The sequence below is a fragment of the Stenella coeruleoalba genome, assembly GCF_951394435.1.
Source record: "Stenella coeruleoalba genome assembly, chromosome: 5".
Classification (NCBI taxonomy): domain Eukaryota; kingdom Metazoa; phylum Chordata; class Mammalia; order Artiodactyla; family Delphinidae; genus Stenella; species Stenella coeruleoalba.
The window spans coordinates 617,938-1,771,370 of record NC_137150.1 but is presented as its reverse complement, the minus strand read 5'-3'; the positions used below and the strand labels follow the sequence as shown (position 1 = coordinate 1,771,370).

Genomic DNA, 1,153,433 nt, shown 5'->3' with positions numbered 1-1,153,433 from the left:
TCTGGAGATGGGCACCAGTGGTGGTACCTCCTAGTCAGCCAGCACTATCGCGTCTTCCATTACTGGAAAAACAGGAAGAAGAAAAATTTAAAAAAAGAAAAGTTTCCAGGAGACACTGAAACATTGATATTTTGGTACTTGCCACGTAGTTTGTTTAGAGGGTCCCAAACCTATGAAAACTGACTATTTTAGCCTCTCACATAATGCTCTTAGTCCAGTGGTTCCAAACACAGTTTGCTCTTCATATCCACAGGTTCCACATCTGCGGATTTGACCAATCTCAGATGGAAAATATTCAGAAAAAAAATTCCAGAAAGTTCCAAAAAGCAAAACTTGAATTTGCTGCACAGCTGGCAACTACTTACACAGTATTTACATTGTATCTGCAACTATTTACATAGCGCCTACATTGTATTATGCATTGTAAGTCACCTAGAGATGATTTAACCTATATGGTGGATGTGTAGGTTACATGCAAATAGTACGCCGTTTTATATAAGGGACTTGAGCGTCCAGAGATTTTGTTGTCCATGGGGGTCCTGAAACCAATGCCCCAAAGATATTAAGGGGTGACTGCTACTTTTAGTGCAATATATTGTTCTGTACTTGGGATTTTTACATACCGTGTTCTACCTGTTTCTTGTTTGAAATCTAGTTGTTGAATTATAGATTTTGAGGAGACAGGTGGGCTAACTGAAGTGACTGTCTGCGGGTCATGTAGTGGGCTCTAGGTGGGTGCTCCATGCATTCCTGTGTGTACAGCGTGGTACAGTGGAGCTGGCACTCTTCGTGCGCTGCCTTTGCTGTTACCTCAGTGGTTTTCATCTGTACCATTGGTCCATAATACTTACCTTGCAAGCTTACCATAGACTTAAATAAGAGAGTTTCTTTAAAGTACCTGAGACTTAATACTCAGTAAATAATCTTCTCCCAATACTTTACTATGAAAAGGTTGAAAGAACTTTACAGGGAACCCTTGGATACTTACTACCATATTGACCATTAAAGTTACCAGGTTTGTTTTCTGTGTTTCTTCTCATTTCTCCTTTTTAGTGTGTGTTGTTTCATTTTGTTTTATTGGTTGGGTTCCCTTACTAACCTGGGAAGTCTTTTGAGGTCAGATACGGTGTCCTTTACCTCTGTCTTCCCAATATGGTCGTATGGTATTAGTACAGCTAGTAAATACCTGGTCAGGACTCAGTTAGTCATGGTTGAGTCAATGGATATAGGCGTTCAAGCACACCACCCCTTAAGGCCCCAGATACCGGCACTCTACAGTAGAACTCCTGCAAGGACGGGGACCATCTGTAATTCTGTGTTGTCCGGTACGGTGATGGCTGGTCATGTGGACCTATTGAGCACCTGAAATGTGGCCAGTATGTCTGAGGAACTGAATTTTTTATTCTATTTAATTCTAGTTCATTTAACTTTCACTAGCCACATGTGGCTAGTGACTACTGCGTTGAACAACACAGCTCTGTATACTCAGCTATTAATATTTTTTCAATATTTGTGCATTCTCTTTATTTCCCTTTTCCTTTAGCCTCTATTATTCTCTCCTACTGCTGTTCAGGAGCTCTAATTATCTCTTTATGTAGACGGTAAATAGACTGCAGGAGAATGTAAACAGAATACTGGAGGGTAGTGATTTCAGTCATTGTTTAACTTGTTTTCCTTCTGGGTGGAACCCTTTTTCCTGGGGCTTGCCAAATACTTAGCACTTATTTTGCTAACACTTATTTTGCAGAGCTCAACCAGGATTTTCCCAGAATCCCAGTGGGCTGGACTTGAGGTCTGTTTCTTGCAGCAGTCCTATTGTGGGAGAATACAAATTCTAGTCCTGTGCGCCACACCTGCATGGTTTTCAAATGGATATAGAGTATCTTCCAACCTTTTCCAGCGACTTTCAACTCTACTTAAACATTTTAAACTGCAGGGAGGCAGAGAGGAACGGACCACACTCTGTGGAAGCCTCAGTGTGTGTTCTAGAAAATGCCACGCTTTCTCTCCCCCGAGCACCTTCTGCTCGTATATGTGTGCTCTGCTTAGTAACCCAGTGCCGGGCGCACAGTAGGGGCTCAGGAGATATCTGAGTATAGTTCAGTGAACATGAACTTGAAATTCAGAACATCTCAAGTGGTCTCTGCTTTTGCTTATTTGTATATTTGGGGGTCACTCAAAACACCTGAAGTAAACTGGAGGGAGTGGTTAGAACTTGGGAGGCCCACGTTGGCCGTGATGGCAAGCCCTTACAAACGTGTCAGCTGAAAAATTGCCCTGAAAATACGAGAACGTGGTATTTCCTCGGGCTTCTGGCACTCGCTCTGATATCCTTGGAATAGAATCTCTGATGGTACTTCCCGTTCACATTGCCACTCCTCCCTTCCTTCTTTTTCTTGTCTATCCCTAGAAATGAGGTGAAGAAATTAAATAGGAATAGGACCAAATTAACAATCAAGAAAAACTTTTTAAAAAAATTTATTTTGTTGGAATGTAGTTGATTTACAACGTTGTGTTAGTTTCTGGTATACAGCAGAGTGACTCAGTTATACATATATATATTCTTTTTCATTTTCTTTTCCATTATGGTTTATCACAGGATACTGAATATAGTTCCCTGTGCTGTGCAGTAGGACCTTGTTATTTATCCATTCTATATATAACAGTTGGCATCTGCTAACCCCAAACTCCCGATCCTTCCCTCCCCCACCCCTCCTGCCCCTTGGCAACCACAAGTCTATTCAGTCAAAAGAAAGTTTTGAACCAGGGTTTTTTTTCCCTCCTGAATAGTTTCAAGTTGTGACTGGTTTTTATTAAAACGAAACAACCGCCATCATCATAATTAATATTTATTAAGTGCATATTATCTGCATATTGTACCAAGTGCATTAAATGAATTCTGTCACCTCATTGTCGCAGCAGCCTGAAGAGAAAGGCACTGTTATTGCTCCATTTTACAGATGGGAATCCCCAGACACAGAGCAGTTCAGGCGCCCGGATCCGTGGAGTAGGAGAAAGCGGGTCGAAGTCCCCCTCTCAGCTTTGTGTGACGTGGGTTTCCTTCCTTCTCCCAACTCTTCAAAGTAAACTCCCATGCTCTTTGCAGGGAGGGGGAATGAGGAAGGTTGGAAGCCCCAGAACCCGCAGTATAATAAAAGGGTTTCCAAGTGAAAGCTGGAAACAATACGTTTTTAACAAAATGGGCATTTACTGTAATTGCTGTGCCCCTACTGTTCAATTCCTTTTTATGTCCTAATTCATTAAATTATGTGCACACACAGGCTTATTATTTACAGATGTATGCACTTTAAACGGGCTCATGTGAAACAGATGTTTCTTGAAAGGTAACTGAGAGCTAGTGATCTAAACCCTCCTTTAGTGGGTATCAAGTGAGTACTCTGGCCCATTACTTGCAGGGTTGTTGCTATTATTTTGAATTGCAGTGTCCAGTAAGGGGAGGAGAATTCAATCCGTCCTCTGGAGGAACAAATAAAAACACAACGACCCAATAAGCAGACATCTGCATCTCAAAATAAAAGAGGGCGTGTGCAGGTGACAGGCAGGTGGGCTCAGGGGGATGTGAATGAGTTTTATAAGCAATTTGAAGATAAAAGACCCATTGTGTTATAGGAGACTTTTTAATTTTTTAAGAGCCTTATTCTGTTATATCTTAATCATCACAGTCTTTGAATTCATAGCTGAGCAACTATCATGCTCCTTTTTATCCAGAATTTCTTAGTTAATTTTTTTTTTTTTTATGGCCATGCCGCAGGGCTTGCGGGATCTTAGTTCCCCGACCAGGGAACCCAGGGCCCCAGCAGTAGAGGACCAAGTCTTAACCGCTGGACTGCCAGGGAATTCCCTAGTTACTTATTTTTAGATGGAATTACTCCATTGCTCTTGTAACTGGCAGGAACGCATGCAGAGCTTGGACCGTGAGTGTGATGTCAAATTACTGTCTCCCAGGTTCTAAAAGAGTCAGGGTGGACTCTTTCCACAGGTTCCTCATGGCTCCAGATAAATCATCTTCAATTAATGATAGCTATAGAATTAATTTCAGTTATGTATTGCTATGGAACAGAGCAACCCAAAACTTAGTGGCTTAAAACACAATTTATTATCCACTTTCAAGTTTCTGTCTCGCTTGGGATCTTTCATGTGGCTGCAGTCAGATGGTTCCAGGGCTGAACTCCTCTTAGGGCCAGATGAGGCCGATGTTCACCATGGCTCCTGCATTCCATGTCCAGTTCCTCGGCTGAGGTTTCTGGAGCAGTTAGAGGCTGCGTGGACCTCTCTCTCTGCACGGCCTCCTCTTGTGACATGGGCTTCCTTACAGGATGGTGGTCCCTGAGCTCTTCACATGGCTTCCCCCAGAATGAGCATTCCAAGAAACCCAGATGGAAGCTGCAAGGCCTCTTAGGATCTAGTCCTGTGTGTAACAGTGTTATTTTTGCTACGTCCTTTTGATCAAAAAGCAATCCCAGTAGCAGCCCAGGTTGAAGGGGAAGGGCTTACACAATGGTGTGGCTCCCTGGAGGTGTGGGTCACTGGGCAAGCCATCTTTGGAAACCAGCTACATGCTAACTAGAAATACACGCACACCTCTTTTTCGATACAAGGTTAACATGGCCTAATCAATTCACAGTGCCATAAACTGGGTGGCATGTGTCACCAAACGCATTTCAAGACTTATTCAGAATGTCAGGGAGCAATAATCATCACCCCTCAAAGTCCACAGGGAGATTTCTTGTCTGAATTGTCAGGAGTTCTCTAAACAACAACAACAAAAAACTGGAGCCAAAAGATGGCTGAAATGATGTCATTTTGCACGTTGAGAGCTGGAAACCGTCACAAGTGAAAAATAAAATGGGACATGAGATATTAAGTGGCATATCAGGTTTATTGCACATAGGACCATGAGAGTGCTTTTTATTTTGTCTTATGGAGCTCTAAAAAAAACCTCATGTAATGGCTTAAAGACATTAAAACTCCCATATTCTCCCTGGCTCTAGGCCAGGGAACAGGGCATGATAAATAATCCCAATAGATGGAATATGTAGGAAGGAATTTTAAAATGTATTTACTATAGACATATTGCCCTCCCTAACTAATAAAAATGTGTACATGAGGTTAGTTTTGAGGGAAATGTGCAGACCTTACACGTTTATAGTGTATATAAATACTGTATACACTGTAGTGCTTAGCATCCTTAAACTATTTCCCTCATCTCTGTAACATATGGCGATCATATTCTGTCTTTACCCTAGAAGCAAAGAAAAGCATGGATTTTATAGTACATGTGCAGTTACTCTAAGAAGGAATAGTTTTAATTTCCTTTATCTTAAAGCAGGGGTCAGGAAACTGAGCCGTATCTGGTCTGCAGCCTGTTTTTTGTAAATAAAGTTTTATTGTAACATGCCACGCCCATTCATTTATGTCTTGTCTGTAGCTGCTCCCCCTACCGCAGCAGAGTTGAGTGGCTGTGACAGAGACCAAATGGCTCACGAAGCCTAAAATATTTACTGTCTAGTTCTTTACAGAAAGAGTTTACTGATCTTGTCTTAAAACGTTAAAAAATCAGTAGGACAGCTTCAAATAGAAATGAGTGCTTTGTTTTTCGGTTATAGTAATGTAGGTGGATTCAGGAGGCCAGTTCTGGATCAAGCTGTTTCTGAACTCTGTGACCTTGGCCAAGTCCTTTAACTTCTCTAAGCTTCAGTTTCCTCCTATAAATAACGGAGAGTAAAAATTGGATAATGATAATAATCCCTGCTCGCCTTCACACTTTTGCCCTGAGGGAGCAAGTGAGGGAATGGGACGAAAACACACCTGGAATCCTCCACCACCAGGTAATGTGTGCTGTTGGCAGATCTGCTGAATTGGCTGAAACGGTCATCACGTATTTGATGATGCCTAGGATAACTATGCAAGGATTTGTATGCAGATTTAATTCTTTCACTCATTTTTCAACCATTTATTAAGCACCTGCTGTGTACTTTTACGCACTGAGTATTTAAAGGCAAGTCAGCCGAAGCCTTTGTGTACTCGTGACATGCTTGGTCGTGGCAGCCTTGGGCACCATCGGATCCCAGCCTCCAGCTGGGACCATCTTTACTGTCTGGTATTTTTAGTTGTCAGTTTGTGTGGGCGAAGAATGGTGTCTTCTAACTTCTTTTTAACCCAGCATTTAGCACGGTGTCTGGCCTTGCCAGGTGCTCAATAAATACATGTCAGCAGTTGGATGTTGCTGGCTGATAATCCCGGCCCCGTCCACCCGGCCCCACGTTGGTCCATGCAAAGGTTTGCGACTTTGGGTTCCAGCAGCTGTGGAAGGCTCCCAAAGGGGAGATCGCCATGGGAAGGAGGAGTTTCAAGAAGCTGTTTCTGAGGGGTCTGTGCACATGGATTGGGGATGGGCCACGAGGAGAGGGCTGTGGTGGTCCTTTGGGTGATGCACAGAGGCTGGGAGGGACGCGACAGCTGAGTGGGAGCGTGCGGGAGCAGAGCTGACGCAAAGTGCTCTGCTCACGTTCGCTTGTGGGGGAATCTTATCAGGAGGGACAAGTGTTTTGAGAGGGAAAATGGAAGCAAAGGTCAGCAAATCAAGACTTGAGACTGCTGCTTAGGAGGTGAATGGGAGGTAAATCGTGTCGAGGTTCGTCAGCACAGGCATGACCCCTGATCCTGTGGTGATGGTAACTCTGCTTGTGCCGCCTTTGCGACAGGCATTGGGCCCAGTGCTTTACAGTGATTCATCATTTAACGCTCACGATGATCCACTGCCGGGTAGGCTGTCATTTCGTACAAGGAGAAATGGACACTCAGAGACACTAAGTAACTTGCCCAGAGCCACACAGCTAGTAGGCAGGAGAGTTAGGATTTGAACCCAGGCAGGCCCCAGAGTTCACACTTCCAGCCACATGCTTCAGCTTGTCTTTAAAGATGGGAAGTTCCCTAAAGGAAGGAATATCCAGAAAGACCTGAACCTTGGGGCCTGCTCACAAGTGGTAAAAATGCCTTCGAATTATTTTTTCAAGTTTTCCTTAGCAATTTCTTTTTCTAAATTTTTTATCTTTAAACAGCTTTATTGAGATTTAATTTATATATCATTTAGTTCACCCTTATGAAGTGTACAATTTAGTGGATTTTAGTATATTCACAGAGTTGCAGGACCACTACCACTATCTAATTTCAGAACACTTTCATCCCCCCAAAAAGAAACTTGTAATGGTGAATTTTATGTATCAACTTGCCTGGGCCAAGGGGTGCCCAGACATTTGGTCAAACATTATCCTGATTGTTTCTGTGAGGGTGTTTTATTTTGTTTTGTTTGTTTGTTTTTTATTTTATTGGAGTGGAGTTGATTTACAGTGTTGTGTTCATTTCAGGTGTACAGCAAAGTGAATCAGTTATACATATACCCACTCTTTTTTAGCTTCTTTTCCCATTTAGGTTATTACAGAGTATTGAATAGAGTTCCCTGTGCTATACAATAGGCCCTTGTTGGTTATCTATTTTATATATAGTCATGTGGGTGTGTTCATCCCAAGCTCCTGATTTATCCCTCCCACCAGCGTTTCACCCTTTGGTAACCATCAGTTTGTTTAGCAATTTCCTTTTTAAGAACTAAAATGAAAGCACTTTGACACCGTCATCCTTCTCACATCAGGAAATAGTGAGAAATCACTGTTATGAAGGAAGAAAAAGATCAATTGTGTTAGAGCGTTTCTGTCTATAATCTGAACAATTCCATGTAGAAAATTCAGAATCTTTTAAACTCAGATATCCCCAGTGGGTCCTTTTGAGCTGGTGTGTGATGCTTATCTCCAGCACTAACACAGTCGTCATGTTAGTCCACTAGAAGGTTCGGTGGGGACGCTTCTGGTTGCCCCCATACCCTGGTCCTCTTGGGAGGGAGTGACCCGGGTCTTCCTGAGGCATCCCAACCCTGCAGACCGGGACAGAAGAGCAAGCGCACGACTTCGGGTTGCATTCTTGTGCCAGATACGTTCTGGCTGAGGGAGTGTAAGTGGCCCACTGGTGAAAGCTGGAGAAGCAGCCCGGGGAGGGGGGCCCGAGCCCTCCTCTCGCCGCCCAGCAGAGCCCCGAAGCTGGCAGGGGGGCGGGCCACATGTGGCCGCAGTTATTACCTGCGCCCGACAGCGTGGAGTTACACGCCCTTGGACCGCCGCCAGAGGCCCTTGGAACCTGGTCTGAGCTGCCGCCACCCGGCCCGCTGGGGCCGCTTTCTCGGCAGGGAAGGTGCGGGAGGGCTTCGTGGGCCGGGGATGTGTGCCTCCTCATTCCTGTGTTTGCCTCTGGGGACTTTCCTACTTTATTGCTTTGACTGGAAAGAAGAAAGGGCATTCTTTCTGTCCCTTTAGCTTCTTTCCTTTTTAGTTTTCCAGTTTTACTTTTGCTCCTTATGCCAGGATGACTGCATGGGTCTGCTTGACGTGGTCTGTATTTTCTCAGACTTGCTGCCAGGGACTCTACCAATGTCTTGCCAAAGAAGTTGTGCAGGATCACAAGACAGGATGTCATCCCCGGGGTCACATCCATTCTCTTGAGCCCAAGACCACTTGCGTGCCAATTCCTGCTTATCTGCTCCCCTCTGGATGGCCTCGAGCCAGTTCCCTCACCAGTCTGTGCCTCCAGTTTCTTGCCTGGAAGTATTTTTTAGCGATACTAAGATGAGGTCTCTCATAGGGCTGTCATGGGGGGCAAATGAATTAATATATGTCAAATGCTTAGAACAGAATAGGGGTGGCAGGTAGCCCGCGGTAGATGCCCCGTGATTGTCGCTGTTAATACTTGTTGTATTCTTCTTTTTTAAAAAATTTATTTATTTATTTTTGGCTGTGTTGGGTCTTTGTTGCTGCACGTGGGCCTTCTCTAGTTGCGGCGGGCGGGGGCTGCTCTTCGTTGCGGTGCGCGGGCTTCTCATTTCGATGGCTTCTCTTGTTGCGGAGCACGGGCTCTAGGCACACGGGCTTCAGTAGTTGTGGCGCGTGGGCTCTAGAGCACAGGCTCGGTAGTTGTGGCTCACGGGCTTAGTTGCTCCACGGCATGTGGGATCTTCCCCGACCAGAGCTCGAACCCATGTCCCCTGCATGGGCAGGTGGATTCTTAACCACTGTGCCGCCAGGGAAGTCCCTGTCGTATTGTTTTCGTTTGACTTGACTCTATAGAATTTCCCATCATCTTCTAAGGCATCAGTCACATCAGGATATGCCTCGCCCACCTGTTCCCAAATAACAAACAAGTCGTCGAATATAGAGTTGTGTCGTTTATAATGTATAAACCCTGCAGCGTGGTACACACACTTGTCATCTCCATTTCTCAGGTTAGGAAACTGAGGCTCAGGAAGGTGAAGTGACCGTAGTAAGAGGCAGCGTCAGGCACTGAGCTCCCGCCTCTGTCTCCTGTGCTCCAAGAAGTTGTATTTTTGTCCCAAAGTCTTCCCACAAGTAGTCTCCTTACCCTAGAGCAGGGTTTTTCAACCTCAGCACTGTTTCTAATTTGGGCCAGACAGTTCTTTGTTGTTGTCTGGGGAGGAGGAGGGAGCTGTCCTGTGCACTGTGGGATGTTTTTTGTTTGTTTTTGCTTAATTTTTATTGGCGTATAGGTGATTTACAGTGTTGTTAGTTTCAGGTGTACAGCAAAGTGAATCAGTTTTACATACACATATATCTGTTCTTTACCATATTCTTTTCCATTATGGTTTATTACAGGATATTGAATATAGTTCCCTGTGCTATACAGGACAACCTTGTTGTTTATTTTATATTGTTTTATTTTTTACTTTTTATTGGCGTATAGTTGATTTACAATGTTATGGTAGTTTCAGGTGTACAGCAAAATGAATCAGTTATACATATACATATAACCATTCTTTTTTTTTTTCCATTTTTAAAGTCTTTATTGAATTTGTTACAATATTGCTTCTGTTTTATGTTTTGGTTTTTTGGCCACGAGGCATGTGGGATCTTAGCTCCCCAACCAGGGATCAAACCCACACCCCCCGCATGGGAAGGCGAAGTCTTAACCACTGGACCGCCAGGGAAGTCCCCATATATCCGTTCTTTTTTAGATTCTTTTCCCATATAGGTCATTATAGAGTATTGAGTAGAGTTCCCTGTGCTATTCAGTGGGTCCTTATTAATTACCTGTTTTATATATAGTAGTGTGTATGTGTCAATCCCAATCTCCCAGTTTATCCCTCCGGCCCTTTCCCCCTCGGTAACCATAAGTTTGTTTTCTACATCTGCGAGTCTCTCTCTGTTTTGTAAATAGGTTCATCTGTACCAGTGTTTTAGATTTCACATGTACATCATACAAAATTTCTCTGTCTCTAACTTACTTCACTCTGTATGCCAGTCTCTAGATGCATCCACGTCTCTACAAATGACCCAAGTTTGTTCCTTTTTATGGCTGAGTAGTATTCCATTGTATATATGTACCACATCTTCTTTATCCAGTCATCTATTGATGGACATTTAGGTTGCTTCCATGTCCTGGATACTGTGAATAGTGCTTGCAATGAACATTGGGGTACACTGTGGGATGTTTAGTAGCATCGTTGGCCTCTACCCACTAAATGTCAGTAATTGCCCCCAGTTATGACAGCTAGAATCTCTCCAGACATTGCCAAATGTCTCTTGGGGGGCAAAATCAGTGTTGGTTAAGAGCCACTGTCCAAGATTAAGGAAGGTGGAAGGGAAATGTGGGAGGATGGGGGTTCTGGGTTGACCATCACTTATGAAACATCGTGTGCCAGGCAAGTTGCAAACAATGTCTCTCGTTCACCAACAGGAATTCTAGGATCATCTGCATTGTCCTACGGGACACTAGGACTCAGAGAAGAAACAAAAACTCTATGGTCACTAACATAGCAAGTGTCAGAAGAGGGATTCAAATCCAGGTCCATCTGGAGCAAAGCCCATGCCATCCCATCACTTCCTCACACAGTTTTCTGCAGGTTCAGGGCATTTTAGTTCTTTTTAGGAACAAAGGAAACTCACACGATGAGGATTAAATTGGTTTCAGAGCTTTTTGAGGCCACTAGTGTGAGTGTCTACCTGTAAAGTATCAAGCAAATAAAACAAAAAACACTTCTTTGCAGCAAAGTATAACTGAGTAAGTAGAACGTTACTTTGTTGCGAAAGAGGTTACATTCTGGTGTCTTTACCCTTGAACTTTCTCAGATCTCAGAAGAATGGCAAAAATTCCCATGTGACAAAGAGTAATTTCATCATCATCTTTGAAAAATATTCCACCACAGTATCCCCGCTGTTTTCTGTAAGGACTGGTACCAATGTGATTTTCAAATATATTTGCAGTATATAAGCAAAGAATTGTGTATCTGAGATGATAAACATTTTAGTGGTCCTGTTTTAATCCACTATGGGTGCAGGAAATTTGAACAGATAATAGAATGTCATTTGTTAGTGCAATAATTTCTTTTTAAGAATTTTGGAAATCCTGATTGGAAGTGGAATATGGGACTGAATCATTTGGTGTGGAGATAAGCTCTTCAGGGACCTTGGTATTGTGATGTAATTAGCTTCATCTACACGCGACTCCTGAGGCAGGTTACAGCATTTGTTCACTTAACGCCTTCCATTTCGGATGCCTCTCAGTTCACGTCATTAATAAGCAGTTAGATGTGTCGGCCCGTTAAGTGATTTTAAGGGAGAATTTATTTGAACCTGTCATAAGCTATCTTAGTATGTCCTAGAAAATCGTGATCTAAAGCATCGTCTGTTACAAACGTCACCTAAAACAACCTATGACATGATTTTCGACCATGTTCCTTGGAGCAAGAAAGCATATTATAAAAATGAAATGTAGGTGTTGAACGTGTCATAGTCCCTTAGGAAAATATGACAGCACTTCCTACGGTAAAAGTCGGTCTCCGGAATAACTTCTCCTGCTGGCCGAGAGCCCAGACAGGTGTAGCTGCAATACAGAGTGATTAGTGGGTTCTCAGCCTCCCGGTCTCTCTTTTTAAGGCCCAAACTATCTTGTCAAATTTAACCATGTCTTGAATCAAATCAGTGTTTGGAAAATTATAACCGTGAATTAAAAGAAAGGGAGGTAACAATCCTGCAGTTCTCAAATATGAGTAAATAGGCCCGACCGGACCACACCCAGTGATTTACTTCCTAAGGAGGTGGAAGGTGAGAAGTTAAAAAGCTGTGGGTTTGAGTGAAGTAAGAGTAATATCTATTCAGCCATTTAAATCTCTTTTGTAATAAAATAGACCACTAATCCGAACCTGCTGTATAGCACAGGGAACTCCACTTCGCTGGAACAGTGGAAACTAACACAACATTGTAAAACAACGCCACCCCAGTTAAAAAATAAATCTCTTTCGCAAAGGCTGCAAGTAGTGTGTTGTTCAAATTTCCCAGTTCTAAGGTGCGGGGTTCCCCGGCCTTGCTGTCCCCTTCGGTTCTGGGGAAGAGTCAGTGAGTTCACGGTGTCAATACTAAGCCTTTGGCGCAGTCCTGGGCAGTTAGTAAGTGCTCAGTAAATGGTAGCCGCGGTTACTTCAGCTCTTCCGGTGCAACTCTGACCCCTTCTGCCAACTAAAATCCACTGCCGAAATTCCATGGGAGCGGACGCAGGCTTCTGGGGAGCATAAACACCGCGCCGCCTGGAGCTCTTAATGTATTAAGTGCTCGACAAGGAGCGCATTTAGTGAGGACCTGAGCAAAGGGCGAGGCCGACAGAGTCAACGGTGCCAAATTGACTCAGCAGATTGGGGTTCCGGGGAGGTTAGGAGAGCAACAAGACATTTTTATGTTTTATGTCAAGGTGTCTCGAATGTTGCTAGTATGCATGGGAATTATCTGGGGATTTTGTTAAGATGCCTGTTGAGATTCGGCGGGCATTTCTGGGGTGGGGGGTGGGGTGGAGGGGAGTGGGAGCCTGCGTTTGACCCGGTTCCCAGGTGGTGCTGATGGTGAGCCCGGGACCGCACTTTGGAAAGCAAGGCTTTCTTGAAGGACTTAAAAAGGAAAGCCTTCCCGGCCCTTCTTTTGTCCCCTGCCTGTCCTCAGCACCTGTTGCATGTGTGGTCAGAATAGCAGGGATTCTCATAACCCGGCCCCAGCCCTCGGCCAGGATCCCGGGTGACCCGGGCAAACACACACTCCTTCAGGGTCACGGGCAGGTTACTGAGTCAAGACTGCCAGAGCCCGCCGCGCCGTTTTCCTCCCCTCCCCTCCCCCAGACCCGGGACTAATCTTGGAGCTTCTCAGTAATAACAAAGCCAGCAGCAGAGTGAGTCAAGACCATTTCAAAGCAGAGTTTTTCTTGTTTGGCAATTACCTAATTTCAAAATGCGATTCACAGATTTGCAAAATCCCCTGTGTGTGGAAACAAACCGCTTCTCCTGAAAGATGATTAAAAGCAAGAATCCCCCCACCCCACCCCAAACATACACACACACTGGAGGCGACTGGAAAATTAAATGAGCGGCAGTACGGAGGTCCCCAGTCCCACGCTCACGGTTGGAGGCATGTAAATGATATTTCAATAAAGGGCCACGTGCGCGCGCACGCATGCGCAAACGCCCGCAGCGGAGAATCTGGTTCTAATTACTTGTACTTTGGTTGAACTTTGGCGTTTCCTTTGACTTTCTCCCTAATGTATGAGAGCTGTGGGCCTTGCGATCCTGCAGTGAATCCACAGAAAAAGGAGGGAAAAAAATCCAGACCGGCTCTCCTACGTGCCAACAAAAATGAAACCCAACTAATGTTGTGACCAAATGCAACACTTTGCTAGTCTCCGTTAATTAGCTGAAATTACTCCCTCCCACAGGGTCCCGGAGCTCAGGGCTCAAAATTCCCCCGGGGCCGTGCAGGAAATGCCTTTTGCTTTACAACTCCTTTTTCTTTTAAGGCTCTGCTACCCAGAGAGTGCATTAAAATGCTGTCTTAATCATCGAAAGTTCTAGCGAAAAGGCAGGGCTTTCATTATGCAGGATGCCTGCCTGATCGCCTCTAAAATCCTGAAGTCTGTCAGCATGGCTTAGCCCGCCATAAATTAGTTCTCACAAAGAAAAACATAGTATACTGGGCCTTCTCTTAAAAATGTTATCTGCTACTTAATCTAACCTTTAGAAAAATGCCAAGCATGTTAGGAATTGTGAAGGGCGCTATTGTTAGAGGCTTTACGTGTGTTTAAGTGACACTCAGGTGTGTTGTAACAACAAGGACATTTATACTGTGTTTTCTCAGGTGAGTTAATTTGCAAGTGCCAAGTCTTCTTAACAGGCAACAGCATTATTATTATTATTTTGCTTTTATTTTGGGAGTGAATTAAACCCCCAGAGTTGTGGCAGTGTTTAAGAAGGCTGTGTCACTTGGGAGTGCCGGTATTCTCCTTTTGTACGGTGTCTCGGTTGGTGGAGAGTTCCTTTGGTTTGCTTTTGTTTTGTCTGCAAACAGCCTCTGAGTTTATAGAGTCCTTCAGAGCAGTGCTTCTCAAAGTGCCAGCCCCGGCCCGGGCCAGTTGCTCTGCAGCCCACTGCCAGTACTCGAGGAGACAGGGCATCCGTGAGAGCAAATGCTTAGAAACTTGTACAGAAGTTTGGCAGAGGAATTTTACGTCTAAAAGATCCTTTTTTTCCCTCCTTAAGTTGTAGCTTGTGTTTTGAGCATCTTTTTCTTAATTCCTTTTTTCTGGAGATTCATTTTGTGTGTCTTTTTTTCCCTTAGGGATTTGTTTTTATTGATTTTATCAATCTGAGAGAAAAAAAGAAAAAGGGCCTTTACCATAGAGAGTCTGAAAACCACTAATTTAAAGCAAATGGCTTCCTCCCTACCCCCGGAATTCTGCTGCTGGTTGCTGGTGTGGACCACACTTTGAGGAGCATTAGTTTAAAGGCAAACAAGACCTGTAATGAATTTTTCGGCAAGGAAGGTGATTCTAGCTTTGGGTGCCCTAGTGACAGCCACCTTTGAGTTGCAGGGTTGGAGAGGTTTAAAATACGGGCTGGAAGCTTCTGTCAGTGCAGGTTTTGGATGCAGGCTGTCTCCTTTGGCCAGTGGGCAGCCCAGAGAAGCCCCCTCAGCACTACTGGTGCTGGCGCTCCTCTGGGCAGGGACCCATGGAGCCAAACATCCATCTCGCCCTAGCGACAGAAGCTCCTGTCTTGGCCATTCCCTAACAAACGGGGCAGCGCATCTGGTTAGCAGTTTGGATGCCACCTCGGAGGTTGCTGCTTGTTGGGGACGCAGTCACTAAACAAAACTCAGTAAGACAACAAGTAAGCAAGGAAATAAATAAAAGCAGGAGGCAAAGAGCAGATCGGAATTAGTCCTCAAAGACTGCTTTTCCCTGAACTGAAATCACGGCAGGATGGCTGGAGTGCGGTTGTTTTCTTAAATGACACAAGCCTCTTTTCCCCCCTGAGAAGTCTAAAAACTGCTTTCTTGGCCTGCCTGAGATCGCTGAATGAGCTAATACAGGACATGTTGTCTGCTGGGCCTGCAGGGTTTTTGAGCAAAAAATTCATCATTCCATAGACTGATTGTGCTTGCCTGGAATAAGGCACAAAATGTTTGACGTCTCTCAGGGGCATTTGATGAATCTAACTCTCATTTAAAGGGACTAATAGATTATTGATTTAAGCAGGACGACAGCGAACAGATCAACGGCAGGCACTCTGTAGCTGCCTTTAATGCCAGAACTGAGTCGTGAAGGGGGCCCTGGGCTATCCCCCTGCCTTGTTTCCCGCTGTCTTTGGGGCGGCAGTGATGGGGGCACCAAAGGGCAAGAGGGGCACTAATAAACTTGGCCAAAGTATGTTTTTGCTACATTACCAAAAAGGCCAGAGGTTGCATTGAAGTTCAAATCTGCTTTTCTCCTGATGCCATATCCTGGTTGTAATCCTAGAGCTTGCGTTGGCATGTTTGCTTAAAGCTAGCTTTGGCAATCTGACGGTACCACGGAGATTTTTCTTGTTTGCTTTGCATTGTTCTCAGCGTCACGGGCCACACAGAGGAAATGAAGGACCAACGTTGATCTATTTTGAGGGGATATTTGAATATATATAGTCAAATAGTTAATGCTTTACCACCAATGGGAAAATTTTCCAAAGATGATTATTTCTTGTCATATATAAGTCTTTTCTATATATGTTTGTCTGGGATGCACATGTGGCATTTGTAGGATTCACGTTACAAACCACAATAGACGGAATCAATTCATCCTTCAAAACACAGCCTGGTCACCGCCTCTGGGAAGCCTCCCTTGATTTCTCTGAGCTGAATAAGGCTTATAGCCCTCTCTGTCATATCATATCATATCCGTGTTTCCCAAACTGCTGCAATTTGGATTCACCTGGGAATACTTTTTTAAAAACACTGATGCCTGGCTTCCACTCCCAGGCATTCTGCCATAATAGGTCTAAGATACAATCTAAGCATTAGGATGTTTAAAAGCTCCCCAGGGGGCTACCCTGGTGGCGCAGCGGTTGAGAGTTTGCCTGCCAATGCGGGGGACACAGGTTCATGCCCCAGTCCAGGAAGATCCCACATGCCGCGGAGCGGCTGCACCTGTGAGCCATGGCCGCTGAGCCTGCGCGTCCGGAGCCTGTGCTCCGCAACGGGAAAGGCCGCGGCGGTGAGAGGCTCGCGCACTGCAAAAAAAAAAAAAAAAAAAGCTCCCCAGGTAGTTCTAACACACAGCCAAGTTTGAGAACCAGTGTATTATATTCTAATTGTTGGTTTACTCTCTATTAGACCAAACTTGACAAGGCTAAGGGATCATACCATGTACTGTCCATAGCGTGTAACACACACTTGGTATGTTATAGTCAGGGAATTAAATGTTTGAACACACCGGGCTTCCCTGGTGGCGCAGTGGTTAAGAATCCGCCTGCCGATGCAGGGGACACGGGTTTGAGCCCTGGTCCGGGAAGATCCCACATGCCGTGGAGCAACTAAGCCCGTGCGCCACGACTACTGAGCCTGCGCTCTAGAGCCCCCACGCCACAACTACTGAGCCCGCGTGCCACAACTACTGAAGCCCATGCAGCTAGAGCCAGTGCTCCACAACAAGAGAAGCCACCGCAATGAGAAGCCCGCGCACCGCAATGAAGAGTAGCCCCCGCTCGCCGCAACTAGAGAAAGCCCGCACGCAGCAATGAAGACCCAACGCAGCCTAAATAAATAAATAAGTTTATGGAAAAAAAAAAAAGATTGAACACACCAACATCCATTGTACAAATATGGGAAAACACTACTAGTGAAATAACCACAGCCTTAATAAAAGTCCAGAGCCCTCACTATTGATTGCTTCCAAATAGAACATTTTCATCCGTACACTTGTTGAGGGAAAGTTTTCTGATTCACTCCTTGGTTATAAGTGACTCTCATCTATAGAAAAAGGCTTTCGATTCTGAGGTCTCCCCACTTGCATGTGCTTTGCCTGAGTTTCTCGGGGATTAGATTGCCTGCAGTTCAGTTTCCTCTCTTTGGGAGGGGGAGATGCTGGACCCCTTCAGTACATGGATTTGAAGCTGCATATTTATGGAAATTACCACCCACGTTTGAAATTCAGGGCATAACTCTGACAGCTGAATCCAGACCTAACAGAATTCTATTTACAACCTTCCTAGACAAGCCAGATTAGCTGTTCTACACGAGCCAGTAGAACATGAAAATACACTCTCCCCACATTGCACACAATGTGGGATTGCTCCTTGTGGTGACAACACAGCTCGGTCCCTAGGGCGGAAGTAGAGACACACAAATAAAACCAATCAGAAAGTTCTGGGAGGCGTTTAGGGGAGGACTCACTTGTGCTGATATTAGGAGCGTAAATTAACACAGCCTTTCTAGGACTCACAACGTATTCTTAAATAGCCATAACTTTTGAACTGATAATTCCACTTCTGAGAACTTAGCCTAAGGAAATAGAGATGTGCTGAGATTAGCTACAAAGATATTCATCATAACGGAACGTTTGCAGGAAAAATATTTATTGACAAGGAAACAAACTCATGACACAGTAAGTTAAACAAAGTCCCAAACAGAATCTACAGTATAATTCCACTTTTTAAAGTAAACAAACCAACCAAAAACATTTATACGCATAGTAAAATGTTTTGAAGGGTAGATGCCAAGATAACAGTAATTTTCTCTGAATGAAAGGATTGTGAGTAATTCTGCGTGTGTTTTCTTAGGTTTTTTTTTTTTTTCAGGGCTCCAGAAGCATTTAATTTTTTAACATCTCTGAAATCAGGCTGTGTCTCACAAGCATTGATGGGTCATAATTTAATTGGCAGTACTTTTTTGTCTTTCTTAATGATACATAGAATAACATGCAATTTTATAATCTGTGGTGACTCAGGATCAGTGACACCCAGTAATAACAATAGTAACAACAGCAGTAGCGGCATCTTAGATTCTTTTTATTGCAATATAGTTGATGTACAATATTATAGAAGTTACAGGCGACAATATAGTGCTTTACAATTTTTAAAGGTTATACTCCATTTATAGTTATTATAAAATATTGGCTCTATTCCCCGTGTTGTATCCTTGTAGCTTATTTTATATTGTTTTCTTAGATTTTTAACAAAGAGCGACGTATTATTTTGTACTGCTTTCTTGTTGATGCCATTATGACTCATTTACTTTCAGTGAAGCTGATTGGTTTAGGGGGAGGCATGCTGTTGCTTTTGTAGCTTGATAGCTGATCTGATGAGCTCTCGTGACATCTTCGATGCCCACCTTCCTGTACAGCCCTTGCCACAATTGTGCTGAGCTACCCAGTAAAGACAGCACTAGATTTATCTACTAGACCTGCCCAACTCTAATGAATTCATTCCAAGATTCTTCTGAATTATGACAATACTATAATTATAGTTGATTCTATTCCAAAGGGATAATTAATTAATTTTAAAGGAAGCCAATGAGTATGTGAAAGCTACTTGGTTTCTAATTTTACCATTTAACAAGGCCTTAAAGGGCACTTAGAAGGGCACTTAGGGCTTGGAATGAAGACAAATAAGGAAAAGGGGAAAAGCTCATGTATTAATTCAACAAATATTTATTGATTCTCCACCTACTATGTGCCAGTGTCTCTTCTAGGCCTGGAACAGAGTTGTAAACAATTCATCTGAGTTCCTTGGTTTCACAGGACCCATACTTGGGGAGGAGTAGCACAGGTAGAATATAAAAAGTCGGTACAGAAACCGACTTTCTACATTTAGACACTAGTTAAGGTATTATAGAAAACAAAATAAAATGAGATACGGTGACCAGAAGTGGGAAGGGGCCTTTTATTTAGAAAAGTCACCCATGAGGAGGTGACATTTGCTCTAAGATCTAAGAGAGAAAAGGGACTAGACGTGTGAAGTTCTGAGAATTTCCAGGTAGGGAGAGTGGTCAGCGCAATACCCGTAAGTTGGTACGAGAGCTTGGCCTGTTCAAGAGATGGAACAGAAACCAAGCGTTTAGAAGTCAATCAATGAGGAGAGTCACTGAATTCAGTGATGTTACTGAAGGCCCATATCCTGAAGAGCCTTGCGGGGCCCAGCAGGGAGACTGACTTTGCTCTCATCGGTGGCTGCTGGAGCGTGTGAGGGCTCTCGGCAGGTAAGGGAGACAGAGTGATTTTAACGTTGGAGCAGTTATCTGACTGTGCGTGTGCAGAGGGGACCTAGGCTGGGAGGGTGGGCACCGGGAGACCAGTGCAGAAGCTTCTGCGGTAACTGGGGTGAGAGATGCTGCTGGGTCACTGGGCTGGCCTGGCAGCAAGGTCTCAGACGAGGATGGATTAACAGTACGTGCAGGGGGCAGAGCTGACTTGCTGAAAATTCGGCTATCGGACAATCCAGTGGGTAGAGTAGCTAATCTGGGAGATGGTGAACAGTGGAACAACTGGAAATTGTATACTCTGGGAAATATGCTGTGTATTGTAAAGTGATTGGAGGTTGGAAGATTCTGGAACATTATTTGACCACTTTCAGCCCCTCCCTTCCCCACTTCCTCATCCTTTGTGAGCAGTTTTGCCTGTTATAGGAATAGGGCCAGGTCTTGCTTTGACATTGAGCATAAATCTGGAGGGTAGGGATGGGAGAATACCTAGATCTCAAGTTCTATAAATTCCTATTCCTCATGGATTTTGGGTGGTTAAATAATGAGATGGGGGATCGCGTATTTGTAAGTCTAGACTGAAAAGCAACGTCAGGCTATGCCATCATTAATGTAATGCAGTGCTTTTCAAACATTAAGTGTACATTCCGTCACCTGGGGGTTTGGTTAAGAGGTAGATCTGACTCCTCGGACTTGAGCTGGGGCCTGATAGCGCATTTTCTAATAAGCTCTGACGTGGTGCTGGCGCTCCTGGCCCAAGGAGGGCTCTGAGTAGCAAAGGTCTCGCCGCCACTGCTGTTAGCGAATCTCGGCTCTGGCCGCGTGCTGACGGCCCTTTCCGTGTCCTTGTTGAATGGCTGCTTTGGGCATTTTCTTCCTTTGTCCTAAGGAAGGTTCCTTTTGGTTAAGTGAGAGACAGGGTCAAGCGGGTCATTTCAGAGACTCTAATTGAACTGGAAGCTAGGGGGAACGAGAGTCGAAAGAGCCCTGGGTGTGCAGTGAACATCTGACTTTGTGTCTTGGCTTTACCACTGCCCAGTGGGTCTTGGACAAGTCACTGCACTCCTTGAGTTTCTGTTTCTCTTGGAGGTAAAATGGTGATAAAATCATCTCCCTCACGGTGCCACGGTGCTCTGCAAATGAGAGAGGCGTAGGGGATTGCTTTGTAAACTGTCAATACCACGTTAGAGTCAGGATCGCCCTGCAGTGCCTACACTGGCAGCTCTTTTTGTGGGCCTATCCTTGCTATGTTATTGCTGAATTGGGGGCAGAGGCCTATGAACTCACTGGTGAAAAAGCAATGAACTGAAATACGCTTTCTCTTTTTCCTCCCCCTTCCCATCTCCACCGTAGCGATTGAAACACAGAGCACCAGCTCCGAGGAACTGGTCCCGAGCCCTCCGTCTCCACTTCCTCCCCCTCGGGTGTACAAGCCCTGCTTCGTCTGCCAGGACAAGTCATCGGGGTACCACTACGGGGTCAGCGCCTGCGAGGGGTGTAAGGTGAGTGCCCAGCTCCAGGACTGGGCTGCTTTGATATCTTGTCGCGTCACCTCCAATCGGTGTGGTGCTCTGGGTTGTGTGTGATGGTTTCATGTCTTCCTTAGAGCTCATTAGTTAATTCAGAAACTTCTGCAAATGTCTGATGGGAGCCAAATGTTCCAGGGCCCTTAAAATAACCCGTAACAGTTCTTTTCAGGTCGCAAGAGCCTTTTGAAGGCGTCCTGAAAAGCATCCCCTATTTCTCTTTAGAACATGCCGTCTGGTGTCTTTGTAGTTTTATTTCATTTTTAAATATGACTGACAATCCCCTGAATCAACTTGCAGAGAATCCAAGGTTGAAATGGGGATTTATCTTCTGGCTGTTTCCTCAGCCCTGTGGCCTTTGAATTACAGTTTGATTTTCAGCCTGTGGGGACTTGCTACTGTGTGTGCGTGCGTCATAAATTCAGGGGAGCTGGATTTAAAATTCCAGCCTACAGAGTCATGGAGGCTGAACATGTGTCAGAGAGTCTATGTGGCTGCTTTGAATCAAACTAGACAATCGTAATCGAGTCCAACAGGCTTAATTAAGTGAAAGGGCTTCTTATTTTTTTTAAAGAGAGAAGAGAAACAAAGAATGACTTCACAGGCAAATCCACCTCATCCACAGATAGTCTTTCAAAGGATCTGTGGCTGTCTTGAGCCAGCCCTTCCCTAGATAACACGGCTTCTCTCTGTTCCCGCCGATGGCAGTTCAGGTGTGCTGTTGGTTTTTTTTTTTCCAGGTGTGCTGTTTATGCATCAAAACTGCGTGATGCATTGATCAGTGCAGACACGTTGGAGCACTACAGCCTCCTTCCCTGCCCCCAGCTGCTCCAAGGCATTTTGTATTTAGCTGAGCAGAGTTAGCACTTACTGCGTGCATGGGTCAGGAGCCAGTCCTCAAAAGGAATGGCTTGAGCCCACAGCCTTTTTATTTATTTATTTTTAATTTTTTATTTTATATCGGAGTACAGTTGATTCACAACGTCGTGTTCGTTTCAGGTGTACAGCAAAGTGGTTCAGTTATACGTATACACACATCTATTCTTTCTCAGATTCTTTTCCTATTTAGGTGGTTACGTCATATTGAGCAGAGTTCCCTGTGCTGTACAGGAGGTCCTTGTTGTTGAAACCACAACTGTTAATTTGGCTTACAACTCACGGGCCGGTGCTCTCGGCCGGGTTCCTCTGGGGGTTTCGTGTGGTCCTAGCCGTGCTCCACACGGACCAGGTCCACCGCAGGTTAGCTGGTGGGCTCTGCTTCTGAGGGTGCTGCCGGTTGGTGGGGGACCTTTCATCCCGTCGGGCTGGCCCCAGTTATTTGCAGGCAGGGTTCCAAAAGAGAGAGTCGGGCTACACGAGTCCTCCAGAGGCTCGGAAGGGACACACTCATGCTTCTGACACATTCCAAAGCAGGTCAGAAGGCCAGTCTGTACTCAACAGGTAAGAACATAAACTCAACTTCTTAGCAGGAGGAGCTTCCAAGTCACAAGATAAGAGGCGGGAATACAGGGGGAGGACAGCTGGGGCCGTTTTTGCATTCGGTCTCCCGCCCGGCACGTCTGATGGCCTGGGAACAGAGTGGACCGGGACCTGGGACCCGGGACCCCAGCTGCACCTCACACACAGCCTGACACATCCTGGGTGCTGAAAGATACAGCTTGAAGCACCGCCTGAGTGTCAGCCCCTCAAAGAAATTATGCGAGGTTTCCTTCCTTTTCGAATCATTTGAATAAACATGAATTTGTTCACAGGGTGAGGCCGGTTTGGAGAAGTTCATTACAGCCTTAGGAATATCTCTTCTTCTGGGGTTGTGTTGGTTTGAAAGGAATGCCCCTTCTTCCAGTAGCCTCAGATATGGTGGTCAAGGAAGAGAACACGGCAACCAGTTGGCAGCTGGATAAAAATCAAAGCATCTGTGCATCTAATTAGTGCTTTATTATTGGCAACCCCTCGCTGAACCTACTTAAATTTATCCTGAGATCTGGGCAGGTTTCAGCAGCATCCCAGTTCACTCCGTCCATTTGTTGTGCAGTCTATAAATAAATCATTGTCTAGTGCTCATTTGGAAGTTAAATGAAAAGACACTCCTTTATTTCAAAAAACTTTGTCATCTCATGACCAGAAACCTTAATGAGGGACGTTACAACTCAGTTTACCTGCTCCTTTTATGTCCTGGGAAAAGAAATTATCCAGCGTGTCTTCTCGTGCCAGATCCCAAGCCCTACCTACATATTAAGCAGTTTCACACTCTGTAAAGTACAGACTGTTTTAATCACCTCTTAGTCAGCTAATTCCCTGACCTCTTGTTTTAATTTGGGATTCTGTCTCTTTTTAGGAAAAACCCCAACAAAAACAAAACCCGTAGCAGCACAAGCAAGTTTGATGAACTTGGTAAAGCTGTGCAGAGTCCTGTTGGGGTGTACCTTTTTAATAAAGAACTATAAGCCCAAAACAGTCAGATGAGCTTGCCAACCAGTCGTCCGACTAAAGGGTTTTTGAACTATGGGTGGGTCTCTGAAAATGTGGACTGCCTTTCCCCCTGGTTGTTGAGAAAGACTGGTCTGCATTTTGGCTTGCTGGGAAAACATGACAAAATTCATAGAACTGAAAAACATGAGAAAGCAAAAGTATAATGTGACAGCCAAAGGAAAAAATATATAACTTTATATATATATAAATATATTAAAAAAATTAAATATAACTTTTGTTATCATTTTAAAAATTACCAACACAATGCAGAATTTATTGTATAAAAAAAATAGAACATTAAAATAACCATAGTTCTAGCCTGGGAGAAAAACCCCTGTTAAACCTGTTTTTCTATTAGTATGTGCATCTTGTTATTTTTGGTGTTTTTTTTACAAGGATAGAATTTTATGTTGTATACTGGTTTTAACTTTCTTTTAAAATTTAATAATGTTTCATGACCAAAATTTAAACAACTGCATAGTTTTTATGGCTATGCCATTAATGTGGTTTATGGTTATATCGTAATATATTTCATGAATCCCCTGTTGTACAATTGAGGTGTTCTCAGTGTTTCTCTACTATAAATAATGCTTTAATAAATAGCCTTCATGTTTATCTCTGACAATTTACTTAGGATAAATTAGTAGAAGTGGAATTTCTAAGTCAATGGCTCTGTACATTTTTAAGGCTTCAACGAATTGCCAGGGTGCTCTCTAAAAGAGGTATATCAATGTGAGCTCCGTTAGTCTATAAAGAGTTAGTATCATTGAAGACTATCTGTTAGAACTCTCTCCCTGTGATTATGAGGTAACAAATCAAGAAACAACGTCTCTTCGGGAATTCTGCCTATCTTTAGTTTGGTTGTTTATAATGGGCCCCAGGCATGATACCATTTTGGGCTACAGCACATACACCGTGGGCCCCCAGTTGACCTGTAAGGGCTGGCCCATCCTTTGGCTGGAGATCAAAGATCGCTTCTCTGGGCTGGGATCCCCTGCTGTAAAGTAGGATTCCCAAACAGAACCCAATTTACATCTTTAAAAAGGAGTATCCACAGTAGCTTCCGCCTGTCATGACCGGAATGACCGTATTGACTATTGTTTGGGGAAGAGCACGTTCTGTCTCCCTAGGGACCAAGCGGCAGTATTAGCCTCAGAATTTAATGAATGGGTTGTGGGCTACCTCTGGGAATGGCCAGTGGCTGCTGTGTTGACACAGCATCACCATGGCATCATAACCACTAGCTGTACCATAGTGATGTCCTGTTAGGGGATTTCCAGCTAAACAGGACAAATGGCAAATTTTTATAGGGGACAAAGGGTACATAAAATGAACATGTGGTATAGTTAGCCAAGAAGGTTTCATGATATAAAGTTATAAAGCTGATTTTCAGGTGTCTTTAAGAGACAATCTCATTGCTCATAGCTAGAATTTATGCACAGTTTTGGCCTTTATCCTATTTACATTTCCATTTTTGTAGCTTTCAAAGAGTATGGAATCTAGAGTGAGAACACCAGGATTTGAATCCTGGCTAGGCTACTTGCTAGTTTTGTGACCTTGGGCAAGCATCTTTCATTTTCTGTGTTGCTCTCTTTTCTCAATTGGAAAAATGGAGATAATAATACCACCTACCATCTAATATTGTTGTGAGGATAGAATGAGTGACTATAGAGCATATACTTGGCACATAGTAAGTGGTATATCTGCTTAGTTATTGTTTGTACTGTCATGAAATTATTATAATTACTTTTGCACACAGTCATGTAACATTGGTTATAATCTCAGTATTCCTTCTTGTAATGTTCTTTCAGCAATTCCCTATTCCTTTGTGCCCAAATCAACACTGCCTCTTTCCTTCAAGACTCAGGTTAAGACCCAGCCATTGCGTGGAACCTCCCCTGATTACCTAGTACAGGAGTTGTTACAAATTGATTCTGTAAAGAGCCAGACAGTAAATAGTTTAGGCTTCAAAGGCCATATGGTTTCTGTTACAGCTACTCAACTCTGCCATTGCTGCATGAAAGGAGCCATAGACAATATGTAAATGAATAGGCATGGCTCTGTTCCAATAAAACTTTATTTATAAAAACAAGCAGTGGACCATGTTTGGCCCTTGGGTCTAGTTTCCTGACCTCTGCAAAAGTACATGGTGATATGTCCTGTTTTTAGTTTCTAAAACTCAGAAGCTGATGGCCCAAAGCATTCATGCCAAAGGCGGCAGCAGCTGTTTCTGGTGGACTGTGGGCCTAGGACGGCTACTCGCCATCCCTGCCTGCCCGGGCACCATGGCAACAGCTTCAGGACCACTCTCCCTCTCAGTTGTTCCTCCACCTCTCATTCCTGCTCAGCTCGCACCTCCTTGTCAATCCAAAGCCAGAAATTAGCAATTTCCTTATAAGTGAGCTACTTCCAGAAACACCTGGCACCTTACTTTGGAGCGGTTTGTGGGATGTATTTTATGATCTTCCATATCAGTTAGCTTTTCCTGCCTAACAAAAAGCTCTGCTTGTTGGCTTCAAACAAATGGCACTTATTATCTGTCACAATTCTGCGCAGAGCTTCTTGTCTGGGCTGGCTTGGCTTGGGCCAGGTGGGCCTAGGATGGCCTCACACACATGACCAGGGCCTTGACAGGATGACTGGACCCTCTCCCCATGTTGGGGCTCTTCACCCGTGAACCTAGCCTGCGTTTGTTTATGTGGTGGTGGGCAGGTTCCCATCAGTAAGACAGGACAAGCACCAGTGTGCAAACCTCTGGTTGCATCACATTCGCTAGTGCCCCATTGGCCCAGCGTGGTTAAGCCTGGATTCAGTGGGTAGAGAAGTGAACACCACCTCTTATGGGGAGAAGTGGCAGAGTCACCCTGCAAAAGGGTGAGGATGCCAGAGCCGACATTTGCTGACATACCTTCTTGTATTATGCCCTGGTTTTGTGCAGAATTCTCTTCCAAAAACTGTATTCCAGGGCCACAGTGCTGGGCGCCAGAGATGCAGCAGTGGATGTGACAGACAGGTTCCTTCTGGAACAAGGGCAGAAGACAGGCAAACAATTTAGAGTTGGAAGAAAATGAATAGGATGGTCTGGTAAAGAATAACGGAGGGGGACCTGATTTGATAGGGAGGCAGGAGAGAGCTCATGGCTGCGAAGGAGCCGGCTGTGTAATGGGGTATTTTAGGTCAGAAACTGAACTTGGATTCTAGGGCCGTTTCTTCCCTTCTTTGTTGTGTCCATTAACTTCTCTGGGCTTCAACAAATCTGTGAAACTAAAACAAATCCACAAGTTTGAACCCCGTCCTACGCCAAATGCAAACACTACAACAGTGAACCCAGTAAGTGCACTGATTTCTTGTTAGGAATAGCTTGTGTGGCGTGGGAGTCCCTGGTGTTTACAAGCCTGGGGTGAGTAGCGGGGTGGGGGGGGGGGAACTGCTCTTGTTGGATACCTTCTCTGTACCAGGCGTGGGGACATTTTATACTCATATTTCATTTAATTCTCACAACAGCCCTCCAGGGGGTTAGGCTTTATGACCACCATTTTAAACATGAGAAAACTGAGGTTCAGAGAGGTTAAGGAACTTGGCCAAGGTCACACAGCTGGATTTCAATCCTAGTCTGGAAAATTCCTCACTGCTTCAGCCACACTGAAACAGTGGGTAGGAAGCAGCGGTGTGTTGTATTCCAGTTTGGGGGTTTCATGGGGCAACAGATGAAAAACAAAAACAGGTGGGAGCGTACTTCAAAAGGGAAACAACCCTATGGTCTTGATCATTTCATAAAAGAAATGACATTTTACATGAATAAGTAAAAGAAGGAAGAGCTTGCAAGGCAGTCTTTCCCAAGGAGGGACAGTTAACACACGGGCTCCACCCATGGGCACACTCCCAAATGGTGCTGAGTCCTTGTTTTCTCCGCTTTGCCCTTGGTGGGTGGAAACTTCCCATCTCTGAGCCAGCGCCCAGCCCACGTGGGGAGCCCATGAGGCACAGAGGGATGCTTGATCGTGGTCACGCTGGTAGCCTGCTATTTAAAGTAGCCTTGAAGAGTGTAAACTCCACCAGCCCCCTCAGTCCCTCAGGGCTCATTTCATCCATTTTCTTATCTGCCTTTGTTTTCCTTGCCTCTGAAAAAGGAGGCTCTCATCTCCAGGACAGCATTCGGCCACTGGGCTGGTTTGGGGTTTTTTTCCTGGCAGACGGCAAGTAGTATGCTCAGTACAAAGAGTTTTGCAATCAGGAAGATGGATGTCTGCACTTAATTTTAGAACTCTATTAAGTACTATAAACGTGCTTGGTGATTTTATTTGACCGAGGCCATTTAAGATGACATTGTTTTTTTGTTTTTAATCAGCATCCATAAACATGAACATTATGCTCTGTTTGGAGACCGTTCCGGTCTCTGCCCGCCCTTCACAGTTGCTTCTGCTTAGGGGTTTGCTGCAAGATCCAGTCCCAAGAACAATATAACACACTAAAGACAGTAACAAAAACAGGACAACGTCTGCATGCTGTAGTAGCTAAAGCTGAATTATGAAGCCTGCCATCAAGTTCATTATTTCAGTCCTTGAACCAAAAAGAGCAGGTCCCCTCATAGGCCCAAAGAGCTGTCCTCCTTTATAAAACTGGCCAACAAGGGAGAACTTATTTATTCTCTCATTGATCAGACATTTACTAAATACCTTCAATGAGACAGGCTCTAGGTACAGAAATTAAAAGTTTTTATGTATTTTGTTCCCAGTGTTGTGTCCCAATGTTTAGAAAGTACATAGAACAGTGCCTGTTAAATAATAGGTACATAGTAGATATTTACTGAGTGAGAGGATGAGTGTATGTACGGGCAAGGAGAAAATTAGTGCACGTGCCGTGTGCTGTGACACTTGAAGTTGCAGGGCTTGACGGGTGCAGAGAAGGAGACTCGTATCCCTCTGACATTTCCAGGGAAGGCTTTACAGAAGAGGTGGTTTTATGGACGTGTGAGCATTTTCCAGGTGAGGCAGGGGAGAGGAGCGTTCCAGGAAAAAATTAAAGACTAATCTGAAAACAAGGGAACTTGGGATAGTCTGTGAAGAATTGCATGGAAATGTGGAAACTTATCCCTTCTCTTAAGGTTGGTTTTGCACAGCCCTGTGTAGGCATCTGGGGATCAGCGGGCATGAAAGATACTCAGAAGGGCTCACTGCTGTGTGTCCTCAGAGCAGCCTTCTTTGGCACCCTCATTAGGTCCTTCTCTTTCACGTGTTCTGTTCTCCTTTGTAGCACTTAACCCAGCTGTAGCTAACTTATTTTTTAATTAATTTTTGTTGGAGTAGAGTTGATTTACAATGTTGTGTTAGTTTCTGCTGTGCAGCAAAGTGAATCAATTATACATAGACACATATCTGCTCTTTTTTAGATTCTTTCCCCATAGAGGCCATTACAGAGCACTGAGTAGGGTTCCCTGTGCTCTACAGTAGGTCCTTGTTAGTTATCTATTTTATACATAGTAGTGTGTATATGTCAGTCCCAGTCTCCCAATTTACCCCTCCCCTCCCTTGCTCCTTGGTGACCGTAAGTTTGTTTTCTACATCTCTGACTCTGTTTGTTCTGTTGTTTTGGTTTTTTAAAATATTTATTTATTTATTTTTGGTTGTGTTGGGTCTTCGTTTCTGTGCGAGGGCTTTCTCCAGTTGCGGCAAGCGGGGGCCACTCTTCATCGTGGTGTGCGGGCCTCTCACTGTTGCGGCCTCCCCGGTTGCGGAGCACAGGCTCCAGACGCGCAGGCTCAGTAGTTGTGGCTCGCGGGCTCTAGACCGCAGGCTCAGTAGTTGTGGCTCACGGGCCTAGCTGCTCCACAACATGTGGGATCTTCCCAGACCAGGGCTCGAACCCGTGTCCCCTGCATTGGCAGGCGGATTCTCAACAACTGCACCACCAGGGAAGCCCCTCTGTTTCTGTTTTGTAAATAAGTTCACTTGTATCATTTTTTTTAGGTTCCACATATAATCGATATCATAGGATATCTGTCTTTGTCTGGCTTACTTCACTCAGTATGACAATCTCTAGTTGCATCCACGTCGCTGCAAATGGCATGATTTCGTTCTTTTTTATGGCTGAGTCATGTGATTAACTTATTATTATGCAGCTGTTTGTTTGCTCCCAGCCTCTGTCACACTGTAAACTGCAGGAAAACTGGGGCTGGTCTCTTGTCCGAGCTTTATTACCAATGCCAACCGTAGTGCTCTGTGCATAGTAGGGCCTGAATAAGTGTTTTTAATCATAAATTAGATCTAATTCTATAGTAATTAATATAGTAATAAATGACATGTAATAAATAAGATTTAATTCTATGGTAATGCACATAGTGGTATAATTTTATATATTCTATCTAATTATATAATGAATTGCATCTAAATACGTAGGATTTGTGATTATATATTCATGAACATTTTTATGAAATTTGTGAACAGGACAAGGCCTTGGGTGGCCAAAATCCAGCTCATTTCCTTAGTAATTTCTGCTTTTCACCTCAAGGTTAGCCCTTCACTGCAAATGATATGTTCTTTTTGATACCGTCTTTAAGCGAACTCTTAAGGATTAGCAACTAGATCGATATACTCAAAAATACTGTGGGCTCTAGTGCTTTAAAAAAAATAACAATCTCAACATCTAGAATCTACCTTCATATCTAGAAACATCAAGACAGCTGAAATGACAGTCTGGCTATTTCTAGTTTTAGTTCCTACAGAAGGAGAAAACACTTCTGCTGCTGGACAAATGTTGTTCTAACTTGAGAAATCATTTTGGATTGAAAAAGCAGGAAAAATCTGTCTTTTTTTTCCTTCTGATATAGGAATAAACAGGAAGTGGAGGGTGAATTCTGAATTCTCCTGCAGCCCTATATTTGTTTTCCCATGTTGGCTGAGTGAGAATAGTTTATTTAATTTGGTGGCTTTACGTGGCTTTATAAATCTTTTAACAGTTACAAGTTCATAAATGCTTGTTTAAATTACTTTGCCTGCTTGTTGTTTAAAAATATCTAGAACACTCTCATTTGCTGTTTTTTTTAAACAAGCCTCAAGTCTGTAATTTTTGGTAAAGCTTTCTCCCTTTGTCATACAGTAGAGAAACAAGCTCCGATATTCATAATTAACCTGTTGACTTGAAAATGGCTTACTCCCAATGATGTCCCAAGTGTATGTTTCAAGGAGTTTTGGTCAATGAAAAAATTAGCAAAAAATCAACAATGTTTCTGACTTAAAGCAAGCGTGGAGCCACCAGGGTTTGGGGGGGTGCGAAATAAGTTACTTTTACAAAATTCCTGGAGACCATCATCTAAAAATGAATTGTGACAATGTATTATAATTTCACCAAACAAAAACAAGAATGTATTTTTGTCACAGAAATAAAAGTATATGGTTTGGGGTTTCCTGAGAGTGATAGAAATTATGACAGAAAATCATTTCTGTTTAAATAGATTTTACACCATCATAAGTTATGATTGAGTTACTTTGGGGAGATGAGTGTTTCCGCCGTCTCCCTAAACCTTTTACTGGAGCGGTTAAATAGGGAGCTTTAAATTCTATATTTCCTTCTCCTGGCTGAAGTCTTGGAAAGAAGTCATGAGGAGTGGAATCACCTGGCAAGGGCACTCTTGTTCGGTTTTTTAATTTAATTTTTATTTAATATTGGGGTATAGTTGATTTACAATGTTGTGTTAGTTTCAGGTGTACAGCAAAGTCATTCAGTTATACATATACAAGTATCTATTCTTTTTCAGATTCTTTTCCCATATAAATTATTACAGAATACTGAGCAGAGTTCCCTGTGCTCTATAGGTTATCTTGCTGGTTATCTGTATATCGTAGTGTGTGTATGTTAATCCCCAGCTCCTGTTTTATCCCCTCTCCACCTTTCCCCTTTGGTAACAAGGGCGCTCCTGTTTTGCCAGCCCCTGTATTGCTCTTCCCGAGGGCAAGGCTGTGCGTCCCTTGTCTGCCCTCTCTGTATGGTTGCCTCTCTCCTCACCTGCAGACCTGTATAAAATTACAGAAACAGGAAAAATACCTCACACTTATACTGCCTCTAAGTGTTTCTGAAGCACTTTCACTTTATGGAATTCAGTTCAGCTGAGCTTTGCTGCAGTTAGGAAAAAGCCCTCCAAAGTGTGCCACGTTTGGTACAGAATTTCTTCGTCAGGTAACCGTTCAAGGCCTGTGTCCCCGGCTGGTCCCTCCTCTCTTGCACACAGTGAGCAGGAAGGCAGGCTGCTCGCTGTGCTACAGCTCAGCGTCCACTAGGCCCTTAGCTGCGTCTGATTCCTGCTGGCAGACTGGGAAGGAGAGCACAGGGGAGGGGAAAGCCAGTCCTGGGGGCGCACAGGGCACTGTCAGGACCCGGTCGCAGCACCAAGCCAGCTGCAGGAGATGGAGTCTAGCCATGAGCTTGGGGACAGGCCAGTGGTTAGCGATGGGAACGCAATAGTGAATTTAGTGGAGAGCTGAGCGTTCCCGCCTTAGCTGTTTTATTTGATCCTCATAAAAATTAGAGAAGTAGGTGGAAGAGGGTTTTTCTTACTTCCATTTCACAGGTGAGAAAAACGCACCAATCTACCATTCACGTCCTTGATTTGGAATCTGTTGCAGATCCTGACACGGTTACTGTGGAAACCAGCAAGGGTTCATTATACAGTTGTTCCCGTAGTTTTCCCTGAATCTCATCAAACTATCTTTTCAAGTCTATGATCCTAAACATCTTCATTCCCTAGTATGTTCGGTTTTGACGTTTTGAGAGACCGGGAAGGCCTTCCCCAGTAGAGGGAGGCCTTTATCAGGGGTTCGACTGCAGTGTCAGCCCACAAGGCAGAAATCACGTGCAGCCAGGATGACCCCAGAAAACCCCTTCGGCAAGCAGACGGCTGGAGATGGACACACGGCTCCCATGAAGGCAGCAAAGCCACTTCTTCCTCCAGCTTTGGAGGATTGCTAGCCCTTCTGTGGAGCACCGTGTGAGATAGTTGTTTTCTGTTTTCGTGTTGTACCAAAAATGTGCGTCCTTAATTAAGCACAAGAGTTACACGAGCACAACACAACGCTCACAGCACGGAAATCACACATCTCTCTAGCCATTTCCTTCTTTCTGGGCTTCTTTCGTCATAATAGTTTCCTTGGGATTGGAATTTCTCTTGTGCCTTTTATGAGCTGTGTCTTTTTGGTTTTTTTTTTTGGTTCAGTATTTTTCCGCTTCAGAAAGGTGGCTAGATATGTCCAATGGATAAGCAACGCCAGAATGGGGGAAAGTTGTGTTCCCTGGACCCTAGAACTCATCCCTGAAAAATATCTAGAAAGGTGGATAAAAATCTGCGTGCATCTCCTGCCCGCACAATGCTCGCGTTGTCTGGAGTGCAGGGGAAAGGCTGGGTTCTGGCAGCCCTGCCCCATTAGAGCCTTGTTCCTTGTTCCATATTGAAAAGATGACATTCCTTTGCTAGCAACGTCCTGCCCGGATTTCTGGCACCAGTTCTGTGGCCGGCACTGTCGCCTGGGGCATTTTTGTTTGGGTTGGTTTTGTTTTATTTCCAAAGCAGCAAAGTGCAGGCTGCATAAGTGTACAAGGTGGAACTGTTTTTATAGAGCTTGTCGTCAGACTTCTCAGTACAGTCAAGGTGGCCTGTCTGCCAGGGTGTCTGCTTCCTATTCACTCGTGTCAAAATGTGAGAAGGCACATACAGTTAAATTTAACTTATTAGCTTGTTCTCAGGTGTTGCTGAGACAGCCCTTGGGTTTTCATGTGGGCCCCCTCCTCCCTCTCAGGATTTCATGTAATGCTCCACTTATAACAGAGATCAGTGGATTTGTAGAGTAAATATTCCAATAAGGAAAAGCAAAATCTTCAGTGACCCTCTCGGTTCTGCTTCCATGGAGGCTTTTTCTGTGCCTGGAAAACAAAAAAAGAAAAATCCTTTATATTGGCTGCAGCTCTGAACTGGAGCATGTAAAATGACTTCTCAGGGTCTGTGAGCCTTAAAATAACGAGCGATGGAGAAATGTGAGGTAGGTCAGTGAGGGGGAGAAAGCTCTGGTTTTATAAAGGATTTTCATGGTTAAACAAATTTGGAGAAACTAGAATGATCAAACAACGCGAGTTCTCCTCTGTGCTTTTGAATCTGAAAATAGCAGCATTCTCAGTACACAACACCACCATTCATACGGGCTGGAAAGTCCCCAAATCATGAAAATTATCCTGATTAGTCAAAACCAGCAGGGATCATCTGACTGCTCCTTAGGGAAATGAGAATTTCAGCGTGGATCTCACTTCTGCATTTTGTACTCAAACTGTAGACAAACTCTGCTGCATCTGGGGACTTTGGAGTGTGGGCACGCTTTCAGCCAAGAAACACTTCTGAAGGCCGCTGCCCTTGTTTACATTACTCCTCATTAACATAAAGAATTAGTCTCAGAATAATAACATTTTGAGGAGGGCATTTTTTTTTTGATATTTATTGGTTTCCACAGGCATGTCCTGCTGTGTTAGATGCTCCTTCAACTGGTTGGTCCCCTAAGTTAGAAACTGTATAGACCCAGTACTCCATGAGATGTCTTTTGATGGCTTCTATTCCACTTGAATGCACAATATATCATGTTTATGATCTCATCAGAAACACTATGCTAGGCCTTCCCTGGTGGTGCAGTGGTTGAGAGTCCGCCTGCCGATGCAGGGGACGCGGGTTCGTGCCCCGGTCCGGGAAGATCCCACATGCCGCGGAGCGGCTGGGCCCGTGAGCCATGGCCGCTGAGCCTGCGCGTCCGGAGCCTGTGCTCCGCAACGGGAGAGGCCACAACAGTGAGAGCCCCACGTACTGCAAAAAAAAAACCCAAACAAACAAACCAAAAAAACACTATGCTAAAATACTTGAATAGCTCTTAGTACGTTTGTTAAATTGAACTGTGATAGAAAAACTATGACAGTTATTAGTCCAATGCCAGAAATTATGGGAGAGGGTATTAGAAATCGATTCCACTAATTGTGGTTATTTGCCCCCAAATGGAATCAATGTAAAATTCCTCATCCATTTGTATTTTGGTCTTAAATTACTTCCTGCTTTAAGAGTTAGGTGGGAAATATGTTCTATTTAAATGAGTGTTTGGTGCTTATTCTTGCCTGTTGACCAAAATTTGAGCCTCATGTATATATTATACATACAGATATAGAACTTGTTTCTGTAAATATTTGTGGCAGGTAGGATTCTGCACAAAATTGTGAATTACATCAAAGCCTAAAAGAGTCTAATTGTCACCACTAGATATATTTGGTTTTAAACCCAAATAATGAAGTTGTTTCTTTCACTACACCCACGTGTGGGATGTTTGCACAGGGTTAATATCATGGACCCGGTGGTTTAAGAAACCTAAAAGAGTATTTTTTAATTAGTAAATCTAGATCAGCATTCCTTTACTCTTTGATTCTGTCCCATCCATCTTATTCTTTATGAGCCCTGGGCCGCAGAAATAGTATTCCTGGGACTTCCCTGGCGGTCCAGTGGTTAGGACTCTGCGCTTCCACTGCAGGGGGCCCGGGTTTGATCCCTGGTTGGGGAACTAAGATCCTGCAAGCCACGTGGCACAGCCAGAATAAAAGAAGAAAGAAATAGTATTCCTGTTCTCTACAATGCACAGTATTAGAAATAAGAGCATTGGAGGAGAGATGAGGATGGTGACCTCCGAGGAGCTCACCTGTGCCTCTGTTACGTCCAGGTGGGTGGGCCACTGTCAGTTACTTTAGCCACGCCCCTGTGACACAGGTGGAAACTAAAGGAGAGTGATGTTTACGTATTTTAGCAACTTATTTTATTTTACGTATTTATTTTTTAATATTTTTAATTAATTTTTTTTTTTGGCTGCGTTGGGTCTTCATTGCTGCGCGCGGGCTTTCTCTAGTTGCAGCAAGCGGGGGCTACTCTTTGTTGTGGTGCACGGACTTCTCATTGTGGTGGCTTCTCTTGTTGCAGAGCATGGGCTCTAGACACACAGGATTCAGTAGCTGCAGCACGCAGGCTCGGTAGTTGTGGCTCGCGGGCTGTAGAGCGCAGGCTCAGTGGTTGTGGCGCATGGGCTTAGTTGCTCCACGGCATGTGGGATCTTCCTGGACCAGGGCTCGAACCCGTGTCCCCTGCATTGGCAGGTGGATTCTTAACCACTGCGCCACCAGGGAAGCCCCTAGCAACTTATTTTAAAATATTAAAGCTGAAATTCCTACAAGGACATATAAAAATAATGTAAATAAAATAGAAAAAATTGATTTAGGTACATTTGTGAAACTTCCTATGTTTGTAACACTTGTTTCTTTTTCTTCAAGCCGCCTCGGAGCAGCAAGTGTTGTGGGTAGATGTGGTTCTGAGGCCCTGCTGGGATGCAGGCCACCTGTCTTCTGCCATCACGAAGGTCCTCTGTCTTATGGCCCTACCGAATCCAGTGGAAGAAAATGCAGCCCTATTGTGTGTCCAGGAGAAGGAGGGTGGGCAGTGTTGGTAGCATCGCTAGTGTTCACCCCTCAGCTTTGAGAACCGCCACCACCATTTCTTTTCCATAGTCGTGTGGTCCTCAGTGTGGTTGCCTCATACATACGGTTGGTATGTCTGGCTGTGTTCCCACGCAGTGGAGGATGCGTTCCCTGCGCATCCGTATCACACACTACTGGGCCCTTGAGAAGGGGTTTGTGTAAAACGCCTTGGGTAAAAACACTCCATCTTATCTGTGCCTTCTATTTTTTTAATGCCATTCTTCTTTGCCAAAAATGTTTCCAAGTCCCTTAAGCATACTTCCCAGGATAGATTTAGGAACAAATTTACGTCACACCCAAAGTTGCCTCTCTCTGGACTGAATTTGCTTATACCATATCTGTCATTTTAGTTTTTCAGTAATCTCCCCTACCTCTCTGGGAAACTCCCCACATTGAAGGGCAGATGCTCCCCCTGTCTTTATATGAGAGACCCAGTCCTGGACCTACAGCTGTCCCTTTTCTCTGGAATCGTCATGTCTTCACCGTGGCCTGGTGAGTCTTGGTTGAGTTGAAGCAATGGCAGCCGTCCTGACATGCCAGGGTTGCTGCAGTGGAGCAGAGCTCCCTCTGTAGCACTTACTACTATTTGAGATTATTTCATTAATTGTCCACTTATTCACTGGTCTTCTCTTCCATTACTGTATAAATACCCTGAGACAGGGACTTTGTAAGTCTTGTCCTCTTCTGTATTTCCAGTGCCCTCGACAGAGCTTGGCACGATGCAGGCATTCTGTAGATGTTTGTTGAATGATTCTATAATAAACAAAATTGGAAGCGAGAAAGAAAAACCAACCAGGATTAGAGCACAGTTGTGCCCCGTGGTTGTGTTAGCCCCTGCCCTGTAATAACTTGCACCGAAGGGGCACAGGGAGGAACAGAGGTTTTGGGTAATGCTGACTGAGTGTGTCCTAGCAGACAGGAAAGGAAGAGTGACAGTTTCAGGAGGCATCCTCACCCGTTGCGTTGTCATTTTTGGGCGGAGCGTTCTCCCCTGAGCACTCAGGGCCATGCAGGGGTGTCCACCCCACTGTCCTGCTGTCTCTGCCTTGCCACCCTCTACCACACTGCTCCTGGTCTGGAACAGATGATGTAAGAGCAACGCTTGGGCTCAGATTCCCACCTCATGAGATAGATGGTGTGTTCGTGTCTGCCAAGGGTGACTGTTTTCTTATCAATTATTAAGGTTGCTTCTTAGCCTCGCGTTGAACTGGTTTTGAATTTCAAATATTGGTCATTTCCCATTCGTCATATACACCAGTGAGATAACAGATGCCTTCCTTTCATTATGAAAAATCCTGTAATTACTAACAAGTACAGGGAGGATTTATGAATACAGTATCTCCTTCCTTTATATAACACATTTATTGCATAGGTCAGACAGAGAGGGGAGAATCCCTTCTTCCTTAGGGTTTAATTTCGAAAATAAGTGCATGCAGTAAAAATTGCATAGGGTTAAAGTGACCCTTAATCATCCAAACAGGGTGTTCCAGTTACCGGTGCTGCATAGCAAGCCATCGCAAAGGTGAGAGGCATGAAACGACGTTTCTTGTTTTGCTCACAGACTTTGTGAGTCAGGAATGTAGTAGCCGGGACATGGTGGGGATGGCTTGTCTGGGCCTCCACTGAGCAGACAGCGTCTTCAGTGCCTGAGGTCTGGGAGCTGGAACCCTTTGAAGGCAGCTTCAGTTTTGCGTCTGGTGGTTGGTGCCGCTTGTTGCCCAGGACCTCGGCCGGGGCTCTGGCCCAGAGCCCTGACACGGAACTCAGTGTGGCTTGAGCTTCCTCACAAGAAGGTGATCTCGGAGTAATCAGACGTGCTACGTGGCGGCTCAGAGGTCCCGAAGACAAGCGGGAAGCCCAGCGGCCTTTTATTCCTACTCTTGGAAGTCCCAAGTGTCCCTTCTGTCAAATTCTGCTGGTTATAGCAGTCACAAACCCACCCAGATTCAGGGGAGGGACATAAGACCCTCCTCTCTTGGCGGTAGAGCCCAGGTCAGTTGAGAAGAGCATCTGGGATGGAGGTACCCCTGTGGCCGTCCTGGGGAAATCCAGCCTGCTGCAACCTGGGGTCTGGTCTGAACCACACTTAGATGGCTCTGTCTCCAGTTGAAGAAGCCAGGTGAAGTAGGTGGCTTGTTCTCAGGAGCCTGTTGTAGGAAAAGGATGCATCTTTACACACTAGGAAGACTCATGGCTGACTTTGAAAAGGGGGACCCCCGAGGGACTGGGGCCCCGCGGGTTCCATCACCAATCTTGCACCCCCTGAGCTCAACGGCAGGTTGGTGTCTGGCTGCCACCCACCTTGAAGCTGCTGTGAGCGGGTTCTTACTTCACAGGTAACTAAGAAAAATGCTGTACGCTTAGGGTGTACGTAATATCTGTGTCCACAGAGAGGGGAAAAAAGTAATCCAGAATGTCCAAGTGAGACCCAGCTCCGCCAGCGTCCTAGAAACAGGCTGCCTGCTCACCGCCCTGCCCTCCCGGGCTGTGTCAAGTCGTACGATTATTATCTTATTGATTCTAGGCGACTGAACGAATTTTGCTTTTATAAATGTGGGCTCTAATGTGAGATGTTCTCGTCCCTGTGCTTCCCGAGCTCCCTGCCAAGAGAGTTATTTATTCCTCGCTGGGCGTGCTATGCCTCTGCACGGTCAGGGTGCTGAACTCCCATTGACTTCGGCTGAAATTCTCTTGGCCTCAGTTTGGAAGTTGTCTATGGGCCTTTAATTACACCCTCTGGCAAAGGAGAAGGAGCGCTTGAAACATGCATAAATTCTGTACATATTTCCAAGGCTGGGCTGTTTAAAAAATGCTGTCTGTCTTTCTTCTTCTTCTTCTTTTTTTTTTTTTTCTCTTTGAACTTGGACATGAATTTTTGTAAAGTACAGCATGTCAAGGGAAGGGCAGTGAGAAAATATGCAGGGGTATTTACTTAAAAATTACTCAGCGTGTCCATCATGGTGTGTTCGCTGGTTTTAGGGTGGTATACCGTATAATGAGATGAGAGATGTTCTACTTTATTTTAAATGGCTGCTTTTAAAAATCTCAACTTTGCTGTGCATAGTCTTATGCAATCCATGCCCCTCTCTGACCATAGTTTTTATTTTCCTTTTTTACATTTCCCGATAGATTAAATTTGTTCCTATTTCAAATTTAAACACAAAACTGTGAAATACGCTGAATTTTGTTTGAATCCTTCTAAGTAACTGAGTACTCACAGTGACTTTTTAAGGTATCAGATGTCATTTTTTTTTTTTTTTGGTACGCGGGCCTCTCACTGTTGTGGCCTCTCCCGTTGCGGAGCACAGGCTCTGGACGCGCAGGCTCAGCAGCCATGGCTCACGGGCCCAGCCGCTCCACGGCATGTGGGATCTTCCCGGACCGGGGCACGAACCCGTGTCCCCTGCATCGGCAGGCGACTCTCAACCACTGCGCCACCAGGGAAGCCCCAGATGTCATGGGTTTTAAGGAGATCTGGAGAATGCTGAACTGTTTCTGATGGCTTTTAACTGTGAAGCAGAATTGTGAGATCTTGGAAATCTGCAGGTCCCTTACTTGGCTTCATGGGGTTACCGCCTACCAAGCCTGAGCTATCTCTGTAAAGGAGGCTGGACTGTCCCTGACTGCAGAATTCACAGACTGTGTTAATTGCACTGTATGTTTCCATCCCTCCACTGCTGGACATTTTAAAGAAGCCGCATGGAAGTGACATAGACCGATCTGACCTCCTCTCCCCACCCCCTTCATGCATTACCAGCAGTGCAGCGACCAGGGAGCTGGTAAAGAACTTTAATGGCCCACATACTGACCATATTCCTGAATCGCAAATGGTTGGTTGTATTCTTTGGAAAAGAGAGATTTGTATAGTTCACAGCAAGCTCAGTCTTGGTGAGATGGAATATTGCAGTCCTGTGGTTCCTGCATCCCCTCAGCCTGAGCTAGTGATTTCCTCTGGCCTGGGAGTCATATCACCCAATTTGCAGGTTCATCTTTTGTAGAAAAAGGAAAATAACATCTGAGTGTCAGGATTATTTGAGAAACATACACTGTCGTGTGTACCCAGTGTTTCTTTAGTGAGAAAAGCACTTATCTAGCACTTACCCTGTGCTGGACACATATTTTAACTCAGCTAACCCTCACCACGGCTCTATGAAGAAGCTATAACTGCTCACCTTTGCAGGTGAGGCCCCAGTTTGCTTCACTTTCTCTTTACCTCTGATTCTCCACCAGTGACACGAGCCAGGTTAGATCCAAATGGGAGTTGAGGTCACTGACTTTCATCTTGAATATTTTCTGATTCATATTCCTTGAGAGGCAAGGATGCCTTTTGGTCATGTTTCATATAATTCTAGAGGTAAAAGTCACTACATATTCCACTCTGTTTCATTGAGTTTAGGGTAGAAGGATGCCAGATCATTTTCTGCAAAAATTAACCCCATTAAGAAATTGTGTGTACTTATTCTTACTGGAGTTCGTTTCACTATTGGAGTTGAGAATTTGGATGCCTTATGGGGAGAGCCAGGCAAGGAAGTAATGATGCAGGCTAATTTGGGACAATAGAGAGTGTGGGGAGACAGCAGCTGTCTTCTCATTGATTGCTCCCCTGTATCATTGGTGTTAGAGCTGTAGCATGGACCGGACGGCTTGTTAATCCATAGATCGCTGGGTCCTGCCCCCAGAGTCTCAGATTCAGGAGGTCTGGGTGGCCCTGAGAGTCTGCATTTCTAACACGCTCCTGGGTCATGTAGGGTGCTGGTCCAGGGACCACATTTTGAGAGTCACTGCCCTATGGGAGTGGGGGGCTAGCATTGCCTGGTTTTCTAGTATTTCAAGTGACTCTCTCTATTCCATGAGGATTGTGGCTTTTTCAAGGTCTTTTCTGGTTCTCCTGACATTTTGCTACTGAAAAAAACACTCAGACCAGACGAGGATTAGGCAAGAAAATATTAGGCAGAAACATCAAATCAATCTCTTTTGTAATTGAAATCTCCCACTTTTTAAATGTTGGCAATGAATTTAAAAGTTTTTAAACGACCGCGCTGGCCACCACTGAGCCAAAATAAACATATCTGTTGGCTCAATTCAGCGTACAGATGAGTAGTTTGCAACTTCTGCTTAGATGCTAAGAAGATACAATGGATGAGAAAGAAAGAATTCAGGTTTTTGAATGTCTTCTCTGCAGTTGAAAATATCATGAAAAACTTTAGCAGAGGAAAAGAAAAGCTAGTCCAGAAACCTGCTTTTGTAACTGTCCTTTCCTTTTATAACTGGAAGGGGAAATCCATAAGCTGTTAAAATTATCAGATAGTTCCCTTGGTTAGGTGGATGCAGCCTGTGAGCCACGGTCCCTGTTGAAGCCTATAGGCCAGGGACGGGCCTAGTTCCTGTGAAAGATCCTAGCGGGCAATGTTGCTCTCATCCTCACCTCATCGTACCTGTGGTACCTCACAGGCTTTTTTCTGCATCTCTCCACCCACATCCAACTTTCTTTCCTGGCCTCGCCTCACTTTTTGTTTTGGCTTCACTTGCACCTTTTGCCACTTCCAATTGCATTGTGAATTAATAATGATAGCAGCTATGGGTTCCCCTGGTGGTGCAGTGGTTAAGAATCCGCCTGCCAATGCAGGGGACACGGGTTCGATTCCTGTCCAGGGAGGATCCCACATGCCGCGGAGCAACTAAACCCGTGCGCCACAACTACTGAGCCTGCGCTCTAGAGCCCGCAAGCCACAAGTACTGAAGCCTGTACCCCTGGAGCCCGTGGTCCGCAAAAAGATAAGCCGCCGCAATGAGAAGCCCGCGCACTGCAACGAAGAGTAGCCCCCGCTCACCGCAACATAAGAAAACATGGCACAGAGAGGTTGTGACTTGTCCAAGATGAACCACACAGTTACTATCAGGCAGAGATGGGACTTGAACCCAGGCTGCTCAGCAACAAGACCCAAGCCCACAACCACTAGACTGACTCTACGCTAAGGCTCCCAAGCCCTCGTGCTCCCTGTAGGACTTGGTCCAATGGGGAGGCTGAGCCCTACGACTCACAGAATCATTTCCACTCGCCCTCTATCTCCACATGAACGTGTGGCTCATCAAACCTTTATCTCAATACAAATACGATTATGCACGGCACGAGGCCAGGTTCACTGCTCTTTGAAATGTCTGGAGTTGCCTGATGGGCCTCCTGCAGGATTGATTAGGTCAAAAGCTTTACTTGATACGGTCTTTTAATAATAATCATTTTGGTCAATCACAGAGCATGGACTCAACCAAAACTCCCAGGCATCATTGCATTCAGGACTTATTGGGTGGGCCAAAAAGTGCCTTCGGTTTTTTTAAGTAAGAATAAAAGACACATTTTTCATTTTCACCAAGAACTTTATTGAACAATGTATTCACCCTTTTGTTCCATTACCTTCTGCCACTTTTCAGGCAACTTCATAATTCCATCTTCCCAAAACTTTTTATCTTTTTGAGCAAAGAACTGTTCCAGGTGCCTTTTACAGTCTTCCGGGAAACTGAAATTTTTTCCATTAAGAGAATTTTGTAAAGACTGAAATCAATGGAAATCCGAAGGTGCAATGTCTGGTGAATACGGCGGATGAATCAGAAATTCCCAGCCAAGCTGTAACAGTGTTTGCCTGGTCATCAAAGAAACATGCAGTCTTGCATTATCCTGATGAATATTATGCGTTTTCTGTTGACTAATTTGGGACGGTTTTCATCGAGTGCTGGTTTCAGTTGGTCTAATTGGGAGCAGTACTTGTTGGAATTAATCAGTTGGTTTTCCGAAAGGAGCTCATCATAGAGGACTCCCTTCCAATCCCACCATATACTCAACATCACCTTCTTTGGATGAAGACTGGTCTTTGGTGTGGTTGGTGGTGGTTCATTTCGCTTGCCCCACGATCCCTTCCTTTCCACATTATTGTACAGTATCCACTTCTCATCGCCCATCACAATTTGTTTTATTATGATTTTTTTAATTAATTAATTTTATTTTTGACTGCATTGGATCTTCGTCGCTGCGTGCGGGCTTTCTCTAGTTGCAGCAAGCGGGGGCTACTTCTTGTTGTGATGCACAGGCTTCTCACTGTGGTGGCTTCTCTTGCTGTGGAGCACGGGCTCTAGGTGCATGGGCTTCGGTAGTTGTGGCAGGCGGGCTCAGTAGTTGTGGCACATGGGCTTAGTTGTTCCACAGCATGTGGGATCTTCCCGGACCAGGGAGCAAACCCATGTCCCTTGCATTGGCAGGTGGATTCTTAACCACTGTGCCACCAGGGAAGTCCCCGCAATTTGTTTTAAATATGGAATGTTTTCATTATGTTTCAGTAGAGAACCGCATGTGGAAATATAGTCAAGAACGTTTTTTTCGCTTAACTTATGTGGAACCCAAACATCAAAGCGATTAACATAACCAAGCAGGTGCAAATGATTTTCACCTCTTGATTTGGATATTTTGAGTATGTCGACTATCTCCCGCGTGGTATAACATTGATTCTTCTCAATTAATGTCTCGATTTGATCGCTATTGATTTCAACTGGTCTGCCGGGCCATGGAGCATCGTCCAGCAAGAAATCTCCAGCAAGAAACTTCGCAAACCACTTTTGACACGTTTGATCAGTCACAGCACCTTTTCCATACACTGCATAAATCTTTCTGTGCATTTCAGTTGCGTTTTTACTCTCTTGAAATAATAAAGCATAATATGCCAAAAAACTCGTTTTATATTAAACTCGTTTAATGTCTTCAATATTAAAATGGCTAGACGAAAAACCACCAATTTTGATAAGTCGTTTTTAAAATGCACGCCGATATGACAGCTGTCACATACAGTCTAACAAAATTGTTTTGAATGAAGTTAAAGACAACTAAGTGGTACTAGAGCTATCTTAGGGAAAAAACTGAACGAACCTTTTGGCCAACCCAGTACTAGACAGGCGCCATCCGATAATATGATGCTAGCCACAATTCGAGCTAGATGTGTCACGTAAAGTGTCCTGGTAGCCACGTTTTCAAAAAGTAAAAAGAAGCAAGTGAAGTTAATTTCAAGAATATATGCTCTCTAACTCCGTATCCAAAATATTATCATTTCAAAAGAACCATTGAGAGACTTCACATTCTTTTTCATACTTAAGTCTTCCAAACTTGAAGTTATTTTAACACTTAGAACAATCTCCGTTTGGACCAGCCGCATTTCAAGTGCTTGGTAGCCACGTGCAGCCAGTGGCTTCGGCGGTAGATAGGACAGCACTGGACCAAAGAGGTGTGGGAGCTACACACAAAGCCAGAAACCGTATGAGAAAACCCTGAAATGCCAAGTGCAGGTGGGGGAGGGGCACAAGGCAGAAAAGAGTCAAGAAAGCATCTGGATACAGTTATTTTAAAGAAGTGATTTTGAAGGAAGGTAATGGGAAACTTTGGGGGAATTTTACTAATTGGTAGAAAGTCTAGTTGAGAAAAAAATATGCATATATATCCACTCTTTACTGATTTATTTAATGAAGTTCATTTTTATTTGAAGCTAGAAAAAAAATTGCACATACCACAGCTGAGGATGTCAGATCATAATGAGAAAGAACTTCAGAAAGAGTTATTTGAGGACCAGAGTTATTCCCTTTGAGTGACTTAAAGCTTCTTGACCTCTAGACCCCTTTCGGTTTTCTAGATCAGAGGAGCATAATAAATTTTTAAATCCTGTTTCTTTCTTTTCTCCTAGCAAAAGAGCGTGGCTTCAGCTCTCATAGAGGTTCGGATGGTGCAAAGGAAGCATTGCCTTTCTAGGCTTGTTTTGGCAGCATGGGAAAAAGAAGCCCAAAGCCAGAGATAAGGGCCAGGGAGACTGGAGGATGTGATTCCAAGTAAAACTTCTCTGGGTGCATCATGTCAGCAACACAAACTGTTTTCATTCTCCATGTTAGTTAATGGCTAATCTAGAGATTGTACTGCCATTTGCTGATAGAGCACAGTTTAAAATATTTTATCATTAATGTGACAGGGAGTTGGATAAAGAAAATGAAGCGTGATTATAAAATGCTAATTATTCTCAAGTGCATATTGGGCACTTACGAATATTTGCAGCATAATTTGCTTTATTTATGATTTCAGTTTGGTTATAAATGTTAATTCAGTTGCAGATGGTATGTTGGCAATTTACAGAGCCATAAAGTTATTTGGAAATCCTAATATTTTCAACCAAAATGTTCTGTTAGTGATTGATGGGCTAAATTAAAAAGCCTCTGCTCTTTAAATACATTAATTGTCAAGTAGGCTGTAGGGATTTCCAGATTCATGCTAGCTCCATTAACTCCTTCAAGGAGTAGAGGGCATGATTTGTAATTTAGGGTGGGAGTTTTCTTTATGAGAAAGGACGGGAGGAAGGAGGTCTCTTTTGCCTACCACCCCCGTAATGTTTCTTCAAGGCTGAGATATTTTTCACGTCTAGTTCATAGCACTAAAGACACATGCTTGAAGCCATATTTTCCCTGTACCACATCAGTGGTTTCAGAGACCCTGGTGTTGATAATTAGGTGGATTTGTGTGTGACTTTCTATTCGTGTGCATCTGTGTAAGAGAGGGACAGAGATTGCATTTTCTCAGACCTCACTGATTACTTAAAAATAGACGTTACTTTTAGACCAGAGGTTGTCAAACTACAGGCCACAGGCTAAATCTGGTCCACTGCCTGTTTTGGTACAGCTGAGAGCTAAGAATAGCTTTTGCATTTGAAAAGCTTGAAAAAAATTGTAGAAGAATATTTTATGACACATGAAAATGATATGAAATTCAGATTCGGTGTTCATGAATAAAGTTTTCTCGGAACACAGCCGTGCTGGCTCCTTTATGAATTGTTTGTGCTGCTTCCAGTCAGCCATGGCTGGCGTGAGTTTCTGTAGCAGACACCGTACGGTTCACAGGCTAAAAAGTTTACATCTGGCCCTTTACGGAAGGACTCTGCCAACCCCTAGATTAGACTATCTAAAGGGTAGTTTCCAAAATAAAGCCTTAACCTTTTTAAAAAAAAAACAAAAAACTCGGTTACAGAATTTATGGAACCGTAAGAACTTTAGGAAGCAAATAGTTTCAAAACACAACTCTTCATTTTTGAACGCTGGAGATTCTAAATACGAGCCCCAGCTTCCTTCTTTTGTCTTGATGTTGGTAATTAAAAGAAGTGACGTTATATTACTAATGTAAATAATTTTGTGCTTTACATATACGCAACATGCTCAAAACATTCTCTTTGCCCCCCAAATAAGGATAAAAGTAGAGATTGTTTTCTTTTATTACCAAATTAAAAACATAAATTAAGCCATGTTCCCGGATCATTCTATTTTTGTTAACAATTCAGGATGGTACATGGAAGCACAGTTGTATCAGGAAATATGGTTCCCTTGTATTACTCGTTTGGGGAAATGTCATTCTTTACTAAGAAATCCTGTGCTTAATTAATTCTTGCTCCTAGGAGGTCAACTCGGGGCACTCATTATGCCCTTAATTGGTGGTATAAATCCTGAGAGCCCGGAGGAAAACACATTGCGTCGTGAGCGGTCTCTGGCCCTTCGGCGAGCATGCGTCAGTGCCGGCCCACCTCGGAGAGCGACAGTTTCTGGTTTGATGGCTTCGGGTCTGGCTGGACTGATATTAGGTTGAAAGGCGAATGTGCAATAAGAGAAGAAATGCAATGACTTGTCCCGGTGTTTTGCGTTACACGGGAGACAACCCACTTTCTGACTTGGAAAAATGTGTTTCTTTGAACTCGGGTTTTCCGTATTAAATTATAGTCATTATACGGCCCATCTGGAATCTCCTGCCAGGCCAAAAAAATCATCTTACAGACATTAGCAAAAGGAAGGTAAATGTGATTTTTTTTTGATTGTCTACTTTTCATTTCCATTTATTTTTTCCCTTTTATTGGAGAAACCAGATGGAAAGGAAGGCAGGAGCCTCTCCCTCTCCTGGTCCCTTTGGGGGCAGAGGTAGAACATTCCTGGCCTCTCTGCTCCCCTGGCACGCTGACTCGAGGTGATGACTGGGCTGTCGAGATTCCAGGGATAACTGCTGGGAATGGGAAAGGCAAGAGCGCGTTCTGAAGCTCCCACCGGATTGGAGCGGTGGGTTTGGAGGGTATGAACCATGTGGGGCCGACTGCGGGCTTTCACCAAAGTGGTTCTGTTTGACAGTGCGGACACGAAACTCACCAGCATCACACATGCTGCAGCTCATTTTTGCATCCTGCTGTGGACTTGGTTAGCTTTCTGGGAGTTGTCTTTTTTTGCTGGATGTTGACTTAGTGCGAAAATGACCCATGTCTGGGAGATGCTGGATCTCTTCATGTCTTTGCATCTTACCAAACCAGACCTGTCCCACAAAAGGCATGGACCTGAGCTCATAGAGGGGGACTCTCGGACGTGTGTTTCCTCGTTCAGACTCCTGGAAATCTCAGACATCGGTGCTGGAAGATGCGTAGAGATGATTTCAAATGTGTGAAGAGGAACCGCAAGAGTCGCTCAACAGTTTGCTCGGGTCCCAAAGTCAGTGAGAGGCAGAGTGGAAACTCCCATAGCCTTCCTCCTGGTGCTTTTTCTCTCAGCCATCCCTATGCTCCGGCAGAGGTCGTTTTGTTACCTCCCAGGGTTCTTGGCCTCCGTAATCAGTAGAACTTGACTAGAGGCCAGATCAGAAATTCAGGCAAGGCTTTATTGGGGCCCCTGCTGCAGCAGAGGGGAGAGAGAACAAACAACAGGTTCCCTTGCTCACTGCCTAAGTGGGTCGAGCTGGTTCCTTATATGGGGTGAGGGTAGGGGTGTGGCCAGGGGTGGGGCCGGAGGTGTGGCTTAGGTGGTCTGCCCACCCCTTTGGTGGTGTCATGTGCAGGGGGCATGCGCAGTGCCCTGCTTTTGCTCCCGGCTCTTCAGAAGTGGCAGCTGGGTTTTTGGTCTTTTTGTATCTTGTTGTCCATAATTTGCCCCCACTGTGCATGCACACAGTTATTTTTAGTCCCCTTATGGTTTCTTTGTATTTTGTTTCTTAAGGAGACGTTTGTCCAGGTGCAAGCACTGCAGCAAAGGGTCCTAGGTCCCGGCTGGTCTCAGTTTGCAAACTGAGTCATTGCCCCCATGCAACCCTGCATCCATCCAGATGAGCAAATGTTTCCCGGAAGCCAGGTCAGGCACTGGATGGCATGCTGAGGATACACAAGAGTTGTAACAAGTCTTTGACTTAATAAACAACATCGGAATGATTCTATAGTCATTATCTGTGGATTCGCCCAAACGAATTCCTGAGTTGCTGTGTTTGGAAGAGATATGTTAAATTCAGATAACGGTGAGACACTTTTTGACCACATACAGATGTATCCAGTACCCGTGGGCATTTCCTGATGATGGTCTTGGGGGTTCAAAGGGAGGAGAGGGATTAGGGCTCATTTTGAATGTCTAGTAATAAATCCTTGTGTCCTGTGTGCAGTCTTATTTCGATCAGTTTCCAGTCACAGATTTGTAAGTTTATTATCTAAATATATTTTCGTTGCTCTAACTATTTTCTTCAGGTTAGGACCAGGTCTTCAAGCATACCTAGCGATGATCCCATCTGATGCTTCTCATCTTAGGTCACACCTGAGATTTGGTGGAGGAGGTGGGGGAATGGGCAGGCCCCTTCTCACTCACATGCGATGGCTGCCTGTGTGTGGTTGGTGACATGTCACTGGTTCCCTCAGCTGAGAGCTTCTACAAGGAACCGGGCTCTGTCCTGCTCTCATTCATGTCCGACACAGTAATAGACACACATTACAGATGAAAAGAGCTACTCCAGGTTGCCCATCCTTAGCAGAATGTTAAACGTGCGTCCACTAAGTGGGTTATCTTGGCTTTTTTTTTTTTTACATCTTTATTGGAGTATAATTTCTTTACAACGGTGTGTTAGTTTCTGCTGTATAACAAAGTGAATCAGCTATACATATACATATATCCCCATATCTCCATCATCTTGAGTCTCCCTCCCACCCTCCCTATCCCACCCCTCTAGGTGGTCACAAAGCACCGAGCTGATCTCCCTGTGCTATGCGGCTGCTTCCCACTAGCTATCTATTTTACGTTTGGTAGTGTATATGTGTCCATGCCACTCTCTCGCTTTGTCACAGCTTACCCTTCCCCCTGTGTCTTTATTCCTGTAGGTCTGTGTCTTTATTCCTGTCTTACCCCTGGGTTCTTCATGACATTTTTTTCCCTTAAGTTCCATATATATGTGTTAGCATACGGTATTTGTCTTTCTCTTTCTGACTTACTTCACTCTGTATGACAGACTCGATAGACCTCATTGCCTCTCTGGTCCTTGGCGTGCGAGACGGTGTCACCTGCCACTCTCCACTTTCAACCGAGAGATGAGGTATCAGCACAATTAAAAGTGAAAAATAATCGGTCTGCTTTGCCGGTAGTGAATGCTTACAGAACACACTGATACAATAGATTTTAAATAATTCACGTTCGGCACTTTTTCCCTCAATGTGTAAATGAGGACACCTAATGAGGAAGGGTGGCAGGACACTCTATCCTCCCCCCATTAAGATAACAAGATGATGGGCCATGATTCAGGTCGGGATGTTTGTGAAACATCGTGCGGATAAAAATTAAAAGAGATGGCGCTCTGAAATGCTTCGGGTAAGCAAACTTGTAAAAGCCACTTGGAAACCTGAAATTACAGATTAATTCAGAATCTCCTTCTGAGGGGCTCCTAAGAGTCCCCTCCGTTTTTCTGGCAGGACGAAAGCGCCACTTTTTTGCCGTTGCTTGGTGTTTTCACAGGGTCTGTTCTAATGCCCACCGAGGTGTAATGCTCAGTCCTAATGTGCCTCTCGAAGCTTTGGGTGAACCAAGCAAACTTCAGGTGACATTAAAACAAATAGGTGGCCTTCCCTGGTGGTCCAGTGGTTAAGAATCTGCCTTCCAGTGCAAGGGATGTGGGTTTGATCCCTGGTCGGGGAACTAAGATCGCACATGCCGCGGGGCACTAAGCCGTGCGCCGCAACGAATGAGCCCACGTGGGAGCCTGCGTGCCACAACTAGAGAAGCCTGCATGCCTCAGCAAAAAGATCCCATGTGCCACAACTAAGACCCGATGCAGCCAAATAAATAAAAATAAAGTAAAAAATTAAAAAATAAAACAAAAAGAAAGAGGAATTATAATGTCTTATCGTCTTGTCCCCATAGACATGTTAAATGTCAAAACCAGGATCACGTGATTCACAGCAGCTTTCCCAGCCCTGTGGGGTGGCTGGTCCAATCCTGAAGGACTTCTCCCATAGCTCTAACTCCCACTGCCCCACAAATCCCTGAAGCCTAGCGACAGTGCAGTCCCGCAGAAACAGAACTGCTAAACTGTTAACAAAAAGTCATTCAGTCCTTCGTGGTTACAGGTCAGCTGGTCATGATTTATGGGGGCCCAGCTCTTTTTCCTACTCCTGCCTGTGTACATCTCCTAATTATTCATTTGAGAAAACTCTGGATAAAAATATCAATCCTGAGAACGTGTGTGTTCCAGGGAAGAAGGCCAGCCGTGGCCAAGGGAATGCTCAGTCCTGTTAGATCTAAGGAAAATAATTCCCAAATTCCGTATAGAGGCAGCTGCTTAAGAGAGACTGGAGTTCTTTCAGAAGAGTTCCAAATAAACACACCCATCCAAGTTATCTTCTTTGTTCTCCTGGAAAAAATTGGAAGGGTAAATGAAATTCCACCGAATGATCATCCAAAGAGAGCAGAGTTGGGCGAAGCACCCCAGAGCTCCCAGGGATGCCTCGCTGGCGGGGAGCGTGGGACCCAACACCCACCCCCTGGGGCAGAGACCGCGCCACAAGCCCGCCCCAGACAGCAGAGCGTTGGGAGGCCAAGCGGGAAGTAGCCACTGAGGAGAAAAATGTCGTTTTGATACAGGATATAGGAGAACATACAGCTTTCCACTCAAGCTGTGTGCTTCTTAAGTCTACAGCCAGCAATTTTGGAAAATGAAGCTAAGAGTTTAAAAATAAGGGCTCTGTCAGGAAAAAATAAAATGTGTCCCCCTACATCCATTAGCTGCCTTTAGTTGAAAACTGGAGAACAGATGAACTCATTGGCAGCGACCTCTTTTCTGACCGGGACTGGTTTCCCCCTTCTCCCCCGTATAGTCAGAAGGCTGCTCCTCCGTTTGTCAACTCAGGTCAGGGATGAGACGGAAAAGCAGAGAAGTAACACTTAAAAAGTGACTCGTGTGTGTTTTCCCAAATTCCCCTCATCAGATAGGCACAGAACGCACACAGGTTAGGGCTCCGAGAGCAGCCGCTTCGGAAGCGTGCTTTTATAACGTGGGGTGCTTGGGTGGGAGACGAAATGTGCTACGCTGACTGCAGGCAAGTTCATGCCGTGTAAGAGACCTTTACCTCCTGCACTGGGGACCTGCTCAATTTCAGATCTTGGCACCGTGCTGACAAAATATCGCAACTTTAATTTTAAAGATCAAGAAAGAGGAGCTGGGGGTGCAATTTGAGCTGCTTTCTTACTAATTTGGAATGAGAAGGAAAGGAGGTTGGGATAAATCGTGAAGTTGGTATTGCTGTCTGAATTTATGATCCTGGAGTTTCACTGTTGAAAATATAACATCCTTTTTCCTTTTCCTTATGCTTAAAAATTTTTGATGGTTGTTATATTTATTGAATTTAAGTTTCCATGCCGATCTTTCTTTTCCTCCCTTTCCTTCTACGTGGAATCGCCATATGATACGTAAAAAGCAAAATAACTTGCACCATGTTATTTTTTTATTGAAGGAGAGTTGATTTACAATGTCGTGCTAATTTCTGCTGTACACCATAGTGACTCAGTTATACATATATATACATTCTTTTTTATATTCTTTTCCATTGTGGTTTATCCCAGGATATTGGGTATAGTTCCCTGTGCTATACAGTAGGACCTTGTTGTTTATCCATCCTTTACATAACAGTTTGCATCTACTAATGCCAAACTCCCACTCCATCCCTCCCCCACCTCCCCTTCTCCTTGGCAGCCACAAGGCTGTTCTCTATGTCTGTGGGGGGGTCTGTTTCTTTTTCACAGATAAGTTCTTTTGTGTGTCATATTTTTGATTCCACATATAAGTGATATCATATGGTCTTTGCTTTTCTCTGTCTGACTTACTTTACCTAGTATGATAATCTCTAGTTGCATCCGTGTTGCTGCAAATGGCATTATTTCATTCTTTTTTATTGGCTGAGTAATGTTCCATTGTATACACGTGCCACACCTTCTTTATCCATTCATCTGTCGATGGACACTTAGGTTGTTTCCGTGTCCTGGCTATTGTAAATAGATCCGCTGTGAACATTGGGTGCACCACGTTATTTTTTAATTAGAAAAGTTGCTTATGCTACCTCACAAAGATAATTAAGATACTGCCAGCAAAGGATTCCTGTTTTGAGGAAGAAAGACGTGAAGACCCATCACTGCAGCACTGTGGAGTGAGTGTTGCCATGGGGTGTGCTGCTGTGTAGTAGGGGATTCATAGGTGGCTGACCCTCTCAGGGGCTGTATCATGAACTAAAAGGCAAGGCAGGGAAAGGACTTTTGAGTCATAGGGAACAGCACGAGTGAAGGCTTGGTGGAGAAAGAGGATGGTCTAGGTGTGGAGGCCTGGACAAAGGACACAGGCAACTGTGGGGGGCAGGCGGGCTCCAGACCGTTCCATCGATGAGCTCAGAGTTGAGAGGGTGGATTTGGGACACGGTGTGTATCAGGCCTCAGCCTAGAGTCACCATGGCTTTTCTGTATAAGGACAGGATCCATTTTGAGAGCCGGAGCTTAAGCAGTATTTTCTCCCCACCCTGTTAGTGAGATCATTGCTCTGTCAGAGCAGCGTCTGTGGTGAAGAGAAACAGAAGGCTACAGCCAATCAATGCTGGTTATTTTAACAGTTATCAGCCTCTTGATGACTTACACGTGGAAGCCTGACCGACTTCCTTCTCCTGCTTCCACGTCCTCTATGATTTCTTCCTGTTCACGTCAGGTTCAGGACATAACCACATACAACGTAAGTGATAAAAATTCCAGTAGAAGATCCCTGAATGGCCCTGAAAATTAAATGAACTTGGAAAAAGTACAAGAAATTTTGGTCCGGCATCTGTTTTCTTTTCTAATTTAGGTCCCTCTTCGCATCACAGAACAATACCAGTACATCCTAATTATTGGCATCTGTGAAAGGCTTTTGAATTAGGTGATACACAGAGTTACTGTGAGATGTACATTGTCATCAGCCAGCATGTCATGGAGGAGCGAGTCCTGGCTTTGTCGATGGTGACATGTTGCATACCAGACTTCTAAAAGCGATTTTAAAAATTCATACTCCTCTGCAAAGAGTTTAAATATATTGGAGCATGTTTTGGCTCTGTGTCCTTCTGCTTGCCTTTCCTCCCGCTTCAGTACAGATGAAGATCTTGAATTTGAGTCCAGATGAGACTTAGAAATTAATGTGCAAAGCAGCTGGGGTCTGCTAACTCCCAGGCTGTAGCTGAGGAGCTATTCTGGTACATTTTTCTCAGTGAAAGAATTGAGAATTAAAAAACTTAAAATGCATTGGCTTCTTGCCCTGTTATATTTAGAGTAATCCTGATGATAAATCGGTAACTATGGGTTTCATGGTGGAAGGGCACAAAATAACTGACCCAAGTAATCTAGAAAACAGATGTCTTTGGTTGGTTGAATGTAAATTCTCAAAACCAGATTTAAAGAGAGCTTTGTGGAGCCCAGTGAAATCGTCCATTTTAGAGGGGTTTTTTCTCTCTTTCAGACTTTCTTTCTACCCTGTCTCATCTCAGATTCTTGAGAAGCGGGGAGGTGGTCCCCAAGACACTGTATTTGTGATATTCATCCTGCGATACAGAAATTCCTTGGGTGACAGAGTCGCTGTCTGACCTCACCTTCTTTCTACTTTACTCTTTGTTTTGCTGGCTCCCGAGAGGGAGTGAGAGACATCTAGGACGCATATGGCTGAGTCCCTCCTGAGACTGCGCCTAAATATATGTGCTGTTTGGAAGGAAATTTTATCCAGTTATGGAAAAGTTCTTGGTATTCTTCCTACTCCTCCCAGCGCCCTCCAAAGTCCCATATCCAAGTGGGAAGTAAAGCCCACTGTAGAACATCAAATACGTCCCGAATGGCTTTCCCTTCTGGCTCTTTCTGGAACCATCGTATTGCTCAAAACATCCCGAGAAGATTCTGGGGAGACTAAGTGTGATGGTGGTGGACTTGATTAACTCTGTCTGACCAGCAGTCTTACAACTAGCCTTCAGGTCAGCCAGAGGAAAAGAGAGGCTACCTAAGACGTCCAGGTCCTCACGGAGGAAGAAGGTTGGAAGCCTTTGCTGGAGATGGTATTCTGGAAGCAGAGCCGGCTGCTTCATTTGCAGGACCCGGTACAAAACGAAAACGCTCACCTCTTGTTCAACAGTGATTCAGAATTTCAAGACAACGACAGCAGGGCAGTAAACCTAGTACCCTTTTAGAACCGGGCTCTATGTGACTATGTGACTACCCAGGCCACACGCTTGGGAAGCCAGCCCAGAGCAGATCCCTTCACTTTTTGAAAAACAGCCAGTTTAACCGGTAGTGTTTACTTGCCTTGTGAAACTCTCCTCCCAAATTTTGTTTGTGATTATTGGCCCCCAAACCTGATGGATCGGCTGCCTACCAGTCAGAACGGGGTTATAATAATCAGTCAGAGCTATGTGATAGCTGGGCACTTTCAAAAACTCTTTACTTTATCCAAGGTCATGTTTCGGAAATATAAAAAGCCAGTTTTTCACCTAAATTAAAAGACACTTGTACCAATTAATCTCTTCTTACTTGTTGGTTCCCAGTTTATACTACCTGGTGGCATTTCTTCCCCAGATCATGTTCCTCTAAGATAAAGAACACTGTGGACTGAATGCAGTGGCCCCGTGCCCTTCCTGGGACATGGAAGACTTTGGAGATTTAAACCTTGATCTCTGGTGTTGTGAGTTCAGGTTCACAGTTAAGAACACAGGCTGCCTTTGCCTTGGTATTCCCGGGGAGTTTTAATTAACTGGGGATTAGGAGGATTGAGAGCATTGGCCTCTGGGTCTAACAGGGGTTGAGCCCTCAGGGGTTCACCTGACAAAGTCCAGGAAAAGACCTTAATCACCCTCTTCTGGAAAGACTCGTTCCCACAGAGATGATATTTTTGCTAAATCTGTATTCTTCGCCTTCTTTAGAGATGAACCATCTTTCTAGGCATCTCCCAAAATAAAGGCTCGCCTTTGTAACCTGGGCAAGAGTAAATGTGCTCAGGAAACTTCCAGTCCCGGGGAGTTGAAAGGAGAGAGTTAGGGCTGAAATGCATGGTCAGGTGGAAGGACAGAAGGGATCCTTTCCCAGGGAGCAGGTGAGAGGCGCTGGGGAATAAGGGACCTTACAGAAGCCGAGGCTATCAACCTTGGTGCCGTCCACCTTCACCACTGTCACCCATTCATCTTTACTAAATTTCCAAAAGTGGGACCTTCCCCTGGTGGGGATTTTTTTTTTTTTTTAACAAAAAATAACTCTAAGCCTCTACCCCTTGGGACAACTTGACTTTCTTGTTTGGAGCAGGAATCTTACGTTGTTTTCCTTTCATGGCTCAGAGTGGCCCCCCCCCCCAGCTCTACTGTCCAGTGTTCTCCATGTCACATGTGTGCCCACCCTCCTTGCTGGGGAGGAAGCTCTCTGTTTGTCATCAAAATAGTGGGCTGTTTTTTTACTTTCTCCCTCCCTCTCACCATTGTCTTTCAGTAGGGTGAAAAGGTCTTCACTTTTCTCTTTCTCCCCCCAAATCTGGCTATTAATAACTTTTCAGACGTTGTCACGCATAGACTTCCACTCACTCTGGAGGGTGTTTTTTGTTTGTTTAAGGCAACGTGTTTCCTGGTCTGAAAGCCGTGTTTCCCAAAGTCGCTGTGATGGGATTATTCCACACTCACCTCCTCCTACTGGCAGCATCTCTGCTTCTGGCTGGAAATGGGAATTGCAGCTCTGCGCTGGCCTGGCCAGGACCTCGCCGTGCCGGCCTGGCTGGCCGGGGGCATGCCTCCCTGGAGTGGCCACCTGCATATTACTCTTTGATTGAGATGGGGTTGAGATATAGTCTTCTTAATGATCGAGGAAAAACGACTAAGCAACACTCCTCACTTTTCTCTCTCTTCTCTCACTCAGGAAGGAGAAATTACCCTTTCGAACTTTGCGTGGGATAGAAATTACCTCTGCAAAAGCCCAGTACAAACAGATGTGCTTCCCACACTAGTTTTGGGGTGAATTTCTCCTGACCCCATGCTTTTTATGACAAATAAAAGGCCAAGTTGCCTTTTTTTAAAAGGAAAAAAGTTTTTACTTAGTGCCTTTCTTCAAAGGATCTCGATGGTTTCTGAACTTGTTCAGCCCGATGTCAATGGCTCTAAGGCAGCAAAGCAACTTCCATCCACAACACCGTGGTGTGAATTCTCAGAAGCAGCTCTAGCATTGCACGCGAGTCAGCCAAGTGCACCGTCATTCCAGAAATCAGGCTTCTAGGGCTCTATTTGTGCTCAGGCCTGAGGGCAGGCTCTGGGTGTTAGGGACCTGTGTTGATACGCAGAGTTCACTGTCTGCTTCAGCGTGCATGCAGTTAGTGCACGAGGAGATCAGTGATGCACAGCTTCCTGAGCCATCTGAGCAGAGGATACCTCCGACCCTAGCCCTCTCCTGCACAGAAGAGCGAGTACTTGCCCTGCAAGCTCCTGGCGTGGCCTCCTTGATCTCCCCCCGTCTGCACGTCAGCCGCTGTCCCAGCTGTGTCTCACACACACATCCATCGCTCACGACTCTACTGGCCCGGACCACTGGCCATTCCCTGTCCTTTCTAACCCCAGCCTCTGCTCACCCATAATGCTCCTTGGGGGGAAATAGTTTTTTTTAAATTTTATTGGAGTATAATTGATTTACAGTGTTGTGTTTCAGATGTACAGCAAAGTGATTCAGTTATACATCTACATCTATCCATTCTTTTTCAGATTCTTTTCTCATACGGGTTATTACAGAGTATTGAGTAGAGTTCCCTGTGCTATACAGTAGGTCCTTGTTGGTTGTCTCGCTGTTCAAATCCTACCCCTTCGTTAGAGCTGGGATCAAGTGTTGACTCCTTTCTGACTCCTTTGAATACCTACGGCCTTTACTCAGTAAACTGCCGTGTGCCTGCTATGTGCCAGGCACCGTACTGGGCCCTTTTTCACTTGCTGCTTCCACACTGCTGGGTTCCCTTGACTTAATGCTCCTGGTAGATTGAGGAGGGGCAGGACCAGGCCTTATCCATCTTTGTACGCCCCGGGAGAGCCCACCCCAGTTGGGATGGGAATTGGCATTGGGTGAATGGATCGATATATGAATGAGTCTTTGGAATCATGAGGCTGTCTGCCCACAATAGCCCATGTTGTTCAGAGATTCAGAACAGTGTTCTGTCCTAGTTGGGAATCTTTATTTTAAACACAAAATGTATATTCGAAATTGTCCAGAAGAAAGCTTTGGAAAAAGAGGTTTTGCCAGTAACTAAAGCTGCCATTCATGGGGCCCTTGCTGTGCGCCGGTCATTGTGCTGACACTTTATATGTGTTCCCTGATTGGGTGCACTGAGCGATCCTATGAAGTAGGTACTTTATTATCCCCATTTTACGGATGAGGAAACTGAGGCCTTAGTGTAACTTGCTCAATATCACATAGGTGAGTGGCCGAGTCAGTGTTTAAATCCACGTGTACCCGAGCTACAGCCTAATTCTTTTTTTTTTAATTATTTTTATAAGCAACAGACATTTATTTCTCACAGTTCAGGAGGCTGCAAAGTCAAAGATCAAGGCACTTGGCAGGTTCAGAGTTTTGTGAAGGCCTGCTTCCTGGACATCTGTCTTTTCCCTTTACCTTCACATGGGGGAGGAAGGGCCAAGCTAGCTCTCTGGGGTCTCTTTTATAAGGGCTCCACCCTCATAGCCCAAGTGCTTCACAAAGGCCCCACCTCCTCATACCATCACACTGGGCAATAGACTTCAATGTAGGAATTTCGGGGATACATTCAGTCTACAGCAGGGGAATTGCTCTGCATTGTAGGATATCTAACACCATCTCCAGCCTCTGTTCAGTAGGTGCCAGCAGCATACAGTATGATGTAAATATCACCTAGGGGGCAAAATCAGAGCCCGAAAGTGTGTTCCTACCTTACCAATTAGGGAACCCTCCTACATTGTGGGTGGGGTGTAAGTTGGTGTAGCCACTAAGGAGAACAGTATGAAGGTTCCTTAAAAAACTAAAAACAGAGCTACCATATGATCCAGCAATCCCACTCCTGGGCATATACCATGAGAAAACCATAATTCAAAAAGATACATGCACACCAATGTTCATAGCAGCACTATTTACAATAGCCAAGACATGGAAGCAACCAAAATGTCCGTTGACAGGTGAATGGATAAAGAAAATGTGGTACATATATACAGTGGAATAGTACTCAGCCATAAAAAAGAATGAAATAATGCCATTTGTAGCCACTTGGATGGACCTAGAGATTATCATACTAAGTGAAGTAAGTCAGACAGAGAAAGACAAATATCATATGATATTTATATGTGGAATCTAAAAAAAGGATACAAATGAACTTATTTACAAAACAGAAATAGAGTCACAGATACAGAAAACAAACTTATGGTTACCAGTGGGGAAAGGGGTGGGAGAGATAAATTGGGAGATTGGGATTGACATATACATACTACTATATATAAAATAGATAACTAACAAGAACCTACTGTATAGCACAGGGAACTCTACTCAGTGCTCTGTAATAACCTATACGGGAAAAGAATCTAAAAAAGAGTGGATCTATGTATATGTATAACTGATTCACTTTGCTGTATACCTGAAACTAACACAACATTGTAAATCAACTATATTCCAATAAAAATTAATTTAAAAAATCTCAGCCCCACTCCATTTCTGTAAGGCAAGATATTATATATAATTATACATAACACACAAACGACAGGCTTTTTTTTTTTTTTTTTTTTTGCCCTGCGGCTTGAAGGATCTTGGTTCCCTGACCAGGGATCAGACCTGTGCCCCCTGCAGTGGAAGCACAGGGTCTTAACCACTGGACCACCAGGGAAGTCCCCAGGCAATTATTTTTCACAAAAATATTTTAAAGCCTAATTCTTAACCACTAGCCCACTATCTGAACCAACCAAAAAATCACCCCCTTTGGGAGAGGGTGAAAGATATTATATGTGATGATATCTGAAAACTAGAAGGTGAAACAGGACCCATGAATGGGAGAAAAAATGATGAGAATCGGAGCAATGATTTGAGAGTATGAGAGGGGAGAAGGAGGCCCAACTTAATGTCATATCAAAATATGAAGAAGGAGTGAGATGAGTCACTTTTCTCCATGTCTTGTTTAGATTTGGGACATCTGACTAGTCCATCAAGGGAATTACGAATTGTAAGTAGTTAGGTGCAGGAGGATATTTCGGTTTACAAGAGACATACCGTCCCTTCTGATTTAGGATTGTTTCTGTCCTGCAGATAGTACGTTAGTTAGAGCAATGGCACCTCATATCCCCAAGGGGAGACAGAAGAAATCTGAGCAGGAGTGGGCATTCCATGGGTATCGCTATGATGCGAAGCAAATGGCTCGCAAATGGCTCTAAGGCCTATGTGGCCTTCTCCACCAAGTGACTATTTTTTTTTCTTTTTGGTTGGACCCCAGTTCTTTGATAGCAAGAGTAGAAGAGCCTATGAGGTAAGAAAGGTTGAAAAACCTGCGGTTAGAAAACACTTGACCCAGTTTGTGATGCAGGTCTAGCTTCTTGATCTAGGTAGTTAGAGCGTTCATTGTGTCACTTGCTTTGGCGATCTCAAACAACAGAAGTCACGCTTAAGCCGCAGAAGCCACGATTAGACAGCAGAAGGCAGGTTTCACCAAGTTAGCAGTTAACCAACAGAAGTTACTTAACAGATTAACCAACACAGATCATGGCTAACCAGCAGAAGTCCTGATTACAACTCAAATCAGTGGGTCTTCTACTAACCTCAGGGGAATCTGGATGCTTCCCTCCCTAAGTACAGATAATATCATCCTCAAGGAATACATTATCATTGCGGAATATTCTGTGGAATTAAGGACTATCACTCTGGCTCTGTTTATAGCTGAGGATGTCCGTTGTTCATTCGTTCAGTCGACAGCTGTTTGTTGGATATCTGCCGTGTGTCAGGTTCTGTCCCGGTGCTGGGGATATGCAGTTGATTTGTACCAGTCCATTTGTACTAGGTGTTGAAATATTGAACTGTGTTCCTACCAGTTGTTGCCTTCAGTCTTTGTCTCCTTCCACCCAAGTCCGCTGTGGTGAGTCCAGGGAAGACACATGAAGTCACCGTGGAGTCCCCATCTTGTCCACCCTAGTTCTGTGGAGCCGGCCCCCATGCCCCTCCTTGTCCCCTGTCAGGGAGGCTGGAATCCCAGCAAGAAAGATGTCACACTGGGTGGTGCTTCTGGGACACCCACTGGTGGAAATCTCTGAAGCCCATGGGACTCCTGAGGCTGTGACTGCTGGCCACAGACTGGACTTCCCCCACGATGGCCATGTAACCTCCGAAGTAGATGGTACTATTGATTAATATTTTAAATATCATACTCAGATAGGTGTGATATAGAAGGAGAAGCAAAAGCCCAAGGTTACCTAGAAGAGGAAGCATTCATGTTTGCTTGGATCAGTCAGAGAAGGTTTCCTGGGTGAGGTGACATAATATCTTCAAGACCTGATAGAAGTTTTCTGTGTTTACTGGGAAAAAGGATGTTTCTGGAAAGTGAAAGAGGAAACTCATGGCACCAGCAACTCTAGACTTGGTGTCAGAAAACCAGGCCCTCAGACTTCCTGATGACCAGCAACCATGAGCCAGGATTGACACTCCAGCCTCCATCTGGTCACAGACACCTGCCCCAGGTCCCCACAGAGGTGTGGTGAGGGCTCTGCTCCAAGATAAAGGTGACACCGTCTGAAAGCCCTCTTGTTGGTGTCTTTTAAGCCCCAGGCTAGTCCAAACAAATCGCAGTTGTTTTTGTTTTTTTTTTAATTTTTTTGTTGAAGTAGAGTTGATTTACAATGTTGTGTGTTAATTTCTGCTGTACAGCAAAGTGACTCAGTTACACACATGTATACATTCCTTTTCATATTCCTTTCCATGATGGTTTATCCCAGGATATTGAATACAGCTCCCGGTGCTATACAGTAGGACCTTGTTTTTTATCCAATCCATACATGATAGCTTCCATCTGCTAATCCCCAGCCTCCCACTCCATCCCTCCCCCAACCCCCTCCCCCTCGGCAACCCCCAGCCTGATCTCTGTGTCTGTGAGTCTGAAGAAATCGCAGTTGTCACCCCTACAGGGGGACGGTCTCTCCTTCCTTCATCTTGAAACCTCCTCCTTCGCCATCTTCTTTGCCCACAGAAGCCCCCTCATCCTCACTCTCAAGCCATCCCAACTTGTCACTCCCTGGCGCGAGGACACACTTGGAGTCCCGGGAAGGTACAGCTGGGAAGGGTCTTGGAAGTGAGCCTCCAGCCCCTCCCTCAGGAGATCCTGCGTGAGTGCGCCTAGACCTGAGGCTGTGACTCTCCAAGCCTGCCCCGCTCCTTCCCTGCGGGGACTCTCCCACTGCACCCTCCTGCCCCCTCTCTCCCGTGGGGCTGCTTCTCCAAAGAGGACCAAATCCTTCATCCGTACCTACCCATCTCCTGGCTGCAAGAACTACCACACTTGAACTTGGTACTTTGCTTTGATGGAAAACTGTTTATTTTTTTCCACTTAAGAATTTTTTTAACTTAATTTTTATTTTATATTGGAGTTAGTTTCAGGTGTACAGCACAGTGATTCAGTTATACATATACATATATCCATTCTTTTTCAGATTCTGTTCCCATGTAGGTTATTATGGAATATTGAGGAGAGTTCCCTGTGCTATACAGTAGGTCCTTGTTGGTTATCTATTTTATATATAGTAGTGTGTATATGTCAATCCCAAACTCCCAGTTTATCCCTCCCTCCCCTCTTTCCCCTTTGGTAACCAGAAGTTTATTTTCAAAGTCTGTTGAGTCTGTTTCTGTTTGAACTCAGTACGACTAAAGCTCATTTTACATGTAACAACCTTGGGATACAGTTTTGATTCCCAAATTATGAGGCTCCCAATTTTAGGTGGGACAGATTCATGGCGTTAAACCTCATTGAATCACATAGTGAGAAACATGTTTATTTTCTCTGAATTCCTCAAGAGAAGCCTCAAGTAAGTGCTGATCTGTAGCTAAGTCTTGCTCCATTCCCTTTCAGCCAGGAGTGAGGTTTAGCAGAAGCAGAATCCAGCGAGAGTGAAATCGCATCTGATTATTGTTTTGTTCAACTTCACTTTATTTATTTTATGAATGCCTTCTCATATTGACAGTTGGTGCTGGTATTCAAATTGAGTCAGAGGTTAAAGGTTTCCATTTTAAATAATGTCAAAAATAAAGGAAGAGGGGGCGCAGTGGTTGAGAGTCCACCTGCCGATGCAGGGGACATGGGTTCGTGCCCCGGTCCGGGAGGATCTCACATGCCGCGGAGCGGCTGGGCCCGTGAGCCATGGCCGCTGGGCCTGCACGACCGGAGCCTGTGCTCCACAACGGGAGAGGCCACAGCAGTGAAAGGCCCGCATACCACAAAAAATAAATAAATAAATAAATAAAATAAAGGAAGAGGGACTTCCCTGGCGGTCCAGTGGTTGGGACTTCGCCTTCCATTGTAGGGGGTGCGAGTTCGATCCCTGGTCGGGGAGCTAGGATCCTGCATGCCTTGGGGCCAAAAAAACAAAACATAAAACTGAAGCAGTGTTGTAACAGATTCAATAAAGACTTTTAAAAAATGGTCCACATCAAAACAAATCTTAAAAAAAAAAATAAAGAAGAATCAACCTAAATAAAACATTAAGTAGATAAAATTTTGGTGACACGGGCTATGGTGCCACACGCACGCACGCACACAAAATGCCCTCCAAGCGGTAGAAACGAGGTTTACAGAACGGTTCACAGTATCTACTGTGGAGGAGGGGGGTTTGGACAATGCAATCCTCTCTTTGGCCTCAGAGGGCATTTCTGTTTACCCAGGCCATGAATAAAAATACCTCACAGCATACATTTTAGTCAGCAAGTATTCTAGCCTAGTGGAAATGATTTACTGAAATTTAGACCTCCTCATGAAATCCAGCCCAAACTCTGATTTGGAAAACCAAGAAGTCCTATTTAGTTTCTGCTGTCATTGTTCCTGAACCACGCTGACTGCATAATTAGTGACATATAAAGTTCTTAATTCTCTCTTCTTCTTTCATCCGGGTGTCAGGAGATTGGTTTCCACTCCTTTGTGCTCACTCACTAAGAATTTGCTGAACTGATTATTCAGTTTGTAATAAGTGGAGGAGGTCACCTTGGTCCATACCTCACTTGCTTCACACCTGCAAAAAGACCGGATCTTCCATGTGTCAGTGTTACTTGACGGGAGAGCAGTGAAGTTTCTGTCAATTGAGGTTGTACGTCTGGCAGCCAAGAGTGTCCTGTAGGTATTCTTTGCAGGAAAAAATATGTTTGAGGTGACCATAGTGCACAGATTCTCTTAGAGCTTCAAAGTATTTATAACCTGTTATTTTAGATTCTGAGCATATTTGTAGCTCCAGAGGTACAAAAATAAACTACATTTTCTTGGAAAATGTGTGTGTCTGGGATGTAAGAGGAGTTGCAACCTTAAACAAGATTTCCAGGCGTTTACAGTCGAACCATGCCAGTAAAAATATGTTTTTTTAGATGTTAAAATCCTAGGGTGCCCACGTAAATATCCTAAGCAATGTGTGTTACGTGAGCTTCCTTTGCTAATGTGCTTTAGCTTTGAAGGTCTTTAGTTCTGGCTCCTGGGGTGTTAATGTACTACAGGGAAAGTTGAACTCAGATGGCAAGTCTTGTTTGCTGTTCAACACAGTGGATGGATGTGCTTCCCACATTCAAGAGAATTATTACTAACGGAGGTAAAAGTCACATCACAATTGATGAGGTAAAACTCCTTGCTTGTAATACTCCTAGCAGCGTAGAGGTTTTTGTTGGGCAATGAGAAAAGACAGCAGGTTTACCCATCACTCACTCTTCAATCATCTCTGTCTTAACAAGCACCACTTAATTTTCCGTTTTCTGCAAAGCTGTGTGGGGAGATGGGTACGCAGAGAGGAGAAGCTGGGGGGAGACCCTGTGCTCATGGAGCCTGAAGTGTGATTTGTTTCATCAGTGTTTCCCAAAAAATCAGGATAAATTGCTTCTTTGGTCAAAATATAACTTTCCAAAAGTTAAAAAACAATACTTATTCAAATATGCAGTAAGCACATGTTGAAGACTTATTTCACTCATTAATGAGGGAAACAGATGACAAAGCTGGTTCAAAGAAGGATATGAAAAAAATAGGGAGGGAGGTAGGCAGACAGACAGATAGGGTGATTGGAAAAAAGAATGCTGGAATAAGGTGGCAAAGTTAGACCCAACTGCTTAATGTCCTACAAGGCAATAAAACAATAATCTTTGGTTATATTTCAACCAGGCAGGAATCTTCGCACCTATACTAGGCACATATGATTTATAAGTTACCAGTCTTCTACAGTCTTTACAGAGTGAAGGTCCAGTCAATAATAAACAGTAAGTCAAAGGAAGCTACATTTCCCGAGACCGTTAGATGACTCGTGTAAGTTTGTCAGTCAGTGCGGCGTATGCATTGCCCGAGGGAACTTCCTGCAATGATGGAAATATTCTGTACATGTGCTGCCCAGTGTGGTAGCCCCTGCACATGTGTAGCTGTTGAGCACTTGAAGGGATTAATCTCCAGAATTTACAAGCAGCTCATGAAGGTCAATATCAAAAAAAAACAAAAAACCACAAACAACCCAATCAAAAAGTGGGCTCCATTGTAAAGCAATTATACTCCAATAAAGATGTTAAAAAAAAAAGAAAGAAAAAGTGGGCAGAAGACCTACGTAGACATTTCTCCAAATAAGACATACAGATGACCAAAGAGGCACATGAAAAGATGCTCAACATCACTAGTTATTAGAGAAATGCAAATCAAACTACAATGAGGTATCACCTCACATAAGTCAGAATGGCCATCATCAAAAAGTCTACCAATAGTAAATGCTACAGAGGGCGTGGAGAAAAGGGAACCCTCCTGCACTGTTGGTGGGAATGTAAATTGGTGCAGCCACTGTGGAGGTGCCTTAAAAAAAAAAACCTAGAAATAGAGCTGCCATATGATCCAGCAATCCCACTCCTGGGCGTATATCTGGAGAAAAACGTGGTTTGAAAGGATACATGCACCCCAGTGTTCATTGCAGCACTGTTTACAGTAGCCAAGACATGGAAGCAACCTAAATGTCCATCCACAGGTGAATGGATAAAGACGATATGGTACATGCATACAGTGCAATATTAACCATTAAAAAGAATGAAATAATGCCATTTGCAGCAACATGGATGGACCTGGAGATTATCATACTAATTTTATTTAATTTTCATTATTTAAATAGCCACACGTGATTCGTAGCTATCATATTGAACATCACAGCTCCCACATGCCATTAAACGAGCAGACAATCATTTTTCTGCCTTGTTTCCAATCTTGGATAATATTTTTCTAAACACTTTGCAAATTAAATCGTGTTTTAAATATTATCACGAGAGCTAAACATGTAAACGCATTTGGAGAAGACTCCTTTGGAAAGACCTGATTCTTTCACGAAGCGTGTAATTTCTTCTGCAAGTGGAATGCTTCTTCTGTTGGCTTTCTTGACAGTGGACTCACCTGGTATTGTTCTGGCCAGCAAGGGAGCCACTTAGGAAGTTAAGCCTGTTTGGAGCGAACCCAACTCTGCATTATGTTTTCCAAGTGAATTCGCTTGGTATTCATTTTCTTTTAGCAAGATAATAACGGGCAAGTCCAGTTTTGATTAAAAGGGGCTTTCTGGTTTGCAGCAAAGGGAGAGAACTGACTATTCATATTTCACAAGGATTTTAAGGCTTAAATAAGTTAACTTTTCTGCCGCCATCACTTCATTACTCAGAACGAGCAGGCAATGCATTGATAAGGTTGGCTTTGATTTCTCATGAAGCTCAGTAGTTTTGCTTAATTTTCTCATCTTCTTGGTTGCTTGCAGGGGTTTTTCCGCAGAAGTATTCAGAAGAACATGATTTACACTTGTCACCGAGATAAGAACTGTGTTATTAATAAAGTCACCAGGAATCGATGCCAGTACTGTCGACTCCAGAAGTGCTTTGAAGTGGGAATGTCCAAAGAATGTAAGTGGAGTCTCCAAAAAATTCTTTTCTCTTTGCCTTATCTATAAATATGATTGCTCAGCCTCCAAAATCAAGTCGTGGAGGACGTCAGCGTGTGGAATTCAGACGTGACACGAGTGATAGTTTGCCAGGGGTAGGTGTCAACAGAGATGACACGGAAATAGAACGACCGTGGGGATTTTCAGATACAATTTGAGTGGCAGTTGGTGAAAAGGCAGGCGCTGGGTGTCGTGGACAGCAGGCTTGTATTCCAGAGCGGTTACTAACCAGCTCTGTGTCTCTGAGCCACTGGTAACTGGTCCTAGAGCCACATGGAGACTCTGTTTCCCCATCTCGACAGTAGGAATAGCGAGCTTTGCCTGTGTTGATGAGAATAAAACGAGGCGAGAGGCATGTGGTAATAATGGACCCTTTTTTCAGAGGGGAGGGAGCGTAAAACTTTTGCTGTTGAAGAAACATTTAGAAACTTGGCATGTTGGCAATTTTCCAAACTCGATTCAGCCCCACTCCTCCAAACAGTTATTCACTTGATTAATTCAGAAGAGAATATTTGAATAGATTAAAAACGAGTGGTCCATAATCATCTGCTTGTGGGGCTTTGAATTATACATGCAGAATACATATACAGGCAGAGTACATACAGCACCAAAAAAATCACGAAGGGAACAAGAACGTGCCAGGCGCGTGGCCGGGCTCAGGCAGGTATAAGGAAGACGCAGGGATGTGTGCCTGGTTGGGCGCTCAGTGGAATCGCTGCCCACCTGCCCCCACTGCGTCCTGACACTTGAGCATCTGAGTGGGGCACTGGGCGGGGCGCTCTGAGTGGCCCTGGAGATGCTAAGCCACGCCCACTGACCCCTACGAGAGGGAGACGAAAAGCCACAGTCCCACAGCGGGGTTTGAAGGCTTTATGTTGGTTAGACGCTCTTGGATTTTGGAACTGGGACGTGTGGCCATGGGAGCGAGGCCCCTGGAGCCGGGCAGGGCTTCCCTGAGAGTGCGCAGCTGGCCGACGGGAGCTCTGCTGGGAGCTCTGACTTGGGATGTTTCTTGGCGGCCTGCCCAGTGTCTTTCCTGCCCCTCGCCTTTCCTAACTCTGCCCAGGGTTTACATAGGCTTTTCTGCGTCTTGGGTTTCTACTCCTCAGGGAAGACATCAGGGTTGGATCCATTCGTTTGACTCAAGCCAATCAGTATAACCTGTCCCAGCCACAGTCATTGGTTCATAGCGAACGTGTAACCTAGGCTGGTCCAGTGAGAATGAGTTCAAGACTCATGCTCGTGACCCATAAAAGGAAAAAAATGGTAAATCAGACTTCATCAAAATCAGAAAATGTCTGCTGTTCAAATGACACTGTGAAATTAATGAGAAGCCAAGCCACAGACGAGGAGAAAATACTCACAAACCACATATCTGCTAAGGACTTATATGTAGGATATGGAAAACCTCTGAAAATTCAATGATCAGGAAGGAAATAACCCAATTAAAAAACCAAAACTAAACTAAAATTCAAAATTGCCAAGATTATGAAAGACAGACAGACTGAGACATTACAGCTAAGTGCAAGGCATGATCCTGGTGACCCTGCAGTGGAGGAAAGCTACCTATAAAGGGCATTATTGGGACAGTTACTGAAATTCGAATATAGGTTGTCAATTAGAATATCACGTTGAATCAACTTTGCATGTCCTGACTTTGATCACTGTGCTATCGTTACATAAGAGAATGTTCTTATTCTTGATATGTGCCGCCTACTCTCCATGGTCCAAAAGGGCTGTGTGTGTGTGTGTGTGTGTGTGTGTGTGTGTGTGTGTGTGTGGAGAGAGGGAGAGAGAGAATGAAAGAGAGGAAGAAAATGTGGCAGGATATTAAGACTTGTGAATCTGAGTGAAGGGATACACAGTGAAGGAGTTCCTTGAACTATTCTTGCAACTTTTGAGCAAATTTGAAATTGTATCAAAACAAAATGACTAAAACAAAAGACTCATGCTTAGAATATTGGGGCAGAAGTGTCCTGCCTTCTGATGCATGTGAACAAGGAGACGCAAGTGTTCTCCAGCCCCAAGGGAGGTCGGCTATAGGACAGGGCAGGCTCTGTGGATGGAAGAATGGAAAGACAGACAGAACTCGGGCCCTGACCGGCATCCCTGAGTTGCCGAACCCACCACCCCTGGCACCTCTGCCTCCGGATGGTTTGCTTCTCTCTGCCAAGGACTCATGAAGGCAGTTGAGGCTGGGGTCTTATTCATAATTAAGGTCCCGATGAGCAAGCCTGGAGTCACCAGACAGGGATGCATGCTGGGTATGCCGTCCCTTCTGGGAGGGTCACCTCCTCCAGGTGGTTCTGTTGCCCGCATCTCAGCCAGGTCCTTTGATCCCCTCCAAACTTTAGAGCTATTGAATGACTCTTTCCTTCCAGATTGAGTTGGTGTAGTACATTCTTGGTTATCAAAGTACTCATAGCTTTGGGACTTTGAAATGGTAAATATTCATGGCGTGTGAAAAAGCATGATACCTAACTGTATGGTCTTAATTACATAAACATGGATGCTGAGTTGTGTAAATACAGAAACGAGACCTAGAAGGACACATCAAATGGTAAACTGCTCGGGATTACGGATGACTTTGTTTTTTGCTTCTTGTGTTTTTTGGTTTCCTATTATGCACATGTTAACTTTTAAGAAATAAATGTTATTTTAAAAACCTTTTTAAAAAAATCCATGAATGTGAAGCTTTGAAGCTAATCTTTCCTTAGCTCAGTCCCCAAACCCTGGCACTAATGAGAAAAGCATGATATTGCCTTGAAGTAGGCAAATTATTTATATGTGTAAGCGAGACTCACAGGATTTTCCCCCTAACTCCCCATTTTTGGTCTGACGTTCTGTAGATGTGGATGTTACACTGCAGTTCTGTGGGAGAATTTCAGTTCAGGCTAAAATTATAAATGAGTAAGCCAGATGTGGACTCGGGGTAAATCAGTACTTTTGCATTTATTTTGCGTGGGCTGGAGACCCATTTCCTGCTTACATTACTTAAAACCCATATCCTGCTTCTCTGTAAAAACTGGAAGGTTGGTTGCCAATTAAAAAAAATAATGTTTACACCCACAGGAGAACTCTAGTTTCAACCCTCAAGGAACTTGTCACCTTAATTAGATTTAAAAATATAGAAATGGGAAGAAAATGGGATCATTATGCCCAAGTAAACAAAAATAAATATATTTTCTTCAGAAGGAAATTGAAGGGGAAGAAATATCCACTTGGAGTACAGTGACCGAGAGTCTAATAGAACATTTTAAAAGTTGAAACAGAAGGAAGCAGGAAGATTTGAGAATCACTAATCAATTATACCACAGTGCCCACCACTGAAACAAACCCAGGAGTAACAGAGACTCATAGGACGGTGGAGCATATGAGAATCACTCATCAATTATACCACAGTACCCCCCACTGAAACAAACCCAGGAGTAACAGAGACTCATAGGACAGTGCAGCTGAAAACAGATCTTAGAGACTGATTTTCACTCACCTCTCTCCTTTGACATACGAGTACACCAGGACCCAGAAGGTGAAACGCTCTTCCCAGCAAATCCCCAACTGGCTAAAGACAGAACCAAGCTTACAGTTCACATCTGCCACCTCTGCTCGCCATGCTTCCTTTGCAGCACCAAGATTAGCAAGGTTTGCGTTCCATTGGGGCCAGAGGTCATGTCACTTCACGAGTATGTATCAGAACCCTTTGGACGCAAGGGACAGAGAACCCAGCTCCAACCTGACAAAAGCTAAAAAATCAACACATGTCACTGGATGACACGACTGGATCCAAAGGCTCACGTTTGTTTTGGGGGCATTCTCATCGTTCCTCTTCATTTCTCAGAGCTGGTTTGTTGTTGGTTTTTTTTTGCTGTGTTGGTTTTGTTTCTGGGAAGATTTTCCAAATGGCTAATAAAGATGGCCAACCAATAGCCTACCCGGCAGAAAGAGAGAGCCTCAGATCCTCTGTGAATGCAGGACTTTGGGGTGTTGGGGGCTGAATATGGTGATTGGCTAGTTTGGGATCGTGTGCCCAGCTCCGGACCCACCCAAACCACAAGAGCCAAGGGTGTGGAAGAAGTGTTTCTCGGTGGGAAACCAGAAAGTCAGGAGACAGAAACAACTTCACGTTCCCCACGAAATATCGTCTCACAGCGCTGTTCCCAGTACGTTCTTATTCTTTATGCTGCGGGGGAAAAGAAAGAAAGAAACCTGAGAATCATCCCATGGTAGCCGCTAACATAGACGCGGTGTTTTCTATGGGCCAGGCACTGCATTAACCTCTTGTAATACTTCATACCATTTGATCCTCATAGCAACCCTGTAAGGTAGGTTAGTTATAATTCCTCTCTCCCTCCTTTCCAGCAAGATGTGGAAGCTGAGGCACAGAGAGGTTAACTTACTCAAGGTAACACGGTTGGTAAGGTGCAGCCCTGGGATCTGGGCCCAGGGAGCAACATATACCGCATGCCGTAAAAAGCAGCCTTGAAAACTCTGGGGTTTATTGCCAGTGGTTAGTAAAACAATAATTACACTCCTTGCTACGTATTAGAGATGTACGCCCTGGAAAATCATGTGCAAATTTAATTTTCATAGATCACATTTGATTTTAAAAGTATAAGGCGTTGTACTGGTAAAAGAAATCCTTTATTGTGTGTCCCGTCAGCAAAGCATGATTATTTCTTCATTTTTCTGTTCTGTAGATGCTGGTGGGTATGCCTTATATTTTCCAAGGGCTTTGTACAGTAGGGGAACCTTTTTTGTGGAGGAGTAGCTCTTTGTCAGACCATGGGATTTGAAAGCGGTAACAGTAAGGGGAAAAAAATCGATTTTCAGCTGCATTCTAAAAGCAGTACAAAAATTTATGAAGAACTTGGGGAGGAAGCAAAGGAAGTAACACGACTCCCAAGTTGAGTGATGAGCTTCTGCTGGCGGGTGGGAGGCTTGTAACCGTGTCAGGCAAGGCAAGTGTGTAGCAAAGCCCTGAAGTAGGAACAAGGAAAAAAGGTTCAACAGTAAATGAAGACACAAAATTGGGGCTCGTCAATGAGCTATGCAGACAAGCCTGTGTCCGTGATGGGGAGGGAGCCAGCGGAGACCACGCTGCTTGGAGACCACAGGAGCTGGCCACACGCATTTGAGTCACTTATGGAAATCCCAGCGATCGCTCAAGTCTTTCAGCCAGCGATCCTCAGACTTTTAAAAAAGGGTCCAATAGAAAATGTTTCGGCTTCGTGGGCCGTATGATGTCTGTCTCGGTTCCTTAACTCTGCCGTGGTAGCACGAACGCAGCAGTAGAAAATACGTGGACAAAGGGGATCTGCCTGTGAGCCGGCACATCTTTATTTACAAAAGCAGGTGTAGGGCTGGGTTTGGCCTGAGGCTTGCAGGGGCGCCCCCAGTGGTGACCTCACCCCCAGCTCGCCCCCGCCCACCGTCCCCTGCTTTCCTCCGACGGACCGTCACCCAGCTTCCAGCTGCCCTGGAGCCTGAGGACCCGTGAGCCTCACACCTGCACGCTCCGGCAAAGGCTGTTCCCTGGGGTTGGGTTTCCACTCGTTTGTCCGAGGAACTGCAGGAGTTTGCTGAGATGCCATTTGCTCTTGGAAGCCGCCCCCGGACCCCACCCCACACTCCCGGCAGAATTATGCACTCTTCCCCCTGCGCTCCCGCGGGGCTCTGGACATACGTCCAGGAACCACAAGCTTATAGCGCGAGGCTCCCTGGCTTGATTATAAACTCCTGAACGGCAAGCGTCCTGTCTTCCTCACCTTGTAGGCCGATAAGCTAGCACAATGCTTTCCTCAGCGAAGTCAGAGTGGCCAAGTGGTTTACTTATTTATTTATTTTTTATTGGAGAATGATTGATTTACCATGTTGTGTGAGTTTCAGGTGTACAGCAAAGTGACTCAGTTATACATACACACATGTCCACTCTTTTTAAGACTCTTTTCCCATATGGGCCATTACAGAGCGGAGTGTTGGTTCCCTGTGCTCTACAGCAGATCCTTATTAGTTATCTATTTTATATATAATAGTGTGTATATGTCAGTCCCAGTCTCTCAATTTATCCCTCCCCCGACGCTTACCCCGCCCCCCCGTAACCATAAGTTTATTTTCTACATCTGTCACTCTGTTTCTGTTATGTAAATAAGTTCATTTGTACCGTTGTTTAGATTCCACATATAAGGGACGGGTGGTATTTGTCTTTCTCTGTCTGACTGACTTCACTCAGTGTGATAATCTCTAGGTCCTTCCATGTCACTGCAAATGGCATTATTTCATTCTTTTTTATGGTTGAGTAATATTTCGGTGTATATATGTACCACATCTTCTTTATCCATTCCTCTGTGGATGGACATTTAGGTTGCTTCCACGTCTTGGCTATTGTAAACAGTGCTGCAGTGAACATTGGGGTGCGTGTATATTTTCGAATTATAGTTTTGTCCGAGTATATGCCCAGCAGGGGGATTGCTGGATCATATGGTAGCTCTATTTTCAGTTTTTTAAGGAACATGCATACTGCTCTTCATAGTGGCTGCACCAATTTACATTCCCGCCAACAGATTACGAGGGTTCCCTTTTCTCCACACCCTCTCCAGCATTTACTGTTTGTAGACTTTTTGATGGTGGCCATTCTGACCGGTGGGAGGTGAGATACCTCATTGTAGTTTTGATTTGTATTTCTCTAATACTTAGCGATGTGGCTGTATTAAGAGATGACCAAACCCAGCATCTCCCTAGCTTTCCATCGTGAAAAGTTGTCAGTCACAGAGCCTTTCTGGGTATAAGCTATTCAGCTGTCACTCACTCACTTCTCTGCTCCGGGCTCAGAACAAGTTATGCACCTTCTCTGGGGCTGTGTTTTCTACCTGGATGCGAGGAGCATTACTGTTGACTGACAGCCTGGGTGTGATGTGAGAACTGATGCTTTTCATCCTGTTTAGACAACACTGTTTCGTCAGTCAGCTGCCTCTTGCCAGTTGCCTCTCCTGGAAGACGTCAGATCTTCTAGTGTGTTTGCTGGGCAGACTGTTCAGCTGAGCAGGCATCCTGTGTGACTGTGCACGAAAGGCCCAGTGAAGGTGGAGAGGCTGAGATGGACAAGGGGTGGCCGTGGGATTGCGGCTCCCTTTTGCCAAACCTTGGTGATAACGACCAAGGTTCTTGGCCTCCTCAGTCAGTAGAAATTTACTAGAGGCCAGACAAGAAATCCAGGCAAGGCTTTATTGGGGCCCCTGCTGCAGCAGAGGGGAGCGAGAACAAGTAACAGGTTCCCTCGCTCACTTGCCCCCTGAGTGGGGGGCGAGCTGGTTCCTTATATGGGGTGAGGGTAGGGGTGGGGCCAGAGGTGTGGCTTAGGTGGTCTGCCCGCCCCTTTGCTGGTGCTGAGTGCACGGGACATGCGCAGTGCCCTGCTTTCGCTCCAGGTTCTTCAGAAGTGGCAGCTGGGTTTTGGGTCTTTTTGTATCTTGTGCATAATTTTGTCCCAGCTGTGCATGCACACAGCTATTTTTAGTCCCGTATAGTTTCTTTGTATTTTGTTGCTGGAGCAGAGTTTGTCCAGGTGCAAGCACTGCAGCCAAGGGTCCCAGGTCCCAGGTCCCAGCCTGTCTCATTGTCAGTGAAGTTGCTCACCGACAAAAGGCAGAGGTGCAGGAACAGGCTGGACTTGGGGGAGGAGAGTAGGATATGAGAACTAGCCTGAACGAAGGCTCGTGAGCTGTGATGAAGGGGGAATTGTGGTCCCTGGTGCCTTTAATATATGCCGGGTTCCCTGAGCCTCTGGCCTTCAGGTTGGGCGCCCTCCACCAGTGTCTGTAACAAAAGATGTTAGGGAAGGTACTGAGGCTGTCACCCCCTTCTATTTCTTCTTTCCTTTTTCAAAATCTCTGGCTTTTAATTTACAAAGGACCCTCTTTACATTCTCTTTGAGCTTATATTTATGTAATCCGTGCCTTTGAGTGGTAGGCAAAACACGTCTTTTGATTTTGTGTGAGAATGCTGTTCGGTGTTTATTTCACAGCATTTTTTTTTACTATGACAGTTTCATAAGTGTTTTTGTAGAATAGAGCAATTGAATAATCTCTGAATTCAAGAGTCCCTAAGCACTCATTGACAACTTCTCATTTGGGGCATATTGAGCTTAAAAACGGCTTTTTATAAAGTCTCTAAATTCCGATTTATACTTTAGATGTGAACGTCCCCATGGGTGGGTTGGATGCCATAAATGTGCTTTGTGCGGACACTTGGATACTTCCACGAGAGGCTTTTGTTGTTCTCTGTTTCTCTCATTTCCCCTTTAGTGTTAAACTTACATTAAAACAAACCTTTTGGATTAAAGGCACTTAACCTCAGTTAAAATCACTTTTCTTGGTGCACAAATTATATTGATGTGCTCGTTGGTTCCATGGCTGGATCTTCCTGGCTTAATAACGAGGAGATTCATATTGTCGGTTGCCTTGTGTACTTGGAAAATTACATAAACATCATCATCAGGTCACGTAATGTCTTTCTAATTTCAGTTTATTTCTTCATTTGTTCCCATGTCGTAGCCCATTACTGTGTTTGTGAGGCCCACTGTGATCATTTTGCTCTGTTCAGCAGAGATGCAGCGTTAACCCTGCCTTCTCCCCGCCACACACAAATCCCCAAAAGCCCCTCCCCCCAGCCCCGAATTAAATGAAAGACTAGAAACTTTATATTTTTATACTTAAAAACGTCATGGAAGCTGGAAAATAAAAATCTGCTGCCCCATTCCACTGACCACATGTTCATGTTTTCCCACATGTGTCCAAGAGATTAAAAAAAAAAAACCCACCACCAACAGACTGCCTTTGGGCACCTGCAGGCGGTGATGTCCGCGCCGCCGCGGGGCTTGCAGCCCCTTAGCACTCAGGCTGCAAAAGAAGTATTCAGATTCCTGCAGCTTTACGAACACATCATCTCCCCACAGCCTGGAAGGGGCACGCTGGGCACGTTCTCACCTTAGAAGAAGGAGACGTTTCCATTACGCAGCAGGACAGAGCAGAGGAAGGAACAAAGGGCTTTGAAGGGAGCCTGAGCTGGGTTCGAATCCGGCCCTGCTCTCGAGCTGTCTCGTCTTGGGCAGGACGCGTGCTTTTGCTGCAGGGCCCGAGCTGAGCCCCAGCGTGGGCAGCCGTGCTGGCGGGTTTCGTGCCTCGGACCCTTCCTGGCACGTGGTTGGTTCTACATAAAGGACACCTGTTCTCTTGGGTTCTTCCTCTGCTGCTGACACAGGCTCTGTTCTCTGCTGTCGCTGTCACAGCTGGTTGTTATTTTAATAACCACCGCCTTGGTCCTCCTTCAGGAGGCAAGTGAAGGGCGGAGGCTCTGTTCGTGTTGAATTGTTTATGATGCTGCGGTTTAGATGTATGGCCCCGAATATTATGTCACAGCATTCAGAAGAAAGCTTGCAGACATAGTTTCCAAAATAAATATCCCCCTTCCTTGGCTACTGTAAACTTCGAGGCAGGCGGCTCATCTGCCCGGAGATGCTGGGACATGTAATCAGAGAACGGGACAGGATCCTGGCGTCATGGAACCCTACTCCATGGGGAAAGCTGAACTAGGGTGTTGGAAAGGATGCTTTCCTGCATCGTCAGCTCAAGGTGAGGCCTTGCGGTCTCTCGGGAGGTGCCGAACCCAAGCCAAATTTCCCCGACGCAAAGCCCCCTCCCTCCCAGCATCCTCCTTGTTTTGCCCACGTGGCACCTTCCATCTCTCTGCATTATTTTTTTTAAGATTTTTTTGATGTGGACCATTTTTAAAGTCTTCTTTGAATTTGTGACAATATTGCTTCTGTTTTAGGTTTGGGGATTTTGGCCGCCGCGAGGCGTGAGGGTTCTTAGCTCCCCGATCAGGGATCAAACCCGCACCCCCTGCATTGGAAGGCGAAGTCTTAACCACTGGACCGCCGGGGAAGTCCCTCTCCAAATCCTCTGTTTGGGACTCTGTGGCCTGCCTTTCCCCTGGATCCATCATCTCCTTTCTTCCAACCAAATCTCATCACCTTTCGGCCTCTACCGCGGCACTGCCTTTGCCGTCAGCCATGTGCGTGATACGAGCACAAAGCGCTTTACCCACAGCAGGGTCTCCCAAGACTTAGGGTCATCCCACGTGCTGGGTGGGGCAGGAATAGTATTCTGATCCTCCGTGTTCCTGAGATTCAGAGAGGCTGATCCCTGCCTAAGTCACGGCGCTGGCTTCAGCCCACGGGCCCAGTTCCAGCCCCTGGATCTTTTCAAGCTTCACTTCGCTTCTCTAACAGTAAAGTTCTCATGTACATTTAATGTTACAAAGTTTTCTGTATCTTCACCCATCTCTGTTCCCAAGGCACATATTCTATCGTTTACATATATGATTTGATTTGATGTATGTACTAGTTTAATACAGTATTTCCCCTAGTGTAAACTCTGCCCACAGTGATGTGAAACATAATTTAGGGAGTGCTGAATAATATCAAATCATACGGTGGTAAAGTTATTCCCTTTTCAGTCAATATTCATTCAGTCTTTTTATTGCCAGGGAGAAAATCCGAGTTTGTTGCTGGTACCCCCTTAATGAACACCTCATGAACCTTTGCTCCCCACTGTTTTTAATAGAGAGGACAGGCAACTGTCCCTCGTGAGAAGTTGTATTTATTTCAGAGGTGTGCAAACTTTCTGAAGTGTCCAGATAGGACACATTTTAGGCTCTGCAGACCACTGGGTATTAGTTGCCTCAATTGCAGCGTGGAAGTTTTATGAAGGAGCGTGGCTTTGTTCCAGTAAAACTTTATTTAGTGAAACTTTATTTACAAACAGAGACAGTTGACCTGAAAATGCTGTCTGTGTTTTACTCTTACCTCCTATTTATGGCCAATGCTACTAGTTTCCCCCGTGTAGCGGTAAAATCAAGTTCTCTAAAATTTATCTAACCAAAAAAGTAATTTAGGCAGAAATCATCAGAGGGTACTGGCCTGTGAGCATGTGAAAACCGTGAAGGTAGGTGTGGACTGAAGTTGGAGAAACGGTGGCTTTCTGTGTCAGCTGGTCGAGTGTTCTTGCACCTCGACAGGAACAGAACAGCATCCGGGCAGCTTTAGCCCCTCCAGGGCCCTGGGCCTTGCTAGTTGGTCTGGATCCCCCTGACCTGCCTCTGTCCTGCCCTCTCCCCACCCCGAGCTGCCCACCCCCTGAGTGGAGGGTATGGGCCCTGCTTTGCTTGCATCCTTGGGTTCGTCCTGTCCTGGTGCAAGGAGGGGGTCGGTAATGGGTGGATCCGCGGCGGTGGGATTTCAAGCATCCAGACACCTGGAGCGGCAGCGGGAGACGCCAGGGAGGCCGCCAGGGCAGTTTACTCGCGTCCCTGCCTCTGAAGAGCAGCATCGTGGCGGGAGAACTGACCCGAGGGGCAGCTGCGGTTCAGGCCTCAGCCCAGCCCTTGCTTAGCTCTGTGCCATCTCGGGCAGGTTATCTCACATCTCTGTGCCTGCGCTTCCCGGTCTGTAACACAGAGACAATCGTAGTACCTCCCTCAGATGGCTACTGTGAGGACAAACGGATTAATCTGTGGCCAGGACTAAAGACATTCCTCAGCTAAGTGTTGGCCCTTGGTACTCGCACCCTGCTACGGTAATGACCCAGCCCGGCCCCCGGAGAGCAGCCCGTGTGATCATCAGTATGGCCCTCAGTGTCTGTACAGGACAGCTGACACACCTCCCAGCCCAGCGGTTCATTTACTCAGAGCAAGGGGCACCCTTCCATGCGACATCTGTCCTTGCCGCTCAGAGCCAGCCCCCTTAAAGCAGAGCGCTGGCACTGAGCCCGGTGATCCTGTGCCAGGAGCCACGGCCCTTCGCCACCTGCAGAATCAGCTCCCTGTGAATCGGCGTGGGCGACTCCGTACACACAGCCACTCAGCCTGCCCGCCCGCCCCGTGCTGGCCTCTTGTCCTGCTCCCCAAGGACCCCCACGTGAGCTGCCTCGGGCGGTACTGTCCCCGCCTTCCTCCCGCTCTGTGCTAGCCCACCTCCCTCCTGAGTGTGCCCGTACGCTCCTCCAACAGCAGGGGCAGGTGGGGGCATTCTCACCTCCCCACAGTGTGACATGCTGGCGGCACCTCTGTTGGGTGACTTTCAATGTCAAACTTGTTTTGAGTTCAGGAGGTAGGTATGTGTGTGTGTGTGTGTGTGTTTGTGTGAGAGAGAGAGAGAGAGAGGGAAGGAAAGAGAGAACAACAGGTGTTCCCTACACGGGCTGGGAGCATCCTGAGGACAGGCACAGAGTCTTACTTGGGTCCTCAACTTAATGCCTTGTATTTAATAGCTAGTTCTGGAATGGATTAGAAGCAAAGGGTACTTGAGAAGTGGAGATTCTGAATCAGGAACTTTGATCTTCCCAAGAGCTAGAGAATTTGAATCAATATACAGGTATATTGAGCCTGGTTTCCCTTTTTCTTTTGCCCCCTCCCCTAATTCGCACCCCATAAATACTAGCCTACTGGCCCTTTCATGACACGAAGTCTTGATATCGTATGTTCTGCGGTGGATGCAACCAGATAGAGCTTGTAAATAGGTCCTAACAGAGAAGATTTGCTTTCTCTCAAAACTGTACACACCTAGACACCATATTTCATCCAATCTATAATTTGTTAAGGTGCACTATAATGTTATGTACCGCTAAAAGGAAAATAGCGCTAATTAAACTAAGACACAGCAAAGATTGTAAGACAGGTGGCAATTTCAGAGAGAGAGAGAAAGAGAGGGAGAAACCAGATCTCAGCCCTGTAAGAAAAGGAAGCGTCTCACATTCTAGGCTGGAAATACCCTATGTTTTCATCTGGAGCTATTTTTCATTCTGCTTTAAATAGATATTGATGGTGAAACCTCAGTGCCCAAAGACAATCCCCAGCACGGAGAGCTGGCTGAGTGAGTACGCAAGTCCTTCTAAAATAGCCAGCAGAGAGCCCTTTGTTTGGAAACAAATGTCTCTGTGAAAATAGCAACCCGAGATTCGCCTGCAGCCCCTGCGTTCTGGGTGATGAGCGTGGCCCTTTAAGTGTCCTCTCCCCGTGACAGCAATTCTCTGGAGGGTGGCCATCTAAATTGCTCCATAAATCCACGCACACAGTTCAGTCTGGAATTTGCTCTTCCTGGAGTGGGACTGAGCACTTCAACCAGTCTGCCATCGCAGAGTATGAACTATCACAATTAGGTTACTTCTCCCTTTAATACTGGAAAACAAAGAGTCGCTGTGATCTGATTGACCGGATTGATAGAGACAGGTGTCTTTTTAGTGCCGGCACGGAGGAGAGAGCGCTCTGTTTCCTCAGAGAAGGGATGTCTTTGCCCCAGATTCACACTTGACTGTTCTAACACTTCACTTCACCAATATAATGTACCTCCGTGATTAAAAAAAAAATTCTGATTGTTTTATTTTCAAAGTGATTTTAGGACAGAAATGTCCTGTTTTGATGTTGGAGGATGCAAGTCCCGCCTTTTTCTTGGCTTGTTTCTTTTGGAGGTGTTCAACAACATAGTGGGGTCAGACTTACAAACAGTATTTTGATTCAGCAACATAGTTTAAATCTTAAAATAGAACAGAGGAATTTCACTGGTGTTTCAAAATAGACACACTCAGGAGGCAGTCATGATACAGTGCTTCCAAAGGAAAAGATAAAAGTTGCTTCTAGGACTTCCCTGGTGGCACAGTGATTAAGAGTCCGCCTACCAATGCAGGGGACATGGGTTCAAGCCCTGGCCCGGGAAGATCCCACATGCCGCAGAGCAACTAAGCCTGTGCGCCACAACTACTGAGCCTGTGATCTAGAACCCGTGAGCCATAACTACTGAGCCTGCGAGCCACAACTACTGAGCCCGTGAGCCACAACTACTGAAGCCCACACACCTAGAAACTGTGCTCCGCAACAAGAGAAGCCACCGCAATGAGAAGCCCGCGCACCGCAATGAAGAGTAGCCCCCGCTCACCGCAACTAGAGAAAACCCGCCCGTGGCAATGAAGACGCAACACAGCCAAAAATAAATAACTAAATAAATCTTTTTTAAAAAGTTGCTTCTAGTAAACACTGTCAACTCTGGGATTTAATGAGGACAGGCAGAGAATCAAGTGCAAACTGTCGTGCTTGAAGGATTCCCACTTTGTGTCCTGGAAGTGGGGGGACAAAGCACCGGAGCAACTTTGAATGGAAACTTAGCTGTGGCACCCTTGGACTTTGAGCGTTCAGAGATGTGAAGATACGCAGCTCCGAGTGTACTCCTGCCCCCGGGAAGGGGGCATCAGGACCTCCTCCTGTCTCCTGGGCCTGAGGCAGCACTTGGAGAGGGCCTTACCCATGTCCCCAGGTTGATGACGGGATCCGGGGCTACAGAACGCAAACCCCAGTGTGTTTTTGCAAATAGTGCCTTTTTTGTGGCTCTGTGTTCCCGAATAATAGAATTTTATGTCCATCAAATAGAAGAGCGGTGCTTTACTCGACCAGGAAGGCTTGCACTCCACCGTTCATTGCAGCACTTGCAGCACCGTTCACTGCAGCATAGCCAAGACATGGAAGCAACTTAAATATCCATCGACAGATGAATGGATAAAGAAGATGTGGTACGTATATACAGTGGAATCAGCCATTCAAAAGAATGAAATAATGCCATTTGCAGCAACATGAACGGACCTAGAGATTGTCATACTGAGTGAAGTAAGCTGGACAGAGAAAGACAAATATCATATATCGGATATATGTGGAATGTAAAAAATGGTACACATGAACTTATTTACATAACAGAAGCAGAGTGACAGATGTAGAAAATAAACTTATGGCTACTGGGGGGTAAGAGTGGGGGAGGGATAAATTGGGAGATTGGGACTGACATATATATATCACTATATATAAAATAGATAACTAACAAGGACTTACTGTATAGCACAGGGAACTCTACTCAATACTCTGTAATGACCTATATGGGAAAAGAATCTAAAAAAAAGAGTGGATATATGTGTATGTGTAACTGAGTCACTTTGCTGTACACCTGAAATGAACACAACATTGTAAATCAACTATACTCCAATAGTAATAATAAAAATAAATAAATAAAAAGGATTAACAATACCAAGCATTGGCGAGATGTGAAGCAGCTGAACTCTCATACGGGGCTGGTGGAAGTCAAAGTCAAGCCAAAGTTTGGAAAACTGTTTGTCAGTATCTGCTAGTGGTAAACATTACCGGTGTGACCCAGGGATCCCACTCCTGGGAAGAGCCTCAGGAGAAGTGAGTGCGTGGCCTCCCAAAATACACATACGAATGTTCACAGCGGCTTCATACATGAGAGCCCCAAGCTGGAAGCAGCCCCTGTGTTCATCAGCAGTAGGATGTGTAAACAAATTGGGACCTATTCAAATGATGGAAGACGCATAGCAATAAAAAAAGGAACTAATGACTCGTAAGTGAGACAGTATGGGTGAATCTCACAGACACCATGTTGAATAAAAGGACTCAGAATAAAAGAGAATATTCTGGATAGTTCCATTTGGATAAAGATCTTAAATGAACGAAATTAATCCAGGTGCTAGAGAGGACAGTGGTGGTTACCCCAGGACTCTTGTGGATGCTTGATGTCCTAGACATTGATTGGGTGTGTACGTAGCTGTACATGTATTGTTTTACCTCCATCACAAAGAAAAAAGGCTGAAATGTGGAAGTAGGGTTGGAGAGGGCCCTGGATGGCCAATCCTTCCTGTGCATAGAGACATTATTGCAGATGAGAAGTGTAACGTCCTCTTCTTAGAAGCAACCTACGTGTCCATCGACAGAGTGGATAAAGAAGATGTGGTATCAATACACATACACAATGGAATATTACCCAGCCATAAAAAGAATGAAATCATGCCATTTACAGCAACATGGATGAGCCTAGAGACTACCATACTGAGTGAAGTAAGTCAGAGAAAGACAAATACCATATGATATCACTCACATGGAATCTAATTTTGTAAAAATGACGTAAATGAACTTACTTACAAAACAGAAACAGACTCACAGATTTCAAAAACAAACTTATGGTTACCAAAGGGGAAACGTGGTAGGGGGAGGGCTAAATGAGGAATTTGGGATTAACATATACACAGTAATAAATATAAAATAGATAACCGACAAGGACCTACTGTATAGCACAGGGAACTCTGCTCGATATTCTGTATTAACCTATATGGGGAAAGAATCTGAAAAAGAATGGATATATGTATATGTATAACTGAATCACCTATCTGTACACCTGAAACTAACACAACATTATAAATCAACTCCAAGATGAAATAAAAAACAAGAAGGAGAAGAAGAATCCTCCGCCCTGTACGACACTAACGTTTCTTCAGGAGTTGTTTAGGCCTCTCTGCCTTTGCCTTTTCCTCCAATTTGGGACCTTTTTCACTTGCAGCTCTGAACCCTTCTGGAGCACCAGAGGTGGGATGTTATCCCTGATTTACTCTCAGTCCTCTGAGGGTGGTTATGTAACACCTCTAATCTCATCAGCCCAGCTAACCAGCTTTTCCCTTTGGTGCCATGCACTGCAAATTAATAGCCCACGGATCCATTTACAGCTTGTTGTGTTTTGGAAAACTATTTCAGCCATCAGATAATAAACAGCTTAAGAAGAATTGTTATTTTTTTAATGTTACATTATCAGTAGTGTCCAGTAAATTCCTCTCAGGAACGTAATGTAATCCAAATATGATTTATGAACCAGTGTTGATTCTAGTTTAATAATTAGTTGCTATCCCTTTTTTCCATGTACTGGATTTTTTTTTCCATAAAAAAAAATCAAAAGATGTCTTTTCATTTTGATTCATCCACTAAAGGCAGATGGGACTTTAAATGCAAAGGTGGTCAGATTGACGTTGGTTTACAGGAGTTAACAAGAAGGTGTGGCTGGTAGAATAGACAACCTACAGGTTTTTTTACGGCCACCAGAGTAGTTTCTCTGTGAGGCTGTTCACATTTAAAGAGAAAGTTCTGGATTTACAGAAAGCCCATCTCAATTTCCTTGTCCTTTTTATTATTTTTTTGAATGTTTAATATATATTAATGACAGAAGAGAAAATAGTAAAAATGGCAAATCCTGTCCTAATACCAGTTGGCAGAATATGAAGAATTAATTCAGCTTCTGAAATTTAAACATAAAGAGATAGACTTTGTGGTCTAGTATGTTGGCGTATTAAAAATTCGATTTAGGATATGGAATATGACATATCAAAACTAATGGAAGTTTTATGTCGCCCCAACCCTTTTTATAGAGATGTACTTCTCTCTCAATGCCGTCTTCAAAGAATGCAAGGGAGTTTACAAAAGTATTGTTAAAAAAAAAAGATTACAACTCAACAGTAAAAAGGCAACGTAATTGAAAAGAGGACAATGGATTTGCATAGACGTTTCACCAAAGAAGATGCCCAAATGGCCAATCAGCACACAGAATGACACTCAGTATGTTTATTAGTCGTCTGGGAAATGCAAATCAAAGTCAGTGAGTTAACCGCTTCACACCCACATCAAAACGATAAACAGTAACAAGTGCCGGCAAAGACATGCAGAAATTTGAACCTTTACACACGGCTGGCGGGACTGTAACATGACGCAGCCACTTCGGAAAATAGTTTGGCAGTTCCCAAAAAGTTAAACGTAGGGTTACCGTGTCACCCATCATTTCTCTTCCAGATAGGTACTTGGGTAAAATGAAAACATGTGCCCCGCAGACTTGACAGAAATGTTCATTGCAGCATTATTCATAGCAGCCCCAAAGTGAAAACAACCCAAATGTCTGCCACTTGATGAAGAGACAAAAAAAATGTGGTCTCTCCACACAATGGAATGTTAATCAGGCATAAAATGCAATGAAGTGCTGGCGCATGGTACAACATGGATGGCCCTTGGAAATACTATGCTAAGTGAAAGAAGCCAGACACAAAGGCTACGTAATGTATGAATTCACCTAGGTAAAAAGTCCAGAACAGGAAATCCATAGAGACAGGAGGAAAGAATAGATATCTGTATAACTGATCACTTGCTGTACATCTGAAACTATTATAACGTAACACTGTAAATCAACTATACTTGAATTTTTAAACATTTTTTAAATTAAAAATTGAAACATAAAGACAGAAGGTATATGGGGAGTGGCTAGAGGCTGGAGCAATGGGGCAATGGGAAGTGGGTGCTAATGGGTTTCTTTTTAGGGTTGGTAGTATTACAACTTTGTGGATATATCAAAAACCACTGAATCACACACTTTAAAAGGTCAGTTTTATAGTATGTGAATTACATATCAATTTTTTTAAATGACAGGATTTTTTTTTTTTCTTTTTTTGCGGCACGCGGGCCTCTCACTGTTGTGGCCTCTCCCGTTGCGGAGCACAGGCTCCGGACGCGCAGGCTCAGCGGCCATGGCTCACGGGCCCAGCCGCTCCGCGGCACTTAGGATCCTCCCGGACCGGGGCACGAACTCGCGTCCCCTGCATCGGCAGGCGGACTCCCAACCACTGCACCACCAGGGAAGCCCTAAATGACAGGATTTTTTCAATGTTATACAGACTGACTTAAGGGAAAATAGGAGAAACCTTGGAGTCAGGTTAGTGAGGTGCGTGCAGCCTAGACAAGGGTTCTGGTGACCCTAGTTCTGGTGAGACTAGTGGAGCAATAAAGGGATGCAGTCAGTGGCAGGGTCCTTGGCATCCACGAGATGAAAACAGCCTCATTGTTCAGCAGAATCTCAGGTTTTCCAGATAGTGATGTTGGAGATGAATGTCTCCAAGGGGTACTTCTCAAGAGGGTCCTGGGAGGTGTCATTTAGGATGTCTTTGACATTTTTCGTTGTTCTTCCTTGGGACATCCCTCCATGTAGTTAAAGCTCATCTGTTTTCCAAATTGGAATCAAAAGGGCATAGAAGGGCAAGGCAATCTTTATGACCCTAGACCCCAAAAGAAATAACTGGACACGACATTGAAGGCAGCAAGATAAAGACTGTTTGTCACACAAAACACAAAGCAGGGGTCAGCTCCTCCCCTCGTTCCCTGTCAGATTTTATCATTTAAAACTCTCTCCTCCAAATCCTGCCTTTCTGGATGTCTCCTCAGTTTTGTTTGACTTCCCTTTCTCAGGCGAAAATCAACTATATTTTCGAATGTTTTTCTCTTTATTAAGGTATAATATGCGTATCTTAACGGTACAGATCTTATGTACTATGTAATAAGTTTTGATAAAGGTAAACGTCCTTCTAGCCACCTTCCGAGTCAAGATATTAGAAAGGGACTGTGTGGACCTTCTGGGGTTGGAACTTTCCGCATCTTGATTTGGGTTCTGGTTACACTTAACGTAACTGTTCTGACGTCTGTCACCAGAGGTGAGTTTTGCCTGTTGAACTTCCTATGCGTGGAATCATACAGTCTGCACTCTTCGTGTCTGGTGCCCTTCATCCGTCATTATGTTTGCAGGATTTTTCCATGTTGGTGCATGTGTTGGTTATTTGCTCCTTATTTTGCTGAGTGGGATTCCATTTGCTAGATGGGCAGTTCTCACCTTAATGGGTATTTGGGTTGCTTCCAGTTTGGGGCTACTATGAATAAAACTGCCATGAGCATCCTTGTACATGCTTTGTGGGGGACATAGACACTTACTTCTGTTAGGTAAATACTCAAGAGTAGAGTTAGTGGGTCATAAGGATACGTGTGTTTAATTTTGTAAAAAGTGGCCAGTTTTCCAAGGTGGTTTTACCTACAGTTTCACACTCCATCAGCGATGTATTCTTACCAAACCTTGATATTTCAGTCTTTTTGATTTTAGACATCTACTAGGTGTGAAGTGATATCTCATTGTGGTTTTAGTTTGCATTTTCATGATCACTAATGATATTACATTGCTTTTTAATTTAACAAAAGCTCAATCTGTTGTTTTTTTAATTTTTAAATTTTATTTATTTATTATTCTTGGTTGCATTAGGTCTTCGTAGTGGTGCACGGGCTTCTCATTGTGGTGGCTTCTCTTGTGGATCACGGGCTCTAGGCACGTGGGCTTCAGTAGCTGTGGCGTACGGGCTCAGTACTTGTGGCTCGCAGGCTCTAGAGCGCGGGCTCAGTACTTGTGGCGCACGGGCTTAGCTGCTCTGCGGCATGTGGGATCTTCCCAGACCAGGGCTTGAACACGTGTCCCCTGCATTGGCAGGCGGATTCTTAACCACTTTGCCACCAGGGAAGTCCCAATCTGTTGTTAAGTTATAAAATATAAAACAAAATTATGCACATTTTGATCTCATAGTTGTTAAGACAAAGTTTGGAAGACATTGCTCAAAAAGTTAAAAGCTATTGTTATATTCTTGTTTGAACTTATCTGTATTTCTATTTTATTGTGTAACATCAGTGTACATTTGTTAGTCATGTGATAGGAAAAGAAGAAAAACTTGTTTTTTAAATTCTTATTTTATATCAGAGCATAATTGATTAACAATGTGTTAGTTTCAGGTGTACAGCTAAGTGATTCAGTTATACATATACATGTATCTATTCTTTTTCAAATTCTTTTCCCATTTCGATTATTAACAAAGTACTGAGCAGAGTTCCCTGTGCTATACCGTAGGTCCTTGTTAGTTATCTATTTTAGAAGAAAGGCTTTTCATTGGGAAAAAAAAGAAGAGGTTAATTCTTTGACCGAGGTAGAACTTCCGTTTTCCTAATTGTCTAATACTTCAGGCAAAGTAACACTGGGTATTGACAATGCTTTAGGTGGAAATGGTTGAGAAGATAGATGCTAATACAGTTTTGCATTTGTCTGTTTCCCCAGGGAGAAATAAACCCATTCCTGGACATTTAGACATCTTGATATCTAAGGATTACATCCATATTTCCCTCAGTTTAATAGACCACAAACCTAGGGGTCAGCAAACTTAAGCCTGTGAGTCAAATCTGGCCTGCTGCCTGTTTTTATCAATAAAGTTTTATTGGAACACAGCTACATATATTCATTTACATATCATCTACGGCTTCTTCCTTGCTGTAACAGCAGAGTTGAGTAGTTGCGACGGAGACCATGTAGCCCATGAAGCCTAAAGTATATACTGTCTGGCCCTTTACAGAAGGAGTTTGCCAGCCCCTGCCATAATCCATTCACTCTTCCTATGTTTTCTAAATTCAAACACTAGTCATGAGAGTTTAGTTCCATGCCAAACATATGTGCAATTTGTAACTGCACCTTCATTTCTATCCAATTCGTGTAAGCTCCTCAGCGGTTATGTGCCTTACAATCATGTCTTGATAATTCAATAAGGACCATATCTAATTTCAACTTCAGACTGAAAATTCATAAACAAATCTTCTCCCAGCAACACCCCGAAAATCCTTTCATGTTAGGCGCAGGAAAAATACAAGGGTTTTGTCCTGGATAGAAATGCAGCTGACTATAACGTTGTGTCATTTTTTTAAGCACACACACATGAGAATGTTAACATCCAACTGATAACTCTTCTTTATCTAAAAGAGAATTATCCAAAAGAAGTAGTGACTGAATAATGAATGAGCTTGATTTTCTTGCCTAGGAATTGGCTCTGAAAGCAGTTCTAGAAGAAGAGAGAGAAAATGGTTGTAAGTAGTGGCTCCAAAGCTGGAACAGGTAGCATCCTGGGATTACTGCTCTTTGTCTGAATGGTCACATGTTGTATTAAACCTCATACACTATAAAGAGTGAAATGCTTCAACATTTGCATCAACTCAAGACAGACTTATTACCCTTCACCGTTTATAAACCACCGAAGAGGAACTTAAAACAAATACAGGTCAATAAACTAGCGTGGTGTCCTGGACCATTTTAAAGATGCACCCAAGGCAGAAGAACACCACTGCATCTATTTTTGTATCTCTTAATATGAAGATATTCATTCCTGTCCTTTCCACGTCTAAGAGAGTTTGTGAGACCAAAATATCAGGAGTACGAAAAAACTGTGAAAGTGCCTTGACAAATCAAAATGCTTGAGAAGCAGAAGGTGTAAGTGTGGCTCATTTTACTGGTCCAAGACTGCAGAAGAACCTTTGTCTGGGACTCTCCGCGTCAAGGGACAGGGCGTTACTTTCCTCCTGGAATCCACATCTCCCACGACACCCCATCTGCACAACGCACAGCCCGCCTGCTGCAGAGAAATGACCTCTGTGTGTATTCCTGTCCCAGAAGAACTTCCCCGACCTAGTTCGCTTTCAGACTTTGCTCCTCTGAAAGATACAACCATCTTCCTCAGAGTTTCCTCCTGGAATCGAATTATACAAACGCAGGGGTGCACCAAACCTCCCCTCACCTGCAGACTCATCACCGAGCTCCGTGCGTCAGGGGTGGGTCTGCACGTGCACTTTGCTGCTGCAGGGAGCTGCTGCTGCTTCTCCATTATTCCTGGTGCCTCTGACAGTTTCTAGGATGTCTGAGGGGGAAAAAACAAGAAATGAGAGCCACGGGGGCTTTGGTTCTGCCGGACTGTAATTCATGAATGAATAGAGAAGAGAGCCACGCAGCAGGCCTGCCTCTGGGCTCCCTGGTCGAGTGTAATAGCCGTCTGTTAACACACCCAGAATCCCATAGGTAAGACCTAGGGGCCGGCCGCGCTCCTCACTAGGTGGGAGACCTGCGCAACTCACCTGCCCTCTCTGGGTGTCACGCATCCGCCAAACACAAGCGTGGAAGCAGCGATTAGTAGCATCCCTTCCAGGCATCCCACGAGCTGAGACAATAGGCTTGTAACATGCCTTTCATTAGAGTCGGCAAGACCTTGTCGTGGAAAATCATATTTACTTCCAGGACACAATTACAGTGAAGCCTCCTTTGGACTGTGTTCTGCTCCTAAGGAAGTAGACAGACGGTTGTTAAAGTGGTTTAATGACGTGCCGGGATTGACTTTTCTCTCTGCGATTTCTTCGTATGTCACCTTTCTGGGGGGATCTCTGAACGTTCCTATCATGGCGTGTTCTGAAAGCGTCTCATCATTGGAGAGATGGACTCCCTTGATACAAAGAGGTTAATTACCTTGTCTAAGAAAATACGCCATACAAAATACTTCAAGCAGAAGTGGTCCAGAGAAGGAGCTATCCACTTGGCATGGGAAATGAGAGAAGTGAAGCTGTAATTGTGCCCTCCTTAATCTCTAGAGATCTAGCATGAACGTGTAGATTTAAAAATCCATGAGAAGATGTGTACTTGCTCCATCCCTACCTGTCCCTAGACTGTAGGTGGGAGGGGAGAAACAGAGAGAACGGGGACAAACAAGCCCCCGGTGGGGACAGGGCTCCCGGCACATCTGTGAGTGGGCACACTGCACACCCGTCCCTACACCCCAAGTCCCAAGCGACTTCCCATCCTTACATGTAAAGGGTTCTTCACTTCACTGTAAGGTTTTCTTTATAGTCCCATGAATATAGAAGTTCCCGGGGAAAGGTGGCATTTTAAATCACTTTTTGATACTTTTGAGGAAATAAGTGTTGGCTCCCTTCAAACTTGGCAGGGGGAGGAGAGAAGAAGGTGTGTGTGTGCTTTGGGGCAGGAGCGAAGGTGGAGAACGCTGGGAGGGTCTGGCCCAGCATCAGCCGTGGCACAGAATTCTCATCTGGAAAGGCAGCCCTGGGGAAGTGAGAGGTCTGCAGTCCTCCCAGAGACCCCACCCCAGCGTTTGCGTTCCTGAGGCTCCCCTGTCCTGCCCCTGTCACCCACGCCTGTAGGGGACTCTGAGATGCATCGGGTATTATGGGTTATGGCCCTAGATTCTGGGCTCCACCTCTGTCCATGGAGCAGGGCACCCAAGCTGGTAGGTCTCCAAGTTCCCATCCAGGGCACGGCCCCAGTAAGCCCTGGGTTAGGAACCCATGAACACGTGGTCAGAATCCGATTCACATGTTCTATGTTTTTATGGTGGTGTCTAGAAAGTTCTCATGTTCACCAGAGCTCATAGTTAAGACAAGGAAATGTTTCATTTGCTGACAGCTTTGCTCAAAAATCCAGTACGTGACATAGGGCTATCACAATAAACATGTACCTGAATGTATTGAGAATAGTTTCCAGTAGGTTCTGCAGACGTATCAGAAGCATTATCTCTTTACATATGAGAAGTTGAGGGAATGTCTGCATAAGGGCATTGTTCTGTGTCCTTGTTTCTACTTGATTTCTTGATTTCTGGCCTCTTGCAGGATAAGTCCTTGTACACAGGAAGACTTTTTTCCCCCAGATGTAGAGTGGGGTAATCACTGTTTAAATGAAGTGTGGGGTAAGTTTTTTTGTAAAGTGAATGATCCTTTTATAACACAAGCAATCACCTTCAGGTAGTTGGATCTTGGCAAGTTTCATGTGAAACAGTAAGGGAGAGACCGAAAGCTCCTGTTTAATGACTCAGGAATATAAGATTTGTAGAACTGAAATGACTTGTCCAGTGTCAATGGCTAATCATGGTTGTGCAGAAGTAGAACCCGGGCGTCCTGATTCTGAGGGGAGGGCACTTATTACCATAGCATCCTTCTCCTGGGAGAGCATTTTCACCAGTTGAGCGGAACAAACTACAGGTTAGGAGCTTCTAGAAGTCAGGGGCCATGTGTACCCCACGCATAGTATGTAGTGCCCTCAAAAAAATGCTTAACAGGTGCTTTGTGCAAATGATGAGAAAACAGCTTACCTATCGCTTCCCTATTTGAATAGAGCACAGCCCTCACTCACTTTCAGAATTAAAAGGGAGAAAGAATAACACTAAAACTTCTGCAGTGATTTTTACAAACTCTTTTTCTTTTGTACAGGACCTGTTAGTAACATTGCATAGTTTTTAAAATGAGCCGTTTTTAGCAGTAGCAGTTAGGGGGGAGAAGAATGTCTTATTCCCATCCCCATAAAATGTACAATTTGAAAACTGCCTCTTAAAGAGTTCTAGCATTCCGTCCTACCGGCAGTGCCTAAGGCTGGTGCACATTTAATACTCTGTGGGGTTTTGCTGCTGTGCCCTCAATACAGAAGACATCGTTCATTGCAGCTAGGAGGGAATGTGTTTAAAAAGTCAGGGGAAGTCTTTTGAGGCACCTGAGAAGCATCTTGCAGTCAGAGCTAAACTGCCGCCTTTCCCTTCTCACTGCGCGGCTGATGCGAACACTGCTTTCGGGCGAGTGTGAGGTGGGATGCTCGCCTGCCTTTTCTGCTGGAGTCAGATGCACAACCAAAGCAGGGTGACCTACTTCTGTTACCACGGTACCCAGCATAAATGCTCACTTTAAACGAGCTCCTTGAAAAAGCAGGTTGCACAAAAGGTAAAGTGCACGCGTAGTTTTAAGGTCTCTTTAGTCAAGGTGTTGGCCCGAAAAAGAAGATCAAAGGATAATTTAATCCGAACTTTTTTCCTGTAGGAATTAGGGTTAGGTTTGAAACGTACCAGCAGTCACGCTCTTTCCACCATCTTTTCCATCTGGGTTGGAATAAAGATGAGTCTCCTGAGGAATGTAGTACAAGCCTTTTTCATCTCATAAAAGTAAAGATTAAACCCACAGACTAACAAATACCTTCAAAAGAAGGCTTTTCTCTCTCTGTCTCTCTCTCCATTTTGAAAAGGTTTGCTTTTATGGCTCTGGGAATACAATCGGAAATTATACTTGATGTGGAAGGTTTTTAAATTTTCAGTTTATATCACAACTTGATAAAGTGTTCTGACAAAGCACTGCAAAATTTTACACACATACTTGCAGTGTTAAATGGATGGGGGAACAAAGGAGGGAAGAAAACCACCCAAAGATCTTTCTATCGTGAGAATAAAATTCCCAGGATGCTGGGTTATCCTGTTTGCCTTGGAGCAAAATGCCCAATATTTGCTTGAAGGCAAAAACAAGATAAACACGATTAAAGCCTTGTTTCATTTTGAGGTGTGAGGCAGAGGACAGAAAGGGTAGAGAGCTGGCGTGGAGGTGGAGAGAGGATGCAGATTGCATGCTAAGTGTCACCAGGCTGCCCGTCCCGTGTCCTCGGTAGCAAGCTCCTTGAGGTCGGGAATTTTACCTTCACTGGCTTCACAGACCCCTCAGTAAGTACAGTTTCTGGTTCGTGCCTTCATGAGCTCACTCAATTATTCACGTATTTCCTGAATATTTACCATTTGGTCTTTCAACAACAAATATTTATTGCGTGCCTCCCATCTGCCAGATGCGGTTTCAGGCACCGAATGTCCACACTGAGGACAGTCCCTGACGTCATGGAGCGTTCTTTGGTGGAGGCGGGGAGAGGGTAGACAGAAGTAAGTGATTAGCAGCTTGACGGAATGTGCCGGGTGGTCCCCACTGCTTAGAACTGTGTTGTGTGATACATACGGCTGCCGAGCGCTTGAAATGTAAAGAGAGACGTTAAGCAGAGGGTTATGGGGCTGGCGGGGGTTATTTGCTAAAGGACACTCGGGGAACGTCTGTGTGGCAAGAGAACGTTTGGCAGGGATGTAAAGGAAGTAAGCAAGTGAGGCAGGTGGATGTCAGGGCAGGACTGTTCCAGGCAGAGGAGCGGCAGGCGCCAGGCTGTGTGCTACCTGCTGAGAGCTGAGTGGTAAACGAAACACAGTCACGGTCCATGCTCTTAGAGCTTTCAGTCTACGGGCCAGGTAGACATGAAACCAGGTGGCCGAAAATGCGTACATATAGTTGAAAATCAAGCTATGACAGAAAATAAGTAGGAGAAGGGCCTCAGAATTGGCTGATGAGAGAAGACCTCAGTGAGGAGGTGTGAAGTCTGAGAAGGAGCTGACCGTGCATATGGCGGGCAGGATGGGGGGTGGTACAGACTGTGGGAACAGCGTGGGAGAAGGTCTCGAGGCTGGAATAAGTCTGTCTTCTGGGAACCCAGATGACCGCTGGGGCTGGGCATAGCGAGTAAGGGGAGGAGTGGTCCAACATGACATCTGAGAGGAAGCCAGGGGCCAGATTGGCAGGCTCTTGTAGCCCACCTGAAGGAGTTTGATTTCGTTCTCAGTGTCCCGAGGCCCCCCGGTAAGTGATCAACATGGAATGACATGGTCACATTTCTGGTTTTAAAATATCGACTGCTTGGTCTCCTGTGTGGGAACTGGGTGGGGAGGGGCTGGGAAGGAAAGTGAGGAAACTCGCTAAGCATAGGTGAGAGAGGATGATTTGGAATGAGATGGTGACAGTGGAGATAAAAGTGAAAAATAAAATTTGAAAATAAAGAGAAGTGTGTGGATTTTGATAAATAAATTGGGTATAGAACCAACATGACAGCCCATAAAAGGCACATGGGGAATGTTAGATGAACTGGATGGGTGGAAGGATGGGTGGGTGGATGGGTGGATGGATGGATGAGTAGGTGGGTGGAAGGATGGGGGGAGTGGATGAATGGATGGATGGATGGATGGATAGGTGGTGACTGGGTGGGTGGAGGATCGTTGGGGGTGGATGGATGGATGGATGGATGGATAGGTGAGGGGGTGGGTGGAAGCATGGAGCGGGGGATAGATGGATGGAATGCTAATTCTCTGGCCTTCAGTACAGTTCTGGCAGACCAATCTCAATCTTTAACAGGGTGATATCTAAGCTGGTTCCTAGAAATGTTCTCCTCCCTCAGGTGGGTCCCTAGTTTCCTATGATTCCTCACTCATGCTTTTAGTGATGGAGTTCTGCTGGTGAAGGAATTGCATCATTTATCAATGATCTTATCAGAAAACCCTGTTTGTGGTTAAGCAGGCAACTGGTGGTGGTCCTGTGTGTGTAATAACCTGGGAGCAAGGTGCGGAGGCTTGCACTGGGCCAGGCAGTGTGCTGATGTTCTCATACGATACTTCAGTTAGTCCTCAGGACTGCCCTATGAGGTGACGCCACCCAGCCCCCTGTACAGACGGATTTGCGACCTGAAGCTTAGAGAAGGCAGGTCACTTGCTTGAGGTCACAGTGGGTCAGTGGCAGGAATGATTTCTTCCCAGATGCAGATGTGCAGTTGAGAACGTCCAGGTCTGTTCCAACCAGCCAGCCCTCCAAATTATGGGTCTCTGTGGTAAGGTAGTGGCCGCAGTTTTGCACCTCAGCTCTAAACACTCACTATTCGAGCATCATTCCTCACTGAGGCAAAGGCTCTGGAGATCCCCTGGGAGGCACCTGCCTGTGTAAACCCAGTGGTGGACCCTTGGCTGTGACTTGATTTGCTCCCAGGAAGACTAGCTGGGAAGACTTTGATTGAGAAGCACTGAAAACAGTAGTGAAAAATCAGTGTGTTTCAAATAAACCAGTTCCCTTTAGGATGGACGTCAGCCGTGGGCTCCATTCCAACTCCAGCTGTCTGTGGACTGGAGTTTCCTTAAGTACAACGTGAAGCTAAGGCGACCTCAGGGGTGTGTAGTGAGAGGGTTGGCTTGTACAGGAAGCGTTTAGTCCAGAACCTTGCAAGCGCAGGGTAAGTGGAACAAAGGACAACCCTGTTGCCAACCAGGGTTCTTGGCCTCCTTAACCAATAGAAACTGATCAGAGGCCAGACAAGAAATCCAGGCAAGGCTTTATTGGGGCCCCTGCTGCCGCAGAGGAGAGTGAGAACAAGTAACAGGTTCCCTCGCTCGCTCCCCAAGTTGCCGGGGAAGGTGAGCTGGTTCCTTATATGGGGTGAGGGGAGGGGTGTGTCCAGGGCTCAGGCCAGAGGTGTGGCTTAGGTGGTCTGCCCGCCCCCTTTGGTGGTGCTGAGTGCAGGGGGCATGCGCAGTGCCCTGCTTTTGCTCCCAGCTCTTCAGAAGTGGCAGTTGGGCTCTTTGGTCTTTTTGTATATTGTTGTCCATAATTTTGCCCCAACTGTGCATGCACGCAGTTATTTTTAGTCCCTTATAGTTTCTTTGTATTCTGTAGCTGGAGGAGATGTTTGTCCAGGTGCAAGCCCTGCAGCAAAGGGGCCCAGGTCCCAGGTCCCAGCCTGTCTCATTACCCTTATGTCTCAAGGCAAGGGGAGCTTTTTGAAGGTAGCTAGATGTTCTTGGCATTCCTTGAACAAACCAAAATGTGATGATTGCTCCTTGAGGGAATGAAAATTAACTGCAGGTCATTAGCTTGGCCTCCACAGAACTTCAGAGGGAAAACAACCAGTTCACTCCATAAACCTCAGGAGGAAAGCCTTTCCCCCCAGATTTCTCACTTTTGTTTCCTTCCCTCCGTCTTCCCCATTCAAAGCCTCGTGCGCGCTGCCACAGCTGCAGCTCCAAGTCCCCTCACAAGCCAGGCGGGAGGCCTGCAGAGGAGATGCCCACGGGCTGAGCCAGAAGCCTCAGGAAAATGCTTGCCAAACGCTGAAGTTTGGGGGCTTCCCTGGTGGCTCAGTGGTTAAGAATCCGCCTGCCAATGCAGGGGACACGGGTTCGAGCCCTGGTCCAGGAAGATCCCACATGCCATGGAGCAACTAAGCCCGTGTGCCACAACTACTGAGCCCGCGCTCCACAGCTACTGAAGCCCGCACGCGTAGAGCCCGTGCCCCGCAACAATAGAAGCCACCGCAATGAGAAGTGCACGCAGCAACGAAGACCCAACGCAGCCACAAATAAATAATTTTTTTTTTAAAAAAAAGAATGAGCTGCTTAGCTTATTGCAAATTCTAAAAATTAAAGAAAAAAACACTGATGTTTGACTAATCGGTCACGTCCGGGGCGTTGGCACCAGGAGAGAAGAAAGTAAAGAGGCTGGTGGATGTGGAGAAAGTTGGGGATGGGCCTGAGCGAGGCATGGAGGTCCTGGAGGAAGGGCCTGGCCGACATGGGGCTCAGGGTGTCGGTCAGATTGCTTTGAACTGGTCCACTGACACCCCAAGGTCTAGAGGGCCGTGCCCGGGTCCCGGAGTCAGCTTGGGGTGGGGTGGGGACTGGACTGCAAGGCAGGCTCCTTCCAGCTTAGTTCTGTCTGGAGAAGGACTGGGGGAAGGGCGGGCTGGCTCCCTGCCCCATGGTTCCGCCCTGGCCACCCCAGTCCATCAGACAGACCTGTCTCTCCCTGCCCTCCTCCTGTGAGCGCCCCTCACCTCTGGGCCTTCATCTCCCCCTGCTGGGGAGGCGGGGGTCCTGCCATGTAGAATAACCTAGCCCAACCCCTCCCAAAGGGAGCCAGCAGCTCTTAGAAGGTAGGCTTTCTTCTTAAAATGGACACATGAAGACGCCCCTCATTAGCAATGATCTAATCTCTTCACCGTAGAGTTTTCTGTCCTTCACGTTTGTCAGCCGCGTCATCCTCTCGTATTGTCTCTTGGTCACCGTGGTTTTTCTGAAGCCAAAAAACAAGTCACTCGTGACTCTCCTGCTGAAAATGGTGCCACAGGATGGTGAGATGGGAAGTAATTGGAATGTGATTCACAGGAGGGGGACTGGCTGCAACACATTTCAAAATGAATTTAGCATTATTTGGTTAAGTGGCATCTGCTTAATCACAGATTAAGGATATTGGGGTATCTGAGACCCAGTAACAATTCTCTCTCTCTCTCTCTGTATGTATGTAAATACCTAGTGTGTGTATATATATGTTTCCTACTACAAAAATATGTACAAGAATGTTCTTAGCAACGCTATTCAAAATAGTAAAATGGGCGGGGAGGGATAAATTTAGAGTTTGGGGTTGACATACACACACTACCATATATAAAATACATAAACAACAAGGTCCTACTGTGTAGCACAGGGAATTATACTCAATATCTTGTAATAACCTATAAGGGAAGAGAATCTGAAGAAGATATGTGTGTATGTATGTGTGAGTGTATATATATATATAGATAGATAGAGATATAAAACTGAATCACTTTGCTGTACACCTGAAACTAACATATTGTCAATCGGCTGTACGTCAATAGAAAATAATAGCAAAATGCTGGAAACAATTCAGATTTCAACAACAGTAGAACACATAAATAACAACAGTGAGATTGTCTAGCTGAGAATACGGATGCATCTCAGGTTTCATCCTCACATAGGATTAAGTCACCAAAAACACGAACGTTTTCATTTATATACATTTCAAAGCATGCAAGACAAAACAGCCTTTTCTTTATGGATGGAAGTGTGGTAAAATTTAAAAAGAAACCAAGGAAATGATAAACACACAGTGTAGAGTAGGGTTATTTCTGAAGGATTAGGAGACGGGAATGCAATGGGGAGGGGCACCCGCGAGGCTCCCAGGGTGTCCTTGAGCTTAGAAGTACGTGATGGACATTTGCGGGGTGGATGGTGGAACTATTCTATATCTTGATCTTAGATGGTATTTACATGACTACGCGTTTGTGTAAAAACGTGTAGTCATTCGTGTAAAAAAAACGGTGAATTTTGGAGTATATAAATTATAGCTCAATTGAAAACCATTTGTTAAAAAAAGTGTACAGTAGGCACACAGGTGTGTTTATTATATTGTGATTTCTTCATACTTCATACGTGATCCGTTTCCTTTCTTAGCTGCTCAGTCTACTGAAAAGAGCAGTTTTGAAAACCCCTCAGTGGTTTGCCATTCTCCTCAGGTGAGCGTCAGACCGTTCACGGGACTACGGTGCTTCCTGCCCTGCCCCCTGCCTGCCCCACCCCGTCCTGGGCTCATGGCCCCTGCCGCCTGTCCTCCTCTTCCACACGCTGGCCTTGCTGAACTGTGCTCCTCTGTGGACTGCTCTATATCACCCTGGGCTGGAAGCGGCCTACGTTCCAACACGTGGTCTGATACTTCACAGAAGTTCAGCAAAGATTTGTGCAGTTTTGTTGAGGTACAGGCATTCTCTTTCATTCTGTAGGAGGAAGAGTAACGGGGAGAAATGCACTGGGGATGAAGTTCCCTCAGAACATGCCCTGGAGGCTCGATGTCTGAAATGGGTCTCGCTGGGCTCCAGTCGGGGTGCTTGTCAGGGCTTTCTCCTTCTGCAGTCTCTGCGAGAGAATACACTTCCCAGTTGTTTCCAGCTCCGAGAGGCTGCCTGCATCCTTGACTCCTGGCCCTTTTCTGTCTTCAAAGCCAGCAGTGATTGGTCGTGTCTTTCTCATATCGTCCCTGTGATTCTAGCTCTTCTGCCCCCTCTTCCTCATTTAAAGGACCCTGGTGATCACATTGGTCCGCCTGGATAATCCAGGCTAGTCTCAGTGTTTGAAGGTCAGTTGATTAGCAGCCTGAATTCCCCCATGTAATTTAACATATTCACACATTCTGGGGATTAGCATGTAGACGTTTTGGGGAGGTGGGTCAGGGGCATGATTCTTCCTACCACACAGAGCAAAGAACGAATAAAACTCCCCACTGCAGTTTAACAGAATGACAGCAAATGCTTCCTCCTGTTTTCAGGATCTCATCAGGTGGACTGTTGTCTTCGTTTGTGCACAGACCCTGACACGAGTCGCATGAGAAGCAGACCCTGATTTGAGTGCATACAGTGTTTCTGTTTTTTTGGTTAATCTCTGGAAACACCGGCGGGAAGTGGAGGGAGATAGGGAAGAGAAATGCAGCAATAAGAGCGTGTCATCAAGGTAGCTGCCCTGTGTGCCAGTGGAATCCATGCTAGGCACTAGAAAACATGAACCTCAGAGTCCTCCCCCGACAAGTGTTAGTCTTCGGGTGAGGGTTGCCCTTGGGGGAACTTAATTCCCAGGACCTGTGTACACGCGCACTCCGGGGCCAAGGAAAGCCGTCATTCAGAGAGATGCAAGTGTTGGCAGTTGGAGGTTGGGTCAGAATACACTGAAAAAGTCAAGGCCAAGGAGGTACATATACACACATGGGGCACCAACAGTTGTCGGTTATAACTTGCGTTGGTTTCTGGAAATCTGAATGTAGTGAAGTCGTGGTACTGAGTAACTAAGGACCATGGTACTGGTCCTTTAGTGATAGTTCAGGAACTTTCCAACGTGTCTTCTGAAGAATTCTACAGAGAAACCCCAAGGCTCCTTGCAGGAAAGTCCCCATCCATCCCTATTTCAACCAGACTCACTCAACTTTCTGTTTTCGATTTTGGTAGATTTTTATAATAAGAAGAAAAAGGTACAGACACAAAGAAAAATAGAAAACCACTTTCTTGACCTACAAATTATAAAAATTGTATGTCAGGAATCTTCTGCCACGTAGGAATTCGAGAGAGCAGAGGAGAGCTCAGTGTCCTTTCCCTCAGGGTCTTGCCGGAGGGACTGGAGCAAAATCTGGATTTAGTGTTGTTGGTAAAAATAACCTTCCCACCCAGAAACATGTAGAAAGCTACACTGTTTGGGATCTTTGGACTTAAATTCGTTTCCACACAGGCTGGAAGGTAGGAATGGGGAGGGGAGATTTTGAGCTGTTTTATTTTAATGAAGTGTTTAAGGCTGAAATAATGGTTCTCTACAGCTTTCGACATAATTTATTCTATTTTGTGTCAATTTCCCTGAAGAGTGTAATGCTGTTTGGGGGGAGAGCAGCAAAGGGCTCTCACCGAGGCCTGGATTGTAATTTACATCTAGAAAGTCTACGTATTCCATAATTTTGGTGTGCTGTGAATTAATGGAGTAATATTGAATATCTCCAAACCCCTTATTATGGCTTCTCACTTGAAATATGTTTTCAATATACATTTATTCAGCAGTGCTTAAACATGGCAAGTCATAAACACATGCATTTTAAATCATGTGGCTTCATTTGTTTCCTGCTTAAATGTCAGATCAGATGGTTATTAACAGCAGAGGCAGGGGTGCGGTGGATAACAAGGAGAGAGGAGCTGTTCAAAAACAAGTAGTATTTTTTATTTTAAAAGAAATGTCCTCTATTTATGATACTGTTTCCCTAAAGTGAAAGAGGAGAGAGCACTTAGAGGCTTGTGGTAGTTTCTCTGGTGACAATTTATTTTATGTGTGAAGCACATTGCCTCCCAAGAGCAATGTGTGTTTGAAATCTGCCATATACTATGTGAATACACTTGACCAACTGATTTGGTTAGTAGATGCTCTTGGGCTAAGATCCAGCTCTCAGATAATTAAGGACATGGTCCAAATGGCTGGAGCCCTAAGAGGCTTCCTATAACTGTCTCCAAAGTGAGAATTTACCTTCATTCTTGGTGGCAAGTGGCCCAGGCACTGAGCTACAAGATGAGGGAATTCCTCCCAGGGAATGTGATGAAGTGTTTTGCAAAGAGAAGCTCTGCTCTCCAGGACACTTAAAGTTCACTCTCAAGGCCAGCCTCTCCATGTCTAGTGCTGAACCTGCCTGAGCCCTGTGCTTGCAATTTCAGCATGCTGACACCAGGTGGCAGGCAGTACTGAGGTCCTGCCAGATTTCCTGTCATACACAGACAGGGTTCCCTTCAGTGCAGCTTATGAGTTGACAGGTATTGGGGAATCAAAAGAGATTCTTTATGAAAGAATAATACTTGCTAAAAATGCTACAGAGGCTACCTCCACTTTTAAATCTAATGCATTCGTTGCAAAGGCCATGTCAGTGTACACTAACAAAAAGCTCTATCTATTTTTATAAATATTGACGTATTGAACATAATTATAATGTGGTTTTATAGGGGGGAGCATTATAGTGTTTACATAAGCATAATGTGCTCTAGACCACAACTCAATAAGATGTATCAAGTTCTGGATACATAGTTGTTTTACTACCCTTGAATAAGAAATCCCGACAGTTAAAGTAAATAATATATTGGTATCAGGAAATAATGGAAAGATTATAATAGTAAAGTAAATCTAAAAGATTAAGATAATGGGCCAAAATTAATGCCTAATGTGTTGCCTGGCTTGTGGCTTGTTATTTCATGAGAGGATAGAATAGTTTCTTATTTTACATCTTGTGCTTTTGGTTTTCCATGAGAAGTAGAAGGACATGGAGGGCTTCCCTGGTGGGGCAGTGGTTAAGAATCCGCCTGCCAATGCAGGGGACACGGGTTCAAGCCCTGGTCCGGGAAGATCCCACATGCCGCGGAGCAGCTAAGCCCGTGTGCCACAACTACTGAGCTGTGCTCTAGAGCCCGTGAGCCACAACTGCTGAGCCTGTATGCAACAACTACTGAAGCCTGCATGCCTAGAGCCCGTGCTCTGCAACAAGAGAAGCCACCGCAATGAGAAGCCCGCGCACCACAATGAAGAGTAGATAGACCCCGCTCACCGCAACTAGAGGAAGCCGGCGCGTAGCAACGAAGACCCAACATGGCTGAAAATAAATAAATAAATAAAAATAAATTTTTATTAAAAAAAAGGACATGGAATGCAGGGTAATGTTTGGATATGTTTTATTGGTGAACAGGGGGAGGGGAGATTGCATTTTATATGCCAGCAAATAAAGCAAGTACTTCCTTTGCAAATGATATATCTAGGTTTCTCCTTTGTTGGTTTGATTCTGCTCACTCATTAACAGAAATCCTAAAATGATCTGATAGAAGGAGCAAAAAGTAACGCGTAGGACTCTAGTAGACAGTGCTAAATGAAAAAGAACCCCAGTTACAAAGTTTGAGTTAAAAGCAGGAACTGTCTAATTTGAAAGTTATTAAGTTATATAATTGAGAGCACGATTTAAAGAAATATGAACTCCTGGGCAAAATTAAATGCCTTACTTTCTAACACTTTACCTCTTCTGAATTGATCTCAAATTAAACCCTGGCTTCCTCTCTCATGGTGGTGACACTGACTCTGCACTCTGCACTGCACTCTGCACTCTCCTCCGTGCTCTTCTGGGGCTTCTCAGAATTCCTCCATGGAATCAAACTTAAGTCCTTCCTCGTGTCTCCCGTGTATCCAAATTTAATAAATGCTTTCACTGTGTGCCACCTGAAGAAACCCCCAGATTATGTTTCATTAACTCAGCTCTAAGTTCTTACAGTATTAAGGGTTCAGTTTATCCTTTCATAACCAATCATCAAAAAGAAAGATTCAGTCCATGTGAGGTGGAAACCCAGCTTCACTATTTGCTGGCCATGAAAACTTGAGCATTTGTAAAATTAGAGTACAATAATACCTACCTTGAAGGTCAAGAAGGATGGATGGGAATCTATGTGCAGCGCTTATGTTCTGTGTACCTGGTTCATTGTAAGCAGTCAACTCAATAAATGTTAGTTATTATCCATAGCACTATTATTATTAATAATGGGTCTTCAGTTACCCTTTCGGAATCTGAGGAGTACTCAGGTTCTTAATTTGGGTGTTTTTCTCTCTTTTTTTAACTGAAGTGTAGCTGATTTACAGTGTTTCAGGTGTACAACAAAGTGATTCATTTATATATATATATATTCATTTCATTATAGGTTATTATAAGATATGGAATATAGTTCCCTGTGCTATACAGTAGGTCCTTGTTGCTTATCTATTTTATATATAGTAGTGTGTATCTGTTAATCCCAAACTCCTAGTTTATCCTCCCCCTTTCCCTTTTGATAACCATAAGTTTGTTTTCAATATCTGTAAGTGTATTTCTGTTTTGAAAATAAGTTCATTTGTATTATTTTTTGAGATTCCACATACAAGTGATATATGGTATTTGTCTTTCTCTGAGTTACTTCACTTAGCATGATAATCTCTAGGTCCATCCATGTTGCTGCAAATGGCATTATTTCATTCTTTTTTATGGCTGAGTAATATTCCATTGTATATATGTACCACATCTTCTTCATCCATTCCTCTGTGGATAGACATTTCGGTTGCTTCCATGTCTTGGCTATTGTAAATAGTGCTGCAGTGAACGTAGGGGTGCATGTATCTTTTTGAATTAGAGTTTTCTCTGGATATATATATGCCCAGGAATGGGATTGCAGGATCATATGATAACTCTATTTTTAGTTCTTTAAGGATCTTATACTTGTTTTTATACTGTAAGTAAAAGCAGAGAAAGGTCCCTGCTTTATAGATCCTACGGGAACACCACACTTTCCCCTTCCACTCAGTGTCTGGGTATCAGCACACAACCAGGGGCCCTTAGCAGTGCCTTTCCTGGGCCCCCTTGGCACGGTGTTTGCCGAGCACACCTGCTTGGGTGCAGACTTTTTCTTGTCAGAGACCATATTTCTTTACAAAGAAAATGTTATAAACGAACACGTTAACCATGGTTCAGGTTTGTGTTTTGTTTTCTGTAAAGAGTCCTTACATGAAGAGGTTCCTGCTTCTGTCTCTAGGCGGGGTCTGGGGTGCCCAGTTAGTCCTGCAAAGACTCCTCCTTCAGGATGCAGCACCGTTCCTCGGAAGCCTAAGGCATCTTCTGAACGCTTGCCAAAAACATGGAAGAAACGGCCCAGCATCCAAGTGGCTCTGGAAGCTTGGGATGACGGCAGAGAGGTCGCCATTGTCTGCTGTGAGGACAGCCTCTGGCTGTGACCTTGGGCAAATAAGCTCTCCATGCCTCTGCGTGCTTGTCTGTGAAGTGGGAGAATAGGAATGCCGACCTCACTAGGTTGCTGTGCAAAAGAAATGAGTTACGTATAGAAGTCCTTAAAGAGTTCAGGGCACCGGAGCAGCTGGCCAGCAGTGTCAGCCAAGGGAGAAGGCTCCTGAAAATGCTGACAGGGACCCCAGGGCCCCGGGGCACCCACGCTCCCCACTCACAGCACAAAACTATCTTTTTCTCCTACCTGCTGTTTCACCCAAGCGTTAGGGTTGATGGGAGCACGAAAAAGCATCTAATCTCATTTCAGAGTGGTTGTGTCTTTGCTGCAGTCACACAACTGGTCAGGACAAAAGCAGGCCGGCAGCTATGGCTGCAGAATCCAGGTCTAGAGCTCCTGACACCTGCCCTGCGACGTCCCCGGGAAACAGGGAATTCTAAAGTGTAAATGCCCGGGACAGCTTGGCGGGTCCAGTCTCTTCCACCCGGGAGCTTCAGTGGGTGTTAGATGATGCCAGTTCATTCCAACCACACGGCCGGTTTATAGCAAAGCCCACGACGGGGTAAACGACAAAATGGAATTGAGACATTTGGAGGATGGAAAAATGTTCCAAGTCAAACCCTTCCTCACAGAGGCGACTGCAAAACTAGTTAATAACATTTGTGATTTCAAAACAAAAATAATCAAAGTTTTTTTTAATCTCTGGGCTCTGGCCCAGCGTATGGGGAATTTAGTTTGGTATAGCTAAACTGCAAAGAAAAATAAAATACAGAAGTGTTGCTGTTCTGAACAAATGTGGCTGGGTATTTCGGGAAGAAATAGTATCTCCGAAACTGATTGGTGGATGAGGTGTAAGGGGTGAGGTTTGTGAGGTAATGATGGGGAGTTACCATCCGAGTTTTATGAGCCGCTGGGGGAGAGGGGAAGAGCATGACCATGAAACAAGAACTGTAGAAGCCCCAGAAAAAGAAAGTTGGGGAGTTTTCCAGTGAAATGTTGGATTGAGAAAGAAAATAAACCCATGTTGTACTGAACAAGGTGGCAGATCCAGTTCAGAAAATTGAGTAAGAGACTGCATTCCCAGAATCAAGAGAAAAACTCCTCAGGGGCTTCCCCAGGGAGCCCCCGGAGGGAAGCGCTGACTCAGGACCCTCTGCAGCCTGCTGGGGAGGGGCTGCTGCCATTGGAGGTTGGAGGGGTGGCCTGGAACCAAGTCAGGAAGAGACCCCAAACCCTCAGGGGCAGAGGGAGTGGAGTGTGCGGCTTGGCCCTGGTGGAAAGGAGAGAGACCTGTTAACAGAAGAGCGGCTGAAAGCAAGAAGTATCTGGAAAGGCCATTGAGTGCTTTAAACTCATGCCAAGCTAATTGAGTAATGTGACTGTATGTTCTTGTAAGTTATTTCAACCGTGTGTAGTTCTTCCCCTGAGATTGGCTTCCCCTGCAGGTCAAGTTCGGTCGTGTGTTTGCAGAGGCTCTGAGCGGGCTGGAACTCGTGTGTGTGGGTGTGGGTGTGTGTGAGCACACACGTGGTTATTGATCACAGTCTGCATTCCCAGTACTGTGCATGGACTGATCCGATGTTCACAGTTTATTCCTTTACGGGGCAGATGTTATCATCCTGTATTGCACATGCAGACACGAGGCTCTTTTGGGCTGTTTGGCTGTAGCGCTGTTCATTCCTAACCTCATGCTACCATGTCATGCAGATGCTTGTGAATGAGAGGACTGTGGGCCAGTGTGTGTTTCTGAGCTCTCTCTTTTTTTTTTTTTGAGTTATAACTCCCCATCCTCTGCATTTATTTATTTATTTATTTGGCCACAGGGCACGCGGGATCTTAGTTCCCCGACCAGGGATCAAACCCGTGCCCCCTTTCTGTTGAAGCTCAGAGTCTTAACTCCTGGGCTGCCAGGGAAGTCCCTGTTTCTGAGCTCTTTTATCAAGAGGGCCTCTTCTGTTGGCCCAGGCTTGAACGGTGATGTCATTTGACTTACGAAGCCCTTCTTGAAACCCTAGAACAGACCCTTTCAGCTCACGAAGTGGGGATGAAAGTCATAACCATGATCAGAAGGAACCTCTTGCAGTTCTTCAAGCGGGACTTGCCCCCAACCCTGGTCTCCCACCCCTTCGCTCTCACGGATGGCTCCCGAGATTGCAACTCTCCAATTCTGTTTCTGCATGAAAGTCAGAGAATCTAGGTCAGCTTATCCAAGTAGAAAGTGTTGTTTTATTGAGTTAACTCTGTGCAAACTGCTGCCTCAGTGCTTTATAGAAACAAAGTCCCTTGTGTCTGGGGCATGTTCTCAGACAGTTTTCAGGGGCCTCCAGGTAACTGCTTAGATTGAAAATCAACAACGAAAACCCTTCTTTTTTTTTTTTAGAAATGTTGGTTCCCAGTAGAAAGTGTCTGTCCTTTTAACTGTTTTGCCAGACACTAAATGAATCCAGCCCCTTTGATTGTGAAAGGACTTGAAGTGAGATTGCAGTGCCGCTGCATCAACGTCCAGGAAAGCTGGAGTGTGCATGACAGAAAGGGGCCCCCTTCCTGATTGCAGAATTTCCTTATTATTCCTATCATCTGACCCAGTAAAGATCATCAAACCCAAACTGATTATCAAAAGTGAAAGGGATCCATTTGGTTGCTAAACACCATTATCTTCTCATCAAGGTTTTAGACCTGTTATCATTGTGATGTTTTAATGTTTTCACATTACAGTAATGTTGCTTTAGAATAATACTTTTTAACATTTTAGAGTTACTCAAAGTCTGGTCTGTGGACCAGAGCTGACCAATGAACTGTTACCAGATGGGAAAGGTAGGTATGGACAGAAGTGAGGAACAGACTGAAAAGCACAGGGAACTATATTCAATATCCTGGGATAAACCATAATGGAAAAGAATATAAAAAGGAATGTGTATATATATGTATATAACTGAATCACTTTGCTGTACAGCAGAGATTAACACAACATTGTAAATCAACTATACTTCAATAAAATTAAAAAGTGAGGAACAGACATTGAGAAACTCTGAGCAATTTGATCCTGCTGTAACATCCAAGCAGCCTTTCATTTTTCTAATGGTTCATCTGTATTTTATACAAGTGTTTGTCTATTGTGGATTAGAAGTGGACAAAACAAACAAAAATCCTGGTCCTTTCCCACAGATAGGTTGGGAAAAACTGTTGTTACAGCATCCATCAGCCCATTTCATGCTGTCCCCAGTTTTGTGAGGGACACAGGGATTACGTATTAAACCCCATTTTACAGGTAGATAACACCCAGGCTCAGAGAGGTGAAGACACCTGGCCTGTCACCTGTGTCTTCATCTAGCGCTTCTTACCTGAAGCCAGCCGTTCTCTAAGATACCACTCCGCTAACCACAGAGCAAGCTCAGCTGCAGATATTCTTGCCTAAGGTTTTTTTTTTTAAGGAAGGATCTCTGTGGACAATCAACCTTGAATGATCTATGAACAGATGCCCTTTGATAACATCTGAGTTCTCCTATCAGAAAACCATTGAGACACCAACAGACGGGCCAGTTCCCTGTGTTTTCCAAAGCAATTGAAGGATCATAGCTGCACAGAAGCTTAAGGTTTGGAAGAGACCCCAGGGGGCCGTGTAGCCCTTGGCATTGACCTGCCCAGTGGGCAGCCCGTCTACCATGGGACGGATGCATCATGGCGGACAGCATTCTGTTTGGGAGTCTGCAGCGACTGTTAGAAAGTCCTTCTTCATGTCAGGCCCATCTCTCCCTCGCTAAGTCTTACCTGTTGGCCTCAGGTCTACCTCTTCATCATACTAAGTCCCAGGATTTGGTCATAGGCACTGTGCCACTTCTGAATCTTCTTCCTGGTGTGATCTGGCTTCCATACCCCACCCTCAGTCTTCCTGTCCTGTTCACCTCCACTCTCTGCATTCTTTAGTCAGTGTCCCCCAGAAATGATCCTGGCACTCCAAAAGTGGTCTGTCCAGGATATAGAAAAATGACCATCTCCCTCAGTCCATACACTGTATTTCTTATCATGCCAACTAAGACCGTATTACTGATTTTGTGGCCGTATCTCATGGCTTTCTTGTACTAGATAAAAATGCTACGTCTCTTTAACGTGAACACCTTCATTTGGGAAGTTGTTCTGTATATTGACCCACTGATTTATTCATCGACTGATTCCTTTCACCCACCATCCAACCAAGCGTCCATCCAGCCAACCAGGGGAACTCTCTCCTAGCTGCTTCAGGATTTTAATCCTGTCATTTATTTCAGAAGAAATCATACTCAGTGGAAGGAAAGCGGTTTAGGCCTTTTCATCATCCCAGCTAATTTGCTCTGGAGGTTCAGTGTCTGGGCACCAGCTCTCCGGCCCACACCTCAGGGTAAGGTTAGCCAGTTAACCAAGTCCCAGCTATCTGGGGACTGGAGAATCGGAGGATATCAGCGAGCTCCTCAGGTGGACGCTTCGTTGGTTTTAGCTGCGTCCCTAATCCTCCTTCCCTGTAAGAAGTGTCGATCAAGGAGGTCTCTCTGCTGTGAGCTTTGTGACATTGGTTTCCATGCCGTGCAGGTGGCACATCTGATTATCTCCACATCCCAGCCTCTGACGGTGTGGCCACTGCGTCCTAGGACCACAGCAGACATCGTATGAGGGTAGCCCCAGAGGGCCGGGATGGAAGTGGAGTGGGGGACAGGCATTCACATGATCGGTTCACATGTGATGATAAATACGCCTGCACGTCTGCAATTAACAGCAGTAGTAATAGAAAAGATTAAAGAGAGAAGAAAGAAATCACCCCTCCTCATATGTTGGCTGGAGTCGAGTTCCTCGTGGAACCCACCTCCTCTGGGGATGCCTGACTTACTCACGACCCCCTCACTTCCGGACGCCTCGCATCCTGGCCTCTCCCCCCAGCCACCCTACAGACAGAAGAAAAACCTCTTCTTCCAGGCTGATGAATGACCTGATTCAGAGGTCAGCACACTGCAGCCAGTGGGCCAAATCCAGCGGGTCGCCTGGATTTATACATTAAGTTTTATTGGAACAGCTGCACCCATTTGTTTCTGCTGGTTGTCTGTGGCTGTTTTCCCAAATCAACCACAGACCTGAGTCATTGTGACAGAGACGAGGTGGCCCCAAACCCTGAAATATTTACCAGTTTGCTGACCCCGCCTGTGTTAATAAATCCATGGATCTGGCCCCCGCTGGTCCTGCATCCCTGCCCATTCTCTTCACCTCTAGGCCGCTTCCAGCTCTCACGACCACCCTTCGTGGCGATGTCTTCCCTCACCCCGTACAGCGAATCTGCACTGTCCTCTCCTGCTCTCTCTGGCCACACTTCCAGCTTCCACGCTGACCCCACTGCAACTGGAAACATGCACAGGGGTGTAGGTTTCCACCTTTTGGGTCACTGCTGTCCCCGCGGTGCCTGGAACAGTGCACATGTGTGGTGGATGCATGAGCGCATCTAGCTCTGTCCAGAGGCACATTCGACCAGAGCTCACCGTGCAGAAAAGTCCTATTTGGACCTCACAGGTGAACAGGTGGATCCCAGAGGCAGTCACGGAGGAAGGCTTAGCTTGGAGTCACCAACATGTCCCCTTACACGGCTGAGACCCTGGAACTTTAGGGAATTGCTTCCATTTCATTGGCCCCAGATCTGAGCCCTTATTCTTACTATGGCCACGATGCTTCTGTAAATCTCCTCTGCTCATCTAATTTGGCCCAGTCTCCTGGACCACACAAAGGACAGTAGCTGAGACCCTGGTAAGGGCCACAGGAAGAGTGTGGAACAACAAGGAGGCCACAAAACGGTTGTCTGGCGCCTTCCTCCACAGACGCCTGGGCCCCCCTTTGTCCAGCGCCGGGTACCAGACAGGGGTCTGCCGTGTGCTTGGGGGAAGGTGGCAGTTTCTCCTCCGGTCTTTTCGTTTCTGACTTAGCCCATGTTTGTCAAATAAATTATCATCTGAAGAAGGAAGGAAGAAAGAAAGGAAGAGAGGAAGGGAGGGAGGGAGAAAGAAATATAACTTAAGCCTTTTATCATCAAGGTCAGGGTTGGCAAGGAGGTTTTATTTTCTACGCCAAGGCTGATCAGTAGGCAGTGGCTGCCGGGATCTGCTTGGATCACTGGGTTGAGAAGGATTCTGAGGCCGTATTCAGGTTCAGTTCAGTGAGAAAAAGAGCCATCATCCATTAGCGACATCTGCCGTGGGCGTGAAAGAAGAGGGTTGTGGCTTGCAGTCCGTGTTTTCCATCTTACTTTTAGACTATTAAAACACTGGCTGCAAAACCTTTTTCAAACTCATTACGGGGACGGGACATTGGGCTGCCTGCTTTGCTGCCACCATCTTCCTTTTTGTAGCATCGTTGAAGCCTGCTGCCTTCTCCTTTAAGCTACCAGGATTTGGTCTTTAATCCGTGGAACAAAGCATTTTGCCACAGGAACTAGGGTATTTATAATGGCCAAAGATATACGTGGTCTTCAACTAGTTACTGGTAATCTTTAATCATTAAGCTACATTCACTGAATACACAGGCATAACATGCCCGAACAAGGGGTTTTGTGTTGGGGCCGAAGAAATAGAAGACGTTTCTCTAAGAGAGTCTTAGCTGGTGCAGGGTGAAACTTCCATGCTTCCAAGCTAGACACTCGCTTTTGACATGGGCTGGACCCAGATGTGCACCTGTGAAGTCAAAGCAGGGCTTTTCTGATGGTACCTGATGCCTCTCTGCAAGGTAGCACGTAAGGGACCTTTCATCCAGATTCAGCCAGATTCATTCGTTTATTCATTCCACGAGCATTTGTTAGCTGCCTGCTGCATGCCACACAACTTTCTAGGCACTGGGCATCCAGACAGAAATCCCTGCCCTCAGAGAGATGGCATTCTAGTGGGAGGAGACAGACAATACATAGATAAATAAAGTCTATGCTAGTGAGGAAAATCAAAGAGGCACAGGAAAAAGGGAACCTCGAGCAGGCACTGGGGGTTGGAGTGTTTGCTGTTTTACGTGGCATAGGGAGGAGAGTAACGGCCTGCGGATATGTTCAGAAAGGGCGTCCCGGGTGTGAGAACCTGCAAGTGCAAAGGCCCCGTTGTGGTCAGGGACCAGCAAGAAGGCCAGTGCATCTGGAACAGGGTGAGTCACAGGGACAGGGGCAGGGAGGAGACGGGGTCAGAGACGTAACAGGAGGACAGAGAGGACAAAGATGCTGCTGAAATCATTACATTGCTGTTCCTGCGCCGAGAAAAAATATATATAATCTTGGAAATTTTGACCATCTGTCCGTTGACTGGAAACTTAATCTTTAGAGAGACAACAAATGTCACCATCGATGGAGAGAATAGTGATCGCTATTCTAGATGAGCAGATGCCTGCATTCCATGAGCGTGGGGTTTGAGATGACATGTTAGCAATAACAGGAGTTTTCTTTATCATTCTTTTTCTCTCCCATGTTCTGTTTGCATTTAGACCAGCTAAGAATGGCTCTCCTGTTTTTCCCTAACTCTTTCACCTTGACTATTTCCCCAGTTTTCTTTTTTTCTCCCCAGAATTTTCTGCAGTTATCCATCAGTCAGGGTTGTTCGGTTACAAGAAACCGAATTGGCCAACTTAAGCAAAGAGGAATTAATTCGAAACCTACTGGGGGGCCCCAGAACAGACTGGAGGCTGGAGAACCAGGTTGGGAAAGGATCCGGAACCGAGGGGCCCTGGGAGGCTGGAAGGAGGCCTCCTTGTGGACCGTTTGCCCAGAAAGCCACCGTTAGAAAGACCGAACCCTGGTCAGGGAAGTAGATCCCACATGCATGGCACAACTGAGGAGCCTGCCTGCCGCAACTAAGACCCGGCACAACCAAATTAATTAATTAACTTAAAATGTCTTCAAAAATAGGTAGAAAAAATTAATTCACACCCATAGGCAGGAACATTATGCTGCCATTGAAAGTTTTTTCACGATGTGGGGAAATATCCACACTGTTAAATATAAATGAAAAACAAGATTAGAAAATTTGGGTATTCTGTGATCTGTAATAAAAAATATATATACATATATAAATGCATGAAAAGGAGCAGAGAAAAATAAAATATTAACAGGGCTTGTTTCTGGGACATGGGTTAATTATAATTTGCATTTTCTTCTTTGCAGAGTTCATTATTTTTCAAATTCTGTTCAGTGAGCCTATGTGGTTTTTTTTAAAAAGACACTCTTTTTTTTTCTTTCAAAAGAAAGTAGCTTTAAAAAAAAAAAAGAATGTAGCTTTTTCTCTTTATTAAGATTCTCATATTGTATGGACACTCTGGGAAACTAGTTGACCAATACCTAATTTAGCAGCTGTCTTCACCGAAAACCAGTGGTTACCTGGAAGATTAAGGAAGTTAGTTCCTCTAGTGCCTTAGGCTCCTGTTCACACTCAGAGATGTTTAGCTGAAAACCAAAGAGCTCTCCCCTCCCCCCTCCCCTCCCCCTCCCCCTTCTTCCCCCTCTTCTCCCTCCCCCTCCTGGTAAACTGCATAAGTGGGTACCTAGAATTTGGGAAGCGGAGGAAGTTAGTTGCCTGACTTGTTTGATGTGATCATCCCCAAACTCACCCTCAGCCTCCCGGGCCTGTGCACATTTGGCATCGTTCCAAGTAGCTGGTGAAGATGGGGAAGCAGTGTGGCCCTGGGGTCAGGGCTTTCTTATTGGACAGGAGCCCCTCCACCCCCTCACCGCTAGCACAGCTCCAACACAGGTATCTGTGAGCCCACCTACCAGGGGCAGTACCTGTCACCCCTGCCCAGCACTCAGCCCCCCTTCCAGAACCTTCATCAGCAACAAAGACTTGTCCCAGGCCCTGGATGCCCCAGCACTGTTCTGGGTGCTAGTGATTGCATGTGAAGAATTCCTAGAATCCCTGCCTTCCAGGAGTTTACATTCTTTGGGGAGAGAAAGATAATTAAAAAGACAAATAAGGGGCTTCCCTGGTGGCGCAGTAGTTGAGAGTCCGCCTGCCGACGCAGAGGGCACGGGTTCGTGCCCCGGTCTGGGAAGATCCCACATGCTGCGGAGCGGCTGGGCCTTTGAGCCATGGCCGCTGAGCCTGCGCGTCCGGAGCCTGTGCTCCGCAACGGGAGAGGCCACAACAAGTACGGCCCACGTACCGCAAAGAAAAAAAAAAATAAGGAGACTGAACTGGGACGGGGACCTAGGACTGTTGGAGATCAGGGCTGCAGTTTTTGATGAAGTAGTCAGGGCAGGCCTCGTGAGAATATGACGTTTCAATAAAGACTGGAAGGAGGTAAGGGAGAGAGCAGCCAGGGTATCTGGAGGAGAGGGTTCAGGCGGAGGGAACAGCTCGTGCAAAGGCCCTGAGGTGGGGGCATTCCCCAGTGTGTTTGAGGGCCAAGAAGGAAGCCAGTTGTCAAGAGGAGCATAAATAGGGACTTTCCTGGCAGTCCAGTGGTTAAGACCCTGTGTTTCCAATGCACGGGGTGTGGGTTCAATCCCTGGTCAGGGAACTAACATTCCACATGCCACACAGCACGGCCAAGAAATAAAGAAATTTTAAAAATAAATAAATAAAAAATAAGAGGGGCATAAACAAGCAGGCATAAGAGAGGAGATGGAATCAGAGAGGCCCAGGGGCTTTGTCCAGACTTCTGCTCTCACTCCAAGTTGGATAGGAGGCTGTCAAGTGTTCGGGCAGAAAGGGGACATACTTGGGTTTTAATAGGTCCAGGATGGCTGTTATGTTCAGACTATCCTATCGGGGGGTCAGGGCAGAAGCAGAGAGAGCTCAGGAGGCCACAGAAGGGAACCAGGTGAGAGACGGTAGCGCTCTAACCGGTGGGAGTGGTGAGGCAGTGCTGTTGGTGATGGGAGTTTTCAGTAATCAGTTGAGCAGTAGCTGCAGGAATTAGAAGAAGATCACCATGTCAGTAACATGTTCTGAGAGTTGCCTTACAGTCCGAGAACCTTCTTAGTATTAGAGGAAAGCTACTTTCCTCTGAAAAGAAAAAACAGAACAACTACATTTAAAAAAATAATGGAGGCAACAGTAGCTCATTGCAGATGATTTGGAAAGGACTGAAATTTATAAAGAAGATCTAAATCACAATGAATCTCATGTCCCAGATATATGTCCTATGAATATTTTGATTTATTTTACTCTGCTCTCTTTTCAATATGTGTGTATTCCAGTTTTTCTGACTTTCTTCTTTTAGTTAAGTTTACCATCGTGAATATTTCACCATGTCATTAAATAGTCTTTGAAGAGATGCTTTTTGATAGCAGTGTGATGTCCTTTCCTACGGGTATGAATTAATTTGCTTATTGGAAGACGCAACTTGCTGTGTGCAGCCTCGGTGGTTCATGGCTTCCTGAACTTCACCCCCGAATCACATGAGCTTCCCTGCCGCGTCCCGGGCAGCATTGATCCCCGAAGGCCTCCTCCCAGGCAGAGCCCCCACCGGGAGCTTCCACGGTGTGGAGAGCAGGGCAGGTGCCCTTTTCTGCAGCGAGGTGGGGAGGCGGGCAGAGGCAGAGAAGGCCCAGAAGGGCTTCTGCTCCGAAGACGCACTAAGACAGGTCCCTCCTCCTGGGAAAACAAGAAGGAGACGTGGGGAGAAAACCGAGGGTCACTGCCCAGCCACCTGCTCAGGAAACCCAGGGCCCGGGAGCAGAGGAGCCCCCACCCCGAGGATTTAGGGAGTGATGGATGTCAAGTTCTGCGTCACGGCAAACGCTCAATAAATGTCATCTTCCCCCTTCCCCTACCATTGCCAGGAAAATACCAATATTCCGTGAAGTCAGTATTCACGTGTGTCATTCTCGGGGGCCAAGCTGAGTTAGTGGACAGTCATTCCACAGTACGGGATGTCGGGTCAGCTCAGGAAGTTCCCCTTAGATGTCACCTCAGTAGCCCTCGTCCTCACCGTGTACCATGTGAATGTCCTCAAGAGAGAAAGAGTCCCCAGCCAGCCAGTCTCTTGGCGACCTCAGTTGGAATTCAGTAATTGTCGATGGATGGACCAATGTGTTAAGAGATGGGTGGATGGAAGAAAGGAAAGAAAGAAGGACTGTGGGAAGGGTGGAAGGAAGGGTAAATTAACAGTTGTACCTTTTTTTTTTTCCTCTGAAAAGATGTGAGCAGAATCATGTTTTTTACATAAGCCAGAATCTTTTCCTCTTTTTTCTCAGGTGAAATAAAAACCCAATATGGAGATTCCTAATTTCCGTTGGAGGAAAGTAAAGAGCCACGTGTGATCTAAGTAGCATATTTTATCCGTCTGAGCTGAAGATGAGTGGTTTCCTAGCTTGCGTGACATATATCTGTGCCCCGCCCCTGGAAATACGTGGTCCTTGCTGCGATTCATTTAGCTTTTTTTTAAAGTGGTCTCTGGTTTGTGTGCAGTGGATGAAGTAATTGGAGTGAGTGCTTCTCCCAAGAGACAGAATCAATCAGCATCGTAGAAGACGGTGACATTTTAGAAAGAAACTGAGGAAAATGTCACGCTTAAAAAATTAAACACACTGACTCCAGGTTGATTTTCATTACACTCAGATGGACACCCTGATTGACTATCAGTCTTACAAATGTTCAGCACAGTTCTCACTTCTCTGATAATCAGAATAATCTAATTGTCAATGTCATTTAATGTACTCTATTCAAGGTTATAATAGATCATGTTTCTAATAAAACCCAGCAATTATGGAATGAATAATACAGGAAGACGGGCATTCAGATTCCCGGGACTTTAAGCAGCACCGAGAGAAAGTCTTAGGCACGCCCCTTCCTTTATTTTTTATTTTTTGATTTAATAGGAAAACATTTTTTTATTGTAAATGGGATCTTCTTTTAAAATTTATTTTTATTGGTGTATAGTTGATTTACAATGTTGTGTTAGTTTCTGCTGTACAGCAAAGTGATTCAGTTATACATATACTTATATCCACTCTTCTTTAGATTCTTTTCCCATATAGAATATTACAGAATATTTAGTAGAGTCCCTGTGCTATACAGTAGGTCCTTGTTGGTTATCTATCTTATATGTAGTAGTCTGTATATGTCAATCCCAGTCTCCCAATTTATCCCTCCCCCGCTTTCCCCCTTGGTAACCATAAGTTTGTTTTCTACATCTGTGAAGCCCATTCCTTTAAATGTGAGGTACACTCTGAATCACTGACTGCATTATATAGCTTATTGTTTTCCTGCCCATGATCTGAATGGGACTTCACCAGATTTGGCTGGAAAAAAAAAAAAAAGAAAATTCTTGGGAGGAAACAGCAAGATTTGAATCCTTCTAATATATGTTATTAGTGCACCTGGAGAAAAGTGACAGGTAGCCAAGTTATTTATTGAGTTTCTCTAGTGACTGCCGCTTTCTCTCCATTTTTGATATACACCCCCTGGAGAAATACCATATTTTAGTTCTAAATATTTTTCCAATATCCACTGAAGCAGCAGCTGACATTATGGATGTTTCAGGATGAGCCACAGGGTATCTAATTTGGAGGAGGTTTGACTCTGTATTTAGAGCCTAATACTTGCCTGACTATGTTTCCTTTGGTTTCTTTCTTTCTTTCTTTCTTTTAAAGGCCTACTCACTTCTTTAGGAATAAGTTGTGCTCTTTCTATTTGTGGCTTCTAACCCACTGCAGTCATGTTGGCATCTGGGTAGGGATGGTGGGTCCCTCTGCTATGGCCTGGGGTTTGGTCGGATGGTCAGGCGTATGTGACGCGCTGTCACACCTGGCCACCCAACAAGCAGTGGCACCTCTGGAGTCTCCCCTTTCATGCTGGGCTCTCTGTGAGGGGTCCCAGGTAGGGCAGAGGAGGCCACAGGGGCTGTCAGGCTTCAAGAAGTTTAAACTAAAGGGAGAGGCCTTAGACAGAAGGCTCCTCCCGCTAAAATTGGTCCTGGAGGTGAACCTGGCAGAATGAGAACTTCCGAAGGGCTAAGGCTTCCTGCAGATCCTCAGTGGAGCAAGTGACGGGCGGGTCCAGATGAGATGCCCTCTGGACCCGTGAGGCGTCCTGAGGCAGAGCCATGAGGACGCAGTGCCGTGAGGTCACAGTGGGAGGACGGCTGGGCAGACAGCGCGGAGGGGCAAAGGCCACAGGCACGCCTTCCTCCTGAGATCTTGGGTGAATCAGATCCCGGAAGACCAGCAGAGCTCTCTGTGTTTGTGGCCGGTCAGAGCACATCTTGGAACACGATTGTTTTTTGTTCTGCGCACCTCATGTTCAGAGCAGTCGTCTAGAACAGAACATTATCCAAAGCCGGTGGAGAGGGATGATGTGGAATCCAGCTGTCCCACTTTGAGATATGACGGAACACGCCAGACGTTCAGAGGCTGGAGAGATTCAGCCGTAGGGAGAAGATACTTGCTGTGAACTGTGTGAGGGGCCACGAGCAAAAAAGAAAGTCACAAAGTGTGCTACCGTTAATTGAGCACTGAACCTTTTCACAGCCCCTGTTAGATGAGTACCATTGCTTACTGGTCACAGTAACTGACGCTGAGAGAGGCCAAGGAAATTGCCCGAATTTACGCAACTCCTGAGCCAGAGTCGAGATGTAACCCAGCTCTCCCCCAGCGCTTGTGACCTATGCCAGAAGCACGAGCTCCAGAGACTGATTTAGGTGATCGGTAAGGTCCCTTTGCAGCTGTAAACCTCCTAGGTCTCCATTCAGGACACACATTCAAAGTCATTTCCTGATATTCAGAAATATTCCAGGCATAGGGAAGGGATCCTCTCTCACAGTACCCAAAATAAAGTGGGGTTGGTCTGGGAACACTTGCTGCTTAAATCAGGTGGTTTGAGAGACCGAGGGCCCCTTTGCAGTTAAGGTCGTCGGCAGTAAAAGCTGTCTACACGGTTGAAAATGGCTGGCTTACCATCCTGCACTTTCCTGGAGCCTCAGGAAAGGGAGTGAGAGTATGTGCGTATGTTGTGTGTGTGTGTGTCTGTCTGTCTGTCTGTCTGTGTGTGTGTGTGTCTGTCTGTCTGTGTGTCTGTCTTAGGGGGTTGAGGAGGTCATGGCCTGAAAAATTAATGAGAAAAATCATCATCGAAGGCTTTAGGGACAGGGTCTTAGCAGGGTACTGAGGATGAAAGGAGAGACCTTCAATGATGTGCCGTACTGAGAACCTAAGGTTCCCTGAGCGCTTCACTGAATGTTTTACCAGCGAGAGAGGATGAGTCAGGAGACCTCTGTGGAAACAGCCTGTTTTAGCTCTAACAGTGCTATTTCTACTTTACTTTTTATTGTATTATAGTGTATTTGCCTACCTTTCGCAGATGGGCCATTGTCTGCAGAACATCATTCACAGAGAGGATGCAGGCAGACAGAGCTGACCTTGGCAGGTACACAGGATGAGGGAGCGAGAAGGACAGGTCTGCCTCTGTCACTGGGAGAGGGCCCCTGGATGGGTGGTGGGTCCAGTCGCTGAGCTGGCAGCACCAAAGGGAAGGAGCCGTGTAAGGGCAGCTGGAGGGGCCCCTCTCAGGAGAGGATCAGTGTGCGGGGTGGAGAGGTGCCTAGTGGGCAGTGAGGTGTGCATGTCTGACGCTTAGGGGAAGTCGGGGCCAGAGGTGGGAACTTGAGCTTCCTGGATGTACGTACTTGGTGGTGGAGGGCTTGGGCCCGGATCTCAGGAGACGTGAAGGGTGAGAAGAAGGCTAGGGGTGCTCCCAGGCGTAGGGAGTCCTTTAAATGGGCTGCCAGAGACCTCGTGGGGATCCCAGGACGCAGCTGCCTCAAGTTCAAACAGGCCGTCCATCTCCTCGTTATAAACCTGGGAGTCGGCAGTAGTTCTCAGGCAAGAGAAGCCCAGTCCATATTCGCCAGCATTTCTCTTTTGGAAGTTAGTTAGCTCAAGGCACTTTTTAATACCACGTTTCGTAATTGTTGCTATTTTTTTTTTAAGTCCGGACACATCTTAAGAAAGTGGTATAACTTACTGACCTTTCCCTGTTTTTAAATAAAGTGGCTACCAGCGAGAGCCCTGGGATGAGAGGGTCAAGCTGACAGTCATAGGTGACCAAGGGCCCCTGTGCAGTTAAGGTGCCTGGTAGCAAAAAGTCCATGTGATTAAAAATGGCAGTTCCCGGAGCAGCCCAATCATCGTGCAATTTCCTGAACTCAGTCAAAAGATGACGGGGTAAGTGGGGGAACAGGCCGGGCAGGGGATCCGGTGGAATTAATAAGAAGACTATGACTTTAGAGTCCAGCATTCCTCTCCAGCTTAGGGTCCGGCCCACCTCATCTGTGTGCGAAGTTATGCCGCATGTGTCTCGAGACAGTGGAAACGTCCGGGGTCGGGGCGTGGCTTAGGTGGGAGGGCTGCCGGCCCCTGCTGGAAGGGACCTGGTCGTCAGTGGAAAGGAGGAGGGGGCATCCTCGTCTCGGTGGCTGGTTAGGGCTGCTTAGGCCAGGGTGACCTCCCTGCTCGCGTTCTGGATGTTTCCAGGGTGGCTGGTTCTGCTTTGAGTACAGGAGGGTCACCGCCTCACTCAGTGTGGTCTAGCTGACAGGTTTTCAGGTCCCTTCTCACCCTTGACTTCTCTCCCTACTGAAATCTGCAAGAAGGAGACAGAACCTTGCCCCTCTAAACTGAAGCAAGGGTGTGAGAAAAAGTTATGGAAAAAAGGAGCTGGAAATATTTACAGATGGAAGAAGGCGGCTCCCTTTTTGACACCTTCCAAGGAAGCAGCGGGGAGTGCAATGACTTCGGAGAAACTTTGAATACATATGTATCAAGGAAGAATAAGGACTTTGGAAGGAGAACCCCTCCTCCCCCCCTGCCCCCCAAAGTCATCTGCGGTGTTGCTTCACCAGATTCTAGAGCAGTGAATACACCACGTTTATCACGTCTCGTGTGTCCGTGCTCCCTCTCTGGACAAACGTCTGTGTCCAGAAGCCTCTGCAGCATTGCCTGTTGAATGCACTTCTAGGCACGGTCGTTGGCTGTCACTACACCCCGGCGGGTTTCCAGGCCAAGCTTTGTTAAGATGTCTTGTGAGAAGCGGAACTCCCATCACATCCCTACAACACCTCAGAACACCACGACCTCGAGTCCCTGAGGCTTTCTGCCCCCAAGAACTTTGCTCTCGCTTCCCCAAAGCCTGGAATGTTCTCCTAGTTCAGTGCTATCCACTCAGATGTTCCTTCCGCGGGGAGGGTTTTCCCTGGCCACCTTCCCACTCCTGCCTCTGCTCCACTGTACCCCGCTGCTCTCCGGGTGACGGCCCTTTATTCTGCGTGCGCTCTAGGAGACCCTCTAGCTCTCCACCAGGGTCTGGACGTACTGCAGGCCACAGTCAGGGGCGGGGGTGGAGGAGTCCCCAGAAGAAAATCTGTTGGAGGGGGCAGGGCTTTGGTGCTGGGCAGGAAAAACAATTGACGTCCAGTCTGTTGCCTGATCACTGAAATAAAAGGGAAGAACAAACACAGGAGAGTGGGTGTTAAGTCATTTCTTTTTTGTTAAAAAGACTTTCTTCCTGGGAATTCCCTGGCGGTCCAGTGGCTTGGACCTGGCGCTTTCACTGCCGAGGGCCCGGGTTCAATCCCTGGTTGGGAAACTAGGATCCCGCAAGCCGTGCAGCGCGGCCAAAAACAACCAGAAAACCCACCAAAAAATAGTTTCTTCCCTAATTTGGATTTACTCTACAAACAACTTCTTACAGATCAAGGACTTTTTTTTAGAGTACGAGTCTGCAGACTACAGCCTGTGGGCCAAGTCCAGACACAGCCTGTTTTGGTGAAGTTCTGCTGGAACACAACCATGCCTTTCTGTGCACAGAGCCTCTTCTGCCCCGCGATGGCACAGTGGTGGCCACAGAGACTGTGAGTTCTGCAAAATCTGCGATATTTACTGTCTGGCGTTTTGCGAGTGAGTCAGTACATAGCTCATCTAGCTTGTGTCTTTAATTTAGGAGAAGCTCTTTTGCCCCGATATATGCGATCCTTTCTGCCCCCAGTTCTTTAGAGGACCTGCTCCATCACCGCTCCCAGCTCCCTCCCCAAATCCCCCCATCACAGAGACCCGGCTGCACGCGTGCCCTGCCTGCTGTTGCTCTCCCCCGCATGCCCTTTCTCATAACGCCGTCGTTATCCAATGGCACACTGTACATGGATTTGGCCATCGTCCACCTTTCCCAAGAAGAAAAGAAACTCCCAGAAGCCGGGGACATCGCTTTACACAGTTACCTCCCCAGCACCTAGAACAGTGCCCGCGACAGAATGGGGGCTCAGGACGTGCTCTGAAGTTCAAGATCACCTTTAGGGTTGCTCGCAGGCAGCCGCAACTTCCCTGCATGTCCTCTGATGTTTCTTGGACGTCTGAGTTGGGACCCTGCACCGCTTTCCCTTCCAGGCCCTGCTTTCCTCTCCCCCGGGTCCCGAGGCTGCTGCCTCTACCCGGAAAGCATTCTCGGATGGCTTTTTTATGAAAAGGAGAGGAAAGCACGCTGTTGGGTGTGGGTTTAGAGGAGAGAGAAGGGAGGGCAGAGGGAGCAGAGTGGGGTGGCAAGAACGGCGTGTCTTACTTCTTGGGCTTGTTGCCGGTTTTTTGGGTTTTTTTGTTGTTTTTTTTTTGATTCCTTAGCTGAAGCTTCCCGGGGATAGAAATTCAGTTCTCTGCGTCAAACATCGAGTATGTGGCTCTGAGCCGTACCGGGAATGGTGACGATGCCTTGCTTTCTTTTCCAGATGAGTCTCTGCAGAAATAAATACCTGAGAATTAAAGTGTCTTAGGCCAGGAGGAAGATATTTGTGAACTCAGTAGGATTTCAGCAGTCCTTCCCAGACGAAGACAATTTGGGCTGATCTGTTTGTATTGAGACACTGTTCACCAGGGGAGGGTGAAGTTGGCCACGATTCCGGCCACCACTTCACACACTGAGGTGGACGAGGCGGGCAGGGGGGGCTAGTTCTGCTGTTTCATTTTTCACGTTTTCTTTCAATCACACGTGTGGCCTGCGAGTCACCCCTCGATGGCATTCAGGGAAGCCAAGGCCAAGGAGAAAAATTCCTTAATCACAGTCCTCGTTGCATTCTTGTTATTAACACTAATCTTTTCTTTAAAGGAAACTGTTTCGAGAATTCTTTGATGAGCAGCGTGTGGTTTGGAGCTAGAACTGGGTTTCAGTTCTGGCAGCTACGTGGCATTTAGCCTGTTTCCTCCTGTGCAGCTTGGGGACTCAGTAACTCCTTCCAGTTAGGGTGACAGATAATGCATGTCTAGCACTTGACGCAGCCTGGGGAAGACACCCTCCCTCCCCGACGGGGTGGGGCTGGCCGTGACCCTGATAGTTCCTGTTAAAGAGAAGACACCAGCTCGCAGGCCGCGGCCCCCGATTTTGGGAAGCTGGTCTGTGACTGGAAGATTTTGAGTTGGAATTTTCACACTGGGTTGGAATTTCTCCCACCTTTGCATTTCAAAGCCAAGGGCAAGGAGCAGTGGATATTTTCTCACTGAGCATTTCTGACACCCGGGGTCGTCCGGTCCTGATTCGGGCGCGTCCCGGGAAGGCGTGCAGGGTGGGGTCTGCAGTACACGTGTGGAGTCAGTTCTCCCCTGTGCGCTTTGCCCCCCTCACTGTGGTCTTGCGCCCTCACCCGACTATCCCGCGGACTCGGGGACTCTGGTTCCCTGCGGCATCCCCGGTACCTGGATCAGGGCCTGACACCCAGAGCTGGTGGTCACGGCTCAGGAGCTGTCAGTAGTAGCAGGAGTCCAGATGTGTCGAGTTCCAGATTGCTGCGTGTGCTTCAGATTCAGCTGATTGCCGGAAGTCGGGAACGGGAAGAAAGAAGCCCAGAGGGGCAAGGGGCTCGCCGTCCCCTCCCACGGCCACCGCTCCCGTCAGCAGACTTTCCCTGAGAGCCTGTCTCCACACACTCACGCCTCCAGAGCCGGGACCCAGAGAGCCAGCTGCCCGCCGCACACACTGCACCGTGCCCTGGGGGCACGGGCCCTCCCTCATCGCGCAGCTCGGCCCTGCCCACTGCCCGGCGCCCTGGACCCCTCACATGGGCCCTCCCCATGGCCCCTCTTCTCTCGCTGGGAACTCCTAGCAACCACATGAGTGATGTCTCCACCCAATCGTTTCTTCACCATGGACAGAGCTGCCCTTCTAAAAGGCAGCTGGGGTCCTGTTGCTGCCACTGCGCTCCCGGTGAACCTAAACCGCAAGTCTCCTTGGCAAGGTTCGCCGGCCACAAGAGCCGCGGTCCAGCCTGAGCCTGGAACTCAGCCCCGGCCCTATTCTCTGCAGAACTTCAAAGCTGCCCTGTCTCTTCCACGCAGGGTTTCAAACCTGCCCTGTCTTCTGCCGGGAAAGCCCTCCCCGCTTCCCACCTGTGGCCACCTGAAGCCTCCTCCTGCGCCTGCGTGGGTCTCCGCGTAGACAGTTCCTGCGTGAGTGTGTTAGCCTTCCGGGGAGCCCTCGACGACGGACAGTTGCAGACTCTCTGGGAAATCCACGCAGCCTTTTTCTGTTTGTAGGCATGGGTGGTTTCCCGGATGTCTCTAACAGGTTTGATTCTAGAAAGACAAGTTTTCCAGTGCCTGGACCCAAGTTTATTTCCTGGGTTGGGTTTTGAAGGGCTTTCCCTGACCACCTCTTAACCCTCCCCGCCCTCTGGCGGGGCTTCCATCCTACATTGCTCTGCTATAAATGTTCTCTTGAAAGTCACCACTTCCTCAGTCGCCAGACCGTGAACTTTGCTCCCTGTCCGTTCCTCCGACTCTCGGCGCCACTGGACACTCGGCCAGGCTTCTGCTGCTTCTCCGAATCCTTGTCTCCGTTAGTCACTGTGACTCTGGGTCGCCCCAGCTTTCCTGCCCTCTGCCCCTCTGCTCCGTCACAGCCTCCCGCCCCCCTTCCCGCCCGCTACAGGCCACACCCAGAGAGCAGTTCCGGCTCCACCTCGCTCTCCTCTCTCACCCTCCGCTGCTCGTCCCGGCACCTGACCCCGACAGGCATCTGGGAGGTTCTGACCTGAGCCTCTGCAGCCTCTGGGACGGCTGCCTGATTCCTCACTCACCTGCCGTTAGGCCCAGCTCATCATTTTCCTGCCGAGTGTTCAATTCGCTATTCCATCCAAGCTACCTTACTTCTCTATAGACTCTTTGCCATACCGTCGTCATCCGGGAGCCACAGTGAAAATCTCCCTGTGACCTCTAGGGGTCCCCTTCTCCCCTTCCTCCAGCCGTGACCAGGTCCTGCGATTTCCCTCCCGGCGCCACCCTGCACATCCCGCCTTCTTTCTCTTTCCGTGTATCAACCAGTCTTCCCTCCCCACCTGTCCCCAGTCTCCAGTTTTCCCTCTGGTCGCACCAGCCGTCCTGCTCTCCTACAGACATGAGGTGGTCATTCCTGGAAGGATGTCCTCATGTCCCCCACATGAAGAAGGTTCTTCCCACCCTTTAAAGGCCATCGCAGAGCTAACTTCCTCGCGCGGCTGTGTCGGACCCAACCCTGAGGCCTTGGTCCACACCGTTCTCTTCATCTGGATTGTCTCCCTAACCCTCCAAGTCCTGTCCATATGAACTATTTGTTGAGCATCCCTTCTGGAGGCTCTGTGCACTGGACACCCAGCTCCTGGGGGGCGCGCAGCTCCAGAACCCTTCCTGGAGGGGTTGTCATGACGCCCACACACTGAGTCGTCAGCTCCTGCATCTGTGGGACTAAGTACCGTCTTAAAACCTACTGCTTAGATTTTGTATTCCTGTTTAAACACCTCTCTTCTGGCATCTAGCTCACTGAATGATAGTTTTTGTTCAGGTGACTGTATCTTTTACTAGAATGTAAGTCTTTTGAAATGATACCCTTTCACTCTTGTTTCTTGAACTTCAATCACAGTGTCAGGTACAGTGTAAGTACTCAATAACTATTTGAACAGACAGAGAAATAGATGAATGGATGGATGGACAGATAAATAGATGGACAGATGGATGAATGGACAGATAAATTGATGAAATAATAGATGGACAAATGGATGGATAGGCCAATGGACAGATCAATGGAGGAAAGATGGGACATATGGATGGATGGATAGAAGGGTGGACAGATGGATGGATGTAGAAAAAAACCTGCCGTTAAGACTGAAATGGTTATCCTCACACCCATTATAACAATTCCTTTAAAAGTAACCTTGAGAGCTAAGCCAGCCTTTAAAACACTAACAGTAAGTTTAAATTTATCCATAATTTTTAGGAAAGGAGTTTATGGTTAATTGACTAATCATATACAATAGTGGGCTAGCATACATCTTATATATGGACCGCTGATTCTCTAAAAGTTCAAATTAATAGAATGCATGTAGAACAAAAGTACTGAACACTGCACTTCCTTTGTGATTCTGAAAACCCTTAGAAACCTTAGTGTTTGCAGGACCCCAGTGAGAATCACTGAGGGGAGTACAGGCTGACATAAACCGTTTAAAGGCCTTAAAGTTTTTCATTTATACTAATACGTAAAATCAACACCCACACGTTCACATGTAGACCATTTCTGTAATATTTGGATTTCTAAAATGTATTTGACAATATGCAGGTATTTGGCCAACATCAGGCAGACTCGCAGACCATTTGTCTGTCTCTCAGACAAGATTCATCGAGTGTGGCAAGCAATATCTAAACAGTTGGATCCCAAGGAAGCGAACATGGTCACGTCTGTTTGCTAAGCCAACTTCACGTGGAAAGTCCTGCCATGAGAAATGAAACCACTGAACATTTACAGCTGTCCGGTTTACCTCTCTCCATTTTCCCCTGATCACTAGTGATGTAGCCCAGGTGGAGCACTGATCTTGCCGTGGATAAAACTTCTTTCTTCTCCCTCATTTTCTCCCCCCTTCCTCTACATTTTCCTTCTTTACTTTATTCCTGTCTACTTATCCTGCTGTCTTAGCATTTCACATTTCAAAGCAGTCCATGTACAGCAAACCCTTAGAGTCTACACTACCTATCATGTACATTTTATTGAGGGAGAAACCATGCTTTATTTGACTCAGAAACTCCAGTAGCTACAGGACTCAATAAATGTTTGGCGAATAAGCAAAGCGGTGTAGGACTCCCACTGGTTTCGTACCGTTACACCGTGTTGCACTTATTTACATGTCTAAATATATATTACGAACCCTGTGTATGATGGAAAAATTCATTTCTCCATTTTTCAGATGGGAAACTGAGGCTCAGGAACATTAAGAGACCACCCTGAGTTTGCACAGTTAGTAAATGAAGGGCTGAAATTTGGGCCTTTGGAATTTTACCCCAATGTCATCCCACTTTTCCAGGGTACCTTTCATGTTATTTAAGACCCGTGGGGAACATGGGTCTTCATTAATTCCATACTTCATGTGTGTTGTCAATAGCCAAGCCATTGAAACAACCTAAGTGTCCATCAAAAGAGGAATGGATAAAGAAGATGTGGTACATATATATAATGGAATATTACTCAGCCATAAAAAAGAATGAAATAATGCCATGTGCAGCAACATGGATGGACCTAGAGATTATCATACTAAGTGAAGTAAGTCGGAAAGAGAAAGACAAATACCACATGACATATGTGGAATCTAAAATGTGATACAAATGAACCTATCTGTGAAATGGAAACAGAATCATGGACACGGAGAACAGATCTGTGGCTGCCAAGGCGGAGGGGGCATGGGGGAGGGATAGATTGGGAGCTTGGGATTAGCAGATGCAAACTATTATATATAGGATGGATAAACAACAAGGTCCTACTGTATAGCACAGAGAACTATATTCAGTATCCTGGGATAAACCATAATGGAAAAGAATATTTAAAAAAAGAAAAAAAAAATATATATATATGTAACTGAATCACCTTGCTGTATAGCAGTAATTAACAAACATTGTAAATCAACTATACTTCAGTTAAAAAATACATAAATGATTTGTTTAAAAAAAGAAATTACAATCTTGTAAAGTTTTAGTGCAGTATCAAGAATATCCACAATTATTTGCTAAGTCTATTGAAACACACTTCCCTTTTCTTTCATATATTCCATGAAAAGAACATATTGCAAGAGACTAAATGCAGAGGCAGATACAAAAACCTAGCTGACTTCTAGTAAACTAGAAATTAAGGAGAAAAAAAATTATGTGTGTTGTAACAGATGCGGGCAGGATTTTGAACCTTGAATTGAAGGAATGACAAATTGTTTTCTTTTTTGCCTTAATTGCTGAATAAACACAACCACTGATTCAGATATATCATGTGTGAAAGAGCATGTGGGCGTGTGCTACTGCTGTGTAACCCATCCTTTACACAGACTGTATCTGTTAGCTATCGCTGTGTAACAAACCACCCCAAAGCTCAGTGGCTTGACACAGTAAGCATTTGTTATTGATCACAAAACCATGGATCAGCAGGGTGGAACTTCTGGGCTCACTGGGCCCTCTCATAAGTCTGTGGTCAGCTGCAGCATGGGTGGCAGTACTGCCCATCTTGCCTGAGTGCTCTCCCAGGTTCAGGGCTAGGCTGGCTCTAGGTTGATTTAGGAACATTTTGGCTGGGCTGCTGGTCTCTCCTCCAGCAGGCTAGCCCGGGCTTGTTCCCACACAGGGGTGATGCTCTAAGAGGGACCAGCACAGGATCTCTCTGGGCCTAGGCTGGCACAACATGACTACCACTGGTTTCTGTCTGGCCCAGATACAGGGGTTGGGGAGCAGTCTCCACCTTTGGATGGAGGAGCTGGGGCATCACAGTGCAGAGGGCGTCCACAGGTGGAGCACTGGGGCATCATTTTTTTTTTTAACATGTTTATTAGAGTATAATTGCTTTACAATGGTGTGTTAGTTTCTACTGTGTAACAAAATGAATCAGCTATACACATACATAGATCCCCATATCCCCTCCCTCTTGCGTCTCCCTCCCACCCTCCCTATCCCACCCCTCTAGGTGGTCACAAAGCACTGAGCTGATCTCCCTGTGCTATGCGGCTGCTTCCCACTAGCTATCTATTTTACATTTGGTAGCGTATATATGTCCATGCCACTCTCTCACTTCGTCCCAGCTTACCCTTCCCCCTCCCCGTGTCCTCAAGTCCATTCTCTACATCTGCGTCTTTATTCCTGTCCTGCCCCTAGGTTCTTCAGAACCATTTTTTTTTTTTTTGGATTCCATATGTATGTGTTAGCATATGGTATTTGTTTTTCTCTTTCTGACTTACCTCACTCTGTATGACAGACTCTAGGTCCATCTACCTCACTACAAATAACTCAATTTCGGTTCTTTTTCAGGCTGAGTAATATTCCATTGTATATATGTGCCACATCTTCTTTATTCATTCATCTGTCAATGGACACTTGGGTTGTTTCCATGTCCTGGCTATTGTAAATAGAGCAGCAATGAACATTGTGGTGCATGACTGTTTTTGAATTATGGTTTTCTCAGGATATATGCCGAGTATGGGATTACTGGGTCATATGGTAGTTCTATTTTTAGTTTTTTAAGGAACCTCCATACTGTTCTCCATAGTGGCTACATCAGTTTACATTCCCACCAACAGTGCAAGAGGGTTCCCTTTTCTCCACACCCTCTCCGCACTGGGGCATCTTTAGGTGAGCAGCCCTTCCTGGCACTGCACTCCTGCTGCCCGGTTCTGAGGGCTTGTTGAGGGGTCCTGTGGCCCCAGGGGAATCACTGAGGCCGTGTCTCAGAACTTTCTCCAAGCTAAGTGCCTCATTTCTATTTTTTTAATTAATTAATTAATTAGTTTATTTATTTTTGGCCATGTTGGGTCTTCTTTGCTGTGTGCGGGCTTTCTCTAGTTGTGGCAAGCGGGAGCTACTCTTCATTGCAGTGCACGGGCTTTTCATTGCGGTGACTTCTCTTGTTGCAGAGCACGGGCTCTAGGCGTGTGGGCTTCGGTAGTTGTGGCATGTGGGCTGAGTAGTTGTGGCTCGCAGGCTCTAGGGCGCAGGCTCAGTAGTTGTGGCCCACCAGCTTAGTTGCTCAGCGGCATGTGGGATCTTACCAGACCAGGACTTGAACCTGTCTCCCCTGCATTTAACCACTGCGCCACCAGGGAAGTCCCCTCATTTCTATTTTAAGAAATGTTTTAAAAGGGAAAATAGGAGAATGTCAACCAGAACTGCAATTCATTTTCTGAAAATTAATTGGGTTTAGAGGACCATAGGAGTGAAAACTTTGGCTGCTACAATTGATCTTTTTTTTTCCATTGGAGTATAGTTGATTTACAGCGTTGTGTTAGTTTCTGCTCTACAGCAAAGTGAATCCATTATACATATACATATATCCACTCTTTTTAAATTCTATTCCCATATAGGTCATTACATAGTATTGGGTAGAGTTCCCTGTGCTATACAGTAGATCCTTATTAGTTATCTATTTTATTTATAGTAATGTGTGTATGTCAATCCCAGTCTCCCAATTTATCCCTCCCCCTCCCTTATCCCCTGGTAACCATAGTTTGTTTTCTACATCTGTGACTCTGTTTCTGTTTTGTAAATAAGTTCATTTGTACCCTTTTTTTTAGATTGCACATATAAGCGATATCATATGATATTTTTCTTTCTGTGTCTGACTTACTTCATTTAGTATGACAATCTCTAGGTCCATCCATGTTGCTGCAAATGGCATTATTTCATTCTTTTTTATGGCTGAGTATTATTCCATTGTATATATGTACCACATCTTCTTTATCCATTCCTCTGTGGATGGACATTTAGGTTGCTTCCATGTCCTGGCTATTGTAAATAGTGCTGCAGTGAACATTGGGGTGCGTGTATTTTTTTTCAGTTATGGTTTTCTCTGGGTATATGCCCCTGAGTAGGATTGCTGGATCATATGGTAGTTCTATTTTTAGTTTTTAAAGGAACCTCCATATTGTTCTCCATAGTGGCTGCACCAATTTACATTCCCACCAACAGTGTAGGAGGGTTCCCTTTTCTCCACACCCTCTGCAGCATTTATCGTTTGTAGATTTTTTTTGGTGATGGCCATTCTGACCCACGTGAGGTGATACCTCATTGTAGTTTTGATTTGCATTTCTGTAATAATTAGTGATGTTGAGCATCTTTTCATGTGCTTTTTGACCATTTGTATGTCTTCTTCGGAGAAATGTCTATTCAGATCTTCCACCCATTTTTTGATTGGGTTATTTGTTTTGATATTGAGCTGCATGAGCTGTTAGTATATTTTTATATTTTGGAGATTAATCCCTTGTCGGTTGCTTCATTTGCAAATATTTTCTCCCATTCTGAGGGTTGTCTTTTTATTTTGTTTATGGTTTCCTTTGCTGTGCAAAAGCTGTTAAGTTTAATTAGATCCCATTTGTTTATTTTTGTTTTTATTTTCATTACTCTAGGAGATGGGTCAAAAAAGATCTTGCTGCAATTTATGTCAAAGAGTGTTCTGCCTATGTTTTTCTCTTAGAGTTTTATAGTATCTGGCCTTTCATTTAGGTCTTTAATCCATTTTGAGTTTGTTTTTGTGTGTGGTGTTAGGGAGTGTTCTACTTTCATTCTTTTACATGTAGCTGTCCAGTTTTCCCAGCACCACTTATTGAACGAGCTGTCTTTTCTCCATTTATACTCTTGCCTCCTTTATCAAAGATAAGGTGACCATAGGTGCTTGGGTTTATCTCTGGGCTTTCTATCCTGTCCCATTGATGTACATTTCTGTTTTTGTGCCAGTACCATACTGTCTTGATTACTGTAGCTTTGTAGTATAGTCTGAAGCCCTGGAGTCTGATTCTTCCAGCTCCGTTTTTCTTTCTCAAGATTGCTTTGGCTGTTCAGGGTCTTTTGTGTTTCCATACAAATCATGATGGAGATTGTTGTTTAAGATATGACAGCCTGTAACTTGCTGTGAAGAATGTATGTGACACAGAGCAGGATACAGGCTCATCTGAAACAGTCTGCCGGGAAATTTCTTTTTGTTATATGAAGCCCCCCCGCCCCACCTCACCATCAGATACTGCTTTGAATGAAGTCTTTGTCTTCATGAAAAAAATCTAAAGGGTTATACCAACACCTCTGCTCAGTCATGTCACTCTGGATACATGGCCCTTATTTTAAGACTCTAGATTCCTGACTCTCAGACTGCCTGCAGTTTTACCGAGTCAAAAAGACCCGCTAAACAGCCTCTCCGACACAAGAGGGCAAGTTGAGCTCTGCAGAAGGAACTTCAGCTTATATAATAAAGCATGTCCTGCCCATGAAAATGGTTTATGGCAGTGGGGACTGAACTGTCCTTTTCTAAGCTGGCAGTTTTTACAGACGACGTGAGTTGATCATGCAGTGGGTGTGAGTTTACTCCTGATTAAAAGGCAAATGGGGGACTTCCCTGGTGGCACAGTGGTTAAGGCTCTGCACTCCCAATGCAGGGGGCCCGGGTTCAATCCCTGGTCAGGGAACTAGATGCTACATGCATGCCGCAACTAAGGAGCCAGTGAGCCACAACTAAGGAGCCTGCTGGCCGCAACTTGAAGCACACCTGCTGCAACCAATACCTGCTGCAACCAAATAAATAAAATAAATAAATAAAATAAATATTAAAACCAAAAAGGTAAAGGACCACAGCCTTGGTGTCTTCAGTTTCCATTTTTTAGCATCTAGTTTTATAGCATCAGTAAAGTCCTTCATCTCAGCCCTGATCATACTGGATGACTCTGCCACAGACAGAGCCAGGGAAACACCACCACCAGTGGACAGATTTCGTGAGAGCCATCCTTTGTCAGGGCCCCTTGCTGCCAGAGGCAATGAGCAGAGAAGGACCACGGGTGGTGGAGGAAGGCATCCAGAGGCCGCCTGCACTTTCTTGACTGCTCATGACCAAGTGCTTACTTTTATGCATAAGGCAGGAGTGTTTGTCTCCAGAGTTAAACTTAGGATATTTCCTATAGTTCATCCAAGACTCTTCTCCAAAGGAAAGGATTTGCCCCTTATAGCAGAGCCTCTAAACTCCAAGTCTCCCTGCAAGAATGCCCACCACCCTGGGCCTGCTGCAGATAAACGCGGCCGCACCAGGCTGCCCCCACCAGCCCCGACAGAGGAGGAAAGTGTTTGGGATTATGCGACAGAAGGAACGCAGTTCCCTGGAGAGGAGATCACATCTCCATAAGTAAAAGCAACCAGTGAGAGGAAAGTGTGTTTAAAATCATTTGCAAAGTGTTGTTAGTAGAATATACCACTTTAACTAAAAGACATATTTGGCCTTCGTACATTCTGATATTTGGGGATTTTCTGTGAGTGCTTGGAATAACTTGAAGAAGCTGAGCTAGGCTGGTCGACCCTGGTTAAACTCTCAGCATGCTGTGTCCAGACTGTTCCCCCCAAGACTTGCATATTTAATATTCTCTAAAAATTCTAAGTATGCTCCCTTGCTCGGTCACCACGAGTGCCATGCCGTTCCGTACACTTTGCGTTTGTGCTGGGCCCACATCACCCTCTGAAATCCCTGCACATAGGCTGCCACGTGGCAGACTAGAGCGGTCCCTGGAGGATGCTATTTTGACCTCCATTTCAAAACCCCAAAATCAAGGTCCAAGCACAGGGGCTGAATTCATTTAACAGACTCTCATGGGTGCCCTGCCCTCAGCCTGGTCCAGAGGCATGTGTCTTGGTAGCAGTGGAGAAAACTTAGCTGCAACCTCACTCACTAACCTCCTTTCTCTGTGTATTTGTTCAAATTTCTACGAGTGCCTCCGTGGCTATTGCTGAATCGGGAGAAAGACGCAGTCTCCACCGCACAGGGAATTCTGACATTAGGGCTGTTTCACTCACCCCAACCCACGCAAGGTCACAGTAGGACCTGCTCTGTTAATTGCTTGAGTTCCAACCGCAAATCCTGAAGTTATGGGAATGTATTTCTCTACTAGTTACAGATCCACCTGCCTTCAAGTTCATGTGTATAATTAGTTCAGAAAATGATGTTTAAACTGAGATGAAACTACATCTGTATGTTAGTTAGAGACCCTCCCCTACTCACGGCAAGCAGATAGCTCTCATCACCGACTGTGGTCCATTATTCTTATAGTTAGTAAGGAGGTGAAAAGTCAAGTTGAAGGAATTCCAGACTTTAATATTCAAACAAGAATAAATAGACCATTATGCTTCCTTTGCTAGACTGACTATAGAGAATTTTAATGGACAAAATCACTGTTGATTGTATTTTCCTTTCCTTTTTTTTTTTTTGATGTGAAAGAATTACTAGTGAAGCGTTGTTTCATCTCTTCCTGAATCCAAGTGAAGTTTCTGAATTCCGCATGTTTCCTGCATTACATTTTTATTGTGTGCATAGGAATCAATATTCCAGATACGTGCACAAGCGCACACATTGAAATGAACATGACTTCATTTATTGTCATGATTAGACATTCAAAAAAAAGTGCTTGGGCGTCTGCTTTCATATTCATAGGTCGAGATCTGTACATCAGAGGTATTTGTATAAGTGACACTTTTATTACGTTCATTTCATTTGCAATATGATAGTGGATCATAAATATGTTACTTCTGTGCCACCAAATCTGATTTGTGGCACTTAGCCCTCACAAGGAGAATACTTGATATCTTCTGAAGCACCTTTCGTCCAAGAAGCGCTTTGCAGACACGGGGCCGGGCTCTACCAGGTGTGTCGATCACACTCGTGAGGCTTTGCATGCCTGCCGCTTTATCGGCTGCACTGTTGGGGCCGAGAGTGGCCATGAGTCCCTTGCAGGCCCGGAGCTGATGACGCGACCTTTAATTTCTGGAAGAAAGAGGCTCAGGTGAGCTCTGCGTTGCTGCACCCAGGCCCTGATGGCCGACAGAGCTCCACATCTGCCACATGCTCACCCTTCACCACAGGCCAGACGACGTATCAAGCCCTGGGGACGCAGACACGAGTGAAATATGGCCCTTGCCTTCCTGATGCTCACAGACGAGGAGGGGAGGGCCATGTGGAAGAGTAATTGCCCCGCTACACCGTGATGGGCCGCTGATGCAGAGGTGACAGTAGGTGCCCTCCTCCTGCCCCCCGCCCCGGCCCTCCCAGGGATGCACTGTGCCTGAAAGCAGTTGTCAAACCCCCAGGCACGTCGCAGGACTGGGCACATGCCAGCCAGTTGCAGTCGGGCTGAAAGAAGAGACCACCCCTCACACATCGCAGGCGGCCTTCAGGGCTGAGCACCTCCCAAACCAGACTTGCAGAGAAGAGCGTGGCGGGCTCCCCACCTACCAGCCCATCCCTCCATCCCTCCCCCATCCCCCCTCCCCTTTCTCCAGCATCAGTTCCCGATCCTGGACCACCCGCCGCCCCCTACGCACACAACACACACACACACATGCACACGTGCACACACGCACACGTGCACACACGCAGTGCTCCTGCAGCCTCCTTCACAACACTCACCACATCGTGGCGTCACATATGAGTGCGACAGATACGGCTGAGGGCCCCGGGGCCAGGTTTTCTGAGTTCAGAGTTCACGCCACATCACTTAACAGGAGGGGGCAGGTTACTTACTTTTCTGTGCCTCAGTTTTCTCATGTGCAAAATGGGCATAATAATGATACTTCCCTGTCAGGCGGCTGTGAGCGTTGAATGACCTAATATGAATAAATGGCTTCACCGAGCGCCCAGAGCTGCTGGGAAGCTGTATTAGCCTTTTCAGTCTTATCATAATCAACACTTTAGGGACTTCCCTGGAGGTCCAGTGGTTAGGACTCAGAGCTTTCACTGCCATGGCACAGGTTCAATCCCTGGTTGGGAAAGTAAGATCCAGCAGGCCGTGCGGCGTGGCCAAAACAAAACAAAGAACCCACAAAAAACAAAAAAACACTCTGGTACTGGAGTCTGGGTATCTGTGGTAATAGTGAGGCCAACAGTCCTATCACTGGCACTGCTATCACATGATTCATGTCTGTCTCCCACCGTGAGTGAGCCCCGAGGCAGCAGGAGCCAGCTGTGTGGTCCCCACTCCATCCCCACGGCAGATGGCACGGAGGCTCACAAACATTTGGTGAATGAACGAATGGACAAAGCTATGGTGCACCTGCTCACGTGGTGCCGCTACCAGCCGCCTTCTCTGAAAGCACCATTGCCGCTTACAGCCACGGACCCACAGTGCTGCCCACAGGTCCACTCATGTCCACGTGGAAGGGCTTCCAGCCTCCTTCCTGTGTGACTAGCGCACAGAAGCTTCACAGGAGACTCACCCTTCCCACCCAGCCCACCATCCATCGAGGAGAGAGGCTGTAAGAGGGGCCGGCAGCTCTGGGGTGGGGAGCGATCAGATCCCCAGGCCCTGCAGCAACTGTGGGTGGCCCCCTGCCCCGCACTGCAGCCCTGCACAGGGGCGAGCTCCTGCCCCGCCCTGGCGGCTGCTGACATGAGTCCCCTGAGACAGGACAGAGACGCCTCCCCAGCCCTGCACTGCTTCATCCCTGGCACAGGGAGGGCCCTGTGATGGTCTCCTCTCTGACCTGGCTGCCGCAGCCCAGCAGGCAGGCAGCAGAGCCACTACCCAGGAGCTTGGCCTGGCCCCACCGTCTCAGCTCCAGGCTCACCCCTGCCCTTCCTTTGCCATGCTGAGTAGTACAGTGATCAAGCCTCCATGTGCCAGGGTCCCATCCCGGCTCCATCCTTTCTGTTTGTGTGACCTTGGGCAGGTTCTTAACCATTTTGTGACTCAGTGTTCTCATCTGTACAATGGGCATAATGGCACCTACCCCATAGGTTCTTCATGAGGGTCAAATGAGTTTATTTATAAAAAAGCATTTGGAATAGTGACTGGATATAGAAGGCATCCCTTATTCTGGACGTTCTGGCAGCCGTCCGCCCGCCTGGCCCAGATACCACATCTGTGCTCCACAGCAGTTCAAAAGCATTGAGCAAAGCAAAATGCTGAAGCCAGTGTTTAGAGAATCCATCCATCAACTTAGGAGCCTCTACATAATTGGGGTGTTATCGCCCACGGGGTGGCTGCAATTTGCAGTTGCTGAGGAGTCTGCGGTAGTCCCAGGAATCCTTTGGTGATGGACACAGTTGGGGGCTGGGGACTCTGCTTTGGGAGGGCAGGAGCCGTCTGGAAGGGAGCATGAGGTCATGCACTAGTCCTCTGGCAACCAGTCAGCCGCTGAGAGTGCCCCAAGCTTGGGCCCCGGAGCACAACAGATGGAGCTCTGGCTTTGCAAATGAGGAGTGCCCCCGACCCGGTGCCCTGCGGCACTCTCCGAGGTCCCCTTCCCACCTCACCTCTGCTTTCCGCCTGGGTGCAGATGCTCAGTGGCGGCAGCTCACAGAGCATAACCCTCTAGAGCTGTGGTTGCTCCTCTGAGTTTGATTTTCCAGGGGGCCGTGGGTGGGCCGGGCGGCAGCGGGTGATGCTTAGGCGTGCTGGGGACGGACCGCAGGTACTGTGTGTGCCCCAGTCTTTGCTTTTGTATGTCTTCCACTGAAATCTTGACGAGTTTCAAACAGGGTGATCTTGGGCCTCGGGTTTCTAGAGTGGAGACATGGAATTATAATGCCCACCACTCCTGGTTCACTGTGGAATCTAGAGAGCAAGAGTTCTTCAGTTACGTGAAGGAGGGGCTGGCCCTCGCTGAGAGGTCGGTGAGCAGCGTTGCTGCCGCGGGTGAGTCAGGCGGTCCAGGTGCCATCGTGGTCAAAGCAGGTCCAAGTGTTGGTGTGGCCTCCCACCGGGGCTTTGAGTTTTTGTGGCTGTTCTTGTTGTTTTAAGATACAACTCACATAGCTTAAAGTATACAGTCCAATGGTTTGTAATATATTCTCACGGTTGTCCGGCTTTACTGCTGTCTAATTCTGGAATATTTTCATCTCCCCAGAAGGAACCCGGGGCCCAACTGGAGTTACTTTCCGTCCCCTCACTCCCACCCCAGCCTTTGGCAACCACCGACCTGCTTTCTTTCTGTGAATTAGCTTATCGTGAACATCTCCTAAGAATAGAACCATACAATACGTGGCCTTTTGTGACTTGCTTTTTTCACTGACATCATGTTTTCAAGGTTCATCCATGTTGTAACATGTATCTGAATTGCATTCCTTTTTGTGGCCAATAATATTCCACTGTCTGGATAGACCAGTTTTGCTCCTCTGTTCATCAGTGGATGGGCACGTGGGCTGTTTGGAATCACGCTGCTCTGAACGTTTGTGTGCAGGTTTGCGTGGATCGTACGCTTACGTTTGTGAGGACCTGCCAAACTGTTCTCCTCGGGGCTCTGTTTCAGAAGGACCATCTTACTCAGACAGGACTTCAGTGTTAGCTGAAGGAGAGGGTTCTCGGCAGGGCCAGGAGGGGGCAGGGTGGCAGGGGGGCTGGCAACCTGCCCTCAGAGCCACGGTGCTCACAAGGCCTCCGGCCGCAGCCTCCCCATCAAACGCAGATGCCCACTGCCTTGGGCTTGTCTCCCCTGTGCTGACCGTGTTCTCTGCATTCTCCCCACTTTATTTTCTTTAATTTATCTTATTGAAGTATAGTTGATTTACACTGCTATTACTTTCTGCTGTACAGCAAAGTGATTCATTATATATATATATTCTTTTCCATTATGGTTTATCCCAGGATATTGAATATAGCTCCCTGTGCTATACAGTGGGACCTTGTTGTTTATCCATTCTCTGTATAATAGTTTGCATCTGCTAATCCCAAACTCCCAGTCCTTCCCTCCCCCAACCCCCTTCCCCTTGGCAACCACCAGTCTGTTCTCTATGTCCATGAGTCCACTTCTGTTTTGTAGATAGGTTCATTTGTGTCATATTTTAGATTCCACATATAAGTGATATCGTATGGTATTTGTCTTTCTCTGACTTACTTCACTCAGTATGATAATCTCTAGGTCCATCCATGTTGCTGCAAATGGCATTATTTCATTCTTTTTATGGCTGAGTAATATTCCATTGTATATAGGTGCCACATCTTCTTTATCTGTTCCTCTGTCGATGGACATTTAGCTTGCTTCCATGTCTTGGCTATTGTAAATAGTGCTTCTGTGAACATAGGGGTGCATGTATCTTTCGAACTAGTTTTCTCCGAATATATTCCCAGGAGTAGGATTGCTGGATCATATGGCAACACTATTTTTAGTTTTTTGAGGAACCTCCATCCTGTTTTCCATGGTGGCTGTGTGACTTTACATTCCTGCCAACAGCGTTAGGGGGCTCCCTTTTCTCCACACCCTCTCCAGCATTTGTTATTTGTAGACTTTTTGATGATGTATAAGTCTGATTAGTCCCATTTGTTTATTTTTGCTTTTATTTCTATTGCCTTGGAAGACTGAACTAAGAAAACACTGGTTTGGTTTATGTCAGAGAATATTTTGCCTATGAGTTTTTGCCTAGGAGTTTTATGATGTCCTGTCTTATGTTTAAGTCTTTAAACCATTTTTTATTTTTTGCAATATAAGTTTTATTTATTTATTTTTGGCTGCATTGGATCTTCATTGCTGTGTGCGGGCTTTCTCTAGTCGCAGTGAGCAGGGTCTACTCTTCATTGCAGTGCACAGGCTTCTCATTGCGGTGGCTTCTCTTGTTATGGAGCATGGGCTCTAGGCGCACAGGGTTCAGTAGTTGTGGTGCATGGGCTTAGTTGCTCTGCAGCATGTGGGATCTTCCTGGACCGGGGCTCGAATCCATGTCCCCTGCATTGGCACACGGATTCTTAACCACTGTGCCACCAAGGAAGTCCCCTTTAAGCCATTTTGAGTTTATTTTCGTGTATGGTGTGAGGGTGTCTTCTAACTTCATTGATTTACATGCGGCTGTCCAACTTTCCCAGCACCACTTGCTGAAGAGACTGACTTTTCTCCACTGTACATTAGTGCCTCCTTTGTTAAAGATTAATTGTCCATAGGTGTGTGGGTTTATTTCTGGGCTGTCTGTTCTGTTCCATTGATCCATATATCTGTTTTTGTGCTAATACCACACTGTTTTGATTAATGTAACTTTGTAGTATTGTCTGAAGTCCTGGAGGGTTATGCCTCCTGCTTTGTTCTTTTTCCTCAGGACTGCATTGGCGATTCTGGGTCTTCTGTGGCTCCATATAAATTTTAGGATTATTCTAGTTCTGTGAAAAAGGTCATGGGTAATTTGATAGGGATCACCTTAAATCTGTAGATTGCTTTGGGTGGTATGGCCATTTTAACAATATTAATTCTTCCAATCCAAGAGCATGGGATAGATTTCCGTTTCTTTGAATCATCTTCAATTTCCTTTATTAATGTTTTATAGTTCTCAGTATGTAAGTCTTTCACCACCTTGGTCAGGTTTACTCCTAAGTATTTTTTTTTTAAATTTTTTTGATGTGATTTCAAAAGGGATTTTTTTTTTTTTTTTTTTACTTTTGCATTCTCCCTGCTTTAAACCATGCTGCCCTCACCTGTGTCCTGCACCTGTGGGAGTGGTTTGGGCCCACAGCTAGCCTTCCTGTGAGGCTGAGATACCTCAAACTGTCTTTATGCACTCGTCCTAGTCCTGGAAACGTTCTGAGCCAAAGAACAGTGTCATTTCAGAGTCCTGGAGAAGAAAATCACAGGTTTTCTTCTCAAATGCGTCCACTTGGTTACAAACAAGCGAGTGGACACGAGGAAGGGTCGTGCCAGCTGGGTAGTCATGGGCACATCCCTTAGCCTCTCTGAGGCTTCGTTTCTTTGTCTGTAAAATGGGTTTAAAATTGCCTACCTGGGAAGGGGATGAAGTGAGGCACTGTAGACATGGCTCCCAGTACGATGCTGAGGATTCTCAGAAATACCCTCCCCACTGCAGGTGTGAGGCGCTTATACGGACCACGGGGTTTTTCAGTACCACTCACCCCCCCTCCCTTTTCCCTCCCTCCCCATCTCTTTCCTTTCACCTTTTCTCCTCTCCCTGCGCCTGTGCCTTGCTTTTACCCTGCCCTCAGCTCCTGCCCCAGGCGGCCTTGTGGTCCTCACGGTGTGGACCCAGACCCAGGAACCTGCCAGCTCTCAGATCGCCCGGGGCTCTCAGGAAGGACCAGGCCGAATCCTCTTAGAGCGGATCAGATCATGCCCTGGGTCGTTTGCAGCACAGACTCCCAGGTCAGGGTGGTGGCAGACACAGCAGGCAGTGTCCAGCCTGGCAACCCTTGGTTCCCGGGCAGTGTGGGTTGCATGACCTAGTTTTATCTGTCAGCCTCCCTGGGTCCCAGGTTCCTTCCCCAGGAGACCCTTGCCAGAGCCAGAGCTCTGAGTACTCCTCGAATCTGGGTCATCTGAGAGGCTGTTCTGTGGGACGACCACCCAGCATGGAGGCCAAGACCATGCCCATGAGGTCCAGGGCCAGACAAAGTGTGGGGATGAGGGCTGCGGGCAGATAAAGGTTGAATGAATGGACAGCTTTCCAGGCTGAGGGCTCATGATGCATAAATTATTACTTTCTAAAACTGTAAGTAATAAAAGACTGTATGACTAATACAGAAAGTTTAGGAAGCAGAAAAACATGAAGGGACAACACCCCAAATCCCATACCCTTGGAGATGAATTTCTTCGAAAGTGCCAGTTAAGGGAATTCCCTGGTGGTCCAGTGATTAGGACTCTGTGCTCTCACTGCTGAGGGCCCAGGTTCGATCCCTGGTGGGGGAACTAAGATCCCACAAGCTGGGGCCAAAAAAAAAAAAAAAGTTGCCAGTTAATTCAGAAAACTGAAAAGCAAAAAAATGAACCGAAAGGCCCAGCTAGGAATCCCTGGCTCCATTCTGGGACGTGTCTCCCAGGAAAAAGGGGTTTCCCTGGAGCGCCTTTCAGGCCATCCCCTGTGGAACTGCGGGGAACCTGCCCGGAAAAATTCTTCCAGGAACGAGTCCAGATAGGAAGTTCCCTCCGAACAAACAGGCTCTAGGCCCTCTGGGTGAGCTGAGCTCTCCTTAGGAACCAGCTGGCGGCTGCAGCGCAGACAGACAAGTCCGCCGGCAGCCACCCCTTCGCCTCGGGAGATGTGCTGGTCGGATCTCCTCCCCCCGACCCCCATCCCTTCCCAGGCAGCATCGGGTAGCACAGCCCTGGCCACGAATGACCCTGGTCTGTCTGCTCTCTTGTCTGCAGCGGTCAGGAATGACAGAAACAAGAAAAAGAAGGAGCCTTCGAAGCAGGAATGCACGGAGAGCTACGAAATGACGGCCGAGCTGGACGATCTCACGGAGAAGATCCGGAAAGCCCACCAGGAAACCTTCCCCTCGCTCTGCCAGCTGGGCAAGTACACCACGGTGAGAGGCCCCGCCCACCCCGCCGCGCACGCGCACTCGCACTCACGCTCGCACGCAGGCGCACGTGCGCACGCTCCCCGCCCCGACCCTGGCAGGCCCAGGCCGAGGAAGGAGACGCCGCGGCCGGTCGTCCGGGCCGGGGTCGCAGCAACCGCTGAGTAGGGTGGCTGTTTCCTCCCGCTCGGTCAGGACGCACAGGTTGGGCACGTGCGAGGCTCCGGGCCAGGGTGAGTGAACCGTGGCTGCTGCTCGTGGGGACGCACAGCCGCGTGAAGGGGCCGAGGAGGGCCGGGGAGGCGGCCGGGGGTCCCGGCGGCGGACGCCGGTGCAGAGCCTAGCGGGGACGGAGGGCCGGGCTGAGCCTTTCACGGTCCCCGCTCCAGCTGGAAGAGCCCGCCCGGGGGACTGGGCCTACGCCGCCCAGGGTCTGGCTCCACAGAAGGTTTGGGGGTGGGGACCGGGAAAGCGAAGGGGGACCGAGCTGGGAGGTCCCTCTCTGCTCCCTGTGCTCCCCTGGGAATGGCCTCGCTGAGGGAGAAGTGAAGAGAAGGGGGTGGGGGACAGGTGAGGTCACAAGGCAGGAGGCCCTTTCGGCTGGTCTGGATGTGCTGGTGGAGATGTCTTTAGGTACTTGAATTTTTTAGTGGCTTTTGCATGTGTTTTGTGCGCTGACGTGTATTCCCAGCATGTGGCGTTCAATAATATTTGTCGACTGAATGAGTGAGTGCAACTAGAATGTTGTTCTGGCCTCTTCAGTGGCTCACGTTGCCCGCCCGAGATGCTGGTAGACGCGCTTTTTAAAAATCCAGGCATTGCAATGTTTGCTGGTTTGAGACGTGCTAGAAAAAGAATAGTAGGGAAGGTCATGGGGATAAAAAGGTGAAACGATGATGCGGGCGGGGCCTAAGAACAGCAAGTGGGGCACCGAGGCTGCACGGTGGGTGGCACCAGCTTCTAAAGAGCTGGCGCTGGACTTAGCCGCAAGTCCCCTGGCTGAGCTGTCCGGAGAAGAAGAACCTAGAGCTTGCTCCCCAGTCCTCCGCCAGCTTACAAAGCACCTGGCAGCCATTAAAATGCAGGTTCTGGTTCAGCACGTGTGGGCGGGCGTTGCTCACAGGCTCCCAGGTGCTGCTGGTCTGCAGACCACACTCTGAGTAGCAAAGGCCACGAGCGTACTTCGAGTAGCGGGGCCCAGGACGATTTTCTGGGCCCCCAGGCCCTGGTGTCAGGAACAAGGAGAGACGCTAGCCAGTCTGTGAAGCTGCTGACCTGGCCTGCTGTTGACTCAGCGGACGAGTCCCCTTTGCGCACAGGGGCGCCCAGAGCAGACACAGGACGGGGCGGCATCGGGAGCCTTGAGGTCGGCCTGCGAGGGAAGGCAGGCCCGGAGACCTGGGTGGCGGATGACGCCGTGAGTCAGGAGCAGGGGTGCTAGGAATGAATGTGGTTTAAATCCTGCTCTGCCGCCAACCAGCCGTGCGACCGTGTGCGCGTTACTTCACTTCCCTCGGCCTCGTTTTTGAATTTCAGTCTGAAGTGGTGGAGAGAAGTCGGCGGTTAGTGATCAGGAGTCTTTATTGTTGTTACGGTCATCATTATTACAGCCGCTACTCACTGAGCGTTTCCTCCGTACCAGGGGCCGCGCTACATACTCTCGCTGTGTGAATTCTTTTACTCCTTACGGAGGCAACGCGAGGCGGGTGCAGCGCCCCGTATGACAGAGGAATAAGTCACTTTCCCCATGCCCCGTAGCCAGCGGGTGTCCTTGGACGTGGGCAGTCTGACTCCGGGGCAGCTCTTCTAACCCCACACGGTACACCGTGTCTCAGGAGGGTGGAGACGGGGGACACCAGGCGTCTAGCTAGGAGGACGGGTCTGTTACCCAGGGATAAATCAACTTTCCCTCCAGAAGACAGAATAAAAGAGAACAGTCCCAGCAGGGAGGGCTTCTTGGAGGTGGAAACTTGTAAGCCAGGTCCCGTGGTGAGAGACAACCCGTGGGGTCATTTGCTGCCCTCCGGGGGCCCCGGCTCTCTTCCCCGGGTTGGGGTGTCAGGGTGGCCTCGTCCGTGTCCCAGACTCTGCCTCACCTGGTCACCAGGTGAAGTGGCCGCCACTCTGGTCTGGAGGAGGGCAGGGCAAACAGAAGTACACACGCCCTGGTGCAGCCTGGGACCAAAGCGCCCCCTCGGGACCGTCGTCCCTCTGCGGGTCAGCACAGCCAGGGACTCTGGTCGGCCTCTCTGGGCCCTTCCCCACCTTCCCTCCCCCAGGCCTCCTGGTGGAATCCGAGAGCCTCTCCTTCTGGATTCTCTTTGTGCCCGAGGTCTGATTTCACCTGCTTCCAGGCCAGTGGGGCCGCTGCTGGCATCCCGCATCCCGCATCCCTGTGGCTCATCCTGCAGCCCCACGACGCTTCCTCGAGGCTTTTTGCGCCTGTGGGGCAGCGTGCTTCACACGGTGGGGCAGAGGGGGGCGGGGTCGACACTCCTGGGAGCAGCCCCGGCCCGACGGCTCCCAAAGCTCTCCAACAAGGTGGAGCCCGGTGCCCACGGCCCTTCCCCAGTCCTCTCCCAGTGCTTCCCAGGACCTCTGCCCACATAAGCTGCTCGCGTTGGAATCCTAGTCTCAGGGTCTGCTCCCAGCCCCAGGCAGGGGCTTCCCCGAGAGCCACCAGCGCCCCTTCCCTGCCCCCTCGGTCCCCAGTGAGGGCCCTTAGTCCTAAGCGCTTTGCAGGGCTTTCTGCGCCTCTTTGGATCCAGCAGGGAAAGTGGCCGTTCCCGTCCCGTCTCCAGGGGACGATCCCTAACCACGGGGCGGCCTGACGCCCTGCAGGCGCTGCTGCTTCCTCCAGCCCTTCTCTCTGCGCACAGATCTAGCTCTGTTTTTATTGTAAGCAGCTCGCAGTCCTTTCGGGAAGTAGGCGCGGGTGTGAACGAAGAGCAGCAGCCAGGACACATCCTTTGCAGGCACTTGGCCACGGGGCGAGCGCTTTCCATAAGGAGCTTGTCCACGGGCAGCTGCTTCCACTGCGAGGGGACTTCGGTGCCTTTGCCCGGCTGGCATCCCTGTCAGGTGGCTTTGGAATAAATGGGCAGGGAGGAATTAGAAAGGCAGCTAGCTGCCCGCCTACAGATCGTTGAAAGAGTAGCTCCTTTTTCTTCCTCATTAGGGTCGATTTGGGACCCTGGTCAGGACCCAGGAACGAGAGGGGAGGGCAGGAAGCTGGCACCCACCCCCCACGCCTGGGCCTGGACAGGGTGCTCACCTGCAGGCTCAGCGCCGGGCTCTTTGGCGAGGCTTCTGACCAGTGACCTTCCTGAAAAGCAAGGGGGCCAGGGGGGACTCTGAGGACCAGGGTGGGGCTGTGGACGCTGCACTCTCCAAAGAGTACACAGCCCAGCTCTGGGGGGGTTTGCTCTGCTTCCTCGGCGACCGTGACCCTGGCATCCGGGCTTTGGGGCTTCCTAGGCCCAGGTTCACATCTTGCCGGTGCTGCTTGGGAGCTCCGTGACCTTGGCGTCGTCGCTGGAGCCCAGCTCGTCATCTGTGTAACAGGAGTCGGAGCTGTGACTCCCTGGTGGGGCTGCCGGGGAGGGTAGATGAGGGAAGCATACCGGCGCGCCCTGTGCTGTTTCTGGCCCGGAGACGTGCAGAACGGACAGGTCTCCTCCTCCTGGCTCTGTGTGAATGCTTTGTCATTTTTTGGAGCCACAAGCCCAGTCCTGGCAGCGTTAAGTGTGGCTAGGACAGCAAGGCAGTCTCCCGGGGGCACGGCCCAGCCTGGGCTGTCTGCTCCCGCTTCCCGCCATGTGCGGCTGTGCACCCCCTCACAGGCCCTGCAGGACACGGGCTGCCCTCCGAGGGCTCGGGAGGTGGGGCTGTGGAGATGTGAGGAGCCCTTGATCCACCCAAAGGATCACGAAGCCACCCCGAATCTAGCATGTGGAACGCTGGACACCCTCCATCTTGCAGCTGGTGCCCCCAGGCCACACCCTGCCCTCCACCAAGGCCCCTGCATTCTGAGACCCCCTGGCTGTCCAGAGGGTCCCCTCCAGCTCCTGTCCTGGCCCAGGTGTCTTGGTGGGGGAGGGATCCAGGAGCACCCCTGAAACATTAGCTTCAGGGAAGTCCTGCACCGTCTCCCTCGCTTCTAGCCAGACGTCCAGGAAACACTTGGGGGCCCTCAGAGCCCCGCCCCTGCCCCATCCCTGTCTCTCCCCCTCGGTGGCAGGGCGGTTGCCACATGGTTAGAAGCGTGTGTGTTGGGGCCTCTGTGTGTCGTCTTCCTGCGGATGGACATGCCCAGCTGGCAGTTGGCGTGTGTCTGTGGACCGTGGACGCCGGCCCGCGCATCACGTCCTCGTCCTGGCGACGCCGAGCACCTTTCAGTCTCTGGGGTATCTCACCAGGGGACAGGCTTCCGGAGACAAAGTTCAGGCCGTGTGGTGCCCCAAGAGGGTGGGCCCAGGGCTGCAGCACGAGCTGCCTCTGCGCTGGCCGGTGGGCACTGACGCAGCTGCCAGGTGCGGGTGTCCTGAGGACTAGAGGGAGTTCATCATACAGCGCTTAGAGCAGGGCCTGGCTCCCGGTGAGCCCCGGAGGAGGGCTTGTTCCAGGAGGAGCATGCCCAGTGGACGCCGGGAGCATTCTGCAGGTGGAGCTTGAAAGGACATCAGCCTCTCAGGACAGTCGGCAGGCAGAGACTCTGGACCCGGGCCCCCGGTGTTCCACCCCCGGGAACCTTAGCTCCTCGTCCCTTTTAAGGCTTTCTGCGTTTCCTCCTTGGCTGAGAAGGACAAGCAGCCCTGGCTGAAGCACTGTAGTGCCTGCAGCTGCCACAGACGGGCTTAAAGACACCGCGATTCCAGTCCATTTACGGGCCTCGTTCTGAAGGTAGCCGGTCAGAGAAGCAGCAGAGAAGCGCACGGCAGCGGGAAGGCGTCCGTTTGCTTGACCAAAGTGGCCCTTTAACTGGATCTCGTGGTGGGGTTGGGCTTCGCCGGTGCTCGGGGGGCCAGGGGGCAGCGGCTGCCTCTGCCCCTGTGCTGTGTTCCGCTCCCCTGAGCTGCCGGCGAGGCCCCTCCCAGCCCGAGCCTTTCCCTTTCTCTCCTCCCCTGGTTTCGGGATCAGCCCCCACCCAGGGCCCCCCAACCGCCTCCACTCCCCCCAGACGGGCCGAGCTCTGCACTGTCTGCGCTGGAGGATAGCGTATAAGCCATTAAGCTCATGCCGTGTGAGTCCAGCAACCAGGATGATAAGACGCCAGGTTATTCTGTGTTTTCTCAACCGCCTCTTCCCTTCGGTTTGCATGGTGGTGAGTTAGATTCACATGCCGTTAAGACGGCTGTGCAGTATTTTTAATAGAAGGATGGCGGGCCCGGTGCGTGATGAAGTCTCCTCGTACGAGGCTGATGGAGGCTCCGTTCACGTGCTGGGCTGGGCAGAGGATGGGCGCTGCGGTGACATGACTTCCTGCTGTCTGCTCACCTCTGTGCCCCTCCCCTCCCACGTCATCTTCCCACAAACCAGGCATTACAGACGCAGTGGCCACACGCTTGGGCTCAAGCTCCTCCGGCTGCGCTGTGTCCCCAGGTCCTTAGGGACAGATGGGGTGAAGTGGCGGGCAGGACGCTGGCCCTTTCCGCAGGAGCGCCAGGGGGCAGCCAGCCTCCACCTGTTTTAGGGCCTCTGTGCCACCCCGTATGCAAACTTCCCTTTCAGCTTCCCCGCCAACCTTAAAAACACAGGTCAGGGCTTCCCTGGTGGCGCAGTGGTTGAGAGTCCACCTGCCGATGCAGGGGACGTGGGTTCGTGCCCCAGTCCGGGAAGATCCCACGTGCCGCGGAGCGGCTGGGCCCGTGAGCCATGGCCACTGGGCCTGCGCGTCCGGAGCCTGTGCTCCGCAACGGGAGAGGCCACAGCAGTGAGAGGCCCGCGTACCGCAAAAATAAAAAAACAAGAAAAACACAGCTCATTTTATAGACTACGTGGACGTGTCCCCGGGTGTCAGGGGCCCAAGCGCCAGCCTCGACCTTGCCAGTTGCTGCACGTCTGGCGCCCCCCGGGGCCGCCAGAGGCCCCGGCCCAGGGCAGCCTCGTCCTCGCATGGTGGTTGCCCTGAGACATCCTACACAAGCGTGGACTCATGGAAGCCTCATTCACTCACTCATTCACTCAACAAACATTTTGAGCCCCTGCTGTGTACCGGGCGCTGTTCTGGACACTGAGGACGCGGCAGTGACAGTGAGGCAGGAAGTAAACGAGAGTGTGCGTCGGGGGCTGCGGGCTGGGACCACAGAGCAGGTGTGGGGTCCACAGAGTCGTCGGGCGGGGGCTCAGGTTTGCCCAGCCGGGAAGGAATGAGCAGTGCGTCTGCGGGCAGAGCAGGCCGGGGAGAGGGGCGCGCCCGCTGGTCCGGGGACAGCAGGGCCCTGTGGAGCTGGGGGAGACGCGAGAGAGCGGGCCGGCCTTGCAGGCCGCGGAGAGGACTTTGCTTTTCCATCTGAGTGAGGTGAGAGATCACTGCAGATGTTGAGCAGCACAGTGACTTGCTCTGACTTGCGTTTTTGAAGGATCCCTTTATTCCTCTGGTAAAAGAACAGACCGTGCGGAGGTCAGGGTAGAGTGAGGGCCACCCATGAGGAGCTGTCACAGTAATCCAGGTGGGAGGCGTTGGTGGCCGTGGGGGTGGGCCCCCTTCTCTACATCGTGACCGTTCTTTGGGTGGAGAACGTGAAGCTCTCACACCTAAACCATCTCAAGCTGTAACTGAAACGTTAATTAGAATTCTTCCTGTTGCAGGTGATAGAAACCAAACTCAAACCGACTTAGACTAAAAAATAAAATCCTGGTGTGGGTCAGGCATGGTTGGATCCAGCATCTCAGGAAGGGCCTCTCTTCCCACGGCTCGTCTCGGCTCTCCTGAGGTGGCAGAGCCACGAGTCCATCTGGGTTACTAGCTGGAGTGGTCGCTGGACAGAGGTTCCCGCATCTGGTAGTTGATTACCCAGCAGCACAGGGATAAGATTTTGAGCATTTTTTAAAAATGACGCTAAGCTAAAAGGTCACCTCTCCCCCACCTTCCGGAGGCTCCCTGTGAAGAGTGAACTGTCAGCACGTTCGAGGGAAACGTGTTCGGTCCCCTGCCTTCCACCTGGCTTCCCACAACTACCCCTGACGGTGTTTTCTCTCCTTCGTAGAATTCCAGTGCCGACCATCGAGTCCGACTGGATCTGGGCCTCTGGGACAAATTCAGTGAACTGGCTACCAAGTGCATTATTAAGATCGTGGAGTTTGCTAAACGTCTGCCAGGCTTCACCGGCTTGACCATCGCAGACCAAATCACCCTGTTGAAGGCGGCCTGTTTGGACATCCTGGTATGTGGCCTGAGCCCGCCGTCGGGGTGGGCAGGGAGGAGGGGTTGAGGCACCCTGGATCCCTAGCCTCTCCTTCTGCTGCCCAATGGCCAGAGGTGTCCCCGGAGCTGGACAGAAGCTTCGTATTCTCTCCCCAGTGTGGGCGCCCCTCTGTGTGGCCTGGGAAAGGGCCCCAAAACCCTTCAGTGCCACACTGTGGCTCCAGGGCCCTGGAGGGGTGAGGCCCATCCCAGCCCGGCCTCTGCAGGCCTCGGCCCCAGTGCCGGTGTCGTCAGGCAGGGAAGCACTAGAGGTGGCAGGGGCGTGTCCCGCCTGGGGAAGTGTGTGCTGGGCCTCTGGAGGAGGTGGGGGGCAGCCCCCAGGGACGCGTCACAACGTAGGGAAGGTAAGGTGAGCTTTTGAGGTGCTTTAAAAGCGTAGGTTTTTCTTTTTATTACGTCTTTCATAGCTTTGGGTATAAACAGTTGTGCAAAGCAAATACAGTAACTGTAACTAGACACACGCACACACGCCTCCCACAGTCCCTCTCGGGAGGAGAGGGGGCTCAGGATGGGGCAGTTGTGCAGGAAGCTCGAATGTTTGTGTCTTTTCACTGGGAGCCGGATCTTAGGAGGAGTGGTAACGGTTACTCTGTAACCTACAGGGGCCGGGGGTCACGAGGGTATCTATGATACTTTTCTTCTCATGAAATCAGAGGGTCTTGGATGGACCTAGGAACATTCAGAAAAAATGAAACATCAGAGCAGCATTAATCTGTCACATACGGGGACTGCCCTGGTGGTCCAGTGGTTAGGACTCTGCGCTTCCACTGCAGGGGGCACGGGTTCCATCCGTGCTCGGGGAGCTAAGATCCTGCAAGCCACACGGCCAAAAACCCAAAATCTGTCACATACCCACACGCTGTCGAGTTTGCAAACCTCAGCTCATCTGAGCCGCACGTGACAGAGTGGGCCGGGGGTGGAGACCCAGCCCGTTTTACAGGAGGAGCTGCAGACCAGGTGAGTCACCTGAGTGCTGGGTTGCACGCCAGCGGCGTGAGAGGCATTGCAGCTCTGAGGCCCTAGAAGCACAAGCGGGGGCTGGGCCTGGGGACAGAGCCTGCCCGGCCCCCAGGGTGAGGGGCAGCTTGCCTGTGGGTCACGATGTAGGGAGGAGTTCTGGGGGCAGTGAACAACGGGGCGCCGGTGTGTCCTCACGAGTGCCGAGCGTGAGGCGCTCAGCCCAGTTTCACCTGAGCCGCTGGACGCTGCCACGCGGCGGCACCGCAACCATGGGGTCCTGACCCTGTGCCACATGGCCACTGCGGGGCCTGGGACCTCCCGACTCTGGCTTTGGCCTGTGCCTGCTTCTTGGTTCTCCTTTTGTCTGGTTGCCAGGTGGCGGCCGTTTGTGATTCCCTCCCCTGCCGCCCTTCGGGAAAGGACGGGTGAGAGGATGCTCTGAGGTCCTCGGGGTGGGGAGGGCCTTCTTGCCACAGCGGCAGGTGCTCAGGGATCAGGGCCCCACCCGGGCCCCAGCAGCCGTCTCCCCGCATCTCACACTGACTGGGAACCCGGCAGCTCTCCTCCCTTTGCCCTCGGGGGACTTGAGAAGGACAGGAGCCACTTCCCGTGACCCCTCCTGGCCTCAGTGTACCCGTGTGTAAGATAGGAATGCGAGTCAACCAGGGGAGGCCCTTCTGCGGGCTCACGCGGCCCTGGTGGAGCGTGGATCAGGTGGGGGGCTCGGCAGTGAAAGCAGGGGCGGGGTCGGCAGGGCACGCAGGGCGGAGTCCAGGCTCTGGGCCGGCAGTCGGGAGACCTTTCCACTGCTCCCACTGGCCTTTCGGGGTGCAGTGTGGGGTTGGCATGCAGAGGGGGGAAGCCCTAGTGGGGGCAGGGCAGGATCTCCAGTCAGATGAGACAGGCAGAAGGAATACTTATTTAGCTCCAGACAAGTTCATGTCCAAAAATTTCTAGCAAAAGCACAAGATCCTGAAAAACACACAACGTCAAAGAGCATCTCTTGAGTGAGGATATCAACTGGCTGACGGTAGAGGCGGCTTCTCAGCGAAGCCACTGGTGTGTGGCGGGAGTGGGCCCGCGAGGCACAGGATGGGCACACACGGGCTGCAGCTGTTCTCAGCCCCTAGGAAGGAGAGTCCCGGGGCACCAGGCCTGGCCGCGTGCTGCCCCCGTGGCCACCAGCGCCTGTGCTGTGTCTCCTGCAGGACAGGCCGAGGAGGCCCGGGCGGGGGCGGGTCTGGTTGACAGTCCCGAGGAGTCCGCCCGCACTCCCCTCCGCCATCCACCCGCGCCTCACTCCTGGCCACGCAGCGGTGACTGCCCTGCCTGGTTTCTAGCACCATCTGTGGCTCTGGGGCCCCACTAGGGAGGGCTGTTCCCCAGGGACTCAGTGGAGACAGGACCCCGGCCTGAGAGGGGCCAGCTCTGCTCTCGGAGGCCCAGCTGCCTGTGCCGTTGCAGGATCCAGGGTCCCTGTGAGAAAAGCCACAGCCTGCTGGCCTCAGGGTACTGAGCGGTCCCTGCGAGATGGGTGTGCTGGGACTGGACTCCCGGGCTCACACCCTGGCTCTGCCCCTCCGAGCAGCCCCGCTGAAGTGGGTGTGACGGTAGCTCCTCCCCAGTAAGGGACAACGGATGGGGTTAGTGCACGGGAAGCACTTGGCTCAATACCTGGCACTTAGGAAGAGCTCCCTTACCATAGCCGTCATCCTCTTTACCACCACCATCATCGCCGCTAAGCCCAGAGCGTCTCTGTGCACGTTCACGGACACGCGTGTCTGCACGTGTAGGTGTGTACACAGTCGCCCACACGCTGCTGTCTGGAGCTGTGCTGGAGTGCAGCCGGTCTGAGTGCTGTGGTGTTAAAGGAAGTACGTGGTTTCAGACTTCGTGTTTAATAATACGAAATATCTCCTTGATGATTCTTTATGTTCTTAAAACAGTAGGTTGGATCTGTTAGGTTAACTAAAATATATTATTAAATGTTTTTTGATTTTTTATTTTATATTGGAGTACAGTTGACTTACCACGTGTTAGTCTCAGGTGTACAGCAAAGTGAGTCAGTTATACATATACATCTATCCATTCTTTCTCAGATTCTCTTCCCATACAGGTCATTACAGAGTATTGAGTAGAGTTCCCTGTGCTCTACAGTAGGTGCTTGTTGATTATCTGTTTTATATATAGTAGTGTGTATATGTCAATCCCAAACTCCTACTAATTTATCCTTTCCCCCACCTTTCCCCTTTGGTAACCATAAGTTTGTTTTCGAAGTCTGTGAGTCTTGTTTCTGTTTTGTAAATAGGTTCATTTGTATCATTTTTTTTAGATTCCGTATATAAGTGATATCATATGATATTTGTCTTTTTCTGTGTGACTTGCTTCACTTAGTAAGTATAGTCTATAATCTCTAGGTGCATCATGTTGCTGCAGATGGCATTATTTCATTCCTTTTTCTGCTGAGTAATACTCTGTTGTATATATGTGCCACATCTTCTTTATCCACTCCTCTGTCGATGGACATTTAGGTTGTTTCCATGTGTTGGCTATTGTAAGTGGTGCTGCTGTGAACACGGGGGCACATGCATCTTTTTGAACGATAGTTTTCTGAGGACACATACCTGGGAGTGGGGTTGCTGGCTCATATGGCAGCTCTATTTGTAGTTTTACAAGGAACCTCCATACTGTTCTCCACAGTGGCTGTATCAGTTTACATTCCCACCAACAATGCAAGAGGGTTTCTTTTCTCCACAACCCCTCCAGCATTTATTGTTTGTAAACTTTTTCATGATGGCCATTCTGACCAGTGTGAGATGATACCTCATTGTAATCTGATGTGCATTTCTCTAATTAGCGATGTTGAGCATCCTTTCATGTGCTTTTTGGCCATCTGTATGTCTTTTTGAAGAAATATCTATTTAGGTTTTCTCATTTTTTTATTCTGTTGTTTTTTTGATATTGAGCTGCATGCGCTGTTTGTATATTTTGCAGATTAACCCCTTGTCGGTCACTTTGATTGCAAATATTTTCTCCCATTCTGTGGGAGAAAATGGGTTTTTTTTGTTTTGTTTATGGTTTCCTTTGCTGTGCAAAAGCTTTTAAATTTAGTTAGGTCCCATTTGTTTATTTTTGTTGTTATTTTCATTACACTAGGAAGTGGATCCAAAAAGATATTGCTGTCCAAGCATTTCTTCCAAGCATGTTCTTCCTATGTTTTCCTCTAAGAGTTTTATAGTATCTGGTCTTACATTTAGGTCTTTAATCCATTTTGAGTTTATTTTTGTGTATGGGGTTAGGGAGTGTTCTAATTTCATTCTTTGACATGTAGCTGTTCAGTTTTCCCAGCACCACTTATTGAAGAGACTGTCTTTTCTCCATCATATAGTCTTGCCTCCTTTGTCATAGATTAATTGACCATAGGAGCATGGGTTGATTTCTGTGCTTTCTATCCTGTTCCATTGATCTGTATTGCTGTTTTTGGTGCCAGTACCATATTGTCTTGATTACTGTAGCTTTGTAGTACAGTCTGAGGACAGGGAGTCTGATTCTTCCAGCTCCATTTTTCTTTCTCAGGATTGCTTTGGCCATTCGGGGTCTTATGTGTTTCCATACAAATTTTAAGATTTTTTTGTTGTTGTTCTAATTCTGTGAAACATACCATTGGTAATTTAATAGCAATTGGGTTGAATCTGTAGATTGCCTTGGGTAGTATATTCATTTTGACAGTATTGATTCTTCCAATCCAAGAACTTGGTGTATCTTTCCACCTGTTTGTGTCAGCTTCAGTTTTGTTCATCTGTGTCTTACAGTTTTCAGGGTACAGGTCTTTTGCCTCCTAGGTAGGTTTATTCCTAGGTATTTTATTCTTTTTTATTGCAACGATAAGTGGGATTGTTTCCTTAATTTCTGTTTCTTATATTCCATTCTTAAGAAATGCAAGAGATTTCTGTGTATTAATTTTGTATCCTGCAACTTTACCAGATTCATTGATAGGCTCTAGGAGTTTTCTGGTAACCTCTTTAGGATTTTTTATGTATAGTATCATGTCATCAGCAAACAGTGACAGTTTAACTTTCTTTTCCAATGTGGACTCCTTTTATTTCTTTTTCTTCTCTGATAGCCATGGCTAGGACTTCCAAAACTATGTTGAATAAAAGCGGCAAGAGTGGACAGCCTTGTCTTGTTTCTGATCTTAGAGGAAATGCTGTCAACTTTTCACCACTGAGAGTGATGTTTGCTGTGGTTTTGTCATATATGACCTTTATTATGTTGAGGTAGGCTCCCTCTCTGCCCACTTTCTGGAGAGTTTTTATCATAAATGGGTGTTGACTTTTTTTTTTTTTGAAATTTGATGTGTCTATTTATTTATTTATTTTTTTAGCATCTTTATTGGGGTATAATTGCTTTACAATGGTGTGTTAGTTTCTGCTTTATAACAAAGTGAATCAGTTATACATATGTTCCCATATCTCTTCCCTCTTGCGTCTCCCTTCCTCCCACCCTCCCTATCCCACCCCTCCAGGCGGTCACAAAGCACCGAGCTGATCTCCCTGTGCCATGCGGCTGCTTCCCACTAGCTATCTACCTTACGTTTGGTATATGTCCATGCCTCTCTCTCGCTTTGTCACAGCTCACCCGTCCCCCTCCCCATATCCTCAAGTCCGTTCTCTAGTAGGTCTGTGTCTTTATTCCTGTCTTACCCCTAGGTTCTTCATGACATTTTTTTCCCTTAAATTCCATATATATGTGTTAGCATATGGTATTTGTTTTTCTCTTTCTGACTTACTTCACTCTGTATGACAGACTCTAGGTCTATCCACCTCATTACAAATAGCTCAGTTTCGTTTCTTTTTATGGCTGAGTAATATTCCATTGTATATATGTGCCACATCTTCTTTATCCATTCATCCGATGATGGGCACTTAGGTGGTTTCCATCTCCGGGCTGTTGTAAATAGAGCTGCAATGAACATTTTAGTACATGACTCTTTTTGAATTATGGTTTTCTCAGGGTATATGCCCAGTAGTGGGATTGCTAGGTCATATGGTAGTTCTATTTGTAGTTTTTTAAGGAACCTCCGTACTGTTCTCCATAGTGGCTGTACCAATTCACATTCCCACCAGCAGTGCAAGAGTGTTACCTTTTCTCCACACCCTCTCCAGCATTTATTGTTCCTAGTTTTGATGAGGGCCATTCTGACTGGTGTGAGATGATATCTCATTGTAGTTTTGATTTTCATTTCTCTAATGATTAATGATGTTGAGCATCCTTTCATGTGTTTGTTGGCAGTCTGTATATCTTCTTTGGAGAAATGTCTATTTAGGTCTTCTGCCCATTTTTGGATTGGGTTGTTTGTTTTTTTGTTATTGAGCTATATGAGCTGCTTGTAAATTTTGGAAATGAATCCTTTGTCAGTTGCTTCATTTGCAAATATTTTCTCCCATTCTGAGGGTTGTCTTTTGGTCTTGTTTATGGTTTCCTTTGCTGTGCAAAAGCTTTTAAGTTTCATTAGGTCCCATTTGTTTATTTTTGTTTTTATTTCCATTTCTCTAGGAGGTGGGTCAAAAAGGATCTTGCTGTGATTTATGTCAGAGTGTTCTGCCTATGTTTTCCTCTAAGAGTTTGATAGTTTCTGGCCTTACATTTAGGTCTTTAATCCATTTTGAGCTTATTTTTGTGTATGGTGTTAGGGAGTGATCTAATCTCATACCTGTCCAGTTTTCCCAGCACCACTTATTGAAGAGGCTGTCCTTTCTCCACTGTACATTCCTGCCTCCTTTATCAAAGATAAGGTAACCATATGTGTGTGGGTTTATCTCTTGGCTTTCTATCCTGTTCCATTGATCTATCTTTCTGTTTTTGTGCCAGTACCATGCTGTCTTGATTACTGTAGCTTTGTAGTATAGTCTGAAGTCAGGAAGCCTGATTCCTCCAGCTCCATTTTTCGTTCTCAAGATTGCTTTGGCTATTCGGGGTCTTTTGTGTTTCCATACAGATGGTGAAATTTTTTGTTCCAGTTCTGTGAAAAATGCCAGTGGTAGTTTGATAGGGATTGCATTGAATCTGTAGATTGCTTTGGGTAGTAGAGTCATTTTCACAATGTTGATTCTTCCAATCCAAGAACATGGTATATCTCTCCATCTATTTGTATCATCTTTAATTTCTTTCATCAGTGTCTTATAATTTTCTGCATACAGGTCTTTTGTCTCCTTTGGTAGGTTTATTCCTAAATATTTTATTTTTTTGTTGCAGTGGTAAATGGGAGTGTTTTCTTGATTTCACGTTCAGATTTTTCATCATTAGTGTATAGGAATGCCAGAGATTTCTGTGCATTAATTTTGTATCCTGCAAATTTACCAAATTCATTGATTAGCTCTAGTAGTTTTCTGGTAGCATCTTTAGGATTCTCTATGTATAGTATCACGTCATCTGCAAACAGTGACAGCTTTACTTCTTCTTTTCCGATTTGGATTCCTTTTATTTTATTTTCTTCTCTGATTGCTGTGGCTAAAACTTCCAAAACTATGTTGAATAAGAGTGGTGAGAGTGGGCAACCTAGTCTTATTCCTGATCTTAGTGGAAATGGTTTCAGTTTTTCACCATTGAGGATGATGTTGGCTGCGGGTTTGTCATATATGGCCTTTATTATGTTGAGGAAATTTCCCTCTATGCCTACTTTCTGCAGGGTTTTTATCATAAATGGGTGTTGAATTTTTCAAAAGCTTTCTCTGCATCTGTTGAGATGATCATATGGTTTTTCTCCTTCAGTTTGTTAATATGGTTTATCACATTGATTGATTTGCGTATATTGAAGAATCCTTACATTCCTGGAATAAACCCCACTTGATCATGGTGTATTATCCTTTTAATGTGCTGTTGGATTCTGTTTGCTAGTATTTTGTTGAGGATGTTTGCATCTATGTTGATCAGTGATATTGGCCTGTAGTTTTCCTTCTTTGTGACATCCTTGTCTGGTTTAGGTATCAAGGTGATGGTGGCCTCGTAGAATGAGTTTGGGAGTGTTCCTCCCTCTGCTATATTTCGGAAGAGTTTGAGAAGGATAGGTGTTAGCTCTTCTCTAAATGTTTGATAGAATTCGCCTGTGAAGCCATCTGGTCCTGGGCTTTTGCTTGTTGGAAGATTTTTAACCACAGTTTCAATTTCAGTGCTTGTGGTTGGTCTGTTCATATTTTCTATTTCTTCCTGATTCAGCCTTGGCAGGTTGTGCATTTCTAAGAAATTGTCCGTTTCTTCCAGGTTGTCCATTTTATTGGCATAGAGTTGCTTGTAGTAATCTCTCATGATCTTTTGTATTTCTGCAGTGTCAGTTTTTACTTCTCCTTTTTCATTTCTAATTCTATTGATTTGAGTCTTCTCCCTTTTTTTCTTGATGTGTCTGGCTAATGGTTTATCTATTTTGTTTATCTTCTCAAAGAACCAGCTTTTAGTTTTATTGATCTTTGCTATCATTTCCTTCATTTCTTTTTCATTTATTTCTGATCTGATTTTTATGATTTCTTTCCTTCTGCTAACTTTGGGGTTTTTTTGTTCTTCTTTCTCTAATTGCTTTAGGTGCAAGGTTAGGTTGTTTATTCGAGATGTTTCCTGTTTCTTGAGGTAGGCTTGTATTGCTATAAACTTCCCTCTTAGAACTGCTTTTGCTGCATCCCATAGGTTTTGGGTCGTCGTGTCTCCATTGTCATTTGTTTCTAGGTATTTTTTTAGTTCCTCTTTGATTTCTTCAGTGATCACTTCGTTATTAAGTAGTGTATTGTTTAGCCTCCATGTGTTTGTATTTTTTACAGATCTTTTCCTGTTATTGATATCTAGTCTCATAGCATTGTGGTTGGAAAAGATCCTTGATACAATTTCAATTTTCTTAAATTTACCAAGGCTTGATTTGTGACCCAAGGTATGATCTATCCTGGAGAATGTTCCATGAGCACTTGAGAAAAATGTGTATTCTGTTGTTTTTGGATGGAATGTCCTATAAATATCAATTAAGTCCATCTTGTTTAATGTATCATTTAAAGCTTGTGTTTCCTTATTTATTTTCAGTTTTGATGATCTCTGTCCATTGGTGAAAGTGGGGTGTTAAAGTCCCATAGTATGATTGTGTTACTGTCGATTTCCCCTTTTATGGCTGTTAGTATTTGACTTATGTATTGAGGTGCTCCTATGTTGGGTGCATAAATATTTACAATTCTTATATCTTCTTCTTGGATCGATCCCTTGATCATTATGTAGTGTCCTTCTTTGTCTCTTGTAATAGTCTTTATTTTCAAGTCTATTTTGTCTCATATGAGAACTGCTACTCCAGCTTTCTTTTGGTTTCCATTTGCATGGAATATCTTTCTCCATCCCCTTACTTTCAGTCTGTATGTGTCTCTAGGTCTGAAGTGGGTCTCTTGTAGACAGCATATATATGGGTCTTGTTTTTGTATCCATTCAGCCAATCTGTGTCTTTTGGTGGGAGCATTTAGTCCGTTTACATTTAACGTAATTATCAATATGTATTTTCCTATTCCCATTTTCTAAATTCTTTTGGGTTCATTATTGTAGGTCTTTTCCTTCTCTTATGTTTCTTGCCTAGAGAAGTTCCTTTAGCATTTGTTGTAAAGCTGGTTTGGTGGTGCTGAACTCTCTCAGCCTTTGCTTGTCTGTAAAGGTTTTAATTTCTCCATCAAATCTGAATGAGATCCTTGCTGGGTAGAGTAATCTTGGTTGCAGGTTTTTCTCCTTCATCACTTTAAATATGTCCTGCCAGTCCCTTCTGGCTTGCAGTGTTTCTGCTGAGAGATCAGCTGTTAACCTTATGGGGATTCCCTTGTGTGTTATTTGTTGTTTTTCCCTTGCTAATTTTAATATGCTTTCTTTGTATTTAATTTTTGACAGTTTGATTAATATGTGTCTTGGCGTATTTCTCCTTGGATTTATCCTGTATGGGACTCTCTGTGCTTCCTGGACTTGATTAACTATTTCCTTTCCCATATTAGGGAAGTTTTCAACTATAATCTCTTCAAATATTTTCTCAGTCCCTTTCTTTTTCTCTTCTTCTTCTGGGACCCCTATAATTCGAATGTTGGTGCGTTTAATGTTGTCCCAGAGGTCTCTGAGATTGTCCTCAGTTCTTTTCATTCTTTTTTCTTTATTCTGCTCTGCATTAGTTATTTCCACTATTTTATCTTCCAGGTCACTTGTCCGTTCCTCTGCCTCAGTTATTCTGCTACTCATCCCATCTAGAGTATTTTTCATTTCATTTATTGTGTTGTTCATCATTGCTTGTTTCATCTTTAGTTCTTCTAGGTCCTTGTTAAATGTTTCTTGCATTTTGTCTATTCTGTTTCCAAGATTTTGGGTCATCTTTACTGTCATTACTCTGAATTCTTTTTCAGGTAGACTGCCTATTTCCTCTTCATTTGTTAGGTCTGGTGGGTTTTTATCTTGCTCCTTCATCTGCTGTGTGTTTTTCTGTCTTCTCATTTTGCTTATCTTACTGTGTTTGGGGTCTCCTTTTTGCAGACTGCATGTTTGTAGTTCCCGCTGTTTTTGATGTCTGTCTCCAGTGGCTAAGGTTGGTTCAGTGGGTTGTGTAGGCTTCCTGGTGGAGGGCACTAGTGCCTGTGTTCTGGTGGATGAGGCTGGATCTTATCTCTCTGGTGGGCAAGTCCATGTTTGGTGGTGTGTTTTGGGATGTCTGTGGACTTATTATGATTTTAGGCAGCCTCTCTGTTAATGGTTGGGGTTGTGTTCCTGTTTTCCTAGTTGTTTGGCATAGGGTTTCCAGCACTGTAGCTTGCTGGTCGTTGAGTGAAGTTGGGTGCTGGTGTTGAGATGGAGATCTCTGGGAGATTTTCGCCATTTGATATTACGTGGAGCTGGGAGGTCTCTTGTTGACCAGTGTCCTGAATTTGGCTCTCCCACTTCAGAGGCACAGCACTGACTCCTGGCTGCAGCACCAAGACCCTGTCATCCACACGGCTCAGAATAAAAGGGAGAAAAAGTAGAGAGAAAGAATTAGTAGAAGTAGGAAGGAAAGAAAGAAAGGAGGGAGGGAGGGACGGTGGGAGGAAGGAAGGAAGGAAGAAAGAAGATAAAGTAAAATAAAGTAAAATATAATAAAGTTATTGAATTTAAACGTATTAAGAAGAAGAAAAAAAGGACGGATAGAACCCTGGGACAAATGGTGGAAGCAAAGCTATACAGACAAAATCTCACACAGAAGCATACACATACACACTCACAAAAAGAGGAAAAGGGGAAAAAATCATAATCTTGCTCTCAACGTCCACCTCCTTAATTTGGGATGATTCGTTGTGTATACATGTATTCCACAGATGCAGGGTACATCTAGTTGATTGTAGAGCTTTAATCCGCTGCTTCTGGGGCTGCTGGGAGAGATTTCCCTCTTTCTTCTTTGTTCTCACAGCTCCCGGGGCTCAGCTTTGGATTTGGCCCCGCCTCTGCGTGTAGGTCGCTGGAGGGCGTCTGTTCTTCGCTCAGACGCTCAGACAGGACGGGGTTAAAGGAGCCACTGATTCGTGGGCTCTGGCTCAGTCAGGCCGGGGGGAGGGAGGGGCACGATGCGGGGCGAGCCTGCGGCGGCAGAGGCCAGCGTGACATTGCACCAGCCTGAGGCGCGCCGTGCATTCTCCCAGGGAAGTTGTCCCTGGATCCCGGGACCCTGGCAGTGGCGGGCTGCACAGGCTCCCCGGAAGGGGGGTGTGGATAGTGACCTGTGCTCGCACACAGGCTTCTTGGTGGCGGCAGCAGCAGCCTTAGCGTCTCATGTCTGTCTCTGGGGTCCGCACTTTTAGCTGCGGCTCGCGCCCGTCTCTGGAGCTCCTTTAAGCGGCGTTCTTAATCCCCTCTCCTCGCGCACCAGGAAACAAAGAGGAAAGAAAAGTCTCTTGCCTCTTCGGCAGCTCCAGACCTTTTCCCGGACTCCCTCCCGGCTAGCCGTGGCGCACTAACCCCTTCAGGCTGTGTTCACGCCGCCAACCCCAGTCCTCTCCCGGGGCTCTGACCGAAGCCTGAGCCTCAGCTCCCAGCCCCACGCGCCCCAGCGGGTAAGCAGACAAGCCTCTTGAGCTGGTGATTGCCGGTCGGCACTGATCCTCTGTGCTGGAATCTCCCCGCTTTGCCCTCCGCACCCCTGTTGCTGCGCTCTCTTCCACGGCTCTGAAGCTGCCCCCCTCTGCCACCCGCAGTCTCCACCCGTGAAGGGGCTTCCTAGTGTGTGGAAACCTTTCCTCCTTCACAGCTCCCTCCCACTGGTGCAGGTACCATCCCTATTCTTTTGTCTCTGTTTATTCATTTTTCTTTTGCCCTACCCAGGTACGTAGGGGGTTTCTTGCCTTTTGGGAGGTCTGAGGTCTTCTGCCAGCGTTCAGTAAGTGTTCTGTAGGAGCTGTTCCACATGTAGATGTATTTCTGGTGTATCTGTGGGGAGGAAGGTGATCTCCGCGTCCTACTCTTCCGCCATCTTCCCCTTGTCTCCAGTGTTGACTTTTGTCAAAAGCTTTTTCTGCATCTGTTAAGATGATCATATGGTTTTTATTCTTCAGTTTGTTAATATGGTGTATCACACTGATTGATTTGTGGATATTGAAGAATCCTTGCATCCTTGGGATAAATCCCACTTGATCATGGTGTATGGTTTGCTAGTATTTTGTTGAGGTTTTTTGCATCCATGTTTATCAGTGATGCTGGCCTGTAATTTTCTTCTTTTGGTGGTATCTTTGTCTGGTTTTGGTATCAGGTTGATGGTGGCCTCATAGAATGAGTTGGAGAGTGTTCCTTCCTCTGCAGTTTTTTGGAACAGTTTCAGAAGGGTAGGTGTTAACTCTGCTCTGAATGTTTGGTGGAATTCACTGTGCAGCCATCTGATCCTGGACTTTTGTTTGTTGGGAGTTTTTTAATCACAGTTTCAATTTCAGTACTTTTGATTGGTCTGTTCATATTTTCTATTTCTTCCTGGTTCAGTCTTGGGAGATTGAACCTTTCTAAGAATTTGCCCATTCCAGGTTGTCCACTTTATTGGCATACAGTTGGTTTGCAGTAGTCTCTTATGACCCTTTGTATTTTTGTGGTGTCCGTTGTAACTTCTCCTTTTTCATTTCTAATTTTATTGATTTGAACCCTCTCCCTTTTTGATGAGACTGGCTATAGGTTTATCAATTTTGTTTATCTTTTCCGATAACCAGCTTTTGGCTTCACTGATCTTTTCTGTTATTTTCTTCATCTCTATTTCATTTATTTCTGCTCTGATCTTTATGATTTCTTTTCGTCTGCTAACTTTGGGTTTTGTTTGTTCTTTATTTGCTCTAGTTGCTTTAGGTGTAGGGTTAAGTTTTCATTTGAAGTTTTTCTTATTTCCTGAGGTAAGATTGTATTGCTATAAAATTCCCTCTTAGAACTGCTTTTGTTGCGTCCCATAGGTTTTGGATTGTTGTGCTTTTGTTTTCATTTGTCTCTAGATATTTTTGATTTTCTCTTTCATTTCTTCAGTGATCCATTGGTTGTTTAATAGCATATTGTTTAGTCTCCATGTGTTTGTGTTTTTTACAGTTCTTTTTCTTGGAGTCGATTTCTAATCTCATAGCATTGTGCTTGGAAAAGATGCTTTATACAATTTCAGTTATCTTAAATTCACCGAGGCTTGCTTTGTGGCCAAGCATGTGGTCAGTCCTGGAGAATGTTCCATGTGCACATGAGAAAAATGTGTATTCTGATGCTTTTGGATGGAATGCTCTCTAAATATCAATTAAGTCCATCTGGTCTAATGTGTCATTTAAGGCCTGTGTTTCCTTATTGCTTTTCTATCTAGATGATCTGTCCATTGCTGAAACTGGGGTGTTAAGGTCTCCCATTATTATTGTGTTACTGTCCATTTCTCCTTTTATGGCTGTTAGCCTGTTAGCCTTATATATTGAGGTGCTCTTATGTTTGGTGCATATATATTTACAATTGTTATATCGTCTTCTTGGATTGATCCCTTGATCATTACGTAGTGTCCTTTTTTGTCTCTTGTAACATTCTTTTTTTATATAAATTTATTTATTTTATTTATTTTTGGCTGCGTTGGGTCTTCGTTGTTGCACGCAGGCTTTCTCTAGTTGTGGCGATTGGGGGCTACTCTTCATTGTGGTGTGCAGGCTTCTCATTGCAGTGGCTTTGTCTTGTTGCAGAGCACAGGCTCTAGGTGCACGGGCTTCAGTAGTTGCAGCAGGTGAGTTAGTAGTTGTGGCTTGCGGGCTCTAGAGTGCAGGCTCAGTTGTGGCGCACGGGCTTAGTTGCTCCATGGCACGTGGGATCTTCCCAGACCAGGGCTCGAACCCGTGTCCCCTGCATCGCCAGGCGGACTCTTAACCACTGTGCCACCAGGGAAGTCCCTCTTGTAATAGTCTTTTTTTTTATTTTTTATTTTTTTTTATTTTTTTGTGGTACGCGTGCCTCTCACTGCTGTGGCCTCTCCCGTTGCGGAGCACAGGCCCCGGACGTGCAGGCCCAGCAGCCACGGCCCATGGGCCCAGCCGCTCCGCGGCATGTGGGATCTTCCCGGACTGGGGCACGAACCCATGTCCCCTGCATCGGCAGGCGGACTCTCAACCACTGCGCCACCGGGGAAGCCCATAAAGTATTCTTGATTGTAGGTTTTTCCCTTTCATCACTTTAAATATATTGTGCCCCCCCCCGCCCCCCTTGTGGCCTGCACAGTTTCTGCTGCAAAGTCAGGTGATAACCTTATGGGGATTCCCTTGTATGTTATTTGTTGTTTTTCCCTTGTTGCTTTTAATATTTTCTCTTTGTCTTTAATTTTTGTCAGTTTGATTACTATGTGTCTCGGTGTGTTCCTCCTTGGGTTTATCCTGCCTGGGACTCTCTGTGCTTCCTGGACTTGAGTGAGTGTTTCCTTTCTCATGTTAGGAAAGTTTTCAGGTATTTCCTCTTCAAATATTTTTTCAGGCCCTTCTCTCTTTCTTCTCCTTCTGAGACCCCTATAATGTGAATGTTGGCACATTTAAAGTTGTCCCAGAGGTCACTTAGACTGTCCTCGTTTCTTTGCATTCTTTTTTCTGTTCCATGGCAGTGATTTCCACCATTCTGTCTTCCAGGTCACTTATTCATTCTTCTGCTTCAGTTATTCTGGTATTGGTTCATCTTAGTGTATTTTTTATTTCAGTACTGTACTGTTCATCTTTGTTTGTTTTTTAAATTTTCTGGTTCTTTGTAAACATTTCTTGTATCTCACCAGTCTGTGTCTCCATTTTTTTTCTGAGATCTTGGATCATCTTTTCCGTCATTACTCTGAATTCTTTTTCAGGAAGATTGGCTAGCTCTACCTCACTTAGTTGTTCTTCTGGGGGTTTATCTTGTTCCCTCGTCTGGTACATATTCCTCTGCCGTCTCATTTTGTCTCACTTGCTGTGTTTGTGGTCTCTGTTTCTCAGGCTGCAGGAGTGTAATTCTTCTTGGTTGTGGTGTCTGCCCCCTGGTGGGTAAGGTTGGTCCAGGGGCTTGTGCAGGCTTCCTGGTGGGAGGGACTGGTGCCTGCACTCTGGTGGGTGGGGCTGGGTCTCGTCCCTCAGGTGGGCAGGGGCATGTCTAGAGGCAGTGTGTGGGCTCAGGGTGACTTTAGGCAGCCTGTCTGCTGATGGGTGGGGCCGTGTTCCTGTTTTGCTTGTTGTTTGGCCTGAGGCGTCCCAGCACTGGAGCCTGCAGGCTGTTGGGTGGGGCCAGGTCTCTGCCAAAATGGCGGCCTCCAGGAGTGCTCACACTGATGAATATTCCCAGTACCTCTGTCACCAGTGTCCTTTTCCCCACAGTGAGCCGCACCCAACCCCCGCCTCCCCGAGACACCCTCCAAAACCTGCAGGTAGGTCTGGCCCAGGCTGATACGATGTCACTGCTTTGCCCTGGGTCCCAGCGCACGTGAAGCCTTGTGTGCGCCCTCCAAGAGCAGATTCTGTTTCCCCCAGTCCTGTGGAGCTCCTGCGCTCAAGCCCTGCTGGCCTTCAAAGCCAAAGGCTCTGGGGGCTCCTCCTCCTGATGCAAGACCCCCAGGCTGGGGAGCCTGACATGGGGCTCAGAAGTCTCACTCCTGTGGGAGAACCTCTGCGAAATAATTATTTTCCAGTTTGTGTGTCGCCCCCCCCCCCCAGCAGTCTCGTTGTGGCGGCTTCTGTCTCTGGGTGTAGAATACCTTTCTTTGGTAGTTTCCAGTCTGTTTGGTCAATGGGTTTGTAACTGGTTGTTCAGCAGTTAGTTGTGATTTTGGAGTTTTCGTGAGCTCAGGTCCTTCTACTCCACCATCTTGTCTCCAGTCAACTCCTAAATAACTGCTCAGGCATGGGGGGCAGGCGGGGAGCCGCAGGGCCAAGCCAGTGGCCAGGAACCCAGGCTCTAGCAGTGTATTTATTATTAAATTTAAGTCAGCATGCTTCGCGTAACATTTAGGCAGTGGCTCCCTGAGCGGTGATCTCAGAAGCTGCACAGCGAGGAGACTTGTGCTCCCAGCACAGGGGTTTCCTTCTCAGGAATGGCAGGCTGCTGGCACGCCCCCTGGGGAGACAGTTTGTTCCCATGTGGTCACCACTGCAGGTCCACGTACTGCCAGGGAGGACGACCAGGCGCAGCTCTGTGTGTGCGTTATCATTATGGCACATCAACATTCCCACAAGCACTGGGGGACAAACCGTCAAATCAGGTCCGGGCCTGCCTCCAAATTGCCAAACACAGTTAGTAAAGAGAACAAGATCGGTGAGCGACTGGAGTTTTCTCCTTTGCTGAAAAATTTAGAAATCCCTGGATTTTGTAAGCCCGTTTCAGGGAATTTCCTTAATAACTGGATAAGTATTAATTCATCACCTGCTGTGTGGACCACCCTGCCTTAGGTGCCAAGGAAACAGCAAGGGGCAGGACAGATAAAGAGCAGTGTCCTACTAGAAGCTCATCTCCTGGGGGAAGGTAAAGCAGGGCAAGGGGTCGGTTGTGCAATATCACACAGCAATGAAAAAGGTGCCTGCCCCACCAGCCAGCACGGGGAATCTCCCAGCCGCCACGTGGAGGGAACAGAAGCCAGACTAGACTGCGATTCCATTCACCCAAAGTTCAAATTCAGGCGGAACTAATTGATAGGAACAGAAGTCAAGATAATGGAGCCTCTTGGGGAGGAGGGTTCATCAGGAAAGGCCAAGGGTGCCTGTGGACGCCAGAACCATGGGTGCCGTGATCTGGTGGTGCTCACGCAGGCGCCCACGTGGGGCACGCATCCGGCTGTGTGTGCATCAGGCTGTGCACACGACCCACAGCAAGTGTGTTGTGTTAGTGACCTGTTGCCGTGTGGCAGGCTGCCCCAAACTGAGCCACTTAACACAGTAGGTGTTACACAGCCCCTGCTGGCCGCGAGCCGGGTGGGTCTGCCAGGGGCTTTCTGAGGCTGCCGTGGCAACGTTGCGGGCCGCCTCATCTGAAGGCCTGACTGGGGCTAGATGGGCCGCTTCTGGGCGGGCTCAGCACACCTGCCCAGCAGGCTGGTGCCACTGGTGACCGGAGGGCCAGGCTCCTGGCCACATGGACCTCCGTGGGGGCTACGTGCACGTCCCGGTGACACGTCCGCCAGCCTCCCCAGGACAGGAGATTGGGGAGAACAGGCACAGGAGGCCATGCCTCCCGTGGCCTTGTGACATGCCCTCACTGCTCTGCATCCTGCCTGCAGGTCAAGTGCTGGTCTAGCCCGCTCTCCAGGGGAGGGGACTGAAGCTCTGCTCCGCAGAGGGGGTAGGAGCAGAGAATGTTTTAAAACCACCACGCGTGTTGTGCCTCAATTTTTATACCAGTGTATTTCCTACTTCGAAAAAAATGGGGTGGAGTGATTGATACAAAGTAATGGTTTTTAGGACACGTGCTCCCTGCTCCCTGCTCCCTGATGAGGTGACGTTGAGCTGAGCGAGCCCTGAATATTAAGAGCCCCCTGCGTGCAGGCCGGCGGAGAAGCGCGAAAGGCGAGGGAGCAGCCCGCGCACAGGCTTTGGTGCGGGCGGGGGCGGTGCCGCGGGGAGAAGGGGCGGTGCAGGGCCTGGAGAGGACCGCACGCCCGGGGGGATGGCTGTGACGCCCAGGCGCCCTGATGACCGTGCTGAGCAGTGGGTCCGGCTGCAGAGGCGGAAGGACAGAAGCGGACGGGGCCGCTGCGCCCCACGCCCCATGCTCCGCGGCCCTGGCAGGCAGTGGGCGACCCTCGGCGTCCCTGGGGGCGGGGGAGAGGCGTCGTGCCCTGAGGAGGGTTAGCCTTGCCCATCGGCGGACTCTGTGTGTCCGCCACACCCCTCCTTTGGAGGGTCGACCTGGCTGGGCCTGTTTTTACGCATCTCGTGGGGCCCGCGTGCTCCACCTCCCAGACCAAAGCCCCTCCTTTCAAACGAAGGGCGGTTTTTTCTGGAGCAGCGCTTGGCAGCGGCTGCTGGCGTTTGCCTTTAGCGTGACAAGCCGGAGCTCCGAGGTTTGTCCCCGGGGCGGCCTGGCCCAGCCCCAGGCCCTCGCCGCTGGACGCCCGTTTATGCCTGGTTTTGGCTTTGAACTTTGTAGGGCGAGGGGCAACAGGACGGGGTTTCACTGCTTCATCAGAGTCCACGTACTTTGCAGCTTGTGAGGAAAGCCCTGCCACGTGGAATGGGCGCCATGTGCGCTGCCGTCCGGGCTCGGGTTTCGGGGGAGCCGCGGGCGGCCCCTCCACCCCGGCGGGCGCAGCGCCCGTGCACGAAACTGCAGAGGCTTGCTGCCTGTTTGATCCAACCTGGAAGCGTGTGTAGCAGTTCCAAGCCCCTCAACCCCGAGCACGCAGTGACTCCTGCCAAGGCCATGCTCCTGGTGCCTCTCCAGACGCTGAGGGACCTTGGGCCGGGGGTTGGGAGTCTCATGCCAGCACCGTCACGCGTGTGGTCACATGTGTGCTCTTGGGCCTCCGAGGGAGCGAAGGCTTGTGCCCGACGACGTCTGGGCCCCTCTGCTGCTCTGACAGTGGCGTGGCTTCAGGCCCTGTCGGCCACCAAGGTGAAGGGCCACAGGCCCGCCAGAGGGACCCAGAGGGAATGGCTGAGCCCGGGGGAGGGGGCGGCGTCCCTGGACAAGTGTCCGAGAGGTGCAGCTGGTCCCCTCTAGGGAAGGAGTCTCTGTGGTGCTTTGATAACCACGCACATTCACGCCTGGGCGGCCACGGGCCACGCGCCAGGCACGCAAAGCCTGAGCGCAGCTCCTGGTTCCGCCCAAGCCCCTCCCGCGGAACGCGAAGGCTGTGCGATGTTCTCTCTCCAGGCCACTGGGCACGCGCCGCTGCGAGCCAGGTAGGTCCTGTGAAGAGCCGCCCAGGCTGGGAGCTGCAGAAGGCCCTCGGCAGGGCCAGGGGTCACCTCCCCGACAGGGGCACTCGGGCTTGGGTGGTGGCCTGAGGAGCCCCGAGGCTGGCTGCCGGGAGCAGAGGTGGAGAGCACAGGCCCGAAGCAAGCCATGCCTCCTGGGACTCACGTGACCCAGGACAAGCTGCTGGGGTCTGTGCCCTGCCCGTAGCATGGGGTGACAGTAGCGTCTGCCTCGTGGGTTGATACAGAAGTTAAGTCGCGGTTAGAAGCACCAGGCACGGGCCCCGTGTGGTCGGCGATCCACCCTGCATCAGCTGTTGCTGCACTAGGTGGGGCGTGCTCATGGCCATCTGCTGCTCTCAGACGTCTTCTGACCAGGAAGGCGCAGCAGCAGACCTCATCAGCAGGGCCGCCACGGCCCCCCACAGGGCGTCCACGCTGGAGTCCTGCCTGTCTGCGTCTTCCTAGGGATTGGGGGGACACAGCCACGGTGCGGGGGCATCTGGCCCTTCCCTGCAGCGGCCCGGCCCCTCCCTGGTTGCTGTGGTCCAGTGGCTGTGAGGCTCCTGCACCCACACTGCCCATCAGATTGGAAGGGCTTCCCCACCGGAAGCGTCCTTGCCCCAAACCCCCGGCACTTCCCTGAGACGATGCAAGATTCCGCAGAAATTCTTCTTTCGGGAGCCGTGGTGGGGTCGCGGAGAGCGGGCAGGGCTTTCTCAGGGGGCCAGCCGACCCTCTGCCATGCCATGGGACAGGAAGGGCCCCGGACCCGCTGGTGGCAGTGTCCTCTAGGCTGCCGGTCGTGGGGACCACACCCAATCACATGAGCATCTGGGAGAAATTCTCAGCTCCCCCAGCCTGCTGGGTCCAGGCGGAGTGAACTTGTCCAGCAGCTCTGAGGCCTCCTCCGAGGGAGAGTCCAGTGTGGAGGCCTGGTTGGTGCAGCGCCGCGGCTCTGGGCGGATCAGCGCCGCGGGTGCGCAGAGCCCTGACGGGCACTGGGGGTTGAGTGGGCGGTGCAGTGACCGCGGGCCCGCAGGGTTACAGACCGAGGGCGTGTCGGGCGGGGCTGGCAGATGTGGCAGGAGGCCCAGGCCGCTTTTCCAGAGAAACCCACCAGACGTCTGGGCTGACCTGACGGCCACCTCCTGTCCGTGGGCCTGCTCGTGGCTTCCTGCCGGGTGTGCCCGAGCTCCGCCTCTGCCGGCGCCCTGGCAACCTTGCTTGCTCTGCTTCTGCTCTGTGGGTCACGGTCGTCTGGGGCTGCGTGATCAGGGCATCCTAGCGGGAGTCCCACTTGGAATGCATCAGTCAGCCACTCAGCTGTGTGGCGCTGGGCACCCGGCTTAGCCTTTCTGAGCCTCCGGCCCCTCGTCTATAAAATAAGAAACATACTCAGCTCACCGAGTTCTTCACAAGGTTGAATGGAGAGCACGTGTAACTCTTGATATACACCAGGCATTTAATAAGTGGTAAATAGTGGCCTTCTTTTTTGGTAGACTGTAAGCTCTTTAAAAAAAAAAAAATCTTCCTCTTTTTATAAGCACCTGGCACAGTGCCTGGGACATAAGTAGGTACTCAGTAAATGTTTATTTGAGTCAGATGAATTACTTTTAGCATAAACAGATATTTCTCAAATTCTGTGTCCTATTTATTATCCCCTAAAGAACTTTAGCCATGTTTTGACTTCTGTGGTCTTTTGAGGGAAGAGCTGGAACAGACGTTCACCCCGAAGGGGGGGTGGGCAGAGACTCACGTGCTGCCAGAGCTCCTCGGAAATCTTCCCGTGATTTCCTGCCCTGATCTGATGGAGGCCGCCGGGCCAGGCTTGCTTTGATGATGCAAATGTGGTGGTTTTCTTCCAGATTCTGAGAATCTGCACCAGGTATACCCCAGAGCAAGACACCATGACGTTTTCGGACGGCCTGACCCTGAATCGAACCCAGATGCACAACGCCGGGTTTGGCCCCCTGACCGACCTCGTGTTCACCTTTGCCGGCCAGCTTCTGCCTCTGGAGATGGACGACACGGAGACAGGCCTTCTCAGCGCCATCTGCTTGATCTGTGGAGGTACCACCACCTAGAAAACCCTCGTGGAGGGTCCGTGAAGAGCAACTCACACTTGTAATTTATGGGAAATTCCTCATCTCCACTTTGGAGTTATTTTGCATGGAAAAGGACATGTGGATAAAGCCGGCCATGCATGCTTAGAGTTCGTTGCATTTTTCAATATTTTTGTTAGTTAAATAAAGGCATTTGGGGTTTTTCTGCTCTGAAATCCCAAAATGCTAGTTCTCCAGTTACCACAGGTGCTTTTTTAAAGGTAGGATTAGACTGTTGTAACATAAGTTGCCCCGGGATATTTTTAGGAGAGCCAAGGAACTTGCATGTGCTGTTTGCTCTTCAGGGGCTGAGATCACAAGTCATTGTGTTGGCCCCCTACCATCCTTGGGAGGTCTCGGGTGAAATATGGTTCTTCTTTGTAGTGACCCCTCCTGGCTCACGGGAGGCCGAATCACGTGTGGTTAACGAGTTAACTGGCATCAAGTAGGGGGCTGATTGACTTTGCCTTTTTAACCATCCTGCTCAAGGTTTCCTTTAATTCAGTTCAGTAGTGACACCTCCTGGTCACGAGAAGTAATGCTCTGCCGGGGACAAAAGCAACCAGCCTTCAAAATGTGGACACTTTCAAGTATCACTGCTTAAGGCAGTTGCACACATCTTCAGATTTGTTTATGTGATTGAATCATCAAATTAATAAGGTTACGATATAGTGGAACCAAGGAGGGAGGGGAACTGGGCAGAAACTCTAGCCTGCAAATGCGTAACTCTTTCTGTCCTGATACTGATTGTTTAATACCTTACTCCTGGAATCTAGACCGTCAGGACCTTGAGGAACCAACAAAAGTAGATAAGCTACAAGAACCATTGCTGGAAGCACTAAAAATTTATATCAGAAAGAGACGACCCAGCAAGCCTCACATGTTTCCAAAGATCCTCATGAAAATCACAGATCTCCGCAGCATCAGTGCTAAAGGTATGTCCGCCACGCTGCACTCACTCACCCACCAGGTGGACTTGCGGTCCTGACCACAGTGTATTGCTTTTTAAAACCCTGTGTTTTAATTGCGGGTGTTTGATAGTAGCTGCCTTTTTGCTATTATTATTCTGGAATTCATTTCTCATTGGAATCAAAAGGAATTAAATAGTACCTGCCCTTAAAAACAGTAAAACCTCAAGTCTTACCCTACTCGGTGATCTCAGTAGATTAGGAGAGCTTTAAAATTCAGATGACTAAGTGAGTGATTAGAAAAACTGTTTCCAAGAGAGCATACTATATGACCGGCATTTTAATTTTCTCGTTTTGTACATTTCATTCCAGCTTCCCATACATGCTCTGGTTTGTGTAAACTTGATTCCAGTTTTTCCTGAACACCCAAACCTCAAGAAAAAATGAGTAGTGCTTAGGGTGACCGTGACTGGTTACATCAGTCTAGCCGTTGTTCTCTCAGTGTGTAGGCAGATTTAACTTCTGCACCTCTAAGCAAAGGGATTCTTGCCTTCCTGAGAGGTGTAACTATTTTTTGCCTAGTGATTTCCAGTTAATATGGCAACTGGAGCAATTACAGAAGTGCCTGGAGCCACATGGCAGCTGAGTGTGAGAGCAGAACATGCGGTTGTCACTCCCCTTCCCTGAAGGCCTGGTGAGCCAGGGAACAAACTCGACATTTCAGGAAGTGCCTAGAAGCACAGCGAACGTGTTTGACAAGGAGTTTCAATTCCTGAGCTCCTTCTAAGAGTGAGACCCTGAGTTCATCCCTAGCCTGGGATTAAGTGTAGAAGTCACCAGTCTTGACCACTGTCAGTCACTGTGACGTCTCTGATTTTATTTTTTAATATCTTTATTGGAGTAGAATTGCTTTACAATGGTGTGTTAGTTGCTGCTGTATAACAAAGTGAATCAGCTCTACGTATACATATATCCCCATATCCCCTCCGTCTCTGATTTTAAATCCGCGAGGCTGTGGAACTTCATACTGCCCCTCCCCGCACCTAGCTGGACAGTGCTAACAGAGCGGACACGTTCTGTAACCCGCATCGTCCAGTGGCCACCAGCCACACGTGGCTCTCAGGCCCTTGAGATGGGGCTGATGCGGCCGAGGCACGCTTTTCCTACGGGAGTTAACCTAGCAGGTGTAAACACTCGCGTGTACATAGCGGCCGCCCTCCTGGGCAGCACGGTGCTACATCGAGTGGGTGATCTCGTTCGCCACACGTCTGTTTCTCAAGTCCCTGCCTGCACTTGTGGGGAACTGCTCTCCTTTCACCGTCTCTCTTCAAGCTATACTCTTTCTGGTCTCTTACCAGGAGCTTCTCTTTGCAAATTTGTCGAGTAAATATATACTGTTTCCTAAAACTGATAGAGGTGTGGAGTTGTCACATTTAAGTATGTCAGCCTATCTCTGCTGTTCTTCTACAGATGAAGTGGAAATGTTTTAATGGTGTCAAATTAGGAGAGCCTCTGGGAGGCCCTGGCAGCACGGTTTTCACCCACCGTTGTTAAAGTAGATGAAAGTTGATTCCCTGGTTATCACCTTGACTCCGTATCTCTACCAGATTTCTCTGATCTCTTTTGAAAAGGTGCAGAACGTGTAATTACCTTGAAAATGGAAATTCCTGGCTCGATGCCCCCTCTCATTCAGGAAATGCTGGAGAATTCTGAAGGACATGAACCCTTGACCCCAAGCTCGAGTGGGAACACAGCAGAGCACAGTCCCAGCACCTCGCCCAGCTCCGTGGAGAACAGCGGTGTCGGTCAGTCACCACTGCTGCAATAAGACACTTTCTAGCCACTTCCAACATTCCCCAGTACCTTCACTCCTGGGATTTAAAATGCAAGGAAAAAACATTTTTACTGCTGCTTAGTTTTTGGACTGAAAATATATTCAAACTCAAGAAGGACCAAGAAGTTTTCGTATGTATCAGTATATACCCCTCACTGTCTAACTTACCTAGAAGTACAAACTTTTTAAATTCTAAAAATCAATCAGCCATTTCATGCAACCGAAAACCAGTTAAAAGCTTCTATTCTCCTCTGTGAACACTCAAGATTGCATGGCAAAGACCCAGTCAAAATGACTCACCCCTGGTTAAGTTTCTGAAGACTCTGTACATACAGAAGTATGGCTCTGTTCTCTCTCTCCTATACGTTTGGTGCTTTCCTTTTGTCTTGCATACTCCAAATAACCAAGACACCAAGGTTATGGAACCGATTACTGTACATGTCCAGTTAAGAAAGGGTCAAAAAGATAACTCTCTTGCCTTCGCAGATCAAGACGTCGAGGTAAGGAAATGGGACTGTCGTACAGTGTGGCAAGATAAGGCTAAAGGTGTTCTACTTTAGTTAGCGTAGAAGCTTGTCCTTGCTCTCTGGATGCTCTCAGACCGCATCTTTCCTTTCATGTTGCCCAGTGAAGTATACGACAAATTCACTGCACTAGCAGAAGAGAATTCTGTATCAGTGTAACTGCCAGTTCAGGTATCAAATGTCATTTGTTCAATTGTGGATGTCACTTTAAATTAAAGGTGGTTTATTACTTGTTTAATGACATAACTACACAATTTTTTTTTAAAAGATGATACATTTTTACAGTAATGATAGCCTCCAAGGCAGAAACACTTTTCAGTGTTAATATAAGTTTTTGTTTACCTATTCACAAGCCATTAGGGAGGTTTCATGGGATAATGACGGGCTGGCCTCTCACCTGCACCGTGTAACTAACTCTGTATCCTTCCTGATTCCCGCTTGTTACTGGGGGAATTTGCGTTGCCTCCCCGAAGTCACCGGCAGAGAATCTGCGTCCTCTGGCCTGGTCCAGTCACTACGAACAGAGTGGAGGCTGGGGTGGAGTGGTTAACAGACCCAAGTGTCTGTCAGTTTCTTAGTTCTCATTTAAGCACTAGTGGAAAAAAATTTTTTTTTTTGATATATTAGCAAGTCTGTGATGTACTTTCACTGGCTCTGTTTGTACATTGAAATTGTTTAACAATGCTTCTTTCTATGTTCATATACTGTTTACCTTTTTCCATGGAGTCTCCTGGCAAAGAATAAAATATATTTATTTTAAAGGTGTATGAGAGCTTTTACTGCACGTTCACCTTCAGTAAAGAGACGGAGAACACAGTTCCATTTTTAATGTTTAAATTTCATTTCAAAAAGCAGGTCTGTAGTCTGCAATCAATCATGACAATTAAAATCTGTGCTAATGCACAACAGTCTATAACAATTCTACAAGCCAATCAGACAGTACATGACATTTCAATGAGTAAAAAAGAGCATAAAACTGTATGTGTAAGAACAAAATGTTAAAAGGCCTACCACAATAATAAAAAACCGTCAATTACATCGTCACATTAAAATAAGCCAGATGTACAAAAGTCTTGAGACAGAAAAGACAAAAGGGACAACACAAGTTATCTGCTGAAAACTGTTTTCTGTGCTCTGTGGGCACCTAATTAAACATCGCAAAATCAACATCATCTTCTTCATCAGACTCTGCAAAATATTTTACTTCTTTCCTAGCCCGACCGGTCCGCGGCAGAGAAGGTGGTTCAGAAGTGAAGTCTGATGGGAAGATGTCCACATCTGAATCCTGATCGAAAGATGTTTTCTTCGGTTTCTAGACATTTTTTTTTTTTTAAAGAGATTTAAAACCCCGAAGTTAGGGGGGGGAAAAAAAAAAGACTAGTGTTAAAGAGAATTATTATTCCTTACACGTCACTTATATTTGGGAAATACTACCAGCAGTGGTTCTTTTAAAAGCAGAACTGTAATGCTAACTTAAGTGTGAAGCCAGTTACCTAATCATTTTCACGAAGAGCTAATGTGCCACCTTGGTGATCTCATGATACCACCATTACTTATTTAAGACTTATGAACAGTATATGTAGTGCACGCAGTAAGCGTTTATAAAAGGCAGAGGAAGGTCACCAGGATGGGCCACAGTCACAGCAGATGACTGGATGGAAAACGTCAGTGTGGAGGGCACCACGGAGCTAAAGTCATCTGTTCGTGTTTTTTAAGTTTTAAAAGGAAGGGGGAGAGAGAAAAAAGGGTGGCATTTGATGTTATTAATTTACCTTAAAGAGACAGTATACTGCTGGAGAAGGGTCAGACAAATTGGGAAAAGTAGCCACAGTCAAATGAATTCAAGTTAAAAAGAATCAAATCAGTCCTGGTCAAATAAATTCGAGTTCAAAAGAAATAGCCTTAATTTGGTCTGGAAAGTAATACTTTAGGGTAGCATGTAACTTCTGCCACTGCAGGCCGTGGAAGACGCGAGCAGGCTGATTTATGCCGCCCTTTATCCAAGAGGTGGTCCCGATTATATAAATTTTACATGTGGATGATTTTTTAACCATATACAAGCCCCCTATGGATAAGACATACTAGGTTTAAATCTGTTACAAGACGTTACAGTAACAAGCGAACTAAGCCAATTATGTAACATTCTTAAAACTGTGCATTAAAAAGATGCTGCTAATTACCTTGCTTGTTGTTCTAGAGGTTTTCCTGCCAGGGTTATAATCACCTTCGTTTTCAGAGCCAGATGCTTTCCTCTTCTTTGCCCCTCGGCCTTTACCTTAAAATGATACAAAGGGGTTTTTCTCCCAAGGTTAATCAGTGCAATATAAAAAGTGTCAAAGCATTATACTTTTCCTTCTTTGGCATGCCCAGTTGGTACTGCAATCCTGATCTCTTACTGTGATTAACATAGAAACAGTGTGTCAGCATCATTTCGGTTCTGGGGTTGACATGAGTAAGGAGTATTTCACCAATACATTTAAATTACTTGGAAAGTGCTGGTGACAAACTTTAATGACCAAACCCCTAATGCATAAAAGAAACCTTGGCATTTTGCACAGGTGGTACTTGGCCTGAAAAGAAAATCTCTTAGAAGAGAATTTGTTAAATTGTATGCGATGAAAAAAATTAGTTTCTAATTTGTCATAGACCAATACTTCTAAAAATATAGCATGAATTACTAGAAAAGCAAGACATACTTACTAGCACACATTGTAGAGGTCTGGATGCTTACTGTAACCTCTCCTGCCACACAGCAGTGACAGCCAGTTGCATATCCCATTTTAAGTAGCACAGCCCGCCCTGCACTAAACTCCCCAGTATTAATCACAAGACCATCTGTCAAATCCATATTCCTTCTCAGACTAGAGTCACCCCATGCGGCCTATTTTTTTTTTCATCTACCTAATCTTGCATGTTCATCACTGGAGGAGGAAGGGGAGAAGGTAACATGTAAACGGTCACCAAACGTTCTCCATCCTACAGTGATGCCAGAGAAAGAGAAAAAGTAAGCGGCAATTCTAAATTTTTTAAACTTAAAGAGCTATATGACTAACTGATTGTACTAGTAAGAAAAGATAGCCTAAATGGTCTTGGGATGTCATACTTGATCAAATGAATCAATGAGATGGCACTATTGAATTTATAAAGGTTTCAAACCATGCACTGCCTAAGTACCAACCTCCCTAGTCACTATGTTTCTTTTCTGCCCCTTCGGTTTGCTGTAGGTCTGTATCTCCTTAACCCAACCAATGCTTTAAGAAAGAAACACGTTGATGAGAGTATCTATCAGTTGGACAAAAGACTGAACAGCTACCCTTAGAGAAATCATGTCTTACATATTTTTTTAAGCATCTTTAAGGATTTCGTAGATTCCAGAGGCAAAGAGGAGACAGCAGGGAGAGGAGCTGGTGCTGTGCCCTTGCGGGGGCCCTGAGGACAGCTGTTTCAGCTCCCACATGAAGACAGGGCTCTGGTCTAAGGGTCCCCGCTCCAGCCTCCGCCAAGGAGTCTCACACTTTAATGAGGACCCCCCACTGCCTTTTATAACCACTTCCAGGGAGTCCGCTGCAGGGGGTCTCTGAACCATTCTTTGGTAGCAAGTTGCTGACTTACTTGACCTCTTTGAGTCTCAGTTTCTTGATTTGTAAACAAAGTGGACTAAATTGCTATATTTCCTTTGGACTCTAATTCAGCACTGATTCTTAGAACATTGCTTACTGAGGAGTGAAACAATTTAAAATAAAATAGGTACCCAGTCTCTCTAAATTCAGTTAGTAGAAGAGACTAAACACTTGCCACATGGAATATGCTAGAGGGTTATACAAAGATAATCCTCACCTTTGGGTGCTGTTGTCTTCTTTGGAACGCCAAATTCGGAATCCGAGTCAGAGTTTACAGTCTCTACTTTCTTCTGTTTGGGAGTTCTCTTGGGCTTGGGGGCTGTATCTAAAGATGGTTTTCCTATTAAGCAAATTTCCATTTCATAGATCAATGTGATATTCTTACAACAATTCAAGCTGGAGTGAGTCCTATAACGATGGAATTTCTTACTGCTGATATGAAATTGAGTAGCCTTAAATAATGTAATGATTTCTCTCCGTTTGGTGCCAGTGTAAAGGCAAACAACTGCTCATAGGTGACAAAATGGTTTTTATTTAATTTTTCATAATTTGCCTTTTGATAATTCAATTGAGAAATTTAAATTAACAAGGGCCATTAAAATGAATGAAGCAATAACTTTTAAAAAGCAGTAGTAAAAAGACATTAATGATAATGCCAAGTATAACCACATGTTAAGTTCTAACTTTTAAAATGTTTTAGAGAAAAAAAAATTATGGGACCCTCAAATACCATGAATAGAAACTTCACTTCCATTCAGAGGTTGAAATCAGACTTGGTACTTTTATGTGAAAAGAAACGTGAAAATTCTAGGTAAGTGGATAATAGATCCAAAGGCCTTTATTTTGATGAATTTTGTTTTTAAAAACCTTGCTTCATTTACAGTCTATGAAAATTGATAAATCAGCCTTTACTTGTGTGATTAGTAAAACCTAATTTGGAAAAAAAGAACGTACTGAATTAACCACACTTTTCTATTAAAAACACCCACGCTCCTTATATGGAAAACGTGATCGCGATCCAATACACGGCGCTCAAGGTGAGGCCCCTTGTTGGAACAGCAGGAGCGGCCTGCAGGCTCTGTGGGCTTTCCTACCACTAGAGCCACGGGGCAGCCCCGGCGGGAGTGCGGGCTCCACACGTGGGGAGGTGCAGTGACGACCCTTTCTCCTGGGACGTTTCCAGGCCTGCAGTGTTAGGTGGCACTGGCGACGCTACCGGGCGGGTGTAGGTCAGGTACGTGCGTCCTCTGAGCCCGTCTGCTGTGAAGCACTGGAGCCACAGGACGGGAGTGGCTGTGCGTGCTGGCCTTTCAGTTAATGCTAAGCTAACTCGTTAGGTCTGATGGGGGTGAACAGCCTGATGAAGGAAACGGGCTGACACGTTCAGAGAGGGAAAGGGCTCCCCAGTTTTCAGGGTGGTTGTAAGATGCTCATATCAAGATGCTAAAAAGATGCTTAAAGGGGAATTACAGGGCCCGTCTCAGTTTGCGTTCTCCAGAAGCAGACCCCACCTGATCCTAACGAAAAAACTCAAGTTAGGAGTGCCCACTTGGGAGGTACAGGAAGGCAGTGCAGAACGAGACAGTGAAGAGAGGGCTGGGTAATGGGAGGGTGTCGAGCTGTCATCACTCTGGAAGCTTCACCGCGTGAGGAAGCGGAGAGCTGGCATGAAACCCGAGCGAGCTAACCTGAGGGGCACGAACCCTGAGAGACGTGCAGACCAGCTTTCCTCAGTCACGGGTAAAAGGTGGCAGGCACAGCCACAGAGAAAGTCCTCAGTAGAGAAAGACAGACCATGGCCAGGGCGGGGCTAGAGGCTGGAGGGCCGGGGCTGGAGGGCCAACCAATTTCTCACCACCGCCCCAGTGTGTCCAGAACAGCAGGGGCTTTTACTGTTGTTCTGCTGCATGCAGTACATGTGTGTCTACAACGGTGGGTGTCTGTTGTGCGCTTCTAAGATCCTGAAGGGACATTCCATACTGTTGATTTACTTGCTGGGTAAGTGGTGATTCTCTTTTAAACCCAAAGCACTAACACTGACCTCCTTCAAGGTGTGTGCCTCAGTACCAGTAACAGATTCATGAATCAACTCCAATCAACTTATTCATAAACAATCTAAGGTTACGGAAAAGAAAGCTGCATGACTCACAAACAACAGGAGGCCCAGACTGAGCTGAGCGACGGCTCCCAGGAGGAGTTAGGCATGGCCTACACAGCTGAGGCGGGCAACTGCTATCAGCACAAACTCTCAGCCTACTTCACAACCCAACAACTAACTACAGCACAGCTTTACCAGAAAGCTGTCTTTCCATATCAATGCATGGGGTTATAATTACAGCAGCTTTAAAATGAAGTCTTACAGACATCTGAATAATTACCTCACATGGTTAGAAAACAAGAGGGATTTTCCTCATACACATTTATGCTTCATACCTATTTTCTATTGAAGTCCTAGTGCAAATAGTTTCAAATTACATTAAGTTTCCTTTAACCATCTCTGTATGTTTTATGCGATGCTTAACAAAATCAAATACAAGTACATACCCTTCTTAGCAGCTACTGTTTTACTTGGAACTTTTTCTGTTTGTTTCAGACCAAATGATGGTGAAAAGACAGAAGCAGAATCTTCTTCATTACTGTCAAATTTAGCTGAATCTAAAAATTACAGGGTTTTTTTCAGTAAAGAGATTCTATAAGGACCACTTAGTAGTAAAACTGATTCTTTTTACTGATGACATCTCTTTAGCTAGATAATAGATCTTGTAAGTTTCTATTTTGTGGTCATATAATCCAGAGTATACAAACAGCGGAAAATAATATAACAATGTTATATTTCAAAAAAGTTACTCTGGTGTAGAACAACATAGAAATGCATACAGTAATAAAAATTCCTAATAGTCCCAAACGCTAATCATTTAAAACATAACTGACCAATTCAAAAATACTGACGACTTATTTTAAAATGAGACATTAAAAAGTTCTCACTGTGATTATTTTAGCATCTACACATCTAATTAACCATTTCAGGAATATCAGTTCATCAACTTTACGTCATTAAAGGTTAATTGAAAAGGCATGTAGGCTTACCTTCAGTTTACTTTTACACTCAATTTAATTAATCAATACCTCCCTCCATCCTTCCCCCACTCAAACCAAAACAGGGACTCTTAAAATGGCAACTTGGATGTGAAAGTTTTGTATAGCTGTTTTGACATGCTTTCAAAAATGTGTATCTATCAGTACTTATAGAACCTGTACCGCATCTATCTACATGTATGTGTGTATTTAAAAAATGGAAAACAGTAACTCAAATGTAACTAGGTTGTTCTGACCTTAGAAATTCCACACACAGAAATGTAGGCAATAAAAAAGTATGCACACTGATTAAATTTGCTTCTATGAAGGTTCTAGTCTTTCAGCTACTGGGGTTCAGTAAAACAAATCTGCATATTGGTACACTTGTAGCTTTAAAAAAAAGCTGTCATATATCCATTCACATTGCCATGAAAATTAAATTTTGCTCTTCCAGAATTTCTGCCTATACTATTTTCTCTCCTTAAAACACTCACACTCCCCCCACTATAAATACACACACACACACACACACACACACACACACACACAGGTTTGCATCTGCTTCTCCACCTAAATGCTTCCATAATGCTGATTTTGACCAATCAGTTGGGAATCACCTCAGGAAAACTAAATAAACCTTATTACATTGGGGAAAATGTAAAAAGAAGGTAAGTTTTTTACTCATAAAAAAAATCCATAGCAATAATACGTAAGTAACCAAGAAAAAGACTAAATGAGCATACCATCTTCTGACTTCTGAGAGTATGAAGGAAATGAGAAGAGATTCCCGTAATCCTGACCTTTGTCATGGGAAGACTTTCTAATAGAAAAATTAAACACAACAATATAATGTAAGTATCTGGTTTCAACTTTGACAATTTATATATAATATGTATTGCAGGATTATAATTACAGAACAAAATTTTAGTTCTCTCATTTGTTGCCCTTTGCCAAGGACAGGGCAACCAAACTCCTTTCTTCTCTCTCATAAGCGTAAGTGTGCATGCATACACACAGAGACACCAGACAGACCAACGATTTAACAGAAAAGCAAAACTTTAAAGTTATTCAAAATATCACTAAATTTTATGGTTGACAGAACCTCTTCAGAATTTAACATCAGTAAATTATTGGCAAAAATCCCAGAAGAAAGAATCTCCATCAGAAGAGGCAATAATCTGACTTCTAATACTTGACTGCTTGTGGTTAAAATACTTCCTTAAAAATCTGAAATAGTTCACAGACTTCACCTCCTACATGTTATGTGTTCACACTCACCAGAGGCAAGAAAAAAATCAAGACCAAAGCTAGGGAGGAAAATTAAACCTCTCAATTCTAAAGATTTAATAACTTTTCTCTGAACCAGGAGTGGTCAAGCTATGTCCCGTATGCCTGCTGCCTAATTTTGTAAACAACATTTTACTGGAACACAGCTACGGTCGTTCACTTACATATCATTTATGGCTGCTTTCCTGCTACAAGGGCAGCACTGAGTAGTTGCAACAGAGACCATATGGCCTGCAAAGCCTAAAATATTTACTATCCAGCCCTTTATGGAAAAAATCTGCCAACCCGTGCTCTAAACTATAGCAACGGTTATGTAAGCAGCTGTAATATTAAGCAGATATATTACTTCATGAGAAGGACCTGACCTAGGATGGAGCTTACTGTAAGACTGCTGCAGATGTCCAGACACCTAGCTGCACCATACAGCTGAACAGCAGTTGCTGTGTTACTTACTCTGGACTAGCTTTGGATTTGCCTGGTGAAAACGTATATTCATCTTTATCTAGGCCATCTGAAGGGACAAATTCATCTTCTCCATCATTTGTTATGGGAGATGCTTTAACTTTCAATTCCTCTAAATCATTATTGTCATCGTCATCATCAGCATCGTCGTCCTCTTCTTCTGAGAAATCAAATGTGTACTTAGGCCTTTCAGCTAGGACAAAAATAAAAGTGAGTGTTAAACTCAAACCCAGCTTTATCAACATGAAATACTATTCCAAACAACGCACTTGAAATATATTCCAGCTGTCTCTTAAAATATACAAGAAAAAAAAGAAAAAGACAAGCATTAGAGAACAAAAGTCGACCACTCTGCCTCAGTTACTCTGATGGTGCTGACATCTGTTCTGTACTCCGTGGAGGCTCTGGGGCAACGCTGCCTGTCTCGGGAGAGGGTGAGCTGATGAGGCCACTAGGATGCTGCCTGTCATGCTTAAATCTTACTCAAAACAGTGAGGAAAGCAGTCATGGCCACTGTGAAAGTGACTGCTAATATGAGATTTCTCATTTCTGCAATTACGAAAGACAACTCTTACAGGTCTTTAGGAAGTGCTGCACTTTCTCTTAACCTCTTCCATAAAAACTCCTATCTTCTCTTCACAGTAGTTTTACTATGAAATAACAAACAGTCATTTCTCAGATGAATAGTAAAAATAGAGATAAGACCTCAATATATTAGCAAAACAATATAATGCATAAAAAGGTACCAACTATGGAGAAAGGCACACTGGTATAATGCAAGTAAGTTTTACTATAATTTCTAGCATATACTATGGAATAAAGTTTTGAAAGTCATTTGGATGCTATGCAATTTTACACTTCATTTTAGATGTATGGAAAAAGCCTAAATACAATTTGAAAGCATTTAATAAATTTTCATGTAACTTGTTACTGTGTTAAAAATTCACCTCTAAACTATTGCAACACTGTAAATCAACTATAATAAAAAAAATTTTTTTAATTCATCTCTATTATACGACCTATGCACATTAGGAAAAGAAATTCAATCACTTAGTGACTAAAGGCCTGAGATACAATTTTGAAAGTATCTCCCAGAGATAAAAACAATCATATTTTATTATTCATTTTATGTAAATTAGGACTTAACAATTTGAGAAGAATCTATAAAATAGGACACATCAGTTTTTAATTATTTGAAGACTTCAAATTAATGATTCAGAAAGGATCAAATCACATGCTTAACAGCAATATGTATTAGCAAAATGGGATTCTGCAAGCCTAACTCTAACACTGCAATTATCTAAATTATGCTGTGTGCATATGGAACCAGACTCCTAATGTAGGGGAAATTCTTCATGATACAAGGGGTAGAAAACGAAAAGAACACTACATAGCACTTCTACGGATCCATCACTGCTGGTATACTACACCAAGGTATGTTTTTTTTTACCAAACATCTTCCAACTATGGAGGGAATACAACCCAAACTTTATAACAAAAATCGGTAAGAAAACATGATTCACTTTAGAGAAATTCAGTCCAACTTTGCTAGAAAATAGCATTTTGTAAAGGTTTTTTTGTCTTCATGAACTATAACTTCTGAAATACTAATGGTTTAGTACTTCAGAAACACTGATGATACTAATACCAACTTACGAGTAATACTAACTTTGTCAAACCATAATATATATTAAAATATAAAATATATCAGAATACCAGCCGCTCTCCTAAGTAAAGAATCTCGTGGAATAACCACAGGTTCTGTTTCTTCCAAGTCACTTTCTGACTTGGATTCATCGTCTGACCAAGGATTCCGTTTCTTCACTTTCTTTGCGCTGGGTTTACCAGATGATGTAGGTGCTTTTCTCACCCTGGTACCTAAAAACAAATGAGCAACAATAAGACATGTATCAATACCTATCCAAACGTCATTAGTAAAAATAAAACTATTGTAATGAAAACTTCATGATAAAATAACAAATGTTTGTGAAAACTGAAGACATTACTTCAACTAGTAGAAAAAAAGTACAATCAAAAGAATGTAGTAATATCCTGAACATACAGATTTTCTGACACACAAAAATACTCTAACAATTCCTCACCAGGCTCCTTTTTCTCCCTTTTGGGTTTGGGACCTTTATTTATAGGAGCTGACGGGATCAATGCCTCTTCTCCTGCACCTTCTACTTGTGCACCACTGAATTCTTCATCAAATTCCACTTTCACTGCTGTGGTATCGAGATCACCCTACACATTGAAAAGAAAACCAAACCATAAGTAAAAATAAAAGTTAAATTAGGGCTTCCCTGGTGGCACAGTGGTTGAGAGTCTGCCTGCCGATGCAGGGGACGCGGGTTCGTGCCCCAGTCTGGGAAGATCCCACATGCCGCGGAGCAGCTGGGCCCGTGAGCCATGGCCGCTGAGCCTGCATGTCCGGAGCCTGTGCTCCGCGACCAGAGAGGCCACAACAGTGAGAGGCCCACGTACCGCAAAAAAAAAAAAAAAAAAAAGTTAAATTAACACCATATACTTTAGAGATACACTTCCAGCCAAGAGATCGTTTTTTCATATCAGATGAGTTAAAAAACAATATAAAGCGTGATTCTATTGAGGTCCTAAGAAATGACTTTGATCAGACCCTGTTTTACTTTATCTCATGCAGCTGTAGAAGATGACACTGCTTACCACTCCCTTCTATGACATGACAGCTACTTAAAACCAACTATGAAAACTAAGAAGGCAGCTTTTGATTATCAAAGGGACTTTCAGACTCATAGCTAAGTATACCACAAGGTACCTGAAAAAATATGTTCCCATAGCTCACACCTCTATATACTAGAAAAAAATCTTCGGATTACTGAATGAAAATAAGCAACCCATGTCTTATAATGGCCTAGCAGTACATAATGAAGTCCCCTGACCCTGAGACAGAGGGAGGGAGGCCTAGGGCAGGGTCAGAGCAGACACCACGGAGAAGGGGGCCTTTCCCACTGGGCTTTGAAGAATCAGGTAGATTCGCCAGGTGAGGAGAAGGAAGGCGGGAAGCGCGCCCCAGGCACCAGATAAAGACTCCTGTCTGCTAAGACTCAATGAAAGGTGAGGGGAAAGGCAGCCAGATGGAAGCAGGCAGGCGCGCGGGCGCTAAATCACTGTGCACCAGGAATCACCTATAACAACAGGCCCGTTGTTTGGAAACATCACTCTGGTGGTGAGAGACAAGACTGAGAGGACTGAAGTGAAGAAGGAAGAAGTCGTGACTGGATGACTAGAGACAAGATCACTGGAGCCACACGGCCCACCTTAAATTATCTCAGGGAAAATACCAAATTCTAAGACTGTGTCAGTGTAGACCAAGATAAGAGGGTGGTATCTGGAACTTTCATAGACAGTCAGTAGGACTGAGTTACAGACTAAATGAAAAAACTCCCAGGTTTTCGGCCCATGTTAGTGACAGCTGGTAGTGCCAGGAACTGGGATCAGGCGCAGAGGTGGGAGGGCAGTTTTGAAACCCAGATAATGGATGGGTCCCTGCAGGCATGCTGAGTCTGCGGGGCGTTGGGCATTCTGGTGGCTGTATTAGCCTGGCCCTCCTGGAAACATTACAGCTTCAGGACATCGATTAAAGAGTCACCAGTGTAAGTGATAAAAGCTCTGGGCACAACCGAGGTCACTTGGGGAGACCATGAAAGGTGAAGAGAAGTGTGCTGAGAACGGATCCTGGCTAAGACCTTCAGAAAAGGAGAGAAACGTTTTCCTAAGGAGAGAGCAAGTTCTATGTGCAGGGGAGCCTGTGAGACCTCCGTTTATCAGAACCGTGGAAGAGAGGGATCTCCCTGGTAGCACAGTGCCCCCAGGCTTCAACTCTTAACTCTTCTGTACAGACCACCGCTCTCAGGCTCACCTCCCAAGCTCTACTTAGACTGTGGGATGCATCGACCTATATATCCCCTGGGCTCTAAATCAACCTGCCTAGAAAAATCAGACTCCCTCGAGACCGTCAGGCCCCTGCTTCTCGGCTCTGAGCAGCCTTCTCGACACTTCCTTCCTCTGGCCAACTGTTCGCATCCTGCTGGAGGGTAGGCAGATCTCACGCTTTTAAATCCCCTCTAACTCTCATCAATGCCAATGATATATGCTGTGTTTGATGACTTTTTAACTAAAGGTAATAACAAATAGTAAAAGTTGAAAGCTTACTTTGAAAGCCAAACAGACTCTTTTCATAAGACTTCCTTAATTAGTCATGATATAGAACTAAAGTTTATATTTTAAAGTTGATAAACTTTCTGTTGTTGTTGTTTCATGATTTTAATTTAGAATGCTGAGTAGGGCTTCCCTGGTGGCGCAGTGGTTGAGAGTCCGCCTGCTGATGCAGGGGACACAGGTTTGTGCCCCGGTCCAGGAAGATCCCACATGCCGCGGAGCAGCTGGGCCCGTGAGCCATGGCCGCTGAGCCTGCGCGTCCGGAGCCTGTGCTCCGCAACGGGAGAGGCCACAACAGTGAGAGGCCCGCGTACCGCGGAAAAAAAAAAAAGAATGCTGAGTAGAGTATTTCTCTCTCTCATTTTAGAAATGGAATCGAGTGAGTAGGTCTTTACACACATGTGGGTCCTTGACTAATATGTCTTCATTCTATGTATGGATCAACGGCTCTGAGAACAAGTGATTTCCAATCACAGTGAAACATAATAGAAACAAAAAATAAAGCATGACTGAAGTACACAATAAAATTAAAATACCTACATACATCATTATGGAGGTGGAGTCCACCAATGAGCTAAAACAAGAGACATGTACCTTTTTCTTCTTCAGCAACTTCTTACTGGCATCTGCCTTCATGGCAGTAATTTCAGGAACTATTCTTCTCCCGAAAGGTGAGGGCATTGTCTCTTCCAGTTGAAGCTTCTTCACCTTAGGTTTGCCAACTTTCCCTTTTATTGCTTTTCCAGCCATCCCAGCCAGAAGATCTTCTCGTTCTTGCACTTCCACTTTCTGGAGTGTAATGATTAAGGATGGGGAACAGGGCGGGGGCATAGACAACTCATTAGAAAAGAGAGTTACTACTGCATAAGTAGTCAAATCTAACTTTATTCATTCGGTAAGGAACAAAGCTTTCCTTTCAGGTGATCTAATCTAAGAAAAAACCAAATAATTCTAAGTCAGAAGACCTGGGCTGGGGACTTCCCTGGTGGTCCAGTGGTTAAGAATCCACCTTCCAATGCAGGGGACACAGGTGTGATCCCTGGTCAGGAAACTAAGATCCCACATGCCATGGGGCAACTAAGCCCACGTGCTGCAACTACTGAGCCCACGTGCTCTGGAGCCCGTGCACCCCAACTAGAGAGAAGCCCGCGTGCCACACCTAAGGCCCGACACAGCCAAATAAATAAATAAAATAATTAAATATTAAAAAAAAAAGAAGACCTGGGCTGTAGTCCCAGTTCTATCTAACTAACTTCTCATTTGCAAAACAAGGGGTTAGTAACTAAATGACCTATATAGTCCCTTCCAATTCTAGGATCCTACAACGTATTATGGGATCAAGACTTCTGATGACCTGGTATCATCAGAATCCCAGCAAATCACACAAAAAGGAAGTTCTGTTAACAAATATGAAGCTATTCTTTACTATTGTTTTAGTTTGCTTCATTTTTAACGGATATTAATTTTTAAATGTGTAAGTCAGCAGTAAAAAAAAAAAGGATCTGCAATTAAAAAAAAATCTAACATAACTATATAAGAAAAGTATAAATCAAGGCATAATTATATTGTGGCATTTCAAAGATCATTAAGGGAACCCAGAACAATAGGACTAAACAATTCCAGAAATTTTATTAGGCAACTAATACACCACACTCATTCTTAAGAGTTCGAATTCTGACTTGGGCCATAAAAATAAAATTAGAACATGTGGACAGTAAATCAATGAAACAACTAAAAAGTAATAAATATAAGTAATATCATATGAGTAATAATAAATAGTAATTTACCTTGTGCTACTCAAAATCAGGTGATCGTACTGCTACTGTGAATTTAATTCTAAGATTTTGAGTTAATTGCTTAAAAACAAATTAGGCAATTTTAGAAAAAGTTTATATTTTACATCTTTCTCTACATTTTTCTTTTATTTTTAAAATTGGAATTCTACCTGGAGAAAACTAAGCTATAACAAAAAATATTAAAATTTCTCGATTAAAAGTCTAAGGAGACTATCATTCTACTTTTAAAAACTCAAAGTACCTATATTCAATCATATATACTGCTCTTACCTCTTTGGGGGAAAACATTAAAATTGAATCAATAAGCTAATTTGAAGTCAGTTAAGAAATTTTAACTAGCAGAGAGTATTAGAATTTAATTTATTCTAAATTTCAACTCCATAGCTTTTATTCATCTGCATCAGATATAACTTTTCTTTATGGTTTCACAGAGCTAGAAGCTTAATCCTTTGCAGCTTATAAACATATTAAACTTTTGTAGAGTTAAAGGAAACACTGAGATAATTTAATTTAAAAAATTTTCATTCTTGTTTCATAAACATTACTTTTCCAAATATACTTTAATGGAGACTTAACCTACATCCAGTTCTTCAACAAAAGCTGCTAAATCTTCTTTCCAAAGATCTGAAGGAGATTTTCTTTTAAGATCATTGACCTCTCGCCCCTATAATAAAAAAGTAGTACGATTTAAACATTCAATTTTAAATGTATAATTTTCAAATGTATACATGAAGGCTAAATAAAACTATTTATTTTTGGAAAAGAAAAAGATATGGATAGCACTTAAAGTTTCAAATTATTTAACCCACAAAAGTTCATACTTTTGCATCTCTCTGTTTAATCAGTTCTTCAACTTTTTCTTTAGTAAGAGACCATAGAGACATATTTAAAATATAATTAAAATCAGGGCCTGAAGGAGTTCCTGAATCAGAGGAACTATCATCATGCTGGTTTTGTGTTTCTTCCTCTTCTGCTGCCTGTAAAAAATAATAAACTTTATATTAAAGTCCTATATAATATCAAATCAATGTTGAACTTTATTGAGTACTGAGTTTAAAATTCCATAATGCTATACTCTTAAAGCTACATCTTCAGGGTGGTGGGTTAATTTTAGATTATCTGCAAGATTATCTATGAAAATATATTTCCTATAAAAAGTTTAAATTTTCCAAAAATGCACAATAAAATCATCAAAAGGAATGGTATATTCAGCCTCTATCCATCTCGTGAAAAATTAACTGCTTGAGAAGACACCACATCTTAAAATTAATAGAGCAGAACTAATGTTTTATCATGCATCTTGTCAGATCTTTATATTGGTGAGTGAACAATCTGAAACCTAAAATAAATATAACTTATGAAGAATGTTTTACAGTTATAATAAATATGCTAAGGTAGTCAGTCACTACGGATGAATTCTTGATAAAGATTCCCTCAAGCAAGAACATTCATTCAAGGACTAAGCTGAAGCTCACTCCAGCATTTAACAGCTGGTGAGTCAGAGTCACGAGGGCTATCCTAAAAGTTTATCTATAAGGCCTTCTTTCATAGGAGCAGTTGCAATAAAAAGCCTTATGCTAATGTTAAATTTCAAAGTCCAATGAATTTATAGAAGTTATTATAGGTGACATCATCTTTAAAATTTTTAAAATAACAACAGCTGTTAAATAAAATTGCATCTCAATTTTTAAGGGCACTGAGTAATTAAAAATGACTGAGTTAGCCATGACACTCCATAAAACAAAAGTTCACTTCTAGCAATCAAAAGAGAGAAAAAAAATCTTTACAATTTAATTTAAAATTTTTGGTAAAATAATGTGTATATACAAAGTAAACGTTAGGTGTATTTTAGAAGTAAAGGAATAAAGATAAAAATTGCAAAGCAAGATGCTTCATTACATAAACAAAAGTATAAACTCAATTAAGTAACATTAGCCAAAAAAAGAATGCTGTTGTTGATATAGATTATTAAGTACCTAGATAATTTATGACAAAGTAATACAGTCTACAGTTTTTAAAATTTCTTCATGAAATAGTGTGTTGCTATGGAATTTTAGGTTGCTACACTACTATTAAAATATTATTATTAGGGTGTCATAAAATCCTATTTAGACCCACACTTTAGAAGTCTATTTGCTCTAGGTTTTGATGACACACCAAGTATTGTTAATGAGCGCTCCATGAATATGTGTATCTATCATTGTTATCATGAAGATGACTAAGGATACTTTCAGGGAAAAAAAACAAAAACCAAGAAACTTTTCAAGTTCCAATGACAATTCTACTATGTTTTTGATCTTCTAATTATCGGCTTTATAATTCTCTCTTCTCCAACTCTACACAACAAGGACACTCTTGTAAGAGCAGTTCCTTTTGTTTCTTGAACCCCCAAAGTGAACACATGGCCAAGATGCTGGGAACATTTTGAGGGTCACAATGAAATTATTGAATCCAAGCACTAGCTTTTACCCATGAAGTCTACTTCTGCCAGAAGGGCATTCTCAAACCCTAAACACCTTTATTTTTTAAAACGAAACATTAAATTCATTAGCTTACTAGCTAATTTTTTTTTAAGATATAATTTAAACCAACAATGATACAGAAGGGCAAGTAGTGTATAAACCGTAATTTGGGGTTTAAGAATGCAACAAAACACACTGAAGGAATGCAACATGCTTGAGTCATCTTAATTTTGAATACTCCCCCAACTTGTCCTACCCAATTTTCCTCAAACAATGAATAAACCTATTCTCTTAACATGTAATTGGTAAATATGTAATTTATTCTAATTTTACTCACTCTAACATATGGCAATCTATTGACAGTTCAAAATTTTTAAAAAAACAATGTAAATGAAAACACTATTTCAATGGAGTTTGATGAAAAATATGAAAAACATTATGGTTGAGAACTCATGAATGTTGGAAAGTTTAGGTTCAAATTACATCACATAATCATAACTATTTTTTAAAGATGTGAATTTTATCAGTATTGCATATATATAAATTATAATTAAGTATCTGAAAATTAATCATTTCCAACTTTCTTCCTTTTGTACATTTGTGTTCTCAATCACAATGCTGTACTGCCTTTTCAATTTTTTTTTTTAAATTGCCCACGACAGCAAGAAGCTAATTCTTGAGAAGAATCTCACGTTTCAATATCCCATTTACCGAATTAATATTAGTACTCTATGATCTAAAATGGACAATTTAATAAAACATCAGACTTTTAACCTGAAGTTCCAGGGTTTAAGATCTCCAGCTAAAGACCTAAGCATAGGTCAGAGCACATACTTGGTGCTCGATAAATACTGATAAATATTGACCATTCTCTGTCTCTAGTCTCCCCAGCGTACACCAAAACCAGATCAAGTGAGTGGTGAGTGGATTCCACATTGTGGCCACAAACTGCCCAGGGGGAAATGATTTCTGTGCTACCAGTGTAGTTCCCAGACAGTGACATGCACCTCACAAAACCACCACCACCACCACCGTCCTTCAACGGCAGGCTCAGAAAGAAGGCTGAGCGACCTTCTCCAACCGGAATCATTTCTCCAGGCCCTGGCTGAGCCACACTGGCAAAGTGCTTGGCGGTGGGTGTGCACTGCAAGTTCCTGCACCCTATCTGTTTTGTGGATACACAGAAGACTTCAGTCTCCAAACAGACTACTCAGCACCTTTAGCAGTACTAAATTCAAAATTTAGGGGTTGGGGTTTTTGTTTGCTTTGGAAGTTGCTTTTAAAAGCTTCTCTGAATGTCTCGTTCTGCAAATGATTACCTTTTCTTGTGCTTCTTTCCAGGCTTTCACTGGGTCAGATTCATAACCTCTCTGGACTAACATTTGAATCAAATCTTTCTTTGACCTATTCTCTATGTGAGGGAAAAATAAAGTTAGGATCAAGAAAAGAGAGTCAATTTGTATTTGTTTATATTCTACTGATAAAAACGTCTTCTATTAATAAAGTTTTTTTTTCCATTTTAACTAATGTTCAAATTTTTAAAGGTTGCATCTTACCTATAGTAATCTTCCCTTGTATCTTCTCTAAAATGAAACGGGCTTGATTGTTAAGCTTTGTAGATTCTGCTCCCAGCATTCCTACAAGCCACTCCTTACGTAAACCATAATAGCTTAATCGTAAATCAAAGAATTCTTTCAAAATGTCTTGCACAGTTTCATACTTCTTCAGACATCCCATATGATCAAAGAGTACCTAAACAAAACACAAAGTTTTTGAAGATTATATAAATCTGTGTTGGTATTTTTAACTTGTATGCTACAGTATTTAAAATAACCATAATACATGTATATGAATACACACCACCCCTAAAATCCAGAACAAAATTATTAAGTAAATATTCCTTTGGTGGCTCCAAGAAACCGATAAAATTCTATTCTCAAAACTATGAAAATATTTAAAATTGGAATAATTTTGAAAGATAAAAATAGGTCCTTAAAAAAAAGGTTCTTACTTAAAACTGTATAAACTATGGCTATAAAGCCACCTAATATATTTTTTTCCAAACCAAAAAGAAGCATATTCTATCTGTAAGTTTTTAAATATTAAAGTTCTCCCTCTCCCATTACTCAATGGACATGCATTTGCCTCTCTCTTCGTTGTTTTTTATGAATGGGCCATAATTCACTCAAATTTCAATTTAGAGGGAAATTTTACTTCTTCTCTATGGCACTTTTTCTCAGTCACTGTGCTATTGCTGGATTTTTTTCTCTTACTCTTTCTCAAGTCTAAAAAGCTAATTTGGAATGGAACAGGGTAATCATACATGTTCACTTTTTATCCTCCTTCCCAATTATCTGAAGTTTAATAAAGCAGATTAGAGTCATGAGGAGATAAGAGCTCCACAACGAAAATGCTAATAGAGACAGGCATGAGGCACAAGGAGACCCTGCAACAATCACTCTCAGAACTTCCCGTCAGTGTGTGTGAGGGTATGTGTATCCTGTGTGTTCAAGCCCAGATGCACAAATGCAGGGTTGGGGTTAAGAGCAGAGGATAACATTAGAGGAAAGGGAACGTACCTCTAGATTCTTTAGCAAACATACAGGGGGAAACGCATTCAGACTTACTATAGCTACTCCCATCATGAAGCCAATTACAAAAATCCAACTTACAGAATGCAAGGTTACATTCATAGTAAATCTAGTCAATTACCATGGAATTACAAGTAAGAGTAGTTTGAAGTTTAAAAACTTTGTGCAATCCAGCAGCTTCTGCTTGTGCTAGTTTCTCTTCAGTCATTTTCACCACAAATTTCACAGTTGTATCAGTATGGTATTCTTTATAATCAGAAATTAATGCTGGTGTTTTATCTGTTCCATTTAGCATAGGTTCTAAAACCTGTTCTTTGTATACCTATAAAAGATTTAAAAATAAGTAATTCTTTCATGACACACATTCATGTTCTTATTCTACAAGTCATGTAATCTTTAAAACTTCTCGATTCCAGTGGGGAAAAAGGGGAAACCTCATCTCTATCATCTCCTGCCCAGTCACTATAGTTGACAATACATGGGGATCTCAATGGAGAAAGACGATATACAAGGTACTGGTTCTGATCTAGCTCATACTCAAAAGGCAACAAGAGGCTGAGAGTACAAAGCAGAAGGCATCAACTAGCACTGACCAGGTGACGCACGTACTTTTAGATCCAATACTGAATGACATGAGTTTATTGACCATATTTATAAGGGTTCAAAACACTATTTGTTATGTACTATTCTAGTCATTGCAACATAAACAAAGATAATAGTCTTTTTAAAAGCTAGCTAAGTCATTCTACATTTAGATAACTTTTAAATTACCATTGGAATATTCCAATGAATGTGTCAAAAGTACATACATGAATGTTTAAACACTACAGACACAGGGCAAACAATCATATTCTCACCAGAAAGGACTGCCTAACACAACTGCCACACACAGCTCACAGGTAGCTCACGTCTTATACCAACCTGTGTCCAAGTTCTAACGGGAAGCTCTGTAATCTCCACTGTGTTTCTATCCACCACAAATATTTCACCACTGACTGCATATTGGTTTTGACCAAGTTCTTGGATTGTTCCTTTAAAGTTTTTGTAGTTTGGAAGCTGTAGAGAAAAATAAAAATACCTAAAGGCCCCGACTTCTCACTTGAGTGCCAGTGCCACCTCTGAATGCCCCTTAGTCGATGACCTATTGCTACCGACAGGTTCACACAACTGAAACTAAATTCCTCTCGTCGGCAATAGGCCCTCTCCAAATAAATAATCACTCAATCTTGAATTCACAGCTTCTGTTAATATATTCAACAGCCCCCCAAATCTCAAAACCTCAGCACCACCTTTCCTGGTCTTCCAAGAATATCGCCTTTTTTTTTCCAGATTACCCCTCCATCCTTCCTTCTCCCCTAGATTAAAGATCCTTCACATCCAAACTCCTCAGACATTAGGTTACAAGCCAAGCTAACCTTCTCGCTTTCTCCAGTGATGTGCCTTCCAGATCACTACTCTTTTTCCACGTTTCTCTTGAATATTTTGGATATTCTCACTTTCACTTGCTCTATCCACCAGGCCTGATGGTTGTTCAGCTCTCCACACCCCATGCATCTATACAAATCTTACTTAGCCTTCTCAGCCTAATGACAAGTGATCTCTCCCTCTTCTAAAATTCCTATGTGCTATCATCACTAAGAAATCAGGCGTACAGCATAGGACACTTCTGCTCACTGAGCAACTGTTAATATCTTCTGTCACGGCAAACTTCATGCCCAGAGGTCTCATCTTGACAACAGATTAACTTTTTGAAGACAGAGATCATGGTTCTTTACCTTACCACCTAGCACAGTATCATATATAGAAGAGATATATATATATATATATATATATATATATATATATGAAACAAGTATTGATCAAATACACTGAGACAATAAATACTCTAAATGTATCTGAAATAAAATAAAATGCTATAATCATTAAAAGTAATTTGATACTTCTGTTAGAAATATTTTAAAGTACTTTAAAGTATTTAGGAGAAAAAGGATGTTAAATCATCCCCATAATCTAATTTTCTTTTAAAATACAAATATGAAATCAAACTTGGAGAGAAATACTTAAAAATATTAACAGTTTGTTTCTATATACAGGGAGTATTTTTTCCTCTTTGCTTATTTATATTTTCTACAATGAGCACTATCATTTTTGTAATACAAATATTATTCTATTTAAGTGTATCATGATAAAGGGAAACTTCTAGATGATTTTAAATCACGTAGAAGAGCGTAAGACACTTTTTTGAGGGTTTTTCTTGGAGGGAGTTTGGGGGAAGAACTGAACATGATGAATGATGTAAGGGCAAAAATGAAAAATATGGGGATTATTAAAATATATACAAGGTGTCTTTAAGCATCCTTAATGACTCTAATATGACTTAGTAGTTTAAGAACAATAACAAAGTTGCATATAACTTTGTCATAAAAACGTTATTCTCTATATAAGTTAGATATTTGAAAGCCTGAACTACAGGGTACTTAAAATTTTTAATAAACAGTTTCTCCCATAAACCTTATATCCAGGCTTTTTCCAAATTCTATCTTTTTTTTTCTCTTTCTTTCTTCCTTCCTTCCTTATTTATTTATTGCTTGCTGCGTTGGGTCTTCGTTGCTGCGTGCAGGCTTTCTCTAGTTGCAGTGAGCGGGGCTACTCTTCGTTGCGGTGCATGGTCTTCTCATCGCGGTGGCTTCTCTTGTTGCGGAGCACGGGCTCTAGGCACACGGGCCTCAGTAGCTGTGGCTCGTGGGCTCTAGAGCTCAGGCTCAGTAGTTGTGGTGCACAGGCTTAGCTGCTCCGTGGCATGTGGGATCTTCCCAGACCAGGGCTCAAACCCGTGTCCCCTGCATTGGCAGGCGGATTCTTAACCACTGTGCCACCAGGGAAGTCCCCCAAATTCTATACCTTTTACAGTAAGCACACAACAAGTTACACACTAATAGGGTCCTTACTGTCTACAATACGTTCTAAAATGAAAATGATTCCATTACTTTTCTAAAATGACTGGCCTTTGTCGTTCACAAATTATCATTTGTTAAAACAACATAAGCGATAAGTTCTACGTAATCACCATGGGATGAGGATCCAAGCCTTCCAGCATCCGTCTGACGTTGTTCACAATCTCCCTAGCATCATAGTTGGGTAGTTTACAAGCCCATCCTGTGCCGATACCCTCAGCACCATTTATTAAAACCATGGGGATTATGGGAATATACCACTCGGGCTCTACGCGTTGATTATCATCATAAAGGAATTTAAGCAGGTTGTCGTCCACAGCAGGGAAAAGCAGTCTTGCCAAAGAGCTAATAAAAGGAAAAAGAAAGACATGGAGCAATATCATGGTTTTAGAAAATAAAACTTCATACATAATTAAAGACTTTACATTTCAAAAAATCTTTTAAATAGAATGCATTTGTTAAGAATTTTGGTTACATGTGCTTAATTTAAATTTAACAATAAAATTTACCTAACCTTATTAACAAATATATTTCTCTCAGGCACAAAGCCAGAATAAAACAGTCTTGTTTTACTTGTTATTTACTGATTTACCTTCCTAAATTCTTAGGATTGATAAATAACCTTTTAAGGATTTCCTCTTATTCTGACTAAACCACAAAACCCATCTTCAGCCTAAAAAGTAAAGTTGGATCAGAAAAAATCCTTACGTTCATTAGGACTGGTTCCACCAATAATTCATAAAAACTGAGATCAACAAATTTCATTCTATATGTGATCAAATAATTTGGAACATTCACCCTCAATACCCAATCACCTCTCTCCGTAGTTATAATTCTATCACACATTTAGTTAGTTCCAGTAAACTTCAAATACAGCTTTATACCATTATATCAGCAAATGATTACCTTAACATCGTGAAAATGTAACGAGGACTTGCAGCATCTTTGCCCCCGTGAAGCCGAGTTCCAAACTGACCGATGGGCTGAAGCAAGTTAATGTTGTTACTCCCCACAAAGTTCTGAGCCAAGTTCACAATAGTCATCATCAGTGCTTGCTGCAGAACAGAAACAGACAGAATACAAAATTCACATTCCAGATTTTCTAAATGGATTTCCTAATTTTTACTAAAACCCAAACTCTCAACTCTTTTACATTTCCAAAGACCTTATAAAAGAAAAAACACTTTATTATGCTGAATTATCCTTCTACTATCCTCCTTCATGACCATAAGTATAGTTCTCAATTAATTCCAATCTCCATGCTTACCTCTCCATGATGATAAGCAGACATCTCGGCAACAGATCCAGCCAACTGTGCAACTTTTACTTCGCGTTTATCATTCCTCTTGAAACAGGTAAATAAAACTTTTCGTTGGCCTGGTTTAAAGCCTATTTTTAAAAACAACAACCCTCTTTTAAAAATATTGCTCAGGATATAGTTGTAATGTTTCTTTTAGTGACAACAATGTTTTACATATTCAAGAGAAAAAAAGCAAAGATATAGTTTGCTTCCGAAAAATAAGTAAAATTGTTTACTTGAGATTCTGTAACAAAATGAGTACATACTAACACATTTTATAGCATCTCAATCTATTCCAAAGTGAAGAACCAATAGAAAGACACCCTCCGGTCTTAAAAAACTGCTCAGTGGCACCAAATTCCTTTCATAGGAGTTCCCAAACACTCATGTGAGCATTCTTCTTGCTCTAGGCCAATGAGCACAGTAATAAACTTTTCAGTATATGCTAGCTATCCATCATCATCAACGTGGGCCCAGAGCAAGGCAGAAGCAAAAGGATTATAAAATATGGCCACTTTCCTTGAGAATTTTACAATCTAATTGAGGAGGAAAATTAACACAAATAAAATAAGAGGCATACAATTATCGGCATAGACGTTTATAGGCATCTGAGACCAATTTAGACGGCAATTATTAGGGAAGACATCAGAGAACAGATGTAACTTAAAGCTAGAACTACATGGATTAGTAGAACCGTCTGTTACTAGCTGAAATACCAAGGAACATGAAGATCAACTAATTTGCTAAAAGTTATAAAAATCAAAATGCTCTAGATAGAAGACTAAAATCTGCTCTAAGTACTGGGTAGCAGTTTAACTTTTCTGTCAAGTTAAATAAGTTAAAAGCATTAGGTTTTGGGTATTGAGGAGTAAAGGTGTTTTTAAAATTCAGTCTCCAATAAATACTTCAGAACTTATCAAAATCACATTTTACTTTTTATTTTAAAAAGTCTCCAACAACTTGGAGCAAAAGCTTTAAAATTCTGCAAGTTAATTTTCTTAAAAAGTTCAAAAAGGGTTTGAAAGATTCAAATAAACAATATAAAATGTCAGAACTACTAAACATCTTGAGAGCAACTTCAGAATTTTTAAATTTATTATAAGGATGGGTTAAAGTACATGAAATTAAAATATACTCAATGACATACAAAAATGAAAGATTGTTAAACAAAAGCTACTTACCATCAACAAGAGATGGTATAGACCTTTCATTGTCTGAGTTTGAGAAGAGAATCAATTCCTTGTTGATGAAATCATTGTAAGTCAAATGCTTTGTTGCTGTACCATATAAAAATTGCTAAGAGAAAAGTTATATAGCAATTATGTCATGATTACTGCATGAATTTTAACCTTTTTCTCTTTCTTCCCCAGATCACCACTCTTTATGACTAACCTCTGGTAAGCCATGTAACCTACGCTGTCTCCGATCTTCCATAAAATTTGTTAACCATTCTTTTCTGTCATCGATCTTCTTCTTACTGAATGCCTGAAAGATTCCAGGTAACAATTTCATACATTAAAAATAAAAAGAATTTCATTATAAAATTAAAATTTATAAAGGCAAATAACTAATTATTAATTTCTGGGAAATTAACTTTTTTTCCAATATGCTTTTATCAAAAATACACTTCAACAGTGGTGTCTGAATTAAAGAACTATGAAAGCAGGGCATAATCTGCAGTGATGGGGAATGACACCAAGATTAACTAGGTTGGGCTTAGAATTCTAAAAGAGACTTATCACAGAAAACCAAGATTGGAAGAAAAGTATGGCAGAAAGAGGGAATGGATATTAGGAGAGATTTTTTTAAATGAACTTTGTTACCAAGGTAATGGCAGCATCATCTTCAGGACCAGCATATCTAAATAAGATGCGGTGCCTTTCCATATCAGCAAAATATTCCTTGGCTTCCTTAGCTGTACTGGTACCCAACCCTGCACAATTTTAAAAATAAAAGTGGAAACAAGCCAGAGACAGACAAATACTGTATGATCTCACTTATATGTGGAATCTAAAAAAAAAAAATCTACGTCAAACTCATAGTAACAGAGCGTAAAACAGTGGTTGCCAGGGGCTGGGGGGAGAGGGAAATGGGGAGATGTCAGTCAAAGGGTACAGACTTTCAGTTTAAGATGAGTAAGTTCTGGGGAATCTAATGTACAGCATAATGCCTACAGTCAATAATACTATATTGTATACTTGAAAATTGCTAAGAGAGGGACCTCCCTGGTGGCACAGTGGATAAGACTCCACGCTCCCATTGCAGGGGGCCCAGGTTCCATCCCTGGTCAGGGAGCTAGATCCCATATGCATGCTGCAACTAAGAGTTCACATGCCGCAACTAAGAAGCCCATGAGCCACAACTAAAGAGCCCACCTGCTGCAACTAAGGAGCCCACATGCCACAACTAAGGAGCCGGCAAGCCACAACTAAGGAGCCCACGAGTCGCAACCAAGGAGCCCGCGAGTCGCAACTAAGGAGCCCACATGCCATAACTAAGACCCAGTGCGACCAAATTAATTAATTAATTAAAGAAAATTGCTAAGAGAGAAGATCTTAAAATGTTCTCTCCACAAGAAAAAATATATATATGGGGATAATGAGCAATATCCAGAATATGGGAAATTACACAGGACAAACAATCCAACTTTTTGAACAAATAAATTACAAGAAAAAAAAATGAAAAGAGAAGTAATGTATTAAGATTAAATAGACTTATCAACCAAAACCAATGTGTGGGCCTTGTTTGGATCCTGATTCAAAAAAAATAAAAAAATAAAAACTATAAAAATGAACATTTTAATACAATCAGGAGAATTTTAACCTGGATTGAATATTTAAGGTTACTAAAGAAAGGTATGATAATGGTATTATGGACAATAAAAAAAATTCTCTTAGAGATACATACTAAAGTAGTATAGATATAATTAATGCCTGGAAGTTATTTCAAACTAATGGGGTGGCAATGACAAGAGTTCAGATGAAACAAGATTGGCTGCAGAATGGTGACTGTTTAAGAACACGGGGAAGCCCATTATACCACTCTCTCTACTTACATAAAATTTTCCCTAACAATTTTTTTTTTTTTGCAGTACGTGGGCCTCTCACTGTTGTGGCCTCTCCCGTTGCAGAGCACAGGCTCCGGACGCGCAGGCTCAGTGGCCATGGCTCACGGGCCCAGCCGCTCCGCGGCATGTGGGATCTTCCCGGACTGGGGCACGAACCCGTGTCCCCTGCATTGGCAGGCAGACTCTCAACCACTGCGCCACCCGGGAAGCCCCCTAACAATTCTTTAAAAATCAGCCATAGCTGTTTCTAAAAGCTAAAAGAGACAAACTCTCAAAATATTTTACAATGCTCTCATAAAAATAAATTTACGTCAGTAGTAACTTCACAAAATTTAAGTGTTTTAGAATACAAACCTTTGTAGTATTTTATTTTCCAGGCTTTCTGGTTTTCTATATGTTTTTTCCACTCATCAAATTCAGGAATACTATAGAAGGAAAGTTCCTGCTTATTTTTGCTAGCCTTAAATGAATAATTAAAAAAAAAAATTAGATTTTCTGCTACTGTTTAAGACAACAGTATAAAAGTATATTAATGTAAATAGTACCTTTACGATAGGAGTAATGAACTCTTCAAGAAAACCATGCTTCAAAAGTGATGGCCAATTGTGATGGATGAAATTAATAAGCAGGCCTTTTATGTGAGAACCATCTTGATCCTAAATAAATGTTAGTAAAGAGTGCTATAATAACTTATGAAATATAATTACTTACAAAACCAAATTTTTAGATGTATGAATGCAGCAATGAGGCAAAATTCCATTCAAATTTTACAACTGTGCTTTACAAAACATTCTTTGGATGATCACCGTAAAGAATTTTTTTCTTAAAATTCAAATAAAGAATATAGCAAAGTGACAGACTAAATCTTTCTGTCATTAAATATGCTACCATTTTTTTAATAGTTTGCCCAGATTTCACTAAAAGAATGATTTAAAGATGGAAATTAATGAAACAGGGTTATAATGCTACTTCACTGGAAGGAGAAATCCATGGAGTACAGGTATTCACAAGTCTTCTCTTAACATAAAAACTGATAAATTTCTGCTTAAAACTATACAGCAGCTGCTCATTGAATATTTTCTCTCAAAATCCTTTCAATTAGAGGATGTAAGAGACAAGCAGTTGGATGCATGTGGAATTCTTCCTTTTCAATTTTCTACTTCTTTCCTAATTACTACCATTTCACTATTCAGGTCCTCCACTTTTTTTGTGCATGCCAAATTATGCCATCATATACAAATATTAGCCATTATCCTATTGATTAATCTTTCTTGTAAATTTCACCATTTCCTTCCTGCTTATAGATAGGTGGGCTTCAACCCCATAATACTACAGTGTGTTCTACTCTTCCCATACTTGTTGCATTTAAAAATATTTTTAAAATACCTAACCAAAGAGGTGGTTACCATAAATTAGATAATGTAGAATGTGCTTCACACAAACTGTGCCATTAAACAGTATCTTCCCCCGGATGTAAACACAATCACTTCCGCGTCTACCATCTTGGGACAAATTTCATGAAACAAATATCAAAAGGACATTCTGAAAAAGGTATGTTTTAATATGTGGCAACTTTTAAACTAACCTGATCAGTCATAATCATAATCTTCCCATAGCGTAAGGTTTTCAGCGATTCTGCATCATCATAACTTTTCTTGTATTGTAGACCAACTATCTTAATGATATTGTTTATTTCTGCATTCTCCATGATCTGTGCAAACATGAAAAGGATGCAAAGTGTTTTAGAGTGTCTCCAGAGACCAAAGGTGAGTCGCAGGGACGCATAAAGTTCACAGTGCTAGCGAGGCACTCAAGTGCCGCGGGCACGGGCGCAGATACGCACCTGCTTGTGAGAGGCCTCCCGCACGTTGAGGATCTTGCCCCTGAGGGGGAAGACCCCGTACCTGTCCCTCCCAATCACGCCCAGTCCGGACACGGCCAGCGACTTAGCAGAGTCCCCTTCCGTCAGTATCAGCGTGCACTCCAGGGAGTGCCTGCCACCTGGGGGCAGAGGACACACATTCCAAAGTTCTCGAGTCCGCCCATGACAGCGCGGAGCCGAGAGACTGATGATCGCAGTGACCACGGAGCGCTGTAAGAGCATCTTACACCATGCTCAGGGTAACTTAAAAATTAAGTGCATTTTATGGAACTCCGGCCCCCCGAAAATTAGTAATCTGTGGTACATATGGCAATTTTAGTGAAGTAAAACCATACTCTGAACTTAGAACCCTATACTCTATATGTGGAAAGTTAAAACAGTCTCTAACTGAATAAACACAAACTTAAAATCTAAAAAAAAAATCTGAACCTTACCAGCATCATTAGCATCGTCCAGTTTGGGAATACCTTTGATTTTACTGTACTTTACTGATGAACACTTCTTGTTCAGCTGCGTCTGAGCCTTAAATTTCACCCAGTTCAGGATACTTTCCACAATGCCACAGTTAGAGGCCTAAAAATCAAAGAGTAATAATATACAAGCAAGCCAGAAGTTTATACACTTAGCTAAAATTAGTGTAATACTTGGAATCTGTGCAGTTATAAGGCAAAACAATAGTAGTGATGATAATAATTGTGATATATGCTGGTAAATATTATTCTAACTACAGTAAAAAACAACTCAGGCAGCTATTCACAATGACCTATTGTACTGAAATGTAAACACATGAAAAAAAGGTCGACCTTACTTCATATGAAAAAGATTCTATTACAATAAACTCCATAAGAAATACACATAGCTTTTGTTACAAGTTAGTTTTGTGAAAATTAACACAGTAAAAGCTGATCCACCTTTGAATTTACTACCTGGGAAATTTTAGACACTGACATTTTTGATGTCCCTCAACACAAAAATGTGAATCTTGAATTCCCTATGACAAAGAAATATTAACATGAAGGGAATATTAGAATAAACTCAAGATCTTATGGGAAATTCCCTGGTGGTCCAGTGGTTGGGACTCTGTGCTTCCACTGCACGGGGCACGGGTTCAATCCCTGGTCGGGGAACTAAGATCCCGCGTGCCTCATGAAGTGGCCAAAAAAACAAAAACAAAACAAAAAAAACCTTATGAATAGTCCTTATTTTTTAAAAGTTTGGTACTAAGGATTTCAACATTACATATGTGTCATTCTGCAGTGAATTAATGTGTGACAAGATGTCAAACCTCCCCCCAACCTCCCCACAAGAAAAAGTAAAGCGCCTCCAAACAAAGTTGGAGTTATTTATTTTTCATCAACCTGGGTAGTATGATTTTAGGTGTATGAAACAGTTTTCTGGAATGTTTCAGATATAAAAAGAAGTGAACTATGTTGTCAAATCTAAACTTTCTCTGCCAAAAATGAAAATGTGTAAAATCTAAACTCAAATTACAACTGTTAATGAGGGCAGAAATTTGGGCTATCATTAACACTGGGTCATCTGTATTCAGAATTCATTATGCTTAGACCCAACAGTACTATTCTATAGGCCTTTAACTAAAACCTAAAAAACAACTTTTCTTTTTGTTTGTAAGACCCTACCTTTGAAATTCCAATACCAGAATTTGATAAAAATATTAGTTCTACTGCAATTACATGATACTCCTCCAAAAAACTATTAACTTCCAAAGAGGAGAGGCTGTAATTTATTCATCTTTACATTCCCAGGGCAAACATATTTAATGGCATTTTAGATATGATCATTTAATATATGTTTGATGGTCCTGGTGAACAAGAGAACTGAGGCAAATCTTGCTGATACATAAGAGGCTATGAGAAATTATTAGCAGCCACAAGGCTCAGTTATAAATATAAGATTTATTATTTATTTATACTCTCACCTTGTTTCAGAAAAGCTAAGGCAGCCTAAATAAATATGCACAAAGTAAAATGAAATTTTAAAATATATAGAATATGGTAAATTTTGTTATGCATATGTTACCAAAATTTTTTTTAAAAAACTACATAAAGGTAAAAATCAGTATATGAATTTGAAGTAAGTAGAAAGGTTGAAATCAGGAGTCCTATGAGGACCTGTACACTTTTTACAGGCAAATCTGTCTTTATAAAGGACAATGCGAAGCTAAAAACACAATTAGTTACATGAGTCCCCACTTTAATGCTTGGCAAAATAATCGACTGCTTTATGAAACAGTGTCTATCTACCCTCTGAAGTTTTCAGAATCAAGCATACCAGTTTTTAGTATAAGTATGCCTGTACCCACAATTAATATAAGAAAGAAACTAATCTAAATAATTAGAATGATTTAGAATAAATCAGGAAAACTACTTAAACAACTCTCAATAAAAAAACAAAATAAAAAACACTGAAAAATAATACAGATTTTACTCACTGCTTTAAAAAACTTTTCTGACAGTTGGCATTTGGATCCAAAACTTTTGGGCTGCAAAGTCATGTTTTCCTTAGTCTGAGAATCAAAACTTGGATTTTCGATAAGGCAGTTAATAAAAACCCATATATGGTTTTTTACCTGTTGAAAACATATCAAAAAAGGTTAACATCAGAACTGATATTATTTAATAATTCAACAGAATATATAAAACATCACTTACTTGAAATGGTTTCACTGACACACCAGCTTTGTTCTTTTTCTTAACTACTTCAATCAGTTTACCAACAACTTGGTCTACTACATAATCCACATGCCGTCCACCCTGAAGACGGAAAAAAAATAGAATCCAGAATCTTCTATAGTTAAGGTAGCAAAATAGTTACATATTCATTTTTTTCTAGAATGAGTGTTTAATCTTCACCACAACTTTGTGAATTCAGTATGACTGTATTATTAACCCTATTTTCCAAAGAGTTAAGATGAGCCTCAGAATGCCAGAGTTGGGATTTAAAAAATAAAGTCTTTTTGGCCACAGAGCCAATTAGCAACTCCATAAGACTCCATACAAAGTGAAAGCAATCGAATAAAAAGAAACATGGAGGGCTTCCCTGGTGGCGCAGTGGTTGAGAGTCCGCCTGCCGATGCAGGGGACACGGGTTCGTGACCCAGTCCGGGAAGATCCCACGTGCCGCGGAGCGGCTGGGCCCGTAAGCCACGGCTACTGAGCCTGCGCGTTCAGAGCCTGTGCTCTGCAACGGGAGAGGCCACAACAGTGAGAGGCCCACATACCACAAAAAAAAAAAAACAAAACATGGAAGTGAGAATAAACACTGGCCTGGTGGTGGCAGTAACACTCACAAGACTGACACTTAGGGGCCATGGCAGCCATTGACAGTTGTCCATTCAATATCCATTCTCTCCTTTTACCTTACTGACAAACCCCAATTTGTTTGTTTTTAACTGGCAACATACCCAATTAAAAATATTCACCAATCTAGACTCCCTCGCAGCTAGAGGTAGCCACTTGACCCAGTTCTAGCCAGAGATGCTAGCAGAGGTCTACTGGATGGGGCTTCCAGAAAAACTATTGCATTCTTTCTTTTTTTTTTTTTTTTGCGGTACGCAGGCCTCTCACTGTTGTGGCCACTCCCGCTGCGGAGCACAGGCTCCGGACGCACAGGCTCAGTGGCCAAGGCTCATGGGGCCCAGCCACTCTGTGGCATGTGGGATCCTCCCAGACCAGGGCACGAACCCGTGTCCCCTGCATTGGCAGGCAGACTCTCAACCACTGCACCACCAGGGAAGCCCCAAAACTATTGCATTCTTGATCAATGGGGAGAGGCTCTAGTTGGCATATGCATTTGCCCAAACTCATTCCCTCTCCCTAGAATTTGGAAGGGTGCAGCATGAGAACGAAAGCCAAATGCTAAGGGTGGCAGAAGAGTAAGCCAGGAAGAGCATAGGTCCCTGATGACACTCTGGAGTCACCGAACCAGACTAACACTGCCTACCATCAGTCCCCAGTCATACGAGGAAGAATAAAACCTTTACATGTTTACAAACCACTGTATACTAGGTTTCTGTTACACATAACAAAATGCAATCATATCTGATACAGATTTCTGTTGACTGGAGAAAGTGATGCTAGATTATAAAAAAAATAGAAAATAAAAAAAATAAGTTCAAACTTGAACAAGAGTGACAAAGTGACAGATCACTGCGTTAGCTTATTCTAAAATACACACTTGTCGTGCCTAATATTTTACTATGGTCAATGGATAAATGCTTATAGATGAGAAGAGTTTCATTTGATTTGGAAATTTAAAAGCCTACAGAAAGGGGTTCAAACTCCTCAGAATGGCAGCTAACACATTTCACAACCTGACACCAAAACAGACTCATCCCCTATTATTTGTTCTTTTACACTCAAAACTCAGAGAACACAGAATAAGGAATTTATCATTCTAAATGTCATAAAATATAAATGTATTCAATTATCAACACTAATCATATAAACTTATATAAACTTATATGTTTAATCATATAAACTTATATGTTTAAACTATAAGACAGCTATTTCATAGAAAATAAGCTTTTCTTTTCATAAGTCAATTTTGATTTCACAAAAGCAGATTTGGGTATTTTTTGTTTTTGTTGTTTATTTTATCGTTTTGAATGAAGCACTGTTCTACCACTGACTTGGAAACAGAATTAGTGTACTTACTTTTGTTGTTGCAATGCTATTTACAAAGCTGATTTGCTGGAATCCTTTTTCACTCAGTGTGAGACAAACATCCCATCTTTCATTTGCAAGTTCATGAATAACTTTTAGGGCCACTCCAGTTTCATCCAACTTGTCTTTCACATAAAGATCTACATAACTGCGAAATCCATTTACCTAATAATTTGGAAAACAAAAACAAGAAACAATTTCTCTCCTACTGGCAGCTGAACTAGGTGAATGCCAACAGGTACTCATACTCTCATTTCCCCTCATTCACAACACCTCTCAATCTGCAGATCCCAACCTTATTCTACTCCTTGATTTCTGCCCTTTAAAAAGGAATTCATTTCCGTATGTACTTGACAAAGAGAGGTTATGAAGGGACAGCTGGACAGGTAAATTATTATAAAATTTTTCAAAAGTTTAAATTTTTAAAATGACCAAGTAGACCTCCAGTTTGAGTTGACATGTAGAGGACAAAGAAGAAGTTTTCTTCTCCCTTACAAGAAAACAGCTGGTCAGGTGACAAATTTTTTATGTATCTTCAAAAGCTTGGGATCACAGGACAGCTGGCCATCCTAAGTCTGAAGACAGACAGGTGTCTGTAGGGAGACACAGAACCTAAGCCTTTTGCTTAACTGGGACAGAAGCTACTTGGTTATATAAGCCCATAGGAGCCTTAAGCCAGAGTTTCTGATTAACTGCTACAGGACACATGTGGACCTGCGTGAGTGTGTGAAGAACTTGAGGGCTGTGGTCAAAGGGTTCCTACTCTTTTCCAGGAACCGTAGAGTAGGTTTTCACAGGGCAGATCAGAGAGAATCTAGAACAAGTTCCCCCCATGGGGCCAGCTGGGGGAGAAGAGCAGCCACTGGGAATCCCACCCAGACCCATCTCCCTTATCAAAAAGAAAAACAAACAACAACAACAGCAAAAAACCCCTTAATCCACAGGGGGCAAGGCTATAGAGCCAATTAGCAACTCCAGGGCTGGAAAGCAGTGGTGAAGTATCACTGCAGCTGGGATGAAGTAATTCTGCCCCGGGCCACCCCACCTCACCCCCATCTCATTTAAGTTTACATTTTTAAAAGGCTTATTCCGCAGGGCAGGGAGCCTAAAGGATACTGAATGAGAACACTGGCGGTTACCTGCTGCAACTAGGGCAAGAGAACAGAGGACAAAAGGACAATCCCCACCTCCAACGGAGGGGCAGACACTCTTGTGAATGCCAGACCCCTGAGACACGGGTTCACTGTGTGCTCTGAAGCCGGAGACTTAGTCAGACGTGGGGGTCTCCACAACCTACAACCAGGCTAGCAGGCCTCCGATAACAACAGTGGTTCTCAGCTGGGAGAGCAACACGAGACAGACCCTCCTTGAGGGGCAGCTCCAAGGGAAGGCCCAAAGCGAAAAGAAGGGACAAAAAACAATCTAAAGTATCTGGTGCCCATAGCAACAACAGACTGCAAATATGGCCCAATCTCTGTCCAGATTAACATAAACCCTCACACTAAAGCCTAGGTACTCCGTATCTATTACCCTATACAACATTGCTGATTTTCAGCAGAATCTTACAAGGCATGCCAAAAGGCAAGAAAAAAACACAGTCTGAAAAGACAAAGCAATCATCAGAACCAGACTTAGATGTGTCACGGATGTTTTAACTATCAGATAAGACATTTAAAATAACTATGGCTAATCTGTTAATCTCTAGTGGAAAAGGCAGACAATATGTAACTTCAGCAGAGACAGAAGCTTTAAGAATGAATCAGTTGGAAATCCTAGAAATCAAACACAGCAGAAGACAAGAAGAATGCCTTTGGCAGGCTCAGCAAAAGACTTGAAACAGTAGAGGAAAGAGATCAATGAACTTGAAAATAGAGCAATAGAAATTAAACTAAAACACAAAGAGAAGAGAGTGAATAAAGCAGAGCAAAACGTCCAAGAGCTTGGGACCCTACAATATATGCATAATTGGAACACCAAAAGGAAAAGAAAGAAAAGCATGTAAGAAATATTTGAAGAAGTAACAGCCAAAAATTTTCCAAAATTAGTGACAGACTCCAAACAATAGATCCAAGAAGCTCAGAAAACACCAGAGAGACTACGTACCAAGAAAACCAAAAAACACCACCAAAAAAACCAACCAACCAACACAAAAAACCATATATATACCTAAGCATAGCATACTCAAAAACCAAAGACAAACAGAAAATCTTCAAGGCAGCCGGAGGAAAAACAAACACTTTACCGAGGAAGAAAGATATGAACTACAGTAGAAACCATGCAAGCAAGAAGACAACGGAGTGACATTTTTAAAGTATCGAAAAAATTAAACTATCAACCCATAATTCTACATTCAGTGAAACTTTGTATCCTTTGGAGTGAGGGAAAAGAAAGACTCTCTCAGACAAACATAAACTGAGGGAATCTATTGCCAGCATACCTATTCTACAGAAAATAAATATTAAAGGAAAATCTCCAGGCAGAAGGAATATGATTAAGATCAAAAACTTAGATCTACACGAAGAAATTAACAGCATTGGAAATGGAATAAATGAAGGTAAAATATAATCTTTATTGTATTTTTAATTACTCTAAAAGATAACTGACTGCTTAAAGCATTAACAACATCACTAGTTGTGGAAACATTTCTGCCATCATTTCTTCAAATATTTCTTCCACCTCATTCTCTTTCTTCTTCTGTTGTTTATAGCACATGTAAAAGTGAAATGTATGATGTACTGTTATAAAGTCCCTCCACTACACATGGGATACACACACCCCTATGTTCACAGCAGCACTATTCACAACAGCAAGACATGGAAACAAGTCCATCGACAGGTGAATGGATAAAGAAGATGTGGTACATGTATACAATAGAATACTACTCAGCCATAATGAAATAATGCCATTTGCAGCAAAGTGGATGGCCCTAGAGATTATCATAAAAGTGAAGTCAGACAGAGAAAGACAAATATCATATGATATCACTTATATGTGGAATCTAAAAAGATGATACAAACGAACATATTTACAAAACAGAAACAGACTCACAGACTTAGAGAACAAACTTGTGGTTACCAGCGGGGGAAAGGTGGAGGGAGGGATAGTCAGGGAGTTTGGGATTGACATGTACACACTTCTATATTTAAAATAAAATGCCTTTCCATGAAAAAGTAAAGTCCTTTCACTACACATGAAGTGATAAATTATTTGAAGGTGGACTCAAACCATTCACAACTGTGTATTATAAACCCTAGGGCAACCACTAAAAACATTTTAAAAACAGGTATAATAACAAGTAAATAGAGGAGATAAAATGGAATCGTAAAAAAAAAAAAAGCTCAATTAAAACCAGAGAAGGCAGGATACAGGGAAATAAGAAACAAACAAATACAATGAATAAATAGCAAGATGGTAAATTTTAATCCAAATGTATCAATAATCACTTTAAATGTGAATCATCTAAACACACTGGTCAAAAGAGATTAACAGATTAGATTTGAAAAGCAAGATCTAACTATAAGCTGTCTACGAATTAACAAAGCATTAACTATTTTAGAAGACACTTACAGGCAATTTCTTTCCATTAAACATAACCTTGACTCCTTTGCACGAACCAGCCAAATCGTAAGCTCTTCTGGTCATGAGAGCCACAATGTCCTTGTCAAGTTTCTCCATCTTAAACTTGGACAGATCTGGTTGGAATGTTATGCATGTGTAATCTTCACCATCAAAATGTTTAATTTTGGCTTCAGAAGTCTTCATCATATTATTCATCCATGTCTGTAAAAGAAAAAATATTCAAATGTTTCTATAATGCTTCTATATTTGATAATACATAAAGACTCAGCTAATGAGATAACACTCATTTACCATAACTATATCCGTTTTCCAGCTTCACAGCAAACCAAATTCTTGAAACTGATATTATAAATGAGAAAATTTTAAATACTACTATTATAACCTCATGCTGAAAATAAGCAAAATAAACTGCACAACTTTATACATTGTTAGTTAAAACATCTTTCAAATTCTTCAACATGACCATACAGAATTTTACAAAAATAAAAAGATATGATGCTTTTCCTGACAAAATTATTTTAGCCTATGTAAAATTTCAAACTATTTTCAAAGGTCTACAAAAGTGAAATATAAAATTTTGAAATGTAAATTTGACAAATCAACAAGGAATTTTTCAAACATGCTAAGCAGATGTATTTCAATCTGCCTGTGAGGGTCAGGATATTTTCCCTATTGCTTAAATAGGTTAAAGGAAAAGTCTGTTAAGTAAAGCGTTTGTTTTAAAGGAATAGGAGAAAGATAGGTTTATGTAAAATATCCCAGGCATTCTGAAGTCTTTTTACTCTGATTACTTGCTTAATGCTTTAAAAACAAGTTATATGGGTATCACTGCAATTTACCTAAGGTCTATTATCTTGGCAAAGCAACAAACATGATTATTTAAAAAAAAAAATTAGGCACATTTCTATCATACCTGCTTAAAACTATGTTTGTATTCTTTGCAAGCAGTTTCTACTGTAAACTTTGTACTGAAAATATTACAAAGTTTTGCACCATAACCATTGCGACCACCTGTAAAAACAATTAAATGTGAAAGGTTTAATGACAATGACTTTAAAGAAACTTTGTTAACTCACCTACCATACAGCAGGTCTGTTGCAAAACAGTTTCCACTTATTGAAATAATCAATTGATGATAATGCAAAGTATATTTAGATTTTTCATTTAAAGAAAAATAAAATTAAGGTTTAGCACATATAGTAAAATTAAAATATGCATTTTGTAGATTATCTTCATCACAACTTCAAAAACATTAAGCTTTTTATCTCCTATAATTCAGTAAGTCTATGTATGAAATCTGAGCTTTCTATCAAAGTTACTTCTCTATTACAGAATTTTAATCTATATAACTTCCTAGAGCCTTGGTTTTGAAAAAAAATTATCAATCTACTTAGGAAATGTAAATAAGTAGAAAAACATCTGGTTTTGGTCAAAGCACTTTCAACTCTATTCATAGGGTCTAGGCTTTCAATCTTGACTCTCTTAAAAAAATCAGTTTAAAAGCAATTTAATTGATACCAAAAGACATGGTGCTTATGTAAAAACAAATTCACATAAACAGGAATCATACACATCTTATTTTCATCAGGACTCTAATTCAAAACCCAAACCGTTAGCCAGGTTAGAGCTCCAGGAGTTCTAGCAGAAGTCAGTGTACTACGAGAGTTAAGTCTCTATCAGACTATAACCAAGGAAACAATTAAACATGATAGTTTTTTATATATTAACTCTGAAAAGGATTTTCTCATAATAAAACTATACAGATTTCCTTTTCTGTAACATTTTATATAGAAATAGTAAGAGGGCAATATTTTTCAATAAAAATTCTGATCAGCCTAAATCAGACTTTACCTGTTACTTTTTTCTCATCATCATCATAGTTACTGGATGTTAAAAGCTGTCCAAAAATTAATGCAGGAACATAAACTTTCTCTACTTTGTGTTCTACTACCGGAATGCCTTTCCCATTATTCCAGATGCTTATGATGTTAGATTCACTGTAAATAAACAAGCAGAGTTTAGAGCTTAAAATAGTTATAAGCTATATCAATTAATTTACATCAAAAGTAATGTAACCCAGAATAAACCTGAGTTTGCCAGCCATTACCAATTGGGAGACACTCACTTGTCTTCCAAGAAAATGCTTGCTGAGGACACACATTTCTATCCCTGAGTCATAACTCAAATTAAGATCTGCAGGTAATACTGCAAAATTTCTCAGGAAAAGAAACTCTTCTCAGTAGTAAAAGCAGTGAAGCTTTTATAACAAGCCAGCTATCAATTTCATTTTCTTTTCATACATATTAGCCATGATCTTCCTGCTTCACCCTACCAGTCAGCCACCTGTGAACCCAGGCTCTGCAGGGCCAGTGACCACGGCCATTTTTATTTCCTACCTGACTGCTGAGCAGGGCAGACAGAAAGGGAAAAACAGCCTGAAATGTACTCCATTCTCCGCCTAAATGTTAGAGGGTTGTTTGTATTGTGGCAGTCATTGTTATAAACTAACCTTAATGGTTTTAAAATATGTTAAGTATTACCTATTTTAGGTCTTTTAGGTTTTTCAGTCACAAAACCATCCATTTTAGTCCTAAATGGTATGGAGTAGAGGTTCCTACAGTTAACAGCAACTTGACGTAGGCCACAGTCCTGATGGAAAATTTTGCCTACCCTATCGCTTCAGGGTAGTATATATTACGATGCCTTTACCCACTTAGCCAAACGTGCAAAGAAACACACTTCACTGAGAATTACCTTAAAAAGCTACCATTTGCCAATCTGATTCACAATTATTCTTAGACACACTCTTTCACTCACACATACATAGCTTAATCTCTCTAGAGTTACTAGAAGTAGTTATTACAACTAAAAAAAAAAAGTTATAAAAGCCAAAATGAAAATCAAAGATCCAGGAGGAAGTTAATTAAATTTTTAGAAGAAAAAGAAAATAAAAAATAACACATCATCTTCTTTCCCTCGCTCTACAATATAGGTTCAACTCTCCGAATCGCAGAGACTTAAATTTTGATATCATTTTTATTCATATCTCCTGATCATTCTCTAAAGTCGTTTAATCATCAAGACATTAATTTGTCCTATTAGATTCGTTTCAGCAGTATCCGACCTTCCTTCATTCCAAATGCCAGTATAGGAGTCTAAATTAGCATCACCTTAAATACTGTTACTGCAACACTGCTAAAACACAGAGCTAGCCACTCCCCTTAACTATATTCTGATACCACAGCTTTCCTCACACTACTGTTTGCTCCAGGACACATCAGTAGTTTAAGTGTCTTCTATTGCATGTTCCAGGCCCATTATCCATATCATCACTTAGAGTCAAACTGAACTACCACTATTCTGCAACATGCATCCTATTTTCCTGCAGGTCAGTTTTATTACTTGTCCATGTTCATTCCCAATTCTTCCATTTCTTTGTTTATTGGTCTTTCCCTTGCCTACACTACCTTTTCCCTCTTTGTCTAGCCAAATTTTACCTTAACTTCAAGGATCAATTTACGACTTCAGTTCTCCCACAAGCCTTTTACCCAGCCTAAAACAACGTTTCCCAACCCTCCTTACATTGAAACTTGCAAAAAAATCGAAAGTATTTACAAGAGACCTCAGGACATAATTAGGTTAGCTCACTTGTGGGTAAACACTCTCTACAGAATACACAGCTGAATATTTAAGTATGTAATGGTTTCAAATTAGCTACTGTACTTTACCTTGTGTGTCCTTTTAAATGCAGATGTCAAAATAGTGGGCCTTAGAAAAAGGGCTGTGTATTGCATTACTTTTTTAGACTTCCAAATAGTTCCTAGCTTGGGCTTAAAACCTGTAATTTATTAAGCACTTTTTTTTTTTTTTAACAAGACACTTCATGGAGTTTAAAACTATAGAGAAAAATTCTGAAGGAAATGAAGAAAGAAAACGAATGGAAAATTACAAGATATTAAACATCTCAGAATGACACAAAAAGTCAATAAACTCATGAGAAAACCCTTAAAATTTCTTCATCCTACTTAGTACATGTGGTACTATAATTAAAATAAGGCACTTTGTAAATGCGTTATCTTCATCACAGTTTCAAAAAATGAGGCTTGATATCAAGTACATTCTATAAGCCTGTGTGAGTATGAAACTGAAATCTTCTATCAAAGTCACCTATTACAAAATTTCAATCTATTTCACTTCCTAGATCCGGTACTTATTTCTATAATCTCTAAACAATGATTCAGAATTCTATAACTATATTCTTTGCTCCATCAATAATCTTCACATTAGTATTAAGAATGATGTCCTTGAATAAGCTATAAATAAAGTTTCAAAATAATTAAAGCTAACAAACCTGGAAAACAATCTAAACATCCAATATTCATTAGCTGGAAAGAGGTTAAACAATGATGACATACTGACATAATAAAATACTTAGAAACATTAAAAAGAATTAAGTAGATCTACATAAGTTAATAAAGAAGGCTGCCCACAGTATGTCAAATAAAAATTGAAAGATACAAAATAGTATACAGAAGGCGATTTTTAAAAAATGTATACATATATGTACATATATTTCAGTATGAGTGTGTATACTGAAAGCTACAGCTTTAAGTTTCAACCCTGAATAAATAAAAATACATAAGCTGGAGAAACAGAACCCTGGTTAATGTGCTTTCCACAGTTATTTGATTTTAATCAAACAGATGCCAACAAATAAGTTGTTTCAATAACAACTAACCATTATGTTATACTATTTAATGGGTTTTAAGCTCCCCTGTAAGCAGTTGCTTCAAATTCTCTTTCTAGAATTGCTGTCCAAATTCTGCATGGCACTCCTTGCTAATCTATTCCTACTTTTATTTTGTTTGTTTTTTTGTTGTTTTTTTACAACCATGGCTGTTTACTTAAATTTTATTCCCACGTCACAGAGTATTATCAAAAGAGGAATAAGAGCTAAACTGTGCTGTGTATCCTCTACACTTAACCCATTAACTATCAAAATTTAACCTCTCTTTTACACAGAGTTCATGTACACACATGCACAAAGAAAAATAAAATCTGCTATACAAAAATGTTAAAAAGAATGAAACCCAAAGAATATAAAAAATGGACAGCAGAGAAAAATGGGTCAATAAAATAAACAGCCTAATGGCACTTTTCCCCATCTGAATTCTGCTTTAAAATGACTTCTTAATTTAGAAATCTAACTTAAGCAAAAATTGCATCTCTGAAATAAAATTTATTTTAATAAAAGTAGCATGAATTCTGTAATATATGTAGTAAAGGAAAAACATAAGGAATGATTTTATGGGAGAATATTCACAAAAGTCAAAATGTTATTGTCAAAATTAACAAATATAAATAAATAATAAAATATAAGGATCAACATGTCCCAAAATGGTTGTCTGTTGGCAATTTTAAATATGTGTGTGTATAAAATATATATTTTAATTAAAAGCAGGAGAAAGATTCAAGAGTCTCATCAATAATTTATAAACAAAAGTAAAATAGGAAAGGAGAGGTGAAAAATATACTACCTTCACCCTTTTTTCCTTGGAATAGTCAACTATGAATTTTTGTTTTATATACATATTTTGTATGAAATAAAAGAACTTTCCAGCAGAAGCAGTTAAAATGACTTAGAGATAAATAAGAAAAAAGAAACTGTTATCTGATTCCCATTAAGAACCAAATAAATTTAGTTATAATTCTATGACACTCTTATACTCACACAAAAATGTCTGCTAAATGAAAAGGGAGTTAGAAAGAGAGCAATAAAGGCACTAGTTTGTCCCAAATCTGTAATAAACTTAAAGTAAAGCCTGCCACCAAGAGTCATTATTTGGTCTACAGAGCTGTTTTATAGCTCACTTCTTGATCACTTTGTTATGATGGGGTTCTATCTAATCTTTTTTTTTTAAAGTCCACATTATTGGATCAATGTGGTCAAAGCAATTAAGATAAAGGAACCAAACATCGTAACCATGTTCACCATGAATGTATTTAAGAAAAGGTCTTCTTCCTTAGTTTTCAGAGTCTTTCAGTTCTGATTTTTAAAAAAGCTTAAAGATATCAAAAATTCAACATCTGTTACTCCTTACTAGCTCTCCTAAAACATAATAAATGATACCATTTTTAACTAATTTCCTAAATATGGAAGAAAAGAAATCCTGACAGACAAAATTTCCTTTTAAATGTCTGCCTAAGTTGCAACTTGTAAGTGTCTTGTGCATCTTACCATACAGATTCTCAAGAATTTATTTGTTATAGAAATGATGCAAATGAAAAACAAAAAAAGGAAGAAAAAGAAAAATCAAGAACTTCAACAGTATAGTTATGTAGTAATATTTTCATATAAGATACAGTCAACTTCATGGTATAACCAAATATAAATTATATTTTTATTATTTATCTTAACCATGTCCTTAAAATTAGATTACTGACAGTAAGGCTATAACTGAATTATTGAATTTTCATGTTAAAGAAAATTTTCATGTTAAAATCATGCTAAATTACTAACTATAAAGGATAAATGTAACATAATATCTCACAAAAGCATCCTGGTGAAACCAGGATAAAGCTTTAAGTTAGAAATACTTTATTATTTTCACTCCCCCTCAGTCCTCCAAAAAAAATATCACTGTAGTTATCAGCTAAGCACCTGGTATATATATTCTATAATACCAGCAGTTCCCAATTCACAAATGTTATAAATGGAAAAGTCCAAATGTTGGTTATGAAAAAGTAAATTTAACCCATAATGTAACTGGAATAGTACTAACAATAGCCCGTAGCCTTGAGTACCAAAGCAAAAATAAGAAAAGATTGATTATTCTAGCAGCTGAAACAGTATCCACAGCATCAAAGAGGGAGAAAAATTGTCTCCAAGTGCTCCCATAAGGAAGTACTGAATACTTTGGAGAAAAAGATCATGAATGACAGAGGAAACTATAAGAGGGTAGCATTCTGGCCAAAAGAGACAAAAATAACAAGGTCTCAAGCAACAAGAAACTCAAGAGTACTAACTGTATGCGTTATTCCTTTGAGGAATGTTCGAAGTTGAACATCTGAATAAAACAACTTAGCATAAGAAATTAAACTTGAAATATACTTACGGATCAATAGAAACTTTAATACAGGTCATGTTCTTATCCCTCTGTTTATTGTCAGCTGCATTAACTACAAAATTAAGTATTTTGATAAGTAACAAAATAGTTATAATAAATAAACATATAAGGACATACATAAATAAACATACAGCTACATGTGCATCACTACTTAATATCAACATTTACATATGGTAATAGTTAATGAAAATAATATTGCTAATTTCTAATACAAAATCTTATTTTCCAAATAATATTCTTAAATTTTATATCACACCAAATTACGGTTATGTCTTCTACCACAAAACAAAGGGGGAGGATGATTCTATGATATTGAAAAACAAATTAAGTAAAAACAAACATCTGCAGTTTACAAACCCCTATCCAGGTCTAAAAGTAAAGTATTGGGTTTAATTATATTTTATCTTGGCAACACATAACTACTTTCTCTTGCTCTCCTTCAATAAACTAGTGATTTTATAGACAGATTGAGCTGAAACCAGTTATTTTTGAATTAGAAAAGCACTCTTTAGCATGCTTAGAAATCAAAGTTTTAAATTCTATGAACTATAACTGATAATACTTGCATACATTAACCACAGCTTCAGTGGTTAGCTAGCTGTCAAACTGAACTTCAATCACAGAAGGAATATGTTCCTGATAAACACTGTGTAACCTAAAAGTAAAACTGGCGGATAGTTGGCAGACAAGAGTGAAAAGTACCAGTGAAAGAGTGAAAACGTAAGTAACCAGTTTTACTCTCCTATCCTTTTCCCAAAGACCAAAAGAAGCTTCAAGAGACCCAAACAACCCTGGTAGGAAACCTCAAGTGGCACTGATGAGTCTCTATAGAAAATCCTTGGCTAAAAACGTTTCCAAAGTGCAAGCCTGCCCTAGGAGTCAATCAGGTATCCACACTTCGTTGTGATTTAACTAATCATGTGATTTGGAATGGACAGAGGTATTTGGAACAATGGTTGTTAAACCTGGTTGTCCAATAGAAATACCTAATGTGTTGGTAAAAAACCCATTTTTATGTGTCTCAACTCAAACCGACTGAATCTGCATGGATCAGGCCCTGGAATCTATATTTTTAACATGCCCTCTCCTGTTGACTGGGATGTGAGCAGCCCCCAGACGACTGCACATACAGGACCATACAATGACCCTGGGATTACTGATCAAATACAACACATGCATTTTACAGATGAACAAACCAAAGCACAAAGACATGACGTCCAGAGATATGAACATATTACAGCAGGTAATACAGATTTTCCGAAGAACATTTATACTCAGCATAAAAACCAGAGATATGCCTTTAAAATTTATAAGTCTGGTTTTACATATATAGGGACATTATAATGATATCAATAGAAACAGATGCATTAAATCTTAAGCAAGTACTCACCCAAAATTTCATCAAAGATCTTGTATAAACCCGGCACAAAGGTAACCTCTCTGCAATTCATTCCTACATCTTCATCATACACCCACATGAGCTGCAATGAGAGAAAAATTCAAAAGAACTTATGGAGTAAAAAATATTTAACATCAATTTTACAAAGCATAAATCCACATTTGTCATTTGTCTGTAAATACTTAGATCTTCAAAGTAGAAAAACATACTACTTCAGCTGCAGTCAACCTTGCTGTATTCATCTTCAATTTAAATAGCCTCAAAATTGAGAAATTGCTCATTTTGTATCAAGTCTGTGTTCTTACTCATACATAAAGTCAGCTTTAATATAAGGCACCAAAAATTGTTAGAAACAGTATTTAAGTAAAATAGGAAAAAAAATATGTTTACTTTACACTTTTACTTCACACATTATATTTTTCTGTAGTATAAGTAGCAGAGTAAACAGTATGAATGCAGCATGATTTTGGAGTCAAAGACACCTAGCTTTGAATCCCAGCTCTCACTAGTTGAGAGGTCTGAGCAACTTACTTAAATTTAACTGCTAGAAAAAAATTGCTATGCATAAGCCAAGTCCATAGTAAGCATTAAACAACAGTCATCAATGTGTATATATAAATTCTAGAATTTAAAATAAACGACAGCATGAACTTCAGAACCTTTAAAAAGTTCACACAGCACCATTTTACTTTATACGTCTCTATACTTCTCAGATAGTTTTTAGCTCCCAGTTTTTTTAATTTCTAGTGAAAAATTAAGACATTTCTACCTCTTAGATCTCTCTCCCTACTTTCTATTATTACCAGAGACATGAAATTGTGTACTCACAGAGCATATACTTACAAAATTTTATTAAAAAGTAGATATACATCTAATTTCAGTAAAATTTAATAATTACCTGTGTCAATGGCTCCACCGACCCAATGTACGTATCAGGACGAAGGAGAATATGTTCAAGTTGTGTCTTTTTCTGATACACTCTCTCAACAGACAACTTCTTTGAAGAATCATTTTTGTTTGCAGTTTCTGACTCTTCTTTTTTTGCAGCATTGTTCTGATCAAAAAGAGTCTAAAATTAACCAAAAAATCAAATTTAAATAACCTACCAAGGGATAAACTAAAATGTATATGGACACATAACATAGGTTTTCTCTTTAACAACAAAATTATCTTTCAGGCTCTGATTTTTAAGTTCTAAAGAGAACACAGGTCTATTTACTGAAAATCTAGTACCTTTTATAATATAGTGTGAAACTGCAGTTTTGACTGAGCCCAAAAAGTAGGTATACATAGTTACCAGAATAGCTAGAACAGCCTACAACTATTCAATCAAGAAATATTGGAAGAGCTTCAAGATGGCGGAAGAGTAAGACGCGGAGATCACCTTCCTCCCCACAGATACACCAGAAATACATCTACACATGGAACAACTCCTACAGAACACCTACTGAATGCTGGCAGAAGACCTCAGACCTCCCAAAAGGCAAGAAAGTCCCCACGTACCTGGGTAGGGCAAAAGAAAAAAGAATAAACAGAAACAAAAGAATAGGGACGGGAGCTGCACCAGTGGGAGGGAGCCGTGAAGGAGGAAAGGTTTCCACACACTAGAAGACCCTTCGCGGGTGGAGACTGCGGGTGGTGCAGGGGGAGCTTCGAAGCCACTGAGGAGAGCACAGCCACAGGGCTGCGGGGGGCAAAGTGGAGAGATTCCCGCACAGGGGACAGATGCCGACCGGCACTCACCAGCCCGAGAGGCTTATCTGCTCACCCGCTGGGGCGGGCGGGGCTGGGAGCTGAGGCTCGGGCTTCAGTGGGATCCCAGGGAGAGGACTGGGGATGGCGGCGTGAACACAGCCTGAACGGGGCTAGTGTGCCACAGCTAGGCGGGAGGGAGTCTGGGAAAAGGTCTGGAGCTGCCAAAGAGGCAAGAGACCATTGTTCTGGGGTGCGCGAGGAGAGGGGATTCCGAGCACTGCCTAAACGAGTTCCAGAGACGGGCGCGAGCCACGGCTATTAAGCGCGGACCCCAGAGATGGGCATGGGACGCTAAGGCTGCTACTGCCGCCACCAAGAAGCCTGTGTGCGAGCACAGGTCACTCACTATCCACACCTCCCCTCCTGGGAGCCTAGGCAGCCCAGCACTGCCAGGGTCCCGGGATCCAGGGACAACTTCCCCGGGAGAACGCACGGCGCATCTCAGGCTGGTGCAACATCACAACGGCCTCTGAGGCCACAGGCTCACCCCCCATCCGCACCCCTCCCTCCCCGCGGCCTGAATGAGCCAGAGCCCCCGAATTAGCTGCTCCTTTAACCCCGTCCTGTCTGGGCAAAGAACAGACCACCCTCAGGTGACCTGCATGCAGAGGCGGGGCCAAATCCAAAGCTGAACCCCGGGAGCTGTGCAAAGAAGAGAAAGGGAAATTTCTCCCAGTAGCCTCAGAAGCAGTGCATTAAATCTCCACAATCAACTTGATCTACCCTGCATCTGTGGAATACCTAAATAGACAACGAATCATCCCAAATTGGGGTGGTGGACTTTGGGAGCAACAATACATATATTTATTTTCTTCTTCTCTTCTTGTGAGTGTGCACGTGTATGCTTCTGTGTGTGATTTTGTCTGTATAAGCTTTGCTTTTACCATTTGTGCTACGGTTCTGTCGGGTTTTTTGTTTTTGTTTTTTTTAGTATAGTTTTAAGTATTTGTTATCATTGGTGAATTTGTTTTTTGGTTTGGTTGCTCTCTTCTTTCTTTTTTTTTTACTTTTTAACTTTTTAATTTTTCATAATTATATTTTATTTTAATAACTATTTTTTTCTTTCCTTTTTTCTCCCTTTTATTCTGAGTTGTGTGGATGACAGGGTCTGGGTGCTCTGGCCAGGTGTCAGGCCTCTGTCTCTGAGGTAGGAGAGCCGAGTTCAGGACATTGGTCCACCAGAGACCTCCCAGCTCCACGTAATATCAAATGGCGAAAATCTCCCTGAGATCTCTATCTCAAAGCCAAGACCCAGCTCCACTCAATGACCAGCAACCTATGATGCTGGACACCCTATGCCAAACAACTAGCAAGACAGGAACACAACACCACCCATTAGCAGAGAGGCTGCCTAAAATCATAAGGTCACAGACACTGCAAACACACCACTGGACATGGACCTGCCCACCAGAAAGACAAGATCCAGCCTCATCCACCAGAACACAGGTACTAGTCCCCTCCACCAGGAAGCCTACACAACCCACTGAACCAAACTTAAAACACTAAGGGCAGACACAGAAAACAATGGGAACTACTAACCTGTAGCCTACGAAAAGGAGACCCCAAACACAGTAAGTTAAGCAAAATGAGAAGAGAAACACACAGCAGTTGAAGGAGCAAGGTAAAAACCCACCAGACCAAACAAGTGAAGAGGAAATAGGCAGTCTACCTGAAAAAGAATTCAGAATAATAGTGAAGATGATCCAAAATCTTGGAAATAGAAGGGAGAAAATACAAGAAACATTTAACAAGGACTTAGAAGAACAAAAGAGCAAACAAACAATGATGAACAACACAATAAATGAAATTTAAAATTCTCTAGAAGGAATCAATAGCAGAATAACTGAGGGAGAAGAACAGATAAGTGACCTGGAAGATAAAATAGTGGAAATAACTACTGCAGAGCAGAATAAAGAAAAAATGAATGAAAAGAATTAAGGACAGTCTCGGAGACCTCTGGGACAACATTCAACGCACCAACATTCGAATTATAGTGATCCCAGAAGAAGAAGAGAAAAAGAAAGGGACTGAGAAAATATTTGAAGACGTTACAGTTGAAAACTACCCTAATATGGGAAAAGAAATAGTTACTCAATTCCTGGAAACGCAGAGAGTCCCATACAGGATAAATCCAAGGAGAAACATGCCAAGACACATATTAATTAAACTACCAGAAATTAAATACAAAGAAAAAACATTAAAAGCAGCAAGGGAAAAAAAACAACTGACAAACAAGGGAATCCCGATAAGGTTAAAAGCTGATCTTTCAGGGCTTCCCTGGTGGCGCAGTGGTTGAGAGTCCACCTGCCAATGCAGGGGACACGGGTTCGTGCCCCGGTCCGGGAGGATCCCACATGCTGCGGAGCAGCTGCGCCCGTGGGCCATGGCTGCTGGGCCTGCGCGTCCGGAGCCTGGGCTCCGCAAAGGGAGAGGCCACAGCAGTGAGAGGCCTGCGTACCGCCAAAAAAAAAAAAAAAAAAAAGCTGATCTTTCAGCAGAAACTGCAAGCCTGAAGCGAGTGGCAGGACATATTTAAAGTGATGAAAGGGAAAAACCTTCAACCAAGATCATTCTACCCAGCAAGGATCTCATTCAGGTTCGACGGAGAAATTAAAAGCTTTACAGACAAGCAAAAGCTAAGAGAATTCAGCACCACCAAACCAACTCTACAACAAATGCTAAAGGAACTTCTCTAGGCAGGAAACACAAGAGAAGGAAAAGACCTACAATAAAAAACCCAAAACAATTAAGAAAATCGTAATAGGAACATATTGAAAATTACCTTAAAAGTAAATGGATTAAGTGCTCCAAGAAAAAGACATAGACTGGCTGAATGGATACAAAAACAAGGCCCATTTACATGCTGTCTACAAGAGACCCACTTCAGACCTAGGGACACATACAGACTGAAAGTGAGGGATGGAAAAAGATATTCCGTGCAAACGGAAATCAAAAGAAAGCTGGAGTAGCAATTCTCATATCAGACAAAATAGTCTTTAAAACAAACACTATCACAAGAGACAAAGAAGGACACTACATGATGATCAAGGGATCAATCCAAGAAGATATAACAATTGTAGATACTTACGCACCCAACAAAGGAGCACCTCAATACATAAGGCAAATGCTAACAGCCATAAAAGGGAAAATCAACCGTAACACAATCATAGTAGGGGACTTTAACACCCCACTTTCACCAATGGACAGATGAGATCATCCAAAATGAAAATAAATAAGGAAACAGAAGCTGTAAATGATACATTAAACAAGATAGACTTAACTGATATTTATAGGACTTTCCATCCAAAAACAACAGAATACACTTTCTTCTCAAGTGCTCAAGGAACATTCGCCAGGATATATCATACCTTGGGTCACAAATCAACCTTGGTAAATTTAAGAAAACTGAAATCATATCAAGTATCTTTTCTAACCACAATGCTATAAGACTAGATATCAATTACAGGAAAAAATCTGTAAAACATAGAAACACATGGAGGCTAAACAATACACTACTTAATAACCAAGAGATCACTGAGGAAATCAAAGAGGAAATTAAAAAACTACCTAGAAACCAATGACAATGAAAACACAATGACCCAAAACCTATGGGATGCAGCAAAAGCAGTTCTAAGAGGGAAGTTTATAGCAATACAATCCTACCTTAAGAAACAAGAGACATCTCAAATAAACAACCTAACCTTACACCTAAAGCGAGCAGAGAAAGAAGAACAAAAAAACTCCCGAAATTAGCAGAAGGAAAGAAATCATAAAGATCAGATCAGAAATAAATGAAAAAGAAATGAAGGAAACAAAAGCAAAGATCAATAAAACTAAAAGCTGGTTCTTTGAGAATATAAACAAAATTGATAAACCATTAGCCAGACTCATCAAGAAAAAAAGGGAGAAGACTCAAATCAACAGAATCAGAAATGAAAAAGGAGAAGTAACAACTGACACTGCAGAAATAAAAAAGATTGTGAGAGATTACTACAAGCAACTCTATGCCAATAAAATGGACAACCTGGAAGAAATGGACAAATTCTTAGAAAAGCACAACCTTCTGAGACTGAACCAGGAAGAAATAGAAAACATAAACAGACCAAGCACAAGCAATGAAACTGAAACTGTGATTAAAAATCTTCTGGCAAACAAAAGCCCAGGACCAGATGGCTCCACAGGCAAATTCTATCAAACATTTAGAGAAGAATTAACACCTATCCTTCTCAAACTCTTCCAAAATATAGTAGCAGAGGGAAGAACACTCCCAAACTCATTCTACGAGGCCACCATCACCCTGATACCAAAAGCAGACAAAGATGTCACAAAGAAAGAAAACTACAGGGCTTCCCTGGTGGCGCAGTGGTTGAGAGGCCACCTGCCAATGCAGGGGATGCGGGTTCGTGCCACGGTCTGGGAAGATCCCACAAGCCGCGGAGCGGCTGGGCCCGTGAGCCATGGCCGCTGAGCCTGCTTGTCCAGAGCCTGTGCTCCACAATGGGAGAGGCCACAACAGTGAGAGGCCCGCATACCGCAAAAAAAAAAAAAAAAAAAATCTACAGGCCAATATCACTGATGAACATAGATGCAAAAATCCTCAACAAAATACCAGCAAACAGAATCCAACAGCACATTAAAAGGATCATACACCATGATCAAGTGGGGTTTATCCCAGGAATGTAAGGATTCTTCAATATATACAAATCAATCAATATGATACACCATATTAACAAATTGAAGAATAAAAACCATATGAACAGGCTGCCCTGGTGGCACAGTGGTTGAGAGTACGCCTGCCGAGGCGGGGGACGCGGGTTCGTGCCCCGGTCCAGGAGGATCCCATATGCCGCAGAGCAGCTGGGCCCATGGGCCGTGGCCGCTGGGCCTGCGCATCCGGAGCCTGTGCTCTGCAACGGAAGAGGCCACAGCAGTGAGGCCCGCGTACCGCAAAAAACAAACAAAAAACCATATGAACATCTCAATAGATGCAGAAAAAGCTTTCAACACAGATTTATGATAAACACCCTCAAGAAAGCAGGCATAGAGGGAACTTACCTCAACATAATAAAGGCCATCTATGACAAACCCACAGCCAACATCGTTCTCAAAGGTGAAAAACTAAAACCATTTCCACTAATATCAGGAACAAGACAAGGCTGCCCACTCTCACCACTATTATTCAACATTGTTTTGGAAGTTTTAGCCACAGCAATCAGAGAAGAAAAAGAAATAAAAGGAATCCAAATCAGAAAACAAGAAGTAAAGCTGTCACTGCTTGCAGATGACATGATACTATACATAGAGAATCCTAAAGATGCTACCAGAAAACTTCTAGTGCTAATAAAAGAATTTGGTAAAGTAGCAGGATACAAAATTAATGCACAGAAATCTCTTGCACTCCTATATACTAATGATGAAAACTCTGAAAGTGAAATTAAGGAAACACTCCCATTTACCATTACAAAAACAAGAATAAAACACCTAGGAATAAACCTACCTAAGGAGACAAAAGACCTGTATGCAGAAAACTATAAGACACTGATGAAAGAAATTAAAGATAATACCAACAGATGGATTCAATGCAATCCCTATCAAACTATCACTGGCATTTTTCACAGAACTAGAACAAAAAATTTCACAATTTGTATGGAAACACAAAAGATGCCAAATAGCCAAAGCGATCTTGAGAAAGAGAAACGGAGCTGGAGGAATCAGGCTCCCGGACTTCAGACTATACTACACAGCTACAGTAATCAAGACAGTATGGTAGTGGCACAAAAAACAGAAATATAGTTCAATGGAACAGGAGCGAAGGCCCAGAGATAAACCTACACACATATGGTCACCTTATCTTTGATAAAGGAGACAAGAATATACAATGGAGAAAAGGCAGCCTCTTCAATAAGTGGTGCTGGGAAAACTGGACAGGTACATGGAAAAGAATGAAATTAGAACACTCCCTAACACCATACACAAAAATATACTCAAAATGGATTAAAAAGCTAAATGTAAGGCCAGACACTATAAACCTCTTAGAGGAAAACATAGGCACAACACTATGACATAAATCACAGCAAGCTCCTTTTTGACCCAGCTCCTAGAGAAATGGAAATAAAAACAAAAATAAACAAATGGGACCTAATGACACTTAAAAGCTTTTGCACAGCAAAGGAAACCATAAACAAGACCAAAAGACAACCCTCAGAATGGGAGAAAATATTTGCAAATGAAGCAACTGACAAAGGATTAATCTCCAAAATTTACAAGCAGCTCATGCAGCTCAATATCAAAAAAATCAAGCAACCCAATCCAAAAATAGGCAGAAGACCTAAATAGACATTTCACCAAAGAAGACATACAGATTGCCAACAAACACATGAAAGAATGCTCAACATCATTAATCATTAGAGAAATGCAAATCAAAACTACAATGAGATATCACCTCACACCAGTCAGAATGGCCATCATCAAAAAATCTACAAACAGGGCTCCCTGGTGGCGCAGCGGTTGAGAGTCCGCCTGCCGATGCAGGGGACACGGGTTCGTGCCCCGGTCCGGGAGGATCCCACATGCCACAGAGCAGCTAGGCCCGTGAGCCATGGCCGCTGAGCCTGCACGTCCGGAGCCTGTGCTCCGCAACAGGAGAGGCCACAACAGTGAGAGGCCTGTGTACCGCAAAAAAAAAAAAAAAAAAAAAATCTACAAACAATAAATGCTGGAAAGGGTGTGGAGCAAAGGTAACCCTCTTGCACTGTTGGTGGGAATGTAAATGGATACAGCCACTATGGAGAACAGTATGGATGTTCCTTAAAAAACTAAAAATAGAGCTACCATACAACCCAGCAATCCCACTACTGGGCATATACCCTGAGAAAACCATAATTCAAAAACAGTCATGTACCACAATGTTCATTGCAGCTCTATTTACAATAGCCAGGACATGGAAGCAACCTAAGTGTCCATCGACAGATGAATGGATAAAGAAGCTGTGGCACATATATACAATGGAATATTACTCAGCCATAAAAAGAAATGAAATTGAGCTATTTGTAATGAGGTGGATAGACCTAGAGTCTGTCATACAGAGTGAACTAAGTCAGAAAGAGAGAGACAAATACCGTATGCTAACACATATATATGGAATCTAAAAAAAAAAAAAGGTCATGAAGAACCTAGGGGCAGAACAGGAATAAAGATGCAGACCTACTAGAGAATGGACTTGAGGACACAGGGAGGGGGACGGGTTAGCTGGGACAAAGTGAGAGAGTGGCATGTACATATATACACTACCAAATGAAAAACAGATAGCTAGTAGGAAGCAGCTGTATAGCACAGGGAGTTCAGCTTGGTGCTTTGTGACCACCTAGAGGGGTGGGACAGGGAGGGTGTGAGGTAGGGAGATGCAAGAGGGAAGAGATATGGCGATATACGTTTATGTATAGCTGATTCACTTGGTTATAAAGCAGAAACTAACACACCATTGTAAAGCACTTATACTCCAATAAAGATGGTAAAAAAAAAAAAAAGTGTATACGGTTCAAAAACTCTTCTCATTTTAACAATATTATGTCTCTGTAGATCTCATAATGGAAATAAATATTTGCTATGAAAAAAAAGAAATATTTGGCAATTCTGTAAGATATCAGGTTAATTTTTGTAGTCTTCAAAACTTTCCAAGGAATGTGAATTCTTATCAGGTTATAGGTTGACAACGACTGAACCTGGCTGGTTGCAGGGCTCCCCAAAACTTCCCAATGTAAGCCTTTGCCATTAAGCTACTGAAGACTATAGTAAAGAGTGGGCAAAAATAACCTGCACAGAATAGTAACCTATGTAGTTAGCATATACTGACAGGTCTGAGAATACCAAGCATGGTTTTATGACATCTCAAACTTCACACTTTTGTAGGCCATGCCAATAATTCCTTACATACCAGCACTAATGCCCCATTTCTGAGGCACCCTATAATTCCAGTTTCTCTGCTAATTCCAAGGAAGCAGAAGTTGTGATCCTAATTCTAACTCCTACAGAGATAAGGATCCCAAACAAAAATTCCCAGTGTCTGCAGACTTCCCTGTCTTCTTAATAGCAACAGAGAACACATCTCTCTCCTTCTGGGATTCCCTAATGCTGACAACTAAGACATCCCACTAAGAGAAAGTTATTATGATGGCCGTTTTTTCAGAGCCCCAAAATAACTCAAATATAAGACACAGCAAGATATTTTCATAGGTATTTGAATTTTAGGAGAAATGAAACAATCAGAAGACAAACAATGGGGGGCAGAGAGATTTTGTGCATTTGAACAAGCAACATACCACTTCAAGACCTAGGCATAGCCATACCATCATCTTTAAAGTTATTGTTTTCAAAAACATGTCAAATGTATGTTTAAAAAATCAAAATACATAACTTCTGAGTAGTCTAGCGCAAGACAAGAATTTTAACAGATAAAACCTATGGAAATTCAAACATCAATTACAATCTTCCAATGTCATAAATTTTACATAAAATTAAAGAGATTTTCTTATACATTCTTTCATTTATAAGGTTACCCATTAACACTGCTCAGTCAATTAAAAATAGCTTTGGACATAAGAAAATTCTGTTTCATAAAGTCTTCATATTCTATTTCTGTCAAGCTAATTACATGACGAACCTGCTGGCCAGAAAAATGAACTGTTATTTTTAAAATGCCAGATAGTCTCCAAATTTCTAATCATGTCCCTTGCTTTTCGAGATGAGATAATTTATAGAAACAAATCTAATAATAAAAACATAACTGATTTTTTTAAACGGGTCCTCAAAATAGTTAGAACAACCATCATAATGACCAAGATCTCATTCTTTAAGGAAGTGCTTAAGGATGATAAATGCTATGCATTCAAAGGTGGATAACAGTAACCTCTCACCATTAATTTAGAACTTTGCAATTCTGGCATAAACCTCAGGAACTTATAGTAACAATGCGAGTAAAGGCTTTCCTATCCCAGGCTACTCCTCCAAAGCAAAGCCCACCACAAAGAAAACATTTTTAAGATTAGACTCCAACAGAGACTTCTGCATTTAGCCCTGAGAGTTAACACTGAGCTAAACTGGCACACTGGTATGGAAAACAGGGTAGAGCCTCACCTCACTCCTTTTTCGAGGATTTATAACTTTTTCCACATCCCCTTACAACCAGTCGCCATCTCTTCCTCCCAAATCGCCATCTCTTCCTCCCAAATCGTCATCTCTTCCTCCCAAATCGGTACATGAGAATAGGGAATGTTTGGTTTGCACCTGCCAGATCCTTATCCAGTTCAAAAAGTTGTCATTCTTGCTAGAATAATGTCTCAAAAATCAAAGACTATGTAATACGTAGTCGGCTTTGTTAGATTACTATTTGTAATCTTTTCCAGGAATATAATAATACGTAAATACTTAAAAAATAAGTGTGACAATATACTTAAAACATTTTATGCCAAAATATTTCTTCCTACATGTCACATGACAGGTGTTGAGGAAAGGAAAAAAGGTACCATTCTATTTAAAGTAATGAAAAGCTTAAGGACTATGCACTGTTTATAGAATACCATAATAAAACAGATGATCTGTCGATATTTCAAATCAACTCTCCATGATGATATTAAATAATTTCCAAAACTTCATATAAACCTTTAAACCTGGATATTTAATTGAGTAAATATTTTTAATTACCTATACAAAAAAATAGGTGTGTTAATTAGAAACTTCCCTTACTATAACTTTTATATAAAATTATATATAATCAAGTATTTTTAAATTAGTAGGTTATTAAAATTATACTGTTTAGTGAATAAAGTTACAAAAGGATATTAAAAAATATGAGCGCATTTTCATCAGAAAAAAATTACACACGATACATACACACCTAGGAAAAAATATGAAATGCTGTTTACCCAACAGAATATAAATAAAAATTGTGAGAAGTAGAAATATTTTTCATGTTCTTTTCTGATAGACGTTTTCTAACTTTCTACAATGAACATATATTAAACTATTTTAAAAGCTTATTAATCCATGTATATGAGAACATAAGCTAGAATAAAACTGAAGGTTTCTTTTTTTAGAGACACTGTTTGTACCTACTTATTACTTCTGCAGTCCCAACTTTCTCACTAGAATCTAGGCAAAAAGGTTCAGTGAAACCAAAACAAGCCGGCAGTCCTGGCAGCGTAGAAGGCAGGGAGTGCACGTTCCTACTCTCAACTAGGGGCAGCCTGCACCGCGCACTGACTCGGGGCAGCAAACACAGAAGGGTCTCCCCTGAGAGGTCTGTCAGCTTTTCTGACAGAAGCCTGGATTAATGGTCTCTTGCAGCTCCTGTTTATTAGCAGAAAGTGTCCCCCTGAATACTGTCCAGGCCACTAAAACTCAAAATCTGAAGGTAAGGGAGGGAGGGCAACTCCCCCCGCTTCAATGGGATGGCTCCATCCCTAGAACAAACAGGTGTGAATACAAACATCCTTGGCCTGAGAACAGAGAAACTAAATGAGAAAAATTCACTGATCACCTTCACTGCAGCTATTATTACCACTATCTCTAGCTCTTGAAAAGAAAGTCACTCTGAGTAGAAATTCAGTTCAATCGGTGTTGCTGATAATATTCAGAAAAGAGATCAAGAAATTAGCTTCTATAAAAACAGTCCAGCAAACTCATATCTACACGTTTATAAAAGCACTCTCAAGCCCACAGCTGAAAAGGAGAGTGATATACATTTGATACTTATAGGCTAACAGAATTATGCTCATTTTCAACGATGAAAACAAGGGGTCTTCTGATAAAAAAAAGATTTAACCTTTTCTTATCTTGTATTTTCATAGTAATACGGTATCTTGTACTATAGTAATTGCACTAAGTATTCCACATTGAATAAAAATTAACAGTATGCCATTGAAAATAATCAACTACAAAGAGCATTCAGAATAAATTTTCATTAAGGTCTGATAGAATTGAAATCTTATGAGTTAAGTTTATTTGTAATTTATTTTATTTTATTGTCTTTGTGCGGACAAAGCACCAAACTATTTATAGTAATAACGCCAGCACCCATTTATACTGGAATCTAAGCACTCAGGGCACATTTTCATCCCCACATAAAACTAAAGGCAATGAAAATGCAAAATAAACCCATATTAAGATAAATATCCTCCAGGTATCTAAAAAAATTTTAATTCTATCATTTGTGATTTATACATATGATGATGCCATAACTGACTTTTTCTAAAGTTCAAAAGCTGGCTGCCATGTTAAAAAATGCTTTATTGAGAATTCTTAAATTATAACAAAAATGTCAAAATAATACGTTAAATCTATTTGAAAATATTAATCTATTTTATAGCACTTTGCAATACTGCTAACTTCTAATAAAAGAATATAGATTTAATATTTATCAAAGACTCAAACTTTATCAAGAATACTTCAACTATCAGAAAAGGAAAAAAAAACATTCCAATAAAACAAACTCCTAATTTCACTAAGAGTATGTACCAAGATCATTCTGTAAAAAGAAAGATTCTTCCGTTCACAGAGTGGTCACCTGATACACAGCAATTTGAGACAATCGCCCATAGTTTGTTTTTCTGTGGAAGAATGAATTGCTGCCAAAGAGGGGAAAGGAGATGGTTTGCCAGTTGGTGCAAAAAAGGAACTGAGCCACTCATCCACACAACAAGCACAGAAATCTCACCATCACCAAGCCAACAAAAGTGGGACCAGCAAAAGCTTAGCAACAAGCCTCTTTTCCTATCTTCTATAAAGACTGTCTCAGACTCCACATTACCCTTTTATAATATCTCCTCTTCTTTTCTCCCTCAAGGCTGCCATGCTTTGATATTCATTTCAGCCACGTTTCACCCATATAACCACGGAGAGGGCCATGTTATCTACCCAGCATTAATGTACTTCCAGAAATGCCCTCCCAAACCAAGGGACAAGGAGAGAGGTAGAAGATGAGGGATACTTAATATCATAAGAAATGCTTAAATGTCCATAGTGAAAATAAAAAATATACTTTCTCTAAAAAGCATCCAAATCAGAAAGAAAGAAGTAAAATTGTCACTAATTGCAGAGGAAATGATATTATGTAGAGAAAACCCTAAAGACTCCACCGTAAAACTATTAGAATAAACAAATTTAGTAAAGTTGCAGGATACAAAATCAATATACAAAAATCTGTTATGTTTCTGTAAACTAACAATGAACTATCAAAAAGAGAAACTAAGAAAATCCTACTTACAATTAAAACAAAAACAATAAAAATTAAAATACCTAGGAATACTTTTTTTTTTTTTGGCCACACGGTGCAGCATGGTAGTTCCCAGACCAGGGATGGAACACATGCCCCCCTGCAGTAGGAGCATGGAGTCTTAACCACTGGACCACCAGGGAAGTCCCCACCTAGGAATAAATTTAACCAAGGAGGTAAAGGAACTGTATACTGAAAACCATAAGACATTGATTAAAGAAATTGAAGACAAAAGTAAATGGAAAAAAATTCTATGTGCATGAATTAAAAGAATATTGCTAAAATGTCCGTACTTCCCAAAGCAATCTGCAGATTCAATGCAATCCCTATCAAAATTCCAACAACATTTTTCACAGAAATAGAACAATCTTAAAATTTATATGGAACCAAAAAAGACCCTGAATTGCCAAAGCAGTCTTGAGAAAGATGAACAAAGCTGGAGGCATAATTTAAAACTATATTACAGGGACTTCCCTGGCGGTCCAGTGGTTAAGACTCCATTCTCCCAATGCAGGGGAACTAAGATCCCACATGCCGCATGGCATTGCCAAAACAAACAAACAAACTATATTACAAAGTAATATAGTAATCAAAACGGTGAACGTCATTTAAAGAAGACACATGGATCAATGGAACAGAACAGAGAGCACAGAAAGAAACCCATGCGTATATGGTCAATTACTTTATGACAAAGGATGCAAGAATATACAAGGGGAAAATGACAATCTCTTCAATAAGTGGTGTTGAGAAAACTAGACAGCCACATGCAACAGAATGAAACTGGACCCCTATCTTACACCATACACAAAAATTAACTCAAAATGATTAAAGACTTGAAGTAAGAACTGAAACCGTAAAACTCCTAGAAGAAAACATAAGTAGTACATGCCTTGACATCAGTCTTTGCGATGATTTTTTTTTTTTTAACTTGATCCCAAAAGCAAAAATAAACAAGTGGGACTACAGCAAACTAAAAAGTTCTGCACAGCAAAGGAAACCATCAACAAAATTAAAAGGCAACCTAGCAAATGGGAGAAAATACTTGTAAATCATATACCTAATAAGGGGTAATATCCAAAATACATAAAGAACTCATACAAGTCAATAGCAAAAAAAACAAAACAACAACAAAACACACACACACACAAAAAAAAACCCCAAAAAAACACCAATTCATTAAAAAAAAATGGGCAGAGGATCTAAATTGACATTTTTCCAAAGAAGACATACAGATGGCCAACAGGTATATGAAAAGGTGCTCACCATCATTAATCTCAGGGAAATGCAAATCAAAACCAAAATGAAATATCACCTAACACCTGTTAGAATGGTTATTATCGAAATAACAAGTATTGGCAGAATGTGGAGAAAAGGAACCCTTGTACACGTTGGTGGGACTGTAAATTGGTGCAGTCCAGATGTAGAGAACAAACGTATGGACACGAAGGGGGGAAAGCCGCGGGGGGGGGTCGGGGGGGTGGTGTGATGAACTGGGCGATTGGGATTGACATGTATACACTGATGTGTATAAAACTGATGACTAATAAGAACCTGCTGTATAAAAAAATAAATAAAATTTAATTTAAAAATTAAAAAAAAACTGACTTGTATGTATGTTATAAACGGGAGAATTTTATGGTATGTAAATTGTATCTCAATAAAGCTGGTTAAAAGTTTTTTCCTTAAAATAAATAAATAAATTGGTGCAGTCACTATTTAAAACAGTATGAAAGTCTCACAAAAAAATTTAAAATAGAATTACCATATGATACAGCAACTCCACTCCTGGGTATTTATACAAAGAAAATGAAAACACTAATTTGAAAAGATATATGTATCCCCATGTTCACTGCAGCACTGTTTACAACAGCTGAGACAAGGAAGCAACATAAATGTCCATCATTGGATGAACGGATAAAGAAAATGTGGTGTTTATATACAATGGAATATTATTCACCCATAAAAAAGAATGAAATCTTGACATTTGGGACAACATGGGTAGATCTAAAGGGCATAATTTTAGTGAAATATGTCAGAGAGAGAAAGACAAAAATACTGTATGATCTTACTTATATGTGTAATCTAAAACAAAACAAAACAAAACAAAAAAACCGAACTCATAGATACAGAGAACAAATTAGTGATTGCCAAAGTTGGGGGGAGCAGGGAGATAGGTGAAGGTGGTCAAAGGTACAAACTTCCAGTTATAAAACAAGTTCCTGGGGACGTAATGTACAGTAAGGTGACTATAGTTAATAATACCGTGTTGTCTATCTGAAAGTTGTTAAGAGTTGATTTTTAAAGTTTTTGTCACAAGGAAAAAAATATGTAACTACGTATGGTGATGAATGTTAACTAGACTTATTGTGGTGATCATTTTGCAATATAAGAAAATCTTCTCAGACAAAAGAAGTGAGCGGGGCTTCCCTGGTGGCACAGTGGTTGAGAGTCTGCCTGCCAATGAGTGGCCCCCGCTCGCCGCAACTAGAGAAAGCCCTCGCACAGAAACAAAGACCCAACACAGCCATAAATAAATTAATTAAATAAAATTAAAAAAATAAGTGAAAATACTGATCCCTTGATTTTTTAAAAACGAAGAGGGGGAAGACGTGTGTGTGTGTGTGTGTACACTCATCTAAGAGCTTACCATGGGCAAAGCACTATGGGAATTATATAAGTACTCTCATTCCTCATAAAAGCTCCATGAAGTAGACACCATTACTAATGACTCCCTTTCTACAGCAAGGAAACTGAGGTCTGAAGAATGTAAGCTAACAAAGCTAGTATTGAAGAAGCTGAGTTACGAAACCAGGTGATGTGATTTTTTGGCCCATACTCTTAAAAGGCATCACACTTACATTATTCAAAATACATACACCCTGAAAGGGACGTGTACTCCGTAGCTTTTTGTGTGAAAGTAAAAGAAAGGTTAGTGGAAAGATATCACGGAATAAAAGACAAATTGTTTTGGTTGTTACTGTCTTTAAGCCAGGGGAATGTGTAAATGATGGTTAGGAACATAGGACTGGTTTAAATCCCACCTTTGCCTTAGTCACATGATTAACAGTTTGTTACCGAATCTGTAAACCCGTTTCCTTCTCTGCAAATGGGAATAATTATACCGATCTCACCTCTTCTTTAAAACTGAGTCCTATTTGTATTAAGATTTTTAAAAATACAAAAGAGGCTTATAATTTTTTTAACGTACTTAGTAAAATGCAACTGTTGCTATCACCCAAGTATTAAACATATCTGAAACTACTGATGGACACACCCACTTCTATTCAGAAAAGTTAGGAGTTTCTAAAAATTGTTCTCATTGTAACTGCAATTAGTTACTTGAGAATGTATCTAAAGAACATTGTTATGTAACCACTTGTCCTAAGAATGACAGAAGACTTTTGAGGAAGTTAGTATGTCAATTATCTAACTGGTTAACAATAACTGAGGTTGGATTATGTATCCAGCTCTTTGATAAAAACTATAAAGGATACATGGTCTCTGACTCCAGGAGTTGATAATCTAATTGTTAAAACAAAAGTATAAAACATAAAAGTTAATTAAAAGGAAAGATATTTATGTTTTATGATCCACAAGGGTGACAGAAAAAGATGAGTATAAACTGGAAGATAAACGTTTGGTGAGACCCTGAGCTAGCCTTTAAGAGTAATTAAGATTTAGACTGGTAAAGAGACAGGCATTTCTGTTGAAAGATAAGCATGCAAAGTGACAAAAACAAACATGATGCCCAGGGGACAAGTGAAGAGGTAAATCTAACTATTAGGATGATATGGAATAAATTTCAATTGGCACATAGTTTATAAAAGAAGTGGCTTGAAAGTCTGGTTGAGGAGTTTAGACTTGCAATAATAAGCCACTATAACAAAGTTTTTAATATAAATCTTTAAATAATATTTAAATATAGTCACATTTCCTAAATTAGAAATATTCACAGTCAAAACAAAGTATGCTTTATATTTCATTGAATTTTACTTTTAAAAAACTCCTATGTTAATAGTTTTATATTTAAGAAACTTACAGTTTAGAGGTGAATACTGAAACATCTACAGATAAAGTGAATTTGCTTTGCTTCAAGATAATGAGAGGGGAAAGGTGGGTGACCTTGAGCTGTAACTGCTGAAGCTTGATGATAGAGGGAATGTCTTTATACCATTCTGGCCACCATAATTTTATAGGCTTAATACTTTCCATTACAGTGGGTTTTTTTCCTTAATCTACTAAATTAGAGTAGTACTGGGAAAAGATCAATATTCACATAGTGATTAACTGTATTCTAATAAAACGAAATTTGTTTTTTGCAACCACTTAAACATGATAAAACACTGACTGGATGAAACAGATTATTAGGGTCTACAAATCAAAGCTTTACAAACCAGGGACTTCCCCGGTGGTCCAGTGGGTAAGACTCCGCGTTCCCAGTGCGGCGGGGGGTGCTGGGAAAGATCACTGGTCAGGGAACTAGATCCCACACGACGCAACGAAGACCCGGCTCGGCCAAAATAAATAAATATATATAAATAAACATTTTTTAAGAAAAGCTTTACAAACTAAAAGTTAGTTCAAGAAATTCTGCTTGCTTCAGAGAAGCTTTCATAGCTGTTGTCAATTTTAACTCAAACTAGTTTTACTATAGTACTTATATTTTTCACTTTTTTTTTTTTTTTTTTTTTTGCGGTACGCGGGCCTTTCACTGCTGTGGTCTCTCCCGTTGCGGAGCACAGGCTCCGGACGCGCAGGCCCAGCGGCCATGGCTCACGGGCATGTGGGATCTTCCCGGACCGGGGCACGAACCCGTGCCCCCTGCAACGGCAGGCGGACCCCCAACCACTGCGCCACCAGGGAAGCCCTCACTTTTTAATTTTTTAAAGTATCTTGTTAAGATATTGCGAATCAAACACAAACCCAATGCACTATTATTAAGGAGAAGTTAATAATCTTAAACCACTTTGCTTTGTGGTTTCAGAAATGTAAACTTCTGTGCAGTGACAATGTTAACACTACCCTGTAGCACACATCCCAACACAAGTTGCTACCAGCAACACATGGTGTTACCCACCCCCACCCCCACCCCCTAAAAAGAAGAACGATAGCAGGGACTGATTCAATTTTTATTTCTTCCTGTTACCCACAAACTAGTAGTAATATGACATGTTTCAATAAAGCAGGCAAAATTAACCCTCTTCAGAAATAGATGACCTCCGCAACAAACTCCTGAACTCTTGCAAAGGAATAATCTGCTTTCACTCTGGCTCAAAGATATTTTACGTAAAAGCAACTTTCTTCTCAGTGTGTATTTCTTGAATTTCACCGATAAAGACAAACATTTATTAAGCCCAGCAATGTATATTACTCATTTAATTATCAATGCAACCTTATCTTACAGATGAAGAAATAGGCTTAGAAAGATTAGGTCCCTTTGTGCAAAGTCCCAGTGATTACATGTCAGGCAGGATCAGAACCTACATCAATGATACCAAAGTCCATGCTCATAACCACCTCCCTATATTGCCCCCCCGCATAAAATTAAACTATGGTCTATGGTCAGTGGTGTATATTATGGACATAAAGATGCTCATATAACCTGACAAATTTAAAGCAAGCAGCAAATCTTAAAGTAGACTTAGGGAGTGATTATCTTTTTAATAAATTTCTAATTCAAGAGGATATAATTTAAAAATAAAAGATTAAGTGATTTTTATTTCTTATTTTACTATATTTCCCATATAGGTTTACAGTGAGAAAATACTGAATCAGTAAGTCAATTTTAGTTTGAAATGAATTTTTCTGATATTGAATGACACCCTCTAAGTTTCACGAAATTTCTTCTGTAAATGAAAGGAAAATTTCCTATTGAGATTGAAAGAAAAAGTGGTCATTTCATTATCTACAAAGTTAAGGAACAGTAAACAAAAATATTGCTTTTAAATGTTAAAACTAACCAATTCAATCTTGGAGCAAAATATTTACCATTACAGAGAATCAGAGGTCCTCAGAGGAACACTGATGAGGTCTCAAACACTTCCAAACAGTGAATGAGAACCATCTGGCTAACTCCATTTTCCGAAGTTGTTTGATTTTAGTAACGAGGGTAAAGGCCTTCTTTTGCATTTATGCAAACCTCCCCCTCCTCCCCGCCGCCCCCCCACCATGTTTACATGAACGGCTAACTTATTTATCTGACGTTTTCTCTCTCCTGGCTCTAGTCTGTTCATACTTACTACATTATTGAAGTAATACACAAAATTCGGACAGTCCAACAATGACAGTCTGGCAAGTTAGTCTGCAAAGCATCTTGGCATGCAAACATAAATGGTCAAAATATTTTCCTGTTAGCGGTACAACTCGCCTAAACCTCACCCAAACAAAGAGAAAATGAAGAACTTAATAAAAATGCCCATAGGAAAGTCTCCTTGGGTGTTTTGGAAAAGGGAGGGTGCAGCCAAAGTCCCCTGGGAAAATGTAAGGCTTTTTATTTTTCTCCTGGATGCCTAGTCAGTTGGCTGAGCCGTGTGTGTGTGTGTGTGTGTGTGTGTGTGAGAAGTGACCCTGCTGTGTGTGTGAAATGACCCTGCTGTGTATGTGTGTGTGAAGTGACCCTGCTGTGTGTGTGTGTGTGTGCGTGTGTGAAGTAACCCTGCTGTGTATGTGTCTGTATGTGTGTGTAGGAAGTGACCCTGGTCTGAACTCTCTGCTGAGCCAGTGTGTGTGTGTGTGTGTGTGTGTGTGTGTGTGTGAGAGAAATGACCCTGCTGTGTGTGTGTGCGTGTGTAGGAAGTGACCCTGGTCTGAACTCTCTGCTGAGCCAGTGAAATGCGGGTGAATTATCGATCTGCCGTGGGAATCGGATCTCTCTAGGTCTTCCCTCCTCTACTACTTGCCAGCAGCAGGAACCGAGCGCCGAAATGCTCTGACTCCAGGACAAATCACTTGGGTCACCTCGGCGACACTGTCCACGCAGCCCCCCGCCCGTTTCGCCTGCGAAGCTGACGCAGGTAAGCGCTTTTAATAATCCCCCTGTGACAGACGTACGAGCTACAGGGTTTCACTGCTGTGAAAGAGCCATCCCGAGCGCGCTTCCAACAGAACGAGACCCTCGGCACTGAAGTGCACACGGCTGCAGTCACATCCCTCACCAAATCCATTCTTCCCTGAGACGCGACAGCGTCACACATGGTGGCACTTACAGCACACGCACACGGGCCCGCACCTCTCTCCCAGCTTCTCTTAAGACACATTTGGAGCAACCGCTGACCCACACGGTCACACACGCACCCCTGCTATCCCCACCATCTCCTGCCCCACCGCCCTACAAAGCTTGCGCAACAGCAAAGAAAATGAAGCGTGGGGGCCCCCAGTCCTGCTCACGGTCTGCCCCCCAAAGTTTCAAGTGCACGCTGCGCGCCCGCAGCCCAAGCCCCCGCCGAGGCGGAGAAGAAAGAAAAGGGGCGGGCGCGGGGTTCCGCCGGCAGGCGCCCCGACGGGGCGCGCCTCTGGGGGCCCGGATTTCCCCCTGTCCTCCCCCACCCCCAGCAGGATCCACCGGGCGGAGCCCTCCACGGCCGCCCGGGAACAATGCCCCGGCCCAGACCCCCGCCCCGCCGCCCCCACTCACCACCCAAGTCAGCGCCCCGAGGCCGCCAGCTCCCGCGCCGCTGCCGCCGCCGCCGCCGCCCGCCTTGGCCATGGCGCGCTCCTCCGCTCCCGGCCCGAGGCCGCCGCTCCGCCTCCCGCGGGCCGCCCGGCCCCGCCGCTCCGCACCGACCGCGCGCCCGCCGCTCTTCTAGCGGCGCCGCCCCCCGTGCCCCATCGCCGACCCCGGGGCGGACGCCCGGCCGAGCCCGCCGAGGAGGCCTCGCCGCCCGCCGCCCTCAAACTCGAGGCGCGCGGCCGCGGCGCCCGGGCCTGCGCGGCCGCCGAGGAGGCGGCGCCGGAGCAGGAAGCGCGGAGGCCGGCGGTGGGCGGTGGCGCTGCTTCCTCCCCGCCGGGCCGGCCGAGGCCCCGAGCGCGGGCGTCCGAACGCGGCGGGGACGCGGCGGCTCCCTGTCCTTCCTCAGGCTCCGCGGAGGCCGCCCTCGGGGAGCGGAAGCAGGGTCGCCGCCGCCGGCGCCTAAGCCGCTTGTGTCGGCCGCGCCACAGCCCGACTTCTTCACATCCACTCGCCGAGAGGGACAATAAGCGGAGCCGCCGCGGCCGCGGTCGCCTCCCTCCTGTCCGGCATAACACCGCACACACTCGCACCCCGGGGAGGGCTGGGGTGGCCGGGGGAGGGCGGGCGGGAGCAGCGGCCGCCCCGCTGTCACTCACGCGGCGGCGCCCAATCGGCGCCCCGTCGGCCAACCTATCGGCCAATCCCAAATTCCCAAGCCCCCGGAGGGGCGGGACCCGAGCGGGAATCGTCATTGCGGGTAGCAACCGAAGGGAAGACTTGGGGTTTTTTGTTTGCGTGTGTGTCTGAGGGTTTTCCGTTTGAAGGCAGAGCAGGGGCTGCAGTCAAGGGTCATTTGAGGGCGGCAAAGGGAAAAGGTCGACTTGGCCTTGGGTCGAATTTAATCCTCCGACCGCGCTGTTTACTCTAGCCCTGAGGGCGAAGCCCAGGCCCTTCCTTGCCCGGGGCCGTGGGAGGGGGCGGGGAGGGGGCGGGGAGGGGGCAGGAAGCAGTCGGGAGCCGCCGTCCCAAAGGGAAAGTATTTTTAAAGAGCGGTTGTAAACCGCAGGCGGGACGTTGCAGATCACTGGTGCAAGGAAGGCCCCGTGACCCTGGCCTCCCGAGGCCCCGAGTGGACGCTGCTGTGGAAGAATCCTCTGCTCAGACCTCCCCTCCTCCATCTCCTCCCGCCCTTTCCTCCCCTCACCGCGAAAGAGACCCGGTGTGTTTCAAGAAAACTGCTTTTAAAAAACTTAAATGATACGGGACGCACAGAGAACGTTCCCGGGAAAGAATGCCGGGTGGGCCGAGGGTTCCGAGTCTACTCTTTGTTGACCTTCTCTCTTTTCTGAACAATGAGGACATGTCACTGTCACGTTCCATTCTCTTCTGTCCAGAACCGTGCCTTCTGTCTCTAAGAGTACGTTTAATTCTTTAATGTCCCAGTGCACGCACCAAGGAATCATGTCATTCACATCAAAGCTTTCTAAGGAAGAAAATCACCCACACAGCCGCAGCACGGTCTGGCAGAGGAAGATGGCTTGGCTTTGTCCTGCTTTTGGATGGAAATCCATGCCACACTCCGCCACCCTGTACCAGGCTCTGCCGTGGGCTCCAAATAAAACCGGGGCCCCTGATTTCAAGTCACTGATAGCCTGACTTGTGAGACAAGCTAAGAGGGAGTTATCACCAACATGCTTACTTGAGGGCATGAAGTGCTATCAAATCGTTGGGACAAGAGAGCTTTTTAAAAAGATGAAAACCTTATTGCTGCCTCTTGAAAAGGTGTTTTTGTGAACTTCCAACTGTGCATTTCCTCTCAAGGGAAAACAAAAATGTCTCGGGTCACAGCTTTCAACTGACTTCTGAGTCCTAAGAGGAGGAGAACTCTGAAACATGGAAATAATTTAGACATAGTTTTTCTTAATTAGCTCTCTAGCGGCCATATAATTTTGGCATATTTGGGACCTTAGTTCAGAACAGTGAAGCCTTTCTTTACCTTGAACTTGAGGTGCCAGCTTGTAAATCAGACAGACCAGGGTCTAATCTGGGCTCTGAACCTGATCAGCTAAGTATTCCTGCCTTGGTATTTAACTTCACGGACCTCTGTTTGCTCCTCCTTAAATTGAGGATTTTTGCTCTTGTACTTACTCTGTCTTTACATCTTCAAAGTACACATATATTCTACAAGTTTGAAAAGGGGTAAATAATTTTAAGGGCTCTGAGGGGTTGTTTTTTAATAAAATAAAAGATATATGTGTTTAATAGAAGCCAAGCTATAAAATATATAGCCATCTCTTTTTTTTTAACTTCAGTTTTCAAAGCTCTTCAGTCTCAAATTTTCAAATGAATAAAACCATATAGTCAAAAGTCAGATGGGTTAACTAATGGAAATTCACGTTCATCTTTTCACTTGCCTTGTACATGAGGCACTGAGGTCTTTAGCCTTCGAAGCATGAAGACCCTCTAGTAAACGTAACTTGATTTATTCTTATGAAAATACTGACTTACCTAAAAGAATCACAAATAAAGGAGCTGTTGAATATAAATGCAAATCAACAGTTTAAAGCAGAGGTTCACCATGAAGGGGACAATGTAGTTAGATCACAAGCATCTCCGCTCCTGAAGACACGCTGACCTGTTTCACTTCCTGCAGCATATATTTATGATAAAAGTGATTGTGTTGAACTTCAGTGCAGCTTTCCCTTCTGGGGTTTTGTCAAGTAACTTCCATTTACAGAGTAATTATTGCAATAATTGCCATATTAAAAAGCTTCTATGAGAGACCATAGGCAAAACATTCTCTGACATAAATCGTACCAATGTTTTCTTAGGTCAGTCTCCCAAGGCAATAGAAATACCAATGAAAATAAACAAATGAGGCCTAATCAAACTTACAGACTTTTGCACAGCGAAAACAAACAAACAAAAATGAAAAGACAACCTACAGAATGGAAGAAAATATTTGCAAAACACGTGACCAACAAGGGCTTAATTTCCAAAATACACAAACAGCTCATACAACTCAACGACAAAAATAAACAACGCAATCGAAAAATGGGCAGAAGACCTAAATAGACACTTCTCCAAAGAAGAAATACAAATGGCCAATAAGCACATGAAAAGATGCTCAACATTGCTAATTATTAGAGAAATGCAAATCAGAACTACAATGAGGTACCACCTCACACCGGTTAGAACGGCCATCATTAAAAACTGTACAGATAAATGCTGGAGAGGATGTGGAAAAAAGGGAGCCCTTCTACACTGTTGGTGGGAATGTAAGTTGGTACAGCCACTATGGAAAACAGTATGGCGGTTCCTCAGAAAACTAAAAATAGAATTACCATATGATCCAGCAATCCCACTCCTGAGCATGTAGCCAGACAAAACTGTAATTCAAAAAGATAAATGTACCCCTGTGTTCACAGCAGCACCATTTACAAGAGCCAAGACATGGAAACAACCTAGATGTCCATCAACAGATGAATAGATAAAGAAGATGTGGTACAGGGACTTCCCTGGTGGCGCAGTGGTTGAGAATCCGCCTGCCAATACAGGGGACACAGGTTCGATCCCTGGTCCAGGAAGACCCCACATGCAGCAGAGCAACTAAGCCAGTGTGCCACAACTACTAAGCCTGCGCTCTAGAGCCCACGAGCCACAACTACTGAGCCCACGTGCCACAACTGCTGAAGCCCGCGTGCCTAGAGCCCGTGCTCTGCAACAAGAGAAGTCACTGCAATGAGAAGCCTGCACACCACAACAAAGAGTAGCCTACGCTCGCAGCAACTAGACAAAGCCCACATGCAGGAACGAAAGATCCGACGCAGCCAAAAATGAATTAAAAAATAAAAAACTATGTGCTACATATATACAATGGAATATTACTCAGCCATAAAAAAGAATGGAATAATGACATTTGCAGCAACATGGATGCAATTAGAGATTATCATACTAAGTGAAGTCAGAAAAAGACAAATATCATATAATATCACTTATATGTGGAAGCTAAAATATGATACAAATGAACCTATCTACAAAACGGAAGCAGACTCATGGACATAGAGAACAGACTGGTGGTTGCCAAGGGGGAGGAGGTTGGGGGAGGGATGGATTAGGAGTTTGGGGTTAGCAGATGTAAGCTTGTATATATAGAATGGATAGACAACAAGGTCCTACTGTATAGCACAGAGAACTGTATTCAGTATCCTGCGATAAACCATAATGGGAAAGAATGAAAAAAAACATGTATCTATATGTATAACAATCACTTCACTGCACAGCAGTAATTAACACAACATTGTAAATCAACTATACTTCAATTTAAAAAAACCTTCTATGTCAAGGTTTGTCTCGTTTGTAATATTACTTTATTCATGCATTTATTACATTTAAAGACTTAATTTCCACCCCATGGCAGGCACCAGCCAAAATGAAAAATTGTAGAAATCAAAGTCAATTCCATTAATTGTCAAAATAAAGGCCTTTATTTAATCAAGCTTTCTGAATAGCTTCCATGGGAATTTATCCTAACTACTTTAGAATTTTTATTCTTAGATCTTATGTCTCCCTATTACAGCAATCAAAAATATATTAAATGTCTGCTATGTGTTAGGTACTCAGGACCTAAGAATTCAAGGTTATAAGGATGTAGTCTCTGCCTTGAGTTTACACCTTGTGCAGTGTAGTTTTGAGCTAAGCTTTTCAGTAAAAAAGCAATTTATATGCATCCCTTTGCTATTTAATAAACAGTTTACCTGATGTGTCACACCTTTCATTGAGCTTAAACACAGCAGGTATTTTAATCAATAAATGATTGATTTGGGCTTCCCTGGTGGCGCAGTGGTTGAGAGTCCACCTGCCGATGCAGGGGACATGGGTTCATGCCCTGGTCCGGGAAGATCCCACGTGCCGCAGAGCAGCTGGGCCCGTGAGCCATGGCCGCTGAGCCTGTGCGTCCAGAGCCTGTGCTCCACAACGGGAGAGGCCACAACAGTGAGAGGCCCGCGTACCGCAAAAAAAAAAAAAAAAAAAGATTGATTTAACTAGGATAGAAACTCAAAACTATACTTCTAGATACCTGGCAAAGTTTCAACAGAGTTTCCACTTAAATCATGTCTTGTTCCAACAATGAGGTTCAGTTGGGAGGTGAGGGGAGAGGTGCTAATCTTTAACCCAGTGAGCATTTAAAGAAGTTAATATTTGAATTCAAGATTCAGTGTCTGCAATTTTACCTCTCCCTTCCTCTTATTGTGTTAGCTTTTATGGATCATAAATATATAGAAAGTTGCTAGGCAAAGAATAAGAAGAAAAATTCAGTAAACTCAATAAATGGTTTTCCAGATAATGACTATTAAATGTTTTCAATGTAATTAACTTTGTTATATCAATATTTCTTTAGAAGTATATGCTCAAGTTAGAGAAGAAAGCTACCACCAATGTAGCCTTTTGGGTTTCAGCATTTCTATAGTAAATATCAAAATAAGATTATTAACTCTGCTTTTTGAGACTAGTTGCTCCAAATATTTTCTAACTATATTTTTACTTTTAAAAATATACCTAGGGGCTTCCCTGGTGGCTCAGTGGTTGAGAGTCCGCCTGCCGATGCAGGGGACACAGGTTCGTGCCCTGGTCTGGGAAGATCCCACATGCCGCGGAGCGGCTGGGCCCGTGAGCCATGGCCGCTGAGCCTGCGCGTCTGGAGCCTGTGCTCCGCAGCGGGAGAGGCCACAGCAGTGAGAGGCCTGCGTACCGCAAAAAAAAAAAAAAAAAAAAAGTATATAAGCACCAAAAGTAAGAGGTGTTTATTGATGGCAGAAGACATTAATGACCACCACATTGCTGAGTATTATCATCACTGAGAAGACAGATAAAGGCTAAAGGTCTTCAAATTTCTACCTATAATAATTATAGCAGGTTCCTCTTGTTTGCCTTTTTGATTTGGAGGAGTCTATTTTGATTGGTTTTGGCGAAGCAAGCTATGCTGATCCTCTGGCGATGTCTCTAATTACTTGTACAGATAGAAGGGACATTTTCCCTTATTTTAAGTGATATGGACCAGGCCTCTCAATTACTCTACTAAATTATGTAATATGGAAAGCATATTTAGCATATGATTGGCATATAGTTAAAAATGCTGTCCTTGGGCTTTGGAAGGGTGTACCATTAGGTTTGGGCTTTCAAAGGAGCATTTTGTTCTAAGCAAACCCCATCTTGGGGAAGCATCAGATGCCGTCATTCTCCTGACCTTCCCCCACAGAATGTGATGTGATCCTAGCGCGCATATGGCTACGTTGTGTTAGACGTCTCTTTAGAGTCATTGGATCGAGTGACTCAGTGAGTTTATAAGATTCAGACCTAAAGAAATAAGATAGCAGTGGCTTTCCTGACTCCACTGTTTGCATTTCAGAAGAGCTAGGAACTCGGATGGTACGGGGCTGGAAGTACGAGAAATACCTACACCAGAAAAATCTGAGATGGAAAGCCTTCAAGCTACAGGGGTTTCAAAAAAGATACCTGTGGGTTACCCAAGGTGATAATTAAAAATCAGAACTTTGAAAATATCCCATCTTTTAGTGTGCCAATTAACAAAAAGCAACCATTCCCTACTTAAAAACAGCTAAGCACAGATTAGCCCAGATATCTTACGTAACTGATATCTTTGTCTAATAGCTTTCTTCTTTACTTCGAGAGTGCTGTTTGAATGTGGAAATATCCAGAAGCAGGCCTAAGATGCTGACTCTTTAAGGAACGTATTTCTGATTTAAACGTTGTTGGGGAAAAGTCAAAGAACAAGACCGGTCTGTTCAGTAAATGGTACACTACCTAGTGCTATCCAGTCCTAGAAAGCCTGACACATAGGAGGTATTCAGTAAATAAGTTCTCAAAGAATGACTTTGAGGCATATCAAAAAGTTCCTCGAAGCAAAACATCTCACCCATCACCGTGATGGTGCTGAAACTTGACCAGGATCCTTAAGTCTTATTTTTTCGAGTGTTTTTGGTTGAATACCAAAGAGGGTAAAGTACCTTAAACTTTATCCGTTAACAGATTATGAAGAATTAGTTAAAGCATTGTTCTTCTTTAGGAATGAAAAGCAGGATGATATGAGGAGGGAAAGAGGAGAGATTATGGTACCAGGGAAAAGAACTGGGGGTGGGACCAGAGAGGGATAACAAAAGCATCCAACTGACTGAAACTGAGCAGAGAAAGTGAACACGTTCTGTCTATGGAAGTCCATGAGCTGTAGCCCAGCCAATGCTTATGCTTCATTTTATGAAGAAGGAATAACCCCATTTATCGAGAACCCTGCTATCTGTTTAGTACAGTACTGGGCAGGCACTTTCACACATATCAGCTTAATTAACTTTCAACAACCCTAAGAGGGAGGCATTATCATTCCTATTTCACAGCCAAGGAAATTAATTGTCATAGAAAGCCACAGAGCTGAACAAGTGGTGGAACTGAAATTCAAGCCCAAGCCTCTCTTTGTCCAAACCACACCCTTCTGTCAGAGTGCCAGGTTGGCTGCCATACTTGGCAGTGGAGCATCTTCTGCAATGTGCTAGGAAGCTGGCAATACTAGTGAATAAATCTGGCCCTTGGTAAAACCCTTCGGTTGTTACATTTTATCATTGAACTATGGTGACAAGCATCCACAATTTGTAGGACTGACTAGCACTTCTCTTGGACACTAGCCTGAATCTGCTTTATCCTGCCTTGTTACAAAATAAGCTGCTTTTTGGAGTCAGTCCAAAGGATCAAAGACTACCTGAGGTCCAAGACCCTGTGGGTCCAGGGACATCTCTCCATGTGCATGATTTTAAAACATATAATATAAATCCAGTGTTATGATCATAGAAGACACTCAAATAGCTAACTTTCAAAGGTAGCAGGGAGAATGCAGAAGTACCAAGGGATTGGACTCTTGGATTCACATTTTGGAGAGATTCAAATTCATAGTAAAAGATACTTAAAGCAGCATTAAAAATTCTGAGTGTGCAGTCATACAGGGAAGACTTGTTTCTGGACAAGCCACCTATGATAAGAATTATTTGCCTTTTTATAACCTATTTTTATGTATTTCATTTTTTTCATCTCCCATTCCAGCATTTTGCAAATAATGTTTCCCAGTATATTAGCTCCCTGAGGCATTAACAGAGATTTTGGAAATTATAAATCCCTGAAACCATGCACACTATTGTGTAGTACCCAAGCATAAGAGATTCATCAGATAACATTAACATTTTTTGTCTCAGAGCAAGCTGCCATGAACAAGTTAAACTTACTTAGCCTTGAAACTATTTGCAGGAATATCTATTAACATTGTTGAATTTTTGTTTCAATGAAAAGACTCTGGGAAATGCAGCTACTTTTTATATTATTTCTGTTATTATAACATGTTTGTTTTACAAGTATAGAAAGTGTAAATACAAAGCAAACAACAAAATGACCCCATAATTCCATCATTCAGACAAAAATTCTACTCCTAGGTATATACAAAGAGAAATGTATACTTATATGGACCAAAAGACACACACAAAAATGTACATAGCAACACTATTCATAGTAGCCCCAAACCAGAAGCAATCCCGAGTCAATCAGTGGTGGGACGGATGTAACATTTGCATGCCATGGAAAACTGTCCAGCAACGACAGTGAGTGATCACTGCTCCACCTACCAGGAATGAGTTTCACAAATGTAATGTTAAGCTAAAGAAGTCAAACAGCAAAGAATATATACTGTATGACTCCGTTTATATAAAATTTAGCAACAGGCAACACTAATCTATGATGGTAGAAGTCAGGATGTGGTTACCTATGGGAGGATTCTGGGTGCTGGTAATTTCTATTTTTTGAACTAGATAGTGAATCTATCATTCTGTTCATGTTGAAAGTTCATCCAGCTGTACATATTGAATTACTTTTCTAAATGAACATTATGCTTTAATTAAAAAGTTTACTTTAGGCTTCCCTGGTGGCACAGTGGTTAAGAATCCGCCTGCCAATGCAGGGGACACGGGTTCGAGCCCTGGTCCGGGAAGATCCCACATGCTGCAGAGCAACTAAGCCCGTGCACCACAACTACTGAACCTGCACTCTACAGCCCACGAGCCACAACTACTGAAGCCCGCACGCCTAGAGCCCGTGCTCCACAACAAGAGAAGCCACCACAATGAGAAGCCTGCGCACCGCAATGAAGAGTAGCCCCCACTCGCCGCGACTAGAGAAAGCCCGCGTGCAGCAATGAAGACCCAACGCAGCCAAAAATAAATTTTAAAAAATTTAAATTACATTAATAGAAACAGTTTACTTTGGGGAATTCCCTGACAGTCCAGTGGTTAGGACTCCGCGTTTTCACTGCCAAGGGTGAGGGTGCCCTGGTCAGGGAACTAAGATCCCACAAGCTGCACCGTGAGGAAAAAAAACAATTTACTTTAAAAATGTTGTATCACCAACACTTGATAGAAATAAGGGTGAGGGTGTGTGGAAAGACAGGCTCACTGATGCCTCTGAGCTGATCACTGATTTAGAAGATTTGTATCCTGAATGTGAAGTGGTAGGAAGACCCTTACCAATTTATTTCATATGTTTCCCTTTTTATGTGTGCCATCCCCCCCCCAAAAAAAATGATGTAAGATCGAACAGTTCTTTCAATAAGCACAAAAGGAAACTTATGTGATTAAATAAAGAATGCTGCCACATCTGAAACTCTGCAAATCATTAATGAAATCTTTTAATTACCATATTCACTTGCATACCTTCACTTCCTAAACTCCCTCGATTTTCGAGAAAGAAATATAACATTGTCCTAATAACAATAATTATAACTATTATTTATCGGCACTTACTATATATTGGCACTGTACTAACATACTTTAATTCTTACAGGAACAGTATGAGTTAGGAATTTTCAGAATTATAAAGGTAATAGCTTACTGGGTTGTATAAACCCAGTAAAAAGTATGTCCAGTAAGAAATGCAGACACTCCTTAGCATGGCTTTCCCCCATAGATATCAGTGATTAACACGTTGGTATGTGTCCTTCCAGATCTTTCATATGTATGTGGAAACACACACATGCACACAGCAGAGAGGTAGTAATAAATGAGATATTATAAATATATCCCTGTGAGCTGCTTTACTTAGTGTCTCCTGGAAATCCTTCTACGTCTGTGCATAGACCTCTCTCATTCTTTGAACGACAGCAGTGATTATTCAACCATTTCACCATAAGCAGGCACTATGGACTTTTTGGACTGGATGATTCTTTAAAGACCTGTCCCGCCTCTCGCCTTCCAAGATGGCCCATACTCGTCTGTGGAGTGTATATCTGCCTGGGCCCCTCTCACTTTCCCAGATGCCCCCGTGCCCTGGAGCTGCTCTCACTCTCTGAGCTGGACCGCATTCTGTCTATGGAGTGTGTATCGCTCTAAATAAATCCACTTCTGGGGACTTCCCTGGTGGCGCAGTGGTTAAGAATCTGCCTGCCAATGCAGGGGACACGGGTTCAAGCCCTGGGTCAGGAAGATCCCACATGCGGCGGAGCAACTAAGCCCGTGCGCCACAGCTACTGAGCCTGTGCTCTAGAGCCCGTGAGCCACAACTACTGAAGCCCGCGTGCCACAACTACTGAAGGCCACATGCCTAGAGCCCATGCTCTGGAACAAGAGAAGCCACCGCAGTGGGAAGCCCCCGTGCCCGCCACAACGAAAAGCAGCCCCCGCTCGCCACAACTAGAGAAAGCCCACGTGCACCAACCCAGCCATCAATAAATCAATCAATCCACTTCTTACCTATTAGTCCCTCACTGAATTCTTTCTGTGACGAGACACAAAGAACCTGAGCTTCATTAAGTCCTTGAGACCAGGTGTGTGATTTTAAAAGACAATGGGTTCAACCCCCAGTCTGGGTTTTGGCTGGCTTCAAGTCCCATCTGAGTTGTGCGGCTTCAACTCCACCCTAGAAACGGACGCCTGATGCTGGTTTTAATAATGAGCTCCCTTCCAGCGCTGCCCTCACTTTGGAGTGGGCAGGGGGACACGGATTTCAACAGTACTTCCGTAACCCAGCAGGACCCCCTGGGGCCTTCCCGGGACAGACCCCCTCCCCCGTATCCTCTGCTTTAGCTCCTCTCTGAAGTACCTGGATAACAGCCTCTGATGCACTTTTCCTGAATTGTTTCACAGATGTGAAAATCCCTCACCAAATGGAAGAAGGTACTTGATACTTGATGACCAGGAGCACGTAGCCCCCAGGCCTACGGAAGGCTGAGGATTGATAACGTTAACCCCTGGGACACTGCCCTGAGACCTCAGCATCAGCCAATCAGAAGTGCGCACAGGCTGATAACATATCCTGCGATGCCCACTCCCTCACCTAGCCTTTAAAAATGCTTTGCTGAAACTCATCAGAGTTTGGGCTTTTTGACCACTAGCTGTCCCGGACTACTTGTATGGCCTTACAATAAATGCTGCACTTTCCTTCACCACACACACACATAATAATAATAATAAAATAATAAAGACCTATCCTATGCATTGTGGGATGTTACCAGCATTCCTGACCTCCGCCCACTGGAGGCCAGTAGCAAACCGCCTCTCCTCCACCAACCCACCCCCAGCGTGACCAACAAAAAACATCTCCAGATATATTGTCTCCCGAGAGACAAAACTCCTTCCCTCCCACCACCAATGAGAATAACTGGTAGAGAAGGATATTTATGTTATTTTCAACAATGTGAAAGGGATTCGCTGAACATCTTGGTATTATTTATCATAAACCACTTTTTTATGGTTGAGAAGACCTAGGCTAGGAAGGTTGATCTGCCCGAGGTCCCACTGGTTTATCTAGTAAAGGGGAGATAGGAACCCAGTTCTATTCTTGTCTCCAGAGTTCATGATTTTAACCTTCAGTTCCACTGTAATTTGACTATCCAGAGGTTGTTTGAGAAGCCACTCTAAAAAGAGACTGTCTGAACAGTGACTATCACTACCTGTTGACAGTAAATAAATATTAAAGCTAACTCAGCTTCTTCTGACAGACCAAGGAGGTAGAATTTTTCAGCTTTCTAAAGGTGTCCATAGCAGAACAAGTCATCTGTAATAAACATTTAAACAGAAGACGTGATGAATTTTTAGAACACGTAGCTAATGTAGTATCATCACAGTTAACATACCCAACTATGATGAAGCGCCCTGAAAGCTAACCTAGTTTATACTGGCGGCAGGTCCAAGGGCAGGGTCCTAGACGTCTCATGAGCAGCAGTAGACATGTATGAAGCTCCTACTACATACAGCAGCACACTGCTCGGCCCCAGAGCTGGGCAGGGTCTTGTAACCCTGAGCAATCGAAAACAAGGCAAGAGGGAGGGAGAGAGGGAGAGTAAGACAAAGAGGGAGAGTAAAACCAATTCAGAATTAATCTAGCTGTTAATATTGATTGAGTGCTAACTCTGTACCACGTATTTCAATCAGCTGTTATCTCATTCGCTTCCACAAATATTTAAGCACCTCCTAGGCACCAGATGGGCCACCAGGTGCTACAGATATAAGAGTAAACCAGAGGCACAAAGCACACCTCTAGAAAAGTGAAAGACATTCAGTAACCAGTTGCTTAAATAACTGTGATCCGTGGCGGGGGTGGGGGTGGGGGTGGGGTGGGGTGGGGGGACGGGGGGGCGGGGAGTGTATAACAACAAGGTAGGGGATGGAAGAGGCTTTCTTAAAAAGTACATTGAGCTCTGAGGACGGAGTATGAGCTAACATTCAACAGCACAGGTTGAACCCTCAGGCAGAGTGGGTCACGGTGTAGCTGAGGACGTGAGAGAAGACAACCAGGGCCAGGTTAGATCAAGCAGAGCATGTGGGGTCATGTTACGGATTTTTATCTTTGCTCCTAAAAAGTCCAAGGAAAAACCAATGGAGGTTTTGTAAGCAGTGGGGTCTCCTGATTCCATTTGGAGTTTCCTAGTCTTTTTGCTCTAGTATTATTACTGTTATCTTAACAGAAAAGAGAATCAGACACCAGGTCTTAGAGATTAGACTAACTTGCCTACTACAACATATTCTTTCCCCGCTAGAAAAATAAGAGGGGAACAACAACCCTGAGCCACTATTAACAAGTACTGGCTCCTTCCCAGTGTTGGCCTTAAAATTTTCCCCTCACTGGGGATCGTGGGACCTCTGGTTAAACAATGAACCAAGGCTTCGAAAGCTTAACGGAGGATATGTTGCTCCTGATTCTCTGTTTCTATTTTGCTTTTAGTTTTCATACCTGTAAAATGAGAATATTCCTCCTGATGAGTCATCTGATGGCGAATACTATGATGAATAAAGACTGTTAATATGGTTCTAAGAACAAAAAATTCTCAGGGATTCTAAGTTAAGTCCAGGCAACCACCACTTATGGGCTGTTATTTTAAAATCTGCCTCCCTAAACATCATCTGTAAATTCACTGCTTTATTTTACTGCTGCTGAAGTCGTCTCCACAGCATCTGAGCTGACCCTTTCCGGAGGGTCTGTGACAACAACCGAATGATTGCTTCCCCTGATCGTGGGCACCTGAAGATACACAACAGTAAAAGTCTGAAATGTTCTGCCATGACTTCGCTCATAAATTTCTCTCGGGAACGGATCATACTGCACAATTCCTGCTTCTGAATTAGGCTATCACGCATCTTCACTCGTTCATGTTGCATGTCTCGTTTCTTCAATGGTCTCCAGGAACTAACTGCGAATGATGTTTTTCACAGCTGTTTTTAATTCCCTGGCCTCAGCTTTACAGGTTTTGTTGGTTAAATCATTTGTTTCAGAGTATAATTTCTCTGGGTTTCTAGTTTCTTCATCTGTAAAATGTAAAGAATTTGGATTTGATACTCCCTTCTAACCAAATATTTCTATGATTTCTTTTAGTCTTCCCATTATTCAAACGTAAGAGTAATTTGAGAAATATGACCAATGAGTTGCATTTACCCCTTCACAGCTTTAGAGAACACTTTTTTTTTTTCTGTAAATTGATACCAAACATTACATACTTTGCCTACACTGTTGGCTTTTGAAAGAATGAATACAGTCAGGCTTCTTTCAGCAGCACTGAAGGAGAACGTCCATTGTTTACCAGTGGGGCTCAAAAATCAAATATTCTAGTTTAACAGGAGAGGGACATGTGACTAAGTCCATTTTGTGCTTGGTTTTGGTAATGTCAAAAATGCATTTTGCCAATAACTGCTGGAGAGGGTGTGGAGGAAAGGGAACCCTCCTGCACTGTTGGGAATGTAAATTGATACAGCCACTATGGAGAACAGTACGGAGGTTCCTTAAAAAACTAAAAATAGAACTACCATATGATCCAGAAATCCCACTCCTGGATATATATCCAGAGAAAACCATAATTTGAAAGAGATATGCAACCCGATGTTCATTGCAGCACTATTCACAATAGCCAAGACATGGAAGCAACCTAAATGTCCATCAATGGGTGAATGGATACAGATGTGGTATGTATATACAATGGAATATTACTCAGCCATAAAAAAGAATGAAATAATGCCATTTGCAGCAACATGGATGGACCTAGAGATTATCATACTAAGTAAGACAGAGACAAATATCATGATATCACTTATATGTGGAATCTAATTTTTAAAAATGATACAAATGAACTTATTTACAAAACAAACAGACTTACAGATATCAAAAACAAACTTATGGTTACCAAAGGGGAAACGTGGCATGGCGGGGAGGGATAAATCAGGAGCTTGGGATTAACATACACACACTACTATATGTAAGATAGATAACCAACAACGACCTACTGTATAGCACAAGGAACTCTGCTCAATATTCTGGGATAACCCATATGAGAAAAGAATCTGGAAAAGAATGAATATATGTATATGTAAAACTGAATCACTTTGCTGTACACCTAAAACTAACAAAACATTGTAAGTCAACTATCTCCAATAAAATTTTTTTAAAATGAGTTTTGCTGTTAAAATATTATTTTGCTATCTTTTCCTTTTATTAGAATGTCTTCTTCAAAGGCCATAGGGGAAAAAGTCATGCTTCTGGGAAAACTATAGATTCACCTAATCTCATGATCCAGCCTCTTCCACTGGAAAGAGCTGAACCGTGAGTCCCAACCAGAGAGATACCTGAGCTCAGGGCTGTTGAGGTCCTCAATGAACTCACCATTCATTCCACTTCCACCGAGGAAGAGCCATCTAGACTTTCCCTTATCCCTTAAAGGCCTCTACATGGACTGGGTGAATTTTTATTGAATTGATTTGTTTTCATTTCTGAAGTTCCCCTGTTCTGGCCCTTGAGTGACTTTTTACATTAAATTTTAATCAGCTTAAAACAAGTCACGCAATCGTTTGCTAAGAAACTTGAATCATAGCAAAGTCAAGAATTAAAAAAACAAAAAAACAATGCCATAGTCCCCAGTAACTTGATGTCATTCTATTTTCATGCCAACAGTTATGTTTGGAAAGTTGTTATCTCCAGTACAAAAAATCCTTTCGGAGATTGTAATAACCAAGACTAGCACCCACACTGTTATGCTTTATCGTTGGGCCTGAATCCTGTTGATGTTTTCCATCTGTCTATTCAGTCTCCTTGTAACTAGCTATTCTCTTTCCTCCTCCACACCAACTTCCTAGGACCAGATCTAAAGCCAAAAAGGCATCAGAACCCCGAAGTTGATGCTTTCCTTCCCCAGAAAGTTGGTGATTTATTATAGAATGCAGTAGAAGAGGTGTAAAGGAACTGATCATCAAGCAGGCATAGTAAAACCAGAAGAATTAGGAAAGGATAATCTATTCAAAATAGAATTCCATACCTTCTCACTGCCCTTCATGACAAAGTTTCAAAATTTATCTAGAAACAATGCCTTTCAGTCCATATTTAGACAGGAAAATTGCAAAATATCATTGCTACAGGTAACCTGTTGACTCAGTTTTACTTTACATTATACTGTTGTTCGAATGTTTATATCCCCCCCCCCCAAATATGATACTGAAATCCTAATGCCCAGTGTGATGGTATTAGGAGGTGGAGCCTTTGGGAGATGTTAAGTCCCGAAGGCCCACCCTCAGGAATGAGATTAATGCCCTTATAAAAATTGGTCTGACAGGGCTTCCCTGGTGGCGCAGTGGTTGGGAGTCCGCCTGCCGATGCAGGGGACACGGGTTCGTGCCCCGGTCCGGGAAGATCCCACATGCCGCGGAGCGGCTGGGCCCGTGAGCTATGGCCACTGAGCCTGCGCCCCCGGAGCCTGTGCTCCACAACAGGAGAGGCCACGACAGTGAGAGGCCTAGCGTACCGCAAAAAAAAAAAAAAAAAAAAAAAAAAAGGCCTGACAAACTGAATATGACATGGCCTTGCCCTTGAGGAAATCACAAACCAGGGAGAACAATCTATGAAGCTAATCATAATGTTTATTAATAAAAAGAAAATATACAAATTTCCTTGTACCTTCCATTGGTACAGTATATCAGGCATTTGAAACTATGGAAGACTAAGTACAAACACAATGAGATTGGGTGGTTATTGCCAAGGTGTATCGATGCTGCTCAGAAATAAACTAGATGCTAAAGGAAATTAACAAGGGGTGGGGGGAGGCCTGACACAGAGCTCCCTGGCCCCTTAGACCACGTGAGGACACAGCAACCCAGAAGAGGGCCTTGACTAGACACCAAATCTGGCAGCGCCGTTATCCTGGATTTACCAGCTTCCAGAACTGTAAGAAACAAATGTTTCTCGTTTATAAGTCACCCAGTCTGTGGCATTTTGTTACAGGAGCTCAGACAGCCTAACACATTACTTTTCCAGAAAGTTGGTTTTGTCAGGGCAGACTGGTACTCCAGAGAGAAGGAGGGAATGAGTTATAGAGAAAGAAGATGGAAAAAAAGTTTGGCGGGGTGGGGAACGCTGGAAATAAATTGCCTGATTCGAAGCTGGCCTGCAGCTTGGAGTGCAGTTATAGGTGGAACGCTTGAGTCCACTCTTGAAGCAAGGCCCTAAACTTGTCCAAGAATTCAATCCCCAGCGTTCCTTCAAATCAGACACAAATCTGAAGGATACAGGTAAAACATATGTAAAATGGAATTTTATATATATTATATATCCCTACTTTAGGGAACAAAGCCATTTTACATGAGTTACGTATGTACCATGCTATGCAATTTATAAAGTGATATAGCTATCAAGACCAGTTTTAAGTGATAAAACTGAGATTCAGGGAGGCCATTACACATGTTCACTATCACTCAAGTAAAACACACACAGAGCTAAGATTCAAAGATGAGCATGTCCAACTTCCAAGGCCACATTGTCTTTTTACACCTTACCTAACCTGAAAACTGTGTATGCTTATTCATCTAATAGTTCCCCAAGGCCCCTTTCTCCAGTCTTGAATACACTGCTCTTACCATTATACAGTATTGATATATACATTTAGGATACTTAATCCAAGGAAAATATTCAACAAAAGGCGGTATTTTACAGGCTGAATTTACGTGTCACTTTCAAAAAGAAATATTTTCACTGGCACTTAGAATGCATTTTATAATATTATGACCAACCATTATAATGTCTACTCAAGGCAAAACTATGAAATAACTTAACTTTGTCTTTCAAGACATTGGCCACATAAATTCTGTGCCTTATCACATCTTAAGGATATGAAAATCATTCAAGATTAAGTACTTCAAAATAGATGAAAGGCTTTGCTTTCTGTGGGATTTAAGGTACTGCCTGACTTCTCAGATTCTTCTGTTTGTTTACAAAGATCAGGAAGCTTTAAGACAGGAAACATCTTCCAAAATTATTTGACACAGAATACTTTTTTCCCCACATAGAATCTCAAGGAATCCATTTTAGGAAATTCTGGCTCACAGGAGACCAGCCAAGTTTCCCCTGCAACTGCAAAAGTTGAATTTTCCTCTGTGTGTCCCTAATGAGTAAGAACTATAAATGAATGATCCAAAATGAAATCGACAATTCCATAAAATACTTTGGAATAAATTTAACCAAAGAAGTACCAACTTAAGACTCTGAAAACTACAAATCATTGTTGAAAGAAATCAAATAAGATCTAAATAAACGGAAAGGCATCTCATGTTCATGGATTAGAAGACAATATTGTTAAAACAACAATAACCCACAAATTGATCTATAGAGTCAATGCAATCCTTAGAATCCCAGCTGGCTTCCTTGTAGAAACTGACAAGCTGGTCCTAAAATTCATATGAAACTCAAGGGACTTAGAACAGCTAAAATGGTCTTGAAACAGAAGAACAAAATTGGAAGACCCCTGAATCCCAATTTCAAAACTTACTACAAAGCGACACTAATGAAGACAATGAGAAACTGGCATAAGGTTAAACATATTGGTCAGTGGAATAGAGTTGACAGTCCAGAAATAAATCCTTGTATCTATAATTGATTGATTTTCAACAAGGGTACCAAGATCATTTAGTAGGGAAAGAATAGCCTTGTCAGCAAATGGTACTGGAACACTGGATAGCCACATGCACAAGACTGAAGTTGGACCCTTACTTTACACCATGTAGAAAAATTAACTTTAAAAAATGGATCAAAGACCTACATGGGGCTTCCCTGTGGCGCAGTGGTTGAAAGTCCGCCTGCCGATGCAGGGCACACGGGTTCGTGCCCCAGTCCGGGAAGATCCCACATGCCACGGAGCGGCTGGGCCTGTGAGCCATGGCCACTGAGCCTGCGCGTCAGGAGCCTGTGCTCCGCAACGGGAGAGGCCACAACAGTGAGAGGTCTGCGTACCACAAAAAAAAAAAAAAAAAAGACCTACATGGAAGGGTCAAAACTATAAAATTATTAGAGAAAAACATAGGGGTAAATCTTCATGACCTTGGATTTGGAATGAATTCTTAAATATAACACCAAAAGCATGAGCATCAAAAAAAGTAGACAAATTAGGCTTCATCAAAATTAACAACTTTTGTGCTATAAGACAGTGAAAAGACAAGCCACAGAATAGGAAAAAATATTTGCAAATCATATCTAATATGGAACTTGTTGTCAGAATATATGAAGAACTTTTATAATTCCCAATAATAAAGATAACCCAATTTTAGAAAGGGCAAAAAAAATCTGAATTGACATTTTCCCAAAGAACATAAACAAATGGCCAATGAGCGCCATGTAAAGATACTCAACATCATTAGTCATTAGGGAAATGCAAACGAAAATCACAATACCACTTCACACCCAGTAGGATGGCTATAATAGAAAAGTCAAATAATAATAAGTGCTGGCAGAATGTGGAGAAATCAGAATCCTCATACTCAGCTATAGGAACATTAAATAGGGGAGCCACTTTTTGGAAAACAATCTGACAGTTTCTCAACATTTAAACACTGCCATTTGACTCAGCAATTCCACCCCTAATTATATACCCAAGAGAACTGAAAATATATTCACACAAAAGCTTGCATATGAATGTTCACAGCAGCATTATTTATAACATCCAAAAGATAGAAACTATCCATATGTCCATCAATTGAGAAATGAAAAAGCAAAAAAGTATCTATACAATGGAATGGTATTCGATCGTGAAAGGAATGAAGTACTAATACGTGCTACAGCATGGATAAACTTTAAAAATATTGTCCTAAGTGAAAGAAGCCAGTCACAAAAGATCACGTATCACGTGATTCCACTTATACGAAATATCCAGAACAGGAAAGTATTGATATATAGTGAGAGACACTCGATTAGTGATCAGCTGGGAGGAGGAGAGATGGAAGGGCTGGTGGGTGATAGCTAAAGGGGTATTGAGTTTCTTTTTGAGGTGATGAAAATGTCCTAAAAATCGATTATGGTAAAGGCTGCAAACTCCAAGTATACTTTCTGTGTACTTAAATGAATTTTATGGTGTATGATTATGTCTCAAAAAAGCTTTTCCCACAACATAATCTATAGCACAGATACTCAAAATGTGGTTAGTGGGATTGTGCCTTCCGTGAACTGTTTGTTGTTAGTCTATGAACAGTTGAGGGGCTTGCACCAAAATATGAAACTGTAGCAAGACTTTCCCCAAAAGGAAATTGTGCATTGATTATACAAGCATAAGTTTCTTATCTCATAAATAAGCTCTTTTGAGTAGCACTGATCTACAGCACCTCACACTTGAAACAGAATGATTTCCAGTGTCTTTGGTGACTACATCCCCTGAGACTGAAATGAGGAGGGCTAGTGACTCTGTAAGAGGGGCTACTGCAAAGTTTCCATACTGGCAGATGGATCATGGGGGCCATGAAGGACAGAAGAGACCCTTGAGGGAGCTGCCAGAGTGGGAGCAGGGGTAGGGTACGGAAGGGATCAGCAGAAAGGGAAGAATAGGAACAGAAATTTAAAGATATTGTGAGAGGGAAAGTTGAACAAGAAAAGCAGAGTTAAGACAACAGCAATAACAATTTATCCAAGTTTAGCTTCTTTACGAAGCATATCGAAACCTTAAAGATGCTGGTGTCAACGTGCTGCCCCCTGCTCTGGTTGGAATACAGAAGGACTGAGATGAAAGTCAGGAATCTATACAACAAGCACCCCAGACATGTCCAACCACACTGAAACAGCAAACCAGAGGAAGCAGCAGAAAATAAATGCGCATGGCAGTAGAGAACAATTTCCGGGATTTTATGGAATCTGTAGTAGTTACAAGAACATGGGTTCGTGCCCCAGTCCGGGAGAATCCCACATGCCACGGAGCAGCTGGGCCCGTGAGCCGCCGAGCCTGCGCTCCGTGGCAGGAGAGGCCACAGCAGTGAGAGGCCCGCGTGCCGCAAAAAAAAAAAAAAAAAAAAAAAAAAGTAGGCTGTAGTAGTTACAAGAGTACTCTGAAAATTGAAGCAGAGTCCTTTTTTTTCCTTACAAGAGAAATCTGTGCTTAAACATTCTGCAATATCAGCTTTTGAGTGATTCTTACTCTAATTAAAAATCAGGGCTTTAAACAAGTTCCTATTTTTAATTCAAACATTAAAAATAGCAGGTAGTAATAAAAGATGTTAGGGTGTAATAATAAAATTAAGGAAAAGCTATAGCTTAAATGATTTTCAGCTTCTCTCAATTTAAAGTTTTCCAGGTGTACTTCATCAATAATGTGTTACAATTTAGCTTAATTTCAATACTATTGGGTTAGAGTTTAAAAAGCTACCAGTTAGGGCTCAAGGGTAAAAAGACAGCTACAAATATAGGGGAGCCTAGGCCCAAAAAGTCAACCAATCTACAAGCACTGAACACCAACCACATGACCGTCATTATATGGGCACCATGGAAAAGACGACAAATTTAAACCATTGTCCTTGGCTCCAAGTATACTATAAATGTGAAGACAAGGCATTTCATAATAAACGAGAGTCATTTATTCGTTTAGCAAACATTTACTGAGTACCTAGTGGGATAACTATTCTTTCATACTCGCGAGAATTTATTTTGTATATTATTCTCTGCCTTTCTGTATGCCTGAAATAATTTGTGACACATGATTTTAAAGCAGTAATTAAATTGTTCAGTTTTAGTACTGGTTGGTTGGTAACTAACAGCTGCTAATAATATTGATTTCAGGTTTTGAAAAAGAGATCTAGCAATCAAGACAGAATGAGGACTAATGCTAATTGGAAATTATACCTTCAAATTGATCTTAAAGCCAGAAACATCTGGTAACTGCTTTTTGTTTTGAATTACTTGGACTCACCTTTCAAGGTGCCTTTAGTACGAATTCATGTTTTTCATTTTGGTACTTAATAAACATGCTGCCTGGTGTTGTAAGACTTACACACGTGTATCTTAGTCTCTGAATAGAACCAAGGGGAGGGGACCTACTTCAGGCCTCTTTGTATTCCCATCATGCAGCACCATGTCCTAAAGATTGTTAATAATGATTCCTTCAAATATAAAAGATGCTTGTTAGATAAACACTATAATTGGGAATGTAAGTTGGTGCAGCTGCTATGGAAAACAGTATGGAAGTTCCTCAGAAAACTAAAAATAGAGCTACCATATGACCCAGCAATCCCACTCCTGGGCATATATCCAGACAAAACTATAATTCCAAAAGGTACATGCACTCTTATGTTCACAGCAGCACTATTCACAATATCCAAGACATGGAAACAACCTAAATGTCCATCAACAGATGAATGGATAAAGACAATGTGGTACATATATAAAATGGAATGTTACTCAGCCATAAAAAAGAATAAGATAACGCCATTTGTAGCGACATGGATGGACACAGATTATCATATTAAGTGAAGTCAGAAAGAGAAAGACAAATACCATATATCACTTATATGTGGAAGCTAAAATATGACACAAGTGAATTTATCTACAAAACAGAAGCTGGCTCAGACATAGCGAACAGACTGGCGGTTGCCCAGGGGAGTGAGGACAGGGAGGGATGGATTGGGAGGCTGGGATTAGCAGATGCAAACTATTATATACAGGATGGATAAACAACAAGGTCCTACTGTATAGCACAGGGAACTATATTCAATCTCCGGGGATAAACCATAATGGAACAGAATATAAAAAAAAAAGAATGGGGCTTCCCTGGTGGCACAGCGGTTGAGAGTCCGCCTGCGGATGCAGGAGACACGAGTTCGTGCCCCGGTCCGGGAAGATCCCACATGCCGCGGAGCGGCTGGGCCCATGAGCCATGGCCCCTGAGCCTGCGCCTCCAGAGCCTGTGCTCCGCAACGGGAGAGGCCCGCGTACCGCAAAAAGAAAAAAAAAAAAAAAAAAGAATGTGCATATGTGTATAACTGAATCACTTTGCTGTACAGCAGAAATTAACATTGTAAATTACCTATACTTCAACACATTTTTTAAAAAACCGGTGTGATTAGACAGTGTAATTATTAGAATATGGGCTTGCCACATAATTTAGTCTTTTACTGAACAGGGCTGTGTTTCTAAGAATGTGGGTGATGCCCCAATCCAAGGAAAAATAACAAATAACGGAAGGATGATGGTAACAGGTTTTCCTGATAAACAATGACTAGAGTCATGGATCACTTAAGTCCATGTACTTGCCCACAAGTTTCAATACTTTTTTTTTTTTTAACTTTATGTATTTATTTTTTGGTCGTGCCCAGCGGCTTGCGGGATCTTGGTCCCCCCACCAGGGACTGAACCCGGCCACCACAGTGAAAGCGTGGAGTCCTAACTACTGGACCGCCAGGGAATTCCCTCAATATACTGACCAGCCAAGCTCCCTGTGTAATGTACGGCTGTAGACACGTTAACCGCAAAGGAAAATCTCTGCCCAGTGGAAATTTAAAATCCAGAACACAGATAACAGGAAAACAAAGGAGACGTTTAATTAAAAAGAAAGAGGATAAGAATTTTGAGGCACTTGGCTTAACCTGAGTGTGTTTAGGAAGTACTATACACTGCCGTGGGTAGTATTTTTCCTTCCACATTTCACGTTATGCCAGTGCCGGGGAGCTGCCTTTACATCCCAGCCCGCAGAGCCCGCATCCGTGTCTGCCCCGCTCCCGCTGCGCGCGTCTGACCGCGCGCACTTACCTTGCGTTCGAGTCCGCCACTCCTGCCCTTCAGACGCCTCCTTCCATCTTGCTCGCGTCCTCCTCCAGCGCCCTCTGACTGAGGGCCCTGCGTCAGCCAAGCTTTTCAACCTCGTCATCTTCCCTTCCCCCTTTTCCTTCTATTGAGCCCACCTGGCAGCACCCGAGCCCTGACTCCCGCGCTCCCCCGGCTTCGCTCTGCCCGCAGGACCAGTGGGTGCTGCCCGAGAAAATCCCCAAACACCTTCCACACAGAGACCCGCAGCATCGGTGTCACCGGGACTTTGTGGGGCTGCAGACCTCTTCTGCCTGCCTCAGGCCCACTGAGCCCGAATTCATGGCTTAGCAAGATCCCCAGGTGATCCCCATGCACCTGAAAATTGGCGAGCTAAACGCAAAACACCAGCGTTGCTCCAGAGCCGTGGTCTCCAGCCACAATTGGCCTCGGCCGCCTCTGGGCACCCATGTCATCCCATTCCCAAACTGGCAACGAACTCTGTTCTTTCCACCGCCAGCTTCTACCTCACCATCTCATTCTTGATGCAGTCCTCAGCTCTTCCCCATCTGGCTTCTCCCTTCACCCTGCCGGGGACCCTGCCCTAAAGGACCTGGGCTCACTCGGCAGCATTTGACGGTATGTCCTTGTCTCAGGGGCTCCCTGTACTTTGCCCTCGGGATACTCCCCGCTGGTTGCTTTCTACCCTCTCACTACTCCTTCTAAGTCTCCTTCGTAGATCTGTTCCCCGCCATCACACCTCAAGGCTGGTGTCCCCAGGATGCAGGCCCGGCTCTCCTGTCTTCTCACCCCTCACTGCCTTACTGCAACCCCACCTGCTGTGCCAGATGCCAGTGGCGCCCAGTCTGTCACCCAGGCCTCTCTGGTGAACCTGCAGTACTCAACTGCTTGTGTGTGGTTCCACTTAGATGGAATCGAGACACCTCTAATTCTGCAAGTCTCAAACGCATTTCTTTTGTTCATTCAATAATGGTTTATTGGGGGAAACGGGGGAGGAATAAATTGGAAGATTGGGATTGATGTATACACACTACTATATATAGAATAGATAACTAATAGAGACCTACTGTAGAGCACAGGGAACTCTACTCAATACTCTGTAATGACCTATATGGGAATAGAATCTAAAAAAGAATGGATGTATATATATAACTGATTCACTTTGCTGTACACCTGAAACTAACACATTGTAAATCAACTATACTCCAATAAAAATTAATTTAAAAAAAGTAAAATAAAATAAAATGTAAAAAAAACCCCAATACAGTTCATTGAGCATCTACCACCATGGGCCAATTCTAGGTGCTGGTGATACCGTGATAATCTCCCCTGCATCTGAAGTTCACATGAGGAGAGCAGACAGACAATGAACGAACAAATGGACATCAGGTATTGGTAAGGGCATGAGAAAAAGAAAGGGGGCTGGAGCTCAGGGAGGGGGACAAGGTGTGTTCTTGAATTTGTCTTGGTCAGGAAAGGTCCCTCTTATAAACTGGCAGTTGAGCAGAAACCTGAAGAAAGTCAGGCCATGAGCGGGGGGGGGGGGGGGGGGGGGGGCGGCAGACAGACAATTCCAGGCCGCGGGGAAGCAAGTGCACAGGCCCGGAGGCTGAAGTATGCTGGTGGGTCCCAGAGCGGGGAAGGCGAGGGGGCGAGGGGGCGAGGGGGCGAGGGGGCGAGGGGGCGAGGGGGCGAGGGGGCGAGGGGGCGAGGGGGCGAGGGGGCGAGGGAGCGAGAAGCAGCAGGGTCAGAGGGGGCAGGGCCCAGTAGGCAATGGGAAGGGCTCCACATTTATACCCAGTGAAGCGGGAGCCACTTGAGTTTTGAGCAAAAGAGTGGCTTGTTCTGACTTAATTCGCAGCCACCCAGACTCCACTCTCCCTGTTCTCCATCTCAGTGAAAGACCCTTCCCCTACCCTGACTCTTACAAACCCCTTCTCTTCCTAAGGTTCAAAGACCCCCCCACGCCCCAATACAACACTCCAGTTTCAGATACACCATCATTCTGTATCACGGGTCCTGGTGACTAAGAGCTCACAGTCTATAATGCTGTGACCATAGTTTTAAAATTAACTTTTCAATAATGGCAAACAAATACCCAGGTGCTTGCTTGCCATCTGTATATCGTCTTCAATAATATGTCTTGGGCTTCCGTGGTGGCGCAGTGGTTGGGGGTCTGCCTGCCGATGCAGGGGACGCGGGTTCGTGCCCCGGTCCGGGAGGATCCCACATGCTGCGGAGCAGCTGGGCCCGTGAGCCATGGCCGCTGAGCCTGCGCGTCCGGAGCCTGTACTCCGCAAGGGGAGAGGCCCCAGCAGTGAGAGGCCCCAGCAGTGAGAGGCCCGCGTGCCGCAAAAAAAAAAAAAAAAAAAGGTAGGCTGTAGTAGTTACAAGAGTACTCTGAAAATTGAAGCAGAGTCCTTTTTTTTCCTTACAAGAGAAATCTGTGCTTAAACATTCTGCAATATCAGCTTTTGAGTGATTCTTACTCTAATTAAAAATCAGGGCTTTAAACAAGTTCCTATTTTTAATTCAAACATTAAAAATAGCAGGTAGTAATAAAAGATGTTAGGATGTAATAATAAAATTAAGGAAAAGCTATAGCTTAAATGATTTTCAGCTTCTCTCAATTTAAAGTTTTCCAGGTGTACTTCATCAATAATGTGTTACAATTCAGCTTAATTTCAATTAAGCAAAATATTGGGTTAGAGTGACAAAAGCTACCAGTTAGGGCTCAAGGGTAAAAAGACAGCTACAAACAGAGGGAGCCTAGGCCCAAAAAGTCAACCAATCTACAAGCACTGAACACCAACCACGTAACCATCATTATATGGGCACCATGGAAAAGACGACAAATTTAAACCACTGTCCTTGGCTCCAGGTATACTATAAATGTGAAGACAAGGCATTTCATAATAAACGAGAGTCATTTATTCGTTTAGCAAACATTTACTGAGTACCTAGTGGGATAACTATTCTTTCATACTCGCGAGAATTTATTTTGTATATTATTCTCTGTGCCTTTCTGTATGCCTGAAATAATTTGTGATACATGATTTTAAAGCAGTAATTAAATTGTTCAGTTTTAGTACTGGTTGGTTAGTAACTAACAACTGCTAATAATATTGATTTCAGGTTTTGAAAAAGAGATCTAGCAATCAAGACAGAATGAGGACTAATGCTAATTGGAAATTATACCTTCAAATTGATCTTAAAGCCAGAAACATCTGGTAACTGCTTTTTGTTTTGAATTACTTGGACTCACCTTTCCTTTCAAGGTGCCTTTAGAGTACGAATTCATGTTTTTCATTTTGGTACTTAATAAACATGCTGCCTGGTGTTGTAAGACTTTTACACACGTGTATCTTAGTCTCTGAATAGAACCAAGGGGAGGGGACCTACTTCAGGCCTCTTTGTATTCCCATCATGCAGCACCATGTCCTAAAGATTGTTAATAATGATTCCTTCAAATATAAAAGATGCTTGTTAAACATTATAATTGGGAATGTAAGTTGGTGCAGCTACTACGGAAAACAGTATGGAGGTTCCTCAGAAAACTAAAAATAGAGCTACCATATGACCCAGCAATCCCACTCCTGGGCATATCTCCAGACAAAACTATAATTCCAAAAGGTACATGCACTCTTATGTTCACAGCAGCACTATTCACAATATCCAAGACATGGAAACAACCTAAATGTCCATCAACAGATGAATGTATAAAGACAATGTGGTACATATATAAAATGGAATGTTACTCAGCCATAAAAAGGAATGAAATAACGCCATTTGTAGCAAATGGATGGACACAGAGATTATCATATTAAGTCAGAAAGAGAAAGACAAATACCATATGATATCACTTATATGTGGAAGCTACAATATGATACAAGTGAATTTATCTACAAAACAGAAGCTGACTCAGACATAGAGAACAGACTGGCGGTTGCCCAGGGGGTGAGGACAGGGAGGGATGGATTGGGAGGCTGGGATTAGCAGATGCAAACTATTATATACAGGATGGATAAACAACAAGGTCCTACTGTATAGCACAGGGAACTATATTCAATCTCCGGGGATAAACCATAATGGAAAAGAATATAAAAAAAAAAAGAATGGGGCTTCCCTGGTGGCGCAGCGGTTGAGAGTCTGAGCGGGTTCGTGTCCCGGTCCGGGAGGATCCCACATGCCGCGGAGCGGCTGGGCCCGTGAGCCATGGCCGCTGAGCCTGCGCCTCCAGAGCCTGTGCTCCGCAACGGGAGAGGCCACAACAGTGAGAGGCCCGCGTACCGCCAAAAAAAAAAAAAAAAAGAATGTGCATATGTGTATAACTGAATCACTTTGCTGTACAGCAGAAATTAACATTGTAAATCACCTATACTTCAACACATTTTTTAAAAAACCGGTGTGATTGGACAGTGTAATTATTAGAATATGGGCTTGCCACATAATTTAGTCTTTTACTGAACAGGGCTGTGTTTCTAAGAATGTGGGTGATGCCCCATCCAAGGAAAAATAACAAATAACGGAAGGATGATGGTAACAGGTTTTCCTGATAAACAATGACTAGAGTCATGGATCACTTAAGTCCATGTACTTGCCCACAAGTTTCAATAGTTTTTTTTTTTTTTTAACTTTATGTATTTATTTTTTGGCCCTGCCCAGCGGCTTGCGGGATCTTGGTCCCCCCACCAGGGACTGAACCCGGCCACCACAGTGAAAGCGTGGAGTCCTAACTACTGGACCGCCAGGGAATTCCCTCAATATACTGACCAGCCAAGCTCCCTGTGTAATGTACGGCTGTAGACACGTTAACCGCAAAGGAAAATCTCTGCCCAGTGGAAATTTAAAATCCAGAACACAGATAACAGGAAAACAAAGGAGACGTTTAATTAAAAAGAAAGAGGATAAGAATTTTGAGGCACTTGGCTTAACCTGTGTGTTTAGGAAGTACTATACACTGCCGTGGGTAGTATTTTTCCTTCCACATTTCACGTTATGCCAGTGCCGGGGAGCTGCCTTTACATCCCAGCCCGCAGAGCCCGCATCCGTGTCTGCCCCGCTCCCGCTGCGCGCGTCTGACCGCGCGCACTTACCTTGCGTTCGAGTCCGCCACTCCTGCCCTTCAGACGCCTCCTTCCATCTTGCTCGCGTCCTCCTCCAGCGCCCTCTGACTGAGGGCCCTGCGTCAGCCAAGCTTTTCAACCTCGTCATCTTCCCTTCCCCCTTTTCCTTCTATTGAGCCCACCTGGCAGCACCCGAGCCCTGACTCCCGCGCTCCCCCGGCTTCGCTCTGCCCGCAGGACCAGTGGGTGCTGCCCGAGAAAATCCCCAAACACCTTCCACACAGAGACCCGCAGCATCGGTGTCACCGGGACTTTGTGGGGCTGCAGACCTCTTCTGCCTGCCTCAGGCCCACTGAGCCCGAATTCATGGCTTAGCAAGATCCCCAGGTGATCCCCATGCACCTGAAAATTGGCGAGCTAAACGCAAAACACCAGCGTTGCTCCAGAGCCGTGGTCTCCAGTCACAATTGGCCTCGGCCGCCTCTGGGCACCCATGTCATCCCATTCCCAAACTGGCAACGAACTCTGTTCTTTCCACCGCCAGCTTCTACCTCACCATCTCATTCTTGATGCAGTCCTCAGCTCTTCCCCATCTGGCTTCTCCCTTCACCCTGCCGGGGACCCTGCCCTAAAGGACCTGGGCTCACTCGGCAGCATTTGACGGTATGTCCTTGTCTCAGGGGCTCCCTGTACACTCCCCGCTGGTTGCTTTCTACCCTCTCACTACTCCTTCTAAGTCTCCTTCGTAGATCTGTTCCCCGCCATCACACCTCAAGGCTGGTGTCCCCAGGATGCAGGCCCGGCTCTCCTGTCTTCTCACCCCTCACTGCCTTACTGCAACCCCACCTGCTGTGCCAGATGCCAGTGGCGCCCAGTCTGTCACCCAGGCCTCTCTGGTGAACCTGCAGTACTCAACTGCTTGTGTGTGGTTCCACTTAGATGGAATCGAGACACCTCTAATTCTGCAAGTCTCAAACGCATTTCTTTTGTTCATTCAATAATGGTTTATTGGGGGAAACGGGGGAGGAATAAATTGGAAGATTGGGATTGATGTATACACACTACTATATATAGAATAGATAACTAATAGAGACCTACTGTAGAGCACAGGGAACTCTACTCAATACTCTGTAATGACCTATATGGGAATAGAATCTAAAAAAGAACGGATGTATATATATAACTGATTCACTTTGCTGTACACCTGAAACTAACACATTGTAAATCAACTATACTCCAATAAAAATTAATTTAAAAAAAGTAAAATAAAATAAAATGTAAAAAAAACCCCAATACAGTTCATTGAGCATCTACCACCATGGGCCAATTCTAGGTGCTGGTGATACCGTGATAATCTCCCCTGCATCTGAAGTTCACATGAGGAGAGCAGACAGACAATGAACGAACAAATGGACATCGGGTACTGGTAAGAGCATGAGAAAAAGAAAGGCAGGTAAGGGAAAGAAAGGGGGCTGGAGCCCAGGGAGGGGGACAAGGTGTGTTCTTGAATTTGTCTTGGTCAGGAAAGGTCCCTCTTATAAACTGGCAGTTGAGCAGAAACCTGAAGAAAGTCAGGCCATGAGCCGGGGGGGGGGGGGGGGGGGGGGGGGGGGGCGGCAGACAGACAATTCCAGGCCGCGGGGAAGCAAGTGCACAGGCCCGGAGGCTGAAGTATGCTGGTGGGTCCCAGAGCGGGGAAGGAGAGAGGGAGAGAGGGAGAGAGGGAGAGAGGGAGAGAGGGAGAGAGGGAGAGAGGGAGAGAGGGAGAGAGGGAGAGAGGGAGAGAGGGAGAGAGGGAGAGAGGGAGAGAGGGAGAGAGGGAGAGAGGGAGAGAGGGAGAGAGGGAGAGAGGGAGAGAGGGAGAGAGGGAGAGAGGGAGAGAGGGAGAGAGGGAGAGAGGGAGAGAGGGAGAGAGGGAGAGAGGGAGAGGGAGAGAGGGAGAGAGGGAGAGAGGGAGAGAGGGAGAGAGGGAGAGAGGGAGAGAGGGAGAGAGGGAGAGAGGGAGAGGGAGAGAGGGAGAGAGGGAGAGAGGGAGAGAGGGAGAGAGGGAGAGAGGGAGAGAGGGAGAGAGGGAGAGAGGGAGAGAGGGAGAGAGGGAGAGAGGGAGGGAGAAGCAGCAGGGTCAGAGGGGGCAGGGCCCAGTAGGCAATGGGAAGGGCTCCACATTTATACCCAGTGAAGCGGGAGCCACTTGAGTTTTGAGCAAAAGAGTGGCTTGTGCTGACTTAATTTGCAGCCACCCAGACTCCACCCTCCCTGTTCTCCATCTCAGTGAAAGACCCTTCCCCTACCCTGACTCTTATAAACCCCTTCTCTACCTGAGGTTCAAAGACCCCACCACGCCCCAATACAACACTCCAGTTTCAGATACACCATCATTCTGTATCAAGGGTCCTGGTGACTAAGAGCTCACAGTCTATAATGCTGTGACCATAGTTTTAAAATTAACTTTTCAATAATGGCAAACAAATACCCAGGTGCTTGCTTGCCATCTGTATATCGTCTTCAATAATATGTCTTGGGCTTCCATGGTGGCGCAGTGGTTGGGGGTCTGCCTGCCGATGCAGGGGACGTGGGTTCGTGCCCCGGTCCGGGAGGATCCCACATGCCGCGGAGCGGCTGGGCCCGTGAGCCAGGGCCGCTGAGCCTGCGCGTCCGGAGCCTGTACTCCGCAAGGGGAGAGGCCACAGCAGTGAGAGGCCCCAGCAGTGAGAGGCCCGCGTGCCGCAAAAAAAAAAAAAAAAAGGTAGGCTGTAGTAGTTACAAGAGTACTCTGAAAATTGAAGCAGAGTCCTTTTTTTCCTTACAAGAGAAATCTGTGCTTAAACATTCTGCAATATCAGCTTTTGAGTGATTCTTACTCTAATTAAAAATCAGGGCTTTAAACAAGTTCCTATTTTTAATTCAAACATTAAAAATAGCAGGTAGTAATAAAAGATGTTAGGATGTAATAATAAAATTAAGGAAAAGCTATAGCTTAAATGATTTTCAGCTCCTCTCAATTTAAAGTTTTCCAGGTGTACTTCATCAATAATGTGTTACAATTCAGCTTAATTTCAATTAAGCTAAATATTGGGTTAGAGTGACAAAAGCTATCAGTTAGGGCTCAAGGGTAAAAAGACAGCTACAAACAGAGGGAGCCTAGGCCCAAAAAGTCAACCAATCTACAAGCACTGAACACCAACCACGTAACCATCATTATATGGGCACCATGGAAAGACGACAAATTTAAACCCCTGTCCTTGGCTCCAGGTATACCTTAAATGTGAAGACAAGGCATTTCATAATAAATGAGTCATTTATTCGTTTAGCAAACATTTACTGAGTACCTAGTGGGATAACTATTCTTTCATACTCGCGAGAATTTATTTTGTATATTATTCTCTGTGCCTTTCTGTATGCCTGAAATAATTTGTGACACATGATTTTAAAGCAGTAATTAAATTGTTCAGTTTTAGTACTGGTTGGTTGGTAACTAACAACTGCTAATAATATTGATTTCAGGTTTTGAAAAAGAGATCTAGCAATCAAGACAGAATGAGGACTAATGCTAATTGGAAATTATACCTTCAAATTGATCTTAAAGCCAGAAACATCTGGTAACTGCTTTATGTTTTGAATTACTTGGACTCACCTTTCAAGGTGCCTTTAGTACGAATTCATGTTTTTCATTTTGGTACTTAATAAACATGCTGCCTGGTGTTGTAAGACTTTTACACACGTGTATCTTAGTCTCTGAATAGAACCAAGGGGAGGGGACCTACTTCAGGCCTCTTTGTATTCCCATCATGCAGCACCATGTCCTAAAGATTGTTAATAATGATTCCTTCAAATATAAAAGATGCTTGTTAAACATTATAATTGGGAATGTAAGTTGGTGCAGCTGCTACGGAAAACAGTATGGAGGTTCCTCAGAAAACTAAAAATAGAGCTACCATATGACCCAGCAATCCCACTCCTGGGCATATATCCAGACAAAACTATAATTCCAAAAGGTACATGCACTCTTATGTTCACAGCAGCACTATTCACAATATCCAAGACATGGAAACAACCTAAATGTCCATCAACAGATGAATGTATAAAGACAATGTGGTACATATATAAAATGGAATGTTACTCAGCCATAAAAAGGAATGAAATAACGCCATTTGTAGCAAATGGATGGACACAGAGATTATCATATTAAGTCAGAAAGAGAAAGACAAATACCATATGATATCACTTATATGTGGAAGCTACAATATGATACAAGTGAATTTATCTACAAAACAGAAGCTGACTCAGACATAGAGAACAGACTGGCGGTTGCCCAGGGGGTGAGGACAGGGAGGGATGGATTGGGAGGCTGGGATTAGCAGATGCAAACTATTATATACAGGATGGATAAACAACAAGGTCCTACTGTATAACACAGGGAACTATATTCAATCTCCGGGGATAAACCATAATGGAAAAGAATATAAAAAAAAAAGAATGGGGCTTCCCTGGTGGCGCAGCGGTTGAGAGTCCGAGTGGGTTCGTGCCCCGGTCCGGGAGGATCCCACATGCCGCAGAGCGGCTGGGCCCGTGAGCCATGGCCCCTGAGCCTGCGCCTCCAGAGCCTGTGCTCCGCAATGGGAGAGGCCACAACAGTGAGAGGCCCGCGTACCGCCAAAAAAAAAAAAAAAAAAAAAAAAAAAAAAGAATGTGCATATGTGTATAACTGAATCACTTTGCTGTACAGCAGAAATTAACATTGTAAATCACCTATACTTCAACACATTTTTTAAAAAACCGGTGATTGGACAGTGTAATTATTAGAATATGGGCTTGCCACATAATTTAGTCTTTTACTGAACAGGGCTGTGTTTCTAAGAATGTGGGTGATGCCCCAATCCAAGGAAAAATAACAAATAACGGAAGGATGATGGTAACAGGTTTTCCTGATAAACAATGACTAGAGTCATGGATCACTTAAGTCCATGTACTTGCCCACAAGTTTCAATACTTTTTTTTTTTTTAACTTTATGTATTTATTTTTTGGCCCTGCCCAGCGGCTTGCGGGATCTTGGTCCCCCCACCAGGGACTGAACCCGGCCACCACAGTGAAAGCGTGGAGTCCTAACTACTGGACCGCCAGGGAATTCCCTCAATATACTGACCAGCCAAGCTCCCTGTGTAATGTACGGCTGTAGACACGTTAACCGCAAAGGAAAATCTCTGCCCAGTGGAAATTTAAAATCCAGAACACAGATAACAGGAAAACAAAGGAGACGTTTAATTAAAAAGAAAGAGGATAAGAATTTTGAGGCACTTGGCTTAACCTGTGTGTTTAGGAAGTACTATACACTGCCGTGGGTAGTATTTTTCCTTCCACATTTCACGTTATGCCAGTGCCGGGGAGCTGCCTTTACATCCCAGCCCGCAGAGCCCGCATCCGTGTCTGCCCCGCTCCCGCTGCGCGCGTCTGACCGCGCGCACTTACCTTGCGTTCGAGTCCGCCACTCCTGCCCTTCAGACGCCTCCTTCCATCTTGCTCGCGTCCTCCTCCAGCGCCCTCTGACTGAGGGCCCTGCGTCAGCCAAGCTTTTCAACCTCGTCATCTTCCCTTCCCCCTTTTCCTTCTATTGAGCCCACCTGGCAGCACCCGAGCCCTGACTCCCGCGCTCCCCCGGCTTCGCTCTGCCCGCAGGACCAGTGGGTGCTGCCCGAGAAAATCCCCAAACACCTTCCACACAGAGACCCGCAGCATCGGTGTCACCGGGACTTTGTGGGGCTGCAGACCTCTTCTGCCTGCCTCAGGCCCACTGAGCCCGAATTCATGGCTTAGCAAGATCCCCAGGTGATCCCCATGCACCTGAAAATTGGCGAGCTAAACGCAAAACACCAGCGTTGCTCCAGAGCCGTGGTCTCCAGCCACAATTGGCCTCGGCCGCCTCTGGGCACCCATGTCATCCCATTCCCAAACTGGATATTGTCTTTGGAGATCCATCCGTTACTTCTCCCCGCTTGTCAGCCAATAGCATTACCTCTTCCCCCTCATTATTTGGTGGGGCGGGGTGGGGGGGGATAGCAGGCCTCAGGCACGAGGTCCTCCACTGCTGCCCCCCGCCCCCTCCCTAAATCCCATCGGGCTTCATTCCGCTCCCCTCTGCACCTAGGCTGTCGCTCTGTTCTCAACCACAGGCGAGGTGGCTTCCCCACAGGCCCTCTTCCGTGGCCTCAGGTCCATCCTCTCCCTCACCGTCTGCCTTTACAAAGGCTTCTGGTACTCCTCAACGAACTCTGTTCTTTCCACCGCCAGCTTCTATCCTCACCATCTCATTCTTTTTTTTTTTTTTTTTTTTTTGCGTTATGCGGGACTCTCACTGTTGTGGCCTCTCCCGTTGCAGAGCACAGGCTCCGGACGCGGAGGCTCAGCGGCCATGGCTCACGGGCCCAGCCGCTCCGCGGCATGTGGAATCCTCCCGGACCGGGGCAGAAACCCATGTGCCCTGCATCGGCAGGCGGACTCTCAACCACTGCGCCACCAGGGAAGCCCACCATCTCATTCTTGATGCAGTCCTCAGCTCTTCGCCATCTGGCTTCTCCCTTCACCCTGCCGGGGACCCTGCCCTAAAGGACCTGGGCTCACTCCGCAGCATTTGACGGTAGGTCCTTGTCTCAGGGGCTCCCTGTACTTTGCTCCCGGGATACTCCCCGCTGGTTGCTTTCTACCCTCTCACTACTCCTTCTAAGTCTCCTTCGTAGATATGTTCCCCGCCATCACACCTCAAGGCTGGTGTCCCCAGGATGCAGGCCTGGCTCTCCTGTCTTCTCACCCCTCACTGCCTTACTGCAACCCCACCTGCTGTGCCAGATGCCAGTGACGCCCAGTCTGTCACCCAGGCCTCTCTGGTGAACCTGCAGTACTCAACTGCTTGTGTGTGGTTCCACTTAGATGGAATTGAGACACCTCTAATTCTGCAAGTCTCAAACGCATTTCTTTTGTTCATTCAATAATGGTTTATTGGGGGAAAGGGGGGAGGGATAAATTGGAAGATTGGGATTGATGCATACACACTACTATATATAGAATAGATAACTAATAAGGACCTACTGTAGAGCACAGGGAACTCTACTCAATACTCTGTAATGACCTATATGGGAATAGAATCTAAAAAAGAATGGATGTATATATATAACTGATTCACTTTGCTGTACACCTGAAACTAACACATTTTAAATCAACTCTACTCCAATAAAAATTAATTTAAAAAATAAATAAAAATTAAAAAAAATGTAAAAAAAAACCCAAAACAGTTCATTGAGCATCTACCACCATGGGCCAATTCTAGGTGCTGGTGATACCGTGATAATCTCCCCTGCATCTGAAGTTCACATGAGGAGAGCAGACAGACAATAAACGAACAAATGGACATCGGGTACTGGTAAGAGCATGAGAAAAAGAAAGGCAGGTAAGGGAAAGAAAGGGGGCTGGAGCTCAGGGAGGGGGACAAGGTGTGTTCTTGAATTTGTCTTGGTCAGGAAAGGTCCCTCTTATAAACTGGCAGTTGAGCAGAAACCTGAAGAAAGTCAGGCCATGATCCGGGGTGGGGTGGTGGTGGGGTGGGGCCGAACAATTCCAGGCAGAGGGGAAGCAAGTGCACAGGCCCAGAGGCTGAAGTGTGCTGGTGGGTCCCAGAGCTGGGCAGGCGGAGGCCAGGGTGAGAGAGAGGGAGGGAGGGAGGGAGGAGGTGAGTCTGGAGAAGCAGCAGGGTCAGAAGGTGCAGGGCCCAATAGGCAGTGAAGCGGGAGCCACTTGGGTTTTGAGCAAAAGAAGTGGCTTGTTCTGACTTAATTCGCAGCCACCCAGACTCCACCCTCCCTGTTCTCCATCTCAGTGAAAGACCCTTCCCCTACCCTGACTCTTACAAACCCCTTCTCTTCCTAAGGTTCAAAGACCCCCCCACGCCCCAATACAACACTCCAGTTTCAGATACACCATCATTCTGTATCACGGGTCCTGGTGACTAAGAGCTCACAGTCTATAATGCTGTGACCATAGTTTTAAAATTAACTTTTCAATAATGGCAAACAAATACCCAGGTGCTTGCTTGCCATCTGTATATCGTCTTCAATAATATGTCTTGGGCTTCCGTGGTGGCGCAGTGGTTGGGGGTCTGCCTGCCGATGCAGGGGACGCGGGTTCGTGCCCCGGTCCGGGAGGATCCCACATGCCGCGGAGCGGCTGGGCCTGTGAGCCATGGCCGCTGAGCCTGCGCGTCCGGAGCCTGTGCTCCGCAATGGGAGAGGCCACAGCAGTGAGAGGCCCGCGTGCCGCAAAAAAATAAATAAATAAAAAAAATAATAATAATAATATGTCTTTGCTCATTTTCAAAAAAAATAAATGAAAATTTAAAAATTAAAAAAATAAAATTAACTTTTCAAATCCAACAAGTAATAAAAGTCCTTCAAATCCGCTCTCTCCTGGCTCTTAGCTCTTTCTACTTGAACATATCCCTACAGAAAAGCCAAACCTCAACAGCTGCACCTTTATTTTTTGACCATCTTTGTTTGGTTGAAGAAGTAAAAATCAACGCATCATGTTCTTTTGAGAGAGGCCAGATGGCCCCTGGCACCTGCCCCTCAACTCAAACCTTCCCAAACAGCTCAGCCCTGCAGGCAAGGTTTAATCACTGTTAATCCTATAGTCCTTTCCTGGCCGAGGCATACAATGTTTTGCTATTCAATGTGCTGTTGGCCCCTTTCAAAAGGCATACATTGAGATAATGCTCTAAATGCAAGTTCCTCCCACGGAAGGATGGGTGGACAGTGCATAGACATTTAGAAGGAGCGCGCATATCCCAGGGAAACTGGTTATTCAAGAAATGTTTACAATATCGCGGTGCATATAAAGACAACAGCACACCCAGTCATAATTTATCTAAAGAACTCTTCTTACTCTAGGCCCATAGCTGGCATCATTGCCGTTGCCATAAACAAAGCAACGTGTCCCCTCCTGAAGCCTTGACCTTCTGCAACACAATGCCTTAGATCATCAGTCTCCTGCGGAGCAGGAAACGAGGCGAGCCTGACTTTTGATGCACTAGGCTCCAATTAGCTTTGGATGAAAGGAGGAAACAAAGGACTCCAGGTTCCTGGCTTTTGGTTCCTTCGCTTTCTTTTTCCCCTCCAAGGATCCTAGGGTCTTGACAATCATTGAAGGAGATGCCGATTTGAGAGGGAAGTAGGTGAATTCCACCTGGGACATCTAAGTGAGTGTCTCCACTAAGTGGGAGGAGATGGGCCTGGAACTCGGGATGGAGATCTGGGCTGCAGACAAAAGTTTGCAAAACGCCAGCACAGGTTTGCAAACGCGGCTACAGGTGAAGCCGCGGAGCATGGGCCCAGGAAGAGCGCGCAAAGTGGGAAGAGGCCGTAGAGCAGGATGGTCCACCTGACAAATGGCACGCGGGTGATGCTGGGGGAATGAACCCTCGAGGGATGAGGGTTGGTGGCGTGTGTGAGACAGAAGGTGAAATGCGTCGGCCCAGAGGCTAGGCTGGGTGGGAAGAGAAGCAAAGCCATGAGCAGGGTGAGTGGCTCAGAGAACAGGAAGTCAAAGGACTTACTAGCTGTGGAGCCTCGATCCTCTCACTTGACATCCTTCCAAAAAACGTGCCCATTTCCTGTGCAGCAATGCCAACGCTCTAGCCGCTGCTGTTTCAGATCCGTATATCCACCAAGCTGCGTGGTTCCTTTTCTATCATGTCCTGCACAAAACCTAGGAGTTGCAAGATAACACGTTTCTGGCGGCAGAAGCAAACAGTGAGCCCCTTCCCACACTCCCATAAGCTTGACATTCTTCTTCCAGCTGCATGCCAGACCAACACTAAGCAACTGTACGACTCCCTCAGGACAGGCAGGAATGGGAAAATAGAGCAGGACTGAAATCTATTAAGATTCATATCCACAGAAGTTTGATGAAGCCAACATAGGACATTAGGATAAAACTAACTATAGCACAACCCCCAGCCTTTAAATGGTGTAGAGGTTGAATCAAAGTGCTTGAGTTAATGAGAATTTCCTTTTTGGGCAAGAGAGAATTTCCTTTTTGGGCAAACTTTTTGGTCAACAAAGCTATTAGCTGTTTAGATATTGGGAGAGAAACCCAGTAATATATTACGCTTTGGAGAAAAGTAATAAAACCCACTTGTGATCTGAATCTTGAAAACCTCAACACCTCAATTTATTTAATCAGGGATTCTATTCTTGAAATGTTGGGAACACCGCAAAAGGGGGAGAAAAGGAAAGCCATACGTCTGCTCTTGAAATCTAAACATCTATCCTAATATTTGTCTGTGTTTGTTTCATCCTTGTGCTGCAGATCTCCAAAACTGGGATGAGGGTTTTTCCTGTTTGTGTTTTTTGTTTTTTTAAGTTTGAAACACTCGTAAAAATGTAAAAAAGTAAAAAAAAGAAAAAAAAAAAACACTTAAGAAGCCTTTTTATTGTTTTTAAAGATTTTTTTTTTGATGTGGACCATTTTTAAAGTCTTGATTGAATTTGTTACAATATTGCTTCTGTTTTTTATGTTTTGGGTTTTTTGGCCATGAGGCATGGGGGATCCTAGCTCCCTGACCAGGGATCGAACCCACAACCCCTGCATTGGAAGGAGAAGTCCTAACCACTGGACTGCCAGGGAAGCCCCCAAAGAAAGCCTTTTTAAAGAGAACAATAATCATAGAATGTTACTGAATTGTAGAAGATAAGACACATTAACTTCTGTTGCTTCAAGAGGTACCCAGCCGACAGTTGGTCAGTTGTCAACTATTATGTAGTTAATAACACCAATGCCCAAATCTGATGCAGACTCTCTGGAATTTACACCACCTCTCTGTCTTGTTGTAACAAGAAATCTCTCTGGTTCTAAGACCTTCCGGGATATGTGAGCACTGGTAGAGGGAGTGCTATGGTCTGTTTGTGCCCCCCTCTCCAATTAATTTCTTGAAATCTTAATGTCTGATGTGATGGTTTTAGTAGGTGGGGCCTTTGGGAAGTGCTTCAATCACGAGGATGGAGCCCTCATGGATGGGCTTAGTGCACTTATACAAGAGGCTCCAGAGAGCTCGCTGGCCCCTCTCCCATGTGAGGACCACCAGACGCCTGCAGCCCAGAGGGCGCCTCACCTGGCCCAGCTGCACTGACTTCCAGCCTCCAGGACGGTGAGGAATAATTGTCTGCTGTTTATAAGCCACCCGGTTTATGGTATTTTGTTACAGCAGCAAATGGACGAAGATAGGGAGGGAGCCTTACGTGGTCCAAACAGAGAGAGCAGTTGAAAGCCTGGAGAGGAAGGCTTACATTGTGTGGGGATGTTGGGAGGAGGGGGCAGGGGAAGGGGCATGCATTGCCATCTGCCCACTATTGGCACACACTCGGCAAATGTTTCCATGAACGGAATGAACTAATTCTGGTTCCCATTTTGCTGTTAACCTGTTGTGTGACTTCAGGCAAGTGATTGTGCTTGACCCTCAGTTTCTTCATCTGTCAAGTTGGGCCGACTTCTGAGGTGACCCCCATGATCGCGTCTATGAACTCTGAAGCTCTGGGCACGTGAAAAGTTGAAGAGTAAGAGTTGTCTCTGTTCTGGGACTTCCCTGGTGGTCCAGTGGTTAAGACTCCACGCTTCCACTGCAGGGGGAGCGGGTTCCATCCCTGGTCGGGAACTAAGTTCCCACATGCCTTGCGGTGTGGCCAAAAAAAAAAAAAAAAAAAGATTTGTCTCTGTTTTGTTTCTTCTCAAATACTGGCAGATATCAAATTTGCAGGTCAGAAAACACTGCCAGTATTTTCAGTGGCTTTCTTCTAATCAACAAGCTTTTTGGCTTTTTAAAACTATGTGTTCTTCCCCCAAAGGCTGATTTCATTATAAGATTTTTAAACGTTGGTCCGAAATGTCTTTGTGTTTGGGAATTGAACCTTCTTTTAAGAAGAAAATCTTATTCACTTTCTTTTAAAATAAGATGGGATTTCTAGGCTGTACCACAAAATCTCATTTTAATGCCTAAAGTGAGTAGTAACCTATATTCCTGCTCTTAATTCTAAGTTCTGACAACAACTGCAGATACATCTACTACTGCTAGTTTATTACTGTAATTAATTGAATACTTACTATGTCTCAAGTACTATGCTTTGCATTTTATATATATTCCCTTTAAGCTTTATAACAACTCAGTAGGGAAGATATTATTCCTTTACCACTCATATAAAAAGAGGCTCTGAAAGGTTAAGGGACTTTATCCAGCTAAGAAATAATAGAACCAAGTTTTAACCAGGTCTGGCTTATTTAAAAGTCCTTGGTCTTTCCACTATGACAAGTAACTGTTCAAACAGACTTATGGAACACAAGTCAACAGTAAACTAATATCTGTATTTATGAATATCAGAAACATTGATTCATTTTTTAAAAAAACCTTGTAATATGTATTTTTTCCAAAAATGTCTTCAAAATATGCCTCAAATTACCACACTTAAGGCTCTTCATTGTTTGGTACAAACTGAATCAAATCAACTATATATACTCTTTTGACATTTTCTAATTCAAATAAGAAAACAGCCTTGATAATACTAAAATGAACGTTAAAAAAGCCCTCTGAAGGAAACAATGCTCCCCATGTTAAAATAACCCTTAAAAGATTTAAAAAATAATGGCCACCATCAGGCATACAAAGGAAGTCCCTGCATTTTTCACGTTTTATGTCATGTATTCTTGCTGATTTCCACTTCAGCAGGGACTAACTTGTTTTGTGGTAGCTGTCGGGTCTTCTGCAGATTCTGCTACAGGTGTCGTCTTGTACTAAAGAATAAGTAACTTCTAGTATTACCACACTGGCTGCAGGCAAGATGTCAAGAAACATGCAGTAGAAGTTGGCTTGAAGCCCTTTGCACATATAATTACTCTCTGAAGTTCCAATCTACACAATAGCAATTTATAGTAGCAACATCATTCCAGCACATTGAGAGAAAAGTTAAATTTAGCTTATTGGTAAGAATAGTCTACTGCAGCTTAAAAGAGTCATACAGGTTTTAAATAACTCTGAAACATGAGAGGACCGCCCACATTCTTCCCAGTCTGCTTGGAACACAGGCAACTTGACACTCAGCCTACAATTAGAAGGTGAACAGTGTACAGTCCAAGGAGCTGAAAGACCTTCCCACGATGACCAAAAGAAATATGCAGATTACAGTCAATCATTCAGGAGTTAATTATTCAGATTCATCCGGTATCAGCCAGAGTAGACCTAGCTAATCTACCTTGTATCACTCATTTTCATTTCATTTCATTTCAGTGACTGAAAATGATAACCTGCACTTATCAGCAAGTTGTGCATCTTTCAGGAGGACTTATCAAAATTCAGCTGAGAGAAAAAAGCACACTCTCCTATCAGCTGATATTTTGGGCTCTAAAACCCAGCTCTGCTAAAGAACTGGGGTAACTGAGGGGAGAGGATACACCAGAATCACCCTAGGAACTGTTTCAACCAACTCACGGGTTTTGTTCAATCCGTGAACTTGGATTATATGTTATCATTTTGAGGTGGGCTCTATGATTCATCTGAAGTTCTTATTAAACCTTGCTTAAAGTTAAATCGTCACAACGTTTGCAAATCCTAGATGGGGGGATGGGGAAGACGAGGAAGCACTTCCACTCCAAATGCAAACACTGAGCATTTCATGTAAAACTTCTCTTCCATGTGAAATCATTCAACTCCACATGCTCAGTGAATTCAGCTGATTTACAAACATTTATGCAGAAGCCAAAACCCCTAACCCTACAGTCCTGTTTAGGGATGGTCTTGCTTATGAGCGGCTCACAGATGATTGGCAGTTTGGCCGGGTCTAAAAATAAAAGAATGGGAAGAAGGGTTGAGCATACGCAGCGATGGAGAAAATAATGAGGGTGATTTGCAAGTGAGGATTATGAAAATCAGTATCTTCACCTTAAGACACACATTGTGAATGATCCAAGTTTTAGTGACGTGCAAGTTAGATTGTGACTACAAATTATTTCACAAGATAGATAGAAGTGTCCTTAAAGCTTTAATCGCCTTAGTTTATTTCACTGTCAACAATTGTTTTACAATGCCTCATTTAATATCTGTGAGTGAAAATAACCTAAAAGAAGTATAGTTCCGTAGTTACAAGTTCAAGCTTAGTGAATCACATGTTTAAGCTAAAACAAAACTGAAACCTCACATTTCGGAAACCAATCACTGAGTTCCTTCAACAGTTCTTTTTTTAATATATATATAATTTTATTTATATTTATTTAGCTTTTTTATATTATTTATTTATTTATTTCTATTTATTTATTTGGCTGCGTGGGGTCTCAGTTGCGGCATGTGGTGCGCAGGCTCAGTAACTGTGGCACGTGGGATTAGTTGCCCCATGGCATGTGGGATCTTAGTTGTCCGACCAGGGATTGAACCTGCGTCCCCTGCATTGGAAGGTGGATTCTTAACCACTGGACCACCAGGGAAGTCCCCTTTCGACACTTCTTAAAAACTTACTATGTGTCAGGAATTAAATCTGTGGGGAAAATAGGGCAACTTTGAACTGGGGATTGATCTGATGATATGTTTTAGAAAGATAAAGGGAGAGAAAAGGGAGAAACCAGAGGCACAGAAACCAATTAGGAAGGAATGAGGGCCTGAGTCCTGTTGTGGGATTAGAAACAAATGAGTGGAAGAGAGAAATATTTTAAATATTTTAAACATCTTAAAAATGATCGGGGCTTCCCTGGTGGCGCAGTGGTTGAGAGTCCACCTGTCGATGCAGGGGACACGGGTTCGTGCCCCGGTCCGGGAGGATCCCACATGCCGCCGAGCGGCTGGGCCCGTGAGCCATGGCCACTGAGCCTGCGCGTCCGGAGCCCGTGCTCTGCAACGGGAGAGGCCACAACAAGTGAGGGGCCCCCGTACCGCGGGAAAAAAAAAAAAAAAAAAGAATCCGAAGTATGTGTACTTTCTTCCCAATGGTGCCTACCATAATTTATGCAGTGATTAGTTTTGAAAGAAGTAATATGTGAGTTACATTTTTCCACATTTACCTTCTGTTAATGAATACTGGTCAGAGAGAACAAGAGCTGTATCTTTGAAATCTTACTTTCTTCTACAAAGAACATGTCTACATCTTATCAATTTACAGTCAATAGGTTCAAACTTGGCCCACGTGGGCAGCTTGTCAGGAGATTGGGGGCCACACCTGAGTTAATCGTAGCCTGCCGTTCTCTTTAAAACAGCTCACAGAGGCCAGTGTATTCAGCTCAGTGTGGACCTCAGAATTCTAAGAACGGGAGTATCCACGTCTATGCTTTTCTGTAGACAGGCCACAGCTCCAGGACCACCAGGCCTGTACTCAGCCATCAGCCTCTATTTTATTTTATTTTATTTTTTATGGTCTTTCAAAAAAAAATGTTTTAAGTTAATTAACCCATGGCTTGAAGGATCTTAGTTCTCCGACCAGGGATTGAACCCGGGCCGGCAGTGAAAATGTGCCAAGTCCTAAACACTGGACCACTGGGGAATTCCCCAGTTTCTATTTTAATCTCACTTCCTCTTCAAAATGATTGTCATCCAGCAATGCCAAATGTATCTGCCACAGATCACGGAAGTCCTTTATAATTCTTATGATGTTCAGTTCATCTTTATGTTACCCGAGAATCAACAATAAAATTGCATCTTGACTTTTAAGTCCATGATAAGTAAGTGGGAAACAAGAAGACTAGGGAATGGTATGTTTGATGTTCTATGTTTAGATAAGTTAATAAATTTGAGATTCGAATTTAAAGAACATCTCTGTACCAGTGACATATGTGTCACAAAATCTGGCTGATTTAATTTATATAAGACTAAATTAAAAAATGTCTTTTTAAAACCCATGCTTAAATATTGTGTCCCCAAAACTATTACTCCTGTGCTGAGGAGCTCAGCAGCTGCTTGAAGGCTGTGCTGGCACCTCAGGTCCCGCTCTAGCACTTGGTTTGTAGGGTGGAAGGGAGGGATTCAGTGCCTTGTAATGGTCACCATGAATTGGTTACATCACTAAGATGTTACTAAAAGTCTGGGAAACTAGATTGATCTGTATCATCTCGGGACACGTTATAGGTATTTTGATTTTGGGGGGAAATCTTTGCTACGAGCTGCCTTTTCTTTTCATGTACCTCTTTCTCTTAAAAAAGCTGACAAGAATCAAAACCGAACAACAAACTAATCACACCATTAAAAATCCAACAAGAGATTGATGTGCTTCAGATGACAAAGCATTTGTACAGTTGATTACTATGCAATTATAAAAAATAAAGAAAAGCACATTATGATTCACAAACGTTTAAAATATAAAACATGATGTATAGTGAAATTCTGTTTTTGAAAAAAACCAGATACATGAACTTTAAAATATGTATCCTCATTTATATAAAGACAAATACCAAAATCTAAAAAGTGGTTATCTCTGAGCAATGGGGTTGCAGGCAAGTTTTGATTTTTGCTTATCTGTATTTTACTTTTTTCCATTTGAATGTATAATAAGAAAACGTTATAGGGAAAAGAATCCCAAATTTTAATTGCTTTCTAGTTAATTAAATATTACTGCATTCTATTAAATTTCTTCAACATCTCTGATTTTCTTGCTACATTTTTGAAAATAACTGCAAGTTTACAAAAGAGGATAAACGTGAATCAAAATCACGAATGAGGAGAAAGGTGTCTAAACAGGAGTGGCCGAGGCCAAAATTCTGGAAGAAGACACAGTTTGGCCAGGCCTGGCCCTGTAGGGAGAGGGGAGATCAATGACAAGGACCACGAGCATGCATCAAGTCCTATTATACCCAAGTGTCAATGCCATTGCTTTATAGGAAACATCTCCAATTCTCACGTTCTTGAGACGTTGGCATTCTCTCTATGTATCACACGATAACACAGACTCAGAAGGAACTTAGTTAAGGCTCTATGACTGTGTGATAAAGTGAGTGCACTAGAGCTGACAAGATCTTGCTGAGGCCAAAGCACAGGAGCAAATTTGGTCCCAGGAAAGATGGAGAGGGGCTGATAAGCCCTGTGCTGCTGCCCTGTTTCTCCTAATCAATGTTCGGTCCTGTACCACTCAGCCAACGGCTGGTCCTTCAACACGTGGAGCCGCAGTTAACATCACTCACACGGCAGATGGGAGAGTGAGGCCTTCTGTACAGAGAAAAGGTGCAACAGGCTTATCCCGAGGACACGCAGATGTGGGGGGATGTTTGCAGCCAGCTCAAGGAATTGTGCAAAGTCTAAGTTATTCCACCCTTACAGTGAGAGATGGTAGCGTGTCCTCTTTGTAACCGCCATCTGTCAGATAGAGGTGCGGGTAGTCAGTAAAGCCACGCCGAATTGCCAGCCATTGTGCTTGGAGGCTGGGCAGTCAGTTAGGTTCATTATAAGCAAGTCACTCTTGGTTCACCAGCCTAATATTGTGTACTGGTAAAATAATATTCTTTGTCTTTGGAATTTATCACTATTAAAATATCTATTTCTCTGCCTATCACTATCTAAATATGTGTGTGTATCTTGCTTAAAAATCATCTCCCTGGGGCTTCCCTGGTGGCGCAGTGGTTGAGAGTCTGCCTGCCGATGCAGGGGACACGGGTTCGTGCCCTGGTCCGGGAAGATCCCACATGCCGCGGAGCGGCTGGGCCCGTGAGTCATGGCCGCTGAGCCTGTGCGTCCGGAGCCTGTGCTCCACAATGGGAGAGGCCACAACAGTGAGAGGCCCGCGTACAGCAAAAAAAAAAAATCATCTCCCTCTCTATAATACAAACGCCATGAAGCCAGAGAGTTTTGTCTGTGTTATTTGCTGCTGTAGTCCCCATACCTAAAATAATTCCTAATTCAGAGTAGGCTGTCAGTAATATTTACCGAAGGCCTGAATCAACTATGTCACGAACATCAACATGGCTCATACGCAGCGGCTGAGAAGGTTCCCACTGTAGAGACGGCTGTGTTTGAAGGTGGCAGTGGGATGGCTGCATGGAAAGGAACTCGGGCATCTCTGAGGTGTCAGCATGAGGTCCAGCTCCGGGAGTCAGCTATGTCTCGGTTGGTCAGGGAAACTATGAGATCTGCTCAATTCTATAAAAGAAATAATGAAATTAGAAAGAAGACTCAACATGGAGCTTGGATAAAGGATCTCTTTGGTAACAGAGAACTGAAAGATGGGTAAGAATTGACCACAACAAAACAAAACAAAAAATTGTAGGATATGGTATGTGCCACTAGCGGTCAGACTGTCCCAGTGATGATTTCAACCACAGATTTTAATTTAAATAATAATAATATCCATTTGGATAGATGAGTACTTGGTGGACTGATTAGGGTAACTGGAAGCCAGTTAGGATTATGCTGATAGATCCAATCGGAAAAGGAACGAGAATGTGGCTTGAGAGAGCGAGTCCTGGTGACTAAGGGAGAATGTATGGAGACCACTACCCACAGGGAAAGACAAAGAAAAGGCGAGAAGCACATCTTCCGTGAATCCACAGCACAGGGGGTGTAAAATGTTGACAATGTGTCCTGGGGCAAAACCACCAGGACACACTTATATATCTATAAATTTATACATTTATAGATATAAGTATATCCGCAGAGTAGCAGCTCCCTGAAGAGGCACTCGGGGTTCTTCTACTCTGGAGTTAATCTGCTTATCCTTTGCCGCCTCTTACAATATACCCCTGGAATGAAGGGGCTTTGCCATCTTGTGTTTTCAGCGAAGGTGAGGGGTAAGAGACGAACTGCAGTGGGTGCAAAGTGAAAGAGGATGCAAGAAGTAGGCTCAGTTAATCTAGAACACCATTTTTTTTTTTTCTTTTTTCTCCCCCTCTCTCCCTTTGGAGGTAACCTTGGTCTGCTCTAAGAATTGAGAGGAGAGAACCAGAAGAAAAAAATTCCTTTTCTGTTAAATAAAAAAAAAAAAGCAGCTGGCACATAATGACGCAAGGGAAAGAACAAAATGAAATAACTCCACGTTAGTCAAATCTTGGTAAAAATGAGAATGAGACAGGTTAGCAATAGTTAGAGGCTTCCGAATACTAGGCAGTGGGTAAAGAATTCCTAACTTGCTGTGTGGCCTTGGACCAATGTCTTAAGCTCCCTGACCTTCCATTTCTTCATCATAAAAATGAGAGCATTATGTTAGAACAGCAGATCTCAAATGTTTGTCCATTTAAGAGTCAGGGACTTGTGAATAAACCAAATTCTCTAGCCTCAACCCCAGGATTTTGACTTAATATCGCCTGCACGAGGCCCAGGAATCTGTATTTAAGTGACATCCCCCACCCAACACACACACCGCCCCCAGATGTGTGATACAACCCTCACTCTGGGGACACTGCCTGAAAGATCCTACGTTCTGTGCGAGGCATCACCCTTACAAGAGGGAAATAGCAGAAACATTAAACACGCAAACTGCCATTTCTTTTCTTCCTGTTTCCATTTATATATTCCCATTGTAATACATCACAAATAGTTTAAAGCGGGAATTATTTCATAAACAGTATAATTTAATCTGTATGCAATTCCTTCTTCAGTGAAATCAAAATTATACTTTTTTTTCCGAAAATGAGGCTTAAACACAACACTGCATTCAAACTAAGAAAAATAATCAACTTGTATTCACAAATCAAAATGAAAAGTTTCCCCAAAATATCGTGATTTAGGAATTATGCTGCGGAGAGTCTGAGAAATCAAATGCAGACTGTTTCCATTCTCCTACTGAAAACGTATTTTAAAAGTAGTGATTGTTTAATATGCAGGCCTACTTGTTAGCAAGGCATCCCTCCAGCTCCTGGTGATGTGGGACTGGATATTAGTACCCTACACAGCAGTGGGAGGAGGACAGGAAGGACAGCACCTGCCCCTCGCTGGCAAGTCAGGCAGCACTGCAACCTGGCGACACCTCAGTGTAGACGCCCGTTCCCATTCATGGGGACAGGAAAAAGTGGTACTTAGGTTTGCGCTGTGCCTTTTGGACAGCTCCTCTGCCACCTGGCACTTTCAGGATATAGTATCTGATTAATGAAAATACCTTAATTTTCCCTAGTGGCAAAGGTACATGACTTGATTGCACAACCATTCGGTACTGACACTCCTTATCCTGTGAGATGATTTGAATCCAACTGAAATTACAGCACTCATTGCTTCAGCCATGAATTTTTTTTTGAAATTCAACTACTTCATGATTCACTTTAACAAAGTTTTCCTGCCATCATTCTGCCTTAGCATTTAATCTGTTTCAAATTTAAGTTTACAAGAAGTACAAGAGCTTTGATGGCTCCATATTTATTCAGTGAAGATCAAAGGCCTTCTTTGCTTTTTTTCGTCTTTTACATCTGCAAGGGATAACAGAACATTTCAGATGACAGGTTTTCTTTCCACCAAAGAATTTAGCATGAGAATGCCTTCATTTTCAAGCATTTATTTTTCTCTAAGCCTCAACGTTCTCCAAATTATAAGCATGCTGCCATCACACATGGAATTTCATTCAGTGTTATGTTTCAAGAACACCAGGGATCTAACACACCATTCTTAATTGCCACCAGATACAGCTTTGTCCCTCTTCTTCCCACAAAGCTCTTTTCCTAGTAAGACTGGCTTTAGGGCTTATAAAATGGTATAAGTCAAAGGTTGTTATCTTCCTAAACAGATCTTAGAGAAGATGGCCCTTTGTTGTGTTGTTTCCGTCTGGCAAAGGATCATTGACATACTTAAAAGATGGAACACATATGGAGAAAAATATAAAACAGGCAAAAGATTACTGTCCCAGTATATAAAGAACTAAAAATCAGTAAGAAAAGGACAAAAGAATCCAATAGAAAAGGAGGCCAGATATCCAAACAGGCAATTGCAGAGCAGGGAACTCAAAAGATCAATGAATGTAAAAGGATACTCCAACTCACCAGTAATCAGAAAAATACAAAGTAAAGCAACAAAATACTATTTCACACAGATCATAATGGCAAAAGTTATAAAGTTTATAACTGAATAATTTTCAGAATGCTTTTTAAGTATTTTTAAAGTTTATAACTTTAAAGTTCATAACTGATGGGAATGTAAGTCACTATGGAGAGTAATATGGAGGTTCCTTAAAAAACTAAAAATGGAGCTACCATATCATCCAGCAATCCCACTCCTGGGCATATATCTGAAAAAGATGAAAACTCTAATTCGAAAAGATACATGCACCCCAGTGTTCATAGCAGCACTATTTACAACAGCCAAGACATGGAAGCAACCTAACTTTCCATCAACAGATGAAATGGATAAAGAAGATGTGGTACATATACACAATGGAATACTACTCAGCCATAAAAAAGAATGAAATAATGCCATTTGCAGCAACATGGATGGACCTAGAGATTATCATACTAGTGAAGTTAAGTCAGATAGAGAAAGACAAACACGATATGATATTACTTACATGTGGAATCTTAAAAAACGATACAAATGAACTTACTTATAAAATAGAAACAGACTCACAGACAGAGAAAACAAACTCATGGTTACTAAAGGGGAAAAGGGGGGAGGGATAAATTAGGAGTTTGGGATTAACAGATACACAGTACTATATATAATATAAAATAAACAACAACAACCTACTATATAGCACAAGGAACTATATTCAATATCTTGTAATAACCTATAATGGAAAAGAATCTGAAAAAGAATAATTAAATGTATACACACACATATATCTGAATCACTTTGCTGTACACCCGAAACTATCACAACATTGTATATCAACTATACTTCAGAAAAAAGAATATTGTTATAAAGTTTAACGATATTGTGTGTAGGCCAGGATGTAGACAAGCAGGAACTGGGATAAACTGCCAATAGTACTATAAGTTGGTATAAACATCTTGGAGAAAAACTGGCAATAAATGTGAAAATATACATAGACTGTGAGTCAGCAACTCTATATCTAGGAATATATCCTAGAGAAACTGCACTTACCCACAAGGAGAAACAGGTAGCACTGGTTATAAGTACTGCTTGTAATAAACACGGAGGACAAGACAAACACCCATCAGGTTGGTAAGGGAGAAATAAATTGTGATACCATTAAACGATGGAATGGATTCAGCAGTTAAGATAGTTAAGATCTATATCCTTCAACATGGATGTGGAAAATGACTGAAAAAGTGAATTAGTGAACATTATGTACTATTTATAATACTATTTATATAGATTTAAAACTCTACAATTAATATTATATATTATTAAATATATGCATATAGTAAAAGCTTAAAAATCATGCAATAAATAAACTCTAAATTCCTGATTCCAGTTGCCTGTGGGGAAGGGAGAGAGGGAGTAGAGGGGACCCACAAGGCCTTCAACTGATTAAGTGCTGTTCAGGTGTTCATTAGAAGATGAAGCAAATAAAACCAAATGCTAATGGCACAGGGAGATCAGCTCGGTGCTTTGTGACCACCTGGAGGGGCGGGATAGGGAGGGTGAGAGGGAGACGCAAGAGGGAGGAGATATGGAGACATATGTATATGTATAACTGATTTACTTTGTTATACAGCAGAAACTAACACACCATTGTGAAGCAATTATACTCCAATAAAGATGTTAAAAAAAAAACAAACGAGAAAAACCAAATGCTAATGTATTTCACTTTCAAGTGGAGAGGACACTGGGTTTTGTTATATCATTCTTTCTACTTCCCTGTATTTAAAAATATTTTTAAACTGATGTATTAACAAGTAACAGTGTGGGATACCTGGAAAAAAATCTCTGGATGCCCACAATGATCCTTTTAAACGGTGAGGGTGCTACAGTGGGGCCAGCCACCCTGTGGCGCTAGTTCCTCCAAATGCCGTGATGATACTTATAAAGCATTCTGAAAATTATTCAGTACAAGGGTTCTTGTCAAAGACAGTCATGAGAACTGAGCTTTGTCTCACAGAACACTGACTGAAGTCGGGGATTATACAAACAAAGATATAAAAATTGGGCTTCCCTGGTAGCACAGTGGTTAAGAATCCGCCTGCCAATGCAGGGGACACGGGTTCGAGCCCTGGTCCGGGAAGATTCCCACATGCTGCGGAGCAACTAAGCCCGCGAGCCACAGCTACTGAGCCTGTGTGCCACAACTACTGAGCCTGCGCGCCACAACTACTGAAGCCCGCGCGCCTGGAGCCCGTGCTCCGCAACAAGAGAAGCCACTCCAATGAGAAGCTCACGCACCTCGACGAAGAGTAGCCCCGCTCACTGCAAATAGAGAAAGCCCGCGCATTGCAACGAAGACCCAACACAGCCAAAAATAAATAAACAAATAAATTTATTTTAAAAAAAGATATAAAAATTGTCACCTACATTTTGTATCTGACATCAGAAATGAGTCCTACCATCTTAGCTGACTTCCTGATGGATCCTAAGTTCCTGAAAATTCAAAGACAGCAACCTCTCCTAAAGCTATTCAACGTGTCAAATTACTTTGCTTTAAGCAACTTGTACTATTAAGCAATTACCTTAAACTTGAGTAAAATATGCACAAATAAAATAGTACATTCCTTTAGGGCCGGCACGAACTGCAACACACACGTGGGCAGATAACTTCTATGAGTAAACTGACCCTAGGTAAAAGTGAATTAATGAATAAATAAAACCATATGCAATCCATGTAGTCTATCTTTGATTTTACAATCTTGGTAGACGGGAACAGGGGATTTATTTCTCTAAGAAAAAAAAGTAGTGCAAGTATTACAGCAAAAGGTGACTGACTGACCCTAGGCTTCAGCATCAGAGCTGGGCAGGGGTGCGGGCTTATGGTCCCTACGGCCCTTATCATGGGGATACAGGTCCTGCCTTAAGGAAAGCGCAGCTGCGCCATTGTGCATGCAGTGTTGTCACAGCACCTAACTTTCCAATGTAAGCTGAAATCCAGATTTTATGGTAAACGTAACATAATTTCAAATTGTTGGTTGAATAAGACTGGGGACAGCCCAAAACGTGAGCTATCGTGCACTGAAAGAAATATTATGCACTTGTAGAAAGAATAAGGAAGCTTTTAAAATACTCACAGAGATGGGATTAACATACACACGCTACAACATATAAAACAGATAATCAACAAGGACCTGCCGTGTAGCACAGGGAACTCAATATTCTGTGATAACCTATATGGGAAAGAATCTGAAAAATAGATGTACGTCTATGTCTAACTAAATCACCTTGCTGTACACCTGCAACTAACACAGCGTTGTAAATCACCTATACTCCAATATAAAAAAAATACAGAGCGAGTGCCACAATGTATCAAGTGAAAAAGGTGAGGTGCAAAACAGAATCTGTAGCATAGTATAGTATCTGAAGTGATGGAAAGGGGGGGAAATGTTTTTCCTGCTTATATTTTCAAAAAGAAAAAAATAGAATAAACCATGAGGTCATAAAGGGAAAAGAAAATCCCTGAAACAAATGAATACTGAGTAGGGAGGGATGGGGTGAGGCTCGCTGGGGACTGGTCATACCCGCCACTTACACGGTCTGCTGTGCAGTCAGCCTCCCAACCAAGGGAGAGTCCTGCCAATCGACAGCCTCCCTGAGTGAGGAAACCTAGGCCTGCCACCTGGTAGTTATCAGTCCTTAGTCATAAATACAGTCCATCAAACATTTACAAAAAACCAACCACATGGAACAGAAAACAAGATGAACAATGTGATAGGATCCAGAAGAAAGTGGAGATAATTCTTTAACAAACAGACCTATGGGAAAGTTATAATTAGGCATCTTGATAGAGAGAATGTCCCAGGCATTAAACAAGCACAAACCGATATGGAGGAAAGAGATCAGGAACAGTGAGCCCACCCAACAGGCGAACACTGTCACCCTTCGTACCTCTGGTTCCGCAGCTGTGGACTGAAACAAATGTGAGCCAAAAATATTCAGAAAAATCCTCCTCACTGTCAGTGGGAATGTAAACGGGTGCAGCCACTGTGGAGAAGTGTGGAGGGAGGGTCCTCAGAAAACTAAAAACACAGGTGCCCTATGAGCCAGCAATCCCACTTCGGGGTATGTATCCGAAGAAAACAACAACACTGACTTGAAAAGGGACAAGCACCCCAGTTTTCACTGCAGCTCTATTTACAATAGCCAAGACATGGAAGCAACCTAAGTGTCCATCGACAGATGAATGGATAAAGAAGGCGTGGCACATATATACAGTGGAATATTACTCAGCCATAAAAAGGAATGAAATAATGCCATTTGCAGTATCATGGATGGACTTGGAGTGTATTATGTTAAGTGAAATAGACAGAGAAAGACAAATACTGTGTGATATCACTTATTTGTGGAAACTAAAAAATACAGCAAACTAGTGTATAAAACAAAGAAGCAGGCTCACAGAGATACAGAGAACAAACTACTGGTTACCAGTGGGGAGAGGGAAGGGGGGAGGGGCAATAAAGGGGTAGGGGGTAAAAAAGGGTTATTATGGGATTATATGCAATCATGTGTGAGACTTTTGAGAACTGTAAAGTACTATAGAATTTAAAGATTCCTTCATTCAATAAAAGCAGTAAATTAAAAAAATAAAAATCATTTCTTTGAAAACAAATATTCAGAAAAAAAAAAATTCCAGGAAGTCCCAAAAAACAAAGCTGGAATTTGCCTCACACTGGCAACTGTTTACATGGCATTTTTACATTGTATTAGGCATTATAAACAGTCTAGAGATGATTTAAAGTACACAGGATATGCACAGGTTATGTACAAATACCATGGCATTTTATAAAAGGGACTTAAGCATCCTTGGATTTTGGTACCTGTGGAGGGTCCTGGAACCAAACCCCTGTGGATACCGAGGGATGACTGTATATATAGAACATTTAGATAAGAAACAAAACTGGCTAATGAACATGATACATTTTAATCTCACAGTAATCAAGGAAATGGAAGTTAAAACTAGGTATTTTTCGTCCATCGGATCGGCAAAAAGAGCAACGCTGTTTTAATTAACTGTACTAGTTTGCGCTGCAGTAACAAATTACATAGACTAGGGGGCTTAAACCACAAACATTTATTTCTCACAGCTGTGTAAGCTCTAAGCCCGCGATCAGGCTGGGCTCCCCGCGAAGGCCCTCCTCTCTTCCTGGCTTAAGGATGGCCTCTTCCTGGGTTCTCACAGCTGGAGAGCAGAGAGGAAGCAAGCTCTCTTCTCTCCTCCCAAAGGCACAAATCCCATTCACGAAGGCTCCACCCTCATGACCTAATTATCTCCCAAAGGCCCCACCTCCTAACACCCTCACCCAGATCACACTGCGGGGGGTGGGGGTGGGGGGTAGGGGGTGGGGAGAGGGTTAGGATTTCAGCATATGAATTGGAGTGGGAGGAGGGTACACCAACATTCAGTCGCAGTCAGTAATCTCATGCTGAATCCACAAGCCACTCACTAGCTCTCCTGGTTTCTGTGCACTAGGAATTCAGTAGTGGTTTGGCTGGGCAGGTTCAACTGGCGTGACTCCTCACGAGGCTGCAGTCATCGAAGGCTTGCTCGGGCTGGAGGGAGGAGAGGCTTCTATTGCCGTCGGTTCCTCTCCAGACCTGCTCGAAGCCTCCTGGCGCGGCCACGGGCCTCCTCCGGAACAAGCGGTCCAGGAAAGCAAGGCTTCTCATGACATACCACACACACGGTCACTTACATTCTACTGGGCACAGACCAGCTCTAATTTAGTGTGGAAGGGACAACACGAAGACGTGGAAGTCAGGAGGTGAGGATCATTGGAGGCTGGCTACCACAACTGCCATATTCAGTATGGGGGAGAATGGGAGGGAACGGGTGCCCTGACAGACCACTGCGGGGTGTGTAACTGGCGTACCTCATTTAGAGGGCAGTTTGACAGTGGGTGGGTGGTAAGATTTAAAATGCAACATATCTTTGCAGGTATTCTATGTGAAGGACGTATGTGCAAGGAAGTTCAGTGCAGTATTTGCAATAACAAGAAAAACAGGGAGGGGCTTCCCTGGTGGCGCAGTGGTTGAGAGTCTGCCTGCCGATGCAGGGGACAAGGGTTCGTGCCCCGGTCCGGGAAGATTCCACATGCCGCGGAGCGGCTGGGCCCGTGAGCCATGGCCGCTGAGCCTGCGCGTCCGGAGCCTGTGCTCTGCAATGGCAGAGGCCACAACAGTGAGAGGCCCGCGTACCGCAAAAAAAAAAAAAAAAAAAAAAGGGGGGGGGGAACCTACATATCTGTAAATTAGGGAATGCAAAAATTAAGGAATACTATGGAGCAGTTAAAAAGAATGTGGCAGATCTATGACTGACCATGGAAAGATTTCTAAGGCACATTGTTAAGGATACAAGAAGAAAATACTCTTCCATTTACGTAAAAAGAAAACCAAATGTCAATACATGAATACTGATTTTGTGTGTGTGCACAGATATCTCTGAATGTCAAAATCTACAGAAAAGCTCTGGAAAGACACATGTAAAAATTTTGGTGGTTACTTCTGAAAATGGTACCAGAGGAGTGGGGCGTGAAGGCAGCACTTTTAATTCATAATACTGTCTTGTTTGAATTTTTAACAAAAATAAATAATCTAAACATTGAAAACTGGAAAATAACGGACTTTGAGTGACAACCCAAAGTGCCCTCTTACAGTAAAGAATTTGGGCTTTTGTGGCTAGACTTTATTTGAGCTCTTCGGAGACCCTTTATGGCTCACTTATGGATTTCTAGCTGCTGCTACAATTTTATTGATCTCAGATCAAGTCTTTAGAAAATTAAGGAAATAGAGCAAGGTCTCAACTTCTGAGTCTGCTTTCACTTGTCGGGGTGTAATGAATGGGAAACGGCTGTTAGACAGTCCGGTATTAAAGTACCTGACTCTCAGCCTCTTAGTTTCATCAGCTATAAAATGGGGACAAGATATACTACCTACTGTACAGTGCCACTACGATCCAATGAGACACCAAAGCCACTGGTACCTAGTAGACACTCGAACGGTGGCCACTATCAGTGTACGTCCATTCTAAATCTCTGATCAGAAATAAAGCACTGGTTTGGTCAATATAAAGGATGTACCTGAATACATCCTAAGGGTAATAAAACCAATAAAACCACAATCATGTGTGGTTTACCCTTATTCTTCCCATGAGTACTTTAGGAAGGAGTACCACCTTGATCGCAGCTTATAAGAGTGTATTTGCTTACTTCACTCTGTATGACAGACCATATATACACTCCCAAATGTAAAATAGATAGCTAGCGGGAAGCAGCCGCATAGCACAGGGAGATCAGCTCGGTGCTTTGTGACCACCTAGAGGGGTGGGACAGGGAGGGTGCGTCAGGGAGGGTGGGAGGGAGGGAGACGCAAGAGGGAAGAGATATGGGGATATATGTATATGTATAACTGATCCACTTTGTTATACAGCAGAAACTAAAACACCATTGTAATGCAATTATACTCCAATAAAGATGTTAAAAAAAAGGGTATTTGCTTTACCATATGATACCACTTATTTGTGGAATCTAAAATATGACACAAATGAACCTATCTATGAAACAAATACAGACTCACAGACATAGAGAACAGACTGGTGTTTGCCAAGGGGGAGGCGGGGTGGGAGAGGGATGGATTGGGAGTTTGGGTTTAGCAGATGCAAACTATTCTATATAGTATGGATAAACAACAAGGTCGTACTGTACAGCACAGGGAACTATATTCAATAACCTGTGACAAACCATAATGGAAAAGAATATGAAAAAGAGGGTGTGTGTGTGTGCACACACACACACATATATATAAATATATAAAACTGAGTCACTGTTGTACAGCAGTAACTAACACAACATCGCAACTCAACTATACTTCAATAAATTTTAAAAAGTATTTGCTTGAACTATAAAATCAAAACACAATTTATTGTGTTGTAGAGAAAAAAATACCAAAGCATATATATCTATAGTTATCTATTATCAAATTATAATACATTTACTCTCCAGGAAAGCTTAACTATAGTTAGAAAAATAACTGGCTCTAACATCAGTTTTAGTATCTCCTCAACTTGAACATTCCTACCAAAGTATCTGTATTCGTGAAACATGTAATACAACAGCAGCCCACACACAGGACTAGAATTCTATAGGATTACAACCCTGTGTTACAACCCTGCAACTCGGTAGAAGGGAACACTGAGTGTACAAGTCAATCTTGCCTGTGTTACTAATCCACTGCATTGTTTAGACAGGCCCTTCTCCGGGCTTGAGCTTCCTCAGGGAAAAGCGAGGAGTCTGGATTAAATGATCTCTAACAACCCCCCCCACCCCCAAATTCATGACACCGTGTTCTCTAGCCCTCCCTTAATCCGAGGCACTTCTTTTCCTTCTAAAGTGATCAAAACATCAGATGTAACTTCTTGTTCATCTTGAGAATGTGATTTCCAGCAAAGGACCTACTTTAAAAAAACAACACTGCAACAGAAAGCAGACGGTCTGTAAAGCTGCTCAGGACGCCGAGGTATAAAGCCTGTTAGATGGTGAGCAATGACAGCAGGGGCTCACCGACCAGCCGGTGGTTCTGCAGCCTGGTGCAGGTGTCCCCTGAGCGCTGTGCGCTCACCCCGGGGTCACCGCAGACTGAGGGCTCTTACAATAAGATCCCAGGATCACTTGGAGGGTTGTTTCTGATCCAGTAAGTCTGAGGTGGGGACTGAGAATTTAAATTTCTAGCAGTCTCTAGGTGATACTGATGCCACTGGTTCACAGATAAAGAACACTTTTGAAACCACTGCCCTAAGCATTTGTATTTTAGATTTGTATCTTGTAAAGGTTTTAAGAGAGGCTTATTATTAATTTTTACAAAATATAAATGGTCTAGTTTTGGTATCATATATTTGGATTCTGAAATTTGTTTTGATCGAGATAAATGAAAAACCCTGCAAATTAATTACAATTTTTCAGTTGGAAAGAAAATAAAAAAAGATCTCCGATGACTGCTTTATAAAGGGCAGCTAATGTGACTGCCAGTTTATTCACGGGGTTTGTACTATCACAGCCCATCTCTGCCTCAGTTACTTTTGCCTTACTGGTTTACTCACTATGCCGTACACATTACTGAGAATTGCTTTGTCTCATACCTTCTGTACTATTGCCAAACTTGTCTGTATCATAAAATATCTATTAACGTGTGTCAGGTACCCTGAGGTTGGAACTCTCAAGGAACACACTTAAGAAAAGTGTGCAACTGCTTTTCTCTTCAGTAGTTCAACTCTGTAAAAATACAGGACATTTGAACTTTCTGCTTAAAGCCACAGTAAAAATTAGAATGTTTCCTTTTCATAGATAAAGTACATTCAGTTTATCTCTGTTGCCATCTTTAACAAGACGGCTTGTCAAGCTCCAGTTTTTCTCATGAAGAGTATTGTTCCACTTATCATCCAAATACTTACCTTGACAAAACCAGACACTTCGAGACAGGTAGGAGACAAGGCTGTCCAACTTCACGTATTTGGCCACTCTACGATGCTATGATTAACTTAACAGTTTCAGAATTCCAGAAAATTTTCTAATATTCGAGACGTATTAATAAATTTAGACGCACAAGCTACCTTTAAGTGTAACTTTTTAGCAAGAAGGTGATCCTCAGCAGAGTTGGACTACAATTAAAAAGAAAACATAAGACCTTTGTTTCAGAATTCCAGTACGTATTTCACAACGCATGTAAACATGCTAGTGAGTTGCACAGGGTGAGAATGTCTGAGAACGTACTTTTCCGGCTGGGAGAGCTGAGAACTCGCTCTGCAGAACGTGACAAAAAGCATTTAGGGAGTGGGGCCGTGGTCGTCTTCGTCACCGCATCCCTTGCAGTGCACACAAAACACTTCATAAATGTTCACTAAGTTTAACTGGAGAGGTTACATGGAACACACACACACACACACACACACACACACACTCTTGATACAGTGTATACACACTGAATAATCCCAGTTACATAGTTTCAAAGTCAAGAATAAACATTTTATTCAATGAGGTAGATAAAAATACTCAAAAGTAAACTCAAAAGTAAAGCATTTTCAGAAGTGTCCACATATTATGGATCTATAATGTATCTTTGAATTTACGCAGTGTTAACTGTTTTCATAATTCTTGTCTATTCAAGTGGTTTTCAATGTTTAGCATACTTATGATTTTTATTTAGCCAAAGTAATCACTAAAAAGATATAACGCAAAATAATTCATTTTATTTCTTAAATGCGTACGTATTTACAGTCATAAAAATTTTCATGCTCTGTAACTTATGAAATACTACACTTTCACGTTTATTAAAAATTAAAAAATCTTAGGAAATCTATTTCAATTACTTACGGAGAAATTAATGCCAGAATGATCAGAAACTGTCAAGTTACTATTATTAGCTTAAGATGTCATCATAATCACGAATAGCATTTAATCACGAATACCTTCATTTTACTTTTAAAACCATACTTACGACTTTTAGGTTAAAATCTCATAGTGGGGCAGTAAGACTTCACTCCAAATCAGAGTCACATATGGAAGGAAGCTTTTAATTCAAGGTTTCATTAGGGTCCACAGTAAAAAGATACATTTTCATGAGGGTTAACACGATGGATAGCCAACAAGGAAATATGCTAGCAGGGGGTAGAACACTGCCATCTAAGCATGCACGGAACCAACAGACTACTTTAGAACATGCTATGTCCTTGATTATTGCCAGCTTTTCTATAATGTTCAGGTTCTCAAAGGTCACTGAATTTTATAATTATCTCCAAACAATTTTCTTCAGGGTCATTTAAGCTTTGTCTAAACAGCTGGGTGTGTTGCCAAGCAACAACACCATCTCCTCTGCTTAATTCTGCTTCCAAAATAACTTCAGTGGCACCAGAAAAATCATGATAGGAGCGAAGAATTTTATCTGTTGGAGAAAAAAAAAATTAACACTTTGCTTTTGGTAAGAACATAAAGAGGTAGTTTCGGAATGCATTTGACATACCTGCCTTATAGGTAAAAATCAACCCTTAAAAAATAAATACAAATTATTCTTTATGGAGGAAATGTGTCCTCTGAAAAAAGAAATGATGTTTTCTCCTTCCATCTGTGTTTCACAATGAAAAACATCAGCCCTACTATTAATAATGAGGTTAAACTACAGGTTTTAACTTAAATTTTTTTTTTTTTTACTGCAACAGTATGAATAAGTCTAGGCTAAGGAAAACTCAACTACATCTCAGATAAGCACAATCACCCTTCAGAGTGCTGAACACACACTTCACGATTACTTCTCCCGTCAAATGCTTACCGCCCGCCAGCTCTACTTGTGCTGCATCAGATCTCAATTTCCACTGTACTGTTCCTGTCTCAAAGGTCTGGCTACTTGTCCTAATGGAAATGTTATCTACGTTGAGGCCAACTGACCCACATTCAAACTTCCAGGAAATGTAAGCATAAGACGATCCTTCCTTTCGGGTTAAATACACCTATAAAGTAGGTGGGAGAAAAGGAACTGTCAGAGATAATCAAACAGTGTAGAAAAACACATATAGTCAAAGTCTTATTGCCACAGGAACTATGCACAAATGGTTATTTAAAACATAACTTTTCCCCACTGAAAAGATTTTTACTGCTAACAATTTTTCATTTTATTAGCAATCTTTGCGATAGCGTCTTTTGCTATGGATGTAAGGTATTATTTGAATACAGGTGCCTCAATAAGTAGAGCCCTAAGGCTGCATGCTAACCAAAATTTTGGTAAATCATATTCTCTTTTAAATTACCAACTCCAGCTATTTATTTATTTTTTATTTATTAATTTTTTACATTTATTTGTTTATTTTTGGCTGCGTTGGGTCTTTGTTGCTGCACGTGGGTTTTCTGTGGCTGCGTCCAGTGGGGGCTACTCTGTTGCGGTGTGTGGGCTTCTCATTGCGGTGGCGTCTCGTTGCGGAACACGGGTTTCAGTAGTTGCAGCACGTGGGCTCAGTAGCTGTGGCTCGCAGGCTCTAAAGCACAGGCTCAGTAGTTGTGGCTCACGGGCCTAGTTGCTCCGCGGCATGTGGGATCTTCCTGGACCAGGGCTCGAACCAGTGTCCCCTGCATTGGCAGGCGGATTCTTAACCACTTCACCACCAGGGAAGTCCCCAGTCCAGCTATTTAAAATGAACTTTATGATGAATCCTGCTGAAAATGAAGTCTTTTTAAATGCAATTATTCCTTAATGTATCTTCTTTTCTAAGCCTGGGTTTTCAGATAAGCTTTCCTAGAATGAGATGGGCCATATCCTCTAAATCAAGCAAAAACCTCAGTCAGTGCTAAGCAACGGGAAAGGTTTACAAGGCTAAAAGTCCATGCTCCCCGCAAGCCTCTCTAAACAGGATGCTGCCCAGGCCTTCACCGTCAGTGCTGTGACCACCGTCAATGTCCTCCCTAAGACATCCAGACCGACCGCTGCCTCCAGTCCAGCTCCCTTCACAGTTTCATCCACACTCTTCAAATGTGTTGACGTGAAAACTGAACGTCCACAGCCCTGGCCCACTCACCCAGGCTTGAACCCCTGAGAACCTGACTCTTTAGTCATTTATCCCTAATGTCCAAACTCCCACAATAATCCATGCATTTCTTTGAAATAAGTCTTGAAAAAAAAAAAAGCGAAAAACCCTTTCCTTTGGTCTTACTGCACTTAACACTTCGGTCGTGACTTTACACTCATCTTTCTGCAACTGCCTAATTAATGTTTTTAACATCCCACTGTTTGCTGGTCTAGAACGTACAGCAAGTACCTGCCTCTCGCATGACATCCAAACTCGCAGTTTTCATGGTCCTCCACAAGTGCATCCCGCCTTGAACTGCCAATACTCCGTGACCCAAATATAACTGTTTTATTTCAGGTGTGCTTGTATTATCTAACTTAACCAAATCATAAATGCTCTGGGGGCACAGGCTCTGGGTTTATGGGGTTTAATAAACAGTATTTAAGTACTAGAAACTTGCGCGCGCGCGCACATACGTTCTTTCAGAAACAGCTAATCTACTTCTCAGGGGCAAGTAGCTGGCAGTACCGCATGAAACACACCTGCCATGGAAATGCCCAATTCCTTCCTATTCTAGCCCTCAGCCATCAAGTAAAACGTCAGTCGCTGCTAGCATGCTGTTGATACGCTATTCTGCTCGGCAACCTCTACCTAGTTGTCCTCCAGGTTAAATATGCTGGCTAATTTGAGTTTTTAGAATCAGTGAGCTGGAGACAATGAAACCGTTAAACAGTCACTCTCCAGGGAAGATGACTTAAAACTCCTTAGACCAGAAACACATAAAGCGCCTGCTGCTGTCCTGCACAACCATCCCAGCTGTCTGCACGGTCGCCTGCCCCACTCGGGTCCCGGGTACCTCACTCTAGCACCTCGGATGCGTGTGTACCTCCTGCTCGCTCCCCCGAGAGCTGTGTGCATGGAGAGCCTGGGCTCAGGGCTGCAGCAAAGCTGCCGGGGAGCTGTTAGTCTCACCAACACTAAACTCCTGGGCACCTAGGGATTATCCATAATGTAATTACTCCTCCAGAGGAGAGGCTGGTAAAGGGGGCTACCTGGGAAAGAAAAGCCAGACAGAGGGGTCACTGGAAGAAAGGTGGTGGGAAGAAACTGAAAGACAGGGGGCAAATATATTTATGTCTCAAAACCTGTCTTCTGTGTCTTGTGTGTTTTCAGAGCTCAGTGGCTTCAAATGCCCCCCTAAAAGTGTGGGCATATAAAATACGATAGGCTGAAGTCAAGCTAACTTCAAAGTTCTAGTTTACCCCCAAGAACTGCCTTAATTATATCACGTGAGTCTGGGCCAAAATTTTTTTCTTCTTCTTCTTTCTTAAAGCTTCTAATTTTGAGATATGACAGAAAAGTCTTACAGGTACACATGGAAAATACCTGATCACAGTTGGAAGTGAAGACAATCTAATTAGAACTGTTTTTAACTGTCACAGAAGGCTTATAATGGCTGTTGAACATGTCAGAAAATTGCTTTTTCTAAGACTTACATGTTTCAGTCCTGAAGGCATCAGTTTTTACAACTCTAAAACGTTAAAGGATAGGGTGAAATTCATCATTGGATTCTTAGATGCTTAAATAAACCTTTAAGCATACTGTGAGAAAATAAAAGTTCTCTTAGGCTAAAGAAACAGCGTATGGAGATAAAGTAGACCCTATTTATATTGAAAATTCATGTCATCTTTTGGACGCAACATATTCTGTCTGTAGCACTTTAACCAACTTATTTAACTCAGCATTTTTAGAGACTGTAGGATGTTACTATGGTAACTGAGTACACTATGTATACTCAGTTCCATAGTATACTATGTATATACTCAGTTTGGCACTTTGAAATGTACCAAAACATCAGGATTTACATAAACCTCCAACTGTGGTCCTGTCTAGGTGTGAAACCAACAGAACCGGTAATTATAATTTATTTAGGAGAAAAAAATACTTTATAACCTCTCCAACAGGCAACTGTTTGCTCTAAAGGGGAAAAAAAGCATTTTTGTAACTGTTGATCGTTCCGAACTTCTTGATTTACCTTCAACAAATGTTTTGCCTGTTGGCTTTTTAAATTTGTACGTGATCCACCCTGGCCCCTCTCTGGCATCTGTAGACAACGAAAGCACATCACACACAACCTGTGGGGAGGAGTGAGACCAGTGCATCTGTGGCTTCAGATCTAAGTTATACTGCTTGCCATGCACCCTGCTGAAACGGGTCCTGCGGGTTGTGGCTGCGACCACTACTCTCAAGACTGTGAACAATCTGCACATCAGCTTCTTTCCGTATTTCACATTCTTGGGAAGATCTGCACTTAAAGATTTTCTCATCACATGAGAAACATGCCAGGCTGGTTAGCCGGCTGTTATGGTTTCCTGGAGGTTCAGTTTGCACTGCACTGTTTGAAGCTGCTCTTCAGTACACACTTAAAATTCTCATTCTGCCGCGGCTGCTGCGATGAACTCTGAGCTCACGGTGCAGTCAGTCATTCCTACAGATATCCAGCAGAGCAGCTGTATTTCAAGAAACCCTAATCGAATGCTAGTAAGCTGCTCTAGCTCATGAATCTTATTTTTGGTTATTCCAATTTTTCAACTGAGGTCCAACGTGAACACTGTCAGTTCCCACTGTATTTACATCTTTCCAGACTATGCTTCCTACTTATTCCATCTGTAGCCTCTGGATGGCCAGTGTGATGATGGCCCTCCTTTGCCTGAACTCCTGCAAGGTTTCCTATTGCATAAGTGCAAGGTCATCAAAGTCCCTGGGGCCTGACAACCGTTCACCCCTCCGGCCTTATTCCCCGCTGCTCTCCCCGCGTTCCCGACTGCTTCCTCTTCTCTGAAGTTGCGGGTGTTTCCCGCTTCTGTGCGTGTGCACACTGTTTCTCATGCCCCTCTCTGAGAAACTCCCCTCTGCCGCCCCCTCGGATATCATTTCTTCTGCAAGGCTCCGGCGTGAGGTGCAGCGGCTCTTCCTCGTGTGTCCTTCCAGCGCCCACCTTGCTGACCGAAACAGCTGGTCCACGTGTCTTCCTCCTACACAGGCCTAGCTCACCTTGGGTGCACCTCGTAACTCACCACTAGGCCCTAAGTGCAGAGCACAGAGTATGACAGGGTGCACGGCTGCCGAATGGGTGAGGGGGTCAATTCCTGACATCACGCCGTGCGCCCGAAAGGGCTAACGTGACTCTAGTGGCATGGAGAATGACAAAACTGCTCAAAACTGCAAAGTACTGAGGAACATCCACGGGGCACAGTCTGAATGAACAGAGCTCCTGCGGTGCTCGACGTGGCCCTCGGGTGCCGCAGAATTTATGCCGTACACACTCAAGCGCTCGTTCTCACATCCACCCGTCTTTATTATTAAACATTTGCTACGTATCAGGCACTATGCTAGACATGTGAATACTGAGAGCACAGAAGTGAGTAGGAAAAGACAAGGTCTCTGCCCGGGCAATGTTTACAGTCCGGTAGGAGAGAGACAATCTGTTCTCACACACGTGCGTAGAATAAACTTCAGGAAGGGGAGGGGCATGATGCCACGAGTCAATACAGGGTAAAAGGAACCAGCCGGCTGGGACTGGACGGAATGAGGCTTACACAGGTCCTAAGGGTAAGAATAAGTTAGTCTCACAGAAAGGAAAGAAACGAGGTTCCGTGGGGAGGGGGGCAAGGCTGGGCAGCGCATGCAGAGAGCCAGGGGGCAGCCTGGTGGTGCAAGGCGAGGGCCAGACTCAGAAGACCGGAGCTGCTTCTCACCCTGAGAGCACTCAGTAACGAACGGGGTTCTGCCAATGTTCTCCATGCTGTAGCCAGAAAAACATCTTTGAAGGGGCCAGGGCAATGCAGGGAGACTAGCCAGGAAGCCACTAACATCACTCCTAAAAAGGAGACTCTTGATTGAGCTTTTTATGTTCCCTTCAAATCCAGACACCACTGAACAGTGTCTTTGCTAAGGAGTAAAATTCAGAGTCTCTGTGCTCCCGGGAGGCTGCCAAGGTTCTGTTCTAATCACCCACAGACGGGCTGCACGGGACCTGCCGTGACTCCAGCGTGGCGATTACAGAGTGGAATGCGCCTCTAGTTTTAGCCGAGTTAGAGAATCCCTAGCAGGGGGCGCCCTCGAACAGAACGACGAGAGATTGATTTAGGCGAAAAATTCATTTTTAAATGGCGACATATGACTTTGGAGTGATTAGTCTCTACAAGCGCAGTTACAATTCCAGCATTCTTCTTAATTTACTAATTAAGTATTTTAACCGGGAATGGATTCATTTAGCTTTTTGAAAAATGGCGCCCCTCGTAAAAGCATACGAAGGCACAAACTTTGCTTCAGTAGGCTCTTGTTTCATACTTAATGGCCCTCACACCTCACTTGCCTTACGTAAAGCCTTCTCACACAACACCCCGGCTCCGGCCACGACCGTCTACTCAGAGGTCTGGAAGCGAGCCCTGCCCTGCACGCTCCGGCCCTGCCTCGCGAGCACCTACTCCGCTCTCCGCGTGCAGCCCCAGCAGCGCTGGCGCTGTGGCGCTCTGCCAGCCTCCCGCAGTCCCCATGGCAACACGCTGGCGTCCTTGTTACAGCGCCCTGCGTCGCGGCTGCTCACGCTTCCTGGACTGTGAGGGCCGACACCGGTGGCACCTTCACCTGCGCGTCCTCGCGGTGAGAGCTGTGCCGGTTACAGCAGGCGCTCGGTGCGCGTGTGCCGATGAGCAAACGGGAGCAGGACGCGAGCATGCCACACACTAGCCCTGCTCCTCGGCACAGTGCTGTCTTCTCCACCAGGCCGGTGGTCAGGGCGCGAGGCATGCCTTGTCTCCAGTTCAGCACACGCTAGTCCTTGGGTAAACGCCATGTCTGTCCTCTCCTGCTTTCTGTTCAGAGCAATTCTTCAGGTAAGGATGGTTTTCCAGAAGAAGCTCATCCTCTCTCATCAGCGAGAAGAGTCAATTACAGATACACGTATCTTGAAGTTTTAAATTTTATCTTGTATTACATTTTATGCCCTTCCTTAGCTAAGGGAGAGAATTCCTCCATCTACAATCTCAATGAGCCTACAAATCATTCTTGGCTTAATACAAAAAGATGGTCAAAATAAGCACCAAGGTAAGTTTAGAACAAAAACCTATGGGGGGGTGGTGGTGGTGGTGGAAGAAAGCAGGGACCTTATCTTTGTATGTCCTCTGTACTCTGATTAATGGCTGGTACAGTGATAAGCATGTAGTAGATGCTCATGAACACCAGCAGCTGTTCATCTGTGACTCACCTGCTAAATCTACTCACTATGCCTTACAAGTGAACAGCTTCTCACTCTTCAGGGGGCAAGTTAAAGCTGCCTATAAGCTCATTCACTCCAGTGAAACCCATCAATAATATGGTCAGACCTACTGAGGTCATGTGAGCTGCTCTGAGCTTGTTTTTGGTGTGTGCCTAAGGGGGAGGGCAGTCTAAAAGCAAAGCCTCTTATTCCAGACAACAAGTGACAACAACGTACAAGTTGGTATAATGAACTACTACAGTCACACCATCCATTTCTCCCTTTATCTTTAGGAAACAGAGAAGAAATAACCAATATCGCCGCTCAATCATCGACATTCTTATGAAACAGAAGCGTGTTAGATGGTTAGCTCTTGGGACTTTGGACTAAATGGGTTACAGTCCCTAAGAGCCTGCCCGTAGCAGGCAATCAGTACACATCTATGAAGGAAGTGGATAACAGTATACTCTACATATTCATGCAAAAACTAGTCACATGAGTTGGTCATACACTTGATTATTTTTCCCCATGAAAGAATTAAATTCGGCCTCTTTGATGAAAATGGATACTTTCTTGATATAAATACAGAGATTTCAAATGGACATTTCATTAAACAGAGAGCAGGATCTTCTTTTACAACTTTAAGCATTACTAAAAGTAATTTTGATATCCAGTTTCACATTATGCACAGCTGAAAAATGAAGCCAATCTATATTTGTTTAAACAACGACTGAAGTTTTAAACAGCTTCAAGCATTACGTTACCATGTTCCAGTCTGTTTCAACTTTTCTGAATATGGATTCCATTCTCCACACACCATTCTCCCATCCAGAAATGGTTTGGTTATTACTTGAAATGCGGACATAATGATTTTTTACTATATTATAGCAAAGGTGGAGCTGTTTAGAAATCTTCTCGTTTTCAGAGGGGATGAACAGGGTTTCTTTACTCTTAAAAAGAAAGCAGAATTAGCTTTTCAACATAATAGAAAACAGATACATAGAGAGGTACTGCTATGGATAGTGGTTAAGGGATTCCTTCAACTTGAAAATGAAAAACTGGTGCCATTGGAAAATCTGGAAAATATTTTACAGATTAAATATGAACAGGATGATGCTGACGTAGCACCAAACATTACTAGACAGAAAACAAGAAATATAAACTGTAGCTGACTTACACTTTTCGGATTTTGTGTCAACATGACTTCATTTCCACCACCACGTCTTAATTGGATGCTGCAATCCTCTCCTACAGCTGATTTCCCAGCTTTCAACTCTTCACCTCTCCACACAGTCATCAACGTGATTGTTAAAAATGTAAATTGGGACACATCACTTTCTTTTTTTTTTTGGCTGCACCACGTGGCATGGGGGACCTTAGTTCCCCGACCAGGAATTGAACCCACGGCCCCTGCAGTGGAAGTGCGGAGTCTCAACCACTGGACCCCCCAGGGGAGTCCCTCACCTTCCTGCTTAACTGGCTCCACTGACCTCTCACTGCACAGGAACGCCACACCTCTACCAGGGCTACCAGGGCCCACGTGGCTTGTCCTGTGCTCCTTCTCCAACCAGATCCCACGGCACCCTTCTCTGCGGTCTCTTCACCCGCACCGTGTTACTTCTTCTTTAGTTCCTCACAAAGGCCCAGCTGCTTCCTGCCATGGCGCCGTGACACATGCTGTTCCCTCCGTCTGGAATGCTGTTCCTTCTACTCTCCAGCTACGTGATTCTTTCTCACCCTTCAGGCCTCAGCCTAAAGCCGTTTCACCAGGGTCCTTTCTTGATGCCCGAAGAGAGGACAGTGCCTGGGAGGTATAGCTGGAAACAATCTTCCGCACATGTGAAATTGCTACAAAAACTCCTGTTTCACCTTAAAATTCCAGGCAAATTTTGCATTCTATTACAAAATAAATGTTTATTTTAATGTAAAACAGGCGCCTGACTCACCGGTTGAATCTCAGGTTTGAGGAAGAGGATGTATTTGTCCCACGCCTGTCTGTGGCACCGACACAACATCCCCTCCCGCTCAGATGTGAGCATAGCAGCGTGTGGTGTGCGGGGCTGGGCTGCCCTGTGCACTGCAGGCTGCTCGGCAGCATCCCTGGCCCCTCACCCACCAGATGCCAGTGGTACTGCCCCTCACAGCTGGAACCCCCAAAATGTCCCTGGACATTACAGATGGCTCCTGGAAGGCAGTCATCCACTGTTGAGAACCACTGCTCTAGTCTGTATCAACCTCTTGCTTCTAACTAATCAATTTACTAATCAATCAAGATAGTAGGTGATGCTTTCCTGTTAAACATTGGGAACTAGGTAGTACACAATGTAAAAACTTCAAATGTACAAGGATCAATAAGTAGAATATAAAACATCTTAGAGATGGAAAGAGAAAAATATTTATAAATGTATAAACAAGAGAATTCCCTAGCAGAACCTGGATATGGTTAAAAAAAAAAAGGGCAGTTTATTATTTTTAGGAGGTGATTTTCTAACTATGCATTAGTACACTACACTTTAAAACGAGCACGTAACAATACTCCTCAATTCTTCTCTATCAAAGATATTTCAGAGTGCTGACATAACCCAGGTGGAATTAAAATATTAAAGTAGCATTGTCTACCATTTTACCAAGGATAACTAATTACCAAAGGGAAAAGAAAAATATACGTTACTGAATATATCATATTTCATAATTTCTTTAAAATATAAGATTAAGACAAAACTTCTCTTTATGAAAATATCACCAATGTTTCCTTCTTTTTCCAACCGATTTCAAGATACAGTTCCCTAATTTTTTAGGACTGACTTTTAAAACAAACATCTATTTGTAAAGAGGAAAATGATTTTTTAAATCCACGGCCCTAATATGGTCTCCAATAATTGAGAAATTTAAAAAATGTTCATTAGGGAAAACAATCCGGGCATAGGACCCAATTCATATTTTTAAAGTTTAATCAATGTATATGCCATGCAAGAGGAAGCGCACTCATCCACAAAAAGAAAAAGAAGCGAAGACCTAAATACCCCCATTTTAAACTGAACACAGCTGTGAATTACATTAGCTCTTTTCAATTGGCTTCATTTAGATTTAGACTTGTAACTTGCACTGCATCAGCAGTGATCTGAATTATTTGTTGAAATTAGATCTTGTAATTCTATAGCTGAACCAACACTTCTAACTGCCAGCTAAAGATGATGGGATAAATTTAAGAGTAAACAAAGTTTACTAGAGATAATTCTCCCCTTCGGGACATATTCCTTTATTAGAGAAATGAGGTGTAACTGGCAAATTTAGAAAAAGTAGATATAAAACTTTGTGTGGAGCTGTTTGATACTTCTACCGTGATGGATTATTTTCCTTTCAAGCATTTTTCATTGCTTATCTTCTTAGACGTTTATATTAAATACTTTCTAGTGAGTCAACTTTAAGCTCCCTAAGAGCAAAGGACAGTCTATTGTACTTAATGTCCATTACAGAGCACACTGCTTTAATGCTAGTCCCTAACTCTAGAAATTACATTTCCATTGTTCATTATTTAATTTTGGGAGACTAGTCAAGTGATAATATCTTCAAATAAGTTTGACTATATAATAGTACTCAGAGCAACAACACTTTCTAGCCCAAACCAGATGCAGGCAAGTATGTAATAAGAAATACACACTTTCATCTGCTGAATTACCCAGGTTCTATTATTTTTCCCACTTTATAAAGTTTTCCTAGCACTGAACGGGACTTCACAAAAGAGGATATCCAAAAGTTTAAAGAATGGGACTTCCCTGGTGGCCCAGTGGTTAAGAATCCACCTTCCAACGCAGGGGACGTGGATTTGGTCTCTGGTCGGGGAACTAAGATCCCACATGCCGCGGGGCAACTAAGCCCGTGCGCCGCGCTACTGAGCCTGCGCACTTCAACGAGAGCCTGCGCGCCCCGAACTACAGGAGCCCACGCGCCGCAACGAGAGAGAAAACCCACGCGCCACAACTAGAGAAGCCCACGCGCTGCAACGAAGAGCCCGTGCACCGCAACAGTAAGATCCCACATGCGGCAACCGAAGACCTGACACAGCCAGAAATAAAAATAAATAAATAAACGAAAGTTTAAAGAACAGACATTCAACTTCATCATTCAGCACCAAAGTGCAAATTTAAAATCGGAAAAAAAAATAGATATATATGTACGTATAACTGAATCACTTTGCTGTACACCTGAAACACAACATTGTAAGTCAATTATACTTCAATAAAAAATAAATAAATTAAAAAAAACCCTATGTTTTCCAGGAAAAAAAAGTAATTTCTTACTAAAAAAATAATAATATACAATACAATATATTATAAATAATAATATACAATATACAATAAATATATACAATGATATACAATATTGCGTTAATTTTAACTGTACAGCAAAGTGGTTCAGTTATTTCTATATATATATTTTTCAGGTTATTTTCCATTACAGGTATTACAAGATACTGGATATAGTTTTCTGTGCTATACAGTGAACCCTTGTTGTTTATCTCTTTTATACATGGTAGTGTGCATCTCTTAATCCCATACTCCTAATTTATAACCCATTCCTCTCCCCTTTGGGCAACCATAAGTTTGTTTTCTATGTCTGTGGAGTCTGCTTCTGTTTTGTAAATAGATTCATTTGTATTATGTTTTAGATTCCACATACAAGTGATATCATGTAATATTTGTCTTTGTCGACTTACTTCACTTAGTATGATAATCTCTAGGTCCATCCATGTTGCTGCAAATAGCATTACTTCATTCTTTCTTATGGCTGAATAGTATTCCATTGTATGTATGTACCACATCTTCTTTATACATTCATCTGTTGATGGACATTTAGGTTGTTTCCATGTCTTGGCTATTGTAAATAGCACAGCAGCACAATTTTAAGCCAAAATCGAGAAACAACCCAAATACCCAGTAGTGATGTGGATAAATTATACTATATTCACACAGTGGAATATTATACCACAATGAGAAAATAAATGTACTATAAACACGCAGCAACAAGTGTGAATCTCACTAAATAATGTTGAGACAGAAATCGTCCACAAAAGAGTACATCCTGTATGATTCCATTTACATAAAGCACAATAACAGGCAAAACTAGTCCATGATATTAGAAACCAGGAAAAAGGTCACTCTTAGGGGTGAAAGGCAGTGGCTGGAAGGGAACTCAGGTCGTTCAGACACCTGCTTGTCTGACTTCTTATTCTGGTTAGTGGTCACATGAGGAACCACAATTCGTGAAAATCTGTTAAGCTGTACACTTACAATTAATGCGTTTTTATGTACTTTAGTCATAACTGCCCTAGAAATTTACGTAAGGTAACAACAGAAAAATCCCATTTTAATTGCTTTGCTAACTCTTGTATGTAATTATACTACATCAATTATTGGTTCTCTTCAAATGTTTACATTTTTTAATAATTACCCTGCAAAGTTCATTGAAGGGTCGTGGCCAACCGTGTTTTTCTGTACGTAAAGGGCACAGGACAGGAAGTGGTAAAGTGAGAAGGTTATCAGGCTGTAATGAAGTAAATACCTCTGGATCCGTTTCACCTCGGGCTACTCTCCACGCCAAGGACCCAGATATCCTTCCTCCAAGTTCTCCAGGCTTAGGGCTTTTGGGAGATATAAATTCAACAAGCTCCACAATGATCCTCTGGAGAAGTTCTTTTCTTCTGTTTTCTGACAAAGATATCTGCCTCTGTAATGCACGTTTAAAAAACCGTCATTAACGGTTAGGGGAATGCAGAGGTCCATCTCTAAGTATGAATATAATTAAGACATTTGTATTTTAACAGGGTCTTGGAAAGAAGTAACCAACTTTGTTTTCATACATGTAATTTTGGAAAATAGAAACAAAATACTTTTACAAATTTTATGTTAAGAAATCACTGAACACCCATATCCAACTTCCCATGCCCTTTACTGGCTTAAGTTTAAACAACTGTCCTGCTGAGAAAGGCGAGGACAGCAGGGAAACACACACACACACACACACACACACACACACACACACACACACACACGCACACCAGCTGTCTGAATGCAACACAAAACTACAAAGGTATCCCGACCTGAAGAAGCTAAGATCCCAAGGGAAGAAACAAACTGAGGTGAACTGAACTGCACCTCTTCTCCCTTCCAGGCATTTGCCAATCATCAAATGGCCCAAGGAGCCAAGCTCAAAACAGGTGAACGCACTGAAACACTGAATCTCAACCACTGTAAGGTGATCTGCCCTATTCTAATTGCAAAATAATATGCATATATATATATATATATATATATATATATATATATATATATATAGTAAAAAAAATTTTCAGTACTACCAAAGGGGTATAAAATCAAAGCTGAAACTTCCCTCTTGGACCCCCCCAGTCCTCTTCCCAGAAATACTCATTGTTAACAACTTCCCGTACCTTGTTCCAGAAATTTCCCTACGTGGACAAGTGTGTGGGTAATTATATTCAAGACACAATTACTTCGAAAAATAAGGCAACATATTTTTTATGTCAACTAGTATATATATGGAAATTTTGTTTCACTGAACTTTGAGATGTGACAATTTAAGCCAAAAAAAACCCCACCTCACAATACTTAAAACAAGTTCTCAAAAATTTTAATTTAAATATTTAAATATTTTTCATTGTAAAATAATGCTACTACTTGAAGAACTTCACTGGGTTAAAAATTGGCTATTCTTGATCATATAATATTTCAAATGTCCTCTGAAAAATGCCAAATGCCCATCACATACCTGCTTATTAAGTGTATTAATAGTTTCTCGAAGTAACTCTTCTTTAATTTCAGTTCTTCTGGAGATCACCTCTTCATGTTTACAAGAATATCGCCAAGTGACGTCAACCACCTCGAATTACAGGACAGAAATATTTAATAAGATTACAACCATCAACATTAATTTGCTAAATACCTAGAATGCATGTAATTCTTAAATAGAATTTTTTAAATGCTGTCCTTTGTTTAACATTTTAAAACCTGTGGGAAAAAAAATCGAAGAGAATATGCTTTTTATTCATTTTCTAACCAGTACACTTCCAAGAAAGACTGTGATTAGGAGATAAAAGTTTCAGAACATTTAGCTGTTTATAACTTACCTACAAAGCCGATTTCACAAAATTCAACAAATAAACACTCCATTTTTATTGTACTGAATATATAAATTATATATAAATATATTATAGAACTGATTTTTGACAAAGGTACAAGGCCAATTCAGTGGAAAGGGATAACTTTTTCAACAAACGGTGCTAGAACAATTCATTATCCATATGCAAAATAATGAATTTCAATTCACACTTTGGACTATCTACAAAAATTAGCCCAAAATGGATCACAGACACAAGTGTAAAACTAAAAGTATAAAACTTCTAAAAGAAAATGCAGGAGAAAATCCTTGTGGCTCGGGCTAGGCAAACATCTCTTAGACATAACATCAAAAAGCAAGATCCACAAAAGAACAAATTGATAAACTGGACTTCATCAATTTCTTCTCTTCAAAAGTCACTGAGAGAATAAAAAGACAAGCCAGATAGGGAGAAAATCCTTGCAAAGCACATACCTGAAAAAGGACTTGTATTCAGAATGTATGAAGAACTCTCAAAACTCAAGAATAAGAAAATGAACAACCCAATTAAAAAAAGAAAGGGCAAAGAAGAGAAATGGATGACAAACAATCCCATAAAAAAGATGCTCAGTGTTGGTCCTCAGGGAAATGCAAATGAAACCACAATGCGACACCACCGCCCGTCTCCTAAAAAGGGCTAAAATGAAAAAGTCAGACCATACTGTTAGCAAGAATATGGAGAAACTGGGAATTCGCACATATTGCTGATGAGAATGCAAAACAGCATCATCACTTTGGAAAACAGTTGAGCCAGTTTTTTAAAAAGTTAAACAATCACCTACCATACAATTCGGTCATTCCACTAGCAGGCATTTACCAAAGAGAAAAGAAAGCATATGCCCATATAAAGGCTTGTGCAGCTGTATTTGAAATAGTAAAAAACTGCAAAGTACCCAAATGTCCATCAACAGGCAAATGGATAAACAAACCGTGGTACATTCATACGATGGAATACTGCTCAGCAATAAAAAGAGTAAATTATTGATACTTGTAAACACATGGAGGAACCTCAAAATAATTATGATGAGTAAAATAAACCCCCCCCCCCCGTCAAAAAGAGTATATATGATTCCGTTTACATACAACTCTGGAAATGCACATTAGTGTACAGTCTCAGAGAGTAGATCTGTGGTTGCCTGGAGAGGGGCAAGAAGGAGCGAGAACGAACACAAGGAAACTCCCGGGATAATGGATGTGTTCACCACCTTGACTGCAAAGGTCATCTCTCGGGCATATACAAATGACAACACTTATTAAATTGTACACTTTAAACAAGTGCTGCTTATTTTATGTCAATTATACCTTCAAAGGCTGTCAAAAAAGAAAAAAAAATTTTATTCTTAGAACACATTTTTTCTCTTCCGTCCTACCTCATCTTTAGAAAATGCGATGACGTAGGACAGCTTCTTGCCCCAGCCGATCTCATAGAGGAGGGGCTTGTCACAGACGTCTTCACACGCGTCACAGTGCAGCCACCGCTGCTGAGAAGGGGAGTACACTTCTGTCCAGACGTGGTCTACGCAAGTGACAGACAAAGACGCGACAGAAAGAGAAAAACAAAAGCTAAGTTTATAAAACCAAGACTTCCAATAACTATATACAAACGCCTAAGATGAGAACCACGTGATAATATGCAAGAGTCTAAATTTTAATTAACAAGTGAGCATTTTGTGGCACACAAGACTCTAGAACACCTGCTTTAATTTCTCTCTCTCTCTCTTCTTTTTTAATAGGGGCAATTCTTGATGACTTTTTTTTTTTACTTTTTATTTTTATTTTCTGGCCGTGCCCTGCGGCATTTGAGATCCTAGCTCCCCAACCAGGGACCGAACCCGTGCCCCCTGCAGTGGAAGCATGGAGTCTTAACCATTGGCCCGCCAAGGAAGTCCCTCTCTCTCTCTTTGAAATCCTTGCAATTGTTTTGGAAAATCTCCTTTAATACAGTCAGTTTTAGGCTTAATTAAAAATAATGTGAGCTATAACTCTGAAAAGGGCAAACACATTGAACAACAGCACGTAAACCATAGGACTAATGCACACAGTTTGCTAATGTGAAGGAGTTAATTCCACTTTGGAACTGTAGGCCAGCAGAGGTCTAACAGAGGATGTCTGGTTACTGATGGTCTCTATCTGACTGTTAAGAGAACAATAACTATTAAGTGAAGGTTTCATTTTATCCTAAGAAAATAACAGAAACACAAGTAAAAAGATCTAAGAAGAAAAACTTTTTAACATGTGACACAAGTTATAACTAAATAAGGACAATATAAATCTCACATGGCTATTATTATATTTTATTGTATATTAAGATTACTAAATCTTTTACACTAATCTCTACAAAAATGAAGATTTCTACAGAACATTATTACACACGTTCTTATCCATAGAGAAACAGCACTACTAAAATGTCACGATAAATTGTTAATAAAAAATGTTTATAGTGTAAAGTACCAGGCAAAATGCTAGGGGTACTAAAAACAATCCTGTGATCCCCATTAAAAAAAAAAAAAAACCCCACGAGGCTGGGATTACTGCTATTTACAGAAGGCAAATGGAAACACAGACTGACAAGGCGGGACTGTACACCCCATCCTGAAGTCAGCAAGACCACCCTGGCCTCTGCCCACATGGCGTCCGCACCTGTGTAATCCCAGACGTAGCGGGCTTCGAAGCCCAGGGCTCTGCAGCACAGTGTGAAACAATTGGCCCACTCCCCGCACCGTCCACATCTTGTTTCCAGAAGTTTCTCGGGATTATTATACCTGGTTTAAAATAACAACAACAAAAAGCTTCGATTCATTATAGAAATCAAGCATTCTGAAGAATTTACATTACCTCCGTGCTAAACAGTAATATTTCTTAACTTCGTATTCTTAAATAACAATTAAAGAGCCTAGATTATGTGAGGCATTGTGCTAGAATCCTGGGTGGAAAATGATTCAACAGTGGTACAGCCTTCAAGGAGCTTACAGTCCTGAGAGAGGGAAGGAGAGAACACAAATCATTTAAATACACAGCAGACTGTGATACCTACCCTACAACAGGTCAGAATTAGTGTCATGGGGGAGGGGTCGGGGAGGAGGGCTTGATCCTGAACTGGGCCTTGAAGGACAGGCAGGATCTGGACAGGCAGGTTCTCTAGGAAATCTGCATTAAGCATTAGTGTTACTCTAACAAGTGGTATAATTAGCTCATTGTACTTCAAAGGTAAACAACTTTAACAAATAACTCAAGGAAGATTTTAGAGCTTAGTTGAACTCAGTTTTACTTAAAATACTATTCTTCTTTCTAACAACCATTTGGATTGAAATTTTATTCTGCTGAATTACTTACAGGTGTTTGCTAATTTGCAAGTTGTGTTTTGAAATGTGTTGGCAACATTCTTTAAAAAAGTTACTCCAGTTATAAAATTATCATAAAGCTGAAGCACATCAAAATTTGCATATTGTGTTGAGAAGGATTTTGAGCTAATAAAGCTACTCAGGAAAAGTGAGCAGCGATGTCAGCTGTGAATGAACCGTATCTGCAATGACAAGCTATCTGTCTTCAATCAAGTAGATGCTCTTGCTTGAGCTAAGTTAAATGAATTTATGGTTTAGGTAAGGTAGTTACTGGAAGAAGTTGCGTATTAACCTGAAGAAGTAACGGCAGCAGGATTAGAGCATCCTACGCCTCCATCTTCTAAACACACTCTTGCCAACTTGAAAGGCTGCTTGGTCTCTGATTAATAGTGTTCATCCTCCCAGCCCTACCCAGAGAACAGCTAACAGTAAGACAAGCACACGGTTAGGAGGGAAAAGGACAATGCTCGGTACAGACACCTTTGTTAGCTTCTGTCTCCCCGCACTATCAGTTGACACCCAACTGCTTAGACCTTATGAAGACAGGATTTAATCACAGACATCTTTTATCTTCACATCTTTGCCAAGTACCTGTGCACACATATGCTGAATGAAAAAATAACCTGCGCTTATTTTAGATAATTATTGGACAGTGGATTCTGTTTATCTTAGACTCTGTATATCACAGGACTGATTCCTCATTAGGACGGAACTGAGTCCCTAAGCCCCCAAAATCAGGTATTTCAAAAACTTGATATCTTTTCTTGCCTGATGATACAACCAAACTTTACAAGTATTGTCAATTAAGAACATCTGATAAGAGACTTATAAAGTAAAGGATGGAAAAAGTGAAAAGTTCCAGTTCCCTTAGTTTGAATTTAGAGATATGAGGGTAGGTTAGGTTGGTAGCAGAGGCCCCTAATTAAACTTCTGTCATTCAAGATAAAATATGATGAGGGGACTTCCCTGGCGGTCCAGTGGTTAGGACTCGGCGCTTCCACTGCAGGGGGCGCGGGTTCGATCCCTGGTCGGGGAACTAAGATCCCATGTACCACACAGAACAGCCAAAAAAAAAAGATGGTCCTATACTATACTTTCACCTTCCATATTTCCATCTGATGATTTTGAGTACAGCACTGTATTTACTATCACAATGATCACTATTATTCTAGTATTTCAGCATCATTTTATGTGTTATCAGTATTATTATTAAAGTTATCAGAAAGTTAAAACTTATGTATTAAAAGAATAAAAATACAAGATTTACAGCATTAAGTTGCTAGAACTACACTCAATTTATATTCAAGAGTCAACAAACATTTCCTATATAAAGCCAGACCGTAGATGTTTTAGACTGTGCAGACCATATGGTCTCTGTTGCCAGTATTCAACTCTTGACATTGTAATGTGAAAACAGTTACAGACCATAAGCTATTGAAGCAGCATGGATGTGTCCCAATAAAACTTTATTTGCAAAAATAGGATGTGGGCTGGATTGAGCCAGTCAGCCATAGCTTGCTGACCCCTGTCCTAGAGGAATATACTTCTAATAACTAAAACGAAGATTACAAGTTGATTTAATAAAATTCTCTTCTAGCCATCCCAATAAGAGATTATTCTGACTTCAGTGTCCAGGGGATGCTCACCTTGGAAATCGATTGCTGAACTGGCAGGCGTCACAGTAATGATCTTCCACTCTGTTTGCACCCCACTTCCGCTCATCATCACTGGGGAACAATGATTCGCCTCTAGACTTAGTCTGGCCACCACATTTGCTGCACAAAATGTCATCCACCCAGTGAAAAAATTCTTCCTTAAACCAGTGTAAAAGCTCCAGCAAAAGAAAGTCCTCTTCACTTACATTAGTACCTGAGAAGTTACAACAGAACCAAGTAAGATTTAGAGCATAAAAAACTAAAAACATCCATGTGCATTTTATCCTCAAATATGAGGCTGAAATATATGAAAACAGAAGATGATCTAAAAGGTCTTCACAAATAGGATGCGGACAGAATTGTCAGTGTATTGTGAAGCAGGCTGAAATACAAGGACGTAATCCACTGCACACTCAAAGCAGTGGGACTTTACTGCATCCTCTGACCGACACCATGCTGAATACAACCACCTCTCAGGGAACTACTGACAGTTTGGAGTTGATCCTGAAGCACCTGGAAGGTAACAAAGTCTGATTTTGGCAAACATTTTTAAATGACTGCATTATATTTGTTATCAGGTATATTCACAAGTAAATATGAAACAACCACAGTTATTACAGGCAGAAATCACAGAATTCTGGATACCTTAAAAATCATCCTCTTAGCTTTTCTATTAGTGCTTCAACTGTACAATATAATTCACCATCATTCAATATAATTCACAAAACACATAAAAGCACAACCATGTGTACTATCTATCTAAAACAACCCTAGCAAGTGAGCATGACATATATTATTATATCCACTTTATCAAATAAAAAGATCTCTCTCTCGACCATATTCAAGACAGTGGTATCTCTGGGAAAAAGGAGAGGGGAAAACAATCTCGGGACATATATGGGGATTCTCATTCCTATCTTTAATATTTTATTATTAAAAATAAAAAAAGTATATGAAGGAGATATATGGCATAATGTTAAGATCTAATAAAGTCTGATGCTGGGCACAGGTGTTTGATCTGTTATACGCTATTCTTGTATTTATGTTTGATACGTTTCAAAATAAAAAAACTATAGAAGAAAAAAAAACTACAGAGAATATTAAAAGGCCAAAATACATTATGTTCTTGAATGGGAAAACTCAAAGTTGTTAACTCTCCGCAAAATAACCTGTACTTTAATGCAATCAACTGAAATTACAAAATAATTTTCATAAACTTTGATAAGCTAACTGCAAAATTCATGTGAAAGAGGAAAGGCACAAAATGATCAACACAACTTTGACTAAGAATGAGATAAATCTGTCTACAGTACATCAAAACACATTACAAAATTCTAATAATTAAAATATTGTGATACTGATAAAGAATAGACAGAGATGAATGAAACAAAGCAAAGAGTCCTGAAAGATAGATTTCTAAGTGATACACAGTATTTAATAAAGTTAGCCTTTAAAGTAGTTCTAAGAGGATGGATTGTTCAACAAATGGTATCGGGACGAGTAGCTATCCAAATATCAGATCCCTACTACATTCATTCTAATACATATATATAAACACTATACACAGAGAGGGAATATTATAAAAGGAACAGTAGAAGTTTACGTTTATGACTTTGGTGTAGAAAACAAAACACAACTGTAAAAACAAAAACGGAAAAAATAATTTTCTCATTAAAATTTGTAACTTTTGAATTTCAAGATACACTGAATGAAATTAAAGAATACTGAGAGAAAAATGTAATGAGTCTAACAAAGAAAAGTATACAGAATATATTAAGAACGTCTATAAATCAGTAAGAATATTAACAGAACCCATTAGAAAAATTAGTACAGTCCATAAAAGAAGTTCAATAATTTCATTAAGTTGAAACAAACACTCCCAGACACTTCTGGTATAAATTGGAAGGCGATTTGTTTGGCAGGGATCCACTGTAGTATAAAAGTATCACACAACCCTTGATACTTTTATATCTAACCCAGCGAAACCTTCCTTCATGTAGGCAGGCATGCTTTACAAGGATCTTCACTGCAGCAGCCTTCAGAACAGGGAAATCTTGGTGTCCACCAGTGGGGAACTGTACAAATAGCAGTGCACGCACACTACAGAGCACTAGGGGGAGGGAAAATGACTTCCAAGACATGTCAGTAAATGAAAATCACCACGGAGCTGAATATATGGGAGATGACACACTTTATCAAACCCATGCAACTTTATTTATTTTTACAGATAACTATTTATGGGTGGAAATACACAGGAAAAGATATGAAAAGGAACACGTCACGTGGTAATAGCTGTTACCTGCAGAAGAGGAGGCAGAGGACTGACTGGCAGGGAGAGTTCAGCTTTTCCTGTACAACATGAAAGTTTCTCAACAAGGAGATATTCGTGAATGCTGGACTAAAAATGAACTTTAAGAAAAACAGCACTCTCATCCTGTTTTCTCCAACAAGTCCCTACAGCAGAGTGATCTTTTTAAGAATGCAAGGTAGCCTGAGTCGACTGAAACCCTCCCATGGGTTTCCATCTCATTCAGAATACAAGCCAAAGTCGCCACTCTCGTTCTTTCAGCTGGCCCCTGTGGTAGGCCGAAAAGTAGCTCCCCCAAAAGATGTCCACACTCTAACCCCTGGAGCCCGTGAATCCTACCAAAGAAGGCAAAAAAAAAAAAAAAAAAAAAGAAAGCCTCCGCAGATATGATGCAGTAAGGATTCTGAGCCAGGGAGATTATCCTACGTACTAAACAGGGGCCCTAAATGCAATCACACGTGTCCTTTCAAGAGGGAAGCAGTGGGACACTTTACAGAGGGGAAGGTGATGCAGCGGCAGAGGAGCTGGGTGTGAAGATGCTGGTCTTCTGGACTGCAGTGGTGCAGCCACAAGCCATACTGCAGGCAGCCCCCAGAAGCGGACAGGGGCAGGGAGAGCTTCTCCCCTCCAGCCCTGCCCACACCTTGACTTCGGCCCAGGGATACTGATTACGGACTTCCGGCTTCCGGAGCTGTGAGACAGCACTCTCCTGCCGTTTCGAGGAGCCACGTTTGTGGTAATTTGCTACAGCAGCACAGGAAACTAATGTTTGCCTTTGCCTCTCTCAGCTTTCTGTCTTGCTCCTTCTGCTACGCCAGGTGCCCTCCTTCCATCCCCTAAACATGCCAAGCTCACTCCCACCCACGGAGCCTTTGCAGTTGCCAATGCCTCTACCAGAAAAGAAGTGTTCCTTCTTTCCTACTTACATTAAAACGCCATTATCCTGCCCTTATATTTTCAAGTGTGAAAGGATATACAGTTGACCCTTGATCAATGCAGGGGTTATGGGTGCTGATCTCCCCCACGCAGTGGAAAATCCATGTATAACTTTACAGTCAACCCTCTGTGGTCCCACATCCACGGATTCAACCAACCTTGGACCATGTAGTACTGTAGCATGTCTTTAGAGAAAAAAAACCTGTGTGTAAGCGGGCCCGCACGGTTCAAACTGTGTTGTTCAAGGGTCAACTGTATACACAATCTTAGACGTTGCGTTCTGATGTGATGAAATTATGGATGGCTTATCTTCCCCCTATTTCCTGAATTTTCTACATAAAACAGGTATTACTTTTATAATTAGAGGGAAAAAATGCCAGGGCAAACGTCAGCAGGGACATTGCTAACTATGTCTCCTCTGCAGGGCTCAGCACACACACAACATGACAGTAAGTACCTGCGAAATAGGCATGTATGTCAGGCATCACGTACAGGACCACAGTACTTTGAAATGGACAGAGCCTCCGTGACCACATGCTGATAAGCATCCTTGTTTTATAAATAGAAAAAAACCAAAAAACCCTGTTAATTCAAGAAGAGGAAGAACTGTTTCAAGGTCTCACAACAAACCTGTAGCTTAAGTAAGTTTGGGGAAAGGGCACTTCTCTGACTCTAGGCCCCTCTGGTCTTCCTGTCTCACCTATGGGGGGTGGGTCACAGGGCCGAGCATAAGGCCCCCTAAGACCCTGAGATTTAACCCTAAGATTACAGAATGCTCCTCTCCCACACCTCACCACCACACCAACAGGACTCCGGTACAACAATAGGGGATGATTACAACTAAACCATCTGCAGGATGCAGACTCGAGCTAAGGAGGGGTCCTTAGGGAAGCCCACAGACAACAGAGGGACCCCAAGAACACCAGAGGAACTCAAAGCCCCTGACACTTACAGCAAACATTAAACACAATGTCGTTAACGGTGTCCAATTCCTAGTAAAATGGACATTTACACCTTTCACAAAAGGCCTGTTCACCTCAGTTCCTATTACCCAATACATCGTATCCAACATTTAACAAAAAAATTAGGAGGCATGCTAAAAGGCAAGGAAAAACCTGAACGAAAGAAAAAAGTCTGAAGAGGTAAAGCAAAGCATTAGAACCACTCATATATGGCACAAATTTTGGAATTAGGGAAGTTAAAATTACTATGATTAATATGTTTGGCGCGCTAATGAGAAAGGTAGACAACATGTGAGAACAATGTAAGCAGAAGGATGGAAACTGTAAAAAAATGCTAGAAACCAAAAATGCTCTAACAGAGATAAAGAATGCCTTTCACGGGCTCATCAGCAGACTGGACACAGCCAAGGAAACAATCACTGAGCCTGAAGACAGGTCAACAGAAACGTCCCAAACTGAAAATCAAAGAGGAAAAAAGAGAATAAAAACAAAGGAACAAAACACCTAGAACATCCAATTATGGTGGGAGAATTTAAAAAATGGACCAGAACATCTAACGATGGTGGGAAACGGTTGATAAATAAAGGTGGAATAGGATACCCTATTTTGGAATATCAGAAGGAAAAGAAAGAGAGAAAGGAGCAGAAGAGATACCTGAAGCAATAATGGCCAAGAATGTTCCAAAATTAATGAGGCACCAAACCACAGATCTGGGACGCTCAGAAAACACCAACCAGGATAAGTACCAAGAAACCACACATATGCACATCATATGCACATCATATGCAAACTGAAGAAAACTAAAAACAAAGAGAAAATCCTGAGTGAAGCTGGGGATGGAGGGGGAGGTCTCCCTCCATCCCCAGCTTCACAGGTGGGAGAAACCTAAAGAAGAATAAAGATAGAAATTACGGTAGACTTCTCCTCATAAACAAGCAGGCAGCAGAGTGAATAGAAATTTAAAGTGTCATTGACAGAAAAAATCCCCACCAACCTATCCCAGGGATACTATCCTTCAACAGTGAAGGAGAAATAAAGACTTTCTGAGGCAGAGAAAAACTGAGGGACTTCACCTCTAGTATACCTGCCCTGAAAGAAACAGTAAAAGAAGTTCTTCGGGAAGAAGAAAAGTGATGGTCATAAACTCCGGCCTGCATACAGGAAGAGCATCAGGGGAAGAATGCATGAAGGTAACATAAAATCTGTTATTTTCCTCATTCTTACTTAGTCTAAAGAGTAACGGCTTAAATAACAACAATAGCAATGTACTGAGTGATTACAGTGTCTGGGTAAGTGAAATGAATGACAGCAGAGTCTCAAGGGATGGGAAGGAAGAATTGAGACATTCTGTTGAGACGTATCTGCACTACACACGAAGCAGCATAATGCTTTTGAAGGAGGGGCAGGGATAAATTGGGAGTCTGGGATTGACATACACACACCACTATATATAAAATGGATAAACAAGGACCTACTGTATAGCACAGGGAACTCTACTCAGTACTCTACAATAAGCTGCACGGGAAAAGAATCTGAAAAAGAATAGATACATGTATCTGTTTAACTAAATCAATTTGCTGTACACCTGAAACTAACACAACATTATCAATCAAGTATACCAATATAAGATAATTTTTTTTAAATTGGAAAAAAAATGTTTACTGTAAACTAGGGCAGCCACCAAAAAAATACTACAGAACCCCCTAGAAAGGACAGTATTAAGAAATGACTTAACAGATAAAAACCAATTACATAAAACTCAAAGTAAAAATGCTGAAGTTGGAAACATTTAACAACTAAAATCCTAAGACCATTAATGAAAATAACAAACAATTATTGCTTGATGAATGTGGCAGGCACTGTTCTGAGCCATTTACATGTACTATCTCAGTTATCTCTTAAAATTATCATTCCTATTTTCAAATGAAGAAACTGAGGTAAGGAGATTAAACTACTTGCTCAGTAAGAGTCAGAGCTGAATTTATACCCAGGTAGCTGGCTTCTATATCCACACTCTTTATCAGTAACTGTCTATTAAAGGGAGTCAGTGGTCTAATCACATGAATTAATTTTGAGTAAGGTTTTTCTCCGATTCACATTAGAATCTTCTAATAATGCCATCATATATTCCATGGACTAAAGATCTACTATATCTGAAAAAAAAATCATATATCAATGATTAAACTGCAAATACACATTCCAGTGTGCAGGAGGTGTACGCAATAAAAAATTACACTACTGTACTCCTTAAAAATCCAAATAGAACTGGGTTATGTATTTACAATGTCAACAGCAAAAGGCACCATTTCAGCATTCCCATTTATTCAGCAATGATGCATATTTAGCAATGAATGGTTATGTAAAGCCACTACCTTTATCCAATTTTCTAGCTCTAGATAACTTTTCTTGTGATCTCCTTTTTAGTTCTTGGACTGGAATACAAGCCAGCACTTTCTCCTGGACAGCAAGGTTCTCATAGACCAGTACATGCTGAATGTTGGACTGAAGAGCTTTTAGAATGACTGAATCACCAGTAGTAACCTAACAGAAAGAAAATAATGAAATTAGCTTTTCTCCATATGCTATAAAAATAATAACACCGGTTCTATGTTAAACATAATAAAAACACACGGGTTCTATGATTTCACAGATAAAGAATGCATGGATTCATTGAAATATAATAGTTATACCCAAAACCTTTACAAAATTAGTATTAGGAGACAGCCATATCTGTATCACAGTCTAAGACATGTCTGTATTTTCATCTGAAAGTATGTTACTGAGGATATAAATATTTAGGCAGGGATATGCTGAACTCTTGACCACACACCTGGAACAAGACAACACTCTAAGCAATGCATCTGACAGCTGTTTCCACTTCAAATCCCTGTAAACGACAATTTTTTTAGAACTTTATAGCACATTAGCTACCGAGGACTACTCTCAAGGGATCAGGAATTTGGAGGAATTCCTGAGAGGAAAGGCAGATGCAAATGGACTAAAGGAAGAAACAATGGCAATAGGCCCTCTAGAGAGAGTGGTTACAAAAACTAAGAAAAAGTTCTCAAAATAATCCCAAGGAGAGAGGAGCCTGAGGACCCGCAGAGCAGGAAGGGGCCTTGGAGTAAGTGTGAGGAAGGCTGCTGGGCTCCACGGGAGGAACAGCTAGACATTCTGGTCACCACTGTCAACAAAAAAGTGTGTCTCTGGGCAGTGAGTGTGGACGCTTAGACTTCTAAAAGGAAAGACGAGCGCCCCGGCTCAGAAGAGGCGCTGCTCAGGCAAAGCCCACCTGGCGGCATGTCCTTTCCCTCCCCACAGTGGCTGAAACCACATGTGGTATTCATAGATAGGCTAGCAGGGACTCCCAGACCCCTGTGAATCTCCAACAACCCGTATTGTTGAGAAGATGCACTAGAATCAACAGCAGAAGAAGGAACCTGTGGCAATGGCAGCAAATACAGAAGACTAAAAAAAGTCTATCTTTAGAAGTGCAAGAGTACACTGGAGTCAGAGAAAGAAAACTATGGATCTAGGAAATTAAAAATGTAAACACTGAAATGTAGCACAGATGGTGTGTCAAACAGCAGAACAAACACAGCTAAGTGATCAATCAATTAGAAGACTGAGACATTTTCTGAGGATGCAGTACAAAAGAACAAATAGACACTGACACTGAGGATAAACCCCCAAACTTCCCAAATCCAGCTAACAGGAAGTCTAGAAAGTAGCGTAGAAAAAAATGGAAGAAAAAACTTCTCAAAGAAATAATGGAAAATCTCTGAGAGTTGAAGAAAGAGCCAGTGTGAATGGGAAAACAAAAACAAAAACTATACCAGGTATGTAATAGTGACATTTCATGACAGTAAAAAGGATTAAAAACAAAATACTAAGAGCCTTCAATGATATCAGACATCTCACTGGAAACAACGGAGTAAAATCTCTGAAATACTGAGAGAAAATGAGAACATACGACGCATACCCAGGCAAACTAATTACATAGAAGGGCAAAATAAACACATTTTCTGATATGTAACAATGCAGAAAATATATCACTCCCAAATCCTATTTTAAAAAATTATTAGAAAAGTTATTGTCCCCCCCAAATATAATGTAGCCAAAGTAAATAAACAGAACACCAAGGAGTAGAACCTGGGATAAAAGAGCAGGAGCAAGTTAAATAAAAACCAAACAAACTAGTTAAACTGAAGTTCCGATTGTTATAAATAATGATAATTGAAAAGCAAAATCTAAGAAAGGTGGCAGGGAAGGGAGAAGAGTAAATCCTTTCTGAGGTTCCTGTCTTGTTGTAAGATGTTGGTAGAAAAATATAAAGTAAATACCTGCATTAGAAATTTAAAGAGAATAATGAGAAGACTAAAAGGAGGATACTTAACTTCCTAATTTTTAGAGGGAAAATAATGGAAGAAAACTTGATCAATCTAAACAAAAATAGAAAAAGAAAAAAAAAAACAAGAAGGACACAGACAACACAAAATAAGATGTCAGAAGTAAGTTCAAACATATTAGAATTACAGTAAATAGGAATGGATTAACCTGTTTATTAAAAGGCAGAGATAGATTAATTTAAAAAATAAAAACCATTACCAAATACTTACTGTAATGTCAGGCACTGTATCAAGCACTGGGCATGGGTGCACAAAATAGACATCATCACTTTACAGTCTGAAGGGGAAGGCATTAAACAAGAAACAAGAGAATCTTCACATGAAGTCGACAAATGTTTGTGTGTAAATGTGTGTGTGCATATGTGTTAGATGATGGAAAAATAATGGAGACCAAACCAGACAAGGACATTATCCTCACAGAGTAGGGAGTCTGTGGATACAGAAACAAATATTGCTACAATGATGCTAATTTACTCAAATATTTAAGGAGCCTTTATTACCTGTTAGGTACGGGGGATATAATGGTTAGACAGTTTATTCATATGTACGGTAAGAGTTATAAAGCAAACACAGAGGACAGTGTAACTGTACAACTAGAATTCCTTGGAGAAATGATATTTGCAGTAAAATATGAAGGATGAGAAGCAGCTGGTAACCAGGGAAGGGAGAAGACCATTCCTGTCACAGGGAGCAACGTGCAGGTAGCCGGGGAGTCTGCACAGGGGGATACACTTAACATGCTGTGAAGGATCAGAGAGAAAGTCAGTGTGTCTGGAGCACAGAGCACCCAGGGGAAATGATGGTGCGAGACAGCTGAGCAAGAAGTTGGGCTGGGGAAGCATCTAGATCTTCCCTGTCTCTTTCCACTGTAATGGGAAGCTATTAAAGAAACCTAAGCAAGGGAGTAAAATGATCAGATTTGTGTTCTCTGAGTCTGACACCAGCTGTAGGGGGGAGAAGGCAGGCCTCAGAAGACTCACTGGGGGACCACTGCCGAACTCTGAGGGAGCGGAGGCTTAAACCAGCGTGGGGACAGAGGTGGGAGAATAGTGAATGGGTACGAAAAACATGTAGGAAGTAGAATCAACAAATCCTAGTGACTGAACCGTGGGGTCAGGGGGCAGTTAGGAAAGTAGAAAAATATTTGGGAATGATTCACATATGAGCAACTGGGTCAATGGTTGAACCACTTATAATAGGAGAAACACCAGGAAATGGTCAACTGAGCTAAAAACTACGAACGGTCAAATAAAAATGAACTGAAAAAAGTCCATTAAGTTTAGCAGCATGGAGATCACTGATGATCTTAGTAATAAGTTTTGTAACAGTGTTAATAAGGAAAACAAGTTTTAAGAGACTCAGTGGTATAAGTGGTGTCCCGAAGTGGGCCAGGTGCCCCAAAGGAGCTGTACAAAGTGGTCCACTGGGATAGGGACAGAAAATATTACAACTTCTATTTATATTATTTTTTTGTCCAAAAAGTAAAGCAATTTATTATAATATTTAATATTTGGATCAATGGTGGCTTCCTCCCAGGCTACAGAAGCCATCCTGAGGGAAGAAAGTCCCACAAAGTGGAGGGGTTCACAGTGGCACGGCTCATTCCTACTTCTGCTCCCATGATGCTACAAACTTCTGCAGTTCAAATGTGCCTGGTTCAGCGGATTTACAGATTATACTGTGCGGTTTTAACTAATTTAACCCTCAACCTGGCTTAAAAAAGATTTCCAAGACCTGTAGGCACTGAGGCTAATACTTACAATGTAAGCACATGTGGAGTGTTACAAGAAGAAAATGGCAGGGCTAACCCATCTATTATTTTAGTATGAGCCCCTTCAACAGCCATATTTTAATGCCAAAAAAAAACAAATCACAATCTACTGAGATCTGACAAACAAAATGATCAAGAGTATTTAAAATAAGACATGTCTACGTTCTTGAAATGATATAGTGTTAATACGTTTTTTAAATTAAAAATGTTACTTATTTTCTAGCTCCTCTTTACATTGTTTTATAATGCATCGAGTACACTGACATACTAGTATATGTATATAATTTATAAACAAATAAATACACATTGAGAGGACATGCTCAGAAATGTTTTACTGACGGGGCACATGTTAGAATGAGGAGACCTGCAAGACAAGTACATGAGGAGTACAGATGCAGGGATGCGTACTGGGGATTCTCCCTGAAAGTTGCTGTGAAGAGGAAGTGAGAAATACAGGAATGCACGATCCAGGGATACTTGTGTGACGGCTTGTTTCTAAGAGCTACATGAGAGGTTCATAAACGTTAATCTGCTTGGGAAGAATGCAGGTTTCCAAGCTCCCCCCTCTCTTTCTGGCTCAGCCTGTCTGGGGTTTGTCCGGGAATCTGCGTGTCCAGGTTATTCTGATGCCAATGGTCCAAGCTTAGATGAAAACTGGCCTCAAGCAAGGTTTCAATGCCACTGAGAAGAATCTCCAAGAAAAGGGGCAGGTCAAGACTGCACAGCCCACCTGCGATCCCACGGTGAACAGAGGAGAGGAACACAGGTACAGAGGACGGGCTGGCCTTTAGTAGGTGCAGACACATTTACTCTACTAACAGATGACAGAAGAGATGGGGCAGACCTGAAGGTGGGAAACCCAGGGCATCCACAGCAGGAAGGAGTGTGCTTTTTACCAGAACTGACACAGAAACAAACAATGGCACTCAAACAATCTGGAAGAATAAAGTTTATTTTCTTTGCCTTATTTCTTTAAATACTCATTAGCGCAGTGCCAAAAAAACTAATTCATAGAAATAGAAGTTTGCTGATTGCATGGCCATTATAGCAGCTGGGTAACCATGTAGATGAGGCAACAGTTCATTGCTTAAGAGTTAAAAGTTATTTGGAATACAAATGGGAGTTTAAAACGTGAAATCTGTTTTAGAGCAAAAAAGATTTTTTTCTTCACTAATCATACCTGGATTCCAATTATTTGGTTTCTAATGTGAGATATTTAAGACTCTTTATAAGAAAACAAGTACAATGTGTATTTCTGTCAAATCACACAAAACAGAAGCAGTGATAGAAGCAGTGGAATTTGGATCAGCAAATTTACTTCTTTAGTAAAGGACAAGGCTTCTCAAGCCCACCAGCCCTCTTTCTACCTTTTTACAACCCTTTGCTTCAATGGCTTTTAAATTTAGAACCTGTTTTCTTAACATAAAAGTTATGTTTAATAAATTTTTAATGACAGTTTTAATCAACTTGTGACTTCAATAAACATTTCTTACAAAAACCGCTTTATTCTATTTGTAACAGTAATAAATGTTGCAGAAAGTTTTCAGGAAATACTGAATGGTATAAATAATGTGAAATCACTATAATTTCACCACTCAGAGAAAATTATAGCTGAGATATCTGTGTACAGCTTTCCAGACCTTTTAAAAATGAACATATTTATGTATGTGTGTTTTTAATAAGAAAAATGAAAATACACACAAACACACAACATATGTTGTTTAATTTTGGAATTCTTAGTTTACCTTTTTTTCACCACATAATTGTCTTCATGTCAAAATATACCACATCATCATTTCTAAAGAATATTAAGAATGCCAATGTAAATATGTGTCATAATTGCCTGTTGAAAGTATGTAAATATATGTTACTTTTAAGAATGGTTCACGAACAAGAAATTGAACATTTAAATCTTGTGTCCAAGGGAGACGAGGAGGAGATTTCTCCTCTTACAAAGTTTGCATATAGATCCAGACTAAGAAGTTGTCTTATGAGATTTAAATAGTTTAAAAATCGACTAACTCAGAGGTGCACAGCCAGGGGAAGAAGACACCAGGGCGGCCAGGAGGCTGAATCCGAGTGCTCTTCATGCTGGGCTCCTACCGTTTTAAGTCTGCATTTGAAGGTTCTGCAATTCTGACTTAACTCTTTAACATCTTCAAGATGGAACAAATTTGACTTTGATGTGGAGACTAGAGAAGGGCTTTGCATACAATAAGCAGAATTGGTGTCAATTTAAAATTATAAACAGAACAGAGAGGAGACAAGATGGTGGAGCAGAGGGACCTGAGCTCATCTCCTCTCAGGAAAACAGCAAAATACCAACTAACTGCTGAACAATCATGGATGAAAAAGACTGGAACCTACCAAAAAAGATATTCTACACCCAAAGACAAAAAAGAAGCCACAGTGAGACGGTAGGAGGGGCGCTTTCGCTGTGTAATCGAATCCCACACCCACCAGGTGGGCAACCCACAAACTGGAAAATAATTATTTCACAGAGGTTCTCCCACAGGAGTGAGACTTCTGAGCCCCATGTCAGGCTCCCCAGCCTGGGGGTCTCACATCAGGAGGAGGAGCCCCCAGAGCCTTTGGCTTTGAAGTCCAGCAGGGCTTGAGCGCAGGAGCTCCACAGGACTGGGGGAAACAGAGAATCTGCTCTTGGAGGGCGCACACAAGGCTTCACATGCGCTGGGACCCAGGGCAAAGCAGTGACATCGTATCAGCCTGGGCCAGACCTACCTGTGGGTCTAGGAGGGTCTCCTGGGGAGGCGGGGGTCAGCTGTGGCTCATGTAGGCTCCAGTGCTGGGACACCTCAGTCAAAGCAACCAACAGGGTGGGAACACAGCCCCACCCATGAGCAGACAGGCTGCCTAAAGACATCCTGAGCACACAGACACCTCTAAACACACCCCTTGACATGGCCCTGCCCATCAGAGGGACAAGACCCAGCTCCACCCACCAGTGGCCAGGCACCAGTCCCTCCCACCAGGAAGCCTGCACAAGCCCCTGGACCAACCTTACCCACCAGGGGGCAGACACCACAACCAAGAATTACAGTCCTACAGCCTGAGAAACAGAGACCACAAACACAGCAAGTTAGACAAAATGAAATGGCAGAGAAATATGTTTCAGATGAATGAACAAGATAAAACACCAGAAGAACAACTAAGTGAGGTGGAAATACGCAATCTGCCTGAAAAAGAATTCAGAGTAATGGTAAAGATGACCCAAGATCTTGGAAAAAGAATGGAGGCACAGACTGAGACGATACAAGAAATATTTAACAAAGAGCTAGAAGATTTAAAGAACAGAGATGAATAATACAATAACTGAAGTGAAAAATACACTAAAAGGAATCAATAGCAGAATAAATGAGGCAAAAGAACGAATAAGTTAGATGGAAGACAAATTGGTGGAAATCACTGCTGTGGAACAGAATAAAGAAAAGAGAATGAAAAGAAATGAAGACAGTCTTGGAGACCTCTGGGACAACATTAAACACAGCAACATTTGCATTATAGTGGTCCCAGAAGAAGAGAGAGAGAAAGACCCTGAGAAAATATTTGAAGAGATTATAGCAGAAAACTTCCCTAACGTGAGAAAGGACACACTCACTCAAGTCCAGGAAGTGCAGAGTGTCCCATACAGGATAAACTCAAGGAGGAACACACCGAAACACATATCAATCAAACTTACAAAAATTAAAGACAAAGAAAAAATATTATAAGCAACAAGGAAAAAGCAACAAATAACATACAAGGGAATCCCCATAAAGTTATCAGCTGATTTTTTTCAGCAGAAACTCTGCAGGTCAGAAGGGAGTGGCATGATATATTTAAAGTGAGGAAAGGGAAAAACCTACAACCAAGAATGCTCTACCCATCAAGCCTCTCATTTAGATTCGATGAAGAAAGCAAAAGCTTTACCAACAAGCAAAAGCTAAGAGAATTCAGCACCACCAAAAGGGCTTTACAAAAAATCTTTAAAAACTACTCTAGGCAGAAAAGAAAACACCACAACTAGAATCAAGAAAATTACATATGGGAAAGCTCACCATTAAAGGCAAACATAGAGTATAGGTAGGAAATCATCCACACACAAATATGATATCAAACCCAGCAACTGTGAGAAGAGGAGAGTACACATGCAGGATATTGGAAGTGCGTTGGAAATTAAAAGACCAGCGACTTAAAACAATCGTGTTTGTATACAGATTGCTATATCAAAACCTCATGGTAACAGCAAACTAAAAATCTACAATAGATACACACACAAAAAAGAAAAAGCAATCCAAACAACACTAATGACAGGCATCAAATCACAAGAGAAGTGAACAAAAGAGGAAGGGAAGGAAAAAAACCTACAAAAACAAATCCAAAACAATTAACAAGATGGCAATAAGAACATACATACTGATAATTACCTTAAATGTAAATGTATTAAATGCTCCAACCAAAAAACAGACTGGCTGAATGGATACAAAAACAAAACCCATATATATGCTGTCTACAAGAGACCCAACTTCAGATCTAAGGACACATACAAAGTGAGGGGATGGAAAAAGATATTCCATGCAAATGGAAATCAAAAGAAAGCTGGAGTAGCAATACTCATATCAGATAAAATAGACTTTAAAATAAAGAGTGTTACAAGAGATAAGGAAGGACACTACATAATGATCAAGTAAATATATATGCACCCAACACAGGAGCACCTCAATACATAAGGCAAATCCTAACAGCCATAAAAGGAGAAATCAACAGTAACATAATAATAGTGGGGGTTTTAACACCCCTCTTACAGCAATGGACAGACCATCCAGACAGAAAATAAGGAAACATAGGCCTTAAATGACACATTAGACCAATGGACTTAATTGATACTTATAGAGCATTCCATTCAAAAGCAGCAGAATACACATTCTTCTGAAATGCACATGGAACATTCTCCAGGATAGATCACATGCTGGGTCACAAAGCACACCTCGGCAAATTTAAGAAAACTGAAATCATATCAAGCATCTTTTCCGACCACAACACTATGAGATTAGAAATCAACTATGAGAAAAAAACTAAAAAAACACATACACGTGGAAGCTAAACAATATGTTACTAAACAACCAATGGATCAATGAAGAAATCAAAGAAGAAATTGAAAAATAACTAGAGACAAATGAAAATGAAACACAACGATTCAAAACCTATGGGACCTGGCAAAAGCAGTTCTAAGAGGGAAGTTTACAGTAATACAATCTTACCTCAGGAAACAAAAAAATTTCAAAGAAACAACCTAACCTTACACCTAATGCAACTAGAGAAAGAAGAACAAACAAAACCCAAAGTTAGTAGAAGAAAAGAAATCATAAAGTTCAGAGAAGAAATTAATGAAATAGAGATGAAGAAAACAACATAAAATGTCAATGAAAGTAACAGCTGGTTCTTTGAAAAGATAAACAGAATCGATAAACCTTTAGCCAGACTCGTGAAGGAAAAAAAGGGAAAGGGCTCAATCAACAAAATTGGAAATGAAAAAGAAGTTACAACTGACACCACAGAAATACAAAGGATCATAAGAGACTACTACAAGCAACTCTATGCCAATAAAATGAACAACCTAGAAGAAATGGACAAATTCTTAGATAGGAACAATCTTCCAAGAGTGAACCAGGAAGAAATAGAAAATATGAACAGACCAATCACAAGCACTGAAATTGAAACTGTGATTAAAAATCTTCCAACAAACAGAAGTCCAGTACCAGATGGCTTCACAGGCGAACTCTACCAAACATTTAGAGAAGAGTTAACACCTGTCCTTCTGAAACTATTCCAAAAAATTGCAGAGGAAGGAACACTGCCAAACTCATTCTATGAGGCCACCATCACCCTGATACCCAAACCAGACAAAGACACCACCAGAAAAATTAAATTACAGGCCAGCATCTCTAATGAACATAGATGCAAAAATTCTTAACAAAATGCTAGCAAACCAAATCCAACAACACATTAAAAGAAGCATACACCATGATCAAGTGTGATTTATCCCAGGAGTGCAAGGATTCTTCAACATCTGCAAACCAATCAGTGTGATACACCATATCAACAAATTGAAGAATAAAATCCATATGATCATCTCAATAGATGCAGAAAAAGCTTTTGACAAAATTCAACACCCATTTATGATCAAAACTCTCCACAAAGTGGGCACAGAGGGAAACTACCTCAACATAATAAAGGCCATATATGACAAACCTACAGCTAACATCATACTCAACGGTGAAAGGCTGAAAGCATTTACTCTACGATCAGGAATGAGACAAGGATGTCCACTCTTGCCACTGTTATTTAACATAGTTTTGGAAGTCCTAGCCACAGCAATCAGAGAAAAAAAAGAAATAAAAGGAATCCAAATTGGAAAAGAAGAAGTAAAACTGTCACTGTTTGAAGATGACAAGATTGTATACATAGAAAATCCTAAAGATGCCACCAGAAAACTACTAGAGCTCATCAATTAATTCAGTAAAGTTGCATGATACAAAGTTAATACACAGAAATCTGTTGTTTCTATACACTAACAGTGAAAGATCAGAAAGAGCAATTAAACAAACAATCCCATATACCATCACATCAAAAAAAATAAAATACCTAGGAATAAACTTACCTAAGGAGTCAAAAGACCTGTACTCAGAAAACTATAAGATACTGATGAAAGAAGTTGAAGATGACACAAACAGATGGAAAGATATACTATGTTCTTGGATTGGAAAAGTCAATATTGTCAAAGTGACTATACTAACCAAGGCAATCTATAGATTCAATGTAATCCCTATCATACTATCAATGGCATTTTTCATAGAACTAGAACAAAAAAAATCTTAAAATTTGTATGGAGACACAAAGACCCCGAATAGCCAAAACAATCCTGAGAAAGAAAAACAGAGCTGGAGGAATCAGGCTCCCTAACTTCAGACTATACTACAAAGCTCCAGTCATCAAAACAGTATAGTACAGGCACAAAAACAGAAATATAGATCAACGGAACAGGATAGAAAGCCCAGAAATAAACCCATGCAACTATGGTCAATTAAACTATGACAATGGAGGCAAGAATATACAATGGAGAAAAGAGAGCTTCTTCAACAAGCTGTGCTGGGAAAACTGGACAGCTACATGTAAAAGAATGAAATTACAACATTCTTTAACATCATACACAAAAGTAATGTTAAAATGGATTGAAGGCCTAAATGTAAGACCGGATACTATAAAACTCGTGAGGAAAACATAGGCAGAACGTTGTCTGATATAAATTGCAGAAATATCTTTTTGGATCTGTCTCCTAGAGTAACGAAAATAGAAAGAAAATAAACAAATGGGACCTAATTAAACTTAAAAGCTTTTGCACAGCAAAGGAAACCATAAACAAAATTAAAAGACAACCCACAGAATGGGAGAAAATATTTGCAAATGAAGCAGCTGACAAAGGATTAGTCTCCAAAATACACAAATAGCTCATGCAGCTCAATGTCAAAAAGAAAAAACCAAAAAAACCCACCACAATCAAAAAATGTGCAGAAGCCCTAAATAGACAGTTCTCTAAAGAAGACATACAGATGGCCAAAAAGCACATGGAAAGATCCTCAACATCGCTAATTATTAGAGGAATGCAAATCAAAACTACAACGAGGTATCACCTCACACCGGTCAGAATGGCCATCATCAAAAAGTCTACAAACAATAAATGCTGGAGAGGGTGTGGAGAAAAGAGAACCCTCCTACACTGTTGGTGGGAATGTAAATTGGTACAATTACTATGGAGAACAGTATGGAGGTTCCTTAAAAAAATAAAAATAGAACTAACATATGACCCAGCAATCCCACATCCTAGGCATATATCCAGAGAGAACCATAACTCGAAAAGATACATGCACCCCAATGTTCATTGCAGCACTGTTTACAATTCCCAGGACATGGAAACAACCAATATATCTATCAACAGATGAATGAATAAAGATGTGATGTGTACACACACACACACACACACACACACACACACACACACACACACACACTGGAATACCACTCAGACACAATAAAGAATGAAATAATGCCATTTGCAGCAACATGGATGGACCTAGAGAGGATCAAGTAAGTCAGACAGAGAAAGACAAATATCATATGGTATCACTTCTATGTGGAATCTAGAAAGATGATACAAATGAACTTATTTACAAAACAGAAACAGACTCACAGACTTCAAAAACAAACATGGTTACCAAAGGGGAAAGGTCTAGGAGAGGGATAAATTAGGAGTTTGGGATTAACATATACACACTACTATATATAAAACAGGTAATCAACAAGGACCTACTATATAGTACAGGGAACTCTACTCAATGTTCTATAATAACCTATATGGGAAAAGAACCTAAAAAAGAATTGATACATGTATACGTATAACCGAACCACTTCACTACATACCCGAAACTAACACAACACTGTAAATCAACTATACTCCAATATAAAATAAAAGTTAAATTTAAAACAATAAAAAAAATCTTCATTTAAAAAAAATCAACTAATTTTGTTATTTATCGTTATCTAATATTATTTTTATAATTTCACTAATATAATCTCAAATGATAATTCTTTTAAACAGATACATATATAGTCATATACACAATGGGCAATAATTTCTAGAGTCATAAAAGTGTTGATGCAAAGTCCTCAACAACTTCGTACACATTCTAAAAGCAGTCACGTATCAAATAAAAGCACACGTTAGACTGTGCAATAACTGGCAACGACTTATTTTAAGCAAATCATACTTCAAGAGTCACATGCTTTCAACCTAGAAAAAGTTGCAAAATTGGAAACAGTGCTTCTAACACTCTTGAGGCTCAGTCTCTGAAAAACTGTCTTTGCTGTTTTGAACCTGCTTTTGGAAGGCAAAGGGCATAAAAATATATAAAGGGTTATCAGGAAGTTATTTCATATAAGAACACTAAATACTCAGCACGTATAACCAGCAAATTTAAGAAATCAGTTTGCTCATTAGGAAAATACAAATTAAAGCCACAATGAGATACTACTTAACATCGACTAAAATGGCTATAATAAAAAAGACATTAACAATTATCAATGAGAATGCTGAGAAATCGGAACCTTCACACTCTGCTGGTTAGAATGTAAAAAGGTGCAACAGCTCTGGAAAACAGCTTGCAATTTCTTAAAGCAATAAACATAAACTTGTCATACAACCCAGTGGTTCCACTTCTAGGAATCTACCCAAGAGAAATGAAAACATCTGCCCACACAAAGCCTAGTATGTGGACATTCATAGCAGCATTGTCCATAACAAGCAAACATGGCAAACCCAAATGTCCGCCATGTAATGCTATTCAGCAATAAAAAGGAAAAAAATACTAATACATCCTGCAATATGGATAAACCTCAAAAACATACAAAGTAAAAGAAGCCAGAAGCAAAAGACTATGTAGTGTATCATTCATTTACATAAAATATCCAGAAAAAGCAGCAAAATAAATTTCTAACTACATCACCGTTTATTGAGCACGGGTATATTCCAGTACTTTATATCTTAAGGGAAAAACTTACTGGCAACTTCAACATCAATGACTATCACCTTGTCTTATACTTCCAAATTTTACTTGATACAGTTTCAACCAAAGAAATATATTAGGTGTGACACTCAACAGTGCTCAGGATTTGTCTAGTTTATATGCAGTTACATGCTTTGTTAATCTCTCTCCTGCTGCTTTACTTGGTCCATTTTAATTCTCAATATCCCCACTCAAAATGAGAAAGGGAGGAGAACATAATTGTCAAACTCTGTAATACAGCAATTAATGGTGATAAAAGCTTAAATAACAAAATACTTTTTAAAAATGTGTGCTTCAGTGATCCATGGAACCAGGAGTTGGCTATAAAAAACAAGATTCATTCTAATTTCTCCCAACTCCCTTAAGGAATACAGAAAAAGATACTTTGTCCCAGGGACTCAAGAAGTTAAGAGTTAATATACAGTAGGCTTCTAAGAGCATATGTGTTTGCGAAAGTTTGTTTTCTTCTAAACTCTAAATTCGTTTTGACAATAGGATGACAATTTGTTTTTAGTGTAGTATCCAGGCCCTTTCTGGTAAGTGATTAAAGACCTCAAACTATAACCGAGGGGCTTCCCTGGTGGTGTAGTGGTTAAGAATCCGCCTGCCAATGCAGGGGACACGGGTTCATTGTGGTGGCTTCTCTTGTTGCGGAGCACGGGTTCTAGGCGCGTGGGCTTCAGTAGCTGTGACATGCGGGCTTCTGTAGTTGTGGATCGCAGGCTCAGTAGTTGTGGCTCGTGGGCTCCAGAGCGCAGGCTCAGTAGTTGTGGCACGCGGGCTTAGGTGCTCCATGGCATGTGGGATCTTCCCGGACCAGGGCTCGAACCCGTGTCCCCTGCATTGGCAGGCGGTTCTTAACCACTGCGCCACCAGGGAAGCCCCTGTATCAGCCTTAACTGCAAAACTGATGAAGACGTGTTACCCAGAGGTGTAATGACATGCTTTAATCCTGTACATGAGTCCCGTATAAGGTACGTTAACACATACCCATAGAAGTATGTAACTCATAAGTAAATAGACACTTATTGGGTTATGCGTTCAACATTTTATCCCTGGTAAGATGTACAATCAAAAAAGAGTGGAAACCAGTGTCCTAAGGACTGGACTGGCTAGGGTTACTATTCTGTCCCAATAGAGTTAAGTAGTCCCACTTTTCTGTTACTCTGTGGTAACTTTGTTCTGAATGAAGCAGCTGAGATACTTTACAGAAAGAATTACTGTTACCAGGAGCAAACCTTTCAGTCCTTTACAGTTTATTAAGCTTTCACATATGCTCTTATCTGATGCCCACGGCCACTTAATATCATTACTAGTTGATCCAATAGTATCCAGTAACAGTTTCTTGGAAGCATTCATAAACAATAGCTGTGTTTATTAGTATAAACAAACATTAGCTCTGAAGCTAATGAGAGGAGAAATATTTTAAAGACTTAAACATTAACCTAAGTCAACTGAGGCACAAAAGAATATGTTTTAGAAGAGTTAACCCTCCACAAAAATCTGGGAAACCACTCATCAGGAATTATTATTCAGGGGCTTCCCTGGTAGCACAGTGGTTAAGAATCCGCCTGCCAATGCAGGGGACATGGGTTCGAGTCCTGGTCTGGGAAGATCCCACATGCCGCAGAGCAACTAAGCCCGTGCGCCACAACTACTGAGCCTGCGCTCTAGAGCCCGTGAGCCACAACTACTGAAGCCCACGTGCCACAACTACTTAAGCCCACGTGCCACAACTGCTGAAGCCCGTGCACCTACAGCCCGTGCTCCACAACGAGAAGCCTCTGCATTGCAAGGAAGAGTAGCCCCCGTTCTCCACAACTAGAGAAAGCCCACATGCAGCAATGAAGACCCAACGCAGCCAATAAATAAATGAATGAATGAATAAACAAATAAATAAATAAGAATTATTATTCAAAAGGACAGACACTCTCTCTTCCCCTGCCAGCCCCTACCACCTTCAATTCTTTATTTTTTAAAGACAAGCTTAGGGTATTCCCAGCCTACACTAAGGAATGACTGCCCATCATCTGACTACCAGGGAGGTTAGGTTAAAGGCTCTCCAATTATTCAGCTGGAGAAAATTAAGGGTAGATTTAACAACTGACTCTAGATGTAGAGTTCCAGTGTACGGAGGAGAGCAACCAGGTGTTTCACCAAAATTGAAAGAGGACATGAGTTTAAGCTGCCTACTGATAAAATTACTATAGAAAAGCCTTGAAAATTTTTCTGACAGTGAAAATTTAGGAGTAAAATGCTTAAGGACCTTTATTGAAAGGGATTTTTTTGTAAACAGGATAACTTCCTATTAAACAAGGTCATTTAAGTATACCGAGAATGCCTGTTAGACATCCGTAATGTGACTTCAGTTCTTCGGAAGTATACATGTATATGCTAGCACCACTATCAGCAAATTAATGATTATTTACCTTAAGCCTAAAGAAGCCCATTTTTTATTGAATTGAGGTGCTGATAATGGTAGGTTGTTGGAATTAATAATTCCATGGTAGACAGCAGCAGGTATTACATCAGAAGTGTCAAAGCAATAGAGGAAATCTAACTTGATGGCCACACATCTGTCTAGCAAGTCCTTTACTTTTTCTAGGTTAAAGACATACGCTGATCTGTGCAACTGGTTTAAGTGCCACGGCAACAGGTACATTTACAAACGATAAATTAAATAAAACCCTGACTGCCTCAGAAACAGTAAGTCACAAGTTAACATTTAAAAGTCCAAATAAAAGACAGCCATTTCCCCACTTTTGTTACAGATCTGACAACTGTTTAAAAGAGCTCAGGAAATCTGAATGTATTAGAACTATAAGAACCAAGAGTGACTGAGACATAAATTCTGGAATAAGTCCTATTTTAAAGCTTTTGCTATATCAACACTTTGAAAGGAGCAGTCAAGGAAGGTTTAATTCTAACATTACCATTGGAGCGGACGGTGGATTTGATGACTGCCCTTCACTGTTCCCTGGATGCTGGGTTAACCCATTAGGACTGGAAGGCTGTGCTGTAGGAAGCTGGGTGCTGGCTGCAAGTTGCTGAGATAATTCTGCTTTGTGGCTCTTATCTGATCCATCCAATCTGCTACTTCTCTCTATGGCGATCAGGTCACGAATTTTTTGCAGCTGCTCCACTGAAGCTTTTTTAGGGAAGATAAGATGGGTTTCTCCCTGGAATTTATAAAATTAGGGAAAATTTTAACCTTTGATTTATACTGACAGTCATTCTTACACAGTATATATAAAATGGAGCCAATACTACAGAACACATCATATTTTAACAATCTTTCTCTTTTCTTACCATTTTGGCACTTTTTAAAAAAATATAGGCAAAGGTATACTAGAAAATTAAGAAAATATGTCTCCTTGTTAGCATAAAATGTTTAGCCTGTTTTATTTGTTCAAAAGACCTTCAGAAAAATACTTTACCTTTTAGAAACACTGTAATGAGTCAGAAAGCCTCCTAAGAGATGCAAAAATGAACATTCCTATCTCCTCTGCAATAGTATATGATACAACTATTCTCCATGAAATTCCCTATGAAATAATGATACTATAGATACAGCCATTCAAAATGATCACTGGTCACATAAAACCAGTAAGAAGTTATATAACAACCTTTGAATCTTCTAAACTCAAGTCTTTAAGAATAGCTACATGACTAGAAGTCTGTGTATGGAGTTCACTAATTCTTCCAAGATAACAAAAATTACATCCTGAGGGTCAATTCAAAACTATGGAAAAACTACTGCTATTTAGTAATACAAAGGTGGTCCAAACAAAAACAGACCATCAAACAATATAAATCTGATTCTTTAAGAAGTGATTCATTTAATGAATCCACATAATATAATCAGAGCGCTCTGAGGTACAGTAAACATTACAACAAAGCTCACAATGTAAAATAGTAAATTACAAAACAAAAAAGTGAAATGAAAATATATTCCATCAAGGTTTAAGGGTTGAGAAGCAACAATGCTAAAACAGTAATTCCACCAACTGCAAATGAGATAACACAGTTGTTACAATATGCAGTGGGCCAACCTGTAGATTGTGAGCATTTAAATTCAACTCCACAACTGAGAATGACCTTATTTCCCTGGTGATGGCAGATCTACAGGAATCAACGGACCAAGACATTACTCCATCATGACATGAAAATCAATTCCACGTGAATCCTTTTGAAAAAGCTGGAAGAGGCCAGCAATCTCCATGTATTACCCAAAACAGCTGTAAAAAAGACTACTACCATTTACTGCATTTATGTGTTTCTAGGTACTGTGCTAAAAAGCACTTTACCCACATTATCTGAAGAATTCTTAACAACCACCTTGAAAGGTAGGTATTGGGTTTATCCCCGCTTTTCATATGGAAATATGAAGGCTCAGAGAAGTTAAATAACCTACCTGCCTGACGCTACCAACCGTCAGAGCAAGGATTCAAACTGCATGATCTTAATCGCTATGCTATAACTGATTCCACCTGAGACTGAACAGAGATCAAAACCCACAAGCCTGTACAAATAGCTTGAAGGGTTGAGCAAAAAGCATTTCTACAGTTGTGATGATTACATACACGACGATTGGCACAAATTGGAACGCAGTGAATTTTCCAACAGGAGAAAGGAACCACTTCCTATCTACGATGAGCTCTGGGAAGAGAAACCAGACTCCTGGGTTAAAACCAAGCATGGAGGCCTCTGATCTCACACTCTGAATGGAGTGGCACTGAGGAAGGTACACGACACCGTGGCCGGAGGCAGGAGAGCCTGACAGCCACGTGGGTCTGTCTGGTCCACACCCCAGAGAGGGCCCCGGTGAGACAGAGGCTGCTCCCTTCCCTTCCATCTTTTCAGGACCAGTCCTAAAAGAATGTATGATTATGACTGAAGTGTCTGTACGAAAAAGTTTAATCGACAGCACTGTATTTTCATAAAAGGACAAAACTACAGGCTTAATGCACTAGACCCAATAACACTTTAAGAAACCAACGAGGATTCTAGTATTTAACAAAATCTATGTTTCTCAACGCATTCTTGGTGAGACAGTTCTCACTGCCAGATGTGAGTCAACCCCGTCCCTGCTCGCTAAATGCTGGTGACATCTTCCAGTCACCAAGACAACCAAAACTATGGCCCTCGATGCCCCATCCTCCCCGAGGGTGGGGGCAGCTCCCAGCAAGAACTACTCCACTAAGCCAGCCTGACGGGTCACACGACCATTTGAATCCCAATCTTTCTCAACCTCCTCCTCAGAATTTTCATAAACAAGAATGCAGCCTCAGGGACAAGTGGGCACAAAGGTGTCCAGGATTTTAATGTGTAACTGAAAATTTCAGGATAGGTCTTGGATTCCTACTTCATCTCAAAGCCCACCAAGTTTCTTTCTGGTGGTAGAGTTCAGTCTCAACTCCGTTGGCTAACACTGATAAAACATTTACTTCCTACCGTGTGAAGTCCAAAGCCAGCCAGAAACTCTAAGTATAAATTAGTCTTAAAGCATGATCATCGTTTCTGAAATTGTGACTCTACTTGCATCAAATACTACTGCAAGTCTCAATCTGGCTTGTTACCTGGCACTGGCATGACCAACTTACAAGTTTGCCTGGGACTGAGGGGTTTTCTGCGGGGCTGGACTTTCACTGCTAAAACCAGGACAGTCCCTGGCAAACTAGAGCGGTTGGTCATCCCTCCTGGCACTCAAGTATTTGCTGAATGAAAGATAAATATGATTCCATCGAATCTGTGACACTTCAACAATGAGAAACAATGAGAAACTGAAACACTTCAACAGTCTCCAGTTGTCATTTACTTAATTTTCCTGTCATTTGACTCTCAAAAATCTGCATTTCCTTGAACAAATTCATCAATGTTCTCAACTTTCCCCATCTATAGTTTTAAATTCTTTAGGTTCAGATGTCTGTGCGCAACTACAAGCAGATGACACCATAATTTATACCTCCACCCTGGCCTCTCCTTTGAATCATCAAAGACTCATATACCCAACTCTCTCCTTGACACCTCTACTTGAATGTTTAACAGTATATCAGTTATAATTATCCAAAAGACGGGTCGTTTTTTCTCCCCTGATACCTGCTACTCTCCAAGATTTTTCAACCTCGATGAACAGTCCTCCCATCCACTCAGTTGCTCAAACCAAAACCCAGACGTCACCCTGATTCCTTCCTTTCCCTTACATTCCACATCTAGTTCATCGGCAAGTCCCACAGACTGCTTCAAAAAGAAATCCTGGATCCCACTACTCCCCCATCTCCACTGCCGTCGGTCTTTACTTCCACAAATATTTACTGGGTGCCCACCTGCTCTGCTCCTTTCCCAGCAGCCAGCACACGGGGAGCAACAGACACAAAGCCTGCCCTCATGGAATCTAGACAAACCACTACCATTTCTCACTGAGACTAACGTGACAAGCTTTACAACCGGCCTCCGTGCTTTACCCCTTGCCCCCATCCAGAACGTCCAGGATATTCTCTTTCCAACAGCCAGAGCAATCTTCAGAAATACTCTTCCCTGCTTAAAACCTTTCAATGGCTTCCCATCCCACTGGTCATGAAGTCCAATCTTTACCGCAGTTCCCCAAACCCCAGGCCTGCCTCTGTGGCCACTTTCTGTGCCAAGGCTACTCCTGCTAGAGATCCTCCACACGTGTGGCTCTTTGTGCCTGAAAAACGCTCACCTGAGGGCGTCAGGTATTTGAACTGCTTCTCATCACTCAGGTCCCAGCTCAAACATGATCTCCTCAGGGGCCTCCCCTGAGCGCTCGTCCTTACACAGCTGCCCATCACTACAGTTGCTTATGATGTTCTTTCCATGCCTTATTTTCTTCTTTGTGCTCATCTTTGCTTTCACACCTACTGTCTGTCTAACCTACAGGAATGCAAGCCCCATGTGAGATGGGAGTTCTTATCTAACTAGTTCACCACTATATTCCCAAGGCCTGAAACAGAATCGGGGAGGGAAGCAGAGAGGCGGAGAGGAAAGTACATCCCAGAGCAACTCAGCGTATCTCCTTAACAGCTGCTACGGTCTTGCCAGTTGACTGCTACTGACTGCTTGGCCTCTAGAACCTGGCTGGACTTCTCTCGGTATTCCATAAACTAGAAATGGTTAAGCATATATGCATAAAGAAAACTTATCATCTTGAAAGCTACTTTCATTGTGTCATAAAATTAAACTATGCCACAAGATTCCACAACATGGAAACACCAAGCTTTTCTTTTGACCTAAAAACAAAAAAACCCCACTGAGATTCTTTTCTCCTGTCACAGAAGGGAACCCTTATGCGTGGCAACTAAACTCAACTTTTCTGTTTTTACTCTTCTCATTTCTTACTGGAGACAGGTGGTTGGACCCCCATCAGCAATTCATGTTTGCTCACATAGCAGGTTTTTGCTAAAAGTCTTAAGAGAACCACAATTTGGTCCTTGGGTTGCATGCCTGACCTCCCTATTCTAAAGGACTGAGATTGTAAGAATTCTCCCTGTGGGAAAGTTGTTATATTTTACTGTGAATTTAAAGCATATGGACTGTGACTTTTCAATGTAGAGTAAGTGAAGAAATGACTAGTTCCACAGTTTTCCAAAATGAATCAATCAATAAAAATATTCTTATTAGAAATTATCTATCAACATTATAATGAATGCTCTGTACATGAACTGTGGAGAAGAAACCGTGAACATACTTACCTCTTCAAAGCCCATTTCAAATAAACATTCAACAGCTCCTCTGACAGGCAAGAGTCTAGTAGAAAAAGTTGTGTTTCCAATCCGGATAGATCTATATTTTTCATCATTAGGGTTTCTGATTAAAAAAAAAAAAGTCTGATTATATATAACAATTTACATTTTCCACCATGTTTTTGCATTCTTTTTCACATTTTATACTGGCTATACGCCTACGAGGTAGTAGAGATCCCAGCTTTAAAGAAAGAGGATGCACAGTCTAGAAAGACAGACTGATTTTGTGATTCTTACCTTGTACACACTTACTGCAACATTACTGTTTAACTTCACAGCTGATAATATCAATGCTGACGTAAGGGAAACCCATGCGACATTCTATTTCTGTGCTGTTAAAACTAGAGACCTTTATGAGTGTTTAAGTTGCTAAGAAAAAATTCCATGCAAGTTCCAGACAGGGGCAGAAAGTTTTGCCTGTTTTCTTCTGATGGATCTCAGTCATCGAGAATAGCGCCTGATGGACATGTAGATGGTGGTTAATAAATATTTGTGAAACGAATGAATAAAAGAAACTAAGAAGCTATAGACAAATGAATCACAGCTCCTCAAAGACTTTACTTCTGACAAACATGAACCTAGGTATACCTTTACGGTCGCTTGATTTTTCTTTCTTCCCTAGACCAATGGTTGTTTTTACTATAATTTCTGTTTCAGCTAAAGATATATTTTTGTCACAGCAACTATGGTAATAAAATACAGTGAACATATGAATTTTTTACCATGATTAAGATTTTGAATAGTACACATGAGATGAGACCAGCACATGAAAAATCTTTGATTTGAGATTTGTAATAACGTTGATAAATCAGAAAGGCTGTAAAAAAAAAATCAGAAAGAAAATAAAAGGTTGAAGACAATCAAGGTATTATACTCAAAAGGCCTTCTGAACTTAATTCAGGATGATAAGTAGGTTTCATATCTGATACTGACGCCCTTAAAATGGTAGTGGCTTCCATCAGTATGGCATTAAGAAAGACTGAGGCTGTCTCAGGGGTCCACAGAAGCAGTGCTGAGGCTATCAGCCTGGGGTCTGGGATGATGGGGTGGCCAAGTGCTGGCAAATGACCAAACACCTTTGCCCTAAACTTACACATGTTCTCTAGATATGGTGATATAAAAACTAAAACAGAGATTGTTAACTGTAGAAGTGTCAACAAATTTCACATTTGTTTTCCATCAAGCAGTTCCTGTTGCCAAACTGTCATAAATACTACACAAAACTTTTTTAAACCTCTTTTAATTTCAAAAATTACACCAGTTTATTACAGAATATTCAGAGACAAAAGCTCCAAAGTAGTGTTACTTAAAATGTCCAGATTGGTGCTGATCTGTAAACACTTTGCTTTTCATCCATGAGGAGTACAGAAATTGAAAGTATTCAGTAATTATTACAGCAATTTGACACTGCCATGAAATTTTCATTGCATTTTACAAAAGTTATAGGTCCACAAAGGATTGGAAATTAAAAATACTGTTCTTTACTGCAGGTCATTTGAAAATCACAGATAACTGAGAAACACAAAGAGATACAGATGCCTTACTCTTTTATTCTGTGTATCAGATCAGGGTTTCTAAACCTTGGCAATACTGACCTTTGGCCTTTGCTGTGAGGGCTGCCCTGGGCACAGTAAAATGTTTACATCCCTGGCTTCCACACCACACTATATCATAAGCATGCCGCTCTTTCTTACCACTTAAACATTAAACAGTGAACAATCCTACCTTTACCAAAGCTAGTTACAGGTAAATGAGGCATCTTTTCACGACACTCAACACGTTCCACAGGGTGATAAACAATCAGTACCACCAGGATGGTATATCCCACTGGTGCAGAACTGCTTGAGCTAGCTTAGTCTATTTTTTCCCAAGAGTTTCCAGATTTCTACATAATCAAAATCTTTCACTGGGCTTAATTTTCTAATTTTTCTTCCCTTTTTCACACTAAAAAATTCTTATAAAACTTACATGAGCTGTTCTGATATAGCTTATTATTTTGAGACATGTTTCAAAGGGTCGAAGCAGCTTCTCTGCTACAGGCTTTGTATAGCTTAGATTTTCCTCTCTAGTTTCTAACGAACAATGTTCTATCTTTGTACAACATCTGTGGACCTCACATATCATTTATGTGTTTTTCTCACTCAACGTATATTGCAAATAAAAATTTGAAAAATGGCAATAACATCCAGGTACCCAAATCCCAGCTTCCTCTTTTTAAAGGTGCTGAGCAAAACTTCCCTGGTGGCGCAGTGGTTAAGAATCCACCTGCCAAAGCAGGGGACATGGGTTCGAGCCCTGGTCCGAGAGGATCCCACATGCCGCGGAGCAACTGGGCCCGTGAGCCACAACTACTAAGCCTGCGCGTCTGGAGCCTGTGCTCCGCAACAAGAGGCCGCGACAGTGAGAGGCCTGCGCACCGCGATGAAGAGTGGCCCCCGCTTGCCACAACTAGAGAAAGCCCTCGCACAGAAACGAAGACCCAACACAGACAAAAATAAATAAATTTATTAAAAAAATTTTTTGAAAAATGGCAATAACATCCAGGTACCCAAATCCTAGCTTCCTCTTTTTAAATGTGCTGAGCAGGACTTCCCTGGGGGCGCAGTGGTTAAGAATCCCCCTGCCAATGCAGGGGACACGGGTTCGAGCCCTGGTCCGGGAAGATCCCACACGCCGCGGAGCAACTAAGCCCGTGCGCCACAACTACTGAGCCTGCGCTCCAGAGCCCACGAGCCACAACTACTGAGTCCATGTGCCACAACTACTGAAGCCCGCGTGCCTAGAGCCCGTGCTCCGCAACAAGAGAAGCCACTGCAATGAGAAGCCCGCACACCACAATGAAGAGTAGCCCCCGCCCGCCGCAGCTTTGAGCAAGCCCGCGCGCAGCAACAAAGACCCAACGTAACCATAAATGAATGAATGAATGAATGAATGAATGTGTTGAGCAGACCAACTATAGTCTTGAGCACAGACTGATGTGAAAGTCAGCCCCTGAAGCCCTCAAAGGCTTACAGAAGTTGGCCCCAGGGCCATCAGACCTCGGATCCATCAGCTCCCATTTCCTGCCCTTGGAGAAGTGCCATACAAACATTCCTGAACCTCTCGCTTCACAGCATCAGCCTGGAGTGGCCACTCTCCTCGAGCCCATTACTACGCTCAGTATCCTGCGGCATCTGAAGTACCCCTACGGACCTTTAGTTTTGACCTTCTTCTTCCACTAATTTAATTTTCTGTGCAGACTTTTCTCAATATTTTTTGCTATAACTCTTCGATTTTTTTTTCCCTATCTCTGGTGACAATTAACTATTTCTACGACTTTATTATTTATCTTGCTTGTTAGCAATTATCTTGCACCTTAGCTTGAGATTTCTTTTTCTGGTTGTTGGATGATGATGTTGAATGAATGAGGTTTGAAAGGGCAGCAAAACTTCCTAAACCTCACGCAACCATCACTTTGAACACGCTTTGGTGCCTTCCTAGCTGTCTTATCCACAGATAGACAAACTGTTTCATTTACAGAAAATTAGCCTGTGTATTTACAACTGAATAGTAGGAAAAACACCCGCTTTGCACCTCGAAAGTCATAATATACCATATTTCTAAGATTTTACAACATGTTAATAATAAGCCTCCCACTGAGTCACAGCATTCCTTTTCTCAGAAAAGGAAAGCTTAAATGTTTCTCTTTCAGAAATGCTAGGAATTAAATATATCTGAGCATTCTCTAGCTCTCTTCCTCTTTAGAACGCATAATCCCAGGAAGAGTTCTCACAAATGGAAATTTAGTACGTGAGTGCATCCTATAATCTTGCATTTTTATTACTGATGACAAAAGTTGGTTTGTAGGCCATCTGAAAAACTATTTCTAGTCCTTCTGAAAATCTGCTAGTGCGACTTACATGTAAAATTTTCAGAAACATCTCTCTGCCTTTAGAACATCTGGGAAGCATCCCTGGCTCTAACTCCACCATTCTCTGCAGCTGACAACAAGGGAAACATGTGCACGTAAACTAGCTCAACATGAAAAACTGAATGAGACTAACAAACAACACATGTGCCATATTCTCTATTTCTTTCTATCTTTTGCAACAATCTTATAATGTAGGTATTGTTTGTTCCTTTTAAAAATGAGGAAACTGAAGCCCAGTTTACATACATTCTTAGGAAATGGTTGACTGGGACTTAAACCCACTGGTTCGATTACAAACACTCTCCACCATACAAGCTGCCAACAAACTCAGCCATCCTCACTCAGTTTCTCCAGGTGTCAGTAATAACCCAGATGAGAAATCTCAAGTTATTTCAGGTACAGTATTTTGTCTCCTCCCGTTACCAGCTCTACCCCTGGCACTCACTCATCAAGGACTGCCAGTACCTGACTACAATTCTTCTGTTACATCCACAGTTATGCTTATGCTCTGCAGTAGCTTCAGAAGTGAAATCCATGCCTTGTGTCTTCTCACATCATTATTCCACGTGAATTTCTCGTTATGCTTCTTTTTTGAGTCTAGAAACTACAATTACTTTCTGTTGCCTATCATGTCAAATACATGTTCTCTTACCAAACCTTTGTTCTCAGAACTGTTCCACACTAGGTCATCCAGCTATCTCCTCACATAAACACGTAAGTGCTTAAACATTGTCTTGGAATTAATTGTTCTCTAGATTTTATGCTGTGGCTATTTCCCACACCTGTGTCTTTCTCCCAGACGTATTTATTTTCTTTGAAGGAAGAAACCACTTTCCATTCTTGGCCCTTCCCAATCACACCCAATACAGTTCATAACCAGTAACTGTGTGCAGTTTGCAAAGGAAACTAGTGGGAAATCAAATATTGTTTTTTCTTACATCTTTATTGGAGTATAATTGCTTTACAATGGTGTGACAGTTTCTGCTTTATGACAAAGTGAATCAGTTATACATATATATATGTTCCCATATCTCTTCCCTCTTGCGTCTCCCTCCCACCCTCCCTATCCCACCCCTCTAGGTGGTCACAAAGCACCAAGCTGATCTCCCTGTGCTATGTGGCTGCTTCCCACTAGCTATCTACCTTACGTTTGGTACTGTACATATGTCCATGCCACTCTCTCGCTTTCTCACAGCTTACCCTTCCCCCTCCCCATATCCTCAAGTCCATTCTCTAGGAGGTCTTTGTCTTTATTCCTGTCTTACCCTTAGATTCTTCATGACATTTTTTTCCCCTTAAATTCCATATATATGTGTTAGCATATGGTATTTGTCTTTCTCATTCTGACTTACTTCACTCTGTATGACAGACTCTAGGTCCATCCACCTCATTACAAATAGCTCAATTTTGTTTCCTTTTATGACTGAGTAATATTCCATTGTATATATGTGCCACATCTTCTTTATCCATTCATCCGATGATGGACACTTAGGTTGTTTCCATCTCCGGGCTATTGTAAATAAAGCTGCAATGAACATTTTGGTACATGACTCTTTTTGAATTATGGTTTTCTCAGGGTATATTCCCAGTAGTGGGATTGCTGGGTCATATGGTAGTTCTATTTGTAGTTTTTTAAGGAACCTCCATACTGTTCTCCATAGTGGCTGTACCAATTCACATTCCCACCAGCAGTCTAAGAAGGTTCCCTTTTCTCCACACCCTCTCCAGCATTTATTGTTTCTAGATTTTTTGATGATGGCCACTGTGACTGGTGTCAGATGATATCTCATTGTAGTTTTGATTTGCATTTCTCTAATGATTAGTGATGTTGAGCATTCTTTCATGTGTTTGTTGGCAGTCTGTATATCTTCTTTGGAGAAATGTCTATTTAGGTCTTCTGCCCATTTCTGGATTGGGTTGTTTGTTTTTTTGTTATTGAGCTGCATGAGCTACTTATAAATTTTGGAGATTAATTCTTTGTCAGTTGCTTCATTTGCAAATATTTTCTCCCATTCTGAGGGTTGTCTTTTGGTCTTGTTTATGGTTTCCTTTGCTGTGCAAAGCTTTGACGTTTCATTAGGTCCCATTTATTTTTGTTTTTATTTCCATTTCTCTAGGAGGTGGGTCAAAAAAGATCTTGCTGTGATTTATGTCAGAGTGTTCTACCTATGTTTTCCTCTAAGAGTTTGATAGTTTCTGGCCTTACATTTAGGTCTTTAATCCATTTTGAGCTTATTTTTGTGTATGGTGTTAGGGAGTGATCTAATCTCATACCTGTCCAGTTTTCCCAGCACCACTTATTGAAGAGGCTGTCCTTTCTCCACTGTACATTCCTGCCTCCTTTATCAAAGATAAGCTGACCATACGTGCCTGGGTTTATCTCTGGGCTTTGTATCCTTTTCCAAAGATCAATCTTTCTGTTTTTGTGCCAGTACCATACTGTCTTGATTACTGTAGCTTTGTAGTATAGTCTGAAGTCAGGGAGCCTGATTCCTCCAGCTCCATTTTTCGTTCTCAAGATTGCTTTGGCTATTCGGGGTCTTTTGTGTTTCCATACAGATGGTGAAATTTTTTGTCCTAGCTCTGTGAAAAATGCCAGTGGTAGTCTGATAGGGATTGCATTGAATCTGTAGATTGCTTTGGGTAGCATAGTCATTTTGACAATGTTGATTCTTTCAATCCAAGAACATGGCATATCTCTCCATCTATTTGTATCACCTTTCATTTCTTTCATCAGGGTCTTATAATTTTCTGCATACGGGTCTTTTGTCTCCTTAAGTAGGTTTATTCCTAGATATTTTATTCTTTTTGTTGCAGTGGTAAATGGGAGTGTTTTCTTGATTTCACTTTCAGATTTTTCATCATTAGCGTATAGGAATGCCAGAGATTTCTGTACATTAATTTTGTATCCTGCTACTTTACCAAATTCATTGATTAGCTCTAGTAGTTTTCTGGTAGCATCTTTAGGATTCTCTATGTATAGTATCATGTCATCTGCAAACAGTGACAGCTTTACTTCTTCTTTTCCGATTTGGATTCCTTTTCTTCTCTGATTGCTGTGGCAAAAACTTCCAAAACTATTTTGAATAAGAGTGGTGAGAGTGGGCAACCTTGTCTTCTTCCTGATCTTAGTGGAAATGCTTTCAGTTTTGTACCATTGAGGACGATGTTGGCTGTGGGTTTGTCATATATGGCCTTTATTATGTTGAGGAAAGTTCCCTCTATGCCTACTTTCTGCAGGGTTTTTCTGTAGACTTATTATGATTTTGGGCAGCCTCTCTGCTAATGGGTGGGGTTGTGTTCCTGTCTTGCTAGTTGTTTGGCATAGGGTGTCCAGCACTGTAGCTTGCTGGTCGTTGAGTGAAGCTGGGTGCTGGTGTTGAGATGGAGATCTCTGGGAGATTTTCGCCGTTTGATATTATGTGGAGTTGGGAGGTCTCTTGTGGACCAGTGTCCTAAAGTTGGCTCTCCTACCTCAGAGGCACAGCACTGACTCCTGGCTGCAGCACCAAGAGCCTTTCATCCACACGGCTCAGAACAAAAGGGAAAAAATTAGAAAGAAAGAAAGAAGAAAAGAAAGAAAGAAAGGAAGGAAGGTCGGAAGGAAGGAAGATGAAAGAAAGGAGGGAGGGAGGGAGGGAGGGAAGGAAGGACGGAAGGAAGGAAGGAAGGAAGGAAGATGAAAGAAAGAAAGAAAGAAAGGAAGGAGGGAAGGAAGGAAGGAAGAGAGAAGGGAGGGAGGGGGAGAGGGAGGAAGGGGGAGGGAGGGAGGGAGAGAGGAAGGAAGGAAGGGAGGGAGGAGGAAGGAAGGAAGGAAGGAGGGCAAGAAGGAAGGAAAGAAAGAAAGAAAGAAGATAAAATAAAATAAAAGATAAAATAAAATGAAGTTAATAAAATAAAAAGTAATTATTAAGAAAAAAAAATTTTTTTAAGAAAAACAAAACCAGACAGATAGAACCCTAGGACAAATGGTGGAAGCAAAGCTATACAGACAAAATCTCGCACAGAAGCATACACATACACACTCACAAAAAGAGGAAAAAGGGGAAAAATCATAAATCTTGCTCTTAAAGTCCACCTCCTTAATTTGGGATGATTCGTTGTGTATACATGTATTCCACAGATGCAGGGTACATCAAGTTGATTGTGGAGCTTTAATCCGCTGCTTCTGAGACTGCTGGGAGGAATTTCCCTTTCTCTTTGTTCGCACAGCTCCCGGGGTTCAGCTTTGGATTTGGACCCGCCTCTGCATGTAGGTCGCCTGAGGGCGTCTGTTCTTCGCTCAGCAGACAGGACGGGGTTAAAGGAGCCGCTGATTCGGGGGCTCTGGCTCACTCAGGCCGGAGGCGGGGGGAGGGGCATGGCGTGAGGGGCGGGCGTGAGGGGCGGGCCTGCGGCGGCAGAGGCCAGCGTGACGTTGCCCCAGCCTGAGGTGCGCCGTACGTTCTCCTGAGGAAGTTGTCCCTGGATCCCGGGACCCTGGCAGTGGCGGGCTGCACAGGCTCCCCGGAAGGGCGTGTGGATAGTGACCTGTGCTTGCACACAGGCTTCTTGGTGGCAGCAGCAGCAGCCTTACCCTCTCATGCCCGTCTCTGGGGTCCGCGGTTTTAGCCGCGGCTCGCGCCCGTCTCTGGAGCTCCTTTAAGCAGCGCTCTTAATCCCCTCTCCTCGCGCACCAGGAAACAAAGAGGGAAAAAAAAATCTCTTGCCTCTTCGGCAGGTCCAGACTTTTCCCCAGACTCCTTCCCGGCTAGCTGTGGTGCACTAGCTCCCTGCAGGCTGTGTTCACGCCGCCATCCCGAGTCCTCTCCCGGCGCTCCGACCGAAGACTGAGCCTTGGCTCCCAGCCCTGCCTGCCCCGGCGGGTGAGCAGACAAGCCTCCCAGGCTGGTGAGTGCCGGTCGGCACCGATCCTCTGTGCGGGAATCTCTCCGCTTCGTCCTCCGCACCCCTGTTGCTGTGCTCTCCTCCGCGGCTCCGAAGCATTCCCCCTCCGCCACCCGCAGTCTCCACCCGCGAAGGGGCTTCCTAGTGTGTGGAAACCTTTCCTCCTTCACAGCTCCCTCCCACTGGTGCAGGTCCCGTCCCTATTCTTTTGTCTCTGTTTATTCTTTTTTCTTTTGCCCTACCCAAGTTCGTGGGGACTTTCTTGCCTTTTGGGAGGTCTGAGGTCTTCTGCCAGCGTTCAGTAGGTGTTCTGTAGGTGTTGTTCCACGTGTATATGTATTTCTGGTGTATCTGTGGGGAGGAAGGTGATCTCCGCCTCTTACTCTTCCGCCATCTTCCCCTTGTCCCCCCGAATTTAGTCAAATATTGTTTTTTAAAGAATGAATGAAGCAAGTTTCCTAGGGAACCCACATGGAATGCCAGTAAAACTACTGCAGATCTTTGAAAGGCAGATACTGAGGAAAGCTGATTTTTATCTATAAGTCAGTGAACTGAAAAAACGGTTCAAACCCATGGTACACTGTGCATGCAAATTAGTATATACTTCATTGTATAATTTCATTAGCTTTACGAGCCTTAGTTGGGGAATAGGATAAACATCATCTGAAGCAGAAATTTCAAACTTAACCCAAAGTATTATTTTCACCAGTGTATAGTGACAAATATCACTGTTAACACCAACAATTAAAAAACTGCAAATGAAATTCTCAGTTCAGCACTCACCCTATAAAATACTATGTCAGATCCTGAGTTAGGAGCAAAGGATATCAAGACAACACCCCTTATCGCTCATGCTAAATGTGTTCCTAAAACAGCAAAAGAAACGATGGTTTCCTCTATTCTCAAATAAGTTAGATTAGCCTGTCTGTAATGCAGTGTAGCTAAGGGATCAAGAAGAGGCCTGGGGCTTTTCTGTTAAGAGGCAAGCAAATCACTGGACTTGGAAGCAGAAGAAAAGGTGAGGTTTTTTCCCCCCCTCTGAAGACCAAACGAGTTTGAACTGTAAGAATGAGGGCAGGGGGCTTCCCTGGTGGCGCAGTGGTTGAGAGTCTGCCTGCTGATGCAGGGGACACGGGTTCGTGCCCCGGTCCGGGAGGATCCCACATGCCGCAGAGCGGCTGGGCCCGTGAGCCATGGCCGCTGAGCCTGCGCGTCGGGAGCCTGTGCTCCGCAGCGGGGGAGGCCACAACAGTCAGAGGCCCGCGTACCGCAAAAAAAAAAAAAAAAAGAATGAGGGCAGGAACTAATACTATTACTTAAGACAAACTAAAAAGGGTAGTTTTTCATACCATCTCCAGTTATATGAGTTCCAGACTCCTAATTCCCTTTCTGGATAAAAAACGTTTTTAAGATAAGAAACATAAGCCATCGTAGAGACTATAACATACACTGACAGCATGCCACGTTTCTTCTATGAGTTTGGTAAACACTCATAATGACGATAATGATGGAAAAGACTTCCTTCCTCAAAACACCTTGATCTCAGCATTTGTGGTTTCCCTGGATTGAAAGCAGAAGTGAATCCTCATTACAAGGGCAACTCCCTTTTCTGAAGAATGGGGTTTAAATAGTTTGGTGGCTTTCCAGATGGGAGGTGCTAGCTGACGGCCTCTGGAGAACTCTGCCTCGGAGTTCACTGTGCAGAATCCTCTGGCATCCTTGCGCTCTGAAGAGCTGTCAGAGCTCCCAGGGCTGAGAAGGTGAGCTGAGAGGGTGTCACAGAGGAGGAAGGCGGCCCCCATGTAGGTCTTAACTGTGCAGCTGTGCACAGTGCACATGCTGCATCCCTCTCTGCATCTGTCACACAACAAGGGCTCAATATGTTCTTCTTTCAATTCACTTTTTAAATCATTAATGTTGCCTATATGAGCCATATTAAAACTGCCATGGGTTAAGACACTGCACTTGTAACTAAGGTCTCCAAAACTGGGTCACGTGAAATCTATAACCTTGACACTGCGAAGGATCTCCTTTTAGACTTCAGGCCAATACATCCACCCCTTAGAAAAGCAAGCGCACCAGGGGCTGGGGGGCGGAGGGCAGAGCCTATATGATCACGGCGCCCTGATAAACGAGCTAACAGCACTAAGGCGGAGGCACGTGGGGCTCCTTTTCCCTCCCCCACACATCCCGTCCCTCAGGACACCACATCATTTGATCTAAGAGTGGAGGGACGTAATGCTTCAAAATGACTAATAAAACTTACTTCCCAATTCCCCAAATATGTAAGGTTCCTTAGAGGTCTAGAAGTGTGCTCAGAGTAAAAGGAAACAAACTACTCTTAGCCAAGGTTATCCTCACAAACACCACGGTAGTGTTAGGCTCTAGTATTAGGATATTCACAAAACGCTGGGAAGAAAACATCTTGTCCGTGGCAAACTTCTGAGAAGCCCAATGGCAACTGAAGGCTGCTGGTGGGTAAAACGCACCCAGTGGGGATGAAACGCTGTCGCCGCTCCTGTCCTGACACGTAAGACTGTTCAAGCGCCGGACCGAGGCCAGAGCCCGGGGCGCGCCTTCCCCTCCTCCGCCCCGCGCGTCCCGGGACCCGGCTCGCCCTGGGCTCCGCGACAGCAGGTGTCCGGTCACAGGTGCAGAGACTCCCTCCGCTCCGGCGGGGCTGGGCCGGGCGGGTCTCCAGGCCCCTGGCGGGCGGCCCCAGCTCCCCCCCCGCCGCCCCCCTGAGCGGGAGCCAGGCCCGGGGCCCTCCCGGCCTCCGCGCCCCCGGGGCCGGCCGGGCGCCCCCAAACCCGGCCGCGCGTGCGCCGCGCCCCGCCCGCTGGCACGCGTCCCTCCCGCGGCCCCGCACCTGAGGATGTTGTCCGCGTAGGTGAGCAGCAGCTTGGAGGCCTCCAGGAAGGTCTCCGGGGTGTTCTGACAGAGCTCGGCCACCGCCGGGGACGCGGACCCACAGGAACTGCCCAGCGCCGCCGCCGCCATACTCGAGCGCGCGGCCGTGACCCCCCCCCCCCCCGCCCGCACCCCGTGCGCTCTGAGCAGGCGCCTCAGCTCGCCGCGCTCTGCGGCCGGCCGGGGGGAGGGGGCTGGTCTCCAGGGGCGGGGGCCCGGCCGAGAGGGAGGGGGCTGGTCTCCAGGGGCGGGGCTCGGCCGAGAGGGAGGGGGCTGGTCTCCAGGGGCGGGGCTCGGCCGAGAGGGAGGGGGCTGGTCTCCAGGGGCCGGCCCGGCCGAGAGGGAGGGGGCTGGTCTCCAGGGGCGGGGCCCGGCCGAGAGGGAAGGGGCTAGTCTCCAGGGCGCGGGGGCGCGGGGGCGTGCAAGGCTCGTGGCGGGGGGCAGGGCTCGTTTGTGGGGGGGTGGTCTCCAGGGGACGGGGGGTTTTCCAGGGGGTGGGGTCTGATATCCTGGGCTGGGGACTCGGCGGGAGGTGAGGGGGACGGCTGGTCTCCAGGGGGCGGGGACTAGTATCCGGGACCGGTGGAGTTCGTCTGGGAGGAGCTGGGGGCTGTTTGGGGCCGTTGGGGGCTTGGGCCGACAGGGGCCTGGTTGTCAGGGCCTGGGGGCTTCGACCAGGCTGGGGTGTGGGTCTTGGTCGTCCGGACCGAGGGGCTTTGCCCATGTGTGTCTGGTGGTCTGGACCGCGGGGTGGGGTGGAGGGGCGGGGGTTTCGCGCAGGGGTAGGGGGTGCTGGCTGGTGCATCGCAGGAACCCAGGTTCCTTGGCGCCTCGGGGCCGGCCTCAATAGATCCAGCCAGACGGTGGAGAAACCCCCTATATTCCAACCACCCCTTTGCCCCCAGATGAAACTATTCTACAGCTTCCTCCTCGCAGATGGTCAGGCCTTCCTAAGTAAATGTGGATGAAAGACCCCAGAGGGAAGCAGAAAACCACGTTCAAAACCAAACACATAAACTCTGCTGGGTTTCTCCTATATGGATTTTTTTTGGAATTAGATAAATGATTGAAAATCTCTTGCATAAGTCCCAGCTCAGAGAATATGATGCCTCTGTAAAGAAGTTTTTTTCTAAACTGCAGTTTGCAACATAGTGGGTTGTGGACTCCACTGACCAAAGTAAAACACATATCCAATAAGGACAAAGTAGAATGGAATGGAGGAGAAAGGAAAGACAGCAAAATTATGCATCCCATGTAGTAAGTGTACGTATTAATTTGTGACCTTGTTTCGCAGGTAGATCCTGTGATCAGTGTCCTTTATTCCTCTTAAAAGAAGAATCCTAACATCTTTAATCCATCATCTACCTCTCCATGACCTTGAAAGTGTACTTTACCAATGCCTTCTTTCTTTTCCAAACCTGAACAAATGTTTTTCTTGACACTATATATTTTTAAAAGTTGTTTGCCTAAGTAGCTTCTTTGAATATTCTTGATGCTTTATTGTCAGTTCGCTTTTTAAATTTGAAATTTTCTTCCAGTGTCTCTGAGCAAGACCCTGAGCAATAACCACCCACTTCAGTTACCATTCACTTGCCAGATACATGTGAGGAGTTTTTAATAAATATGTAGGTTTTTGGACCAGCTTCCAACAATAGTGTTTAACTGATAGTGTGTTGCTAGCTGCTGTAACTGAAATTTTCAGTGACGTAACATGAGAAATTTCTTTCTTGTTCATAGAAGAGGTATCATTTGTCAGTGAGCAGCTTTCCTCCAGATAATGATGCAGGGCCCCAGGCTCCTTTCATCCCATAGAAGTCAACAAACATTTTCTATAAAGGACCAAATATTAAATGTTTAAGGGTTTGTGGCCATAGGGGCTCTGGTTCAACTATTTAACTCTGCCTTTGCAGTTGTTCCATAGGCAATACAGTTTGCCCTTGAACAACGTGGGCACCAACCCTCCAAGCATTCAAATTCTGTGTATAACTTCCTCTGTATCTGAGGTTTCACTGTATCTGTGGTTCTGAATCTGAGGTTGCAACTCACAGTGGGCCATGTAGCACTGTAGCATTTACTGTTGAAAAAAAATCCTCATATAAGTGGACCCATGCAGTTCAAACCCGTGTTGTTCAAGGGTCAACTGTACTTTAAAATGAATGTGTATGGGTATGTCCAATGAAACTATTTACAAAAACAAGCAGCCTTCTGGATTTAGCGTGTGGTTTGCTAACTACTGCTATATGGCCACAGAGACTTTTGCATTTAGTTAGTGATTGGGCAGAAAGACCGCATACCTGCTTCTTAACCACATGGGCCCAGAAATGACAAACAGCGTTTTCTCTACTGTATCATTAGTGAAAATGAAGCCCCACCTAGATGAAAAGGGAGGGAGACTGGGAAATGTAGTCCTTAGCTGGACAGGCACCACCCACAACTCTGGGAATTGTGGGATGGGAGGTGGGAGGCCTGGGATGTAACTAGCTGTCTCTATTACAAACAGTATTCCCCTTGAGTTTCTTCTTTCCATCAGCACACTCATTTATTCTTATAATAATTGTATAAGGTTATCATATACTATCTAGTATTTATGACTTTTTTTAAGGCTACAGAACACTTTTTTTTTTCAAATAAACCCTTAGGAGGAAACCTAGTATATACAAAACACCAAAGTGGAGGCGCTCTAGAACTGAAGCAGGAATGCTTGTGTGGTGGGGGAGGAATAGAATGTTATCAACTTAGCTTTCCCCTTGAGTAGATAATGGCTTTAAGGTACTTTTGTGAGGGACATGCAACCACAGTGTGAAAACCAATGCCATAAAATTAATGCTGTTAAAATAATGTACAGTCCATAAAATCATAGAAATCCTCATTTCAATGGTAATTCACTAAATTATTGTTTATTTTAATTCACCTGAATTTAAATCCTTCCCAATTACTTTTTTTTTTTTTTAATTTATTTCTTTTGGCTGCATTGGCTCTTCATTGCTGCGCGCGGGCTTTCTTTTTAGTTGCAGCAAGAGGGGGCTACTCTTCGTTGCGGTGCACAGGCTTCTCATTGCAGTGGCTTCTCTTGTTCCAGAGCATGGGCTCTAGGTGCGCAGGCTTCAGTAGCTGAGGGGCACGGGCTCAGTAGTCGTGGCTCGCGGGCTCTAGAGCGCAGGCTCAGTAGTTGTGGCGCACGGGCTTAGTTGCTCCATGGCATGTGGGATCTTCCCTGACCAGGGCTCAAACCCGTGTCCCCTGCATCCGCAGGTGTATTCTTAAGCACTGCACCACCAGGGAAGCCCCCCAATTACTCTTTACTTTGAGTAACTACTCTCTTGGATACCACCATCTATGAAGCTGCTAAGGGAATTTATTATAACAAAGGACTTGGCTCATTCTTTTCCCTGTCTGCTTCTTCCACTTAAGTCAAGTTGAAAGTATTTTGATTCTTCAGTTTCCTTTAGAAAAGTTAAAGGTTTTAAGCTAGTCAATGTCTTTATACCCACCATTGCTCCAAACACATAAAAGGATGTTCTAGTATTAAATCAGCTTTGAACTTCCTGTTCATTCACTTGATTTTTTTTTTTTTTTTGCTTCAAGATAATGAATTTCTTTTTAGGATTCCAGCTTTGTTAAGAACATCATCTTTAGAGTTGACATATGGTGGCACTATTCTTAAAATGAAATAAAGATATAACTCACTGAAATTTCCCCAGGATAGGTTTTGTCATAAAAAAGAAAATGTTGGGACTTCCCTGGTGGCTCAGTGGTTAAGAATCTGCCTGCCAACGCAGGGCAAACGGGTTCAAGCCCTGGGCCGGGAAGATCCCACATGCCGCGGAGCAACTAAGCCCGTGTGCCACGACAACTGAGCCTGCGCTCTAGAGCCCGCAAGCCACAACTGCTGAGCCCGTGAGCCACAACTACTGAAGCCAGCATGCCTAGAGCCCGTGCTCCGCAACAAGAGAAGCCACCACAATGAGAAGCCTGCACACCTCAAAGAAGAGCAGCCCCTGCTCGCCGCAACTAGAGAAAGCCTGCGCGCAGCAACAAAGACCCAACTCAGCCAAAAATAAATAAATATATTTTAAAAAAAAAAAGAAAATGTTGACCTCAGTAAAGGTTATTGGCAAGGAGAAGGGTTGAAGCCTCTCAGGAATTGATGTGGTAGCTCACTACTGTGTGACTGTATTAAGTAATTAAGCAACTATTATTTATTGAGCACATGCTGTATGCAAAGCAGTCTGAGATGGATGACATAAGAAACTTTTAATCTAGTAGGAAGGACAAAATGAATAAGAATACCTTACATACAGATAGCCCTTCAGTTGATGAAACAGAGTTACTGTGAAAAAATCATTTGGTAAGAAATGCACAAAGTGGTATATGCATAAGGGTATGTGTTTATTAATTCATTCTGTAATTCATTCATTCACCAAATAGTTATGAAGCCAATGGCCGTGCGCCACACACTGTGAAGCAGGGGAGGAGATGAGCACAGGCCCCGCCTTCATAAGAGTCATCGAGTTCGAGCACTGGTGAGACCAGCAGTATCAGCATCACCAGGGAACTATCAGGATATTCTCAAGCCCCACCATTAAAGATGAGGCCCAGGGCTTCCCTGGTGGCGCAGTGGTTGAGAGTCCGCCTGCCGATGCAGGGGACACGGGTTCGTGCCCCGGTCCGGGAAGATCCCGCATGCCGCGGAGCGGCTGGGCCCATGAGCCATGGCCGCTGAGGATGCGCGTCCGGAGCCTGTGCTCTGCAACGGGAGAGGCCACAGCAGTGAGAGGCCCGCGTACTGCAAAAAAAAAAAAAAGATGAGGCCCAGCAATGTGTGTGGTAAGCCCTTCAGGTGATTTTGGTGCACGGTAAATTTGGAGAACTATTAGTTTAGAAGAAGGAAAATTCCTCTGTGGTTGCAGTTTCATGGAAGAAGAATTTGAAAAGAACCCTTAAATTGGGAGGTTAATGAGATGAGGAAGGGCAGGACTTTCCAGCTGTGGGAGGAAATGCCCCCAACACACATTTAATTAAGGACAGCATCCTAGCACTCTCTCCTCCGTGCCACTGCCTTAGTTTAGGGCTTCACCAGTCTTTTTTAAATTTTTTTTTAATATTTATTGGAGCATAGTTGCTTTACAATGTTGTGTTAGTTTCTGCTGTTCAGCAAAGTGAATCAGCCATATGTATACATATATCCTCTTTTTTGGATTTCCTTCCCGTTTAGGTCACCACAGAGCATTGAGTCCCCTGTGCTATACAGTAGGTTCTTATTATTATCTATTTTATACATAGTAGTGTACATATGTCAATCCCAAGCCCCCAATTCATCCCCTCCGTAGAGCCTCACCAGTCTTAACTCTCTTCCCCCATGTCCACTCCCACATTCCCCAATCCCCCTGCACATGCTGCAACGATGATCTTTCTAAACCACCCATCTGATCATGTTATTCTTCTGCTGAAACGTTTTCTATGGCTACCCCTTGCCCACATGTAACTGAGCAGGACCCTATGAGGCCTTCCCAGAATAGACCTCCACCCACATCCTACACCTGCCTTTTGTTTGTAGAAAAACTTTAGTTGAAGAATAACCAGAGACGTGAGAAAATGCAGAAGGAAAGGAAGACAATCAAGTAAGACCAAATAACAATACTTTAGCCATTAAACAGTCAAGGACCTTTAGTTCTTCCTCCAGGACTATAGAGAATATTCTGAGCCACATCCTTTGAGCTGTTTTGCAGATACTGAAAACCCCACAAGGTGGAGGAAGTTACCTGTCTGCTGCCCACAGGCATGTAGACCTCAGACGGGTTGGAACCAGAAGGCTGACGATGCCGACTCCCCATTACCTCACCACCAACCAATCAGAATGTCCACGAGCTGACCACGCCCTGCTCCTTGAACACCGTAAGACTTCTCTCGACCCCCTCCAGGGCGGGGCGCACAGTCTTGAGGACACGAGCCCACTGTGGCCTCCTTTGCCTGGCAAAGCAATTAATCCATTTCTTTCTACTTCACCCAAAACTCTGTCTCCGAGATTTCATCTGGCACCAGCGTAGAGGCCAGATTTCAGCAACACACACTCTACCGCCAAATGATGTCATGAGTCAGGCAAGAAACTTGAATGTACTAAGTGGCTTTGTTCAAGACAAAAGAACTAGCAGAGTCCGGTGAAGGGAATGAGAGAGTTTACCATTTCCTTCCTAGAGGAATTTAGATTCAGTAAAAGAATGTTGCAGTCCATGTTAGACCAGGGCTGCCTGCATGTCATTTCTGACCTACAGGATCAAATCCAAAGTCTTCTGCACAACATCCAAGACTTTTTCAGATCAGCCCCTGCTTCACTCTCATGCTTTCACTGTTGCTTTGTCCCACACCTCACATCCAGCATTGGCCACATTGAACTACTACTAGCAGTTTGTGGAAGATATCAGGTATCCAGGCCTTTGTTCTACTCTGTCAGGATGCCCTTTCCCACCAAATTTACTAGACAAACATGTACTCATTTTCAAGATGCAGTTCAAAGGTCAACTTTTTTGAAGGCTTTCCTGACTTTGGAAGGTAGTATTGACCCAGTTGTCTCCTTTGTATTATTATAATTCTGTCATATTCTTCTATTCCAGCACCTGTTTCAGTGGTTTGCACATATTTGTCTCCATGGCTGTTTCCTTAGACTATGAACTTCCTGAAAGCAAGAACCATACCCTATTCATTTTCATATGCCAGCTTCTAGCACAGCTTAGGAAGAAAATGAATGTTGAACAAAAGAAAGTACAAGCAAAGATACAGAGATGAAAAAAGACAAGCTGAAGTCAACCTAGAGATGATAAGATCACTTTTGCTGGGTGTTGGGCTGCACCCTGCAGGCCTGCAAGCCCTGGGCTTACCCAGCTTCAAGACAAAAGAAAGAGCCCAGAGTCAGTGACAGAGACACCAGTGGTTTAGTGGATGGGGGGATCTTACATGTCTGAAGCAAGGTCGTGGAGTGACACCCCACCGTCTGCAGCAGACGGTGGGCAGGACATGGCAGCAGTCTTTGCTCCTGGGGGAGGGGGAGGTTACCAGTTATAGGGCAATTGATGTCAGGTTGGCTCATCGGTTACCAACAGTGAGGCACGCCCCTCACTGCTTCTTTGATGAACTCTCACATTACAGAGGTTCTGATCTAAAGATTAGTCACCAGCTGGGGCTGGGGGCAAGTCTGTAGGAAGGTCAGTCGCGTGAGTAGGGTGTAGGTGAAGCAGGCACTCGTCAGGCAGAGGATGTACAGAGTGCAAGAGAACAGCCGTCTTGGGTGGAAATCTATTTTAATAGAGAATGGGAACTATATCTGGAAAGATAGTTTTGAATCACATTACAAAAAATTTAAGTAAACATATGTCTGAACAAAAGGCTATGGCAAGTGGAGCCTTTTTGAAGATTTTGGTACTTTAGCTAAAACACCATGGTATTTTAACAAGGAATATGGTACTAAATCATACAGTATAGCTATTAGAATACCATAAAATCTGTCACCCCTTTCCAGACCAAAGGAAAGATCAGAGGTAGAAACAAAAATGAAAAGACTTTTGGTGGCTTTACTTTCCTACAATTTTTTTTTTCCGTTTTTTGGCCACACTGCACAGCTTGCAGGATCTTAGTTCCCCAACCAGCGGAAGCGGGGCGTCCTAACCACTGGTCCGCCAGAGAATTCCCTCTACAATATTTTAATTGACTTGTCACTTCTTATCCAAGATAATTTTGTGATGTTACAAAAGAAAAAAGAACAGCATGTTAAAACTGTGTTTCATATGAGTTTGGCTTCAAAAAATATTTTAGGACTTTTCGCACTATGATTTTAAAATATTATATAGCCATGAAGAGAGGAGAGAGCAAGTTCGGGTACCTCTCACTCCTTAACTTTTAGTTGTATTTTATAACCACGTTTGTTTTAATTTCTCTTAAAGTAACTCTATCGTCACTGAAAGAAGGTCAACCTAAGAAGTGACTGAATAGGCCTTGGATCAAAGATGACTCAAGGTCATACTAGGGAACTACTTTAGAAAAAGTCTATTTCCAGACACATTTAAATCCAGTACTAACTAGGAAAAGCTAAGCTCCCAAATTCTTCCCTAGAGCTGGGAAAGAAGACAAAGCACTCTACTTGGAAGCCATCAAGAGGCACACTGTCCAGAAAGAAACAAATATGCTGAGAGGTTCAGATGCAGGTTATATGGTCAATCCTTTATCTACAGAAGAAAGAAGGACACAAAACGCACCTGGGTCAGCACGTGAGCAACAGATGGTCATCTAAACAAATACTACCTTGCTGATTTCTTGCTTTTTTATATTTTCATGTTATTTTTCCCTTGATAGATTCACAGTGAGCTCTGAGCAAATAAAAGTTATTGAATTTTTCGAACACTTAGAAATAAATGTCTACATTCTTCTCTATTCTGGTCTTGTCTCCATTCTCAGACACTGGCTGTGATATTTTGAGCACCGCCCAAGAGCTGAAAATAAGTTTCAAAAAGTAAAAGTAACTTTATTATTACAAAAGCATTGTTTGTATACTATAGAGAAGATGATAAATAAAGCTAAGCAAAAATAAGGGGGAATGGGAATCCCCTGGCGGTCCAGTGTTTAGGACTCCAGGCTTCCACTGCATGGGGCCTGGGTTCCATCCCTCGTCGGGGAACTAAGATCCTGCACACCACAAGGAGTGGGTAAAAAAATTTAAAAATTAAAAAATAAAATAAGGGAAAAACACCGCAATCATTATACTTGCTTGCAGACCAGACCCCGCCCCCAAGAAAACCCTTTAAAAAAAAGGAAAAATACAAGTTACTACTTGGATCTTCTAAGAAATTATCAACATCTTTCCACATTAATAAATATTCACTTATAAAATTATTTTAAATGTTTGCACATTACTTAGATATACCACAAAATAGACAACTGCGGTGAGTCCTACTTTGCTATGATAAACAACTCTGGGCGATACAGAGATCACTGTAACGATAAGTAACTTCTTTAATTCTTCCCTAGCATTCCGGGCGAATATGACGGAGTCCCTCTTCCCACAACAGGCGAATATCTGGGATTATTAGCAAAAGAAAAAAAAAAAGATCCCTTTTTGATACGCAAAAATGCTATCTCCCCTCGTTACGTGCTCGTTCCCAAGTTATGCTGGAGTCGGTGAGGTGGCGCCCGGACCCTCCCCTCACCTTCTGACCTCCGCCAAGGTGACGCGGGGGAAGGGAGCCCGGCCCAGAGGGCGCGCACGCCGGGCGTGCGCGTGCGCGCCTATGCGGACGTGTGTGTGCGCGGACGTGTGTGTGCGCGGACGTGTGTGTGCGCGGACGTGCGCGGACGTGTGTGTGCGCGGACGTACGTGGACGTGCTGTGCGCGTGCGCACGCCCGCATCGCGCGTGGGACTGCGGCTGCGCTGTCCGCCGGAGGCCGGGTGCAGGTAGTGGGTGCTCGCTCCTCTTGTCCTTCCGCCCTCCAGCTCCGAGTCGGATCGGCGCTGCGTGGGGAGAGGGGTGTGGAGGAGCCGGGTCAGGTGTCTTTTCCTCTCGCCACGCTTTCCTCGGGTTTCTGGGTTGGTGCGGGGAGTTGGCCACACCCCCTTCCCTTCCCCCCCACCCCACCCTTGACCTTCGCGGTCCCCGAAACCCTGATCAAAAAAGTTCTCTCACCGCCACCCCAAATAATAGGCCCTGAAGTGTGTTTTGTGCCTTTTGTAATAAGGCCTCGGTAATCCTGAAAAAGGATGCTTTTCGCAGCCTATATCCGGCCAGGAGTGCGTGTATATTTTTCATTGTGAAGTTCTGTTGTGAATCGAATGAGTCGTCTTTTCAGCTCTTTATCTTGGAATGTCCGAGGGTACTGAGAGTCTAAAAAGGGTTGAGTCCAGACAGGTGGTTTGATAAGTAAAAGTGATGTAACATTATTTTCCCTGCGCTCCTTAACAGCTCATACCAAGCACCCGAGAAAAACCACCTTGGATGTTGTTTCTTAGGCCTTTAAGGTATTTCAACAACAGTCAGTACCTGCTGGGCGTGTCGTGGTCTGCTACGGAACGTCTCTGACCCTCTGAGTCTCAACCATGCTGTCAAACGGCTTGCAAAATTTCCTAAAAGTTACAAGCCCTCATCTAATACACACAGGGTTGTGCCAGCGATTGATAAGTGAAAGGAGGTTTTTCGGAACTGTGCCAACACTCGGATTGCGTAGGCGGGTTGTCGTTACAGGCATTGGCTTAGTGACTCCTCTGGGTGTTGGCACTCAGCTGGTGTGGGATCGTCTTATCCAGGGAGAGAGTGGAATCGTTTCACTGGTCGGTGAAGAGTATAAGAGTGTCCCTTGCAGTGTTGCAGCTTATGTGCCAAGAGGTTGTGATGAAGGTCAATTCAACGCACAAAACTTTGTGCCCAAATCAGATATCAAGTCCATGTCTTCTCCCACCGTTATGGCCATTGGGGCTGCTGAGTTAGCCTTGAAAGATTCCGGCTGGCATCCTCAGTCAGAAGCTGACCAAGTGGCTACTGGTGTTGCAATTGGCATGGGAATGGTTCCCCTTGAAGAGATTTCTGAAACCGCGTTGATGTTTCAGACGAAAGGTTACAGTAAAGTCAGCCCATTCTTTGTTCCTAAGATTCTGATCAGTATGGCCGCAGGCCAGGTCAGCATTCGCTATAAACTCAAGGGCCCCAATCATGCAGTGTCCACGGCCTGTACCACGGGAGCTCATGCTGTGGGAGACTCTCTGAGGTTCATAGCCCACGGCGATGCTGATGTGATGGTGACTGGAGGTGCCGACTCTTGCATCAGCCCTTTGTCGCTGGCTGCGTTTTCCAGAGCCCGGGCTTTGAGCACAAACTCTGATCCGAAGTCGGCATGTCGGCCATTCCATCCCAAGAGAGATGGTTTTGTGATGGGAGAAGGTGCAGCTGTGCTGGTGCTGGAAGAACACGAGCATGCTGTTCAAAGAGGGGCTCGGATCTATGCAGAGATTTTGGGCTACGGACTCTCAGGTGATGCCAGTCACATAACCGCCCCTGATCCTGGAGGAGAAGGTGCCTTAAGGTAAAGAGTGGTTGTTTGTTCACATTTCTTCAGGTAAGACTCTTTATTGGAGTCTCAGCTTAGGGGAACTGTAGTATCTGGCCTTGGTGTACTGTATCTCTGTTGTGTTCCCATTTTAGACTAACTAGTGTTTTTGAATTCTTTGCTTTACCACGTTTGAAATATTTGAAAACATGTGAATATCCTTACAAAATCTGGAGTTTTAGCGAAGGCCAGTAACGTTGTGAAGAAGGCCGTGTGTGACTTTGCCACATTTTCATCCCTTCAGTTGTGCTTAACAGACGTCAGGGTCGGCAGGCTCCCTTCTGCAGCCCTCCATCAGACCTGGACAGTACAGTTAGCGCTTTGTCCTACGTGTACCTGGTCTCTGCTCCATTTCAGCAGGGTTCTGCTGCGACTTCTCATCACCCAGGGATCTTATTAAAATGCAGATTCTGACTCCGTAGGTCTAGGGTGGTGCTCGAGGTGCTGCGTTTCTAACCAGCTCCTAGGTGGTGCTGATGCTGCTGGTCTGAGGACCGCACTTGGAAAAGCAAGGTGCTTTTATTGTGAAAGAGGTAGCGAGTTAAGTTAAAAAACCCACAAAACAAAAGACCCCTCTGACACTAACATTATGTGTCAATATGTTTGTTCATCGGTTAGCCTGCTTAGATCATATTACGTTTTAACCAGTTAAATTAGCCAGGGGTTGGCAAGCCTTTTCTGTAAAGGAACAAATAATATTTTTGGCTTTGTGGGCCAAAAATATTATCCCAGCTACGAGGGTCTCTATCACAGCTACTCAGACTCTGCTTTGTAACTGAGAGTAGCCATGGACAGTACGAAAATGAATGGGTGTGTTCCGATGAAACTACAGTTGACCCTTGAACAACACGGGTTTGAACTACGCGGTTCCACTTACACGCGGGTCTTTTTCGCTAAGTACACACTACAGTGCTACAGGATCCGCGGTCGGTTGAATCTGCGGATGTGGAATTGGGGGTATGGATGGCCAACGGTAAAGTTATAGGGGCCTTTTCCACTGTGTGATGGGTCAGCACCCCTAACCCCCAGTTTGTTCAGGGGCCAACTGTGTTTGCAAAAGCAGCATCTGGCCAGGGTCATAGTTCACCGACCCCTGAACTATATTTCTGAGTTTTAGTGAGTGGTTGCTGGTGCTGGAAATGTCAAGCCTAGTAGTCAGCTAGATGAGGAAATAGTTATGTTTAGGTGAAACCTTCCAGCACGCTTCAGATGATACTCTGAGCTGCCTCTTAAGGAAATGTATGCAGCCCAGAGATCAACAACTAAAAAAAAGGGTGTTAGCATCCATGAGATTTTCAGAGGTTTTCCCAGAGAAGTGTTTTATTTTTGGATTTGTGTCTCTTGGGGTTTGGCTTTGTATTTCTTCATTTATTTAGAATTCTCATATCCTGAATAGACAATTTTTGAAAGGGTGTTTGAGCCTTAAAGTAATAGGACAGACGTTTTTTAGATTATTGGGACATATTCCAAGTTTTACATTTAACTGTGAAAGAAAACATTAAAGCATCGTTATAAATTTTTTTCTCCACGTTTTAACTCTACAACACACCCCACTGAAAAGCAATTCCTAGAAGAGAAATTATTCTAGGCCTGGGTCTATGTGGCTTTTTCCTCAAGGACGAAAGGACGATTCAAATAAAATGGAAATACGTTTTATTAGAGATTGTAAAATCCATAGGTTTGTATGTTTATGTCATGGTGATGAATCAGTCCAGGGTCCTGGGGGTGCCTTGTTATTCCCATGCAGACCGCATTCCAACTCACACGGTAATCCAAGATGCTGTTCTGTCATTAGAGCATAAAGGGTTCTTTTCATCCAGTGTACTTGGATATTTCTTTTTCGTAAGCCATACAGACAGTGAATACCTTGCTAGAATTAGATGTCGTTCCGATAAGTTCAGTTGCTTTTCTCATTTTACTAGATGCATGGCTGCTGCTCTAAAAGATGCAGGTGTACAGCCTGAAGAGATATCCTACATCAACGCACATGCTACTTCCACACCGTTGGGAGACGCTGCTGAAAACAAAGCCATCAAACATCTTTTCAAAGAGCACGCCCACGCCCTTGCCGTTTCCTCCACCAAGGCAGCCACGGGACACCTGCTGGGGGCTGCCGGGGCCGCTGAGGCAGCTTTTACCTCCCTGGCTTGTTATCATCGAAAACTGCCACCTACTTTAAACCTGGACTGTACAGAACCAGAATTTGATCTCAATTATGTTCCACTCAAGGCACAGGAATGGAAAACTGAGAAGAGATGTATTGGACTTACCAATTCCTTTGGTTTTGGTGGTACAAATGCAACACTTTGTATTGCTGGCATGTAGGACAAATCATCTGTCATTAAATATTGATTTTTTTACCTGTTATAAACTGCATTAAGTTGAGAAATAATATGTTTATGTAAATGCATGTTTTTATATATCAGTATCCAGATACACGTTATCTTTGTCAGGGTTTCTCAGCCTTGGCACTGCTGACGTTTTGTGCAAGGTAATTCTTCGTTGGGGAGAGGGGAGCTGTCGTATACATCGTGGAATGCTTTACAGCATCCTAGTCTCTACCTGCTAGATTCTGGTAGCACCTACTTCCCCAGTGGTGACAACTAAAAATGCCTCTAGACATTTCCCCCTGTTTCTTGGGGAGGGGGCACAAAAGTGAGAAGGGAACAGCCTTCCCCATGTGTTAATGGGCTGCTCGTATTACCTTTGCTGCAGCACTTTATCCCCTATATACGTAAGTCTCCAGTCATGTTCATTCAGTGGTAATCAGTCTTAATTCTCGTGGGCGTCTGGTTTGTTCCGTTGAAATTTATTGGGTGCCAGCTGTGGACCTGGTTTTGTACTGGCCACCAGCAATAAAGTGATATGTCAGGACAGGCTTCCTAAGGGTGAAAAGGTCTCAGTCAGGTTACAGGGGAAGGAAGGAAGAGTATTCCAGCCAGGAGGCATAGTGTGGAACGGCTAGGAAATTTAGAGAAAACCTCAGGACCAAATGTAAATATTTCAATACTTACAGCCTGAGATGGGAGTAGGAGATAAAGCCAGAAGACCTGGTGGAAATCAGGTCACAAAGAACCTTATAAGTTCTGTTAAGGCAGTGAGAGTAATGGAAGCCATCTAAGGTTTGGTGTGTTAACGATGGTTTTGTAACGTGTCAAGTTGGCTAGGCTGAGCCGCATTTCCCAGAATTCGCTCTACCGTATGTTTTTTGGTTAGGGCTGGCCACGAGAGAGTCTTGTAGGAGATACGCAGGGCGACGTGAAGCAGCAACCATTTTGTAGCTCACGTGTGTTGTGGCTTTGCTGGCTGACTTCTTGAGGTGAGGCAGTGGCTGAGCCTGTAACTGCTCCCCCCGCCCCTGGATCCTCCCTCAATTTCCCTGACTCCTGGGCCACATGCGTTTAGCTTCACGAATGGCCCAGCTTCCACCCCATGACGCCAAGGTCAGAGGAAGCAAGAACTGACAGGGTGAGGTTCATTCTTGTGGCTGTGCGTTCCAGCTGGTTGTTGGAACTTTACATCCATCTTCCCTTCCCAGTCGCCTGCCTGGCGGACTTGAGTCTCCAGCAGCGGAAGAGAATAGGTGGACCTAACACCCCTACAGAGACTGTTTAGCCGGTTCTTGTAACTGTGTAGGTCAGATCCCTGTAATAAGTATCTACATCTGTATCTCTCTTAGCGGTTCTCTCTCTGATTGAACCCTGACCGATACATGTGAAGAATGGGAGTTGTTGGGAGTAACATAATCACATTTCCTTTTAGAAACATGACTCCGGCTGCAGAGCAAAGAACAGATTGGAGGGAAGCTGGATTCCTATAAGGGAATCCAATCAGAAGGGGAGAACAAAATCCAGGTAAGAAAAGATGGTGGCCTGGATGGATGGAGCAGGATATTTTGACCCAAGGTTATTTTAAAGTTGAAAATCACGTTCATTTTTTTTAGTCAGTTTTACTAAGGCATAATTTACATGCAGTAAATTGCACCCATTTCAAGTGTATGGTTAAATGAGTTTTAATAAAGGTGTTATACACACTCGAGGAACTACTACCTCAATCAGAGTATAGAGCATTTCCATCTCTGCAGAAATTTCCTTGTGCCCCTTTGCAGCCGATCTCCCCAGCTGCAGAAGAACTTTCTGTCACTATAGATAAGATTTGCCTTTTCTAGAGTTTTATATAAGTGGAGTCATGCAGAATACCCCTTGGTTCCTGGCTTCTTTCTCTCAATTTTTTTGAGATTTATCCATATTATTGAGTGTATCAGTAACGCTTTCCTCTTTTATTACTGATTTTTAAAAAGTCTTTAATAGATACAGATACTTTTGGCTTTTAATCTTTCCCTAATCCCTACTCAGCTTATTTTATAGCATTTTACTTAATCTCACTGTTATTTTTTAGATGGATGGGTATTGCCTTTTGCACGGAAGGCAAGGATTTAAAATTTTTTCTAAAACTGATAGCTTCTGAAGTGAAGAATCCTTCCTTTGAAAATCACAAATCTACAAGGATACAGTTGTATAAAGGGTATACGGTTGACCCTTGAACAACATGGGTTTGAACTGATCCCTGGATTACTTGTGCAAGGATTTTTTTCCATAGTCCATACTACAGTACTACACAGTCCACAGGTTGGTGGAATCCACAGATGCAGAACGAGCGATACGGAGGGCCAACTGTAAAGTTATACACAGACTTTTGACTGCACACTAGGGAAGGGGGGTCAGCAACCCCATACCCACGTTGTTCTAGGCTCAACTGTGTATATATGTGTATGTGGTGTATATAGATAGATGTGTGTACATCTATATATACACACATTACTGAGAATATTGAACTGGTAGAAATTTGACCGTTTTTTTCTGTGGTCTAGTGCCAAGAGGATATGACTATTTTTGGACCCAAAGACCCTCCTCTCCCCCTGGGTCTTTATGTTTAAGGAAAAAAGTAGATAACTTAGGGTAATAAAAGTACTAACAGTTAGCTTTAGTTTTAATTCAGGTCCCCTGAGAAGCAGACACCAGGAGAGGATTTCCTGTGCAAGTCTTCGGGGGGAAAGGCCTGTGAAGGATGAGGGGAGAGGGAACAAGAGAAGGCAGGGAGCCCCTCCGACCGTGATGAGAGTCTGACACCCGTCAGGAGGGGGGGCAGGGATGAAAGGGGGTGGACTAGAAAGGTTTCAGATGGAAGTCCCATTCTAAGAGAGTTTTGGCCAGGCCGACGGGCCAAATCGACCGAGAATCTCATGTTGAAGGAGCTCCAGGACCCTCAGGGGTGGACCTGCATCAGTGCCCCCACTGTGGTCGGCGGCAGTGCTACCAGGGCACGGCCGGAGACCTGAGCTGTGCGTTTTTCGTGGCCAGTGTGCTGCACCCCTTGTAGCACAGTGATCTACTTCTGCAAGCAAGTTTAGGGGGCAGGTCCTCTGTGAGTTCTGTGGGCCTCTCTTTCTGAGTAGGAATTTAGAAGAGGGAAGTTAGTGGGACAAGCAGTAGCCCCTGATCCTGCATTGGTTTCAGGTGCATACTTGTTGGTACCCATCCACTCCCTAAGCCACTGTTCTTTCCAAATTCCCCTCACCTTCAGTGATTATCTTGGCAGGCTTTGGCGGCTTCCCTGGTGGTGTGGCTCAAAACCTTTAGTCCTGAAAGGCTGAGCCCTTGGCAATCATGCCACACTCTTTTCGGACAGCAGTTGGAGCTGTGTCCTAGGCACTGGGATCAGGAAGCCAGCGGATACCAGGAGGCACCCAAGCAGACCACCGGGATTCCATACGCATGCTACCTTCCCTGGCTGGTCAGGGTCAGATTCCACAGCCAGCATGCTGACTTTCTGGTCCCTGGGCACAGGGAGGCCAAAGTGTCCTGGCTGTAATGAGACACTTGCTGTGGCCCCTGGCAAGAGTGTGCATACCCTCTGGAGATCAGAACTTTTAACGCTGCAGAGCTCAGAGTGGCAAGGATGGAAAGCATGAAATTCCTCGCTGTGATTGGATCACTGGGAGTGATGGTAAGTGGGGCCACCCCTGTTCCCCACCCCGCTTTGTTTCTGGACTGTGTGTTGTTCTTACTGGGGACTTAGCCCCGTACAGAAGTCTTTGATTTAAGCACATACTGCATCCCCAGGATGGCATTGCACCCATTCAGGAGGTTGCCTCTCAGCTGGTCATTCAGGGGTGCCTTTGGAAGGCAGTTCATCCTTCTAGGAGGCCGGCTGCTTCTGCATGGTATGATGTTTCATACAACCCGGGGACCCCGTGTCATTGGCCTATGCCCACGGCCCATCTTTGCTGTGAAGTAGGTCCCCTGCTCGGTGTCAGAGGAGGTCATCAGGAGGATGTATATCACAGCAATAACCAAATTTCCTTGCCAATTGCATTATAATGAGCTCTCATCAGATCTTTAACCTTGGCCATTTTAAAGTCTTCTGTCATTTACAGACTTTTGTCATGCTCTGATGCTTTTGCAAAAGTGTTCCTGTAAGAGTGCTTCATCTTCAAGATTTGTGGAAGAATATAGCTTTCTGATAACTAAGATCATGCTACTAAACTGAGTAAGAATTTGCAGAACTCTAATGGAAAAACTGATGAGGATGACTATCATTTTTATGATTTTTTAAATTGGAAACATTGTTGATCCTTTTATGTTTTGTTTTCCCAGGTTTAAGAAAAACAATTTTCTTTTCTCTTAAGCTGTCAGCAATTTGCTAACATATACCATTGTGAACAAAGAGGAAACACTCACCTTTTCCTCCCTACCTGACCCCTGCAGAATTCAGAAAGTCTTAGAATGAGCATTCTTAGTTTCATGGCAATATAGTTATTTGCGTAAGTTCAACAAGAATCTGTTCATCTTGTAACAGGAATGAATTGCAGCAGCCAGGGGTTTGAACTCAGCATTTGGCTGGCGACCACTCATGAGCCTTGGCCGTTAACCCTTTGCCACGATAGTTGGGCTGATCTAAAGGGATTAACCCTGTGGTTTGAACAGTGGGGAGTCGGGAGGTGGATGTTCATGAATAAACCCTCGCTGGGGCAGGATGTGTGGAGAGACGTTTCGGTTCACCTGCAAGAGGCTGAGGCCGTCCTCACTGGCTTCCACCTCCCGGCTCATGAGGCGCTGACACCCCCTGGCCATCAGGAGGCTGATGCCCTAGCTTGGGTACCAGCCCTGGTAACTGACCCTTCAGTAGATTCATCAGTAGATGGGGTGCATAGGAAGGGCAGCCACCGTAGCACCAGGGTGGGATGGCGTATTGCCACGACCCTGGATTGCCCTTGAAATACAGTGAGTTGGTTCATGCAGCAACAGTGTGTCCTGTGTGTTCTAAACGGTGCCCAGGGCAACTACCAGAGGAGTCTGGGACCACCCCCTGGAGTTCCCTGCCAGCGAGGGGTTGGCAAACCCTCAGAGTGAGGGTTCTAAATGTGCCTTGGTTCCTGTGGACACTGCATCTGGCCTAACCCAAGCTTTCCCCTGTGACTGCACAAGCCAGGGGCTCCCACCCTTAGGTGATTAGAGAAGCTGAGTGCCCTGTACTGATACCCTCGTCAAATAGTGATCGGAGATCCCATTTCAAGGGCCATGCTCTGCAAGACTAGGCAGAGGAACATGACGTTGAATAGAGGGTTCATCTCCCCTGTAACCTGCAAGCAGCAGGTTAAATCACTAACAGGTCAAACCACCTTGGCTGGGTGGACTAAGCCACTGTCCCAGACTTTATACATTTGAGTGATCAACCAGTAGGGACCGTGGCCCCATGTGCCAGTCCGGGGCCCCCTGCCGAGACCCGCAACACCATAAAGTATGGAAGTGTCAGGGGGTGGCAGTGCCCTGACACCACGGATCAACGTGGTGTGCTGCTGAGAACACCCGGCCCCCTCAGGCCCGGGACGGGCGTCGTGTGCTGGAATTTGCAGTGGGACGTCCCACCAGGAGAGGAGAGTTGCTCCCTGCCCCTGCGGGAGGGCGTCTCCACCGGGACCCCGTTGTCCTGCTGCCAGCTGTGCCCGGATTGGAGCGTGCAGCATTGAGAGAGGGGAGCAGGGGGGGTCTGGGTCCTGCTTTGACATAGCCCACCTCCGGTCCATCCCTCACTCCTGACACTGCTGCCTTCCCGGTCAACATATATGGCCAGCACAACTGGGTCAAGGTCCTAAAGCTGCCCACCTCCCTCTCCTGGAGGCCAGGCGGGCCCGTTCTCTTTTCCACTGGTACCAACATGTGGCCGCCATCTTCGTTCCTCCATTGGCCTGGAGGTTATTCTAGCTCACACACAAGCCCTCACCACATTCACCCAGCAAGCCTTAAATGAGAGCTGGCAAAGCCTGCCCCTACCGGACCCTGAACTGTCTCTAGTGAGAAAAGCCGTCCTCCAAAATAAAATGGCCTCGGTCGGACATCACCACTGCCTCACAAGGAGGCCCCTGTGTGTTATCCAGACAGAATGCTGTGTGTTCACACCTGATGGTCTGTTAACGTGTCTTCTTTATTAAAGCACATGGGGACTCAAGCGAGCACCCTGAGTGATCCACTGTCCCCAGCCTGGGACATTTAGTGAATCAGTGGTTTGGATCATGGGGCTCTTGGTGGGAAAAGTTGCTACTTATTTTGGGAGTCATTATGTTGATCTGTGTTTTCTCTTGCCTGTGCCTGTGTTGCTACAGTGTAGCCAGACGGCTACCAAACAGGCCATCTCGATGCTAGTGAAACTGCTCGCGGACCTCTCAGAACCATTGTGGAGGGGCTGGGGGGGCGTGAGAGACTGTAGGAGTCAAGGAACCAGGAGGGCTGGAGTGTGCAGGGAGGTCATTGAGAGGATGCGACCGCTGGTTGACCCTGGAGCTGGCCCCGGGCAATAGGAGGCTTCACAACCCCTCCCCTGTCCTTGAAACGTACCTTCGCCCACCATTCCCACAGTGGGAGTTGTTTGCAAGGACGCAGCCTTGAGAGAGCAGTGTGGTGTTGAGACCATCTGGACTGAACACATGACTGAACCCAGTGAAGTTCTCTGTATAAACTTTAAGATTTGGTGGGTGGAGAGGTCTCCTCCTCTTCTGGCGCCCAAGACAAGCCTCCTGTGTAAGTTCCCTTGCTTATTACACCTGCCACCTACCTGCCTCTTTCTTTGGTCCCTCCTTATCTTCCGTTTGTGGGGGCCAGGTTCAGATTTCTCCCGGGAAGCTCCTGAATTTTTGAGCCAACACTCAGAAGTTGTGTTGAAGGGAATCCACGCCTGTGGACCTGCAGACAGTGGTGCCGGCTGAGGCTCGATGGCAGAAAGGGCAAACCCACACCTGAAGTTGGAATCTACGCCTGCGAGGGTGAACTGCAGGTCCTCCTTTTGGAGCGTGGTTGGACATGCAGAGGCAGCAGTACCTGGATTGTATTAAGTAAGCAGAGGCAGCGGTAGCTAGATCCATCTTGGTAAGTAGGGGTCCGCAGTGTTGGGCCCACATGTGGCCTTCATCTCTGCCGCTGTGGCTTCTTTCACAAGCCTTCTGTGTAAGTTCTGGGTGGCCAGTGACAAAGGCTGATAGTGTCAACGGACAGATTCGTTTTGTCTACGTGGTCGTTCAGTGCCTCTGCCCTGTGAGTGTTTTCTGGTGGGTGTGAATGTGTGATAGGAAAATCTGTACTCTCCATGGAGTGTCTGGGTGTCCGTCTGCGTGCCTCTGCTCCAGACCGTCTCATCTCTGGTCTTCCAGAGATGTTTTCTTTCCAGACCCCTGCCTGAAGGCCAGACCTTTGGCCACTGTCCAGAAATACTGATGTAGTCTCACTTCTTGGGCAGTTTCTCCTGTACAAAGTGGTTGACCAGATGCCTTGCTTGCAGCTCCGCCCATGGGGAAGATTTCCCCTCACCAGTGTCTTTCAAGTGAACTTGTTGAAAGGTAAACTGAGGCACAGTAAACATTTTTAAGAGTTGATTTGAACGTTTTTTGATTCGAATGGGCCAAACCGTGAGTGTTTAGGTGACGTCACCAGCAGGAGCTCAGGGCCCGACTTGTAGAGAAAAGGAAGCAAAGCGAAGCGAGGACATATTGATTGGCTACAGCTTAAAGCCTAGTTGGCTGTTGGTGATTTGTTGTCCTTAGTTTCAGTTTAATAACCTTGAGGCATTTTGGGCTTAGGTGTTGGTTCGGTGACTTAGGCTGCCAGGACATGGGGGCCACCTCAGTCTAACAGCCTCCTGTTTGATTAATTTAACACCTTGAATATGACTTTCATGCAGCTGCCACCTGTTTTCAACTTGAACTACTGCAAGGGATATTTAGGAGACAGAAGCAGAGGATTTGGTAAATGATTCCCCTTGTCTTCCTTCCCATATTCTTTGCTTCTCTCATAATCCTCTGTATTTTCTATCCCCTGCTAGAATATAAATTCCACCAGAGTAGGGATTTTTTCTTTTTGGCCATGTGGCATGGCTTGTGGGATCTTAGTTCCCCAACCAGGTGTTGAACCCAGGCCCCAGCTTTGAAAGCACTGAGTCCTAACCACTGGACCGCCAGAAAGTCCCCAGAGTAGAGATTTCTGCTGCTTATTTCTCTGCTATAGTTCCTGGCACCTAGAACAGTACCTGCACAAAGTGTGTCCCCAATAAACGTTTGTTGGATGAACAAATGAGCGGATCTCAGAAAATTGCTCCACCGATCACAAGGCTAGTGGGAGGCAGCTTGATTCCTGCCCTCCCCACTTTCCCCCATCTCCTTCTTCCAATACTCCACCAGATTGTATCCCCAAAATAGCCCCCGCACAGCGCTGCCCTCCACCTCCACTGCTGCTGTCCATCTCCCCGAGTTCCCGCAAGAGCCAACTCTTTGCTCTTCCTCTGCCCACCTTCCATGGCCTCCCGAGCACCATTCATTTTGTCAGGGAACCGCTGACTGAAACCACCCGCCTGGGCTGGGCGTGATGATGACCACTTGCATGAGTTGTGTCACAACAGGAGGTCCCGATAAGGAACGTGGTGCTGCCGCTGAAAACTAACTGGGAGAATTCAGGAGGGGCTGAAAGCAGGAGGGAGGAGGTGCCAGCCCATAATATGTCTGGCCAACCTCCCAGAAACCCTCACGTTGGAATCCATCTTGGCTGAGAGACGCGTGCACCACCCGGGAGGACGCTGAGTGATACCAAATATGGGCCAAGCAAGATGACTGGCCACAGGCGCCCCGGAAACTAACCCATCACCGTAAAACCCGGGACTGTGAGCCACGTGGCAGCACAGTTCTCCCGGGTTCCGTTACCCCGCTGCTCTCCGCCCAGGTGCCGCTTCCCGATAAAGTCTCTTGCCTTGTCAGCACGTGTGTCTCCTCGGACAATTCCTTTCCGAGGGTCAGACAAGAGCCCGCTCTGGAGCCCTGGAAGGGGTCCCCCTTCCTGCAACAGTTTTAGTCATAGCTGTCAAGTTGATCTTTTTATGATGTAAATGAGATCGTGCCCCTTCTCTGCTGGAAAGCTTCCAATGGCTGCCCGTTTCACAGTAGATGAAAGGCAAACTCCTTACCAGGGCATGTGATGTGGCCCTGACCCCCCTGCAATCCCACCTCATACTGCTTGCATTCAAGCCAAACTGTGCTCTTTTTCTTCCTCACACATACCAAGCTCCCTTCTGCCTCTGTCTTTGCTCTTCTCTTGTCCTTTTTCATTTATGTGCAAATTGGCTTGCTCCTGTTATTCAGGTCTCAGCACAACTGCCTCTTCTGGGGGGAGCCTCCAATCTAAAGGAGCCCCCTCTCTCCTTCCTAATCTCTCTCCATCCCAGAGCCCTGTTTCGTTTCTTTACATCTATCACGATCAGAAATGATGTCCTTTTTAAAATTATTTATTTATTTTGGCTGCGCTGGGTCTTCACTGTGGCTCTCAGGTTCTTTGTTGTGGCACGTGGGCTTCTCTAGTTGCGGTATGGGGGGGTCTTAGCTCCCCGACCAGGGATCGAACCCCGGGCCCCCTGCATTGAGAATGCAGAGTCTTAACCACTGGACCACCAGGGAAGACCCAATGATGTCATTTTAAAAATATTTTTTTCCGGGCTTTTTATTCCTCTGTTAGAATGTACACTTTATGAGAAGAGAAATCTTATTGATCTTGGGAACAAAAATCGTATTCCCAGAATCCAGCAAAGCATGTGGCACGCACACGTGTGCACACACACACACCAACACAAAGAGAAGAATATTAGTCCTAACAGTGACTGAAAATATCTTTGTTTCAGGAAGACGTTGAGGAAGACCAGTTCGTTCATGGTCATAGAAAACCGAGAGGGTTGTCATTACCGTCTCGAGGAAGTTCTGGGGATGGCCCTCACGGCTGTGATGAGTGAGGGCTGCAGTGCTTTTCTCTGCCTAGTTACTAGAGGCTCAGCTTTGGTCTTTGAAACCAAGGAGGAAGGGTCATGGTTATCTTGGTAGTTTCTTTAGAATTGCTTAAAAGCAGTGTACCTTGAATTATAAAAACCTACTTATGTTGTTTTGAACAAAAATGCCTTTAGCTCAGGGTTCAGCCATTTTTTTTCTGTAAAGGGCTGGAGAGTTAATATTTTTGGCTTTACGGGCCACATGGTCTCAGTTGCTGCTTCTCAGTCATGCAGCTAGTAGTGCAAGGCAGCCATGAGCAATACTTAGACAAGTGACAAGCGTGCAGGATTCCACCTGGAGGGGGCGCTGGAGGTGGGAGACAGATTTGGCCAATGGGCTGTAGTTTCGTGACTCCTGCTTTAAGTCTTCAAGGAAGCTCATTCTCTGAAGTGTTTAGCCAGCTAGCCTTTCTGTGCCCGTGGGGTGTCTAGAAATTTTGCAGCATAAAATTAGAAAGCTGGACTTCCGTCCTGGAATAATAACAATAATTATCATAGCAATAGCTAATGCTTATGTAGTATGTCAGGCAATATTTCAACTATCTTTCTTAACGTTTTTGCATTTAATCCTCACCAAACATGGGTCCACTAGCCCGTGCACGGTAAAGCCAATCTACGGACACCTAGTTGTGGTGAAAGAAAGTGCAGTTTTTATTGCAGGGCACCAAGCAAGGAGTCCAGGGCAGCTAGTGCTCAAAACACCTGAACTCCCTGATGGGTTTCAGCAAAGTATTTTTAAAGACCAGGTGAGGGAGGTGCAGGTTGCAGGGTATGTGATCAGCTCGTGCACAATTCTCTGATTGGCTGATGGTGAGGTCACAGGGCAGGATCACCGGGGTTAGTATTATCAGTCCTTAGGCTCCAGTAGGCCTGGGGACTGGGGGCTCAAGGTCATCAAGTAGGTAGCATCTTCCATTTGCTGGGGGATTTTGACATCTGTGAAACAACTCAGGAAGTGTGCGTCACATACTGTTATCCAGATACTTCAGAGACGGGCTAAAGCAGAGGATACGGGGGAGGGGTCTGTCCCAGGAAGGCCCCAGGGGGTCCTGCTCGGTTACAACTGTGTAATTTAGGTAACATCATTGTCCCCATTTTATGGATAAGGAATTTGAAATTTAGTGAAGTTAAAAAGCTGGTCCAAAGTCACACAGTCAAAAAATGGCACAGCGGGGACTCAAGAGTGTCTTCTGACCCTAAAGAGCAGACTTTTACCCTCATGAATATACCACCTGCCCAAAGAGCAAGGATTGAGGCTCTACCAAGGGAAATCTTATAGGCAGGGGCAGAGCCAGCTCTTTTGGACCTTGTTCTGAATTGGGAGGAGGAATCATGCAGTTTCCTGAACATCTCCTTTTGTTTCTTTGGAAAGACGGGACCTGTTTTGTTTTTGCAGGTACTGACACATTAAATTAGAATATAGAAAGACGGATAACCAAACCCCAACTTGAAAATCAATATGATCCTTCCCTAAGTATATATATTCTACTCTTTCCAGGTTTAATATTAGTGTATCTTTATAATTTAAAAAATTCATCATAGTATCTTAAGGGAAGGACCTATTAATTTATAGGTTAAAAACACTGATGGTATATTTTCCATATACCATCAGATGGTATGTGATATATGCTCATTTAAAAAAAATTAAAGCAGAGCGGAAGAGTATGTGTCAGCCCATTGCCACACCCCCTCACCACCGGCTAATAACATTTTATAACCTCAAAGTAACTGACACATGTATTGCCATTTGGATCTGGCCTAACTTTAGCAGACAGCATGAGGATTTCCTTTATCCTCCTGTTACCAAGCAAGGGCTCTTATGCCCTGGTGCAGAAAGCCAGACTCTGACAGCGGGTGTTTGCAGTAAAGTAGTGGTTTATTTGCAGGCAACACGCAGGGAGACCGGGTAGCTAATGCTCAAAAGACCCCTAACTCCCTGATGGCTTTCAGGCAAGGGTTTTTAAAGACAGTGTGAGGGGAGAGGGCCCTAGGTTGCATGATCAGCTCGTGAACCTTCTGATCGGTTGGTGGTGAGGTAACAGGTGAAATTTCTGGAATCTCAACCTTCTGGTTCCAACCAGTCTGGGGTCTGTGTGCTTGTGGTCAGCCTGTAGTCACCATCCTCCCCTTGGGCGGCTGAGGGGGGTCATAGTTCTGCAGAACAGCTCACAGATATGCACCAGATTGTTACCTATGTCCCTTCAGGAGGAACTAGGAGTCCTGTGACTCTACTGTCCTGATTGTTAACTGCTTGAGTCTGCTCTTTGGAACTCAGAGAAGGCCCAGGAGACGGAAGCCTTTTTCCTACAAATGAGAAACGGGGGGTATGGGAAGGCTTCTGTGTCTGGGAGGGCCCTGCAGGGGCCTCAGTTTCAATCCTCTCTTTTCTTTGATCTCCCTCAGTCTTGAGGGGACCAGGGTGGGACAAGAAAGGGAATAAAGTTTTGCAAAGAGAGGTTAATCATAAACTCAGCAGGGGCACTCGGCTTTAGGAGGACTTGGTTTCACTTTCACTGCTTAATTCCACCCTAGCCAAGCTCTGTTAAAGATGGGCTGGTGGTGAATAAGCCACCTGAGATTTCCTTGCTTTCCAGAGTGATGTTGGGGGAAGAGTGGGAGCTTTAGACTCAGTAACCTAGGTTTAAATCACTATCACTGGGCCTCCTTTTTCTCATCTGTAAATGGAGTTGTTACTGGACCAAACCTGGGTCCACTTGCCCACCTTGCAGCAAAGCCAATTTACTGACACCAGGTTGTGGTGAAGGAAAGTACAACATTTATTGCAGGGCAGCCAACAAGGAGAACGGGTGACTCCTGTGCTCAGAAGAGCCAAGCTCCCCGATGGTCTTCAGGGAAGAGTTTTCAATGGCAACATTTAGGGGGGAGGCTGCAGGGTGCATGGCTTTCTTCTGATTGGTTGGAGGTGAGGTAATAGGGTGGCGTTTCAGGAATCTCAGTCATCAGCCTCTGATTCCAAGCAGCCTGGGGTCTAGTGCTCATGCTCAGCCTGTAGTTACCATCCTCCACCTGGGTAGCAGGAGGGTCTTAGTTTCTGCAGAACAACTGAACAACCTGTGCATCAGGTTGTTAGGTATATTCCTTGAGGAGGAACTAGGACTGTTTTATCACTGTACTCTTGTCATTACTTTTCTTGTTCAACTGCTTTTCCTTTGTATCTGCATTCCCTCTCTTCCCTAATTAGGAAGGGCATGTGCCTTCTCTTCGGAACTCAGGGAAGCCCTAGGAGAATAAAGCCTTTTTCCACAAACAAGAAATGGGGATACAGAGGGGCTTTTGTCCTCGGGTGGACCCCACAGTGTACTGCTCGGTTTCAGAGTCAATAATGTTATCCATGCATCAATGGTTTTGAGCCTCAAATGAGGTTATCAGTACTGTACAGAGAATACTAAGTGTATCCTCTGTACAGAGAGCGGCTATTTTGTTAAGAGCTGAGTGTGGGCTTTTCCGTATGTATGGATTCTCTAGGACCTTCGTTGCTAAGTCCAGAAAATTCAATTGGTTTGGATTTTATTATTATTTTCATATTTCTATATCTATGTAGATTTATTATTATTATAGCATCATCCACGTGACCTATTATTACATAGGAGAAAAGCTTTGTCAAGGTAAAAAGCACCGTATCTAGACTTTAGGATTTTCCCCCAAAATAAGCAGTGTGAAGCATAGAAACGTTAACAAAGAAGCTTATGACATTCCTTCTGAAGAGATGAAAGATGAGAAAGCTGCTGCTCTTGGCTGGCTCAGGCCCACCCCTTCCTAGCAGCAGCGGGGGATCAGATGACCTCTCAAGGTTCCTTGTCGCTGGTGGTTTTGTTTTTTGATGTCTGTTTAAAGATTACGCTAATACTGCTGATGTAAAATCCTTTGTACACAGTGATGGTTAAAAATACTGGCTCCTGACCTGAATCTATGCCTGCCTGGTTAAAATCATATACTTGAGATTAACAGGATTCAAATGCTCATGTCTTATATAAGCCATTGGGTCTTTTTTTTCTCCTCAAAAAGATTTCTTGTTATTGTATTTTGGACTAAAGCAAGAGGGGGAAGGTTGATTAAAAAATGCATTTAAATACAGAAGGATTTAGATTATTTTAATAACTAAGCTTAGTTTTTATATTGTGGGTGAGAAAGAGGAATGAATAATAATGTAGAATGCAAAGACCCGGGAGGTGACTCCCCCAGAAAGCTATCACTGGAGCAGCATATTAACTAGGAAAGAGTCTTTGTAGCAGAGAACACAGAGAGTTCCCAGGTCTGTAAAGCACCATGTATCTAATAAGTAACTTGTGTAGTGCTGTGGGAGAATGGGCTCTGGAGCCAGGCTTTGGGGGTTTGGATACTGGTTCTGAGCTTTTATGGACTCTGTGATCATAGCAATGCATTTAACATACTTGTGCCTCATGGTTCTCATCTGTAAAATGGGGATAATATTAGTTACCTACTTCGTAGGGTTGCTGGGAAGATTAAATGAGTTAATAAGTGTAAAGTGGTTAGCATGGTGCCTGGAATACAATGTGTTCAATAATAGCAATTAATTCAAAATCTTAAGTATTATTGTGTTTTATTTTGTTTCCTTTTTGTTTTCACTTCTTTACTGTTTTTTTTTTTATTATTATTATTTTTGCGGTACGTGGGCCTCTCACTGTTGCGGCCTCTCCACCTGCGGAGCACAGGCTCCGGACGTGCAGGCTCAGCGGCCATGGCTCACGGGCCCAGCCGCTCCGCGGCATGTGAGATCCTCCCAGACCGGGGCACGAACCCGTGTCCCCTGCATCGGCAGGCGGACTCTCAACCACTGTGCCACCAGGGAAGCCCTCTTTACGTTTTATGATGGAAAAATTTTTAATTTTTACTAATAGAGAGAGGTATAATAACCCCCATGTATTTGTTAGCAGTTATCCATTTATGGGCAATCTTGTTTTACCTAAATGCCCATTCACTTCCCCTACTTTTACTTGATTATTTTGAAACAGATCTCATCCATACTCTAGTTCATTTTAAAATCTTCCAGTATGTATCTCTAAAATAAAGGTAGCAAATTATGGCCCAAACTCTGTTTTATGAATAAAGTTTTATTGGAACACAGTGAAGGGGTCCACAATATGCCACTGATGGATAAAAATTATTTTGAACTGAAGTCATCTGAGGATAGGCTTTTTTTTCTGAACTCTTTTATCTGCCTAAGAGCAGATCCTCCTAGAAGAACTCAGTTGTGATGAAACTCCCCAGGAATGCTCAACCAGGCAAGATTAACTCTTATCACAGACATGAGAAGTTGGAACCCCATCTAACCAGACATTGTCACAAAACTATACCTGTCATCTATTCTCCTGAGGGCCCATTTATCTTTCCTAAAAGGCATTTGGTTTTCCATAAGTGTCCTTTCTTCCCCTCCACTTCCCCTATTAAGATAATTTGTAGGTCCCAAATTATAAAGATAAGACACCTTTTTGAGTCATGTTCTTCTGTGAACTCTTGTGTATGTGCATGAATAAAAATGTCTTTTCTCTTCCTAATCTGTTTTTTTTATTTCTAAATTTTAATTTTATTGGAGTATAGTTGATTTACAATGTTGTGGTAGTTTCAGGTGTACAGCAAAGTGAATGAGTTATACATATACATATATTCATTCTTTTTCAGTTTCTTTTCTCGTATAGGTTATCACAGAATACAGAGTAGAGTTGATTTACAATGTTGTGTTAGTTTCAGGTGTACAGCAAAGTGAATCAGTTATACATATACATATATTCATTCTTTTTCAGTTTCTTTTCTCGTATAGGTTATCACAGAATACTGAGTAGAGTTCCCTGTGCTATACAGTGGGTCATTGTTGGTTATCTATCTTATATACAGTAGTGTGTGTATGTTCATCCCAAGGTCCTGATTTATCCCTCCCCCTTTCCCCTTTGATAACCATAAGTTTGTTTTCAATATCTGTAAGTCTGTTTCTGTTTTGGAAATAATTTCATTTGTTTCATTTTTTAAAACATTAAATTCCACATATGGGTGCTATCATATGATATTTGTCTTTCTCAGTCTGACTTACTTCACTTAGTATGATCATCTCTCAGTCCATCCATGTTGCTGCAAATGGCATTATTTCATTCTTTTTTATGGCTGAGTAGTATTCCATTGTATATATGTACCACATCTTCTTGATCCATTCATCTGTCAATGGACATTTAGGTTGTTTCCATGTCTTGGCTGTTGTGAATAGTGCTGCTATGAACATTGGGGTGCATGTATTCCTAATCTTTTTTTTAATCAGTTTAATTCACAGACCCCAATATCTGAACCTAAGAGGGTGGAGGAAAAGTTTTCTTTCTCAACACCAGTGATGCCCATTCATGTACTTATTGTGTGTGACCGCTTTTGTGCTACGATGGTGGAGTTGAGTAGTTGTGACAGACTTATGGTCCACAAGCTTAAAATATTTACTATCTGGTCCTTTACAGAAAATGTTCACCAACTCCTGCTCTCAAAGACAAGCAGACTCTCTTTCTTTTTAAAAAAACATAACCAGAATTCATTTTCACACCTAATAATTTTCACACCTAATTTCACACCTAATGCATTAACAATAATGCATTAATATTATCAAATATCCAATTGGTATTCAGATTTCCCCAGATACCTCATAAATTTTAAAAAATATGGATATATTAAAAACAAGGATCCAAATGAGGTCAACACATTGTCATTTTTAATCTAAAGGAGGCAGTCGTCTTTTCTCTTTTTTCCCCTTGCAATTTAGCTGTTAAAGAAACAGATCATTTGTCCTATAGCGTTTCCCACATCTATATTTTGCTGGTTGAAGTCTATGGTATCATTTAACGTATTCCTCTGTCCTCTGTATTGCCTAGCAATTGGTGGTTAGAACTGGAGATTTAACCCAAGTTTACAAGAACATGCACTGTTCAAGGGTATTATGTGCCTTCATGACACAGTACACAATGACTATCATTTTGTGATGTTAGCAGATAGGCTGAATCTTTTTTTTTAACATCTTTATTGGAGTATAATTGCTTTACAATATTGTGTTAGTTTCTGCTGTATAATAAAGTGAATCAGGTATACATATACATATATCCCCATATCTCCTCCCTCTTGCATCTCCCTCCCTCCCACCCTCCCTATCCCACCCCTCTAGGTGGTCACAAAGCACCGATCTCCCTGTGCTATGCGGCTCCTTCCCACTAGCTATCTGTTTTACGTTTGGTAGTGTATATACGTCCATGCCACTCTCTCACTTCATCCCAGCTTACCCTTCCCCCTCCCTGTGTCCTGAAGTCCATTCTCTACGTCTGCATCTTTATTCCCGTCTTGCCCCTAGGTTCTTCATGACCATCTTTTTTTCTTAGATTCCATATATATGAGTTAGCATACGGTATTTGTTTTTCTCTTTCTGACTTACTTCACTCTATATCACAGTCTCTAGGTCCATCCACCTCACTACAAATATCTCAGTTTCCTTTCTTTTTATGGCGAGTAATATTCCATTGTATATATGAGATAAGCTGAATTTTAAAAATTGCTAATTCTGAATAAAAATTAGCACTGGAGGAGATGCCTCTTTGAATACGGGAAGGTCCACCCACGACAATACTGTGAAATTATTCAAATGTATCCTTATTGACTGGGCATCACGACAGCTATAAAAAGGGGGAGATGAGCAGACCTTCCCTGGGGGCACATCTCTGACTTCTACCCATTCTGATAACTAAGTAGAGGTAAGTCCTCTACATACGAATAAGTTCCATTCTGTGAGCACATTAAGTCCAATTTGTTCATAAGTCCAACAAAGTTAGCCTAGGTACCCAACTAACACAATCGGCTATACGGTACTGTACTGTAACAGGTTTACAATACTTTTCACACAAGTAATACATAAAAAACAAGCACAAAAAATAAAACATTTTAAATCTTACAGTGCAGTACCTTGGAAAGTACAGTAGTGCAGTACAGCAGCTGGCGCACGGGGGCTGGCATCGAGGGAACAGGCAAGAAGAGTTACTGACTGGAGGAGGGAGGGGAGGTGGGAGATGGTAGAGCTGAAGGATCGTCAGCAATAGGGGGCGGAGGGCCAGCTGCAGTGTCACTCACACCTGACGCTGATGGCGCAGGATCTGGTTCCTTGCTGGATTCAATTCTATCCACCCTCTTGAAAAAACGATCCAGTGATGTCTGGGTAGTAGCTCTTTTTTTCTTGTCATAGATGACACGGTAGCACTGGGTTGCATTCTGAGCGGCTGCTGCAACCTCCGTGTACTGTTCTACCTTCTGATCCTGTACCTCAAAAACTAACAGCGCGTCCTCAAATAAAGAAAACCCCCTGCCATTTCCTGCGTTGTGAATCCCTTCGGTTCTTCAGTTACTTCTTCTTCCTCTTGTCTCTCTTCATCCTTTCGCTGGATGAAGATCCAGTTCCATCAGGTCTTCATTAGTAAGCCCCTCGTGTTGCACGACAAGGAGTTAATGTTATAAGAGTGAGCGGCGTCTACCATCTTTTTGCTCGCTCCACTCTCCAATTATTTTCACTTTCGTTTCCATTGTTATTGCTTGGCACTTCCTAGCAGTACCAGCTACATCACCGCTGCTTTTACGCTTGCTTCCGGACATCCTGGGCTTGAAATAAAGATACTGTACTACTGTACTCTATACAGTGCTAAACAATAAAATACACAAAAGCACAACCACCTGTAGAGGATGCACGCACGTGACAATGTACGCCAGACACGTGAACTAACTTACGTGATTGGACATGCGAACCCACGTTCGCATCTTTGAAAGTTCGCAACTTGAAGGTTTGTATGTAGGGGACTTACTGTATCTGGAACCTACCCCCGTCCTGTCATCTCACAGGCTCCTGCTACCCTGGTTGACGTCACCACCCTCTCCCGTCTACATCACTGTAGTAGCCTTTTAGTCTCCCTGACTCTGTACTTGCTTCCCTACCACCTGTTCTCAACCCAACAACCAGAATAATCCCTTTAAAACCAAATCCATGGCACAACTGCTTTGCTCAAAACCTTTCAGAATAGGTATTGAAGTCCTTGCAGTGGTTCACAAGCTTCTAAAGGATCTACACCACTTCTGCTAACTCTGCTCCAGCCTTGCTTATCTCTTTGCAGTTCTTTAAGTGTACCTGTCACATCCCTTCATAGGACCTCTGCACTGGCTGTTCTTTTTACCTTTAGTGCTCTTCTCCCAGATGCGCGACCAATTCTCTCACCTTCTTCGAGCCTTTGCTCAAATGTCACCTTCTCAAGAATCCCCAGCCTAATCACTCTTTTTAAATATTGCATTCTGAGTATTGAGCCGCGTTCCCTGTGCTATACCATAGGTCCTTGTTGCTTATCCATTTTAAATATAGCGGTGTATATATGTCGATCCCAATCTCCCTTTGTATCCCCCGTCCCCCCGCTCCCCCCCGGAAACCCTAGTTCGTTCTCCAAGTCTGTGAGTCTGCTTCTGTGTTGTAGATCAGTTCATTTGTATCACTGCTTTAGATTCCACACGTAAGCGATGTCATGTGATCTTTGTCTGTCTGACTTGCCTTGCTCAGTATTCATCGACTATACTCCAGTAGAACATAAAAATTTAAAAAAAAAAGGATTCTGCCTCCTACTTCCACACTACTGATCCACACTACTACTAACCCTGCTCAACTTCTTAATTTTCCAAGGTATTAGTCACCACCTAACATACCTTATAATTTACTTAGTTGTCTGGTACTTGCATATTGTTTCCTGCCAGAAGGGAAGTTTCCTGATGGTAGGGTGCTTTGGTTTTTTTTTCTTATAGATTTTATTTATTTATATTTATTTATTTATTTTTGGCCGTATTGGGTCTTTGTTGCTGTGTGCGGGCTTTCTCTAGTTGCGGTGAGCGGGGGCTTCTCTTCATTGCGGTGCAGGGGCTTCTCATTGCAGTGGTTTCTCTAGTTGCGGAGCACGGGCTCTAGGCGAGGGCTTCAGTAGTTGTGGCACACAGGCTCAGTAGTTGTGGCTCGTGGGATCTAGAGCACAGGCTCAGTAGTTGTGGCACGCAGGCTCAGTAGTTGTGGCTCGTGGGCTCTAGAGCACAGGTTCAGTAGTTGTGGCATACAGGCTTAGTAGTTGTGGCGCATGGGCTTAGTTGCTCTGCAGCATGTGGCATCTTCCTGGACCAGGGCTCAAACCCATTTCCCCTGCATTGGCAGGTGGATTCTTAACCACTGCGCCACCAGGGAAGCCCTAGGGTGCTTTGTTTTGTTCACTGAAGCATCCCGTTTGCCTGCATCAGTGTCTGGCTCAGAGAAAGTGCCTAAAACATATTGATACTTGCTGAATGAATGACTGAATTTCTGTCACTTATCCCTGTAAACAGAACACAAATGTATCCAATGAGCCAAAAGGCCTCTGGCTCACGTGACTACCCCCTCACCCAATCTTTTGTTTTTATTCCTCTTGGCAATTAGTCTGTGTGCCAGACACTGTGTTAAATGTTTTCCAGTATTATCTCATTTAATCCTTCAAACGACCTTTAAGAAAATAGGTGTTGGGCTTCCCTGGTGGCGCAGTGGTTGAGAGTCCGCCTGCCGATGCAGGGGACACGGGTTTGTGCCCCGGTCCGGGAGGATCCCACATGCCGCGGAGCGGCTGGGCCAGTGAGCCATGGCCGCTGAGCCTGCGCGTCTGGAGCCTGTGCTCCGCAACGGGAGAGGCCACAGCAGAGAGAGGCCCGCGTACCGCAAAAAAAAAAAAGAAAAAAAAAGAAAATAGGTGTTATTATTATATCCATTTTCAGATAATGAAACTCAGGCCTGAGAAAACTTAACTCCTGGCCAAGCTCACATAATAAGATGCAGATCGAGAACTGGAACTCAGATCCATCAGATACCTAAATCACTGCTTGAAACCACTAAGTCGACTACTTCCTCAGTGGGTGGAATTGCTCTAAGTTTGGTCATTTATGGCAATTTCTCCGTTCATTCATTCAACAGATATTTATTGAGCACTGACTATGTGCCAGGTCCTTGGGACATACCAGTGAACCAAACAAGAATCCTCGCCCTCTGACCTTTCATTATGTCTACCTCTTTTCAGAGCTGTGATTCAAGGCTAATGTTGAAGGGGGATCAGGCAGGGCTCTAGGGGCTATGGTCTTTGGTCATAGAGAACATCCCTCACATAAAATCAGTCTTCTTATGTGGTGCATATATACAATGGAGTACTACTCAGCTATCAAAAAGAACGAAATAATGCCATTTGCAGCAACATGGGTGGACCTGGAGATTATCATACTAAGCAAAGTAAGTCAGACAGAGAAAGACAAATATCATATGATATCACTTATATGTGGAATCTGAAATATGATACAAATCAACATATCTACAAAACAAATACAGACTCACAGATACAGATAGGGAACAGACTTGTTGCCAAAGGGGAAGCGGTGGGGGAGGGAAGGATTGGGAGTTTGGGGTTAGTAGATGCAAACTGTTATATAGAGAATGGATAAACAGCAAGGTCCTACTGTAGAGCACAGGGAACTATATTCAACATCCTGTGACAAACCATAATGGAAAAGAATATGAAAAAGAATATATGTATGTATAACTGAATCACTTTGCTGTACAGAAGAAATTAACACATTGTAAATCAACTATACCTCAATAAAATTTTAAAAACTCACTCTCCTTCACCCCAACTTGTTATGATACTCTATCTGAAGTACCTGGATTAATGATAATTTTGGTGAGCTATAAAAGGCCTGCTCTAAAGTCCTTTTTTTTTTCTGTTTAGATTTGTCCCCACTTTATAAATGAGAAAACGAAGGCTTAGATGGTCTTGAGACATTCTCAAAGTCAGTGAATAAATTACAGAGCTGGGATTTCTGGCTTCAGATTTTATGCTCAGGATACCCTAGTAAACACCAGAGAGGCACGTGGTGATCTGAGTGGGACCTGGTGGGAGTCAGGGGTGGTGGTGTTCTGTCCGGTAAATAAGAGGAAAATTGAACAAGAAAATTAAGGGATCCTGGAAGCCCAGACTTACCCGTGTGTTTTCCTGCAGCAAGGAACAGGGCATCTTTGTAGAACAGAGGGTACAAGGGCAGGTCATTACTTTCGCGGGGCGGTAGAGCAATGAGAAGAACTAGGGCAGGGGTGAAGTTGGGAGCCCTACTGGGCGGACTCTTTGCTTGGAAGCACCAGGATACCTTTCCCTGATATTCGAAGAGCACAGCCTCAGAGACATGGGAGAGAGGGGTAGAGAAAGTCACGTGATCTAAGCCACACCTCTCCACCTCACCTTGCAGGACGGTCAGCCCAACTCAGGATGCGGCAGGTAACATCTCTACTGGTTGAGACCAGAAATGTCTAAAGAGCAGGGATTCTGTTTGTTTCCATTCTGTTCTTCGTGTCTACACTGGAGATGTAATAGAAAGAGACTAGGCTTTGGGTTCAGAAACGGTTTTTTTTTTTACATTGTTTAAATGAATTATAAACATTCATTGATTTATTAAACACATGTGTGTTGGCATCTATTATATATAAAGAACTGGACATGATCGATGTCAGGATAAGCTCATTTATATAAAGTTCCTGACACATACTTGTTGCTCAATGAGTAGTGGCTGTTATTATTGTTATTATTATTACTGGTGTGCAGGCGTAAACCAGCAATAAGTCTTCTGGAATGGTGGTAGTACAGAGAGCACATCAGTTAGCCGTCCAGCTAACTAACTAGAGGCTCTAGTGCCCTTGTGCAGCTTTATCTGCTGGGGGGTGATTGTTTTCCTCCCTAACTGGAAGCGCCATGTCTTTCTGCCATGGCTAGGTGACTTCTGACAACCCTAGTCAGCCGTGTCCCAAAAGGAAATTATGCTGCTTGCCTTGAATATCTTTCTGCTTCACAATGCTTGATAGGGATTTGCTAATAATTTCGATCTGGTAAAGAGTCAGTCGGTAGAAAATGAGAAATTTTAATGAGGATTCTCATTAGCTATTCCTCGCAAATAATGGAGCTATAATCTAACTCAAGATTCTTGGCAAAGCAATTCTCATTTCAATTCTCACAAGTAATTATTATTTACTGTTTATACCGCTTTGTATTTCCGTACATTTTTTCCATTATCTTTTCCATTATTCTTCAGGGAAAAAATATCCCAGAAAACAAAACCCTTTGAGGCATCTTAACATGTTAATCTCCATTTCACAGATGGGGGAATATGGGACATTTCTTTAGCAAACACCAATGTATCCTGTTATGCTTACAAAAATAATACAAAGTTTTCTCTTAATGATTAGCCACAACCAGTGCCTACCATTAAACAAGAAGTACACATACACACACACACACGCAGAGATAGAAAAGATGCTCTTGGATTAATGCTTGTAATATTCAGTGAGTAAAAATGACTCTGCATGATTTCTCTCAGAAAATTCATGTGTTGAATAAACCTGTATTAAAGATGATGATTCCATCACCTCTTTGCTGGTTTCCTGCCTTCAGAATTCCTGTTCTCCTCCTTGCTTCTTTATCCACTCCTTTTTTTTTTTGATTAAAAAGGCAAATTTAATAATGGTGAGTCTTGGGACTTCCCTGGTGGCTCAGTGGTTAAGAACCCACCTGCCAATGCAGGGGACACGGGTTCAAGCCCTGGTCTGGGAAGATCCCACATGCGGCGGAGCAACTAAGCCTGTGCGCCACAGCTACTGAGCCTGCACTCTGGAGCCCACCAGCCACAACTACTGAAGCCCACGTGCCACAACTACTGAAGCCTGTGCGCCCAGAGCTCGTGCTTCGCAACAAGAGAAGCCACTGCAATAAGCCCACACGCCGCAATGAAGAGTAGCCCCTGCACGCAGCAACGAAGACCCAATGCAGCCATAAATAAATAAATAAATAATGGTGAGTCTTTTCATGAAGGTGGTAGATGCAAACTATTACATTTAGAAATGGATAAACAACAAGCTCCTACTGTAGAGCACAGGGAACTATGTCCAGTCTCCTCAGATAAACCATAATGGAAAAGAATATAAAAAAAAGAATGTGTATATGTGGATAAATGAGTCACTTTGCTGTACAGCAGAGACTGGCACAACATTGTAAATCAACTTCATCTACTCTTAATTCAGTTTATCAAGAATTCAGTCAATTTCAGTTGCATACCACTACAAGCATTTATTTTTGGCTCATGTACTCTGGGGTGTCCGGGCTGGTTTGCTCTGTGCTGAAGGGGCAGTGTCTTCCCAGGGTATGTTTTTCTCATGGCAGTGGCCCAAGTGCAATAGCGTAAGCTTAATGCTTAAAAGCACATTTTAAATCTTAATGCTTAAAAGCACATTTTAAATCTTTGCTGGTGGCACGTCTCATCAGCCAAAGCAAGGCATGTGGCTGTCCCACAGGTGAGGGGCAGGGAAGCTTACTTCTCCCACTGAGAGGCCAGAGCAAGGGTTTGGGTGTATTATTGGTGGGAGTCGAGAGACAATAAAGCCCTGTGGACACAGGTAGTGTCTTCCTCTCCCCCTTTGGCCCTGTCTCCTCTGACTTGCCCTTTAGAGAGTAATGGCGACTGCAAGACAGGGTCACAGTAAGATAAAGTCTCAGCAAGAACAGTTCCTCAGGGATGTGCCAGGTAGAACTATAACACCTAAGGAGACTAGCCGGGGGTTTCCTAGGGATGTTAGACTTACGGCCAAGACACTTGAATAATTCTCTGTCCTTGTATTTTAGCCCTTTGCCACGTGACGTTGAAGACCTTCTCGTCAAGAGGTTGAGTCCATTTCCCTGTCCCCTGAATCTGGGCTGGCTGGTGACTTGCTTTGGCCAATCCCAGTCATCAAGGGCTTTGCACGCTTCTGTTCTCTCCTTGCCACCAGCATGGGAACAAGCCCAGGCTAGCTGGCTGAAAGATAAGACCATGTGGAGGAGCGTCTCTGCTGGAGCCACTGCTGATAGCCCAGTGCACAGCTACAGACTGGAGTGTGCTCACATCAGCAAACTGCCTGGCTGACCCATACCTGTGTGGGCAATAATACATGGATGCTGTTTTGTTTTTTTTTTAATGGAAGTATAGTTGATTTACAATGTTGTGTTACTTTCTGCTGTACAGCAAAGTGATTCAGTTATATATATATATATTCTTTGTTTAATATTCTTTTCCATTATAGTTTATCATAGGATACTGAATATAGTTCCCTGTTCTCCACGGTAGGACCTTGCTGTTACGGCTGCTGTTTTGAGGCATCAAGTTTTGGGTGGCTTGTTAGGCAGAAGTACTAAAACACCCTGAAACTTGCCGTCTTGGGCTGCCTGGTACCATAGCATCACTTTCCCAGATCCTACGTATTCTTGGGACAAGCAAGAGGTGATAAAACATTCCCTGATACCTTCTCTCACTGCCCAAACCTGCATCCCTCCAGTTCAGGAGATTTTTGTGACTGACTTTTGCACAGTAAGTGTGTATCATGGGTAGGTATTTCTTTAGGAAGATTATACTATACAGATTGGTTTTGGAGAATGTTATTACTGATATGATAAAAAAGGAAAGCTGTGTTTTCTGTTCCAGCTGTCAGATGCATTCTGATTTCTGTTACAATGATAATTAATTTTAGCTGTGTAGAAAACCCATTTTCTTTGAGGAATCAGTGAACTGTAGAGAAATTTGTCAGTAACTGTTGTCTGGAATTTTAGTCTCCATGTAGGAGTGCAATAATTTTACAATGACTGCTAATATACAGAAAAACCAACCCAAGATAAAGAAAGCTATTTGGCACTATTGTGTATTTCTAGAAATATGAGATTGAAATCAAATGAAAAGGTAAGAGGCCTGATATCAAAGCTCTACTTTTTTCTCCCCTATTATATTTTATTGGCACTAAAATACAATATAAAAAGAGAAATGTGAAGATACATGTGGTGACTTACAGTTCCAACTTTTACAATTATCTTTGGAATTTGAGGAAAATATCACTTTATGAAAGTGTCAAAGAAACACTCCATTTTTGCAGTTAATTGATAATTCCACTATCTATTTTCTGTGGTTTAGTGTTCTGTTATCGGTATTTTTCTGCTCATAACTGAACTCTACTAGACTAACCTTCACTTTTGTGGGCGTGTGTCACTAGTTAATTTTTTTGGTCTTTGGGCTCTAATGCTGGTTTTAATCAGTCTATCCTAGCAATGGGGAATGTATCACAAGTGAAATCTATACAAAATAAGAGATACAACAGTTTCACACTGTTTTTATTTACACTGATAAACCTAATAATCTACTTGGGAAAATTTTCTCAGATGTGGTGGTGGATTTGCACTGTTCCATTCACGCTTCACCTCCTCTCCCTACTGGAGGACAGAGATGTTATTCCTCTTTGTGATATCAGGGTCTAGCATATATAAGCACTGAATAGCTGCATAAGTCATTTCGGGTTGCCAGGGGGTCATCCCAGCAAGCCTCTTGGTAGGGCCAGTGGGAACATAAAGGATCCAGGCCTTCTTTGCCTATTGACACTTACTCATAAGTTTCACCAACAGAAGGCCTTTGCCTTAAAGTATTTCATGTGATGTCTTGGGATTCTTCCTGAGCCCTGGAGCTTCATCACTAAAGAACTCGATTTGCATGATAGTCTCTTTTTAAATGACTCATTAAGAGGAGAAAATAAATATTTCTACCAAGGAACTTCCCTGGTGGTGCAGTGGTTAAGAATCCTCCTGCCAATGCAGGGGACACGGGTTCAAGCCCTGGTCCGGGAAGATCCCACATGCCGTAGAGCAACCAAGCCCATGTGCCACAACTACTGAGCCTACACTCTAGAGCCTGCGAGCCGCAACTACTGAGCCCGCATGCCACAACTACTGAAGCCCGCGCACCTAGAGCCCGTGCTCTGCAACAAGAGAAGCCACCGTGATGAGAAGCACGCGAAGAGTAGCCCACACTCGCTGCAACTAGAGAAAACCCGCGTGCAGAAACGAAGACCCCAATGCAGCCAAAAAAATAAATAAAAAGTGAATTTAAAAAAAGATTTCTACCAAGAATGTGAGTGCAGCAATTTTTGCATTTTCTTCATTACTTTATCTCCAGCATGTAGAACAGTACCTGACACATAGCAGGATCTCAGTAAACATCTGTTCAATTAATGAAAAGAAATTTGAAGAGGATAGAGACTAAGAGATCTAGGGGAATTCTCACACCAGCTGAAGAAACACCGAACCACTACTTCTTCCTTAGATTCCCTGGCAGAAGACGGCTGCCTTGGGAGAAAGCCTTACATATCAATTATAAAGATACGTATCGTATATTAATGCACATATGTGGAATCTGAAAAAATTGGTATAGATGATCTTATTTGCAAAGCAGAAATAGAGACACAGACGTAGAGAACAAACGTATGGATACCAAGGGGGAAAGGGGGGGATGGGATGAATTGGGAGATTGGGATTGACATGTATACACTATTGGTATTATGTATAAAATAGGTAACTAATGAGAACCTACTGTATAGCTCAGGGAACTCTACTCAGTGCTCTGTGGTGACCTAAATGGGAAGGAAATCCAAAAAAGAGGGGATATATGGGATATATGTATACGTATAGCTGATTCACTTTGCTGTACAGTAGAAACTAACACAACGTTGTAAAGCAGCTATACTCCAATAAAATTTTTTTAAAAAATTAAAAAAAAAGATAAATGTGCTTTACACGTCCTTTCCCTTTCCCTTTATCTGAATCCCTGCCCTCCGCATTTTCATAGGCTCAGGTCAAGTTCAACCCCAGCTCCAAGGTGAGGTCTTTTATGATTACTCCTCTCTCATGATCTCTCCCTTATCTGAACACGTGGGATCAGATTTGTCTGTGGGATCATACTAAATTTTTTTTAAAAATATTTATTTATTTGGTTGCACCAGGTCTAAGTTGCGGCAGGTGGGCTCCTTTAGTTGCAGCTCGAGGGCTCCTTAGTTGCGGCTCTCTGGCTACTTAGTTGTGGCAGGCAAGCTCTTTTAGTTGCAGCTCTAGGACTCCTTAGTTGCGGCTCACCGGCTCCTTAGTTGCAGCACGCAGGCTCCTTAGTTGCGGCAGGTGGGCTCCTTAGTTGTGGCATGTGAACTCCTACTTGCAGCATGCATGTGGGATCTAGTTCCCTGGCCAGGGATCGAACCTGGGCCCCCGGCATTGGGAGCATGGAGTCTTAACCACTGCACCACCAGGGAAGTCTCCTGTCGGCAATTTTATAGATATGCAAGGAGCTCAGACAAGAGAGCCGGGCTGGAGATGCACGTTTGAGTCATTGGTATATGGGTAGTGATGAAAGTCATGAGAGCGGATGAGATCACTCATGGAGAAATGTGTAGAATAAGAAGAGACCAGGGGAAAGCAGCACTTCTCAAACTTGAATGTGCACATACATCACCGGGGAATCTTGTTAAAATGCAGATTCTGATTCAGAAGCCCTGGGGCAAGGCCCAAGATTCTGAATTTTCATCAAGCTCCAGATGATGACGATGCTACTGCTTCACAGACCACACTTGGAAAACCAAGGAGGTAGACGATTGGAACTTAAGGAGCAACAATATTTAAATAATAGGCAGAGGGGGAAAAAAGCGGCAAAGGGATTGTGAAGAGTAGCCAGAAATGGAAGAAATCAGGAGAGTGATTGTGTCGTGGAGTGAATGGTGGAAAGAATTTCAAGACAGAGAGCGTGTTCAACTCGGTCAAATGCTGCTGAGAAACAATAGCAAAGACAGAACAGACTCTTCTGGGTTTTCCAGGAAGAGGCATCTGATGACCTTAGGGCAGTTTTCGTGGAGAAAGGAGGATAGATTGCTTTGAAAGGATGCAGAGAAAGCAAGCAATAGCAATAATTGGATGTATATAATTTCAATACAATAGAAATTTGAACAGGTTTATATGCTGAATAGAGGAGAAAGTAGAGAAGAAAGGCTGAATGTGCAAGAAGTGGTATAGTAGATGGAGCGAGCCCGGAAGACGGGAGGTGACAGGAGTTAGACAAGAGGCAGAAAAGGATGGATAAAGGCTGAAGTCTGAAGTTTGAAGGAGGAAACAAGTGTAGGGAAATGGAATTCTTACATGAGGGCTCCATTTCTCTATGAAGGAAGGTTAGGGTTGTGCATGGAAAGTTGCCAGAAGAAGGGGCCATGCTGAGGTAAGGGGCTTAAGGAAAATGGTGAAGGTGTGAAATAGCTGTGGAGGACAGTGGGAAAGGGGATTGACCAGGGACAGAATTTCTCGGTAGAACTGAGTTTCTATCTGAGGTTTAAAGCTTTGAATTTGTAATGGTACCAATGCTCCGAGTTATGTCATTTTTCTCCAAGAGAGTTGCTCAACAACCTGGGTGCAAGGACAGGATAGATGATCCATGGTCATCTTTTCACTGAGCAGGTGTCGTAATCCACATGAGGTGTTTCAGATTCTCGGCTCACATACTTGGGTGTATCCACACCCACGTGGAATCTTGAATTTGCCATTGAAAATACCCAGGATGGGGACTTCCCTGGTGGTCCAGTGGTTAAGAATCTGCACTTCCACTGCAGGGGGCACGGGTTTGACCCCTGGGTGGGGAACTAAGATCCTGCATGCTGTACAGTGCAGCCAAAAACAAACAAACAAAACCAACCAACCAACCAACCAACAAAAAATCCACAAAAAACCAAAAAATTACCCAGGATGGAATTTCTACATATTGTGCTGGTAAATGAAGCTTTGGATCTAGGGGAATCACTGATTCCCAGCTCAAAGAGATATTAGGGAGCTGCCAGCAAAAGTTAAACACTAGGATATCTTATTCTCTAGAGCTTCACTATCCAATATGGTAGCCACCAGCCACATGTGTTTATTGAGCACATAGAATACTGCTAGTCTGAATTGAGATGAGCTGTAAGTATAAAATACACACAGGATTTCAAGACTTACTACTAAAAAAAGAAAGCAAAATGTCTCACTAATTTAAAAATATCGATTGCAAGTCGAAATAATAAGATTTGGCTATATAAAATAAAAGAAATTGTTTAAATTGTTTTCACCTTTTACTTTCGGAAACAGAGCTACTAGAGGATTTAAAATTATATGCGTGGCTTACATGAAGTTTCTGTTGGATAATGCTGCTCTAGATTCTTCTCTTCTCTGGATCAGTTATTCTTTACTCTTAGTTACTCTCTATTTCTGCTTCTCATGTTAATCACTGTGTCCAGTGGTATAGCTAAGTCAAGTCTTTTCTGAGTTCACATGGCGGCTGACTTTACCACCCACTTTTTGCTGACGACTATTTGGAGGAGCAATTAAGTCACATGACTGAATTAACCAGAGAATTTTCATCAGAAGTCATTTCGATTGGCAACCTGCCCATATGCAGAAGCTAAAAGCCTCACCCAAACGATGAAACTAGTTCTTCCTATGTGCCAGCTGACTCTCTCTTATTGGAGATGGACTTTTACTAACATTCATACAGTAAACCCAGGGAAGGATTCTGATTGGCCGTATGTGCACATCCCTGAACCAATCACTGGGTTCAGGAGGCTGTTGCCCTTGACCGATCCTGTTTGGGTCACATGCCCAAGCCTGTGACTGGTGGGGAGAGTTTGTTACTAGAAGAAAGGAGAGAGGAGAGTGTGTATGTGGAGCAGACAAAATAGTAGTTCCTACAGGCGACTATCATTAGCAAGACATCTTCAAGCTCAAGCCTCTTACGTGAAGGGCAGGTTGAGCAGTGCTTCTGCTTGATAGAGCTTAAGCAGGCTGGAGTTTTCCCACACAAGTGTGTGCAGCTAAAAGCAAAATTCATTCTGAATCAGACACTAAGTGACCTGTACATACAACACTTATGCTTTCTCTGAATCATTTGCTTGCCTTACAGTCTTATAGTATTTTCATGGTTTTATTTGGCAAAAGCATAGAAAAGACTTAGCTGTAAATGCTGAGTAATTTTTTTTTTAAAGATTTATTATTTATTTATTTATTTTTGGCTGTGTTGGGTCTTCGTTGTGGCACTCGGGATCTTTGTTGAAGCACGTGGGATCTTTTACTGTGGTGTGCGGGCTCTTCGTTGTGGTGCGTGGGCTTCTCTCTAGTTGTGTTGTGTGGGTTTCCTCTTCTCTAGTTGTGGTGTGCAGGCTCCAGGGCACGTAGGCTCTGTAGTTGTGGCGCGCGGGTTCCAGAGCGTGTGGACTCTGTAGTTTGCAGCACGTGGGCTCTAGTTGAGGCGCACGAGCTCAGTAGTTGTGGCAAGTGGGCTTAGTTGCCCTGCGGCATGTAGGATCTTAGTTCCCTGACCGGGGATCGAACCCGTGTCCCCTGAATTGGAAGGTGGATTCTTTACCACTGGACCACCAGGGAAGTCCTAACTGCTGAGTAATTATGTGCTGCTCTAAGTGACTGGGCCATTACCCACAGTGAGTTAGTGTGCAACCTGCACAGAAAAACAGCCCTTGGGTTTGTCCTGTAATTAGTCCATATTTGCAATAACTACATTCCAGAAAAGTGTTCCTTGGCCCACTTTCAACATATTTTAAGAAAACTAAAATCCGTATTATTTAAAATCATGGTATCGTGTTGCATGAAAAAAACTAATTCTTGGTAGTTGGTAAGTTGGTAAAGTGAGTCTTTGGGAATTCTCTTTGGAAGGAATATAACCTGGAGATATGAGAAATTTAATTGCTGCTGTTCATCAGCAGATTGTGATTTTGTTTCTATGGTATGCTTTTCTTTACCTGTTGAGTTTGGGATTTGAGGACATGATCTGACAACAATCATTGACAAAGTGTGAGGATGTCTATAGCTTCAACCTGTAATTAAATCAATTTTCATAGCCACTCATTATACCATTCCTGTGAGGAAGGCAGTGATAGAGAAATGGAGAATCAGAGATATTAAGAAGTTTTTCTAAGGTCATACGGATAGTAAGTGGCAGAGCTGGGGCTTAAACCTATCAGATAGGATGCTTTCAGCTACATATGGCAGGGTATCTGGCTAATATAGGCTTAAACACAAAAGACCATTAACAATCTCACATGAACAGAAGACTGGAAGCAAGTGGTTCCAGGTTGGTTCAAGGAGCTAGGCTTGTGTCTCTTTGATTCTCTTGACCTTCCCCTCAAGGCCACAAGATGATTGCAACAGCTCCAGCCATCACATCTTCCCATTACAGAATCAACCCAAAGCAGGAAGGGAGAGATAGGATAGCTCTCTCTCCTTCTCCCTCTCCTCCTCCCTCTTCCTTTTTCCCTTCGTCGTTTCCTGCCCACCTCTTCCACTCTGTTTCTCTATTTCCCCCTCCCTCTTTCTTCCTTGACTTTGTCTACTTCTCTCTCCCTCCCTCCCTCCCTCTTCATCTCTTATCTCTTCTTTCTCTCACTTTCACATTCTTTCCTTCTCCCCCTCTTCAATTAGGGGGGTACATCTTTCCAAGAATTAATTCTCCAAAGATTTCTCCAGGTATCAGTGTGGCTAGAAGTTGGTTACATTTTTATTCCTAATTGCAAGGAGGTCAGGAAAAGTGAGTATCTGGCATTTTTAGTCTCCGTCACTGGAGGCAGGTTTTGCTGTAACGTAGGACAGTATTGCAAAGTGAATGTGGAGTTGATAGCCAATGGTGTCTGCTATATCTCTGTACTGAAAGTCCAGTGCTCTTATCTCATCAGATTTATTTTTATAGCTCAGAATTAGAAACAGAATTAGAATTTATTCATTTTTTAAAAATCCATTTATTGAGAGTCTGCTCTTTACCAGACAGTGTAGTAGGTGTTCTGGGGCTTCAATGATGAATAGGTGCTGTTCTTGCCTTAAGGGATAAACAGTCAGTGAAGGAAGGCAGGACCTAGATGAAAATGCTTTAAATGTAAATCAACACATAAGTGCAATTGTACTGGAAAAATAAACTACAGGAGTTTAAAGAAACAAATATTACCTCTAGCAGGTAGTTGGTATTGAAGAACTAAAATGAATGTATCACCATTTCAGTCCTCTACTGGGAAGTCTGGCTGCAGTATGTCGCTTGGCAATGATGCAAAGCTCTTGCAGTGTATGTTAACATAGAGATAGCTGAATCCCCATTTTTGGTAGAAAGTGGAGGACGGTGATTTGACAATGTCATAGCTGAATCTGTGTGCACAGTCATACTAAGCCAAGACCGAGGTGTGTACGTTAGACTCTTTTGACAGCAAACCATTCTCTTTTGACAACAAACTACTTTAAGTAGCCTTGGAGAACAGTCACCTTGGGACACTGGCCAACTTTGGATTGCTGTGCTAAGCAATATCACTGTTTAATATCACTGTGTTTGTTCTTTTTCTCGAATACATATTCCATTTGGTACTCTGTGGGCAAGATGCTTGTAATTGGGTCTTAAAGTTGGCTATTGACTGTCTATAGTTTTTGGAGCGAAGTTTCAAGCCAATAGAAGCATGGGCGTAGAACACCTATACTAATATGAGAGTCTCATAGATGAGATGAATCTTCTCCATGAAATCTAGCTTTGACATTTAGATTATTTTATTTATTTTTATTTATTTATTTTGGCTGTGCCATGTGGCTTGTGGGATCTTAGTTCCCTGACTAGGAACTGAACCCGTGCCCTCTGCAGTGGAAGCAGAGTGTTAACCTCTGGACCGCCAGGAAAGTCCTCCCTAGATCATTTTAGAGGCAGAAATTCTTTGTATCATATCCTACTTAGGGACTGTTCTTCAAAATATGAAGCGTTTTCCTCTTTAAAAGTAGACTCTTTGTCATGTACTTAAAAACAAACCCTGAGTGGCCCTTGATATAGTCTGTTGTATATAGTAGGAGTTCCATAAATGATAGCTTTATTAAATGATGATTACTTCTTAGAGGCTTTGAGCAAATTATTAAAAATAGCCTCAAATTTGAAAATTTTCCTTATAGGACATTAAGAGTCTCAGAACTAATAAAAATTGCATTTGTAGACGCAAGAGGGAGGGGATATGAGGATATATGTATACATATAGCTGATTCACTTTGTTATAAAGCAGGAACTAACAACATTGTAAAGCAATTATACTCCAATAAAGATGTTAAAAAATTGCATTTGTAATAAAGTACACTGAGTAGTGAAACAGGTTTGGTTTTAAAAAATTTCAAAAATATTTATTATGAAATAAATAAGACACACAAAATGTACAAAGCATAACACAACAAACACCTTTGTACTTCCCACCCAAGTTTAATAAAAAAATGAAACGTTTTTAAATGAGTAGTTACTCTTTTCTCGTGCAGAAAAACTGGGACTTCCAGTATAAATCTTGACAATGAGTCAGGAATTAAATTAAGAGCAAAGGTCTATTTTCTCCTATGTTTAATTTTTAATAAAATCAAGGTATAGTTGATGTACAATATTATGTAAGTTTTCGGCATACAACATAGTAAGTCACAATTTTTAAAGGTTATACTACATTTATAGTTACTATAAATTATTGGCTACATTCCCTGTGTTGTACAATATATCCTTGTAGCTTATTTTATACATACTAGTTTGTACCTCTTACTGTTCTATCCCTGTGTTGCCCCTCCCCCCCTCCCCACTGGTAACCACTAGTTTGTTCTCTATGTCTGTGAGTCGGCTTTTTTTGTTATATTCACTAGTTTGCTGTATTTTTTAGATTCCACATGTAAGTGATATCATACAGTATTTGTCTTTCTCAGCCTGATTTATTTCACTTAACATAATACCCTCCAGGTCCATCCATGTTGTTCCAAATGGCAAACATTCATTCTTTCTATGGCTGAGTAGTATTCCATTGTATATATGTACCACATCTTCTTTATCCATTCCTCTTTCTACTATATTTAATTTTAAAGATGAGTAATTTACTTATCTTTTGAGCATGTTACTGCTTCTGTAAAAATAATACTTGTACACTTTTTTTTTTTTTTGCGGTACACGGGCCTCTCACTGTTGTGGCCTCTCCCGTTGTGGGGCACAGGCTCCGGACGCGCAGGCTCAGCAGCCATGGCTCACGGGCCCAGCCGCTCCGCGGCACGTGGGATCCTCCCAGACCAGGGCACGAACCCGTGTCCCCTGCATCGGCGGGCGGACTCTCAACCACTGCGCCACCAGGGAAGCCCCAATACTTGTGCACTTTTAAAGTCAAATGATACAGAGAAAAACAAGCACCTAGAACTCGACAATTGCAAGAAAACCTCAGATGACATTGTTTCAGATGTTTCTCATGTGTGTAACATGTGGAAATACGTACACATTTTACATGAATGGGTTCATATCAGTCATTCTATAAGTTGTTTTTATCCTTCCTGCTCTATAATATGTAGTGGACCTCTTCCCATTTAAAGAAGAAAAGAGTCTACTTCAATTTTTATAGCTGATAAGTTTTCATTTTCTTGTATCATGATGTGCTTCAAAAGGCCCCTATTCACGGGTATTTAGGTTTCTAGTTTTTCCATATAGTAATCAGTATGTTGCTGAACATTCTTGTACATCATTTTGTTTTTATCTGTTTAAAACATTTCCTTTTATAAATTCTTAGAAGTGGGTATGGTGGATTGTGCCACAGGCTGCATTTCCCCCCCTCGTATTCGTGCCCTTTGCCGTGTAACCTTTCAGCTCTCTCCCGCTGTGGGCAGGGTGTAATATCTCCCCTGGGCTCAGATGGCTGGCTTTGGCCAATGAGGTGTTAGAAATGGGATGCAAGGAGAGTCTTGAGAAGTGATTTTGCAATTGAACTTGGGCCATTGCCGTAGGACATTCCTAGCTAGCCTGCTGGTTCCAGAAGGACAGTGAAAGCAGAACAGGCCCAGTTAGTCTGACTCAATAAAGTTCTGAGTAAATCAGAGCCGCCCACCCAACCCACAGAAACTTGAGTGAACCCAGCACGATGAGCAGAACCACACAGCAAGCCCACAGATATGTGAACACTAAATGCCGGGTTTTGTATGTCAGTGAGGATTTGTGGTTGTTTGGTACTCAGCATGAATGTGGCAACAGACAACTGATACAGTGGCATTTGGCTGTTTATTTTTTATTAGTACATATATTAATTGGTAGTTTTTTAAGCCTTAACGTATTTTCCTGGAATTTTTTTCCAGGTAATAAATGCAGTTCAGCTGAAGTGATAATGTCCATCCATTATAATTAGATACAAGTAAAAGAACAAAACAAAGACACAAGCAAAAACCTTGGTAGTTTCTAGACTGCATTCCTATCTTGGCCTTTTGCATTTATCTAATTTCATATATATGAAAATATTTTCAATAGTAAAAAGAATAATGACTAATTGGTTGTTCAATTACAGAAAGAAAATGGGAAAGTTAACTTACTAAGAACAAGGAAAAATGGCCATATTGGTGAATCGACTTTACTTTTAAAGTTGGCTTAAAAGATTGCTAATTTACTTATATTTTTAAGAGTCTTGTCAGCCCTTACAATGCTGTGTGATTAGTTTCTGACCACAGTGAGCATTATCCTAAGTAAATTTAGGGCCACGAATCTGGCCTTCTTTCTCTAGCCCTGTGCAATATTTATGCTGAACTAATAGAAAGTTTTCGTCCTGTCTCGCTTTAGACTTTGAAATGCGATCATTAGTTCCTGTAAGTTAAGCAGGATTGAATTTCATTGCCTATTACCTTTAAAATCCACAGATAATCTCCAAACCTCACTTGAATGTTTAGCATCCATGGATTCTGTAACAAGCCTTCCACTCAGAAATGTAATGAAGGAGCGAGATGGACATTTTATTTTATTTTTTCATTTTTGGCTGCACTGTGTGACACCTGGGATCTTAGTTCCTCCACCAGGGATCAAGCCCGTGCCCCCTGCAGTGGAAGCACAGAGTCCTAACCACTGGACCACGAGGGAAGTCCCAAGATGGACATTTTAGGGTTCCACCTCCTTGTTCCTTCTCACAAGCATCTCTTTTTGACTGTCTTTTATTTTGGCTGCGTTGGGTCTTCGTTGCTGTACGCGGGCTTTCTCTAGTTGCGGCGAGCAGGGACTACTCTTTGTTGTGGTGCACGGGCTTCTCACTGCAGTGGCTTCTCTTACTGCAGAGCACGGGCTCTAGGCACGTGGGCTTCAGTAGGTGTGGTGCGTGGGGTCAGTAGTTGTGGCTCGTGGGCTCTAGAGTGCAGGCTCAGCAGTTGTGGCGCACGGACTTAGTTGCTCCGCGGCATGTGGGATCTTCCTGGACCAGGGCTTGAACCCGTGTCCCCTGCATTGGCAGGTGGATTCTTAACCACTGCGCCACCAGGGAAGTCCCTTTTTGACTGTCTTGATTCTTTCAGAGTGTGGGTCATGCCTCTTGATTTCTTTACCTTCCCATCCAGTATGAGTCCCATGATGCATCCCTTCCACCATAACCCTCACATCACCAGGGCCCCCATCTGTTTGTGTTCCCAGTGCACCTACCATGCCAACCCCACTCAGAGCAACCCAGCCCTGAGCACCTCAAGGAAGCACATCCACCATTCCCCGTGGACCCTGGCTCCACTGCTATGCCCAGCATTGTTGGCATACGACCAGTTTTGGGGAGAGAATGGCCATAATCAGAGTGGGTATTCCTCCACTTTCTTTGTTCCTAATCGCCATGGCTCTAGACTTTTTTCTTCTCATCTACCTTCTATACTCTTCCCTTAGTTGTTTTTCTCAAATATGGTCACATTGTTCCCCTGATTAAAAACACCCAGTGGGTCTCTTCTGCCTATAACTTCTGGCATGGCATCCAAGGACTTTCACAATCTGTTGGCCCCCTATTTTCCAGGTTCATTTTCTGCCTCTAGCTCTCGGGAACAGAGGAGATGAAGAGGGAGGGGAAGGTGACTGGGAGCTAAAAGGGCCTGAGGGGCAGCCAGGGTAGAACTGGCTATCAGTCAAGATCAGGTGAGTGTGACAATTTGCGAGATTCCAGGCAGGCACCACGTTCTAAGAGGCTCCACGCTGGAGGAGTAAGATTTGAAAGTGGAGGGAGGGGTCTTAGGCTGGATTTCTCCTAAAGTGGAACTTGAGATATCAGTTTGTGCAGAGTCAGTTTATTAAAAAATATGATCCCAGGGAGCAAGGGTGCAGGATGCAGGAATGAAGCCGGAAAGGAGGGAAGGCAGTACAAGGATGCATTGTTGAGCTGGACCAGTGCTGGAGGCATCTGGTGTTGGATCCAGTGAGACTTCATGAGGAACCTTAGGAAATGCATCCAGGAATTGTTTTCTTGGGCAGGGGGTGGAGAATGCAAGGGGGGAGCATTTACTAATCAACATCTGTCCCCCATGGTCAAGGGTGGTCTCACTGACGTTAGCTTCCTTGTAATCTGGATCGAGTATGCATGAATTCCGGGTGATTTGGAAGACATCTTGGGTTCGCCTCAAAGGAATCCCTGGGCACAAAGCAAGAGGTTCTCAGTGCAGCTAAAGGCAAGGTACAACCCAGTCTCCCAGGGACAAAGGAGGTCAAAGCCTGCATAGAACTAGTAACTGCAGCAATGGCTAAAGGAAGACGTGGGGTTAAGAGGTTTCTGCAATGTGCACTAAAAGCATCTGATTCAGGTGACATGCTGAGCCAGGGTCACTGAGGGAAACCCACCTGAGACAGGGAGAAATCAGGCTGGGCACAGCCAGGACGTCCGTTCAGAGCCTCGCCACGGCCCCTGTCACACTCATGTGTCTGTTTTGTAAATAAGTTCATTTGTATCAGTTTTTTAGATTCCACATGTAAGTGATATCATGTGATATTTGTCTTTCTCTGTCTGTGTTACTTCGCTTAGTATGATCATCTCTAGTGTACATTCATCATTTGATGGACATCTGACTTGTTTCCTCCTTTTGGCTCTTGTGAATAGGGCTGTATGAACATTTGTATACAAGTTTCTATTTGAAGACCTGGGTTCAATCCTTCTGGGTATATACCTGAGTGAAATGTACATTTATTTTTATCCACTTTATTTCTATTTCATGTAAGACAGAAACATTTTTTGAGGTGGTATTTGATATATTAGCTCAGTTGGATATTAGATAACATTAAGAAGTTTAGAATGATGACATGAGAAAGCAAAAATTTCAAATGAAAATATGTGAACCACAGGCTGCACCTGGTTGCTACAATTAAACTGAGAATTTGACTCCAAGGACATGGCAGGTGTCAAATGCTTTTCTAAGTAAGAAATGAAACCAGAAGTAAAACATTCACATAAGCCATGAAACTTAAAAGACTGGTTTGACTACATAGAAATGAAGAACTTTCATGTAATAAAAGGGAAACAAAGTTAAAAGATAACTAGGAATTTGAAGGGAACTATTTCCAATATTGGTAACAAAAGGTCAATATCTGTAATATGTAAACAGTATTGACAAATCATTAAAACAAATGACAGGCACTTCCCTGGTGGTCCAGTGGTAAAGAATCTGCCTTCCAATGCAGGGGACGTGTGTTCAATCCCTGGTCAGGGAACTAAGATCCCACATGCTGTGGGACAACTAAGCCCATGTGCCACAACTACTGAGCTCTTGCGCCTCAACTAGAGGGCCCATGTGCTGCAAATTACAGAGCCCACATGTCCTGGAGCCTGTGCACCACAACTAGAGAGAGAAAACCTGCACGCCACAACTAGAGAGAAGCGCGCGTGCCGCAACGAAGATCCTGCACGCTGCAGTGAAATATCCTGCAAGCCTCAATGAAGATCCCACGTGCTGCAGCTAAGGCCCGACACAGCCAAAAATAAATAAAATAAAATAAATTAAAAAAATAAAACAAATGACACAATATACTAGGCGTTTTGAAAAAGTAAAGATTTGGGATGGGGAGAAGAGTCCGGTAGATTGGAAAAACATTTTAAAGACATAACATTCATTATTGATGGCGATACGGAGAAAAGGTAAAACAGTGTTATTGGGAAACCTTTCTTGCAGGACATGCTGATAGCATGGTACTGGTGACAGATACGTAGATTGATTTAGATCAGTCACACAGATTAAGGAGCTCAGAAATAGACCCTCACAGGTTTTTGAGAAAGGATCAAAGGCAATTCAATAGAGAAAGGATAATCTTTTCAACAAACGGTCCTGGAGCAATTGGAAAGCCAGAAGCAAAAAATGAACCTATTGTACAAACCTGTCACTTATATGTGGAATCTAAAAAAGTCAAACTAGTAAAAAACAGAGTGTAAAATGGTGGTTGTCAGGAGATGAGGGCTGGGGGGATAAGACTGATGGTGTTTAAGGCTATGAACTTGTAAAGAGTGGTAAATAAGCCATAAAGGTCTAATATAAAACATAATGAAAGTAGACAATAATATTGTACTATAACTATATAATACTGATAAACATCGCTACAATAGTCATATTACAATATTTAAATGTATCAAAGTAATCCACTGTACACCTTAAATTTATACAATATTACATGTCAAATTTATTCAATTAAAATCTTTTTCTTTTAAAATTAAAAAAAAGAATGAACCTGGACACAGACTTTACACCTGTCACCAAAATTAACACCTTGGAGTGAAACTTTGAAACACTCGACATGAAAAGAAAATCCTGAAGGATAAAAACCAAATTACCTACAGAGGAAAGAAAATCAGAATGATATCAGACTTTTCATCAGCAATACTTGATGCATAAAACCAACGTGCAGTAGGTTCAGAATCAATGGGAGAGCTCTGTGGACAGAAAGAAATGGACACCAATAGAACTTACATGCACCATTTGGCTATTAGGAGAGGTAACGCCTCCTGAAGCTTATACGTCTAGACTTTAACTGAGACAGAAAACTAAGCATTCAACCTAAGCCTGGAGATGGGAGCACAGTAAACTTGTAAGAAGTGGAAGTGGAAATAGTGAATTCAGTCTTGGCTAAGCTAATTAAATACTATGAATCTGGACACCTATGATTTTCCTCAACTGTCTATTTATTCTCTTTATATCACCTATGCAGAGTAGTTATCAAAGCTATTCATTTAATCCCTGTGCCACACTGTACTTTCTATAGAGCCTCTAGCAGCCAACAGCGTTTTCTTTGGGGAGAGCCTTCTGGTCAGTGTGATGGCTCAGCTCATGACAGCTCCTCCTACCATAAGACATGATTTCAGTGGAAAGGCTTTTGCTCAAAAACAATGTAGTTTAGCCTCATAGGTTCATCAAAAAGTAAAATGCCAGGAGGTGCAGTTCCATCATGTGGAGAACTTTTGATGCATTCTCTCAGCTACTTGCCAAATTCAGTCTTGTAATTAAAATCACGCTTATAGCACCAGATGGAATTTTATGCAAGCACACGCGGATGCGTTCCAGGATGGTGAGAGGAGCTTCAAAGCACAGCTGCCAGCTCTGTGGAACAGGGGACTGGAAGAACCAAATCCCCCAGTGGGTGCTTGTGAGTACTTGCCAGACAGCAGACCTCTCAGTTTGCCAATCAGGTAAATGGAACGTGAAGAATGATTTGCGTCAGGCACAGTGTTGGGTGAAAGCCCTGCTGTTTAAAGCCCTATCCTGGGTCTAGAATGTTTTAAAAGTTTTTTGCTTCCTTTCCAGTTTTGTTTTGATTTGATTTTTCTGATTTGTGGAGAAGTTCTCTCAAGCAGCTGTGGGCACGCAGAACTTTGTTAAATTGATAACCGTCATAAGGACAGAAAATCAACAGAAACACTGGAATTTTAATCACTCACTTGCTATGTTTTTAAGGGCAACAGGCTGGAATTCTCAAGAATCGGTTAAATGGGTTTTAAAGCAAAGAGTCATCATACACAGCTTTTTGTGTTTTCTGGTTCCTTGAAGTCAAGTCAAATCCCAGAATGTTCCAGGTGATCGTGGAACATTTCATTGGCACTGTGAGAAAATGCCCTATATTTGTGTCCAGAAGTTATCTTGGGGCCCCCATACGTTGAAAAAGAGTAATTTTCTATGGCAGAAAAGGCATATAAATTTGAGACGAGGGGACAAGTGAAGAAAAGAATTTTGAGTGCAGTCGTCAGGGATGAAGGGGAAGTGAGAGTAGTAGGGGCTCTCAGTGCTTAGTGTATTATTCTGGGAAGTCGCCGGAGTTTAGAGGAGGCTTCCTCTCTTACCCAGGATGCTGCACCCCCTCCCCGCCTCTGCCCTCCCTCTCCCCCGGCAGTGTCGATCACACAAGCTCAGTCTTAGATACTGGGCTTTTTCCTGCTCAAGGTTTCATTTGGAGAAAGAGCTGCTTGCCTAAAGCGTGTGTGATCACCACTGCCCAGACTGAGAAAGACTCAGGAACCATCGTTCAGGGACCACATACTGACTTACTTGATTTTGCAAAACTGTTTTGTTTTCAAATATGAGTAATTTTATGGTTCCCTATTCTCTTTTCCCAGCTGTTTAGCAGTAAAATTCCCCTGAACTACAGTCATGTTTAACAGCTCCTCTTGGGGGTATAGAGGAGGAAACATAAGGAATAGAATGGGTAAGCACAGTTATTAAACTACTAGAAACAATAAGATAATTCTCTGAGTCCAATTATAAATTAATATCTGAAAATCAGCAGATTTCTTATGTAAAAACATGAACAAGTTTTATATGAGCTGTATAGAAATTTATATAGGAAATATAATGGAAGAATATATTCCATTCATATTGGCATCATGAAACAGAAAATATCCAGAAATAAATCTAATGAAAAATGTAAAGGATCTTTTGGAAGAAAACTGTAAAACTCCATCGTGGAGCCATAAGGAAATCTTTTTTTTCTTTTTCCTCTCTCGTTTGAAGTTTTTTTTAAATTAATTTTTATTGGAGTATAGTTGCTTTACAATGTTGTGTTTATTTCTACTGTACAGCAAAGTGAATCAGCCATACGTATACATACATCCCCTCTCTTTTGGATTTCCTTCCCATTTAGGTCACCACAGTGCATTGAGTACAGTTCCCTGTGCTATACAGTAGGTTCTCACTAGTTATCTATTTTATACATAGTATCAATAGTGTATATATGTCAATCCCAATCTCCCAATTCCTCCCACCTCCCCCCCTTTCCCCCTTGGTATCCATACATTTGTTCTCTACATCTGTGTCTCTATTTCTACTTTGCAAATAAGATCATCTCTACCATTTTTATAGATTCCACATATACGTGTTAATATATGATATTTGTTTTTCTCTTTCTGACTTACTTCACTCTGCATGACACTCTCTAGGTCCATCCACATCTCTACAAGTGACCCAATTTCATTCTTTTTTATGGCTGAGTACTATTCCATTGTATATATGTACCACATCTTCTTTATCCATTCCTCTGTTGATGGACATTTCATTTGCTTCCATGTCTTAGCTATTGTAAATAGTGCTGCTGTGAACATTGGGGTGCATGTGTCTTTTTGAATTATGTTTTTCTCTGAGCATAAAGAAGTCTTGAAGAGATAAATTACATACTTTGTCTTGAGATGAGACTTTCAATATTTATCATGCTATTGTCATTTAAATACAAATCATGGAGCTTTTTCTAAGACAGAAGATGAGTTACAATAGTCCTTTATTATCAGTTGCATAGAACCTTATGGAATGGCTATACCCTGCCTATGGTGAAGGTAGTCCAGTTTTTCTGTATTGGAAACAATGTTTCAAGAACTTGCTCATACTTAAAAAATGATTTGTAGGTGCTGTTTATATATTATGGACTTTGACCTTTTGTTACCTATGCTGCAAATAACTCCCTCCAGTTTCCTAGTTATTTTTAAACTTTTCTTCTCTTTCATTGTACAGAAGTTCTTCATTTTTATGTGCATAATCAAAACCTGTTTTTAGGTTTCATGGCTTGGGTAAATGTCTTACTTTTGGTTTCCATTTCTTACTCAGAAAAGTCTTTGACACCTGCCAGGTGCCTAGGAGTCAAATTCTCAATCTAATTGTAGCCACCATGTGGAACTGTGGCTGCCAATTTATGACTCCAGTGGCTTCTGCTGACCTTGGCTGTGACCCTCTGGATGCCGCTGTCTCTCAAGATCTCAGGGTGCTATGTGTCCTGCCACCTCAGTTCTCTGACAGGTCCAAGAAAAGTCTCTGATTTTCAGTTTGTTCAGCTTTTTCTTTTTGTAAGAAGGGAGTGATGCCTTCCAAGCTTTTTACATGTTGGGGCTAACACCAGAAGACTTTTACTGTCAATTCCTTTTATTTAGGTGCTACATAGGTGTATGTAGATGTAATTTAGTAAGATGAGGACTCCTGGGTGAGGAGCTGGTCTTGGGGGCCACATGTCAGGAATCAGTCACTTCTGAAAGAGCTTTTAGACAACGAAGGGAAGGTGTGCAGTGGTTGGATGCATAGGCTTGAGTCAGGGAAAGCACTGGGGCTGGTCCGTTGTTTAGGGTCTCTGGTAATTTCCTGTCTTCCTCAGCTGAAGTCCTTCCTACCTTCTGTAAGACTCTCAGTGATGTCTTGTTATTTCCCTGACCTTCACTTCCCCTGTCTCTTCTTGCTGACTGAGGCTAAGCCACTTTGACCTTTGGAGACTTCTTAAATAAGTGAGAGCTGCTCCTGCCTTACAGCCTTCGCCCTTGCTATTTCCTCTGCCTCAAATGGTTTTTCTGGGTGGTTTCCCTCACTTCCTTTAGGACTCAAAAATCACCTACTCAATGAGGCCTTGCCTAGAATTGCTTATCTCCAATTCACCCACCTGTCCCGGCTCTTCTTCTCCGCCCCCCCTCCTCAGCACGTGTCACCCCCTTACCTGCTCTGTCTCATATTCTGTGTTGTCTACCTCCCACTTCTCCTATAAGATTGGGAGAAACGCCACAGGGAAAGGCGCTTTTCTTGCTTGCTTCACTATATCCCCAGGTTCTGGGTCCACCTTATAAAAGTAAAAAGAAACAGGTGAAAGTAAGTTTAATAATATACTGTATTATAACATAAGAAGACTCACAGATATAGAGAACAAACTAGTGGTTACCAGTGGGGTTAGGGGGAGGTACAAACTGTTGGGTGTAAGGTAAGCTCAAGGATGTATTATACAACATGGGGAACATAGCCAGTATTTTGTCATAACTGTAAAGGGAAAGTAACCTTTAAAAACTGTATAAAATAGGGACTTCCCTGGTGGTGCAGTGGTTAGGAATCCGCCTGCCAATGCAGGGGACACGGGTTTGAGCCCTGGGCTGGTAAGATCCCATGTGCTGCAGAGCAACTAAGCCCGTGCACCACAACTACTGAGCCTGCGCTCTAGAGCCCGCGAGCCACAAGTATTGAGCTGGTGCGCCACAACTACTGAAGCCCGTGCACCTAGAGCCCATGCTCCGCAACAAGAGAAGCCACCGCAATGAGAAGCCCACGCGCTGCAGTGAGGAGTAGCCCCCGCTTGCTGCAACTAGAGAAAGCCCGCACGCAGCAATGAAGACGCCACGCAGCCAAAAATAAATAAATTAATTAATTTAAAAAAATTGTATAAAGTAATAAAAAAATTTAAAAATCCTGCATTTAACCCATTATATCCAAAGCATTATCATTTTACTCTGAAATTCTTAATGAGATAATTTACATACTTTTTTATGTTTGAAGTCTTCAAGTTCTGGGGGGTATTTTACACTCACAGCACATTTCATCTCCACAAGCCACCTTTCAAATGGCTGGAGGCTCCTCTGTTGGACAGAGCTGGGTGGCCTGCAAGGCTGAGTTAGAATTGGGACATTTTTCCTGGGAGAAGTGGGACATTATTGAAGAGTTTTAGGTAGAGTTTAGGAGTGACAGGATCGGTCTTGTTTTCACTGTGGCAACAGAGTGGAGAAAGGGGGAAGGGACTCGAGCGGGAAATTGCTTCAGAAGTCTAGGAGACAGATCTGCTGAGGACAGATGCAAGGGCCTGGACTCGGGTGGTGGCAGTGGGAAAAGACAGGAGAGAGAAGATGCAGCGGATATCTAGCCAGCAAATTCCACAAGGCTTGACAACAATTGGATTCAAAATAGGCAAGCTACCATTATACGTCAGATAATGATTTGATTATAATAATCTTTTGTCCCCTGTCAGAGAACCAGAGAACAGGCTGGACTGAAACACCGTTTTGAAGAGCTTCTTCTCCATTTCCAGATATCGGTTATGATCTGCGTGGAGCTGCCATATTGGTCATGGCAACACTCACTTTAGTTTTTAGTGGATGAATCTAAACGGCCACATGATGGTGCCAAAGCACTGGTAGTTAATATGGCTTTTCAGACCAGCTTGCAAATTCCTTCTTGTATAGAAACGTGGCCACGTTGGCTTCAGTTATTTTATTTTAAGAAACAAAGTCATGGAACATAAATAATATTTTTGTAGCTTCAAAGTAATGTTTTATTTCTTATCAGTTTCTTAAGTCAACAGGTAGACCTGACTTAGTTCTCATGATGTTTTATTTGTAAAACTGGAGTTTTCTAACCCAGAGGAGCACATTCTCAGAGTTGTGCTGAAGAGGGAAACAATTATATACTTTTTACATTTAAGAATGAGACCAGTAGGATCTGTATCTAATAGTATTCCCATTTCTTAGGGAATGCAGAAATTTCTCCATAGTACTTTGGGAGATATACTAACTTTCAGTAAAAGGTATTTATAAAGCTGATGAACCCAGATACCCGAATGCAACATTCAGAATGATTAGTTAGGGCTTCCCTGGTGGCGCAGTGGTTGAGAGTCCGCCTGCCGATGCAGGGGACACGGGTTCGTGGCCCGGTCCGGGAAGATCCCACATGCCGCGGAGCGGCTGAGCCCGTGAGCCATGGCTGCTGAGCCTGCGCGTCCGGAGCCTGTGCTCCTCAACGGGAGAGGCCACAACAGTGAGAGGCCCGCATACCACAAAAAAAAAAAAAAAAAGGTTAGTTAGAGGAGGTTCTGTGCCCTATACATGGTAGATTCTAAATTAATATTTGCTGACACAATGACTGCAAATATGAATTAATGAAAACCAGAACCACCTGTTGGCCAAAGTCTGTCAGTTTTTCCAAATTTAATAGCCAGTTTTTATTGAATAAAAAGCATGGAGTGCAGAAATTTGTAAATATTAGGGACATAATTTTTATTTTATTTTATTTTGCCATTATGGTTCTTAACATTTTTTTAAATTTAATTTTTATTTTATATTGGAGTATAGTTGATTTACAATGTTGTGTTAGTTTCAGGTGTACAGCAAAGTGATTCAGTTATACATATACATGTATCCATTTTTTTCAGATTCTTTTCCAATATAGGTTATTATAGAATATTGAGTAGAGTTCCCTGTCCTTTGCTGATTATCTATTCTCTATATAGTAACGTGTATATCTTAACCCTAAACTCCTAATTTATCCCCCCGCCCCGCCTTTCCCCTTTGGTAACCACAAGTTTGTTTTCTATGTCTGTGAGTCTATTCTGTTTTGTAAATAAGTTCATTCGTATTATTGTTTTAGATTCCACATGTAAATGATATCATACGGTCTTTGTCTTTCTCTGTCTGACTTACTTCACTTAGCATGATAATAGAGATATAATTTTTGGCACACCTTGGAGACCCAGGAAGGAGTCTTGTATTCACTAAACATTCTCTGCAAGTTTACTATCAGGGCTATGAGTTTGGGATTGGCAAATGACCACTGATGCCATTAAATAACCACCTTCTAAAAATGTAAATGCCAGCAATATTCACAGCCACAAGAATTACCAAGCATGAAACCTCAAGTGCTATCAAGATCTAGAATCATAAGTTCCACCAAGTCCCAAGAGGCCTTCACCAAGTGCTGGCTCCACAAAGTGCAAGAAAACGCCAAAATCTAGAATAGTATGTGCCATTAAAAGTGTGAAAAAGTGCCACAAAGTGCCAAGATACTACTAGTGTCACTGATACCTAGAAGTGCAAGTTCTCTCAGCTTCTAGACCAGAAGTCAGAGAACTATGGCCTGCAGGCCTGCTACCTGGTTTGGTAAATAAAGTTTTGTTAGAACAGAACCACACCTATTCATTTACACACTGTCTGTGGCTGCGTGTGTGCTATCAGCGGAGTTGACTAGTTATGACAGAGCCCTACAAAACCTAAAATCTTTCCCATCTGATTATTTAAAGAAAACGTTTGCTGACATCTGTTCTAAAACTCCCAATTTCCCCCAACCTATAACTACAAGTGTCATTAACTCCTAGAACCAGATTTGCCTCAAATACTTTATTTTATTTATTTATTATTTTGGCTGTACTGGGTCTTAGTTGCAGCACGTGGGATCTTTGTTGCGGCACGTGGGCTTCTTGGTTGTGGCATGCGAACTCTTAGTTGCAGCATGCATGCGGGATCTAGTTCCGTGACCAGGGATCGAACGCAGTCCCCCTGCATTGAGAGCACAGAGTCTTACCCACTGGACCATCAAGGAAGTCCCCAATACTTTATTTTTTTTAAAAATATTTATTTATTTTTTAATTTGGTGGCGCTGGGTCTTGCAGCAGGCGGGCTCCTTAGTTGCGGGTTGAAGACTCCTTAGTTGCAGCACGTGGGCTCCTTAGTTGTGGCATGTGAACTCTTAGTTGCGGCATGTGAACTCTTAGTTGTGGCATGCATGTGGGATCTAGTTCCCTGACCAGGGATCGAACCCAGGCCCTCTGGATTGGGAGCACGGAGTCTTAACCACTGTACCATGAGGGAAGTCCCTCAAATACTTCATTATTTATTTATTTTTGGTTGTGTTGGGTCTTTGTTGCTGCGTGCGGGCTTTCTCTAGTTGCGGCGAGCGGAGGCTACTCTTTGTTGCAGTGTGTGGGCTTCCCATTGCGGTGGCTTCTCTTGTTGCAGAGCAAGGGCTCTACGTGCGCGGGCTTCAGTAGTTGTGGCTCACGGGCTCTAGAGCAGAGGCTCAGTAGCTGTGGCGCACGGGCTTAGTTGCCCCGCGGCATGTGGGATCTTCCGGGACCAGGGCTCGAACCCGTGTCCCTTGCATTGGCAGGATTCTTATTCACTGCGCCACCAGGGAAGTCCACCTCAAATACTTTAAACCAAAGTTGTTACTGAGTGCAACCAACAGTGAGAAACACAACTGCGTCAATGAGTAAACTTACAGAAAACATCCTGGGAGGAGTGATTAAGCACTGACAGAAGCGGCCAAGGAAGTTCCTAGACTCCATCTTTGCATCTCATTCAGAATATTATATAGACAAAGATTACAGTTTTTGTCACCATTCTCATGTTGTTATTAACTCTATAATTTTGAAGTTTCTTAGGGATATTTTCGTAAAAGAAGAAATAAAGAAGGGGAAGTAATAAATGTTTTTCATATATGAACTCTTCTTGGATATTAATTCTCAGTTTCAGGAGTACAAATGTCATTAACCTTGAAATATCAGAGTGTCGATAAAGCGTTAAGAATATAAATGAACTCACAGTTAGGACTTGCTGACATCTACTTTAAATAGCAAGTAAATATTGTCAGAAGGGAAGGGACTGTTGCAGCAAGTTTAGTGACTAGGCTGATGTAAAGGCACAAATGTTATGCCACATAATGCTCATTTGTTACTTGTTTAATTTAAAAAATAAAAAGGAAAAAAAGCCTCACCTCTGGATTTGTGTAGCAGATTAGAGATGGACCAGTAGGGTCCTCAGTCCGGAAGGAACAGATTGGCTGATATCTGGGACTTAGAAGTCAGTCTGCAAATGAAACGCCCCTGAGAGGGAACAAGAAATCAAAACTACGTATATATTCAAAATCGTGGGAGATCCTTGGGTGCCGTCCAAAAGAAACAGCAAAAGGCATGAGCTAGAGTCTGAAGTGCTATTCCCCAACTGTGTGGCATTGGGTGAGACACTTAAGTCTGAACTTCAGTTCTTCATAAATAAACTGAAGCTCATCACCATCACCATCACCATCATCATTATCACCATCATCATCACCATTATCATCAGAATTATCATCACCATCATCATCACCATTATCATCAGAATTATCATCATCATCATCATCACCATCACCATCATCATCACCTTCATTATCACCATTATCATCACTGTCACCATCTTCACTAGTATTGGGAAGTTACTTATTATGAGTCACCTTTACATAGATTATCTCTTTTAATCCTCACTGAGAGCATAGATTATTTCCCTCTTTTGACAGATGGGGAAATCGAAGCTTAAAGTATAAGAGACTTTCCCCAAGGTCACACAGGAGTCAGTGACAGAACTGGGCTCCTCCATGGCCCATTGTTTTAACCCTATGCTAATAAAAATTCTGCTTCGGTAAAAGTTTTTTGAAAGGAATTTCCAAAGCTTACGAACAATTAAAGAGTGTTACTATCCTTTTATCTGGTAATCTCACTTCTGGGGATATCATAAGAAAATACTCCTATAAAAGTAAAGTGGAAAAAGACATTCATTACAGCATTATTTATCATCGTAAATCATTGGAAACTTCCTAAATGTCCAACAAGTGAGAAAAGATTAAGTAAATAATGATAAAGTACAAAAGAATCTTAAACATTCACCATGAGGTCTATTTAGTAATGCAGTATAATGCATAGACTCATTATGTGAAAAACTGGAATTTACCATTTTATCAATATTATGGTGCCAATTCAGTAAAATTTGGCATGTGAAAAGAGAGTAGAGCAATATAAAGAAAAACATCAAATATTTTTTCCTGAGTTTCTGATTTTTTGGGTGAATTTTTCATCTGTTATTGTGATTATAATCTGTATGAAAATGAACAAATTTGAAATGCCATATATATGTGTATATACCTGCCCTGTGTAACTCATAGAACATGGTAAAGATCAAACAAGAGAATATGAGTAAACTAGATAAACTGTAGGACAATTCAAATACTGCCATTAAAAAGTCAGGCTGGGAAGAGATATGGGAACATATGTATATGTATAACTGATTCACTTTGTAAAAGTCAGGCTGGGGAATTCCCTGGTGGTCCAGTGGTCAGGACTCTGTTCACTGCTGGGGCCTGGGTTCAAACCCTGATCAGGGAACTGAGATCCCACAAGCCGTGCAGTGTGGCAGAAAAAAAAATAAAATAAAAGAAAGAAAGAAAAACATTGGGCTGGAAAAAGCACATGATAAGATGCTCAACATTGCAACTTATTAGCGAAATGCAAATCAAAACTACAATGATGTAGCACCTCACACTAGTCAGAATGGTCATCATCAAAAAGTCTACGAATAATAAATGTGGAGAAAAGGGAACCCTCCTACACTGTTGGTGGGAATGTAAATTGATGCAGCTACTATGGAGAACAGTATGGAGGTTCCTTAAAAAACTAAAAAGAGAACTACCATATGATCCAACAATCCCACTCCTGGGCATATATCCAGGCAAAACTAATTCAAAAAGATACATGCACCCCTATGTTCATAGCAGCACTATTTACAATAGCCAAGACATGGAAGCAACCTAAATGTCCATCGACAGAGGAAGGGATAAAGAAGATGTGGTACATATACACAGTGGAATAGTACTCAGCCATAAAAAAGAATGAAGTAATAACACTTGCAGCAACATGGATGGACCTAGAAATTATCATACTAAATGAACTAAGTCAGACAGAGAAAGACAAATACCGTCTAATATCATTTATATGTGGAATCTAAAAAAATGATGCAAATGAACTTATTTACAAAACAGAAACAGACTCACAGACTTCGAAAACAAGCTTATGGTTACCGAAAGGGAAAGGTGGGGGGAGGGAGGGATTAATTAGGAGTTTGGGATTAACACACACACACACTACTATATATAAAATAGATAATCAACAGGGACCTACTGTATAACACAGGGAACTCTACTCAATATTCTGTAATAACCTACAGGGGGAAAGAATCTAAAAAAATATGGATATAAGTATATGTATAACTGAATCACTTTGCTGTACACATGAAACTCACACAACATTGTAAATCAACTATACTCCAATATAAAATAAAAGAGAAATTAAAAACAAAAAAGTCAGGCTGGTCTAGTTAGGGACAGAGATCTTGTATTCAAACTGAAAGCAACCTTGGGATACCAGGACAGGCAGGTTGGCTGCTCTTGTTATCCCCCCTCACCATCAAGACCAGAGATCTGCAAACCATGGCCCGAGGGCCAAATCCTATCTATCATTTTCATAAATTAATTAAACATTAAAATTAAAAAATTTTATTGGCGCAGTTGATTTACGATGTTGTGTCTGCCTGTCATTTTTATGGCCTGTGTGCTAAGAATGCGTTTTACAATTTTAAGTGGTTCCAAAAAAAAAAATCAAAGAAGGTTATTATTTCATGACACATGAAAGTGTTATGAAATTCGGCTTTCGGTGTCCATAGTAATGCCTGTATTATCGGCACAGAGTAATACCTATTTACTTACATATCCCCTAGGGCTGCTTTCCTGAGACCGTAGCAGAGGTGAGTTGCTGCCGTAGAGACCCGATGGCTCACAAAGCTTAAAATATTTACTCTCTGGTCTTTTACCAAAAGAATTTCCTCACCTTTGATTTAGGCCAACTCAGTTCTCCGAATCTTGTCCTGGCCTCATGAGGATATTATTTAATAGATATTTCTCAATTGCCCTTACATGGTTAGAAAGGCTGCCTTTTCTTAGTATTTAGATTTTAAAAATGTTTTCAAAACATTAGGGATGGGGGCCACTGAATGGCCATGACATTGACCAATAGCAGTGTTTGTTAATCCGCGAACACACGTTCTGATGGCCACTCCGTAGATGGCATATAAGACCCATATCGGGTATTGGGAGATGCAATCTTTGATCTGTTCAAAGTGTGACCACCTGCCCCTCACCTGTAATAAGGAAGCCACTGTTTGATTCCTGAGGCCCCTTCCAGCTCTACATTTCTACAGTGACGCCTCATTTAAAAAGTTGGTGGTTCTTCATGGCATTATCAGTGTTTCTGTTCCTTTTATGGTCTTTCTGACTCTAGGGAAAGTAACCCATCAGGTTTAAGGCCAGGAATCAGAACTTAAATGGCTACGTGGCCCAGACAGGTCAACTAAATGAGAGAACCCACCTGAGTTCATACATGGGTCATGGGAAGCAGGGCGGCAGTCTGAGTGCTTCCCGATCTGGAGGGAGCAGCTGTCACTAGCCTCACACTGACTATTAGGTATTGCTAGATCTTTCACATTTTCAACAGATCATAGAAAGTATGGATTCCAATGTTTGAATGCAGGAAACTAATTAAAAAATGTAAAAATAAAATGTAACCCATCCCCGGCCCCAACCCCTAAATACAGGATGGGCCTCTGGGTTGTCATTTTAAGAGGTGCCAGGTCTTCTCCCTACGAGGATGTACAGCAGTTTCTCCAGGAACATCTGTCTATTGGAAAAATCCTTTCTTTAGCGTGTGGCATCACGCCGAGGTGGCTGAACACGTGTCTCCAAGTGGACTTGGGCCTTACGGTCACTTAGAACTTGAAGGATTTAAAAAGGCTTTTAGTGTCATGGCTCTGATTCTCAACGATACTACTTCCAAAGCTTTTCAGACGAGGAATCCTGCCCACCCTTTGTACTCCCTTTGGAACTGATCTTTTCTTTGTTTGGTTTTATGATGTTACTAGAGCAGCCTCTTTAGCTCGATTAGAAGGGGAGTGAAGAGCCAGGGCCTGCCATGTAAACAACTTCTGCACACACTAAGCTTTTATTTCTTCTTTCTTCTGAGTCATGGGGACATGGCATAGATTTATTTATGGAACAGATGTCTGCTGAGTGCCTGTTATTTGTAGGAATTGCTGCAGGTGCTGGAGACACAGCAGTGACTTAAATAAAATTTCACTCTCATAGGACTTAGGTTCTAGGGCGGGAGCTAGAAAGTGGATAAATACATGTAATGTCAGATAGTGACAAGTGCTAGGGGAAGAAAACGAAGCCAAATAAGGGGAGAGCACTATTTTCAGTGGTATTGTTGTGGAGAGCCTCTAGGAAGAGGTGACATTTGAGCAGAGACCCAAATGAAGTGAGTAGCCGTTAGAACACTTCTAGGCAGAGAGAACAGCAAGTACAAAGGCCCTGTGGTAGGTTTCTTGTTGTGTTTGAGGAATGTCAAGGGTGCAAGTCTAGGCGCAGAGCAGTCAGCCAGGGGAAGAGTAGAAGAAGAAATGAAATCCAGCAGGACCCAGATACCAGATCATATGGGTTCTTACAGACGTAATGAAGACTCTTATTTTAAAAATGTAGGACAGCCATGAGAGGGGTGACAACTTTTTGTTTTTATCCATTTAAAAAAATTAATTAACTAATTAATTAATTATTGTCTGTGTTGGGTCTTCGTTGCTGCACATGGGCTTTCTCTAGTTGCAGCGAGCGGGGGCTACTCTTCATTGTGGTGCGCGGGCTCCTCATTGCGGTGGCTTCTCTTGTTGCACAGCATGGGCTCTAGGTGCGTGGGCTTCAGTAATTGTGGCACATGGGCACAGTAGTTGTGGCTTGCGGGCTCCAGAGCGCAGGCTCAGTAGTTGTGGCACACGGGCTTAGTTGCTCCGTGGCAAGTGGGATCTTCCTGGACCAGAGATTGAACCCGTGTCCCCTGCATTGGCAGGCGAATTCTTAAACACTGCACCACCAGGGAAGTCCCGGGTGACATCTTTTGATTTATCTTTTGAGAGGCTTACTCTGGTTGCTATAAGAGCAGGAGTTTGCAGCAGGGAGACTGTTGGGAGGCTATTGTCATGATCCAGGTACATGAATGATGGCCTGGGCTGGTAGAAGTGCGTGTGCGGAGAAGAAGTTGTGATAGGAACAGAGTAAAGGGACAAAGTAGGTGATTAAATAGTTAATCCCACTAGGGGATCGTAAGTAAAGGAAAAAGTATGGGAGACCCTGTAAATTAATGATCACTCAAGAAAGCAGGTTTGCTTAACCACAAAACCAAGCAGGCTTGCTTAGCAACAAAACCATGCAACAGAAGCACAAGACATGCCCCCAAACAGTAAAACAATAGTGGCATGAGACCCACATCCTTCCCAGTGAACTCAGTAATTTAATGATTCCTAGGACATGCTCCTCTGCACACGCTAAAAACACAAATATAAGGAAAAGGTGACTTTATACTGAAACCTGAGATGATTTACCATTTTTAGCATGTGTTACCGCAGTTTGCTCATTTCCATTGTGCCATGACAGTCCCAGCTTGATCGTGTAGGGACAAGCAAACTTCCACCTGACGTGGAGGAGGAGCTCACGACGGAAGCCTGACGTCTGCTCCAGAATGAGGAAGCAGGGGGCTTCCCTGGTGGCGCAGTGGTGGAGAGTCCGCCTGCCGATGCAGGGGACGCGGGTTCGTGCCCCGGTCCGGGGGGATCCCACGTGCCGCGGAGCGGCTGGGCCCGCGAGCCACTTGTAGGATATGCACGCACATGGCAATGTACGCCAGACAGTGAACTAACTTACGTGGTTGGACGTGCGAACCCATGTTCGCATCTTTGAAAGCTCGCAACTTGAAGGTTCGCATGTAGGGGACTTACTGCATTTCTTTCTAGTGCCTGACACAATGCTTGTACATAACTGATGTTTAATGACTGTCGAATACACATACACACGCACACACACACACGTATATGAACTAAGAGGAAATACTGTTGGGAAGAAGGAAATTGATGGGAAATAAGCTGAATTGAGTGTCTTACCATCAGTGGTTTGATTGTGGTGGAACGCATTTGTGGACCTCTAAGGCATTCCATTTGCTTGGTGGTCAGGCTTTTCTTGGTGGTCTCCTTATATCCCAATCAAATAGGTTGATTGAAAACCTCCCTGCCGTTAAACAGAATCTCAAGACACATTCTGTGTGTATGACTCCATGAAATAGCAAATTACTGAATAGGCAACTTCTGAAATTTCATAAAAAATAATTAATATTTTTCTCTACCTTTGAGAACAGACAGTCATTTGAAGCTTACTGACGGTGGAGGGATAATTATAGACATACCATCGTCTCAGATCCTCTGAAACTGAAGCATTTAAAAAATATGCTATATGTTTATACAGCCCCACATCCTATGTGTCAAGTTTTCCTCTCCTTCGAATATAAGATATAGAATGAAAAAGTGTCAAAGATGATCTTACTGGAGAAATGCTTTGCTTGTTGTTAATTTTCATGTTGTAATACCAAGAAAGGAATGACATGAGTATGCTTTTGAAATGAAAAGGGGAAGAATAAGGTGAGCAGATCAGAGTCAAGGGGTGGGCAGGCAGGGGCCAGGCCCCTCTTACGGCTTTACTCCTTACTGCTGGCTAGCTCTCTGGGTCTGACCAGGGAATGTGAGGTAGAATAATAGGAAGAACTACCATTCAGATAAAGAAGATGTGGTACATATATACCATGGACTATTACTCAGCTGTAAAAAAATGAAATAATGCCATTTGCAGCCACATGGACGCCACTAGAGATGCTCATACTAAGTGAAGTAAGTCAGAGAAAGACAAATACCACATGATGCCACTTATATGTGGAATCTAAAATGTGGCAGTGATGAACCTATCTATGAAACAGAAACAGATTCGCAGACATAGAGAACAGACTTGTGGCTGCCAAGTGGGAGGGGGGAGAAAAAGGGATGGAGTGGGAGTTTGGGGTTGGTAGATGCAAACTATTATATAGAGAATGGATAAACCACAAGGTCCTACCATGTAGCACAGGGAACTGTATTCAGTATCCTGTGATAAACCATAAAGGAAAAGAATATAAAAAAAGACTGTATATGTGTGTATGACTGAATCACTTTGCTGTACAGCAGAAATTAACACAACATTGTAAATCAACTATACTTCAATAAAAAAAATAGAGAAAAAAGACCTACCATTCATTTGCTGGTTTAGTCAATCAATAAATTAACAAACAATGGCCGAGACTTGGTATTTTCATCAGGCACCAGTAAGTGCCAACTGAGGGGATAATAGAAAACCCAAGTAGAGGTTACTTTTCTCACACAGTGAGAGGCCAGTGATAGGCAATCCCAGGCAGTAGTTGCTGCTCCGTGGAGGCTGTTTCTGCCTCTCACTTCTGCCCCCCTTTGACTGTCGCTTTCATTTTCATGGTTGCCAGGAGAGCTGCTTCACCTCCAGTACTGGGTCTACATTCCAGACATTTTTCATGTATCCTCTGCTAAGCACAGTGCCCAGCTCGTGGAAGCCATTCAAATATTTATTGCATAAGTGAGTACATGGCAATTCAGTGAAAGCATCTGAAGTACAGATGGGTACGAAAGCAAAAGCTAAGTATTCCAAATGATTTAACGGCCGACCATTGTCAGATGATCTGAGCAATTTATTTTTGCATTGCTGCCCGTTGCGTTCTCTGGAAGTAGACACAGAGATGTCGTTTACGAACAAGATAATCGGGATCAGTACCTGTTTAAGGCAAGGGGTAGGAAACAGAGTTAACCAGAGGAAAGAGCTGCCAGGCAGTGGAGGCCAGCGAGGCTGCAGAACAAGCCTTGCCTGTTGTCTTACACTGGGTTGAACCATATCCCACCCGCTCCCGCCCCCCCGCAGTCACCTGATGCAGGGCTGTGGGAAGGCATGGACTTGAGTGAGGTGCTCTCTGTAGCCAAGACTGTGGAGGGGCTGCCAGCTGCACCTGACCGGGGGAGTGCATTCTCCACATCTGGCGTCCAGCCCTTTCTTGAAGGATGGCTCTGGTGCCCTAGTTCCATATCTGCTACAGCATGACATCTCACTTTTCTCGTCATAACATAAAAAGAAAACAAGTTCCAAGAAACAGCAAGAGGGAAAGGGATACCGACAGCAGAAAGCTTGGCTTGAGGAAAGAAAGTGATGGCTGTTGATGCTGAAATTTATCAATAGCTCTTAACATTCAAGTAGAGTTGATTTACAATGTTGTGTTAATTTCTGCGTACAGCAAAGTGATTCATTTATACCTATATATACATTCTTGTTTAAAAATATTCTTTTCCATTATGGTTTATCACAGGATGTTGAATATAGTTCTCTGTAGGACCTTGTTATGTATCCATTCTATATATACTAGTTTGCATCTGCTAACCCCAAACTCCCACTCCGTCCCTCTCCCAACTCCCTCCGCCTTGACAACCACCAGTCTGTGCTCTATTTCCACGATTCTGGTTCTGTTTCATAGATAGGTTCATTTGTGTCACCTTTTAGATTCCACATGTGAGTGATATCATATGGTATTTGTCTTTCTCTGACTTATATCACTTAGCATGATAATCTCTAGGTACCTCCATGTTGCTGCAAATGGATGCTGAAATTCAGAGTTGACTTTGCCCAGCTACGTGCAGCATCAGTAATGAAGGATTCTCAATGGACAGAAGTCTAATGTTTCATTAGCTGCAAGTTCTATTTAAAGCTGAATTGAACTAGAAGAGCATGGTTTATAGATGGGATTTCTAATGCAAGGTCCTCACTGTTTCAGCTCTGAGTTTGGAAACTGAGCTTGGAGAGCCCAAAGAGAGCGCCATCTTGTGGTGAGAAGAGGAAGTAGCTCATTTCAGGACGCTGCCTTGGTTTAAAAAGTACATCATTTTTACCCCCTGGGATTTAATGATTGTATCTGTCATCTATGTACGGATAACTAGCAGTGCTTGCATTTATGATCCTTTCACTTTGCCTTTTGCTTCCCATATTCCTTCCTGCATGTATGTCCTTGTACACAGTCCCCTACTTGGTTCATTCTTTCTGGTCACTTTCTGAACCTCAGGTGACCGCACCGAATCAAGGACTGAGCTGAATTTGGTTTAGGGAGTATTTGCTTGTAAATAATGAAAGATTCTTGGTAAGGCAAATGCTTTCAGGACTCGGGATGACTTGATAGTGGTGTACTTTTGCCACTTTGGCATGAAGTGAGAGAAATATTCGGGAAGGAGAGAGAAGTAGAGACAGAGGGGGCCAGCCTTGCTTAAACTCAATTTATGCTATGTTTATAGAAAATTTAAAAATATGTTAAAACGTTATAAGCATATAGTCTGTTTTGTTTTGCTTTTGAACAGTGCAGATAGGACATTTCCTCACCCACCAATCACACTCTTCTTAGCAGACAGACCTTGAGCACTGTCAGAGGGACCCAAGCATGACCATGAAGGCACCGCGAAGGGAGGAAAATAAGGTCATTTTGGTGTCGGCATTCCCAAATCAAAACTATTATTAAAGAAAGTTCCTTCCAATGAGAGCCTAGACATTTTTTTTTTTCTTGGCCATGCCATGTGGCTTATGGGATCTTAGTTCCCCGACCAGGGATCAACCCCTACCCCCTGCAGTGGAAGCGTGGAGTCTTAACCACTGGACCACCAGAGCCTAGACATTTGTAAGAGGAATCCCTTGTTCTTAATGAGACGACCTTGTTTTGATTTTGTGTTTTATGCTTTTTATTGTATGTTTTATGCTGTTGTTATTGTCTGTTTTATTGCTTTTGAAGATTCTGAACAACGTCTTGATTATTTTGGTAGGAAATTATCATCAAAAGCAAATTACTCTTACTAGAAATGTACTGTTGTGTTTTGCTTTGTGAAGGAATATTTAAAGGCTCCGAAAATTTGTACAGAAGACAGAGTTTACTTGCAGCCATCCAAGACGTGCTGCCACTTTTGGGACCTCCTCGGACAGGACTGAAAACTGTGAATCCATCCTTCACACAGATGAGATGGACAGACCTGGTGCCTCCCTCTTTGAAGAATTTGCACTTTGATTGAAAAATGATTGTTTTCTGACTATAAAAGTAATGCAACTTTATTATGGAAACTGTGAAAAATAGAGAACAACATACATATACAAAGTAAAACTCTCCTGTAACCCTACTACCCAGAAAGAGCCACTGTTAATATTTGGTGTATATCTGATGAATATTTAAAAATTATCTATAATTTATAGATAATATGTTATATATGTAATGTTTCTGTATCTAATATTGTATAGATAAGTACAGACAACCTCATAATTTGCCTTTTTCACTTAATTATTGAGAACATTACTCTTCTGTTCTAGCATACATTTTAGTGGTTGCAAAGAATTTTAACCTGTGGATGGATCAGCATTCTTTAAGCAGGTGCTATCTCTGGAAATTTAGTCGTTTTCAGTTTTTATAGATACTTTTGTATAAACATATTGCCATTTGATCTTTGAGGTCTAGTTTTTGTCTTAGAATACATTCCTAGAAGTGCAAGTGTTGGGTCAAAGGTAGTCAGATATCTGAATTTTTGATATGATTGACTAATTATGTTATAGAAAGTGTGTAATGTCCTAAACACTCATTTGCAATATTTAAGAAAGCACACTTCACAATAACATACACAACCCTGGATATTGTCATTAAAAAGAGAGAAAGAGAAAAGCTGCAGCTGGATAGGCAAGTAGCAGGGCTACTAGTAAAGACTGGCATTTTTTCATAAGTTTATTTGTCCAATGCACTTCTCTTCTCGTTTGCCCTTTTTCTTTTTTTCATTATGGTTTATTACAAAATATTGAATAGTGTTCCCTGTGCTGTACAGTAGGACCTTGTTGTTTATCTGTTTTATATATCGTAGTTTGTATCTACTATATATAAAACCTCAACCTCCTAATTTATCCCTTCCCCAACTTTTCCCCTTTGTAACCATAAGTTTGTTTTCTATGCCTGTGAGTCTCTTTCTGTTTTGTAAATAAGTTCATTTGTATCATATTCTAGATTCCACATATAAGTGCTACCATATGGTATTTGTCTTTCTCTGTCTGACTTACTTCACTTGGTATGGTAATCTCTAGGTCCATCCATGTTGCTGCACATGGCATTATTTCATTCTTTTTGATGGCTGAGTAGTATTCCATTGTATATGTTACCAAAAGTGGGGTCCAGCAGCTCACCACTCAAAAGCCAATGAAGAGCCAAGGTTGGTGGAAAGGAAAGTTTGCTTCATTCTGGAGGCCAGTAACCAGGGGAGGAGGGCAGACTCCTGTCCAAAGGCCAACTCCCCCCACTGACAATCAGGGAGCAAGAGCTTTTATAGATGGAGGGAGCAGGCTACATGCAGAAACAGTGCAGGCAGCTCTGACAGTCACCTTGAAATTGGTCATCGGTGGTCTGATCAGTGTCATCTTGATTGTTTTAAGTACAGTTAGTCTTCAGTTCCAGGGTCAGTTTGTTCCCATTTCCTTGAGGCCAGCTCTCAGAATTGTGGTTTATGTCATGCCTACAGCTTGGTCATCATGTAGTTAACTTCTTCCACCTGATGGGGGTTTTAGTATCTACAAGACAGCTCATAGGAGAGGGCTCAGAATATTATCTATAGCCCTTGAGGAGGAACTAAATGTCCTTGACTTTGCTTAATGACTAAACTATTATTATATGGTCTCCTTTGACTGTTTTCCTTTGTTTCTGCATTTTCTCACTTCTTTGATTAAAGTTATTCCTTGGCTAAAGTTTTTCCACAGACAAAAGAAAGGCTGAGCACATGGAGGGGAAGGACCATGGGGTCCTGCTATGTTTCATATATATGTACTACATCTTCTTTATCCATTCTCTGTCCAGAGGCATTTTGGTTGTGCCCTTTTCCTGTTGAGGCTTTTACTCTTCTTATTGTATGAGGTATTAAGAATAGTAACTGTTGGGACTTCCCTTGTGGTCCAGTGGTTAAGACTCCATGCTTCCAAGGCAGGGGGCACGGCTTTGATTCCTGGTTGGGGAACTAAGATCCCACATGCTGCACAGTGTGGCCAAAAAAAAAAAAATTAGTAATTGTCATATATTTTACAAGTATGATTTCCAGTTTAACCTTATTTTTGGTATTATTTGCCTACAAGTCACTTTTAATTTTTCTGTAATATTATGTATCAATTTTTTTCTTCAACAATTTCTTCTTTGTTTTGGGGTTTGAAGATTTTCATTTTACCTGAGACCAAAATTTTCTTGTTGAAAATTTTAGGGCCTAGCCAGTAAACAGGGCAGCATTTTGGGGGTACAAATGTAGGTGGGTAGAGAAACTTGTTTACCTTTTTTTGGTATCGTACTCTGGTTCCAAATGGGTTATTGTTTCATTTTCATTCTTTTAAGTAGTACTTTTTAAAAAATTCTTTCTTTCATTCTTTCTTTCATTCATTCATTCATTCTTTCTTTCTTTCTGCCTGGTCTTAGTTATGGCACAGGGGATCTTTGCTGCCATGTTCAGCATCTTCATTGTGGCATGCGGACTCTTAGTTGCAGCATACAGGATCTAGTTCCTGACCAGGGATCGAACCCGGGCCCCCTGCATTGGGAGAGCAGAGTTTTAACTACTGGACCACCAGGGAAGTCCCTTTTATGCAGTATTAAAAAATGTATTACCCCCTGTTTTTTCATTAAGCTGTTTTAATGCTCCCTGATGTTGATAACATTTGCCTTCTGAGGTACTCGTGATGGATCAAGTGTGTTTTTCCTTCTTCCTTTCCTACCTTCCTTCTCTTTCCATTGCTCCTCTTCCTCCCCTCCTTCCCTCTCACATTTCCCCCTCCTCCTCTCTCTCTCTATTTCAGTTACATTAGTAAATGAGTAAATAATACTTGAGACTTAGAAACGATTCGATAAATAATAGTTCCCATAATTTTTTAGGTCATAGGAATATCTCGGGTCTTTATCTAGTGGAAACTCTGTTCAGTGCATCCAAGATTATGTTCCTTTGATTTCTTAGAATCAATGGATTTAGATACTTTGGATTTACTTTGTCTGAGTTTATTACCTTCCCCTTATGTTTTTGAACACAAGTCCCTGTGCCTGATGCACATTGAGGGCAAGCAAACTGAAATGTCAGAGTTTGGAGCAGAGAAAGGTTTATTGAAGGGCCAAGCAAGGAGAACAGGTGGCTCACGCTCAGAAGACCCAAACTTCATGATGGTTTTCAGGGGAAAATTTTTATAGGCAAAATTTGGGGTGAGGGCTACAGGGTTCATGATGTTCTTCTGATGCGTTCTCAGTGAGATAGCAAGAATCTCGTGCTCAGCCTGAAGTTACCATCCTCCACCTGGGTGGGGGCCTTAGTTCCTGTAGAATAACTCAAAGACAGTGTTATGTACATTCCTTGAGGAGGAACCAGGACCCTGCCCCATGGCTGCACCATTGTTTCTTTCTGCATTCCCTCACTTCCCTGATTAGTAACTGCTTGAATCTGCCTTTTGGAACTCAGGTAATGTCTAGGAGGTTGAAGCCTTTTCCTTGGACACAGGAAAAGGGGGACAAGGACAGATTTTGTACCCAGGAGAGCCCCACAAGATCCTGTTCAGTTTCACTTACACTCATTGAAGTCCATCTGTTGGCATTTTATCCCTGTCACCTAGGCTTACTTATACTCCAAAGATCTGTGTTTATCTGCAAATGTGAGGTTTGGGTTTTTTTTTTTTTTGAGCATTCACTCTGTACATAATTTATTAAAATGTTAAATTCAGAAACTACCATACAGACTGGAGAGATGTGTTTAGGTATTTATCCAGGGAAGCTATTGTCTTCTCTAAACTAAATAAATGGAGTAGTATCAGAGTCACTTCCTGGGGCATCTTCTCAACTCACAAGGTCCTGGTGTAAGCAGATAGGGAAGAGGGTCCCCAGAGAAAGAAAACCAGGCATGGATTTCTTGACATAAGAGAAGCCATTTTGGCCTAAGCAATTTTGTTTGTTTGTTTGTTTGTTTTGCGGTACGCGGGCCTCTCACTGTTGTGGCCTCTCCCGTTGCGGAGCACAGGCTCCGGACACGCAGGCTCAGTGGCCATGGCTCACGGACCCAGCCGCCCTGCGGCACGTGGGATCTTCCCGGACCGGGGCACGAACCCGCGTCCTCTGCATCGGCAGGCGGACTCTCAACCACTGCGCCACCAGGGAAGCCCCTCAGCCCTGTTTTTACCTAGGCCTCTTCAGGTTTTGAAGTTTATAAGCCTGGTCCCATTGGTGTCTACCTCCATCAGGGTGGAGGAAGATTTATGCTTACAACCTGATTTTTTCCCTTCAGTGGAAAAAAGAAAATCCTTGCCACACAACCTTTAGTATCAGTACCTCCAGACTTCCCAGTGCCTTCAATCTTTGACATCCCCTATATTATTAGGCTGTTATTCTCTCTGGATATTGGATATCCCTGTGCTTGACTCAGGAGATGTATTTGCTCCAGTCTCCATCATTGAGTGTGTTTCGGCAAGGATTCAGCAAAAGCTTCTGTTACACACTTAATGTATTGAAGGAAATACTTTTCGGAAGGGAGGTAGGGGAAACCCCAAGGGTTTGAATAAGTGTTTTAAAGGACTGAAAATAACGGAGGCAAGTGGAACATAATTAGATAAACAGCCAGAAGTTGTCATCTGTACTGACCTCATGGATCTCCAACCTTGGCATGGGATGATAGTTAAAATCCATTGGTAATTGGAAACTAGATTCCCCCCCTCCCTGGAAATTTTCCCTTTGGTGGTTTCTTATTCAATTCCCTACACTTATATAATCTAAAGTCTCTATTTTGTAGACCTAGAAATAATTGAATAGAATATATTGCATAGAATATAGAATATGTCTTCCAATTTGGGAAAGCAGGAAACATTCTAATTTAATAGGTAACATTTTCCTTGACCTTCTTTCAACTCCTAAATTGAATGTGAAAATTTTTTGTTGATTATCCATTGTGTTCTTAGGCCACTGTAGGTGTCTATGAACATGTGGGTGAGGGACATCATCAAGATAAATAATCCTTGCCCTCAGTGCTTTTTATTTGATGGAAGAGATAACATGCTCACCCAAATACTGGGATACAAATACTGTGTGGTGCTTGTTATTGAGAAGCATAATTTTTGTTAGGTACCATTTGTGATGTGCCTTGAGAAATAGGCTGTAATTTGGCAGGAATGGCTGGGAAGTAAGTGGGGCATTCTAAGTGGAAAGAACACCTGGGCTAAAGGTTCACACAGGGTCCTTTAGAGAAATGGTAGTTAGAGGAGTTTTGACAAGATAAAAGGCATATTTAGGGAAATAATGGGCTGTGAGACTAGAGAGGTAGGTTTGAGCCTTTTGGGAATGGCTTACATGCTTTGGGAGTGTCTATGTTATTCTGTAGGCCATAATGGCTACTGAAAATTTTGTGCCATGGTAGGCCTGTTGTCCAATTAACTCGAATTGGGAAGGGTGTTCTCAGTACACGTGGTTCAGGAGTTCCAGTTAGAGACAAGAATAGTGCAGAATTGTCTTGCTATTTTCACATGTATGGTTTGAGCTTGAAGGATGCTGGGTCAGTAGGAAAGGGTAAGAAGTGGCAGAGGGAGACAGCCTAGGTCTAAGTGAACTAGTGTTGAAATAAAGTTGCCCTTGAGAGAATCTCAGCAGTCAAACGGAAGTGGCCAATGCATGTCTTAGTTTGCATGTCTTGGTCCTCGAGAGCCTTAGTTCTAGAAAACTTCAGGCAGCAGGAAAACTGGATCAATTGGGAGGAACTACCTTGTTTCTGGAAGGTTATCCAACTTGAAATAAGACCCCAGCCTGAGGCTGGAGGTGCAGGATCTGTCTTCAAGTAGGGGTGGAGTGTTCTAGCAAGGATTAGTTCATTGAAGAGTTCTCATCAAAAGGATAGAGTTAAGGGACCACATAGCATGGTGGTTAAGTGATGGGATTTTGCAGTCAGGTGACCTAGGTTCAAATCTTAATCGAGCCGTGTTTTTAGCTATGTAACCTTGAATGTATTCCTTTACCGTTCTGAGTTTTGTTTCTCTTTCTGCTCGTGGAAAAAGTGCCCATGTCATAGAATTATTGTGAGGATTAAATGATATAATTTAGCGAGGTGCCTGGTACATTCCAAGCTTTCAGTAAACAGCATGCTGGCTTGTCTGCTGTCAAAGAAACATCAGTACTCCCCGCCTTGAGGTCTCTGACTGCCAGAGGAGAGGCTGGGCTGCACTTGCTTCCCTCACCTTCTCTGTCCAGATCTGGGTGAGATTTGGAAGCTAAGAGATGGAGGCCCTATTCTTTAGAGGCAGTTGCAGTGGGACACAAGGACAGAAAGCTTCCCAGGGAGCCCCCAAGAATCAACCACATCAGTGCTTCAGGCCAAGATGGCTTCCCAACCCTTTCTCCCCGGGCTCTTCCAACAGGTACGGAAACCTCTAACTCCTTGTATTAAAATACTTTTTCCTGGATACACAGAGTAGCTTCTGTTTTCCTGACTCAACCTTGGCAGGTATAAGTAACTATTGTTATTATTATTCATTTTGCAAGGCAGGGCTTTTACTCCAGAAAGGGAAATTGGAGAGCAAATTAGTAAACCTGAATGGAAGCTTGGTCTCAGGTCAGAGGCTCAGGTCACGGGCCTAATTTTTGGTGTTCACCTCTGCTCAGCACCCTACAAACTCACCACAGTCTGGGCTGCTTGGTGAGAGGGTAGAGCATGGGAAGAACTGGAGTCGGGTGTCCAAAGCGTGGAGGGAAAGTTTACCGAAGACAATTGGAAGTGTCTGAAGCAGAGGACCAGGCAAAGGCAAAAAGGACCAGATGCAGGGAGGAGTAACCAGTCCTAGAGGAGCCTCCCCGTGAAGTGTCAGCGTTGGGTGAAGACTCAGAAATGTCACCGTTGGAGCAAGGCTGGGACCCTCCGTGGTTACGAGGGTAAAGCTAGAAAACAGCCAACGATGCAGCACATGGCGCCCATGGGGTTTCCATATATGGTCAGTATAGGGAACAGCTGAACTTTAGGGACACAGCATGGACTGGACCGGAAAGCCAGATTGTTTAGGGCCGTAAGATGAAACTTAGAGTCCATGGGGTGACGATTCTTAGACTAGTCATACACTGGAAACTTGGTTACAATTGACTCAGGGCTGGGCAGGGTTTGAAGAGCCCCAGTACCTGTATGGGACCAGGTAAGGCACGGACCGGCACCCGGCAGATCCCGGGCTCAGGCTTTGAGCAGCCACTTAGGTGTTCTTTCTGTAGCTCCACAGATGTTGGAACACATTTTCAAGGACAAAGAGTGATTTCTATCAAAGAGATGTAAAATAAAACCTTGAAATTAGGTAATGATACTTGTCAGTGTTTATAGCTGGCTGCACGAATTTACTGCGTACATTTCTAAGAAAATAGTACCTCATTTTGTGCCTTGCCTCAGCATTTTCTAGTTGATGCTCAGAGAGTCATCCATAGACATTTTTCACTGAAGACAGACTCTATTAATTTATTACAAAATTTTATTTATTGTTATTTAAAAAATGACACTTGGCCCGAAAGTCTTAGCCATTTTTATTGCTACTATTTGTGAATTTAAGAGTTCTGCTTTCTTCAAACCAACTGACTTTTAGTCAATTAGCTTTCCTTTGGCGTTTTCTGATAAGAATTATTGAAAAAATATTTTTATTAGAAAATATTCAAATATATTTACAATTACGTAACAAAGAGGTTTGCATCAACAACTCAGTTCTAGTAAATATCTTCCACATTTACTTTAGTTCTTTTTCTTTAATACATGTTGCACCCCTCCTTAATCCTGTCACTATCTTCCCCTCCCCAGAGATACACTCTACTCTTACGTTCATCATTAGCTTTTGTGCAACCTTCATTAAAAATATACGTCTCGGGCTTCCTTGGTGGCTCAGTGTTTGAGAGTCCGCTTGCCGATGCAGGGGACACGAGTTCGTGCCCCGGTCCGGGAAGATCCCACATGCCGCGGAGCGGCTGAGCCCGTGAGCCATGGCCGCTGAGCCTGCGCGACCGGAGCCTGTGCTCCACAACGGGAGAGACCGCGGCGGTGAGAGGCCCGCGTACCGCAAAAAAAAAAAAAAAAAAAAAAAAAAAAAAACTAATAAATATATATATATATATCTCCTGGGAATTCCCTGGTGATCCGGTGGTTAGGACTCCATACTTCCGCTTCAGGGGGCACAGATTCCATCCCTGATCAGGGAACTAAGATCCCACATACTGTGCAGTGTGGCCAAAAACAAACAAGCAAAATCCCGCAAACAAATATGTCTCCTTACAAATACTACTATTTTGTTTGTTTTTAAATATATGAGGTTGAACTGTACGTGTAATTCTACAACTAGATTTCTTTCTCTCAACTTTGTTTTCCAGATTTATACATTACAATACTCTTAGCTCTTGTTTATCCACTTAGACTGTTCTACAGTGTTCCATATTGTTACTAAACAATGCCTTATTTGTCCATTTTTCAATTATGGATATTTAGATTGTTTCTGTCTTAAATTTTGTTTCTATTACAAGTTGTAATGCAGTGAATGGCTATGTACACACGTGTAAACACACACACACACACACACACACACACACACCTATCCTTCTATCTCTTCTTGTGCATATGTACAAAATTTTCAATGCCTCTATGTAGGGATGCTTGATAAGGGTGATCACATCTTCAGTATTACTAGATGTTGCCAAATTACTTTTCAAGTCACTGCACTGTTTTCCCCTCTACCAGCTGTGTGTCTGAGAATTCCTGGTCTTCCTCTTGATCTCCAACACCTGGTATTTCTCGACTTGTCACTTCCTGCTAGTTTGATGGGTGTGAGATTGTCTCGGTGTTTTGCTTTGTATTACCTTCACTATCCATGAGCCTGAGCATCCTTTCAAATATGTGGTTCTTTGTAAATTGTCTGTTTATATTCTTTGCCACTGGGTGGTTTGTCTCTTATTGAGTTGGAGGACTTCCTTTGATATTCTGGATATTGAGCTTTTATTGGTTCCATGTTATCTTCTCCCAGTCTGTGTCTCAAATTTTAACTTTTTAAAAGGATGCCGCTTGAGACATGGACACTTTAAGTTTTAACTTGGAATTTTTAAATTAATTTTATCTCCAGGGGTTTATACTCTATCTGAAATTATAAAAATATCCTTCTGAAAGTTTTAATGTTAAAATCATTTCCCTTTTTCGATGTTTAATGCACCTGAAATGTATTTTGTGTATGACATAAGGTAGGGTCGCATTTTTTCCCATATGGCTAACTATTTGTTTCCATGGTTATTGTGCCAGAACGTTTATTAATTAGCCTGCCCTTTATTGATTTATAGGGACATCTCTGTTTCGATATATTGATGTGTCTGTTTCATACATTTTTCCATTTCTGCATGAACACCACACCGTTTTAATTACTAAAACTTAATAATAGTTTCTACATTAACTTATCACTTTATATAAGAGAATTTATTCCTTGAACATGAGGTAAATGTACCTGTAAAATTGTGGGGAATCAGGGTCCCATTTTGGTAAAGATTTTAAAAGATTAATTCACTTTCGTTAATGGCTGTTTATTCAAGAATTCCATTTTTTTCTTAAGTCAAATTTGATATGTTTACACTGCTCTAAAAAAATCATCCATTTTATGTAACTTTTAAAAATTCATTGGCATATTGTTTCTATTCTTGTCAATTCTGGAAAATTTGAGCAGTTATCTTTGAAAATATTACTTCCCTGCCATCCATCTCCTTTATTCTACTCTTATGGCGCTAATATGAGATGTTTCTTGAGCTTCTCTCTGTTTCTTTCTCTTTTTCTGTCTCCCTATCCATATAGATGTAGATATCTTTAAAATCTTTTTGTCTCTCTGTGCTGCATTCTGAGTGCATTCTTTAGATTGCTTTCCAAGGTACTAATTCCTTTTTCTCTTTGGGTCCAAACAGACCTTTATCTTGCCTATTTATTGAGTTTTAATTTCAGTGCTTATAGGTTTAATTCTACTAATTTGTATGTGCCACCAACTATTCTTATTTTATCGTTAACTGTTTTGGATTTCTTATTCCTACGAGTATTATTCCCTTATTTATCTCTTTGAGCGTACCAAACAATTTGATTGGTACCAATTCATGTTCTGATTTATGCGTTATCTCTCTTAGCCATAGTTTTATTTATATATTTTGGTATTTTGCAGGCTCATCTCGTGTTAAAGGTTGTTATCTTTTTCTCTGACTTGCTTCTCCCTGTTTAGTCGTTTTGAAGTTGCATCCACCTGACCACCCTGGGGCTCTGATCCAGAACCATGTCTCCTATTGGTGGTTCCCAGCTCTGGTCCCTCAGGGATGATGGGGCTGGCTTGGCTCAGCATCTTGTTGCCAGGTGACGTGAGTGTTCATCTGCCTCTCTAGGCATGAGGCTCATATAAGTAGCAGCCACAGGTGATGGGCGACAGCATCTATTCCCCCTCCTTTCCAGAGTGCAGTGATCCCACACCAACCTGTTCTCCATCAGGACCCAGATTCCCAGAATCCTCCGCCTGCGTGTGTATGCAGAGAACCATAGGCACTAAGATATCCTGCACATTATGGAAAGTTTCTATTTGTTCCTTGGAGTGGTTTATCTCAGTTTTTTTCTCCCGTTGCGGAGCACAGGCTCCGGACGCACCGGCTCAGCGGCCATGGCTCACGGGCCCAGCCGCTCCGCGGCATGTCGGATCTTCCCGGACCGGGGCACGAACTCGTGTCCCCTGCATCGGCAGGCAGACTCTCAACCACTGCGCCACCAGGGAAGCCCGTTTATATCAGTTTTGAATATGTCATATTTTTAAATGCTCTTTTAAAATATTTTGCTTATGGTCGTTATATGTCTGAAACCAAAACGTCCTCAAAACATAAACATAAGGAGAACAAACTAATTTTAAAAACTAAAATCCTTCTAAAACTGTTTAAGGTTACCTAACTCACACTTATTTCGAATAGCAGATTTTCAACCTTTCTTTCTTGTCTGTCTTTTAGTGGTGATTAAGGGGTTGACTTGTCTTATATCTCCTTATTCCTTTCTATCTCTGTGTTTAAACTTCACTGGCTCATATAATGTAACGTTGTCGGACAGTTCAAACGTGTAATTTAAGCTCAAGAATCATTTAAACATTATAATTCTAGTCCCAGGGAAATTGTTGCTAGTTTAATCCAGAAAAAAAAATTGTGAGGGACTATTTTGAGATAAACTGGAACCTGTTATTTCTTGGACTCTGTAGTTCTGATTTACGTATTGGAGGATTAGAAAAATATGTTGTTGACAGGTGTTCTCTGGAGTATTATTAGGCCAGGTGTTCGTGGTTTTGAACTGATTTGAAAATAAAAATCTTATTTAGCCTTTCCAAGTCAGAAGGTGTAGGGTGTATTGATTATTCAAGCGAAGATGTTCTGATTAAGTCAATACTAACTGGAAGCAGCCTACTAGAACTCTCAGCAAGAGGGGATATTCTTACCAGTGCCAACGTCTCTGATCCTCAGAACTTCGTGAGGAAAATGTGATAATAATAGCATCAATTTCATAGGATGGCTACTGTGAGACCTAAATGAAGTTGTGTATGTGAAGAGCCCTTTGTAAATTACAAGGTACCCAATAGTATCTATAAGTATTTCTATTTCAAAACCAGTACCATTGCTTCTAGAAGATACTTATGATGCACTGTGCCACATCCTGCTAGCTCACCTGATTTAAATGCAGCTGCAGGAGGAATTTCCAGAGTTACCAGCATCCCTTCTCAAGGGGGGGAAGCTGTGTCTCTCTACTTTGAAGCCACAGAACGCTGATCAGCCACATACAGACATGGTCCAGGAGTGGGGGCGGGGGGGGGGAATTAGTGCCCCATGGCTGATGGGAGTCAGTGTTCAAAGGTCCTGGGCTGTTTGTCCTCTGGTGAGACGAGGCTGACGTGTGGGCCACACATTTCCGCACAGGCTCCTCAGCAGACATGAGCTCTGGCTGCCCGCAGAGGGAACCAGCACACCATCTTACTGTCTTTTCTCACTCTCCTGACTTGCATTTCCTACTCCCTCAATTCTGCTTTCTTTTCCCACAGAATCATCTGCACCCCAGCCCTTGCTCTCTGGAGATAATCACCATAACCTAACCTCCTCTAAGACATTTTAGTGTCATGCTAAAGGAAGAAAGACACCAAACTACTGCAAAAGGAAATATTTCTGTCCATTAATGTAATTAATAATATGATCATCTCCATATATGAAGAAAGAAATATGTATATAAAAGAAAGCAATATATATAATTTTATTTGTTCATTCACCTATTGATGGATGTTAATGTATCTAGATTTCGCATTGAGTTGTACAAAGCAGTCTCTTAGGATTTGTTTAAATTAACTTTCTTTTGATGATTATGTCTCCCATGTGATTGCTAATTTTGTGAATTTGGTTTTTCTTTTTATTTTTCTTTAGTTTTGTTAATGATTTCCTCTTTTGGTGTTTTTCTGCTTCTCTTGACTTTTCACTTTCTAACTTCTTCATTTCTGTTTTCACCTTTATTAAATACTTGTTCTTAAAAAAATTTTTTTTAATAAAGGATTTTCAGCAAACACCGTATGGAGAAAATTGCTGGCAGTTTTACCATACTGGAGGGGTTAAGAGGCTGCCATGATGATAGTCAATGTACTCAGAACTTCTAAAGCTTCAGAGCTGTTGTTTTCAGTGTTTTTTCCTATCCTTTAATTATAGAGAAAAGTCCCGCACGTGGGGAATGGGAGCTCAGTCGGTCCTTTATGAGTCATTGAAGAATGCAGGTGAAGTACTGCTGCTCTAAAGCCCTGCGAATGGTGACTAGAGAGGAAGAACAGAACGAGAGAGGAGGAGAAAGGAGGAATACCGTGCATCATCGACTCCCCGAACTTTCCTTTGCGTTATGCTTGAGGTGTCCTCCTAACTGAGCATTTATCTTGCAACTGCTGGGTGGTAAGTTCCGCCGGGGTCAGGAACTCTCCACACAACATCTGGGACATAGCAGCTGCTCCGTACCAAGTTTTGGAATAAATGACTAAACTCAGATTGAACTTTTCCCCTTAGGAGTGTGATGAGAGGGAGAGCCCTGGACCAGAAGGTGGCAGAACTGATGCAAGCCGAAATCTGTCCTTAACCCAGGACACGGTTTCATCTTGGCAACTCAGCTGAGCACGCTGGTCCTGGCTGCCTGACACAAACTAAGGCCTTTACTTGGTCTCAGAGTTGTAAGGACCATGTTAAGGGCCTGGGCTTTGGAGTCAGGCTGAGGTGCATGGGAACCTGGTGCATTGAAGACATGTTTACTGTTCTAATCCTACAGTTTTAAATTTGCCAAATGGTGTAGAGAATGGACTTGAGGATATGGAGAGGGGGAAGGGTAAGCTGGGACGAAGTGAGAGAGTGGCATGGACATATATACACTGCCAAATGTAAAATAGATAGCTAGTGGGAAGCAGCCGCATAGCACAGGGAGATCGGTGCTTTGTGACCACCTAGAGGGGTGGGATAGGGAGGGTGGGAGGGAGACGCAAGAGGGAGGAGATATGGGGATATATGTATGCATATAGTTGATTCACTTTGTTATAATGCAGAAACTAACATACCATTGTAGAGCAATTATAGTCCAATAAAGATGTGAAAAAATAATTGTCTAAGGGTTATAATGATGCCTTCCTCTCTGGGTTGTTAGGATGCTAACATTTATAAAGTTTCTCTTCTATAGTAGCCAATAATTTTTATTATTCCCTGTTATCTTCTTCCATTAGTGTTTTTGTACATCTGCATTTACCTGACAAAGTACCCTAGGCTGAAGGAAATGGGAACGACGGAAAACAAGGGAACTGGATAACCCACAGCTTGGGAGTAAACCCTTTAAATATCAAGGAGCTGTTTATGTTTGTTGCTGTCTTTCCAAACTTCACAGACATGCCATCAGGGAAACTGGCACGCCTGCTAGTGATTCATTTTCCAGAAAGACTAGTATTTTTGAACCTTGTTAAAACTCGAGGCATTTTATTTTTGGTCCTCCAGATTCCTGTTGCCGCTTTGTTTTCTCATCTTCTCTGCCTTGGTTTTCACGGCTCTGCTGCTTCCCTCTGCGAGGGGTCTTTCCTTTCCTCCTCCTTCGGTCTCCCTGGGAGTTGGCGGAAACTTGGCGAAGATTCTGGTGAGTTTGTTCTTCTTCTGACCTTTTCTGCCAGTTCCTCTGCTCTCCAGTTCCCTCTGTGAAAAGGAGCCAGGCATTCATTTGTCCATCAAGCATTTTATTTTTGTAGTTGCTGAACCTTCCAGTTCGGTGGATGCCTTCCAGGCCAGAGGCTGCCTAAATTACTGTTCAATAAACACTGTCCTCCACACTCTGCTTCCTGGGTGTGAACTGAAAGATGGTTTCATGGAGTGGGAGTGTCTAGCAGCAGAGCTCAGAGGGGAGAACTGGTGACTTGGGTCAACTGCGTGCTGCTTTACCTGGTGAATATGCTTAGATTTGTACCAACCTTTTAGTGTTGGAAAGAATTCTTCCCCTCATCCCAAATTAAACTCCCCACAGAGAAACATTTTTTGCTTAGAAGGGTTACTGGTTTCCGTGGCAGACTGCGAATATAGCCAGCGCTCCTGACCTCTCCCTTTGCAATGGGAGACTTGGCTGCTTCTCCCATAAATAGGCAAAATCCATTTTGCCAAACCTTGAACCTGGGCTGTGCTTGTGACTTTCCTTGGCAAATAGAATGCAACAAAGTAACTGTGTGTGAGTCAAGAGCCTGGCCTCAGGAGACCTTGTGTGCCTCCCCTCTTTCTCTTGGGACACTGCCAGCCATTGTGGCAGCAGGCCTGGACAGCCAGGTGGTAGAGGATAGATGCTGTGTGGGCCAGAGCAGAGCCATCCCAGTTTCCCAAGCGACGTCTCAGACATATGTTAGCCAAGACCAGTCAAGCTTGGCCCAGGCCAGTAGAATCACCTAGATGACTGTAGACTCAGGAGTCAAAATAAAGGGTAATATATATATTGGCTGCACTGCACGGTTTGCGGGATCTCAGTTCCCTGACCAGGGACTGAACCCAGTCCATGGCAGTGAAAGCCCGGAATTCTAACCACTAGGGCACCAGGGAACTCCCAAGAGTTATTTTAAAATACTAAATTTTGGGATACTTTGTTATGCAGCAAAAGCTAGCTGATTTTGGGTTTCGTAAACCCATCAATACACATGATGTCGAATTGATCATTTAGAGTCTAGGAAACAATGACAAGCATGGATAATAATGATTAGCAGAGCAGGGATGAGAACAGCATGCAAGGATGTTTTGTTTCGTTTTGTTTCATTTGGCTGCGTTGGGTCTTCATTGCTGTGTGAGGGCTTTCTCTAGTTGCGGCGAGCAGGGGCTACTCTTCGTTGCGGTGTGTGGGCTTCTCATTGCGGTGGCTTCTCTTGTTGCGGATCATGGGCTCTAGGTGTGCGGGCTTCAGTAGTTGTGGCACGCAGGCTCAGTAGCTGTGGCTCACGGGCTCTAGAGCGCAGGCTCAGTAGTTGTGGTGCACGTGCTTAATTGCTCATCGGCATGTGGGACCTTCCCAGACCAGGGCTGGAACCCGTGTCCCCTGCATTGGCAGGCAGATTCTTAACCACTGCGCCACCAGGGAAGCCCTGCAAGGATGTTTTTTCAATGTTGTTACCTGATCCCAATGACAGGCACATCTTTCAGGACTCACATTATTTAGTGGTTTTCATAGTACAAAGCTCTTGGAATGTCATCAACTACTAATCCAGCTGAGGAGGTCAAAATCTAGGCTTCCACTCTCTTTTCCTAGGACTTGTCTGTGTGTCCTGGGGTATTGTGAAAGATGGGCACACAGGACAGATCAGAGGAAGACTGAGCTAGTCTTGGGGCACTGTTGTTGGATGGCCAAGGTCTATGAAAAGTTTATTGGAAACAGGCTATATCTTATGTATCACTTTAAATGGTGTGGCTTTAATGAATTACTTTTCACAAAGTCATCTTTGCTTCCACACAACTGAAAGGCATACGTAAGATATGGAAATGCATCGTTTAGATCTTGTTCACTCAGCGTTTAATGTTGTGCTCATTGGCCCATACGTGACACCAAAATGTCTTTAACACTGACTCAAAAAACAGTTTAAACACATTTCTTTAAACCTTTTTTTTTTTTTTTTTTTTTTTGGCCTGCAGGATGGCTGGCGGGATCTTAGTTCACCAACCAGGGATTGAACCCGGGTCACGGCAGTGAAAATGCCGAATTCTAACCACTGACCACCAGGAACCTCCCTAAACACATTTCATGTAGTAATTTCTTTCTTGATATTTCTTCTCTTATTTAGCAAATTATTTTCTCACCACAGAAAGTGAAAGCTATAACCAAGGCCCTCTCTTATTTGAAAAGTTTGGAGGAAGTGTTTTCCTTTATTGGGTGACAGCACCCAGATTTTCTTGGCTTTATCTGAAAGAGGCACTTTCTCATCACTAGCCAAACTCAAAATACTCAGCATAAAATTTGATAAACTCAAGCAGAAGTGGTCTCCAGATATTTAAAGACCGTTCAGCATTTATATGTTTTTCCTTCAGAAAAGTATGACTAATGGAAATTAATATTTTTTTGATCTAAAGTGACTAGCGTTCCCATTTTTTAACAGGACTGCGAAATATTCCTTACTTAAAAAAAGATATCTGAGATTCAAGAGATTAAAAGCTAGATAAACGCTGTTGTGAATAATAAACTTTCAAAAACAAAAATGTTCAGATTACCACAGAGTTGCCTACTGTTTGGCTGGTCAGCTGTGCCGAGATAAAGTTTGGGAACTTTGCCCATCAGATTCCTTGGCTTCAATGAGCAGAGTCTGGCTTGTACCAATGCTGCAATAAAATTCTTGCTATTCATTTATGACGTAAATCAACACAGAGGTGCACATTTTAGGCCTAGAGAATCAAAGAAAAATCAGTCCTGACAAATTGCTAACACTAAAACTTTACTTAGAAGTCCATGTTGAAGACTCTTTCCAGATAGAGGCATATGGACGCATTGCCCAGTGATTATTACATCAAAAGTCTGGTGCCCCGACTGGGTAGAACCAGGAGCCCTCTCCCCAACCTTCTTTTTTTTTTTTGCGGTACGCGGGCCTCTTACTGTTGTGGCCTCTCCCGCTGTGGAGCAGAGGCTGCGGACGCAGCGGCTCTGGCTCATGGGCCCAGCCGCTCCGCGGCATGTGGGATCCTCCGGGACCGGGGCACCAGCCCGCGTCCCCTGCATCGGCAGGCGGACTCTCAACCACTGCGCCACCAGGGAAGCCCTCCCCCACCTTCTTGCTGAATGCCATCTCCTGTTGGCTTATTTCTGCTGAGGTGTGCTAGATTATGCTTATCATCTAGGTGGAGAGGGTGAAGCGATGTAAGGGGTGCCTTTTGGAGGCTGTATTTGTATCCAGAGACAGATAACACCTCCTCAGGAAAGATCTGTTGCTTCCAGACCCTGAGCAGCCCCTGGCATGGTGTTCATCTCAAATGGCCAGAGTGCCATTTCTTTTCTTTACTTTTCTTTTGAAAATTTAATTTTTATTTTATATTGGCATAAACTTGATTTATAATGCTGTGTTAGTTGCAGGTGTACAGCAAAATTGATTCAGTTATACATATACGTACATCTATTCTTTTTCAAATTTATTTCGCATTTAGGTTATTACAGAATATTGAGCAGAGTTCCCTGTGCTATACAGTAGGTCCTTGTTGGTTATCTATTTTATACATAGCAGGTGTACATGTCAATCCCAAACTCACTCTTTCCCTCCCTCTACCCTTCCCCCCTGGTGACCATAAGTTTGTTCTCTAAGCCTGTGCGTCTGTTTCTGTCCAAACTCCTAATTTATCCCTCCCCACTATCTTTCCCCTTTGGTAACCATAAGTTTGTTTTCTGTGTCTGTGATTCTGTTTCTGTTTTGTAAATAAGTTCATTTGTGTCATATTTTAGATTCTACATATTAGTGATATCACATGATGTTTGTCTTTCTCTGTCTGACTTACTTCGCTTAGTATGATCATCTCTAGGTCCATCCATGTTGCTGCAAATGACATTATTTCATTCTTTTTTCGTGGATGAATAATACTTCATTGTATATATATATATACCACATCTTCTTTATCCATTCATCTGTTGATGGACATTTAAGTTGCTTCCATGTCCTGTCTATTGTAGATAGTGCTGCTATGAACGCTGGGGTGCATGACTCCTTTTTTTTTTTTTGCGGTACACGGGCCTCTCACTGTTGTGGCCTCTTCCGTTGCAGAGCACAGGCTCTGGATGCGCAGGCTCAGTGGCCATGGCTCATGGGCCCAGCCGCGGTGGGATCTTCCCGCACCGGGGCACGAACCCATGTCCCCTGCATTGGCAGGCAGACTGTCAACCACTGCGCCACCAGGGAAGCCCTTCCTGCCCTCTTGACTATAAATAAATTAGCTTTTTATAATTCACAGTTATGGAATACAATTGTCCTAAACTTCAGTTTACTTAAAAAACTTTTTATTACAGAATAATATGTGTATAATAAAGTATAGTAATCATTAGTAAACAGCTTATTTATTACAAAATTAGTCCATTAATCCAACCACTTCATGTCAAGAAATTGGACATTGCCCAAACGCTTACTCCAGGAGAAGCACTGTCCCGACTGCTCACATTGTAGACGAATTTTGCCTGTTTTTGAACTTCATATAATTGAAATCATATTTGTATCTGGCTTCTCTCACTCTTTATTCTGTTTTTAAGGTTTCCCGATGCTGTTATGTATAGTTCATAAGTAGTACGATGGCGTATAAGAAAGGCCTCCCACATGCCAGAATTAGCTTACGGCCAGTGTCTCTTCTGCACATTATTATGATGAAGGAGGTTCTGGCCTTTTTTTTCCCTATGAAAATTTCGTTACCAAAGACCCCTTTTGTTAGGCTGGTTTTGGTGTGTGCCTGGTCCCGGGAAAGTTTTGCATATGGAGGGTGTGGGTAGATACATTCCTTGCCAAAAAATAAAATAAAATTAAACGAAGAAAAGCAAACTAAAGCAATAATGAGATACTCCTCCTTTTTGTATATTAGATTAACAAAATGGTGGGTTTTCCCCCTGTGAGAATACCCAGTATTTATTGCTACAACGCACTTTTGAGGAAAGAATTTGGCAATTTGTATTTGGAGCCACGAAAGGGGTTAATCATTCTTTTCATAAGTTATCAAGGGAAATATTCTAAAATGCATTAATGACTTCATTTATAAAGGTGTTCCATGTAACTTTACCTACTAATACTGAAAAATTGATAATAGCCTGAGAGTTAAACATTCAGAGAATGATGAAGCTATTATGGACCATCCTTCCTAAGGAATAGTATGTTGTTTTAACAAATGACATTTACCAACTTCTGGTTTAAAAATGTATCTGACTAGTGGCCCTTAAAACATCTTTTCTCACTAAAATATCTATAATGACCTCTCCCAGAAACCAAAACCACCAGAAAAATGGATGCTGGAAGTTTTAATCTCTTCCAACCAGGTTTGGCTTCATGGTGTAGAACCCAAGTGGAAAAAAAAGGCCCACTCCCCTCACTACTGTCTGCTTTGACTCATAGGCATCTTACTAATCAGAGAAAAGGACATACATCCCTCTACTGCTGTGGATCTCAGTGTAGGGTCCTCAGGCCTGTAGCATCAGCATTACTTGGAAACTTGTTAGAAATGCAAATTCTCATGTCTCATCTCAGAGCTACTGAATTAAACACTCAGGGTGAAGGCCCAGGATCACCTGCACATAACTGGGCAGCTAAAATTTCAGAGCCCCTCCCCCTTCCCTCATCAACTTTATTTGAAAGGTCAGAGGCAGCCACTCTTAGAAACTAATGGCAAAGAAGTTCAAGGTATTTGGTAGTGGCCAAGGGCATCCTGGGAGATGTGGTCTGACAGCAGGAAGGTGAAAGGTCTTGGCAGTGCAGTCTGTAAGTGGTACTTGCACTTGGACTGGAATTTGATGGCTACTTCAGTGGTCATGGGGGAGCAATATTTCCTCACCAAGGATGAAGAGAGAGCAAAAATCAAACCCACAACCCACATGGAGCTAATGGAAAAGCGACAGAGATTAAGGGAAGAGAACAGACTCGAAGACTTTGAAGAAAACCACATCTCTAAAAATGACCTACTGTAGTTGTAGAATAAACTATAAAGGGACAGATACCCTCACTAGGATGAAAGGAGGCGTAGCCCCTATGGAATGGCAGCCAAAATTTATAAATGCTCTGATGAAAAGACAAGGGGTTGAATGGAAGTAGAGATAGATAATATTAAAAAGAATTGCGAGTACATTAAATGTTAAATAGTAGAAATAAAGTCTATATTGAAGGCAAAAAAGTGACAATTTAGCATTACAGGAAATCAAATCAATGAAGACACACTCTCCCAGAATGTAGAAATAAAAGATAAATTTGATTAAAATGATGAGAGAGAAGATAATGTAAGAAAGACAGAATAAAGACTCAGCAAATGGCTGTGTTCGTGAGAGGAATATTGGAACAAAAAAATAAACATAAATGTAATAAATGAGATTAAAAGGCTAGTTTACGAATATTGAAAGAGTCCACTATGATCCTGGAGAAATAATTGAAAAGAGAGCCATATTCAAATTATCCAGATAAAAATACTGAACTAAATGACAAGGGAAAACAATCTGATAAGCATCTAGCCAGTGAGGAAAGAAATCCACCAGGGGATAAACGTTAGACGGCCCCATGACTGGAGCTGCAGTGTGACTGCTTGGAAGATAGAGCTTGGAGCTCGGGGATAAGGATTCTGTGTAAAGGACTGCAGTTTAGCTGCAACTAGCTTAACAAGACCCATCCAACAAACTACCGTAAATCTTCCACGTGACGGAATACTTGTGTTAAGTTAGCTTTTTGAAAAATGTGTAGGGCAAAAACAAGACTTTAGTGTTAACAAACTTACTATTTTATATATCTATTATGAATAAGTAATACATTTAATCACAGGTTAATAAATGATAGTATAATAACAAGATAGCTTAGAGTTTATTAGTAGATTACAGTAATGATTGAGAAGCAGTGCTGAAGGAGCAGGTGGGGGTAAAGAGAACCCCCATGCCCTGTGCAAGAGGAAATTAAAAACATCTTCTTTTTTGTTTGTTTGTTTTGCTTTGTTTTTTATATATTTTGATTGCAGTATAGTTGAAATACAATGTGTTAATTTCTGCTGTACAGCGAAGTGACTCAGTTAAACGTATATATATTCTTTTTCATATTCTTTTCCACTATGGTTTATCACAGGATACTGAATATAGTTCCCTGTGCTATAGAGTAGGACCTTGTTGTTTATCCATTCTCTATATAATTGCCTCTGCTAATCCCAAACTCCCCATCCATCCGTCTCCCACCCCCCTTCCCCTTGGCAACCACCAGTCTGTTTTCTATGTCTCTGTGTCTGTTTCTGTTATGTAGGTAAGTTCATCTGTGTCATAGTTTAGATTCCACATATAAGTGATAGCATATGCTATTTGTCTTTCTCTTTCTGACTAACTTCAAAAAGACATTCTTTTTTTTTTTTTTTCAGCTGTGCCGCGCAGCTTGTGGGATCTTAGTTCCCTGACCAGGCATTGAACCCAGTCCATTGGCAGTGAGAGTGTGGAATCCTAAACGCTGGTCCACCAGGGAATTCCAAAAAGATATTCTTTTTGAATGTAAATCCAAGGATGATTTTGGAAAATTTAAGGTAACTATTAACAAAATTAAAAATAGGACATATGCCTTTGATACACTAGAGTATAGGAAAGTAAACAAAATATAAAACGGAAAACATAAAAAAAGTAAAATATAAAAAGAAAATATAAAAAGAAAAAGGAAACGACAAAGCTTAAAAAATTAAGCGAAAAACATATCAACAAAATAAACCAAATGTATCAGTTAAACTAATAAATAAAGTGTATTAAAATCTTTGTGAAATGGTTAAAAAACATGAATCATTAGCATGGGACTCCATCCTTTTCTATCACTTGCTGGTTTCAGTTTCTTAGCATCGTTACTTCACTCCATTAAGCTTAGGTTTTCTAACCTGCTAAATGAGGGTAGTAAGACCTACTTCTCAGAGTTTCAGAAGACTGAGACTTTATATAAACAAGTTAATAGATATTATTCACTGTCTGGCATACTGAGGAAATGGAAGTCTCCAGGTTCAGAACCTGGATTCTGATGTCTAATAGGTTTCGTTCCTGGCTCTGTTACTTACCAGTCTTACTTACCAAACTTGAGGCAAGTCACTGAGCTCACCAAGCTTTGGTTCACTCATCTGTAAAATGGGGATAAAATAGTACCTCCCACATAACATTGTCATGAGGATTAAAAGAAATAATACGTGTAAAATACTTGGGACAACTCCTGGCACAGATAGCTCAGTTATATTTGTTCTAATTATTATAGCAAACTAGTAGCTTTAAATCTGAAACGTTAAAATGTACATTAATACAACCAGCATTATTAGTGAAAGAGCAGTAGTAACATTTTTTAAACACCTTTATTGGAGTATAATTGCTTTACAATGGTGTGTTAGTTTCTGCTTTGTAACAAAGTGAATCAGTTATACATACACATATGTTCCCATATCTCTTCTCTCTTGCAGTAGTAACATTTTAAAATATTAGACTGGATTTAAAACCTAAACATGGAACAACAGTAAAGGATTTCATAAATACATTTGGTAGATTCCTATGATCAAAGACTGCACAGCCATTACATCATGCGAGACAGTTAGTACGGTAAAACTTTATAATATACATCTGGAATATTTACATCCAAGTATTAACAGGAATTAACCCTTAGGAAATACAACATTTTCTTCTTTATGTTTTTCTGATAGTTTCCAAGTATTCTATAATAAACATATTACTTTAAAATCAATAAAAAGATAATGTATTATAAAAGGTATGTTTCAACAAATGTTTGACTACACTGGTAAAAATTGTTTTTTTAAATTGAAGTATAGTTGATTTACACTATTATGTTACTTTCAGGTGTACAGCATAGTGAGTCAATATTTTTACAGGTTATACTCCATTAAAAGTTATTACAAGATAATGGCTATAATTCCCTGGGCTATAAAATGTATCCTTATTACTTATCTATTTTATACATAGTAGTTCATATGGTCCCAGACCCCTATTTTGCCCCTCCAGTTTGGTAACCACTAGTTTGTTTTCTATATCTGTGAGTCAGTTTCTGTTTTGCATATACATTTATTTGTATTATTTTTTAGATTCCTCTATAAGTGATATCATACAGTATTTGTCTTTCTCTTACTTAGTTCACTAAGCATAATATTCTCTAGGTCCATCCATGTTGCTGAGTAATATTCCATTGTATATATATTACATCTTCTTTATCCATTCATCTGTCGATGGGCATTTAGGTTGCTTCCATATCTTGGCTATTATAAATAGTGCTGCTATGAACATTGGGGTGCATGTCTCTTTTTGAATTAGTGTTTTCATTTTTTCCTGATGTATACCCAGGAGTGGAATTGCTGGGTCATATGGCAACTCTATTTTTAGTTTTTTGAGGAACTTCCATACTGTTCTCCATAGTGGCTGCACTAATTTATATTCCCACCAACAGTGTACAAGGGTTCCATTTCTCCACACCCTCTCCAATATTTGTTTTTTGTTAGACTTTCATGACAGCCGTTCTACAGGTGTGAGGTGATGTCTCACTCGTTGTTTTGATTTGCAATTATCTAATAAGTAGAGGTGATGAGCATCTTTTCACATACCTGTTAGCCATCTGTATATCTTCTTTGAAAAAATGTCTATTCAGGTCTTCTGCCCATTTCTTTTTGATTTTTTTTTGATATTGAGTTGTATAAGCTGTTTGTATATTTTGGATATTAACCCTTCGTCGATTGCATCATTTGCAAATATTTTCTACCATTCCATAGGTTGTCTTTTTGTTTTGCTGATGGTTTCCTTTGCTGTAAAAAAGCTTTTAAGTTTAAATAGGTCACATTTGTTTATTTTTGCTTTTATTTCTCTTGTCTTAGGAGACAGATCCAGAAAAACTGCTGTGACTTCTGTCAAAGAGTGTTTCTGTTCTAGAAGTTTTATGATTTCAGGTCTTTCATTTAGGACTTTAATCCCTTTTGAATTTATTTTCATATATGGTGTGAGGAAATGTTCTAATTTCATTCTTTTACATGTAGGTGCCCAGTTTTCCCAGCACCACTTATTGAAGAGACTGTCTTTTCTCCATTGTATATTCTTGCCTCATTTGTTATACATTACTTGACCATGGTACATGGGTTTATTTCTGGCCTCTGTATTCTGTTCCATTGATCTATGTCTTGTGTGTGTGTGTGTGTGTGAATACCATGCTATTTTCATTACTGTAGCTTTGTAGTAGAGTCTGAAGTCTGGTGATACCTCCAGCTTGTTCTTTTTTTTTCCTCAAGATTGCTGTGGCAATTTGGGGTCTTTGTGGTTCCATATGGATTTTAGGATTATTTGTTCTAGTTCTGTGAAAAATGTCACGTGTGTTTTGATAGGGATTGCATTAAATCTGTAGATTGCTTTGGGTACTTATGACCATTTTAAAAATATTAATTCTTCCAATCCAAGAGCATGAGATGTCTTTCCATTTTTTGGTATCATCTCCAATTTCCTTCATCAATGTTTTATATCAATAGTTTTCAGAGATAAATCTTTCACCTTCTTGGTTAAGTTTATTCTTAGCTATTTTATTCTTTCTGATGCAATTTTAAACAGGATTGTATTTTTACTTTCTTTTCTGATAGTTCATTATTAGTGTATAGAACACTAAATGTTTGATTACATTGGGAAAATAATGTTTAAGTGATTTTAAATGTTTGCTTATAATCAACTGTTCAATTAAATTGGGAAAGTTCTTTATATAATATCAAGAGAAAACAGATACAAAATTTTGTATGCAAAATTTTATAAATTTGTGAAAATTTACTTGGAAAATATTAACCATATTGTTAGCATTGTTGTTTCTGAGTGGTAGGATTATTATTTGTTTTTTCTTCTTCATGCTTTGTGTCTATTTTTCCAACTTTTGTATGGTACTCAGAAAATGATAATATAATTGGAAAGTGAAAAGTTAAAGCAATAGGAATAAAATAATCCTTCATAAACAAGCCCTTATCTCAGATGTTGGCAAGTGGAGTTTCGTGGAACTGAAGGAAAGCTTGGGGAACAATATTCTTAGTCCCTCCTTTTCCTGGTGAGAAAGTGAGGCCAAGAAACATTTAGTGGTTTGCTGGAAGTCATGGTGAGTGAGTGAAAGAACCAGGCAGAGAACTCAGATCTGTCCATATGGGTTGTTTACTAAATTATGTGCCTTTTCAATTAGTGCAAAATTTGTGCAAAATTTACATAGTTTAATGTATATACCTAAATCCAAGCAAGGCATAGGAGCTTCTTAATTCATCCCTAGCTTCAGGAATGTTTACTTACAATACAGAAATGTCTTTCAGAAGAGTAACAGTTTGTAGAGAACAGTGGCAAACAAATGCATTATCTGCTCTTGAAAGTGGCTCTAAGTATCCTATACATGTTGAAGTTATCTATATGTTCTCCTCCATACATTTACATTTTCCCACATTCTCCTGAATACCTTGATCCATGTAGGTGGCTGGAAGTCAACAAAGTGGGCCCCAGTAGGTTTTAGGATCCAATCCAATTCCAGGCAGATGGACTTTGTTGCCTGAAGAGGTTTCCTGATTTTCTGCAGTAGTTCCCAAATGAAGGTCCTTGGAAGTTCAGAGCTGAGCTGAAGTTTTCACCATCTGATTAAAATTTACCCACTTGAAGCAATGTAATAATAGTAAGGAAATATAATGTGTTATTTATAAAGCTGAGTTTATTCACTCTTTTGGTGTTAAAATGTTCTTTTATGAAATGATGGTGACAGGTGTGTGTGTGTGTGTGTGTGTGTGTGTGTGTGTGTGTGTGTGTGTGTGTTTAATGTCCTTACCTAGAAAAATAAAGAGTTGGCAATCTTATGTTGACCTTCAAAATGTTTTTGAAAATTTATTGCTCTGTGGAATTTCAAAGTCTGGGACCTAGTGACTTAGTATTAGACACGGGAGATTGGAATTAGAAGAATCAGAGTTCAAATCCTGGTGCTGCCACATATTTTGAGAAACTTCTTAATTTCTCGGAATCTTCCTTTCTTCAGCTGTAAAGTAGAGAAGGTAATATTTCTCCCAGGAAGATCAATTACTCTCATAAAGCATCCAGACATGGCTGGCACCTAGTTTCCTCCAGAGATACCTGCTACAAATGGCAAAATTGAAGACAGTAATCATTTGGACATTGTGTAAGATACAAATCAATAAGTTAGTTGATCACTGGTTCCATTTCCCTTTGTTATTACTTAGCACCATATAGTCATTAAAAAATGTCCATTAGATAAAGTGAAGAAAATGATGTTGTTGTCATTTCTATAATTTTTCTCATTACAATCACATATCTTTTAAAACTTAGGTCTGAAAGCTTTCACTGTGAGTTACTAGTAGCAATTTTCTAATTGCTTACACTCTGAGAACTTCAGGTTTACACAAAAAGGTTTGTTGTCTAAGTCATGATCATATTCTACTCTATTACAGCTTGAGTTTGTGCCAGATGTTTTTGGAGCAAACAAAGGGAGATGCATGTCCTAATTAATAGAAGAGCGGAAAGCAGAAGCTGGTGACAATGCCCCCGTGTTTGTGGGATGACTATGGGGACCACTCACCAGTGTTCCCACTTGGTAGATGTCACTCATGGTGCCCTGGCTTCCTTGTCTCTGACTCTGCCTTTTTTCTCTCTCCCTACTCAGCTCAGTCCAGGCTCCATCACTTTCCTTAATGGTTCAGCCCCCGGGGTGCCTTGCTGTCTTGATTCGATGCCATCCTTTCAGCTTCTAGGCCTTTGAAATAACCTCCATAAGTCTTTGCCAATCTTTCTTTTCTAACAAAAATCTCTGAAACCTTATTTACCCAAGAACACATCCCTGACAGATTGCATGTCAAGTTAGGATTTTTTTTTCTTAATGTAAGAAATTTATACCTAAGCCCTTCAATTAGGAGCAAATGTTTATTTTACTATAGTCCAGAAACATCCATTTTTTTAGAGGTTGTTGTAGATGGTGCAGTTATGATTTTTTAAAATATGATTTATCGCCATTTTCCCTTATTTTTCTCCTCGGGAAGAATTTGCATGGGAATCATCATGTGCTAGTTTGATGTGTAAATAGAACATGAATATACACTTAATTAACTACTCCCTTCTGTGATGATGGTGGGGGGAAGCCAGGATTTGTCCAACAAGTATTTTTAAGCATCTGTAATATGTAGAACACGATGGTAGAAAGAGTTGAATTCAGCAACTTGCAATGTCAACCAATAAGTAAGACCATAAGCATAGATACTGGCTTCAAAAAGTAATGTGTTTTTTTTTTTTCATTCATTAGGACACAAATCCCACATAGTTTGTAATACTAGCCAACTGATTGTCTGAGTGGTAGTCAGCTGATAACGAAGAGATAGTATCCAGGTGGGGAAGAGCTAACTAGTAACATGCACTGGATGTTAAGAAGTAGCTAAGGTCATGGGGTCAGGGAATGGGAGACGTGTGTCTTTGGGCGAATGTTTGAGGGTCATCTTGGAAAAAAGTGTGCAAGAAAAGGTTGAGGAACCAATCAATACATTAAGCACCTAACAGGTGTGAGGCATTTTGCTGCATTGTGAGTGTGTAAGATGAATGAAATAAGCTCCATCTCTTGGACAGATCGGTGTTTAAAGGAAGAAAGATAAGTGTAAACAAGTAGTGGAAGAACTATGAGAATTTCTATAGTAGGTGTCTTTATTCATACCATGTTCTTATCTAAAAGCTGCCATGTTCTGAGATGATTTTATTGAAAAGAATCTTTCCTGACATCTGTTTTTTCCCTAGGGCTTTTGGATTCCTTAAACCTGATACTTTGGGTATACTTTTGGTTTTATTGTTTGATTTTTCCCCAAACCTAATAAATCACATCTTTCCCACTTGACACAGGCCTAAAACCATGTCCCTGGCTACAGCGTGAAACTTAGCACTTCCCGGGGTCCAATGACACGTTCTGATGGAGCCAGTGGACGAAACCCAGAATGCCAGCAGGCATCAGGTAAAATGTCATTCTCTGCCAGGTGGTCCAGTGCTTGTACACTGTAGGTGTCACCCATTCCAGATGCCAAATCAAAGGAGCAGGACTGCATTCTTTGTTTCAAAGTGGGTGGGCAATTTGTTCAATCCCAGGGGCCTTTGGACTGTGAGACGTAGGCTGAGAAAGCCAATTCTTGGAAATCAAGGTGGCCGGCCCAGACCAGCTGAGGGCGCAGCAGGGAGGGGAGAGGAGGAGGAAAAAGCCTTGCAAGAAGAAGCTGAAAACTGACCTAGTTATTTTCATGGCACACTCGGCTGCATTTCGCCTGCGGGCCAAGTCCAGGCTCCCTGACAGGCAACGGAAACACCCACCGCCAAGGACTTCAAGTTTGGAGCTTTTTCAAGTGTTTTCTTTCCTTCTTTCTTTTTTTTTCATTTTTTTTCTTTTTGTAGTAAGGATGCCCTGCTCCATCAAGGATTATCTGCCCTCAAGCTGCTGAAAACAGCAATGGTAATTCAGCTGATTTGTGTTGAGTCAGTGAGCGCAGAGCGAGTGGATAAGCAGAGGGTGAGAGGCAAGGCCATCTGGCGGCCATGCACCACTCCCTTCAGGATCCGGAGAGCCTATGAGGACACATGGGGAGGAGTGTGGGTAGAATGTGGGGGGCTGAAGAAACAGAGGCAGGTGCAGCCCTGCTTGGTATATTTTGGGCTGTCTGCCAATAGCACACCCCCTCCACTCTGGTGATGAGAGCTGGGTTTTCTCCTAACTCTCTCTCTCCATCTTTCTTTTTTCTTTTCTTTTTAAAAATTTATTTATTTATTTATTTTGGCTGCGTTGGGTCTTCATTGCTGCACGCGGGCTTTCTCTAGTTGCGGCCAGCGGGGGCTACTCTTTGTTGTGGTGCGCGGGCTTCTCATTGCAGTGGCTTCTCTTGTTGCAGAGCACGGGCTCTAGGTGCGCAGGCTTCAGTAGTTGTGGCACGCGGGCTCAGTAGTTGTGGCTCGCGGGCTCTAGCGCGCAAGCTGAGTAGTTGTGGCACACAGGCTTAGTTGCTCCGCGGCATGTGGGATCTTCCCGGACCAGGGCTCAAACCCGTGTCCCCTGAATTGGCAGGCGGATTCTTAACCACTGTGCCACCAGGGAAGTCCCTCCATCTTTCTTTTGGACCAGTTCTTGGGCTTGTAGATCAAACTGTAGTGCAAGATTTATCACCGGTGGCACTATTGACATTTGGGGCCAGACAATTCTTTACTGGAACACGGTGGGTTTAGCAGCATCTCTGGCCTCTACCCATTAGGTGAATAGCCCCTGTTCCCTACTACCCCACCAAGCCGCTGATTTTATTTTTTAATTGAAGTTTAGTTGATTTACAATGTTGTGCCAATCTCTGCTGTACAGCAAAGTGGCTCAGTTTTACACACAGAGATGTTCTTTTTTAAAAAATATTCTTTTCCATTATGGTTTATCCCAGGAGATTGGACATAGTTCCCTGTGCTATACAGTAGGACCTTGTTGTTTATCCATTCTACGTGTAATAGTTTGCATCTACCAACCCCAAACTCCCACTCCATCCCTCTCCCACTCCCCTTGGCAACCACAAGTCTGTTCTCTATGCCTGTGAGTCTGTTTCTGTTTTGTAGATTTTTGTGTCATATTTTAGATTCCACATATAAGTGATAACATACGGTATTTGTCTTTCTCTGACTGACTTCACTTAGCATGATAATCTCTAGGTCCATCCATGTTGCTGCAAATGGCATTATCTCATTCTTTTTTATGGCTGAGTAATATTCCATTGTATACAATGTACCACATCTTCTGTATCCACTCCTCTGTTGATGGACATTTAGATTGTTTCCATGTTTTGGCCCAAGCCCCCGATTTGTGATAACAGAAAATGTCTCAAGGAATTAATAAACATCTCCAAGGGCGCAAATCACGCTCTTTTGAGAACCATTGCTAAAGAAACAGTGCATCCTTCCCAAATACTCTGACCATGGAACTTTACCTGCTTAGTCTGGAGCAGAAACCCCTCCACATCCTTTTTTCAGACCCTCGTGTCATTTACATGCAGAAATGCTCAGAATACAGAAATGTTCTAAAGACACTTCATTATTTAGCATTGTTACTAAGGTTTCAATAAGAAATATACACACATAACTTGGAGATGACATTCTTAATAGCATATTGATTCTGAAAAATTTACCAGGTTATTTATTTTGACTCATCTATAGAATCTATGAAAATAAATTAAGGGAAATAAGACTGGAGAGTCAGGTTGGTGCTGGACTATGAAGGGTCTTGGCTATTAGGCTCAGAGGACTTTATTCTCTCGATGTTGGGAGACATATTGAAGGATTCCATACACCCTTCTTTTGCTACCATTACCCTGCACAAACTTTGACTCTGGCCAAATGGATCCACTCAAAGATATTTGACTAAACTGTATTTATGTCTACTTGGTAGAGGTTTAATAACCCATTTGGCTCACTGCCCAAATCTCTTGATCCTTTGGCCGCAATTGTTGTTTCAAAGCCCTCTTCAGATACAATAAAGAAGTTTAATTGGAAAGGATGGCCCTTCTAGAGGGTTGAGCCAAGCTCCATGGAGAATGGTGGACAGGTGAGCAACCCAGAGGTTATGGAATCAGAGGCAGATGAAGGAATATTCCCCACCCTAGGGTCTTGACCCCTCACACCTTCCCAGTTGGATTTCCGGATTGCAATGGACTGGAGAATGCCATGTGCTCCCACTTTTCCCCTTTCTAAAAGAAAAAAGGGTTCATTTCTGAATGAAATGTTTATTACGATTGTCTCGCTTTTGTTCAACTGCTGTATGTTGGGTGTGTGGAGGGGCAGAAATTTGTCCTTTTAGTACCTGGGTCTCTGGATCAAGAGGTGTCACATCTGGATATCAGGTAAAGGTGCTGTGCATCAGCTAGAGGTTCTGGACTTGGAACTCCATACCTTTCTTTCCTCCCTCCCTCCTTTCCTCCTTCCCTTTCTCCCCTTCTCCTTCTCTTCCCTCCTCCCTCCTTCCCTTCCTTCCACTCTCTCTCTCTTCCCCTTTTTCATTCTTTCCATTTCTTCATTCCTTCTTTCCTCTTACTTTTACTTTTTTCCTGTTTCTAGTCTGTTGATAAGATTCTGATGATTTGTCAACCTCCTATTTAGTGTGTGCAACCCTGACCAGAGTTTCTCTTTACTCAGATATAGTACTAATGGATTCTTCTTGACTTTATCTTTTAATTTAATTTTTATTTTATATGAGAGTATAGTTGATTTACAATGTTGTTTTGGTTTCAGGTGTACAGCAAAGGGATTCAGTCATACATATACATACATCCATTCTTTTTCAGATTCTTTTCCCAGTAGGTCCTTGTTGATTATTTATTTTATATATAGTAGTGTGTATCTGCTAATCCCAAACTCCTAATTTATCCCTCCCTCCACCTTTCCCCTTTGGTAACCATAAGTTTTTTGTTGTTGTTGTTGTTGTTTTTTGTTCTTTTTGCGGTACGCGGGCCTCTCACTGTTGTGGCCTCTCCCATTGCGGAGCACAGGCTCCGAACGCGCAGGCTTAACGGCCATGGCTCACGGGCCCAGCCGCTCCGTGGCATGTGGGATCTTCCCGGACTGGGGCACGAACCCGCGTCCCCTGCATCGGCAGGTGGACTCTCAACCACTGCGCCCCCAGGGGAGCCCCATAAGTTTGTTTTTGAAGTCTGTGAGTCTTTGACTTTATTTTTTTTTAACCACACATCTACTTACTTATTTTTCCTGAAATAGATTTTTGGAGCTTGGAATTGTGTCTCCACCACTTTTCTGTGGCTTTGCAGTTTGGGAGATGGGAAGAACCATACATAGGAAAAACAAGTTCTGGTCTCCTGATCATTTTATTAAACAACCACACCACCGCTTGAGGATGCATATTCAGATTATTCTCCAAATTCAGCTCGCAGCTATTTCCCCTTTAGAATTTTGTGACATTAAATTGTGACACCACCCCCCCTTTTTTTTTTGGATTTCTGCTGGTGAATTTTTTGGAGGAGTCTGGGTTCTATTGCCTGTTGTTAAATTTGTTGGTATTAGAGATGGGCGCCTCTGTGATAGAGCTTCATTTCATCACCTTTCCTGAAAAAGCCAGCTCTTAAAATGTCCTCATTTGTTATTTCAAACGTAATTGAAATGGAACATCCTTTTAGAAAAGTGCACAAGTCATGTGTACAGCTTGATGATTTTTCTGAATATGAACCCACTCATTATCGAGAAATTGAACCCTGGAGCACTCCCCAAGCCCATGTCACGGCAGCTCTCGCCGCCATCCACTTTCAAGTTAACTGATTTATAACACCGTAGGCTACTTGAGCCTAGTTTTGAACTTTATAGGAATGGAATCATACTGTGTATTTCCTTTTGTTTCTGGAATTTCCCTCAACATTAAGTTGTGAAATGCATTCGTGCTGTCGTATGCAGTGGCAGTTAGTTCAGTCTCCTTGCTCTACAGTAACCAGTTTGGGGAATGTGCCACGTTTTCTGTATCCATTTTACTGTTTACCGGCATTCGTGTACTTTGCAGTTTTAGAAAAGTGCACAGCCGTGATCGCGATACGAAAAGCTGATACCCGATAACGCAAAGCCGTTATCGCGAGACCCTGAGCGCGGTTAGGGGCCCCGCTCCGCCCACAGTCAGGCTCCCAGGGGGCCTCGCGGCAGAGAACGTGGGCAGAGGCGTGTGCACCCTTCTCCCTGGGCTCTCCGGGCCCTCTGGTGAGCTGGGGTACCGGGGACAGGCTGGGGGCTGTGTCCCGCGGAGCCCCAGAGCCCTCGCCGCGGCCGCATGCTGGCCGGACCCAGGCCTGGGAGCAGCGCGAACCTCTCCCGCTCGGTGACCTAATGGCGGCGGTCTCCGCGGGTTCCTCGGTCCACGGAGGCCTCAGCACCTGGCGTGTACGGACACGGCCATTCAGGTACCAGCTTCCACCACCTTCAGTCTTTCCATTCATTTCAAAACTGGGTCCAGCTTAGGTCAGTTGTCTCCCCTCGAGGAGGTGGCCGGGGGTCAGGGTTAAGTTGCCAGGACACTGCACATCGTTACTTAAGGTCCACCTCTGTGATGGGGCTGCCCTCAAAGGAGGGCAGTTGTCGTGAGCTGGGAATTCACCTGATGGGTGTTTGCTACAGCAGGTACTCCTGTTGATCCGATACAAATGATTCTCTCCAGTTTAAAGGAAAAGCCTGAGGGCTGGCGGGGTCCTGGGCGCCTGGCTCCCTCAGTGACAACAGCTGGGCAGGCCCTGGGGACCTGGCCCTGAGGGCGCCGCCAGCTGAGATCTGCCTCTTTAGCCCAGCCTGGGCACTGGCGGGAGGACCCAGACTGGCTGCTGGACAGACGCTCCCGGGCAGGGTAACTGGCCAGACTGGGACCCCTTCCTCTTACCCAGAGCCTGGGCCTGGGAGGGTGAAAGTGCCCTTTCCGTCAGAACAGAGAATAATCATTGTTTTGGTGGAGATTTACAGGAACCTTGTGACCTGACCGTGACCTGACCTCAAGAACAAAAGATCTGACGCCAAGAAGTTTGCAACAACTAACCATGCCCCTCCCTCACCTTTCCTGTAAAAGGGCTTTGCTGAAAGCTTTCAGGGAGTTCAGGGTTTTTTAAGGCAGGAACCAGACGTCTCCTTGCATGGCCCTGTAATAAACCTTTCTCTGCTGCAAACGCGGACGTTTTGGTATTGTTTGGCCTCACTGTGCATGGGGCACACGGACTTAAGTTCAATAACAATATAAGTGACATCATGTAGTATTTGCTTGTCTCTATCTGGTTTATTCCATGTACCATAATACCTTCCAAGTTCATCCATATCACAAATGGCAGGTTTCCCTTCATTTTAAAGCCTGAATAATATTCCGCATATATATATATATTTTATCCGTTGTAGATTATCACTACAGATATATCGCATTTACTATTCTTTATTAGTCTATTATGTATAATATTCCATATTATATAAATAGTATACAATCATCTATCTATTTACCTATCTATCATCTATCTATCCATCCACGGACACACACACACTACATTTTCTTTATTTATTCGTCCATCAACAGACACTTAGGTTGTTTCCCTACCTTGGTTATTGTGAGTAATGCCACAATGAACAGGGGAGTGCAGATTTTTTTTAAGATAGTGATTTTATTTCCTTTGGATATAAACTCAGAAGTGGGATTACTGAATCATACGGTAGTTCTAGTTTTAATTTTTTGAGGATCCTCCGTGCTGTTTTCCATAGTGGCTGCACCAATTTACATCCCCACCAACAGTGCACGAGGGTTCCCTTTTCTCCACATCTCACAAGCACTTGTTATTTCATTTTGATGAGAGCCATTCTGACAGGTGTGAGGTGAATCTCACTGTGGTTTTGATTTGCATTTCCCTGATGATAAGGATGTTGAGCATCTTTTTATGTACCTGTTGGCCATTTGTATGTCTTCTTTGGAAAAATGTTCAGGTTTTTTGCCCATTTTTTAATTGAATTATTTGTTTTTTTGCTATTGCATTATACTAGTTCCTTGCATTTTTCAGATATTAACTCCGTATCGGATATGTGGTTTGCAAATATTTTCTCCCGTCTCACAGATTACCTTTTCATTTTGCTGCTGTTTGCTTTGCAGAAGCTTTTAAGTTTAATGTAGTCCTACTGGTTTAGTTTTGTTTTTATTCCTTCACTTTTAGTGTCAAATAAAAAAAATATTGCCAAGTCCAATGTCAAGGAGTTTTTTCCCCTATGTTTTCTTCTAGGAGTTTTATGGTTTCAGGTCTTATGTTCAAGCCTTTAATGCATTTTGAGTTGATTTTTGTGTATGGTGTAGGATAGAGGTCCAGTTTTATTCTTTTGCATTGGAAATTGGTTTTCTCCAACATTATTTATTGAAGAGACTATTCTTTTCCCATTGTGTATTCTTGGCTCCTCTATAAAAAATTAATTGATCGCATACGCATGGGTTTATTTCTGGGCTCTTGACTCTGTTGCATTGATCTATGTCTGTTTTTGTGCCAATTCCGTACTGTTTTGATTACTAAAGTCATACTTTGGAGGTATTAGGGTTCCGATCCAGACCAACACAATAAAGCAAGTATCACAATATTGCAATTCACAGGAGTTTTTTGGTTTTCTAGTGCATATTAAAGCTGTGTTTACACTATGCTGTGGTCTATTAAGTGTGCAGTAGCATTATGTCTAAAAAATGTATATACCCTAATTAAAAATTCTTTATTGCTAAAAAATGCTAAACATCACCCGAGCCTTCAGTGAGTCCTAACCTCTTTACTGGTGGAGGGTCTCGCCTCTGTGTTGATGGCTGCTGACTGACCAGGGTCATGGTTGCTGAAGGTTGGGGGTGGGCGTGGCAAGTTCTTAAAATAAGACAGCAGTGAAGTTTGCTGCATTGATTGAGTCTTCCTTTCAAGAATTTCTCTGTAGCCCGCAATGCTGTTTGATAGCATTTTATCCACAGTAGAATTTATTTCAAAATTGGAGTCAGTCTTCTCAAATCTTGCCCCTGCTTTAGCAACTAAGTTTATGTAGTATTCTAAATTCTTTGTTGTCATTTCAACAATCTTCACAGCATCTTCACCAGGAGTAGATTCCATCTCATGAAACCACTTCCTTTGCTCATCCGTAAGAAGTAAATCTTCATCTGTTAACATTTTATCATGAGATTGCAGCAATTCAGGCACATCTTCGGGCCCCACTTCTAATTCTAATTTGTTTGCTGTTTTCACCACATCTACAATTACTTCCTTCACTGAAGTTTTGAACCCCTCAAAGTCATCCATGAGGGTTGGAATCAACTTCTTCAAAACTCCTGTTAATGTTGATATTCTGACCTCTTCCTGTGAATTATGAATGTTCTTAACAGCATCTAGAATAGTGAATCTTTCCAGAAGGTTTTCAATTGACTTAGTCCAGATCTATCAGAGGAATCACTATCTATAACAGATAAAGCCTTATGAAATGTATTTCTTAAATAAGACTTTAAAGTCAAAATTACTCCTTGATCCATGGGCTGCAGAATGGATGTTGTGTTAGCAGGCATGAAAACCACATGAATTTCATTGTACATCTCCCTCAGAGCTCTTACAAGACCAGCATTGTCAGTGAACAGTCAAGTTTTGAAAGGAATCTTTTCTTCTGAGCAGTAGCCTCAGCAATGGGCTTAAAATATTTAGTAAACCATGTTGTAAACAGATGTGCTGTCATCCAGGCTTTGTTGTTCCATCTGTAGAACACGGAGTAGATTTAGCATCACTCTTAAGGGCCCTTAGACTTGCAGATGGTAAATGAGCATTGGCTTCAGCTTAAAGTCACCAGCTGCATTAGCCCCTAACAAGAGAGTCAGCCTGTCCTTTGATACTTTGAAGCCAGGCATTGACTTCTCCTCTCTAGCTGTAAAAGTCCTAGATGACATCTGCTTCCAGTAGAAGGTTATGATATCTACATTAACAATCCGTTCTTTAGTGTAGCCATCTTCATGAATTATCTTGGCTAGATCTTCTGGATAACTTGCTGCAGATTCTACATCAGCACTTGCTGCTTCACCTTGCACTTTTATACTATAGAGATTGCTTCCTTCCCTAAACCTCATGAACCAACCTCTGCTACTTTCAAACTTTTCTTCTACAGTTTCCACGACTTTCTTTGTCTTCAAAGAGTTGAAGAGAGTTAGGTCCTTGCTCTGGATTAGGCTTTGGGTTAAGGGAATGTTGTGGCTGGTTTGATCTTCTATCTAGACCACTAAAATGTACTCCACCTCAGCAATAAGGTTATTTCACTTTCTTATTCATGTTCACTGGAGTAGCACTTTTAATTTCCTTCAAGCACTTTTACTTTGAATTTACAATTTGGCTGTTTGGTACAAGAGACCTATCTTTCAGCCTATCTCCTCACTAAACTTAATTATTTCTAGCTTTTGATTTAAAGTGAGAGATATGCGACTCTTCCTTTCATTTGAACACTTAGAAGCCATTGTAGGATTACTAACTGGCCTAATTTCAATATTGTTGTGTCCCAGGGAATAGGGATGCCTGAGATGACAGAGAGAGATGAGGGAATGGCTGGTGGATAGAGTAGTCAGAACACATATAACATTTATCCATTAAGTTTGCCATCTTACGTGGGTGTAGTTCATGGCACAGCAAAACAATTACAGTAGTAAAGTCAAAGGTCACTGATCACAGACCACCATGACAAATATATTATTAATGAAAAAGTTTGAAATATTGCAAGAATTACCAAAATGTGACAGAGACATGAAGGGAGCAAATATTGTTGGAAAAATCGCTTGAATAGATGTGCTCAATGCAGGGTTGCCACCAAACTTTCAGTTTATGAAAAACACAGTCAGTCTGTGAAACACAATAGAGCAAAGCACAAAAAGACAAGGTATGCCTATATAACTTTGTAATCAGGAAGTATGATGCTTCCAGGTTTGTTCTTCTTTTTCAAGATTACTTTGGCTATTCAGGGTGTTTTGTGGTTCCATATGAATTTTAAGATTTTTTTTCTATTTATTTGAAAAATGCGGTGGGAATTTTGGTAGGGATTGCACTGACTGTGTAGATTGCTTTGAGTAGTATGGGTGTTTTAACAACATTAATTCTTTCAATCCATGAACATTGATATCTTTCCATTTATTTTTGTCTTCTTTAATTTCTTTCATCAATGTTTTATAGTTTTCAGTGTATAGATCTTTTACCTCCTTGATTAAATTTATTCTTAAGTACTTTTTTTTGATGCTATTGTAAATTGGATTATTTTCTTAATTTCTATTTTTGATAGTTTGTTATTAGTTTATATAAATGCAACTGAGTTTTACATATTGGTTTTGTGTCCTGCCATGTTACTGAATTCATTGTGTAGTTCTGACAGTTTTTTATGGAGCCTTTAGAGTTTTCTATATTTAATATCATGTCATCTGCAAACAGAGACAATTTAACTTCTTTCTTTCCAGTTTAGATGTGTTTTATTTCTTTTTCTTGCTTAATTGTGCTGCCTAGGACTTCCAGTACTATGTTGAATTAAAGTAGCGAGAGTGTGCGTCTTTTTCATGATCTTAGAGGAAAAGCTTTCAGCTTTTCACCATTGAGGACAATGTTAGTTGTGGGCTTCTCATACATGGTCTTTATTATGTTGAAGTATATTCCTTCTATACCCAATTTGTTGATAGTTTTTTAACATATAAGAACATTGAATTTTGTCAAATGTTTTTTTCTGCATCCATTGAGATGATCATATGATTTTTACCCTACATTTTTAAATTTTCTGTTTTCTTTTTTTTGATTTATTCTTTCTTCATTTTAAAAAAGTTACACTTGATGAATATACTGTTAGTACCCACAAGCCAGATAGTGGATATGTTGTTTTTTAAAATTTAATTTATATTTTTATACAGCAGGTTCTTACTAGTCATCAATTTTATACACATCAGTGTATACATGTCAATCCCAATCACCCAATTCATCACACCACCATCCCCACTCCCCTGCGGCTTTCCCCCCTTGGTGTCCATACGTTTGTACTCTACATCTGTGTCTCAACTTCTGCCCTGCAAACCGGTTCATCTGTACCATTTTTCTAGGTTCCACATACGTGCGTTAATATGCGATTTTGTTTTTCTCTTTCTGACTTAACTTCACTCTGTAAGACAGTCTCTAGATCCATTCACGTCTCAACAAATGACCCAATTTCGTTCCCTTTTATGGCTGAGTAATATTCCATTGTGTAAATGTACCACATCTTCTTTATCCATTCGTCTGTTGGTGGGCCTTGCTTCCGTGACCTGGCTATTGTAAATAGTGCTGCAGTGAACATTGGGGTGCATGTGTCTTTTTGAATTATGGTTTTCTGTAGTTATAGGCCCAGTAGTGGGATTGCTGGGTCATATGGTAATTCAATTTTTAGTTTTTTAAGGAACCTCTGTACCGTTCTCCATAGTGACTGTATCAATTTACATTCCTACCAACAGTGCAAGAGGGTTCCCTTTTCTCCACACCCTCTCCAGCATTTGTTGTTTGTAGATTTTCTGATGATGCCCATTCTAACTGCTGTGAGATGATACCTCATTGTAGTTTTGATTTGCATTTCTCTAATAATTAGTGACATTGAGCAGCTTTTCATGTGCTTCTTGGCCATCTGTATGTCTTCTTTGGAGAAATGTCTATTTAGGTCTGCTGCCCATTTATTGATTGGGTTGTTTGTTTTTTTTAATATTGAGCTGCATGAGCTGTTTATATATTTTGGAGATTAATCCTTTGTTGATTTGTTTGCAAATATTTTCTCCCATTCTGAGGATTGTCTTGTTTAAGACAAGGGTTTCCTTTGCTTTGCAAAAGCTTTTAAGTTTCATTAGGTCCCATTTGTTTATTTTTGGTTTTACTTCCATTACTCTAGGAGGTGGATCAAAAAAGATCTTGCTGTGATTTATGTCAAACAGTGTTCTTCCTGTGTTTTCCTCTAAGAGTTTTATAGTGTCCAGTCTTATATTTAGGTCCCTAATCCATTTTGAGTTTATTTTTGTGTATGGTGTTAGGGAGTGTTCTGATTTCATTCTTTTACATCTAGCTGTCCAGTTTTCCCAGCACCACTTATTGAAGAGACTGTCTTTTCTCCATTGCATATCCGTGCCTCCTTTGTCATAGATTAGTTGACCATAGGTGCGTGGATTTATCTCTGGGCTTTCTATCTTGTTCCATTGATCTGTGTTTCTGTTTTTGTGCCAGTACCATATTGTCTTGATTACTGTAGCTTTGTAGTATAGTCTGAAGTCAGGGACTCTGATTCCTCCAGTTCCGTTTTTTTACCCTCAAGACTGCTTTGGCTATTCGGTGTCTTTTGTGTCTCCAAACAAATTAAAAAAATTTTTTTTCTAGTTCTGTAAAAAATACCATTGGTAATTTGATAGGGATTGCACTGAATCTGTAGATTGCTTTGGGTAGTATAGACATTTTCACAATATTGATTTTTCCAATCCAAGAACATGGCATATCTCTCCATCTGTTGGTATCATCTTTAATTTCTTTCATCAGTGTCTTATAGTTTTCTGCCTACAGGTCTTTTGTCTCCCTAGGTAGGTTTATTCCTAGGTATTTTATTCTTTTTGTTGCAGTGGTAAATGGGAGTGTTTCTTTAATTTCTCTTTCCGATTTTTCATCATTAGTGTATAGGAATGCAAGAGATATCTGTGCATTAATTTTGTATCCTGAAAATTTACTAAATTCATTGATTAGCTGAAGTAGTTTTCTGGTGGCATCTTTAGGATTCTCTATGTATAGTATCATGTCATCTGCAAACAGTGACAGTTTTACTTCTTCTTTTCCAATTTGTATTCGTTTTATTTCTTTTTCTTCTCTGATTGCCATGGCTAGGACTTTCAAAACTATGTTGAATAATAGTGGCGAAAGTGGACATCCTTGTCTTATTCCTGATCTTAGAGGAAACGCTTTCAGTTTTTCACCATTGAGAATGATGTTTGCTGTGGGTTTGTCTTATATGGCCTTTATTATTTTGAGGTAGGTTCCCTCTATGCCCACTTTCTGGAGAGTTTTTTTTTATCATAAATGGGTGTTGAATTTTGTCAAAAGCTTTTTCTGCATCTATTGAGATGATCATATGGTTTTTCTTCAATTTGTTAATATGGTGTATCACATTGATTGATTTGCATATATTGAAGAATCCTTGCCTCCCTGGTATAAATTCCACTTGATCATGGTGTATGATCCTTTTAATGTGTTCTTGGATTCTGTTTTCTGGTATTTGGTTGAGGAGTTTTACATCTATATTCATGACTGATATTGGTCTGCACTTTTCTTTTTTTGTAGTATCTTTGGTTTTGGTATCAGGGTGATGGTGCCTTCATAGAATGAGTTTGGGAGTGTTCCTCCCTCTGTAATTTTTTGGAAGACTTTGAGAAGGACGGGTGTTAGCTCTTCTCTAAATGTTTGATAGAATTCACCTGTGAAGCCATCTGGTCCTGGACTTTTGTTTGTTGGAAGATTTTTAATCACAGTTTCAATTTCATTACCTGTGATTTGTCTGTTCATATTTTCTATTTCTTCCTGGTTCAGTCTTGGAAGATTATACCTTTCTAAGAATTTGTCCATTTCTTCCAGGTTGTCCATTTTATTGGCATAGAGTTGCTTGTAGTAATCTCTTGGGATGCTTTATATTTCTGTGGTGTCTGTTGTAACTTCTTTTTCATTTCTAATTTTATTGATTTGAGTCCTCTCCCTCTTTTTCTTGATGAGTCTGGCTAATGGTTTATCAATTTTGCTTATCTTCTCAAAGAATCAGCTTTTAGTTTTATTCATTTTTGCTATTGTTTTCTTTGTTTCTATTTCATTTATTTCTGCTCTGATCTTGATGATTTCTTTCCTTCTGCTAACTTTGGGTATTGTTTGTTCTTCTTTCTCTAGTTCCTTTAGGTGTAATGTTAGATGGTTTATTTGAGATTTTTCTTGTTTCTTGAGGTAGGCTTGTATAGCTATAAACTTCCCTCTTAGAACTGGTTTTGCTGCATCCTATAGGTTTTGGATCATCGTGTTTTCATTGTCATTTGTCTCTAAGTATTTTTTGATTTCTTCAGTGATCTCTTGGTTATTTAGTAACGTATTATTTAGCCTCCATGTGTTTGTGTTTTTTACGTTTCTCTTCCTGTAATTCATTTGTAATCTCATAGCGTTGTGGTCAGAAAAGATGCTCGATATGATTTCAATTTTCTTAAATCTACTGAGGCTTGATTTGTGTCCCAAGATGTGATCTATCCTGGAGAATGTTGCGTGCGCACTTGAGAAGAAAGTGTAATCTGCTCTTTTTTGATGGAATATCCTATAAATGTCAAATCTATCTGGTCTGTTGTGTCATTTAAAGCTTCTGTTTCTTTATTTTCATTTTGGATGATCTGTCCATTGGTGTAAGTGAGGTGTTGAAGTCCCCCACTATTATTGTGTTACTGTCGATTTCCTCTTTTAGAGCTGTTAGCAGTTGCCTTATGTATTGAGGTGCTCCTGTGTTGGATGTGTATATATTTATAATTGTTATATCTTCTTCTTGGATTGATCCGTTGATCCTTAGGTAGTGTCCTTCCTTGTGTCTTATAACATTCTTCATTTTAAAGTCTATTTTATCTGGTATGAGTATTGCTACTCCAGCTTTCTTTTGATTTCCATTTGCATGGAATATCTTTTTCCGTCCCCTCACTTTCAGTCTGTATGTGTCCCTAGGTCTGAAGTGGGTCTCTTGCAGACAGCATATATATGGGTCTTGTTTTTGTATCCATTCAGCAAGCCTGTGTCTTTTGGTTGGAGCATTTAATCCATTCACATTTAAGGTAATTATTGATATGTATGTTCCTTTGACCATTTTCTTAATTGTTTTGGGTTTGTTTTTGTAGGTCCTTTTCTTCTCTTCTGTTTCCCACTTAGAGAAGTTCCTTTAGCATTTGTTGTAGAGCTGGTTTTGTAGTGCTGAATTCTCTTAGCTTTTGCTTATCTCTAAAGCTTTTGATTTTTCCATGAATCTGAATGAGATCCTTGCCGGGTAGAGTAATCTTGGTTGTAGGTTCTTCCCTTTCATCACTTTAAGTATATCATGCCACTCCCTTCTGGCCTTGTAGAGTTTCTGCTGAGAAATCAGCTGTTAACCTTATGGGAGTTCTCTTGTATATTATTTGTTGTTTTTTCCCTTGTTGCTTTCATTAATTTTTCTTTGTCTTTAATTTTTGTCAGTTTGATTACTATGTGTCTCGGCGTGTTTCTCCTTGGGTTTGTCCTGCATGGGACTCTCTGTGCTTCCTGGACTTGGGTGGCTATTTCCTTTCCCATGTTAGGGAAGTTTTTGACTATAATCTCTTCAAATATTTTCTCTGGTCCTTTCTCTCTCTCTTCTCCTCCTGGGACCCCTGTAACACGAATGTTGTTGGTTTAATGTTGTTCCAGAGGTATCTTAGGCTGTCTTCATTTCTTTTCATTCTTTTTTCTTTATTGTGTTCTGCAGCAGTGAATTCCACCATTCTGTCTTCCAGGTCAGTTATCCGTTCTTCTGCCTCAGTTATTCTGCTATTGATTCCTTCTAGTGTAGTTTTCATTTCAGTTATTGTATTGTTCATCTCTGTTTGTTTGTTCTTTAATTCTTCTAGGTCTTTGTTAAACATTTCTTGCATTTTCTCAATGTTTGCTTCCATTCTTTTTCTGAGTTCCTGGATCATCTTCACTGTCATTATTCTGAATTCTTTTTCTGGAAGGTTGCCTATCTCCACTTCATTTAGTTGTTTTCCTGGGGTTTTATCTTGTCCCTTCATCCGGTACATAGCCCTCTTCCTTTTCATCTTGTCTATCTTTCTGTGAATGTGGTTTTTCTTCCACGGGCTGCAGGACTGTAGTTCTTCTTGCTTTTGCTGTCTGCCCTCTGGTGGATGAGGCTATCTAAGAGGCTTGTGCAAGTTTCACGGATCTGTTTTGCCTCTTTCTGAGGTTTCACCTTATCTTGCAAATCATACTGGCCAATTCCTTTATAGCTGATTCCAAGCCACCAAGGAAGTCCTTGTTTATCCTTTACTGCAGAATAATGGACTCCATAGGTCGGTAGAGCTTCTACTATTTTCATATACTGAACCTCAGGTTGACCCTGAGTCAGACCTTTGATTTTCAAATAATGCTCAATGACCCTGTCCTCACAGTAGGCAAGGGAGGGGTGCTCCTGTAGAGTTTTGGTTGGAAAGGCTGGTAATATCTTTAAATCTTTCCTGGCATTTTCATCACCAGGGGTCCCTCAGGGAGGTGGCGCTAGATCTAGAGGACCAGTGGCTGCTTGACTGGTTCTCTGGACTCCTACCCTTCATTTTTTTAATGTGATGTATCACATTGATTGATTTACATATCTTGAAGTATCCTTGCATCCCAGGAATAAGTCTTACTTGATCATGGCTGAAATGAAGGGAGAAGAACAGATTTTTTTTGTTATAACATGAATTATCAGCAGTAATATTTGGTACCAGTTATTGAAGTATTATTATGTGCTAGGCATCTTCAAGATTCTCTTGACATTACCCATTTGCCCTTGTCATTATTCTTACCTTTGGGAAATAGAAAAATACTGCATGTATTTTATTATTCAGTCATCATGACCATATGGTATTATTGTTTCAATTTCACAGGTAAGACACAGAGTCTCAGAGAATCTTTTTATCAAACATTTATCAAAACACTTAAAACATTTATTAGTAAATTTATCATAAGATACCATGTTAGGGAGTGGAGGGGCTGAAATCTGAACCCAGATTATCTGATTCCATAGTCCAGCTCTTAATCTCAAGCATTAACCCCACTGTATGAGTTTCAGCAACAAAGCCAACTCCAGAGACACCACCTTTCTTTTCATGTTAGACTCTAAAATGTATGTCAGCAATTTCCTGTGGGATGTTACAACTTTAGTAACATGCTTCATAAAAATTATGTGATTTTTAAATAACTAGATGGTGGACTAGGTAAGACAGGAATTATTAATCCCCAAAGTCCAATAAAGAGAATAGAGCTCCAAGGGGATAGGTAACTTCTCAAGGCCCCTCTAGTAGGTGGCAGACTCATATAGGACTTCAATGGCTGTGTCTCCATGCGTTACACTGCTGTACTTTGCTACCCTTCCTTGTATGGCATCTATAACAGGAACAGTTTTAATTTGTTTTGTTCTGAGAGTATGACTGATGGTAGTGATGAGAACATAGTCCTTTCAGGTTGATTGTGCAGAGTTATGGTATTTGAAGGGGAAAATATGTACAGTCTGTGCTAATAAATCAGAAAAAAGGGGAAAAGGCAGGAATACAAATAAGCCTGTGAAATTGGGAGTAATTTGGTTATTAAAAAAATAATAAGGCCTGTAGGAAATGTTTTAGCTCTACAAACAATTTATTATCTTCAAAGCATTACAAAATCAGAATCAATAAAGATGTAGTTCCTCCAAAAACAAGGCGTGAGTGATGGGAATTCACTGAGGTCAGTTATATTTCATGTGAAGTAAATGGCGCTTTTGTATCACAGTGGGAGCTGTGAACACAGAGTAATTAGTCGATAATTTAATGATACATTGGCCACTGACACGTTATTCTCTGAATTACAGAACAGTGTGCTGTAGATTCTTTTCGAATTTGACTTAGGAATCATGAAGTTTTAAATTTGTTTAATGTTTCTGATTATTCTAAAACTTTATGACTGAATTTGTCTTAATCTTATCTTAATTTAGAATTTTTTTTCTTTTTTTGTTTGCACTGTGTGGCTTGTGAGATCTTAGTTCCCTGATCAGGTATTGAACCCAGGACATGGCAGTGAAAATGCTGAATCCTAACTGCTGGACTGCCAGGGAACTCCCTAGAACTTTTAATTTATTTTAAATTTATCTCTGTCTCTCTCTTCCCTCTCTCCCTCCCTCCCTCCCTTCTTTCTTTCTTCATCCCTCCTTCCTTCCTTCCTTCCTTCCTTTCTTTCTTTCTTTCTCTCTCTCTCTCTCTTTCTCTCTTTCTCTCTTTCTTTCCCCTCCCTCCCTTCCTTCCTTCCTTCTGTTCTTCCTATAGTTCCTCTGTCTGAGCCCTCTTTTTGGATATGAGGTAATTTATGGGCAAGCAATCATCTTTGTCTTCCCCCAGTTTTCAGCCCTCCCTGTGGTACAGTACCAGGGAGTCACATCTCTTGGACACACATCTAGTGGGGGACTAACTTACCCATAACAAATTATGCTGGACTGCCTATCCTTTCTTCTCTCTCACCCTACACCCAGCTGTCAATCACTTAATATGTGATTGTCCTCTGCCGGAACCACCTTCAAGATTCTCTCGCTACTACCCCATTCCTATTATTCTTCCTATTCCTTGGAAGATAGAAAAAGGACACTCCTGTCCTCTTCCTTGGTAGGTCACATTCTACCACCCCCTTTTAGAGAACTACCCCCAAATTGGGAGTAGTTAATTTGATCGCCCAGAGTCCAATTGCTTGACCAATAGAACATGGTGGAAGTGAGCAGCTTCCAGGCCCATGCATTAAAGATTGTCAACTACAGCTCCCAATCTCTTAGAAAACTCACCCTTGAAACCCAGCTGTCATGCTGTAATGAAGGTCACGCAGCCCCCAGGGGACGCCTACAGGAAGAGGAGCTGAGTCCCCAGGCCAGTAGCTCTGGCTGAACTCCCAGCTGATGGCCAAGACCAACTTGCCACTTGTGAGTGAAGCAACTGGGAAGTAGATTCTCTATCTCAGATGATTCCATGTTGAGCAGAGACATGTTGTCCTTGCTGGGCTGTGCCCAACTTGCACATTAGTGGATGAAATAAATGATAGCTGTTAATCAACAAAGCTCTCAATACCCAGCATTCAATCAGTGGCTGGTACACAAAGCTGATTAATCCTCTATCCTGTGTGTTCCCAAGTTGCTGCTTTCTGGTCATGTTTGCTTTCCTTAGGAAAAAATGGGATGTGCTCCCACTAAGTCTTCCTTAACTCTGTGGCCTGGGTGGTTAACACTCAGGCTGTAGTTGGACCCACTTCCTACGGGGGAAATGTCTCTGGGGCATTTCTAACTTGACTGTTGACTTAGGCTTTGGGAAGCCATGCCTGCTATGGAGAGCCAGCAGGTCACGTGCGAAGCTCCCTTGTTGCACCATGGGAGTCGGGTGGGGAACTTCTTTTCTCTTAGTGTTGCCACACTCTTTTCTTTCTCCCTCTTTGGTGTTTTATTTACTGGCCAGAGGTCATTTCTATTTGCACTCCCGTCTTCTCCCTCTTTCCCCAGCCTTCCTCCACAGTCCAACTACATAAACACAGGACTGTTCTCCACCAGCAGCTCATGACCCAAGGTGCATATTAGGATGACCTATGGATCTTAACATACAGGTACTTAGGATCTACGCTTAGGAGATTCTAAATCCAAACATCCCGGTATTTGGCTTAGGCATATGTGTTTTTAAAGAAATGTCATAGGTGATTCTTTGAAGGTCACTGTCTGAGACACCCTGCAAATATACCCTTGGATTAAGCTTTATGTGCCTTGTACTTTGTAGACATTTGGCTTGACTTAAGGGCCATTGTTGCTCATTCCTTTGCTGTATAATGAAAAATTTTAAATGTTAGCCTTGCTCAAGTTTTTACTTTCTAGCACATGAGTTTCATTTAGGATTTCCCTCTAACTTCTCACGTTGTCTGCTACTTTCTGAGCCAAGAGCTGTTCATTGTCCAGTGAGAGTTTAATCAGATCTGTGTACAATGAGATGATTAATACCTGCAGATACAAAGATCCTAGGTTAAAAGTGATGCCTTCCGCCTTAAATAACAGCTCCATGGAACAGGCCATTTCCTGGAACCCATGCTGTCACCATCTCCCATTTCCCTCTTCTCGGTGTGTTCACACTCATGCCCTTTTCTTTGCATGTTCTTGGGAACTCTATTCTTCCCTACCAAGTCACAGTATCTTCTTTAAGAAGGTTTGAAAAGCCATTCCCCACAGAATCTCTGCTGGTTGCTGCAGGGTTGCTCTGCCTGTAACCCCCTGGCATTCACCTTCCCAGTTCCTGCAGATGACGTCCTACTGCCAGCACCTTTGACCCTCTACAGAGGACTTCCTCTTGCCCTCCGTGCAAGGAAGGCTGGAAGTGCTGTGGAATTAACACCTTCCGCCTTCCTCAGCCAAAGACAGATGGGCGTGAGTGAGGCAACTTTGCCTGCGTATTTTTTGTTTTTCTTGGTTCTTTTTTTTAAACTTAATTTTTATTTTGTATTGGGGTATAGTTGATTTACGAGGTTGTGTTAGTTTCAGGTGTACAGCTAAGTGATTTCAGTTATACATATACATATATCCACTCTTTTTCAGATTCTGGTTATTACAGAGCATTGAGTAGAGTTCCTTGCGCTATACCGTATATCCTTCTTGGTTATCTATCTTATATATAGTAGTGTGTGTATGTTAACCCCAAATTCCTAATTTATCCCTCCCTGACACCTTTCCTCTTTGGTAACTCTAAGTTTGTTTTCTATTTGTTTTCTAAGTCTGTAAATCTGTTTCTGTTTTGTAAATAAGTTTATTTGTGTCATTTTTTTTAGATTCCACATATGAGTGATATCATATGATATTTGTCTTTCTGTGTCTGACTTACTTCACTCAGTATGACAATCTCTAGGTCCATCCATGTTGCTGCAAAAGGCATTATTTCATTCATTTTATGGCTGAGTAATATTCCATTGTGTGTATATGTATATATATACCACATCTTCTTTATCCATTCATCCATCGATGGACATTTAGGTTATTTCCATGTCCTGGCTATTGTATACAGTGCTGCAATAAACATTGGGGTGCAGGTATCTTTTCAAATTATGGTTTTCTGTGGATGTATGCCCAGGAGTGGGATTGCTGGATGATACGGTAGCTCTAGTTTTGGTTTAAGGACCCTCCACACTGTTCTCCATAGTGGCTGTACCAAGTTACATTCTCACCAGCAGTGTAGGAGGGTTCCTTTTCTCCACACCCTCTCCAGCATTTATTGTCTGTAGACTTTGTGATGACGGCCACTGTGACCAGCGTGAGGTGGTACTTGTGATGTCTCCCGGAGTTCCCAACCAGGAGGGAGCAAGTCAGTTATCCGTGATGGTGAGCTTTCATCGTGCTTTCCTTTTCTCACACTTCCCTGTTGACCTGGTATGCTTCCTGGGTTGCTGCCCAGATAAATTACTTCCACTCAAAACTTTGTCTTTGGTTATCCTTTTCAAGAAATCATTTAAGACACTGACCATCTTCCCTCTGCTGGCACTCAGCTGAAAAACTTGATTCTCTGTGGTTTTCTATATGTGCATTTTGTCTTCCCCATCAGATCATGATGACTGTCAGGGCTGGAGCTGGGCCTCATAACCCCTCAGAGTTAACCTGCAGAGCCTTGCCTGTTGCAGAACCCACAGACCTACCTCTAACTGTGTGCGATGCGTGACATGGGGCAGACTTACAGAATGGGCACACATCATTATTAAGCTCTTGATACCTGGATCCTGAAAAGAAAACTAGAACAGGAAATAAAATTCTTTGGGGATTGCTTTAAAAAGTGGATTGAAGATTTCAAGGAGAAAGAATAGTCCTGGCAGGTCTCACCTTGTCCCGTAGGAGCAGGGAGGAGGGACAGAGGAGCATGCATTTCAAGGTAACCTGTAGTATATTTGATGAAGAAAGAGCACCTCTGAATACATCAAAAAGAAGATGTTCTTATAACTCTGAAGCAGGAGTGCATGACAAATTGCTTGGGGTTTCAAAGGAAAGGAAATGCACATTTATCTTAGTCTTCTGTACAAGCCTGAGAATTACTTAGAAAACTGGGTAATTTTCAGCAAGTTACTGTGTAAGATATATTAGGGAGATACCAACTAATGTGACCTTTTCAGTAGGGCAACTTCAGGAAGGAACGAAGCTGTTCTAGGTTGTCTTGTTCTACAGGTAAGAAGAAAACTAGGCAGTACCTTACCTTACTAGGGTAAGAAGAAAACTAGGCAGCCTTAGAATAGGCTGTCAGTTATACCTGGTTCATCCAAGGACATTATGGTAAGTGTAGGCAACCTAGTTTACAAGCCAATATCAGCATATTGAACAAAGTCTTATCAGCATGCTGCCTAATTGCAATTGCCAGTTGTTTCTCCATTATGTTGAAGTTATGCTCCTGACCATTTAAATTAATTTTGTAGTTGGAGTGTAAGCAAATTCTGAATCTCCACAACCCACCTATAAGAAAGAGACTGAAACCTTGTCACATGAATTTATCCCCATTTTTCATGGGACATATTGACATACAATAAAAATTACCCATTATAAGTGTACAGTACAATGATTTTTGGTAAATACATCATCCTTATAGTACAGCTTTGGGACATTTCCATCACTGGAAAACACTCTGCTGGGTTCGTTTGCAGTCAGTCTTTGGGACCACTCCCAGCTCCAGGCAGCCACTAATCTGCTTCCTGTCCCTATAAATTGGTATTTTCTGAACATTTCATAAAAATGGAATCATATGCAAAATGTAATTTTCACATCTGGTTTCTTTTACTTAGCATATTTAAAAGAATTTTATTGGAGTATAGTTGATTTACAATGTTGTGTGAGTTTCAGGTGTCCAGCAAGGTGATTCAGTTATACATATATTCATTCTTTTTCAGATCCTTTACCCATATAGGTCATTACAGAATATTGAGCAGAGTTTCCTGTGCTATACAGTAGGACCTTGTTAGTTATCTATTTTATATACAGTAGTGTGTGTATGTTAATCCCAACCTCCTAATTTATCCCTCCCCCTCACCTTTCCCCTATGGTAACCATAAGATTGTTTTCAAAATCTGTGCGTCTGTTTCTGTTTTCTAAGTTCATTTAAATCATTTTTAATTAGATTCCATATATGAGTGATATCATATGCTATTTGTCTTTCTCTGTCTGACTTACTTCACTCAGTATGATAATCTCTAGGTCCATCCATGTTGCCACAAATGGCATTATTTCATTCTTTTTTATGGCCAAGTAGTATTCCATTGTATATATATACCACATCTTCTTTATCCATTCATCTGTCAGTGGACATTTAGGTTGTTTCCACGTCTTAGCTATTGTAAATAATGCTCTTATAAACATTGGGGTGCGTATCATTTTGAAGTATGTTTTTCTCCAGATATATGCCCAGGAGTAGGATTGCTGGATGATATGGTAGTTCTATTTTTAGTTTTTTAAGGAACCTCCATACTGTTCTCCATAGCAGTTGTACCAATTTACATTCCCTCACCAGATCTTCTCTGGTGTTGGTTTCATAGGATGAGCTGGAAGTGTTTCCTCCTCCTTTAATTCCTGAAAGAGTTTATGAAATATTAGTATTATTTCTTCATTACATATTTGATAGAATTCACAAGTAAAGACTTCTGGCCCTGGACTTTTTTTGTGGGAATAGTTTTAATTATTAATTCAATTTTTAACTTATAAGTCTACTAAGATCCTCTATGGTTAATTTTGAGAAGGGTTTGCCAATCTTTTTGATCTTTTCAAAGAATATACTTTTAATCTCATTGATTTTCTCTGTTGTTTTGTCTTCTAGTTCATTGATTTCCACTGATCATTACTATTTCCTTTCTTTATTTGCATTAGTTTAGTTTGTTCTTCTATTTCGAGTTTAAGGTGGAGTATTAGGTTACTAATTGAGATATTTTTCTTTGATAAGTACTTTAAGGTATAAATTCCCCCTCAAAGCACTGCATTAACTCCCACAAATTTTGATATGTTGTGTTTTTGTTTTCATTCAGCTTAAGGTATTCTTAAAACTTTCCTTTGACTCATGGATTATTTGGAAGCGTTTTGTTTAATTTTCAACTGTTACGGGTTTTCCGAGATTTCTTTCCATTATGGACCTTTAAGTTAATTCTGTTATGGAGCGGGAACACCCTAATATAATTTCAATCCTTTGAAATTTATTGAGACTTGTTTCATGGCACAGCATATGGTATCCCCTGGAGAATATTTCATGTCTGCTTGTTAAGGGGTTTTGCTCTTTTTGTTACTGGGTTTTGTACCAGTTTTAGTCCTGACAATAAAAGAGTACATTCCTCAAATGCGTAATGAGCAGATAAAGAGAATGTTTACAAAGAAGTGGACAAGGTAAATAGAAACCAATGAAAGATGGCACAGCATCCTAGGACCAGCAGTAGTTAAGATGCTGAATCTTACACTTGAAGGGGTGAAGAGTGGAAGCAGTTGCTGGACCTGGAGTGAAAGCTATGCTGTGGGAAGGGGCTGCCTCCAGGAGCTTTGATTTTGATGGAAAAAATGCAGCTAAGTGACAGCAACCCAGCAGAGTAAGTGCTGGAAGATTAAACACCCTGACCTTACTCTTCCCCTTCCATTCTGATTTTCTGTCACTGACTCCTCTTGGTCAAACTTAATGAGAAGCCAGAGGGCAAGAGATACCATTAATGCTTTAATGACAGTTGCCCCTGATCCAGCACAGGATAAGGTGGAGAAGAGTAAAGAGCAGATTCAAGAGGGAAATAAATACTGTCTAGCTGTGGCCCCTAACACCTACCACTATTCTTTGAGTAAAAAGAATATGTGTTTCCTATGCAGGGGGAAAGAAAGTCCTACCAGATACATATTATCATAGGATAATGTCAATTCAGCTGCCCTTCCACCTAAAATCTAAAATATTAACCATGACTTTGATATAAGGTAGCAGGGGAAGTACTTAATATACACATAGCCGCCACATCTTCTGGATCTGGGCGTGACGTCTAATTTGATAATCATAGCTCCCATCCTCCATACTCCATTCCTGTTCTCCTAATCTTCTGCCAGTACCTTGGCTAGCCTCTGTTCTTTCCTAGTGGGCCATCAAGGGATTTGAGCCCTTGGTGGTTCTATTTGTATTTGGTTGCTGAAGTTTTCTAAGGAGAATTAGCATTAGTCAAGGGGATACTAAGGCCACCCTAGGGAATCACCTGGGTTCCAAACATAGTCCTCTTTGCTCCTGTTTTGTAGCGGCACCCCAATTTCACCTTAGGAATTGGAACCAACCACCTCAGCCTATAGACTGACCCCTTCTCTGCCAGTTGGTTCAGGGCTATACGGCTTTTCATCACTGGGAGTATTAATAGAAGGACCACTCAGAACATGGGAAATGTGATACAGTAACACTGTGATGGCTTTATGGACAGTTTCCATTAATAAAGGGCTCCATAAGAAGATGAGTGGTAACCTTCTGTGAAGATGCCTCCTGGAAACCACAAGACACTCTTGAGAGGAAATTCTTCAGGGGTGTGGGATACTGAGTTATGCAGGTGGTAGAAAGTCCCAATAAAATGAATTTTATTATTATTACTGTGACTACATTTGCACCAATGGTATGGTGACATCTTGGCAATCTCTGAGTAATGCCATAATATAGGAAATCATTCTCTCACATCTTCTAACTTACAGATTAAGGGAGAATTAGGTAGGGGTGGCAAGCATTTATAAACATGCTGTCAGAAATTAATTAATCATGGAATGAATTATGCTGTACCAAGTCAGACATTCAATTTGGAGTGCATCGCCCATTTATGATCCTGAAGACCCACCTAGGGCAGGTGAAAAGGAAACTCTGGTTTGCTCTTTGCCCTCAATCCAACTCATGCCATGTGCCCATAGGTATAAAATCTAAGTATACCTTCATCACTATGTCACTTAAGGGCATGACCTTTTAGGATGCACAGACTATGCCGCTGTTTGTGCTCAGCTCTTCCTACTTTATCTTTGGTGGGATGGGTTGTTGGCTGCTTGTTATGAGAGTGACTCCATGCATTAAATAGCTTCAGGGCTACTTATTTATTTTTAAAGGGAGATTAAAGCTCTGGTCTTGGTTACTATATATCCTGAGTTTGATGGGATAAAATTTGAACAGTGATACAACATCTCAGTAATTGTCCAGTCTTCTTCATGTGGCATGGGTGATGCTAATGGCACCTAAATTCTCTGACTTTCTCGGGCTTTGTTTTTGACTTGACAGATTTTTTCTGTGGCTGAATTCTCACTCTCTGCTGTTTAGTAGGTGGACTGGACTGTGATCGCAGTGATCACCGCCCACTTAAATGATAGTTACTCGAATGTAGCTGAGGCAGCCTTGAATAATGTTAACAAAGCCATATGTCTCCCTAAGATAGTTTTGTGTTTCTTAGACCAAGACACAGATTCCTTATTTTCTCTTTGATCCCTTTATTATTGGTCATGCAGCCACTGCTATACAGTCATTCTGTGTTCATTTTGAAGAGTTTTGGCACCTTAATGAGGTTGAAAATAATTGTAGATAAGTGTTACTGAAGTAATATGTAATTTCCTTCTTATGAGTTATTCATATCAACACTTATTTCTGTGGTACTCACTGGTGCTGTATAAAATATTACATGTGGTGTACAGATGCGTCTTTATCATATTTTACTTCTAATTGCATTAGAAGTTATTTGGCAAAAATAAAAGTTCCATCCTAAAACAAACAAAAATCTCTTTATTCTCATATAAAGACTTTCACTCTCAAAAAATTAGTCATTTGAACAATAGCGTATCTATTTTTCATGCTTCTTTCATAATTTTACCATTTGAGCCATCATTAAATGTGTTAACACCAAATTTATTTTCTTCCCGCCTACTTTTTTCTCAATGAATTATTGAAAGATTATTGCTGCTGTTTCCAACTGAGACATTCCATTTATTATTAAATTCCTTAGGAATACTGTGTTAGATATACAAAGTAGTACAGTTCCTGGGACTGTCCTAAATTCATTTGATTATAAGAAGACCCTCAAGTTTGCATACTATTTTCTCTGTATTATTTTTGCTATTCTTGGGGCATAATGGGAATAATAGGACTCTTAGGTTAAGAAGTTGTGAGTTTGGATCCAGGATCTGCCCTTTACTAACTCTGTTTCCTGAAATCCCAGTAGTGCTGTGGGACCTAACACCAAATCTATAGGACAAAAGCCATGATGGTCAATAGTAGAGAAAATGGAATAAGAAAGGCATTGCAAGAGACAGTGTATCTATTTCCAACTCAGTTCCAGACCCTGGTGTGGCCAATTCCAAGGGAGCCCGAGTTTGCTGACTGCTTCAGCTGTATGGGTACAAGACTAAGAAGAGGAAGAAGAAAGAGAAGGATCATGGTCCTCTTAGCACCTGTATCCCCATTTCAACCACTTAGAAAACACAACCCTGAATGCTTCAGAAAGGCTGATACTCCTCTTTGGGGGAGCTGCTTGATTTCTTTACAGGCAGGGTCTCTCCATGTATCTGCTAAGAAGGCCGCTCGTGTCTGTAACTTCATCCTGTCATTTCAGCAAAGCAGTGGATGAGGAATTTCCTCTTTCAGAGTCATTATTATTTTAACTTCAGTAAAAACTCTGGCTGGCCCTGCTTGGGTCACCTGCTGGTCCTTGTTGGAGGGTGACCAGTCATCATGGTAGACAGCTCCTTCATGGACACATGGAATAAAAGAGGGTGAATTTTTCAAAGAAATAAGTAATTCAAAGAAAAAGAATATGCATCTATTGACACCTTTGTGAGGCAAGTATTATTATTTCTATATTCTATGTAATAGCATAGGTTGAAAAAGGTTAAGCCACTTACCCTAGATCGCATAGCTCAAGAGAACTGGGTTTTATAGTAAGTCCCCTACATGTGAACGAGTTCTGTTGTGAGAGCATGTTCGTAAGTCCCATTTGTTCATAAGTCCAACAAAGTTAATCTAGGTACTGTGAATAACATAATCATTATTCCTTGGTGCTTCTTAGCAGTACCAGCTATGTCAGCTGCTTTTACGCTTGCTTCCAGACATCCTGGGCTTGAAAAGAGATACTGTACTACTGTATACAGTACTGTACAGTAAAGTACACTAAAGCACAACCACTTGTAGAGGATGCATGCACGTGACAATGTACACCAGACACGTGAACTAACTTACGTGATTGGACACTTGAACGCACGTTGCATCTTTGAAAGTTCGCAACTTGACGGTTCATACATAGGGGGTTTACTGTAAATGTTACTCACAGTTTTTCCTCTATATAAAACTGTGCACTGAAAAATTTTATGGGGATTCACCTTTCCACTATCTATCTTTGCTACAACCTTGATAAAATTTTACTAATGTTATATAATGTCTGGGATACTTTGTACTTGACTAAGCAAATATATTTTCAAAAGAGCTCTGATGTCTGGTAGCTCCCTGGTGCCTTGGAAGTGCGTGTTCCACAGTGCTCCCCAGAATCCCAGTGGCACTGAGTCAGTGTTACCCATGGAGGTCACCTGCCCAGAAACGCACTGTGTTACCTTCTTCCCCTTTCCTGCCTCATGGGCGCACTTCCCTTCCAGCGCTTCCTGAGATCACTTCCCAAACAGGCTGCTCCCTCTCACAGCCTGGTCCCAGCAGCTGCTCCTGGGGAAACCCATCCCAAGATAAGGGACACTCGAAAATCAGATATGTGGATAACTCTTGTCTATTTCAGTCAGCTCATCTTCCAAATCTGTTTATTTTAATATGTTCATTAGCTAGAGTGGTGAAATACTACAAACTAACTTCTGATACCTATTTTCAGATAAAAATTAAATTTCTTCAAAATTAATAAAATTCATATTGTTATGGCAACTGCTTTGTCTTAACATGGATTCTGGAGATCGGTGGTCTGGGTTTGAATCTTTTCTAGTTGTAGTCCTTGGGCAAGCCTCTTAGGCTCACACTGCCTCAGACTCCTCTCTGAAGTAGACAGTCTACACCTCAGTGTTTGCTTAGAGCATGAAATAAATTAAAGTTTGTAATGTGCTCAGAAGAATATATAAATTATTATATAATAATTGCCATGTAAATATTGGTTAAACGCTTGAATAAAAAAATGAGGTTAATCATGGTAAAAGTTAAGACTATACATTCCCAAGTAGGCCACAGACTAAACATTGCATGAACATATTATTTTATTTTAATAATACATTCTCTTCCATATTAATTATACATTTTAAATGAGCACAGTTATGTTTTAGCTTCATGAGCTGTTCATCTTTAATGAGTACTGAGTTAATTAACAAGACCTGTCTTTTTGGGCATTGCATCTGTTCTGTACCATTCAGTTTAGTGTTCATTATTTTAAGATAGCAATTCTCTTTTTCAAAAATATTTGGAGAGGGAAATGAATAATTGCTACACTACATCGCTGAGTTTCAAAACACAAAAAAATGGAAAATATGCATGTGGGCATGGATATACCTGGGAATTGACTCCATATTTTATTATGCATAAGAAGTACTTTCTTGCTTATTGAATTGGTACAGTTCATAATTTCTCCTAAGAAGTATTTTTAGTCTGTTTTCAGAATTCTTAATTCTATCTTCCTTTTGTCCCCTGAATGTCAGTCTAATTCTACTCTTGTGAAGCGGTGAATCCAGATTTTCCTCCATTCTCAGAGCTGCCAGTCCTCAGTATATGAATTAGGTCATCACTGGTGAAAGAATTATAACTTCTCCAATGATTCCACATCTTCTTTTCACTCCTATATTTTTAGCTGTCAATAGCAGTGGTTCTAAATAATGGTCTACAGACTATCTGTATCACGACCTAAGAAATCCACGTGTGCACACACACACACCTGTCACATAAACATCCACATACCTAGACACAAAATACACACATACTAATATGCTCCACTTCTAGAGATTCTGATTCAGTGGTTATGGGCTAGGACTTAGAAGTTAGTATTTTTTGGAAGTTCCTTAGGCAATCCTGTCCCAGGAACAGCCAGGTTTGGGACCCCCTGGATGATGGCTTATCCGATGGCTTGTCCAATGGCCCACTGCCATTTCAAACTAATCCTGTAACTTTGACAGACGGATTTTCCTCACTTCTGTTTGTGTAATTACAATTCTTCTGGAACTTTAGGCTTAAAGTTTTAGAATAGTGTTTGGTTCCACCTGCTGCTTTATTTCCATCAGTCACTCTGCCACCCAGGAGCCTCTTTCTTCTCACCTTCTCTTCTTTTCTGACACCTCATATTCTACCTGTATTAGAGTTGTTCAAGCATATGGTTTACTTGCCATATATATATATATATATATATATATATATTTGTGTGTGTGTGTGTGGTATGCGGGCCTCCCACTGTTGTGGCCTCTCCCGTTGCGGAGCACAGCCTCCGGACGCGCAGGCTCAGCGACCATGGCTCACGGGCCCAGCCGCTCCATGGCATGTGGGATCCTCCCGGACCGGGGCATGAACCCATGTCCCCCGCATCTGCAGGAGGACTCTCAACCACTGCACCACCAGGGAAGCCCTTACTTGCTATATTTGATTATAAATACCTGGAGAGAGAAACCTGCCTTATTCATGCTTATATGTGCCTCAGTCCTGGCATCCAGCCCAGTATCTTGCAAGGAATAAGCATTTAATAAACGCTTGATGAATATCATTTCACAGTCAGTCTCCCTGTACCCAAGTTTATCTTTCATTTTTTCCAATATGGCCCTGTTTTCCCAGCAGGCCTGCACCTTCTACTTTAGCGTCTGTTCTCACTCTTCATCCTAGCTGGAACAGATTTTCTTTTTCTTTCCTTAAGAAACATTGTATAGTTTCTTTCAGAACTAGTTTTCCAAGCTCACTGTGGAATAATGTATTAAGTACTAAGCTATGAAGAAACGAGATAAGACTTTACTGGTTGATACTTTACAAATGTTTAAGTCTGCCCGTGGAGTACATGATTATTAACAATGGCCCCATGTGCTATGGTATCCTAGTCACATGGGTCTCCCATTCTAGGCACATGATGAATTTAGATCATGAAATCATTTGTGACTTATTTCAATACTTATTCAACTGTTCATTAGACAAATATATATTGAGTGACTATTGGCTACTACATATTCTTTCAGGCGATGGAATACAGCAGTAAATGAAAACAGAGATCCTTACTCTCCTAGAGTTTAAGAGGTGATAGAAAACAAATGTGAGAATATAGATTATGTTAGATGTTGATAACTACCTTGTGAGAAAATACAGCTGAGTAAGGGAAACAGGGAAATTGGTCTATTATACTGGATCCCAGGGGAAGTCTCAGTGGAGCAGGGGGAACAGTTAGGAGGGTATAAAACAGTCTTCAGACGAGATGCGGTTGGCTTAGATGAGGGGAGAAATGTGGAGATGGTGAGAAAGGGCAAGAGTCTGGATACATTCTGAAGGTGTAGTTCGTGGGATTTGCTGATAGTAAGGTATAGGATGTGCCAAAGGAGAGGAGTCAGAGGTGGCTCTGATGCCTGAACAGATGGAAGGATGGAGTTGCATTTACTGAGATGGGGAAGTCTAGGAGGAAGAGCTTGAAAGGTGTGTGGGGAGGATTTAGTGATTTCATTTTGCATGAGCTAAATTTGAGAAGCCTAGTATACCTCCAAATTCGTTGACTAGACAGGTATATTAGGCATCCTGTAGTTTGCAGGAGAGGTTGGGCTAGAGAAAAATAAAATTTAAAGACATGAGGCGGGATGAAGTCACTGAAGTAGACAAAGGGTAGAGGTCTGAGAACTAAGTCTATTTTCCCCCCTCCCTCCCTTCCTCCCCCCTCCCTCTCTCTCTCTTTCTTTCTTTCTCTCTCTCTCTCTCTTTCACCACACAGCATGTGGGATCTTAGTTCCCTAACCAGGAATTCAACCTGGGCCCCCTGCTGTGGAAGTGCGGAATCTTAACCACCCTCCCACCAGGGAAGTCCTGTGAGAACTAAGTCCTAAGGCATTCCAACATTAGACAGGCGGCAGCCAGCAAAGTCTATTGGAGAAGAGTAGTCAGTGAGGTAGCAAATAACCAAGAGAAAGTGTTGCCCTGGAGACTCCAAGAAGAATGGAGTCATCACATGTGTGATGCTACTGATGAGTCATGTAGGAGATGACTGAGAAGTGACCATTGGACTACCCATGGGGAGGTCATTAGTAACCTCAGTAATGGCTTTTTTGGTTAAGTGTTAGAGAAGGCACTTTAATTGGAGTGTTATTTGGAGAGGATTTTAGGAAATGTTAGAAAAGCATGGGAGGCAGAATAGACCACAGTTTGGAGGGCTTTTGCTTTAAAGTGGAACAGAGAAATGGGGCAGCTGCTGGAGGATGATGTGAAGAAATAGAAGATTTTTGATTGGAGCTCTTCTAGCATGTTTGCAAGCCAACAGATATGGTCCAGTAGAGAGAGAAAAAAATGATAACACAGAGGTGAAAGTGATTAATCATTAGAGGGATATTCTTTCATAGGTGAGGGAATCTGGGGACAAGTGACGGGATTTGCCTTAGAAAAGAGCCAGATGGTGCATCATGGTTACGGGGTGGGGGTGGGAGTGCTGGCACAGAGTAAGGGCACAAATGGAGGAGGGTGAGGGTATATGAGGAGGACCTGGCAGCATGCTTGGGTCGGGTAACTGAGGAGAGGTTAATAAAGTCATTACTTACAGAGGAGTGGACACTTTGGGGCAACTAACGGGCGCTAGTGGGTGAAGCAGCTCATGTGAGTCATGGCTGGGAGCTGTCACCACGCTAGGCTTGAAGAGTCCAGGGACAGGGCTGCTATTGGAACCCAGTGGAGCTACTGCTGTGTGTAACTTTAGGAGAGCCATGTGATGGGGGCTGGGACCTTACAAAAGAAATGCAGTCACTGTCAATCTATAGACCAGAAGGGAGGGAGTCCAGGGGATAAAGTCCAGCCCCCCCCCACACTTCCTGACCTCCATTCTCTGGTTCTCTCATTGGCTGAATCAACCAGTGCTGAAGGGCAGTAAAGCTGGTGCAGTCCAGAGAGGTCTGACTCCTGGGCCCAGAAAAGGAGGGAAGGGTGGAGGGTGGATCTGAAGGGGAAACTGAAAAGGCCAGGGTATTGATGGTGGAAATGCTGTCTTCTGATCACTTCCGTTCTCCTATGAAATAGGAAGGGTCATTCCCAGCAGAGAATAAGTATTACAGAGGAGGTGTTGGAAGTTTGAGGTAAGGAAAGGTATAAAATAGTTATTGAATAGAGGAGGAGAGTTAAAGGAGTTGGGAAAGAGAATATGGTTACTTGGGTCCACTTGCGCTTTCGTAGGTTACTGGTTATGCATGTAAAGTGAGGTATGTCAGCCTGATTTTGAAGTTTTCTCCAGCTGTATTCAGCTGTGTGGAGGAAAGTACAGAATGGGCAGAGTTGGACTTCACCAGGGTTGGGTTTTGCCAGGCGAGTAAAATTAAGGGTGAAGGCGCAAAGGAGTTGAAGTTATATGGAAGGAAAAGACGGAATAACAGACTGTGGTCTTCAGGTTAATACTATGCCGGGAAGTCTGGATGTGAGGCTAGTGAATGGATGGGTTGTAGGATCAGTGCACTGAGAGAACTTGCAAGGCAAATCTGTTGGTGTCAGGAGCAGTGAAGGTGTCACCGGTGGCATGGCAATTCCTCGGTCCTTGTCCTCTCGAGGGAAAGAATTCAATCGAGAGACATAGAGCAGTTTCCAGCAGCAGGAGTTTTATTAAGCAAAGCAAAAGTACACTCTTGAGAAGGGAGGAGAGTGGGCTGTCTGGGAACCAGAAGCAGCCCCGATGTGGGGTCGGGTTGGGTTTTTTAGAGTGGTGGTCCCTCCCCCTGTCCTGTGTCATTTGACTGACAAGTTGATTGACAACTTGAGGTTATATCACTTTTCTCCTAGTGTGCAGGTGCTTGCCCATGAGCACCCAAGTGAAACCCACGGGGGTGGGGAGGCAAAACCCTGATGCTAATTTATTATAAATAGGGCGTAATGAACCCCGGGTTATTTGGGGTCACCTCTTAGATCTCCATGTGTCTGTGCCAACCTGTGCTGGCGGTTTTATCTTGCTTGGTCTTGATGTGGCTGGAAACCTAGCGGTCCTTAACCACAAAAAGGAGGGTCTCTGGATGTGTTCCAGTCACAGGTGTCCAGGTGGGGGAGGGAAAGATGACCCCGTCCAGGATGGGGCAGGACCCACTCATGTCTGACTAACTATCTAACAAAGGGAGTGAGCTGAGGGATAGGAGGCAATGGTCAGAGGATGAGACCATGGGAAGGGGATGGATTTATTGGCAGTGGCAAGGTCTGTGTACAGTATAACCAAGGCAGTAAGTTGTTGAGTTAAAGCTAAGGAGAAACTGAAGGTGAAGTGAGTAGGAAAGTAAGAAGCAAGGGAGTTGAAAGGGTAATCCCCAAAGACATTGAAATCACCAAAAGGTATGATAACAGCAGAGCTACAGTAATAATGATGCAGGAGTTGAAGTCCTCAGAGGAGTGAGCAAGGTTATCTGGTGTCTGGTGATGGTAGTGTGGCTTGATGCATGGACCTCAGAGTTGGAGAGGGTAGTTGGGAGGCAGGAAGGTTGATGGTTCAGAAGGGGTAACATGGAGCAAGAAGCACCTTCATTCAACCTTTGGTCACATTAGCATGAGGGGGGTGGAGAGAAAGATACCTTTGGTAGAGCTTTAAGGAAAGCAGGGTCTCAGGGAGAGCCAGGGCTCACTGGGAGCAGGAAAGATGGAGGAGGGGTTGGAACTTACAAAGCACTTACTATGTGCCAGGAACTCTTCCATGATGCTTTATATATTAAATTAGTCCGCAAAACAGAATCTCTCTTTAGCCTGATTTTACAGATGGAGAAATTAGAGCATAGACAGGCAGGGTGTCTTGCTCAGGATCAGGGGTTTTAAGTTGCGGAGCTGGGACTGGAGCTCAGGTGGCCCACCTGTGACCTGAGTGTGCACAGCACTGTGCTCCTCCCCCCGCAGCAGCACACATCTGGAGAAGGGGATTTTGCTGATGCTGCATCAGGAGTTCCACAAAAGGGTTGGGGGAGGGGTAGACAGGTTAGATTAAGGATTGTGCAGAGCTGTATGGGGATGAGGGATACAACGGGCTATGGGCCTTCCTGATTTGGAGGCATATGGAATTGCTGCTTATGGTCTCCAAGGCAGATAGTGGTGGCAAGGCTGTGAGTGTTGCGGTGATGGTGCCGAGGGTAGGATAGAGGTGTTGCCAAGGACACAAGCTCAGCTATGCATCTTCACTCAAGCTGATGGAGGGTAGAGGCTGGGAAGAGGCAGTATTACTTGGAGTATAAGGAACTTTGGACCTCCACTTCACTTAGCCCACCACCATTACCCATTTATTTAAAAAAATAATTCCTGCTGACATCCAGGAAGTTTCTGGACATGAACAATAATATTAAAATCACCCGCATTTTCCATTTTGTGAATGCTTTGAAATATGAATGCACTCATGAATTTATGAAAGGGATTCTATCACTTTTACAAGATGGTAACCCTTTTGAGTCTTTGTAGTTTATAACATACTTTCACATACGTGATTTCATTATACACTCTACCAAGTACCAGCTTAGTTTCTGGCCTATTTTTAAACATTTACTCATCTAGAAGATGGATAATGAAATATTGAGTTTGGAGTAAGGGCAGGAAGTAAAAATGTGAAATATCTGGGAATATTCATACTTAATTTTCATTAATCTTTCTTTCCCTGAGTTTTTAGAAAAGGAAATATTCTTATATTCTTCAGAAGGTAGAACAGAGAAAAAGTAGCATAATTTTTGCTGGCAGCTTTTCAATTTATGACATAAATCTGTTGCATTTTAAGTGGAATGGCTTAGACACTCAGCCTTGCACTTGGGAAACATATGGTGATAATGGAAAATGTCCAATATGATAAATCAACAAAAAGATCATTTTGTACATAAAAGGTATTTATTAAATGTAGAACTGTTTGTGCAATGGATTTATGCTGTTAGTGGGAACCATCAGGAGTTGTAGTGATTTTTCTTTTGTTGTTAAAGAGAACAGAAGGTCAAGAAGAGACCAGTTAGAGAAAGAAGTAATGGCTTTCTCTTGTGAATATAAGGCTCCTACTTCTTACACACTCATAATAGTTTCTTCCAAGTGGTCTGGTGTGACACTTCTGACCCTTTGCTCTGCTGTTTTTGATGTTGTTATTGTTTGTTTGTTTTGTTATGACTGATTTGCTTGATTGGTAAAATTGGAAATAATAACCGGGCATGTTTAGCTCAGCTCTGTCCTTCTTGCTTAACCTGTTCCAATACCACCTGGCCTGGCTGTGTATTTAATTCAGGTCCTTTTGGCTTTCATGCTAACTTATATCCTCTAATTAAGGCTCTATCAATAAAATATGAGATTTTGTCTCCTCTCCCACTTCACTGATTTATACCTTAAATTGTACAAAAACTGGGGCATGATGGTGCTGTTTCTTGGGATCAAATTGTAGGATGTCCAGGTAGCTGTCTCAGACCTTCTAACCTTGGTTAGATGCCTCTCCTATGTGCTTGCATAACACCTTGTATTTCCCCTTTTATAGTACTTAATACACTTACTATTGGTGTAATCCCTGCTTCTTTGCTAAAATATGAACTTCAGGTAGTGACCAAGTGTTGGTGTCACTAGGACCTAACATGGGGCCTGACAAAGTAGTACCCAGTTTGTTGAATGAATGATTGAATGAGCTACTGCTTGAGAAAAGATTGAGTTCCTACTTTATGTAGTGAATGAAGAAAATGGACAGTGAATTCAAAACACTCCACACAAAAAATACCAATAGATTGTAGGGGCTATTGTCCTTCCATACTTCAGTGTTGAACAAGTTAAATTAAAACTATGAAAATGAGTACCTTCTTCCATGAGTAATGCCTGAACTGAGCTAGGAAACTGTGTTTAACCTGGAAAACTGCATTTTTAAAATAAGAATCAGCATTTTACTGATGTACAACCCTCATTCCTGTATATTATCAGCTCAGCCTTCTAGACAATATACATTTTCATGCTCCAGAACTTTGCATATGAAAATACAGAGATGAGAGTCCATCATTCAGAAAAAGCTTGATGTGATCCATTCCTCATTAATAATAACATTAAAGCACATTTGAAAATATTTTAAAGAATACGAAGATATAACTGCTCTAGGAAGATTTAGCTATTTCTTCATAAAGAAAATTAGGGGGTAGTGAAAAAAATTGATCATTGCAAACATTATTTTTAACGTCTTTAGTGGAGTATAATTGTTTTACAATGCTGTGTTAGCTTCTGCTGTATAACAAAGTGAATCAGCTATACATATACATATATCCCCATTACCCTCCCTCTTGTGTCTCCCTCCCAGCCTCCCTATCCCACCCCTCTAGGTAGTCACAAAGCACCGAGCTGATCTCCCTGTGCTATGTGGCTGCTTCCCACTAGCTATCTATTTTACTAGCTATCTGTTTTACATTTGGTAGTGTATATATGTCCATGCCACTATCTCACTTCGTCCCAGCTTACCCTTCCTCCCTCCCTGTGTCCTCAAATCCATTCTCTACATCTGCGTCTTTATTTCTGTCCTGCCCCTAGGTTCATGAGAACCTTTTTTTTTTTGATTCCATTTTTATGTGTTAGCAGATGGTATTTGATATTTGTTTTTCTCCTTCTGACTTACTTCACTCTGTATGACAGTCTCTAGGTCCATCCACCTCACTAAAAATAACTCAATTTCATTTCCTTTTATGGCTGAGTAATATTCCATTGTATATATGTGCCACATCTTCTTTATCCATTCATCTGTCATTGGACACTTAGGTTGCTTCCATGTCCTGGCTATTGTAAATAGAGCTACAATGAACATTTTGGTACATGACTCTTTTTGAATTACGGTTTTCTCAGGGTATACGCCCAGTAGTGGGATTGCTGGGTCCTATGGTAGTTCTATTTTTAGTTTTTTAAGGAACCTCCATACTGTTCTCCATAGTGGCTATATCAATTTACGTTCCCACCAACAGTGCAAGAGGGTTCCCTTTTCTCCACACCCTCTCCAGCATTTATTGTTTGTAGATTTTTTGATGGTGGCCATTAGGACTGACTGGTGTGAGGCGATACATCATTGTAGTTTTGATTTGCATTTCTCTAATGATTAGTGATATTGAGCATTCTTTCATGTGTTTGTTGGCAACCTGTATATCTTCTTTGGAGAAATGTCTATTTAGGTCTTCTGCCCATTTTTGGATTGAGTTGTTTGGTTTTTTGATATTGAGCTGCATGAGTTGCTTGTATATTTTGGAGATTAATCGTTTGTCAGTTGCTTCGTTTGCAAATATTTTCTCCTATTCTGAGGGTTGTCTTTTTGTCTTGTTTATGTTTTCCTTTGCTGCACAAAAGCTTTTAAGTTTCATTAGGTCCCATTTGTTTATTTTTGTTTTTATTTCCATTTTTCTAGAAGGTAGGTCAAAAAGGGTCTTACTGTGATGTATGTCATAGAGTGTTCTGCCTATGTTTTCCTCTAAGAGTTTTATAGTGTCTGGCCTTACATTTAGGTCTTTAATCCATTTTGAGTTTATTTTTGTGTATGGTGTTAGGGAGTGTTCTAATTTCATTCTTTTAACATGTAGCTGTCCAGTTTTCCCAGCACCACTTATTGAAGAGGCTGTCTTTTCTCCATTGTATATTCCTGCCTCCTTTATCGAAAATAAGGTGACCATATGTGTGTGGGTTTATCTCTGGGCTTTCTATCCTGTTCCATTGATCTATATTTCTGTTTTTGTGCCAGTACCATGCTGTCTTGATTACTGTAGCTTTGTAGTATAGTCTGAAGTCCGGGAACCTAATTCCTGCAGCTCTGTTTTTCTTTCTCAAGACTGCTTGGCTATTCGGGGTCTTTTGTGTTTCCATACAAATTGTGACAGTTTTTGTTCTAGTTCTGTGAAAAATGCCATTGGTAGTTTGATAGGGATTCCCTTGAATCTGATTGCTTTGGGTAGTATAGTCATTTTCACAATGTTGATTCTTCCAGTCCAAGAACATGGTATATCTCTCCATCTGTTTGTATCATCTTTAATTTCTTTCATCAGTGTCTTATACTTTTCTGCGTACAGGTCTTTTGTCTCCTTAGGTAAGTTTATTCCTAGGTATTTTATTCTTTTTGTTGCAATGGTGAATGGAATTTTTTTCCTTAATTTCTCTTTCAGAGTTTTCATCTTTAGTGTATAGGAATGCAAGAGATTTCTGTGCATTAATTGTGTATCCTGCTACTTTACCAAATTCATGGATTAGCTCTACTAGTTTTCTGGTGGCATCTTTAGGATTCTCTATGTATAGTATCATGTCATCTGCCAACAGTGACAGGTTTACCTCTTCTTTTCTGATTTGTATGCCTTTTATTTCTTTTTCTTCTCTGATTGCTGTGGCTAAAGCTTCCAAAACTATGTTGAATAAGAGTGGTGAGAGTGGACATCCTTGTCTTGTTCCTGATCTTAGAGGAAATGGTTTCAGTTTTTCACCATTGAGAATGATGTTGGCTGTGGGTTTGTCATATATGGCCTTTTTTATGTTGAGGTAGCTTCCCTCTATTCCCACTTTTTGGAGAGTTTTTTCATAAATGGGTGTTGAATTTTGTCAAAAGCTTTTTCTGCATCTATTGAGATGATCATATGGTTTTTCTCCTTCAACTTGTTAATATCATGTATCATATTGATTGATTTGCTTATATTGAAGAATCGTTGCATTCCTGGAATAAACCCCACTTGATCACGGTGTATGATCCTTTTAATGTGCTGTTGGATTCCGTTTGCTAGTATTTTGTAGAGGATCTTTGCATTTATGTTCATCAGTGATATTGGCCTGTACTTTTCTTTTTTTGTGACATCTTTGTCTGGTTTTGGTATCAGGGTGATGGTGCTCTCCTAGAATGACTTTGGGAAAGTTCCTCCCTCCGCTATATTTTGGAAGATTTTGAGGATAGGTGTTAGCTCTTCTCTAAATGTTTGATAGAATTTGCCTGTGAAGCCATCTGGTCCTGGGCTTTTGTTTGTTGGAAGATTTTTAATCACAGTCTCAGTTTCAGTGCTTGTGATTGGTCTGTTTATATTTTCTGTTTCTTCCTGGCTCAGTCTTGGAAGGTTGTGGTTCTCTAAGCATTTGTCCATTTCTTCCAGGTTGTCCATTTTATTGGCATATAGTTGCTTGTAGTAATCTCTCACGAGCCTTTGTATTTCTGCAGTGTCAGTTGTTACTTCTCCTTTTTCATTTCTGATTCTGTTGATTTGAGTCTTCTCCCTTTTTTTCTTGATGAGTCTGGCTAATGGTTTATCAATTTTGTTTATCTTCTCAAAGAACCAGCTTTTAGTTTTGTTGATCTTTGCAGTTGTTTCCTTCATTTCTTTTTCATTTATTTGTGATCACACACACACACACACACACACACACACACACACACACACACACACATCCTATTGGTTCTGCTTTTCTGGGGAGGCTGACTAATACAGAGAGCATCCCTTGACCACTGGGAAACAGGAGCCAGTGGATAAATGCCTCAGCCTTCCATCCTTCAGGTGGGTGATTCTCTACGACTCTCAAAATGTTCCAGCGGAACTGAGTTCCTACTGCCAGGTGGATCCCTCTATAACACCCGGTATCCTGGCTTTGACTTTGTCCCTGTTTCTCTCTTCCAGTTCCCCCTCCTGCTCTCTGGAATCACCTTCCAGACACCTACGCTCAAGTCCTTGTCCCAGGCTCTCATTTTGAGGAAACCCAATCTAAATCACGTAGAAATTTTAGATTTAACCTCAGTCAATTTGGACATTTTTTCCATATATTTAAAAAATTTTTATTTTATATTGAAGCATAGTTGATTAATTATGTTGTGTTAGTTTCAGGTGTACAGCAAAGTGATTCAGTTATATGTGGAATCTAAAAAAGAAGTGATACAAATGAACGTATTTACAAAATAGAGACAGACTCAACAGACTTAGAGAACAAACTTATGGACGTTTTCCCTCCCTGAAGAAGCATCTAGGATGTCGGGGATTGACATGTGTTGTGGCTCTCAAGGGGGAATCTGGAGCTTTCTTGGTAACTTGTGTTTTGTTGCATCTGCTGCCCTGGTCTCAGCTGCACTCTTCTCCACCATCACTGTCCTTCCACCCTGAGTTCTGCTGAAATGTTCACCCTCCCACTGCCTTTGTCATTTCTCGAACTCTGCTTCTTTCTCATCATGACCTTGAGCCTCTTCTTATCCATTCCTCTAGCCTTCTTGTATTTTTATGTTTCCTGAGATCCTGACATCCTCCCTGACATCATCTTTATATTTGTGTTAGTGGTGGAACTTATGGATCCTGCTTGCCTTTTTTTTTTTTTTTTTTTTTTTTTTGCTGTGGTGTGCAGCTTGTGGGATCTTAGTTCCCCAAACAGAGATCAAACCCAGCCCCCCTCAGTGAAAGTGCAGAGTCCTAACCACTGGGCCACCAGGGCAGTCCTCCACTTGCTTTCAAGTGCCCTGCCAGAAATTTGAACACGGGTCCTTTCTGCCTTTAGATCTCAAAACGTATATGGGGGTTTCAGACATTCTTCCCCATGCTGGACGTGACCAGTGGAGGGCAGTGAGCAGAAAGGGCAGAGCCCGTTCTCAAAAAGTCACATAGTGTCTTATGGCCTGACTTCCCTTCTGCCTCTGTCTTCGTTGCCTTCTCTTCACCCCTTGAGCATATCACAGCAGGCACTGTTGGCACCCTGCCCTGTATTCTCTCATCCCCTCACCCACCCGAGCTGCAGCTATTGATCCCTCCCACACTCTGCGGGTTCCCACCTGAAGTGCCGATGCTTGTCTCTTGTTTCCCTGCTTGAGGGCTTTGTCTGCTATCATGGGAGCTTGCTTGGCTGTGCAGGTGCAGACCAGAATTACACAGTATCAACATCCTAGTGGGCAGCCGTTGGCCAGCAGCCTCCTTGTCTCTCAGCGAGAAGGTTCTGAGGGGTGCTTCCCACTGTTTCTCAGAGGATCCCCTGTAAGTCTTAGCCCCGGTTGCCCACAGTGGTAACCAGCTCATCGACACACTGTTTACTAGCTTTCCCTCATTTTTGGTTTCACTTCCCACTATGCTTCCTAGAATCACCTCCTAAGTAAACAACCTACACCCAACTCATTGTCTCGGGACAATAACTTACGTTCTTTGAAGCCTTCCTATAATAGGTAGACTATGGCTTTTGAGTCTGAAATCTAGGGATTTTTCCCTTTTTCTTGTCTGTTCTTTCTCTCTCTTTTTTAATTTAATTTTTATTTTATATTGGAGTATAGTTGGTTTACAATGTTGTGTTAGTGTCACGTGTACAGCAAAGTGAATCAGTTATACATATACATCTATCCACTCTTTTTCAGATTCTTTTCCCATGTAGGTTATTATAGAGTATTGACTAAGTTCCCTGTGCTCTACAGCAGGTCCTTCCTGGTTATCTGTTTTATGTATAGTAGTTGTATGTACGTTAATCCCAGACTCTTAATTTATCACTTCCCCCCATGTTTCCCCTTAGGTGACCATAAGTTTCTCTGTTCTTTTTTAACAACTCAAATGGATCCAAATGGTCAAGAACCACAGGTTAAATGGAAGTACGGAAGACCCAAACCAAACATTCCCCATACTACATACATCTGTCAACTAGGACAATTTTCCTAGGTAAAGAAATGCTAGCTGTTCTTGGTTAAATGTGTTTGTGTTGTCCTCCCCCACCTGGAACCACCACTCCTGGTGTAGAACCAAGCCCTCTGGGGGTCTCTAGCCCATCTGTCACCCCTTACCGTGGGGAGTTATTCTCCAGTCACATCTGCACATGCAAATAGGCCAACAGCAGGTGTCTCCGAGGTGTATGGGGACCATCTCCCTGGACGCTGCTGACAGCTGTGGGCACTCGAGCAGCCCGAGAGTTGCTGTCAGCAGGTGCCAGACACAACCATTCAGGGAAGATTGATTTTATTGTCTGCTGGGTTTATGACAGAGGAATGTGCTTCACCAACCTGCTTTTGATGAAGTCAAAGAGAAGAGCTAAGGATGTTTTCTTGCTAACCGGTGAGTCCTGATAAGCAGTAAGCATTGTGTGGAGGGATCAGCACGTTCTGTGAGCAGTCTGCACCTTGAGGCATCAGCATGTGTCCAGGGCATGCACGACTACTTCAGATAACTTCTTGGTGGGGAAAAATAGTGGAAGTTGCAATAAAAGGGAGGCCTGGAGATATAGGTCATTCCTTAAAAAAAAGTCTATTTTTATCACTAGAGAAAATGAGTAAAGAGGCTTTGGGGGATATTTTCGGTTGGTTCTCCCAGGAGCAATCCTGAGATGAGGATGTGAATGCGCATGGCTTATTTCAGAAGCACAGGTGGGGCCTGGGGGAAGTTGGAAGGGGAAGGGAAGAGATCAAGTAAACGGTGTGGTGTTGGGCAGGTGTTGAGTTTGGGAGATCATGGGAGACAGGGCAGAACCCGTTGTGGGGTTATCTCCCTGCCAGCCCCAGTCTCGCGAGGTGAGCAAGCTGGATTATTTATTCTCCATCCCTGCTCAGTCATCAGCTGAGGCTACTTGCTGGGGTCATCACGAGGTGTGACCCAGAGCCCCCATTAGGGAAAGACTTGCTGCCCAGCTTCTGGGTGTTTGTCCGTGGGCACCCTTCCACTGCCAGCCCATTCAGTACTTGCCTCAGCTGCAGAGAGCCACTTTGCCAAGGTCATGCCCTTCCATGGTAGCCCACAGCCAATGCCTGGTTGCAGTGGGCATATACAGGACTGACCATTTAAGCTCAGCTTGGGACAATTCTAACTTAGCTCCAGGGCTCCCCATAGGTTGGCTGAGGCTGTCACTGGCATCGTAAATGACTCCTTCCTCTTCCCATTCCCAATTCTTTCCCTCTCTCCATGGTGTTCATCCCAAGGGAACTCATTAACAAACATCCTGCACACTAAACTCCAGAGTCAGAGTCTGCTACCTGCAGAACCCACCTAGGGATGGGCATTGCTTCCCTGGTGTTTTGATTTCACTAGGAGGCTATGGGCGTGAGCTGAGGGCGGGGCGTGCCACGTCTGCTAGAAGGGTGGTAGGATGAAGGTTTTCTGTATTTCCATTGATCAAGGAAGGTGAGGTCACGTGAGGGCAATGGGAACCACGGGTGTAATGAATGACTGGAGAGCTAGGCAGGGGAGCCATGACATATGATTTTGTGTCCAGTAGGATGGTGGTGGATTCAGAGCCCCAGTGTATGAGTGAAAGGGCAGGAGGGCTAGGGGTGCAGAGGGGAGGTGGAAAAAGAAATGGAGATAGTCCATCCTAGTGGAAAGTGAGACAGTGAATTAGCAGCCCCTCTATGTATTAGCTATTACTATTATTATTACTACTATGATGGGCTGAATTGCATGTCTCCCAGATTAACATATTGAAGCCCTGATCCCTAGAACCTCAGACTGTGACTGTATTTGGAGATAGGACCTTTAAAGAAGTAATTAAGGTAAAATGTGGTAGTTAGGGTGTGTCCTAATCCAGTCTTCCTGGTGTCCTTATAAAAAGAGGAGATTAGGACACACAGGAACACTAGGAATGGTGGGCACAGAGGAAAGACCATGTGAGGACACAGCGAGAATGCAGCCAGCTGCAAGCCGAAGAGAGAAGAAACCAAGCCTGCTCACACCTGGGTCTTGAACTTCTAGCCTCCGGAACCATGAGGAAGCACATTTCTATTGTTCAGGCCGCCCAGCTGGTAGTATTTGGTCATCATAGTCGTGCCAAACGAACACAGCTACTATTAAAGTGATTGTTCTCTCTCTCACTATTAAGTCACTTAGCAGATCTTGGTAATTCTGTCTTCTGAGTGTCCCGAAACCTGTCCAGCTCTTTCTGTCCCTACAGTTGTCACTCTGATTTAGACCTCTTTCATTTTCCTTTCTGGATCCCCATAGTAGGTGGGTCTCATTTGGGGCTTATCCTTCCGACATCAGACAGAACTACCATTTTGCCTAAGTGTAGATTTGATTCTAATAGATAGTTCTGCTTGCTTATGAAATCTTCCCTAATTCTCCATTGTTCCTGGAATAAGGCCCAAACTCGTCACTATGGCACCCGGGCGCTTCTGCGCTTCTCCACTGTTGCCCTCATCTTCCGCCACACTGCTCTAGCCTCAGTCCCATGCTTTCTTCAGCCTCCACATCTTTGCACACATGCTCTTCCTTCAAAATACTTTTTGTGCCCATCTTTCAGGGTTTGTATCCCCGTCTGCCAACCACAACGGGCCCCTGCTGCTTCATACCTGGAGTAACCACCAAGTTTTAGAACTCGCAGAGGCCTGAGAGCTACCCTGATCTACCCTTTCATCTTCTTTTTGTTTTTTAAAATAAATAAATATATTTATTTATTTATTTTTGGCTGTGTTGGGTCTTCGTTTCTGTGCGAGGGCTTTCTCCAGTTGTGACGAGCGGGGACCACTGTTCATCGCGGTGCGCGGGCCTCTCACTGTTGCGGCCTCTCATTGTGGAGCACAGGCTCCAGACGCGCAGGCTCAGTAGTTGTGGCGCACGGGCCTAGCTGCTCCACGGCATGTGGGATCCTCCCAGACCAGGGCTCGAACCCGTATCCCCTGCATCGGCAGGCAGACTCTCAACCACTGCGCCACTAGGGAAGCCCTCCTTTCATCTTCTTAAAGAAGAAACCAAGATCCAGAAGGGCAAAATGTGCATCGAAGGTCAGAGCATCTGTGACGCATTGTTTCAGCTTACTCCTCTTCTCAGAAAGTCACCATGGCTCCCTGTAGTTTCTCATATCAAGTCGAATATGACAGCTTCCAGGACCCTCCATAGTCAGTCTTGGCCTCACCGTTTATTTCCTAACAGACGTTGTCTATGGGAGTCAGACAAGGCATTTCTACATTGGTACTTTATTTCATCAGATCTAAGGTGCCATCAGGTGTCGAGTGGACTGCCATTTTATTTCCTAAGGTAGAAGAAATGATGCCAATTAAGCTAAAATGCATCATTGATTAACAGTGGGTTCCAATTTTAGAGATGTTAAAATCTGAACATACGTAAGTCTTAGGATCAATGCAGTAAGATACATTTAAAAACTCTTGCTTGGCTCAAATTCCACCTACTACCTGAAGCTCTCCTTGCTAATTTTGGACATATATCCTGAATTCCTGCAGAACTTATTTTTGGCTCTTTACCCGTTTCCTGACTTTTCTAATTTGCTTCCCTCTTCCTCCTTTTCATGGGTGATGATTTGGTATCTCCTGTGTGCCCGGCCCTGGGCATGCAGTGATGCGGAGTGTCTAGCTCCCGCCCTCGTGGTCTTTCTGTAAGGAAGAAAGGAAATACATAAGTAGGTGATTACAACCCACAAAGTGCTATGAAGAAACAATGCAGTAAATAGAGAATAAAGAATAAAGGCCCAGTGGTGGAGAGAAATCTATGTAGGTAGAATTTCTTCCAGCTGACCTCACTCTCCTTCTACATGTCTGTCTGTTTTCTGAAACCCAGTTCAAAAGTGTCACCTTCCCTCAAATACTTATTTCTTCCACATATTATTCTGCTTTACAGCCTCGAGAAATCCCCTCCTCTTCTAGCCTTGAATCTGTGCTCTCCCTTCCAGGGTGCCAGGATAGCATGTGTAGACAGCATGGATCCTTGGAGTCAGTCTCCCTGGGTTCAAGTCCGAGCATTGTCATCTATTGGCTGTATGGCTTTTGGGAAAGGTCTGTGGCTCAGTTTCTCCACCCTAAAATGAAGATAATACTAAGACCTATATTATGGCATGGCTGTGGGGATTAAATAAATTAAAACAATAAAGCATTTAGAACCACGTTGGGTATAGAGAAATCATTATAAGTATCCTCATGCCTACCCTGACTTGCTTTTATCCATGTTTTATACCATTAAGAGCAAGGGATTTGGGGTCAGAATAGAAGAAAATAAAATTCTGGTTGAACAACTTTTTCAGATGCATGAGCTTGGATACAATCCCTTGACCTTTCTGAACCTCATTTTCTCTACCATTTTAATAATGATAGCAATACCTACACTTAGGGGTTGTTGAGAGGAATAAATAAGATAAATACTGCAATTGCTACAGAGAGAGCTCTCAATGGAGACTGCTGTTATTCTCACCTTGATTCAGGAAAGGGGTCCTTATTATTAGTCTTAGTGTCCTTTCATCCCTCAGCAGAACTCACTGCTCATGAGGTCAATGATATTAGTTAAGTGTTTGAGAAATCACCGTATACAAGAGTAAGTAAGTGAGCAAAGAGCAGTGTCTGCTCAGACCTGATCATGGGGGTTTGTATACTAGCCACACTCCCACTTCTGCTTCTTTGTTTTCTGGGGGCAAATGGCACATGGTGTGGGGTCTCCTTGGAGAGGGACTCTTGTCCTCCTCCCCCATTTCCTTCCACGTGCCTTCAAATTGCACATCCTCCAATGTGCTGATTCTGCTTCCCCACATGCAGATTCACCAGGTCATGCTGTCCTGTTACTATTCTGTTCTGGAAATGAATGAGGTTTCGATAGGGGCTTGGGAAACTGACGTTCTTTTCTTACAGAACGAATTTGAAACTTCCACTGGAGAAAGCAGTTATAAAGATCCAGCAAACTGTGTGCTTCCAGCTTTGGTTTTCAAGCTGGAACTCCATGAAGTTCTGTGGAATACTATATTTCGTGATTATAAGCCTTGGAAATTCTTACTCTCAATAAAGAAGGCGTCTGCAGCCCTGACAATGCACAAAACTTGTATCAGCAAATGCAACATTTAATTCACAGGCCCCTCAGCTCCTTTGTGTCACTGTTGTCACGCCACTTTGTGATTCCCTATTAAACTTGGCATCTGGCTTTTTGTCTTTTATTAGGTATTAATTTATTTTGGACAGTTTTCAGGGCTAATCAACCAAAAGCCATGTTTGTATGGCTGTGGAATAACACGTCTCTCCTCAGTATATCGCCCGCAGTATGTCGTTTAGAGTAAAATGCTTCATTAAACTGGATATTGGTGTTAGACTCATGTCACAAGTTATTCCATGTTGCAGTGCTCTCAAGAGAGCAGTGTAAAATCAGACTGAAGCTAAAATAAAAATGGGTCAGTTTTAGCAATAAGTAAAATTCAGATGTATAGCATGCTGTTCCTTTTTTTAAAAAATTTATTTCTTTTACTTAGTTTTAGTTGTGTTGGGTCTTCGTTGCTGTGCGCGGGCTTTCTCTAGTTGCGGCCAGCAGGGGGCTACACTCTTCTTTGTGGTGCGCGGGCTTCTCATTGCAGTGGCTTGTCTTGTTGCAGAGCATGGGCTCTGGGCGTGCGGGCTTCAGTAGTTGTGGCACATGGGCTCAGTAGTTGTGGTGCATGGGCTTAGTTGCTCCGCGGCATGTGGGATCTTCTCGGACCAGGGATCGAACCTGTGTCCCCTGCATTGGCAGGTGGGTTCTTAACCATTTCACCACCAGGGAAGTCCCGGCATGCTGTTCCTTAGATGATGTTTTCTCTCTCTAGTCATTGTTTGATAACAAACATTTCTTTCTTTGATTTAGAGCCCCACTGAAAAGCAGAAGAGGAAATATTACACTAAATACTTGACTGCCTCTCCCCCATCCCCGTTCTCCACTCGGTATGACTTAATTAAGCCCAAGTCGTCTTCCCTGGCACCTAGATGTCTCCCCATCCTCACAGGCCCCACTGGGTTCAGGCTACCATTTTCTCACCTGGGTAATTAATGCTGATCTTGTAACGTAAGTTTGGAAGTGTTCCTTCCTCTTCAGTTTTTTTGGGAAGAGTTTAAGAAGGATAGGCATTCATTCTTCTTTCCATGTTTGTTATAATTCACCAGTGAAGCTATTTGGTCCTGGGGTTTTCTTTTTTGGGAGACTTTTGATTACTAATTCAATCTCCTTAATCATTGTTTTTTTTCAGATTTTCTATTTATTCATGATTCAGTCTTGGTAGGTTAGATGTTTCTAGGCATTTATCCATTTCTTCTAGGTTATCCAATTTATTGGCATATAATTGTTCATTATTGTTTAAAATATTTGGGTGCTCATATGTTAGGTGCATATAAATTTATGATTGTTATATTTTCTTGATGAATTGACCCCTTTATCATCATATAATGGAGCACTTTATTTCTTGTTACAGTTTTTGAGTTAAAGTCTGTTTTGTCTGATAATAGGTATAGCTACTTCTGCTCTCTTTTGGTTTCCACTTGCATGGAATATCTTTTTTCCATCTCTTCATTTTGAGCCTGTATGCTTCCATGAAGCTGAAATGAGTCTCTTGTAGGCAGGCTATAACTAGGTCTTTTTAAAAAAATCCATTCTATGCCTTTTGATTAGAGGATTTAATTTATAAAGTAATTATTGATAGGTAAGGAATTACTAATGGCATCTTATTAATTGTTTTCTGGGTCTCTTGTGGTTCCCATGTTTCCTTTTTTTCTCTTTCTGTCTTCCTTTGTGAATTGATGATTTTCCATAGCGGTACCCTTTGATTCTCTTCTCTTTATGTTTTGTGTATTTACTCTAGGTTTTTGCTTTGTAGTTATCCTGAAGCCTATATAACACATCTTATAGATATAGCTGTATGTTTTATGCTGGTAAACTTAACTTTGATTGCATACAATACTTCTACTCTTACCCCCTCTTTTATGTTTTTGATGTCACAATTTAGCTCTTTTTATATTCTGTATTCATTAACAAATTACTGCAGCAATAGTTTTTTTTTTTTTTCTTGCGGTACGCGGGCCTCTCACTGTTGTGGCCTCTCCCATTGCAGAGCACAGGCTCCGGATGTGCAGGCTCAGTGGCCATGGCTCATGGGCCCAGCCACTCCACGGCATGTGGGATCTTCCCGGACTGGGGCATGAACCCGTGTCCCCTGCATCGGCAGGCAGACTCGCAATCACTGCGCCACCAGGGAAGCCCAGCAATAGTTTTTTTAAACACTTTTATTCTTTAACCTGTATTAAGGCAATTTCTTTAATCAGTTTATCATAAATTTATCATATGCTCAACTATTCCACTCCTAGGAATCTACATAAAAGAAATGAAAATATGTTTATATACAGACTTGTTCATGAATGTTTATAGAACCATTATTCACAATAACCCGATACTGAATAGTCCAGAAGTCTACCAAATGGTGAATGGATAAATAAAATGTGATATTTGTAAAGAATGGAGTGCGATTCACCAATCAAAAAGGAATGGGTTAGTGATACATGCTACAACATAAATGAACCTCAAAATATTTTGTCAAGAGAAAGAATCCAGACACAAAATACCACATATTCTATGGCTTTATTTATCTGAAATGTCCAGAAAACGAAAGTCTATACAGATGGATAGTGGTTGCCTGGGGCTGCAGGTGGGAATTGAGAGTGATTGCAGATGGGCATGAGGAGTCTTTTGGGGTGACGGAAATGCTCTAAAATTGGATTGTAATGACAGTTGCACAATTCTGTAAATTTTCTAAACCTCATTGAATTGTATGCCAAAAAGGGTGAATTTAATGGTCTATAAGTTATACCTCAGTAAAGCTGTCAAAAATAAGAAGAAAAATAGAGTAATTAAAACATTTCTCCAGTTTTTTAATAGAAAAGTATAAGGAAATACACCATTAATGACAATTTGTAAAAATAAAACAAAATGAAACATCTTACCAGGAGAAAACTCTTTTGTCGTTTTGGCCTTCCACTCCTTCCTTCTTGGAATTGATGCAGGCTTGATGCCTGGAGGTGTTGCACCTATTTTGCATTCATGGGAATAAAAGCCACATACCACGGACAAAGTAGCAGGAAGATAGAAGGACACTGGGTGCTTGGTGACATCTTTGAGTTACCGCAGTCCAGAATTGTCTTCCTCTAGACTTCTGTATCTTGAGGATAAGAAACTTCTGTTTATGTCAGTATTAGTTGGATTTCTATCATTTGTAGAAGGAAAAATTGTTATACCTTCAAACGCTTTTTACTGCTTTTAAGTAAATCTATAACTCATTAACTAGACCTTAATGAGCTGACCTTTGCCGGTATCTCCATGAGGTTTAAGGCCACTGAGCCACTGGTAGAAATAGTTCTCTCTCCCTCAGTCTGCATCTCTCTCATTCTTCTGGTGGTGTCCTGCTCCACTAAGAACTGAGCCAGTCTGGTCCTCAGGCTTGACCCACTTCCATGAAGTGCTCACCAAGAATAACAGTCATCCTGTGGAGGACTTAAGTATCTAGTCTTCCATGGCCTCTAGCCGTCAGGTCAGCACAGCTCACCTGGATTCTTTCTTATTCCAAACCCTAGAATATTGTGTGTATGTGTGTGTGGTTTTTTTTGGAGGGGGTGGACGAGGGAGTGTTCTACTAGCCCCTGCTTAGCTCTAATTTCCTATTTCGAAGGACGTAAGGAAATTCCAGATGTTCTCCTGTGTGGGCACCCATGAAAAAGTCAAGGTTGTCACCTAGCACCCACCTTGCCCACAGACACCCCTCCTAGCCATCCCTGCTGTGTTGATCCCACGCACTGGTTTTATGAAGGACATCAGCAAGGCAGCCCAGTCACCGTGTTTCAGAAAGGACAGGTGAGGCACAGGTCTCTCGGTCTGGTATCCCTCAAATCCATCTAGAAGGCTTCATCATCACCTTTCCCTTCTACCACCTCTAGGACTTGGGGAAAGATGGACCAACATCTAAACTTTCTCCTCTCTCGTTATAGTCCTCAGCTCAAATAGTTGGGGGCACAGACCCATTTTGTCCGATAACACATCTGTGACATTCATTTTAGTCTTGCACTTGCACTGGTTTTTAAATATTTAAAGATAAAGCATTGGGTGTATTGCTATCTTGTCTAATTTGAGAACCTTTTATTCCTGGGGGAAATAAGAAAGAGTTGGTAAGATCACTCCTAAAGGGAATAAACAATACAAGATACAGGAGCTAATTCTTCACAATATTATTCTGTCACACTTGGAGTCTGGCTCACACTCTTGCTTTTCTGTGTCCTGCTTTAATGGAACTCTTGTAAAGTCCCATCCTGGCAACCGGCATTGACAAGAGCTCTATTCTGCCCTCCCAAATAGCATATTCCATTCCTACCTATTCTCAGTGATAAATCTAGTTTGATTTTGCCATGTCTCTGTTCAAATTTGAACTGGTTTTGGATCATCTCCTTCTTGGAGCTGCACTTTTGTTTATTCCAGAAACCCCATGAGCCCCTGTTTGTCCCTGCTCTTCCCCCCAGCAGCCGTGCAGCTGGTGCAGCTGGGAAATCTGTACCATCCTCCTGCTGAGAGATAATTACAGCAATGAAAGCCTAGACTGGTATTTCAAAGGAGTAGTATTCCAACATCCTTGTTAAAACGGGTTCAATTTGCCATATGATTTGAGTGGTAAACACTTTTCCCAATATTGTGAATTTCACAACATTCTATCAGTGCTACAGAAATCTGAAAAATGTATAATGTATTTGGCCAGGGTACAAACACCCGGAAAAGTTCTGGTTTACTGTATAAATATCATAGAATGATTCAGCTGGCTTAGGAAGAGGATTTGGTAATTTGAGCTGAGGAATAAGAAATACTCTTTCATCAGGTCTGTTAAAAAAACAAACATAATGGGATAAAAATTGGAAAGAAAAACAGTAACAGGCAAACCATGGTAATTTCTTTCAAATGACTTAAAGGCAATCAAGATCAAATAGGAGTCTTTCGTTCTGACATAATTCAGTCCACCAAAGGTTGAATATTTTTAGATTACATGTAAAACATTCATGGACTACATTTCCCATCAACTGACCCCTTTCTCCTCCCCGTGATCACAAATTTAATGGAGAAAAAAAAAAAAAAACTTAGCTAACAGAATGAGAGTCACCCTGCACTCTGATGGTCTCCAGCTAATTATGGTCCCAAAGAGCCAATGAGTTCCTCAAAAGCATCAAACTTATGAGCCATGGTAACGGGAAAGGGAGAACTAAGCAAAGTTTTTTTTTCCCCTATTGATTTTATACTAACCAGACCAATAGAAACCCTAGTAAAAGTAATTTTGTATGAGAGAAGAAGAGGATTTTCTTTTAAATAGCTTCATATATTTCTAAAACTTATTAAGGTAAGTGATAAACTGGAATCCACTTTCTCTGCCGTAACTTGCTGAGGGTGTTAGCAGGCCACTAATAACAGCATCTAAAAATTTCAGAGTTTAGGAAGATTGATCAAATTATTTCATATTGCCTGAAAAAATTTATCTGTGTACTTTTTTCTTTACTTGAGCTAATGTTTAGACTTGGGGTTTACTTGACCAGACTGTTCTTCAGCAGGAAGCTTCCCATCCCTCTTTCCTGAACACAGCTGTGTCAGTCAACTATCATCATAGTATGTAACAACAACAACAACAAAATCACAAGGTCTCAGAGGCACACATGACTAAGCATCTGTTTGGCTCATGATTCGGTGGATAGTCTGGGGGTCGGCTGATCAAGACTGGGCTTGGCTATGTGTTGAGCCCGACATCTCTCGTCCTCTTCTGGGGATGAGCAGACTAGTTTGATCGAATTCTTCTCATAGCAGTGGCATAATTGCAAGACAATGTGAGTGAAAACACTGAAGGCCTCTTAAACCTAGGCTTGTAACTGGCACTCTGCCTTATTCTGTTAGCCAAAGTATTACGTAGCTAAACCCAATGTCAAGAGATAGGAAAATGTATTTTACTTCTTTAATGTGAAAAATGACTACATCACATGGGAAAAGGCAAGAATACAGGAAAAGGTGAAAACGATGGGGTGTATTGCACCATCAAACACACAGCTGTTGTGTCATTCAAGTACCAAAGAGGAAGGAAGGAGACTTGATAAATATCAAGGACATAAAATGGAGAAAAATTGATTGATTGATTGATTGATCTATTCATTTACTGTGCTAATTATTGCTTCATAACAATTTACCCCAAAACTTAACAGCTTAAAAAGTACATATTTATAATCTCCCAGTTTCTATAGGTCAGGAACCACATTTTGCTGAGTCCCCTGGCTCTGACTGTCTTCCAAGGCAACAGTCACACAAGGCTGGACTGGGGAGAATCTAATTCCAAGCTCACTCACATGGTTGTTGGTAGGACTTCATTCCTGGGGTCCATTAAACTGAGGCTTTAGTTCCTCATGAGTTGTTGGCTGTTGGTCTCTTGCAGTTCCTTGCCATGTGGCTCTATCCATAGAACATCTTACAGAATGGTAGCAAGCAAGCAAGAAGGCAAGAGTGAATTCCAGCAAGAGAGTAAGAAAAGTAATGTGGAAGTCACAGTCTTCTGTAGCCTAACCATGGAATGGCAGACTACACTGTATTCCATTTGGTAGGAGTAAGTCATTAGGTCCAGCCCATGCTTAAGGGGAGGGGATTATACAAAAGGCATGAAGACCAAGAGGGCAGAGATCATTGGGAACCATTTCAAAAGCCACTTAATTCATTGAATCGTTCTTCATTTTATGGAGCCTCTGCTATGTGCAGAATCTTGGGCTTGGAATGTGTGTATTTCAGAGATGAAGAAATTACAAACCCTGACTTTGAACAAACAGTCCTAGTAGATTCAGTGACATAATTCTAAAAAAATCTGTTCAGGCCCTAATGCTACATGCCTGAATTACCACGCCATAGTAGCATTTTCAAATTTTTATTCTATTTAGAATCCTTCATTGTCCTTACAACATTCAGGATAAAATTCAAGTTCTTTAGCATTTATCTGTAACTTATCTATTTATCTAGCATTTAGTTACAGATTTTTTCCATCTCTGTTCCCTAGCTTACCTATTCTATGAGCTGTTAATAGGATTTCATATTAAGTTTGGTAAATCTATTCAGAGTCTAGTCAGACTCGATACCATAGAGTTTCTTAGAACTTTCAGTATGCTAAAATGTGAATGTAATCTGCTAACTTCCCCCAACATATTACATATTTAACCATTGAATCCTTTTGCCATGGAGCAAATCAGGGGATTCGATTCTGATGAATATCCTTTGGGAAAGTACTTTCAATTCAACTTTTGTGACTTTACCTCTTCTGTCCTCTGATCCACCTTCTCTGAAATCGCCATGCTGTTACTGTTTTTCCAGGTGTCCTGACATTCTGATCTCTTCGCCTAGAATGTTCTTTTCCCTCCCATCATCTGCTTGGTTTGAACTAGAACCTTAAAAACTCAGCTCAAAAATCACCTCTTCCAAAAATCCTACCCTGATTTCCCTTTCCCTGTGCTTTAACAGTAACCCCAGTCCTATGCTTATTATATGATGCTCTTAATTGTTTGATTCTTTTCTTACCAGCTGCATTTTCCTGAATTGTAATCTCCTTGAGGAAAGACCTATGCTAGCTCAAGTTCAGAGCCCTGGTGCATACAAAGTGTCAGACATGTACCAGCTAGTAAAGAAAACAATGCTTTTGAACGCTAGAACAAATGAATAATACCTGGTTCTCTTCTACCTGCAGTTGGTGTTCCTTCTGCATCCCCAGGCTTGCTAGCAGTTAGGCTGAGGACACGTGAATTGTTCAGGCCAAAGGGCTATGGAGGTTGTAGGTTGAGATCATGGAACCACCATTGTGAGCATACTGGGTTCCTATGTCACTGCATGGTATAGAGCTGCCTTATATAAACATTAGATGAATGAGATAGACATGAAAGGAGCCTTTGTTGCATTAAGTCAGTCACTAAGATTTCAGAGTTTAGCCTATCTTGACTAAGGTATTACACCAAGGCTAGCAGAAGTTTGATGCAGGCAGGAGTGTGTGACATGAAGACTTAAAAAAAAAAAAAAATTCAAGAGACCCAGAAAATGCTAAGAGGTTGCTTTGGAGTTGCCTGAATTCTGCCTAATTTTGGTCACTGAGAAGCTGCTGGATGCATCTTTTTAGTAAAGATGGCTGACGAAAACTTACAGATGTGCTAGCAATTACTACTAGATTTTAAATAGAACTGCCTAATTTGAGTTATTTTATGCAGAAAAAAATGAAGTATGGAAAAGATGACAGAATATCCAAGAAATATACAATGGTTTTATGAAAAAGAAGTATCTGATGTAGTGAATGAAAGCCTTGCTGCTTGTACTGAACAAATTCAGTGGTGAATTACTCAACTTAGCAGTGTTTTGCCTAGACAGCCTAAACTTGAATCTCCAAGAAATTCCTCTTGGATTGATTTGATTATAGCTTGGGTGCCAAGCCTATAATTCTAAAAAGGAGGAAACTTCTTGCTTCATTTATGGAGAAGTTGGGAATTTTTTCCCAGCTTTATTGAGATATGATTGACATATAACATTGTGTAAATTTAAGGTGTACAATGTAATGATTTGCCATCTGTATATATTACAAAATGATTATCACAGAAAGGTCAGTTAAAATATCTATCACTTCACGTAGTTACAAAGTGTTTTTTGTGGTGAGAACTTTTAGAATCTTCTCTCTTAGCAGATTTCAAATATCCAATGTAATATTGCTAACTGTAGCCACCATGCTGTACATTACACCCCCAAAGCTCATTCATCTTATAACTGGAGGCTTGTACCCTTTGACCACCTTCACCTATTTTCCCAGCTCCCCACCACCAGCCCCTGACAACCACCAGTGTGTTCTCTGTTGCTCTGAGTCTGATTTTTTTAGATTCCACATATAAGTGAGGTCACACAGTATTTGTCTTTCTCTGTCTTAGCATAACGCCCTCCAGTCTCAACCATGTTGTCGGAACTGCAGGATTTTGAGAAGTTGGGAATTTAGGGCTTTGCTTCATAAGGAAAGTGACTGAGCAGAAATCCCAAGGACTTTGTTTTTTCAGTCTCGATTATTCGTTTCAAGTAGCAGAAACTGCCTGTGAGCTGAAAAGGATTTATTGGAAGGAAACTGTGCAGCCCACAGAATCAGTGGGAAGGCTGTAGAATCGGGCTCCAGGATGACTGGGAGACTGGGGGAACAGTTTATAAGGATGCCTTGTCACCGTGTGCTGCTGCAGATCCAGATCCAGAAAGAGCGATTATTCCAGTGAGGAAAAATCAAAGTCCTCACCCTGCTAGAAGGGGCCTAAAGCAATCAGCCTGTTACAAGCTAGCTAGCTGGTTGCTTTGCCCCCGTCCAAGGCAATGGTGTTATATCCCTGAGCTTAGGGTTGGTTCCTGCTGCTGCTGGCAGTTGGAGCACTCATCAGAGAAAGTGACCAGTTGGTCTTCATGGGGTTATTTCTCTGTCCCTGTTGTCAGAACCTCTTAGTTCATGAGTTCACTGGCTGTAGATACAGGCTGATGGACATACACTAGATGTATGACATATATCTAGGTCTGATTATTAAGAGTTTCCTCCGTGGTGGGACTCTCTGCTGAGGAGTCACATGGGACATAAATATCTTCCTACCCTGGGTCCACTTTGAGAAGTCTTCACACATACTTCCTCTTCAAGCCTTCTTGTACCATGTCTCTATCCATGATGCAGCTAAACTGTCAGCCACTCCCCATCAGTTGGTCCTTTTTTAAAGTATAATTTTTATTGGAGTATAGTTGATTTACAATGTTGTGTAAGTTTCTGCTGTATAGTGAAGTGAATCAGTTATACATATACATATATCCATTCTTTTTCAGATTCTTTTCCATATAGCAAATACACAATATTGACTAGAGTTGCCTGTGCTATCCAGTAGGTCCTTGCTGGTTATCTGTTTTCTATATAGTAGTGTGTGTATATCAATCACAATCTCCCAGTTTATCACTTCCCCCCACATTTCTGCTTTGGTAAACCCAAGTTTGATTTCGAGATCTGTGAGTCTGTTTCTGTTTTGTAAAAAAGTTCATTTGTGTCATTTTTTTTATTAGAGTCCCCCATCATTGGTCTTGAACCATATCTTAAGCAGTCTTTCCAGTAAAAGTGAACAATGATATGTACTGCTTGTGGTAGATTATACTATTTTCCCTAGCTATTCACACCCTCTTCCTATTAAAGGATTATATAGCCTACTCATTGTCAGTGACTAAGTTACTGCTGTAAAGATAGGTTAAGCTTTGCCATATGACATATTTTGACCAATGGAATGTGACCAGACACAACACCCAGTATGTTCAGATAAGCCATCAGGATGCCGTTGTGAGCTTTGCCATGGTCTCTTTCCTCTGACACAAGAATGCAAAGCCATAGATGGGGGCTGTGCTTTCATTTTGGTTATAAGACTGAGGAAACGTGCAGAGCAAAGCTACATGCTCTGTTCACCCAGAGCCAACATTCCAGAGAGTGAGAAACAATCTTTATTGTAAGCACTCATGTTTAGCGGTTGTTACCACAACTTACTGAGAGAAAGAAAACTGTCCTGTTCAGTCTTCTACCCACGGGGAGAACCTCCCTCCGCCACCTTTCATGGTCACCCACAAGGAGGGTGATAAGTTTCTCCACAGTCCGCTTCTAGCTGCCAACATCACTGTGGTGAAGAACTGTCTGTAAGTCAAGCTTACATCTTTCCCTCCTCAGAGGAAACTCCCGGAGGCCGTCAGCGAGGGTTGAGGAAGAAGTGGCAGGAGGAGGCCCGAGTGAGTCCTCAGCGAGTGCAAACTGCTCCCGCAGTCAGGTCAGTGCCTGTAAGATCTGTCTCAGTTGGTTCTCTCTCTCTCTCTCTCTCTCTCTCTCTCTGTCTCTCTTAATATTTATAGAGATAAATGTGTCTATATTTGATTTCTGTCAGTATATCAGTGTATATCAATCATTTGATCACGGTTTGTTGAATATGCCTGAGTTTATGGCGATGCTACTGATTAGACAACACTTAATGTGTAATGTTACAGGGAGAAGTTACATGGTCAATGGGTGTCCCATGGTGAGGTACTGAATCTTCACTGGGCCCAAGAGCAAACCAAGAGATGTTTTTCAAAAGTACAATAGCTTGAAAAGGGCATGTTTGTCCCCCAGCCCTAGAGGTTGCCACTCGAATGTTACAGAAGTCCCCACAGAGTAATAATCTGTCACAGGCCCGTCAAGTCCCATTGCATCCGCTAGATCATAAGAGTCAAGGTTTAGGGCTGCCTGCAACATGGCGTGGACCAGCTGGAGAACCTCCACTTGCCCTTAGCCTCACTTAAGTTGACAGCCATTGGAGTCAACAGGAAATGGGTTTGGTAAGTGCACGAAAATGTGGTGGATGCGCCTCTAAAATCCCAAGAGGGCCACTAAACATTGTGACTTTTTCTTCAAGGGACAGCAGGTTTCTGCCACTCGGAGGGAATGTCTCGTTCTGCCCCAGAGACTAGTTCCCAGAACCTTCCCTGGAGAGCCAGCCCCTGCCTGTCCATGAAATTTCCTGTCCTCAGTCTCGAATGCGTGTGTCTAAGGAATCTGGGACACTTACTACTTTCTGTTCTCCAGGCCCCCATAGAGTGAACCAGAGGCTTACCATGTTTTAAAATAATTTTCAGTGAAATTTTTGGCAGATGTTTTGCTATTATCCAATGGCTCTGATGGTTATAAAATACTGTTTAGGAGGTGTAGGCTTCACTTGTAATTTTCTTTAAGCCATGTATGATTTCTCGTAGGCATGAAATAAGAAAAGTGAAAGAGAGGTGTTCAGTGTGCAGCTTGACTAAGAAGTCAGGAAGAAGACAGGTAAGTTATGTGTGGCTCTGACAGGATTAGTAGCTTTTCTGAAGAAGCAGTCTTGGGTATATGTGCTTATGGCTTGGGCTGTCAACACACAAAATCCAAGTAGACTATTTAATCTGTGACTGTGATCTCAATATTTAGGGGGGTCTTGGAACCCTATACAAATCTAATTAAATCTGTAAACCCCCTACCCAGAAATTTTACAAACTTAAAACTCTTTAAACAAATATAAGGATTTAATCAATTTGCTGAAGGTCTTCATAGAGGTCTGAGGATCCAAATTAGAATCCATGTTCCATGAGGCTGACAGAGGTACCTATTTGAATGGGAAAGGCTGTGGGTGGCTTTATAAAGCTTGGCTTAGGAGGCTAGAAATCATTCATTCTCTTGATGATTAAGGCTGCTTATTTCTCTCAATGGTATTACTTTTTATCACTGTCAACATTTTGCCCATGGGTCCTTCTTTCTTCCCTTAAATTTGATTATTGTAATTCTTCATTATGTACACACTCTTCGGGAACAAAATACCTTAGGTTAATTCTTTAAATGAAGCCAGATACTTTTTATTTAGAACCTGACAGATAAAAAACTTTAGTTCAATTATGGAAAAATAAAATATTTATTTCCCTTTTGGCTAGTTAATATTGAGTACACAAAGTCATTGTGATTTCTGGAAGCCAAGCTGGGTGGTATGATACCAATATTGCTCACAAAAGTTTTGAGAAAATTTGATATGGCTAAAACTGGGTTGGAATTCATCCTAAAGGGACAAAGTGAACAATTTTTCTCTTCTTTTGCCAGTAGTCACATATAAAATCCCTGGAAAATAGCAATATTTTAACATTTCATTTATTAGTGGGGATAGGCTGGTTATTCAGATAATTTAATTTCAATAAATATTGACTGAAAACTTATTATGAGGTTTATGGTTCAGGTAAGTTCATCAGAATCTTGATGAAAGGCAAAATTGACTTTTCAACAACACAAGGAAGTTGTGGTCACATAAGCAGCAAAGTGAAATGTATCAGGGTTTGAGCAATTAGGGCATGAGGGAGGGAGGAGGAAGGACAGAAAACTTGGTTGACCTTGTCACTAGGAGCTTTGCTCTTGAAGTGGCGCAGAGATTATTATGTTGCAATCTCAGGAAAGAAAATTTTGCCGTAGTTTGCTACCTAGCTATGCTATGAACAACTGAGTAATAGTAATGGAAATATTGTCTGTTGGTTTTCAACACTGAGAGTTAACCTATAGACTAAGTGCAAAAATATAAATTTTCAGGACAGAATATAAATATTGTCAACCTTGACAATGGAAAAGTCAAAATATTCCTAATTGTAGCTGAGAAAAAGAAAGAGGGAGAAAATGTGGAAGGAAGATAGGGTTGCTAAGATCCATATCTTACAAATGTAGGGAGTAAAGAGATTCTATCTCTAGTTGGTGGAAAAAGAACTATATATATTAATGAGCTAAACTTATAAAGGTAACCCAGTAAAAAAACAAAAAATAATGACATAAGCATCAACGTCTTTGAAGTTTGGGGTCAGGAAATGATATCTAGATTTGATAAATGAAGATTTAGTGGTATCAATGTATTATTTAAAATGTGGAGGCAATCTTTAGAAGAACTCAAAACATAAACTGTTGAAAGTAGTTCACTCTGTCGAGTGGGGCAGTAGACTACTGCTTTTTTGGTCATTAATATTTGGGGTATTTAACTTTGTGCATGCTTTAATTTGATGAAAAGGTAGAATATTTTTAAAATAAACTAGTAGTGAGGAGAGATCTGAACTAGGTTGTTATTATTTAAAATATTATTTGTAATCCCTGGAGCAACCACTAAGAAAATAACTTTAAAAATATATCGTAGGGACTTCCCTGGTGACACAGTGGTTAAGGCTCCACGCTCCCAATGCAGGGGTCCCAGGTTCAATTCCTGGTCAGGGAACTAGATACCACATGTATGCTACAACTGAGAGTTTGCATGCCACAACTAAGGAGCCCATGTGCCGCAACTAAGACCAGCACAACCAAATAAATAAATAAATATTAAAAATATGTATTGTAAAAAAACCAAGGGTATTAAAATGGTACACTAGAAAATATCTATTTAACACTAAATGAGACAGTAATAGAGGAACAGAGGAACAAAACAATCATAATACATATAGAAAACTAATAACAAAACAGATATGAATTCTATCTTATTAATAATTACATTAAATATAAATGGATTAAGCACTCCAATCAAAAGGCAGAGTGTGACAGAATGGATAAAAAAATGATCCGTTATATTCTGTCTACAAGAGACATGCTTCATATTCAAAGACACAAATAGGTTGAAAGTAGAAGAATAGATAAAGGTATATCATGCAAACAATATGCAAAATAGAGCTAGGGTAGTCATGCTATTATTAGAAAAAAATAGACTTTAAGACAAAAATTGTTACTAGAGAAAAAGAAGCGTATTTTAAAAGATACAAGATCTATCCATCAAGAGAAGATAACAATTATAAACGTGTATTCACATAACAGCAAAGCCCCAAAATACATGAAACAAAAACTGACACAATTGTAGGAAGAAATAGACAATTTAAAAGTAATAGTTGGAAAATTCAAGATCCCATTTTCAATAATGGATAGAACAACTAGACATAAGATTAACAAGGAAATAGAAGGCTTGAACAATACAATAAACCAACTAGTCCTAATAGAAATGAATAGATCACTGCACTCAACAATAGCAGTATACACATCCTTCTCAAGTGCACATGGGACATTCTCTAGGATAGACCATATGTTGGATCATAAAAAATAATGACTCAATAAATCTAAAGAGGTTGAAGTCATGTAGTGTATGTTCTTTGAACACAATGGAATAAAATTATAACTCAGTAACAGAAGGAAATTTGGGAAATTCACAAATATGTGGAAGTCAAACACACACTCCTAAACAACCAATGGATCAAAGAAGAAATCAAAAGGAAATTAGAAAATAAGATGAGTGCAAGTGAAAACACAAAATACCAGAAGTTTTGGAATAGAGCTTAGCAATGGTGCTTAGAGAGAAATTTATAGCTGTAAATGTTTATATTAAATAAAGAAGAAAGATCTCAAATCAGTAATCTGATCTTTTACCTTAGGAAACTAGAAAAAGAAGAACAAACTAAACCCAAAGTAAGCAGTAGAAAGGAAATAATACAGATTAGAGAGAAAATAAATGAAATAGGTAATAGAAATACAATGGAGAAAACCAAAAGTTGATCCTTTGAAAAGATCAACACAATTGTCAAAACTTTAGCTAGACTGACAAAGAAAAAAGAGAGAAGATTCAAATTAGTAAAGTCAGGAGTAAAAGAGGCAACATCCCAGAAATAAAAAGGCCTAAAAGTAAATACTATGAACAACTGTATGCCAAAAAATTAGATAACCTAGATAAAATGGACAAATTCCTGGAAAGTCACATCTTTCAAAACTGATTTAAGAAGACAGAAATACTGTATGCAGAAAAACTGTTTGGGCCTATAATGAGTAAAGAAATTGAATTAGTAATAAAAAAAACTACACACAAAGAAAAGGTCAGGATTAGATGGTGAATTTGCTAGAGAATTCTACCAGATGTTTAAAGAAGAATTAACACCTATCTTTCACAGACTCTTCCAAAAAATAGAAGGGGAGGGAACATTTCCCAAATCATCTCTATAAGGTCACTATTACTTTTATACCAAAACAAGACCAAGATATCACAAGGAAAAAAAAACTATGTTATGAATATAGAAAGAATATAAATTATAAATTTAGAAGCAAAAATCCTCAACAAAGTACCAGAAAATCAAATCCAACAAGATATAAAAAGAATGACAAAGTGGGTTATTCCAGAAATGCAAGCTTGTTTCAAGATATAAAAAAATCAATCAATGTAACACACCAATTAATAAAGATAAAAATAATATGAACTTCTCAATTGATACAGAAAAGGTATTAATATTTAACAAAATCCAACACCATGTTATGATAAAAACATTCAACCAACTTGTAGAAGGAAATATCCTCAACTGATAAAGTGCACCTATGAAAAACGCACTGCTAACATCATACTTAAACGTGAAGGATTGAAAGCTTTTCTGCTAAGATTAAGAAGAAGGCAAGGATGTCTACTCTCACCACTTTTATTCAGTATTGTACTGGAGGCTCTGGCCAGGGCAGTTGGGCAAGAAAAAGAAATAAAACCATTCATATCAGAGAAGAATTAAAACTATCTCTATTCACAGATGACATGATTTTGCATATAGAAAATCCTTAGGAATTCACAGACAAAAAAACTGTTACAGCTAATAAACAGTACAGCAGAGTTGCAGAATACATGATCAGTGTACAAAAATCAGTTATATTTCTATACGATAGCAACGAACAACCCCAAACAATAATTACAAAAAATAATTCCTTACATAAAAAAACCCAGTTAGGAATAAATTTAATAAAATAACTGTAAGACTTGTACACGAAAAACAACAACACATCTTTGAAAGAAATTTAAAACTACCTAAATAGGAACTTCCCTGGTGGTGCAGTGGTTAAGAATCCACCTGTTGGGACTCCCCTGATGGTGCAGTGGTTAAGAATCTGCCTGCCAATGCAGAGGACATGGGTTTGAGCCCTAGTCTGTGAAGATCCCACATGCCATGGAGCAACTAAGCCCGTGCACCACAACTACTGAGCCTGTGCTCTAGAGCCTGTGAGCCACAACTACTGAAGCCCATGTGCCTAGAGCTCATGCTCCGCAACAAGAGAAGCCACCACAATGAGAAGTCCACGCACCGCAATGAAGAGTAGCCGCTGCTCGCTGCAGCTAGAGAAAACCCATGCACAGCAACAAAGACCCAATGCAGCCAAAAATAAATAAGTAAATAAAATCTCTGTAAAACAAAAAAAGAAGAATCTACCTGCCAATGCAGGGGACACCAGTTTGATCCCTGGTCCGGGAAGATCCCACATGCCGCGGAGCAACTAAGCCCGTGCACCACAACTACTGAGCCTGTGCTCTATAGCCCACAAGCCACAACTACCGAGCCCACATGCCACAACTACCGAAGCCCACGTGCCTAGAGCCTGTGCTTCAAAAGAATAGAAGCCACAGCAATGAGAAGCCCCCGCACCGCATCGAAGAGTAGCCCCCGCTTGCCGCAACTAGAGAAAGCCTGCACATAGCAATGAAGACCCAACGCAGCCAAAAATAAATTTAAAAAATAAATAAATAAATGGAAATAATAAACATCCCAATTTCATGGTTTGAAAGATTTAATATGGTTAAAATGGAATAATCCCCGAATTGGTCTATGGATTCAATATGGATCCATTGCAATCCCTTTTTAAATCATAGCTGCTTTTTTTTTGTTTTCCAGAAATGGGTAAGCTGGCCATAAAATTCATCTGGAAATGCATGAGACCCAGATTAGAGAAAACATTCTTGAACAACAATAAAGTTGGAGGACCCACACTTCCCACTTTCAAAACTTACTGCAAAGCTACAAGATCAAGATTGTGTGGTACTGGCATAAAGATAGACATACAGATCAATTGAGTAGAATTATGAGTGCATTAACAAACCCTTACATTTAATGACCGTTTGGTTTTTGACAGTGGTGCCAAGACAATTCAGTGGGGGAAAGAATAGTATTTGCAATAAATGATGATAACTGAATATTGACATGCAAAATAGTGAAGTTAGACACTTAGCAAACATCATACACAAAAATTAGCTCAAAATGGACCAAAGACCTAAATGTAAAAGGTAAAACTATAAAAATTGTGGAAGAAAACATAGGTAAAAATCTTTGCATCCTTGGATTAGGCAATGGTTTCTTAGATATGATATCAAAAATACATGCAGCTAAAGAACAAAAAATCTGTAAGTTTGACTTCACCATAATCAAAAACATTTGTGCTTCAAAGGACAATATCAAGAAAGTGGAAAGATAATCCACAGAATGGGAGAAAATACCTGCAAATTATGTATCTATGAGGGACTAACATTCAAAATATATAAATAACTCTTGCAACTCAACAATAAAAGGACAAAAAATCCAGTTAAAATCTGGGCAAATGATTTAAATTGATATTTATCTAAAGAAGATTTAGAAGAGGCCATTAAGCACATGGACAGGAGCTCAGCATCATTTATCATTAAAGAAACGCAAATGAAAACAAAAATGACATGCTGCTTCACATCTACTCAGATGGCTGTAATTTAAAAAGATGGAACAATAGCAAGTGTTGGTGAGGATGTGAAGCCACCATTGGTGCCAGGGTTAGTGGATTGATTAGAATTTCTTTTCCTTCCTTTCTTTCTTTTTTTTTTTGTTCATGGCATTGTAAGGAGGACCAGTCCCCTTTGGGTACTAAGACAATTCTGGATGGTGATGGGGGACCTAAGAAAGGAATGTATACTTCCTGATAAAGCAGGTGAGGGTTTGACTGATTATTTGAAGGAACCCAAGATGTCCTAATTGTACTCCAAGTTGATGAATATAGGGTCAAAGTGATTGCAGGGAGTAGAATTGGAACATTAAAAGATGGTGGTAGGACATTAATAAATCCTCTGCTCAGAAAACTGCAACAAAGATGCACAAGATACATGGCATTACCAAATGGCACAAGATACACGGTGTTAAATGGCCTAATACCCTATTTTCATGTAAATCAGTTTCTTTGTCGTGATAATTTATTCAAACTAGTTAAAGTGGAGATAGAGGATTTTGGTATAGAAGCTGGTGAGGGCGTCATTTCTGGTCTAACACCCATGTAGTTCGCTGACTGTCAGTCTGGTACCAGACTGTTCCCTTTATTTTTCATAATGTCAGAGCCAGATATACCATTTGAGTGCATGTGTAAACATACATAGAAACCACTTCCGCTGGCAAAGGTGTGATGAATCAGATGGCATTAATAGTTTGGGAGAGTATTCTTTTCTTTTTCTACCTATGTCCTTCCTTTTGAGAAACTGCAGACAATTTTGAAATCAGAGACTGTCACACAACCCAGCAGCTTCAGCACCTTTTCCTCTTTTCCTGGCAGACAAACCTCAGAGCTCTGGGGGCACCTGCTTTTGTGGTGCCAGTTGCAATTACAGCAGACACATCAAGTGCAGAAGGAAATGCTTGACCTTGAACAAAGACCTCTGATTGTGTGGTAAAAAACAAGGCTGCAATTTTCTCTCTTCTAAAGGCCAGTGATAAGGTCTTTTGTTCCTTTGTGGTTTCTAGAGATTTTCTGGGAGGAGAATTTATGGCAAATGCTACCCGAGGATTATAGGACATTTTAAGGACACAGTGATTTTCACATAGGCTTGTAAGTAGGTGGTGAAATTTTTGCAGAGATCTTTTCACATACTTATAACTAATTTTTTTTAGTCCATTTTCAATACTGACTTACCCTGGCTCTTTCCCAAATCTAGTATAGTATCAGAAGGAATATTGATCTACAGCAAAGGTTTTTACATAATTAAACATTGGGAGAGCTTGAAACGGGTTGATTAAAGTGGATTGATCAGTGGATTTTCTAACCGTTATTCAACTGATTTTAATATCTATAACTTTTGCAATAACTGTTGCATGTTTTCCTTTGTGGAAAGCTGCAGTAGCTGAATTCCCTGACGTCATGTCCCATGGTAGGAACTTGGAGTGGTGCTTTGCCCTATACCAGGATTGGTGGACCCAGCCTGTCACAAAACATGTCAGTTTATTTTATCTATTTAATATTTATTTATTTATTTGGTTGCACTGGGTCTTCATTGCAGCAAATGGGCTCCTTAGTTGCAGCTCAAGGTCTCCTTAGTTGCGGCATGCATGTGGGATCTAGTTCCCCAATGAGGGATCGAACGTGGGGCCCCCCCTCATCGGGAGCTCGGAGTCTTATCCACTGTGCCACCAGGGAAATCCCATCATATCAGTTTAGAATAGTTCTCCCTAAAGGCTGTCCAAACCGGGGACTGAGGGCTCAACTTAAAGGAATAGTAAGTGCTTTTCCCCCTCCCCCTTTCTTTGTTATTCTGCCAATCTTCACCACTGTAGCATTTTTTTTTTTTAGAATCTCATTCTATAAATTGATGCCTTGAAGCTGCCTTTATCTCCTTCATGTCATTTGTAAAAAAGACAAGCAGTAGATTTTTGTGCAGAGGAGTAATCAGCATGGTTATTACGGATGTTTTTGTAGTTTGTCCTTCCTATGGCCCCAAATCAATAATGTACACAGGCAAAACCCAGCTTCAACACATATCCTTCAAGCTGAGGCCTCTCTCAAAGTGCTCCTTAGCTTCTGTTGACAAGGATGCTTACGTGTGTGTAGCTGTTAGATATCAACTAGAGTGTTCCTCCTCCTTCAGATCTGGGAGAGATTGGTCCAGCTCTCAAATAGCTTATCCTACAGCAGTCTACAAGGTTCCTGCAGATCTCCAGGTCTTTCACTCTGTAAAAATCCTGACTTTGAACGTCTCTGACCCTCTCTTTGTGGACAGCGTGCTATCCCACAGGTGCCTCCCTGTTTTCTACATGTGGACCCAGGCACGGATCTCTGTGCTTGTCTTGATTTCCACAAAAGCTTCTTTCCACGAAGCAATTTCTGTGCCTAGTAGACTTAAGTGAGGCTTGGGGAGTGGGAATGGTTGTGGGGATTCGGAATTGGGGTACGTGTCTCAGCAACACAGCTTCCAGTAGAAGGTTACCTGCTGGCTTTCCCCCTCCTCCTCCCCCCTCCCTCCCTCTCCCCTCTGTCCCCTCCAGGCAGGAGCAAAACCATTTTCTTCCTGTTTTTAAACATTCATAGCTTTAGGTGTCACCTACTTCTCCAAGTGTCACGTTGCAAATAAAGACACTTTCCTTGAAAGAAGTTTTTGTATCGACTGTTAAGATAAGATATGGTTTTCCAGATCTCACCCAAACAACCAGGTTTCCTTGGAGGTAATTATTAGAAGGGTAAAGCCCTCTGAGTGGTGCCTGTGTAACTTTGGTGAACATCAGAATCCCTTGGGGAGGTTGTCAAGCATACAGACGCCCAACTCCTGGTACAGCCAGACATAACCAGCATCATTTCTGAACATGATATGCAATATAATTTCACTGAAGGTCAAGTGCCAGTGAACCCACTACGACATCTTTCTGCTCACTTTTTGTTTCCTCCCAAGAACAGGAAGTTATCTGAGAACTAATCTTTTGGTTGATCAATTTCTTGGATTTTTCCCCTTGTGAAACATAGTCTATCTAAAAAGTGACCTCACACAGGTATTTGCATCTTACATCTTTTGACTCAATGGGTTAAAGTCCCATCCCCCACCCCCACAGTCAGGTAAAGGGATTTCTAGGCATTCAGAAGAAGATGGAGAAATAGAAATTAACTTATTAATGGGCAGTTTGAAATCATACCAGACCTACTCTCTTGGCCTTGAAAATAAACCTTATGTGTATATTTACATATACATATTTTATTAGGTGGTTGGGCAAAGAAATAACTACTGAGATAGTCCCAGGTCTGTAAATTCTGGGAAGGCCGCAGGGCTTAGTCCTTGAAGATAAAGAAGGAACTGGCATTCATTGGTAACCAGGTTCTTTCAGGAGCCAGAGCTGACCTTGCTCTAGGATGGGTCTAGCTGGGTATCACCTCAAGACCCTCTCCACACCCTGCCCACTGTTAATTTATCCCAGAGTTCCCAAATTATATTGACTGGCATAGTTATCAGCCTATAAATTAATATAATGATGCTTTATATGGTGGCCTACCCACGTCCCCTTACAGTCTAGAATATATTTGGTATCTCTAATGAAAAGCTTATAAAAGGGCACACTGCATGGAGCTGACCTAAGACTTGTTAATGATCTTATGAAATAAACCATACATTTACTGAGCTTTTATTTTGCAGGGACTGTGCTACATGCTACTTTTTTTAGAGAAGTTTTAGATTCATAGCAAAACTGAGGGGAAAGTAGAGAGAGTTTCTGTCTATCCCTTTCCCCACACAGGCAGAGCCTCACCGACCATCAGCAGCTGGCACATCTGTTATAATCGCTGAACCTACACTGACATGTCATTATCACTCAAAGCCCATAGTTTACATTAGGGTTTAGTTTTAGTGTACATTGGTTGGTTTTGATAAACGTACAATAACACGTATTCACTGTTATAGTATCATGCAGAATAGTTCCACTGCCCTAAAAGGCCCCCGAGTTCTGCCTTTTCATCCCTCCCTCCTCCCAAACATGACAACCACTCATCTTTCTACCCTCTCCGTAGTTTTGCTTTTTCCACAGTGTCATATAATTGGAATCATACAGTATGTAGCTTTTACAGACTGACTTCTTTCACTTAGTAATATACATTTAATATGCATTTAAGTTTCCTGTGTGTCTTTTTGTGGCCTGGTACTTCATTTCTGTTTTTGCTCCGAGTAGTACTGTATGGATGTACTACTGTTTATTTATTTATCCACTCACTGAATGAGAAGGCGATTCACCTATGGAAGGGCATTTTGGTTGCTTCCAAGTTTTGGCAAATTTGAATAAAGATGCTCTAAACAACTGTGTGCAGGTTTTTGTGTGGACATAAGTTTTTAATTTCTTTGGGTAAATACCAAGGGGTGTTGATCATTATTGGTTTTCTGTGTCCTACTTAAGAAAAGTTAATCTACCCCAGGCAAATATTCTCCCATGTAATCTAGAACTTTCATAGTTTTAGCTTTTACATTTAGGCTTATGATCAATTCTGAGTCAATTTTTAGTATAGGGTGAGGTAGAGATTAAGGTTTATTTTTTCCATATGGATATCTAGCTCTGGAAAAATTTTCCTACCTTCATTAGATTGATTAGGTGCACTTGTCAAAAATTAAATGACTGTACTTGTGAGGTTTGTCTAGGCTCTCAATTCTGTTTTATTAATCTATTTGTCTATCTTGATGCCAGTTCCACACAGTTTGAAAACTGTAATTTCAGAATAAATCTGGAAGGCAGGTAGTGTAAGTATAAGTGTTTTTCCTTTTCAAATTGTTTTTAGATATTCTAGGTCATTTGCAGTTCTACCTCAATTTTAGAATCAACTTGTCAATTTCAACAGAAAACCTGCTGCCTTGTGATTTGGGCTGTATTGATGCATAGATTGATTACTTATAAGGCAGAGGCAACTGACTTTTCCATTCCATCAACATGTTATGTAGCTCACTGTTTACAATGTTGCATAGTTTCAGCATAGAGGTCTTATATGTCTTTGGTTAACTTTATTCCTAAGTATATTATGTTTTTTGATGGTATTGCAGAAAATTTGTTTTAAAAATTTCATTTTCCCATTTTCGATGCTAGCATATATAATTTGAATGTTAACCTTATATGTCGTGGCATTGATCAGTTCAGGTATTAGTTTTACTAGTAATTTTATTGATTCTTTAGGAATTGCTATATAAAAATTCATGTCATCTGCAAATAGAGACAATTTTACCTCTTCCTTTCTGATCCTTATGCCTTTTTCTTTTTCTTGACTTTTTGCACTGAAGATCTCATCTTAAAATGCAGAGCTGATAGCGTCATTTTTTTCTCAAAAACTTTTGAAGGTCCCACCATTGTCCCCCAAATCGAGTATAAACTCTTGCTCCCAGACCTATCTCTTGCTTTCATGCCCCTGCACAATATTGCTTCCTCTGTCATACTTGACTTTCCTTGATATCATGATACACCTTTCTTTTTTTACTTCATCCACTCAAAGTGAGTTGCATTTCAAACTTGATCTGTACATTTAATGTGTTAACTTCCAACTCCTGTTTTGTTGATCATGAATCTAATGTTAAAGGCGAGAAGAAATGTAATAAATCCTCAGCCTTCCTGGTATATGGCAAGTACATCCACATACCTGTGAGGTTTTGTGAAACCACTTCATCAACCTGGAATGTCTCTTTTACAGATGTGCCTGTTGAAATTCTGCTCATTCTTCAAGGACCATTCAAGGTCACAACTTTTTCTGAAGTCACTCTTCTGGTAGGTTGGAATTAATCTCCTGTTCCCTTATCTTTTGATAATCATTTTTTTTAACCTTATTGTAATACTTATCAATTTTGCTTTGCAAATGTTGTGTTACATGTCTTATTGATCTCTATATCCTTGTTGTTATCTGGCGTAGCACATGTAGATACTGGGTGATTGTTTCCTAAATCCCACTGCCAATGATTCATTGATTTCAGTGTCTGGTGGAATATAGTCTCAATGTTAACATATTGACCTATTGTGTTAATAAATTGGGTGTGTGAGGCCGTTTAATCAAATGATCATTTGAATTACTAATTATCTCTAGGCCCAGAGGATCCAATGGACCATGACAGGAACTTGGGGGGTGAACCTTGAATCCTCCTTTTCCCTCAGCCCCTTATCCAATCAGTCTTTAGTTCTAATTCCTGTCTCTCAGATCTATCCATTTATCTCCATTTTACAACCCTGCGTTCAGCCCCCCTGAACATAACAGCGCCCTGGATTATTGTAACAGATGCTCTGCTTTCAGGCTAGTCTTTCTTCAATCCCCTTTTTCCATGCTTCCAGATGGATGTTTCTATAGTTCAAATCTGACCATGTCACTGTCTTGCTTAAAGCCACTTAATGTGCCTGGATCCCAAGGGTCATTTTGACAATAGCTTTCCAGCCGTGGAAACTCCATAAAAGACCCAGTCTTTCCAGATTTCTTGCTCATTTTGGATACAGGGTGGAGTGTTTTTCTTTTTTGGTGACAGGGAGATCTGGTGACGGAAATAAGATGAAGACAGACGAGGGGGAAAGGGATACCATCACTAACGCTGTGTCTGCCCTGCAGAGTCTAGTTTCTGGCAAGGCAGTTAGCATGCAGATCAGCTGCATGGGGTCCTGCAGGCCTTGGCAATTGAACACCAGCTTTCCAAGCCCTTCTCTGCTTCTTCACAAATTCACATACCTTCTGGCTGCTCTCACACAGCCCCTGTTCAGAATCCATTAACTGAAGATTTAGTCCATGAACAAAAAATGATTCTGCATGCTTATGATTAATGAGAAAGCTGTTTCAAAATCACAAGGCGCCATATTGGCTAACCACTATTAATTATTTTTATCCTCATAATACTGAGAAACTGTTTCATCATGCCAGAAACAGTCGTTCAAGTTGACTTGCTTGGATAGAAAAGGCACTGTGTATCATTTTGTAAAGCAAGGATTTTCTGATGTCTTTGATTTATGAAAATAATCCTAATAACCATAGCCAACTGTGTGTGCTTATAGTAAGTACTGCATTGCAGCAAGTTATTTGTATGTCTTTTTTTTTTTTTTTTTTGCGGTACGCGGGCCTCTCCCGTTGCGGAGCACAGGCTCTGGACGTGCAGGCTCAGCGGCCATGGCTCACGGGCCCAGCCGCTCTGCGGCATGTGGGATCTTCCCGGACCGGGGCACGAACCCATGTCCCCTGCATCGGCAGGCGGACTCTCAACCACTGAGCCACCAGGGAAGCCCTATTTGTATGTCTTAATTTATTTAATCCTCACAACCATGATATGAGTAGATATGGTTACTGTCTCTAGTTTGTAGATGAGAAAACTGAGACTCAGAGGTCAGGTCCTGCATAGGTGGTAACAGGTAGAGCCTAGATTAAAACAGATAATCACATGCCAGAGCCCACACTTGAACACTCACCCTGTACTGTGTTAGGAGAGGAAGCTACTTGTTAAGAAGGCTTTTTATTGTCATAGTTAGGAACACCTTGGACCAAGCTGTACATTGAGAACTTCTAGTGGGGCAGATGGATTGAGTGATATTATGCTCTGCAGGGTTGCAGGAAAGAGCCAGGGCAATATATCCTACCCCCGTCTAGGATGAAATTAGCAGTTAATATTATGATCAGGAAAGTTTAGTGAAATCTAGTTAACTTTGGAACTTTCCTAGGGTCTCATTTGAGGGAGGGAGCATGCAAGGATGGTAATGAGGTTACCAGCAAACAAAGTTTCTCCCAGAAGGAAAGTGAGAGCACCAGGAGCAGGGGCCTGAGGGGACTTGGCTTCGGTAGACAGCACCGTGGTCAGTGTGCTGGGGTTGGGAGTCACACAGAACAGAGATCTATGTCCTGGCTCAGCCATGTACACTGTGGAGTTGAGCAAGTTCCTTCACTACTTCAAACTTCAGTTTCCTCATCTGTAAAAAGAGGTTAAATCTCCCTGCCTGAAAGGGTTATTGTGTGGACTAAAGGAGATGAAGTATATAAAGTATCCAGCACAATCCGAAGCAGGAAGTAGGCACTTCTCAGTTGAAAGTGACTTAACAGCAATGAAGGTGACGATGATGGAGATGATGAAATACTGGATCCCCAGTTGACTGGCTTGGGTTTCAAGCCTGGATCTCAATCCCGAAGTAGAAGCAGTGTAGGTATTGTTAAGGGGTATGGCAAAAGGCCAGGCAGGCAAACCTAGTGGACATGGGTTGCATGTCCATCTGCGGGTTGCACCCTGACCTCCCATAGGCATCCCAGGGCCCCAACTCCATCTCCATCTCCATCAGCATAAGCAAGATGGCAGGTTCTGTGTAGGTACTGGCCACCACTGGAGGAATATCACCTCTGATACTGTCAAGCAGTGCTTGGTTCGCGAGCTGGGGTGTGTTTTCAACTCTGTACAGTCACCACACCCTTCTATGTCTGGGGTATGTGTTTCCCCAAATCCTTCTTCCTTTAGAGTTCTGGATTAGAGTTTACCACTGAGAGGAACTTGCAGAGATTCGGAAAGAAGAACAAGGGAGAAGCTCTCACCGTTGGTGGTCAGGAGATACTGTCTTGAAGGATGTGGCAGCTTTGCAGACCTTTCCACCTGCTTCCTGCCTGAGGTCATGCATCCAGATGTAGTGGTACCTCAAAGACCTCCATGAGCTCCATTCTCTCCACCGCCTCCAGTACTTCAAGTTGAAACCCATAGTGGCTGTTTTCTTAATCCTCTGGCTATACCCTCCAGATCTTCCCTCATCCAGCTCCTTTCTCATTCTCGTAAGCCTTGATTCATGTATCAAACTCTCTATTATCACAGTATGACAGTAGCTCCGTTTTGCTGATCAGACATAGAATGAGACCATGTCTGTTACATAATGATACTATGTCTGATACATAGCCTGTTACTCATTTAGTGTCTGCCTGTTGCTTGATTACCCAGAGAGGGGTTGGGAAACTTTATCTTAAATGACAATAGTAAATACTTTAGCTTTTGTGGGCCATTTGGCCTCCACTGCAGCTACTCAGTCTGCTGTTGTAGTATGAAAAGAGCCAGAAAATACATGATGAATGAGTGTGTCTGTGGTCCAGTAAAACTTTATTGGCGCTGAAATTTGAAATGTATGTGATTTTTATGTGTCCTAAAAGACTATTCTTTTTCTTCTTCTTCTACTATTTAAAAACATAAAATCCATTCTTAATTTGTAGGCTATATAAAAACAAATGGAGAGCTGGTTTGGGCTGTAACTTGCCACCCACTAATCTGGAGGAGGGGATGGAGTCAGCCAGATCTGCACGTAAACCTTTGCTCGCCACTTCCTATGTGGTGTTGGGGAATATATTTAATCTCTGGGCCTCACTTCTAAAATGGGGACATTTACATGAACATGTTAGAGTGGGGTTGTTGTGAAGATGAGATAAGATAGTGGATGGGAGGGTGGGGTTAGCAGATGGAAGCTATAATATACAGGATGGATAAACAGCAAGGCCCTGCTGTATAGCACAGAGAACTACATTCAGTATCCTGTGATAAACCATCATGGAACAGAATATAAAAATCAGTATATGTATGTATAACTGAATCACTTTTCTGTACAGCAGAAATTAACACAACGTTGTGAATCATCTGTACTTCAGTTAAAAAATAATAACGTATGTAAAATCTTGAGTTGGCTGCTGGGCACGTATCTCATGGTCAATCGTTTGTCACCTCTACTGTGGTTCTAAGAGTCGTGATGCGGTGTTTGTAGTTCACTCACACAGTTAAAGGGGAACTGAGGGGTTTTACAGCCAATGGGACTCATACTGGTTTTTCCACAGGCAAGGTGAAATGATATCTGGACAAAAGAGCAATGAGAGAACTCCAGAGGCTTTGCAAATTATCCACATACTTGAATTAAGAATATAAGAATATTGGTAAAGGGTCAGTAATGAATTCATCCGTCAGATTGTTACTCGTGATTCTCTCTGGTGCAGCAGCGGGAATTAGCCACAGGAACAGAGAGACCGGAAGGATGGGAGCAGAAAAATGGAGAACTTGAACTTCATTATGTCATTGTGTGTATGTCATGGGATATGGGTGATATTTAACTTCTTAGTGTTATAAAATATATAAGCCCATTAAGAAATATATAAAAAACATTCTAAAGTGTTCAAAGTAGTTTGGCTACTACTTATCTTTCAGTTTTCATCTGAAATGTCACCTTCCATAACAGGATTTTCTTGATCTAGCAGCAACATGGATGCAACTAGAGATGATCATATTAAGTGAGGTAGGTCAGAGAAAGACAAATATCATACGATAACGTTTATATGTGGAATCTAAAATATGACACGAACCTATCTACAAAACAGAAACAGACTCACAGACGTGAAGAACAGACTGGTGGTTGCCAAGGGGAAGGGGCCTGGGAGGGATGGACTGGGAGGTTGGGGTTAGCAGATGGAAGCTTTTATATATAGAACAGATGAACAACAAGGTCCTACTGCATAGCACAGGAAACTATAGTCAATACCCTGTGATGAACCATAATGGAAGAGAATATAAAAAAAGAATATGTATATGTATAACTGAATCACTTTGCTGTACAGCAGTAATGAGCACAACATTGTAAATCAACTACATTTCAATAAAAATAGAGAGGATTTTCTTGATCTAAAATATCCAAAATAACCACCCACCTCCATCCCTTAATGTCTCATTGCTCTGTGTTCTTTTCTTCATAACACTTTTTACTGTCAAATATGATTTGTTTGCTTGCTAGTTGTCCATCTTTCTTACACTAAACTGGGAGTTCTGAGAGAGGCACCCTCCCTCTGTCTCTTTGGAACTCAGAATGGCATCTTCGATTGACAGGCTGCCCCTTCTTTTAGTAGACAAGGAAGAAAGTAAAGCAACAGTGTTCTCGAAGGTCAGACTTCTGCTTGGGCCAGCAGTCTTCTTGGGGCCCGGCTGTATTCATATTTTTTTCCCCCTGCTAATATTTTTTTTTGAACATCTTTATTGGAGTATAATTGCTTTACAGTGGTGTGTTAGTTTCTGCTTTATAACAAAGTGAATCAGCTATACATACACATATATCCTTATGTCTTCCCTCTTGTGTTTCCCTCCATCCCACCATCCCTATCCCACCCCTCTAGGTGGTCACAAAGCACCGAGCTAATCTCCCTGTGCTATGCGGCTGCTTCCCACTAGCTACCTATTTTACATTTGGTAGTGTATATGTGTCCATGCCACTCTCTCACTTCATCCCAGCTTACCCTTGCCCCTCCCCGTGTCCTCAAGTCCATTCTCTACGTCTGCATCTGTATTCTTGTGTTGCCCCTAGGTTCATCAGAACCTTTTTGTTTTTTAGATTCCATATATACGTGTTAACATATGGTATTTGTCTTTCTCTTTCTGACTTACTTCACTCTGTATGACAGACTCTATGCCCATCCACCTCACTACAAGTAACTCAATTTCGTTTCTTTTTATGGCTGAGTAATATTCCATGTATATATGTGCCACACCTTCTTTATCCATTCATGTATCGATGGACACTTAGGTTGCTTCCATGTCCTGGCTACTGTAACTAGAGCCACAATGAACATAATTCAAAAAGAGTCATTGTACGTGACTCTTTTTGAATTATGTTTTTTTTTAGGTTATATGCCCAGTAGTGGGATTGCTGGGTCATATGGTAGTTCTATTTTTAGTTTTTTAAGGAAACTCCATACTGTTCTCCATAGTGGCTGTATCAATTTACATTCCCACCAACAATGCAAGAGGGTTCCCTTTTCTACACACCCTCTCCAGCATTTATTGTTTCTAGATTTTTTGATGATGGCCATTCTGACTGGTGTGAGGTGATACGTCATTGTAGTTTGGATTTGCATTTCTCTAACGATTAGTGATGTTGAGCATCCTTTCATGTGTTTGTTGACAACCTGTATATCTTCTTTAGAGACAGGTCTATTTAGGTCTTCTGCCCATTTTTGGATTGGGTTGTTTGGTTTTTGATATTGAGCTGCATGAGTTGCTTGTAAATTTTGGAGATTAATCCTTTGTCATTTGCTTCATTTGCAAATATTTTCTCCCATTCTGAGGGCTGTCTTTCATCTTGTTTATGGTTTCCTTTGCTGTGCAAAAGCTTTTAAGTTTCATTAGGTCCCATTTGTTTATTTTTGTTTTTATTTCCATTTCTCTAGGAGGTGGGGCAGAAAGGATCTTGCTGTGATTTATATCATGGAGTGTTCTGCCTATGTTATCCTCTCAGAGTTTCATAGTGTCTAGCCTTACATTTAGGTCTTTAATCCATTTTGAGTTTATTTTTGTGTATGGTGTTAGGGAGTGTTCTAATTTCATTCTTTTACATGTAGCTGTCCAGTTTTCCCAGCACCACTTATTGAAGAGGCTGTCTTTTCTCCATTGTATATTCCTGCCTCCTTTATCAAAAATAAGGTGACCATATGTGCGTGGGTTTATCTCTGGGCTTTCTATCCTGTTCCATTGATCTATATTTCTGTTTTTGTGCCAGTACCATGCTGTCTTGATTACTGTAGCTTGGTAGTATAGTTTGAAGTCCGGGAGCCTAATTCCTGCAGCTCTGTTTTTCTTTCTCAAGACTGCTTGGCTATTCGGGGTCTTTTGTGTTTCCATACAAATTGTGACAGTTTTTGTTCTAGTTCTGTGAAAAATGCCATTGATAGTTAGATAGGGATTGCCTTGAATCTGATTGCTTTGGGTAGTATAGTCATTTTCACAATGTTGATTCTTCCAGTCCAAGAACATGGTATATCTCTCCATCTGTTTGTATCATCTTTAATTTCTTTCATCAGTGTCTTACAGTTTTCTGCGTACAGGTCTTTTGTCTCCTTAGGTAAGTTTATTCCTAGGTATTTTATTCTTTTTGTTGCAATGGTGAATGGGATTTTTTCCCTTAATTTCTCTTTCAGATTTTTCATCTTTAGTGTATAGGAATGCAAGAGATTAATGTGCATTAATTGTGTATCCTGCTACTTTACCAAATTCATGGATTAGCTCTACTAGTTTTCTGGTAGCATCTTTAGGATTCTCTATGTATAGTATCATGTCATCTGCAAACAGTGACAGCTTTACCTCTTCTTTTCTGATTTGGATTCCTTTTATTTCTTTTCTGATTGCTGTAGCTAAAACTTCCACACCTGTGTTGAATAATAGTGGTGAGAGTGGACATCCTTGTCTTGTTCCTGATCTTAGAGAAAACAGTTTCAGATTTTCACCATTGAGAACAATGTTGCCTGTGGGTTTGTCATATATGACCTTTATTATGTTGAGGTAAGTTCCCTCCATGCCTACTTTCTGCAGGGTTTTTATCATAAATGGGTGTTGAATTTTGTCAAAAGCTTTTTCTGCATCTTTTGAGATGATCATATGGTTTTTCTCCTTCAATTTGTCAATATGGTGTATCACATTGATTGATTTGTGTATATTGAGGAATCCTTGCATTCCTGGGATAAACCCCACTTGATCATGGAGTATGATCCTTTTAATGTGCTGTTGGATTCTGTTTGCTAGTATTTTGTTGAGGATTTTTGCATCTATGTTCATCAGTGATACTGGCCTGTAGTGTTCTTTCTTTGTGACATCTTTGGCTGCTTTTGGTATCAGGGTGATGGTGGCCTCATAGAATGAGTTTGGGAGTGTTCCTCCCTCTGCTATACATTGGAAGAGTTTGAGAAGGAGAGGTGTTAGCTCTTCTCTAAATGTTTGCTAGAATTCGCCTGTGAAGCCATCTGGTTCTGGGCTTTTGTTTGTTGGAAGATTTTTAATCACAGTCTCAATTTCAGTGCTTGTGATTGGTCTGTTCATATTTTCTATTTCTTCTTGGTTAAGTCTCAGAAGGTTGTGCTTTTCTAAGCATTTGTCCATTTCTTCCAGGTTGTCCCTTTTATTGGCATAGAGTTGCTTGTAGTAATCTCTCATGATCCTTTGTATTTCTGCAGTGTCAGCATTACTTCTCCTTGTTCATTTCTAATTCTGTTGATTTGAGTCTTCTCCCTTTTTTTCTTGAAGAGTCTGGCTAATGGTTTATCAATTTTGTTTATCTTCTCAAAGAACCAGCTTTTGGTTTTATTGATCTTTGCTGTTGTTTCCTTCATTTGTTTTTCATTTATTTTTGATCTGATCTTTATGATTTCTTCCCTTCTGCTAACTTTGGGATTTTTTGGTTCTTCTTTCTCTAATTGCTTTAGGTATAAGGTTAAGTTGTTTACTTGAGATATTTCTCGTTTCTTGAGGTAGGATTGTATTGCTATAAACTTACCCCTTAGAACTGCTTTTGCTGCATCCCATAGGTTTTGGGGCATCGTGTTTTCATTGTCATTTGCTTCTAGTTATGTTTTTGTTTCTTCTTTGATTTCTTCAGTGATCTGTTGGTTATTTAGTAGGGTATTGTTTAGCACGAATATTTGTATTGTATTTTTTCAGATTTTTTCTGTTTGTATTTTTTCAGATATTTTCCTGTAATTGATATCTCATAATTAGTCTCATAATGTTGTGGTTGGAAAAGATACTTGATACGATTTCAATTTTCTTAAATTTACCAAGGCTTGATTAGTGACCCAAGATATGATCTATCCTGGATAATGTTCCATGAGCACTTGAGAAGAAAGTGTATTCTGTTGTTTTCGGATGGAATGTCCTATAAATATCAATTAAGTCCATCTTGTTTAATGTATCATTTAAAGCTTGTGTTTCCTTATTTATTTTCATTTTGGATGATCTGTCCATTGGTGAAAGTGGGGTGTTAAAGTCCCCTACTATGATTGTGTTACTGTCAATTTCCCCTTTTATGGCTGTTAGCATTTGCCTTATGTATTGAGGTGCTCCTATGTCGGGTGCATAAATATTTGCGATTTTTATACCTTCTTCTTGGATTGATCCCTTGATCATTATATACTGTCCTTCTTTGTCTCTTGTAATAGTCTTTATTTTAAAGTCTATTTTGTCTTATATGAGAATTGCTACTTCAGCTTTCTTTTGATTTCCATTTGCATGGAATATCTTTTTCCATCCCCTCACTTTCAATCTGTATGTGTCCCTAGGTCTGAAGTGGATCTCTTGTAGACTGCATATATACAGGTCTTATTTTTGTATCCATTTAGCCAGTCTGTCTGTTTTGGTTGGAGCATTTAATCCATTTACATTTAAGGTAGTCATCAATACGTATGTTCCTATTACCATTTTCTTAATTGTTTTGGGTTTGTTATTGTAGGTCTTTTCCTTCTCTTCTGTTTCCTTCCTAGAGAAGTTCCTTTAGCATTTGTTGTAAAGGTGTTTTGGTGGTGCTGAATTCTCTTATCTTTTGCTTGTCTGTAAAGGTTTTAATTACTCCATTGAATCTGAATGAGATCTTTGCTGGGTAGACTAATCTTGGTTGTAGGTTTTTCCCTTTCATCACTTTAAATACATCCTGCCACTCCCTTCTGGCTGCAGAGTTTCTGCTGAAAGATCAGCTGTTAACCTTATGGGGATTCTCTTGTGTGTTATTTGTTGTTTTTCCCTTGCTACTTTTAATATTTTTTCTTTGTATTTAATTTTTGATAGTTTGATTAATATGTGTCTTGGTGTGTTCGTCCTTGGATTTATCCTGTATGGGACTCTCTGCGCTCCGTGGACTTGATTGACTATTTCCTTTTCCAGTTAGGGAAATTTGTAACTATAATCTCTTCAGATATTTTCTCAGTCCCTTTCTTTTTCTCTTCTTCTTTTGGGACCCCTATAATTTGAATGTTGGTACGTTTAATGTTGTCGCAGCTGTCTCTGAGACTGTCCTCAATTCTTTTCATTCTTTTTTCTTTATTCTGCTCTGCGGTAGTTATTTCCGCTATTGTGTCTTCCAGGTCACTTATCCGTTCTTCTGCCTCAGTTATTCTGCTATTGATTCCTGCTAGAGAATTTTTAATTTCATTTATTGTGTTGTTCATCATTGTTTGTTTGCTCTTTAGTTCTTCTAGGCCCTGGTTAAACGTTTCTTGTATTTTCTTCATTCTATTTCCCAGATTTTGGATCACCTGTACCATCATTACTCTGAATACTTTTTCAGGTAGACTGCCTCTTTCCTCTTCATTTGTTTGGTCTGGTGGGTTTTTACCTGGCTCCTTCATCTGCTGTGTGTTTCTCTGTCTTGTCATTTTGCTTATCTTACTGTGTTTGGCGTCTCCTTTTTGCAGGCTGTGGTTTTGTAGTTCCATTGTTTTTGGTGTCTGCCCCCAGTAGCTGAGCTCAGTTCAGTGGGTTGTGTAGGCTTCCTGGTGGAGGGGACTGGTGCCTGCGTTCTGGTGGATGAAGCTGGATCTTGTCTTTCTGGTGGGCAGGACCACATCTGGTGGTGTGTTTTGGAGTGTCTGTGAACTTAGTATGATTTTAGGCAGCCTCTGTGCTAATGGGTGGGGTTGTGTTCCTGTCTTGCTAGTTGTTTGGCATGGGGTTTCCAGCACTGTAGCTTCCTGGCCGTTGAGCGGAGCTGGGTCTTAGCATCGGGATGGAGATCTCTGGGAGAGCTTTTGCCATTTGATATTACGTGGAGCCGGGAGTTCTCTGGTGGTCCAGTGTCCTGAACTCGGTTCTCCCACCTCAGAGGCACAGGGCTGACACCCGGTCGGAGCACCAAGACCCTGTCAGCCACATGGCTCAGAAGAAAAGGGAGAAAGAATGAAAGACAGAGAGAGAGAGAGAGAGAAGGAAGGAAAAAAGGACGAAAATAAAATAAAATTATTAAAATAAAAAAAATATTAAAAATAAAAAAATTAAAAAGTAATTAAAAAAAAGAAAAAAAGAAGGAAAGAAGAGAGCAACCAAACCAAAAAACAAATCCACCAATGATAACCAGTGCTACAAACTGTACTAAAAAAACAAAGAAAACAAAACAAATAAATACTAACAAAAAAAACATGGACAGACAAAACCCAAGGACAAATGGTAAAAGCAAAGCTATACAGACAAAATCACACAAAGAAGCATACACATATACACTCACAAAGATGGAAAAAAATATACATAAAAGGAAGAGAACAACCAAATCAATAAACAAATCTACCACTGATAATAAATTCTGAATACTAAACTAAGATAAACATAAAACCAAAAACATTAGATGCAGAAAGCAAACCCCAAGTCTACAGTTGCTCCCAAAGTCTACCACCTCAATTTTGGGATGATTTGTTGTCTATTCCGGTATTCCATAGATGCAGTGTACATCAAGTTCATTGTGGAGATTTAATCCGCTGCTCCTGAGGCTCCCGGGAGAGATTTCCCTTTCTTTTCTTAGTTTGCACAGCTCCTGGGGTTCAGCTTTGGATTTGGCCCTGTCTCTGCGTGTAGGTCGCCTGAGGGCGTCTGTTCCCCGCCCAGACAGGATGGGTTTAAAGTTATAGCTGTTTAGGGGGCTCTGGCTCACTCAGGCCGGGGGGAGGGAGGGGTATGGATGAGGGGCGAGCCTGTGGCCGCAGAGGCCGGCGTGATGTTGCACCAGCCTGAGGTGTGCCATGCGTTCTTCCGGGGAAGTTGTCCCTGGATCGTGGGACCCTGGCAGTGGCGGGCCGCACAGGCTCCTGGGAGGGGAGGTGTGGATAGTGACCTGTGCTTGCACACAAACTTCTTGGTGGCTGCAGCAGTAGCCTTAGCATCTCATGCCCGTCTCTGGGGTCTGTGCTTATACCCGCGGCTCGCGCCCGTCTCTGGAGCTCGTTTAGGCAGTGCTCGGAATCCCCTCTCCTTGCACACCCTGAAACAATGGTCGCTTGCCTCTTAGGCAGGTCCAGACTTTATCTTGGATTCCCTCCCGGCTGACCGTGGCGCACTAGCCCCCTTCAGGCTATGTTCACGCAGCCCACCCCTGTCCTCTCCCTCGGATCCAACCTCTGAAGCCCGAGCCTCAACTCCCAGCCCCCACCCACCCTGGCGATGAGCAGACAAGCCTCTCGGGCTGGTGAATGCTGGTTGGTACCGGTTCTCTGTGCAGGAATCTCTTCGCTTTGCCCTTTGACCCTGGTTGCTGCACTCTCCTCTGTGGCTCCGAAGCTTCCCCTGTCCGCCACCCGCAGTCTCCGCCAGTGAGGGGGCTTCCTAGTGTGTGGAAACCTTTCCTCCTTCACAGCTCCCTCCCAGAGGGGCAGGTCCCATCCCTATTCCTTTGTCTCTGTTTTTTCTTTTTTTTTTTTTGCCCTACCCAGGTATGTGGGGACTTTCTTGCCTTTTGGGAGGTCTGAGTTCTTCTGCCAGCTTTCAGTAGGTGTTCTGTAGGAGTTGTTCCACATGTAGATGTATTTCTGGTATATTTGTGGGGAGGAGGGTGATCTTCACGTCTCACTCCTCTGCCATCTTGACAGTCTCTCCCCCTTGCTCACTTTTAAGGAGGAGGAAACATCTGGAAAATTGTCCTGGCCACAGAAAAATAAAAAATTACTTAAGGCAGATGGTAGTGTCAAGTAACAACATCTGGAGGTGAAAATCCAACTGGCAACAGGGGTAATTGTCAAAATATTTAAAGACTACCCAAGTTGTTAATTTCACAGCATTTATATTCATCCCTGCCAAATTTATACTTCAGTTGGCGGAAGAATGACTTTCCCCTGTGTGCATATAGAGGGTGGATCCCTTTTTTCCATTAGAAATGAGGGTTAGCCTCAGTGCTAGATCCTGTCCAAAATAAGAAGCTTTTCCTGAAAAGTCTTTTTAAGATCAGCATACCTTAGGAAGGAAAATACTTTCAAGTTGCAGGTTTCTGTGAGTAACTTCAGCATGTATTTGCTGAAGCCCTAACCTGCTTTTCTTCCAAAGAGACTGTATCTTATTATCTTTAAAATCATCTTCAGATGTCCTGTTAATATGCTGGAAGTGAGGCAGAGTGATGAGAAACAAGAAACGTTTCACCTTAGAAGGCTTTGCCTTGCTAACTAGTACATTTGCTGAATTATGGGAAGGAAGGTGATCCCAAATTCAGTTCTTAATATAGATTATCTCATAGGTATGGATGAGTCTTAGTTGCTTCCCAACGGAAGACACACCATTTATTATATTTTGGCCTTCACACATTCCTGGGCTGTGGACACTTCTGTGGTATCTAGAAGCTGATTAGTGTTTTTTTGCTCAGATAAAACAGGCTTACAATTTACCTGCTGTTTCTTGCAAATAATAAGTATCTTCTGAAATCTCAAATCTACTCCTGTCCCATGAGGGAGTGGTCTTATATCCAGAGGAAGGTATAAGGGAAGATGATCTTTTGAGGCTGACGAACAAGAACTGGCTTAGACCATATTTTACTCTATGACCAGGTCAAGAAAGACCACAGCTTAAAAATGGAGCTATTGTAATATCTCTTGGAAAAGTCTTAATTTACAGAATGCTCCAGCCCCCAAAGCCTAGAAAATGATGTTTTCCTCTCAGACTGGTTTCAGTTGGGTAAGTGACACTTTAGGAGCAAAAGTCGAGGGTCAGACTGACTGGGCCTAAAGCAATCCCATTTTTTTAATGGCTTATTTTCCAAAAACCTTCTCTTGTTTTAATAAGACGTATTACTTAAAAAGATTGTAGTGTTAATGTTACACATTTTCCTGCAGGAATTTACCTTTCTTCATGGTAGACTCTGAAGCTGGATGTCTGTTTTTTTGTTCTACTGTTTTGTTGTTGCTGTGGGGGAACCTTTCTGAAATGGCAGGTAGAAAGCTGAAACCCTGAGAAGCCAACAAGTTTGTAAAACCTCATGGTCCAAAGAGTCTCAAACCAAAATTGGTCTCCTGGCTCCTCAGTCTACCCACCCTCCTTGCCTTTCATGAGGCAGCAGCTCCCTGTTTTCTGCAAACACTCCTAAGAATACAACTCAGCCTTGAAAAGTATGAAGTCAAACCTTGTGCTTTCCCCATCAATATTACTTGTATTCTTTAATTTAATTTTCCCTTTTCCTATATTCTCAGTTGCTAAATATGGTATTTTTTTTGTTTTGATGTAAATAATGATGAAAGGATGCTTTAAAAATACCAAGATCTCACTGAAGTTTGATAAGGCCCATAGCAAAGTGAAGGACTAGAATTGGGCATTTAAGTTGGGAGTTGCTCAAGACTGCTCCATCTGTGAAATGGGGACCAGTGGGGTCTACACCTACCAGCTTGAGGAAGTAATTAGGATGCCGACCAATGCCTGGGACATGGGACATGAAACCTTCACCACTGATGGATGAGGGATTCCTATTTGCTTTTTCTGTGTGGCATGAGAACTCCTAGCTGAATGATTTACTTATAAAATAATCATACATTAGGGAGACCCTTAGACAATGGTAGAGACAAACATAAAGCTAACACACAAGGGAACTCCTCAGCCCAGGTTATGTGAGAACCCCTTGGATATCAACTTCTCATTCCATGTTTGAAAGTTAAAAGTTATGAGAATCAGAAAATCAGACAGATTACAAAACTGACACCTCAATAACTGTAAATTATAGAACAATAAAGAAGGCATTCCAAAGAAAGAATGACTTATGAAAAAACAAAAATTTGGGAAAGAACAAAGAGAACATTTTAGAAATGCTAAACATACACCTTGAAATAGCTTTCATGTATAGTTTACGTAGAAGGGTTTATAGAACTGAAACAGGATTAGAAGATGTATCTTGGAAATCACTCAGAAGACAGCACATGGAGAGAAGGGAATGAAAACATGAAGGAGAGCATAGAGATAGTGAAGTAACATGAGTCTCTCCAGCAGGACAATCACACGGGACAGAACAGAAAGGCTATTAGAGAGGCCAGACTTGAAGTCTTAATGGAGAGAACTTTTCAGACCTGAGAAAGATTCAGTTAGTCTTGATATTAAAGAATCTAAAAAATAAAAATGATACAAGTGAACTTATTTGCAAAACAGAAACAGACTAACAGATATAGAAAACAAACATGGTTACCAAAGGGGAAAAGTGAGGGGATGGATAAATTAGGAGTTTGGGATTAACATATACACACTACTATGTATAAAATAGATAATGAATAGGGACCTACTGTATAGCACAGGGAACTTTGATCAATATTCTGTAATAACCTATATGGAAAAAGAATCTGAAAAAGAGTGGATATATGTATATGTATAACTGAATCACTTTGCTGTACACCTGAAACTTAACACAACACTAAATCAACTATAATGTAAATAAAAATTAAAAAAATAAAGTATCATAACAATTCTTGAATAGGAAAAACAAACAAAAAATTCACACCCAGATATATCATAATGAAAAAGGAAAACTTCAAAGACAGAAAGATTGAACAAAACTTTCATTACACCAGATTGCCTATGAAATCTCAATAATCAGCCTGAAAACAAACCACTCATCATCAAAATGTACCTGTAAGACCATAAAATAACTTCTGAGTTATAAAGGAGAATAATATGTGTCTAGAACTCTACACTAAGCTAAACTATCATTCAAACTATAAAGACTAATTTGTGTGGAAACACAAAAAACCCCAAATAGCCAAAGCAATCTTGAGAAAGAAGAATGGAGCTGGAGGAATCAGGCTCCTGGACTTCAGACTATATTACAAAGCTACAGTAATCAAGACAATATGGTACTGGCACAAAAACAGAAGTATAGATCAGTGGAACAGGATAAAGCCTAGAGATAAACCCACGCACATATGGTCACCTTATCTTTGATACAGGAGGCAAGAATACAAAATAGAGAAAAGACAGCCTCATCAATAAGTGGTGCTGGGAAAATTGGACAGCTACATGTAAAAGAATGAATTTAGAACACTCCCTAACACCATAAACAAAAATGAACTCGAAATGGATTAAAGACCTAAATGTAAGTCCAGACACCATCAAACTCTGAGAGGAAAACATAGGCAGAACACTCTATGACATAAATCACAGCAAGATCCTTTTTTTTTTTTCTTTTTTTTTTTTTGTGGTACGCGGGCCTCTCACCGCTGTGGCCTCTCCCTTTGCGGAGCACAGGCTCCGGACGTGCAGGCTCAGCAGCCACGGCTCACAGGCCCAGCTGCTCTGTGGCACGTGGGATCCTCCCGGACGGGGGCACAAACCCGCATCCCCTGCATTGGCAGGTGGACTCTCAACCACTGCGCCACTAGGGAAGCCCAGCAAGATCCTTTTTGACCCACCTCCTAGAGAAATGGAAATAAAAACATAAATAAACACATGGGACCTAACGAAACTTAATAGCTTTTTCACAGCAAAGGAAACCATAAATAAAACGAAAAGACAACCCTCAGAATGGGAGAAAATATTTGCAAGTGAAGCAACTGACAAAGGATTAATCTCCAAGATTTACAAGCAACTCATGCAGCTCAATATCAAAAAACCAAACAACCCAATCCAAAAATGGGCAGAAGACCTAAATGGACATGTCTCCAAAGAAGATATACAGATTGCCAACAAACACGTCACTAATCATTAGAGAAATGCAAATCCAAGCTACAATGAGGTATCACCTCACACTGGTCAGTCAGAATGGCCATCATCAAAAAATCTACAAACGATAAATGCTGGAGAGGGTGTGTAGAAAAGGGAACCCTCTTGCACTGTTGGTGGGAATGCAACTTGATACAGCCACTGTGGAGAACAGTATGGAGGTTCCTTAAAAAACTACAAATAGAACTACCATATGACCCAGCAATCCCACTACTGGGCATATACCCTGAAAAAACCATAATTCAAAGAGTCATGTACCACAATGTTCATTGCAGCTCTATTTACAATAGCCAGGACATGGAAGCAACCTAAGTGCCCATCATCGGATGAATGGATAAAGAAGGTGTGGCACATATATACAATGGAATATTACTCGCCATAAAAAGAAATGAAATTGAGTTATTTGTAGTGAGGTGGATGGCCCTAGAGACTGTCATACAGAGTGAAGTAAGTCAGAAAGAGAAAAACAAATACTGTATGCTAACACATATATATGGAATCTAAAAAAGAAAAAAAAGTTCTGAAGAACCTAGGAGCAGGACAGGAAAAAGATGCAGACGTAGAGAATGGACTTGAGGACATGGGGAGGGGGAAGGGTAAGCTGGGACAAAGTGAGAGAATGGTATGGACATATAGACACTACCAAACATAAAATAGATAGCTAGTGGGAAGCAGCTGTGTAGCACAGGGAGATTAACTCGGTGTTTTGTGACCTCCCCTAGAGGGGTGGGATAGGGAGGGTGGGAGGGAGATCAAGAGGGCAGAGATATGGGGATATATGTATATGTATGGCTGATTCACTTTGTTATAAAGCAGAAACTAACACACCATTGTAGAGCAATTTTACTCCAATAAAGTCGTTAAGAAAAACTATAAAGATTGACAAGATTACAATTTACAGACCATTCCTGAATCAAAACAAAATAAGGCAAACAAAATGACAAAAACTAGTAATGGAAATATTTTCCTAAGAAGGAAATTAATCCCTGAAGAAGGTATATGATGCAAAAAGCAAGGGTGAACAAGACAGTAAACAGGTTGGTAACATGAAATAAATATTGCTATACAAATAATAGCATTAATTTGGGAGAAACATTTGGGAAAAAAGTAGACTCAACTTCTAGGCTGCAGTGTGGATGGTTACAGCTTTCTAATTCTCTTGTTTGGAAGGAGAATAGAGACATTGATTAATTTAAAGCTTATGTAGAGAAGCATATTGAAAAATTAAGGGTTGTCCCTGAAAAGATAGAAATAGAATATATAAACTCTTAACTAGTAGAAGAATTAAAAGGAAATAAGATGGTAGGACAGAAACAAAATCATTTATAGTGGGATGGGCAGACGTATGCTCTAGAGGTAAAGTGGTATATGAAAGTATACTTATGTGAATTAATGAAGTCACGTTCATGTAGGAAGAAATGTTGCCCCAAAGTGTTCAACCTGAGTGCAGTGTTGCCTTAAAAATCATTTTCAGTTTGTTGGAAACATAGGGATAGAGAAACTAGTTAAACAATATAGAGGGGCACTCTATGGGAGACCTGACCTTAGGCCTTGGGGAAAGATAGGCATGGAAAAAACAAGGAAGTTTACTCTAGATTAAAGAGGCACAACAAAATGTACTCTGTGAACCTTGTTAAGAGCCTCATTTGAACAAATCACTTATAAAAAGTCATCTTAAGTTTAATTGGGAAAATTGAATATAAACTGGAATCAGATAATACCAAGGAATTCGTGTTAGTTTTATTAGAAGTGCAAACTGCCTGGTAAATATGTAAAAAAATGTTTGTATTTTTGGAGATGCCTTGGAAGTAAGCAAGGGTAAAATGACCTGAATTGTGGGATTTGTTATAAAATACTGTAGCAAAAAAGAAAAAAGGAATAGATGAAGCAAGTGTGGCAAATCTTGCTAATTAATAGTAGGATCTGGGTGATGGACATAATGGGGTTAGTTATCTCAGGCTCTATACTTTTGTGTATGTGACCAGTTTTATCATAAACACTTAAGGTAATATCTTAATTCACGAAGTTTGAAAATAAATGGATGGAAAATTATATAGTAGGCAAATACTACTTAAAAACAGTTCAACAATTTTTTATACTATATAAGTTAGAGCTTAACACAAAAATTGCTAATAATGATAGCGATATAACCTAATGATCACAATTGGCTGAAGAAGCCATTATGAATTTGTATTCATTACACAACATAAATTCCAAATATATAAAGCAACAACTGACAGAATTACAAGGAGAAAGTTTAAAATCTGTTACCCAGGAGAAGTTTGTAACACATCCATTTCTAAAACTTACGAGTCATGGATGCAAAAAATTATGATGGATATTTCAGGTTTTTAGTAACAGATTTAACAAACTGCTAATAGAGATATATGATTTCTATCCCCAGCACACATACGCTTTTTAAATATATAGGGTACATTTATGAAAATTGGCTACAATGGAAGTCTCTGTGACACTCTAGGAACCTGTATCGTATACACCATGCTCTCTGAACACAAAGTAATAAGATTAGAAATGAATAGTAAAAAGACAATAGAAATTCATGTTTTTGAGCACTAAACTGTACTTGTAAATAATTATGTGTTTAGAAAATTACAGTGGAAAATTTGAACTGTTTAGAATAAAATACAAATAAAGTATTACATATCAAAACTTGTGGGAAATAGGTAAAGAAATGATTGAGATGATTAACAAAAACTCAAAGCAGAATATGTGAAATATTCATGCAATTGATAGAAAGAGATAAAGTGTAAATAAATAACTTCAGAAATAAACAGGGAGCATAGCTACAGAGAAGATAGTTGTATTTTATTTCTTTTAATTTTTAAAACATATTAATTTAATTTATTTATTTAATTTTATCTTTGGCTGTGTTGGGTCTTAGTTGCAGCACCCAGGGTCTTCATTGAGGCATGCAGGATCTTTTGTTGTGGTGCGTGGGCTCATGGTTGCAGCACTTGGGCTTCTCTCGAGTTGTGACATGCAGGTTCCAGGGTGCATGGGCTCTGTAGTTTGTGGCACGCAGGCTTTCTAGTTGAGATGTGCGAGCTCAGTAGTTGAGGCGCACAGGCTTCGTTGCTCCGTGGCATGTGGGATCTTAGTTCCCTGACCAGGGATTGAACCCTTGTCCCCTGCATTGGAAGGTGGATTCTTTACCACTGGACCACCAGGGAAGTCCTGATAGTTGTATTTTGAAAATATGTAATATTGAATCATTTTGTGCCAAAATTTCTGATAACTTCGAGACAATAGGTAAATTTTTAGAAAAACAGATTGCCAAGGTTGACTCAAAAGGAAATAAAGATTAATCAAATAACTGTTAAAGAGACTGAATTGGATTCTAAATCCTCTCCTTCTACCACTTTTGCCTAATGGTACCAATCATAGACGTTTTTATTTCATCAAACTTTCAAGAATAATCTCATTTTATATAAATTGTTCCAGAGGGAAAACTTTCCAACTAATTTTAAGCTCATATAAACTTGATACCAAAGTTGGACAGACTGTGTACGAAAAAAGATACACTGACTTACTCAGAGATGAAAAAGTTCTAAATAAGATATCAGTAAATTAAATCTAGCAGTACATAAGACATCCTGACCAAATACATTTTATCCCAAGAATGGAAGATAGCTTAACTGTAGAAATTCCATTAATGTTACACAATAATACACTGAAGGAGGAAAAAGAAAAAGATCGTCTTCAAAGATGCTGCTAAAATTCACAAATATTCATTATTAAAAATTCTTAGCAGCTAGAAAGTACTTCCTTTACTTGAAAAAAGATTATCAAGAATTCAAACATATGAAAACATCATAATTAATGCAGAAAATTTAGGTTAATTTCCATTAAATTAGGAATAAAATAAAGATGCCTCTATCATTATTATTATTAATTAGTGTCCTGGTGGTCCTACAGAATGCATTAGAGTAAGAAAAAGAAATTGGAAGTGTAAGGTTTGGAAAGGAAGAGAGAAAATTGCCAGATTTGCAGATGGTAAAATTGTTTAGTTAGAAAATCTAGCAGGATGTATTGACAATGTATTAAAGCTATTAAGAAAGTTCAGCAAATTTTCTGGATTTAAATCAATATTTTAAGATCAACAGTTTCCAATATTCCAAGAATAATCAATTAGAAATATAGTGAAATTTTAAAATGACCCTAATCATAATAGCAAGAAAACTAGGAATATTTTTAGCAACACTGGGCAAGATCTTTGTGGAGAAAATTATAAGATTTATTCAAGGGCATAAACAAGTCCTAAATATATGGAAAAACAGGATATTCATAGAGGGGAAGAGTCTATGTTTATCTGTTAGTTCAAAGTAATTCCAGTAAAAGTTATAATAGATTGTATGTGTGTGTATATTTGTGTATGGAACTTGACAAGTAATTCTTGTCATTCATATGGATGGATAAAAGGCCAAGAATAACCTACATAATTTTAAAGAAAAAATGATAGGCATTTTGATGTACCAAATATCAAGGTTTTTAAAGAGATTTTGCAATTAAAGCAATGTGGTATTGGTCAAGTGTCACTGAAGTAGATCAAAGAAACAGCACAGAAGCCAGAAACACATCCATGCATAAATGAGAACTTTTCAGTGAGAGAGAAGCCTTTGCACACCCCTGGCAAGAAACAGAACATACTATAAATTGTATGAAGGCAAAGGTTCCTAAATACGAAAAGTAAAACTTGTGGGGTAAAAAGGAGAATGTGGTTATGAGTGCAGGGTTGGGAATAATATTTTCACCGACTAAAGATGAAAAAATCAGAAGGAAAATATTGATCCATTTGACTAGATTAAAACTTTAAAAACATGTATAACGAAGGATACCATATGCAATTTAAAAACAAACACTAGACCAAGAGAAGAGGATATATACCTGAAAAATATATATAGTATGTATATCTATATACATCCAGAATGTGTAAAGAATTAAGAGGAAAAAAAAGTTGGTGAAGGATATGAGTCTTATAAATTTCAAAAACTTGGTTTTGAATGAAAAGAGCGAGGTATAGAATGGTACCTTATAATGTCAATTTATAAGGTGTCATTCTGTACCTCGCTCTTTTCGTTTATTCCTGATGTCAATTACAGGTTTCTCCCGCTATCCGGAAGTAGAGCATTCCTATGAAACCTTTTGTAAACCATAGACTGAAATGGCATGTAGTTCCTGTTTTCAGTACCTGAAAGAAATCTGAAGAGAATTTTTGTTTTTATGACAAAAAGCCATTATTGTACTGATGTAGGTCTTATGTAAAAGAAGTGGCTTAACGGGAAGTTTCAGAAAGTGGGGGATACCTGTATATAAAATTAAAATCATCCCCCAAACCTGTGTATTGTTCACATGATTCACATGTGAATTAAAAGCATAAACACATGGACTTAATGGCTAGTCACCTACTTCAGAAGAGCAATGTTTTGGAGGAAAGGAAAGAGAGAAAAAACCTAGGTAGAGTCACAAGGCATAATTCAACAGAATTCATAAATTTTAATCCTGAAGAGATAAAAGATCTGAAGCAAAAAAAAAAAAAAAAAAAACAGAATTAAAAACTGACACTGCTTCTGAGTTAATAAAATGTTAATATGTTAATATTTGAGAAGTAACCATCCAAACACAGCTTTCAAATCTTTGGTTCTGAAGTTAGGTCTCAAGCTACATCTCAAAAGTAGCCAGACTGGCTGTAACCTGCAAGCCATAGGTTGCTTTTTTCTCATTGGCTCAGATCCCTACCTGTGTGAACTAGGTCTGTGAACTAGGTCCCCTTCTCCTTGTAGGGGCTAGCCCAGTTCGTACAGTTCTCATGGGACCAAGGCAAAATGTAGGAGTGCCTCTTATTGGTAGTCATGAGTGCGTGAAGCCAGAGAATCTGTATCAATTGAAAGAGCACCATGTGAATATGAATGACATTATGGCATTGGGCAGTGCACAGCCTGTGCAACTGTGCAGTGTAGCATGTCTATGAGAGTGGTGTAGTGTCAAAGTTGGAAGAGAATGTCCAAACCTATTTCACACCAACCAACAAGGAAAGCCTGAGATGGGTTTAGGGAGCCGTAGAAATTCACCAGGAGCGAGAGCAGCACGTGGAGGTGAGAGTTTGGGATGGAAACCTCACAAAATACTGGGTTTCTGCTCTGCCTGTACTTCGTGGCATGGTGCAAGGAACTGGATCCAGTTACAGGATCTGGAGTGGAATGAATACCTCTTCTCCTGTTCTGGCCTTCTATTCTGTGAGGTGGGAGCTGGGTTGAAATTTTCTTAAGATTGCTTTGTTACAGGACTTGAAGAATTAGACCATTGTAGCATATTCTGGAAGCAGAAGGCAGCTTTCCTCTCTAGACCTTACAGCTGACATCCTTTCTGGAACTAGTCATGATGTTTGTAAGGCTCTAGTATTTCTTCCACAGCTTTCTCAGAGGGGTCATCTAACATGGGCAGTGTCAGATGCTGGTGTGAGGGGTGGAGGCTTTTGGTAAGTAGGCAAGGTACAGCGGGGAAGAGTGAAAGATCAAAGTGGAGACAATGGAGTGATGGTTTGAGTTGGAAAGCTGTGCGTTTGCCCTCTTAAGCTACTGGAAACAGCTCCAGCCCAGGCAGCGGCATGAATGCCCCTCTTGGATGTGATCTCTGTAGCCATGGTTGCTAGATCCCTAATAGGGTCCCTTGGAGTGCCTGCAGCATTTGGGCATTGTCCTTTGGGAATGTACAACCAGATGTACTTGCCAGGCCAGCAGTGATTTATTTTGCTTGGTTAAGATGGAAGAGACTTGAACGGGATATTTGTTGGGCTGTGATGGACACTCTTGATCCCTCATTCCCAGGAGCAGGCATGGGTGGAGTCACCCTCTGGACACGTGTGGGCAGGGTTGTTGACTTTCCTATCCACTCCCCACTCTGGGAACCCTAGACCTCTCCGGTGATAGAAATGAGTAATCCCAGCCAGGCTACAGGTACCGACTGAAGAGCACCTGACTTTCCCAGACCTTGCTCTTCATTTTGAGGATTTCCTTCTAAGCACTGAGCCTGGAACAGAACTCATACACGGTGTGAGTATATCACCGTAGGACGCGTGGCTTGACTGTGACACCAACTTCTACTGGTCAGGGTTCTTGGCCTTCCCCAGTCAATAGAAATTGATAAGAGGCCAGACAAGAAATTCAAGCAAGGCCCCTGTGAGGGCCCCTACTGCAGCAGAGGGGAGCGAGAACCAGTAACGGTTTCCCTTGCTCGCTTGCTGGAGGAGGGGCGAGCTGGTTCCTTATATGAGGTGAGGGTAGGGGTGGGTCCAGGGGGTGGGGCCAGAGGTGTGGCTTAGATGGTTTGCCCACCCCTTTGGTGGTGGTGTGTGCAGGGGCCATGCGCAGTGCCCTGCTTTTGCTCCTGACTCCCTGCTTTTGCTCCCACCTCTTCAGAAGTGGCAGTTGGGTTTTTTGATCTTTTTGTATCTTGTCCAAAGTTTTGCCCCAACTGTGCACGCAGCTATTTTTAGTCCCTTATAGTTTCTTTGTGTTTTGTTGCTGGAGCAGACGTTTGTCCAGGTGCCAGCACCGCAGCAAAGGGTCCCAGGTCCCATGTCCCAGCCTGTCTCACAGCCAGAGTTAGCAGAAGAAAGATGTATGCAGAAACTGGGAGATATTCTCAGCCCCGCTGCAAGGGGACATTTTTGCACTCAGGTCAGGCTCTCTCCCCATTTTAACATCATTCTCTGCCTTGTAGCATAAACTCTTCCCAGACCTTCCTCCAAAGGGAAGCGAACTGTGTGGTCCAGCTCCTAAAAACTCTGTTTTTATTTTTATATATATATATATATATATATATATATATATATATATATAATGCTGTTTCCATAAGGTGAGGATCCTTATCGTAATGACAGCTAGAAATGGAATCTACCTGGAGCACTTAAACTTTATTGGGTTATTGTTTTATGGTTAAAATGATGTTCTTTTTCTTCCCCTGTTTTGTCTCTCTTCTACCACCAGGTCTGACTCACTTTAACAACAATTTCTTTCAAATTTAGTCATTTAACTCATTTGTTTTAGCTAGGCTTATGCCCTATTCCAGATTCTCTTTCTGATCAACATTTCACCCTTATAACATCTACCCACCTTTTACAAGTGTTCTTTGAAATTTTTATCTTATGAAAAGGATCCAATTTGTGATTTTTTCCCCATGTTTTTCTTGCTTCATTTTTCTTTCGTGTTACTTTGCTGCCTTAATACACAACTGTCACAGGAATAGCTATATCCTCTATTATTAAAACTCCTCTCACTAAACCATGTAAACCTGCAACCTCTAATCCTTTCTTTCCAGGGTAACCGTCTCTTAACCGGGCCCAGGTGCTGGATTCAGAAATAACATTTTCCCACTGCCAGGTAGAGCTGTGACCTATTTCCTCATCCCATTGTTCTAAGGGTTGCCATGTTACCACGTCCTTTGTGATTCATTGGCTGCTCTAATTATAAATCTGTGCTATTCCTGTAATAGCACAAGTCTCAGGGTACATCTCTGTATGCCACATCCTGGATATCTCTTCCTTCAGGGACCACTTCTCTTCTCTTCTGTGGGAACGTGGATGTGGGAAGCACCCATCCCAAGAAAGCTTGTTCTCTACATCTCTGTCTTGACCGAAATAATTCCATGTGCAGTTTCAAAATGTGTCCCTCCTGGGGCAATCCAAGACCTAATATCAAAATCATTACTCTAATTTCTAGCTGAAGGACTTTCTTTCCCTCTCTCTCCCATTTACTTTTTTGGCCGCTCTGTGCAGCTTGTGGGCTCTTAGTTCCCCAACCGCGGATTGAACCAGGGCCCTGGCAGTGAAAGCGCCAGGTCGTAACCACTGGACCGCCAGGGCAGTCCCCCTTTTTCCCTCTCTAATGTAAGCCACATTACAACACGTTCCTGATCATTGAACCCGTTGCCACTTCTCTATATTTCTTTTTTTTTTAATTGAAGCATAGTTGATTTACAATGTTTTGCTAATTTCTGCTGTACAGTAAAGTGACTCAGCCACACACACATGTATGTTCTTTTCTATATTCTTTTCCATTATGGTACCACTTTCCTATATTTCCTGGTTTGATCCCAGACAACTCAGCATGTAATCTGTATAAACAGGACTCCACAGCCCTATGGGCATCAGTCCCTAATGGCTCTCCCACAGCTTTGCAGATCATGTACCCCAAGTACATGGTAGCCTGGGCTACCATGGTTCACTTCTAGGAAACATGACCAGCACCAAACACGTTACTCAGCTCTGGGAGATTCTCTTTATACTGCATGCCACCACCGTGGGCAGAGGCCTTGGATTTCAAATATAAGAACTCAGCAGAATCAAAGTCCTGCCGATACCAGAGAAGAAGTAAATAGATTTTTAAAAATATTAATTTCACATTGAATCTTGAATACATTTTCCCTATAGATGAGGTGAAATTCCCCATTAACCTCCATCCCCAGTACCCCACTAACTCCCCAGTTTTAACAATGGTCATCTTTTTTTAAATTTTGGTGTATATTTCCAGATCTTTGTTTATACATTTTTATACTTCAGCATATTACCCATAAATAATGAATACTATCATTCTGCATTTTGCTGTTTTTTTCTTTAACCTAATAACATGCTGTCTTAGTTTGCTAGGGCTGCCATAACAAAACACTGCAGACTGAGTGGCTTAAACAACAGAGATTTATTTTCTCAGGGTCTGGAGGAGTGAAGTCCAAGGTCAAGGTTTGCTTTCTCCTGAGGCCTCTCTCCTTGGCTTGCAGATGGCTGCCTTCCTCCTGTGAGCTCACAGGGTCCCACACACTGTGTGCACTTATCCCTGGTGTCTGTGTATGCTAGTCTCCTCTGCTTGTAAAGACAGTAGGCGGTGTGGGTTAGGGCCTACCCTAACAGCCTCATTTTCGCTTAATCACATTTTTAAAGGCTCTATTCCAAATAGTCATATTCTGAGGTACTAGGGGTTAGGGATTCTTTTTATTATTTAAAATTTTTTTTGTTTATTTTAATTTAATTTTTTTATATTGGAGTATAGTTGATTTACAGTGTTGTGTTAGTTTCAGGTGTACAGCAAAGGGATTCAGCCATACATATACATATATCCATTCTTTTTCAGATTCTTTTCCCATTTAGGTTATTACAGAATATTGGGTAGAGTTTCCTGTGCTATACAGTAGGTCCTTGTTGATTATCTGTTTTATATAGAGTAGTGTGTATATGTTGACACCAAACTCCTAATTTATCCCTACCCCTGACCTTTCTCCTTTGGTAGCCATAAGTTTGTTTTCAAAGTCTGTGAGTCTGTTTCTGTTTTGTAATTAAGTTCATTTGTGTAATTTTTTTGGATTCCACATATAAGTGATATTATATGATATTTGTCTTTTTCTGACTTACTACACTTAGTATGATAACCTCTAGGTCCATCCATGTTGCTGCAAATGGCATTATTTCATTCTTTTTTTATGGCTGAGTAGTATTCCATTGCTACTAGTAATGCTACTAAAAGTAGCATTACTAGTAGTAGATAAAGAAGATGTGGAATACTACTGTACTAATAGTATTCCACATCTTCTTTATCTGTTCATCTGTTGATGGACATTTAGGTTGCTTCCATGTCCTGGCTATTGTAAATAGTGCTGCAATGAACATAGGGGTGCATGTGTCTTTTCAAATTATGCTTTTCTCTGGATATATGCCCAGGAGTGGGATTGCTGGATCATATTGTAGCTCTATTTTCAGTTTACTAGGGGTTAGGGCTTCTTTATATGAATTTAGGTGGGTGGTGGTGGCATAATTTAACACTTAATGCATGCCTTTGCTGATTTTTCCATGTTAGAACTTAAAGATTATGTTAGTCATAATTAGATTCAAGCGATAGGAACCACGAAATAAATGGCTTAAGAATATAAGAATTTATTTTTCCACCCACTTACAAAGTGGAGAGAGAGTCAACCCAGGGTTGGTCTCGTGTTCCCTGGTGTCAGAAGTGCAGCCTCCGGGACTTCCCTGGTGGCACAGTGGTTAAGAATCTGCCTGCCCATGCAGGGGACAAGGGTTTGATTCCTGGTCCGCGAGGATCCCACATGTCATGGAGCAACTAAGCCCATGCACCACAACTACTGAAGCCTGTGCTCCTAGAGCCCGTGCTCCACAACAAGAGAAGCCACCGCAATGAGAAGCCCGCGCACCACAATGAAGAGTAGCCCCCGCTCACTGCAACTAGAGAAAGCCCATGTGCAGCAATGAAGACCCAACACAGCCAAAAATAAATAAATAAAGTTTTAAAAAGTGCAGGCTCCTTCCAGCTTGTTGCCCCTGCAGTGTGATACAATCCTTGTCAAAATCAGCTATGATCCAAGACAGCTCAGAATGCCAGCCACTTTGCCTGAATTCACAGTCAGCTGGAAGGAGGTGCTTTAAGAACCATCCCTGTAGTTATGGACATCACTCATACTTGTGTACCATTGGCTAGAACCTAGTCACATTGTCTACCTAACTGTACAGGAAACATATCTGCCAGGTGTGATGAGCACACTCCCAGCTAAATAAGAAGACAAGGCTGTTCTTATCTTCTTTACTGATAAAGAAGATAAGAACAAGCATTAGGGAAAACTAGCAATGAAATACAACTATTTTCTGGATGGCTGAGTGGTTTGGGTGTTTGATACCTTTTTGAGAAGAAAGCAATTGGAGTACAGAAGAGGGAGAAGAATTTCTAGTTTTTGCTGTGACTTCCAGAAATCTCTGGCCATTCTTGACTATTGTGTCAAACAGCTCCCATATACCCTTGCAAGTTCACCTCCATCTTTTCCCTCACCCCACTCTCTGCCTGGGGAGGCAGCTTATCTGGATTATACCCACGAGTTCCTTTGCCTTCTGGCTTCCAATTGGGTTGACCCAGAAGGAAGCCCTGATACAATCAGAGGGAGTGTGGAGAGTGAGGTCAGAGATTTTTGACACTTTGATTCCTCCCTGTGAGACGGCCTCAGGCTGGCTGTGTCCCATGAGTAAAATCATTGCACTTATTTTCTTTCTTTCTTTTATTTTTCCTTTCCAATCTGGATACCTTTTATTTCTTTTCCTTGCCTGATTGCACTGGCTAAAATCTCCAGTACAATGTTTTTGTTGTTGTTATTTTTTGTTTTTGTTTTCAGCTTTATTTATTTATTGAAGTGTAGTTGATTTACAATGTTGTCACTGCACTTTTGAAGGCCTCCTTGTCTACATGGCTTCTTCCCTTTGTCCCTTTCCCCCTTTAGGCCTATGAGTGGTACCTGCTTTTCTGATCTTACCAGCTCTAAGTTATTACACTACCTCTTGAGGTTTCCTTACACTTCAACCCATATGTGTATAAATACACACACACACACACACACACACACACACACACACACACAGACACACAAAGTTATCCAGTTTAACAGGGTCAAGTAATTCCTGTGAAAAGCTTGACTAATAAAAATACTGAGGCTTGAGGTGGTGGTTCTCTGGTATTCCAGTAGCAACCTTATTTTGTGCTGTGTGAGATTTCCACCCAGTTCTTGTCATTCTTTTTGGCCCACTTGTTTTACCTCTGGGGATCACTGTGGTCATCTCCAAAGTACGAAACTACCTAGATCAGTGGTTCTCAAACTTGGGTGTGCACCAAAATAACCTGGAGGGCTTGTTAAAACACAGATTGATGGACCCCCACCTCGAAGTTTCTAATTCGGTGGGTCTGGGATGGGACCAAGAACGTACACTTCTGACAAGTTCCCAGGTGATCCTGCTGCCGCTGCTGCCAAGACCTCACTCTGTGGAACCCTGGTCTAGAAGATGGTCTCTAAGACCTGATCCACTTCAGTATTCAGGGACCTCTTATCAGCCAGTGTGGCATCGCTCTGCTTTACTGTTCTCGTGGGTGAAATGATTCTACTTGTTGTCTTTTGGAGGAATCCTCCCAGTAATAGCTACCATAGATGCTGGCCATAGCCGTCTGAATCAGATGGCCATCATGTTGAATTATTCAGCAAATAATAGAAACTGGGTCAAAGCATACACACTTGGAGAAATAAAGTCATCAATGCCAGGCCCACTTTTACAGCACACATTCAAGGATTTCCCATTTGTGTCATTCCTTAATAGATTTCAATATCCAAATGTTTTCATTCGTCTCTCATTTTCACATTTGGCTTGCCTCTGAATTTTACATTTGGTCAAAAGTATGTGACAATTGGTGAATATGTCTTAGCCGTCTGCTAGAGTATTAGTTTGCAGACTGAGATCTGTACTCGATTTTTCTTCTCTGCCCAACAACTCCTATTATAGTTCTCAGCCTATGTTAGGTAGTCAGTAGTGTTAAAGAATAAAACATATATAATGCCATTCAAGGAACCTTCTCAGGCCAGTTGGATAAACTGTCCAGAGAGGCAATCTTTTATTTTGTTTTAGTATACTGATGTCTCAACCTGTCATGCACATTGACTTATATTGTGCATTTTTTCAATAATGATGGAATTCTCAGTAAGCTGTGTGTTTCATATCTGCTGGGGGATTTGCAAGTTATTCAATCCCTGGACATTACATCAAACCACTGCCAATCCGAGCTCATTCATGTGAATTTCCTACTGACAGTGAGCTCAGTGCCAGCCTCTTAGATTTCCGCCAGTCTCTAACAGCGTGGACAGTTATTTATATGTTGATCCATTGAAGGATAAATAAGAAGACATATACAAATAGGAGGGATGGAGGTAGGCAAATGGCAGAGTGGTGTTTTTTTGTTTTGTTTTTGTTTTTACATATATCCACTCTTTTTTAGATTCTTTGCCCATACGGTTCATTACACAGTATTCAGTAGAGTTCCCTGTGCTATACAGTAGGTCCTTATTAGTTATCTATTATATATATAATAGTGCATATATATTAATCCCAATCTCCCAATTTATTCCTCCCCGACACCTTACCCCCTTGGTAACCATAAATTTATTTTTTACATCTGTCACTCTGTTTCTGTTTTATAAATAAGTCCATTTGTACCTTTTTTTAAAAAATTTCACATATAAGCTATATTATATGATATCTGTCTTTTTCTGTCTGACTTACTTCACTCAGTATGACATTCTCTAGGTCCATCCATGTTGATGCAAATGACATTATTTCATTTTGTTTATGGACAGACTGTCTTTTGATTTCCAGTTTCTAAAATCTGTGGTCTTGGAAACCAAGTAGACAGACCTGTGGTTTATTAAACCAGACTGAATCCTACATGAGAGGTTTTAATAACCCAAACTCGAAATACCTCTGGGTTTGTTGTGGACAGGACTCTGACAGGATCTGGTCTGGAGCTGTATCTGGAGCCACAATCCGAGTGGCCCAGGATAGCATTCTGACGTATATTTCCTTACTCCTTGCCTCCCTTTCTCTTCCTTCTAAGGTAGGATTGTAAAAAATTCCACTTTACCAAGAATAATTCTGGATTTGGTTGCAAGGAAAGAATAACATTTTAACTTGCTTAGAAAAAAGAGGCATCTATTACAGGATCTTATTCATCCATTCAGGAAATATGTAGTGAATGCGTACTTTGTGCCAGGCATTGTTCTAGATGCTAGGGATACATTAGTACATAAAAACATATAGAATCCCTGCTGTCATAGAACTAATGATAATCCCATGCCGTCACCAAAAGGCAGGGTTGAGGCTGGACCTCCAGAACCAGGACTCAAATCCCATCATGTCTTTCTTTGTTTTTGCTTCTGCTCTTGTCACTGTGCTCCTGCAAAGAGCATCCAAGCCTCCCATCTGATGCCTTTGCCATTAGAGAAGATCCACCCCTTTCCCTTCGTTCTTAGCGTGAAAAATTCTCTCATTGGCCTGGCTTGGGTCACATGTCTAAGTCACATGTATATTTCCTGACCTATCAGTTGTGGCCAGTTGATATCTATAATTGACTCTCCTCACATCAGTGTTGGGATTGGAGGAGGAACACTTCTTCCAAAGAAGGGGGATGCTATTTCTCAAAGGAGGGTGTAGTGCTGGGCAGATAAAATAGTAGCAGTCTATTATGACATCCTCTTATGCTACTTTTTACTACATTCCTTTTTAAATTAAGGTTAGTGTGGAAATGATTTATATTCCCCAATATATTCCCAGGACCCTCAAGGACAAAGATTGTTTCATTCACCTGTGTTTTCTTCTAATCAGGTAGCATGAAACCTTGTTCATATAATAGAAGCTTCATAAATGACTGACATTAATAAGTGGCCTTGAGTTGTTCAAATATCTCCACCATCTTGGGACACATTAAGAATTATAATGCAAGCTAATATTTATTGAGCACTTACACTGTGTCAGGTGGTGCACTAAGTACTTTGTAACTATTCTATCATTTAATCTGTACAGCAACTCTATGCTGTAGATACATTTAAAAAATATTATTTCCACATTGAAACTAAGGCTTGGAAAAGTTAAGTAAACTTTTAAAAGTTACACAAAGTTACACTCTTCCTTGTTAGTATATCTAGATCCGCCTCATTTTTTTAATCAGTTACATAGCATTCTTTAGGTATTTTATGATGTATTTTGCCATTTCCATAGATGGATGCAGACTGTTTTCATTGTGGAACTCGGACTGAGGTTTGAGCTCAGGAATCTTTGACTTTTAAGAATCTGCACCAAATCAATCTGCTATAGCTTTCTGGTGCTCTTTGGGAAGATTGTAATTTTATTTCTTTTATTCCAACAGGTGCCTACATGCCGTTCTTCACTCTTTGCTATTTTAGCACAGTGATTAAAAAGCACAGACATAGAGAACAAAATGTATGGATACCAAGGGGGAAAGGGGTGGGGTGGGAGGAATTGGGAGACTGGGATTAACACACATACATTGTTGATACTATGTATAAAATAGACAACTGATGGGAACATGCTGTATAGCACAGGGAACTCTACCTAATGCACTGTGGTAACCTATAGGGAAGTCCAAAAGGGAGGGGATATCTATATGTGTACGGCTGATTCATTTTGTTGTGCAGTGGAGGCTAACACAACATTGTAAAGCAACCATACTCCAATAGAAATTAATTAAAAAAAAGCGTAAGACATTTCTCTTGTCTGTCTGTACTCTGGAAGAAACATGCTGAGGGGTGCCCAAGGAGGCATGTGAAAAGGTGCTCATTGAAGAGTTTTCATAAGAGCAGATAACTATAAAAAACTTGTGTCTGCCAATGGAAGATGGCAAAATACATAGTAAAATTCACAAGAAATACTATGCATTGATCAAAAAGATTGAGGCAGGTCTGTTTGTATGAGCATGGAAAGTTCCATATCCCATGATCAGTAAACAAAAACAACATTCAGAAAAGTATATATAATATGATTCCACTTGTGAAACACAAACACCACAAAATACCTGTGTCTAATGTGTATGTGCTGGAGACAAGGGATCAAATACCCAGGCAAACTAGCAGGAGTTGGCAAGAGCCTGGTTTGGGTCAAAGGTCAAAGAGAACTTTAGGCATTTATATAATGATCTGATTTTCTAGCAAAGAGAGTATTTTTCAACTGTTCCTGTTACTTATTTAAAATAATATAGAAGAACTTAGAAGTTTTGTCGGAGTTTTGTTAATGAGCACACCAGTGAGACCTTAGGGCCTATATTAGCAAGAATTATTTAGGACAGATATTGGTTGAGTCAGAGTTTTCTTCTGAATCAGGTTGACACTTGGAAAACTATACCAATCTTACATTCTTAGGTTAAAATAGCCGATCAAAGGAAATGGGAGAAAAGGCAGTTTTCCTCTACCAAACAGTATAGATTTGTCATTCATAAGCATATAGCTCTCTCCTTGGTGACTCTGTAACCCAGTGGAACAGATGAGTGTCATTAGGAAACTCAGGATGTTCACTTGTGGCATTTTCTCCAGCCAGTGCTGTAGTTCTAAGCCATGTGGACAGATCCGCATGCTAAAGAGCTGCTTTTTTTTTTTCTTCAATAGAAAATGAAATGTTATTTTAGGACTTTTTTCCTTTAATTATCTGTTTAATTTATTGGTTATCCACTGGCTTCTCTCTTTGGTGTGGATCTGTAGTTTTCTCTAGTACTTCTGGGAATTTTAATCTAATTTTTTTCATTTGCTCCAATTTATATTTCCCAGAGCTTATGTCTCTAATTGATTTTTGGTGTCAGTTTTGCACCTCTGTGATTTTTGTACTAGGTTTTCCTAGTGTGCCTGTTAGGAATATTGGCAAAGATGCCTCACAACTGAATAAAGACAAACACATTTATTGACTTAGCACGGCTTTTTCTCACTTCAGCCCCATTTCCCAGCGGTCCTACTTGGCATTTTGAAACCATCTGATGATTCAAAGGCCCTTTGAAGTAAGCTGAAATCATTAAAATGAATCTAAAAATCTGTTGGCATTTCCACAGCAGTTTCTTAACTCTATTGTGCAGTTCCAATCCTCCGCTAAAACCTCAACTCTAGATGCAATTTTCCAGTCAAGACCAACCCTGAAATTACCTTTTTTTTTTTGAGGAGGAGGATGCCAAGGTGGGAAGGTGCTTTCTGGCAGCCTGGCGCTGCCATCTCCAGCCGTGAATTCTTGCAGGGGTTTCACATTTCCTGTTTGCAGCTCCATCCTTCCCCTCACATTGGCTCTACTGTGTGAAAATGGAAGCTGGCAAACACCACAGGATTCTAATAAGTTTCTCAGTATTGCAAGCTGTGTGACTTTCCTTACTGTGGAACAAGGTAGCAAAATGAAGCTAAACAACAAACACATTTCCATCAACAAAATCTGTAAAACTGCGATGGAAACTTCAGCTCCAGAAGCCTTAATTTAGCCCACTTGAGAAACTCACCTCCTGCTTCTTTACTTTGGAGAACACAAATTTATTTCTCCTTTTTCGATTTCTCTTACTTGCTAAAAAGGCTGATGGGTTTCTAGCACAGAAAATATTTCAATAGAAGGACTTTGACCCCTTTTTCCTTCTTAGGACGTACATGGCTAACGGGCTTTAGGCAGAAGAATGAACAAAATGAGCACAGGACAAAATATATTTCATAAGAATGTCTATTCTTGGAGAGTTTTCCTCCCAAGGAACATACTCATAACAGTTACTTTATAAAAGAGGTAGAGTCAATGATCACTGAATTAATTGAAGTTCAAAAAATGCTATTACATTTATTGAATAAAAAGAGTTGCAAAAATATCTTAATGAAGCCAGGTGTGGTGTGAATTCTGGGCATTCATGCAAAGACTGTATAAAATAAAAGTGTATACATAAGAATATGGTTTTGAAGAACAATGAACTTGCACTAAATTATCTCAGCCAGCACTTCCATTAAATGATAGAAATTTGTTTAAGAGGTAGAAGTGACTAAAAGCACCTGCTAAAGGTCATCTTGTTTGGGAGGTTTTTCTCCACTTCTCTATGGTCACACCATCCTTCGTGCACCTTTGGTATTTCCTTAACACCTGTGTTAGGCCTTTATAACAAATGTCATAGACTGTGTGGCTTAAACAACAGACATTTATTCTCACAGTCCTGGGGGCTGAAGTCGAAGATCAAGTCACCACTGATTTGGTTCCTGGTGAAGGATCTCCCATACTCCTTGCTCATTCTGCTGCTCTGGATTATTCCTTATACACATCAAATGAGATATGCCCCAGGGCCTTTGCACTTGCTGTTCCCTCTGTCTGGGTGCTCTTTACTTGAGCACTGCTGGCTCCCTCACTGTTTTCAAGTTTCCATTCAAATATCATCTGATCACACTCTGTCTCTTTATTCTCCCATTTTTCTCTAGTTCCTTTCCCTAATTAATCTTTCTCCGTAGCACAGATCGCAACATGATTATCATTCCTTATTCATACAGGTATTGTCTTATTTCTCCTATTGGAATGTCAGCTCAATCAGGGCAGAGTTTTTGTCCTATTCACCACAGTAATCTCAGAATCTAGAACAGCACCTGGCACTGTTATGAAAAGGAAAGAAAGACACCCTTTTCACGAAGATGGTGCTGAAGGCGAAGAAGGAAACCCCGCCCCTCTCAAAACTGCAGCCAAAGCAAAGGCTTTGAAGGCCAAGAAAGCAGTGTCGAAAGGCATCCACAGCCACAAAAAAAAAAAAATCCAGATGTCACCTACCTTCCGGCAGCCCAAAACGTTGCAGGAGGCAGCCCAAATATCCTCGAAAGAGCGCCCCTGGGAGAAACAGGCTTGACCACTACGCCATCATTAAGTTCCCCGTCACCACCCAGTCAGCCATGAAGAAGAGAGACGACAGCAACACACTTGTGTTCGTTTTGGTTGTCAACACCAACAAGCACCAGATTAAACAGGCTGTGAAAAATCTCTATGACATTGACCCGGCCAAGGTCAGTGCCCTGATCAGGCCTGATGGAGAGAAGGCATATGGTCCACTGGTTCCTGACTATGATGCTTTGGATGTTGCCAACAAAATTGGGGTCATCTAAGCTGAGTCCAGCCAGCTCATCCTAAATATGAAAATTTTCACTCTTGAAAGAAAGAGAGGAAGGAAGGAAGGGAAGAAGGAAGGAAAGAGGCACATTTCCAGCCTACTTAGAATGACAGGTGATCTGATCTGATAAACATCATCTGGTGGAAATTATGGTCATTTTGATGATGAAGAAAAAAAGAAGTGGTTCTATGTTAAGAGATTCTTTCTTGGACTTTGTGAAAGACTCAGGAACTATCTTTTCCTCAAGTGGAGTTTCTTTCTTCATGGATATTAGCAGCATGAATTTAATTGGCAAAGTGTTAATGGAGGTAAATGCGCATTTCTTTTGAATAGTAAAAGAAAATTCTTTGAGCCTTTTGTTTTTTATTGCTTGTGTCTTGCCAAATGTCTCTGCATAACCTCCAGCCTTGGGTGGTGGCGATTAAGAGGACTTGGTGGCGTGGCCTGGAGCTAAAGCTGTAGGTGATATGAAGTCATCCCAAGAGAGCTGGTGTCCTCAGGGGTTTATGATCTGGGTGCAGAGAACAGACGTTCACCTGCAGCATCTAAGACAGTGCATGTAGGATGCAGAACTAAGATGAATCCTGCAGTTTAAAAATACTGCAGAGGGCTTCCCTGGTGGCGCAGTGGTTGAGAGTCCGCCTGCCAATGCAGGGGACACAGGTTCGTGCCCTGGTCCAGGAGGATCCCACATGCCGCGGAGCAGCTGGGCCCGTGAGCCATGGCCGCTGAGCCTGCGTGTCCGGAGCCTGTGCTTCGCAACAGGAGAGGCCACAACAGTGAGAGGCCCGCGTACCGCAAAAAAAAAAAAAACAAAAAAACTTATATCTGCTAACCCCAACCTCCCACTCCAACCCTCCCCCAATCCCCTCCCCCTTGACAACCATCAGTCTGTTCTCTATGTCTGTGATTCTGTTTCTGTTTCATAGATAGGTTCATTTGTGTCATATTTTAAATTCCACATGTAAGTGTTATCATATGGTATTTGTCTTTCTCTTTCATAACAGCATTCTTAATCTCTGTCTCTAGGGGATGATGTGGGGAACTCGCCCAGCCAGCAAGGTCACCCAGTGTGGAAGGGGTGATGGAGCGCCTCAGAAGTTGTAGGGAGCTCTGAAATCAAGGGCATCTCAAAGCTCCTGCTGTTCTGTGATTCAGGGCCTCCTGCCGGGCTCTCGGGCCAGCTAGATCAAGCTTCGCTGTCACACACCTCTTCTGCCATGGAGCGTTAAAGCATTTCTTAGCCTGACATTGCAATTTCCCTGACAAGGTTCTGGCTGACAGATGTTCCCCAAATTAAAAAGTAGTGTACCCTGCCTATTCACTATTTCATCTTTTCAAGGAAGGAGAACAATTACTTATTTATTTTTAAAGCAAAATCACTAACCCCGCACATTGTCATCTGCAATACAAGTTGGGTAATTTAGGAGCAATCTTGGCTTCAGTGATGATGTTGGAACCATAAAGTGGATTCAATTTCAGATTTACAAGTTTCAGAGGGAGGTTCAAGAAACTGTCATATATCCTGACTTCCCTTCATCTCTTCACCTAGGGAAGTTTTTCTGCTTGTCGTGGCATCCTTGGGCTCTCGCTACTCACTTCCCAGCTGCTTTGGGGAGGTAAGTGATACCCATGAGACCTGGATCCTCTGGACAGTTCCAAATGCCACCAAAGCAGCAGATGGGATAGGATTTTGAGATCACGTAGAAGATGCTGTCTCACCTGCATCTGCTCAGTCAGGGGCGAGTTGGTGGTTGAAAACATTTTGCATACTAACTCTGTTGTAGGTGTGAGACCTTGCCCTGGAGCAGAAAGGGAAAAAAAAAGATCTAAGAACAGATGGAATTCTTTTTACTTGACACTGTAGAAAGCTCTGCAGAAATGAGCACTTTTGGGAGAAAGGTATTTTAATTGAATGAGTCTTTGAGAAGGGACAGTATTATAAACAGACCATTTCATATGGAAGATCATTTCCCCTTTCTTGAACATTTTTCTTCTGTATTTTTCATGACACTGTATTATCTTAGTTCACTTCCTATTTCTCCATCCACCTCAGATTTCTTTAGATATGTACCCAGGAGTGGGATTGCTGGATCATATGGTAGTTCAATTTTTAGTTTTTTGAGGAACCTCCATACTGTTCTCCGCAGTGGCTGCACCAACTTACATTCCCACCAACAGTGTACAAGGGAAGGTTTAAGGACAAAGTCTTATAAAAACAGTCTTAAAATATGTCTCTTATTATGGGCTTATGTTTGGGATTTTTTTTCCCCTGTTAGCTTTGGATATTTAATGCATTTCAGGATCCTGAAACCCAGAACTGGACGTATTTTGAGGTGAACCTACTAAGAATCCATTTTCTGCTTATTTTGCTCTATTTTTCATGAAATGAAAAATGAGAACATAAGGCCAAATTTTAGTGCATTGTATTAACATTAAGATTCAATAAAATCTCATGTCTTATAAATAAGAGGAAAGATCTCAGTGGCAAAGGAAGAAAAAGCAACAGATGACGGATGCTGTTCCTACAAGATGAATGACCAAGTGTACTCACTGAATCCCATTTTCCATCGCCTGCCAGGCTTGAGAAATGGAAATGCCACACAGGCCACCGTGTTGGCTTGGGCCATGAAATTCCACACAGTTACCCCAGAGCCAAGGGTAACAGCTGAGAGAAACCTGAAAAGAATGACATGTGATTGATTACACTTGGGAGAAATAGCAAGTCTTGTTGAAACTTGTATAAAAACATAACAGAGGGATTGGTTCAAGATGGCAAAGTAGAAGGACGTGCACTCACTCCCTCTTGCGAGAGCACTGGAATCACAACTAACTGCTGAACAATCATCCACAGGAAGACACTGGAACTCACTAAAAAAGATACCCCACATCCAAAGACAAAGGAGAAGCTGCAATGAGACGGTAGGAGGGACGCAATCACAATAATACCAAATCCCATAACCGCTGGGTGGGTGACTCACAAATCAGAGAACAACTATAACACAAAAGTCCACACACTGGAGTGAAGGTTCTAAACCCTAGGTCAGGCTTCCCAACCTGTGGGTCCGACAATGGGAAGAGGAATTCCCAGAGAATCAGGCTTTGAAGGCTGGTGGGATTTGGTTGCAGGACTTTGACAGGACTGGGGGAAACAGACACTCCACTCTTGGAGGGCACACACAAAGTAGTGTGTGCATCGGGACCCAGGGGAAGCAGCAGTGACCCCATAGGAGACTGAACCGACCTACCTGTTAGTGTTGGAGGGTCTCCTGCAGAGGCGGGGGTGGCTGTGGCTCACTGCGGGGACAAGGACACTGGCAGCAGAAGTTCTGGGAAGTGCTCCTTGGCATGAGCCCTCCCAGAGTTTGCAATGAGCCCCACCAAAGAGCCTGTAGCCTCCAATGCTGGGTCACCTCAGACCAACAACCAACAGGGAGGGAACTCAGCCCCACCCATCAGCAGACAAGCAGATTAAAGTTTTAAGGAGCTTAGCCCCACAGAGCAACACCCAGCTCTACCCACCACCAGTCCCTCCCATCAGGAAGCTTGCACAAACCCCTTAGATAGCCTCATCCACCAGAGGGCAGACAGCAGAAGCAAGAAGAACTACAATCCTGTAGCCTGTGAAACGAAAACCACATTTACAGAAAGATAGACAAAATGAAAGGCAGAGGACTATGTACCAGATGAAGGACCAAGATAAAACCCCAGAAAACAATTAAATGAAGTGGAGATAGGCAAATTTCGTGAAAAACAATTCAGAATAATGATATTGAAGATGATCCAGGACCTCGGAAAAAGAATGGAGGCAAAGATAGAGAAGATGAAAGAAATGTTTAACAAAGACCTAGAAGAAGTAAAGAACAAACAGATAAACAATACAATAACTGAAATGAAAAATATACTAGAAGGAATCAATAGCAGAATCACTGAGGCAGAAGAACAGATGAGTGACCTGTAAGACAGAATGGTGGAATTCACTGCTGTGGAACAGAATAAAGAAAACAGAATGAAAAGAAATGAAGACATTTCTAAGAGACCTCTGGGAAAACATTAAACGCACCAACATTTGCATTATAGGGGTCCCAGAAGGAGAAGAGACAGATAAATGACCTGAGAAAATATTTGAAGAGATTATAGTCAAAAACTTCCCTAACATGGGAAAAGAAATAGCCACCCAAGTCCATGAAGCGCAGAGAGTCACAGGCAGGATAAACCCAAGGAGAAACACGCCGAGACACATAGTAATCATATTAACAAATATTAAAGGCATTTTTCACAGAACTAGAACAAAAAATTTCACAACTTGTATGGAAACACAAAGGACCCTGAATAGCCAAAGCAATCTTGAGAAAGAAAAATGGAGCTGGAGGAATCAGACTCCCTGACTTCAGACTATACTACAGAGCTACAGTAATCAAGACAGTATGGTACTGGCACAAAAACAGAAGTATAGATCAATGGAACAGGATAGAAAGCCCAGAGATAAACCCATGCACATATGGTCACCTTATCTTTGATAAAGGAGGCAAGAATATACAGTGGAGAAAGACAGCCTCTTCAATAAGTGGTGCTGGGAAAACTGGACAGCTACATGTAAAAGAATGAAATTAGAACACTCCCTAACACCACACACAAAAATAAACTCAAAATGGATTAAAGACCTAAATTTAAGGCCAGATACCATCAAACTCTTAGAGGAAAACATAGGCAGAACACTCTATGACATAAATCACAGCAAGATCCTTTTTGACCCACCTCCTAGAGAAATGGAAATAAAAACAAAAATAAACAAATGGGACCTAATGAAACTTAAAAGCTTTTGCACAGCAAAGAAAAGCATAAACAAGACGAAAAGCCAACCCTCAGAATGGGAGAAAATATTTGCAAATGAAGCAACTGACAAAGGATTAATCTCCAAACATACAAGCAACTCATGCAGCTCAATATCAAAAAACCAAAAAATTCTATCCAAAAATGGGCAGAAGACCTAAATAGACATTTCTCCAAAGAAGATATACAGATTGCCAACAAACACATGAAAGAATGCTCAACATCATTAATCGTTAGAGAAATGCAAATCAAAACTACAATGAGATACCATCTCACACTGGCCAGAATGGCCATCATCAAAAAATCTAGAAACAATAAATGCTGGAGAGGGTGTGGAGAAAACGGAACCCTCTTGCAATGTTGGTGGGAATGTAAATTGTTACAGGCACTATGGAGAACAGTATGGAGGTTCCTTAAAAAACTAAAAATACAACTACCATATGACCCAGCAATCTCACTACTGGGCATATACCCTGAGAAGACCATAATTCAAAAAGAAACATGTACTGAAATGTTCATTGCAGCTCTATTTACAATAGCCAGGACATGAAAGCAACCTAAGTGTCCATCAACAGATGAATGGATAAAGAAGATGTGGCACATGTAAGCAATGGAATATTCCTCAGCCATATAAAGGAACGAAACTGAGTTATTTGTAGTGAGGTGGATGGACCTAGAGACTGTCATACAGAGTGAAGTAAGTCAGAAAGAGAAAAACAAATACCGTATGCTAACACATATATAAGGAATCTAAAAGAAAAAAAGAAAAAAAAGGAAAATGGTCAGAAGAACTTGGGACAAGACAGGAATAAAGATGCAGACTTACTAGAGAATGGACTTGAGGACACAGGGAGGGGGAAGGGTGAGCTGGGACAAAGTGAGAGAGTGGCATGGATATATATACACTACGAAACGTAAAATAGATAGCTAGTGGTAAGCAGCTGCATAGCACAGGGAGATTAGCGCAGTGCTTTGTGACCCCCTAGAGGGGTGGGATTGGGAGGGTGGGAGGGAGGGAGATGCAAGAGGGAAGAGATATGGGGACATATGTATATATATATCTGATTCACTTTGTTATAAAGCAGAAACTGACACACCATTGTAAAGCAATTATACTCCAATAATGACGTTAAAAAAAAGAGACAAAGAAAAAATATTAAAAGCAACAAGGGAAAAACGACAAATAACATACAAGGGAACTCCCATAAGGTTAACAGCTGATTTCTCCATAGAAACTCTACAAGCCAGAAGGGAGTGCCACAATATATTTAAAGTGATGAAAGGGAAGAACCTACAACCAAGATTACTCTACCTGACAGGATCTCATTCAGATTCAAAAGAGAAATCAAAAGCTTTACAGACAAGCAAAAGCTAAGAGAATTCAGCACCACCAAACCAGCTTTACGACAAATGCTAAAGGAACTTCTTTCTAAGTGGGAAACACAAGAGAAGAAAAGAACCTACAAAAACAAACTGAAAACAATTAAGAAAAAGGTAATAACATACATATAGATAATTATCTTAAATGTGAATGGATTAAATGCTCCAACCAAAAGACACAGGCTCGTTGAATGGATACAAAAACAAGACCCATATATATGCTGTCTGCAAGAGACCCACTTCAGACCTAGGGACACATACAGACTGAAAGTGAGGGGATGGAAAAAGATATTCCATGCAAATGGAAATCAAAAGAAAGCTGGAGTAGCAATACTCATATCAGATAAAATAGGCTTTAGAGACTGTTACAAGAGATAAGGAGGGACGCTACAGAATGATCAGAGGATCAATCCAAGAAGAAGATATAACAATTATATATGCACCCAACATAGGAGCACCTCAATACATAAGGCAAATGCTAACAGCTATAAAAGAGGAAATTGACAATAACACAATAAGAGTGGAGGACTTTAACACCTCACTTACGCCGATGGACAGATCATCCAGACAGAAAATTAATAAGGAAACACAAGCTTTATATGACACAATAGACCAGATAGATTTACTTTTCAGACAATCCATCCAAAAACAGCAGATTACACTTTCTTCTCAAGTGCACACAGAACATTCTCCAAGATAGATCACATCTTGGGTCACAAATCAAGACTGTAAATTTAAGCAAATTGAAATCATGTCAAGCATCTTTTCCAACCACAATGCTATGAGATTAGAAATCAATTACAGGGAAAAAAACCACAAACACATGGAGGCTAAACAGTTCGTTACTAAATAACCAAGAGATCACTGAAGAAGTCAAAGAGGAAATTTAAAAATACGTAGAAAAAAAGGATAATGAAAACACAATGATCCAAAACCTATGGGATGCAGCAAAAGCAGTTCTAAGAGGGAATTTTATAGCAACACAATTCTACCTGAAGAAACAAGAAAAATCTCAAATAAACAATCTAACCTTACACCTAAAGGAACCAGAGAAAGAACAACAAACAGAACCCAAAGTTAGTAGAAGGAAAGAAATCATAAAGATCAGAGCAGAAATAAGTGAAATAAAAACAATAACAAAGATCAATAAAACTAAAAGCTGGTTCTTTGAGTAGATAAACAAAGTTGATAAACCTGTAGCCAGACTCATCAATAAAAAAGGGAGAAGACTCAAATCAATAGGATTAGAAATGAAAAAGGAGAAGTAACAACTGACACTGCAGAAATATAAAGGATCATGAGAGATTACTACAGGCAGCTATATGCCAATAAAATGGAAAACCATGAAGAAATGGACAAATTCTTAGAAAGGTATAACCTTCCAAGACTGAACCAGGATGAACTAGAAAATATGAACAGACCAAAGACAATAATGAAATTAAAAGTGTGATTAAAAATCTTCCAACAAACAAAAGTCCAGGACCACATGGCTTCACAGTTGAATTCTATCAAACATTTAGGGAAGAGCTAACACCCATCCTTCTCAAACTCTTCCAAAGAATTGCAGAGGAAGGAACACTCCAAACTCATTCTACAAGGCCACCATCACCCTGATATCAAGCCAAAGATACTACAAAAAAAGAAAATTACAGACCAATATCACTCATGAATATAGATGCAAAAATCCTCAACAAAATACTTGCAGACAGAATCCAACAACACATTAAAAGGATCATACACCATGATCAAGTGGAATTTATCCTAGGGAGGCAAAGATTCTTCAATATATGCAAATCAATCAATGTGATACACCATATTAACAAATTGAAGAACAAAAACCATATGGTCATCTTAATTGATGCAGAAAAAGCTTTTGAAAAATTTCAACACCCATTTATGATAAAAACTCTCCAGAGAGTGGGCATAGAGGGAATCTACCTCAACACAATAAAGGCCATATACGACAAACCCACAGCAAATATCATTTTCAAAAGTGAAAAACTGAAAGCATTTCCTCTAAGATCAGGAATGAGACAAGGATGTCCACTCTCACCACTATTATTCGACATAGTTTTGGAAGTCCTAGCCATGGCATTCACAGAAGAAAAAGAAATAAAAGGAATACAAATTGGAAAAGAAGAAGTAAAGCTGTCACTGTTTGCAGATGACATGATACTATACATAGAGAATCCTAAAGATGCCACCAGAAAACTAGTAGAGCTAATCAGTGAATTTGGTAAAGTAGCAGGATACAAAATGAATGCACAGAAGTCTCTTGCATTCCTATACACTAACAATGAACAATCAGAAAGAGAAATTAAGGAAACAATCCCATTTACCATTGCAACAAAAAGAATAAAATACCTAAGAATAAACCTACCTAAGGAGGTAAAAGACCTATACTCAGAAAACTATAAGACACTGATGAAAGAAATCAAAGATGACATAAACAGATGGAAAGATATACCATGTTCTTGGATTTGAAGAATCAATATTGTGAAAATGACTGTACTACACAAAGCAATCTACCGGTTCAATGCAATCCCTATTAAATTACCAATGGCATTTTTTACAGAACTAGAACAAAAAATCTTAAAATTTGTATGGAGACACAAAAGACCCCAAATAGCCAAAGCAATCTTGAGGGGAAAAAAACGGAACTGGAGAAATCAGACTCCCTGACTTCAGACTATACTACAGAGCTACAGTAATCAAGACAGTATGGTACTGGCACAAAAACAGAAATATAGATCAATGGAAAAGGATAGAAAGCCCAGAGATAAACCCATGCACATGTGGTCACCTTATTTTTGATAAAGGAGGCAAGGATATACAATGGAGAAAAGACAGCGTCTTCAATAAGTGGTGCTGGGAAAACTGGACAGCTACATGTAAGTGAATGAAATTAGAAGAGTCCCTGACACCATACACAAAAATAAACTCCAAATGGATTAAACACCTAAATGTAAGACTGGACACTATAAAACAGTTAAAGGAAAACATAGGCAGAACACTCTATGACATAAATCTCAGTAAGTTCTTTTTTGACCCACCTCTCAGAGAAATGGAAATAAAAACAAAAATAAACAAATGGGACCTAATGAAACTTAAAAGCTTTTGCACAGCAAAGGAAACCATAAACAAAACGAAAAGGCAACCCTCAGAATGGGAGAAAATATTTGCAAATGAAGCAACTGAGAAAAGATTAATCCCCCAAATATATAAACAGCTCATGCAGCTCAATATTAAGAAAACAACCCAATCCAAAAATGGGCAGAAGACCTAAATAGACATTTCTCCAAAGAAGACATACAGAATGTCCAAGAGGCACATGAAAAGATGCTCAACATCATTAATTATTAGAGAAATGCAAATCAAAACTACAATGAGGTATCACCTCACACTGGTTACAATGGGCATCATCAGAAAATCTACAAACAACAAATTCTGGAGAGGGTGTGGAGAAAAGGGAACCCTCTTGCACTGTTGGTGGGAATGTAAATTGATACAGCCACTATGGAGAAGAGTATGGAGGTTCCTTAAAAAACTAAAAATAGAATTACCATACAATCCAGAAATCCCACTAGTGGACATATAACCTGAGAAAACCATAATTCAAAAAGACACATGCACCCTAATGTTCATTGCTGCACTATATACAATAGCCAGGTTATGGAAGCAACCTAAATGCCCATCGATAGGCGAATGGATAAAGAAGATGTTGTACATATATATAGTGGAATATTACTCAGCCATAAAAAGGAACAACATTGGGTCATTTGTAGAGACGTGGATGGACCCTAGAGACTGTCGTACAGAGTGAAGCAAGTCAGAAAGAGAGAAACAAATTTCATATGTTAAAGCATATATGTGGAATCTAGAAAAATGGTACTGATGAACCGGTTTGCAAAGCAGAAATAGAAACACAGATGTAAAGAACAAATGTATGGACACCAAGGGGGGAAAGCGAGGGGGGGCCGGGTGGTAGTGGTGGGATGAATTGGGAGATTGGGATTGACATATATACACTAATATGTATAAAATAGATAACTAATAAGAACCTGCTATATAAAAAAGGTAAAATAAAATTAAAAAAAAAATAGCATATAACAGCCCCAGAAATAATCACAGTGTTGAGCCTGGGCCACACTGTGTAAAATAACTCAAGTATTTCTGATTAATTTGGTCTCTGGCTGCATTTGCTAGAAAGTCTTGCTGTGCGTGCGTGCGTGCGTGCGTGTGTGTGTGTGTGTGTGCTGTATGCTGTGTGTACTTATTACGGATTCAGTTACTCTGGTTGGCCAGCAGAGAGCTAAAGCCTGTGGCTGATTTATGGAGTATTTCTTTCTCTTAATTGACCAGCCATGGTACAAATCCCATTCTGTGAACGTAGAGGCTTACGCATAAGCAATAAGCACAAACGCATCTTTTGGTTAAGGTCAAAGTCTGTTCCTTTTACATTCTACAACCCCATCCGCATCTCCCAGGGCACTTTATAAAGGCTGAATTTTTCACATCCAGTACCTTTTTCTTTTTTTCCCCTGGAGCTGCCTCCTTCTGAATCAGACTATTTTGCTTAGGGAGGATTAGATGTAGATTTCTTTCAATAGACAGATTTATTCCAAACATCCCCAGTCCTGTGTCTTTCACTGTACAAGTAACTGTACTTCAGTTGCCAACAATAGATACTGACACAGGTTACCCTGAGCAAAAAAGGAATTTATGGAAAGGATGGAGTGCTTGATTGAATTAAAGCAAAGGCAGCATAACCAGGTGTCAGAAAGAAAGCAGAGGTTTTCTGAGAATCTAGGTAGAGAAAACAAACGTTTTTCTTGGCCTACCATGGACAGGGTGGATGAACTACACAGTCTTCTCTTGTGAGGTTCACCACTTGTGGTAAACTCGTAGTGATGGTAGGGATGCAAGGTAGGTGGAAACTGCTGCTTCGTAGAACCCAAGCTCAGACCCGCACTCTCTGCTGCCTTCACTCACACGCATTGGCCAGAGCAAACCACACAGCCCAGCCGTCGACCCACGAGGCTGGGAAACATTTCTTGCCGGCAGCAGGGTAGCAGGAGGAACAGCAAAGTCACATAACAAAGGGCATGCATATAGGGAGGGGCAGACAGCTGTGGTCAATCATTCAATCTCCCTCGAGGTCATTTCCTAAAGAGAACGTGGAGTAACAATATCAAGGGGGAGAATGGATGCAAGGCAAGCAAGCGAAGGTCTTCAGTGGGACGACGGTGCCATTTAGGATTTGGCACATCAGCAGTGCTGGCAGACGTCTCTTGATACATAGGATTGTGGGTATGAGGAGAAGTTTGGGGTGAGCTTTGGAGAGCATAGTTTCCAGTCCATACGTGTATCTGGAAAATTGCTACTCCAGCCGGGCAGTGGCAAGGGGTCCTGGAGTTGCCCTTCCCATCTTTGGAAAGGGGAAGAAAGAGCTTGTTCTTCTGCTTAGAATCAAGTGTGCAACCATCTCTTGGAAATACGCTCATGCCACCTGGATGATCATTCAACGCAGCTTTCACCCTCAAGGTGGCTCTTGGTGTTCATTTTCAGTCTCGCTTGCAAAAAGTTGTTGAAATTATAAGGAGCGTTACACCGCGGGTACCCACATTCTTTATGGATGTTGTGGTTATCTATAAACGTGTAACAAATTACCCCAAACTTAGTGGCTCAGAGCAACCATTTATTATGCTCATAGATCTGTAGGTCAAGAATTCAGACAGGAAACAGCAGGACTGATTTGCCTCTGCTCCATAATGTCTGGGACTTCAGAGAGAAGACTCAAGAACCGGGAATGGTTGACAGCTGGGGGCTAGAATCATCCGAAGGTTCCATCCCTCACATGCTTGGTGGTTGCTACTGGCCATTGGCCGAGACCTTACCCGCTGGAACTGTTGGCTGGGACATCTATACACTCCCTTTTCTCGTAGTCTGGACAGTCACTCCACCCAGTGGCTGGGTTCAAGGGTGAGCAGCCCAAGGTAACCAGGTGGAAGCTGTGCCGTCTTTGTAAATCTACCCTTCGAGGTTGACAGTGCAGTGGCATTTCCACAGCATTCTGTTCATTGAGGCAATTACAAAGGCTTTCTGAGTTTCAAGGGAGGGGAATAAATTTTAATTCTCGATGGCAAGGTAATGAAAGAACATTTGGAATCCAAAATGTTGATGCAACTTTTTAATTTTTAACTTTTTTAAGGTTTTCCCTAAAATGTGTATTTCCTGCTGTCCAGAAGTTGTTCTTGATGCAGCTTTTTTAGACAATACTATTTGCTACTATAGTCTGCCATCTGGCTACAAGTATACACATCCCTCCCACAAACTCATCCTTCTGTCAACATCCCTAGTTTCATCTGATCATGGCATCAGGCTTGAGGCCCAGGACCCTGTCATCTAAATCAGTTCCAGGGTTGGGAAGGGCATGGTACAGGAGCAGCCGTGTTGGGCAGTGCTTACTTTCATACCCACACCCAGGGACCTGCCCTGAGGTCCATGTGTTGATGAGTCAGCAGCCTGGTCTAAACCAAGTGTGGCTTCTCTCAGAATTCAATATGGGTTCCAGGTGAGCCCGAGACCCAGACTTCCTCAGCAGAGAACTGGGGTGAAAATGCGGTACAAGGCAAATAAACTGCTGGGGGCAAGCCACAGGTACTGGGATCGTGAGCGATAGGTCACGTGCTTTCATGTTTGCCTCAGGGACTTAGGAGCTGCTGGGCATATTAGATACAGACGTGGCGGAGACAGACTCTCCGAGGCCAGGCAGGCGCTGTGCCACACATGCCTAAAGCCCAGCCCTTGTGGGCATGAGGACAAGTCCTGAGCAGACAGGAGCTGTTGCTTTGCTTAGATTACCACCAACGGTCATTGTACCTGCTTTGTGTTTTCACGTGGGCCTGCTAGGTGTGTCACTGCTCCAGCGTTTTAATAGAATTTCCTAGGTGAAGGAACTACACAGAGATAGCTTTACAAGGCACTGAAGTATTTCCCCGACTCACGCTCAACAGTAAAGATACTGTTGTTCCCCTTCAAATAAATGACTCTGCTGTCACCCTTTTTCTGGATCCTTCCCACTTCTCTGACTTATCCATAATCAAACCTACCCAGAACCACTTAACTAAAATCAAAGAATCTCGGTGTGAGCTCAGACATCACTGAGCTCATAAAAGTTGTAGTGTTCCCCAAGAAAGCTTGAGGGCTTACAGGTCTGTATGCATGTAAGAGATGAGCAAAGGATTTGAACAGACAGTTTTTCCAAGGAAGATATACATCATTAGGGAAATATAAGTCAAAACCACAATGAGTACCACTTTACAGTCACTAGGATGGCTATAGTCAAAACCACAGCTGAAACATGTGTTGGCAGGGATCTGGAGAAACTAGAACTCTCATACGTTGCTGGTGGGAATGTGAAATGGTGCAGCCACTTTGGAAAACGGTCTTTTGAGGCAGTTCCTCAAAAGGCTGAACATACAGTCTCCCAGAAGTTCTACTACTAGGCATGTACGCAAGAACAATGAAGCATGTCCGCAAATGTTCACAGCAGCATCATTTATAATAACTAAAAAGTAGAAGCAATGTGAATATCCATCAACTGATGAATGGATAAACAAATGTGGTCTATCCATATAATGGAACATCATTTGGCAATGAAAAGAAATGAAGTATTGGGACATGTTACAACATAGATGAACCTCAAACACATTGTGAAATGTTTGAAAGAAGCCAGTCACAAAAGGCCACAGATTACGTGATTCCATTTATACAAAATGTCCACAATAGGCAAATCTATAGAGACAGTAAATTAGCAGTTGTGCAGGGCTGGGGGTGGGAAGAGGAAAGAGAGCAACTATTAATGGGCTTAAGGTTTTTTTGGGTGGGGAAGGGTAAATGCAAATGTTATAAAATTGTAGTGTTGGTCGCGCAACTTAAAACACATTGAATTGTACACTATAAATAGGTGAATTGTATGGTATATAAATCATATCCCAGTAAAGGTGTTTTTTTAAGATTAAAAAAAGACTTCAAAACTATCTTATTATATGTCTTATGTCTGGAGTAAGTCCAACTGCCTCTCTCCACCCTTTCAGTTGCTCTGTCTGAACTGGAAGTTGTCAGGGGTCAAGGGAGGGAAAGGTGCTTCAGCCTTGGTAAAGTCTTTAAGCAAGATCACAAGAGAGTCAGTTTTCTTTGTTTTTAAAATTGTCCTGCTCTATTCCTTGTTCTGTTCTGTGTTCATTTAGTTCAGGAACCCTAAATGCCAAGACTCTTTTATTCCATCGAGATTCAACCCTCTTGTCATAGAGAAGAGAGAATGTTATTATTCCTGACTGTCCTCAGTAGAATTAACACATTGACAGAAGCACACAGAGAGGGGACCATGCTTACGATCGTGGTGTGTTTGTTGATAATGCAATCTTAGGCAACGATCAAAGAAGAGTTTGTCGTCTTTTGTTCTTCAAATCACAAGTCTACAGGCAACAGCTACGAGGTAGTAGTGCTGTGCTCTGTAGTGTTTGCTTTTCCATGTTTTTTTCTCTCTTTCTCTCTCTCCACCCCTTCTCTTTCTCTCTCCACCCCATCTTTTGCCACATATATTGGGTAGGAAAAAAGAAGATATTAAAGGTGTCTGGTACCCCTTTTGTCATCAACCTTTATGAGGCTTTGGAAACGTTTGTTGTCAAAAAGATTACAGGTGTAACAACATGACTCTTCGTCCACAAATTCAAGCAGGGATTTCTTTCCTTCCTTTCAGTCAACACTGTTTAGATGGTGAGCACCCACCTTCCAGGCTGGCAGGGAGTTCAGCCTCTGTCCTCCTTGTGGCCTCCCCACCCAGGGTCATGCTAAGGCTCCAAGGTCATAGGTGCTGCCGAGCCACTGTGGTGGCTTCATCCTCCCCTGTGCTTTGTCCCTTTGTTCATGGTCCCCTAAGGTCCAGGGGCTCTGCCGCTACTCCACTGGTGTTGCAGGAATGATTGACAACGTGAACGTCAGAGCATCGGATATGGCCTTCCTAGGAACACCACCGAGACATGCTGACGCCGAAAACTCGGCCTCTGTGCACTGGTGCCAAATCTAATCTCGGAGACAGAGTTTTGGGTGAAGTGGAAAAGAATAGCTTTACTGCTTTGCCAGGCAAAAGGGGACACAGTGGGCTCCTGCCTTCACAAACTGTGTGTCCCAATTGGGGGAGATTTGGTGAGTTTCATAGCAATGGTTCAAGGACCGGGTTGCTGATACGGATTTGGGTGTGTGCAGGGCCTGTACTCCTTTAATCTGGTCTCCGGTAGTCTGATGAGTTTCTGTGGTTCCTTTAATCTGGAATGAAGAATGCTGACATCTTCTATTTGGTAGGGGTTTTAGTTCTGCAGAAGAGCTCAAAGGTATTGTTACTGTATCCCTTGAGGGAGAACCAGGGCCCTGCCCCAAGGCTGCACTATTGTGCCTTGGCTTCTCCTCCCTTGTCTCTGCATCCCCTCCCTTCCCTAATTAGCAACTATTTGAACCTGCCCTTTGGAACTCAGGGAAGGTCATGGAGGCTGAAGTCTATTCCCTACAAACAAGAAACGGGGGACGCAGAAAGACTTCCATGCCCAGGAGCCCCAAAGGGTCCTGCTTGGTTTCAATATGGCTGAGGCTTTGCCTTTCAGGAAGCAGAACACCAGTCCCCACTGGTCAGGAGACCCTGCCCTGTGCCCACCTCACTCTGTGACTTTTCTTCTCCTCTCTTGTTGCACTTGGAAAGCCACTTCAACTGACTTAAACTTTTGAAATTAAAAGCGAAGGCATGAAGTGTGTTGACAGTCTCTGCTTTCCAACCTGCTGCATTCCTCTGCCTTCTTGGCTTTGGAAACACAAATATTAATAGAGCAAAAAATCAATCATTCTGCAGAAGAATCTGGGACTTGCTTTGGGGGTGTCTAGCCTACCACCACCTGGAGACAGTGACAGAATTGTGCTCCATGAGAGCAGGGACAGTATGTCTCTGATCCACCATCGCCATGTCCTCTTGGGGCCAAAGGGAATGTTTGCAGGTATAAATTCGTACCTACAGAGAGTTGAATGCTTGCCTCTGTTACAGAGGGGAGGTGGGATGGGGGTGGGCGAGCGTTTTCCACTGCCTGGATGGACCTGGAGTTGCTAATGCTGGGTGAGTGCCCGAGGGGATGGTCTTACCTTATTTTATTTACATTCTCACAGCTCATTGGATTCAAATTCTGCTTTATTTTTTGGACTCAGCTCTCTTTGTCCACTCTTAGGGATGAAAATTGTAGTCTCATTTTGCTTCCATGGCAATAAATGTATAGCATTGTCTTGATCACTCTTTCTATATACATATATATATTTATAATTATATTTATATACTCCTATAATATGCCTCATATAATTATAAATAAGTATATAATTATTTATATACTGCTAATAGTAAAATATTAAAATTATATGTATATAATTTTTTTCCGCCTCAATAGCATTTCTTGGATAAGAGCTTCTCAAGGTGGCTTTTCAGGAACTGGATTCCTGCTGTGTATGCCACTTTCTCTTACCAAGAGAGGCTGTAGGGCAGAGTGTGCCGAGCTCAGCATCCCCACTCAGCCGCTTGCTTGCTCTGTGGTTTTGAAAAGGCTGCTTCGCCTCTGTGCTTCAGTTTCCTTTCCCCTGAAATGGGAGCAGTGATGACAGTACCACCTCATGGGCAAGTGGCGGTCATAGAATGAATGAATATGGTTGTCATCCCTAGAGCCCCCAGAGCACACACGCGTAGGAGGAGGTAACTGTCTTTGGAGCATCTCTATGATTTGAGTTTTATTTAAAAAAACATATACATGGAATAAAATGTTGGGGGGAAACATATAAGTAATTGTCTCGCTCATGTCTCAGAGACATGAGCCAAACAAACAAATGGACCTCAGGGGATCCTCCTTTTACCCAGCAGTGAGAGCCCAAAGCTGTGATGAGGATGTCCAGGGCCTCCGCAGCCTGGCCTCACCCGCCCCCCCCCCCACCTCATCCTCTCGGTGTTGGCACACCACCCCCACCAGACTCTGTTCACACTTGTCCTTCCCTTCGCACTCAAGAACGTCTTCCTGCCCTTTGTAGGAGGGCACGTGTCACCCTTCTCTGCCTGTGAAAGTCTTTATTGTTAAGGGTCTGTGTAGCACTTCCTTTGTGAAGTCTTCTGTTTTCCCCAGCTCAGAGGTACTCACTCTCTTTAGCCCTGACAACGATAAAACAAGAAAAAACTCAACGTTATATGTTGGCACTTATTTCCTCTACTTTGTTGTATCATTAATTGTACATTTGTACTCCTCACTCTGTTGGAGGGCACACTGTCATTTTTCTTTTTTGTTTTGTTTTTTAACTTTTTATTTTACATTGGCATATAGTTCATTGACAATGGTGTGTCAGTTTCGGGTGTACAGCGAGGTGTTTCAGTTGTACATATACATGTATCTATTCTTTTTCAGATTCTTTTCCCATTTAGGCTGTTACATAATACTGAACAGAGTTCCCCATGCTGTACAGTAGGTCCTTGTTAGTTATCTATTTTAAATATAGCAGTGAGTACACATCAATCCCAAATTCCTTCCCCACACGCTATCATTTGCCCATTGCAGTTTTTCCAGGTTTTTAGTATGAGAATTTTCTTCCTTTTTTTTTTTAATATTTATTTGGCTGCCCCAGGTCTTAGTTGCAGCATGTGGGATCTTTAGTTGTAGCATGTGAACTCTTAGATGTGGCATGCGGGCTTTTAGTTGCAGCATGTGGACTCTAGTTCCCTGACCAGGGATCGAACCTGGTCCCCCTGCACTGCGAGCGTGGAGTCTTAACTGCTGGACCACAAGGGAAGTCCCTAGTATGAGAATTTTCAAAGGTATAAAGAAGTTGAAGGAATCGAGCAAGGAATGCAATCCACAAACCTACCACTTTTATTCCATGTGTGTTGCCACGTTGTCACATATATATATGTACTTTGTGTATATGTACTTTATTTCCACTGAACCATATAATTGTATGTGTCAGACATCATGACACTCTGCCCCAACTGCTTCAGCACACCACTCTCAAAGATAAGGACAAACTCTCAAAATCATCATGATTCATGAGTCATCATTAGTGATTCCCTAATGTCACCTAAGATGCAGTCCAAATTCAGTTCCTCCAGTGGAGGGAAGACCATGTCTTCATCCCTATTTATATCATCATGGAGAATATCACTTTCTGTCAAAGAAGCTGAGGCTGCTGATGTCATTGGGAGCCATTTTCTTGCAGAAAGTAGTCTTTTCTATTACATTTTGAATGTTGTTTCTCTAGGCCTTTTCAGCCTTAGCTTTGATCCCCCCTCTCTTTCTCCATCTCTCTTTCTTTTTCCCCCCAGTAATCTGGTGCTATGGGAATGAGACTAAATGTTTTCCCTTAGAGACAGGAATTTTAGGAATATTGAGTTGCATTTTCTTTCTACTGGCACAGCAATCTTGTTCACTTTTCCAAGAGTTCTAGTGTTTTTTGTTTGTTTGTTTTTGTAAAATCCTGGAGGCTGTGACAATATAATCAACCCTAATCTGTGGATTGGTTGTCGAGCCAGTGGGTTATGTAGAGATTTTGCTTCTCCGGTTTTCTTCTGTCTGCCTCCAGGCCATTTCAGTGAACTCAAGTATTTTCCTGACAGTGAAAAATCAAAGGAGAGGAAACTGAATACATATTCTCTGACTTTTTTAACAGCTCTGGCCAAAGAGTTGGTAGTGATGGATTCTCAGGCTAAATTTAGGTTTGTGGATTGTGACTGAGTTTTCCTTTCCCAGAATCTCCTTGTTGCCATTAGTGAAAAATAACAAGGGTTACTTTTAATAAGTAAAGTGCATTAAGGAACTTAAAGAGTTTGTGTCAGTACAAGAATAATTTTTATAAGAACTGTCAATTGGAAACTGATACTGCCACTAATAGGAAAGAAATAGAGTCTGTCACGATTCAGAGACACCCTTTCCATTTGATGTGTCCAAAGCTAAATCCAGTTCTTTGGTTAGGATTATAATTCGTTTCTCTGCCGCTGTTTTGCTTTTCAGTTTCATGACTTTGTGACTTTGTATGATGTGCTTTAAGCACTATATCCAAAATACATTAAAACTATGAAAAACATACATTTATATCTTCTTGGTTAGCCTAACAAAAATGGATTTTTTTGTTGTGTTGTATTAATTTGTAAAAGCAAAGCTTGCAGTCCAGCTTCTGCACCATTGAATTATTTATGCTGAAACTCTTGTCTTAGTTTACTAAAATGTAAATTCTGGCATAAAAAGTATTAAAGTACTTTGAGATTAATTTAGACTCAAACAATCCATCTCAGAAGAAATACACTCATTGTTGATGTTTATTCAGCCCAGAAAAGCAAAACAGATGGCTAAAATGGCAAGAAAGGGAAATGACAGTAGAAAGAAACATGGCAAATAAAACCAAGATTTAGTTCATAGAAGTTTATATGCTAATTAAACATACATTAAAAATATAGGCTAAAAAAAAATATATAGGCTTTATCACGTTATACTGTTTTGTTTTCCTTAGTGCTCTGTTCAAGACATGAAAGGTAGCATTAATTGGTTGGTAATATGCCCATTGTCTGTCTTCTGTCCTGAGTATAGATCCATGAAGGCAGAGACTGTCTGTCATGTTTATTACTTTTATAACTGTATCCCCCATGCCTGGTAGGAGAGGGCCTGGCTTATAGCATGTGCTTACCAAGTGTCTGTTGAATAAATGGATAACTCAATCTTTTTTAAAAAAAATTAATTTTATTAACATATAATTTACATACCATACAGTGCACTCATTTAGAAGTGTCTAGTTCAACACATTTTGACAAATAAATACACTAATGTAACCATCATTCCAATCAAGGGTACCTGGATGACTCAGTCTTTTGTGTGTGTATGTATCTATATATATATCTCTACATATATCTTGTGTAGGTATATCTTGTGTATGTGTGTGTGTGTGTGTGTGTGTGTATATATATATATATATATATATATATATATATATAAATCTTAGCAAGCTCAATGATTAAATGAGTCATTGTTTGATTATTTAAGATCGTCCTTAAGTAAGGCTCAGGGTTGTATTTTTTTTTTTTATATTCAGAACCCACTTTATTTTTCCTATTTCAATGAGAATTTAGCAAGAAGTTATTATACCCAAAGTTCTCACAGTTAGTTATAAAATAGAAAGCAGTCAACTAAGAGCTCAGCTCAAGATTCCTTTTCATTGAAAACTACTCGTGGACATTCCTGTCCTTGCAAACTTTGAATGAAACTGTTGATAGTAAGCTCATGAGAGAGAACATTTTTGCCAAAGTTTGTACTTTGAATTGTAACATTATCTATTTCTGCCACATAGTAAGGAGAGGTAAGAATTTGAGCATATCATGAACTATTAGGACACTGAGAAATTCTTCAGTTTTTCCTATGTGAACCTTCTTAATGGAGCTTAATCATGATGTCTATAATAGTTGGTACCTCAAGCATATCCTTTGTGTTATGATCTTAGTTTAAAGCGTTACTGAAAAAAGTAGTAGTGATCCTTGAATTATCCAAATTATAGATCCTCTCTACCTACAATTCTCATTATTAAAAAAGAACTGTAGAATTTGTGATGTCTCTGAGGTTAAAGGAAACTTCAGTTCAAGGTTATTGATTTCTAATTCACAAGAAAGAAAAAAGTCTAGGTTCTTTCTCCAAAGCCCTGTGCTAAGGATACAAAACAAGTATATTAAGCTCTGAATCATGGTCATAAAAATAAAATATCTCATATGAATTTAGCTTTGAGTTGTTTTTCTTTTTAAACAAGGTGATGGTTACTCCTTTTTAAAATTCCATCCTCACCTAGGGAAACATTCAGCTTCTTTGACCAGGGCTGATGATTTCTAGGGTCACCCTCATCTTTGTTCATGTTAGCAGCCTCCTTATTCTTTCAACAGTGAAGTATTTTGAGCTATTACTGTGAGAGACTGAACTTGCAAATGACAGAAATGAACTTAGTGGTTTCTCTAGCTTTTAATCTCACGGCTGAGATCTCATTTTGAACCCAAATGAACATCAAATTGCTCCAACTCCAATGATGTCTGACCCTGTGAATGCCATTGGTCACAGGATCAGTGGGGTCAACTGTAAAGGTACAGGTCCTCCAGAGTTTATTTTTTATGTTAAGTCCAAGGAGTGCTTTAAAGATAAAAAGTCCCCTCCTAGATCTCAGAGCCAAGGAAGCTCCAACAGAGAATTCTGGTATCTTGAGAATGGCATTCTCCTTCTGACCCCCAATTACATGATGCTTCCTTTTCTCTTTCACTGAAAGAGCACATCCCTTTATATCTGCTTCTTTCAGTAGTCTCTAAGATTCTGAACTAGGAAGAACATCAGACGCCGAGCTCATAGCCCTTTCTTCTAAGAACTGCACAGGTTGCCTTTGGAATCAGGGAGCAGTGTGTGGGTGCTGTGGTTTACTTTCTTTCCCCTGCAAGGGAGGACTCCTTGTGCGTGTTGCCTGCACTCACACAGACCAGCTGGGCTGCTCACTCCAGGGTGATGGGGCCATGCTAACCATGTCTGGGTTTCATAAAGAGAAGGAGAGCTCAGGCTGTGAATTCCACTCAGACCCTCAAGCCATGTATGGTTCAGACAGATGAGCTTTGAGAATGACAGACAGGTGCCTGTTCCCCCAGGGGTGCGGGGAGATAGGAGAGGAGTCAGAGTGCTTCCTTTTTTTTAATTTTTCTTTCTTTCTTCTTTTCTTTCTTTCTCTTTCTTTCTTTTCTTCCTTCCTTTCTTTCCTTCTTTCTTTCCTTTCTTTCTCTTTCTTTCTTTCTTTCTTTCTTTCTTCTTTTCTTTCTTTCTCTTTCTTTTCTTCCTTCCTTTCTTCCTTTCTTTCCTTCTTTCTTTCCTTTCTTTCTCTTTCTTTCTTTCTCTCTTTCTCTCCTTCTTTCTTTCTTCTTTTTTTCTGTCTTTCTTTCTCTCTCTCTTCCTCCCTTCCTTTGTTCCTTCCATTTGGCTGCAGAGCTTGCAGGGTCTTATTTCCCAGACCAGGGATGGAATGCGGACCCCCTGCAATGCAAGGGTGTCCTAACCCCTGGACCACCAGGGCAGTCCCTTCCTGGCTTTCTTCTGCATCTCTTTGGTTTGTTTGCACAACAAGAACGTATTAAGTTCCTACTCTGTCTCTGGCCCTGGGCTCTGCTCCTTGTCAGTTTAGTTGAAGACAGTGAGCCCCAGCAGCAACCCTAACCTACCCCCCACCCTCTTTACAGACCCTAAGAAAGGTGCTCCAGCTGTGCGTCAGAAGGACCTGGGTTTGAATCCTGTGTCTGCCGCTTTGGTACCTCCAGGGCATGGATTGCATTTTTTGCCCGCCCTCCTTCCGAACAGCATGTGATTGTCTTGGGGGAAACATCTTCCCTCTTTGTGGTCTCTCTTGGTGGGAATGTAAATCTAAGTGTGCTGCCCTTTCCTGGCTAAGCCACGACTCTCCTAGGATTTGCGTCTTGAGTAGCGCTGGTTAAATATAGCAGCACCATTTATCCTAGTGTAAACACTGGACAACTGTTTGAGTGATTCCTGAGCTTGGAGTTGCCCTGTTCTGGTCTTGTTTCCTGGTTCTCTGTAAATGCAGGGGGCTGCCAACTTCTTCTCAACAGATGCCCGTTTCTGCTTGTTTGCCAGAATTGGTTCCTGTGGCCTGGAATCTTAGGAGTCCTGGCTGACACACCTTTGGACCAGTTGCTTGCATCTCTCAGCCTTAGTTTCTGCATTTCTAAAATTAGAAGAATAATGCCTACCTGTCAGGGTGGGGTGTGGATGGAATGAGAAGGCATAGAAAAGAGCTCAGTCCCGGGCTGGGCACACAGGATGCTCACAACGGATGGCTGTTGGGGTCATGATTAACATTTGTCACACTGGTGGTGGGGATGTAAGTTGGTGCAGCTGCTATGGGAAACAGTGTGGAGGTTCCTCAGAAAACTAAAAATAGAGTTGCCATATGATCCAGCAATCCCACTCCTGGGCATATAGACAAAACTCTAATTCAAAAAGAAACATGCACCCCTATGTTATAGCAACACTATTCACAATAGCCAAGACATAGAAACAACCTAAATGTCCATCGACAGATGAATGGATAAAGAAGATGTGGCACATATATACAATGGAATATTACTCAGTCATAAAAAAGAATGAAATAATGCCATTTTGTTCATTTTGGATGGAGCTAGGGATTGTCATACTGAGAGAAGTCAGTCAGACAGAGAAGGACAAATATCATATGATATCACTTATATGTGGAATCTAAAATATGACACAAATGAACTTTTCTACAAAACAGAAACAGACTCACAGACATAGAGAACAGATTTGTGGTTGCCAACGGGGAGGGTTGGGGGAGGGATGGGGTGGGAGGCTGGGATTAGCAGATGCAAACTGTTATATACAGAATGGATAAACAACAAGGTCCTACTGTATAGCACAGGGAGCTATATTCAATATCCTGTAATAAACCATAATGGTAAAGAATATTTTAAAAAAGAATGTACATATATGTATAACTGAATCACTTTGGTGTACAGCAGAAATTAACACAACATCGTAAATCATCTATACTTCAATGAGACCCCCAAAACCTTCGTCACGTTCTCTGCTTAGGAGCCCTGCCTTGGGGTGGTTCCAGTCCAGGTCCCCCTGAGGGGACAGTCTTCCTTAGAGGTGACCTGGCTGTCTGGATTCATTGAAGAGAGACAGGCTCAGACATGTAAAAATTGGAAATGAGTCAGAACCTCAAAAGCAATGAAGAAAGCAACAGAGAGAAGAGGTGTGAGGAGGCTGGAGGGGGCATCTGGAGTTAGGAGGGGGTGGAGCGGGGGTGGCAGGGAAGAGGCAGCTTACCATAGGTACCCACTTCCTCTTCTTACCCACTTCCTCTTCTCACCTGAGCCTGCTGTCGCTTCAGACACGTTCCCGATGATTCTGTTAGCACGAAGCCAGCGGCGTTCTGCCTGAATCCTGTCCATGGACATAGACATTTTCACTTCTTAAAGAAGCACTTGTCCTTTTATTATTTTTGTTCTTGTTATTGAATCAGTGGAAATAGCATCTTTTCAGTCTTGCTTCGTAAGAAGCACACCACTCACATCTCTTTCGCTTTAATGTCTCCGGTCTCTACGGGCATAACAAATGCCAGGAGGAAGCCCTCCAGGGGGCACGGGGCTCATCACAGGCGCATTCAAGCTAGCCTGCCTAGGTTCAGACCACACTTTTTCTACCACCCGGCAGTGTGACTTGAGGAAAATCATGTGACTTCTCTCTGCCTCAGTTTTCCCGTCAGTTAAATACAGGCTGATAATAATAGCGCTGTGTCGTGAAGATTAGGAAATAAAAGCACATGGCCTAGGGTGAGACTTTATAATAAGTGCTCCATAAATATATTTGTTAAGATTACATTCTTTGCCATCAACAGAAATAAATATTGCTTAACTTGAGAAAAAAGGAAGACTAGATTGGAAAGATGCTGGGGGCATTCACAGAACTTAATACAGAATCTAATAAAAAATTATACAAATGAATGTATTTACAAAATAGAAACGGACTCACAGATCTCAAAAGCAAACTTATGTTTACCAAAGAGGAAACGTGGGGGGGGAAGTGATAAATTAGGAGTTCGGGATTAACATATACACACTACTATGTATAAAATAGATAATGAATAGGGACCTACTGTATAGCACAACTCTACTAAGTAGTCTGTAATGACCTATATGGGAAAAGAATCTGAAAAAGAATGGATATATATGTATGTATAGCTGAGTCACATTGCTGTACACCTGAAACTAACACAATATTGTCTTACTCCAATAAAAAGTAAAAAAAAAAAAGGGGGGGGGGCAACATGGGGCAGGGCTAGACCCTGGGCAGCAAGAGTTGCTGGGGCCCTGCTGTCAACATGATGTGTCCTCCTACAAGTCTGTTGGGGTCCCTGCCTCTCATTTCAAATGCACATCACCCTAAATACCAAGCAACAGGAAGAACCAAGATTGTATCCCGTGGGGGAAACCACTTCAGGCCTGGATGCTGCTTTAGCATTTTGAAAAACCATAAACTTTGCATCCCTTTTCCTGCTTATCAAAAATGAATTTGGTGTTAATAAAGGGCAAGACTCAGGCTGAGCCTGGAAAGACAGGAGCCCTAGAAAACCTGGCTTCTTTTAAATCCTCACTCAAAGCAGAATCCCTACAGAGAAAAGGGATTTTATCAGCCTTAGATTATGGTAGGAACACTCAGAAAGCTGCAGACCACCTTCCATCCTGAAGGCCTTGACCAAACAAAAAGTTTTCATATTTTCTCCATGTATCAATGATTGAAATATCTTTGGTTTGTGTGGTTTAAATACTGTCTGTACTCTGGGGGTTAGAAATTTAGATGGAAGGGACAGATTTATAAAAAAATGTTCTAAGCTGTTTTGGAATTTATAAATAATCAAGTAGATCCTTTTAGTGGGTAATCTGCCACTATGGCATAGAACCTTTTGGAGGGGAAACTTTTGAAGCAAAGGACTGAAGTGATACTTTATTAAATACCACAGTAGTGGTCTGTGGAGTTAGATACAACTTCCAAAAGTGTGACAGGGTCCATCTAAAGAGTGATGACGAGGATGATGACAGTGAACACTTCCTGATACACTTGCTCTGCACTGTGCTGTGTGCATTACACGTACTGATTCATTGACTTCTCCCAGCACCCTGTAAAGTAGTTACCGTTATTATCTGTGTTTCACAGGTCAGGGAATTGAAGCACAGAAAAGTGAAGTAACTCATCTAAAATCACACAGTAAGTGGCAGCGATAGATGCAAACTTGGGTCATCTAAGACCATAGCCCAGGCTCTCAGCCAGCATAAAATACAATAGTTTGTAGCCTCAGAACATCAGGCTCCAGTCTAAGGAAGGAAAGGGACTCAGAAATGAAATAAATGCATGTTGTGCACACCATGGAACAATATACACCAACTCTACATTGTTGTTGCTCCCAGCAAGGCTTTATTCCATAGAGGGTGTTAAAAGATAAACTAAGGCGTATTAAAAATTCTAAAAGTTTATCTGAGCAAACATTGATTCAAATCAGACAGCATTTAATCTAGCAGGTAGAAAGCGAGCTCCAAGGAGTTGTTCAAAATGGAAGACTTCGATAGGTGGAAGGGAGGCGGAAGAAGGAAATTATACCAGGCAAAAAAGTGAGTTGGTTACTGCAAGGTTACTTTCCTCTAGGGGCTCTCAGGGGTCTATCAGGCAAATTGCACCATTGATGCTGATCAGGCGATTCCTGGTTGACTGGTTCAAGATTCCATTTCTTGGAGAGCTGAGACTGTCATAAAAGTTAAGTCTCAGTTTGATGATGTGGAGCTTAGCATAAGTGACCTCAGTTTGGGCCTGTCATTTCTAACAAGGGTAAACAGAAGCTGCTCAAGGTTATGCAGTCGATATAGGAAGCGGGGTCTGAGGCACAAACCCAGGCATCCTCAACGCTAAGGGCTTGTGCTTTTTAAAAAAAATATTACACAGTCTTCTGAATAAAACTGATTGAAATGTTTCTACCTTCAGCTTCTTTAAGTGTTCTCCATATTAAGTTCTGATGCTTGTTATGTATAATACATTGGTATGCAGTGGACCCTTGAACAACACGGGTTTGACCTGTGTGGGTCCACTTACACACAGAGTTTTTTCAGTAAATACATACTACGGTACCACATGGTCTGTGGTTAGTTGACTCTGAGGATGCAGAACCCTCGATAGAAGGGCTGACTGTAAAGTTATACATGGATTTTTGACTGTGGGGGCAGTCCGCACCCCTAACCTCCATGTTGTTCGCGGGTCAACTGTGATAAAAAGAAGACTGAGAAATGAGGTCTCAGAATTGTGATCTACAGACAGAGGCATGGGCAGAGAATCTGAAATACTAGCTTCTCCTAACGATTTCAACCTGAATTGCTGAGAACCATTCTTCTCAGATTGTGTATGGAATTAAGTCTATCCATGGGGACCTTTAGCCCCAGCTACCGAAGACACAAGTGAAGGCACTTGCCAGTTCAGTGCTAAGAGGAATGACATGGAATACTGATAAAATCTGCCCCCTAAAATATGAGCAGACGTACCTTAATATAAAGTCATCAATTTTCTTAAAACAAAACAAAGAAACAAAACACGAATGCTTTCGAGATGAGAAAGTTAACCTGTACACGTATGCACAAGTGGTTCAGGAATGAGAATATGAGGTCTGCAGACTCAAACGGGATGTGGCCTTGAGACACTGACTAAATTCTCCCATCTGAAAAATGAAATCATAAAACCAGCTCATTTTATATGACAAAGATAATTAACGGGATGCAGTATAACTCTACTACATCAACTAAACGTAAGGTGTTTCAGGATCGATTATCTACTTCTAAAACTCATCAAAGGAAACTTTAAAAATGGCCAAAGCCAGTCATAGAAACAGACTTCTTGGGGCCAGAATTTGTCATTTTATGATCAAGAATGTGATAAAACATGGGGACCGCCTCCCTGTCAGGGGCTTGCATCATGAAAAGGCCACCTATGCTCAAAGGTCCTCTCTAGACTCCAAATAACATTATTAACAGCTGAAACCGGGGCTGGTCTTGCTTCGGGATTTTTTTAAGAGTGTTTCCATCACTTTGAACAAGGCTCAGAAATGCCAGCATGGACCATCAGTGCCTGCAGACATCCTCCTTGATCTCACTTGATCATGGTTTTGCGTGAGCTACGATCCAGGAGCAAACAAAGAAGCATTAAGTATACAAGAGAGATATTTAGTCTCCAAACCTGTCTCCTCCAAGTTAAGTCAGCAGGCAGACTTTGGGGGAAATTAAAAAAAGAAAGACCCAGGCAAATTAACATAGCCAGCGCAGCCAGAAAAGTCAAATAGGTTTTAGTTTATCCATTCACTCTTTTATCTATTCACTCTATTCATTTTCCAACGCAGTTTGTTGAATGTCTGTCTTATCACAAGCTGAACCGTCACGTGCAGTACCTCATTTACCTTCCACAGCTGACGAGGCAGGGAAGGTGAGTAGCCCCACCCTATACATAAGAAAACGGAGGCTTGGAGAGTGGAAGAAACTCAGCCAAGGTCACACAGCTAGTATGTGATGGAGCCTGGATTTGCATGTTGGGCAGGTTGGTTTCAAAGCCCACGTACACTCTGCCAGGCCAAGCTCAAACTTTGCGGTGTCAGAGTTCTCTGGGGGAGCATCTTAGGTGCAGATTCCAGGGCTCCACCTTTAGGTATTTTGATTCCATTGGCCTGGCAAGGGGCCAGGGGTCTCCATGATTCTGATGCCTTTCAACAGCAAACTGCACTTTGATAAACATTATATTATATTGTCATTCAATAGACAGTTTCAGAACAACTCTGAGATTTTCACGGTCACCTTCAGTATCTTCACCTAAAAACAAAAATAATAATATCTACCTCTGTCCCTGGTGGGAAGATGAAAGAAGATGCTGCATGGAAAGCAATGTACCTGACATGCAGAAACTACTTTGTAAATGACACCTCTCTTTCCCAACAAAACTGCAAGGACTGGAATATTCAACACTAAGAGCTTTACAGAGTGGCCAGTTGATGAAGTGAATTTGCCTGCCGTAAATCAGGGCTAAGGGGCAGAGAAGAGAAACAGGAATGGAGCTTCCCTAAGCAAGGGACAGAAGTACAGTGAATCATAGAAACACAATTAATTGAGAAGTAAGGTCATCTTTATTGCTGAAGTCGTCCAGAGAGATCTCCTGACTGCCAGCACCACTGCGGGCCAATGTGTGACTGTGGTGGTCAATTACAGCTTTCAGTACATCATTTCCTTCAGCTATAAAGCTGAGAGAGTAAAAGCTTCCTCATAGTGTTGTTGTGAAGATTAAATGAAATAGGAGTCATCATGAAACTAGAATGTTATCTGACACGTAGTAGATATGAAACAGTAGCTCTAGAGACTACAGTCGTATTATGATGCGGAGAATTATTATTACCGTGTCACTGACCCTGAAGAAGAAATAGTACAGCCCATAATCCTTTCTAGAAAGCCCTGGCAATCAGAACTTTTGGATTTTGGAAGGTAATACGGTGTATATACCACATATCACAGCACGTATCAGAGACGGGACAGCACCCTGCAATCAAACACACTCATCTTTCTGCAGTGAAATGGAGGAATATTCACACTAAGTGGTAAAAGTAGCCTCGTGTCAGTTCAGTTCAGGTCAAGTTTTGCCTTCAAATGCTGGACAAAAAGCTTTTAGTTTTGATAGTTTTTTGGATCTCAGAATTGCAGATAAAGGATTGTGGACCTGACATCTCAACGAACATTATTCTCCCTGGATGCTACTTCCCAAGTCTATCAGGTGGGCAAAATATTAGTAGCATAATGTCATGTCTAAATTAATTCAGTGCATTTTTATAAAATGGAAGTTTTACAGATTATTAACTAATGGGGTAAATTTGAGGATGAGTTTGCACTCTTTGCTCTTTTCTGCAAATTATAAAAAGTAAAAGAAAATCAGAGAAGGTTTAGAAATCAGAGGGAAAAATAACTCCATTTTTGCAAGCATCCTAAAACACAACTACTATCATTTTTTTGTGCATTCATTTATAGTTTTTATATAAATCTTTGCCTAAATGTAGATATATTGATCTTATAGTTTTGAATCTTGCTTTTTTATTTATTTATTTATTTTTTGAATCTTGCTTTTTTAAAAAAAAATTTCCTACAGTGTCTTCACACTGGTCACTTTAAAGTTTGCATCGTATTACATATTCCATATTTACTTAACAGTTCCCTTATTGGTGGAAGTTTTCACTGTTATCAGAATGCTCTGATGAACCACATTTGCTCTTAGCCAAGCTTGTTGTTTCCTGGGATTCATCTTCACATGATGATGTGAAATTTTTGTACAAAAGAGGTAAAGATCTTGGACCACCCATTCCTTCTGGTTGCTGCAGTTGGGTTGGAAATAATTTTGTCTGCGAAATATCAGCTTTCCTCCGTGGGCATTATTGGTTGAGAATTGATGGATGCTCAGGTATACGTTAACTCATTCATGTATTTATTCAACAAACATTTATCGAGGGACCAACGATATTTCAGAACTTATGAATATAATCATGAATCTACATGAAAAGGAGAGAAATCTAGAAAAAAATGTTTGCTGAGAAAATCTCAGCATATGAATGCCCTTGTTGAAATACTGTTAATGTCTGATTTGTTTTAAAGAACAAGAGAACCCATTACTGAGGTTTATAAAATATGCTTTCTATAGATATAAGCTATTGAAGAGGAAGTTGAATCCCAGTGTCAAAATGAAAAATTAAACCTTCTGCTGAACTATGAAGAAGAATATTAGAACTGAGGATAGAGAAAAAAGATTCAATGTAGATCGTTCCACCTGCTGCTGTAAAAAAAATTATGTTTCTCCATTCTGCAAGTACATCCAGAGTTCTAAAATGATGACCCTTTCATTTTGAATAAGCTCAAGCCTTATGTGAAAGCCAGCCACAGAATTACAAGAAGTTTCAAAATTTATTTAGGGACTGCAGGACCATCACTTACTGGGTGAACAGGAAAGGGGATAAACTTCAGGCAATAAACTCTGTGGTCCTGGTTGCTAGCTGAGGGAAAGAAACCACTCACCATAGTCACCCGAAGGCAGCAGAGTAATAGGGCTGCAATTCTTCACCCTTCCCTCTATCCATGCCCTTTGTCATATCATTTTGCAGTTCCCTCCCAACGTGAGCAGCATGACCTGCGTGGCCCCGTGACACTAGGTCAGCCGTGGAACTTGCTTTGGCCAATGGGACATTGGTAGTCAAGGCAAGCAGAAGAGGCTTGACTTGGGCTTGTACATTGGGACTTACTCTCTCTCTTGAACCTCTGCCATCACCATGAAAACACATCCAGGAGAGGTTGCTGGTCTCAGGGAAAAGATAAAAGACGTGTGGAACAGTGGAGAGCTGGATCAGTTGAGTTTAGCCTTGATGAGTCAATAGACAACCAAACCCAGAAGAGTGAGTGATAAATATAAATATAAGTATAACTATATATGATTATTTTAAGCTGATGATATCATAAGTTCAGAAGCCTTCTAACAACCCTGCGTTTTTAACCACCCCACACACATTAAATGGTTTGACCTTATATTTTACATGGTTTTGTTTTGTGTATCCCTTAACTACTTATTGTAGATGATTTTACTACTTTTGTCTTCTAACCTTCCTACTAGCTTTATAAGTACTTCATTTACTACCTTTACTGTATGTTTGCCTTAACTATGAGATTTTTCCTGTAGTAATTTTCATATTTCAAGTTGTGATCTTTTTCTGCTTATAGAAGTTCCTTTAACACTCTTGTGAAGCCAGTTGAGTGGTGCTGAACTCTTAGCTTTTGCTTGTCTGTAAAACTCTTTATCTCTCCTTCAAATCTGAATGACAGTCTTGCCAGGTAGAATATTCTTGGTTGTAGGATTTTTTTCCTTTCATCACGTGGACTGTATCATGTGACTGCCTTCTGGCCTGCAGAGTTTCTGCTGAAAAGTCAGTTGACAGTCTTATGGGAATTCACTTACATGTAACTAGTTGATTTACCCTTGCTGCTTTTAATATTTTCTCTTTCTCTTTAATGTTTGCCATTTTAATTACAGTGTGTCTTGGCGGGGACCTCTTCCAGTTCATCGTGTTTAGGATTCTCTGTGCTTCCTGGACCTGGATGTCTGTTTTCTTTCCCAGGTTAGGGAAGTTTTCAGCTATTATGTCTTCAGGTATGTTCCCTGCCCCTTCTTTCTCTCTTCTCCCTCTAGGACCCCTAAAATGCAACTGTTAGTATGCTTGATATTGTCCTGGAGGTCTCTTAAACTGTCCTTATTTTTTTAAATTCTTTTTTCTGTTCACCTTGAGGGATTTCCACTACTCTGTTTTCCAGCTCACTGATCCATTCCTCTGTGTCATTGAATCTACTGTTGATTCCTTCTAGTGTATTTTTTATTTCAGTTTTTGTAGTTTTGTATTCTTCAGCTCTGTGTGTTCTTCTTTACATTTTCTAACTCTGTTAAAATTCTCACTGTGTTCTTCTGTTCTTCTCCTGAGTTCACTGAGCACCTTTATGATTATTACCTTTAACTCCGTTGGGTCAGTATTTTATCATCACTTTGTTTAGTTCTTTTTCTGAGGTTTGGACTTGTTTCTTCATTTGGAATATACTCCTCTGTCTTCTCTTTTTGCCTAATTTTCTGTGTTTACATCTATGTATTAGGCAGTTTGGTTACATTTCCCAATCTTGGAGAAGTAGTCTTGTGTAGGAGGTATCCTATGGGGCCCAGCAGCACACACCCCTCTGGTCACCAGAGCTGTATGCTCTAGGGGTGCCTCCTGTGTAGACTGCATGGGCCCTTCTGTTGTGGTGAGCTGAGCACTGCAGGCACAGCGGTAGTTAGATCTGGCTCCCAGCCTGGTTGGCTGCCAGGCCCTGCCTCGTGTGGTAGCTGTTGGCCCACTGTTCCATAGGGCCAGATTCTTGTGCAGCTGACTGCATAGCCTGGGGAGTCTCAGGACTGGGGGTGGCCTGCTGGTGGGAGGGTAAGCCCCAGAGCTACTAGGCTAGAGGGAGGACTCCAAAATGGTGCTCACTGGCACCAGTGTCCTTGTGGTAGAATGAGCTCCCCAAAGTGGCTGCCACCCACATCTATCCAAGGGGAGTCCCAGTTGCCTACTGCCTCTCTGGGAGACTCTCCAAGATTAGCAAGTGGGTCTAACCCAGGCACCTTTCAGATTTCTGCCTCTGTTCTGGGACTCAAAGTATATGAGATTTTGCATGTACCCTAAAGACTAGAGTCTCTGTTTCCTGCAGCCCTCCATCTTTCCTGTATGCAAGCCCCACTGGCCTTCAAAGCCAAATATTCTGGGGGCTCATCTTCCTGGTACAGGACCCCCGGGTTGGGGATCCCATTGTGGGGCTCAGACCCTTCACTGCTTGGGGAGAATTTCGGCAATTGTGATTATTTTCTTGTTTGTGGGTTGCCTACTCAGGGGTGTTGTTCTTGACTATATTGTATCTCTACCCCTTCTACCCATCTCTTCTTGGTTTCTTTTTTATGTGTTTAGTTGTAGAAGATCTTTTCTGTTAGTCTTCAGGTCATTCTCAGAGATAGTTGCTCTGTAAATAGTTATAATTGTGGTGTGCCCACGGAGGAGGTGAGCTCAGGGCCTTCCTACTCTGCCGTCTTGGCCACACCCCCCCTCAGAAAGCTCTTAGTGTCCGAGTTCTGGTCTTGGTTCACTTTAATCTCTAGATTTCATACCTAATACAAGTGAGGACACTATAGAGCTCTGTGACATTAGTTAAGATGCACTACAGCTCTGACCTTAGTTGTCTCACCTGAGATAAACAAGGGGTTGGACGAAATTCTGACCCCTTTAAACATTAAAGACATGTTTTCTCACTTCTTTCTCATGAATCCCATGTTTAAAGTTTTTTCTCCACCAGAAGACTGCATGTAAGTCTGGATTTCCCAGTATCTATTAGGCATATATATAAATGTCAATTGGATATTTCAATTTTTAATTTCTTTTTGTTTTTAGATTTGCTCCAGCTTTTTCAAAATGTTGAACATAATTCATTGGCGCCCATTATTCTGTTCATGGGCCTCTGTGGGTATTCCAGGTTTGGAACTGCTGGTTCCAGTAAAATCCATTTGCTTTTGTAGTCTGAATCTGTACTCTGAGGTGACTTCTACAGTTTATGTCAGAGACATATCTCCTTAACCAGAATTTACATCCAAATATACATAAGAGGAACTGAAATAAGGTGGAACCAAATGAACACATACTTTCTTTCCTTCAGGTTCACTTCATTGATCACTCCCACTCCCACTGACAGGATTTTTTCTTTTTTTTTGGAACAGCCTTTCTCTCCCATGTCATAGTGAGTTATTTAAGGTTAGTGACTATATATGACTATATATACACTAGAAATATGAGTGATGTTTCCTGAAGCTGAGTCAGTAAGACTCTAGTGGACATTTTTTAAATTTTTTTTTTATATTGGGGCATAGTTGAGTAACAATGTTGTTAGTTTCAGGTGTCCAGCAAAGTGATTCAGTTATACATATACATGTATCTTCTTTTTCAAATTTTTTCCCATTTAGGTTATTACAGAATATTGAGCAGAGTTCCCTGTGCTCTACAGTAGGTCCTTGTTGGTTATCTATATTATATATAGTGGTGTGTGTATGTTAATCCCAGACTCCTTAACTATCCCTCCTCCTAACCCTCCCCGCCCTGTGACCATAAGTTCATTCTCCAAGTCTGTGAGTCTGTTTCTGTTTTGTAAATAAGTTCATTTGTATCATATTTTTAAGATTCTGCATATAAGCAATATCACATGATATTTGTCTTTGACAGGAATTTTTTTTTTTTTTTTTTTTTTTGCAGTACGCAGGCCTCTCACTGCTGTGGCCTCTCCCGTTGCGGAGCACAGGCTCCGGACGTGCTGGCTCAGTGGCCATGGCTCACGGGCCCAGCCGCTCCGCGGCACGTGGGATCTTCCCAGACCGGGGCACGAACCCGTGTCCCCCGCATCGACAGGCAGACTCTCAACCACTGCACCACCAGGGAAGTCCCAACAGGAATTTTTTTAATGTTCCATAATTCAAACCATTCAGACACCTGTACCTAACACATTTCTATTGCCTGAAACCAAAGACCCACAAATATCCTTTTCATATTCCATTACTGACACAGAGAAGGTAGTCATTAAATAATCTCTAAAGTTGAAGGATAGCTCAAGTGGCATTTACTGGATAGTTTGCTTTAGCTCACCTGCACGAAATGGAAACCATCACTCCCTATGTTTATCACCACAGGCAGAGTAGAAAGTTAAAACAATCATCTGGATAATTTGGAGCGATGGGAAAATGCAGTTACTGAAGCAAAAGGAGTTTGGGGTTATCTAAATTAATACAGATTGGCATTTGTTTTCATTAAGTTGCCTGCAATATCTGCTTTAGTTAATCTGTATATGAAGCCTCTCTCCCATATGCCACATCCATTAGAAAGAACATTTATGTTTCCTTTAGCTGGTTTTTCCTTTTTGCAACTTACATTTTTAGGAAAGATTTGTATCACCCATAATTCAAGTAATTATCAGTTTCTAGCAGACTTGTTGATTTTCTTAATTAAATTTAGCTAACAAATCATTTAAAAAAGAAAGAAAAATACAAGTTTTTCCTAGTTCAATTAATTATTTGTTATTTTATTTTATATCCCCTAGACTAGTAAGTAAATTGTGCATAAAACAACGCTTCTAATTTTATTACATCATCTTAGGTTCATGGTTCCAAGTTGCAAAGCAAAAAACTATCTTAGAATACTACTTTTTTATTGAGAATAGCATAACCAGCATGTGCCTTGAGGCAGATGAAAAAAGGAAACCGTAAAAGAGAAGCAACTTCGGAAGTTTCACAAAAGGAAAATGCAGACTTTCAGAGGCATCTCAAATTATTTCGTGGAGGGGCAATCTGTTATAATGATAACGGGAATTTTTTTTTAATCTCATCACATTGCCTCACTTATTTGCTGACTTGACTACTGTTAAATAAATTGTCTCTCTCTGTTTTCAAATATTTTTTAATGACCAAAAGCTATTTCCTGGGCTTCCCTGGTGGCGCAGTGGTTGAGAGTCCGCCTGCCGATGCAGGGGACACAGGTTCGTGCCCTGGTCCGGGAAGATCCCACATGCCGCGGAGCGGCTGGGCCCATGAACCACGGCCACTGAGCCTGCGCGTCCTGAGCATGTGCTCCGCAGCGGGAGAGGCCACAACAGTGAGAGGCCCACGTACCGCAAACAAACAAACAAACAAAAATCTGTTTCCTTTCTCTTAAACAATTAACTCTTGCCTTGGTCATATTTCTCAAAGAAACCTATTTTCCTCAATTTCACAGATACCAGTTGAATCCAGGCCCTTAATTCCTGACCCATGGACGATCATAATAACGTTCACGTCAGGCTCCCCATCCCACCTTCCTCCTAAGTCCAGTGCAGCGCTATCACGAGCAGCGGTCAAGAGCCCGGGGGTGAGCCAGACTGCCTGGGTTCAAATCTCAGCGCTGGCTGAGTGACCTTACCGTGTGACTTTATCTTCTAGGCCTCCGCTGTTATCCTGAACGGGAGGTAGAAGGGGTGCCTGCCTACTTGCTCCTGGGATGCTGATTCCCTGCTCTGCTCTGGGTCACAAAGGGGCCTCCCCTTAGGTCTCCCACATCAGCTCAGCCAGCAGGGGGGACGTGAAGGGAGAGGGCGGGAGGGAGGAAAGAACCAGGACACATCTCTCCCCCACCCCAGCCCTCCTCAGTCAGGCTTCCTGCACGTCCTCCACTCCTCCAGGTCTCTTGGGAGAGGCCTGCTCCTATTCCAGCATGATCTTGACCCGGAGACCCCTGCCCCTGGCCTCCTCCAGCCCTGCCCTCTCCCTTTGTCCTTCCAGTCCAGTGTGATAGCCGCTTCCTGATGCTGTGACTCTAAGGTGTTTCAGCATGGCTTGTTGGCCTATCATCAGTTCTGTTTTAAATATTCAAGGTCGTGTTTTCCTGGTCACACCTGATTAGACCCTCAGTGATCCAGCACCTCACAGTGTCACTGGGAAGTTTAAATGAGTTAATATATAAAAACACTGAGAGCAGTACTTGGAATTCGATTAATATTAGTGACTATTAAATGTTTTCCATATCATTGCTCCACTAAATAATGAGAAAGCCCCTGAACTTTACTCTTCTGTGGGTACAGAGGAGTTCAAATTAATACTAACACTCAAATTATACAAGCTTAGTTACTCCGCCTGTGGAAAAAGCATTCTCCTCCTCAATATTTCTGAAGTCCCCCAAGGTGGCTCACATATACTCATAAGTAAGTTGACTCCTTCCTGCAAAATTCATGATTTAGCACAGTACTTAACACCCATATTGCATTAGTTCCCTGGGGCTGCCATAACAAAGCACAACAGAGCGGCTTAAAACAACAGAAAGTTATTTGCTCACGGTTCTGGAAGCTGAGAGTCTAAAATCAAGTTGTCAGCAGGGCCATGCACCTCCTGAAGGCTCTAGGGAAGGACCTTTCCCTGCCTCTTCCTGGCTTCTGGTACCTGCCAGCCATTCTTAGTGGCAGTCCTTAGCATCACTGGCTTATAGTTGCATCACTGACTCCAATTTCCACCTCCATAGACACATGGCCTTCTTCCCTGGGCATGTCTCCAAACCTCCCTCTACTTATAGGGACACTAGTCATTGGGTTAGAGCCTACTACCTAATCGTAACTTGACTGCATCTGAACAACCCTATTCCAAATGAGGTCACATTCAAAGGTACCTGGGATTAGAACTACAATATATCTTTCTGGGGAATACAGTGTGACCCACAACACATATTTTTGGCTTTAGACATACATCTTACCTGTGTGATGCTAGTTGGTTATTATAAAATGCCTGAAGCAAGTGTTATTATCCCTGTTTTAGAAATGTGGAGGCTGAAGTTGGAGAAATTAAGGACCTATCCAAAGTACAGCAGAGAGCCAGTATATTGTAAAATCAGAACTTGAATTCAGAGTTTTTGGATCCCAGACCATTCTTCTTCAAACTATACCATCTAACCCTTGAACTCAGTGAGAGTGCTGATCTTGGTACTTAAGCAGGTTGAAGTTCCTGAGTGTTCCTCCAAACCATAGACTGAATTTCCAGATCCAATCAACTGGCCAAATGATGGTCTAGAACCTATCTGGTGTGAGTTAGCTGTTGCTGCATAGCAACTGTGACCTCGCGTGGTGAACAATAGTCATTTATTGCTCGTGCCTCTGGGGTCAACTGGGAGTTAGCTAAGTACACGCGCACACGCATGTGCACGTGCACGCACACACACACACACACACACACACACACAACCAGTGGAATATTACTCAGCCATAAAAAATGAAATCTTGGGCTTCCCTGGTGGCGCAGTGGTTGAGAGTCCGCCTGCTGATGCAGGGGACACGGGTTCGTGCCCTGGTCCGGGAGGATCCCACATGCCGCGGAGCAGCTGGGCCCGTGGGCCATAACCGCTGGGCCTGCGCGTCCAGAGCCTGTGCTCCGCAATGGGAGACGCCACAGCAGTGAGAGGCCCACGTACAGCAAAAAAAAAAAAAAAAAAAAAAGAAATCTTGCCATTTGAGACAACCTGGATGGAATTTAAGGGCATTATGCTAAGTGAAGAAAGTCAGAGAAAGACAAATACTGCGTGATCTCACCTACATGTGGAATCTAAAAAACAAAGTGAAATGACAAAATGAAAATAAACTCACAGATACAGAGAGCAAATGAGTGGTTAACAGAAGAGGTTTGAGGGAGAGGGTGAAATAGATGAAGGGAATTGAGGTACAAACTTCCAGTTATATAATAAATAAGTTATTGAATGTAATCTACAGCATAGGAATATGGTCAATACTACTATAATAACTTTGTGTGGGAACAGATGGTTACTAGAGATTGTGCTGATCATTTCACAATGTATGCAAACATCAAATAATTATGTAGTACACCTGAAATTAACACAATATTGTATGTCAACTATAATTCAATAAAAAATCTTTTCACAGAAAAGAACTTTCTGAAGGAGGAACATTAAATCTAGGAAGTTCTCTTATCCCCAGTAGCATATGAATTTATTCAAGGCAATTTATATGTGTGAAGATATTTTGTCATAAACAAAATTATATCTCCCACTATTATCAAGACTCATCTGTACTAGAACATTTCAAAATAAAGACACAGTTTACCCTTGGTAAACCTGTGTATATATTCCTTTGTATATGGTTACCTATTATAGATAAAGCTTTGAGTACATGAGGGTGTTAGAAGCTACAAAGATAATATAAAGCCAATTAACCTGTTATTGTGAAACTGTAAAGGCTAAAAAGAGTGTATGCAAAATAAACTCTAAAGCTCTATACCGAAGAAGTGGATAATTGAGGCAAAGTATCCACATAAATTGGTTTACAGAAACCCTGTAAGTAAAGATAAACAATATTTAGAGGTACTTAAATATTTTCATGGTGCTTTATTTCATCTAATCTAAGACATTATTTTAGTCAGGGTCCATATAGGGGAAAGTGAACTATACCAGGTATTTCCAACAGAGGAGGTAGTACAGGAACTGATTATGAAGGTCTTGGAAGGTAAAAGTGCCCAAGCCAGATGCTGAAGTTACCTAGATATAGGAACTGCAGTAAGTGGCTACCACAGCAGGGCATAAAAAGAGGCAGGTTCACCAAACCTAGGAGCTTGGTGCTGTGAGGCTGGTGCTTGAGCTTCTGACGGGGTTGAAATGTGGCCGAGGTGGCATGGCTGGACATCTCTCTGGCTGGTTCTGGAACTGCCAAAAGAATCTGGAGGCTAAGCACATGAAAAGCTGCTCAACATCACTAATTACTAGAGAAATGCAAATCGAAACTACAATGGGGTATCACCTTGCATTGGTCAGAATGGCCGTCATCAAAAAGTCTACAAACAACAAATGGTGGAGAGGGTGTGGAGAAAAGGGAACCCTCCTGCACTGTTGGTGGGAATGTAAATTGGTTCAGCCAGTGTGGAAAACCGTTTGGAGGTTTCTCAAAAAGCTAAACATAGAGCTACCATATGATTCTGCAATCCCACTCCTGGGCATATATCTGGAGAAAACCATAATTCGAAAAGATGCATGCACCCCAGTGTTTATTGCAGTGCTATTTACAATAGCTAAGACATGGAAGCAACCTAAATGTCCATCGACAGATGAATGGATAAAGAAGTTGTGGTACATATACACAATGGAATATTACTTAGCCAAAAAAAGGAATGAAATAATGCCATTTGCAGCAACATGGATGGACCTAGAGATTGTCATACTGAGTGAAGTAAGTCAGACAGAAAAAGACAGATATCGTATATCACTTATATGTGGAATCTAAAAAAATGGTACAAATGAACCTATTTATAAAAAAGAAATAGACTCACAGATGTAGAAAACAAACTTATGGTTACCAGGGGGTAAAGTGGCGGGGGGAGGAATAAATTAGGGGAATGGGATTGACATATATACGCTACTATATATAAAATAGAAAACTAATAAGGACCTACTGTAGAGCACAAGAGACTCTACTCAATACTCTGTAATGACCTATATGGGAAAAGAATCTGAAAAAGAGTGGATAGATGTAGATGTATAATGGATTCACTTTGCTGTACACCTGAAAGTCACACAACATTGTAAATCAACTCCGATAAAAATTAAAAGAAAAAAAGAAAAAGGAACCTGGAGGCTGAGGCCCTTACTGTCCTCTGTAACGCAGAGGTCAGGAGCTGGAAACAGAAATAATGCTGTTATGCAAATAATGCTGTCAGGAGCTGGAAACAGAAAATCAGCCCTTTCTCCTCTCCTCCCACCTTCCCGTCTCCCTGTGAGGCTCTCACTGGCGGAGCCAACCAGGATGCCCAGGGCTGGGGAAGTGTGGGGTCTGTGGTCCCCACAGCTCACCTCAGGCATCCCAGAGTGCTGAGGGGAGGTTTGATGCTGGGAGGAACAGGTCAGTCATCTGCACGGATGCCACTGATTGAAAGACATCTCGTTATCTGTCCTTTAGAAAGAAGAGCTGCCAAAGCACAGCACAAAGCTTTAACGTCTTAACATTTTCCCACAAATTCTTACCCCCTCCCTGAGTCATCAGAGCATTGTAAAGCAACATTTCTTAAAGAGTGCTTTGCTGTTGTCTTCTTGGATTTTTCTTTTCCCTAAGATACCCATCCCGCAAGCTTTGATGTTGGCACTCTCGTAATCTCACCGGAAGATGTCCTCTGAAAGTTTTCAGGCAACAACCAGTGTGACGGGTGGAACTGTGTGCCCCCAAAACTCGCACGTTGAAGTACTTCAGTATGTAACTCCGTTTGGAGATAAGACCTTTAAAGATGTGATTAAGGTAAAATGAAGCTGTTAGGTTGAGCCCTAATCCCATCTGACTGGTGTCCTTATAAGAAGAAGAGATCAGGACACACAGAAGAGAGACAGCAGGGATGCACGTGCGCAGAGAAAGACCGTGTGAGGATGTAGAGAAGGTGGTGCCGTCTGCAGTCAAGGAGACAGGTCTCGAGGGAAACCCAACCCTGTTGGCACCTTGATCTTGGACTTCTTAGCCTCCAGAATGGTGAGAAATAAATTTTTATTGTTTAAGCCACCCAGCCTGTGGTATTTTGTTATGGCAGTCCTAGCAAACTAACACGACTAGGAAGACGTCTTAAATGGCATTTAAACTGAATGCATGATGGACCATCAATTCACATAACTTGCAGAAGGGCCCACGATGTGCTCAGGCAGGCAATCAGAACTTCGTCATCACCGTAGCCTGGCCAACTGTAAGGTGAAGCTCAACTTCTGAGATCTAAAATGAGAAAAAAAGGTGCATCTCTGTCTGAAGAAATGCTGCCATTCCTTCAGTGTCTTACCTTTCATGTGCCACAATTCTCTGTCAGGTGTATTCTCTAGAATCTACGCTTTCTTTGTCACAAACACTATTCAGTGAGTTCTGAACACATGGGTTGATGTGAATTTAAGAGCTATATTCTTTACGTGGTCATCGATTCAGAAATCCAAGTAAGAGGAGCTAGATAATATAGTATTGAATGGCAAATTAAAAGCAACCTGCATAGGTGTAATTTTAGTACACCAACAGTCCTCTTACCCTAGAATAATCTAATCTGTGCAAACAAATGGGATATTAAAGATGCTAAGTGAGGGACAGCTGTGGCTGAGACAGGGAAAAGTGCAAAGGCCCAATCCACGGATTGTTCCGACTTCTATATGGCAGAGGGCTGGCTGGCGTGGAGAGTTTTGCTCGGCGGGATCTAGCAGCTGATTTGGGTTGTATTATTTAATCTTGAAGTTCAAACGTTAACATTTATTTATTTCTTTTTTTCCTTTTTAAATATATTTTTTATTCTTTAAAAAAAATTTTATTTTATATTGGAGTATAGTTGATTTACAATGTTGTGCTAGTTTCAGGTGTACAGCAAAGTGATTTAGTTCTGCATATACATCTATCCATTCTTTTTCAGATTCTTTTCCCATACAGCTTATTACAAAGTATTGACTCAGAGTTCCCTGTACTATACAGCAGGTCCTGAATTAGTGACATTCTACATACCACATGCCTGGGAAAGATAAAAGACTGACCTTAGGAAATGATAGAATTATAATATCTCAATCATATTTGAGTGATGAATTAACAGAATTCATATGACAGCAAGTGACAGAAACTCAGCTCAAAGAAGATAAAACAGTAGGATGTTTTTTAATTCAGTGTATTTTGGGGAAACTAATAGACATGACAAGAAACAAAGTAATCAGGGCTATTGGGGACCCCAAGTACAGAAAACATGTACTTGATGCTTACGGCTCGCTCTCTTATACCTACTCTCTCTCTGTTTCTGAATTTTATTTCTCTTCACCTTCATTTCTTCACGTGACTGCAAGTTGGCCACAGAAAGCTGTAGATTTGTAGGCTTGTGACCTGAGAAGTTTTCTCACAAACTCTAGTTACAATGAGCTTGTGGATGAATTTTTAAAAGTCTCATCAAACGTTAACATTTAAAACGACTATTGCAAATATCAGATTCTGCCAAACCCAGAATGTGTATGAAAACAAACGTTTTGTTTCTTTCATGAAGCTGCCACCCCTTCATCTCCTGGTTGTCCTTATTCATTAGAGAACGATAAACCTTAGACAAGGGATTTCAGCTTTTGCCATTTGGAGAACAGGGAATCATTTTCTTCTTTGCAGTCTCATTGGGGTGAAATGTTCCCCTTACAAATGCTGTCCCCAAGCTCTAATTAAGCAAATAACTTCTCATTTCCAGCACTGAGTTTTTTCCTCAGTTGTCTTCTGGACTCTGTTTGAACGAGATGGTTTTCAGATGCATTCAATCCTCTGTCCCAGTTCCCAAAACTCCATCACCCTTTGGCTTCTTCATGCATTAATCCCTTCAAGTACTGTGTCAGTTAGAAGCTTTTGGTTACAAGTAAAAAACATGGGAGCAAAATGGCTTTAGCAATAGAAGGGATTTATTGGCTCACATTACCAAAACGCCCAGAGGTGAGGCTAGTCTCAGGTGTGGTTTATTGAGGGTTCTACTTTCTTTCTTTGCGATTCCCTACACTTTCCTACCCTAGGTTAGCTTTCTGATCCCTCATGGTCACAAGATGGCAGCCAGCAGAGTACAGTTTTCCCACGATTATTGAGCAAAATTGCTGAGTACAACACAGACTGAACTGCCCTAAAGCAACTCTTTTGTCTAAGATAAATAAATATCTACTTGGCAATAGCCAAAGATATGGAAACTACTTAAGTGTCCATCAGTGGGTGAATGGATAAGGAAGACGTGGTGTGTACACACCATGGAATATTATTCAGTCATGAGAAAGAAGGAAATTTTGCCATTTGCAGCAGTATGGATGGACCTAGAGGGCGCTGTGCTCTGTGAAACAAGCCTATGGAGAAAGACAAATACTGCGTGGTATCACTTATAGGTGGAGTCTGGAAAAAAAAGCCAAGCTCATAAACAGAGAAATAAAATGGTTGCCACGGGCTGGCAGGAGGTGAATGAAAGAGGGAGAAGTGGTAAGAGTACAAACTTTCAGATGTAAGATGAATAAGGTCTGAAGATCTAATGTAAAACATGGTGACTACAGTTGATAACACTCTTGTAATATTGAAATTTAATGCGAGAGTAGAACTTAAATATTCTCACACACAGAAACGATAAGGATGTGAGATGATGGATGTGTTAACTAGATGGGAGAAATCCTTCTGCAATATATATTTACATCAAATCACCACAATGTACATTTTATTTATTATTTTTAAATTGAAGTATAGTTGACGTACAATGTTGTCTTAATTATTGGGGCAAAGCAAAATAATTCAGATATATATATATATATATATATATATATATATACTTTTTTAAACATCTTTATTGGAGTATAATTGCTCTACAATGGTATGTTAGTTTCTGCTTTATAACAAAGTGAATCAGCTCTACATATATATGTATATTCCCATACCTCCTCCCTCTTGCATCTCCCTCCCACCCTCCCTATTCCACCCCTCTAGGTGGTCACAAAGCACCAAGCTGATCTCCCTGTGCTATGCGGCTGCTTCCCACTAGCTATCTGTTTTACGTTTGGTAGTGTATATATGTCGATGCTACTCTCTCACTTCATCCCAGCTTACCCTTCCTTTCCGCCTTTCCTGAAGTCCATTCTCTACGTCTGTGTCTTTATTGCTGTCCTGCCCCTAGGTTCTTCAGAACTTTTTTTTTAATATTCCATATATATGTGTTAGCATATAATATTTGTTTTTCTCTTTCTGACTTACTTTACTCTGTATGACAGTCTCTAGGTCCATCCACCTCACTACAAATAACTCAATTTCGTTTCTTTTTATGGCTGAGTAATATTCCATTGTATATATGTGCGACATCTTCTTTATCCATTCATCTGTCGATGGACACTTAGGTTGCTTCCTTGTCCTGGCTATTGTAAACAGTGCTGCAAAGAACATTGTGGTACATGACTTTTTTTTTAATTAATTAATTTATTATTATTACTTTTTAACATCTTTATTGGAGGATAATTGCTTTACAGTGGTGTCTTAGTTTCTGCTTTATAACGAAGTGAATCAGCTATACATGTACACAAATGCCCGTATCTCCTCCCTCTTGCGTCTCCCTCCCACTCTCCCTATCCCACCCCTCTAGGTGGTCACGAAGCACCAAGCTGATCTCCCTGTGCTATGCAGCTGCTTCCCACTAGCTATCTGTTTTACATTTGGTAGTGTATATATGTCCATGCCACTCTCTCACTTCGTCCCAGCTTAACCTTCCCCTTCCCCATGTCCTCAAGTCCACTCTCTCTGTCTGCATCTTTATTACTGTCCTGCCCCTAGGTTCTTTAGAACCTTTTTTTTTTTAGTCTCCATATATATGTGTTAGCATACAGTATTTTTTTTTTGCTTTCTGACTTACTTCACTCTGTATGACAGACTCTAGGTCAGTCCACCACACTACAAATAACTCAATTTCATTTCTTTTTATGGCTGAGTAATATTCCATTGTATGTATGTGCTGCATCTTCTTTATCCATTCATCTCTCTATGGACACTTAGATTGCTTCCATGTCCTGGCTGCAATGCAGCTCTGTAAATAGAGCTGCAATGAACATTGTGCTACACAGCTCTTTTTGAATTATGGTTTTCTCAGGGTATATGCCCAGTAGTGGGATTGCTGGGTCATATGGTAGTTCTACTTTTAGTTTTTTAAGGAACTTCCGTTTGTTCTCCACAGTGGCTGAATTTACATTCCCACCAACAGTGCAAGAGGGTTCCCTTTTCTCCACACCCTCTCCAGCATTTATTGTTTCTAGATTTTTTCATGATGGCCATTCTGACCGGTGTGAGGTGATACCTCAATGTAGTTTTGATTTGCATTTCTCTAGTGATTAGTGATGTTGAGCATCCTTTAATGTGTTTGTTGGCGATCTGTATATCTTCTTTGGAGAAATGTCTGTTTAGGTCTTCTGCCCATTTTTGGATTGGGTTGTTTGTTTTTTTGATATTGAGCTGCATGAGCTGCTTCTAAATTTTGAAGATTAATCCTTTGTCAGTTGCTTCATCTGCAAATACTTTCTCCCATTCTGAGGGTTGTTTCCTTGTCTTGTATATGGTTTCCTTTGCTGTGTAAAAGCTTTTAAGTTTCATTACGTCTCATTTGTTTATTTTTGTTTTTATTTCCATTTCTCTAGGAGATAGGTCCAAAGGTTCTTGCTGTGATTTATGTCATAGAGTGTTCTGCCTATGTTTTCCTCTAAGAGTTTTATAGTGTCTGGCCTTACATTTAGGCCTTTAATCCATTTTGAGTTTACTTTTGTGTATGGTGTTAGGGAGTTTTCTAATTTCATTCTTTTACATGTAGCTGTCCAGTTTTCTCAACACCATTTATTGAAGAGGCTGTCTTTTCTCCATTGTATATTCTTGTCTCCTTTATCAAAACTAAGGTGACCATATAGGCATGGGTTTATCTCTGGGCTTTCTATCCTTTTCCATTTATCTCTATTTCTGTTATTGTGCCAGTACCATATTGTCTTGATTACTGTAGCTTTGTAGTATAGTCTGAAGTCTGAGAGCCTGATTCCTCCAGCTCCGTTTTTCCTACTCAATATTGCTTTGGCTATTCGGGGTCTTTTGTGTCTCCATACAAATTGTGAAATTTTTTGTTCTAGTTCTGTGAAAAATGCCTTTGGTAGTTTGATAGGGATTGCATTGAATCTGTAGATTGCTTTGGGTAGTAGAGTCATTTTCACAATGTTGATTCTTCCAATCCAAGAACATGGTATATCTGTTTGTAACATCTTTAGTTTCTCTCATCAGTGTCTTATAGTTTTCTGTATACAGGTCTTTTGTCTCCTTAGGTAGGTTTATTCCTAGGTGTTTTATTCTTTTTGTTACAGTGGTAAATAAGAGTGTTTCCTTAATTTCTCTTTCAGATTTTTCATCATTACTGTATAGGAATGCAAGAGATTTCTGTGCATTAATTTTGTATCCTGCTACTTTACCAAATTCATTGATTATCTCTAGAAGTTTTCTGGTGGCATCTTTAGGATTCTCTATGTATAGTATCATGTCATCTGCCAACAGTGACCGCTTTACCTCTTCTTTTCCGATTTGGATGCTTTTTATTTCTTTTTCTTCTCTGATTGCTGTGGCTAAAACTTCCACAACTATGTTAAATAATAGTGGTGAGAGGGGGCAACCTTGTCTTGTTCCTGATCTTAAAGGAAATGGTTTCAGTTTTTCACCATTGAGAACGATGTTGCCTGTGGGTTTGTCGTATATGGTCTTTATTATGTTGAGGTAAGTTACTTCTATGTCTACTCTCTGGAGGGTTTTTATCATAAATGAGTGTTGAATTTTGTCAAAAGCTTTTTCTGCATGTATTGAGATGATCATATGGTTTTTCTCCTTCAATTTGTTAATAAGCTTTATCACATTGATTGATTTGCATATATTGAAGAATCTTTGCATTCCTGGGATAAACCCCACTTGATCATGGTGTATGATCCTTTTAATGTTCTGTTTTATTCTGTTTGCTAGTATTTTGTTTGGAGATTTTTGCATCTATGTTCATCAGAGATATTAGCCTGTAGTTTTCTTTCTTTATCTGGTTTTGGTATCAGGGTGATGGTGGCCTCGTAGAATGAGTTTGGGAGTGTTCCTCCCTCTGCTGTATTTTGGAAGAGTTTGAGAAGGATAGGTGTTAGCTCCTCTCTAAATGTTTAAAAGAATTCACCTGTGAAGCCATTCAGTTCTGGGCTTTTGTTTGTTGGAAGATTTTTAATCACAGTCTCAGTGTCAGTGCTTGTGATTGATATGTTTATATTTCCTATTTCTTCCTGGTTCAGTCTCGGAACGTTGTGCTTTTCTAAGAATTTGTCTGTTTCTTCCAGGTTGTCCATTTTATTGGCATATTGTTGCTTGTAGTAATCTCTCACCATCCTTTGTATTTCTACAGTGTCAGTTGTTACTTCTCCTTTTTCATTTCTAATTCTATTGATTTGAGTCTTCTCCCTTTTTTCTTGATAAATCTGGCTAATGGTTTATCAATTTTGTTTATCTTCTCAAAGAACCAGCTTTTAGTTTTATTGATCTTTGCTACTGTTTCCTTCATTTCCTTTTCATTTATTTCTGATCTAAGCTTTACGATTGCTTTCCTTCTGCTAACTTTGGGGTTTTTTTGTTCTTCTTTCTGTAATTGCTTTAGGTGTAAGCGTAGGTTGTTTATTTGAGATGTTTCTTGTTTCTTGAAGTAGGATTGTATTGCTATAAACTTCCCTCTTAGAACTGCTTTTGCTGTATCCCGTAGGTTTTGGGTTGTCGTGTTTTCATTGTCATTTGTTTTTAGGTATTTTTTGATTTCCTCTTTGATTTCTTCAGTGATCTATTGGTTATTTAGTAGTGTATTGTTTAGCCCCATGTGTTTGTGTTTTTTACAGATTTTTTCCTGTAATTGATACCTAGTCTGATAACATTGTGGTTGGAAAAGATACTTGATATGATTTCAATTTTCTTAAATTTACCAAGGCTTGCTTAGTGACCCAAGATATGATCTATCCTGGAGAATGTTTCATGAGCATGTGAAAAGAAAGTGTATTCTGTTGTTTATGGATGGAATGTCCTATAAATACCAGTGAAGTCCATCTTGTTTAATGTATCATTTAAAGCTTGTGTTTCCTTATTTATTTTCATTTTGGATGATGTGTCCATTGGTGAAAGTGGGGTGTTAAAGTCTCCTACTATGATTGTGTTTCTGTTGATTTCCTCTTTTATAGCTGTTCACATTTGCCTTATGTATTGAAGTGCTCCTATGTTGGGTGCATATATATTTATAATTGTTATATTTTCTTCTTGGATTGATCCCTTGATCATTATGTAGTGTCCTTCCTTGTCTCTTGTAACAGTTTTTATTTTAAAGTGTATTTTATCTGATATGAGTATTGCTACTTCAGCTTTCTTTTGATTTCCATTTGCATGGAATATCTTTTTCCATCCCCTCACTCACGGTCTGTGTGTGTCCCTCAGTCTGAAGTGGGTCTCTTTTAGACAGCATATATATGGGTCTAGTTTTTGTATCCATATAGCCAGTCTATGTCTTTTTGTTGGAGCATTTAATCCATTTACATTTAAGGTAGTTATCGATATGTATGTTCCTATTACCATTTTCTTAATTGTTTTGGGTTCGTTGTTATAGGTCTTTTCCTTCTCTTGTGTTTCTTGCCTAGAGAAGTTCATTTAGCATTTGTTGTAAAGCTGGTTTGGTGGTGCTGAACTCTCTCAGCTTTTGCTTGTCTGTAAAGGTTTTAATTTCCCTGTCAAATCTGAATGAGATCCTTGTTGGGTAGAGTAATCTTGGTTGTAGGTTTCTCCCTTTCATCACTTTAAATATGTCCTGCCACTCCCTTCTGGCTTGCAGAGTTTCTGCTGAAAGATCAGCTGTTAACCTTATGGGGAGTCCCATGTATGTTATTTATTGTTTTTCCCTTGCTGCTTTTAATATTTTTCTTTGTGTTTAATTTTTGATAGCTTGATTAATATGTGTCTTGGTGTGTTCCTCCTTGGATTTAGCCTATATGGGACTCTCTGTGCTTCCTGTACTTGATTGACTATTTCCTTTCCCATATTAGGGAAGTTTTCAACTATAATCTCTTCAAGTATTTTCTCAGTTCCTTTCTTTTTCTCCTCTTCTTCTGGAACCCCTATAATTCGAATGTTGGTGCGTTTAATGTTGTCGCAGAGGTCTCTGATACTGTCCCCAATTCTTTTCATTCTTTTCTCTTTATCCTGCTCTGTGGTAGTTATTTCCACTCTTTTATCTTCCAGGCCACTTATCCGTTCTTCTGCCTCAGTTATTCTGCTATTGATTCCTTCTAGAGTATTTTTAATTTCATTTATTGTGTTGTTCATCATTGTTTGTTTACACTTTAGTTCTTTTAGGTCCTTGTTAAACATTCCTTGTATTTTCTCCATTCTATTTCCAAGATTTTGGATCATCTTTACTGTGATTACTCTGAATTCTTTTTCAGGTAGACTGCCTCTTTCCTCTTCATTTGTTTGGTCTGGTGGTTTTTTCCTTGCTCCTTTACCTGCTGTGTTTCTCTCTCTTCTCATTTTGCTTAACTTACTGTGTTTGGCGTCTCCTTTTCAAAGGCTGCAGGTTCGTAGTTCCTGTTGTTTTTGGTGTCTGTCCCCAGTGGCTAAGGTTGGTTCAGTGGGTTGTGTAGGCTTCCTGGTGGAGGGGTCTGGTGCCTGTGTTCTGGTGGATGAGCCTGGATCTTGCCTTTCTGGTGGGCAGGACCGCGTCCGGTGGAGTGTTTTGGGGTGTCTGTGACCTTATAATGATTTTAGGCAGCCCCTGTGCTAATGGGTGGGGTGTGTTCCTGTCTTGCTAGTTGTTTGCTATAAGGTGTGCAGCACTGTAGCTTGCTGGTCATTGAGTGGAGCTGGGTCTTGGTGTTGAGTTGGAGATCTCTGGCAGAGCTTTCACTGTTTGATATTATGTGGAGCTGGGAGGTCTGTGGTGGACCAACGTCCTGAACTCGGTTCTCCCACCTCAGCGGCACAGGCCTGACACTTGGCTGGAGCACCAAGACCCTGTCAGCCACACAGCTCAGAAGAAAAGGTAGAGAAAAAGAAAGAAAGAAAGAAAGAAAATAAATAAAATAATTAAAGTAAAAATTTATTTTAATTATTAAAAATAAAAAAATTCAAAAGTAATAAAAAAAGAAAGAAAGAAGAGAGCCACCAAACCAAAAAACAAATCCACCAATGATAACAAGCAGTAAAAACTATACTAAAAAAAAACAGAAAAAGGACAGACAGAACCCTAGACAAATGGTAAAAGCAAAGCTATGTAGAAAAACTCACACAAAGAAGCATACACATACACACTCATAAAAAAAGAGAAAGAAAAAAAACCTATATATATATAAAAAAGGAAGAGAGTAACCAAATCAATAAACAAATCTACCAATGATAATAAACTCTAAATACTAAAGTACGATAAAGCAGAAACAAATCAGATGCAGAAAGCCAACCCCAAGTGTACAGTTGCTCCCCAAGTCCACCACCTCAATTTGGGATGATTCGTTGTCTATTCAGGTATTCCACAGATGCAGGTACATCAAGTTGATTGTGGAGATTTAATCTGCTGCTCCTGAGGCTGCTGGGAGAGATTTCCCTTTCTCTTCTTTACTCGCACAGCTCCTGGAGTTCAGCTTTGGATTGGCCCTGCCTCTGCGTGTCGGTCGCCTGAGGGCGTCTGTTCTTCGCTCAGACAGGATGGGGTTAAAGGAGCCGCTGATTCGGGGGCTCTGGCTCACTCCGCCCGGGGGGAGCGAGGGGTACGGATGCAGGGCGAGCCTGCGGCGGCAGAGGCCACTGAGACGTTGCAACAGCTTGAGGCGCACTGTGTGTTCTCCCGGGGAAGTTGTCCCTGGATCCCGGGACCCTGGCAGTGGCGGGCTGCACAGGCTCCCTGGAGGGGGAGGTGTGGATAGTGACCTGTGCTCGCACACAGGCTTCTTGGTGGCGGCAGCAGCAGCCTTAGCGTCTCCTGCCCGTCTCTGGGGTCCGCGCTGATGGCTGCGGCTCGCACCCGTCTCTGGAGTTTGTTTAGGCAGCACTCTGAATCCCCTCTCCTCGCGCACCTGGAAACAATGGTCTCTTGCCTCAGTAATTATACCTCAGTAAAACTGAAAAAGAGAAAACAAAAAAAATTTAACTGATTTATCTGGAAAATGAACTTTGACATAGGAGTTGGGATTTCTGCAATTGGTTTGCCCCATGAGATTGTGCCCTGGAGCTGGGGTTGGGGAAGCAGAGTAGACATTTTTTGGGTTCACCACAGTACAGGGTCATGATGATTTTACTTTCCTCTTTGTATATTTTTTTCTCTTACTCTGCCTTTTTTTTTTCTGATTTTTTTCGCATAACTAATGTCTTTAACTTCTCCACAATTTTCATTCATTAAATGTCTTGCCACTTGGGTGTTGCAGCAATAAAGAGCATTCTAGCTAGAATTCTTTCATCCCAGACTGACTGTGACCTGCGGACTTTGTACACTGCCCCTTCAGTCTCATTATCAGCTTAATCAGCTGGTTTCAACGGAAGCTAGTGTCCTTTTCTTCTACTGTGTGAACACAAGGAGTGGGAAAAGCAAAAGCACGTTTTCATGGCTTTCTACTCTTGCTCCTTCTCATGCTACCCAGATGCAGTGGCGAAGCAGAAGGGGGTGGGATGGGCTCCTGTCAGCAGCCTTCCATCCCTCAAGGACCAGCCAGGTCAGCTTTAGCAACTGTGCCAGTGGGTTGTGAGTGAGCTAGAGAAGGAGGTTCTATCTATTCTCAGGGTGTCTGGGGGAGACAGAGCCAGGGGGCTTGCCCATCTCATAGGATAGTCAAGGAAAGCCAAAATTGTTAAGAATGGCCAAGAACTCAGGGAGTACCCTGGGAAAGCAAACATAATCCACCAGTCCTGTCAGATCACATTACTAAGGGCCGTTATAGTCTTACATTTTGAATATATCACTTGTTGTTAAATAAAAACAGGTTGCACCCGTCTTCTTGTATCTTAATCCCGGTAGGCTTTGAGCAGTTGGGATCCAGCATGGCGACTGTGCATCTATAAGTATCCCATAAGCCATCCAGTGAAGCTGAGTGGTTATTTTTACAATATTAACACATTTAATTTACACATTGCTATATTTTATTATAAACACTACCAGCCGTGTTGTTCTTTTTAGACTACAGACTCAATGAGTCCAAAGATTAACCCCTTTTTAATGTAGTTTTTAAAATAGTTTTGAAATCAAATAATATTGCAAGTCTAATAATCCAAAAGAGAGACCGTCAGATCCTCCCATTCTCACCTCTGAGTCGAGCCACTATCAACTCTTAGATTTTCTTTGGATATTTATCTCCATATCTAATATAATTATACTGCTACCTTTTGATTTTCTACTAAGAGAGAATTTTATTTTCTTACCTGCTTTTCCTGACCCCCGACTAAGACACAGACATGTTCTCTCTTTGTTCCTCTCAACCTGTCTCCCTCCTCAACCCTCCTAACACAGAACATTCAGATCATAATATTCTGTTAAATCAATAGTGTGTGTCCACTGTTATACCTGTGTAAATAGTACTCCCTGCCGAGCTGAACTGTGTAATATGATTGCATTTCCTTTCTTCTACCCCCAGGTATTTTCCCCTGGACCTTTAATAATTTCTTCATTTTCCCTGTTGCTTAATCTTTTGCTGTCATTAATTCTGTGCTTCCCCCCATCTCTGCCCTGGATGTACAACTCTCCTCCATGCAGCCCAGCACTGCAGCCGCCTGTCACCTGCATTTGCTCTGGGGAAGTCTGTGCTGACTGTGTCCTCTTGCTCCATCCAGGACTTGTTCCTGAGGTCGCTGCCCAGCTGTCATCCAGGGACTGTTTTCTTCTGATGCTGGGATTCCTGGGAGAGCAGAATATTAACAATATCTTGGAAGGTAAATGGATTCTTTCAAAACTCTCTCCCTGTCATTGTTGATGGTCACTGAGAAGCCTCAAGACCTAGACCATAAATACTAAAAGCATGTTTTATCAGAGGCAGTAGGACATGTTCATTCATAGTTGAAATGGACAGAAAAGAAAAACTACCCTCATGTTATACTTTTCCGTATTATTATAGCTTGTTGACCATCTATATTTAGTATTTCTATTGGGTTTATCCAAGTGTATTTCTCCTTTATTCTTCCTTCTGATCTTTCTTTTATTTCTTCAATGCTGTGTACCCATTTTCTTTTATATCATTTCTGTGATCTATTTGATCTCTCTACTAAGACCTCAAGGTTATCAGACATCTTTTACACTCCTTCAAACTTTTCAACCATCGATTAAATTAGCAAAGCTGAAAATAAATGAAAAGTTTAATTAAACACGTTTGTATATGCATACAATGAATATAAACATTTTAGGTACTATATTGAGTTCAAAATAGCATGTGTTTAAATAAGCACATCATCAACATTCCAAGTTGAATTTTAAAAATTTAGAAAGATACATACTCAGAGATGCATACGTCCTTATAAAGTTCTTCCTTACACCTATTAATGTCAATGTTTATCAATGAACAGATGTGACTTTTAGCAATATCATTGGATGCTTACCTGCCCATTGACTGAAGTGCTCATATGAAGTTCACCCCTGGCTGAATTTACAACAGTATAATTAAACTATACCAGTGCATACAAATGTATCAGTATGGAGAGACAGGCTTGACAGGCATCACACTGATGGAGCATTTACTATGTGCTGGGCCTGGTTCTGCTGTGTCTATGTTAACATAATGAGCTCTTATTATAATCTTTTGAAGTAAGCATTGTTATGGCCTCCATTTTAAAGACAGAAAAACTGATGCTTAAGTGACCTGTCCAAAGCCACATAATTAATAAAATGGTAGAACCAGTGTTCTAATCCCTGTCAGCCTGACCCACATTGGGAGCTCTGGGTAGACTACACTCCAGAGAAAGTGTCAGAGGGACAGGAACCTGGGACTCGTGACGGGGTCTGGTATGCAAAATGTTAATTTTCAAAGACCACATCATGACCCATGTAGATACGAACACGCTTTTACATGTCTTTTGGTGAACATATGCACACATTTCTGCTTGGTCTACCGGACAGTGAAATTATATTAGGTCATATAGAAAAGGTACATTCAAATTTGCTGAATGCTGCTCAAGATTATCCTAAAGGACCAATGGATACTCCTTTCATCAGGAATACTTGGAATTTCCAGTCAGGCCCCATCCTTGTCAGCAACCGAGACTGATTTGTCGACAACTGATTTACAATGTCCGTGTCAAATGCCTTTCTCATGTTACCCATTTTGGTGGATTGTCAATGCTGTCTCTTTGGAGTTTTAGTTTGCATTTCTCTGATGCCTTAATGAAATTGAACGTCTTTTCACATGTCTGTTGGCCACTTGGACTCCTGCTTTTGTGAAGTGTTTGTCCTGACCTTCTGCCTATTTCGCAGTTTGGTTGTCTGGGTGATAGTCAATTGATTCTAGATTATAGTCTGGGGCCATATTTTTAAGAGCAAGGAACAATCCCACTACTGTCCGGCTATACATCTTCCCTGTATATAGTAGTTGCAGCTTATTGAGTATAACTGAGTCATTTCACAAAGTTGCCTAGGGAAAAAAATGCCTCTCCACCTTCCTCTAGAAATTAAAAGCTGTCATAAATGATATATATTTTTGGCAAATGGTATTGAACACCTGGCATGTTAGTGGGGCATTTTCTTCTATCCCAATGGCCATATGCTCCCAGGTGACAACTTTGCGAAGGCTTACCCCTTAGACAAATGCTGACCTGTTCCCACTTGACATATGGTGAGTGGTAGGTGGACCCTTACTGCCCTGTGGGGCCTCTGCTCCCCACTGCTTTCCTGGAGCAGTCAGCATGCCTCTGGGCATATGCCTATGGAAGCCTTACAACAGTGACACTTGGTTTCCTAAAGGCAGCAAGAAGCCCAGCCCTTGTCAATGTCTGTGCCAGAATTTCTTTACATGGCACACATTGGAAATGACCTTATAAAATCAGAGGTTCAAGTGTTGTTTTATCATTAAAAGGCAAGAGTAGAAATAATAAGGACATTGGTGGTAAATCTATATGAGTTGCTCAACCTCTGTGAGACTCAGATTCCTTATCTGTGAAATGGAGGTAATTCTACCGGACTGACTTTTCCAGGTTGTGGTGAAGCTAGAGATATTGTATGCAGCATGCCTAATCTGGGGAAGTGTTCCAACGGTGAACAGAGGGCACAGGTCTTGCTTCAGTGATCTGTGCTGCATGACACACCGCACCAACACTTAGTGGCTTTAAAGGTCCTCAAGAAGCCAAAGTCAAGGTGTTGGCTAGCTGGCATCTATCTGGAGGCTCGGGGGGAAGAAGCCACTTCCAAGCTCATTTGTGTTGTTGGCAGAGTCTGTTTTTGTTTTCCCTCTCAGCCCTCAAATTGCTCTTCTTCTGCTCCTAGTCTAGAGAGCTGAACTTGATCTTGTAGGCAACGAGGAAGTGGAACCCAGCCTGTAGACTACGTCAGTGTGCTCCCAACTGCCGTATTTGTATCTCTACGCCTGGGGACTCTTCTGGAGCCTAGAAAGGCTTCTCTGGCTGTGCCTGAAAGTCAAGAAGAATTACGGGTATAAGTCTCCTTAGCCACTGGTTGAGCAGCCCTCAACCACTGACTGATGGTAGTGTATAAACACCCCAGATCCTTATGTAGTGTCTCAGTTTCCTAGGACTTCCACAACAAAATGCAATACACTGGGGGCCTTAAAACAGCAGAAATGTATTCTTTCACAGTTTGGGAGGCTAGAAGTTCAAGATCAAGGTGTTGGCAGGGCCGTGCTCCCTCTGAGACTCTAAGTAGAATCCTTGCTTGCCAGTAATCCTTGGCTTGCCGCTGTATCATTCCCACCTCTGTCTCCATCTTCACAGGGCTTTCTTCCCTGTGTCTTCACGTCGTCTTCGTGTAATGACACCAGTTCCATTGGATTAACAGCCCACCCTGTTCTAGTAGGACCACATCTCTACTTAACTAATTCCATGTGTAATGACCCTATTCCCAGATGAGATCACAGTCAGAGGTCTTGGGGGTTAGGACTTCAGCATCTCTTTCTGGGGACGTAATTCAGCCCATAACACCTAAGGTGGGAACATTCTTTGGTATGAATGCTATACTGTTGCCCAGAGTCTCCACAGTGGTGAGCTCTGGTTGCCCCCTCTGGTGCCTTGCTGTATAACTCTCTTGTTGGCAGTCTTCCCTTCCCCCATCACTTCCTACTCCCCCGTAGATGTTTTCTTTGTGTCCTAAATAAACTTTGTATACTGGAGTCCTTATCTCCGAGGACACACACACAAATAATTTGTTTCTGGGGAAACCCAAATAAAAATAATAAAAATAATGACTTTTTTTAATGGTGGGTTGACCCATTCAAAACTCGCCTTTTGGACTTTAGTTGACACTGTAACAATGTTTGGGGTTATATGGGCAGCACTTAGAGTTTACTGGAGTTAAACAGAAGCAGAGTGATACCATATTTATTTCCATTCTGGACTGGAGAGAAGAGAAACAGGTCCTGTTGGTACACAGGATGGTGTCTTGTTCCCTAGAAATCCTGTTGGTACCTGCTTGTCTAATTAGAACACAAGGTTGCACATCTCCAAGCACACTGACAAATGGCTTTGAGCCCTTCGTTATATTATCTGAGATTTATTCTGTTTATAAAAACAGCCCTGTAGAGGTTCAGCTATGGTTAACTTAAGGATCATGCATTTCTGTGGATTAGCCTCGGAGTTTCTTATCCTCTTAGCCTACCTACAGATTGCTAAACATGTAATTTCCAAAAAAATGTTCCTGGTTGCAATCCCTCCATCAATTTGATTTGGCACTTACGAAATACACTGCAAGGAGTTGTTATTTCAAAGCAAGAAAGCAGAAAACAAATTCTTATTCCTTAAAAAAAAAAAAAAGCAAGAACAAGAATAACAGGAATAACCATTGCACCATCAAAGGCGGTCATGGTGTGAAATCCAAGTGTGGAAAGGGAGTGGCAGGTTAAGGGCACAGTGAGGTTGAGTCCACAGCTTGGTCTCTGTCTCCTGTGCCTGTCAGAGAATTACTCAGGACTCATTGTGAATGAATGGTCAGAAATCCCTTTTGGTCAGAAATAGGAGGAATCGTTTGTGACAACCTTGAAACTAAGATCTAGAGGAGTGAAGAAATATGTAGTCACACTTTGACCCCATGTGATAGTTCTTTCTGATTTGCTTAGCAGCAAAGGCCTTGAGAAGCTGCTCCTATTTCCTTAGCCAGCTCTCCCGCCATGAATGGAGCCCTGTACCTGCAAGGTCATGTCTGTCGGGCACGGTATCTGAGATCACGACTCTCTCATTTCCCAGGTGTGAGGCCTTAGCTTTGGAGCAGGGGTGCGGGGCCTGCTCAGAAAGTTTGGTTTCTGATGAAATGTGCTGGTTCTGTACTGCCCTGGCTTACAACTCCTGCACTTGTAACAGCCATTATATCCTGTGTCGTGGTCCCGTGTGGTTCATTTACATATGTATCCTCAACTCCTAGCAAAGATTCTTACCCTTAGGAAGGGCTCAATACACGTTTGCTAAATAAATGAATTGCTTAATCCCTGTACACAAGCAGCCGAGAATATCTGACGCATTCCTGTCTTGGGTGGTGAGGGTAGATGTATTTAAGGCTGATCCTTTTGCTGGCCACTTGTTGTAACATTTATGCCCACAGTAGCCCTTGAAATGCATGGAGCTACTAGATCAACAATCAGTAGACACCCGGGAAACTATAGTTTATGTGTAGATAAAATATGTGTGGAAAATAGAGGTGGAGCAATTTTTTTTTTAACATCTTTATTGGAGTATAATTGCTTTACAATGGTGTGTTAGTTTCTGCTTTATAACAAAGTGTATCAGTTATACATACGCATATGTTCCCATATCTCTTCCCTCTTGCATCTCCCTCCCTCCCACCCTCCCTATCCCACCCCTCTAGGTGGTCACAAAGCACCGAGCTGATCTCCCTGTGCTATACAGCTGCTTCCCACTAGCTATCTACCTTACGTTTGGTAGTGTATGTATGTCCATGCCACTCTCTCACTTTGTCACAGCTGACCCTTCCCCCTCCTCATATCCTCAAGTCCATTCTCTAGTAGGTCTTTGTCTTTATTCCCGTCTTGCCCCTAGGTTCTTCATGACCATTTTTTTTTCTTAGATTCCATATATATGTGTTAGCATACGGTGTTTGTTTTTCTCTTTCTGACTTACTTCACTCTGTATGACAGACTGTAGGTCCATCCATATCACTACAATAACTCAATTTCATTTCTTTTTATGGCTGAGAATATTCCATTGTATATATGTGCCACATCTTCTTTATCCATTCATCTGTTGATGGACACTTAGGTTGCTTCCATGTTCTGGCTATTGTAAATGGAGCTGCAATGAACATTTTGGTACATGGCTCTTTTTGAATTATGCTTTTCTCAGGGTATATGCCCAGTAGTGAGATTGCTGGGTCATATGGTAGTTCTACTTTTAGTTTTTTAAGGAACTTCCATACTGTTCTCCATAGTGGCTGCACCAATTCACATTCCCACCAGCAGTGCAAGAATGTTCCCTTTTCTCTACACCCTCTCCAGCATTTATTGTTTCTAGATTTTTTGATGATGGCCATTCTGACTGGTGTGAGATGATATCTCATTGTAGTTTTGATTTGCATTTCTCTAATGATTAATGATGTTGAGCATTCTTTCATGTATTTGTTGGCAATCTGTATATCTTCTTTGGAGAAATGTCTCTTTAGAGCTTCTGCCCATTTTTGGATTGGGTTGTTTGTTTTTTTGTTATTGAGCTGCATGAGCTGCTTGTAAGTTTTGGAGATTAATCCTTTGTCAGTTGCTTCGTCTGCAAATATTTTCTCCTATTCTGAGGGTTGTCTTTTGGTCTTGTTTATGGTTTCCTTTGCTGTGCAAAAGCTTTTAAGTTTCATTAGGTCCCATTTGTTTATTTTTGTTTTTAATTTCCATTTCTCTAGGATGTGGGTCAAAAAGGATCTTGCTGTGATTTATGTCATAGAGTGTTCTGCTTATGTTTTCCTCTAAGAGTTTGATAGTGTCTCGCCTTATATTTAGGTCTTTAATCCATTTTGAGTTTATTTTTGTGTGTGGTGTTAGGAAGTGTTCTAATTTCATACTTTTACATGTAGCTGTCCAGTTTTCCCAGCACCACTTATCGAAGAGGCTGTCTTTTCTCCACTGTATATTCTTGCCTCCTTTATCAAAGAGAAGGTGACCATATGTGCGTGGGTTTATCTCTGGGCTTTCTATCCTGTTTCATTGATCTAGATTTCTGTTTTTGTGCCGGTACCACACTGTCTTGATTATTGTAGCTTTGTAGTATAGTCTGAAGTCTGAGAGCCTGATTCCTCCAGCTCTGTTTTCCTTTCTCAGTATTGCTTTGGCTATTCGGGGTCTTTTGTGTTTCCATACAAATTGTGAAAGTTTTTGTTCTAGTTCTGTGAAAAATGCCATTGGTAGTTTGATAGGGGTCGCACTGAATCTGTAGATTGCTTTAGGTAGTAGAGTCATTTTCACAATGTTGATTCTTCCAGTCCAAGAACATGGTATATCTCTCCATCTATTTGTATCATCTTTAATTTCTTTCATCAGTGTCTTATAATTTTCTGCATACAGGTCTTTTGTCTCTTTAGGTAGGTTTATTCCTAGATATTTTATTCTTTTTGTTGCAACGGTAAATGGGAATGTTTTCTTAATTTCACTTTCAGATTTTTCATCATTAGTGTATAGGAATGCAAAAGGAGCAATTTTTTTAAGTGTATGGAATATAGTTCAAATGTTCTTGCTGTAGTGGGTTTTGTTTTTTATTGTGTGATGTCAGTCCATACCCTCTTTGTCTAATTGTTCATTATTGCTGTTTTATTTTGCAATAAATCCTTTTGGTAACAGTGAGCTAAAGTAAAGGTTTATGATAATGAAAAAACATAAATAAATGAATTACTTAGAAATCTCCTAAGGCAAGGTACACGACAGAGGATAAAACCCTGAAGGGTGAGCTTAGAGCTGAATACGCACACAAAAGATGAGGCTGACCACCCAAGAGAACAAGCCCCATAATCAGATGCTAAGGATGTGAGTATGCATTTGGGAAATATGCAAATAACCCCTAAAGAGCCAAAGCTTTGTCTAGGTCTCTTATACTAGAGATGTGCTTATCAGCTGATTCTATTTACTTTGGGTGGGTCAGTGATGGTATTCTCTGAACAAGCCATCTGGGGAGTTATGAAGAAATAAGAAAAAGGAACTAGGGTGAAGAGGTCTCAGCAAATATGTTTTGCCCAGTAGTAAGGGATGCTCTGTATCAATTAGAGCTCAATTCCTAGTGAAGGTTGTTTTCGCAAAAGTATCTGTTTTACCCCGAGATGTGTGTGTGTGTGTTTAATTGACTGTTAACATCACAGTAAACAGTTCCACAGCCAACACCGCATCAGGCATGGGATGACTGTCATGCCTCTGGTGTGCTCTTCTGGTAGGATGCTTAATGGTATTACTTAAGGAGCATCATTAAGTGGTCCAGGTCAGAGCCATCCTGGGCCTGGGAGAGTGCTCCTCTGTACTGACTGCAGACTGAGCAGAGAGGCTCATTTTTTTCCTGGGTTAACAAATAAAGCAGGTGGCTAACATTGGCCTTAAAAGTTAGAGAGACAAAGCCTCTGTAAAGATAAGAGTGAAAGAGAATGTTATATGGTCACTGATGCAGAAACCAAGGATTATTTCAAATAGTAAACAGAAACCCTGAAACAATACAACTGCCTCTGTGGGTAGATCTCCCATTCTGCCCAATGTTGCACGGGCCTCGCAGCTAAACCTCAGCACAGTTCTGTCAGAGAGCTGTGCCCCTGTTTCAGAGATGAGAAAATAGATGTGAAATATGTTCCAGATCACAAACTTGTAAGAGGCAAAACAAAGATTCAAAACAAGGATCTGCAGGTCTGAAGTCTTTGCGGGATACTGCCACGCAGTGCCTTAGTACAGAAAAGAGCAGGACAAAGCTTTATTTGATGTGTCAGCAAGCTTGCAAAATGGAAGAGGAATCCAAACCAGAAAATTATTACAATAGAAGTTCAGGGTTGTTATCAGGTCCTTAATGATGAGCAACCTGGACTGGTATTCAAATCCACTGAATATTTTTAATGCTTGTAAATTAACAGCTCTATTTTTATCATTTAGGGATGCACACACTTAAAGCATCTCTCTCAGGTCTTATCACAGACACTGGGGATCCAAGACTGTCATCTCCAGAGCAGGCAAATCCGTGGACCAGCAGACGCCGATGCAGACGCTGTCAGCACAGGGCTTGTCCCTCTGTAGATGTTCTAATGTCTTCACCGAACAAAAGTTGCTGTCCTCAAGGAACTTTCAAAACAGCTATAAATCTAGGAGAGCAGAGCAGCCTCATCACATTTTTACCTGAACCCCTGCAATTTGTCACACAATGAGATCAAAAGGCTGCAGGTTATAAGGGACACGCAGCCGCTCTTCTCATATCCTGCATAACATGTCATCTGAGGTGGATGTGACAGGATAGGGTCTGTAGAGAAACCCTCAGAAAGACTTTATAAAAGGAATTGGCATTTGAACAAGTAAAACTAGCACTTGTGGTCTCATCAGGGCGACCATACTTTAAAAACATCCTTAATTGGATACAGGGTCATTGCAGAGGTAATTAGTAAGATGAGTTCATAATAGAGTAGGATGGATCCCTAATCCAATGTGACTGATGTCCTTATTAAAAGAGGATTGGGGGCTTCCCTGGTGGCGCAGTGGTTGGGGGTCCGCCTGCCGATGCAGGGGACACGGGTTCGTGCCCCGATCCGGGAAGATCCCACATGCCGCAGAGAGGCTGGGCCCGTGAGCCATGGCCGCTGAGCCTGTGCGTCCGGAGCCTGTACTCCGCAACGGGAGAGGCCACAACAGTGAGAGGCCCGCGTACCGCAAAAAAAAAAAAAAAAAAAAGAGGATTGGGACTTCCCTGGAGGTCCAGTGGTTAGGGCTCAGTGCTTCTAATGCAGGGGGTGCGGGGTTCAATCCCTGGTTGGGGAACTGAGATCCCACATGCCGTGCAGCGCGGCCAAAAATAAATAAATAAATAAATAAATAAGGATCTGTGGACACAGACACGCACACAGGGAGATCACCACGTGAAGATGAAGGCAGAAATCATGAAACGCGTTCTGTTTGTGGACATAACTTGCTCACTAGCTAAGTCAGGAAGAAATATCGTCCTCCCACTGCAGTGGCGGATATTACAAGTCTCCCTCCCTGCCCTCAACCTGGCCATGGCAGTTAGCAGACCTCACTCTCTCACCATAGGTCAGTGTTTGAGCAGCAGAAAACAGAAAGTGCCTGTAATCAAGCTGGAAGGAGCTGGTCCAAGTCTGAATTTACCCGAGGGGATCTTCAGAAAGGGCAGAATGAAAGCAAAGGTATGCAAATAGAGCCAGGCAGGGGGAAAGATTAAATGCTGCTGTTTGAATGCATAAACCCCTTCATGTTTAATAAGTACTCACAGATCTAGGAAGGAAAGTTTGAGAGAAAATAGTTATAAATAGTGTCTCAGCTGAGCAGCTTGTACCCTGAGGCCAGCACAGGACCTCTGTATTTATACTAGAGCAAGAGCCCTTGCTTTGATTTCTGGTCCAGTATCTTCATTTTCCCAGGCTTGGGCTGTTGTACCCGCCCAGAGCCCACTACTACTGCTTTCTGGTATTAGCATCTTGAGTTTCTTTAGGGAACCACTCTGCCTCCCAGTTACTCCAGATACTTTGGGTGAAACTGGCCTGTTCCTTGTTCCCGAATCCAGGAGTGGCATGTGACTCGGACCTGATCACTTGGCACGATCCACAACTGATCAGTTTCCTAAATCTGATTAGTCTGAGATGAGCCACGATGGTCCAAAGAGACTCAGTTGTGAGGTTTTTTTCTCCCCCCTAGAACTACTGAGAAAGAGACGCTCTCTTCCTGTCAGGCTTGGTTTCTGAGCTAGTGGGATTAGAGCAGGAATGGTGGGGCTTGGCCACCACAAGCAGGGGCCATATCACACAGGAAAGCAGAGTGCAGCAGTGGAGAAAAACTGAGCCCTGATGGTCTTATTTGAGCTTTTAGATTCTCACAGACCTGAAGTGAGCTTATCTCTGGGCTTTTTAGGTCTTATTCTAATAGATTATCTTTGATTGTTCAAGCTACTTTGGATGAGACCACTTTCAAAGAAAGAGATCCTGAGAGCTATCCTTCCCAAGTCTTTTCTAGAGATGAGATTTGTCCCTAAGCCTCACCCAACCTGCCTGGGGTCCTGCTGTCAGACCTCTGGGATGCTGAGGGCCTCCCTAAATCTTCTATCCTGGCCCTTTAGATCAGTGGTCTCCACAGAGGGTGATTTTGCCCCCAAGGGGACCTTTGGCAATATCTGGATACATTTTTGGTTGTCATAAAGGGAGTAGGTGGATACAGGCCAGGAATGCTACTAAACACCCTGCAATGCACAAGATAGCCCGCTACAAAAAAGAATTATCCAGCCCAATGTCAACAGTTGCATGTGATATTATGATTTACGATGTATATCTGGTTTTCGTTCCCATCTTAGCACAGAGCTCTTGGAATTTCTTTTCTTTTTTTTTTTAAATTTTACTGAAGTAGAGTTGATTTACAATGTTGCATTAATTTCTTCTGTACAGCAAAGTGACTCAGATATATATATGTGTGTGTATGTAAATATTCTTTTCATATTCTCTTCCATTATGGTTTATCACAGGATATTGAATACAGTTCCCTGTGCTATACAGTAGGACCTTGTTGTTTATCAGTTCTTTATATAATAGTTTGCATCTGCTAATCCCAAACTCCCACTCCATCCGTCCCCCAACCCTCCCCGTTGGCAACCACAAGTCTGTTCTCTATGTCTGTGAGTCTGTTTCTGTTTCGTAGATAGGTTCATTTGTGTCATATTTTAGATTCCACATATAAGTGATATCATATGGTATTTGTCTTTCTCTTTCTGACTTATTTCACTTAGTATGATTAGCTCTAGGTCCACCCATGTTGCTGGAAATGTCATCATTTCATTCTTTTTGATGGCTGAGTAATATTCGCAATTTCTTAAGTGCTGTAAGTGATAAAGTGGCCTTTTTTATGTTAATGAGGTGACTTTTGGAAAGCCCTTAGTAAGGTTGGAGGCTGGTTGTGAGGGGAACTTTCAGTCCCTCCCCTACCTCCCAGGCCCTCAAAACTGTGTGTCCCCAGTGTGGGAGGATTTGGTGAGGAGTTTTACAGCAATGGTTCAAGGGTGGGGTTGCTGATAAGGACCAGGGTGTGTGCAGGGCCTGGCTCCTTTAATCTGGCCTCAGGGGGTCTCCTGATGAGCTTCCTGAGGTCATCAAACTCTGACCTTCTCTGGAATGAAGAATGCTAACATCTTCCTTTTGTTGGGGTTTTAGTTCTGCAGAAGAACTCAAAGATATTTTTATGTGTACCCCTTGAGGGGGAACCAGGGCCCCGCCCCAAGGCTGCACTATTGTGTCTTTGCTGCTGCTCCCTTGTCTCTGCATCCCCTCCCTTCCCTGATCAACAGCTGTTTGAAAGACTTTGGTGCCCAGGAGCCCCACAGGGTCCTGCTCCGTTTCACTATGTGTAACATATATAAAAACAATAGTGTGTTTTTTCCTTACAATGATGCTGTTGAGAAGCTCTGCTTTAGATATTATAATCCACCTGTCTCGCAGACACTAGAACTCACCACCATTCATTAATACTTTATTCTGCAACCATATGTTAGGGGCCCTGCACCAATCACATTATGGTGTCAGGTATGCAGCCTGGTCAGGGCACCGTCCTCACTGTAAGGGAGCTTACGGAAGTATTGGACCCCACTGGCCTCTTCCTCTGACTGCTCATCTGAGCTAACCTCCGTGAACCGTAGACCCACCCTGGACCCTGATGAGTCGCAGGGTGTTGGATGTCTTGGACATGGTCCAGAATGGACCGGAGCCTCTTGTGTTGGATCGTGACAAGTAACATTCATCATTCCAAATAGCTATTTTTAGCACAGCAATGCACCACTTGTAATGGCAGTGGAGGATTTATCAGATTTTGAATGGTCTAAAAGAACTCGAGCTTTTCCAGTCTTTCCTTTTAGGTCTTTGTGTGTGTGTGTGTGTGTGTGTGTGTGTGTGTGTCTCATGGGGATCTTCCTCTGGAGAAGCAGGCCGTGAGCATGTCTTTTTGTCTCCACGATGTGGTGAGTGATGGACCTCAGTTGAGAGGAGACTGATTACAAATGTAGGGGCGTGAACGCAGACTGGTACTCTGTCTAGAGTATTTGTGGTGCATGATTTTGGAAACTGCTTGCTAGCGTCTGGGAGATAACCTCTCAAGGTGTCCCTTTAACATGATTATGCCAGCAGTGTATTTCAGAGCTCAGAAACTGTATTCACAGCACTGGATTTCTGTGTGTGAGTGAACAAAGGGCCGGGGAGGATTACAGGAGCGTGTGTTTGTCCCAGGTGAGTCAGATGGACAGAGCAGGCCGGGTGTGGACTGCTTTGTGGCTGCTATTTTGGAAAGCTGGTCATGTATTTTTGGCTTGGAAACCTCTGTTCTGACACGGTTCCCCTGGGGGACACACCACGGCTGCTGGGAGAAAGGGAAGCCCCAGCTCTGCTTTCTCATCAGGTCACCGCAGGCCACACAGGCAGGCAGACAGGAAAGCCCTGTTGAATTCTAGTCATAATCTAGAGTTTACATGGCTGAGGACTCCAGCTTAGCAGTTATTTTTTTAACCTGCGACAAAGGTGCCCTGGGGTCAGGCTGGAGGCTACGAAGGATCCAGCAGTGGAGACTGAGGAGAGGAGGCTGCAGGGACTGCAGACTAAGTGGGCAGGTCAGCATCACTGCTTCCGGGCGGCACGTCTGTGATCCAATGGGACAGCGGCGAGTGACCTGCTGGGCTTCCTAATTTGTCATCAGTAAATAGCTCCACATCCAGTGAAATCGGAGAAATAGTTCAGCCTCCCATGATTTCTGCAGAGCTGTAGGGAGGTAGGAAAAGGGGTCTTTCCAGGCCTTTTTAGGCCAGATCATTTGTTATAAGTAAAACTGGGATGTGTCGTATTGCTTTGATCATTTATGAACTCCAGATGCTTCCAGATTTAAAATATCTTCCCTTTTCTTTCCTTCTATTTTGCGCCAGCCTACAGATGACTAAAATGGAGTCTAATTTTCTCTTCTCAAATGCGGAACACTGGAAGGTGCACATAATGACTAAAATACATCTCAGGGAATTCCCTGGCGGTCCAGTGGTTAGGAATCTGTGCTTCCACTGCTGAGGGCACAGGTTCAATCCCTGGTTGGGGATCTAAGATCCTGCATGCCACATCATGTGGCCAAAAAATAAAATAAAATAAAAAATAAAGTAAAATAAAATACACCTCACATTGACTAGGTACCAAACATCGTGTTGTGTGTGCCCTGTTCATTATCCAATTTAATCTCTAGGAAAGAGATGCAGTTATTATTTTTATTGTACTGATGCAAATGCCGTAAGTGTTGTGTCTTTGGTTATGTTCACCACCACATCTACCCTAGATGAGTGACTGTAGTGTAGAGGGATGGTTGCTGGTCACCAGGGGGCAGAGGCAGATGTCGAAGTCTGTGGCCACAAGAAAAAAAGGGACACAGTTTGGGGACCGATGAAACAGGGAGAGTGGAAGAGAAGGGGACGGTCCTGAGTGGCCCTGAGTTGGACTCTATGCTGCCCTTAAATAATAAAGGACTTTTTCCCCCAGCTGCTGACAATGCTGCCAAAAGATGCCCCTCTGCTGTTGGCCCTCTTTGGGGATGGGCAGCTCTCATTCAATGACTGACCGATGCCGGAATGTAAGGGCTCCGTCCCTGCTAGAACCGTTCTGCAGAATTCCGTCTGTGGTTGGCTGAGCCCTTCGTTGGGGCTTCATCATAGCCCGACTTCTCCCTCTGTCCAGTCGTGCTTGCTTCCTTTCCCCTCCACAGGTCTTGATCCCCAAAGCATACCATAATAAACACCCTACATGCTGATCGTTGTCTGAGAGACTGCTTTCTGGGGAGACCAACCAGAGGCAATCATCTAGAACCCTTTTTGTGTGTTTGAAGCTTACCTTTGTGAGCAATTTGCGGTGAGCTATGAGATGATCAGCTTAAAGAGCAAAGGAGAAACTCAGAGTATAAAGGTGTTTCTTGTAACATGAGCTACAATGCTGAACAAGTACAAAAAGTTTGTCCACATGGGCAAAATCAAGTGTGGGCAGCCCAGGGACTGGCCAAGAAAGGCCCTAATATTTCTAGGTTTGATCACACCCAACCTCAGAAGAGCCATGACCTGGAGCTTGGAGAGGCAGTCAGCTGGATCCTCAAGTGAAGGTGGTGAACAGAAATTGGTTCAGAGAGTGAAATGAGGTCCATAATGAGAAATCCAGTAGGAGGAGAGAGGCACAAATAGGCAAGTGAGGGATGTATGGGCTGGAATCCACTGGGGCGAAAACTCATATTGATACCAAGCAGGACCCTGTGGGGCTGCTGGGCATGGAAGCCTTTCTGCATCCCCCATTTCTTTGATTATAGGAAACAGGCTTAATTCAGCCTCCATGACCTCCCCTGAGTTCCAAAGGGAAAATTCAAACAGTTGCTAATCAGGGAAGGGAGGGGATGCAGAGACAAGGGAGGAGAAGCCAAGACACAACAGTGCAGCCTTGGGGCAGGTCCTGGTTCCCCCTCAAGGGATACACACAACAATATCTTTGAGCTGTTTTGCAGACACTGAAATCCCCACTAGGTAGAAGAAGTTAAAAGTGTGCTGCCCACAGGCATGTAGACCCCAGACCAGTTGGAACCGGATGGCTGATGATGCTGACTCCCGTTTACCTCCCCGCCAACCAATCAGAAGAATGTCCACTAGCTGATCACACCCTCCTTGAAACATTACTATAAAACTCCTCACTGCCTTCTCTTCTTCTTCTGGAACCCCTATAATTCGAATGTTGGTGCGTTTAATGTTGTCCCCGAGGTCTCTGAGACTGTCCTCAGTTCTTTTTATTCTTTTTTCTTTATTCTGCTCTGCAGTAGTCATTTCCACTATTTTATCTTCCAGGTCATGTATCCGTTCTTCTGCCTCAGTTATTCTGCTATTGATCCCTTCTAGAGTATTTTTAATTTCATTTATTGTGTGTTGTTCATCATTGCTTGTTTCATCTTTAGTTCTTCTAGGTCCTTGTCAAATGTTTCTTGCATTTTGTCTATTCTGTTTCCAAGATTTTGGATCATCTTTACTATCATTACTCTGAATTCTTTTTCAGGTAGACTGCCTATTTCCTCTTCGTTTGTTAGGTCTGGTGGGTTTTTATCTTGCTCCTTCATCTGCTGTGTGTTTTTCTGTCTTCTCATTTTGCTTATCTTACTGTGTTTGGGGTCTCCTTTTTGCAGGCTGCAAGTTCGTAGTTCCCATTGTTTTTGGTGTCTGTCCCCAGTGGCTAAAGTTGGTTCAGTGGGTTGTGTAGGCTTCCCAGTGGAGGGGACTAGTGCCTGTGTTCTGGTGGATGAGGCTGGATCTTGGCTTTCTGGTGGGCAGGTCCACGTCTGGTGGTGTGTTCGGGTGTCTATGGACTTATTATGATTTTAGGCAGCCTCTCTGCTAATGGGTGGGGTTGTGTTCCTGTCTTGCTAGTTGTTTGGCATAGGGTGTCCAGCACTGTAGCTTGCTGGTCGTTGAGTGAAGTTGGGTGCTGGTGTTGAGATGGAGGTCTCTGGGAACTTTTCACCGTTTGATATTACGTGGAGGTGGGAGGTCTCTTGTGGACCAGTGTCCTGAACTCAGCTCTCCCACCTCAGAGGCACAGCACTGACTGCTGGCTGCAGCACCAAGAGCCTTTCATCCACATGGCTAAGTATGTAAGGCCAGAAATTACTGCAATAAATATCTCAACTCCATGGACAGTTTCCCAGAACACCAGCACCTGGAGATGACCGACGCCCCCAATTTCCCTCTTCCTCCTTTCCTTCCACTCTGCCTCCTCTGGCTGAAGCCACGCTCCAGCGGGAAAAACCCGGTCAGCTCTGAACTTTGCGCAGGGGCTGGCGGGACTCGATGGCTACAGTATATTTGTTTTCTTGATTTTTTCAGGGGAGAGTGAAGAGCTCTGGACATTGAACTTGGTACATTATACTTGCAAATTACTCCTGAGTATATGTGGTCAGGTCCTGCTCTTGTACCCATGACACATCTTTTCCTCCCTTAAATTCAGCGTATTTCCATGGATATGTATAGATACATTCATTAATAATTTAGGATAGGTCAGATGTCTAAAAGGGATAGTGTTGAGGGCTATAGGAGGATGATTTTAAACAGTGGAGTCTGGGAATGCCCTGGCGGTCCAGTGGTTAGGACTCAGTGCGTTCGCCGCCCTGGGCCCGGGGTTTGATCCCTGGTCAGGGAACTAAGATCCCACAAGTCACTCGGCACAGCCAAAAACAAAAGCAGTGGATTCAACCTTTTAGGTACATGAGAGATGGCAAATGTTAGTGTGTTTTGCTAGCACAAAATTCAGAATCTCACTGTCCGGACAGAAGCGACTGTAACACCACCATATCCACGGTGCAGCAGCATCTTGCAGCATCTATAAAACATCCACACTTTTTGTTTTGTTCCCCTTTAGCCCCAGGTTGTTGATGAATAGAATGGCTTGCTGCCCTGATGTCAGACTCTGATGCTTGGCAGACAGAGTCCTTGTGTTCCAGGGGACACACAGTCTCCCAGCTTGACAGTCCCCAAGCCTCTGCCTCTGGGCCCCATATCAAGAAAAAGGAAAGAAAGAAGAAAGGAAAATAAGATTTTATTTGTTGATCAAAAGAACAGCGTGCCAGCGAAAAACTCCAGCTGAAGAATTATACACAGTGTTTGTGTTGACATGTTTAATTCTGCGGGAAAATCTACAACTGCTTCGGAATTCTTGTTCACTGCTGCATCTCTCATCCTCTGACTGTCCTGATTAGTATTAGCTTGTTCATTTTCACAGGTGAAAGAGGGAACGAGGGAAGAGAATGACTTCCTGGGCTGTTCTGGTTTTTAAGAAATGATAACCGTTACATGTTTAATAGAGCATATCCTAGCAATGTATGCATCACATTTAAAAATTCCTCACAAAAGGCAGTATACACATGGTCTGCCCCTAGTTTTTGTTATTTTGCTGAATAATTTTATATCCTGGAGCGAGATCCATTTTGATACATGTAGCACTACCTTAGTTTAAAAAATAATTTCGTACTGTTACATTTCATGGAGCTATCATAATTTATTTTATCAGACTCAAAACAGTGAGCATCTAGGTTGCTTCCATACTTTTGCCACTGCAAACAATTCTGTAAGGAATGTTTGTAGGTAAATTTATAGTCTACAAGCTACCTATAAACTAAACACTTGAATTTCCCCAAGACTTATGAAATTCTCCTGGGTTTATAATACAAATTCCTTGGTAAGTGAGGAGAAACTAGGATGGTAGGCCTGGTGGGGGGTTAACCTCCACCCCTCAGGGTTATTTTTTTTAATTTTCTCACTACTTGGTATTTCCCTTAACACACCATCCTGTTTCACAACCCCCTGCTTGCTGCCAGGAGCAATTTTCTGCACTGAGCACCTAACAGACTTCTACTCATCTTTTAAAATCTATCCACACCTCACCACTCCTATTGCAGAATGAATTGATACTGACCAGGATTTGTGGCCTCCTTAATCAGTAGAAATTGATCAGAGGACAGACAAAAAATTCAGGCAAGGCTTTATTGGGTCCCCTGCTGCAGCAGAGGGGAGGGAGAACAAGCAACAGGTTCCCTTGCTCACTCACTCCCTGAGGGGGGGCGAGCTGGTTGCTTGTATGGGGTGAGGATAGGGGCAGGTCCAGGTGCTGGAGGATAGGGGCCGGAGGGGTGGCTGAGGTGGTCTGCCCGCCCCCTTTGGTGGTGTCATGTGCAGGGGGCATGCGCAGTGCCCTGCTTTTGCTCCTGGCTCTTCAGAAGTGGCAGTTGGGTTATTGGTCTTTTTGTATCTTGTTGTCCATAATTTGCCCCAGCTGTGCATGCACACAGTTATTTTTAGTCCCTTATACTTTCTTTGTATTTTGTTGCTGGATGAGACATTTGTCCAGGTGCAAGCACTGCAGCCAAGGGTTCCAGGTCCCAGGTCCCAGCCTGTCTCAGAATCACTTCCTTTTTTTGCAGTGCTCTCTATCTCATACACTTTATTACAATTATGCTTGTGTGTGGTTGTCTCCCCAAGTGGACCCTGAGCTCCTGGCAGGTTGGGACTGAGACGTATTGTTTTCCCATTCTTAATGCTGAGCAGACTGTCTCTGACATATAGTCCCTCAACTAATGTTTGCTAAATGGCACAGGAAAAAATATAAGTCAATGGCTATATTTAAAAGAGAAAAACTTTTGGGGTCTGAAGTCAAGTGTTAGTCTTAGATCCTTAGGGGTCAATGGGGAGCTTCTTTGGTAGAAACGGCCTTGGGGAGTTGGTGAGATCAGCTTTTCTTCCTGTCTACTCTGTGTGGGTTTTTGACATTTTATTTTCTCTGACAGTCCTCAGCTCACTGGTACTGCAACTGTGAAAGTTTTGTTAACCTATTCAGAAATTTTTAAGTTCTGAGGAGATGTAATAAAGTTAATAGAAGGCATAGCATTAACACCAATGTAAAAATCTTGGGCAAGAAAGAAAGGGCTACCAAAAAAAAAAAAAACCCTAAAAATATTTAGTGTAATGAGGTTTGGTAAAGAACATGTGTCTAAATGAGATTATCCAGAGGGAAATCCTTGTTTCAAGGATGCTGAATTATCATTAATTCTATGAGAGCAGGAATAAATGATTTCTGCTCTCAAAGTTTGGGTCAAAGACTCATTTTTTAGTTTTTAGCATAATTACTCTCAAAAATTCCAGCAGTCTCAAATAATATTCTGAAATGATTGCTTTTTACAACCACGGATTATAGGAAAATAAACCCTCAATTAAAATAAATAAATAAATTTTAAAAATTACCTTAAAATGGAATGTTTGATTTTTAAAAAATAGTTTCTACCATGCAAAAAATCAAATTCAAATTAAATAAGTTTTCTGGTAATTAAATAGAAATTTCCCCCAAATAAAAGTATTTTAAAGTCAAAATTGGTAGTTGTTGCTCTAGTGACAAGCAAGAACTTGTAAGCCAGTATATTAATGAATGGCTCAATGTTTTACATTAAGAATCAGAATGGAAAGATTCTATTCTATTTAGCATGGGTCCGGTACTCTCTGGATATCCCTTTTAAGCTTATTCAAAGCCCCCTTTTAAAGATAATTGCCATGCTGTTATTGTTTCTGATTTTTTGCACAATACAAAATTTCAAAAGTACAAAAGAGTAGATGGTGAAAATACGGTTTCATCACTTCTCCATTTTTAAAAGAACTCAACTCCATTGCCTGAAGGCATGTATAGAACGTATTATTAATGCTCTTACTATGCATTCCTGTATTTACCCATACTTCACAAATGCAGGTTACTCTTTGCACAATTTCCTGATTTCACTTTTTAGCACTAGAGATTGCAGATCTTTCCCAGATACCACAAATTGAGCTGTATAGTTTTACAACTTCATTAGATTCCACTCATTGGTTAGATCATAATTTATCTTAGTCTACTGTGGATGACGGACTTTTGGATTGTTTGCAATCTTTTGCTTGAAGCAAATAGAATGTAAATTCATGATTTGGCATCAGTGGGAGTAGGAATGTAATTACTGAATCAAGGAACATGTAATTAAAAATTTTTGATAGATAAAGCCAAATCGCTCCCCATAGAAGATGTACCAAATTAATATGGCTCCCAACCATAAATAAGGATGCCTAGTGTCCATATAATTATCTGTCGGGTGTGTTACAAACCGTAATCTTAATCGTGCCTCGTATACACGTTTAATTTGCATTTTCTCTTTTTAAGGAGATCAGGCATTTGCCTCAAATGGAGCCATTTATTTTTCTTTTTCATATTATTATTTTGGGGCGGGGGGCGGGGGTGGTTCGCAGGCCTCTCACTATTGTGGCGTCTCCCGTTGCGGAGCACAGGCTCCGGACGCGCAGGCTCATCAGCCATGGCTCACGGGCCCAGCCGCTCCGCGGCATGTGGGATCTTCCCAGACCGGGGCACGAATCCGTGTCCCCTGCATCGGCAGGCGGACTCTCAACCACTGCGCCACCAGGGAAGCCCTCTTTTTCATATTATTTATTAGTCACTAAAAAAAACCACCTCACAACTTTATTGATGTATAATTTGAGTTGGTTAGTAGTGTTGTTCAAGTCTTCTATATCCTTGCTGATTTTTGATAAAGTAGCGCTATCAATTATTGAATCTTGGTTATTGAAGTCATGTATTACTGTTGAATTGCCTATTTCTTTATTCCTCTCTTCTTTTACTGCCGTCTTTTTTGTTAAGAAACTATTTTTGGCGTACCATTTAAATTCCTCTGTGGATTTTCTAAACTTTTAAAAAAGTTATTCCCTGAATGGTTTCTCTAGGAATCATAAAATGCATCTTAATTTATCACAATCTTATAGATTAATACTAACTTAGTTTTCATAAAACACAGAAACTTTGCTCCAATATAGCTCTATTCTTTTCCTCTTCTTTATCCTATTATTGTTATATTATATTCTTATTGTTATATAGTATATTATATTGTTATATATTTCATCTACTAATATCAATCTGATGACACAGTGTTAATAATTACTGCTTTATGCAATCTGTGTTTAAGAAGTTTAGTAGACATTTCACCAAGGAAGACATACAGATGGCCATGAGGCACACAAAAAGATGCTCAACATCACTAATTATTAGAGAATTGCAAATCAAAACTACAATGGGGTATCACCTCATGCCAGTCAGAATGGCCATTATCAAAAAATCTAGAAACAATAATGCTGGAAAGGGTGTGGTGAAAAGCGAACCCTCCTGCACTGTTGGAGGGAATGTAAATTGATACAACCACTATGGAAAACAGTATGGAGGTTCCTTAAAAAACTAAAAATAGAGCTGCCGTATGACCCAGCAGTCCCACTACTGGGCATATACCCTGAGAAAGCCATAATTCAAAAAGAGATAAGGGGCTTCCCTGGTGGTGCAGTGGTTAGCAATCCACCTGCCAACACAGGGGGTATGGGTCTGAGCCCTGGTCTGGGAAGATCCCACATGCTGTGGAGCAACTAAGCCCCATGTGCCACAACTACTGAGCCTGTACTCTAGAGCCCGAGAGCCACAACTACTGAGCCCGAGTGCCACAACTACTGAAGCCCGTGTGCCTAGAGCCCGTGCTCCACAACAAGAGAAGCCACCGCCATGAGAAGCCCACTCACCGCAACAAAGAGTAGCCCACACTCACCTTAACTAGAGAAAGCTTGTGCACAGCAACAAAGACCCAACACAGCCATAAATAAATAAATATTTAAAAAAAAAAGAGAGAGAGATATGTACCACAATGTTCATTGCAGCTCTGTTTACAATAGCCAGGACATGGAACCAACCTAAATGTCCACGACAGATGAGTGGATAAAGAAGATGTGGCACATATATACAATGGAATATTACTCATCTATAAAAAGAAACGAAATTGAGTTATTTGTAGTGAGGTGGATGGACCTAGAGTCTGTCATACAGAGTGAAGTAAGTCAGAAAGAGAAAAACAAATACCATATGCTGACACATATATATGGAATCTAAAAAAAAAAAAAAATGGTACTGATGAACCTAGTTGCAGGGCAGGAATAAAGAGGTAGACGTAGAAAATGGACTTGAGGACACAGGGAGGGGGAAGGGTAAGGTGGGATGAAGTGAGAGAGTGGCATGGACATATATACACCACCAAATGCAAAATAACTAGCTAGTGGGAAGCAGCCGCATAGCACAGGGAGATCACCTCGGTGCTTTGTGACCACCTAGAGGGGTGGGACCGGGAGGGTGGGAGGGAGACACAAGAGGGAGGGGATCTGGGGACATGTGTATGCATATGGCTGATTTGCTTTGTTGTGCAACAGAAACTAACACAGTATTGTGAAGCAGTTATACTCCAATAAAGATCTATTAAAAAAAAAAGAAGTTAAGGGAAGAAATGTGAAAAAATATGCCTTTAGAGTGTTTACTATTTACCTACGTATGTACCCTTCTGGCTCTTCATTTCTTCTAAGTTATCATCTGTGTCATTACGCTTCAGGCTGAAGGATTTCCTTTTAACCTTTTAAAGGCTCTTTTCCTCTCCTCCCAAGCACTGCAGACAGATGAATAAGTTCATCAGGAACCTCTCACCAAGGATAAATAGAGAGACTTGGCCAAGAAGAGAGGCCAGCTCTTAGCCTGGAAATCACGGTCTCTCCCCGTGTTTAGGGGGAGCTTGATTATGACCAGATGGGAGAATCTTTAAGTCGAATACAAAGTAGTAAGCCGACCAGCAACCGAAATCCTAGGTTTGGGGATGCTGCATTCAAAGTGAATCTTGTCTTGCTCAAACGGGATACGCTTGCTTGTATAACTTGTTTCAAGAAAATAAATAATTCCCTGTGATTGATGATGATTTGGCCCCATCAGGTAAATATGAACAGACAGCCCATGGTTTACTGGCTCAATTTGTACTGTAGGTCGACATCTCAAACCCATGACTCAATTTTATAAGAATGTTGTCAAAGTATTTGATCCAGACATCTAAGGAAACAAAACAGTGTATTTCAAAAAGCATACTTTGAAAATCGTCTATGTGAAAGAACTAAATTATGGAGTAACCAAAAAGAAACAACACATTCAACAAAGGAAAAGGAAAACAAAATGTTACAGTGTGCTGCTTCATTTTTGCATCGTTTACAATAAACAAAACTAAGAGTGAAAAGAAGAGAGGACAGTTGTCTTGATGAGACACAGAATTGATTCTCCTGCTCTGCTTTCCTCTTAAAAGGAAGTATTCAGAGTTGTGGTTCCACTAATGGTGACATTATCCATGAGTGCCTTGCTTGGTACTCACACGCTTTGAGGGCTGACTCTATTATTAATCATCTTGAATATCATCATTACTGTTACCAAGGCATACAAAGGGTTTGTTTTTAAGTTTCAGGAGTTCTATTTTAAATCTTTGGCGCTACATTTTTCTTGGTGACACTTTCTTATTTCTTTGAAACTTATATTGCTCTCTTTTATTTTCTGAGAACTGTCATAAAGTATTTTATGTCTGCTAACTTTTCCACGATGTTGGAAAGCTGTAAAGTTTGGTGACGCTGACATGAATCCCTTCTTAATCATTTTAGACATTTCTATAATAACATGTATATTAATTTCCCACTCTCTTGACTCATTGTACTTTAGAAATATTCCTTTCAGGTTAATGGGTGTTAGTCTCATTTTGTGGTAGGAGAAAAGAGTACAGAGGAGTTTGACAGCTATTTTAGTAAATGGGAAAATTTGAGGTATGTGTATGTGTGGGGTGAGCTTAGTGAAGGTTTTTCATGAATTCTACTGCATGAGGAGGTAGACGCACCAAAAATGATGGATCATGAACTTAAGCTTTTACTATTTGTGGAAGAGGCTTCAGGAGCCCTGGGGCTGGCTGGATGTTTGTTGAGGGCAGGATACCTTCTCTTTTCCTAGGGGCTCTGTTGGATTTTGTACTAAGTTCCCCAGAGTCTTAGTGCCCAGAAAATTAGCTAAACTGATCATTTTCTCCCCATTTCAGTGTTATATTCTGTCTTATGGTAGACATTACTACAGAAGCTTACAACCTACCGAACAGCTAATTCTATTAGTGCCCTGTTTGAAACAGACTACTTAGAATCCTGACCCCATGGCTCCACCAAATATACATCATCAAACAAAGATACATTTAACAGGGGAGTAAAGTTGGGTGTATACGATATATTACTTCACAGGACTTAATAAACATTCATTTATAGACTGTTCATTTTTTGCTTTAGCTGGTATGGTTGGCTTGCTCTCTGAGAAAATGCCAGACTATTGATGACTTTTCCAAAAAATGAAAAATATTTATTCATGTAACAGGTATTTTTTAAAAAATATATTGAAGTAGAGTTGATTTACAATATTTAATTTAAAATTAAAAAAAATTTATTTTATTGAAGTATAGTTAATTTACAATATTGTGTTAATTTCTGCTGTACAGCAGAGTGACTCAGGTATACATATATGCATTCTTTTTCGTATTCTTTTCCATTATAATCACAGGATATTGAATATGGTTCCCTGTGCTATACAGAAGGACCTTGTTGTTTATCCATCCTATATAAATAAAGTAGTTTGCATCTGTTAATACCAAACTCCCATTTCTTTTTTCCCCTACCCCTTCTCCCCCTGGGCAACCACAAGGCTGTTCTCTAGGTCTGTGAGTCTCATTTAACAGGTATGTACTGAGCTTCTGTTATGTGTGTCAAGTACTATGTTAGATGCTGCATCTCTAATGATAAACTAAACAGACAAGCTCCGTTTTCTCATAAAGCTTTCACACTTGTGGTGGGGAGAAATAATAAAATAATTACACAGATAAATAATTGTATAATGTAGACATATGAAGTTGTGTGAAGGTATAAAGCCAGGACCAAATACTGGTCTGGTCTAGAGGCTAAGGGAAAACTTCAGCACCAAAGAGGGGTCTGTGGTGGAAGCAAGTGATTCAGGAAGAGGGAGTGGGTATACAGACCACCCGTGGCCCAGGAACCCTCACCCCCCAAAATCTAAGATGGCACGGTGGGAAATACAAGGGGCAGAAATGTAACAAATGAGGCTAGAACGGAAGGCAGATGAAAGCTACTAAAAGGTATAAAGGGGATCTGTCTTGAATAGAACTCCCAGCCTCTACAATTTGAGAAAATAGTTTCAATTTTGAATCACCAGTTAGGCAAATTCTCAGCAGAATTTTCAATAATTGAGACTCTCTCTCTTATGGGAATACTAAAATCAGTGATTTGTTCATTGCTGTACATGACTCAAGAAATATCCCTAATATCCACTGCAGGGGAAAAAAAGAACCATTTTGCCTTTCAGTGTGGTGCTCTATTATCCATTTCTGGATGCAGAGTCAACTGTTTGTCGAATTAAAGGCTATTATCATCAGCAGCAGTATTACCACTTGGAAAGAATCTACCGCCTTGGTTGTAGGGCTCTGGCGTAACACTAGAGAATAAAAGTTTTCAGATTCCAAAGGCTTGTGATAAAAATAGGTCGGTGGATTGAAACATTAGCTTTAGAAATAGAAGTATAAACAGAGCAAATAAGCTATTTCTCTTCTGTTCTTTCCTGCTGTGGCTGTTAGCGAGCATTAACGTCAGAAAGCTCTGAACACATACATTCCAGCAGGCATAGCTTGGTGATGTCATCTTGGTCTCCATAACAAGAGAAAAATTATGTAAAGTGAATTGTTGTTTGTAGATGGGGTAGCTTCTGTGGGAGTCCTGGTACCCGTCAGTTGCCTAGACAGGGTAGCTAAAGGTGATTTTTATTTTCGTTTAATAATTCAATGAAAGTAGTAAGGAAACTTAAACGTGGCTCGTAATATTGGGTCATTACATGGTAACTTGCCCTGATGTCTTTGATAGATTTGTTTCATCTTTAATGTTAAGCAAAATGTATCCTTCCTGTCTCCCATTAGGGAAGTTCAGGAGAAACCCCTCTCCTCCACCCTCGCCGCCAGTGCCACACTTGGAAGAATGATTTCATGGATGTGGATGGGGGGACATGAAATGTGCCCTTTTCAGGAAGCCATTGCTGGTTGCAAGACTCTCGGTTTAATCTGGATGGAGAAAAACCGAGTGTTGCGTGAAGCTCTTTGACTTTCCCTTGTGGTGGACTGTGTCCCACTGGATTGGTTCTGACCCTTTGGAGACCTCTGTGCATTTTGCGGGTGGGGCTTTCATGTGTCCATTTTGTGGGTCACAGGTCTCCTCCAGGGGACCTTGAAGCACTGGCTGAATGGTGATGTCTGACAACAGGCCCATAATGTGTGTGGCTGAGCTCATTTGAGGTTGTGTCTCACTCTTGCACTCACACTCCCCTCAGCCACCTTGCCTTTCCAATCCCAACACACAAGTTTTCCTAGTATCTAGTAACTGAGGTGCCTTGTTTTCTGTTTTCAAATCCTACATATGGTGCACATGTATTTGTCTCATCCCACAAAATGCACCGTGTACCCACTTCATAATAAAAAAGATTATTGAGCATATATGTGCCATGCATTTGGACAAGATTTTACAAGCATTTTCATTCGATGCTCTCAATAACCCCACAAGGCAATATTACTGTCCCTCTTTTACAGACAAGGAAACTTAGGCAGGAGAGATGAAACAACTTGACAGTTATGAGGAAGTAGGAGAACCCAGATTTGATGCCAGGAAGGTCAACTTCAGAGCGTCAGCCCTTAACCACGTGACATACTGCCACATTGAGCAAAGGCTCTCTACTACATCAACAATAATACTGAGCATCTTAGTTTCTGCTTAGTGGAAAAATAGAACTTATACAGCATAAAATCTCTCAGGAACTCACATCTGGGCTTCTTCCAATAGGCCCAAGGAGAAGGCAGGGTTGGCACGATGAAGGGGAGCCCCTGTTTCCAGTTTCCCCGTTTCCAGCCCTTGTTTTCCTTTTCACGAGGTAAGAAAATCACAGAGCAGAGCAGTGTTGTAGAGAAGCTGACGAGAGGAACTGTGAGATGTAGCACCGAATATTAGCTCCATTTTTCTTTTCTCCAATATGGTACTTAAGCAAATGGAGAAGAAAAAGAGGGTTCTGGGTTTCAGAGTGAATAGATTTAGTGTGGAGTCGGCATGATGGAAAATCTACAAGGAATGGAGGAAAGAGGAAGCCTCTAGGATCTGGTCTCCATTCTTCTGGCCAACAGTGCAGCCTTGAGCAATTCAACACCTGCCTCCATGCCACCTTTAAGTTGGGATAAGAAAAACAGAGAGCCAGAGAACAGAGTGGCGGTTGCCAAGGAAGAGGTGCTTGGCGGAGGGATGGAGAGGAAGGCTGGGGTTAGCAGATGTGAGCGTTTATATAGAGAATGGATACACAACTAGGTCCCACTGCATAGCACAGGGAACTATATTCAATATCCTGTGACAAACCATCATGGAAAAGAGTATAAAAAAGAATGTATATATGTGTATAACTGAATTACTTTGCTGTACAGCAGAAATTAACACAATGTTTCAATAAAAACAAACAAAAAAACCCCAAACAAGTAAGCAACAAGAAGCTCATATCTGTACCAGACCCATTTTTGAGGCCCCTCTAAGCCTATGAGTCTATGAATTTTAAAAGCAGACAGGACAGCTACTTGAACACATTTGTAAAGGCTGTAGACCAAACCAGGTGAACAAAAGGCAGAGAGAACAGAGTGTTCTTGTTGCCCTATACTACATAATCCCTCTTCCATATGCATGTACAATTACAATGAACTTAGTTTAAAAAAATAGCATCAATCATTTTGGAAGAATTTGGGCACAGGAACTTTTCCTGATAGGGAGGGCGACTGGGGGCTAGTTGCAGCTCATGAGGGAAACAAACTATAATGGTCACGGGTGACCTGCCTGCTGAATATTCCTCCCATTATCTCCCGATTGCTCATCTGTAATTTCAGATATCATTAAGCTTTCCATGGCAAATTAGCTTCCAGTTATTCTTGGTCTATCTGAGGCCACAGCATGTCTGCTCAGACAGGACTCTCAGCACCATTTGATGAAACAAGATGCAAACAAGCCATCGAATTGAGTGTGGTTATCATTGCCTGTCTTAGGTGCAGAGCACAAAGGTGGCAGAGACTGTATATCCTTCCATAACTGTTTTTGGCATGTGCCCCAGAGGGTCTGGCTAAGTGATGTTCTTGGTGGCATCGAGCATTTCTGGGCTTGATACCCCCAGTGGTGAAGTCATCTTTTGATCTGATTACTGGTTAGAGCTCACGCTATTTTTGAAAAATAAGACTCAAGCTATCTATGGCAACGGTCCTAGTCAGTTCCTCCAGTTTCTTCAAAGTAACTGCCCCTTCAGGACTCCACCAAAAAGAATCATCAGTGAATTGAAGCTTGTTGCATGAATAACAGCAAGAAAACAGCTATACTGATCTCCACCATTTCACTCAGGTTCCACCATGTGGTGGCAGGACAGTTAGAGGGCCAAGCCATGGAAGACCTGCTTCTACCACTGCTCCTTGCTTTGCTTATTCAATTAGTCTGGGGTTGTCCCATGTTGTGATGGCCCAGATTTTGTATTTCATCACAATTTTATGTGTTCCAGACAATGAGTGAATATAAATATATCGCTGACAATGAGACATATTGTCACAAGCAAGAAGAATAAAAGAAAGGAAGGAAAGAAGGAAGAAAAAAAGATAAAAGAAGCACTTTGTCAATATACAATAGCAATAAATGAGCATGGTGCTGTTATAAAAGATTTATAAACCTACCCTTACAAGTTTGCTGTCAATGCTTTCTAAGGCTTGGATTTGAAATTTTACACAAAAACTTATACTATAATTCAGTAATTACATTCAGTCTGAAAAGTGGAATTTGTCCTTTTACCACATACTGGAAAGCAAATATCATTATGTATGCTTTTGGAATATACACTTATATATTTAGAATTTGTGGTGATTTAGGAACTGGTCTGAAATTTTGCTGTCTTTCAGGGGATAAACAGATTATTCGTTCTGTGTATAAGCTCTCGAATATTACTTTTTCTGTTGGCCCAAGATCATTGGCAGTATTCTCAGGAAATGGATGTGTTTCCTTGGGCTTATATGTAGTGAATAATCCATCTGTCAGCATCCCAGGTGATGAGATGCTGAAAAGATGTGGAGAAAACAAGGTGAGATCAAGACGAGAAGGGGGTAGAAGTGCGTCAGCTATAAGGCAGCAGTAGATGTGAGAAAGCAGTGGAGACCTCTGTCTTGTAAGGATCATTGTGGCTTGCAGTATTGATGCTGAAAGCTCAGCCTCTGTGCACCAGTGCCAAATCAAATCTTGGAGACAGAGTTTCGGGTGAAGTAGAAAAGAATAGCTTTATTGATTTGCCAGGCAAAGGGGGACACAGCGGGCTAATGCCCTCAAAACTGTGTGTCCCAACCCAGGAGGATTTGGTGAGGAGTTTTACAGCAGTGGTTCAAGGGCAGGGTTGCTGATCAGATTAGAGTGTGTGCAGGGCCTACGCTCCTTTAATCTGGCCTCAGGTGGCCTCCTGATGAGCTTCTCTGCTTCTTGAGGTTATCAAACTGTGACCTTCTCTCTGGAATGAAGAATGCTTCATCAAGTAGTTAACGTCTTCCATTTGTCGGGAGTTTAGTTCTGCAGAGGAGCTCTAAGATATTGTTATGGGGGCTTCCCTGGTGGTGCAGTGGTTGAGAGTCCGCCTGCCGATGCAGGGGACACGGGTTCGTGCCCCGGTCCGGGAAGATTCCACATGCCGCGGAGCGGCTGGGCCCGTGAGCCATGGCCGCTGAGCCTGCGCATCTGGAGCCTGTGCTCCGCAACGGGCGAGGCCACAACAGTGAGAGGCCCGCGTACCTCAAAAAAAAAAAAAAATTAAGTGTTAGATATGTATGTAATATATGTGTTAGCTGCTAGTGTTATTTTTACTACTACTACTGTTATTATTATTACCGTACCCAGGGGTGGAACCAGACACCTGTGACTCGGTTCGAGCCCCCTTTGCTACTCAGGTGTGGACCATCCACCAGCAGCCTTACCTGGGAGCTTGTTATAAAGGCAGAATCCCAGGCCCCACCGTGTTCTCCTGATTCAGAATGTGCTCTAACAAGGCCCTCCGGCTGCTTGCTGTGCACAGTGAAGTGTGCAGAGCCTGGGTCTTGATCAGAGAACAGGTGGACAGAAGGGCCTAGGTGTCGGGTGAGGGTTACAGGGTTTAAATCAGTGTCCTCGTCTAACACTGGGACAGCTGCTGGCAGAGGGATGGTTTGCCTCGGGTTCCTGCAGGGAGAGGCACAGGAGGGATGATGAGGGCTCGTAGAGCAAGTCCTGGGGGCCCACAGCTTCTCTTGGACTCTCACGCTTCCTTAGGAATGAAATGAAAAGCTCTCATGATTGAAATCCTTGAGCAGGGGCAGCCCTCCACCCCTTCTGAATCCCACACATCCGTTTTGAGATATGGCTGACCAGGGCCTGGGTGAAGATCATAGCTGACTGTTTCCCAATCATGCTTGAGAAAAACAAAATGTCCTTTCTCTTAAATTGTCCACCGTTTTCCTCTGAGCTCACTAGAGGATTCATGGTTAGAAAAGATAGGATGCTGTCTAAAAAATCTTTGCTGCTGCAAAATATATCCCTGCCCAAACCAAAAAATGCTGCAGCAGTTAATGAAAGAACACAGAAAGAAACCCAGACAGTATCGCTGAACTGTGGCCTCCCCTCGCACCTTTTGTGCAAGGATCTCACCAGTGGAGAAGTGGGGGTGGGATGAGCAATGTGAATCCCCCCCCCCCAGCCCTGCCCCTACCAGCCTTCCTCTGAAGGGGTTCAGCGAATTAGACAGGTGAACAAGACTTTTTTTTTGCGGTATGCAGGCCTCTCACTGTTGTGGCCTCTCCCGTTGCGGAGCACAGGCTCCGGACGCGCAGGCCCAGCGGCCACGGCTCACGGACCCAGCCGCTCCGCGGCATGTGGGATCTTCCCGGGCCGGGGCACGAACCCGTGTCCCCTGCATCGGCAGGCAGACTCTCAACCACTGCGCCACCAGGGAAGCCCAGTGAACAAGACTTTTAAGAAGAATGTTTAAACTGCTTAATAGAACAAATTGTTTTTTAACACCGTTAAGCAGCTGTTGGAATCATCAATTTACATGCAAATAATGAATATGTTAATTGCAAATCTTTCTCTTCTAGTCATTAAAAATAGGTTTCCTTTGGGCCTTCTAAAAGACAGCTCATTGTTATTCTGCTCTTAGTTAACTATATATACTTGACTACTCATTTAAAAATCTTTCAAATATGTGTATTTTTGCTAATTAGGTTAGGTCTTCCACACTCTTGTAGTTGAGTTTATGAGATTCTAGTACATGAAAGCAACTAGAAAGTTGGAAATAAATTTTAAAATCCATTGTCCTGCAAAATAATTTAACCAGTGTATGACTTTTTCACTGGACTTCCCACATTTTCCTAGTTCATCCTGGTTATAATATATCCTGTGGAAGTAAACATTAAGAACCCAGAGAATTACAATATTATTGCTTTGGGTCATAATTGCAATTATTACTGATATTCCTGTGCTCTCAGAATGTAATTTATTTTAGGTGTAACCAATTCCTTTTGGATCCTGAACCCGTGGGGCTTATTAATCCGTAGGGCTAATTTGCATTAATATGAATGGGAATACTGATTATTTCTGAACTTTTCATCACTTATGAATGTTTATCTAATACTGATTATTTCTGAACTTTTCATCACTTATGAATGTTTATCTAATACTGATTATTTCTGAATTTTTCATCACTTATGAATGTTTATCTAATACTGATTATTTCTGAATTTTTCATCACTTATGAATGTTTATCTAATACTGATTATTTCTGAATTTTTCATCACTTATGAATGTTTATCTAAGTACAGTTGCTTCCTTGAAAACATCAGACATAGCATTTCTTTTATTTGTTTTGTACGTGAGGCAGTTCCTACACTTTATAATAATTAAAAGTGAGCCTAAGAAAACTCAAGAAAACAGAGGCCAGCAGGCACCTATGTAAGATGGTGTTGAGGAGACTTTTCCTCTACCTTCAAGGGCTTTTTCAGCTGGTCTAATAATCATATCAACAGAAGACAGAATAACAGGAGAAAGACAAACTTAAATTTCGTCTGTACGGAAGCCCACATACGTGAGGTTCAAAGACAAAAAGGTAAAATGTGGTGTATATGCCACCCTGAGCTAAGGGATGTGACAGGGGGCCTGGGGCTTCGAAGGGTAGGGGGACAGTGCAGTTCCCAAGAGAAAAAGAAGAGCAGAGATTGGGTGATTAGCCCTTTGCCCTGCAGATAAAATTTATCTGTGCTAATAATTCTCATTTGGGGAAAGACTGCCAATTTAAATTCTTCTATGTAGTTAGGGGAGGGGTATATGTTTCTCTCGAGCCGACAGGGTCTCGATTGCCTTTAGCTCAAAATAATCCACATGCAAATATGGCACATTTTGGGAGGCTCCTTTTGAGCCCCAGCAGTGGTGACCTCAATTAGGTTCTGAGTATGACTGTAAATTCAAAGTGACTGAAGAAATAAAACGAAGTCGTCTTGGATTACATGGTCATATCATCATCCACTTTTAATCCTTGATTTAGAGCTTTGCGTAAGAAACCCCAAAGGTACTAATAAATTGTAAGAAACTTAACGTGGCCTGATTTTTTAAATTCAACTAGGAATGTCACCAAGTGACCATGGTGGTGACAGAATTCTGAGCTGTGACAGTAATGTAGTTACTTTAATGATTTAGGTAAAATCAACTTCTGGAAATAATTCAATGATTAAGATCTTATCCAACTTTGCACAGAATCTAATCATGTATAATTTCAAAATGCATCTTTATATAATAATTAACAAATAACTGATTTTAAAATATCAGAGAATGAAAAACATTAAAAAAACTAAAATTGTTTCTTACTTCGTTGACACTAAAATTTGTCTCCAAAAATGACTCCGTATTCAACTCAAGCCCCTTGCAAATCTGTTAATGAGCTCTCCTGACCCCTTTTCCTGGTCAGGATTGGAGAGGTTTCTTTCCACTGTTTCATTTTTTTCTTAAGCCAATTAAGTATCACTTTGGAGAGTGGGCTAAATATACTGTTTTTGGATCCTCATCAATTTGGTCTGCAGATTCTATTTCTTGCAAACTAACATTTTTTTATGACTTTCTTTACAACTCTCTCTAAATTCCCCTTTTTATGTTTTTTTCCCCCTACCTTTGCTCCTTATGTAGAAAATAAACTAGCGTTGTCTTAAGTTTCGCACAGTGAAGGATATTTTAGTAACAAGCCACAGTCTCCTAATCTGTCCTTAAAAGCCTCTTTCTTCCCCTTCCCTCACCTTTCTCTTTCCTTTCTTTCTTTTGTCAACCTATTTGCACATGTGTTGTACAGTCACACATAGGTTTATTGAAATTGACTATGAAAAACTAACATTTCATAACCTAGGCAAGTGCTGCAAAATATTGATCTGTAAGTAAACATTGAAACTAAGTATAAAGATGGATTTATCATATAGATACCAGGATAAAGGATATTGGGTAACACAGTGAACAGTATCTTGACTTAAAAATTTGTAAAAGGTGTGAAAATATTGTGCAAACAACTTGTTGTTCTAGTGACCTTATAAGAGCATAGGTTATACCATTAAATGTTAGCTCAGTAAAAATATTTTAGATATGGCTGATGGTCTAATTTAATAAGGGGATGAGACTTGAGAAATCAAGTATGTATCTTAAGCAAGTATTCAGCAAATTGAATGAAATCATAATCACATTTTCTAAGACATGTCTGTAACGAGCCAAATCAGAGTCTTTAATTGATCTTAGAATCTCTTCTGAAATTATTAACAGAAAAAAATAACATGTTGCTACCAACATAGTATCAGGGTACTTACCCCATGCATACATACATGTATATTCAGTGTGAATATAAATGTACATAAACTGCAGTGTGGTATATAAATGTATACTCCTGTCAGAATTAATATGATAAACAATGTCTTTTCTTGCAACTAAAAATAAGGACAAAATAAAGGAAGGAAAAATGAAATTCTCCCTGGCAAGCTGAGATTGATAATGGGACATTAAGAAGAACAGAAAAGACATTTTCAAAAAAGCATCATGAAGTCTAGCCAGCCTAGAATTTATTGCTGATAACATATCATTTGTAATATTCTGTCTTTCATCTCTACCTGCAAGACAGACTCCTACAAACACCTTCATCTCAGTGTTGCTAAGTCAGCCAGAAAACTCTATGACTTCTTTGCACCAAATACAATTTTTCCCTATTCCTTCTCTACAGGGGTCACCAAATATGGCAAACAAGTATGAAACTTAAGGTGAAAACAGAATATCCATGCAGAGCTGAGCACTTTTTACCTCTGGGGATTATTGATTTGCGCAGTGACTTCTGTCCTCGGAAAATCCCGATTTTCAATGCAGTGCAGTTGTGTAAGTACAAGGCAAACCCCTGGAGCCTTTCTTCGATTAATACATACTTCACTGGGAAGCTTGTCTTTCTCCATAGGACTTCACTCTAGACAAAATGAGATTTTGAAAAAATAAATATACCAAAAGGATGAGCTAATGTCAAGGTCAAACTAGCTTTACATTAGCTGAGGAATTAGTTTTTCTTAAAACTGGAAACCAAATTTTTATTATGGGTGGTTACATAATACTCTAAAACAGTGTCTCAATCTTGTTACAATTAATCTTTTGAGCTGGATTCTTTTTTTTCCCCATGGGGAGCTGTCTTGAGAATCATAGGACATTTAGCAGCATCCCTAAGCTACACCCACTAGATGCCGATGGCACCTCAGCTGCCAGTTTTGACCACTAGTATCTCCAGAGAGTGTCAGATAGCCCCTGGGGGCAAAACTGCACCTTGGTTGAGAGCCACTGCTCGGAAATATTCTGTGACCTTTCTTGCAAGTTACACAGAAAATTACGTATCGTGATAGCTGGAAATCCTGTTCATCTGATCCAGGATCCCTCATGGGGCAGGTTTGTTTTTTTGGGTTTTTTTTAATACCAAACCTCAGTTTCCCCACTGGTATGACACCAAAGTGATCTTTAGTTCTTCTGACCCAATATGCCTGCACTAGGCTCTTCTGATGGTGAAGCTCAGTGGGATGACAGTTCGGTTCCTTCCAGACTACGGCTGTGCGTCTCGCACAAGCAGGGCTACACACTTTTCCTGGCACCCCTCTATCTCCAGCAATCCAGATGGGGCTCTCCCTGCTTCTATCTCTCTTTCTAAATCTGCGGTTTCTCCCAGTCAGTGAACGTGGATCACCAAAAGCTCGGTATATATTGGTTAAGGTAATGCTAGCTGCTGGAAAAAATGCACCTTCAAATCTCAGTGTCCTGTTCAAATAGAAGTTTGTTTCTCATGCACATCATTGTCTATTCACATGTATATTTCTGTGTGGCACCTGCCATGTGATCCAGGGGACCCAGATTTCTTTCATTTGGTGGTCAGTCCCAATCTTCTCTAGGTCCTTGGAGTGCTTGCTCTTAAAATATGAACGGGCCAAGAGACCATGGGGGTGGGAGGTGTGGTACACTCACGTCTCAACCATCTCAGCTCAAAAGGGCCAAATACACCCCACTCTCATGCCATTCTCCAGAACTCGGTCCCCGACCACAGCTAACTCTAAGTCAGGTCGGGAAATGGAGTCTAGCTGTGTAGCCATTTGAAAAGGAAAGCTGGTCCTGGTAATAGAATCAGCCAGACTCAACTCCTCCAGTTCATCTTGTCACTCCGCTTTCTTCTGGCTCTTCCGAGCTCCTGGTTAGTCTGGAAAGCAATAAGGGCTCCATCAAGAGCTCTTCTCCCTGGATGACACAGATTCCCTTGCTCCAGGGAGTATCTGCTGTACTTGCTCCTCAGTTTTTGCTGCTCTAATCTGGAGTCTTGCTGCTCTCCGCTTGCAGAATCAAACTCGTAATCCTTGGTAGAGGTTTAATCAGAATGCCGGCAATCTCGGGAGATGGTGGACTCAGAGTCCCCCAAAGAGCCACCTCTGAAGATTCTGCTCGGCCGTGAAAGTTTTAAAGGAAAGGAGGGAAGTAATCTTAGTTAATCACTGAGACAGGGAGTCAGAGTCGTGCCGTCCCCCACTGAGTGTAGGCTTGTCTTTTTTTTTTTTTATGTCTTTATTGGAGTATAATTGCTTTACAATGGTGTCTTAGTTTCTGCTTTACAACAAAATGAATCAGTTATATATATACATATGTTCCCATATCTCTTCCCTCTTGCATCTCCCTCCCTCCCACCCTCCCTATCCCGCCCCTCTAGGTGGTCACAAAGCACCGAGCTGATCTCCCTGTGCTATGCGGCTGCTTCCCACTAGCTATCTATTTTACATTTGGTAGTGTATATATGTCCATGCCACTCTCTCACTTTGTCACAGCTTACCCTTCCCCCTCCCCATATCCTTGCAGAGTTGTTGACTCCCTGTGATTTTTCTTTAGATGCTATCTTGTTCACACAGTTTGTTCACGAGATTACTGCAGGGGAAGCTAGGGAAGAGATCTGGTCATCTGTTAATTACTTTTTCTTCATTCCTACTTCTTTGATCTACAGAAAGAACTGACAAGTTAGGCAAGGTATTGTGTGATTAAAACATGTGAAATGTGTGCTTGGCTGGAGATGAGTAGGGCATATCGGCGCCTCATTGAAAAGTAAGTCATGCACCACAATGTTCATTGCTGCTCTGTTTGCAATAGCCAAGACATGGAAGCAACCTAAGTGTCCATCGACAGATGAATGGATAAAGAAGATGCGGCACATATATACAATGGAATATTACTCAGCCATAAAAAGAAACGAAACTGAGTTATTTGTAGTGACATGGATGGACCTAGAGTCTGTCATACAGAGTGAAGTAAGTCAGAAAGAGAAAAACAAATACCGTATGCTAACACATATATATGGAATCTAAAAAAAAAAGTTCTGAAGAACCTAGGGGCAGGACAGCAATAAAGACGCAGACATAGAGAATGGACTTGAGGACATGGGGAGGGGGAAAGGTAAGCTGGGATGAAGTGAGAGAGTGGCATGGACATATATACACTAAGCAGCAGCATAGCACAGGGAGATCAGCTCGGTGCTGTGTGACCACCTAGAGGGGTGGGATAGGGAGGGTGGGAGGGAGGGAGACGCAAGAGGGAATAGATATGGGGATATATGTATACGTATAGCTGATTCACTTTGTTATACAGCAGAAACTAACACACCCTTGTAAAGCAATTATACTCCAATAAAGATGTTAAAAAAGAAGTTAGTTACAATGCAGCTTTGGTAGAGTGACAAAAAAAGGGGCTTCCTGCTGAGGGTGGTTTCCTGCAAAGAGCTGCTTACATAAACTGGAGTCATCTCCAAGGTCTCCTTTTCCCTTACTGTTCCCAAGCTGCAGAACAAAGTAATGGCTGCTGGAAGTGGTGGTCTGTGGCTGTGAATCCTTCTATTTCTCTGACATCATTTTTACAATGATTTTTCCCACCTTTTTTAAAGCCCAAATCCTCCTTGCCTTGGGTCTCTTGACAGAATATATCTCATCCTACTTTACTTCTAAGCCAAAGTTTATTAAAAAGAACATTTTAACCCACTCCTTTCTTTACCTCAGAGCCTTGTTGTGGCTCTTCCATCTTTCTTCTTCTTTTTCTTTTTTTTTTTTCTTGTCAGAGTAAGAGGTGCTGCCCTTTTATGAAAGCGTACTTTATAAAACAGACACATCACTGAATACTTGCTAGGACCACTTCACACACCCACACAGAGTCCCAGCCCTCTTTCCCCAAAAGACTTTTTCTGTCCTGCAGTATGACTCTCCTGTATCTCTCTAGCCTGATGTCCTGTCCTCCTGGCACTTCACACACACTCCTGCTTCTGTATTTTTCCATCCCATCCACCACCCTTTCGAAGAGCCAGGAAGGCATTACAAGTGTCCTTCTCCAAAAATACTGTATCCCGGGGGTTCTTCTCCTCAAACGCTGATTAATCTCGACTACTGTGCCACTGATTTCCCACCTATTTAACCACCACTTAGTGTTATTTTGGGGTTTGAGTATACTAAGCTTCTTCTAGCTGGGATTGAAATAATTTTCACCTCTCACTCTCCTGAACAGAATGCCATGCACTCTATTTGATAACCCACAAATGTATCTGACATTTACTGAGCAAGTATCACGCACTAGTCACTGTATTTGGTTCTGGGGATACAATGATAACTAAATCAGCTCTGGTCTCATCTTCATCACAGGGACAATCTAAGAGTTTGCCAGACCTTCCAGTTTAAACATACCCTAAACATCTATATTTCCCCATAGGCTCAGTTATGGACTTCTGTCACTCTACCCCTTTGTTAAAACTGTTTTCTGATAGACTTATTTCTCAAACCGGTGAGAACATGGAAATTCAATGAATAAGCACAGGTCGATCCATTAATTATGAAATTTAATTCTGCTTTATCTGACCTGTCCAGTGTAATAAATAGAATTGCAGTGTATTCAAAGAATAGCAGGGATGGTGGAGCCCAATTTCACAGACAGCTTCTCAAAGTCAATTCTGTGGCTGTCCATGGCAAGGGTTATTGTATTTTAAAGAAAAATACACATAACATCTTCTTATAGTCTAATTTTCTAGTGGCAAATAAGATTTGCTAAATGAAAGTAAACATATATTATGCAAAAACATGCAAAAGTAAATGGAACTAGAATACAGTTGTGAAGGATTACATACGGTGAACCGCAAAAGCAATGCAAATGTGATAGTCTATTTTTAGTCCCCAAAATACTGGAATGGATTCAGTTTGGATGGTGTCTCAGCTCTGAAAAGTCCTTTGATTAAGAAAACTGAAAATCCCCAGTCTTTGATGGGTGCTATTAGATTCTGTCCTGCACTCTGAAATATGTAATTTTGTCCTGATCATAAATCTAAACTTTAAGAAAATATCTTTATATTTAAGAGAATATCTTAATGAAAGTGTAAGTACTGAGGTCTCCCTGGGTCAGTAATTTCCTCAAGTATCAAAATCTCTAAGAATATGAGCAGCAAACATTGGGGGTGATTAGAGAGATTTTGTCATTTCATTTGTAATGATTCACAGGGAAAGAAAGGGGAAATCTCACAAGTAAGGGGATTAGGCAAAAATCCAGTTAGGAATATAAATGACCATGATGTTTCCTTTAGCTAACCTGATAGTAAACTCAGGCGCAAGAAATTAGGAAATAGAAAACATCTACACTGTTCATAAAAGAAGAAAGAAAAGAAGCAACAATGATGATTTATGCCCAAGTTCCCAGGGATTTAATAAAAATTTTGGGGGGGCATAAGAAGATGATCTTTCTAATCAAGATAAGCTAAGGAAAAGTGTAAGAATCAAGACAATTAATGAACGTTTTGTAGTTTCAACACTTTACATCTAAAATTTTAAATGATAATTTAAACTGGGGAAGACAGGTTTTAAAGGTAGGATTGTTATTTCTTTTTTATCTAATTCGCTGGAAGGTTAGAAAATTTGGCATTTTAGAGAATAGTTTCTGAAAACACAGAGGTAACATATAATTATGTATAATTTTGTATAACTATATAAATATATATACAGTTATATATTTACAAACAGTAGATGGGTCCACCCTACTTAGGCATAAGGAAAATTCTGTGCTGATGTAATTTGCTGAATCTCTACATTTGCTCTCTCCTCCCTCACAAAGCCTAGAGTATTCCACGGTGTTCTGAAGTTTTCAGAAGTTTCTGTACAACTTTTATTGTTATAATACTTGAACCTCAGTTTCCCTTTATCTTCCCAGTTCATGTGTTTCCAAGAATTAGTATAGCTTCCTTCATGATTTTTGTTGTGCTTTGTTTTCTTCTCGAACTTCTTGCTAATGTCAGTTTGTCTGTCATTGGCAGCCAGTCTCTTCTACCTCATTTTTAAAAATAAAATTCTATTGAAGTTTGGTTGATTTATAACGTATTAATTTCTGCTGTACTGCAAGGTGACTCAGTTATACATATACATACATTCTTTTTCATATTCTTTCCCATTATGGTTGATCACGAGATACTGAATAGAGTTCCCTGTGCTATACAGTAGGACCTTGTCGTTTATCCATCCTATATATAAGTTTGCATCTGCTAATCCTAAACTCCCAAACCTTCTCTCCTCCCCCTCGGCAACCACAACTCTGTTCTCTATATCTGTGAGTCTGTTTTTGTTTCATAGACAGGCTGATTTGTGTCGTATCTACCTCCTTTTCATTGCCATTTCTAGTCTGGTATGAATGAGAAACCAGATAAGCAAGCTTTTAGCAATTGGCTCCAAATGGCAGAATTCTGCCTGAAGGCCTTGGTGCCTCCTGAGTAAATTGCACAATATTCAGTGTTTTGATTTTGTGGCAGTTCTTTTGGAGGCTCAGAGTTTTTTCCACTTCCTTTCTGGTTCTTGTTTCTCCCTTGGCCAGGTGGGGTTGCTGGATGAGGCTCAGGGACTGAGTCAGCACTCACCGTGTTTGCCTTTGTAAGAAGTACACATGGAGGGACTTGCAGCTCCTTATTCTTTTGCTTCCCTTTAATTGGTATTAATTTGACTTGAAGAGCTAGATATTTTTTTAGAGTCACTAAATTATTTTTGGTTAACTGCAGTAGTCAGGCCGATTCCTGAATAGGTCTCAGATTTACTCATGGGTATTTTTCTCTTACGATAACTAAAAAATCCAACCATGATGTCTTTTTCCTCGTTGGTCCAAATCTATGGGGATAGTTTGTTGTTTTGTTGTTAATACCAGCTATATTAAATAAAATTCTTTCAGGGGTGAATACTTTTCTGAAGACTTTATAATGCTGTGAGGTGAATATTATCAGTATTTTTAACAATGGTAGCAGGATAGAGGCCATAGCTCACAACACAATGTCCAGTTTACTACAGTTGTAGTAAAATAAGGCCATTTGGGGATTATTTATAGAATGGACTGGAGAAGCTGTATGAGGACTTCTCTGGGTGCATAAAGAAGGATGACAAGGAAAGGACAGGTTTTCCTGGCCAGGATCACCATGTGCTGCAGGTCATCACTGAGCCTGTCTAGCTGCTGGCAGTTAAATAATAAGATCGAAGGACAGACTTTCTTGACGTCACCCTTCAAATCATTGAAAATAACTGGACTGACTCTCTGATTGGCTCAGAAGAATTCTGAGAGGTGTGTTGACCCAATTCTCTGTAGTCATTTTCTGACAGTGGTTGGGTTGCTTGTATTTAATTGGATTGGAGAGATGAAAAAAGTGGGCTTATATGCTTAGAACCATGTCCGCCTTGAGATGCGCTCCCCACTGGCATGTGTGGGCCTGGGTTAGCCTCAGGGTGACCACTGGGAAACGATCCAGAGTCGGTTTTCAAACATTGCTTTTAAATATTATGGTCTGCAAACTTAGGGTCCTAGATAACCAGACATTACAATGACCATGAGCTGTTTTCACAGTTTTGAGTATAAAACAGCTAACTCACTTATTTAAGAAAGGAAGGGGAGTCTGCCTGACCCTGTCTGTCTGTGTGTGGAGCACAAGAGAGTAAAGAAGCAACACCTTCACATTACAAATGGAAATGACAAAAGTGTTTTTGACTTTAGTATCAAGGTTAAATGATCAGCTACAAAAATGTCCTTTAAACTTTCTTAGTGTTAAAAAAAATGGGTTGTGGGTACCTGGGAATTTTCATATACTAGGGAGAGGAGAGTAATAAATAATATATATATTATATATATAATAAATAATATAATAAATAAATGGTATAGACACCTTGGAGCTCAACTGGAGAGCCCTGATTAGAAATAAAAATTAGTGTGCTTTGTTGTTTCAGAGATCTATTGCTACATTTAAAAAACTCAAAACTTCGTGGTTAAAAGTTCATTGTCATTACTCATGCTCTGTGGGTTGACTGGGCTCAGCTGAATGGCTCTCGTTGGGGTTTCTCATGTGAGTGTGTCAGTCGGCGGCTAGAGCTGTAGTTATTCAAAAACTTGGCTGGGCGGGACATCCAAGGTGGCGTTTTCACTCACGACATACACGGTGCCTCAGCTTCAATATCTGGTGTCTCTCTCCTCACATGACATTTCCAAAGAGTTAGCTTAGGGTTCCCCACAGCATGGCGTTCTCAGGGCAGTCATACTTCTGATAAAATGACAGGCTTTCCCCAGGTGGAAACTGCAAGGCTTCTTAGGACCTGGCGACAGACGTTCAAGAACATAGTTTGCACTGCACCCTCTTGGTCAAATATGAAAGGGCAGCTCATTTTCAAGGAGATTGGAATTAGACTCTACGTACTGATGTGAGGAGCAGCGTGAGTTTTCCGGGGGGTAAGGGGTTGGTGGTGGCCGCCTCTCAGGCTATTCACCACTCCCATGCACCGCCAATGCCGGGTCCTTCTAACTGCCCTACAGAAAGGCACGCACAGCACTCAACAAGACTTGTCGAAGAATATTCACTGCGGCATTGTTTATGTTTCCTTCCCCAGATTACATTAAATACCTAACAGTAGGTGAACGTATAAATAGACTGTAGTAAATTCATGTTACTACTAAAAGGAGCGTGTAACATCACTCTACCTCCAATATACATCATTGAAGGAAAAAAAGAAGTTTCAGAATTACGTGAACAGTACAGTTCCGCACTATTTATGTAATACTACATAATTTCCATGACATGTCCAAAATACGTGGTTATATATTCAAAAGCCTGGGCAGATGTCCTGGAAGGAGATGTGCCCCCAAGTGGGATGTTTGTTGATATGAGGATGGTTGGAGCTGTTCCTGGGAGGGACTTAGCCTTTTATGTCATGTCTCCATTTATTTTGGGAAGAAAATCAGTTTTGACTTGACAAGTAAAAATTAATTAAGAACATACAAAATACATTTGAACAATTTCAGTACTAAAGCCCATTTATACACAATGGCTTGCCTTGGGAAAAACTAAGAACTTTCTTTGGTAAGGAGTTTCTACACATGTAGATGGGTAGATAAGCATACACGGGGAGAAGTGAATAATGCCCTCTTCACATGCATAGACGTGGATTTTCTATGAAGTGGCATGCATTTCTTTGTGAACAGCCAAGCCAGTATCCAGCTGAGGATAATTTAAGACAGAGTGCTTTAAAATGTTTCCATGGCTTAGATCTAGGGACATCTCTTTCAAGCAGCCCAAAAAAGAAAAAAAAAAAAGAAAAGAAAAGGCACTGCAACTGCCACAGAGGGAGAGAAATTGGCTTCTCATTTTCCTCCACTTTTCCTACCTCCAATTGTGTCTTTCTCAGAAGCTCTCACCCAAATCCAAATTTCTATCAATGTTTAGAGGCCTAATCATTGGCTGGAAATATGGAGACCTGAAATTCAAGCAACAGTAGGTGAAAGGTGGAAGGGTTTTTGTCCTGCTTTCCCCTTTTCTCTCATTTCCCAGGAGGCCCTACCAGGATGTGCACAATGACACATACTTTTCAGAAAGTTAACCAGCTCTGACCCGGTCCATTTCTTCTCACAGGGTCCTCCTGTGGACGTGGGATATGCCTCTCTCAGGGTCTATTAGCCTCTCTTTCCCCCCCTTTTCTGTCCCACAGGTTGATATGTCTGGGATTCATCACAGTGTTCCCATACTCTCTGGGTTCTGATTGGATTTAATCAGTGGGGAGACTCAACCCAAAGTCAGAGAAAAGGAGGAGAGTGAGGCCTGGGTATTAAATCTTTCCAGGAAAAATTGCCTGGGACTTGTTGTGTCCGTCAACTGAAGGTCACTCCAAGGGCATCTTTCTCTGCAGTATTTAACTGTCCCCCATTTCCTTCTTTCTGTGCTCAGGGTGGTCATGACTTGGCTGCCCCTGCTCCCAGGCACTGTATTATCCCTCGGTATTACCCTGCCCTTACACCTCTGTCATAGCCTCTTATAAACCCTCCGCGAAGTATCCCATTTCATGTCCAGTTCCGGGCGTGCCATTTGTTTTCTGCTGGGATCTGACTCATCTATGGGGTAGGTATGTGTTGGATGACACCATCCCCCTCTCACCCCCAAGTCTTCATTTTTTTGTTCCATCATGATAAAGATCAGGACCTCTTTGGTGCACTGTGGTGGATGTTTGTAGGAATGATAGTAGACTCAGCATAAGATAGCGGGTACCTAGAAGTCTAGGAGTGAGTGGATGGAGCATCTGAAACTTTGACAACATATCTGGAGTGTTACAGAAACAGGAGATGCCAATACGTCTGAAGAAGAATATGACAATTTGAAGACATTCTCTCAACAGGCAGCATCAACCCACCCCAACTGCCTCTATCCTGAATCTACTCTTTACAAGGGGATGTAAGTTGGTGAGATGTGGCGCAGGTGAAGAAGGGCATGAAGAGTTTGTTGACTGAGTTCACTCAGAACCAGCTTCTCTGAGCTGGGTTTCACACAGGGCACAACCTCATAGGTTTCTACCACGTCCCAATAGATTCATTATACATTGAAAGATTTTACAAGTCAGACTGACCATTGTTTGCATTGTGTTTCCATGGGGTCTTAGAGAGCCAGTAAGGAAGTGACTGGGGGAAGTGGATACCTGGTACTTTTTTTAACCTGTTTTCTTAATCGACAAAACAGTCTTGGCTTATGGAATTCCTATTTTGTAAGTAACACCAGGGCAAATATGAGATGATTTCCAGCAAGAGCCTACTTCCTTGTGGAAACTGAGACTGTTGAGAGAGCAGTAGTGCCGGCTGAGATGGTGAATACTAGCGCTGCTACTGCTAGTGATGAATAGCTAGCATCTGCTAGAGTCCTGTTATTTAGGAACTTCCCCCCTTTCAAGTAACAGAATAGTCAAGTAAAGTGGCTTAACAGTAAGGACATTAATTTCCTCACATACTAAGATGTCTACGTGGACGTGGTTTCAGGGTTTGTTAATACAACAACTCGAAGATGTCAGGTTCCTTGAGTTGGCTTCTCTGTAACTCTCTTAGCTTTCCTGTCATGGTAGCAAGATAGAGGCCACAGCGCATAAAACAGTGTCCATGGAAGACAAAAGGGGACAGTCTTTTTCCTCCTGAGACTGTCTTTTATTGAAGAGGAAAATCCAAGAAGCCCCCAGAGCTTTGTGAACTGGGACTGAGTCTTCAGCCCCCTCCTAAACCTGTCATTGTCAAGAGTCCCCCATCTGGGTGTGAAGGATGGGCACACCTTCTCTAAACACGTGTTATCACATACTGGTGTAACATCTAGCATTTATTAGCAAGAACGATGGTTTGGGGGTAGGGAATCAGCATCATCTAGGCACACTCCTTCCACGGGCCAGGATTACCAATAAGCATTTAATTTTTAAATCCTGTCCACAATCCAATAGGGTCTATATTATCAGCCACATAGGAGGGAATTGAGGCATCAGGAGATTACATAACTCACCCAGGATCACAAAGCTAGTACGTAACGGAATGGGGAATCATTCATTCATCAGGCATTTATTAAGCACTTGCTGTGTGCAATGAGAATATGAAGATAAAACAAGGACAGTCCCTGTTCTCTCAGTGCTCATATGGGGCAGCAAGGTAATAATGTCCCTGCAGATGGTAAGGGCAGTACCAAGTCCATCAGTATCCCCAAAGACAGGTCATTAACTCTGCATGAGTGGGTCTGGAGAGGATTCCCAGGAAGCCTGACCCCAACAGGGTAGATCAACTAAAGCCACACAGAAAAATGGGCCAGGCAGAAAAGGCACATCAGGTCAAGGAACAGCATTGGAGAAGCCAAGGAACAGCATTGGAGAAGCCAAGGAACAGCATTGCTTACCATGGGAAAGAATGTTTCTTTTCTGTCTGTCAAGATTTCCAGTGTTAATTGGAAATTGTTTTTCTCCAGGAATTAGAGCAGATAGAAGACACAGTGATCCTAACCCGATTTAGAAGTGTGCTCCTTCGTCTTTGGTGAAACAACTGCTTTCAAACACATTAAAAGTAACGTCTCTCATAGTCACAGCTAAAAAAATGCAAAGAAAGGGAACATTTCTTTCCTAGATAAACTCTTTGGACAGCTCCAATCTGTTTTCAGAGAGTAAAATAATTAGTTGTAAACTCCAAATGGCACACAATTTTATCATTTCTTCTATGGAATAGATTTCCTTGAAGAGGAAATTCTGATTTTTCGTTTTCCCAGCTGATTTGAGAGGGACTGAGTAGGGAGTGTGACTAGGGAGTCAGAGGAAAGGTCAGGGAAAGGTCAAGGTTAATGTAAGAAAACCAAGAACACATCTTCAACTAAGATTATTTCAAGAGCGTGAAATAACCCTTCTTTAGCAGGATTTAAAAGACTCTCGTATTTCTTTCATATGAAGTAATACCCCTTGGTGATGAAAATCGTTTAGTTAAACACTACTAATGACTACCAGGAACAATCGCATTTCCCCTCTCACCTTTCCGTTCTACAGAATGTTCTGTGTGATAACCTTTGCCTTTTCTCTACTGGAGTTAAGGACTTCTAAATTACTGCCATAGCACTCTGTCCTCATTGCCAGCCCTTCCTACCATTTTCTTGTTCCAATCCATCCTGTAGACGGGCCAAAAGCATCTAGTGTGTATTGGTTGGCAGCCTTCGCTTGGAGAGTTTGATCTTTAAGCATGAACAACTTTAAGAATCCAAGGAGCAAGTGGTGGTTGGGTGGAGAAGAGATCAGGGATTAGAACTCTGGCAGGCATTTTATATTATAATTAACAAATGGTAATCCAGCTATTAATTCATTGATAAACCAACTTTGTTTATTTTGCACTGTTGTTTTTTTGTCTGTTTGGGGGATAACGGATTTAGAGCTGGCTAATGAAAGTCAAGCCCCTACATCTTTCCTGAGCGCTCTGTCCTTACTGAGATGTCCGCTAGCCGAGGGGGCCTGAAGCCATCACCAAATGAGTACACAGCTGATTTCCTAGCGCTCTTAGAGATCTAAGTGAAATTGACATGCTTTCAATCCAACTAGAAAATCGCGAGTCATGAAGGATAGTTTAGAGACAACACAGGGAGTGGGGAAGAATATATGAGCTGTAGTTTCAGCACATCCCAACCTCATGAAGACACAGATGATTTAAGAGAACATTCATAATTTAATAGCAATAGAGGAGGATCCTGAGAAAATACATTCTATTTCGTTCACTGAAATGACAATGACATATATTCACGTTCTTTTTTGTTCAACACAGAACCCTTCAATGAAAATATGTAATTGTGAAATGTGGGCAGGTTTGTACTAGTTTATCCTGTCTATGATATGGGTTGAAGAAGGGGGATATAACCTACTGCAAAAATTAAGTAAATAATCATGCCCTTCAATGATGAGTGTTATAATCTTTCCTCAATACATGTGAGAAATACCGTGACTTTTGATTTTAGAATGAAGTCTCATCTCAGGGGTTCTGGCGCAATTGGTCTTGGCCAGATATATTCAAAGAGCTAGCAGTGGCAATGTTTTGGGCACCCTGTTGCTTATACCATATGCCCCAGCAGAGCTTAATTTGCCCTAAATTAACTAGAGTTTGGGGTTAACTGTGTAGTAATGGCGGATATTCACCGGAAAGACTATTTATTCTGTCATTCCTGTCCTGGTCTCTTCTGTTCTACCTGTGCAACAATCCACAAGCAATCAGGTAGTTTCTGAGATGAGACAGTATCCTTCCTGGCCTTTAGGCACCACAAAAGACCAGATATTAAAAAACATCTTTACTGTCTCATGGACCTCTGATCCTATCATGCAAACAAGACCTAAGGTAAGAAATATTTAGAGACCCAAATAGTACATAATAAAATGCCAGATGAGGGTGGCATGGAACTTTTAGAACTCAGAGAAAGGAGAAATTCACATAGACTGAAAGAGCTTCTTGAAGAAGGGAGTATGGAATTACACTTTTTAAAGTGATGGGAAATTGGAGTAGAAAGAACATGGAAACTTGGGGAGGGAAAAGGATGGCAGCGATTGGAAATGGGGCATGAAAGTCAGGTCTTGCTGGGGACGGAGCTGAGCCTCTGAGTCCCAGCACTGGGGAGTCTCTGAGCCTGCACAGTGGAGGCGGAGTCACTCTGGGTAACGGCGGGTCTTTCTCCAATCGAGGCCTGTGATCCCGAGTTCTCCTCTTTCTGTTAGAGAAGATCAACATCCCTGATCCGCTCAAAGGGCAGATTCACTGGGCCTGGATTCCATCTCTCTCCCATTCTTAAGTAGTCATTTCCTCAGCTCTGCCCTCCGGTCCGTTCACAACAAGTGTGTCCTGCTCTACTGAATTCTTGCTCTAGATATACAAAGAATAGCAACAACAAAGACCATGTTGTAGACCTGTAGACCATGATCCTCCCCTAACCTACTGCAGCCATTTTGTGCTCTCTTTCACAGATAAATGTGTTGAGTTAATACCACCATCAGTTTCTTTTCCTCTCACCGACCCCCCCCCCCCCCCAGCCTCCTCAACTCACTTCAGTAGACCAGTTCTCCGAAGCGGCTTTTGTGTAGGTCATGGATGACCTCTAGATTGCCAGAAGCGGTGATCACTTGCAGTCCTGATCTTTTGCAAACATCCAGTGGATTTTGTCTCCACCTGCCTTTCTGAAACACCTTGTTCCCCTGGTTTATGGGACACCATACACTTGGTTATTTTTCTACTCCTCTGGCTTCCATATTCAGTGTCCTTTTCTATCTGTATTTCCTTTCCTTCTCTTCTTCTAGATGGTTCCATTGCAGTTATAGGTTCTTTATTCTTTTCTGTCTCTGTTCTTAGGTGACCTCATCAAGTCTCATGGCTTTAAATTTATAAATAAAAGCTATACATCTGGCCTGGCTTCCATCTTGAGTTCCAGATTCATAGACCAACTACCCCTTGCCTGCCCTTATTTACAAAAAGCCCTTGAAATTTAACATGACTAAGTCAGAACTCTTGATGGAATCTCTCTTCTCCTTTCATCCCTTTGGCCTCCCCGTCTCAGTGTAGAGTACCACCAACTACGTAACATTCTACAGCCAAAGCCTAGGAGTCATTCCTTATTACTCACTTTCTTTCATACACCTAACCAATCCTAAACAGTTCCTTTTTCCTCTACCTCCAAAGCATATCTGAAATTCATTCACTTCCCTCCATTTCCACAGCTATCACTCTATTACAAGCCACCATTAGCTCTCCCCTCAGCTCCTACAATAGCCTCCTGACTGGCTTCCCTAGGACTGTTCTTGTCTCTCCACAATGAATTCTTTACTCTGCAGTGATCTTTTAAAATGTCAAATAGATCACATCACTTTCCCACTTAAAATGCTCCAGGTGAGCTGCCAGTTGCACTTGGAACAAAAGCTGAACTCCTGATCACATCCTGCATGGCCCAGACCACCCTCCACCCCCCCCCCCAGCTCTCCCCTTGCTTACCACACTCCAGCTACAGAAGCCGTCTTCCTGTGTGTTCAGCACTCTAAGCTCATGCCTTACAATTGGTTGCTGAATATTCCAGACACGTAGCTGGCTCCTTCTCATCATGTAGAATCAACTCATAAGTTATCACCTCACCAAGACCTTCCCAGATGAATGATTCTTTTTGTTTGTTTGTTTTTTTACAGTAGGTCCTTGTTGGTTACCTATTTTAAATATAGCAGTGTGTACATGTCAATCCCAAACTCCCAATCTATCCCTCCCCCCAACCCTTGCCCCTGTGGTAACCATAAGTTCATTCTCTAAGTCTGTGAGTCTTTCTGTTTTGTAGATAAGTTCATTTTGTATCTTTTTTTTTTTTAGATTCCTCATATAAGTGACATCATATGATATTTGTCTTTCTCTGTCTCACTTACTTCACTTAGTATGATCATCTCTAGGTCCATCCCACCCATGTTCCTGCAAATGGCATTTCATTCTTTTTTCTGGCTGAGTAATATTCCATTATATATACATACCACATCTTCTTTATACATTCACCAGATGACTGATTTTTAATGAGTTCTCTGCTTGTTTCAATTTCCCAATTAACTAGTTACTACCTCTCATACCACATAAAAAAATTCTTCAGAGGTTAAGTTAAGCAATGAAAAGGAAGAAGATTGACAGTGACATATACAGAAAAGAGGAAATTAGTCTACCGTTTGCTTTGGTTTAGTTAATTTATATTATTTGTAGTAACTATTATCAGAGACTTTGAGACACTATCAGTTTGAGGGCCTCTCATGTTGGAAGTAACCTTTTGGGGGAACAAAGAATGTGCCCAGATGTCCCATCCTCCGATGACATCAATAAAAGTAGTCTGAAACTCTCTGCTTAATCTGCTTCACTAGTTGGAAACAAACTATTGAGGCATCTTAGTGCCTTTTTCAAAGGGTGAGATAATGTTCACCTCAACCTGCTGAATTCTCCACAATTATGGAATGAGCATGTTGTAACACTGGGAAGTCCCAAATGCTGCAAAATAGGTAAGATGGAAAAATAATGGCTGTAACATCATAGAGTGTTCATCAGATGTTTAATAAGTGGATTCGCAGTTCTCATGGTAATGCTTCATGGTCCATCTGGTGAGTCCAGAAAGCCCCAACAGCATGAAATGTCTGTGGCAGGGTCTCTAGATACACTTTTGCTTAGTGGTCAATTACGTTTTTGCATGGTTTGTGTACTGATGAAGGGAGATTGTCTACATTGAGCAAAGTTGTCCCTGCAGCTGAGTGTCACTCTTGATTGTCAGACTAAGTTAACTAAGTTTGGTTGACAAGTTCCATGATTGATGAGTGTGAGTGCATCTGACAGCGTTACATTAGAGGTGGTCTCGGTTGGTCCAGCCCGTCACTTGACCAATGCTCTCTCTCCACCTTCGGAATCAGCTAATTGCTCAAGGATGATACTAAAACCACTTTCTAATATACCCAAAACACACTGGTCATGGTTGCAAACTTGCTAAGAAAATTTCTAGCAAAAACTCAGGAGCTGCAAATTCAAAGGCAAGGAGAAGAAAAACTACCATACAAGGTTCTCCTTTTTTTCCAGCATGATTTTGAGTCTTCTCCTTTTTCTGCTCCAATGAATAGAGACAGACATATTTTCCATTCATCTAAGATAGGATCTTGGGGATGTAAAGCCAGCCCTCTCAAGACTATCTCCCTGATTCCAGTTTCAGAATCTGTTTTCTTCTTCCACTTCAGTTTTTTAATTTTGCTAACTCATGAGAAACTTTAAGTGTGTTTTTACAACACACCTTGGAAGCTTAAGGGCCATGAGTATGAGGGGTCTGAGACCCAAAGTTCTGCATAATTCTTTCAGCTCTTTCCCTTTGTATCAATAAATATCCAAATTTAAGGGTCTAAAGCAAAAGAAACACAGCTCTAAAATGTTATGGAAGAGACTTTGCTTAGTTTATCAACTACTTGCCATGAACATAACATGTTTCTTGTAACACAATGAATTCCAGGACTCAGCTGGCAGGTTTTTGTGGTGGTGGTAGTGGTTTTCAAAAATCAGTTATCGTGGCACAATTTTAGTTTTTTTGCTTTGTTTTTGTTTTTTTATACGTTTTTTATATGTTTTTTTATATGTTTGTTTGTTTTTTATACATTTGAGGTATAAAAGATTAACTCTGCTATTAAATTAGTTAAAGTCAGGATCAATCCCTTAAGATTGATGAGTTGGTTACTGCTGGAACCTCAGCTGGGAGCCAGCTGCTGTCTGTCTTCTGAAAATAATAAGAAACAATTCAGACCTTAAATATAAGCACACCAAACACCTTAGCAGAGGTGAATGCTGCTGTTTCATCCTTCAGGAGAGAGGAGAAAAGGCATACGAGGCACAGTAGGCTTAGTCTAACTGTTACAGGTCTTGAATGAAACCTAAGTTTATCTCATGACTTGGAAGAAGTTTATCTTAAACATTTTCACAGACTTTGAGCAAAACAGGATTGTATGTTAAAAGAAGTACAGCCCTCTGAATATTATTCGAAAATAGATAACGTTCAGATGCATTTTCAATTATGAAGTTATTCATTACAGGATTAAATTAAAAGAGTGAAAGATGAACAAAAATGTAAATTTCTACCGATAAGTAAGTTATTAAGTTGTGGAATATCCACTTAGAGGTTTTGATGATCATTAAATTCTGTTCACAAGAATATGGAAACATGGAAAAAGTACTGTAAATATCAAAAGGAAAGCAGTATAGAAAACTATGTGTTGTATAAACATACCCTTATAACACCCTCAGTTATAACACTCTTGCAAGAATACAAGAACCATGCATAGAAAAAACAAACTAGGGGATATAATTCATATATTCAACAAATACTTATATAGAGCTTATGTATTATTTGGGGTACAGGAGGAAGCAATAAGAAATAACCCCCAAAGTGTAGTGGCTTAAACGTCACAGCTCCGTGCAGACATCTGTGATTGGGAGAGGCATCGCTTCACACAGTGATCCAGGTTTCTTTCATTTCATGGCTCTGTCACTTCCTAGGACCCCACTCCTCCCTAGTCAGTGCTGACTGGGAAGAGAGTACTGATATGGACAGAGTAAAGGGACAAAGAGGGTGATTCAACTGTTAATCCCACTAGGGGATCACAAGTAAAGGAAAAAGTATGGGACACCCTGTAAGTTAATGATCACTCAAGAAAGCAGGTTGGAAATACTGAGAACCATGCTGCAGCTGGTATTGATGGTCCACAGCTCCTTTGTTGTGGTTTCTGTGTTAAAGATTTTGGTACACATTATTTTATTTGATCTTTGGAAGAATTCTACAAAGCAGATGTTATTTCCATCATCATAATCATGATCATCTTACGGATTGAAAAACTGATATTTGAAGGGAAGAAGTAATTTGCTCAAGGTCACACACTTCATAAATGGAGTCCATCTAACTTCAAAGCCCATGTTCTTTGGCTAAATTATTTGTCATTGTAATTTGCCCAGAGTCCACCCTCATTTCTCTTAATATTCCAGTTCCTTTGGGGATTTACCTGTCTTACATCTTCTTGGAGTGAGGCTGCTCATTTCCTAGTATGAAAATGAAGGGAGTTAATCTTTCCATTCCTTCCTGCTGTCTGCAGACCCCAAGAGTAGATGTGATCTAAGCATGGCCAACAAGATATTAAATCTTGAGTAAAGAACACAAGAATGAGGAGGGAGCTGTTTAATTAAGACTGTAACACTGGTGACACTCTTATGGGTTCCTAAATCATGGCCCTCTGTAATGGCCCAGGTTTGTGTTAATTTCCAAATCTGATCTCTCAGACTCTAATCAGTCCTGTGATCCCTCAGGGATCTGTCTAATATATTTTCTTCTGGTTAAGTGATCCAGAGCTGGACTCTTGCTTTTTTTTTTTTTTTTTTTGCGGTACGCGGGCCTCTCACTGTTGTGGCCTCTCCCGTTGTGGAGCGCAGGCTCTGGACGCGCAGGCTCAGTGGCCATGGCTCACAGGCCCAGCCGCTCTGCGGCATGTGGGATCCTCCCAGACCGGGGCACGAACCCACGTTCCCTGCATCAGCAGGCAGACTCTCAACCACTGCGCCACCAGGGAAGCCCTGGACTCTTGCTTTTAATTAAGAACACTATATTATATATTTGGATACTATTAGCTACAAGTAACAGGAGTCCCATACTGAAACTGGCTTAGACAAAAGGACAATGTATTGTCTCTCATAAAGGGGGGCAGAGAAGATTTTGGGGGTTTCTCCAATCCTAGTAGACCCCAAATCCGCTATTGCCCAAATACTGATTATAAAATTCTTCTGCTTGGCTTTCTTACTTTCTTGTCTTAAAGCCTGTGGGAATGATGAGTCATAGTTGGAGTCAGTGTTCATAATTAAAAGTCATAATATGGAACACATATCATTTTAATGAGAAGTTGACTTATACTGTTTTCTCTAGTAACAGTAGGCCCTGTAAAACCCAAATTACACATCTTTACAGTCTTACTTCACAGGGGAAATGGCATTTAGGGTTTAGAGTTGGAGATGTTTAAAAGAAGTTTTATACTAATGCTTTTTCTAAAGCATTGCATCATAAAAATTCAGTACAAGAGCATATGTTCAACATGCAGAAAAAGAAAATAAATCATTCTATACAGTCAGTAAAATAAAACTCTAATTTTTAAATTAACAAATATGTGGAAATGGCCCTCATGTCCCAGATTTTCCCAGCAAGAGTTGCCTGATGACTGCCTGATCGTTCTCCCCCCTGAAGGAACTAAATGTGGTTGATTGTATTCTCTCTTGGGGAGGTTTTCAGTGTGGGGAGGAGCTTCTTTTTCTCTTTTTCTTTTGAAGTAAAGGCCTCTGGGAAAGAAATACTTTAAAATCATGCAAGTGAAACTACTTTTTCTCCCTTCCTCCCTCCCTCCCTCTTTCTTTCTTCCTTCCTTCCTTTCCTTCTTTTTTCTTTTTCTTTCTTTCTTTCTCTTTCTTTCTTTCTTTCTTCTTTCTTTCTTCTTTCTTCTTTCTTTCTTTCTTTCTTTCTTTCTCTTTCTTTCTTTTTTTCTTTCTTTCTTTCAGAAATATAAAGCAGTATTCACTTTCCAAGATGCAGAAACATAAATGCAAAGTGGGAAATGCAATGTTCCCATCTGAAAGTTTGAGTAGTTACAGAAAGAAATTGCAGAGGAGTAGGGGAGGGAAAGTGACAGCAAAGGAAGATGACAGCCAAAGAAGGCTACATTTATGTAGAGGCACAGCCATGGTGACCCATAGCGTTAGACAAGAGACATTCTTTGGAGTCACATTTGCCATCTCGATCATTTTCAGGCTGTTGCTACTATTTACTTGGAAAATGGGTTGTGTTTTTGCAACCCTGCCTATACATGGGAACAGGGATGGTGAATTTCATGCTACCCCCTTTGCTGATATCTATGTGAAGTTTGGAGGAACTCACTCAAAAAATAACACCCCCCTCATCAACTTCTTGATATCAGAGTTCATCAATGAGAAGAAGCGAATAATACCTCCAGTATATGGTTGCCAATTTGACACGAGTATTTGCAAACAACTGAGGCTAAAATAGGTCCCAACATTCTGCAAAACAATATTCAAGTTTTGTTCTTTGAAAACCAGAAGTTCTGGTTGAAACCACGAAGGAATAAGTTGTAGCTATTTGCCAGTGATCCAAGCCTATGGGGCAGAGAAGTAGAATACAAATTAATATCAGGACTAAATAGTCACTTGTATTTGATTTGCAAGATGAGCAATTTTTACCTTCCTCAATGTGCATAGCTTAAGATGTGAGTAAAATCTGTCAGAGATCTGATGTGGTCCTGAAAGGTATTCCGTGTCTCAGGAAATTAATGCTGCTTTAAAAAAAAATGGTTGCCAAAGAAACAAGAGTGGGTAATTTATCCAACAGTAACTGAAAACTATAGACTTTTCCCATGTTGGTCTTTCCTTTTCTTATTTCTCTCTTATTTATGCCAACTAAGATAATTTTGGGGTATGTGACAGAAGATGAATGCCTTTTTTTCATTGTAAAGGAAGCATAAAATGAGCTGTTTCTTAAGCAACAGAATTCTGTTTTATAATAAATACACAGCTCTCTTAGCACCAGAAAGTGTCCATCTGCTGCCTCTGGGTTTGCCTTGCACAAAGCAGGCTTTGAAAAAACAGCATTAGATCATGAATTTAGACATGCTGTGGATGGGAATGCTTATAAGCAATTGTCTCTACGCTAATCGAACAATGAAAAGCTATCTTAATTAATAGAAAAGGATGGAAGGAGTGACTTTAGGTCACAGCAGTCACGTGACAGGCTGTAAAGGGAGATGTTTTAGTGGAGACTTTTAGTTGGCACTGACATTTTCTCCAAGTGTCAGCTCTTGCTTTCCATCTGTGCTGAATAGAGGGAAAGTTTTATCCATATTGACCTCTCCTATCCACTTACCCCAATAAAAGTGAAAGAATTTAGAAATCCTAACTTCACCAATGACACCCCCAAAATGAACAGAATCATTTTAAGAATTCTACAATATATTGTCTAGAAGGCATATTTAATTACTGTCCATTATCAGCTAAATGAATAAGGTTTAACATGATTTGTGGTGTCACTGTTTCCTGAAATGCATTAGAGAGTCTTAGGAGGACAGGCTTAGGGAATTAGATTTATTTAGGAAGGGGACAGCTTTAGCAAGCTCTCACTGATGAGGGTATATAGGGAGAACAAAACAAATCTTGCATGTGGATGCTATCTGGTGTTATTTCAAAAAAAGTTTGAAAAGGATAACTCCCCCAAATATCTCCCTTTTGACTAGGAATTCCTTCAGCTGTTCGTCCTTTCGGGTTTTGAAGCTTTTTTCATTTTTCCAGATGTATCTTATCATAGCAGACATTCTTCATTACATCATCTTTCTAGTAATAATATTCTACATGTATAAGGTTTGCTTTTTAAAGTACTTTTTGGTGACATTGTACTTCTACCACAGTCCTCTAATTTAAGGTTGTTATTACCATTTTACAGCTGAGACTCAGAGTGGCTGGGAGTTGCTTGCAGTCCAAAGCCTGGTATAAGGACCCTGGCTTTGGCCCAGGTTTCTTTCCCTCCACAACTCATGGTCAAGGTCTCCATGAAGGAGACTTGGGATCGACACACGGAATTCGTGAGAGCAAGAAGCAAAAAGAGAAGAGGAACCGAGAGGATGGGAAGCAGAAGATCAACCTCACTTCCCACGTGAGTCTTCAGCCACCCCTTTGTTTGAACTTTCTGTGGCTATTATTGTTCATTCATTCAGGAAAAACTGTAATTTTTTTTTTTTTTTGGTCTTTAGCTTACAGTTCCTGAAAATTATAAGTTGAAATCTCAGCTCTTCATTCCCTAGTGTGTGACCCTGTGCAAGTCACATAATCTCTTTAGCCTCAGTTTCCTCCTTAATAAATGAGGATAATGCTACAAGAATCAATTCAATGAGATAAGGTCTATAAGGCAATTTAATAGCAGCCATGATTGGAACAAGGTAACTGCCCAGTAAATGTTAACTATCATTAATGTAGAACAGCTGACCGTCTGATGTCTGAATCCCCTTCATATATTTGGGAACTCACCATTACGCTATTCATGAGTGCTGCCCATCAAGTATTTCTGGTTCTTTTGCTGAGCAAATGGTAGCACTGTATTTTCCTGCATCTCCCCGTCCTCTTGAACTTGGGTGTGGCCACAGAGCTGGCTTTGGCCGCTAAAGGTAAGCGGGAAGGACATGTGTTCCTTCCAGTTAGAAGCTTTAAGTTCTGGTGTATGTTTCACTGTGCTCTCCCTTTGCCATGATGACCTACAGCTACACACAGAGGTTGTACTGTCAGTCCATGTCCTTGAGAGCGACACAGAGCAGAGCTCCCAGCTAATTAGTTACAGATATGTAAGTGTGACAGAGAAAAAAGAAAGAAAGAAACAAAAATGTTTTTGACAGAGGAAAAAGAAAGAAACAAAAATGTTTTATGTTAGGGCCACTAAGATTTGGGGTGTTGTTGGTCACTGCAGCATAACTTGGCCTCTCCTGACTGTCACCCCCCACCCTACGAGTCTTGGTGGGAGGAAGAGCCTTGTTCACATAACAGAAGAGCAAAAGGGTACATAGTTGCTTTTGTGAACTCTCTTGTAGCCACTTGACCTGAAGTCGATCAGTCGATCCACTGAAGTATTGGGAGCTAGAAATGCAAAGGAGTAGGAACAGTGTATCATTCATTCCCATTTATTCTGGTGGCAGCAGCAGTGGAGGATATATATATCTCTGGGACACTTTCGGGTAGCAGGTACAGTAGTAACGTCTGGGGTCTGGGACCATTGGGGGACATTTTATAAACTATTGGGTTTGGTTTTCAAGGACATCAGAAGCAGAGTCTCCATTGGGTAAGTCTTGTGGTACAACCCTGACCCTGGTTGGGATGTGGTCTATTATCCCCTTTTCCTGATGGATTTCCATCCTTCCTAGCAACTCAACTCTGCAAGAAGCTGATATCATTTCAATTCATTCATTTTCTGATTAAATCAGCCAGAGTGTATTGCTTGCAAATAAGATTCCTGACTAATACAATATATAAATTAATTTTCAAATTTTCTTTGTTAATGTGCAGAATTATTTTAGCATATTTCTGGCAGTTTGAATTAGTTGCTCTGAATGCCACTGCTTGTCTATGCCAACAGTATACTTATTTTAGAAATGCCCACACTTTATTTCAGCCATTTTTTCCAAGGTATTAAATTCGTGGTTCTTTAAAAGATTCTTAATGAGTTAAAGTACAAATTTCACTTAGGGTTTAAACTGTATTAAACATCTGATCGTCAAAACCATTTCTTTTCCTCTTTCTCTTGGAAAAATAGAAGTGAATGATTTTTTGTATTAGTCTACTGAAGTAAGCGTTGAATTACTAAAAAAAGACTAATGAATCTTTGACTGTTTTAAGGAAAGATCTCATTATTCTCTTTATTTTGAACTTGGTTCAATCTAAATGTGAAGGTGACCTAGGACATCTCTTAAGTTTCTTTCCAGCCCCCTGATTCCTGAGACCATGGATTAGCCACGTCAAAATTCCTACTGAGAGGGCTTCCCTGGTGGCGCAGTGGTTGAGAGTCCGCCTGCCGATGCAGGGGACGCGGGTTCGTGCCCCGGTCCGGGAAGATCCCACATGCCGCGGAGCAGCTGCGCCCGTGAGCCATGGCCGCTGAGCCTGCGCGTCCGGAGCCTGTGCTCCGCAGCGGGAGAGGCCACAGCAGTGAGAGGCCCGCGTACCCGCAAAAAAAAAAAAAAATTCCCACTGAGGGAAATTCATTCAGTTAGTTGAGTAAGACGATTACTCTCCTAAAGGGTTATTAATCTTGATGTGACTTGACAACTAAATTGAACTGGAACCTGTGTACTGGATACTGAGAAGAGATGGATTCTGAGATGTAATTTTCCATATTCTAAGTTGATGCTTTGAACCTGTCAAGAAATAAAATAGGAAGGGCGAATTTATCCTGGTGGGGACGCCAACACTGTAATTTCCTTGCTGAGGTTCAAACCCAAGAGTAACGTCTTGGTTTGCGTCTCTGCACTCTTTCAATCTGCAATTCACCCAGCCTTAAAAATTAAATGCTAGTGGACATGATTCAAAATAGAGAAGGGGTTCATAATTATTTCCCCTGCTCTGAACTGTTTGTGTCTGGAAAGGTGGAGGAGACAACAGTGAAGGGGGAAGAGGAGGTTTCCCCCGGAATCACAGGGTCGTTTCTATCAAAGGCTTAAACAAGAGAAAGCAAAATTGTTTGAGACAATGAGACTGGAATCTGTCATCTAAGTGGGCTAGATACCAACATGTAGGATACAGCAACTGCTCTACATGAAAACAAGGGCTTTTGAGTGCTAGAATAATCGGTTAACTGTGTTTCACAGTATTCTAACTTGTGGGAGGTGAAGCAAAAGGAACAAAAACAACAACAAAACCGACTAACAAATGTATGACATGTAAATGTAGAAACTGCAGGTGGAGAGAAGCCTTCAGTGTATGACAGCACAGGGCCCAGTACCAACTTCTGGGACCTGACTACTTGTCTCACTTTTCTGTAGAGTTTGTTCTGCCCATATAAAGGAGCTGGGTTGCAAATCAGCAGATCTCCATGAAGAGTTGAGCGATGTGAGAATGGCCACAGATACTTTTTGCCCCTTAGGAAAGGAATCTTTCCTTCATTTCCAGATAGACTAAGGCCTGGCAATCTCAAGTGACTTTCCCAAGGTCACATGGCTTTTTTCTTTAATTAATTAAGTTATTTATTTATTTTTGGCTGCGTTGGGTCTTCGTTGCTGTGCGTGGGCTTTCTCTAGCTGTGTCGAGAGGGGGCTACTCTTCGTTGCGGTGTGTGGGCTCCTCATTGCGGTGGCTTCTCTTGTTGCGGAGCACGGGCTCCAAGCATGCGGGCTTCAGTAGTTGTGGCTCACGGGCTCTAGTGCGCAGGCTCAGTAGTTGTGGCGCATGGACTTAGTTGCTCCGCGGCATGTGGGATCTTCCTGGACCAGGGCTCGAACCCGTGTCCCCTGCATTGGCAGGTGGATTCTTAACCACTGCACCATCAGGGGAGTTCCCACATGGCTTTTTCAGAATGGAATCTGTAGTGGTACTCAGGCTCTGATGGTGAACACGGAGACCCTGGTGTCATGGGCCTGTCTTGGTTTCATTCATCTTGGTCCCGCAGTGGGGGAAATTGATGCTCTTCCAATGGCTGTCTGTGGGGATTCAATACCAGGGGTCCCTCCCCTGCCCAAGGGAGTCTGCAACAGCCCAGAAAGGCCACTTTAAGGAACAGGTGAACCTTCACCAGGTTTCCTAAACTCATTTCTATTTCAAAATAGCAGTTTAAAAAGGAAATTCTAGGGATGCAACACACTGGAGGACTTAGCACCTGGCTCTGGACTCAGCCCTTCCTGGGTTTGGGTTCCACCTCTGCCACTTGCTCTCTGTGTCATCCTGGGACTGTGAATTAATGTCCCTAAGCCTCAGTTTTCTTACTGTAAGATGGAGATATAACAGTACCTACCTCCTATAGTTGTTGTGAGAATTTCTTCACACAAGTGCAGAATGGGGCAAAGCATGAAATGAGAATTTAATTAACTGCAAGAGAAAGGAGAGATCCAGGTATGAAAAAATAAAGAGTTTAATACATATTAAGAGAGAGAGAGAATATTTTTCTTCATATGTATCAACCTCTCTCTTTGTTTTAATACTTATTAAACTCTGTTTCTTCTTCCCTCCTCCATTGCTGAAATGCACTTTTCTCACCTGTGCTTACTTTGTAGGCACCAGTCCCACACCCAGTTCAAAAGTAGAGACTTTAAAAGTGTTCTAATCAGTAGAAGTTTGCCCTTGGGAATGTCAGCAGGAAAAAATGTACCCAGAGATTAGGAAGAGGTGATTAGACCCCCAGGGACTCAGTACATCTAAGAGAGGAGAGGCACAGACTGCAGGGAGAGAGACACAGAGTTTTAGAGCTGGAATTGGCCATGGAGGTCATCCAGTTGACTCATTCATTTTAAAGCAGAGAAAAGCAAAGTCCAGAGAGGTCACTCAGTTCCCCCAGGTCTCACAGCACTTCCACTTAGAGAACATCACTCTCAGCTCTCCGCTTCTCTATTTATCTTCCTTATTTCCTTTTTCTTTTACATCCTCTTGCATGTTTGCCATCCCAAACAGGTAGGGGCATATTGGGGCTTCTCCACGAATTGGTTCCCACCTAGCCAACCACTGCACAGATGAGAGCAGACACAGGGGACCACTTCATCCTTGAGCGATGTGTTTGGAGGTGAGGATTTGACTTTCTCTTTAAGGCCTTAAGGCTACAGTGAAAAAAACCCTGTAACTCAAGCTTTACCGGGTCTGTACCAGTATTACCAGTCTAAACCATTTACCCCATAACACCTGGTGTTTACGGCAGGGCGGCAGTTGCTCACATGCTCGGAGCAAGGTTCTATGAGAGTCACACCTTAGACCAATGACTCTCAAACTTCAGCATTCATCAGAATCACCTGGAGGGTTTGCTAAACCACAGATCGCTGGGCCCACACCCTGGGAGGTCTGGACTGGGACCCCAGGATTTGCATTTCTAAGAAGCTCTCAGGCGATGCTACTGCTGCTGGACCACACTTTAAGAACCATGGCTCTAGGAGAAACACACCTGTCTTTCCTGACCTTTCAACCTGATTTCCTGCCCAGCCACACTTTCTTTTGACTTTAAGCTGCTCAGACCTGCCTTCCAGTGCAAATCTGCTTGCACATTTTCTTTGCACAGTCATCTCTGCGTACAGACCCTGTCCTGTATCCAGCACCCTTCCCAGGATCTCTTTGCATCTATTGATGTAGAGGGGGCCTCCTGATATGTGTAACTGAAACAGGTGTACGGGCGTGACATTTCTTGCAGGTGGGCTTCTCAGAGGGCAAGGGGTGTGCCCTGGAGAGTGGCATTTTCACTCTCCTCCAGCTGGCTCCTTGGCCTGGATTTGAGCCCCCATGCTTAGCAGAAGGCAGAAAGAACTGTTGAATGAAAATCTCTGTGGAATTCCAGGCGCAAACAGACTGATCTTGGAGCCTGGACAAAGCTGACACCTGTCAGTCATCGGTTCGGGACTCTCCAAGGGACACGTGAATTTCAGGTACTTCAGGCTCTCCCTTCTGAGAGTCTGAAGGAGTCTTGAAAACACTTGCCGGTTTTGGGAATGTAAAACACACCAAGCTATAGGAGGGACATACACCAAGGTAAAACGACATCCCAGGGACTCTGGGTATAGCCCTGACCTTGTCTAATGCACTTTAAGCAAGTAGGTAAAACAGTTGGCAAGGAGGTGCCTAAGGATGCTAGAAGCCATGTGTTTGTTTGACCGTAATGATAAGGCATCCTGCTTGCCCTTTGAAGCTGTGCTCGCGATCTCTGTGGTCCAGGGGGCTGTCTGGTCTAGCACTGTCCTCCGAGGAAGCTTCTTCTCTGTGGTTCTTAGTGGCATGCGATACCTGGCTTCTTCTCCAAGTCCAAGTATTTTAGTGAGCACTGCCCGCACAAGGCTCCCTGAGGCTGAGGTCAGCCACTGAGCATTTAAATCCTCTTGTTATATTGCCCAGCTCTTTCAGGCAAGACGCCCAAGCGTGGTGTGTGTTCTGCGACAGCCTGCCAGCTTCTTTTCATGCTTCCGTTCCTTTATCCAGGGGAGCCAAGTGCTGCCCTCAAGCAGCAGGCTGGGAATTCAGACGCATCCATGGTCATGAGTTTTGTGGCCTCATTTGCATGTTTACCCTTCCTCTGCTTCTCTTATTCTCAGACAGATGCGGGCAAAGCCATTTCTGTAGACATTTCCATGCTGCCGAAGAAAGCTGGGATTTGATGAAATAATTGTTAGGACTATTGGAGTCTTAACCTCCTCTCCAGGTCTCTTTTAAGAAGGGCATTTTGAGCAACTGTATAATAAAGACATTTCATCAGTGTATATATCTTGGATTTTTATTTCACCCGTGACTCAAGGGCCATATTATAGTTAATCGTCTACATTTATATGGAAGCACTGAAGTTGTGCTTTTCTATTCTGTGGGAACAAAACCGGCAATGAAACTGGAAGCCCTGGCCTTCACCTGTGGCCTCCCACTTACAAACTAGTGAGCTCCCCTGTGCCTGGGCTGGCTTTACTTAGTCACTATGGTCACTGCGAATGTCCAAAGGAGATGAACCTGTCTGTGGGACTGTTAGGAGCAATAGAAAATTTAAAAATCCATAGAATAGAAAATACTATATAATTACTGATTACACTGGGCCATTGTGATCATTATCAGCACACCCATCAGAAAGGGACCACCCTCTGCTCTCTAGGTTTTCTAGCTAGATAGATTTGTATCATATCCAGCCAATTCCCCTACAAGCTGGTGAATCCTGAGATAGGTGTTGCAGCTCTCTGAGTCTTAGTTTTCATATATTTGCCTTTTAGGACATGGTGAAAATTACAGCTAAAACATGTATATGGAAGAGTTCCTGCCACCAAATCAATGATTTTTTAAAATTAATTAATTAATTTACTTTTGGCTGTGTTGGGTCTTCGTTTTCTGTGTGAGGGCTTTCTCTAGTTGTGGCAAGCGGGGGCCACTCTTCATCGCGGTGCGCGGGCCTCTCACTATCGCAGCCTCTCTTGTTGTGGAGCACAGGCTCCAGACGCGCAGGCTCAGTAGTTGTGGCTCACGGGCCTAGTCGCTCCGCGGCATGTGGGATCCTCCCAGACCAGGGCTCGAACCCGTGTCCTCTGCATTAGCAGGCAGATTCTCAACCACTGCGCCACCAGAGAAGCCCCAAATCAATGATTTTTTATTATCATTTAATTTTTTTTTTAACTTTTGCAAACTTTAAGGGAACTCTTTGGTACTAAAAAGAACAAACTCTTGTCTGGCACTGAGTGCTGTTACCAAGATATAAGATTCAATTATGGAACCCCTTTGGCTCAAGTATAAGATTTCGTATTCATAAAGAGGTGCTGAGATGCCCAGAGGAAAAAATAGCTCAGTGGCAAATCATCACTGACTCACAAATGTTGACATTCCTTTCTGTTTTTTGTCAACAGGGGCCTACTTTTTTTTTAATTTAATTTTTTATTTTATATCGCAGTATAGTTGATTTACAATGTTGTGTGAGTTTCAGGTGTACGGCAAAGTGATTCAGTTATACATATACATGTATCTATTCTTTCTCAAATTCTTTCCCCCATATACGTTATTACTTATTACAGAATATTGAGCAGAGTTCCCTGTGCTGTATAGCAGGTCCTTGTTGGTTATCTATCTTACATATAGTAGTGTGTGTATGTCAATCCCAAGCTCCTAATTTATCCCTCCCCCAGCTCCGCTTTTCCCCTTTGGTAACCACACGTTGTTTTTGAAATCTGAGTCTGTTTCTGTTTGGTAAAAAGGTTCATTTGTATCATTGTTTTTTAGATTCCACATATAAGTGATATATCATATTATATTTGTCTTTCTCTGTCTGACTTACTTCTCTTGGTATGATAATCTTTAGGTCCATCCATGTTGCTGCAAATGACATTATTTCATTCTATTGGAATGGCTGAGTAATATTCCATTGTATATATGTACCACATCTTCTTTATCCATCCATCTGTCGATGGACATTTAGGTTGCTTCCATGTCCTGGCTATTGTAAATAGTGCTGCTATGAACATTGGGGTGATGTATCTTTTCAAGTCATGGTTTTCTTCAGATATATGCCCAGGAGTGGTGTTGCTGGATCATATGGTAGCTCTATTTTTAGATTTTTAAGGAACCTTCATACTGTTCTCCATAGTAGCTGTACCACTTTACATTCCCACCAACAGTGTAGGAGGGTTCCCTTTTCTCCACAGCCTCTAACAGGGACCTCCTTTTATGCCCCATTACCTATTTTTGCCCACCTGGGCTTGCCTGGGCCTGGCCTCCCTGCAGAGCTGCCTGCTCCTATCCTAGTGCCACGGATAACACAGTTTTTGTAGCACCGGCTACAATTAATAGGACACAATGCCATCTGTTTTGTGAAGCCTTCCCTTGACAATAAGCACACATTGGGCTCCTTCCTCCAGAACTCATTTTGCAATTATTGTCTGTAACTCAGGTAGCACCTTACTGGTTTTTTTCCTCCAATCGTTTGGACCACACAGTGGAGTACTACAAATACATATGCACACATCTTGATCTTTATTTCTTTTTTTGTGTGTACTGACTTCTCCAGATATATTCTGAGTGCTTTCTGGGTGTGGGTCATACCTTTTCTACCCCCTGGTTCTAATGCAGAGCTGACAGCCCAGTGGGGGACACACAGCAGGCATTTGGTGTGAATTTATTATCTGATGGAAAGGCATCCATGGTGTCTGTGGTGAGTATCTGCTAATTTCATGCTTTAGGCTGCTGCTAAAATTTAGAGGGCTTTCTCATACAGTAGGTCAATCGCTTTGCTCTACTGAATACTTTTTAATGGTTTGATTAATAACAGTATTCCAGGAGAGCAGAGGGTACCAGATGGGCATTCATGTATTACAAGCACTTATTTTGAAAGATACCAGGCACAAAACAGCACAGGTGACATTATTTCTTTTATAAGGGCCAACAGTAGGCAAAACCATGCCCTTGCCCCTACCCTGGGCGGGTCAGTGACTGGAAGCGTGTAAGAGGTGGTCTCCGGGATCCTGTGATATCTCATGTCTAGGTATAGAGGATGGTTACAGAGGTGTGCTCAACTTTGTGAAAACTCACCCAGCTGGGTGCTGACACTCTGTGCACTTCTGTTTCTGGATCTATTCATAAATGAAAGAAAAAATCCTGTTTATGTGTTCATTTACTTTTATAAATTTTTTAAACTAATTTATTTTTGGCTGCATTGGGTCTTCGTTGCTGCGCGCGGGCTTTCTCTAGTTGCAGCGAGCTGTGGCTACTCTTTGTTGCAGTGCGCGGGCTTCTCATTGCAGTGGCTTCTCTTGTTGCGGAGAACGGGCTCTAGGCACGCAGGGTTCAGTAGTTGTGGCGCACAAGCTCAGTAGTTGTGGCGCCACGGACTTAGTTGCTCCGTGGCATGTGGGATCTTCCTGGACCAGGGATGGAACCCGTGTCCCCTGCACTGGCAGGCGGATTCTTAACCACTGCACCATTAGGGAAGTCCTGTTCATTTATTTTTTTAGAACAAGAGTGAAAGCAACGTCAGTTTGGGCTCAAATAGAGATGATGTTATCGTGACCTCCCCTGAATGCCTCTGCCCCACGAATCTTGGAAAAGAGAAATCCTGCTTTCGTGGGGATGTCTTTGACCTGAGAAATAAGGCTTGTAAGAAGAGGTCAGCTGCCTCTCCAAGGTGGATAACCTAGAACTTCTCTCGCCCAGAAACACAGACACCCGAGCCAACGTGTCAGGTGAATTCCCCATGATCCTCTGTGGAGATGGAGTCAGTGGTTGGACAGCTCAGCTCCCAGTCTGGGTCTTCCAGGGCCCGGCCATCTCACTGGGCTCACAGATGGAGGGAGTGTTTATGGACAATATAGACAAGGCATTGGCATGTAATATTCCAGTCTCGTGGTGTATTAGGGGAGAAAAATATGTACTTGTGGCCTAACTCTTTTGTTTGTTTGAGAAAAGAAATCTTAGTTAATACATAAACTAAAGCTTAATAATCTGACAACATATTCTTGCTGAGCACATATTTTTGGTGAGCAGTGTTGCTTTTTATATGTCTCTTCTCTTTTTGGAAGGATTTGCATACAGGCTTTGGTAACACAGTTTTATGTTGCTCATCTGCTGATTCTGTCCTTGGAGAGAGAAGTAGGAAATACCAAGGTAGAATAAATTTTGTGCCCATATAACCAGGCCCCAGGAACAGGGTTTTCCTAGCTTCACCCTGAGACACCTAGGATGGTGTTTCTCAACGACGCATCAAAATCACTTGTATTGCTTGTTAAAAATGTGAATTCCTGGGTGCCATCCCATGCATAGTAAATCTCTGGTGGACAAGTTCCAGGATGATACATTTGAAATAAGCTTTCCTGATGATCTCCAAACCCACTAAAGTTTGAAAAACATTGGCCCAGTGGCTACTGGCAGGTGTCTAACGTAGGCTGGGTTGGACCCAGGAAGCTTCCGAAGAATCTCTGGGAAAGCGTTTGTGGTGGGAACTTTTACAAAGTCAGGATCTCGATGCCACGAAGAGGAAGGAAGATTTTCTGAACGTTAGTGGGAAAGATACACAGCATGTCTTCCAGGGCGGACGGGCAGGCACGAAGCTCTTTGTGTATCAGTAGCGATCCTGGCAGCCTTGCCTCCCTGTGCTTTGAGTTTCTGTCCTTCTGTGTTGGCAGGAATTCTGGCTTCTGCATTCCCTTTGGATCACAAAATTGTCCTTTTCTGTGTGTTCCTTTTTTGCCACAGCAGGCTATTTCTAAAGGAACAGTGTTGCCTTTCTTTTTGTGGATTGTTTTCTTTCTTCCCAAAAGACATTTGAAAGCATCCTCCCCTCTGGGTTTTGCTCAGTTGACTTTATTACAAGGATGCACCACCAAAAGTACATCTAATGATGGGCCAGTTAAGGTTCAAAACAAAACAAAACAAAACAAAAAAACCAAAACAACTTTGTTGGAAAAGTATCTAGAAATGAACAACGAGGAGGAAAGATTACCTCTGGTGTAAATCAGCATTTCTTGGAAAGTGCCTGTAAGGAGGAGCCAAGGCGAACTGGTTGGTTTCTTTCATCCCAGCATCTGTGGGGGTGTTAGAATTAGAAGCATTGAGAACTTCAGGGTATTGTCTCATGATTTCACTATTTTCACCTGAACCCTGCGATCTGAGAAGCTCTAGGAGGAGTAAGTATTCAACTTTTTCTTTGCTGGACTAAAAAATGACAGACATGCATATGAAGTAAGGGAGATGTGAGATTTGAGAAGCAGTTTCTAAAAGCTCTAGATTTGGGGGTCTTGGTCCCCCAAGGAGGGTTCCTGGTATGCCTACATACAACCCAAACTGCATGGATTTGTTGATAGCAAATATAAGTATGAAACAGCCTAGAGGCACCAAGGGGCACTTGCCAAGGAAGGTTACATTACAATCTAAAAGGGTTTTTTTTTTAGTGTACAGTTTAATGACATTAAGTACATTCACGTTCTTTTGGTACCATTACTACCATCCATCTCTAGAACTTTTTCATCTTCTGAAACTGAAACTCTCTACCTATTAAAAATAACTCCTGATTTCCCCTCCACCCAAGACTTGGCAACCACCGTTCTTTTTTCTCTCTCTATGAATTTGACTATTTTAGTTATCTCATATAAGTGGAATCATACAATATTTGTTATTTTGTGTTTAGCTCATTTCACTTAGCATAATGTCAAGACTCGTCTATATTGTAGCATATGTCAGAATTTCCTTCCTTTTAAAAATTCTGTTAAAAAGTACATAACATAAAATTTGCTGTCATAACCATCTTTACATGTACAGTTCAGCAGTGCTAAGTATATTCACGTTGTTGTGAAGCAGATCTCTAGAACTTTTTCACCTTGCAAATCCGAAACTCTATACCCATTAAATAACAATTCCCCTTCCTTTCTCCCCTCAGCCTCTGCTAACCTCCATTCTATTTTTTGTTTCTATGAATGTGACTACTTAAATAACACATGTAAGTGGAATCATACAATATTTGTCTTTTTGTGACTATCCTATTTGACTTAGCCTAATGTCCTCAAATTTCATCCATGTTGTGGCATGTGACAGGATTTCCTTCCCTCATAATCTAAAAGTTTTGATATATGGTTCTAAAAATTTCCCCAAACTAGCATGTAAACTGGGGGCAATGTCTGAAGGTATCCTCAAGTTATCAGAACTGGGGTGTGGGATGTGTGTGCCACTGGCATCAAGTGGGCAGAGGCCAGGGATACTGCTAAATATCCTACACGTGCCAGACAGCCCCACTACCGTCCAACAAAGAATTATCTGGCCTCAAATGTCCAATTATCAAGGTTGAATTTGAAAGCCCAGCACAGGACTGTAAATATTAAGTTAAAAAGGACATTCCCAGGGTTTCAGTGACTCAGAAAACTGTTTTGGCTTTGGAGCAAGAGGTTACTACCATTGAAGGAAGTGTCAAGCCTGAAGCCTGAAAAAAAGACTTGTGTGTTAACATAATGGAGAGAAGGGAGAGCTCACCATTTCTATTTTTGTTTCCTTTGACTAGAAAGGAAAAACATTTCCTAACAAAAAAGAAAAAAAAAACACTAAAAACAAAATATGTAAGTATTGTGGCCAGTGAAAGAAGACAAAAGCACTGAAATTGAAACTGTGATTAGAAATCTTCCAAGAAACAAAAGCCCAGGACCAGATGGCTTCACAGGCGAATTCTATCAAACATTTAGATGAGAGCTAACACCTATCCTTCTCAAACTCTTCCAAAATATAGCAGGAGGAACACTCCCAAACTCATTCTATGAGTCCACCATCACCCTGATACCAAAACCAGAAAAAGACGCCACAAAAAAGAAAATTACAGGCCAATATCACTGATGAACATAGATGCAAAAATCCTCAAAAAAATACTAGCAAACAGAATCCAGCAGCACATTAAAAGGAACATACACCATGATCAAGTGGGTTTATCCCAGGAATGCAAGGATTCTTCAATATATGCAAATCAATCAATGTGATACAACATATTGACAAATTGAAGGAGAAAAACCATATGATCATCTCAAAAGATGCAGAAAAAGCTTTTGACAAAATTCAACACCCATTTATGATAAAAACTCTCCAGAAAGTAGGCATAGAGAGAACTTACCTCAACATAATAAAGGCCATATATGACAAACCCACAGCCAACAACAATCTCAATGGTGAAAAACTGAAAGCATTTCCTCTAAGATCAGGAACAAGACAAGGTTGTCCACTCTCACCACTGTTATTCAACATAGTTTTGGAAGTTTTAGCCACAGCAGTCAGAGAAGAAAAAGAAATAAAAGGGATCCAAATCAGAAAAGAAGAAGTAAAACTGTCACTATTTGCAAATGACATGATACTATACATAGAAAATCCTAAAGATGCTACCAGAAAACTACTAGAGCTAATCGATGAGTTTGGTAGAGTACCAGGATACAAAATTAATGCACAGAAATCTCTTGCATTCCTATACACTAATGATGAAAAATCTGAAAGACAAATGAAAGAAACACTCCCATTTACCACTGCAACAAAAAGAATAAAATACCTAGGAATAAACCTACCTAAGGAGACAAAAGACCTGTATGCAGAAAACTATAAGACACTGATGAAAGAAATTAAAGATGATACAAACAGATGGAGAGATATACCATGTTCTTGGATTGGAAGAATCAACATTGTGAAAATGACTCTACTACCCAAAGCAATCTACAGATTCAATGCAACCCCTATCAAACTACCAATGGCATTTTTCACAGAACTAGAACAAAAACTTTCACAATTTGTATGGAAACACAAAAGACCCCGAATAGCCAAAGCAATACTGAGAAAGAAAAATGGAGCTGGAGGAATCAGGCTCGCTGACTTCAGACTATACTAGAAAGCTACAGTAATCAAGACAGTGTGGTACCGGCACAAAAACAGAAAGATAGATCAATGGAACAGGATAGAAAGCCCAGAGATAAACCGATGCACATATGGTCACCTTTTCTTTGATAAAGGAGGCAAGAATATACAGTGGAGAAAAGACAGCCTCTTCAATAAGTGGTGCTGGGAAAACTGGACAGCTACATGTAAAAGAATGAAATTAGAACACTCCCTAACACCATACACAGAAATAAACTCAAAATGGATTAAAGGTCTAAATGTAAGGCCAGACACTATAAAACTCTTAGAGGAAAACATAGGCAGAACGCTCTATGACATAAATCACAGCAAGATCCTTTTTGATCCACCTCCTAGAGAAATGGAAATAAAAACAAAAATAAACAAATGGGACCTAATGAAACTTAAAAGCTATTGCACAGCAAAGGAAACCATAAACAAAACGAAAAGATGACCCTCAGAATGGGAGAAGCAACTGATAAATGATTAATCTCCAAAATATACAAGCAGCTCATGCAGCTCAATATCAAAAGAACAAACAACCCAATCCAAAAATGGGCAGAAGACCTAAATAGACATTTCTCCAAAGAAGATATACAGCTTACCAACAAACACATGAAAGGATGCTCAACATCACTAATCATTAGAGAAATGCAAATCAAAACTACAATGAGGTATCACCTCACACCAGTCAGAATGGCCATTACCGAAACATCTACGAACAATAAATGCTGGAGAGGGTGTGTAGAAAAGGGAACCCTCTTGCACTGTTGGTGGGAATGTAAATGGATACAGCCACTATGGAGAACAGTATGGAGGTTCTTAAAAAAACTAAAAATAGAACTACCATATGACCCAGCAATCCCACTACTGGGCATATACCCTGAGAAAACCGTAATTCAAAAAGAGTCATGTAGGCTTCCCTGGGGGCACAGTGGTTGAGAGTCCGCCTGCCGATGCAGGGAACACAGGTTCGTGCCCTGGTCCGGGAAGATCTCACATGCCGCCAAGCGGCTGGGCCCGTGAGCTATGGCCGCTGAGCCTGCACGTCCAGAGCCTGTGCTCCGCAGCGGGAGAGGACACAACAGTGAGAGGCCCGCATACCGCAAAAAACAAAACAAAACAAAACAAAAGAAATAAAAGAGTCATGTACCACAATGTTCATTGCAGCACTATTTACAATAGCCAGGACAGGGAAGCAACCTAATGCCTTCAACAGATGAATGAATAAAGAAGATGTGGCACATATATACAATGGAATATTACTCAGTCATAAAAAGAAACGAAATTGAGTTATTTGTAGTGAGGTGGATGGACCTAGAGACTGTCATACAGAGTGAGGTAAGTCAGAAAGAGAAAAATAAATACCATATGCTAACACATATACATGGAATCTAACAACAACAACAAAAAATGGTTCTGAATAACCTAGGGGCAGGACAGGAATAAAGACTCAGACATAGAGAATGGACTTGAGGACATGGGGAGGGGAAAGAGGAAGCTGGGACAAAGTGAGAGAGTGGCATGGACTTTTATATACTACCAAACGTAAAATAGATAGCTAGTGGGAAGCAGCTGTATAGCACAGGGAGATCAGCTCGGTGCTTTGTGACCACCTAGAGGGGTGGGATAGGGAGGGAGGGAGGGAGGGAGACGCAAGAGGGAGGGGATATGAGGATCTATGTATATGTATAGCTGATTCACTTTTTTATACAGCAGAAACTAACACAACATTGTAAAGCAATTATACTCCAATAAATACGTTAAAAAAAAAGAAGACGACTTAGTAGATTTAAAAGAACTCAAGTACCTGAGAATAAAAGGAACCAGGTCTCTAAAATGCTAATGGAACTTAGAAATGTGATTTGAGTCTCAGCGTTATTGTCAATAACCTCTGAGGGCTCATAAAGAAGTTCCAGAAAAATGAGGACAATCAAATAATTCCCTTATTCTCATAAAGGCTATCTTCTGGTTGATATAAACTGGTAACCTTGACGTCTACAACCTTGCAACATCCTGAAATAGATCATTAAGTTGCTTATGTACCTTAGAAGAGGCAAGGATCCGTAGCCACTTGTGCCTACAGTTGGCCATCTGTATCTGTGGGTTCCACAGATGCAACCAACCTGAGATATGCTACTCCATCTTAGACAGAGGACTTGAGCATCTGTGCATTTCAGTATCCTCAGGGATCCCGGAACCAACCCCCCAAGGATACTGAGGAACAGCTGTATTCATTAAGAGGAAGACGACTAAAGCTGACTTCAGTTCCTTTATAGATACCTCTGTGAGGTTGGTAGATGCAAGGAGCTCTCCAGTTAAATTTTTTCTTGAGGTCAGCAAAGCATTTGATAGGATCAGACTTGTAGCTAGTTGTGTGGGTCTGTGTCCATCCCGGTGGTGGTCTCTAGTGGAGTTCCATAAGCTTTAACACTTGGTCCTGCATTTTTTTTTTTAAGACAATGTCTGAATTAGATGACACAAAGCAAAGAAGAAGAATGCATATATTGGTTACAGTAAAAATTGTGTTTATTACCTCAATAAGTTGGGATGATGATTCCAAAGTCTCCAAAACAAAATTTAAGAGTGGTGAATATATGGTCCTTAATTTGCATCAAAAAATTAAACGCGGATGTAAAAATAGGGAAGACGCAGTTTGGTAGCAGTTTCTGAAGAACATTTGTGGTCGTGATGGACCTGTGACATCACAGGTCAAAAGAGCTGTCAAATGATAGGCACTACTCATAAGACGTTAGACTGCTTAGGAGGAGATCATGGAAATGATTGCTTGTGTTAATCAGGCCAAACAGAGAAGTTTATTGTGTTCTAGTGTGATCTTTCAGGGAGGACTGTTGTAATTGACCTAGTGTTAAGATGGGGAGGAAGATGCTAGTGGGTTGGTTAGAAACCATGTCCTAGGAGAAATATTTGAAGGAACTAGAGAAGAAAAAAGATACACAGCAGGCATGGTGATTTTAGATACAGCAGGCTTAAGATTTTAGAAAAGTTATTACATAGGAAGGGTTGTTTCATACTAAGAAGTAAGTTGGGAGCTTAGAAATTATAAGACTTTTGGACCTCGTTGGAGAACACTTGTCTAACAACTGGACCGACACAACATAAGATCCTCTCTACTTAAGAGCACTGACGTGCCCTGAAGAGGCTGGAGCTAGGGTGTTGAAGAGGAGATTTCTTCATTTGGAGGAGAGTGGATTAAATCAGAAGGTACCACACCTGGTGTCTTACCAGAATCACCCAGGAGCTGTTTTTTCAACCTACTAATATCAGGAACCCATTCCAGAGATTCTACCTGAATAGATGTGGGGAAAGTGCCCAAGAATCTAGATTTTAAAACAGAAAGTTCCTCAGGTGATTGAGGTGTGCAGTCACATTTGAAAAGCACATGGTCCCTAAGCTCCCCCTTTAGTTTCACGATTCCGAGTGAAGATATGGACCATGTGGAGAAGGTCCCGGCAGCACCTCAGTGAACTTGACCTGCTCTCCATCTCCTTATGTTTGTTCAGGGTCTATCAAAGTCAGGCACGGTGAGATGTTTACACAGATCATCTCACTTAATCCTCACAACAAACAAATGAGCATCCTGCTGTTTTGTGGAAACTAAGGTTCAGAGAAGTGAAAAGATAACTTAGCAGCAGAATGAGGATTCAAATCCAGATTGTCTGATGGCAGAGTTGGTCCTGTCCACTGATTCACTCTTCCGTCTTCCATTGTGCTATTCTGCAAAAAAAAAAAAAAAAAAAAAAAGAGTATTAGGGCTTAAAATACATAAAGGGATGTGTCCAGGAAAAGGTAGAAAGATGGTAAATCTTGTTTTTCCTTTCTTATGAGCCCCTCCTCAGACCCATGTCAGTTCTGCAGGTTCATCCTCCCTTCTGACACATTAGTGAAACATGTTTCTTTCATTTATATTTTTTTTGTATTGTGTTGTGTTTTATTTTTTTTATTTTATTGGAGTATAGTTGATTTGCAGTGTTGTGTTAGTTTCAGGTGTACAGCAAAGTGATTCCATTATACATATACATATATCCATTCTTTTTCCAATTCTTTTCCCATTTTGGTTATTACAGAGTATTAAGTAGAGTTCCCTGTGCTATACAGTAGGTCCTTGTTGGTTATCTATTTTACACATAGTAGTGTGTGTGTGTCCATCCCAAGCTCCTAATTTATCCCTTCCTGCCCACATTTCCCCTTTGGTAACCATAAGTTTGTTTTCAAAATCTCTGAGTCTGTTTCTGTTTTGTAAATAAGTTCATTTATATCATTTTTTTAAAAATTAGATTCCACATATGAGTGATATCATATGATATTTGCCTTTGTCTGATTCCTTTATTTCTTAAATTGTCAAAACCTTCCTGGATCTTTGCTTTTTTTCCCAAATCAACACTAACAATATGTTGTGGTCCCTTGAGAGCTGAATTTGTTTGTGTAGAACTTACCTGAATGGGTTGAAGGAAAGAAGTTGTTTCAAGGAATAGTCCCAGTAGGCAGGACCACCATGCCTTGTCCTCACAAGCATCTTATGGAGGGAAGAATTCAAAATAGGGTACATGTCACATGAATGCAGTTAGGAATATATAGGAAGAACCTGCCCAGCCAGCCAGTCACACCATAATGTGAACGTTCCTTCTGAAAATTCCCCTACAAACTAAGCACAATGTGCCTGGATGCATATCCTCTCTTTGAGCTTTATTTTTTTTATTTTGTAATTTTTTTGTGGTACGCGGGCCTCTCACTGTTGTGGCCTCTCCCACTGCGGAGCACAGGCTCCGGAAGTGCAGGCTCAGCGGCCATGGCACACGGGCCCAGCCGCTCCGCGGCACGTGGGATCCTCCCAGACCGCAGCACAAACCCGTGTCCCCTGCATCGGCAGGCGGACTCCCAACCACTGCGCCACCAGGGAAACCCTTTTTTTTTTTTTTTTCTTTGAGCTTTAGAATAACACATGATCTGCATCATCAAGCAATTGCTCAGAAAATCATGCTTTTCAGCTATAACAATACCATATCTATGTATCATCTATCTATCTATCTATCTATCTATCTATCATATCTATGGACTTGAAAACACTTGAGTTGGGATTCTAATTTCTTCAAGCATAACTGCTAGAGGAGTGGATATTCTGAAAATATCTATAATCACCATGCTTTTAAATAAATCTTCATTGATGGGGAGAGCTGGGCAGAGAGCAGAGAGCCTACAACACAGATAGCTGATGGGGAAACTGAGGCACAGAGAGGCTGTATAGTGGAGTTGAGGTCACACAGCAGCAGCAGCAGTACCAGCATGTATCTGGGGTGGACCAGGGCCAGGCTCTGCCCTTCATCCCTATGCTCTAGGGTCTCTCAATACTTTTGAAAATATATGTTCTCAGATGAGGTTTAATCAAGACACTATATTCTAAAACCACGATAAATGAATAAATAAGTAGTAAATAAGTAAATAAAGCTTTATTAAACACAGAGGGAAAACTGCGCTATTATTTGTCAGCTCTTAACCCCTCTCATCACAGGGCGTGGTGACCAAGTTTCATAGAGCTGATGACCTTTGAAACACGAATCATACAAATCAAATGGCTCCTTCATTCCAAGCACAGGTTGAATTTTTTTAAAAGCCTCTTTAAAATACAGTCAATTTAAATAAAATCTCCAGGCAGGCTGTTCAGTTATGTCTGACCTTTTTGTAAACAGGATGAATCAAGTTCCAGTGTAAACCCTGCTCCTGGTAAAAAGTCCTGCTGTGTGGAATGGCAGGTCTCCAGACAGGCAGAGTAGTGTTTACTGAACTGGTTCAAAAGAAAGCTGAAAGGTGCAGGCCGACTGTCAATCAGGTGCAGCCTTGCCAGGGTTTTTCATAAACCATGATTAGGCTGTAGAATCCTTTGCAGGCTTTGGACTCTGCTCACGTTTAACTGATCACATTCCCTCTTCAGAGCTGCTTCTCACAGAACATCTTTAAGCATTTGCTGGAGACAGAGTGAGGTTGAATTTTATCCAAGCACTGGATTTCCATTCAATTAAGGAGAAAAAGGCAGGAGGGCAATGGTGTACTTGGCGGAGATTGGGTGCACTGTCTGATTTCCATGTTATCTGGGAAATCCTGCTTTTTATTTATTTATTTATGTATTCATTCATTTATTTATTTATTTATTTTTTGCGGTACGCGGGCCTCTCACTGTTGTGGCCTCTCCCGTTGCGGAGCACAGGCTCCGGACGTGCAGGCTCAGCGGCCATGGCTCACGGGCCCAGCCGCTCCGCGTCATGTGGGATCCTCCCGGAGCGGGGCACGAACCCGTGTCCCCTGCATCGGCAGGCGGACTCAACCACTGCGCCACCAGGGAAGCCCTGGATAGTACCTTTTGGAGTGTGTCTACTCATGTGGTCCTAGAGTTAACAATTAGTTATCTTCTCCCATCAAAATTTAATTTGGAGACTTGCACCAGACTATGTCAACATGACATAAGTAATTTACATGAAGCACGCTTGGTAGGTCTTAGACTGAGCCGTTTCAAGGTTTGGGCTGCCCTTGGTTTAATCAGTCTGGCTGGGCTTGCTCCATATTCGATATGACATCATGGGAAGGCTCCATAAAACTATACTCTGTCCAGCTCCTCTGTGATAGCCCTTGAGAGGCCCCATTACCATTCTCCCTTGCATTCTCTGCTCCAGTGGAAGAGCCACATTTATCTAACTTACTCATTCATCTCCCCATAGGGCCTGGCTCTCTGGGGACCAGAATGGCACAGCTGGACAGATGGGACGCATGGCACATCTCAGAAAACAGTTGTTGTGGATGACAACAAGCCACCAATACTGTGCATTTGAAAATAATTCTTTTTTTTTTTTTTTTTTACAAAAGTAATATATTGTTATTGTAGGCCTTTTAGAAAAGGGGGGAAAAAAGAAACATCCTACTGGGAGACAATCATTTAAAAAATGTGGTTGTGAAACTGTCAAAACCTATTCCCTCCCCTTCTTTCCTCTCTTTCTTTCTCTCTTTCCCTTTCTTTCTTTTCTTTCTTTCCTTCCTTCTTCCTTTCTATACACAAAAATACATACACAAAGACTTTTTGTAAGAATGAGGAAATTGCATCAAAATATTTCTGCTATCTTATATCCTAATTTTGCCTATTTACATATGTATTCTTTCCCCTTATACTTATTTTCAAAGGTTGCATGTGCTCTGTCATCAGTATGCATCATAACTTATTGCATCTATTTCTTATTTTCCTATTGATGGAAATTCATATCATTTTCTACTTTCCTCCATTGTAAGCAATACTGAAGTGAAAATCCTGGTCCACTACTGCACATCGTCCTACCATCACCTCCCAAACCTATGAGAGTCAATGGAGAGACTATCGGAGAAAACAAAAGCACTGAGCAATGTGGTCAGTTACAAAATGAATATATCAAAATCAGTAGCTTTTCTAATATACCAACAGGAATCGATTAGAAATTTTAATGGAAAAGGAGATTCCATTCACAATAGCAACAAAAGCACAAACTACCTAGGAATAAACAATTAAAAGTATCTGAAGACATATGTGAACAAAATTTTAAATTCTATAGAGAAAATACATGAAGACAAAGAAATGTGTCTGTTCGTGTATTGGGAAAATCAGTATTGTAAGGATGTAAATTCTCCTTAATTTAATTGATTTTGCCAACCTAATTCCCGCGGGAGTCCCCTCTGTATTTTGGAGGAGGGTGTCGGAGGGGACTGAACCTGTTTCCACGACACGCCTCAGAGATTAGATCAGCAGAGTGAGCGCATCACACACACCTGCCCCGTTCCCGCTCCAGATTCCTGGAAGTGACACAAAGCATAGCACTTCAGAAAAGATCTACAGTGATGCTGGGAAACCAGAAGGGACCCTCTAGATGGACACCCATGATGAGAAATCCCTGGGAGAGTCGTGATTGGATTGAAATGGGAAACCCGCAGTTTACAACACAGAGGAGATTTTCTTCACAAAACAGGAACAGATTTAGAAGAGGTTCAGAGCTGGGAGAGGTGGGTAGAGCAGGCAAAGGACCTGGAATAACCCTCAGCAGGACTGTAAGTGCCACAGGACGGGCCAGGAGACTCAGTAATACCTCACCACCCCCCACCACCAAAGTGCGCCAAGCAGCAGGCAGCAGAAATATCTGCCCGTTCCCGCGCCTGGCAAAGCAATGAGCGAGGTCACCAAGAGAAAGGCCAGGGTCCCAGGTACCTGGTGACGTCACGTGGAGGGGAGGGTTCCGAGGCAACAGAACAAGCTGCGGCCCCACCTTGCTCCCGTCCCCGCAGGGAATGGTGACAAATACAGTAGTCACAGGCTAAGATGCACAGCGACCAAGAATCACTCGGCAGTTTGGAAAAGCCAACACTGTGAAAGAAGGCCCCCAGCATCAACAAATAGAAGAACGAACACAAATGGTCAGCATTAACAGGAAAAAGAAAAGAGAAAGCAAGTATGCTTCAGAGTTTTCTCATAAGAGTAAATTTAACTCTACCTTGTTCTTTTTAACGTAAGTGTAGTTTTCAAGGAGGTGCCACACCTTATGTAGCCATTACCTTGTTAAAGGACATCAGAGTACTTCTGATTTTCCATATTATATACGATGTGCAAAGATGACCCATGTACAAGCCTCTTTGAACATAATATATATATATTCACTATATTTAGTGGATATCTTCAGAGAAATGTGATAAGATACTGCAACCATTAAGAAATAAAGTAGCTAAATATATTTCCTAAAGAGGAGACATACCAACTATTTTTTTAAACACTTATTTTATTGAAGTATAGTTGATTTACAATGTTGTATTAGTTTCTGCTGTACAGCAAAGTGACTCACCTATACATATATATATATATATATATATATATTCTTTTTTGTATTCTTTTCCACTGTGGTTTATCTCAGGATGTTGAATATAGTTCCCTGCGCTATACAGTAGGACCTTGTCGTTTATCAGTCCTATATATAATACTTGGCATCTGCTAATCCCAAACTCCCACTCCATCCCTCCCCCATACCCCCTCCCCCTTGGCAACCACAAGTCTGTTCTCCATGTCTGTGAGTCTGTTTCCATTTCATAGATAAGTTTATTTGTGTCATATTTTAGATGCCACGTATAAGTGATATCATATGGTATTTGTCTTTCTCTGTCTGACTTACTTCACTTAGTATGATAATCTCTAGGTCTGTCCATGTTGCTGCAAATGGCATTATTTCATTCTTTTTGATGGCTGAGTAATATTGCATTGTATATACATGTACCACATCTTCTTTATCCATTCATCTGTTGATAGCATTTAGGTTGCTTCCATGACCTGGCTATTGTAAATAGTGCTGCTATGAACATTGGGGTGCATGTATCTTTTTGAATTATGGTTTTCTCCAGGCATATGCCCAGGAGTGGGATTGCTGGATCCTATGGTAGCTCTATTTTTAGCTTTTTAAGGAACCTCCATACCGTTCTCCATAGTGGCTGTATCAATTTACATTCCCACCAACAGTGTTGGAGGGTTCCCTTTTCTCCACACCCTCTCCAGCATTTATTGTTTGTGGACTTTTTTTTGTGTGTGTGTGGTACGTGGGCCTCTCACTGTTGTGGCCTCTCCTGTTGCAGAGCACAGGCTCCAGACACGCAGGCTCAACGGCCATGGCTCACGGGCCCAGCCGCTCCGCAGCATGTGGGATCCTCCCAGACTGGGGCACAAACCCGTGTCCCCTGCATCGGCAGGCGGACTCTCGACCACTGCGCCACCAGGGAAGCCCTGTTTGTCTACTTTTTAATGATGACCATTCTGACTGGTGTGAGGTGATACCTCATTGTAGTTTTGATTTTCATTTCTCTAAGAGTTAGTGGAGACATGTCAACTATTCTATGCTAAAAAGTATTTGGGGATGACATTTCTTAAATTTTGATTATTTATTACATCCTAATCCATACAATAGTGACCTAATCAAATAACTTGAGGATGCCTTTGAAAATATTTTTTTCCTTGGATAAAATTAACATTATTCTAAATTAGACACTCTTATTCTCAACTCTTATTTTGATAAAGGTAAATGTCTTGTCATATATGCCTCAACATTTTAAGAATTATGAGTATGGTAGCCATATTCCATAGGGTAATTCAGTGTGGAGCAGGGTTTCGGGACTTGTTCACTTACTCACCTGTGACACTGAATTGTTTCAAAACTATTTGCTGAGGAGAAACTTGACCAGCCTTACCTGTGGGCTAATGGGAAAAAGGAAATGCTGTAAGTTACACAATTCTTCCTGAGCAGTTGACTTGCTTCCCTTCCTGTGGACATTGTGAATTGTGTAGCTGACCTGGCCGTCCTTTTCCCATTGGCTTCCTGCCACATTGTGGGTCACAAGTTCACACTATGAGGTGTGTTTTAAGCTTCATTCCTGTTCTCTGTTTATGTCTCTGATGCGTTTTGCTTTTTAATTCTTCTTTTTTTTTTTTAATTAATTAATTTATTTTTGCTGTGTTGGGTCTTCTTTTATGTGCGTGGGCTTTCTCTAATTGCGGCAAGTGGGGGCCACTCCTCATCACGGTGCGCGGGCCTCTCACTATCGCGGCCTCTCTTGTTGCGGAGCACAGGCTCCAGACGCGCAGGCTCAGTAATTGTGACTCACGGGGCTAGTTGCTCCACAGCATGTGGGATCTTCCCAGACCAGGGCTCGAACCCGTGTCCCCTGCATTGGCAGGCAGATTCTCAACCACTGCGCCACCAGGGAAGCCCTTTAATTCTTCTTTTACTTGACTTGTACTTTTTGCTATTTCTTGTATTTTAAAGTCTCCTTATGAACCCATTTAAATTTTTTCTGAAACAAAGTATGAGAAAGATGAATAAGTAATATGAGTGGTGGCTAAATAAAAAACGTCCAAGCATGTCACATCCAAGCTCAAAGTTATACTTCCTAATGGGTATCAGCACCTTCAAAATATTGACCTTGAGGGACCATAGACTTGTTTGCAATTCACGCTGTTACCGATGAAAACATCTTTGAAACTTCCCTTTTAGAACTTCCTCCTAGCTTTTGGCACAGTGTGTAAACATTCCCATGATTGTAAGACTTTGGGGTCATTTCGGCTTTTGGAAAAAGGCCAGAGTGTTTCATGGTGAAGCCTGATGACCTAGATGGCTCATCAAGCGGGGTCATCAAGTTGGCTTTTCTTTCTTCGAATATAACATATAGTATAAAGCGATAAACTGTTGTTTGAAATGTAATCAGTAAACTGGCACTGAAAGTGTATCTCACGGAATAGCTTCCGCGGAGCTTACGTTGTTAGGGGAAGGGCATGCCTTTTGAGGAAGTGCATTCATGTGGATGTATTTGCTCTGATGTGTTTCTTCAAAAGTATCTCACCACCTCAACCCCTCCCCACCATCTGAAGCAAAAGACAAAGTTCAATAAATTGTTAGTCGTGGTGGTGAACACGTCACAGGGAAAGTACATGTAGGGGATAGAGAAAACCGCTCAGGGTCCTGGGCATCTTCCCACCAGTCTGCAATTCACCTAAATGCCACAGGAGAGATGTGAGTTTTGTCACACATGCCGGGGGCATAGGGCTTCCTTCCTACCTTTCGATGGCTGATAAGACTATCATATAATTATATATGGGTGGAAAATCTGACACTTTGCCTGTAGTGAAGGACTATTTTTGAAGCTCTGCTCATGTTCTGGTCCTTTAACTGCTGCTCACACACCGCACGTCTCTTTTGCTGTATGTTATATGTTTAACACCTTTGCTGTAGCATCCAGGGCATTATAGAATATGTAACTGGATGGACCCTTAGAGATCACATGGCCTGTCAGGCGACAGGTAGGTGTAAGACTACTGGGTACATGAAGGAGAACCACTGAAGGCCCTGTGCTTCACATTGAACTGTATGCTTGTGTTGAAGTTGCTTCAGGAGCTCTGAAACAAATTCAAAATTAATAGCCAAAAAAAACAACACTAAAAAAAAATAGGAAAAGATTCTTTAAGAGAGAGGGATCCCCACTTCATCATAGACAAGCTTGGGAGGCCAGTGGAAGAGAGAACAGGGACTGACAGGGCCAGAAACCATGTTGAAAGTGATGGGATGATGTTGTGTATGATGTGACCCCAGATGACTTACATGTCTCATTTGAAGGATAAGATGCAGCTAATTAAACACCGGATTAAGAGAGGGTCAGGCAACACCAGTGCTTGTGAGGAATGGGGTCAAGTGTGAAAACAGGGAATTATGAGCTGTGACACGTGTGGGTCCACTGGTATAAAACCTCTTCTATGCAAAAGACGTCTGGGGTTTCCCTGGTGGCGCAGTGGTTGAGAGTCCGCCTGCCGATGCAGGGGACACGGGTTCGTGCCCCGGTCCGGGAAGATCCCACATGCCGCGGAGCGGCTGGGCCCGTGAGCCATGGCCGCTGAGCCTGCGCGTCCGGAGCCTGTGCTCCGCAACGGGAGAGGCCACAACAGTGAGAGGCCCGCGTACCGCAAAAAAAAAAAAAAAAAAAGACGTCTGGAGCTGCAGGTAAGGCTTCTCCTGACCAGGTTGTACGGAGTTGCCAAGAGCAGTGCTCAGCATCTCTCTGGATTAGACTAAGTCTGAGATGTCCTTTGGTACCAGCACCACAGTCTCAACCCTGGACCGTAGGATATACCAGGGAGAAGGAGTTCAGTGGGCAGCATAATTCAACACAGAGTTTTAGAGTTTAGAAGATGGAGACCAAAGAGATGAATAATTAAAATGAATCAATTGTGGGGCAGAGCTGGAGCCATTAGCCAGTCTACCTCTACGTCCATTTCTTCTCAGGGCTTCCTGTCCAAAGCTGGAAAGTCCTTGTTGGTAATTATCCTGTGTTTCAGATCTTCTGTCTGCAAGCTCATTGATGTTAATGAGCCCCCTAAACTACACTTTGTTAAGATTTCCTTGCAACACTGAAATACTTGGAATCTGCAGTTGCTTTTTCTAATTTCTGTGAAAGCTTCCTGCCTTGTATAATGCTGGTACCCTGAGCATTATATTCCAGGGCAATTATCTAGTCCACCCTTTGCCCTCCTGCTTCATAAGTATCAACTGAAATGGGCTAAATTGAATAGGGATGAATGATGATTAACTCTCAGGTACTCTTTGTAGTATTTTGGTTTTGAGTTAATTGATTGTCTCTACTTCCTAACAATTCATTATCGAAAAATATCTCGGTGGCTTTTTCTTTATTCCTAAAAGAAGGATGAGGGAGGAGATGAGCTGTGGAGTGTAGGGGTAGGGAGACAACTGCGGAGAAAAGGGAAAGGAAGAGCCATATTTACTTCTGTTGTTTCTTTGCTGGCTCTTCAGTTTTGAGTCCTGCAAAACCGCTTGTAACATGTGTCCATGGATTAACTGTAATATCGAAAAGGCGTGTTTTGAATTCTTTCTGCCTGACTGCTGAGCTAGGACATCAGCCTTTTCAGGACTGGAACTGAAACATTAGCCCTTTTTGGGTCTTGGGCTTGCTAGCTTTTGGACTGGAACTTAGACCATTGGCTTCCCGGGTTCTCTGACCTTTGGACTTAGACTGGAACTAACATGAGCTCTCCTGGGTCTTCATCTTGCCAACTGCAGATTTGAGGACTTGTGAAACTCCCTAATTTCGAGAGCCAGTTCCTTATAGTATCTGTTTATCTATCCATCTTCTATTAGTTTTGTTTCTCTAAGGACCCCAAGGCACTGGGGTTGTGCCTGGAAAGTGCTTTCCAGTTGGGTTATTTTCCCTCCTTCATATTTACTTGGGTAAATCACTGCCTGCTGCATGTACTTTATAAAACAGGAAAGTAATCACGCATCTCAAAGGCACCAGAATAAGATCTTAGATTCTGCCTGGAGCTGGCTAGACAGCGCTCTCTCAGTATTTCTCACCAAAACATCCCTGTCAATACTTTGGGCTTGATGATTACCACGGAGAAAGACAGCTTCTGAAAAAGAGCAGAGCCAAGGTTGAGGTTCTGGGCCTCCTTGAGGGTCAGGGTTATATAAACAGTGATTACAGCGGAATCGTAACATCATCCTGAAGTGCCTTGAAGGATTCTGCCTCTCTCAACTCACTTGGAAGTCATAAAATCTAGACACAGGCTTTTGGAGTCTCCAGGGGATATGAGTTCAAAAGAAAAAAAATTGATACCTCCAAGGAACATAAACATCACAAAAGAAAGGCCAGAACTGGCCAACATATGCCAGAAGAAGCAGAATTAATGAACTGGAAGAACAGGAATGTAAAAAAATCTTAATAAATATCTTCAAAACCCTAACATAGGATATTGGAAACATGAAACAGGATAACTTATGAATATGAATCAAATGTAAATACTGAGTATGAAAAATATAGTAGTTAAAATATTCAGTGGTTGGATTGAAAAAAAAAAAGACACATTTTTAAACCCCAACCAGATGACCTTGGGCAAGTCATTTAACTTCTCTAAGACTTTTTCCTTCATCTGTAAGATAGGGGTAACAATAGTGCCTATTTCCTAGGGCCGTTGTGAGGATTGAGTGACATGAATGAAAAATACTTAGATCAGTGCCTGGCATTTAGTAGCTGCTCAATAAGTGTTAACGATTATTATTATCTTGTGTCCTGAACAAGTGGACTTGCTTCACATATTAAAAATGTGCTTGAAATATGAAACTTGAGGACAAAGAAAAAGAGAAGATATATATTCCATTAAAACAATTGGAATATAGAAAATTATATTGAATGCATTTGGCTACAAAAGAGTCGTGAGGCCTCATTTGAGTCAGGTAAAGAAGCTCATATGTTTGCTTTCCTGCTATAATTTGCATGAAATTGACACACACCAGGGTACAGCTCTGTCTCAATGACTCTTACTGACCATGTCTGTGGTCAGTAAGAGTCATTCTCAACAGAGGGGGTTTTGCCCCCATAGGAGACATTTGACAAGGGAATTTATGGTTGTCATGATTGGGGGATGCCATTGGCATGTAGTGGGGAGATGTCAGAGATGATTCTAAACATCCCACAATGCCCAGCACAGACCCTCACAGCAAAGAGTTAATCCAATTTAAAATGTCAATAATGTTGCTGTTGAGAAACCCTCCCCTAAGGAATTCTTTACCAACAGCTGGTAGATAGGGGAGGTCTTATATCCCAGCACTGTAATATTAGAGAATGATGTTCCTGGGACCAACCGTTTACCATCAGGAGAAGTCAGTGTAGAGAGAAGGAAGAAAAGAGCCTTGACTTTGTTCAAGTCCGTGATTCCAGTCATTGTAAAAGCTGTCCCAACTCTTTTCTCTTAGGCTTTGCTTATGGGGATAAATAAATTCTCCTATTTTGTTTAAGCTAGTTTGAGTTGGGCTTCTGTCCCTCGTAACCTAATAGCTCTCATGTATTGGATGTGTGAATTGAGAGCAAGTCTGCATCAAATCAGGGAAGGAAGACACAGTCAAATTTAAGTCACCTCTCGTGTAGGGGGTTGTTTCAGCACCACCATCTATCAGCGCTCACACTGGGACTAGTCAACCTTTCCAAGCTTCAGTCTCTTTACTGAAAGTGAGTATAGTAATACCGTAGATGACAGGTCTTGAAATATTTTATCTCATGTGCTGAGCATAGTGAGTGCAATCTGGTAGGTGTCTATTAAATATGACTTCTTCTCCTTTCCATCAATTTACATATTAAGGAATGATTCATTTGAAAAGAAATGCCTTGGAGCGTTTCTTGGTTGCTTGTTGTAGGATATTCTTGGAATTCAGGATTTTAGATCTAAGTCTTGAGATTTAGAAAGAAGTTTGACTTGAACTGTCAGAAATCGAGATAAAAGAGATAGGAAATGCTGAAAACATTTGAAATGGTAAAAATGCGAAAATCTATAAAAACGTGTGTCCACGTTTTTATAGAAAAAAATCTGCAGATTTTTTTCTTCCGAGGACGGTAGTGTGAGAGAATTGACTGTATACATTGGATAGTAACTCCTAATGTTCAATATAATAAAAACTTCCTTTTCCCATGAGGTGCATTGTTTCTGGAGTATACAAAGTAAACAATGTGATTGATTTTCTTTGTTGTTGTTTGAGTTTATTTAGCTAGCAAGATTCCTATGCAATTTATATTCAACAAGCCACCAATCTTCTTTTTAGTAGCACAGTGTCTCTTCCGTAGGGATTCCTTATGGATCCTACAGGAAAGCAAGATCTGATAAGGCCAAACGGCTTCTCAAAGAGACTCATATGCTTTATAGCAATGCAGTAAAAGATAAATGTACATATTGTTGGAAAATGAATTTAGGCATTCTTTCCTGAAGATTTGTTCACTTTGGGAATCTTAAAATTGTAGCTCAGGGTCCTAAAAGGTGAATTTGTAGCAAGAGGTACCTTGATAGAGTACAGTAATTTCAGGATTTTTTTTTCTTTTTAATACCACCAAAGACTTGTGATTTGAAAGATTTTTTTACTAAACTGAATTCACTAAATAATAATTAATTGGTTCCATCAGGGTTATGACTGGTTTTTCACTTAAACATGACCCCAGACTTAAACCAATGATCCAAGTTTACCATAATATTATGAAAATGCATAAACCATTACTTTAATTGTAATGCTACTGCATAATGAAGTTATGTAAGTATTGATATGTAGGCAGTAAGCACCATTCATTGCTACAGGTACCTGTTTTAGCTGTCTCTCTGTAGTTTGGTCTGAGTGAGTAGGTTCTTTTTAAAGAGGGATGTGTTCTGGGCTTGGATCAGAGTCAGGCCTACCAATTATGTCCCAGAAAATTCCATGACGAGGTAGTTTGTCATAATGCAGTAATTTTTGGAATCTTTTCCAGAATCTTCTTGGAGCTTTTGGGCTGCATGAGAACATCAGTGTCACCATGCTGAGTTTACATAATTCCAGGTAAAGCAAAGAAAATCAAATTTTAAATTTGTCTTCCTTCACCTTATTATGAGCAAATTACCAATGTATCTCTAGAAATACTGATACAAACTTCTAAGCCTGCACTTTCCTCATTTGCTAACCTGGCACTTTAGGCTGAAAGTCACTGGTTTAGCAGAAACAGACAAACAAACAAAAGTTGAAAAGTGTGGTTCTTAGCCCAGTTATTAATAAACCAGGGACCTATGGCATCCCTTCCCCGCTTTGAGCAACTTTAGTTCCACTACATGTAAATGAAGACCTTGAACTAGATGACATCACCAGGTCATGCCCAGTGTCCTAGGGCTGTAAATCCATCCTGAAAGCTCTCACCTGTTATTTTCTAAGAAGAACCTTTTGTAGATGTTCTGCTGATTACAGATTATCCTCACTTATTTCACTGTATAATGGAAAAATCACACAGAAAGGTAAGTATCATATTCCTTAGCTGGGTGTAGGAGGAGAAATTTCCTCTCTTACAAATGGTATATGCTGAATTAATTCGTTTACAGTGCTGTTCTTAATCTCTTTCAAAATGGCCATCCATGGAGTTCCGTTAGGATTTGTTCAAGTAGTTACAAGTATTTTTCTGTTTTATAAACATCGGAGACCATGGTTTCTATCATTTCTGTTTTTTCTCAAAGTGTGCGTTATCTGCCTCAGAATACCCAGAGAAGTTAACAAACAATGCGTATTCCTTAAAGTAACTGATTCAGATGTTTGGGAACCTTTATTTCCACTGACCTATCACTAAAAGTCTAGCGAACGAGAAGTGCACTCATTTCTGTTTCCCGAAACTGTTTTTGGTGCATTCTAATAAAATCATGATTTACTATTGAAAGGGTTGATACATATTGGTACAGCTCCCTGGAATGTGCAGAATGGAAGAGAAAAAAACAATTCATCAATTTTTAAACAAATATTATCTGCCCCTAGTGTGGTAAAAACTTACAGTATAGTAGCCCATAAAATGACTTGAGCTACTGGTTATGAACCTTTGTTACATGCTAAGCGTCGTGCCAGTTGCTGGGTGTACATTACCTCCATTCAGTTGTCTCAGCAACACTAAGGGGCAGATGTTATTCATTTCTCCATTTTACAGCAGAGGTGACTGAGGCTAATGTAGTTTAATTAAAGTGGTTTGCAAAAATCCTCACAGCTAATGAAGTAGTGGAGGCCAGTACTTATTCTTGTCGTAGCATCCAGACTTGAGTCCAGATTCTATTTTACTACGTAACTTGCACAGTCGACCCTCTGTACCTGCGGGTTCTGCATCCATGGATTCAACCAACCACGGATGGAAAATATTTGGGGAAAAAACCCCAAATCCCAGAAATTTCCAGAAAGCAAAACTTGAACTTGTTGCAGGCTGGCAACTATTTATATTGTATTTACAATGATTTACATAGCATTTATATTGTATTAGGTATTTAAGTGTCTGGGAAGATATGTAGGTTATATACAAATGCCACGCCATTTTTTTTATTTATTGTTGTTTTTTAACATCTTTATTGGAGTATAATTGCTTTACAATGGTGTGTTAGTTTCTGCTTTATAACAAAGTGAATCAGTTATACATATACATATATCCCCATATCTCCTCCCTCTTGCATCTCCCTCCCACCCTCCCTATCCCACCCCTCTAGGTGGTCACAAGGCACCGAGCTGATCTCCCTGTGCTATGCGGCTACTTCCCACTAGCTATCTGTTTTACGTTTGGTAGTGTATATATGTCCACGCCACTCTCTCACTTTGTCACAGCTTATCCTTCCCCCTCTGCATATCCTCAAGTCCATTCTCTAGTAGGTCTGTGTCTTTATTCCCATCTTACCCCTAGGTTCTTCATGACCTTTTTTTATTTTTTTAGATTCCATATATATGTGTTAGCATACGGTATTTGTTTTTCTCTTTCTGACTTACTTCGCTCTGTATGACAGACTCTAGGTCCATCCACCTCACTACAAATAACTCAATTTCGTTTCTTTTTATGGCTGAGTAATATTCCATTGTATATATGTGCCACATCTTCTTTATGCATTCATTCGATGATGGACACTTAGGTTGTTTCCATCTCCGGGCTATTGTAAATAGAACTGCAATGAACATTTTGGTACATGACTCTTTTTGAATTATGGTTTTCTCAGGGTCTATGCCCAGTAGTGGGATTGCTGGGTTGTATGGCAGTTCTATTTGTAGTTTTTTAAGGAACATCCACGCCATTTTATATAAAGGACTTGAACATTTGTGGATTTTGTTATCCACAGGTGTCCTAGAATCAATCCCCCATAGATACCAAAGGGGTAACTATATCATATTCTGCTTATCCATGGTGGGAAGAGTAACAAACACTCATGTTCTTTCTACATAGACTCCTGGTACGGTCTTCCATTGATCATGCGGTGACAGGTACCATCTTTAGAACCTCCTGCTGTCATGGTGATCAGCCTCAGCAGAGCTGCCCTGCTGCTACTGCTCTGACATGGCTTTTATATTTTCTACGACCTTAACATCTATGCCTGTCATCCCTGCTTTCTTTAACCCCACGCTGTTTCCCCTACCAAAGTTATTTGGGGGCTGGTTGTTTGTTCTTTGAGTCATCCTCTCAGAAGCCCTTTGCCTCCTGAGCACCCGTAAAGGGGAAGAGTAACAGAATAGGTTTTAAAACTGTGAGAGAAACAGTCCGATTTTATATCTGGCCCCAATTCAGTGGTCCTGATAAAATGTGAAAATCGACTTTAAAAACTGGAAAAAAGATATTTTGCTTGTCTGCCCTTGGTGAAGTCTTCTATTTATACAAAGCAAGTTTGCACTCAAATCTATGCCTTTCGATTCAGAGCCTGGATGGAGTTTCATTGACATCTGCAATATGTAGGCTAATTTGCCTGGATGAGAGTCTGTGATTTAATACTTAATTGGAAATTTACAGCACTAGTCCCCATCTCAAGCTAAATAAATGAACTCAATTCAGATGAGGTGTCTGCTTTGTACTCATCACCCAGGGCACTGTATAACTGCAATGCTCTGGTGGTTTTCTCTCCATAATAAACCTCATTTATGTTTTCTTGACTTTACTTTAGAATGTATATTTTTTATTAAATGATTCTCAGTATGCTTACATTTGTAGTAGATTGAATTATTGGCCCTAATTTTTTGCTTTTTGTCGGTAACTTTGCAATGCCTTCCCCTTGACTTCGAACTTGGCCATATGACTTGTCTTGGCCAATGGGAAGTTTATCACATTCAACCCAAGGAAGGGCTTTAAATATGCCTGTGCAGTTGGGTCATCTTTTTTGCACCCCTTCCATCTCCATGAGAAGAACATTTTCTGGTGACCGTATGATCCAAGGAAACTGAGAGACCTGTAGAGCAGCCCCACAGAGCTGCAGCCTGAAGGAGAGGCATCCCAGCCAACCCACAGATTTATGAGAATAAATAATGTTAAGACAATGACTTTTGAGGTGCTTTGTTACACCACAATAGCTGACTGATTCGATATTTTTCTAATCTGTTTTCATGGTGTACTCAGGAGAGCACTGGATAAAGAAACTAGACTTTTATCATCGTTTTGCCACTATCATAGCGGTTTTATGTAAGTTACCTTTTTGAATTTCAGTGTATCCTGATCAGTGAAATAATTGCATTGAGGCAGGGGCAGGAAACAGAGCTTTATTCAATTCAGAACACCTCTGATGTGGAAATATCACCAACATGGTATTGGAGTGCAATTTCTAAAATAATGAACTGGCACACAAATCAATGGAACCTATCCTTCTGGTAATAAGGAATTTGTATATCTTCTCAGTAGGAAAACAGGAGTGTTTGGAAGATTTTATTGATGTAAAAGGAGGGATTTGATATGTAGCTACTATTCTACCTCTCATCACTCTGGCTAGTTAGAGTCACTGAATAATATGATTACGGAAATCACCAGAGACATGGGAGATATTTCTCTGCTTGTCTTATTCCTTTCATTGTTTAGGATTCACTATTAGAAAACTCTAACTAAAACGAATTATTACTTTCCCAGTCATGGATAGAAGAGCCCACATCACTGCCCTTTATTACCTCAATCCTGCCAATTTCACATTTCTGTTGTCAAAATCTGAATGCTAAAATGTTTTCAGTTCAAACTAATTAACAAATTAGATTCCAGAGGTGGAGAAGCTTTTGGGCATAAACGAAGGTCCTGATCTGTTTCTCAGCAATTCTCTTTGCTTTGCCTTCACTGTATGTTGGATTAATCCCCAGGCTGACTTCTTCATGGTCACAAGGTGGCTGCCAGCAAGACTTCGGAACATGTGCTTCTGTGTTTATACCAGGGCTGGGAAGAACATAGCTTCCCACAACCATTTGGACAAACATCTTCACCGTCTTCTCTTCATCTCTCTCAACTCAATCATTCTGGCAAGAGGTATGGAATTTTTTTAATTGGCTTGAACCAGTTGAGATGCATTCTGGAGCCTGGGGTGGGTCAATCCTATACAAAATCACATTGCTGCTGCACGATGGGAATGGCATGGAATGAATGTTGGGGAGATTAAACACATTGTGGTCTACAAAGCAAAATATGTATGTTCAGTTTATTTCAGTGTGTGAAATAGCTAAACACATGTGTTGTAGAGATTCACTGGAATGGTTCATGAGCTAAGCCTTCAGACAAGAACATTTTCGAATCTAAGGGCTGCAAATGTCCAGATTTGCTGGGTTTCCCAGGACTTTCTATGGTTGGACCTTGACACCGGACTTGAAAATGCAGGAGGTCATGAAAAACATTGCTACCTTCTTCAACAAAGGGCCTTTTGCTGAAAAGGCAGTCTTTGTTTCCAAAGAGATTTATTCATTTAACAGACACTTATAGAGCATTTCCTGTTTGCCAGCCACCCTTCTCAGCACTTTACAAGCATTCACTCACAGATTTGTTTTCGTAGCTGCTTCAGGGTGGATCTAAATTATTAAACCTCATTGTAGTTTGAGATATCACCTCACGACAGTCAGAATGGCCATCATCAAAAAGTCTACCAACAATAAGTGCTGGAGAGGGAATGGAGAAAAGGGAGCCCTCCTACACTGTTGGTGGGAATGTAAATTGATACAGCCACTATGGAGAACAGTATGGAAGTTCCTTAAAGAACTAAAAATAGAACTACCATATGACCCAGCAATCCCACTCCTGGGCATATACCCTGAGAACACCATGGTTCTAAAGGATACATGCACCCCAATGTTCATTGCAGCACTATTTACAATAGCCAAGACATGTAAGCAACCTAAATGTCCATCGACAGAGGAATGGATAAAGAAGATGTGGTATATATACGTACAATGGAATATTACTCAGCCATTAAAAAGAATGAAATAATGCCATTTGCAGCAATATGGATGGACCTGGAGGTTGTCATACTAAGTGAAATAAGTCAGACAGAGAAAGACAAATGTTATATGATATCACTTATATGAAGAATCTAAAAAAAAATACAAATGAACTTATCTACAAAACAGAAACAGACACACAGACTTAGAGAATGAACTTATAGTTACCAGGGGACAAGGGTGGGAGGAGGGATAGATTGGGAGTTTGGGACTGATATGTACACCCTGCTATATTTAAAATAGATAACCAACAAGGAGCTACTGTATAGCACAGGGAACTCTGCTCAGTATTCTGCAATAACCTAAATGGGAAAAGAATTTGAAAAAGAATAGATACATGTATATGTATAACTGAATCACTTTGCTGTACACCTGAAACTAACACAACATTGTAAATCAACTATACTCCAATACAAAATAAAAATTTTTAATTAAAAAAAGAATTATTAAACCTCTACATTTAAGAGGACTGACACTAAATAAAGCATGCCATGCCCACAGAGTAAATGTGGTTTACCTGGGATTCTAGAAGCAATAATTTTGAATCACAGAATTCACGTAATTGTTTTTACTAAGTGGGAAAGTTTTTAGCGATACTTGAGCCCACCTGGCTCTGTGGAAGTACCTTCCCTCTCAGGGCATCACTGAGATGGATGAAAAAAGTCAGCATCACTGACTTGACCATTGAATCAGAACAGAGGTGTGCCCAAGGAATAAATTTCAAATTTTTTGAGAATAATTTTGTGTACTAAATACGAATATCCTCTATGAATATATACTTTTACACACGTACCTGATATATAAAATATTCTTTAAAATAAATTAAGATAAACTGATCTTGTGCTTTTTAATTCTAATTTTAGTATTTTGGACCTGAAACATTGGATAAATTAAAATTCTCCATTGATTATCCACTATATTTTTAAAAATTTATTTATTTTTATTGAAGTACAGTTGATTTACAATATTGTGTTAGTTTCAGGTGTACAGCAAAGTGATTCAGTTATATTTTTTCAGATTCTTTTTTTTTCTACTTTACAAAACTGTTTTTTTTTTTAATGGAAGTATAGTTGATTTACAATGTTGTGTTGATTCCTGCTGTACAGCAAAGTGATTCAGTTACACACACACACACACACACACATATATATATACATTCTTTTTTATTAAATATTCTTTTTCACTTGATTATCCACTGTAAACAATGAAACAGATACAGCACTATTTATTTATGTATTTATTTCATAATGTAAGAAGTATCTATGAAGCTGACACTGAACCCCAAAACCAATTCATTAACAAATCTACCTATGTTTCCCTTTGCATGATATCTCCCTGTGTTTTCTTCCTGGAAAGAATCACTCTCTTGTCTCTGTGATTATTATTGCCACTATATATTTTTTTTTAAGATATGGTTTTGGCACAAGTTTTTCCTCTAAATTTAAACGTTGTTTTTAAACTTGAAAAAGATCATACTGTTTGTAGTATTCTAGGACTAAATATTATGGGTCCGGCTTTTAAAATGTTTAAAATCTACTAATGTGGGTAACCTTAAATTGCATAGAAGCTTGAGTGAGTGCGTTTGTGTAACGGCGACCCCAAAGTGAGGGCTGTGCTGGCAAAGTAAAGCTCGCCCAATTCACAGGCCGTCTGGGGCTGCTGGCTCCTGCTGGGTTTCACAGTAATGGTCAACATCCCCGCGATTATCATCAGGTTTCACAATAATGGTCAGCATCCCCGCGATTATCATCATCGACGCGGCCCATCTGCATGAGCACCAGCTAAATCCCACACTTTATGATGTGTTATGATGACTTGCATTTTTATTTGATTCTTCCATCGTATCAGGAAACGATTAGGTTTATTACCGTCTTATAGATAGGAAAAGTATGTCACGGTGACAGGAAGTAACTTTCTCAAAGCCATACAACTAGCAAATGGAGGATCCAGGATTTAAACCTAGGTGCTCTGAACAAGACACGGTTCTCAGAGGACAGATAAACATACATACCCAGGAACGAGGAAGACTTGCTGGGGAAACTGTCCAAGTGGAAGTGCATTTGTCGTTTGGCTTGGGAGGTGCAGTGTAGCAGAGAAAGTGCTAGACAGAGTCTTGAGTCCTGGATTCTGGTCCAAAGTCATTAACCAGCCTTAGGATTTGGGGTGAGCAATTAAACCCTTTGAAACCCAGTTCCCTTATCCCTAAAATAGGGGATGAAGATATCTGTCCTGCCCACTTTTAGGGGGTAGTTCCTAGGGTCAGTTGATACACTGCATGTGGAATTACATTATGAAATAGAAAGGTCTCTACAAATATTAGATGGACAGGGACTTGGGGCATAAATTATCATGTTGAAAGAACTAAGCTCTTTACTTCAGATAAAGGAAGATGTTTAGGACCTTCCCCATATACCTTCTCTTTCATCCATTCTAGTTTTCATCCTCTTGCCTTTTATTCCGACCAATTCATAATTAAGGGATGTTTTTGCGTATGTAGGAGAGGAGAGTTCTGAGAATATTAACAAAGGAAGGGAAGAACTCAGGCTTTCACTGAGAGAATTGATTCAGATTAGAATGAACGGTTGTGTAAAGTCATCTCCCAGTCAGCATCTTCAGTGATTTATCAATACTTTTAGCAAAAAGTAAAGACACCTGAAATTCAGAGTGCTTTTTTGACCCTCAAATGCCTGTAAAAGTTTCTAGCTGTCTTCAAATCATATCACGTTGGGGCTGGAATTTCAAGTGCTTTCCTGGAACCTCCTACCTTGCAAACTCTGGGCAGCCTCGTCCTGGCACCGCCTCAGTGTGATTTGTATATGCTGATCTCCCGGCACTGGGAGTGAATGAGGAAATATTCATGCTGGTGACCATTCATTTTCCCCCCACTAAAGCCTCTGCTCTCATCCTCCTTAAAAGGAGTTTTGGAATCTGCCTGCTGCTAAATAGCCCCGTGCATTTGTGAAAAACAGAATGAAACAAAACACACAGATCACAAAATCAGGTTTCCACTTTGAATCTGATGCTTGGAGTAGATCATAGGTGAGGCTGTGTGTGCCTTTCCTGTGACCTTCTTTTGCTGTTTCCAACCTCCCAGCTGAGGGCTCAGTTTTCTGTTCCTGGAGCTTTGCTGGGGTTGGAGACATGTCCTTCTCCCACAGGTAACAAGTGTGTCCACTCACATGCAACACAGATAGTTTTCCATCCCCTTTCTGACATCATAAGACTCATTTGGACATCACCGTGGGACAACAGTTTAGAACTTCCAGATTATCCGGGAGGTTGCCCTCATTTAAAATGACAAGACCAAAGTCACAAAAATCAAGTTGATTTTAAGTAAGTAAATTTGTCACTCAGATTGAAAGCCACCTGTTTTGTCTTTAGAGCTGTGAACACCTTTGGAATCTCAAGGAAAACTGGCTAATATACATTCTGCTATTTGCAAATCACTGTGCTGGGGGCCATTGCTCCTGAAACGTTGCCTGTGACCTTGGTTGAGGATTTAAGGAAATCGTAGCTGGGACTGAGCTGTGTGTCACATATCAGTTTGGGTTTCTGCCACAAGGATCTCAATGCAGATAGTTTATTTGGGAGATGATCCCAGGAAACAGGGTTGAAATAGAGGTGGAGTGAGACAGGGGAGAAAGATAAGCCAACAACAATAAGAGTAATAAATAAAGGATGTGCTGCTGGCGTGGTTACCACTGTGGCACTTGGGTTTCATCCCCCAGCACAAGGAAGCCTACCTCCAAAGAACGAGACCCTGGGTCAAGGACCCACCGAATCCTCTTTCCCATATTTTAATGGTGGCCCCCGCGAGGGTAAACTGCCCTGTCGTTCCGGCTGCTCCTGAATTGGGGATGGCACATTTTCTGAACTTCGGAGGAAGCCTGAGACAGAGAAGTAGAGAGAAGCTGTAAGGCATACTTGATGTAATTCTCTGTTATGTGCATGGAGCCCTCTACTACCACTGTCCAGATGCAAGAGGTGGGCTGAATGGATGTGATGGTGCCCCAGAGGCATCTGCCACAGTCCCAAAGGCTCTTCATAGAAGGGATGGTCAGATTGTCCGAAGAGGAAAGAGCAGTGAGCATAAAAGGGCAGAGAAGTAGTGAAAGAAGTAGCTACTTTCCAGGTATGTAGGGGAAGGAGCGCCAGTAGCAGAGTGGCTTCTGCTGCAGAGGCAAGGCAGAGGCCGGGTGCCATCATCCATGCCCACCTGGCGGTTCCTCACTCGCCACCATACACAGCTCCTTTCCCTCCTCCGTGCCCTTGCCTTGCTGTTCTCTTAGCTTGGAGACCTCTTCTGAACCATTTCTCTGTACAAATCCTATCTGACCTTCAAAGCGCAGGGCAACGAGGTTCTCCCTCTTTCTTCCAATGGTGCACTGTAGCCAAAATGAATGCCCCCTTCCATGTTCTCACATGCTCTATCCCTCCTATATTTTCATTCATTTATTTGTTCATCCATTCAACAGCTAACCATTGAACACCTATGACATGCCAGGCACACAAACTATCTTGTGTTTGGATTAACTGTATCTTGTTCTAAACCTTTTGAACTGAGGGCTGTGTTTTAGCCACCCATGGCAGTGGTTCTCAAACTATGGTTTCCACACCAGCAGCATCTGCATTCCCTGGAAGCTTGTTAAAAATACCATTTCTGGGTCTCATCCCAGACCTACTGAATCAGCAAGTCTGGGGGTGGGACGCAGCCTTCTGTGTTTTAACAAGCCCTCCAGGTGATTCTGAGGCACACAGTATTTTGAGAATCAGAAGGTCTCCAGGATCTGGCCATCATAAGGAATCAAGATATTTTTATTAAATTGGATTAGATTGAATACACTGTCAGGGAGGTCCTGGTCTAAACACTTTGGCTCTTAAGAGTAATAAATTCTTTTATTAAAATTTTTATTAGAGTATAGGTGATTCACAATGTTGTGTTAGTTTCAGGTGTACAGCAAAGTGAATCAGTTACACATACACATATCTCCACTCTTTTTTTAGATTCTTTCCCCATATAGGTCATTACAGAGTACTGAGAAGAGTTCCCTGTGCTGTACAGTAGGTCCTTATTAGTTACCTTTTTTTTTTTTTTTTTTGTGGTACGCGGGCCTCTCACTGTTGTGGCCTCTCCCGCTGTGGAGCACAGGCTCCGGATGCGCAGGCTCAGCGGCCATGGCTCATGGGCCCAGCCGCTCCGCGGCATGTGGGATTCCCCCGGACCGGGGCATGAACCCGTGTCCCCTGCATCGGCAGGCGGACCCCCAACCACTGCGCCACCAGGGAAGCCCTAGTTACCTATTTTAAGAGTAATAAATTCTTTTAAAGTGCAAAAACTCAAATGAAAAAGGACCCTTCCATTTACCAGAAGAATGGCTCACTCACCCGTGAGGCAGTTGGCAGCCTGGGCTCTTCTCAGAAAATCTGGTACAGAAGCGTATAAACAGAGGTCATCACTGCTGCTCAGAGCAACGTGAGGCTGCTTCCTACCCCTCTCCCCACCCAGAGGTCCCCAGGACCACATGCCTGTCCAAGGTGAATGACAAGGTCTGTATGGGTCAGTGCTCCCGTTGACCTCTTTGGACCCTGTCGACCATTTGGAGAGAATATCCATTTCATACAGGGACAGGGAGAAGCCATCGAGGTGACTGTCAAATCTCAATCCTCAGTCATTCTCTGGTTGGGGGTCAAGCTCTTTGGGCAACAGCAGCAAAACTGGTGGTGATGATGCCAAAGCCTGTCAACGTGTCCAGTGAAGCCCAGGTTTGCACATGGTCTCCTTAGATTTAAGATCTGCCCTGCACGGTTGCTTTAGTTTGTGTCTCCTCTTGCACCTCTGGATTCACTCTCCTTTATACCAGGGGCTGAGAAATCACATCGGCTTTCACACTCTCACACCATTTATGAACCATTTTGCAAAGTATTTCATAGATGCTTTCAAAAAAAGAATTAACTGGAGAAATTCCAAGTCACCTGCGTTGCTTGGTGGGGCAAAGTTCAGGGAAGAAAGGAAACTTTCTCCCGAGTCACAGCCAGGGAGGTGCTTTTGCTGTCGAAGAAGCTGTCTTGGGGTTCAGCATTGGCGGCTACACTGCATCTTGGAAAATACATGTGAGCACAGCGGGAGGAACGCTGGTGGCTAAGAATGTTGCTGTCGGTCAGGCTCTCATATCTTGCCCTGAGAGTGGAATCCTAGCTGTCTGTGATTATCGTAGCACTCATCTTCAGAGGGCATTTGCATCCTCTGCCTTTTAAGGGGTTTCCATCAAGTGGCAGAAGCAGCTTACCAGATGTGGGGAATTAAATCTCGCCTTCTTGAAGAAATGGCTGGGGGCAGGCAGGGCATGAATAGGTCACATTCAGAGGCAAAGCTTGTTGTGCCATCGCACATAAAAAACACTTAAACGGGCTTCCCTGGTGGCACAGTGGTTGAGAGTCCGCCTGCCGATGCAGGGGACGCGGGTTCGTGCCCCGGTCCGGGAAGATCCCACGTGCCGCGGAGCGACTGGGCCCGTGAGCCATGGCCGCTGAGCCTGCGCGTCCGGAGCCTGTGCTCCGCAACGGGAGAGGCCACAACAGTGACAGGCCCGCGTACCGCAAAAAAAAAAAAAAAAAAAGCACTTAAGCATCCTCCTCAAACACTGACCTCTGGACTCCCGTACCCTGTCAATATAATTGGTTTGTGTTCGACATCCTCGCATTTGTGGTTTTCATAATAAGGTAGATTCATCTTTACTAATAGATGAACTGAATGCAGTACTCTTTTAGATTGGTTTGGCGAGAATTGAGTCCTGCTGAGTAACTTCAGTGTGCAAAAGAAAGCTTAACTTCAACGTGCAGAAAAAAAACTTAACAAGTTATTAAAACGGCAAGTGATCAGACTCTACCTAAAGCTACTGCAACGGAATTTTGATAGGAGGTGGTGGTGGAACTGGGGGACGAGAGAAGCTTAAAGTCCCAGCCTCCTCAACTTTAATCCACGTGATCCCAACGCAGTCTTGGTATCAGATGGTGGGAAACACTGTATCAAGTGACCATCATTTTAATAGTGATCTTTTGGATCCAAGAGGAAGACTCTACTTAGCATATTCAGATATTGCATCAGGAGAGTATGTATGGGCATACAATGCAATTCTCGTTATCTGGAAATATTTAGTTAGGGAAACAGGATACTGTTCTCCTTGGGAGAATGGCTTCATTAGGAGTCTTGCTCTGACATTTACTAGTTGTGTATTCTTGGACAAGTTTGCTTAATCTTTTGAGACTCAATTTCTGCATCTGTGAAATGGTGATGAGATAATGCAGGTAAAAATGATTGGCACTTCCTTATTTGGGAGCCATTCTTATTGATTAAGTGTAGACTAGAGATGAGTGAGAGACTGTTTAAAGTCATACTGGTGTGTGGTCAGTAAAGGATCACCTCTCATGGCCCATCATACAGAGAGATCTCAGGGTTAACAGAAGGCAACTGGAAGGTTGCAGTGAGCTGCGAGCTGAGTCCCTTCAGGGGAATCCTGACAGAGATAATGTAGGACTTGATTCATTCAGTCATTCCACCCATCAAACCCTGGCAGGGGCAGGTGGAGGGCCTTTCTTCACATTATTCCTTACATTTTAAATCCAACCATATGTTGAGAGGGAAAAATGGAACAACCATTCAGGATGGACACCGTGGTTAATCATTTAAATGATTTCCTTGCCTTTATTCTTTTTTGAAAAAAAATTTTTATTGAAGTATAGTTGACTTACAGTGTTGTGTTAATTTCTGCTGTACAACAAAGTGACTCAGATATATATAACGATATATATCCATATGTATGTGTATATATATATATATATATATGTATATATATATATATTCTCATATTCTTTTCCACTATTGTTTATCAGAGGATATTGAATATAGTTCCCTGTGCTATACAGTAGGACCTTGTTGTTTATCCATTCTATATGTAGTAGTTTGCATCTGCTCATCCCAAACTCCTGCTCCTTCCCTCTCCTACCTCCCCTCCCCCTCAGCAACCACAAGTCTGTTCTCTATGTCTGTGAGTCTGTTTTTCTTTCTTAGATATGTTGATTTGTATTATATCTTAGATTCTACATATAAGTGATAACATACGGTATTTGTCTTTCTCTGTTTGACTTACTACCCTTAGTATGATAATCTCTAGTTCCATCCATGTTGCTGCAAATGGCATTATCTCATTCTTTTTTATGGCTGAGTAGTATTCCACTGTATATATGTACCACATCTTCTTTAGGCATTCATCTGTCAATGGACATTTAGGTTGTTTCCATGTCTTTGGCTATTGTGAATAGTGCTGCAGTGAACATTGGGGTGTAAGTATCTTTTTGAATTAGAGTTTTGTTTGAGTGTATGCCCAGGAGTGGAATCGCTGTATCGTATGTCCTTGGCTGTATTCTTTAATAAAGGCTTTAATCAGATGGTTTTATGATATGCTCCGATAGAACTATATTCCTTTTCTTTCATGGCATTTGTCTTAGTTTATATCCATTAATGCTACTGCTCGATCTTCCCTCCTAAACAATAATTGCCATGAGAATGAGGACCATATCTATTTTTTGTTCACTATTATTTCTCTAGTGCCACCCACAGAATAAGTCCACAATAAATATTTTTTGAATGAGTGTATGAACGTTTGCCTAGAAGCCCACTTGTGTGTTAGGGCCATGATCTTATGTAATTTTCATTCTGGTCTTTTTGTCACTGATAATTCTACGGTTATTCTGCCGTGGGCAGACATAACCCCCTGACTCACTGTCATTTCTTTGTTGCATGGGAGTTTAGGGACATTTATGAAGAGAATTGCTTGAAAAAATGAATAGCACTATTTGGAAAGGCAGAAAGAAAGAAATATAAAAATAGTCACTCTTTGAAAATTCAGAGTGTCCAGTTCCTGACACCTTGGTGGAGTGTTCAGAGAAAAGCATGCTTTAATATAATCAGCAGAGACCCAAATTAGATGTGAGGTTTTATAGTCTACAAGAGCTAAAACAGACAATTACCTGTGTTTTAAATTTCGCTTTCCTTCTGTTTTGAGGGAAACCAGCATCCTATCTAGACTAGACTTTTTAATGCTTTTTCAACCCATGATGGAGGAAATAAAAGTTAGTTCATATCTACCGAGCACCCACTGTTTTTAAAACTTTGTGCTAGTTATGTTCTTTTGATGAAAAGTGGCCCTTGGTTGTGATTTTGAGAGCTATTTTGACAAGCCCAAAGGTCCCTTTGCATCCTCAGTAGGGTAAATGGACTACAGAGGAGTAACTGCTTGAGGAAAGCATGGCATGACATTCAGAAAATGTAGCAATTTTTCCTGGCAGTGAATGAATTACACCATCCAATTGGTCCTCTACTTTGACAGCAATTTAATCCCCAAGACTCAAGAATTCAGTTGTTCTTTCTTTTTATTTTTTGAATTTTGTTTTATTTATTTTTTTATACAGCAGGTTCTTACTAGTCCATTTTATACATATTAGTGTATATATGTCAATCCCAATCTCCCAATTCATCCCATCACCACCATCCGCCCCCACCACTTTCCCCCCTTGGTGTCCATATGTTTGTTTTCTACATCTGTGTCTCTATTTCTGCCCTGCAAACCAGTTCAGTTGTTTATTTTTAATTGAAGTATAGTTAATTTGCAATATTACATTAGTTTCAGGTGTACAACATAATGATTCAGTATTTTAATAGATTATACTCCATTTAAAGTTATCACAAAATAATGGCTATATTTCCCTGTGCTGTATAATATATCCTTGTTGCTTCTCTATTTTATACATAGTAGTTTGTATCTCTTAATCCCATACCCCTCTCTTGTCCCCCGCTTCCCTCTCCCCACTGGTAACCACTATTTTGTTCTCTATATTTGTGAGTCTGTTTCCTAAGGCAAAAGAAACAAAAGCAAAACTAAACGAATGGCACCTAATAAAACTTAAAAGCTTTTACACAACAAAGGAAACCGTCAACAAAATAAAAAGGCAACCTACTGAATGGGAGAAAATATTTGCAAATGATATGACTTATAAGGGGTTAATATCCAAAATATATAAACACCTTATACAACACAATATCAAAAAAAAAACCCAATTAAAAAATGGGCAGAGGGCTTCCCTGGTGGCGCAGTGGTTGAGACTCTGCCTGCCAATGCAGGGAACACGGGTTCGAGCACTGCTCTGGGAAGATCCTACGTGCCGCGGAGCAACTAAGCCCGTGCGCCACAGCTACTTAGCCTGCACGTCTGGAGCCTGTGCTCCACAACAAGAGAGGCCGCGACAGTGAGAGGCCCGCGCACCACGATGAAGAGTGGCCCCCGCTCGCTGCAACTAGAGAAAGCCCTCGCACAGAAAAGAAGACCCAACACAGCCCAAAATAAATAAATAAATAAATTTACTAAAAAAAAAAAAAGCTCAGTTTAATGTCAAATTTGGACATTGACATCCAATGCTATGCACTCTTCCTTCAAAATGATCACAAAGGTAGCAAATTTTCATGGATAATACAGTGTTTCTTTTTTTTTTATTCTTTAAATTAAAAAGAATTTTTGGAGTATAGTTGAAATACAATGTTGTGTCAATTTCTTCTGTATGGCAAAGAGGCTCAGTTATACATATATATACAATCTTTTTCATATTCTTTTCCATTATGGTTTATCATAGGATCCTGAATATAGTTCCCTGTGCTGTACAGTAGGACCTTGTTGTGTATCCATTCTCTATATAATAGTTTGCCTCTGCTAATCCCAAACTCCCAGCACTTCCTTCCCCCAACCCCATGACCCCTTGGCAAACCACAAGTCTGTTCTCTGTATCTGTGAGTCTAATACAGTGTTTCTTGAATCAGATGATTGGTTTGGACCTATTTCTTGCAAGTCATATAGTCTTAGGAAACTAAGAAATGACACTGAAATAATAAGCATCAAAGCTCTTCGTAAATTGTGCAGCCTGATTGGAATTTAAAATATTTATCGTTATGATTGTTCACCAGACTGCTACTTTCTTTGTCTTCGTTTTATTAGTTATAATGGTACGAATTGGTCTCTTACAGGTTCAGCACTAAAATGTAAATTATTTGAGCTTAAAGGTATTGTTAAGTGTCATTGTAGAAAATCAGGGCTGGAAGGGATGATAGCAGTTTTAGAGTTCAGAAGCTTAATTTTTTAGAAGCTGAAACTAGTGCCCAGAAAGATGAAGTGTCTTTTCAAAGGTCACCCCGCTACTTAATGATTGCTGGATCAGAGTTTATTCCCTGATATAAATTTTCTTTGATTTCTAGGTGAGAGGGAATTTCATTCTTAGGCTTGTCAGAGTTATTCTCCGTCAAACAAATGAAAATCAAACAGAACACAATAGACATGTCTCTCTTCTTGGACGTCACCTTTTGGAATTGGAAATTTAGCCATAACATAGGTCTAGACCCAGCTTAATTGCCTTTGTTTTTAGCTTCACATGGCCTCTAGGGACTTGAGACTTCTTCCAGCATCCCATGAAGCCCCCATCAGACAGGTTGAATAATTTGCTTTCTACCAAATGATTGGTTTCTGGTTCCCAGTAGAAATAGGTTCATTCTTTTATTTGAGAACATTTGGAAGCCAAGTATTTGAAACTCTGTGTTATGCACTATTATACCTTTGTATAAAAATAAGATAAGAAAAATTACCTAATGTCCAAAACGCCGAAACATAGACCCTTGGTTTGAAGGTAGCTTATTTCAGCAACCATGTGTCTGCACTTCTAGTTGAGGCTAAGGTTGAGATGAGGGAACCTCGTTTTGAGCCCTAATTACTTACTTTTGCTTCAGCTCATCTTTCTTATCATTTATGAGTTTCAAAGTGACATCAACTTTTCCTATAACATTGAATTGTGTCAATGGAAGTGCCTCTTTCCCCAGATTAATTAGGAAAACTCTTTAGGGAACACAAAAATTAGTTCTGCACAAATTAGTTTAAAATACTCGAACTGAAAATGAAATGACTAGTGTAACACCGGTACCCTTGAGTACTAATAAACATTTTCCTCAGGCTTTGGTAATGTCTTTAAAGGACTTTTTTCAGCCATACCCAGAATAAAACAATGCAGATGAGAGTGCAAAAAAGAAGCTTCATGAAAGTTTATGACTTAAGCATAAATGCCTTACAATATCCATACAAGGAACAAGCTTCGAGAGGCTAAATAACGGCTCTTTGCAAACAGTTGGGACATTAAAGAAAAAAAAATCCTGAAAGAAGCATCACTAGATATATTTTGGCCTCTTCAATGGGCAAACAAGCGTTCTTTAAGTTTCTCAAAACTACTTGTCCCTATACTTCTGGATTGACAGAATTTTATATACAAAATGAGAGGGTTGATATAATTATATAGGAATGTCAGGGGAAAAAAGAACTATTTCCTGCCCCCCCCAATCCCAATTAAAAATAAACAAAATTTATAGCAAGCAAAATGCAATCCATGGCTATTTTATTTTGGGGGGTACTTTCCTCTAATGTCATGGGAGATGGCTTTCTCATTTAAAGAAATCTCAGCCACTAATCCCCTCTATGTGCTGGGGAACTGGAAATTTCTCTTGCCTTGTATTGGTAAAATTGCAATACTGGCCCTCTGGTTAGTGATGTGCATACTCAGGTATTTGGGGGAGTGTACTGATGTCATCAAGGTACTCTGAGATGCCTCCAAAAGTAAGATGTATTAATGGATGGATAGCTGTGTGCTAAAGCAAATAGTGTAAAATATTAATTGCAGGCTCTAGGCAGTGGGCATATGGGTGTTTAATATAAAATTCCTTCAACTTTTCTCAATATTTGACAATTTTCAAAATGAAATTTGGAGGGCAATTGCAGTCTTTTCACTGTGGTTTAAAGCTGGAGACACTTGATAGGCAAGATAGTGTGATAAAAGAGGACAACGCTAGTCTTCAATTTGTGGCTTGTTTGCTTTAGGATGGAAAAACCCCTCACCGTAAAGTTGCTTTACCTGAAAAGTATTATAGTAGTCAATCAATTTCTTTATTTCCCAGATGCAGCCCTTCTCACCAGGGCACACTTTCCACCACAGTTGGGGTGAGTTCAGGCATTAGATGCCACTGTACCACAAGTCCACCCTCTTCCTGGATTCTTAATCTCTGTTCATGATTCTTTCCCATTGTGCCAGATATTTTAGGGCAATTTTTATCCTCAAGTCTCATTGTCCCTTTCTGTAGTCTCTCCTCCCATGTGGCCACCTCTGTCTATCAGATGTTTGAATATGTCTGAGTCCTATCAGTAGGCAGAACTCAAGTCTTCCTGTAGAAGATTTTGGACACCTTGTACATTAGTGGAAGCAGATGATTAATCAGGAAAGGAATGTTGCCAATGGGTACATGTTGGAGAATCTGAGTCCTAGGTCTTTCCCAGATAAAATAACCTGTTACAATGCTAGAAAAATGGGCAAATTACTTGACTAGGCAATTAACAAGAGATCATATCCAATGGCCAATAAACATGAAAAGGTGCTCGATTTCATAAGGTGCTGGAGACAGGAAAATTAAAACCACAAGGTGAAGCCACTCTACACCCACAATAACATTTAAAAATTTAATACTGAGTGAAGTAAGTCAGACAGAGAAAGACAAATATCGTATGATGTTGCTTATATGTGAAATCTAAAAAAATGATACAAATGAACTTATTAACAAAACAAAAGTCGAGTCACAGATGTAGAAAACAAACACGGTTATGGAGGCGGGGGGAAGGGGAGGGGCAGGAATCAGTTGGGAGACTGGGATTGACATATACACACTACTATATATAAAATAGATAACGAATAAGGACCTACTGTACAGCACAGGGGACTCTGCTTAATACTTTGTAATGGCCTGTATGGGAATAGAATCTAAAAAAGAGTGGATAGATGTATATGTATAACTGAGTCACTGTGCTGTACACATGAAACTAACACAACATTGCAAATCAATTATACTTCAATAAAAATTTTAGAAAACGAACAAAAATATTCCTTGAAAAATACTTCAAAAAATAAAAGAAAATTAAAAAAATAAAACAAAATCTTGGCAAAGACGTGGAACAAGTGAAACTCATCAACTGCTGGTGGGAGTGTAGATGGGCACAGCAATTTGGAAGACTGTTTAGGATGTTTGGTATACAAAACCTGGTTTGGGGCAAGTTATTAACCTGCTGAGTCTCTGTTTCTCACTTAGCAATGGGGAAAATAATAGGCGCATCACAGAGTTGCAGTAGGAATTAAACAAGGTTATGTGTGCAAAAGCAGGACGGAAGGTAGAGCATGTGGACCCAGGCACAGGCAGGAGGTAGATGTAATGCCGGCAGCTGTGAGTAGAAACATACTTAACAAGATACTGTTGTGTGGCAGCTTACGCCTATGTTAAATTTGGGGGGAAATGTTAAAATCTCTGAGAAAAGTTAGTCTTGTACCTATTCAAAGTGTTTGTTAATAGTCTTTTTTGGAAGAAAATAACCAATAACTTATAGTAAGGCACACAGCAAATGCCAAGGTTTTACAGTGAAACATTTTTCAAATTTTTTTTATTTTTATGTGTAAAGGTGTTAAAGCATCTTCCCAGTTAGAAAACCCAGACAACATCCCATAAAACGATGATGATTCTGCAGACTGTGGTTTTCACATTGAGTATACAGGTCAGTTTCAGGGAAAAACATGATTTTCTACAGAAGCTTCAGTAAAAAATACTAAGTAACACGTTAGGTTTATATAAACATTTCTCCTTTAGGTTATTTTATATATTATTTTTGCTAACAAAAATCAAATACTACACACACACACAATTAAAATTCCCCCATGCTATCATCTGCTGGTCCAGCTTCCTCTCCAGGGATAACAGCTGTAAAAGTTTTTGGATATATACTTCTGGTTATTTGCCTGTGTCTTGTGCCCTACCTGTGTGTACAAAGTACATAATTGCTCCTATAGAAATACACAATTTAAAAAATGTGTCTTCTTAAAAAAAAAAAGATATGGTATCATAGCTTATGCATTATTCTCCAACTTAATTTGTTAACTTGCTGGTATGTCCTGGAAATCTCCTCATGTGAATCTACTTAGAACTACCCAATCTTTCTAACCGTTTGATTTTTGGGGGGGTTTTTTTGGTTTTGTTTTTTGTATTCCAGAGTATAGAAATACCATATTTTGTTTTAACTAGACTTCTTTTGGATGTCACTTAGGTTGTCCTCATATTTCCTTGTTTGTAACAGTGCTGTAGTAACCTCATGCAACAAACTTTATGTAACCTTCCTTGGGCACTTGTGCAGGGTTTTCTCTGGGTAGCTATTGAGGCATGCAATTGCTTGTTAATCATTAGATTATGATTAGCTAATGCTGAAATGCTCTTCAAAATGAATGAATGAATGAATGCTCTTCATTCTCACCAGCAATGTAAATGTAAATAGTTCTAGTTTTCCCATAGCTTTACCACATTTGATATTCTTTTAAATGTTGTCAGCCCAATGGTGAGAAGTAACATCTCAATGTTGCTCGAATATGTATCTATAAACACTACTGAGCTGAGCATCTTGGCAAACGTTGTTCTTTTGCCTTCTTGATGGCCGCTGCCCCCATTATGGCTTTTGACTCTTTTTACCCCTTTCAGTGGGCTCTTGATGGTAACCAAAGCCTAGAAGAGTTTCTGAGTCAGTAATTCCAGGCCTAAGAACTAGTCTCCACAGCAGGAGAATAAACTCTACTTGCTTCCAGTACTGGGTTTCCTTTCATGAATCAATGGATCAGGATGTTTTGGTCTCAGACTTTGGTGCAGTCAGGAATTACCTGCAGATCTTGTTAAAATGCAAATCCTGATTCAGCAGTTGGTGGGTGGAGCCTGAGGGTCTACCTTTCTAACTAGCTTACTGGTGGTCCCGAGGTGGCTGGTCCATGTAATGAGGAATTACATGATTTGGACATACAGGTCATGTCTTTACATTAAATGACCAGGTCATCTGGGGCTGGTACAGATCAGGTGGTACTTCTCCACAGTGCAGGGTCAGTAGACTTTCTTGTATCTACAAACTCAAGACCACCCCTCTGATACCTCACTCTTTGCGTTAGACCGTTAGTCACTGTTAATGTGTCTCACTATGACATTATTGTAATAGGAATCGTGGGGACAGGAGTGGGAAATGAATAAATTACTCCTGGTGAATATCTTTGCCTCACATTCCCCTGTTATGACAGTGACTACTTTTGCAGTCAAAGTACTGAAATCATTCTGTAGCCTCCTTTTCCTTGTCTTTCTGAACAAAGAATTTCCACAAAGCATGCACTTCTGTGCACAGAATTGCCTCCTTATGCTTGACAGTACTTCTTGCCAAAATTAACTATATCTCCATTCTATATCTATCTATCTATCTACCTGTCTATCCATCCATCCATCCTCTATCATCTTCTATCACTTCTTGTTCATTATAGTCCTTATTCTAATACATTGACTAGATTTTCTTCTTTTTCATCAGATCCTTTTAATGTCATTTAATCTTTACATTTAATATCACTTAATATTTCAAAGTAGGTTGTGGTCAATTTTACAGGTGATGGAAGTGGGATCACCTTCCTGCCAGCTAGTGGCAAAGACAGCATCTAGAAGAGAAGATGTGTTTGGATCGAGCACACAGGTTCTTTTTATCACATCATGTCGGGCAATTTAACCACCTCTTTCTCTCTCTCTTTCACATTCTATAATTCACAACTATTTTCAATGACAAACTCTTAATATATTACCTTCTTGATTGCTCTACTAACATTGGTCCTTTGCTCTAAATGAATCCCTTTTAAGTATTTTAATCAACTTATTGAAGTGTAATTTAAATAAACTAAAATGCTCTCATTTTGAGTGTACAGTTTGATGAGTTTTTACATGTTTATACCTGTGTAACCAGTTAAGATATAGAATATTTTCATCACTCTGGATGTTTCCCTCATGTCCCTTAAAAGTCAATCCCTCCCTCTTAACTTCAAGTAATCATACACCATAAATTAGTTGCCTTATCCAGTATTTCATTTAAATGGAGTCATATAGTATGTTGTGTTTTGTGCCTTGTTTCTTTATCTAAACATAATGTTTTTGATATTCATCCATGTCAGTAGATAATTCTCTTTTTATCGCAGAGTAAAATTCCCATGTATGACTATACCACAATTTATTTATCCATTCATCTGTTGTTCCACAAGTAAAGCTGCTATAAGTATTTCTGTTCCAGTCTTCTGTGAATATATGATTTAATTTCTCTTGAGTAAATACCTAGGAGTAGCATTGCTGGGCCATATAGCAATTATACTTTACCAACACTAATTAATAACTTTAATAAATTCTCATATCTATTTTAATCTGAATTCTCCAGTGTTGCATAGCACTGTATATTGTCTTATATTCTCTAATTTCTTATTTAAGTCCTGCCTCCCTGCTAGGTAATAAACTCTCAGGTGATAAGAGTTAAAGTTGTCATCTATTTCTTTTTTAACTTAAACAACTCAACACAGGGCTCTGGGCATATAAAATAAAGCTTGTCAGATTATTATGTGTTTTATTAACAGTACCCCATTAGACACAATGAGCCCAAGTTTTAGTCCTCTTTGAGTTGAATTTGTAAAGTTAAGTTTCACTGAGTGTTTCAGATAAACATAAATAACTCGTCCTTTTCCTTGTGGGTGAATTTGTGACATAATAGGGCCACCTAGATTATTCTGAGACTCTTGCTGGAACCATCAGGAAATAGGTTCTAATGTTCCACTGGGGTAGCTAAGTTAAAGAAAGCAAGGCTAGGTTTGCTGTTGCTGTCTTTGCCACTTGGAGAGATTCTACCTGAAAATAAAGCCGTCATGAATAATGCTGTATGATATACTTGAAAGTTGCTAAGAGGGGAAATCTTAAAAGTTTTAACGACACACGCACATAAAGATGGTTACTATGTGAGGTGATGGATGTATTAGCTAACTTTATTGTGGTAATCATTTTGCAGTGTATACATATATCAAATCATCACCTTGCATTGTGCTTTCAGCTCTGCACTCACTAGTGCAAAACCACAGATAAACTTCAGCCCTTTCATTGCTAAACTGAAGTCCCCTGCAGCTCTAATTTCTGGAGTATTATCTAGAAAACTTCTCTCTATCCATCCCTTCCAAAGGGTAGGATTGACTAAAAGGGGCCCTAGGGAATTTTCTGGGTGTTGGACGTGTTCCATATTTTAATTGGTTGGGGGTTACACAGGGGTATATGTTTGTTAAAACTCATCATGCCATGCGTTTAAAATCCATACATGTTGCTGACGGTAAAAGTGCAAAAAAATGTAAAAAGAAAAACTTGTTTAGTTACTCTTTTGACCCATATTCTACTCATGAGACAAGTGAGACTAAGAATGAGGTGACAGTTTGCCCACAGTCATGGTGGGAGTTGGGAGACCTGTACTATCCGATGAGAATTGCGATTTTATCTTGTGTACTTTTGTAGTAAGATTTTCACCATAACATTAATTTTGAGCCTAATGCACTTTGTATTCAGTACATTAGGAGAAAACGAAAAAAAAATGAAAAGATGTATTCCCCACAATCAACTCTGTTTATCTGCATACTTAGATTTTACAGAGAGAAATGGCAATGAGTCTTTGTTTTTTCCCTGGGAAAAGCAAAGGGAGGCTGTCCAGCAGGTGAGGTCATAGTGATGCCACTCAGTCAACAGTGTTCTAAGACTTCTGACAGAGTCCCGATAGGTGTTTTTCTTTAGAGACGTAAAAAATGTGACATAACAGCTTTCAGTCTGTGAAGTAGTTCCTGTATAAACAATCCCTAAGCAAATCACCTCTCGTCTTGTTAAAAACACAGATTCTAATTTAGGGGGTCTAAAGTGAGGCTCGCCAACTTGAAATTCTAATAAATTCCAAGATGGTGATGATGTTGCTGGTCCTTGGGCCACACTTTGAGTGGCAAAGATGAGGTTATTAAAACTGAAATTGAATCTGCAGTTTACCTAAGGTCTCAAACTCAAGAGGTGAGCTGAAAACAGGACCCATGATGATGAGTATCTATAGATTTTCTGCCGTCCTATAAGAAACAAGATGAGAAGATATATAAATAAATATAAACATGTGGGACTGGGGAGAAAATCTGTTGTAGCCATTTATTCAAATAACTTGTCTAGACTATCTGAATGCGAGTAATTGGTTCCATTTTTATCGCTCTGATTCTACGTACAAAGCTTTAGGTTAGTGTTTTTCTAGACACTTCTAGACAATTTCCAATCTAGAAGTTACTCTTGTAATCAAGGATACATTTGTAATCTGGGAAATTGTAGAATGAAGTAGTGACCCACAAAACTGTTTGATGACCGCAACACACGCACATGAAAGTTCCTTATTGACGTTGTACCCATCCTCCTAAATGGCCTTCAATAGTCCCTGCCTCTTGGTATCCCCACCGTTGTGTAATCCTCTTCCACATTAAGTGGGGCTGACCCCTGGGAAACCAATGAGATGATGATGTGTGACTTCCAAAGACAGATCATAAAAGACATCCTGGCTCTGCCTTGTTTGCTTGGACTGTTCACTCTGGCAGGAACCAGTCACCCACCATGTTATGAAGATTCTCAAGCAGCCCATGTAGCCCCACGGGAAGAACTGAGGCCTCCTGCCAACAGCCACGAAGGGAGTGGATTATCCGAGACATGGATCCTCCAGCTCCAGAACTTTGAAGCACTCAGCAACTAAGATAGTACTGTATTTGTAATATAATACACTATTTACAATAGCCAGGACATAGAGCCACCAAAATGTCCATCCACAGAGGAATGGATAAAGAAGATGTGGTACATACATACAGTGGAATATTACTCAGCCAGAAAAAAGAATGAAATGATGCCATTTTGCACAGCAACATGGATGCAACTAGAGATTATCATACTAAGTGAAGTAAGTCAGACAGAGAAAGACAAATACCATATGATACCATTTACATGCGGAATCTAAAAAAATGAGACAAATGAACTTATTTACAAAACAGAAACAAACTCACAGATTTCAAAAAAAACATATGGTTACCAAAGGGGAAACACTGGGGGGAGGGATAAATTAGGAGTTTGGGATAAATTAAGAGTTTGGGATAGCACACACTACTATGTACAAAATAAATAAGCAACAAGGACCTACTGTATAGCTCAGGGAACTCTACTCAATACTCTGTAATAACCTATATGGGAAAAGAACCTGAAAAAGAATTGATATATGTGTATGTATAACTGATTCACTTTGCTGTACACCTGAAACTAACACAACATTGTAAATCAACTATACTCCAATTAAACTTAAAAAAAAAAAGAAAAGAGGGAGAAACTGCATTTGGCAGATACAAGACTTGATTTAGAAAAGTAGCCTCTGTAGTAAGTCCAAAATATGTTATCTAAATGTAATCACACCCTATCTGAATCAACCCTAAGATTTCTTCTGATTTCATGGTTACCAGGTTCCAGTCCCAAAGAAATAGATTTTTCAGTGGAGGAAACAAGAAAAAACTGTAAACTTGGAACATTTACATTATGGTAATGAATAAAACCAGTAAGTTATGTGATCTATTATTACGTTATGTTCTATACTCAGGGATGTCTTGATGAAGGCTTAGGTTAGGAACCTAGCAGAGGAAATAAGGAAGAACAGAGATGAATTATTTTGAACTATTGATAGGACTTCATGATAAATTGAGTTGGTATATAAAGAAGAAGAAAGGAGAAAGACACCTTTAAGAATTTGTGCCTATTTGATAGAAGAATAATGACACACACCATTGAATAAAATAGATTTGCTGGGAAGATAAGCCAGGATTTTAGAGATGGGGAAGAGGATGGAGGGTTTTATTTTGAGATGCATTGAGTTCCACATAGTAAGAAACCCTAGGAGAAAATGCTTTCTTCTTGATTTTTACTGTCCTCTTGTACTACATATTGGTGACATTTTTTTTCTCATTTTGAAACCCCATCCCTGAAAAACAGAGATAGCCAATATATTTATTATACTTATGAAAAAAAGTCATCAAGTAAGAATCTTAGCAATATGTTCAATACGGAGAGTTAGGGATTGTCTAAAATCCAGCTTTCCCCAAAACCAAGCTATGGTTCTTTCCAGCTGGAGTATCCTGTGATCACTGCACAGCTTTCTTCATACTGGCTCTTGGTCCCTTGGTGTCTAGAATTAGTCATTGTTTTGAAATAGGAAAGTGTTTGGCTAAATGTTTTTGATAGGGGTTTAATTCAGCATCTGTCTCTTGGTGGGTTCCTGGTAGGTTTTAGCTTTTAGCTTTGAACAATTGGAAATCCAATGCTGTAAATTCACCAAAAGTGGTAAGGCTTTGGGAAATCCGTCAATGCAGCCAAACTCACAGAAGACTGATTTGCGAAACTGAATGCCAAAGTGTTAATTACCATATATGATTCTAACAACTGGAACATCCAGTAAAGGATATTGTTAGTTGTCAGACTTTTTTTTAGTTGTCAAACTCTTTTATCCTTACACCACTTCCCTTAATGATTTCCAGAATCATGGTTTGTCTTTTATTAACTGCATTTTTAGAGTGTCTTCTCAGTGAAATTTTAGAAAGATAAGTTAATGTAATGGACAACATATTTACAAATAATACTTTTGAGCTAAGTGACTTGGGTGAACATGACTTTTTTGACTCGTATTCTTACATTTTGTAAGGATAGCTTCTTAGCTTTCTCTTTAGCGGGTAGACAGTTGTTCCATTTTAACAAGAAAGGGACCTGAATGAGAAAAATATAGCTAAACAAATAGCTGAGTTATAACTACTGTAGCATTAAGTGTAAACAAACCTATGATAGATTCTCAACAAATTGGAGGAATTTTAATTTGACAATAAACTTCAAGCAATTTACTTCAAAGACATTTGAGGCTAATAGGCTATTTATATGTTGCCTGAGGGGGGAAATATTTCCTTCAGCTGATTTATTGATTTGTTGCCTTGTAACAGAAAACTATGCTGATCTAATTACGAAGAAGTGTTAAAAGCTAATAACAGTCCATAATGGCACAAAATGACTGATGGTCTAACAGGAGCAACCGCGCATGAATCTTTAGCCAGAAACTTGAAATACCATCTCAATAGTGGGAGTGGGGTTTGAAATACTGCCAGCAATTTTTCTTTCTACATCAAGTGATGTTAAAATAGCTAAATGGTGTTGTAATTGGACCCATGGTGTAGCAGTCACTTATGACAGAGTCTTTACATTTTGTTTGCTTATAGTCTTCTGATTTATTAATTTTTCTAAAACAAAATTCCTGTTATGCTAATATGCTCATCAGTGAAGTGCTATGCCACAAGCTTCTTCAAAAACCATTTTTTTTTAAGTCAGTATGAGGGTCCTGAAGGGGCCATAATCACTGGATCAACCTCAGGAATCCTGCGGAGTCAAGGCAGATCACCAAGTATCCATATGAATCCTTCCCCCCAACCCTGCCAATGTGGGAATTCAAAAAGGAAAGCGAGAGCTTATGGTTGGGACCACGTAAGTTGGTTTTAAGACTTTCATAGAAAGCCCTTGAGATGGGAAAGCTATATAGGTACCACTGGGTACCATTTTGAGACATGAAACCCAAACAAGTGTGTGAAGGCTATTCACTATTTACAAGATTTTCTGGTCTAGTTGAGTCTGGCCTCGAATGACTGCTACACTTAAGATTCAGACTTCTTTGCCCTGGGAAGAAAGAGCTGTGCTTGTAGGTCGAGCTGGGGGAGCTCTTGGGTGGTGTTGGAGCCCAAGGTTAGGAGAGCTTATCAGTAGCACCAGATAGTCCATTAACAGCATGAAGCTGGGGTGCAGGGGGCATCACTGGCTCTTCGTGACCATAGGTGTTGTTGGTAGCAGAGGACCAGAGACTTGAGAAGGCCATCGAGACCAGCTTAATTAACCCCTGGGCATTGAGACTAGGACTCAGTAAAGTTTGAGACCTAAATATTTTGTTTTGAGGAAGAGAGTGCAATTTCTATTACCTTGTCTCTACTAAGAAGAAGATAAAAATCAACAGTTCAGGGCTTCCCTGGTGGCGCAGTGGTTGAGAGTCCGCCTGCCGATGCAGGGGACGCGGGTTCGTACCCTGGTCCGGGGGGATCCCACATGCCGCGGAGTGGCTGGGCCCGTGAGCCATGGCCGCTGAGCCTGCGCGTCTGGAGCCTGTGCTCCGCAGCGGGAGAGGCCACAACAGTGAGAGGCCCGTGTACTGCCAAAAAAAAAAAAAATCAACAATTCCACCACCCCTTCCCCAGACATAATGATAAATAATCTGCAGGTATATATAGTCTTTTAAAAATATATACATATTGAAGTATAGTTGATTTACAATGTTGTGTTAGTTTCAGGTGTATAGCATGGTGATGCAGTTATATGTAAACATATATTCATTCTTTTTCAGATTATTTTCTTGTAATAGGTTATTACAGAATATTGAGTAGAGTTCCCTGTGCTATACAGTAGGACCTTGTTGGTTATCTATTTTATATAGAGTAGTGTGTATATGTTAATCCCAAGCTCCTAAGTTATCCCTCCCCCTCCATGTTTCTTCTTTGGTAACCATAAGTCTGCTTTCGAAATCTGTGAGTCTGTTTCTGTTTTGTAAATGAGTTCATTTATATCATTTAAAAAACTTAGTTTCCACATATGAGTGATATCGTATGATATCTGTCTTTCTCTGTCTGACTTACTTCACTTACTAGGCATATATACTCTTGAAAGTCTTTCTTTCTTGCTAACTTGCTTATTTACTTTTTCCCTTCTATCCAGCCTGCTAGATTTTTTGAATTAAAGCTACATCACGAACTTCTTTCCATATCATTACTTCTTCTTCCATAATATAATTTTTAGTGGCTATTTAATGTTTAGTTGTAAGATTTCACTATCATCGGTAATTAAGGTCATTGTCAAAATTATTTTTATTGTAACCTATATCCTTGTTTTGCTTTGTTTTCTTGCGGTTGAAAACTATGCCCCAAAATATCTTCAACTCCTCAGTTCAGTTGCCTTTACTTTCTTGTTTCTCACTGTCTGTTGTGCAGGCCAGGAGTGAACTTGGGGTCTTCTTTGCTTTTCTCCTGGCCTCCACCAGGGCTCTCCTCCACTTAGTTTAGAGAATGGGCCTCAGTGCTCTAACCAGAGGCCTGATACTAGAGGCAATTTCTGTATTTATGGGAACTGGAGGGGGCTGGGGTAGGGGGATGGGATTGTCCTGTCTGTTTCTCTTTAGTTCCTTGCTCTTCTAACAGTGATCTGTGAACCAGCAAGGTGGACAGCCCCTGGAGATGGTTAAAAATACAGAATCTCAGGCCCCACCCCAAGCCTGTTGAATTAGAATCTGCGTTTCGCATGATACTCTAGTGATTCATATGTAGGTGACAGTCTGAGAAGCACAGCTTAAGTTGGTTGCCATTAATTTTCCTTTGATTATTCCTACAGCAGTGGTTTCCAAATTTGTCTTCATATGGGAATCACCAGGGAAGCTTACAGAAATGCTCACGTTGCATCCCTCCCCTAGACACTGTGATTTAATTGGTCTGGCGTGTGGCTTGGACATTGGAAGGTTTAAAAAAATGCCCAGATTCAAATGTGCAGCCAAGTTTAGGAAATACTGCTCTATGCCTCATAAAGTGATTCTGTCTTGTTTGAAAATTTTTCCCAGGGCCCCATCCTACCCTATTTTGGATTGTAGTTTTCTCTATCTATCAATTCTATTCTATCTGCTTCCCATTTTTCAGAAGTTCCTATAAAATTTTGTTCCATTAATGATATGTGTTCCCTTTATTCTTTTTTTTTTTTTTTTTTTTGTGGTATGCGGGCCTGTCACTGTTGTGGTCTCTCCCGTTGCGGAGCAGAGGCTCTGGACGCGCAGGCTCAACGGCCATGGCTCACGGGCCCAGCCGCTCTGCGGCATGTGGGATCTTCCCGGACCGGGGCACGAACCCGTGTCCCCTGCATCGGCAGGCGGACTCTCAATCACTGCGCCACCAGGGAAGCTCCCTTTATTCTTTAATGCAGTTATATATTTAAATTGTGTGGCTTAAGTCTTTCCAAAGGAAAATATAATCCAGGTAGAGTAGAGTAGTCATATGTTGGTTATAGGTTATTTCTTTTACTCCATTTTCTTTTTTGCTGCTGCTTCTTCTTTCTGGCATGGCCAGATTCCTCCAAATCCAGCATGGCTATGCCATCATCAACCCTTTGTGCTCAGCTCTTGGTCTATCTTTTTGAGTCCTCATTTTCTCTGTTGGTGTTCCCGAGGACTGTCGTTGCAACAGGGTTTCTCAGCAGTGGCACCATTGACATTTGGAGCCAGAGAATTATTGTACATGAGTGACTGTCGGATGTTCAGAAGCATTCCTGGCCTTTACCCACGAGAAGCTAGTAGTACTTCTCACCCCACCCACTCCATTTGTGACAAAAATAGTTCAAAGATTGCCAAATGCTCCGCAGGGAGCAAAATTCCCTCTTGGTGGAGGACCACTGAGCTATAGGATCATCAAGAGTTCTCCATGGTTAGTAAACAGTGCAACAAGTACATTTAAAAATATCATTTTTGTGTAACAGTCTTTCCTATCTTCGTGACACGTACTATTTTTTTCCATCAATTTTATTTCATCTACCTATGTTCTGGGGTAGTCCTGAGTTCATGAAATTATATTCTTTACTATGAAAATGGTTCAGCTCATACAGAATGAAATGTATGTAATTACTGAGTTTGTAAGATTTTCGAAATGAAATTCACACACACACACACACACACACACACACAGAGCGCGTGGGAGAGATTATAGAGATCATAGCCAAAGGGTCCCAATATTAGAATAAGGAAAAATGATTGCTCCACTAATGGTCTGAATGGACTGAATTGTGGCTAAAATTACCTTAGTTTGGAAAATAAGAACACATTTCCCCAACATGCTGATCCCTCACTTCTAGCCCAGAGTGAAGTTGCGAAGATTCCATCTTTATTATAGTCCTTTGGAGATGAAAGGAGTATATGTCAGAATGTGTCTTTTATTTCATACCAGGGAACCTAGCTCAGCCTATGCTTTCTTAAATACTCACAGCTCTAGTGAACTGAAGGCCCTACATGAACACATTCTGAAAACAGATAAGAGAAATATAAATAGAAGCACACATCCCCAGCTTCCTCCTTCCTTTCTGATGGGATCTGCTGGAGATAAGACATATCCTAAGTCTACCAGGCACAGGGCACATGCAGGAGTAGTCATGGAAATGAATAATTCAGTGTTTCCAAAGGGAATTTCATTTTAGGTACACAACTGTATTTCCTTCAAGCAACATTTGGTTCGTGCTTAATAGTCTTGCATTCAGTTGAAGAAGGTTGCACATCAGCAGGGAGTGTTTGAAACAGGTTTCCAACTGGAAACTAAATCGTTGCCTGGATGAGGCAAGCTTTTGCTTGGTGTAGATTAAAGTGGTTTCTGTTTTGCTTTGCATTTCTAAAGCCTATGTTTGGGCACCAGGTTCTTTCCCCCTTGAGCTCTGCAGGGAATGAAACCGAGAAGGACCCTGTGGTGCTCCTGGGTATGGAAGCCTTTCTGTGTCCCTGATTTCTTGTTTGTAGGGAACAGACTCCAGCCTCCACTTCACCCAAAACTCTGTCTCTGACATTTGATTCGGCACCAGTTCACAGAGGCCGAGTTTTCAGCATCACGAAGAGGGGCCTTCCCTTCAGGGTGGCTCACTTCCCCGGGCCTGGCCCTGAACAAGCCTGGCATTGAGTTTCTCTGGACACTGCTGACCTTTAGCAGGGGTGTTGCCGAGTGCATGGGCAGAGCTGTCCCTGAGTGGTCTGTCCTCAGTGTGTCAGAGACACCAGAAACTTTCTTTGGCCGAGTACAAGTGGAGCAAATTAAAAAGAGAAAGTTTGTGTCAGAACTTATTTTATTTCAGGCCATACTTTCGTTTCTTTGGATTGGAAAGGCCATAGATTCCTTCATTTCATTTCATTTATTTCACTCCCTTCAGCTTTTCTCTCTTGTTCGCTAAACTGTCATGAACAGTTTTGGAAACTAGCAGCAAATGGACTTGCCCCCATCGCTTGGCTTGCAGCTCTGCATGTTATCAGTGTGGCCTCTGTGGGTGGCATTCTCTTAGCAACCTGAAAACTTCCCTTAGTTCACCTTTGTTTTGGCCTGAAATTGTCAAAACAATTGAGTCAAAAGTACAGTTGGATTCTGAAGTCTCCGGAAAACCCTACAATCCTTCACGTTCTTTTTTTATCTTGCAGGTTACATTAACCAATGCTTCCCGTAGTGCCACGGGCTTTTACAATAAACATTCTGGAATAAATGGATGCCTATTAGCTATCATTAAAAACAGGAAAAATTAATAGTCATAACGGTCATGATAATAATCAGTGGTCTAGTAGCACACATTTGTCTGATACTTTCTACGTGCTGGAACAAATGCCTTTCTACATTTTACCACATTTTTATCCTCACGACAACCCTGACATTATAAGGCCATGTTAGAGCCAACGTGTCTACCACCTTCTGAAATTCAGCTCTGGAAACTGTGACAAGTGATGTGGATCTTCAGGCATTCTTTGTTTTTGTTTTTTTTTTTTTGCGGTACGCGGGCCTCTCTCACTGTTGTGGCCTCTCCCGTTGCGGAGCACAGGCTCCGGACGCACAGGCTCAGTGGCCATGGCTCACGGGCCCAGCCGCTCCGTGGCATGTGGGATCTTCCCGGACCGGGGCACGAACCCGTGTCCCCTGCATCGGCAGGCGAACTCTCAACCACTGCGCCACCAGGGAAGCCCCTTCAGGCATTCTTAAAAGGGACATCACCAGCCAACTTCATGCAAACCCTCCCTAAATGTCTCTCCTTCTCTCTAAATTTCCTCCTGAAATGGAGCAGGACGCTATGGTCCTTCCCCTCATGTGCTCAGCCTGCTTTTTGTCTGTGGAAAAACTTTAGCCAAACAAAAGTTTAATCAGAGAAGTGAGCAAATGCAGAAACAAAGGAAAACAGTCAGAGGAGACCAAATAATAATAGTTTAGTCATTAAGCAAAGTCAAGGCCCTTTAGTACCTCCTCAAGGGCTATAGGTAATGTTCTGAGCCCTCTCCTGTGAGCTGTCTTGTAGATACTAAAACCCCCACCAGGTGGAAGACGTTAACTACATGACGACCAGGCTGTAGGCATGACATAAGCTGCCACAATTCCGAGAGCTGGCCTCAAGGAAATGGGAACCAACCGACCCTGGAACTGAAGACTAACTGTACTTAAAACAATCAAGATGACACTGATCAGACCACCCCATGACCAATTTCAAGTTGACCATCAGAGCTGCCTGTGCTGTTTCTGCATGTAGCCCGCTCCCTCCATCTACAGAAGCTCTTGCACCCTGATTGTCATGGCAGGAGTCGGCCTTTGGACAGGTGTCCACCCTCCCCCCGGTTGCTGGCCTCCAAAATAAAGCAAACTTTCCTTTCCACCAACCTTGTCTCTTCATTGGCTTTTGCACAGTGAGCAGCCGGACCCTCACTTTCGGTAATGCCGCCACAGTGGGAAACTGACACCACCCCCTTCACTCACAAACCCCTCTGCTCCCCCAGAGCCCCTAATGGTCACCGCATTTCCCCTGCATATTTCTCCCTTCCTTTAGTGCCATTTTCATTCTTCTGTCACCTGTCTGCTACCCCCTGGAAACACAGTTTGCCTTAGGTTACCATCTTTCTCACTAGAATTCTGGTGAACAAATTCTGTACCTTATTTCATGTCTATGAAGAAATGGAGACAAAGAAACTGAAGTAATTTGCCCAAGATCCCTCAGCTCATAAACAGCAAATCCAAATCTGAACCAGTGTCTTTCTGACTTGTAACCACTGTGTTCATTCCTTCTAATCAGTTTTCCTTGTAATTTTTATCATTTGTTGTTGATCCTGTTTATATCAAGGCTTAAAGTCAGACTTTCTAGATTTCTAATCAACATAATTTGAGCAGAGTGATGACTTGGAACCACAGCTGACAAGTCCAAGGGTGACCAGAGGAGTTTACAATGGGTTGGAAAAACTTGTTAACTGGGTGGTTTATTTAAAAAGGAAAGAAAAATCCCTTAGGTTGTAAAGTTGGAGACACCATAATTAATCAGGCCTTCCAAGGTGCAGTCTTGAAAAACACTTTCTAGACTAAAAGTTTTCTTCTAGTTTCTCAACATTTCAGTGTCTACAGATGTCACTGGCCCCCCAGCCTTATCTTTTGTTTTGCCCCTACTGAGTGAGTGACAGTGAATTGATGAGATTTTATAGTTGTTGTTACTGTAATGGAAACCCTACTTGGTTGACTCCTGCACAGGCCTTCTCGTGGCCTGACAGGGATTCTGTGCCCTCTGTTGTTTCCTTAGCCTGTCTTCCAAAAACACAGTTCAGGCTCCACATCTCACCCCACTAGTCGATGCTTCTCCTTCCTGGCTTCATGTCGGTACCACCCAGGGAAATTTCATAAAATACTGATGCCTAGACCCCGTTGCTGAGAAATTAAATCCCAGGGGGTGGGAGGGCTCTAACCCCTGGGCTAGATGACCTTTATACTAAACTAAGTTCCTAAATTACCATTGGGATATGATTACAGGACGGATATTTCAGAAGGCTGTTATAGAGATACTTTACAGTTTCAGCAAGGAATTCAGCTATGGCTTATGTTCTGGCTTAAAATAGAGAGTATATCAATCAGATTAGCCACAAACGACGTTGCGAGAAAAACTATCCCCAAACCCAGTGGCTTACAGCAAGGAGCATTTATTTCTTGCTCATGGGTCTGTAGGAGAGCGTGGTATGGCTGGTCCAAGCTGGACTCTGCTGAGCTGTTGTGTGTCAGGCTGCAGGTGAGATGGCCTTTACTTCAGGTGGAGGTGTGGCTCAGATCTTGTTCACATGCTTCTCATCCTCCTTGGACCACCGGCTGCCTGGGCTGTGCACTTCTCATGACAGGTCACTGGCAGGCAGTAGCCAAGCTTAATGGTGCTGAAGGCCTCTGCTCATGTCATGGTCACTGTGGCTCTGGACAAAGTCGTCCATACAGCCCAGACCAACCCTAGTGGTGTGGAAACATACACGCTGTCTGTGGTGTCGGGGAAGAGGATAAATCACTTGACCACAGAAGCCCACACTCTCACAAGGATGACTCTGTGGACAGTATCTTAGCATACAGATGACTAAAGAAGGGTCTATATACTATTATTCCAAAATAAAAGGTTTATCAAAAGGTAACAAAAGGCTGGATTGCCATGAGAATTGGGGAGATAGTTTTAGTCACCAGAAGTTTTGAAGTAAAGTGTAGGTCATCCCTTGGTGGGAAAATTGTGCAAAGGACTGAAGCTTAGTGGATTATTGGGTTTATTGGCCAGACTTGCCGTTGTCGTGCCATACGGAGAGACAGAAAGAACGGGGCATGAAGATCAAAGATTCAAATTGTCATACGGGCTGAAACCAACAAGAGAAAATTTCAAGGACATAAACATAACCTCACACATTCAGGTTTACAATCTCAATTGTCTGTATATGCGAAATAAAATTCTAGACATAAGAAACTGGTATATGGTTTATATTTTATTGGATTATTGATTAAATATAGCATTAATTGGAATTGCTAAATAACCATGGGCATCCCCTGTCAGGATTAATCTGGAGGGTATACTGTGGTCAAAGCCTCTAGCTGGCCATAGAACAGGGGCTGGCCGGGGTTAATCCTACTTTTTTTTTTTAATTAATTAATGTATTTATTTTTGGCTGCGTTGGGTCTTCATGGCTGCATACGGGCTTTCTCTAGTTTCGGCGAGCGGGCGCTACTCTTCGTTGCGGTGCGCAGGCTTCTCATTGCGGTGGCTTCTCTTATTGCGGAGCATGGGCTCTAGGTGCGTGGGCTTCAGTAGTTGTGGCGCACGGGCTCAGTAGTTGTGGCTCGTGGGCTCTAGAGTGCAGGCTTCAGTAGTTGTGGCACATGGGCCTAGCCGCTCCGCGGCATGTGGGGTCTTCCTGGACCAGGGCTCGAACCCGTGTCCCCTGCATTGGCAGATGGATTCCTAACCACTGCACCACCAGGGAAGCCCCAATCCTACTCTTAACAGTAACATCAGGAGCAGCGGCTAATGTTTGTGGAGTGTTCACTAAGTGCCAAGTACAGCTAAGTGCTTTACGTGGATCATTTCACCCTCAAAAACCCCTGTGAGGTAGGTACTAATGACATCTCCATTTTACCCGCGACAAACCAGTACGTCAAAGTTAACCTGCCCACGGTCCCACAGTGCACGAATGGTAGTACTGAGAGTTCAGCTCAGGGTATCTGATCCTATAAAGTGTGAGTGTAATCATTACACACTATTGCCTGCCTCTTCAGTCTGACACGCCATTCCAGTTACTAGCACTTTCCTCGGAGCCCATTCCACCATGAGACAGAGGAGCACTGGCACATTTCCAGAAATACCTTGAAATGTTGCTGTGTCTACTTTGACTAGATCTCCTCTGTGGTACTGCGTCATAAGTTTCTGGAAATCTTGTATTCCCAAAGCTGCCATACATCAGGCTTCCTTCCCGAAACCCAAGGGACTACCCTCACTGTCACCCTCAATCCATGGGAGACACAGTCTGTGTGATTGCTACTGCTTCCCACTTCGTTATTGATTGTTTCTAACTTGCCAGAGGGAGCTGTCAGCCAAATGGAAGGCTGGGATTTCCCAATCAATAGTCATTAGAGCTGCATTTATTATACATGAGGTGACTTTCAGAGCCAGGGCGATTACCCTTAACAATCAAAAGAAAAAAAATGGAGAGCTTATTTTGGTAACATAAACGTAGCTCTCTTCTGGGAGCAGCCAGATTCCGCCAAAGAAATGCATTTGCAAATGTCCCTTTTCTCTTTCTTATTGTTGCCTCACATAAAAGCACATCCTGGACTTCTCTTAAGAGAGTGTGGAGGGCTTCCCTGGTGGCGCAGCGCTTGAGAGTCCGCCTGCCGATGCAGGGGACGCGGGTTCGTGCCCCGGTCCGGGAGGATCCCACGTGCCGCGGAGCGGCTGAGCCTGTGCGTCCGGAGCCTGTGCGTCCGTCCGGAGCCTGTGCTCCGCAATGGGAGGGGCCACAGCGGTGAGAGGCCCGCGTACCGCAAAAAAAAAAAAAAAAAGAGAGTGTGGAGTCAGACAGGCTGTGTGTGTGTGTGTGTGTGTGTGTTTATTTGTTTTCTTTTATAACTGAAGGAAGAAATTTAAGACACCAATTTTATTCACCAAACTTGAATGTGAGTTCAATTTTATTCACCAAACTTGAATGTGAGGAGCAGGGAGAAAGACCTAATGATAATAAATCTGAAAAAAGAAAAAAAAGAAAAAAATACAGTCTATAAGTGAAAGTGAGTGGCTGGAGGTAGGGGAGGAGCAGAAAGGAGGTTAGAGAAATCCAAAACAGAGAGAATTTGTCGGAATGGGAGTTAGAGCCGGCACAGGGTGCTTAGTAGGGTAATTTGTTGTGAAAAGCAAGATGTCCCCAAGCAAGTAGAGCCCTGCTAAGTCTTCTGAACTGATCAGGAAAGAACAGACTCATTTTTATAGAACCCAGTGCTTGTGATTCATCAGGCAATGGTGTATTCTCACAAGTTTCTTTTCTCCATTTTCCATTATCAGCAGTCACTCAATTTTCCAGGCTTACCTTCTGAGCTCTAGTAGGGAGCGGGCCGTTCTAAGTTTGGCTGGTCGATACATTTACTGAAACAAAAGAGACAGCATGCCTTTACAGAGGAAAGGTTCATGGTTTCCTGGAAGGTTATCTTTTAGTTCTCGATGAATTAGCTTTGCACTTCTTATCCCCCTTGGCAACTTGTTGGCTTCCTATCCTGTGTTGTTGAAACCATTTCTTACACAGCTAACTACCTTTCATGCTCTTTCACCCTGAGAGGTCTTCGGGAGGTGGGACCTTGAGAGAGGCCTCCACGTTGGAGTTATACAGTCACCCACTCCTCTTTCTCAGAAACGTGTCCACAACCTGTCCTACCAGCCTTGCTTGAGATAAGCTCGGGAAAATGGGAAAACCACCCTTTTGCCCTCATCGTTCAGCAAACATTGCTATTGGTGAGCAGGGACAACACCTCCAAGATAGGATTGGCTTTGAAGTCAATCAGACCAATTTTTAGAAACAGCAGCAGGAGGAAACTCTGAAAGCAAACTCAGCCCTTGGGAGTGAGTAGACTAAGACCTGAGCCTGCCAGTTACAAGTTGTGCACTTTTAACCCTTGAAGTATTATCTACAGATGGAGAGAAGTTCTGTCTGTACTTAAGTCATCAGTTAGTGTAAGCAAAATATGGTGATAGGACTAAAATGTTTTGCATCCCTTGGGAGGCAGATATTTAGAGATGAGGTATCTTTTTAAAAAAATTTTATTGAAGTGGAGTTGACTTACAATGTTGTGTTAATTTCTTCTGTACAGCAAAGTGACTCGGTTATACATATATATATGCTTTTCCATTATGGTTTATCACAGGATATTGAATATAGTTCCCTGTATTATACAGTAGGACATTGTTGTTTATCCATCCTTTATATCACAGTTTGCCTCTGCTAATCCCAAACGCCCCATCCATACCTCCCACATGCTCTTCCCCCTTGGCAACCACAAGTCTGTTCTCTATGTTTGTGAGTCTGTTTTTGTTTCATAGATATGTTGATTTGTGTCGTATTTTAGATTCCACATATGACTGATATCATGTGATATTTGTCTGAGGTGTTGTAATTATTGTACATTTTTGTATACAACTGCTTCTTGATACCACATTTGTACACTCCATACTTCCAGGCTATTTTTTTAAACCACATATGATAACAAAAAAGCGGGGAGATAGGTAACTGGATGAATAGGTACGGGAACAAATGGATAAAGGCAGATTCCTTAAGCACGAGTTTTTTAAATGTAAATCAGGGTAAGTTGATGCTCTGAACTCAAATCAGGAAAAATTCAGCTTTAGAAAAATGTGAGATGAAAATAGAAGAGTGTATAAGAATGGACTTAAAAATCTCAAATCCCAAAACCTCCATGAAACCCTCTATCTAGTAAAAGCAGTAGGGAGAGGGCCCAGGGACAGAGCGGCAATCAGGAACCAGGAACCAGGAAACAGTTTCTTGGTTTTCTGAACTTCTTGCCCCACAATGGCTGCTTGATAAATGGTCATTGTTTGAATAAAATTCAGAGAAGGCAAACATTATTTATATTAATCAAGATAGAAACTAGGTGGTCTAAGTACTAGTAATAGTCAGATATTACCAGAAAAAGGAGAGCCGAGTTCTGATGGCAAAGTGTATGCAATAAGAGACTAAAAATGATTGAAAAAGCCATTCTGTCATGTTTGGGAGAGAGGAAAAGGACTTTGGAACAGGACCTGGCTGAGAATAAGTAATAGGATTATGGGTGAAGGAGATAATTGTTCCAAAGAAGTTGTCTTGAAAGAAGATCTTGCATTGGCTGATGGGTAAGAAAGCCTCTAATGTGTGCATTTGTAAATACATGTGTGTCACAAAGAAAAGATGAGTGAGTGAAACACAGGAAGACAAGCTGGAAGGGACTTCCCTGGCGGTCCAGTGGTTAGGAATTTGCCTTCCAATGAGGGGCGTGGGTTCCATCCCGGGTCAGGGAACTAAGATCCCACATGCCTCGGGGCCAAAAAAACAAAACATAAAACACAGAAGCAATACTGTAACAAATTCAATAGACTTAAAAAAAAAAAAAAAAAGGAAGAGAAGCTGGTTGCTGCAAGTAATTCAAGGCTAAGAAGAGTATTTCTAAAAATTAAATCAGCCTAGCCTGAGAGTAAAAGTGACTGTATCAGGAGAAGAGAGGGTTCAGCATCACTGGAGGAATTCACACAGAGGCCCGAGAGCCATTACGGATGGTGGCTGTCAGGGAAATCCAGGCCTCGCATCGCACTGGGACTCTTGGCCTGTGAGTTCCCTCCTGACGCTGAGATTCTGTGACTCACGGTGAGAACCTGGTACTCAGTGATGCTCCTGGGCCCTACACAGGCTCTCAGCAGCAGCGTGCTGGCCTCTCCGCGAGCACAGTCAGTCTGACAGACCCCGCAACTGGTTTAGCAACTGGCTCCCCAGGAAAACAGAAGTGCCTCAGTTGGTAGCATTTGCTGATTTCTGAGGTGTCAGGACTGCCACCATGGCTAATTCTCCGTGTGATGTCACTGAACCTGGGGTTGGGAAGATTTGTCACAATTGACTCACCGGAAGTTGTACGAGCCGGGCCGGTTTCTCCGAGGACCTTGCTGCAGGATCCATCATTTTATTCAGGAAAGTGTGATCGATTTCCAAGTTGTTAGTGGCTTCCAGGTGGCTCAGGAAGGCTGACTGGGCGGGAGGAGAAGGCTCCATCCACTGGTACTGATGGTCAGTCTGCAGATGCCCTGGCTTCTCCCCACCATTGGGATTGTCAGAGCAAAAGGAGAGGGGTGTCCTCTTCTCATCACCACACACACTCTGGACTTAGCTGTGCTGACTTTCCCTTGATATGCATTTAAAAGAATGTGGAACTTAAAAAATGATACAAATGAACTTATTTACAGAACAGAAAAGACTCATAGACTTTGAAAACAAACTTATGATTATCAAAGGGGAAAAGGTGGGGAAGGAATAAATTGGGAGTTTGGGATGAACACACACACGACTATATATAAAATAGATAACCAACAAGGCCCTACTGTATAGCACAGGGAACCATATTCAATATTCTGTGATAACCTATATGGAAAAGACTCTGAAAAAGAATGAATATATGTGTACGTATAACTGATTCACTTTGCTGTATACCTGAAACTCACACAACATTTACATAGTTGTAAATCAACTATACCCCAATATAAAAATTAAATTTAGAAAATAAATTAAAGGATGTAAGTGAATGATAGCCTTGGTGCAGTTTCCCTCTCCTCCTCTCCCAAATTGATCCCTGCTTTCCTGATTCTTGGGTGCTGATCAGGCAAATTTTTTTTTAATTAAATTAATCAATTTATTTATGGCTGCGTTGGGTCTTCATTGCTGTACACGGGCTTTCTCTAGTTGCGGCGAGTAAGGGCTACTCTTCGATGCGGTGCTCAGGCTTCTCATTGCGGTGGCTTCTCGGCACGGAGCACGGGCTCTAGGCATGCGGGCTTCAGTAGTTGTGGCGCACGGGCTTAGTTGCTCCGCGGCACGTGGGATCTTCCCGGACCAGGGCTCAAACCTGTGTCTCCTGCATTGGCAGGCGGATTCTTAACCACTGCGCCACCAGGGAAGCCCCTGATCAGGCAAATTTTAATGTAACTTGTTGAGTTTATTTATTTCGTCATGCCTTCCACAGGACCTAATGCTCATTGAGCACTTAGCGTAAGCCACTCGCTCCTCTGAGCCCTCAGGGGATGGGTAACTAGGAATATCCCCAGTTTGCAGATGAGGAAACTGACACAGAGAGGACCTTGCTGCAGGTGACACAGCCAGGCAGTGTCAGAGCTGGGATTCAAACCCAGATAGCAAGGTGTTTTCTCAACAGTGCATCGAGTTCTCTGGAAAATCACATAGAAATCTGACAATGTAAGAAAGGTACTGCTCTGGCAGATAAAGCACAGAAAATGAGTTGCTAAAAGAATGGATCAGGTTTGGGGAGAACTGTGGCTCTGCTGTGGGGAAGATCATGGGTCAAGTTTCTCATATGATTAGAACCCCGTGGAAACGGGATGATTTGTTTCTACTCACTTCATTTGGTGACCCAGTCTCTCACCTGGGTATGAGATGAAGCCCGCCTGATTCACTTTTTTTTTATTAAGTAGAAAAATACAACAAGAGATTATCATACTAAGTGAAGTAAGTCAGAAAGAGAAAGACAAATACCCTATCATATCACTTATATGTGGAATCTAAAATACAACACAAATGAATCTATCTATGAAACAGAAACAGACTCACAAATGCAGAGAACAGACTTGTAGTTGCCAAGGCTGAGGGGGAGTGGGGGAAGGATGGAGTGGGAGTTTGGGATTAGCAGATGCAAAGTATTATACAGAGGATGGATAAACAACAAGGTCCTACTGTATAGCACAGGGAACTATATTCAATATCCTGAAATAAACCATAATGGAAAAGAATATAAAAAAGAATGTATATATGTGTATAACTGAGCTACTTTGCTGTACAGCAGAAATTAACACAACAGTGTAAATCAACTATACTTCAATAAATAAATACATACATACATAAATAAAAGAAAAATAGATTTTCATTGAGGCTTAGGACTTTAATGGTTAGGTATCTTTCCAAATTTAAATACACATATAACTGACCAATGTATCCTATCAATAGGACATAGATTTCATTAGGAAGGCCTTTAATCACTGTGGCAGTAGAAAATATCTATGTTTGAAAACGCAACCAATAACAGTATTTATGGGGAGCAATCACTCAATTCACTGGACAGTTCAGGCCAGATTGTAGATTCAGGGATTAGCCCAGTCCTGATGGCCTTTAGCTAAAAAAAAAAAAAAACTACTTATACAGAAATATAAAGAAGCGCAAAATTTCCCTTATGTGTAACTTAGTTCCCAAGCACTGGGACTTACCTGAAACTTTGCTGAGAATAGTGAGATGAAACCACTGTATTCGTTAGAATTAGGATCAACTGCACATCAAGGAAAACACAACATAATCATGGCTCAAACACACAAAATTTCATTTTTATTTCACATAAAATAAGTCTGGAGGGAAGCAGTTTCAGGTTAGTAGTGGAGGTCCATGGTTATTAACATCTCAGGCCCCATCAAACTCTCTGCTCCATCATTTTTAGCACATGGTCATTTCAAGGTCCAGTGTGGCTATTGGCACCTAGGCATCATATCCAAATACTAGAAAAAGTAGGTAGCTGGGGAAGGGCAAGAGGACACATGCTAGCCACCTACCTGATTTTTGAGAACCATTCCAGAAAGACCCATTCAACACTTCCTCTTCTATCTCCTTGGCCAGAACACAGTCACAGATGGATAAGATCTTACCTATATACAAGGCAGGCTGGGAAATGTGGTGTTTTACCTTAATGTTGTCTTAAATAAGACCAGGATGCTGTTTCTTTGGAAGAGGAGGAGAATTGGTAGTAGGTAAGGATGTGCTCTCTGCCACAGCAGAAATGGCTTAGCTGCCATAACTAATGTGACACAGGCTGTGCACGCTTCTGATTAAAGAACCCTGAGGCGAAGGTGCAGAAACGACTCACTTCTTTTATTGCGCTTTAACCACCTTGGCATGTACCTAGGATTAAGGCACTCATTTTCCAGTTGCTAGAGTGAAACTAATGCAGGCTCTTTTCCTTTTCAGTGAGAGAAAACAGACTCACTTTTTGTAAGAAAAAACAAAAGTGAACTTGGCTGTTATCTCCCCAACCCTCCCAAGGTCCAGGGAGGAAGAAAGGGCAGGGGTTTAGGCCAGAGGGGTGTCCAGAGCCTGAAAGACTAAGTTACAAGGAAGGGGAGTGGGTCTCATTCTCATGGCCTGCAGGTTCCCTGGAAAACTGGGCCCCAGTCCATCAGGGGTGAAGAGCAACACCACCTGTGAGTGGCAGTGGGGACAAGGGCAAGGGCAGGGCAAGCTGGGGCCCCTTGTGCTCAGGCTACGCTGGTGTGATCCTGGATCTTATAAAAGCAATTGCTCAACAGCTGACAAACTCTGACACTCCGTCACGCATTTGTGCCTGAATTCAAATGGCACCCCTATATTAAGTGGCACCAGTGTTTCATATTTAAGGCCTGTGGGCTTTAATCAACTTGGGACATACTCTGGTCACCAAAGGAGAATGTTTCATGAAAAATAGCCATTTGTTTGAAGGGGTCAGAGGCACCCAAACAGGTTGCCCCAGGCACCTGTACCAGTCCACATAGTTGTAACAAAATCTTGTTGCAGTAGTTTAGTATAGGAAATTAAGAGCAGGCTTGCTAGAGTTAAGTACATCCAGAAAGAAAATGTGAACGCTGATTATTTGATACCAAAAGATGTGACAAAGTGACAAAGACGTATAAAAATAGCTAATGTCTATCTTTGAAAAATTTCATAATAAACTGTTGGAAAACTGGGCAAGTTAAACAAAAATAAATTTAAGTTTGGGATCATTTAATGTTGGGACCAATTGTCTGTAGACTTTGAATCATCATAATAAAGACAAAAATTGTTGTAGAGAAAAATCACTTCTATTGATCAATAAAAGTTTAAATTATATTCAATACATGCTAATAAAGAAGACAGAAGTATTTTAAATATTAGGAAAATTCATCCAAAGTTGTTAAAGCATATTTTAAATTATCATTTGAAGGCATGATAAATTCAACCATAATTCATTCACTAAGAGCTCTAGTCTGATAAAACTCTACTGCAGTATTACAGTTGTTTTTGAGGAGCTTAAAGAAATTTATAATGCTGTTAAGTCACATTACCCGCTCTGCAAACTTTTGACGGATTACGCTGTTGGATAGCATTATACTTATTTGGTTGATGGAAACTAATGACCAGTTTTTTTTACACAATTTTGTTAAAATCATAGAATGCCATGATGTTCTGTAGAACCAGAAATCACCTCCTTGGAATGACACCTGGGTATGTCCTGAATTTTCTGACCAAATTACTTCTTTTTTTAAAAATAAATTTATTTATTTATTTTTGGCTGCGTTGGGTCTTCATGGCTGCGTGTGGGCTTTCTCTAGTTGCAGCGAGCGGGGGCTACTCTTCGTTGCGGTGCGCAGGCTTCTCATTGCGGTGGCTTCTCTTGTTGCGGAGCATGGGCTCTAGGCGCGCAGGCTTCAGTAGTTGTGGCACGTGGGCTCAGTAGTTGTGGTGCAAGGGCTCAGTTGCTCTGGGGCATGTGGGATCTTCGCAGACCAGGGATCAAACCCATGTCCCCTCCACTGGCAGGGGGGATTCTTAACCACTGCGCTACCAGGGAAGTCCCTGGCCAAATTACTTCTGAATAGATGTATTGATTTATAAAACTTTAGAGACAGAAAACTGAATGTCTGAAACCAAAGTTATTACTCCTCCCCTATACTTTTTCTTTCCTGCTCTAGCTGGGGACCTGAGAATTCCCCACAATTCATCCTTCTTTTCGTCCCACACGGCCAGTCACCTAGTGTCATAAGGACGCCATCTGAACAGCTTCCAAACCCTGCTCTTGGTGTCTTTCTTGAGGCTTTCATGTTTTCTTGCCTGCTGTTGCTCTAATCCCTAACTCCTTGTGAAACTGAGCCGGACCCTGTGGGGCTGCTGGGCATGGAAGCCTTTCTGCGTCCCCCATTTCTTTGATTATAGGAAATAGGCTTCATTCAGCCTCCATGACCTCCTCTGAGTTCCAAAGGGCAGGTTCAAACAGTTGCTGACCAGGGAAGGGAGGGGATGCAGAGACAAGGGAGGAGCAGTCAATACACAATAGTGCAGCCTTGGGGCAAGGTCCTGGTTCCGCCTCAAGGGTACATGTAACAATATCTTTGAGCTGTTTTGCAGATACTGAAACCCAGTACCTGCACAACAGCTACTGTTTTGGGAGAAGTTAAAGGTGTGCTGCCCACAAGCATGTAGACCCCAGACCCTTTGGAACCGGATGGCTGATGATGCTGACTCCCGATGACCTCACCACCAACCAATCAGAAGAGTCTCCACGAGCTGACCACGCCCTGCTCCTTGAACATTATAAGACTCCTCACTACCCCGTCCAGGTCAGGACACACAGTTCTGAGGGCATTAGCCCTCTGTGGCCCCCTTTGCCTGGCAAAGCAATAAAGCTGTTCTTTTCCACTTCACCCAAAACTCTGTCTCCGAGATTTAATTCAGTGTCGGGGTACAGAGGCCGGATTCAGCTTCACTCTCTTCCCACTTCACTGTGTTCTTCATTTTACTGCTAACATTATTTTCTCTAAGACTCAAATCTAATCATTTGACTCCCTCACTTACAAACCTCCAGGGCTCCTTGCTGTCTATAAGGGAAACTCCAAACCTCTTAATACGATCTAGGAAGCTTTCCCCACATTGCACCTAGCCTGCCTCTCCGAGTCTGCTGCTTTTGGATGTTTACTTGAAACCAGGTCCCCCTAAAACTGAGTTCCTCTGCCGACTTTATAACCTCTCTATACAAAACAGAACATTATTCCCTTTCTTGTCCAATACCCGTTCTCCTCAAGATTGAGCAGTATCAAAGAAAAGGGGGAAATTGTAACTGATCAGGACCCAATGGGACCTTCCTGGGACGGACGCGTCCCTCATATCCTCTGCTGTAGCTCCTCTCTTAAGTACCTATACCTGGAGAGTAGTATCTCATGCATGTTTCCTGAGTTTTTCAGATGCTAAAACCACCACCAAATGGAAGAAATGAACTACTTGATGATCATGAGCCCCCAGACCTACTGGTGCCTAAGGATTGATCACCATTAACCAGAGAATTGTGCATGAGCTGATCACAGGCCCTGGGACACCCCTCCCTCACCTTGCCATTAAAAATGCCTTGCTGAAACCTTTCAGGGAATTCCAGGTTTTAGAGCAGAGATTCTTATGTGGTAATCATTTCATGATGTATGTAAGTCAGATCGTTATACTGTATACCTTATATAGTGCTTTTTGTCAATCATATCTCAATAAAATTGAAAGAAAAACTTAAATTAAAAAACGTAAGCAAGGAAAAAGAAATGCAGCAAGTATCACATCTATAATTATTAAATCTGAGTGATGTGATTATGGAGTTCATTATAATATTCTTTATATTTGATTGAAATTTTTCATAATAAAAATTTTCCAAAGCTAAAAAAAATGTTAAAAGCATCCACGTTTCTTCATTCTCAGCTTTCTGTGATCATCAAGCTGATGGAAGTGAGCTGATACTGCTGCTCTGTGATAGCTGTGTTCCATAATTGGTCTGAAATTTCACATTTTATTAACACAATTTGCTGCACCTTTCCCAATAGCATGAATTATTAAGTTTTTGTATTCATGGCCCATATGCTCAGGAAAATTATATTTGGCATGCCCAGAAAAGTCAGACTAAGATCTTGGAGCAGATTAGAATAGAGTTAGAATGAGTGAGGGTATTAAAATATGCAACACATCCGAGTTCATTTCCTAAAAGGAATCGTAAGACCCAGAATCTCATCCAGTTATTCTAACTATAGCACATAAATCATGTTACCTTTCGGTTTTTAAGCATCAGGGGAAAATTAGGATCTGCTAATATTGGATGGTAAAAAATTTTCTTTTTTGTACTCATCCTGAACGAGCTAATTTGACTTACCTCAGGATATTCAGGGCATGGTTAATGGCCTATGAAAGATAACAAAGAGAAATGTTCTGGATCTGGAATGATAACAGATTTAAGTTTATTAGATTAGGGATTTTTCATGGTATTACTTTAAAAAGAATATGTGGATTTTTAAGTGCCCAGGGAATACAGATATATAGTTTACATGCAGAATCATTGGATATCTTTTTTTTAATCCTCTCATATTCTCAGTCAAATACATTTTTATATGATTTCTGCTCATATCTTGTTATGTTTATTCCTGGGATGACTGGGGTGGTTGGATGGATGGACAGGTGGGTGGATGTTTTATATCTCTCATGATTATGCTCTAAATGGGACATTTTCCTTTCTTTTGTTTTTTCAAATTGCTTTTTAAAGTGTAGCATATTCACGAATTTTACTCATGGTAAATTCACATGCACATAATGTAGATTTTAAAAAATGATTGGGATGACTAATCTGATCGTTCTCAAAAGCCCAGACTTGTTTATCATGGAAAAATAATAATTTTAATCCTTTAAGTGAAAAAATTTGGTCTATTCTGCTACCTAAGTTGTCCTTTTAAATCATGCGCTTAATTTCCAGATCTGTCTCTCCTGGCTTCTTTCTAAGTGACATCTGGGGCTATGGCCTTGGGGAAAGCGAAGGTTATGTGACCCCATGAAGGAAATAGTCAGGATTCTGCAATGTGTTCTCCTAGGGCTTTATGGTTCTCAAAGGGAATGCTTCTGTATATCTGCTTGTTGTTCATTCCGGGGCATTCCCTACTGAAGTCAGCCACTAGAATTTATGATCTGTCTCTCTCAGCTTGGTGAAGACAGCTGATAACTCTCCTAGTGACTGGGCCAAACTTTGGCTTGGCTGCCATGTTCACCTCCAGCTTTTAGGTCATCTCATCCCTCACATGGTAGGTCCCAAAGCAGAGATGGTGGCTTTCAGCTTGGCTGACTTCTGATCCACCTCAAGGATCTAAAGGAAGTTCTTTATCCCACTGATGTAACCTAGAAATCAGAAAAGAGAAACATCAGGGATTTTACCTGCCAAATTTAGTTTGATGGTTATAGAGATGGGGGATACTCTTATTGAAATGGGTTTCCTGATTTCAGTGGGAATAATAGGATTCTGAGGATGAAGACAGGGGCAAAGTCTGGCAAAATCCCTAGAAAAGAATGGTACCGTAATAGTGGTGAAGCTGGATTAATAACCAGAGTGAATTGACCCTCAGAATTTAAAAGCTATACATTGAGAAGTCCCCTAGACCAAACTCAGAGGCCAGTCTGTTAAAGTCTTTCCTGGTCTGAATAACTGTGGGGAAAACCTGAACACAGATGATTTGCAACACTATACTCAACTGGGTCCCCTTAAAGAAGGACCATGTTATGACCTCTCAGGTTTGGAATGTGATTCTCCAGACATCTCCAAGGACACCTGAGACCATTTACTAATGTGATTCTGACTTGGGGCAAGGGGCGTGTTTAGACATTGGGAGCAATACTGAATATTCACTTTGAATTAGTGTTTTTTTGGATTTGCAGTGCGTCTGTGGTCCACTGGTCATTGGGGGTTCATGAAAATCCAGTGAGAAATGGAGTTTTGTCCCAAGTCTATCTTATGGTAGGTTCAGAAGGTCAGTGAACCAATCCTGTAGATATTTCCAATCTTCTGGGTACATAGTTGTCAGAATCCCCACATTGACTCTCTGATTAATGAAGTTAGGACTTTTCTATTAGGTAGGATCAAGTGAAAGACACTGGAGTGTCCCTTCCCTATAAAAACCATAACAAAAAGTGATACAGCATCCATGGGCGAGTCATAAAAATGAATGCAGCTTTTGAGTACTGGAAGATTTAACGGCATGGGGGCACTCTCTTTCATATCCTCATTTGAAGTCCACGCTTGCCTCAGTTGAAAGTAGATAGATTTTTTAAGAGCGACAGGCTATTGAAAACTTAACAGTGACTTTAGCAATAGCAGTTGTTTCAGTTGTTCCAGATGTTGTTGTTTTTTAATCCTGGAAGGAACTAACACAGACCCTGGCATCTGTGACTTCAGTCTGGATGTTCTATTGGTGTGTATTCCAGTTAACTAATCCCCTCTTCTGCTGTGTCAGACCTGCTGTAAGAAATCTATAGAGTTCTCAAGTTTAGTTGCTGTGTTTTTAATTTCTAGAATTCCCATTTAATTCTTTTTAAAACAAATTTTATTTGGTTCACAAAATCCGCCCAAATGTACTAATCACAGCTATTTTAAACTATATGACTAATTATTAATAACCAAGTCACCTGTGGGTATATACTACTGCCTACTCTTTTCTACTGGTCCTGTTTCTTGATATGCCTCATAATTTTTTATTCAAGTTTGTACTTTGTGGAAGAAACATTGTGGGTGCTCTGGGTGATGTTGAGACAGGTCAGCTTAATCTAGTCAAGGACTGAACTGACCCAAACTTGGTCTTCAGAAGCTCAGTCTATTTCTGATTTCCCTTTACTTTTAGGGTGTAGCCCACCAGCATTTTCAACAGACAGCCTAGTATTGACTCCTTGGGAGGCAAGTCCTAAATTCCAGATTTAATCTGGTCAGCACCACGAGACTGCCAGGAACCTCTCTCTGCATTACCTGGGCTTTCTGCATGGGTTTTTAACCTCCTGGTCTGGGCAGCTTGAGAATTCGGTAAATGTCTTTGGAGGAAACCAATAAGTTTCACATCTCTGCATTACCTTTCTCTGGGATCTCAGACCTTCTACTTTTGACTGCCTCTCCAGCGCTGAATTCTGATTTTTTCCCCTCAGCCCTGTGAGATTGCCAAAGCCTTGCTGATTTTTCTGCCTCTTTGCAGCGTTTATTTTCTTGTATTCCCAGCCTTTTGCTTCTGCTCCATGAATCAGCATATTACCCCCAGAGGAAAGGCAACATGCAGAAGATCAGCTCACATCTTGGGCTCTCCTTCCCTCTGGCCTCACCTTTAAGGTCTGACTGCCTGTCAGCTCTTCATTAACTTCATAAAGATGTACTTTCTGTTGTCATCTTATTTCTCTAACCCTTGATGGAATCCTTGTTTCCACATGTTACTTCATCACAGGTAGTTGCAGAAGTTCTGATTTAGTCTAGAGTCAGTTCATCACCATTTAAAAACATCCTAGATAATTCTCAAGTGAAGCCCAAGTTGAAATACACTTTTTTTTTCTATTTGTTTCTCCATATTACATAAGGATAATTTTATTGCATTATATTTTCATTTAAATATTTAATTTTCATGAACTTTCAAATTGATATACATAGAGTTGAATAGACTTATCCCTTACAATTCTTTTACTTTCCTTTTTATCTGCAGTTATTTTCCTGTTATCTTGTTTTTAATATTTATATTTGTACCTTCTTTTATTGCTTAAGAGTCATATAGATACTTATTCATTTTACTTTCTAAATATCAGCTCTTTGATTCATTTATTATCTCTATTTTTTCTTATTTGTTATATTCTAATTTTTAGCTTTGTTAAATCTATTTTTTCCTTAGTGTGTCTACTTGTTTTCCATAATTATTTTAATTGAAAATTAATTTATTTTTATTATTTCTTATTAATTAACGTAAGCACTTAAGGCTATGGACTTTTTTCTGAACATGAATATAGCCATATCCCATAGGTACACTTACATAGTAGTTTCAGTTATCATTATTTTCTCTAAAATTTGAAACTGTGGTTATTTGGCCCTTAGCAATCTGTCCAGTGGGTCTACATTAAGAATAACATTGGGGCTTCCCTGGTGGCGCAGTGGTTGGGAGTCCGCCTGCTGGTGCAGGGGACGCGGGTTCGTGCCCCGGTCCGGGGAGATCCCACATGCCGCGGAGCGGCTGGGCCCGTGAGCCATGGCCGCTGAGCCTGCGCGTCCGGAGCCTGTGCTCTGCAACGGGAGAGGCCACAACAGTGAGAGGCCCGCGTACCGCATTAAAAAAAAAACATAAAAAACAAAAAAAGCATTGAATGATTTATGAATAATGTTTTGTTTTAATGGAACTTTTGACAGGGAATAGTTTCTATAATTTTGTGAAACAGAAATTAGTCCAATTTTTGAGTAGCGAAGGGATCCAGAATGACACAGTCTAAGAAGATTCTCGGTTTTGATTTTAGATGTTCTTAGAAAATGTGATGCAGGCCACCATTTAAAATATAAATTGAATAATGTTAGTCTTATATCAGTGCTGGGAACTGGCCATCGCTGTCCAGACGTTGTCCCGTCACAGGCCAGGGAAGTGAGCTTCAGCATCCACTGGAAATCTCAATAACCCTTGTCTTCAAAGAACTGGCGATAAAATACAGATTTGAGTTGAAAGTCATGTTTATTTCTCACTATTGTTTAGTCCCTGTCACTCAGTGACTTACAGCTCTCCAGAGATGAATGTTAATCAAAATATTTTTTGCAAAAAGGAGCACAGATTTCTTTGAAAGGAAGAAGTGAAGGTCACAGAGAGACTTTTCAGTCCTTGAGATTTTCCTTTGCTTTTTTTTTTTCCCCACTAAGTGATTTGCTGCCATAGTTCCTCACTTTCCTTCTTCCTACCAAAGCTTTCCACGTGCTTTTAGATTTTAGTATTACCTGAGGATGGCCATTCTGACCTATGTGAAGTGATACCTCATTGTAGTTTTGATTTGCATTTCTCTAATGATTAGTGATGTTGAGCATCTTTTCATGTGCTTTTTGCCATCTCTGTGTCTCCTTTGGAGAAATGTCTATTTAGACCTTTCAAGCATTTTTTAATTGGGTTGTTTGTTTTTTTGAGATTGAGCTTTTTGTATATTTTGGAGATTAACCCCTTGCTGGTTGCTTCGTTTGCAAATATGTTCTCCCATTCTTGTGGGTTGTCTTTTCATTTTGCTTATGGTTTCCTTTGCTGTGCAAAAGCTTTTAAGTTTAATTAGGTTCTATTTTTTTATTTTTGCTTTTATTTTCATTTTTCCAGGAGGTGGATCAAAAAAGATACTGCTGTGACCAAGGTGATTCTGGTTATTTTTAATACATTGATTGCTATGAAGGGCATGACACTAGGATATAGGAAAGGAAAAAGCAGTTGTCTGAAAGTAAAACAAAGCAAAAATAGCCCTTCAAATGAATTCTTCTTATCTAGGGGTAAAACAAAAATATTTGCTGCCTTACTGTGATCTAAGGCCCATCCATAATTGACATTGGAGTGAAGGCCATTTTTGGTGGGTTGCAGGTGGTTTCGTTTTGGACACTTAATTGGGGCAATAATGTATTGCTCACTTTCTGAAGCATGCTTGGTTTGAGCTGTGGTCAGTAAGGAGTGAGGCAGAGAACAGAGTCCTTGGAAGGACAAATCTCTTATTTTTAAAGCTATCTTGACATTTAGATATCCTAGCTGTCATTATATTCATTCCTGAGGAAATCACACAGGACAACCACCCAATTTACTCTTTTCTTTTTATTTATTTATTTATTTATTTATTTTTGACTGCATTGGGTTTTCGTTGCTGTGCGCGGGCTTTCTCTGGTTGCGGCGAGTGGGGGCTACTCTTCCTTGCGGTGCACGGGCTTCTCGTTGCAGTGGTTTCTCTTGTTGCGGAGCACGGGCTCTAGGTGCACAGGCTTCAGTAGTTGTGGTGTGCAGGCTCAGTAGTTGTGGCTCGTGGGCTCTAGAGCACAGGCTCAGTAGTTGTGGCGCACGGGCTTAGTGGCTCCACGGCATGTGGGATCTTCCTGGACTAGGGCTCGAAATTGTGTCCCCTGCATTGGCAGGTGGATTCTTAACCACTGAGCCACCAGGGAAGCCCCCCAATTTACTCTTTAATTTACTCTCAAGTCACTCTGGAAGAGGCTGAAGGGGATCACTGGGTCTGCAGAGCACGAGAAATCACAGCATAAAAGAAGCAAAGTGATTCTACTCAACAGGAAGTCTTCATGAGCTGTTTCAAGATATTGTAACAAAAACGAACTCTGTTATGTGTTTGGGATAGATGTAAGATCTTGAAAGAAGTAATTACAGAAGTAATTTCTGGAGGACTTAGGACACTCAACTACCAGCTGGACTGCTTTGCTTCCTTTTCATTTCTTGATAGGCCAATCCATATTATACGTAGATGATCTTCTTTGCAAAACAGAAATAGAGACACAGACATAGAGAACAAACATATGGACACCAAGGGAGGAAAGGGGGAGTGGGAGGAGTTGGGAGATGGGGATTGACATATATACACTATTGATATTATGTATAAAATAGGTAACTAATGAGAACCTACTGTATAGCTCAGGGAACTCTACTCAGTGCTCTGCGGTGACCTAAATGGGATGGAAATCCAAAAAAGAGATGTATGTATACGTATAACTGATTCACTTTGCTGTACAGTAGAAACTGACACAACATTGTAAAGCAACTATGCTCCAATAAAAATTAATTATAAAAAGAGAAGTTAAGAAGCATACATGATTATGACAAAAATAGAGGGAGTTGAAATAAGTTGTTGGTAGACAGAGGGTATTGTCTTTGTACATCTACAGAATATTAAAAAATAAAAGAGACTCTAGGAGAACCTCCAAATTCTGGCAGACTCTTCTTTGAAACCTTGGTTTTTCCTTTTGTTGTCTGTCCTTTCCACTATGGAATTTGAGAGATTCCAGTGACAGAGAGATGAGGGTCAGAGGTGAAATGTTTTAAGGTGAAAGTACGCAGCTAAAGAGGCCCTATCTAGGCTCTTGGGAGGAGAATCCGTTGGTTTGCAAGCAATATAACTTGCTTGTCTCTCGCTCGCTCGCTCTCATTACCTGCCCCCACTCGCCACCACCTTCTGGTTTTCTGGACAATCTCCTTTCCACATTCGAAATTCCCAAAGGAGATGGTAAACTTGTAGACTGATGGGCTTCATTCTTTCCCTAAACTCCTCTCCCCCTTCTTACCCTCATCCTCCCCTTCCACACCCCCTTACCCAACACCTAGAGAGCAGTAGAAACAAACACTCATTATTTTTTCAAATGATCAGATAACATATAACTTTTACATTCAAATGAGTATTTTGACCTTCACTGTGACTCCTCGTGGTGCTACAGATGTTACAGTGATGATGGTGGTGCTGAAGTCGTTTGAATCCTCCACTTTATGGACCTCCTTCTGCTCCTACAGCAGGGTTTTGAACAGTCCTTTCAAGGGGCAAAAATCTTCATTGACTCAATACATACCTACAATGAACCCACTATGAAATAGTACTTACATCGATTACAAGCATCGTCTCCACTGCCTGCAGCCACCCTGAAGACCTGGGTTATACTTTTGCAGAGAGCTCAGAACACACTACTCCACTGAAGTGGTCCCATTCTCTCCCGCCTGCCTGTCCTTACAATTCTTGAACACAAAATTCTCTTAACATATCTATTATGGAGCTTATAATTAGAACACACGCATACCTGAAAGAGGCTGTTACGCCCCCAGTGGCTTTTGTGTTACATACAGTGAAAATGGTGTTTTTCATTCTCTTGCCAAAAAGTTAAATATTTACCAAACCAACACTTCTGACACCTTCTAATTCACTTTGATTTTTTAATCACTTGCACTTGCTTTGAAAGATAATTCAAATAAAACGGGACTCGATTTAAGTAGACGTATTGCTTTGGGGTCAGCTACAGCTCTGCAATCCTTATACTGTTTTGCCTTTGTTGCTGTTGTTGATAATGAGATGATTCACGGGAAGGGAGGAATAGGGTAATTAACCCTCTGCTTTGGGACATTTGCAAACTGGAGTGATTTACCTGGGCACAGAATTGTTCTTTCCCTCACACATTTGAGGAAGAAATGAGGAACAGGTAAGAGAGAACGTTAGGAGCCATAAGAATTATCCTGACTGTTTGGCTATTTCCATACTCTGCTGTTTGGTAGAGTGTTCTTTAATTGATTACTGGAAGTATATTCAGACCTGTGTCCGTCTGGATTCTCTGAGAAGCAGACTCAGTAATGAGCACAGGATGTTTTTGTAAAAGATCAAGAGGGAGGAAACAAGATGGTGCAGGGCGAACCTCAGACTATTATGCAGACTTGACAAAGGTTCAGTCAAGGGTCAACCCGATGGGGAGTCCCACAGCAAAGGTCATCCTTAGGAGGAGTCTTGTTTGGGGAAGAAATAGTTGAGCCCTAGACAACCACGATGATCAGTCATTGGCTAGAGGGTCTACAAGAAGTCCATGGCCTCAGCTCAAGCTCCTGTAGGTATCACAACTGGAGTCTGTCAGCCAACCTCCTCATGACTGGATGGTAAAGTCTTTCTTTTTTGTTTTTTGCAGTACACGGGCCTCTCACCGTTGTGGCCTCTCCCGTTGCGGAGCACAGGCTCCGGATGCGCAGGCTCAGCGGCCATGGCCCACAGGCCCAGCCGCTCCACAGCACGTGGGATCTTCCCGGACCAGGGCATGAACCCGTGTCCCCTGCATCGGCAGGTGGACTCCCAACCACTGCGCCACCAGGGAAGCCTGGTAAAGCCTTTCTTGAAGGAGATCCGAGCAGAGCACCTCCATGGCTGCCATGGTCCCCAAGTATGTCCTTAAGCTTGTCATCCTGCCTCCTCTGCATCCCTCACCTTAGGTAAATACCGTCACACAGAAACACACAGAGGAAGGAACTGTACAGTCTTGACTTCTGAGTTCCCAAGTAATCTCTTTTTTTTTTTTTTGCAATTTTCTTTCTTTTCTTTCTTTTTTTTTTTTTTGACCATGCCACATGGCTCGTGGGATCTTAGTTCCCTGACCAGGGATCGAACCTGGGCCTCCTTCATTGGGAGTGCAGAATCCTAACCACTGGACCCCCAGGGAAGTCCCCCAAATAATCTTTTGATATGCATGGCTGTGACAATTACTTGAGAGAAGAGTCATTGTGTATATCAAAAGCCTGTCATACCCAATGAAAAAGAGAATAGGACAATTCTGTGACCAGAGAACATTTTTGCCCCCTTCAAAATGGGGAGGAAGGAAAGTGAAAGAAACTAAGGCACGTGGCTGTTTCCTGGTCAGGAGAAGGACAAGTGGGATAACCCAGACAGAGGAGAGGGCCGAGAGCCTGACCTAGGACAGCACCACCCAGGCCCTCGGACTCTTGCCAACAGACTGAGAATCCAGCTTGCACACTGCCCCACAAGCCTTCAGACCAAGGGAAAAGAAGTCTTCTCCTAATTGGTCTGCCCAGAAGAGGTGCATCTTGGCAGTTCATCCACAAAGAATGGACACGTTTTCTCTAATTTGCACAAAGTTCCTTGTACACCAGCAGGGGCCAGTGCATTGCTTTCTGGATGGAGTCTGAGAAAATCACAAGGTCTCAGAAGCCTGTCCATCCAAGCAAGTCCAGGTGAGGAGAGAATGAATGCCAGATAGGCTGTTTATGATCCGGGACCTGAAGCTTCCTCATCAGGTCCTGTAGCATACTGCCGGGAAGTCTAAAATTTCTCCCTTCCATGCCCACTGCAGTACTAAGGTTGTCCCGAAGCTGGAAGACCTGGAGGGGTCTTAAAGGAGAAAAAGGAACTTATTCTGGAGGAGTAAGGGACCAAGAATGAAAGAGCATATGAGAATTCGTGGATCACAAGTGGATAAGTAGTATTGATCCATCATTGTTCCCTCCAAGTATTCCATGAACCCTGGGGACTCAGCAATAGCTCTGGGGAGAAATGGGAAGGATATTATAGGGACAGAGACTCTCTTATATGAGTGTGATTCCTTAAATTCAATGAGTTTAGGGACTTCCCTGGTGGGCCAGTGGTTAAGATTCCGTGCTTCCACTGCAGGGGGCACATGTTCGATCCCTGGTCAGGAAACCAAGATCCTGAAAACAAAAAAAATAATAAATAAATAAAATAATAATAAATTCAATGAGTTTAAATGTCTGCCATCCAGAAGAATAGGGACCCAAAGGAGTTGAGTGGTAGAAAATTAAAGATATACATTTGTCTTCACACCTGCGTTTGTGACCTGAAAAATCAGAGCCTCCTAGTAATGAATAACCGAGGTTCCAAGTTGATGTGAATTGCCCAAAGTCTTCGAAGTAGTTAAGTGGAAAAGCAATACTCACACTCAGGCTTTTTGACACCAACCGCAGTGTTCCTTAACTTACCACGTTCTCTCTGCAACCTGTTAGGAAACTGAACTAGCACTTGTGCAGGGTTCGGCACACAGCAGGCGCTAGATAAGTGCATGCTGGTGAATGCTAATTGACTCACTTGTCACATCCCTGAAGTTAACTTAACTGCACTTAACTGCACTTAACTGCACCACAAAGCTGAAAGGCTTTAGTCCTGAGTTTTAATTAGCAAACCAGGATAAGCCTAAGTACTTTAGAGCAGCGGTCCCCAACGTTTTTGGCACCAGGCACGGGTTTTGTGGAAGACAGTTTTTCTATGGACAGGTGGCAGGACGGGTGATTCAGGCGGTCATGCACGTGATGGGGGGCGGCAGATGAAGCTTTGCTCCCTCGCTGATGACCTCCTGCTGTGCAGCCAGGTCCCTAACAAGCCGCAGAGCAGTACCGATCCGTCGCCGGGGGCTCGGGGACCCTGCTTTAGAGAAAGGGAGAAAGGCAGCTGAAACTGGAATTTTAAATGATCAGAACCACTGATCTGTTTACACACATGATGCCACAATCTGGCTGGTGAATATTACAGGAGCATTTTTTATAACATCTTTATTGGAGTATAATTGCTTGACAATGGTGTTAGTTTCTGCTTTATAACAAAGTGAATCAGTTATACATATACATATGTCCCCATATCCCCTCCCTCTTGCGTCTCCCTCCCTCCCACCCTCCCTATCTCACCCCTCTAGGTGGTCACAAAGCACCGAGCTAATCTCCCTGTGCTATGCGGCTGCTTCCCACTATCTATTTTACACATGGTAGTGTATATATGTCCACGCCACTCTCTCACTTCGTCCCAGCTTACCCTTCCCCCTCCCTGTGTCCTCAAGTCCATTCTCTACGTCTGCGTCTTTATTCCTGTCCTGCCCCTAGGTTCTTCAGAACTGTTTTTTTTTTTTTTTAAGATTCCATATATACATGTTAGCCATAATTCAAAAGTAGTCATGTACCACAATGTTAATTACAGGAGCATTTTAACAGCCAAAGTGCTGTACACAGAGCTGGAACCCTGAAACTACAGCTCTGAATGTCCATCTCTTTCCTGTGAGAACATCACCTACCACCGAGCCCAGACAGCAGGCCTCTCAGTTCTGAGTCTATTTTGGCTTGGAGTCCCCCGCTCCCACCCTGCCACTGCTGTTTACCTCCCAACCATGAAGTCTGGGAACCAGACCAATTTATTTTATATTTCAAATGCAAAGGGTTTAGAATAACTACATTGATTCACAAAGTCAATTCTACTTTAACTCAGACACATACACAAACACACACAAAGGAAAATGTGCATTTGCTGAAAGATTTCTTAATTTACGGATTCATTTTACTTTGTTTTATTTTTTTATAAATTTATTTATTTTTTATTTATTTATTTTTGGCTGCTTTGGTTCTTTGTTGCTGTGTGCGGCTTTCTCTAGTTGCAGCGAGCAGGGGCTACTCTTCGGTGTGGTGCGCGGGCTTCTCATTGCGGTGGCTTCTCTTGTTGTGGAGCATGGGCTCTAGGCACGCAGGCTCAGTAGTTGTGGCGCAGGGCTTAGTTGCTCTGTGGCATGTGGAATCTTCCCCGGCCAGGGCTCGAACCCATGTCCCCTGCATTGGCAGGCTGATTCTTAACCACTGCGCCACCAGGGAAGCCCCTACGGACTCATTTTAAAAGCTACAAATTTAGTGCTTAAAACGAAGCTGTACAGAAACACAAACAACCCAAATGTCCATCAACAGGGGAATTGATAAAGAAACAGTGGTGCGATCAGACGTGGAATGCTACACGGAAAAGAATACACTACTTATCTATGTACATAATAGTATATAAGTATATAATAGCACAAAATAGCATGGATTAATCTCAAACAGTTGTGATGAGCAAAAGAGGCCAAGTTGCAAAAAGCAAAATAGTACATTTATATAAAGTTCTAGAACAGGCAAAACAAGTATTTGGGGAAAAACAACAAAAGTGGTTGCTTCTAGGGTGAAGGCTGCCTGAAAAAGGGCAGGAGGGAATTTTCTGAATGATAGAATTGTCTATTTAGGATCTTTGAATATTACTGTATCTAAATTATACCTCGATAAAAAGAAATTAATTGAATTTAAAAAAATGAAGCTCTAATATAGGATTGGAGAAACAGTTGCAGGTGAAGATGTCACAAGACAGCTACAACGGTGATTGCCATGGTTTGCATTGTCTCCAAGGCCACAGCTACTTTCTCTGGCAATGCTGGACTCCATTGAAGAAAGTGTTGAGTAGTTTTCTTAGTGGGCAGATATTAGGTAATATAACATTTTGGATAATTTGTCACTGGCTATGTGGAGGATATTTTAAGTCATTTTTAATATAGAAAGCTGATTATAGTGTACTTTACACAGCTAAGAATATGAGGTGTTTGCCATAAAAAACAACTGATTATTGTTTTTTTTCAAATCACTCACCCCCTATTTTATTTTTTGTCTCTAGGGTGATTTTCTTAAATTGAGGTATAGTTGATTTACAATATTATATAAGTTTCAGTTTATTATAAGTTATATAATTATGTGAACCACATAGATTCACAGTTTTTAAAGATTATATTCCATTTATAGTTATTATAAAATACTAGCTATATTCCCTGTGTTGTATAATGTATCTTTGTAGTTTATTTATTTTATACATAGTAGTTTGTACTCACCCTCTCTTTTTAAAAGAAACTTGGCATCAAAGATTGCAGCTGAAGTTGTGGTCTTTTAGAGTTTGGGGTTGACTCCTGCTTTGTTATTTAACTTTCTGATCTTGCATATAATAGTACCTAGTCTGGGCTTATTATAAAGGATCAAAGCAAGTGCGATATATATAACGGTGCATTGTGAGTCATAAAGCACCATACAAATGTATACTGTTATGGCCATTATTACTACTTAAGTTAATATGGAAACCTCAACCGGAATTTTTACCGTTAAGTTAGAAGGCTGGGGATACCTTAATTATGACATGTTGAATAGACATACTGTGCTCCTACAGTGACTTCAACTAATTTTATGGAAAAATTGTAACTTGTTTACATTTGACCATATATATTTCCTCATCCTTACCCCACACTCCAGCACAGTTTCCATCTACCCCAATCTTTGGCAATAAGCCACAGAAAAGCACCATTATGTCTTCCTTTAAAACATATTTGGACAAGGACCAGGGTGGGAGGGGTGAACATGGAGGTGCAGCATGAAGAGAAGGATGCTTCGGTCCTTTAAATCACTGCCTTGGCTTGTTTCAATGTCAGATACTCAGGATTTTCATTTTTGCTGAGTCAGCTCATTTGCTTTTTTCTCCCCCCCTCCAATTTTTTTTTTTTTTTTTTTTTTTACACGGGCCTCTCACTGTTGTGACCTGGCCCGCTGTGGAGCACAGGCTCCAGACGCGCAGGCTCAGCGGCCATGGCTCACGGGCCCAGCCGCTCCGCGGCATGTGGCATCTTCCCGGACCGGGGCACGAACCCGTGTCCCCTGCATCGGCAGGCGGACTCTCAACCACTGCGCCAGCAGGGAAGCCCCCTCCAATTATTTTTTGATAGCTGCATTCACTGAACAAATTTTACTTTAGCTCCATTAAAAAAAGGAGGACCAGGTAAATAGAATTTGACACCATCTGCTTGGAAAGTACTCATGATTTATCAGTGCCTTTTTCTAGATGATAAAAACTTGGAAATGCTAAGTGCAGATTGAAAGCAATGATGTTGTAATTAATGCACAGGCGTCTAAGGCACTGCTGGTAAGATGGACAAGGAAATATGAAGGCTGCATGTCACTGCCTTAGGCTTTAGAAAATTAAAGAACTCCAGTGAGAGAAGACGTTCCTCCAGGTTTCTGGCTTTTCGTTTGCAATCCATGTGAAGCATCTGAGCACATTTAGTGCACATTATTTGCCAAATACTTCTAGGAATTGTAGAATTAATTAAAGAGAATGTGCTTTGTAATGTCTGTGTAAGCATAGCAGTTCTCTTCATAAGAGGAAATACTGTCCAAATTCAAATTTTGTAGGCAGGTATGGCTGATAACTTGATGTTAAGATGAGAAGCAAAATGGCATAGTGTTTTCCAGTGTGGGCTCTGTAATTTAGTAGAATTCTGTTCAGCTATCTATTCTATCATTTCCTTGTTATGTGATCCACAATTAATTAAAATCTTACAAGCTTCAGTTTCTATATCTGTAAAATGGGTATATTTGCAGTAGCTGTTTCAGTTATTGATTGCTGTGAAGCAAACCACTCCATGACTTGGTGGCCTAAAACTATAATTTATTATATGATAACGTGGGATAACTAGGTGGCTCCTTTACTTCACGTAGTATTAGATGTGACGTCAGCTTAGGTCTTAGGAAGGCTAGTGTCATCTGGCGACTAGACTGAGAACTCAGAGTTATTGAGCTGTTGACTGGGGGTCTGTGGTTCTTCTCCACATGGCATGGCATCTGAGTTCCAAGAAAGCATTCCAAGAAGAAAGTGGAAGCTTTCAGGCCAGTTAAAGGCTAGGCTCAGAGTTGGCACTGCACCATTTCCACTGTACTCTACTGATTGATTGTGAAGATTAAATAAAATTTGAGCATTTTACACAGACCTTAGTTCCTACCAAGCATTTATTCAGTTGTTGCTTTTTTTTTTTTAATAAATGTATTTATTTATTTTTGGCTGCACTGGGTCTTCGTTGCTGTGCGCAGGCTTTCTCTAGTTGCGAGAGCAGGGGCTGCTCTTCATTGTGGTGTGCGGGCTTCTCATTGCAGTGGCTTCTCTTGTTGTGGAGCACAGGCTCTAGGCACGCGGGCTTCAATAGTTGTGGCACGCGGGCTCAGTAGTTGTGGCTCGCGGGCTCTAGAGCACAGGCTCAGTAGTTGTGGCGCACGGGCCTAGTTGCTCCGCGGCATGTGGGATCTTCCCAGACCAGGGCTCGAACCCACGTCCCCTGTATTGGCAGGCGGATTCTTAACCACTGCACCACCAGGGAAGTCCTATTCAGGCGCTGTTAATGTTGATATTACGCCAGTACGATTATAATTTAAATTATAGGAGATGGCACTATGGCATCTAAAATGAAGGCTTGGGAGACTGAAACTATACAGTGATGACATATTTAAAATCATTTAAAAAATCAAAATGGAGTAACTGTGGTTCAGACACACAAAAGGGAGCCAGGTGGCCATTGTGGAGGTGCCTTCAGACACTTTCCTCCATCATTTAGAACTTGTATTTTCTGAACTGTATCAAATTTAGGGACACGCTAGCCATTTTCACAACAATATCTGCGAGCACCTGCTAGCTGCAACCCCACCCTTGGCTTTTGCAACTATGTCATCATTTTGAGCCCAAACCCATCCTCGCTTAGCAAGCACCTTTACTTCTTGCCAGCTCCAGTCTAACTTTTGACAGTTTATGTGAGCTTGTGATGTTTTGTCGCCTTTCTAAGCCTTCCGCATTTTGTATTCCAGCAGAATATAATTCAGGTGCTTTTGAATCGGTGTCTCCTGGGCTGCGGTCCTAACAAACCTCAAATAAATGCCTCTTTATTTCAATCAGTCTTCGTTTCTGAAATTCTGGTTAACAACAGGCACCATGAAAGTAGGTCTTTAAAGATTACCTGGTCAACCACCCTCACTTGATAATTAGAGACACTGAGACCCAAAGGTAAGCATGACTTACTGAAAATCACACAGCTCATGGTAGAGTTCAGTTTGAAAACTAATCTCCTACCTAGTCCATTATTCTTTACAGCAGGCAAATTTCTTTCCTTCTCCAGGGCCTCAGTTCCTCCTTATGTAAATTGGGGTTAACAGTGAAATGCTTTCCTTAAAGTGCCATTGTAAGGATGCAGTGAATTAATTAATTAATTAATTAACCTTAAAAAGTGCTTGTCACAATGTCTGACAATGAGTACATTCTCAATAACGGCTCCATACTACTTCTGCAACAGTTTTTCTGTGGCTGTGAGAGTGACTGGGATTCAGTGGATAACTTCAGACTTCCACCCAACAAGAAATCACCCTGAACTCTTTACAACTAGTCCCTTTCCAATATCTATTAATTTCCCTCCAATATAGCTTCAGAATCCACTCACTTCTCCCCATGCCCTATACTGTGACCTTAATATTCATGTAATTTCAAACTGAGGTCATTGCAACAGCCTCTTAGTTCATCTTCTAAGCCTCTAGGAGTTCGAAGACAATTTTTTAAATGTGAAATAATTCAACCCAATAATAAGTTAATAAATGACATTTGTCTCAGGATCAAATGATGACAATATAATATAGTGAACACTCTTGGATGCCTACCCAGCATGATTGCCAACTTCTTTCTTCTTAATAGGAAAATCCTTTGTTATTTTGTTCAGATATCCACCCTTCCTCCCAGCAGTCAAATGCCTGAGGGAAAGTGAACTACTTCCTGGTCCAAAGAACATTTGATTAGGTTAAGGACAATTTTTCTCAAAAAGGGTCTTGACATTTTAGGTGGTACCATTCTTCCTTGTGAAAGGTTGTCCACGTATTGTGGGACATTTAGCTGTCTAGATATTTCCCGCTAAATATTAAGAGCCATCTAGTCATGTGACAACCAAAAATTCCAACTAGTATTATTGTCTAATTTGTGAACCACTAGCCTAAGGGTTCAGACTAGGCATGTGATCCAGTTCTGATGATTAAGAGGTAGAGAAAATTCTACTGAGGAATACCTAGGAAAAGTTTCTTCACATCATCCAAAAGGCCACAAGAAGAGATGCCACTTTCCTCTCATTATGTCATGTCTACACGGATCCCCTGAACTGCTACTTTGTTACCATCCTGAAAATGAAACCATCCCCTGGCTTGGTGGACTTGAGGAATAGCAAAACCCTGGGTTCTTGACTTTCTAAATCAAATAACTCTGAGACCCATACTATCTCGGGATTTCTTCTTATACAAAATTTTAGCACTTAAACCAGTTTGAAGTGGCATTTCTGTTACTTGCTGCCGAAAGCACCTTAAATAATCTGTATAATATATACTTGGTCCTTAAACCTACCTAGAAGAAAGGGGAATTTTCAACTGGAGAGCTCATTGTTTTTGACAGGTAAAACCAAATCTGTATTACAAGGCATTTCTCTCTCTTTCTTCTACTAATCCACTCAGAGAATTGATTTAAAAGCAGAGAAGAATCATTTGGAAAAAATAGCATGCAGCTTTGTTGGCTCAACAAAATATATATTGATTTCTTTGCTAGAGGGAAGGAGAAATAAGTTTCTGTCTCCTACAACTTACTGGTCAGATTAGTCCTTTGCTATTTCTGGATTGAGCCATTGTCTCCATGATTCCTCTTTCTCACCTCCTCTTTTCTTTTAATAGAAGGTGACTACTTTGGGGGGCACCTGGACTGAAGGTCAACCTCAACTTTTAGGGGTCTTACTCAACAAAATAAGTCAAACAGGGGCTTCCCTGGTGGCACAGTGGTTGAGAATCTGCCTGCTGATGCAGGGGACACGGGTTCGAGCCCTGGTCTGGGAAGATCCCACATGCCACGGAGCAACTAGGCCCATGAGCCACAACTACTGAGCCTGCGCGTCTGGAGCCTGTGCTCCGCAACAAGAGGCCGCGACAGTGAGAGGCCCGCGCACCGCGATGAAGAGTGGCCCCCGCCTGCCACAACTAGAGAAAGCCCTCGCACAGAAACAAAGACCCAACACGGCCAAAAATAAATTAATTAATTAATAAACTCCTACCCCCAACATCTTCTTTAAAAAAAATAAAAATAAAAAAAAAAATAAGTCAAACAGACATTTTGGTTACCATAGGAAGGAAAATTTCTATCCAGAGAAAGAGCTGTCTGTATCTATAAGCAGAAGAAAGGAAGCACTAACTACTCTTTATAACCAATTTCACAGTTTAGGTTTGTGTTTGAATCACTAGCCACAGGTAGGGACAGTCTGTACAGCAGAAACTGGAAAGAGGTAAGCAGAGAAACTCAGCTGAAAGTAAAGGACTTCTGCAAGGTCAGTCTTTTCTTCTGCATAATTCAAGGTGTAACTTACATGAAAGTGCTGATTATGAAGCTGACTCATTGTTTTAGAACTTGGGCACAAATAGAAAATGCATCCTTTGATGTATTCCTTTGGGACAAGCCATTGTCTAGTGGATCACGGTGGAGGAGGGTTTCAGTGCCCCAGGTCCTGAAGAAGATAGGAAATTGGGCTGTAAATGTCTTCCTGGAACATGTAGAGGAGAGAAGAATCTGCATTCCTTTGAAGGCTGTTTGGCTATTCATTATGCATTCCTGAAATGTAGTCACTCTGTTTTAACTGCACTTGGATAATTGAGATTGCCTGGCAGTGAAAGGAGGAGATAGAGTGAGAGGAGGAAGCTGGCTTGGATGGCAGGAATGAGGGCTTCAGAGGGAGGCTGGAGGACCTGATGCTGTCCTCTAAGAGTCATAACCGCCATCACTCTCGCTCCGTCCTCGCACACGAAGAGCATCCCTGTGAGCCCGCTCTACGTGTAAGTGGGGACATCTCCCCCATCTCTAGCAAGCTCTGTGGGTACCAGGAACAAACCAGGCCGTATCCCACTAACATGACACAGTAACTTTTCTAGATTTCTCAGCTTGCTCCAATATTTATCTGAGTGGGAATTAGAGGTCTCGGTGCTGCTTTGTGTAAAACCGATTTACTTTCTCCTTTCATTCTTCAAAGGATTAATACTGTCTATTGTTTCTGGTAAAAATCGGTAGTGGATAATTGTCTTTATCTTTTCTTTTTCCTCCCTTCTTTCCTTCTTTCCTTCCTTCCTTCCTTTCTTTCTTTCTCTCCTTCTCTCTCTTTCCTTCCTTCCTTCTTTCTTTCTTTCTCTCTCTCTCTTTCTTTCTTTCCTTCTCTCTCTTTTCTTTTTTTAAATATATTTGACTGCCTTGCATCTCATACTTATTCCTATAACTGAAAGATTCCACAGCCCCATTTTTGCTACAGAAATATCAAATTAGAGCCCTCAGGCACAATCTTTTAGGAAGGGTTCAGACATGTGAAGTAAGTTGGACACTCAGATGAACTTCTACCAGACTTTGGATCCAGAGCTGGTGATAAACAAGGGTGGTAGATGAGAATCCTTTCTGTTTGTCCATCAGGATTCTTTTCCGGGTACAGCCCTGCCAGCAGCCGAATGCCGTGTCCCCTTCCAGCGGGGGGCGGCACTGTGTCAAGTGGGCACCAGTATCTGATAGTGGTCACTGCGATGCTCTCAGGACTGATTCTGTAGCAGGGCCTCTGATGAGCCTGGCTACCTAATGACTCTTCAGGCTGCTGTGTTCAGTTATTAACGTAACATAGCTTTCTCCATCTTTTAATATGTACTTTATGATCCATCAAAGTTTTCTACTGTCTTCTGAATTCATGTTCTGTCTTGTGAAGAATCTTTAAATCAACGGTTCTTAACTGCGGAGGATTTTGTCCCATGGAGAACATTTTGCCTAACGCTCTCTGTATTTTTAATGTTGTAGGTAGGTCAGTTATCTTTCCTGATCTTGGAATCGTGGCCTTATGTACAAGACATCCTATGGGGCCTGGCAGCGCACTGCTCTCAGGTCACTGGGGGTGTACGTTCCAGGGGTGCCCCCTATGTGGGCTGAGTGGGCCCTTCTGCCGTGGCAGGCTGACCGGGTCTGTTGCATTCTCATAAGGCAGGGCTGGTCCTTTGCCTAGGTGGCTGCCAGGCCATGCCTTGTACAGAGGCTGCCACGCACTGGTAGACAGAGCCACGTCCTATCTCTGCTGGCTGCGGGACCTGGGGGATTCCAGGGCGGGTGCTAGCTGGCTGGTGGGCCGGTAAGCCCCCAGCACTAGTGAGATAGAGGGAGGACTCCAGAATGGCACCTGCCAACACCAGTGTCCTTTTGCTAGAATCGGCTCCCCGTTTGGGCATCTAGGCTGCCGGCGGGGGCGGGTCTCATTTGCCCCCTTGCCTCTCTGGGACACTCTCCAAGATCAGCTAGTAGGTCTGACCCAGGGTCCTTTCAAATGACTGCCTCTGTGCTGGCACCCAGACCATGTGCCATTTTGCACGCACCTGAGTCTCTGTTTCCTCCAGCCCTCTGGCTCTCCCATACACAAGCCCCACTGACCTACAAAGCCAGGCATTCTGGGGGCTTGTCTTCCTGGGGCAGGACCCCCAGGCTGGGAAGCCTGATATGGGACTCGGACCCCTCGCTCCTTGGGCAGAACCTCTGCAGTTGTGAATATCCTCCTGTTTGTGGGTCGCCCACTTGGGGAGGTGGGTCCTGGTTATAATGTATCTCTGCCCCCCTTACTCATCTCATTGTGGTTCCTTCTTTATATCGTTAGTTGTGGAAGATCTTTTCTGCTACTCTTCAGGTCATCCCCATCAATAGCAGCTCTGTAAATAGTTGTAATTTTGTTGTGCCTTTGGGAGAATTGAGCTCAGGGTCAACCTACCCCTCTATCTTAGCTACTCCCCTCTTGCCTCTTAAATATGTAGCGTAACTTCCAAATATGTATCTATGTATCTCCCAGCCCTTACAATTTATGTATCTATCCTTACAGTCCTTCAATGGAATTTCACAGTTTTTGGGGGAAATGTGGAGAATAAAGTTAAATTTCCTAGCAAGCCATCCTAAACTAATTCTGGATTTTCTCCAACCCTATCTCAGATTTTTCCTTCTAGCAACATTATTATGACTCCCACGTACACACACACACACACACACACACACACACACACACACACACACACACCATGCTGCACATTGGTGCTTTGATCATTCAACTTCTTTTCTCTTGGATTCATTCTCTTCTCTGCTCAGCTCTTCTCTGCTCATTCATATGATATATACTCTATAAACATCCCCACCATAGACTTAACTAAGCACCCTCCCTTTAATGCTTCCGGTAGTAAAATTACTGGTTTCTTCCATGGTATTGCAAGGAATTATTTTTGAATCTGTATTCTCTTCTAGACTGTGATGCCACTGAAGGGAGAAACCATGTTTTATTCAGCTTGAAATTCCCCAATGAACAGTGGAAAAACTCTAATTATGTTGAGTGGAACTGAATGTGCAATGAACACCAGTGTAGTGTCCTACTAGTTGCATGTTTGTTCTGCAATGGTTCTTGGACGAGCTTCAGGAGGAATAATAAACTCTGCTATCAATGTCTGCCTAGAGTGTGGTGGAGAAGAAATCAGATGTCATGATTGATTAGTGATGTCTGCCTTGAGCAGATTTGCAAGTGACAAGTTTGTCAGTGCTCTTTTTAAATCTCAAGTTCTTTGACTCTAACCTCTGAAATATTTGTACACTTGGGTCCAAATAAATCTCTCTCTCTGTTTTTTATAACCGGTTTCTCAGCCATCACTATTGTGACAGAAGTATAGAAGTAACATAAATGTATGATTTCTTCTTTTTTTAGTCAAAAGCATTATATTTTGTTTTCTCTGGCCTAGGACTCTGTTTAGAATGAAGGAACAGATGCTTAGTGCTCATGGGCAAAACTTCAGAAAGTTAGTTTGTGTTTCAAGGCTAGACATGCTGAACAACAGGATGGTCCTGAAACCAAGTGCTTGAATTGTCACAATAGCCCAGAGGAGGAAAACTGGTAGGTCCACTATGAATCTGTGCCTGACATTTTTGTCCTTACCCTGCAGAGATTTAAGGGGGCTAGCCTCTCTTCTGTTCTCTTCCCACTATTCAGAGCTGCTTCAGGAGGCTAATTTATCAGACAGCAGACAAATAACTAAAGTACTCAGCTTTCCCCTACCTAGTATGGCAAGGGGTATCTTTGCATAAATTTTCATGAACATTGATATAAATTACTATGCTATGCTCTAACATCCTAACACCAGGGACAGAAATAAAAGAATGTAATAACTCAGGCTACGACTGCCATCTTTACATTGCAATATTCAAAACTATGGGAAGGAATGGAGCCTCAACCTAAAAAGACCAGATATTGACTAATAAATCTGTTTTTCACATCTGAGGGAACACTGCATCCAGAAACAGCACTCTTGAGCAAATGAAAATCCACCCATCATTTGTGTGCGCTGCTAGGTGTGGGATGCAAAGAGGAATGACACTCTCTCTGAACTCACAGCACTTTTATTTCAACAGGGGAATCAAAGAGTGTTTACAAGTCATTGCAGAGCAACCCGGAGTGTTTTTGTCCTAGCAGTGCAAGTAAAATGCCAAGTGAGCACAGCAAACAGAGCATGTAGAAACCTTCAGAAAGAGGTACCTTCGGTTCTATTGTCAATGGTCTTTGCAGAGGGAATGAGAGAAATGGAATCTTGGTTGGACTTCATATCAGAGCAGGTGTATAGAGAATTTGGGGTCATTTCTCAGACCACTTCTCATACACTAAGTACTATGCTAGATGTTAGGGTAGAGAGATATGAGTAAAACAGTGTGCCTGGAATTTTCCTTCGAATTGTGGGAAAGTCCATAGCATGTCTACAGAGAATATTTAGACTGGTTTGACTGAAATTTTGGTATAAAAGATGAATAGTGGAAAGGTAGAGTGTGGTCAGATGCTAAAAATTCTTGACTGAAATATCCAAGGAGTTGAGTGCTGTTTTATGGAAGTAATTGAGCATTTTGGAGAATGGAAGTGCGATGGTATTTTTGTTTCAATTGCACGGTATCGCTAAGGTTATTTGAAATCTTTTCCTGAAAATTAGTAAATCATTTAAATGTATACTGAAGTGTCATTGAGTTGGATTCTATGAATCTTTTCATAATTCCAACATAGACTGGACTAACATTTACTTTTGCATTATCTGTGAGGAAAGGATTTAATTTTCTAAATGAACAAACAGCATGACTGAGATTCTTGAAGGAACGTTTTCATTTCAAACTGGATTTCAGTATCTAAAACAGTAGTTTGCATGCCCACAGTATATGTACTTATGAACAGGGCTTCATTAATGCCAAGTTAACTGAAGATTACTATAAATTATATATTCTATCATACAGGTTCTTCTTAATTATTTAAGACACCATCATTTCAGCAAAAGACTGACCTCATTAGAGGGGGTTTTATTTTTACAATATCTTTTGAGATAAGAACATTTTGGCAATTTACGTCCAGTTTAGAACAAGGGTTCTAAAGAAGATTTCTCATTCTTTCATGGGAAAGCTTTTCCTAAGGGGACTAGCGGATTTTACCTCGATACTTTCCCGCATCCCTACCATCTGTAAGATTTCTCAACTAGCTTTGACAGTCACGGTCATCCACACTTTGGGTTTGGAGCTCAGTGCAATCAATATCACATCCTGGAATGCAAACCCTTTACTAATCAAAAGGGTATCAAAGGATCCTACTATTCCATGCTAAAATTCTAAGGCTCAAACATACCGGTATCACATATGGAATTAGTATCTGCCAATGATCCAGTAACTTCCTTTACACTCTTTCTAAAGTGTAAGTGTCTTGAGGACAGGAATTATGTTGAGCTCACCTTTATTAACCCCTGCTGCTTAGAATGACATAGAGGCTTAAGGAGCAAGTATTCGGATTGAATTCACAAAATGATTAGAATGTCTGATGAGCTCCCTGAGTAGCTTTCACCAACCGATGCATAGAATCAAGAACAATTCTCTAGTGAACTCCTAACTGGATTCCCAGAGTAACAATGGTATTGTTTTTGTTGTTTTCTATGTACAAACCACCAAAGTAGATACAGAGTCCTGGAAAATATTTACGTGAGGTTTCTTTTTCTCAATGGGAGTGTGAATTGCCAAAACACCTTTCCTGAGATAAGAAATCCAGTTTCTCATTTTATCCCTTAGGTCAACACTTTAGTGATTGGAAAGATGCTAAGAAATGCTACTCGGTGTAAAATTATGGCTCTCAGTGGATTGCTGTTGTAAAAAGTGACAATAATAGGTAATAATTGTGACTGCTAATCTGTGAATACCTGGTAGCAGTAAGAACACCAGACAAAATGCCTCCTCCAAGGTTTGGGTTCATGTCATTTAGACCTGATTATGGTCACTCTCCAAAGAAATGTGCAGAGCTCTTGAATAGTAAAATATTTGAAAAGTGAACATTATAGGAATATATTATTAATATAATAATATATTATATTATATATAATATATTATTATAATATATTATGTGTAACTATATTATTATATATATTCCTATAATATAGGAAGCTCGACAATTAATCAACAGATATTGGACACCTAACTCTATTCTTTTTTAAAATTTTTATTTTATATTGGAGCATAGTTGATTAACAATGTTGTGTTAGTTTCAGGTAAGTTTCAGCAAAGTGATTCAGTTATACATATACATGTCTCTATTCTTTTTCAAACTCTTTTCCCGTTTAGATTATTACAGAATATTGAGCAGAGTTCCCTGTGCTATACAGTAGGTCCTCGTTGGTTATCTATTTTAAATATAGCAGTGTGTGCATGTCAATCCCAAACTCTCAATCTATCCCTCCCCCCATCCTTCCCCCCTGGTGACCATAAGTGTGTTCTCTAAGTCTGTGAGTCTGTTTCTGTTTTGTAAATAAGTTCACGTGTATCTTTTTTTTTTTAGACTCTGCATATAAGCAACATCATATGATGATATCATACCTACTCTCTTCTTTGGAGGCTCGCAAGAGGAGTTCATCAACAGTACTGAGGTGAGCAGCCTAGTAAAAGGAACAGAGAAGGGGGATGCCTCCCTCAACTTCTTCATCTGTTCTGTATTCTTCTCACTTTTACCTTCTAGGACAGCACTTTTATTCTGGCTGGTGCTTTGGAGGACACCCTGATAAATAGTTCTGATGACATTCTCCATTTTTTTTATAGTTTTCTTTTGGGGTTTTGAGCATTTTAAGTAGAGTAAGAGTTATTCATCTTCCCTATGTTTGCCGTGAGGGACGTGTATAATTTTGATGCGTAGAGGTTATCAGGACATGCATTCTCGTATCATGCACCACCAAGCCGTGGTGGTGCTGTAATGTGGATTCTGAGGACTGGCTTCCTAGGGCTGCATGTGTGGTGTTTCAAGGATGCAGGGGAAGAAGACTGAGGTCACCATATTTGAACACCCCAAGTATAAACCCCACTTCTCACCACTAGTCCCATTATTCACTGAAAACTATTAATAAACATTCAAGTTATAGAAACTTAATGTAAAAGAATTAAGCAAACTAGGTAGGCAAATGGAAAAACTAGATCTCTTTCTCCAGTTAACTGCTAGGGATTTGATGTTACCTTAGAATTATCCAGGCTTCCGCATTGAGACTGTTTCTTTCTTGTTTTTTTCCTGTGCATCTATCTAAATAGCTTTAAAGGTTATCCTTGCTAATTCCCCATGTTCTTTTTGCTTCTAGCCTTTTAGAGTGCCTAATCGGAACTCACAGTGGTCTCCTGGGATGTGAAAGAGGCATATTGGGATCGTTAAAAAGAATTACTGATCTTGGTTCTAACAAGATGTTCAGAGATTACTGAAGGCACATTATATGTGTGTGTCATACAAGATACATGGTTTTGGAAAAAATAGACATCAGATGTCCGCTCTCCCCTCACACTACCCTCAGTCCCTGAGACCACACTGTGGAAGAAGAGGTTTCTGTGACTTATATAAACTGGGTGCAAATGTACTCCCTTGAGATGAGCTTCAAATGTTAACTGATCTTTCTCCTGCTGTGTCCTTTGCCTTCAAGGGGGTAACGCTGATGCCGTACAGTGGTGGCATTTTAACAATGCTGATGGCTGTTCTCTGAACTGGGAAGATTGTGAATGCTACAGTTCTGAGGATGCTTGTAATCCTTCGCCACTCTGGAGAGAGGGAGAGAGATTCTCTATTCCAGTGCTGACTACTTTTCACAGTAAGTGGAGTGGCTGATGTGATTGGTACACGCGGCACATTCATTGGGCCACATTTTCCTAGGGGGCCAGGTCAGGGGCTCAGAAGTGGAGTCAGCATTTGAGACATAGGTTTAGGAGAGAGCAAAGCCTCGTTCACAAACCCAAGGTCAATGCTCCTGCAATGCATACTGTAGAGCACCCACAGGCCGTGGGCAAGGGGCTGCTTCTTGTGTATCTGCCCGGTCATTAAGAAACTAGTGCTATGTCTTCTAGAGAATGGACTTGAGGACACGGGGAGGGGGAAGGGTAAGCTGGGATGAAATGAGAGAGTGGCATGGACATATATACACTACCAAACGTAAAACCGATAGCTAGTGGGAAGCAGCCGCATAGCACAGGGAGATCAGCTCGGTGCTTTGTGACCACCTAGAGGGGTGGGACAGGGAGTGTGGGAGGGAGGGAGACGCAAGAGGGAGGGGATATGGGGATATATGTATACGTATAGCTGATTCACTTTGTTATAAAGAAGAAACTAACAAACCATTGTAACGCAGTTATACTCCAATAAAGGTGTTAAAATAAATAAATAAATAAACATGCTATGATGATCCATGTAAAAAAAAAAAGAAACTAGTGCTATTGTTCTAGTATTTATCATGTTGAGTAGAGGTACATGAGGATGAGTAATTGGTTGCGTCCAAGGCAGCCGCAGCCCCATCCTGAGGCAACCCTGTAGTGCTTTATTTCCTGCCTTGCTTCCAGCCCGTCTCTTGTTTTCTCTCCACTCTGTGGGGTAACACGTGGCCGATAACATTTCCCTTTTCGCTGTGATTTCCCAGGGAGCTCATTTCTGTCATCTGTGATGGGTAACTCTGATCCCCTGGGCAAAGCCATGGCTGCTGGCACAGAGCAGTCAAGGGCGCAAAGCCTGAATAACAGTATCTGGTTTCCGTAGAGAAGGTCTCAGTACAACGCAGGCTCTGGGTTGCATTACAGGGGTACAGCCCGTCAGAGGGTTAGGTAAGTGGGAGCTGCCTACCCCTCCGTGCCTCATGGTTCCTCCTCTGGCTACTAGTACATGTGCCTTTTTTACAGACGGGAACAACCTGGAGTCAGCAAGCTCACTTTGTTTTTTAAATTTTTATTTTTTATTGGAGTAGAGTTAATTTACAGTGTTGTGTTAGTTTCAGGTGTCCAGCAAAGTGATTCAGTTATACATATACATCTATCCATTCTTTTTCAGATTCTTTTCCCATATAGGTACTTACAGAGTATTGAGTAGAGTTCCCTGTGCTATACACTAGGTCCTTATGGGTTACCTATTTTATATACAGTAGTGTGTATATGTTAATCCCGAATGTCCATTGACAGACGAATGGATAAAGAAGATGTGGTACATGTATATAATGGAATACTACTCAGCCATAAAAAAGAACAAAATAATGCCATTTGCAGCAACATGGATGGACCCAGAGATTATCATACCAAGTGAAGTAAGTCAGACAGAGAAAGACAAATATCATAGGGCATCACTTATAGGTGGAATCTAAAAAGATGATACAAATAAACTTATTTACTAAACAGAAACAGACTTACAGATTTCGAAAACAAACTTATGGGATTGGCAAGCTCACTTTGTAAGTCCTTCTTAGGTGTCGAATGTCTCTGGAATTTGTCTTACCTGAGCAAGAATTTTTTTTTTAATTGGCCAGTTTATTCACTTGGGCTTGTTTGGGGAACCAGTCAATTATGAATATGGCTTTTAAATGCCTCAGGACTTGGATGAGATGGAAGAAGTCTGGGTCCCTCGTTGATTTCATGGAACAAGCTTCTCCCCACTGCCTGTTTCTGACCCAGAGAGCTTCAATCAGTGTCTGTCTCACATTTCCCTTCTTTGCATTTGTACCTGAAAGTAGGACAGTGGATGAGGATGTATATGAAGAAGTTCAAGTTTAATGAAGACTAAACAATAAATAAAAATAAAATAAAAATAAATAAAAATAAATAAATCATTCAGTTCCTTATTAAGTGTTGCTAATCAGTAAGAATGGAAACACTTTGTTCTGCTAAGTGAGCTTCGTCCAAACTGCCTGTCTCATAGGCATCCATCAAGGCTTGTCTCCAAGTGCTTCTCCTCTAGGAAACATCTTCCAAATCTATCTCCAACCAGGTGTTATTTTTCCTTCCCCTCATCCTAACCCCTCATTTTCTCCACTGAATTGTCAAAGCACTTTTACAGTGTTGAGGTTAAGAGCTCTGACTTTGGAGGCAGAGGGACCGGTGTTCAAATCTCTGGCTCTGCTGCTGCAGTGCTGTGTGACCTTGGGAAAGCTCTTCACCTCTCTGAATCTCATTTTTGTCCTCTGAAAATGGAGTATAATGACTAGCTCATAGTGTTTATTTTGAAGACTAAATTTTAAAAACAGATGTTAAAGGCACACAGCTGGTCATGCAGCAATTTTGTTACTGATGTTTTTGATGATTATTATGTGTTCATTGCCGGTAATATTATTAGTGCTTTATTTTATAACACTTACCTAAATCTACAATATTCTTGTTTATTTGTTTTCTCCCCCAGGAAAACATAAGAAGCTTCATTCTCGGGTGTTTTGTCTGTCATTGTATCCCGTGTATCCGATACAGAGTAGGGCTAATATTTGTAGAATAAGTTTGTGCAACTGCGGTTATTCTATTATTCTGCCTTATGTTATTGCTGTTCTAGACCATGAGGCCAAGATTATTTATATATGCAGCCAAGAACCTAGCACAGTGTTTGGAAGAGTGTAGAAACTCAACATCTATTATTAAATGAATGAATAAAGAAAGTAAAGCTGCATTTGTCCCAATTATCCTTCTGAATAGAAACTTTCTTGATGACAGAGACCGTGGCTTATCTTTGTATCCATGGAACCTAATAGGTGTCCAGTAAACATTAGCTGAATTTATTCTGTGAAAATTGAGAGGAAGGATTTGTAACTTCATTTAAGAACTGCAATGAGCTGAGTTCATTTCTGCTTGTCCTTCTATTTTCTTTCTGACTTGGTTTATTTCTAGGCTCTATTGTGGAAACTGGCATGAGAATCTATCAACAGGAAGACAAGAGGGATTAACTCAATAAGTACTGAATTCTTATTCCCAGCAGGACCAAACAACAGCCCGTCCTCATTCCTACTCGGCACCCACAGCTGCACCATGGCAGGTGGGAGAAGTAAATCACACTCTGTACCTGCTCCCTCACCCACTGTGAATTTGTTTATCAAGATGAATATGAGTACTAAGGACCCAGCAGGAGTGATACCGGCCAGAGCTCTTGGTCTTCCCCAATTAGTAGAAACTGATCAGAGGCCAGACAAGAGATTCAGGCAAGGCTTTATTGGGACCCCTGATGCACAGGAGGGAGTGAAAACAAGTAACAGGTTCCTTTGCTCACTCACTCCCTGAAGTGGGGGGGGAGCTGCTTCCTTATACGGGGTGAGGGGAGGGGTGTGGCCAGGGGGTGGGGCCGGAGGTGTGGCTTAGGTGGTCTGCCCACCCTTTAGGCGGTGTTGTGTGCAGGGGGCATGCGCAGTGCCCTGCTTTTGCTCCCAACACCCTGCTTTTGCTCCCAGCTCTTCAGAAGTGGGGGTTGGGTTCTTTGGATCTTTTTGTATCTTGTTGTCCATAATTTGCCCCAACTGGACATGCACACAGTTATTTCTAGTCCCTTATAGTTTCTCTGTATTTTGTTGCTGGAGCAGACGTTTGTCCAGGTGTAAGCCCTGCAGCAAAGGGTCCCAGGTCCCAGGTCCCAGCCTGTCTCAGGAGGGGAAGATAACTCATATAAGGGTAATAGGCAGCTGGGGTTCCTGGAAGGAAGGATTGGCTTTAATTGGGGGGGGGGGCGGGGAGGGGTGCTATCATGGGCTGATTATGTAAACACACGAGTCTTGGCCCTTTTCAACACCAGCTAGTTTAGCAGCCCTTTCCCCCTGCAAAGACTGCTCTCTGATTCACTGTATTTGCTCTATGGCGTAGATAGGAAGGGAGAAGTCTGACATGGAAGGGTGTTGACTGCTTCTTTCAATGTCCAGGACAATTCCTTTGATGGCTTTACCCACAAAAAGGCTCTGTGTTCTCCATCAGTAATTACGACCTGGCTAATGCTTTCCTGCCAAAATGTCACCAGGAGTAAGGAGTCGTCAACTATGTCCACCATAGTGATGAGCAGCCACTGCAAAAATGAGCTGCCCGAATTACCCAATTAATATTTAACTCGCTCTAGCTGGTAACTCTCACCCTCACGCTCACTCCCTTTCCAGGCACCTTAGTACAGGGTGACCTGAACGACACAAGGACTTGGCCTGTAATCACAACTCTACAAGGCTCTCAAATCACTATGAAGGTTCCTCCCTAGCTGTGTGACTTTGAAAAAGTCACTGAACTTCTCTGGGTCTTTGTTGTCAATATAACGTTCTACCCGCCTGAAGATGCTCAGTGTTTTGATGTCCCTTGTGACTTTCAGATCGTCACATCACGAAACTGCTCCAGAGAGCCCCGGCTAGAGTAGCTCTGGGGGGGGGGGTTCAGTGGGGGCATATCGGTGGTTTTCTCGCAGTCAACCCCACTCTCCTTTCCAGTCTTCCCTCCAAACCTTGGTTATGTGTAGGTGTAAACAAATGTCATGTCAGAGCCGTGTGCAGGCTGATAGAAGCTGGAAACTACAGAAGGGCCTCCGAACAAGTCATTTTACTAGAGTCCTGTCAGGGGGAAAACAGAGAACCTTAAAGGTGCCCAGGTGATGAGCATGGGGACACTCCAAGCAGCCTGAGACTAGAAACAACCACGGTGCTCGTCAGCATAAGAATGGACAGAGAAATTGTGATACATCAATACAACGTGGTTACGGAACCACGTTGTCTGATACACGCAACGACATGGCTCAATCTCACAGACCTTAGGCCGAGTGAGAGAACAGCACAAAAGAATCCATGCTGTCTGATGCCATTTATGTGAATTTAAAGAACAGGCAAAACTGGTTGATAGTGAGAGAAGCTAGAATTAGTGGTTACCTGGGTGGAGGTGTGGGGCGTGGTGGATATCACCTGGGGTATTGACTTGGACATGAGGTTATGGAAATATTCTGGATCTGGATCTGGTGGTGGGTACTCGAGTATTTACGTGTATGAAATATCATCAAGCTATTACTTAAGATTAGGGCACAGAACGTATGCTGTATCCCAGTAAAAGTATATGTAGATATTTATACATACTTATATAATTATTCAGTGATTTGGTATATGTGTGTACATGCGTGTAACATACATACACACACACACACACAGACATACTACGTATGTTTTTTGTTTTCCCCACAAAGGGAAATGAAAGGGGAAATTAAAAGGTCTCTTCAGTGAGCAAATCCCACAGCAGTGTTAACATCAATGAAATGGCATTTGGATTTTGATGCCTAGAGGCTAGATTATACTTATGGTTATTAGGAAATTATTTCTGAGGAAGGTGAACCCCTACTAAATTACTAATCAGTCTCTGACTGGTGATTCGGAAGGTAGAAAATGAGTCCGGTGAAACTGAGTTGACAGGATCAAATTGTACTGACATTTCAGTAATGGTCTGTGACCTCCTTAGTTAGTTAGCACAGGAAAGATTATAGTGAACGATCAATCACTAAAGCTCATTCAGAACCATCTTTTAAAATGTGGAATCCTTGTGCTAAAAACACAATGAAGTCCATTAATTAGGAGGCAGTGAATGCCTCTTTTTTTTTAATTATATGATTTATTTTTGGACTCATAAATTGAGGCCAAAGATAAAGAAAACTATTATTATCAGAAATAACTTTTTTCAATCTTTTGAAATGTGTGTAGCTCTGGAACTTTACCATCCTTCTCCACTTTCTAAAGGAGCACAGAGGAAGAGAGAATAAGGACGCTTTTTCTCAAGAGGAATATTTTGTAGAAATGCTAAGAAAACAACAATATATTTTCCCAGCAAAGAGCCTTTGTGCCATTCGAACCTCAGGTGAGTGTTAAACTCATCAAATGCCTACAAGGAAAGAAACCACAATTGCACTGAGTTTATGATGCAAGAAAATAAAATGGATTTTAGGCTAATTCTTCATTGTTCTTTGATGGGGAAAAAAAAAAAAAACTTCAGAGGGGATTAAACCCCACCCTTGTTTTACAAACGAGGAGCTGAAGCCAGATAGGCAGTCATCCTGTTACACTGTTTCTCAAAGCATTCTTCTGGGGCCTGCAGCCTTGGCATCACCCGGGAATTTGTTAGGAATGCAGATTCCCAGTTTCCACTCCAGACCTCCTGAATCAGAAGGTCTGGGGATAGGGCTCAGCAGCCTGTGTTTGAAAGCCCTACGGGTGAGTCTGAAACAGCTAAAACGTCTCCTTGTCGGAAGTCATAGTTTCCACAATTCCTAGTGACAAAGCCAAGAATAGAGCCAAGTAGGAAACTGAAACTTATTCCTGATCACTAGTGACACAATCTCAGAGAATTTCCATTATATGTATTACATTACAGTGGCCTTTGGGGGAAGCTGGGATCTCCGTGCGATAATGATAGGATTGTAGGCAAAAGCAGAATGAGTCGCTTTAGCAAAATCTTTTTAGATTTGAGAAATGCACCTTTATTTTAGTGGTTTTTACTGGAGAACCTGATAGTTATGAATATTTCTTACGCGATATATGTAGGCTCCTTTGGAGCTGTAAGATGCTTATTGCCCGCACAATTCATGAGTCGCTGATTTTGTGTTCCGGGCATCATCTTCGGAAGCTTGCAGGACAGACGCCTTGTCTTCCTTTGGGTCTCTCTCAGAGCTCACAAATGGGGACCGGGCAGGTGCCCAGAATGAGTGGAAGACAAACAGCAAAGCTGTTGATAACCAGGAACCGGAGGCCCCACTGAAGGGGGCAGCTCTTTCTCACCTCTGGCCAGTTGACGCTGCATTGGAATACACACCCAGCAGTTGTCACATCGTTCAGCTTTTCGTAGAAACCAGAAATCTGCATTTTTTAGGGAAAGTTCCTGGTTTTTAAATGTTAGCAATAAATCCATATTTCTAAACACCATGCAAGCCAAATACAACAGGTGTGTGGGCCCTCGGTTCCTGACCTCTGTCATGGAGCACATAATGCATTGTGTGTGCATGATGGCCAGATGTGCCCAGGGAGCAGGTCTACCTGGGATTAAGGCAGGTGGTGGTCAACTTTGAGAGAGTGGTCTCGGTTTACTAGAACTTTCCTGCAGAAATGTCCTGGCCCTGGAGAACATGGAGATGTTATAGTGTGAGTTTCAGGTGGGTCAGGCATTACCTTTCTCCTTGACCCTCACTCTACTTGGCCAACACCACTTTTGGGGGGGTTTCTTCTTTCCCTGACTTTTCATATCAGTCTTTGGTCAGTCTGATATCACTCTCTCTGACATCATTTCTAATGTCATCGTCACAAACACTTAAGGGAGTGGGAGCTGATAGGCACGTTAAGGGTATGTGTTCTGGCTCAGGTGCCTCACTTCCAGATAAGGACACAGGTGAGGGGAGATCCAGTGATGACTGGCATCAACAAATAGTTATGGGGCAGCAGTAGGGCCTAACTCCTGGTTCTTTACATCTGACCGTGAAAGACCACCTGCACGGAAGGGACTATTGCACCGTTGGAGATGCGGGCAGGACGTGGCCCTGATTCTGAACAGCCGCAAACCACTTAGTGTCAACTGCTGATGCACAAAGTGAAAAACAACGATAGCAATCCAGTCACCCTCTCCTGACTGAGGAGAGGAAATAATTAGGAATATAATGCCAGCTTTCCAAAAAGGAAATGCATTATTTCAATTACCGTCAATATGCAGGCTGTTATCTTCTATGCCATAATTTTTGTTCGTTAAAACACACAAAAAAGGCTATATCTTGGTCGATGCTGAAATGTAGTATCACCGCAGTGCATATTCTGGTGCGTGTTCGTTTCCTGATGGGCTCATTTATAGAGCTAAGAGTAGCTGGTCTCACAGCCTGCATTTTCTAATAGTTATTTTGTTATATTTATTTTAAAAATTAGCCTTTGAATCATAAAATTTTATTTCTCAAAGGGATGTAAATTATCAGCTACTTCAATATTTCCTAAACTGTTAGATGGGGAACCTGTTCTTCAAATAAATGTCATGAGGTTGCCCAGTATTTAAACAGAGCTGACGCAGCAGAGGAGGTTCTGGAGCCCCTCCAGCAATGTCTTCCCCAAATGCTTGTTCTCAGACAGTTTGCTGCATAAACCCCGCAATCTCAGTAGCTTACAGCAACAAGCATTTGTTCTCATGAGATTCTGCTGGTCTAGGCTGGGCTTATCTGGGCAGCTCTCCTTCGGACTGCCATCTGGGGGGGGCGCTCCAGGCTGTCAGGCACACTCAGATCTGCCCTTCCATGTGTCTCCTGTGGATCAGGAGTTAAAGGGACATGACATACCAGGGAGAAACTATACTTGTGATAGATCATGAAGCCTGAGGGCAGCCTCTGTCCCCGGGAACACTTCAGGCCTCTTAGAACATCATGTCTGCTAATATCTCATTGGCCAAAACAATTCACATGTCCAAGCCCAGACTCAAAATGCAGGTAAGAATGCCCTAATGACCCTGGGACCACTGTAAGGGTGTAAATATAGGATTCTATTCCAGGAGAATGAAGAACTCAGACTGCACATTCAGTCAGCCACATAATACTACCCCATGGTGATGTCTGAGTCAGCTCCATGTAACTCATTAAACAACATCTAAACCCATGCGTGGAATCCAATCATCTCATTTTACAAATGGGAAAAACTGAGATCTCGAGAGATTTGCAACTCCTCAGAGCCATCCAGCTAGAGGCAGGCCTAGTGGCCTGATGAACTGACTCAGAATTCAGGCATCTCCCCACCACACCATAGCAGGTCTACCTTCAAAGAATGGCTTCAGGTACTTGAATTAAGTAGCAACATTGTAAATATCATTTGGAAGATACTGAGCTGTCTGTGTTCAGCTGGTGAGTTTAGAGGTCTCTTTAACTCAGAGACAGGATGATGGCCTGAGCACAGTGTAAGTAATGGGACCATGTTCCTCTAAGGTCTGGCATTTAGTAGCCATGTAAATTCGCACAAAGTGTTTGCTTTTAAGCGTCTTTTCTTACAATTGTCAAACACAGTAAGTCCCCTACATACAAACGAGTTCCGTTCCAAGAGCACGTTCGTAAGTCCAATATGTTCGTTAAGTCCAACGAAGTTAGCCTAGGTACCCAACTAACACAGTCGGCTATATAGTACTACTGTACTGTAATAGGATTATAATACTTTTCACGCAAATAAAAAACAAACACAAAAAATAAAACATTTTTAACCTTACAGTACAGTACCTTGGAAAGTACAGTAGTACCAGCTACATCACCGATGCTTTCACGCCTGCTGCCAGACATCCTGGGCTTGAAATAAAGGTACTGTACTACTGTATACAGTATAGTACACAAAAGCACAACTACTTGTAGAGGATGCACGCATGTGACAATGTATGTATGACAGCGTATGCCAGACACGTGAACTAACTTATGTGATTGGACAGGCAAACACGTGTTTGCATCTTTGAAAATTTACAACTTGAAGGCTTGTATGTAGGGGACTTACAGTAGGATGATAATGATGTCCTCAGACTGTTGCTGTGAGGATTAAATGTCTGATACGGAATAACTGTGAGTTCTTTTTCACTGGTTTACCATTCCGTAGACCAGAGCTATGCCGTCCTTCTCTTCTGTGCTCTGAGGAAGCTGCTGTCCTGTTGGCTGGAGTATATCCCCCTCACTGAGGACATAAATATTCAGAGAAGACTGGACGATTCTCCATGCGGCAAAGGGCATCAAGGCCAGTCTTCTTTGCCCAATCCTCCAGGTTTTTTTCATATGGAATTTCCTAAGATATAAGCAAAATCAAAATGACTGCTTTGAAGTCAATATCTGAGATATCATACCTGTTCAGGAATCATTGTGATGGCCAGCAAAACGCAAGAGGATTAAGTAACTTATTCTGCAGTGGAATGTTTAAAGGCCATTTGGTCGGCAGGGTGCTTATTTGAGATGTTGCTTGTGTGGTTTCTCCATTTCTTCTTGATGGTCAGATAGCATAATGAGAACCTCTGTGACATGTTTGTCTTACTTGAAAGTTTTATCACCTTGCCTTGCTCTTTTAAACTAGTTGCTCTTGAAACTAGTCTCTGCCCTGCCATGAAAATGGATCTGTCTATTCACTAGTCTGTCAAAACATCTATCAATATTGGATTAAAAAAATATATTGGATTGCTTTTGAGAAGCAAGTGGCTAATTTGTAGAAAGAAAATATATTTCTAAAAGAATTTGCCCATAGCTTCTTTCTGCAAAATTTTTTTTAATGTTGTTGTGTTCGTAGAGTATATTCACACCAGCTAGGTATAGTGATTTAAATTATCTGATGATTAAAATATTTTGTGAAGGGGCTTCCCTGGTGGCGCAGTGGTTGAGAATCTGCCTGATAATGCAGGGGACACGGGTTTGAGCCCTGGTCTGGGAAGATCCCACATGCCACGGAGCAACTAGGCCCGTGAGCCACAACTACTGAGCCTGCGCGTCTGGAGCCTGTGCTCCACAACAAGAGAGGCCGCGATAGTGACAGCCCCGTGCGCCGCGATGAAGAGTGGCCCCCGCTTGCCACAACTAGAGAAAGCCCTCGCACAGAAACGAAGACCCAACACAGCAAAAAATAATTAATTAATAAACTCCTACCCCCAACATCTTCTAAAAAAATTAAAAAATAAATAAATAAAAACACCTGGGTTCTAGTCCTAGCTCTGCCGCTTACTATCTCAAGTTTAAATAAATAAATAAAATATTTTGTGAAAATCACACTATTGACTGAAATAGATGTCATGATAGAAGTTTCTATAAATACATTTCTTCAAATACAAATTTCTTCAGATACAAATGTATGTCTCAGTATTCTGCAAATAGTCATGTATCCTGGCTGTTTTTAGCAACTGCTGTCCCTGCATTACGTAGTTCAAATATAGTTCCTTTTCCACCTGGGAATTTCCAGAGATCCCTTCCTTTTCCTTCAGTTCAATAATAAAACTTCACAGAATGCTGGGTAGAAGGTTATCCAGAGGGTTGTTGAGCAAATAATACTTATAACTATAAAGACACTCTTTTCCATTGCTTGTATTATATTGAAAGTGGAGGTCTATTAAGAAATTGGAAGAAAGAGAAGATTTGAATTAGTTTTCCCAATTCTGGCACTTTCTGCCGCACCATATTCACGTTCACTCTTCTGCTCCATTCATCTATTTGATACCTTTTCTTAGCCCCACAGGCCCCATTTAGTGGTATATTCCCATTGGTATTCTGTGATTATGAATAACAAAGGGGCTTCTGCCTTCCAAGATGATTGTTTTTGGTTGGGGGGTGTACGCGGGCCTCTCACTGCTGTGGCCTCTCCCGCTGCGGAGCACAGGCTCCGGATGCACAGGCGCAGCGGCGGCCATGGCTCACGGGCCCAGCCGCTCGGCGGCATGTGGGATCTTCCCAGACCGGGGCATGAACCCGTGTCCCCGGCATCGGCAGGCGGACTCTCAACCACTGCGCCACCAGGGAAGCCCCCAAGATGATTTTTAAATTAAAATTTCATTGAAGTGTAACATACATACAGCCAACTGTACAATTCATAAGTATATAGTTCAATGAATTTTCACAAAGTGAACACAGACAACCATCACACAGATCAGGAAATAGGAAACAAGAACAGTCCAAAAGCCACCTTCCCGCTCCTGGTTACTAGCTCCCAAAATGGTAAACACTGTTCTGACTTCTAATTCCATAGATCAGTTTTGCTTCTGAACTTTTTAGAAATAGAATGCCATGATATGTCCTCTTCTGATTCATTGTGTTCCAAATTTCATTTCTGAAATTCATTCATTTTATTACTCATAAGACCTATTTATTGGTTCTCCTTGCCATGTAGTATTACATGCTTGACTAAAACACAATTTAATTATCCATTCTATTCTTTTTTCCTTTTTTTATTGAATATTCATTGATTTACAATGTTATATTAGCTTCAGGTGTACAATATTCTGATTTAATATTTTTATAGATTATACTCTGTTTAAAGTTATTATAAAATATTGGCTATATTCCTTAGGCTGTACAGCATATCCTTGTAGCTTATTTATTTTATACATAATACTTTATACCTCTCAACCCCCATCCCTAACTTTCCCCTCCCCCCTTCCCGCTCCCCACTGGTAACCACTAGTTTGTTCTCTGTATCTGTGAGTCTGTTTCCTTTTTGGTATATTCATTCATTTTATTTTTCAGATTCCACATATAAGTGATAACATACAGTACTTATCTTCTTTGTATGACAATTCACTAAGCATAATACCCTCCAGGTTCATCCATGTTGCAAATGGCAAAATTCCATTCTGTGGCTGAGTAGTATTCCATTGTGTGAGTATATATATATATATATATATATATATATATACCACATCTTCTTCATCCATTCATCTATTGATGGACATCTATTAGGTTGCTTCCATATCTTGGCTATTGTATTGTAAATAATGCTGCTACAAACACTGGGGTGTAAGTATCTTTTTGAATTAGTGTTTTTGTTTTCTCTGGATATATACCCAGGAGTGGAATTGCTGGGTCATATGGTAGTTCAGTTTTTAGTTATTTGAGTAAACTCCATACTGTTCTCCATAGTGACTGCATTCCCACCAACAGTGTACAAGGGTTCCCTTTCCTCTACATCCTCACCAACACTTGTTATTTGTGGTCTTTTTGATGATGGCATTCTGACAGGTGTAAGGTGATATCTCATTGTAGTTTTGATTTGTTTTTCTCTGATGATTAGTGATATTAAGCATCTTTTCATGTGCCTGTTGCCCATCTGTATGTCTTCTTTGGAAAAATGTCTGTTCGGGTCTTCTGCCCATTTTTAATTGGGTTCTTTGTTCTTTTGATATTGAGTTGTATGAGCTGGTTATATATTCTGAATATTAACCCCTTATCAGTCATATCATTTGCAAATATTTTCTCCCATTCAGTAGGTTGCCTTTTTGGGTTTTTTTTGTTTTGTTTTGTTTTTTAAATTTATTTATTTATTTTTGCTGTGTTGGGTCTTCGTTTCTGTGCGAGGGCTTTCTCTAGTTTTGGCAAGCGGGGGCCACTCTTCATCGCAGTGCGTGGGCCTCTCACCATCGCGGCCTCTCTTGTTGCGGAGCACAGGCTCCAGACGCACAGGCTCAGCAGTTGTGGCTCATGAGCTTAGTTGCTCCGCGGCATGTGGGATCCTCCCAGACCAGGGCTCGAACCCGTGTCCCCTGCATTACCAGGCAGATTCTCAACCACTGCGCCACCAGGGAAGCCTGCCTTTTTGTTTTGTTGATGGTTTCCTTTGCTGTGCAAAAGTTTTTAAATGTAACTAAGTCCTGTTTGTTAATTTTTGCTTTTGTTTCCTATGCCTGAATATACACTACAAAAAAAAAAAAAATCCTCAACAAAATGTTAGCAAACTGAATTCAACAATATATAAAAAGGATCATACACCATGATTAAGTGGGATTTATTCCAGGGATGTAAGGATGGATCAGTATCCATGAATCAATCAATGTGATATGCCACATTAACAAAACAGAGGATAAACATCACATATCATCTCAATAGATGCAGAAAAATCTTTGGACAAAATTCAACATCCATTCATGATAAAAACTCTCATCAAAGTTGGTACAGAGGGAATACATCTCAACATAATAAAGACCATTTATCACAAACCCATAGCTAACATCATACTCAATGGTGAAAAGCAGAAAGCTTTTCCTCTAAAATCAGGAGCAAGACAAGTATACCCACTCTCACCGTGTCTATTTAACATAGTATTGGAAGTCCTAGCTGCAGCAATCAGACAAGAAAAAGAAACAAAAGGAAGGGAAGAAGTAAAACTCATTGTTTGCATATGACATGATAACTTATTTAGAAAACCCTAAAGTCTCCAGCAAAAAACTATTAGAACTAATAAATGAATTCAGTAATGTTGCAGGATACAAGATTAATATACAGAAATCTGTTGTTTTTCTATATACTAATAATGAGCTATCATTCAAGAAAACTACTCCATTTAAAATCACAGCAAAAAGTATAAAATACCTGGGAATAAACTTAACCAAGGAGGTGAAAGATCTATGCTCTGAAAACTATAAAACATTGATGAAGAAAATGGAAGATGATACAAAAATATGGAATGATATCCCGTGTTTCTGGTTTGGAAGAATTAATATTGTTATGTCAAAAAATCTACAGATTTAATGCAATTTAAAATAAACTTTGATGAGAAGTTGTGAGTTCCTTAGCTTTGTTTTCCTTCTTTAAGATTGTCTTGGCTATTTGGGGGGTTGTTTGTTTATTTTTCCATATATCAATTTGTAATCAAATGTTCAAGAACTACAAAAAAAAGCCAGCTAGGATTTTGATTGTGATTGTCCTAAGTTTATAGATCAATATCTAGAGAGACATGAAATCTTTAAAATACTGACAGTTGATTGGATCGTGATTGCACCCCTCCTCCCACCTCACTGTGGCTTCTTCTTTGTCTTTGGGTGTAGAATATCTTTTTTGGTAGGTTCCAGTCTTTTTTGTCGATGGTTGTTCAGCAATTAGTTGTGATTTAGGTGTTTTCGTGAGAGGAGGTGAGCGCAGGTCCTTCTACTCTGCCATCTTGTTCTCACTCCCCAGGAGAAAAACCTAGGTTTTAAAATCAGTCTGACCTGGGTTCAAACTCCAGCTCCACCATTCAAAACAGCATGATCTGGGGCAAGTTATTTACCCACTATGAACATCAGTCTCATTTTTTTTCCTTGGTGCTTAGTCTAGTTTTGCTGTCTTACAGGGGGCCACGTGCAGAGGCCTTTCCCCTGGCTCTTCAGACCAGAGTTCCCTGTGCAAAACAGCTGCAACGACACCTCCGCTCCTATTTTAGCGATTATCATGGGCAGTTAAGCATCTTGACTCCAGATTCTTGAGTTTACATACACTTACCTGAACTCAGGGAAATATCTTAAGCCTGAGGGCCTAAAATGTAGAGATATTCCAGCCCCTCAAAACTGTTATTTCAGACAAAATTTGAATTGACCATGTATAACATCCGCCTTCTAACTCCGTGACATAACCATTACACAACTGTGTAAGTGTCTCTGATCGTGAGAGCCATACCTTATAGTGAGGGGCTTAAGTAATCAAAACCATAAGTGCTTGAGACCTGAGCGCAACAATACGGAGCTATTTTAATTATCAGGAGAGGCGTTTCTTCTGTCTTTTTTAAGGTTATACTGAGTGCAATCTCACTGGCAAATACCCATGCCAGGCAGGCAATGGAAAAAGCATGTACACTTCTGTTTGAAGTAGGCCATAGGAAGTGAGAGAGGCGATTAAATATGAATCCTGTCATCCGGCTCATTTCAATACTTTTCGTGTTTTGCGTAGACTCTGCCACATGCTGAGAGTTTATTAAATGCGTTAAACGGTTAGCAGCCCTTTTATGCAGAACATTTCTTTACCTGAGGTGCAGGTTACCACGTGACTGCTCCATCTGACAAAAACAATCCTCTTAAACTCTGCCTCTGCGACCAAACCATTCCTGACTGCATGAAAGTGAGGGCTTGTCATCTACACCATCCCATTGTGTCAAAAACTGTTGTTCAGGCCCTGCAGCCAGCTTTCAGTGTTTGTTTTCCTATTGGTTCTTGTGTTAAGAAATGCTGAGTTTTCGCTGGGGAAAAAAATTGCTACTTTTACCCAGAATCACACATCTTTCCAAGTGAATGAGATGTGCAGATGCACCCTTTCCAGAAAGACACTGAGCACGTGGTTTCAGTGTCTTTCTTATGATCTCTCAATCTATGAATCATTATATGTTACTTGTAATGGCATGTGAAGGATATTTCTTATTGGGAAAATTGGAATCAAAGAGGTGAAAATAGTTTTAGCCTCAATTTGACAAAATTTTCATGTTTTTTCTTCCCTTGAAGATAGTAATAAACAAACAAACAAAAAAAACTGGAGTTTAGTGAATCTGGCTTTGGTTCAAAATATATGTTGAATGAAATTATATGTGCATTCTCTCAAGAGAAGGCAGCCAGAAAGAAATTCTGATTAATTAAGTTTTTATCCCTAAGTAAGTTAAAGTGGCTGAGTCCACGGTGGTAGTTAAAACTCTTTGTATAAGTCAGGATCAGTCAGGCAATGCCGCAATAACAAGCACAACAAAATCTCGATGGCTTACTATAACAAATGTTTATTTCTTGCTCTTGAAAAATCTTCTGAATGTCTTGGTGAATCCCACGGCATCCACCTACTATGCAGTGACTCAGCATTCCAGGACGGTTTGATTTGATGTTACCTCCATAGGAACATATGCTTACATCTCCCCTGTAGCAGGGAAAGGGTAGGTGAAGAATTGGATGACCATCAACCCACAAGTTAGAACTTGCTACATGGACCTGCCTACTGCAAAGAAGGGAGGGGAAGTGTAATGTGTCCAGGAAGGAAGGGGAACCAGAGCCATCAGTGAGATAGTACCTTCTACTGGTCTTCCGTTTTTGCAGAGAACTTGGGCAGAAATAAGACAATGAGAGTTAGGTCCTTTTCTGCTATTACAGTCTTAGGGGGAGGGACCAACAGAAGTCTTGTTCAGCTGTGATGCACAAAAGTGGGGCAAGAGGGCTTCCCTGGTGGCGCAGTGGTTGGGAGTCCGCCTGCCGATGCAGGGGACACGGGTTCGTGCCCCGATCCGGGAAGATCCCACATGCCGCAGAGCGTCTGGGCTCGTGAGCCATGGCCGCTGAGCCTGCGCGTCCGGAGCCTGTGCTCCGCAACGGGAGAGGCCACAACAGTGAGAGGCCCGCGTACCGCAAAAAAAAAAAAGTGGTGCAAGAGCAGTAGCAGGTATGAGCTCAGCTCATAGACAAAGCTGTTATCAGTCAGTGTTACAGCCATTGCATTAGGAGGTAATTCTGAGACCCGGCCTTGCTTGTCTGACACCCTTTGACGTGAGAAGGAAGGGAGTGTCATCAGGTTTGCCCTAAGCCAAGCCCAATTTACCAGGTGGCATCTGGAGAGCTGAGGGTCATCCACACTGGGACCAGAGGCAGTGTATTGGGAGGAGAGCTGGCCTTTTTTCTGTTTTCTCCCCTTTGCCCACAAACTCACTAAGTCAGCTTCTTTTTGCTGTACACGCTTGGTACGAAATAAAGCTGAATTTAGTTGAAACTAAGAGATCGGCTGGGAAATGCCAAAGTTGTAAATGATTAGAATTAGTTCACAAACGTCAGTCTTGGCCTTAGTTCTGTCTGGATTACAAAGGAATTACTAAAAGGCACAAATCTTTTACCCTTTAATTGCAACTCTAAAGCATTTGAGACACATTTCCACGAGTCCCAGTATTGATGGGGATGCAAAGATGAGCTTGGAAGGGGACTTCCCTGGTGGTCCAGTGGTTAAGACTCCACGCTTCCAATGCAGGGGACACGGGTTCCATGGCTGGTGGGGGAACTAAGGTCCCACACGCATGCCATGTGGTGCAGCCAAAAAACCAAAAAAATGAGCTTGGCAGAGTCTGTTCCCTTAATGAAACCATTGTGTAGGGTGGAGGTAGGCACTCAGTATGGTCATTAGTGTAAACAGGGCAGGTCCGAGATGCTGAGGCAGAGAGGAAGAGTGAATGGTTGACTTTAGTGGGTGGCAGCGGAGGTGGGATCAGGGAAGACCCCACAACAAGGAAAGCTTGGGTCTCAGCATTGAAGGGTAAGTAGGATTTTTGGCATGGAAGCCTGAGCACTCTGCCAGGTTACCGTGACAGATGATTCTCTCAGGTCTCACAACTAGCAACTAATTTGTTTTTTATCTTACATATCTGATGAAGCTTGTAACCCATCAGATTTCTTTCTTTGCCCTGGCTTACAGGAAGTGCGTATGCAGATTTGGGGTCCCAGCAAACGATTGTACATGTTTTTATGACATGTTTCTTTACCTGTGATTTAATCTTTTTCTTACCATGTCTTCTTTTCTCTTTCTCTGTCTGTTTTTGCAGTCCTGTTGTATATTTCTCTTTAAGCCATTTCCAATTCCTTTTGGAACCGATTACAAAAGAAAAAAGATTTTGTAGAATTCTGCATAGTTGGTGTTTGCGGAAGGGAGGGTGAAAGGAGAGAGGCATGATGTGTTCATCATTAGCATAACATGGAGGATGGATTGAGGGGAACCCCTGAGAAACAAGGGAGGACTGCTTCTTTGTCATGTGTAGCAATAATAAATTCCTGTAAGGGCAGTAGCCCTGCAGCATAAATAGAATAGACTCAAGAGATAGTTTGAAGATATGCTATGCAAGATGTGTTTGAAGCTGTGCTCTGCAAGATGTAAGGACTGCTTGAAGATCAAGAATGGCTTCCGGATTTCTGGTTTGAGCTATTGGGTAGATGGTAGGTCCCCCACTGAACTAGGGAAACAGATGAAAGAGAAGAATAACAGACCTGAAAAGAAAATTCCAAGCATAAGTTCAGGTGATAACGGATCATCAACTTCAGGTAGAGAAGGGAAGGGTGTGAGGGCAGAAGGCGCTGAGAGACCAAGAGAAAATGCTGGAATTCAGTGACTACTAATTAAGTCTGGTAGAAATGCAGTAATTATGGAGGAAGAAGGATGGGATGTTGTGGGAAGAACTGTAGGGCTGTGAGATTTAAGAACTCACAGGAAGGACCATGGTGGGTGGTAACGAGGATGTGGTCCTAGGAAGAGCTGCTCGTGGGGATAGCAGGGGACGGTCATTGTGGTAGAGGACGTAAAGGACAAGGGTGAGGTGCAGTTACTTCCATGAGGAGGAAGATTCTTATGTGTGTACTGACAACGTGAGAATGATCTATAGATTGTTGGCAAGTAGGGACATGGGTAGGTAAAGGGCATGATGCCAGATGTTAAGAGATTCAGGTGAGGAGAATTTCTAAGTGTGTAACAGCAAATGGCATGGAATCAGAAGTGGGAGCTATTGATCTGGAAAACCATCCTTCAGTGTAGAGATGGAGAAAACAAGAGGCATTCCAGCATTTCAGATGAACCAAAGGCAATAGAAAAATTCCCCCTGCTTGGATCCTTCAGAAGACCGGTATCTGGGCAAATGGGATAAGATATATGAAAGTACATGGCTGGAGCACAAACTTAGAAGGTATTGATGATGTTGTATCACAGTTAAATCCCCCATGTTGATCACTCTTTGCTCCAGGAGCTGCCTTATCTTGGCCTGAGGCTGTTTGCACAACTCTAATCCTTGTGACCAAAGCACAGGCTTTGGCACAGCTTTCAAATCTTTTGATCACACCTTGCCAAACCTGCTGGTTCTTTCCATAGATAAAAGAAGTAGAAATGAAGATTAAGGAATAAACAGACGACCAGATCTCTTCCCTAGCCTCCCCTTCAGTAATCTAGTTAGCAAACTGTGCCAACAAGATAACATCTAAAGAAAGATCACAGGAAGTCAACAGCCTGCAGGCAGTAGGGGATGGCAATGACTCTCTCTGACCCCTTATCTCGAGGATTAACTGAGATTACTTCCCTTTTCCTTTTCACGGCCAAGCAGAATCTTTGGAGTTGGTTTTTGGGGACACTGAGTCTGCCTTCTCCCCAGATCCCCGGCTTTCTGATTAAAAGCAATGTTTTTCTTAATGCCAACACTTGCCTCTTGGTTACTGAGTTTCAAGTGTTGAACAGCCGGACCTGAGTTTGGTAACAATCCTATCCCGGGATACTGCCCATGCAGCATCAGGGGCTCACGGGCTCTGTGGGTTGTCTATGTTCTCACCTTGCTCTGCCAAATACATCAGACTACGATACCTGCTAACCTTTGAAGGTCATGGGTAGCTTTCTGGCATCTGGTGCAAACTGTTTTATGCTCACATGTTATTTATTTTTTGATCTGCTTCTGATTTGAGTCTTGAGGGAAAGTCTTCAAGCCAGCTTTAGTAAGAGAAGCTGCTGTCATCTGTGAATGCAGTTAATTAGAGTAACATTTGCTTTTAAGTATTCAATATTTGGCATGATTATCAGACCTAAAGGTTATGTTGTTCTATCAGATAAGCTGGGCTCTAAGGGATGCCTGTTGTCTCCCCAGACTGGTGCTGGCCAAATATAGGAATCCGAGCTACATAGGAATAACTGCCTTAGATATTAAATCTGCACATTATAGCGATGAAGCTTATCTAAGGTTTTCATGGCGCTATTGACAGGTGGATTTCCTCTGTGTGGAAATTCTCCACAAGTGCCTGGCTCATGGCTCAAGACTGTTCTTGGGGAGTGCTGGAGGGAAAGGTTGGTCTCACTGGGAGCTGTAACTGGTCAAGGTGGCTGCTTCAGAGGGGAAGCGGGTTTGGGCAAAAGCTATTTGATTACTGACAGGGCTTGGCATGCATTTCTGAGTGGCTGGCAATTAAACTGCCCAAGTAAGAGAAACATCCTCCATAGAGAGCATAAACCCCACCCGACCCCAATTTCAACACGCAGCTGCCACTATCTAAGGGAACTACTCAAAGCATAAGACACATCTGTACTGGGAAATAACGCCTCTTCTCTCTTCAAGGATTTGCTGATGAAAACACCTAACGTAACAGCAACCAAAGTTCTGTCCCAGGCCATGTCATGCATCAGGTGGAAACGGGGAAGCTAGGAATTCAGTCTTTAATAGAATCATCTACTTTGGAGGAAAAAGAGGAATGTGTGTGTGTTTGGTAGGGGCATGGGCGTGATGGAGGAAGCCAGTGTGAGAACAGTGGCTCCTGCCTCAGGCTGTGTTTCTAAGATACTTTTCCCCCTGAGGAATTGACACATGTTGACAATTTCACTCAGAAACTGTAGTTCATTGTAAGAGATGAAAGATGTATGAGTAACATTAATGATAATGCTCAGTGGGGCCCAGGCTCATGAATAGTTTAAAAAAGAAACCCTGGTTGCTTTGATGGCTTCATTCATCACATCCTGAAGGAGGAATTCTGGTCTTGTGGGTACATTTCTCTTTCAAATCTTTGGCTTAAATACATTGTTTCTTTGCTTCTCATTAATTCAGTTTCCTTTCCCTTTTCTTAAGTTTCTAGCCTGGTTAGGGCTGAGAGAAAACTTAAAAGAAAACAAGTTACTGTGTGATAATTTGCTTCAGTCCCTTTAAATGATGTCATACCCTCTGAGGCCAGAATGCCAAGTTTTGATACTTTTCAACCTGGTCAATTACACATTTGTTAAGTTGGACTTCTGCTCTTTACCGTAGGTCCTTCCCTCCAGCTGGAAGTTTGGAAGTTTTGAAACAGGAGGGAAAGGGGCTGGGCACAACATTTAAAAGAATGACATAACCTTTGAGGATACAACATAAACTGGGTAGAACCAGCTAAGTCCAAGATGGCGGCAGATTTGACTTCCAGCGGACCTTGTGCCTCATTATACGCTTACTGTCATACATTAGCTAAATGACACACCCTGGTTTCTGGCTGAATTCAAGTCCCGGCCCTTGGCTTCAAGTCCCAGTCTAGGTTCTGGCTGGGTTCCAGTTTCAGCCCATGGTTTCAAGTCCCATCTGAGTTGTGCGGTTCCAGTTGGATATCTCGATCGGTTCAGAAAAGTTTTTATTGTCCTGTAGATGGTAGAAAATTATCCAAACCTTGGTCTCCCCACTCAAGAAGTTACAGGCTGATTAGAGACTCAGAGTTTCAATCCTCACAAGTGTGGGCAAAGAATGTCACCTGCCATTTCAGTAAACAAAGGGTATTGTGGCCATCAAGCCATCAGCCACTGCAAAAGTGAGGGGATTCACAGGAAATAAATGGAGAAAAATAGGATACTGGCATAACAAAGGAATGATTTCAGTAAGCCCAGACTCTTGCATCTTCCCATATATAGAAAAGCACTAAAATCATTAACTGGAGATGTCTGTTTTTGTGATTAACAGTAATCTTTTGATGTCCGACTACATGTTTTGTTTTGTTTTGTTTCTCAGCAAAAAATCCTATATATCCTGGCTCTCCCCGTACCCTCTTTGGAACAGGCCCTCAGAGCTCTCCGAGAGGCTGTATTGGGGGTTTACATCCTCAGTAAGTCTGCTGAATAAAGCATAATTCTCAACTGTTAGGTTGTGAATTTTTTTTCAGTCGACACATGCATACATAAAAATATAATAGTTGCAGAGAAAAATAACGACATGGCCACATAAGAGAAAATTTCAAGCAACGTAGAGTTAGCGGTAAACAAGAAATGTCATTAATTTGGGCTGGGAGTTCCCAGGTCAATGCAGTTTCCGGAATGATTTGAGAGTGGAAATGAGAATGTGAAGAATTCGCCTGCCCCCTTAATCTTGATTTCCCTGGGGGTTGAGCGGTACACGCCCCAGGCGTCTCTGAGGTTGAAAGGCGCTCAATCCCTTTCGGTGGTTGATGGCCGAGGGAGTGGGTTGGCTGTGCTGCTACAGAATGCTGGAGCCACAGAGCTGGGGAACCCCACGACTTGCTTCAGCCCCTGGTCAGCCCTGGGGGAGAAGAGGGGTGCCGCCGAGCACTAGGGTCCTTCCCGCTAAGGTGTTTTCATCTCTTCTCTCCTCTGTCCGTGTTATTTCAGCTAATACATGGCTTCTACTGACACGTAGATTTTGCTGACTGCCTTTTCTTCTCCCCACAGCAAAGGAGTCTATGGGTGACTGTGTGGTTCTCTATGACTGTGTATCGTCCAATCTGTAAAACCACAACTATGTCATCTGCTCCCGATTCTGTGGGTCACGACATCACACAGGGTCAGCAGAGATGGTGGAACAGGAAAGAGCAAAATCTGACTCCACATTGAATCTGTTTCTCTAACTTTAACCTTTGCTTTGGGTTGCTTTTGTTATTATAATCATACATAATGGCCTGCCTCAGGGAACCCTGCCCCTCTGCCTGAATGTTAAACTAATGTGGCTTTGTTCAGCTCACAGGGAGACAATCTGACCCTGCCCATCTGTGAATGGTCGCAGGAAGAGAAGAAATTAACACATCCCCTCTCCGATGCTGGCCAAGCCAGGACATATTTTGCAAAACTCGCCGCCTTTTTACTTTACATCCTCACCTCCTCCCCTTCTCTGTTCTATAAAAGAAACTGGCATTTAGATCCCAATAAGATGGGTTTGGGGGACACCAATCCACCATCTTCTTGGTCTGCCGGCTTTCCGAATACAGTGGCTATTCCTAGCCTCAGGACCTCGTCTCCCGATTTACCGGCCTGTCGTGTGGCGAGCAGAGTGAGCTTGGACTTGGTAACGATGGCTCTTGTGTCCCCGTGAGATGCGCGGCTTTTTCACCCACAAGTGGTGCCTCACCCAGGACAGCTCCATGCAGGGGCAGCTGGCACAGACTGGCAGAGTCCTGTATACAGGAATCTACCTGCCCTGTTGGTTGGCTTCCGCCTTTCTCCCCAGGCGGCCTCTCTCAGGATCCCTCCCTGCAGAGCATCTGGACTTCTTCTGGCGTAGCTCAGTGCTACAAAGAGAGCAAATGCAGATGCCGCTCCAGAGATGCCAAAGCCAGGCATTAGTTACAGTGGTAAGAATAGATTAATTCAGGAATACCTACTGCAGGAGGGAGGAGTCCAGCATGAGCTGAACTGAACTTCACTGAAAGAAAAGGAGACTTTAAAGGCTGGGATGCTAGGGGGAAGGCACTGAGGGGGTGACAAGTCTAAGTGACTAAGCCTCTGGGTTTGCTAATTGGCGCTTACCCAGAAGAGAAACGAACTTCTCATACCTCTACGGACAGGAGGCAGTGGTGCAAGCTGATGCAAGGCATCCACTTTCCGCAGGAACTAGGCGCTAGAGCAACAGTTATGTCCCTGAATGTTTGCATTGCAAAGAGAAGGCTCTTGAGTCCTTGGAGAAATGTTCTGGGTAGCAGATTTACACCTGAAAAGGATTTTATAATTGCGAGCTCGCTAAAGTAACTGCTCTAGAGGACATTCAGCAGCTTCTCTAGCAACAGGTTTAGGCTGGAACAAACAATAACTTCTCCTGGTGGTGAGCTTTCTTAAGCAGGTATTTTAAGCGGGGGCTGGGATCATTCCAGGGACATGGCTTATGCTGCTAGAAGCCTTGCTAGTGTTTGGTCAAGTCTCCTAGTGCAAGGGGTTTGGATGGAGCTGTTATGTGCTGAGAATTTTGTAGCTCTCACTGGCAGACGTTCTTTTTTTTTTTTAAACATCTTTATTGGAGTATAATTGCTTTACAATGGTGTGTCAGTTTCTGCTTTATAACCAAGTGAATCAGTTATACATATACATATATCCCATATCTCCTCCCTCTGCGTCTCCTTCCCACCCTCCCTATCCCACCCCTCTAGGTGGTCACAAAGCACCCAGCTGATCTCCCTGTGCTATGCGGCTGCTTCCCACTAGCTATCTATTTTACGTTTGGTAGTGTATATATGACCATGCCACTCTCTCACTTCGTCCCAGCTTACCCTTCCCCCTTCCCATATCCTCAAGTCCATTCTCTAGTAGGTCTGTGTCTTTATTCCCGTCTTACCCCTAGGTTCTTCATGAACTTTTTTTTCCCTTAGATTCCATATATATGTGTTAGCATACGGTATTTGTTTTTCTCTTTCTGACTTACTTCACTCTAGTATGACAGACTCCAGGTCCATCCACCTCACTACAAATAACTCAGTTTCGTTCCTTTTTACGGCTGAGTAATATTCCATTGTATATATGTGCCACATCTTCTTTATCCATTCATCTGTTGATGGACACTTGGCAAGCATTCTTAATTCCTAAACCCACAAGTCCAGAGCTTCAATTCTGCTGCATTCTTTTTTTTTTCTTTAATCCGCACCACAGGGCCTGTGGGATCTTAGTACCCTGAGCAGAGATCAAACCCACTCCACCCACAGTGGAAGCATGGAGTCTTAACCACTGAACCACCAGGGAAGTCCCTGCATTCTTTTGATTAAAGTAAGTCAACAGGCCCAGACCAGATTCAAAGGGAAGGGAGTGCCCAAGAGTGAATACTAAGAGGCCTTGTTATTGGGTCCACAATTGGAACTAAAACCACAGTTGCTTTTGTCCCTATGAAATGTGGCCATTCTTATGGGGCGGAACGCTCATGCCAAGGCCACCAGCCAACCCATAAGCCATTGCTTCTCTCCTAGGCAGCAGCCTGGCTCTGGCTCCACTCAGCTGTGGCAAAGGGCGTTGGAACCACTACCATGAAGTATGCATTAAGCAAGAAAAAAGCTCTTGGAAGCTTTTCAAACTAGGTGTTCTGACGCGGTAGGTTTTCAGTATTTCATGTGACTCCTTAGTAGTGACAGTGAGCCTGGAAATCAGCTCTGATGTGGACCTCAGAGAATACTTAGGTGTTATGTACTAGGGGTTCAGATGTAATTGGCTTCTGCAAATTATTATTGTTTAAATAAGGCCAGAAAGTTTTGCTGTGGGTGTAGTTACTGTTGTTGGTTTTCAGTGCTTCATGCAGTCAGCAGGAAGGAACTACTACAGGCAGGACCTCGGAATCCTACTGGCTTTCTTCAAACTCAGGTCAGTTTTATTGACACATATGACAGAAGCGATGCATATTGATAGACCAGTTAGAATTAATACCATTTAATTTGGGGGGAACCTGAGGTCAGGTTTACATACACTCTAGAGCAGCATTGTTGACACTTGTCCCATGGTGGCTCACCTGGAGGGTGAGGCTATACCTCTCTTTACAGTTCCCAGCATGCTGGTTGTAACTGCACCCCTTCCCCCCGCAAGACTCATGTTAGATGCCAGTGTGAGACATTGTGACTATCAGAGGAATAACCCTAAATCTGCTCTGATCTATAGATTATATGTATTTAGACAATCCCTTGCTACCCTACGCACTGCAACCACTGGTAGAGACAAAACAGTACAGCAATTGAAAGGACAGACCTGAGAGGCAGTTCTGAATGTGATCACCGGTTTCAATCAGCTGCAACTTGACTGTGCACGGGAATCACCTGGGAATGCTGTTATGCTGCAGAGTCACCTTCAGCAGTGCTGTGGAAGCCAAGTTCATGTGCCTGATGCCCCAGAAAAGGGGCAAAAGAACCCAGGGAGAAAAGCAGTATTCGAGAGTGTGGGAGAGAGGCGGAGGCGGGATTGTGCAAGGTCTTCTGAGCCATGGAGAAGTATTATGATACCATCCTCAGTGCAATGCAGACATCTTTGAAATACTTGACGTGGGCCCTCTACGTAGTAAAATGTGTGCTTTGATGAGCTGACCCATCGTGCCAAGTGAAGACCCGATTCAATGGGGCGAGAGTGGGTATGGGGAGAGCGTTAGTGGGTGTTTCGGTAGTCTGGGCTAAAGATGCTTGTGACATGTAATTGGTTACTGAAAGTAGAGTGAAAGGCTGTGGATGTGTTTAATATATACAATACCCTTCCCAACCTGTGCTTACACCCACCCACCCAGACACCCAGCACCATCGTAGACTTACCTGCAGGAAACTATACTAGGCTACGCTACCCTCCGGGACTCCGGTCTGCCTTAGCATGTAACAAAAATAAAAATAACAGTAATAATCAATATGGAATATCCATTGTATATATGTATATACTTATATCTTCGTTAGATTGCCAGTCCTTCAGGGGCAGGGACAGAGTTAGATCTTTGTCTTCAGCAATGCAGCCCTGTGCTGTGCAGTTACTCGACACATGTTTACAGGCTAATTTGAGACATTCTGTGTCCCTCATTGTTTGAGGCCAATTCTCTCTTCATTTGGAAACCTGCTTCTTCTCCGTAAGAAGGTAAATAAATATTCATCCGTTGCTAAATCTTGGAGGCCCTGTTTAGGTTTTCTTTGACTTTTTTTTTTTTTTTTCAGATTCTCTGTCAGTTGAAAATTTTATTGATATTCTCTGTAATCATTCCTAAGCAAGCAGGGCAGGATTAAACAGCTTGAAGGCAAAACTTCCTTTTGGTCAAGAACACATATGTATGTGTTTGTTTACTGGACCCCGTGCAGAGGGTTGAGACAGAAGAGGCACCTGATTAGAAGCGTTCTCTCTCTCTCTCTCTCTCTCAGTCCCTGAACGCCCCTTTCACTTCTGTTAGACGTTTCCCTTCCCCTTTTACACACCTGTCAACCTATCTCTCTAAAGCAGTCCCTGACAGAGCAAAGCCACACTTTTACTGGACTGAGTCCACTCAGAGTAGGGTTAGCAAAGCTTCAGACCTCTATGAGAAAATCAACAGAAACCTGGCATGACACTTCTGAAGGGTCACTGTCTCCTAATTCAGATCCCAGAAGATATTGACTGTGTTACACCTGTGAATTTGTCATTACCTCATGTCAACTAGAGTTTATTATTCTTACCTTAGTTACATAGATTTTTCATCTGTGAGTTTGACATTGGTTACAAACTTCAGTGTTGGTTACAAACTTCCAATGTGATAGGAGAGTTGTTAAAATAAAAATTTACCAAAAGTTTAGAGGAAAAAAAAAAGGTGTTCTACGTGATCAAATTCTTTGGATTTATATCAACAACAAAAACAAAACTGTAGAATGCCTTAAGGAAATTTAGATATTTTAAGTTTTCCATTTTTGTTTCATTTGCAATAGCCACAGGGTTCTAACCTGTACTTTTCAAAATAAAGTTTTGGACAGAAGCACACTGTATAATACATTTCAGATAACGTTTTGTTCTTCATTATTAATCCATGAGAAGAAAATTGTGAAACATAATTGAAAATGTATCCCTGAATTTTGCTCTTATCAATTAATAATAGCAGTGTGGCAGAGGAGATAGCATGCCTATGAATAGAGGCACAGACGTATTTTCTTTCTTTTTTTTTTTGCGGTACGCGGGCCTCTCACTGTTGTGGCCTCTCCCGTTGTGGAGCACAGGCTCCGGACGCGCAGGCTCAGCGGCCATGACTCACGGGCCCAGCCGCTCCGTGGCATGTGGGATCTTCCCGGACCGGGGCACAAACCCGTGTCCCCTGCATCTGCAGGCGGACTCTCAACCACTGCACCACCAGGGAAGCCCACAGATGTATTTTCGAGATATTTCTAAGGCTAATGTAAACATATGTCTGAGATATTTTGGTCATTTGTTTTTAAGGAGTCTGGAGAGTTCATAAGCCCTTCATCAGAACTTTGTTGATGGTGGTCTGATCTGCAAACAAGGAACCTATAACATCTATCAGCTCTGTACACCTGAGAGCTCGGGGTGGTGGGGGCGGGCAAGACCATCTCACAAGAATGACACAGAGACAAGAAATTCCACTGCACTTGCAGCCCATCTGGTCAATTTCTAGGACATCTGGAGGTGTCATTATTTCACTCTACCTGTTGTTCTGTTCTCCAGGTAACTCTATTTCTTTCACCCTTAAATTTTCTTTCTCTCAAATTCCTGGCAGAAAGCAGTTTAGTAAACTCAGCCACAGGAAGGTGCTTATGACTGAAACAAGAAAAATAAATATCGTTTATTGAGTTTGAACAATGATCCCCAAATTATCACTAAACATCAAGGAAAAGGTAACATTGCTTATCCTTAAGCTACACCTAAAGAAATGGAAGCTTAGAGAGACTTCATAACATCTTTAAAATTATAGTTAGGAAATGACAAAGTTAGGATTTGAACCAAGTCATGTGACTCTGACGGCCATGTTCCCATGACCACCATTCTAGGATTTTTCAGGAGGCAGAAAATATTTGAAGTATGAATAGTTAAACTAATTGAGATCATCTCTAACGACGGAATTTTGGAAACTGTAGGGAAGTGGTACCTGAGAGTGTTTAAAGTCTCAGTATCAATGCAGATTGCTATGTGTTTAAATGTAATCTTGGAAACACACAAGAGAAGGGAGAACTCAAACTTTGCAGCTTCTGTTCTCCTTTTCCCACCTCATTCTAGCCGGTAACCATTGTCCAACACAGAGGTTAAATCTGGACCACTCATCATTTTTCTTTAGCTTAAGCAATATTTCTCTTTTTTCACCTGAACTAGTTGTTCAGATTTTAAAATATGTTCATTATACATAAAAATTCTTATTTCCAGTTTCTTAAAAAAAAAAGAGGAAAATCTAGCATTACTAGGCTTGCATTTCCTCATGGCAAAAAGAAGCCAGAGCTGAATACTGCTGGGGTCCTGTAGTTGGGCCGATGGTCTGCCCAGGTCATCAAAGTCCTTGCTGGGCCCCCTGCCCTCAATCATGCTACCTGTCTTGTAGGGCCTCTGAGAGCAACCTGCACAGCTGCACACAGCTTCCCATCTCATGTAGGCATTTGAGATCCCTGAGCTTTCCATCCCTGTTATGAATCCAAAGTGAGTCGGGTCCATAGCGTACAAAGTCTTGGCAGGCAAAGACATGTCTCAAATGACAATTTCCTGTTTCAGTGGTCATTTCCTGAATGCTTGGAGCCGTGGTTCTCATACTTTACCATACATCAGAATCACCTGGTGTGTGTTTTAACACATGGGCTGCTGGGTCCCAGCTCCAGAGCCTCTGATTCAGTAGGTCTGGAGTGGAAACTGGGAATTTACATTCCTAACAAATCCCCAGGTGACGCTGAGGTCACTGATTCAGGAACCACATTTTGTGAACTGTTGCTTTAGGACAGACACTTTTATGCTTGTGGACTGGATCATGGTAAAACCGATGCCTGCTCTTCTACCACTTTTTTGTTCTTTCTTACATAACTTCCTGATTTTTAAAAAAATTATATGCTTTATTTTCCACCCCCCAAAACCCTTCTCTTTTACTCTCCGGGAATTTCTCCAAGGCCAGGGCTAACAGTCATCCACCTGAAATGGCTTAGGGACAAGAGGATGGTGTGGGTCACATAGAGACTTCCTCTCCTGCTTTGATTTTATATTTTTCTTCTTTTGTGATGTCTTCCCATTTTCTACGGCGCGGTGACTGCCAGTTTGTGCCTGCTGTCCAGATGTTCCCTGCGCTGCCACCAATCCCAGCCAGATTTGAAAACTAGGGGCTTTTCCGCCTCCAACCGTTCATAGCCCAAACTCATATTTTCTTGTGAGTCTATTTATACTACACAGATCGCTGGAGTCATCCAGAAGAGTCCCACTTTGAAATCCAGAGAAAACGAATGTACTGTAAGAAAAAAACAGTTTGGCAATATTTTTTCTCTTGGCTATTTTCCACTGTGTGTATTTTTTCCCCGTATATTGTTTCTTATATCCCTAATGATCACTTTTTTTTTTTTTTGTAGATGTTGGGGGTAGGAGTTTATTCATTGATTTATTTATTTTTGCTCTGTTGGGTCTTCGTTTCTGTGCGAGGGCTTTCTCTAGTTGTGGCAAGCGGGGGACACTCTTCATCGCGGTACGCGGGCCTCTCACTATCGCAGCCTCTCCTGTTGCGGAGCACAGGCTCCAGACGCGCAGGCTCAGTAGTTGTGGCTCACCGGCCTAGTTGCTTCGCGGCATGTGGGATCCTCCCAGACCAGGGCTTGAACCCGTGTCCCCTGCATTAGCAGGCAGACTCCCAACCACTGCGCCACCAGGGAAGCCCCGCTAATGATCACTTTTAAACTACTTTCCCCCAATACGTGGCTCATTCCTCAAACTTCCCATTAAATACATTGCAGTATATGCCACATGTATTCAAATTTTTCTCAATTCAGTTCAAGTAAAGTCCTGAGAGATATCAGGACTGAGGGTCGACGGGGGCGCTGAGGAAAAGTGAGCCTGGTGTGCAGTGGCCTCCAGCTTAAGCTGTGAGCAGTGGACGGAAATCTGTGCAGCCAGAATCATTAGTGTTAATTTCCTGTGTTCCTGCTTTGCACAGCAGGTGTAAACCCTTCCTTCCAGACACTGACCTTTCAAGAAAAAGAAGACCACGGGGATATAATTTGTTCAGGGCTTCATTTTTTTTTCATTTTTTTTTACTATTTATTTATTTTATTTTAATTTTTGGCTGCGTCAGGTCTTAGTTGTGGCAAGTGCGGTCTTCATTGTGGCACGGGAGTTTCTCTCTAACTGTGGCATGTGGGTTTTCTCTCTCTAGTTGTGGCGCGTGGGCTCCAGAGCCTGTAGTCTCTGTAGTTGTGGCACGCAGGCTCTCTAGTTGAGGTGTGTGGGCTTAGTTGCCCCGAGGCATGTGGGATCTTAGTTCCCCGACCAGGGATGGAACCCACGTCACCTGCTTTGGAAGGCGGATTCTTTACCACTGGACCACCAGGAAAGTCCCATTCAGGGCTTCCTTTAACAGGAATGCTTCATGAGATGAATATGTGCAATGACTGATATGAGGAAGGTGAGCCAATGTTAGGATTTTTTGAGATAGCAGCTATTTTTGATCAACAATATCTCTTCAGTTGCAGCTGTGCATAACACAAGGCAGGAGCACCTGGTCTAGAAAAGGGGGAAAACAAAGTGTAAAAATACATGAAGCAGAGCCATTGGAAAGGAGGTGGTGCTACTTATCAAGCAACAACTTTGTACCAGGGTCCATGTGAATCATAGACTTATAGTCCTTCAAAGCAACTTTCATTTCTATTTCATTAGAAAGGTATATGTTCTTGTAAGAAAACTCATTATGTAGCCATTAAATTTTATGGAGCAGAGGTTTTGATTGTCAATTCTGAAAAATGAGTCTGAGACAAAAATAGTCCTATAAATAGAGGGTCAGCCTAGTGCATTTAGATTTTTATGTATAGATCATCAGCTATTTGACTAAGAGATGGGATAGGACAGACTTGAGGCTAAAATCATTAGGATTTCAAAACGGTGATAAACGATGTCTGAAATCACAGAGTAAGTTACTGATAACTTATGATTTAGGTTACATTGACTGATGAATGCTCAGCTTTTCAGATATACCTTACCATTGGGAAAGGCGAAGTATAACTTGAATTTGAAAGAAAGAAACTATTTAATGTGGCCAGAGATCAAGATGGTGGAGTAGGAGGGCATTGAACTCATCTCCCACCACAAACCCATCAAAAATACAGCTACGTGTAACTCTCACTGAGAACAGCATGGAGGCTGGCAGAAAGGCTCTTCTATAACCAGAGCTGTAGAGAAAGACCCACACGGAGTTGGGTAGGAAGGGAGGAGAGGTGATGAGGTCAGGACCCACACCCCTAGCACGGACACAGAAAAGGAGGGGATATCACAGGCTCAGGGATCCTCCCTGGGAGCAAGGGGTTTGAGCCATATATTGGGCACCTCAGCCCTGAGGTCTTCCAAAGAAGACATACAGATGGCCAACAGGCACATGAACAGATGTTCAACATCATGAACCATAAGAGAAATGCTAATAAAAACCACAGTGAGGTATCACCTCACACCTGTTAGAATGGCTATCATCAAAACTTCTACAAAAAAACAAATGTTAGCAAGGATGTGGAGATAATGACCATCTCGTGCACTATTGGTGCTCAAGTAAATTGGTGCAGCCACTACAAAGAACAGTACGGAGGTTCCTTAGAAAACTAAACATAGGACTTCCCTGCTGGCGCAGTGGCTAAGACTCTGCACTCCCAATGCAGGGGGCCCGGATTCAATCCCTGGTCAGGGAACTAGATCCCACATGCATGCTGCAACTAAGAGTTTGCATGCCACAGCTAAGGAGCCCACATGCAGCAACTAAGACCTGGCACAACCAAATAAATAAATAATTTTTTTTTTTTTTTAAAAAAAGGAAAACCAAACATGGAGTTGCCATATGATCCAACAATTCCACTCCTAGGTCTATATGTGAAGAAACTGAAAACACTAAAGATACATGTACCCCAGTGTTCATAGCAGCACTATTTACAATAGCCAAGACACGGAAGCAACCTAAATGTCCATCAACAGATGAATGGATAAAGAAGATGTGGTACATATATACAATCGAATATTACTCAGCCATAAAAAAGAATAGAGTTTTGCCATTTGGAAAAACATGGATGGACCTGCTTAGTGAAATAAGTCAGATAGAGAAAGGCAAATACTGTGTGTTATCACTTTTATATGGAATCTAAAAAATAAAATGAATATGACAAAACAGAAACAGATTCACAGATATAGAAAACAAACTAGTGGTTACCAGGGGGGAGATGAAAGGGAGGAGGGGCAAGATAGGGGAGGGGGATTAAGAGGCACAAACTACTATGTATAAAATAAATAAGCTACAGTGATATATTGTACAATATAGGGAGTATACCCAAAATTTAATAACAATTTTAAATGGAGTATAATCTATAAAAATGTCAAATCACTATGCTGTACACCTGAAACTAATATTATAAATCAACTATATTTTAATAGAAAAAAACTTTAAAAGAAGAAACCACTTAATGTGGTAGTATTTTTCAGTGGGCAATAAATGAATAAAGCTTTTCTCCAAGTTTTCTCTTTATAATGCTGCTCCACCACTTGTTAAGCATATAATATGTACTTAGATTTCAAACAGTCTTCGCTTAATTTTACTTATGTTAGTAAAAGGCCCAGAATGCCTGCTCTTTCTTTCTCACAGTCTTTGTTTGAAAAAAGGCCAAGACGCCTCAAAGAGTTGATGTCCAGAGAGGAAAAGTCTTCTCATGTGAACTGAATAATCCTGGTTATCTCTTAACAAGATTCCAAGGCTTCCCTGGTGGCGCAGTGCTTGGGAGTCTGCCTGCCGATGCAGGGGACACGGGTTCGTGCCCCGGTCCAGGAAGATCCCACATGCCACGGAGCGGCTGGGCCTGTGAGCCAGGGCCGCTGAGCCTGCGCGTCCGGAGCCTGTGCTCCGCAACGGGAGAGGCCACAGCAGTGAGAGGCCCGTGTACCGCAAAAAAAAAAAAAAAAAAAAAAAAGATTCCAATAATAAGAATTTAGGGGTAGGAGGAAGGTACAGGAACAAATGATTTCTCCTCAAAAGGCTTCTTGCTTCTGTGTCATATACAATGAAGCAATTACCGAAGAAAATGCTAAAAGGCTTCTAAAGACCATCCCAGTGCTCAGTCTTTTAAATCGTCTAGTCATCTTGGTTCTGCCAAGATGGAAACCTGGGCATGAAGGACTGGAAGGGAGGACGCTGAACTGGAGACACACACCCACTTCTGGTTTTGAATACTAAGGCTACTTCAAAGTCATTTCTCTCCTCACTTGAAAATGTTTCTTCTTTTTTCTTTCTCTCTCTCTTTTTAAAATACAACTCTGTGAAGAAATACAACGAGTCTTTGAGAAACCAGCCTTCCCTCTCAGCTTTTCGTCATAAGTACACTTGGTGCTGTGATGAGACAAAGGCACAAAGTGTTCCACAAGGTAAGAAAAATAAATCTTCGTCCAGGAAACTAGGAAGCCCTGTGTGTGTGAGTGTGTGTGTGTGTGTGTGTGTGTGTGTGTGTGAGAGAGAGAGAGAGAGAGAGAGAGGGAGAGAGAAAAGCAATTTGTTAAATGATACCCCAGTCATCTTCATTTTCTGATAAAGGTGAGTGATTTGTTTAATTTAGGAATGTTTTATCAGGAGATATTAATTGCTATAGATCAAGAGTCCTTTGCTTTATCTAAAGATAAGGGAGCAGTCAGAAGATTCCCATACCTTTGATTTTATAGTCTTAGGACTACCAACTGTCTCTACACATCAGCCCGAATCTGCCTAGATAAATGACGGTTTATAACATATTTCATTTTCTGACATGTGAAAAAGCCACCACTTTGAACTTGGTAAAGTTGCTTTCAGGGCAGTAAATAGAAGCTGCGTTTCATTTAGCGGATGATGAACTTACAGGGTCCTTCTGTTGAAGCGCTAATGATGAGTGAATATATAAGTAGATTCAAAAAGGCTTAAAACCTTCACAAAGGTAGACCTAGAATAGGTTATGAAGGGAGCTAGGATATTTTAGGCTTAAATAACTTAGAATTGACAAACACACTGGCCCACCAGCCTGCTCCTTCAGCATCTGTGTCTTCATCCTGTTTCAGGTCCTGAATATGACAGTGTGATATTTATTAGAGGTTGATGTCCTGATTATTCCCAGAGACCACAGGATTTGTTAACAGGACACAGGCAATATTGGTAGGAGTAGCAACGATAACAAGAATGAAGTGGACCTATTGAGTGGTATGATGTTTTTTATAGACACAGTGGATTTCACGTCCTAAATTCTTAGACAGAATTCAAGTGACTTGCTATCCCGTGCACAAAGACGTACCCTTCAACCTGCAAACTACAGAGGCTCCACCGCTGTGGAGCTGGGTTCATTTAACAAAGACGGCTGAAGGCCTTTTTTTCTAGATGGTCTCTTATACAGCTATCATGACCAGAATCTGGCTGAAACACGGGCAGAAATCTCACTACTGGAAATTTTACTGAGGGGTGACCAACACTCTCTCAGTACTCAGAATATGACCTTATTTGAAAATAAGGTAATTGCAAATATAATTAGTTAAATGAAGATGAGGTCATTAGGGTGGGCCCTAATCCAATATAAGTAGTATCCTTATAAAAAAGAGAAATTTGGACACAAGGGACAAGCGCACAGGGAGAACTCCTTATAAAGACAAAGGTAGAGATGTTTCTATAAGTCAAGGAATGCCAAAGATTGCCAGCAAATGTGTGTGTGTGTGTGTGTGTGTGTGTGTGTGTGTATGTGTGTGTATCTATTCCCAATAGAAAACCCAGATTGTCAGGGAAACTATCTCATCTTACACCCTGATTAATATGATTTTTTTTGAAAGAGGAAGGCATTCTACTGGCAAGTTACGAGTGATGTCATTCATATCAGTCTAACATTTGGAATCAAGCTGGTGGTCTTCTGCTCAATGTAGCTCTTTCCTGCTGCTTCTCAGGCCCTCAGGTAGGTATAAGAAATCACACTGTGTAGAATAGAAAGTTCTAATCCCTTTGGGAACCTATAGGTGGACTTCAGATGGAAGTCTGTACCTCCACAATTTATGTGCAAAATATTTCCTCTTTGTGCATGTGTGCATTTTAACAGTGAGACACATAGCTTTCAATGGATGCCCTAAAGGTCCAAAAGGACCCCTTTCCCCCCCCCAAAAAATAACAAACATAAGCCAATACCATTGGAACTCTCAGAACATGTGTCCATTTGGCCTCATTTTCCTTTTTGCTGATAGTTGTCAAGAGGAGGTGACTGGCGTATATTTTTGTGAACACCTTGCTAAAGAACAACAGAGATCCCAAGCGTTGTGTGTGCAGCACACGGTCCTAGGAGAGAAAACTGCTCTGTGTTATAGAAACACGGGGGCACCTCAGAGAGGTTGGACCACACAGCGAGCTTCACGCTCTCTGGGCCACGTGACACTGCTCACTAAGTTCATCGAGAATTCCAAGTCTTTAGAAGTTTTCATGTTTACATTGGCCCTCGTTTACACCTCTATTCAAGAGCTTCCGTCTTTGACAGAAAGTAGACATGATTCTAAACCATTGCCATTAGTCAGATGTCTGCAAACCAATGTCTTGTCAGAATTCTTCTCGGTTTTACACGGGAGGCTAGATTGAAAACTGCTTGCGTGCCAAACCAAACTAAAATGAGTGGATTATCTTGCTTCTTGGGTAATCGGGGGTTCACAGAAGATTGGGACAAGAAACTGCAGTTTATTGAGTGCATTTCAGCTCCCCCTACCACCTCAACAGGACTTTGTCCAGACTCTCCTCTTACCTTTGTGCCTTGATTGTGGTTCTATGTGGCAAGATCCTTTGGTTGTGGTAAAACAAAATATGGAACAAAGGATTCACTGAAGTGGAAAAAAAAAGTACTATTATGATACCCACCTGTTGGCTAGATTCATCAAAACTGTGAGTATTCTTTGAAGAAATACAAAACAAAAAACTGTTTGGAGAAATCTTCTTGTCTTATTGATAACAGACCTTGAGTGACAGGGTCAAACATTATTTATGACTGTTTTTATGCTATTATTTTTTGCAATTGCAAAGTAAAGGCCCAGCTATAAATCTCTCAGGGTGGAGCTGGAGTTTTCCCAGAAAACTGGAGAAAAAAGTCAAGTTAGACTTTGGTTATTATCCAGCCTAATATTTCTATGAACAATTTTAACAACTTTTCGAGTTAGCTTGGTGTTTAAGAACTTTAAAAAGTGGTATTTAAAAACACTAATAAGACTCAAATGAAAATTTGGAAAAGTATTAGTTTCATGTATGGCAAGAAAGGTATTCATATCCTAAATATATAATTACTTCAAAATAAATATGAACAAAGTTGCCACAAGTAAAAAATACCAGTAAGAAAGAAAAAATACCAGGTTATGGAAGCAACCAAAATGCCCATCGACAGACGAATGGATAAAGAAGATGTGGTACATATGTACAATGGAATATTACTCAGGCATAAAAAGGAATGAAATTGGGTCATTTGTTGAGACGTGGATGGATCTAGAGACTGTCATACAGAGTGAAGTAAGTCAGAAAGAGAAAAACAAATATCGTATATTAACGCATATATGTGGAACCTAGAAAAATGGTACAGATGAACTGGTTTGCAAGGCAGAAATAGAGACACAGATGTAGAGAACAAACGTATGGACATCAAGCGGGGAAAGTGGTGGTGGGGGATGGTGGTCGGATGAATTGGGCGATTGGGATTGATTGACATGTATACACTTATGTGTATAAAATGGATGACTAATAAGAAACTGATGTATAAAAAATAAAATAAAACTCGGGCTTCCCTGGTGGCGCAGTGGTTGAGGGTCCGCCTGCCGATGCAGGGGACACGGATTCGTGCCCCTGTCCGGGAAGATCCCACATGCCGTGGAGGGACTGGGCCCGTGAGCCATGGCCGCTGAGCCTGCGCGTCCGGAGCCTGTGCTCCGCAACGGGAGAGGCCACAGCAGTGAGAGGCCCGCATACCGCAAAATAAATAAATAAATAAAATAAAACAAACAAAAAAAATACCAGTAAGAAAGGCAGTTCACAAAATAATACATACAATTTAATTATAAACAAATGAAAAAATTTTCAACTTCACTAATAAAGAAATTCAAGACACTCAGTTTTTATTTTTATATTATGATATGTAAAAGTTAAGAGTGACAATACTAAGTGTCGCAGAAGGTTTAGAGAAATGGCTCTCTCATAAATGGTGTTGACATAAAAATCAGTGTCATTTGTTTGAATGGTAACCTGGCAATAAATCAGAAAAGCTTTAAAACGTGAAACCCTCTTGAGCAAGAAATTACATTTAGAAACAGGTAACCTAAGGCAGTGCTTGAGAACTTAGTGAAAAGATATTCACCAGTATTATTTACTATAAATAATATTTATAATTATAAATAGTTGAAAATATTTTCAACTCCAAAACATAAGGGATTATTTAGTTGTGCTACTATCAAATAATGGAATACGTTTATTGCATTACATGTAGAATTACATTTATAACGTAGATGATTTTTCTATGTTGCAAAGAAATAAAACACAAATTGTAGTATAAAATTATTTTGCATACATCTGTCTACAAAATGGGGGGAAAAATCTAAAAACGTATACCCCAAATGTTAGCAGTGGTGATTTCAATATAGTGAAAATATGAGTTGGTTTTATATTAAATTTTGCTTCTGTTTGTTCAGCTTTTTCTACAATAAACATCCATTATTTGTAGAATGAAGTATAGTAAACATGAATTTTAAAAATACTATATCTATTTTCCTTGATTCTTTTAGCATTAATGAAGTATTCGAAGAAGCTTTAGATTGTACTATTTAGATGTATTTATGTTGAAGATAAAATGATGGAAGCACTTTCTGTTCCTCAACTCCATTGAAAAGGAGAATTTTGACAATTTGTGATCAAGTAGAATAAATATGTAAAATTGCAGGAAGCTTGGTGGTGATATAAAAATTAAATAAACCTTCATCAGTAGATTGGGAATAACAAAAATTCCAATCTGATAAAGTCAGATTTTCCAAGCGTCTGTGGAAGGTGATTTAATCCAGGCAGTGCACACCGGGCTAGTTTCACCAAACAGAAAATTGTTCTATGGCAAAGCGGTTTCACCTTTCAGGTTAGATTTCTTCTGTAACTGTCACCTTGTCCATTGTTAGTTACATGGACAGTTGAAATCTTTTATGAAGTAACTAAGCAAAGAATTACTACTGCAGCCATAAGGCAGAAAGAATAGCAGTTTTACTTAACTATAGGAACACGAGAGAAACGTCCTCTAATTTCTATAGATTTAAAACCTGCTTCAGAATTCGCTGTGTTGGCATTAGCTGAGCCTTAAATAATTCTGCACAGACTTTAGCTGACTTCTGTTAGAAATGTTTACTTCACAGCAGCTACATAGCTTTGAAGGGGAGGAAACTCTTTGATCAATAAGGACCTCGACAAGGATGGTTCTAAAGAATCCTGACTACTCCAAACTGTTCAAAGCAAGGTTAGTTAGAGTAACTATGATTCATGATGCCAAACTTTTACAGTGTGCCTCAGGAGAGTAGAGGTGTCCAAGAAAAGCTTCTTTGGCCTGGTATCTTTTTCTAGAATACATTTATTTATTTATTTATCTATTTTTGGCTGCGTTGGGTCTTTGTTGCTGCGCGGGGTCTACTCTTCGTTGCGGTGCACGGGCTGTTTGCACTGGCTTCTCTTGTTGTGCAGCACGGGCTCTAGGCACGCAGGCTTCAGTAGTTGTGGTGCACGGGCTTAGTTACCCCACGGCATGTGGGATCTTACCGGACCAGGGCTCGAACCCATGTCCCCTGCCTTGGCAAGCGGATTCTTAACCACTGTGCCACCAGGGAAGTCCCTGGCCTGGTATCTTTAAGCAAGGGTCCATATGTGGATTGCCAAAGAGTCCTAATATTCCCAAACCTTAGTTTTAGCGTCAAGCAGTGGAATACGCCTTTGTGAAAGACAGAAATGGGAGAAAGCCTGGTAATACTTTGCTCAACTTTTAAACAGTGAAACTCGTATTTTCCAAAGGATAAACTCCCCACTTAGAAATTTTTATGAAACACTTATTGGATGTCAGGTTGCTTTTTTTTCTATTTATTCTCCTTGCAGTTAAATATTCAGCAAAAGTAATTGAACAAAATCATGATTATATTCAGATCAATGTCTTTAACAGTCAACACTTAACTATAGCCTTATAACATATTGTTTTAGAAAATAAGCATAAAGGTTACCAATCATCTTCCTGTCCAGAGATGATCCCTTTTAAGACTGGTGTATATTCTAATCTACTCATCTTTATATATATACTTCATATATATATATATATATATATATATATATATACACACTTCATATATATATATATATATATACTTCATATGTATACTTATATTATTTTTACAAATTGGTAACAAATTTTACATACTGTTTTATAAATAGATATTCTAAATTTTCATCAACAAGCAATGAATATTTAAAACAAATCCTGAACTATTATTTGAGAAGAAAAAAAAATAGCTACATAGTATTTCTTAATTGACTCAAATCCCTATTCTACAAATACATGGAAGGGGAGATCCTCACAAGTGATCTAGGCACTGTGGAGATACAGTGGTTAGTAAGACGAAACAAGATCAGTCAGCCTGTGTTCTCATACTGAGGGGGCCAGAGAGGGGGGAACGAAAGGTAAGGCTACAAGTGAAGAGGCATCACAGGAAAAGTGGCCATGGAGTGCCAAGGGATGAGAAAACACCTCGGATTCGGGGGATCAGAAGGGAGTGTTATCATGGTCAGAATGATGCCAGAATACTTCTTACCACATGATGACAGAACTTGCGTTCAAGTTCAAATGAGATAAAACCTATTACCAGCCTACAGTGGTGCCTGACGTGTACTAAGTGCTCAGTAAGGCTTCACTAGTATTATTGTTGTTGTTATTGTTAATATGGAACTAAAATCATACAGCAATTTTAAGAAAACATTGGCTCTGATGCCGTGTTTGAACCCTCTTCGCACTTCAGCCCCCAAGTCAACAGACCACATATTTTCTGTAGCAAATGGGCCTCAAGCCTCAGCTGCTGTGTCCACTGATGTCAGGAAGTCAAGTCGTTCACCATGCATTAGGCCTGTTGGACATTTCCCCTCCAACTTCCAATTGCCTAAAATGATCCAAGGACCCCAAAACTTATTGAGTATTTAATTACTTCAATAAAATAGGCCCACGGTCCTTCCTTCTGGTTTCATAACTGCATTTCCATGCATTTCGAATCACTTACAGTATGCATTCTAAACCAGGGCACTTATTTGCTTTCATTATTGTTCCCACTCTGTTAATATGTGTTTATCCTAATGTCAGTCTCTGTGGCCTTGAAACAAGTCCTTATTAATCAGAAGCCATTTAAATGCTGACACAACCTACTCTACATTAAGGAAACTAAAAGAACACCAACCAGCCAAGCACACATGCTCTTTTCCCCTTAATTAAGAGCTGGTTTGTACGTATGATTCTTCCCTGGCGTGTTATTGGAAGTATTCAAATTAGCTTCAACTAGGATGGGGTTAGTATAGGCATCATTCTTTAGCGTCACAAGAATCTTGTTTTAGGGACTTTACTCAGCTCTTCATACAAGGTAATATTGTTGTGACTGGTTGTCCACTAATGGATTTCTGCAGATTTTTAGGACGAAATCTCCATGTGTAGCAAATATATTCCCCCCAACCCTGACTTAGAGTCCAAGGATCCCAAACGCAGTCGCTGCCTTGGAGAACATCCCCAGGTCTGTGCCTGATGGACTTTCCGTCTTCCTGTGGGCCCCATTGCGTCTTGGAGATGTTTGTGATCTAAACTGCAAAGCTAGCAGTTAATAGGAAGGGGCTTCCTGAAGGGGCAGGGGACATCCCTATAAGCACAGAAATGTAGGAAACAGAGCCAGAAGATCTTGTAAATGATCATATGTGTTGACCTGAATTTCTAGATGCAGTGTTGTTGGACAACAAAATCTTGGCTATAACTGGGGAAGGAGTATAGCATTCTCTACCTTAGACACCCAAAGCCAAATACTTCCATTCTCGTAGCTAATTTCTTTTACGGAGCAGCCCAGAAGATGTGGGGAATATTTGGGGACACAGATGTTGGGTGTTTAGTGAGGATCCTAGGAGGTAGGCCCTGCGTAAGTCATAGAAAGAGCTTCTGTGGACTTGTGGTTTTGAAAGCCCCCTCATACACACATACACACACAGAGGCACACACACACAGAGCTCTGTTCATTTTGCTAGGTTCTCTGCTGAGCTTGAAAGGGACAGAGTAAAGGGACAAAGTAGGTGATTAAATAGTTAATCCCACTAGGGGATTGTAAGTAAAGAAGTATGGGGGACCCTGTAAGTGAACGATCACTCAAGAAAGCAGGTGTGCTTAACCACAAAACCAAGAAGACCTGCTTAGCAACAAAACCATGCAACAGAAGCATGAGATGTGCTCCAAAACAATAAAACAATGGTGTCATGAGACCCACATCTTGCCCAGTGAGCTCAGTAAGTGAATGGTTCCTAGGACACCCTCCTCTGCGTACACTAAAAACAAAAGTATAGGGCTTCCCTGGTGGCGCAGTGGTTGAGAGTCCGCCTGCCGATGCAGGGGACTCGGGTTCGTGCCCAGGTCCGGGAAGATCCCACATGCCGCGGAGCGGCTGGGCCCATGAGCCATGGCCGCTGAGCCTGCGCGTCCGGAGCCTGTGCTCCGCAACGGGAGCGGCCACAGCAGTGAGAGGCCCGCATACCGCAAAATAAATAAATAAATAAATAAGAATGAGGAAGAAGGTGGTCTTCTCCCTCTCCCCCTTTTTCCTTTGATTATAAAACTGCAACCCGCTAAGTTCTCAGGGCAGCACCCCTCCTGCCCACCCACTTGTAAACTTCACAAGCATCCTATTCTAATAAATCATTTCTTGTCTATCACTTTGCCTCTTGCTGAATTTTTTCTGCACTGAGGCATAAAGAACTGGAGCTCTTCAGAGCCCTTCGAGAGATGCATTTCTGCAGTTTCAGCCTGAAGCGAGTTGGAGTGTGGCCAAGCCGTATTTTTTTCTCCAGATTTGGAGAGTTGTAGTACGGGGGTAGCCCCTCTGAGATTGCATACCTCCCTAAAAATTTCACCAGCATAGATTTGTGGTTATGAACATGAAAGTAGCACAGAGTTGTTTTCTAGAACATTCCCGAATCATAGCAATAAATAAAATTTCCTCTCTCATCTTATCAAATCCCAGGCACCTGCCCATGAAATTGGCAACAGAAAGATTCTCTGTGCTGCCAGCGACAGGTTTCTTGTCATCTTGCCAACTTGCTTTGTCTTTACAACCTGGCAAAATACAGCTATTGGCACAAAGGTGAATATTTGAAAATAATTACAGTAAATGGGGATTTTGGGTTGCATAATGTTTAATTAAGTAATTTAAACACTGTTTTAGCACTAGGGATAGATTTGCTTTCTACTTTATAGTATGCAACATGTTCTGTAATTTGAGATCTTTGGCCACCAGTCCCTCAAATAAAGAATTAGAATGAGGATCTCAAGGCACAGTATCCATATTAAAGGTAATTTAGCAAAAATATTAATGACCTCTGTACTTTGTAATTTCATGGCCATAACCTTTCCCTTAGCTAAACTGAGAGATCCACCTGCCTGCAACGATAGAGAAAGGGGCACAGGAAGCAGAGAGGGATGCAAAGAGAAACATTACATTCACCTTTTGAAAGAAAGAGTCAGTCATTAGTTGGACCAAAATATGATCCTTCAGAAAGACAGTTTTAAAGCCAGGCTTTCTTTAGAAAGACAGAGTTTTCCAAATATCTCGAGCATTTCTAGAACCAGGTCCTTCATAATGTGTAAAGAAAATACCCTGCCTTGCTATACAGCAAATGTGCTGTTTTGCTTGTTGCCTAGGGTGGAAAAATATGCATGTAGGAGATGGGTGAGAAATAAAATATTTCCTGCCATATCAGTAAACAAAGGATGTCACAGTCATCAGCCATTGCAGCCCCCCAGTGTGAGCCGGCGGGCCCTGAGGAAACTCAGAAAGGAAACAGAGAACACCTGCCGTCAGCAACAATCAGACTGCAGCCACCTCCCCATGGTGAGCCCTGAGGAAACTCAGGATTTGAAAATACAGTTAGCTGAGGTGCATATCAAAGGAATGATTTAAGTGAGCCTAGACTCTTGCATCTTCCCACACAGAGAAAAGTGCTTAATTCCTTAACTTGAGATGTCCAGTTTTCTTTTATAAAAAGTAGTCTTTTGTTCCTACTGCCTGCCTTTTGTTGCAAAACTCCTATATATCCTAGCTCCCCCTTCGCCTTCTCAGACCAATTCTCTCAGGGTTACTTGAGATGCTCCTCGCCTCCTGGGCTTGAAGTCTTTAGTATGTCCTCCGAATCAAGCATACCTCTCAACTTTTAGGTTGTGCATATTTTTTTTAGTTGACATGGGAAAACCACATGCATATTATTTCGGTTCCAAAGGATTGTGAAGGGATGAAAAGATGTAAGGACGTAGGGTGGAGGTGGGAAATATGAACAGTCAGAGAGACCCTGGGGTGTTAGATAAGGGGAACACCAAAGATGGGCTATTTTTAAAAAACCATTTTAGGAATTCCAAAAGGTAACAATCCTGTAGGCTTTCATTAACCATATCGAGCCATATTAGGTAGACTTGGAATCACCGACAATTCAGCTTTCCTCAGCTGGGCTGAGTTCTCCTATGGCCAGCAACAGCATCCTCAATGTCAGCATCTGCACCAACATCCTCTGGGAAAGTGTCAGAGATGCAAATCTTGGACCCCACCTCAGACCTACCGAATCAGAACCTCTGAGGATGGGGCCCAGCAACCTGTTTCCACAAATCTTCCAGACACTTCCTGTGCTCTAAAGTTGAGAGCTACTGTGCTATGGCCTGATTTTAGATTCAGAAATTTTCACTGGTCCCCGATGCAGACAACTAGGACGTTTAGCTGGATACAGGTGTCTCTGCCTTGGGGCCTCCCCAGGAAGAGGCCAGGAGTCTATAGCGTGGAACACCCAGACCAAGGCCTGGCTGGAGGGAGCAGATATTAGATGCCTTAATGACACTGATTAGAACAGAAGAGCAATCCCACTCCTGGGTGTATATGTGGAGAAAACCATAATTCAAAAAAGATACAGGCACCCCAGTGTTGACTGCAGCACTATTTACAACAGCCAGGACATGGAAGCAACGTAAGTGTCCAAAAACAGATGAATGGATAAAGATGGGGTACATATGTACAATGGAACAGTACTCAGCCATAAAATGAATGAAATAATGCCATTCGCAGCAACATGGATACAACTAGAGATTATCATACTAAGCAAAATAAGTCAGAAAGAGAAAGACAAATATCATATGATATCACTTATGTGTAGAATCTAGGAAAATGATACAAATGGACTTATTTACAAAACAGACACAGACTCACAGATTTCAAAAACAAATTTATGGTTACCAAAGGGGAAATGTGTGTGTGTGGGGATGGGGGGGATGGATAAATTAGGAGCTTGGGATTAACATACGCACACTACTATATATAAGACAGATAACCAACAAGACCTACTGTATAGCACAGAGAACTCTACTCAGTATTCTGTAATAACCTATATGGGAAAGAATCTGTAAAAGAACAGATATATGTATAACTGAATCACTTTGCTGTACACCTGAAACTAACGCAACATTGTGTATAAATTAACTATATTCCAATAAAATTTAAAAAAAAAAAAGAACAGAAGAGGTTGAGACCATGAGGAAGCCCCTTGACCCATATGAGAGAGATCTACCTGCCAACTTTAGGTGCAAATGGCAATAGGGCATCCGTCACATAAGACACCAGTCAGGGGACTTCTCCTCAGAAAGATGCCTGAGGAAGCAGAAGTTGCGCAGCATTGCAGGGACAGCTCCTCCATGACGTCTCCAACCATGACGTCACCCTAGTGACCCCTCTCTTCTCACTCTCCAGATACCAAATACCATCTTGGAAAAAAGAAATGGAAGGGAGAGGACACATGAAAGCACAGCCATCTTCTCTGAAAAGTCATGGTCTTCCCCAAAAAAGACCATTTACAGGTTTCAGAGACCTGATAAAGTGTTCAACTTGCAATGACCTAAAGTTTATACCGAGAGGAAGGTATGGAATCAGAAGACTCCGGCATTTCATTAATGGGAAGGTCTGCGTTGTCCCCATAGGAGCTCTGTTCCCCTAGACTATACATGTGAAAGTGAGCTGCAGGAATTTGTAACTGTGCTATGTACTTCTGCAACTTTGTAGTACAGAGCTTGCATTTTGGCCACCCGGAAGGCTCTCTGGAAAGCAAAATATTTCAGTAGAGAGATGATAGAATGAAATAATTTTAAAGTGATCTTAAGATTGTGGGAACTGATCATGACATTTTTCCAGTTTGCCCTTGGCAAATTCTGCTCCATTCTACCCCTGTGATCGATAAACCATGAGGCAGATTTGCCAGCAGGGCCCTGACTCAGGGCCCCCAGGTGGAGAGCGCTTGGCAAGATTAGAATGGTGGGCAAATTGGAAAGAGCCCAGCAGGAATTCCATATCTGGAGACTCATTTAAGCAAAATGAACACGATGGGCCTAAAATAAAGAAATATTAAATAAAACAAAAGGCTAGAAAGCAATGGATTTCTTTGTTACTAAGATTAGTCGGTCTGCACTGAATTTTTCAACTTCTTCAATGTCCAGAGCATGATCCCAGAAAAACACACGGATGGACCTGTACTGGAAAGTATTAAAAGCTCTTTAGAAATGTTTCCAGGCAGTATGTTTAAAGATTTATGAACAATTTCCATAAATGGCTCCTGATCAGTTGTAACCATTAGATGTATTCAGATGATATGATAATCTTCCCATTGCCTGAAAATGTACTGAATATGTAACTCTTACCCTGAAACAGGCTTCACTCAGTGTGCCGACTTGATATTCTTCCTGCAAAGACGAGCTTTTTAGTTACTTTATTTTTTTATTTTTTGCGGTTCGCGGGCCTCCCACTGTTGTGGCATCTCCCGTTGTAGAGCACAGGCTCCGGACATGCAGGCTCAGCGGCCATGGCTCATGTGCCCAGCTGCTCCGCAGCATGTGGGATCTTCCCGGACCGGGGCACGAACCCGTGTCCCCTGCATCGGCAGGCGGACTCTCAACCATTGCGCCACCAGGGAAGCCCTTGTCTATTTTTAAGTCACAAAAAGCTTCAATAAATTGAATTTCTTCCTAAGAAAGAAAGAAAGAGATATTTGGTTGAATCAAAAATAATAGCAACTAATAGCAACATACTGTGGGATTATAATACGTATATAAGTAAAACCTATGAAAACTATTAAACAAAATATTGGAGAGGTGACAGGATTGGGTTCATTGCAATATGAGTCTCATAAGTGAAATAACACACTATTATATGAAGGTAGCTACAATAGCAAAAGAAATACATTGTACATTATAAACTCTTAGCAACAATTAAATCATTTTTTTTAATGACATGTAGCTAATAAGCAACAGAGAGGGTGAAATGGACTACTAACAATAAATAATAACTCAGAAGAAGACAAAAAAGACTGGGAAGAAACAGATGGGACAAAGAGAAAAAAAATAGTAAAATCCTGGGTATAAAACCAACTTCTAACCCTTTATCTACATTTTTATATAGATATCAATGTAGATCACCCAATAGTCCAGATAAAAGCAGAGATTATCAGATTAGGTTAAAAAGCAAAACTCAACTATATAGTTTCCATATAAAATGCATTTTAAATATATTCACAGAGGTAAAATTTGAGAATAGAAAGTATATACCGTACAAACACAAATTATAAGAATGACGTCATTAATGTCAGGGACAGTCGACTCTTCAATAAGCAATATTATCAAAGACTAAGAGGAACATTTTATAATACTATCTAGTTTAGTTGATAGTATTGTACCGTGGTTAATTTCTTACTTTTGATAAATGCATCACGGATGTAACATGTCAACATTAGAGGAAGATAGGTAAAGGATAAAGAGTAACACTTTATATAATCTTTGCAGCTCTTCCATAAATCTAAAATTATTAGTTTTAAAATTTAAAGGCATCCTGATTGAAAAGGAAATCGAAAAACTCTTTTATTCACAGATGGCATGATTAATTCTGAAGAAAATCTTAAAGACTCTACAAACAAGATACGAGACCCGGGCTTCCCTGGTGGCGCAGTGGTTGAGAGTCCGCCTGCCGATGCAGAGGACGCGGGTTCGTGACCTGGTCCGGGAAGATCCCACATGCCGCGGAGCGGCTGGGCCCGTGAGCCATGGCCGCTGAGCCTGCGCATCCGTAGGCTGTGCTCCGCAATGGGAGAGGCCACAGCAGTGAGAGGCCCACGTACCGCAGGAAAAAAAAAAAAAAGATACCAGACCCAATGTATGAATTTAGCTAAAGTGCTGGATCAAGATCAATATACTAAAATTATTTAATATATACTAGCGATTGCAATACCATCACCATGTAAAATAGGGATAAATGTGATATAAGATATGTAAGACCTATACATGGAAAACTACAAACATTGCTGTAAGAAAACAAAGAAGATTTAAGCAAATGGAGAGATTTACCTTGTTTGAGGATTAGAAGACTTAATACGTTTAAGATGTCATTTCTCCTTAAATTTATCTAGCGATTCAGTGCAATACCAAAAAAAATCCCAGTAGAACGTTTTAATAAGAATTGACAAGCTGATTCAAGTATTCATATAAAAACGCAGAGGACCTAGATTAGCTAAAGCAACTTGCAAAAAAAAAAAGGCCAAAGTTAGAAAAGTTATGCTACATGATTTCAAGACAGTATGATATTGGCATAAATTTAGACAAATAGATCATTAGGGCAAAATATAGAGTCCTGAAGTAGGCTTGCACACATACGACAAAGGTGCAAAGGCAATTCAGTGGAGAAAGGATACGTTCTTCAACAAATGGGCCTGAAAAATTTAACATCCAGAAATGCAAAACAAAATCGATATACAAAGAATGCAAAAAAAATAAGTGTTGATTTCTATTTTAAACCATACACAAAAATAACTCTAGTAGATGACAGACTAAATGTAAAACCCAAAACTATAGAACTTATAAAAAGAAACACTGGAAAAATTCTGTGACTTTAAGTTAGGGAAAGGTTTCTTACATGCACCAAAATCACGATCCATAAAAGAAATGTATAGACTGGACTTCATTAAAAGTAAGGATTCTCTCTCTGAAAGACATTCTTAAGAGAGTGAAAAGATATGTTTTTGCAAATCACACATCTATGAAAGGACTTTTAAACAGGATATATAATGAACTCTCAAAACTAAATAATAACAAAACAAGACACCCAAACAAAAAATGGGCAAAGGATTTAAACATAAACAGCTAGCAAAAAAAATCACCCAGAAGGGGTTCACAATCATTAGTTATTAGAGAAAAGCCAATTAAAACAACAAAGAGAGGGGACTTCCCTGGCCGTCCCCTGGTTAAGACTTCGCCTTCCGGTGCAGGGGATGCAGGTTCCATCCCTGGTCAGGCAGCTAAGATCCCACATGCCTCGCAGCCTAAAAACCAAAACATAAAACAGAAGCAATATTGTAACAAATTCAATAAAGACTTTAAAAAAGGTCCACATCCAAAAAATCTTTTTTAAAAAATCATACAACAAAGAGATACCACTATACCTATTATAATGTCTAAAATTAAAAAGACTTGACCATACTAAGTGTTGCTTAAAGTGTGGAGCAACTGGAACTTTCATACACGTCTGATGGGGCTGTAAAATGGTGCCACAAACTTGGAAAACAGTTTGGTAATTTCGTAAAGTGTTAAATATACACTCATAATATGACGTAGCTATTCCTCTCTCAGCGTTTTACCCAAGAGAATTGAGAGCCTACGGTTTTATAAAGACTTGTACGCAAACATTCACAGCAGCTGTATTCGTAATAGTAAAAACTGAAATCCATTCCATTGTCTACCAATAGCTGAAAGGAAAAACAAATTGTGTTATATCCATAGAATGGAACTCTTCTCAACAAGAAAAAGAACAAGTTATTGCCCACATGCAAAAAAAAAAAAAAAAAAAAAAGATGAACCTCGAAATAATTATGCTGAATGAAAGAAGCCAGATCACGAGATTACATAGTATATGATTCTATTTATATAATATTTTAGAAAATACAGAGTAATGCATAATGATAGAAAGTAAATCAGGTTGCCTAAGCATAGGGGATGGGTTGGTGGGGAGGGACGGGAGGAGAATTGCAAAAGAAGCTTTGGGTTTGAAGCAAATATTTATTGTATTTGTTGGGGTGATGATTTCCCAAGCACATACATATGTCAGAACATCAAATTGTATAATTTAAATGTTTGCAGTTTGTATATGTCAAATATACCTTTAAGAAACTGTAAAAATGACACAAAGATATTTGCATAGTGGCATAGAAACTTTAAAATATCTGACTACCTGGTGGTTATTAATCTTCATTAAATTATTACACATACTCCATAAAACTATGCACATTACATAAATGGGTAATGCAGGATACTTGAGCTCAATTCTAGTATTACATTCCCTAAAGTGGGAAATAAAAGAAGTATACAAATCGGAAAAAAACCCGACTAGACAGATTAGTTTTTTTATGGCTTCACAATTAACTCCGTATTTGGAAAGAACAAATTCTTATTGGAAAGTTAGCATCAAAGCTTCCAAATTCTCATACTGGACTGTGCTCTTGAGTTTTCAGAATATTGCACTTGGATCCTCACCCAAATAAAAGGCACTAAGTGCCTATTTGTGTGGAGTAGACTCTGAACAGAGAGCATGCTGAGTACTGCACACAATTACCTGCATCCTCTAGGAATTTACTGTTTCTGAGAACATGTACAAAGTCAAAATCAAGTAGCCTTGTCAAAAAAAAAAAAAGATATATATATATTTATATATACTCAGCACTGGATACGTTGCAGTGACTTATCTTTTCCCTGGTGCCATTAGGTCAGTGTGAGGGCATCATTTTTGAAACAGATTCACCAGCTTTTGACAAAATAATGTGTTTATGTGCATTTGGTTAGAGAGCCTGCCTTCATTTTAACATTTTTCATTTTTTGCTCAGGCTTTTAGCTAGATGTACAAATAGCTTTTCCAATCAATTTTGTATTTTCCATGAATATTGAGAGCAGGAGCTGATAAACCTGAGGTAAACCCAAGGATTTTTAGGACATCTGTAGGCTACAGACAGAGCACCTAGTACCTAGAGGGCTGGGACAACACATCTCAGGTACCGAGCTCATTTCCTGGTACATGATGAAGGAAGGAAGGAATAAATGAGAGGAAGGAAGGAAGGAAGGAGGGAGGGAAGGAAGGAAGGGAGAAAGAAAGAAAGAAAGAAAGAAAGAAAGAAAGAAAGAAAGAAAGAAAGGAAGGAAGGAAGGAAGGAAGGAGGAAGGGAGAAAGAAAGAAAGGAAGGAAGAAAGAAATAAAGAAAGGAAGAAAGAAATAAAGAAAGGAAGGAAGAAAGAAAGAAAGGAAGAAAGAAAGAAAGGAAGGAAGGAAGGAAGAAAGAGAGAAAGAAAGAGAGGGAGGGGGGAGGAAGAGATAAGGGAATGTATTCATTCTTCAGAAAAGTATATTTCCACTTGGGAGATACACATACGTATTAACAGGTAGGTGGTTTACCATGTGAGTTAGTTATCGATTGCTGCATACAATATACCCTCAAATCTAGCAGCTTAAAACAACATTATCTCACACAGTTCCTGTAGGACAGGAATTCAGAAGTGGCAGAGCTGAGCTGTCTGGCTTGGGGTCTCTTATCAAATATTATAGTCAAGATGTCAGCCAGAGCTGCTCAGAAGAGCCTGGGACTGAGACTGGCAGAGCCGCTCCCCAAGTCGCTCCCTCACGTGAATGTGAGTGATTCTCGCTCCTGGCAGAAGGCCGCCATCCCTCACCACGTGGTTCCCCCACTCAGCAGCATGTGTTCCTCATGTGACATGGCATCTGGTTCCCCCAAGAGTGAGTGGTCCCCGAGAACAAGATGGAGGCTACAGTGATTTTTATGACCTAGCCTCATAAGCGACATCCCATCATTCCTGCAATATCTTCTTTGATTCACAGGCAAACTCTATTCGGTGGAGCAGACTACCTAAGGGCATAAAAGAGCAGAAGGGGAGAGTCACTGGTGGCCACGTTGCAGCGTGGCTACCACACCGTGCTGTGGATTCTTTAGAGCATTTCCCTAGCTATGGTGGTATTGACATATGAGCACTGCTTGAGCTCTGCAGAGAGCACCAAGCTCATTATCACCATGGTTTTGTGCCCTCAGTTTACCTGTCTATGTCAGCTATAGGTTCTTTTGGTAGGTGACCAACAAAAGGGACCTATACATTTTTACTTGAAGGATCATGAGTCTGCAAAGCTGATACTGCTGGGTGGAAACCCAGACCTCCTCCATGCTGAGCCTTTTACCATTTATGCGCGCTCCTTTTCCGGCTTCAGGTTTTTGTTGTTCTTTTTGGTTTTTAGGGTTTAGTTTGCCTTTGGCTGCCTGCTTCTGCCACTCTCTTTGAAATACTACCCTTGTGCTGCTAGGGTCACTTCAATTTCATTCACAGAGAGCTAAAAGTGCCTTGGGTTTTATGTCCCCTTGGGCCAAGTTTTAGCCAGTTTCCATATGGGAGTATAAAATCCCAGCCCACATGTTTTGGGTTAAAGACAAATTAGGAGCAACTTAACACTATAGGTTTCCCTTCAGAATAAGACTGACGTGATCCCTGGAGAACTTTGCCCGACATCACACCTTGGCTTAGCTTCATCCTCTTCTCATCCCTGCTTTCCCCACTCCCTGGTTTTTCCTTGCATCCCTGCACGAAGAAAGAATGTGCACAGGAATCCTTGTCTCAGGGTTAGATTCTGGGAAACCTGAACTCAGGCAACTAGGTGCTTACAGTCACAAAGAATAAAAAATTCAACTCAAACAGGCATAAACAATAAAAGCAGTTGATTGGTTCAGAAAATTAAATATTCTTGCAATAGGGAAAGTTCCAATGATCAGTGACGACATGAAGGACATGGTTTCTTTATGTCTCTTTGTTCTCCATTATGTTTCATTTTCGAGCTGCCTTCCCTCATGGTGTAAAAATGCCTGCGGCAGCTCCAGCCTTCCATCGCACGTTATCATCCATAAGAGAAGAGGCAGGCTTTTATGACCATTACTTTGCAAATCAAGAATGATTTTTTCCGGTTTTCTCTCAGAAAACATCTTGGGTCTTCTTGGCCTAAACTGGGTGATGTGCCCAACAATCGAGTGATCCCTGTGGCCCAGGGAATGAACTGGTCTGTGTTACCTGAACCAGTCACTACGGCAAGGTAAACAGGGTTAACTGATTGGGTGAGTCCCACCAGTGCTCACATCCAGTTGAAGGTGAGTCACCTTATCCAGAGGACAGACACCCGCACGTCAACCAGCGCCTTGCTAAAAAGTAGGAATCTGGGGATAGACAGATGCATGCTCACCATACTCACATTGGAGTCTTAGGAGCTGTTGAAGGACCTTGGCTTTGGAAAGAAAAAAAAAAAGATTCAGGACCTCATTCCCAGAAGAGCCCGTGGACTCTCCTTTCAAAGTTCCACCACCTTAAAGATACTCAGGACGAATCACTCTTGCTTGGTGTTTCTTCATTCCGAACTTTAAATTCCTCAGAGAGCAAATCTGATTGACACAATTTGATCAGATGTCCAATCACCATGGTCCAAAGGGCACGGTCATCCCGTAAAAGCATTGCTACTACAACTTAACTCCTCCATCCCTAAAAAAGGCAGCTGCTTGGCTGTTGGAGAGGCAGCTCCAGTGCCCTTCGGGCTAGGAAATCAATTAGGCTCTGATTGAATTCATCTTCATCCTCAGGGCTGTGTTAACACCATTAGAAGCCCTGAGCCCCGGTTACCATGTTTCCCCAGTCACCACGTAGAATTCAGAATGAAAACAATTCTAACGATAACAACAATGGGAGGAGGGTCGATAAAACTGTATTTCCCATGATCACAGTTTCAGTGCTTTTTCTCTTAAAAATCTTTTTGTTTTAAAAGCATTATTAGTACCCTAAACCCCCATTGGGTGTCTTGAGTCATTCAACATGGATCAATCTCATAAAGTCGACTGTGGAATTCAGGATCAAATCCAGTGAACACTGAATAAATAGGGTAGCAGCAGAAGGGAGATGCACGGCATGCAAGAGTGAAGTCTCTAAAAGGTATTGCTGAAGGCTTCTGTAGTCAATGGCCGTCCCCCCCCCCCCCAGTCTTGTCTGGCAGACCTCACTCTGCCAGTGCACCCCAAGACCTTCTACTGCCAGTACCAGCAACTCTGTGGCTGAAGGCTTTCTTTAGCCAAAGAAGCCTACTCAGCCTAAACCATGTCTGGGGCAGTTAAACCCCTGGGAGCAATCCTCGGCCAACAAGGAAAGTGATGAGAATAAATACTGTCCAGTGGGACAGCTCTGAGGCCATGCCGCACGGTCTTCCAGAGCCTTCCAACGGGATTGAATCTCAGTTGACCACAGTGGCTTCTTCCCTTCTCTGACTCACTCCCCCTCTTCCCTTCTGGTGATTCCAAGGATCATCTCCAAAATAAACTAATGGCAGTCAAAACATTATCTCAGGATTCTGTGGGAATCAAAACCAAAGATGACAGTGCCCAAGGAGAGGCTATAACCAAGGGAAGGCTGTGGTCTTGCCACTGCGAAGCCTCCAAGGGTACCATTTCCTAGATGAATTGATAAACATAGGCTGGGATTCAACCATACAGATATAGAAACTAGCCTTCTTCAGTTCATTGGCAGGATCAGTGTTTAGTGTTAAACTAAGTACATGTGACTATAGACTAAATGCCAGAAGGTTAATGAATAACTTTATGGTGTTCCTGGTAAAAGTAAGGTTCTTGTCTCATCCGAGAAAGAATTCAGAAACGAGACAGAGAGATCAAGAAAGTAAATGAGGGTTTATTTAAGCAGGAATACCCTCTCAGAGGGAGAGTGGGCAGACAGGTGAGAAGCTGCCCTGGGTGTCTTTGGCAAGAGGGTTATGAGGGGCATGCAAATGAGGGGACGGAATATTCACCGGGAAAGGGGGGTTGTGGGGGTCGTATTCCCTGATTTCATCCCAGCTCCAACTTCCGGAGGGGAGGAGGGATTTTTGTCCTTTTTTATCCTTGACTGGAAGTGTCATGGCATCGGTGCAAGATGAGAACTTCTTAGCTGCAAGGCTAGTCGTATTGTAATGAGAGCACAGTAACCAACAGGTCACATTTGGACGCTGGAGATTCCTGCCTTTCCCCCGTTTCTTTGTCTGCTTCCAGGACGCTGATCATCCCAAAATGTGTGGTTTCCTGTCAGTCTAGAGGTTCCTGCTTTCCTTTGTCTGCCCAAGGGTGCCCGCTGTTAACAAGATCGCTCATTTCCTACCACTTGGCCCTGCCCCCCTTTCTCTGCTCATACCTATAGCTACCCGCCTGCTGCAACAACGGTAAGACAGAGTTTACTCTGGGAAAGTAAGCTTTCCCTTTCTGTTCATAGGACCCCCATCAAGGTGCCCGAAGCTCAGTAAATAATCAGAAATGTGCTAGGTTGGCAGTGATATAGAACAAAAGGAAATGCATGTGTGTGGAGCTCTTTACTCAGACCATGCTGAGGTCTGATGAATCTCATCTGCCCCACAATAGAGACCCTGCTGGCCAATGGCCGGAAGTCTTAGGACCTCCGGTTTACGTTTAGGAACTCTCTCTACAACAAGGGCGGACTGTCAAGTTGACATCTTCGAGCCCAGTTTTCTATCCAAGTTACCCCTTTCAGCGGAAACATCCCTCCTTCTGATGGAACATACCTACCCTGATGTACCACCACACTTCCTGTGTTGCAGCAGGCGGGTCGCTAGGTATGAGCAGAGAAAGGGGGGCAGGGCCAGGAGGCAGGAAACCACGCAGCTTGTAAACAGCAGGGGTCCTTGGGCAGACAAGGAAATGTGGGGAAAGGCGGGAATCTCTAGGGTCCAAATGTAACTACCATGTTGACATTACTCTCTCATTACAATAAAATCAGCCTTACAGATAAGAAGTTCCCATCATGCCCCGATGCCAGGACACTTCTAATCTAAGTGAAATAAGGACAAAAATCTCTCCTCCCCTCGGGAAGGTGGAGCTGGGATGAAATTCAGGGAATATGACCCCTAAACCCCTCCTTCCCCAGTGAATATTCCTTCCCCTCATTTGTAGGCCCGTCATAACCCTCTTGCCAAAGACACTCTGGGCAGTGACACTCACTTGTCAGTCCGCTGTCCCTCCGAGAGCGTATTCCTGCTTCAATAAACCCTCACTTCACTTTCTTGATCTCCCTGTCTTGTTTCTGAAGTCTTTCTGAGATGAGATAAAAACCTTGCCTCCCCGGGAGCATGTGGGACACGGCGTCCCCTCCCTGGTGTGGGCTTCCTTGATTTTGGCCCCTAGAGGGACAACCTTCTTTCCAGATATTGAGTAGGATCCTTGTTATTGCCCACAATGTTTTTAGACTTTTAAAAATACCTCACTCTCCTCTAAAAATAACTTAAGGTAACTCACAGTCATGCATAAAATACCACAAGAGAATATAAATAGGAAAAGGTGAGAGGAAATGTAGGTAAAAATCTAGGAAAGGATCCCCAAACAAAGCTAGGAATGATGTTAAAATCAATACAGCAGGCCATTTTAATTCTAAGCTTTCTTAATACCCCAAAGGGATTAAACCTACAAATATAAACCCGCTAGTGGGAATCCCAGTATTCATAGTTTCTGGGTCCTGACGTTTGTGTTCTATCTTAGACACAAGGCCTTTTGCTCACCCACACAGGACCACACGGCAGCCTCCTTCAGATTAAAGGGAGACTGTCATACAGAGTGAAGAAGGTCAGAAAGAGAAAAACAAATATTGTTGGATATGGCTTAGATGTGGAATCTAGCAAAATGATACAGGTGAACTTATTTGCAAAGCAGAAATAGAGACACAGATATACAGGACAAACGGATGGACACCGCGGGGGAAAAAGGGGGGTGGGCTGAATTGCGAGATTGGGATTGACGCGTATACACTCCTCTGTATAAAACAGGTAACATAAGGACCTACTGTATAGCACAGGGAACTCTACTCAGTGCTCTGCGGTGACCTAAACGGGAAGGAAATCCAAAAAAGAGGGGATAAATGTACACGTATGGCTGATTCACTTTGCTGTACGGCAGAAACTAGCACAGTATTGTAAAGCAACTATGCTGCAATAAAAATTAATTTAAAAAAAATTAAAGGGAGCACAGTTCAAAGGGTTTACAAGCTCTCCTGCCGCCTCGAGTCAAAACAGCAATAAGAAAAGGTGGAGTTCACCCTCTCTCCCCCAATCCCCTCCTGCCAACAAGAAACAGAGTCGAAGAGGTGCCAGGAGAATAAACAGACTTAGTGTCCTCTACAGACAGGGGCTGACGCTCTTTGTCACTTGAAAAGAATTAAGCTGAAAATTGGAATGGCTTTGCTGTTGTTCAGACTAATGCAGACGCTTCCCCCCGCCTTCCCTCCCTGCCACCACTTTCGCCATTTATTTTCGGGGTGACAATTTCCAGAGCCTTCCTCTTTGATTTTCTTATAATGAAATTCACGAAAGGAGAGGACAGAGAGCTTTCTCGAGGAGAATTATAAGCTTGACAGACTCTGACCGTTTAAACTATTTTAAGTCCTAAACACTTCAAGAGAACACAGCTCCCCAACAGCAGTCACAAAGAAACAAGGGAAGGGCCTCGGCTTTACTGCCAGGAAAACAGATAAAATGGAGTAGAACCATTCTGCCCAACACAAATCTTCCTTCCTTTATTCCTCAGGCTGTGCTCATCATGGGTCTGCCCTGTGCTGTTGGTTTCATGTGGCCCGAGGTGGAGATGTTCGAGAAGCAGCCTCTGGTTCGATCCGCATACCTGAGATCTGAGGTCTTTGCAGGCCGATAGAGAGCCAGTCTCTGGCTGGCTTTCCTTTGTTAGAAAAGATAACGTGCGTTTCAGAGATGCACAGAAATCTTCGCAGTCCACGCTGAAAGATTCCTGGGCCCTTTGATTTCCCCACACGGTCTGCTGACAGAGGACTGCTTTTTGACATTTAAACTGGACCATTGTTTCGCTGAAGAAGCAGTTATGAAAACCCTGTTCCCCTTCTGAAATTAAGAAATAAAAAAAATAAGGAAGTGAATTGTATTGTGAATGGCCACATTTCTGCAATTGTGGTAAGGCCAGTACCTACCACAGAAGACGAGTATGAAAATTAAAAGAAAATAAAATGTAAAGTGCTATGTGTAGTGTCTGATACACAGTAAGCACTCATTTACTTAGTAACGTTTGTTAGCATTTTCTTGCTTTCGGGCCTCTCACTGCTGTGGCGTCTCCCATTGCGGAGCACAGGCTCCGGACGCGCAGGCTCAGCGGCCATGGCTCACGGGCTCAGCCGCTCCGCGGCATGCGGGATCTTCCCGGACCGGGGCACGAACCCGCCTCCCCTGCATGGGCAGGTGGACTCTCAACCACTGCGCCACCAGGGAAGCCCGCATTTTCTTGCTTTTTAAAGGAACATACATTGAGTACATATTCTGTGTCATGTACTGTAATAGACACTTTCTTTGGTACCAAAGCCCTGAAAAATGGGCTTTTTAAAAATTTACCTTTTTCTGATTATAGTGGAATACATACTCTTTGAAGAAAACTTAAAAAATAAAGAAATTATAAAGAGAAATTATTTATTTCCTCACCACCCAGAATTAATCACAGTCTTTTTGATTGTTTTGTCCTAATTCTTACCCTTGTGTATAAAATGTATGTACTTTACCAAATTAGACTCATACAGCAGATAAATGTGGCTTCCTCTATTCATTTAACGCCATAGCATGAGCCTTGTCCCAGTACATTTAATATTTTTGAATAACATTTGTTGTTGGTTATGCCATCAAAAATATGCATAATAATTTACTTAATATTCTGCAAGGTAGCTATTGCTGTTCCAGTTTATAGCTGGGAGAATGGATGACAGGACAGCTGAGTGTTATGCTGAGGCAGGACAGTTTATGGGGAGCAGACCCAGAATAATTATTATTTTGTACAATTTCCTGTTGAATCCCATTACAGATTCTCTTAAGTATTCCTGAATTGCTCCATATTTCACAGTCTAAAATAAAAAGGAGCTACGAGTGATCGGCAATTGGAGAAAAAATAATTGGTTAATTAAAAATTAAATAAGATGCTTAAAATCCTTAGAACTACTAAGTTTTAATGTTTTTCCCCATGAATTAGTAATACAGTTTAAATAACAATGAGTTTAACCTTCTCTGTTAAAAAAGGATGAATAAACTATGAAAAATGAAAGGTCACAGTTTTCAAAGGTAACTGTCTCTCCCTTTTTTGTATACTTTTTTTTTTTTCTGTCTGACAAAATGTTCCATTAGAGCTAATTGGTCAACATTAGGAAAGTGTGCAAAAGGAATTTCATTCCGTGTGGAAGATTTGGAACTGATAGCAAGAAAAGGAGTTGCTCCAGGTGAAAGTCTGATATTTCAATCTCAATAAAATTATGCAGGACGCAGCCCACTGCTGATGGCATCTTCTGTGGAGGCTGCCCCAGAGCCTACAGCTCACTGCTCCTCTTTTCTTGGGTTCTCAGTCTTAGAGAATCCATCACCCCCATCACTTTGACTATGCTGTTCTTAGACGTTTTCTTAATCCAAAAATCAAGCTCTCTTTTATTCAGACTCCAATCTGTTTTCTTCAACTACGAACTAGGAATTTTTTTTAAATTAATTAATTAATTAATTAACTTTTGGCTGTGTTGGGTCTTCGTTTCTGTGCGAGGGTTTACTCTAGTTGCGGCGAGCGGGGGCCACTCTTCATCATGGTGCGCGGGCCTCTCACTATCGCGGCCTCTCTTGTTGTGGAGCACAGGCTCCAGACGCGCAGGCTCAGTAGTTGTGGCTCACAGGCCCAGTTGCTCCGCGGCACGTGGGATCTTCCCAGACCAGGGCTCGAACCCGTGTCCCCTGCATTGGCAGGCAGATTCTCAACCACTGCGCCACCAGGGAAGCCTAGGAATTTTTATTTAGAGGGCCTAGAATGACTTCAAACTCAATGTCTTTAGAAGCAAAATTTGGAGTGTCTTTCCAGCATCGCCGTCTATGTCTACACCCTCTTTTACCCTGGAAATCTTGCATCTTCTCTGACTCACTCTTCTTCATTGTTCTCTATCCTCAAAGACTAATTCTTATAATTTTTCCCATCCAACTGAGAGATTGTCATACTGAGTGAAGTAAGTCAGACAGAGAAAGACAAATATCATATGATATCACTTATAGGTGGAATCTAAAAAAAAAAAGGTACAGATGAAATTATTTACAAAACAGAAGTAGAATCACAGATGCAGAAAACAAACTTATCATTACTGGGGGGAAGGGGGGGATAAATTGGGAGATTGAGATGGACATATACACACTACTATATATAAAATAGATAACTAATAAGGATCTACTGTACAGCACAGGGACCTCTACTCAATACTCTGTAATAACCTATATGGGAAAAGAATCTAAAAAAGAATGGATACATGTATATGTATAACTGATTCACTTTGCTGTACACCTGAAACTAACACAACATTGTAAATCAACTCTACTCCAATTAAAATTTTAAAAATTAAATAAAGAAGATGTGGCACATATATACAATGGAATATTACTCAGCCATAGAAAGAAACGAAATTGAGTTATTTGTATGAGGTGGATGGACCTAGAGTCTGTCATACAGAGTGAAGTAAGTCAGAAAGAGAAAGACAAATACCGTATGCTAACACATATATATGGAATTTAAGAAAAAAAAAAAAGATCATGAAGAACCTAGGGGCAGGACAGGACTAAAGACGCAGATGTAGAGAATGGACTTGAGGACATGGGGAGGGGGAAGGGTAAGCTGGGACGAAGTGAGAGAGTGGCATGGACATATATACACTACCAAATGTAAAATAGATAGCTAGTGGGAAGCAGCCGCATAGCACAGGGCGATCAGCTCCGTGCTATGTGGCCACCTAGAGGGGTGGGATAGGGAGGGTGGGAGGGAGACGCAAGAGGGAAGAGATATGGGGATATATGTATATGTATAACTGATTCACTTATACAGCAGAAACGAACACACCATTGTAAAGCAATTATACTCCAATAAAGATGTTAAAAAAAATTAAATGGAATGAAATTAAAAAAAATTTCCCATCCACAATGGGATCCCGTTGCCACAAAGTCCTGTAATAACATCTGCTCAGTTATCTCAGCAGCGCCTCCCTTCGTCCACTCCGCGCACCCCCTTGCTCTGCTTGTACCGCTGCTCCACGTACCATCAGGGCATCCCTCTGGACGAACCCCCAGTGACTCCCTTTACCAAGTGTAATTTCCTTTGTTGCATTCTTAGAACATTTCCTACTATGGCCCCATTTCGGTACAACCCTATTCTTTTTTATTCTGCTCCGTGTACTTTCTATATTTGTCCAGCGTCCAAAGTCCCAGAGATGACTGCTCTTTCAACTCACAATTTTTCCATTAGTTTATGCAGGTACACAAAATAGATGTTCTCTGAAGACAGGGTTTATTTCCGAGTGTCTGTTCACTAAAGGGCCTGGTACACAGTAGAAATTCCACAGTTATTCATCGACTCATTAAATGCTAAATCCTCATTTTTGAGAGAAAGGAGTACGTATTGTAGGTACCAATAAACGCATTTATCATACCAATATCCTAGGCCATAGAATAAGTTTTTTTTTTAAATTATTTTTCTGCGGTACGCGGGCCTCTCACTGCTGTGGCCTCTCCCGTTGCGGAGCACAGGCTCCGAACGCGCAGGCTCAGTGGCCATGGCTCACGGGCCCAGCCGCTCCGCGGCACGTGGGGTCTTCCCGGACCGAGGCACGAACCCGCGTCCCCCGCATCGGCAGGCGGACTCTCAACCACTGTGCCACCAGGGAAGCCCCATAGAATAAGTTTTAATTTATACAAATTATAGTCACTAACTTCTTGCGTTGGCTCTTGTAACTATTACAGCTGATGCATTGCCTCAGAGCTTATAGGCTGGGAGGGACCCTTGTAGCCTACTCCCCAGGCAAAAATACATTGTTGCCCCGGTCAAGGGTGTGGCAGTCAGTGGGAATGAATTGCAGCACTGGGCTGGCAAGGATCCAGGGGGCTAGCTCCCCAGTCTCTGCTCACACCGCCGTTGGCTTGACGGGACTGTGGCTTGTGGAACCTTGAAGAAGAGAGGGAAACTCGCTGTTCTCTCCAAGGAGTGGCTGGTGGGGCGGACCCTGTCTCCAATGCTCTCTCCCCACTCAACCGAAACCTCCTCCTTGCTTAGTCAAGCTCACTCCTCCTGACTATAGAAGAAAGAGAAAATTCATGTTGTATGTGGAAAGAGGAAAACCAATTACATACTGCATCTGGCCTCATTTTCCAAGTTAAATCTCTTACAGGTAAGTCAAGTGTTGCTTGAATTTGGCCACTTAGAAGCAAGGGATCAACGGTAGCAGCGAGTTTGATGTCCTACTCAGTGGTTCCCAACTCGTGGCGGTTTATCAGGGTCATGGAAGGTGAAGGGATGCTGTCAAAGATACTGATGTCTGGGCCCAAACAACCACAGATAATGATTTTAGCTCTAAAGGCTCAAGCATGTGCATTTTTTATGAAGTTCCCCAGGGAATTTTGATGAGCATTCAGGGTTGGAAACCATCCTTTTAAGATGTAGCAGCAGGGGGTAGATGTATGTGTAAGTTCCTTTCTGTCTTAAGAGTCTACGATTTGACGGAATAAACAAAGTACTATGGCAAAGAAAGTAATTCTGGGCCAGAAAAACATGACTTGGTGGAGAAAGAGTATGTTCTGTGGCCCATATCATTAAATTTTATTATCCCACATAGTAGACTGTAACACAGCTATATGCTTAAGCCACTCTCCTTCCAAAAGTTAAAGGAAACAGGCCTATTGGCTGTCCTATTGGGTTCTGAATGGCCACAATTTGCAACACCTAATGACCTTCCATCTCAGGGCTAAGGAGTATCAATATTTTAAACCTAATTAGAAACAGCCTTTGCAATCGTTTCAAGTAGGAAACTTTCAAAATTGAATCAACAAGTAGAAAAGGTTCAAGCAGGGAATTTGTCAACAAGGACAAATTCACAGGAAATTGACATACTTAATACGAGGGAAAGAGAAACCAGTATTTTCTCAAAATACTTAGTTGAACTCCTTAAGTCCCCTCTAATTCCTGGAAGATTTGTCACTTTCTCCTGTGTTCCTTTCCATTTTCCTATTCAGATAATACGTTTGAACTTCCATATGAAATGTCAGATTCCATCACCCGTTCACCACTGACAAAGTTACATGGAAACATTTGCATCTTTCACAGAGAGCTTTTATTCATGTATGCCACTACCTTTAGTGTGCTTTTGATGTAAAGCATCACCAAATGAGGAGTTGTCATTTTGAAACAGATGTGATCATTCTCAGAAACAGGAGAAGGTTTTATTTCAGAACTTAGTCTGCCCTATGGCTGGTCTTGAAAATATACTTTCCAGTGACACTCTTGGGAAAGTCTTTTATAGACCCCTCTTAGCCAATCAACAGAACTTGAATGGCTTGGTTTCTGTTGATTTAGGGTAGCCTCAGAAAGGAAAAGATGTATTTTCCACTTCAAAATAAGGTCCCGTGATCTGAAACTCTGCATAATGTATTCATTCCTTTGGATTAATTTGTTGCTGCATGTGAGACAAACTTATCTGCAGTCATTTACACCATAGTGTGAGCTAGTTCACTAGCTGCTTTCTGATGTGACTGCCAGCTGTTATTTTATTTGGATCAGAGAGAATAAGATGTATAGTGCCATGTCTAGGATAGCAAATTGCTGTGAAGACACCAGCCCCTTGGGGAAAGGGCAGGAATTCCTCTGTAGCAGTTAAAGACTTGTGTCTGAAGCAGCAATGAAATAGGGCAGCCTGGGGCCAAGGAAAATGTTCCTCCAGTAGCACTAACAAATGATCTGAGATGCAAATGCATACCCTTAACCTCTCTGTCCCCACCCCTTAGCTATCAGCTGGAAGAAGAAAAAGGGTGAGCTCCTAAAATCCCCTCATAAATTCCTGGGATTCTGTGGGTGAATTCGGAAGGTCCTTTTCCTCCTGGGTTTGTTTCCCTTTGACCAGTTTTCAACTGTTCAATAGTCGTGAAGTGGGGAGAGAGCTGTAGAGGGATGGTGTGGGATACTACCCAGCAGGGTGAGGGGTTTGGACCGTGAACTCTTCCCCGGGTCCTACTGGGGGCATCCTGAAGGTCAGAGCAACCTGAACATCAGCGGAGGAGGCCGGGAGAGGATGAAGAGACATGCTCAGAAGACAGAAGTGGAAACATCACCTGGTGATTTCTCTCTGTCACCGTGGTGCCCTCGTTTTCGCTCTCACCCAAGTTGAACCTCTGTAATTTTTATTTTTTTTGCGGTACGCGGGCCTCTCACTGTTGTGGCCACTCCCGTTGCGGAGCACAGGCTCCGGACGCGCAGGCTCAGTGGCCATGGCTCACGGGCCCAGCCGCTCCGCAGCATGTGGGATCTTCCCGAACCGGGGCACGAACCCGTGTCCCCCGCATCGGCAGGCGGACTCTCAACCACTGCGCCACCAGGGAAGCCCAAGTTGGACCTTTGTAAGGCATCTTAGATTCTTTCTTTGCAGTCAGTCACCAAGCACGATCCATCCTCCCTGAATATTCCAACAGTGGCGTCTCTCCTCCAGGGCTCCACAGCACTTTTCAGTCAGACCTGTGTCACCCGACACCTGGGCTGGGGCAGTTTTCTTCTACCTGATCTCCTGGCCACCAGGGCCCATCAATCTGCAGCTCAGCATATAGCCAGAAAGATGTCCTCCAAGGGTAACTTTTCTTCCCCCCAATCCTTAAAAGATCTCCTTGTCACCCCTAAAGGGTTCCCCTGATTGGGGGACCCTTACCGCTGACAGCTCTGGGGATCCTTTTGGAGACTCGTGGTGACGGCGTCACCTCACAAGATTCCACATCACCAAGCCCGTTCCCTTTCTGTTTCCCTATCCATCTCCATCCTTCTAAGTGAAAAGTTTGCCATATGTGCTTGATGGCGTTCACACTCTTCGAAAACCTACTGATTTCCCTTTTTAGCCAAGACACAGTAGGCTCAGAGCCTTTGTGGGCAAAAATGTCTAGCAAGAGTTTACTAAAGTATTTTTTCTCACTTTACTTCTTTCATCATTATATTGATTGCAAATTATACTGGTTGTTACTGACCATAGTAATAAAGTTTTTTTTTATAAAGTAAGTTTATTCAAGTTTTTTAAAAACGGTAAATCAATTTAAAGAAAATATTAGCTAAGAGTTACTGCATGACTCAGATCTGGCCAAAATTGTGAAGATGAAACTGACAGAAGTTTGGAAAACACTGGCCCCGTGGAATCTAGTCCATCACTTACCATGCCACCCAAGGCCTCCAGTATCTGTATGTCTCCATGCCCCGCTCCAGCCATAACCTGAAAACCACCTCATCCTGGGGCACCGCACCCCTGCCTGGAGTGAGGGCTCTGGCTACTTCTCATCTAGCAATGACTTCTGTGTTCTTTGGGTCTCAGCTCAGTTTTCTGCTTTTCCGAGTCGTTCTCCTGCCATCTCCCCACCCCTCCCAGCTCCTCGTGTCCACCAGGAGAACTGGCCTTTCTGGATTTATTTATTCTTCATCTATTCTATGGCAGCCCCCTGTGTCTGCTCTGCCCCCTTCCCCTAGTGGGGCTGAGACCCTGTGTAAAGGAATGATATGACGGCAATGTAGTGCAGTAACTACTATGATCACAGTAGTTAATGTTTATTGAGTGTGTATTATGTGCCAGACATTCTGCTTATATATAATATATTTTAAGTTTTCTTCATAATAAGAGTCCGGCAAAGGAAGTACTATTAATATGGCCATTTTACAGATGAGAAAACTGAGACCTAAGGAGCTCAAATAACTTTCTCCAGGCCACAGAACTGCAGACAGTAAGTAACAGTGCCAGGGAGGCAGTGGCAAGGGAGGGAAAGTTTTGGATGTGTGCTGTTGGTTCGAGACACATTTAAATGTAAATGAACCTGGATGCCACGGGCTCTAACATTTGCTAGGACACAGAGGGACAGCAAGGAGATCAGAGACCTTGCCCGAAGCAGGAGCCAGCAGTGCCTGCAACGCTTCTCTTCTGCCCTGTATTTGTGAGGGGAACTTAACAGAGAAGGCATCAAACAGTGTCTGCGAGCATCCCAACTGGACACGTTAGGGCTTGTGATGGTAGAAGCTGATTACACTTCTCTGAGATTCTAAAACGATGTAGTTATCTCTCGCGCAGTCTAAAAGCTAGCAGTGGGTTTTCATGCATAAGTCTCCTTTCTGCTCACACCCACCCTGCCACGTAAATATTAGCCCATTTTACAGTTAAGAAAACTGAGGCCCAGGGAAGGTAAGCCCTTTGTCCCAGATCAAAGAACTGCTTCATGCAAAGAGGTGGGGCTCAAATGTGAATGCTTGGTCACAAAACCAATGCTTCATTTAGTTATTTTTATGGTACCATATCTGCTCCCTTAGTGAAGAGGTAAGAGTTTTGCTGGTTTGGATTCACATTACATCCGAAAATGACATGCCAGCTTGGAGGGGGGGGATGATTTCTGGTCTAGGATGATGTGGGAAAAGAATAGGATTATTAGAAACAAATCCTAGACTTGATATCACAGTGAATATGTCACCAGCAGGATGGTGGTTCCTCGGTTCTTGTCCTCTCAAAGAGAAAGAATTCAGCCGAGAGACATAGAGCAGATTTAAGTAGCAACAGTTTTATTAAGCAGTGTGAAAGTACACTCTTGAGAAGGGAGGAGAGTGGGCTGTCTGGGAACCAGGAGCAGCCTCGCTGTGGGGTCGGGTTGGGTTTTTTAGAGTGGTGGTCCCTCCCCCTGTCCTGCGTCATTTGACTGACAAGTTGATTGACAACTTGAGGTTATATCACTTTTCTCCTAGTGTGCAGGTGCTTGCCCATAAGCACCCAAGTGAAACCCGCGGGGGTGGGGAGGCAAAACCCTGATGCTAATTTATTATAAATAGGGCGTAATGAACCCCGGGTTATTTGGGGTCACCTCTTAGATCTCCATGTGTCTGTGCCAACCTGTGCTGGCGGTTTTATCTTGCTTGGTCTTGATGTGGCTGGAAACCTAGCGGTGGTCCTCGACCAGAAAAGGGAGGATCACTGGGCATGTTCTGGTCACCAGTGTCCAGGTGGGGGAGGGATGAATGAGCCCTTCCCAGATGGGGTGTGACCTGCTCATGTCTGACTACCTACCTAACAAATTCAGTAAAGCACTGGCGCTCTGTGGAATGGTTGCATCCAGGGTGGCATCGCTCTGGGGCACCATCAGTGTTGCACACAGAGGCTAAAAGGAATACCTTCCGGGCAGAGCCGGGCACCTTCTCTTCTTCATGATCGGCCAGGCTCAGGCCTGAGGTTCAGCTCGTCACTGGTTCCTCTTCTGCTGCGCTTCTCCCATCCTCAAACCCAGATGGCTGGACCGCTTGCAGTGTCTACAGTTCTGTGAGACTGTTTTCAGACAGGGATGCAGAAACTCAGCATCAACTGTGGGCAAAAGACTGATGGGGGGCTTCCCTGGTGGCACAGTGGTTGAGAGTCCGCCTGCCGATGCAGGGGACACGGGTTTGTGCCCCGGTCTGGGAGGATCCCACATGCCGTGGAGCGGCTGGGCCCATGAGCCATGGCCGCTGAGCCTGCGCGTCCAGAGCCTGTGCTCCGCAACGGGAGAGGCCACAGCAGTGAGAGGCCCGCGTACAGCAAAAAAAAAAAAAAAAAAGACTGATGGGGTAGCATGTTGCCAGTTCAGAGGTATCATAGGATGTGATCCTATGATATCCTATCCTATCCTCCCTGCCCACCGCCACCCTCTAAAGATGGGCTTGCATTTCCATCAGGTTGAGGATGACCGTTCTTGATCTTGACTCAATCCATCTTTTTGTCCCCAAGGTTTAGCCACACCAGACTCCTCCCCATTTCTCTGGGAGGTTCATGACTCTCATGCCCTCATAACCTTTAGCATTTCTTGATCTAGAATGACCGGCTTTATCTTTTCCGTATGTAAAACCCTGCCCATCCTTAATACTCAGCTCAAATACCCTCTCTATGGGGAAGTTCTCATCATTTCCCCCTCTATCCTTTCTCTGAAATTGCATAACTCCTTAGTTCTGATACCACATATCACAGTACTTACAAGCTCTTGTTTTAGAGTCATACAGCTCTAGGCCTAAAATCTAGTTCCTCCAATTACTAATAACAACATTGGGAAAGTTATTAATTGCTCTGAATATCTCCAAATTCATCTCAAAGTAGGGATAATAATCGTAGATTGCTCAGGAAGCTGGTTTGGAGCTAAATGACAAGGAATGATACACATATAGCATGATACCAAGATGAAGACAAAATACTATAACAATTAGGGACTTCCCTGGTGGTGCAGTGGTTAAGAATCCGCCTGCCAATGCAGGGATCACGGGTTCGAGCCCTGGTCCGGGAAGATCCCACATGCCGCGGAGCAACTAAGCCCATGCGCCACAACTACCGAGCCTGCGCTCTAGAGCCCACAAGCCACAACTGCTGAGGCTGTGTGCTGCAACTCCTGAAGCCCGCATGCCTAGAGCCTGTGCTCCGCAACAAGAGAAGCCACCGCAATGAGAGGCCCGCGCACCGCAACGAAGAGTAGACCCCGCTCGCCGCAACTAGAGAAAGCCCGCGCACAGCAACAAAGTCCCAACGCAGCCAAAAATAAATAAATAAAATATAAATAAATTTGTTTTAAAAAAATACTATAACAATTAGTTTTATTTCCTTTGCTACAAATAAAATTTTCCACTCCCTCCTTTGTAGAGCAGTTACTGGGATACTGGTGTACGTTGATCACAGCCTCAGTTTCCCCAGGGGGTGCAGTCTCTGGGGACCGACAGGGAGAGAGTGAGGAAGGGGAAAATGACGAGTACAGGACAGTGAAGACAGCGCAGATTTTATTTGCCGTCTTCTGCCGGGGAGAAGGCTGCCATGGACAAAAAGGTCACCCCTGCTTCTCCAGGTTACAGTCACTTAAGCCAGAGCATCTACAGATTGATGGATTTCTACGCACCACAGCTTCCCCTCTGAGATGCCTGGCTCTTGTCATTGCTTCCAGACAAAAGTCTGCAAATCTGGTTTTTCCCAGTGGATAGCAATAAAGATCCCTCACCTCATCTCTTGAAACCCTCTCAACACGTGCATCTTGGACCTCCCCTTTTAAGGACCCTAATTTTAATTCCCAAGACCCAGGAACATAACTGGGAGACTTTCCTGTGCAAAATTTTACTGTCTCTCTCCGTAGATAGAAAGAACTAATAGAACTAAACTAAGTAGAGCTTACTTATGCTAGGTGTTCTTTCGAGCCCTTTAATTCATTCAGCCATTTAGTTCCCATAATGATCAGAGTGAGTAATTTCTATTATTCTCCCCATTTTACAGATGAGGAAATGAGGCAGCAAGAGGCTCACTTACCTAAGGTTACACAGTTAATAAGTGGCAGAGCTGGGATTCACACCAGAGCCTGTGATTGTAACCAGTACGCAACACCCCTTTAATGGACAGATAGATGGAAAGTCAGTTATATAGATATGCATCTAAAGACTGACTTAAACTCTCTCTTTGAGGCTCACTTCCCCTTAAACTGAATTAGGTACCCCCTTTTCTCCTTCTTTTATCATTCTGGATCTGCCTCAAGAGAGACAACGTATTTGATTTCTCTTTGCCACACCAGTGTCTACCATAGCGCCTGATACAGAGGTATTTGGTGAATGAACGAATAAGTGTTTGGGGCGATGTCTGTCTATTACATCTATGGGAATCAATCGATAATATTCCACTTCTGGAAAGTAGGGCTTGTGCTTTAATAGTCTTAATATGCCCCCCAATGCTTAGCAGCTGTCTCATAATAAATGCTACCTAAAAGCTGGTGGAAGGAGTGAAAGAATAAAGCACTTTCTGGAACCCCCTGATGCAATCGGCCCCTGCTCCTTCCTGGGCTCTGAGGTTCACTTGTCTAATGCTTTAGCCCCCTCAGGCTCCATTTGTGTAGCTTATTCATGTTTAAAAATGAAGATGACATTCTTCTATCCTAGAAATACTCTCAGCTCCAGTAGCTATTTTTAAAAGGACAAGTGCTGTAGTGGTTACAGATCTATGTGAGGAACAGCGGGAGTTTATCATTCGTTGGTCTGTGGAATCATTCGAACATTTATGGTTCATTTCTCCGTTTCTTTCACCATTGGGTTTTCTTAGTTCCTGAGCTGGATTATGTCCTCCATGTTATGAGAAAAGCTGTACTAAATCTGATAGTGAGTCTGTGTCCAGGGAGTCTGGAAAAGTAAGCTCTCTCTCTCTTTCTGTCTCTTGTCAAAAATGAGTGTGTGACACAAACGATCTTATTTACCAAACAGAAACACAAGATATCAAAAACAAACTTATGGTTACCAAAGGGGAAACGTGGGGGGAAGGGATAAATTAGGAGCTTGGGATGAACATACACACAACTACTGTATATAAAATAAGCAGCAAAGACCTACTGTGTAGCACAGGGAACTCTACTCAATATTCTGTGATAACATATATGAGAAAAAAATCTGAAAAAGAATGAATATATGTATAACTGAATCACTTTGCCGTACACCAGAAATTAACACCACATTGTAAATCAACTATACTCCAATAAAATTAAAAATAAATTAATATTGCTGGAAAGGGATTCAAAGTATTTGAGGGTCAAAAACATCATGCTGAGTGAAAGGAGTCAGATGGAAAAGACTACATATTATATGACTCCATTTGTTTTCTCCTTTTTTTTTTAAAGTTTTAAAAACTTTAAAAAAGTTTTTAAACTTTCTTAAAGTTTAAAGTTGGTAATTTTATTTTATTTAAAAAAATGTTATTGAAGTATAGTTGATTTACAATGTTGTGTTAGTTTCAGGTGTACAACAAAGTGAATCAGTTATACATATACATAGATCCACTGTTTTATTTATTTATTTTTTTTTAGATTCTTTTCCCATATAGGCCATTACAGGGTATTGAGTAGAGTTCCCTGTGCTATACAGTAGGTTCTTATTAGTTGTCTATTTTGTATATCGTAGTGTTTTTATATATAGTAGTGTCATCTATTTGAATGTTAGGAAAAGGCACATCTATAGCAACAGAAAGCAGATCAGGGTTACCCTGGGCTGAGTGTAGGAACAGCATTGACCACAAACGGGCATAAAGATGCTTTTGGAGTTGGGGCAGGCATGGAAGGTTTCTAAAACTGGATTGTAGTGCTGGTTACAAAACTCTGTACGTGTAATGATTTGTACAAACCATTGAATTATACACGTAAAGCGAGTGAGTTTTATGATACATAAATTGTAACTCATAAAGGGTCTCAGTAAAATTAAAAAAAAAGAAATGGGTGCGTGTGTGTGTCCTGAGAAGGGTTAGCTACCCTCAACAGAGCACACCGAGCTCACGCTATCCGAGGCACTGTGCAAGTTGTGAAAAGAATGAATTTTAGATAGCTTTCCTCTTCCGTTCTCCCGGTCTCTTATTAAGGAGAAGATGCCTGGGAAAACCATGCACCACCTTCTCCATGTTGATATGCAGCTGTACAGACACCTGGAGCCACGGGGACTGTGGGTCCCTTTCATGTGATGACATCAATCTCTGGTAGGTAAGGAAGTCCAACATCCAAGGCAGCCCACGAGCCTGCCCCCCACCCGGGAGTCACAGCTTGCCCAGTGCCCTCATACTCTACCAGGGCTGGCCACTGGGACCAATAGCATCTTATGAAAAGAGTGAATGTCTCTTCTAAGATGCGATTAGACACGCCCTAGAGCTTTCATCTCAGTCAACGGCTCTCTCAGACGGTTCACTCTGAGGAAGCCAGCTGTCAGCTTGTCAGCCACCCTTCGGACAGAGCCACACTGTGGGGAACCGGCGCTTTCTGCCGGCACCCACGTGCGTGAGTTTGGATCTTCTAATCCAGTGAAGCAATGGGACAACTGCAGCCCTAGGAAACATCTTGACCACAACTTCTAGAGAGACCTTCCACCAGAACCACCCATCTGACTGCTCCCTGACTCCTAACCCTCAGAAGCTGACATCATTAATCTTTGTTATTTTAAACTGCTAAGTTTGGGGATAATTTTTATGCAGAAATAGTTAACTAGTACAGCTTTGCAGTGAGATCAGGGAGTTGCTATCAAACAGACTGGGGCTGGAATCACCCCTGTCTGGCTGTGTGACCTCTGTGGGCTCTTTACCTCTCTGAGCCCCAGGTTTCTCATTTAAAATACCAACTTTATCTCATAATTCTGACCTCATAAAGATATGACTAAATGGGGAAAAAAGTATGTGGCACACTTAATGCTGGGATTGCCCAGTGTTAGTGCTCATTAATTCATAATTAACTTAAAGAAGTACCAGATATTAATCTAAATATTTTTAAGAACACCTCGTTGGTTCCTTAAAAACTAAAAATAGAACTACCATACGACCCAGCAATCCCACTACTGGGCATAGACCCTGAGAAAACCATAATTCAAAAAGAGTCATGTACCACAATATTCATTGCAGCTCTATTTACAATAGCCAGGACACGGAATCAGCCTAAAATGTCCATCGACAGATGAGTGGATAAAGAAGATGTGGCACATATATACGATGGAATATTACTCAGCCATAAAGAGAAACGAAATTGAGTTATTTGTAGTGAGTTGGATGGACCTAGAGTCTGTCATACAGAGTGAAGTAAGTCAGAAAGAGAAAGACAAATACCGTATGCTAACACATATATATGGAATTTAAGAAAAAAAAAAAAGGTCATGAAGAACCTAGGGGCAGGACAGGACTAAAGACGCAGATGTAGAGAATGGACTTGAGGACATGGGGAGGGGGAAGGGTGAGCTGGGACGAAGTGAGAGAGTGGCATGGACATATATACACTACCAAACATAAAATAAGTAGCTAGTGGGAAGCAGCTGCATAGCACAGGGAGATCAGCTTGGTGCTTTGTGACCACCTAGAGGGGTGGGATAGGGAGGGTGGGAGGGAGATGCAAGAGGGAGGAGATATGAGGATCTATGTATATGTATAGCTGATTCACTTTGTTATACAGCAGAAACGAACACACCATTGTAAAGCAGTTATACTCCAATAAAGATGTTAAAAAAAACAAAAACCCAAAACACCTCCTTAATCTAGTTTCTAATGGAAACCATTGGAGAAGACACATTGACCTGTAAGAATCCAATGGGCAGTACAGATAAGATGGATGGGAAGCAGGTAAAAATGGCGGATGTCTGGTGACGCAGAAGGGCCCCTGGCCTGATTCACTTATGTATTAACATAAATCCCCACAGAGAGATTTTTAGCTTGCCAACAGGACCTGGAAGGTTTTTGCATGATGGCCTGTATCCTGATGGAATGTCCTGCTCAGGCAGACGTGAGCCATCTCTTTTCTCCTTCAGGACGTTGTGTTGTAACTTCTTAAAACTTCCTATTTTCCTGGAACTTCATCACTCCCACAAGCAGGCTGTGAGAACCTCCTGCAGGTGACCAGGTGCACAGGGGTAGGAAGGCTGGTCCCTGCCAGGACTTCCCTTTCTTGCCCTTCCCTGCTGTGACCTAGGGACAGTCAAATGCAGCAGTGAGATCCCCTCCCGTTGGCTCCCGCCTCCACCCTGAGCCCCTGGAAAGGCATTTGCCCCTAGGTCCTCACTCTCTCGGCTTCCACCCTCTTTGATTGAGTCTGCTCCCTGGTCCTGAGGCAGGGGATAGATGGGCTCCAGGTCAGACATTTACAACCAGCCCCCTGTTTATACTTTGAGATGGAAATAACAACAGAAACAGGATAAACAGCTGGACTTTGTCTCCTGTGGACACTTTAAGATAACAGTTATGGCAGGAACAGAGAGGGGCTAAACGCTGCTTGAGTAAAAGATCGAGAAGTCACATATTTCCCATCCTTAGGGCCAGACAGATCTCGACTGCACATGCACAGAAAGACTCCTCGGGGGTCAAAAAGGGAGGGATGCCAGACCATAATAAGTTTTGCTAACTTCCCAAAGGCCCTTGTGCTGAAATCCATCTTGGCTAGAGGATGTGCACGCACATAGGGGAGCCCTGAGTCAACGAATAAAGCAAGATGATTGGCCAGAGGAAAACAAAGACCCAGAAGACTGCCCCTTATAAATGACTTAACCTTCCCAAAGGCACGACTCTTTCTGAGCTCACCCGTGTATCTGTCTGCATGTACAGTACATCCCCTACATACAAACGAGTTCCGTTCTGAGAGCACGTTTATAAGTCCAATTTGCTTGTAAGTCCAAAAAAGTTAGCCTAGGTACCCAACTAACACAATTGGTTATATAGTACTACTGTACTGTAATAGGTTTGTAATACTTTTCACAGAAATAATACATAAAAAAACATAAATTTTTTTTTAATCTTGCAGTACAGTACCTTGAAAAGTACAGTAGTAACAGCTCCATCGCCGCTGCTTTCACACTTGCTTCCAGACATCCTGGGCTTGACACAAAGATACTGTACTACTGTACTCTGAACGCTACTGTACAGTAAAGTACACAAAAGCACAACCACTTGTAGAGGATGCATGCACGTGACAGTGTACACCAGACACACGAACTAACTTAAGTGATTGGACATGCAAACACACATTCACTTCTTTGAAAGTTTGCAACTTGAAGGTTCGTATGTTGGGGACTTAACTGTATTCTGCTTTTCTAATAAACACCTTACTTTCCTCTCTACCTTCCGTCTGCTTGCCAAATTCTTTCTTCAGGGCTGACAAGAACTGGGGCCCAGACTCTAGCCCCTGGCCGTCGTGGTCTGGTGGTTAGGATTTTGTACTCACTGCTGTGACCAGGATTTGACCCCTGATCAAGAAACTAAGATCTTGCTTCAAGCTGCTCACTGCTGTCTCTCCCAGATCAGTCCCTCCTCCCACGTGGCCCCTGCATGGTATGCTGTGCCCCCTCTCTCGGACCTGTGAGCGTAACGAATGTCTCTCACTTTCTTACACCTCTCTTGTGTTATTTCATGTCTGCTCCTGACTGATTATCAAAAAAAAAACAACAACCCTGTTTTAAGTAACATAATGATCATTTACAACACAGATGGTTTATCCTCAAGAAAATTTTTACTAGGGATGAGCAAATGGTTTCCCATTGGACAGAGAGAAACCCTGAAGCCCTCTAGCTGGAGGTGCCTGGCTAGACATGTGTGGGCTGAAAAGTCTCGTCCTGCTCTCAGCCTCTGAGTCTCTTATCTCATCTCTGAGATGCAAGGACACAGCCCAGAGCATCTGAGACACCTTCAGCCTCTTATTCTTGCTTCACCAGAAAGCCAAGCATAGCAACGTGTGCCCAACACTCGTTCAGTAGAACCCGGGCCAAAGGCATCACCTGGGACTTCTGCTCAAGGCTCTGCTTCTTGGTCTCCACGTTCGGAATGCAGTCCAGCAGAGGTCGTGCAGACAAACGCTCTGCCTCGAAGTGACCCTCGGGGGCTCCAGATGCGGTCTCAGGCTGCTCCGTCATTTGGGGTCGGTACTGACATCCTGATGCTCCTGTGCTCTTGGGGACGCGCTGCCCTCCTCATGGCTCTGTGATGCAGCGGGGGCTGCAGAGCTGGGCACGGCTCCACAGCACTGGGGACACTGGCCGCGTCTTGTGGTCAGAAGGAGCTTGCTGGCAAGCATGGCTTCCCTGCGCAGTCAGTACTGGGAGGACTCCAGCCCCACACACACCCTCTACACGGTGATCACAGCCCTACTAGGAGCTCAAGAGTCTGCAGTGGTAGCAGGTTTTGCAGAATTGGATCTCTCAGCTTGCCAGTTTCATGCAAGCCTTTTCAGTTATTTTCTCAGGTTTCTCAAACTGGGGTTCCACACCAGAGAAACTGTTAGATCGCAAGTCACTTTTGTAAGGGAGGGAACAGTTCTCCTCTGCTCTCTTAGGGTCCCTGGCTGGCTCTGAAAATTAAACTCACAGAGACGGATTAGGAGAAAAACATACACATTTCCTTGAATGTTTACACGTACACGGACGCCTTCACAAGAGAATGAGGACCCAAAGGAGTCCCCAGAGCAGGAAATTTCCTGCCTTTTAGACAAAGAAACAATAAATTCGTGAAGAATTGGGAAAGGGTTTGGGCTGTAGGTAGTAAGTGAAGAGGTCACGGGGAGGATAAGGGTGAGTTTAACATGGTTTCCTTGCACAGATTTCTGCCCCGATTCCCTGTCTCAAGTGATGAGACCATCTCCCTTCCGCCTGGTATAGGGCGCACCTTTCACAGGGGAGATTTATCTCCTGCTTTCTGGGAAGAAGGGCAAGGGATGGGGGTCAGAGACATATTTTGGCTTCTGCCATTTAAAAAAGTCCTTCAGCTGAAGATATTAATATGCTGAGGCTATAATATTTGGGGGAGCGTGTCCTGGACCCAATAAATGACAACAGCATACTCAGAATCGGGGTCAGCTGAGGTCATTTTTCTTTTTGCTGGACTGGGGGACTCTCCTTGTTCCCAAGGTGCACTTGGGCTGGTCACCAGGGCAGCGCTTAGCCATGTGTGTTTCTTGGAAGCCCAGACTGCCCGACCACTTTGAGTTATTCCTTCATGGTCTGCACTCTCACCTCCTCAAGTCTTTACCCAAATGTCACCTTCTCAGTGAGGTCTTTCCTAGCCACTGTATCTAAAACTGCAGCTGTTCCCCCAATATTTCTCTTACCATCTCTTCTTTTCCCCGCGGGACTTAGCACCCCTAACAACCTAAATATTTACTTATTTTCTCTAAACTAGGATGTGTGTCGAGAAATTGTTTTATTTACCTCATGTCCTCAGAGCCTAGAACCTTGTCCGGCACCTCGTATGTACTCCATAAATATTTGTTGCATTAATATTGGTAAAATGACAAGAAGGTACACACACCTTGCTTTGCAATGTTGTAATTCCCTATTATATTACAGCATCTTTTTTTAAAATTTTTTAAAAAATTTACTTATTAAATTTATTTTATTTTTGGCTGCGTGAGTCTCTGTTGCTGCACGCGGGCTTTCTCTAGTTGTGGTGAGCGGGGGCTACTCTTCATTGCGGGCCACAGGCTTCTCATTGCTGTGGCTTCTCTTGTTGCAGAGCACGGGCTCTAGGCGCACGGGCTTCAGTAGTTGTGGCATGTGAGCTCAGTAGTTGTGGCTTGTGGGCTCTAGAACACAGGCTCAGTAGTTGTGGCGCATGGGCCTAGCTGCCCCGCGGCATGGGGGATCTTTCTGGACCAGGACTCAAACCCGTGTCCCCTGTATTGGCAGGCGGATTCTTAACCACTGTGCCACCAGGGAAGTCCTGTTACAGCATCTTAATATTTGCAAAATCTTCCCTACGCATTGCCACATTCTGACCCTCACCTTAGCTTGACATAGCCAGGACTATTGTAGCATAACCAAATTTGGGTCTGCTCCCTCGCGAGGTAAAGCCAGCCAGCCTACTGACACGGGGTTGAGGTGAAGGAAAGTGCGGCGTTTGTTGCAGGAGCTAAGCCACGAGTACAGGTGGCTCATGTTCAAAAGACCCGAACTCCATGATGGTTTTCAGGAAAGGGTTTTTTTTTTTTTTTTTTTTTTTTTGGTATGTGGGCCTCTCACTGCTGCGCCCTCTCCCGTTGCGGAGCACAGGCTCCGGACGCGCAGGCTCAGCGGCCATGGCTCACGGGCCCAGCCGCTCCGCGGCATGTGGGATCTTCCCGGACCGGGGCACGAACCCGCGTCCCCTGCATCAGCAGGAGGACTCTCAACCACTGCGCCACCAGGGAAGCCCTCAGGGAAGGGTTTTTAAAGGCCAGGTGAGGAAGGGGGTGAGATCAGCTCGTGCACAGTTCTCTGATTGGTTGCTGGTGAGGTAACAGGGTGGTGCCACAGGGGTCAACACCATCAATCCACAGGCTCTAGTAGGTCTGGGGGCTACACGCCCATGGTCATTATGCAGTTAACTTCTTCCATTTGGTGGCGGTTTGCGTATCTGTGAAACAACTCAGGAATGTGCATCAGACATTGTTATCCGTGTCCTTCAGGGAGGAACTAAAGATTCTGTGACTGCTACATGGCTGAACTATGTTTCCGTTGTTACCCGTTCTCCTGGCCCAACTGCTATTTCTTATTATTTTTGGTTACTACATGTTCACATCCTTTCAATCATTAATTTTGAGCCGGCCTTTTGTGAGTCAGGGGAGACCTGGGAGACCACAGCTTTTCTACAAACAAGAGGCAGGCAGAGGGCATGGGGGTCTGTCCCAGGAAGGCCCCCAGAGAGTCCTGTTCAGTTTCACTACTAGGAGCCTCACTTTGTGAAAAGTCAGGCTCAGAGTGGTGAAGTGATTTTCCTAAATTCACACAGCTGAGAAGTGTCACGGCATCCCACAGCAGTGTGCTATCGCTCTTGAGTGTTTTCTTCTTACAGATGTGGTTAGTGATTTAGGGGAGATGCAGAGAAGAATTCTGAAAACCTTTGATGTTTTTCAAAGAAAGCTTTGATATTTCTTAAAGCCCAAGCCTTACTCTTTCTCCCCTTTCTTCTGAAGAACAATAAATTCATCAAACAGCAGTTATTCTGGTAGAATCAACGATCAGATCAGAAACATTTAAGGAAAAATACTACCTTTTATCCTTGTTAAAGAATTTCACATTTTGGAAAACATCCAGGTGGGAGCATGGGCAGGGTCAGGCTACAGGGTGGCTTGGGGGTTCCTCCTATCCTACCCCACAGGGTTTGTTTCCTTCTCAGCACAGGATTGTGGGGTGAAGTGAAGCTACGTACCACTGGATGGGGTTCCAGACGACATGTCCAACCTTGTTTCTCCAGAGAACCAGACTGAATGCATTCAGAGACCTCCAGGAGAATTTTGTTAATTATAGCTGGCAAAGTGCAATGGCTGCAGACAGACTTGGGTTCTGATCTCTGCCTTGTCACTTACCATCTGTGTGACCTTTGGCAAGTTAACTAACTTGTCTGAACCTTGATTCATACAAAAAATAGCATCGATTCTTGTGCCAGCCTGTCTGGCCTAGAACCCTGGTCCCTCTGCTAACCAGGTGCGTAAACTTGGGTAAGATAGTTAACGTTTTCTGTCTTGCTTTCCTCATCTCTAACAGGGATAATATCAATACCCAGATCTTTATGGTGATGTGAGAATGATATCACTATGTCACTGGACTCAGTTGTTTATTATGAGCGCCGAATGAAATATATAGGTTGTCTTGGGTTGGCCTCCCACGGAAGCAGACGCTGTGGCTATAATTTGGCTGTGGACCGTTTGTCTGGGAGCGGGGTCTCAAGAGGCACTGGTAGGGGGTCAGGAAGCTGCAGAAGGAAGAGAGGCGGCTCCCAGGTGTGCACTGTGGCCAGGTTACCGCTGTGGGCGCAGGAGACGCCGACCTGGGGGCGGGGGGCTTTGGGAAACTGGGTCAGACGTGCCTGAAAGTTGTGTCTCTGAGGGGTGAGGGTTGGCTGCTGCCCTCGCGCTTCGGAGTTGCTTCGCGAACATTCAGTCTGAGCAGGGCTGAAGCAGCCTCCGTGCAGGGGCGAGGGCTGCGGGCAGGCAGACGGCGCGGTTCCAGATTCCAGTCCTGCGCAGGGCGCGCACCGGGCAGAGAACCTGCCTCCTTTTAAGTTTTCAGGGAATGTCTGAAACCTCCCCTCTGCCTTTTTAAAAAGTTTCCATGGCCCAATTCTCTCCTTCAAGTCTACTCTGGCTATATTGGCGATTCCCTCCAAGGAGTGAGACAGAGATGGAGCGCCAGTGGTTTACTTGAGAGGTGACACCACGCAGCAAGCTTAGCGCGGTGGGGGGCGGGGGAGGGGCAGGGAGAAGACAGCCCCCCGCGGAGGCTGCATCATCATCTACCAGGGTCCCGGGGCGGGCGCCTGGGACTCAGCCCTTCGGGCACTCTGGAGCCTTAACAGGCACCTCAGAACCGTCTCTGCGCGGGGCAGGGATGCTGGGCGGCGTTTATCTACCAAGCCCCTGCCCCGTCACGGGATGATGGCTGCATTCTCTCTCCAGGGTGAGGGAGAACTGTGGCCCGTGATCTCTCTTTCCTATCCTATTTCAGTGCCTGGTTCCTAATAGTTAAAGCGCGGGCACCCAGGGTAAGAACTAGGGGTTAGTGAATTTTGCCAGCTCTCAGCCACGTAGCTTCTGTTGTATCAGAAAACAGTTTGAGCAAGTTCTGGGCTAGGACAGTGCCTTTGGGCCATCACCTCACCATCCTCGTTAAGGCAACACCGCACTGGGTCTGTCCCTTCCTGGTGTGGCAAATGGAGACACGGTTGTCTCACCCTGCCTGACCCTGCACTGACACCTATGTCACCCAGACAGAGCATAACCCAGGCTCTCGGGATGTCTGAGTTGGTGTCTCCCATGTGCTGTTTGCACGCCACGTCCGTGTGGCAAGCACATCCCAGAGACTGGAATTGCAGTTGCTGATGCCAAACACATTTCAGAAATGCTTGGGGGTTGAGTCAGGCTAGGAGTGATTTCACTGAGTGAAACGTGAAGCTGCCATTTCTGGTGGCCCCGCTCCTCCAGGTTGGGTTACCTTTGCTTCATGATGGTGTAAACCACCAGCAAGCAGGACTTACAAGAGACGGCTCGGCAGCTCCCAGGCTGGGGTGCTCACTGGGATGGGGGCAGGTAGACCACTAGTTCAATCCAACACCATTACTCCCTGGAGACTCTTTATCACAGGATGGTCCTGGCCGCAACTGGTTGGGAAAACTTACGGGGCACCTCAGACTTACATGCTAAGAGCCACAAGACATAGATCATACCTAGAGTTCTTCAAGGAGCTAGAAATCTATTTGAGGTGATAAATATAAACAGATTGGCAAGTACTCAGCAATTCTCTGCAGCGTATAGGTGTGCCAAAAAGACATAAATAAGAAAAATGACTGCAGGGTGCAGAGGAGAAAAAAGATAGAGCCTATCAGCTGATGTGACCAAGGTTAATCACCATTATAAGGTGGAGCCCAGGCAGAGCCTTGAAATTTAGGTAGGTGGGATTTAGGTAGGTCAAGAAGAAGAGGATAAAACACATCCACTCAGAAAGCACCCAGTAGCACAGAGCAAAGCCTGGACTTCTCAGTCTGTCACTTAGGGCCTCTCCTGTCCGTCTGGGTAGCCGTCTTGATCTACAGTCGTGCAATCATTGCATCGGAACTTCTCAGCACTTACAGTCTCCCCTCAGTATTCCCGGTGGATTGGGTAAAGAATCTTCACAGAGTCCAAAATTCTGGGATACTCAAGTCCCTTATTTAACCTAGGCATATCTCCCTATATACTTTAAATCATCTTTAGACTGCTTATAATACCTAATAATACAATGCTAACCTATGTAAACTGTTGTCTGTACGTGGCAAATTCAAGTTTTGCTTTTTGGAGCTTTGCGGAATTTTTTTCTGAATATCTTTGCTCTGCGGTTGGTTGAATGCACAGATGCAGAACTGGCGGATTTGGACGGCTGACTGTACTCTGCACAGGCGTTATTTTGTGCACTGCAGATACAGCAGTGAACCAGACGGGGTGGGGGGGTATGTGTCCTGGTGGCATAGACAGGTGATGGATATATGAATAGGTAAGAAGCCAAGGCGACGTTAGAGATTGTGGGTAGGGTGGTGTCTTTTCTATAGGTTTGTTGGGAACGGATTCTCTGAAAGAGACATTTGTGTTGAGTCTTGAATGAGGAAAGGGAGGTAACCACTCAGAGAATGAGGGAAGAACTTTGGCCAGAGGAACAGCAAGGGGAAAGCCCGGAGGAGGTAACGGCCTTCCCCTGTTCGAGGGACATAAGAAGGTCATAGGCCTGAGAGGGGAGGTGCGGTTAATGCAGGTGTGTTACGGTGAGGGCAAGATGGGGGAAGTTGTGCACGCCCGAGAAAGGGGTTTAGGGTTTTATAAGACGAACGGGAAACAGCAGAGGGAGGAGATAGCATGATTTCTACCTTGACCAACGTACGGAAAAGCACGCGAGCCAGGCCCTAAGGGTGAACGCAGAAGCAAGGAGGACCCACGGGAAGCCTTTGCAGCATTCCACGTGAGCGATGGATCCTGGGCCGGATGGTGGACATGAGGACAAACGGGTGAATTCGAATTTCATTTGGAAGTAGAGTGTACAGGACCCACTGACCCCTTACCCTGTACCATTCCATCAGTAATCCATGTCTTATCCCAGCTCCTGCCATCCCATATCCCACACACACTTCAACCACAACAGACAAAGCTCTCCTCTTCCAGCCACATCCAAGCCTCATGATGGCTCTAAAATAGAGTTTACTCATCATAACTACCTCTCAAGGCTACTCTCATCCTTCAGGACGAGTCAGATCTGATCTCTCCAAAGGCCTCCCAAATCCTCCATTAGAACTTTCCTATTCATAGCCATCATGACAATCACTGTAAAGTGATTTATGAATATGATATTTTTTTCAGCTTTGGAGGTACCATTCCACTGAGCATCTCCCTTGATACTGCTTCGGATGCAGTAGACACTCAGTAAGAGTTATATTGCACTGAATTAAAGTGAATGACGTAAAGAGCAAAAGTCCAGTATTTTAGCGTGGGGAAACTCTCCAGGAATGAGGATATCCTGATGATGGCAGCGATGATGATGAAGATGATGCTGTTGACAACTATAATGATGATATTGATCACAGCCACCATTCACTGAGCACCTGGGATATACTGGACACTTTGCTAAACACTTCCTACATTTTATTCTCACAGCAATCCTATGATGCAAGATTTATTATTATTGCCATTTTCCGGATGAGGAAACTGTGTGGTAGAAATATAAAGTAAGTCACTCAAGCTCATACAGACAGTGGGGACAGTGCCTTTACTCTTAGAAAGCCTTGCTCTAAGGAAGATCTCTAGGATGCTTGTACAGAAGATCAGGTGTAGGGAGATGGGAATAGACAGGAAAACCCGGTGGGAGACTTTTGTGAGAGTCTTGGCAAGAGATGGTGTTTGAACTTGTGCAGTTCCCAAAATGGAGAAGAGAGGATGGATTCTAGACACAGTAGTTGACGACTAATTGGAGGTAGGGGGTGAGAGGGAGGTAGGAAGACCCTGTCAGCGTTTCTGTTGAGGCAGTCTGTTGGCACCAACAGACTCTATGGAGAAAACAAGACTTGCAAAGAAAAATAGCTGGACATACTACGGTGTGATGTGTTGACATTGAGACATCTGTGAGGCATCAGTTCTGCTCTAACACTTATTTTGAAACCTTGAATTGGTTCCAGTGTTATTAACACATTAAGGAACAGTTTGAGAATAACAAAATTTTGCGTCTGCTCATGTGTGATTTCATCCACAAGAAGCACTAGGTGATACAGAAAAGAGAACTGAACTGGACCAAGCCACACAGGAATATCAGAACTCACATACTTCATACACACACAGATACATACTTCACACATCTACCAGCTACCTCAGGTCACCTGTGTTATGAGCCACTCCTACCCACATCTAATACTACACACTTCTTTTCTTTTTTTTTTCTGTTAAGCCTTTGACTATATGGAATCTACTCCCCAGTACTTTTTTTTTTAATATTTGTTTATTTGGTTGCACCAGGTCTTAGTTGCAGCAGGGAGGCTCCTTAGTTGCGGCTCCAGGGCTCCTCAGTTGTGGCATGCGAACTCCTAGTTGCGGCATGCATGTGGGATCTAGTTCCCCAACCAGGGATCAAACCCCAGCCCCCTGCATTGGAGCGTGGAGTCTTATCCACTGTACCACCAGGGAAGTCCCGTCCCCAGTACTTTGAATTTTCACCAGTGCAGTGGTAATTATTGTTAATAATCATACAATTTTGTGTAACCGCAAGTTCAGAAGTATTTCTTAAGTTATCAGTGACAAAATGATTAGATATTATTTATTAAAATGTCAGTAGTAAGTGTATTTATCAGTTTTTAAATCTTTTGAAAATGAATACATATACATATAGCGTGTATGAAATCTTAGATGATTAAATAAAATTAAACCAACCAGGACATGATTTTCTCCAACCATATTATGTAGTGAAGTGTTTGATATAATATAAATAGAAGAAAGTACTAGGGCTAATATTTTGTATCTACAATTTATATCTAGTTAACTGGAAATTACAACATATTACTATGCTTCACGCCCCATGAATGCAATAGATATCTGACATGGTAGAATTAGTTTCTCTGATTGTTCACAGGGAAAGTCATATCCAGCGAATCTGTCCTTTATGTATGGGTGAAACCACGATGAGTGATAATGTTTTATAGTGCTACATGTTTCTGAATGATTTCACATATCCCTCTTTCCACCACTTCACAATAACTCACAAAGTACAGTGATTCCAAAGCACATTTCTACAGGCAAACTTCAGGTCTTTTTCAAGGTAAAGTGCTGTATTTATTGCAGTATTGTGTACTTCTTAACTGGTTAATATGTGTACATTGTAACATTGATTTTATTAGGTTTCATCTTTTTTTTTTTTAATGTGTCATGAATAGAATTCTGGACTGTTGTTCCCCTAACCCTATTTTTTCCCTATAAGCCCTAGTGCTTTTATTGTGTAATTTTGCATAATGTTGCGTCATAGCTGGGTTCTTGATCAGAGGTTGACAAACTATGGTCCACAGGCCAAATCTGGACGATTGCCTATTTTTGTGAATAGAATATTATTGGAAAACAGCCACGCCACTTTGTTTATATATTGGCTACGGCTGCTTTTGAACTACAGTGACAGACTTGAGCATCTGTGACAGAGACCCAGTGGCCCATAAAGCCTAATGTATTTACTCTCTGGCCCTTTACAGAAAAAGTCTGGTAATGCCTCACCTAGATCAAAAGGAACATGAAGGATCCAAATGAGGGTGTCTAACCAAAGTTAAGAGCGTGAGGTTAAGTTCTCCAATCCAAGCTCATAAACCCTTCATTCCAAAGTCAAGGTCAACATGACTGATACAAATTAAACACATTTGCAAGAGGATGAAAGTACTCACTTACCAGTACTACATACCCAACAGACGTAATAAATACTGGGAAAATATTTTTGAAAAAATATGATATTAGATGTTTCCAAAAAATCATCGATATATACATCATGGGAAAAATTAGAACTTTCTTGGGATTTCTTAAATTTATTTCATATTTTTAGTTGTTTTACTTTGAACTGCATATGGCATGGTTGGGGCGGGGGCGGGGGGCAACTCTTCCATACTTAGGGCCTACAAGGTCTTAATTCAAGGAAGAATTGTGTCTCCAGGACTGGACTTTACAGGCAGGATGACAAAGGGCTGTCAACGTCTTGTGGCTATTTCTCTTCCCAAACCACCGTCTTTTTAGTAGCTGACCTGGCTCTTCTACCTTCCAATAGACCACTTCAGTACAAATTCCAGCCCCATCGTTTTCTGTTATTTGGGGGAAATTCGTTAAGTGCTCTCTGCTTCTTAATCTTCGTCTATACCTTGGGGATAGATAGTCGATAAACCATATAAAGTGCTTAGAACAGTATCTGGTGCACATTTAGGTGTTCAGAAAATGCTAAATAAATGCCCGTTTAAACTCCCAATATACTTTCCCCCAAGAATATTTAGTAAAACCTGAAAGGGGAGAAGTAGGTGTGGCATCTTTTCCAGTTAGAAGTCTTTTCCCTATCAACCTTAGATCTTTGAAGTTAAACCGTTCTTCCTGTCCTAACTGGTATAAAATGGTCCTTCAGTCACTCTTTTACCCATAAGAATGCAAACCACTTTTGAAAGTACTTTAGTCCGGAAGGAAAGGAAGCGTGGTGACCCATAAGGACGGACATGCGAGGTTCTCTACTTAAATCATCACAACTGCACTGCAGGGGTCGCTTTATCCTCACGTCACGAGTGATTCAACCAAGGTTTAGAATAGCTCGTTAGCTCGCTCAAGACACATAGTTTCTTTGGCTTTATTGATGGTTCTCATCCAGGAGCAATTTTGTCCTCTGGGGGGCATTTGGCCATGTGAGGGGATGGAGGTGGGGCAGGGGTGGCACTAACCTCTAGGAGGTAGAGGGCAGGGATGCTGGTAAACATCCTACAAGGCCCAGAACAGCCTCCAACTACCTGTCCCAAATGTAAATGGTACCGAGGTTGAGAACCCTGGGTGAGATCACACTGCTTCAGAGGTGTTTTTATTTGTTTTATTTCAAGAAAATAAGTGAAAAGGAAATACATGCATATAATGAGACAGGCTGGGACCTGGGACCTGGGACCGTTTGCTGCAGGGCTTGCACCTGGACAAATATCTCCTCAAGCTACAAAATACAGAGAAACTATAAGGGACTAAAAATAACTGTGTGGATGCACGGCTGGGGCAAATTATGGACAATAAGATACAAAAAGACCAACTGCCACTTCTGAGGAGACGGGAGCAAAAGCAGGGGGTCAGGAGAGAAAGCAGGGCACTGCGCATGCCCCCTGCACTCAGCACCACAGAGGGGTGGGCAGACCACCTAAGCCACACCTCTGGCCCCACCCCCTGGCCCCACCCCATATAAGGAACCAGCTCGACCCCCTTGGGGAGTGAGCGAGGGAACCTGTTACTTGTTCTCACTCCCCCTGTGCAGCAGGGGCCCCAATAAAGCCTTGCCTGGATTTCTTGTCTCCTCTTATCAATTTCTATTGATTGGGGAAGGCCAAGAAATCTGACTGGTAACAGTAAGATTTCTAAAGAACTTGCTGAAATGGTTTCATTCGATTATTATTCAATGTTGCTGATGAAATGGGACTCTTTTTTTTTTTTAATCTTTAAATTGGATGATTTAACATCTATTTTTAACCTCTTACACTGCTCTCTGAGACTAGTTAATATGGCTTTTTGTAAAATGCTTGGAACATGTCAAGGAGAGAGGGAGATGCTATTCGACACTGCAAATACCACGTGGACATTGCCCTACATTAGCAGAATTGCCTGAGAAGAAGCTCAAGGGGCCAGACATGATTCTTAAGGCTACTGTGAATTATGCTGTGCTAAGCAGTGATACTTAGAGGAAGAGTTCCGGGGTATTTTTTTTTTTTTTTAAGCTGTGATTCACATCCCTTTGGGACTCCGGCAGACAAGAAGCAAATGCTGTTGGTGCCCCATCCCAGTCCGCTTACAAGATAGGGCGTCCAGCTACTGTGATTTTTCGCTGCTAAGGACCCATGGCTGCCTCCAGGGAGGTCATGCCCCATCCTACGGAGCAGAGGCCCAAGATGGACTTGTTACTGACCAGGGTTCTCGGCTTTCCCCAATCAATAGAAATTGATCAGAGGCCAGACCTGAAACCCAGGCAAGGCTTTTGGGGGGCTCCTGCTGCAGCACAGGGGAGTGAGAACAAGTTACAGGTTCCCTTGCTGGCTCCCCGCTGGGGAGTGAGCTGATTCCTTATATCGGGTGGGAGTAGGGGCGGGTCCAGGGCTCAGGCCAGAGGTGTGGCTTAGGTGGTCTGCCCGCCCCCTTTGGTGGTGCTGAGTGCAGGGGGCATGCGCAGTGCCCTGCCTTTGCTCCTGACGCCCCGCTTTTGCTCCCAGCTCTTCAGAAGTGGCGGTTGGGTTCTTTGGGTCTTTTTGTATCTTGTTGTCCATAATTTGCCCCAACTGGACATGCACGCAGCTATTTCTAGTCCCTTATAGTTTCTTTGTATTTCGTTGCTGGAGGAGATGTTTGTCCAGGTGCAAGCCCTGCAGCAAACGGTCCCAGGTCCCAGGTCCCAGCCTGTCTCAGACTGACAAAGGGCTGTGAAAGGATGGTCCCCTGCCTGAAGGAAGACCATCTCCATGGCACACTTCATACTCCAGAGCTCTCCATGTGATCCGGTTGCAGCTGGACGCCAGCTACGATTTTGCTTAGATTTCTTCCCCTGTTCTATTCGACGCCCTACACTCCCTTTCTCCTGAGAGCAGCCCCCGATACATCACTTTCACAAAAGTACCCACCGGGGCTCTGGGTCTATGGAACCTGGCCCCAAAACACGTGGGGTCAGCAAATCCAAACGATGAGTGGTATTCCAGGTCCTTCACGACACACTCTCTTCCCTCCACTACAGCCAGGGGCCCGAAGGAGATGCAGGGGACCCACCGGAACTCAGGCAGGTGTGGTCGGAGAGGATTCCAAGCTCTACCTGAGGAGCAAAGGGTTGCTGGGAGGTTGACTCTCCCAACCCAAACTTTTCCCTGAGAGAGCAATTTGTCTCTTGGGCCTGAAACCAGGCCCCAAGGCAATGGGAGCTTTGCCAGACACCCAGCTCCCATCAAGGTTAATGGGGAGGAATTTTTCTTACTTAACCATTCTTATTCAATTTACACATTTAAGATTATCCACACAAAGTAGTCTGTGAAACTGCATCCCTTAACAATACTATTAATCATGTCTTATGCGAACAGATCTAATTGAATGTTACTCTTTTCTTCCATGATCCCTGAAGTTCTAGAGAAATAGCTTGATCTATTTATACTCCTCTCTTCACAAAGACAGATTATGGTCACCAAATAATTAAAATGACAATTAGAGCTATTTCCTAATCATAATTCTGCAAACAGTCCTTGGTGAATGCAGGATTTTTTTTTTTTTTTTTTGTAATGTCAGGTTCTTAAAATACACAGTCATTGAGTTCAAGGGAAATTTATGTTTTTTCTCTTTATTCTGACCCCATTTCCAGATGGACTTTTTTTTCTAAGTGAACACACACATTTATTTATTCATTCCTCACTTGTTAGTCTAATATCACCTGTGGACCAGGCACTGTTCTAGGTACTGAAGATACAAAGATGAGAATAGACAACAGACAGACAAAACCCTGCCCTCCTGCAGCTCACTTTCTAATGGGGAGACAGATAAGAAACAGAATACACTGATAAATATACAGTATATTATGATATCAGATGTTGATAAATGAAAGGAACAAACATTTAGCAGAATAACCCCTCACCTTAATGCAGGAGATGATAATTTAGATAAAATTGTGACACCGTGTTTCTCGTCAGATGACAATTTCACCGAGACCTGGATGAAGTGAGAGAGCCAGGCAGATGGGTTTGGGGGGAAGAGCTTTGAGTCAGGGAACAGTTAGTGCTAAATCCCTGAGATGCCAACATGATTGGCAGGTTCAGGGAGCATCAGGGTTGCTGAGTGCAGCACAGATGGCATGATGGAACATGGGGTCGGCAAGGAGGCTGCTGTGTCTTACCAGAGGTGCCAAATAGCGTGGGCAAGTCAGTTCTTTTTTAAAAAATTTTTATTATTTTTTATTGAAGTAGAGTTGATTTACAATGTTGTGTTAATTACTGCTGTACAGCAAAGTGACTCAGTTATATATATATATATGTATATATACATTCTTTTTCATATTCTTTTCCATTATGGTTTATCGCAGGATATCGCAGGATATCCCTGTGCTATACAATAGGACCTTGTTGTTTATCCATCCTGCATATAATAGTTTGCATCTGCTAATCCCAAACTCCCACTCCATCATGTCAGTTCTTCATAATCCCTCCGATTACAGGACAACTGGCTTCCTCTGCCCCCGTTACTAAAGGCTAGTGACACCTTACTTATTATGACAATCAAAAATACGCCCTGCTGATTTCCAGTGGCACACTGGGATGTGGGATTAGTCCCAGTGAAGAACCAAGCTTTCCAACAAGGAAGTGACACGATCAGGTTCACATAGTTGAGGTCACTGTGGCTGCTACATAGAAGACAGATCGAATGGGTGGAGAGTTGAAGAAGATCAACCATTTAGATGGTCCTTACAGTGGTCCAGGTGAAAGACAATAATGGCCAGACTACGAGGTATCAGTGGAGGTGGTGAGAAGCAGCTAGTTTCGAGGCAGAATCTGAAAGTGGAGCTGGCGGGATATGCTGATGTTGGAAGTGTCCTGGAAAACGTTAAGGTTTGCTGTTGCCATGACTGTTCTTGTTTTGCTTATCATGTTAGAAATGATGCACATGGCCATTTTATCCTCTTCTGTGTGTCATTTGTGTGTGTGTGCGCGCACGCGCGTGAGCTTGTGTGGAAGCCTTTACACGTGAGTGTCACTTCTATCCCTGGGTTTCCTCGCCTCGACACTACTATGTTGGAGAACTGTTCTGTCAATTGCAGGATGTTTAACAACATCCCTGACCTTTACACACGGAATGCAAGAGGGCAGTATGATGCATGTAGTACATTCCTCCTAGCGTGACAACCCAAAATGCCTCCAGACACTGTGCAATTTTTCTAGGGAGCAAAACTGCCACCAGTGGAGAATCACTGCTCTCAGCAAAGGTGGCACTGAAGCTGTCTCTACTGGAGTGACCTTGGGCAAGTCATTGAGCCTCTCAGGGCTCAATTTTTTCCTTTGTGTTTATCATACGTGTGAGTAAGATGTCTGCTAACCCAAGCTGGAAACCGTATAAATTAGTTAACCAACTCTGTCTTTCTAAGGAATTAACTTCCACTAAATTTCAGATGAGCAGTGCCTCAAAAATATCTTAATAAAAACACAAAATTAGTTTTTCTTTTGGGAGTGAAAAAATGTCCCCACCAATTATACAGCTCAGTTTCTCAATGTTGGCCAAAATTTGAACAGGGAATATTTGCTAATAGGCATTCCCAGATTCTGAAAAAGCATCTGCAGTTTCCAGGATAATTGAGGACTTATAACCTCAGCTGTCCATGTGTGGTTTTCTGTGGTCCTCATTGGGCAGTTTGGCCCAATAAAGTGTAGCTATGTGTTGACAATATTGAATTATGGCAGACACTGCTAGGGATTATTCTGTTACGTCACATCTGCTTCTTTGCCCAATTAGAGCTGTAGGTAATAATGGTACATTTTCTCTTATCTACCCTGAAAGTTGTGATTGAGAGGTGTTCATGATCAAAAGGATGGCACTCATTTGAATAAACTGAGGCTGAGATGGGCTTGTGTCTCTCCTCTAAGCAGCGTGGAGTTGGAACCACAGCCTGGGCCTCTTCCTCTGAGGTCTGGGCTTTGCTGGGCACAACTGCAAGGTCTGCTTTTTTGCCAGATGTTGAGGAAGCAAGTCAGCACACAGATTTACCATGGGCTATGAAGGTGTATTTACAAAACCATGGATACAACAGAAAGTCAAACCACATTGTTATATATTTGTGTATGTGTCGTAAGATGGCTGAAAGCTATTCTGTGTGTGTGTGTGTGTTCTCTATTTGGATGACCTATATGCAGGGTTTCTACTTTATGAAATCTACGGATGCTTTTGACTAAATGAAAAAGACAAATCAATTTTCCATATGTAATGTCTGCATTCTAGCGTCTCTAAGCTTGGCCACTGCCAGAGAGTTTTAAGGAAAGCAGAGTCAGCTGAATGTACCGGCCTCTTTTGGCTTTTCCTGAATTCTAGATGGCCAGGGATTTCTTTCCTGGCCATACTCATTTCTTTTCAGGCCATACTCATAAATGGTGGATTGATTTGTGACATTGATTAAATTAAGCAGCATATGTACAGAGTGGTCCCAAGAGGACCGTATCCGGTGACTGAGAGGAGAAACCTTGAGATGACTTTCATTATTCTGACAACTAAGCTCTACGGAGATGGCAGTGATGTGGTCCACCATGAAGAAGGCCCAACATTTGTCGAGCATCTGGCCTCTGAAGAGCTCTGTCAATCAGCGTTCTACCTGGAAAGGTGGTTGAATAAGAAAACAGAATACATTTATAACCCCAGGCAGGTCGTCAGCCTACCGGAGAAGCCATTAGGTCTACTTATTGGAAGTTCTAAAAATTTCGTCGGCAGAGGAATTGCAAAGAAATGATTATTCCCTTTATTCTTTCCTTCAACAAATATTTGAACATTTGTTTTCACAGAGCTTATTGCTAGGCAGAAAGGGGAAGACAAACTCAATAGGACATAGGCCTTCTCTTAAGGAGTTCATGAAGTCGTATGGTTCAGACTGACAAGGATAGTTCTCACTGGACTCCATACACAGGACAAAATAAAACTCATCCAGTGACAGAGGAGAGGTCACATATGCAAAATAACAGAAAAGAGTACAGTTAGTTCTAGTTATGAAAGGAGATGTGTTTAGTGAGTATCTTAATTTGGGGGCTTCAACCACAACGAACAGAACACTGTACGCAATTAAAAGTGGCTTAAACTGGTGCTGGGGATCTTGTTAACATGCAGATTCTGATTCATTATTTCTGGGGTGTTACCCAGGACTCTGCAGTTTTAACACGTTTGGAGTTATGTTGATATAGTTCGTCCAGTGGCCACCCTTTGAGCAGCATGGACTTTTAAAACAAGATTTTGTATTATCTCACATAACAAAAGTTCGGAGGGAGGTAGGTGATGACAGGGCTGATTTAAAAGCTCAAACAACATTCATAAGGACCCAGGCGCTTTCCATTCTTCTTCTCCCCATCTTCAGCATCATGGCTCTGTCTTCAGGCTTTTCCCTCAAGGTCTCGAGATGGCTGCCAGGGCTCCAGGCAGCACACACAGGCATGACAAAGTACATGAGCAGCAGAAGATGAATAGTGCTCCTCTTGTGATTCTTTTCATAGGAAGAAAGTCCTTTACTAAAAAATTCTTGGCACCAAGCTTCCCCTTAGTTTCCATTGACTGAAATCGTGTCTGATGCCCGTCCTTCACTGCAAAGGCTGCGGGGAAAGTGAGTCTGAAGCCGAGCAGGACCCTGTGGGGCTCCTGGGCATGGAAGCCTTTCTGTGTCGCCCAGTTTCTTGTTTGTAAGGAATAGGCTTCAGCCTCCATGACCTTCCCTGAGTTCCAAAGGGCAGGTTCAAACAGTTGCTAATCAGGGAAGGGAGGGGATGCAGAGACAAGGGAGGAGAAGCCAAGACACAATAGCGCAGCCTTGGGGCAGGGCCCTGGTTCCCCCTCAAGGGATATACATCACAATATCTTTGAGCTGTTTTGCAGATACTGAAACCCTTTGAGGTGGGAGAAGTTAAGGTATGCTGCCCACAGGCATGTAAACCCCAGACGAGATGTAACCAGAAGGTTGATGATGCCGACTCCCACTTACCTCCCCACTAACCTACCAGCTGATCTCATCCTTTTCTTTGAACCATTACTATAAAACTCCTCACTGCCCCTCCAGGTTGAGACACACAGTTTTGGGAGTATTTGCCTGCTGTGGCCCCCTTTGCCTGGCAAAGCAAGAAAGCTATTCTCTTCCACTTCACCCAAAACTCTGTCTCTGAGATTTAATTCAGAACTGGTGCTCAGAGGCTAGACTCCGGTTGCAAGCGTTCAGCCGCTACAGTGGGATACGGGCTCTGATGGCAGAATGCTGGGGAGGAGAATGGTCATTCTGCTGGGCAGTCAACTGCATTCATCAGTGGGGCTGGCGTTCTCTTGGCCATGGAAATCTTGCAGGGCTAGGAATACCCCGCTGAGCTGGCACAGGGAAGGGAAGGTTGCCATCCATCCTATCACGTGTCACTTAGGTTATGTCAGAGCCATCTCGCTCTACGGGTGCACGCCTCACCCCCCTTTCTCTTGTCTACATTCAGAACACTAACCTTTCTCACCTAGAGGACTGTAATTGAGTCCTAAATGACCTCACTACCCCATCCCTCCATTTACACCTCTCTCCATCCTGCATAGAGAGTCAGAGACTTCTAGCCCGCAAACGCGACTGTCATATACCTTGTTCAAAATTCTTTAATGGTTCCTCATATCCTTCATGATAAATGTTAATATTAAAATATTAACTCCATAGTATAGTATAGTCTTCAAGCGTCATTGAAATTTCCTGTCTACTACTTGTCCCGCCAGCTCTCCCAACACTCTCCATTAAAGGTCAATGTCTTTGATGTGTGTGTTGGGGGGTTCCCTGGTGGCCTAGTGGTTAGGGTTCTGAGCTTTCATTGCCGTGGGCTCAGGTTTAGTCCCTGGTCGGGGAACTGAGATCCCGCAAGCCACGCAGCATAGCTACAAAAAAAAAAAAAAGGTCAACATCTTCGACGTTAAAGAGAATACTGATTCTCTTTAGTATTGCTAGAGACCAACGGTTGCTAGGACCAACGATTACATTCTTTGGGTGTAAAGTCATCTACTTAAGAATTCCTTTCAATATCTCTGCAGATCATGAAAAATGATTATTGGAATTCCCCTCATTTGGAACGTCTACATTTTCTGATCTACTCCATGTGCTAGATACTTAATTATCAAGGTCATCCTCAAATATGCCCGGAGGCTGCTGTGCAGACTCCGGGGTCTTTCCACTCACTGAGGGAGTCAGAGTCATTTGGAGTCAAAGTTCGTATTTCCTTAACATTACCCTTAGTTTGCCTTCCCTTCCATGATCAAGTTCTACCCAAGACTGGAAGATTGTCCAGCTGACCGACTTTTCAATAGGCATGGTTTTTGTTTATTGATGTCTCTGCCCAGCCTCTCATTGCTTTTATTATTCTGCCAGATGTGGCTCATAGACTCCTTCCTTTCCCTTCCTGTCCCTCACAGCCCCTCTCTCCCCTACCAAATCCAACACGGAGCCTGTCCTATCTTAGGTGCCTAGGAAATGCTCTTTCCATTTTCTTTCTTAGGAACTTATTTAACACCTCTTATCAGGTTTGGTGCTAGGGGCTTAAAGACCCAACACACGGCTCCAGACTTTAGGTGATCACACGTGTTCTCCGTGGCCATGTGAGTCTGATGATTGCCATATTGAAAGCATGTCCACGGAGCACTGACAATGGGGAGGAAATAGTTCTTAGGTCTTCCTGATGGGTTAGGAAAGACAATTTGGGGAGGGTGTTGGTGACAGAAACCTAAAAGCAAGGAGAACCTGGCTGCAGAAGTGGAGATGCCATTTCCCTAATGATTAGTGATATAGAGCATCTTTTCATGTGTTTGTTGGCCATCTGTATGTCTTCTTTGGAGAAATGTTTATTTAGGTCTTCTACCCATTTTTGGATTGGGTTGTTTGTTTTTTTGATATTGAGCTGCATGAGCTGTTTGTATTGTGGACACAGGGTGGGAAGGGGAGGGTGGGATGAATTGAGAGAGTGGCATGGACATATATACACTACCATGTGTAAAATAGATAGTTAGTGGGAAGCAGCCGCATAGCACAGGGAGATCAGCTCGGTGCTTTGTGACCACCTAGAGGGGTGGGATGTGGAGGGTGGGAGGGAAACGCAAGAGGGAGGGGATATGGGGATATATGTATACGTATAGCTGATTAACTTTGTTCTACAGCAGAAAATAACACACCATTGTAAAGCAATGATAATCTAATAAAGATTATATTAGGAAAAAAAAAAAGTGGAGATGCCAGGCAGGATCCCAGTGAGAGGCACACGGGTGTGGGGCATTTGAAAGAACCGTGAGCCGCTAAGCTTGGCTGGACCTAGAAGAAGTGGGAGTGGTAGAAGGTGAGGCTAATGAAAGAAGCAGCAGATCATGAATTTGGAGGCTGTATGGGAAGTGCAGACTTTTATCATGAACCACTGAAGAATTTTGAGCATGGCATGTCACAGTCACATCTGCAGGCTAGAGGGTCACTCCAGTCGCTGTGCTGAGAAGGGAGGGAGGGGGAGAGAGCCTTTCAGGAGGGAGTTCAGAGTTCAAGTGAGAAATGACCATGTTCCGAATCAAGGCAGCAGCAGAGGGCGCCTGATAGCGTGGTGTGGACCATTAGAGAGCTATTTGGGAGGTACACTTGGCTCTGTTATGTGATGCATATGCAAGAGAAGAATATGCCTTCCAGGTTCCTTCATACCGAAGAGCTCCCCCCTCGCTGGAATGCTGCATGACTTCTTGGGTACAAAGTTGTATGCCACACATATCCAGCAGCCTGCAACTGTAACGCAGGCTTGATTCCTGGTCAAACTCTCTAGCACACGCCTCTCCCCGCTGAACTCTTAAGGAATTGAATACCATCGCTCACAGAAGCAGAACACTGGCCATGTGTGAATATTGCACTTTTCCTCTTGGGTATGATCTCTATTTTTATTGAACAACTGTCAGTAGACCATGCAGCGTTGCCAAAAACACACCGAAAATAGAATGAGGCAATTACCTCAGCACAGATTAACACAGAAAGTAAGATTGCACTTATGTAATGCTCACCCTCCAGGTACCGAGACCAGCCTGCCGCTGATTTCTGTGTGTCTGTTTAAGCATCACAACAGCACCATCCCTGACCACGTCGGAGGGACCGACTCTCTCCAGGATTCCCTCTTCCTGTGTTCTCTAAGCCTTTTCTCAGAGCAGACACCGGAACACCAAGTTGCTCTCAGGGATGAGTTCCCATCGAGACGCTGCAAACATAGAGGGATAATAGTAGCTAAGAACATTTCAGCACTCCTCTGGTGTTTGGGAACTACTTGTCAGTGAACTTCAGGAAAATACTTGTTTTTTTGGAGAACGTCAGGCCTGAGAGGAACTTCGCGGATGACTTAGGCCAATCCTCTAGTTTTCCAGAGGAAATCACTGAAGCCTAGGGGATTAAGTGACTTGACTGTGACTTCCTTTGTCCCTTGAGTTTAGAGAGAGGACTGAAACCTCAGCCTCCAACCCAACAAGGGCATTTCCCCTACACCCCTGGCTTCTTGCAAAGAAACAGGGACGATAGGAAAAGCTTCCCTGTCAAATCCCTAACACCCCCAGTGGGTGGAGAAAACTTTAATGCAAAAGAAGGAAATCAGGACTTCCCTGGTGGCGCAGTGGTTGGGAGTCCGCCTGCCATGCAGGGGACGCGGGTTCGTGCCCTGGTCGGGGAAGATCCCACATGCCGCGGGAGCGGCTGTGCCCGTGAGCCATGGCCGCTGAGCCTGCGCGTCCGGAGCCTGTGCTCCGCAACGGGAGAGGCCACAGCAGTGAGAGGCCCGCGTACCGCAAAAAAAAAAAAAAAAAAAAAAAAAAAAAAGAAACAAGGAAACCAACCCCATAATTAGTTACAGCACCGACTCCAGACCAATTAGCAGATATATTGCGCTGGCTTCCATGAGAGCTACAGAAGGAGAAAAGAAAGCCTGCATCAGCCACTAGAGCCTCACATGTGGGTCTGCTGGAATGATCCCATTTGCATAAAATCCAGCTAATAACAAAGATAGCTACCACTAATTGCTAAGGAGGGCCACTTGGGCGACTATTGTTAAGGTCACCCTGCTTTTTCCCCCCCAAATCTCTGGCATTGCAAACTGAGCTGGCTCATTGCAGTCTATTAAACTGTAGTCATAAAATGATTAACCTCACTGCTGGAACTCTGACCACACCTTGTCAGGCCGAATCTTATAGCAGAAAAGTAACAGGGGGGCGTGGAAGATAATGGAGATCTTAGGAACAAATGGGATACCTGAGACACCGTGATGATTCTGTCCTATGCACCTAGGTCCCTATTATTTTAGTTAGAGAGAGAGAGGCTGTTCGCCAAATACATTGATGTCATATACACTATCTCTTGATGTCATATACACTATCTCAATTAATTCTTAAAACCGCCACATGAGAGGATTATTAGAAAATGTTGTCCCTTATAAGCAGAGAAACTGAGTCAGAAAGGTTTTGAACCTCCCCGTTTGGACCTTTGCAAGTTTAGACCCACTTAAAAAAACTATTCTGCAATCATTTCATACTTACAGAAGAGTTGCAAGTTTAAGCCAGAGCATTCTCATAGACCTTTTACCCAGCTTCCCCTAATCTTAACATTTAGCATCACCAGGTGGACCTAACTTTGACAGGTTTTTTGAGACGTAACTCACATATCATATAATTCACCCGTTTAAAGTGTACTGTTCAATGGTTTTTCTAGTACATTAACAGATATGGGTAACCACCACTAGAGTCAACTTTACAACATTTTCATGACCTCAAAAAGAAACCCCATACCTTTTTTTTGCGGTACACGGGCCTCTCACTGCTGTGGCCTCTCCCGCTGCGGAGCACAGGCTCCGGACGCGCAGGCTCAGCGGCCATGGCTCACGGGCCCAGCCGCTCCGCGGCATGTGGGATCTTCCCAGACCGGGGCACGAACCCGCGTCCCCTGCATCGGCAGGCGGACTCTCAACCACTGCGCCACCAGGGAAGTCCAACCCCATACTTTTTAGCTATCACTTTCCTTCCCCATCCTCCACCCCAACCCTAAGCAACCACTAATCTGTTTTATGTCCCTATAGCTCTCCTGGCCATTTCATATGAATATGATTATACAATATGTAGTCTTCTGTGACTGGATTCTTTCACTTACCATAATGTTTTCAAGGCCCATCCGTGCTGTAGCATGTACAAGTACTTTATTTCTTTTAATGGCCAAATAATATTCCACAGTATGGATATAACATATTTTTCTATTTGTCACTTGATGTATATTTGGGTTGTTTCCACCTTTTGGCTTTTATGAATCACGTAGACCTATTCTAGAATCAAACATAATCAAAATGTCTACTGTATTGCTAACAAAGCTGATTGGAGAACATGATTTTAGATCTATAAGGACCTGGAGGGTGTCCTAATATATCACTCTTGAATTAAATTCACTTATCCATCCAGATGCTAATTAAAGACCTTTCCTTGAGGGCAAGTCCTCAAACACATGGCAGGGGGCAGTCCAAACACGCATGGCCTATGGATTTACCATTACCAAAAGGGGGGAATGTAATGGATAATGCTGTTTCTTTCTTCAAATTCATCAAGTCGGTCATTTGACCTGCTCCTCTAGGAATCAGTAGGGGCCAGAGAGATGACTTAGGTTACCTCAGAAGCAGACCCTTGAGATAAAGGTGAGAGTTCAGTTTCTTTGGAAAGTTCTATTAGAGGTCCAGGAAAGTGAAACAAGGAAGCCAATAAAGGCTTCACTTTTGAGCTAGTTAGCGTTGCGGATAATTGGGGCACAGTGATGCTGAGGGCCTCTGGGAGACAGTGTGGAACGTGCCTTAGAGTCATAACAGCAGAGGAGCTGTGTGGACTCTCTACCCATCAACTCCCATCAGTCAGTGGGGGAGAGGCAGTCAGACTACCTCTAAACGAGTTAAACTGAAAACACCAGTAAATCATGTTTGCCTCTGTATTTCTGTAGCCTTTGTAATAGTCACAGGCAAGTTTTACGAAAGCTCCACCTCCGACCCAGAGGGCCCACTATTGTAGATGTGAAGGTCACAGACTCTCATGGCCCTTCAGTGCCAGGCTTTCTTCTCCGATTCACTAATCAAAAGTTACGAATATAGCTTCTGATCCCTTCTCTCTCCTCTGCTTTTTTTATTGGCTCTCAAGATAAGGCAGGGGCAGCAACCAGCAGCTCTTCACATTAAGCAGCATATTTTGCTGAGCTGGGACTTGACTCCTAGTTGCTACAAAACAAATCTAAGTTTATATGAAAGGTGACAAACTCCATGCCCTGTCATTTATTCTTTTTATAGCATGCGCGATACCAAGAGTCAGCAAGTCTTGTTGATTATGTGAATCGACTAGAGCAGAAAGCATCCTAGTGTAGAGATTTCCTGTGTCCATAGTTAGAAATTGTTTGTTTTAATTAAGAGAAAACTAATTCCACTGCTTCTGATTACTACATACATTTTTACAAAGAAACCCATAATCCCAGTATTAAGAGGGATAAACACAGTTTATCCCTCTTAATACTGGAGTGCATATTACTCTAGACAGGAGTCTAAATACATATGGATGTAATAAAAAATGTATTATACTTTAAACTCATTTTTAAACATTTAACGATTGCCAAAGAAAAACATATGCAGATTTTACTATGCCCTAGGCACTGCACTAAGTTCTTCATAAATACTATTTCATTTAAAGTACAACACTATGAGAGAAATAACATCAACCCAATTATTGGAGGTCACGGTCACGGCTGGCACGTTGAAATGTCTGACTCTAAACTGAGATCTGTCCATTCCAGATTTTAATTTTCACTATTCTCTCATCCCTGCAGCTGATTTTTTCAATTAAAATTGTATTATAACCATCATTCCTGACAATATTCATCTATCCACTACAACAACTGTTGAATGTCTGACTAATACTCCATTCATAGTTCTTCAAAATATTTCACCATTTCTCTCTTGTTAAGACATTTGAGTTTGGTTTTGTTTGTTTTGAATTTTCTACTAGTACCAATATAAACAACGGCAATAAATACCCGGTAGATAAATCTTGTTGTACATCCTTAATTACTTCCTGAGGATGAATTTCTAGAAATAGAGTCATCGGGGCAATGACATACAAACATTTTATGCTTTCAATAGTAAAATTTCCCTTCAGAAAAACTATACCAAATTACACACCTGCCATTTATTGATCTGTGAATTCATTTAAAACAAAACAAAAAAACCCCCAAATAAACAAAACTACAACCTTTCCAATCTCAGTATCATCTTAGAAATAGAAAAGATCTTAGGAGTCTTTTTTTTTTTCTTTCTAATCTCCTACACATTATGGACCTTTTTCACAGTGCATACCTGGTCTGGGGTATCTGTCCTATAATTCACAGAAAGTGGAGACAGAGAAGATGATTTAAAATATCCCTAAAGCACAAACAGTCAGCAATGAAATACTGCTCTAACAGTTCAAAAATGCATCCAGAATAGGAGAGACTCATGGGGAAATGAGGAGATCGCGGCGGGATTCCAACATACTTGACACAGGTCACAAAATGATAACGATTTTCTGGTCCTTCTCCACCTGGAATGGGTTTGCTCTAGGTTTTGGCAGCTGAGTACATACCACTTGCCGTATGCAGTTGTGCAACAGCTCGGTTTTCTTTGCCTTTGGAGATTCCACAAACAGAGGCAGGGTGGTCAGTGGGAGAAGAAGATTGTTTAGAAACAAAAATGAATTAAAGAGTGTTACATTTCTAGGTCATAGGGGCTGTGAGTTTAACTTTTTGTGTCTTCTCTTCCACCCAAACTCTGAAAAATTTCATCGCTGAGTCCCTTTAATTTTAGAGACACTGGGATTTAGCTGTGTTTGAAGGAGAAAGTGACCTTCCGCTGGTTAAGCTTTCCTTGAGTACGTTACCCATTAGATACAAAACATGGCTGGATGTTGCAGTGGAAAAAAAAATAATAATACAGGTCAGTGAAGCAATAGAAATCTATAAAAAAATCTATAAATATGTAAATTCTGCGAATGATTGGCAAATACAACTGTGACAGCAAAGAGGAGGAAAGATTAATTCTACCTGGTGAGGGGATGAGGATAGGGGTGGAAAAGAAGGTTGTATCTGTAGACCGTGGCAAGGCCGGGTCCTATGGACCTTTTTTTTTTTTTCTTCTTTGGGTGTAGATCTGATAAAGAATTGCAATCATGAAACAGTAACATTATGAATACCAATAATTTGCTTTAATCGTACACACACTTTCTTCGGGGACATACAGACTCCATTTCGGCTGCACGCTCAAAGTCATCCTGGAAGAGGAAGGAAAAATTGAAATTTCTCACACCTCCTCTGCTTTGGGAAACTGGATTGATTGGGGGTAGGGCTCAGGGTCCAGGACTCAGTCCCAAAACTTTGGGCTTCAGGAGCTGCAGGGGACCATTCTGGGGTCTATCTTGTAGTCTTCGGGGCGGGGGTATCCCACTTTATTCACCCTACCGCAAAATCGCCTAGCGCAATACTTAGCACCCGGTTAAGCAATGGTTTGTCCGAAGGATTTCATGCATCAGCCTTTTTCCCTGTTAGAGGACCATTCCCCTATCAGCACGTTATGCATCCTCTGCCAGCTCGGCTCATCTCCGATCTCCAGAGTTAGAAAAGCAGGGAAAGCATCGGCCCGGAGTACCCTGAGAGTGGAGCTCTGCCGGGGGGCGGGGGGGCCGGGGGAGGGAGGGAGGGCGGCGAAGGCGGCGGGCCGAGCGAACACTCCCACCTCAGCTCCCTCCCCCCGCAGCAATCGCCCAACCCCCGCCCTCTCTCTCCATCCCGGACCACCGCCCGGGAGGCGGGAGAGTGGCGCCCGCGCCGCCGAGGCAGGCTCCGGCGGTCACGTTCGTCCCCTGCAGCTTTTGCAGTCCCCTCCTCCCTCCTCCCCGGCCCGGGTCTGGAGGCGATTCCCCTCTAGCGACTGAGCCGAGCGTTTCTGGGCGAGCGGCGCTTCGCCCCCTCCCGGCTTTGTCTCCTCCTCCGGCGAGGCTCCGGGCCCGGAGCAGGGTCTGCAGCGGCCGCCGCAGCGGCGAGAGCCCAGCGGTGCCTCCCGGCGCGGCCGCCCGGGGCCGCACCCTCTCTCGGCGGAGGCGCCGGAGGACAGCGGCCCAGCCACGCACCGCCCGCGTCCCGCGCACCAACGCCGCAGCCGCCGCGGGAGAACCAGCCCACCCGGCCGGCCGGGTCGGAGGCCGGCAGCCCCGCTGGCAGTCGGGTGGGGACGGCGGCTGCTACGGGTCTGGCAGTGCTCCCCGCGCTGCGAGGATGGAGCAGCCACCCCGGCCGCGGACCGGCGCAAGGTAAGGTGCAGCCGCCTGTTGCTTTTCGCAAAGCGCGGCATCGTCCCCTCGGCCCGGGCGCCTAGGCCATCCCTCCCGGCACCGGTAGAGGACAACTATCACCCCATTTCTGAGCCTTGTCCAACCCCCGCCCCCTCCCGGTTCCCTGGCGCAGATCCTTGGAGAGATTCCCTCCTGGCGAGTTGGGGGCGGGGGTGGGTGGTCTACCCTCTTTGCTCGCGTGCCGCTGGCTGCAGTGCAACAGTCTGCAAACTTTTGTGCCCCCTCCCTGCGTGCTGCTCAGCCAGTGCGGTGCAAGTTGCGTGTCCAGTTCTCGCTGGCGCCCTTCCCCCACTCCTCTCCCCACCCCAACCCCGAACCTCCCCTCGCCCTAGGCATCTGCCTGTTTCTCCGTGCGTTCTTGCCAGTCGACTTTTCGCTCCCTGCAGCTCCCGCTAGAGAGGCGAGGGTTTGGGACCCAGCGGGGCTGATCCTGCCTGTAGGGGTTGAGTGGGAGCGGAGATGGAGAGGTAGTATAGGTGGGACGTGGGGGAAGGCTTCCCCCGCCCCTGGGGCTCCGTCCGGCGCGGCGGGAGTCGGCCCGCTCTTCCATTTGCCACCTCCAGCTCGGGAATGAACCCCCTGGAGTGGCTCGAGGCTGTGCGCCGTGGGAAGGCAAGTGCAGCTGCGGGTGGGTGAAGTAAGTGGTTAGGGGAGGGACAGGGTGCTGGTGAGGCGGGGGGAGGAAGCTGAGGATGGGTATGGATCTGGTTGAGGGTGGACCAAAAGGCTCTGCTAAAGGGGGCGAGGGGCCGGCCCCAGGCCGCCTTCAGAGGTGGAGGAAAAGGAATTTGAGCCTGGGGGGGGGGGCGGGTGCGTACAGACAGATGGCGGAGGGGTTGATACCTGAGAAAAGCAGAGGGGCAGACCCGAGCTCTGGAATGCCGGGCCCCGGAGGCCTTGGGAAGGCAGGCTTCTGGGTGCCTGGGATGGGGCGACCTTTCTCCCCGGGAGAAACAGACCTCCCGATTCTGTGTACGTTGGCATCTTGGGCGGTGACTGAGTGGTCAGATCAGGGACCAGGGGAGCTTTTCCCTGCTCGAAGAGGACCCCCGTGTCCCCTCCTTTCTCCGACACCGGCTTCCACACCCTTCCACTTCCCACGCCCACAGTCCCTGCCCCGCACCGGGGAGTTAGGGATGTTTCCACGGCCGCAGGGTGGGAAGGGGATTCCGGTACTCCGGCGGCAGGCTTGGGTGGTGGGTTGGGGATAGTCCCAGCGCCTGGCGAGTAGACCTCGGTCCCAACTGGTTGGAGGACAGCGCAGGGGGCGGAGGCTGCAGTGGGAGCCCCCGCCCCCCCTCTCCCGCCCCTCCCCACCTCGCACCTGGGCGGAGCGAGGGACTCGGGGAGCCCCAGACGCCCGGGAGGCTCGGTAGCGCGGCACGGAAGGGCGTGCGGCGAAACGCAGGGCGCTGGGCTAAGGAGTGTGAGCATCGGGTGAGGGGAGGCCTGGCTCTCAGACCCGGGGCCCCAGGCAGAGGTTTGTCTGCCCAGCTCTCAGCCCCCCAGGTAGATCCTCTGGTTGTTGCAGACGCTTTGGCGGATGCGGAAAGGCGAGGCGCTTTCCTCCTTTGCACCCCAGCAATCTGGAAGGGGGCCTAGACTGCTGTGGCGAGGCAAGGGCAGTTCCTGGGATCCACTGATGCTGGCGGGGAACACCCCGGGCTGTCAAAGGCCTGGAAGCACCTTATTTAACCTTTCTCTCTCTGAGGAGGTGCACGCCCCTCTCAAAGTGGCGCCTTGGGCTGAGAATCCAATTCCCGGCTGGTTCCAACTGGCTCCATAGGAGGCGAATTTGGAGGTTGCGTAGGTCAGGAGCCCCGTAAATCCCTCTGGTCCTTCCTGTGCAGCTCTCCCACGTGCAGGCTTTGAGGGGCACCACCGGCTCTGCGGTTGCCCTGCGGACATCTTCTGCTCTCCGGACCCGAGCTGGGAGAAAGCAGAGCTCAGCGCAGTCCCCTTTTCTGGGCCCTACGCCCTGGCCAGACCCTTCCGGAAGAGACGTCGACTGGCCAGGGCTCCGGAGGAATCCTGAGTTCGGTCACTCCCATCCGGGCCCCCCCTGCAGCCGCGAGCTCCCTGTCTCCCTACAGCAAGCTCCGGAGTCCCAGGCAGCGGATAGGGGATGCCCTCGGAACAGGCTGGGGTGCACCTGCTGAGCGCAAACTCCACACCCTCCCAGGCCAGGCGTCGAGGGGGATAGAGCGTTGGCCTCCTCCGAATTCCCTGGATAACTGAGGTAGGATCCCAGAATTAAGTCCCTCACTCGGCACCACTGAACTTGGGACACCCGAGGACCTGGTTCTTTCTGGGTGCTTGTCGCCTGGTTTTGTGCTTGGGCCACTTGCTTTGCCTGTAGAAACAGATTGGAACGTGTCCCTCGGCGACTCTTGAAGGAAGACTTAAAATCCACACCAAGGTGGTTTTTTCAGATTGCTGAGCTATTCTCGGGAGACAGGTAGTAATAATAACCACCAGCATTCGCATTTACTCTGTGCCAGGCTCTGAAGATTTCATTCATGGGCACTAATCCTCACAACCGCCCTGGAAGGTAGTTATTACTCCCTTTTTATTGGTGGGGAAACTAAGCCGAGGAGAAATTAATTTCTTTGCTCATTGTCACCCAGCCAGTAAGTGGTGGGACTGGGTAGAGAACACTGGTGTGTCCCCTTCTTTGAACCCCATTTGGTACCAAAGAACCTTTGTCCCAGGGAAGCAGGGGTGAGGCCCCCCGTTTTCTACTCAAACCCCAGGCCATGCTGGCAGTGCCATCCTTGCACTGGAGGCCCCTGTAGCTGTGACCCTGGGGAGACGGATGGTGCATATCCCCCCTCAGAGCCCCACGGGGCGCACCTCCAGAGGATGGGATCCTGGCACCGGAAGCAGATTTAGGGAATTGGCTGCTGGCACTGGATTTCTTTTCTGAATCTTCTGGAGGACATTCCCTTTGTAAACGTGAGGAGAAATGGAAGGGGGATCCGAATGTGAGCAGGGCTCTGCTCTAGGGACACACGCTGTAGACACAGTATTCTGCAAATGAGTCCCTTTCTAGTGACTGAATCACAGAACATTAGAGTCGGCTCAGGTATCACCCATCCCAATCCAGAAGCCGGGAGGGGCCTTCTTGATGTGGTCAGGGCCACACGGTGTGTTTCTGGTACCACTAGTACTAGACCACTGTCTTCTGACCCGTGGTCAAAATAAGCTCTGTTTATGCATGTATAGATTAGGTTCACTGTGGCTGTTTTCAGCATCTTAGAATTAATTCATGAAAATTTAATTAGGGAAACGCTTGTTTATTTAAAAAGTAGACCCTTTTGCTGATTTCTCATAAATGCCTCCATCTGCATAACCAGAAAAAGCCGCTATCATAGAGTGGATAAGCCACCACAAATGTGTGTCTTTTGCCAAACATTGCAGTATGCTACTGATAAGCCTTCCAATAAAAAGATTAACTAACCATGCAACCCTTTAGATGATTCTAAACAAAATTTAATGCATTCTCAACCATTTTAGCCAAGTCCTTCTGTTAAGTTGAGTGGCTCTGTCCTGCCTCAAACCCAATTATTTGTGAAAATAAGAAAATGTTGGGGCTTCCCTGGTGGTGCAGTGGTTGAGAGTCCGCCTGCTGATGCAGGGGACACGGGTTCGTGCCCTGCTCCGGGAAGATCCCACATGCCACGGAGCGGCTGGGCCCGTGAGCCATGGCCGCTGAGCCTGCGCGTCCAGAGCCTGTGCTCCGCAACGGGAGAGGCCACAGCAGTGAGAGGCCCGCGTACCACCAAAAAAAAAAGAAAATCTTGGACCTCAGAGAGAAAAATCCTTTTGCATGCAATGAGATGATTTGGTGTTATTTCTTCGGGATTTCTGACCATTGCGTTAAACTTTAGGCCGATGTCAATTTGAGGCAAAATCACATCTTTCTAGTGGACATACTTGAGGCTCAGAAAGGGGAAAATAATTCTTTGTCCCTTTCTCACTCCCTGAGTCCCTTTAACAAGGGGACTTTCTCTAGCAGTTTAGGGATTCCATATGCCCCTAGGCATTCTTGTAGGACAGAATTCTGATTTCTAAGAGCATCCTATGTCTTTTCTCTGTAGCTACAATACTAGGATGTTCTCCCCCTGGAGCTGAACCAACAAAAAGTCAGTAAACAGAGAGGGGAATTGGGAAAGCCTGTTTCTCAGAGTCACATTGTGTGTGTGTGTTTGGGGGGTGGGCGGTAGCTAAGAGTTACAGGCGGAGGGTGGAAATTTGGTGCCTGTTATGTCACCTGAAATAAGATTTCCATCCCTGATGCTATGCTAAACGAGGACAGAGGCCCTCGGGCAGTGATGGGTAGGTTTGGCGTGAAGGAGGAAGAGGTGAGGATGAGGGGTATGGAAAGGAGGCTTGGCTGATGAAGGGCCTTGGGGTGGCAGAGATGACCCCGGAGAGCCTGCACTGAGAGATGCTGTCCTTCCCCCCCCTTCCCCTCCTACCCACCTCCTCAGTCCGCCATCTGTGTTGGGTTGACTGATCTGAATCCCAGCGTCCTCAGTTATCTCAGGGGAAGCATTCACTTTCTAGAGAATTCATTAGAAACGCATATTGTTTTTATGGAAGGAGGGGAAAATGTGCACAGATGCCTCAGTCCTCAGGGAGAGCCCTGAACCTCAGATCATCCCAGAAGGGTGATCTTCTGAAGGTGGGGATACCGCTTTAGTTGGATTACTGCAGTGTTAGAGAATAAAAGATGTGGCATTGAAATCAGGTGTGACAACGTCCCAGAGAAATGGTTTCTTTTTTGGGAACCTCAGGAAGAAGAATTCTTTTGCACCTGGGCAGAATCCTGGTTTCCAATTCCTAGCTTTTCAGGGGTGTCAGGGAGTTAGCTGTCTCCTTATCCCATGAGTGTGGTCTATACCCCCTCTACTTACTTACTCATTCCTGTGTGGCCCACATAACACTTCTAATGGGGCAATTGGTTGGGGGTGTATTTATTTTAATCATATAAACACAAGTTTGTTGACAGAATAACAATTATTATTAAGCAACAGGCTCTGGGCAAAGGTTATTAAAAAAACGAAACCTTTTTATTCAGAACACAATGAATAAATATTTGTATGCGATACACAGTAAGAAGTATTGATAGGAGTATTGGTTTTGGTGAGATACTTAAAAATAAAAGAGAATCAAGAACCAGAGCATCTGAACTTGACCAATTTTTAATAACAAGAGAAGCCAAATAATAAGGATCTGTGGGATTTGAAGAGGATAGCAGGGGGAAGAAAAGAAAAAGAAAACATAAGCAAGTAGAACCTGAGAAGCTATTCCCTGATGGATTTTATTTTAAATAAAAACATAATATCTTAATCTATGTTTAGATTTGAATAATCCGTAGGATTAATAGCGTTAGTATTTTATCTTCAGATTGTGGCTTCCATGAGCTTTATTCTACAAGTGACTGGGAACCATGATGGCAGCCCTTGTACCTGCCATACTAGTATCTACCTACCTGTGCTTTGTAAAAACCTGGTGAATTAATACATCACAGCATGACATATGAAATGACCATTTGATATAAGAATGAAGTCTGCAACCGTCTCAAGAGCTGACAGGCCTGGAACATATTTTCCCAAAGTGAATAAGCTAAGAGTAAGGGCTGTATAATTCATTAAAAAAAAAAAAGAAAAAAAACAAGACTACATATTGAAAAAGAACCACCGGGATAAAAACAAGATTTTTCTCTTTCAGAGGATAAATTAACAGATAAGTTTATAAAATTTATGGTTTCAATTTCTCCTAAGCTCTCTGAGATGCCTTTTATATTAATACTTGTCCAGTGACAGTTTTTGAAAAAGGATCTAAGACACTTTTTGAAAAAGGATTTATGCCTTTTTAAAAAATTTATTTTATTTATTTATTTTTGGCTGTGCTGGGTCTTCGTTTCTGCGCGCGGGCTTTCTCTAGTTGCGGTGAGCGGGGGCTACTCTTCGTTGCGATGCACGGGCTTCTCATTGCGGTGGCTTCTCTTGTTGCAGAGCACAGGCTCTAGGCACGCGGGCTTCAGTAGTCGTGGCATGTGGGCTCAGTAGTTGTGGCTCGCGGGTTCTAGAGCGCAGGCTCGGTAGTTGTGGTGCACGGGCTTAGTTGCTCTGCATCATGTGGGATCTTCCCGGACCAGGGATGGAACCCGTGTCCCCTGCATTAGCAGGCAGATTCTTAACCACTGCGCCACCAGGGAAGCCGTGTGCCTTTTATTAGAAGTGAAATGGAAAACAAATATAAAAAATAAAATATTGTGAGTCATTCTCAAGCATGGAATAATACAAATTTAGATTGGTTTCCTTCTTTCTTTCTTCTTCTTCCTCTTTTTTTTCTTTTTAGGTCACTGATAGAATTTTCATTCTGCATGTAAATAATCAGTACCTTGCTGGCAGAGACAGCTGGACAAATATTTCCCCTGGTAGTAGCCGGAAGAAGGCACAGGGCACTTGTATATTTGTCCAGAACTAAAGCGCGAAGGTCCTGGCTTCCCCTCTAGTTTTTTAACCTCAGTTCTGGTCTAGAAAAGCAGTCCTTGCATAGGCCTGCATACAGCGGGCTCACCCTGGTAGCAGTGACTAAGCAGTATCCTTTCCTTGGCTACACTGGGAATTTATGCTCTGAGGAGGATCCTGGTCCAGCTTGCTGACCTTCCCTAGACATCTGGTCATGAGCAATTACCAAGCAGGAATGTTTCCCATCCTTTCTACAGATTATATTTAAGCTTGGGTTGGCAAAGTCGCGTCATCTCCTGCCGTGGAGTGTTTTGTAGTCATTTATTTGGGTGGTCGGTCTGTGTTTTAGTTGCTTCTCAAAAACACTTCCTACCAACAAAATTAATACCCCTCCCCAACGAAAGGTATAATGTAGACTCTTGGTGCTCAAAGCATCTGCTACAAAACTCATGAGAGAGGGATGGCTGAGAGCCAGCCAGGTCAGGAGGCCCAGGAGAGAGGCCACAGAGAAGCAGTGGGGGGGGGGGGGTAGGAGAGAAAGGGGGTAGGAGGCGCAAACATCAGGGGAAATGGGCCACCCAAAGGAAGGGGGCCCAGCGGTTAATACAGGAAGACTGAGAGATACTTGCTAAAAGCCAAATCCAAAGGATAAGGAAAAAAGGCGTAAAAATAAGAGAAGATGAAGAAAGCTAATGGGTGTGATAAAGGCCTGAAGAAGAGGTGTACAAGTTATTAATAATGCACCTAAATAATTCCTCAAGGTCTAGACCAACCCAAAGGCAAGCTGAGACCTCAGCCAGAGGGCAGGCTGCCTTTCCCACACTCCCTGTCCTTGGTAAATGTGGCTTCTCCGTCACCAGGCCCAGGGCTCTTAATCTTATTTATGCCATGGCGCCCTTGGGCAGTCTGACACATTTAGGGAGCCTAGAATGAATGATGTGTTTAGATATATAAATGGCAGTACATAAGATTATAACACGAGCCGTGTAAACCATTGTGACCTACTAGTGTACGCACAACAAGATCTGATGGTGGACCCGTGGGATGAGTATAATGCTGCTGTGGGTGACTGCAGACCTGCACCGTGATAGGAGAACATCCCACCTGTCTGTTTGGGTGGCAACATCGCCGGTCGCGGTACTGTGCTCAAGGCCTGTGGCCTGCATTTATAATAGAGTGAAACGCGAAATTGTCGTTCAACATTAGTAAGCAAATTCATGACTTTCGTCCCATTCGGGTTCCTGGATTGCTTGAATCCACTTGATAGATGCCTTGGAGGTCTGCGACTGGGGTGACCATATCATTCATGACCGGGATACTTTTGAGAGTAAAAGGGGGTATAGTTGTTCCTCTAAGAAGTGGGTGTGAATTGGGATGGGCCTGGGCAAATTGTAGCACAGGGGCCCTCAGCTGTGGAGACCTCCTTGGGGTCTGTCTTCCCAGATGAGTTTTCACTTCTCTGGCCCAAGGAATTGGCATTATCCACCCTATTCCTAGGGGTCACCCTTGTAGATTCTGATGGGCATTGGGAAGTGGAGAACAGCTCTAGGTGAAAGGAGCCACGTGTCAGGGCCACAGCCGGCCGATGGGATGCCTTTGTGAGAACTGGAAAATGGGCTTCCTTGGAGCAGCTGCGGCTTCTGGCTCCTGGCTGGGTGAACACTGGCCTGCATTTCATTTCCCACTGGCTGTCTTGGCCGCATGTCCTGAAGCCTCGGCCAATTTCTCCTGAAGTGAGGTTGAATTATTAGACTACGGTGCATTTCAGCCCACAGTTTCAACTTCTCCCAACAGTTTTTTTTTTCAAAGCAGAGCTGCCACAATGGCTTTTCAAGGTTCACTTCCTGTCCCTACCCACTTCTTACTCATCAGGAAGTGGCGTCAGTGTGGGCAGGTGGATGGAGACCCATGGGAAGAGGCCAGGATCTGGAGAATTCTTAAACTGGATCATAAGGCCTCGAGTGACGGAGACGGACCGAGGTCACGGAGTGGTCCCTAAGCACGTGGTTCATGTTGTCCTGTGCTGGGGGAAGATGACAGCAGGTCCCTGAGCCTGGGGATCGCCGTGCGTCTGTCTGTGCCGACTGGTGAAGTGGAACCTGCTTAGTAGAAAAGAAGTCTCTTCTAAGAAAGCCTTTGACTCTGCAGGGGGGATGCAGCATCTCAGGAACCTTGTCTTTATGTGCATGTAGAGCATTTGGTCAGGAGCCGGGCAACCAGCTTTGGCCCTAACCAGCTTGGTGGTGATGGGCTGGTTAGGATGACTGCTCTCTGCTCCCTTTCCTCAGACAGAGGACGCTTGCAAGCTAGATGGTTTCTAAAGCCCCTTCCAGTGCGGTGGTCTGCGAGGGCATTTTTTAATTTATACTCCATTCGCTGGCCTTCGTCTTTAAGCGGGTCCAGGCTCACTTTCTTGCTCAGAGCTTCCAGACCCTACGTACCACAGATCCAACAATGACAGATGGAGACACTCCGCCATCCTTAGGGTCTGTGACTAGAGTGAGGGGATGGGGGTGGGAAGAGTAGCTGGGAGGCAAAGGGATAGACTAGGAAAGCAGTGGACCAACTGATAACTTTGCAACAATAATAATCGCTCAGGAGAGCTGGAGGGAAGATGAGTTCCTAAAATTTTGACTGTGTGTTCATCTGTGTCTAACTCTTTATAACCATGTAATCATGTCAGTCCCTGCTAAACACTTTTCAGTTCCTCCTGGTCGTCTCCAGGAGGATTACATCCTTACGATGGTTTAATAGGTCCTTCGTCACCCGGTCCTGCCTGTCTCTCCATCTGTCATTCTCCTGGGCACACCTACGCCCTGGTGTGTTCGAGCTGGTGTGTTAGTACTAGTTAGCAGTGACAAGGCTTCTCACTTCTTCTCTGAAACTCTGCCCTTGGTGATGCCACACGGTAGCCTGAAATCAGCTACGGCAGGGGCATCTACACCACAGAACCTGACAGGCATTATAAAGCAGTGCTGTTTTCCCAGACAGTCCCTTGTTACAACTTGACTAGCACACACCACTGCCCCTGCCTCTCCCAAAGACTTGCACTTCCTGCCACAAAAGCTTCTCTTTCCCCTCTCTCCATCTGCTATTCCGGACTGCTGACAGCTCATCTGTCTTTCTTTCCTTCTCTCTTGCTTTCCCTTCTTCTTCCCCTCCCTCCCCTCCCTCCCCTCCTTCTAAGTGTCCATCCACCTTCTCATATAGAGGCTGCCAGACTCTGTTCTCATCCCTCTTCTGCCACTTCACAGTCGAGTTGAGTGAATCTGGCAGAATTTCCTAACTTTTAATGTGCCTCAGTTTTCTCTACGTAAAATGGGTATAATCATTGGTCGTTGTGAGGCTTAAATGAGTTAATACGTATAAGGTACTGTGAATAGTACGTGATAAGTACCACTTAAAAGTCTTTGTTTCTAGTATTGATCACAGCATTACGGATCGCTTGCTACGTACCCGGCACTGAATATTGCACATAGGAAGAGAGGTTCAACAAAACAAGCACAAGACAAGGTTTAAGAGCCTTGAGCAAAGCCTTCTTCCAGGCATATCAGAATGGACTTCATGGAGTCAGCGGCATTGAAACTGAATCCTGAAAGACTGATGGCAAAAACCCACCAAACTGGCAAGACAGACAGAGGCATCTCAGGAGGAGCAGAGTCACATGAGCACCTGCACACAAGAGGGGACAGCATGGTCTGTTAAGTCTCTGTGTAGCTGAGCGTGAGGGCATGGAGGGAGAGGGGCTCTGATCGTATCTGGGTTATGGTAACATCCACCGGGGAGTCAGCTGCGGTCTCCTCTTATTTCTGCCTTTCTGTTGCCTGCAGCAGTGCGGGTCTGAGCTTCGGATTTGCCCAAAAAATGTCAGACGTCCAGATTTCTGTGCCAAAGCTCGTAGTGGTAATGGTTAATGGTAGAACGCATTCAATCAAAAAATAAACAAAATTAACAAACCAAAGCCTACCCAGAGGCTATATCCAGTCTCCTCTGGGAGAACGGGATTCTAGGTCCTCAGGCTGTGCCACGATAAGGTCTGCAGTTGTTGGCGCTGTGTGGCCCACAGGTGAGAGTGCCTCAAGGTCTCAGAGCCCTGGTTTTCTGCCAAACGGCCTCGCCACAGAGAACCTTTTGGCTTATGGAGATAAAAGCCATTGCAAAGAACCTGACACGTGTTAGAATTTTTCCCAGAACCCACGGACTGGACTGTGGCAAAGATGTCCCCTCAGTAGAGCCCAAGCCTGATCTCAGTCACCCAAAGATACCCGGATAGCCTTACCTGCCTTTTTAATTTTAACAATAGATGGGGGAAGAGAAATGTAGGAGTATTTTTCTCCCCCTTCATTCTGTTAAAAACATCACAAGGAACTTGACATTCCGTTCTGGAAGGCTGGCTGTCACAGATCCAGCTGAGAGCGATTGATTGCTTCTGCTTGGATCTAAGGTCCTGGGGAAAAGGTGCACTCAACTTCTATGCGGTGTGTGTTGATTGTTCCTTCGAGGCGGGGGAGATTCTCTGAGAAGCAGTCAGCAACGCTAGGTGTTAGTCGGGGTCCTGTCAAGAGCTGCACTTACGTTTGTGAAATTTCCTGTCTTTTTTTTTTTTTAATTTTATTTATTTATTTATGGCTGTGTTGGGTCTTCGTTTCTGTGCGAGGGCTTTCTCTAGTTGTGGCAAGCGGGGGCCACGCTTTATCGCGGTGCGTGGGCCTCTCACTGTCGCGGGCCTCTCTTGTTGCGGAGCACAGGCTCCAGACGCGCAGGCTCAGTAGTTGTGGCGCATGGGCTTAGCTGTAGTTGTGGCGCACGGGCTTAGCTGCTCCGCGGCATGTGGGATCTTCCCGGACCAGGGCTCGAACCCGTGTTCCCTGCATTGGCAGGCAGATTCTTAACCACTGCGCCACCAGGGAAGCCCAAAATGTCCCCTCTTTTGAGTACTTTCCATTCCAGGCTGGCTTTGATTGAGCAGGTTTTAAGAAAAATGATCAAACCTTAGAAGAGTGGAATTATTTCTAGTTGAGGGAGCTTGGTGGATGCTGGCTTCCGCGAAGTAGAGAGGTGGCTAGGCCACCGGCCTGCTTCATCAGGCCTGATGAAAAGCACTCTGTAATTGCAGCTTTGTGATATAATACATTGAATCCTGGTGTTATTCTGATTTTGGGTTATCCGTATTTGTTTCCTCGTATTGTCTGATTGAACTTGATCACGAGAAGCTTTGGAGTTGCAGGCAGGCCTTGGAGTAAGGACACCTGACTTACAAAAGCACATCAGAGGGCTTCCAAGCCCTAAGCCCCCCTGGGCCCTCAGGACTGAGGGGTCTGGTGCTGCTGTAGCTCTCACCCCCTGTTGGTGTCTGGGGTCCTGTCCCATACCAACCACTTCAGGAACCAAACCCCAGGGAAACCCAGGTCCTACTCTTCTGAGGTGGATTTGAAACACTTAAGTTTATTGAGTTAACATTATGGGTCAAATAGCACATTTGCTGTGACGGAGGTGTTGGAGGCCTAACCCCTAATGTGATGGTGTTTAGAGATGGGGCCTTTGGGAGGTGATTAGGTTTGGGTGAGGTCAGGAGGGTAGGGCCAGACACCACCGGAGAGCTTCCTTCCTGTTTTCCAGTTACACACACCCAGGAAAGGCCACCTCAGGATACAGCAAGGGCATGGCCTTCTGTAACCCAAGGAGAGGGCCCTCATCAGACCCTGACCATGCTGGCACCTTGATCTTGGACTCCAGTCACTAGAACTGAGAGAAATAAATTCCTGCTGCACCCGACCTATGGAATTTATAACAAAATTAACAGGCAGCCTGAGATGACTAATATAGGAGGTTACTATAATTTAGCCTGGCACCTAGCCACCTTGTGAAACATATCTGGGCAAAGATGTGCCTTTTTTATACCGTGGTATCTGATGCTTACCACCAGCCTGGCACTTAGTAGGCACTCAGTAACTTCCCGTCGAATGAAAGAATGAGTGAACACTAATGAATGGAGTGGGAAACGTCCAATTTATAAACAAACATTTAGAAAACGGTTAATTTGAGTGTGGGAAATTTCCTGCAACTGTGGTTTGGAGATGAAGGAAACATAAATTCTTTTAGAGAAGAAGCTGTTAACACCCTGAACTTTTTACTAGTTCACCCCACATAGGGTCTCCTGGAGCAGTTCTCCGTGAAGAGATGCTGAGTTGAGCTGCTGGCCCACCAAAAAAACATAATTAACTTAATTTTAGTAAAATAACAAAGAAAAGTCATTTCTTTATAAATGAATCATAGAACCTCAACATTGGAAAGGACTCGTGAGGTCCTTTTTCATTTTAAATACCCAATGGGCAGGTTGTATAGAAGGAAGTGATTTTTTTCTGACAAAATCGTGGCTTTCGGGGTCTTTCTTGTTCCTCTGAGAGATCCTTCAGACACGAGGAGGACTTGCTCCATGGCTTTTGCAATTTGAGAATGGAGATACTGTTTCCTCAAGATGCTATTCATCCTTATTCATAGCTGGGTGCAGAGGAGTTAAGAATGTGTGGGTGTGGGATTTGAAGAGTTGACGTGCTTAGGTAACAGTTGGCGTGCCAGTTGTATAATGAAGAATAAGTATTGACAGTGTTAAATTGTGGCTGAATCTTGGTTTTGGTGTTTAAAAAAAAACAAACAGAAGAAAATTTCTAAAAGCGACAGCGTTGTTTTTATGCCAGGGGTGTTTTCTAAATGTTGGGACAACAGTGCTGAGAAATGTGGACCTCCCATACGTGTCACTTTCTTCTGCCTAGCCTGGTTTTACTACTACCCGCATAACTTTCTTTTTAATTGGCAAGGGTTGTACTGTTTCTAAATACACATTTGTGTTGTACTCGGTGGATGGAGGGAAATAGCTTTGGAAATAGGTAGAATCTTAATTCACTTTTCATATTGAAGGTGGAAGAGCCAACTGGTTTCTCAGGAAAATTAATGGCATTTTATTGAGTTACTAGGTAGTTACTGTTTGCCTCCCAAGCTCCGAAAACTCTGTCATCATCAGCTTCCAGGGCTTTCTCAGGTGAAGCTGTGCACCATTACTTCTTTAAGAAGCAATGTTCCTTTCTCCACCTTTTCTGTGTGCCGACAAGAATAGAGACAGAAATACAGAGAGCCTCACTTGTGGGTGGAGTAGGCAGTGTGAGTGTTACCTGACGGGCGCTAGGTAACGTTGTGGATTCTACTAGATACAGGTGCCTCTAGTTAAAAAACACATGGATATTCAGAGTCCTGGATTAATAATGTAATGCTTAGGTCAGGGGGTTTTAACTATTTTTTTCCTGCTATGTTTCCTTTTGGCAGTCTAGTGAAACCTATGTATCTCTTCTTATTTTGAAAAAATTTTATTTCAACAAATTAATATGTGTTTACATAAAATGTAAAATATTAAAATTAATATTTTTAATTTGTTTAAATAAAATGTAAAAAACATTTTAAATGTAAAAAGTATGTAGGATTACAAAGAACCAAAAAAAATACACAAACACACTGATTTTCACAGAGCTTACAGATGTATGCATGACCTATATCACTGCCCAATCTATCAACAATATTTTAAACATTACTTTAAATAACACACTTTAATAGTTAGCTTAACCATCAGATGTGTCTGAACTTGCCTGTTATAGACTTGCAGCCCACATGCCTCTCATATTTCAAAAGACAGTGTTAACTTACGAAGAATTAAAAATTCTCATTTGAACGGTCCAGTTTTGCGAAACTCTAACAAATAATTTAAATGGCTGATTTCTTCCCACGTATTCATGAAGGACAAGCAAGCGTAGATACGTAAGGCTATACAGCATCCTAGTTGTCTGGTCGCTAGGTGGAGAATGCACCTTCCCTGTTTTGTAGTTGAACGATGACCAGATTAGAAATTGACTAAGAGTTGCCTCTGTATAGTATGAGGGGCTATAGTCAGGAAGAATTAACTACCATAAAGTTATGATGCACATAAACGATATTTCAGGATTTCTGGAACAACTGTGTGGTCGTGTGGAAAAAAGCTGTGATTTTTTTACTGCTCATGTCACAGGTACCGATAATACTAATGTACTTTGTTGCTTGCCTTGAAATTGGAAGGAAAGCTAAATTCCAGTTGGAGATCAGTGGAGAAAAAAAATCAGAAAAGACCTCCCACGGTTGTGGATCCCTTGTATTCTAGCTATGGCCACAATATAGGGAGGGGTAGGGCATGGACCCTGAGTTAAAAACCTCTGTCTCAAGGTGTGAGTAAACACCTGTAACAGACAAAGCAGTTTTCAGATGGATGAAACCCATTAGAAGGGATTATAAAAGAGTGTCATTTTCTGTTTGGTAGTTTATTTAACAAACATGGCTAAGGAGTGCGGCTGGCCTCATAACTGGTCCCTTTAGAGAGACACGCCATTGATTTGATCTAAAATAGTGTTGGGTCTTCTTTGAGAGCGGGGAGTATAATATTTTGAATATTTTCATCAGTGTTAATTCTTAAACCGTTTTGGGGTGGTTTGAAATAAGCCAAAGTTGTTTGAAGTAAGGCTGTTGAATGCAGAGGGTGGTCAAGGTGTGTAGACACCAGACTGGGACTTGAAAATCCCAAGGCTTCTTTTCAGAGGGGACTCGCCAGCTACCCTGAAGGCTGCTTCATCACGGGTGGAGGTGGGGTAGGGATGAGATCCAGAAAAGACTGTGTTTCTAAAATGATAGCATTTTTGGAGTCAGCCTTTGGTCCTCTGGGGTGACAACTTTCTACACGCACTTCGCTCTATAGAGTAACGTTCCAAGACGGTTTCAAAATACTTAGTGACAATATTCAGTGTCACAGTTTACACAGTCTTGACTAGAACTGCACTGTCCAGCAGAAGCATAATGCTAGCTACCTATGCAATTTCAGCTTTCCAGTAGTACACTACACATGTAAAAAGAAAAAGGTGAAATTAGTTTGTATAATATATTTTACTTAACCCAGTATCTCCAAAAGTATCATTTAAACTTAAATCCAAATTAAAACTCATTAAATGTTTTCCACACCGAGTCTTTGAAATCTCGTGTGTATTTTATTTTATTTTATTTTATTTTATTTTTTTTTTGCGGTACGCGGGCCTCTCACCGCTGCGGCCTCTCCCGTTGCGGAGCACAGGCTCCGGACGCGCAGGCCCAGCGACCATGGCTCACGGGCCCAGCCGCTCCGCGGCATGTGGGATCTTCTCGGACCGGGGCACGAACCCGCGTCCCCTGCATCGGCAGGCGGACTCTCAACCACTGCGCCACCAGGGAAGCCCTCGTGTGTATTTTATACCCACAGCACATTGCACTTTGGACACTGAATTTTCATCAGAAACACTTGACCTATATTTAGATTTCATAAAGGTACTGTTGAAAGATCAGATTTACGTATCCAAGTTGTAGCAGATATACTTAAACGTTTTCCAATAACTGAATGAGTATTCGTTTTTAAACTTTAAATAAATCACAATTCAAATTCAACCTTTCGCTTCTCAGTCTTGCAGGCCCCATTTCCAGGGCTGAGTGGCCACACGTGACTGCTGGTTATCGTACTGGATGGTGCAGGTCAAGACTGTATACAGTCAAGTGGGACCCACTGTACAGCACAGGGAACTCTACTCAGGACTCTGCAATGGCCTATATGGGAAAAGAATCTAAAAAAAGTGGATCTATGTACATGTATAACTGAGTCACTTTGCTGTACACTGGAAACTAATACAACATTGTAAATTAACTCTATTCCAATAAAACTTAAAAAAAAAACAACTGTATGGGACACCACTGGAGAGAAATCCACAGGCACCAAGCAGACAGTCAAAACTCATTGGCAAAATTATGGAGAGAGGTTTGTCTTTGCAGTTGTCTGTCCTTTCTGTGAATCAGTCCTATTAGTCTTTTTGTTAATCCAGTATTTTTCCAGAAGCTCCTGATCTTTTCTTTAGAATCTGTCATATGATCCCCCCCCCCCCTCCCCGCAAAGGGCCTTTTCTTAGGACGATTGAGCTCCTCCATCCAGGGGCATCCTATGGCTTCTGCCTCCCAGAAGGAAGTTTCAGGGATCAGGGTAGGTGATTAGCTGGAGACCGGAAGCTCATGCCTCTGCCCCAGGTTCTCAAGACTGACAGTGCAGTTTTCTGACTCTGAGCCCCACTGGATGTCCAGTACCTCTGAATCTGATTCTGAAAAACTGGAGTGGAACCCAGGAAACTGCATTTTTATCAAGTCTTCCTTGCTCTCCCTACCTTCCCCCACCAAGTGACTCAGAACAGCTTAGTTTAAGAACTGCTGACCTAAGCATCCCTCCTCCCACGATTCTTTTTGCTAGTGGTTCATAAGGTGTGTTCTGAGGACCCTCTTCATCAGAGGGCCCTGTGTCTCCTTAAACTGAAGAGTTGTAGGCCCTGCCCCAAAACCAGCTAAATCAGAATATCTGAAGGTGTGACACTAGGAATTGACATTTTTAGGAAGCTCCCCAAGTAATTCTTATGCCTACTAAAGTTTAAAGGCTTTAGACCTTATGCATTGTGACCACCTAGAGGGGTGGGATAGGGAGGGTGGGAGGGAGACACAAGAGGGAGGGGATATGGGGATATATGTATACACACAGCTTGTTCACTTTGTTATACAGCAGCAACTAACACAACAGTGTAAAGCAATTATACTCCAATAAAGATGTAAACAAACAAACAAACCTTATGCAGACCTTCCCACTTAGAAATTTGGAATTCTTCAATTCCATCCTTTCTCATTCACCCTTCCCCCATGTCTGACCTTTAGAAACCCACTTGCCATATTTATTCTACCTCCCCTGTGTTAGGGTTATTTAACGAATATGCATTTGTTCCAGGGACTGGGGAAAGAGAAATAAAGATCGTGAGATCCTGTCTCTGACTGCAGAGAGCTTGTAGACATAGGAGGGAGAGGCAGATTTATGGAAAACTGAGGTCATAAAGCACTACAGGTGGGGCGCCACATATATGTGCTGGGCACCTTGAGGACACGAAGAAGACAAGAGTCATATAGGCACCTGGGTCGGGAGTTGATGAGAATCGCTTCAAAAGGGCTTCAGAGACCTGCTACCAACCAGGGTTCTGGGCCTCCTTAATCAGTAGAAATTGATCAGAGGCCAGACAAGAAATCCAGGCAAGGCTTTATCGGGGCTGCGGTGGCTGCCAGAGGGAGTAAAAACAAGCAACAAGTTCCCTTGCTCTCTTACCCGGGATGGGGGTGGGGGCGGTGAGCTTGTTCCTTACATGGGGGTGAGGGTAGGGTTGTGGCCAGGGGTGGGGCCGGAGGTGTGGCTTAGGTGGTCTGCCCGCCCCTTTGGTGGTGTCGCGTGCAGGGGGCATGCGCAGTGTCCTGCATTTGCTCCCGGCTCTTCAGAAGTGGCGGTTGGCTTTTTGGGTTTTTTTTTTTTTTTGGTCTTTTTGTAGCTTGTTGTCCATAATATGCCCCAACTGCACATGCCGCAGAGGTGTCCAGTCTGATGCTGTGGCTTCACTTCCGCTGCCATGGTTCACACAGATTTCTGCTGTGGTTGACCTTCCCTTGAAACCCACAGGCAAGGGAACTCTGGAGAACAAGGCCAAATGAAGCAAAATCAACCCAATACAAAACCACTGCAGCTCCTTGGGACACCTGTGCTGGGGTTGGCTGCGTGCAGGAGGGAGTGGGGTGATGGGTGGGATGCCCAGCCTCGAGGGCCCTGCTAAACCCATAAGGACTTTACCTGTGGAGAGCAATGGCTTATACATTGGAGGTGTGACCTGATAAATGAATTTTCTTTACGAGAATAACTCAGACAGTGGTTCTCAAATTTCTGGCATTAGACACATTTCAGAGTCTCAACCGTGATGGAGGATCCCAAAGAGTTTTTGTTTACATGGGTTATATTATCCATATTTACCAAATATGCTAAATTAGAAGTTAATACTGAGAACTTAAAAAGTTTACTAATTTATTAAAAATAACAATAATAAGCACATTTTGTGTTAACATAAAAGCAATTTTTTGTGAAAAATAATTTATTTTCCAAAACAAGAATTCAGTGAGGAGAGTGGCATCATGTTACGTTTCTGCACGTCACATTAATACCTGATTCCCACACCTGCTTCTGTGTTCATTCTGTTGTGATAGCCCATGGCAGAAAGCCTTGGGAAAACCCCAGTCCACTTGTGATAGGTGAAGAGTAGAAAAGGCAAGTCATGTCTTCAGTGTCGTGTCTGTGGTATTATGGAAATAGTCTATATCATAACTGGAGTCAAGTCATATCTACAGAATTATGGAAAGAGTCTTATATCCTCACCGATCCCTGGGAAGGGCCTCAGGAACCCCCCAGGAGTCCCTGGACCATGTTTTGAGAGCCGTTGGTGAGGAGGGTGTCTTGGTGAGCAGGCAGTGTGACCAGGATACGGGGAGGAGACCTCATAACAGTGTTGGGGGAGGTGAGGGAGGGCCTGCATCAAGGTGTATCAGCGGGGATGAGAAGGGAGGGTGAGCGAGAGATGCTAAGGAGACAGATGCCACAGAACTAACCAAGTGCATGTGGGGATGAAAGAGGGGAGAGGCCCTGAGGATGTCCTGGGTCAGTGGAGATCCACCAGCTGCTGGTATCCAGCCCTGAGCTGGCCAGGCGTCTGTTCCCCAGGATCACAGTTTAAGGGGAAGGGAGGTGTCAGGTCCAGCCCTAGAGTAATTGTCTGCAGGTCTAAAGCTGCCTTCTATGGTATGATAATACCTTGGTAGGAATGTATCTTTTAGGATGGGCAGAGTTCCTGAAAGCCTTCCAGGCTGCGTGGTTCATGTATGCAGGGATACAGGGAGAGAAGGCTGTTTGGTGAGTAGCAAAGATGACAAGGGTTGAGGTTTGGGGAACGCCCTTCTTTTTGGGACTGGACGCCTTTGTGGTGAAAGAGCGTTCACAAGGCACTCAGGAAGCCAGAATGTGGTTTGACACAATGTAAGTGTGTGTGCGCATGTGTATGTGTATATGTGTGTTCTCTATATATGTGTATAAATACGGTTTTATATATGTATATGGTGTGTATGGTTTTCTATATAAATAGCTATAAAGGCTCAGGGAGCTGCGTGGGGCAATTCTGGGGGATGGAATGAACTGGCCTGGGCATCTGAAGCTGTGGATGAAGGTCCTGGTTTACCACCAACTCCCAGTGTGACCCTGGACAACCCACTAGGCATCTCAGGGTCTCGAGCTCCTTGTCTGGGAAACGTAGAGGGTGTGAAACGTAGGAATCATGTGATCCAATCCAGGTATTTTACAGGCCACAAAGAGTGATCTTCTGGAGGACACAGCGATTCCATCAGCGTCAGCATTTGCTCAAGTAATGTTTTCCTGGCCCCGTTTTCAATCTCACCTGCTGAGGGGTTGGGAAATGAACAGAGAAGCAATCCATTTGGTGTCAAGGGACAGCAGCTGTGTCTCTCAGGAGCTGCAGGTCTTGTCATTGGTTTGAATGTGGTCCCCGGCTTGGCCTGGCAACCTGGCCCCCTCTTGTTTCCTTAGTCCTTGAGAAAGCCTTTTGTGCTAATTCTGTCCACATGTGTGTGCACACAGAGCAGTTTGACCCTACTCTGCTCAGTGATTCCCCAAGTGTGCAATGGGAGGTGGTTTTAGATGTGCACAGATGGTATTTATGTATACTTTGATAGTATAGAAAAATACAGCAAGCATAGCAAAACCATTTATATTGGTATTATTTCATAGGCTAAGAAAGAGTTTAAGTAAATTGAATTTTAAAAAGATTGCATAAATGCTAATGCAGGAAAAACTTGGATGTAACAAAATTCTTTTTTTTAAAATTTATTTATTTATTTTTGGCTGCGTTGAGTCTTTGTTGCTGCATGCGGGCTTTCTCTAGTTGCTGCGAGCAGGGGCTGCTCTTCATTGCGGTGTGTGGGCTTCTCATTGCGGTGGCTTCTCTTGTTGCGGAGCACGGGCTCTAGGCGCCCAGGCTTCAGTAGTTGTGGCACGCGGGCTCAGTAGTTGTGGCTCACGGGCTCTAGAGTGCAGGCTCAGTAGTTGTGGCGCATGGGCTTAGTTGCTCCACAGCATGTGGGATCTTCCCGGACCAGGGCTCGAACCTGTGTCCCCTGCATTGACAGGCGGATTCTTAACCACTGTGCCACCAGGGAAACCCTGTAGCAAAATTCTTGAAGGTAGGATGTGAGTGACTAACATGTGAGTAACATTAACTTATATCAATGAGGCTTTCAACAAATTCAGAAAAGGAGACGGTCTTATCACGTGATCCCTGATCCTGATACCTGTGTCAGAAGTGTTCTTATTTTTCATGGGTTTGGTATTTCAGCCTAAAAATTCCTTCTGGGGACCTGAGCTTTTTATATCTACTTTATATGGGTCATGTTAAGTACTTAAAATGTTAGATTTTAACCCGGATTTAACTAAGGGAAAGAATCAGGCAAATTAAAATGAAGGGAAATTCTGTAAAACGACTGACCCTGTACTCTACAAAAATGGCAATGTCAGAAACACCACCCCTCTCCAAAACAAACAAAAAGAAAGCCATGGCTTGGGGACCATTCTAGACTAAAGGAAACTAGAAGTTTGACAACTAAAGATAATGCGTGATCCTTGATTGGACCCTGGATCAAAAAATAAGAAGTTATAAAGGACATGTTGGGACACTTAGGGAAATTTGAAAATCAACTGCTTATTAGACAAGAATAGAGTTATCGATTTTAAATTTCCCAAGTGTGATAATCGTTATATAGGGGACTATTCTTTTTTTTTTTTTTTTTTGCGATAAGTGGGCCTTTCACTGTTCTGGCCTCTCCTGTTGCGGAGCACAGGCTCCGGACGCGCAGGCTCAACGGTGGCTCATGAGCCTAGCCGCTCTGCAGCATGTGGGACCTTCCCAGACTGGGGCACGTACTCGTGTCCCCTGCATCAGCAGGCGGACTCTCAACCACTGCGCCACCAGAGAAGCCCTATAGGGGACTATTCTTGGTTTTAGGGGACTCATGGTGAAGTACTGAGGGATGAAGTACATTAATGTCTACAACTAACTCTCAAGTAGTTCAAGCCAGAATATACGTACATTCACATATACCCACATGCACACATAATGCCCATATACACACAGATACATACACACAAAAACACTTATGCACATACATAGACATAGACATGTAGACATGCATGCCCAAATACACACAGATTAAAACACACAAAGACACACTTATGCACGTACATGGACATAGACATACCTGCCCATATACATAGACACACATGCCTACCTTCACACATACACACTCACATATGTGCAAGGAGAGGGAAAGCAAGTGTGACAGAAAATTAACAGTTGGTTCATCCAGAGTGCCCATTGTGCAATTCTTGTACCCTCTTCATAGATTCAGACTTAAACTTTTTTCAAAATAAAAAGTTGCAGAAATGATTAGACTTTGTGAAGTAGAGAAATCTCAGCGCTAATCTAAGACGTTCATCAAGTAGATCAAGACGTAAGTGTTGAGAATGTGGATAACAGTTTCTCGAGCTTACTACTGTTAGCAAACCAAACTTGGGTCCACTCACCCGCACACGGTAAATCCAACCTGCTGACACCAGGTTGTGGTGAAGAAAGCACAGCGTTTATTGCAGGCACCAAACAAGGAGAACAGGCAGCTCTTGTTCAAAAGACCCGAGCTCCCCAGTGGCTTTCATGGAAGGGAGTTTAAAGGCATTGGAAGGGAGGGGGCTGTAGGCGCGTGATTAGCTTGTGCCCGGTTCTCAGACTGGTTGGCATCAAGGTGAAGTTTCAAGAATCACTGACCTTCTGGTTTCAACCAGTCTGGGGTCTCTGTCCTTGCAGTCAGCAGTTTTCATCTGGTGGGTTCTGCTTCCTGTACAAACAACTTAGGAAGGCGTGTCAGGCCTTTATCTATAGCTTTCAGGGAACTGGGAGTTCGGTGACTCTGCTATGTGGCGGATTTATAGTCTAAAGTGTTACCAGTTCCCCAGCCCAACAGCTATTCTTTGTTTCTCCATCTTCACGTTTCCCATCATTAACTCTCGATTCAGCCTTTTACTTCAAAAGACAGGGAAACAGGGGCTTGTGCACGGTTTCACTAAGGCACGTGCTTTCATAGTGCATAGACATACAGCTGCTCCACAGCTAAGATTCCCTCCTCCAAGTAACCGTTAGACATAGTCGGTCTCTGACCAGCAGAGCCAAGGTGGTTCACGGTGACTGCCTGGATTCTGGTTTGCACAGGCTTTACTATGACCGCTGATCAAACAACACTGTTACGTACAGGATAGCCTCTGGTATAATAAGAATTTTGTGAATTCAGAAGTCCTTCACTAGATACTCATCAAGGACTTCCACGCACCAGGCATTGTTCCTCGGGGCTCACGGAAGACCTTTGAGATCCTGCTTCTCATGGAAATTGTGCTCTGGGTGGGAGGGATAGAAGTAGCTAAGCAAGGAATGAGATGGACTGGGTGATTTCAAAAATTGCTAAGTCTTGTAAAGAAAAAGAAAATCATGAGGGTAACAGGACAGAGAGTGATGAGGCAGGTGCGACAGGATAGTCATGACGTGAAGGCTTCTCCGAGGAGGTGACCCATCATCAAGCTCACGAGGAAGAATGTTTTACTTTACATGTCTCTGTTACTGACTCCTCATTCCGCCAGCCTTCAAGTTTGCCCTTGATGTCAAAGTCAAGGATCTTCTGAAACCTGAGTGCCTGCCGGGCTGCCATGGGGTCTGTGCGTCTGGTTTATCCACGCCAAGTGACTGCAGGGTGTGCTCGTTTCCTCGTTCTCTTGTTTGATGAAGGCGGATGTTCTCCGTGCACTTTTCATCTTTATGATGGACTTTTAAGAAAGTTAAATCTAAAAACCACAGAAAGCCCATCGTTTGCTCACACTGACACATGGTGATGAAAGTGAGTTATTGTCTCCGAATAATGCTGCAGGAAGTCTTCCAACCAGCAGTTTTCAGGAACGACGCACTGGCACCCCTCTGAATTACTATCTGCTTTTGCTAATTCACTATGACAGGTTTCTAAAGCAATTCAAGTTCATGTAAAAGCGGTGACAGAGAGATTATTCAAACTTGCGTAGAGGAGGGTGGAGGAAAGAACTCTATGACATTCTCCTCGTAGCACCAAGCAAGATCCATTGAGATTCATTTCCTGGAAGCATTAAATATGTTTTATTTTTTCCTTTTCAGCCACCTTTTCAGTTTCATCTGATAATTATATTCTATCTGCAGTGCTTGAATTTATCCCAGAGCATAGAATCAGTCAGCTGATTCTCTAGCCCGAGGCCGCCAAGGACAGGAAGTGAAGACAGTATTCCTAAGCATTAGAGAAATTCCAATTTTTAAAATTCAGGCCAAAATTATGTCCCTCATATAAAAGCACTCAGGAGATAGTCTGGCAGGTAGAAAAGATCCTACGTAGGATTCAAGATATCTGTGTTCCTTTATTTCCCGTTTCCACCTAGGTGAACCAGAGCTGGCCTTCCGGATGGCAGGGTGGGGGCCATAGTGCAACACATAAAGGATCTAGAGTCCGAGAGCCTCGTCCGAGGTCCAGCCCCTCCACTTACAATTGTGAACTTGGATCGAGGCCTGGCCCAGAGTAAACACTCTGCAGACATGAACCTGCTTTCCTCCTCCCCCCCCCCCCCCCCGTCTTGTTTCTTTTGTTTTTGTTTTTCTGCGGTACGCGGGCCTCTCACTGCCGTGGCCTCTCCCGTTGCGGAGCACAGGCTCCGGACGCGCAGGCTCAGCGGCCATGGCTTACGGGCCCAGCCGCTCCGCGGCATGTGGGATCTTCCCGGACCGGGGCACGAACCCGCGTCCCCTGCATCGGCAGGCGGACTCTCAACCGCTGCGCCACCAGGGAAGCCCCAGTCTTGTTTCTTTATGCCTGGTGGCTCACACTCCCACCCACCTTTCACCATCCGCCCGCTCAGCCCCGGCCAGTCTGCTGGCCTTCGTTCTGTTTGTCGGAGACGCTGAGCATGTTCCTGCTCCAAACCTGCTGCGTTTGCACTTGATGCTGCTCCCCGGGTCCCCCCTTCAGCTCACCCGTGGCTGCTTCTCATGCTTAGCTCTCAGCTCAGACGTCACCGCTCAGAGCAGCTCCCACCCTCGCTCACACCAACACATTACCCTGATGGGTTTTCCTTGTGGCTTCTCTCCCTCTCCTGAGTTATCTTGATGCTTCCTTTGCTGGTTTTGATGATCTTTCCACCCTGAGCTCTGTGGGAGCAGTGGCCTTGACTACCGTGGGTGCACCAGCCCCTGGCATATACTAGTTGCTCACTAAATATTAGTTGCATGGGAGTTACGGGGGACTCCTTGCGAGGTGGAGGGGCCTCGTGGAGCCGGTCTGAAGGTCAGATGGTACGAGGTTTCTGAGAGGACTTTAGAAGTTATAAAACTCTATGCAAATAACACATCGTTCAGTCTTCCCTGCCATGGAAGCACCCCTTTCCCATTGCCCCAAACTAAGGCATACTCTTCATATTCTTGCAGCATGTTCTGTAAAGACCTGGCATTTCTGACACATGCCTTAACTCCTGATACATCTCATTAGCAGGAGTTTCAAATGAAACTCGGAGGAATTTGAAGCAAGAGGAAAAATTCTTCGGCTTGGAAATTGGTCATCAGCAAACCGTTCCCAGGTGCGGCTTCGGTGCCGGAGAGCACGCAGAGCCTGCAGCATTGCAGTGATGCCCAGCATTCAAACTCCACACAGCTGCCCTGTGCCAAGTTTGGCTTCAAGATCACGGCATCCTGTGCCTGGTTTGGGGAGGAGGAGACAAATGCACAGATTTCAGCTCAGAGGTGAGCACAGCCCTTGTTCCTCACGTTCCTTCAAGACAACAGTTCTGTGATCCAGGAGGGCAGCACTGATCATGAGCCTCTAAGCACATCCTGCCTGGGTGCAATGTAAAGACTTTTTTTTCCACATCTACCTACCTTTGTGGGAAATTTTCAACCTTTACCATTTATAACCTTTTCAGGCTTCAATCAAGATGTAGTATTTAGATTCCATATATATGTGTTAGCATACGGTATTTGTCTCTCTCTTTCTGACTTACTTCACTCTGTATGACAGACTCTAGGTCCATCCACCTCGAGACAAAGTGAGAGAGTGGCATGGACATATATACACTACCAAATGTAAAATAGATAGCTAGTGCAAAGCAGCCTCATAACACGGGGAGATCCACTCAGTGCTTTGTGACCACCTGGAGGGGTGGGATAGGGAGGGTGGGAGGGAGACGCAAGAGGGAGGGGATATGGGGATATATGTATACGTATAGCTGATTCACTTTGTTATACAGCAGAAGCTAACGCACCATTGTAAAGCAATTCTACTCCAATAAAGATGTTTAAAAAAAAAAGATGCAGTATTTTGGCTTTGAAAGAGCTTCATTTAAATTGTGGAACGAAAAGAAGGGGGTTTCCGAAATATCAATCCATGATTCATGTTTAGAAAGATGTGTTTTTCTGGAAGTGTGACAATCATCCTGAGAGAGACTGGGTCAGGCAGCGAACAGCGCTGATTTTGGATGGCCAGAGCCCTCTTGGCCACCTCGTTGTAGACACAGTATGCAAGGGTCCTGTGCCTTTTCCTCTCTCCACTCCCTCTCAGGTTTTCCAGGAAATGAAAAGGGATTCAAGTTTCGGTGGAAATTGGAATCTCTAGTTTAAGAAAATGAAAACAGACCTTGACTTTGGGAAAAAAATGACTTTACCTGTGGCTCTCAAGATGGATAGTCTCCCCTTTATTGAAGTGTAAGGATTTTGGTTAACTGGGTCAGAAAAGGAAATTGCACATCCACTCTGTTCCTCTCCCCTCCCCAGAGGACCAGATCCTGTCCGCCTCCTGGGACATGCAGTTTCTTTGTCAAACTCCTCACATAAATGTCCATATCTACTGGAAAAAAAAAAAAGTATATAGCACAAGGATGTTGAGGCTTGATGCAAAAATATTTTAATTATATTCTTTTTAATTTTTAATTAGAATGAACAATGCAACACGAAATTTCTTTTTTAAGCAAAAATTTCCCTAGCTTTATTGAGATATAACTGACTATAACATTGTGTAAGTTTAAGGTGTACATTATAATGATTCAATATATGTACACATTGTGAAATGATTACCACAGCAAGTTTCCTTAACACAGTCATCACTTCATATATTTATAAAAATTTATTTGAGAACTTTTAAGATCTACTGTCTTAGCAACTTTTAAGTATACAATACAGTATTGTTAACTATAGTCACCAGCCGCACGTTACATCCCCAGAATGTTTTCATCTTATAACTGGAAGTTTGTACCCTTTGAACACTTTCATCGATTTTCCCTATACAATGAGTAAACTTGAAGAATGGACAATATCTGTTCTTAGAATTGAACTTCATTTTAACAACATCTCGAGCCTAACTTATCTGTAATAAATAACTGAGCGTAGGAGAAGTGACTAAATTTTTTATCAGTATCTAGAAATAAATACTTGAACCTTTAACTTTGCTTGACAAGAACCACGCTTTCATCTACTACTAAGTAGAGGCTAAGACTATTGCAGTTTATAGATTTTGTCTTACAAACATTATACCATTAGACAGGTAGACTGCTAGTGTTAATGAGAAGCTAAGAGAATCCAGGGGCGTTGAAGGTCATGGCCACAGCAACACCGAATTTCTAACATGGACTGTGCCTTAAAATCAGCTAATTATCTGTAATAAAGATAAATATAGTTTATAAACTTTATAAACTCTTAAATTTACATTCCTCCCTTAAGTCAACTCATAAATAAGAATGGGGCACTTTTCTGGAGAACTTAAGGATTCTTATACGGAGTTTTAAAGAGGAGAGTTGAATTAATTAGCACAGAAGCCATCACAAATTAAAACAGCTCTGAAATACGGCTCCTTCAGAGGATTAAAACACACCTCTTTTTTCAATTGAAGTTACGTATGTTTTCAAGGAAAGAATTAGAAACAGAAGGTAGATCCTAAATTCCTAAGGGACTAAGGGTTTCACATCATCTGACTCTAGGCCAGGTTGTCTTGGGTGAGGCCAACCACCAGACAGAATGTTCCTGAACACTATGTAAGGGACCCTTTTGCTTGTTTGCTTGTTTTGGAGGATGGAAAGCTTTTTACTGGCTTTTGTGGAGAAACTAACATTTGAGCTCTAACGCTCAAAGAAGATTCTTTGTTCCTCAGACTTCTCTGTATTGCTTCTTCGGGAGCCTTTAGGTCAGAACATTTCATCTTTGATTCAGAATACTGCATCAACGAATCGAAAGGAACTTTCCTAGATGCCAGTTGTGGGACTATTTTCCCCATACCCTTATCTTCATGGTCTCCAAATTAAAAATAAATTCAGACTCTGAGTTTGAATCTGTGATGTTTGATCCCTTGTCTAATGTCATATATTTCCATTCTATTTGAAGGAGGATTTCCTCAGTTTGGGCCTTTATCACTTTTTGCCTTTATGTATGCAAATTTGCTCCTTCTTTACCCCCTTCCTCAGCTCAGTTCTTACTTTATATTTTCACCAGATTCGTTTTTTTTTTTTTAAATACCATTTTGAGTGGGTTACCTCTTTGCTTAAAGCATTTAATGACTCTCAGTCGTCTATAAGGTCAGATTCCTAAACCCGGCATTCGAGGCCCCCGTGGCCCTATTTTACCCTCCTGATATATTTCATGGTGCATCTCATGTTGGACCGTCATCCAAACTGTCATTTGACTCTGTAACACACTCTGCATCTTCTCTCTCCTCTTCCTCTTTACTTATCCAAAGCCATTGCATCCTTTTGAGACCTGGGTCAAACACTAATGCAGAAGTTTTCCTTCCCCACCCCTGATTAAAGTAATCCCTCCTTTTAAATAAACTTCTATCTCTTGAATTTATTTGCTCTATGTTTTTCGCCTTTCATAAGCTGTGTCCAAGACTATATATGTCTTAGGGTCCCAGACCACGTCTCATAACTTTGTGTACCCCCATTCACTGCCTATCTCACCAACTTACACATTATAAGTATTCAGTAATATCTGTTATTTGCTCTCAAAAGGGAGGTAGTGCTCTTTCTAATAAACAGGAAGGCTGGGTGGCTTCCGTTTTGAAGGAGTCCAATGACCTTTTCTGTTGAGCTTCAACAACCATGTCAGATCACTTTACTTGCAGGATGCGGGCTGCTGTATTCCAAGTTCTGAAAGGTCCATCAAGGAAAGCGTGAAACGTATTTGGAAGAAGGGATCCTGCTAGATCTGGAAATGAGGAGAGAGGGGTCACCCATCTCAGCCCATCGGTGGCATCTCTAGGGGGGCAGTGGGAGTGGCACATCCTGGGGGCAGGTAATGATAGCAGGCACATAGAGAATTTAAAACTAATGTGAAATGGACTCAGTTGTTTTGTTTCTTATCATCACCAAACACTAGCGTATCTAAATAATGTCAGTGATAAAATACTCTTTCTTCCCCAAAGTATGTGTTGTTGTGGTTACTGTTAAATTTTAATAATATACGTAAGCTCCAAATTAGCACATTGTTATTATTATTTAATAAAAGCTGTAGTCTACGCGGAAGTTAATTCCAGGGGAGAAGTCCCGGCTACGCAGACCGCTCTCCCAATCATCCCGTGTGTCCCAGGACACACCCGTTCTGGGACCTTTCTCCTGCTTCAGGCACAGCTCAGGTCTCCAGAACCTTTGATATTCTTGCATTTAAATAGTAGCTTTGGAATAAGCCACAAGAACACAATGATTATAAAAGTGAATAAACCTTGAGTTACATGCATTCTGTCATCCTCTGAGGCCACTTTTCGTTTTTATTTGTGTTTATCATTTGGATACTTCACGTATGTGATTTCGTTTGGTGAGGGCGCATATCATGACTATCACTGAAAATCACTTTTTCAGATAGAGGAGGGGTATGTTAAAAACGAATTACCCTGAGAGTACTATAAGAATTTCTGTGTATCAGTTGTGCTCCTTTTACTGAGAACGGTTTCTAAAGAGGTCTCCAGAGAAGGCTCTACACAAATGTCAGAGAGGCTTTTTCTATCCAGTATCTGCAAGATGTGCTCACTCTCTACCCTCTCCTGCCCGATCTCTAGCATTCTTATCCCAGTGAGTTTTTCTCCATAGCACTTATCACCTCCTGATATATTATACATGAGTGTGTGTGTTCACTTGTTAGTATTGTCGGCTCTGCTAGTCTCAGGTTCCATAGGGTCAGGAAATTTGTTTTATCGATGCAGTATCCCAGGCGCCTGTCAGATGGTCTGGCGTGTGGTCGATGCTCAATCCATATTTGCTGAGTGAATGAATAAATGAACGAATGAGAGAAGTGTCAGAATAAATCCCACAGAGGCCTTTCGTTTATTTTCTTCTCTCCGGAGCCCATCTGAAGTGGAGAGAATGGACAGACCTTCAGACGGGTTCCAGAAGTACCTTTTGCCGATCTTAAAGAACGTGGTTTTCTTGAGGTAGGTGGAAAATTGCCTCAGCTTCCCTCCACATCCGTTTAACCTGTAAACCTAACTCGGAACGTGACGGTATAATAAAAATGACCATATATTGACAATGTACTATAATTAGGCCCTTTAAAATGTCTTATCTCAATGAATTCTCAAAAAGCCATCGTATAGATGAGAAAATGACGCCACCAGTGTGGTCATCTGGGCCTGCCCCGTCCCCACGTCCCCAGGACCAGGGACCAGGAAGGAAGAGCAGCTGGGGCCCGCGAGGCAGAGCCCGGCCGTTCGCGGGATCCTCTCCATCTCTCGCAGCCTCTGCTGCTCTGGCACCGGCTCCCGCCAGCATATGCTACCGCGAAGTGTTAGGTGTCAGCGCATCACCGCACAGCTGGGAAGTGGGGCGGAAGAGAGAAGCAAAAGGAAGAGCACAGCAGAGCCGGGGAGCGTAGTGCAAGGCTTCAGAGAGGTGGGAGAGCGGTGTCAGCTCCAATCCTGCAAGAATACAGAAGACGGTCCTCTGGGGAAGGATGTGTAACGAAGCCTTGATTCCAGAGAGTCATTGTGCGCAAGGAAGACGGGCCGTTTTCGAGCATCCACGTACTAAGTGAAGTCTGCCTCTGCAGAAGTTCTCGTTATTTTCTGTCTCACTCTTTGAATTCCTCACCCTAGAGCCCTGCTTTTTTTTTTTTTTAACACTCTATAAATGTTTGAGAGATAAGTCACTTTTTTCAAAAGTGCATGCTTTTTTTAATTCCAAAGTTGAAAATTCTACTAACGAAGTGATAGCAACACTAGGGAAAGTAAGCAAAGCATCTGCACACAGCACTACAAAAGATTTTCCATTTCTTCTGGACCTTTTCCTTTCCAGTCGTTGTACATATGCACTCCCGCTTTTATTATGGCATATGCTTCTATCTTTAATGTGCTAGGATCTGTTTCCAGATGGGATTGTTTCCACGGCTACCAGTACAAGCAAGGCATCACCGGGGCCAAGGATGAACTGAAGGGGTGAGAGCATCCCTGGCAGATTCACACTTGAGGAGAGGTCTCCCCCAAACCAGAGGCTGAGCTTGTGAGATTAAAGAATGAAGGAGGTGTCAGAGAAGATTCTAAGGAAGAGAGAACAAAAGGGCCTAAAAGACTGAATACAAAACATGGAACGTAGGTGGGGACAGAGAAGAATGAGGGGAGGAGAAGATATTAGTGGGAATTAATGAAAGGAAAATGACTTGCATCTCCCTGACATTTAGCTCGGCTGACTTGTACTAGCCACAGTCTCTATCTGGACAGCTTCTCCGTGAAATCCAGGATGTCTGGCATTTTTCTACAGGCAGAGTAATGAAAATGGCAAAGAATGATTTAAAATATTCTCCAAGATGTGTACTTGGATATACATGTGAGTTCAGATGTTGCAGACCTTGGTCTGTCATTAATAATGTTTTAGGAGAAACAGACATGCCATTTCTCACTGATTTCAGAACCTGGGAGGCTGAGAGAGATGGAGTATAAAGCGAAACCTGTAAACTGTCAGAAGAACTCAGAAAAAAAGCTGACAGTGTCTTTTAAACAGCAGTAAGATAACCCGAAGTCTGGCAGAGATTGTGAGAGCTCTCGATCATGTTGGGTATTTTAGGCTCTTAAATCATTTCTCTGGTTACAACTCGCGGCCCGGTGTTAGACTTTACCATGACTTATAATGGCCCCCATTTAAACTCATTCTGAACTGTCGCTTCCGGAGAACGGACTGTCCCCACCTGTATGCCCTGAGGGAGTCGGGCACAGCCACACTGAGAGACGCCGTATTGAAAACAATGCTTTCTCTAATCGATAGCATTTAGTTTATAGAGGTGAATTATATCATGTGGAAATCGGAGAGAAAACATTTTAGGGTCCATACTTGGTGGCCCCAGATGGCTATTGGTTTTTCCAACCTAAATTAACAACCTAAAATAGCCTGCATGATACTTTTCCTAGATGTGGAAGCAGTCCAATGCTTGGCTGAATTGTGCTGCCTTCCTGTTCCTGGTGGGCTGTTTTTAATAATGTGTGCAATAATGTAATAGAGTCATGATTGAAAAGCCATCAGAGATTTGGGTGTCCTGGAGCCAGACCAGGGAGGACTTAGCAAGCCCAGGCCCAGATGGGTTCAGGACACTGGAATGAATGCTCAAGCCTTTCTCGGCCATTCCATCCATTACAAGGTGAGCAAATATGAGACTGACCATCCGGTTGCAGGGGGCCTGGAGAAGATCACAAGTGTCTATAGCAATGGTTCTCAGACTTTGCTGCAGACTGGAGTCTCCTGCAGAGGTTCTACAGTCCTCCAAGGCCTGAGCTCTACTCTAGAAACCAGGATTTCTAAGGCTGGCGCTAAGGCGTCAGTAGTTTAAAATATCTCCCAGGTGGTTCTGATACATGGCTATAAAAAGAGTAAGGTATAATAATGCTCATGAGAAATGCAAGTAGCTCAAGGAGTATTTCAAAGAGAAATAGCAAAGACTTCTTTGGCAGGGAGTAAGGAGGGGATGCTAGGTGGAAGGTACAACCTGGGCAAAAACAGGAATAAGAAAGCAGGTAGTGGGCCGGTGTGAAGTTCCTGTTGGCCAGAGCATGGAAGCGTAAAGGAAGAGCAGGGGAGAATGTCGGGGAGCCTCAGAATATGCTGGAAAGGGGGTTGGATGCGAGGCTGATACCATCTTAGTGGAAAACTGGTATCACTATTCATACGTAGAAGTTTAACCTTAGGGACCAGTACCATAAAAATAAAGTTGTTTCATGTTGGATACCATCACCTGCCAATGATTCTGTCTTTAACACCTTTAACTCTTTGCAAGAGGAGATTTGCAAGCGGTGTTAAAGATGGAGTAGCCCTGAGCGGGGTGGTGGCAGTGAGGATGGAGGGGCGGGGCTGGGAGTGAGACAGCTCAGGGACAGACACAGCCGGGCTTTGGCCAATGACCCTTGTTGACTCTGCCCGGGGTGATGGGCATTTCGTCAGTGTTGCCCCGGAGAATGCAGAGCCTGCCGTGTGTCAGTTTGAATGCTGAGATACCTACAAGGGGTTGGCTGAGAAACATGGTAAAAATCACAACAGCAAATCTCTGAAAGTGCTTTCAGATCTAATCTTCCCCTTTTATTCTGCCTGCAGAAAAGGCAGCTCGCAATGGTTTGATAATCCCAGGAAGAATGCACTTGTTCTCACTGTGAATGAACTGAGCTGGTAGCAAGTAATTTAACTCGACATACTTGGAGTTAGAGAGTGTCATTTTTAAAATGCAATATTGAGTAACGTAAGAATTTGAAATGCCATGGAATTTGAAAACCGTGTACTGCATGGCTCTTGTTTTTATGGGCACATTTTATTTTGGTGATGGTTGGATTAGGTTTGAAGCAATGGGAAAATTGTTGTGTCCATATGTGCGTGAGAGATGGTCACGAAGCACTAGGGTAAACGGGAATTTTCCAAAGTAAAGTTTTGAAATGACTAGCCAAAGAAAGTAATGAAAGAAATAAGCCTGCAGTCAGAGAACAAATATTATGACCCTATCTTTAAAGTCAGTGGCCAAGAGATACGGAGATGTAATTCTCTCTAACCCTCTGGCGTTCTCTTAAGGACTCTGAGAGGTGTAATCATGTCTGTATTTGGGTCACATGCTGCTTTGATTACGTAGACTATTAGTAAAACCCAATCCACAGCCCCCTACGATGACGTTGCTAAGCCATGTTGCTGATCGTAGATCTTACTTTGCACGGTGACCTAGAATTATTAGTGGAAGCCGGTAGCACTGGAGACAAATACGCTTCTGCTCATTTCACTAACTCATCTGTCCCCGTGGCATCAACAGCGCTTACCTTTACCTTTTTAATTGTCTTCACTGTCTTTGGTAGCTGCGTCCTCTTTAGAATAACAAATGAAGAGCTGCAGTCTCTACTTCTCCACTATTAGCCACCCACATTACCCTCAGCTACAATTCTACTGGTGTTCTGGTGACAGAAGAGCTCAGCAGTGCACACGTTGAAGATGAATAATGCCTCCTGGTGACCAAATATCCTTTATGTACCAGGGTCTGTGCCGAGCATGTCACTCAAGTCATGACATAGCTTAAAATTCACCATAACATTATTGCTGTTTAGTATCGCTATGTTACAGATGAGGAAACCAAGACTCAGAGAGGCTATGGGAGCAGCCAGGATTTGCGTAGCTAATAAATGATAGAGCAGGACTTCAAACCGAGGTGTGTTCACAAAGCCTGGTCTCTTCTGCTTCTCTGCACCGCCTCCAAATGGCTCTGCCTGCTTTGCTCGGATCCCTGAATGCCCTGAGGCGTCACAGCAGGGATGGATTTGATAGTCTCTGAAGTAGCAGAAGGCACGGAGCTGCTGCCCCACTGAGCTGGCATTCACTACAGCTTGTGTATCCCAGCCAAGAAAATCCGTAACTGATCCACCAAAACGTGTCATGACTCAACACAGTGAAAGTTTATTTCTTAATCACGTGGTTGTCCAGTTTGAGGGCAATTTGAGGCTGGTGGTGAGGTGGGAAGGGGACTTTGCTCCACGCATGCAGGGACCGAGAGGGACTGTGGCACTGTTATCCTCAATACGTAGCTTCCAAGTTTGTCACTGTTGTCTCCATTGCACTCAGCCAGGAGCAGAGCAGGCTTAGAGGTGTGTACCTGGGAGACTTTGACGGACCAAGCCTTGGAAGAGGCATACAGGCCTTGCACTCCCATTTCATTGGCTAGAATTCAGTTGCATGGCTACCGCTCATTGCAAAGAAGACTGTGAAATGTAGTCAAGCCAGGTATGCAAGAAGAAGAGGAAATAGCTTTTAGAGAGTGTTCATACCAGGGAAGAAGAAGAAAGCTCCCCAGTCAGGAATCCAAAGATTGAGGTTTCAGTCCTGATGGCCCATTGTAGAGCCACTCGATAAGTTTTTCATCTGAAAATCAGAATCACCGTCCCCTGCTGCTTTCTACTCCATAGGATAATTTAAGATCGAAATTAGCATTAAATAAAATATATGGGCATGCTTTATAAGCAACTTAAGACTTAGCATGGGAGAGCAGACAAAGTTCTAGACTGGGACGTGGAATCCAAGTTGATATTCCTTTTTCCACTACTCCGTGGCCGTGCAAGCATGACTCACTCATTTGAGGTCTCTGAGCCGGGAAGCCTTTTCTGTAAAGTTAGAAGGAAAAGCACTTGCCTTACCTTCTTTATAGGGATCCAGAGCATATACAAATCGGCAGCCTGTGCAAAAGTGTTTGAAACTCATTACATGTCAAATTTTCGTTTTTGATATCACTGGGGACAATTTTACTTGGAGAGGGCTTTCTGAACCCAAACTCCCTGCTTTATCCTCTCCACCTGACTGAATGAAGTAGGACATTTATGCACAAAATAATACTTTTTTCAAAAAATCGAAATAGATGTCTCAGCACACACCATGAGTGACCATAAACTTCTGAGGGAACTGCCTGAATCACCTCCATGTTTGAAATTCCCATCATGCCAGGTGTGTATAGTCCCTGCCCAATTGATGCTCACTGAATTACACCCAAGTTTCTTTCTTTTTATAAACAAGTCAAATGTAAATAGTGTGTCTTTTTTGTTTTTTTTTTGTATATTGGAGTACAGTTGATTAACAATGTTGTGTTAGTTTCAGGTGTACAGCAAAGAGATTCAGTTTTACATATACATGTATCTATTCTTTTTCAGATTCTTTTCCCATTTAGGTGATTACAGAATATTGAGTAGAGTTCCCTGTGCTGTACAGTAGATCCTTGCTGGTTATCTATTTTGAATATAGTAGTGGGAATCTAAATTTAAAAAATTAAAAAATGATACAAATGAACTTATTTATAAAACAGAAACAGACTCACAGACTTAGAAAACAAACTTATGGTTACCAAAGGGGAAAGGTGGTGGGTAGCGGGATAAATTGGGAGTTTGGGACTGATACATTCAAGTTTCTTATTTATTTATTTATTTATTGATTTATTGATTTATTCATTTATTTATTTATTTTTGGCTGCGTTGGGTCTTCATTGCTGTGTGCGGACTATAGTTGCAGCGAGCGGAGGCTACTCTTCGTTGCGGTGCACAGTCTTCTCACTGTGGTGGCTTCTCTTGTTGTGGAGCATGGGCTCTAGGTGCGTGGGCTTCAGTAGTTGTGGCATGTGGGCTCAGAAGTTGTGGCTCGTGGGCTGTAGAGCGCAGGCTCAGTAGTTGTGGCGCGGGATTAGTTGCTCCGCGGCATGTGGGATCTTCCTGGACCAGGGCTCGAACCCGTGTCCCCTGCATTGGCAGGTGGATTCTTAACCACTGTGCCACCAGGGAAGCCCCTGAAGTTTCAAATAGACTATCTGGCCAAAGACAAAGTGACCAAGGGGCCAGCACAGTCATAGTTAGTGACACTGGCAGTAATGTGAAGCTCTCCCCGCTGCCATTCTGTCTTTGAAGGGAGGGTTTATCCTGACTGATCACATTCCAACTTTCTTATTTGCTAAGTCACTTCTCTGAATATGATAGCAGTCACTTACACAGACTCATACTTTCTTTCTGCATTGAGTGGTTCCAGAATTAGAGTGATTCATTCAGTTATCTTCCTTTCCCTCTTTTATGTCTCTTGTTGGAGTCTCTTGAAACTTCTGAATTCCAGCCAAGGCGCTGATTTCCTTCCAGGTTGCCTTCTGAGCCGAGTCGTGCAGAGAGATGATCTGGCCTGCCTTCTCATTCACTTCTGGGCTCAGTCAGCTACGAACCGACAGGCAGAGCTTGCTCTGCTAATTGTGGCGTGGGATGATTCACTCTTCCATTTTTCTGGGTTGTTGCAGGTGAGGCTGCATCTGCTTTTTTCAAGCTTTAACAAGTAACAAGAGACGGTAGAGAAAATCAGGAAGGGACTGGCTGCCTTTAGTTCTAGAATGGTTGCCGAAGTGTAGCACTGACGATCCAACTTAGGCTAATCTTGACTTTATCCCCCCACGGAACAACTAGCAGCATGTCGTTCTGTAAATGGCCCCTCCAAGAAGAGAGAAATGGCAAATAAAGCACTTGCAGAGAGGGAACTCTGTGCTTCTTAAACTTTCATGTGCACAGGAATCACCTGGGATTTTCTTACCGTGAAGATCCTGACGCATTCGACCTGAAGTGGGACCAGGGCGTTGGCATTTCCAACAAGCTCCCCAGGGTTGCTTCGGTCCAGCTACCACACTTTGAGGAGGCGGAAGAGTTGTTGAGGAAGGGCCCATACATACCAAGGCCTCACTCTTCATACATATTTTCAGATGATGTAGTTTCTGTAATAAGGAGTAATATCCAGGCTGCACTGGTAGAAACAGATAAGAAATTGCAATCAGGAGGAAAGTGGGATCTTTTTTGTCTTTTCAATCTACAGTATTTTACAGAGTTCCTCCTCTGGGTCGTTGTGAATCTGCATAAGTTAGGCAGCTCCAATTCTAAGATTGCATTTACACTGACAGTGAACAGGAAGGTAACATCCCATTCCATCTGAGTGATGGTATGGGCGTCACTACCACTAATTACCCGGCAGAAGGGATCCTTAACTATAAAAGCAGGGATGTATCAGGATCACAGGAAATTAAGGATCTGGGTTGGGTTCAGATGCTAACTTGCTAATGATTTTGCACAGACATTGGGAGTTTTGGGATATCCAAAAATAAATGTTGGGAACATGACTTTACAAATATATTTGCATGTTTAAAAGAGGAGGTGGAACCAGATACCTGTACGTTATTAATAACAGCCACATGTGTGGTGCTTCCTGCGTGCCGAGCACTTTGCAAATATCAACTCATTTCATTCTGACAACAACCTTATGAAGTAGGTACTGTTATTGACTCTATAGATAAAGAAATTGAGTCACAGAAAGGTGAAGTACATTCTCCAAATCACCAGTGTTCAGGTTTTGAATCTGGGTAGGCTGGCTCTTATCATGCTTTTCCTGGACTCACACACCGTGAGGACATGTGAGTTCAAGTTCAGACTCTGCCATTTGTACTTGCCCTTGAATAAGCTCTCTAGTCTCTCTGTCCTCATGATGCCCTGGGAACCTCTCAGGACTGTTGAGAAGTTGAAATAAGACAATGCATGTGAAATGTTATAAATTATATACAACTGAACAGACAGATTCAAAGATTAGATGGATGCATTGGATTACTATTGCTATATTTTGAATAGTATTGTGTAAATAGCCAACTTATGTTTCTTTAGTCTCTATGTTTATATTTCTGCTGCTTCCTTGGAAGAACTAGTTTTGCCGGGACCCTTAAAAGAAAAGCAACAGCAACAAAAAATATTTTTGGATTTGTTTTCTTAGATTTTCTGAAAATAGACTATTCTGTAGAGGCTAAAAACCAGTTGATGGCCTCTCAGCTGACTTCATTCACTCGTATTTTGTGATATTATTCCCTGGAGGTACTTCTCCGAAGTGTTAGCCCATCTGGATTGAAATGATTTTCCAACGCCTCTTGCATTTACTTCATTTGGAAAGGTGTTTTCTGATGAAATCAGTTTCACCCTAGAACTTTGCACTTGGACGTGGATCATGGTTATTTTGTTACCTTGTCTCATCCCAGCACAGTTACCATTCTTCAAAAACCCTCACTTTCCTTATAGTTTTAATGTTCCAGATGCACACATTTTTCTCCCTCTGAATCTTATTAGGAATTAATATAGGGTTTCCCTCATCATTGTATTATTACATCCCCCTTAGCCCAAGAATTCAGGGGACTTATGAAAATATGGAACTGTGAGAAGGAAGGATGACGGGGATTTGCTTGTGTTGCTGGGGCCAGGATTTCTATATCTCTGGCTCCTGGATGCAGGTGATGGAAGTGCCTCCTAATTATTAAATTATGAAAATTATAATTAGAGATGAATTTCCTTTCTGTCAGAAATCCATGGAAGTAAATTATTTTTTTATTTTAGTTTATTTTAAAATTAAAAAATTTTAATTTTATGTTGGAGTATAGTTGATTAACAATGTTGTGTTAGTTTCATGTTGTTAGATTCTGTTTGGTAGTATTTTGTTGAGGAGCTTTGCATCTATATTCATCAGTGATATTGGTCTGTAATTTTCTTTTTTTGTAGTATCTCTATCTGGTTTTGATATCAGAGGGATGGTGGCCTCATAGAATGAGTTTGGGAGTGTTCCTCCCTCTGCAATTTTTTGGAAGAGTTTGAGAAGGATGGGTGTTAGCTCTTCTCTAAAAGTTTGATAGAATTCACCTGTGAAGCCATCTAGTCTTGGGCTTTTGTTTGTTGGAAGATTTTTAATCACAGTTTCAATTTCATTCCTTGTGATTGGTCTGCTCATATTTTCTATTTCTTCCTGGTTCAGTCTTGGAAGGTTATACCTTTCTAAGAATTTGTGCATTTCTTCCAGGTTGTCCACTTTATTGGCATAGAGTTGCTTGAAGTAGTCTCTTAGGATGCTTTGTATTTCTGCGGTGTCTGTTGTAACCTCTCCTTTTTCATTTCTAATTTTATTGATTTGAGTCCTCTCTCTCTTTTTCTTGATCAGTCTGGCTAATGGTTTATCAATTTTGTTTATCTTCTCAAAGAACCAGCTTTTAGTTTTATTGATCTTTGCTATTGTTTTCTTTGTTTCTATTTCATTTATTTCTGCTCTGATCTTTATGCTTTCTTTCCTTCTACTAACTTTGGGTTTTGTTTGTTCTTCTTTCTCTAGTTCCTTTAGGTGTAAGGTTAGATTGTTTATTTGAGATTTTTCTGGTTTCTTGAGGTTGGCTTGTATTGCTATAAACTTCCCTCTTAGAACTGCTTTTGCTGCATCTCATAGGTTTTGGATCGTTGTGTTTTCATCGTAATTTGTCTCTGGGAATTTTCTGATTTCCTCTTTGATTTGTTCAGTGATCTGTTGGTTATTTAGTAACATATTGTTTAGCCTCTGTGGGTTTGTGTTTTTTACGTTTTTTTCCTCTGTGATTGATTTCTAATCTCATAGCATTGTGGTCGGAAAAGATGCTTGATATGATTTCAGTTTCCTTAAATTTACCGAGGCTTGATTTGTGACCCAAGATGTGATCTATCCTGGAGAATGTTCCATGTGCACTTGAGAAGAAAGTGTAACTGCTGTTTTCGAATGGAATGTCCTATAAATATCAATTAAGTCTATCTGGTCTATTGTGCCATTTAAAGCTTGTGTTTCCTTATTAATTTTCTGTCTGGATGATCTGTCCATTGGTGTAAGTGAGGTGTTAAAGTCCCCCACTATTATTATGTTACTGTCGATTTCCTCTTTTAGAGCTGTTAGCAGTTGCCTTATGTATTGAGGTGCTCCTGTGTTGGGTGCATATATATTTATAATTGTCATATTTTCTTCCTGGATTGATCCCTTGATTGTTATGTAGTGTCCTTCCTTGTCTCTTGTTACATTCTTTATTTTAAAGTCTATTTTATCTGATATGAGAGTTGCTACTCCCGATTACTTTGGATTTCCATTTGCATGGAATATCTTTTTCCATCCCCTCACTTTCAGTCAGTGTGTGTCCCTAGGTCTGACTTGGGTCTCTTGTAGACAGCATATATATGGGTCTTGTTTTTGTATCCATTCAGCGAGCCTGTGTCCTTTGGTTGGAGCATTTAATCCATTCACGTTTAAGGTAATTATCGATATGTATGTTCCTATTACCATTTTCTTAATTGTTATAAGTTTGTTTTTGTAGGTCCTTTTCTTCTCTTGTGTTTCCCATTTAGAGAAGTTCCTTTAGCACTTGTTTTAGAGCTGGTTTGGTGGCGCTGAATTCTCTTAGCTTTTGCTTGTCTCTAAAGCTTTTGATTTCTCCATCGAATCTGATGAGATCCTTGCTGGGTAGAGTAATCTTGGTTGTAAGTTCTTCCCCCTCATCACTTTAAATATATCATGACACTCCCTTTTGGCTTGTAGAGTTTCTGCTGAGAAATTGGCTGTTAACCTTATGGGAGTTCCCTTGTATGTTATTTGTCGTTTTTCCCTTGCTGCTGTCAATAATTTTTCTTTGTCTTTAATTTTTGCCAATTTGATTACTATGTGTCATGGTGTGTTTCTCCCTGGGTTTATCCTACCTGGGACTCTCTGTGCTTCCTGGACTTGGGTGGCTATTTCCTTTCCCATGTTAGGGAAGTTTTTGACTATAATCTCTTCAAATATTGTCTCGGGTCCTTTCTTTCTCTTCTCCTTCTGGGACCCCTATAATGTGAATGTTGTTGCATTTAAGGTTGTCCCAGAGGTCTCTTAGGCTGTCTTCATTTCTTTTCATTCTTTTTTCTTTATTCTGTTCTGTGGCACCACCACCATTCTGTCGTCCAGGTCACTTATCCGTTCTTCTGCCTCAGTTATTCTGCTATTGATTCCTTCTAGTGTAGTTTTCATTTCAGTTATTGTATTGTTCAACTCTGTTTGTTTGTTCTTTAATTCTTCTAGGTCTTTGTTAAACATTTCTTGCATCTCCTCAATCTTTGCCTCCATTCTTTTTCTGAGGTCCTGGATAATCTTCACTATCATTATTCTGAATTCTTTTTCTGGAAGGTTGCCTATCTCTTCTTCATTTAGTTGTTTTTCTGGGGTTTTATCTTGTTCCTTCATCTGGTATATAGTCCTCTGCCTTTTCATTATGTCTGTCTTTCTGTGAATGTGGTTTCTATTTCACAGGCTGCAGAACTGTGGTTCTTCTTGCTTCTCCAGTCAGTAATTCTTCTTGTCTGTTCACTCGGTGCCAGCCCTTGTATGCCAGCTGTTGTACTGCACTACTGTACCTTTCAAGGTACTGTACTGTAGGATTAAATATGTCTTCTTTATTTTTTGTGTTTGTTTGTTTCTGTATTATTTGTGTGAAAACTATTATAAAGCGATTACAGTACAGGACTCTATAGCCGATTGTGTTAGTTGGGTACCTAGGCTAACTTTGTTGGACTTACGAACAAATTGGACTTATGAACATGCTCTCAGAATGGAACTCATTTGTATGTAGGGGACTTACTGTAGCTTTGACATTGTCCACACTGATTGGTTTCCGTCTCTATCTTAAGATAGACAGATGTGTGTGTGTGTGTGTGTGTGTTAATAGCACCCTTTGCTTTATTCAAATTGGAATTTGAGTCTGTAACTATAAGTTTCTTGGAGAGAATCTACCTACTCTGGTGGTAGTGATATCATTGATTCCTACCACTGCCTCGTGCTTTGACTCAATCCTTTACTGGAAGCCTTTTCTCAGATTGATGGTGGGTGATGAGGCCAATTGGCATCTCCATTATTTTTAGGAAAGCCTGAAACTGGCCTTTCCTGTTGATATTTCCCTCATTTTGAATACCAAGTAGTTGAAGTCAAATAGAGCAGAAAGGAAGATGTGAGTGTGTGCATCTTTGTTACTCCAGTGGCCTTTCTAGGAATCAAGAGACAGAACAGTTGGGCAGAAGGGGAACTGGACTCTTGCTCTGGCTCTGCCATTCTGTCCCTTTTCCTCCCAGGGCATCAGGTGCAAGAGGACAGGGTAAACTGGGTTATGCTGTGACCCATCCAGGCACAGTGACATCAGTAAACAACCTCTTCCAAGCCATTTCCCCAGGCTTCCCCCTATTGGCAGCAGCATTTGACTTGATCGGGTTCTGTCTCTGACAAAGGGGCACATTTAATGGTTAGTCTTTATGAACCACAGTTAGGGATAGGGTTAGGGTTAGGGTTAGGGTTAAGGTTAGGGTTGTGTTTTGCTTCCGTCCAAATAGGAATCTGTGGGACTCATTTTGCAGTTTGCTTGTTGACAGATCACTCCGATTATGTTTTTGCTCCCCACCCATTACTCTTCATTGTACCGTTTCTTCTTCTAGTAAACTTAAGCATGTCTTTACGTCTACTTTTATCAAGACTTAGAATTTCATTAATTAAATACTGAAAAATTTCATAAACTTTCCATTTAAAGTGATCATCCCTAAATTGTGTTTAACTGAAAAGTCTTGTGTATTAATTGTGCCTGGTGTTTTTGTTGATTAAGCAATTCTGTACCAGCACTAATGAGAGCTGCCTTATGTCTTTCAGCACTGAGGAGGTTTGGCAAAATAGAAAAGGTTATGACTCTAAGTTAATTGCAACACTCAAGCCAGAAACCTGGGTTTGTCCTTGTCTCACTCCTCCCTGTCATTTACTACTACATCTATTCAGTTGAAGTCCTGCCAGTTTCACCTCCTAAATCTTTCCTGGGTTCCACATTCTCCTCAAGTTCAGGCGCTTGTCATATCTTTCCTAGACTATCACTGTAGTCTTTGACTTGGTCTCCTTGCTGACAGGTTGCCCTCTTAATTCAGCCAGGAGAATCCTTATGCTGAAAACCCACCATGCACAGAATAAAGGCCCCACTAGTTAGCAGGGCATAGCAGTCTTTCTGTGTCTCTATGTTTTTCAACTTCATCACCTGCCTCTCTTCAATTTGAATTTAACACCAGAGGAATGCCAAGTGATGCATGGTTTTCTCTGTTCCTCACTTCCATGTTTTGGTCCATGACTGTGGCAAGAATACTTTGTTCACTTTCCGTATCCTAACTCACTGATCCTCAACCACACTTCAGCAGTTAGCTTGGCCTACTACCTCTTCCAGGAATTTTGGGGGAAATGTTTTCCCAGCACTGTTGAGAATTTCAATGTTGTTCTATTGACAAGATCCATTCACGTGTATGCTCTGCACCATGACTCCACTAGCCCTAAGTGCTGTGAGGTCAGAGAGAGTTCTAACCTTGTTATCCTCAGACTCTAGTTAGTAGCTAGTGTAGAAAAAATTGCCAGGACACCAGGCTGTAACCCATGAAGTTGAAGTTTTCACGGAAAGAGGTATGTTTGGTTTGGTTCCCTAGAAGCTGACTCTGAGCTGAAGATTCCTGTGAAATTGATTGATTAGAAAGTGGTCCAGGAAAAGCTGGTGGGGGAGTGGGAAAGTGAGACAAGGAGTTGAAAGGAAGGAGGCCAGGTGAGGTTGTGCTATTGAGAGAGTCCCACAGAGGGTAACTGTGGCTCAATTCTGCAGGGGGTTCTGGAAACAGTCAGGGCCCTACCAGCAGTGAGGCAGAGGGGTGTTGATACACCCACTGTTCCAGCATTGGCTCAGGGCTGCCTCTCCCCAAAATATAAACTCCCAGGCGCTCAGCTGCCCATGTAGATAGATCAGTGGGGCTCAACATTTAGCACGTGTCAGAAGAACCTAGGGGGCTTATTAAAATACAGTTTGTGGCACTATTTCACCTTTTTATGGCTGAGTAATATTCCACTGTATATATGTGCCACATCTTCTTTATCCATTCATCTGTCGATGGACACTTAGGTTGCTTCCATGTCCTGGCTGTTGTAAATAGTGCTGCAGTGAACATTGGGGTGCATGTGTCTTTTTGAATTATGGTTTTCTCAGAGTATATGCCCAGTAGTGGGATTGCTGGATCATATGGTAGTTCTATTTTTAGTTTTTTGAAGAACCTCCATACTGTTCTCCATAATGATTGTATCAATTTACATTCCCACCAACAGTGTAGGAGGGTTCCCTTTTCTCCAAACCTTCTCCAGCATTTATTGTTTGTAGATTTTTTGATGATGGCCATTCTGACCAGTGTGAGGTGATACGTCATTGTAGTTTTGATTTGCATTTCTCTAGTAATTAGCGATGATGAGTATCTTTCCATGTGTTTTTTGGCCATCTGTATGTCTTCTTTGGAGAAGTGTGTATTTAGGTCTTCTGTCTATTTTTTGATTTGGTTGGTTGTTTGTTCGATATTGAGCTGCATGAGCTGTTTATATATTTTGGAGATTAATCCCTTGTCAGTTGCTTCATTTGCAAATATTTTCTCCTATTCTGAAGGTTGTCTTTTTGTCTTGTTTATGGTTTCCTTTGCTGTGTAAAAGGTTTTAAATTTCATTAGGTCCCATTTTTTTTTTTTTTTTTTTTTTTTGCGGTACGCGGGCCTCTCACTGTCGTTGCCTCTCCTATTGCGGAGCACAAGCTCCGGACGTGCAGGCTCAGCGGCCATGGCTCATGGGCCCAGCCGCTCTGTGGCATGTGGAATCCTCCCGGACCGGGACACGAATCCGTGTCCCCTGCATCGGCAGGCGGACTCTCGACCACTGTGCCACCAGGGATGCCCTATTTTTGTTTTTATTTTCATTAATCTAGGAGGTGTGTCCAAAAAGATATTGCTGCAATTTATGTCAGAGAGTGTTCTGCCTATGTTTTCCTCCAAGAGTTTTACAGTGTTTGGCCTTACATTTAGCCACCCCACTCCTAGAGTTGCTGATTCAGCGGGTTTGGGTGGGATCCACGTTTGCATTTCTAATGAGTTCCCCCATGATGTCGTTGCTGCTTGTCTGTGGATCACAATTTGAGGAGCACTAATTTAAGTTTACAGCAACCCAAGGGTCATCCTACAATAAATGTATGCGTGCAGGCTCTTGGGAGTGAAACACAGCAGAAGCGGTCATCAAGGGGTCCACAGAGACAAGGGTAGAGCGTCAGCAGCACCTGCTTCAGGGGGTGGGGGCTCTGACTAATGTCCAAGAGGATTCGAGCTCTCGAGAGCAGAGAGCTGCTGGCCCCATTTATAATCCAGCTAACTCAGCTCCCAATTTGCAGGACTGACTCAGCTGAGTATCCAAATTCAAACCAAACTTCACTTTGCCGTGATTGAAAATCACACTTACTAATCTATTTCTTTTTACCATCTTTGGTCATCTTTTATCCTTCCTCATTCAGTTCTGCCAAAAATATTTCCTGGAGGCACCATTGCTTCGTCTTATTGACATGTTTTTCTTCCCAGTTGAACCTTTGTGTGTTCTTTTATTATAATTGACCAAAATTTCAAAATGTTGTTATTAGAAAAAGAGTTCAGTCCTGATAAGTACAGAAAAGAGAGTTGAGACAATAAATCATAAAAATATGTACAGTGAAAGAAAGAAATAACCAGATACCAAAATTGCTAAATGAGCAAGAAAGAGCCTAGAGTAAAAGAAAGTTGTTGATTTGCCAGACATTCTTTGGAAATAGGGAGGAATTTTTTGGCAATTGTGGGAATTATGGTCAAACCATAAGGTATGTTTTTATTTTACTAAGAGAGTTTCCATCGCCTTTTCCTCCTGGTTGATTGAAAGAGATCATGGAGCTCCCAGAGTCACCTAATGTTCACAAGAGGAGCTCATGTACTGGAAAACCTGTCTAACTTGGTGCTTTGAAATAAATATGAAAGAGCTAAGTGTTTCGTGTCGTAATTAAATCTGACATTATGCTGGAATGCTTGCAAAGGTAATAAATCATTCAAAAATCGTGAAACGGTCCTTTCATTATACTTGGTGTTGAGTAATTTAAATCAAGTTCACAGAAACATACTGAGAACCTACTCAGTGTAAAACTTACTCTGTCATGCCGAGAGTGTGGTCACATCTTCATGGACCAGAAGGGAGGGAAGGGAGGGGGGATCCCCATGGAGAAAAGCAACTTTGTCCTTAGGACACTTCTTATGGGACTTCCTTGGTGGTGCAGTGGTTAAGAATCTGCCTGCCAATTCAGGGGACCATGGGATTGAGCCCTGGTCTGGGAAGATCCCATATGCCGTGGAGCAATTAAGCCCATGCTCCACAACTGCTGATCCTGTGCTCTAGAGCCTGTGAGCCACAACTACTGAGCCTGCGTGCCTAGAGCCTGTGCTCTGGAACAAGAGAAGCCACCACAATGAGAAGCCCGTGCACCGCAGTGAAGAGTAGCCCCTGCTTGCTGCAACTAGAGAAAGCCTGCGCACAGCAACGGAGACCCAACGCAGCAACGGAGACCCAACGCAGTAAATATTTATAAATTTATTTATAAATAAATAAATAAATTTATAAATTTATTTATAAATAAATAAATAAATGATTTAAAAAAAAGACATATGATGTGGATCCTAAATCTAGTCTATGTGTGGAAATTTGAAAGACTACAGAGAGAAGCCTTCAAGGAAGTGTATGAGGAAAAGCTGACAGCAAATACCTTAGTCATGGTGGAGAAGGAAAGGGCTGGAAAACATACAACCCATCTTCAAATTCGTGAGAGTTTATGACAAGAGGGTGAGTTGTTCAGCCAAGACAGAAGTACATGTCAAAGAATGTATCTGATAAGTTCAGTTAAATGATGAAATAAGTGGTTTATCTTGCCCCAATTAGATTACTCTACCACTGATCCAATATTTTATCCATGGACGAAAACAAATGAAGTTCCTTACATCAGGTAGGAGGGAAGGGGGAGTGAGTACCAACTGGCATTCTATCAGGGTAGTTATTGGGTGATTGTCTGCTGAGTCTGAGAGGAAGTTAACCAATTCTGAGTCTTACCATGAGAGAGGAATTGAGCTAAGAAAAATGTTCAAGTAGGTATGCGTGTATGCATAATTTCACGTACTACTGGATAGATATGGACTCAACCCCATAGGTCATAGTAAACCATACTTTTGAATGATACATGATAATGATAAATATTTAGTTTATGAAAATATCATCTCAAAACTATTTTAGGGCAAAGAGTTTGCTTTGAGGGAGCGTGAGACTGTCTTGGGATCATATGCTCTTCTACTAAAAGAGACCCAATTTAAAAAAAAAACAAACAACAAAAAAAGAATTTATCTAATAACAAATGGGTTGGTGGGATTTTAAGGGTTTACTTGAGAGGAAGTATGTGAACACTTACCGTATTCCTTCGACAAGCATTTATACCTATTATCTCAACCAATCCTCCTGACTATTTAGCAGTACATATTGCTAATTTTTTAAACAAAAATTTAAAAATTAGAATGATTGTAGACATACACAAACTTATAAAGATAGAACAGAGAGTTCTGTGTGCCATCACCCGTTTCCCCAGTTGTTCACATCTTACGTTAGTTTGGTTTGTTTGTCCCAGTTACAAATATTGGTGCATTGCTCTCAACCACACGCCAGACATTTTTCGGATGCCGCCTGTTTTCCACTACTGTGCTTTTCTTTTCCAGAGTCCAATCCAGGATCCAGATTATCTTCCACTTTCCTGCCACCCTCTCTTCTGGTCTGTGATGATATCTCAGACCTCCCTTGTGTTTCATGACCTTGACAGTTTTGAGGATCACTGATGAGCTATTTCATAGGGTGGAAATTGCTATACTAATAGAAATATATCGACTGCAACGTTTTCATCAAAGATAGGAATTTCAGCTGAAAAGAGGTTTCACTACTGTAGGAAGGAAATTGAAAGTCCCCAGTTCCAAACAGAGGAGTTAACCAGAATTAACATCCGCTAACTTTTTCTCATATAACCTTACAGAACTTTGCTATGGATATAATAGTCTACATCTGACCTTTAGAAACAGTGCATGCAGCTGGGACTTCCCTGGTGGTCCAGTGGTTAAGACTCTGTGCTTCCACTGCAGGGGGTGCAGGTTTGATTCCTGGTCGGGGAACTAAGATCCTGCATGGTGTGGCCACTAAATAAATAACTAGATAGACAGATAGTTAAATAAAATAAAAAATAGTGCAGCAATATACAAATATTGAATCATTATGTTTTATCCCTGAAGCTAATATAATGTTATATGTTAATTATACTTCAATTAAAAAATTGTGAAAATGGAAAAGAAAAGAGGTATCACTAATAACTTTTGCCAGCAACAACATTTAAAACTAAGAATGAACTGGTTTGTAGCAATGCCTGGGCTCCTTGAATTCTGGGAATTCTCCCTCTGTGATTTTTTTCACTGCTAGTAAAGGCTCCCTTCCAACAAAAAGAAAAAAGCCTCGGTTTAGGCAGGTATATCCAATCCCATGGCCTTTCAGCCCCTGGGAGATTTGCTGAGGATACTAACCTTCTAAGTGACTTCTTAAGGATCACTAACACTTGTATTCACTAACTTAACGTAGTGCATTATTCAGTTTATTAAGGGTTCTAATTCTATATTCTGCTAAAATGCCTGGTGTCAAGCAAAGCTCCATATATTCTATACGATTAGGTTTGGCTGCAAGTAAAAAGGCCTGAAGACAAATTGGCCTGCAAATACAGAGCCTTGAAGAAGGAAAATGCTTATTCTTTTCTCACCTAGGAACAATGCATAGTAGGCAATCCAGACCTGGAATAGAAGCTACAGAAATTACCTATTTAGGGACTTCAGCTCCTTCTGGCTCACTGTTCTGTCATCCCCAGGGTGTGGCCACATCCTCAGGATCCGGAGGGGCGGATAAAACTCTAGTCATCACCTCCACATTCCATGTAATAGGTTTTGGAGCAAGAAGACGGTGTGTCTTCTCTCTAAGAAGACTTCCTGGAGGTACAGCATGTTGCTGCCTCTTTTATAGCCCCTACCCAAAACCTAGTCACATGGACACTCCCCAGCACAAAGGAGGCTGGGGTGTATGGTTTTCATGGTGGGGGTCTTGTGCCTGGCAAAAGGGAATATCTCTCACCAAAGATGAAGATGAGACTGGAAACTGAGAGATAAATAGTTGTCGCTACCACACTTGGCAACGCTATTCAACCCCTCATGCACATACAGACGCAGGTGACTGGTTTACTAAGAGTTCTCAGTGCGCCATCCATGTTGGGTCTTTGGACTCAACATTGCTTTGGACCTCTCAATTTTTGCATAAACAGTGTTTTGGACCTGTAGTTTTCCAATAACTAGATGATGGGAACATATCTGGGTTGCAGTTAAATCCTAAAGAAAATGTATTTGCTGTCTTTGTAGTGTGTCCTCAGAATGCGAGATGGCTTTCTTTCTCCCTGCAAAAAGGAGCTCTGGTAGGAGAACTGGGGAGCCTTGCTCCAGAGCACATCCTCTTCCAAGAAGTAGCAAGTAAGGTGGTTCTGACAGATCCAGGGTTGGTTACTCAACAGAGTGGTTAAGTATGAGGCTAGAGCGGTTAGTAGGACAGGATCAGGCAGTTTGAGGGACCATGGTGTTACCTTAAAAGTTAATGGGGTGAAGGACTTAAGCAGAAGCGTGACAGGATTACTTGTGCAACGACAAGGTAGTTGTTCTTGCCAGAAACTTATTTTTTGTGGAATATGTCGTGATGGTAGCATGAACATTACAGTTTCTATAATTTCCTATGTCACTTTGTAGAAATGGGTCCCCCGGACGACTGGGAGCAGATATTAGGGACACTTTCCAAGAAACTGAGTTTTTGTTTTTTTTAAATTTTTATTGGAGTATAGTTGATTAAAAAATGTTGTGTTAGTTTCAGGTGTACAGCAAAGTGATTCAGTTATACGTATACATGTATTTATTCTTTTTCAAATTCTTTTCCCATTTAGGTTGTTACATAATATTGAGCAGAGTTCCCTGTGCTATAGAGTAGGTCCTTATTAGTTATCTATTGATATTTTATATATAGTAGTATGTATATGATAATCACAACCTCCAAGTTTATCTCTCCCCTGCCCCCAGTAACCATAAGTTTGTTTCCTACATCTGTGACTCTTATCTCTCTTTTGTTAAGTTTACAGACTACTGCTGGGGCCTTTCTGATCAAGTGGCATGGAGCCCTTTTGTTGTTTCTTTGTTTTGCTTTTTTGTTGTTTGTTTTTACTACAAAAGGGATGAATAATTATTCCTGAGAATTTGGAAAGCACAGCAAAGCAAATAAACCTCCCTAAACTATTCTAGTCAGTGAATATTGTTCATTTAAGCGTGTGATATTCCGGTTCTTTATTAATGCATATAGGCTGCAAATTTTTGCAGGATAACATGCTGGAATACCTTCCAAAGTCTATTTTTAGACCATGGAGTCTTTAGTAGAAGAGAAGGATTCAGTAGTTCTCGTCTGGCAGCTGAAAATCCTGGGGAGCCATGGATTACTTTATAAGGGTCTTCAAATCCACACGCTTATCAAACATTGCCTGTAGATTGAACAACTTAGTATGTTGCACACACGTTCAACCACTGGGTAAACATACAAATATGCTCTTCATTGAGATTAATACATGCAAATGCATTCACAAGCCCCAGTGAATTTAGAGTAGCTTGTTGCCATTAGTTATTTCTTTCAGTCAATGAATATTAAATAACTTCAACGGTTTTATGGGCCACAGATGTGCTGATGTTCCAAAGGGGTTCTTGTGCTTATAAAGGTGAAAACAAAAATGCGATGAGGGAAGGAGTGCAGAGTCATTGCTGTTTCCACCATGTCATACTTCAGCCCACGCTGGTCACGTGTGCCCAGGACACCTCTTTTGCCTTTGATTTTCCCATTTAGATCCTTTCATAAGAGGGAGCAAATTGCTCACATTGTTGGGTGATCCTTTTTCCACAGTTGGATTAACTTTAACCGGCTTAGCTAAATCCAGAAAATGAAAGATTTGATTATCAAAGCAAAAATATCGTATAAATATACCATTACTTGTAAAATACGGAGATGGTGATTTTTACCTTTTTGCCCCACGGTGACCCCAAGGATACTATGGCTGAACCCCAACCTTTGCTACTTACTTGAAATGTAGTCTCAAGATTTACTCTCAGTACAATCTGTCCTATTTGAAGAGAGCAAACCAATAACTTGGAAAATGAAAGTGTTTCCTATTTGCCATTCTAAAGAAAAAACTATCTCACACTTCATTACTTTTCTTTCTCCAAAGTTGACTCTTACCTGAAATCATACGGTTGCTGGTGAAAGATGATTTCCTGAATTTTCCATAAGCAGGATGTGTTAAAAGATGCCCCTTCCCAGCCAATTAGTTTAGTTTAGTTTGTTTTCGTTTGGTTTGGTTCAGTTCTGTTACTTAGGGGTGGAAACTGGCCCCCAGGTGGAAGATAAAGCTCTCCTCTTCCACTCCAGTAAATTCCAACTTTAAGCACATTTTTTAAAAAAACGTCTTTATTGGAGTATAATTGCTTTACAACGGTGTGTTAGTTTCTGCTGTACAACAAAGTGAATCAGCTATACATATACATAGATCCCCATATCTCTTCCCTCTTGCGTCTCCCTCCCACCCTCCACATCCCATCCCTCTAGGTGGTCACAAAGCACCGAGCTGATCTCCCTGTGCTATGCGGCTGCTTCCCACTAGCTATGTGTTTTACATTTGGTAGTGTATATATGTCCATGCCACTCTCCCACTTTGTTCCAGCTTGCCCTTCCCTCTCCCCATGTCCTCAAGTCCATTCTCTACGTCTGCGTCTTTATTCCTGTCCTGCCTCTAGGTTCTTCAGAACCTTTTTTTTTTTTTAAGATTCCATATATATGTGTTAGCATATGGTATTTGTTTTTCTCTTTCTGACTTACTTCACTCTGTATGACAGACTCTAAGTCCATCCACGTCACTACAAATAACTCAATTTCATTTCTTTTTATGGCTGAGTAATATTCCATTGTATATATGTGCCACATCTTCTTTATCCATTCATCTGTCGATGGACACCTAGGTTGCTTCCATGTCCTGGCTATTGTAAATGGTGCTGCAATGAACATTGTGGTACATGACTCTTTTTGAATTATGGTTTTCTCAGGGTATATGCCCAGTAGTGGAATTGCTGGGTCGTATGGTAGTTCTATTTTTAGTTTCATTGTAGTTTTGATTTACATTTCCCTAATGATTAGTGATGTTGAGCATCCTTTCATGTGTTGGTTGGAAATCTGTATATCTTGCTAGGAGAAATGTCTATTTAGATCTTCTGCCCATTTTTGGATTGGTTTGTTTGTTTTTTTGATATTGAGCTGCGTGAGCTGCTTGTATATTTTGGAGATTAATCCTTTGTCAGTTGCTTTGTTTGCAAATATTTTCTCCCATTCTGAGGGTTGTCTTTTCATCTTGTTTATGGTTTCCTTTGTGTGCAAAAGCTTCGAAGTTTCATTAGGTCCCATTTATTTATTTTTGTTTTTATTTCCAATTCCTCTAGGAGATGGGTCAAAAATGATCTTGCTGTGATTTACGTCATAGTGTTCTGCCTATTTTTTCCTCTAAGAGTCTTATAGAGTCTGGCCTTCCATTTAGGTCTTTAATCCATTTTGAGTTTATTTTTGTGTATGGTGTTAGGGAGTGTTCTAATTTCATTCTTTCACATGTAGCTGTCCAGTTTTCCCAGCACCACTTATTGAAGAGGCTGTCTTTTCTCCACTGTATATTCTTGCCTCCTTTATCAAAGATAAGGTGACCATATGTGTGTGGGTTTATCTCTGGGATTTCTATTCTGTTCTGTTGATCTATATTTCTGTTTTTGTGCCAGTACCATACTGTCTTGATTATTGTAGCTTTGTACTATAGTCTGAGTTCAGGGAGTCTGATTCCTCCAGCTCCGTTTTTCTTTCTCAAGATTGCTTTGGCTATTTGGGGTCTTTTGTGTTTCCATACAAATTGTGAAATTTTTTGTTCTACTTTTGTGAAAAATGCCATTGGTAGTTTGATGGGGATTGCATTGAATCTGTAGATTGCTTTGGGTAATATAGTCATTTCCACAATATTGATTCTTCCAATCCAAGAACATGGTATATCTCTCCATCTCTTTCTGTCATCTTTAATTTCCTTCATCAGTGTCTTATACTTTTCTGCATACAGCTCTTTTGTCTCCTTAGGTATGCTTATTCCTATGTATTTTTATTCTTTTTGTTGCAGTGATAAATGAGAGTGTTTCCTTAATTTCTCTTTCAGATTTTTCATCATTAGTGTATAGGAATGCAAGAGATTTCTGTGAATTAATTTTGTATCCTGCTACTTTACCAAATTCATGGATTAGCTCTGGTAGTTTTCTAGTAGCATCTTTAGGATTCTCTATGTATAGTATCATGTCATCTGTAAACAGTGAAAGTTTTACTTCTCCTTTTCCAATTTGGAATCCTTTTATTTCTTTTTATTCTCTGATTTCTGTTGCTAAAACTTCCAAAACTATGTTGAATAATAGTGGTGAGAGTGGACAACCTTGTCTTGTTCCTGATCTTAGAGGAAATGTTTTCAGTTTTTCACCATTGAGAATGATGTTGGCTGTGGGTTTGTCATGTATGGCCTTTATTATGTTGAGGTAAGTTCCCTCTGTGCCTACTTACTGGAGAGTTTTTATCATAACTGGGTGTTGAATTTTGTTGAAAGCTTTTTCTGCATCTTTTGAGATGATCATATGGTTTTTCTCCTTCAATTTGTCAATATGGTGTATCACATTGATTGATTTGCGTATATTGAAGAATCCTTGCATTCCTGGGATAAACCCCACTTGATCATGGTGTATGATCCTTTTAATGTGCTGTTGGCTTCTGTTTGCTAGTATTTTGTTGAGGATTTTTGCATCCATATTCATCAGTGATATTGGCCTGTAGTTTTCTTTCTTTGTGACATCTTTGGCTGGTTTTGGTATCAGGTTGTTGGTGGCCTCATAGAATGAGTTGGGGAGTGTACCTCCCTCTGCTATATTTTGGTAGAGTTTGCGAAGGACAGGTGTTAGCTCTTCTCTAAATGTTGATAGAATTCACCTATGAAGACATCTAGTCCTGGGCTTTTGTTTGTTCGAAGATTTTAAAACAGTTTCAATTTCAGTGCTTGTGATTGGTCTTTTTATATTTTCTGCTTTTTCCTGGTTCAGTCTCAGAGGGTTGTGCTTTTCTAAGAATTTGTCATTTTCTGCCAGGTTGTCCATTTTATTGGCATAGAGTAGCTTGTAGTAATCTCTTATGATCCTTTGTATTTCTGCAGTGTCAGTTGTTACTTTCTTTTTCATTTCTAATTCTGTTGAGTTGAGTCTTCTCCCTTTTTTTCTTGATGAGTCTGGCTAATGGTTTATCAATTTTGTTTATCTTTTCAAAGAACGAGCTTTTAGTTTTATTAATCTTTGCTATCATTTCCTTCATTTCTTTTTCATTTATTTCTGAACTGATCTTTATGATTTCGTTCCTTCTGTTAACTTTGAAGTTTTTTTGTTCTTTCTCTGATTGTTTTAGGTATAACGTTAAGTTGTTTATTTGAGATGTTTCTTGTTTCTTGAGGTAGGATCGTATTGCTTTAAACTTCCCTCTTAAACTGCATCCCATAGGTTTTGGGTCGTCCTGTTTTCATTGTCATTTGTTTCTATGTATTTTTTGATTTCCTGTTTGATTTCTTCAGTGAGCTCTTGGTTATTTAGTAGTGTATTGTTTAGCCCTCATGTGCTCATATTTTTTACAGTTTTTTTCCTGTAATTGATATCTAGTCTCATAGCATTGTGGTCAGTAAAGATACTTGATATGATTTCAATTTTCTTAAATTTAACAATGCTTGATTTGTGACCCAAGAGATGATCTATCCTGGAGAATGTTCCATGAACGCTTGAGAAGAAAGCGTATTCTGTTGTTTTTGGATGGAATGTCATGTAAATATTACTTAAGTCCATATTGTTTAATGTATCATTTAAAGCTTGTGTTTCCTTATTTATTTTCATTTTGGTTGATGTGTCCATTGGTGGAAGTGGGGTGTTAAAGCCCCCTACTCTTATTGTGTTACTGTTGATTTCTCCTTTTATGGCTGTTAGCATTTGCCTTTTGTATTGAGGTGCTCCTATGTTGGGTGCATAAATATTCACAATTGTTATATCTTCTTCTTGGATCGATCCCTTGATCATTATGTAGTGTCATTCTTTGTCTCTTGTAATAGTCTTTATTTTCAAGTCTATTTTGTCTCATATGAGAATTGCTACTCCAGCTTTCTTTTGATTTCCATTTGCATGGAATATCTTTATCTGTCCCCTCATTTTCAGTCTCTATGTGTCCCTAGGTCTGAAGTGGGACTCTTGCAGACAGGCTATGTATACAGGTCTTATTTTTGTATCCATTCAGCCAGTCTGTGTCTTTTGGTTGCAGCACTTAATCCATTTACATTTAAGGTAATTATTGATATATATGTTCCTATTACCATTTTCTTAATTGTCTTGGGTTTGTTATTGTAGGTCTTTTCCTTCTTTTGTTTCCTACCTAGAGAAGTTCCTTTAGCATTTGTTGTAAAGCTGGTTTCTTGGTGCTGAGTTCTCTTAGCTTTTGCCTGTCTGAAAAGGCTTTAATATCTCCATCGAATCTGAGTGAGATCCTTGCTGGGTAGAAAAATCTTGGTTGTAGTTTCTTCCCTTTTATCACTTTAAATATATCCTGCCACTCCCTTCTGGCTTGCAGAGTTTCTGCTGAAAGATCAGCTGTTAACCCTATGGGGATTCCCTTGTATGTTATTTGTTACTTTCCCCTTGCTGCTTTTAATATTTTTTCTTCATATTTAATTTTTGAATAGTTTGATTAATATGTGTCTTGGCATGTTTCTCCTTGGATTTATCCTGTATTAGACTCTCTGCGCTTCCTAGACTTGATTATTTCTTTTCCCATATTAGGGAAGTTTTCAACTATAATCTCTTCAAATATTTTCTCAGTCTCTTTGTTTTTCTCTTCTTCTTATGAGACCCCTATAATTCAACTGTTGGTGTGTTTAATGTTGTCCCAGAGTTCTCTGAGACTGTCCTTAATTCTTTTCATTCTTTTTTCTTTATTCTGCTCTGTGGTAGTTGTTTCCACTATTTTATCTTCCAGGTCACTTTTCTGTTCTTCTGCCTCTGATATTCTGCTATTGATTCCTTCTAGAGAATCTTAAATTTCACTTATTCTGTTGTTCATCATTGTTTGTTTGCTTTTTAGTTCTCCTAGGTCCTTGTTAAACGTTTCTGTGTTTTCTCCATTCTATTTCCAAGATTTTGAACCATGTTTATTATCATTATTCTGAATTCTTTTTCAGGTAGACTGCCTATTTCCTCTTCATTTGTTTGGTCTGGTGGGTTTTTACCTTGCTCCTTCACCTGCTGCATATTTCTCTGTCTTTTCATTTTGCTTAACTTACTGTGTTTGGGGTGTCCTTTTTGCAGGCTCGTAGTTCCCATTGTTTTTGGTGTCTGCCCCCAGTGGGTAAGCTTGGTTCAGTGGGTTGTGTAGGCTTCCAGGTTGAGGAGACTGGTGCCTGTGTTCTGGTGGATGAGGCTGGATGTTGTCTTTCTGGTGGGCAGGACCATGTCCGGTGGTGTGTTTTGGGGTGTCTGTGAACTTAGTGTGATTTTAGGTAGCCTCTCTGCTAATTGGTGGGGTTGTGTTCCTGTCTTGCTAGTTGTTTGGCATAGGGTGTCCAGCACTGTAGCTTGCTGGTCGTTGTGTCGAGCTGGATCTTAGCGTTGAGATGGAGATCTCTGCGAGAGCTCTCACTGATTGATATTATGTATGGCCGGGAAGCCTCGGGTGGTCCAATGTCCTGAACTCAGCTCTCCCACCTCAGAGGCTGAGGCCTGACACCTGGCCAGAGCACCAAGACCCTGTCAGCCACATGGCCAGGTACGTGGGGAGTTTCTTCCCTTTTGGGAAGCCTGAGGTCTTCTGCCATCACTCAGTCGGTGTTCTGTAGGAGTTGTTCCACAGGTAGATGTATTTCTGATGTATTTGTGGGGAGGAAGGTGATCTCCACGTCTTACTCCTCTACCATCTTGAACATTCCTAAGCACATTTTTTTAAGCTTAATAAAATGCTGTTTACCCCCTCTACACCCTGCTTAGCTTTCTCTTTGTAAATTACTTGAGTTAATATCCCTGACCCTCTCTGTGCCTGAGTTTGCTATCAGTTTAGAGCCTCATCTGCATCATTTCTCTCCTTTGTCCCATTCATTTTTATTCTGCATGTGCTGTTCATTGCTTTCATCACAGGAGAAGTGAGGGTGGTTTAGAGAATGAAGGACATTTCCTGGAGTATGCTCAGCTCCAAGGAGAAGTCATTTCATCCGTTTTACTTTCAGCATTTAGAGATGGGAAGCAGTCTCCTAGAATGTGGAGACACAGTGTGTTACTCAAAATAACTCAAGGGATTTGATTTTGAGGCCCATCGCCTCCTTCCTACTTGCTAGAAGGGCACAGTGGATGATACAGGGAATTTTCATTCTGTTATTATTCTGAAGGCTTGAAGTCTTGTTTCTTCTTTCTGAGCTTTTTTTTTTTTAGCCCCATGGTATATGTGGGATCTTAGTTCCTTGACCAGGGATCAAACCTGGGATGCCCCCTGCATAGGAAACATGGAGTCTTAGCCACTGGACCGCCAGAGAAGTCCCTGAGCTTTGAGCTTTTTAACCTATAAAATGGAGCTAATGTTATTCCCAGGTTGTTTGGGTCATGAAATATCACATGTGCTATAAAAATATCAGGAATTATTACTGCATCAAAGATTTTATGAGAAAGCTGAAGGCAAAAGCCATTTATTTTATTTTATTGAGTGTTTTTTAACATTTTTATTTTATATTGGACTATAGTTGATTTACAATGCTGTGCTAGCTGCAGGCGTACAGTGAAGTGATTCAGTTGTACATATACATATATCTATTCTTTTTCAAATTCTTTTCCCATTTACGTTATTAAAGAATACTGAGCAGTGTTCCTTGTGCTATACAGTATGTCCTTGTTGTTTATCTATTTTATATATAGTAGTGTGTGTATGTTAATCCCAAACTCCCAATTTATCTCTCCCCTTCCATCTTTCCCCATGGTAACCATAAGTTTGTTTTCTATGTCTGTGAGTCTGTTTCTGTTTTGTAAATAAGTTCATTTGTATCTTTTTTTTTGTTTTTTCTTAGATTCCACATATACGTGATATCATATGGTATTTGTCTTTCTCTGTCTGACTCACTTCACTTAGTATGATAATCTCTAGGTCCATCCATGTTGCTGAAGTGGCATTATTTTGTTCTTTTTTATGGCTGAGTAATATTCCATTGTATATATATACCACATCTTCTTTATCCATTCATCTGTTGATGGACATTTAGGTTGTTTCCGTGTCTTGGCTATTGTGAATAGTGCTGCAATGAACATTGGGGTGCATGTATTCTTTCAAACCGTGGTTTTCTCCAGATATATGCCCAAGAGTCGGATTTCTGGATCATATGGTAGCTCTATTTTTAGGTTTTTTAAAATTAGTTTCTTCATCGTAGAAGGAGATCATGAGTCCGGGTATGGGTAGTAGCTCACTATATGACCTTGGGCAAGTTATTTGACCTCTTTGTATCTCAGTTTCCCTGACCATAAAATAGAGATAATCTTAGTAACTACCTCATTAGGTTAGGAGAGTGGAAAGCAACAGTCCACATAAAGCATTCCGTGTGGTATTGGGAAAATAGCAAGCTGCACTTGAGGTGAGGTGAGGTAAGGATGCTGGGTGGGAGGTGGGCTAGTTACTGTCCAAAAGGCCCACTCACCCAGCCTCACAGCACTTGAGATTCCAATTCTAGCCTCAGCTTCTGTCGATGTTGCCATGTGAAACAAACCTTAGCGATCACTCCTGAATTGTCCAAACAAAGGTGTGCTGTGGCGGTGAGCCATCATTTCTGCACATACGTCAAATCAAAAAAAAAAAATCAAAGTGTTCATAGGTTGCTTTCATTTTTTTCCTAGAAGTCATAACTTTAAAAAAGAAACCAAAAAAAGAATGTGAATTGTCTAAAACCGAGCTTACACTGTCTTTTATTTCTCTTAGGCTAAGGTTTTCATTTCAAGCAGTAACTGCAGTGCTGTGTCTTTAGATGTACCTGTGTGAGATGAAAGCCCATCTACATGGAAGGGGGCTTGTGGAATCTGTAGATGGGGAGAAAAACTTGGCACCAGATTGGCACCAGGTTTGAGCCAGAGTACAATGAAAGTCTCCTTCTGTTAAGGTTTTTCTCAGATGCCTGGGGTGGTTTTAAGGGGCAGTCTTAGGAAATGGGGTAGCTCCATGGGGTGGGGTGGATACTCAGACCTACTAGTGAGTGCTTGCCTGTTCCATACCTAATTCCAGGCTGTAACACAGTAGAGAGAAGAACCCGGTGGTCCTGGTCCCCCAGTGTGGGGTGGGTGGGAGCAGTGCCCTCAGTCTTTCTTCCTGGTTTGCGCCTCTCTGGCTGCTCTTCCTTCTGTGGTGTCATAGGCCCTGTGACGTCTTGGCCACCATCTCCCTGAGAATGTCCCCATCCCCGTTTCAGTCCTTGGATAGCATCCTTCTCAACCTTCTTAGTGAAGAGTCACCAGGTCTGACACCTGGGTGTCCGCCTAGACCAAGACCTAGACCTAGACCATCGTCCCTCCTCACTATTTATAGGAGACCATGTGCTCAGATACAATTTAAAATGGATTCAGAGTAGTTTATATAGGCTCTTGTGTTGATGTCCCATGACTTGAAATAATTGGAAACATCCTGGGATTTCCCAAGCAGAAAGGACAAGAATCCTCCTCTCATCATTTTCTAGCTTGGATGTATGTGTTCTGTGTCCTGTAGTACGATGCCTTCCCTGTGGAGTGCTTTCCCACCTGATTTCAGATATAAAGGTGGATGAACTCTGCTAGTGCCAAAGGCGTTTTCTAAACACAGCCACGTGACTTGGTGAGTGACACTCACCCTTCTCCACTTTACTCTTCTGAATTCCTTGTTCCTGGATTGTGTACCACATCAGAAAGCTAAACAGGCTGCAGGAGACCCAGTCTCATCCCCTGACCTTCTGTAGATGGTACATAACAAGTAATAACAAATAACAAAGAAACAAATAGATCTGCTGATGAGGGGTTTCTGAACTAAGTCAACTCCATGATTTGAGAGAAGTCATGTAAACCACTCGAATTTTTAGAGCAAGCATACTCTGCATTTTACAGGAGAGGTTACGTTGAGTTAGTTTTTGAATTAATGGCGGAGCACCGTCAGAAATGTGGCTATGACGTTTACCATATCCCAAAGTTAATTGATGGAGAATTTTCTGAGGTCTGTGGGACGTTAAATATCTCCAATTCAACAGGTTAATTATGCACATTTGGTCAATATATGTTGTCATGCTGTCACAGCAAAAAAGCAAACGCACGTACTGATGAATGAAAAATATTAAGCTGGAATTAAATGGACCAAAATAAAATGTAAGCTCTTGACTAATGTAGCTATAGATCAAAAGAAGAAAAGTAAAATATGGGATTATGCAAATTACAGCACTTGGCTTCTATTTCTGTTTTCTCATAAAAAAAGAACGAAGGATGCTCTTTAAAATTTCCAAATGAATGGTATATTTTAAAACAAGTTTTCTCAAAGAATAAAAACATGCTCTCAGCTGACAGACTGGCGGGGCTGTGAGTCTGGCTGGGGCCCTCAGCCCTGGGTCTTTGCAGTGGCTCTGGGTACCACATCCCCCTTCTTTCAGCACTTGCCATCGTCAACCAGATACACAATCTGCCAACTACCCACTGCCTTCCTGGCGCTCCAGAGAGAGAGATGGTCAGAAAAGCAGCTGGTGGCGTGGCAACAATTAATTCTCAACTTCTTTGTTTGCCTAGAATATTCCAAGCTGTTGTGAAAAAGCCCCAGTGAGGGTTGTTTCCATTTTTGCCAAACAGAAATGAAACTGGAGGTTTGATGATGATAAGGGTAAAAATAAAGTTAAATGGAATAGTTTTCCTTACCTTGTTGAATGTATATGTATACATATTGTATGTACATATCTATAGGTACTGAGATTGACAATTAATAATTATATACAAAGCATACAGGAAAGTTATTTTAATTTTTCTGCATTTAAATTCAAAAATATAATTTATATTTTAAAAGATAGAGTGATATAAAACGCTTTCATGGTTGTTTCTTAGGAAGGGCTAAGCTCTTACTCTTAAGTGTTCCCCTTCTCAGTTTCATGGTGAACATGTCACTTTTACAAAATAATGGTGGTGACTGGCTAGGCAAAATGTAGCAACCCTATGTCAGTCCTTGGTCTGCTTCTTTTCCAAATTGTACACTGCTGTGAACAGTGGGCTAGAAGCGTGGTTCTGGAAGGTGGCGGTCTAGGCTTCATTACAGGCACTGCCCTGGATTCACATGTAGAACGGAAATGTTTGCCACTCAGAATCACGGTATAAAGTAGGAGCTGGGTAAGGTGTCGGAGTAGACTAGGAATGACACTAGTCTAGGGGTCAGGGAGCACGGATTCTCATTCTCGCTCCATCACTGATTGGTCATGAGAAAAATGTCTATTTTTCTTATCTCCCCATTAGAAACAAAGTGAAAACTAGAATTCCTCTTCCATAAATATTTGGGTGGACTTTCTGTTGACAACATGTCTGCTGGCCTATAACACGTCCAAATAGATTTGATGAGAAAAGATTTTAATGAATATGGGATAACATTGGATTCTTGGCCTTGGGTAGCCAAAATCTGGACCACTAGAACCATTCATTGGCATAGTCATTCAGTCATCAAACATCTGAACAAGAAGGCACAAAGTCCTCAAGGATGGACATTCTGTGGTATTGTAGGTTTTTGTAGGAGAGATGATAGCAGGTGGTGGCCTTGGTGAGATCACAACAGCCAGCGTGACTTTTCTAATGAATAAATCAGACCATCTTGCTTCTCTGTGTAAAATCCTCCAATGGCTTTTTATCATGCTTAAGATAAACCCCAGCCCCCTCCATGTTCTGTGAGGACATCCGTGATCTGGCCCCTCCTGACCTCCCTAAACCTCTCATTACCACCCTGCCCCTGCCCACCTGGCTTCGGCCACACTGGGCTTCTCACTCTTCTCAAAGAAGCTGAGGGTGTCTCAGGGTCTTAGCACATGCTGTTCCTCCTGCCTGGAACACTGTTCCCTCCACCAGCTTCATAAATCATTTCTCTGCTCAAAAGTTACCTCCTTGGAGAGGCTTCTACCAACTCTTCTATCTGAAATAGCACCCCAGAACACGTCTTTTATTCTGCTTTATTATTTTATGGAAGAAATGTCAAATATGCTTAAATAGTCCATTTTTTTAAATTGAGAAGGGGATGCACAGAGCTTTAGTATTAACTGCAATTGATGGGGGAGCCTTAGGTTGTTTCCATAGGAATCTGAATCTCCTGGTTCTTGCCATTTCAATTTTTTTTCTTCTTATATGAGTTCAAAGGTATCAATAAATTGTGGCTATTGTCCCAAAGTTTCAAGAACTTTCCCGGTAAAAATATTCACGGAGAAAAAAATGACATGCATAAATGCTCTTTTTGAAGTTTCTATGTTTAGGAATCCTGCTAAGTTGCATTTTGAAATGTATGTCTTCTTAATTTAGGGATTGACTATGTCTTTATTTCTCAAATAAATAAAAAAGTTCTGATGGGAATTTCTCCTGGACGAGGTCTAATGCCATGGGCAGAGATTGTAAATTTCCCAATGGGCCTGGGACATAGGATTTTACATTTTATCCGTTTGCTGGAAGGTTATCCCAGAAATGTCACACACACATAAGGGAATTCTGTAGTTTCCTTAAGCCTCTCTCACCCCAACTCACAAAAGCACAGTTTCTACTCCACAGCTCAGAGCTGTTCAAACAATTGACCTTTTTTTACACCTTCAAAGCGAATGCCTGCCTAAAACCTATGGGTAATATACAAATATCCTTTGGGCTTTGCATTTGGTAGAGGAAACTATAGCCGGCTTCTCCCTCTTGGTCTCCAAGAACTTTTATTTCACTGTGATCAAAAGAATCAAAGTACGTTCCAGCCCAGAGAGAGAACCTATTTTTGCATATCTCAAAACACAGATTTCCAACAATTTCAGACAAGTATCCTAATCTAGAAAGATGACTTTACCTTTCCTACTGCATTATTAATCATCGCATTTTCTTTTGGAAGCTAAAACCCAGAGGTATCATTGGACAGATAAGAGAAGATCTGTTCTTTTGTTCTCTCAGAAGTGTGTTTTTGTCACTTACATGCTACACAAGACAATTGAAATACTGTGGTCTAGATCAGGCTTTAAAAAAAATAGCTTTTAAGGGAGTGAGAAAGTAGGGAAAGATTGGAAGGTGAGATATTAATATATAGTTTCTGTTCTCGTTGGCATTTACTTGTTCTTTTTATTGTTCTTTTGTGTTTATGGAAGAAGTTCTTTTCGACAGGTAATCTGAGATCACAGTAAATTGTGTGAACACACATAATTATAGGTGTTGATTTTATGGTTAAAAACATGTAATATTGAATATGTAGTTATAACAGGGAAAGCAATTTGAAAACGAAGGCTGAATTCAATATACTTATGAGAACATGGTAGCACGTGAAATCTCTCTTCCTCACAATCTAATGGGCAAGAATAGATGTAAACCGCATCAATTCCACTCAGCAAGAGATGATATTCCATAATGTCGATGAACCCAAGATTATGAACTGGCAGATACGGGTCAAAATCAAGGCTGTGCCGCTGACTCAAGCAAGCTTTTCTGACCTTCCATTCCTTCATCTATGAAAGGGAAGACGGTGGTTCCCGCCTCTCTGGGTAGCTCTGAGGGTGGGATAGGATGATGCCATGTGTATAGAGCATCTGGTCCAAAGTAAGGGCTAAATGACTGTCAGCCACCACAATTATAATCATCACTGTCATCACTATATTATCATTAATGTCAGTCACTGTCTGATACTAGAGTAGAAACCAGATGGCCGACCAACCTGGTATAAACAAAAGTATTTCTGAAATGGGCAAAGGCTCTTGAAAAATGTAAACAAAATGATTCATTTCATAAACCAGTCTGTGCAGTGTGTTTACGAGAGTTAGCAGTTAACCCCACCCATTTTACGCCATGGCCAAGTTATACAGTTAATACCGAATCCCTTCTCACTCGGGACTTGGCGAAAGTTTTGTAACCACTCCCTCCTCTTTGTTCAAGCCATTTATTTTATGTTCATTTTGTTTTTCTCACATGCTACCTAGAATTTAGATCCCTCTGGACATTACCTGTATCCAGGTATCACCGCCTTTCCCTTGCAGACTCTAAATGCATTCTCTTCTCCTTTGCTCCCCTCGCAGTGTATACACACATGTCACCTGCAGAAGAGAACTTCTTTGGTTGCTCTCTCGTCACCTGGTTTTCTGCATGACTAAATTTCCTTTTGCTTTTTTTTCCTGGTGCTGAGGAAGAGCTATTTATTTTCCCCCAGGAAGTCCTGTCCTTGAGATTGGGAAAATACGCTTCCTGGCCGAGCACCTCTGGAAAGACAGTCCGCAGCCTGGAGAAAAAGCAGACACCCCCTTTGGTGGTGGCGTCGTTCACTCTAAAGCACCCCTGGGCCCGTGCACTGCCGCCACTCAGGACACTCACACCGGGGGCATCGTTACCCCAGTGGGGTGGGTCTCCTCTTCCATTGCAGTTGCACGTGGTGTCCACCCACAGAAGGTCAGCATCAAAAGCTTGCTGTTTTTACTCCTTCTACATCAGTTATTTCCTATTTCCCTTTTCCATTGTGTTTACCCCAAACAATGCAAAATCTGAGATTTCCTAATTGACACCCGTGTTTCTCTACACAGGCGTTCTGCAGCATGTACGAAGAGCGGCACGCTAAAACAATTCTGGCTGCATTTTTTGTTTATACCAGTTCAACCTGGGCAACTCAGTTCGGGAGATCTTTTATATTCTCGTCATGCTTAGTTCCCAGGCATGCTGAGGAGTCAGCTGCACCTCTGGGAAATGGGGGGAGGTTTGGAAAGGTCAAGTTCTGGGAAAGGGAAACTCAGGAGGCTCTGAGGCTTCTCTTGGCCCATCCAGGAAGGGGACAGCAGCTCAGGCCACACGTGTAATAGGGGCGCGGCAGACGCTGGCTTGACACAGGGCGGCATTGGCATCACAGCCATCTCATCTGTTGGGTGAGTCGCAGCACAGGCAGCAGCTGGACTCTCTAACCGCCGGCAAAGCCAGATTTGGGCACTTGCAGCACCTCAGTTCCTGGGGACCCAGCAGAAGCTCTAGCAAGATCTAGAAACGTGAAGAAGGGGAGTGACAAGCGTATTCCGGGGGTTGGATCCCCAAGGAGCAGGGAGGTTCCCGGCAGGGCTCCCCCCAGGGTGTGTAGAACGCAGATCAGGAATGAAAGCGCAGCCATTTTCAGAGGTCTGGTCCAACGTGCACGGGCTGCGGCTACGTGGACTCATGGGTGCCAGAGGTCTCTGCCCGTTGAAGCGGTGGATGCCTCCCAGACTACATTCATAAAATCCTGCCTACTCCAAGCCGCTTGCTTCTATCACCCCGTCCAGCCCAGTGGTCACCAGTTCTTCTGGGCCAAGAGAGAAGCCACTCAGGCTTCCATTTTGTATCCTACTGCTTATTTGACAGCCTTGGGATGCTCAGTTTTCCTAAAATACCTGCAACAGAATTTCTGGGGAATAAACCTCTCTTCTTACCTTATGACACTTTGCCCGACAAATCTTGGTGCCGGCTCTTTTCTATGTGTCAGGCATGGTGAAGTCTGACAGAGGCTGAGCCTCTGCCCACATGGCTTGTTCCTCTCAGTATTTTCTCAGGATCCTTCTAGCCGAAGCGCCGGCCGTGGCCTTGTCCCATTTCTGCTGGTGAATCAGCCAGTTTAGACAGTTTGCCTAAGTTGTTCAGAGGGGTCATGGCTGGATGAACAATTCCCTTGGGAGCTCCCGCCAACCTTTTAAAAAAGAAGGTTGGGAAAGTTCCAGCCCTCTCTGTGAAGGCTTTGCATTTTCTGATAGCGGCCAAGGAACCAAAGGTGAAAGCAGATTGCTTGGAACTGGTCAGTGGAGCTGGTTCCCGCGGCATCAAGTCAGAGAATCATTCTACGTGCCGTTTAAAAGACCGGGCAGTGGGCTTCCCTGGTGGCGCAGTGGTTGAGAATCCGCCTGCCGATGCAGCGGACACAGGTTCGAGCCCTGGTCTGGGAGGATCCCACATGCCGCGGAGCAACTAGGCCCGTGAGCCATGGCCGCTGAGCCTGTGCGTCCGGAGCCTGTGCTCCGCAACAGGAGAGGCCGCAATAGTGAGAGGCCTGTACATCGCGATGAAGAGTGGCCCCTGCTCCCTGCAACTAGAGAAAGCCCTCGCACAGAAACGAAGACCTAGCACAGCCAAAAATAAAAACAAAAAAACCAGGCAGTGTCAGGAATTGTGTGAGTTGGTAGGAAAATCTTGATGGTGTCCTGGCCCTGAGCAGGATGTGTGCTGCATCCGTGTTGACAGTTTTCTATCTCTTTTCTGACAATTTCCAGTCCTTTGCTCTAGCTTTCTTACTGACTTACTATAAACATTTAGTTCAGAATGAACTCGATATTCATGTGGAATTCAGAACTCTGATTTTCCCTGTCAGCAGCTCTCCATTCCCCACACTGGAATATTTACAGTGGCTCAAATGTACTCTCTTGCCTTCTTGACTTTGCTGGAGAGAGCGTGTGTGTGTGTGCATGCGTGTGTGTGTGCTTCCTAAAATGATTCCTCTTCTGAGTCTCTGCTTGTCAAAGGGCTTCTCAACTTACTAGCCTGTGTCCGTGGACAAATCATTAAGCTTCTCTGAACCTTAGTTTCTTTATCTGTAGAAGGAGGATAAGCAATTTACAATGGTGAGGATGGGCTTGGTAATGCTGCACTAATAAATGATCCCCAGATCTCAGTGGCTTAAAAGGACAAAAGTTGGGGACTTCCCTGGCAGGCCAGTGGTTAGGACTCTCAGCTCTCACTGCCTGCGGCGCAGGTTCAGTCCCTGGTCAGGGAACTAAGATCCCACAAGCTACGTGGAGCAGCAAAAAAATAAATAAGAAGGACAAAAGTTTCTTTTTCATTCATGCTATGTGTCCAGTCTGTATCAGTGACAGGATCTGCTTTTCCCAGTTACTTATTGACCCAGGAAGATAGAGGAGGGGATTAAAAGGGTCCTTAATTCTCACTGAAGTTCTGCTCAGAATTCATTCACCAAAGTGATCACATGGCCACAACTAACTGCAAAGAGGGTGGGGATGTGTAGCCCTCTCCCTTCCTCAAAGAATGCTGACGATTTTCTGAAGCACTCTGATGACAGCACACCTCCATCAAGGTACATGGTAAACCCTAGAATATCATACAGCTGTCAGGCGGAGTCACTATACTTCCTCTTTGCAAGGGCCAGCGTCAATCTGGAGATGAGAGAGAGACAGAGCACACACACACACACACACACACACACACACACACAGACACACACACACAGACACACACACACACAGAGACACACACACACACACACAGATTGAGAGAGAGAGAGAGACAAAGAAGTAGCTAGCAAGAATTCTACGCCAGTCCAAATAGTACCTTAACCAGTTACTAACTCTGTGATCTTGGGCAAATTAACGTCTCTGAGCGTCAATTTCTTCACCTGGAAAATGGGGACAGCAATTGTAAATTCCTCTAGAGGTGATTATGCATGTTAAATGTTAGCGATTGTGAAATTATCAGGTGGAGTACCTGATGCCATATATGTATTTACTTATTAAATGGAATACAACTGGCTTTTTTCTTTTAATATTAAGATGTGGTAGACTTTATATATATATACATATATATACATATATATATATTTCCATGTGTATGCTTGTGCATATATGTGTGTGTATTCATCTTGTTTTTAAAAATAGCTACATACTGTTCTGGTTTTGGGCCATATCTTAATTGCCGTTCAATTGATTAAAACTTCCTGTAGTACAATTCAAGAAGACCATGGTTTCATGCGTCTCCATTCGTTGACCTGTTTCCTGCCTTACCCGCCTCAGATGTAGTCTAAAGACTGTGTCTAATGCCATTTGGTGGGGAAGTATGTCCAGATTTACTGATAATCTAGTCCATTCTCTCTGTTATGACATCCTTATCTTGTGGCAGACATTCTCTTACGGTTGTATTGCCCAAACTTCCCCTAAATAGAAAGTACCATGTTCTTAGGTTTGGCCCCAAATGGTCACTTTCCCATCAATGGACTCAGCTGTGGTGTAGGAGCCACACAGACGCTACCCCTTGCCCTCACCAGGTGAACGCCACGCTTGACCCCTTCGCTGTTCCCCGCAAAGCCTGGACCTGATCTGGGTGCCATAACATTTGCCGAATGATACAGCTGTGACTTCTTACTGCTCCCTCTTCCTTAGGGTCACTTCACCTGCTTCTTTTGATTTTCAATTGGAAGACCGATCTCGTTATCCTGTTTCCATTTCACTCATGCATAGCCTTTTTCTCTCCTGCATCCCCCATCTCCCCGACTTTTATTTCTTGTTTTCTGTGCTTTATAGCTTCTCCTGTATACACCAATGTCATAAGCAAAAGTAAATCTTTTAGCTCAGAAAAAAACGATCAGCTGTACATCCCAGGCAGGATGGTCCCTTGTTGAGCTTTCAGGGGAGAAGACTCTGGAAATGGGACTCTACATCCAAGAGGTTTATTAAGAAGTACCTTTGGGCTCAACATTTGTGGGTGAGATGGGATGGGCTGGAGAGAGGAAGAAGTTTAACTGTGATGCAGGCCCTGCCGCAGCCTCCGCCAGCCCCATAGCTGCTCAGAGCTGTCCCAGATCGGGCCACCGTGGCCAGGACTTTCTCTCCTACATTGGCCAGTCATTGGATGTAGGCTCTTCCTGGGAGGCAAAGTCACTCTGCCATGGATACAGTCTCCAAAGGGGAACCTGTCCATTGGCATCCCAGTAGCTGGGACAAGCCCTCCACTGCAGGGCCGTGTGGGTGGCACATCACAGGGTCCACTGCAGAGCAGGACAGCACATTGGGAACCAGAGTCCAATCCTTTCCTCTTACATAAGCTCAGAGAGAAGAGGACATTCCCCGCCCTCTCCTGCCATCCTACCTGTGTGGGTGATAGCAGGGTTAAAGGTCTTTCATACAGTCCTTACTTGTTTCTGCTTTTGCGGTCCTTGCCATAATCTTTTCAGAATACTTTCTTTTTGTTGCTATGACAATCCGTGCATCTTCTGTATTATAATTGCTCTCAATATGGTCTCAGCATCCCTTTTCCTCTAGCTCTGAGGGGATGAGTCCAAACATGAGCTTGTTTAATAAAATTCGGGCCACTCTGTGTGACACCCTCTCCCTTTTCTTTGAAGAAGTTGCTTTTGGAGTGGGCGTTCCCGCTGCCTTTCTTCTGTCATCCCACAGATCATCTCCATCCTTCCCACTCAATATTGCCTGGCAGCAAGGGGGACGGGAATAGCACGGAGAATGGGAACCCACAGAAGGGCTGCAGCCTCCTCCCCCTTGTATGCTTGCGAGCTGAGCTGCTAACAAGTGGCAGAATTGATTCACTTGAATTTCATCTTCTTTCATTTCCTCTGCCTTCCCTCTGGTGCTGGTGATAATAACGGGTGAAAAATGACCTGGGACCCAGGAGGTAGATGAAAGAGAGAACCGGGATTGAGAGAATTCAGAGTCTGACTAATCAAACATTAGCCCTTGGCTCCTATACCCTCCCGCAGGCGTATCACCTTGTGGCCGCGGAGCAGAGCCTCCAAACAAGGAGACATTCCCAAAGCCGTCTCGGGAAGGATGCCTGTCAGGGTGTTAACACTATAGAGACACCTCATTGAAGCCTCCATCCTGGTCATTGCAGAAAGAGGCTCAGGTACCCGAGGTCACCTGGGAAGACATAACATGGAAGTTTTGTGATAGATTAAGAGGAAAGAGGTCTTTAAAAATATGTCCACAGGGGCTTCCCTGGTGGCGCAGTGGTTGAGAGTCCGCCTGCCGATGCAGGGGACACGGGTTCGTGCCCCGGTCCGGGAAGATCCCACATGCCGCGGAGTGGCTGGGCCCGTGAGCCATGGCCGCCGCTGAGCCTGCGCGTCCGGAGCCTGTGCTCCGCAACGGGAGAGGCCACAACAGTGAGAGGCCCGCGTACCGCAAAAAAAAAAAAAACGTCCACAAACAGATACCCAGGCGTCTGCCCTTCTCAAGTCAGCAGATAAGAGTAATTCTCCTCTGCAGAGGATAACAGATATACGTTTTCTTTATTTTATTTTTTATTGAAGTATTGTTGATTTACAATGTTGTGTTAATTATTGCTGTATAGCAAAGGGATTCAGTTATACATATATATATATATACACACATATATACATTCTTTTTATATATATATTGTTTTCCGTTATGATTTATCACAGGATATTGAATATAGTTCTCTGTGCTATACAGTAGAACCTTGTTGTTTATCCATCCTGTATATAATAGTTTGCATCTGCTAATCCCAACCTCCCACTCCATCCCCTCCCCCTGCCCCCTTCCCCTTGGCAACCACCAGCCTGTTCTCTATGTCCATGATTCTATTTCTGTTTTGTAGATAAGTTCATTTGTGTCATATTTTAGATTCCCCATGTAAGTGATATCATATATTTGTCTTGGTCTGACTTACTTCACTTAGTATGATAATCTCTAGGTCCATCCATGTTGCTGCAAATGGCATTATTTCATTCTTTTTTATGGCTGAGTAATATTCCATTGTATATATGCACCACATCTTCTTTATCCATTCATCGGTTGATGGACATTTAGGTGGTTTCCACAGACATACAGTTAAAATAAAGGATCACAGAAGGAAGGGTGCTTGCTGCTTTATTGTGCTGGGGGAAAAGTCAAGTCTCATCAGGGAGTATCTGCCAGCATCAGCAGAGAATAATGACCTTTTCCAAACCACCCCAATCATCACTGCTTAGAGTAGACTTTTCAATCACTCTCTCCTACCTCTGCCTACAGAAAGGCAAGCACAGCCTCTGCCCTGTATAATTGCTGATCTGCTGGAACACATCTACCTGGATCCCCAAAGAGATAAGAATCTATTACGTGGATACTAGAAGAGTCTGCTCTTACTGTGGTCAAGGCCTTGGTCTCCCCATCACGGGATGAGTGCCATCTGTTTCTGCAGCTGGAGGGCACTCGGTGTCTCAGTCCTGCCAAGGTTTCCTTGATTCTGGGGAATTCCCTGCCGCTGAGCACAGGAGGCCTCGTAGACTCATAGACCCTTCATCTCCCTCAGGGTCACTGATTAGGCGAGACACGGCACAGGCAAAGAGGGAAATGCTGCGAATATAAAGTGAAAAACACAGTTGGTACAGATGCAGTCTCTGTCTGCCACTGCTTCCCCATAAATATTTTACCTTTGTGTTTTGACTGTGTGTTTCTGAAACTCGTAGGCCAGGCCAATGTCACAGGCTTGATGACAGTGTGTCTGGGAGACTGGGCCCCACCTCGACGTGTCAAACACAGTGAACCCTCCCAGGGCCCGACCTCCTGAGACTGTGGCCGTGCCTGGTTGTCTGCGTCTTTATTCCTGTCCTGCCCCTAGGTTCTTCAGAACCTTTTTTTTTTTTTTTAGATTCCATATATATGTGTTAGAGGCTGGTTTTCTTGCATTGGTCGCTGTCTTCTCCCTTTCCTCAGTGTGAAAAGCTACCTGTTTTCATTTTGAGCCCGACTGCAAGAGAAGCAGCTCACACTTAACTGTGCTCTCTCTCTTCCTGCGTTTCCAAATGGGTTGCCATCTAGATGAAAGCGAGGGAAGTCTGCACCCCATCAGGCTCTTCGGTTCTTGAGAAACTTCCACTTTGTTTTCAGCCATTCAGCCCTTCACTGAGCAAAGAGGTCCTGAGCACCTGCTGTGTCATTGGCCCCAAGACAGCCCTGGGAATGCTTACACCCACCCACACCTGGGCATTTGCTCTACCCTGTCCACCCTCCCACCTGTTACTCTAGGAATTGCTGAGGTGGAAAGGGTAAAAAGGAAAGAAGCGCTTGGTATGTGGAGGTGGGGAGCGGTGTCCCCCTCATGCTTAGATCAACTGTTTCTACGTCAGGGAGTTGGGAGACCAGCCCAGACTCACGTCCCTCCCATTCTCACATCCCGAGACCCTATGCAAAGCAAAAAGCCGCAGGTGGGGTAAAAAGAACACACTGTCACCTGACCAATCATTATTTCAGCTGAATATGTATAAAACTTGGTTTAATGCACTAGCAGTTTGGTCACAATTCCTGAAACCGTCCTATAGGCAATGAAGTTTGTGACTGCAGCTTCATGTTGTGACGGTTTACGTTTTTCAAATTGTGCAAAAGCATTTAGAGGAGACAAAATGGGAATTTGTTATCTTTTATAGGAGTGGCTTTCTCTTCTCTGCTTGACTTCCTTGTCTTCGCCTGGACTGATTCTTACCTTTTTTACTTATGTTACCTGGCTGGTTGGCTCCCCAAGATAGAGTGAATGCTAGGATGAAGAACACAAATTCCGTTTCATTTACGTTGGCATCCTAGGTCTGAGCGAGGAGATGGGGAAGTCTTACTGCAGCCTGCGGACAATTAAATGAGTTTGGAAAGTTTTCATTTGGTTTGTTGTTGACGAAAACTAAGTCCCTGGATGGCTGTTAATTTTTCTGGGTGATTCCCAGAGGAAAACCAAGCCAACGCAGGGCCTTGCATTTCTGAATGGAACTTCGGTGAACTACGTAGTATGGAGATCTCAGTTCTGATTTCCGTGTTTTGTTTTGTTGAGTTTCCTTACGTAAAAGGAAGTTTTGGGGAAGAAACCTATGTTTAACTGAGAAGATAAAGGACTCAGGTGGAGAACAGGAAGAGGTAAGAACAATTCTAGACTAGATCCAACCCACTGATCTAAAAAGCACTGTTTCATTAACCCGTTGGCGTAATTTCATAAGCAGGAGGTGGCCTGTCTGATGATCTTTCTGTTAGAATTCAATTGTCGTCAGTAATATCCAAGCAAGTTCTTTGTATGACTTTACTGATATCGGTTGTTTTTTCCATTCTATCTTCTTCTTTAAGGAGGACTTGAGTTTTTTTAAAGCAGATTAGCATATTTATTTATTTAAAAAATTTTAAAATTTTATATTGGAGTATAGTTGATTCAAAATGTTGTGTTAGTTTCAGGTGTACAGCAAAGTAATTTAATTATACATATTCGTATATCTATTCTTTTTCAGATTCTTTTCCCACGTAGGTTATTACAGAGTACCGAGTAGGGCTCCCTGTGCTACACAGTAGAGGACTTAAGTTTTTTGAAAAACACGTATCACAGGATAAAATTAATGAGGAAATGTTACATATTGCATGATTCCCCATGTGATCACTGAGAAGATGAAATTTGAAAGTAGGGTACTTAACAGTATGAAGACTCTAAGTCTGAAATCAAAGGCAAATCACATGAAGACTGAGAATGATTTATACACCACTTGGTTTTTGCTAACAGATTGAAGGGGTAGCAATTCTACCTGGTTTGACAGACAGTCATTCTGGAAAGGAAAAATTATGAGATTCTAGAAGGAAGGATAATCTGAATGCAAACGAGTTCTCTGTTCACCTTAAACTGAAATCAGGGTTCAGGTGTCAGCCCCAGGTTATCAGCCTGGATTATTCAGTGACAATTTATGTGAAGCCACCAGGTTGGGTGAATGGCCAACCTGAAATCGAAGAAAACAGTCCCTCGGGGTTCTACCTTCAGGTGTCTGTAATGGAGAGCAGGTTTCATTGGATGGGAACCTTTCACAGACAAACAATAGGTGAGAATCTCAGAGTAACTCTATGCTGGCAGTAGCTCCTGAATTAATAAAACATTATTTATTTCAGTTCTGTTTCATCACGACTGTTAAAACATGACATTTAAATTCTTCACTGAATCTCTAGGAACTTTGGTTTCCCTGTAGCTGTCTCTTTGATATCTGTCTCTGTGTCTGCATGCTAGTTTCTGAAGCCTGGCAAAACAGGCAAGTGCTAGGATGGCTATAACAGAAATGCCCAGAACTACCACACAGGCTCCTTCTCCAAGAGAGGTTTCAAGCAGAAATCACTCAACAAAGAGAAATACCTAACATCTATTGTGCACTGACTTTGGGCCAGGTACTATTTTAACTGCTTTGCCTAAATAATCTCGATCCACTACAAATAGAAGTAACTATTGCTTTTATCCTCATTTACAAATGAGGAGACTGAGTCAGGAGAAGTCCTGGGCAGAACTGGGGTTCCGTCTCAGACAGTCTGACTCCTGAGCCCCTGCTCGTCGCCGTCGGGCTACACACAGAGCACTGACTTCATGCTGGCCACTGAGCCATAGGCACAAGGGATATGGGAGCAAACAGTATTTAGACGTATTGTTCAGATTTGACCCTGGCATTGGATGGATATCTTTCATCTGTGTATCGGTTTTCCTGGGCTACTGGGAGGATCCCATAACAATTTGGAACATTATTGATGATCACGGTCAGCAGATAGAATTAAATAACTTGGTTTCTACTGATAATGTAACTGCTAATGTCCTTCAGCATTGAGCCATCACAACATTCTTGAATGAGGTTTCTATGAGACTTTAAGAAGTTTACTCTTCTAACAGTTGTTGGTATAAATCTGTTAAACATCCATCAGGCCTTGTGATGATTAACATAAATATGTTAGCTTTTTAAACGGTTAAAATGGTCATGCGTATCAGCTAGCTTTTGCGACATAACGGTGTCCCCGGACTCGGTGGCATTTATCGCTTACAAGTTCACGAGCACCTGGGTGGCCCTCTGGTCTTAGCTGGGTTCGCCCATGAGTCTGTGGTCAGCCGCAGGTCAGGGCGGTGGCTCTGAGGATCTGGCTGGGCTTTCTCACATGCTGGGAGTGTGTCTGGCTCTAGGCTGGGACAGCGGGCCTCTCCTTCACAGGATCACTCATTAGCCAGTAGGCTAGCCAGGGACTGTCCCTACTGGCTGGGGAGAGCCCACGAGCAAAGGCCAGAGCGTGTACTGACTCCTGAAAAGGCCTAGGCTTAGAATTGGCATAACGTAACTTCTCCCTCATCTAGGGTCAAAGCAAAGCCCAAGGCCAGCCTAGATCCGAGGGGTGGGGAAACAGACCCCACCTCTTGGTGTGAGGAGCTTGCAGGTTACCTGGTGAAAAAGCAGGAACAACACAAGGCAGGAGATCGTGGGAGCCATTTTTGAAAACAACCCACAGCAAAGTAATCCGTTAACTCAGAGTTTCCCAAACATACCTGGTCCCCCTGCCAAAGGTCTCCCTTGCCCCGTAGTTTTTATAGCATAACCACCCACAGAATATGATATTTGCTAAATTCAGATTAATTAAAGAACATTTTCCATGAAAAATGAGTAGTAGTATGCCCATTTTATAGATGGAGAAGCTGAGATTCAGAGCTGAGTAACATACCCTAAAAATCGTAAAACTAATAAGTAGTAACTTACTAGCATTAATTAGTATCTAATAAGTTGTTGAATGTCAAAGTTTGACAAGCTTAGGTAAGTCTAACTCCAAAGCCCTTTCTTTGAATTACCACTCTACAAGGTTTTCAAGGCCTTTAAAGGTCACGTTATTAATGATTTTTTTCAAAAATGAAAGTGGTGCCTGGGGATGAGGAAATAGGAGAGGAGAAAATTCAAACACAATAATAGCCCATTTGTTGCAGTCTATTTACAGGCATGAATGTTTTCATCAAGGGGCATTTCTTTCACTAAACAAAATGATCCTTTGTGATAGCTATAGATTATTAATTTTTTCATCTCTTCCTGCAATAAATATTTGGTGGTGGTGGGTGTTTCTGTATGGTAATATTATTTGGCTTGAGAAGGGTTAAGTGCAAATAGAATTCTCATTTGCAAAACTTGTCACCTATATTCCTTCAGAATATTTGGGGAAAGTAAGAGTAATAGCAGCAGTAGAGGTAGTATTAAATGTTCTTTAATTAGATCTGAATTTACCAATTATCGTATTCTGTGGGTGGTTATACTATAAAGACTACGGGACATGGGAGACCTTTGGCAGGGTGACCAGGTATGTTTGGGAAATTCTGAGTTAACAGGTTACTTGGCTGTAATTTCTCAGAATCTTACGTAGGCGGATGACCATTGTAATTCTCAATGAGTCCATTTCTCAGACTTCCATAACTGCAGAATATTCATTTATTTGGTGCCACTCACAGATGCCTAGTATTCCATAGAACCCTTGGGAACTCTGACCTTGATTCTGATCCCTTTGAAGGTACCTTTGGAGTCAATAGTATTTTGTCAAAAAGCATCTGCTGTGAGAGAGGCACTATTAGAACCACATCAGAAACCCGTGAAATAGGTACTATTCTTATTGATAGTTGAGGAAACTGGGACTCCAAGCAGTTACTCTGTTTGCTCAAGATCCCCCATCTGGTACCAAAACTGAAAGTTGACCCTAGTTTTATCTAACTTCAGGCCTAGGGTATGTCTTGTAGCCTTTGCTGAGATTCAGAAAGTTTAAGTGACTTTTTAGGATGACTCAGCTCGTCAGAAGAGACACCATGTCTTACATACTTTTGTAGTCCCTGTAGCTCCTAAGAGAAAATAGCTTATCAGTCAGTACCTACAGGCCAATCCCTTTTTTCATTACCTAGTTATTATTATCCTCATGCTCATGGCAGAAATTGCAATAGTAGAGAAGAGAATAAGGTAAAAAGTAAAAATTCTCCATACCATCAGCACCAGAACCATACTCTAAAGATAAGACTATTATCCATTTTGTATATGTTCTTCCATAACGTTTTAATTATACGTGTGTGTGTGTGTGTGTGTGCATCCTTCTGTTTTGCTTTACACAGATGAGATCATATATGTACATTTTCCACTTAATATATCTTTGAAACCTTTTATTAAAATATAATTGATGGGGGCTTCCCTGGTGGCACAGTGGTTAAGAATCCACCTGCCAATGGAGGGGACACGGGTTCGATCCCTGGTCCGGGAAGATCCCACATGCCATGGAGCAACTAAAAGCCCCTGCACCACGACTACTGAGCCTGCGCTCTAGAGCCTGTGAGCCACAACTACTGAGCCCAAGTGCTACAACTGCTGAAGCCCGCATGCCTAGAGCCCGTGCTCTGCAACAAGAGAAGCCACCGCAGTGAGAAGCCCACGCACCACAAAGAAGAGTAGCCCCGGCTCGCTGCAACTAGAGAAAGCCTGCACACAGCAACGAAGACCCAATGCAGCCAAAAATAAATTAATTAAATAAATTAAATATATATATATTTAAGTAATGTGTAACATTATTTCAGGTATACAACATTGATTTGATAGTTGTATATATTGCAAAAAATTGTTACAAGTCTAGTTACCGTCCATCATCATGTATAGTTACAACTAGTTGATTTACAGTATTATATTAGTTTCAGATATATAATGTAGTGATTCTATATTTTAATAGGTTATACTCCATGCAAAGTTATTATAAAATATTGGCTATATTCCCTGTGCTGTCCATTACATCGTTGTATCTTATTTTTTTTAATACCTAGTAGTTTGTTACCTCTTAATCCCCTTTCCCTATTTTGCCTCTTCCCCCACCCCTCTCCCCACTGTTAACAGTTCGTTTTCTGTATCTGTGACACTGTTTGTTTTATTATACTCATTTGTTTGTTTCAATTTGTTAGATTTCACATACAAGTGAAAACACACAGTATTTGTCTTTCTCTGACTTACTTCACTATGCATAATACCCTCCAGGTCCATCTATGTTGTTGGAAAAGGCAAGATTTCATTCTTTTTTATGGCTGAATAATATTCCACTGTCTACACATATACCACATTTTATTTATCCATCCTTTATGCAAGTGTTGATGGACACGTAGGTTGATGTTTCCATTTCTTGGCTATTGTAATAATGCTGCTGTGAACACTGGGGTGCATGTAGCCTTTCAAATTAGTGTTTTCCTTTTCTTTGGATATATACCCAGGAGTAGAATTGCTGGAAGATTCCACTACCATATGGTAGTTCTATTTTTAGTTATATGAGGAACCTCCATACTGTTTTCCATAGTGACTGCACCAATTTACATTCCCACCAGCAATGTACTAAGGTTCCTCTTCTCTAAATCCTTGCCAACATCTATTATTTATTTTTTGACAACAGCTATTCTGACAGGTGTGTGGTGATATCTCACTGTGGTTTTGATTTGCATTTCCCCGGTGTTGAGCATCTTTTCATGTGCCTGTTGGCCATCTATGTATCTTCTTTGGCAAAATGTCTATTCAAGTCTTCCCTGTTTTTTTTTTTTTTTTTTTTTTTTTCTTTTGCGATACGCAGGCCTCTCACTGCTATGGCCTCTCCTGTTGCAGAGCACAGGCTCCGGACGCGCAGGCTCAGCGGCCATGGCTCACGGGCCCAGCCACTCCGCGGCATGTGGGATCTTCCCGGACCGGGGCACGAACCCGTGTCTCCTGCATCGGCAGGCGGACTCTCAACCACTGTGCCACCAGGGAAGCCCAAGTCTTCCCTGTTTTAATTGAGTTGTTTGTTTTTTTGATATTGAGTTGTATGAGCTGTTTTTATGTGTTGAATATTTACCCCTTAATGGTCATATCATTAGCAAATATCTTCTCCAATTCAGTAGTTTGTCTTCTCATTTTGTTAATGGTTTCCTTCACTGTGCAAATGCTTTAAGTTTGATTAGGTCCCATTTGTTTACTTTTGTTTTTATTACTTTTGCCTTAGGAGACAGATCCGAGATATATATATATATATATTTATATATTTATATATATATATATGGCTACAGTTTATGTCAAAGAGTGTTCTTTCTATGTTCTTTTCTAGGATTTTTATGGTTTCTGGGCTTACATTTAGGTCTTTAATCCATTTGGGGGTTTTTTGTTTGTTTGTTTATCCTGTGAGAAAATGTTGTAATCTCATTTTTTTTTTTTTTTTTTTTTTTGCTGTACGCGGGCCTCTCACTGTCGTGGCCTCTCCCGTTGCGGAGCACAGGCTCCGGACGCGCAGGCCCAGCGGCCATGGCTCACGGGCCCAGCCGCTCCGCAGCATGTGGGATCTTCCCGGACCGGGGCACGAACCCGTGTCCCCTGCATCGGCAGGTGGACTCTCAACCACTGCGCCACCAGGGAAGCCCCTAAACTCATTTTTTTACATGTCCAGTTTCCCAGCACCACTTATTGAAGAGACTATCTTTTCTTCATTGTATCTTCTTGCCTCCTTTGATGTAGATTAGTTGACCATAGGCACATGGGTTTATTTCTGGGCTTTCTACTCTATTCTGCTGAGCTATGTGTCCGTTTTTGCGCCAGTACTATAGTGTTTTGATTGCTGTAGCTTTATAGTATAGTCTGAAGTCAGGGAGCATGATACCTCCAGCTTTGTTCTTTTTTCTCAAGATTGCTTTGGCTATTCAGGGTCTTTTGTCACTCTGTAGGAATTTTAAGACTGTTCTAGTTCAGTGAAAAGTGTCATGGTTATTTTGGTAGGGATTGCATTAAATATGTAGATTGAGTTGGTTAACATGGATATTTTAACAATATTAATTCTTCCAGTCCATTAACACAGGATATCTTTCCATTTCTTGGTATCATCTTCAATTTCCTTCATCAGAGTATAGTTTTCAGAGTATAGGTCTATAACCTCCTTGGTTAAGTTTATTCCTGGGTGTTTTATTCTTTTTGATGCGATTTTAAACTGGTTTGTTTTCTTGCTTTCTCTTTCTGCTAGTTCATTTTTAGTGTATAGAAATACAACAGATTTCTCTATGTTAATCTTGTATCCTGCAACCGTCCTTTGGTGGAGACTTTAGGGTTTTCCATATATAGTATCATGTCATCCGCAAATAGTGACACAATATTTTTTCTTGGGAAGAGAACTTTTAAGATCTGTTCTCTTAGCAACTTTTAAATGTATAATGCAGTGTTATTAACTATAATCACCATGCTATACACCCGAGGATTTATTTATTTTATAACTGGAAGTTTGTACCTTATTTGGCATCATTTTTATCAGGATTTGTAGATTGTTTCTTTGTTTTGTATTGATGTACCATATTTATTTAATTAGCTTTTGTGTGATGGATTTTTAGGTTCCTTGTAGGTTTTTAATTTATTCATTTATTTATGTATATATTTATATATTTTTGCTATAACAAACAGTGCCTCAATGAAGAAACAATATTATACATATATCTTTGCACAGTTATGTTTCTAATGGAAAACAAAACCAAAAAATGCAGGGTACTTTATCATAGAAAAATAGTGTACTATTGCCAAGAAAATATTATAGGAACTGTAACTAAGCAGGTTTTTTTTTAATACACATTTTTTGACCAAGAAATCGTATCCTGTTTATCTGGTGGGCTGGGCTCTTACCAGGGAGCAAAATGACTGAGCCACTGGTCCCCTTAGGTGCCTTTATGACCAAGATCAATGATGGCTAAATGAGGAGAAGCCAACTTAGCCTCCTGGAGCTGCTACCTTCCCCACTGGACGGCTCTGCATGGTTTGTTTTTGATGCTGTAGACACAGATGCAACACACGTTGGACAGATGTAACCAACTTTTTTTGTCATTTTAAAGACATTGCTCATTATGTTACACAATGGCCCTTTCAATGACGCAGACCATGAACTGAATTCAGATGACAAGCTGAGAATCCTTTAACCCAATTAATTTCACCTCTAGGAATTTATCCAAAAGAGATAAATGTGTTGATGCAAAACATTCTTTTCAATTCCACATTGTTTATGAGAACAAAAATGGGGACAAAACCCCAAAATAGCTAACAAAATTATAATTAGCTGTTAGATTTAACATATAACCCCATTCACTGGGGCCCCTTTAGCTTCAAGCATAAGGTGAAATTTAAAAGATATTATCCCTTATGCTGTATGGTAACCCTTTCACAGGACCTTCTAAAAATCCTGAAATTTGAAACAGTTTATCTCTGCCAATAACCAGTCATCCTTCACTGTATTAGATAATTACCATTTTGTAATGACATTATTTATCTTCCTCTGGCTACCTGGAAACTCAGAGCTAAGCCAGGTTCTTAGTTGCAGCAAAAGTCCTTAACCCGGTGTAATGGGGAGTCAGATAGAATGGACTTCGAGTTCTGTTTCTCACTTACTCTACTGTATTGGTTTCCTATGGTTGCTGAACAAATTACCAACAACTTTGTGGTTTAAAAAAAGCACATGTCTCTTATAATTCTGGAGGCCATAATTTTGAGTCAGTCTTTCTGGACCTAAATCAGTCTGTTGGCAGGGCCATATCTCCTCCAAAGGCTCTAGGGAAGAATCCATTCCCTGATGCGTCCAGCTTCTGGTGGTGGCCAGCATTCCTTGACTTGTAGCCACATCACTCCAAGCTCTAACTCAGTAGACATCATGCCTTCTCCTCTTCTGTGTCAACTGTCCCTCTGCCTCCTACTTAGAGGGTCACAAAGATTATTCAGGATAATCTCTCCATCTCAAGATCCCTAATTCAGTCCCATCTGCAAAGTCTCTTTTTCCTAAAAGTAACATTCATGGGTTCTAGGAATTAGGACCTAGATATTTGGGGGGCATCTTTTAGCCAACTACAACCTACCTTATGGCTCCTAAAGATTTATATTCATCCCCATGCAAAATATATTTATTCTACTCCAACATTCCCCAAAGCCTCAACCCATTACAGCATCAATTCAGAATCCAAAATCTCATCTAAATAGCATCAGCTTTAAAGTCCCAAATCTCATCATCTAAATTATTCAAAGTACATATGGGGAGACTCCAGGTATGATCCACCCTGGGGCAAAATTCCTTTTTATTTTTATTTTCTTTTGCGGTACGCAGGCCTCTCACTGTTCTGGCCTCTCCCGTTCGGAGCACAGGCTCCGGACGCGCAGGCTCAGCGGCCATGGATCACGGGCCCAGCCGCTCCGTGGCATGTGGGATCTTCCCGGACCGGGGCATGACCCCGCGTCCCCTGCATCGGCAGGCGGACTCTCAACCACTGTGCCACCAGGGAACCCCTTCTCTTTATTTTTAAAGTAAAGCATTTGGTTCAGTGCCTTGCATGTAGTAGAAATGTTAGCCACCATCAGAATTATTCCCTTCATTGCATTAAGGGGATGGTAACACTTGTAGCCTCCACATTGCCCTAGCAGAGAGACGACAAGATATAAAAGGATGATAACGATAACAATAACAGTAGTAGTAGCAGAAGTGGTGGTAGCAGTAACTCTTGCTGAGAGTTTTTCATGCAACCGAAGCTTTAAGGTTTTTTTGTTTTTAATTTTTACTGGAGTATAGCTGCTTTACAATGTTGTTCTAGTTCCTGCTGTACAGCAAAGTGAATCAGTTATACATATACATATATCCCCTCCTTTTTGGATTTCCTTCCCATTTAGGTCACCACAGAGCACTGAATAGAGTTCCCTGTGCTATGCAGTAGGTTCTCATTAGTTATCTCTTTCATACATGGTATCAATAGTGTATGTATGTCAATCCCAATCTCCCAATTCATCCCACCCACCCTTCCCCCCTTGGTATCTGTAAGTTTGTTCTCTACAACTGTGTCTGTATTTCTGCTTTGCAAATAAGCTAATCTTTACCATTTTTCTAGGTTTCACATAGAAGCGATACCATATGGTATTTGTTTTTCTCTTTCTGACTTACTTCACTCTGTATGACAGACTCTAGGTCCATCCACGTCTCTGCAAATGGCACTATTCTGTTCCTTTTTATGGCTGAGTAATACATGTTATCTAAATTAATCCTCATGAAATCCCTTTGTGGTACGAACTATTATTACCCCCATGTTCATTTGAGAAAACTGTGGGATAGAGAGGTTACATAATTAGTAAGGAGCCAAGCCATGATCTTCATGCTGCCCAATTAAAACTAGGTCCTCCTGACACATGAGTCTTATGTCAGTGTGCTCTCCTTTTTCTAGTCTTGATATTCATGAAATGCAGTTTTAAAGAATCGCTGCTCCTTTCACCTTGGGTTTGCATTTTGTGTATCTCTGAAGACATAAGTCAAACTCTGATTAGCATTCCTAAGATTCTCCTGATTTACCAGGAAGGGGTTTCTTCTCCTCTTGAAGTTCTTTTTTGTTGTTGTTTATTTATTTATTTTTGCAGCACGCGGGCCTCTCACTGTTGTGGCCTCTCCCGTTGCGGAGCACAGGCTCCGGATGCGCAGGCTCAGCGGCCATGGCTCACGGGCCCAGCCGCTCTGCGGCATGTGGGATCTTCCCGGACTGGGGCTCGAACCCGTGTCCCCCGCATCGGCAGGCGGACTCTCAACCACTGTGCCACCAGGGAAGCCCCTGTTGTTTATTTTTAAAACATAGAATCTCCCCTCCAAATTTTCATTTGAAAAAATTCAAAACTTTCAGATAAGTTGAAAAATTGGTACAATGAACACGTTCATCCTATCACTTTCCATTTACCAATTGTTAATCTTTTGCCACTTTTGTCTTTTTCTTTCTACATATAAATATAGTTTTGTTTTTGCTGGACAATGTGAAAGTTGCAGTCGTCGTGACTCTTGACCCCCAAATCTTGTACCTTCAAAGAACAAGGACTCTCTTCTTTCTACTTATATCATGATAAAACCAAATAAATTTAAATTTGATACAATAATAGCTAACATTGTTTTTATGCAAAATTTCTCCCAATCGTTCCGAAAATGCTCTTTTCTAGCATTTTTTTTTAAATCCAAGGGTCAATCTCTCACAACACCTTTGTTACCAAGGCTGTTGCCCCAGAATCATATCCCTGCCCCTCCCTCGAATGGAAACCAATTACTCTTACTTAAGTTTAAGGAGGAAGCTGCAAAGAGGAAAAAACAAGAACTGGATGGAACCTACTGGACCCAAGATGGCAGAGAATTTGACTTCCAGTGGGTTTTGATCCTCATTATACGCTCGTTACAGTAGCTAAATGACTCTCCCACCGGCACCATGACAGTTGACAGTTGCCATGACAACAGCCAGAAAAGCCCATACAAGGACTGAAAAGGAGTGTTGCCTCAGGTCCTAACCACACTCCTGTTCTCAGATAACTCACAAATATTCTTCCCACTCTTTCCAAACCCCTCCCTTTACTGTGAATCTCCTATATATTTGCTGTCTCCAAATAAATATACAGGAGAAGTTGACTTGCGAACTAAGTTCCTGCTTCTCCATTCTTGGCCATTGAATAAAGCTTGTGTTGTTCCAGCCTCAGCACTGGTTTTGTTATTGGCTGTGCAAACCTGATCAGAGAAAGAACCTCCCTGGCCAAGACAAAGGGTCTCAGCCCAGGCTAGGACCCCAGTGTGGGTTCAGGCAACTAACTGGGTAACATTTTTAGTTGTCACGTCTCTTTTTTCTTTAATCTAGAACAGTTCTTCAGCCTGTTCTTATTTGATTTGGGTTTTGTTTGTTGTTTGTTTTGTTTTTTCCCTTCAGTGACTCTTTGAAGAATCCTGATCAGTCACCCTGTAAAATGTCTCAAGTTCTGGATTGGTCAGGTCGTTTCCTCTTGATTAGATTCAGGTTAAATATATTTTGGCATACTGTATCTACTGAAAAAAAAAAAAGCACAACCTAAAAGTTGAGATTTATGTTTTATTTGCGGACAACACCAAGGTCTTAAGCCTGGGAAACAGCCTTTCAGATCGTTCTGAGTGACTGCTGTGAAGCGATCAGGGGGCAGCCAGGATATATAGGAGTTTTTGCAACAAACACCAGGTAGTTGGAACACCAAAAGCTTACTGTTCATTAAAGAAGACCAGACATCTCAAGTTAGGAATTTAGTGCTTTTCTGTGTATGGGAAGATGCAAGACTCTGGGCTTGTTCAAATCATTCCTTTGATATGCACCTCAGCTTTCTGGGACCAGTATCCTGTGTGTCCACATCCTTGTCAGGGTGCACAGTGTGTGTGTGTGGGGGGGGTAGAGGGTGGCTGCAGCAGCTGGTGGCCTGATGGGAGGCGTCCAGTTTCTATCCTGAGTTCCCTCAGGGCTCACCTGGCGGCTGTAATGTGATGTCTGCAGCATCCTTTGTTTACTGATACGGCAGCAACATTTCTTCATTGACAACTGTATAAGTGATGTGAGAACTATTTCATAGTTGATTATGCTTAAGAAAAATAAATGTGAAGCTCTGGAAAAAATGATGATTGATATTTGAGAAAAACAACTAAATACTGAAACTCAGAGCATAATCTTTGAACAGTCATTGACAGTTTCTGAAGCACATTTCACATATATTTATTTTATTTTATCCTTATAATTATGAGACCAGTGAGGTGGATATTATTGGTCATAGTCCTAAGGCAACTAAGGCATGGGTGTGTAAGTGAGTCCGTAAATTCCTAGAATTCAAGGAAGCTGGACTTTGACTCCAGTTTCTGGACCTTGGGTTTGGACCTGAATCCTATACTTTTGCCACCAAGTCATTGGCTAGGGTTAAGTAGGATAAGTTTTTTAAAAATGGTGACAATCATTCACCCCGCTCAGAAGTACAACTGAATACAGCATAAGTTAGTGCTATCTAAAAGCAGCTTTCAAGTTGCCTCTGGACCCTGGAGCATCTTTGGGACCCTACATTTATGTAGATTATGTGTTAAGAGTTTGCAAAGCTCTCACGGTTGTAAATGCCTTAGGCACTTACGGAGAAATAATAACAGAGAAGCAGAAGGAAACTGAGACAGATGGGTTCCCACTCAGCCTTCCTATAAACTTGCAGCATGTTGAATAATAAATACAGATGTTAGCCAAGATATAATCTTATCTTTAATCTTTGTTAGTACCCAGAGAGGGATAGATGCTGGGTTCAAACAAAAGGTGCTGTTTATTTGCTAGTGTCAACTGGAAAAAAACCCCCACAACCTAAAAGTTTCCAGTTAAGTTTTATTCGGGGACCTTACTGAGGACTATAGCCCAGGAGAGACAGCCTCTCGGGTAGCTCTGAGGGACTGCTCAGAAGAGGTAAGGGAGGAGCCCAGATACATAGGAGTTTTTGCTGAAAAAGAACAAAAAACAAACAAAAAAACCCCAGGTAGTCAATCAAAAGATTACTGTCGTCACAAACAAACAAACAAAAACCAGACATCTCAAGTTAAGGATTTTAGTGCTTTTCTATATATGGGATATGGTTTGTGGTAGAAGAGAGGTCGTTGGGTGGGGTGGAAGGGTGAAAATGATTTTGCTTTTAGGGATGCCCAGTTTGAAGCCCAGTGGAATCTTTTGCTGATAGATGTTACGGAGTCCAAGCTCCCTCTGCTCGCCGCGCAACAGGCCAATAAATCAGGAGACGAAGTGTTGAGGCAAGGAATAACGACTGTATTCGGAAAGCCGGGCATCTGAGAAGATGGCGGAGTAGCGTCCCAGAGTACCATCTTATCGGGGTCTGGATGCCACTTTCTTTTATAGAACAGAGTGTGGGAGGAGGTGAGGAAGTAAAGTAAAAAGGCCACGAATCTTGCAAAGTATCTCCTGGTTTTGGCCAGCCTCAGGGAGGGGATGTGTTAATTTCTTCTTTTCTGCAGCCATCCACAGGTGGGTGGGGTCCGGGGGTTTCCCTGTGAGCTGAACAAAGGCACTTCGGTGTAACATTCAGGCAGAGGGGCAGGGCTCCCTGAGGCAGGCCATTATGTATGCCTATAGCTATAGACAGAACAAAAGCAGTGGAAAGCAAAGGTCAAAGTAAAAGAAACAGATCCACCATGGGACCAGATTTTGTTCTTCCCTGTTACAGTAGGTGTCTGTGGATGGAAATGTAGAACTAAAGTTCAAGGCAGGGCTTTGTGCTAAAGATGTGGAATAAGGTGGTGTACATACAAACGTGGCCTCCAAGAGCAGTGGCGAAAACTACCTCTGCAGTTCATTCACCTGAATGATTCAGGTCCCAACTCACTTCCCCTAATTTTTGGTTAGGAGTTAAGCAGATTGATGGCATATGCAACCCATGCTTAGTTGATAGAGAATAAAGAAATTGGTATATAATCTCTCTAATAGGTTGGAAAGCTAATTTTGGAAATGTGGCATTGAAAATATCATGTACTCAAATGTTAGTCTTTTGGAAACTAATGAAAACTGACCAACTGAGAACAAGCAAAGGCTATTTATTCGGCGCTTTCTGTAGCAAGGGTGTCAACCACCATCTTCTGCATTTGGCAGAGATTCAAATGAAGGCAGGGGTGTGTAAAAGGTTTATAGTGGAAAAAAGAAAACCTTCAAATATGCCCTGATGGGAGGCTCTTGGCGTGGGCAAGCTAGAGGTGGGCAAAATAGAAGCAGAGCATCCTATGTGATTGGTTATGGGAGCAGATTTGGTTTTCCCTGGTTTGGTCCTACGTTGGAAGCAGGGACAGAGATCAGGGAAGCTGGAATTATTGATCAAATCCTGGCAATTTTGGTACAAACTACAGGTCATAGTTTAACTTTCCAGGCTGGTTGCTGCAGGTTGTGGGTTAGGGTTCTCTTTTTAGGATCTCACCACTGTCCCTTTGTATATTCAGTCTTTCTTGTTGAAAATGTTCAGCTTTTCAAAATTTATCATCTTCTCATTTGCCTGTCCCTCTGGGCCACCATTGTTTAACACATGGGCTCAAAACTTGCTTTCGGAGGCATTACATTTGGATTGCTTTTTTCAGCTAACCCCTGGTCCTTTTGTATTAAATCAGTTAAATCTTTATTGTAAAACAAAATCAAAAGCAAACAAAACACCTTTATACCATAAGAAGTTAAAACCGTACAGAAGGGTATAAAACAAAAAAGACAATTCCTCTTCTCCCCCTACCAGCCCCTGAGTTCTACTATTCAGAGTTAACCACTATTAATAGTTTCTTATACATCCTTTCAAAAGTGATCTATGCATATATAAATGTATAAATTATATACCTGTGGTTTCATATTTACCTCCTCTTTATAAAAATTTTACACAAATGCAATTATACTATAATCCCTTTTCTATTAACCCTTTTTCAAGCTGTTTTTGGAGGTCATCTTTGGAGATCTTTACATCAGTACAAGTCAATCTAACTTGTTCTTAAATTTGAAATAGATATTCCTAAATTGCTCCTACAGAAAGAGTGCCCCATTTATTCCCTCATCAAGTGTCTGAGAGTGCTTTGTTCTTCACCCTTTCATTGACACTAGATAGTCTTCCTAATTTTAACCAAAATGAGAGGTACTTTAACTTGAATTCATTTTACTGTCAGTGAGATCAAGAATCTTTTCATATAATTTATTGTCCATTTGTATATATTGTTTTTCTGTCCATTTTTATATTGGATCCATTTCTTATTCCTCTGGGAAGACCTTCTTTTTTTTTTTTTTTTTTGCGGTACACGGGCCTCTCACTGTTGTGGCCTCTCCCGTTGCAGAGCACAGGCTCCGGACGCGCAGGCTCAGCGGCCATGGCTCACGGGCCCAGCCACTCTGCGGCATGTGGGATCTTCCCAGACCGGGGCACGAACCCGCGTCCCCTGCATCGTCAGGCGGACTCTCAACCACTGTGACACCAGGGAAGCCCAAGACCTTCTTGTATATTAGAGAAATCAGCCTTTTATTTTATCATTGGTCATTTCACTTTGTATATTTGCCATACTGAAGTTTTAATTTTAAGTACTTACTTTTATGGTTTTTTATTGGTTTGAATTTTATGTCCTAAATTGAAATACCTTCCTGTTTTTCCATTTTTGGCCTTTTAATCAAATCCTTCTGTTTGGTAGCAGAGTTGCATGGAAGAAATTGGTGTGTCTGGTATCTCTCTCTGAATCAAGGCATATAGCTATCTCCGAAGAGTTCATGAAGCCCTGAGTGTCCCCGGGTATCCCCTAATGATGAGAAGAAAGAAACAGGAAACAAGACAGAGTTTTTAATCAGCCATTGAAAGAACGGTCTTCTCAGGCAGGCTGCCAAGTGAATTTTTTTTTTCTTCTGGAAACAGCATTTGATGGTTGACACCCAATCCCAGCATTAATTGCTGTAGCTCTGAAACTCGTGTGACAGGGAAATGGGAGCAAGACATGGATAGAGGGGTAAAATGGCCCTCTTTGGGGGCTCAGCTCAGACCTGAGCAACACATCCAGAAATCCTGTAGCTTCTTGGTTACCCCAGACATATTTGAAAGGAATGAGGGTATGAGGATAGGGTGGTATAATGAGTTGAGAAATTTGAAGGGCGAGTCAGGAGGTAGAAAAGATGCTGTTTAATTTGGGCTCTCTTCTTGGTGGGTCTTCTTCCTTTTCAGGAGGGCAGGCGGGAATTGCTGCCACCACTGTTGCATCACCAGTGTGACCCCAAGCCTTCACTGTGTTCCACCCGCTCGTTCTGAAGTTAGCAAGGAGGCAGTTTTTCCACCAGCAGTATGGCTCGTTTGCTCCTTTGGGTTTGCGGGTAGACCTGATGACGAACAGAGCAGGAGGGAGCTTTAGGTTTCCAGGCTTCTCTTTAGCTCTGTCCTCTGCTGGATGATCACTGATTTCTGCGGAATGCCCGGTGTTTTCCTCTGAGGCACATCTCCCCACGGCTTCCTTTCCTAGGAGTCACTGTTTACCTTTCCAGTACTTTAAGGCAATGCCAAGCTGATAATCCCTTTGGAAAATAGTAATTCAGCACAACAGAGCAGAGAGGCAGCTCTTCTGTCCTTCCTGCTGAAGATAACCTTGATTCGATGTATTTGGACATCTAAGGGCTCAGCTCTGTACATCCTGCAACTTTTGTCACTTTATACTGGATGACAGTGGAGGCTCTAGAGGCTGTCATGGCAACCCAGTGATCCGGCCAGACCCAGAAGATTTTATTCCCTTTTTATGAATCGTAGAGAGAAAATGAAATAGTTTGAGTCCAACCTCTTTGAATGCAAGGAATATTCAGTATTTGTACACCCAATAGGCATTCCATCCGGTGTTCAGGTGGACCATTTGGTGCTTGAAGGATTTCATCTCAAGAAACTTTGCACCACTTCTTGTCTGTGACCATGACCATTGGACTGATCATTCTGGAGAAACAATAGATTAAGTCTAGAGACGTGTACTGGGAAAAAGTTCTATTCTCCAAATAAGAGCGTGCATTTGTGATTTTTCCAGAGGCCACCGTTTTGACATGTAAGACCAACAGACATTTGATGAGCCAGTGCTTATGTTCGAGGTAATAAAAATAATTACCATAGGGAAGAAAAACCACAGCTAGATTGCTCAATACTTCATTGGTTCATTCATACAATAGATATTTATTTAGCCCTTCATACAGGCCAGGCACAATGCTAGGAGTTCGGAATGTATCTGGAATAATAATAATAACTCTAGCTAACGAGTCTTGTGCACTTACTATCTATCAGGCATTGTGCAAAATGCTTTACATGGATTATCTCATGTAATGCTCAAGTCAACATTGTTATTAGATGCTTTTATAATCTCTATATGAAGAGAAGGGGAGTGAGGTTTAGATAGCATAATGCTCATCAGGATTAGTTGAAATACAAACCCAGTGTACTTTTTCCTTCTTAATTGTTCACTATTGTCTCTACACAAGGTAGAAACAAGTCCCTGCCCTCCCAGAACTTAGAGTCTAAATTAGAGAACACTTCCCTCCAGGTAGACTTGGAATCAGTCTCTGGAGAGATGTGGAGAGTCCTCCAGAGAAGGCGTTCCTTCTTTCAGCACATACTCAGGTCGCACCTACTCAGGTGATGGAAGTCGCTTGATGACAGGGACTCCCTTTGTTTTCTCTAATCACACTCATTTCTCCCATCCCCTGCGTCCTTCTCATGTCCTCCTCACAGCCACATTTGCCTTGTCCTACTGCCACACTCTTTCTTCTCTGAGTGTCCCCCCCTTCACACCTGTTCATGCTTTTTTTCTCCCATCTAGACAATTACTACAGTCCCCAGGTGATATGCGATGAAGTTTTGAAGGAAGGAAAACATGGAAGGGAGGTAAAGTTTCACTGCAGATGAAATGAGCTGTTGACGCAGGGCTTAGTACGCCTAGGGGTTCATCTCTAGCATCTCTGGCATTGGAGGGATTCAGGATTCCAAAAGTACATTCATTGCATTCTGCTGTTGCTAATCTTACTTTTTTCCATGATGAACAACCCAGTTCATTATGTTTTCAGCTCACATTAATCTTCCTTTCTGTGAGTTTGGTAACATTTGGAGTCATTTCCCTCTGTATTTATCCATCTGGGATCTTTAGAAAAGACAAGTTTGCAGAGAGTCATTTGTTGCTCACTGCTGTAAGAGGAATGAATGCTCTCCTTGTTTCTCAGATCCTGAGAGACAATCCTTGGAAGTCAGGCATGGATCCCCTCCACAAGGCAGAGGGCCCCCTTCCTGGGATCCGATGGGGTCCTCAATGTGGGATAGAGCAGCAACGTAACAGCATCGGAAGTTACAGCAATCCCTGGATTCTGTTTGCCCTCATGGAGCAGATGGAATTGGGAAAGAGGGGTAAAGAAAGAATTGTGGAAAGAATTGTGAGATTAATGAGTCAGAGCAAAGTCTTTGGCTTGATTCCTTTCTCTACCACCTGCAAGCTATTTGACCTTGGACAAGTCACATAATCTGTCCAAGATCCACTTGCCTAACCTGTGAGGATGCCTGTCCTCTTTACATGAGAGAGTAGTTTTGAATGTTCACTTATGTTCTCATCTCTATTTTGGGGTAAGTTCATAACTTTGCTCATATCACTAAAGTTTTGCAATTACTTTTGGCCTTTTTCCAACACTAATACATGTGTATATATACGATTAGAAAGAAAAATAAGCTATTGAGGAAGTCTTAGAGCCTAGTATTTCTTTTTTGGAGGGGATTTAAATTTTTGTTTAATTTTAGAACATTTCCCTAGAACAGATTACTTGAAAGAAAATTACAATGTCAAAAGATATATATATAGAGAGAGAGATGTATATGTATATAAAATTTAATATTCTCAATAGATTTTGCCAAATTTCTTTCCAAAACATATTCTCAAAAGATGTGTTAATGAGGATGCTATATTATACTATCCTTATAAGCATATGGATGGTATTTTCAGAAATTATATTGATAGAAGAAAAACATTCATATCTCATTTTATAGTTGCATTTCTTTGGCCGCTAATTACATCATTTTTTTCCAGTTTCATTGACATATAATTTGCATACAGCACTGTATAAGTTTATGGTGCACAGCATAATGATTTGACTTACATATAAGAGGCTCGTATTTCTTAATTCTCTTTCTATACTAAAAAAAAAAAGGCTTGGATGTGTGTGTCATATTTAAAGATCTATTAGAGAGGGGATACATTGTTTAGAAAACAAAGAGAGAATCCTTTGGAAGTTCAGTTAAGGACATCCTTCCGGGTATAATGTAACTTAAGAGGTCACAAAGGAGGCAACCCTTTTGGAGATTCCATGCTGTAGGTCCTTAGCAACATTTTGTTGTGAAGGTTGGAATGCACTCATACGTTCTGTAGTTCAAGTAAGAGATTTCTTTACAGAAAAGATTCCAAATTGGGCATCCATTCAAAAGCCATGAAAGATATTGTTATCTATGGTCATTAATTTTAAAATATCGGTATGATTTCTCACTGCTGCCCAAGGGAAGGGCTCGGTTGCCTTGATGCCTCTTGATTGCCGGAAGAAGCAAAGGGGTTATTAAATCTTATTGCTGTAAAATTCACAAAGGGTTCAGGATGTGGTGAAGGCCAGTAGAAATGAGAGAAATCTGGACTGTCTGCTCTAATTCTGCACAACGAACAACAAGTCAACATCCTTTGGAAATGTCATTTATTGACAGTCCTCTCCCCCGGGACCTGGGATTTGAGCAGGAGACTCCCATTACGCAGATAACTCCCAGTGGTGTTGATGGAAATTACCTGCATAACCAACTCTCCTGCCCACATAAAATGCCAGATGCCTGAGAGCATTTTTAATTGCAATGTACCTCCCTTTGCAAAAGAGCTAATTGCATCTGCTTTCCTTTCCTTTAGGTACCCAAGCATGGACCGGAATAATGAAGGGATACGTGTATTAGCTGCAGCCCTTTGAACCACGCAAGAAGGAAGTCAACAGTGTGGACAGGGCTGGAAGCGTCACCACACCTGCTTGTTGGAATAAATGCAGCATGGGCCTGTGATTATGCTGACATCCCAGCATGAATCTGGTGGACCTGTGGTTAACTCGTTCCCTCTCCATGTGTCTCCTCCTACAAAGTTTTGTTCTTATGATACTGTGTTTTCATTCCGCCAGTATGTGTCCCAAGGGCTGTCTTTGTTCTTCCTCTGGGGGTTTAAATGTCACCTGCAGCAATGCAAATCTCAAGGAAATACCTAGAGATCTTCCTCCTGAAACAGTCTTACTGTATCTGGACTCCAATCAGATCACATCCATCCCCAATGAGATTTTTAAGGACCTCCATCAACTAAGAGTTCTCAACCTGTCCAAAAATGGCATTGAGTTTATCGATGAGCATGCCTTCAAAGGAGTCGCCGAAACTCTGCAGACTCTGGACTTGTCTGACAACCGGATTCAGAGCGTGCACAAAAACGCTTTCAATAACCTGAAGGCCAGGGCCAGGATTGCCAACAACCCCTGGCACTGCGACTGTACGCTCCAGCAAGTTCTGAGGGGCATGGTGTCCAATCACGAGACAGCCCACAATGTGATCTGCAAGACCTCCGTGCTGGATGAACACGCCGGGAGACCGTTCCTCAACGCTGCCAATGACGCCGACCTTTGTAACCTCCCTAAAAAAACGACTGATTATGCCATGCTGGTCACCATGTTTGGCTGGTTCACCATGGTGATCTCGTATGTGGTGTATTACGTGAGGCAAAATCAGGAAGATGCGCGAAGACACCTCGAATACTTGAAATCCCTGCCGAGCAGGCAAAAGAAAGCCGACGAACCGGACGATATTAGTACAGTGGTGTAGTGTCCGCACTGACTGGCATGGAAAAAGAAATCCGTTTGGGATTGCAGTAGAATAAGTGGTTTACTTCTCTCATCCATTGTAAACATTTGAAACTTTGTATCTCAGTTTTTTTTGAATCCTGCCACTGTTGAACTTTTAACAAACATGACAGCATAAATCATTTGCGTTTCGGTAATCCACCCCTCCGTTGTACTCCTGGTGGTATATTCCTGAGTCAGCTACTTCCCTGAACCTTAGTTCTATCCATCTCAGTATTTAATAATGAAATTTATTTTTTTAATTTGAAACCAAATAAAAGCCTAACTTTGAACCATGAAAAACAGAGTGACTTATTGGTCCCGAAAACGATACAGTCATTCCATTGCTTTAAAGAGAAACAGACAACTCTTGTGAACCTAAAGAATGATCACAATGAGAGATGTTATTAAGTTCTATTGTACACTGGGGCGCCATAGCTGAGTTATCAGCCGAGTAAAATACCTGTCAGACTTCAAAATACTAAGCCTTAGCAAACTTAAGTGGCAATACATAGCATGGCAACCTGCAGAGGTGTAAATTGGGATGTCTCTAGGTGTTTGCTACCTAAAAGTCGGCGTGTTTAGCAAAACACACTACTTCTACTCTATGCTAGACACATGCGAAAAAAAAAAGGAGCACATATTCTGTCCTCAAGATTACCTTCTGGTGGACAGAGGTGTGTGACCAACATAGAAATAGCCATGCCAAAAAGGAAGGTCTTAATAATCACGTAGCATCAACTGTGTGCGAGCATGGTGCAAGGCATTTGTATACTATGACTCCAAACCCTGACTCCCAGAGGAGAAAGTGACAACCACCCCATCTGCGAGGAGGAAGCCGTGGGCGAAAGAAGTCCAGTGACCTGCCAAGTAGAAAGTAACAGAACTCAAACTTGAACCAAGTCTCCCTGACTCCAAAGACTGAGGTCTTCTCATTATGTTCTGACTGGGTTGGCTGCTAGAGGTATAATTTGCATATTAAAAAATGCACCCGTGTTAAGTGTACAGTTCCATATATTTGACAAATGCAAACACCTGTGTATCAAGATAGCCTGTCCCTGATATTGGTCAGAGATAGGAGAAAGCTCATTTGGTGCTTGGAGGAGGGAATTGTGTTTCTTTGGGTTTAAGCTGCAGTTAAGGTCATCCTTGAGACTTGGGTGGGATCTCATCAGATGCTGTAGGTGAGGAAGGTAAAGGAAGCAGAACACAGGGATAAAAGTAGGGAGGTGTGGGGGACGAAGGGTTCTATGTAACAGGAAGCGAGAAACAGGGCTGGAGCCACATCATGGGGACTCGACCCCAGACTAAGGAATAAAAGTAACTAATACTGTTTATGGAACACTTACTATACAGCAAGCACTTTCTTTGGGTTGTCTTGGTTAATCCTACCATTTACCCTATGAGATAGTCTTCTGTGAATGACGAGTCAGAGACGCAGGAGTTTAAGTAGTTAATTCAGGATAAGGATTATTATAGAGAAGTATTATAAGCTTGTAAGAAGTATTGCAGATATTGAAACCCTGTCCGTCAACTGCAGAACCAACGGACCTCTTAGCTGCTATACTGTATGCTTTGCAGTCGTAGACTTTTACCACTTCAAGTTGCTGGTTTGCCAGACCTAGAGGTTTGCAGACTCCCAAGTGATGGTTTCATTAAGGAATAACAGCAAAAATAGCCCTTTGAGGGGATTAAGTAGGAAGGAAGGATCCTTTGCCATTTTGACGGACATAGCCTTCTCCAGCTCATATGAGGTTACCTTTGGGCCTTCAGGAATCACACTTCTGCCCTTGGAAAGCACCATGGTTTCTATCCATAACAATAGTGTCTTGAAAAGTTTAGCAGTGTGAACCCTGAGGATCAGCCAGCCCAAGATTTGCCATCTGACATTCAGAGCATACGGCTGGGCTCGTGGCACGCACCTCACGGCCACCGGCTTTTCATGCCTGCGTTAGCCTTACTAAAAAGTATGGGGTCTCGTGTAGAAGCCTGAGATGTGAAATTCAGGATGTGGGCCCTAGAACTCCTGCACCCCCGAGAGGAGGAAGCCACATTGTCTGCCTGTGCTAACTGGATTTGAACGCTTTTCAGCAACACTGGAGCTTTGCTGAAGATTTAACACCCCCTGGAGGACAACCTTATAATATATCTCTGTGAGTATTACCATGGAAAGATGACTAACAGAATACGCTTTCTTTTCTCCCTAAAGAGTAGAAAAATCAAGGCTTTGCTAAGATAACCTTTAAAATAGTCAATAAATTAATTGTGTTTATCTGAGTGTGTGAAACACATTCATTTTAGAAAATCTTTCATAAATCCCCAAATCCATTTCAGATTGCTTCTTCCAAAATAATCTGTATATTCTTAGGAATAAGAGCTTATTTTCCTACTGCCCAATTACATTAGTCGAGTGAAAGTACCTGTCAAGGGAAGAAAACCTCTGAAATGTGTTGACGTATAGTCCTGGTCTTGTCCAGATGTGGCCAAGTTCAATTCCCACATTTTAGTTTGTAATTCTCCACATACGTAGAGATAAAAGCACATCCTAGGTTAAACCCTTTCCCTGCCTGTATATTTCCAGTTAACAGTGCCATAAGTGCAAGTGCTTAAAAAAACCTAATGTTTTAAATTGCCATGAATTGGAATATATGAACCATTGGAGGGGAAAATTAATTCTTCTTTTTTTACACAAATAACAGGCTACAGGACCCCTTCAGGGCCAAAACTGAAAGGAAATACTCTTCCCATCAGCCTATAGGAATGATGCCAGGGTGTGGAAAGAGCTTGCTGAAGCTCACGGCTGGCTATATAGAAAAAGGCCCAATGTGCACACTCTGGTTTTGATCCCAACATGCTCTTTAATTTCCAAACCCTTGCACATGTTTACGTTACATGGAGAGCAACTTATTTTAGAGCTGTAAGGTTTTTGAAACGAACTATTATCTGAGGCACATGGCATCTTCCCTTCTAAATATTCCACGTAACAACTTCTTTGCTCAGCTCTCTCCTTTGGCATCACTCTTTTAACTTCAACCTTTATTTATTTATTTATTTTAATTTTTATTTTATATTGGAGTGTAGTTGATTAACAATGTTGTGTTGGTTTCAGGTGTACAGCAAAGTGATTCAGTTATACATATATAAGCATCTGTATACGCAACAAAATGCATTGAGGAAAAAAGGAGAGATTTGAGTTACACAGTTTTACAATGTACAGGGTTGGGAGTAACTCAGATCAAGTCAGAAAATTTACTTTCTATCATTAAATACCTGGAGTTTGTTGAATGAATGGACACTCTCTCCAAACCAAATTTCTTCCCGGAATTTAACTTAAACTAAGGGAGTTATAACGTGAAGCTTTTCCTGAGGAGCTTGGTTGGAGTACTGGAAGTTTGTTATGCAGGAAATACTTTTATTTCTCTCTTGCATCTGCCGGAGGAATGGGTTGACGACCCACAGGCCTTCATACATCTGTCAAAGCTCATCTTGCCCGGGCTTAGAGACTCCCTTCTGTATGATCTTGGTCAGTCAGAGGGGGCCACCTAAAGGCTATCACAGCATCAATGCAGCCAGCAGAGGCGACAGATCTCTTGCCTCTATCCCCCAAACCCACTAGGCTTCTGCCTTTCCCATCTTGAAGTTCCTGGAAACTCCCACTGCGTGTGGTGGGATCCTTTGGAGAGTTCAAGCCCAGATGAGAGGGTAGTCGATTTTTGCATTTCTGGAAGATACCTGGCAGAAGTGGTCAGAATGAATTGTCAGGAGCGGTAGGATGATTGCGGATGAAGAGCCCAGGTATTTATTGCACCAGATCCAGGTAGAACACGCTGATGAATTGGGCAGAGATGTGGCAGTGGAGATGGAGTTTCAGTGACTTGGAGAGACGTTAGGGAGATGATCGTGGTCACCGTCGTCATGGTCACTATCGTCATCATAGTTGTTACTGCTGGGGTCGTGCTCCAATCCTAAAGTCGAATGATTATACATGAAAATAATGGAATCAATGAAGAGACCTCAGGAAACCAGCCTAATTATCCTAGCCGGGCCACATGATTTCACTGTCGCGTTCAACCTGATGTAGCCAAAAATAGGTTTGATTTCAACTGCATCACAGATTTAATGGTCTTACATTTTTCCTCTGTTTGTCATAAAAGGATGAAGTTCATTTCGTTTGAAGACCTCTTTTAATGAAGGCTTTAAATCAAGAGCTGTAACTGCTTGTCACCTTGCAGGGAGATGACTGAGCTCTGGCTAACGCAGTTTATTAAATTCCTCGTCTAACAAACACTTGACCTGAGAGCTGCAACCAGCTGGAATCTCTGTCTTTTTAGCTCCTACCACACACGTGGGGACCTGCTTCTTGGGAGACCTGGGCAACCTCTGTATTTCATTCAGGAGAGTAGAGTATGAGACGCCTATACCTTCACCTCACCCACGCCACTCAAATGGCATCTCATGGAGTCTAAAAGGCCAATAAAAAAAATGTTCTATTATAAAGGTAAACCTAGTTGCCAAAAAATAAGATTAACTGCAACGTTTTTGAGATTCAATATAAGAAAATTGTCCCTGGGACCCTTTTGTGTTGCAGAAATTTAACATCTACCATAAAGTAATGGAAATTTATCACTGTCAGCTAATAACATTTAGTAAACAACTACTATGTGCTAGGTATCATGCTGAGCACTTCCTGGCCTTCCTTGGTTACTCTTCAGAGCAACCTTCTGAAGTAAATACTATTTTTTAAAATTAATTAATTAATTAATTAATTTATGGCTGCATTGGGTCTTCGTTACTGCGTGCAGGCTTTCTCTAGTTGCAGTGAGCAGGGGCACCGTTGCGGTGCGTGGGTTTCTCATTGCGGTGGCGTCTCTTGTTGCAGAGCAGGGACTCTAGATGCGGGCTCAGTAGTTGTGTCACATGGGCTCAGTAGTTGTGACACATGGGCTTAGTCGTTCCAAGGCATGTGGGATCTTCCGGGACCAGGGCTCAAACTCGTGTCCCCTGCATTGGCAGGCGGATTCTTAACCACTGCGCCACCGGGGAAGTCCCTGAAGTAGAAACTATTATGGTTCACATAATAGTTCACAACAGCAGCATGGAGAGAGCAATTAACACACTGAGGCCACGACTTCTCCAAGGTACAGCAGGGATTTCAGTACCATGATCGGACTCCAGTGGCAGCCTCACATTACTGCTCCATGCCAGGCGAACACGTGTCTCCATGTTTGTCATCCTCATGATAATTAACACGTGGGTTCATTCTTTTAAGCCTGAGAACCTTATATATGATTATTATCCTCATTCTCTACATAAGGATTTATACCCAACAGCCTTTAGTGACTCACCAGGTCCCACGATTGAGTTAGGCAGAATAGGAACCATAACCGCAGTCATCTCATACACAGAGGGCTAGGCTGCCTCTTCTTGTATCAGTATACGTCATTCCAAGCCTGTGTTGTCACTCTTGAAATTAGCTACCGCCTGTCATGGGGAGGCCTAGCTGGACATTTTGTGAATTAAGCGACATTGGACTTTATCCAGGTTAACAATTTGTACGTCTTAACCAAGCTGCCAGGATTTAATAACTCTTGTCCATCGTAAGGAACAGACTATACAATTTAATAACTACAGGAATATTTGATTTTCACCTATATTACAGTACGTGTCAGTACTGAGAAAGTGCCAACCATTCTGAGAGTTGACAGCTGGAGTTAAGGTAAAAGGTCTTAAGATAATAAATTACAGTGTATTACATTGTGGGTACGTGCTGAATCCCAATTTATTAATGTTCCAATTGCTCTTCTCCATGACAGATTGGGTGCTGTTAGCCATAACACACACTCTTTTCCTTGGGAAAGTATGTAGTAAATTTAGTTTCTCATTTTTCCTAAACAGGAGAGATATCGTCAAAACACAACTTAGTGATCCACCTAAAAAAAATCGAAAGTAAAAAAAATAAGCATTTGGGGGGATGAAGCAGTCCCTGTATGATTTTAGTCTTCCTTTTCCTGGAGTTTTAGCTCTGCCTAAACTAAATGACACTTTGAAGTGGCCTTTCATATACATAATGTATTATTCAGAAGGCCCAATTTAAAAAACCAATAGGAAGAAAACAAATACTCCTGTGGTACATCGGACCATGCTACCGTCACATCTTATCTGCGGCCATGTGACCAGCACTACCTCTTTCTGGAAAGAATGAACAGTGTGCTGATTTAGTCTAGGCCTTAAAAGACATCAAATACTTGCACTCACCCTCCTGTGCTCCGGCTACTCATCATGAGAAAAACATGTGTCAGGTAGCCACTGGCCCAAAGAAGATGAAAGACCCGTGAAGCAGACTCCCTAAACTTCCTGAAGCAGATCTTCCAGTAGCTTAAAGCAGAGTCACCCCTGCTGACTGTCAGAACTAAAAGCAAGAGAAATAAATGTTTCCTCCTTGTCTTAATCTATTCAGCCTGCTGTAACAGAACACCATGGACACGTTGCCTTAAAAAACAAACACAGTTTGTTATTCCTCACAGTTCTGGACTCCAGGAAGTCCAAGATCAAGGTGCTGACAGAGTCAGTGTTTGGTGGGAACCCACTTCATGGTTCACAGATGGCCATCCTCTCGTGGTATCCTCACACAGCAGAGAGCAGAGAGAAGCAGGACCTTTCAGGATTCTTATAACAGCACTAATCCCATTCGTGAGGGCTTGGCCCTTGTGATCTCATCTGATCCTATGTCCCAAAGTCCCCACCTCTTGATACCATCACATTGGGGGTTAGGGTTTCTACATACGGATTTTAAGGGGACACAATTCAGTCCATAACTCTCCTTTAAGGCACAGATTTTTTGGTTGTTTCCTATGAGGTATTATGTCACTATAGCTGACTACTACAAACCCTAAGAAATAATCCTAAAAGTACACCAATAGGGATGAGTAAAAAGGTGCCCTAAAGGAATCTGCCTACTGCTGTAAGTGAATGGTCCCCAGGATCAGTGGGGAGAAATAGGTCAGTTCTACTGTATTCTAAGACTGGAGGACACACTTCATTTCAAGGGGAAATAAACTATGCGTGTGTTGTGCATAGAAAAAAGCTATGCCCTTACTTTGTAAAATTCTTTGGGCAAACCTTTCATCAATATCAAAATGTCACTCTACTGTGTTCAATCTGATTCTCATATAAAAAGCAAATAACTGTAGGTATGAATATCAGTAAATATTTAGCTCATTTCCAAAATTCACCATAGATAAAGTTGATTAGAATCATTCCAAGTCACGTGTCTACATTTTAAAGTGTCTCCCTGAGATTGGCCTGCAAACTTCATAAAACTCAGAGGACACTGAACCCATGGGGCATGGAGTGGAGGTTTTATAAGATAATTAGCACTTTGCTTAAGGCCCAAGGTATTCACTGTATCCAAAGGCTTCCCATCATTGGGGCTGCAGCTCCCTGAGAAGACATTATGTACATGGCAGAAGCATCAAGAATCTCCCCTTCACTTTCTCGTTCACATCATGGTGTCAAAATGTGTTCTTGGTTGGAAGTATGGCCTGGTATTCTTTATTAGCAAAGAATCCCTTAGAGCTGTATCACTGTATATATCACAGCCGTAGTGTAATATTCAGCTTTGAAGCTTGGATTTTCCATTTCCTGAGAAGTCACCTGAGGTGACTTAAATTCTATGAACTTCAGTTCTTTACTGTAAAGTAAGAAGAAATAAGAGTAACTACAGGAGTTATTATGTAGGTTAAATGAGATATTGTGTGTCAAGCTATAATACTGAGATATAAGACCTAAGAATAAGTAAATTTCAATATTATGTGCTGCTTTGACAGCTGGGGAAATTGGGACGGGCATGAATGGCTTCACTACTCATTCCCCTCCCCACCACTCTGCTCCCATGGATGAGTTCCCCAGGCCAAACAACTCTCCTTATCTTGGGAGCCTGTCACGGTCCTTGCTTACCCCTGAATAGCAGGCTTCAGTTTCCTGCCAGCCCACAGAATTATTCCTACAAGCCAATCACTTCTTCCTGTGGGAAGCAGGGGTTCCCCACCTTCTTGGTGATAACAGCCAGGGTTCTTGGTCTCCTTAATCGATAGAAATTGATGAGGCCAGCCGAGAAATTCAGGCAGGCTTTATTGGGGCCCCTGCTTCAGCAGGAGGGAGTGAGAACAAGTAACAGGTTCCCTTGCTCACTCCCCAAGGCGAGTGAGTTGATTCCTTATATGGGGTGAGAGTAGGGGCGGGTCCAGGTGTCAGGTGGGAGGGGTGCCTTAGGTGGTTTGCCCGCCCCCTTTGGTGGTGTCGTGTGCAGGGGGCATGCGCAGTGCCCTGCTTTTGCTCCAGGCTCCTCAAAAGTGGCAGTTGGTCTTTTTGTATCTTGTGCATAATTTGCCCCAGCTGTGCATGCATGCAGTTATTTTTAGTCCCTCATAGTTTCTTTGTATTTTGTTGCTGGAGAAGTTTGCCCAGGTGCAAGCACTGCAGCCAAGAGGCCCAGGTCCCAGGTCCCAGCCTGTCTCACTGGTACTACAAAGCCTGCCTCCACAGCCCTTGTCTGTTTACTCTGTTCTTAGCGCAACCCCTATTTAACTCTGCACACATGCAGTGTTCTCCTCCCTGGGCTGTGAGTACATGTGACTAATAAATATATGTCAACCTGATCTGCCCATTGTTGGATGTCTTCTGTTTGGCTATCCCTACAAGGTAGGAATTTCTCTCCACAATGTGATAAAGAGGAGACAATGAAAACAAATACCTAGCACACTGCAAGTAATAAATGGTAAATAATGTCATAGTTTTTGAGAAAAAGAAACCCTAGAATTGCTCTCAGCCTCTTAGAAACCCCTTTAATAAAGTTGCCCTTCTCTAAGACATAGAGGTGCTCATTCTCTATCTGTCATTACCCAGAGCTGACATTTGAATACTGGGGCCAAAGGAGAGGAGTGAGCACCACAGCTGGGGAGAAATCAAGGTGCCTGCATGATTGATTCCTCCTCGACGTGACCCATAATGTAAAGGACACAGGAATGAAAAGTCAGATTCCATCCATGATAATTATCTCAACATTTCTAGGGCGTCTTGCCCCACCGTGATCTGACAGGACCACACCCACATGCCAGGCTGTGTCTCAGCATCCTGACACCTTCCTGCTCTGTGAGCCTGAACTTATACCCCCAGCGAAGCTGGAGTGTAAAGAGTTCTTAGAGGACAGAAGTGGAGATGGTACATCTCCTGTTGCTGGTTGCTACAGCTCCCTAAGGTATTAGGGTATTAGCTATTTCATGTGCATTTCCCAGAAGTGGGTGTAGGATGGGTTGCCATACCCTCCATCCTCTTACCTCGGCTCTCTACTCCTTTGGGGTGGTCCCACAAACCCCTTCAGTTAACGACTTTTTAAAGGCCTCTTTGAGATCTATTGAGTGGAGAAGCTATTCCCTTCCTTCCTGATCCCTGGTGACTAGATGTAGCTCCCTAGACACAACATGGGAAAGGAAGGAGCTTCTATCTGAAACCAACTACCTGGTGTGAGACACACAAAGGCTGAGTCCCTACAAGCTGCCAGCTTCTCCTCACACAGATCGTAGCTAGAGAGCCTAAGTGAGAGCAGAAAAACAGGAGTGAGACAGGGCTTCTTCTTCGGTTAATATTCCAGTTATGTTCTGCAGTTACAGAACTGACTGTATAGATATGAGACAGTCAATAGAAGAAAGAAATCTGGGCATGATGTATAGGATGACCAACAAGTCAAATAGCTGGTGGGAACCACGCCTGGCAGCCAACGCCCTCCGTCAGGCCTCATGAACTGAGCGCCCAACTTACTCCACGTGGAGACAAGGTCTCTGTAGCAGTTTCTTCATTCGAGTCTGTCATGTCGTCAGTCCCTGTGAAAATTTAGCAGGGGATGGAGATCGGTAAGAGGGAGGCAATGAGGAGTGACTAGGGCAAGTGATGTGAGCTCTATGGCCTTTAGAATCTGGTCCAGGGAGGCCCTGTCTTGGCTGTACCTTACAGTCACCTGGGAGGACATTAAAGTCCTGGTGTTCACGCCTGGACCAAGTAGCTCAGCATCTTCACGGGTGGGACCCAGGCATCAGTATTTTTGAAGGTCCCCAGGTGATTCCAACATGCAGCCAAGATCGTGAATCACAGCACTTGTACATTTTCATGTCAGGAATCCACCAGGAAGCACAGATTCAATCCCTCAGCAGCTTAGGAGTTTTGGGAACCCCCTGTGGTAACGTGTAGGTCTACAGAAACTATGCTGTGGGTGACAATGGTTCTCAAACTTAGCTGCACATGGGGGAGACTTCTTTTTTTAAAAAGTCCACTGGCCAGGTCACAGACCAAACAAATTAAGTCAGAATTGTATAGGGGCAGAACACAGGTATCAGTATTTTTTAAGTTTCTTGGGTTATTCCAGGTCCCGTTTCTATGGCTTAATTTCTTCTCAGTTTTATAGGCAGGGAAATCACTGGTGGATGTTGATAGCATCAAGACTCGGGTTCAGCAGGTCTGGGCTGGAGCTCATGCTTCTGCATTTCTCCCAAGGTCCCAGGTGATGCTGACGCTTCTGGTCCATGGACAACACTTGGCTTTGGTCTATTTTCTTGTCAGTAAGACACGAGGGGCACATGTACAAGTCAGCAGCTGCCTTGGGAGTTTCAGAGAAGCCCCTGTGCTCTTGCCAGTGATGAGAGGGAGAGAGGGAGAAGAAAAAACCCCAAAGTCATCATTTCACAACATATACATTACCATATACAATATTATGTTTTATACTTTAAACAATTATAAAGTTATATGTCAATTATATCTCAATAAAAATGGAAAAAAAATCATGGCCTCTCTCAATACCACATTCTTTCATAACCAAGTCTAAATCCCCTGCTCACAGGAGAGAAAATGTACTCAGAATTTTGTGGTCTGTGGGTCCTCACGACTTTTCTGCATTAGGTCTCACTTTTGCTAGTTATGCTGTGGCTAATAGAGCAACTTTCTACCTTTACATGACCGTGCAACTCCAAGAAGTGAGTTTGGAACTCACCTTTAAGAAGGTGTTGTTTGTAGGTTCACATGGAAAACGTAAGGAAAAGGCAGGATTCCCAAGAGTGGGGATGTGGCTAATAAAATGAAAGACAACGCAGGGTTCTCCAGCTATCAAATCTCCCCAGGAACACACTGCAGTATAACCTATGTCAGGTCCTCCTTCCTTCAGTGGAATGGTGGGAAAAGGGACACCATGAAGTAGCTAGTACACAATTGTCCAGCCATTGAAAAGTGTTCAAGAATTCGGAAGCAAAAGACACAGTCCATTAGATCAAATCTAAAATGATAAACTGTAATGTAATAAATGGAATATTCCACACCTTAGGTCCAAGAAATCAATAACCCAAGTTTTGGTTGAGGAGATCTGAAATAATGAATATAAAATATGTGCACATTTTAGCTGAAATGCAAGTGTAAATTAAGTCAATAGAGTAAGGTTGCTGTTATTTATTCATTCAATCATTCAGAAAAAATCTAGTGTTAAACCCTGTGCGTACAGAAAATCAAACAGGATCTCTGTCCTTCATCTATTCATAATCTAGCCATGAGAAATGAAGTACAGAGTCTTGAGGCAAAGCCATATGTGCTCACTTCTTCTCTTCACAAGGAGCATGTTTGTTTCTGGAACAAATGCCTTAAGAGGAACCTTGACAAAACCCTTATCTTTAGGAGGCTGTCATTAGAACCACAAATCTACACATACGATGATGTTTGAAAAACAGGGGAAATTTTGCTATGATTTTCAAATATGGGAAGAGTGATTATTCAGAAGTGGGTTGGAACTTATTTCCTCAAGCTCTCTGGAAAGTCAGCTCAGCCCCAGGGGTGATACTTACTGGCAGGCAGATCTGGCTCAGAAAAGAGCAGGACCGGAGGGGACTCACAGCTCAGAGATCCCCGCACACACACTGAGTGTCGTTATGCAGAGCAAGTCCCTCATCCTCTCGGGGGTCTTCACGTGGGCAGTAGGTGACACTTTGTCAGGGGAGAGCTAGGAAGATCATGGCTGTGGGTAGGAGCAGAGGATGACAGACTCAGGAGAACTTCCAAATCTGAACACTCATGTGTGCGTTACAGGCTACATGGTCATTGTCTTGTCTATGATGAAAAGAATAATTTTAAGGTGACTCCAGATTTCTCAGACCCTCTTTTCTTTGTAAAACCACACATCTAAGTGGAGGCAGGGGCTGAATGTGCTCATCTAGAGACTGGGGTACAATTGACAGGAGTCACCCAGAGCCTTGGAGGTAAAACGTCCCAGGGGACATTCAGAGAAACTGATGGGAAAGGATCTCACAATCACAACCTAGGAATAAAAGGGAAGATTGAAGAAAGAAGTGGGCACTGAAAAATAAACTACAAGAGGCAAAAATAAAGCCTTGGAAACATGATCAGTACCTCTCCCCCTCACCCCCCGGTCAGTAGACTGGAAGAGGAGATGTGTAGAGGATGGATTTGGGCAAATTACTTTGGATCGGACTGGACATCTTTACATGTGACCAGCCATGTGACTAAGATGCCCGCTGGTACTGAAGAACAAGACACGTTGCCTTAGCCCAGACCCTGGGACCAGCAGCTGGGCTTCGTGTCCATTAAAAGGTGACCAAGGTGAACTGGTTTTCTTATGGTCCTTCCAGCGCATGGCAGGAGTTCCCTCCTTTAGTTACTCACAGGCTTGGTGAATCTCCACCAGATAACTAGGGCTGATAACTAGAGCACACACCCTCCCAGTGTGCTCCAGAGTGGCCAGTACTTAGTGCTGGCCTGGGTGGGAAAGGAGAATCAAGTTGTCTCATATTTCTAAAAATAGCATCTTTGAAAGGATTTTAAACTTTAACATCCTTTGTGTCATTTTCACGCTTCACTCATTCTGTCCAAGTGAAGCTCAGCTTGAATTTCCTAACGATATCTTAGTTAGTTCTCATAACTATTACATGTTAGTTCTCATAACTATTACATGTGGGTCTCTAGTGATGCTATGACCCATTTGTAAAAAGTTAGTTTCCTTGAAATTACTGTAAAACTATTCTGGAAACAGTATTATTTTCATTAGAATTAATAATGAATCCCTCACCCAATCCACCAGACTTTTTGTTTTTTTTATTCTCACTGTAGCTCAGTTCTCACTGTAGAGAACTAGAGTGGCTGAGTCACTCAACCCAATGGCTGAGTCCCAGCCATTGAATTCTGCTCCTTAAGTCACCAATGGACAAACTTTATTTGATCATTCTAGGATTGGGGTTTAAACATTAGGTTTAATTTTTAAAAATCAGGATGAAATGACTCAGCGAGTTGACTGCGGATAATTCACTTGCAAACCCTTCTGTTGGGGCAGACTTGCAGACCTCAATCAACACAAAGGGAACTTTCATAAAAGCTTTTCTCTGCCACAATGTTTTGCTACCTTATTCTCAGAAAGCAAGCCTTCTGTGAAGCTGCCTAACACACTACATGATTTAAAGTGTTTTTTATCTCACTTAAAATATTGCCGCACTAAAAAGTAAGATCAAGGAATAGTAGGTGTCACAGGGATAAGACAATTTTAAAAAATTGTCTTATCCCTGTAATTACCGATTTACCCTATTGCTTCCCTTCTTTGTGTTTGTCATTATCTTTTCATGTTTTCAGTTCTTATTCTTTGCTCTCTGTTTCATCAGCCTTTCTTCCCTTTACCCCTTTTGCTTCCCAGGGCAGACCACCCTAACATATATGCCATAGGACATTTCTAGAGAAATAGATTTTTCATGAATTTTCAAAGAGACAGATTCTTTTTATGCAATCATACCTCCTTTGCAATGGAAGGTACATGTGGGTTATAAGATGCTTCTAGACTTCTCAGCCTCTTTGGATCTGGAGATGAAGGGGGAGAAAAGTTTTCTATTTTTATCTGTGAAACTTTCACTTGACATCTACAGCTCTGCTTGCAGATGATTTTTATCACTTTAAAAGTTTAAAGAGGACAAAGACTGATCCACTTCTTTTCTAAAGAAAAGAACTACAGCAATTGTGATAATCTTGTAGAAATAATGCCCTCTCAAGGAAAAATTGTTTTCAACTGAGAGGTTTCTGGGATTCTACAGCATTCTTCTGGAAGAATGAGCAGGTGTCCAAAGGGTGGAGATTTTTATAATTCAACTGGAGTTCATACACCAGGAAAAATAAGTGGTCAGCTCCAGAAAGACCCACCACGTTGGAATTTGGCAGACGGCATCAGGGCTGTAGTTCAATTCAGGGTCAATATATAGCCAATCCACGTGAATTCCTATTAATCCTATAACCCTACTTTTATTCTTATTTCTCCAGTGCTGAACTTAGAGCCTGGCTCAAACTAGGCTCTGAATAAATTTCGTTTTTTTTAAAAAAGTAATAAATATTTGTTGAGTGAAGGCTTACTGGGACTCTTTTTATTGTGAAGGAATAAAGGGGAAGGGGAACCATTCATATAAATACAAACTCTAGTGGTTCCCCACGGCAGTGACATTAGCTATGGTGGTCTTAGGTCCATCTCACGAGCAACTCTTTGAAGACACCCAAAGCCTTGTAAAGCAGGAGTCCCAGGACCTTGTAAAATCCATCACTGACATAGATTACATAGGTGGGTCATGGTCTCCCATATATGAAGTTAGAGCTGTCACATTCTGATGGCTTTTTAAAGTAAAAAGTTATTTAAAATTTGAATTTATAAAGCACCTCAAGGTTAAAAAATACTAAGGAAAACTTTTTTTTTTTTTTGTATCCAGAAGTGTGGATCAAATGTCAGTACTGAAAGGGTTTAAGCTCTCAATATTGACAGAAAAATATACAACAGCCACAGACAAACGGAAAACAAAAACATCAGTTACGATTCTTGTTGAGACTGACTTCTATATATTGAGCATATTAATCATGCATGTCATGGTGCTTTTGGAAGAGGGGAGGAAAAAAGACGGGAGAAATGAAGATCAAGACGGCAGGGTAGAACAACGCTAAGCTCACTTCCCCTCATGAACACATCAAAAATACGTCTACATGTGGAACAATTCTCACTGAAAACAGATTGGAGACCGGAAGAAAGACTCCCATACAGCCACGGCTGTAAAGAAAGATTCGCATGGAATCAGGGAGGGAGGGAAGAAAGCGACCAGGTCAGAACCCACACAGAAGAGCCGGGGGATACCCCAGGGTTGGCGATCCTCCCTGGGGAGCGAGGGGTTTAAACGGAGTATAATTTATAAAAATACTGAACCTTCAATATGTTCTACACCTGAAACTAACATGATATTCTAGATCAACTCTACTTCAGTATAAATACATAAATGTATACATACATAAACAGACAAGATTCCTGAAACGAAACAAAACTGACCTCACTTTTAAAACCTTTCTTAAATAATACCTTGGGTATTTAATTACAAATCCACGTGGTAGGTAAGGGTGGGTGGATGAAGTACTAACTCTCTGGCTTTATGTCATTCATTTATTCTTTTATTCACTTACACCATCGGCCATTTCAAAAATGACAGCTTTCAAGGAAGCTTGAAAATATTTAGACAATACAGAAAAGTAATGTTTTATCTGTTTAACAATTTACTTTTGGGGTAAATCACTGCCTAGAAATAACTGAGTGAGGTCGCTAACCATCACCCAGGAGAGATCTTTCCTGAAAATAGGTAGGGAAAAATAGCGTAAATGCTGTACATTGAAGAAAATGAAGGTAAAATTTGCCTCCTTTATTGAAAAGGAAATTCCTTTGGCTTTCTATCTAGCGTACCATCCTATCTCTTATAGCCAGGCAGCATCCTGTTACCAGAGTTGTGGTTCCCTTGTCTCCTGGGAAGGGCAGCTCATTGGAGACAAGGTGGTAGGTGGAATGGATGGACGTTGCATGGGCCAAGCACTCAGAGGAGCAGGTCATGGGTTGGGGAGCATGAGATGGGCCCTCGTTCTCCTGTGATCCTACAAAACTCTAACAAACACAAGCTGGCTTTCTTAAGAAGTTTACCAGGATTGGCAGAGTGAAGAGTTCAGCAGCAAAACTAGAAGTAAGAGGTGTCTAAATTGAACATCTGAAATGCAGGGTCAAAGTGGAGGGTGCCAGGAGGATTTGACTGGAAATCTTCAGAGATCTCAGGACAGCCACATTTTTCAAAATCTCTGATGAAGTAAGGGCCTGGGTGACAGGTTCCGTATGGTTGCAGAGTCAATAGCAAGCCACCAACTGCCTTATTCCCGTCTACTCCATTATTGCCCTATTCACATCATCATTCTTCCATCTTTGAGCCACTGATCGATGTTCTGGAAGATGACTATGTGATCCTTACCTATTGACTTCATTCAGGGTCTTCCTACATTCGATTCACTGAAGGTAACACTTACTTAGCTTCAGTGAATTTATGCATCAGAATTCATCTACTGCTTAAAAAAGTAATTGACTCTTCTCTTCCAGGGAGGAAAGTTTTAATTGTATTAAATTGTGTTAACTAGATACTTGTGTCTCATTGCTATTTCCAATTTTGCCTGAAGGTCTCAGGTTGGTATTTCACTAAGTTCTATTTTTAATTCATTCTCCTTGAAGGAGATACACCCCTAGATGGGGCGACCCATGGGGCCAGAGCCCTGGGAGAAATGGAAGAACATAACATTCTACGGGCGCAAAAGTCTCCCTTCAAACCAGCTCCAAGAACTGTCCTGGGAATTCCCCGGCAGTCCAGTGGTTAGGCCTCTACGCTTTTACTGCAAGGGCTGCAGGTTCAATCTCTGGTCGGGGAACTAAGGTCCCCCAAGCTGCACGGCCAAAAGAAACAAAACCTTCACCTTCACCAAAAACACAGAATCTCTGTGCTAAGGAGAATGCCCTCATCTAGCAGGGAGTAGCATCTTGATGTTCATGACAACGGCATCATCTTTCTGTATCCAGCTGGGTCCCTTCAAGCTCAGGCCCAGCGCCCTGCTCACTGAACAGTTCTCTGAGGCAAAGGGAAGTGGCACCTTGGGGTGATGAGAGTCCCTTCGTGACTCACTCACGTGTTAGTCCATATGCTGGCTGTAGCCCTTGTTTGCTGTGACGGAACGTACAAAGCAAATAAAATAAACAGACAATGATGGTGACGAGCCAGCTTTGTCTAGGTCACATTGCCCCTCATTGTAATTCTAGCTCCAACCCATCAGGCATTTGGGAATTCATGTGAACCAGGTAGTACAGCGAGCCCAGGAATCAGAGGCCCGGGGTCCTACTCACTAGCAGGGTGGCCTCAGACACACCATCGCCTTGTCTGTCAAGCAGTCCCTCAATGAAATAGAGACTGTGGCAAGATCATTCTGGGGGCTCCTTCCTCAGCAGAAGTCTTGAGACTCCATTCACGAGTCCTATCTTCATTCTGTGGTTTATGAAATAAAGTTCAAATGTATCAGCTTGACTTTCCATGCCCTCCGCCCTCTGATCCCAACTTAGGCTCATGTCCTTTCCTCCATGCACACCCAGCACACGATCCATTCTGAAGAAGGTGGGAGAGGAGTGTGCTCATCCTGAACCTCACAAAACCCGTGACATCTGTCGGCCTCCCCAAAGCACCTCCCAGGAACTAAGCCATTTTTCCCCTTCATTGAGTGCCCAAGCTAGCCCAGAACGCGGCATTTTCTAATTGCTCAATAAATACTTGTAAAACGAAGGAATTCCATGTGTTGCTTTTCCCAAGGTCATTTGTTTTTCTTTTTTTTTTTTTAAATATACAATTCCTTTTATTTTTTTTATTTTTATTTTTTAACATCTTTATTGGAGTATAATTGCTTTACAATGGTGTGTTAGTTTCTGCTTCACAACAAAATGAATCAGTTATATATATACATATATTCCCATATCTCTTCCCGCTTGCGTCTCCCTCTCTCCCACCCTCCCTATCCCACCCCTCCAGGCGGTCACAAAGCACCGAGCTGATCTCCCTGTGCTATGCGGCTGCTTCCCACTAGCTATCTACCTTACATTTGGTAGTGTATGTATGTCCATGCCTCTTTATCGCTTTGTCACTGTTTACCCTTCCCCCTCCCCATAGTCTCAAGTCCATTCTCTAGTAAGTCTGTGTCTTTATTCCTGTTTCACCTCTAGGTTTTTCATGACATTTTTTTTTTAATTCCATATATATGTGTTAGCATACGGTATTTGTCTCTCTCTTTCTGACTTACTTCACTCTGTATGACAGACTCTAGGTCTATCCACCTCATTACAAATAGCTCAATTTCGTCACTTTTTATGGCTGAGTAATATTCCATTGTATATATGTGCCACATCTTCTTTATCCATTCATCCGATGATGGACACTTAGGTTGTTTCCATCTCTGGGCTATTGTAAATAGAGCTGCAATGAACATTTTGGTACATGACTCTTTTTGAATTATGGTTTTCTCAGGGTATATGCCCAGTAGTGGGATTGCTGGGTCATATGGTAGTTCTATTTGTAGCTTTTTAAGGAACCTCCATACTGTTCTCCACAGTGGCTGTATCAATTTACATTCCCACCAACAGTGTAAGAGGGTTCCCTTTTCTCCACACCCTCTCCAGCATTTATTGTTTCTAGATTTTTTGATGATGGCCATTCTGACTGGTGTGGGATGATATCTCATTGTAGTTTTGATTTGCATTTCTCTAATGATGAGTGATGTTGAGCATCCTTTCATGTGTTTGTTGGCACTCTGTATATCTTCTTTGGAGAAATGTCTATTTAGGTCTTCTGCCCATTTTTGGATTGGGTTGTTTGTTTTTCTGTTATTAAGCTGCATGAGCTGCTTATAAATTTTGGAGATTAATCCTTTGTCAGTTGCTTCATTTGCAAATATTTTCTCCCATTCTGAGGGTTGTCTTTTGGTCTTCTTTATGGTTTCCTTTGCTGCGCAAAAGCTTTTAAGTTTCATTAGGTCCCATTTGTTTACTTTTGTTTTTATTTCCATTTCTCTAGGAGGTGGGTCAAAAGGGACCTTGCTGTGATTTATGTCATAGAGTGTTCTGCCTATGTTTTCCTCTAAGAGTTTGATAGTTTCTGGCCTTACATTTAGGTCTTTAATCCACTTTGAGCTTATTTTTGTGTATGGTGTTAGGGAGTGATCTAATCTCATACTTTTACATGTAGCTGTCCAGTTTTCCCAGCACCACATATTGAATAGGCTGTCCTTTCTCCACTGTACATTTCTGCCTCCTTTGTCAAAGATAAGGTGACCATATGTGCGTGGGTTTATCTCTGGGCTTTCTATCCTGTTCCATTGATCTATCTTTCTGTTTTTGTGCCAGTACCATACTGTCTTGATAACTGTAGCTTTGTAGTATAGTCTGAAGTCAGGGAGCCTGATTCCTCCAGTTCCTTCTTTCGTTCTCAATAGCTTTGGCTATTCGGGGTCTTTTGTGTTTCCATACAAATTGCAAAATTTTTTGTTCTAGTTCTGTGAAAAATGCCAGTGGTAGTTTGATAGGGATTGCATTGAATCTATAGATTGCTTTGGGTAGTAGAGTCATTTTCACAATGTTGATTCTTCCAATCCAAGAACATGGTATATCTCTCCATCTATTTGTATCATCTTTAATTTCTTTCATCAGTGTCTTATAATTTTCTGCATACAGATCTTTTGTCTCCTTAGGTAGGTTTATTCCTAGATATTTTATTCTTTTTGTTGCAATGGTAAATGGGAGTGTTTTCTTGATTTCACTTTCAGATTTTTCATCATTAGTATATAGGAATGCCAGAGATTTCTGTGCATTAATTTTGTATCCTGCCACTTTACCAAATTCATTGATTAGCTCTAGTAGTTTTCTGGTAGCATCTTTAGGGTTCTCTATGTATAGGATCATGTCATCTGCAAACAGTGACAGCTTTACTTCTTCTTTTCCGATTTGGATTCCTTTTATTTCCTTTCTTCTCTGATTGCTGTGGCTAAAACTTCCAAAACTATGTTGAATACGAGTGGTGAGAGTGGGCAACCTTGTCTTGTTCCTGATCTTAGTGGAAATGCTTTCAGTTTTTCACCATTGAGGATGATGTTTGCTGTGGGCTTGTCATATATGGCCTTTATTATGTTGAGGAAAGTTCCCTCTATGCCTACTTTCTGCAGGGTTTTTATCATAAATGGGTGTTGAATTTTGTCAAAAGCTTTCTCTGCATCTATTGAGATGATCATATGGTTTTTCTCCTTCAGTTTGTTAATATGGTTTATCACATTGATAGATTTGCGTATATTGAAGAATCCTTGCATTCCTGGAATAAACCCCACTTGATCATGGTGTATGATCCTTTTAATGTGCTGTTGGATTCTGTTTGCTAGTATTTTGTTGAGGATTTTTGCATCTATGTTCATCAGTGATAGTGGCCTGTAGTTTTCTTTCTTTGTGACATCCTTGTCTGGTTTTGGTATCAAGGTGATGGTGGCCTCGTAGAAGGAGTTTGGGAGTGTTCCTCCCTCTGCTATATTTTGGAAGAGTTTGAGAAGGATAGGTGTTAGCTCTTCTCTAAATGTTTGATAGAATTCGCCTGTGAAGCCATCTGGTCCTGGGCTTTTCTTTGTTGGAAGATTTTTAATCACAGTTTCAATTTCAGTGCTTGTGATTGGTCTGTTCATATTTTCTATTTCTTCCTGATTCAGTCTTGGCAGGTTGTGCATTTCTAAGAATTTGTCCATTTCTTCCAGATTGTCCATTTTATTGGCATAGAGTTGCTTGTAGTAATCTCTCATGATCTCTTTTATTTCTGCAGTGTCAGTTGTTACCACTCCTTTTTCATTTCTAATTCTATTGATTTGAGTCTTCTCCCTTTTTTTCTTGATCAGTCTGGCTAGTGGTTTATCTATTTTGTTTATCTTCTCAAAGAACCAGCTTTTAGTTTTATTGATCTTTGCTATTGTTTCCTTCATTTCTTTTTCATTTATTTCTTATCTGATTTTTATGATTTCTTTCCTTCTGCTAGCTTTGGGGTTTTTTTGTTCTTCTTTCTCTAATTGCTTGAGGTGCAAGGTTAGGTTGTTTATTCGAGATGTTTCCTGCTTCTTAAGGTGGGCTTGTATTGCTATAAACTTCCCCCTCAGAACTGCTTTTGCTGCATCCCACAGGCTTTGGGTCGTTGTGTCTCCATTGTCATTTGTTTCTAGGTATTTTTTGATTTCCCCTTTGATTTCTTCAGTGATCACTTCATTATTAAGTAGTGTATTGTTTAGCCTCCATGTGTTTGTATTTTTTACAGATCTTTTCCTGTAATTGATATCTAGTCTCATGGCGTTGTGGTCAGAAAAGATACTTGATACAATTTCAATTTTCTTAAATTTACCAAGGCTTGACTTGTGACCCAGGATATGATCTATCCTGGAGAATGTTCCATGAGCACTTGAGAAAAATGTGTATTCTGTTGTTTTTGGATGGAATGTCCTATAAATATCAATTAACTCCATCTTGTTTAATGTATCATTTAAAGCTTGTGTTTCCTTATTTATTTTCATTTTGGATGATCTGTCCATTGGTGAAAGTGGGGTGTTAAAGTCCCCTACTATGAATGTGTTACTGTCGATTTCCCCTTTTATGGTTGTCAGTATTTGCCTTATGTATTGAGGTGCACCTATGTTGGGTGCATAAATATTTACAATTGTTTTATCTTCCTCTTGGATCGATCCCTTGATCATTATGTAGTGTCCTTCTTTGTCTCTTCTAATAGTCTTTGTTTTAAAGTCTATTTTGTGTGATATGAGAATTGCTACTCCAGCTTTCTTTTGGTTTCCATTTGCATGAAATACCTTTTTCCATCCCCTTACTTTTCAGTCTGTATGTGTCTCTAGGTCTGAAGTGGGTCTCTTGTAGACAGCAAATATATGGGTCTTGTTTTTGTATCCATTCAGCCAATCTGTGTCTTTTGGTGGGAGCATTTAGTCCATTTACATTTAAGGTAATTATCGATATGTGTGTTCCTATTCCCATTTTCTTAATTGTTTTGGGTTCGTTATTGTAGGTCCTTTCCTTCTTTTGTGTTTCTTGCCTAGAGAAGTTCCTTTAGCAGTTGTTGTAAAGCTGGTTTGGTGGTGCTGAACTCTCTCAGCTTTTGCTTGTCTGTAAAGGTTTTAATTTCTCCATCAAATCTGAATGAGATCCTTGCTGGGTAGAGTAATCTTGGTTGCAGGTTTTTCTCCTTCAACACTTTCAATATGTCCTGCCACACCCTTCTGGCTTGCAGAGTTTCTGCTGAAAGATCAGCTGTTAACCTTATGGGGATTCCCTTGTGTGTTATTTGTTGTTTTTCCCTTGCTGCTTTTAATATGTTTTCTTTGTATTTAATTTTTGACAGTTTGATTAATATGTGTCTTGGCGTATTTCTCCTTGGATTTATCCTGTATGGGACTCTCTGTGCTTCCTGGACTTGATTAACTATTTCCTTTCCCATATTAGGGAAGTTTTCAACTATAATCTCTTCAAATATTTTCTCAGTCCCTTTCTTTTTCTCTTCTTCTTCTGGAACCCCTATAATTCGAATGTTGGTGCGTTTAATGTTGTCCCAGAGGTCTCTGAGACTGTCCTCAGTTCTTTTCATTCTTTTTTCTTTATTCTGCTCTGCAGTAGTTATTTCCACTATTTTATCTTCCAGGTCACTTATCCGTTCTTCTGCCTCAGTTATTCTGCTATTGATCCCATCTAGAGTACTTTTAATTTCATTTATTGTGTTGTTCATCGTTGCTTGTTTCATCTTTAGTTCTTCTAGGTCCTTGTTAACTGATTCTTGCAATTTGTCCATTCTATTGACCATTCTATCTCCAAGATTTCGGATCAACCTTACTATCATTATTCTGAATTCTTTTTCAGGTAGACTGCCTATTTCCTCTTCATTTGTTAGGTCTGGTGGGTTTTTATCTTGCTCCTTCATCTGCTGTGTGTTTTTCTGTCTTTTCATTTTGCTTATCTTACTGTGTTTGGGGTCTCCTTTTTTGCAGGCTGAAGGTTCGTAGTTCCTGTTGTTTTTTGCGTCTGTCCCCAGTGGCTAAGGTTGCTTCAGTGGGTTGTGTAGGCTTCCTGGTGGAGGGTACTAGTGCCTGTGTTCTGGTGGATGAGGCTGGATCTTGTCTTTCTGGTGGGCAGGTCCACGTCTGGTGGTGTGTTTTGGGGTGTCTGTAGACTTATTATGATTTTGGGCAGCCTCTCTGCTAATGGGTGGGGTTGTGTTCCTGTCTTGCTAGTTGTTTGGCATAGGATGTCCAGCACTGTAGCTTGCTGGTCGTTGAGTGAAGCTGGGTGCTGGCGTTGAGATGGAGATCTCTCCGAGATTTTTGCTGTTTGATATTATGTGCAGCTGGGAGGCCTCTTGTGGACCAGTGTCCTGAAGTTGGCTCTCCCACCTCAGAGGCACAGCACTGACTCCTGGCTGCAGCACCAAGAGCCTTTCATCCACAGGGCTCCTTAATTTGGGATGATTCGTTGTCTATTCAGGTATTCCACAGATGCAGGGTATATCAAGTTGATTGTGGAGCTTTAATACGCTGCTTCTGAGGCTGCTGTGAGAGATTTCCCTTTCTCTTCTTTGTTCTCACAGTTCCCAGGGGCTCAGCTTTGGATTTGGCCCCGCCTGTGCGTGTAGGTCGCCGGAGGGCGTCTGTTCTTTGCTCAGACAGGACGGGGTTAAAGGAGCCGCTGATTCGGAGGCTCTGGCTCACCCAGGCCGGGGGGTAGGGAGGGTCACGGAGTGCGGGGCGGGCCTGCAGCGGCAGAGGCCGGTGTGACGTTGCAGCCTGAGGCGCGCCGTGCGTTCTCCCGGGGGAGTTGTCCCTGGATCCCGGGACCCTGGCAGTGGCGGGCTGCACAGGCTCCCCGGAGGGGCGTGTGGCTAGTGACCTGTGTTCGCACACAGGCCTCCTGGTGGCGGCAGCAGCGGCCTTAGCATCCCATGTCCGTCTCTGGGCTCCGCACTCCCAGCCGCGGCTCGCGCCCGTCCCCGGAGCTCTCTCAAGCAGCGTTCTTAATCCCCTCTCCTCGTGCACCAGGAAACAAAGAGGGACGTAAAAGTCTCCTGCCTCTTCGGCAGGTCCAGACCCCTCCCCGGACTCTCTCCCGGCCAGCCGCGGCGCACTAACGCCCTGCAGGCTGTGTTTACGCCGCCAACCTCCGTCCTCTCCCGGCGCTCCGACAAAAGCCGGAGCCTCAGCAGAGGCTGAGCAGACAAGCCTCTCGGCTGGTGAGTGCCGGTCGGCCCGATCCTCTGCGCTGGAATCTGTCCGCTTTGCCCTCCGCACCCCTGTTGCTGTGCTCTCCTCTGCGGCTCCCAAGCTCCCCCACTCCGCCTCCCGAAGTCTCCACCCGCGAAGGGGCTTCCTAGTGTGTGGACACTTTTCCTCCTTCACAGCTCCCTCCCGCTGGTGCAGGACCCGTCCCTATCCTTTTGTCTCTGTTTAGTTTTTTTCTTTTGCCCTAACCAGGTACGTGGGGCGTTCCTTGCCTTTTGGGAGGTCTGAGGTCTTCTGCCAGCGTTCAGTAGGTGCTCCGTAGGAGTTGTTCCACGCGTAGATGTATTTCTGGTGTATCTGTGGAGAGGAAGGTGATCTCCGCGTCTTACTCTTCCGCCATCTTCCCGGAAGTCTCCATTTGTTTTTCAAGTGGTGATGTGCAAAGGTTAAAATGGCTGATTTTCAAGTACCAGTAGCTAGTGAGCACATTTCTGAAGGATAGGGGAGTCTACTGATACCCTTGAAGGTTTATCTTGTAGGTGCCTATATACCCTATGTATCCCCCCAATTCTGTCCTTATTCTCAGTCCTTTTTTTCATGCATTTGCTGGGTCCTGGCATGGCTTTCTCGCTGCCTCTCATTTTTCCAAGCCCTGTACCACCCGTGAAGGGTTCTCAATCTCCAGGCCCATATTTCTTTCCTCTTCTAAAGTCCTATATGGCTACCATTCACCTTTTACTTATTAATACGTAACATTTCACAGGGAAAAGCACAGAAATCAGGAGACTCAGATTCTTGTCCTAAATCAGTACTGAAATTATGAATAAGTGTCTTCACGGAGCCTAATAATGAGGCGGTCTGATGAATCTGGCCTCCAAATAAGTTTCAACTTTTGTGATTAGTGAATGATAGGGTCCATGTGGAGCAGGGTTCCGTAAAGATTTCTAAGGCAGTCCTTGCCATAAGTGGGAAAGAGCTTAGTTAGCAACTTTTGCTGTGGCCAGAGCAGGAATGGCGTCCGAGCACGAGACCCAGGACTAAAACTTCAGGAGTCTCGGGGCACGTGCCACCTTCCTTGTGAGGTCCTAACATTATCTTTGCCTGGTCCTCCTCTGAAAGGGCTCTCCTTTGATAACAGCTCTCACGCAGACCTTTGCTCGGTATCCTGCACAGAGTAGCTACTCCATTTAAGATATTTTGAATGAAGAAAGACTTAAACCTTGAAAAATTCTGCAGGTAGCCATTTCAATTAAATCAAAACACATTGAAAGAAATACACAGATTTGTTTTACCAAAGCGTATTTTTTCAAGAGTTTATTTTTACTTCACTCTCCGAAGACTTAAATGTAGGTTTCTCGAGAAAGAACGCTATACATCCAATGTGATGCTGAAAAGCTCTTAAATGCTACAAGAAGCTTATAGCCACATGCTTGATGAATGCTGTATGATAAAGTGACTGAGAGTTTTTGTATGCAGCGTTTATTTTTTTTAAATAACAGCTTTATTGAGATATAATCACAGACCATAAAGTTTATCATTTTAAAGGGTAGAATGTGACGGTTTTTAATATTCTCACAGTGTTTTATATTTATCACCACTCTCTAATTCTAGAGCATTCTAATAAGCCCCATATCCATTTGCCATCATTCTCCATTGCTGTTCCCCCTAACCTCTGGCAACTACTCAACTACATTCTGTCTCTCTGGGTTTGCCTGCTTTGGATATTTCATATAAATGACATCATACAATAGGTGTTTTTTGTGTGTCCGGCTTCTTTCACAGAGCATCATGTTTTCAAATTTCATCCATTTGTAGCATATAACAGCACTTCATTTCTTTTTTTCTTTTTTTGCGGTACACGGGCCTCTCACTGTTGTGGCCTCTCCCGTTGCGGAGCACAGGCTCCGGACGTGCAGGCTCAGCGACCATGGCTCACGGGCCCAGCCGCTCCGCGGCATGTGGGATCTTCCCGGACCGGGGCACGAACCCGCGTCCCCTGCATCAGCAGGCGGACTCCCAACCACTGCGCCACCAGGGAAGCCCTCAAATGGTAAATTTTAAACTTAGTGAGCAACTCCCCAAACTGAGATATTGGAGGATACACAGGTATCAACCGTATTTTAATTATACTGTTCCCAAACAATAAGTTCTAGCTTATCCCTCCACTCTTAAATCAAGCAACTTAGTGACACACTTGATCAGTAGCAGGGACGCTGAGGAGAACATCGGGCCTGAGTTGTGAGTAGAATGATGTAGCACGCAGGGGAAAAGCCTCATGATAACTCTGTTCCTTGCGTACCTTGAGATACAGACGCCAGTTTCCAGAAATCAGTGGGGCAGGAAATTTCAGCAAAGAAAGGAGTTATCTATGAGACCTCTTCAAGGGACTGGGTGCTGAGTCTGATAGACACAGCACAGCCAGCCCCCTTTCCACAGACTCTAGAATTTATTGCCTGTGGGATGCAGTTCTGAGCCTGTGCCCTTACCTGTAATAACACCTACCCCAGGGGATTGTTTGGAAGAAATGTGGGATAACAAATGAAAGTGTCTGAGATGGTGCCCAGCCCATAGAACACTACATATGAGTATTTCAGGTGCTAACCCTTCTCTTCCAAAAAATGCAAATGTGAGTGGTCCAAAGAACAGTAGGCTTGTAATTAGGAGATACGGATTCGAGTTCTAGTTTTGCTATTTGCTAGCTCTATGAACTTGGATAACTCAACTTAAGCTGAACTTTCTCTGTCTTTAAAATGAAGATAATCGTGCCTTCTTTGCCTTGCAATTGCTTGACTTCCAAGACTTTTAAGAATGTACGAAGAAATGCTTTGTAAATGTACGTGTGCTCAATGAATATGTATTAATAGAACGTATGGCCTCCCTTCCTCCTGACAAAGTTCATGCTTGATTCCTGTCCTCACTGGCGACAAGAGATCAGAGGGAAAAAGATAACACCAGCTTCCAAGGGCTGCTATACTCAACCACGCTCTGACACAGAGATTCCATCATATTCGGGATCAAAACTCGTCTTCTTCTGATTTCTGAAACTCAGGCCTGAGATAAACATATTGCTGCACTGAACTGAAAATAAAATCACCCAGCCTGGGGCAGCAGTAAGTCTCTAAGTTTCACAGAGATGCTACAGAATCACTGTGAGCCTTGCAGAGGTCCAGGGTGCCCAGGGTTCATGTAATTTCTATTACTGACCTTCCATCTTGGCAAAAGTACACAATGCCCCATACATGCCCCTACGTCACATGTAGGGAGAAAAAAAAATCTCCAAAGAAGAAAGTCTAATGCTTACGGTACATACTATAGATTGCTTGACTCAACAGATTCTAGCTCGCCTTCCTGAGCTATAGAAACTGTCACACTGAAAATTATATTTTAAAACTGTCAGGGAATTCCCTGGTGGTCCAGTGGTTAGGACTCCACGCTTCCACTACAGGGGGCAGGGGCTCGATCCCCGGTCGGGGAAACTAAGATCCCGCATGCCTCACAGTATGGCCCAAAACAAAACAAAACTGTTATGAAGGTAGAAATCCACAAGTAAACTAAACTGCACCACACAGACACAATCCCACATGTCTTAGCGGGGAAGGGAGAAAATCGAAGCAGTGCCCCACATTGAGAAGATCCAAGTTTTGGCAAGCAGGGCTATAGTTATTCTGGACCGTAGGGTGTGTTCTGAGGTCTAGGCATATGGCATATATGCTAGGGTGGCTCTGCCCTGGCATCTGGTAGGGGATGTCAGTACTGATGTTCCTAGTGAAGCGCTTCATTGCATCTGGCTTCATTGTTCTTCACCTAGTAACATCTAAGACCGAACCCCTGTGAACTGCTTGAACCAAATCGCATCTCCGTCCGATTAATAGCTATAGTTAATAGCTATAGTCAATTCTGTTGTCAGTGACTAACAACCTCAACCAAGAGTACTACATCACAGCACCCTAATGAGAATGAAAAAGAACCATGGAATTCAGATTTGACAACATATTCGGAAAAGGTGAAAAGAGGTGTTACTTTTAAAAATCAATTTTTAAATATGTAGTATCTCTATTATGAAGTTGAGAGAAAAATAGAGTTCTTTTTTCTGTGATTGTAGTCAATTTAGTGCTATAGGTATGCAAGTTTTATATAGTCATAAAGTCTGTAGTTGCTGTTGTTGTTGTTTTTGGTAAAGTCCATTTTTGTTTAATATTTCCAAACCTTTCTTCTAAATCTGTTGTCCTCAAGTTAAGAATAGCAGTTTCCTGCCAAAAGTTAATAATAAAAAAAAAAATATATATATATATATATATATATTTTTTTTTGCAGTACGCGGGCCTCTCACTGCTGTGGCCTCTCCCGTTGCAGAGCACAGGCTCCGGACGCGCAGGTTCAGCGGCCATGGCTCACGGGCCCAGCCGCTCCACGGCATGTGGGATCTTCCCGGACCGGGGCACAAACCCACGTCCCCCGCATCGGCAGGCGGACTCTCAACCACTGCGCCACCAGGGAAGCCCAATAAAAATATTTTAATTAACGTTGGGAAAGTTTCCTATTTTGCAAACACTATTATTTTAGAATTATGATTTATAAAATTAACACAGTGTTAACCATATTTTGCCCTTCTGGGGACCTTCTGCTGGAGGACTTGTAGTTTTTCAGGTCTAGGATCTTGAGGGACTACATATAAATCATTGTTTGAGTCTTAGAAGAAATTTGAGAGGCAGAGACACCTTATTGTAGACAAGAGAAGAGAGCCAGCCAAATGTTAGTCTAACAACAGTCTACCACCTTATTCTTGCAAAAAAAAAAAAAAAAAAAAGGCCTTAAATGATAGTTAACCAGGCTATTAGTCTACTGAACTCTGAGGTCTCTATGATGAAGAAGGCTGGGTTACAAAGTCACATGGCCCTCCATAACCTTACAGCATCTCAAGGAGGCACCTGCACTATAATTCAGCCTGAATGCTACATTTTCCTATCAGAAGAAACTTCTAAGATTACACATTTAAAGACACATGAAAAAATCAGATTTCTGCCTTAAGTGTTTCACTTCCTAGTCTTGGTGATTGTTTAGGGAGTTGGTTTGGTTCCTGAAGCTCATGGCTTAAATCCCTGTTTAAGACTTTATGAATATGACTGGCTGTATTATTTACATCCTGTCTGTTTCATAAGATTGCTGTCTCTTGTGTTACCCAATGTGTAACCAGGCCTCCAACAAAATTAATGAGGGCTAAACATCTTGAGGCAGTCGATCATATAAATAACTCTAAATAGAATAATTGTGATAGTGCAACTCTAGATATGGGAAGAAGCAACAAGGGAAACATTTCCTGGATCATAATAGACTAGTAAGACAGGTGATTCTGTTACCGAGTCCAAGCTCACTCTGCTCGCCGCATGACAGGCCAATAAATTGGAGACGTGGTGTTGAGGCAAGAAATAGTGACTTAATTCGGAGCCTGCAGACTGAGAAGACGGTAGACTTGTGTCCTAGAGTACCATCTTGTCAGGGTTTGGATGCCCCTCTTTATAGCACAAAGAGGGGGAGGAGATGAGGAAGTAAATAAAAAGACCGTAAGTTTTGCAAAATATCCCCTGGAATGGCCAGCCTCAGAGAGGGGATGTGTTGATTTCTTCTTCCTTGCAGCCATCCCCAGGTGGACAGGGTCAGGATGTTTGCCTGAACAAAGGCACTTTGCTTTAACATTCAGGGAGAGGGGCGAGGTTCCCGCAGGCAGGCCATTACGTATAGACAATATCCTTTTAGCCAACAAAAGCAACAGGAAGAAAAGGTTAAAGTAAAAGAAACAGATGCAATGTGTAGTCAGAATTGGCTCTTCCCTGTTACAATTCAGAGAATTTTCATGTTCAGCGCTGGATTTAGACTCCAAATCCGGAGAATTTTAGATTATCAACAGGGCCTAATCAAAAAAAACAGCACATTGAGCGGCCTGTCAACAGAATCCTCACCTGATGAGCCATTTTTTTTCAGTTGACATATATCATAATCCAGCAGGATGACAGTTTGAAGAATTTGGTCTGGAACACAGAAAAGAGCCCTTGGCACTTGATTCGTGGAAAAAGGAGTGAATTATCCCCACTCACTCTATCTTCCCTACTAAGACTTGATTTGGTTCATTTGATGGTAAGTCTTCATCTTTCAGCTGTTTCCATGTACTCGTATGCTTTTGTCAGATTTGACTCCCTGCCTCCTAAACTAATGTTAATTTAAAATCTCACATCACCTAGCCGTTTCACTGAAATGTACGAGTATTTAATGCCAGCATTTAATTGCCCAAGACATTAAAATAACTATCAAAATGCCAAGCTTGGCAGAAAGAGCCTATTGTCCGTAAATGACATTTTCAGTGGTTACTTTAAAGGGCTCGGCAGCTGTCATCCCCTGGGCAAGAGCTGGCAAATTGTTTTGCAAAATATCAACTTCTCTCAAAATAGAAACACATTCTGCTGATTATCAGTGCTTCTCTTTGAAAAAGATAATTACAATACTTTACTCTTGGACGGTTCTTCGTACCTTATAAACCACTCTATTATGTCATCTCTTGAAATTAATTCTTATTCCCTGTTCATGAAAAAGGAAATCACGATCGTTTCAATTATCAGTCAAATATTTAAGGCTTCCTTGTATATTTCTCGTCTTTCTTGATGTTGGGTTTGGTCATGTGACTTGCTTTGACCAATAGAATTGCTTAGTGTCTATGAGGTAAACAAAGGCAGGGATCTAGCTTGCCATGTTGGGCACACCTTCCGGGCTTCTTCTGTTGTGTGAAGAGCTTCCCCCACGTATCTCCTGTGCCTTCCACCCAGGCCACAGAATTAGCCCATGCAGAGGACTGAGTTTAATCCACAGCGAGGAGACAAGCCCAGCTCACCCCTTGAAGCAGAGCCACTCCAAATCGGCCGATCTGCAGTGGATCTACCGACTACAAACACGGGAATACATACCCATTGTTGTAACTGAGTTTGGTTACAAAACATTATTGTCGGTACAGAACCTGAAGTTTAGAGAGGTTGGAAAATTTTCCCAGCGTGACACGGCTGGTAAGTGTTGACGATGAGATTCACACCCAGGTCTGTTATACTCTGAATAGATTGCTTTCCCTACTGTACAGCTCAGTGGGGCGTGAATAAGAGAAAATATCCTTCGTGCACTTATTCTTTCACTGTCCTTTAGAGGCACCCCTCCATAGCCCCATGTTCAGTGGAATGGTTTTGTGAAGGCAGAGCAAAGAAATATACTTTTCTCTTTTAGTTCTATATGTCAGAGCAGATTCTAGATGAGACAGGAAGCCCAGTCCCTCATGTCTTGTTAATGTCTTTCAAGTTAAGGCAGACTTGAAATCGAAACTTCAGAAGACTAGAGATTAAAGAAGGGATATATCGTTGTGATTAAGAGCACAAACTTTGGAATCAAGCAGACTTAGGCTTCAATACTGGTTAACACTCTATGTGTGAGAGATATATATATAGATATATAATTTGGATACATTGTTTAATTTTCCTAAGCTTTAGTTTCCTAACATATAAAATGAGTGCGGTACTAAGAACCTCATAGGATTATCCTGAAGATAAATGGCCTGATATAAAAATAGGGTCTGATGCCTATTAGTATTAAAATTATGGATTCTAGAATTAGGCTGTCTAATGAGGCTGTGTGATCTTTCATTTAATGTGTGGACTTAGGTGAATTCATAAACTCTGTTCATTAGACTACTTTCATATAAAATGGGGACAAGATTGTATTTATAGGATTACTTCATAGATTAAATATGATAATAAATGATCTGACATACATTATGTATTTAATATATTTTAGCTATTATTTTTCTTTCTTAATAAGTACAGAGTAAAGAGTAGCTTTATTAAAAAAATTCATTATGATTATTCTACACTCTGATGCTATAGGGGATTGGAAAATTCTGGTAAATTCTCAATCTCTTTGCAGGGAGACTTTTTTGAGTATAAACTCAGTGCTGAACATGAAAAGAAAATTTCCAAAGGACAATTTGCTAAAAGCTTAAACTTTTAGAACGAGAACCTTGATCACATGTTACGTGAACATTTTATAGAATGTTACAGTGCAAACCAAAGCCCAAGTCCCTTACTCCCAAATGCCAGGGAGAAAAGGATGGTATGTGTGTGTGTGGGAGACACTAAGGCTTTCAAAGGCCAGACAGGTAACATAAATGCGTATGGAATAAGAAAATAGTGAGTTGTGAGTACAGGTGAAAATGTAAAAATTAAGCCCTGCTTTAAGAAATTCAGTTTCCAAATTCTGAACACATTATGTTGGCAAAACAAGGCATGTGTACAAGGTGCATTCCACTGATGTCTCTCTTTGGGTGGCAGGGGAGAGCATTTGTTTCACAGCCCTAGCTGGCAGTGGAAGGTAGTGAGATATTTCTGTGTTCACTGATGCAGTGAGGGTGTCAGATGTCCTTGAGCATCTATTTGCATGGGCTGATTTCTACTCACAAGAGACTGTTCTGAAGGTTTGTGTACAGGTCCAGGGAACAGATCCTGGAAAGGAGTGGTGAGCTTGCTGTCCACCCACCCTTGTGCCGGAGCGTGCTGCAGAGTTGGGCAGGGTGATGTGTGAATGGAACCTCTAGGACTGTGCGTTAAATCACATGTATGTGTAGTGGCCCTGCAGCACCAGGGACCATGGAGTTACATCAGAGCCCTGTGTAGGGATGACTGTTTTCTGAGAAGCCCTGTGACCCGAGCAGCACAATGTGAGGCCCTAACAGCGCGTAACACAAAAGAACAAACACATCTTCCCCTACTGCTATAGAACAGACAGGGGGTGATTCTTTTTTTGTCATTATTTTGTTTTTGTTTTCAATTTAATTTTTATTTTATATTGGAGTATAGTTGATCAACAATGTTTTATTAGTTGCTGGTGTACAACAAAGTGATTCAGTTATACATATACATATATTCATTCTTTTTCAGATTCTTTTCCCATATAGGTCATTACAGAATATTGAGTAGAGTTCCCTGTGCTATACATCGGGTCCCTGTTGGTTATCTCTTTTATATAGAGTAGTGTGTATTATATATGTCGATCCCAAACTCCTAATTTAACCCTCCCCCAACTTTTCCCCTTTGGTAACCATAAGTTTGTTTTTGAAGTCTGTGAGTCTGTTTCTACAGACAAATACAGATAAGTTCATTTGTATCGTCTTTTTAGGTTCTGCATCTAAGTGATGTCATATGATGTTAGACAGGGAGTCATTCTAACAGGAGACAGTGTCACCCCTCGGGGAAGCCCAACAGATGAGGAAAGAAGTGCGTCATTTGTAAAACTAAATTCCAAAATGATTTGACTGTTTGGTTATTTTTCATTCAAGCGACTTTGATGGGAAGTGAAATACTATTTTTATCCATGTATTAGAGAAAGCTTGAGCCCTGCCGTGTCACGTCAGTCATGTCATTCTGAGCCCTCCTGAGTTTGGTGTAGATGGCAGATTCCAGAAGATGCCTGGGTGTGCAGGCTTCTTCCGGAGAGCATGGCTTTCCCCAGAGGGCTCTAGAAACCTTTACTTCTCAGGGCCTGAACAAAAGGGCAAAAGCTAGGGGAATCTGAATTTGAATGTCACGGTTACTTTCCTCTTATTCAACCACAGGCTGGAAAGTTCTTCGGAAACAAATAGACGAGGCCCTGATTTTGAATAAATGCCAGTGAACATTATACAGTTTCAAAATAGGCTAGTTACTAATTTTAGGAAAAATTATATTCAGAGATATTGCTACCTTGCAACTGTGGCCCATGTTTTGATGATGACATGTCAAGTTCTATCCTGTTATATCTGTACATCTATATTTGTATCTATATTTTATAAGAACCTTTCAAATTGAATCCTGTTGTCTGCATTTGAAAGATGGAAAATAGAGGCTTTGAAAAGTCAGCAACGTGCCCAGGATTACCCAGGAGGTGTTCAAACCCAAGCCTGATTGATTCCAAATCTGCAGTATCTACTCGGCTTCAGAAATCTCTGGACCTAACGTGTACCTTGCATTGACCATAATGTTTTGTAACCCACAGCTAGTTGCTCCACTATTATTTTCATTGCTTATCCATGTGGACATTATCCAGAACCTCCTCAGCCTTCTGGTTCACTGTCTGTGTGCACAGCATCCCATTAAGTTCAGCACTGAATCTATTTCATCAAGTCTCTTGGTCCACGGAGAAATGAGTCATCACTGGCCCACTGATCCCATAGGTTGGAGCTATGGGATCATCCACTCACCCCTTCATCGACAGCTTCTTTATTTATGTCTGCACTTGAGATGATTGTAAGTAGGAAGAAAACTCCTGGCCTGACTTTTCAAGAAACATAGATTCACATATATAAATATTTATCTTTGAGAGGAGCCTTTTACCCTTCACAACTAAGGGGGACAGAAACTTGCTGCATCTTTTTAACTGAAGAGAGACTCTGTTTCCTTCCAACTGTGGGTCACTGCTTTGTCTCATTCTTTTCAGATTCTTTTTTAAAAATACTTTTTTATGGTAAATTGATGTATGAAAAGCTGAGCATATTTAATGCATACAATTTGATGATAATGTGTATTGGGTTTAATGTACACAGTTTGGACATATACATACACCCAGCTGTGAAAGCATGACCACAATCAAGGTAATAGACATAACCATCCCCTCCAAGGTTTCCTTGTGTCCCTTTGTTTTGTGTGTAGGGGAGATAAGAAAACTTAACATGAGATCTACCCTCTTACATTTTTGAGTGCATGATATAGTATTAACTACAAGTACTATTTGCACAGCACATCTCCAGAACTTATTCATCTTCATAACTAAAATTTTATGCCATTGGACAAGGGTTCCCCGCATATTGACCTTTGCAGAACATCCCATTTGGCACAAGATGATGACTTAATGAGTCTATTATGATGCTAAGGAACTGTTTGTTGAGAGAGAAACTCCTCGCAGCGTATTTACTATTCCCCGTGCATCCCTGATTCCCAGAAAGAGATGGAAAACCTATGTAGAATAATCATATAAGTTTAGTATTAAAAATGCATTACCAAGAACTTACTGTACGCAGAGGAAAAGAAATGTTTGCCTCTAAGATTTTCCCAGGAAGAAAAGATTATGCAAGGAAAAGAGAAAGTGTGGAGATACGTTTGATTTTGGGGTAGGGACTCTGTACTATGTCATCAAATGAACAATGAGCAAGGGGGAAACGGTGTAAACTGAGATTACTCTGGTGACTTGCAGTTCTGATCAACTTGTCAGGACGACGCAGAGGCTCACGTTTCACAAGCAAGAGCTCTGAACGATGGTTTTAGCATGCCAGAGAGCTCAGTAACTGAGAAGTTTTCCACCTTATGGTGGATGTGTGTCTAATCACAGGAAGGAATCTTTTTTAAAATGATTTATTTGTTTGTTTTGCATTTCTCCACTCAGCAGCAGAAAATCTTGGACTGGAGCCCTCAGTTACACTCTGCTTGAGTGCCAATTTCCAGTGTTTTAAAATGAATCTTTCAATGAATACTAATGTTCTCAAAAGAAAGTACGCAGAGGCCAGCAAAACAGTGTTCATGGCTTCAGGATGAGAAAGTGGGGAAAGCATTAAACTGGAAGTGCATGAACCCAATTTCTAATCCCAGCTCTGCTTTGTACCAACTGTGTGACCTTAGGCAACTCACCTTACCTCTCTCTGGGCCTTAGCTTTCTCCTCTGTAAAATAAGTAAAGACTTCTGAGTCGTCCAATACAATAGTCCCCAAGTATGTGAATTAAATTAAGATTCACTTTCTCAGTAACACTAGTGAACTTTAAAGTGCCACATGTGGTTACTGGCTACAGTATTGCTAGCACAGATTGTAAACCATGTTCATCCTTAAAGAAAGTTCTTCTGAATAGTCTAGTAGAGATGATGTGTCTGTTCTATTCTGACTCAAAACTGTTGAATCTGTGCCCACATGCCATCTGTGTAAATCAGGATGATAAAGCATGGACTCCTGGCCCTAGAACAGTAGTGCTTGTCTGCTAAACTTGCTAATGAGGGTGGCATTTGTGACAGAGTGGTGAGGTATTGGCTGGGATCACTGTTCACCCACCAAGCAGATGCAACATGAAACACGATGGAAAACCCCACCAAAGAAGAATGAAAGAGAGAGGGGCTGGCAGATGGCACCCCTGCATTCCCATCCCCAAACCTCCCACGTGGTCAAACCTCAGAAAGGAGCAGAAATATTAGACCCAGCCCTCAGAGAACAAGGGTGTTTATTGTATACTTACCCAGTGATTCTGGATTTTATCCAGTGATTCTGGATAATTATCCAGTGATTCTGGATAATTCACAATTTAGAACCTGGTTAATGCTATAAGAACTCAATTCCAAAGAAACCTGTGTCTAGAGTAGCTAGCATCATAGGCTCAAGTTCCCAGCAAACCATCAAGAAAATGCTACCCAGTACCATCTCTCTGGGCCTCAGAACATGGTATTCAGAAGACCAAATCGTGATCATTTCTGGTCATTCAGCTCCTGTCCTTTGGCCACTTAACTCCTATTCTTTCCTTGGACACAGCTGACTTTGGTTGCTCCCATGGTCGTTGGTTTTTACTTTTTGAGTCCAGAGCTCAGAGCATAGAAAAGGGGCACGGTTAGAAGGATGTGGGGATTCAAGCCAAATGCAAATAATTCCTGCACATTTTTCATTCTAATGGAGTGCAATTGAATCCACAGCTGAACCTCATTTAATCATGGCCTCGGGGTCTAGAGAGCTGGGCCAATGGAAAATCCACTGCAACAGTCTTTCAGCCTGAAGTTTACATTCTGTGCTCAACCCATGTCAGCTCTTGCTCTAATAAAGTAGGACTGATCACAAACATTTATCTAGCACTAGTTATGCACTTGGAATGCTTCCAAATGTTTAGATAGAATTGCTCGTTTAATCCTCAGGGAAACTTATGAGGTAGATATTGTGAGGTGTTCCCATCTGACAGTGTGAAACTAAGGCACAAAGAGTTGAAAAGATTTGCATGAGGTCACAGAACTAGGAAATGATGACCATGGATTCTGGACTCAGGGACTATAGTTTCAGAGGACTCTGGTTTCCAGTTTAATCATGATGCTATATAGCTTTTCTAAATAAAATAGATTTTTAGCTGAAAGCCAGCTTGTAAATAGCAGAACTTTCGTAAATGAGGTGGTTTCAAGGTTGACATATTAGAAAATGAGGCAGAGCAGAGTGATTGTGACAGGAATGCGGGTGAGCCTGGTTGACCCTGTTTCAACAAATCAGTGACCACACCGGTCATGCAAATTAAAACCCCAAACACATTCTTTCAACAGAAGCTCTTAGCTAATACAGCATTATTAATTCATTAGACTTTCACCTTCTCCTTACTGGGAAAGTGCAACAATGATGTAGTCAGAAGGAAGCACATGATAATGTCGATGGAGGCATAAAAAGGTGATGTAGAAAAGCAAGGAGTTGAGAGAATAAATTTGAAATGTAGGGGAGGAGCCCACTTGAGATTGGGTTTGAGCTGATGGTGTTTGTCATCTTTTAAGAGTGTACAAAGAAGTGCAGCAAGGGGCAAGGTACTTCTTCCTGCAATCCAGGCAGCTGCTACCCCATGGTTAGAGAATTTCCTATGATAGTAGTCAGGGTGAGACTCTTCCAGACACAGTATGAGAAAAGGCTAAGAGGTTAATGCACAGTCATACATCTAATATGATTTGTCAGGAAAACAACCCTCTCCTTTGAGGCAGTAGTATGAAATAGTTTAATGCTTTCCCTAAGACATTGAGGGTCACACGTAGTAACAAAAAAAATCAGTTTATCTGAGTGCTATATGTCTATCTCTTTCATACTCACTTTGTATTGCTCTTTGGTGGTAAACATTCTGAAATTCATTTTAGAGACAGAGGCCGGCTTTAAGAAGATTTTGTCACTGTGTCCACTCCCATCACCAACATCCTCATTTCAGCACACATGCACACACTTGCACACACACCCACACACACACACTTCTCAATCTGAATTCCAGTGTGAAGTATCAAGTTCTATAAGCATTTAGCATTCCATTTTCCTGGATCTGTTATTTCTATTCACTTCCTTTTGTACCTCCACTCCCTTTCCTAAATGATCAGCTCCTCTCTGGAGGCAAGGTCTGTAGGATTCAGCCATTACTAGGTTTGTAATTGGTTTTGGCCATTTACTAGCTGTGTCAATATGGAAAATGGAAACTTTTCTTATCCCCACAGAGCCTCATTTTCCTCATCTGTAAAATACAACTGCTGTTTCTGACTTCCCTGAGCTGTTGGGTGCAGATCAAACGTCTAGGGCATAATAGATGTTTAAAGGATCAGTTTCTTTTGCCGGTTTCTTCCATTCTTAGCTCTAGAGCGTGGACAATGGTAGATATTAGTAAGCTCATTGAATGTTTGTATGAATGAAAGAGGATGGATTCTCAGTACATGGCAATGGTTCTGAGCTCAACACAGTAAAAACATCTCCGGAGCACACTATTAATTCGATTTTGATCCCTTACTTTCCTAAGTTCTTTTCTCTGTCTTTTTACAGACTGTGCATTCCAATCCTTTTTGGTCGTACCATTATAATGGCATATCTGACTCTGCAGATATGTGGGTTCACTATGAGCTGTGTAGCCCTAATAGCTAGGAAGATGATGAAAATAATTCAGAATAAAAGCAAGCAGTTGAATCCAATCAAGGTTAAGATAGCATGCATTACAAATTTTCTTGAATAGACAAGAGAATAAGATACTGATAGGACTCCCACTCAAGGTAGTAGGCCATTTGCCTTGTTAAACTCTTAAAGTCTCCACCACAGTGATCATAAAAAGCATGGAAATAAATTTTAATCAAGGTCCTAGACAGAATCTCTAGTTGTTTTTTGTTTTTTGTTTTTTGTGTGGTACGCGGGCCTCTGACTGTTGTGGCCTCTCCCGTTGCGGAGCACAGGCTCCGGACGCGCAGGCTCAGCGGCCATGGCTCACGGGCCCAGCCGCTCCGCGGCATGTGGGATCTTCCCGGACCGGGGCACGAACCCGTGTGCCCTGCATCAGCAGGCGGCCTCTCAACCACTGCACCACCAGGGAAGCCCTCTCTAGTTCTTATGTAACCTTTACTAGTTGAGACAGTGACTTCAAAATTGTTTAGATAATATACCTCTTGTTAGCAAATAAGAATCTTTTAGCATTGAGAAAATTTGGAAATAAATGTAGGCATGCTTAAGAGAATTATGGTATTAATATTGTGTATTAAATATGTGCTTGACATCTTAAGAGTTTGTAATATTTAAAACAATTTTGTCTTTGAGAGTAACGTATCAGCTTTATGATTCCAATGTGCAATAGCAATTGATTTAAATGAGTGATTTGAGTTTGAAGTTTCACCATGCAATGTGAGACTGTTTAATACAAATTTAAAATTTCTATTTTTATAAGTTTAATTTCTGGATTTGAAAAAGGAGTGATTTAGGTGCTTGAGAAGATTTTTCACATGTCAAGTATTTGAAGTTCTTAAAAAAGAAATTTAATGTATTAAATTTATAAATTGAGTTTAAAATATTCAAAAGAGTTAAAAATTTGAAGTTTTATACAGGACAGAATATTAGTTGAAGTCCCTTTAAAACTGTGTTAGATTTTGCTAAATTTATAAGTAAAATAAAAAGATTCGTAAGTAGAACTTAAAACAAAAAAAACTAGAATATTTAATTAATTGTAATAAATTAAATATTAATATTAAATGACTTCTGGATAATCTTTTCTATTAATGTCTTCCTAGGGAACCCGAAATCTTACCTCAACAGCTCATTAAACCTAGTTTTTTTCATTCTTCTTTTGGTGACTATCCCAGCAATGAATTGGGGAGTTGGATGTCAGCCACCTGAAGGATCCGTGTTATGGGGTCTGAACCAGCACTGAAATTAATCAGGAAAATGACTTCAGGCAGCTCAGATCTCCACACACAATGTTGTCTATAATGGGCAAAGTGTAAATATAGTCTTCTCTCTCAGAGATGCCCACCTTCTTAGGTGAATAAAGAAAGATAAGGAGGGAAGAAAACTAAAAAATAACACAAAGTAACAGCAACAGGAAAATGAAACAAAATAAAAACAAAGCAGAAATCACCAGCCCTGAACTGAAGTTAGCTCTGCTGGAAAAGTTGGTACAGTCAAGCAGAAACCAAAGCATGATGGGAGATGTCATTCCAGCATGATGAAGAGTGATGTATCCTAATAGCTAAATGTCAAGCCATTTCATATGCATTACAAAAAAGACAACTGGAGTGAGAACAGGAACTGAAGAAAAGTGGCAAGCATTTAACCTTCATGAGAGTATTTCAGAAGATATTTTGTTGCTTTATGCCTGTAAGGTATGTCTGTCCATAATGAGTGAAAATGACCATCTGTAATCAGTTACAAGTACCAAAATATGGTGACATAAAAGGTAATTTCAAATGAATCACAGCCTTGTATGATATTAGTACATATAATAAATGCCTTATTTTGAATATATACAATTTTATTAATGGACACTTAGCTCCTCACTAATAAATGTTAAACAAAAATAAAGAATATCGGTTTGAACCATATGCTGAGTTATGGCCTGTTGGGGGCCCACATGACCCAGTTTAGCCCTCTTATTTATCCAGGGGTGGAAGTTATGCTACTGGAAAATATGCTACAGAAAAATACGATACCCAGGTACATATAGTAGAGACTATATTTCCCCAAATAAAATCAATGTTTCGTTTAGTTTGGCATCACTGTGATGCCAGAAACACCCTGCTTTATCTCCCCCCTTTTCTAGCTAATCCCTCTTTGGTGTTTGAGCTAGCATTTAGTAGTCTAATGTGCTGCTAAATATGACACTGTTTTAAGTTTTCTTCTAACAGATTTTTGTTTTAAATAAAGAGAAGGCTCAGAATATTTCAAGGTGTTTTAACATTTCCATTTTCTGAACTCTTAAAACATATTTTGATCTGGATAGAATATAATCATTTGAAAACACAATTTAACAGTCTTCTTGTCCAACGCAGTTAAGACAGTGCATCTGAGGAGAAAATAATTTACATTTACTGAATTCCTTCCAGGTGCCAAACAAGCTTGAACCATAGGCCTTGAGAGATGCAATTTTGTCATCTCTCTACCTTTGGTACTTGGCACTAAGTCATGTCCAGCAAGAGTTTGTTGAAATGCACCAACTTACTAATGTAAAGGAGTCACTTGTTTATAAGGTCCAACTCCTGACAGAGAAGTGAGGGCTGTAACAGAAGCCTTCAGAAAGTTCTTGGAAACAAAGCAGAGAAAATGATGACTTCTAGAGATGGGAGATGTGGGTTAGCTATAATTTTAGGGACTTCAACTACACTTGGATCAAATTTCCATAAATTTGTACAGCATTAGGGATTTTCTTTTCTTTCTTTTTTTTTTTTTTGATAGGCAAGAAGTGGATTTATTTAGAGAGATTCACATTCCATAGACAGAATGTGGACTGTCTCAAAAGGCGAGAGTGACCCTGGGAGAAACACACTCCACAGACAGAGTATGGGCCATCACAGAAGGTGAGCGGCACTAAGAATTTTCAATGGATATTCTTACTTAAGTGGCATGGTTTCATTTATAAAGCCAGTGGAAAGAAGCTGAAATGTATGTAGAAAGGAAAATGTGAAAATAGGAAGGCAAGAATCAGAGAATAGAGTAGGCATTCTGATAGTAATGGGTCATGTCAGTGTCCATCCACTGAAATGAGATTGCTCTAGACAGGAACAATTTTAAAAATCAGCTGAGACTGAGTTAGACCACACATTTCTGCCAAAATATTGTGTGTGTGTGTGTGTGTGTAGTGTGTCTGTCTGTCTGAGAAGTCAGTTGTTTATTCTGACATTCTGATTGTCTGGAACAGTGTCAGGAAATCCATGCAGTGGATTCTTGCATTTGGGTTAAGATATAGTCCCTGCAAAGATCTTATGAGACACTATTACATTTCTTATTTTAAATAATCATTTAGCCACATTTCTCCTTAGCCAATGGTTTTCTGGTCACACATACTGAACAATAGCTTCAGTTGTTTTTTGCTTGACTAATTATCATAAATCCTCACGCCTAGACCGTGTCTCAACACAAAAGAAACTTTCAGGAAATGTCAGTGTCGATGAGTTTTTGCTGAGAAAATTAAACCCAACAGAGACTTCTCCTCTTGGTAACTAGGAGAAAAGCCCTATTGTTTCTTTGGGCCTGAGATACTAATGATTTAAGCTGATAGATTATTAAATTTTGCTGTTTTAATACATTTATAAAAATACATGTATCAAATAAGTGAATTCTGCAAATTCCACACTATATTTCAAAGTGCTGTTCACTAGTCTATTGTAAAGTGTTGTAAGACACATATAAAAATATTTAAGGCCCTTCTGAGAGCTATAAAAATGACAATGACCGTCTACTGTTTAAACCCAAATACTAGGCCTAGTCCAGTCTCCTGAACTTGCGGATAATTTAATGAAAATTTCCTGAATAATGAACTGTTGCTAAAATCAATTCAATGAGAAGAAAAAATAAATAAATCAACAAATTTGTGTCAACTAGGTAAAATGACAAATTAACGACATTTTATTTTATATCTGGTCAGTCAAGAGGAAGACTCTCTTCAGATGCCCGCAAGCCTCAGAACCCACACCCATCTCTGAATGGCTGGCTGGTGAATCAGGAGTCCTCTTGAGGCAATTATAGAGAAAAAGAGGAAGAAGAACATGTTTCTCAGCCACTAAGTTTCCTATTAGTCTGTGTAGAAACAGAAAAGCATTCAAAGTTTATTTTATTTTTTCTTAAGAGCAGTTAAACTTTGTGAGAAAGCAGACCACAATTTTTTTAAAAAGTTTAATATGGGCTTCCCTGGTGGTGCAGTGGTTGGGAGTCCACCTGCCGATGCAGGGGACGCGGGTTCGTGCCCTGGGCCGGGAAGATCCCGCATGCCGCGGAGCGGCTGGGCCCGCGAGCCGTGGCCGCTGGGCCTGCCCGTCTGGAGTGTGCGCTCCGCGGCGGGAGAGGCCGCAGCGGTGAGAGGCCCGCGTACCGCAAAAAAAAAGAAAAAAAAAAAAGTTTAATATTCTGCTAGATGTATAAAATGATGATCTTGCAAGGAAGAGAAGGAAAAAGATCACGATGCCTCTGTAAGAGCATTTTGCTTCTGTGTCCTGTACTCCAAACTCCTTCTTACAGAAAGACGTGAAAGAAGTCTCATGACCACATCCTTCTCATCCATCCCTACTCATTTTCGCTTGGCCATCCTGTGCTGCTTAAATATCAGCTAGATACAGACCACCCCAAAATATAATCTCCAGCCCAAATCACTTGACTGAACTCCATTTATGGGTCCCCAGTTGCTTATGGGCAAGATCCACCCGAGGGCTGCATAGACGTCTCAGATTTAGGGTGCTCAAAACAGATATTGTCTTTTTTTTTTTTAACCAGCCTACCCTCTTCTGTAGCGAATAGGTCTATGATCCACAGTCACCAAAACCAGAAACTGAGACATCACAGGGAACTCCTCTCTCCCTCCCCCCTCACACGTGAGAGAGATTCATCATCACTGATGATCTGTACATCTATACATGATCTATACACTGATGACCGATACATCACTGAGATCTATTCATTCCACATGTGCAGTATATCCTAAGTCCATATATTCCTCTCTGTTCCCTGTGCCGCTGCTCACTGCAGAATTGCTTTACAATTTAAAAAATTAATTTCATTTTAATTTAACTTTCATTAAAAACTTTCTTATTTTTAAATTAGAACTCGGGGGGATCTAAATAAAATTCTAATGCAGTCTCATTACAAAGAAAAACAAAAATATATATAGAAGTATACATAATAAAGTCTCTTACATTTCCCCACCTCACTCTCATCTCCAGAAGTAGCAATTATTAACATATTATCTAGTGTCCTGCCAGATCTTTTTCTATGCATTCAAGGAAATAGGCACTTATACACATAATCATAGCTATTCAAACATGAATGGAATTACAGTGTCTTGATTAATAATACTGTGTTAACCATGTCTTGGAGATTATTCCATATTAGTATATATAATAATATCTAACACTTATTTAGTAATAACTATGTGCTAAAAACTGTTCTAAGTGTTTGATATGTATTATCTCACCTAATTATCACACTGTATCTGTGTAGTTAGTACTATAAATAATATCCCTATTTCACACATCAGAAAATAGAGGCATATAGAAGTTAACTAACTACAGATAAAATAGACTTAAAATGATTTAGCTAAGTTGCAGAATATAAAGCCAATTTAGATTTCTATATACCAGCAACAAACAAACTGAAAATATTAAAATACACAATAGCATAAGAAATCAAGTAACTAAAAAAAAAAAAAAAAAACAGAAATCAAGTAACTAAGAATAAATAGAACATGTTGTAAACTAAAATATAAAACATAATTGTGTGAACTTAAAAAAACACCTAAATGGAGAGAGAGATCATGTCCCTGGAAGATTCTATTTTGTAAAAAATTAAGATTTTCCACAAACTGGTCTATAAAATCAATATAATTAAAATCCCGCAGAGGTATGTGTATACAAATGAAAAGGGCCAAGAATAGCCAAAACAATAGCCTACTGAAGAAGGTCAATGTGGAAGAAAAATTAGAGTCAAGCACCACATTTATTTTAAAGGAATAGGAAGATGGTATGGACAACAAAACACATGTCACAGAATATAAGCTCAGTAACAGATTCATCCTTACACAGTCACTTGATTTATGAAAAGGGCACAACTGCAGAGAAAGTGGGAAAGGATGGTCTTTTCAATAAATGGTGCTAGAACAGTTGAATACACACAAGAAAATGAAATCTTGACAATATCTTTTAACACACACACACAATTCCAAATGAATTGTATACATTTTTTTAACATCTTTATTGGGGTATAATTGCTTTACAATGGTGTGTTAGTTTCTGCTTTATAACGAAGTGAATCGGTTATACATATACATATGTTCCCATATCTCTTCCCTCTTGCATCTCCCTCCCTCCCACCCTCCCTATCCCACCCCTCCAGGCGGTCACAAAGCCCCGAGCCGACATCCCTGTGCCATGCGGCTGCTTCCCACTAGCTATCTACCTTACGTTTGTTAGTGTGTACATGTCCATGACTCTCTCTCGCCCTGTCACAGCTCACCCTTCCCCCTCCCCATATCCTCAAGTCCATTCTCCAGTAGGTCTGTGTCTTTATTCCTGTCTTACCCCTAGGTTCTTCATGACATTTTATTTCTTCTTAAATTCCATATATATGTGTTAGCATACGGTATTTGTCTTTTTCTTTCTTTCTGACTTACTTCACTCTGTATGACAGACTCTAGGTCTATCCACCTCATTACAAATAGCTCAATTTCACTTCTTTTTATGGCTGAGTAATATTCCATTGTATATATTTGCCACATCTTCTTTATCCATTCATCCGATGATGGGCACTTAGGTTGTTTCCATCTCCGGGCTATTGTAAATAGAGCTGCAATGAACATTTTGGTACATGACTCTTTTTGAATTTTGGTTTTCTCAGGGTATATGCCCAGTAGTGGGATGGCTGGGTCATATGGTAGTTCTATTTGTAGTTTTTTAAGGAACCTCCATACTGTTCTCTATAGTGGCTGAACCAATTCACATTCCCACCAGCAGTGTAAGAGTGTTCCCTTTTCTCCACACCCTCTCCAGCATTTACTGTTTCTAGATTTTTTTGATGATGGCCATTCTGACTGGTGTGAGATGATATCTCATTGTAGTTTTGATTTGCATTTCTCTAATGATTAATGATGTTGAGCATTCTTTCATGTGTTTGTTGGCAATCTGTATATCTTCTTTGGAGAAATGTCATCCTTCAATTTTTAATTTTTTTTTTTTGCGGTACATGGGCCTCTCACTGATGTGGCCTCTCCCGTTGCGGAGCACAGGCTCCGGACGCGCAGGCTCAGCGGCCATGGCTCATGGGCCCAGCTGCTCCGCGGTATGTGGGATCCTCCCAGACCGGGGCACGAACCCGTGTCCCCTGCATCGGCAGGCGGACTCTCAACCACTGCGCCACCAGGGAAGCCCCCATCCTTCAATTTTTTATTAAAGTTTTTAAAGTTAGAAAATTCTGAGTATGATTCAATTTCTCATGGGTAATGGCCAAAAGACTTACACCTCTCTACCGGTTGTCATGGGTTTTTAACAATACGTGCACACTGATGCATGAATGCAAAGTCAGAAAACGATGAGAAGTATTAGAAATTATTGGAAGAATTCTGAACTGAAATTGCAATTCACATTAATCAGGTTTTCCATGCATAGCTCATAGCAGATACATAGACTACATCTGTATGCCCAGCTCTTAGCATATTTGTTGACACAATGTAGGCATTCAATGTATATGTGTTAAATTGAAACACTGGCTTGAACACTGAGGATAAGAGAGCATTCCAGCCACTCTTACAGTGATCAGTGGGTTCTTGAAAATGTCCAAGATGGTGGAATATACAAATGAACTATCAGTTTACAACCCCCCAAAGTTGTTAGATTCCTGCTATAAGCATGACACAGGCTTCCAATAGGCTGGTGGGGAACCCAAGATCCAGACAATATACCCCCATCATCACGTCAAGCTCCGAGAAAGAGAAAAGAATCTGGGAGAGGGTATGATAAAGTAGAAAGGATTATAATTAAAGATCAAGGATTCTTTCACAGAGAATCCTGTAGATTCCTTGGGTTTAGAAAGAAAATTCAGCTTTCTCTCTCTCTCTCTCTCTCTCCCAGAAATATTCTCAGGATGCCTTCTGCTCTCTGATTTAGTCAGTTTGGATATTCATGGGTCCATTCATTTTTCTAGCTAATTTCAAGCACTGTTGAATATAATTACCATTAAATCAGGCATATAACATGGTAAAATGTGTATTTGTAGTTCGTTCTTGGCTTACTCCAGAGACAAGGTCATGGAAAATAATTCTCTAAACTCTTGGGCTTTTGGGCTTTCAGGAACACAGCCTTTTTGTCATGTGACTTTCAGGGTGCATGTGTGCCCTCCTTTGTTTCAGCCTCCACTTTGGATGTTAAAAGTCAATAATACTCATCAATGTAAGTGTCTATCACACTAAGTGAAGTAAGTCAGGAAGAGAAAGACAAATATCATATGATATCACTTATATGTAGAATCTAAAAAAATGATACAAGTGAACTTACTTACAAAACAGAGATATAGTCACAGGTGTAGAAAACAAACTTATAGTTACCAGGGAGGAAGGTGGGGGAGGGATAAATTGGGAGATTGGGATTGACATAAACTATATGTAAAATAACTAATAAGGGCCTACTGTATAGCACAGGGAACTCTACTCAATTCTCTGTAATGACCTATATGGGAAAAGAATCTAAAAAATAGTGGATACATGTATATATATATAATTGATTCATTTTGCTGTACAGCAGGAATTTACACAGCATTATAAATCAACTATACTCCAATAAAATTAAAAAAATAAAATTAATAAAAGTAAATGATTCTCTGCTTTTCTCCAAAAGAATTATGGGCTAACCTTTGTGATCTTGAAGTTGAAACAAACAATTTGATGTGTATTCTCCCCTTAAATATTTCAAGTTATCTACAGAAGGATTCATTTGACATCCAAGACATTAATGTGTAGTCTGTTTATTTCTGCAAGAAAAATCTTCTCCACCTTGCCCTTCCAGCTACCTAGAGATGGAATAAAAAGGGAGAAGCCTATAAGTGTGGACAAGGAAGGACCCTGGGGCAGGGCTGTCACTGACCTTGGTGGTACCAGCTGCTCTGTGGGAAGTCATGAGTCTTGGTGGAAGTTTCCTGCCCACCCCTTTCAAGAACTTCTCCTGGAGTCACATATTTAGAATCAGTGTTGGAAGGGACTTGATATTACATTTAGTACAAGAAATATATAGATAACATTTCCCTGAGGGTATCCAAGTGTTGGTGTACAGCAGTTAATGCTATTCCCTAAATTTTTCCTAATTACGTTAAAAACAAGGCAATCACGTCTCAATCTTTGGTCCATTTGAAGCAACCACTGTAGTAATAATGCCTCTGTCTATCACACTAGAATCTAAATACACATCATGAATAGACAGAATGAATACGGAAATGTGAGTTATGATACTGATATTAATACCTATGAAAAATCACACAAAGTGATGGATTTAAGAAAGAGTAAACATAAAGGAATGTGGGACAATGTAAAATAATCTAGGTCAGTGACTGTTTCTTACTGTTTTTTATCAGGCATTGAACACAGGCAGAGTACGTGGTGGGGCTCAATTATCATGTATTAAAAGATAAATAAATGAATGAATGAATAAAATAAATATGAAATCAGGCAGCATATCCACAGTTATGAAATGTACGTAATGAAATTTGCAAGACTCATATTACTGAGGAGGAGGATGGTTGGACAGGAATACATGGATCAGCTCCAAAATGAAATTAAGTGTACTTTATCTTTAATAAATACCAATAAATGCAGATTATTCTTTTCTTAAATGAAATATAAAAGGAAATAGATGTCAAATGGAAAAAAGCATAGTGTAAACATGACAAATATGTTACAGAACTCAGGTCTGGCTTATGGTTACTAAAGGGGAAAGGTGGGGTGGGAGGGATAAATTGGGAGATTGGGATTGACATGTACACACTACTATATTTAAAATAGATAATCAACAAGGACCTACTGTATAGCACAGGGAACTCTGCTCAATATTCTGTAATAACCTAAATGGGAAAAGAATTTGAAAAAGAATGGAGATATATATATATGTGTGTATAATCTGGATCACTTTGCCGTACACCTGAAACAAGCACAACATTGTAAATCAACTATAATCCAATATAAATTAAAAAAAAATTTAGTGAAATAAAAATAAACCCAAAAAAAATCACTACTCAAGAGGCAAATGTTGATAGAAAAGAAAGTTGCTTTTAATCCCAAAGATGGCAATCTGGGAAGAAGGCAGGTTCATGTCCCCCTAAAACCAACTCTGAAGATTCTGCTCTGCCATGAAAGTTTTTAAAGGGAAAAGGGAATTAATCTCAGCTAATGCTTGAGACGGGGTCAGAGTCATCACCATCCCCCACTGCCTGCAGGCTTGTTGTCTCCCTGTGATCTTTCTTTAGATGCTATCATGTTCACACAGTGTGTTTTCAAGATTACTGAAGGGGAAGCTAGAGAAGAGATCTGGTCATCTGTTAATTACTTATTCTTCTTTCCTACTTCTTTGATCTAAGAAAAGAACCAGCAGGTTAGGCAAGGTATTGTGTGATCCAAAGATTTAAAAGGTGTGCTTGCGACAGAGATGAGCAGAGCATGGGGCACCTGGTTTAAAGTTAGTTACAATACAGCTTTGCTAAAGTGACAAGAAAAGGGGTTTCCTGCAAAGATCTGCTTACGACCACCACCCCCATCAGATATCATTCCATTTCTATGGGGTTAGGGATTAAAGTTCACCTCCTAGAACTGCTTCATGCTGAGAAAAGGCATTGAGGTCTTAGAATGAAAGACATCAATATGGGTTTGAAGCATCTCTTTGCTGACGGTTTTAGTTGCCCCCTGCTTACATATACAGGCAGAACAAGCTACAATTATTTTGATGCCCAAAAATATATAGATTATTATGAGAAATAGGGTTAATCTCCTTCTCTTGAGGCCAGTTCTTGGAATTGTGCGAGCCATAGATTCAGTACTGCTCAAGGTGGAGCAGCTTACGTCCTGGCTGTTGTGTTGTCATCATGCAGTCAGCCTTTCCCTCTGGTGGCAGCTATAGTATCTATGAAATGATTCAGGAATGTGCATCAGACACTGAATCTGTGACTCTATCGTCCTGATCAGTAACTGCTTGAGTCCATCCTTCTGTGACTCAGGGAGGCCTGAGAAACTTCAGCTTTTCTACAAACAAGGGCATGGAGGGGTCTTTGTACTTGGGTGGGGGAGGGGGGTGCCCACAGGATTCTGCTTGGTTCCAAATAGAAATAAACGTACAAAAATGAAATTATTAAAAACATGGTTAAAGAATAGGATGATGACATTTCATCCAAGGCTATGGAAGAGCTTCAGTGAAAAATCGTAGCAGGTCAAGGACCAATAAGTAGCTTATGACATGCAGTGGCAATAATTTTCAGTAAGTGCCAGGCTGTCCTAACCCAGTGTCTATGTTCCAGTAAATTAATCATTATTGAAAGTAGAATAATTTTCACCCAATTTGTCAATCATTGGAATACATTAGCCAGTTGATAAATGTTAGCTAAGCATGAAACAAAGTATACTGTGCAGCTAGCGGATCATTGTTAGCGAATCCCACTGTGAATGTCTAAAATGATACCAACGTAAAGTAAAAAAAAAATTTTTTAAATGCCTTCAAACTGCATTTTAAACGTGTTGGGGACTTCCATTTCCATGAAGAATAAGGAAAACCACACGTTACAGTTGCTCTCTCCTAACAAAAACAAGCTAGATAAGCTATAAAATCATAGTTTTAAAAAATAAGTCTGAGATCTAATAAGGCAAAGAAACCTAAATCAAGAATTTCCAGAACATGATAATTCTTCTTAGAAGTGGATCACTTTCATGACTTGCAAAGCAGTGAAAGAAGGCAGAATCTACCCTAAACAAGGATAAAGAGAAATGAAAAAAAATTAATGAACTTTTAAAATCGTATGTTGGATGATATGATACTTTGGAATCCCGAGCAGGCCCAACACCAGATTGTCTGCACTCACCTACCAAATATTCCCTTTGAGCCTTTGCTAAGTGCGTGGGGTAGTCTTTGCTAAGTGCATGGGGTAGTGGGCTGAAGGCCGGGTACAGGCAGAAGAGCTAGATAAATCCCCCCCTCCCCAGGGAACTTAAGACCTTCACCAAATGCATTGTGACTACATACCCTCCTAGGTTGGTGATGGGGCAACAGGGTACATCTTTCTAAGAACAGAATGGCAGTGGTGAGACTGAAGAACAAAGAAAATGCTTTAGCAACCCAGAGAGCAGGTGACAAAGAAATAAACTGTAATCCAGAGTGTCATTATGGCAGCAGGGCTATAAAGCATAAAGGGTTTTCTAAAATCTCAAAGATGTTCAGATCTTAGGCCCTGCTAAAGAGAAATTATATATCCTATTAACAAGACATACTAAGCCAATGGTGAGCTGAATCTAACAAAAGTTACAGAAATCTCAGCCCTTACCTCAATGACAGAATAGATTATCCAAGTTCCCCAAACCAGCAGACCTACAGAAGAAGGTGCAGGCCCTTTTTGGAGGAACATAATTATTTATTTTTCTACACACACAGATTCAACATAAAATCAGAGATTATGAGACACATACAGAATCAAGAAAATTTGACCTAAAAGCAAAGATACTCACGGTAGAAATAGCTTCAGAGGTGGGCCAGATGTTGGAATTATCAGAACTTTTTTTTAATGAATGTGAAGAACGTATTAAAATATATACTCTAAAAAGTAAACACCATGGGATGGGAACAACCAATGGGGAATTTGAGCAAATATGTGGAAACATTAACCAAATGGAAATGTTAGTAATGAAAATACCATATCAAAAATGAAGAATCCATTTAATGACATGAACAACAGATTGAACATAGCACAAAAAAGAATCAGATACCTGAATATAGGTCAATAGTTTATTCAAACTGAAACACAAGAGAAAAAAACAGAAAATAAAACATAACAGATCAATATCTGTGAGAAAATATCAGATAATTTACATAGGAATAATTGGAGAAGCAAGAGAGAAGAGAGAAAATGAAGCAAAAGAAATATTTTAAGAGAAAACAACTGAGGATTTATCAAATGTTATCAAAGAAATTAACTCAGAGAGCCAAGAAATAATTTCAAATAAACCTCAATCAAGATATAGTAAAAGAAAACACACTAAATTATATCATAGTCAAACTGCAGAACACCAAAGATGAAAAGAATATTATAAAAATAACCAGAGAAAAATGGCAATTACATACAGGAGCGCAAGAATAAGAGGGATGTCTTACTTCCAATAAGAAACAGAGTGCTCCAGGGGCTTCCCTGGTGGCGCAGTGGTTGAGAGTCTGCCTGCTGATGCAGGGGACATGGGTTCGTGCCCCGGTCCGGGAAGATCCCACATGCCACGGAGCGGCTGGGCCCGTGAGCCGTGGCCACTGAGCCTGCACGTCCGGAGCCTGTGCTCCGCAATGGGAGAGGCCACAACAGTGAGAGGCCCACGTACCGCTAAAAAAAAAAAAAAAAGAAAGAAAAAACAGAGTGCTCCAGAGAGAATATCACCTGAAATGCCGACAGAAAACAATGTTAACACCCAAATTCTATGTTCAGTAAAAAAAAATAAAATAAATAGCACTAAAGAAGGAAGATGAAATAAAGACATTTCAAAATGAACAACAAGGTCCTACTGTAGAGCACAGAGAACTATATTCACTATCTTATGATAAACCATAATGGAAAATAATATTTTAAAAAAGAATATATATATATATATACATACATATATATATAACTGAATCACTTTGCTGTACAGCAGAAATTAAAACAACACTGTAAGTCAACTATATTTCAATAATTAAATAAATAATGAAAGAAAGAAAGAAAAAGAAAGAAAGGGAGAGAAAGAAAAAGTGAGGGACCTTGTCAACAACAAACTGACACTACAAGAAATATTAAAATAATTTCTTCAGACTGAAGAGAAATAAAAGCAGGTGGGTAGGCTTGCATTTTCAAGAAGTGATCAAGAGCGCTGTAAAGGGGACTTTTCATCATAGTTGTGTATGCATACATATTCACACATCACGCATTTCTCTAAAGCATCATTGACTGTTTAAAGAAAAATAATAATGACATATTGCTCGGTATATAGCATATGTAGAAGTAAATACAAGACAACAAGATCACAGAGAGGGGAGGTAAGTGGGATTGTAATGTAAAATTCTTAAATTGCTTTGTAAGTAATATAATTATTACTCAAAAGTAGACAATAATACATTAAAAATGCACACTGTAATCTCTAGAGCAATTGCTAAATAGTTAACATCAAGAAGTATAATTAAAATATCAATAGAAAATGAAACAAAGAATACTAACAAACCTTATTTTCTCATCCAAAATATGGCAGTGAAAGAGGAACATAGGAACGAATAGATGGGGCAAAAAGCAACTCAGATGGTAGGCTTAACTCCAACCAGGCAATTAATTATATTAAATATAAATGGACCGACACTCCAGTTAAATCTATGACATATTAAATAAAAAACAAGACTCAAGTAAGTGTTGTTTGCAGGAAGCACACTTTAATAAGAAGATCCCAGAAAGATTAAAAGTAAAATGATAGGAAAAGATACACTGTGTAAACTCTAATCATAAATAGGTATGGCCATATTTTGTATTAGACAAAGGAGACTTCAGGACAAAGATTATTAATAGAGATAAAGAGGGACATTTTATGATAAAAGGTCAATTCATAAAAAAATTATATGCCTATGTATTTTTTTAAATTATTGACTCATTTTATTTATTTTTAAAATATTTATTTATTTATTTATTTTTGGCTGAGTTGGGCCTTTGTTGCTGCATGCAGGCTTTCTCTAGTTGCAGTGAGCAGGAGTTATTCTTCATTGTGGTGCAGGGGCTTCTCATTGCAGTGGCTTCTCTTGTTGTGGAGCACAGGCTCTAGGCACACAGGCTCAGTAGTTGTGGCTCATGAGCTCTAGAGCGTAGGCTCAGTAGTTGTGTCACACAGGCTTAGTTGCTCCACAGCATGTGGGATCTTCCTGGACCAGGTCTCAAACCTGTGTCCCCTGCATTGGCAGGTGGATTCTTAACCACTGTGCCACCAGGGAAGTCCCAGTGCCTATGCATTTAATACCAGCCCAAGATCAAGGTGCCAGCTATTTTGATTTCTGGTGAGAGCACTCATCCTGGCTTGGTGGTGGCCACCTTCTCACTGTGTCCTCACAGGTGGACAGTGTGTGTTCTTTGCTATTTATTCCTAAAGGGCACTAATCCTATTGGATCAGGGTCCTGCCCTCATGACCTCATTTAATCTAAATTACTTCCATAAAAGTTCTGTCTCCAAGTACAGTCGTTTGAGGGTTAAGGCTTCAACATATGAATGGGGGGGGGGTTGAGACTGAAACAGTCAGTTCAAAACAAGTAATAAATATTTAAGAAAGAAAACACGAGTTTATTGGAGAGGAGTTGCTTTTGCTTTGTTGTAGTTTTAAATTTATTTTAGAGATACCCTTCCATGGAATATGAAATTAGATTTAAAAAATGAAAAACAAAAGTACAGTTCTGCAGCTTGAAAAGTATCTGGAATGTGCTGAAAGAAGTTATCCATTTTTTTGAAGTAATTCTCCCAATGCAAAACAGACAACAACTAATTTAGCAAATGGAAAAGCTTATGTAACAGCCCTTCAGTTATGAAAATGCAAATAATTCCAAACATTTGTAACACTTCCAGGAATTTCATGAAACAATGTTTTAACATCCTGACTCAAGATATAGTAGCAAAACATGCCAAACACCAACTAAACCAAATGATAAATTTCATTTTGAGAAATATGGAAAAAACCACGTGGCCATAATGAAAAATAATGTCTTAATCAGATACTGTCTTGAAAAGATTCAGAGAAAGAATTCTATGGGAAAAATGTTTGGGGAGAAAAATTAATCTGAAGACACATACAGGCTGCTCCTTACTCCTAAAATTGATCTCAATTTCAAGAAGAAAATAGCCTCTTTTTCTAGTGTTGTATCTAATATATTCAGGACACACACTACAAGGCTGAAAATATGAAAAGGGAACTTGGCTCCTGACCTTTTATACTTTCTCCAGGAAATGTTGTTTTTTGCTGGTAGCCAACAAAAATAAAAGCCACTTGTAAACCTAGGATGTAATCAATGACAAGAAATAAATGTATTCATATGTGCTAAAAACAGTATTGCTCTCAGGTGAAAATTGGCTATATCTTATGAATGCATGGACCATAATAAATCAGTGTTTTTTCCAGGTAGATTGTTTGCCTCTCAGGCTCAAAAGCCGCAAAGATTTCGAACTAATTCTTCTTCTGCATACTTTTGGGCCCAATATGTGAGGTATATTCCTTTCTCCTCTCATTTTATTTAGCACTTAGAACGTGCGTCTATTTTTTTTTTTGCGGTACGCGGGCCTCTCACTGTTGTGGCCTCTCCCGTTGTGGAGCACAGGCTCCGGAGGCGCAGGCTCAGCAGCCATGACTCACGGGCCCAGCCGCTCCGCGACATGTGGGATCATTCCCAGACCGGGGCATGAATCCGCGTCCCCCGCATCGGCAGGCAGACTCTCAACCACTGTGCCACCAGGGAAGCCCGTGCCTCTATTTATAAGAATAATTTCTAAGGTTTTCATTTTAAAATGAATTCAGTGTTGGGATCAGTACCATCTTTGATCTTAAATATTGTTCTTCTGGAAATGATGATGGGATCCAGTTAAGAGAAGAGAAAGTTTAACATCAGGTTCTTTACAATATACTCTCAAATATTCTTGTGGAAAATCTCATGGAACATCATTGAAAGTGGTCTTTTTCATGAAACTTGAGTAGATTCATGACGATCCCGGTGCAAAAATTATGTATTTGTTTAAAAAACCAAACGAGACAAAGAAGCCAGCTATATGTCATTATGATCTTTTGCCATATGTAGTATCCGAGTATATCATCACCCATGTAGCAAATTGAAGGAAATTAGCAATTCGTCATGTGTAGTGGCAGCTCTTGGTGCCCCATCCAAATTCCCTAGCACTTCCCACTCGGTGCACACCTGCTAGACTTCCAGCTGCATTCCTGCTTTACTTGAAGCCTTTCCCTGGCTCTTGGAGCTCACTTTGCTGCCTACATGGCAAGTTGGAAGCACCAGGGACTTAACACTCCCTTGGGGCAGCTTCCATACTGCAGGGGTGGAGTTGTATGAATACCCCAGATCGCTCACACCGTAGGAAGGATCACTCTGCAGTGTGGTCCACACTAGTTCCCACGTCCCCAGAAGGATTAAGCTCCGTTTTCCCTCAGTGGTGACTAAAGTGGATACTAAAGCCTTTATTGGCTGCCTTCCTCCTCTGTCTCATTTCCTCACTCCCCTTCTAGTGACTTCAGAAATCACCTCCCAAATAGGCCTTTTGTTCTTTAATCTCTGTCTCAGGGTTTGCTTCTAGCGGACCAAAACAAAGACATTATGGACCATAGTCTGCGATTGTTCAGAGATTTAATTTTCCCAAATGGAGTGAATCAGCACCTCTTGACATCAATTATAAAACTGACACTTTTAGTGGCTGAGCCAAAAAGCCTTAACCAGTGAGATTATATTGCGAAACTATATTGTCTCTAGTAGAGCAGGTTTTATATAATTTTGTTACTGAAAATGGGGGTCCAGCTGCTCGCCACTCAAAAGCCAATAAAGAGGCAAGTTTGGTGGAAAGGAAAGTTTGCTTTATTTTGGAAGCCAGCAGCCAGGGGGGAAGGTGGACTCCTGTCCAAAGGCCGACTCCCCCACTGACAATCGGGGCAAGAGCTTTTATAGACAGAGGGAGCGGGCTACGTGCAGAAACAGCACAGGCAGCTCTGACAGGCATCTTGCAATTAGTCATGCAGTGGTCTGACCAGCGTCATCTTGATTGTTTTAAGTACAGTGAATCTTTAGTTCCAGGGTCAGTTTGTTCTCACTTCTTTGAGGCCAGCTCTCAGAATTGTGGTTTATGTCATGGCTACAGTCTGGTCATCATGTAGTTAACTTCTCCCACCTGGTGGGCTTTTAATATCTATTAGACAGCTCACAGGATACAGCGCAGAATATTACCTATAGCCTTTGAGGAGGAACTAAAGGACTTTGACTTTGCTTAATGACTAAACTATTATTATTTGGTCACTTTTGACTGTTTTGCTTTGTTTCTGCATTTTCTCACTTCTTTGAATAAACTTATTCTTTGGCCAAAATTGTTCCAAAGACAAAAGACAGGCTGAGGATATCAGGGGGAAGGACCATAGCATCCGGCTTGGTGTCAATTTTAGCCTACCATACACGGATAGACCTTTCATTATGGTACTCCAAAGGTCATTATCTCAAGTCTTTACTGGGGGACCCATTACTTTTCTAGAGAAGAATTCTCTCATCTCCTCCTTGGGGAATTATAAGCCTTGATGCTGGCTTTCTGAGGACGGCACAGAAGGGTTGCTGAGAGTCTCATAATTTGACACAGTCTCCCTGTTTTGATTTTGGTTTGTTACCTTTAACTTTGCCAATGCTGTGTGTCTCAGAGCCTCAAGACTGTTTCCTTTTTTAATTTCTTTTTCTCGCAATAAACCTCTACCTTTTCTCTGGGGTGGGGAGAGATACTTGTAGAAGGTGAGAATGGTAAATACCTTATACATTAATTTATCTAATATCCCTCTTTTCAGCCTCATGCTTTCACCCATATTCAGCTGGTTCTCCAATTTCTGGAACTTTCCAGGGAGGAGCAAGGGACATGGATTTCTCCTTAGGATCTTTCTTATGTGTTCTTAGGTTTCAGCTTTCTCTGCTGTGTTAGTTATCACTCTTCCAACTGAGGCCATACTTCCCCTACTGCTGTTCTCTTCTCCAGTTCTCTCTGTCCTCCTAGCCTTATTCTTTTGTTGCTTATTCCTTTTATGTAATTTTAGTGAGATTTCAGTATGGAACAGAGAGAAACAGATTAAAACCACCAAGTTCCACAGAAGCTAGAAATTGTTCTTTGTTTTTGGGTTTTTTTTCTTGTTTGTTTGCTTGTTTGTTTTGGCAGAGAAATGTTGGCTAAGGTTATCAAGGCCATCAAGAGTCCCACAGTCCTTCCAGTTTTGCAAAGTGCATGACCTGAAGATGTGCTGTGAGTGCTATGTGCCTTCGCTATATACAAGTTTCATTTTTATAACAAGGTCTGATTTCTCTGCTGCAAAATCATGTTGACATAAAAGCCCTTCACATTTCTGTGGAAACTGTGCTCTTTTAGAACCAGTAGCATAAAGTTTCATTTAATCTGCATGAATCTAAAATATTTGGTGCCAGAATGTTTTTTTTTTTTTTTTTTGTCTTAAGGGAAAAATAAAAACTTTAAGAGTTTGAATCGCTGCTCACACAGTGACTCTCAAACAGTCATACAGAGTCAGTCAGTCTCTGAGAGTAGATCAACTCTACCATTTTGAAAATCAAAGATTTAGGAAACACCATGGGGAAGAGTGTGGGGGAGGGATAGACTGGGAGTTTGGGATTGACATGTACACACTGATATGTTTAAAACAGATAACCAACAAGGACCTACTGTATAGCACAGGGAGCTCTGCTCAATACTCTGTAATAACCTAAATGGGAAAGAATAGACACATGTATATGTATAACGGAATCACTTTGCTGTACACCTGAAACTAATACAACATAGTTAATCAACTATACTCCAATATAAAATAAAAACATTTAAAATAAAATTTATTTTCCTTAAAAGAAACAAAACAACAAACAAACAAACAAAAACACCAACACTAAGGGCCAAGAAGAGGAACCAAAACAGAGATTTATAAAAATTGATCTAAGTTTATAAAAATTAAGATGTACTTAATAAAGCATGAACCTGGAGTGTAAAAGGGAAAAAAAATATTACCTTGAAATAGGGTGACCATATATACGTATGCCCAGTACAGCTTGCACCCAATGGCAACCAAGACCCAGATCAGGAGAAACACTTAGAAGTGCTTCCTTACCACTAAAATCAAAATGTACCATGAACCAAGAATCTCAATAAAATAATGCGACTTCATTTTAATCAGAAAAGGAAGAAGTTCCAAGTTTTAAATTGGATTCAGATTTGGCATGTCAAAAGAATAAAGAAATTGTTTCACCTGATAGAAACAAAATGGGTTTGCAAGAAGTATCAATATCAAAATTGATCAAAATTTTGGTTTGTTACCTTTAGAAGAGCAGCCAGTGGAAAAGTGGAAAGATTGCTTTTTATCCACTCGTACTTTTGTCTACACATTATATAAGTAATGGCTGTAAGTTACAGTGTTATCTGTGTAGATGAAATACAAGTCACAGATGTTATCTGTGAAGTCTGGTCATCTCCTCCAGGCAGAAGATGGTAGGGGCATTTATGGCTCCCTGTTTCCCACTTTTGCACTACAAAATTTATAAGAAACTCCTATGACATAAACCTACAGCAGCCTTCAGAGATTTCAACAATAACTAACCTGTCCATTAACTGCAAACTTGTGCGAACTTTTTTTTTACTTAGAAAGTCTGAGATATTTTAATTAAAGACCAGAATATACAACATTCGCATATAATTTACTTTTTTAATTTAAAAAGTTCTTTATTCTGAAATAAAGTTTTAAAGTAATGTGAGTAGTGTAAGATATTCACATACACAAATGTGTAAAGCTGAAAGTCTGATGTAATCTACACAGTTCAAAGAAAGCCATTAATAGACTTTTCTGTGCATCATGAACGTAAACACATACCTTTTTAAATGAGTTCATACCACACAGACTTCTAGCAATGGTTTGTTTCACTTAATACATCATGGCCGCTCTTCCATGCCCATACACAATGAATGTATTTTATTCATTTTAACAGACATGTAGATTTTCTTGTATGGCTGAACCATGTGTTATGTAACCGATTCTTTGCTGATAAACATTTAGGATTTTTTTTCTATATTTTTCTACCATGTAATTAATTTTTATTCTTAGGTAGTAACTTAACCATCGTCACTTCCTGTTGCGTCTTATCTTCTGAATTGAAAATAATTTCAGTGTGGCCTTGACCTCTAGTTTAATATTTGGATCTGTCAAATGTTGATATTGGTAGGTAGTATAGTAGGCCTCAGTTTCAAGTAATAGAAACCCAATCAGAGTAACTTAAGCAAAGAAAGGTATTTATTGGTTCACTTAACTGAAAAGTCAATAATTTACTTTTTGAAACATAATTAACATATAACATTATATATAGTTTCAAGTGTGTAACATAATGATTCCCTATTGTATATATTGTGAAATGATCACCACGGTAAGTCTAGTTAATGTCTATCATCATACAAATTATTTCGTGTGATGAGAAGTTTTAAGATGAACTCTTTTAGCAACTTTCAGATGTGCAATATAGTATTATTGATTGTAGTCACCATGCTGTACATTATATTCCCATGACTTATAACTGGAATTTTGTACCTTTTGTGCCCCTTCACACATTTTGCTCACCCGCTTACCTTCTACCTATGGCAATCACTAACCTGTTCTCTCTACCTGTGAGTTTGGGGTTTTTCTGTTTGCTTTTTTTTTCGCGGTACGCGGGCCTCTCACTGTTGTGGCCTCTCCCATTGCGGAGCACAGGCTCCAGACGCACAGGCTCAGCGGCCATGGCTCACGGGCCCAGCCGCTCCGCGGCATGTGGGATCTTCCCGGACCGGGGCACGAACCCGCGTCCCCTGCATCGGCAGGCGGACTCTCAACCACTGCGCCAGCAGGGAAGCCCATGTTTGCTTTTTTCTTTTTGTTTTTTTGGATTCCATATATAAGTGAGATCAAACAGTATTTGTCTTTCTCTGTCTGATTATTTCACTTAGCATAATTCTCTCAAGGTTCATCCATGTTGTCATGCAAAATTTTATAAACATCTACCATAATATCAGATAACCTAATTCTAATATTTCTATTAAAAATCATATGTTAGAAGTAAGTGATACCTTAGAAATCACTCACTTCCTTACTGATACATGAAGAAACAGCCCTAGAGAGGTGAAGTGACTGGATCATTGACTAGAATCCAGACCCTTTGATTCTCATTCCAGGGTCCATTTATCATTATGGGGGGAAGGGTGCAACTTGGGGGTAGCTATTCAACTTTTTGTTCCTCCACTAAACTATTTTTGATTCAAGTGTTTTCGAAATAGTCCTTCTGAAGACAAAAACACCAGCAGAAATGCTTACCACAGAGAGAAACAATTCATTCATTTTACTCATTCATTGAATAAGTGACATGTGCTGTTTGTGGCAGTGGACGTGGATCTCTTGCCTTTATGGAACTTGTGTTTTAGTGGGGAAGGAGAGGATGGAGACAGACAGTCTAAAGAAAATAGATAGAATGAAGAAGTGCATAGAATGATCCATCCTAAGAGGAAAATAGAATGAAAAGAAGAAGCTGACTATTTGACCCAGCAATCCCACTCCTGGGCATATATCTGGAGGAAACCATAATTCGAAAAGACACATGCACCCCAATGTTCATAGCAGCACTATTTACAATAGCCAAGACATGGAAGCAACCTAAATGTCCATCGATGGAGGAATGGGTAAAGAAGATGTGGTACATACATACAATGGAATAGTATTCAGCCATGAAAAAGAATGAAATAATGCCATTTGCAACCACATGGATGAACCTAGAGACTATCATACTGGGTGAAGTAAGTCAGACAGAGAAAGACAAATATCATATGATATCACTTCTATGTGGAATATTAAAAAATGATACAAATGAACTTATTTAAGAAATAGAAACAGACTCACAGACTTCAAAAACAAACTTATGGTTACCAAAGGGGAAAGGTAGTGGGGGAGGGATAAATTAGGAGGTTGGGATTAACATATACACACTACTTTATATAAAATAGATAATCAATAGAGACCTACTGTATAGCACAGGGAACTCTACTCAATATTATATAATAACCTATAAGGGAAAAGAATCTGAAAAAGAATAGATATATGAATATGTATAACTGAATCACTTTGCTGTACACCTGAAACTAACACAATATGGTAAATCAACTATAATGTAAAATTTAAAAATTAAGAAAAAAGAAGAGCGTGGCTATGTTCGTTTTAAAAAGTTCCTTCTAAGGCATAAATCCTTGCACTAGAAGCTGAGTGAACGCAAAGAGCCAGCCATGTGAGGCTCCAGGGCAGCTCAGTCTAGATCGTGGAGGTGAAGGGCCTGGGGGCAGAACAACACTGGCAAATAATCCAGGAGGAGAAAAGCCAGAGTGGCTGGAAGGTGCTGACTGAGGGAGATGTGGGAGGGGATGAGGTCAGAGGGAGGTAGGAGCCCCGTCCTGTCCACGGCGAGAAGCTCGGATTTTATTCCCAGTGTAAAGGAATCCATTCAAAGGCTTTACACAGGAAAACATAATTTCTCAATTGATTTTCAGGTTTTTAAATCACCATGACTGCATAGGTGGAGAAAGATTACAGTGATGCCACGATAATTTGGTCTATGTTTTGCAACATACAATGGAGGGTAAAACAACCTAATCAAATAAGACAAGGGAAAATATAACTGGAATCATGTGAACTTTATTTTATCCAAACACTGGGGAAAGAAAGTCACAGAAAAAGACAGCTGAAACCCACTACAGTTTAAGAATCCAGAACTTTGAAAATGCTTATTAAAACTTGTGGTAGGGTTTCCCTGGTGGCGCAGTGGTTGAGAGTCCGCCTGCCGATGTAGGGGACACGGGTTCGTGCCCCGGTCCGGGAAGATCCCACATGCCGCGGAGCGGCTGGGCCCGTGAGCCATGGCCGCTGAGCCTGTGCATCTGGAAAAAACAAACAAACAAACAAAAAAACTCGTGGTACAAATTATGTGGTCAAAGTTAGTTTTGTGAAAGTCACAGTAATGAATCTTAATGAGAACATGAATGTGTTATATTCTAAATCTAGCTTATTTTCACATTCTTTTGTCTTTGATCATTTATTCTACTTTATCATGACCTGTCCTTGAGGGAACAGAGATTCTCCATAAGCCATTTGCCTCCTTTTCTGGGGACCAAAGCACAGAAGTGTCCTTACAGTATTTTATATATACCATCTCATTTATCTTAACTGAAAAATTACAAGATGGATTTTTTTTTCCATTTTCCAAATAAGAAAGTTGAGACTCAAAGTATTTGGCAAACTGTCCTGGGTCACACAGCTTGTAAATGGCAGAGTCGAGATTTTAATTCAGAGAGTAAGGCTCCAAAGACCAAAATCTTCTTCTTGGGGTATTCCAGAAAGACTTCTTCATGCTGTAAGAGAACCTCAGATAGACTTCTGCCTTGCCTGTGGGATGTGGAGTATGTATTAATTTTCAGTCATTAATAATCACCTTCCCAATCACTAACAGGAATATTCTTACACATTTTAAAAAACTTGAATGATAATTAATTGAATACTAATGGTGACCCAGGAAATTAAGATTAATGTAGCATCATAATAGCTTTAAAATTGTCTTCTATTAAAAAAAAATTTTAAAGGTTGGATGCCATGTCATAGCCTCCTCCAGTAATATTTATTGATACAAATTGTTTTCCTTTTTGTAGTAATTTAATGCTCCCCTGAACTGGCTCCTGTGATTTCAGAAGCTGGCCTCTGAACAGTCATGCACACTGATATGGACTCCCAAGATGAGAAATTCATTTTCTGCTTGACTTTGTAAGTGAAATTACACTCGGACACCACTCCTTTCTGCTGTCACTGAAAGGTATTAATGAAACATGGCACCAGAAATTTATTTGCAAGGTTGTCTTCTATTATATCCTTTGGTCTGGAAATGCATTTTTAGATCCCTGTAACAAGAGAAGGTGGGGAAAAGAAATCTCTCATGTGTCCTATAATCAAACTTATTGTCTGGTCTCCAGATTGAGAGGAAGTCAACATTTTCAGAGAGGTCTTAAAGTCATGCAGGAGAGCAATTCTCAAATGAAAACTATATCGATATTTACACTCTACCATTGGATCCCATGCCTCAGGTTGTCTTTAAACAGGATGTCCTAATTAACAATAAGTCAGAAATCACTGGAAAGCCTATACCACCCTTCAGAAATGGAAGTTATCTAGATGATGAAACCCATTGTTCAGGGTATGGTTGCAGAAGCAAGATGTTTAGTGTCAAGATGAAGTTTCTTGGAGTATTTCCCTGCTGAATGACTCCTTCTTCTCCCTGCTCAGAGACCATACTTAAGCAGCAGCCTGTTCAGATGTTCTGATCCAAAGACAAGTCACCCAATACTCCTCGAACAACCTGTCCATATCCTTGCCAATTCACCACGATTTATTAATTACACCGACCTAACCAAGGTCAGCCAGTTTTCTATCTACTCTGCACTCAAAGGTCATCTACACGTGCCCGTGAGCTATCCTCCAGTGCCTTACTTCCACACCCAAAGTAAGTAACGTATACCCACATTCTTGTATCGCTATGTTAACACAATAGAGTGAGTGGTTTTGTGTCCTGGGTAACCTTGGTTGGCCGTTGAGTGTACCCTTCTTGACTACTGCTGTATCCCCAGCAAAAGCACTTAGCACACAGTAGAGAAGCAGAAGATATTTGTTGAGTAAATAAATGAGCAAATGATTCTAGGGTGGTTGTGAAAATCCTTCCAAAGTTGTGTAAACCATATTATGCTTCTAGAATCAAAATTATGGAGAGAACCAGACTTAATTTCCATAACATTTTCTAGGTACTGTTGGGCTTTGAATTAATCCATTTTTCATTATCCTTGTATGTTTGATTTTGCCATTTGGTGGTTGCAGTTTTTGCCACAAATTGTTCACTACTTACTTTAAAAACAGTATCTGAACTCGAACATGGGCTAATGTTTGGTTCTCTGTAGACTTGATACATTTTGATCTTTCGCTTTTACCGATGGCAACACTTATAGACCAATTGGACTATGACAGTTCATTAAAAATCATTTATTTTTCTGGAATCTTTGAGGGGTCATTGTTTTCCCAGTAGCTCTAACATAACTTCTTCCAATTAATTTTCCTTCATCCCCAGGGCTGAGTTAGATGGTCCTCCCCTGGTTTTCATAACATCCCTTATCACTGTATTTACTATTACCTTCTGTTCTAATTGACTACCAGTCCCTCCCAAACTTGACAGTGTGTGTGCAGAGATCCTGTGACCTAGTCACTATTTCTCTTTTTCTCTGGAACTTAGCCCAGTGCTTAATATATAGTAAAGTCTTAATGTAAGTTTGGTGAATAAATGGATAAAGAAAGAAAAAATACATGATCGAGAGATAGAGGTAGAGAGAGAGAGAGAGAGAGATGGAATTTGAGGAGACAGGCAGGTCTCCCTTTGGACTCTGCCATAAACCCTTGACAGGCTTTTGTACACAGTGAATAACTTGATTTTGGAGTCTACTCTAAAAATTGATACCAATGGTCATGGGCAGAGTGGTGTTGAAAGCAAGCATCTGAGGACTTTTTAAGCAACTTCTCATACACTGAGACATTTTTCTCTAAGACTCAAAATTTCACATGGTTTTTGTCCAAGTTGTAAAGATGAGAAAGCATCCCAGATAGTAGCCATCCCTCAGTGAGGAATCTGAAGAGTCTGATGTAGTTGATAAGTTTGCCCTAGTTTTCTGAAACACCTACTGACATGGGGAGGGGTAGGCAACAATGATCAAATTCCTCCCTTATGTTCCTAAACAAACCAGTTTTGTGCTAGAATAGAAAAAGATAGCTATTAGGTGAATTATTGCAAGATATAATTGGGAAACAGTAATTTTCTCTATCCCAAGTACCCAGTTTCAGTTCTTACTACTTGGAAATTGTTATTATTATTATTTTTTAAACTGGACTGAAGTATAGTGGATTTACAACATTGTGTTAATTTCTTCTGTGCAGCAAAGTGACTCAGTTATACATATATACATATTCTTTTCCATATTCTTTTCCATTATAGTTTGTCACAGGATGTTGAATGTTGTTCCCTGAGCTCTACAGTAGGACCTTGTTGTTTATCCATTCTATATGTCATAGTTTGCATCCACTAATCCCAAACTCCCAATTCTTCCCACCCCTTCCTCTGCCCTTGGCAACCACAAGTCTGTTCTCTATGTCTGTAAGTCTATTTTTGTTTTGTAGGTATGTTGATTTGTATTGTATTTTAGATTCCACATACAAGTGATATCATACGGTATTTGCCTTCCACCTTCTGACTGACTTCACTTAGTATGATGATCTCTTGGTCCATCTATGTTGCTGCAAATGGCATTATTTCATTCTTTTTGATGGCTGAGTAATATTCCATTGTACATATGTACCACATCTTCTTTATCTGGACATGGTTATTATTAATAACCCCAGGCCCTGGCTGGGCTATGTCAGACTGGTGTCCATCAGCATGTTTAATGCTCATGAAAACCCAGTAAGATCCAGGGCTAGTAACATATTGTGCAAATTGGAATCATGCAAAATTTAATTTTGCAAATCTGAAAAAAATTAATATAAAGTTATCAACACATTCTAATTTTATTTGCAAAATTTCAAACATAGCAGATGTCTCCTAATTGTAAAAAGCATGAAGAATTGCCACCTTTAAATGACAAGCCTAGAGAATTTTAAATAATATTTATGCTTTGGCCACATGTGGATGTGTCACAGCTGCTGGAAAAAAATAATTGTTAGAATCAAGGCTAATACTTACTAAAAAGTAACTAAGCACTTCATAGTTATCTTCCCCTTTATTTTATTTTATTTTTAATTTATTTATTTTTTTGCGGTACGCGGGCCTCGCACTGTTGTGGCCTCTCCTGCTGTGGAGCACAGGCTCCGGACGCGCAGGCTCAGCGGCCATGGCTCACGGGCCCAGCCGCTCCGCGGCATGTGGGATCTTTCCCGACCGGGGCACGAACCCGTGTCCCCTGCATCGGCAGGCGGACTCTCAGCCACTGTGCCACCAGGGAAGCCCCTCCCCTTTATTTTTTACACGAAAAGAATTTTATGTGGTAAGACCACTATAATCCTTATTTTGCAGATAAGGAAAAAGTAAATAGCAGTAGGATTTAAATTCAGGGAGACTGGCTTCAGGCTTAATTAATACCTGACTCACTTTCCAGGATTATTCTTGAATTATGTGCACTTTGAAGTAATATAACATTTATGAACTCTCTTCTTACATAAAGTGTACTTGCATTTTACGTACTAAAGCTTCAAACTGGTAAAGGAACTTGGCCAAGGCCTCAGAGCCAATAGAAGCCAAACTCATCTGTCAGGAACATTAACTATTATGTCTAGATAAAGTCACAGACATACCCTGCAGACAAATCTGAGACTCTAAGTCCTCCAGTTTTGTGCCTTCGTGTACTCTCAGCTTTGGGCATAATGGGTAAATTAAGGCCATGCAACCCCTCATAATCAATTCCTAAGCCTCTTTCCTTCCCGAAGGCCATTCAGATACTAACATTGTCCTGAGAAAAATACACATGCCCCAAATTCCTGACAACCCTACCTTATCTTCCAACTAAATTCCAGACAAAAGAAGCCTCTGGGCACTTTCTCTACACGCCTAACAATGTCTGTTCTGTAACACTGTCTTGTCAAACAGCAACTGGGATCAATATATGTTCGACCCAGGCAACCATCGGGGGAGGTGGAGAGAGTTAGTCACAGATAACCCCACCTCACATTCTTGTTATCAAATTCAGATAGATTTTGGCAGTGCTTGTATTCTTTCTAGGTTGGAATCAGGATCAACAAAAACTATGTTGTAACTGGTGGAAGTTGAAAACTGAGGACACGTCCTTTTGCTATTCTCCAAATGTAGCTCCACAGCTGTTGAAGCAAAGCTTTTGTTTGAGAACAAGCTTACAAAGATGCGCTATGCTGGATAACAACCGGCGACTTTTGCATAGAAGGTGCTGAAGTTTTCTGCCTTTTGTACTGGTGATAGATTTATGTTAAATTAACCCAGGTGTGTGTGTGTGTGTGTGTGTGTGCGTGTGTGTGTGTGTGTGTGTACATGTATGCACACATGTGCAACAGAATATGAGGAAGGAACAGTTTTCTCAAGGAAGATGACCACGGCCTGTAAATTGTCACAAAATAAATCCCTTTTCTTTGAAGAACCATAAAATAAGAAAGTCCTTAGCAATACACAGCTCTGTGTCCTGACTACCTCCTAGAGCGTGTGTGTGGCCACTGAACATTGATTTTAAAAAAGCATTTGCTTCCAGGCCAGCTGACGTAGCTCCTGGAATCAATAGAAACAAAAGAAAAGAAAACAAAACATTTTTTGAATTAAGTACACAGTCCAGTTTCTTCTTTCTTATCCTCAGCATCATTACTCAACATTTAAAATTTTCTGTTATCTATAGAGTCCTTAACTTATAACACTCATAACTTTTTAATACAATAGTCTTATGAATTCCATTTACACATGTTGGAGTTGGAACCCAGAGAGGTTAAATTACTTGTCCAAGGTCACATAGCAATGGATCTAAGGCTAGAAACTGGAGCCCACTGATTACTCTATCACCTCTGCAGCCTCTCTTCCTCGACTGAATGCCAAGAAAGCTCCTGATTTCTCCTGATCTCTGCTTCCAAGATATCATTATCTCTCTAGGTGGGCACTTTTAAGAAGAGGTCGCAGGGCCAAATTGCTTGAAGAAGCCCGTGAAAAATAAAGAAATGAAGACAAGTCAGATCCGCCGGCTGGCCTGACGTGGGGCAGAGCAGCCATCCCTCTCTGTCCTTCTCAGTCTGCTTGACTCTGCAGGAAACACTGGTCTTTGAAGAAATGTCAAGGAAGTGAGCTATTCGTTAAAGGTCAAGGCTGAATCATTTCAGTTTAGCGTAAAGGACGGTAGTTGCAATTACATAATGATGAAAAGAAGGCAGAGAGTGAAGCTAGGAAAGGCAGAGGCACTGGGGCATCTCTACAGACTGAGGAGCAAGACCTCGACAAGGACCTCAGGGAAGAGAGATGGGATTCCACAACTAGGACCGGATGGGAACCCAGCCACGGAAACACTCCGGTTTTCTAGGAAAGGACCCTCTGACTGGCCTGGTGTGGGTCACGTGTGGAAGTGAGGGCTGGCTTCCTGCTTATAGTCCCGAGGTGGAATAGATGGCAGGTAGTTAAAAGGAACAAGTGGCCACCTTGGCACATTTTTTTTTTTTTTTTTTTTTTTGCGGTACGCGGGCCTCTCACTGCTGTGGCCTCTCCCGTTGCGGAGCACAGGCTCCGGACGCGCAGGCTCAGCGGCCATGGCTCATGGGCCCAGCCGCTCCGCGGCATGTGGGATCTTCTCGGACCGGGGCACAAACCCGCATCCCCTGCATCGGCAGGCGGACTCTCAACCACTGCGCCACCAGGGAAGCCCGGCACATTTTTTTAATATCTGAATTTCCACACTTATTTTCAAATAGGACATGTATTACATTTTAAAATGTACTTTCAAAGTATTTTAAAAGCTATTATTTTGTTTGATTCCCACAAACAAACTCATGCTTGAAGAACAAGTAGATATTGGTATTCTTGTTTTTAAGGTGAAAAAAGGAAGACTCAGAGATGCTAAGAGATAGACATAGGTCCATGTGATAGAAGGTGGCGTGTGCGCAGTAAAAGCCGAGTGTTTGCAGTTCTGTCTTAGGTGTACCCTTCCACCCCACCAACTCTATGATGTTGTATTGGTGATGGCTGATCACGCCAGAGAAATAAAAATAGAATCAGGTCACACCCCCAGATCAACTAATGAGAGTCTCTGGGGGGAAGAACTCAGGCATTTGCACTTTTTAAAAAAGTGCCCCAGGTAATTTTAAAATGCAAGCAGAGTAGAGAACCACTATTCTAAAAAAAAAAAAAAAAAAAAAAAATTACTTCATTTGAATGTCAGCAGATCAGAGTCAAAATGTAATTCTTGAAACTTGAAATGTTAAAGGGATGCTTATACTTTTGTGGTGCTTTCCATTTAAATGCTGTCCTGTTCCAATAGGAACTTGGATTTATAACTGCCAACTCTGCAAAAGACAATGGTTTGAAAGATGTCGAGGTTGCTAGGGCTATCCAAATTACCAAGGGATCCACAGAGCTGTGGAGCAACAGTGAGTAGAGCAGCCCACAGCTAGAACACTCACTGTAGGAGGGCACACTCTCTTTGTTTCTTTAAGCAGAAATTGGAACATTATTCCTTTACCACTGGAAAAAGAGCATTTCACTCTTTGCCGAAAGATGCATTTGTTGGTGACGTTGGTTTTGTATGTATGGGAGAAGTAAAGACATTCTAAATAGAACAAGATGCAGCCACAATCCTCTCTTCTTGGAACAATTTGATTTCTGTACTCTTTCCCCCTCTTGTGAAGCTTGTTGCAGGGAGGCTGCCAGTGGCACATGTGCCTACCCACCTCCTGCTGCCCATAGGCCAAAAATAAAACAACACCAAACAAGCATACTCAAAAAAAGGGGAGCACAGAACTTCTAGGACCAAATAGTGGCTTTTGAGTTTTGCCATGGTCAAGCTCCCATCAGATCTGATGAAGATTTGGGGCTGAAGCAATAAAGAGTGAGAGTTTTCCTAGAGTATGCTTTTGCATGTAACCCTAGCTGTGGTTGAAGTGACCTTGTTGTCTTCTGGTCTAGCCTTCAAAGTCAGGATGCTAGCTGTGTATTTACCCATAACACAGTTTGTATATGTTACTAGAGACCTGGCCCATTTATTACCAAAACAAAATGTTAACAGTCAATTAACCCCCAATGACTGTTAGTGATTATTTTGAGGGAAAGGAAGATCAGCTGGGTGTGTTTCATGGCAGAAAATAGAATTATCATATACAGCTATTACAAGGTGCCACAGTGCTAGCATATTTGAAATAGAATCTCATTTAACCCTTATAACTATAATCGTGATCCCATCTCAATGATGTCTCAATAGCTGATGAACTAAATGTATTCATATGCAAGTTAGTTATTACTCTCATTTTCAGATAAAATGAAAATTAAAAAGTGTGACTTGTATGAGGTTATACTTTAATATCTTCATGAACTTGGCCAGTGATATCCGTATTATGTGAAAAATTCTATCAGGATTTACTCTGTCCATGTACTGTTTCTTCAACAATTTGTCCAGTGAGGTGACCAAGGTATAGAAGAAACAACCAATTGGTAGTATAAATGCTTACTTATTGTGGTATTATGTATACAAGCAATACATGATACACACAGATGATAAATACATAATTATTATTAACAATAAATAGAATATACATCTACAAAGACTTGTCTGGATTTGTCTGATAAGTCATAAAGAGTTCCCCCACCTATATAATAGTCTTATGATTCTTAGTTTGTATATGTTTTACCTTAAAAATGTAGACTGTTTCTCTGGTATCTGAACGTTGAGGTAGCTCAAAGCTTGTCAATAACTTTGAAAGAAAAAGTGAATAAATAAGCTTGAATTTTCCATGAGATGACATGGAAGTTTGTGACCTACCTTCTCCTTTTCTTGAACTCCCTGATGTTTATATGTAAACTGTAGTCATTGACCACAAAGCAGGGTGCAGTAGACATACACTGAGATGCTCAATGACAGGGAATTCAATTCAGGGTAAAAACAAGATGGTATAGACTACCCTGAAATACAAGGCAGTGAGTCTGAAGAATTTGAAAATATTTTGGTATGTACTGGCTAATATTTCTTTAATCTTTTATCTCACAAATTTGTCTCTGCCAATTAATAATGTCCAATTATACTTGTTTTGTACTCCACAGTTTACATGACTGTTTCATATATAATTACCAGATTTGATCCTTAAAACATCTAGTGAAATATTGACTATATTAATTATTCTCATATTATAAATAAAGGCACTGAGACTCAAACTGGTGAATGATCTGCCCAAGACTACAGGGTCAGTAAGATCTGAACCTGGGATTCAACTCTAGGTCCTGCTAGTCTGATGACCTATCCAGGACAGCTTGCAAAGTATGGTTCTCATATCAGAGATTTTGTCTCTTGTCTCCACAGGTAGCAAACTCGAGTGCCAACATCAACAAGCTCACAAAGGCAATTCTCATTCATTGAACTTGTACAAACCGTGCAAGACCCGTTTCTGAGGGACCTGACGCAAAGTAAATGGAAAAGCGTGGCATGTGCTCTTAAGATACTCATGAACAAAAAAGAGCAATTCTACCTGCAAGTATCTTCTTGTGCCCAGCAACTTCAGGATGCCCCAGAGAGATAGTCATCAGACATTCACTTTTTTTAAAAAAAATTTATTTATTTTTGACTGTGTTGGGTCTTCACTGCTGCGTGCGGGCCTTCTCTAGTTGCTGCGAGTGGGATTTACTCTTCACTGCAGTGTGTGGGCTTCTCTTTGCAGTGGCTTCTCTTGTGAAGCATGAGCTCTAGGCGCTTGGGCTTCAGCAGTTGTGGTACGCAAGCTCAGTTGTTGTGGCTCACAGGCTGTAAAGCGCAGGCTCAGTAGTTGTGGATCACGGACTTAGTTGCTGCGCGGCATGTGGAATCTTTGTGGACCAGGGCTCGAACCCTTGTCTCCTGCACTGGCAGGCGGATTCTTAACCATTGCACCACCAGGGAAGTCTGACATTCACTTTTAAGGCTCCTGATTCTTACAGCGAGTGGTCAGGCATTACAGGACTTAGGTATTCAAGTAGAAAATACCCATTAATCTTAAAAGTCTTTCCTAAAAGACAGTCACACTCATATTTCAAGGGGCATTTATGTCTAAATCTTAGGTATTGCACTATAATTAATTTCCATAACCTGTTTTTTTCTTTCATGTTTATTTTATTTTAGTTTTTAATTTTTCTTTTATATTGGAGTATATTTGTTAACAATGTTATGTTAGTTTCAAGTGTATAGCAAAGTGATTCAATTATACATATACATGTATCTATTCTATTTCAAATTCTTTTCCCATTTAGGTTATCACAGAGTACCGAGCAGAGTTCCCTTTGCTATAAGTAGGTCCTTATTGGTTATCTACTCTAAACATAACAGTGTATATGTGTCCATTACAAACTCCCAATTTCAGGACAATAGAGGGATTTTCTGATCACCAAAGGGAGAAAATCATATTGCAAAGTGGTGCACACAAAATGACTGGCCCTGAAAAGCAGATCAGAGTGCTCTAGGAAAGCTTGGGAAAACGAGCATCAGAGGTAACCATTGGTTATGCCACCCAAGCTCTTTACGAGCATGACAGCCTTGAGAAAGGCTAAGGTAGTGGGGATATGCAAAGAAGAGACAGAGCACACAAAAACAATTTTAATGTTGGTTTAAACAAGACAAAAACAAGAAGATACATTTTTAGTCTAAGTAGGATGGAAATTATTGTTTACCAAGAACCTACAATGCTAAACACTTTATATAAAGTTCCTTGAATACCATTTTCCTTAGTTCACCACAAATCATGAGAACCCTTTTCCATTAATAATTACTTGCAGTTTCCAGTACTTAAACTCTAATTTATTTGTTTATTGAACTGAATCTAATGTATTCCTTATGCTATGAGGAAAAGGTAAGAACAGGATTGCCTTGAAGAATTGATCAGAAAGAAGAAACTAAAAACAGTACGCAAAATTTAAGTTATTTACAACTATTTACTCATTTGAGCATATTCCAGTGGCCTTGGGTACTTGTGACATATCAAACAGTGAATGCTTTTCTATCATACGTAATGAGAATTGTTTTTTCACATATTCCTTTAAGCGGTATGGTGTTTACTTTCCTAAAAGACAATCGCACTCATATTTCACATGTCATTTATGTCTAAATCTTAGCTATTGCAGATAGAACTTAAAGATCTTGGTAACCCACCAAATTTCTATCTCCCCTTTTGCATTCAATGAAGAGAAGAAACCCTCCGGGGGCGTACAGATGACGTCACGCTTTTCCTTCTTCCCATCTCTGCTACGAAGCCGGGAGAAGGATATTCAGCTAACACAGAGCTACTTCCTTTACTCTTAGTGGTTGAGATTCTGAGGAATTCTGAAGCTGTAGAGAATTTTGTCCCCTGTGGGATTCCCCAGAGAAAGTAAGAGCTAGCCTGAAGGTTAAGGTTTATCTTAGATTACATTTTGGCTATCCAGAGACGGTCTGTACCAGTCAGGGTCCAACAAGGAAAAGAGAAATGACTAAATATTTTAAATAGAGAGATTTAATTCACGTATTTGGTGGCATAGGAGAGAGGACAGCTGGGTGAAAATAGGAGGTGATGGGAAAACTGGAGATCAGGAAAATTAGGGAGCCACATGCACTCCTAGGATAGTGTGGGCTGGTGGTAACACCAGAACCCAAGGATGAGGTCACCCAAGGCAAAATGGCGCTATGGTGGGCGTGTCCAGCCTGAGCTGGAGCCATGGAGAAGGTAGAACCTGATGTAGAAAAGGTAGAGAATTACCCTGCCTTCTTCTTCCCAGGCTCTGGTCTCTGGGAAACACAGGAATGGATCTAAGGACAAACAGGTCTGAATCAGACAAATGCCTTAGTAAGAGAACTATTTCATCATAACGTACTTCACGTCTTACCTACCAGCACTGAGCTGCGTGAGATGCATCCATGAAAGGCAACACCATCTCACAAGCTCAGGCCATCCCCTCTCCAGCATGAGAAGCAGCTATAGGCCTGAAGTGAAAATACCTGTAAGAATTGTTTCTGAACTCACACTTGACACCTGCAATGTCCCCCTTCCAATGGGGATTCCAGAAATCTCTGGGTGAGTTTAGGCAGGGATGGGGAACGGGGAGTGCTACAGGCCCCCCAGTACTCAAAGAGGTGAAGTCAGTGAAACTTCAATCATTACCATGATAACAAGACCTAGCATTACCTCTAGACTGTTGATACCTGGGAAAATTCAGATTATTCATGCATATGAGATTACTAAAAACATACATCAGAGTACAGTGATCATCATGTCTGTATGTTCTGAAAATTCTCCAATGAGTGTATTTTACTTTTATTACTTTCTAAGGTTTTTTAAAATAAGGTATCATAGTCCATTCTATTTAGAATACTTGCTGCGTTCTGTGTTCCTGGTTGGACCTTGACTCACAAGACCCTTTCTGGGTGGCTCACAGCTGATTATCCATCTCAAGGCAGTTCAGCAAGGACCCATCTTCCAGAGTGCTTCTTGCTGTGAGCAGATTTAATTGACCTGACTTGTCAAAACCAGGCATTCATGCTCTGATTCTTGAGCGCTTCTGAAAACCTCTGACCAAGGCAGCTTTAATGTTTCCTTTAGCGTGACTAAACTCTGGGCAAGTTTCTTCCTGATTAGAGGACCCTGACCTCCTTTTCTTAGAGCATTTACTTTAGAAAACTAATATTTGCTATTTTTTTTTTCTCTGTCTCCTTTGAAATATGTGTATATATATAAATCTCCTTAGAAGCCTGTCACCAGTTTTAGGACCCAGGAAATGTCTTTGTCAAGGACCTGGGAATCATCTCTTTACAATGTAAAAATCTAAGGCGAGAGCTTCCCACCTTCCCACAGTCTCTGGGGGGCGGGGGTGGTAGGAACCTAACTTCTGTGGGTGCCTCGCTCCACATTGTAAAACCACTTACTGTCATGAAGGTTGGAGAAAGTTTACTTTTCCTTTGGGTAAAGCCAATTAGCAAACACAGGCGGCTATGATGTCCCCATCCCAGCTTTTACACCCCACAGAGAAATGTCTGTGAACTCATGTTTGACACCTGCAACATCCCTCTTTCCCCCACTGCAGTATTCTTGCATGAAGTCTTCCTTTCCTATTTAATTTTTTTCCTGTGCAGTTCTTACTTTGACACCTCCCTGCTCCCTCCTCGGCTCTTCCTATATTTATGAAGCTTTTTTTTTTTTTTTTTTAAACAGAGAGAAGTAGGATTCGCAGGTTGACTCCTTCATCTCCTTGGGAAGCTGAGGAAGAGGACTTAGGTGCATGCATGTTTTTTCCTAAAGCAAGTTGCACTTTGTAAAACAAGTTTCCTTTATTCTCAAAAGGCTTCCAATTAAGAAAACGTGTTAAGGGGACATTCCTGTGGCCTAATGGTTCAGGCTTTACCTTCCAACAAAGGGGCTGAGGTTTTGACAGGGAGCTAAGATCCCACATGCCTCGCGGCCAAAAAACCAAAACAGAATCAATATTGTAACAGGTTCAATAAAGACTTAAAAAAAAACAACCAGAAAACGGTGTTAGGTTTCAATCTCTTCCCACTCCTCTTTCTACAAACACTACACACACACACACACACACACACACACGTGCACACTTTCTATCTCATTTGAAATAAGTATGTGCCCTTCTCATTTATTTAGGAAAGAAGATCCAAGCCAGGGGTATGTGGCAACAGCTAGATCTCCCTGCAGCAAAGGACTTGTCACCCAGCAGCTGGGAGGGCTGTTGGTGCAAAGCCTTCAGCTGTCATTTTCTTCAGCAACTGCCGCACTGCAGACAGTGCCCGTGCCTGAGATCACTTGCCCATCAGACACAAAGCACCCTCACTCAGTGATGGACAGATGCAGGGGTAGAAAGACCTGGGCCTTTGGCCCAACTCAGGACAATTCTTCAACATCCCCTTCTAGCTCCAGAACATATCCATGGAATCGACCAAAACTGTCATAGGGCCTGCACCGTATTTCAACTTCTCCCTTTGCCACATCCTGCTTTCTTTTCCCTCTTTCTCCCCTCGGTGTTGACCCCAAGAATATTTCATAATAAATATCCTGCCCACTAGACCATCTCAGAATCTGCTCCCAGGAAATGCAACCTGCAACAGGGTTGTTATGAGAACCAAATCAAATGTATGTGATATTCCTGCAGAATCTCGGACAGGGATCCAACTCAAAGGTAAGAGTAATGATGACCACTGATGGAGTACTGTGCTAGGCAGTTTAATAAACCTTATATAATTCTCACAAAAACTGCAAGATAGATGTTTTCTCCTTTATTTTCAAGTGAGAAAGTGAAACCTCAGAGAGGTGCACATTTGTGGCCTAGACCGGGAGTGGCCCTGTGGTCTCGGTGCTTCCCCTTCATCCATCTCATCACCTACTACAGCCTCATCTTGGTCGGGACAGCTTCTTGGCTGCATGCCATCTATGGACTTGCGAGCCATGACTTCGAGGAATAAGAGTAATGAGATGGGAATAAAAAAGTGCCTCCAGGTAGGGGGAGTGAAAAGTTCAGCTATTTCCTCCCCAGCAGCTCAAGGATGTGCTTCCTGCTGAGAACAGAGAAAGGTTATCAGCTCTATGAACCTCAGGGAAGAAATGGGGACCCAGCTGCTCTCCTTGAAAATAAAATCCTCCCCAACAGATGGTCGGTTTAAGAGACTGAAGCTTCCAAACAGCTCATCTGTATGAAAGCAGAACCAAATAGAACCAAAAAACTGCAGCTAACCCACTTTCTGGGGCTTAGACATTGGTACCAGGAATGACCAGCAAGTAAAAGGAGCACTTCTCAGCAATGCCAGCCTCCACAAGGCAGACCGGATGGTTTCACTACTTGATCAAAGGAGGCCTGATCTGGTGACCAGAGACTGTCTAACGTGAGACGATCCTGCAGGAAGACATGATTCACTCTTGAACAATGTTTAGTGGGCGACTAGCGTGTGCCAAGCACTGGCTCTGAGGTCGGAGGTATGCCAGGTAAGGAAGAGGCAGTACTTGTCCTTAAGGAGGCCATGGGTCACTGAGGATCAACAACCAATAAATAGAAGAGCCATTTCTACGCAGGAGCTTCAAAAAGGCACCAGGAAGATACACCGGTGCAGTGAGAGAAGGTCGAGGCCATCTTCTGAGCCGCTTCTCAGTCAAGGCCTGATTCCCCGAGGAGCAAGCAGAGGCTGAGACTTGGAGGATGAGTAGAAGTTAGCCAGGAGGTGTTTGGAAGGGAAGGAGAATGAATGAGAGGCAGAGGCAATTATTCTGCAAAGTCTCAAAAGAAGATTGGCATATCTGGGACAGTCTGAGTTCATTTGGGACAAAGGTTTTGACTGTTCTGTGAAAAATGTAAAATACTAAATACCACAATGTACTATTTTATCTACTTTATGAAGCATGATGAGTCCATGTAACACTCATTCAATAGGCAGTTATTGAGCTCCTACTAAGTTCCAGGTACTGTCCTAGCCCCGGGGGTTAGAGTCACCAGTAACAAGAGCTGCCCCCGTCACTAACAAGGTTTGTACTGAGTGTCCGCCATAAAGCAGAAACCGTAAATGTTATGTAGAACAGAGCCATGGTTCATTTGGAATGGAATATTTGAATCATCTGGGGAGACTTTTAAAAATTCAGGGTCTTCCCTGGTGGTGCAGTGGTTGAGAGTCTGCCTGCCAGTGCAGGGGACACAGGTTCGTGCCTCAGTCTGGGAGGATCCCACATGCCACAGAGCAACTGGGCCCGTGAGCCACAACTACTGAGCCTGTGCATCTGGAGCCTGTGCTCCGCAACAAGAGAGGCCGCGATAGTGAGAGGCCCACACACCACGATGAAGAGTGGCCCCCGCTCGCTGCAACTAGAGAAAGCCCTCGCACAGAAACGAAGACCCAACACAGCCAAAAAATTTAAAAAAAAAAATTTCATTTGGCATTGAAGCTGGAAGTCAGCCTCAATGTGTTAAATATTTTTAAATTTATTTAGTTTTAAATGTTTTCCACTTTAAATGACATCATTGGGGTGTTTTCTAATTTTACAAGCAATACATATTCATTGCATACAACTGAACATACATAAAAGCGTAAAGAATAAAAATCACCCATAATCCTTGCCCCACAGATAACCACCATTAGCATTTTGATGCATTGCCTTCCAGTTCCTACATTTTTTAATCAAACTATAATTGACCTACAATGCTGTGTTAGTTCCAGGTGCACAACATAGTGACTCAATATTTCTATACATTACAAAATGATCACCAGGATATGTCTAGTAACCGTCTGTCTCAAGGTGTTTCATTTTTGTAAATTAGGTTCTGGTACTTTTCCAAAGCAAATCTTAATTGTTTTTCATCTCTCCTGATTGCATATTTAGCATATTGACAGAAAGTTCTGAGTCTGATGGATCATGAGGTTTTCTAATTCTTGGCCATTTAGAAATTATGACATGGTGGGGATGAAAGTAATGACTGTCGCATCCCATACACTACCTTTCCTGGTGCTTCCCAGCCCAAGTGCATTGTCCAGGGCTGATAGAGTCTAGCTGTGCGAAAAAAAGAGGGTTGTATAGTATCATGAATCTTTCACCACTCTTCCCAGAATCTGGACCAGAGAGTCTTACACAGGCCACTGTTTGTGAGAGTTGAGAGATGGGAGGTGGTCAGAGGAAGGTCTGGGAAAGGTCAAGAAGGGTAGGGGATTATCTGAATTAACAAAATTCAGGATCTCCCCCAACCTGTGATTTCTGATTCTTTCCTCTCTCTCTCCCTCTCTCTCTGTCTCTGATCACCAGCACACTTACTTCTGTTTTATTCTATTTGTTAAAAATTAGTTACTAAGTCTAGTCCACATGCAAGCTAAGGGTAACTGTGCACTGTTTCTTAAAAGGAAGATTATCAAAGAATCTGTGGACATTTAAAAACCATAATTCAAAAAGATACATGCACCCCAATGTTCATTACAGCACTATTTACAATAGCCAGGACATGGAAGCAACCTAAATGTCCATCGACAGAGGAAAGGGTAAAGAAGATGTGGTACATATATACAATGGTGTATTACTCAGCAATAAAAAAAGAATGAAATAATGCCATTTGCAGCAACATGGATGGACCTAGAGGTTGTCATACTGAGTGAAGCAAGTCAGACAGAGAAAGACAAACATCGTATGATATTGCCTGTATGTGGAATCTAAAAAAAAAAAAAAAATGGTACAAATGAACCTATTTACAAAACAGAAATAGAGTCACGTATGTCCAAAACAAACTTATGGCTACCAAGGGGGAAAAGGGGGAGAGGGATAAATTGGGAGATTGGGATTGACATATACACACTACTATATATAAAATAGATAACTAATAAGGACCTACTGTATAGCACAGGGAACTCTACTCAATACTCCATAATGACCTATATGGGAAGAATCTAAAAAAGAGTGGATATATGTATATGTATAACTGATTCACTTTGCTGTACACCTGAAACTAACACAACATTGTAAAGAAACTATACTACAATAAAAATTTTAAAAATACAAGAATTAAAAGTAAATACATACATACATACCTACCACTACACCACTTTTGCCTTGTTAGCAATTTCACATAGACAGAATCTTGTGTGTCTGGCTTCTTTCACTCAACACAATGTTGTTGAAATTCATCGTGCTTTTGCCCGTGTCAGTGGTTTGTAGTGTTTTTTATTAACAAGAAGTCATCCATTATACAAAAGGGCCACATTTTGTTTACCTATTCACTGATTGTGCTTATATCTTCAGGCACTTTTTAAGAAATACATGTTTTGGATAAGAAAATTATTTTGTGTTATGTAACGAACAATAAACAGTTTATTATAACTTTACTGCTAGGGCAATTACCTTAGAGTCCATGCTCTGGAATGTGTAATATGACTGATATTTGGGCAATCAGATGACAAAACATGCCACCTAACCAGAAATCTGTAATTCCGTTATTATATGTGGATCGCCTATACGGAGGTTACTTCAAGTAGCAGAATTTTCTAACTTTATACTCAACAAAATGTATTAAGAAAAGAAGGAGAGATTTGAGTTACACATTTTTACAATGTACAGGGTTGGGAACAACTCAGATCAAGTCAGAAAATTTACTTTCTATCATTAAATGTCTGGAGTTTGTTGAATGAATGGACACTCTCTCCAAACCAAATTTCGTCCCGGAATTTAACTTAAACTAAGGGACTTATAACGTGAAGCTTTTCCTGAGGAGCTTGGTTGGAGTACTGGAAGTTTGTTTGATATGCAGGAAATACTTTTATTTCTCTCTTGCGTCTGCCGGAGGAATGGGTTGACGACCCACAGGCCTTCATAGATCTGTCAAAGCTCATCTTGCCCGGGCTTAGAGACTCCCTTCTGTATGATCTTGGTCAGTCAGAGGGGGCCACCTAAAGGCTATCACAGCATCAATGCAGCCAGCAGAGGTGACAGGGCAGGGACTCAGCCCCAGTCTCAGACAGTCCTAGACTGGAGCCCAGTGGTCTCTGAACCTCCTCCCAGGATTTAACATGGGTTGAAGCATCTGCAGCTGTTGAATAATAATGGTTATCTCAGCAGTTGTTGTCACAAAGTATCAATATATAACACAGAGATAAATAACTCAATAGTTCTCAATGTCTGGTGGGAAACTTGAGAAAGTTACCCTCATGTATATTTTTTTAATTTTTTATTGTAGTATAGTTGATTTACAATATTGTGTTAGTTTCAGGTGTACAGCAAAGTGAATCAGTTATACATATATCCATTCTTTTTTAGATTCTTTTCCCATATAGGCCATTGCAGAGTATTGAAAAGAGTTCCCTATGCTCTACAGTAGGTCCTTATTAGTTATCTACTTTATATATAGTAGTGTGTATATGTGAATCCCAATCTCCCAATTTACCCTCACCCTTTTCCCCCTTGGTAACCATAAGTTTGTTTTGTACATATGTGACTCTATTTCTGTTTTGTAAATAGGTTAATTTGTACCATTTTTTAGAGTCCACATATAAATGATATCATATGATATTGGTCTTTGTGACTTACTTCACTCAGTATGACAACCTCTAGGTCCATCCATGTTGCTGCAAATGGCATTATTTCATTTTTTTTTTATGGCTGAGTTATATTCCATTATATATATGTACCACCTCTACTTTATCCATTCATCTGACGATGGACATTTAGGTTGCTTCCATGTCCTGGCTATTGTAAATAGAGCTGCAATGAACATTTTGGTACATGACTATTTTTGAATTATGGTTTTCTCAGGGTATATGGCCAGTAGTGCGATTGCTGGGTCATATGGTAGTTCTATTTTTAGTTTTCTAAGGAACCTCCATACTGTTCTCCATAGTGGCTGTATCTATTTACACTCCCACCAACAGTGCAAGAGGGTTCCCTTTTCTCCCCACCCTCTCCAGCACTTATTGTTTGTAGATTTTTTGATGATGGCCATTCTGACCAGTGTGAGATGATATATCATTGTAGTTTTGATTTGCATTTCTCTGGTAATTAGCGATAGTGAGTATCTTTCCATGTACTTTTTGGCCACCTGTATGTCTTCTTTGGAGAAATGTCTATTCAGGTCTTCTGACCATTTTTTGATTGTGTTGTTTGTTTTTTTGATGTTGAGCTGCATGAGCTGTTTGTATATTTTGGAGATTAATCCCTTGTCAGTTGCTTCCTTTGCAAGTATTTTCTCCCATTCTGTACCCACATGTATTTTTAAACACTCAGCCTCCAGAGCATGAAACTCAAAGTCAAGGATAGGAAGTATGGCCACAGGCCTCTTTACCCATCTGATAAAGGACAGGGGGTCAGAATTACTTGGTAGTCTCTTGCAAGCTACCACAGGATTACCAAATCCTCCTGTAAAGCTCCTGTTGGGGTGAGGATTACTACCACGTTTAGTCACCTTTATCAATAGGAATGTGTTCTAGGCTTCACACAAAATGGGACATGGGGGAAACGTGAGCCTCTTTTCCAAACCTACTTCGATTTACTTTAAGTCATTATTTACTTTTGTGTTAACTAATATTGAAAGATGCTCCTTTTTATTTTACTTTTTGCATGGGATGAAAAAGGTTGAGAACCATAGTGTTTAATAATAACACATGAGCTATGAGAGAAGGGATGGAAAAGTTTAAACGTGTTAACTTGGGAGTGTTGGAGATTCCTCAAATAGGGAGAATTGGACAATTCTGCATACCAGTCCAGAAATCATCCTTCCTTCCGTATGCATGCAATATGCCCTCTGGCTGCCTCTTTTAAATTTCACTTGAGATCTGGGCTTCCTCCTTCTAAAGGCTTCCCTTTATAAATACCTGTGTATTTGCTCCTTTCTCTGTTCCAGAACTTCCCTTCCAGGAGAGCTGCCCACCGGACCTTGTCTTGCCTGTATGAGCAATGGATATTTCTTTGATCCTCCCAAAGGATTGAGGTCATGAGTTTGCATCTGAAACCAAACTTGAGAGACAACATCTCCCATCCCAGGGAGGTTGCCGTAATACTTCTCCAGCTGTTAGTACATTAAGAAAGGAACTGATTGAACAAATATTTGCTGAGTGCCTAGTATGTGTCAGGTACAGTCCTAAGCACTGGGGTTGTAGCAAAGCATAAAGACAAAGCCCCTGACTTCACAGAGCTTACATTCTGTAATCTGTGTCAATGCTTGGACTACGTGGGGCCTACCTGATGGACACAGACAACCTACGAGATTTGCATACATTTTTTTGGCCCTCATCTCCTGCTCCACTCACTGGCCAGACCTGGTTCTCACATACAGATCAAGAGTAAACTCCACAGGGAGCAGCTCTCTGTGCTATGTGCTGCAAACATCGGTCCCAGCTGATGTGCACCCAGCCTTACTCTCTGAACCTGGCTGCAGAATTCATCCTAACAGTACAGGGCTCTCTGAAGTCTCTCCCTCTCTCTTTTTATAATCACTTAAGTTTCCAGGAAGCATAAGAATCAAATACTCAAGGAGTATTTCCATAGTTGTTATCTTTAAGGGAAGCTCTAAAACAATGGGAAAGTAGTTGGAATTAGGAGGTTTCCTGGTAGAGGCAGCTGAAAGTGCAGAAATCTAAAGAAATGACCAATTAGGGAAATCCAAGCATTAGATACCAAAAGATGTAACCTCCTTGCGTGAGCCTAGATCCAGAGAGAAGAATCAAGCTCTAACCAGAAAGCCAGATAGAAAGAGTGAGAGAGGGATGGGGTTTAAATGAGAGCAAATTGGTAACAGTGAATAAGGGCTGGGACTCCAAGGCCACCCCCTTAACACTGGGGGAATCCATGATCTACTCCGTGTAGGTCTGTGTAGTTGGGATGAAAACAAAATACGGGATATAAAAGAAACTCTCTCCATAATGAAGAGAAGGAAGAATTTTCAGCCTGAAATAGAGAAGAAGGTAGAGATTTGAGCCATATAAACTTGGGTTTGAATCCCAGCTCCCATATTTACCAGTTTTATGGCTTTGGGCAAGTCACTGAATCCTTCTGACCTTATAGTCCTTATCAGTAAAATGGGATTCTTTCATATTTGCTTTGCAGAAAAAAATAATAATGCATTTCATGCCGTACATTACATGCAATGCAATATATTGCACAGAGCAATTCTTCAGTCAATGGCAGCTTTGAGCACTGTAGTGCTGAATTTATAACACAAGATAACACTACTATCTTCCAAGCTAAGCACTTTACTCATGTTTTTAAGTCTGTCAGGAACTCTATAAAGAAGTGCTGTTAATATCATTTTACAGATGACAAAACTCAGGCTTGCAGGGTATACTAACTTAGCAAATGTCTCAGAAATGAGAACAAGTATACTCAGGCAGATTTTCTGCTGAGTACCTTAAAACAGTGCTTGTCAAACACTAACGAGCACGTGAATCACCCGAAGATTTTATTTCAATGCTCATCCTGATTCAGTAGGCCTGGGGTGAGGCTGAAGGTCTATCTGTCCAGGAAGGACCCAGGTGGCGCCAGTGTGGCTGACCTGTGGTGACAGCAAGGATGTGAAAGTGATCACGGTGTTGCCAAAATTCAGCCTCGGTACACCGGTGCCAGATTAAATCCCAGAGACAGAGTTTTGGGTGAAGCAGGAAGAGCTTAATTGCTTTGCCAGGCAAAGGGGGCCACAGTGGGCTCGTGCCCTCAAGACTGTGCGCCCCGCCCTGGAGGGGGTCGAGAGGAGTCTTACGGTGTTCAAGGAGCAGGGCGAGGTCAGCTCGTGGACATTCTTCTGATTGGTTGGTGGTGACGTAATGGGGAGTCAGCCTTCTGGTTCCAACCGGTCTGAGGTCTACATGCCTGTGGGCAGCAGACAGTTAACTGCCTCCACCTGGTGGGGTTTTCAGTATCTGCAAAACAGCTCAAAGGATGTGGCTCTGAATATTCTCTATAGTCCTGGAGGAAGAACTAAAGGTCCTTGACTCTGTTTACTGGCTAAAGTATTGTTATTTTGTGTTGCTTGACTGTTTTCCTTTCTTTCTGCATTTTCTCACTTCTCTGACTAAATTTATTCTTTTTTTAAAAATTTTTTTGCGGTACGCGGGCCTCGCACTGTTGTGGCCTCTCCTGCTGTGGAGCACAGGCTCCGGACGCGCAGGCTCAGCGGCCATGGCTCACGGGCCCAGCCGCTCCGCGGCATAGTGGGATCTTCCTGGACCGCGGCACGAACCTGTGTCCCCTGCATTGGCAGGCGGACTCTCAACCACTGCGCCACCAGGGAAGCCCTAAGTTTAATCTTTGACTCAAGTTTTTCTACAGACAAAAGGCAGGCGGAGGACATGGGTGGGGAGGGTCTATTCTGGGAAGGCCTCCTAGGGTCATGCTCCGTTACTCTGGAGAAGTAAGAAATAATTGTTTCTCTCTGCCCCACAATTGGCCTTAGAGGGAGTGAAGACGACCTGAACAAATAAACAGTCTCACAGGTGCTCAAATTAACTGGCCCTCACACCATCCCACCAACCACATTTACAATAAGGCCAACCAAAATGCCAACATTTGGAACTTCAGCGAGATAATGATGATTCATATTCCCAGCTGGTAAAATAGGTGAAGGCTACAAGTTTTCACAAACTTAGATGTTTATAACTTCTCAGTATAACCCACAAAGACTGAGTTGACTAACTGTTCTACTTTCAACTAGGTAAACGTACCTCCCTCAGATGTTACAGCATCCTGCTGGGTTACATCTCCAAAGATCACAGAATTCGTAAGAAATAGAGATAAGATTTGAACTCAGGTCTATTTCTCTTCAAAGCCCTCATATTCCAGGTGGTGCCACACATGGTGACTATTAATGTAGAATCTAGAAGTAGATTCATTCTCTACTCTGGTGACAAGGACCAGGGTAAATGGGTGGGAGCATATACATGATTCGAATTAAAGATTTTGATCTATGTTCCTCAGGAGTATTGGCCTGTAATTTTCTTTTCTTGCAGTGTTCTTGTCTGGCTGTCATATCAGGGTAGTGCTGGACTTGTAAAAGGAGTTTGGAAATGTTCCCTCCTCTTCAGTTTTTGGAAGAGTTTGAGAAGAATTAGCATTAATTCTTTAAATATTTGGTAAAATTCACCAGTGAAACCATCGGGTCCTGGTCTTTTATTTACTGGGAGATTTTTGATGACTCCTTCAATCTCCCTACTCCTTGTTAGTCTGTTCAGATTCTCCATTTCTTCATGATTCAATCTGGGGAGGAGCTGGGGGAGGTGGGAATGGGGAGATGTTGGTCAAAAGGTATAAAGCTTCAGTTATGCAGGATATGTAAGTTCTGAAGATCTAGTATACAGCATAATATTATAATTCATAATACTGTATTGTATATTTAAAATTTGCTAAGAAAGTAGATCTTAAGTGTTCTCACCACCAAAAAAAAGTATTGCAACTATTGATGAGGTGTCAGATATGTTATTCAGCTTGACTGTGGTAATCATTCACACACACACACAAATATATCCACACACACACACACACACACACATATATACATCACATTGTATACCTTAAATATATAGAATTTTTGTTTGTAAATTTTACCTCAAAGAAAGCTGGAGAAAAATAAAGACTTACAAAAATTTACTCCCCAAAGCCTGTTTTGTGTTTTTAATAGGCTCGTCACATTTTAAGACATTCTTAAACTGACTGGAAATTCAGTGAAAATGAGAAGAGAAGACAGAGAAGAGAGAAAAGGGGAGGGAGGGAGCGAGGGATGAAGAAAAAAGCATACAGACAGATGAAGACTATATCTCTCTCAATTTTTGTGCCCTATTCACACAATATACAGGCTCTGTTAAATAAATGTCTTAGCCAACCCAATCCACATATCGTGAGTACCACCAGTTTCACCTGTGAAAACTCATTTACATTCATTATGCCAATTAATAAGTCAGGAATATCACCAGTGGAAACCCATATGTGAGTTAGCAATGCCTCTTGCGTTGCTCAGCAATAAAGACAGTGAAGTCCTGAGTGTGAACTTTCTGATAACTTTCTGCTCACCCTACCTTGAGTAGAATTCCTCTTTAGGGACCTGACAGTACTGATGATGTAACTAAAGTGCATACATGACATTTGGCCCATCCTGAAGTATCTTAAAATAATAAAAGTGTTCAGTAAAAATTTTGGTTTAAATTAAAGGTGTTAAATAAAAAGTGTATAACACGTTGAACAATTCTAAGTATCAACATATCATCATTGAGTTACAAAAAATTCACGCAGAAAGTTGTTTTGATCATATAACCATGATTCAAATCCTAGATTTGGTTTGCTGCCATTTCTGAATTTTAGAAAGCTTTTCCTTTTATTCTATTTCATTTGCCCTCAAGTGGTTCATTGTTGTTAATTTGCCCACACATTACTGACTTCTAAGTGTTTGTGTTTGGGAATTTTTGTTGATTTTCAATTTGGCATTATCCTCCTTGATTTTTGCTCTACTAAGCTACAACTTCATTGGAGCAAATAAGAAATGTGTGATAGTGTTGAAAATATTTCTTAATCTGGCTGTTCTCATGGTGTCATTAATCAAGTGTTATGTGCCTCAAAAATCATTGTGTGTTCCTCAATTATCTCTTTAAATCAGTATGAATTTCTTCCTATAGTAGAGAAGGATATCATTGCTGATTTACCACTAAGGAAAATGAGGCATAGATATATATTAAGTGACTCCATTTCTCCCCTGAAAATAGAGAAATGAACATCTTGCTCCATGTAGTATGGAATGTCACATCAGGTATGTGGTTTCGTCAAACATTAGGACAAGGACTGAGAATATCCTCTTAGTAATTTTAGTACATAGTAGAATCTTCTCCCCCGTTTCCCACATTTAATGTTCTCCTGTACTTAAATGTCTAGGAAGTACGTCAGAAAAGATAAAGATAATTAATCTCAAAGAATTTCACATCTAGTCCATGAGCTACAGCACTGTTTTTGAGGGCAAGACACAAGCTACTGAATTGTACAGGCAGTAAAATAATAATAATTCTCATTTATGGTGGGTTTCTTGTTACAACTCTCATTCTAAAAAAAATATGCCTCTCAGATGATTCTCAAACACAGGGGAAATGAAAATGTGACAAAATTTAAAATTTCTACTTTATCCTTTACTGAGACACTATTTCAGAGGCCCAAGGCTACCATAAGATTGCAACGAACTCACATGCTTTCTTTTACGTTAGCAACTTTTCAAAGAAAGTAATCACCAGTTTCCATTGTCATCATTAGAAATGAGATATTGAGAATGAAGATGAGTGGTATGAGAGCTGATAAAAGGGGTGAACGATGGCCTAATTCTGAAGCTGCTAAATAATTTATAGTGGTATGTCCTTATTAGAGGCCAGCATCAAAAATAGCTTCCAGAAATGGGATGAGAATATTGTCAGAATTGAATTAATTTCCCAAAGAGAGAAGAACCCTATTTGGTCAAAGTACAGTAATTTTCTCTTCTCATAAAAATTTTAGCTCAGTAAAAAGCATGTGTATCATTGCTAATGTTCAACTTTTGCCCAACAGCTGAATGGATGTTTTCCATTTTACACAGTATTTCCTATGCAGAATGCCCCAGGCAACTTGTCACTGTACTGAAATTTTCCCTTCCCCTATATTTTAACACTGTATAAATTATGTATTTCATGGCTACTGTTCACTATTTGAGAACTACATAGATATTTCCCAAATTATGCAATTGTTCCATTTCAGAAGATTACTTGTAACTCAAATTTTGCAAGGTCAAAAAATATATGTATTTTATGCATTCCAGGTACATAATGAGCCTATGGTGCAGAATAGATGCTAAGAGTTAAGTGATATAAGTTCTTCAGAGATCTTGGGAAGCACAGAGAAAAAAAATTTTTAACGTCTTTATTGGAGTATAATTACTTTACAATGGTGTGTTAGTTTCTGCTTTATAACAAAGTGAATCAGCTATATAACAAAGTGAATCAGCAATATATATACATATATCCCCATATCTCCTCCCTCTTGCGTCTCCCTCCCAACCACCCTATCCCACCCCTCTAGGTGGTCACAAAGCATTGAGCTGATCTCCCTGTGCTATGCGGCTGCTTCCCACTAGCTATTTTACATTTGGTAGTGTATATATGTCCATGCCACTCTCTCACTTCGTCCCAGCTTACCCTTCCCCCTCCCTGTGTCCTCAAGTCCATTCTCTATGTCTACGTCTTTATTCCTGTCCTGCCCCTATGTTCTTCAGAACCATGTTTTTTTTTTTTTCTCTTTTTTTTAGATTCCATATATATGTGTTAGCATACGGTATTTATTTTTCTCTTTCTGACTTACCTCACTCTGTAGGACAGTCTCTACGTCCATCCACCTCACTACAAATAACTCAATTTCATTTCTTTTCAGGGCCGAGTAATATTCCATTGTATATATGTGCCACATCTTCTTTATCCATTCATCTGATGATGGACACCTAGGTTGCTTCCATCTCCTGGCTATTGTAAATAGAGCTGCAGTGAACATTGTGGTACATGACTCTTTTTGAATTATGGTTTCCTCAGGGTATATGCTGAGTAGTGGGATTCCTGGGTCGTATGGTAGTTCTATTTTTAGATTTTTAAGGAACCTCCATACTGTTGTCCATAGTGGCTGTATCAATTTACATTCCCACCAATCATGCAAGAGGTTTCCCTTTTCTCCACACCTTCTCCAGCATTTATTGTTTGTAGATTTTTTGATGATGTCCATTCTGACTGGTGTGAGGTGATACCTCATTGTACTTTTGTTGTTGTTGTTGTTGTTGTTGTTTTTTGCGGTACGCGGGCCTCTCACCATTGTGGCCTCTCCCGTTGCGGAGCACAGGCTCCAGACGCGCAGGCCCAGCAGCCATGGCTCATGGGCCCAGCCGCTCCGCGGCATGTGGGATCTTCCCGGACCGGGACACGAAACCATGTCCCCTGCATCGGCAGGCGGACTCTCAACCGCTGCACCACCAGGGAAGCCCCTCATTGTACTTTTGATTTGCATTTCTCTGATGATTAGTGATGTTGAGCATCCTTTCATGTGTTTGTTGGCAATCTGTATAACTTCTTTGGAGAAATGTCTATTTAGGTCTTCTGTCCATTTTTGGATAGGATTGTTTGTTTTTTTGACATTGAGCTGTGTGAGCTGCTTGTAAATTTTGGAGGTTAATCCTTTGTCAACTGCTTGGTTTGCAAATATTTTCTCCCATTCTGAGGGTTGTCTTTTCATCTTGTTTGTGGTTTCCTTTACTGAGCAAAAGGTTTTAAGTTTCATTAGGTCCCATTTGTTTATTTTTGTTTTTATTTCCTTTTCTCTAGGAGGTGGGTCAAAAAGGATCTTGCTGTGATTTATATCATAGAGTGTTCTGCTTATGCTTTCCTCTAAGAGTTTGATAGTGTCTGGCCTTACATTTAGGTCTTTAATCCATTTTGAGTTTATTTTTGTGTATGGTGTTAGGGAGTGTTCTAATTTCATTCTTTTACATGTAGCTGCCCAGTTTTCACAGCACCACTTATTGAAGAGGCTGTCTTTTCTCCACTGTATATTCTTGCCTCTTTTATCAAAAATAAGGTGACCATAGATGCATGGGTTTATCTCTGGGCTTTCTATCCTGTTCCATTGATCTACATTTCTGTTTTTGTGCCAGTACCATACTGTCTTGATTACTGTAGCTTTGTAGTATAGTCTGAAGTCCAGGATCCTGATTCCTCCACCTCCGTTGTTTCTCTTTCTCAAGATTGCTTTGGCTATTCGGAGTCTTTTGTGTTTCCATACAAATTGTGAAATTTTTTATTCTAGTTCTGTGAAAATGCCATTGATAGTTTGATAGGGGTTGCATTGAATCTGTAGATTGCTTTGGGTAGTATAGTCATTTTCACAATGTTGATTCTTCCAATCCAAGAACATGGTATATCTCTCCATCTGTTTGTACCATCTTTAATTTCTTTCATTAGTGTCTTACAGTTTTCTGCATGCAGGTCTCTTGTCTCCTTAGGTAGGTTTATTCCTAGGTATTTTATTCTTTTTGTTGCAATGGTAAATGGGGGTGTTTCCTTAATTTCTCTTTCAGATTTTTCATCATTAGTGTGTAGGAATGCAAGAGATTTTGGTGCATTAATTTTGTATCCTGCTACTTTACCAAATTCATTGATTAGCTCTAGTAGTTTTCTGGTAGCATCTTGGGATTCTCTATGTATAGTATCATGTCATCTGCAAACAGTGACAAGCTCAGAGAATTTCAGGGAGGAGCCTGTGGTCTGATCACTCCAGGAGAGCTCCTTTACCAAGTAGGGTTTTTTTCTTGTTGTTGTTGTTGTTTTTACAAGAACATGAGAGAAGCCATAGTATGCCATCTTTATTTAAACCGTTCTTGACTTCTCTCCTAACTTGCAGTGTACCATCTCCACAGTCCTAAATTACAAAGATCACCAAGGATTGGGACTGCAATGCCTGCTTGTGTTATCTGGTCATCATTTGACATCTCACTTTAAGGTCTTGATTCAAGCACCTGGCAACATTGATGTTCTGGAGCACATAACACAGTATTGTCTGTCTCTAAAATAATAAGGCTTATGGAATAAATTGTGTAAGATTTAATGCCTATATGTCAAGAGTTTCATGACTGAAATAGCACCCATTTAACTTCCAGAGTAATACGTATAGCTCAACACACACACACACACACACACACACACACACACATACACACACATTATAATATGACATATGAGCCCACTTTCAGTTTTAGATTTGTGCCTGATATATTTTTATATTTGTTATTTGGTGGATTTTTAAATCCATCTGTGCAAAACATGAAAAGAAGAGCCTATTTTGAAAACTCTGTTGATCATTTAAACTGTTGAATTTTGTCAATGATATTATTATGCATAATGTTTAGCAATTGGCAAATATTTTTCTAGAAAATATTTATTGAATGATAGACCAACTAAAATTAGATTTATTCATATTATTTTTACTTGCCAGGTAAATCAAGAAAGATATAGGCAATGAATTAAACATATGTTCATGTCTCAACCAGGTGCTTTACTTTCTTCTAAATAGTAAAACTATCCAGTTTTTTTTTTTTTTTTTTGGCTAACTACACTGATATTCCTGAAAACATAGCAGTACCTGATAGCATAAACATAGCAATAACCCCTTCACTGTATTTTTAGATCTCTGTGTTGGGGATATATGTCTATCAAAATTTGGTACCACTTTGACCTCACCCACGTAGGAGCATCAAAACCAAATTGTTTACCACCCATGTGTATGAATCAGCATATCCGTGTTTACGCTGGGCCCGTAATCTGTCCTAGGCAATACAGGTACATATGCATCTCCACTCCCCTAAACATGCTTAGACATGAGACTGAGAACAGTGAATGCTACAGTATGAACACTGACACCGACTTTAGTACCAAATTTAATAATTTAATACCAACTTAATTATTTAGTACCAAATTTAATTCAGTACCAATACTGAGTCTACTCCTAGTACCAGTAATTACTGCATTTCAGGCAACTGATTACATGAAGAATCCTCTTCCTTGTGGGGGAAATAGGTCTTGTTATTTTCATTGTTCAGATGAAGAAACAAAAATAAAGAGGACAAATTCCATCACCTGTGGGAATGGAAGCTCATTTTGAATCCATATTTGGCAGACAAAAGTAAGCAATCTGTCACTTGTCATTTTCCACTACATACTATTGGAAATATCCTCATTATTTTCATTTTAACAAGTTTCCTTAAACTCTTGATTTCTTCTTGCAGTTGCCCTCTCCTTGTATCAAGGATTTGTAGTTTAAAATATTTCTGCCTTAAAAAAAGAAACATCTACAATGTTTCATTATATTCTGTAAATGTTTACTGGTTTATATTTCCTGTGTTCATTTCCTGGTCTTTCATTCAAGACTTTTTGTCACTTGACCAGCTTGCTATCTTCAATTTGTCAGTCTCTGACTGTCACAGTCCTGGTCATCCTCATTGCCTTGACTCCAATCCACCTTTAAATCATTACTGAAGTTCACACTATTTTTGGATTATCAAAAATACTGATGCTCGGGCTTCCCTGGTGGCACAGTGGCTGAGAGTCCGCCTGCCGATGCAGGGGACACGGGTTCGTGCCCCGGTCCAGGAAGATCCCACATGCCACGGAGCGGCTGGGCCCATAGGCCATGGCCACTGAGCCTGCGCGTCCGGAGCCTGTGTTCCGTAACGGGAGAGGCCACAACAATGAGAGGCCCGCGTACCACAAAAAAAAAAAAAAAAAAAAAAAAAAAATACTGATGCTCTCTTTTTGCCCTGACCAGAGCTATGCTTGGTTTGATCCATAAGAGATTTCTAACATTGTTTTAAAAACTTCTGTCACATGTGTATGTGACCCAGAAGGTTGTCATAATCTCCTTTTTCAGGGACAAATCTTACTAACTAATCAGGTAATTAGAAGTTTGGGGAGGGATAAATCAGGAGCTTGGGATGAACACACACACAGTGTTATATATGAGATAGACAACAAACAAGGACCCACTGTATAGCACAGGAAACTCAATATTCTGTGATAACCTATATGAGAAAAGAATCTAAAAAGGAATGAATATATGTATACGTATAACAATCACTTTGCTGTACACCTGAAATTAACATAACATTGTAAATCAGCTATAATTCAGTAAAATTAAAATTAAAAAGAAGTTTGGTTATGATCTGTCTTGCAGATTCCTTTTCTGGGACACTTTCTAAGGTTGTGGGTCTTTGGCCTTCCCTGCCTTCCCTCTGGCCCTTCTTTCAGGGTGGCCAGCTGACACAGGGAGCTCAAAGCTGCAGTGCACTTGGTGACGCTTTGAAAGGACAGGGCAAGCTTAGAAGGGACTATGGAATGGAATATTACTCTGTGCTAAAAGAAATGAACTATCAAGCCATGAAAAGACATGAAGCAACCTTAAATGCCGATTACTAAGTGGAAGAAGCCAATGTGAAATGGTACCTACTTAAAAGAAAAAAGAAATTCCCCTTCTTAACGTTCTGTACTTTTAGGCTCCATAAGCCGATGTGGGCAGATGAAAATCTCTTTAGTGACAGGGTCAAACAGTTTTGGAAATAGTTAATAATACACAAGGTTATAAGTATAAAGTTGAAACCAATTTGGACTTTCTCTAAGGTCTCACAAGGTGAGGGCTCACGAGGAGGAGTCTCCAGGGGGCTAATTTGAGTCATAATCTCAGATTTGAGCTTCTTTCAAGCCTCTCATACTGAAAACTCCTCTTCCTTTAATCAAGAAAATTCCCAGGGCTTCCCTGGTTGCGCAGTGGTTGAGAGTCCGCCTGCCGATGCAGGGGACGCGGGTTCGTGCCCCGGTCCGGGAAGATCCCACATGCCGCGGAGCAGCTGGGCCCGTGAGCCATGGCCGCTGGGCCTGCGCGTCTGGATCCTGTGCTCCGCAACGGGAGAGGCCGCAACAGTGAGAGGCCCATGTACCGAAAAAAAAAAAAAAAAAAAAAAAAAAAGAAAATTCCCATAGGAAAAGATGCTCCACATATGCCATCAGGGAACTGCAAATTAAAACAATGAGCTACCACTACACACCTATTACAATGGCTGAAATACGGAAGACTGACAACACCAAATCCAGGCCAGGATGTGCAGCAACAGGAACTCTCATTCATTGCCGGTGGGAATGCAAGATGGTGCAGCCTCTTTGGAAGACAGTTTGGCAGTTTCTTACAAAATTAAGCATACTCTTACCATACAACCCAGCAATCACTCTCGTTGCTCATTACCAAAGGAGTTGAAAACTTATGTCCACTCAAAAACCTACACATCAATGTTTATAGCAGCTTTATTCATAATTGCCAAAATTTGGAAGCAACCATGATGTCCTGCAGTAGCTGAATGGATAAATAAACTATGGTACATCCAGTCAAAGGAATATTATTCTATGCGAAAAGAAATGAAGTATCACGCCATGAAAAGACACGGAGGAACCTTAAATGCTGATTACTAAGTGGAAGAATCCAATCTGAAACGGCACCTACTTGAAAGAAAAAAGATTCCAACTATGTGACATTCTGGAAAAGGCAAAAGCATAGGGACAATAAACATTTCAGTGGTTGCCAGGGGTTAGGGAGGAGTGAGAAACAAATGGGTGGAGCCCAGGGATTTTGAGGGCAGTGAAAATAGTCCACTTAATACTACAATGATGGAAACATGCCATTATACATTTATCCAGACATGCAGAATGTCCAACGCCAAGAGTGAACCCGAGGTAAACTCTGGACTTCGGGTGATCATGGCGTGTCAATGTAGGTTCATCACTTGTAACAAATGTACCCTTTGGTAAAGGATGCTGATATTGGAGGAGGCTGTGTATGTGTAAGCATATGGGAAGTTCTGTATTTTCTACTCAGTTTTGCCGTGAACCTAAAACTGTTCTTAAAAATAAAGTCTATTTAAAAGGAAAAAAAGTGAAAAGTCCCAGCTTTTTACTCCCGAGGTTATTCTACTTTCAGTATTCCTACCAGTGCCAAATTGTTTCTTCAGCAGAAAATCTCTAAGGTAGAAATATCGCTCAAGGATGAACATGTTTGTTTGTCGTTGCAGTGTTTTCAGACACGCTCCAGTATAAGCCCTTGTAGAGAGGAGATTATTTTCTCCATCAACAGTTACTTACCTGTCCGTGGAGTCAAAGGTCTCTATCATTATGTTTTTTAGGACTTCTGGTTTCCTTTCTTCTCTATTCCAGGTGTCAACTAGAGTCCCCCAAATCTCTGTTAGCCTTGAACATCTGATACACCTTGGGAAGGGTATATCAGTGTGGCTTGAATTTTTTTTCATCCTAAAGTCCTCTTGTGATGAAAGTTGATCAACAATTTTTCCTCCCTGCCTTACATTTTAAAACTAGATTTAATACCATCTTTCCCACTAAGAGTTTCTTAATTTGTTTACCCTTTAATTTAACAGCAGCAACATTGAAAGAAGGGATGTAATCAGTTTGCCCAGTTTTCAATCACTTTCTTACCCTACAAGATATGCTTTATCAAAAAAAAAATCATTATTTGTTTAGAGAATGTCAGTGTATAAATTTAAAATAGAACTATATTAATAATTAAAAGGAAGAAATAATAAAAGTTGAATATAAGATGTCCAAGGCCAAGCAAAGGCCATTTCTTGTTTGATACCAGCATGCCAGTTTTAACAGAAATCAGACTTCATTTATTAGAGTTGGCATTTTCAATAAAAACATGATTATTGGGAATTCCCTGGCAGTCCAGTGGTTAGGACTCAGCTTTCACTGCTGGGACCCAGGTTCAATTCCGGGCTGGGGAACTAAGACCCCACAGGCCACTTGACATGGCCAAAAAAATTTTTTTTTAATTATGATTATTAGCAGTGGCTGGGACTGATGGTAATAAAGGAAACTCAAGAACCTAGTTTTGACAACAGAGAAGAAAAGAAATACAGAAGAGCCAGGAGAAAAGATAAATTTATAATGCAGTTAGCAGTTAGTGTGTAGATGAAAAATGCTTCCTGGGGACAGATTGTGAGGTCATTTTTTTCATCTGTGTCAAATAGCGGGAAACATTATGTATGTGTATATATCGATCTTTCATTTATTCAGTTAATTAGTCACTCCACAAATATTTGTTGCAAGACACCGTACTGGGGTGGGTGGGATATAAAACGATGGTTGAGACCCAGTGTGGGCCATCTTTGATGCTTTAACCGGTGGGCAACATAAGACAAACATACGTATAATTCAATACCAGTTGGTCAATGATAGATGAATGGCAGAATGCTCTGTTCCTTAGCAGTGTGACTCACAGTGTGGTCTGCAGACCCAGACCAGTCTGGGGAGTGCTCGTCGCCTGTCTATAATGAGCAAGATACAGATTTTGAGAGCACCTGTGTAGACACTTGGATAGCATTTGTCATTGCCCAAAATCCCATGTGATCAGTGGTCTTGCCTGTTGAATCTAATAGTAAAACTTGGGGCGTAATGTTTTATATAGATTTTTTTATTGGAGTATCATTGCTTTATAATGTTGTGTTAGTTTCTGTTGTACAACGGAGTGAATCAGCTGTATGTATATCTATATCCCCTCCCTCTTGAGCCTCCCTCCCACCCATCCCCAAATCCCGCCCATCTAGGTCATCACAGAGCACAGGGCTGAGCTCCCTGTGCTCTACAACAAGTAGCTTTTTATTTTGTTTTACTAGTACCTCACTTTTATGGTAATTTATAAATGTATCAGTCTGCAACAGATTGGGGAGGGAAAAGTGTGGGCCCTTCATTGCTATTTTTAAAAATATATGAAAAAACAATCTTAAATTTCAGAAGATAGGAATTGTAGCTCTACTCCAAGGTAAAAAATGAATGCTAAATGAAGGACCTGGCATATTGAAGGGGTCTTGGAGGATGGCTAGGCTTTAAGAGGTGGAATAGAGTAACAAAACATCAATACAGTTTAGGAAAGAAAAATAACCTGAATTTACAATGTGCTCAAAAAGCAAATACATAACGTTGGTAGCAATGGAACAACCATAAAGAAAACGGGGAATGTGGGTAAGGGTTTCAGGCTAGAAGAAATAGAAAGTTCAGAAAGGAATCTGGATGTATTCTTCAGCTTTTTAGCAACTGAGATATGTAGATAACAGAGTATTCAAAGAGGTGTGTCTTTTGGTAGCATGCAAAATGGATTAGAAATGTCAGTCCTAGAAACCAGAAGACCATTTAGAGAACTATTGTCATAGCATGGACATAGGTTAACGGGGCTTCATCTGAGGGCTGGCAGAAAGACTATGGCAACAGTTGATTGATACAAGCTTTCAGCAGATCTAAACTATAATTCCCTTTCAGCACCACGCACAGTACTTGATCCCTGGGAGACATTTGCTATTGTTGCTTTGTTGAGCTAGAATTAGAATTTCCACAAAGATCGGGATATGAGAAAAATAAAAAGTGTCCAAAGTCTTATCAGAAATCTGAAAATCTCAGGTCTGAAGTGACGACAAAATGGGCTCCTTTTTAGACACAGTCCAGGTCACACCTATTTGAAATATGGCATTAAGACAAGGGATGGGGATGGAAAGATGAAGAGTCAACCATTGAGGTTACAGTGTTTAGGACACACCATTTCTAAGAGGAAGAATGGAGGGGAAGGAATAATGCTAAGAAGGACAGATGCCAACTGGAGAGGTGAGAGGAGGTCAAGGAGTCCAGCAGGGAGTCTGCCGAGCATGACGGCAGTAACTCAGAGCCGCAGGATCCGCACAGGAAACGTTTCCGGAACATCGACCACAGTTCGTGGGGATCCTGAAGGCTCTGGCTGGGGTGGCCAGAAGATCATTGGCGAGTTTTATTTTTTAATTTAGAAATGACTTGGCATTTATTTCACACATATTTCCTTTTGGATAGTCACCCTTTTAGAGTTTGTTTTTTTTAATTTTCACTTTATATTGGAGTAGAGTTGATTAACAATGTTGTGTTAGTTTCAGGGCTACAACGTAGTGATTCAGTTATACATATGCATGTACCTATTCTTTTTCCAATTCTTTTCCCATTTAAGTTATCACAGAATACTGAGTAGCATTCCCTGGGCTATACAGCAGGTCCTTGTTAGTTATCTATTTTAAATATAATTGTGTGTATATGTCAATGGCGAGCTTTCAGGGAGACATTTCCTCAGTGTAACAAGGGTTGAAACTGAGTTGGAGCAGTTCAGGGCAAGACTGAATAGTGAGAAACGATAAGCAGAGGATAACGGTCAGTATATATATTTTTCAGTTATGAAAAATGTGGTAGAAATCTACCTGGGGTGGAGGAAGTGGCAGGACTGCGTGAAGGTTTGGGGATGGAAATCAGGAGGTGGATAAGGAGGGAGCTATTTGGGAAGGGAAGCTAACTGAGGAACCATTTGGAAGAAGTGAGAAGGGGAAGAATTAGAAGCTGGGAAGAGAGGATGAGATGTGTCTTCTGGGGAAGGAGGAGGGTAGAAGAGACAGGTGCCCTACAACCTGAAAAGTACAGAGGAAAACAGGAGGTATTGATCTTTTTTTTTTTTTTTAGAACTTAAGTTTATTTTTAAAATTTTATTTTATTTTTGGCTGCGTTGGGTCTTCATTATTTAGCAGGGGCTTTCTCTAGTTGTGGCGAGCGGTGGCTACCCTTCATTATGGTGCGCGGGCTTCTCAATGTCGTGGCTTCTCTTGTTGCAGAGCATGGGCTCTAGGCACACGGGATTCAGTAGTTGTGGCTCGCAGGCTCAGTAATTGTGGCACACAGGCTTAGTTGCTCCGCGGCATGTGGGATGTGCCAAGATCTGGGATCGAAACCGTGTCCCGTGCATTGGCAGGCGGATTCTTACCCACTGCACCATCAGGGAAGCCCTTGATCATTTTTAAGAGAAAATTATTTAAGTGACTCAGCTGAGGTTAAAGGCTTCATTCAGTCAACATGCTCCTGACTGGAGCCCGGTCAGAGGTTATAGGATAGAAAGGGCCAGCTGAGTAGCTGTCCTTGCAGTGGGGTCACAGGCAGCAGTTTAATTTCATCAAAACTTGGGGTTGGGAGGGTCATTCCTGCTTTTGTGCTCCTTGCTCAAGCTCCCATAAAACACAAGAAGAGTATTTGCCGAGAACTGTTTCTGGGAGCCTTGCAGCTTACCAGCTACTCAAAGTTCATGGAGCAGGGGAGCCAGATAGCAAAAAAGAAGGAAAAGGGAGGCAATGTGGAGGGGCGCAGAGTATGCAACCCCAACATATGCCTCTGTGGCATATTGATTATTTTAAGCTGGTTATTTTTAAGAAGAAGCAGACCCAGGAGAAGCTCTGAAACCTAGGTAGAAGATCCCCTTTTGTAAGAGATATTTACATCTATAAGGGAAATCTCCACTTGTAAGGGTATCTTCCTCTCCGTACCAGAAATAGAAGGATGACTCTAAATCCCTAGACATTTTTATCAATGGAGAAGGTAACACTTAGATCTGCATGACACCCTTACCCTTGTTTCCTGTGCTTTTCCAGGTCACCACATCACCTCCTAGAACTGGCTCCCTCCCCCCGTCCAACATCATCTTGTGCCTTTAGCTGGAGATGATATTTAAGGTGGTGGCCATTTCAAGGAGTTACTCATCTTTCCTGGGTATCTCCCATGTATACAGGAGGAATACATGTTATTAAACTTCTGTTTCTTTTTCTCTTGTTATTGTCTTTTATTACAAGGAATGTCTCAGCCAAGAATGTAAGAGTAAAGGGAAAATTCCTCCCCCCACAGAAGTTAGAAAGCAAAGGGAGACCTAGAGGCCTTGTTGTCTGTTTATCCTAGTCCTCTTACAGCTTTCTCTTTTTCTTTCTTTCTTTCTTTCCTTCTTTCTTTTTCTTCCTTCCTTCCTTCCTTTCTTTTTCTTTAGAACAGTTTTAGATTTACAGAAAAATTGAGGAGATAGTACAGAGAATTCCCCTATACCCTCCAAACACACACTGTTTCCCCTATAGTGACTTGCATTAGTATACATTTGTTACAGTTAATGAACAAGTATTAATACATTATTATCAATTCAAGTCCGTAGTTTACATTTTAATGTAAACTTCACTCTATGTTGTACATCCTGTGTGTTTTGACAATTGCATAATGTAATATATCTAACAGTCCAATACCATATGGAAGGCTTTCACTGCCCTGAAAATTCCCTTTCCGCCACCCCCATTCATCTCCTCCCTCCCCCTTGAACCCCTGGCAACCACTGATCTTTTTACTCTCTCCCTAGTTTTGCCTTTTCCTGAATGTCACATGCTTGGAATCCTACAGCATCTTCAGACTGGCTTCTTTCACTTAGCCATGTGCATTTAAGGGTCCTCCATGTTTCTGTGTGGCTTGATACTTCACTTCTTTTTATCTCTGAGTTCACTGAACAGATGTGCCACCGTTTGTTCCTCTATTCATTTATCAAAGGGCTTCTTTTCTGCTTCCAATTTTTGACAATTATGACTATAGCAGCTATAAATCATTCTGTGCAGGTTTTGTGTGGACATACAAAATTTTCAAAACAATTGGGCAAATACCTAGGAGTGTGATTGCTGGATCCTATGATGAAGCCTATGTTTAGCTTTTCAAGGAACTTTCAAACTGTCTTTCATCATCACGTCATCATCATCACATCATTATTTCTTGTACTGCTTTTCTTGTCCTCTCAGCTACCAACTTTATCCTGAATGACTGACATGAGTAAGTTGAAGTCGTCTTTTCCTTGAACTATCTCTCTTCTCACCTATCACTGCTCACCTAGCCCTGCTGGGCAGACAGCACACAGCCCTGTGTGGGCTCCTGGACTTACAAGTTGATCTTTTTCTCTCTCTGTGCTCCCTTTTCAATGACCGAGAATCTTCATCCTTTCCTAGCTTCACCCTTACTGCCTTTAGTGAGGAGAGCATAATAAAAAGGAGAACATTCATTATTCGTTACTTTTGGAACCAAAATGCAACGGAAAGCTTAGCTCTGCCATTTACACGTTGTGTGACTTTCAACTAGTATGTTAATTTCTCTGATATTCAACTTTTTTCATCTTCAAAGTGAGGAGAACAATTCCTCCTTAAATGTATTTCAAAGATTAAATTAGATGAAAGCACAGTGGTAAACTCCTTGTTACATTGTAGAGAACGCTTTCTTCTTACTGTGGGCATATGGCTTATTTTACACGGGTCAGTCTCTGCTTCTGCAGCCCTGCCGGAGCTGTAATATTCACTGGACATGTGCAGGCAGAATTCCAGTCTTGAAATTAACTCATGTCTAACTAGGGTCGACCACGCAACACAGAAGTTTGCAAATAAGAAAAGCATTTATTTGTGGCCTTAGGAATTGCAATTCGGGATTTGGGTAAAACCCAAAGACTATCCTGGGAAAGAGGAAGGGTCAGGGGCTTATTTAGAAAAGCAAAAGCCAAAACGTCGTTAAAGTCATCTGGCAAGAGTTACGATTGACTCTGGTACAAGAAGGGAAATGTCTATCTTTAAGGGATGGGTTGTCATGAGTCACTTAGGGTAAATGTCCAATATGTAGCTGTGCTGTCACGAGTTATTTTAGAGGAAGCGTCTGATAAATATCTTGAGTTTCTGGAACATTGGGCAGAGGTTCTGGATGACTATGTAATGACAGTAAGCGGTCAAAGTTCAGATTCCATCCAGGCTGAGATGTGCCTAAGTCATGCTTCCTCAATGTCTTCCCGGCTCCATTTTGGAGAGCTCTCTTAGCAATACTGACTTCCTTCTGATCTTTTTTCACACTAGAGACAAGCCTAAAAAGCCACTAGTGGTGTCCCTTCCCCTAGAAGGTAGAATCTGGAAAGAGTTGACCACCTTCCTCAGAGTCCTGGCACCTGGAGGCAAACAGACATGAATGTTCCCTTCACGGACACCCTTCCAACATTCCTTTTTCCCCAGGACGTGGCCACTTGAGTTTCCAGTTAGCTCCACCCCCTCTCAGTGCAGAAATGCCTTTTTCTGCAAACATGCCCCTTTTTAATTTTTCTCCCTTTTTCTAGATATGTTCCCACACTCCCAGACTCGCATGGAAGCCTTTAACACATCCACAGGGCTGGTGCTTAACTTAGTAGCAGCTCTTCAAGAACAATCAACATTTATTGAGCACCTACTATATACTCAGAACCCCTCTCCAGCGTTTCCTTTTAGAAGGTTGAGGTCACACTTAGCTACTCAGGAGACATCCTCCAGTTCCTTTCATTACTCCCCTGCATTCTTCAAACACATGTTTGTTTCCTCTGGGGGATCCTGCTGTACCTGTGCGTGTACACGGACACACACATACCACAGAGCAATGGACACAAATCGGTATCATCAGTGAGAAATCCCTCAAGTGGAGGCACACAGCAGCATCCCACTCACTTCCACGCCAAAGGTCCTCAAGTCCGCATGGGTGAGCCCAGGTGTACAGAACAGAAGGAACCTTTTCTATGACATCAGTACTTGACCTAGAGCAAGAATGACCACACACAAGGTGCTCCTGATGGGGAAGCTGAGACACTAGTTCACTGGTGCCTGCCAGCCTGGAGGCTCGGGCTCAGCCATATGGGTCTCTGACTCCCATCCCTCTGTCTCTTTATAATTCTCCCTCTCTTCACATTATTGAACCCAGAAGTTGCAAATTAAACTGGCGGCTCAGATGTTAAATCTAGCCAGCAGATGGCCAGAAGGGTGTAATCATAGGTTTTGGATTAGTTGCTAAAAAAGAGGAGAATTAAAAATGAAACTCTGAAATTCCAGATTCCCTCCTCAGTCCTTTCAACCTGCCTGGCCCTGGAATGCATGGGACTTTGAAACCTCAATGTCACACCAGGCTGCTTCTTAAAGATTCTTTTATGTACCCTTATTGCAAGCATCCCCAAACAAACCCCCCCTCCCAGCAACCCTCTTATTGACACAGCCTTCCTCTGGCTGACAACGCTCTACAAAACGTTTATCACACACAATTCCCCACGTTCCACACATCACATGGATCTGCCTGGCCCTTTTGTCAGAACAGGACAAGGAGGGTAGGAAACAGCCACCCGGGGGTTTTACAGGAAGCAGGAGCCAGAGGTAGCCAGGTCCACCTGCTCCAAACTGCTTCAATAAATTATTCATTTAACAACTTCTGCCAAGACCTTGTTGCTGCTTAATTACTTGCTTGCTTTCTTCTTTCTCTTTTCAACTTTCTTTTAATTGAAAAGCCAAGCCAGCCTTGTCCCAACCTGGGAAGTTGGATCACTTGGAGACATGTTCTGACTCTGTCTCCTTAGGTGTCCAGCCACTGAAAAATGTATGATGCTTGGAGAAAAGGATGTAGGAGGAAACAAATGCAAAAAAAAAAAAAAAAGCAGACTTACCAGCAACCTCTAATGAGGGAAACAGTGCTTTGAAAAACCACTCGGTTTTCTATTTAACAAGCAAAGCGACAAACTGCACTCACACACATGAGCTGGGAATCTAAGAGCGACTTCTGGAAAATGATGGCTGGAATCACTAATGGAGAAAACAAACAGCAGGGGCGGACACAGCTGGTACCCCATTGTTGTCTGAAAGGGACTTGAGACCAAAGGAGGGCTCTAAAATCCGTGCCTCAAGAACAGGGAAATGGAGCCCGTCTGAGCCATCAAATCGGAAATAGGAACTCAGCGTTTAGTACTGGGAAAAAGACTTTGCATTTGACCCAAGCTCATGGGTTTCAGGCTGGGTTCTCAAGATGCCCAGAGCTGGTGGGAGGGCCAGAAGGGGCCACACAGGTACTCTTTGATCCTACAGCCATTGTCACACTTTCCATATTGAGTGCCAGAAAAGATTTTCTCCAAAATATTTCATTTAATATCAATAGTATTTTATTATTAATTAATGTTAAATATTAGTACTTTCATATTATATTTTTCTTATATTTCTATATAAAACTTTTATTTCAAAATTTAATCAACATAAAAATATTACTGATCTATCTTACCTTATTTTGTATTAAGTCTTCAAAATCTGGTGTGTGTTTAATAATTATAGCACTTTGGACTAGCCACGTTTTGAGCACTCAGTAGCCACATGGAGCTAATGGCTACCATATTTGAAAGTACAGCTCTAGAGCATTTATCTTTTCTTGCATATTTTCTCTACATTATGGCAATGAACCTCAATTTTATCTTCCACCTCTCCTCCTAAACGTTTTATTTCTGCAATCACTTAGAACTTCCCAGAATGTTTCTGTTCTCATTATTTTTAAGTGAAAAAAAATAGTAGAAGGTATCTAGTTCTTATTTAATAAATCCAATAGTTTCTCCCATCTGTGGACCCCAATAAAAAATTTTGTTGTATTGTTTTGCTTTAGGTCTCTTCTGTTCCATTCTCTTTCCTCTGGTATCAGTTTTTGCCTTTGTTTCCTTTGGCCTCCCTATGCCTGGTGAGCTCTGTATAATCCTATTTGAAAATCAAGGATTCTGTTGATGAACCTAGGGAGGAGATGCGGGTTTCTTCTGGGGCAGGGGGCTGGCTGTGAGGGTAAAGCGGATGGGAGATCTTTAAGGGGATGCTCCCATGGCACTGGCAACCCCAATTGCCCATGGGGTTGGTAGTTTGTTTAGAGATGAGTGCTAGGGGTTTTAGCTGGGGCAAAATGCTACACTGCTGAACTCTGTGATGGGGGATATATATTGGGGTAGCTTTTCTAAATTAAGACTTTCTAGTAACCACACTCCCCCAACACACACACATACTTCTCTCTCCTCTCCTGCCCATTTTGAGCCTCGGAGTCTCTTTCTACAGGGATGACTTCCGCTCGCCCACTGATGACCTAGTCAACATGCCCCTCACACACTGTTCACTATTACAAGCTGCTGTGGTTTGGGGTCCCTAGAAGGAACATCTGAGATGGGAGTTCTTACACAAGTGACTTATTGGGAGAGGGTTTTCCGGAGAGGGGGATTAAGGGAGGACACGAGCTAAGTAGAGGGTGGTCTCAGCTAGAGCCTAGTACCAGCCTGACCCCCTGGGTGCTCTGGAACAGGAATTCCCTGGAACACTTATGAGCATTTAGCGCACCCACAGCACCTGGGGGAAGGATGCACCTCCACTTAAAGTGAACTGGGAGGGTCATCAACATCTTCCATATCATGGGATTGCTCCCTTAAAAAAATCTTTTTGTTATTTTAATGTATTCTTAGGAGCAAAGGGAGAGAGACACAGTGTTCAGTATTCCATCTTGAAGCAATAGTCCCTTGATATTGATTTGGAAAGCTTTGTTCTAACCAAGAAAAGAAAAAGTTCCCTCAATTTTATGCACAAAACTGTTATATAGGGAAAAAGGTCTAAATTTCAAAATATCCCAATTTTTCTAGAAAAGAAAGTAATTGCGGTGCAGAATCAACAAATATTTATTGACCGCTTACAGCAGCGTTGGCCCTTTTCCAATATATGATGTCGTTTAATACTACACCACTATTGTCACTTATTCTTAACAGACGAGCAAACTGAGATTCAATAAGTATCTGGCTCAAATTCTGTGGTACGTAATAGAACTGGGACTTTCATCCTTTACATTTTATCCTATTAGATGCCGTACCATCAGCCTCTCTGAAATGAGCAACTGCCTTGCCTGAGTAACAGGTGTGTTAGCTGAAATTCCCATCAAGGAGAAGGTGTCTTGCTGACCAAGGAATTGTACATTTCCACGATCCCATTTTATTTAAAAAGGAAAACAGGAAGAATCCTCATCCTGGGTCACATGCTATTCATTTACTTATAATCTTTCAGTTAATTGTCTAAACACGTTTATGTTACAGTATTTCAAATTCTGAAACATTAAATATCTTGCCTAGAGTAGAACAGGTAGTGAATATTGCAGCTAACATTTAAATTCCAGTCTTTCTAATCCCACCCCGATGCTGTTTACTAACAATCAAGTAGGTACTAATGCAAGAGCTTGAAAAATCCCCTCGGTATTTGATGGGTCAAATGAAACCCAGACACGGCACCAAATTCAATCAGTTCATTAATTTTTTTTTTAATTTCAAGTTTTGTAGTTGACAGAATAATGCCTAATCACAATTATTGAAATCTAAGCAGTTTAATGATTCATGTTTGTCAGGAGGGTACTGTTCTTGGAAGTTACCTATAGTCTGTTAGTGAAACAGAAACAAATCCTACAACCGTCATCTATTTTCCAGGGGACGGGCAATGGGGATAGAAGTAAGATTTTCTGTTTACTTTCTGCACCCATTTTCCTATTAGCAAACCCAATTTATCTACCCTCACAATGTTTCACTCTGTCCATGTAGATCAATCCATCAGCCACTCCCATTAATCTCCCATCCAACTTGGAGAGATCACTACCGGTAGATGATGATATTGTTTCTGACATAGCCTTATTCTGGACATATCTCTGATAACATATTCTCCCCCAGGAATTACCTGGGTAGATGGTTACCCAAAACCTCTTATTTGCACGTTTCTTCTAAATAAATTCCATGCAGAAAATGAACAAACATAAACCTTTGCACCTTTCCCAGACTTTAGACATGGAAGTACTTCAATGTGTATCAATGACGCTTTTCACAAGCCCATGAGGATCTAACCTTCCTTGCAGTCTTCATGATTAATATGTTTGCAGCAGAATCAGGTCTCTAAGGGGTTTTTAAATCCCAGAAGAAGATAAGAGACTCCTAAAATAAAATAATAGTTCCTGAGTTTTAGTAGAGCAGAACACTTTTTCCCAAGAATGACATCAAACATGATAAAATGATATCTCTCAACACATCTCAGTGATGGCATCTGGAGAAGAACAAAGGCTGACTCACGTCTGTTGAAGTGCCAAGTGCAATTTGGTCTAATTGAGAGATTACTACTTTCTGTAGGCAGGGGAGTTCAGAAACCGGTATGGATTCCATATTTCAGTAGCAGAACATAGGAGTGACTGAACTAAGAGATATTTGGGGGTTTCCAGAGGATCCTGTTGTCATTTTCTTTCATTAGAAAGTTCCAAGAATACAGATAAGTAATGTTAGTAAGTCTTCTGAGGGGAAAAGCCATCAGAAGCAAACTGTATTAGAACAGACAGCATGATCACAAAGTACTGTTCGCATAAAGTCCCCTGACACTCTGCAAGGACTTCTGCTACAGCCATGCACGCTTCACAGAGTAAAAAGTAAGGCTGAGCCAATAATAACAGGAATGATAACTGAAACCATCACATACACAATACTGGGATAGAGTGGACGTGCTTCCCTAACACTGTAATAAAAAACACCGGTACCAAACAATAACTTAACTGCTTGTTCCAGGAAAGTGTTGCACCTGGAAGTAAAGGCTGTTAGCCAACCCAACAGTTAACTCATCCAAACGGATGGCTTGCTCATCGAGCCTTACTTCAATACCTCCATCTCTCTGTTACCACCAATCTACAGCGACTACGTCATAAACCCTGTTCAGCCCTAAACAGTTCCCGCCCGCAAGGCCTACCTTAAAGTCGCCCCCCTCAGACCCTAAAACCCTAAACTCCCAGGACTCTCTCAAGGCACTGTTCTCCCTTGATGCAATCAATCCGATCAATTTATCTTTGTTGATCAGTAGGGTTTGGGGGTGGTCAGTAGTCAACAGTAGCTAGAGTTTTGTTGATTGGGAGACTGGGATGTACCAGGTACCATGCACTCTGCTTTATGTACCGTATTTCTAATCTTTACTACAGCTCTGCAAGGTAATGTTGTTTTTCCTAAGGTAGAAAGAGGAAATGGAGACTCAGGGAGGTTGGTAAATTGTCCCATGACACAAATAGGAAGTGACCAGATCCAATGTCAATCTAAGTCGGTCTGGCTCCAAAACCTTGTGACCCACCGGGTGGATCACTACTCATTTGATAACATAGCATAGAAAGTCACATTCCTACCTCATTCCTTAAGCTAAAATTGACTCCAAATGTACGAATTACAATGTCAAAGATTACCCTATTATTCCATTCCTCCATTAAATTTTAGTTATACATTCTTTGACAATTTTAGTGGTAGTTACAGATAATAACACCATGTATTTTTGACTTAGATGAAATCATATAATTTTCAATTTCCTAGAAAAACACGAAAGCTCCAGAACTCTTCAACTGCACTTGCTTCTTCCTACTTTAGGCACCATTATTGCCCTGAGTTTTCATTCTATGAACTGTTTAAACTACATGAGATATAATATTACTGGTATATATAGCCAATATTTATTTTTATTCACCCACATATCTAACCTCATCGGTAACTGTTCTTTCCTGCAATTTTGAGCTTTCATCTGGGATAATTTCTGTTTTTGAAAACTCCTTTATTTTGCACGAATTTGAAGAAAATTGTTACTTGCCAAACAATTCAGGGCTAGTAGCTATATTCTTTTATCAATTTGAAAACATAATTTCATTGCTTTACCTTCATCTCTGTAGAGAAGTCAGCAGAAATCAGAAGTCAGTCTTATTTTTGTTATTTTGGAGACAGTCTGTCCTTTTCCTCCAGCTATTTTTAAATATTTCCTCTTTGTCTTTGATTCCCAGCAGTTTTACTATGATGTCTTTAGTTGTGGTTTACTTTTCATTTATTTTTGCTTGGGGTTCATTGTTCCTCTTGAATCTGAGGATTAATTTTTTTTCTTTTTTGGTCTTGGGAACATTTTGACCATTATCTCTTCAGCTGTTGCTCTGACCTCTCTCTCTCTCCATCACTGTTGGTATTCCAACTGCATGCCCCATGAGTTTCATTTACAGTTTTCTATACTTTCCATCACTTCACTTCTTTGCGAAGAGATGCGGATGTGGACCCCCTGGGATTCGGCTGAAGAGCACTGCAGTGGAAAAACCCAAGATGCATGAGCAGAGCACAGACAGCCACTGCCCTATGTCCTAAAACAGGAATTCCCTCATTCCTTGGCTTTCGGTGGTTGCAGACTTCCCTGAGCCCTGTCTGAATTGGAAAAGGAAAGCTCTAGCTAAAGGACAACTTGAGGGAAACTACAGACTCCATTTTAATGAGCACCTCTTCAGGTGACTCTGCACACATTTTTCCTAATGACATCCATGGAGTTGTTTCATTCCCAAGGCTTTGTGCACAGGGGAAAGACGAAAGGAAGAGGCAGACCACAGCATAATAGCCATTTTGTATGGGGTCCTTACCATGGGCCAAGCATTGGGTTAACTGCTTTCTATGCATTATTATCCTTTAACAACTCTGCAAGCTAGGTATGAGGCAAGGAAACTAAGACTTAAGTAAATGGAAGACCTGGGACTTGAATCCAGTTAGTTATAATCCAGAGAAAACACTCTTCACCCCATGTTAGGTTGGGCTGTGTTGGAAGGAATGAGCTTAGACTTCTCATTTCAGCCTTGTTCTCTTCCTACATCACTGGTCCAAAGGTACAGGCTGCCCTCCAGGGGAAGACAGAGCCTGAAAACCTGGCACAGAAGAGAGCCTCGGAGCAGGAAGAAGTGAACGAACACCAGGCTTCCTTCCAAAAGGAGAGAAACCCCCAAGAAAGGAGACTTTCTGCTCAACGTGGCCCCTCCTCTGAATCTTGGCACCTGCAGCTTCACCATCGTGGAAATCACAGAAGCCTGAACACACCTCTGTGGGCCGGGAGGGGCTACTTAAAGTCCCCTTCCTCTTCCCTCACCTTCCCCCTTGGCATGCCTTCTTCTCTCTTCAGGGGAATTCCTAATAAGCATTCTTGTTTCCCAGGCTGAGTTTAGACATCTATAACAGGTGATGTGACAGGAGCGCTTTGCTATTAATGGCCTTTTCCAGAACCCAGAGGGAACCAACATTCTTCTCAAAGGCAATAACAGCTATGGAGCTCTGCCTGTGTGCCAACCCTGCAAGCATCATCTGCACAGCTACTCTTTACAGTAGCCCAGAAGCTTCTATGGGTCCCATTTTTCAGATGAGGCACATGGGCTTTCTCTGACCATGAAGTTTGAGTTTGTTTATTTTTGAAGTTTTTCTAAGATGCCTCACAAAATCTCCATTCAGGAAGAATGGAATCTATGTTCAGGAATACAGCTCTCGAGACCTCTCCCACAGGGCAGGCAAAGGACTATCTGACCTTTGGAGAAGAGAAATAAGCTCCAATATCCTGGGTAAAAGTATAAACTTTATAAATCCCTTCTGTGGATGAAAATAGATCAGAGGATGAAATCCTGGGTGTGAAACTTTCTAGGTTAATTGCTTTGATTTTCAGTAGGCACATTTAGGTGGTTTCATCCGAGTGCATCCCTTGGAGAGAGTATGTGCTTAGATTATTAATCAAGGCTGTGTTACGCTGGGGCAGCATCTAATTCCATTCAGAATGTGCAGTGGGAGTATAGTAGCAAGGGGAGCCTGGGGAGATGTGTGCCCCATGTTGAGTCCTAAGTGCTATTTTTTGTGAGCCTAGAATTTAAAGAGAAAGTGGGGAGCCTTCCTTGTTCCCTGGGAGTTCCCCCCTCTTCCCAGGAACAGCATTAAGACTCTTTGGTGGGGCTTCCCTGGTGGCGCAGTGGTTGAGAGTCCGCCTGCCGATGCAGGGGACACGGGTTCGTGCCCCGGTCCGGGAGGATCCCACGTGCCGCGGAGCGGCTGGGCCCGTGAGCCATGGCCGCTGGGCCTGCGCGTCCGGAGCCTGTGCTCCGCAATGGGAGAGGCCACAGCGGTGAGAGGCCCGTGTACCACACACACACACAAAAATTGGCTGCACATGCATACACCATTGTTGGTTAAGCACCACCCAACACTAAAATAAAAAACGTGTCCCTTTCCTATTTCCTGACCTTTATTTCCAGATAGAAGTCTATGTGAATCTTTTGTTGCCTCTATGGTGCCTGATGTATAATTAATGTCCCCATAATGGATGTATGGCTGGCCAGATGGATTCATGACTAAATGGCAATATGAATAAATGAATGAAACACTAAACGCTCTTCTTCTCGAGTCATACACAATGCACAGAGTCAGATACCTGCTCCTAGAATCTAGCCCCTTAGCAGCTTGGAATGGCTCCTGGAATATTTTAGTTTACTGAACAAACTCAGAATGGCAATGCTTGTCATGGTTCCAGCAGCAGCATAAAACTTAATTAAACAGCCTGAGCTACCAAGGAAAATGTCAGTCTACATAGGAGGAAGGTCTTAGATGTTTGCTTATGACTCAAAATGTGAAGAAATTGATTGTGGTTGCTCTGCCGTCTTCCCCCCTAACTCACTTGCCCATAGAAACCCCTTTGAACAATTCCTGGGACGTCTACCGGTAAGGAATTAGCATGCTAATTAATCTAGACAACCATCAGATTCCTAAGCAATACATTTAGAGACTGGGCTTTCCAAGTTCATGCCCATCTTTCTAAATAATCCTGCAAGAGCAATTTGGTATCATAAATCCATTAAGCCATGGTCATAGAGGTTACAAGCTGCCATTCATTCCCTTCCGTGCCTTGGAGTCTAAAAGTTTTAATAGATCCAGAGCCTATAGAGGCTAAGATTTTCTCCATGGAATTAGTGGTACCAGAAGGAAAAGGCACATTCTACTGCTCTTGGCTTTCGATTTATAGGATGTTAGAGCTAGAAATTAGAGATCACCCAATCTAGGCTTAGATTGTCGCTAGTTCCAATACTTTAAATATGGAAACTTAACTGTTCTGCTTTCTTCCTTTTCTTTGCAGAACGGAAAGCTCAGGTTTCGCCACACCTCCAAGGAAGAGTTGAAAATTAAGCCTGCCCTACCCGCTGAGAACAGAGCAACCAGTCCTTCTGTTATCATGGTTCCAGGCCTGCTTTATTTCTCAAGCTTTATCGGGAAAAGGGAGGTGATCCTAAGGAGGTTTCCATAGCAGGAGAGGCCAGCCACATAGTAAGAGCTGGGTGAGTGAAACTCACCAAGTTCGCTGCATGAATCAGGTGTCTCGGAGATAAATGGGAGCTGATCTATCACCGCCAACTACCAAAGCTTCTTATGGAGGTGAATACTGCACCACCCAGCTTGGGTGCCTTTACCGAGTGTGCCTCCCCAGGGCTGGCCAGTGAGAATATAACTTTGTCGCTATGCATCACTGCCCTAAGGACTGGCCATTGGCAGGGACATTTGCTCATGAACCATAGTCTGCTTTTAATTGCTCCCTGTGGATACTCCCTATAATATGCAGGGGACTCAGAAGAAGGAAATGGAACCCTATAAGTGGAAGGGGCTAAAATAAAAGTCTCAAGGACCCCTGAGCTGTGTGACAAATGTCACTTCGGTACTGTTGTATTTTACATGTGAAAAACCAGCGTTCTGACGGGATTTTAGGATTTGCTTGAGTCATAGAATATAGTAAAAACCAAGGCAAACCTAGGATCCAAGTTGCCTGGGTCCATGGTCCTCAAGGCTTCTTTGCTGAACATACGTCCTATGCACGTAACTGTTATAACTGGTAGAACTCATCCTAAAGCATTTTTTAATAAACAAGGAAATAATCTACAAAGGTCAAGGTAAGAAATCCCAAAGTCTAAGTGACTTATTGGTGGACAGACTCTCTGGAAATCTTTGACTCTGCCTCACATGAAACCCAGGGTGAATTCTCTTTTGCTCCTTGTATCTTGTGGTCTTTCATCTTAGACTCTGCCCACAGATTAAATAAGCCTCACCTAATAATTATCTCTGTGAGGTGACACCTACCATTTGTAAATTTTAAATGAGGACCCGCAGTTTTACTATTTAAGTTAAAAGCTTGGGTACCATGCTCAAACAGGGAGAGACATCACTTTTGTATTTGCGATGTCTGTTCCTTTCCTGCTTTTCCTGGTTGAACCGTTCTCTCTAATTTCTCCTTCAGGTTGCCTCACTCCCGGTCTTTGCAAAAACACGTTCTTTTTTTTTTATCCTTTGTCATTAATTTTCCGTTTGGGATTTCCAACTGCTCTCTCCTTTACTAATTATGAATAAAATGATATTCATGCAGAGACCTTCTCATTGCAAAAAAAAAAAAAAAAAAAAGCAGTGCAGAGTCAGAGGCTAAGGTAGCTCCTTTTCCTGGCTCTGGTAGATGGACAGCAGTGCAGGGCAGTAACTTTGGTCATTGTAGTTGGTGTCACAGATCTTTGCCACTTGAAGGGCATATTCTTTTTTTTTTTTTTTTTTTGCGGTACGCGGGCCTCTCACTGTTGTGGCCTCTCCCGTTGCGGAGCACAGGCTCCGGACGCGCAGGCTCAGCGGCCATGGCTCACGGGCCCAGCCGCTCCGCGGTATGTGGGATCTTCCCGGACCAGGGCACGAACCCGTGTCCCCTGCATCGGCAGGCGGACTCTCAACCACTGCGCCACCAGGGAAGCCCTGAAGGGCATATTCTTGATGCTCTTTTTAAAGCACTCCTAGCAGAGTTATCTTGAGCTTCCTATGTTCTTTTCCTCCAAAATCTTCATATAACCAAGGACACACTGTTGTAGGGTATCAAAGTTCACAGAGCATGGTCACGCAGAAGGGCATGTCATGGACACCAACTAGTCCAGAAAAAGAATAAAACTATGACTTTGAGAGGCAAAGAAGGTTGCCAGTTATGGTGAAACCTATTCCCATTCCCATTCTTTTCAGGTTTATAAACAGAAAGTCAAAAATGTGTTCAGAAGAGTTGAGGCAGTCTTCCAACCCATATGTTTCTGATCCAGAGCCTGTGTTCCATCCTTCACAGCATCTTGCACTTTAACCTAAGAAATAGAGCCAGACATCATCAAGTTAGGCATTTCCTTGAAAATAAGGAGGGGATGTGAAATGGTGGAGTATCTGCATTGACCTACAAACTAGTCGGCTATTTACAGGGGTCTTCTGTGTTGATCAGTGAGAACTCCCAGAAGATTTGAGCTGACTCTGCTGTTTCTTTAGGTCCTTCAGGTGTCTGCTGAGACTACCCTTCAAGGTTTAAAGAAAATTGGCTCAAGACCAGCATTGCGTATCTTGTGAGAAGTCGAGTCTTCTCGGAGACAAATTACCATCTCTCCTTTATCCTTCCTCTCCTTTGCACTCCCTCTCTGTGGCTGGACTGCTCACTCCTTTTTGTTTCAGCTTTACCCAGACAGGGACTCAATCCCCTTTCCTTAATTGTACTCCACACCTATAATATGATGGTTTGTGTGTTGACATCCTGAGGGGGGCGAGAGTGATGAATATTTACATTCAGAGAGAGGGAGAGAATTAAAATGGGACGTTAGAGCTCTCAGTCCTCGGGTGCCTTTCAAGGCCCCCCCTGACTGCCATCTTCCTCCTGGCTGCCCTCCCATTGTATTGCCAGATTCCCTCTCTCCCTCATGTATGCTCTTTCGCAAATTCTTTTTTTTTTTTTTTGCGGTACGCGGGCCTCTCACTGTTGTGGCCTCTCCCGTTGCGGAGCACAGGCTCCGGACGCGCAGGCTCAGCGGCCACGGCTCACGGGCCCAGCCGCTCCGCGGCATGTGGGATCCTCCCAGACCGGGGCATGAACCTACGTCCCTTGCATCGGCAGGCAGACTCTCAACCACTGCGCCACCAGGGAAGCCCCCAAATTCTTGTTTGCTTCTTATGCAAAATATTTACATAAGAGCTTTATTCTTCATCATACCATTGTCTTCCTAATCATTCTCCCTGGGTTTCATCTTCCACATCTGAAGTGTCCTATAAGGGCTCTTGTCTAAATTGAGATTGCTCTTTCCCTAAGAGAATCTCTGCTGCCAGATATTCAGAGCGTGCTTTTTTATTCACGCTGCTACGTTTGGACACCCCGAATATAGCACCACATGTGAGCAAGGTGCTCAGCAAGAGAATTTGAAGTCACTTTGTATTTGAAGAGAACAAGGTAAAGAAAAACAGAATCACACACCATTACTCCCAACATTCTGAAATGCAGGCTTTGTGTATGTCAGTTCAAAAAACTAAGTAAAAGATTTTCTCCCCACCGTCTCACCGTCTCCTCGTCTCCCCGTGGGTGTCAAGCTAACAATCACTTCGGGGAGGGAGCAAAAGGCAGGACAAATGGCATTCACACCTCTTAATTGGTGTCATTCCACCCTTGTTTCCAGAGCAGCCGCAGTTGAGAACCAGCCTCCAGCCTGGCACTGTCCTCTCAGGGCCATACCAGACGGGAAAGCAGCAGACACTGAATGGCTTCTTAGAAAACATTGTTCTTCCATGAAAATGGACTTCTCACTGCCCCCCATGCCCCCAGTTCTTTGGATCCATCATGCAGATTGAGCGCTTCACTGAGGATTTTGGCATCTCATCGTGCACGTCACACATTCATCGGGCAGACGCAATAACCATCTATCCTGCTTCAGTTTGCCTGATAAATTAATAGGCATCTGATCCGTATAGGAGCCAACTGTAACCTCAGAAGTGAGTGACTGGATAGACCATTTGGCTGCAGCTCTCTGGCCAAAGGTCAGCATTCAAAGCATATGTTTCAGGGAATATCTCACTGGCTTGAGGAATGGGGAGAAATCCAAGATTCTTCAGTGCATTGCACACCTTTCCCCAGGTGGTTTGGTCAAGTGATTAAGAACCAGGCTCTAGAATCAGACCCTGGCTAAGCATCCTGTCTTTGCCATTCAAAGCCTAAGTGATGCTGGACCACTTATCTAGAAGTTGCAAGCTTCATTTTCTCAACTGCCATCACAGTAGAATTACAGCAGCTGCAATACCTCATAGCGTTGTTGCGAATACGCGTACTACGTGCAGGACAGCGTCTGGCACACAGTGCTGATAAATATGCGTGATTAGCGTCATACGGACAAGCAGATTTCTACTAGTCTGTGGACATAAGATCTGACCTCCACATACGTGGGTTTCTAAGTGAGCTAATGTGATACTGGGGTTGTGCAGCCAACCAAGAGCACTCAGACCCACAAGATAAATGTCCGTTTTCCTGGAGTATCAATGTGACTCCTAGGAAGGAATTTAAAGGGATAAACTCGCCTATCTGTAGCAACATAGATAGATGTAGAAACCATCACTTTTGAGTGATGAAGACAAGCTGCAAAATTATGTACAGTGTAATCCTATTTATTTTAAAACACAAAAACATGGTAAATGTTCTCAGTGTATATAAATGAGTGCAAGTTTGTAAAGATAAACCACAGAGAAGTAGTGATTACATTTAGTGGATGAGAGGAGGGAGACAGGGGTTATTGGTTGTGGTCAAGGGGGGCTTCAGCCTACAGGGTTCTAAAGGGTTTCGAGGTGGGAGACTGGATTTGCAAATTATTTATTTAATCAAGATTTTTGTTTAAAACATTATTTCATTTTGCCACAAGACCAGATATATAACGGAATAGAAAAGGAAATTTGCATAGATTTTCAAAATAAAACATACCTCGAAGAAGTTTTCCAGTTGCAGGATGAACTACCTACTGGAGCCTTCCAGTATACACGTATTTACCTTATTGTGCTAGGAATTTTGAAAGAAAAGCTTGAGAAAAGATTGAATGAGATCCTACTCCTTTTTCCTCAAACTTGGTTGGTAACACAACATACACCCACTTACTCAGGCCAGAATGTCAGCTAGCCATTGTTTTCCATTCTCTTCATATTCAACTACTTCCCAAGGCCAGCTTCTTAAATCCCTCGAAAACTTGTCTATTTCTCTTAATTCTCATTTATCTAGGGTATCCTCATCTCTTGCCTGAATTACGGCAAAAGCCCCCATACTTGCTCCCTTGGCTTCATTCTCATGACTCCCTCCAATCCACCAACACAAAGGTGTCCTCATGACCTTTAAAATGCAAATACCATCAGGTCATTCTGCTGCTTAGAATTCTTTGGTGGCTCTGCACCATCTATAATTCATTGAAGCACCTTAGTAGCAAAGGCAATTCATGACATGAAAGAGGGGCTCACTGACCACCAGACTGCCCTTGTCTTCATTAGCATAGTTTCAACTTGCAGGCAAACGTCCAGAGGAAGCTGATTTTGTAGATCCCCTTGCACCTGCATAGGGTCAGGTGACAGGTTCTGACCATTGGAAAGTGAGCTAAAGTGATGGATTCCTCTATGGTCCACAGCCTCCTTGCTTTCTTTCCTCTTCCCCCAACTGGATGAATATCACAGGGTTCTGGGGCAGGAAGGGGCCTGGGTACCTGAATCACCACGTGGAGGCCCACTACCTGCTGATCAAGAACACTTATCAAATTGTTACTTGTGTAAGAAATCAATTTCTGTTACATTTGAGCTATATGAAATAATAAGAAATATATTGGTCCCTTCCCCCAGTTCCTGACACAGGGCTCCTAAAACCCTTATAATTTCCTATGCGACAAGAACACTAAGAGCCTCTCTTGTTCTAAAATTTGGTCTTTGGCCCGTCCTTGACACAGGGCTTCTAAATCCCTTGTAATTTCCTAAGTGACAAGAGCACTAGGGGCATCTTTTGTTCTATTGAGGTGACTCTGGGTGACTCTGGGTGGCTCCTGGGTGGCTGCTGGTTGGGGGGCGCTGGTCATCAGAAAGATTAAGCCATGATGATAAGATTAGAATCTTCACTCCCCCAATACTCCAGAGAGGGGAGAGAGAAGGAAATGAAGTTAATAACTGGTCATGCCTATGTGAGGAAACGGGATTAAACTCACAGCAGTACAGCATTCAGAGAACATCCAGGCTGGTGAACACATCCACACCAGGAGGGCAATGCTCCCCAACTCTGTGGGGAGAGAAGCTTCTGCCCTCAGGACCTTGTCCGAGCTATCTCTTCATCTGGCTGCTCCTCTGTATCCTTTATCTTATCTTTTAATAAACTGTAAGCATAAGTATTTCCCTGAGTTCTGTGAGCCACTGTAATAAATTAATTGAACCTGAGTAGGGGTCATGGGAACCTCTGATTTGTAGCCAAACTGGACAGAAGTTGATGAAGGTACCAGTTTAATAAGACCCATCCTGTCCGCTTAATCTCCACTCACCGCCTTCCTTCTTATCTCACCCACCCCTACTGGATTCCCAAAGAGTGGCTGGAGAGGAAAAAGGTGAAGTACGGGGCAGAGAAGTATAGGTGGAGCTATCACAGCTCACTTCCTCACTCACCTGAAGCCGCCAACACTGGGGTGGGGGGAGGAGAGTCTCCATTACAGTCAGTTCACGGTTTTGAATAGTATCTTTGAGTGCTGTAATCACTCAAACAACCTATTTTTATTTGTCTACTAGTTAAAGTGAGCAGAAAATTCTTAGACCTGTCAGAGTTTTCCCTTGGAAAAGAAAATGATCTCCCCTGAATAAATTTAAAAGAGATGGTGGAAGATAAAAATAAATGTGTGCTTTGATTTGTGAACTTGAGTTTCAGAAGTTCTGCATGTATGGAGGTTCCTTAAAAAATGAAAAATAGAACTACCCTATGACCCAGCAATCCCACTACTGGGCATACATCCTGAGAAAACCATAATCCAAAAAGAGCCATGTACCAAAATGTTCATTGCAGCTCTATTTACAATAGCCAGGACATGGAAGCAACCTAAGTGTCCATTGACAGATGAATGGATAAAGAAGATATGGTACATATATACAGTTGAATATTACTCAGCCATAAAAAGAAACGAAATTGAGTTATTTGTAGTGAGGTGGATGGACCTAGAGTCTGTCACACAGAGTGAAGTAAGTCCGAAAGAGAAAAACAAATACCATATGCTAACACATAGATATGGAATCTAAAAAAAAAATGGTTCTGATGAACCTAGCGGCAGGACAGGAATAAAGACACAGACGTAGAGAATGGACTTGCTCATATGTAATATACCTCTTTACAAGTCAGGCATATCATGCTTCTAGGAATTTTCTCATTTAACCCTCATGATAATTCATCATGGCAGTACCATTATCATTCCCATTTCAGAGGGGTAACTGACGCTACTTAACACCCACAGTCGCCTAGCTGGGAAGTGGTAGGCAGTGTGTTGTCTGATCTCTTAAGCACTACACTATAGTGTTCCCTACAATACTGAGTGCTTTATATATTAGTCTGTAATAACATATAGTCTCTGCGTTTTGCACATAGATTGTCCATTTTCTGCCTAAAATGTATCAAGCTCTGGATATGCCATTTACTACTTGTAGGAACTGGGGCAAGGGATCTAATCTCACTGAGCCAAAGTATTCTCTTCTGGCTTGTAAGGCTGTTATAAAGATGATATGACGTATGTATAGCACTTGGCACGTAGAACGTTAATAACATTCTTAGGAACACTTTGAAGAACAAGGGCTCCACCTCCACCACGAATCAGTCCTGTTTCAATCAAGGCAGACCTGTAAAGTCTAAGTCAGGGGAGGGTCATCCTCTATATCTCCTCTATTTCACTAGTAAACTGATCGCCTTAACAGTGTCTCCTGTGAAAAATGTGGCGTTGTATATACAATTGAAAGAATCTAAGTCTATCAACATGCCCCCAATCACATGAAGGTGCATGCCAGGGCCAGAGGGCCACAAGCCCAGCTCAGGAATTCAACCAGGCCCTATAATGAGGGCTTGTTTTACACTACCTTATTTAATCCTCATGACAGTGAGCTTGGCATCATTCTCAACACATTCTAGATGAGAAAATTAAAGCACAGACCACAGCTTGCCCGTGTGGTACATTGGAAGAGCTGGCATTCCAACCCAGGCCGGTCTTAGTATAAAAGTCCAAACTATTGCCTGTAAATGACACTGACTCCCTAGTATAAGGACACACGTGGATTATGCACCATTTGAAAAATAGACAACCTTCTGTTCTTTACCATTAGTGTAAATGATTAGGTAAATGACTAATGTCACCTTAAGTTTCCTCTGTAGGAGGTAATACATCCTTGTCATGAGAAATGGGCTTCCTGACTGGGCAGTGGACCCTTCAAATGTATAGGATTAGATTAGTGCTTCCCAGTTCTCATGCACTTGTGTGCCACCTTCATGACTTTTGCTATTTCCAAGTGTTACTTGTAAGGGACCACCATTATTACCTACCACAGATAGAAGGAAATCATGGAAATAAATACAAAGAAAATAAACAATGACATTACACCCTAGCTATATCGTATTTCCTCTCTTTTTGTGAAAATAGATTTAAAACATTAGAAAAGTGGTAAACACTTACTAGCATCAACCTGAAACTTTCTGCTTGACATAATCAGAACAATACTATAGTATTGAAAAGTAAACACCATTCAGTAGGTGATTTAGTATCATTTAGTGCCTTGCCCAGTTGCCAACTCATCTCATATGTCACCGAAAAGCATTCGTCGTGGCCCCAATGGTAACTACCACACTTTAGGAAATAATGCACCTAAAATATTTTCAGAGCTCTTTCTGATCCTTCGATTTTATGGAAAATTTTCCTACTTATGCCTCTGGCAATCCACCTACTACCTAAATTAATGTACATTCAAGCAGTGCTCAGCAATGCATATGTGTGTGTCATAAATACTGGTAATGGATAAGTAATACAATCCTCACCCTGACACTCAAAGGTACACTGACAATCAGAACACAAGAAAGCAAGTTATCCAATTCACCTGGAACTTGAACAGTTCCCTGAAGCTGAATCTGTACTCAGTGACTAGAAACAAAGGCTGGAAAAAAAATCTGCCTGTCAAAACCACACAGCTCACATCAGCTCAGAACAGCATGAGGAAATTGTGCTCGCTATTTTCCACAAGTAAAGAACACTATCAAGTTACATCTGGAGTTTATCTCTAATGAAGAATTGCCTTCCAAACGTTCCTCTCTGGCTCCCATGAATATTTTATTTTTATACAAGAGATAAGACAGACAATTCTTAGGAAGAAGGAAGAAGCTATGCAGAAAGAGAATTCACCTATCTGCTTGCTTCCTGCTGGCTTTCCCCAAACGGTAAACATTAAAACAGTGAATAATGTATTGGGGAAATAACAAGTAATTACAAATAAGACTACTTGATAAGAGACAGTTCTCTGCTGATTCCTCTTACTATATAGTCAGGGAGATGTTCCCAGATATGCAAATACTGGTGATTTTCAAATAAAAATGTCTCTTCTGTTTCTAATTGCCCTCCTGGGAAATTTCCTTTGAAAAATTCATTAGATACAATTATCACCTCCATAAATTTTTCTCTCCCTTTCATAGACTTGAGAGTCAGTGGAGATCAAGTATAAATGATTTAGTAAAGCAAGTAACCAAATGTTATGCTTAGTTTTAAGCTATATCCGAGAACACCATGCCAAGTAATCAGAAGATGCTAATGGAAAAGTCAAGGACAAAAATCTTGCAAGGGCATCCCTCATGTCTATTGTGATTATACCTTTATCATCCAAACAGGGATGGAGTTATGAAATGAAGACTGTATTAGTTAGATACTACTATGTTACAAACCACACCAAAATTCACTGGTTTAAAAGAACTATTATTTATTATTTCTCTTGAGTCTTTGCATTGGCTAGGGGTCAACTGATTTAAGCTGGGCTTCTCTGGGAGTAGCTCTGCCCCATGTGTCTCTCCTCCACCTCCTGGGTCGAACTGGCTGGCCTGGACATATATCCTCATGTCCATGGGGGAAATTCTCTTAATGGTCTTTCTACATGGTCTTTCCTTAAGCATTTGTGCTTAAGGGTAGCCAGACTTCTTACACGGCAGTTCAAGGCTGAAATGCAAGTGTCCCCAAAGAGAGCTAGACAGCACCTATATTACCTTTTCTCATCTGGCCGTGGGAGTTACCCCTTATTACTTATTACTACATTCTGTTTGTTAAGGAAGTCACGTTGTTCCACCAGTTTTAAGGGGAAAGACAGACTCCCGCCTCTTGATGGGGGGTTGGCAAGGTTCTAAAAGAGCATGTGGGAGAAAAAATATTTTTGTGCTTATTTGGGAAAATACAATTTGCTAGAAAGGAATAATGTCATGGAGTATCTCATCATTTTGTTGGCTACTCTCTTCTTTCCCATTCCTGTCCTCTTACTGCATTCTTCACACATTCTCTTTGAGCTCAAAGTTTTTCTTCCTCTGCTATGCAGAAAGTTCAGTTCTCTCCCCAATCCTATTTCCTCTGCTAGTGAAAACAGAGGATTCCCATTCCCCAGGAACCTTAACTTCTACTTTCTTTAGAAAGCAATTTGTGGGGGGGACCTTCAAGATGGCGGAGGAGTAAGACGTGGAGATCACCTTCCTCCCCACAAATACAGCAAAAATACACCTACATGTGGATCAGCTCTTACAGAACACCTACTGAACCCTGGCAAAATACCTCAGACCTCCCAAAAGACAAGAAACTCCCCACGTACCTGGTACCACGTACCTCCACGTAGGGCAAAAGAAAAAAGAATAAACAGAGACAAAAGAACAGGGACGGGACCTGCACCAGTGGGAGTGAGCCGCGAAGGAGGAGAGGTTTCCACACAATAGGAAGCCCCTTCGTGGGTGGAGACTGCGGGTGGCGGAGGTGGGAAGCTTCGGAGCCGCGGAGGATAGCGCAGCAACAGGGGTGCGGAGGGCAAAGTGGAGAGATTCCCGCACAGAGGATCGGTGCCAACCGGCACTCACCAGCCCGAGAGGCTTGTCTGCTCACCCGCTGGGTCGGGCGGGGCTGGGAGCTGAGGCTCGGGCTTCGGTCGGATCCCAGGGAGAGGACTGGGGTTGGCGGCCTGAACACACCCTGCAGGGGTTAGTGCACCACAGCTAGCCGGGAGGGAGTCCGGGGAAAAGTCTGGAGCTGCCGAAGAGGCAAGAGACAATTGTTTTGGGGTGCACAAGGAGAGGGTATTCAGACCACCGCCTAAACGAGCTCCAGAGACGGGCGCGAGCCGTGGCTAAAAGTGCGGACCCCAGAGACGGGCATGAGACGCTAAGGCTGCTGCTGCTGCCACCAAGAAGCCTGTGTGTGAGCACAGGTCACTATCCACACCTCCCCTTCCGGGGAGCCTGTGCAGCCTGCCACTGCCAGGGTCCCGGGATCCAGGGACAACTTCCCCGGGAGAACGCACGGTGCACCTCTGGCTGGTGCAACGTCACGCCGGCCTCTGAAGCCACAGGCTCGTCCCGCATTCCGTGCCCCTCCCTCCCCGCGGCCTGAGTGAGCCAGAGCCCCCGAATCAGCTGCTCATTTAACCCCATCCTGTCTGAGCGAAGAACAGATGCCCTCCAGCTATCTACACGCAGAGGCTGGGCCAAATCCAAAGCTGAACCCCAGGAGCTGTGCGAACAAAGAAGAGAAAGGGAAATCTCTCCCAGCAGCCTCAGGAGCAGCGGATTAAATCTCCACAATCAACTTGATGTACGCTGCATCTGTGGAATACCTGAATAGACAACGAATCATCCCAAAACTGAGGCAGTGGAACTTGGGAGCAACTGTAGACTTGGGGTTTGCTGTATGTGACTGACTGGTTTATGATTTATATATTTATCTTAGTTTAGTTTTTAGCACTTGTTATCACTGGTGGATTTATTTACTGGTTTTGCGAATCTTTTTTTTTTTTCAATTATATGTTTTACTTTAAAAAATATTTTTATAAAAAATTTTATTTTAATTATTTCATTTTTCTTTCTTTCTTCTTTTTCTCACTTTTCTTCTGAGCCGTGTGGCTGACAGGGTCTTAGTGCTCCAGTTGGGTGTCAGGCCTGAGCCTCTGAGGTGGGAGAGCGGGGTTCAGGACATTGGTCCACCAGAGACTTCCTGGTCCCACGTACTATCAATCGGCGAGAGCTCTCCCAGAGATCTCCGTCTCAATGCTAAGATGCAGTTCCACTCAACAACCAGTAAGCTACAGTGCTGGACACCCCATGCCAAACAACTAGCAAGACAGGAACACAACCCAACACATTAGCAGAGAGGCTGCCTAAAATCACACTAAGTTTACAGACACCTCAAAACATACCACCGGATGCGGTCCTCCCACCAGAGGGACAATATCCAACCTCATCCACAAGAACACAGGCACCAATCCCCTCCACCAGGAAGCTTACACAACCCACTGAACCAATCTTACCCACTGGGGGCAGACACCAAAAGCAACACAAACTACAAACCTGCAGTCTGTGAAAAGGAGACACTAAACATAGTAAGTTAAGCAAAATGAGAAGACAGAGAAATATGCAGCACATGAAGGAACAAGTTAAAAACCCACCAGACCAAACAAATGAAGAGGAAATAGGCAGTCTACCTGAAAAAGAATTCAGAGTAATGATAGTAAAGATGATCCAAAATCTTGGAAATAGAATGGAGAAAATACAAGAAACGTTTAACAAGGACCTAGAAGAACTAAAGAGCAAACAAACAATAATGAACAACACCATAAATGAAACTAAAAATTCTCTAGAAGGAAACAATAGCACAATAACAGAGGCAGAAGAAAGGATAAGTGACCTGGAAGATAAAATAGTGGAAATGACTACTGGAGAGCAGATTAAAGAAAAAAGAATGAACAGAATTGAGGACAGTCTCAGAGACCTCTGGGACAACATTAAATGCACCAACATTTGAATTATAGGGGTCCCAGAAGAAGAAGAGAAAAAGAAAGGGACGAGAAAATATTTGAAGAGATTATAGTTGAAAACTTCCCTAATATGGGAAAGGAAATAGTCAATCAAGTCCAGGAAATGCAGAGAGTCCCATACAGGAAAAATCCAAGGAGAAACATGCCAAGACACATATTAATCAAACTATCAAAGATTAAATACAAAGAAAAAGTATTAAAAGCATCAAGGGAAAAGCAACAAATAACATACAAGAGAATCCCCATAAGGTTAACAGCTGTTCTTTCAGCAGAAACTCTGCAAGCCAGAAGACAGTGGCAGGACGTACTTAAAGTGATGAAAGGGAAAAACCTACAAGCAAGATTACTCTACCCAGCAAGAATCTCATTCAGATTTGACGAAGAATTTAAAACCTTTACAGACAAGCAAAAGCTAAGAGAATTCAGCACCACCAAACCAGCTTTACAACAAATGCTAAAGGAACTTCTCTAGGCAGGAAACACAAGAGAAGGAAAGAGACCTACAATAACAAACACAGAACCTTTGGTGACTGAATTAGGAAGAAATAGGAAATATAAACAGACCAATCACAAGCACTGAAATTGAAACTGTGATGTGAAATCTTCCAACAAACAAAAGCCCAGGACCAGATGCGTTCACAGGTGAATTCTATCAAACATTTAGAGAAGAGCTAACACCTATGCTTCTCAAACTCTTCCAAAATATAGCAGAGGGAGAAACACTCTCAAACTAATTCTAGGAGGCCACCATCACCATGACACCAAAACCAGACAAAGATATCAAAAGAAAAGAAAACTACAGGCCAATAACACTGATGAACATAGATGCAAAAATCCTCAACAAAATACTAGCAAACAGAATCCAACAGCACATTAAAAGGATCATACACCATGATCAAGTGGGGTTTATACCAGGAATGCAAGGACTCTTCAATATATGCAAATCAATCAATGTGATGCACCATATTAACAAATTGAAGGATAAAAACCATATGATCACCTCAATAGATGAAGAAAAAGCTTTCAACACCCACTTATGGTAAAAACTCTCCAGAAAGTAGGCATAGAGAGAACTTACCTCAACATAATAAAGGCCATATATGACAAACCCACAGGCAACATCATTCTCAGTGGTGAAAAACTGAAACCATTTCCTCAACAATCAGGAACAGGACAAGGTTGCCCACTCTCACCACAATTATTCAACATAGTTCTGGAAGTTTTAGCCAAAGCAATCAGAGATGAAAAAGAAATAAAAGGAATCCAAAGAGAAGTAAAACCGTCACTATTTGCAGATTACATGATACTATACATAGAGAATCCTAAAGATGCTCTAGAAAACTACTAAAGCTAATCAAAGAATTTGGTAAAGTAGCAGGATGCAAAATTAATGCACTGAAATCTCTTGCATTCCTATACAATAATGATGAAAAATCTGAAAGAGAAATTAAGGAAACACTCCCATTTACCATAGCAACAAAAAGAATTAAATACCTAGGAATAAACATACCTAAGCAGACAAAAGACATGTATGCAGAAAACTGTAAGACACTAATGAAAGAAATTAAAGATGATGCAAACAGATGGAGAGATGTACCATGTTCTTGGATTGGAAGAATCAACATTGTGAAAATGACTATACTACCCAAAGCAATCTACAGATTCAATACAACCCCTATCAAACTATCAATGGCATCTTTCACAGAACTAGAATAAAAAATTGCACAATTTGTATGGAAACACAAAAGACCCCAAATAGCCAAAGCAATCTTGAGAAAGAAAAATGGAGCTGGAGGAATCAGGCTCCTAGACTTCAGACTCTACTACAAAGCTACATAAACAAGACAGTATGGTACTGGCACAAAAACAGAAATATAGATCAGTGGAACAGGATAGAAAGCCCAGAGATAAACCGACGCACCTATGGTCACCTTATCTTTGATAAAGGAGGCAAGAACATACAATGGAGAAAAGACAGGCTCTTCAATAACTGGTGGTGGGAAAACTGGACAGCTACATGTAAAAGAATGAAATTAGAACACTCCCTAACACCATACACAAAAATAAACTCAAAATGGATTAAAGACCTAAATGTAAGGCAAGACACTATCAAACTCTTAGAGGAAAACCTAGGTAGAACATTCTATGACATAAATCACAGCAAGATTCTTTTTGACCCACCTCCTAGAGAAATGGAAATAAAATAAAAAAATAGGGGCTTCCCTGGTGGTGCAGTGGTTGAGAGTCCGCCTGCTGATGCAGGGGACACGGGTTTGTGCCCCGGTCTGGGAAAATCCCACATGCCGTGGAGCGGCTGGGCCCGTGAGCCATGGCCGCTGAGCCTGCGCGTCCGGAGCCTGTGCTCCGCAACGGGAGAGGCCACAGCAGTGAGAGGCCCGAGTGCCGCAAAATAAATAAATAAATAAAAATAAATATAATCAAAAATAAACAAATGGGACCTAATGAAACTTAAAAGCTTTTGCACAGCAAAGGAAACCATAAACAAGATGAAAAGACAACCCTCAGAATGGGAGAAAATATTTGCAAATGAATCAACTGACAAAAGATTAATCTCCAAAATATACAAGCAGCTCATGCAGCTCAATATCAAAAAAACAAACAACCCAATCCAAAATGGGCAGAAGACCTAACTAGACATTTCTCCAAAGAAGTTATACAGGTTGCCAACAAACACATGAAAGGATGCCCATCACTAATCATTAGAGAAATGCAAATCAAAACTACAGTGAGGTATCACCTCACACCAGTCAGAACGGCCATCATCAAAAAATCTACAAAAAATAAGTGCTGGAGAGGGTGTGGAGAAAAGGAAACCCTCTTGCACTGTTGGTGGGAATGTAAGTTGATACAACCACTATGGAGAACAGTATGGAGATTCCTTAAAAAACTAAAAATAGAACTACCATATGACCCAGCAATCGCACTACTGGGCATACACCCTGAAAAAAACATCATTCAAAAAGAGTCATGTACCACAATATTCATTGCAGCTCTATTTACAATATCCAGGAGATGGAAGCAACCTAAGTGTCCATTGACAGATGAATGGATAAAGAAGATGTGGCACATATATACAATGGAATACTACTCAGTCATAAAAAGAAACGAAATTGAGTTATTTGTAGTGGATGCACCTAGAGTCTGTCATGCAGACTCTGTCATGCAGAGTGAAGTAAGTCAGAAAGTGAAAAACAGATACCATATGCTAGCACATATATATGGAATCTAAAAGAAAGAAAAATGGTTCTGAAGAACCTGGGGGCAGGACAGGAATAAAGACGCAGATGTAGAGAATGGACTTGAGGACACGGGGAGGGAGGGAGAAGTGTAAGCTGGGATGAAGCGAGATAGTGGCATGCACATATATACACTACCACATGTAAAATAGATAGCTAGTGGGAAGCAGCTGCATAGCACAGGGAGATCAGCTCGGTGCTTTGTGACCACCTAGAGGGGTGGGATAGGGAGGGTGAGAGGGAGATGCAAGAGGGAGGGGATATGGGGACATATGTATACGTATGGCTGATTCACTTTGTTATACAGCACAAACTAAGACAACATTGTAAAGCAATTATACTCCAGTAAAGATGTTAAAAAAAAAAAAAGGAAAAAGAAAGCAATTTTGTTCCCTTACTCAGATTTAGAAGTTAATGACACTTGGACTCATCCTCTATAGGACTGCAGAGAACGGTGTGAGAGAAAACAAGGAGAATATCAGTAGATAGGATATTCTTTGTGATGGCCATAGTCTTTGATAAAGAATTCTTCTCCTTGATAGAGCCTGGAAAGACTAAAGGATAAGGGAGTCTCACTTGTTCCAAGAAACAGGATACATCTTCTATAATGCAAGGGAGAAACATATGTGGACAAGACTCCTGAGGCTTGGACACCATCATCTAACGGTCTTTTTGAAGATGGAGGAATTCCAATGCTTCAGTACGGAGTAAGTGATTAGTCAATAAGATAAGAATGTCAGACACAGAAAAGGCCTCAGAAAGAGAAACAAAAATTCTGTAACTGTTGGAGCAACAGCAAAACCCTCCTGGAGAAATATCCTGCTTCATGCTTCCATTTCTTCTCCTGTGTGTAACCGTTTTGCAAGTGGAAAAAGATTATTATTATAGTGTCTCTGAAGGTGCCTACTGCATAAGATTGTTCTAATGCAATAGTGTCCTTCACATTGCATTCTAGAAAAATTAGTTTTCCTTGAGAGAAAATGTTTGAGATGTATTTGTGTCAGTTTAGATTATATTCTGTAGCATGTAAGCACAAATTTAATTAATAATAACAAAAAATTAAGGGTTTTTTCTTATGTAAAAAGAAGTCCAATGATTGCCAGAACAGTCACTCTAATATTTTTATGATTTCATCAAGGATTCAGTTTTCTTCTATTTTTTCCACTCCACTAAATTTACTGTGTGGCTTTTACCCATGTGGTTTCAAGATGGCTGCTGCTGCTTCAGGCATCACATCCATATTCCAGGTCAGAAAGAGGGAGAGGAATCAAAAGTCTTCTCCTTATGAGGCTTTGTTTTTGTATGACAAAAAAAGAAATACTTCTCAGTGACTTCTGCCTACATCATATTAAGATTTGTCACAAGGCCACAACAAATCAAAGTGATATTTTAATTTTCTAGTAAAGCTAGGCAAAGACATAGGATGGAAGTTGCAAATGACATTTGGTTACAAAAGTACAGTGTCTGCCACAGTAGCAGACCAGGAGTCAAGAGTGGTGGCTTCTATCTAATCCTCCATCCTAACAAATATCTAATCATGAAGAAGCCTTTTAACCTCCACAACCCCATTTTTCCCATTAAAAAAAATGGAATAATGAAATAGAAGATCTCTAATACTCTATGATCGTCTACACCCAGGATAACTTTAAGGCAGGATGGTTGGGGCAGACATGGTTCGTCACCTGCAGAACAGCTATTTCCTACTTGTCTTCTTTATCGGCAGAAACTAGCTCCCACTATAAAACCTGGTGAGGTTTTCTAAGCCTCTTTTCCAGCTAGAGCATGATCATGTGACCAAAAATTGGCCAAGGACACCCAAGGAAAAGTGTATGCCATGGCATCTGGGAAAGATTTTCCACCAGACTCTAAGATGAATGTGTAAAGAGAAGTCTTCTGGCTCCCTCTTCCATCTCTATTCCCATCCAATTACTCCTGTCTTTGGACTCAGCTGTTAGAGCTGTAGCAGCCATTTTGTACCAATGAGGAAACAAATTAAACACATTGAAAATGATGGAATGGAAGGCTGATAAAGAATTTTAGCCATTGATGAAATCAGTTGTGGGACCACCTTTTTCTGACTTCATTTTATGGGAAACAATAAGGACCCAGTTTTGTTTTGTTTTGTTTTGTTTTTCCAGGATACAGAGTCCCTTTATTTAATTTTTTAAAAAATTTTTATTGGAGTATAGTTGATTTACAATGTTGCATTAATTTCAGGTGTACAGAAAAGTGAGTCAGTTATACATATACATATATCCACTCTTTTTTTTTTAAGTTTCTTTTCCATATAGGTTCTAACAGAGTATTGAGTAGAGTTCCCTGTGCTATACAGTAGGTCCTTATTAGTTATCTCTTTTATATATAGTACTGTATATATGTCAGTCCCAATCTCCCAATTGACCCCTGCCCCCCCACATCCCCTGCTGACAATAAGTTTTCTACATCTGTAACTTTACTTATGTTTTGTAAATAAGTTCATTTGTACCCCCCCACCTTTTTTAGATTTCACTTATAAGCGATATCATATGATATTTGTCTTTCTGTGTCTGACTTAACTTCACTCAGTATGACAATCTCTAGGTCCATCCATGTTGCCGCAACTGGAATTATTTTGTTCTTTTTTATGACTGAGTAATATTTTATTGCGTATATGTACCACATCTTCTTTACCCATTCCTCTGTTGATGGACTCTTAGGTTGCTTCCATTTCCTGACTATTGTAAATAGTGCTGCAGTGAATATTGGGGTGCATGACTCTTTTTGAATTGTGGTTTTCTCCAGGTATATGCCCAGTAGTGGGATTGCTGGGTCATATAGTAGTTCTATTTTTAGGTTTTGTTTGTTTGTTTTGTTTGTTTTAGGTTTTTTTTTTCTGTGGTATGTGGTCCTCTCACTGCTGTGGCCTCTCCCGCTGCAGAGCACAGGCTCTGGATGCGCAGGCCCAGCGGCCATGGTTCACGGGCCCAGCCGCTCCGTGGCATGTGGGATCCTCTTGGACCGGGGCACGAACCTGCGTCCCCTGCATCGTCAGGAGGACTCCCAACAACTGCACCACCAGGGAAGCCCTATTTTTAGGTTTTAAAGGAACCTCCATACTGTTCTCCATAGTGGCTGTGCCAATTTACATTCCCACCAATAGCATAGGAGGGTCCCCTTTTCTCCATACCCTCTCCAGCATTTATAGTTTGTAGGTTTTTTGATGATGGCCACTCTGACCAGTGTGAGGTGATATCTCATTGTAGTTTTGATATGCATTTCTCTAATAATTAGTGATATTGAGCATCTTTCATGTGCTTTTTGGCCATCTGTATGTCTCCTTTGTGAAATGTCTATTTAGATCTTCTGCCCATTTTTTGATTGGGTTATTTATTTATTTATTTATTTTTTGATATTGACCTGCATGAGCTGTTTTGTATATTTTGGAGATTAACCCCTTGTCAGTTGCTTCATTTGCAAATATTTTCTGCCAGTCTAAGGGGTTTTTTTTGTTTGTTTATGGTTTCCTTTGCTGTGCAAAAGCTTTTAAGTTTAGTTAGATCCCATTTGCTTATTTTTGTTTTTATTTTCATCACTCTAGGAGGTGGACCTGGTTTATTTATGTTATTTTTGTTTGATGTTCTTACTTGCAGCCCAAAAGATCCTATACAAAACAGTGATCTAATAGAAACAGTTGTACATTCTAAACTAGCACACATCCGTCTTACTCGTTATGTGCATATGAATCCCCAGGGTAGCTTGTTAAAATGCAGATTTCTGATGCAGTAGTACTGGGATGGGGTCTAAAATTCTGCACGTCTATCAGGCAGGTGGTGTTTCTGCTCCTGCTCTGCAGATGATCTGCACTACGGTTTGGACAGCAAGATGATAACCCACGTGTGTCTATTTTACATTGATCAAGCCACAGCACTTCCTTGGGCCTCAGTTTTCTCACAGGATCCAACTTCTTATGATTCTAAGTACTATCAGAAGAAAATACAGTAATTTATTCCAGAAATGGAGATACACATGAAAAGCAAACCAAGGAAACATAAATGCTGAGATTTATTTTAATCCCTGTACTGAATGATCATTCATCTCATTACTTGATACAAATTGCATCCGGGATGAGGTGCACAGGCCAGTGCTCATTTCCATGACTGTCCAATAACCCCCCCTACACACACACGCTCAGAAATATCCTGGGAACAGAATGTTAACTGAGCTGAATTTGCAGCTGCTCCTTGGAACCTCATTATGAATAATGTGTGTGCTCATCAGAAATTCAATTAATAAAGATTTGAAAAGATTTAGGAGCAATCCATCCTCTTCTCCACCCCTTTTTCAATGGGAATGAAGAATGACTGGTTATTTTAATAACAAAAAAGCCATCTGCCTGCAAAGGTGACTGCTCCTTTGTTCCCTCTGCCCCAGGTGCTCCTGGAAGCCCACAAACATCTTGGTCCAACACTGAAATCTGGCTGCTTTCATATCTGAGTGTTCTCTCTCTGCCTCCTACCATCAGCGCACTTCACTTATGCAACTGGTGGAAAATAACCTGCTCTACCCTGGTACACTTCAAACCAAAGTCTTGGACGTCCATTTACTATACCCTGAAATATGTCAGGTGTCAGGAAGGGATCGAGCACAAGAGCTCTATGGCACCATGAGTGGAGAAATGAGAGATATTTTTTTTCTTTTGTATAGTTTTTAATAAACTTTATTTCTTGGAACTGTTTTTTTCTCTTTAGTTCTCATTGTGTTATTTTTTCAGCTTTATTGAGACATAATTGGCCAATAAAACTGTAACGTATTTGAAGCATACATCATAATTCTGTATTTACATATGCATAATATATATAAGCATACATATTATATATATAATACGTATATATAATTTCATGAGAACATTTACATGTACTCCAAAATTTTAATTATACAACATAGCATAGCAACTCTATTAATCACATTACATGTAGATCCTCAGACTTTATTCATCTTACAGCTAAAAAAAAAAAATGGAAGTTGGTCTGAAAGAACTGGTTCAGATTTACAGAAAAATTAAGATAGCACAGTGGTCTCATTTATCTCACATTGGTTTCCCCTATTATTAGCCTCTTACATTAGTATGACACTTCGTTGCAAATAATGAACAAATAGTGATACATTATTATAAACTAAAGCTCACAGTTTATTTAAATTTCCTTGTTTTTGTTTAAACCTAATGCTCTTTTTTTGTTCCAGGATCCCACACTGCACTGATGTTATGTCCCTTTAGTCTCCTCTTGGCTGTGACTACTTCTCAGACTTTGTTTAGATGATCTTGAGAGTTTTGAGGAGCAGCGGTCAGGTATTTTGTAGGACACCAAACTATCAGAATTTGTCTGATGTTTTTATCATGATTACACTGGGGTTATGTTATTAGGAAGAAAGACCAGAGAAATGAAGTGCCATTTTCATCCCATTCTATCAAGCAAACATACTCCAACTGATTTATAACCATTGATGTTGGCCTTGACCACCTGGCTGAGGTAATGTTCTTCAGGTTTTTTCACTGTAAAGTTACTCTTAGTCACTCTTTCCATGCTGCTCATTGTGAAACAAAGTCACTATGGGAAACCTATATCTAAGGGGTGAGGGTTTATGCTCCAGCTCTTTGAGGATATAGATCTGCATAAAATATTTGGAATTCTTCCATGTGGGAGATTTGTCAATTCTCCCCCATTTTCTAATCTATTCAATCACTTATTTATATCAATATGGACTCATGTATATTTACTTTATACTTTGAGTTAAAATCTAATATTGATTAATTGACTGATTGAGTGATCAAATTGTTTTGGCCATTGGGAACTCTTTGAGTTGGCTCCTATTTCCCTGTGGCATATCCCCATCACTGTGTGTATGCGGGGAGGGGTGGGGGGAGGGAGGTCCTTTTTATTTTTTACTTAAAAAAAAAATTATTGGAGTATAGTCAATTTAAAATGTTGTGTTACTTTCTACTGTACAGCAAAGTGAATCAGTTATACATACACATATATCTATTCTTTTTAAATTACTTTCTGATACAGGTCATTACAGAGTATTGAGCAGAGTTCCCTGTGCTATACAGTAGGTCCTTGTTGATTATCTATTTTATATATAGTAGTGTGTATATGTCAATCTCAATCTCCCAATTTATCCCTCCCCCCACCCCAGCTACATGTAAAAAATGAAATTAGAACACTCCCTAACACCATACACAAAAATAAACTGAAAATGGATTAAAGACTTAAATGTAAGGCTGGGTACCATAAAACTCTTTTTTTTCTTTCTTTCTTTTCTTTTCTGAGTACTTTCTTACTTTCTGGTACTACAAGATGATCAAGACTCATCTTGTATATTTCCTCTTCCATTTATAGAATCGGTCATTTTCCCAAGCAGCTCTGCTTTTTTTTAAAATTGGAGAATGGTATTAGAAACCAAGATCTGGGTTCTAGGTGTGTTCATTGCTGTTGGAGTGTCATTTATTTTAGGCCCTCTCAGCTAACAGAACAAAACAATACATGTTTATACTAACTCATATATATATACACAAAACTATGACTATTTCTATATGTAAACATCTGTATCTATATGACACTAAACATGAGTTCTTACTGGTGTCCCCAACTCTAAGCCATTGCTTTGTGTCTCATTCTGGCATCCTCTCCTTGCTTACCTGGAACCTACCGCTCCAACAGTGAGAAAACTTGGCTCCCGCGATCTACTATCCATTTAATTAATTCTTCCATTCTAGTATACATTGCAGTATCAGAATTGTTAACCTGTACCCTCATGGGAAACAATTTTGTCAACTAGGCTACAGGTCATATGTGCAATTCCTTTTGCCTTTAGCTTTACAAACTCAACTCATTTCCACAGATGTTTAGGTCTGCACCTTTTCCCCCAACGCTTTTCAGTGAGATTGTTTCATCCATTTATAATACAGTTATATGCTCTTGTCACTGTCTATATTTCTTCTTGGGACCCTAAGACTCTATATTTATATCTTTTTATATTTGATGGTAATTTGGAGTTCAAAGTAAATACTGCAGCTCAATGTTCTGGAAAGAAACTCTTATTTACCCCACTTCTCAAACATTTCCACACAATGATTCTTCTGCTTCTCATTTCATATCATTGAATTAAATTATAAAATAATATACTGTAACAACTATTGGGAATCTTAGGGGTTTCTTCACCTGTTTAGCCAAGAAATAGCAGGCCAGATAAATTATATGTTTTGTCTAAAGACTGAGCTAGTTAGAGATAAAAGCAGGTATAGGACTCAACTCTCTTGGTTCCCAATCCAAGGCTACTTTTCTTATACTACCTAATATATAGGGAGAAGAGTGTTTTTTGTATGCATCTAAGTTCTCAATTGCTGGTGACACTGCACTATGGATGCAAACTTGGGCTTGCTACACTTTGGGTTTTACACAGTGTGTTAACTATCCCCCTTGTCCTATAAGTGTATTGATGACTAGCTGAGCATAATGTGGTCACTTCCAGGGTAGCCACTAAGTACCTCCCATTGGACATGGATTGGATTTTCTTTCCAAATCCTGTGAAAAAAGAAGGGGAAGAATAAGTGAGAATCCCTTTGGATCAATAAAACTCAGAAATACTTGGTTCTCATTGCTCAGAGCATCAGCTCTGACATTGCCTCTTCTTAGAGCCTTCCCTGACTCATCTCTCTCTGCCCCAAGGTTTCCTTTTCTCTGTGTTTCTATAGCATTTTTCCCACTACCCTCTGTCATTAGACAGTGAACTCTTGAGGTCTAGAACCATGGCATTTATCTTTATTCCCTCCACAACTGACTTTGTATGTGGCAAGTAAGATCTTTTCAATTAATATTTGTTTAAGTAATGAGTAAAAGATGAATGGATCTAGAAACACCATTAAAAAGTTAGAAACAGGAGTAAGATAGGAAAAAGGAAAAGCCAATGCCAGCCATGTGAGGAACAGGAGAAGGATGAAAAAGAATAGGGTTAAAGTTGCCTTAGCAACAATAGGGCCCAGAGAGGAAAGGGGAATGAGGTTACCTAGGAAGGAGTCCACACCCTCCACAAATAACGTAGATATGGGGCAGTCATGGATGTACAGTCCTTCCAGGATGTTAACCACCCATGATATTGGTAAAGGATCCTTCTGTGGCTCCAAGGTAGAGGTTGGAAGAAATCTAAAACAGCTATTTCACCTAACTTTCTTTCACTCAGTCCTCTACTTAAAACTGCCACAGCACTGTGAATGGAAGTCAGAAAATCACAGGACCCCGGTGTTGCATGAGACAGGGATTCTTGACAGGATCAAAGGCCATGAGAGGAAAAGCCTCATACTCCCATTTGAGGCACCTCTTGGCCAAGAGACAGAAACTTGATCTTCGAGTTCAAAGTCACAGAACCCCAAAGATCTGTCCAAAACAGTGACTAATGGCTTCACAGAGACATGAGGGGGGTGATAGATAGAAGTTAGACTAGGTTCGAATGAAAAAGCTAATAAAAGAACCACCTTGTATTATTGATATTAGACAGAATGATGGAAGAGGCTAGTAACTGAAATAACTTCAGAGAGGCCAAAAAAAAAAAATAAGAAAAAGAAAAAGTAATGTAGAATGGCCAAGAATGTCTACAGAATCATATAGACAGGAATGCAAATCTGGCCACTTGTGCTCACTAACTAGGTGACTTTGGACATGTTAATTGTACTTCCCTATCCTTACCCTCATTCCTTATAAAGTTAGGATAATGATACTCATCTGGTAAGTTGGGTATGAGGGTGAAATGAGAAAAAATAGGTAAAACAACACAAAATCTGAAAGATACAGAAAATCAACAACCACCACAATTTATCAAGTACTTATTGTTTGATAAACATTATACTAGATGTATTGTGTAGTTTTTATGGTTGGTATATTATTGACCTATCAGTAAATGTCAGAAGGTTCCAAATTTTCCTTCTTACAGGTCCTCAAATCTGAATCGTTTTCTTCTACCTTGGAGAATTTGTATGAAGCAACCCAAAGGCAAGAAAATGGTAAATGATCCTACCCCAAGTATTCTGCATTGGCATAATCCATGAAACAGTGAGACGTCTAGGGCAATGCTGGTTACAAAATAGACAGGAAGAAAGATGGTGGCATTTGTACAGTAGCCCCATCTTCTTAAAGACAGCCTTCAACATCTAGTGCCTTTTATCAGGCCAGAGAGCTGGTTTTGTGAACTAGTTTCTTCTCAGACTCAGGCAGCTGCTGACTGGCGTTAGAATAAGGGTTGCATTTCTCAGTAACTTGTAACAATTTCTCTCAATGAAGAGGAAAGCAAATTGTCACTTAAAAAAAACTTTTTTTATATAAATTGCAGGAGCAGTAATTTCTATTGCCCTTTGGCTCCCAGAGACTCACGCTGTCTTTCCATGGTGATTATCATGATTACATGCTATTTAATTGTATATTTAGGGTCTCTACAGAAACTGCAGACATGTTTCAGCTTTGCTAGAGGAGTTTTCAATAAAAATTCCTTGTGAGAATAAGGAATACTCTTCCTTATTCTATATTAAACACAGTATCTTGTATTCATCTTAAATGCATGATCACATCCTTGGTGTTTTCAATGGGAAATTTTGGATAGGCATCCAGTCCTCACTGTCACCATCTGGAAAGCCTTGTGGGAACATTCGGTCGAGGTCCTGACCTTTAGTACTAGGCTAGTCCAGTGAGGAAACAGAGGCCAGGCTATACCCTTCTCCCTCACTGGGTGGAAAGAATCTGAAGCTAATGACAGATTCCCAGTGGTTCACATTAACCTTGACTGATACAACACAGTAAGACTTTCCTGGCCAAGTAAAGTGACAGGTAATTCCTGACAAGTCTGGGAGCCAGGAGGGTCTGTGTCCAGGGCTTTGGTGACCCTACTGTTCCTTCAAAATGGAGATGTAAGTTGCTGAAACTGTTGCTGAAATTCAGCCTCTGTACACTGGTGCTGGATTAAATCTCAGAAACAGAGTTTTGGGTGAAGTAGAAAGAAATGGCTTAATTGCTTTGCCAGGGAAAGGGGGCCACAGTGGGCTTATGCCCTCAAGACTCTGCGCCCCACCCTGGAGGGGGTCGTGAGGAGTCTTATAATGTTCAAGGAGCAGGGCGTGGTCAGCTCATGGACATTCTTCTGATTGGTTGGTGGTGAGGTAATGGGGAGTCGGCATCGTCAGCCTTCTGGTTCCAACCGCTCTGGGGTCTACATGCCTATGGGCAGCAGTTAACTTCCTCCACCTGGTGGGGTTTTCAGTACCGCAAACCGACTCAAAGGACACGGCTCAGAATATTCTCTATAGTCCTGGAGGAAGAACTAAAAGTCCTTGACTCTGTTTAATAGCTAAAGTATCATTATTTGGACTTGCTTGACTGTTTTCCTTTCTGCAGTTCTTCACTTCTCTGATTAAATTTATTCTTTGACTAAAGTTTTTCTACAGACAAGTCAGGAGAAGGACATGGGTGGGGGTCTATCCTGGGAAGGCCTCCTAGGATCCTGCTTGGTTACAAAACCAGGTGAGGAAAAGAGGAATATGGCAGGTTCCTGGTTCTGTAAGCATCTATTCCTTCCTCTACTGACTGGGACTTTAATCTCAAAGCTCAGAGAATATTAGAGCTGAATGACAAGGGTTTACAGTACCATTCATTGAGTAAATGGCAAGTTAGAGTAAAGAACTCATTTAAGAAAGGGATGACCAAACCCAGGAAAAGGGCTTACCACTAAACACTATCTCAGGACCCATCGGTCCATGAGGTGGTATAGTTTGCCCTTTCAGATATCTTGCCAAAAGAGCTCACCCACCTTTCAAAATGACACAGTCTAGGTACTCATTTCATCCATGTCAGAAAAGTAATAACGTCACACATAAGCATCAAATAATTTTCCACAATCGAAAATACATTTCTCCAAACAGGAATTGTTTTACACCAACTTTCCTAAACTAAGTAAGTTTTATTTATGTTTTCACTCTTGAAGCTGGGAAATCCATGTTGGTACAAAGAAGTTGGCTATAGAACAGAGAGAATTTGATCTGGTTTTGGTCAAATCTACCTACAGGACTTTTTGCCTTAAAAAGTCACATGACAAGTTAGACATACCTCCACAAGGTAACATTTATTTATTCAGTGCTAGGAAAGCCTGACCATTGCTAGGAGACCTGGGTCTAACCCTACCTCTGTCACTAACTGAATACATGTGCTTCAAGAAGACATGATCTTCCTGGGATTCAGGTCCCTCATCTATGAAATAAGGCAGTTGACTAGATCAGTATTTCTCAACACTGAACATATATGAATCACTTGGGAATATTGTTTTAAATGCCATGCTCAGGCATTACTCTAGACTAATTAAATCAGACTCTCCAGGGCTGGAACTATGTGTTGAAAGTTCCTCAGGTGATTCTATTTCAGCCAGGGCTGAGACCTATGAGGCCGCATTATTCCTGAGTTTATACTATATTGACATTTTGTCACTTTCAGGTTTTTACATCACCTCTGAACTTTCTGTCATCTCTGAACTTTCTCTCCTGTGGAAGGAAGAATTCTAAGGTGACTCTCAATGGTTTATGTCCTTTTATCAACCCCCTTTGTGTCAGGTGGAAACTGTGTCTTGCTTCTGGCCAAGAGAGTATGGCAAAGGTGATGAGATAATCTCTCTCATGATTAGGTCACATTACATATAGCAGATGGGACAGTGAGATTCTCCTGTGGGCTCTGAGAAAGCAAACTGCCGTGCTGTGAGAGGGTCTCTGATATGACTGAATGTCTGACCCCCAACCCCATAATTCTTAAGCTGACATCCAATCCCCAGTGTGATAGAATTGGAGATGGGGTCTTTGTTAAAATGTTAATACTGTCATACATACATGTATGTATGTAATCTATAAATTGTAGCAATATTATTTTGGACCTGTCTCCTAAAGTTAAGGAAATAAAAGCAAAAATAAATAAATGGGACTTAAACTCTAAAAGCTTTGCACAGTGAAGAAAACCATTGACAAAATGAAAAGACAACCTACTGAATGGGAGAAAATACTTGCAGATGATATTGTTAAAATGTCAATCCTACCAAAATCCATCTATAGATGGATTGAAATAAAAAATAAAATTTTTTATTAAAATAAAAAAAAATTTAAGTATTAAAAATAAAAAACACTAAAAAGTAATAAAAAAAAAGAAAGGAGAGCAACCAAACCAAAAAACAAATCCACCAATGATAACAAGTGCTAAAAACTATACTAAAAAAGAATAAATAAATAGACAGACAGACAGAACCCTAGGATACATGGTAAAAGCAAAGCTATACAGACAAAATCACACAAAGAAGCATACACATACACACTCCACAAAAAGAGATAAAGGAAAAAAAAATATATATCTATATTTTTAAAAAAAGGAAGAGAGCAACCAAATCAATAAACAAATCTACCAATGATAATAAGCTCTAAATACTAAACTAAGATAAACATAAAACCAGAAACAAGTCAGTCGCATACAGCAAACCCCAAGTCTACAGTTGCTCCCAAAATCCACTGCCTCGATTTTGGGATGATTTGTTGTCTATTCAGGTATTCCACAGATGCAGGGTACATCAAGTTGATTGTGGAGAGTTAATCCGCTGCTCCTGAGGCTGCTGGGAGAGATTTCCCTTTCTCTTCTTTGTTCGCACAGCTCCCGGGGCTCAGCTTTGGATTTGGACCTGCCTCTGTATGCAGATCACCTGAGGGCGTCTGTTCTTCTCTCAGACAGGACAGGGTTAAAGGAGCAGGTGATTAGGGGGCTCAGGCTCTCTCAGGCCAGGGGGGAGGGAGGGGCACGGAATGCGGGGCGAGACTGCAGGGGCAGAGGCCAACATGACATTGCACCAGCCTGAGGCGCGCCGTGTATTTTCCTGGGGAAGTTGTCCCTGAATCATGGGACCCTGGCAGTGGCGGGCGGCACAGGCTCCCAGGAGGGGAAGTGTGACACCTGTGCTTGCACACAGTCTTCTTGGTGTCTGCAGCAGCAGCCTTAGCGTCTCATGCCCATCTCTGGAGCTTGTTTAGGCGGTGTTCTGAATCCCCTCTCCTCAAGCACCCCAAAACTATGGTCTCTTGCCTCTTCGGCAGGTCCAGACCTTTTCCCGGACTCCCTCCCGGCTAGCTGTAGCGCACTAGACCCCTTCAGGCTGTGTTCACACAGCCAACCCCAGTCCTCTCCCTGCAATCCAACAGAAGCCCGAGCCTCAGCTCCCAGCCCCTGCCCGCCCCGGCGGGTGAGCAGACAAGCCTCTCAGGCTGGTGAGTGCCGGTCAGCACCGATCCTCTGTGCGGGAATCTCTCCGCTTTGCCCTCCGCACCCCTGTTGCTGCGCCATCCTCCGTGGCTCCGAAGCTTCCACCCCATCACCCCCCCACCCCACCCCGTCCCTGCCAGTGAAGTGGCTTCCTAGTGCGTGGAAACTTTTCCTCCTTCACAGTTCCCTCCCAGAGGGGCAGGTCCTGTCCCTATTCTTTTGTCTCTGTTTTTTCTTTTTTCTTTGGCCCTACCCAGGTACGTGGAGAGTTTCTTGCGTTTTGGGAAGTCTGAGGTCTTCTCCCAGCATTCAGTAGGTGTTCTGTAGGAGTTGTTCCACATGTAGATGTATTTCTGATATATTTGTGGGGAGGAAGGTGATCTCCACATCTTACTCCTCCACCATCTCGAAGGTCTCCCCCCAACACTTTTTTTTTTTTAAATTGTATCTACATGAGGGCTTCCCTGGTGGCACAGTGGTTGAAAGTCCGCCTGCCGATGCAGGGGACACGGGTTCGTGCCCCGGTCCGGGAAGATCCCACCTGCCACGGAGTGGCTGGGCCCGTGAGCCGTGGCCGCTGGGCCTGCGCGTCTGGAGCCTGTGCTCCGCAGCGGGAGAGGCCACAGCAATGAGAGGCCCGCGTACCACAAAAAAAAAAAAAAAAAAAAAAAAAAAAATTGTGTCTATATGAGAAGATAGATGTTAACTGAACCTATTTTGATAATCATTTCACAATATATGTAAATCAAACCATTATGCAGTATTTCTTAAACTTATACAGTGATGTCTGTCAATTATTTCTCAATAAAACAAAAAAAGTTAACTGTTTGCTCTTCTCGTATTTCAGAGTGGGTTTATTATATGAGTCAATGAATATAATGGGTTTAATTAAACACAGGACTTAACACATAGTAATGACTCAAAAATGGTAATGGTGGTGGTGGTTGCTTTTGACTCGATTGCATTAGGGAACATTTGTTTATTTTCAGCACCTATTACGAAACTTCCTAGGTGATTAGAAAGCCTGAAAGGTTTACTAGGCACATATGAAAATGTGGGGTTGAGAGGAGAATGTGGTAGTGGTACCCCATCTTTAGGGGGAGGCAGTGTCTTCCTCTCCCTGTTCCCTATCTTCATTGCTTCTTGCTTCAACAGCAAGAGGGCCAATGACAAGAGGATGGACATCACAGTGATTAACAATGCATTTGTAGTAGCTTATCTGGGTTAAAGAACAAAAACATGACTTTTTTGCCCACTCTCTAACTTGTCCCTAATACATTCTTCCTTTTTCACTATTAAAGCGAGTCTTTCTCAGGCACTGTTCTGAACTACTTCCAGAGACTAGATGCCATTCGTTTGAAGTCATAGGCTAGGAGGCTGCTTGACAGCCTTCAAAGTCTTAAAATATATATTGTATTTGTGCTGCATCACCCAGGAGGACCACGGCCGAAATACAACCCCTTTGCTCAACAGAGCTGTAAAAAAATTAAGTTCCAAAGTTTGCTTTTCAGAGTTTCACACTCAGTGTGAAAAAACTATAAAGCTGGGCCCCAGAAAGACTTTCTCTTTGGCTGAAAAGAACTGTCAAGAAAGTTGCCCAACAATCCCCAGAACTCAAATTTATTTGTCAAAGAGTGGACTGCTTTTCAAAAGAGAGACAAGTCAGTAAAATAAGAGGCAACTTCCCTTCCATGAAACAGAAAATAAGAGAGAAACAAAAGAAGATTTAGAGGATAAAATACTAAATTATATTGAAAAATGAAAGTAAGAACTTAACAAATTCATTACCAGAAATTTGGCATGAGCTAAAACAAAGATGCTTAGATAAATTCTTGGATATGAGAGCCATAAGGAATCATCAACTTCAGAGGCCTTGGAGCTGTTCAGAAAATCTAAAATACATGTCACAAACACCAAGCACACCCTCCCACAAAAGGTCCTTTTGTGATACCTTCAGAAAAGTAATTCATCCCAGATTGATCCCCGTGTTGCATTTGTTTTTTCTTGGACACGAAAAAGAATAAGAGAGAAGAATGAAAGACTTATTTTTAAAATGCTTTATCTCAAGCATAACTACTTTCAGCACCAAGGTGTTGATCTGAGGGGCAATCTGAATGAAAGTTGCCTTTGTTCAGTCTCCATGATCACTGCAAGCTTTATGATCAAAATTAGAAACAACTGAAACATGAGAACCATGTTCCGATGTACAGCTAACTCTTGCTCACAGAAAACAGAACGTTACTGGAGGCCTTTGGGGATCTTCTCTGGTTCACTCTGCAGATGAAAGGCTGAAAACAGAGCTGTCTTGAAGGCTTAGAAAACAAACTTATGGTTACGGAAGGGGAAAGGTCAGGGGAGGGATAAATTATGAGTTTGGGATTAACATACACATACTACTATATATAAAACTGATAACCAAATAGGACCTACTGTAGAGCACAGGGAACTCTATTCAATACTCCGTAATAACCTATATGAGAAAAGAGTCTGAAAAAGAATGGATAGTTGTATATGCATAACCGAATCACTTTGCTGTACACCTGAAACATTGCAAATCAACTATACTCCAATATAAAATAAAAATTAAATTAAAAAAATAAGCTAGGGAAAAAAAAAGAAAGAAAGCTAAGGAGTGAGAGAATAAAAGGAGGAAAGAAAGAAGAAGATCACTGGGAAACTGTGCCTGAGATAGCCTCTTGTCACTCCTGTTGTGGGGCGATCTTGGAAGGAAAAATGAGTTTTAGGACCTACCGCACACCCTGCACATCCCCTTGGAGACATCTCTCCACACTGGGACCCAAGGATTGAGTCAAGGGACTCCAGGTGCAGCAGGTTATGAAAAGCACATCCCAAGTGTTCTGAATGTTCTCGTGGAAATTTCGGGACCACATCCACACTTTTATCCAGCATTTTTCCAGGTCTGATACTTCTCCAAGTAATTAGAAAACCATCTGTTAAATCCTGATCATGTCTTACATCAAAACTGAATTGACTAAAAAAAAAAAAAAAAAAACTGAATTGAAAAGAATAACATCATTGTCTTCCCTTTTTGAGATGACAGAGGATGTGAGAGTTGAACCTGTGTGTGGCTTGTTTGCATTGGATTCCCAGCAGGTAGCCAAATGTGTTCAACAAATGCACTGGAACACTTATTTTCTCCTTTCAACCGGGAGAGATGAAAATTGTCCATTAACTTCTCCCATAATTCACAAAACTGGCAGCTAGTTAGATGTTTTCTGGATCCATGATGATTTGTAGGACTTTTAACTTTTTTATAAATATTTTATGAATAATCAAGTTGCAGAGTAAGAAGCAAAATAACCAATATACATATGAAAATTATTAAGCCTCATTTATAATCAAAGAAATGGAAACGAAGACATTGGGAAAGCATCCTTCTTATAAAATTGGTGAGGATCAAAGACAATAGTCGTGTTCATACGCTGCTGATGACAGTGCAAAGTGGTATAAGTTTTCTGTGTGGGGGAGGAAGGTTTGGCAAAATTTATCAAATGCTTTAAAAATTCACATACCCCTTAGTTCCAAAATTCCACTCTATGAATGTATTCTAAGAAAATAACGGATGTGCACAAGCATTCGACTTCAAGAACATTCAGCACAGTATTTTTTATAATAGTGAAAAAGCAGAACCTAAAAATTTTAAACAGTATCAGTTAAGCAAAATATTGTATATCCATATAAGAGAATGCCATTTTGCTATTGAAAATTACATTGAAGGTTTTTTTAATTATTGTTTCAAAGACATACTTGTAGCATATTTTGGTTAAAAAGGAGTTTACAAAAATTATGACTATATTTTTGGTAAAAGCAAAGTGTTAAAGGTGAAAAGGTAGATAGGGTTTTGATGGTATTAAGTACTAATTGGGCCAGGGAACACAAGAATGTCTGGCTTTTGCCCTGCCAAATTTCCCTGTTTCTTTCAGTTTTCTCAAAGAAGAGAAATGCAGGGAACAAACAAATGCAGGGAACAAACAAATGCAGGGAACAAATCCAAATAGTAAACAGAGTACCAGCTTATTAGCTGGGTCAGTGCCTGAGAGGTCCGTGAATTTCTTAGTTAAAGGTGAAGGGGGGACAAATATGGTGCTTCTGTCTCCCCACCACAGCCCAAAGCAGGGACTCTACTTAGGCACACATACAGAGAAGAGGAAGGAAAGCCAGGCCTGAGTAAGTTATTGATCTCATTGCATAGAATGAGGAGAGTCAATGAAAGTAAACTACCAAGGCACCACCTTTTTCATCGGTCACCAGACGCACTAGTAAACACAGCCTAATGAATGCCATAGAATTCCATCAATAACAGTAGCAGATTTCCTTGCCTGGGGTCATGAGGCAGGGTGGGGAGGGAGGTATGCTTACAGGTCAGATGAAAGACCCAGGGCCACAAGGTCCTGCCTGCACTGCACCATTTCAGCAATCTGCTGCTGCCTACAAAATTGCTCCAAACCCAGCGGTTTACGACACGGTTCTGTGGGTTGGCCAGGCTCTGACATGCTGCTCCGCCCCGTAGCTGAGTTGAGTCACGCAGCTGCATTCAGCTGGGTGCTCGGCTGGTGCCAGAACCTCGCAGCTGGTATCTCACACTCCAGTCTCGCTCCTCACTCCCTAGTGTTACCTGAATCTCTTTGTGCACGGTGACCGGCTTTAAAGAAAAAGTGTTCTAAGAAAATAAACCCTGTCCTAAAAAGGTACCCAGGATATATCGTAATCAGGTATGGCAGGACACTCAGACACAGAAATGATTGTCATGAAGGAAGACGTGTATACTCAAGATCCCGAGAACCAAGGGTCGGCGGCACATTGGCGTGGTGTGTGAGAGTCAGATAAAGGAGCTGGTTGGAGGTGTGGGCTCTGGATTGGTTGGTTTATACATCAAAGTTGTTCTCACAGGGAAGTCATTTACAATCTCTAGGAATCAGAGAGCCTGGGAAGGTCAGTGTCTCCAGGATCAAGGCCCCAAATGCCAGCGCATCAAGAATAGAGAGAAAAAGAAAATATAGTCCAGACAAGCCCCAGTATGCAAGCTCTTGCCACGCCTCTGCTTCCATCATGTTTGCTGAGATTCCCTTGACAAAAGCCAATCACACGATCAATGCAAGAGATAATATAGGAGAGAAGTAAACAAGGGCACGGATTTGGGAGATATTACCCATTGAGGGCCATCAACGTCATAGTTACTTCATGAATATTGCTGAATGAAAGGATATTTGCCAAAGTCAACACTGGTCACCCTTTGAGTCTAGAGTTATTTATTTTGTTCTTTTATTCTATCTTGTCCTTTTCACCCTATAAAATTTCTTATTTTCAACATGAACATGCATTATTTTTGTAATAGGGACAAAGCCAAAATTAATCAACTAAATAAATACTACTGTCTTAGATCAGATTCCCTAGAAGCAGAACCTAACCTGAGGATTCTTGTGCAAGTGATTTAGTGCTGCCATGAGAAAACCAACCCGAGGGAAGTGAGAAAAGCAGAAGAGGACCAGAGAAGGAGCTGAGCAAGTGTGATCTCAGGTGAGGTCGAGTAAGGAGGGCTACAGGATGACCAGCACCACGGAGCCGGCTCACCTTGAGGCAATGGGATCAGGTGTTTGTACCTCGTTTAGTCATCGCCTGTGGCTAACCCTGGGGAAGAGGGTATAACCTCTCAGACATCTCCTGGAAATAGAAGTCCCACAGTGGAGAGCAAGTCTCTGGAGAAGGACGCAGCTTTCAGCCCTTAGGGGGCAAGCTCTGAGCCGCTGGGGGATAGGTGTACCCCCTCTATAAAGGGGACCACTATCATCTACTACAGCTACTCTAGCTTGTTCCACAGGGTGATCTGGATCTTCTCACGTGAGTGCCTCTGAACCCCACCACAGAGTCCAAATATGCCCCCTAAACAGAGAAGAGACATCAAGTATTGTATACTGCTCAATGGATGTTAAGTATTTGGAACTCAGAATTTCTGTTATGCATATACTATGAATCCTTTATGACTTCAGGGCGTGGGATTCTAGGGAGCCCACCAGGATATTACAGATAAAACATCACTCTTTTCTCTTGGAATAGCTGTGACTCTGATGATAAGGCAGATTTTGCTAAACACTTCCCCCATAATTTTTTCCTCTGGGCTGAAATCATGCATGAGAAATTCCAAAAGGGATCATTTTCTTCTAAAGGTTACAGGCCTAAATTATAAATTCAAGTCCATAAGTTAGACGTCTAAAAATTCTAAAAATAGGGGTGGATAATAAGAGTGTTTTCTCAACCAAAACCACAAACTTCCCTCTGCTGCACTCAGAGAAAGCAGGAGAAACTCATCTTTCTCCCCAAGTGGAAAAACGGGAAAGAGAAATCTAGCAGATGCCTTGGATTTTGTGCAATGTATTTCCATCAATCTCATTTATTTTTGCTCGGTCTTATTTTCAGGCCATTGCATTCAAATACTGAATCAGGCCATATCCACAAAGATGCTCTGGGAGAAGGAAATGGCCGTTTATTAGCAGGCATGCTTGTTTTCTGGTTTCTACCACCGGTGATAACATGTAACTGAAGGAGGGAGAAATGATGGCTCATAGAATCTTCAGTAAGCAATTTTTCTTTTTTTTTCTTGCGGGATCTTAGTTCCCTGACCAGTGATCAAACCGTGCCCCCTGCAGTGGAATCGGGGATTCTTCACCACTGGACCGCCAGGGAAGTCCCTTAAGTAAGCAATTTGATAGAGGTTCCTGGAAACATGGAGCATCTGGATGTCTCTGCTAGGTGAGCTATGGACAGAACAGAGAACGGCCTTGTCAAAGGGGCTCCCATATTCACCAAACGGAGAGATAGACAATAAAAATGAGACAAAGGGTTCCAGCACTGTCATGGTCCAAGTGAGATGCAGTGTGAGGCCAGAGTACTGCCACCCAGCTTCTTCCCAAACCCCACCTGCCTTCAGCAACTAACCTGTATGACCAGGCAGAAAGAAAGTAATTGAGGCCAGGAATTTAAAAAATTAAATGAAAAAGAAATGGGCACATAGCTATACAGCTGGCGAGAAAGACAGCCAAAACTGTAATCCAGAAGTATCAATATAATGGTCTTTGTAAATCATTGTTCAACCATTGATTAAATAGAATTTTATTCTTTTCAACACAATTAATAGGTTTTACACATTTTTAGAACTTTTTTAGATACATAAAGCCACAGAACATAAATCAATCGATCTTTTTACACATGATATTTCTTGTTTGGGATTTGGACAGTTCAACTGCTTTAATTTTCTCATGGGAGATTAGTATGGAGGTCCACAGTTAGCAAACTAGTCTTCTGTTTCCAGACTTCTCATTCTAGTTCTTTCTCAATTTCTCCCGTCTCTCTCCCTCTCTCAGTCTTTCTCCCTCTTTTCCTCCTTCCCACTATCCTCATCTCCACTCCAATAAAAAGTTTGACAGATCCATCCGTTCCCCTTCTCACAGGGGCTCACTACAGGCCATCTGGTCATGTGATCTATGGTCGCCTCTCTGGGAGACTCTGCAGGTTAACAACGGTCCTTTGAAGAAGCCAGTGGCTCTTCTCAGTCCTGGGAAGTTGAAGGTGTGAGCACCACATGCGAACACTTCCTCCCCCTGAGAAGCTGGCTTTGGAAGGAGAGGGAGATCAGCAGGGCTTCTCTAATGCTGGCCTGCAAGTGACTCCATCTGGCAGGGGTCGAGGGAGGAAGAGTCCTTGGGGGTCCTCCCCTGGGTGTTGCCCATCTTCCAGTGGCAGGACACAGCGGCTGCCAATGGACAGGATGAAGAACACATTAGAGATTCCGCTCCCAAACCAGAAGTTTCAAGCTAGTTCTAGTTACTTTGCTTGGAATATATTAGGCGAAACCCCATGAAATTGCCAACAGTCGACTGCTTTGACCTAAAAAAAAAAGGTCAAATGGAATCTCACATGTGTCACCTAATCTATCCTGCATGACGTCTCTGAATGACAAGGAAATTGTGGCAGTAAAAGAAAACCTTTGTAGGGACTCCATTCATCACGTCGACTGCATCACTCCCATGCTCAGAAATATTCATTGGAATCCCCACGATAATGTTCACATCCATCACTGTGGCACAAAGCCCTCTTCAAGGGCTTCAGCCCACCTATCAATAGTATTCATTCCTACTTCCCAGTACCCACCCAATCTGTCTTTACCTTTCCAAACCTTTCTCTCCCTCCACCTCTTGAAGTTCAGTGTAAGTCATAAGTGTTTGCAAAGTTTCCAACTTGCCTCCAATTGTTTTACACATTCAACATAACCTGTCTTCTAAAAAGCAAAGGATAACAGACAGAAGAACTATAATCAAAGCATGATGATGAACTTGACCTTCTTTTCCAGAGCTTGAATAGTTATTTGAAATTGACCTCACAAATTCAAAAGACAATTCTGAGTTTCTGTTGAAACAAAAATACATTACTTGCTCTTCAACCAATGAAAGGAGAGAGATGACAGGATAAACCTCAGTCCATGGGACTCTTCCATGGGGTTGAGGAAACTGACAGGTGTGCATCTTCCAGGACAATGCCACCCAGAATTCCTCGGAGGAAAAAATAAATGTTTTCTCAGTAGCTTAGGTGGGGGCACTCATGTTGGGTCTTCCTTCAGCAGTTCCTCAGGTGATTGGATTCACAGAAAATTGGCCTTTCTGGCACCATATTCTTCCAAAAAAGTGACGGACCATATGAATCATGAGAAGTCGGAACCCAAAGGACCCTCTCGCTAATGCTCACACTAGGAGGTTACCGGGTTGGTTAGGAACTGCAAACGTGTCCACTACAGATGCCAGTGTTCTGGACTGGATCTCTTCCCAGAGATTCTACAGACCATATTTCCTTTGTCATACTCCGACCCTGACAATGGGCATGTGGTCTATTTTCTGGGACATTGCTAATGAGAACCGTGTTTTATCAGAATTTCTACCCCTTCCTCTTCGCACCTATCTCTTCTGTTACTTTTTTCTAGTAAACACGTTTCTTTTAACTTTCAGATAGGTTGAATCGGGGGTTGATGAAAGCCTATTTTAGTTTGGGTTCCCCCAGCCACATGATTCATGGCCCCCAAGACATGGATTCGTGTGAAAGTAGTTTTTCTGGAAGACAATGCCAGCAAACATGTGCAGGGGACTGGGAAAGTGAGCTGGGTAGGAAAAGGAGCCAGTCAAGGGTGCAGTGTCAATCAAGTTACCCCTGAGGGCAACCGGAGCTTACACAGCTGAGGAGTTCTGAGAGCCAGTGTAGGACACATGCTTCAGAGTTTTCTCAGCTGAGGGGTACCAGGGAACCACAATATGTATACTTACCCCCTCCATCGTTGGGGGAGAGCGGCTGAGGAGTGGGGGAGTGGTGAATTCCACAAATGTCCGATCATCTGGCAGGTGTGCAAAGGGAGTTTTGGGTCAGGGAGAGATGTCAGGCAAAGTAAATGCTGGCAGTTGGAAGGTAAGGGGGTGAGAAACAAGAACTGAGGGGAGAGGTGCTGACGGTGTCTGCTACAAAGCTAAAACTCAATTAAAGAAGAGAAGAGCTTTATTTTTTTTTCCGGTAAGCGGCCTGAGATGACCTCTAAAAATGGTCCGCTATTCGCTCGACCCAGAAAACCCCAAAGCAAGTCAAGAGGTTCAAACCTTTGTGTTCACTTTAAGAACGCTCGTGAAAATGTCCAGGCCATGAAGGGTATGCATATCTGAAAAACCACCAAGTATCTGAAGGGTGTCACTTTAGAAGCAATGTGTGCCATTCCGTCATTACAATGGTGGAGTTGGTAGGTGTGCCCAGGCCAAACAGTGGGGCTGGATGCAGGGTCGGTGGCCCGACAAGAGTGCTGAATTTTTACTGCACATGCTCAAAAATGCAAACAGTAATGCTGAACTTAAGGGCTTAGACGTAGATTCTCTGGCATTGAGCACATGCAAGTGAACAGAGCCCCCAAGATGTGTCACAGGACTTACAGAGCTCATGGCCGGATCAGCCCATACATGAGCTCTCCCTGCCACATTGAGATGATCCTTACTGAAAAAGAACAGATTGTTCCTAAACCAGAAGAGGAGGTTGCCCAGAAGGAGAAGATATCCCAGAAGAAACTGAAGAAATAAAAACTTATGGCCCGGGAATAAATGCCGCAAAAAATAAATGCAAATAAAAGTAAAAGAGAAGAAGAAGAAGAAGAAAACAGGCAAAGGCATCAGGAAAGACAAAGTGAAAAAGATGCTAATCAGAAAAGCAGCTCTGGAGCCTGGAGCCTGTTCAGTGGGTCTGCGTCCTGATGCCAAAATGGTGACTTCTGGGAGAGCTCACACCGATCAGTATTCTCTGGGGCCTCCACCACCAGTGTCCTTGCCCCCTCGGTGAGCTACACCCAACCCCCTCCTCCCCAGGAGACCCTCCTAGACCCACAGGTAGGTCTGGCCCAAGCTGATATGGAGTCACTTTGCCTGGGTCCCAGTGCACGTGAAGCCTTGTGTGTCTCCTCCAAGAGTAGAGCCTCTGTTTCCCCCAGTCCTGCGGAGCTCTTACTCAAACCCTGCTGGCCTTCAAAGCCAAATGATTTGAGGGCTTCTTCTCCTGATGTGAGCTCCCCAGGCTTGGGAGCCTGACATGGGGCTCAGGACTCTAACTCTTGTGGAAGAACCTCTGTATGAGAAAAGAATCTGAAAAAGAGTGAATATATGTATATGAATAATTGAATGACTTTGCTGTACACCTGATACTAACACAACGTTGTAAATCAACTATACTCCAATAAAATTATTAAAAAAAGAAAGAAAAGAAGCTCTGTTATAGAATCTTAGAAGGGTATTTAATCCATTCCTAATTTCCAGCAAAGACCATGCATACGTTATACTGAAATGTTAATTGTGGAAAAGCAAGTACTATGCTCTAAATTTCCTAGTTGAATAGTTGAGGTTCCATCCCAACATTTTCTCAGATTTGGTTCCCCTCATTTTCCAACTCTCACCTCTTTTCTTCAGTGAGACCCATCCCCTTCCTGCCCCGGTGCTCATGCCAGGCTCATTGTAACTGCCATGCCTTCACTCATGCTGCACAGACTGGCTGGGGTCCTCTCCACCTCATGAAATATCCCCACCTTTAAGACCTAACCCACACTTTCTCTGCTCGGTGAGGTCTTACCTTTGCAGATTGTTCCCTCCCTATAGATCTGTCCTTGCTGGTGCTTGTGCTGAACAGAACGATGGCTCCAAAGAAGCCCAAGTCCTGATTCCTGAAATCTGTGAATCTTACTTGGCAAAAGGGACTTTGCAGGTGTGATTAAGTTAATAATTTTCAGTTGGGGAGATTATTTTCAATTATTCAAGTGGGTCCAATGTAATTAAAAGGGGCCTTTAAAGATGGAAGAAGAGTCACAGCCAAAGACAGAACCTGAGAATATGACCTTATTTGGAAACAAAGTCATGGATTCGAAATTCGGTACGGCTGGTGTCCTTCTAAGAAGAAGAGGGACACACAGAGAGAATGCCATTTAATGATGGAGACAGAGATTGGAATGATGCTTGTAAAAACTAGAGAATGTCAAGGATCGTCAGCAACCGTGGAAGCTAAGAGAAAGGTATGAAACAGAGCCTTCAGAGAAAGCCTGGCCTTACCAACACATTGATTTGGACTTCCAGCCTCCAGAAATTTTAGAGAATAACTCTCTATTGTTTAAAGCCACTCAGTTTGTGTTACATCACTAAGAGAAGCCCTAGAAACGAATCCACTACCTCGTATAATTGTCTTGAAGATTAAATTTAACAATAACATGTAAAGTTCTTAGGCCATATCCTGGCATATTGGAAGTTTCAAATGAATGTTAGGTATCATTATTACTTCATATATATTAGATGTATTATCATTATTTTTTTCTATTTTCCCTTAGATATTTTAATATTTTTTTATTGAAGCATAGTTGATTTAAAATATTGTGTTAATTTCAGGTGTAAAGCAAAGTGATTCAGTTATACATATTTTCTTTTCAGATTTTCTATTATAGGTTATATCATTAATCTTTAAAATACTAGTAGAGTGACTACAGGCACTATTCTTTAAGCACCTCATGCGTAGAGATGGCGTCTCATACCTCCTCACTGATAATAAACCGTTTTAAGTTTTTCAGTTTTAATTTCTAATATGATAGACATTGCTATATCTCACATAAACAAAAGGTCTTGAGGGTCCTCAATAATTTTGAAAAGGGGTCCTGAGACCACAATGCTTGAGAAATTCTGGAATAGGTGGTCTTGTTTATTTTTAATCATTCCGGCAGCTGGTCTTCATTCAATATATGGTTTTCAAAAAAATTGGTGGTGTCAACCCTCTGTGGGGCTGGACTTGGCCAGTGAGATTCTATAAAATTATTTTATGTTTCTTTAATACTGGCTAGGGTAAGAAGATACATATATTTAAGTGTGTGCCTGTGGCTTTGTGTGTATATTTGTGTAAAGCAATCACACCGCTTAATGAACACACCCCTGTTGAAACTGAAGGAATGAGCAAGAATAAAAACAAAAGAAGAATCCAACTGATATACACATCAGAGACAAGCTTAGTTGCAGGAAAGGAAGACAAGTGAAGAGACATGGTGTTGACCACAAAGAGCCCACGCTCCCCACACACAAGCATGTAGAGAGATTCACTTTGAGACTTTCTCACTTCTTTCCCTCTTTTCTTGTTATTTTAGGAAGCCATCAAAGTTACTTTTAACTTTGTGTGCAATCCCAGAATACAGTCAAAACTATCCAGACAGACATGTCACAGCTTAGATCATGGCAGGTTTTTCTTTCCTGCCTCAAATTCTCAGATAAGAATCCAGAGAAGCTAGATGTGGTGTCTGAATCGAATATTTCGCAGCAAGAAGGCAGTCTCCATAGTTTTAAAAGGGACTCCACAGTCCCCATACTGAAGTGCTCATTTCTCACACCCATCTTCAGTCTTTAGGAACCCAAAAGGGGTTCCACTCAGACACGGCCAGGCTGCCGAGGAGGCAGCTTCTGAATGCTGACCTGAATTTTCTCCGTCTACCTGAATTACACCAAGAGTCAGTAGATGCTTGTCAATGATTCAAGGCATTTAGGAGCCCACAAGCCTGAGGATGGGGACCTAGGTGTCTGGAGAGCTGCTGATGTTGAAGTTGGGAAAGGTTACATGAGGATGGACACACAGACTTGTTGAGATCCCCACTTAAGTTCCTCCAGTGGTGAGAGATCCTGCCTTTCCCAGTCAACATAGTTGGCTTATGGCATGGTCTGTCTAGGTCAAGTCTGCAACACCCGTTATAACCCTGAAGTGTATCAGCAATTCCTTGATAATATCATAATAATTTCCTTCAGCTACCACAAGTGCTCACAGGATATGACCAGAAAGACTGAGAGTCCTTCTGTTCCAACACAAGGAGCAACACGGAGACCCAACTTTCCAACTGAATCCCTGATGGAACTCAGCACACCACAGCCTCGGAAATCCTGGTGAATTCCTCCAGGTAAAATGAAGGTGTTGGGCCAGATGGCCTCTGCACTCACTGATTCTATGATTTCCAGAGACCTTGCCTCAACTCCAACAGAAATCTTTCACTTTTATTTATTCCTGTCTCCAAGACTAAAAGCTGTACATCTAATTGGCCATCACCCAAAAAATTGATAAAAAGAAATGTTCAATCTTACGAAATGAGAGGCAGGGCTTACCACATTAAGGTGATGCAACCACACCATCTGAGCTCACCAGCATTTTACAGCTTGAAAGTCTCCTTCAGGAGGTGACACTCATAAACATGTCCCGTGTGAAAAAGGGACATTATGTAGGATGGCCTTCTCCTGCCCCATAAGGACTTTTTGTCTACCTATAATGTTAACAGAGTTGGTATCACTGCAAGAAGGTGGCACAGTGCTCCTGTGGTTCTCCACTCGTGCTCCAATAACAGCTAGAAACTAATAAGCATTTAGCCAGGAAATTTGAGAACGGTCACAGAAAAGGAATACAGTGATCCTACTGACAGTAAATTGTTTTTGCAAGACCGCTTGATTGTGAGATTGCCTGATAGGCCAGGTTGATTCTGGCTAGCCATGACCAAGAGCATTTATTCAATCTAAATGAAAGTAGATATGGATTATGAAAAAGGAGTGGGGTTAGAGAACAGTAGCCAGTCAAAATAAGCCAAGATTTCTGCTGAAGGGACGCAAGATCCCTAGTTCCTGAGATCACACAAGGTCTTTCCAGTAACATGTATGGTACTGGATGATCACAAACATCCACAGTCATCTTTATACACCAAGATTAGAGTCAAGTGCATATCCTTGAATACAATTATGCACACACTGATTTATCAAAGAAGTTGTGAACCACAGGCATCTCTGGATACCGCAGGATACCGCAAACATCCAATGTCTCAAACCAGCCTGCCAACTGTGTGTACCCTGTTGCCTTGGCAACAGGATGCAAGCAGGCATGGAAAAATCCTGTTGCCTCAGCAACGGGATCTCAGAAAAAAGGGGTGGAGGCCTTAAGCTGTGACTATGGCAAAGGCTGTAGGTTCAAGACAGTAGCTGAGATTTTAGTCCCATTACAGTGAGAAATATGGAATTTATGCTAAGATAAGAGTCATTCATCTATTAATTGACAAATATTTGTGGACTGGCCCCTATGTGCAATACACTGTGCCCTACAGAATGCAGAGATGGACCAGACATAGTCTGGTATGTGCCAGCAAACAGTAATAAATATTAATGATGAATCAATGGATGTTCTTAAGAAGGTCATAATACAGTGACCAAAGCTTACTAGGACTTGAGTGTATGTGATAAAGAAAGTGAAACTCCTGTGTGTACTAACAAATTCCACTCTACAGCATAATTTATTTGTAAATTGAAGTAAAATGCTATGACACTGAATTAGAAACACTGACATATATATCAACTGAGTAAGACTATAAAACCTAGACAGAAACTGGTAAAGGCCAAGCCCATTTGTAATTCTCTCCCAGCAAGTAGTAATGCAGGCAGAGGATTCTAGATCACTTAGATCACTGAAAATGATTAAAGTTGGAAATTTCAAAGAAAGTACTAATTATTGAATTTTAATTGCTTTTTTCTGGACACATTTCAGATTTTGGCTAAGTCTGTCAATATGCACAAAACATCAAACAAACATTAACAATAAGAATATTTATATCATATGATTATTTCAAAGTAGAATATTTTGTGAGAGTTTGACCACAAAAAGTGAATTGAATTTTCCCTCTTACTCCTTATGACTTTGGAGATGCACAAATCAAAGATGGTTTCCACAAATACTATAATTCACTTCAACCTCTCTCAGTACACACATAGAGTTCGAATCTCTCAAACCGGGAATGTGAAAGGTTACAACCGCTCTAGGAAACAGTTTGGCCGTTTCTTCAAAAGTTCATTACACACCTATCATACGACCCAGCCATTTCACTTCTAGGTATTTACCCCAAAGGAAAAAAAAGTCTGTGTCCATACAGACACAGATGTTCATCACAGCTTTCTTGATATTTTCAATAGCCAAATATGGAACTCAAATGTTCATTAACAGATGAATGGATGAACAACCTGTGGTGTACAACAGAAAACTACTTAACAGTAAAAAGGAATGAAGTATCGATACACAAAACAACATAGACAGATCTCAAAATAATGATGCTGACTGAACGAATTCAGAGATAGAGTATGTGCTATATAACCCCATTTATATTGTTTTAAAATTAAAACCAATCTACAGCGCAGCAAGCAGATCAATGATTGTCTGGGATGAGGCGTGAGGGGCACAAGCAAGGGGCACAAATGGGCAGCAGGACACTTTGGGATGGATGTGTTCACTGCCTTCATTGTGATTTCACAGGGATACACATACTCAAAACCTCAAATTTCACACTTTCAATAAATGCAGTTGATTTTGTGTGGATTATACCTCATTGACTCTTAAAATAACTTCTCACATTCTCAAGAAAAGTTACTCAAACACACCATCACATGATCTGTATGCATTCATTAAAAGCAATATATAAAAAGACACCATGAACTTAGTTTTTATCTGCCTCTTACTACTTACTAGATGGCATTTAAGTGTAAGTCAGATTTAATTATCGGTTGAAGAAATGTGCAGTTGAAGGAACATTTTAATTTTCTTTGTCTAGTCCTCTATTAGCTGTTCAAAGTCTTCCTGTTTCTGTGCCTTAGAATTGTTCATTCCTGCTTCTTGGGTCCACCCTGGTCTGCTATCTTAGAACCTGAAATTGGAAGAGCTTTGGATACCCCTTGCCAGAGCTGAAGGTGTGCTTCTCAGAAATGTTTCCAATGCCTAAGCTCTTACAAGGGGCTTCCAATACCAGCCTCAGTCCTGCCCATGCCCAGCCCTGATACAAACCTACGAGCACGTTCGGAGGCTCAAACCTTTCCTTAGAAAACCGCACAACCTCTTTCATACCTCTTCCTTTTTCTGTCCCAACCCACAGATCCTTCTCCCTCAGATTATTCTCAACCGAGATCATTAGAAATGTACTTAAACACTCACAACTAGCTCGAGAAAAAGCAGCCAACTCAAGATTACAGAGATAGCTTGTTGGTGCCAAAAGCAGGGCCTGCAGCCAGGTCTATCTAATACCCATACCCGTCCTGTACTTTAAAAAATGACTCCTTGGGGCTTCCCTGGTGGCGCAGCGGTTAAGAATCCACCTGCCAATGCAGGGGACACGGGTTCGAGTCCTGGTCCAGGGAGATCCCACCTGCCGCGGAGCAACTAAGCCCGTGCTCCACAACTACTGAAGTTTGCGCACCTAGAACCCATGCTCCACAACAAGGGAAGCCATCGCAATGAGAAGCCCGCGCCCTGCAACGAAGACCCAACGCAGTCAAAAATAAATAAATTAAAAAAAATTTTTTTAATAGAAAATGACTCCTTGATTTAAACAAATTTCAATCTTCCCTTGGTGTTTCAATGGAAATTTCAAGAATATAATTGTAAAATAAGTCATTGTGGGTTATTTCTGCTCATCATGATGATTCTAGAAAGTGATACATTGTTATAATTAAGGAATTCAACTGGCTTTCTAGTTTAGGACACCTGGAATAAAAAAAATAAAATCTGAAAAAAAGCATTCAATTTAAGGCTTTCTCCTCCTGTGACCCTTTCTATTCTTTTAGCTTGAGAGCCTTTCTTCGTTTGAGGGTTGAGGCCCTTATGATGTTTTCAAAAGTTGCCTCCAGCAAATACACAAACCTGTTAAAGGGAGTTGGGAGGAAAACGTGCAGCTTGAACAATGGAATCTGGCTACTGTCATCAGTTTTTACTTTCTAATTACTTAAGATTTTTCTAGGAGTAGGAGAGGGAGTTAACTCACATCTGCGTCTCCTAAGAAGGATGGACACATTCTGTGCATCAATATGGCAGCAAGGAGAAGACAGTGCAAACCAGACAAGAAAATTATCACTGACATGGGAATCATCACCATTATAGGAGGCACTTCCTGTCCCAGTGCTGGTGGCACAATTATGTTTAGCTCAGTTTTGCTCATTATAATGTCATTTTTTTAAATGTGTGCAGCAGATCATAATACATTTTCAGTTAAATAGTAATTCTAACAGTAACAGACTGACACTGCCCAAATTAACTGAGACAGTAGGGAAAGAATTAAGAGAGCCTATTTTATTAAGACTAGTGTAATTTTTTTTTAATTGCCCAGAATGTTAGTTTTATAGGAAGAGAGAGAAAGAAAGGCAAGAAACACATATAAAGCATAACACCGGTTATATCTTGTGGAAGCTCTCCTTTAGAACCACAAACAATGCACTATTTCTTCTGTGTTCTGAAATATTCATATTCTATTTCAGTTACAGCTTTACCTAGTTTCTTCCATGCACTTTGTTAATAACCGTAACCTTAAATACATACACTTAGGGCTCTCCGGTGCTGGATGGAAGTTCATCTCATGGAGGTGATCGCTTTTCAGCGGCGAACCACATTCCATGCTTTTCATGAATGATAGCACAAAGAAAATTCAAAGTCGGAGACAGATCACTGACTACATATTATTGTACATAAACTTAGTCCCTCAATTTCAAGGTATTAAAAAAATCAGCCAGTGTGGTCAGGTGGCTGAAGGGGCCACTCTGGGAAACTGGCTTTGTCACTATGGACTCGTGGGCAGATGAAGCAAGCATGCAGCAGGTTGTTCACTATGTAGATGGAGATCTGTTAGCTCCAAAGTCATTTGAATTATATCATTGCCTAATTTATTTATGAAACCCTAAAGCATGCTCCTTCTTCTGTGCCTCACTTATCAAGGAAAAGAGCAATGTGTTCAAACTAAATCAGAAAAACTGGTGTCTGGAGCCCTGAAAGTAGCTAAATCTATAAATATTATATAATGAAGGAAAATGTCCTCTTCAAGTTTAGATGTTAAGGATTATTTTGCTTTGAACTTGAAAATAATTATACAAAGCTAAATATTTTGCTTTACTATAATTAAATGCATATAATTATGATCCCACCATTATCATGATACTTTCTTAATTAGAACTTCTTAAAAGCTCAAGAACATATTAATGAACTGTCACTAAATTAAATAAATTAGAGAGTGAATTATTACAATTAGATCTAAAATTTGAGTATCAAATTTACCATACTTGATAATGTTTCACCGCCATCCCATAATTAACCTCGTATCCACAGTGGGCTCTCTATTAGTATTACTAATTCAAAGACAAGTTTTCAAGAAGCAACTATATTAATAAAGATGAGGAGAAGAATAGTGTCATAATCTGAAAGTAAAACGTTCAAAATACAGAAGATATGGTGTACATCAACAGTTACTGACTACCATTTTGTTTGAAGACTACATATAAAAAAGGAAAATAACTGAATGTATATGTTAATGTTTCTAAAAGCAATTCAAGAGGCCAGAATCAGGTAATTCCTCTCAGCTTAGAGAAGAAACAATACACAGAGAATCATCAAGTGGTCAAGTTTTAAGACATTCCAATTTGGATTGCTCAAAAACGAGAAATGCAACTGAAAACCAGCAATGCTTAAGGCATTAAACAGTCTGGAATTAGACATGAACACTGTAAGTGGACCCCACAAATTAGAATGACACTCTTCCGTTTTAACGCAGAATTACATGAGGTCTAATTCTTAAACTGCACACTTCGTACATGACATCTAATCATCTAACTGATTGTCTGTGGGAAAATAATTAAAAAATGAAAGAAAAAAAGTTAAAATTATTATCATCTTTTGCCTGGTCCACTGCAATCTTCTCTTAACCAATCTCACTACTTCGGCTCCCGGCTCTCGGCAAGCTATTGTTAAACTGCAGCCAGATGTACCTTTTTTAAACATAACGTCGCCTCCTTTCTCTAAACTCACATCTCTTGTCTATACCATGGCGGATAGCCTCCTCACCTCCTGCTGTCTCTCCTGCTTCACTGCACTGGAGCCACAGAGGCCTCCTTGCCCTCTCCCTGAGCCTGTCAGGCATGCTCCACCTCAGGAGCCTTGAATTTGCTGTTCCTTTTGCCATCAATGCTGTGCCTCCAGATATTTGCATGACCTGTCCCTTTAATGCATTCAGGTTTCTGCTCAAATGTTGCATAATTACAGAGGTTTTCCCATTCCATTTTGACATTTCTATGCAAAATAGCCTGTCTCTCCATATCTACCAATTACCTTCTATTATCTTGCCTTTTTATATTTTTGTCCATAGCACTTAAATATATTTTATGTATCTATTATATGTCTCCCCCCACTATGAAGGTAGGGGCTGTCAGCTGTTTTGTTCACTGTTATAGCATTAAACTGGAATAGTCTCCAGAAGAGAATAGATGCTCAATAAATTGTGTTGAATAAATGAAGTAAGAGACTGATTTTTCAAAGTGTTGCAAAGATATTCTCCATGTTAAAACAAAGGGCAGAAATCAAAATTAGAGCATGATTTTTCAAAGAAATTGTCAAATGGATTCTAAAATTAATAAGGAAATACAACAGGTCTCCAAGAGCCAAATCAAACTTGACAAAGAAAAACAGAATGGGAGGACTTACACAATCTAATTTCAAGACGTATTACAAAGCTACAATGATCAAGACAGTGTAGAATTGGCCTAAGAATAGACATATAGATCAATGGAACAGAATAGAATTCAGAAACAGATCCACACATATACTGTCAAATTATTTTCAACAAAGATGCCTAGTAAAATCAATGTAAAAAGATTAGACATTTTAAGAAATGATACTGGAAAAGCTTGATACCCACATGGATACCCTCTTTATTATTCTATGTACAAAATTAAATCAAAATGGATCATAGACATAAATGTAAAAGCTATAGCCATAAATAATTTATTTTTTAAAAAAGAGCCTATTTTTGCAACCTTGGGATAAGCAACAATTTCTTTAATACGATGTAAAAAGCACTAACAACAACAAAAACTAACTAAATAAATTGGACTTTAACAAAATTTAAAATCTCTGTTCATCAAAAAAATACCATTAATAAAATCAGTAATCAAGTCATAGACTGGGGAAAATATTTTCAATATGTATGTTTGAAAACAGATTCATATCTGGGACATATAAAGAACTCCTACATATCAACAAAAACAGACAAATAATTCAATAAAATAATGAGGAAAAGATTTGAAAAGATACTTCATTCACATACAAATAGACATATAAACGGCCAATAAGCACATGTAAAGGTGTTCCACATCCATGGTTATGGGGGGAATGCAAAAAAAAACCAAAACCAAAACCAAAACAAAACCACAAAGAAATACCCTTTTACACCCATTACAAAGGCTAAAATAAAAAAGACTGGCAATACCAAACGTTGGCAAGAGTGTGGAACAATTGTGGAACTCTCATACATTGCTCCTGAATGTTTTAAACAGTATAATTTTGGAGAATTGTTTGGTAGTTTCTTTAAACATACAATACCTTATGACCCTGAAATTCTATTCCTAGGTATTTACCTAAGAGAAATAAAAATATATCCACCAGAAACTTGTAGAAGAAAATGTATACCAATCTTATTTATTACAAAAGCCCAAATCTGAAAACAATGTAAGTGTTCATCAACAGGAAAATAAACAAATTGGGATACAGTCATATGATGTAATATTACCTAGCAGGATAAACAAATTATTGATATTCACAACAACAACATAAATGAATCTCAGAGATGTTATATCATGTGAAAGAAGCCAGATGCTGAAGAGTAGTACATACTGTTGGATTTACATGAAGCCAAACAATAGGCAAAAGTAATCTATAATGACTGAAATATTAAGTCCGTCCATAGGCAGGGGATTGCACCGTTTACTGTATATAAATTATATCTTAATAAAAGGGGGGTGTAGCATGGATGTGAGAATTGTATATATATATCTCTGTGGGAGGCTATAAAGCTTTGCTTTATTTTCTGAAAACATAAGAAGTATAGAACATTTCCAACACAAGTCATGATTTTTCCTGATATTTCTTTCACTGCATCATTACTTGTTGCATTTTCACAGACTTGGGGGAAATTCAGCCAACAATTAACCAGACAATAAAAGCAAAGATGTTTACAAAAATATTGTCCTTTTAAAATATATCATTTTCTACATGGTTTAATTTAATCTCTTAGCAGAGACCTGCAGACTCAGGCATGCTCAGCAATTTTAAATGAGATATGGTATACTAAAAGTAAAGCAACTCCGATAAAACATTTTAAAAAATTTGCACTAGGAAAATGCACTAGGAAAATTTGCACTAGGTGCTTACATATTTGCTCAATTCTTAAGTGGTCAACTTTAAAGGTATGTGAAAATTTAAGAAAAAATATCAAATGCCTGTGAATAAAGTTTGCTAAGAACATATATAAAATGTATTATAAAACTACAATAAGAATTTTAAAAGTTAAAGAATTATAAAATTAGGAAATCCAAAAAAGAGGCGATATATGTATATGTATAGCTGATTCACTTTGCCATACAGTAGAAACTAACACAACATTGTAAGGCAACTATACGCCAATAAAAATTAATTAAAAAAATTATAAGATTATTATGAAGGGCTTGTGTATTTAGAAAATAATCTTTGCTAATAAGTATTCTACTAGTTGCCTGGGCCCCCAAAGTAGATGGAATTTAAGATGATGATTATTTGTGCCATGTTTCAATAGTGTGACAATATCAGATTATCATAGAATTCTTTCTTTATTATTTCAACAAAAGCTTAGAATAAATTTCTAGGACTCACTATATAAGCACTTAATTTATCCAGATAAGACGTAATTTTTTGAAATATGATATTTGTGGTTACATAGGGAGAGAGGGAGATGCTAGAAAACTGAGTGGAATGGATTCAATCTTTTGGAAGGTCCTCAAAGCAGAGCTGATGCTTCTGTGAGTTGAAAAAGAAATTATATCCCTGGACAGCAGTTTCATCTTGTCCCCACAGTTTCAGCCTTCCCTAGGGATTTCTGACTTGCTGAGCTAGCCCCCCACCACTATCATATAAGCCAATTCCTCACGATAAATCTCTGAATATGCATCTCCTACTGGCTTTGCTTCACACATTTTGTGTAGGGCTGTCCTGCACACGGCATAGTATTAGCATCCCTAGCTGCTGCCCCTATGTATCAGTAGCATTCAAGGTCATTGTGATAAACACAATGGCACCCCTCAACACACACACCCATTTCCTATCGATCCCTTTTGGACAGTACAGACGTGGTACCCTGAATCACTGCTAGGAGTGGGGAAGAGACTAGAAGCAAGAAAGGTAGATATTGTAATGAGATAATAAAATAATGAGAATGAGATAATATCTCATGAGATAATGAGAATGAGAACTGAAATAAGATGGATTTGTCAGACATTTCAAAGATAGAATTGGTAAAATTTGCTAGTGAAGTGGATGTAGGATTTGAGGGACAGTAAATTGAAGATGTCAAGGTTCTACTTTAGGTGATGAGGTGTAGAACATGACTAGGTTCAAGCCATCCACTGTGGGAGTTGCTGACTACGAGGTACCTGTTACACATGCAGGTAAACATCCAGTTCACAATTTAGGTCTGGCACACAGGAGAGGCTGAGATCAGACAGATAGCTTTGGAGGTCTTCAGAATATGAGTATGGAAACTATGTTGTAAAACACACCCCAATGTATTTTGCTGTCTTAGAAAATGTTGTGTACTTCTCTCCCCATGGCCCTTATGCTACTGAGACCATGCCAGGAGGCTGAAGCTTATAAACCACAGGGTAAGGAATACCCAGGGAGGGAGAAGTACGTGATGGAAGGGCAATTTCTGGCAGAGTGGACGGGGAACTGGGGAGTCTTTCTGAAACTCAAAGAAGACATCTGAGAGAAAGAAAAAGATGTGAAGGCAGGTGCAAGCATCCTTGTTTTTCCTTTGCATACCCACTCCAGCATGGCTGAGCCCCAGCAGTGGGATAGAAACACACAGAAGATTTGAGGGGGACAAACCAGGTCCAGCCACAAAAAGCTAGAAGCTTCAGAGAAGCTTTGTGATCATAATGGCACTATATACTCTGTGGTTGGTATGGGCATTTAACATAAAGCTCGTGAGGGTAGACTCCTTGTCTGTTTTGTTCGCTGTGGCCTAGCACATAGAATAGTGCCTGACGCCTAGAAGGTATTCACTAAGTATTTGTTGAATGGATAATTGAATGACTGGTACATGAAATAGAAATATAGTTGGAAAGTATGAAAAAAGCACCTCGGCTGGTGGTACCCCTGACTGCCAGTTCGTTCCCCCTGAGCTGTATATGGATGCATGGGAATTCAAAGCTCCCCTGTACCCTGCTGGGAATGTAGAAGATGGCTGTAGGGCTAGCTAGCAAGTTCACCAGGCCATCATCGCTGCATTGTGGGGGCCGGGCACAGAGAAGACAGCTCAACCCACGAACACCAAGGTAGGTTCTCCAAAGCCACAGCAATGGGTTCACCCCACCTAAGGTCAGTAGAGGCCAATAGAAGAAGTGGGTACAGAGCCCCTGGCCCTCTTCCAGTGGCGTGGGGATGCTGAAGCTTCCTCCTGCCCCCGGCTGTCACCTTGGGAGAAAGAAATGAAGAGGTGAACCCTTGAAATGCAAAAGAGACTTTTAGGCCAAGAGAGGCTAATATAATTGATAATGACTCCATTCACAATTTCTGCCATCAGCAGGAAAAGGAGTTCAAAACAAAATGATACATGAGTATAAAAGTAAAGTTCCCATTTTGTACAACTGATTTTTATGCAAGTTCATATGAAATGAAAAACCACTGGGCTGGATGGATCTCACTCAAGGGAAGAACAAGAAGAGAAACAAAACGTAAATTTAAGAAGCCAGGGTTGAAAGAAAAAATAAGAGACTATTCAGAAAGGTAAGATGGAAACCAGGACAGAGAAGTATAGTGAAAATTACAGCAAAAAAAAAAAAAATCAAGAAGAGGATATGAACAATAAGGAGGACTTAGCCTTCAGTTTGATAATGTAGTTAGTGGGTAGCTGTTTTGGAGAAATTCAAGGTTTTAGTCCATACTACCCAGGATTGAATCCAAACACCTTAACTTAGGCATTCACAAACATCTACCATCTAGCATCAGCCTGCTAGCCCAGACTTTTCAAAAAATATAATGCATTGTAAGTAAAAATATGCATTGTAAATCAGGAGACCCTAGTTTCAGTCCTAGGTCTGTCACTAACTAACTCGGTGACCTTGAATAAGTCTCTTAACATCATTGGAACAGTAGTGGTTAATCCCTGCAAATCTCACATGGAAGAACATGCTTTTCTCAGAAGTACTCTCCAGTCTCCCTGGAACATTCAACTCTGCTTCATTTGTACACATAGAAATGTGCTTTATTCACCCTCATTAATATTAGTCTAAAGCTGGATTCCGAAAATCCCAATAACCTGAATGAAACTGAAGTTTTCCATTGATTAGCCAGATTTTTTCCAGGCTGGATTTTTTATTTTAAACACTCATCCTTATATTTGTTGGTGAAGTCTAAGTAGCACACCCTTTAGAAATGTCTGTAACAAATTTTGCTGTCTGGGATATAAGATAATATCCAAAAGATAATTATGTTGAGTTTAACATGTTGTGTACAGTGTCAAAACACCAATTATGATTTTGATTATTAAAATGCCACAATGCCCCCTATATCACAATAGCCTTTTATTACTACACATTAAACTAAAAATTGTACCTCATTTTTCTCTGCTTACTTCTTGTCAGTTTGACTCTGTGCTCTCCCTATTATCTCTCATTTTGAATTACAAAAATTAGAAAGCTTAACATCCTTCAAAATAAAAGTTTTGTTTCACTTTTATATAGGATAAACCAGAGTACACAGGCGTGAACTTTATGGGTGAAGACTTCTCTGTCCTCTTGAAATATGTATCAATTTTATTTCTTTACTAGCCTGTTATGCAAATTGCCATTACCAAGAATAAGCTAACATGTGAAAATAAATAGCGTATGTTCTATGAGACAGGAGCCCTTAATATTTCTTAATCAGTTGTTTGCTTACCCACTAATGGATCTCCTTATTGGTGCTGGGAATTTATACAGTTCTACTGAATCCATTAATTTCTTTCTTTTGACTATTATTCATCATTGGATTATGTACTTACACTGTTGATATGAACTGCTCTGGGAAAACATTCCACTCTATTTGAAAGGAAACAATCATAATACCATAACACTGCTTAAGAAAAAAAGAAACATCAACTTTAATACCTATAACTTTTTCACCAGCAATGGTGTAAATGTAAGTTATAAAAAATAATAATTGGTACCCGGTGAAAATAATGCCAATTAACTACATGTTTTCTTTTGATAAAATATAATCATATTTCCTTCTCAGTTCTTTAATAAAGCTGCAATTTTTCCTCTTAGAAAATGTTTCATTAATCTTGAAATGAAACAATTATCAGTATGCCTAAAATAGTTCAAGGGAAGAAGGTATTTTAGGGCTCCTTAAAATAGGAGTATAAATTTTGCTTTGAAGCAAAGTAGTTCTCTAGGGTGCCTATAAGATGAACACTCCATGAGGCATTGCGGCTGGCCAGTAGCCAGTACTCAAGAAATATTTTTAAGCTGCATGAATAATATACACAGATTTAGTACTAATGGGCCAGTTAGCACTAAATTAACAAGTTGCATCAACAAACTATTCTTCTAACATAGGCATTGCTCATTTTATAAATTGATGCTATCTCATAGTTTATGTCAATTAAAAAATTTCACAGTATATTTAAACACATTAACTTATTTAATTCTAGTGCCCTCTGCAATAGGTAATATTTCCCTCCCCTAATTTACAGATGAATACAAAACCTCTAGAATCTCAAAAATCCCTCCATGACTGTAGATCTCACCCTCGTGGCCTGGGAGCTAGATTTCTCCAGTTAAAATGTCCCTGCAAACACATATGGAAATATGGATGGATAAAATGGTATGGAACTTTGCATCTGTTTCAAAATAATCTAGGGATAGCAATGATAAGCAATTGGTCCAGAGTACAAAATTTTTGGAGCTGTGGGTGGGTACATAAAGCATTTCTCTTTACTTATGTAAATGTATGAAATTTTTCACAATAAAGAGGTTTATTTAAAAGCTGAGAAGAATAAATAAATAAATAGGTCCTTCTCAAGGTGTTTTGCTAAAGATAAGAGGACTTCTGCTATTTGATTTTAGATTAACTCCACCCACTCCCACATCAGCTACGTGAATCTAATACAAATCGCTTCTCTTATATCTAACTGGAAATTGGCTAAGTAGCTTTGCAGTGCAGAACCTAATAGAAAAACCCCAAATACTTAAGATATAGAAATAGCTAAGTCTCTTGCATTTGAGTTTACTGGGAGTACTATACTCTGAATGCAACAAGAGATCCAGAGAATGATGTGTTTCTCATTGTTGCCTAGTTTTTACAGAGTCTGGTAATACAATACCAAGCAATGTGCACTCTGACTCCCCTTGTATAACATTTAACTGAGCTCTGCAAGAGCTGTAACTCCAAGTTATATGCTCCTAGACATAAACCTGGGCCTTAGATGTCATCATGGATTGTTCTGTGAAATTACAGCTGCGCTCAGCATTTAAGGCAATAAAGATAATAGAGTTTTTCCCCAAATAAAACTATATTGAATCTTTAATTTCTGGATTCCAAGTATGTCAAGACAAACCCACCAAACAGTAGTGCTTTCCTTCTAAAAAAAAAAGGAGTTTGCTATTCAAGATATCAGAATGGCTCTTCTTTGAGACCAAATTCTTATATAACTTTCCCAGCTGAGGCAGAGCAGGTCCTTAGGAACCTGGAAAGGAATTTAATGACCAGGTACCCTGATCAAGAATGGGCGTTATAACCCTTCTACTAGATCCCTGCTTTGGGGAAGCCCAGGGTGTGACTGAAGGATGAGTTATGGGTCATGATACAACAAAGGCACACAGGAAGGAAGATAAGGCATAGCAACAAGAGCATCACCAATACCATCACTCGCACATGTGGAAATTTGTAGCTTCAGCTATGCTCAAAATAGCATTAAATGTCAAAATAATCTAGAGGTTACTGGCAATAAAATAAAAGCACATATTCTGATTTGAAGCATGATAACATTATTACCACCACAGATAGTAATGAAAGCAATTACCCAATTCACTGCTATTTATGCAACGATCATATTATAAACTTATAAACATATTATAAACTTATAAAATAATTATATTTAAATAATATTTTAATATTTATTCATTTAATATTAAATTATATTTAAATATTTTATATTTAAATAAAATAATTTCTGAAAGATCTTATTGATACCTCTGGTTTTGTTATAGACAATAAATTATGGGTTAGTCCTTTGGAGCACCAGTTATACTGACTTAAGATATCAAAATGGATGCAAATATGTACCTATACAGTGGTAAAATATTACATGTAGCAATTAATATTTTTCTAACTTAAGATGAATTTTCCTTAAGACAATCATGAACAACTTCAGACAGCCCATCAGAATACATGCTGAAGAGACTGAAAGATTCCCACTTACCTGAGATCGCAGAGCCAGCTTACTCTGACACGTGAGTGTGTTCCGGTCAACTTCCATAAAATACTCTGTGCGGACCTCCACTCTCCTTCCAACTTCTTCTCCAAGGCCAGCTGAGATGGCATAAATTGTCTACATACTTCATCATGACATCCGATATCATGGAGCTGACTTCCACAATATCTGGGTGGGCTTCTGCATCAGCAGTGAGGCATCTAAGAGAAGATAAGCTAATTACAGCCCTCTGGTCAAAGTCGGGACCAGGCCCCGTGATGTGGAGGGTCAAGGTTAAAATCTGCTGTGTGTCCACCATGGTGTTTGTACCCAAGAGAATCTGAGGTAAGATGGACATCAAGCATAGTTTTGAATCCAAGACTTCTCAAAAGGCATTTGGAAAGTTTGGGAAGGAGAGGGAGCTGCACGGCTCTCTTTGCAGTTGGGCTGGTGGGCGAGAGTTACAGGCTAGACAGGAAGCTGCTCCCAGTCTCAGCATGGGCGGGTGGGGTCTGCATCTCCGGCATCTCAGTGGCCAGTGAAACAAAGAGGGGTCCCAACAGTTTAGGCCCTGATGATCACACCTGATACACCAAAAGGAAGGAAGGATTCTGGGGGTCACACTTACTGGCCTTTTCCAGCTGTCTGGGGGCAAAATCAACACAACTTGATTAGTGAGGGTCTTACAAAACATGACATCACAAAAATCAAACTCAACCCAGTTACTTAGAGGTTTAAGATGTGTGTAGTAATTTTTTTTTTAAGTAGCAAGTTTGACACATTGCATGGCAATATTTTCTGTGATTTTGGAGGTAGGAACACCAGACATCCTACTAAAGGGAGCACTGTTCTTGTCACAGCTAAACCCTAGGAGAAGGCTATTCTAGATGCCTGTGGAACACATTGTCAAGACCATTGGTTATCATGCTTTAAATACTTTGAGCACTCACTATTATATTTTGTCTATTTTGTAAATTCAAATTCTCGAACTCTGAAGTCATGTGTACTTCTCAATAAAATTTAACTTTTTTGGACTTTGAGAAAAAGATCTAATTTTCACATCTTTGATTTCACAACCCATAGTTAATACAATTTTCACCTGTACTGATGTCTCCAGGCAAGATTTAAGAATTATTATGTACAATTACTCTTCATAACAGAAGTCAAAATAAAACTCTAACTTGTTAATATTTTAATTGTTCTTTCTCAAGTTTCCCAAGTTTATTAACTATGAGTAAAGTGTACACATTATAATCAGATTTTAAGTCATTATTTTATCATTTCATGCTTTATCTACATGCTATTTCTTTCTTTCTTTTTTTTTTTTTTTGCGGTACGCGGGCCTCTCACTGCTGTGGCCTCTCCCGTTGTGGAGCACAGGCTCCGGATGCGCAGGCCCAGCGGCCACGGCTCACAGGCCCAGCCGCTCCGCGGCATGCGGGACCCTCCCGGACTGGGGCACGAACCCGCGTCCCCTGCATTGACAGGCGGACTCTCAACCACTGTGCCACCAGGGAAGCCCTATTTCTTTTTAAGTCCTAAAGAAGTGGGCTAGCACATGGTATGACAGGCACTTCTACATTTGCTGAATTCATATTTAACAAAGTTCAGACAATGCGTTTATTATATACAAAGTAAGGCAAGAGATAGTGGACACCGTGTCAGCTACATAATCTGCGGGGTGGCCCATGCAAAATAAAAATGTGGTGCCCCATCTGGGAGTGGGGAAGTCAATCTCCCCTTCCCACATTCCAGCATCCCAACTGGAGGTAGATGAGAGAGCCCCAAGAGATTGCAACCTCCATGCCTGCAGGACGTGGGCAAGAAGCCACAACTGATTACCCACCAAACAGGCCATGGTGCTGCCAGCCCGGTCAGGGATGACCTCTTCTTTGCCCCACCCCAAGATGTCACAACACAGGGCACAAGCTCCACCCTGACCTTCTCCTCACCTGCATTCATACCTTACAGGTGGAGAAGAGTAAAGGTGAAACACAGGTCTCCCCTGCTGACACAGCCAACCACCATACCAGGTAGACGGCAGCTGCAGTAATCAGACAGGGATGAGGAGATGGAGCTGGAGGCCAGGCAGAGGCCCAGGGGTCTGGGAGCAGATTGCTGAGAATATAAGCCCAGGAGGGTGGGCACTGGAGGGACTACGCATGAGCTAGGGTCCAAGCCCCCAACACACATGCCCCCTGTCCTAACAGACTTCACTTCCAATACACAGATTCAAAGATGAAATTATTAAGAATTTCATGACCTCAAACGCAAAGCCTTAAACTGCAAGCACAGGGCCATTCTGAGGGCAGGGGCCCTGTGCATTGGTCATAGCATGTGAAGCCGTCTTTTGTGGCAATGACATATCTGTATTAAAGTTTCTTACTTTTGCTCAAAATCACAAAAGAAGCTAAGTGTTGAATTTCATTTTATAATGAAATCAGGCTCTTCAACTACCTTCACTTAATTAGCAAAAGGGGTTAAAGATGTTAAAAATGCCTCGCTGACCTAGTGTTGGTTATGACTATCATGTGAACAAAAACCCCAGCATACAAGTCTTTCATGAGTGCAGATATTCTCAGTTCTTAGCAGATATGTAAACTGATTCAAGGTAATATCAGTTGAATTATCAGATGAGCTTGCTTTCTTTTTTTTTTTTTTTTTTTTTTACACAAAAGGCAATGTAAGTTGGTTTTACAAATTATGTAGTTACATATGATGGTAAGTGGGAACCAGAATAGCCTCTGTTCTATCATTTAGTCATCTCTCCTCCTACAGTTTCTCCTCATCTTCTATTGGCCATGAAGGGAAAAGGAACCACCTGGAAGATGCAGTTTACCATCATAATTAAGCCTGCAGGCCCTGGGTTCATATTGCTGGGGTTAAATCCAAGCTTACTCTTTATCAACTCTGATCTTGGGCAAGATTTAGCTTCTAAGTTTCAGATAGCCCAACTATAAAATGGGATAATCACAGTGAAAGATGGTCCTTCCCCTCCATGTTCTCAGCCTAACTTTTGTCTGTGAAAAAACTTTAGTCAAACAATAAGTTTAATCAGAGAAGTGAGAAAATGTAGAAACAAAGGAAAACAGTCCCACAAGACTAAATAATAATAGTTTAGTCATTAAGCAAAGTCAAGGACCTTTAGTTCCTCCTCAAAGGCTATAGATAATATTGAGCCTTCTCCTGTGAGCTGTTCTGTAGATATTGAAACCCCACCAGGTGGAAAAAGTTAACTACATGATGGCCAGACTGTGGCCATGACATAAGCTGCCACAATTCCAAGAATTGGCCTCAAAGAAATAGGAGCAAACCAGTCCTGGAACTGAAGATTAACTGTACCTAAAACAATCAAGATGACGCTGATCAGATCACCGCATGACCAATTTCAAGATGACTGTCAGAGCTGACTGTGCTGTTTCTGCATGTAGCCCCTTCCCTCTGTCTATAAAAGCTCTTGCCCATGGATTGTCAGTGGGGGCAGTCGGCCTTTGGACAGGAGTGCCCGCACCCCCAGTTGCCAGTCTCTGAAATAAAACAAACTTTCTTTCCCACCAGCTTTGCCTCTTTATTGGCTTCAGAGCGGCGAGCAGCCGGACCCCCACTTTCGGTTACAGTTTTTTGGCACCCAATGTGGGACTGCTGTGCTCTAGCGATATCTGGATCCTGGGGGTTTCCGAGCAGAGCTGCAGCCATGACAATGCTCTGGGATGGCTGCGAGGAGACCGCTGCTTATGGCTTACTGGCCCAGAGAGGGGATTTTGGGGAGACATTCCTAGCACCTGCCAAAACCATTTGTTTTGGGGATCCTCCCTGTTTCTCCCCTGCTCGACATTGACTGCCAACTGATGCTTTTCCTTGGTGGAACAGAAAGATGCTTCTGGATGAGCTGATGAGCTCCAGGACCAAGTAAGTCCACTGCTGTGCACCTGGGCTAACTTCTGTTTTGAGCATGAAGTGCTATTGGGCATTTTGCTAGTTGGTTCTTACGTGTGTCTGACGTTGAGGACCGTTTGTGAGCACTGAGTGTCATTTGAGCATTTTGCCAATTGGCTCTGATGTGTGTCTGACATTGAGGACCATTTGTGTTGGAAAAGTGTTTGTTTGGGACTCCATATGGGTCATCCTCTTGGGAGATTTGTGACAGTTCTGTCTTCTGGTGTGTGAGTGTGTATTCCATTTGTGTGATTGGTATCATTGTTGTCTTTTGTAAAATGGGAAATTCAGGTTCAATTCATTAGAAAAATTTTAGCTAAGAAATTATGACTAAAGAAAAAGGAAGATAATTTTTAAACA

General features: G+C 42.2%; 7 protein-coding genes and 2 pseudogenes across 48 annotated transcripts in view; 7 read left to right on the top strand and 2 right to left on the bottom strand.

Moving 5' to 3' along the window:
- The window catches only part of RARB (retinoic acid receptor beta), a 1,070,304-nt gene extending 896,414 nt beyond the window's left edge, over nt 1-173,890 (top strand). For all 19 annotated transcript variants that reach the window (XM_079921499.1, XM_079921514.1, XM_079921515.1 and 16 more), the window contains 7 exons: nt 20,973-21,121; nt 66,439-66,580; nt 140,958-141,118; nt 148,321-148,497; nt 169,729-169,933; nt 170,742-170,900; nt 172,505-173,890. In XM_079921499.1, coding sequence (XP_079777625.1) covers nt 20,973-21,121; nt 66,439-66,580; nt 140,958-141,118; nt 148,321-148,497; nt 169,729-169,933; nt 170,742-170,900; nt 172,505-172,701 — 1,190 coding nt within the window. In that variant the 3' untranslated portion in view covers nt 172,702-173,890. The remainder of the gene's footprint in view (nt 1-20,972; nt 21,122-66,438; nt 66,581-140,957; nt 141,119-148,320; nt 148,498-169,728; nt 169,934-170,741; nt 170,901-172,504) is intronic.
- A 153-nt stretch (nt 173,891-174,043) lies between these two features.
- On the bottom strand, nt 174,044-240,997 carry TOP2B (DNA topoisomerase II beta). 3 transcript variants are annotated; one of them, XM_079921496.1, is made up of 36 exons: nt 240,374-240,997; nt 219,616-219,786; nt 218,709-218,799; nt 217,307-217,370; nt 212,043-212,188; nt 211,105-211,202; nt 210,180-210,392; nt 206,604-206,777; nt 204,600-204,701; nt 204,380-204,517; nt 202,362-202,500; nt 201,889-202,046; nt 201,631-201,756; nt 200,591-200,701; nt 200,400-200,505; nt 198,802-198,911; nt 198,371-198,463; nt 198,160-198,274; nt 196,946-197,067; nt 196,585-196,733; nt 195,792-196,023; nt 193,646-193,780; nt 192,846-193,046; nt 191,690-191,885; nt 191,453-191,544; nt 188,493-188,648; nt 188,252-188,335; nt 186,470-186,664; nt 183,778-183,922; nt 183,392-183,553; nt 181,667-181,868; nt 180,670-180,746; nt 179,396-179,506; nt 177,069-177,191; nt 175,412-175,506; nt 174,044-174,543 (listed from the first exon to the last, which is right to left on the bottom strand). In XM_079921496.1, the coding sequence occupies exons 1-36, from the start codon at nt 240,443-240,445 to the stop codon at nt 174,376-174,378; spliced, it is 4,872 nt and encodes a 1,623-aa protein (XP_079777622.1). In that variant the 5' UTR covers nt 240,446-240,997; the 3' UTR covers nt 174,044-174,375. The 3 variants fall into 3 exon arrangements, with proteins under 3 accessions (XP_079777622.1, XP_079777624.1, XP_079777623.1); XM_079921498.1 differs by having other exon boundaries at nt 177,069-177,176; XM_079921497.1 differs by having other exon boundaries at nt 219,616-219,771.
- A 59,069-nt stretch (nt 240,998-300,066) lies between these two features.
- NGLY1 (N-glycanase 1) lies at nt 300,067-359,624 on the bottom strand. 3 transcript variants are annotated; one of them, XM_079921166.1, is made up of 12 exons: nt 359,481-359,624; nt 347,764-347,878; nt 342,985-343,230; nt 326,624-326,792; nt 320,037-320,259; nt 317,690-317,811; nt 316,420-316,565; nt 314,663-314,773; nt 313,439-313,603; nt 308,641-308,826; nt 301,389-301,566; nt 300,067-301,004 (listed from the first exon to the last, which is right to left on the bottom strand). In XM_079921166.1, exons 1-12 carry the CDS (start codon nt 359,609-359,611, stop codon nt 300,829-300,831), a joined length of 1,968 nt encoding a protein of 655 aa, XP_079777292.1. In that variant the 5' UTR covers nt 359,612-359,624; the 3' UTR covers nt 300,067-300,828. The 3 variants fall into 3 exon arrangements, with proteins under 3 accessions (XP_079777292.1, XP_079777294.1, XP_079777293.1); XM_079921168.1 differs by lacking the exon at nt 301,389-301,566; XM_079921167.1 differs by lacking the exon at nt 308,641-308,826.
- Nucleotides 359,625-368,879: 9,255 nt separating this feature from the next.
- OXSM (3-oxoacyl-ACP synthase, mitochondrial) lies at nt 368,880-373,192 on the top strand. Of its 3 annotated transcripts, none has more exons than XM_079921489.1 (3): nt 368,880-368,961; nt 369,467-370,580; nt 372,527-373,192. In XM_079921489.1, exons 2-3 carry the CDS (start codon nt 369,601-369,603, stop codon nt 372,927-372,929), a joined length of 1,383 nt encoding a protein of 460 aa, XP_079777615.1. In that variant the 5' UTR covers nt 368,880-368,961; nt 369,467-369,600; the 3' UTR covers nt 372,930-373,192. The 3 variants fall into 3 exon arrangements, with proteins under 3 accessions (XP_079777615.1, XP_079777614.1, XP_079777613.1); XM_079921488.1 differs by having other exon boundaries at nt 368,926-368,964; XM_079921487.1 differs by having other exon boundaries at nt 368,932-370,580.
- A 6,014-nt stretch (nt 373,193-379,206) lies between these two features.
- LOC307186445 (uncharacterized protein) lies at nt 379,207-818,807 on the top strand. Of its 16 annotated transcripts, XR_013828329.1 has the most exons (22): nt 379,207-380,026; nt 445,215-445,448; nt 454,095-454,253; nt 460,585-460,693; nt 461,125-461,182; nt 502,592-502,734; nt 518,525-518,621; nt 519,580-519,649; nt 531,578-531,651; nt 569,355-569,421; nt 621,165-621,263; nt 655,501-655,649; nt 677,635-677,844; nt 708,567-708,634; nt 712,901-713,063; nt 777,927-778,078; nt 778,594-778,713; nt 781,031-781,118; nt 782,148-782,312; nt 807,227-807,340; nt 816,523-816,622; nt 818,039-818,807. XR_013828329.1 is itself a non-coding variant. In XM_079921495.1 (12 exons), exons 6-11 carry the CDS (start codon nt 502,662-502,664, stop codon nt 621,216-621,218), a joined length of 435 nt encoding a protein of 144 aa, XP_079777621.1. In that variant the 5' UTR covers nt 379,207-380,026; nt 445,215-445,448; nt 454,095-454,253; nt 460,585-460,693; nt 461,125-461,182; nt 502,592-502,661; the 3' UTR covers nt 621,219-621,263; nt 655,501-655,812. The 16 variants fall into 16 exon arrangements, 6 of the variants coding, with proteins under 6 accessions (XP_079777621.1, XP_079777617.1, XP_079777616.1 ...); XR_013828330.1 differs by having other exon boundaries at nt 777,927-778,713; XR_013828326.1 differs by lacking the exon at nt 655,501-655,649 and having other exon boundaries at nt 777,927-778,713.
- Nucleotides 567,327-567,873, top strand: LOC307187089 (large ribosomal subunit protein uL23-like; annotated as a pseudogene). The gene has a single exon. The product of its transcript is annotated as a large ribosomal subunit protein uL23-like (transcript).
- A 53,533-nt stretch (nt 818,808-872,340) lies between the features above and the next one.
- Nucleotides 872,341-976,403, top strand: LOC307186694 (uncharacterized protein; the record flags this gene model as incomplete). The annotated part of the gene is made up of 3 exons (XM_079922119.1): nt 872,341-872,457; nt 884,301-884,953; nt 976,341-976,403. 3 exons carry the CDS (start codon nt 872,341-872,343, stop codon nt 976,372-976,374), a joined length of 804 nt encoding a protein of 267 aa, XP_079778245.1. The 3' UTR covers nt 976,375-976,403.
- Nucleotides 972,144-979,807, top strand: LRRC3B (leucine rich repeat containing 3B). The gene is made up of 2 exons (XM_079922345.1): nt 972,144-972,219; nt 978,444-979,807. The coding sequence occupies exon 2, from the start codon at nt 978,608-978,610 to the stop codon at nt 979,385-979,387; it is 780 nt and encodes a 259-aa protein (XP_079778471.1). The 5' UTR covers nt 972,144-972,219; nt 978,444-978,607; the 3' UTR covers nt 979,388-979,807.
- Nucleotides 979,808-1,130,659: 150,852 nt separating this feature from the next.
- On the top strand, nt 1,130,660-1,131,432 carry LOC307186840 (large ribosomal subunit protein uL22-like; annotated as a pseudogene). Its single transcript has one exon. The product of its transcript is annotated as a large ribosomal subunit protein uL22-like (transcript).
- Nucleotides 1,131,433-1,153,433: the final 22,001 nt, after the last annotated feature.

What these genes read in the sequence shown, in the direction of transcription:
- TOP2B (XM_079921496.1), bottom strand. Translation starts at nt 240,445, where the DNA reads ATGGCCAAGGCGGGCGGCGGCGGCGGCGGCAGCGGCGCGGGAGCTGGC. An exon ending in GGTTACATGGCTTACCAGAG is followed by an intron (nt 198,275 to 198,370) that starts GTTAGTCATAAA and finishes CTTTTCTCTTAG; the next exon opens with CAATTTTTATATGGTACAGC. An exon ending in CCTCTAGAACAACAAGCAAG is followed by an intron (nt 174,544 to 175,411) that starts GTAATTAGCAGC and finishes AAAAATGTCTAG; the next exon opens with AAACCGAAGAAAACATCTTT.
- LRRC3B (XM_079922345.1), top strand. Translation starts at nt 978,608, where the DNA reads ATGAATCTGGTGGACCTGTGGTTAACTCGTTCCCTCTCCATGTGTCTC.
- NGLY1 (XM_079921166.1), bottom strand. Translation starts at nt 359,611, where the DNA reads ATGGCGGCGGCGGCGCTGGGCAGTTCCTGTGGGTCCGCGTCCCCGGCG. An exon ending in TTAATACACTTAATAAGCAG is followed by an intron (nt 313,604 to 314,662) that starts GTATGTGATGGG and finishes CGTGCATTACAG; the next exon opens with AGGCAGATATCTTTGTCAGA. An exon ending in ACAAGTAGAGCTGGCGGGCG is followed by an intron (nt 301,005 to 301,388) that starts GTAAGCATTTGA and finishes TTTCTCCAACAG; the next exon opens with ATAAAATTCTTCGCTCCTAT.
- OXSM (XM_079921489.1), top strand. Translation starts at nt 369,601, where the DNA reads ATGCTGTCAAACGGCTTGCAAAATTTCCTAAAAGTTACAAGCCCTCAT. An exon ending in GGAGGAGAAGGTGCCTTAAG is followed by an intron (nt 370,581 to 372,526) that starts GTAAAGAGTGGT and finishes TCATTTTACTAG; the next exon opens with ATGCATGGCTGCTGCTCTAA.
- LOC307186445 (XM_079921490.1), top strand. Translation starts at nt 502,662, where the DNA reads ATGGAAGTACGGAAGACCCAAACCAAACATTCCCCATACTACATACAT. An exon ending in AGAAGTCAGGAAGAAGACAG is followed by an intron (nt 519,650 to 531,577) that starts GTAAGTTATGTG and finishes TCTCTTTTACAG; the next exon opens with ATGTGCCTGTTGAAATTCTG. An exon ending in TTTCTGAAGTCACTCTTCTG is followed by an intron (nt 531,652 to 569,354) that starts GTAGGTTGGAAT and finishes CTCTTCACCTAG; the next exon opens with GGAAGTTTTTCTGCTTGTCG.